The sequence below is a fragment of the Pelophylax lessonae genome (genome assembly GCF_965119305.1).
Source record: "Pelophylax lessonae genome assembly, chromosome: 2".
NCBI lineage: Eukaryota > Metazoa > Chordata > Amphibia > Anura > Ranidae > Pelophylax > Pelophylax lessonae.
The window spans coordinates 377007814-378121030 of record NC_138769.1 but is presented as its reverse complement, the minus strand read 5'-3'; the positions used below and the strand labels follow the sequence as shown (position 1 = coordinate 378121030).

General features: G+C 42.7%; 2 protein-coding genes across 2 annotated transcripts; both read right to left on the bottom strand.

The window, feature by feature from the left end:
- Positions 1–405058: 405058 nt before the first annotated feature.
- On the bottom strand, positions 405059–957866 carry BRIP1 (BRCA1 interacting DNA helicase 1; the record flags this gene model as incomplete). The annotated part of the gene is made up of 19 exons (XM_082245708.1): positions 405059–406167; positions 414068–414397; positions 422860–422939; positions 427122–427234; positions 482734–482855; positions 485981–486140; positions 671497–671658; positions 684411–684551; positions 693744–693909; positions 702504–702658; positions 709844–709976; positions 716700–716899; positions 726179–726400; positions 782516–782800; positions 887442–887585; positions 890321–890454; positions 901192–901353; positions 932099–932210; positions 957774–957866. The coding sequence occupies 19 exons, from the start codon at positions 957864–957866 to the stop codon at positions 405386–405388; spliced, it is 3696 nt and encodes a 1231-aa protein (XP_082101834.1). The 3' UTR covers positions 405059–405385.
- A 45115-nt stretch (positions 957867–1002981) lies between these two features.
- On the bottom strand, positions 1002982–1112272 carry INTS2 (integrator complex subunit 2). Its single transcript, XM_082245709.1, has 23 exons — positions 1111974–1112272; positions 1110298–1110436; positions 1095329–1095431; positions 1093330–1093443; positions 1091410–1091540; positions 1091071–1091244; positions 1088599–1088819; positions 1088105–1088230; positions 1086296–1086367; positions 1077482–1077596; positions 1074510–1074578; positions 1037124–1037258; positions 1031391–1031673; positions 1030968–1031072; positions 1029099–1029263; positions 1026530–1026731; positions 1017024–1017149; positions 1016742–1016943; positions 1016216–1016401; positions 1011160–1011267; positions 1010241–1010346; positions 1008198–1008374; positions 1002982–1003584 (listed from the first exon to the last, which is right to left on the bottom strand). The coding sequence occupies exons 1-23, from the start codon at positions 1112264–1112266 to the stop codon at positions 1003415–1003417; spliced, it is 3522 nt and encodes a 1173-aa protein (XP_082101835.1). The 5' UTR covers positions 1112267–1112272; the 3' UTR covers positions 1002982–1003414.
- Positions 1112273–1113217: the final 945 nt, after the last annotated feature.

Genomic DNA, 1113217 nt, shown 5'->3' with positions numbered 1-1113217 from the left:
TAGACATATCAATGCTGTACCCAGAGGGATCCTCCACCAGCCCTAGAGAGAGTGAAAAGCCTCCAATGCAAGCAACTATCTGACAACAAAACAAAGCATTGGGAAGACTGCATCAGTAATTAATTACATAAAAGTCATTTCAGTTAGGGGTGTATTTAATATGTCTCCACAGTGTTACTCATAAGATCAGACGAATAGATTCAGAATCTTTTAAAAAAATTAAATAGTCTACAAATTTGTAGCCTGCTGCCTCTGAAACCTAACAGTGGCAATAGATGGGTTAAAATTTGACTGGTTCAGCAGGGACTGGACAAATTTCTATCCATGTATGGCCACTACAGTTGAACAGAAGTCAATCTACCAATTGACTTCTGTTTAATTGCCCTGTCAGATAAAAGCCACTCTATCAGAGGTTGCAACCAATAGCTGCAGCACTTAATCCGTATACTCTGACAGTGGGGAGTCGCCCCACTGTCAAAATACAAAAGCACAGTGGGGATGATTCCTCCATCCATCACAAATGTGTTAATGGGAGAATCAGTTTAGTTTTTTGTTCAGCCCCCAGGCTGAATGAAAAAAACTGAACCATGTATGGCCATGTATGGCCAGCTTTAGTATAAGCCTTAGCTTAGTGAATAGGGTGAAAATTTACTTTGCAAAGAATACCCAATCACATGCAAAGGAAATAAAAAAAAACAGTTGCACATGACTGGATGATGGAAGATGGCAGAGCTTTACCCAGCTATGGGAAAATTCCTTTGCTGAGTAGAAATTCCTTGCAAAGTGAACAGCCTGTTTATCTTTAGGAAGTAAACCTCAGAGTAAAACAACAGAAGAAGACCAAGATGGCATGAATGGTACCCAAAATGATCCATTCCACATAAGAAAACCTTAGGATGGATTCACATTTCTCACTATAGGCCTAAAGGCTAAATTCATCTTTTAAAATAATAATAAATGCACATGTTTTTGCAGGTATAAAAATGCATTTATTATTTTTTCCTGCAGAGCATTGCATCCACAATCAGCAAATCATGGGTGCAATGTCAGACTCTAACAGATACTGCCTACAGCTTTGTGCACATGCACTTGCACTTTCTGTTTGAAAGCTCCAGGAAATGTCAAAGAGCTACAAGAGTGCTCACCACAGTTGATGACGGTTCTTGAAGTTCATTCATTCACAGATTCCTGTGAATAAATTATTATTATCATTATTATTATTATATAGGATTTATATAGCACCGACAGTTTATGCAGCGATTTACAACTTGAGGGAAGACAGTACAAATACAATACACTTTAATACAGTAGGAATCAGAGGGCCCTGCTCATTAGAGCTTACAATCTAAGAGATGACACAGCTGTGCAGGTAGAGCACCACACAGCCACACTATTTTTGAAATCTGAGAGTGGGTGTGGGGAGAGGATCCTCCACCTGCTGTCACAGGGAAGGGGGGGGATCAGGGTGTTAAACCCTAAATACTGGTGTAACATGTAAAGTGTTCAGACTAGTGGACTTATCCTCTAAATAAATAAAAATAATAAAAATGCTACCTTATTTTCCAGAACCAGTCATATTTGTTATGGACACTCATCTAGTGTCCTGATTAAAATATAGGGAGGTCTGTTTTGCTGTAAATAGCAAATAAATAAATAAACAGAAACCTTTTTGACATTTTTTTTGGATGTTATAACATGTTCTGGGCTTGAACCAGCATAAAAGCCATTACCACTTCTGGAAGGTTTTACCCTCTTAATGATCAGACCATTTTTTGCAATATGGCACTGCGTTGCTTTAACTGTCAATTGTGCAGACGTGCGAAGCTGTACTCAAATAAAATTGATGTCTTTTGTTCCCCCACAAACAGAGCTTTCTTTTGGTGGTATTTGATCACCTGTGCAGTTTTTATTTTTTGCCCTATAAACAAAAAAAAGAAACACAATTTAGACCAATATGTATTCTGCTAAATATTTTTGGTAAAAATTTTTTTACATAAGTGTATATTGATTGGTTTGCGCAAAAGTTATAGCGTCTTCGAACTATCGAATACATTTATGGACTTTTTCTTTTTTTTTATTGTTTTTACTAGTGATGGCGGAGATCAACGATTTTTAGCGGGACTTCGACATTGCGGCCGACAAATCTGACACCAAGTGACAGTTTTTGAGGACCAGTGACACCAATACAGTGATCAGTGCTAAAAAAATGCACTGTTACTGTACAAATGACACTGGCAGGGAAGGGGTTAACACCAGGGGCGATCAAGGGGTTAGGTGTGCTCCTAAGGAGTGCTTTCTAACTGTGGGGGTAGTGGATGCACTGGAGGTAAAGAGAGATCTGTGTTCCAGCTTAGCTGAAACACAAGATCTCTCTTTTACTCCCTGACAGAACAGCCTTGTTTACATAGGCAGACTACCGTTCTCTCATTCCTCCTAACAATCGGCAGGTCCCTACATCACCTGCACAAAATCACGTACATGTACGTAATTTTGGGCAGCCGGGCCGCCCTGCCACAGTATATATGCGGTGGGCGGTCCGGAACATATATTTTTTATTTTTAAGGGGGTTGAGAAACCTTGAAGTAATATTAACTGAAAGTACTGCGAACCATGTATTTATCTGAAGTATTCTAGTACATGTAGGCACAATTGGGCAGGATGGGGTCCTGCAGCAGACATATAGGCATTGTAATAATGAATCTAAGTTGTAATTGCTCTGTCTATATCCATATATGTCCATATCAGGGAGAAGTGACCAAAGACCCTTGCTTATCTAGGTTAATTTTGCAACGGTCCACAATACTTGTTGTGGACAGCTGAGCATGCCTTAGGTTGATCATTTCATCTTCCATAGTGTTTTGATTTTTCCAAAAGGACTGTTAAAGTATAACTAAAGGCAAAACTTTTAATTTTTTCAGTTTTGGAGAGGGATCAGAACAGTTGTCTGTTTTTATTGCTGTCTTTGTCCCTGTTAGGGAGATTCACCCTCTCTATTTGTCCTATTTACCAAAACACAAAAGAAAATCCCAAATTCTGGGTTGTCCCCAGAAAAGTAAAAGAGGGGAAATCTTCCAGTGGGGACACTAGTTCTGGCGACCTGAGGGGGCAAAAGGTATTCCCTTAATTTGCAGGGATTTCCTCCTATTTTCTGTTTCTGTTCACAATTCCTTATGTCTATTGTGTCATAATTTCTGTTATTCAGGTATATTCAGGACACCACAAACGTATCATAGTAAGTGTTCAGCGTGGCATGACAGCTGGAAAGAAAATTCCATCACATCAAATTAACTGGTGCTAGTGCTGTTATTGTATTTTTTTTCCTGCAGTAATAGAGGTGGAAAGAAACCTCATTGTTTGATGTATGACTCAAAGCCTCTGGAACCTGAAGAGATATGAAAATTATCAATTTTGCCCACCCTCAACAAAGATTGACTGTAGGAGTATCATCAACTTCAGAGCTGCCCATTTACAAGAATCTCTGCTTTTATAATAATTAATATTTGTGGTGATACTCTACCAATAACTCATTTTTAATACCACCCTTGTCCTCTAAAGTCTCTTTGTTACTACCCTAACCAATTTCCACTTCTTACCCATCACTACATCATCATCTAGTCATCAAAACAGATGCATCAATATCCAGTGTTGTTTTCTTTTTGATTACATTTCCTATCCATTAAATGATCCACCGCATCACGTAGGAACAACTGTTTGAATTTCAATGCCCTCTGTTTCTTAATTGCAGACTCTTGAATTAAATTGAATTTTTGTTGCCACATTGAAAATGTTAGCAGTTTGCATACAGCCCATGCCACACTTCTTACTAGATGATGACATTTTTTTAATTATTAGCTTCTCTACAAATGTTTAGTTGTTTGTTTAATAACACGTTTTTTATTTTAACTGCCCACATAAGAGACTGTTAAATGTTTGACAGAAGCACTGGTAGAGTATTATTATTATTATTATTTTTTTTTTTTTTGTATTACAGTCTAATGCATACAGACTGGGATGCATGGGAAATTTCTGAAAAAATAAAATACAACACATGAGGTAGTTGATGCTCAAGAGTTATACTCACTTACATCTTTTGTCATTTATTTGCTATATTTTCTTCCCCTCTTTGCCCTAATGTTGTTTTAGACCTATATTGTATAAAACAGATTGCTTTGCTCAGAAGAACTTTTAAAGAAAAAAAAATAATGTACTACACAGAGTCTTTATTTTACAAATTAGCAGCAATTTATCTGTTTTCACTCCTAGAAATGTTACTAGTAGTTTGGTAGTTTTCATAAAAAGAAAATGTTCAAAGGAAGTATGGAAGATTGTGTATGTGGGTAGCCCAGTATGTGTGAAATAGAAAACGTTTAGTTTAAGTTAGAATAAGTTAGAGAAAAACGTATATTGCAGATTTTATTTCTTACCCAAAAGCAGTAATTCATTTTTTACATTCTATTTTACTAAGGTGTACAACAGGGCCGTCTTTAACACAGGGCAAAAGGGGCAACTGCCCAGGGCCCAGTCGTTGTTGTGGGGCCCAAAGCAGCTGCCCCTTGAGCCCCCACTGCCTGCAAATAGGTAATAAGTGGATTTTGGAGGACCCAAGAAAATATTTGCCCAGGGTAAAATCAATATTAAAGACGGCCCTGGTGGACAATATAGATGGGATGCATCTTACTGACTAAGAATGATATACTTCTTTTTTACTGAAGTCTATTTCATCAGGAAAAGAAAGGGTTTATCTTGTTTAAGAACAACTTAAGATAGAAGATATCACAGAAAGTGTTGCACTAACATAATTATATATATTTTGTTAGCTTGCTTTTGAGATGGTGCATGTCTATGGCAGGTCACATATGATGCGATTTTCTTTCCTGTAACCCATGGAAAACCGCTTGAATCCCCCATCAACACAGTGAGCTCCCACAGAGCTATTGTGTTCTCCGGGCAGGGGGGCGTGGGGAGCTCTCCCTGACTGGAGAACACTGCTGGCAATAATTTTATGTTAGCATTCCGACATGCTGTTTATACCTAAGTGATTTTAGAAATCAACTTGATTACAATCAGCCTGCCCATACATGGGTCGAATCTTGGCAAGTCCCTGCTTAACCAGTCAAAATACGATCCATCTTTGGCCAGCTTAATTGCCTAAAGGCGATTCTAAAAGAGTTATAAACTGGTTTTCAAAGTCTGATTTGAGTAAATGGAAGCTCAGGGCCTGCATGCATTGCTCCACAACAACACTGAAGTCTAAATTGGAGATCATGTAGTATATCAAAATGAAAGTTACACTGTTTCATTGCTGCAACCTAAAAATGTCATATTTTGCTCTGCGTTAAAAGTTCTGTCAGAAAATAATAAACCATGGTAGTATTTGTAAATTCATTATCGATTTGCAAATAAAAACTTAGGCTTACTAAAGTCATCACCTTTTAAAAACAAAAAAAACAAAAAAACAAAATGAAATCTGTGTGATCTTGGGTGGTCAGCTTACTGAACTACAGGAAAGACAAACAGGATGTTATCTGTGAATGTGACAAATGCTGGAATGGTTTGTAAGTATTATTTACTCACGTGATCGCGCCTAGATATTTTCAGGTGTAAATTATTTTTGTGTGTATACAATGAAAAAAAAGAAATTGAGCAGCTAGTCTAAACAACAATAGGTTGTGAAAAATGTGGTAAAAGTGAGACAGCGCTTAAATGTAAATGTGAATAAATTAATTGAATAAATATAAATACACAAATCACAAAAAACACAATGAGTAAAATATAAAGGAAAGGGGAGTTTAACCCCTAAAGTGCTCAGATATTAAAGTGATTGTGAATATATTGGCAGTCTTTATAATTCCAACATGCAGCAAAAACAATTGACAGCGCTATATCAGAACCTGAAATAAATAAAATAAATTATGTGCTCGTTCTTAAAGTGCTTCATGTGCAGCAAAATTGGATTTCTTCATGCAGATGGGGAATCCATCACCTAGTGCTCAGCCCACTTACCAGATGACCCCTTGGGGTCTAGCGTAGGTAAATGGTGTCTTTACTCCCAGTATTTCCTATCTCCCCGCTTGAAAATATGTCCAGGATCTCCTACTGCTGGTTACAAGGGCTGGCTCTGGATCCCAATATCCGTCCCGTTCAAGCGTAGGGCGGTATTGGCATGACATAAAAGATGCAAAGATCTCATGGCATAGTATGCATAAATTCCGGTTTAATAAAAAAAGTAGTCACTTACAGTTTGAGTTTCATAGATACAGCTGAAGAGCAGCGCCGTGGCCGGTTTGCGTTCCAGCTGCGTTCCAGAACCCAGAAGTGACGTAGGGCGTAGCACGGGACCCATGCGGGGAGATAGGAAATACTGGGAGTAAAGACACCATTTACCTACGCTAGACCCCAAGGGGTCGTCTGGTAAGTGGGCTGAGCACTATGTGAAGGATTCCCCATCTGCATGAAGAAATGCAATTTTGCTGCACATGAAGCACTTTAAGAACAAGCACATAATTGTTTTTGCTGCACGTTTTTGCACTTGCAATTTATGCACAATCACTTTAATATCTGAGCACTTTAGGGGTTAAACTCCCATTTCCTTTATATTTTACTCATTGTGTTTTTTGTGACTTGTGTATTTATATTAATTCAATTAATTTATTCACATTTAAATTTGAGCACTGTCTCACTATTACCACACAAATGTGACAAATGGCCAGCACACTCCAGTGTTTCAACTTTACTATAGCTATGATGAAGGTCAGGATTGTCTGAAATGTGTAAGACTGGTTACTATTTTTATCTTTCTATATATTTAACAAAGATGGGTTAAGTTCACATGTTGGAGTGTGCTTGCCATTAGAGAAATATACCCTCCCTTCTAGATTGTAAGCTCTAACGAGCAGGGCCCTCTGATTCCTCCTGTATTGAATTGTATTGTAACTGTATTGTCTTCCCCACACTGTAAAGCGCTGCGCAAACTGTTGGCACTATATAAATCCTGTATAATAATAATAATAATAATAATGTTATGAACCAGAGGAGAGGTGCTGCACCACACCCTACATGCCAGCCCTGTTATAGCCAGTAGAGGTGATCTGATCATATGTTACATACTGCTAATTATCTATAAATACATTGTCATGAGTCACCAGAAATGTCTGGAGGGTTCCCAGTGGAGGGTTCCTAGTGGGGCAAGATATTTCTACAGTACAGAAGAAAACAAAATAACTTTGTTATGCAGATATGGGATATGGGGGAGGATGCCATTTTAGGTTTTAAGAGTATTTGTAATTGAGTCTTTTGTAACTCAACTTTATGGGACCTACAGAAATGTTGATACATCAAAGTAGCCATTTAAATACTATACTTATTTGGAAGAAGGTATGAAAAACACTTATAGTTCTTCCACAAGAGTAGAGTGTTGTGTTTCAGAAGTGTAGACAGACTGTTAACAGGTCACCATCTCTATCAATCACACAAACTTCCTACTACTATCTTTTTTATGCTTTTAAAGCACAAATGTCATAACTAGTGATCGACCGATATCGTTTTTTTTATTGCCGATACCAATATTTTGGTCATCGCATATCAGTTTTGGCTTATATTGGCCGATATTTTCGTACATTTAAAAAAATATATATTATTTTTTTTTTTCACAGGTACTCTTGTGGAGGGATCTGGGGGTATAAAAGACCCCAAACCCCTCCTCTGCACTTAAAAGCATTCAAAACACCAAGTTTGGCTGTTTTGAATGCTGTATTTTTTTTTTAATTTGGCGCCGAGTACCCGGAAGTGATGTCATGACATCACTTCCGGGTTTTTACATGGAGATCCGATCAGAGCCGAATGCGGCTTTGATTGGGTCTTCTCTTCTGCGGCCATGCAGGCTGGTTGCCCGGATCTCCCGGTGGGACAGGAAACCCGGGCAAGCCGTGGAAGGTGGCGGGAGGGGGGGACATCTTCCTGCTCCTTGTAATGACAGCCGAGCGGATTCTCAGCCGCATCAGTAGTCATTACAAGACAGCCGACCATCAGCTTTGGACACCGGTATCAGGTCGATGCCTCTAGCTGCAGGCATCACTCCAGTGCAAGCACTTTCCCGAAATACCGGTAATATTGGTAACCTCAGGGGCCGTTTCCGATATATCGGGGAAAGTGCAATCGGCACCCGATATATCGGCTTTGCTGATAATCGGTCGATCCCTAGTCATAACATTTTCTTAAAAGAACAATAGTGAGAAATGCACCACATATAGTAATGAAATGATTGATTTAATACACAAACATTTCATCAGGTCACAGCCCACCTTCCTCAAGAGTGCCCTCTTTATCTTCATTTCTATTTGGATTGGATTGGATTGGATGCTGGTATCACTATACTACATATATGTACTGTATGTTTGCAATTAACTTGACTTAACTTTTTGTCACAAGCAAAAGTATGTAAAGTGATCCACACATGGCTATTTAAGGGCTAATATTTTACTACCAGTTAGATGCATCTCGGTTAGATAGCACATATGTGCTGAATTATTTTAAGTAGGTAAAAATAAGGAAATGTTTTAACTTTGAGTTTAGTCCTTTACTAAATCAGATTAAGAGGTTAGAGCATAATGTAATCTCAAGGTAGCATATGAAAGTTGCTTGTTCACTGATATCTAACCATAAGTAAAGTTGTTTGAAATTCAGCAAAAAAAGAAACAGTTGTCACTCAGAAGCAATCTTTGAATTTGAAAAGAATATTGTTTGCATAAGAAATAAAAGAAAGTCTGATATACTGGTTAATGCATTATATCAAACAACCGGGGCTCATATTTGCATCCAAATTGTTTTTGGAGAGTCTATAGGATAATGTTTTTCAAAGCATATTTTAAAAAATTGGAAACATTTTCAAATGTATACCAAGAACTCAAATGATCTTTTGTGCTAAAAATAATACACAAACATAAATGCCTCTAATTATCTGAGGTAATCTCTCATGAAGCAGACCTGAAACTGGTTATTTGATTGCTGCTTGCATATATACTATGAACAAAGTCTAAATAATAATAGCTAAATTCCACCGCCCTCTTAAAAACAATTAAATGCAATGCTCAGTGATATTAAGCTGCTACTTAACCTCCCTGGCGGTATGATTCTGTCAGGAATTCTGTTCCAAAAGCGGTACAATTCTTTTCATGGAAATTTGGCGTTATGTATTATAGGCCTACGATTCTTAGTAATTACTGACTTAAACCTGACCAAAACAAGTCTCTAGTAGACATCTCAGATGTGATAAATTTGAAACACAAACAAGTGAATTATAATCGAATCAATAATATTATTTTATTATTTAATATATAATATATATAATAAAATTATATTATTGATTAGATTATTATTCATGCGTTATATATTATATATATATGTGTGTATATAGATATATATATATGTGTGTGTGTATATATATATATATATATATATATATATATATATATATATATATATATATATATATAACGCATGAATTATAATCGAATCAATAATATAATTTTATATATATATATATATATGTGTGTGTATATAGGTATATATATATATACATATATACATATATATATATATATATATATATATATATATATATATATATATATATATATATATATATATATATATATGCATATATATATATATATATATATATATATATATATATATATATGCATATATATATATATATATATATATATATATATGCATATATATATATATGCATATATATAATATAAAATGTGTTATGTGTTTTGTGCAACGGTTTTTTTTTTTTTGAATTTCCCTCCCTAGTCCCGCTCCCATGCAGCATTGCTGCTGCAGGGAACGGAACTAGGAAGTCCTCCTACCGACAGACGAGCGGCGGAGATCTCGGCTGGCGGTCACAGCAATGAGAGCTCATCGCTGGATCGCCAGGATAAGGTAAGAGAAGCTCCGCTGCGCTGTCTGCACGCTCTGCCAATTGACCCCGAGCGTGACTCGGGGATACCGCTAATAGCAGAAAATTCCTACCCCGAGTCACGCTCGGGGATACCGCTAAGGCGGTTAATATCAAAAGTAAAAAATAAAGAAAAGGAAATAATCATCAGTGACACAATAATAATAATCCACAGTAGGGCAAACAAACCTTTCTACAAATAAATATAAGCAAAAATCAATGAAGAAATAATTCTGTATAAGGAAACTTGAAATAGGCAGCCGCACACCACAACGGGATACAAATAAAACTTTTTTATTGTAATGCAGACAGATGCAGTCACAGGAATGAACCAAAGGTTAACCTTTCGTTCGCTCCTGTGTCTGCATCTGTCTGCATTACAATAAAGATGTTTTATTGGTATCCTGTTTCAGTGTGCGTCTTCCTATTCCAAGTATCCTTGTTTGTCACAGTGGCGAGCCGGGCTAGCACCTGTGGGGTTACCTGCTGTGGGATCTCCTCGGCTCACCTAGAGTGATGATTTATCCTCTGTCTGCCTGCTAAAAGTTCCACACATAAGTGTAAATTCTTGCTGGAAATGATGCACCTTGAATCCACCATTAAAGTGAAAAAAAGTGTGTCCTGCTTCTTTTAGAGTAACATTCACCAGATCTAAATGCCATTCATTCTCATGCGTGGCAAAAGCGCTTAAAAGCTGTTCAACTACATTCCGAAAATTCAAAACCAAATCTCCAAATTCCTTATTCCATTATTATCATCCTTCCTGTCACTCATTCTCCTGACATTCTGATGTCACAACCAGTTGCCACGTAACCATGCCCCAATGCGTTTGGTCATATCCAAGTTCATCACAAGGGGTGGTTACACAGTTTTGTAGCCTGGCTTTCCTATCCTCCTCATCCTTAACCCCTCAAAAGGTCGTATGAACTTCAATCTCACGGCTGCAGGGAAGTGTGTTGCCTTTTGTTCTGTGTACCTGTGCATACACCCCAATTATTTTAGTAGCATGCACCTATACACATCTAGATCCAGAGAGATCTTTACACAAAAGAGGTAGTTCAATCAGCAATACACATTTATTGAATGGGTTAAATAATATATATATATATATATATATATATATATATATATACAAATTACACACTAAACAGTATTTACAACACATTGTTAGTACAGATCCCTTGGCTTTCAATGTTATTTACAAATTACCCACAATAGCCCTATTTACAATACCATGTATGTATTGAGCATGGAGTTAAGTTACCTTTTCACTTCAGGCATGGTGCCTGCAGTGTGTATTCAAACACTAAAGAGAAAAAGCATGTATACATTCTAAGTGTGAGAGGTATAGTCTATATTTACCATCCCCAGTATCTTCATCCTAGTCTGCTTGCCAGAGAGTGATTTCTCTCCTCACCTATATTAATATAGACCCATCTCGCCTTGCTCAGAGCCATTCTGATTGGTGTAGCAATCTTACCCTTCTCCTCCCTTTGGGCGTATATTATTATTCAGGATTGGGCAAATTGCCCCATACCCTATATTTGCATAACTCAGCCTCTCGATAGCCCTCCTCTCTGGGGAAGGGGGGGGATTAATCATGCTAGGTCGTCTCCTGGGCCAAATTGTCCATCCTTGGACAGCCAACCACCTTCATTACATATCTAAAGGGACAGTCTTTGAAGTAGAGGGCGAGATAAAGGAATCACCTGTCATGGAAGATTATCAATTATTTTCTGGCCCCGTAATTTTCTGGGGAAAAGGAACATAATTACGGGGCTGTACTACAGTTTGTTTATCAGTGTAAATAGCAGACCCCCTCCCAGGTAGCCCAGGCATGCATTTCAAACATACTTATCCGTTTGAAATCAATACTCAATATCTTGAAAAATAAATATTTACATCCATCTATTTACAATTATTATAGGAGATTTATACATAACTCCTCATCATCACAACACGGTAAGGGAGATTACGCCTAAACTCATAAGGCAACAAGTGCTTGGTCAGAAATTATCTGTCTAGGCTATAAACCCTCAATTTACTAGTTTCTGCTGGATTACTCACTGTGCCATTATTTACTGTGCTATTAACACCTTAAGTGCCAATTATAATAAATGTGACCAAATACTCAACTAAAACCACACAATTGGTCAAATTTAACCGCCTGTTCTATTAACCATTAATTTGCCAGCGAGATGAAATACACCTCATCCAAAAAAAACCTGAGTGAGGGTTCTCAATTCCCAATCTAAAGGAAACATTAATCTGTTATTCAATATTCACCAAAGAGTACCTGCCCTAAACATAAATAAATGTATAACAGGATACAGGGGTACAGGGAACTTATTATTGTATACATATACCAATATGGTTTAAAACTACCCCTATGAAAATTAAAAATATATTAAAATGTATTAAAATTATATAATGCAACCAATTATGAACCCATCTGAGACAATATGTGATTAATAATCACTATTAAAGCAATTAATGTCAAGTTCGATATTCAGACCTTTCGGGAAAATTGTATGTAAAAGATAAATCCATTTTGTCTAACTCCTGGAGAGGTCTCTCACCTGATTGGAACCCCTCCCGGAGGGAGACACTTTCCACACCCCAAAATTGTAGTGAAGTAGGGTCTCTGGCATGAAAGCGCCTATAATGATCAGACACACTGTGATATTTATATCACTTCAGGATGTTCTGTATGTGTTCCCCAATTCTCTTTTTAAGTGTGTGTGGGTTAATATACACAGGACATACTAAACACAAGTAGGACATGAAGAAACACGTTGGGGCATGGTTATGCTGCAACCAGACAGAAAGGGGCCTATTTGCACCCACAGAAAGAGGTACTATTCTACCCACAGAAAGGGGTGCAATATAACTCTCAGAGAGGGGCTTAAATCCAGCCACAGAGATCCTAATTCAACCCACAGAAGACCCACAGAAAGGGGCCTATATACACCCACAGAAAGGGGCCAAATTCTACCCACAGAGAGCCTAATTCCAGCCACAGAAGACCTATAAAGAGAAGCCTATTGCAACCCACAGAACACCCACAGAGAGCCTAATCCAACCCTTAAACACCAACACGACCTTATGGAAATTACCCTAAACAACCCTTATCCCGACACATGCGATAAACTAGTTCATCAGAAAATGCGTTTATTACCTTATAATTGAAAAAAATCATTATTTAACACTAAACTCTTAGTGAATTGAACTTTCACAACTGATTTACTGCATGCGGTATTTTACCACATTTTATTTGCCACTATTTAACTTTTAGTGAATCGATCCCTTAGACATTGAGGTCTGCCATAGTGTGGTATGGTTGTGAGAAATTGTGTCCCACAGGTGTGCAGAACTCTTTATGTTCCTGGATGGTATGACTGTGTAAATTCATACTTGTTCACAACTTCTGTCCTGTTTCACGAACGTAAGAGCCTTTGCTGCAATGTTTGCATTGGATGAGGTACACAACATTACTGGAGGTGCAGCTGTATGGTCCTGAAGCTTATGTGATATTGATATGTCTGATAATATACAATATGTGATATTGAAGGTCCCTTTTGTGTGTGTGACACTTTTTGATAGATTGATTTGGTTGCACAGTTTGCAGAGTTTTTTGTGCAGGGTTTGCTTCCATTATTTGTGATTTCATAATCAGAATGAAGTTTCCTGCTGATTAGTTTATGTCTGAGGTTGGGTGCTTGTCTGAAAGCCACTGTTGGGATTCCACCTTATAGCTGATTTTCTAGAGAGGTAGAACTCCTCCATCAGAGTGGGACATTTCTCCTTCTTCCATTGTTTACTTCTAAGCAACATTGGAATCCCCATAGTGCCAATTACAATTCTTGATATATTTAACCACTTTACCACCGGAGGATTTTCCTGCTTTACGTCCAGGCCACTTTTTGCAACTTGGCACTGCGTGACTTTAACTGACAATTGCGCGGTCATGCAACACCGTACCCACAAACAGAGCTTCCTTTTGGTGGTATTTGATCACCTCTGCGCTTTTAATTTTTTCGATATTAATAAAAAAAAGAGCAAAAATTTTGCGAAAAAATTGAAATTTTCTACTTTGACAGTTAAAAAATATCCAATATATTAAATTTTTGTCATATATTTAGGCCAAAATGTATTTAGCTACATGTCTTTGACAAAAAAATTCTCAATGAGCGTATTTTTAACCGCTTTAAGACCGGAAGATTTTACCCCATTCCTGACCAGGCTATATTTTGTGATTCGGCACTGCGTTACTTTAACAGACAATTGCGCGGTCGTGCGATGCTGTACCCAAATTAAATTTGTGTCCTTTTTTTCCCCACAAATAGAGCTTTCTTTTGATGGTATTTGATCACCTGTGCGATTTTTAATTTTTTAAAAAAAGAGCGATAATTTTAAAAAAAAAACAATATTTTTTACATTCTGATATATAACATTCCCAAAAAAATTTGAAAATCAAAATTTTTTAACATTTTAGGTCAATTTGTTTTATGCTACATATTTTTGGTAAAAAAAATCACAATAAGCGTATTTTGAATGGTTTGCGTAAAAGTTATCGTGTTTACTAACTACAGGAAAGGTTTGTCATTTTTATTGTTTATTTTTTTTTTTTTACTAGTAATGGCGGCAAATTGCGATTTTTTTTTGCGGGACTGCGACATTGCGGCAGACAGATTGGACCCCTAACTGACATTTTTGACACTTTTGGGGGTACCAGTGATGTTACTACAGTAATCAGTGCATTAAATATGCACTGTTACTGTAATAATGACACTGGCAGGGAAGGGGTTAACTTTATTGGTGATCAAGGGGTTAAATGTATGCCTCATGCTTACTAACGTGTGTGGGGGGAGGGGATTGTGTGACACAGATTGCAGGTTCAGCTATGCTGAATCCTGTAATCTGTCCCTGCCTGTCACATAGGAGATCCGCCCGCTTTGTTTACACAAGTGGGCGGATTTCCTCACTTGAACCCCGACGATCGAGAAAGAGGGGCGGTGATCACCGCCTCTCCTCCCCTGGCCCGACTCCCGCTGTGTCTGAATACAGCAGGAGCAAGCCTCCGTCGGCTCGCGCACGCGCTGGACGATAACGAGCCACTTTGCCGCAGTACCGGCTCAGTGAGCGGTCCGCAAGTGGTTAAAGACTAATTGGTAAAATATGATCATACAATTGCAAAGTTATTGTTTAGCATTGTCACCAATTTAGCGTTGTCACCAATTAGTGTTGTCTTGAAATCAATGCAAATTTAGTGTTGTCACTGATTAGTGTTGTTACTGACCCCCAATTTCAAAGTTAGTAAAGCCACATTTTGGAATTGTCACTGGACACCCACACAAAGTAAGCTTTGTACTAAAAATCAAAGCAAGCCCAAGTATAAAAGAGATACACTTTATCATTTATTCTTTCATTGAATATTCTATATACAAATTACTCATTATGCTAATGTATGATAAGCTGTAGATCAGAAAATTATTTTAGGGGTACCCCAAGACCTCAGATTTTATTTTCAAGGGTTTGTGCAAGGTAGAAAAATTGAGAAAGGGTGAAGTAGATAAGGATGTGATCATTTTCTAATTTCACATGATCCTTTACACATATTTTCAATATCCTAAGCACAACAATAATGATAATTTACACTTTTCTCAGGTATAATAAAGAAGATCAGTTTCTCAGACTTTTATTAATTAGGTTTCCTCTAAATCAATGTTTAATACTACGGTCTTCCTGAAATCCAGAAAGGAAATGCTTTATTGTACACTTGGTCATGTCATTTAAGACATTTAATATAAAAACATGTCTATTAACCCCTTTATCTGGCAAAGAAAAATTCTCATTCAAATTCAAACCAATTCAAGCCCCAGAGGATGCTGAAAACAGTCTGTAAAATAGCTGTTGTGAAATATTACTTTATTCAATTAACATTATTTATTGACAGATCAATTTATGTGTTTATAGGAATCCATATTTAATCCCTTTTTAAATATGCTTAAGATTTAATAACATTTGAATAACCAATAAAAGGCATCTCCTGAATCTCTTCTTTACTGCCCTGCACCTATTAAAATAAATAACCCAAAATTCCCTTCAACACTCACCCCCCCCCCCCGCCTTAAACTGGAATTTATCTCTGAAGTTATTCCTCTCCATCAATAGCAATCTTCAGTCATTCGGGTCAAATGACAATCAGCTTCATATAAACCACTTTCTGTCAGCCCAGGGTGTCATGAACCCACCCCTTTGGGGGCATCATCATGTAGCCTGGGCTCACATTACTTATGTGTTGAGCAGAGCTCTCACAACATGAACTGAGCTCTGCACAATCCAGGAGGATGACTGCCCACTGTAACCACCAAGTAGGAAGCAGAAGGACCTGTGACATCCCCAGCCTAAAGACTGCAGGAAAAATGTATATAAAAGTTTTTGTTTATATGGGCAAAATAAACTCCACCCCTTTTGTTTTTGTACCCAAACCGCAGGGCTTTTTGTTTTACTTGCTGTTGGGGTTTCTAGATGCCAGGATCACTAATCCAGCACTGCAAATGTGCCCAAGCTGACTGGTTCCCTACAGTCCCCTATGCTAGGGTCACTCTTTTTCTGGATCCTGCGAAGACCCCGCCACTCAGGCAGTGATGTGGATACCTGAAAAATGGACCCTTCCAAAGTTAACAATGGAATAAAAAGATTAAGAACCGGGTGTCACATGATCACGGCTTTTGGTAAGTATAATTAAACTTAGAAAACATATAAGGGGACTTCCGGAATGGTGGAAGAGAACCTAGAGCTGGTATAGCCATTAGAATGGCATCTACTTTAACAATCTCCTTGCTTTTTTAACTAATAGGGAAGGAATGTGGATTCAGTGTTTGTGTTGTCCCCCTTTAAGTGTTACTAAGGATATCTGTTCCAGTTAATTCAATAAAATACTTACAATTCCTACAGTATACGAATTGTATAACTACATAAGTCATTTATTTCATCATGTACAAATGGTGTGGTGTCTGTTATATTGGAAGCATTACCTGATGATTTAACCAGTTATATTTATATACCATTATTACAAAGAATATAACAAATGTACCTAGCCAAGAAAAATACCCCAGATTATACATTTTATTCCTCACAAACTAGACACCCATTCATATTAAAGCGAAAATGTATGTAAAAAAAATAACCTGGTATTAGTCTGCTGCAGTCCACTGCACAGCAAAGCTCAGGCAGAAAGAGAGAAAAGCTGCACAAGGAGCCAATCAGTTGTGCTGCAGTGTTCATGTGTGCTAATAGGGAACATTTTATTTATCCATGTGTATACTCAAAAATAAAGGTTGTGTGTATCTTTGAATGATTCATATTTGTACAGGATGAGCCAAATGATTCACACTGGTATAGGCTGTACACCCTGTAAACAACCATTTAAATCCTCTTTGAACAAACAGCCACTGGAGTATGCCAAAAAACAAAATGAATTGCTCCCGCATATTTTTTCTGCCACAGAAAGAATGACTGTGTACTCAAGTCTTCCATGCTCTCCAATAATTTTTCACTTTCATGTTTCATAATCTGTTCTTGGAAAAGCTCACCAAAAAAGTTTCTCCATGGACAACTTAGGGAACATGTGAACCCCATGAACGAATAACTTCCTCCCACATCATGACTCCATGATGCTGTGAATTTACCCCCCCCCCCCACCTCCCACTCTCCCTCTTCCATTTCCTACCTACCCTACATTCAATACTTGCTTCAGACTACCCATCATGTCACATTCCCCCCCCCCCCCCAACCACCTTTCAAACAGCTTGAACTTGATTAGCATTGCCTCATGTCTTTCATTGTTCAATTCAGAGCCCATTGCCACTTTTACAAACATTACTGTTGTCTGCCTGGGCTTACATTCCTAGTGAATTTTTTATCATTTATCACTTACTTTAGTCTTTTGTTTTTGTACCTTGTTGAATGAGGGCTACTGACAAAATTCCCCTCCTCCAATATTACTCATACATGTGAACTGTATTTGCTTGCGTTTGTTTGTAAATTTGAAAAAACTACAAATGAATAAAAAATGTATTAAAGAAAAAAATGCATATTTTTCATGAGAACATTAGAAAATACATGTACTAATAGTACAGATAGTTTTAATACAACCTCAATGTTGTTATACTATGTTGTAGGGACAATTTTATACAGTGAGCTCGCTATATTTAGTGATTTTGTAACTAATTGGATTCAATAGGTTGCTAAAAATACTGGGAGTTTGGTGGACGCTCACTTCACAGCTAACTGCAGCTCCTGCAGACTGGTTGATCACACATTCTCACTGTGAATTTGTACCTCACCCTTAGAACCACAAAAGAAATATATATTTATCAAGCTAGATATTTTCCAGTATTTAACCCCCCTGGCGGTAATCCCGAGCTTGACTCGGAGTGGATTTTTTAGTCCAGGATCGGTATCTCCGAGTCACGCTCGGGGTGAATGTGCAGAGATCCTGGCGATCCAGCGATGATCTCTCATTGCTGTGACCGCCAGCCGAGAGTCCAGCCGCTCGTCCATCCTCCGTCGGTGTGATGACTTCCTAGTTCCGTTCCCTGCAGCAGTAATGCTGCATGGGAGCGGAACTAGGGAGGGAAATTCAAAAAAACGTTGCACAAAACACAAACACATAACACATTTTATATTATATATATATATATATATATATATATATATATATATATATATATATATATATATATATGCATATATATATGTATATATGTGTATATATGTATATATATATATATATGCACACACACATATATATATATATATATATACATATACCTATATACACACGTATATATATATATATATATATAAAATTATATTATTAAATTCGATCATAATTATATATTTTATATATATATATATATATATATGTGTGTGTGTGTGTGTATATATATATATATATATATATATATATATATACACACACATATATATATATATATATATATATATAATATATAACGCATGAATTATAATCTAATCAATAATATAATTTTATTATATATATTATATATTATATAATAAAATTATATTATTGATTTGATTATAATTCATGCGTTTGTGTTTCAAATTTATCACATCTAGACTCTTTTTTTGGTCAGGTTTAAGTCAGTAATTACTAAGAATTGTAGGCCTATAATACATAACGCCAAAATTCCATGAAAAAAATTGTACCGCTTTTGGTATATAATTCCTGACATAATCATACCGCCAGGGAGGTTAAAAGAATGTAAAATTAGTGCTCGGTGTAAATAAGGAAAAATAGCAGCCACTTAGCAAACCGTGATACCAGTTAGTAAATTACAAAAGTGAAAAAAAAAAAAACAACGCTCCAAATAGTGCATCAATATACAGTATAACATACAGTTGTATATAAAAAGTGAGAAAGTGCAAAAATAAACAGTTCATAAGTATAAAACAATCCAATGAAGGAATGATCCGTGCAGAGTAAAAGTAAAGTGATCCGTCACCGGCAACACCCTCCCACTCAGGCTTCTTACCAGATGTTCAGGATCATAAATTATAATGGTAAAACAGGCTATGGCAAGTTTATCCTTAGGGAGTGGCCTACTAGTGACAAGATCTTGCATGCCCAATCGCTTACCAGCGGTAGTGTTTGATGCCGACAGCCCGTTGCTCTTCTGCTATACAAAACAAATGCCTTTTATGTTTTGTATGAAGGTAATTGTAGTCATCTTTTGAAATAAATACTTTTTATATCATGATGGGCTTCACTATAGGAGTTTACCTTTTTTATGTGAAAGGAGAACACAGGCTCCACTCTAAGTGCAGTATATCGAGATTTATTTAAAGTTGACCAATAAAAAGGTACTCACAAGAATGTATGTAAAAGAAGCATAACAGACATCATAGTGTGCAGGCAATAGCTCCCGGTGTCCTGATTCAGGATGGCTCGAGCGGTCTCAGGGCGTTGGGTTGTAACCGATGTAGGAGCGGAACTTCCCGATCATGGGGACACACCACTGACCATCCTGACGTCACTTCCGGGATGCGTAATGGCCATGCAAGTAATATGAGGGATCAACTTGATACAGAGGTTACCACACCCAGATTTGTGACTCAATTCCACACAAAGTTTAAGAAAATGGAGAAAATCCTGGAAAAACATTCGCCGATCCTATTGGAGGACCCCCATTTAAGGGAGAATTTACCATCTAAACCCAAGGTCGCATACAGAAGAGCGAAAAATATGAAAAGTATGGTGGCCCCTAGTAAGCTGAAGATCCCACCCACATCACTTTCAGAAAGAGCTTGTTTGATTCCACTTATAGGCATGTTCCAATGTCGAAAAAGATTGTGTTTGACTTGCAAACACGTAACCCATGGACAAAAAACTTTTAAAGTAAAAGGTAAAACATATCCCTATTCTATATTTGCTCCACAGAGTTTGTCATTTATTGTCTTACGTTTCCATGTGGTCTATTTTATGTAGGTAGGACAATCCGCACCCTGAGGAAGAGATTTGGTGAGCATCGTAGAAGCTGGTGATGATAAACATAGTGTTCCACGCCACTTCTTGTTACACCATGATCTATCATCTCTTGGTCTCAGGGTGTGGATTATAGAGTCCATACCAGCCACTTTCACGCCAGCAGAATGCTTTAAAAGATTATGCCAAAGGGAGGCCTATTGGATCTATAGTTTAGATCCTCTAGTGCCGGGTGGCTTAAACGAGGAAAATGAGAACAACTCTCTTATTTAATCCTATCTAATATCCTTCAGATTGGGTTCTCGTGTTTGATTTGGCTTTTATTGATTGTAATGCCTTATCAATCTTTCACAATAGCGATTTATGTGGTTGGAATATCCAATAGGTTCCATTAGTTGATGTTTGTATAACAATAGTTTTTATAAAATGGCCTTTTATACACATTTTTACATTTTTATATATATTTGTGTATGTTTTTATATATAAATAATAATAATATATTTTTATATGTTTTTGTACACGAATAACATATAAGGATATATATTTTTAAACTTTCTGTGACTTTTTATATATAATCTATATAATTTATTATTTATAAATTATTTATTATTTATTATTTATCATTTTTATTTCTATTTCATTTCTATTTTATTTCTATTTTTATTTATTTTCTGATTTTTTTTCATTATTATCATTTTCATTTTTTATATTTATTTTTTTATTTATTTTTTTATATTTATTTTTACCTCTATTATTATTATTTTTATTTCTATTTTTATTTTTATTATTTTTATTTTTATTTTTATTATTACTATTATTTGCACTTACTAATTTCCATTAGATTTGTGATCATCATTTACATTTATATTGATTTTTTAACCACCGCTTGAATTAGTTGCACAATGTACACTGTAAGTGATTTGTATTATATCAGCTTGTTGCAGCCGTTCTGCCGAGTGGGCAGAAATGGCGAACTTTAGGACCTAGTTGGTCCTGCCCCTCCGCCTATTTAAGCCCTTATCCAAAATGGCGCATTATTGGCCTGAAGAAGGAGCCCATGCTCTGACAACGCGTCGCTGGCGCCATTACGCATCCTGGAAGTGACGTCAGGATGGTCAGTGGTGTGTCCCCGTGATCAGGAAGTTCCGCTCCTTCATCGGTTACAACCCAATGCCCTGAGACTGCTCGAGCCATCCTGAATCAGGACACCAGGGGCTTTTGCCTGCACACTATGATGTCTGTTATGCTTCTTTTACATACATTCTTGTGAGTACCTTTTTATTGGTCAACTCTAAATAAATCTCGATATACTGCACTTAGAGTGGCGCCTGTGTTCTCCTTTCAGCTCGCCACAAGCCCCTTCTACTTGCCAACAGAGCAGCCTACGGAGTGTGGTGGTTTGAGATTTTATTTATATGGACTTTATTATGGACTTTTAGTACAGCTACCATTGTGATGATGATTTACTGTATTATTGCATGTTCCTGTGTTCACAAGTGGAGTTTGTGAGGTTTTGGACATCCCTTCCCCTGCTGTGCGACAATTTTTTATCAATTTGTCAATTTTCCTTTTTTATATGAGTTCCCCCTTTATGATCTGTGATCCATATATGATGGTTATCCTCCGTGATAAAGATGTAAGATGTACCCAAAGTTCTACCGAGATGCAAGGTTCAGTTGAGTGTATATTTTGTATTGTGTTTTAGGAAGAATGACTCCTTTGGTGATCTACAATTGGTAAACTTGCCTTAGTGTGTAACATGTTAGAGTTTTTTTCTAATTAGATGTAATTATAATAAGTAATTATTATAAGTAATTTTGGATCTTGAACAAGTTTTTGTTTGGATCGGATAGCTATTGGTTTCCAACTTACTGAGCAGCTACTGTATATGAAGACCAACTACATCAACTAACAAACTGATTAATCTTTGAGCTATATAAATGATCCAATTCATCTATGGCAGTAGACCAGACTAACAGACTCATACTTTTCCTTAAAACACAGGAGACTCCTATAACATTAAATGAATGATCTGACAATGACCAGAATTTACAGTATCATTGCAGATTACCATAAACAAGCTGAACGCAATAAACTTAGCTTCATAAAAAGTGTTTTAATGTCACAGTCTATGAGCACTAATTTGACAAGAGGCTTACATTTTATTTCCTGGATATACCATATATTCAGATTTAAGTAAGTTAAACTGGGTGGACTTGTGTCTTTCTCAACTCTGTAAACTATGTAACTACATGTGTGTATTGAATGGATGTTGAAATTGCTCATCCTACTTTATTGTGATAGGAGGATTATATTGTACATGACTGAAGTTATATGCTTGCTTTGGCGGGATGTTGAATTTGATCTTTCTACCTAGAACACGTCTTGGTATATAAAATCAAACAAAGCAGCCAATGGTGGTAATAATGTGGTCCATGATGCAGAACTAATGAACATGGAGTGAAGTGATAATTTACACAAACTTCTCTGCATTGGTATTTTTTAAAAAGTATTTGCTTCACATTCAGGTATTTTAGTTTTGTCTGGGATGATGGCCAGCTATGGGTCTGCACCAGTACCATCAGTAGTCATATATTAGTTTTGTCGTTGTATTCTACAAAACCTAATTCATAACATGCAAGAAAAAAAATGTTCTAACATATTTTGTGTTGCTGACAACATTCCAGGGTTCTAATTTCTTGTAAGATTTTACCACATTCACTAAGCTCTGGGGAAATCTCCCTTGCAAATCAAAGAGCCTTTTTTCCTTTAGTAAATCAACCTCATGGATACCAACTGCCTATTTTGCTGATACTATCTCAATTTCATACCCTGCCTCTAGAATATAAATATAAATTATCCAGCAAAGAAGAGAGTTTTTCTTACCTCTCCTACTACCTGCACTGCCAGCCTGCACTGCATTTGGGGAGATACAGTTGAATTTGACACTACAGGGAGTATTTGATGCCTGTACCCAAAAGGATTTTCTGCTTACTTCCATATGCCTCTATACAGGACACAGTAATGATGTGGGAGTTGGCTGTTTGAACCACAGAGTGCAGGAGAAGACCAGGCTTGTCAAATGCTGAAGAATCTTACGCAATGGCAGCCCTTGTGGTGAGAAAGGTATATATATGAACTCCTTTCTTTGCAGGTGGAACTTTCTTTTTCATGTTCATGCAAATCAAATTTGTATTAAACAGGTTTATATAAAAAGGTCAGAGAGCTCCTCTAGAATAACCTAAAAGACTGTGAATACGTCAGTTGCACACCATTTCCTGTATATAACAAAATTAATTATATTACAAACACTGCTGAATTTCTGCTAGTACTTTGAGTTCTTATTAAATTTTAATGGCATCATGAGTATATGCTTTGAGTACATATGCAAATCATTAGTTTGTTTCATTCCTATTATGAGAACAGCTGCATGTGCCATTTCAGTGTCCTTTGTTATGTGGAACAATCCAGGGAGGTACAGTGTGAAGTGTTGTGAAGTCACGTACATTGCTTTATTTTAGGCCCAGAGAAAATTCTAGAACAGTCTCCAAACACACCAGAAAGCCATAAAAAGGTAATTTAAAGAAAATCATTGGAAAAAGTAATGCTCGGAAAAAGTTTAAAATAGACATTTGCTGACTGTCTAAGTACAAAAAAACAATTCACATACAGTAGATAAGATCTAGTAAGTATTACAAGTAACACAAACACATCTTAATGATATATGTTGACATAACTGCTGTAATTAAAAAGGATATCTTGGAAGATAAAAACAATACTTGAGTAGTCTGGTAAGTGTGACATGGGCTGTACTCTTTATTTCTGGTGAACTGCACAGTTTCATTTGTCAAAATGACGCTATATCAACACTCGACTAGTCTACTGCTGCCAGCCTTCTCTGAACAATTTATGGATTACAGGTCTGCAATCCAAGTGTGCAGTCAGGTTTTGGCAAGTGACACTAGGCTGTTAATGTGATTTTTATTCTGCTTTTTAATTCTTAGTTTTATTTAACTCTACTATGTGTCAGTCATTTGTCTGCATTTACAGAATGACTCACCAAAATATTTCATTACTTGTACATGGCAAGAAACTTGAAAGAAGAATCAACCTTCAGTCATTCAACGACTGCCTGTTCATCAATCCCTAGGTTTCATACTGTATGCGACCATATGTCTAGAATAAAAACAATATTAAAGTAGTGAAAGAAATGCCACCACAGAACCCACAACACCACTATGAGGTCTGGAGACAATTCTATATTCCAGGGTTGGCTGCCAGGATAGTTAGGGTGTTTTCACACTAGCACTTTTGGTGCGCACCCAGGTTCAATTGACGTCAGAATTCGGTTCTTTTTGATGATGTGAACACTGTCTTTGAACTCGGGTGCGCACCCGCGGACCGTACCCGAGTCCACCAAAAAAGGGTGGTCTGGGGTACGGTTCATGTGAACTCCAGTACGGTTCGCTTATGATGAGAACGCAATCGTACCAAAGCAAGCAATTCTATCCATTTTGGCACCTTCTTGTTTACAGCGGTTGCCAAGTAACATGAGTACACACCGGCTGCAGCTTGATGACACAAGTGTACCGCGGTTTGGATACAAAAATCAAATGTGAACACAGTCCATCGGGGGCAGGGGGAGGGGGGAGCAATCGAACTCGGGTTCGGACCAAGCATTCGCACCAAGTGTGAAAACACCCTTAGATTAGGTGTATATGTAAATATAAGTGAATATATAAACACAGCGCTTAAAACAGTGATATGAAAATAATTAATAGCTCAAATAAACCAGTGACTTATATATGCTTAAATAAATAAATAAATAGAAGTGTCAAAAAAAAAAAAATATATATATATATATATATATATATATATAAATTGTATATAAAAAAGCAGAACATTGGAAAATAGTGATTATAAATATATAAAATATAAAAATTAGTGTCCAAATGAAGTTCCGTGCTTAAAAACACAAATGTCCACTGTGAAACTTCTTTAGTGTGAATGTTAAAGGTGCTCCCAAATGCTTTACAGATGTATTCCACACGTACCCTTGTACCCCACACATTAATCCACTTACCAGATGGTGAGGACCCCTTAATGCCTTATGGTCTTGGGGGTCTAACAGGCTTTAGGGTAAGTGAATGAGCTTGGTGCCTTAAGAGTAGTCTCCCCATAAGAATATGCAAATAAGCATACAAAAGACCAATGGTGCAGTACAATCCAATAAAGTAAATTTAATTCAACAAAACAACTTTAGGAAATACACTCACATTTCCAAGAGTATAAGCAAGCCTTATATTAATAGAATATCCCGGCGTCTAGTGGATAGTTTCCCTACCGTCCTTCTAGATGTGGAAAGCGGCGTGCGTTCCAACGCTACTTCCGCTTGCGTTCCACTACACCGGATGTGACGTATTATTTTGGTCTTATTATTTATATGTAAATATAATCCAATCACTAAAGTAGTATTTACATATACACACCTAGATCTGAAGATTCTTGGAAAAAAGAAGTAGCAATGTCATTTATTTATAGAGCTTCATAAGTACTGTAAGCACAATTATAATGTTATTTTTCCTGTCTGCTTCCTGCATGGTCATATTGCTTGCTTTTTTGACCTAGGAAGAAGAGAGAACATGGCTTGGTAAAAATATATTATATACCCTCTCCTTTCTGTAATGTGATTAATATAAGGCACACTCATTGGTCATGGTCACTGCCCCCAGCATACTGTATGTACTGTAAATACAAACTTATTGGATCCTTTGAACTAAAAAAGAGTCACACTAATACAATTTGGATGCTGATAGTTGTACAGTATTTGGAGACACATAATCAATGGTTTCAATTAGGGTTCCACCGATACTGATACAGGTATCACCGATACCTAAGCATTTGCATGAGTATCAGTACTCCTGCAAATGCTCTGATACCTGAAACCAATTCTTTCAGGCTCTGTGTTTTCAGCTGTCAGTGGGATTCCCCCACTCGACACCTGAATTGTAAGCAAAATAAAAATGAAATTACCGGCTGCATCCTTAACAACTGATGACTCATTCAGCTGTAAGTGCGGTTCCCTTTGGCAGCTGAAGTGTAAACAAAGTCCTGGCATTTGGACCTGTCATAAAAAAAGCAGCTTGACAATGTTTATCAACATCATTGCTCAGCCACTAAAACAGAAAGATAAAAAGAAACATTGTTTAATTTTGTATCGTTCTGTTTATTCATCTACAGATCAAAAAGACCAACTTCGATCTGCAGATGTAATCAATTTAAAGCAACCTGCCAGAAAAAAAAATTGTTGTTTTTTTAAATTAAATGTTCCTCTGTGTAACCCCCCTATTAACCCCTAATTTACTCTTATCAGCCCTAATTAATTCCTTATTCTCCTCCATGTAATTAATTTTTTTTCCAGATTTTTTTTGTTTACTTCTATTTTATAAACAAAACTATTAATAATTAAACCTTTTTTTCTGTTTTTGTTGCCTTTGTTCGTTAACATTTTTACACCTTTAACATATGTGTACACGTTTCACATTAAAAGAAAAACAAAAAGCAAAAAAAAAAAACGTATTCATTTGTAAATAAATTTTCAATGCTTTGTACCATTGCTGACAGCTGAAGTGTAAACAAAACATTTGCCGGCAGGTATCGGTAATTGGTATCGGCGAGTACTAAAAAGAAAAGTCTTGGTAGTCGTACTTGCTGTGAAAAAAAATGGTATCCTAATTTTTACATATTTCCATAAATCAGAATACAAAATTTACAAAAAACATAACTTTATATTGTAACCTGTGGCAAGCAGCAGCATATATACAGTGTTAGTTTCAACATGGTACTGATACAACCAGTTCTGTGATTTTTCCAGTCCCAAGCAAAATTTCTTTGTGAGCAAACATGAAGTCTGCTGTGACTTAAAACCAAACTTCAGGCTCCATGCCAGTGCCCAGAGGACCCCCTTAACCGTTGAGGCCCACCCCAGCAGTATTTTCTGCTTTTTTTTAATTTACTTATCTTTTTCTGGCTGGTGTTCTCCTGGCAGTAGGTGGTCCCAAATAATGCATTAAGTGACACTAACATGATGACTTCAGCACCGCTCTTTGCATCATTATGTGAAGAGTACAGGGCACTGTGGTGACACACCTTTAGAGAAGAAGGACCATGATGCCTTGAGTTCCCAGTTGGCCCTAATCCTCTGAGTGAAGTGAGGCTGAGCATTATTTAACTCTAAAGACTAACAATAGAGGGAGAACAGGTACCACAGGAGCCAGCTTCAGGTTTAAGACAAGTTTGCAGCCACACCTATAGTTACTTATTTATTTAGTAATCAAAAAAAAAAAAAAATACCAGAAGTTGAACTTTAATGTAATATTATGGAGGTTAACTCTACTTTAATGCACAAACAAATTCACCTGATACCAAGATAAGTGCTCACTCACTTGCTCTATTTTTGTAAGTATCCTTTTAAAAGAGGGATACTATTGTAATATTTCAAGTACTATTGAAAATGCAAATGAAAATGCATCTAGTGCAAATTTAAGGAAAAGGAAGCTGATGTGTCATTTAAAACTAGTGTGCCAAAAAAAATTGGTAATTGGTGAATTCTTCAAAAAAGCATTAGCTATAGTTAGACATATGCAGTCAGTTAAAGATGGCTTGGGACTATAATCTATGCCTAGGAATGCATCAGCACAAAATATCACATTAGGTTACAAATACATTTCAAGCAGTTTGGTTGTTTTTACAACACATGGAAAAAATATGTTAGCAATGGTTTTAAGTCAAGTTTAGGTTAAAGAAAAAGGGCAGTTTGATATAATGAAGGCACGTTATTGAATTAGAAGCTGAATTAGCTATGTAGTAGTTGAATCAAGACCAAATAAATAGACATGAGCTTGGTCAGGGAAAACCACAAGCAGGATTATATCCAGCAAAAAGTACACTCCCAAGCATAGCAATCTAATATGAATGACTAGAAACCTGAACAGAACTGAACTGGCAACTGCCACCAGGAAGTTTATGAAGGGAAACTACATAGTTTGTACAGGACCAGAGTGTGACTGTAGACATGTACAGTAAATGATTATAAAGTCTGAATGCAGTATTGAAAGGTCAGACTACACTAGCAGAAGAAAATCAGAGAGGGGATTGATGTGCTTCTCTAAGATATGTTTGGTCTCAGCCAGTTCAGTCTCTAAACTAAGATCCTGGCAGTAAACATATAGGATCATAATTTATTAGCATAGCAAAGTGATGTTTAAAAAATACATTTATTACTAAAATTTGAGGACACCACTGAAAAATTGACATAGATCCTGATTGCTGTAATGTGTTGCATTTGGCTGTAGATTTGTATATTTCACAAATGAGCTCTTGAAATTTTATAGTAGTTACACTGGATCAGCTTTATATAAATATAAGATACCAACACCAATTGGACGCCACTGTCTTGCTTCAGAAATGGCTGATGGTTTCAAATGTCAGCTAGTTGTGTACACCCTTTATACCTTTGCTTGCATCTGTATTTGTGCAGTCAGGAATTTACTATTTTTTTAATGATAACTCAAGGGTAAAAAGAAAGAACTAGTTTAGTGTTACCATAAATTAGGGAGAAAATGAAAAATGATAGCCTTGAAAGAGCCCACTATCACTTCAAAAACGAACGAGCTTCAGTGAATGTCATGTTATGTTTCATTGGGATTTTGTGTACTTGAACCCTCATGTAACTTTAATATACCATTTTACACTGGAGATTGTTTGTAGCACCTCATCACGGGCTTGTGAAATGTTTGGAGATCACACATTATGTGATCTAGTGCCCTTTAGGATATATGAGTAAACATTTTGAAAAGTAGATATGTTGCAAATGATAAAAGCATATAATAGCTTTATTATCAATAGTTTTTTTTTTTCAAATTTGACTTTATTGAACATATGATAGAACACAGTATATTAAATGCATATAAACAGAGGTATAGCACATCAGCTAACAGTGAAAAGTTGCAATCATAAAGTACAAGTGTCAAGGAACTGAGAGATTCATAACACATACGAATGCATAATGTAGAGGTTAAGTTGCCAAAATACAAGGCAGCACACAAGTATGGTAGCAGAAATCAACAGGGAAAGCAAAGTAGCATGTGTACAGGAAACCAAAACCATTGGGTTCATACGCTTAATGTGGGGTAAAGTGGAGTAGCTGTATATGTAAGGAAGGGTTACGGGACAGAGGTAGGGGAAGACGGGTAGGAAGAAAGGAGAGGAGTGAAGACGGGACATGGAATGAGAAAAAGCCAAAAGGAGGGCCATAGAAAAGGGGGAGAGGGTCCACAGGTAGTGGGGAAGGAGAGGGGGAAGCAAGCAACCCGTGCGGGCGACTCCCGTCTCCAGTCAGGCAGTGGTCGAAGGGGGAGTAGCGCTCAAAGCCTGTCCCCCGTCTGACAGTATAAACATATTCCAGCATGCCCATGTTTTGGAGTATTGTTCTCGTCTACCCTGTGTATTATCAATAGTTTATGTGCTAATGTTATTTTCAAATAGTATTGGTGGTGGAAAGCAGGGTCATTACAGTTTCTTTTCTTAGACGACATGCTAAGAAATTCTGGAGAATTAAAAAAAGGTCTTTACTTTGATGTATTTTATGGTTTAAAAGTGCTCACCCTCTAATAAACCCTTTGAGATCAGTGGCATACCCTAAATATGCATAAAACAATAGCCTAATCAATAAGCTAATTAGCAGTACACAAATCTATGTATCTGCAATAAAATAAAACTATCAACAAAATCCAACAGTGCTGTGCACTGATGTGCATAAAATAATAAACCTGTGTACAGAATAAGGTGCTGGTGCATAGACTAATTACCAATACACAAATTCATATATCTATAAATATAAAATGTATACAAAATCAATCAGTAAAGTCCATAGCGATAAAAAAAGGTGACCTAGTGCCCTTTAGAAATCATGAGTACAAATTTTGAAAAGTAGAAATGTTGTGGAGAATTAAGGCAATGTCTTTACTTTTCCCCAGACATTCCTTCTAGTATGAACACCAAGGAAAGGCATCAAATACAGCTACAGTTAAAGCCCAGCTTTGGGCTCATACTTCCCCCACAAATTGAACCCCCCCCTCCTCCCAGTATTTTATACATGTTTTGTTTTAATAACTACCTTTATTTCAAAATATCAGGCTGGCCACATTACCCTGCAGTGTCCTCTTCCTTTTCTCCTCTTCTCTGGGCAGGGCAGTCCTCACAGATAAAGACAGAGGCACTAATGTGGGCACTCACTGCACCAGTATAAATAAAAGGTACTATTGCGATGCCTTCTGAGACATGGGGCAACTCACAGTATGCGTTTGATTTTCTAGATTAAGTGACACTGGGCATTTTTAAATCTCAAAGACTATGGACATCTTGTGGCAAAGACGAGGTATTGTTGAAGGCAGCTTCAGTTAACCACTTGCCGACTGCCTAACGCCGATCTACGTCGGCAGTCAGCCCCTCACAGGCAAAGTGACGTAGGGCTACGTCACTAGCTTGTGAGGGTCTAGGGAGCGAGCGTGCGCACCCAGAGGCGCGCTCCCGCTCCCGCATGGTCACGGGCCCCCCCGCGCGTGTGACCGGCGGACCCGATGTCCGCCGGTCACTCGGCGATCGGCGGGGGAGAGGGAGAAAGTCAGGCGGCTTGTGTAAACAAGCCACCTGTCATTCTCCTCGGTGTAAAAACACTGATCACGCGGATCTACTATGTAGATCCGTTGATCAGTGTCCTTACAGCTCAAGCCACAGCCAATCACAGTAGAAAGCACGCCCCTAGGGACACACACAGCCCCTCCCTCCCAAATAAAGTTAACCCCTTCACTACCAGTGTATTTTTACAGTAACAGTGCATATGTATAGCACTGATTACTGTAGAAATGTCACTGGTAACCCCAAAAGTGTCAAAAATGTCAGTCAAGGGTCCGATCTGTCCGCCCCAATGTCGCAGTACCGCAAAAAAAATCGCAGATCGCCGCCATTACGCGTTAAAAAAAAACAACAAAAATGACAAAAATCTTTCCCTTTGTTAGTACATAGTTACATAGTAGGTGAGGTTGAATAAAGACAATAGTCCATCCAGTTCAACCTGTGTAGGTGTGTGTGACTGTAATCATCTAACATAGCCCTTTATCTCCTGATCCTTGAGATGTAAGTCTAAGAGTCTTTTGAAAGTCACCATACTACCCGCAGAAACCACCTCTTGTGGTAGACAATTCCACAATCTTGTAGCCCTAACAGTAAAGAACCCCCCACGTTGCCTGAGGTTAAAACGCTTCTCCTCTAATCGCATTGTATGTCCTCGAGTCCTCATGCAATTCCTTCGAATGAACAGCTTTTTTTCTAAGCTGAGATCCCCATTAAGATATTTATAAATTGCTATCATGTCCCCTCTCAGACGTCTCTTCTCCAGGGAAAATAAATCGAGCGATTGCAGCCGCTCTTCATAGGTAAGGTCCTCCAATCCCCTAATTAGTTTAGTTGCCCTTCTCTGGACTCTCTCCAGCTCCAACACATCCCTCCTGAGGACTGGCGACCAGAACTGGACAGAATACTCCAGATGCGGTCGGACCAGAGTTTTATAAAGTGGAAGGATTATAGTCTTATCTCTGGAATACATCCCTTTCTTTATGCATGCTAATATTCTGTTGGCTTTGGACGCTGCCGCTTGGCATTGCATGCTGTTGCCTAATCTATCATCAACCAAGACTCCCAGATCTTTCTCCATTTTTGAGTCCCCCAAGGGTTCCCCTCCTAACATGTATTGTGTTTTTATGTTTTTGGTCCCCAAGTGCAAAACCTTACACTTCTCCACATTAAACCTCATTTGCCATGTCGTTGCCCACTCCGTAATTTTGTCCAGGTCATTCTGTAGGATATCTGCTTCATGCTGTGCAGTTATTGCCCTGGCCAATTTTGTGTCATCTGCAAAAATTGATAACGAACTACTGATCCCGTCCTCAATGCTGTTTATGAATAAATTGAACAAGGTTGGTCCCAGGACTGAGCCCTGGGGCACCCCGCTTACTACCTCAGCCAGTCTGAGTATGCGCTGTTTATTACCACCCTTTGGACACGGCCTTTTAGCCAGTTCCGTATCCAAGAGCAAACCCTGCTGTCGATACCTGCAGACCTTATTTTATAAATTAAGCGCTTGTGGGAAACTGTATCAAACGCCTTAGCGAAATCCAAGTACACCACATCCACTGGTCTGCCCCTATCTAGCTCACAGCTCACTTCCTCGTAGAATGCTAAGAGATTGGTTTGACAAGAACGCCCATTTGTAAACCCGTGTTGGTTACTACTGATGATGTTGTTGTCTTTAGCATACTCTACGATATAGTCCCTTATCATCCCCTCCAGAAGTTTACATACTATTGATGTCAAACTGACAGGCCTATAATTTCCCGGGATATGTCTCTGGCCCTTTTTGAATATCGGAATCACGTTAGCCTTCCTCCAATCCCCTGGTACATCTCCTGTCCTAATACTGTCAGCAAAGATTAGGAACAGTGGTCTAGATATAACCATACTGAGTTCCTTGAGCACTCTCGGATGTACGCCATCCGGGCCTGGTGATTTGTTTGTGTTAAGTTTATCCAGTCTTTCCCTGATTTCCCCCTCTGTTAGCCATAGTGGCAAGTCCTGTGTATTACTACTAACCATACAGTCATGGTCAGTGTACCCCTCCTTTTCCTGCGTAAAGACTGACGAGAAAAAAGCATTCAGCACGGTTGCTTTTTCAGTGTCCTCTGTAACCATCCTCCCATCATCGTTAATTATGTGTGCAATATGCTCTGCCCTAGTTTTTTTGCTGTTGATATATTTAAAGAATTTCTTTGGGTTTTTTTTACTATCCTCCGCTATTTGTCTCTCAAAGTTGATTTTAGCCATCTTGATTTCGTGTTTACACTTCTTATTTTCCTCCTTGTATTGCTGGAAGGCCGATACTGTGCCCTCCGATTTATATTTCTTGAAGGCCAATTTTTTTCCCCTAATAAGTTTTTTAACGCTACGGTTTAGCCAGCCAGGTTTGGCTTTGTCTCTTCTAAATTTATTCCCCATAGGAATGCACTGCAAGATGCCTTTGCTTAATATGTTCCTAAAGCATTCCCATTTTTCCTCAGTGGTCAGGGATCCCAGGGTTTGGTCCCAGTTTACCCTTTCCATCATTGAGTACAATTTTGGAAAGTCTGCCCTTCTGAAGTTTAGGGTTCTTATGTTCCCCACTTGCCTTTTTATATTGTTATTTATACTAAATGTGATCATCCTGTGATCGCTAGAGCCCAGATTGTCCTGGACTCCTACCTCCGAGATTATGTCTGGGTCATTAGTGATTGGTAAACGCGATAACTTTTGCGCAAACCAATCAAAATACGCTTTTTGCGATTTTTTTTACCAAACATAGGTAGCATAAAACAAATTGGCCGAAAATGTTAAAAAATTTTGATTTTTACATTTTTTTGGGGGGGAATTTCATATAAAAAATGTGAAAAATATTGCTATTTTTGCAAAATTGACGCTCTTTTTTTGTTTATAGCGCGTGATCAAAAAATCGCACAGGTGATCAAATACCACCAAAAGAAAGCTCTGTTTGTGGGAAAAAAAGGACAGCAAATTTGTTTAGGTACAGCATCGCACGACTGCGCAATTGTCCGTTAAAGTCACGCAGTGCCTAATCGCAAAATACCCCCTGGTCGGAATGGGGGTAAAATCTTCCGGGGCTTAAGTGGTTAAAGGGTATTGGGTTTTAAAAGATAGTGCTTAATACAGGGAGTTGAGCTAATTGTGGGTGATGAGAGAAGATGCATTATTCAGGGCTGTAAGATCTGCGTTAGGGAGTGCTAAGCATATAAAACAAACAGGGGTGTCGATGTTGGAGTTATTCATTAGGGTGCAAGTATGTTCAGGGACAACACGTTACTAACAGTGACAAGGGCACTTTTGTCACTGGAATCAATGGAGAAAGAGAGGTGTATTGGACTTTAAATAGCTTATGAACGTCTAAGAAGTTTCTTTCAATTTTTCTGGACCTGTTCTTGTACCAAAAAAATACCACTTGTTAGCAAACATTTTACATCTTTTTTTCACAGAAACAAAAATAGACAGTGAAAAAGTTAATATAAAACATGACAAAAATGACAATGCTTAATGAATAAAAATGAGGGTCCCCAGAATTCACCCATGGAAAAATCAGTAGTTTCATAGTGAACTCGATTTTTGCCAAAATTGCTAATCATTAATACTGGCAACTTCTTTTAGAGCCTGTTCCTGCCTATGGAACTTTACATGGGCTGCTGTCACTCACCCAGTACTAAGGCTTGCCTGAGGGAAGCTACTGAAGTGAACGTCTTAGTGGATTGAAAATGGCATGCTTAATTTCTTCCAAGCAGTGTTTAGTGCTTTTAGGAACTTAGGAACTGTTTGGGAGATAATACTGTGACTTACTTTTACTTTTCATTATAATTTAATGGATACATTTATGGACATTTATTTTAATCCCATGATATTAAAATGTATCCACTCTTGTATAACTCCTTTGGATATATATAGTGGTGGAAATCATGATTTGAAATTGTAGCTGTAATAAAACACAATCAATAAATGAATCACCTAAAGCTATGATATCACAAATTTAAGCATTATAATGGATTTATTTAGCCTCTTACAGACCACATAACACATATCTGTGGTAACATGGTATGTGGGCTATTTTTGCCAACATGCCATACATATGCGTTCATAAGGGCCAAGGTTTCTGTGTTGAGAAAGCAATTACTGCATGCTTGCAGCACAATGACCAAACTGTCACAGAGCGCTGTGGGTTTTTGTTTATGATAATGAGGTGGTAGGTCCAGCCAATCACAGTGCTCACATGATTGGGAAGTCTATTTTGCCACCTCTCAGTCATAAACAGAGACCGGTAGCTGCCTGTAACACTGGGAAACATGGGTTTTACCACAAAGGGGCATTACTGTGTCCTAATTCATGATAAACCACACCTAAAGTTTTAGCAACCCTTTTAATAAATCTGAACTCCAGCCAGATATAAAAAAACAAACATTGATACAGCTCTGTATTTATTTTTAAACAAATAAATGAGATTCTTTTTTTTTTTCTTTCTTTTTTTTATACAAGCAGGAAAAATACCTGCATTTGATTTGGTATCAGCCTTTTGCAGCCCCTGTTTAAAGATACTCAGACTAGAAAAGGGAGGGGCTGTGGAAGGAACCAATCAGGTGGGTGGCACTGCAAGAAACACCCACAGAGGAGGCGAGAGTAGAGTGACAAAGAGCTCAGTTTAACAGTGTGCCTTTGCTTGGTCACATGGTGGAATGTGACTTGAAAGTAAAAAGTGCAACTGCAGCAGAAAAAGATCAGGTCCCTAATCTGCCAGATAGGGCTGTGCTGCATGGCAGAGCTGTGTAAATCTCAGGCCTGGATGGACAGAAATACAAGTCCTTTGACAGGTAAACAGCTCCCATATATATATTTTAGCTATAGATGGATGGATAGCATGGATAGTGGTCGAGTTCTTCCAAAATGATCTGTGTTCTATTTGGGTCTTAAGCCTTTGCAATGGCATGGCAATGCATTGTGTGTTTGCAGGGCCGGATTAACATAGGAGCTATTGGAGTTGCAGCTCCAGGCCCCTTCTTTAAGATAGGCCCAGCCCATGGGTATGAGTGAGTCACTAATACTGCTCAGCCCTGCTCTGTGTGCAGTGCACATGAATGATATGTAAATTGTGGCGACATTAATATGTACATTTTGGACACCAATGATATGTAAATTGTTAGAGCATTCATAGGAATGTCAAACTCCCTGAGCCCTGGTCCACCATCAACTTTGTTAAATGCTGCCAACATTGGGGATGTACAACAAGCCCTGTCTGCCACATCCACTGAGCCTGCCATCAGCCTGTACTGCAAAAGTGAGATGGATGGGGGTGTCCAGAGGTAAACAGTGAAGGGATTACAGTTTGGAGAGCAAAGAATGATCAAAGAGGGGGTGTGCGGGGGGGCTGGGGTACAAAGATGAGAAGTGGAGTTAAGCAGAAATGAGGAGTGCAGGGGGTGCAGGGGGGTGCAGGGGAGGGTTTGGGGTGCAGAGGTTAGCAGGGGGATTTTGAATGTACAGGTGTATTGAGAGGAGGTGGATAAAGATGTAGAGATTAGCAGATAGGCGGGAAGGGTCTGTCATAGTAAATAACCTTGTTACATGGTTGGTAAGTGTAAGGCTCCATTTCATGTAGATGTGACAGATCGCCCATGTTCCCATGCATCACGTGTAGGGCAGCCCCTACCACTTTTACTGTAATGTGGCTACACCCACAATTTTGCTGTGCGTGCCACTTTACTACCCTACTAAGACTACCCAAAGGCACCCTTTCTCTCTCTTACCCCCTCCCTCTCTCTCTGTCCCCCCTTCTCTCTTTCTCTCACCCCCCCCCCCTCTGTCTTTCTTCCCATTTCTATTACCTCCTCTTTCTCTTTCACCCTCTGTCTCCTCTACCACTCCCTCTCTCACCCCCCCCCCCCCCATCGCCCCTCTCTCTCTCACCCTTCCTCTCACTCGCTCTCACCCCCCCCCCAATCCCCCCTCTATTTCACCCCCTCTCTTTTTAATTTAGTTTGTTTAAATATTTTATTTGTTTTAACCACTTAATCCCCGGAAGATTTTACCCCCTTCCTGACCAGGGCCTATTTTGCGATTCGGCACTGCGTGACTTTAACGGACAATTGCACGGTCGTGCGACCCTGTACCCAAACTACAGTAATTTGACGTCCTTTTTTTCCCACAAACAGAGCTTTCTTTTGGTGGTATTTGATCACCTGTGCGATTTTTTGATTATGCGCTATAAACAAAAAAAGAGTGTCAATTTTGCAAAAATAACAATATTTTTCACATTTTTTTATATGAAATTCCCCAAAAAAAATGTAAAAATCAAAATTTTTTAACATTTTCGGCCAATTTGTTTTATGCTACATATGTTTGGTAAAAAAAAATCGCAAAAAGCGTATTTTGATTGGTTTGCGCAAAAGTTATCGCGTTTACTAACAAAGGGAAAGATTTTTGTCATTTTTGTTGTTTTTTTTTTTAAACGCGTAATGGCGGCGATCTGCGATTTTTTTGGGGGTACTGCGACATTGCGGCGGACAGATCGGACCCTTGACTGACATTTTTGACACTTTTGGGGTTACCAGTGACATTTCTACAGTAATCAGTGCTATACATATGCACTGTTACTGTAAAATTACACTGGCAGTGAAGGGGGTTAACTTATTTTGAGAGGGAGGGGTTATGTGTGTCCCTAGGGGCGTGATTCTAACTGTGATTGGCTGTGGCTTGAGCTGTATGAACAGTGATCAACGGTCCTACATAGTAGAACCGTATGATCACCATTCATACAAAGGGGAGAATGACAGGCGGCTTGTTTACATTAGCCGCCTGCCTTTCTCCCTCTGCACCGACGATCACCGAGTGACCGGCGGACATCGGGTCTGCCGGTCACACGCGCGGGGCAGGGTCCGTGACCACTCGGGAGCGGGAGCGCGCCTCCGGGGGCGCGTGCTCGCTCCCTAGACCCTCACAGGCTAGCGACGTAGTACTACGTTGCTCTGCCTGTGAGGGGCTGACCGCCGCAGTAAATAGTCGTGCGGCAGTCGGCAAGTGGTTAACAAAAATTGTTTGCACTTTCATTCTATTTATATTCCATAAAAAGGCCCACCAAAATCCTAAGCGCCAGGCCCACGATGCTCTTAATCCAGCCCTGTGTTATTATATTCAGCCACCTTACTGTTGGTTATCCTATTTTTCTTTTCCTTTCAACTTTTCCAAGCATTATTTAATTTTTCAATGTGTTTGTTCTTCAAATAATATTTCCAAAATACGACTTTATTTTAGTCACCTGGGCTGTCAGCGAAAGATTGGACATGAGTTGTTTTTCTTTGCTATCAAGGAATTTTGTTTTTCCTATCTTGCTTCTTAATTGTAGAATGTCCACATTTATAACTTGAACAGCTCTGATCTTGTACTTATAGACATATCAGTATGTTTTAACAATTTTTTTTTCTGGGTCTGTCATCCTTTTCCAAGGAGGCATAAGCTCTCACATTTTATATCTCACAATCAGCTCTGAAATTAGCTGTCTTTCCTGTTGTCACTGTCTAGTTCTTAAGATATTTAGTTGAAGTCCTAACTTTTCTCTGTTGTTAACTTCCTCTATGAGACCCAAAAACCTCACAGATCCCCTTTACTGCGCTGTTATATTCTGACAGCGGGGACATTCCGCTGATTGAATGCTGGTTTTCCAGACAGGAACATGAGACAAAAGTTGGTCTAACGATTGGCTTCTATTAAATAGAGAGGGGTATACACAGATCAAACTTCTTCTAGTTCCAGCTGAACAGCTGAATTTGGGTATGGGTGTACCCAGTTTTGGATTGCCCATCTTTTCCAATCTAATGTTTGGTTGGATTACAATTTCCTTACAATGTTGCATGTTTTTTTTAAACTGCAGTCACATAATTTGCTGTTTGGCTATTTGCATTTATGAATGATGCTATCAAATTCAGGTGCCACTGAGGGATAAATGACTTTCACAAGCTGCAAAATACATTTGACAACACAGGCTAAAAAATTATTTTTGAAGCTTTGTCATGAATCAAATAGGCAGACGAACACTTCTCCAGTACTTCCTGCATTTTATTCCTGTGCACTAAAACATGTAACCAGATCTATTGACAGATCTTTTTCTAAGCTGTCTTTGAACCAATGTTTTAAAAAATCAGCAAGTTTGGTAAAACTGTTGGCAGCTGAGCTGCAGAGTCAGAAAAGCAATGGAATTTTAATTTTTCTCAGATTTCACAAAAACAGCACGCAGAGAAGAAGGTTACAGTTAGTTTTAACATTCAGTAAGCATTGTATACAGTATATACTACTTAAAGTGTACAGTGATAGGCAAAAAGTAACTGTGATTACTCAGTTAGGCTGCATTCACACCTGAGCGTAGCGTCTTTGAGCGTTTTTTTCACCTAATTTTGGCCCGTTTTAATCGCGTGTGTTATAGTTAGGTGCTATTACCCTTACGTGATGGTTGTTATATAAATCTTTTAGTAAAAAACCCAGAGTTGAAAAAAATATTTTCAGTATTAAAGTGCAATCGTGCTTTTACCAAGTGCAATCAATATTTTTGCTATATCTTGTAGTAGGATGCAGTGTACCACTACTATCCTGTGTAGACACAAGTTTGGTTTATGTTTGACTCTGAATATATAAATTATTTTTTAAATTATTTGAAAATGCAATTATGCAGTTTCAAGTGCAATCAAACAAATGTGCAAACCAATGCTAAATGTGCAACAACGCATAAATATACATCAAAACAATTTTTCCATCATAAATGTTATAATAAATTCAAAAGTGCAATAGTGCAATTCCCAGTGCAATCAAGAAAACTGTGCAGTTATTGCAATGTGTGTATATCTTGTAGCAGTTATGTATATGTATATATATATATATATATATATATATATAGTTATCTTCCTGAGGATGCCAATCGGTGAAATGCATAGAGGTTAATCCCGCGGCATCACTTCCGATTACGTCACTTCCGGTTAAGGTGATTCACGAATTGGAACGCACGCTATGCAAGCGGCAGTTCCTTAAACAATACAGGCGAGCTAGAGTGCTACTTCCAAAGCACCAACAAATGTGAGTTTACCAGCTTTTATACTTACTGTAAATATTTGTTTCAATAAATATATCTGCACAATGAGGTTTCTATGTGCTTCTTATCCCTGAGTTACCCCCGAGTCACTTGTATGTGACCCCCAACCCCAAGAAGTCTGACCAGACCATATAGAGGATCCGGACATAGGGTATACACAGCTCTATAGGTCCTGGAGGCCCTACATTTTTCTGGTGAGTTGCTAGCACATATCTAGGCTGGATAGCATGGATCACTCACCAAGAGCACAACCTATTTTTGGGCACGGATCACTCCAAATAACAGGATAGAAGAAACCTCACAGATTTTTTTGGGACTGTTCACTTATTCATATATATATTGGTCCACACTCCCATGGACGTTTTGAATTATAATATATTGCACTTATAAAATAGTCATATTTTTCTTGTTGTATATATATCATTTATTGAGCATATTTATACCCACTAAGCACTTTAATTATGAATATTCTGCACTCTGTCACTTTAGCATAAATGGTCATCTTTTATTGAACAAATTCCACGCCATAATCTAAAATCTACATCTGCACAAAATCACTTTAAAAATACCAAGTTGTGGACCATAGCAAAATTAATATAATTGCACCTTTTATATGCACTTTGAAACGAAAGGCCCGTACACACGTAGCGATTGTCGGCCGTAAATATTCGGCCACCGACCGATCGGCCGATTGTCGGCTTGTTAGTATGATGCTTCCGACAACCGACTGCGACTTTTCGGCCGAACAGAATCTGGTGTGCAGGCATTAAAATTTTTGTTGGCCAACACCAGAACGGCCGATTGTTCGCCAGTCAGTACAGAATTCGGCCGACAAACAGCAGATTAGCAAGACTGGGCATGCTCAGAGAAGAAAAAACACACAGAAAGTTAACCATCACATGACATCACTTCTGCAGTCGGCTGTTGTTGGCCGACAAAATTCGTGTGCAGTCTTTAGCACTTTTCAACCGACAGGACAGCACCGGACAAAAGACGGCCGATCGTTCGGCCGACATTCGGCCGACATTCGGCCGACATTCGGTACGTGTGTACGGGGCTTTACACACATTGCAATAATTGCACATTTTTTCTTGATTGCACTGGCAATTGCACTATTTCACTTTTGAATTTTTTTATAACATTTATGATGGAAAATTGTTTTGATGTATATTTATGCGTTGTTGCACATCATTGGATTGCACATTTGTTTGATTGCACTTGAAACTGCATAATTGCACTTTCAAATAATTTAAAGCGGTAGTATACCGCTTTTTGTTACTTTTAACTACAGGTAAGCCTATAATAAGGCTTACCTGTAGGTACAATTAATATCTCCTAAACCTGCAGGGTTAAGGAGATATTTGCACTGCATGCAGCCGCGTTGCCGGGAAGTGCCGGAAAATGACTCCCGCACGCATGCGCGGGAGTGACGTCATCGCGGCTCCGGCCACTCACAGCGCCGGAGCCGCCGAACCCGGAAGAGACGCCGAGGGAGCTTGTCAGCTCCCACAGCGGTGTCCGGGGGTCCGTGTTGGGGCTTTGTTCTAAGGTAAGTATTTCATAATGAGCTAGTATGCGATGCATACTAGCTCATTATGCCTTTGTCTTGCAGGGTTTTTTTTTTTTTAGTATACTACCGAATTTTCATATTCAGAGTCAAACATAAACCAAACTTATGTCTACACAGGATAGTAGTGGTACACTGCATCCTACTACAAGATATACACACAATGCAATAATTGCACATTTTTCTTGATTGCACTGGGAATTGCACTATTGCACTTTTGAATTTATTATAACATTTATGATGGAAAAATAGTTTTGATGTATATTTATGCGTTGTTGCACATTTAGCATCGGTTTGCACATTTGTTTGATTGCACTTGAAACTGCATAATTGCACTTTCGAATAATTTAAAACATTTTTATATTCAGAGTCAAACATAAACCAAACTTGTGTCTACACAGGATAGTAGTGGTACACTGCATCCTACTACAAGATATAGCAAAGATATTGATTGCACTTGGTAAAGGCATGATTGCACTTTAATACTGGAAATTGTTTTTTCAACTCTGGGTTTTTTACTAAAAGATTTATATAACAACCATCACTCAGTAAGGGAATTGCACCTCACTATACCACATTTCAATTTAAGCACACACTTAAATTGACGGCAAAATTACCCCAATTTTTCACACTTTAAGGGTAGGCGCAGCATTGCATATATACAATTTAATCGCGGACTTGCACGTTTTTTACAGCGTTTTTGAGAATTGGCATTTTTTTTTATTAGCCAATAGAGAAATCTATCATCTGTTACATCATTTGTTACTAGGCATTTCAGCTTTTTTAGCTTTTCCCTTAGCTTTTTTTTTTTCTTTTTTATTATTATTAATTTATTATTGTTTTTTTTTCGTTAGGGTTAGGCTCCGTTCACATCTAGGCGTTTTGGGGCGTTTTTGGGGCGTTTTTCTGCTCTAGGATCAGCTCTCAAAACGCCCAACAAGACAAATCCTATTAATTTCAATGGCCCCTTTTCACATCTGAGCGTTTTAACGCTGTATACAAAACGCCCAACGCTCAAAAAAGTACATGAGCTTCTTTTTGGGCAGATTACAGGCGTTTTCCATTGATCTCTATTCAATCTAAAAACGCCTGCACAAAAATCGCGGTAAAATCGCGGTAAAAAACGCCGCAAAATCGCGGTAAAATCGCGGTAAAAAACGCGCGAAAAACGCTACGCTCAGGTGTGAATGTAGCCTAAGGGGTTAGAGTTAAGGTTAGGTTAGTGTTTGGATTAGGAGTTGGGGTTAGGGTTAGGATTAGGGGTTTAGGGTTATATATTTTTTTTGTTAGGGTGTTAATACTACTACTACTACTAATAATAATAATAATAATAATAATAATAATAACAAATAATGTAAAATAAATACACAAATAAACAAAAGTAATCATAAATAACGATGGCAACTTCCCATCTAATTGCAACAGTATCATAACCAATAGCAAGTGCCAACAAAATGTGCCAAAAGCTCTGGCAGAAACCACTTTGTCACACCTAGTAGCCAATTAAAATGTTTTCAGGGGTTCCATGAGGGTGCAAAGCTGACGTTATGGCTGGTAGGGATCACAGTATTCTTTGTAAAGAGTTGTTGTGAGTTGGAGCAATGCTATTCATTGGGATATGGCACTATTGCTTTTGATTGCTTGGAGTTACGGGTATGATTGACACATATTGATTACACAGGTTCTGAGCTGATATAATGCACATAAGGCACCACGTGAGTTTAATTACCACCTTAATCAGCCACAGAACCTGTGTAATTAATGTGTGTCCTGGATTAAAGGGATGAGGTGGCAACCCTAGTTACTAAAGGTTAGGATACTTTTTGTCAGCAGCTGCTATGGGTTATGAAGTTATTATTATCATTATTATGGATTTATTATTATTTAGGGGTTTTATTTGCAGATTCTTTCGATTTTCAATATATTTGTTTCAATTAGTTCTATGCGTATGCTGTGGTGTTAGTTTAAACAACTAATACAACTAGAGAAAGCTGCTATAGGGGTATGGGAAGGCCCTGCAGCCATAGGAATGAACACATTATAATATCGGCTAACTTTTGCTGCCATTTGCTTTTATTTTAATTAAGAGATTATCTTTAAATAACCGCTTGCTTTTTTTGCTTGTTTGTTTGGTTGCTTAATTTGCAAGTAGGTATGGGTCCTCTTCATTCTTAAGCTCTGGCTAGATACTAAGTGGTACGCTAAGGGAGTTTTTTTTTTTTTTTTTTTTCTATACTGTCTCTAATAAGCAGCCTGAATGAGAGGCATAAAACTTTTTAGGAACTGGCTTGAGGAAATGAAAGGATCAACAACACGGAAGAACACTGAGACAGGATTGTTCCAGACTGCAGCCAAGGTTTCACAAGCACACAGGAAATTACACTCATCAAGAGCTGACGATGCAGAATTGCTGATGATGATTATGATTAGGAAGTTGATGATTCTAAGTCATGTCTTATCATAAACAATACTTAGCATGAGCAATATTTCACATTTCGCAAAAATAAATCCGAAGAACAAGTTACAGTGTGTAAGCCTTTAAACCAAAGTAATAAATCACAAATATGTGTATATCCAAGGCTGACATATAAAAATTATTGAAATATAAATTTACAGCTGCTCTTTCTTATAATTTTCTTAAGTTTCTGAACAATAATTTGCATAGAATACACTTAAAGATTATTCTATTTATTAGAAGACTTTCTTCTCTTCTACCTGGATTAATAGAAGGCAGATATCTGAGGTTATTAGCACAGGGGTGTTCTGTCAGCGAAACTCCCCACCCTCGCCCTTTTTATAACATCCTGGTCACTATTGACTCCTGATCACTCTCTGAAATATTCTGCTCACCTTAGAGTGCACACAGTTACAACATTGGATTACTTAAAGTGTCAAAAAAAATGTTTTCATTTTGGAAAGAGTTAGGCTGGCTATACATTAAACATTTTTCCTATTCAATTTTCTTTAGATTTACTTTCACCTATATAGTGAAAGGGCCTGCCTGAATGCATACAAATTGAAAATGTTTAGGTTTCACCTCAAATTATATGGTTTTGGTAAATCTAAAGGAAAACTATAGAAGAAAATTGTACAATGTGTAGCCAGCCTAAGGTAAGGTTATAACACTTGTGAGGTTTCTTTTTTCCCCATCAGTGTCCCATTGGGGGGAATTTTCTGCACCTCCAGTCCTTTGGCCAAAACAGGACGTAAGAGGAAATCCCTCCAAAGTGAGGGAATTTCAGTGTGTCACGAGGCCACCAGAACTGTGTGTCCCCATTAGAAGATTTCCCCGGTTCTGGTGTCAACCCAAAATTTGGGATTTTCTTTTGCTTTCACTTCATGATAACAGTAAACAGGTTAAATAAAGAGAGTGAAAGTAGGGACTCAGACAGCAATGAAAAAATTGACAGGAGTTTAAATCCCTCTCAACCCTATCCTAAAAGTAAAAAAAAAAATGCTGTGAAACTTTATGAATTGGTAGTATAAATAGTTGATTGAATGTGCTGAGCAAGTTTTCTCCCACTCTACGTATCCTAGACACTGTGGAGGTTCTGCTCAATTTTCATGTAATTTTTCTGTGTTCTATTGAACTTCATTAGGTTGTTATTGTTTTGTAGTATGCTGACATCTCGTGGCAGTTTTAGGCCACTATAACTTGTTTACTACAGTTACATAATTAGTCAGGTTGAAAAAAAGACACAAGTCCATCTAGTGCAACCAATAAAAAATAAAAAAATGATTATTAAAAAATAAATAAATAAATCATACAATCCTATACCCATGCTTGATCCAGAGGAAGGCAAAAAAACCCAGCAAAGCATCATCCAGTTTGCTACAGCAGGGGTAAAAATGTCATTCCTGATCCCCCCAAGAGGCAATCAGATATTCCCTGGATCAACTTTACCTATAAATGTTTAAAGAAGCAATGTTAGAGCTGTGTTCTATTTGAATACCCAATTATGTGAAAGGAAAATTGCAAAAAAAGATGGTATTTATCCCCCTCCCACACAGGCCTATTGTAATATGATGGCCATGCAGGAGCCCTGTTATCCTGGGAGGACGTCATATGACATCCTTCCAGAATTGCGCCTCGCACGTGCTCCATGTGCCATGCATCGGCATGATCTGTCACCCGCTGTGTCCACCGGACACAACCGATGACAAATCACTGAACCGACCCGCTGTCGGTACCATGTGATTGCTGTGGCGAATCACAGCAGACAGGGCCGGTGCAAGGATTTTTGACACCCTAGGCGAAACCTCATTTTGCCGCCCCTTGGCTCCGCCCCTGACGCTGCCCCCTTTGCCCTGCGCATGTACACGGTGGAGGTAGCAGGGGTCAGGAGTGTGTAATACACAGAATTCACAGGTCAGGAGTGTGTAATGCACAAAATGCAGGGAACCGGAGTGTGTAATGCACAGAGTGCAGGGGTCAGGAGTGTGTAATACATACACTCTTTTACTACATAAAGAGTTGTGGGGTGCGCTTTGTACTGAGTTCAGGGTTGTAGGGTGCGCTACGTACTGAGTGCAGTTTTGCAGGGTGCGCTACGTACTGAGTGCAGGGTGCGCTACGTACTGAGTGCAGGGTTGCAGGGTGCGCTACGTACTGAGTGCAGGGTGCGCTACGTACTGAGTGCAGGGTTGCAGGGTGTGCTGAGTACTGAGTGCAGGGTTGCGGGGTGTGCTATGTACTGAGTGCAGGGTTGTAGGGTGCGCTACGTACTGAGTGCAGGGTTGCAGGGTGCGCTACGTACTGAGTGCAGGGTTGCAGGGTGCGCTACGTACAGAGTGCAGGGTTGCAGGGTGCGCTACGTACTGAGTGCAGGGTTGCAGGGTGCGCTACGTACTGAGTGCAGGGTTGCAGGGTGTGCTACGTACTGAGTGCAGGGTGCGCTACGTACTGAGTGCAGGGTTGCAGGGTGTGCTACGTACTGAGTGCAGGGTGCGCTACGTACTGAGTGCAGGGTTGCGGGGTGCGCTAAGTACTGAGTGCAGGGTTGCAGGGTGTGCTATGTACTGAGTGAAGGGTTGCAAGGTGTGCTATGTACTGAGTGCAGGGTTGCGGGGTGCGTTAAGTACTGAGTGCAGGGTTGCAGGGTGTGCTATGTACTGAGTGCAGGGTTGAGGGGTGTACAATGTACTGCATGCAGGGTTGAGGAGTATGCTACATACTCCATGCAGGGTTAAGGGGTGTGCTATGTACTGCATGCAGGGTTGAGGGGTGTGTTATGTACTGCGTGCAGGGTTGAGGGGTGTGCTATGTACTGCGTACAGGGTTGCGGCGTGTGCTACGTATTGAGCACAAGGTTGAGGGGTACACTATGTACTGCATACAGGGTTGTGGGGTGTGCTACATACTGAGTGCAGGGATGAGGGGTACACTGTGTACAGGGTTGTGGTGTGCGATACGTACTGAGCGCAGGGTTGATGGGTGTGCTATGTACTGCGTACAGGGTTGCGGCGTGCACTACTTATTGAGCACAAGGTTGAGGGGTACACTATGTACTGCGTACAGGTTTGTGGGTTGTGCTACGTACTGAGCTCAGGGTTGAGGGGTGTGCTATTTACTGCATGCAGGGTTGAGGGGTACACTATGTACTGTGTACAGGGTTGTGGGGTGTGTTACGTACTGAGAGGAGGAGGAGGGAGAGAGACGAGGGGGGAGGAGAGTGAGAGACAGGGGGCAGGGAAACACAGTACAGGGGGAGGGGGTTACAGAATTCTGTGACCTTGAAAAGGCATAGTACCCAGGAGTAAAGGGTCAGGCTTACTGGTCTGGGACCATCTGAAGAGCAAAGCCATCCAGGACTCCTGTGTGCAGCTCCAGGTGATCTGACTGCTCTCATGCTTCTCAGTGGAGGGGGGGGAGATAACACACAAATTCTGCAAATTCTGACCTGTCTTTTATCTGCTCAGCTAGCTGGTATGTTCTTTGCAGGCAGTGTGGGGAGGAGAGGACCCCTCTCTGTGTGCACTGCAGCTTTGAGCTACATGCGGCTGCGGGAAAATGCCAGGCTTCTGAGATCTTTAAACACAGTGTCCACCCCCGAGTGTCACCAGACAGCACTCTGACCATTAACCCATTCCAAGCTCAGCTGATAAAGAACGGCTGGCTGCTGAACTGTGTACATGATGTTTGCATTTGCTGGCAGAACTGTTATTATTACTGATAGGCAGCTCCCCCATGTTCACAGTCTCCCGGAAACTGCACTGGCCCTCCATGCACCTGGTGCCCAGCAGTGTCCGACTGTCCGTGCGTTAGGACTGCTCTGCAGTGTCTTCTCCCCCTCTCCAGTGTCAGTCTCCTGCAGGTTCCGCTCTCCTGGCTCCTCATAGTTCTTCTCATCTGAGCCATCCTAGGCTCTGTTCTCGGGGGACATCCGGCAGGTTAAGGGCAGGGAGAGAGGGTGAAGCTCCCCGGCACCCCTCCCAGCGGCACCCTTCCCCACCTCTCCTCGTATTTGGACATGTATTTGTTGGAGCCCACACCCCCCAGATGGAGCAGAGGTCCCCCCAAAGGAAGACCAGATCTCCCTGACCCTGGTGAAGAAGGAGCTAGTGTCGGGAGAGAGCTGGCTGGAGCGATGTCCGGAGGAGGGCTGAGTAGGCAGAGGACAGGAGACTGACACCTTCCCCTGCACCCCAGACTACAGAGAACACGGCACGAACAAGCTCCTGGCACCCCTCCTCCCGCCGGAGGGTAGGGAAACCAGCAGTTGTAGCTGCGCCCTAGATGGCAGTGCGCCCTAGGCAGCTGCCTAGTTCGCCTAGTGGCTGCACCGGCCCTGACAGCAGATCACATGACAATTTAACACAATGAAAGGCTTTGATTAATGCCATTCATTGTGTACTATTTTGATGAGCTCTGTGATTGGTCACAGTCAGGGCCTCTGATAGGGCTATACAACTTGCCCTGTTGTACCGGGCCCAGCCGCATCAGCTTGCATAGGGGTGCCCAGGCAGCATTACATTTAGTTACTGCATTGAATAAATAGAGCTTGCTAAACTTTTCCCCCTGTTCCTACTTGTTATGTGGCTGTAACAGTACAGCCATAAGTTAACAAAGTCAGCATCCAACAGCCATGTAACATAGAGCCATTACAGAGCCCCTGCTTACTGTGTTGCCTGTGTGATTGCCCTAATGCTGATGATCATGAGACACGGTGAAATGCTACTTTACACTTGCGTTTGGGAGAGCAGTAAACATGTGCAGCAGGGCTGCGTTTTATGGCTCCCCAAACCAATCCCCCTGAACCACTTCCCGTCCAGCGATGTAATAGTAAGTCGTTGGACTGGAAGAGTGAAATCTCAGTCATCACTGCAGCAATGATTGAGATATGATTTTTTAAGAAGCCACTGGATTACTTTTACAGGCAGTAGAAGGGAGTCCCACCTCCCCTCCCACCATGGCCTTTACTGCCTTTAAGATGCAACCAGTAGCACCCGGTTCCTGGAACACAGTGAGAGGGATGTCAGAAACCAGAAGTGACGAGGATTTTATCACTTCCAGTTTTGGTCTTATGTAAACAAGCCATTACTGGCTTGAACAAGCATCTGATCAACCCAATTTCTGTTTGATCAGATACTTTGGAGGCCACAGGACAGATATGGGGTCTGAAAAACCCCAGATCAATCCATAAAGAGGACATGTCATGGCCCATGCTATAACAAGGGATGTTGTTCATCCCTTATGACAGAAAAAAAGAAAGAAAAAAATTAAATTTAAAAGAAATTTAAATTACCCTCACTCTTTCATGCTTATGCCCAATTGCGAACGCACATGTTGGTCCCCCACGCATATGTAAACAGCAACAAACCTGTATTTTGTTTTGCGGGATCAGGGACGGGGACAGGAGTGGGGGTCGAGGATGTGGTTGAAGGTGGCCCCATCAGGTAGGCTGTATGTGGCCCCATGATTTTTAACAGCAGCCCTGGTCACAGTGATCACATGGTACAGACAGGGCCAGTCACAGCCCATCTGTACAATGCAAATAGCTGTGGCCAATCACAGCTAATCATAACAGTATACACTGGATGAGTTTTCATCCAGAAAAAATGGTTGCTTGTAACTGTAAAATTCACGGTTATAAACAATCATAGTGTGTAAAAAAAACAGAAGATTGAATATGAAACACTTACCGAATTTTTCCTTTCCTGACTAACTCCATGTTAGCCTACCACTGGGTATGCTCCGCCCATACCCCCACCTGCAGGATCTAAGTCATAAAGTTTACTCCCTCCCTCAGACTGGAGTTCCATAACTCAATTTCCACGCCTGGGTGAAAGCTCATCAGAAAAGGAAAATTGCAGTAAGTATTTGGTATTCAATTTTCCATTTTCCTGACAGCTCCAAGCCAGCCTACAGCTGGGAACTAACTAGATAACCAGAGGATGATAACACAGAAACAAAATAGGGTTATTTATGGCCTCTGGCTAATGAGATAACTGTTTTGCCAAAATTAACAGTTGTCAATAATGACAGATCAATGAGATAATGAGAAATAAAGGTTTGTGTGGATGAAAACATTGCCGCCTTGCATATTGACTTCATTGAGTCGTTTCAGGTGGCTGTCCAGGATGTGAGACCCTTCTTGTGGAGAACCATGTTATTTCTTCCAAAAGGGTCAACCCTCTATCCTTATATGAGAGGGAGATCACTTTCACAATCCAAGAAGCAATGACTCTGCTCGAAACTCTGGTCTCCTTGCGTGAACCTCTGGGAAACACAACAGTCAATCTGATGCCCTGAATGTTGGGGTAACATGGATATACGTCTTCAGTGTCTCCCAACATCCAAAGGACTAACTTCTTGTCCATCTTCCAGATGAAAAGTAGGCAACATGACTTCTTGACTTGGATGGAATCTAAAGGCCACTTTCAGTAAAGAATCCAACATCGGGAGCAGAATAACTCTGTTTTCCAGAACTTATAGTATTCTTTATACCCTAGAGCCGCCAACTCAGAAACCTTCCTAGCTGAGGCTACTGCCACCCGGAAAGCTGGTAATTCCCATAGCGACAACTCCATCATGGATTTTTGGAGCAGACAGGTAGTTGAGTACTATTGTGAGGTCCCATGTAGAAACATGGGGCTCTAGAAGGCCTTCGCATTACTACGTCATTTAAGAATTGAATAATCAAAAGTGCACTGCATCCCACTAAGGGCAGACCTGGAAGAGATGTGTCCTTTGAGCCCATGTCCAGATCTCTTTGAAGAAAACTGAGGATATGACAAACTCTTGCTTCCCTGGAGAAAACTTCTGACATAGCATATTCTTGGAATTTTGGCAGACTTTGTTGTAGACTTTGTTCATGCTGTTGTTCCGTGCACTTATGAGGGCATCATTCTCAAAGAGCAACGTAAATCCGCAAACTTTCGCCTCTCAAAATCAAGGCCGCTAACTTGAGCTTCTCGGGAGCTGGATAGAGAGCTTGACCTTGTGCCACTGTCTGGCAACTGAGAAGATTTGTACTAGGTGTCTGTGAGATATAAATAGTTTGGTGCATATTCTACTGTTGAAGAGAAACCCCTGGAAAGGGTATCTTCTCCACTGAGCCCCTCAACACCAGGACAAGAGAGACCATGGTCCCGATAGTCACCAGGCAAGCAGACACTGAAAAGAGAAGAGGATCACCAGGACAATTCAGTACCTTACCAGCAGCAGAGAAAGACATACTTTGAACTATGATTAATTGGGCTTCTTCTGTAATAAGAAGCCCAATTAAATACACATGCATTCTGTGTAGGGGTCAGGTGACCCTGTTCTTTATTCACCAACTGCCAATTTAGACATTTATCCTGAGACAGGAAGTTAGACTGTCCACAATCACAGTACCTTGCTTGCTGTCAATTTAAGCTTCATAATCTATGAACAAATGTAGTGAATGAGTACTTCATCTTCTTAAGGTAAGGTAATGTACATGACCAATCCCATAAGGGACACACGACCTAAAGGGGTGACTCCAAACACTGGACACCTTCCTCTTCACAAGGGCATAACTTTGACATCTGTTGTGAAAACATGCTTTTTGCTCCATTCTTCTAGCATGAGCCGTAATTCAGTCACCATAGGGAAATTGCAAAGTGGTCGTTGGAGGCACTGGAAATACTTACTCTGCTTTCCTTCTGTCTTAAGGCATCTCACCAGCCTTACGAAGGAGGGCTCAAACTGAATAAAGTTTATCCTGATCTGCATCTTCTTTCTTTGGAAGATTCTGAAGAAGGTTGATTGGGCTGAGAAAGCTCTTGAGACCAGTTGCTGGTTTTGGAAGGAAAACTGGACCTTGGCAGAATAGATGACTTTTGCACAAAGGGAGTTCAAACCATTCATTTAGAGTGTTTTGACCACATGCTTAATGAATTGTGACAACCTTCTGGTCCTCGTCATCTTCATCGTTGACCGCTGTTTGCCTAGAAAGCAGATGGGCACTGTCCCCTACCTTCTTTGGTAGCGCTGATCTTTATTTGGGGTTGGCATTTGTTTTTCTGCAGAAGGCAGGCAAAAAAACACTGAGATTGTTCAATGACTATTAAGCAGCAGTGCAGTGCCTAATCCATAAGGAAGCTCAGTATCTCTGTAATATTAAGGCAAGTGTCCACTCCAACCATGATATTGCACTGTTTCCCCATCTTTATCCTTGCTTGAACCAGGCAAGATTCATACAGTCATTTTCATCTGTGAAAAAAAAAAAAACATATTCCAAAATATATGTGTTATTGATTCAAATCCCATCAGTATCTATTGGTTAGCAAAATACATGTAATGACAAATGCACCAATATTTCTTACCAACAATGTATTAACATTTGATTAATGAATGTGTGAAATCAAAAACTATTTAAAAATTAATAACATACAATTGGAAAGTGAAATTATAAATCCTAAAAGAAAGTCCTTTATAAAAAAATTCCACAATAAAGTCCAATGTTTTTCCAATTGTCTTAGTCATTTCACCGTGCTTATATATAGGTGTTTGCAAACGTGACACAATAAGTGCTCCACCGCCAGTGATGCTAGAGATGCACTCACCAGAGCCCTGGGCCAAAAAAGCCTTCTTATTGCATTTTGTAGAGGTGGTTGGATGCATAGCTGTGCTAGCCGCTTCCTATAGTATATATAGTTGAGTAATAGATGGTTAATACACAGGGATAGTGCGGAACGTTTTTCACATTTAATTACAGAATGATGTCCTATGTCTGTGTGTCTTCCTCCAGCAGCCAAAAGCACTGATCCCCATGCTGTCTCCTCCACAAGGTGGCCCAGACCCCCTACAGGAGGATCGTGGTACCCCCTATTGGGAGCCCTGGATGCTAGGCATCTTGCAGGTTAATGTTGTAATAGTGTTGTAATGTTAATGTTGTAATAAAAATTGTGTGTTTATGAGGACAGACTTGGGACAAGCTCTCTAGAACATTACTAAAAAAATAACCAGCTGTCAGCCAAGCCACCTCCTTCTGTGAAGCATCTAAAAGGTTAGTTGGATGATATAGTGGGGTTTTCACAAATCTGAAATATGCTTTAAGCACATGCAGTATTCTTGCTAACAGTTTGATCAACGATTCGCAATGTGATGCAATTGTGCTTTTACAGCCTAAACAAAATTTGGCAATTTTCTATTGTTTTACTAATTGCTATAACCTAAAGACAATGTAACTTTTTAAAGTTACATAGAAACTTGAACGTCTAAGACACTATTAACAGTAACTTAATACATACAGTATACAGTACAACAACATTAATGATGGTCTCTTGTTCAATATTTTATTGTTTTAAAATGGGAAAAAGGGTCATCTGTAATACAGAAAACCATGTCAAAATGTAATTGAATGAGATGCACAGCATTATCATAAAACAGTGTAAGATAAGGCATGAAAAAGTCAAAAGAGTTTATGGTTAGTCCCAGAGAACTTGGACTAAGACTAAAGCCGTCAGCCCTTATCAGGGCTAATGATGGTTTCATACTTTAAAAGAGGACACTGCTTAGTCACAATCTGCTGCTATGAAGGGAGCCAGAAGATTCTGATTCAGCTTTAGCAGCACTGCTGTGCAATGAGCCTGTGCATAGTGTTCAATTGCTCTCCATGCTCAGATGCAGGTGTAGTCCCCGTTAACTCCCTTTCCCACAACTTCCTGGGTTCCTGGACATGCCAATATAAACTCCTCAGCTTCCCTCTCTCATGAGCTTAGAGAGGCCACACATAATGAGGCACAGGTAGCTGGGCAAGTGACCTGCAGCCAGGTGAGAAGCCCTCCACTGTCAGAACTAATGTGCAGGCAGCCAGTCAAGAGCCTTATAGTGCTCACCTTAAGCTCACTGTGGGGAGCCCCTCCTTGATTGCTACCAGAATACTCCAGTTCCAATGGGGTGTCATGTTGCCTTTGGATCACTCCAGCTGTTCACCTTTGTTAGCAGAGCTACTCTGGACTTTTCTGCAGGGGATGTTGTTTATGACGATAATAATCACTGTCTACTGAACTGTTTTACTGAAGTAGGGATTCTCGGCAAGACTCTCTGTTGTTATAGAGTCTTATGGTAACCATGCTATGAAACCACATGGTACTAATATGCTTCCAATGTTGCACCTGTGCAGTAAATAGCAAGTTTCAGTTAAGCTGACCATACACAGAGCAAATTTAAGACAGTTCTGATCTACCATCCAAAATGTGCTCTGTGGGTGGTCTTCTTGGTACCCTTCTGCCCATCATCTTCAACACAATCTTCAGCTTGTGTCATCTTCATTTAAAAAAATTGAAGGAGGTGGGTGGAACACTGTTGACTAAATAGCATCTGCATCCAGGCCAGCTGTCAGAATACAATAGCCACAGCACTATCCATCTGTGCTGTTTAGAGGCGTTGGAGGAGTTCCCCACAATGTAAAAATATATTTCTGTGTATGGCCAGCTTTATTCCCTGACTGATTGTTCAGCTGATTGCCTATTCTATTACATGTACCTTACAGGAGAGCTAATAGCCCTGGGAGATAGAAAAGTGATAGGCAGGGCTAGAAAGATCCCTGGAGAACAACAGCTTGGCAGGGCTGGAGGGGGCCCATAGTAAAGCTTGACACCTGCAGATCGTGGAATCCCTGTAGTGAGGCTCGTGGCATTGACTGGGTGAAGCCCTGCAAGAAACCAGCTGACCAAATCTCCATATACAAAAAAAAAGTTTTCATCAAAGGTTCCCATCCTTTTACAGCTTTCCAATTACTATTTTTGGTGAGCAAGAACTTCACAAGAGGCATAAAGCAATATGGCATGCTGAACAATAAACGCTATATGCACAGAACCTTAGATATTGTCAAAGGGCATCATTTTTATAAAAAATTTTTTTTTGTGTTTGTAGGATGCTGTTGAAACCATTCCAGTATTTTTGAGAGGCTTTTGCCATCCAAGCATTGGCTACCTGGCTGGGGAACATGTGTGTGCCTTATCATTTAAATATATTTCTCTTCTCCTCCTAGGGGGTCTTCCTGTGGAATGTAAATGACTGAGAGTGCAGTGGTTGCAGAGAGAGCAGATAGACAATGTTTCCTTTAGACATGCAGTATGGGGACTAAAGGCTATATGTTTTGAACTTGTTTTGGTAATTATTTGCTGAGTGTTTTCTGATTTTTGGGAATGGAACTCTTGTTTCATGATCTTTGACAGATAGCAAGGCTCAATATTAGTTAATGTCCTTCATCTTTTAGCCAAATCTTTGGCTTTAGTTTTAGAGTTTACTCCAGAATTGGCTTTAGTAAATGTGAGACCTAAAAAAAAAAAAAAATATATATATATATATATATATATATATATATATATATATATATATATATATAGATAGTGGGGCATACAGTTGTCATACTGTATTTTTGGTGTACGTAGAAAATGTATTGCCAGCTTCTTGAGCCAGTAAAACTATAATGTCACTCTCAGATGCCAGTGAATATGATGTTAAAACTGGTTTCAATAAATACATACAGTACTAGTCTCTGGTTCAAGTGAAATGTTAATACTAGACACTTTGTAAAAGTATTAAAGGCCTCTAATACAAGTAGGTTTATAATGGCACCTTCTGCCTCCAGTAAATCTTGAAACTAGGTTACAGTGCCAGGAAATATCTAGCTTATAATGCCTGCATAAAAACAAGTTTCCTTTCCGGTCTTTGATGCATCTGTACAGATATTGCCAAACTCTCTAACATTTATAGTATACTAGTATATCTATAATATAATAGCAGCCTTTTGTGCATACTTATACTATATACTGTGGGTAAAAGGTTAAACCAAGCATCAGAATGGGGAAGAAAGGGGATTTAAGTGACTATTTGAGTATTGACTAGTGAGGATTTCAAAAACATTTGATCCACTGGGATCTGGATTTTCACACACAACCATCTCTAGGGTTTACAGAGAATGGTCTGAAAAAGAGAAAATATCCAGTGAGTGGCAGTTGTGTGGACGAAAGTGGCTTGTTGAGAATGGTTTGAGATGATAAATAGGTAACAGCAACTCAAATAACCACTCATTACAACCAAGGTACAGTATGTAGAAAACCATCTCTGAATACACAGCACATAGAATCTTGAAGCAGATGGGCTACAGCAGTAGAAGACCACACCAGGTGCCACTTCTGTCAGCTAAGAGCAAGAAACTGAAAGAATTAAGGCAGTTCTGAAGGCAAAAGGGGGTCCAACCTGGTACTAGCAAGGTATACCTAATAAAGTAGCCGGTGAGTGTGTGTATATTTATATATATATATATATATATATACATATACATACTTGGAGACTCTTAGACATAGTCCAGGAAAGGTAAGGGAGGGAGGGGGAAATAGGGACCGGGGCAATGCTAGGGCCACGTGGTTAGTATACCTAAAAGGGGGCATACTCAGGAAGTAATTAGTAACCAGAGAAAGGAAGAGTTAAAGGGATGGGTGGGTGTGTGGGGTAACATGAAAGGTAACATCAGCAAGATGAGTGGGTTGAGTGCAGGTATTTATGGAGCAAGTCTCCTCATACATATTCAGGCTGACCTGTGGTCAGCCTTCCTACTTGTACTTAGAGTCTCTTAGAAATAGTCCAGGAAAGGTAAGGGAGGGAGGGATGGGGGAATAGTGACCTGGGGTGTGCCGTGGTCAGTATTCCTAAAAGGGGGCAAAAATAAAGACAATAGGATGAAAGAGAAAAAGGTTTATTGAACAATTTGCATAACAGACTAGTCAGCCAAGTGTGAAAATGTGTGAGACATCTCAACGTGTGAATCCAGTATATGCCTGGAGTAGCAGGATGAATTTCACCTACCTAACTTCTTAATGATGTAAACGGCGACTCCTTGGCAAGAGGCTGCTGAAGCAGCTCCTATCCTGAAGGAATGGTCAGAGTATAATTTAGGGTCTAAGCCTAGGTTCACTAGGAGGGTACGACAATGTTTAATGAATTGTGTTATAGTAAACAAGGTACTTGAGAATGGTAGGAGTGGGCTATCCTTGTATTTGTCTGCCGAATGCGCCATGAGTTGGTCTAGGACTGCTACCCGGCACTAAGCAGTTGGGTCTCAAAAAAACGTAATATCGGTGTCGGCTCCATTCTGCTGTGTCTTGCAGGTGTCTAGGTGCAACCAAAAATGGTCGGGGTATCAGATTAACTGTTTAATCAGGAGAATATGGAACTTAGTACCTGTACATGTAAATGTACCTAGTCTTAAGAACGCATAGAAGGTCAGATTAATGGCTGCCTTGAGGACCAGGCTAGGTAGTAGCCCGAAGGGAGACCTGGTAAGCATATCAGACATGTTGCAGAATATATGTCCAGTAATGGGGAGCCTGCTGGCCGTGGCAGGGGGGCTACTCTTCTGAATCCCCTTTCATAAGGCCTTAATGGGGTGTGCCGAAAATATAGAGGGCCTATCAGGGTACTGTAAGGACGCAAAGTGTTGAATTCCTGCCAAATATGGTAAAAAAAAGGGGGAATTAACCGCGCTAAAGGAATAAAAACGAACAAGCAGCAACTTCAAGTGTGACCACACCCTAAAGAAATTTGTAAAACAAGTTGCGCTAAATGTGATCTATGGAGGTATAAAGTCCACAAAGTCCCAATATTGATGACAGATGGAAAATATCCTGGGTAAGATCCTGAACCCGACTCCCTTAAGAGTGTATGCTTACCAGATTAAGGTAAGAATGAAGCGGATATGCTTTATCTTGTCACTTTGATAGAAGATCCAGGCCCGTGTAAGCAGTGAACTCGAAGGTCATTGGATCATGTAAAAAATATATGAACAAACGCAATAGCGTAAAACCCAACAACTATGTGTATTATCACCTTCTGTGTGACTTATATAGAAATTGGAAAACATGTGATTAAAGCTGCCACCAAGATAGCTTAGTAAAACAAAAAATGAGGGATAAAGACCCCTACCAAAACAAATGCGGATAAGTGCAAAAAATGTTCCAGTTAGAGTTGCCTCTTACCAGACAAAATTATCTTAAAGGCCCAAGTGAAAGATAACAGTATTGAAGATGTGTGTTTGGACCATCACCAGCTAGATCAGCCTCTTACCAAATAAAGATTAAAGCAAGTGTGTAGAATTCAATCCAAGTGACACAGGATGCAATACCAGAGAAGCACCAATAGGGGTCGCCTCTTACCAGATATTAAACTCAGTCAAGCCTGTATGGTATTAATAGACAGGGTCCAACCATGAAATCTGGAACAAATCCTCGCTTTCAACCATGGAATTCCCCAATCAAAAAAGAAAAAGAGAGGCTTCCATAGCGTAAAACCGTACCGTTTTCGAAAACGTCATCTGTGACGAAACGTCGTCAGGGCACGGCGTACTGAGGTCATCCAACAGCGACCTAGAGAATGCGGGCGAGCGAAGCCGTCCGGCCGGCGGCTGCACATTTTCTGCCTGACTTTTCGTGCTACACTGTAAGTGTTACTCCTTTTTATTTCAATAAATTGTACGGTTTTACGCTATGGAAGCCTCTCTTCTTCTTTTTTGATTGGGGAATTCCATGGTTGAAAGCGAGGATTTGTTCCAGATTTCATGGTTGGACCCTGTCTATTAATACCATACAGGCTTGACTGAGTTTAATATCTGGTAAGAGGCGACCCCTATTGGTGCTTCTCTGGTATTGCATCCTGTGTCACTTGGATTGAATTCTACACACTTGCTTTAATCTTTATTTGGTAAGAGGCTGATCTAGCTGGTGATGGTCCAAACACACATCTTCAATACTGTTATCTTTCACTTGGGCCTTTAAGATAATTTTGTCTGGTAAGAGGCAACTCTAACTGGAACATTTTTTGCACTTATCCGCATTTGTTTTGGTAGGGGTCTTTATCCCTCATTTTTTGTTTTACTAAGCTATCTTGGTGGAAGCTTTAATCACATGTTTTCCAATTTCTATATAAGTCACACAGAAGGTGATAATACACATAGTTGTTGGGTTTTACGCTATTGCGTTTGTTCATATATTTTTTACATGATCCAATGACCTTCGAGTTCACTGCTTACACGGGCCTGGATCTTCTATCAAAGTGACAAGATAAAGCATATCCGCTTCATTCTTACCTTAATCTGGTAAGCATATACTCTTAAGGGAGTCGGGTTCAGGATCTTACCCAGGATATTTTCCATCTGTCATCAATATTGGGACTTTGTGGGCTTTATACCTCCATAGATCACATTTAGCGCAACTTGTTTTACAAATTCCTGCCAAATATGTCTTAACGATGTTGTGAGAAAGTTTATGCTGGGAGTGGCAGTAGGCTACAAAAGCTAGCAGGTATAGAATTTCGCTGTAATTTTACATGGGGTACTGAGACTGGAATGACTGAAAAGTATTCCAAGCTGTATTGTAAGCTTTTCTTGTGTTGGCTGATAGTGACTTGTCGATCAATGCAACCGCACAGGCCCAATGAGTATCTAATCCATTGTTAACAGTGAGTAGTACGGGGCCGGAGTGCGATAGCGTCCGCGTCTTGAAAAACAGCAGACAACACAAATCATGATAAAGCATCCGTGGCTGTATTATCTACACCGTTGAATCTACAGTGAAAATGGAATTTGCATTGAACGGACAGCCAAATGAACCTGCGTACGAAGGGCATGATAAGTAATTCATTGGACCTACCTTTGTTAATGATTTCGGAGATGGCCTGATTGTCTGTGAAAAAATTGTCATTGTTACCTGTTGATCGGTAACCCCACACCTGTGCTGCGGAAACTATAGCGAACATTTCAAAAGTGATGACGCTTGTGCAAACCTGGGAATTGCTAGACTTTCATCTGGCCATGGTCTGCTAGCCAGTGAGTGTCAAAAATTGCTGCATACCCTTAGGTGCAGCATCTGTAATAACTCAGGGAGATGACACTGACACTGCAGGAATGAACATGGAAATGCCATTCCAATGCTGGAGGAACTCGTCCCATATGTGTAAATCAGATAAGGCCATGGGATTTGGTTTTATCCAAGAATCAGAGTCAGGGTCTGTGGGTAAACAATGCCAGCAACCTAGAAATGAAGGACCTACCTTGGGGAGTAATTATCATGGCAAAGTGTAGCATACCTAGCAGTGATTGCAGTTCCTTCCTGGTACAGGCTTAGGAGATCATAAATGCATGGATATGGTCTCTAATTCTAGCTAATTTGTCATGGACTGGGTGTCTAACGTAATCCCCAGAAAGGTTAGTGCAATAGCCCGGCCCTTAACTTTCTTAGCTGCCACTGGCACTTTAAGTGCAGAAAAAACTGCCATGAGCTTCTGTGGATCAGTTTGGGGTTTGTTTAGAACTTTCAATAAGGGGGTGATCATCACATGTGTCAAACACAAGGCCCGTGAGTGGAATCTGGCACTCCAGGCCATTTAATGTGACCCTCGCACCTCTCCTGCAGGTGGCAGCAACAGAGGCATACCTAGGGTCCCCAGCGCCCTTGGGGAGGAGCTGTATCGGTGGACCCCCCCCCAGGAGGGAGATTGACAGAGAGAGGGGGTTTGACAGAGAGAGACATAGAGGGTGATTTTGACAGGGGGGGTGACGGAGAGAGAGGAGGGGGTCATAGTGAGAGAGAGAGATAGGGTGACAGAGACAGAGAGAGGGGGTAACAGAGAGAGAGAGAGGGGTGACAGAGAGAGAGAGAGAGGGGGGTGACAGAGAGAGAGAGAGGGGGACAGAGAGAGAGAGAGGGATTGACAGAGAGAGGGGGTGACAGAGAGAGAGAGGTGGTGACAGAGAGAGTGAGGGGGTGACACAGAGAGAGAGGGGGTGACAGAGAAAGAGGGGGTGACAGAGAGAAAGGGGGTGACAGAGAGAGAGAGGGGTTGACAGAGAGAGAGGGGGTGACAGGGAGAGAGAGTGGGCAACAGGGAGAAAGAGAGGAGGTGACAGGGAGAGAGGGAGAGGAGGGGGTGACAGGGAGAGAGAGAGGGTGACAGAGAGAGGGGGTGACAGGGAGAGAGAGGGGGTGACAGGGAGAGAGGGGAGGTGACAGGGAGAGAGGGGGTGACTGGGAGAGAGAGGGGATGACAGGGAGAGAGAGGGGGTGACAGAAAGAGAGAGAGGGGTGACAAAGAGAGAGGGGGGTGACAGGGAGAGAGAGGTGGTGACAGAGAGAAATGGGGGTGACAGGGAGAGAGAGGGGGTGACAGAGAGAGGGGGTGACAGGGAGGGAGAGGGGGTGACAGGGAGAGAGGGGAGGTGACAGGGAGAGAGGGGGTGACTGGGAGAGAGAGGGGATGACAGTGAGAGATAGGGGGGTGACAGGGAGAGAGGGGGTGACAGGGAGAGAGAGGGGGTGACAGGGAGAGAGAGGGGGTGACAGAGAGAGAGGGGGTGACAGGGAGAGAGAGGGGGTGACAGGGAGAGAGAGGGGGTGACAGAGAGAGAGGGGGGGTGACAGAGAGAGAGGGGGACAGAGAGAGAGAGAGAGAGGGATTGACAGAGAGAGGGGGTGACAGAGAGATAGAGGTGGTGACAGAGAGAGTGAGGGGGTGACAGAGAGAGAGAGGGGGTGACAGAGAGAAATGGGGGTGACAGAGAGATAGAGGTGGTGACAGAGAGAGTGAGGGGGTGACAGAGAGAGAGAGGGGGTGACAGGGAGAGGGGGTGACAGGGAGAGAGATGGGGTGACAGAGAGAGAGGAGTGACAGGGAGATAGAGGGGTGACAGGGAGAGAGGGGGTGACAGGGAGAGAGAGGGGGTGACAGGGAGAGAGAGGGGGTGACAGAGAGAGAGAGGGGGGGTGACAGAGAGAGAGGGGGATGGAGAGAGAGAGGGATTGACAGAGAGAGGGGGTGACAGAGAGATAGAGGTGGTGACAGAGAGAGTGAGGGGGTGACAGAGAGAGAGAGGGGGTGACAGAGAGAGAGGGGGTGACAGAGAGAAAGGGGGTGACAGAGAGAGAGAGGGGTTGACAGAGAGAGAGGGGGTGACGGGGGAGAGAGAGTGGGCAACAGGGAGAAAGAGAGGAGGTGACAGGGAGAGAGGGAGAGGAGGGGGTGACAGGGAGAGAGAGAGGGTGACAGAGAGAGGGGGTGACAGGGAGAGAGAGGGGGTGACAGGGAGAGAGGGGAGGTGACAGGGAGAGAGGGGGTGACTGGGAGAGAGAGGGGATGACAGGGAGAGAGAGGGGGTGACAGAAAGAGAGAGAGGGGTGACAAAGAGAGAGGGGGTGACAGGGAGAGAGAGGGGGTGACAGAGAGAAAGGGGGGTGACAGGGAGAGAGAGGGGGTGACAGAGAGAGGGGGTGACAGGGAGAGAGAGGGGGTGACAGGGAGAGAGGGGAGGTGACAGGGAGAGAGGGGGTGACAGGGAGAGAGGGGGTGACAGGGAGAGATAGGGGGTGACAGAGAGAGAGGGGGGTGACAAAGAGAGAGGGGGTGACAGGGAGAGAGAGGGGTGACAGAGAGAGAGGGGGTGACAGGGAGAGATAGGGGGTGACAGAGAGAGAGGGGTTGACAGAGAGAGAGGGGGTGACGGGGGAGAGGGGAGGTGACAGGGAGAGAGGGGGTGACTGGGAGAGAGAGGGGATGACAGGGAGAGAGAGGGGGTGACAGAAAGAGAGAGAGGGGTGACAAAGAGAGAGGGGGTGACAGGGAGAGAGAGGGGGTGACAGGGAGAGAGGGGAGGTGACAGGGAGAGAGGGGGTGACAGGGAGAGAGGGGGTGACAGGGAGAGATAGGGGGTGACAGAGAGAGAGGGGGGTGACAAAGAGAGAGGGGGTGACAGGGAGAGAGAGGGGTGACAGAGAGAGAGGGGGTGACAGGGAGAGAGAGGGGGTGACAGAGAGAGAGGGGGTGACAGGGAGAGAGGGGGTGACAGGGAGAGAGAGGGGATGGCAAGGAGAGAGAGCGGGTGACAGGGAGAGATAGGGGGTGGCAGGGAGAGAGAAAGGGTGACAGGGAAAGAGAGGGGGTGACAGAGAGAAAGGGGAGTGACAGAGAGAGAGTGGGTGACAGAGAGAGAGAGGGGTGACAGGGAGAGAGAGGGGATGACAGGGAGAGAGAGGAGGTGACAGAGAGAGAGGGGGTGACAGGGAGCAAGAGGGGGTGGCAGGGAGAGAGGGGTGACAGGGAGAGAGATGGGGTGACAGTGAGAGAGAGAGGGGGTGAAAGAGAGAGAAAGGGGTGACAGGGAGAGAGAGGGGATGACAGAGAGGGAGAGGGGATGACAGAGAGGGAGAGGGGTGACAAGGAGAGAAAGGGGATGACAGAGAGAGAGAGAGAGAGAGGGGATGACAGGGAGAGAGAGGGGGGTGAAAGAGAGAGAGAGAGAGAGAGAGAGAGAGAGGGGTGACAGGGAGAGAGAGGGGGTGAGAGAGAGAGAGAGGGGGGGGGTGACAGAGAGAGAGGGGGACAGAGAGAGAGAGAGAGAGAGAGAGAGGGATTGACAGAGAGAGGGGGTGACAGAGAGATAGAGGTGGTGACAGAGAGAGTGAGGGGGTGACAGAGAGAGAGAGGGGGTGACAGAGAGAAATGGGGGTGACAGAGAGATAGAGGTGGTGACAGAGAGAGTGAGGGGGTGACAGAGAGAGAGAGGGGGTGACAGGGAGAGGGGGTGACAGGGAGAGAGATGGGGTGACAGAGAGAGAGGAGTGACAGGGAGATAGAGGGGTGACAGGGAGAGAGGGGGTGACAGGGAGAGAGAGGGGGTGACAGGGAGAGAGAGGGGGTGACAGAGAGAGAGAGGGGGGTGACAGAGAGAGAGGGGGATGGAGAGAGAGAGGGATTGACAGAGAGAGGGGGTGACAGAGAGATAGAGGTGGTGACAGAGAGAGTGAGGGGGTGACAGAGAGAGAGAGGGGGTGACAGAGAGAGAGGGGGTGACAGAGAGAAAGGGGGTGACAGAGAGAGGGGTTGACAGAGAGAGAGGGGGTGACGGGGGAGAGAGAGTGGGCAACAGGGAGAAAGAGAGGAGGTGACAGGGAGAGAGGGAGAGGAGGGGGTGACAGGGAGAGAGAGAGGGTGACAGAGAGAGGGGGTGACAGGGAGAGAGAGGGGGTGACAGGGAGAGAGGGGAGGTGACAGGGAGAGAGGGGGTGACTGGGAGAGAGAGGGGATGACAGGGAGAGAGAGGGGGTGACAGAAAGAGAGAGAGGGGTGACAAAGAGAGAGGGGGTGACAGGGAGAGAGAGGGGGTGACAGGGAGAGAGGGGAGGTGACAGGGAGAGAGGGGGTGACAGGGAGAGAGGGGGTGACAGGGAGAGATAGGGGGTGACAGAGAGAGAGGGGGGTGACAAAGAGAGAGGGGGTGACAGGGAGAGAGAGGGGTGACAGAGAGAGAGGGGGTGACAGGGAGAGAGAGGGGGTGACAGAGAGAGAGAGGGGGTGACAGGGAGCGAGGGGGTGACAGGGAGAGAGAGGGGATGGCAAGGAGAGAGAGCGGGTGACAGGGAGAGATAGGGGGTGGCAGGGAGAGAGAAAGGGTGACAGGGAAAGAGAGGGGGTGACAGAGAGAAAGGGGAGTGACAGAGAGAGAGTGGGTGACAGAGAGAGAGAGAGGGGTGACAGGGAGAGAGAGGGGATGACAGGGAGAGAGAGGAGGTGACAGAGAGAGAGGGGGTGACAGGGAGCAAGAGGGGGTGGCAGGGAGAGAGGGGTGACAGGGAGAGAGATGGGGTGACAGTGAGAGAGAGAGGGGGTGAAAGAGAGAGAAAGGGGTGACAGGGAGAGAGAGGGGATGACAGAGAGGGAGAGGGGATGACAGAGAGGGAGAGGGGTGACAGGGAGAGAAAGGGGATGACAGAGAGAGAGAGAGAGAGGGGATGACAGGGAGAGAGGGGGGTGAAAGAGAGAGAGAGAGAGAGGGGTGACAGGGAGAGAGAGGGGGTGAGAGAGAGAGAGGGGGGTGACAGAGAGAGAGAGGGGGGTTGACAGAGAGAGGGGTGAGAGTGAGAGAGAAGGTGACAGGGAGAGAGAGGGGGATGACAGAGAGAGGGGGGGTGACACAGTGTGAGAGGGAGTGACAGAGAGAGAGAGAGAGAGATGGGGTGACAGGAAGAGAGAGAGGGTGACAGGGAGAGAGAGGGGGTGACAGGGAGAGAGAGGGGGTGAAAGAAAGAGAGGGGTCCCCTGGTCAGCTTGTCCTGGGAGTGGAGAGGAGGTTGAAGGTGCTGGTTTGTGGTACAGGCTCCTCTGACAGCCTCAGTGTAATCCCTATCCCCAGCCTTCTGCCGCTGGAGCCGATTGATGATGTCACGGTCATGTGACCACTGACCGGCCTCATGTGTGGGCGGAGACAAAGCTCCGGAGAGCCCGCACTGACGCCGCCTGGATTGGACACAGGGTTCCGTTGAGCCACACACTGCCTGGGGGCGCAGTCTGAGTGGAGGGCGCAAAAATCACTGCTAACATCGCCAATTTGTTTGTTTGCGCCCCCCTCAGCCTGCGCCCCTGGCAGGCGCCAGTAGGACCAACCCCTTGGTACGCCCCTGGTGGGCAACAAGGAGGAGGACAGAACTCTGCCCCATCTCTGCATTTGGCAGCAGAAAGGACAGAACTCCTCCTACAGATCCTGCACCTTTCTGTGCAGCCACAGAACCCCCTCGTATCCGCCTCCCCTGGTCTTAGCATTCAACAGGCTCAGGCAGATGACTCCCGCCCTCTTCTGGTCCTCCTCCAGAGCCAAGCTTTTTGCTTCCCAGCTTCTACCCCAGCTTCTTCCAGGCAGTAGGTAAGTGGGTTGCACTGTGATGTAAGGGAGGTTTGGGACTCTTGACTTCTGATAGTGGGTGGGCACTTGACATCTGATGTAGGGGGGGGATACTCTGGACATCTCGTCTTTCAGATACAACCCTTTAATGGCAACCATAATGCTGCTGTGGCCCACGATGAAATTGAACTTGACACCCCTGCTCCAAATAGTGAATGACCTTCTGATACTGTGCTTAACCACTTGCTCCGGAAGGTTTTACCCCCTTAATGACCAGGCCATTTTTGCGATTTGGCACTGCGTTACTTTAATGGACAATTGCGCGGGGTGCAACGCTGTACCCAAATACAATTAATGTCCTGTTTTTCCCACAAATAGAGCTTTCTTTTGATGGTTTTTGATCACTTCTGCGATTTATAGATTTTGCGCTATAAACAAAAAAAGAGCGACAATTTTGAAAAAAACACAAGATTTAAAACATTCCCAATAAAAAAATTTAAAAAATCATTTTTTTTTTTTTTAATAAGTTTAGGCCAATTTGTATTCTGCTACATATTTTTGGTAAAAAAAAAAACAAAAAGCGTATTTTCATTTGTTTGCGCAAAAGTTATCGCGTTTACAAACTATGGGATAGAAGTTTTTACTAGTAATGGCAGTGATCAGCAATTTTTAGCAGGACTGCCACATTGCGGCGGACAGATCGGACCCCTAACTGACATTTTTGGCACTTTTTGGGGGCCAGTGACATTAATACAGTAATCAGTGCTAAATAATATGCACAACATTAGCAGGGAAAGGGTTAATACTGGATGTGATCAAAGGGTTAAATGTATGCCTAAATGTGCTTACTAACTGTGGGGGGGGGGGGTGAGGTCTCTGTGACAGGCACACAGAGATCGGTGTTTCAGCTTAGCTGAAACACATGATCTCTGTGTGCCTGTCTGACAGAAGAGCCGCCTGCTTTGTTTACAAGGGCAGACGGCTCTCCTGTCAGTTTCTCTAAAGACCACGGGAGGCTGGCGGCGAGTCTAATCACAACGGAAGTCCGGAGACGTGCGCATCCCGCTGAGACCGCGTGTACATAATCATGTAGATCTACGTGATCACGCGCAGCCGAGCTGCCCTGCCGCAGTAAATCTGTGTGGGGCCATCGGCAAGTGGTTAATATATGAGAATCCAATTAAGTGCATGCGCAAAAGTATCAAACAGCCAGGAGCTACGTTTGGACCCGAAGGTAAGTTTGGTAGCGAAATAACACAGACCTCTCCATTTGATACCATGCCACTGCCAGAGGTAAGGCAATATGGGGAGAAGCTTGAGCCCCGGTTCACACTTGTGCGTGTGCGGGGTTCGCATGTAATGTCGGAGCGCACTGCTCCGACATTACATGCGATCAGCTGTGCGGTGCGAGTTTAGCCATACAAACTGTATGGCTAAATTTGCATCGCTCCCGCAGCAAACACGCACAGGAGGCATTTTTGCAGCCGCATCAGGATCGGATCGCACAGCGGTTCACACTTGTGCGATCCGATCCTGTGCGAACTGCACGATCGCACTGCGATATGCGATCAAACTGGGGGTGTCGTTAAGATTACATTGACACCCCCAGCGTATCGCATATGGCAGTGTGAACTGCCGGGGGTGCGTGTGCGATGCGGGAACAGGCTGCGAATTCGCAGCCTTCCCGCATCGCATATATGTGAACCGAGCCTGAAGGCATCAGAAATGTCGGCTTTAGACAGCCATGCCTTTTTACCCTTACTGGGGAGGTACTTGATAGCCTTATCAACTGATGTATATTTTACATACATAGTTACATAGTAGGTGAGGTCGAATAAAGACAATAGTCCATCTAGTTCAACCTGTGTAGGTGTGTGTGGCTGTAATCATCTCACATACCCCTGAATGTTCTGATCCTTGAGATGTAAGTCTAAGAGTCTTTTGAAAGCCACCATACTACCCGCAGACACCACCCCCTGTGGTAGAGAATTCCACAATCTTGTTGCCCTAACAGTAAAGAACCCCCCGCGTTGCCTGAGGTTAAAACGCTTCTCCTCTAATCGCATTGTATGCCCTCGAGTCCTCATGCAATCCCTTCGAATGAACAGCTTTTTTTCTAAGCTGGGATCCCCATTAAGATATTTATAAATTGCTATCATGTCCCCCCTCAGACGTCTCTTCTCCAGGGAGAATAAATCGAGCGATTGTAGACGCTCTTCATAGTCAAGGTCCTCCAATCCCCTAATTAGTTTAGTTGCCCTTCTCTGGACTCTCTCCAGCTCCAACACATCTCTCCTGAGGACTGGCGACCAGAACTGGACGGAATACTCCAGATGCGGTCGGACCAGATTTTTATAAAGTGGAAGGATTATAGTCTTATCTCTGGAATGCATCCCTTTCTTTATGCATGCTAATATGCTGTTGGCTTTGGAAGCTGCCGCTTGACATTGCATGCTGTTTCCTAATCTATCATCAACCAAGACTCCCAGATCCTTCTCCATATTTGAGTGAAAATTCCTCAGATGGAATCAAAGAATAAAGAATGAGGCGCTGACAAATCATAAATAAAACATAATTTATTGGAGAATTTACCCCTAACCAGACCAACCGGGTTAACTCTCCAGTTGTGGAATGGTGGTGCCATGAAAGGCCCTATGATGAAACCCTTCTCTAGTTCAGTTTGGAGTAAAAAAAATCCTCTGCCTCCATATCTGTGGCTGTTGATAATAGACCTTTGCACTCAACTGTGGATTGTGGTAGTGAAATGAACCCCCATGTGAAACCATCTACCAAAAACTGATTTAAAGTGGGGATAGGGTGAGTAGCCAAACAGGCCTGCAAGTATGGGATGTTGATGCAGCTTAGTCATGTGGTCTTGGCTTTTCTAAGCGTGAGGGCAGACTTGATATGAGCCCTATCACAAATAGAACAGACATGCAGGAGGCAGCACTGACTATAATTGCATGTGGGGTGATAGAAATTGTTGCAAATTTGTGCGTTACCTAAAAATTTAATTGGGCGCCCTAGCTCATCTAGGTGTGCCATATGTGTTAGGGAGGGGAATAATCCTGTGGATGCCCTGGATGTGTCTGGTAGGATGGGGGTCCCGCATCGGGGCACCAGTAGGTAGTGTGTGTGGATGACTGGCAAGTCGCACAAACTGGAGACCGTAGTCCAGCAAAATGCCAGGGAAATAATTCTGTGTCTATGTTGCTCCAGTCTGTTACTACCTGGTGCTGGGCCAGAATAGCGGTGGCCTTGGTGGAAAATGAGTGATGCTAGTCATAAATGACAGACCCGCCATAATTCTTCTGACCCAACTTCACTACCGTGTAAAGGTAGAGGTCAAGCTCCTCCCTCCCATGTGGGTTTATGGAGCAGATTACATCCCTGAATACACTAAACACAAGGACAAATTCTGGGATGGAGAGCTTACGGTCAAGCCTGTGGTCCCTGGGTTAAACCACCATGGAGACATCACCACAAGTGTATGACTTGTTATTAGCTATATCATGGGCAGCTATTAAAAGGGAGGCCAAATTGACATCTTTACCGTCTAAAATATCTTTTTTCATCTTTAATGGTATGAAAGGAGGGTGACATAGAGGGTACTAGCCCCCTTACCTCAGGCTAATGGCACGGGGCTGAGACAGTGGGTGTATTGGGAACTGCTGGTGTCCAAGGAATGGTGGGTGTCTCCGGGGTCTTTCCAATGCATCTACCCTGGCTCATAACTCATGAAAGGAGGTTGCCAATGTGCTCAGGGTAGTGTTAATTAGTGAGAGGGATGTGGGAACCGTGTACAAGATACCCCTGTGCTGCAGTTTGGTCATGAGCTTGGGGATAGTCCATGATCTCAGAGGGGGCGTGCTACCATGTTCTGATCACCGGGCAGGAGATGGTGGGACGGAGGCAAATTCTTCAATGTCCAGAGCCTGTGACATGACCTATGTAACTAAGAACAAATCTTTTTTGAATATATATATATATATATATATATATATATATACAGTATCTCACAAAAGTGAGTACACCCCTCTCATTTTTGTAAATATTTTATTATAACTTTTCATGTGACAACACTGAAGAAATGACACTTTACTAAAATGTAAAGTAGTGAGTGTACAGCTTGTATAACAGTGTCAATTTGCTGTCCCCTCAAAATAACTCAACACACAGCCATTAATGCCTAAACTGCAGGCAACAAAAGTGAGTACACCCCTAAGTAAAAATGTCCAAATTGGGCCCAATTTGCTATTTTCCCTCTCCGGTGTCATGTGACTCGTTAGTGTTACAAGGTCTCAGGTGTGAATGGAAAGCAGGTATGTTAAGTTTGGTGTTATCGCTCGAGCTCTCTCATACTGGTCATTGGCAGTTCAACATGGCACCTCATGGCAAAGAACTCTCTAAGGATCTGAAAAAAGAATTGTTGCTCTGCATAAAGATGGCCTAGGCTGTAAGAAAATTAACAATACCCTAAAACTGAGCTGCAGCATGGTGGTCAAGACCATACAGTGGTTTAACAGGACAGTTTCCACTCAGAAAAGGCCTCGTCATGGTCGACCAAAGAAGTTGAGTGCACGTGCTCAGCGTCATATCCAGAGGTTGTCTTTGGGAAATAGACGTATGAGTGCTGCCAGCATTGCTGCAGAGGTTGAAGTAGTGGGGGTCAGCCTGTCAGTATCAGACCATACACCGCACATTGCATCAAATTGGTCTGCATGGCTGTTGCCCCAGAAGGAAGATGTTGTACAAGAAAGCCCGCAAACAGTTTGTTGAAGACAAGCAGACTAAGGACATGGATTACTGGAACCATGTCCTGTGGTCTGATGAGGCCAAGATAAATTTATTTGGTTCAGATGGTGTCAAGCGTGTGTGACAGCAATCAGGTGAGGAGTACAAAGACAAGTTTGTCTTGCCTACAGTCAAGCATGGTGGTTGGATTATCATGGTCTGGGGCTGCATGAGTGCTGCCGGCACTGGGGAGCTACAGTTCATTGAGGGAACCATGAATGCCAACATGTACTGTGAAATACTGAAGCAGAGCATGATCCCCTCCCTTCGGAGACTGGCGTGCAGAGCAGTATTCCAGCATGATAACGACTTCAAACACACCTCCAAGCTCACAGAGGCTGGTAGGAAAGAAGATATCCATCGCTGGAGCTCAGCCACAGCGGGTCCGCAGCGGCCATCAGCGGCCCGTGGGCTGGTGGCACACAGGGAAATTTCCCGTTATCCCAGTAGGCCAGTCCGGCCCTGGTGACAACTGTATTAGTCTAACGCCGTAAGTGACAGGATAAGTGATCTATGTACATCAAAAATATACATGTATGTAATAAGAAGTGAAAGTGCTGAATATATTATAATGTGTGACTATAAAGGTTGAGGAAATACCCACCTGTATTGACTGCACCGAAATCAGACTTATAAGTCCTGTGGATATGTAGAAATAAGATCTATGGGAAATAAGAAACAAAATAAAACCACCTAAATAATTAGTGCTGCGCAAATAATGAAATAATCTAAACCTCTTAAGGGATATAAATATCTATATCCTAAAATAAATTCACATAAAAATAATATAGGTCAGAAAACGTGCAATAATGCTCCACATATGAAGTGCAAATGCAATAAAGGTACAAATATATAATAGCGTAAATAAAGTGCAGAAGATATATATATGTGCAAATATTGCAAAGAAAGACCAGTAATAGGTCCACGTGAAAAAAGTGCTGAAAATATATAGTTCAAAATAGTGAATCAGCCAACTAAGGGTGGCTAGTGCTCCCAGTGATGAGTGACCAGGGTGTCACAATGAATAGCAACCGTGCTCCCCCTTGTGAGTGGGTGCTCACCTTAGAATATATACTTTAAAGCTTGTATAGATAAGCTTGTCTAGTAATCATCCATCCGGATCCTTATGGCTCCTCTCATCCAGGATCTCCCAGGTGGGATTTTGCTTCTGAAGTGAGATTACTAGGATTTTATCTATACAAGCTTTAAAGTATATATTCTAAGGTGAGCACCCACTCACAAGGGGGTGCACGGTTTCTATTCATTGTGACACCCTGGTCACTCATCACTGGGAGCACTAGCCACCCTAGTTGGCTGATTCACTATTTTGAACTATATATTTTCAGCACTTTTTTCACATGGACTTATTACTGGACTTTCTTTGCAATATTTGCACATATATATATATCTTTACGCTATTATATATTTGTTCCTTTATCGCATTTGCACTTTATATGTGGAGCATTATTGCACGTTTTCTGGCCTATATTATTTTTATGTGAATTTATTTTAGGATATAGATATTTATATCCCTTAAGAGGTTTCGATTATTTTATTATTTGCGTAGCACTATTTATTTATTTACATTGTTCACACTGGTATGAGAAGTGGAGTGTTGGCAGCAAATCAACTATTTAGTTAATTTTAGAGGTAGCTCGCAGGATTCCTTCTTTTTAAAAGAAAACCACCACCCGGTCAATATGTTACCTGGAAACAAGATCTACCCACAGTGCAAGTGTCTAATCAACCAGACAGTATATGTGAAGTATGACCAATACACAGTTTAAACAAGGGTATTTGTAACTGCCGCGGATATTTAACAAACAGTAGCTTAAATGTTATAACATGACGCATGTCACAAGGTGTAAATCGTATGTACTGAGGAACATTTTGAATGGAACCGATAGCGCGGCAGCTACAGATACCCGAAAAGTAAGAGATAAGTGAGATGCAGATGCGTAAATATGATGTATAAATATCGCAAGTAATCAAAAAATGTAATGGTATGTAAATATTGTTGTAGTCATAATATGATAAGCACTTAGTAAAGATTTCAGGGAGGTTACAGCTAGAAAAGTAAAGGAAGTAACAGTGATTGTGTTAGGCTAAAAAGTACTATGTGTATAACAGTCGAAAGTATGAATAGATAGCATGGAAAGGCGGATGAGAAGAAATCCTTGTGCAAAAAAATAAAAATATTTTCGTAAACATAACAATTTTGAAATTAAACCAGTGAAATGCAAGTGTACCAGAAATGAAGCAATCTGATAGTCGTAACCTGCGAAAAATCGTGGCAAAACCAGTGAAAGATTCGGGGAAAATTTGAACTTTTGTAGAAGACTCGTGCAAACTACCACAGTGTAGAAAAACCTTGTGGCAGTGTTGGCGTCCTGATGTCCAGAACCCAGAAGCAGAACCAGCAATGTGAAAGGTAATGTCGACGAGATAAGTGGGTTGAGTGCAGGTATTTATGGAGGGAGACTCCTACAAATTCAGGCTGAATGGTCAGCCTTCCTATAGATATATATATATATATATATATATACACTGTATATGTATATATACAGTATATATATATATATATATATATATATATATATATACAGTATATATATATATATATATATATATATATATATATATATATACGGTATCTCACAAAAGTGAGTACATCCCTCACATTATTACTGAAGAAATTACACTTTGCTACAATGTAAAGTAGTGAGTGTACAGCTTGTATAACAGTGAAAATTAGCTGTCCCCTCAAAATAACTCAGCACACAGCCATTAATGTCTAAACCGCTGCCAACAAAAGTGAGTACACCCCTATTTGAAAATGTCTAAATTGGGCCCGTTTAGACATTTTCCCTACCCGGTGTCATGTGACTCGTTAGTGTTACAAGGTCTCAGGTGTGAATGGGGAGCAGGTGTGTTAAATATGGTGTTATCGCTCTCACTCTCTCATACTGGTAACTAGAAGTTCAACATGGCACCTCATGCCAAAGAACTCTCAGAGGCTCTGAAAAAAGAATTGTTGCTCTACATAAAGATGGCTTAGGCTATAAGAAGATTGCCAATACCCTGAAACTGCGCTGCAGCATGGGTTGCCAAGATCATACGGTGGTTTAACAAACAGGCTCCAATCAGAACAGGCCTTTCCATGGTCGACCAAAGAAGTTGAGTGAACCTGCTCAGCGTCATATCCAGAGGTTGTCTTTGGGAAATAGACGTATGTGTGCTGCCAGCATTGCTGCAGAGGTGAAAGGGGTGGGGGGACAGCCTGTCAGTACTCAGACCATACGCTGCACACTGCATCAAATTGGTATGCATGGCTGTCATCCCGGAAGGAAGCCTATTCTAAAGACGATGCACAAGAAAGCTTGCAAACAGTTTGCTGAAGACAAGCAGACTAAGGACATGGATTACTGGAACCATGTCCTGTGGTCTGACGAGACTAAGATAAACGTATTTGGTTCAGATTTTTCAAGCGTGTGTGGGGGCAACCAGGTGAGGAGTACAAAGACAAGTGTGCCTTGCCTACAGTCAAACATGGTGGTGGGAGTGTCATGGTCTGGGACTGCATGAGTGCTGCCGGCACTGGGGAGCTACAGTTCATTGAGGGGACCATGAAGGCCATCATGTACTGTGACATACTGAAGCAGAGCATGATCCCCTCCCTTCGGAGACTGGGCTGCAGAGCAGTATTCCAACATGATAATAACCCCAAACACACCTCCAAGATGACCACTGTCTTGCTAAAAAAGCTAAGGATAAAGGTGATGGTCTGCCCAAGCATGTCTCCAAACCTAAACCCTATTGAGCATCTGTGGGGCATCCTCAAACGGAAGCTGGAGGAGTGCAAGGTCTCTAACATCCACCAGCCTGCATGGAGCAGTGGAAGAGGTCTCCAGTGGCAACCTGTGAAGCTCTGGTGAACTCCATGCCCAAGAGGGTTAAGGCAGTGCTGGGAAATAATGGTGGTCACACAAAATATTGACACTCTGGGCCCAGTTTGGAAATTTTGACTTAGGGGTGTACTCACTTTTGTTGCCAGCGGTTTAGACATTAATGGCTGTGTGTTGAATTATTTTGAGGGGACAGCAAATTTACACTGTTATACAAGCTGTACACTCACAACTTTACTACAGCCCTGACCCATTGAGGCATGGACACCAAGGTAACATTCACATTAATGGCAAGATCCAAGGTTTCCCAGCAGAACATCGCCCAAAGCTTCACACTGCCTCTGCCGACTTGCCTTTTTATACCGCATCCTGGTGCCATCTCTTCCCCAGGTAAGTGATGCACACTTACCCAGCCCTCCACATGATGTAAAAGAAAACCTGATTCATCAGACCAGGCCACCTTCTTCCATTGCTCCATAGTCCAGTTCCGATGTTCATGTGACCATTGTAGAAGCTTTTGGCTGGGGACAAGGGTCCATACACAACTAATTGCGATGCCCATTTTTTTCTGCTTTCACCACAGCAACTTCATGAATAACATGTTCACTTGCTGCCTTATATATCCCACCAATTTTCAGATGCATTGTAACGAGATATTTCCTTTAGCTGTCAGTGGTCAAAATGTTATGGCTGATCAGTGTATATACAGTATATACTAAAGATTAAAGTAAAGGATACTAAAGACAAATAGACTGTAAACTTTTTTATAGGTGAAAGAAAGCCAGCAGCTTGATCTTCCGCAATAAATTTGTTTATTAATCTAGGTGTAATACAAAATAATACAAAGCTTACACGTTTTGGCGTGTAGCCTTATTCCTAGCCTTAACTATGAGTAAGGCTACGTGCTGAAACTTGTAAGATCTGCATTATTTTGTACTATACCTGGATTAATAAACACACTCATTGTGGAAGATTGAGTTGCCCACTTTCTTTCCCCTATATGTTTGCTCAGGTGCTAGGAGGACACTACAAGCCAGTGCACCGACTGCTCACCACCTTGGGGAATTACAACAGGTGTTTTCTACTCTATTTAAAGTGATACTAAAGTTTTTTAGTTAAAAATAACAAACATGTTATACTTACCTGCTCTGTGCAATAGTTTTGCACAGAGCAGCCCAGATTCTCCTCTTCTTGGGTTCCTCTTCGATGCTCCTGGCCCATCCCTCCTGCTGAGTGCCCCCACAGCAAGCAACTTGCTATGGGGGGGGCCCAGGCCATGACACCGCTCCATGTGCCCCTGAAGAGATGGGCCGTGCCCCAGCCCCGCCCCCTTTCTCTCCTCATTGGCTGACTAAGTTTGGTTGACAGCAACGGGAGCCACTGCTGTCTCAGCCAATGAGGAGGGGAGTCCCGGGCAGCCGAGACACTCCCTGCAACATTGATGGATCTAGATGGAGCTAGTATAGGGGGGCTGCTGCACACAGAAGTCTTTTTATCCTAATACATAGAATGCATTAATATAAAAAACCTTCTGCCTTTACAACCACTTTAAGACTATACACTTTGCTGATTTCCATCTTTCAGTCAAGCAAAAATATTGTTTTCTTCATTTTCCTTGCACCTGATTGTATATCCTTTACAAATGAAGCTTCACCACATTCACTAAGCTCTGGGGAAAATTTGTGTAACAGCACTTGCAAAGTGCATCGTTTATTGGTCTTTAGTAGATGAACATCTATGTGTTTGTGATAAAGCTGCCCATTGATGGATAGAATTTGAAACAAATATACTTAGGAAAAACCCTGGGAAAATAATACAAACGTTCGTATGCCGTTCAAAAGATTTTGTTTGCTTTTAACGCTTGATTTTGGAATGAATGCACTTTACCAAACAAAAACCACATACAATCTCAAAAATTTGTTTGTTCGAGAAATATTTTCCATCCTGAGACTTTTCTCGTCAATGTGGTCAACAATGAATTTTAAATTGACCCACTAATGATTAGGAAAATGAACAAATTTTCTTAGATCCTTCTTTTTACAAGCATTTTCATTTGAAATTTTACCCACCTTTGGCCAACTTAAGACTCTTACTGCGGTTTAAATCGTTCAGTAAATGAGTAAAAATGTGTTACAACATCCATCAAGGACATACATTCAGCTGACACATTACAGCGTTCATAATGAGGATTATCAGCACAAAAATCACAGATGCACATTGATATATGGGATATTACAAACAGCTGTCTGACACAATGTGGCAGAATGTAAAAAACAATCATCACTTTATTAATACATTTAAACATGGTGTTCATGTATCCATGTAACATATTGCAGGAAGTTGGACTTAAATGTATTTCCACTTTTGCAGCCAAATGGGGATAACTCGTACTTTATATTTGTTACATATTTCCATTTTTACAAAAAAAAAAAAATGTTGCTTACCTTTTTATTTGCTTTACTTGCCTTAAAATTCTACCTAGATGCCCCCTTCTATGTAAGGGACTGGGAAGTGTAGCATAATTAACCCTGTCTGTACTGTGCTGGCAGTCCTTATTATCAGTTGTAAATTAGATGTGCTTACTGTCTGTTCTAAGAAAGGGTTAAAGATCTCAACTCTTGGGTGGTGTAAACTGTATGTTAATACACTTTAAATAAAAACTGTCCCTCAGGCTGAATTCACACTGACTTGCGATAAAATGCAGGGAAAATGGATGTACTTTTCTATCCATTCATTGCGTGTTTTAATGTGCATTGACTTGTGCGGATCTGCATTTTAATGCACTTCAAAAATTCAGGTCAACACATAGACAATGTTTTTTTATGTGTCCTGCTCACACTACAATACAGCATTGACCGGCTTGAAATAAGTCCTGCTGCTCCAGGTTAATAAACACAGCTGTGGTTTCTACTTCCAAGCCTGTAGTAAGGGGTGCACACCCTGTCATTGCTGCAGACACATATGGAAAGGAAAAGGATTGGACGGCTGCACACCAATGGGTGTGCAGCCATCCAATCCTTTTCCTTTTCACTGCATTGACCTGCGTTGCGGTAAAATACAACATGCGTGAATTTTACCACAACACAGGTCAACACAGCATTCCAGTGTGAGCAGGACACATAAAAAATAATTGTTAACCTGCATTTTAAAAGTGTGCTAAAACACAGACTATTGCAAGTCATCACATAAAACAGATGGAAATGTACATCCATTTTCCCTGCATTTTGTAGCAAGTCAGTCTAAATTCAACCTCCGTCTGTTCCTTATTTATTTTCCACCACAACAGGAGCTGCCTATAGAATTCTTTGTATATTGCTGTTCCAAATAAAAAGCTAAAAAAGTGGGAAATATTTTTAGTTACTTATTTTAGCTATGCTGTGTGAATAGGAACACAAAACCAATGTAATGGGGGGCGCCGGGGCGGTTCTCAGATTTGAGTGCAAAAGTGGAAATACACTTTAAAACTGTATTCCAGACATACTTCATCAGCATGCTCCTTAACCCCAGTGAACACAGGCTGAAAATCAACCAGTTCAGCAGGAACCGGACGACTTTCGGTCCATGTGTAAAGCCGTCTGTTCAAAAGAAGCTGATCCTGCTGGAAAACCAGCATTTGATCAGCTGACCAGTGTATTCTGGCCGGGAGAGAGTTTCCCCTGTCAGAATACATTCTCTGTGGGAGAGATCCCTGCATCACTTGTGTTGATGCGGGGGATCTGTCAGGTTTTTTTTGTTCAGCCCACTGATTGAGTGAAAAAAGGGTGTGTGTACCCAGCTTTACAATTCAGTCGGCACATCGCGGATCGGGTGGACAGATTATTGGGTGGGGCTGGGGAAGACCCAGCTGTCATGGTACACGTGGGTACCAATGACATAGGCAGAGGAAGATGGAGAGTCCTAAACGATTTCAGGGACTTCGGAGCTAAGTTGAGGAGTAGGACCTCCAAGGTAGTATTTTCAGAAATACTACCTGTACCTTGAGCCACACCAGAGAGGTAGTGGGAGACTAGGGAAGTTAACAAGTGGCTGAGGAGCTGGTGTAGTAAGGAGGGTTTCGGGTTCCTGGAGAACTGGGCCGACTTCTCAGTCGGCCATCGGCTCTTTGGTAGGGACGGATTGCACCTAAATGGGGAGGGTGCAGCCGTCCTGGGTGAGAGGATGGCCGAAAAGTTAGAGGGGCTTTTAAACTAGGTGACGGGGGGAGGGTACAGATGTAGAATTAGCCAGTGGAAAGCAAGATTCAGAGGGCACAAATGGGGGCATTAGCGGTAGGGTGTTCGGAGCTCCTAAACCCAGGGTGGGTATGGGGAAAAATCAAGAGAGCAGCCTAAAAACATCAAATGAGGATATATGTAACCGGTCAAAATTAAGAGGTTTGTATACCAATGGCAGAAGCCTGGCCAACAAGATGGGAGAGCTGGAGCTGCTGATGTTTGAGGAGGACTTAGATTTTGTGGGGATAACAGAGACTTGGTTTGACAGCTCTCATGACTGGATGGCGACCATTCAGGGGTATTCCCTTTATCACAGAGATAGAGAAGGTAAAAAAGGGGGAGGGGTATGTCTGTATATTAAGAAGAGTATACAGGTAAATATGAGGGATGATATTAATAATGGAGCTATGGACGAGGCAGAATGCCTATGGGTAGAGCTTCAAAGGGAAGGCACGGTGGGGAAGGTAATATTGGGCCTATGCTATAGGCCCGCCAACCAGGGAGGAGGGGGAGGCAGACCTCATTTTACAGATAGGATTGGCAGCAAGGTCATTATAATGGGGGACTTTAATTATCCAGATATAGACTGGGCAGAAGGAACCGCACACTCAGCCAAGGCTCGGCAGTTCCTAAAGGTTTTGCAGGACAATTTCATGGGTCAGATGGTGAATGCACCGACAAGAAACAATGCGGTAGTTGACCTACTGATTACCAACAATACAGACCAGCTCACGGATATAGAAATACGGGGCAACTTAGGAAACAGTGACCATAGGTCAATAAGTTTCAGTATTAATTACAGTAATAGGAAACACAAGGGTAATATAAGGACACTGAATTTCAAAAGAGCCAATTTCCCAAAACTGCGCTCGCTGCTAGAAAATATCAAATGGGATAGAACCCTAAGAACAAAGAACACGGAGGAAAAATGGGAGTGCTTCAAGAGCATACTTAACAAGGGGATTGGCCAGTGCATTACAAAGGGAAATAAATTTAAAAGGGCAAAACTAAACCCTGGGCGGCTAAACTCCAATATAAAAATGCATATTAGTGCTAAAGAAAAGGCCTTCAAAAAATACAAGACTGAGGGGTCATTGGCAGCATTTAAGCATTACAAAGAGTGCAATAAGAAATGTAAAGACTAAATCAGGATGGCTAAAATAGAACACGAGAGACATATAGTGGAGGAGAGTAAAAAGAACCCCAAGAAATTCTTTATGTATATAAACAGTAAGAAAGCGAGGCCAGAACACATTGGCCCCATAAAAGATGACAAAGGAAATATGGCCACTGAGGACAGAGAAAAGGCGGAAGTGTTAAATAATTTCTTCTCATTAGTCTTCACAAAAGAATCGGGGGGCTACACTAACCCAGCTTGTAAGGCCAAACTAAACAACACACCTCAGGAACTGCCGCCATGGCTAACAGAAGATAGACTAAGAACTAAACTAGAGAAACTTAACATAAATAAATCACCGGGCTTTGGGCGGGAAGCCAGGTCTCAGGAGGATGGTGATGGCTGTCTCTCCTCCTGTTTGCTGTGGATGGTGGTCACAGGCGAGGGACCTAGTGAACTAGGAGTGTGGAGCTGAGCCAGAAGGTCCAGGAAAGCTGACAAGTGGAGTTCGAGGCAGAGCAATCTTGGAAAAAACAGTGTCCGTGAGTACCAGGTAGCTTGCCAGGGGTCTGTCCAGGAAAGGGGACCGCTCCAGTGAAGTGTCAGTGGACAAAGGAAATATGGCCACTGAGGACAGAGAAAAGGCGGAAGTGTTAAATAATTTCTTCTCATTAGTCTTCACAAAAGAATTGGAGGGCTACACAAACCCAGCTTGTAAGGCCAAACTAAACAACACACCTCAGGAACTGCCGCCATGGCTAACAGAAGATAGACTTAGAACTAAACTAGAGAAACTTAACATAAATAAATCACCGGGCTTTGGGCGGGAAGCCAGGTCTCAGGAGGATGGTGATAGCTGTCTCTCCTCCTGTTTGCTGTGGATGGTGGTCACAGGCGAGGGACCTAGTGAACTAGAAGTGTGGAGCTGAGCCAGGAGGTCCAGGAAAGCTGACAAGTGGAGTTCGAGGCAGAGCAATCTTGGAAAAAACAGTGTCCGTGAGTACCAGGTAGCTTGCCAAGGGTCTGTCCAGGAAAGGGGACCGCTCCAGTGAAGTGTCAGTGGACAGGAGTTCAGCACACACAGCAAGTGAGAAAGGGGATGCCAAGTTAGACCCTGAAGAACAACTTAAACAGGATCATACTTTCTATCTTCACTTCAGTGGCAAGGTGAAGCAGCGGCCTTGCCGCACACACTACAGTTAGTTGTCCTCAGAATTGTGGATAGTTCATAGTTGGAGTATCCCACTTGTCCCTTCTCCTACCCCAGTTCTAAATAAAACACAAAAAAAACAAATCCCCTGGACTGCTCATTGTCTGAGCCAAGCCTTTAAAGTGATATGTTTCCACAGACTGTTGCTACGGGTAACCCAGGGGAATCCAGAAAGTGAAAATCTCAGCAGTCCTCTAGGGGGCAGTGCTACAATACACTTTAGGTTGTGTCATTAAATTCTTCCTAGAGTTCAACTTTAAGATTCTACGGGAATTAAAATTAGGGTTAAAAAAAAAAAAGAAAATGTGTCTAGAGCGGGAAGAAGCTTCATACAAAAAGTGTCCCAGCTTCATAATATGAAGAAAATAGATTAAATTGGCTAATTGTAACAGCAGATGAGGTTCAATCCAAAGTGCCTATGCTAGAATTTAGCTAATAAAAAATAAGTGTAGATACGTTTACATTGGTCTTTGTTCAGATGTTCAAAGTGTTGAATTGCGAGACATTATTGGGGGGGGGGGGATTAATAGAGGGAATTAAAAATGTAGTGTTTTTTTTTTAAATCAGCAAGTGCTTTGTTTACTAGTACCAATACTAATATTTTTATATTTATTTGAATGCAGAGTAGATAATTGTATATCTTCTTGAACTTCTAGAAATTTGTCATATATTAGCATAATGTCACCATATAGTTTTAAAGAAGCTTAAGTCCCGGTTCATACTTCTGCGATGTGGGAACGCTGCGAATATGCAATGTGTTCCCGCATCGCATCCGCACCCCTGCCAGTTCACACTGTCATATGCGATACGCAGGGGGTGTCAATTAAAAGTTAACGACACCCCCAGTTGAGATCGCATATCGCAGTGCAATCTGCAAGTTCGCACAGAATCAGATCGCACTAGTGTGAACCACCATGCGATCCGATTCTGCCGGAGGTAAAAAAAAAGGTCATGTGCGTGTTTAGTGCGAATGCGGTGCGAATTAAGCCATACAAACTGTATGGCTGAAATTTGCACCGCACAGAGATCGCATGTAATTTAGGAGCAGTGCGCTCCGAATCACATGCGATCTCTGTGATCGCACTAATGTGAACCAGCCCTAAAGCGTTACTCCACTTTTGTTGACAAAAGAAAATTCCCCTCTGGGTGATATCTGTACATTGCAGGGTTTTTACCAACCTATGTTGCAGATTCCTACCTTTTGTTATTCTGAAAAAAATCACTGTTTGTTCCTCTGTGCCTCTGTGCAAAGTGGGTCTAATGGAAGTGGTTTCATAATTATCTATCAGCTCTGGCAGTTGCAGAGCACTAATGAGTAAATCTGCTGGGCCTGCATCCCTTTAGACGTGTTCCTATTGGAAGTATCCCACCAAAAATGGCATTTTTGTTGCAGGGGATGCCAGAAATTTGACTTGTATCTTAGGCAGACTTCTGGGAAAATTGGTGAGCCAATCACACAAGCAGGAAATGATGTTTCTGGGGTGTGGTCAATATACATTCTGTGTACAGAACACCTCAGGTAACCATAGTGCATTGCATTTTCAGAAAATTACAACAGCTGCAGATTGAAAAGGAAAGGTAATTTTTAATAACATTTAATTACAATCTGATTTGTGTCACAATTGTGTACGCTATATTGTTTTTATTTATTTGCTTTTTTTTTCCCCCCACGAAAGTGAAGTTACCCTTTAAATGCAGAGTGGATAATTTTAGATCTTCTTAAACTTCTAGAAATGTGTCTTATATTAGCATTATGTCACCATATATTTTTAAAGAAGTTTAACTTCACATATTTAGAGGATAGATAAATCTAAAGACCCTAATGGGAATTCAGTGCCATTGTCAGAAATATTATTACCGGTAATAAACTTTAACCACTTTAGCATTGATGCAGCTGGTCACTAGTCATCTGCTTCTAGTCCCCATTTTTTAATGAAACACCCAGATCATATAGCAAAAGTAGGTCAGAGGGGAGAAAGGTCACAGGATATCTACTGTATGTGACAAAGTCTGACACTGATAGAATAATATTGTGATTGCATAGTTACACCACAACTACTGGATTTTCTAATAGGCTACTTTGTATATAAACTTACTTTGAAAAACATTTATTCACCCATTTTTAGCGCTGCACTAATTTCTTTAGTATTTTAATCACCACCATCACTGTCAATTGGAATATTAGCAGCTTTATATTGTGTTTTACTTTACAGATTCACACGGGCGATCCGATCAGATCTGCCTGTCAGTTTTTTAGGCAGATCTGATCGGATCCTCCATGCAGCTCTATGGGGCAGCGGGTGTCAGCGGAAACACCTCCGCTGACACACGCTGCCATCCGCATCCGATCCTGTGCGTGAAATCTGGACGGATGGAAACCCTATTTTTCCATCCGTTCAGTAATCGGAGCGGAGCGGATCTGATGAGAGCGGACAAGCGGTCCGCTCTCCTCCGATCCCCCATAGAGGGCAGCGGGTGCTGAGACACCTCCCTCTCCGCTCTGCAAGCGGAGACGGAGCTGTCATCCGCCGGCGATCCCCGCTGAGCAACACGGATCCACCTACGGAGGCAGACCGTGTGAAAGAGCCCTAGTTTTAAGTTAGTGCAGTTTATTCATATATTTTCCACTTTGTATTATTATTGTAAATCATTACAAAAATTGTTTCTTTTTCTGTTAAATATATTTTAAAACAAAATTAGCAAATGCAAGTCTTTTGGTCCTTTATAAAATATTCTTATTTAGTAAATGTACCTTACACAACCCATATTTGATGTAGAATAGAATATTAGTAGCAACTGGGCAGCAATAATCTTTAAAGGGTTAGTCTACCTCTAGCTATGTCTTTGATTTCAGGGGTGTTAAAAAAATCATTGCAAAAATAGGGAATAGGGAAGGAGGAGGGTCACTAATATTAACTAATAATGAAATATTGAGAAGAACTTTGCCGAATAGTGTGAAATAGGGCTAACTATAAGGCTCCGTTCACATGTAGGTGTTTTGGGGCGTTTTTGGGGAGTTTTTCTGCTCTAGGATCAGCTCTTAAAGCGCCCAACAAGACAAATCCTATTCATTTCAATGGCCCCTGTTCACATCTGAGCATTTTGATGCTGTGAGCAAAACGCGCCAACGCTCAAAAAAGTACATGAGCTTGTTTTTGGGCAGATTACAGGCGTTTTCCATTGGTCTCTATTCAATTTAAAAACGCCTGCACAAAAAACGCCTGCACAAAAAACGCCTGTAAAAATGCCTGTAAAACGCCTGCAAAAACGCCCATAAAAACGCCTGAAAAAACGCCCATAAAAACGCCTGTAATAGCAACGCCAAGATGTGAACGTAGCCTTATAAACACATAAAAATGAAATCTGAAACAAAACTTACAGAATGCCACCTTCCATTAAAGTTGGAAAGTAATATTCAACAATATATGCAGATAGGAAATCTATTTATCAATATAAAGACAGACTCTAGACATTCAAGTCTCTATAGCTGAGACCATTATGTTTTTATATAATAACTCCCTTAAATGTTTTAGTCCACAAAGACTATGAAAATATTTTGCACTGTAACATTTGTACAATTAGAGTAGAAAAGGCAGATCATTTCTACATCATCACAGTGCAAATGGTATCTTACATGTTTGTCTATTCAGTTTGTACATTTCTGATTTTCAGTGCTTTAAGTCACTTATCTACAGACACTGATCACTAAAATTGATAACTGTTGAGAAAAACAGTCATCTATACAGAATGCTAAACAAAGTAAGAGTAGTGTTAAATTTATACCCTTGTTATATCTCTGGATTATCAGATTTATATGCAGCCTGATATCTGCAGGGGAAATGATATGCTAAAAGACTGTTTGTCGGTCTAAGACATAAGATCTTAATTATTTGAAATGTCTTTCTTTTCATTCGTTTTTTTTTTTGTGTGTCTAACTCAATGGCATTTTAATGGCTTATTAAATGGTTGTTTTACAGCATCAGTATGTTCAGGCTCAGAGCTTCTATATATCTGTATGTGTGATGGAAGGTTTCTACTAATGCATGCAGCATGGGGCATTTTCTCTTCTACTTTAAAGTGGCGCATTTCTCACAGTCCCTAAGAGAATTTATTAAATGTCTTATTAACCATTCCTCTGCAAGTAAGTGACAGTCCCACTGACCTTTATAAACAACACTGGCAAAATAGAATAAAACTGCATTACAATGCCTGTTACCAAATGTAAAAAAGTTGCAGTTTTTGTGACTTCTTTTTATTTTTATATTAAGAAAAATAGTGCAGCGCTAAAAATGTGTGAGTAAATGTGCACGAAGTAAAACGTGAACAATCAAACCAAATTGCAAAAAAATGCAAAAAATCAAATCCCAGAATGTCCATAAAGTGCCCTAAGGCTAATTCCTTTGAAGATGTTATTTTTAAGGAAACGCATTAGGAGTATTATGAGTGCCTACCTTTTCTGAATGCTTCTTAACACCTGTGAAATTGTAAGTGTATTCCTTTATCTTCCAATAAATTGCCCATACAGTATTATGCTATGGTGTCCTTTTAGTTTATCCCTCTCCACAATCCCATGAGTGGGGACTCCTAGGCATTCCCGTGTGGACCCGTTTGGAAAATATTCATCACCACCTGTGATCCAGAGACGCTGCTGAGGTTCCTGCCTATTCGGTACCGAGGACATCTACATATACAGCGTGTATGACCCATTTGCTTTTAAGTACTTTGGGTCCATACCATCTGGTGAGCAAATCTTGATTCCTTTATTCCTTTGGTGTGGGATTTATCGTTTGTTGCAGCTATTTCACATGCTGGAGCACCTTTTTCAAGTCACAGTTTGCACTTTATGGACATTCTGGACTTTGATTTTTTGCATTCTTTTGCATTTTGGTTTGATTGTTCACGTTTTACTTTGTGCACATTAAAGGCCCGTACACACGTACCGATCGTCGGCATACAAACGTCGGTGGACGAAGGATCTGCCGATTGTACGCGTGTTAGTATGGTGCCTCCGACAGATGTCTGCGCACAATCCGCGGACAAAAGTCTTTCGTGCAAACATGAAAATATTTGTATGCCGACACCAGAACGGACGATTGTTCGCCTGTCAGTACACAATTCGGCCGACAGACCGCAGATTTGCAAGACTGGGCATGCTCAGAAAATAGAAAACACAGGGAAAGTTAACCATTACATGACATCACTTCTGCAGTCGGCGGACAAAATTCTTGTGCTGTCCTTGTGCTGTCTTTGCACTTTTCAGCAGACACCGACATCCCGGGGAGAAAAGAGGAACATTTGTATGCCGACCATCGGTACGTGTGTACGGGGCTTTACTCACACATTTTTAGCGCTGCACTATTTTTCTTAATATTTTGATCACCATCACTGTCGGTTGGAGTGTTAGCAGCTTTATATTGTGTTTTACTTTACAGATTAGTTTTAAGTTAGCGCAGTTTATTCACATATTTTCCACTTTGTATTCTTATTGTAAATCATTACAAAAATTGTTTCTTTTTCTGTTAAATATATTTTAAAACAAAATTAGCAGATGCAAGTCTTTTGGTCCTATATAAAATCTTCTAATTTAGTAAATGTACTTTACACAACCCATATTTGATGTAGAATAAAATATAAGTAGCAACTGGGCAGCAATAATCTTTAAAGGCTTAGTCTACCTCTAGACGTGTCTTTGATTTCAGGGGTGTTAAAAAAATCATTGCAAAAATAGGGAATAGGGAAGGAGGAGGGTCACTAATATTAACTAATAATGAAATATTGAGAAGTACTTTGCCGAATAGGTTAGCATTTTTACCTTGAAGCACTTATGAGTTCCATTCTGACAGGACAGAATAGTGCGTTATGTTGTCCCCATGTTTGTATGGGTTTCCTCCATGAATTATAATTTCTTTCGGCAACTTAAAGCAAATTAGTGGGTTCTTTGTTTTATGCCCAACATTGGGCTTGGTGAACTTATCTGTTTGGCTGATAGGACAGGGACTAATAGAAATAGTCTCTCCACCAATTTCACAAATCCAGAGGTGCTTGCTGTAGGGTCCTACTGTTAGTGGGTTTAAGCTAAGAACATCAAGAGGTTGTCCTAGACACTCTATCCCAGGCTATTCCATGATCCCACTGGTCATTAACCAATTAAGCCCAGGAAGATTTTACCCCCTTCCTGACCAGGGCCTATTTTGCGATTCGCACTGCGTGACTTTAACGGACAATTGCGCGGTCATGCAACGCTGTACCTAAACAAATTTGGCATCCTTTTTTCCCCCACAAACAGAGCTTTCTTTTGGTGGTATTTGATCACCTGTGCGATTTTTTGATCATGCGCTATAAACAAAAAAAGAGCGTAAATTTTGCAAAAATATCAATATTTTTCACATTTTTTTATATGAAATTCCCCAAAAAAATGTAAAAAATGTAAAAATCAAAATTTTGTAACATTTTAGGCCAATTTTTTTTTACCATATGTTTGGTAAAAAAAATCGCAAAAAGCATATTTTGATTGGTTTGCGCAAAAGTTATTGCGCTTACTAACAAAGGGAAAGATTTTTGTCATTTTTGTTGTTTTTTTTTTAACGCATAATGGCGGCGATCTGCGATTTTTTTTGCGGGACTGCGACATTGGGACGGACAGATCGGACCCTTGACTGACATTTTTTACACTTTTGGGGTTACCAGTGACATTACTACAGTAATCAGTGCTATACATATGCACTGTTACTGTAAAAATGATACTGGCAGTGAAGGAGTTAACTGTATTGGAGAGGGAGGGGTTAAGTGTGTCCTAGGGGCGTGTTTCTAACTGTGATTGGCTGTGGCTTGATGTGTAAGAACAGTGATCAACGGTCCTACATAGTAGCACCGTTTGATCACCATTCTTACACAGGGGAGACTGACAGGCGGCTTTGTTTACACTAGCCGCCTGCCTTTCTCCCACTGTCACGGATGATCACGAGTGCCGGCGGACCCGGACACGCACGGGGGGGGTCCATGACCGAGCGGTAGTGGGAGCGTGCATCCGGCGGCGCGCGCTCGCTCCCAAAACCCTTACAGGCTAGCTACGTAGCCCTACGTCACTTTGCCTGTGGGGGGCTGACTGCCGACGTAAATAGTTGTGCGGCAGTCGGCAAGTGGTTAAAGCTTTCAGAAACCTCTCTAAACCACTAAACCATAGCAACATTACAAGTTCACAAATACTTTCATTACATACAATTTTGTTAGCTCCAGCTTAAGCTAAACTGTTAATATTACTTAGCTCATCCACTGGGGCTTCTTATACCAACAAAAGCTCAGGACAACTAAAATGTGTTTTTTTTTTTTAAAACTGTTTACTGGAAATGTTTTGCTGATTCATGATGATGAATTTGGTAGACCCTCTGTGGTATGAGCAAACAGACAAAAACCTGTTGATCAGGTCCTTGATAAAAATCTGTCTGCCTCTGACTTCTGTCTCTCAGTTCATGCTTTGTATTTTTTCTTGTGTACTGTTTAGACCGTTTGTACTCAGTTTGTCTATATGTATCCTAATTGTCAGCCTGTTGCCTTATTTATTGTGTGTCATTGCTGCATTAGCCTGTCTGGAACCTGGGCACTGTATTGCTGTGTTATTAGTCTGATGACTACTGTCTGTAATTGAAATCTTTAGACAGATGACAGCAATCAAACATTAGTGTAATTACTGTCATCTATCTAAACAGAGCACTAACATCTGTCCTGCCCATTGCTCCTGGCAACACAGATAGGGGTACCATAGGCTAGCCATACACAGTAAGATTTCTCTTGTTCAGCACTTTTGGGTTGAATAAATTGAATCGTCTTTGCTGGCTACAGTATTCTGACTGCCTCTGCAGCTGTCAAAGTACCTAAAAAGTGACTGCATCTCATTAAAAGCAGACACTGTTTGGCTGATAATAATCCACCCAGTTACTTGGATTTTTCAATCAAAGTTTGGCAAGCTGGGAGGTGCTGACAGCTACACCCACAGCTCCAATTTCATCAGGAATTGGCCAAAATTCAAGCTGTGTATGGGCAGACATACTCCATGGCATTTGGTCAGGCACAGCTGTGGCCTTACTTTAAAGAGTAACTCCACTTTTGTTGAGAAAAAAGCATTTCCCTGTGGGTGATCTATGTATAATACGAGTATTTTAACAAACTTTGTTGCAGATTCCTACCTTTTGTTAATCCCTGTTTGTTCCTTGTTTCTCCTGTGCTGAGTGGGTCTAATGGGAGTGGTTTCATAATTATAAACCAGCTGTGGTAGTTGCAGGGCTCTAATGAGGAAAGCTGCTGGGCCTGAATCCCTTTAGACGTGTTCCTATTGGGAGTATCTCACCAAAAATGATATTTTGTTGCAGGGGATGTCTGAAATCTGACTTGTATCTTAGGCAGACTTCTGGGAAAATTGGATGTGCCAATCACACAAGCAGGAAATTATGTCTTGGGGTGTGGTCAGTACACATTCTGTGTACAGAGCACCTCCAGTTAGCCATATTGCAAAATTACAATGGCTGAAGATTTAAAAGTAAAGGTAATTTTTAATAACATTCAATTACAATAGGATTTGTGTCGCAATTGTATACGTTATATTGTTTTTTCTTTGTTTGCTATTTTTTTCCCCACAAAAGTGGAGTTACCCTTTAAAGTGCATTAATGGATGCAGGTGAGGGCAGGTGTTCACAGCAGAGATAAAAAATGCAGAGTAAGGACTATCAGAAAGTCCAGGTTGAAGACTGATCACTACACCTCTCGTACTGGCAATCCAATCACTGTGCTATACTCCAGACTGCATTCTATTCCTCTCCAGACTAATACACAGCCAATGACCTCCCAAAAATAACAACCAACTTAATTAAAACTTAAAGTGGATGTAAATCTGATTCATCTGTAGTGTTTACTTATCTCTCTTCAAAGCCCTTAAGCCCTTAAGACCTGTAGCTTTCTTCTGCTCCATTGTTCTGTTATCAGCATGATAACTTCTGACAAGTTCTCTGTCAACTGAGATGAAATCAGGCTGAATTTTGTGTCGGGGGGATGCTATAAATAGATTAGCAGACAGCTGGTCTATTCAAAGCACAGCTCCACGTGTTTCTTCCTTTTTCTGCCTATGTGCAGTGGGGGTGTGTGCCTTTCCTCCAATCAGCTGTCTCACAGTGTATGGCAAGAATCCATACCCACAGGTGAATCAGGAAGAGAAAATTCTAACAAGACATTTCTAAACAGTATAGAAAGCTGAAGACAGCATATATACAAGTATAAGTTATATAGAGAGGTTTGTTTTGTCTCTGAGTATCATCTGAGGCTGTTAACCTCACTGGGTATATGTGAGGGTTTACATACACTTTAATAAGAACAATATAAAAATATTTGAAATAGATAATGTTCAACATACTTGCTTTGCTTACACTTGACACTTAATTCTGTACATAATTTCGTACATACATACAACTACACATTTTATCTAGTGTATGATAAAGCACAAATATAATTTATACAATAAAAACCATATTTAAAAACAGTGTTGTATTGCGAAACAAGCTGTCCTGATTTTGTAAAAGACGCAATTCAACAAATCAATTCAGTGTATTTCAGCTATATCTTCTTGGTAATAACTGATACAACAGCTTGAGTGTAGCATTTAGAGTTAAATTAGAGCCCCAAGTTGCTTACACTCCACAATACCCCATTGAAGTCTTGTCACAGATCCCTTTCACATCAAAGATTTTAAAGTACATTTGTATTTGGGCAAGTCCCAATTAGATGTCATAACCAGTGTATTTCTCATCATTTTGCCCTTGGCACAAGGTTCTAAATATGAATATCTCAACCATTCAGTAGGCAATATGAACTAAAAGCATACACTCTGTATATCAATCATGGTTACACAGTATCATATGTTCTACAATGGGTTTCTTTTTTATTTTCTCATAGAGAGCAGAGCCATTAGTGTCAATGCAAAGTGGGGATGGGAACTTAGTGGGGTCAGGAAGGACAACCTGAAAGGTTGTATTTTCTATGACACAGTGCAGTTGCCCCTGAGTCATTAATTAGAAAAATATCAGGATGCTGAATTTGTGAGCTCCTTACCTATTCAGACTGAGTTTATTTTTCTGTTTAAGGAAAGCTATAGATTACTAACATCATATGGATACAGAGTGATCAAAATGAAAACAAGGGTTATAAACACTGGTAGAAAGTAGTACTAGTTAATGAGAAATCAGTTTCTTAAAATGAATGTAGAAAGGTAAATATATAAAAATACTGGGTACTAGTTCCACAAATAAATACAAGGCTTTAGAATAAATAAATTCTATATTTAGGCTTGAACAATGTGTTTTTGTATCCCAAAATGTCACAATATTTATTTTCATATTAAATCCTAATGCATAATGCATATATACTATTAAAGAGCAGGCATGCAGATGCCAGAAAGAGCGGTATATGGACAATGAGTTCAAGGCTGCTCCATCCCCAAAGTTTAAAGCACAACCAAGGACATTTCCCATGGGACTTTGTTGCTGCCAATAAAGCTTAACTATAACAAAAATTCTAAAAAGGTAAGCTTTATTGGAGTAAAAAAATAAAAGATTCCAAGTAAAAAAAAAGTACTCGTCTCTGTACATGTTCAAGAACATCTAGAATATTACTCTCACAACATGGGCACATAAGACATCTTTGTATGTCAGAAAAGGTAGCTATTGACTGTTAGGCCACTGAATCACAATAAGGTTCGAATACTAAAATAATATTCTTCAGGCATAATAGTAGGAATACCTACATATGTAAACAAAATAACATACATAATTGTGGAACAAAAAGAAACATAAAGAAAATAGATATGTAGCACTGCCCCCTTAAGGACTGCTGAATTTTCACAGTTTTGGGTTCCCCCTGGGTTACCGTTAGCAACATTGGCATTCACAGTCTATCACTTTACTTCTTGGCTCAGTCAATTAATAATCCAGGAGCAGAGTTGTATAAAGTACTCGAAACCCATACTTGATTAAAAGTACAAGTGCTCGATCAAAAAGTGACGTGAGTAGAAGTACTAAAGTATTCAACATTTTTTGTATTTAAGTATCGCAGGTAGTTTTTTTAAAAAATTTTGCTACTCAAGTACTGAAAGTAAAAGTACCAGTAGTTTTGAAAAAAGAATTGCTACTCAAGTACTGTGTTATGTAGTTATTAAAGAAAGAAGTCAAAAGTTTGAACATCATATTGTTTTTTATTATTTCAAATGCAGCTTTTATTTATACATACAGTAGCTTTTATTTTCGTATGAGCTGATAATACACATGTTTTGAGCTTCATGAAACCTGCCATCTACTGTTCTGGCAGTGGTAATTTTTATAATAGTAACGAGTAACTATGCAACACAAAAAAAATATCGGAGTAGAAGTATTGACATCATCGAAAAAATGTAGTGAAGTAAAAGTGGAAGTAGGAGAAAAAAATTCTACTCTAGGAAAGTACAGATACCGCCTTTTGCTACTTAAGTACAGTAGTGAAGTAGTTCTACTTAGTTACTATACATCTCTGTCCAGGAGTATGTTGTTGTTGTTGATTTATTTTATAAATTAGGGATGGGAGAATGGATTAGTGGGATACTCCAGATTAACTATGCACAAAGTTTGGAGGACATCTATCTGTTGATACAGCCAGGCTGTTGATTCACCTTGCTGCTTAGGTAGATTTAGGAATAAGTCTCTCTCCAGATGACTTGATGAACTAAAGTTATCTTCAGGACACTCTCCTCGTATCCTCTTTCTTGACCACTGACACCCATCCCCTGACTATCCTACTCCAGGTGGCCCCCTCAGGTCAGGCTCCTACACGATCCCCTGTACGATACTGTTTTTCGATTGTCTCCAGTCCCTCAGTCAACTTTCTTGGACCTCTGGGTTCAGCTACGTTCCTCTGGCCCTCAGGACGACCTCCTGATGTCACAAGCCACTGCTACAGAGGAGGAGGCAGCCACCACCCTCCCTCCAGGACTCTGCTCACCAGTCAAAGACCCCGCAGCACATGTGCTCCTGGCTTTTATACAGTATCTCAGAATGCACCGAGACAGCCTGTCCCTGCCAATCACCAGGACTGTATCAAAGCCTATGTATCCATTGGTCAGGTTTCCTCCCACTGTCCAACATGCCTCCCTATTGGACCAGCGTGAAACACTCTCTAGACTCAATGAATCACATACTGAGCACACTGAGCAGACCTCACTAACAGATCCTGCTCCCTGCTAGACAGAAAGCAATATATATTTACCTGCTGCACCTCTGATAGGCAGACAGAGCCAAAAACTATACTCTCTCACTAGCACCTACTTAGGAGGGTGCTACAGATATGTATACCACCAATGAATGTATAGGCATTGTATATATAGAGTTGACTAACATAAATGTACCAGGCCCATAATATAAAAGATAATATTAGCAGCTTGTCCTGGGAGACCCACATGTCCAAAGAGGCCTGGCCCTAAAATCCCACAAGAAGCTGGGATGGATGGTCACATGGGGCCGAGGGTGGTCAAGCCACTGATGTCGATATAAATAAGAGTATGAAAATCAGGCGGTCAAACAGAATGCATATTTCTCAACAAAAATGCATACATATGTGGACAGAGACCAACACATATCTATGTATATCTAACCATGTTAAAGATGGTCTTGACAAGATATATATGAAAATGGAATGAAAGAATCCTCAAACGGGTATTAACAGCAGGTGTTAAGCCTAAATACCGTATATACTCGAGTATAAGCCGAGTTTTTCAGCATGTTTTTTCATGCTGAAAATGCACCCCTCGGCTTATACTCGAGTCACTGAATAGAGTGTCTTTTTAAAAATGGCGCCGCTCGGCGCCGACGTGTCACTGCGCATGTGCCGCATGCCCGGAAATAGCCGAACACCCGAACATCGGCGGCGCATTTGCGGTGACGTATGGCGACGCCGGGGGGCGCGATTTTTAAATCGAAGACGGCGCCTCACCGACAGGTAAGCGAGACGCCTCCGCAGCCCCTGCATTTCCTCATGCAGTGCTGCGGGCATGGTACAGGACATTCTCCTGTACCATGCCCGCAGCACTGCATCTCCTGTGCCATGCCTGTACATACTGTGCCATGCCTGTAATTACTGTGCCATGCCTATACCTACTGTGCCATCCCTATACCTACTGTGCCATGCCTGTACATACTGTGCCATGCCTGTACTTACTGTGCCATGCCTATACCATCACCTGTGCTATGCCTATACCATCACCTGTGCCATGCCTATACAATGCCTGTACCATGACCTGTGCCATTCCTGTACCATGACCTGTGACATGCCTGTACCATGACCTGTGACATGCCTGTACCATGACCTGTGCCATGCCTATACCATCACCTGTGCCATGCCTGTACCATCACCTGTGCCCTGACCTGTGCCATGCCCTTACCATGACCTGTGCAATGCCTGTACCATGCCCACAGCCCCTGTTTTGTGTCTCGTGGTGGTCCAGTTGGGTTCAGTAGCTGCTGCATTTCCCACCCTTGGCTTATACTCGAGTCAATAAGTTTTCCCACTTTTTTGTGCTAAAAGTAGGGGTCTCGGCTTATATTCGGGTCGGCTTATACTCGAGTATATACGGTAGATATAAAATATAAAAACAATGAATGTGGATAAGAAAAAAGGTAAAAAAGTAAAAAAGATTTCCCTTAGGAAATTAAAGAGAGAAGCTTCCCTATGTGTAGAAGTTTACTTGGTTTGGAGATTTGTGCAGTATTGGTCCCTGTCCAAAACAAGTGGTCTATCTCCGTCATTACCTGTGGATGCTTGTGGATACCAGTCACGTCCCCTTGTTTTCTTCCTTATTGGGGCCAAGCAAGGGTCACATAAGAGGCCTACACAGATGGTGGGTTCTTCTGGGCTATGTTAGGCACCTAATTACAGGGTCACTTTATACACAGCCACGGGGTACCTTTACTTTGTGTTGTATTTCGATACCTTGTGACAAGGCTGAGGCTGCCATGGGGGAATACTGAATCTTCAGATGGGCCTCTACTCTTAGTGATAAACATACACCATGCACACTGCACTGCAACTGTTCTCCAGTTAACTTTCAGTTTCTCGTGTCAATGCACAACTTCCACAGTAACTTGCATTCTGAAGGGACACGCTGAGCCAATGTCTACAACCAAATCTATCAAATGTGTATGCTGTGCCACAGATTCTTCTATAAATCTTGTGATATCACCCTTGCTGCTCTTTACACTCTTATGTGTAAATACACAGTTTAAATAATTAATAAGCAACTCAAGTTGAGCTCTAGATGCTATAAAAAAAACTTACCCTAAGGATATACAATTAAAATAAACCTTTACACCATAAACTGTAAATTTCCCTTTTACAAATGTGCAAGAAACAATGTGATCCCACGTGAAACTAATATTGGTTCAAGTGCATAAGTTATAATACATCTATAAACAATGCATAAGCTATGAAAAGTCCATCAAAAGTGCTAAAATCCATATATGAAAAAACTCTTTCCAATGTGCTCTACATACTCCATGCAGAGGAGATTGCCTGTCTCCACCCAGTGCTCTTCTGTGTGTGCACACACCCATCCCCCTGTGCAGATATGTCTCACCAGATCCCCAGATCCAATGTGAAGTGGGCATAGTAGCACTAGTCGTAAAGCATAAGTGATGATAAAACCAGTATTCTGCTATCTTACTCCATGGATCCTCATAGATGAGAGTAAAACCAAAAACAGCAGGATCATAGTGCAACCCCTTTTATTTTAATTTCTGTCCATAAAAAGTATAACATGCCAACTCACATTTCGTTGTGCCCAAGCAGACACCAGCAGGATCCAACACTCTCTCTGTGTCACTGTTCCTCCCACCAACAAGATGGCGGCTCGGCGTGTGTTCCATCACCCGAGCCTCGTGAACTGGATGTGACATCAGACGTCCCATGTCCCCTCATGTGTTTCGCCGCCCACAGCATTATCAGGAAGCGGGGGCCGCGGCCTATCCGAGGCCATCCATTAGCATATGGCCAATCACAGCCCTTTTTACAATTTCACACCCTACACTGCTGGAGCCTGTTAATCTTAACAGTTTGATGGTAAACCCTTTCATTACCCACTGCAATGCACATAATACAAATTAGATAATAAGTGGATTGCAAAAATATCCTATCTACAATAGTGTTAAAAAACTTTATTACGCCCTTTGGCAGTCCTAAAAACCATTATAATCAATTTTACGGTTTATAAGTTTAAAATTAAAAAAAAAAAATACATATATATATCTATATATATATATATATATATATATAGATATATATATATTTATACAGTATATATCTATATCTATATCTATATATATATATATCCTGTCCAGCTTCCCAAATAGTGAAGTAGGCCTCTCCATGTACTCTGCGTGCGCTCATTTAAATCTCAAATCACTGCACCTCTGTAGAGGATGATGTCTTCATTCCCCAATGTGTTAAGACCCACTGGTTGACTATGTGTGTGTTGGTTTCTTATGATACACCTCTTTAATAACTTCAGACCAGGCAAGGACAACATTTCAAACACTTTATTTTTATAAAAGTGCAAAAGCAGACATTTCATGGTCCAACATTCAAGACATGACACTTCCCTAGTTGCCTAACTACAACTACAGGTTGATGTGCTGCCGCGGCATACCTCCCAAAGTGCATTCCAGTGTCCATAATAATTTACAGGATCTTCTCACGCACAGAGGCATAATCCAGTTAGTTAAAAGTTTCTGTTGCAAGTCAAAAGAGATGACATTCTCCTATTCCCGTGGTCCCTTCTTCCATCTTCATCCCCTGGGGTCTTACATTCAAGGCTGATGTCTGAGGAGGAGGGGCGGTGCCACCAGGTGACGTCGCCAGGTGGCCCCGCTCATACCTATATAAGAAGTGTCAAATAAAGGAGGAGGCAGTAGGCAGTTGGCCTTCATGAACGGCGGAAGCATTTTGTTTTTGTTTTTTTGGGGTTCCAGAGGCGGTGGTGGCGTAATTTAGGATGGATCTACATCGGAGGACACTGTTGTTTTATTTTTTTAATTAAGGAATTGCCAAAAACTGTTTTTGTATTTTTCTTACTATTTGACACTTTTTTGGTGAATGGGTAGTGGTACAATGTATCCCATACTTATTCACATAGGGAGGGTGGGATCTGGGGGCTCCTTTGTTAAAGGGGGCTTCCAGATTCAGATAAGCCCCCTGCCCATAGACCCCCACAACCACTGGCAAGGGTTGTGGGGATGAGGCCCTTGTCCCCATCAATATGGGGACAAGGTGTTTTGGGGTGAGAGGGCATAGCCCGAAACCCCCATGTTGAAGGCATATGGCCTGGTATGGTTCAGGGGAGGGGAGTGCTTGCTCATCCCCCCCTTTCCTGAACTGCCAGACTGCATGCTCAGATGAGGGTCTGGTGTGGATTTTGGGGGGACCCCCACACTGTTTTTTTTATACTTTTTAATTGTCTGCATTTTTATTTTATAATAAGCTGTCAGCGGCTGTTGTTAAGGACTCACCGGCTGGCTTCCCTGCCTGCTCTTCAGCAACCAGCTCAAAGCGGTAAATTACTGCATTAAATAATGCTGTATTTACCTCTAAATCTAACAATTACCTCATTTGGTGTTTATATTTTTAGTGAATTGAACATTTACAATTGATTTACCACATGTGGTATTTGCACTTTATTTGCCGTTATGTAACTCTTAACTCTGGGTGCCTCGAACCCATAGTCCTTATGCAATTTCAACCACCAACTCGGCACAGTAGAAAGTGCACAAAGAAACTAATAGACTTGTATGTATTGTTGCTGTATACATGAAGGAAGTCTCATAGGGTGCTGCAATAAGAATGGTAAGAGGACACAAGTAATAGGTGCCCTCGCACATGGGACAGGGGATGTTATAAAAAAAAAAAAAAAATTTTGTGTCAGAATTTATTTAATTTATAGGACACTGCCCCTTTAAATGTAATAAAGTAGCCCCTCATAGTTTTGGCGGGCTTCACAGCAGCGCGCGCCCCTCTAGAACATTCTGACCCAAGGCTTTATATAGGGGGTCTCTGAGGTAAGCCCCTCAGTTAGGAAGTGACTGCCTGGCGAGCTCTCCTCTCCTCAGCTGCGGTTGCTGCACTCGCTGGCTCTCCTTCCTATAATGAAGTCTCTTGTTCGCCAAGTATTGGAAAGAGCAGCTTTAGAGGGGGGAGAAGAATGGCTGCGGAACTGTCTCATGGTGAGAGGAGCGGAATCTGAACAAGTAAGGGAAGAGGTGAGCGGAATGGCGGTACCTGCGGCGGTAGTGCGGGCAGAGGAGACGGCCGTTAGGAGTAGTGTATCTCCCTCACCTCAGGCACCAGCAGCGGGGAAGGCAGTGGCTAAACAGGGTCAGCGAAGCCGTCCTCCGGAGCGGCCAGCATCCTCGAGACAGGTGTCAGACAGCACAGCTGTTGGACAGTCGGAAGCTGCGGGAGGGCTGAGGAGAAGCAGAAGAGGCCTGAAGAGAAGGAGGTTTTCTTCACCATCACCGCCACCCAGTGGTGAAAGGCGGGATAACACCCGGCCTCACAGAAGCAGAATTTAGAGAGCATCTGAGGAGAGGGTTGCTAGGCAACCCAGGGAAGATAGTTCCAGTCAGGTACCAGCTGAAGATGTTTTTCTTAGCCAGGCTTTACGTCCACAGGTGAATACAAGCAGTACAGAAGCACAGCATACGGTGCCTCCCGTTAGCCAATCAGCTACGCTGCCGTCAGGAGTTGGTGAGTTGGCACAATTGAGCAATTTAAATGTTATTTTAGAATCTTTATCTAAATTTGCGAGTTTGTTAAATGTTACACCTGTTCCTGCTGTTAATGTTCCTAGTTTTAATATACAAGGTCCTGGTAATGTATGGTCCCCAGTCAGCACTACGAATCAAGCGGCTAATGTGGTAAGTAGTGTTCCGGTCACACCTGTGTCAGATGGTGGTACCAGAGTTAGTCAATTGGCACACACGGTTCCTGAGACGTGTCTAAAGGAGGTGATGCCATGCGATATGTCGCCGCTTGGTTATCATCTCACAGCAGGGATCAAGGTAAAAATTTGGAAGGGAGAATTTATCGATTTGCTCTCATTGTTGCCGTCAGCAAAGGAATTTGCATTTAAGAATGAGAAGAAATCTGATGATGGGCAAGAAGAAAATAGGAGGCGCCCGGTTTATGGGTCATTTAACAATTGGCTTCAAGCCTTTTGCATTTATTCTTCGGTTCTGGGTGAAAAATTTCCAGAGTATTGCAGTGGGTTATTCCAGCATGTAGAGCATATCCTGGAAACGTACAAGAACTTTGGTGGCCTGGGATGGTTCTACTACGATGAGTCCTTCCGACAGAAACTATCAGTTTATCCCAGTCAGAAATGGGGCATGAAGGACGTAGGCCTTTGGTTAAATTTAATTATTCCTCAAAAGTTTACGCCAACAAAACAGGCAAGTGCTGCGTCTATTGTATCCCCCTATAGGAAGGGTATTTGTTATGCGTATAATGAAACGCAGTGTAAGTGGGCAGCAGCGTGCAAATTTAAGCATGAGTGCTCATTTTGTACAGGCAATCACCCAGCAATGAAGTGTTTTAAGAGGGCAAGTCAGCAAACTCAGGCATCTAGGGATATTTTTCAGAAAAGCCTGCACTTCAGTGAGGCTGGAAAAAATGCTCCCGTGGCTGCAGGCATATCCAAACAAGGAGAAGGCCCAATTATTAATTAATGGTTTTGAATCAGGTTTTAAGCTTCCATCTTTTAAAGGATTGGGTTGTAAAGTTGAAAAAAATTTAAAATCAACAGATCAATTTATAGATATAGCCAGGGAGAAGATTCGCAAGGAAATTGAGGCTGGGCGGGTAGCAGGCCCATTCTTGGACCCGCCGTTTAAGAATTTTCGCATATCTCCTCTAGGTTTGGTCCCTAAAAAGGAACCCAACTCCTTTCGAGTAATACATCACTTGTCATTTCCTAGAGGGGATTCTTTAAATGACGAAATAGACCCTATTATATCATCGGTTTCATATACTACATTTGATGAGGCGGTTGATATGATTAAGCAATATGGCCCTAGTGCATTATTGGCTAAGGCGGATGTTCAATCTGCATTCCGATTATTACCTATTGCTCCGGAAGCCTTCAATTCCTTAGGTTTTTATTTTGAAGGCTATTTCTTTTTCGACCGCTGCTTGCCTATGGGATGCTCATTGTCCTGTGCCTATTTTGAATCCTTTGCGACTTCTCTCCAGTGGGTGATGGTTCAGGAATCGGGTTGTCAGGGGGTCTTACATCACTTGGATAATTTCCTTTTTGTGGGACCCCCTGATTCTGACATCTGCCTTTTACTTCTAAAACTATTTTCCCTTATTTGTAAACATTTTGGGATACCATTGGCTGAGGATAAAACGGTTTTACCCAGCACTTCGATTGAATTTCTGGGTATTTCTATTAATACAGTCATTGGTGAGTGTCAGCTCCCGATGGAAAAAATTTCTAGGATGCAGACTACAATAAGTGAATTTTTGAGGCGGAAGAAAGTTCTCTTAAAGAGCTTCAGTCTCTGCTAGGCCTGTTAGCATTCGCTTCACGTATTATGCCAGTAGGTAGAATTTTTTCGAGACGTTTGGCTTTAGCAATGTCTGGTTTTAAGTCTCCTTTGGCACATATCCGGCTAACGGCGGATTTAAAAGATGATTTGCGCGTTTGGTCACGTTTTTTAAACGACTATAATGGCCGGTCATTTTTTCAAAAAGACTGGGTTTTTGCTGCTGATCTTCAGTTATTTACGGACTCAGCAGGATCTTTAGGGTTTGCGGCCGTCTGGGCACGCATTGGTGTTGCGGGTCTTGGCCTACCGCATGGGTGGAGAGTAAATTTACTAATAATATAGTTTTATTAGAATTATTCCCGATTTTGGTTGCCCTTGAACTTTGGGGGTCTAATTTCAGAGATAGGAGAATTTTGGTACACTCAGATAACAGAGGAGTTTTGTATGCAATAAATGCTTTGTCATCAAAATCTACATTGGTATTAAAACTTCTCCGCTATCTTGTTTTCTTATGTTTGAAGTTAAACATCTGGATAAAGGTCAAATATATTCCTGGAGTGTCAAATTGCATAGCTGATTCCCTATCCCGTTTTCAGTTCTCTCGTTTCAGGGAACTTCATCCGAACGCCGATCAGGTGGGATTTCATAGCCCGGATCACCTGTGGACCTTGATCTAGATCTGGTCATTGATGCGATAAAGTGCTCAGTGGCACCTCACACTTGGTCGGAGTATGGTTCCGCTTGGCAGAGATGGTTGTTATTCTGTAATGAGATGGGTATTCCATCTGAGCCACCTCGGGAGGGTGATATGCTAGCTTTTTATGCGCATTGATGAATCAGCAGCTATCATATAGCCACATTAACAAGATCCTAGCGGGGGTTTCATTTTTTCTGAAATTGAAGAATTTCGGGGGGTTTATGAGTTTTTTCTCGATAAGACAAACCCTCAAAGGTTATAAAAAGAGAATGTTCACCCCTGATTCACGCAGACCTATATCAATTGATTTACTTATTTACTTAAGATTATGCTTGGCCTCCCCTGCTGTCTGTTTTTCGGAATATGAGGCAAGACTTTTTTCAGCAGCCTTTGTGCTTTGTTTTTTCGCTGCGCTTCGTGTTTCCGAATTGGTCTCAGACAATAGGGCGGGCCAATCAGGCCTTAAAGCTAATGAAGTCATTGTGGGAAAGGATAAGGTTAATATTTTCATTAGCCAATCAAAAACTGATCAGTTTAGAAAAGGCCATTGGTTAGAGCTGGCAGCCTGTGGTGATCAGTATATATGTCCTTGTGCGGTTCTTAGCAGGTATTTGGAGGTCAGACCCCCCTTTTCGAATAATTTCTTTATACAGATAGATGGTTCAGTAGTCACTAAATATCAATTTTCAGCTGTTTTAAAAAAATGTCTAAAGTACTTAGGTATGGACAAGTTTAGATTTACTGCACATTCGTTTAGGATAGGAGCTGCCACGGAAGCGGCCAGGATGGGATTAGATGAGTCTATGATAAAAAAGTTGGGAAGATGGGAATCGAAGAGTTTTAATCTATATATCAGACCTAATTTATCTGTTTAATTCCATAGGTGTCAAAGTTTCCGTATGGATCATTGGACACTCCTTTGTTCACTGGGCACGAAAAAGAGCTGCACACCGGTGTTATACTGAAAATTTGTCTTTTGATATTGATCACTTGCATATATTTTGGAAAGGAGTGAGAGGTCTGAGTTGGGTTAATTTGTGTGACTTAATTTATAGATTAAAGGAAGTTTGGCCAGCCCCATCCATATTGATATTCCATTTGGGAGGGAATGATGTGGGAGTTTTGAAGTCATTAGATTTATTATTCAAGATTAAAAAAGATTTATATAATTTCAAATTACTTTTTCCGAATTGTACAATGGTGTTTTCGGAAATTGTTCCTCGTTTAAAATGGTTGTCTTCAATAGAATTTAAGCCTTTGGAAAGGACTAGGAGGAGAGTAAATCACGCAATGGCAAAATTTATGCCATTGGTCGGTGGTTTTGCTTTCCGACACGTGGACCTTGAAAGTGGTTTCCCTGGCCTTTACAGCCAGGATAAAATCCATTTATCTCATATAGGCCTAGATATCCTCAATTTAGGGTTTCAAAATAGCATAGAAATGGCCGCGGTGGTGGGGGGGCCGGCACAAGTTTGCAACTAGTCCCGGCGTTTGGGGGACTTTGGTGGTTTTAAATATGTTTATTTTCGCTCGAGTTCTGGGACTGAGCGATACAGATTTATGTTTTATAATTTTGTTGGAATTGAAATTTATTTGATGGAATTTTGAATAAATAATTATTTAATTTATTTATAACCAATAAAGTGCCGCGGCCATTTATTTATGCCAAAAAATTAATTTGTGTTTGTTTTATTTATAGTATTAGTTTAGTTATATTATAAAAAAATACATCCTCCTGGCCCATGGTAAGAGGGCACAAGTAATAGGTGCCCTCATACATGGGACAGGGGATGTTATAAAAAAAAAAATAATAATTTTGTGTCAGAATTTATTTAATTTATAGGACACTGCCCCTTTAAATGTAATAAAGTAGCCCCTCATAGTTTTGGCGGGCTTCACAGCAGCGCGCGCCCCTCTAGAACATTCTGACCCAAGGCTTTATATAGGGGTCTCTGAGGTAAGCCCCTCAGTTAGGAAGTGACTGCCTGGCGAGCTCCCCTCCCCCCCACCCGTCGCTGGCACTTTATGTGGTAGAGTCACCCTTGGATCAAGGGGGGACTTTGGTGGTTTTAAATATGTTTATTTTCGCTCGAGTTCTGGGACTGAGCGATACAGATTTATGTTTTATAATTTTGTTGGAATTGAAATTTATTTGATGGAATTTTGAATAAATAATTATTTAATTTATTTATAAGCAATAAAGTGCCGCGGCCATTTATTTATGCCAAAAAATTAATTTGTGTTTGTTTTATTTATAGTATTAGTTTAGTTATATTATAAAAAAATACATCCTCCTGGCCCATATGTGATACCAATGTGCACAGGAAGTGACATCACGTCCTCCTCCTTGTCTCTTGTCTCCATGTCCAGTGAGGAAAGAAAGAGAGGAGAGAGCCGCTGCTCTCAGGTCAGTAGTAGGTAATGCACAGAAGATGGGGGTCAGGAGTAGGTAAGGCACGGAGTGCAGTATTTAAAGATAAGTAACACACAAAGCACAGAGGTCAGGCGTTCATAATGCATACAGCACAGGGGTCAGGAGCAACACAGAGTTCAGCAGTATTTAATGCACAGAATTCAGGGGTCCAGAATATGTGATGCAAAGAGTTCAGGGTCAGGTGTATGTATTGCACAAAATGCAGGGATCAAGAGAATTTACACACACTACACAGAAGTCAGGAATACATACCCACATAGCACAGGATCAGATGTACAGTACAAACTGTAACACACAGTGTATATACCACACACAGAGATCAAGAGTACATAAGACAGTGCACATCAGTCAGCTGCTGCTCTGATCTGAGTTCAGAGGGTAAGGATGGAAGCAGGCAGCTGGCAAGAAAAAAAAACACAAAAAAAAAAGTGGATGGTTGCAGTTCCGGGTCCTGGGAACCTGCCCCAATTTATGTGTGATTAAAAAAAAAATAAAATAAATTTTAAATAGGATGTAATTCTTTAGTGATCACAGTGAAGGCAGTAATTTCAGAAGTGAAACGAATAGCCTTGCCAAGATGCTGTGTTCTATTCAAGTAACGGTTACTCTCCAGACCTCAAAGCACATCAGATAGCAGCCCAAAGTTTTAATAGCTTTTACTTAACATACTAGCGACTCCTATTCGAAGAATTCATTTTAAAACTGCAGGAGGAAGGAATTGCAGATGTAAACCAATTTCTGGTACATAGAAAGAAACAGTAAGTGTGGAAAATATCCCAAATGAAGACACAGGCTTCAATATAAATCCAAAAAGGGTGCTATCATTTCTAAATCTTTCTTAAACTATTAACTAAACTTATATTTTTTGGAGTTCCACATTAACATTTGGTAGGTCATAATCAAGTTGTATGTTTTGTGTTACGGCCCGGGATGGATGAGAATTGAGTTGTTTTAGGATTATATATATATATATATATATATATATATATATATATATATTATTTTAATTATCATTTAATTATTTAATTATTTTAATATTATTTTAATCTTTATTTTTTTACTTATTGCAGATTGCAAAAGATAGTAGGACAAACTCCAAAAAATCCTGCATGTAGGCCCTTTACAAAATAATCTGGAGCTGGTGACTGGGGATAAAGTGAAGGCAAAATTATTAAAAACTTTGTTAAGCTCTGTGTATACAAAGGAGCATGGGGGAGCTCATAACCATAATGGGGTTGGTATTGACACAGCCCCAAATGATCCACAATGGCTCAAAAGTGATATGGTCCAGAAATATTTAGACAGAATAAGGGTGGATAAAGCACCAGGACCAAATGGCATACAACCACGGATCCTAAAAGAATTGAACTCTGTTATTTCAAAGCCATTGTTTCTCATTTTTAGGGACTCGTTAATGACTAGAATGGTACCACTTGATTGGCTTATGCCAATGTGGTGCCCATATTTAACAAGGGATCAAAGTATTTACCAAGTAACTATATACCTGTAAGTTTACCTTTTATAGTTGGGATGATACTGGAGAGTTTAATAAAAGATGAGTTCTTGCTGGAAAAAAAAAATAATAATTTTAAGCAACAGACAGCATGGATTCATGAAAGACAGAAGATGTCAAACAGATACAAAGGTTTTCTCCTCTTATTGGGATTTTAAGGGCAATTATTACAAAAGAATATAAAAAGATTTAAAGATTTTCAATTAAATTAAGTTGTGGTTGGTTGAACTAGAACTAGAACTGTGTCTTATTTAACCGGAATAACGATGTAACTATGGGCCTGATTCATAGTACGGCGAATTGGCGTTTCGGCGTGATTTTGCGAAGCGGCGATTATTTAAGTCTGAAATTGGCATTCAAAGAACGGCGGGCGGAAAATAGCGCCTAGTGTGAGATTCATTAAGATGCAATATGGTCAGAGCGCGACTTAAAACCACGCCAGCTAAAAGCTCGACTAAAGTTTAGCCAAATTTTCCCCTGTACCCCCAAAAATCCCAAATCACTGTGGAAGGTGTGGAAGTCAATTTGGAGATGACTTGCGTTTAAAAAATCTCAAAAACTGACTTAGAAAGAGAGATATCTGCGAAAGTGTGGAAAGGTTAAACAGCTCCTCCAGCCGCGAGCTGCGAACTCGCGAATGTGCGCATGCGCAACGTCAAATTGGCTCAAAAAATTTCGCCAGCGCGATTTTGGGTCAATTTTTTTTTGAATACCGCTTGCAAATCCGCTGTCTCGCCCATAGAAAATGGCAAAAACCGGCGGAATTGGAAAAACATGCACACTTCCAACAAGGGATCCTTTAGTAAACACCATCACATTCCATACACCTTTCCTGCTAACTCCGAAATCATAGCAGTCAAATCTACAGTGTTTATATAGAACCTCCACATTCTCTGAAAAAACCCACAAAATATTACATTGGGGAATTGGTCGTCAGATAGAAAAAAAATAGATGTAAAACATATTTCAAAGAAAGATTATTAGCATTTCACACATATCAAGGAAATGTCACAATTTTGACAATATTTTATGTGTTTCCAAAGAATGTTTTTAGAAATATATTGCAAATACTACCTTTTCTTCCATATGGGTATGGCCAAGTGTTACCATTTTACTACACATTTAACTGAAGGTATATATATATATATCCCTTATACTTGGCTAATTAGCAAAGTATGCCCAACAAACAAATAGAGCTTTAGCTCACAATATTGCTACATATTGACTTTATGGGGCATCTTTTGTATTTTGTTCATGTCTTTGGATTAAAAGTTTGCTGATACACATGCCTTTTTCAAACATGAACAAAATTAATGATGTCAACATTTGGAGGATTGGAGATATCCAAGTGTTGCCCATACAGAGGGCACCTTCCGGATTCGAACTTACAAACCTACAGCAGGAAGGCAGACTCCCTAATCATTGTGCTATTTCTCAGTGAGCGTTGGGTGTTTTCCTCATGCCGTCAAAATGCTCACATGGGAACAGGGGCCATTGAACTGAATAGGATTGGATTTTTTGCCTGTTTTGGGAGCTGATCCTTGAGCTGGACAAATCCCCCTCAAACGCCCCCAAACGGGCTACGTTCACATGTACGTGTTTGTGGTCTGTTTTTGGGGCTTTTGTAGGTGATTTCATATAACAATGCCTGCCCAAAAAATGCATGTCAAAACGCCTGGGAAAACGCCAGCCAAAATGCACATAAGAACGCCTGATATAATTGCCACGCCAAATTTAGGGATGTTCATGAGTGATGAGTCAGATTGTTGGCTTACATATCTGGTCAATCGTCACAATCTCACTTCTCAAATCCCAAAAGGTGTGTTTCAATTGTTTCCCTAAATATATATTTCTCTCTCTCTCACGTAATTGTATATATATGTATGTATTCCTGTATCTAAACATTCTAAATAATGACTAGCAAACTTCAAGAGAGAATTTTTTCAATTCACATATACTATACACACCTACATACATTTCTATTCCTCATTTCTATTTCCCTTGTTTTGGCAACTGAGCATGCTCCAAAACACACAGGATACACACAGTTAATTTTTGGACTGGGCGTTACCATTCTGGGTGTGTTTGCTTGGATTATATATAGCTCACTCAGACATCAGGAAAGATTTGACCTACGAAGAGGTCCAATATATTTGTGTGTCACATGTTTTATGGGTAACATTTTTGGCCCTTTGTTATTTATGGAGGTGAGATTTGGCTGTGTTGTGTGTTGACTCTCTGTAAGTATTTATTGCTGTTAACATAATTCTGTCAATCTGCACATGCATCTGTTGATTATGGGCTCTTTGTCGATGTATATGGTCTAAATGTTGTACAAAGGTTGTTTTGGTTTGAAAAATACAAATGTAATAAACAGCATGTTTCCAATTTTTTTTTGAAAATGTCTTCATGTGTCTAAATAAAGTTTTCTGGTGTCCACAAATGTATGTATTTGTATTTCTTTTTCTAAGTTAAATCTGCTTAATGGTTGTGTATGTTCACTATTCGCGAATTCGCGAATATACAAAACCGCGTTCTCACATTTATACATGAAACCGGAAACGAAACTTTTGCTGCGTGCACACGTTTCCGGAAATTGTCCAGGCCCTGTCGTAAGTGTGCATCATGGCTCCTGCACTGTTTACAGACGAAATCGTGGCATTTGTGTGTAAGGTAAGGAGGGGGTGTGAGTGTGCAGGGTGCGGGATGGGGGATGGGGGATGGTGGCAGGGTGGGTCGCTTATCTAGCGGGTGTGCAAGAAACTTTTGGTCTGCTGATCTGCGCATGCACTTTCTGCCTATTAGACGTGATCTAGAAGCTTCCTGTTATAGAAACTTCCTAGATGTGAACCTGTTCCCTATATATATATATATATATATGTATGTGTGTATATATATATATGTGTATATATATATATATATATATATATATATGTGTATATATATATATATATATATATATATATATATATATATATTATATGTATATATATATATATATATTATATGTGTATATATATATATATATATTATATGTGTATATATATATATATATATTATATGTATATATATATATATATATATATATATATATATATATTATATGTATATATATATATATATATATATATATTATATGTATATATATATATATATATATATATATTATATGTATATATATATATATTAATATATATTATATGTATATATATATATATTATATGTATATATATATATATTATATGTATGTATATATATATATATTATATGTATGTATATATATATATATTATATGTATATATATATATATATATATATTATATGTATATATATATATATATATTATATGTATATATATATATATTATATGTATATATATATATATTATATATATATATATATATATATATATATATTATATGTATATATATGTATATATATATATATTATATGTATATATATGTATATATATTATATGTATATATATATATATATATGTATATATATTATATGTATATATATATATATATATGTATATATATTATATGTATATATATATATTATGTGTATATATATAGATGTATGTATGTGTATCTAAAAAATATATATATTAGACAATATATATACTATGTATATATTATATACAATATATATACATTAGATACATTATAGAATATGTTATATACCATATATTAGTGTATATAATAGGGAACAGGTTCACATCTCTGAACTTTCTATATAGATATAGATAGGCATACCCTGCTTTAAGTACACTCACTTTATATACAATCGTGAGTAAGGACACAGCTTGTTCAGCTTGCCATGACACTGCTCACAAACCATAAGTGACAGGGATAACAAACTTAGGGAGCAACGACAGGGTACCCAGGTACCCAGGACTACACCATATCCATTTTGTGGCTGGCCAGCTTGCCTAGGTAATCTATCATGTCATAGTCCTGGATCCCCTTAACATGCTCCCACATGGTTTGGGAGTAAGGCTATGTCAATGTGGCCAAAATTTACAATGGAGCTGGTGTATTTTCATGCATCGAGAAAAGAAAAAAGGGATTGCTTCACTTTAAGTACATTTTCAGTTTCCATACATGCCCTGGTCCCATTGTGTACTTAAAGTGGGCTATGCCTGTATATAGATAGATTTGATTCGTTTCAACTTTTACACAAAATGAAACCCAATTATCTGTGACAGATTGCTCTGACGCTTTGGAATCTATCTAGATAAAGACAAATGTATTGACCCTTTTCATATATGCAAGATTAGAAACATTATATTCCCTAAATGCATAATGCAAAAAATTATTGCCTTACATACATCCATACACACTGCAAGCTCGGCCCCGTTTGTCTTGTCTGACACTCTTACCATCATAAGCTGGATCTGCACACAGCAGCTAATTGGTTCACCTGAGATGGAATCAGTGATCACAAAAATCTGGAATGGTCATGTCTTCAAAGGATTGCCTTGAACAAATCACCTCTAAAAGAAACACATGAGTGTATAATCACTTGTCTCAATGGATCACATTCCCAACAGACCCATCTCACACTGCCATATGATAATGAATGGGGGTGTCCATTGCAAGTTAAATACACCCCCAGATCCCATTGCTTTGTTAATTGACAGATCTAACTGGAATATGATGGCACTGCTGTGAACCACTATGCCATCAAATTCTGCTGGTGACCTTTAAAAAGGATTATGTGTGATTGTGTGGATAATTATGCCACCTTAAATTTGCATCTCCCACATACCATGTGCAACTCTTGCAGGAATTGTGAATCAAGGATAATTCAGCACAGCTTAATGAACAGACACATTGAGGAGTGTAGGAACACACCGTCAGATTACCCGATCACACTATGGGGTTTTAACTCCTCCATAATTTTGCCACTTTGGAAACCAAGTGCTTACTTTATGTATACTTTTTAGACGGAACTACAATTTCTAGTAGGGTGATATCATTGCATGAGATTTTCCCTCACTTCCTGTCTTAGTGTCACCAAGACAGGAAGTGAGGGGAATATCACTGTGGGGAAATAGCTTGCAATTGTTGCCTTATAATGTCCATAGTATATATAAAAGGAAAGAATTGCTGGCTGTATCCCCACGGGAGATTCCCTCACTTCCTGTCCTGGTGACACCAAGACAGGAAGTGAAGGGAAATCTCCTGCAATGATATAACACTGTTACATGTTCTAGTTATGTAGCAAACTTAAGAATATACAAAGCAAACATCTTTTTTTTTCCATTTTGGCAAAATCATGGATTCATTAAAAAAATATCTTTGTTTGTCCCGTGGCTTGCAGGAAAAACATTTTGCCTTGATTCCACCATCAACACAGACAGGGGAAACCCTCCTGCGGAGCCATTGTGTTCTCCTGGTGCTGCCCCTGCCAGGAAAACACAGTGATTATTGCTAGTGGCTACAAGAGATGCTAGCGATAAGTGTGTGTAAAATCTGACAGACTGGTTGTACGTTGTCCTCCAGGTGATCGACCAATCAACTTGGGTACCTTCAGCCTGGCCATACACAGTTTAAATCTGCATCTCAAATGAAGCAATCCCATTTACATATAACACTCCATAAAGGAGAATTGAGGGGCTTATCAGGTCTGCGTCAAAAATTAACAGCCACACCCAATCAGACAGCTCGTGTTAAAAGGGACCTGAAAAGCAATCTGCATGGCTTGCTTTTCCAAGCATTGGCTAGTTTAGTGAGCCTGGACTAATAACAGTCACTGTAATGCTACCCATACTGCTGTCCTTTTAACATGGTGACAAAAGTTGATACCTATGCTACATGTGTGTAAAGTTACTTGCACCCTGCTAAATGGACAGCAATAAGGTTGTAAATACAGTGACTGCCTGTCCCCCCTGATGGCGGCCCTGGGTGTGTCATGAAAGGCCAATTGAGAAAATGGCTATATCATGTAGAGGAAATCACCAGTGTGGGGCAACCTATGTCATGGAGGTAGATTTGGACATCGATGTATATGTATCACCAGAAATGGAATTCTTTGTTCTACAATATCTCAAAGACGACCTAGCATGTTATTTGAAGACTGTACTATTTTGGACATACTTGGACTCAAACATACACTGCTCTTTCCACAGCTCCTCCTCCTCTGGGGGTATGATAAAGTTTATACGCATCTTCACCAAAAGCACAAGATGATGTGTCGTCTCCGGATGAGGCTGCAGCGGAGATTTCAGTTTCTGCCTGAGATAGTGGATCTGCAGCGGGCCTGGAGTGATGCCAAAAGGCGCTCACCCAGGCTCCTGCTAAAGGCTGTGGAGCAAATCTCCGGTAAGTAAAAATATACATTACATGTGACCAGATAGGTTACAATTTTTTGGGTAGGTGGACATGTGTTTAGCTATGCAACAACACTAATACCAACACCCCCCCCCCCCTCCCTCTCGCTCCTACCTTTCCTACCTCCATCAAGTGTCTCTTCACAACCTTTAATACTACTATGTACATTCGTATTTTTTATGTTTTTTTTTTTCTTCTGCTTCTAGCCAAAGCGGACGGACGGCACCCTCTTGTGCTTTTGGTGAAGAAGGGGAGGAGGAGGACGGCCACACTCCAATATGCAGTCAGAGGCAGCGAGCCATTTGAGCAGCTGAAAATTGTGGATCGTAAGTAGAAAATAAAAATGTTAGAAATTTCTAATCTCTAATCACATTTTACAGAGCCCCCTTTACATCGGAGTCTCCAGACTTACTACACTGTAAGAGGGAAGTGTGAAGACTCTGATATAAGGAGAGTTTGGGAACCATTATTTGAGGGGGGAAGCTGGGGACTCTGGTGTAAAAGGGAACTCTGTGTTCCCCAAAGCTCCCCCATACATCTGAGCTTACAGAGACCCTCTTACACTTCCCTTCCTCAGTCCACCACAGTCAAGGGCACAACAAGTCCCACTGCAGAAGGCTACCTGCTTGGACTTGTAATCCTCTCTGTAGGGGAATGAGGAAATACTGCCTGCTATGCTAAGACTTGTAGTGCCCTCTGTTAGGGACTAAGGATTCCTCAGTCCTCAACATTCTAGGGCACTATAAGTCTCAGCATAGTGGGCTGTCATACCTCAGTCCCTCACAGCTCGGGTCAAAAACAACACAGTTAAACATCTAAAGGACAACTCCAAACAAAACTACCAATAATGGACAGAGTCCATATGCTCTATAATGTCAAAGACCCGCTACCACTCACCTTCCACCTCTGGTGCTGTCATTGTGTAGGGCAAAGGGCTCCATCTACACCATGTTTGGCTTTCATGTCAGATAGGCAGGACTTGCTCAGCTCCACTCTCTTCCTTGGCAATTGACTCTGGCGTCATTGTGGATCTTTCCTCCTCTAGAAAACCCCCAGGGGCCCTCTCCTTGTCCCCCAGCCACCCAGGGCCTTCTTCTCCTCCTCCTCCACCAACCATTTTCAGACTCTTCCAACTTCCCTGGGGCTACTCAACCACTTTGCATAGTGGACACAACAAATCTATGACCAGCCTGCAAAATATCAAGTCTGGGCCTGGTTACCTGTATGTTCCGGGTCCAGGGCGGAGCTCTCCTCCCAGAGCAACAACTGATGATAGCAGAGTGAGTTGACCGGCCAGTCACTTCCTACTGGTGCAGGTACACACCTACCGATTCCTCCACATCTTAGGATAACATGATCAGACGGCCAATCCCCAGGCAGAGAAGGAGGAGTAAGTGTCAGCGGACAACAGACACCTGGCAGACGCAGTGAAGGGACTGCAGCACACTGCTGCAACTTTTTGATCCGAGGATTGAAAGCAATCTTTTACTTGGGAGATTTCCCTGACTGCGCCCTTCGAAATGTTGGTGCTCCGCCACTGGCCGCAAGGCCCCTGTAGGTGCGAGGCCTTAGGCGCCCGCTTAATTTGCATGGTGCCCTCCTGTTTTAAAACATGGTCAATGCATCTCATTGGTGTAAGTGCACTTCTATGTTCTGAATTGTAGGGGCATTGAGTATGGTGCTAGCATGATGAGAGGTTACTGCCTATTTGTGTCCATAAATAATATATAATGTTTTTCTTTTATTTTAGAAACCAGTGATCTGGATGTTGCGGCTCAGCCTTCTCAGGCCCCCTGTAAGTAATGTGGATGTGCTGGTGTGTTGTGTATTAGGTCGAACTTGGAGGAATGATTGTTTGTTTTGTTTTCTTTTGTGGTTGATGTAACTTCAGCAAGAGAGGAGCCTCAGGCAGGGCCGAGTCGCCTGGATCCGGGCCAGGAACAAACTGTTGGCCAAGAAGAGGCCAATTGGTCCGACTCGGATGAGGACCTGGGCTCTCCTCAAAGGGGAAGTAAGTATTCTACATGTGTTTGTGTGTTCAATGTGTCCTGGTAAATATAAGGGCTGTAATATATATATTTTGACATTGGGGTTTTGTAGCAGCTGACATTGAGGATGTTTGTTGTGGAGGACTGGGGAAGAGGGGCCACTGCTTACCCAGTCCACTGTAACTACTACCTTCAATGTTTCCAGACTACTTTCTGTGTGCCTTTATCAAATAGCTTTTGTTCAAGGATTGTATTTGTGTCTTTGTGTTTCTAGGAGATACAACGCCATCCCCCCATGAAGGGACACCATCCCCCCATGTAGGGTCTCCCCCATCCTCCCCCACTCCAGGCTCCCCTGAACTAGTCTGTAAGTACCTAAAATTAGATTCTCACATGAATTGTGTGTGCTAGGATGATGTGTATCTAGGATAATCTAAGTTGGAGTCAAAGCAAGTGTAGTTTTGCTATATGTGACAGGAAGGTTGGTCATGAAACACTCTTGCTTAACCTTCATGTTTGAAAGGTGGTTTTGGGGAGCTTTACAGGACATGTTATCTTTTGTAAGTTATCTCAAGCCACCCTATTCTAAATTGGTGTTAGTTTCTCTACATTGGAAATGGTGTGCTTTGTACTTGTAAATTTTTAGGGGACATTGTAATTTAATCATGTCCTGATTTAGTCAACACTGAAAATGTGTGTTTGTCAATCTTTCATAAATACTCTTCCTCGGTAATGTACCACATTCCAGTTCACAATTTGTGTTCTTTTTGTGCAGTTTCTCCAGAGCCAGCCACGCCATCCACTTCAGGGGCCCCAAAAAAACCTGATGATGGTAAGTTGTGTGCTTTTCCAGTAATGTGTCTACTTAGTAAGTGGAGAAATGCTAACTGTGTATGTCCCCGCTCAGGCTTCAAGTTGTTCTAAAGGCAGCGGGTTCTTTATGTGAATGCATTCTATGCATTAGTATTCCAAGTGATAGGTGTGCATATTCCCCCTAAGACTTACTGGGACCATTTTTTACGGTCCAAATTTTTGCACTAATACTTGTCTGGAACAGACTCCCCCTCCTCCTTAACTGAGGTGACAGCATGCCAATATTGCCTCCTGATGCTGTCACTCCTAATCATTGAGACCATTGGAAGGGAGGGGGGCAAGGCTGGCTCACAGCCTAGTGCCTGAACAGGCACAGGGTGCTTGGCTTCATCTCATGTGCCTCCATAGCAAGCTGCCTGCTGTGGGGTCAAACAACAGGAGGGAGGTGCCTAGAGGTGTGTACAGGGGCCATGTAAAAAGGAGGATTGTTATTTCTCTTGTCCCCAAAAACCTAGAGAGTGTAAGTCTAACCTGATTAGTTTTCCGCAGCCCTCCCAAAATGATATGTTTCCAACACTTAGAACAGGCAGGGCTGAGGCACCAAAAACATCAGAAAAACACAATCAGCACAAAAGCAGGGAGTACGTATCCTTAACGCTACAAGCTTCACCCAGAAGAATGACGCTTGCACTGTACAAATCTGCATCACCACCATATCAATGTCTAAATAAAACTTTCAGGGAAATGTGGAGGGGTAATGAGTGGGTGTTAGAGCGTTTTCATGACTGCGTAACCTACAGTTAGCGTGAGTCCATTTGTTGATAAACTTTTTCTTCTCTCTTAACACAGCTGGGATGGCGGAAAGGAGATCAGGGGAGCAGACACATCTGCTCCGTCCAGAACTGGCCCTCAAAATTCCTAAGGGTGAGTCTCTACTATGTGTCAGGTTCAATCTATAGACAGTAAGAGTGAGAGAGAACGCTCCACAGATTCCAATGGTGATAGAGATAAATGTGTGCACATGTATCGTGTTGACCAATTGAACCCAAAACACCTTACATTCTTCAAAATGATTGCTTGTGTTTACATGCAGAAAAGCATTTTACTTAGCTTTGGTGGAACTGCTACTAACATTCCAAGCCATCTTATGTAACCTTTTGAACAATTTGCTGTGAAAGTTTGAGTTTAAGGTTTACAACAGCAATTTAGCATATTTGCTTCAGAGTGTTGATAAAAGCCAACCAATAGACTCCTAAGCATATTTGTTGAGGCACATTAATTACAATCCTTGTTTGGATCATTTTGCCTAAAACTAATTGTCATGTTTTTTTCTACCCAGGGCACACCCACCTCACCTACGAGGTCCTCCTGGATTATATGAGGTGGTGCGGAGACCGAATTCTATATTTGGAACACCTTTGTGGCGTGGATCCAGACCCTAAGGAGCCATTCGTTAGGAATGTCACACCTTTAAAAAGATCCTAGTATTTTTTTTTTGTGGTTTGTTTACTTATGTTGCACGTTGCAACACAAAGAAATGTCACATTTGTAATTGTTGCCCATTATAAACAAAAATCTAACAAAAAAATCAAAAACAGTTTAAAAAAAAACCCTTTTTTTGGGGACCCAAAAAAAAAAAAAAACAAAAAAAGCCTTGTTTTTGGCAACCAAAAAAAATATAAAAATTTATAAAAAACCCTTTTTTTGGGGACCCAAAAAAAAAAAAAAAAAGCCTTGTTTTTGGCAACCAAAAAAAATATAAAAATTTATAAAAAACCCTTTTTTTGGGGACCCAAAAAAAAAAAAAAAAACAAAAAAAGCCTTGTTTTTGGCAACCAAAAAAAATATAAAAATTTATAAAAAACCCTTTTTTTGGGGACCCAAAAAAAAAAAAAAAAAAAAAAAGCCTTGTTTTTGGCAACCAAAAAAAATATAAAAATTTATAAAAAACCCTTTTTTTGGGGACCCAAAAAAAAAAAAAAACAAAAAAAGCCTTGTTTTTGGCAACCAAAAAAAATATAAAAATTTATAAAAAACCCTTTTTTTGGGGAACCAAAAAAAAAAAAAAAAAAAAAAAGCCTTGTTTTTGGCAACCAAAAAAAATATAAAAATTTATAAAAAACCCTTTTTTTGGGGACCCAAAAAAAAAAAAAAAAACAAAAAAAGCCTTGTTTTTGGCAACCAAAAAAAATATAAAAATTTATAAAAAACCCTTTTTTTGGGGACCCAAAAAAAAAAAAAAAAAAAAAAAGCCTTGTTTTTGGCAACCAAAAAAAATATAAAAATTTATAAAAAACCCTTTTTTTGGGGACCCAAAAAAAAAAAAAACAAAAAAAGCCTTGTTTTTGGCAACCAAAAAAAATATAAAAATTTATAAAAAACCCTTTTTTTGGGAACCAAAAAAACCAAAAAAAAAAAAAAAAAGCCTTGTTTTTGGCAACCAAAAAAAAAATGTTTACAAAAAAGCCTTGTTGTTTTTATGGCAACGGACAAAACCAAAAATGTTTACAAAAAAGCCTTGTTGTTTTTATGGCAACGGACAAAACCACAAATGTTTACAAATAAGCCTTGTTGTTTTTATGGCAACGGACAAAACCACAAATGTTTACAAAAAAGCCTTGTTGTTTTTATGGCAACCGACAAAACCACAAATGTTTACAAAAAAGCCTTGTTGTTTTTATGGCAACCGACAAAACCAAAAATGTTTACAAAAAAGCCTTGTTGTTTTTATGGCAACGGACAAAACCACAAATGTTTACAAATAAGCCTTGTTGTTTTTATGGCAACGGACAAAACCACAAATGTTTACAAATAAGCCTTGTTGTTTTTATGGCAACGGACAAAACCAAAAATGTTTACAAAAAAGCCTTGTTGTTTTTATGGCAACGGACAAAACCAAAAATGTTTACAAAAAAGCCTTGTTGTTTTTGGTAACAAACTAAACCAAAAATGTTTACAAAAAAGCCTTGTTGTTTTTATGGCAACCGACAAAACCAAAAATGTTTACAAAAAAGCCTTGTTGTTTTTATGGCAACGGACAAAACCAAAAATGTTTACAAAAAAGCCTTGTTGTTTTTATGGCAACGGACAAAACCACAAATGTTTACAAATAAGCCTTGTTGTTTTTATGGCAACGGACAAAACCACAAATGTTTACAAAAAAGCCTTGTTGTTTTTATGGCAACCGACAAAACCACAAATGTTTACAAAAAAGCCTTGTTGTTTTTATGGCAACCGACAAAACCAAAAATGTTTACAAAAAAGCCTTGTTGTTTTTATGGCAACGGACAAAACCACAAATGTTTACAAATAAGCCTTGTTGTTTTTATGGCAACGGACAAAACCACAAATGTTTACAAATAAGCCTTGTTGTTTTTATGGCAACGGACAAAACCAAAAATGTTTACAAAAAAGCCTTGTTGTTTTTATGGCAACGGACAAAACCAAAAATGTTTACAAAAAAGCCTTGTTGTTTTTGGTAACAAACTAAACCAAAAATGTTTACAAAAAAGCCTTGTTGTTTTTATGGCAACCGACAAAACCAAAAATGTTTACAAAAAAGCCTTGTTGTTTTTATGGCAACGGACAAAACCAAAAATGTTTACAAAAAAGCCTTGTTGTTTTTGGTAACAAACTAAACCAAAAATGTTTACAAAAAAGCCTTGTTGTTTTTATGGCAACCGACAAAACCAAAAATGTTTACAAAAAAGCCTTGTTGTTTTTATGGCAACGGACAAAACCAAAAATGTTTACAAAAAAGCCTTGTTGTTTTTGGTAACAAACTAAACCAAAAATGTTTACAAAAAAGCCTTGTTGTTTTTATGGCAACCGACAAAACCAAAAATGTTTACAAAAAAGCCTTGTTGTTTTTATGGCAACGGACAAAACCAAAAATGTTTACAAAAAAGCCTTGTTGTTTTTATGGCAACCGACAAAACCACAAATGTTTACAAAAAAGCCTTGTTGTTTTTATGGCAACGGACAAAACCACAAATGTTTACAAATAAGCCTTGTTGTTTTTATGGCAACGGACAAAACCACAAATGTTTACAAAAAAGCCTTGTTGTTTTTATGGCAACCGACAAAACCAAAAATGTTTACAAAAAAGCCTTGTTGTTTTTATGGCAACGGACAAAACCACAAATGTTTACAAAAAAGCCTTGTTGTTTTTATGGCAACGGACAAAACCACAAATGTTTACAAAAAAGCCTTGTTGTTTTTATGGCAACCGACAAAACCAAAAATGTTTACAAAAAAGCCTTGTTGTTTTTATGGCAACGGACAAAACCACAAATGTTTACAAAAAAGCCTTGTTGTTTTTATGGCAACGGACAAAACCACAAATGTTTACAAAAAAGCCTTGTTGTTTTTATGGCAACGGACAAAACCACAAATGTTTACAAAAATGAATTGTTTTTGTGAAAACCTTCCAAAAAATGATGTCAAAACATAAAAAATGTTTAAAATGTTTATCTAAATTAAATTTAAGTATGTTGCTCTTTGCAACACAAATGTTACATTGGCAATTTAGTTCATTCTATTATATATTGTAATATATTTTTTGTACGCTACAGTTGGTAGACACCCACATGTGTTATTAAAACATTTATTTTATTACCCAAGTTTTCTTTTTGGTGTACACATCGAATGTCTTTTGTGTTGTATTTGTTTACTTGAGTGGTGTGGTCTGTAATTGTTAGTATGTTGGCTTTGGTTTATGTTAGCCTTGAGACTTGTTTTGAAGCTACATTTGAAGGGAGACCTTTTCTTGGGTCGTTATGTGAACATTGAGTTATCTAAATTTACATGAAATCATATGTTTGGAGATCGAGAAGCACGTGTGTATAAATGCCTACATTAACCAGGGCCATTACTTGGCCACCAACACTCCTAAAAAACCAAAGAGCAAACACAAACTAATCATTTTGCATAAAATTTTATTTCATCCCCAAAAAAAGCACTATAAGAAATCATATTGTGCCACCCTCAAATTTAAAAAAAAAATGGCCCCACAAATTGGCCAATGTAACAATCATTAACAAAACCAAAAAAAAAAAAAAAAAAGAAATTAAGTTGGTGGTGGTGGTGGTGACTGAAGCAGTGTGGTGAGCAATGGAAAGGTTCCTGCCATCAAATGGTGGGCCAATAGTCCCATCTGCTCTGGGGTTAGCCTTAGAGTTCTGGTAAAGTGGCCCATTAGAATCAGATCTTGTGTCTGAGGCTGCTGCTGATGCAGGGTGTTGAACCCTGGAAATGTCCCAGACTGAAGATCTTGTGCCAATAGTCCCATCTGCTCTGTGCTCAGCCTAAGAATTTGGGTAACGTGTGCCATTACCATGAGATGGGATCGTTGCTGCTCCAAGGCTATTTGATGCTGCTGGTGGTGCAAGGGTTGTGAAGATGTGTGGGGAGTGGTGGTTGATTGGTTGTTGTGGTCCACGGTGCGGGGGCAAACGACATGTCGCATTGGTGACAAAAAAGAAGAACGGCCTGGGGAGGAGTGAAGTGATAAAGGTGTGGAGGGAATGTAGTCAGGTGGAAGGGGTACTGTGGAACCAGTGCGCATTGAGGTTGTGCAGGAGGATTGCTCATTGAGGGGTGTGGGAGTCCGAACGGAGTGTGAAGTGCTAGGAGTGGCTACAGGAGGAATTGTCCCATCCCCAGCTGCCTGACAAGTGGCCAACACTGGCATTACCCTCCCACTACCACAACCTGCAGTGGCAGGTGAGTGAGATGTTTGGGAGGGCTCTGCCAATGGGGCATCTTCAGATCCAAACAGGCATTGGCGTGTGGCCAGCACCTGAGTGTCAACACTTTGCCGATCCCGTTGATGCTGGTCTGCTAAACTTACCAAGCTGTTACGCATATCCTGTTGAACCTGTAACATATCCTGGTGAACCTGTACCATTGTTGCTACAGATTCCTGTATGAGCCCGAGCAGACGTACTGCCTCAGTAGATTGCTGAGTACGCCTCCTTAACTCATTTTGGACCTGATACTCATCAAGCAGCCTCTCGGCTACATCCAGCATAGATGGACGAAGTTGGGTAGGTGACAATCCCTCTGCATCTAAGGCTACCTAAAAGCAGAAGAAATAGACCAAATCATTATCAAACATCATGACTAAATATTTCAGATTAGTTTGACAACTTAACACCCCAAGCAGAACGTTGAAAAGTTTGATGTGCTTCTAATGAGTACTTGTTCATTGTAAGATTATCCAAGCTAGCAACACTTCTGATAATGGGTACATATTATATTGGTAGGACTAATATGACAAAGGCAAAAAAGATTCAACATGAAGGTGTTCCCAATTAACCCTGGTGTGGTAGGTTGTTTATGCTTTTGGTAAATCTGTTACTACACCAATGACTTTATACATCTACGTATGTTGTCTAAAATCTTGCCATCAATCGGCTAGAGGACAACCCAACCAAACGATACCCATGAATTTGGACCTGGAAAATCAAAGACGGGCCGGACTTTAAAGATCCTGGATGTTTTTGGAACATTAGTGGCACACCAAATTATAACATAATTCCCTGATGTTCAAGATAGAACTCTTGTTGTGCTGGTGCATCGTCAGAATGTCATAGCACTAATTTAACACACACAATGTAAGCCACATCTAGTCCAAAATCAATGCTACCATTGAAATGTTACATGTGCACCTTGTTCCCTTATATCACATACCACAGCACTGGATGCAGAATCGTCGCCAGCTCCTGATCCAACTCCAGCTGCAACGTCAAGAGGGGCCTGATGTTCTTTTAAAAAAAAAAAAAAAAAACATGTTTAGTACATAACCTTAGTCAGTAATGATTATGGCCAGATTGCCCTCCTAGCTTCATGAATGAAGCATTGAGGCCAAACATTCAAAAGTGCTTTCCTGGGCTCATAGGACACTTGCTAAACCCTCCCAAAGGTTAAGAAGGCTTGGTCTGCCTACTAATGACGGCACCCATTAATGCTGTCAACTGTGTTTTGCAGGGTAAACATCTAAAAGGCAACACTCTTTCCTAAGAAAAAACATGTGTGTTAATGGGGTTAATAAGATTCAAAAAAACATTATTTGACTAGACATACCAACACCTTCCTCCAGGCCTAGCTGCACTGGGTGTGTTCCCTGCTGCGGATCTTCTGTAAAGGACATAGCAATATGAGCTATCTTGGCCAAAAAAAAACATCTACATTGTTTGGCACAGTATGATATTGGACCTACCAGGAGGAGGGTCAGCACTGATGTCAACACCTGTGAGTCCGTCTGGTTCGCCAAGCTGCATGGGCTGTGGAGGGGCTGAGATCCGTGCTACAGATGAACAAATTGCAGGTTGGGGAAAACAAAAAAAGGACAATTGGAAGGGCAAGTATCACATTCTCTTAATGTCACACATAGGATAGTAGTTAATCTTTTCCAAACAACTCACACAATTGACATCCAAGATAATATCCTACCTCGGTGCAAAGCATCCGAATCTAAGTCCTCTCTGGGAAAGATGGTATCGGGTCCTATGATGTTCAAGAAAGGTAATTGATAATCCCAGAGAGAACTTCGTGCACGTTCATCCAGCCGACCTTGACGGTCATAAAGACCCTCCGCAGCCCATGCAATTAGCTTCTTCCGAACGGACCCACAGATGTCGTTGACCTTCTTCCGCACACTGTCACGGTGGCGAGGTGCTTCACCCAGTGCATTTACAGCATCCCGGATTTCATCCCACAATCTGTTCTTCTCTGTTACTGAGTAAGACGCGGCCCTGGTCCCATGTATCGCCTGATATCTGGCCATATAGGCGTGGACCAGGGCACAGCACTGATTGTGGGTGAAACGGGGAAGCCGGGTTAATGTGGACAAGCTGACTCTGGTGGACGGACCCGCTCCAGGACTACTGTCAGAAGAGCCAGCTTGTCCACTTGGTGTGTTAACACCTCCCCCGGCTTCCTCCTCCGGGATGGGGATGGTGGACTCCCTCATGGATACAGCTGGAGCCTCCCTCACACCAGAGCCAGACGATCTGCCCACCCTGCCCCCCCTGCCCCCCCTGGCCCCCCTGGCCCCCCTGGCCCCCCTGGCCCTTCTCATCCTTCCAGTGGGTGGGGCCATGGGAGCACGAGGTGGGCAGAGAATCTGGCTGTCCAGCAGCAGCAAAGAGCCCCAAACTCCTAAATCTGAAATGACAAAAGAGAAAACAGAAAAAACAGGATTTGCAGATTGCTCTTCATATACAGTATAATTAGTGAACAGTTACAGAACACACTTACCTAATGGCACAAACAGACTTGGTCGTGGTGGTGGTGGTAGTAGTGGGCAAAGAGCAGAAGAGGCTGCAAAGAAAAGGAAAAAAAAAAAACACATAAGAAAACGCATAGGGGTACAAATCACACGAGGCCCTCCAAACACTTACCTAATGGCACAAACACAGTGGTGGTGGTGGTGGTGGTGGTGGCAAAGAGCAGAAGAGGCTGCAAAGAAATGTAAAAAAAAAACACATAAGAAAACGCATAGGGGTACAAATCACACGAGGCCCTCCAAACACTTACCTAATGGCACAAACACAGTGGTGGTGGTGGTGGTGGTGGTGGCAAAGAGCAGAAGAGGCTGCAAAGAAATGTAAAAAAAAAAACACATAAGAAAACTCATAGGGGTACAAATCACACGAGGCCCTCCAAACACTTACCTAATGGCACAAACACAGTGGTGGTGGTGGTGGTGGTGGTGGCAAAGAGCAGAAGAGGCTGCAAAGAAATGTAAAAAAAAAAACACATAAGAAAACTCATAGGGGTACAAATCACACGAGGCCCTCCAAACACTTACCTAATGGCACAAACACAGTGGTGGTGGTGGTGGTGGTGGTGGCAAAGAGCAGAAGAGGCTGCAAAGAAATGTAAAAAAAAAACACATAAGAAAACGCATAGGGGTACAAATCACACGAGGCCCTCCAAACACTTACCTAATGGCACAAACACAGTGGTGGTGGTGGTGGTGGTGGTGGTGGTGGTGGTGGTGGTGGCAAAGAGCAGAAGAGGCTGCAAAGAAATGTAAAAAAAAAACACATAAGAAAACTCATAGGGGTACAAATCACACGAGGCCCTCCAAACACTTACCTAATGGCACAAACACAGTGGTGGTGGTGGTGGTGGTGGTGGCAAAGAGCAGAAGAGGCTGCAAAGAAATGTAAAAAAAAAACACATAAGAAAACGCATAGGGGTACAAATCACACGAGGCCCTCCAAACACTTACCTAATGGCACAAACACAGTGGTGGTGGTGGTGGTGGTGGTGGTGGTGGTGGTGGTGGCAAAGAGCAGAAGAGGCTGCAAAGAAATGTAAAAAAAAAACACATAAGAAAACTCATAGGGGTACAAATCACACGAGGCCCTCCAAACACTTACCTAATGGCACAAACACAGTGGTGGTGGTGGTGGTGGTGGTGGCAAAGAGCAGAAGAGGCTGCAAAGAAATGTAAAAAAAAAACACATAAGAAAACGCATAGGGGTACAAATCACACGAGGCCCTCCAAACACTTACCTAATGGCACAAACACAGTGGTGGTGGTGGTGGTGGTGGTGTAATCCTTTATAGGCAAAAGGAGGCTGCAAACATTAAACATACATGAGAAATCGCATGACCTACATACGTGCACATAATAAATTACAGTTATCAGGAAAGCAAAAATGGTGTCTTTGGAAGCTGGGAAGGTAAGGGGGCAGGTTTAGATGCCAAATCTAGACTGCACACCTTTAACAAACATGAGAAAACACATGTCCAAACCACATGCACATGGGGCCAACTGCCAATGATTAAAAGACACTTGAGGGGTTCCCAAGCTATTGTGGGTTGGAGGGGATTCACCATAGACAACTTAAGCACACCCAAGATAAGTACAAATTGTCTCCTTCCTTTTTTTTGGGAGAGAGAGATACAATTGTCTTACCTCCAGATAATGTAGGTTGTGGGTCACAGGGTCTTGCTAGCACATAAGAAACATCGATCTATAACATCCAGCAGCCATATTGGCCATGTGCTCCTTTTATAGCTGGCTCACAGGTGTGATAATTAGCGGCCGTTTCTATATATATCTGCGCATTCGCGAATTTGCGCGTTCAAAATGGAGGACGATATCCCAGACGCATTAGATGGTGCAATGCTGGCATTTATTGGTGCCTTGTTTGAGGAGGCCCTGGCACAGGAGGCAGCAGAAGGTGGGGAAGCTGCAGCAGCAGCAGCAGCAGCACCTTCAGCAGCAGCACCTCCAGTCCGTGTGCCCTTACCTCGCCAGCCACGCATTTTTGCTCCAAGGATCTATTTGGACAAGCTGCGGGATTCTGATGTCAGGAGGAAGTTCCGGCTCGAGCGAGGAACTATTCTACACCTCTACCAGCTCATAGCAGAGAAAATTGACCCGGACACACAGCGCGGCCATGCGGTGCCCGGCATGGCCAGATTGCTGGCCACTTTGTATATTTTAGGGCGTGGCAGCTTCCAAGCCACTTCGGGAAGTATCATGGGCATTAGCCAGCCCACAGTTTCAAGGGTGTTCATGTTGGTCATTAATGCCATAGTGGATATAGTGCCCAATTTTATCCACTGGCCACAGAATGAAAATGAGTGGAATGAAGTCAAGTTGGGTTTCTACCGGCGGGCACACATGCCGCAAATCCTAGGGGCAATCGATGGCACCCACATAGCCATTAGGCCCCCAAGGAGCCACGAAAGTGAATACCGGAACCGCAAGCAGTACCACTCTGTGAACGTCCAATTAGTGTGTGACGCCAAACAGCGCATCATGAGTGTCAACACTGGTCACCCAGGGTCGTGCCATGATTCCAGTATGTTAAGAACAAGTACTCTGTACGAGGTGTTTGAAAGTGGACAAATGCCCGAAGGGTGGCTTATTGGTAAAGTATTTTGTCTTAACAACATAAACTGTAAGATTACATAGACATAGGAATAAGCTACATCGGTGTACACCCTGATTTAAGCAAAGCCTACCTAAAATGGATGTGTTATTAGTTGTCAGGCTGTTCACACACAACCAGATCAGCAGCTTAGCAGCTCACAAAAGAAAGATTTGCAAAGTTGTCTTTGAGTCCAATGAAGGTGGTTAACCAATGTGTAAATGGTGTCCTCTAGCCACCCAAAGAAAACCTACAAATGATTCCAATGGTATTGCCATATCCCCAAAGTACTTTGCATAAGTGAGTCAATATTGGTTTCCTCACTCTAGTTGCAGATATATTCCAGAAGTAAGACCTAGGCTAATGTAATAGGAACAGAATAGGGGCCAAGTTGTAACTTGCAAGAGAAACCCACCACTTTGTGTGTCCTTTTTCCCATTTGTATTAGTGATTTAGGCAGTTAGACAGAGTTGAGATGTTTCATATGATTTTTTGCAAACAGACGAGCAGGTTGTTTAGTAAAATGCCTAATTGTCTCCCATTTTGAGGAGTCATCTAAAGTCACATGATATGAATAACTAATGTATATTTTTCTTATTTTTCAGGGGATGCTGGTTACCCGCAGCTGACGTGGCTGATGGCTCCAATCAGGTACCCCCAGGGCCCAGCAGAGAGGAATTACAACAGGGCCTTGCGGAGAAGCCGGAGTATCATTGAGTTGACCATAGGTCTTCTCAAGTCCCGGTTTCTCTGCTTGGCCCGGCCTGGGGGTGAACTCCTGTACTCTCCTACAAAGGCTTCCAAGATCATCCTGGCGTGCTGCGTGTTGCACAACATGTGCGTTGCCCGGGATGATTCTTGGGAGCTGACGGAGGAGAGGGAGCCAGAGGTCCGTCAGCCGGCGGCCCCCAGGCGGCGGAGCACCGCTGCCGGTATGGCCACCCGGAATACCCTGGTTGCTAGCCACTTTACATGTAAGTACTGTAACCGGTCAAGATAGGGCATGTGTATTAATTAGCTAGTTAGCAGAGGTGCCACTCACAGGGAGACAGAGGGTGATTATCATCTGCCAATGACACTTGCCATTGTAGATAAAGTGTAGTCAACATTGGTAAAATTGTGTTACTTGAGCAAAAACATGCACCTCTAACCATAAACATGTTGGTATTGTGAATAGTGTAAAGGGCTGAGAAGAGCTGGCAGGTGTTTATTTGTGTCTATGCCACCTGTGTAGTTATTGATAACATGAACGGCTGCTTGGTATCTTATGGTGTTGTAATTTTCCAGAACATCAACATCTTGGAATCATGGCACGTACCATGGGAAGCCTGTGGTGATGGGCTGTCTGGCGTCACAGGTGTGTATTCAAATGTTTACATTAATGATTTCTGGTTTGTGTAAGTTGGCATAAAATGTGTTATTTCACTCGTGATGTCGAAATTAAATGAAGTTCAGAATGAAGCAAACAGGCATTAAGATGTGATTTTCATAATGAAATGTCTTATCCTTTGTTTTATTTTTCCAGGAGTGGTACTGCTTGCGGGTGTAGGTGGTAGAAACCCACCTTGATGGACTCCACTCATTTTCTTTTGTGGTCAGTGGATATTTGGTAAGGCACATGGCCAATGACCAACATGAACACCCTGGAACTTCGAAAGTGGCTTGGAAGCTGCCCAGCAACCTTGCCATGCCTGTCCCCTATGAGCTGGTAGAGGTGCAGAATGGATTCTGAACTCTGCCGGAAGTTGTGGAAGACATCAGAATCCCGTAGCCATGGAGCAAAGATCGTGGTCTGGCGCTGTAAAGGCACACGGACTGGAGAGTGACAATATTCTTTTGCTGCATCCCTCCTTCTGCTGTCATTCTCAAATAAATAAATACATTAGAATTGAACATGTGTTTTTTTGTTTTGTGTGGGTGCCTACAGACAAAAGGGCCATCCACACTGTAAGATTTAGAGAAGACTTTATCCTTCCGATTGACATTTTCTATGTAGTGCAAGGGCCTGCCTGATTGCATCCAAATTGAAAGTGTTGAGGTTTGAGCTTCTATTATATGGTTTGGTTAAGTCTACAGGAAAAAGTCTAGACAAATTGTTAGTGTATGGCCCATTAAGCTGCCAAGGCCGGAGTTTTGCACTTTGCATGCTGCTTGTACTGGTGATGTGAGGGGTTGTAATGTAGAGTAGGGATGTGACAGTGTTGTGTTGAGGTGTGAGGCAAATGTAGTGTTGGACTATGAGGGCCTGTGTTGTTGAAATATGGAGAGAGTCCAATATCAGACACCTATGTTTATTGGTCAAGAAATTGTAAGAACCATGGTAAATATGTAAAGAATTGCATCTCGATAAAACTAGGACCACACTCATAAAATCAAAATTGTGTTGTTTCCATTGATGTGCTTGAAATTTGGGTAGGACACCCCCCTCCCCCCCCAAATTCAAGATAGTTTAAAAAAACTGTTTAAAAAAATGAGAGTGAAAAGAGATCCCAAGTGTAGTGATGTGATTTGAACCCATGACGTTGTGAACTGCAGTGAAGTTGCAAAGCACTTAGCTATTGTGCAGAATAAAGCTGTATGGTGGAAAAAATGGAGTGTGTTAAGGCTAAAAAGCACATATAGCTAAAGAACTAAACATTGTATGGAATGTGGGAAGAAGACCATGGTAAAATTGTGAGGTTTCATCTTGCCCTGAAGTAGGGTAGGGGTTTGGTCACTTGCCTTTGGTACTTTCCTTCATAAGATCGATTCGACACACAGACAAGATCAAAAAAACACTTAAAATGGTGTAAGCTTGCAAGCGCTTCTGAGTGTAACATTATTTAGCAATATATATGATGTAATCCGTTCCATTTTAGCAATATAAACAAAAAAAGAAAATAAAAAAAGTAGGTGGAGATGGTAAGCCTCGAACCTACAGCAGAGGGAGATGAATTACAGACATGTGATGTGTGCACTAATCCACTAGCCCACATCGCTATGTGAAACTGCTATAAGCAGGAAGACATAAGTTTGCGAATTGGCGAAGCCGCGATCGTAAGTGAATCCCGCTGACGGCGGAATTCATTATTGCTGTTTTACTCGCCAATTCGCCGCAGCGCCAGTTAATTGATTTGAACGCGGCGAAACTGAAACACGTCATAGATGTTTGAAGCTGCAGTTTCTTTAAATCCGGCCCCCCGTAACTTATTGTATATATATATATATCAAGCAATTTATGAATTTAGTGATCTGATTAAAATCCTAACTTAACTTGCTATTTTGTAAGTGCACATACTATATAATGATTATTTCTACATCTCTTTTTTACACTGATAACAAATATTTTGTATTTTGTATTTGTACAAAATATTGTGATTTTTGTGCCAGAACACACCTCCAAGCGCTGGTTCTGTGTGCCGCACTTAATGTTCAGTAACGAAGCTACTGGTGTCCTATTGATTGCTTAGCAACTCCACTCCACGGAAACCCAATAGTGCATACTACCCCTAGTATAGACTATATTAGAGGAGTATTCTTCTAGAAGGTTGATTTTGGGACATTTTTTACTTGGCATAACACATGAGACCTGTTGTCAGTACCAGGTTGTTGATTAAGCCCTTAGGCCTGATCAGATACCAGGGAGTGTTAGATAAAAAGTGTGGACCATAGTTAAAGTCACCATCTAGATCAGGAATCAGGTGTCAGAAAAAGAAAACAGGCTTTAAGTACCAGAATTGCAAATAGTAATCTGGTCCTTCATGGCAGGTACACAACATTTTATATAGACAAGTCATGCCTGATTTAGAGGGGGTTTACAAGCCTCCGGCATGCCACAGTTTCTCTGGTTTCTGTAGTAAAAGATAAGAAAAGATGGCAAGGCATCTTGTTAACTGCATAAGACCAGCAAATATTGAAAAAGCTAAATGGTTCTGGTTTTAATACAATGTCATGGCATTGTATCCTGCTATGCAAGGTTGTTGCCAGATTGCTTTATTTAACGGACAAAGGAATGCCATCCAGACTTTGGACAAAGGCTCAATAAGAAATATTTAAATCTTTGCCGGGGTATTTCAGGTTTGGGTATAGAAGCGTGTAAGGTATGTAAAGTCAGATCAAGCAGATGCAGGTCATATTTTGAATTAAATGGCACAGGAGGAGGAATAGTCAAAGGCCCCTTTCACACATACGGTCCGTTCAGTTCATCAGTTCAGTCACGTCAAAATGTATCAATTTTCCATCCATTTTTCATCCATTTTTCATCCGTTTTTTTGTCCGTTTTCATCTGTTTTTCATACATTTTTCATCCGTTTTCATCCATTTTTCATCCGTTGCTTTTACATCCACTACCAATGCAAAAACGGACCATTCGGATGGATGAAAAACGGACAAACAGATCTATGTGGGAAAAGGGCAAAAGGTACATTTGGTGATACACTACCTGAATCAGTCTTCATTAATGAACCCAGAGAAAAGTGTTTGAGATTAGGATAATATCACAGAGGTGGCATGAAGCAAGTATGTGTTTATTTAGTGATTAGCTGAGCAAGGTGGGGGTAATTCTGAAATGAACCACATCCCGCCCGCCCTATAGCAGAATGACGGCGGGGATGTGGTTGCATCATCCTGACCGGACGTCATATGATGGCGGCAGGATAATGCGCTCTGCGCGCCCCCCGGGGGCACGCAGAGTGGCGATCGGTGATGCGAGGTGTCACACTGACTCCCTGCATCTCCGATCTCGGTAAAGAGCCTACTGACGTAGGCTCTTTACCATGTGACCAGCCGTGTCCAATCACATAGTAAACAGGAAGAGCTGTTGATCGGCTTTCCTTAGTACGTGCCTGACAGGGGGGGGTCGGCACTGGTAATCAGATCATTGATTACCAGTGCAGACCCTCGGGGGGGTGCCACTAGAACCACCAGGGATGCCCACCCATGACCCCAAGGATGCCCACTATGGCTACCAGGGATGGCAATCAGGGCTCAGGGAGCCCCCCATTGCCCTCCCCATCAGTGCTGCCCACCAGTGCCCTCCCCATCAGTGCTGCCCACCAGTGCCCATCATCCCTATCTATCAGTGCAGCCCACCAGTGCCCATTATTGCCCACCAGTGCCGCGTATCAGTGCCCATTAGTGCCCATCAGTGCCGCCCATCAGTGCCGATCAGTGCCGCCTATAAGTGCCCATCAGTGCCCACCAGTGCCACCTATCAGTGCCCATTAGTGCCCATCAGTGCCACCTGTCAGTGCCCATCAGTGCCACCTATCAGTGCCCATCAATGCTGCCTATCAGTGCCCACCAATGCTGCATATCAGTGCTACCTATCAGTCCCACATATCAGTGCCTATCAGTGCCGCCTATCAGTGCCGCCTATCAGTGCCATCCATCAGTGCCACCCCATCAGTGCCACCCCATCAGTGCCTCCTCATCAGTGCCTGTCAGTCCAGTCTCATCAGTGCTCATCAGTGCAGGAAAAAACTTATTTATTTACAAAATTGTATAACATAAACAAAAAAATTTTTTTTTTTTTAAACTTTTCGGTCTTTTTTTTATTTGTTTAGCAAAAAAGAAAAAACCTTGCGGTGATCAAATACCACCAAAAGAAAGCTCTATTTGTGGGGGGGAAATGACATAAATTTGGTTTAGGTACAGTGCCGCATGACCGCGCAATTGTCATTCAAAATGCAACAGCGCTAAAAGCTGAAAATTGGCCTGGGCAGGAGGGGGGGGGGAGTGCCCTGTATTGAAGTGGTTAAATAAAGTCACACCCATGAATTCAGATTAGAAGACTTAACAGTTAACAAACAGGAAAATAATAAAGACACACACACATAATGCACAGAATGTAAGATTTCATTCATATTTTGTATGATGTGGGCTGAAATAAAAAATGTCTGTACAGCAATAAAAGATGTTGGCTTTAAAACACTGCAGACAATTGTAGGCAACATCAAAGCCACATGGCCTAGTGGTAATCACATTTATGGAAATAAACACTAACTGTACATAATTAACATATATACTACCCCAGAATCTAGCCTTCTCTACTTTTAACTGGTATTGAATTCATTGCTTGACATCATTAATCATCAAATCTAGTAAAGATTCCAAGCTCCAAAAATAAAACCTTAGTATTTCAGAGCCATGCTGATAATCTTTAGAACTTGTAAAATATCTCTAAGCAGTAAATGATCTCTAAAATAAAGAAGGAAACTAGCTTTAAACGATTAAGGCTTTTAATATCTAGTCCATTACATAGTGGCCTGGCCTTGTAAAGAGTCAATTATATGATAACTCTGATTTGATCCACATGCAGGGGAAATCCGTTCCTTTTGTCATTAAATATATGCTCTAAGTGACTAACTAAAATAATTAGTGACACTTCCTCTTTGATCAATAGAGCCAGGTTGTTACTCTTGCTTCTTCTTAGTCTTAGTTCAAATGCCATATGGATAGGTTTTCCATAATGTAACACATAATGAGCTCCATAAATTAGTTCCTAGTAAAGAGTTCACCTCTCATATAATACTATCCCAAATTACCATAACATGCATCACTTTAGGTTATGGAAAAGTAACATTATAGCACTTTCTAATGCATTGTTGTGGCTGATTTACTAAAGGAGTAAAGCATATTCATGCTGCAAAGTATATGTCCCCCTTTGAAAGGGATCATTGCTTAACCTAATGAAGGAGGTGGAGCTATGCTAACTTCATCCAATCATGTGCAAGCAAAAATTCTGTTTTTCTTGCCAGGGATTGGGTATTGATGGCAAAGTGAATTTTCACCATATTCACTATAGTAAGTGAAATGATCCTTGCAAAATGGAAATTGCATGCTGTACTTTTTTAATAAATCAGTAACTGTGAAGAGTGGGACATTTTTCTTTGGGGATATAAACCTTATAAAAGTGCAGTAAAGAGACATTTTTCTTTGCCCACATGTGTTCGCTAAGTGTGAATGTATCTTAACAAACATTTCCAAAAAATCAACATTTTTAACCACTTTTTTAGCCACACCTTTTTACGTCGGCAGTGTGGCTCTCCCAGGCAAAATCACGTTAATAGGCATCATCTGCCTGGGAGGCCACTAGGGGGCGAGTGCGCGCCGCCGGAGGCGCGCTCCCGCCCTGGATCGTCAGCGGGGAAGCCAGTGCGGGTGCCAGGTGGCTCTGACGCCGCAATACCCCTAAAGCATGAAACTGAAAAATACGTTATCTATACGTTGCATTCCTTAAACGATATCAAATAATAAACATTTCAAAAAAAAAAGCAACAGGTGTGATGGGGGGTGGGAGAGAGGGGTAAGGGGAGGGGAATGAAATCACAGGCCCGAAGCTTTATTGAATGGACAAAGACACACAAGGGAGAGTGGGGGAAGGGGAAATCTTCAGACCTCCTCTTCCTCCATGAGATCCATCAGGTTATAGTCTCTGAGCAGACTGTGAACCAGTCTGCGACAGTCCTCAATGGACATCCTCTCCCGCTGGTGGATAAGGCGCTTTCTGGCGCACCATAAAGCGTCCTTAAAGCAACACAACACCCGCCAGGCGTTGTCAATGTCCTCCTGGGAAAAAGTTCCATGAAAAAGTCCATTCAGCACAGCAAAATGTGTGATGGCAGTCTGTGGAACAAAGTCTCTCAGTTCAGGTTCCAAGGCCCTCAACAGGCTCTGTGCAAATGAGCACTCCCAGAAAACGTGGAAAGACGTTTCCTCATGGATGATACAAAAGGGGCAGTGCCTGTATCTGCACAAGTTTCTGGCATGCATAAATGTCCTGAGTGGCAAACCCCCCTGGACAGCCATCCACGCCAGATCTTTATGCCTGTTGGTGAGTCCCTTTGAAGAAACATTCCTCCAGACCACTTTGCAAGTGGCTGAAGGGAGGCCTGGAACCGTCTCAGCAATGTCCGATGCTCTGATCAACTTGTAGATAGCCGCCTGACACCGGCAATCTCCCTCCCTGACAGAGAAGGACGTATGGCTGATGTAAACACAGCAGTCTGTCATTCTCCCTGACATGATCACAGAGACCATGCGATCCTGCTATATAGGATCGCATGTCTCTATGATCATTTCAAAAGCCCAACCCCCCCCCCACAGTTAGAATTACTCCCCTAGGCTCACATTTAACCCCTTGATCACCCACAGTATTAACCCCTTCCCTGCCAGTGTCATTATTACAGTAACCATGCATATCTTTAGCACTGAATACTGTAGTAATGTCACTGGTCCCTCCAAAAGTTTCAAAAATGTCAGTTAGGGTTTCGATCTGTCCGCCGCAATGTCACAGTCCCGCAAAAAATTGCAGATTGCCGTCATTACTAGTAAAAAAAAAACAATAAAAATTACATAAATCTTTCCCGTAGTTAGTAAACGCAATAACTTTTGTGCAAACCAATCAAAATATGCTTATTGCAATTTTTTTTAGCAAAAATATGTAACAGAAAACAAATTGGCCTAAAATATTAAAAAATTTAGATTTTTACATTTTTTGGGGAATGTTATATAGCAGAATGTTAAAAATATTGTTTTTTTTTTTTTTTCAAAATTGTTGCTCTTTATTTGTTTATAGTGCAAAAAAATAAAAATCGCACAGGTGATCAAATACCGCCAAAAGAAAGCTCTATTTGTGGGAAAAAAAGGACATCAATTGTATTTGGGTACAGCTTTGCACGACCGCGCAATTGTCCGTTAAAATAACGCAGTGCTGAATCGCAAAATATGGCCTGGTCATTAAGGGGGAAAATCTTCCGGTCCAGAAGTGGTTAAAATCCTTGCAATGTACAGAGATCACCCAGAGGGGAATATTTTTTTCTCAACAAAAGTGGAGTTATGCTTTAAGTAAGTTTACAATTTTGTGTTGGGCAACATTCATAGCCACTTTGGGCAGTCAGTGCCTCCAGCACTAAGTAACAAGCAGCCTTATTATTTTTATGTTTAAAAAATGTCTGTATTATCCCTTATTTAATAAATTATTGCTCACATGGCTGCCCAAACATTTATCTATGAATTATTCACACATAAACAAGTGTTCAAAAAGTCTAAACAATAATGTTTTAGAAACTGAAAAACTATGATTGAGGAGAGTTAAAGGTCCAGCTGCCACCAAATATTATGTTCCTCTAATATTATCCAAAAAACACTTAGGCTCGGTTCACATTTGTGCAATGCGGGAAGGCTGCGAATATGCAGCGTGATCCCGCATCGCATCCGCACATCTGGCAGTTCACACTGCCATATGCGATACGCAGGGGGTGTCAATTAAATGTTAACGACACCCCCAGTTTGATCGCATATCGCAGTGCGATCTACAAGTACGCACAGAATCGGATCGCACGAATGTGAACCACTGTGCGATCCGATTCTGATGCGGCTCAAAAAATGCCTCATGTGCGTGTTTGGTGCGGATACAGGAGAATTCAGCCATACAAAGTGTATGGCTGAAATTCGCACCGCACATGAGATCGCATGTAATTTAGGAGCAGTGTGCTCCGAATTACATGCGATCACCGCATCCGCACAAGTGTGAACTGGCCCTTAAGCTCTGCTAAATCAGGGAGGGGGCGAGCATGGAGCACTGTAAACAGCAAAGATCAATGGGAACAGGATGCAGAACAGTAAAAATGGGTCAGGTTACAATACAATGGAGTGCAGGAATATCCCATGATAACATTTCAAGCAGCAAGGAAGATAGTGTTCACCAAATACAAGCTTTTTTTTTTTTTGGTTATAGATAAAAATAGGAAGCCTGTCCATGTAGTCTGTTTCCATTGTTTGAATTTAGGGACTGCTTCCCTATTGCTCTGAGGGAAAAATTGAGAGGCTCAACTGTTGGGAGGAAGCAGGCCAGAGCTTTGCTTTTATTCTGAAGTCAAAATTTTTCATAAGAGACAACTAAAGTATGGGGACTCCACTGAGGCTATTGCAGATTTCCAAAGGGGATTGCAGGCACCTTTGTTAACCTTCTGCCAATTTAGTGGATTTACTAGCACAGTAGGTTTCACTGTATTATGTAATTATGTGCAATAAAAAAAAAAAATATTAGTCTGTGTCAACTCAAAATGTGGGACTTTTTAGTGCATCAGTCACTTGAAAAAAACTTGCTTAAATCCTCCTCAAAGGTAATATCTTGAAACCAGTAATCTTCAAACTTCCTTCATTAAACAGCCATCACCTTATTTACTGTATATCCTCCGCCTTCACCTATGTGTGTAAAAACTGGACACTTACCCTCTTTCATGGACCTCCTAAATGACAGGAGGTCATATGTAGCCTGATGAGGATAGTGCCGATCTCCAGCATTGGAGGACTGGAAATGGAGTACTGGAAAATTAGTATCAGCCTTCTGGTCAGAAGTCTTGCTCTATTTAATCCCCCTCCTCCATAAAGAGAACAGATAATAGAAAAGATCTAATGCTCTCTAAATAAACACTGTATATACGTACATAAATACATAATTTAGGATCAGACTGTATGGGTATGCAATATATACTAAAGATGAAAATTGGTCCCCAGTTTCGCCTCAGAATTTGATCATTTAAATACACATCACCAGCAAATGCCAAACCTACCAGTTAACATGTGGGACAAATGGACTCCTAAGCCCACCCAGCTGTATAACATTTAAGAAGTGTTAGACTGTTAAGTCAATATTTTATTAACTGATGTAAAGAAACAAATCAATGCAGCCATATCCCACCAGTTAAACAGCAATATCTCCAATTATTTTTTGACATTAATAGTTTGTGTATTTCTCTTTATATAGGGGTATCCCATACACAATGAGTAATTAGAGCCAACAGAGACCTCTCTGAAGCTGCAGACCAGGAATAAGTAGGATTCAGATATCAATAATACACCCATCATAGATGGTAACAGGCTGAAAAAAACTGATAGCTCCAAGGAAGCTGCTGTACTAACTATGAGATGTTAGTACAGCGATATCCCCTGTTGTGCTTTTGTGTTCTGCCCCCCCCCCCCCCACCAGAACACTCCAGTCAGCGATCTCAGCCATTTTATTTTTATTTCAGGTACTTATATAGCGCTGTCAATTTACGCAGCGCTTTACATATATATTGTACATTCACATCAGTCCCTGCCCTCAAGGAGCGTACAATCTAAGGTCCCTAACTCACATTCATACATGCTGAGCGTGCTAATCGGGAGCCATTAGGCAGACCTTTTTCCAGTCATGCCCTATTGATGTCCGACCGGCTGCAGTACACACGGGCCTGAATGTTGGTGGGTTTCTATTGAACCGACCAATGCCATCTGACATTTGGCCCCTGCATACTAGGCGTAAGGGTAGGCAGTGCAAGTCCACCAGCAAGATTTAAGCCATGGAACCAACTCAAGATCAAACTCAGATAACAGGCTAGGATGCAACAGAGGATACATTCATAAACAGACAGGAGAAGAAGAGGTCAGTAGAGTAAAAAACAAAACTGGTAAGGAACAGATCTAGTCACAAGTCAGAATGGGAACATAAATAAGGGCATATTAAGATCAAAGGGCTACAAGATTGTGGAATTCTCTACCACAAGAGGTGGTTTCTGCGGGAAGTATGGTGGCTTTCAAAAGACTCTTAGACTTACATCTCAAGGATCACAACATTCAGGGGTATGCGAGATGATTACAGCCACACACACCTACACAGGTTGAACTGGATGGACTATTGTCTTTATTCAACCTCAACTACTATGCAACTATGTAACCGGAACTGAGCCAAAGGTCTGCATTCCCTAAAGAGTAAGTGAGGTACCTTTCTCTAAACTCCCACTAAAAATGCTTGCAGCCTGTTGCCCCTTGGTTTCAATTTTATTACTGACCCAGAACAGGTATGCAGTGTAGGAACTCAGAGAATAATCATTACTCTGTATCTGCATACTTGTTTAGAGTCAGTGACACAAAAACTAATAAAGGCAAAAGGTCAATAGCCAGGTGTCAAACATTTTCAGAATGAGGTCAGCAACGGCAGCCTCCAAGAAGGGTAACTTTGGTTATAGCACAGGGGACTTTCAAAATAAACAGACTTTACACAAATTATTTGGATCTCTATTATCCTTATTGCCTTTTTAACATAACGGTAAACATTAATAATATAGTAAGAATGTTAAAACATTCATGCACCTTCTTTTATTCATATTATTCGAGTAATTGAGTCCAGCCTGAGATTTAATATTCCTATCCCAATGAAAAAAAAAAAATAATATATATATACATATATATTTACAGTATATACTGTTTATATAACAGCAGTCTGATTGCAACTCTCAAAAAAAGGATAGGAGGGGGAGGGGTGGCTTTATGGTTGTATATTAAAATATATTCACATTGAGCCAGTAGCCATTCTCTTTTTGTAGTTACTGAGAGATCTGGAGGATATTTCACTTCAGTCTTCTGAAAGAGTTCAGTTATACTATCATTCTCTGATGAAGTGCTATATTTAATATAGGATACTATAGCATGTAAGAATCCTCTGTAATAATCCTTTGAATATATTGCATACACTTCTTTAGTCTGATGAGCCGATATTTTTTGGGAACAATGATGCATTTGATCTTGGAATCTATCCCTAGTTGGAAAAATATTTCATATAAATATTGCCAAAGGATCATCTAAATTCACCATCACAAATGTAAGAGTGAATAGATATATGTTTGTGTGAGTTAGGGCATGACCTTTTAAAGCGTTATTTTTATATGGATGAATATATACAGTATATACAGTATAATGCATATATATATTATATATATCAAATAATAGGAGATTCAATCCTATTGTTGATCCAAATTTCCTTTACTTCTGATCTTCATGCATTAATAAGTAAACATACATTTACAAGCGACTGCACAGTTTCGGACATGCATATGTCCTTCATCAAGCTGCATGTGCACATGCAGCTTGACGAAGGACATATGCATGTCCGAAACTGTGCAGTCGCTTGTAAATGTATGTTTACTTATTATATGCATGAAGATCGGAAGTAAAGGAAATTTGGATCAACAATAAGATTGCATCTCCTATTATTTGATGGATACTTTGTGGTAAGGAAGGAGTGCCACAACAGATGTAGTCTTTTGCTAAAATAAATACAGTAGAGGTGTCTCACCTTGAAGTCGTGTATATATATATATATATATATATATATATATATATATATATATATATTATATGGCAAATATGTTCAGGTGAGATATAACCAATGCAAACTGTGCACATAAATTATTCACATTGCTAAATCTGCCTTCAAAGTTTATGGACCTTAGTATTTGTATTGTATTGAAATAATTTATCTATGATGGACTTAGTTAGTGTAATGAAACTGTTCTGGGGATGCACCTTCACATCTTTTTAATACAATTCAAACATCTTTATAGACAGACCCTTGCACATGTCTGTCTAGAGCCCTATAAAAGCATTAGATGTGTCTTTTATAAACACACACCATTAGGATTATGTTTTGAATGTAAGGAACAGATGGAACACATTTTTTTTATTTTGTAAATAGTATTAGTATTACTATATCTTAGAACTCAAAGAATTACAACTGATGTTCATATAAGATGGTAATGAGACTGTTATCGTTTGATTATTGCCCTTCGTGGATATGTTAAAGGGTAACTCCACTTTCGTGGGGGAAAAAAATAACAAACTAAGAAAAAACAATATAGCGTATATAATTGCAACACAAATCATATTGTAATTGAATGTTATTAAAAATTACCTTTCCTTTTAAATCTGCAGCTGTTGTCATTTTCTGGAAATGCAATGTAATATGGCTACCTGGAGGTGTCCTGTACATAGAATGTGTACTGACCACACCCCAGAAACATAATTTCCTGCTTGTGTGATTGGCTCACCAATTTTCCCAGAAAATAAGATACAAGTCAGATTTCTGGCATCCCCTGCAATAAAAATGCCATTTTTGGAGAGATAATCCCAAAAGGAGCACGTCTAAAGGGATGCAGGCCAAGCAGATTTCCTCATTAGAGCCCTGCAGCTGCTACAGCTGATAGATAATTATGAAACCACTCCCATTTGACCCACTCAGTACAGAGGCACAGAGGAACAAACAATGATTTCATCAGAATAACAAAAGTTGGGAATCTGCAACAAAGGTTGTTAAAATCCTTGTAATGTACATAGATCACCCAGAGGGGAATATATTTTTCTTAACAAAAGTGGAGTTACACTTTTTAGTGATTGTAAAGTCTGTTTGTTTGCTTTTTAAGAACAAACACGTTATACTTACCTGCCCTGTGCAGTGGATTTACACAGGTCAGCCCGTTTCCTCCTCTTCTCGGGTCCCTCGTTGCTGCTCCCCTTCCTCCCATCGAGTGCTCCCACAGCAAGCAGCACCCCTTCCTCCTGTCGAGTGCTCCCACAGCAAGCAGCTTGTGTGTCCATTCAGACAAGGAGCTGCTGCTTGGCCCCACCCCTTCTCTCTCCTGATTGGTTAACTGACTTTGATTGACAGCTGCTGGAGCCAATGGCACTGCTGCTGTGTCTCAGCCAATTAGGAGGGAAAGTCCCAGAGGGCAGAGGGACTCATGGACATCGCTGGATCTAGATGGGGCTTAGGTAAGTATTAGGGGGGCTGGGGAGGCTGCTGCAAACAGAAGGCTATTTATCTTAATGCATAGAATGTATTAAGATAAAAAAAAAAAACCTTCTGCCTTTCTAACTCCTTTAAAGCCCTACACTAGCCAAAACTTGCTTCTCTGTTATGGAAAGAGCGGGGAAGAGATATAGCCTCAGAAAAAGTTTCCCCTTACCTCCTTGCCTGATACCAGGCTGTCACCTTGACCTTAGCTTAAAAAGCTGCTGACCATAAAATATTCTGGTATTGTGTTGTGGGGTTTAAAATAAAAATGACACCGAAAGTTGTGGGATTGTTTTAATGCCACTAATTACCAATGACTAAGGGATTGCTTTGGGGGGTGGTGAGGGGGCTTAATCCATGACAACTAACCATGTTACATTGTAATTTTTATCTTTCAGGCAACTTTCATCTTCTAATTAAAGAAAGATTTGTTTTTTTATTTCTGAAAATTGTAGCAAAAAAATAGGATTACCTGGGGTGTGTCCAATTTCCAAAAGGGGTAATCTTGGGGATGTTTGCAAATTCATGGCATTTGCATATATGTTTTATAACAGAAGATAAGTAATTGTCAGTCAAACTATCGCAGCACTGAAAACTGAAAAACGGCATGGAAAGGAAAAAGTATAACCTGCTGGTATTGAGGTGGTTCATTTATATTCCCCACACAATAGAATGAAAACAGTGGGCCACATTATGTGACAAGAAACCTGCCCTGGAAAAAAATTAGTTAAAACCTGAAAGTTGACATTCAGTTTGTGGCAGTGCAAATAATGGCAGATTTCCATAACACTGATCACAATCACTACTGTGCCCACTTGTTGGCAGTCACCTTACTAGCAGTGCATTCATTTCAGCAGGGATGGACACATCAATGGTGGAGACTGTGCAACTGAATACGGACCCTTTGGAATTTAGGGGCCATTTAGGGTCAGTGCGAAATTAAAGACATTCTTTGTATTACCTGAACCTTGTATATGGCTTGTAATTTAAGTGGTGTTGAACAACAAGCACCTCCTTCTTTTCATGCTTGACTGGCACTGAGCCACTGGTACTGATTTATTAAAGTTAATTCTTAAGCAAAGAAGTACATTCATGAAATTGCACCGACATTTAGTAAACTGCTTGGGACTGGTGCAAACTCACCAAAACCTCCCAGAATTGACACTCCCCATTTAGGAACCTGAAAGGAATATTTGTAAGGCATATGAAAGTACACCAGCTATGTTGTGGCAAACCATTTTAAATCAACAAAGGATGGACAAGTGCACATTTTTTAACATTAGCGTGGTAGCTGCTCTATGTAGAATTAAGCCCAACAAAGTTAAAAAATCTATGAATATAAGTGATCAAAGCATAGGAAACCAAGACATAAAGGATATTCCAGAAAGAGGAGAGTCGTGTGAGTTACATGCAGGCGTAGTTGATAGCTAAGGAAATACTCCGGGTTTTGGCTTGCTTCTCCTGAAAAAGTAGGTAGTGTTACACACTGCCACCTATGGCTAATATTGGCACTAAATGTTGCCATAGCAATTTACTAGGGATTTTCATATTTTCTATTAGTCAGAGTAAATTTAACCTGCATCTGCATGCATTATTGTTGTTGATGTTGAACATTCAACTATATATATCTACTATTAAAGTGTAATTAAGGGCAAAACTTTATTTTTTAAGTTTTGGACAGAGTGGAAAGGGATTAGGACACCTGTCAAGTTTATTTGTCATATTTGCTGCTATCGCCCAAGATGAAAATAAAATGCCAAATTTTGGGTTGGCACCAGAACTGTAATAGAGTGGAAATATTCCAATGGGGACACCTGGTTCTGGGGACCTTGGTGACACCTTGGGATTTCCTCACTTTGAAGAGATTTCCCCTCCCTTCCTGTTTTGGCTTTGGGGTAGAACATGAAGGGAAATCTCTGCAATGGGAGACAGATTGTTTTTTAATCCGTGGTGGTGCTGAAAATAAAAAACAAAAACTGTTACGTTTTTCAAAAAAACATGCATGTAAACACACACTAAAAAGTGCACTTAAGAGGAAAGACCTCTCTCTGGGGCACAAGGCTCGTGACTGGGATATGGTCCGCCTAGCCAGAAGGCCTGGCGAATCCCTCTTTTTGTGGTCACCTAAAGCCAACCACCGAGTACTAGGTTAAGGGGCTCTCCTGAAGGGGGAGGAAAGAACCTGAGGGCCACACATCCTTCCCCTAGATGTCCGGGCAATTCTGAGGACTCACACCCTCAATCCAGTGAGAAATAAAAACACACACATAATGAAAGACGACAAAACGTAAGGAGGAAAAAATAAATAAATAAGTGGCCATTTAATGTGCACTGGCTAGTCCCTGAGGCCTGGTAACAAAAATTTCCCCGGACTTAGCCAAAAGGCCTAGCCCTAAAAAATCGCAGTGCAAAAAAAAGTTTTTGGTGCTGTGACCTTGTGCCTTTTTACGCCGTGGGTCCAAAGCACTCTTCCCAACGCACACGTTCCTGTAAAAGTGGCTTTCTTAGTGGGTGCTAAAGCGACCACCGGCTGGAGCTGTGAGCAATCAGAATGAGGAATGTCACCAGCACACCATGGGCCTTCAAAAAATGGGTCCAAAGCTTTATTCAGCGACCACATCCGTACAGCAAACACGCTGTTTGCTTTAAAAATGTGATCACTGAATAAAGCTTTACACCCATTTTTTGGAGATCCATGGTGTGATGCTTACATTCCTTGTTCATTTCCCACCATGGGGTGCCACACCCAAGTGTTACTAAAAGCACCACTAGGGCTACCACTACCAGGGGGCACAGACACAGAGGACTCTCTGCCTACCCAGCCCATGGCCAGACAAGGTAGATGCATTCAAATTTAGGAGGAACTCGGCCCCTCCAATTTTCCCAGGGAAATTACTCCCATCCCCCAATTGCCTGTGGGCACCCCAGTTTCTGCATTCAGAGCTCCCATCATACCAGCAGGGATACTCTAAAGCCAGCCATCCCAGCCCCATTTAGGCCAGAATGGCAGCTTAGCACCCCTACTGGATACTGTTAAGAACAGATACTACACAAAAGGCTGCAAAGATGGCAAAAAAGAAACTGACATGGGTTTTAACCCTCCGTACTCTATCCAAAATGAAAAAGTTTTGCCTTTAGTTCAACTTTAAGACAACTTAGAGAGACAAGCTTTGCCATGAATTTTTTTTTCCACAATGATTTATAATACAACTACTCAAATAAGTTTAGAGAATTATAGAGGAATTATAGTTTATATAAATATTGACGTTTTTATCATATGCATGCACTGAAAATTACAACTTTTTCTTTGTTTTGTTTTGTACATTTTCACAATGTGTTACTTCTTATGCAAATAATAACTCATCATAGGCAAGGTGTTGTTACTTTTGTGTGTAAGTTAAGTTCATCACTACTGTATCCTTATGTCCACCATGATCTAGGTTGATTTAAAAAAGAAGACTTTAAAGCCAATCATGGTGTCCAGAATCTAAATTTAGGCATCTTTATTAAGTTGATAAATTTCTTCAGTGGGGACGTACCTCACAATACGAGTTATTCGTTTTTACTTATTAGTTTGAAAAGCAGATTCAGAAAAAAAAAAGTGTCTCTGTCATTCTTGGTACATGTTGCAAGGTTCATAGAGTGATTATCTATATTCCTAGCAAGAAATAAAAAAAATGGGTTTATTCCTGAAACATGCATGCACCCACATTGCTACATTGTGTTAGCAATACATATAATTCAAGGCGGGTTGGGCCACGCGTGTCCACGCAAAACTCAAACAGCAAGCCTACAGCATTGTTATATAAAGGTCTTCAGTTGTTTGTATTTCTTTTGGCCAAACAATACTAGTTTGTCCTCTATTTTTCAGGTGTGCATGCATTCACTTTATGCTACTAAACATGAGCTTTATCCTGCTGTAAAGCAGAGATACATCTGTCATCCCTTTCACTTTACGGCATACTTGCCATTTGAACAGTATGGCCTATTTGTGGTTTATGTTTAAGTTAGACCTTTTGAAACTTGTTTTTAACATCACATACTTGCATAACGTTGCCATTTCTTCCATAGGAAACCTGCTTTAAATCTTACAAGTGTGTTTTATCGTGTTGCCATGTTACATTAAAATGTTTTTTGTGGGTTTTTTTTTTTTAAAGATTTATTTCTACAGATAAACTAGATCTTTTTTTTTTTCACTTCACAATTTAGGCTTTGTTACTCATTCCTGAAATTCCTTCTTGGACACAACAACTTGATGCTTGGAAGAAATGTACACTACATTTTTTTTTCCAGGACACCCTTCATTTTTTTACCATATAGCTTACAGATAAGAGCCGGTTCACATACAGGCGACCCGACTTGCATATCATTGAAGTCAATGCAGGTCGCTCCAGGTCGCCCCAAAGTAGTACAGGACCCTTTTTCTAAGTCGGAGCGACTTGTGTCGCTCCTATTAGAACGGGTCCTGTGCTAATCTATGGCAGGCGACTTGTCAGGCGACCAGGTCGCCTGACAAGTCGCCCCAGTGTGAACCGGCTCTTAATGAGCTGAATGTATGATATTGTTTGTTGATCTTTATATAAAGACAAAAGTTGGGTTCCGAGTTTTTTTCTATTTGTAAAAGACTGGAATCAAATATACATTTTTTTTTAATAAAATGGGTTAATAGTGTTTGTGTGTGTTTATTTTGATATAAAATGCTAGACATGGCATGCTTCTTTATTAAATCATGGACCCCAAAGCCTAAACCAGAATAATCAATTTACACAAATGTTAGACACAATTAGATCTCATTTGTTTATAGTATTCAGTTTGCATGGGGGTCCAAAGTTCACATAATAAACATTTTTTTTGCCCCCAGATGTTTGGAGCACATGACATTTTCTCTAAAATACACAATCAATACCCTTTCCCTCCCCTCTTTCCTCTCTTCCCTTCACTTTCCCTGCTGCACATTTTCATCCCTTCTATTCTGGTTAAACTGTATCACCAGAACAGCAAGTGAGAGCAAAGATCTAATGGAATCCTGGAATGCATTTAAATTAGAAGGAGTGGCAAATAGGAAAAATCTACAATATACTGCGTTATTATTGGATAGTTTCCTTCACTTCCTGTCTTGTGAAAAGTGTGTCACCAGAACAGGAAGTAAGGGGAACTCTTACTCATTGAGGCCTGTACAGCAGTAAACGATTATAAAAATAAAGTGAAAAAACACAAATAAATATGGGCAACACCAGCAGCACAATAACACAACAAGATTAGTGACTCAAAAGTGTAAGAAAGAAATCCTATAGATAGAAATGTCCGATAACCTCAGGTCAAAGTGTCAAAGTGATGCATCCAAATAATAGTGAGCCCAAAGATTGTTAAAAGTGAGTCCAGTGGATCCAGTGAATGCTGCTACAATAAATAACCCCAAATATCCACCACCACTGTGTGTCATCGCTCCCCACTCCCATTAGATGGCAACTCACCACATCATATTGCCCCCTATTCGCATGGCTGGGCTAATACGTTATGATATAAAGCAGAAATGCAGAATCCTTAAGTGGGCTTAATCCTTCCTTCACCTCTCTAATATTAATCACTCCATGGGTCACATGCAAAAATAAAAGGCTCCACTAGTGTGATACAGTTACACACTAAGACATTTCTTTAAAATAAGTTGCAATCAAATCACATGTTATACAATAAAGCACGCTTTACATATGCATAAATAAGAGAACGATCTGATCCCCCGATCTGTCACGCTGGCTCCAGATCCTCTGGGAATCGTCACTCATTCACAATACTGACAGTTTGGTTGCCGTGTAACCACGCCCCGATGCGTTTGTCACTTCCAACTCCGTCACATGGGGTGGCTACACGGTACAGCTACCTGGCTTATCTACTCTCCGTGCTCCAGCTGTTAACCCGTTCCAAGGTCCCCGATGTGACATGGGAAAGACCATACACTGATGAATATACTAGCAGCAACAAATGGCATCCATCTGTTCAATTAACCTATCATCTCCCAGTAGAAAACAATTTAAAAGGACCATAGTAATCCACCTGTTAAATTAGCCTCTCGCATATGAGGAAAAACCAAGTCCATCGAACCTTCATATGATAAGATATAAGACACATTCATCACTTATTACTCTGTAAGCTTGGTCTGGGTTACAGCTACCATGTAGATAACTTAAATAATCATTTAACATTTGAAACATTTATATTTTAAAATTAATCACTTAGCCAAAAAACAATATTAATAAAAATATAACTAAAATATCACTATCCTCATACATGCATGACCTTACATGAGGATGTAGATATCACAAAATCCACATTGTACAATTAATGTCATGAATAACATCCACATTCTATTGAATTTAAAATAAAAATACCCCATATTTTTGGAAGCATATTAAAAAAAAATCAGATACTACTCAAAATATGTGATCAGCCACCCTCAGTACCTAATTTATATATTAGTGAGGGTCAAAAATATATATAAAAGGGACCTAATAATCCCTAATGAATTAATTTAAGTCTAATTCTGTGTTAAGGCCAGCAGGCACCAAAGTATGCAAAGAATACCAAATTAAACCAAATGGATTTATTCTTTGGATATTGATATTAGAGGAGAGGTGAAGGAAGGATTAAGCCCACTTAAGGATTCTGCATTCCCACTTTATATTATAACGCATTAGCCAAGCAATGCGAATGGGGGGCAATATGATGTGGTGAGTTATCATCTGATGGAATTGGAGAGTGATGACACACAGCGGTGGTGGATATTTGGGGTTATTTATTGTAGCAGCATTCACTGGATCCACTGGACTTACTTTTAACAATCTTTATTATTGCACTGCTGGTGTGGAACATATTTATTCGTGTTTTTTCACTTTATTTTTACTTGTTTATTTTATTATATTTTGTTTAATGTAATCCAATGAAAGTGATATAAGGACAAAAAATGTTTTTTGTGTTACTACTTATTTTTAAATCAAACACATATACAGGCATTTAGGTGGGTGGTCAGGAAAATGGAACAAAGCAAGCATGATGCCCCCCTCACTATAAGCTTTAGGGGTTACCTTGGCAGGGGGACACCTGAGGCTCTTACCCCATATGGCATCTATTCACCATGTTGAGGTGACTCATCACCACAAGCTGTCCACCAAAAGGGATGTGGAGGTCTGTGGAGGAGAAATTGGAGATTATGGAATATCAGTTTGGAAAAGGGGCACTAACAAATCTGTGCAACACCCAACAAAAAGTAGAACAATGCACATAAGGACCCTTTCTAACTTTTTCACAGAAGGAGTTAAATTGAAAAACGCACATGAACACTTTACAAAAGCCCTTTAACTGAAAAAGTAACAACAAATTTAAAACAATGTTCCACGCTGTAGGCAATTAGGAACAATGTGCCACATTTGGTGGCAATGCCACATAATGTCTAGATTTTGGATTCGGGTGTTCCATTTCAGTCATATAGAGACAGGAGTTAATATTTGTAGATCCCCAAAAGAAGTTCTTTTTCAGATGCTGTCTGAAGAGGTCTCAAAAAAATAATCAAAACTGATCTATGTTTCTGGCAGCGTGGATCACTAATGTTAAACATTGGAAATGATCCGTGGTACCACTTAATTTTGTTAAAAGCAAGTTGAATTGGGATATGGTTAATGACAAACCTACCTGCATGCTTCATAACAATAAAACGAAATCTGACAAAACTTGGGGCTAATGTATTTAATACTTATCTGTTCCTTAGTGGGGCCTCGGCTGACTCTATTCTATTTCAATCTCTCTTTTACTCACTATCTTTTCTCCTCTTGCTTCTTCCTTTTATTTCCTGACCTCATTTTTCTTTCTTGATGTGCTCGAGTCTAGTACCTGACTGCTGGTGAGGTCATATTCTCAGGAACCTTAATGCTACATTTTCTTAATAGTTTGAAATGTTCTGTATTAACCATGATGGTTGCAGTATATCCCTTTTTCTAACAGGTTCTGCCAGAAGGACATTGGTTCCCATATACACTATATTACCAAAATGTACAGGCACATGAACTTTAATGGCTTTAATGGTATCCCAGTCTTAGTTCGTAGGGTTCAATATTGAGTTGGCCCACACTTTGCAGCTATAACAGCTTCAACTCTTCTGGGAAGGCTGCACACAAGGTTTAGGAGTGTGTCTTTAGGAATGTTTGACCATTCTTCCAGAAGCACATTTGCGAGGTCAGGCACCGATGTTGGATAAAAAGACCTGGCTCACAGTCTTCGCTCTAATTCATGTAGGGTTGAGGTAAGGACTCTGTGCAGGCCAGTCAAGTTCCTCCACCCCAAACGTGCTCATCTGGGGCTCTATGGACCATCCTTTGTGCACTGGTCTAAATCATTTGGTGGAGGTGGGATTATGGTGAGGGGTTGTTTTTTTAGGGGTTGGTCCCTTAATTTCAGTGAAGGGAACTTTTAAGGCCTCAGAATACCAAGACATTTTGGACAATTTCATGCTCCCAACTTTGTGGGAAGAATTTAGGGATGGCCCCTTTCTGTTCCAACACGACTGCACACCAGTGCACAAACAAGGTCCCTCAACACATGGATGAGCTAGTTTGGCGTGGAGGAACTTGAGTGGCCTGCACAGAGTCCTGACCTTAACCTGATAGAACACCTTTGGGAGGAATTAGAGCCGAAACTACGAGCCAAACCTTCATGTCGACATCAGTGCCTGACCTTACAAATGCGCTTCTGAAAGAATGAGCAAACATTCCTATAAACGTACATGTGAACCTTGTGGACAGCGTTCTCAGAATAGTTAAAGCTTGTAATAGCTGCAAAAGGTGGGCCAACTCGATATTGAACCCTACAGACTAAGACTGGGAAGTTCATGTGCGTGTAAAGGCAGGCGTTCCAAAACCTTTGGTAATGTAGTGTATGTGTGATATACAATTTATTTGCTAATTTTTTCTAAGCAATGTTAATGCAATTTATGTTATAGCTGTATGATAACCTGAGAGCATTGTGTCTCTCCTTGGTTTGTATTTGGTACTTTATGTTTTTGTTATCCCTAATAAAAAGATTGAAATATAAAAATAATGTTCCACATTATAAGTCGCATCAATCATAAGATAATGGGATTGGTTTACTAAAGGCAAATAGACGGGTCACTTCTCAAGAGAAACTGCACTTTTCCAAGGAATTTTGCAGAGAGCCCAGTGAAAGAGGTGAAACTCTTCTGACTTCCATCATTCAATCATGTACAAGCAAAAATCCTGTTGCTTTTTTTTTCTTTGCTCATGTAATTGTAATTATGTAATTGTAATTGTAATTATGTAATTCTATGTAAAATGTAAACACAATACTAAGCTCTGGGAAAATGTCATTGTAAAATGCACATTTTCTTTCAAAATAAACAGCCTATTTGCCTTTAGTAAATCAACCCCAAATTGTGAAAATTCACACTGATATATGATACATTTCTGGCAGCACATAAATATAAGCATCTCATGTGACATCATGAATATTGTGATACCACCAGCCATATATGGTCTAATCCACATCTATTGGCTTCTAGTTAAGATAATTAAGATCATAATAACTTCTAACTTCTTCAAGAACAGTCACATGCCAGGAGAGAGTCATTTGGCAAACAACATCAGGTTTGTGCTTTATTTGACCAATGAGAGAGAAGTTTTAGTGCCGGTTCACACTTCCGCGTTTGCGGAGATGGCATGTAATTCGGAGCGCATTGCTCCTAATTACATGCGATCTGATGTGCGGATGCAAGTTCAGCCATACACTTTGTATGGCGGAATTCGCACTGTATCCGCACCAAACACGTACATGAGGCTTTTTTGAGCGGCAGTAGAATCCGATCGCATAGTGGTTCACACTTGTGCGATCGGATTTTGTGCGTACTTGCAGATCGCACTGCGATATGCGATCGCAACTGGGGGTGTCGTTAACTTTTAATTGACACCCCCTGCGTATCGCATATGGCAGTGTGAACTGCAAGATGTGCGGATGCGATGCGGGAACACGCTGCATATTCGCAGCGTTCCCGCATCGCAGAAGTATGAACCGACACTTAAATGTTGAAGTTTATAGCGCCACCAGTCATGAAGAAAATATAAGGAAAATACATACAAAAATAAGCACATTTAAAGTAGCATACCGGTCAGGAAAGGAACATTCATATGCGCAGTCGCACAAATCTTTCCTGCACCTACACCAGGCAATCTGCACTCTTCACTGGCTCCTGCTCTTTGGCCAGTGTGTGAGGTCTTGCCATCTCTAGACAATGGCACCTTCATGTGAGAGATTTACCAGGCTCTCATGCCACTCTGTGCTTCGACGTTCCCTGTCATCTTATCAGCCAGGTCTGTAAGAGAGGCCTTCCTCAATAATTCAGGCTCCACCACCAGGTACGTTACTATAACCCAGAAAATGCAGATGGTCGTAGTTACGGTATATACTAAACATTTACTAAACGTTTATAACATACTAACAGAACGCTGGTTTATTTACGAGAGTGTTCTTTCATCATCGGCAGATCTGTGGGTGCAAGTGATATTACATCACTAAGGCACTGAGGCTGCAAAGAAGAATGCAAGTCCCTCAAAACGCGTCAGCCTAATTGGGTCTCATCCAGGACCCCTCACTCCCAGGTTTGGTAATTCAAGAAACTGATGAGAGATACAGTAGCCACACATTTGGCCTGACAAGCGTGTTTTTATCTATTGTTTGTGAGTAGACATCTTTATATTCTTTTCTTTTAATAAATCTGTTGGATAATGCACTAGGCCAGTGCGCCCTCTTTTTTTTCTATTCTCACAGCACTGTCAGGAGGACCCTAGTCCTAGAGGGCCGAAAGGCATCTATGAGATTATCCACAATTTGACCAGGCACCTGTGACACTACACAGTCAGCTGACTCTAGCGCAGGAGTGTGTTGTTTAGTTCTAGACACACACAGGCACTTTCCAGCGAGAGACTTACCAGGCACTCATGCCACTCTGTGCTCTGACGTTCCATGTCACCTTACCAGGGACTCCAGAGCCAGGGCTGTAAGAGAGGCCTTCCTCAATGCTTCAGGCTCCACCACCAGATATGTTACTATGACCCAGAAAATGCAGATGGTCCATAGTTATATAATAAGACATTTACTAAATATTTTATTTCATACTAATGATGCTGGCGTATTTACGAGAGTGCTCTTTCATCACTGTGTGTGCAAGCAAATTTCATAACTGGTGAATCTCTTTTTACCTACTTAGCGTAAGTGCACTACCTCTGAATCAGTCTGTGCATCGTCACATTTGACACACTTCTGGCTGGGTCAAAAGTGTGGTCCCCCAGTGCGCTCAGTGGTTCCTCCCACTGACCCCCAAATCACAACTGTGTCATGTAGCGTTGTAAGAGCCTGTGGAAGGAACCACAATGTTCAGAGAGGGACAAAGACATTCAACACTTACAGAAGTGCTGCATGCTAAGGACTTTGCTGAAGACTTTATCACTTGAAAACTGCCAAGTTTGGACTTACCACCTTCAAGAGATTTTTTGGGAAGCGACAGGGTCCCTTTAAAGATGGAAAAAACATCCAATTTTGCACTCCAATCAAGGATTTGGTAATGGTATTTTCCTATTGGACTTCTTAGCTTGTTGCTTTTTGGTCTAAACTGCATATGAGGCTTTGAATCACTCAGGAACTTCACAATAACCTATTGTTGGCAAATATCTCATCTGCAGTAACTTAGATCAATGTCATACAAATAAATTAACTGCCAGCAAAAAAAAAAATAAAAATCCCCTTTCAAGTTTGGACCTAAATGAGGTAAGGGGAATTGAATTTTATTCATAAAAAGGTTTTATATTTTTAAATCAAAGTGTTTTATTATACTAGAACACACATATTTGTAAAACCACTTTGCAAAGTTAAAATGTCAGCTCTACTACTTAAAGAGATTTCTGATGAATAAGTAAAGCAAACAGATATAAAGATAAACAGAATATTATTAAGTATTCATGTATATTTATTGATTTTAGGGTTATACCAGCAGCAGTTACACACTGCAACAACTAATAGTGTGTGATTATACCTTTACTACAAGTGTATATATTAGGAAATTGATTTCCTATTTTAAACAGTGTTACAGTTAATGCACACAAACAGCATGGAACACAGCCATTGTATGTCAGCCTCGCTAAATAAATTATCAAAAACTGCTTTTAAAACAGGACTAACGTAAGCAAAATTCTGAAATTTCGTAATGCCTTAAATAACTTTTGGAGCCACTTCTTAAACGTTTAACTAATAACCACTGGAAGAAAAGTTTGGACGATGATGCAACCAAAAACCTATCAGTGACTGCACAGTCTTATGGACTGATGCTTTACAAAAGTACAGAATGGTGCTTTGCAACTTTGTCTGGCGTGAATCATTTTTGTAAACTTGAGTCTATAAAGCAAGAAAAAAATCTGATAGCAGGTCTGCCGCTTTGTGTATGTAATGTGGAAGGATTGCAGAAGTCTGGCTCGATTCTTTATCCACGAGGACATCTGCTGTTCTTTCTTTGAACTGCAGTGTTTAGAAACTACCCTACAGGATGCCAAGAATGTTCAGTGTTTGCTTCTCCAGCTGCTCTTGATACATGTAAACTGATGGTTTTTAGTCTTATATCTTTCAATGCAAACAGAAATTTGGATGCAATTATTCTGAGGCTAACGTCAAGCCAATTAACATCTTTATGGACAATTAAATCTTCTTATCAGATATGTGTGTATATTTTTCAAACTAAATAAGGATTTCTGCTTTTGAACTCAGTAATAATTTCATGCTGTGTTTAAGGGAGATGGGTACACTTTTTATTTTAGTTATTTTTCCATTATGTCATGAAGATGCCATGATGCAGAGTTGTAGATTACTGTATGCAATACCACTAGATAAAAAGGATGCATCTCCTATTATACCTTTCACACAGTACCAATAGCTTACATTATTCATATACAGTGCAAGGACACAGATACCCAAGTATGCATAAAATGTGTCCAAGGTGATTGAAAAATACCACAAAATTCTAAAATGGTTATAATGTTCCTACAACAATGCCCATGCCCCTGAAGGTTTTATTTTATATTTGCGGTGCATTCTGTGCATGAGGTTAAAAACTTTCTGTGAGCAGCAGACCCCCCCCCCCCCCCTCTAAAACTTACTTGAGCCCCATCTCAATCTAACGATGTGCAATAGAACCTCAATTCTCCCGGGTCTCTCTCTCCTCATTTGCTGAGATAGCAGCAGTAGCTATTGGCTCCTGCTACTGCCAATCACAGCCAGTGAGCAAATGAGGGGAGAGCAAGGACACACAGGGCAGCAGCTCAGGAGTGAGCCTTCTCAGGTGCCCACATAGCAACCTGCTCGCTCTGGCGGTACTTGGCAGGAGGGAGGGGCCAGGAGCACCAGCGGGAGACCCAAGAAGAGGAAGATCGGGCTGCTCTGTGCAAAACCACTGCACAGAGCAGGTAAGCGTAACATGTTTGTTATTTTTAAATAAAAAAAATTTGCTTGGCTACTTCAAACACAGGTTAATAGAATTGGATGCATTGGAGAAAGCTAAAAAAAAAAAAGCAAACACTCTTCAGGCACAGTGTTCAAACACCCATCCACACTACTATTTAATCTTCACTTCTCTGTAGATATTTTCCAAACACTATTTCAGTACAGTTACATAATTCTCCTTGATATGAGCCCTTAGGGTATTTAGACCATTACTATGGCCAAAGTGTAAAATCTTTATTCCTTTACACCCTGTATTTCAGTTATTTCTAGCCTATTCCTATTAATCTGAATTAACTTGATGTTTGTAAACTTACTGTGAAGATTCCCACGCATTTAAGTCCTTGAATTCTGTGACAAGTATTCACTATGCCCTGTGATTCATGATTTACTATGTATTGTATTCACTATGCATTGCTATGTATTCACTAGACATTGCTATGTTTTCACTATGTATTGCTATCAGTGCTGGGACAAGGTCATCCAGCGCCCAGGGCAAAGATACCAAACTGCCCAGACTTTTAACAGAAGGAAGGCGTCACCATCCCTACAGTAAACTATTGCGCCCACGGCAGCGCCATCCCCCCCCCCAGCTACCCCTTGTCCCGGCCCTGATTGCTATGTATTCACTATGCATTTCTATGTATTCACTATGTATTGTTATGTATCCCCTATGCATTTCAATGTCAAAGAATTTATAGGGCCTGCCTTCTGAACTACAGAGGTGCTGAGAGGAGAAGTTTCAGGGGGGGAGTCAGTACAGGAATTACTGCTTTCAGGTATCAAGGTACCATGGGATATGTAGTCTTTAGATATAGAAAGTAAAAAAGCAGTGGAGAAGTTGCAAAGCATGCAGGGATTCCCTGAAGTTGTGGAAAGAGATAACCAGCAGACAGACAGAACTCATGAAAGATGATTTTTCAAGTAATAATATACTGGATTGCCAAAAAGAACTATTGTTTGTGTTACTACAATACTGATGTTATAAAAGGAAAGTGTGTGCTATGACTAAAGAACTCTTTAAATGATAACACAATAGAAAAGGAAAATTTCCAGGTGCAGGGAGCAGGAAGATTTGGATACACCAATCCCCATATATCCTGAAACTCAGATACATTTTCTTTATTTTCCTTATATTGGCCCCTGCGGGTTTCTAATGCCTTTATTTGTATGCATGAAAATGTCATATGAAGAACTGATGCTTAACCTGTTTCTTTCTGTCTGAAAAGACTGACGTATGTCTGTATCACAGCATGGGTGTGTTTTCCACCTAAAAATCCTACTGCAAAGTATACAAACACTTGTACACAAATATACATATGCAGCGTTACATGCAATCATATACTATTCCTTAGAGGTTACATTTTGCTATGGTGTTATTTTATTGATTAGGTTGAGGCAAACGTATTCAATAAACCTCACATTAGCACAATGGAAATGATTACATACACTTATATCATGGAGATACAATTTAATGGTATCATATTATCCCCCAGAATATATAGTAAAATTAAAGCTATAAAGTATTATGTTCCTACAGTCACTTGTTATTTAAAGGAAATAAGGAGATACAAAGCAGATATTTTTGCACAGCAAAATACTAATAAAGAAATGCACCTAAGTATGTGAGTGTGTGTTTGTGTGTATGGTAGGAGACAGATAGTTTTCACTTATTGAGAAGTGTTTAAGCACTGTATTAAATAAGAGGAAATAACTTTAACTAGGTTTATTGAAATATCCCTGTAGCTCTATCCCTATACCACAAGAACTATTTCCAGTTTGCTACTTGGCAATGACTTGACTATAATTGCCAGCTGTAACCAAAAATGTGACAGTTTTAGCATTCAAACAGGTGAGATTTGACATATTTAATGGGAGGCTTTTAGTAAATCTACTTTTAATAACTATGACAGACTATGGGAACGAGGTCTTTAAGAACATAAGTATGCAAACTACAATATGTCTTGAAGGATATGTTGATCTTTAACTGCACTGCCCACTATTGTATGTGGCATGTTCATAAGACAGCCCTGTGCAAGTATTGGGTCCAGTCACGAAAGGAGATACCATTAATATATATACTGAAATTATATAGTTAGGGACATATGAAGGTAACAAAGGAATCAATTCACTAACATTCACTAACATTTAACGCATGGGATAAGGGTATCATGATATAATGTTAGTCATTTGCATAAGTTATAGCATGCTGTAAATGAAGTCCAATTCACAAAGAAAAAAAAAAAAATTACACGGTATTTATCAAAAAAAAAAAAAAGTGCTAGTAAATACTAAAATTCACAAACAGACCAGAGCACTAAAAAGCATGCGATAATTACCCCCAGGGTTTAGCTGGTGGTATCTCATGTGGTATTTGTAAAAAACATCCCGGGGTAGGGGGATACTGGTTACTAAGCAGCGGAGAAGCCGGCCGGCAAGTCCTTAACAGCCAATGACTCATCAGCTCTCAGCGGGCTTCCCCACTCACAGCTAATTGTAAAAAAAGAGCAGACAATTAAAAAGTATGAAAAAAAATGGTATAGGGTTTCCTCCCAGTCCATATCAGATGCTTTGGGTCTTGTATAGATTTTAAGAGAAACCTCACACCAAAATGTTTTTTAAAAATCCATGCCAGAATCCATACCAGACTCTTATCCTGGCATGCAGCCCAGCAGGTCAGGAAAGGTGGGGAGGAGCGGGCGTCCCTCCCTCCTGAACCGTAACAGACAAAACAAGTGGGGGTGGGTGCCTTGTCTCCATGTTGATGGGGACAAGAGCCTCATCCCCTTAACTGTGGCTGGCGGTTGTGGGGGTCTGTGGGCAGGAAGTAAATCCACCATCAATCTTGCTGCCCGTGGCATTGAGGGCATGTCTCCTGGTATGTTTCAGGGGGGGGGCACTCTCTTGTCCCCACCTTTCCTGACCTGCTGGGCTGCAGGCCCAGATAAGGGTGTGGTATGAATTTTGGGGGGGACCACACACCATTTTTTTTATTTTGGCATGGTGTTCCCCTTAAAATCCATACCAGACCCAAAGGGCTTGGTATGGACTGGGAGGGGGGGGACCCCATATTGTTTTTTTTTCATACTTTTAATTATCAGCTTTTTTTTTTTACAATTAGCTGTTAGCTGGAAATCTGCTGACAGCTGATGAGTAATCGGTTGATGTTAACCGGTTGCCGACCGCCGCACGACTATATACTGCGGCGGTCAGACCCGGGCCAGGCAGAGTGACGTATCGGTACATCACTTGCCTGTCACTTCCTTGTGAGTCAATAGCGGGTGGGCGCGCGCCTGCGGAGGCGTGCGCCTGCAGAGGTGTGCGCCCGCCGCGGCTCGTTCACAGGGAAGTTAGTGCGTGTGACCGGCGGACCCGATGTCCGCCGGTCACTCGCCGATCGTCGGTACAGAGGGAGAAAGTCAGGCGGCTGATGTAAACAAGCCGCCTGTCATTCTCCCCTGTGTAGAAACAGTGTTCAGACGGTTCTACTATGTAGGACCGTTGATCACTGTTCCTACACTAGTAGCCACAGCCAATCACAGTAGAAAGCACGCCCCTAGGGACACACTTAACCCCTCCCTCCCCAATAAAGTTAACCCCTTCCCTGCCAGTGTCACTTTGCAGTAACAGTGCATATGTATAGCACTGATTACTGCAGTAATGTCACTGGTAACCCCAAAAGTGTCAAAAATGTCAGTCAAGGGTCCGATCTGTCCGCCGCAATGTCGCAGTACCGCAAAAAAAATCGCAGATCGCCGTCATTACGCGTTAAAAAAAAAACACCAAAAATTACAGAAATCTTTCCCTTAGTTAGTAAACGCAATAACTTTTGCGCAAACCAATCAAAATACGCTTTTTGCGATTTTTTTTACCGAACATAGGTAGCAAAAAACAAATTGGCCAAAAATGTTAAAAAATTTAGATTTTTACATTTTTTGGGGGGGGGAATTTCATATAAAAAATGTGAAACTTTGCGACCTTTTGCCACATTTCAGGCTTCAAACATAAAGATATAAAACTGTAATTTTTTGTGAAGAATCAACAACAAGTGGGACATAATCATGAAGTGGAACGAAATTTATTGGATATTTCAAACTTTGTTAACAAAAAAAAAACTGAAAAATTGGGCATGCAAAATTATTCAGCCCCTTTACTTTCAGTGCAGCAAACTCTCTCCAGAAGTTCAGTGAGGATCTCTGAATGATCCAATGTTGACCCAAATGACTAATGATGATGAATAGAATCCACCTGTGTGTAATCAAGTCTCCGTATAAATGCACCTGCACTGTGATAGTCTCAGAGGTCCGTTTAAAGCGCAGAGAGCATCATGAAGAACAAGGAACACATCAGGCAGGTCCGAGATACTGTTGTGGAGAATTTTAAAGCTGGATTTGGATACAAAAAGATTTCCCAAGCTTTAAACATCCCAAGGAGCACTGTGCAAGCGATAATATTGAAATGGAAGGAGTATCAGACCACTGCAAATCTACGAAGACCTGGCCGTCCCTCTAAACTTTCAGCTCATACAAGGAGAAGACTGATCAGAGATGCAGCCAAGAGGCCCATGATCACCCTGGATGAACTGCAGAGATCTACAGCTGAGGTGGGAGACTCTGTCCATAGGACAATAAATCAGTTGTATACTGCACAAATCTGGCCTTTATGGAAGAGTGGCAAGAAGAAAGCCATTTCTTAAAGATATCCATAAAAAGTGTTGTTTAAAGTTTGCCACAAGCCACCTGAGAGACACACCAAACATGCGGAAGAAGGTGCTCTGGTCAGATGAAACCAAAATCAAACTTTTTGGCAACAATGCAAAACGTTATGTTTGGCGTAAAAGCAACACAGCTCATCAACCTGAACACACCATCCCCACTGTCAAACATGGTGGTGGCAGCATCATGGTTTGGGCCTGCTTTACCTCAGCAGGGACAGGGAAGATGGTTAAATTTGATGGGAAGATGGATGGAGCTAAATACAGGACCATTCTGGAAGAAAACCTGATGGAGTCTGCAAAAGACCTGAGACTGGGACGGAGATTTGTCCTCCAACAAGACAATGATCCAAAACATAAAGCAAAATCTACAATGGAATGGTTCACAAATAAACATATCCAGGTGTTAGAATGGCCAAGTCAAAGTCCAGACCTGAATCCAATCCAGAATCTGTGGAAAGAACTGAAAACTGCTGTTCACAAAACCTGCTGTTCACAAACGCTCTCCATCCAACCTCACTGAGCTCGAGCTGGAGCTGTATCCAATAAATTTCGTTCCACTTCATGATTGTGCCCCACTTGTTGTTGATTCTTCAAAAAAAATTACAGTTTTATATCTTTATGTTTGAAGGCTGACATGTGGAAAAAGGTTGCAAAGTTCAAGGGGGCCGAATACTTTCGCAAGGCACTGTAGCAGTGTTTCTCAACTCTGGTCCTCAGGGCCCACTAACAGGCCAGATTTTAAGTATTACATTGGGGAGATGCAGACTAGAATACTGCAATCACTGAGCAGCAAATTATATCACCTGTGATGTATTTCAGTTTTCTTGCAAACCTGACCCGTTAGTGTGCCCTGAGGACCGAAGTTGAGAAACACTGGTATATAGAGTTGAGTAATAGGTGGTTTATACACAGGGATAGCGCAGAAAGTTTTGTCACACAACTTTTTTGCTAGCTAGTGCTAAGCATGTCATATATTCTAGATAGTGTTATTTGATTTGTTATTTGTATAATTATATATGTTCACAGATTGCATTAGGTTATGCCAATATGGTAATATGAATTGTTATTTGAATAATGACATATGCTCACACAGTACGCCATGTTATGCCAATATGGTTATTTTTTTGTACTTGTTATTTTGTTTACAATTTTTATTTTTCATATTTCAGTTTTTTTTCTTTTCGCTTTCTTATTGGTAAAATCTTTTCTCAATAAAAAATGATTAAATAAAAAAAGAAAGTTTTTTCACATTTATAAATTGAACAAATACTGCATTCAGTATTTAACAGACATAGGAGTAAGTCACACATGTGCAAGTCACAAGCAAGTCTCAAGTCTTAACCTTTAAGTCTCAAGCAAGTCCCAAGTTACTGTGGCGAAAAGCAAGCAAGTCAAGTCGAGTCCCTGCTAGAAGTCAAGCAAGTCAAGTCGAGTCATTTATTTTGGTCAAGTCACAAATCAAGTCAAAATACTGATCTACCCCAATTTTCACCTTTAAATCAGTTAAGTCAGTGGTCAGGAAAGGTTTTGTTTTATTTTCAACATTAACAAAACTGCTTAGTGCTTTTTTCTTGGCATATTAAAGAAACACTTTGAATGCCCAAACAGCTCAAAATCCTTCGTCCGGTCATGTTTCAATACCACAGTCACTAAAAACATGTGTAGCAAGGTTTCCAAGCCTATGGCCTGATGTGGGTCTGCCATTAGTACCGGTAATCTCTCCAGCCCATGTGAGCCTGGGTGTGACAACTGAAGCAGCGACAACTCCGGCATCTTTGTTTTTGGTTTTTATTGGAATAAAGGGGATGGGAGAAGAGGATGGGTGGGATACTCCTTGAGGCTTAAACTAATTACAATTGGGACATTACTTCTGAAATGCCCGTTGGCGCTTCCTTGAAGCCAGCCGGCTCCAGCCAACGTTCACTGACACTGAGAACACTCTGTAGAACAGAAGAAGTGCTGAATCCTCCACTTATAGTCCAGAAGATCCAAGACTGAGAACTGTAGAACTCCTGACACAGTTGTATTATGAAAGTCACTGAATACTTTCCCCCGCCTGGCACAGCTTGAGGTAGTATATAGTAGAACTCTGTATAGCTATCACTTTAACTGGCACGCTCTGTGCAATTCAGGGCCCAAACTGCAGGTGCCCCCTTTGACCTTGAACTCTTCAGGGTCCACTGACTATGTACCCCCTCTGTAGCTTCAGGGTCCTCAACCTAGATACCCCCTTTGCAGCTAGCTAACACTGGATCCCAGAACCTCTTCAGGAGTGGTCCCCTCTAACTTCAGGCAGGGGCAATCCTCAGTACTCCCGACCTGTGTAGGCTTTCCTGGGACCGGACCCCTCTCTCTCTCCGCAGGCTCACGGCACACCGGATCCCCTCAGCTCAACTCAGCACTTTCTGGACACTCAGGCGACACACCGAGACATCCACCTTCCTCAGACAGGAGGAGAGACAGCCGCACTCTCCTTGCTGGGACTCTTCTCCCACCAAAGACACAGTGCCACGCACTTTCCCCCAAACTTATACCCACTCCCAGAATCCTTTGCAGCATAATCTGCCTTCTGGGGTAGTTACAAGCTGGGATGTGTCCCCTGATTGGGCTTCCCACACCGCCCTATGAGAATCCTCTCACAGGAGCCAGTGGGGATACTTCTCCCCTCAGCAGGCACATCTGGACTCCCTGTCCCTCTAGCTAAATAAATCACAGCTTTGCTGTTAGGCAGACAAGGCCCACTATACATTTACCTAGCACCTATCTGTAGGGTGCTACAAATGTTAAGTATTTCCATTGTTAAACAGCCAGTGTCCTAAAATCAGAACACACTGAAGTGTTTTAAGTGACTGTGGTGTCAGAAACAAACCAGGCACATTAATTTTGCTTTAACACATTTTGAGAAAATGCAAATATTTAATAACTTAAAAATGTAAAGTCATTTTGAGTCATATGTCTCAAGTCAAAGTCAAGTCTCAAGTCATGAATGCCAAGTCAAAGTCAAATCGAGTCTTTAATTAATTTTAGTCAGGCAAGTCTCAAGTCCTCAAACTGCTGACTTAAGTCTGACTTAAGTCAAGTCATGTGACTCAAGTCCCCCACTTCTGGTATGTAACGATACATTCTTAGTGAATTGAACTTTCACAATTGATTTACCACATTTTATTTGCCGTTATTTAACTCTTAGTGAATTTACCCCAGTCCAGTGAATAGTCAGCGCTTAACCACTTACCGACCGCTCACAGTATATTTACTGCGGCAGTCAGCCTCTCCTGGGCAAACCGACGTAGGACTACGTCGCTCGCACAGGAGCCTGTAGGTGTGCTCCCACCCCCGCTCGTTCACGGGCATCCCCGCACAAGTGACCGGCAGCTCAGATGTCTGCCGGCCACTTGCAATACCGCTCAGGAGAGGGAGAAAGGCAGATGGCTGATGTAAACACAGCCGTCTGTCATTCTCCCTTAGATCATGACAGAGGCTATGCGATCGGTTCGTATGTCTCTGGTATGATCTAACAAGCCGCGCCCCCTGACAGTTAGAATCATGCCCCTAGTGATACATTTAACCCACTGATCACCAATAAAGTTAACCCCTTCCCTGCCAGTGTCATTTTGACAGTAACAGTGCATATTTATAGCACTGATTACTGTAGTAATGTCACTGGTACCCCCAAAAATGTCAGCCAAGGGTCTGATCTGTCTGCTGCAATGTCGCAGTCCCGGAAAAAAAATCGCAGATCGCCGCCATTACTAGTTAAAAAAAATAATAAAAATGACATAAATCTTTCCCGTAGTTTGTAAACGCAATAACTTTTGCGCAAACCAATCTAAATACGCTTATTGTGATTTTTTTTACCAAAAATATGTAGCAACAAACAAATTGGCCTAAAATGTTAAAAAATTTTGATTTTTACATTTTTTTGGGGGGAATTTCATATAAAAATTGAAAAATATTGTTATTTTTTCGAAATTGTCCCTCTTTTTTTATTTATAGCGCAAAAAATAAAAATCGCACAGGTAAACAAATACCACCAAAAGAAAGCTCTGTTTGTGGCAAAAAAAGGACGTCAAATTTGTTTAGGTACAGCGTCGTACGACCGCGCAATTGTCAGTTAAAATCACACAGTGCCGAATCGCAAAATAGGCCCTGGTCTTTGAGCAGCCAAATCCCCCGGGGCTTAAGTGGTTAAAATGGTAGTTCCCAGGATAAAGAAACTACTTGTATACAAGCTCAATGGCGTGGTTAGTTCAGACGTAGACTACGTCCTACATATGAGTCGTATTTATCCTGGGAACTACCATTTTATTCACTGGATTGCTGTAGGTGTTTAGTAACCTTTTTTCAAAATAAAAGTGTTTTACAGTTTTACACTATGTGGACCCCCTTTTTCTTCCTTATTGGTCACATCTAAGGAAAAACCAAGGATTTGTTTGGCCAGCCATGTTAGCTTCCTTTCCAGTCCAATCACTGAGGGATTTGCTTTGAGTGCTGGATCATTTATTAAACGCTTGTCTAGACTCCTATAATGTGGAGTCTAGAGATCTGGTAAGCTCACATCCTGTTTAGATTGACCATAGTATTGACATTGAATGATATACAGGGTAAGCGCTGTCAAAATGTAAAGCAGAAATATGGAAATTACTGAAAACTTAAGGAAAATAATGGCGTATAGCAATAGTGCCAGGGGTGGCGGGCGATCACTAATATGATTTCTTGGATCGCCCTTTCAAAATGTTGGTGCGTTGGTGAAAAACCCCTTTGAGAGCCTGCATGCAATAAACAGTGAGTACCGGCTTGCTTTCAGAATAGCTTTTGCTGGGTGCAATCAGATATGCATGTAGTTCGATATTCCTGCAGGTCAGACTCTTTGGGAGGGGTATAGTATGGTATTGATAACAAGAGTGCTGAGTTCAATTTGGTTCAGGAGGGTTCTGGGGCCTTAATGTCCTGGTCTCACTGGCTCTGTGTGTAGCAATGGAAAGAAACATGCACTTGCAGCCCTCTCACTGGTTCCTGGGCTTAGCAGTCTGCTCTTGCAATAGATGGGGCCCCTTTAATTCCAATATGATGTAGCAAAGGTCCAGGGTTCTGTAGAGGTGAGGCTCCGTACACTTTGGTTTCCCGGCAGCAATGAGAAACAAAGCTGTGAATATTTCTATTTTAGACCACGCTCTCAACCACAAATAATCAATAATAATGTTCTATTATATTGTGGTAGTGTGTGAATAAAGATAAATAAATAAAAGAAAACCAAATGAGAAAAAATAATTGTCCATCAATACCAAAAAAGTGTTCCAAAAATGGTGACTTGATCATGATGAACTCCAACTCTTCCAAAGAACTGTGATAAAGTGTTCATCAACCACCATAAAATGAAATGCCTACTCACCAGAAGTAGGATTTTTAATGTTTGTTTAATCAATCAGAGGTCTCCCTCATAGCAATGGAAGCTTCCCACTCTTGGCACTACTCCAGTGGAGCTCTGTTTTTTAAACAGAGTTTGGGAAAAAGCAGAAGACCCTTCATAGTGTAGTATTATTTGTTTATTAATAGTGCATAATGGTTAAAAACACTTACCCGACAGATGATCCACAAAAGCTACTTCATGCATTTGGGACGCCATTCCGCGTTCCAGACTAGAGTAAATGATGTGTCACGTTGTATTACCCTACGCGAGCTTCGTCAATACGTCCGACGTCATCAGAGGATGTGACCCCCCCCCCCCACTGACTGGAGAATAGTGCAGCATAATTTCAGTATCTCAGCAAAAGGGGGACAGAATATAAGAAATATCTCTATCTCCATTCTGCAGTATATATATATATATATATATATATATATATATATATATATATATATATATAAAAAGGAAAACCTTGGATTGAGAGTAACTTGGTTTGAGAGCATTTTGAAAGACAAGCTATTTTTATTTTATAAATTTTGACTTGATAAACGAGTGATGTCTTGATATACAAGTAGCGTCACATCACAACTGAGTTTAAAAGAGAAGAGAGGTGCCTCTAAGTGTAGCAATATGGTTACATTTAATGAAGGTACAACATTTTGCAACTCACATGGTTGATGATTAAAACAGGCACATCTAAGTATGCAGGCATCCGGGTTAAAGCTGTCCACATAGACCATTCCCCACACCACCATCGACACCATCCCTTCCACACTGCGCTCCACGAACGCTTCAAGCCTCACTTTCAGATTGCTCTACTGCAGGGAAGTCTTCCCGGTCACGATTGCAGACTGACAGCGGTGAGAGCCAGCGTTACGGAGGATGGTCTATGTGGACAGCTTTACCCTGGATGCCTGTATACTTAGATGTGCCTCCTTTAATCATCAACCATGTGAGTTACTTAATGTTGAACCTTCATTAAATGCAACCATATTGCTTCACTTAGAGGCACCCCTCTTCTTTTTTAAACTCTGTTGCTCCTGCTGCATTTTGCTTCTAATCCCCTTGTGGAGGCTGCGATTTGTGGATGGACATTTTATGGTTAAACAACCTATCACATTGCTATAATCTTTTTATATGGACTATAAACTGAAGGACTTATGAATAAATGGTTGTAGAACGAATCATCCGAGTTTCCATTTTATTTCCTATGGGGAAATTCGCTTTTATATAAGAGTGCTTTGGATTACAAGCATGTTTCCGGAACGAATTATGCTCGCAATCCAAGGTTTTACTGTATGTATACACAATCACTTACCTATACAGTCGCATGGCTGGCTATCCCCTCACCTGCTCTTTCAGTGGGAAAGCATGGGGGTAGCAGTGTTAAGGAATCGTGACTTAATGGGCTATACTCTATTTAAAGCTGCCCTTCTCATGCCTTTATAGAAAAATGTGCCTGCCCAGAAGTAACATGTTGGGCATCCACAGGCATTAGAGAAACAAGGCTGGCAGCTGCAACAAGAACAACAGCATTAGGCAACAGACGCAGGGCAGGTGCCCCATGTGCCCCAGGTTCCTGGCCCCATTCTCATGCCATGGGAACTTGCGGGGGTGGTAGGAACATCCTTTCCTCCCTTCCCCATCTATGCGCATCTGTGGCTCCTATGGGGTATGATTAAATATAATTGAGTATAAGACTGCTATTGGGTAGAATTTTTTATAGCTGACCATACATGTTTAACAGAATGGGTAATCAGCCAAATGATCAGACAGGGTGTAACTGTAACATGCAAATTACTTAAATAGGAAATTCTACCCTCATTATCATTTTTTTAATTCCCTCCCTCTTAAGTGGTTTGGTGGGTTATCCTCAGTTCACATACTCACACCCAGTAAATCCAGCTTGCCTTGTCATAGAGGGTGTGGTTACTGCATGCCAGGTCCTGTGCCACTATCTTCAGTCATCGGGAGCTGGTTTTCTCCTCCTGGTTTAGACATATGGCCCCTTGTGTGTCCTCCTCCTCCTTTCTCAGCTGACATGGCTATCTCAGCAGGCACCAGATGCAGGAACACATCATTCTCGTTTAGGTGAACATAGAGGGAGGGGACAGGGTGGAGAGAAAAACTAAATCAATAAGTAAACACAAAAAAATATCTTTTTACCTTTGTGAGGGGAAAGGAATCCAACGAGGAAAAGTTTACCTTGTGAGTGAAGGTCCGCTCTAACAGATGCAAAGTTAAAAGCAATCATGCAAAACAGTATCAGAATGAAACAAAACATGCTAGCACTGCAGAATAATGAAAGCCGCACCAACATATGAAGCTGCAGAGACATGGACTTTTCACGGCAATGTTTCTGTGGCTCAATCACAGTAACATGTGGCTCCATAATATAGGCTTTTTTAAGATTCTATAAAAATAGGGAGTCTAGCTGAGAACCACTACTTCAATAAAACAGATACTTGTGATTTTCCTCATAAACATTACCCTTCTCAGTGAAGTCCATTGTAGCTCTGAAAACATTGGCCAACAGCTGGAGGGGTCCAAGGCCCAAGGCTTCCCCACTGCAACTGAAGTACTCTGGTGCCAATTGGGGAGGAGTTAGCCAGTATCTGGGAGTTTTGGAAGCTGCACACGAATAGGCTCTAGCATAGCTGCCCCTTATATGGGTTCTGAAGAATTTATACTCCCTGGACATGTCCAGGAACCCAGGCAGTTTATGGAAAATAAGTTACAGGGGCATGTGCCTGCATCTGAGCATGGTAAATAAATGGGTACCCCTCTATATGTTTCAATCTGCTTGTATCTTTTTTAGATCAACCAACAACTGTCAGTGTTGGTCATGTCACTTAAAAAAAGTAATTAGTTATAGTTACTAGTTACTTATCTCAAAAAGTAACTGAGTTAGTAACTGAGTTACATCAGTAAAAAAAGTAACTAATTACCAGGGAAAGTAACTATTGCCATTACTTTAAAGAAATAATCAAATATGTCAAATAACTTGTATGAGTGGTATATGCTGAGTGGTACTGGTTGGCTGCGTGGTACACTGCTGGTGTATAGGGTGGGTGGGTAGGTGTATATAGGGGTCAGTGGGTGTATAGGGTGAGTAGGAATGTGTATAGAAGGGTCAGTGGGTGAGTGGGTGTGTAGGGTGGATAGGTAGGTGTATATAGGGGTCAGTGGGTGTATAGGGTGGGTAGGTAGGTGTATATAGGGTCAGTGGGTGTATAGGGTGGGTAGGTAGGTGTATATAGGGGTCAGTGGGTGTATAGGGTGGGTAGGTAGGTATATAGGGTGGGTAAGTAGATGTATATGGGGGGGGGGTTGGTGGATGTACAGGTACAGTGCAGGGCTCTCACGGTTACCCTCGGCCGGTCCGCTCTCCCTCTCCGCTCTCCTCCATGTCCCATATGCCAGTACCGCAGACAGCGCCGGCAGGGTCATAGAGGAGTGAGGAGGAATTACACTACTGCCATCTGGTGGCGGTAGATGTAATTGCGGTAATTACAGTAATGGGAACGGTGTTACCACGGGGGGAGAAGTAATAAATTAGATTACTAGTTACCCGCAAAAGTAACGGCGTTGAGTAACGCCGTTTACTTTAACGCCGTTATTCCCATCACTGACAACTGTGTAGTACCTTATGGGATATCAGCATAGTTAGGTCTTCATATTAGATCATTTTGGTGGATCTAAAGGGAATTGTACAGAAATTGTAGAATCAGATTGTAACATTTATGACTTTAATATGAGAGCCACCTATGTGGTTGCTATGGCACTGGTGAATTGTGGTTGGCTAGTAACATTTTAGAGCTGGCTGTTAGATTTTGAAAAGATTTGTCCAGATCTGGCTTTATACATGCCTGTAGAATAGAAATTGTAATGGAAGTTTACGCTGCAAGATCCCTTTCCTGCATAATGGCCATCTTGTTTACAGTTTGGTTGTATGTGTCGTTATCTGCTTGCAATAGACAGGTAAGAAAGTCTACTTAGCAATATAAAAGTCTCTCTGATATATAGTACTGCAGTCCCACTGAGTGACACAAAGACATCTCTGCAAACCACACCTGCTAATAATATCATGAACTTAGAACAGGGTCACAGTCACCTTTGACCAATCCTCACTTGGCAACAGCTACCTCACTTCCCACTTAAGCTGAAGTAAGTCCATGTGCAGAAGGGCCTCGTCAGCATATTAAAGTGGAAAGATGTTTGGATTAGCAAGAAAACCTATTTCAAATCTCAGATAATAAAATGTCCTACTTAAAGCTAATAGCAACTTTCATCTTACATCTTAGACCTCATCTCCAGCTGATGTGCCGTTACAGATCAAGCGCTTAGCTTGATAAATGCTTCTTATTGGCCTCTTGGTATTGCTGAGTGACAGGGCAGTTGAATACAAACTAGCCTGTTAAAGGTGATTATCTGTCTAAAGACGGAAGAGGATGAGCACAGAACAACCTTGTTTGTCATTTTGCTCACTTAATCGGACAAAGCTAATAAGTCTAAGAGCTTTGCTACAGTAAAGAAAAATAAAACGAAAAGCAGCTTTCAAACAAATTACACCATGGCAAAGTGCAGAAGCCAGTAGAAGCAAAGCCAACTTTCCTGCAGAAGTCATCTGTATTTTTCCAGCAACACTGAAGTTGGAGCACTGCATGTTCACTAATGTGCTTTTTAATTCAGGCTCTCATAGAAAAGCAATAAAGGAGAGCCTGATTGCATGTCTTCAATAAGAAGGGAATATGTTAAATGGTGCTTATACAAATATAAAAATAAATAATATAATAAAATACTGTACAATATAACATTATGTGTGTATCTGAGTGAAGACTATTGTTTTATGTTATCAGCCATTTCAGGCTGTTAATAGGCTAAGTATGGGTTAACGACTGAAAAAAAAAAGGAAGTTGACTGTACCGTATAATAGCCTCCCTTTTTGAAATTTTATATAAATATAGTCTGTTCCAACATGTTCCTAAAACTTTTCTTGCTGTATAAACATGTTACTAGTCCCTGCTTAGTTAGCTTGTACGTTTGGTGAATCGCTAGGTAAACAGCTAAATACACAGATGAAATACTCATATGAGAGCTGTTTTACTTGCAAAAAAGATTTATATTTTTGCCCATCCAGTCCAGAGATTTACACAGATTTTTAAATCTATAGCAGTCCAGTTCAGTAGGAAAGGGAACCTGATTTATCTCTATTGCAGTTTCACTTTCACTTACAGTTCTCCTCCCCACCTCCACCCCGTGACTGGATATTGAATAAGGAAACAGCACATTGATTGAATCTTCGCTGTGATTCTCTGATCGTCCCTCCTATCAGCATGCTGTTTGTACTGCAGCACATCTCTCTACTGGATAGGGGCTGCAGGAGGGTGATAACAAGTCAAATTCAGGTATCTACACTGCTTACATTTCAAAAATACATTTGTAGATGTATTGAGTACAGAGCTACATTAACTTCTTCCCACCCAGGCCAATTCTGACATTTTTCTCCTACATGTAAAAATCTGTATTTTTTTGCTAGAAACTTACTCAGAACCCCCAAAAAATATATGTTTTGTTAGCAGAGACCATAGACAATAAAATGGGTGTTGTTGGAATTTGTTATCTCACACAGTAATTTGTAAGATATAAAAGATGATGTTACATCGAGTAAATAGATACCTAATATGTCATGCCTTAAAATTGTGCACGCCTGTGGAATGGCGACAAACTATGGTACTTAAAAATCTCCATAGGCGACACTTTAAAATTGTTTACATGTTAGTAGTTTAGAGTTAGACCCCTTTCACACTTGTGCAACTTGTCGTGTGATTTGGGACTGCAAAGTTGCATGACAAGTCGTACTCCATGATTTCCAATGACTACCATTCTTATTTGTGCAACTTCAAGTCTCAACTACTTCAAAGTAGTCCCTGCACTACTTTGGTCTGACTTTGAAGCGTTTTGAGGTCCATAGACCCCAAGATTACACAGGCATTGCTTCAAGTCTAGTCAGAATCGCGGCAAAAAATCGTGTGAATTTTAGGTCACACGAGTGTGAAAGGGCCTTACAGAGAAGGTCTAGTGCCATAATTATTGCTCTCGCTATAACATTCACAGTGATACCTCACATGTGTGGCACAAATACTGTTTAGTATACTAGTAAAAAATACTGTTTAGTTTAGTTTAGGCGTGACCTACATATGTGTTCGCTTCTGCGTGCAAACATGAGGGGATGGGGCACTTTAAACTTTTTTTTTATTTTATTTTATTATTTTATTTCTATTTTTTTATTTCTACACTGTCCCTTTGTTTTTAGTTTTCTTTATCACTTTATTCCTATCACAAGAAATGTAAACGTCCCTTGATAGAAATAATGCATGACATGTCCTCTTTATGGAGACACCTGGGGTCTTTAATACCCAAGATATCTCCTCTACCTTGGAAAGCATGAGTTAAAAAAAATAATAAAATTGATGTCTGTTTTCTAGGGGGAAAAATGTCAGTGTTTAGATCTGTCAGAGCCAAAAGTAACTTCATGACTAGGGATGATCGAACTTTTGAAAAGTTTGGTTCGACCAGAACACCCGAACTTCCCGAAAGTTCGGCCCGGATTTCAGAACCCCATTTAAATCAATGGGACCCGAACTTCGGTAATCAAAAAACACAATTTTGAAGCCCTAAAACCCAATAAATGCCCCTAAAAAGTGCCTAGGGTTCTGGGTTATGCCCAGGGACTATTAATCACACAAAAAAAAAGTTCTTAAAATTTGTAATTTTTGATAGAGAGACAATTATTGAAAAAATTATTGAAAAAAAAAAGAGATTTCTTTGGATTTAGTGTCTGGGGGGTCTAAAAAGTGTACCTGTGAAGTTTCAGCTCTGTAGCATGTCTAGAACCAGAAACAAAAAGTTTGTTTGTATTAGAATTGCAGTGGAGCAGGATGGTGGCTTTGCTATTTTCACACCCGGCTTTTTGTTGCAGGCGTTTATAGGGCTTTTTTGTGGACATGTTTGGAAGCAGGCATGACATCTGAACTTCTGTGTATGTGTATATATACATACATGTGTGTGTGTATATATACCCCTACACAGAAGTTCTGATGTCATGCCTGCCTCCAAAGACGTCCACAAAAAAGCCCAATAAACGCCTGCTACAAAAATGTCCGGGTGTGAAAGTAGCGAAGCCACTATCCTGCTCTATTACAATTCTAATAGAAAAGATCTTTTTCCGATGGCGGTCACCCTGACATGGAAGGGTTTGGTCACCCTGCCATAGCAGTCAGAGTCAGTTCACCCTACACTACACTACGGTCACCCTGACACTTAACACTTTCCCTACAGAAACTAGATTTTTGAATCTAACTATAGTGGTATATAGTACCCTAACTACACTAGATATCCCTTTCCTCACACTAATAATTGCTAAATGACACTTTGAAGCAGGAGTAACAGAACTGCTTCCACGTCCCTGTATTACAATGCTAGAGATTTGGCGGGGCTATGTTATATACTGGGGGGCGTATTCACTACTGATTGGCCTCTGGACCCCCTAGTCACTCCAATCACATTCCTAGCATCCTCCTGCCCCCTCAATTGGCTTTTACTGATGGTTCTGGTCCAATCACGGGCTTTTAAAGCCCAGTTCCTGTCCCATTGCATTTTGGTCGCTTCTGGTTGCCGAATTCTGAACTTTTTCAGCAAAAAGTTCGAAATTCGTCCGAATTTCGAACAGTCAATGTTCGGGTCGAACCGATGGTCGACCCAAACCGTTCGATCATCCCTATTCATGACATCACTTCCAGCCTTCCAAGGACATAGAGATGGCCACCGCCAGATTAGATCTCTGGCTTCCGGATCAAACTGGAGAGGCGCCAATGGGTGGGTGGGGAGGCTGTCCCCTCCCGCTGTCTGTAAAAGCAATCCAGTGGCTAGTCAGCCCTTAGGATGGCTTTTACAGTGTAGGGAATCGGTAGCTGAAAAAAGATATATGGATGATGCCTGTAGCTGCATCGTCATCCAGATATAGACCCTTAAAGTTCACAACGTCATATGACGTCATGCGGGTGGGAGGTAGTTAATTTGTGTATTTTATATCTGCCTGGAGTTCAGCTTTAGGAATCTCCTGGGAAGAAAGAATATATTTTTCACAAAGTCACTAAAGAAAATCCATAAATATACATCTTTTACAGTCAGACAGATACATGCAAAAACAAGCAGAATCCCTCATCAGAAATTCTAGGATTCAAGCCAGCTATATACTGGGCAAAATTTGGACAGTTCCACATGTACCTGAAAGGCTGAGGTTCATTTCATGGGCTGCCCTGTTAGCCCCCCACCCAACATCCTTTGATTAAAAAAGTGAAGGAGGAGGGCAGAAAGGTATCGACCAAACAGCTAGTCAAATCAAATGCAGCTGATGTTTGAGTATTCTGATGCAGCTGTCAGAATATAATAGTCCAGCAGATGGAATGAGCTAAATTTTGGTGTAAAATGCAACAATTTGGTGCAATGCATTGGGGAAACCTGAGCTAAGGAGTTTTTAAGGGTGTATTTGGCTGTTAATTGCTTTAGGATTAGGAATCTTCTTTTCATCAATCCTGGACCTAGTTTTGAGTCAAAAGATGGCCCTTGGTTAGTTGGGAACCTAATGTTATAAGAACCCTGTTGTCAATCCTAACCCTAGTGCTAACTGTAACCTCTAGTTTATCAACAAAGCAATCTGATCCCCTTATCAGCATTGACATTATGATCACATGACTATTATTATTAAAAAAAGCCATGAGATAGCCCTATCAATGCAGACATAGTGATCCAGGGTTAAGGTAGGCATTAGGGTAAGGGATCTTATTTTTTTTTATATCTAATATCTGTGTCAGTGCAGTGTCCTGTCACAGTGTTAAATGAGCTTTAGGTCACCCAGGGTTCTCAACTAAACAGGTGGAGGGACTCCAGACTGCTTATTTCATTTGGAGGAAACTGCAAACGTTTGCAGTTTCCACAATGGTTGGTAAAACCCATTTTGGGACCTGAAGGCTAGAGATTTCATTGAGATTTTAAGATAAAATTTCTAATGCTGGGACCAGGATTTGCAGCCATCCAGCACACTGATGACACATGTGTTCACATCTGTTATAGTCTGGGACCTAATGATAGATTGGGGCTCTACCCTCCCAAGGAGTCCATGGGGTGTCAAGGGAGCATTCACTGATGACACATGTGTTCACATCTGTTATAGTCTGGGACCTAATGATAGATTGGGGCTCTACCCTCCCAAGGAGTCCATGGGGCATCAAAGGAGCATTCAGAAGTGTGCATGTCTGCATGGTTCAGTCTGTGATAGAGCAGACAAAGGGCACAAACCTGGAGCCAAAGCATCAGGAAGCTGCCAGAAGGAGAGTTGACAGAGGTACAGTATTTGTACATGAACACATGGATGCTCTGTTAGATAGTCAGGTACAAGCACAAGGACCTGAGCAGTAGCGCTTCTAAAGAGAGCCAGCAGGCTGAATATTAATTTATTTTGTGTTGATGCTGGAAACACCTACGAGGGAAACTGTTTGTTCTGTTAGACTTTTTCGTTCTCTTTTCATAAAAGCGGGCCAACATGCCCATAAACAGCATATCTGGCGTAAACTGTACTCACTGCTAAGTGCTACAGTTGAGCTCAACAAACCCTAAACATCACACATCGTAATCAAATAACTTTGCTAAATAATGACATTGCTTTGATATCAACAATCCATTCATCAGTATGCCAGAATGGCCATGGTAAAAATATAGCTTTGTTGGAAAAAAAAATTTTCAAGCAAATTCACATGGATTACTAATTTCTACAGAAACAATTGAGTACTGTCTGATACTTTTTTATTTGCACTAATGTACAATTTTTCAGGACAAGCTTTCGGGGTGTGCCCCCTTCATCAAGGTCCAAGCATTAGTTACTGGACCTTAATGAAGGGGGCTTACAAAGTATCACAAACAGTACTTAATTGTTTCTAGTGCACTAATACGGCTACAATCACCCCAGGCTGATTGACTGCTATGATTTGTAGTCAACTAGGAACTCATTTGGTCTGCCTTACAACATGACTTATATCAGCCACCAATACAGTAGAAAGCAAGCAGCAGCAACATCTCAGCTGCTCACAAGTCTCTCCTTTCAAATAGCAGACAAGCATTAGAACAATGAAGAAGCTACTTTGGTCATTTGATGTAGTGTCATACATTCCTTCCTCATGGCTGCAAAGCATAGAAAGAGAAACTTGTAAACACCAGAGACATAGAACTATAACTTTACATGCTAAAGTAACCATCAACAAACCAGTGGTGTGCCTATAATAAATAGAGTTTACCCGATCAGAAAGTTTTAACATGCACACTCAATTGTGTATTTTTAAACAGCTACATTATATCAAATAAAAAGTTGACCAAGTAAAGTCCTATTTCTTAACTATTTTTTTTTTATAAACAGTGCATTCCCATAGTCTACAAATTGCAGTCATACTTAGCTCTCCATAACTTTTTTGGAATATAGACTTTACCCCCCCCCCCCACACCCAAAAAAAAAAAACTACAAGATCCATTTCACTCATTAGAATTTAGAAAGTCTTGCTCTTTACAATTACGAGCCCTGGGGTTAGGCTAGATTACTGTTAAAATCCTTTTGCCATCCTGAAGAAAAAACAAACACACACACACACCCCTATTTACAACATTGCATGAGACTACAGCTTACCTTGTTTTTAATAACCATATGTATAATGTTTTCAACCATAACTATGCATTAGAGCTGGCTCCTATATATAGAAAAAAAAAAACTTTCATTTTTTAAAATATAAAAGACTAATCAGTTGCAACATAAATTAACAATATATCACATTTTAGCACATTTCAAGCAGAAATAATCTTATTAATTTGATTTAAGCTTTCATTAAAACCGAAACACATATTTATATAAATTGTTCTTACTCTAATTCAATTAATGTCACCTATTAGCTGTGTGAATTAAAATATTAGATTCAGTAAGAACAGTATGACTGTGTTTGGGAAAAGTTACTAACATTTTATCTATTAACATTTTATTGAATGTAATTATATTCTTTCTGTTCAAACCATTACATAACTGTATATATAATTCACATCCTCCATAAATAATAGTCTGTTAGTCAAAATTGTAAGCACTTTCAGATACACTCAAAAGTAAGGGATTAATGTTGTGCAGTTCATTAAAACCTCAGCAGCAAGTAATACACAATGCAAACACAGAGTAAAGCTCATATTTAATTGCAGCTGTATTCAGCTTTTATGCAAGCAACCAGCACAACATGTGACATAAATCTGAGCCCTAACCTGCATCACTTTATAAAGACTGCAGCGGCTAACAATAATGAATATGAAGAATAACATTGCGTAATTAAGGTAACTCCAAATAATAATTAAATTACCCTGGAAAGGACCAAAGGTTAGAAAAAAAACAAAGTGTGAAAGATAGCAAAAAACACAATTTAGTGTTTTTGTCATTCCCTACACAGGCAAAATATGCTGTAAAAACAGCATGCAAATGAATTAAAAACTGGCTTAAGGATCAAATCCTAGAAGCTAGGATCAATGATACATACTCTGAATGGTCTTATGTAACAAACAGAGTAACCTACGATTCAGTTCATTAAAGATATCTCCAGCTTAAAAGGCAAGCAACCTTCACACACTTAGCGAAGGAGCAATTACATGAAAAATACGTTTCAATATGGAATAAGGTATAAAGTTATGAATTCGGGATAGTGAATATTTAGTTTAGTTTAGTACTTGTACATCACAGACTTGCAAGAACAGGTCACTTTGCCGATTCAGATTCTCATGAAACCCCCCCGAAAAATACTCACCTTTGGCAAACTCTCCAAACACCGCATGCTCCAATTGCTGCATTATTTTGTCAGATCCTTGGGTTTAAACCCTGTATATGTCACTTAGTTTTGGAGCTTACACAAGGTTAATTGTTAATTAGAGAAAAACAACTATTGGCAAAAACTAAGTACAATTGTCTAATAGGGGAAGTATGGCTTTAGAATATAAAGTCTTAGTACAGGCAGTCCCCGGGTTACGAAAAAGGTAGGCTCTGTAGGTTTGTTCTGAAGTTGAACTTGTATGTTAGTTGGAATGGGTACATTATTTAAGTGTAGCTCCAGCCAAAAATAATTTTTAAGTATTTTGGATAGCATAGGGAAGAGTTAACACACCTGTAACCTTTGTTTTGCTGTCTGTGCCCCTGGTCAGAAGATTTCACCTCACTTTCTGTCCCTGTGACAATTTAATTTTGAAAATGTTGGATTGTCGTGGAAACAAGTATTGGTGATAAAGCTTGAATGGAGACACCCTTTTCCCATGATATCTCTTACAGGAGTGAATTTCCCCTTCCTAGGGATAGATTTCCTCTCGCTTCCTGTTGTCTCCCTTGGTTTGTAAGTATGGGTCCAATGTAAGTTGGATGTTCGTAACTCAGGGACTGCTTGTAATTGGTATAAGATCAGCCCAGGCCACTGGATGATGGTTGCAACTCCTTAGTCTTGTGTGAACTCTAAAGTCTATATAGTAAACAAAACAGAGAGGGTTCTACCATCTATGTGCAGCCATTTATTAGTAGATATAAAAACATGTATGCACTCGCTGCATTTGGTAAATGATCAGCATGTCAATAGTAAACCTCCATTCAAAGTTTGTCCAGGAAGCAGCCAGCAGTGGCAGAGTTCATCAGGGACACAGCCGGTGTATGCACAGCTGCACCAGGAAGCTACTGGATAATACGCAGCAGTCGGGGGAACCACACTGGAATGCAAACTCCAGGAGATTTAAACTTGTAGCCATGCAGTGGTAGATTTTCCATGTATTTCTTTGTAATGTCTTGGAATACTATAGTTAGTACTACCTTGTTCTATCACCCAGTGATGCTCACCAAATCAGGCTCTCAATACATACTCTAATGGCCCGACCTTTGTATAAGAAGCCACAACGGCACATGAGACAACATATAATGAATTGGGTCCAATAATTGTAAATTGTTCAATTGACCATAAAGGATTTTTTTACCGTGTTGTACAAAATGGCATGTGAGGCATTTCAATTTTCAGCACTGGAACATACCAAACACATTTTTGAAAAAAATGGCCTACCACTGGGTCGGTGTTGGTCTATATCTGAAGTTTATATCCAAAGTTTACTTGGAGATATATGGCTTTTGATGATGGAAATGTAAAAAAAAAACACAATACATTGGGCAAAGGGATTATGGTGGTAAATATAATTAAACTTCCACAAGCCCATGGTCAGATTAGCATAAAATGGGTAAAAATGTGCCTCTATAGCTGTGCCTTTTGTCTGTTATTAATGCTGACCATCAAAATTAAGATAATTGTGTTCCAGGCAGAAACATTTTGCATCCAGAATAAAGGGAGTTTGTTTGTAGTGTATTTCAACTTGAATGAGAAGGAAATGTTTGACTGATTTGAGTCCTACGTCATGCGGAATAGAGGTGTATAGTGAGGTTACATCGAATAAGAGCCAACAGTATGATGGTTCCCATGAATAATTCCATAGAATATCCATAAGATGTGCTTAATCATAAATGTGAGAGATTAGTTCTTGGACTAAGGGCTGTAGGAAATGATTGATGTATTGAGAAGCCATTTGTGACACTACTCATACAGGCTACAATGGGTCTGCTGGGGAGGTGTTGTGGGTCTTTTTGTATCTTTGGATGATACTAAAAATATGGTGTTTGATAGAATTCTTTAAGGAGATAAGATTTTTCTTTTTTATTGATTGCACCATCTTGTCGTGCCTTTGCGACCAAAGTTTTTAATTCTCCACTGTAGCTGTCAAGTGGATCTTTAGCAAGTTTGATATACAGTATCTCACAAAAGTGAGTACACCCCTTACATTTTTGTAAATATTTTATTATGTCTTTACATGTGACAACACTGAAGAAATGACACTTTGCTACAATGTAAAGTAGTGAGTGTACAGCTTGTATAATAGTGTACATTTGTTGTCCCCTCAAAATATCTCAACACACAGCCATTAATGTCTAAATCGCTGGCAACAAAAGTCAGTACACTCCTAAGTGACCATGTCCGAATTGGGCCTAATTAGCCATTTTGCCTCCCCAATGTCATGTGACTCATTAGTGTTACAAGGTCTCAGGTGTGAATGGGGAGCAGGTGTGTTAAATTTGGTGTTATTGCTCTCATTCTCTCATACTGGTCACTGGAAGTTCAACATGGCACCTCATGGCAAAGAACTCTCTAAGGATCTGAAAAAAAGAGTTGTTGCTCCACATAAAGATGGCCTAGGCTATAAGAAGATTGCCAAGACTCTGAAACTGAGCTGCAGCATTGGGGCCAAGACCATACAGTGGTTTAACAGGACAGGTTCCACTCAGAACAGGCCTCGCCTTGGCTTACCAAGGAAGTTCAGTGCACGTGCTCAGCATCAATTCCAGAGGTTGTCTTTGGGAAATATACGTATGAGTGCTGCCAACATTGCTGCAGAGGTTGAAGGGGTGGGGGGTCAGCCTGTCAGTACGTCGCACACTGCATCAAATTGGTCTGGATGGCTGTCGTCTCAGAAGGAAACCTCTTCTAAAGATGCACAAGAAAGCCCGCCAACAGTTTGCTGAAGACAAGCAGACTAAGGACATGGATCACTGAAACCATGTCCTGTGGTCTGATGGGACCAAGATAAACTTATTTGGTTCAGATGGTGTCAAGTGTGTGTGTGGCGGCAACCAGGTGAGGAGTACAAAGACAAGTGTGTCTTGCCTACAGTCAAGCATGGTGGTGGGAGTGTCATTGTCTGGGGCTGCATGAGTGCTGCGGGCACTCGGGAGCTACAGTTCATTGAGGGAACCATGAATGCCAACATGTACTGTGACATACTGAAGCAGAGCATGATCCCCTCCCTTTGGAGACTGGGCCGAAGAGCAGTATTCCAACATGATAACGACCCCAAACACACCTCCAAGATGACCACTGCCTTGCTAAAGAAGCTGAGGGTAAAGGTGATGGACTGGCCAAGCATGTCTCCAGACCTAAACCCTATTGAACATCTGTGGGGCATTTCTTCAGTGTTGTCCCATGAAAAGATATAATAAATTATTTACAAAAATGTGAGGGGTATACTCACTTTTGTGAGATACTGTAGGTGACAGGACCAGACAATAGTCGCCTCTGTCATATAATCATACCTATTTAATATCACTATTCCCCCACCTTTGTCAGCTAGCTTTAATGTTGCGATTTATTTTCAAATGTTTTTACGGCAGGAGTTTCACTTTTGCCAAAATTATTTTTGTATTTTGGACAATCCTTTCACATCTCAGCATATACCATATTGTAAAAAGCATCTAAAAAGGGGGATATAATATGGACTTGGGATTAATATAAGTATGTTGAGTTGAAAGAGTATGATGGTCTTTATTTCTGAGTCTAAATATCCACAATCCCAAAGAAGTCCTCTAGCTCATCAAGAGTTGTCATATCCTGTGAGTCAAAAAGGGCTTCTGCAGGGACAATGTTAATGTTAGACTCAGATCAGTAATATGTGTGTTTCTATTGTGATAGAACTTTTTTACACAGAGATTTCTAATGAATCGATTTAAATCTTTGAAAAGGGTAATTGGATTGGGTGCAAAAAAAGGTGTAAAATGAAAGCCTTTGTTTAGAAGGGATATGTCATGCTTAGAGAGAGGGAAGACATATCTTTTTTGTGCTGTTTTCTTCTCTTTTTTTTTGGTAATTCTTGTTCCAACCCCCTCTTCTTCCTCTTCTACAAATTTTCTTTTTACTGTCCAGAGAGCAGAGTTCCTAAAAAAAGTAATCTGTATTTTATGTGATACGTCAGTGTTGATATTGGGGGCTGCAGGAGGCTTACACTGCATTTCAGCAGTGTAAATCACAGGTTCCTCAACTGATGAATTCTGAAGCTCTTCAATAGGTGTGTTACTGGATGTTGTGCCCTTATCTAGGGGAGGACCCACTGCTACAAAAGTCATATTGTCCACTTGAGTGGAGACACTAACAGATATAGTGGAAGTTTTAGTGGGACTATCATTACATGATAGAGTTTCATCCATTAGTGTGTTCAAGGGAGAAAGAACACTTTTAGAAAGGAGAGACTGTGTATTTACTTTAGGACTTCCATGGGTTTAGGACCTCCAGGGGAGTTGATAGCATTAGGAATGATCCTAGCAGGTAAGCCTTGGAGAAAATTCTATATGAGGATCATGTAGTGTCAAGAATCTGTGAGGATTCATTTCTAGTGGAGTTATGGATGGTGAATTGGATAGGGTCACGTGTTTTCCTATGGACACCGAGTTTTTTTTATTTTTTTTCATGTGCCCTAAGTTGAAATCAATATTGTTATGCTCAATAGTTACTTTCTTTTACAATGTTTTCTGCTGCATGTGAATAATAGTTTATAATAATTATTGTAACGTATCAATAACCCATTCATGGTCCTATTCTTAGTTTGTACTAGATTTAATCAGTCTCACTGATCCCATTTCCCAGTTCCCTTTAAATACGTCTCCTGTCTTTCCCTTCCATCTCTGTTCAGCTTGACAAAGGGGGCGGGCACAGCCCTGAAAAGCATAGCAATGCCCATTCACATCAGCATGTCCAGCCAAGCCAAGCCTGAAAGTCCCCTGCTGCATCTCTTACAGCTTGCATTCCAGCATGGTTCCCCCGACTGCCGCCTTTATCCAGCAGCTTCCTCTGCCTACACTGGCCTCCCCTATGCAGCTCTGCATATACTGGCTGTCTACCTGCTGAACTCTGCCAATCCCGGCTACTTCTTGGATTAACTTTGCACAAAGGTTTTCTGTTGACACGCTGATTATTTACAGAATGCAGCGAGTGCATACATGTTTTTTGTGGTTTTATATTTATGTATTTATTAATAAATAACTGCACTTAGATGGTGGGGCCCTCTCTCTTTTGTTTATTAATTATTAATAATCTGTTTTTCTTCATCATGCGGCTGTGTTTGGGTGTGGCGGTTGGCCACCCAGGCCTAGCACTGCACCCGAGAAGGAGAAGGTCACATGCCTCCTTATATCAAGGGGAATTTCTAAGATCTCCAAAAAAAATGGAACAGAGCAGCGAGGGAAAAAGAAGAAGCTGAATGAATGCAGACTTTTTTTAACAGTATATAATGTCAATCTCCATCTTCGAATGGTTAGCAAAATGCTTGTGTCAAAAGAGACATAGACCTGAGAGGAATAACAAGAGAAATCCTTATATCAAGGGGAATTTCTAAGATCTCCAAAAAAAATGGAACAGAGCAGCGAGGGAAAAAGAAGAAGCTGAATGAATGCAGACTTTTTTTAACAGTATATAATGTCAATCTCCATCTTCGAATGGTTAGCAAAATGCTTGTGTCAAAAGAGACATAGACCTGAGAGGAATAAAAAGAGAAATAATTTTTCCCTAGATAAAGGCCTCATTTTCTGTTTTAGTTTAGTATTGACACCAGTTCACCAAAATGATGTCATGGACCTGGAAAGAGTGCAAAGGAGGATAACTAATATTAGAACGTGGAGGACTTCCAGAAATTACTAAAAGAACAGAGAAATAGTGATTGCCTTTTAAGCATATAAAAAAGACCATATCAAAAATATAAAAAAAGATTTTCACTTTTTGTTACCAAAAAAAAGACAGAATGACACCCATTGAGGTAGCCCTTACCCTAACTTGCCAACTGTCGGTTCAGGTTGAAAGTAGTAAAATAGACACATCAACCCCCATGCTAGCATTAAAACTTGTACAAAGAAATAAACACTAAAAAATTCTAAATATCATAAGTAGCTTCAAAATACAATAGTAAAATATACAAATTTTATATTGTATTGTACTCTTAGAACTGGCATTTTTGGTTCTTAGCAGAGCTGCTGCTAGAAATCACGGGGCCCTGTACAGCCTCAAGACAACATTTTCACTAAAAATACATTAAAATCACTATTAGCAAGCACAAACATAACACAGAACCTGTGTAAATTAGCCCTTTTAATAGTTTTTTATTATTTTATTAATTAATAATTAATTATTATTTTAAATTATAATTTTTTTTTAAATGTTAATATTTTTTACAATTTTAGTTTTTTAAAATGATTTATTACAAGGTTTAATTATTATTATTTTTTTTTTTTTACAATTTCTAATATTTCTACAGGACAGGGAAGCCTGCAGCGCTGTGGCCGGGGGAGGGGGGGGGGGGTATGGCGGCACAGTGAAAGGGGGCACACGGGGAGGGAGGGGATCAGAAGCAAGCAGAACGGCGAGGGTGATCTGTGTTGGAGAAGAAATTACAGGAACGATGCCCTGTGTCTGTGTCTCTCCCTGCAGCAGCTGAAAGCTGGCAGGAGGGGGAGAAACTGGCTTTCAGCTTCTGCAGAGAACCGCACAGGGCTTCCTTCTGTAATTGCCCCTCTGACCGACTGCACTGATTCCCTGTGCTGTTGGGGCCTCCCTGTGTGCCTGAGCCCCCTACAGGGGGACTGTTGGTCCCCCCCCCCTATCAGCGGCCCTGGTTCTTAGAATAAAAGTCATGTCAGGATTGCGGTTTGCACATAGTTAAGTGCTTCAATCAGCATTTGCCCCTGTTCATATATCTTCTACCCCCCTTGAATTTACAGGATCATTTTTTCATGCAAAGCATTCCTGTCTATTGTCTGACCAGCTGATTCTACAGCCTGAAGAGAATCAGATCCTCAACTATATTCTAAAGCCTATTTCTACTTTTGCAGTCAAATTTGAGAAAACCCTACTGTTTGCCATGTGTTCTCATTCTTTTAACATGTCTATTTTATTTCTTTGTAAACATATTTCCTACCTTTCAGAAGTTTCTCAGGAGAAGGTGGCATGGCTGACTCCAAGATTTTTTTAATAATAGAGCCTAACCCAAGTCTGTTCTCATTAACATACAATGCAAAAAGCACAGCATCAACACCTTTAATCATTTGTTAGGAAAGACAAGGGTTGCTTTACTAAAACAGGACAATACAAAATCTGGTGCAGCTCTGCGTATAAACTAATAAGCTTCCAGCTGTCAAAGCTTATTTGAACAAGCTGAAATTGGAAGCTGATTGGCTACCATTCACAGCTACACCAGATTTTGCACTCTCCAATTTTAGTGACTCAACCCCACAGTGTCCAAATCTAGTTACAATTGATAATGAAGATCTGCCTGCACAGTACAGACAGGGTTAATTATAGAAAAACCCTCTCATAAACAGAGCGGTACCTAGGATGTTTTCCTTGCTGGATGGTCCAGAATAGAGCATCCAAAAAAGGTGAATTGCAATTTTTCAACTTTTTTTATGTTATGCTATGTGAATGGGGACATGTAACAAATATAAAGTAGGTGTTATCCCAACTTGGTTGCAAAAGTGGAAATACACTTTAACCACTTGCCGACCGCTGCCCGACTATATACGGCGGCGGTCAGCCACTCCCAGGCAAAGTGACCTACCGGTACGTCACTAGCGTGGGAGCGAATAGGGGGCGAGCGCGCGCTGCCGGAGGCACGCTCCCGTTCCCGCTCGTACCCGAAGAAGCCGGCGCGTGTGACCGGCGGACCCGATGTCCGCCGATCACTCGCGATCGTCGGGTGGAGAGGGAGAAAGGCAGGTGGCTAATGTAAACAAAGCCGCCTGTCACTCTCCCCTGTGTAAAAGCACTGATCGCTCGGTCATGCTATGTAGGACCGTTGATCTATGCTGTTACACACAAAGCCACATCCAATCACAGTAAGAAACACGCCCCTAGGGACACACTTAACCCCTCCCTCTCCAATAAAGTTAACCCCTTCCCTCCCAATGTCATTTTTACAGTAACAGTGCATATGTATAGCACTGATTACTGTAGTAATGTCACTGGTACCCCCAAAAGTGTCAAAAATGTCAGTCAAGGGTCCGATCTGTCCACCGCAATGTTGCAGTACCGCAAAAAAAATCGCAGATCGCCGCCATTACTTGTTAAAAAAAAAACAACAAAAATGACAAAAATCTTTCCCTTAGTAAATGCAATAACTTTTGCGAAAACCAATCAAAATACGCTTTTTGCAATTTTTACCAAACATATGTAGCATAAAACAAATTGGCCTAAAATGTTAAAAAAAATTGGATTTTTAAATTTTTTGGGGGGGGGATTTCATATAAAAAAATTTGAAAAAGATTGTTATTTTTGCAAAATTGTCGTTCTTTTTTTGTTTATAGGGCATGATCAAAAAATCGCACAGGTGATCAAATACCACCAAAAGAAAGCTCTGTTTGTGGGAAAAAAAGGACGTCAATTTCATTTGGGTTCAGCGTCGCACGACCGCGCAATTGTCCGTTAATGTCACGCAGTGCCGAATCGCAAAATAGGCCCTGGTCAGGAAGGGGGTAAAATCTTCCGGGGCTTAAGTGGCTAAAGGATAAGTCCAGGCAAAACCTAACTAAAGCTAAATCTGCTCTGTGCCACTTTCTAAACCTAATTTTTCCAACCCTGTAAAGCAAAAATCACTGTACTTGTCTATTCTGCAGCTGATCTGGTCTGGTCCCACCCTGAGCTGTCAGCGGCGGCTTCAGCGTGGAGGCAGGTGCAGGAGAAGCACTCGACAACGGAAGCCCCATAGTAACTCTATGGGTGATGTCACTTCCCATTCATTTTACAGCCTTTGTCGGTCCTCTCCTGCCCAGGTTCTGCTGCTGGAGCCTGGACCAGATCAGCTGCAGAATAGGTAAGTAAAGTGGTTTTTGCTTTACAGGGTTAGATAGATTAGGGTTAGAATGTGCGTTAGTTAGGTTTTGCCTAGACTTATCCTTCCAAGTGTATTTAAGAATTTCATTACCACGATACACCAACAAAATATAAGCAATATGTCTTGGGGAAAAAACAGTCACTGGAGTGAAGAGACAAAACAAAATCTGTGGATTTATAAGCTTTGTTCCAAAGGTGACTTATTTAAGGTCTACTTTGATCTGTAAATAAAAATTATTGTGAAATTTCTGTTTCAAGATCAGGTAACTGGACAATGTCTTATTATTAGGTGCCTTTTCAATTAAATTTAAACTGAGTAGATTGGTAAATAAAGGAGCACTTTATTATATTCTGATAATGATATACTATAAAAAGAGAACAGAAAGTTTTAGATTCAAGTGCCCACTTCCAAAAGAGGGAATCCGTTCATACTTGATGTTGACCAGTGGCGGCCGGTTCGTTGGGGGCGCAGGGGCGCTGCCCCCCTATCCATGCGTCTGGCCCCCTAATCTACATGCGAGGCGCTGGACACATGGAGTTCAATGGAGCTTTCTTTTTTCTAATCACCTGATTAGAGCCAGAGGCTCTAATAGGCTTCAGCAAAGGGTGGACCCGGGGCGCAGATTAGTGCGCCCCGAGCCCACCCATTGTGTGACAATAGCGAATGAAAATTCGCTTTTTTCACACGGATCCTCCTCCTGGCCAATCAGGCCGAGGAGGAGGCGGGAGGACTCGAGGAGACGCCGCTGCTGCCTGAGGTAAGTGCCCTGGTCTCGTGGGGGGGGGGCACACTTATTCTGGTCACTCTGCATTGAAAGGGGGCACGCTGGTCTCTGCATTGAAAGGGGGCATGCTGGTCTCTGCATTGAAAGGGGGCATGCAGGTATCTCTGAATTGAAAGGGGGCACGCTGGTATCTCTGCATTGAAAGGGGGAATGCTCGTCACTGTGCATTGAAAGGGGGCACACTGGTCTCTCTGCATTGAAAGAGGGCAAGCTGGTCACTGCATTGAAAGGGGGCACGCTGATCTCTGTGCATTGAAAGGGGGCACGCTAGTCTCTGTGCATTGAAAGGGGGCACGCTGGTCTCTGTGCATTGAAAGGGGGCACGCTGGTCTCTGTGCATTGAAAGGGGGCATGCTGGTCTCTGTGCATTGAAAGGGGGCATGCTATACCTTAATTACTGAAGGCCCCTTTCACACTTTTGTGACCTCAAAGTCACGCAATTTTTTACAGCGTTTTTTGCCGCAAAGAAATGCCTATTACATTTTTCTGTTTGCACCCCCCCCCCCCAAAAATTTTGAGCAACAGCCGCCACTGATGTTGACACTCTTTACCTTTAAGATTGCAAGTTGACTAAAAGCAAGTTTTGGAAGAAAAAAAAGGAGGAACGCTGTAATACTTTAAAAACAAACAATGATAGATATAACAGAACTGGAAACAAAAGATAAATACAAAACAAAAGACAAAAAGTGCATTTAACTGAAAGCTTTTGGAGGCTTACAGTACAAAGGCAATAATTGGTTTGGACCGAGCATAAGTTCAACCCAAACATCGCCCATACAGCGAACAACCAAATTTGCGGGGCGCTCGTGGGGTTTTCACCCACTGAGCACGAGCACCCCACAATGCACTGCGTGCTGCACAGTGCATTCTAAGCCCTGATTGTGCAATGCTTTGCCATATCAGGGCACAGTGAATAGCTGGTTGTTAAAGAGTGGGCCGGGAAGCCAGCTGCTGCGCCCTTAACAACTGATGACTCATCAGCTGTCAACGGGCTTCCTCACTGACTGACTGACTTCCTCACTCGCTGAATGAAAAAAAAAAACATTGCTGGCAAATGAAAAATGTGAAAAAAATGGCATAGAGCCCCCCGCCCCCAATCCGTACCAGGCCCCTTGGTTCTGGTATGGATTTTAAGTGGAACCCCATGCCAAAATTTAAAAAAAACAGCATGGAGTCCCCCCAAAATCCATACCAGACTCTTCAGAGCCTATTCCCAACAACCCTTGGCTGTGGTTGTGGGGGTTTGCACTCAGGGGGCTTATCAGTATCTGGAAATCCCCTTTAAGGGGGCCCCCAGATCCTAGACCCCCCATGTGATTGAGTATGGGGTACACTGTGCCCCTAATTATTCACCAAAAAAAGTGTCATAAAGAAATAAAAACATACACACAGTTTTTGACAATTCCTTTATTAAAAAAACAAAACAATGTCACCTGATGTAGAGCCATCATCAATTACAACGCCACCCCTGGGCCCCGAAAAATATAAGCTCCACCCGCAACAAAGACTAAACGCGACTGCCTGCTCCGCCATTTGACAGATCTTAAATAGGAAAGAGGTGGGGCCACCTGGCAATGTCGCCAGGTGGCTCCACTTCTACCTATTTAAGAACTGTCATAGCCTTCATCACGAGAGGAGCTTTTTTTTTTTGGTTCGATGGCAATTGGCTCCATGATTAACGATAGATCTAAATTGGGGAACATTTTTTTTATTTTTAAAAAAGGAATTGTCAAAAACTGTGTGAGTGTTTTTATTTCTTTTTGACACTTTTTTGGTGAATGTGTAGGGGTACTATGTACCCCATACTCATTCACATGGGGGGCGGGATCTTGACAGGTTTGAGATTCCGATAAGCCCCTTGCCACAGACCCCCCACAACCACAGCCCAGGGTTGTCGGGAAGAGGCCCTTGTCCCCATCAACATGGGGACAAGGTGCTTTGGGGTGGGGGGGAGCATGGTGCATACATGTTTTGGGGTTTACCCCTTCTTCAGGTCACAGGCTCATCTTCAGTCTCCTCTCATCTCCGCCTTTGCACTTTCCATGGGGATTTTTGAGTTATATGACCTAGTCCATCTGCTTATGCACTTTGTTGACCTGGAATACTTGGCTTTCATGTGAGCTGCTTTTATTCATTGCTTAGAATAAACTGTGACTCTTTATATTTCATCAACCATCTCATGATGTTCATTGGTTCTCACAATGTTCTTCTGATTATCGTGGAGCCGCTTCCAATGTGGTTCTCTCAATTTTCCAGTGCACTTGGTTTGTTATAATATGGAACAGGCAGTGGCTGGAGCAAACTCCAAGGAGAAGATCTGGGGTCTCATATTGCATGCACAGATCAAGCACAAGGCCACATAGCTTTTGACATCTTTCTTGTAATCAGGCCACCAAAAGGAATGTGATAAAATTTCACCTGTCTTAGAAACACCAAAATCCCCAGCAAGTTTGGAGTCAGAAACCATCCAAAGGGTTTCAACACCTTCAAATTTAGGTACATAGAGACAATGCACTTGAAAAGCCCTCTTTAACCAAGTTTAATGTCCTTAGGAGGATGATTAAGAAGTGGTTCATTATTATATCCCTCTTTGAGAAGTTTTGAGAATGTCTTAGAACTTGTGGCCCCTAGAAAGTTCTTTTGAGGCAGGATTGTACATTCAGTTTTTTTTTTTAATGGAGAGGTTATTGTTTTCTGAGGAGGCCCGGACAACATTCACAATATGGCATCAGCCTTACCATTCCTTGATGCAGGTCAATGTGAAATAATAAAACTGAACCCGAAAAAGAACAGCAACCAACGTGCTTGTCTAGAAGACAATATCTTGGCAGAAGGAATTAATTCTAGATTTTTATGATCTGTTAGAACAGTTACAGGATGATTAGCCCCTTCCAGCAGATGCCTCCATTTGGAAAAAATATTTTTTAATTGCCAGCAACTCCTTATTTCCAATGTCATAATTTGTTTCATCTGAAGACAATAAGCGAGAGAAATATGCAAAAGGATGAAGCTGCATCTTTTTTCTTCTTTGTTGAGAAAGGATAATTCCCACAGCGAAATCTGAAGCAACCACTTCAATGATAAGAGGTAGTTCAGATTCAGGATGTACCAATATTGGTGCAGAAGTAAACAATATTTCGTTTACTAAAGGCAGCATGTGCCTTTATGTCATGTATTCCTTGTCAGCTGCATAATTGGTAATGTTACCATAGAGAAGTTCCTTATGAATTTTCTGTAGAATTTGGCAAATCCAACATTTATAGGGGCAGGCCAATCCACCACTGCTTTGATCTTATCAGGGTCCATACTCACTCCTTCAAGAGAAATTACATACTGTATCCTAAGAACTGGATCTGGGTTTGTTCAAAGTCACATTTCTCCATTTTGATGTATTTTCCCTTAATCTTTCAAACAGTGGAAAAATGACTGCAATGCTCCTCCAGATTGTCAGAAAAGATAAGGATATCATCCAAGTATGCAATAACAAACTGATCCAACAGATCCACTGAATATCATTAATGAAATGTTGAAAAGTTACTGGAGCATTTGCATTGCACAGACAAAAAGGTATGACCAAAGTTTCAAAATGCCTAAATCTGGTAAAATTAGTGTTCCATTTCTCTCCTTGATGAATGCAGGCAAGGTTATATGCCCCCCTTAAATCTAGTTTGGTAAATACTTTAGCATTTAAGTGGAATCTTTACAACATTTCGGCAATTAAGGGAAGTGGATAACAGTTTTTAATAGTGATTTTATTCGATGTAATCAATGCATGGACGCAACAAAGAACAGGCCTACCCCTGTATAAGTGTTTGATAAAGCCCTTCCCTGAATTCTCATCAAGTCAATCCCTAAACACCTTTATCAATATGTGTCTGTAACAATACCTGAGTAAAAAGAAGGCGAATATGGGTCATTGAGTCCATCCAGAGAGGGCTTCCAGCAGCAGAAAGGTTTATGCGACTTTGTCAGCGAGAAACCTATTGGATCTATGCCCTGGACGTCCTCTCACCTGGAGGACTCAATGAAGAACTTGATGTTAACACCATCTTTTAAGGTCCAGTCCTGTTTTTTCATAATTTAGCTGTGTAGATTCTTTTGAGGGAATGTTTAGAGTGGTGTTCCATTTCACTTTATTTTACTGTTATACATTATATATATTATATATATTCTTCATTATTCCCTTTTTTTTTTTTTTTTTTTGCTTTTGGTTTCTTAGTTTTTCATTTTTATTTTTTTCCATTATTATTATTATTATTTATTTATTTTTATTCTAATTTTAAATGTTTATGTTTATTTTTAAAATGTTCGCTACACCATGTGCCTGGTATAAATTAGTGTATGGTTATGTATGCTAGTATATATTATAGCCTTTTAATATTTAATTGATTTGTTATGCTCTGTATGTTTTATTTACCAACATTGGGGTGGAGTCCTCCTGATTCGGGTGTCCCCGACTTAGTGGCTCCATTTCCTATTTCCCCTTTATTAATTGATACTTCTGGCCAGAGCTTGCGTCTGGCCGTGTATTCTATTGGTCTGAAGAAGGAGCTGTTGTGAGCATGCTCCGAAACCGGTAACCACCTATTTCACCGCCCCATCCTCGTCTACGGCCGCACTGTCTTTCTGTGAGGTATGCGGTCCGCCGCAGCCTCACTCTGATTAAGCTCCAGGATTGGCTAGGCTGCTGGCAGCTTCCACAATGGGTACTCGGTGAATCAGGAAGGACGCCGGGTCATGAAGTTCCACCTCTGCCTTTATGTAAGTCTTGATATGAGCCAAATAAAATTGTAATTACTGCTTCACTGAGTGGCGCCTTCTTTTTACTCTGCTTACATGTGGGATCTTGTTTCGGCCCTGTAAGAGTTGCCCTCGATGATAGCACTAACACTGTGCTTTTGGATCATTTACCATCAGTCTGGTTAACATTTCACCTATCAAGACTGTCTGGAACAAAGGACTCATCCCCCAGCAAGAGCGCCCATTCCTTTCCTTTTCTAATTGTAACAATACCTCGGCCATGTTTTTCTTATAAATTAGGCCAGTTTTTACCTTTGTTCAGACTACAATTTTAAGCTTGGAATGATTGAAATGCATTACCACTTGCCGACCCCCCCCCCCCCCCATAAAAGTTGTACTGCTATAGGGGCAGCCATGCTGCTCAGGATCACGTATATATATATATGTATATATATGTATATATATATATATATATATATATATATATATATGTATATGTGATCCTGCGCTCCCAGGTATCAGACATGAGTGTGCGGCATCGTTCCTGCTGTTGACAATTGTCAGTTAAATTAACACAGTGCCGTATCACAAAAAATGGCCTGGTCAGAAAAGGAGGTAAATCTTCCAGAGGTATACTGGTTAAGAAGTTGTTGCTGACAGTCCATTAAACAGGTTTTTTTTTATTACATGGTTAAAATAAAAAAAATACAACACTGTGCAGCCCCAGAGCACCTCACATTACATCACTCATATTAACCACACCTCTCTATCCCCACAGATAAGTTAGGCTACATCAGGTAGGACAATTAACAGTGACAGAAAAAAACTGACCTGCTGATGGCCAATTTTACACTGCTGTATCCTCTGCAGTACCTTGATTTAGAAACTCTCTATGTCACTATGTAAATGAAAATAGTTAGTATGATAGAACAGAACAAGACTAAAAATGATATAACTTAACTAGGGCATTTTTTCAGTGGGAACATGGGGGAAAGCAGTTCCGGCACCTCCAGCACTGACATTATGGGAAGGGTTTCTGGGATGTGCTGTAGGGTCTATTGATTCTGGCTTCTGGGGGATCTATTCTAGCTGGAGAGGATCTATTATTGCAGGGGGGTCAATTGATGCTGGTGGGGGACTTACTGTTGCTGGGGGTGGGTCTTATATTGCTGGGGGGGACAGTTGTTGCTGGGAGAGATCTACTGTTGTGGGAGGGGTAAATTGTTGCTGGCTGAAGGGAGTCCATTGATGCTGATTCTGGGGTAATCTGTTGTTGCTGCTGGGGGTATATTGTTGCTAGCGGGGGGGGGGGGTTTGTTATGGGTGGATCTAATGTTGCTGCCGGGGGGCCTATTGTTACTGGCTGCAGATGATCTATTTTACTGCTTTCTTGTTATCATTACCAAATTCCATACAAATTATTTAGCACCACAAAATGATACTTGGTTCTGTATTCCCTAGAATTGCAGTACTGGGAGATGGGTAGAGGATGGATGAAAGGAATAATGCTAATTAAAACAGTAAGTTATTCATAAGCTGCCTAAACATGTGTAGGCCTCACACAATGAGCTGCATAAACAGATAACATTTTATCTTTCTTTTTCAACAACAAAAAAGGGATTCTGCCAGAAGCATACGTTGAATTTTTGTATAAAATAAATAAATAAATAATTGCTCAAAAAAATGTGCATTTATTATGTTTTTACTCTGCAACCTGTAAGCCAGTATCTGCTGATCGCACGTGTAAATCCTGGATCATGCAGACTCTCAGTACACTGTCTGCCCATACCTCCAATACACAGTTACTGAATGGCAGGAAGAATGAACAAACTCTGAGAGCACCCACCAGTGCCCTCACAATTCATTGAGAACTACAAACTGTCTGCCACAGAGGCCGATGGTACTTGTAGTTCAATTTATTCACACAACTCTATAAATGAATGACGCAGCCGTGTGGGTGTTTTCAAATTCTGACAGCGCGTGCAGGGAGAAAATCCCCGCTCGCTGTCACAGAGAGAGGAGAGGGGGGGGGGGGAGGTTGTAGGACCTGGAACATAAGTGGAATATGTAACATGTTCCAAAGGTGTACTTATACTTTAAGCAAGGGCAAGTGTTGCTTCATTTTCATCAAACTCTTCATCTTTGTCAGGCAAGAGAGTAAAGTCTGCTTTCAAAATCAGAAAATATTCACGAGCCTTGAAGCTGGATAGAAGACCTTTTACTTTTGTATCCTCATTAATCATGTTTAGATCAGGATATCATTTTAGTTTGAGGGGAAAATCTTTGTTATCAACCCAGAGCAATAGCAAGATCATTCCGTAGGTAGTAGAGGGTGGGAAAATGCTTGGGTCTGGATCAATGTTTGACTCTCAGCACAACCAAAGGTCAGGTTTCTGTCTATTCTATCTAGTTTAAAAGACCATTGTCCTCTCTCCAATAAGACCTAATCTATGTCAACAGCAAAGCAGATCTAGAGTGTTTGGTTCTACTAACATGTGGTCTCTCCTTCCTTGCTACAGCATGCTTTGTTCCAGAACTGGGAGGCTAGGCATCACCAGAACTCATCTGATGTTTTATACAACACCTACAAGTCCCCGCTCAGCTCGCTAGTCAAACTCACTATTTAGTACTCACACTAACACCTGTTACCTGTGCATTCTGTTCATATTCTAGCCCTAAGCTCCAGTACATAATATTTCCTGCATTACTGTTTCTCCTTTTACCAGCTTCAGCTTGTATCTGACTATGTTTGTTTGCAGCCTATCTTTTGCATGTCTCTGTTTTTAATACAGCATTGCTTAATGACTATGTACCACACTGGTTTAATTCCTGGTGAGTTGCACAGATGTTTCTGAGGGTAACAACCTGCAACACCAACCTGGAAAGTCCATCAATCTCTGCAGGGTGGTCTGGTGACCTCAACCATTTCAAGGCTCACACACTTTCCAATGTGTAGATACTATAGAGGTTCCCTTTTCATTTTTTTTCTGTGACAGTTTGGTTCTGTTCCTGTTCAGATTCCATATGCACAGATGTGTCTGAAGGTCACAACCTGCAACGCCAAACCTGGAAAGTCTTTCCAATCTCTGCAGGGTGATCTGGTGAAGATCTAGTGTGTGCACTTAAACACTGCACCTCAAACATTATAAAGGCTCACACACTTTCAAATGTGCAGATACTATAGAAGGTTCTCTTTTCATTTCTGTGACAATTTGGTTCTGTTCCTGGTCAGATGCCATATGAACAGATGTGTCTGAGGACCACAACCTTGTACACCTAATAAGGAAATACATCAATTGTTGTGGGTGCTCTGGTGAACATCTTGATTATATGCTTAGGCAGGCCAAACATGGTTCAAACCGTGTATGGGCAGGCTTAATGCACCAATTTTATCGATCGATCAACTTGGATACAGCCAGCATGCCCGGTTTTAGCTGCGATTATCGCTGCCAGCTGCTATAGCCGCTAGCGATAATCACTGTCTTCTTCCAGCAGGGATGCCTTCCCCCTCACTGGGAGAAGGCAGTGGCCCAGCAGGAAGGATACCTGCAACAACACTGTCTGTGTTGATGGAGGAAAGAAATTTGCTCTGTGTATGGCTGGCCTTAGACCCTACAGCTTAGCCAATTTAAGGGATCACACCCTTTCCAACATACAGATACCACAGAGGCTCTCTGAGATTCAGAATGGACTCCATGTTGCTGCTTTTAAGCAATATCAACCTCAGCTGGCCTTTTAGTACTTTAACCACTTTAGCCCAGAGGATTTGGCTGCTCAATGAAAAGGCCCTATTTTGCGATTTGGCACTGCGTGAATTTACCAGACAATTGCGCAGTCGTGCGATGCTGTACCTTAACGAAATTGATGCCCTTTTTTTCCCCATAAATAGAGCTTTCTTTTGGCGGTATTTGATCACCTGTGCAATTTTTTTTTTTTTGCGCTATAAACAAAATTTTTCACATTCTTTTTTATGAAATTCTCAGAAAAAAATGTAAAAATCAAAATTTTTTAACATTTTAGGCCAATTTGTTTTCTGCTACATATTTTTGGTAAAAAAAATTGCAACAAGCGTATTTTGATTGCGTTTACTAACTACGGGAAAGATTTATGTTATTTTTATTGTTTTTTTTTTTTTTACTAGTAATGGCAGTGATCTGCGATTTTTTACGGGGCTGTGACATTGCGGCGGACAGATCGGACCCCTAACTGACATTTTTGACACTTTTGGGGGTACCAGTGACATTACTACAGTAAGCAGTGCTAAAAATATGCACTGTTACTGTAAAAATGACACTGGCAGGGAAGGGGTTAACAGTATGGGTGATCAAGGGGTTAAATGTGTCCCTAGGGGCGTGATTCTAACTGTGGGGGGCGTGGCTTGTGAAGTCATCACAGAGACATGCGATCCTATATAGCAGGATCACATAGCCTCTGGGATCACTTCAGGGAGAATGACAGACAGCTGTGTTTACATCAGCCGTCTGTCCTTCTCTGTCAGTGGGGGAGATCGTGAGTGGCCGGCGGCCATCGGAGCCGCCGGTCACACGCACTGGCTCCCCGGCTGACGTGCGTGGGCGGGAGTGCACCGCCGGCGGCGCGCGCTCCCCCCTAGAGTCTCCTGAGCGAGCGACGTAGTATTACGTCGGGAATCGGGATATAAAAAGTGCAGCGCTAACATAAAATTAACAAACTAAATGTTTATATATTGAGTGAAAAAACCTAGAATGGACATATCCATAAAAAATTCCTAGAGAAAAGTGAATGGAATAAGTCCCAATTAAAAAATAAAGTCCATATGTGGAAGTGTTTAATCAAATCAGTCCAAGAATGAACTTAATCTGTGTTGGATAAACATAATGAATCTAAAATAACTTAAAATTCCTGAAGATATGTTATATTAGAAATATTATGAAAAATGTGAAAAAATATATAAGAAAGTCCAAATAAATCTGTAGCAAATTGAAGAAGATGTAGATATCTTGCCCTCCATTATGGTGGTAGATAGGTGAGCTTACCAGAACAAGTGTACTTACACTACCCTACGGTACGCAAGTCAATTGGGCCAAAAAGTTGATGTAGGATGACTCTGAAGAAGGTGTCGTCAGGCCTTATTTTCTGGATATACAATCTTCAAGAGGTAAAAGAGATGGAGTCCCTCATCCAGACTGGGTGGTTGTAAGCATTCAGCCTTCCTGCAGTTCTCTCTGTAATTCCTTTCTACTGCCTTGCAGTGCAGAGCCCAGCACAGTCCATTGATATTACACTGTCCTCTCCTTTACAGACATGCCTCCTACTACATACACAGCACTGGCACAGTGGCCCTAATGTCCGGGCAGTCATTCACAATAACCAGGCATACCCATTGGCTTAAAATGACAAGGTCAAAAATTGGTGTACAATTTTTCTTATTAGATGTTAAAGTAAACCTATACCCAAGCAATTTACAGTCACGTGAGTGCCAAGCGACGCTCTGAAAAAAGGTATACTGCTATATATTTCTTATATAGAACATACGCTGGGGCACATAACTTCATGGAACATAGGGGAAACTATTAAGTACACAAAGTTATTGTAGCAGCAGGAGGGAGGGGCAGGCACTGACACTAGCTGACAGGCAGGGAGGGAGGCGAGGAGAGGGGGATAGAGGAGAGACAGCGCACTGACGGAGGCACAAAAACTGACCACGATATCATAGATCAGCAGCCATGACAAACGTAGTCAGTTTACAGAGGAGAGGGCAGCACCAGCCAGGATCAGCCAGGTATTTTAGATGATAGAAAGGGACAAATTGCACATCAAAAGCACTGTGCTGATATTCATGCTTTGAAGGAACATGATGAATTTTTGTCTTTTTTTAGGGTTACAATCACTTTAGGTTCACACTATAAGCACTTGCTCGGGTAATTGTTTAAGTAGGTTGCTCAAGTAATTCAGCTGGTCAGCTCACCCTGCTCTCCTTCTCAGAGTACCAGTTCTGAGTTTACATTAGAGATTAGAAAGGTGTAATGTTGCTGGGTCACTACTCGGAGGGAAGGTAGAGGACAGTCTAAGCTACTGAGAAAAGGATTTGAACAACTTTAGAGTTTCTGCTGGATGATTTGCTCCACAGTGCCTAAACCTACACAAGTTAGAGAATGCTTCTTTTAACCACTTGCCGACTGCCAACAGTAATATTACTGCGGCAGTGCGGCCCCCCTGTGTCTAGCGACGTAGACCTACGTCAATGGACTTCTAGTGATTCCGGTGGTGCACTTCCACTGTGTTTAGACACAGCGGGAGTGGAGCTGGAGGAGGAGAGGCGCTGACTGCCGCCTCCCTTCCCCGATCGTCGGGGAAACTGTGAGAAGACCCGCCTGCTTATGTAAACAAAGCAGGCGGGTCTTCTCAGTGACAGACAGGAAGAGATCACTAGATTCAGCATAGCTGAACCTGCGATCTCTGTCTGTCACAGAACCCCCCCCCCCCCCCACACACACACACACGTCAGTACGCATGAGGCATACATTTAACCCATTGATCACCCATAGGGTTAACCCCTTCCCTGCCAGTGTCATTATTACAGTAACAGTGCATATTTTTAGCACTGATTACTGTAGTAATGTCACTGGTCGCCCAAAAGTGTCAAAAATGTCAGTTAGGGCTCCGATCTGTCCGCTGCAATGTTGCAGTCCCGCAAAAAATTGCAGATCGCCGCCATTACTGGTAAAAAAAAAAAAACAATAAAAATGACATAAATCTTTCCCGTAGTTAGTAAACGTGATAACTTTTGAGCAAACCAATTTAAAATACGCTTATTGGGATTTTTTTTACCAAAAATATGTAGCAGAAAACAAATTGGCCTAAAATGTTAAAAAATTTTGATTTTAAATTTTTTTTGGGGGAATGTCATATAGCAGAATGTGAAAAATATTGTTTTTTTCTTTTTCAAAATTGTCGCTCTTATTTTGTTTATAGCGCACAGGTGATCAAATACGGCCAAAAGAAAGCACTATTTGTGGGAAAAAAAGGACGCAAATTTAGTTTGGGTACAGCGTCGCAAGACTGCGCAATTGTCCGTTAAAGTAACGCAGTGCCGAATCGCAAAATAGGGCCTTGTCAGAAAGGGGGCAAATCCTTCCGGGGTTGAAGTGGTTAAAGTGTTACTAAACCCACAACAGTAAAATCAGTCTCTATATGCAGTAAAGAATGCTTGTTATACTCACTGTGGAACCTAAGGGGTTAATCTTCTGCATTGAGTAAAACAAGTCTGTTTGATCCTGTCTTCTCTGATTGTCCCCTCCTTCCACTGCCCCCTGATAATTCCCTGATAACACAGAGTCTATGGAGTGAGGCTGCACATGCTCAGTTTGCTGTGTATTGCTAGAGAGGTTTTTTTTTACTTGGGAGAGTGCATGTGATCAGCACAGGGCCAATCAGCAGTGTCCAGACAGAGGGTCAGGCGTCTTGCAGTCTCATAGGACAGTCAGAAAACTCCTCCTACAAGCTTTAACCAGTACTTGGCTGGACACTGATAGAATCTCTAACTGCTGATGAAAAAAGGTATTTAGCAGTTTATATTCACTAAAATAATTGCATTTTCATGTTCTGTGTATTGTGGGAGACCAGATATAGTGAATGCAGAGTCCTGGATTTAGTAACATTTTAAAGCTCATTTATTTCTTGTTAAGAATTTATAAATGCTTTGGTGTCTTTAGCCTGGTCACAGCCTAGGCAGCCAGCGATCTTCATTATAGAAGGCCATTCTCCAAGGGGTTTGAAAGTAAATTGCAATGGTGTTTTGTGGAAAGGTGTGAAAGCAAGGCAGAGTTCTAGGAAAGGAGAGCTGTTAAATTACATCAATTTACCCTGTCACCTGTTATAATAGTGATTTCAAAGAATGTAAGCAGGCTAATAATTTCCCTAGAACAAGTATAACATTGTTGTGGCCAGAGGGGTATATTTCCTATAATGCCTCACCTCAAAATGATTTTAGGGCAAGGACTTTAGCATCCATAAACTCATGTAGAACAATACAGTAATGTCCTTTTCTAGGAGAAATTATAGTTAGTGGTATCACATTTGAATAGATTTTAATTAAAGATACATACACTCAGAAAGCTTTTACTCTGCACTGTTCACTGGACAGTACCTACAAGTTCATACTTATTATATCTGCAAACACAAATCATGCCATGAGTTTGAGGCCAAATGGAGAAGAAATGACTTCATGAAGCCCAGACAGTATGCTTTTTAATTGATTTTCTATAAAAACAAATATGGCTAAAAAGTTAACACTTACCATATGAAAACAACACATGAAATATATTAGATATCCAGCTTAGAGTTTGGTTCATATTGGGTATCTGTTAACAGACAGCCTGCTTGCATTGCCCTATATTAGTACATGCTTATGCTAATCCATAAATAGCACTATGATACTTTTTTGGTGCTTATTTATTTGTTATTATACTCTATTTCCTGAGGTGTAGATTAACCACTTCAAAGTTGGGCTTTTTCACCCCTTCCTGGCCAATTTCCAGCTTGCAGGGCTGTTGTACTTTAACCACTTAAGCCCCGGAAGATTTTACCCCCATTCTGACCAGGGGGTTTTTTTGAGATTCGGCACTGCGTGATTTTAACGGACAATTGCGCGGTCGTGCGACGCTGTACCTAAACTAATTTGACGTCCTTTTTTCCCCACAAACAGAGCTTTCTTTTGGTGGTATTTGATCACCTGTGTGATTTTTACTTTTTGCGCTATAAACAAAAAAAGAGCGTCAATTTTGCAAAAATAAAAATATTTTTCAAATTTTTTTTATATGAAATTTCCAAAAAAAATGTAAAAATCAAAATGTTTTAACATTTTTGGCCAATTTGTTTTCTGCTACCTATGTTTGGTAAAAAAAATCGCAATAAGCGTATTTTGATTGGTTTGCGCAAAAGTTATAGTGTTTACTAACAAAGGGAAAGATTTTTGTCATTTTTGTTGGTTTTTTTTTAACGCGTAATGGCGGCGATCTGCGATTTTTTTGCGGTACTGCGACATTGCGGCGGACAGATCGGACTGACATTTTTGACACTTTTGGGGTTACCAGTGACATTTCTACAGTAATCATTGCTATACATATGCACTGTTACTGTAAAATTACACTGGCAGTGAATGGGTTAATTTTTTTTGAGAGGGAGGGGTAGTGTGTGTCCCTAGGGGCGTGACTCTAACTGTGATTGGCTGTGGCTTGATGTGTAGGAACAGTGATCAACGGTCCTACATAGTAGAACCGTATGATCACTGTTTCTACACAGGGGAGAATGACAGGCGGCTTGTTTACATCAGCCGCCTGCCTTTCTCCCTCTGCACCGACGATCGCCGAGTGACCAGCGGACATCGGGTCCGCCGGGCACACGCGCGGGGGGGCCCGTGACCGCGCGGGAGCGCGCCTCCGGCGGCGCACGCTCGCTCCCTAGACCCTCACAGGCTAGCGACGTAGTACTACGTCGCTCTGCCTGTGAGGGGCTGACCGCCACAGTAAATAGTCATGCGGCGGTCGGCAAGCGGTTAAATGACAATTACACAGCCATGCAACAGTGTACCCATATGAAATGTTTATCATTTTTTTCACACAAATAGAGCTTTTTTTTGGTGGTAATTATTCACCACTTGTTTTCTTTTTATTATTTTATTTTTTATTTATTATTTCATTGTAGCCCTGCCCCCTGGGGAATGGCTAGGTGTACACAAATCCTCCTCACTTCGATTGCCCTGAGTGTTATCCAACCCACTTGACACTATAGGTTCTGTCATTGTAAATTATAAGAAACCACCAGAATTTGCAGTAAAGAATCAGGTTTACTTGTCGTTAACTTGCGTTTTGTAAAATGCACAAACAACCTCAATGAAATAGTGAACAAATAGTAATGATAAAATAGATCCTGAATCCCCAACCTGGAACAGGATAAGGTTCAGCACTCAGGATCAAAGAACAATCCTAACATGTATATATATATATATATATATATATATATATATATATATATATATATATATATATAGCTATATTATGGAGAATTGATATTTCAGAAAATCTGTAAATACACTTCTTCTCAAGTGTAATGCAAGAGTGACCACAACAAATGCTTAACAGTATTAATAACTCCTAAGTAGCTCCAATATCTTAACACTAAGCTATCTATCAGAGTGCACTCTGTAACCTATGGGGGCCCCCTTTACACTGAATAGCAAGAGTCTCCTTGATGAGCAAGGCCTTGCTAGTCTTCGCCGGCAAAGGTGTCCTCAACCAATCCAGAGAAAGTATTTGTAATCCACAGTAAAGGTGGTTAATTACCTGAAATCCACACAGGAATAACCATTAAATGTAATCCAAACAGGAAGGGAGAAGATAGGTTTCTGTACTCCACAGGTGTCAGTCAATCTAGAACTGAGAAAGGAGGGCTCAGGCCTTCTGATCTGCCTCGCACTATTCAATGCTACAGTGTCATGTGGCGACCATTTTGAATTGATCTGCTTTTCAGACCTGCCCTGACTCAATCTAGAAGTTCAGTAGACAGTTTAAATCTGACTTCTCTCACCCAGTGGGATGAGCTCTGCATTCAACAGTCCACTCCAGCAGTGTCCCGCTCTCCTCAGCGACAATCACAGCCTCCCAGGGCGTCCCTCCGCTCGGCCGATTACTGAGAGCCCTCCGCACACCGCTCACTCAGTCTTCGGTGTCTGTCCGCTAGGCCTCTGGCCTATTCGCCTCTGCGTTCCGCAGCAGCTCTTTCCCTCCTCAAAGCGCACTGTCCTCGAGGCAAGAGCGCAAATCCTGGTGCTGCCCCCCCTTTATAAAGACGCTCCTAGCGGGCTCCGCGAATCCCTTTGCTCCATGGGAGAAGAATTTAGTCACACTGGCAATCCCTGGTCCTCACTCCTCCCCAAACTACATCTCCCATAATTCAACAAATCAGTACCGTGTAGAAACTTTAATAACAAATAACAGTCTGAACAACACCAGGTTTGTGACCAGGTTACATCATTTTGAAAAAAAAATGTTTAATATTTTTTTAAACACACTGTGATTAGAGCAATATAGTGTTACCATAGTAACACTGTACTACACTGGGGACGTGATCAGAAATTTTTTAACACGTTATGATTGCTTATATTAATACATTTTACTGTTATAAGCAACCATTCTAACTGAATGAAATCAATTTAGTGTTTACTATTGTGGTTAGCTGTGATTGGTACATGTCCCTGTCTGGACCATGTGATCACAGAGATCAACAAAAAGGTACACAATGGATGTCATGAATAAAAGCCATTCATTGTGTACAATTGTCAAGTGATAAGCTGTGATTGGTTCCAAAGGTCGCATAGCACTGGCAGTGTTAGGTGTGCACAGCAGGTGACAGATTGTGCCACAGTGCGGGCCACGGGGCGTGCACGAGGCCCGTTCAGGAAGGACGTCATATGATGTCCACCGGTAATGATGAATGTCCCACCCGCCCCTTTATTTGTCTATAGGCTGGATGGGAACTGGTTAAGTAAGTGTCTTCCAGCATGCATAAAAAATGCACTGAAGTGATCTGGAAAATTATCAAATTAATGTTTTTGTAAATATTGGTCTTCTAACATAATCTCTCTGAAGAAAGAAATAGTTTAGAGATCAATCTTTGCGTAATATATACATTGATAGATATAGATAGGAAAAGAGAACATAGGAAAGGTGAGCTGGGCCAAAATTCATTCATTCAAAACTATTTCACTAAAGTCAAACATTTTTAGTAAAGCTTGTGTACCAAATAGGGAGTATATCATACTTTATTGCACACATTTCAATGTATTTAGACTAAAAGATACAGCTTGCTCTGTTATTTAAATTGGAGCAAACATCTATATGCATATGGTACATAAATTGATAGGAAGGTTTGGCTAGAGCTACAGATTCCTAAGGTTACAGTTTCTTTCATTAATAAACTTTAATCCCCCAGAATCTCAAATTCCCACACTTGACCTGATTTTACCATTTCCTTTGGAAGCAAGTACTGTATAAAGGTTTGATTGCCCTTTGAATAACTCATAAAACATATTTGTCACCACCAGACTGAGCGTTTCAGAAACCATTTTATTGTCTAGTCTGAATATTTGATATATCACATAAAAGTAATATTTTTTTTAAATAAAATCACTGAAATATTTTCAGATCGTAAACAAACCTCAATCTTGCTGCTGTAATCTATATTTTCTCTAAAGTAACCAACGGCTTTCCCTTGCAAAACTCCTATCTCCTATTAAACACTTATTTTTATTATCAGTGATAATGTACAAACACACAAGGTAAAACAATTTATTTTATTTATTTATTTATGTTTAATCTGGATGCATAGGAATGCAATATATTATAAACAAGATCCCTTTAGATCCTATATATATATATATATATATATATATATATATATATATGTGTGTGTATATATATATATGTGTGTGTATATATATATATATATATATATAACTAGAATCATTGTTATTATACAACAACATATTGATTATGCTACATTTAGGCAGTCCCCAGGTTACAAACAAGTTAGGGTCTGTGGGTTTGTTCTTAAAGCATAACTCCAATTTTGTTAAGGAAAAAACATTCCCCTCTTGGTGATCTCTGTACATTACAAGGATTTAACAAACTTTTTTGCAGATTCCTACCTTTTGTTATTCTGAAGAAATCATAGTTTGTTCCTCTGTGCCTCTGTGCTGAGCGGGTAAAATGGGAGTGGCTTCATAATTATCTGTCAGTTGTGGCAGCTGCAGGGCTCTAATGAGGAAAGTCGCTGGGCCTGCAGCCTGCATCCCTTTAGATGTGTTCCTATTGGAAGTATCTCACCAGAAATTACATTTTTGTTGCAGGGGATGCCAAAAAATTTGACTTGGCAGACCTCAGGGAAAATTGGTGAGCCAATCACACAAGCAGGAAATGATGTTTCTGGGGTGTGGTCAGTACACATTCTATGTACAGAACAGCTCCAGGTAGCCATATTGCCTTGCATTTTCAGAAAATTACAACAGCTGCAGATTGAAAAGTAAAGGTCATTTTTAATAACATTCAATTACAATATGACTCATGTCGCAATTGTACACGCTATATTGTTTTTTCTTTATTTGCTGATTTTTTTCCCCACGGAAGTGGAGTTACCCTATAGGTTGAATTTGTTTGTATGTCGGAACAGATACATTTTTTAAGTATAGCTCCAGACAAAAAAATAATTTTTATGTTTTTTAAATAGCATAGGGAAGGGTTAACACCCCTGTAATGTTTGTTTTGCTGTCTGTGCCCCTGGTCAGAAGATTTCACCTCTCTTTCTGTGACTGTGACAATTGGATTTTGAAAACTTAAGGTTGTTGTGGAAACAAGGATTGGTGATAAAGCTTCAGTGGAGACACCTTTTTCCCATGACAACTCTTACAGGAGTGAATTTCCCTTCCTAGGGGGAGATTTCCTCTCACTTCCTGTTGTCTTCCTCCATTTGTAAGTAGGATTTGTTTGTAAGTCGGATGTTTGTAGCCCGGGGACCGCCTGTACTAATTAATTTAAAAGAGAATATGACTGCACTCAGGTAAAATACTGCTAAGCTGCTAGCACTAAAATGTGAGGTTACTCTATGGAAGTTGTTTTGTGTCTCCCTCTGTGACATTATTATGGGGATGTTTAAAAACGCTTTCATTGTGTGAGCTTGGCGGTGAGATCGGGACAAGGAGGAATTAACCCCTTGTGTGCCATTCTGTTATAGTGGTCATACTGATATGGTGTCTAGTGTATACTGTATATTTGCGGGAGCACTCATTTGGTTTTTTTGACATCGGTGACAATGAGAAACTGAACACAGCAGCATCTAGTATTTGGACATTTTAGGGACACCTTATGGGCACTACTTTATTACTTATGAAGTGATGAGTGGTAAATATACATGTTAATTTTTTCATACTTTGCATATTGATTTTTCACATTTATGTTTTTGGGGTCACCCCATATTTTAGTTGATAGTTTTTTCTCTGTATTTTAGTGCTGCACTGTATTTATTACTGCACAGGAATGGCAGACATTCATTTAGGCATTGTACTAATATTTCTGTAAATAAAGACAGGGGGCCAGTTTTTGACAAGTCTTTTTTAAAAAAAAGAATTAAAAGGAAAAAACAATTGTCCTCCAGTGTAGATCCAACGTTAATCACAATAAACGGCAGCCGCTGACTTGAAGACAAAAAAGCGGTCCGCACCCTACGCTGGCTCCCGCCGTATGACAGCTCCGCTGCCTCCCACCGCTAAATGAACTAAGCATGCCCCGGGCGGTGATGTCCCTAGGGGGTGACATAATTGGGTGGCTCCACCTCTTAGTTTATTTAGCAGTGAGTACTATGTACCCAATACTCATTAACATGGGAGACCAGGATCTTGGGGCCCTCTTGTTAAAGCGGGCTTCCAAATTCTGATAAGCCCAATGCCCGCAGACCCCCACAACCCCCCTCCTCCAAAGCACCCCCCCCCCCATGTTGAGGGCATGTGGCCTGGTATGGTTCAGGAGGGGGGGCTCGCTCATCCCCCCTTCTTCCTGGCCTACTGGGCTGCATGCTTCCCAGGCCATTTAAAAAAACATTTTGGCATGGGGCTCCCCTTAAAATCCATACTAGATCCGAAGGGCCTAGTATGGATTGGTGGGACTGAGCAGTTTTTTAAAAAAAAAACATTTTTAATGCTGGCATTCTTTTTTACAGTCAGCTGTCAGCAGGGAATCCCACTGACAGCTGATGAGTTGTTGGTTGTTAAGGACGTGGCAACTGGCTTGCCTGCCCCCTCCTTAACAACCAGCTAGTCGCCAGCAACCAGCTACAAGCGGCACAGAAAGTGCTAGATCCTGGCATGAACAAAAACACTAAATGTGATAATTTTTTGTGTTTTTTGAAGCTCCTAGTGTGCATGGAGCCTTACAGCCCACCCTCTTTTCTACCACAAATATGTGTTATGCAGGCAGCAAGAGGTTAAAGATGTATTGTGTGTAAAGGGTAAAGGTTTGTGCAAGTCTGCAACCAAATGGTGCAGGCGAGCCCAGACCCGGGGGTTTAAATGTGCCACAGATACTGAAAGATATTTCCACACTTCCAACAATATAAAAAAAAAAAGTGAAGTACAAATTTTATTTGTTTTTGTTTACAAAGTTATAAAACAGGGTAGACATGCATATACAACACAAAGACATATGTGGATAGTACATAGAGTACATTCGTTACAATACAGTGAGCCCAATTAAGGGACTATGTGATCAAAAAAGAAGCTGGAACTACGCGTTTCGCAGAAATTGCTTCTTCGGGCTCCAGCAAGTTAAAAGAATTTGCATTTCTATGAAGTAAATAGCATGTGCATTAGTGTTCAGAAAAATCTCACATTATCATCATCAAGCTTGGAACGTGTTGGTTAAAATCTAAAACAATCACATGATTATTTAATTCTATTTTATGTCAAGGTACAATCTATTATTTATCTCTACAGAGTTATATATAGTATTTTCTACTTATACCCAATGTGGGTGCCATGTAATGTACAATACAGCGTTGACCTACATATTTATATGATATTTATTTGTTACATCAAAAGAGCTTTGTCAATGTTGCCCTTTCAACAACAGATTCAATATGGGAGCAAGAAAGAGAGAGAAAAGGAAAGAGAGGAAGAGAGGGAGGAGAGAAAAAGAAGGGTTGGAACCAGTTGTATAAAAAGTAGTCAGTCAGAAGAGCTTAAGGGGGGGCGTGTTGGCCGGACCACTGGCCACAGCGAGGCATACGTCCCGGAGTGGCTAAGGGGAGGGGCCAAATGGGGAGAGACGGGGTATTCGGGCACATAGATATTTTCTATTTTTCCTATGTTGTATCATATTCACAATATTTCTCATTACTAATTATTACTGTATGTATGACACCTACAGTAAAAAACAAAACATAAGATAATATTTTTAAAAAGTATATGAAAGATAGCTTACCTATTGATTTTTATCTGGTTGATTCTTACTGTATAGAAATGTATGATCTGATGACTGAATACATGTCTTTGCAATAGAGCATGAATAGGGGAAGATAGGGGGAAAAGCAAAAAAAGGGGGAGGGGGGGGAGGGGGGAGGGGGGAAGTGGGAGAAGGAGGTCGGGAGGGGGGATGGAAACAGGAGGGTGCTTATTTGAACCTAGGACAAAGAGAAATAATACCAGGGTATGTTTAGATTAGTTAAAAAAACTCTTAAAATCTAGAAAAAAGGTGGAAGTGAATAAATAGTTAAGTGCTGGATAAAGCCCGTGCTGGAAAAGAAATCAGATTATGATCACCGTTAAGTGTATTGATAGTACTGGTCTATATAGGGAGAGACACTGGTGTGTGAAATGAGGACAGGGGGAGGGGGGGAGAAACAGAAAAGGAAAATCGTGAAATTTATCAGGGAAATGAGTGTGGAAGTTGCTTTCACAAGAGAAGGCTTACCCTGTGGAGGTGGGATAAGTTATTTTAGGGTAATGTCTAAAGATGAACCTCAAATGAAGTAGATATTCTGCGGTATTCGTGAGGTTGGATATACTTCAGGATTGTATTAGTGTGGAGTGGATCCCCAACTGAGCCACATTGAGAGGCTGTTTAATAATTCTATATGACCGTAGCTTTACACAGCGTTGTTTAGGGGTTCCATTGATTAAGAGAGACCTTAAAGATTTTATCTGTAAGGGAAACAAAACAGAGGAGATTTGCAGGACTTGTGTTGCCAAATAGGGGTCAATTGAGACCACCTATAAAGAGTACATGGGGAAGCTATATTAAAACCCAATGGGGCTTACCTTATTCCGTGAGCAAGAATTGAAAAGGTATGCTGGTTGTAAAGCGAAAAAATCTTCCAGAAGGTGTATCCCCCGTGTATCAGCTGGAAATAGTGATGTACATGTTTGTTTGTGTTTAAATAGGAATGAGATTGGCGCCAACCCGCCTCTCTCACGTCTCCCGCCCCCCACATCCGCCCGCCAATTGTCCGGATTGGACAAGCGGGAGGATGTTCCTGTGTATCAGACCCTAGCGTCGATTTCCGGTCAAGCGGACCGGAAGTGACGATAGAGTTCCACCCTGGGTGTCAGCACAAAATGTATTTCAGAACATGATCGAAGGGGATGTCTATCATACATTGGGACAAGTAGCATGAAGTAGCGGCATGCTATAAAAGCAGCACATAGTCAGATAGTCAATATGTCAATTGAGAAGATAGAGCAAAAAATAAAAAAAGATAAAAGAGAGTCCCAAAGGAAAAACTTGATTTCTATGTGTCTTCATAAACCGACATATTGACAATTTCATGTTGACATATATATGAAGCAGATACATTAAATTATTTATCAACTATACGTTTATCTTATATTAGATGCATGTTATATATAACGAATTTATCGTCAAAGGCAAATAGCGGTTTAAGGGCACATCTATTGAAATCAGTTTGATATAATAATATGATATAATAACCCCTGTTTTTTACATCTTAAAAATAAGGAGTGGAATTAATGATACCAGGACAAAAGGTCTCCTGATAGCTAGTTCTATACAACAAAGGAGGGGGGGGGGGGGAAGGTTAAAGATGTAATCACTCATTTGCTAGACTGGAACACAAGGTGTTTAGAACACCTAGGAAAAGCCGCTCAGGTGAGGCACGAATACCTAGGTGCTGGTCGGATCCGCCATCCAGTAATCAAGTATCCAAGGAGAAAAAGTGACCGCACTCAGAGGAAAATGAACTTGTAGTGTTTATTCCCATTCATGAAAAACAACGGTGCATCAAACAGACATGGACACGGTTAACGTGTCTTATGAGTAAGCGACCCACAGAGTCGTGAAACGCGTTAACCGTGTCCATGTCTGTTTGATGCACCGTTGTTTTTCATGAATGGGAATAGACACTTCAAGTTCATTTTCCTCTGAGTGCGGTCACTTTTTCTCCTTGGATACTTGGTTTAGAACACCTACTCCTGCACTAAGATACCACAGTTCTACAAAAAACTGCAATCCATTTTTAAAGGGCAAGCCAAAAGAGGATAGCAGTTTTTGACCGTTTCTTGTAGTAAAATGGTTACAAATTTATAAGGTTTAAAAAAGACACAGGTCCATACAGTTCAATCACTTGAAACACACATACATGCATATACCTACAGTAATTCATGGACTGCCATAATAAATGAATAGTTGGACTGTTTAAAAAGTTTTACCAGTAATCTGAGATCCTAGAACAAGTGGCCTGTATGATCTCCACATTTCCAGTGTAGTATGAGATGAGAACACTTTAATGTCTGTCCTTCTTTTATAGCAGCAATGTTTCTTAGAGGTTTTCTTGCCCCCAGGAACACAGGTGACTGCCCATGTTTGCTGTTTTGGTCCATTAAAGCACAGTTCCTGTGTTTAGTGTATACAACACATAAAACGTAAATGCTGACCAATGTTGCTGAGCAACACGTAGGAATGCGAGACACTGAGCAGTGCCTTTTTCTCCAGATTGATCAACGATCATAACACAGTAATCCAGAGAAAACAGTTACATGCAGGAAAGCCAAACGACATCTGATAGTCTGTTGTTTTGCAGCCATATGTGTGTACTTTTTATCATTACCTTTCTCCAGGCATTTATTACCCTTCTTTTGGGAATTCATAATAGACAATCACTTTAAGAAGGGCATCAGCTGCTCCAGAATATATGATATACTGTTAGTCACTGCACGCCGCTAATCACTTCCAAAACATCCACTAATTGAACCACTGAAGACAGAAAAATATTTTTATTAAAAGAAATGCTCCCTTTGGACTGATCCACATTTTCTAGGATAAAGAGGAATTATTTTCTGTGCAACAGCCCAAACACCTCATATTTGTTTCAGTCATAGAATTTTATGTTTAATTTGTGATTCACAGAAAGCTTTTTCCTAACACGCTGATACTACTGCCAGTTTGCTGTGTACTGTAATTGATTGATAGTAAATACAGAACAGAGGGTTCATAAAAACTCCAAATAAGCTATCCAGCCAAACAACGCACATTTAAATTGGAGTTTTTATTATGATTTTATAAGAAAAAATATTATTAAGGCTTTCTGTGGATTTCTGCTTATAATAAGTTACTGTTCCAAGAATAAAAAAGAATCACATTAGAAATTTCAAATGAAAAGTTGCAAACTGAACCATTTTTTACAAAGCGGTAAGTAAGCAGTTAGCAAGTGGTAAGCAAGATATGACACTGAAAAGTCAGGTTTTATGACATAAGCAGAATAGCTTTCTATTAAGTTAGTTATAGTAGCTTTATGACAGTTAAACATGCATATTATATTTCAGCTGTAGTTATTTTTCACTGGCAAGACTTTCCTTAAAGTGTATGTAAACCCTAACAATGAACTTCTCTTATATATGCTATTTAGTATGTTAAATATACTATTGAAAGTATTTTGTTATATCTGATTAACTAGAGAAAAAAAAACCCCTATGGATCCTGACAAAAATCTAGTCATCTGAACATCCTGTGCACTCTGCCTCTGCTGATTGTTCAAAGCTCTCTCTATGGACCACAGAACACCTTCCCCTTCTGTTATGGGGAATCAGTGAGGAGTAAGTATTCTGCAGTCCTAACACACTTCCTATCCTATGGTGACAATGCTTCTCCATTATAGATAAAGTACAGCGATTGAGTATTGTCACCCTGGGACAAAAAGTTTGTTACTGGCAGGATAACCAGGTTAAAATAAAGGAAAAACCGCCTGAAAAACGCAACTAAAGCAGCCACCACATCTAAGGACTGGTAATCTGCAATATGTAGTGTACACGGAAAATAATTTAAACATGCTTTATAGGAGTTATTCTGGATCTGATTATTCTATATTTAACGTGTGCAAATAAAATCTGTGATACATTACAGCAGGTGTTGGTGGCTTCTGGCAATCAAAGGCTTTTTTTTTTCTGGCGCTCGCTACAACTGGCAATAATTAACAGCTTACCAGGCTGTTGGTTACAAAACCTGGGCTGCCCATGGCCCACCCATCTTTCTGACATAACTGAAAACATCCACATGTTTCCTCTTCTTGTTTGAACCCTACAGAACAGATATGTAAATCCCTTCTCATTTGTAGTAGCAGGGTTTGGGGCTGATCTGAGGTCTGAAGGTAAAGGGTTGATCTGAGGTCTGAAGGTGAAGGGTATGGGACTGGTCCTGAAGCCTGAATGTGAAGGGTATGGGGCTGATCTGAGTTCTGAAGGGGAAGAATTTAAGGCTGATCAAAGATCTAAAGTTGAAGGGTATGAGACTGATTTAGGGTCTTAAGAAGAAGGGTACGGGGCTAATTTGAGGTCTGAAGGTGAAGAGTATGGGGCTGCTTTTAGGTCTGAAGGTAAAGGGTTTGGGGCTGCTCTCAGGTCTGAAGGTGAAGGGTTTGGGGCTGATCTGATCTAAAGGTAAAGGGTATAGACCTGAAGGTGAAGGGTACTGGGCTGATCTAAGGTCTGAAGATGAAGGGTATGTTTGCTGATCTGAGTTTGAACATAAATTATTTGGGGCTACTAATTGGGGCTGATCTGAGGCCTGAAGGTGCAAGAAATTAGACTTATTAAAGGTCTGAAGGTACAGGAGTTGGGTCTGATTTGAGTTCTGATCTGAGGCCTAAGGGTACAGGTATTGGGCCTCATTTGAATTCTGAAGGTGTATGCATTTGGGGCTGATTTAAGGCCTGAAAGTGCATTAAATGGGACTGAGATGAGGTGTGAATGTGCAAGAACCGGGTTGATCTGAGGTCTGAAAGTACATGAATTGTGGATAATCTGGGGCATGAAGGTGAATGCAATGGGGCTGGTCTGAGGTTTAAATATGAATGTGTTATGTGTGTACAACAGGTAATATAATAATAAATAATGAGTTCAACTTGCCATTAGCAAGCAAAGAATATGGCTACAATGCACTAGTGTTACAGCATGGTGAATGCTACAATCATATTTGCAGAGTGATTTTTCTTTTTCAAAGCCTTTCTTAGAGATCCTATATTTGCAAGAGTATAGAGCTGGTCATAACTGCATCTTTCACCCACATTCAGTGTTTGATGTTGGGGATGCACATAGTGTGAGAGAGATGGCAGGGATTTTTAAAGAAAAGGCTGAAATAACTAAACTACAACTGCTGTATAACATGAAACTGCTCAGCCATTGTTAAAAAGATTTCAGTCTGTTGTTATCAAGATACCATGACTACACTTATTTGATGTGAGAACTGCTGCATGTGCTGGGAGCTCAATATACCCTGTGTATCCTCTACCATGTGTATTATGATAGCATCATGACTGAACTCTTGCAAAGGCTGAGCAGCTTCATGATGTACAGCAGCTATAGCCCAGCTACTGCAGCCTTCAATGTGCTAATCCCTGCTATCTCTCTTACTCCCCTGCAGGTGTGTTGAAACTTTTGTCTCTTTCAGAGGTCTGCGCACTTTTGCTATCAAAAATGTCTTGATGTGTTAGATAATGTGTCCCCTGCAGACTACTGTGAATTTCCAGTGTCCTGCAAGGACTACCCTAGCAAGTGTAATACTCTGGTCCTGCATTAGGAGTGCCAATTATGCCTGATCTTCCCAACCCTTATGCATTTATAGAAACTTGAGGATCTTTACATGGAGGACGTGGGCCTTTCATTCATCTGTCCCTCCTGCATTCATAGACGAGTCCCTCTGCTCATTTTAATCCCTTTGGCACTGAAAGATTACTGCTGTGGAGATAGGGGGCATCAGAGGACAGTGGATTTCAGTTAAAACCTCAGCCACCAGCACAAGGGATAGTTTGTATTGACTGTAAGTAGTGTCCCTTGTGCTGATTTTTTTAAAAACATATTTGACTAAATGTAGGCTTTAGTCTAAGTTAAGTCTAAGTTTACCTAAAAAATATATAAATAGGCACAAGGCACATTACTTACCTTTAATGTGTCTCTTATGCTTCCGTCTTTTAGTTCAGTAGGAATCGTCCTCTTCCAATGTCACCCCCACCACTGTAATCTTCTAGTGGGGCAGAGGAGCTGTCACAGGCTCTCATAAGAGTGCTGACTATACCCACCCTTTCTGCCCAGCTCTTCCATTCATAGAAGTCATACTACAGCTTCCAAGAAATAAACGTGGTCTAAGAATGAGTTGGGGGGGGGGGGGCAAACCTTCAATCATCCATCAGTCCTAAATTAACGGATTGTGTTTTATCCATAGAAGCTGTAGTACAGCTTCTATGAATGAAGGTGGTATTTGGAAAGGGTGGGCATAATCATGCCTTCTTGATTGCAGCTTCCCTACCAATCCGGAAGATGTGAGGGAGAAGGAAGATTACTTTTGTACTAAAAGACAGAAGCACAAGCACTAACACTTTACACTGACAGTAAGTAATATTCCTTGTACTTATTTTTTTTTTTTGCCAATTCACATACCAGCATGTCTTTGGAGTGTGGAAGGAAACCTACGCAAGCACAGGGAGAACATACAAACTCCAGGCAGGTAGTGCTGTGGTTGGGATTCGAACCAACAACTCTAGTCAGGAGTGCTAGCCTACAGTTTTATTTTACTTTAAGGTGAGATAACTTTACTGCTATTTTTTTAATGCTTAGAAACAATGACATATTGTAACATCTTTTTAGATGAACTTTTTTGTTCATGAAAATGTTGTTTTGAAAATCTCATTACAACAGTTTTCTAAAGTGATAATGTTAAGCAGAGGGACAGCAGTACAGTGATTTTCCCAGTGAAGAGCTGTGCAGAAGGGTGTGTCAGCAGAACTCTTGGCAATTAGAGAACAGGCAGGCTGTGCTCCCAGCACAGCCAGAAAACTGTCCGTGCTGGGAAGGATGTGCTTCTATGCCTAGCGTGGTCAGTTTGAGACAGGAAAGCCTGAGGACTAGCAAGATCACCGGGTATTTCACACAAACAAAGAAAACCGGATGCCTTTTAACACAAGTACATGATACAACAGTCACACATCAGGAATATAAAATGTTGGAGTAACATACAACTTAACACGGTAGCAAAACACTTGAATTTAAGGAGTTTAATATAGAACACCTTTTGCAGACCTCTTTCCTGCTGCATAGCACCTCATAAAACAGTTCACCTTTATTTCAGATCCTATCTATCACTGAGGAGTCAGTTTTTTCATACAGTATTTTGTGAAGCAAAGATTCTCTGTCTGTTGGGCCTATATTAACTAATATGAAGAGCCTTGCTCTGTTTATTTGTATAAGTTAGAACTATGTTGGCTGTTCTTTTAGTGACAGAGTATCTCACACTTTAGGCTTACACTTATTGGGGCCATGTGCTATTTCTCCCGGGCCTTGGCCCTTCCCCTTATAGTTTTGGCACATGTAAGTGGTTATCCTGCTGCTTTCCCTCACAAAGCAAGAGTTCAAAAAGTAAGGCTGTTGCTAGGCTCCTAGTCCAGCAACTGCACACCCCACAAAGGTTGGGAAATCCAAGTCTGCTGGCTGGGCCAGTCCAACATGAGGGCACCAATACGAGGCTCGGGTCTGCATCAGCAGTGACACAATGAGTTATGCAATAGGAATATCACTTTACAACAAACAACATATGGTCACTGAATGAATGATGAATGATGCTGCAATGTGCACTACAGACACTTTACAAGTTAAGAAAGAAGGAAATGTCATGTTGTAGATAAAATCAATAATACATTCAACACATTTACAATACATTATTTCGCTTCAATTACAGTTAGGAGCTTATAAAGTGTATGTATAGACCAACTTTTTTTGTATGGTGGGGTAGTATGGAGAGTCTAATACCCCATTCTATTTATTATTTACTATCTATGGCCTGTTTAGGCTATTTCTTTTCACATTCTGACCTGGAGATGCAGCAGAAAGTGAGAAGGAATCTCTACAAAATGAAGGGAGGTGTCCTCTGTGGAAGAATTCTCCTCACTTCCATGACAAACCAAACAAAGGGTGGATCTCTCTAGTTGGAACACAGATCACAGAGTAAATTTTGCAACTTTATAACTCTTACGCTATCCAAAATTAAAAAATGTTTTCCCATACATACACTATGGGGTTGATTTACTAAAGACAAAAAGACTCTGCGGTTTGCAAAAGTGCAATTGCACTCTGGAAGTGCAGCTGCTCCAGAGCTTAGTAAATGAGGTAAGGCTTAGCTTTGCAAAGAATACCCAATCACATGCAAGGAAAAAAAAAGAACAGCATTTTTTCTTGCATATAGATATATGACTTAAAGCGGAGTTCCGGCCACAAAAACATTTTTTCAATAAACATACCCCCGGGACAGTCAGGGCTAGTACATTCCACAATGGCTAGCCTCTGATCTGCCCCAGTTCGCACTTACCTGCAAGAAGAAATACTCACTTTTAAAATTTCTTCTCCAGCATTGCCATCTCTGTTGTGGGCAGCTGAAGCCAGCGCGATCCTCTTCTGTGTCCTCTTCCGCGTCTTCCTCTCCCAGAATGCGCCTTCACCGGCCCCTCTCGTCACTTCCGGTGCGGCGCCACATTCCTTCACAGCTTCTGGGCATGCCCAGAAGCTGTTTAGCAAGGAATGCTGCGTCGCACCAGAAGTGACGAGCGGGGCCGGTGCCATCGCATTGATTCCTGGGAGCGATGACGTTCAGCTCCCAGGAATCATTGCAAACCGGAAGTGACGGCGCGGGCCGCGGCCGCCGAGGGAGGAAGTGGAAGACAGGTGAGTATTTCTTTCTACAATTACAAGGTAAGTAAAAAAAAAAAAATATCCTAACTATCCAATTCTGTTTCAGGTGGGGAAAAGCAAGCGCATGGCCACAAAATTGGTTATGTCGATTTTGTGGCCGGTACTCCGCTTTAAGTCAGTAGAATTTTTGCTCATTTACCAAGCTCTGGAGGACTGCTCTTGGAGAGTGCAACTGCACTTTGCAAAGTGCACAGTCTATTTGCCTTGAGTAAATCTACCCCTATAACTGCACATAGTCTAAATGTACCTATAAATGAAATTTGCCTTTTTCAGCCAGATAACAATCTCATGCCCCTTTTATGACAATTACATTTATTCTCCACAGCACAGTTACAATAGCAGCCACTTAGCAAGGCTGCCACAGAAAGAAACCTTTCCTTGCTCTTATATAAAAAAGAGGTTTACAAAATTTTTCAATTCTGGACAATTTTTGCAGTCTAAAAACATAAAAAAACAAAACAAAATCAGAGACATGTTTGCAAGAGTACAGAACGAGAAAAAATATACAAATATCATGGGTAACACTCAGAAGAGACTGGTATGTAATTAAACACAAGAATTAAACAAATGAAGTTTTGCACCACTATATTTTCTATTTTTTTAAAGGTTTTTTGTTTCTTTTGCACCATTATATTTTTGAACCACAGCATACATCACTATAAATATTTTAGAGGCTTTAGGGTTAAAGTAAATCTTTTAGTTTACAGGCCTACAATAAGCAGCTAAAGACACTAACTAATAGGACTAATTAAGGTGTTATCAAAAGGATTAGTTCAGGGAAGCTGATCAGTTTGTCAACACATGGTCAAATGTTATGACTCTTCGTACAATGTACTAACAGTTAAGCTACTAAAATGTATATTCTGATTTTTAAACTTTTCTCCTGCTCAGGGCCACTGATTTGTTGTTTCCATATTTTTGTACACATATGGGTAGGTATAAGTATAGTCCAAAAGTAATGCCAATAAGAATCCTGGTGCCGGGCAATGACCCTTTTGAATTGATTTACTAAAACTGGAGAGTGAAAAATCTGGTACAGCTCTGCATAAAAAACAGCTTCCAAATTGTTTTGTCAAAGCTTAATTGAACAAGCTGAAGTTGGAAGCTGATTGGCTACCATGCAAAGTGGCACCAGATATAGCACTCTCCAGTTTTAATAAATCAATCCCACTGTATAAATGACAGGGGTCTGCATACGGAAAAAAAACATTCCACACTGATCTTCTATTCATGATGATCATGGCTACCTATCACTGGTGTTGCAGGTAACACTATGGGGGAGATTTACTAAAACTGGAGCACTCAGAATCTGGTGCAGCTGTGCATGGTAGCCAATTAGCTTACAGAGCTGCGCCAGACTTTGTATGTGCCAGTTTTAGTAAATAAACCCCAAACTGTCTTTTGTGATAAAACCTACAGTTGTGGGGTAGTAGTGGTTATTTTCAGTGGAACAGTTTCATGATGAAAATGTGAATTTTGTTTCCATTTATTACATTCAGAGCTAAAAAAAAAAAAAGTTAAAAACAAATAATTGTTTAGTCATTTAACTGATATATTGCATATCAACATTTCCTATTTTGACTATAGCTAGTTGAAGTATAAGTTATCTTATGCATCTTAAAATAGTTTCTTTCAATTGGTGTGTGTGTGTGTTGGGAATAGAAAAAAAATGAAAGTACATGCCATTACAGGCTTTGCACCACAGAGCAGTAAACAACATAGCAAAATTGGTGGTGATAGTGTTAAAGGGGAAAATTAGACTTAATTTTTGTAATTTTGGACCTTATTGTCTTCTTTCCACTAATTCAGTGCCTTACATTTTTACTTTATTTTTTAATTGCCCCTTAAAACTAGAAAACTACAATGAATTTATATTTGTATCATTGCACAGCTTGTAAACATATGACTGTTTGAGCTGGCCTAATTTATGTTTTAATGGAAAACGCATGTACCTTCACTGACTTTTTAATTCTTTCCATGTAAATTACATGAATACTCTGTTAATGTAATATTCTTATTTTTACAAGCTTGTTGTGTCATATTATCCAGGATTCTATTAGTCATCATATTTCAGATATAAATAAAAAAAATGCACCTTATGCCCAGAAAAGGCCTATCACAAAATGCATTCTTGAGGGTAACCCCTATTTGCAGTGTAGAGTTTAGCTTGTTCTATACCAAAAACACATAGTAACACTTGTAATCACAACTAAACAGATGTACAAAAACAACAAAAATATAGTACCAAAAGTGCAGGCTTACTAACTTAGATCCTGTCTACAAAACAGCCGGACTTTATACGCTCAATATGGGGGACCACACAAAATTATAAAACATAATGTATTTATAAATGAACATTACAATAGAGTTTAAGAACAAAGGCAAAAAAAAAAAACCTTCAAAAGATCCACATATTCACATCAAAGATACCCGATTTTTGGCACCGGAAGTCTGACCATACTAGGTTTGTTTAAAAAGAAAGTTTTATATATATATATATATGAACCTCAACAACATACTGTATAGATAATTATAAATATAGTTTCCATGATTCTATAAAAGAATGCTTATATCAATGTGGTGGATCATATAGCGTCCATTAGCAAAACCTGGGGGTGGGCAAAGGGGCATCAGAACCAACCACCAAATAGTGGGACAACACCCTAGGCACCATGGAAATGTAGGGATCTGGAAAGTATATACAGTATATATACAACATATCCATTGGCCCTTGGATCAAGTGCATGATTTCTATCCTATTCTGTCACTGACTGTCCTTTTGATCCTGGTATCTTAATTAATACTATGGTTTACTCTATGGGGGTATTTGAGTACTTCCTGATTATAGTATTTGCATCAATATTCCTATTTGGGTCCTATTATTCTTTTATGTTTTTTCTGGCTTTAGGTTTTGAAAACCTGTACACCATTGTATAACATTTATCTGGTGGCCCAACAGTACTCATGTGCTTAATTGTGCCTCTTTACTTTAGTAAGTGGACCTACCATATATTTAATTGGTAAAAACAATGAATGACCTATATTCAGGGGATCCTCCCCTGCTTTCCAGATCCCTGCATTTCCATGCTGCCTATGGAGATGTCCTGCTATTTGGTGGTTGGTTCTGATTCCCTTGTGCCCGCCCCCAGGTTATGCTAATTGACGCTATATGATCCACTATATTAATATGAGTATTCATTTATAGAATTATGGAAATTATATTTATCATTATCTAAACAGTATGTTGTTGATGTTCATATAAAAAAACGTTCTTTTTAAACATGTTTACTTCTGCTCTACCTGCCATACTGGGTCTGAAGAAGCTGAGAATTGGCGAAACGTTGACCTGGCAGATCTGGCTACCAGACGCATATTCTACAATTATATGAATCTTCTTAGACAAATCTCATATGGTCAGACTTCCAGTACTAAAAAAAAGTTTTTTTTTATGTGAATATGTGGATCTTTTGAAGGCTTTGCCTATGTTCTTAAACTCTATTTTAATGTTTATTAATAAATACATTATGTTTTTTAATTTTGTGTGGTCTCCCATATTGAGCCTATAAAGTTTTGTAGGCTGGATCTGAGTTAGGCCCCTTTCACACATGCTGTCCGTTTGTCCGTTTTTCATCCATCCGTTGACGGATGAAAAACGGACATCAATGCATCTCTATGTAAAAACGGATGACAACTGATGATCATCAGTTAACATCCGTTTTCATCCACTTCCATCAATGTCCGTTTTTTTGAACGGATGAATGCCCTATTTTTCATCCGTCAAAAAAACGGATCGGACGAAAAACGGATGACAACGGATGAAAAACTGATGTCAACTGATGACAACGGATGACAACGGATGAAAAACTGATGTCAACTGATGACAACGGATGAAAAAAGGATGAAAAACAGATAACAACTGACGAAAAACGGATGACAACTGACGAAAAACGGATGAAAAACGGATGAAAAACTGATGCAAAACGGATAAAAAACGGATGAAAAACTGATACATTTGACGTGACTGAACTGATGAACTGAACGGACTGTATGTGTGAAAGGGGCCTAAGTCAGCACGCACTTTTTTGTATTCTCACATGGGATGTAGCTATACAATTCAAAATTCTCTTTTCTTAACGAAAATATAGTGTTTCTTTCTATTTCAATCAATCCGATTCAAGTTATTGAGAATCAAAATTTGAAATCCAAGCTCATTTTCTAGAACAATGCTCAAAAGTATTATACAGATCTATCTCGATTTTGTTTTTCAACGTACGTTAAATAAACACCACAGATTCCATACTCAACACGGTTTATATAGAGATTACAACAGTTATAAAATGATGAGTCTAGAACACTACAAATCAAATTCAATCATTTAAAGAACAGCATGCAAACCACAGTAATAGACAGGAACCAATCATTTTTTTCACTGACCTGTATCGGAAATCTAATTGGACATTATGCTCTTGCACTGCCTTACTGTTTAACTCTGCAGATGTGTGATCAAAATAGAGTGAAAGAAAGTGACAAATAGGAACAAACAAGCACACCGTTGTCATACATTTAGAGACGCATATATTTCCTATGTCTGAGATCTGTAAACTGAAACAAACAAAGGCTTTTAGAAAATGCTTACAGTAGAGTTTTCCACCAACTATTGAAACCATCCAGCTTTGTAGAAATTGGAGCGGCCTGTGTTCTGAGTAAAGAAAGGAACACCTGCTGAAATATCATCCTGTTATTGTTTGTTGGCAACAGCGGGCTTATAAAAAAAAAAAAAAACATTCCCTGACAAAAGTTGATTTCGCTTGTGCTTTTAAAATGTTTAGTGTTCCTCCATTGATCTGTGCTTGCTTTGGGTCTATTGTACCACATCACATAAGAGAATACTTCATTATTGGTGAGGTACTATTGGTTCAAGCTGTGAAAAGTTCAGGAGAACTGGTGATTCAATAAAAGCATCTCAGAAAACATTGCAACTTTTGTGTTAATGGGTGTAACACACAGCGAGCGTGGCCTTTTATGTATTATGTCTGCATCGCATTAAGACCCAAAGCAAACATCAAAAGTAGTCTCACACAAACTAAAAATCCCTTTAATGTTCAAGGTATTATACATAAAAAAAAATCATTTATCTGCACAATAAAAATAACAACAATGGCAAAACAATGCGCAGTTTGAATGAAGCAGTACAAAAGCAAAGCTCTTCAGAATTTAACTTTACGTAGGAGATGCAAAGTGTTTGGATGGTTTCCAGTTGCAGGGTTCACTACACTTTCATCGTTCATTAAACAATGTTGTTTGCCTTATATTGTAAATGAAAAAAATGTATAAGTGGTTAATTTAAACTGCCCTATCAGAGATGAATACTATGTATATTTTATGGTTATTTATTTATTAACTGCCTACCATCCATCCATCAAGCCATCCATCTACTTACTGTATACAATCCAATTGTTAGCCATTCCATTCATGTCTGTGCACTAATAATAATGCAAAAGTTTGTTAGTTAAAGTGTTACTAAACCAAGGGTCCTGCATTCACTGTATATGGTCTCCCTGAGTACACAGAACATGGAAATGCTATTATTTTAGTAAATACAAACTGCCAAATACACCTTTTCTCATCAGCAGTATACAGCAATCTTGTAACTTCTATCGGTGTCAGATTAAAGTTTGTAGGAGGAGTTTTCCATTTTACTCTGAGTGTCCTATGGGGCTGCAGGTCCCCTGACCCTCTGTCTGGACAGTGCTGATTGGCCCTGTGCCGATCCACATATACCCTCCAAAGAGAAAAATAAAAACTCTCTAGCAATACACACTAAACTGAGTCTTTCTGGGATGTTGGCAGAATCCTCTACCTTTGACGTAGACTTTCTCCCTATAACGCTAAAATGAGCATGTGCAGGGTGACTCCAAAGGCTCTGTCTTATCAGGAGATGGACTGGGGACAGTGGAAGAAGATGATAGGATCTAACAGCCTTTTTACACAATGCGGTGGATTAACCCCTTAGGTTCCACTGTGAGTATAACAAGCATGCTTTACTGCATATACACACTGATTTTACTGTTGTGGTTTAGTAACACTTTAAATGCACAAAAGACAGCTACTCACTTATGGATAAAACATTAGCATGTCCCCTTAAGGCTGTCTCCTTGCTTTTAGATACATTGGTGTTAATTTACTAAAGGCAAATAGCCTGTTCAATTTGAAAGTACAGTTGCACTCTGCAAGGGAAGTATTCCCAGCGGTTAGTGAATGAGGTAAAACTCTGCTGCTGATTTCCATCATCTAATCGTGTGCAAGTAAAAAAGCAGTTTTCTTTTGATAACCCTCATGATTTTCCACACGATTAGGTAATTTATGCAAAGTGGAATTTCACCTCATTCATTAGGCTCTGGGAAAATAAAATTTGCAAACAGCAACTTCCTTTGTAAAGTGAACAGAGTATTTGCCTTTAGTAAGTCAGCCTCGATAAAAGTTAACTCCACTTTTGTGGAAAAAATTTAGCAAAAAATATTATAGCATATACAATTGCTTTACTAGCCATATTGTAATTTATTATTAAAACTTACATTTCCTTTTTTGAAACTGTACATTTTTGTAAAATTTTATATAACATGGTAACATGGAGGCATTCTGTACACCATTCGTGTGCAGAATGCCTCTAAAAATGTTATTTCCTGCTTGGGTGAAGTCTTCTGTACTAAGATGCAAGTCAGGCTTTAGGCATGCTCTGCAACAAAAATGTAATTTTTAGTGAGATTGCCCAAAAGTTTAATCCATTCTAAAGGGATACAAACACTGCAACATTTTTCATCAGGGCATCAGCTGAATATAATGAACCAGTCACTCCCATTCAGAATCAGTCTCTAAAAGACATATTGAAACACAGAGCTATTCCTTCAGAGCAGAACAGGTGGCAATCTGCAACAAAGTTTGCTGAAATCCCTGCAATGTAGTGTACATTGTTTGCCCAGAGGGAAATGTTTCTTCAGCAAAAGTGAACTTACTCTTTAAGTGTTGTGCTGTTCGATATTGCATATTGATTTCATTCCAGTGAGAGCCAGTTAAAGGCATGATTCCATATGACAGGGTCTTGCAGCACAGAACCCTTGGCCAGGGCTGCTGTTAGAAATTGCGGGGCCCCGTACAGCCTACCTGGCAGGGCCCCCCCAAGAAAATATTAAAAGATATATTTAGCTAAAATTACAACAAAATCACTATTAGCAGACACAAATGTAACATAACTCGCATAATACCTGCAAAATCTAAAAAAAAACTATGTTAAATAAAAAAGAAGATGAGATGAGAAAAATATACAGGCTGGGCAGTTGGAGCTCAGTGATCAGAGAGACAGAGGGAGAGAAACAAAGTTACAATTTACAAATAAACTCCTGAGCAGAGATAAGTGCTGGGAGGGGGGATTAGTGAGGGACAACTGTCTCTTTCTCAACAGATAAAAGCTGATAGCAGGGAGAGGGACAGATCAGATTCAGGTGCTGAAGGAAGATTTCTGTATTTGTTGTCCATCACTAATCCCCCTCTCTGTGTGGGCCCCCCTGTGTGCTCGGGCCCCCTACAAGAGGGCTGGTGGTCCCCCCCATCAGCCGCCCTGCCCTTGGCTGTCCAACTTACACTATATTAACACATAAAAACCCCACTGCAGCTTTTGAAGAAGTCTGATAGGGGTGAATGAAATACATATACACACAACACATCGAACCTTGAAAAAGATGGGCTACAGCAGCAGAAGACCACACTGGGTGCCACTCTTGTCAGCTAAGAACAGGAAACTGAGGCTACAATTCACACAGGCTTGCCAAAATGTAGCAATAGAAGATTGGAAAAATGTTTTCTGGTCTGATGAGTTTTGATTTCAGCTGTGACATTCAGATGGTAGGGTCAGAATTGAACAACATGAAAGCATGGATCCATCCTGCCTTGTAATAACAGTTGAGGCTGGTGGTGGTGTAATGGTGTGGGGGATATTTTCTTGACACACTTTCGGCCTCTTAGTACCAATTGAGCATCGTTTAAACGCCATATTGCCATGTCCATCCCTTTAAGACTACAGTGTACCCATCTTCTGATGGCTCCTTCCAGCAGGATAATGTACCATGTCCCAAAGCCCAAATCACCTCACCACTGGTTTCTTGAACATGACAATGAGTTCACTGTACTCCAATGGCCTCCACAGTCACCAGATCTCAATCCAATAGAACACATTTTAAATGTGGTGGAACAGGAGATGCACATTATGGATGTGCAGCTGAACAAATCTGCAGCAACTGCGTGATGTTATGGACCAATATGGACCAAAATCTTTCCAACTTGGAAAAGGAATGTTTCCAACACCTTGCTAAATCTGTGTCACAAAGATTTAAGGCAGATCTGAAGGCAAATGGGGGTCCCACCCGGTACTAGCATGGTGTACCTAATAAAATGGCCAGTGAGTGTATATATTTATTCTATCCAAAAGAAATTTGACAAATGTTTTTGCTGTCTGGCGAAATCTTTATGCAAATAGACAGTGCTGAGACCTTTTCTCCTGCTTGTTGTGAGTCACCTTGCCACTGCTGTGAAAATAACTCTAAACTCTTCCTAGAATATACATCATATGACATTAGTAATTCCCCTGTTCCTTATCTCTGGCTCCAGAATGAGGGATATGGAAGCAATTTATTTCTGTGCAGTCTGAAGAACACATAGTGGCACCAGCAACTCTGCTATTTAGTTATGTAAATTGAATTTGGGATATAATTTAAACACTGTGGTATTGTTGAACTGCTATCATAATGCAACGTCTGATTTACAGCTTAACTCCAATCATGCTATTACTTTAAATAGTCCTTTTGGGCCTAGTTGGCCTAAACAAACTATTTCCTATACTAATACATGCTGCTGCTGTCAGTTATGTAAAAAAATGTATGTAGCATCAGCTATATACAGTAAACAGTCCCATCCCATTCCCGGGACAAAATCAAGTCAGACTGAGTGCTGATCAGCCATTCACAAGAAGTCTTGTGTTTTTTTAATGAATACCGGGCATCTTCTCATGTAGAGGTGGGAGGATGACATAACAATACCTACCTCAGCCAATCAAAGGACACATTGTATTCATTGATAAAATTCAAGGCTTCCTGTGAATTGCTGGGCAGCCCTCTGCCTGACTTGATTTTGTTCCTGAAACAAGACCGGAAGTCCCCGTACTGCTGCAGAAACACAACACTGTATACTGTATGAAGCTGAAGCTACATACAGTTTTTACAGTGATGACAAAGTCCACAGGTAGTAGTAAATTAAACAGTTTGTTGGGGCCAGCTTGACCCGAAATAACCATTTAAAATTATAGGAAAGCTTGAAGAATGCTTTAAAGAAAACCTATACTTTGCACAAACAAGACAAAGCAACAGGTTTACGTTAACAGTGACACCAAGTACCAACACTTTCACATGAGAGAAAGGGAAGAGAGTAACAGGTTCCTCCATACCCAGAAGTACCAGGTATTTTCTTTGTTAATGTCGTCAGAACATACAGTAGTGGCAAGGGAATGAAGGAAAGCTGACTATGTTTTGCCGGGATTGGCCATGGTGGGCCGGGGTGGGCAATGTAAAGCAAACCCGTTACCTTTCCCTGCATAAAAAGAGTACAGATTTATAAGGCATTTGTGAAAATGTCTAGTCTAATCTCATACCTCCCAACTGTTTGAGATGGGAACAAGGGACACCTATTGGCAAAAGTAAGTAGACATAGGACACACTCCCTGCCATACCCTTTAAAGGTAAATTATACAAAAAAAAGGATTAAATTAAACCCACAAGTGCTTTTTTTACCTCTATTATTCCTTTATACTGGCTTTTTAAATTTGCAAATGCAGCAATTTAGAAACTGGATGAAATGTTTAGCACTGGCAAACACTTTTTGAAAGGTAAATAGTGCATTTTATATACAACTATACAGATCAGACTAAAATGAGGGACAAATGAGGAGGAAAGAGGGACAGAGGGACATTGTTCCAAATCAGGGACAGTCCCTTGAAATCAGGGACAGTTGGGAGCTATGCAATCTTTTAGTAGGTAGCAGGGTGACAATTCAACTTTTCTTTTTTTATGTCTGCCTGAACAGAATGAATAGATGTAAAATAGGCTAACCTTATTTATACCAGGACTGACACCAAGATCAAACATGAAAAGTGAATTTGGTGGAAAAGAAATGTTTTGAAGTGTCCCAAATACACATATGCAAGTTTCTGAAACATTCCCAAGACATAAACGAAAAAAGTCACAACTTGTGAGTCCATTTTAAAACTTTTCTACAGCTGTATTTGCCGTAACCCAACACTTTACTGCCTTCGTTCAAAAATCAACATGCATTAAAATATAAAAAAGTCATTTCAAGGCCGGCGTGAATTGGAAGGTATGTATTTAGAAAAAAACTTCAACTTTTTTTCTTGACCTGGGTAGAGTTGGGAAATGTTAGAACATCCGTCCGTCAGATCATGATTGGTGTATACATGTCCCCACTGGGAAGGTGCATCCTTTCATTATCCAGAACAGATAGTTGGGGGTTAATCTAAAACTTTACAGTTGTCACTGGGACAGAAATAGAAGGCACACCTCCCAACAGGGACACCTTTTCCAGAACAGCTCCTATACAATCAGATTATAAAGTGTTTTGCCCTCCTAAGACACCATAGAACTTTTTGAATCCATACCTACCGAAATAGAAACACAAAGCAGAGGGCACCAAATTGTGCAGATAAAAACATATTTTAATGAACTAGAAGAATGAAATTACACATAAAATAATGCAATTTTATCAGAGCATATCACCAGGGACAGACACCTCCGGTGAAACATCAAAAAAACACCTCTAATGGAACACCACTAACATGTTTTAAGGACCATGCCCTTTTATTAGAGTGGAGAAAGGGCATAAGCCCCAAAATATGTAAGTCGAGGTATTCTTTTACCCAGGGTACAAGTGCAGTCCTCTTTTGCAATACCTGGGGACTTTTTTGTATATGATCACCCCCGTGGTTCCTGATGTGTTTAATCCACAGTATACCACGCTTGAAGGGGGGAAGTCGCAATGTGTTTTCAAGTCTGCAAGATGCCGGTCCTGGGCATGCGCACTTCTCCATCAGTCTGCCTGACAAAGGAGTGTGCATGCCCAGGACCGGCATCGCACAGACTCGGAAACACGTTGCGACAGCCCCCCTCCGGAGACGCCATATGCATGCGCTGGGGTCCACGACGCAGTCCAGCTTCATCCCCTCTGCTTGGCTTTCCACCTGAGGACTCCTGCCTGGCCTCATCGATGCAGCAGTGGACCCTGGTGGTCCACTTCGCAGACATCCAGTGCTGACATGCCGGACTCCCCTTCCTGATGAGCTTGTTTTACTTCACTCCATGTTGCCCCTTTTATTTTATTGCACCTAATAAACATGTAAACTGTCTGCACTTAAAGGGGCCTTTTCTTCTTTCTCCTGCCTGTCATTTAGAGCCTGCTTCTGTGAATAAGTCTGCCCTAGTGCTTGGACACCATGTCTCAGGATCCCCCCCCATTCTTGTTGGATCACTCCCTCCTGTCCTATGAACTTCATACTTATATGGATTTATTATGAACTAATTATACAGAGACTGCCCCCCTCCCACAGGATCTGGTACCTGTTGGCGCCTTCTACCCTTGTCATGTTTATGTGTACGACTAATTCTCCCACCTGAGTTGTGAATCTCTACAGCTCCTCCAGAGTTAACATGGGCCTTTTGATTTGCAGTTGTGCCATACCCTTTCCATTCTTTTCCACTCTTTTCATGATAGATTGAACGGTGCTCCATGAGGATTTGACAGTTTAGGATTTTTTTTTATAACCTAATCCTGCTTTAAACTTCTCCACAACTTTATCCCTGACCTGTCTGTTTGTTCACTAAAGCCCTGTACACACGTATTGATCGTCGGCCGTCTTTTGTCCAGGGCTGTCGTGTCTGTTGAAAACTGCAAAAGACTGCACACGAATTTTGTCTGCCAACAACAGCCGACTGCAGAAGTGATGTCATGTGATGGTTAACTTTCCTTGTCTTTTTTCTTTTCTGAGCATGCCCAGTCTTGCTAATCTGCTGTCTGTCGGCCGAAATCTGTACTGACTGGCGAACAATCGGCCGTTCTGGTGTTGGCAACAAAAATTTTAATGCCTGCACGACAGATTCTGTTCGGCAGAAAATGCGCTGTCGGCTGTCGGAAGCATTATACTAACAAGCCTACAATCGGCCGATCGGTCGTCGGCCGAATATTTACGGCCGACAATCGGTACATGTGTACGGGGCTTAAGGCTCTCTAACAAACCTCTGAGGGCATCACAGAACAGCTGTATTAATGCTGAGATTAAATTACACACAGGTGGACTCTATTTACTAATAAGGTAACTTCTGAAGGCAATTGGTTACACTAGATTTTATTTAGGGGTATCAGAGTAATAAAAAGGTTGGGTTTTAAGTGATAGCTTTTATTGGCTAAAATAATAAAGATGTATGCTTTAAAAACACTGTTGGATTTTTGTCATACTTCATATATTTTAAAAGACTGCATCTTTAAAGCTTATCAATCCAAATTAAAAATATTTTTTTAATATAGCAGTAATTAACGTCTTCCCATCCACGCTATAGCCGAAAGACGGCTACAGCCCAGACCTTAATTGCCGGGAGGGCGTCCATGTTCGTCCTCCCGTGCATGAGCTGACTGCGCGCTCCCTGCGGAGCACATGCGGCTTGCTCTGTGATCAGGCTGATCACAGATCGGAGTAAGGGGCCAGTCCCGGCCACTTACCATGTGATCAGCTGTCAGCCAATGACAGCTGATCACATGATGTAAACAGCAGCTAGCGAACACCTTTTTTTTTTCTCCTCATGTTGACAAAAAGACAATCGCCGGCAGCTGTCAGAGGGCATCGGTCCAGAAGAGGAGGAGCATCTGTGCCACCTACCAGTGCCCACCAGCGCAGGTCAGTGCCACCTACCAGTGCCCACCAGTGCCATCTAATAGTGCCTACCAGTGCCACCTATCAGTGCCCACCAGTGCCACCTATCAGTGCCAATCAGCGCCCCATCATCAGTGCTGCCTATCAGTATCACCTACCAGTACCTATCATTGTCCATCAGTGCCACCTATTCGTGTCCTTCAGTACCACCTACCAGTGCCCTTCAGTGCCGCACATCAGTGCCCATCGGTGCAACCCATCAGTGCCATCTATCAGTGCCCATCAGTGTTGCCTATCAATGCCCATCAGTGCAGTCTATCAGTGCCTATCAGGGCCCATCAGTGCCACCTCATCCGTGCACATCAATGAAGGAGAAAAATTACCTGTTTGCAAAATTTTATAACAAACTAAAAATCCTTTTTTTTTTTTCAAAAATGTTGGTCTTTTTTTGTTTGGTTAGCAAAAAAATAAAACCACCAGTAGTGATTAAATACCACCAAAAGAAAGCTCTATTTGTTTGAAAAAATTATGAAAATTTGATTTGGTTACAGTGTTGCATGACCGTGCAATTGTCATTCAAAATGTGACAGCGCTGAAAGCTGAGAATTGGCCTGGGCAGGAAGGGGTTTAAGTGGTTAAAACTGCATGAAATATTATTTGTAATGATAATATTCAATATATAAAATCCTTTATTTCGCATGTTTTTTCTCTACATTTACATGCAAACCAAGCTGTCCAGCAAAAATTACTGTAACAGGGGCTGGGTCAAAATTTTGTCACTGGTGCTAAAGCAGTTGCAACAACAGTTAAAAAAAATGACATTATAAATAAAAGATGAGTGTTTTAAATACCTTTGACAGTGTTAAAGTATGTTTTAACCCTTGTTATCTCTAACTTTGCTGGACAGTTTGGGCTGAATGTAAATGTTGAGTAAAATATTAATAAAGGCACATTAAATTAAAATAAGTAGTTTATATATGAAATACAAAAATTACACGTTTTAACTAAATACATTTGTAAAAAAATATATATATTTTTTGCTATAGTGGTCTTTTAAACATGGTTATATTTTACAGTAAAACCTTGGTTTGAGAGTAACTTGGTTTAAGAGCGCTTTGCAAGACAAGCAAAATTTTCAAATAAATTTTGACTTGGTTTACAAGCGATGTCTTGATATACAAGTAGCCTCAAGTCACAGCTGAGTATAAAAGAGAAGAGAGGCACCTCTAAGTGTAGCAATATGGTTACATTTAATGAAGGTACATTTAGCAAATCACATGGTTGATGATTGGAACAAGCACATCTAAGGATGCAGGCATTCAGACTAAAGCTGTCCGCATAGATCATCCTCCGCACTGCCATCTACGTCATCCCTTCCATGCTGCCCCTCGCTTTCAGATCGCTTTACTGCAGGGTTGTCTTCCCGGTCAGGATTACAGACTGGCAGCCGGCGGTGCAGAAGATGGTCTATGTGGACAGCTTTACCCCGGATGCCTGCATACTTAGATGTGCCTGTTTTATTCATCAACCTTGTGAGTTGCTAAATGTTGTTCCTTCATTAAATGTAACCATATTGCTACACTTAGAGGCGCCTCTCTTCTCTTTGATACTCTGTAGCTCCTGCTGGATTTTGCTTCTAATCCCCTTGTGGAAGCGGTTATTTGTGGATGGACATTTTCTGGTTATATAACCTATCGCAATGCTATAATCTTTTTATATGGACTATAAACTGAAGGATTTATGAATAAATGGTTGTGGAACGAATCATCTGAGTTTCCATTATTTCTTATGGGGAAATTCGCTTTGATATAAGAGTGCTTTGGATTACAAGCATGTTTCCGGAACGAATTATGCTCGCAATCCAAGGTTTTACTGTATATTGATTAATAATAATTAAAATAATGAATTGATTAATGTGTGATAAAGGTGTTTAGCATTTTAAATAAAACATAATTTCTGCCTTTCATGTAGCGATAGGGAGGACCCTACACATACGAGTAAATCTATTCCTCCGCTATTTTAGCTGAACAAGAACCTGCTATGTTAGAGTTCATCAGCAGCACCTCTGCAGGAGAAACCTGGTATTGCAGCCTGGCAATGGAATTCTATGAACTCTTTTATTTTCTAAATACTAGTTAGTTTACTACTAAAACGTAAAGTGAAAACTAGGGTTTCACTGCTGATTAGGATGATAATGTGTAAGGGGGGAGGGGGGGCACCTTATAGCATTTGTGCATGAAGTTATTTTTATCTTAAACTAGCTATGCATCCTGTTTTATGCATGTAATTTATGTTGTTACATTCTATAATTACCACTACAAGCATGGAACCAAATACTCTAGTGTTTAGTATAGTAGTATAAGCACTTCACAAAGAGCTCACTAAAAAGCTCCTATTTGTTTGGTTAAAGATGGAGAGCCAAAAGGCTGATTTATTTTTTAGCTTACATTTTCATTCTATCAGTTTCTGTGAGTGATACCAAAGTAAGATTTAATGAATAACATCTCATAATTAACTTAGTTATTATCATAATTCTTGGTTCTTTCAACAAGGGCAGAATTGACTGCAAGGCAAACCAATATGAAAGGCAAAGGCTATGATCTTTCAAACTGTAATAACATATTCCCAATATAAAAATACCCTAAATCAAACAGATAAACAGTTTAATAGAAGGGAATGATTCTGGCCAAAGAGTAACCTTTTACAAAAAAGGAAAAGCTTTGGATTTGTGGTAAAACAGTCTCCAATAAAATACTGTGAAACGCATATTCTTGTTAAAAGAAAACATTTTCTGTGCAATAAATCAAAACACATGCAGCAACAGAATAGATCCTGGGTAACATAATGCTGGATAAAAGAAAATGCTGGGGATAAGAATAATAGGCACAGCACCAAAACGTGAACGGACAAAATTAAAAAAAAAAAAAAATCACATGCTACCCAGAACCTTTTGATATAAAAAAAAATGTCTGCGTAACGAGAAGTATTAATGTCCACACATTTAATACTCATTTAACGTTTATTTTATTTAAAAGGATCCTCTACTAGTAAATCACAGATAAAGAAAGTGACATACTGAAATGCAATATAGTTTTAAGCATTGCATAAAATAAACCTTTGCTAAATATTATTCTTAAACTTTAGGCATTACAGATACACCAAAAACAAGCACTGAAATTCTGCATCTGGCAACAATCGCCTGGTAAAGAATACATGCTTATTTCAATATTCATGGGTAAACAGCTGCAAGGTAAAGTAATGCTGCCACCTACAGGTGGGTACCCTGTGCATCGTTTATTATTATTTAAAATAATGACCCTATATAAAAAGAAACCTCTACTGTGGTATATACGGTTGCTCTTACTGACCTCTTTTCCAAACTGTTAGCTGGGTGACCATCTCTAGCCTTCTGAGTCACTGACATGTTAATTACACAAATGAATACAGCTTCATAATAATTAATACATCATTAAATGCATGTTTAAAGTGCAAGCAGTGTTAGTACTTGAACTTACCGGTAACCTCTTGCAGTTTATATATAGTAAAGCATTAGTGTGAGAAGAAGAAGGAGCACAAGGAACAATAAGGGTGCAGTTTTATTTAAATGGCTTATGAGAATTGCAGAGGTTCATTTCAACTATCGTGCACCTGCTATTGTGCCAAAAAATGGGTCATCATTAGTCCTATTTATACAAATAATAATACCAATTACAATTAATGATCCGATGCAAAAAAAGGGAAACAAAAATACAAAGAACAATAAACTAAACTACCCTAAATACACCCCACTTGTTAAAGTAAACTTAAAGCTAAGGAACATACACTAAATTGTCAGAAGTATTGGGAGGCCTGCCTTTAATATTATTATTATTATTATTATTAATAATATTATAAAGGATTTATATACCGCCAACAGTTTACGCAGCGATTTACAATAAAAAGGGGGAAAGCACAATTTATAATACAGTTCAATACAAAAGAAATAGGAGGGCCCTGCTCATGGAGCTTACAATCTCTACATGTACATGAATTTTAATGGCATCCCAATCTTAGTCTGTAGGGTTCAATATTGAGTTGGCCCACCCTTTGCAGCTATAACAGTTTCAACTCTTCTGGAAGGCTGTCCACAAGGTTTAGGAGTGTGTCTATGGGAATGTTTGGCCATTCTTCCAGACTCACATTTGTGAGGTCAGGCACTGATGTTGGACGAGAAGGTATGGCTCTCTACTCTAATTCATCCAAAAGGTGTTCTATCGCTTTGAGTTCAGGACTCTGTGCAAGCCAGTCTAGTTCCTCCACCCCAAACTTGCTCATCCAAATCATTTGGTGGAGGGGGGGGAATATGATTTGTGGTTGTTTGTCAGGGGTTGGGCTTGGCCCCTTAGTTCCAGTGAAGGGAACTCTTAATGCATCAGCATACCAAGACATTTTGGACAATTTCTTGCTCCCAACATTGTGGGAACCGTTTGGGGATGGCCCCTTCCTGTTCCAACATGACTACGTACCAGTGTACAAAACAAGGTCCAAAAAGACATGTATGAGTGGGGGGCAAAGCCCAATAAAACCTGGAGGCTGTTCCTCACATACAGATAAGAGACAGGTCACCTGACTACATCCAAATAAATAGCCTTTCCCAGCATGCTCAGTTACCAGTGTGATTGGCTGAGAGAAACATACATATTTGTAACCTGACTCACTGTAATTCGTCACACTAATGCCAAAGGTAACAGTGCCACCTACTGACAGAAAGGAGAACTACAGTCAAACCAGGATTAGGAGGGAAATCCAATGACCACAAGACTATAAATCAGCCAGGCTAGCTGCCACCTTGCACAACTTACTAGCAACCCTGCTTAGGACAAGGGTGCTACATTCTCCCCCTGCCAAGGAGATGACATCCTTGGAGTTTGCAAAAAAACATATGCTCTCAAGCCTGAGAGTGGATGTTTTGGCAAAATGTGTAAAGGGAAGGGTAAGAGGAGAGAATAAACTGTGGAGTAAAAAATACATGTGGCATTCCACACGGAAACAGATGAAAAATATAATAGACAAGTTACATTATATCCTTACGGTCTACCTAGCTAATACTATATTCTAAGGTAATGCAAAGCAATGTTATTATACCAGCCTGAGGCACTGTCTCTCCTCATCCGAGAAAGACGCGGTGTGTATAGAAATTTGGCAACATACTATAGTGTAATCTACTATGACATTTATATATACATCTGAAATGTTGTCTATCCCCAGCCGAGGAAAGACAAAAATGTAATAGGTAAACTCACGTTAGCATATCTTAATATATTTTACTCTTTTAGTAAATCACTTTACATAGAAATACCAACATTATGAAAGAGGCCCCACTCCCTAGAGAGTGACACATTTTACCAAAGGCATTTTAACACATTTGAAAGTAAGGTTCACCTGGCAAACCATAATTGAAGCACAGAATTTACTGCTTACTCAGATTGGCACACTCACGCCATCTGGTGGCAGTAAGACAGAGACAGTTTGCATGCAGAGATTTTAAGTCCATAGGTTTCAAATTGCAGGTAAAAGACTTGCCCATTTGCCACAGCACAGCCTACCTGACTGGCTAGCTAAACATCTCATTGTCTCTGTCACACCAAAGTCCAGCAGGTACTTTTCCTTGAACTTGAAGAACATGAAACTCAAGTGTGATAGGAATGGGAGTGATCTATCACAGACCCCCATTGGTAGCAACAACATTTCCATTGGATCCTCAATCCCAGGAACTAACACTTGAGCTGTATGTGTGGCTTCTTTCAACAAGTGACACAGCCATACAAGTATGCAAGGGACTGTAATGATGATCCATCTTCCGGAGAAACAAAAGTCCCACTGCATACGTAATCACAACTTTTTATGGCAGAACACACAGACAATCCAGAGCAACAGGTCAGCATGTCACTTTTCAGGGCACTTCCTGTAACTGCTGGTATCAGGAACACAATTCAGCAGTAAAGGGCACAAACAGGAGTGTCCCTACAGCAAACTTTTCCAGGTGAAGAACAACTTCTTGCAGAACTATGTGCATTTTATTTTCTGACAGCAACAATAATTGCAGTGGGTACTTTCTTCAAGACAGGACCAGCAATTTCCACTGGCAGCAAATGTCATGGCCATCACTGTGTGACAATGGCTGTAATCGCAGCAAACTTAGATATCTTCACAAAAGTGCACATCTCAGAAGATACATAAACGGTTATCACTTTTTCTGCACATTCTCTATCCTGGTTTGGCTTACCAGCTTCAGACATCAGTGCGGCAAGACACGGAATCGACTCTTCCCATGGCTGCGGGACGAACGGGCCTGCCTAGCCCAGCGGATGGTGATGGAGGCACTTTGATTTCCTCCAGGACTACTGGTGCTGCAGGTACCAACTGATCAGAGCTAGTGATGGCTGCAGAAGACTCACAGCAAACAATTGCAGTGGGAACTAACACTTCCACTGCAGCAGCGGTGGTAGGCATGAAAAGACTGGCGATGACCCTCGGATCATAGGCGGGATGGATGAACCCAGAAATGTCCTCCATATTCAGCACCTCTTTCCTTTTGTAACAATTTCACAGCACATGGATCAAAGATGGCTGTGCACATGACTGCGATTCCATCTTCTCCACGTTGGAGCAGTAACCCCTCCCCCTGCCAAGGGATTGGTTCAGCTGCTCTGCAGGAACTTCAGTGTCCACCTCTTTCTTCCAGCAGCCTGCCAAAATTATTCTGGAGTCTGCCTTAACCTTCAGCACTGGCATAAAGTGACAAAAGACCAGGCTAACACTCTCCCAAGAGCAAAAAAGACAATTAGGTTCTTCCCCACATGGTTCAAAATGACAATAGCACAGTCTCTAAGGCACAAAGATGTTACTTGCCACTTTCCCACAGAGCCAAACTAAATTCCTGTGTAGTTGCAGTCCGTTGCTAGGGGCGACCACAGCAAAAATAACGTTGAGCCCCACATTGGGCACCAAAATGTAATACCCTACCCAACCTCTAGAGGCCTGCTGGTGACCCCCAGAGACAGGGAGGGCTGTCATCCCTCCTCAGGTGGAAGATTACTAGGCATGGTGGGTGGTGAACAAGATAGAAAGATGGGCACCAGTCACTTTTATGCTTAAACCAAGAGAAGTTTATTTCCCACAACAGAAACAAAATGGGAGAGAGGGGTAGGGCACAGGACACGCTTAGTGAAAAATGGCAGATTGGCAGACTCCTTAGACACAAGTGTAAAATAGGCAGACAGAAGTACAGGAAAATAGCCTTTAAGCGATGGACTGACCTGGGAGGCAACTCCTCTCCCCTGGGTCCAGTTTCCTATAGCAATCTGTACTTTGTAGCATCAACTGTCTCCTATGGCAACAACATGTAACTCACGGAAGGTGCCGGAACTCTGAGGATGATTCTCTCTGGATGCTTTGCCAGGCTCTCCATGGTTCCCCGCTCCATGGCAGAGTCACCTCTGGTACTCCATCTCAGGTCTTCCTCCCTTCCTTCACTCTTCCAAGCAGTGTGCAGGCTCTCCCTCCCAGAGCCCCGAGCACATGATTAGGCCCCAGACTTCAGGCCTACCCAGCAGCAGCTGTTCCTCACACACCCACCCAGGGAAATCCAATGACCACAAGACTATAAATCCTCCAGGCTATCTACCACCTAGCACAACTAAATTTACTAGCAACCCTGCTTAGGACAAGGGTGCTATATTTAGTTAATTTCCCCAGTGCGCCTTATGTTGGAATTGGGTCTACAACCTTTTAGCTGTATATCCGGTGTGTGATAAGCACTGCAGCTGGGAAAGGATTAGAACCTCTGCCAGGTTTTTATTTTTCTCTGCTTACCCACTGGGGATATTCACCCTCTCTGTTGCTCCTGGTGACCACTATCTCTGACATGGAAAAAGACATGAGAAATCCAAAATGTTTCTGTTGGCACAGGAACAGGAGGTAAGGATAAAACTTACAAAGGGTAATCTTGTTTTGGTGACACTTGTCTTAGAGGGGATATCCTCTTGCTTTGGAGAAATCTGTGACTGTGTCTCTAGGATAGAGAGGCAGGACACAGGTTGAGGAAGAAAAACTGAGAAGGGTCATAACAATTCCTTACTGTATTGACAAAAAAATTTTGGCTTCACATACATCTAAAGGACTTTTATTAAATTGGTTTTAGAGGCTGTCTGAACAAAATATGCAAGGTGATTTATGTTAATTCCTGTACATACTAAATGTGATGACATCTTCTCAATCTATGGATGGGGTGGTTTCCAGATTGCGAACTGGTTTTTATTTACTCAATCACTATTAACAACCATAACAGTAGGCTGGCAACAGTTAGAGATGAAGTTAATGATGTGTCACACTGACTAAATTCCAATCTGTGTTCAGTATGACCAAAACTGACATTACATTTTTGTTAAAAGCAGGCACTTATGATGCAAAATAGCCTTTTACCCAGCCTGCTGTTTAGTGAAGGGGTCTTAATTCTTTTTGGATCTCCTTCTTGAAGTACATGTCTGATGTTGAAGTGTATTTGGGCTGGTTTGAGCATCCAAACACTCTAGGTTTGTTTCTATCCTCATTTAGCAAAAGACGAAACACTCTTACATTCACCAAAAGAACTTAAAAAGAAACTCCAACTTTGTTTAGGGAAAAAAAAAATACCCTGTGGGTGATCTAAGTATATTGCAAGGATTTTACCAAACTAAAATCGGTTTCTGCTGTAAAGGAATAATTCTTTGTTGATCAAGTCTTGTGCAAGATTTATTCTGAATGGGAGTGACCTTTTCATTTTTGGTCAGCTGATGCACTTTCAGAGCTGTAATGAGTAGAATGGCAGGGTCTGCAATTCTTTAGACATGATTTAGGCCCGATTCACATCTGAGTGGAATTCAAGGCAAAAGCGCATGTTTCTGTTAACATTTCCAGAACATGGAAAAAAATATTTGGAAAACGTGTGTTTGGGTGCCATCTATTCTTAACGGCACCCCAAAAGTGATAAAGACATTTTGTCACACAAAAACACTCAAAAACACCCTGTACAAAAATGTGCCAAAGTCTGCTTAAAAAGGGTAGAGGAGCGACTTTGTTGCATTTGTCACACATAGAGCAGACCTTTAAATTGAATTAGCTGTTCTACAGTGTTGTGTGGAAACCATAAAAAGGTGTGAATGGAACCTAACCCTTAAGGAGCATCTCATCAAAGCTAAAACATATTTGCTGATTTGGGGTGCCATCTATTCTTAACGGCACCCCAAAAGTGATAAAGACATTTTGTCACACAAAAACACTCAAAAACACCCTGTACAAAAATGTGCCAAAGTCTGCTTAAAAAGGGTAGAGGAGCGACTTTGTTGCATTTGTCACACATAGAGCAGACCTTTAAATTGAATTAGCTGTTCTACAGTGTTGTGTGGAAACCATAAAAAGGTGTGGATGGAACCTAACCCTTAAGGAGCATCTCATCAAAGCTAAAACATTTTTGCTGAAGGGGGTGTCTAAAATCTTATTTATAACTAAGTGCAGACTTCTGGGAAAATCAGTGAGCCAATCACAGAAGCAGTAAATTACATCTATAGGGACTTTTGTACACCATCTATGTATGGAATGCCTCCAGGTTGCCATATTGCAGTGATATATAAAGAATGGCTAATAGGGCTACTAAGCAAAAATTCAGACCTGAATCACACCGGATTGGTGAATAGACACGCACCAGACCCCAGGCACAAACCCACGGCTGCACAACTCTATTCAAAGCTGGAAAAAAATGCTGGCCTGACATGCACAAAATACGGAGAATCAACACTTTGAGCCTAAAGAACTTTGGTAAAATAGTCAGTTAGCAACCTACAGCGGTTGAGGCAAAAAACACTGTGGTCAGAAGTGTAAGAAAGGTCAAGAACAGTTCCTTATGACAGCAACCACTTTCTCCCAGTGCTCACTGTTCCACCTTTTAACTCAAAAAAACAAAAGCCATCATTGTGCTTTCTACTTTTAAATTTCACCAATTGTATTAAAAGAATGAAATAACACTCACATATTATGGTGCACAGCACAATGTTCTAGTGCACTCCAGTATACAACACTTTATCTGGACACTGGCCCCTTAAAGGGTTTTCAGATTGGTAACTTGAGTATGACTCCTACTTCCAGGTTTGCGCAATGACGTCATAGGCTTCACCCCATTAACATAAGGAACCGTACTTGATGGAGGTGCAGAGATCTCTCTGAGGATACCTCTTAAAGGATATGTACAGTCAAAGGCCGTTTAGCTGTACATCTCCTATGGATCACAGGAGTGCAGTTGGTTCCTCATACCTGTGACCTGTTTTCAGCAGAGAGCGGTCTGAAGTCCGCTTTCTGCTGACGTAACAGAAGTTGGTCCAAGCACGAAGTCGGGATCCATCAGGTTCCTGGACTGACACACGGTTCAGCCTATCAGCGAGCAGCTAAGTGCCTGAGCCGGCCGCTCCCCGCCTCTCCACAGCTCAGTGCTCCAATGAGCGAGGAAGGGGCAGAGCAGAGAGCTGCTGACTGACAGGCAGCAGCTCTCTGCTCGGGGAGCTGTCAGAACTGAGCGACCAGCGGTGTTCGATTGCTCAGTTTTCATGGCAGAGGCGCCGGGAAACAGATACAGCATCGGACCGATGCTGCATCCACCTAGGTAAGTATAAATGGGGGGAAAAATGGATTCCCATAAATCTACTTTAAATGAGAAGGCGCAATTTGACCTATTGTTTTACAAAGGTTAATTTCCTTAAGTGAGAACATAGCCGGTTAGGATGTTGAACACAGGGGATTCAAGGTGTTCAAGTTACCCATTGGGATTTTCCTTTTTTGATGGACTCACTTTAAGGACTTTATAACTCACGTATCTTGGGAACATTTATGCTTTAATATTCACAGATGGTGTGTTATTCATCTTTTTTTTTGTCGTTTTTGTAAGTGAGCAAATATATGTCGTTTTTGTAAGTTAGCAAATATACGTATAATTTCCAGCATGCAGCACGTACTTTTAAATTGGTTACATTGTTTGATATTCGATGACAGAAGTGTATATTTGTATGGGCTAAATAGTTGCAGGAGCTGTGTGTCACTAAACTATTATCTGCTTTGAGGTGTGGGAACGCATATCAGTGCTCGCGGCAGTTCTGGTAATAATATACACACATGCATTAGACAGTTGTGCAGAGGATAATTTATTACACTATTAAAGTAAATAGATGAGCTTGTAAAATGGATATTAACTTCAGTACTCTATTTTTTGATAGGTGAGGCTTCAAAAGACTCTACAGGTCATCAGTTTAGAGTCATTCATGCATGGCAATATGCAACATGTGTACATTGGTGTCCCCAGTCCTTGTGTTAACATACGTATGTGCATGGATGTGGGGGCAGGACGTGCTCAAAACATTTCTTTGCTTGGGGGGGGGGGGGGTAAGTGCTAACTTTATTATTTTACACTTTTTAATTTTTTTGTTACTAAAAGTTTATATTTATCACATAGGGTATCAAAATTCACTTATGTGATTACGTTTTTTGCAACAGGTTCATTATGAGACCCCTGATGTCTTACCTGCCCTACACTGAAGCTCATGGAACTCAAGTAATGTCACATCTGGGTTTTTGCTAGATAGGGGAGGTCGCCACCCCACCCAGTGGCAACCACCATGGGTGGGAGAGTGGAGCCCAGAAAACATAGTGGTGAGGGTTGGAAGGGAGGGGGCAATGTGCCAGAGGAGCATGGAAGCAATAGGGCAGCTGTGCAGCCACTCATTTCCAGCTGACAACATACCAGCTTGTCATATTTTTATGCATTCCTAAACCCCCTGCTACTGCAGATACAGTGGGTACGGAAAGTATTCAGACCCCCTTAAATTTTTCACTCTTTGTTATATTGCAGCCATTTGCTAAAATCATTTAAGTTCATTCTTCTTCCTCATGAATGTACACATAGCACCCCATACTGACAGAAAAACACAGAATTGTTGACATTGTTGCAGATTTATTAAAAAAGAAAAACTGAAATATCACATGGTCCTAAGTATTCAGACCCTTTGCTCAGTATTTAGTAGAAGCCCCCTTTTGATCTAATACAGCCAGGAGTCTTTTTGGGAAAGATGCAACAAGTCTTTCACACCTGGATTTGGGGATCCTCTGCCATTCCTCCTTGCAGATCCTCTCCAGTTCTGTCAGGTTGGATGGTAAACGTTGGTGGACAGCCATTTTTAGGTCTCTCCAGAGATGCTCAATTGGGTTTAAGTCAGGGCTCTGGCTGGGCCATTCAAGAACAGTCACGGAGTTGTTGTGAAGCCACTCCTTCGTTATTTTAGCTGTGTGCTTAGGGTCATTGTCTTGTTGGAAGGTAAACCTTCGGCCCAGTCTGAGGTCCAGAGCACTCTGGAGAAGGTTTTTGTCCAGGATATCCCTGTACTTGGCCGCATTCATCTTTCCCTCAATTGCAACCAGTCGTCCTGTCCCTGCAGCTGAAAAACACCCCCACAGCATGATGCTGCCACCACCATGCTTCACTGTTGGGACTGTATTGGACAGGTGATGAGCAGTGCCTGGTTTTCTCCACACATACCACTTAGAATTAAGGCCAAAAAGTTCTATTTTGGTCTCATCAGACCAGAGAATCTTATTTCTCACCATCTTGGAGTCCTTCAGGTGTTTTTTAGCAAACTCTATGCGGGCTTTCATGTGTCTTACACTGAGGAGAGGCTTCCGTCGGGCCACTCTGCCATAAAGCCCCGACTGGAACTTAAATGATTTTAGCAAATGGCTGCAATATAACAAAGAGTGAAAAATTTAAGGGGGTCTGAATACTTTCCGTACCCACTGTATATTATGTACATTGATGGCAGCAAATGGGTAAATCAACCACAAATTTTAAAAAGTCCATATTGATAAGAACAACAAAAAAGAAGGCTGCAAAGAATTGCCTAAAGAGCTAGTAATCAGAATCAAAGTACAGTTTTCTAACTGACCCTTATCTCCTCTTATGCAGCTTGTCAGCTTTCCTATGTTTTCCCTGCAACAGCATCTGAATAAATTACACTATTTGATATTTGACTTTGCAAAGTGCACAGTCTATTTGCCTTTAGTAAATCAACCTCATAGTATCAGAATGGCCAATAAGGGGGCTTTTGGTTAAGCCAGGCCCATCACTATAAAAGAGGGCCAAAGAGCAGCTATAGGGATTGATTTATTAAAGGCAAAAAGACTGTGCTCTTTGCAAAGTGTATTCACTTCAGAGCCCTATGATTGCTCTGTGGCCCCCTTTTATAGTGAGGGACCTGTCTTAACCAAAAGCCCCCTTATTGGCCATTCTAAAAATGATGACTGTAGTTCAAAGGCCATGCAATGCAGTATGTTTTTTTTTATTCACCTGAATTAATCTAGGGAATGCCTTCTCAGATACAAGTAAGGCCTCATGCACACGGGGGGTTGATTTTCTAAAACAGGAGAGCAAAATCTGGTAAAGCTCTGCACAAAAACCCATCAACCCCCCCATCAACCCCCCAGGTTTTTTGTCAAAGCTTAATTAAACGTCGATTAAAGTCGATTGACTACCATGCACAGCTGCACAAGATTTTGCACTCTCCAGTTTTAGTAAATCAACCTGGGACATGTTCTAAAAAGTGTTTTACCAAAGGATTTATAACATTTCCAAGTGCAAAATTGGTCATGCAACTTTAGTGATGTCTTCTCTGATGAAGCTTCTTTGTGATATTTTCCTTCCGTCTGTAAGAAATCTCAAAAGAAAAAATACTATATATGGTGTAGTATGTCTGCTACCATTATTAAATATCATGCCTTTATATTGTACTTACATCAAACAAATCTCCACCAGATCCAAATGTATTCATATAAATGTACCCTTACCCTCATGTATCACAAGAGATTGGCTACAAGAGTTCGCCCCTGGAAGACGTGGGGAGACGAAACGCTTAGGGAAGGGCTTGAAATATGACGTCACCATGCATACTAAGTCAATGCTCACAGCCAGGAAGGGCAGCTGGAGCCGGTCTGGTATACAAGATATTGTGTGTCAGCTGTGGCACTGAAATATGCAAGTGTTTGGCAGATGTTTTCATGAATAAAAGAAATTACGGTTTTACACTATGGGAGTTTTTTCTTCCTTCTGACTGGGTCCATTGATGCACTGTGGTTACTGTGCAGAAGTGCCAAATTGTCTACTGCGGCACTCTGTAGAAGTTCCAGTGGTCTAGATGAGCTGTGATTCCTGTAAATAGCATTATCTCATGCATTGCGGGCTAGTCTTTTAAATTACCAGCAAAGAGTTCTGGTGAGTGATTTTGTGTATTTAATAGTGGAGGACACATTTGCGGTGGAGCCCTGAAGGAAAGCAGGACTTTTATGCACCTTATTTCAAACAATCAATAATGAAAATATTCTCTTCTTTTGCAATAGAAACATTATAAAATAAAAGAAAGAAGGTTTATATATTTGTAATTTGGGACTGTTTTATTTTTATTGACACGTGAGCATGGGACATTTTGAGGGTTATTACACTTTATTTGATTTTCACCTTTTACCATGTGCACTTTATTTTTCATGAGATCGTATTATTTACACATTTTTGAACCTTATGTTTTTATTTATTTATGAATTTCGGTTGCACTGATGAATTATTATTATAGTAAGTGGTGTTACCATCATATAGATAGCGGTTACTTTTTTTGTGCTTTCTGCAGTGTAGTTCAGAATTTTCTCTATTACACAAGTGAGTTTAAAAACACGTTTCTAAGGCTTTGTATTTTTAATTGTAAATGCAAATAAAGTTTATTCAGCAACACACACAAAGCCTTCTCCTCTGATCTAGAGCTGTTTCAGACACACTGGGGTGAAGTCGTGCCCATTCTCCCTCTGTCAAATATGCATGACTACATTTCCTGTTTAACAAATACAGAGGTTCATCCATACTCTTCCCACCACATGCACATACTAAGGGGAGAAGGGGTAGAAGACTATGATTAACAACAGATAAATAAGCGATTCATTGGTACGGTAGGTACAGTTTTGATTATTTTTTTTTGGTTTTCATTTGTGAGTTTGCTTCTGCTAGTAAAATTATTTTGTAGCAATATTGTTGGTACAGTGTATTTTTTTTAATGATGCCTACAAACTTTATTTTCAGTAGGCCATGGCATGGAAGAAGACCAGGGCAAAGAAAGAATCTTCGATCAATTTCTTAGTGTGCACCTCATATGTCCAAGGCCCTTAAAGAAGAAGTAAATAGTTTGAAAAAAACAAAAACAAACACACATACTCCCCTCCATACTGCTTCTGTCCCATGTCTGCTCTAAGACCGAGAACTGATCACATGTGATCATATGACCACTGATTGCTCAGTTCTTGGTCTGCTCAGAGTGCAGAGCAATGACTGTCAGTCACTGCTCTGTACTCTGCTCTTCCAGAGTTCACTGGAGCGACAGCGAGGGTGGGTGCAGCTGACACCAGCTCACTGCTGCATGTTAAAAGGTAGAGCCAGCTGGGTGGTTCCCAACAATCAGGCAGCTGGGTGGTTCCCAACAATATTGTCAAGCAATAGCCTGCTTTTAGCTGACTCAGGGTCACAGGTATGTGTACTGCTGTGACCTACAAGAGAAGTATGGTTAAAAAAGCTTTAGACTTACTTATTTAAGAGGTTAAATAAAAAATAAAAAAAACAGTATTTACTCAGGGCTACGACCAATGTTAGTTTAAAAATATATATTGTTACTGTAGATAAAAAGTATATACTGTATTTTCTGGCGTATAAGACTACTTTTGAACCTCAAAAAAATCCCCCAAAAATGGGGGGGTCGTCTTAAATGCCGAGTACAATATCTCCAAGGTAACCTAAGTATAAGTATTACCGGTAGATGAAAATTTGGGGGGTCGTCTTATACGCCCAGTCGTCTTATACGCCAGAAAATACGGTATTTATTTCCATAATTTGTCTCTTTCATAATGACACTAACATTATGTTTCTGGTACAAAGCATTGAAAAGTTATTTACAAATAAAATGTATCTCATGGAAAAGGTTTAAGAGCCTACAGAGCCGCAAAAAGAACCTTACAACCAAAGCCGACATCAGCAGATGGTAATATTCGACAAACATGTAAACTGAAGACCAGGTTTCAGCCCTGAAAATCTGATAAAACAGATTCTGAAAGAGCCCAAGAAGCATCAACTGTTCTAGTTTAGCGAACATTGACAGAAGAAGGTGGAACCTTGTCCTTAAGTCTATAGGCTTGAATGATGAGTTGTCAAATTCACCTAGTGATAGTGAATCGAGAAACATGCCATTCCTTTGGAAATAACAATCAGAGAATCAGACCATCTAAGGGGGTATAGCTGAGAGAAAGAAATAAACAGACAATGGAGGTGAATTTCCTTAAAGTGGTTGTAAAGGCAGAAGGTTTTTTATCTTAAGGCGTTAGGATAAAAAGCCTTCTGTGTGCAGCAGCCCCCCTCAGCCCCCTTAATATTTTCTTGAGCCCCATCTCAATCCAGCAATTTCCACGAGTGCCTCGGCAGTCTGGGACTATCCCTCCTGATTGGCTGAGACACAGCAGCAGCGCCATTGGCTCCTACTGCTGCCTGTCAGTTAGCCAATGAGGAGAGAGAGGGGGTAGGGACAAACCGTGGCTCTGTGTTTGAATGGATACACGGAGCTGCGGCTTGGCTCGGGTGCTCTATAGCAACCTGCTTGATGTGGGGGTACTCAGCAGGAGGAAGGGGCCAATGAACACAGAGCAGGTAAGTATAACATGTTTGTTATTTTTATAGAAAAAAACGAGACTCTACAATCACTTTAAGGTGTCAAAAGTAGGGAAAACAACTCCATGGTTAATATGAGAGGAAGAAACCAACTTGAGAAGAAAAGAGGCTTTAGGTCAACTTTTTCCTGTTCTCCACAGAGGCAAAGTTATTTACAGGAACGCAGAAATGTGCATTGCACAGGTGATGGCAATGAGGAAAGCAACCTTGTGAGTAAGAGTAGAGAAGGGAAAACTCCTGAAAGGTTCAAAGGGCAATTTCTGAAGAATCAGCAGAATTAGGTTGCAATCCCATGGTGTCATTGGGGGATGTACAGGGAGAATAATGTGAGTGATGCCATGTATGAAGGCCTTCTCCAAAGAGGGAGAGGCAAGTGGTCTTTGAAAAAGAACCACCACAGCCAAATTTTGACCCTTGATGGTACTCAAGGCCAAATGTTGATCCAAACAAGAGTATAGAAAAGACAGGAATTATCTGAGGAAGTATATCATAAGATGGAATTTCCTAGCTACGGGGTATTAGCCATTAGGATGGGGACATGCAAGTAGGCATCCTAATGTCTACAGAGACCAGACGTTCTCCCGAATTGAGGAAAGCTATGACTAGCCTTGCAAAATTTTCATAGTTGAACTTCAAAATGGGGTGCATGCCCTCTTTGGAAATGGTGAACAAATTTGAATAAAACTCTTGGAACTTTTCCCTTTCTGAGGCAATAACTTTAATCACTTAAGAGAGAAGTTGCACTAAAGAAAGAGGGCACTATCCAATCATTGCAGGGATGCACTGATTGCACTGCATGAATAACATGAAGCAAGGTAGAGGCTGAGACCAAAATTCTAGCTTGTAGCCTCCGAATACAACATTCAGATGTCTGGAATGTCCTTGGACCAGATGGGTGCATATGCCAACAGATGCCCTGCCACTTCAACAAATGAGAGCAGTCCTTCTTTGCAAGGGGGACTTGTTCACAGGTTTTGAAAATGTGCAGGTCCAGACTTTACCTTGGACATGGAGGCATTGGAGAAATGAAAATAAAGTTTCTTATTCTTAGAAGTAGAAGACTTCCCAGATTGAGGTTTAACCTTCTTTATCTGGGGCAAAAGGTTACAAAAAGACCTTAATGAAGCTGTCTAGGAATTTTCCAAAGAGGCATTCCCTATCAAAAAGCATTCACAAGAGGTTTTTCTTGCATTGATGCTCTGTAATCCAACATTTGAGCCAAAGGGTCTTCTGCATGTGTACCAAAATAATATTTGGTAAAGAATATTTTCCTGCCTGTCAACACAGTAGAGTAGCAACACAAGCAACACGTTCTAGTTGTTGGGAGACAGAAGTATCCACTAGGATAGATTTAGGATCCTGAGGAAGAATAAGCTTTTGGAAAGGACTCTTAGCCTTTTATCCACATGGTCATTAAATAAACACTGTAAAGGTGGTTCCGAAAGAATAGTCATAAAACCTATTAAAACAGGAAATGGCCAGGTCCACAACAGGAATGACCTGTATTACTCCCTTATAGATATAAAAATAGGCAAAAAAACATATACACACGCGCCCCTTCCCCCTGCCCCTTATGACGCATTTAGCTTCTGAAAGTCAGTGTGATAAAACATGTCAAAAAGGACTACAGCATAGTGGCAGCATGTACAAAAGTAGGTGTGCACACAAAGAGTTACATAAACTGTTAAAAGTATAACCATGTATCTTTAGGGCTGGGAGAGCACTTGATAATGTGGGTTTTTATGATGTTTTTTTTTTTCTACTTAATAAACACAGTTAGCCCTTGCAGAGTGGCGCTACTAAAGACATATAGGCTGTATAGCTGGTAGTTCTTAATAGATGCTCTTCTAATGCTTATAAGATGATGTCCCAGCTTAAGAGTCACCATTATACCCCAAGAGATATCAGGCCATGTAAATTCCCTGATTTTGGGATTGGCCGGTGTGACCAGGATGAAAGTATTTTTCTAAAGTCAGTTTCTAACTAATAATAAAAAGTCTTTGAAGTGTACCTTAAGAATTTGTACCATAGTAATGACAGGAAAGCATAGAATGTACCTCTAGTTGCATATTGTGGAGTTCTCCTTTAAATACCATTTAGACAGTGGTGCAAGCAGAGCTAACTCCGAACTGAACATAGGAGAAATGATTCTGGTGAGAGGCTGCACAGGTCCTGTAGTGGGTTTGCTTGCACAGCATAGGGCTAGGACATGGCAGGAGAGTACCCATGATAAGTTGCAGTAATGTCCTGATAACTGTGTCAGGGGTTGTGGCCATGATGAGGATACAGCGAGATTAAGAGTTGTCAGTCCTTGTGAACTCCCCTCCATCCTCAGGAGAGTCATGCTGCAGGAAGCTGCATGTGGGTGTGGATAGACAGTCAAGTGCTTTGACCAGTCCATTGTCTGGATCATACACAGTGAGAGACAGTGTTTGAACAGGCAGGGAGCCTGTAGAGCCCAAGCTAGGCAACCTAATAGTCAGGAGGCTGACTCATAGTCTGGGTGGTGACTGACTTTGGGTCCATACCAGAGCTTTTCATTTATATAAAAGTGGGTATAAAAGCAATAAAATCACAAGCTGGTGGATGAACAGAGTATTTGAAAGCTCTACACTCGAAGTTACATTATATATATATACAGTATATATATATATATATATATATATATATATATATATATATATACATTTAATAGTCATCCTAAAAACATAGTTTCCAAAACTGTGCCCATAACTTTCTTGCTATAAATAGTAATAAACCAGTTGCTATAACTTCTTGCTTCACTTGAAGATTTATTTGGAAGATAAGCAGTCTTGTCTGCAGGAGTAGTGATAAAATAACACCTAAAAGTAAACAAGCAGTCTTTAGGCATGAAGTCAGAAAAACATGTTAGTATTTTGGACAATCTGGCTGGACTCTGGTTGGAGACTGTTGCCAGCATCGTAAGGTTTATAGGCATTTTCCTTTAACATTATGTCAGAGACACTAGATGCAAAATGTTTCCAAATTTTGTTCCAGTCTTGGGATATTTCCCCCTCTTGATCTTTTTTTCCAGACTATCATATAAAGTAATTAACCAGTCAATGGTTGACTAAGGTGTTGAAACATAAGCAAGATAAGGTCTTTCTCTATTTTGTCATTAAATGTTTAAAACATAAATGTTTTAAACACAATAGGCTAATTTAATAGAAAATTGTCCATGGTAACTGCAGCCTTACAATACAAACTAGAGTGTGAGGTGGTAGAAGAGCAAAGTAGCAAAATAAAATTTACAGTAAGAAAAAAAAAAAAAACGTTCTGATTAAAAAGGATTTTAAGGATTCTGAAGTTCCACTTTAAATGTTATACTGCATTTTAAAGTAAACCCATCACAAAAAAACTTGGGGAACTCATCAGCCTACAATCGGAAAATGCAAAAGCAGGGTTGCCTTTACTGAAAATCACATTTTTAAAGAAGAAGTAGGTGCCAAGATGCATATAACAACTCAACCATTCCCCTTCCAGGTCCTAAGCCTCTCCATTGGTCCGTGATACCTTCTATTTCATTAAAGTAAGAATTTGAAGGTTTGGGGGTGGAAAGGGTGGGACTAAGATATCATTTTACAGTAACAGTTGACATTTACATTTTGAAATGCCTATATCTACTAATCAATTTGACATGAATAAATCTTTGAAGGTAACCTATGCTTGTGCATTTTTTCCATTATGGTCTGTTTAAAGTTTGTATGAACCACCCATACAAACCCCTGAAAAAAAAAAAAAAAAACATACCTCAGCAAAATAAAAAGATAAAAAGTTAACTTTATCTAACTATCACCAAGCATCCTTGTTAGCGGATCTTTACTCCTGCCTAAGGTGAAGAATTGTGTATAGTAATCAATCTCTTTCTGAGAGCAAACATAAGTATACGGCATTTAAGACTTGCAATTACAGATATAGATTGCAAAAATATACTGTAAGCAACATCATATCATACAAATAATTAACAAAATATAAAGTGAGGTGGAAACACCCATATAGTCAATTTCTGAACGCAAACACTACTAAACAATATAAATTAAGGAAAAAGAGAGAATGAGCACTGAGGGGTAACAGAAAAATACAAGGTAATAGAAACTATAAGCAATAGACATGAAAAGCAAAGTTAGAAAGAGAGTAATGTTCAAGGACTAAAGTTACTTTTTCAGCTTCTACAATATAGCCAGGCAGAGCATGGTATTGAAGAAGCCAAACAGATGAGCACTGCTTACCTGGAGTCAGTAATTTACTTAGACTTCTATGGTGACCTTATATTTAAAGATCCCTCCGTTCCCTGCTCAATCTGTTGGCAGAATACTTGAAACTCAAAGCTCAGGAACTGTCATTTACAGCCCCACTCTATAGGGCTCACTGCACACGCAAAGCTAGAACTGAGCAGTTCCAATCCTTCTTCACCCACTGGCACTCCTGGCTCCTCTTTTTCTCGGTATGCCACCATAGGAAGCTGTGTCCTATTGTGACACACCTGCGGGCTAGATTCTGAGCCACATTGCCTGTGTCCATAGACACAGACAGTGCAGCTTGCCCCCCCCCCCTTTCACAGGAGTGCACAGTACTGGATCAAGTGAGGGCTCAGGTAAGCACATGGGGAGATAAGGTGGCATACTGCTACCTAAACATTTTTTTACCTTAATGTAATGAATAAAAATAAAGTAAAAATGTTTAGGCTTTAGAAAAACTTTAGGGTTAGGAAATTCCAACTATTTACAACTTGCATTGATGACTGCTAATATGCTCCATATAGCATGATAAAAATTGTAATCACTATGATATATGCTGTACCTTGCCTTTCAGGTTATCAGTGGAGATTTTTCTGACTTCAGTAAATTTCACTGGCTTCCCAGTTTCAAATAGGGGGATGTCTGCCAGTGAATTGTGTTATTCCAATTCTTCCTTACACTGAATATTTCTAACCACCATGATTAGGGATAGACTAGGTGGGCCATGTTCCATTAAATGTTTAATACATATGGGTGGATATGCTTTCAAAGTGGTGGCAATGAGTGTTCATCTATTGTGTAATGGTTTATGTCATGTCTGTAACTTTTTTGTTACTCAGAAGCATGTAGAAACCAGACACAGTGCTTTATAGGCATACTTTTGCTCTCATTTGCCCAAGCAGAGATCTACACATGAATTCCCAGATTGCAAAAAAAAATGCTTATACGTGCGTAGTCTCTTAAATGTATATCCTTTTTGGCAAAAGCATGATCCAGAGTATTACTTTTAAACAGGGATAACATGATGCTTACATGGAAAGTGTTTCTATATGCACATACAGTATAAATGTATAAATTAATGTACGCCAAACTCTTACTATAGCAGTATAAAGAATTTATAAAACCTTTTTTTTAGATGCCATACCTTTGAAAATTGCAAATTCTGGATTCAACATTAAAGAAGATCTATCTATACCATTACAAATCTAGGTTTATACATTCTGGATATGTCACAGTATACATCAAATGCATAATTTTTAATGTACAATACTTAGAAACAATCACTTCAGAGAAACATATTGAGATATACTGCAAGCAAAACAAAGCATTTCTTCAGTCTCTACTCCCCTGATTATTACTGTAGTATTCCAACATGTGCCAGTTATTGTGCAGACATCCCATATGTATTATATACATTAGGCAGTGAATGTGCCAGTGTATATTTATAAACATACTCATTATATACAGGTAATTCACAATTTTATTGAGTTTGTGTATATACAGCAAGACAAGTTAACATAAAGTAATTTACCATATCATAATCATTTTTTTAACCTCTCACAATAAACACAACAAAATATGACCCACTACTTTAACAGTGGGTTAGTATTTTCTTTAACTATGCCATATCCGATGTCAGACTTTTATCCCTTAGTAAAGATGGGTGAACAGTTTGGCCTGAGCATGAGTTTGGGCTGAACATTGCCTGTTCGCCCATTAAGCGAACACCCAAATTGTAAGGCCGTTCAAACGTTTGTGTGGCCCGCCAAACGACCACAAAGCACTGTGCTACTGCTCAGTGTGTTGGAAGCCCTTAGTGGCTGAAGCAATGAAACCTTTACCCAATCAGGGCACAGAGCACTGTCTGAGCCATGACTGGAGAAAGTAATGATGACTGTGCCCAATCAATATTCTCCCCATAGCGGCCCTTTGCAGTGTGATATTGGCATGGAGAGAGATAGAACAGGGCTCTGTTCAGTGCTACTAGTAGTGAGTTAGTGTGCCATAGTGTACTATTGTGCTTCTATTGTGAGTGTAGAGTGTCACTTTAGTGTGAATCTAGTGAGAGTGCAGTGTGAGCGTAGTTTGACTGTTCATTTTTACTTTAGGGTCAGGGCAGGTTTCCTGCAGAATATTTCAGTGCATTACAGGACGTTTAACACAATATATTTCAGTGCTTTACTGCACATTTAAAGCAGTACATTTCAGTAAGTTACTGCACATTTAACGCAGTATGTTTTAATGCGTTACTGCACATTTAATGCAGTATATTTCAGTGCATTACTGCATGTTCAGCACAGTATATTTCAGTGCGTAGGTGCACGTTTAATGCAGTATATTTTGATGCAGTATATTTCAGTGCGTTGCTGCACATTTAACACAGTATCTTTCAGTGCGTTACTACATATACTAATGCAGTATATTTTAGTGCACTACTGCTCATGTTTAACGCAGTATATTTCAGTGCACTACTGCACATGTGTAACGCAGTACAATTCAGTGCGTTACTGCACATTTAACACAGTATATTTCAGTGCATAGCTGCGCGTTTAACGCAGTATATTTCAGTGCAGTATATTTCAGTGCGTTACTGCATGTTTAACACAGTATATTTCAATGCGTTATTGCATGTTTAATGCAGTATATTTTAGTTCAGTATATTTCAGCACATTAGTGCATGTTTTTTCACAGTGTATTGCAGTGCGTCAGTGCAGTTTTACTGCAGTATACTGTAGTGTGTCTGTGGAGTGTCTGTGTAGTGAGTATTCAAGTTAAAGTGCACCAAAGACCACTTTCCATTCATTAATGTGCATCCATGTACACATTTCCCCATCTTTATTACATTTTGTTAAGAGGACCCGCCCATCATGTCTGGGAGGCCAACAAGGAGAGGCAGATGTTCCCATGGCCCTGTGAGGGGGCCAGCAGCATCTATGTCTAAGACAAAGGTGGACATGGTCTGTCCTCACGCAGGGCATTATTTCCTCTGCTTAGTAATGTTGCCGGTGCTATCCAGCCACAGCATGCAGAGGAGGGGGTGGACTGGCATACTAAACCATCCTCATCCTCCTCATCCCCCATCTCCCAAGCAGAGACTAGTGCGCAGTCCACCGCATCTGCCAGAGTGGCTTATTCTGCCTCCTTGTCCACCACCAACACGCAAAGCCAATTTTTCTGCCACTGTTTGACCGGGGCATATCATTTTAATTTTTGACAGCAAGGCCAATTCTTGCTTTCATTAAGAGTACCTCTATACTGTTACTATGTGAAGGGACTGCCAACTCCCAAAGCCCAATTTTTACACACCCTTTACTATCCAAAGTCTGCAAAAGAGACCCCAGAATTTTACCAAAAACATCTCTAATCTTGTTCCGAGTGCACTAAATTGTGGCCACATCATACAGACTGGCTCCCCAAGCTGTTGCTTATAAAATAAAGTTTGCAGGGAAAATTTTATTTTTTGGGCTTTATAAATGTCATTATTGCTGCAGCAGGTTCTAATCTATACATGGTACAGATATGCCACTTTACAGGCAGACCAAGGGGACCCCCCAGGCACTATATTTAAAGGAATTTTTATTGTTATTTTCCATTTTTATGGTTTCACTTTAAGCATCAGGAAATCACTGTTTATTTAAAAATGATGTTTTTTACAAACTTTGTGTTAATTGATACATGTCCCCCAGGGAAGTACCTGGACCCCTATACCCTTTTTATTTTACTTGCATATAAGCCTTAAAAATGGGCACTTTTGATGTTTCAGTTTGAGTCCCATAGACTTCAGTGAGGTTCGTTATTCAGTTCCAAATGTTTGTGATGTTCGAAAGTTCTGCCACAAACTGATCAGAGGCTCGTTCTCTATCCCTTAGTTCTATACCTTTAAATTAAAATAAACTTTGTTCTTGAACCCTAATAGGATATTTATTACAAGGCTTTATTGAAGTTTTAACACAGCGTTGAATAAAAGAGTGCACAGATCCAGGGAACATGGTAGGTACTGTATGCATGGGAACTGTACATTAAAGTTACATGGAGATACAAAATGAATTCCCCACAATTGAGAGCTTATGGATGCTAAAATCAATAAGAAAAGAGGTGCACAAGCAGCCTAAAAATACACAAAACATACCACCAAAGGGGGGTACAAAGACAAGTAAATATACAAATAAAGAATATTGGGGGACAGAGAAAAGAACACAGAAAAAGAAGAGAGTAGAAGATGAAAGAAGAAGCAAAAACTGATTTCATACAGATAAACAGAAACATATTGGCCTTTCCTAGGGCACTTTGTTGGCTTGTTCAACCTGATGGGGTTTTCTACTTTTACAACCAAAGCATAAAAACCCATTCGTGGCCACACTGCCAGGATGTTAGTTATATCAAAGAATGATTGCACCACCAAATATAAAACTTTCTTCCAGACTTGTTGTTTTAGAATGTCTGTTGGGATCACAAGGAAGGCTTTTTCTTAAGTGACCTGAATAGGCTAAAACAAATATTGCTAAGGATTAAATGAACTCTTCCCAACCTTTTTTCTTTCACCATTGTGCATTCTTATAATGAGTAACACTGCTTGAGTAAACAAATCTATGGCCAAATACAGATTTTGAAGACCAGAGCCTAGCAAAATCTAACAAAACGTGCTCCATGTTTAAGACCTTCCATCAATATAGTTTACTCATACATCTCAGTTTGTTTAAAGAGATGTAAGTGATAAGCAGGAGTTGTCTTCACTCCTAGCAGCAGGCAAGTACAACACAGAGAAAACATATCGTATAATTTACATTTAACAAAGTTAATAGGCACACCACACTAGTTTGATCACCAATATAGAGAATACATAGTGTACTTTCTGTAAATAACGAGCATGTTATGTCGTTATTTATGTTAAAATATTATTTATTATGAAAAATTGTCTTTTTTGTGCCCTTGCAGAGAATTTAATTTACTTTTTTCTGTGCCGAAAAAAACTCATGTGACAGCAGTGTTATGATGTGAATAGGGCACATAGAAAACAATTGTTTTTTGTGTCCTTCAAGAGATCTACATAAGAAATACACGTCTCTGCACATGGTGTGAACAAGTATATGCAAGTCAAACCTGTGCATTTATTTCATCACTGTTTATGCTTGTATGATGTGAACAAGGCCTGACATTTGCAAGCTTGCTTTTCTTTATTATAGTTGTTATAATAAATATAGAAATTTGTATATGAGCCAATAGATGGAGGTCTCAGTGGCGACAAGACATAACTCTTTTCACCAACTGTTGAGATAAGATATCAGTCACATAGGAAGTGCAATGTTTTTAATGAGTTGGCTGGTTTAATGACTTGCATTGTGAGAAGAAGCTGTAAAATATAACCTGGGGTTTGATTTATTAAAGAAATAGAAATTGTTCTAATAGCACAGCTATTTGTTTGCTTAGCTTAGTAAATAAGGTGAAGCTGTGTTTACTTTGAACACTCATCCGTGCACAAGGGAATAAAAATTTTTTTTTTTTTTTAGCATGTAATTAGATTATTGACGGGAACATGGCTTTATCCTATTTACCAAAGCTAAGTGAACATGCATTTTTCAGAATGAACATAAACTTTCCAAAGTAAACATTGAATATCCAAATGAACATGCTCCATTAATTTACTAAATCAACCATATCAGTGGCGGCTGGTGCTTAAAATTTTTTTTTGGGGGGGGGGTGCAAACAGAAAAATGAAATAGGCATTGCTTTGCGGCAAAAAACGTGGCAAAAATTGCATGACTTTGAGATCACAAAAGTGTGAAAGGGGCCTTTAGTAATCAAAGTATAGTGTGCCCCCTTCAATGCAGAGTGACCACAGCATGCCCCCCTCAATGCAGAGTGAGCACAGCGTGCCCCCTTCAATGCAGAGTGACCACAGTGTGCCCCCTTCAATGCAGAGTGACCACAGCATCCCCTTCAATGCAGAGTGACCACAGCGTGCCCCCATCAATGTAGAGTGACCACAGGGTGCCCCCTTCAATGTAGAGTGACCACAGCGTGACCCCTTCAATGTAGAGTGACCACAGCATGCCCCCTTCATTGTAGAGTGACCACAGTGTGCCCCCTTCAATGTAGAGTGACAACAGCGTGCCCCCCTCAATGCAGAGTGAGCACAGCGTGCCCCCTTCAATGCAGAGTGACCACAGCGTGCCCCCCTCAATGTAGAGTGACCACAGCGTGCCCCCTTCAATGTAGAGTGACCACAGCGTGCCCCCTTCAATGCAAAGTGACCACAGCATGCCCCCTTCAATGTAGAGTGACCACAGCATGCCCCCTTAAATGTAGAGTGACCACAGCGTGCCCCCTTCAATGTAGAGTGACCACAGCGTGCCTGCTTCAATGCAGAGTGACCAGCGTTCAGAGAGACCAGTGCACTTACCTGATGCAGCGGCGACTTCTCCTCAGTCCTCCGCATCTCCCGAGTCCTCCTCCTCCTCCTTGGCCAATGGCAAAGGTTCGCCTTTCGGCCAATCAGGAAACAGGTCTCAGACCCGCTTCCTGATTGGCCAGGAGGAGGATCCGTGTGACAATAGCGAATATTCATTCGCTATTGTCACACAACGGGTGGGCTCGGGGCGCACTGCTCTGCGCCCTGGGTCCACCCTTTTCTGAAGCCTATTAGAGCCTCTGGCTCTAATCACATGCTTCAGAAGAAAAAAAACCCCATTGAACTCCATGCGTCCGGCGCCCCACATGTAGATTAGGGGGCCGGACGCATGGAAGGGGGGGGCGGCGCCCCTGCGCCCCCAATGCACCGGCCGCCACTGAACCATATTCTGTATGTGTTTATGTATCTGTATGTGCATGTGCATGTGTTGTTGCCCCGTGTACATATATATATAAGTACACCTTAACCTCCCTGGCGGTATGATTATGTCTGGAATTACATACCAAAAGCGGTACAATTCTTTTCATGGAAATTTGGCGTTATGTATTATAGGCCTATAATTCTTAGTAATTACTGACTTAAACCTGACCAAAACAAGACTCTAGTAGACATTCCAGATGTGATAAATTTGAAACACAAACGCATGAATTATAATCAAATCAATAATATTATTTTATTATTTAATATATAATATATATAATAAAATTATATTATTGATTAGATTATAATTCATGCATTATATATTATATATAGATATGTGTGTGTGTGTGTATATATATATATATATATATATATATATATATATATATATATATATATATATATATATACATATATATATATATATATACACACATATATATATATATAATATATAACGCATGAATTATAATTGAATCAATAATATAATTTTATATATATATATATATATATGTGTGTGTGCATATTATATATATATATATATATATATATATATATATATATATATATGCATATATATATATATATATATATATATATATATATATATATATGCATGCATATATATATATATATGCATGCATATATATATATATATATATATATATATATGCATGCATATATATATATGCATATATATATATGCATATATATATGCATATGCATATATATATATATATATATATATGTGCATATGCATATATATATGCATATGCATATATATATGCATATATATATATATATATATATATATATATATGCATATATATATATATATATATATATATATAATATAATATAAAGTGTGTTTTGTGTTTTGTGCAACGTTTTTTTTTTTTTTTTTTTTAATTTCCCTCCCTAGTTCCGCTCCCATGCAGCATTTCTGCTGCAGGGAACGGAACTAGGAAGTGATCACACCGACGGAGGGACGGAGGAGCGGCGGGACTCTCGGCTGGCGGTCGCAGCAATGAGAGATCATCGCTGGATCGCCAGGATAAGGTAAGAGAACACCGCTGCGCTCTCTGCAATCCACCCCGAGCGTGACTCGGGGTTACCGATCCTGCAATGAAAAATCAACCCCGAGTCACGCTCGGGATTACCGCTAAGGCGGTTAAAGTAAAACTATAGCCAAAACTTTTTTTTTTTTCGTTTAGATAGAGTAAGGTAGAATTATAACCCCTGTCACATTTTTTTTGCCACCTGTGTCCCATTGCAGAGATTTCCCTTCACTTCCTGTCCCATAGCCAAACAGGAAGTGAGAGGAAATTCCAGCGAATTAAGGGAATTCCCTGGGAACCCCCAGAGTCACCAGAACTAGTGTTCCCATTGGAAGATTTCCCCTCTATTACTTTTCTGGGGACAATCAAAAATGTGGGATTTTCTTTTATTTTCACTTTCAATAATAATGGTAATCAGGACAAATAGAAGAGGGTGACACTTTTTAACAGGAGACACAGACAGCAATAAAAACTGACATCCCTCTGCAGTTTATCCAAAACAAAAACAAAAAAGTTTTGCTTTTAGTTATACTTTAAAACACGGTGTTTAAAACATTATGAAGTTGAAAAGACTATGCATGTCCTCTACACCCAACCCTGTCAGGTAAAAACAAATTTGGCCAGAAAGCTGTTCCTGCAAACCACACAGCTTACACCACTCAACTCAACTCTGTTAAGAGAAATCTTACTCAGAAGTCTTCAGAGAAACTGACACTTCTGGCTTTGTTGATCTCCCGTGTCCCCAACAGCACTCAGTCTTTGTTCTTACCAAACTCCATGCCAAAACGCTGTGCATAGGAAGAAACTGTTCTTTTTTATTTTTTTTTGTTTTTAATAAAATACTTGTTTTCATCTTTTTTTTATCTTTTGTTTCATCTCAGTGCTACTAAACTCCCACAGCATCTCAATGTCTACATGCATGCACTCCAGAGATGGCTGCATAAAATGTATTAAGATAGGTTTCCGTATGGTGACAATACTGGACTATGCCTGTGCAATGTATGTTAAAATGGCCACTTGTAGACTCTTTCGGAACCTGGCGTGACAGGGTGACAATGCTGTAGCTCAGTTTGAAGACAGGAAATGAGCGTTGCCACGACACAAGTAAAGTGCCTGAACAAGGACTTTTAGGAGTACCTAAAGCCAGAACTATAAGAGAATTTTAGATAGAGTGGTAGGGGTTAAACCATGATCTAGTATTTCCTGTTGTCCGTGTGTTTGCCAGGGAGATTTACTTTATCCTGGTGACCGCTACCACTGAAAAACAAAGGGAGTCATCACCAGCACAGGAATAAATGGGAAGTCTTCCAAGGATTTTACTCTATTGACATTACTTTTGAAATTACATTATCATGTTAAATCCTATATGAGATTTGAATAATCGGGGTTGAATAGATTGTATTTGCTACCATTGGGTAACCACCTTTTTTTAGTTCCTGTTACAATACCCATTTTCTATTCCTTTATATCTATCTATGTAATTCTACTTCCAGTAGCAAATGAAATGCAGGTACTTTGTCTCCATTAATACTAATACTAGTCATACTAGACATAATAAAATTCATTTTATTTTAGCAGCATTTTAGCAGTATCATTCAAGTTATTTTGCACTTGCACCATTTGTAAACAGATAAAGCACAGGTCTGGAATAAAATGTCATGGTAATTCACTAAGGAGAAATTAGCTGCCACCTTACTTGACCAAAACAAAAAATTCCAAAAAATTTGAGGCCCCTGCATTACAAACTACTTAGGGGGGAATCCTACCAACTCAACATGGTCGCTAAAACTTGCTATACTTTACCATATTGGGCTTGACTGCCTAGGTGGGATTCATCCCCAGCCATGCTCTGACACTTTCCTTTTTTTTTTTGCTTTCTTCCCCCCCCCCTTTCTTTTTCCCCATGTTTATTTATTTATTGTGTGTTTTCCCCTCTTTTTTTTCATGTGGGAAAGAGGCCTTTCATTTCCTTCTTGTTCACATCATCCCTTCCCCTTATGTTTTTTGTGGGATAACTTACCACCATGAAATATTACCTGTTTTTAAGTTTAAACAATACCTACTTGGAAAGCCTCTTATTCTTTCCATCAATCTATTCTTTCTATCCTGACTATATTTTTTCCCATGTGTGGTCTCAAGATAATTGCGTTTATTAAAAAAAAAAAAAAAGATTAAATATAAAAACTGAAGCTACCGTATTTATCGGCGTATAACACGCGCCGGCGTATAACACGCACCTAAATTTTAGGGCAGAAATTTCAGGAAAAAAAGCTGAAATTTAAAATAAACAGCTTTGAACTCAGAACATTTTTTAAAAAATTAAATGTAGTCTTACTAGTGCCCACGAATGCAGCCTCTCGGCGCTGCTAGTGCTTTCTGGACATTTTTTTTTCTTATATCGGCGTATAACACGCACTGCTACTTTTTCCTCCATTTTTAGGAGGAAAAAGTGCGTGTTATACGCCGATAAATACGGTATATATAATACTTCTTCTTTAATTACTTATTTTTACATTTCAGTGATGCCTTTGTCTCCTGGACAAAATTGTTAATTCATTCTTTTCTCTTATATTAACAATTAATAATTTACAGTACATGGGAAATGTATGTCTTTTCTTTTTCCACTTCATTTGTAACTTTTTACTTTAAAATGTATCCTGATATTGTAAACACAAACTATATCTATGTTATCTGTTCTAAAAATTCAATAAAAACTATTGAAAGAAAGAAAAAAAATTCCAGCTGGCCTTTATTTAATGGAGAAGAAAATAGCTTTAGGCCCTGTTCACACCTAAGCGTTTTTCAGCTCATAAAACGCTTATCTCTGAAAATCCAAAACGCCCAACAAGCAAAATCCCATTTATTTCAATGGCCCCTGTTCACATCTGAGTGTTTTGTCCCCTGAAGCAAAACGCCTGAAGCTCAAAAAGTACATGAGCTTCTTTTTGGGCTGATTACAAGCGTTTTTGTTAGATGTCAATACCTTCCTCCAAACACCTGCAAAAAAACGCCTGAAAAAAGCGAGAAAAATCATCTGAGAAGCCCCAAAAAACACCTGAAAAAACCCCAAACAAACGCCTGAAAACGATATGCTCAGGTGTGAATGGAGCCTTAGGGACAACCTTGTGTGCAGAATTTCTTCATTGCAAGCCTGTGACTAGCTCGGAACTTGTTGTCTGTTCCTACAAAAAGAAAATCCAGGTGAGCATCATCTCTACTAAAAGAGGCGAAGGGCTTAATTTTCATCCTCAAAGTGTTCTACAAACCCGATTCTAAAAAAGTTGGGACACCGTACAAATTGTGAATAAAAACAGAATGCAATGATGTGGAAGTTCCAAATTTCAATATTTTATTCAGAATACAACATAGATGATATATCAAATGTTTAAACTGAGAAAATGTATCATTTTAAAGGAAAAATAAGTTGATTTTAAATTTCATGGCATCAACGCAGCTCAAAAAAGTTGGGACAAGGCTATGTTTACCAGTGTGTGGCATCCCCTCTTCTTTTTATAACAGTCTACAAACGTCTGGGGACTGAGGAGACAAGTTGCTCAAGTTTAGGAATAGGAATGTTGTCCCATTCTTGTCTAATACAGGCTTCTAGTTGCTCAACTGTCTTAGGTCTTCTTTGTCGCATCTTCCTCTTTATGATACACCAAATGTTTTCTATGGGTGAAAGATCTAGACTGCAGGCTGGCCATTTCAGTACCCGGATCCTTCCTCTGTGAAGCCATGATGTTGTAATTGATGCAGTATGTGGTCTAGCATTGTCATGTTGGAAAATGCAAGGTCTTCCCTGAAAGAGACAACGTCTGGATGGGAGCATATGTTGTTCTAGAGCTTGGATATACCTTTCAGCATTGGTGGTGCCTTTCCAGATGTGTAAGCTGCCCATGCCACACGCACTCATGCAACCCCATACCATCAGAGATGCAGGCTTCTGAACTGAGCGCTGATAACAACTTGGGTTGTCCTTGTCCTCTTTAGTCCGGATGAAATGGCGTCCCAGTTTTCCAAAAAGGACTTCAAATTTCGATTTGTCTGGCCACAAAACAGCTTTCCACTTTGCCACAGTTCATTTTAAATGAGCCTTGGCCCAGAGAAAAGGCCTGCGCTTCTTGATCATGTTTAGATATGGCTTCTTTTTTGGCTTATAGAGTTTTAGCCGGCAACGGCGAATGCCACGGCGGATTGTGTTTACCGACAATGTTTTCTGGAAATATTCCTGAGCCCATGTTGTGATTTCCATTACAGTAGCCTTCCTGTATGTGATGCAGTGCCGTCTAAGGGCCCGAAGATCACGGGCATCCAGTATGGTTTTCCAGCCTTGACCCTTACGCACAGAGATTGTTCCAGATTCTCTGAATCTTTGGATGATATTATGCACTGTAGATGATGATAACTTCAAACTCTTTGCAATTTTTCTCCGAGAAACTCCTTTCTGATATTGCTCCACTATTTTTCGCCGCAGCATTGGGGGAATTGGTGATCCTCTGCCCATCTTGACTTCTGAGAGACACTGCCACTCTGAGAGGTTCTTTTTATACCCAATCATGTTGCCAATTGACCTAATAAGTTGCAAATTGGTCCTCCAGCTGTTCCTTATATGTATATTTAACTTTTTTGGTCTTATTGCTACCTGTCCCAACTATTTTGGAATGTGTAGCTGTCATGAAATCCAAAATGAGCCAATATTTGGCATGACATTTAAAAATGTCTCACTTTTAACATTTGATATGTTATCTATAATTTATTGTGAACAAAATATAAGTTTATGAGATTTGTAAATTAGTCCATTCAATTTTTACTCACAATTTGTACAGTGTCCCAACTTTTTTGGAATTGGGTTTGTATATGGATTTACCCACTGTGGTCATTTGCATTATTGTGATGTTTCATATAAACTGCTTGTACTGTCATACCATGATATCTTTTGTGATGCTGTAACTTTGTCTTTTGACCCTTACTGTTAAGGTGGCTTTTATTTTTTGTATTCTTTCTTATGCACACTTAAAGTTGTATTAAACCCGAAATCAAACATTAATTATATTGCAGCTTACTCTTTATTAGATGTGATGGTTGCATTCATTTTCTTATTTTAGGATTTTTTTCTTCTATTTTCCTTTGGTCCTTGATCAAGTCAGTAAATCTGTTGTGTTGTAAATTAACAAGCTCTCCAGCAGAATGTATCGGTTACAGAGATTAAGCAAACCATTTACCAAGAGCAGTGATACTTACAATGATCAGCTTTAGATTATTTTATGTAAAACCTTTATCTTAAAGGGGAAAAAAAAGGTTTCTGCTTATAAAGTGTGATGTAGAATTTAGCTTCTATTTGTTAGTGTATTTCAATCTTCTAGTACATCTAACACTCCCTTCTCCCCCAGACTGACAATGCTGCTGTCCTAAGGTGCCCCCTGTGTTCATGCATCCAGTTTGGAGGCAATCTAATATAGGAGTAGTGTTACTGGCCAGATCACCAGGGGAAAACAGAGGGGGGAAAAAAGGGTCTAATGAAGAAAACAGATGCAGCTACCAAATCAAATTAATGGCAATCTGCAATATATTACAATTTTGGTTTTTATAATTCAATACTGCTTAAAAACATCATCTTTTTTTAAAAAAAAAAAAGGTGGGAGGGCTGTTCCCCCTCTGACATATTGAGCTTTGTGGGTCTGCTCTCACATAATTTGCTTTACAGGACGCAACTCATTCAACATTTTGTAAAATTAATTACAAAATTCAAAAATGTTATTTTTTAGTCTTGAATTTTAACTATAACACTAGCATGACTACAGGTTTTTACAGTCACATAATACAATGCACCTATTCTTAAAAAAAAATAGAGCATTAAAACAAGCATTGTTTATTATTTCAGTTTCACAGCTTTATTTAAAACAGAAAAAAGAGGACAATTGGTTATTTCTATGTGTCCATTTCATAGATCTGGCCTAGCACTGCAAGACTTTAATCCAAAGAGTTTAAGACTTTTGGAAAAATTTTACATGTTAAAAAACTGGTTCATAAAAAAGTCCCCAATATTAATGGCACATTCTAGACTTTCTGTCTGTCCTTTCAACTGTCTGGACATGTATCTATCACTACTTTGTGTACTTAATGTTGACTAATTATAAGTTGGAACATTGTAGCAACTTTGCACTATTGTTATCTGGTGTTCATTATTATTTCTGTACATTGTGCTTTTCCATCCAGCTTTCAACTTTTGTGGTATATATTATATAATATGATAAGTGATATGTCATACACTATTGAAATTGAACATTGTCCTAAACTGAAGAAAAAAGATTGGCATTGCGTACAAATCCTTTTGTATCAAAGTCTTGGCGATGGCCCCACATTTTTAAAGTGATCTGGGTCATAGCCCTAGGAACACACATGAGCTCTTGCTGGTTTGCCAACTCTTTTATTTACTTAAAATATTTTACCAACAGATTGGTTTAATGCTGCCAGTGTTGGAAAACTCCTGAAGCATTTTTCTCATGCAATAATGTTTAAGTGGTGCAAGGACTTTGGAAATTGACAGGAACTGAAAGTGGTCTATTATAATGTAGCTTTTGAGGCTGTGTGAAAAGAGCCTGACAAATAAGACCAAAGCAAAAGCGTTAATACAGTAACTAACAAATATTATTCACCTAGAATAGAAAAACTAAATGGATTTTGAGTCATTCTTGTATTTTATTGCCATACAGCCTCTAAAGGAAAATTAAGCATGACTTTAATTGAAAGCAAACCTTTCATGCAATGTTGAAAAATCTGACAATTAAACAACAGAAAGAGAAAAGTGATTTTTTTTTTTTTCATATTTGCCAAAAAATATTTTAATGAGGATGTAGAATCCTTTTTTACTCTTGATGCATGAAATGCTATGACCCGTTATCCAAAAACTGTCTATGAATAAATCTACCTAAAACAGTGTCAGTTTGCTAATTATACTCAAAGAAGTGCCTCACTCACGTCCAGCCAACCTAGTCTAGACTTGGAAAGGGCTCTCAGCCCATGAGTCTCCGCCAAAGGCACGCCCCCTGACATGTTTCACTCCGCCCACTGGAGTTTAATCATAGGGTAGTGAGCCTAGAGCCAAGCAAGGGAAATATATACAGCATCAGCCATTGAAAAAAGAAACAAGGAGAGAAAGTGAATAGTGTGTCATGACCAAAGGAGTGTGGATAAAAAAAAACAACCATGTGAAGCGGTAGAGGAACCAAGTGATGTAAATAAATGGCTGATGATGTACTGAACACATAGCCCTTATTTGGCTCTAGGCTCACTATGCTATGGTTATACTCCGTTGGGAGGAGAAAAACATGTCAGGAGCATGGCTTTGGCGGGGACTCATGAGCTGAAGCTGTTTTCAAGTCTACACTAGATTGGCTGGACGGAAATGCGCCACTTCTTTGATTTTATACATTTCATAGATGTTGTTATCAACACTTTGCTTAGAGATTGCCTTTTTTCAATGACATAAATTTACATCAAATTGACCATTGGATAAACACAGCTGTAAGTAAAAGCTCTCATGTAATCTATACTGTATAATGAATGCATTTTATCAGCACCTTAAAGGAGAACTCAGAGAAACACTATTTATATCTAGATTACACTCTTAACAAAATCCCACAGCAAATTAAAAAAAAAAAAGAAACAACAACTTTTCTTTGTGTGAAGCATCTGACGGTTTTGCTATCTACATAACTATATAAGCATCAACATTTATTACATTTTACATATGTTATAAAAAGATAACCGTAATTATAAATCCATCTCCAGAATTGTGCCATGGTCAAGAACTAAAAAACAGAGTTGCCAGTATTTCTGTCTACTTTCCCCCTCATCCTTTATGTTTTATAAAAATCCATCTTAAAATCCCAGGAATGTACCATTTACCTACTGGCCACTTTTGCCCCCTTCCTGCCCAGGCCAACTTTCAGCTTTCAGTGCTGTCACACTTTGAATGGCAATTGCGTGGTCATGCAACATTGTACCCATATGACATTTTTATAATTTTTTCACACAAATAGAGCTTTCTTTTGGTGGTATTTAATCACCACTGGGTTTTTTATTTTTTTCTAAAAAAGACTGAAAATTGGCACTGATGGGCACTAATAGGCAGCACTGATGAGGTGGCACTGGTGGGCACTGATGAGGAGGCATTGATGAGACTGCACTGATAGTTGGCACTGATGGGCACTAATAGGCAGCAATGAAGGGCACTGATTGGCAGCACTGATGGGAACTGATTTGCAGCACTGATTGGCATCACTAATGGGCACTGATTGACACAGATAGGAAGCACTGATGGGCATTGTTGGGGCTGCACTGATAATCAGGACACTGATGATCACTGCCCTGATTATCAGTGCAGATGTCCCCTTCCACACAAGCTGGTTACCGGCTCTCTCCTCTTCTCATGCTGTGACAGCGTGAGGAAAGGAATGCTGATAACCGGCAAGTATGTTTACATCATGATCAGCTGTGATTGGACACAGCTGATCACATGGTAAAGAGCCACTGATTGACTCTTTACCCTGATCTGTGATCAGCAGTGTCCAGAGGAAACAGCAATCACAGAGCACCTCACCCGCGCACCATAGCATATGATGTCATATGACAACCTCCCAGAACTCGCCATCTACTTTGTAGCCGTAATTTTGCTATAGTGCAGTTGGCAAGTGGTTTAAGTACAACTAAAGTCTCCTGTATCACAATCTAATCATGCACCAAATCTAGGTACAACCCAGATAGCAAGGATAACTTGCCACACATTTGTGGCAGTGTTGAATTGTAAGTCTAATAACTTGCTGAACATTTTTACTGGCAAGTTGTACACTTGAAGAGCACTTGAAGCACAAGTTTTAGTTGACACTTTTCCAGTTTGTAGCAAATTTACATGGCAAGTCTCTAGCAAGAGCAAAGATAATCCACATGACTAAGCTCCAGGGGGTTGAGTGAAACGCGTTGGAATCATGGCCTGGCGGGAGCCCAGACTGAGGTTGTCTCTCTTTCTGTCATACCCCCATAGGACTCCATGGATAAGTGGCACTAGGGATCTTTCCTCTCTTCCTTCCAAGAGCAAATTTGCAGTGGTGAGTCTACAGCAAGAGCTCTGCAAGTCTACCGCATGAAAATGCAGCCACAGTGACCCCTGTGGTGGGATGACTATTGCGCAACATAACTGAACCAGAACATGCTGCAGACTTGCAGAATGTTTACAAATTAAGTTGATCTGGAATCATGCAATGCAGACTTACTGCAATTGTACAACAAACTAGTGAAGCCTGGCAATTCATTTTCAAACTTGCAGCACAATTGCTTGCTATGTGGGTATGTGATGCACAATCCTCATAAGTTACACACAAACCTTCATTTACCTTTCCTGACTGAGCCAATCCAGATTAATTTACATCTTACATTATGGTGGACTGCACTGACAAGAACAACAGGTATTTGTGGGACATTGCAGGGGGAATAAAAATAATAAGTGTGGGTGCACCCAAAAAAAAAAATGTCAGTTCCCTTTGCAGAAAAAAAAAGCTCATATACTCCTTAACCACTTAAGCCCCAGAGGATTTGGCTGCTCAAAGACCAGGCCCTATTTTGTGATTCGGCACTGCGTGACTTTAATGGACAATTGCGTGGTCGTGCGATGCTGCAGCTAAACGAAATTGACGTCCTTTTTTCCCCATAAATAGAGCTTTCTTTTGGTGGTATTTGATCACCTGTGCGATTTTTATTTTTTGCGCTATAAACAAAAAAAGAGCGACAATTTTGAAAAAATAACAATATTTTTCACATTTTTTATATGAAATTCCCCAAAAAAAAATGTAAAAATCAAAAATTTTTAACATTTTAGGCCAATTAGTTTTCTGCTAAATATTTTTGGTAAAAAAATCTTAATAAGCGTATTTTGATTGGTTTGCGCAAAAGTTATTGCGTTTACTAACTACGGGAAAGATTTATGTCATTTTTATTGTTTTTTTTTTAACTAGTAATGGCGGCGATCTGCGATTTTTTTTTTGCGGGACTGCAACATTGCGGTGGACAGATCGGACCCTTGACTGACATTTATGGGTACCAGTGACATTACTACAGTAATCAGTGCTATAAATATACACTGTTACTGTCAAAATGACACTGGCAGGGAAGGGGTTAACTTTATTGGTGATCAGTGGGTTAAATGTATCCCTAGGGGCGTGTTTCTAACTGTGGGGAGCATGGCTAGTGATGTAACCACAGAGACATATGATCCTACATAGCAGGATCGTATAGTCTCTGCAGTTACATCAGGGAGAATGACAGACGGCTGTGTTTACATCAGCCTTCTGCCTTTCTCCCTCTCCTGAGCGGGATCGCGAGTGGCCGGCGGACATCAGAGCCGCTGGTCACACGCGCGGGGATGCCCTTAAACGAGCGGGGGTGGGAACACGTCTCCGGCGGCGCGTGCTCGCCCCCTACAGGCTCCCGGGCGAGCGACGTAGTACTACGTTGGTTTTCCCAGGAGCGGCTGATTTCCGCATTAAATATACTGACGGCGGTCAGCAAGTAGTTAAGGAGTGTTTAGCATTTTTTCTGCCAGAAAACTCCAATCAAAAACAGAAACCGGAAGGGTTTTTTTTCTTACCTTTAAATACTAAACTTAAAATATGCCTCTAAACATCTTAATGTGCATGAACACATAGAATAACATTGAGCTGCTTCTACAGGCAGAAGACAAAAAGCAGCGTTTTTTAAGCCAGTATGCATGGACCCTTACTGCACAATAAACCACCCCTCCAAAACACAGTGGCAACTGCAGTATTAATGGTTTCTTAAAGTATTTTTAAACCTCAGACATGAAAAATGAATAAAGCACATGCCTCTATAGTGTGTTCTTGTCTCAATTAAGAGCAGTAAATGCTGTCTGCAGCCTCATTTCTCTGCTATCTGAATGAGTCACTTCCCAATACCAAGAGAAAAAAGGTGACGGGGAGGGATCTCCAGCTTACTGACCGCCTCAGCTTTGTTCCTGTGTGCTGTGTGAAGGGGGGTGGGGTGTTCCTTCCCTCCAATCAGCTCTCAGAACTCTCCTCACTGAGTCTCCTTTTTTCTGACAGCTCAGACAAGCTTTATAAATTCTGGACTTTGAATGGATGTAAAGAAGATAGCACTGCAGATAAACATGTACAACTTATGTAGGAGGATTTGTTTTATCTCTGTGTATCACCTGAGGCCAGTCGCTTCAATGGGTATATGTAAAGGTTTACAATCACATTAATTGCCACTGACAACTGTCATAAATCAGCAAATTGGGCCAAAAATTGGACACAGGAGTTAAGCTTCACTCAGCAGCAGGAGAAAATGGTGTCATACACTACCACACTGATTTAAAGGCATCAAGGGCAACACGGTAGCTTTTTCTTTAATCTCTTCCTGACCACATGACAAATATTTGCAGTGGTAAAGAGTGTGGGCTTTAATGCCTATGTGTCACACATACAGCTGAGAGAAAAAGTATGTGAACCCTTTGGAATGATATGGATTTCTGCACAAATTGGTCATAAAATGTGATCTGATCATCATCTAAGTCACAACAATAGACAATCACAGTCTGCTTAAACTAATAACACACAAAGAATGAAATGTTGCCATGTTTTTATTGAACACACCATGTAAACATTCACAGTGCAGGTGGAAAATGTATGTGAAACCTTGGATTTAATAACTGGTTGAACCTCCTTTGGCAGCAATAACTTCAACCAAACGTTTCCTGTAGTTGCAGATCAGACGTGCACAACGGACAGGAGTAATTCTTGACCATTCCTCTTTACAGAACTATTTCAGTTCAGCAATATTCTTGGGATGTCTGGTGTGAATCGCTTTCTTGAGGTCATGCCACAGCATCTCAATCGGGTTGAGGTCAGGACTCTGACTGGGCCACTTCAACAAGGCGTATTTTCTTCTGTTTAAGCCATTCTGTTGTTGATTTACTTCTATGCTTTGGGTCATTGTCCTGTTGCAACACCCATCTTCTGTTGAGCTTCAGCTGGTAGACAGATGGCATTAAGTTCTCCTGCAAAATGTCTTGATAAACTTGGGAATTCATTTTTCCTTCGATGATAACAATCCATCCAGGCCCTGACGCAGCAAAGCAGCCCCAAACTTATGATGCCCCCACCATCATACTTCACAGTTGGGATGAGGTTTTGATGTTGGTTTGCTGTGCCTCTTTTTCGCCACACATAGTGTTGTGTGTTTCTTCCAAACAACTCAACTTTGGTTTCATCTGTCCACAGAATATTTTGCCAGTACTGCTGTGGAACATCCGGGCGCTCTTGTGCAAACTGTAAAAGTGCAGCAATGTTTTGTTTGGACAGCAGTGGCTTACTCTGTGATATTCGCCCATGAAATCCATTCTTGTTTAGTGTTTTACGTATTGTAGATTCGATAACAGGGATGTTGGCATTTGCCATTGACTTTTGTAAGTCTTTAGCTGACACTCTAGGATTCTTTTTCATCTCAATGAGCAGTCTGCACTGCAGTGCTGAACTTTCTCCATTTAAAGACAATTTGTCTTACCATGGACTGATGAACAGCAAGGCTTTTGGAGATACTTTTATAACCCTTTCCAGCTTTATGCAAGTCAACAATTCTTAATCGTAGGTCTTCTGAGAGCTCTTTTGTGCGAGGCATCATTCACATCAGGCAATGCTTCTTGTGAAAAGTAAACCCAGAACTGGTGTGTGTTTTTTATAGGGCAGGGCAGCTGTAACCAACACCTCCAATCTCATCTCATTGATTGGAATCCAGTTGGCTGACATCTCACTTCAATTAGCTCTTGGAGATGTCATTAGTCTAGGGGTTCACATACTTTTTCCACCTGCACTGTGAATGTTTACATGGTGTGTTCAATAAAAACATGGCAACATTTCATTCTTTGTGTGTTATTAGTTTAAGCAGACTGTGATTTTCTATTGTTGTGACTTTTATAACCAATTTGTGCAGAAATTCATATCATTCCAAAGTGTTTACATACTTTTTCTTGAAGCTGTATGTGTCCATGGTGGACAAGATATCTATGCTTAGAACACACTCACGGTGCACTCCCAGCACAGTGACCAAGCTTTCAGAGACTGCTCCCAGTCTCCAGTTATGACTAGGAGCTGGCAGGCTGGGCTCCCAGCCATGTGAGCACTATCATAGCCAATCACATTGATCGTGTGATGGTAAAGTCTGTACTACCCCTGGCATAAAAATTCAGTCAAAGGGCCACTGTAATTGGGCAGGAAAGGGTTAAAAAGCAGTTCTACCTTTAATCATGTGACAGTGCTTAGGCTGTCCTTAGACTATCCCTGAAGCAGTATTCTGCCTCAAAACAAACTGGAAGTTGGCCATAAACCATTTTTAATGTTCTTTATTTATAACCACCAATCAGATACATAGATACCATTAGGGAGATTTATGGGTGCACTCAGAATCCAGTGCAGGTCTGCATGGTAGCTAATCAGCTTCTAACCTCAGCCCAATAAAACCTGAAAGCTGATTGGTTTTTTATGCTGAAGTGCACCTGATTTTGCTCTCTCTAGCTTTAGTAAATAAACCCCAATGCCTTGTATAGCATATGTTTTCACATAGTGTATACAGTGTATAGTGTGACTGACAATATTTATGTGGTATGCTTACAATCCTGTTCACTGTGAAGTAGAGCAGTGTGATAGATTTTGTGGCTACTGAACACTGAAAATACACTATTTTACCAAAAGTATTGCAATGCCTGCCTTTACACGCACATGAACTTTTATGACATCCCAGTCTTAGTCCAAAGGGTTCAATATTGAGTTGGTCAAACCTTTGCAGCTATAACAGATTCAACTCTTCTGGGAAGGCTGTCCATAAGGTTTAGGAGTGTGTCTATGGGAATGTTTGACCATTCTTCCAGAAGCCCATTTGTGAGGTTAGGCACTGATGTGGATGAGAAGGCCTAGCAAGCAGTCTGCTCTCTAATTCATCCCAATGGTATTCTATCGGGTTGAGGTCCGGACTCTGTGAAGGCCAGTCAAGTTCCTCCACCTCAAACTCGCTCCTTCCATCTCTTCATAGACCTTACTTTGTGCACTGGTGCGCAATCATGTTGGAAGAGGAAAGACCATCCCCAAACTGTTCCCACTAAGTTGGGCGCATGAAATTGTCCAAAATGTCTTGGTATGCTGATGCCTTAAAAGTTCCCTTCACTGGAACTAAGGGGCCAAGCCCAACGCCTGAAAAACGACCCCACTCCATAATTCCTCCTCCACCAAATGATTTTCGACTAGCACACAAAGCAAGGTCCATAAAGACATGGATGAATGAGTTTGGGGTGGAGAAACTTGACTGGCTTGAACAGAGTCCTGATCTTAACCCGATAGAAAATCTTTGGGATGCATAAGAGCGCAGAGTGTGAGCCAGGCCTTCTTGTCCAACATCAGTGCCTGACCTCACAAATGCGCTTCTGGAAGAATGGCCAAACATTTCCTTATACACTCTCCTAAATCTTTTGGACAGCGTTCCCAGAAGAGCTGAAGCTGTAATACCTGCAAAGGTTTGGCCAACTTAAGGCGTCCCAATACTTTTAGTAATATAGTGTATGTAGAGCAATAAGTACTCTCCATTAGAAGATAGGGTAGCTTTCCTGGTTGGCAAATAACTAATTTGGAGTTTAACATTTTATGCTCTATTCGTTTTGCTACATGTTCTTCTGAGAAGCTGTGTGGTGTCTAAACACAGGGCTACATGAGTTGAGGTGTATCCATAGCCAGCCAAGTACATAAGGTGAGCTCCTCCATCTTTCTACACTGTAGGGTTATGTATCACTGATAGAGAAACATTATTTTTATGGTTGTGTATTTCAAAAGCATACATGCTAAACATGGATTTACAGATGCCTAAACTTGATACATGTTAACCACTAGCCGACTGCCTAATAATGATTTACATCGGCAGTCAGCCCCTCACAGGCAAAGCGACGTAGGTCTACGTCGCTAGCCTGTGAGGCTCTGGGGAGTGAGCGCGCATCGCTGGAGGCGCGCTCCCGCTCGCTTACGGACCCCCCCGCCCGTGTGCCTGGCGGACCCGATGTCCGCCGGGCACTCACGATCGTCCGTTAGAGCGCGAGAAAGGCAGGCTGCTAATGTAAACACAGCCGCCTGTCATTCTCCCCTGTGTAAGAATGGGGATCAGACGGTTCTACTATGTAGGACCGTTGATCTCTGTTCTTACACCAGTAGCCACATCCAATCACAGTAAGAATCACGCCCCTAGGGACACACTTAACCCCTCCCTCTCAAATAAAGTTAACTCTTTCCCTGCCAGTGTCATTTTTACAGTAACAGTGCATATGTATAGCACTGATTACTGTAGTAATGTCACTGGTAACCCCAAAAGTGTCAAAAATGTCAGTCAAGGGTCCGATCTGTCCATCGCAATGTCGCAGTCCCGCAAAAAAAAAATCACAGATTGCCGCCATTACTCGTTAAAAAAAAAAAACAACAAAAATGACAAAAATCTTTCCCTTAGTTAGTAAACGCAATAACTTTTGCGCAAACCAATCAAAATACGCTTTTTGTGATTTTTTTTACCAAACATAGGTAGCATAAAACAAATTGGCCCAAAATGTAAAAGAATTTTGATTTTTACATTTTTTGGGGAATTTCATGTAAAAAAATGTGAAAAATATTGTTATTTTTACAAAATTGACGCTCTTTTTTTGTTTATAGCGCATGATCAAAAAATCGCACAGGTGATCAAATACCACCAAAAGAAAGCTCTGTTTGTGGGGAAAAAAGGACGTCAAATTCGTTTAGGTACAGCGTCGCACGACCGCACAATTGTCCGTTAAAGTCACGCAGTGCCGAATCGCAAAATAGGCCCTGGTCAGGAAGGGGGTAAAATCTTCCGGGGCTTAATTGGTTAAAAGTGTGAATGAAAACTGGAAGGTGTTCCTGGCAAAAGTATCAGGTAAGCCTGTGACCTTTATCTTCAATTTTTATGTATCCATTTATTTAACCTACAGATCTTCAGGATACAGTCTCTGCTTTTGAATTACAGTTCCAAATGGATCAGGCAAGGTCTGGGAGCAATGATGTAAATTGCAGTATAGATGATAGAACATGTCTACCTAGTGGAAGCAGGGATTCAGTCATGGTGGGGAATGGTGGGGATCAGTCGTGGGACAATTATTGATACATTCTTTGGCAGTTTGTTTTGCTTAACAAGTATTAATTATTACAATGAATACAATATAATTTCAAGCTGGACAAAGGAAAAATATCAAGTTAACAAATTGTGTGAATTTTTCAAGAATAATTTAATTAGACTTACGCTCTGTATTATTTTTTCTTTAATCTTTAATGCGCTATTGAATCTCCCCGACGTCAATAAGTCTGAAGAAAGAAAGCACCTTATTCTCTGTGTACACATTGAAACTAGAACAAGGTATTCTTTAAGATGCAAGTCAAAAGGTCTGCTGAAAGAAAACACCTGCATTAATCGCAGCGTGGTAAAACATTTGATCATTCAATTTGCTTTTCATATGAACTATCTTAAAAAGTTGGCTTGCCAAACCCCAAAGGGAGTTAAGACAGCATTAAACCTGGCTACCGTGTTTGCTATCAATAATTATATTTGTCTTTATATTGCATATAACCTTCGGCTGTGTGAGATCATGTCATCTATAATCCACCCAGCACAAACGACAAATACCAAATAGTGCTTTCTTAGTCCAGCTTCTACAAAATTACTTTTGTTCTTAAGATAACACAGACAAACAGAAATTTTTTTTTTCTTTTTTCAAATCTTTAAGAGTGAAAATATGCTGTCAGGATGTATGTGGATTACAATCTATTTGCTTAACTGCTTTCCCAGAAAAATGTTGGGTGTTAAGATACAGCCCTTAAGAAATAAATAATCAAACAATAAATGCTAATATGTCTGTTTTTGCAGTGCACACAGCATGTTGTAAGAAGAGAGCAAATGTATCCATTGGGGAGCTCTTCAACAGCCGAGAACGTATTTCCTACAAGTATGAGATGTGTGCCTAAAACACGACTTTCTCATTGCCAGTTTGAAACAAACCATTTATTTCCTTTTCATTCCCCATTTATGAAATGACACTGTTTTTCTTGGCTGCTTCTGGAATTGACTGTAGTCTGCAGGGTAAGCGATTTAAACACAGCTGCAGGTTTGAAGCCTCATGCTCGTCAAACTGGCATGTTGATAGAAGCAGTTAAAGTCCTGAAGGTTTTATTTCAGAAGAGTTTTTTTTTTTTTCACTTTCCAAGTGAAACTTTCATTTATATGTGCTGTTGTTCAGTTTTATCAGATATTATTTCAGGAGCCCCACAAATATCTTCAACCATACAATATGGGGGAATTTTACTAAAACTGTGTTTGCTTCATAATGTCAGACGGTTAGGAGATATCATTTTGGGTAGATGTTTCATTGGCTTGCTTATGTTTTTAAATCTCCATTAGAGGGGAATAAACCAATCTACTAGGTTCAAGATTTGATCTAGGGAGGACTAGATTGAGAACAGCAGATACCTACAACTATCATGAAACCCACCCAACCAGTTTGAACATTTTTTACACTTAAAGAGGAAGTAAACCCTCCTCTGACACTTTTACCTATAGGTAAGCCTATGATAAGTCTTACCTATAGGTACAGTAAATATCTCCTAAACATGTACCATTTAGGAGATATTTACCTTACATGCAGCCAGTGATGTCACTGGCGCATGCACTCTGAAGATATGGCTTCTGGGGCTGTTTCTTCAGAGCCCAAGCCCTGACTGTCGGCGCGCGCACGGGAGTGACGTCACAGCGGCTCCAGCCAATCAGATGGCCGGATGCCGTGATCCCGGAAGACGGGCGACTGGACATGTCACCTGGGTTTACAACCTCTTTAAAGTAATTGTAAATCCTAACTGAACATCTACCATTTATCTTGCTAAGGCACTGTGTTTCTTAACAGTAAATAATTGTATTCAATATAATACTATTTTCACCATTTTGTTATCCTCATTTGCCTCCCAGTGCTGTTGATATCCTCCAATTTTTTCAGCCTCTTCTTGTCTACATGCATTCTCTCGAGCATCACTTCTTGTCTACATGAATATCATTGCTCTGGACTGACTTCCTGATAATGACAATGGTGAACCATGCATGAGCAATGGTCCACAAGGAGTGCATGTGACAGGGTAACAACCCAGGAGCACAATTAGGAGACAGTTGTCAACTCAAAATAGGAAGACCTTCATGTCAGAACCACCAGAGAAATTAATTTAATTAAATCTTCTTCAGTTTTTCTGTTGTTTAGGCAAAGGTTTTCGAAGTGTCTCCCCACTGCCATGTGGTCCACTCCCCTTATTGACTGTCAGGAGCCAGCAGCTGGGATGACCAGATAAATGTAGCTACGTAAGGAAACTGGGACCAGACCATTTACAGTATCTCACAAACGTGTGTACATCCCTGACATTTTTGCATATATTTTTATATAGCTTTTCATGGGACAATGCTAAAGAAATTACACTTTGCTACAATGTAAAGTAGTGAGTGTACAGCTTGTATAACAGTGTAAATTTGCTGTCCCTTCAAAAAAACTCAACACACAGCCATTGATGTCTAAATCGCTGGCAACTAAAGTGAGTACCCCCCTAATTAAAAATATCCAAATTGGGCCCAATTAGCCATTTTCCCTCTCCGGTGTCATGTAACTCATTAGTGTCACAAGGTCTCAGGTGTGAATGGGGAGCAGGTGTATTAAAATCGGATTTTTGTAAGATCTTACCGTAAAATCCTTTTCTCTTAGCTCATTGACAGACGTAGTCTTCTTGATTCACAAGAACTGGGTTATGCTGTCTCCGCAGGAGTAGGACTAGGCAGAAAGAAAAAACGTTCTGGCTCCACCCTAGGGGCAGTCCCAGAGGGTATAACCTCCCTCTCTCTGCTACAAGGCATCAGTTCTGTCACAAAGCAGCAACAGAGAATTTAACCCAACTCAACTCAATGATAGAGGGGCGGGTACTACGTCTGTCAATGAGCTAAGAGAAAAGGATTTTACGGTAAGATCTTACAAAAATCCGATTTTCTCTGTCGCTCATTGACAGACGTAGTCTTCTTGATTCACAAGAACTGGGACATCCAGAAGCAGTGCCACAAATGAGGGGTGGGATTGACAGAAATCAAAATCCAATCTAGAAGGCCCAACCGGTGCCAAACTAGAAGTTTTAAAGGCTCATTATAAACAAAGAATGAGACTCAAATAAAAATTCCAACGGAAAAAAACCCTCGAGGTAGACCACTGGTCTCCTCAAATGGCGGCCTGCAAAACCTTGCGGCCAAACGAGGCATCAGACGATGCCATTACATCAACTTTATAATGTTTTGTAAAGGTATGCACCGACGACCAGGTAGCCGCCTTGCACACCTGGACCACTGACGCCTGATGGCGAAAGGCCCATGACGCACTAAGTGCCCGAGTGGAGTGCGCCTTAACAGGGAACGGGGGCTCCCGACCCTTAATAGAATAAGCCTGTACCACCGTCTGTCTGATCCATTTGGAAATAGTCGCGGCAGATGCAGGCAACCCCTTTTTGGGTCCATCCGGGATCACAAAAAGTGAATCCGTCTTGCGAAACGAGTCTGTCGTTTTCAAGTATATCCTGATCGCCCGGACCACATCCAAGGAGTGTAAAGCAAACTCCCGAGGATGACTGGGCTTAGGACACAGGGAAGGTAATACAATTTCTTCATTCAGATGAAATTCTGAAACCACTTTTGGTAGGAAGGATGGATTCGGACGAAGAACCACCTTATCTCTATGAACCACCAGATATGGGGAACGACAAGATAATGCGGCCAGTTCTGACACCCTGCGTGCAGAAGTGATAGCCACCAAGAAGGCCACCTTCTGGGACAACGTAGGTAGAGGAATCTCCCTAATATCTTCAAAGGGAGGTTTCTGAAGAACCGACAATACTAAATTAAGATCCCAGGGTGGTAACGGCGCGCGCACTGGCGGAGCCAGATGTCGCACCCCCTGGATGAAATTCCGCACCAAGGAATGAGTAGCCAAAGGCTTCTGAAAGAAGATAGCTAATGCTGAGACCTGACCCTTGATAGTACTCAAGGCCAGTTTCTGCTCAACCCCTTGTTGCAGAAAAGCTAATATTCGACTAACCGAATAAGACCATGGACGGAACCCCAGAGGTTCACACCATGCAATGTAGGACTTCCATGTGCGATGATAAATCTTTCTGGAAGTCGCTTTCCTTGCTTTAACTAAAGTAGGAATAACTGAAGCTGACAATCCCTTGTCCTTCAGCACCTGGGTCTCAATAGCCAGGCCGTTAAAGCCAGCGATCGTAAAGCAGGATGGAAGATCGGTCCCTGAGACAGTAGGTCCTCCCTGAGAGGAAGTCTCCACGGGACGTCCGCCACCAGTCTGACCAAGTCGGCGTACCACGCTCGGCGAGGCCAGTCCGGAGCTACCAGGATTACTGGAATTCCTTCCTCCTCTATCCTGCGAAGAAGTCTTGGCAGTAACCCGAGAGGAGGGAAGGCATACATTAGCTGGTATTGCCCCCACGGGGCGATCAGTGCGTCTGCGGTCTCTGCTAGAGGATCGCGGGAGCGAGCCACGAATCTCTGTACTTTCCTGTTGAATCGTGATGCCAACAGATCCACATCCGGGGTGCCCCAACGTAGGCACAACTGGTGGAAAACTTCTGGATGGAGGGACCATTCCCCCTGATCCAGAGTCTGACGGCTGAGATAATCTGCCTGCCAATTTTCCACCCCCGGAATGAACACCGCAGAGATCGCTGGAACAAATCGTTCCGCCCAGCGAAGAATGCAAGCCACTTCCTTGGCCGCTCGGACACTCTTGGTGCCCCCCTGGTGATTGACATAAGCCACGGCCGTGGCGTTGTCCGACTGGATCCGAACCGGGCTGCCCTGGAGCTGCTCGGTCCAGTGAATCAGACAAAGTCTGATCGCTCTCAGTTCCAATACATTTATTCTGTAACCTGGATTCTTCCCGGGACCAAAGTCCCTGGACAGATAACTGACCGAGAATTCCTCCCCATCCGGATAGACTGGCATCCGTGGTCACTATCGTCCAATATATTGGCAGAAATGACTTTCCCTGGCTGAGCATCAGAGACCGAAGCCACCAGACCAGAGACTCTCTGGTCTGTTTGCTCAATCGGATCCGATTGTCCAGGGATTCCGGATTCCGATTCCATCTGAGAAGAATCTCTTGCTGAAGAATTCGGGTATGGGACTGGGCAAATGGGACTGCTTCGAAGGAAGCCACCATCAACCCCAGAACCCTCATGCAAGTTCGAAGAGAAGACCAGCTGTTGGATAGTAACAACTGGACTGCTGATTGAATCTTCCGGAGTTTCCCTACCGGAAGGAAAAACACTTGTCCTGACTGTGTCTAGAATTAGACCCAGATATTCGAGCCTCTGGGTGGGAACCAGAAATGACTTTTGCTGGTTCACCAGCCACCCGAATTCCTGTAAAGAAATTATAGTAATTTCTATGTTTTGTAGCAGGGTCTGAGGAGACTCTGCATGAAGTAGGAGATCGTCTAGGTAACCTAGAATCGATATGCCTCTTTGGCGCAGTAGTGCCAACATTGGGGCCAACACCTTCGTGAAGACCCGAGGAGCCGTGGCGAGACCGAAAGGTAACGCCACAAACTGATAGTGGTTCTCTTCTACGGAAAAGCGTAGAAACCGCTGATGTCCTGCGAAAATGGGAATGTGAAGATAGGCGTCCTTGATGTCTATGGACGCTAGGACATCCCCTGGATGCAGGAAGGCTGCTACTGTGCGAATGGATTCCATCTTGAATTTACTTATGTTGAGAAAGGAATTGAGTGCCCTTAAGTCCAGAATTGGACGCACTTTGCCCTCTTTCCTGGGTATTGTAAATAGGTTTGAATAAAACCCCTGAAAACGTTCTGTCCAAGGAACGTGGACTACCACTCCTTGTTGTAGTAAATCCATGACTGCTCTCCGTAGATCTTCTAGACGATCCGGGGATAGTCGGATATTGGAAGGGAAGAATCACGCCGGTGGGAGAGATCGAAACTCGATCTTGTACCCTGACCTTATGACTTCGCAAACCCACTTGTCCGGGATTCTGGAAAGCCATGGATCCGGGAACCGGCGAAGACGTCCCCCCACCCCAGTTATGGGTGGGGGCGCACCTTCAGGCTTTGGACGATTTATCTTCAGGTCTGGAGGGGGCGGGCTTTTGCTTGCCCGACCAACGTCCCCTGAAGCCTCCTGAAGGAGCTTTGGAGGACTTAATTTTTTCACCCGCGGGACGAAAAAACTTTTTGTGAGCAGAGAAAGAAGGCCCTCGTCTTTGACGAGGTCCTTTACCTTTAACATTTTGCGGTAAAAAGGTGCTCTTTCCTCCCGTGAGATCCTTAATGATCTCATCTAAGTTGGCTCCAAATAGACGCTCTCCTAAAAAGGGGATATTAGCCAATGCTTTTTTGGAACCTTGGTCGGCTAACCAACCTTTTAGCCACAGTGTACGCCTGAGAACCACTGCTGAAACTGATGCTCGCGCCAATAATGGAGTGGCGTCTAACGCCGCATCACACACAAACTGTAACCCCTGTATCATTTGTTCCAACAAATCTGATACCGCCTGAGGGACTTCTTCTAAGTCCCGGCGCAACCACTTGGTCCATTCAGTTACAGTCTGCGAAACCAGTCAAATAGCAATTATTGGTCTGAAAGCTGATCCAATCAAGGAAAACATGGTGCGAGACATAGCTTCTATCTTGCGATCCACTGGATCTTTAAAAGACGGAGCGTCTTCTAAAGGAATAACCGTGGCTTTATTCAATCTAGCAATTGGTGAATCCACCACAGGTGGTTCTGTCCATTTCTTAATGAGGGTTTCCTCAAACGGATAACGCCTGTTAATGCGTTTAGAAATAGCAGAAGTGCGTTTTGGCAGACTCCATTCTTCTTTGATTGGATTGCCAAAACATTTGGGCACTGGAAAAACCTTCGCTACTTTGATGCGTTTTTTAGTCCCAAAGGGGATTTCAGTTTCAGCTATTTCCGACAGAATACCCTGTAATCTTAAGGTTTCTTGAACAGATACAATGAGTGCGTTTACCAACGCTTCCTCTCGGGCTATGGCTGATGCCGAAACATCCTCCTCACTGTCTGAAGAGACAGTACCCGAGACACCAATCCCAGATGAAGTACCTGCAACTGCAGAAATAGGCTCAGATTCTGAATCCGAAGTTTCAGATAATAAGGGGTTAGGCGGGGGTCGCTTTCTTGCGCCCTGTCCCTGACAAGCCACTTCCACCCGGGACACAAAAGTTTCCAAAATAGCTGACAATGATTCAACCGTCAGTGGGGTGCTGGAGGATCCTGCAGACACCTCGAGGGGATCCGGTGGAGATACATGAGTGACAGGGTCCATGTTAATTCAGGACACCTCTGCCAGAAAAAACAAAAACTTTTTTTTTTTTTTTTTTTTAAATAAAAAATACCTCTTTTTTTTATGTGTATCCCCCTAGCGCAATAGCGCCCCTCAGAGTACCTGCTTCTCGATCCCCACAGAGAGAGAGAGGGACCCTCAAGGCTCACCACCCGATGCAGAGAAGTTTCCAACCAACTGCAGTCAGCATCTGTCTTTTACAGACTGGAAAGAGCTGTGTTAGTTTTCCCGGGTAGAAGGACGTGGCTCCGCCCCCTGTGTACGCCTTCCGGCGTTCCCAGCTCTCCACGAGGTAGCTGGGCTCATCAAACATGGCCGCCCCCATACAGGAGACAATAGACTCCAAAAACATGGCGGTCGGCGTGACCTGAGGACATTCATGCACCCGTTCTACGGCAAAATGGCGGCGGACTGCCGAAATCGTTTTTCCCAGCACATCCACCTGCATCTCTGCTAAATGGCGGTTTATCGATCTGCAGGAGGTACACTACAATTAAGGTAGGATTATACCTCCTTTGTCTGCTGTAATACTACAGTCTGCTGGGTAGAGTGTTAGCTCTCAAACCAAGTCCACTTCCCACCAAACACATGCTGTATTTACAAGGGGGACTTATAGTGTCAGACAGATACTGACCATGTATGGAGGGGCCCATAATTCATACTGCCTCATAACGAGGAAAAAAGGGAACGTTTACTCACCATACCGAACCGACAGGCACCCTCTCTTCACAATACCCTCTCCACCGGGGTGGGGGGTTGTGGACAACTCCGGACGCCTCGACTCTCTGGTTCCTGGCGTCCAAGCGAGACTTTTAACTCGCAAGGTCAGTCCCTCCAATGGGACTCCGTCGCGGCCGACCCAGCGCGGAGCTCTGGTCTGCACGCGCTCGTAGGCAGAAACCGGGGTGACCACTGGATCTCAACATCCAGCCCGTCGCCCGGCCCCGCATACTTACTTGAATGTGTCGCGGCCGACCAAGCGCAATGCAATGGTCTGCGCTCGCTCGTAGGCCGGCTGGGGTGACCACTAGTGTCGCCCAGTCCGGCGTATTTGCTTGAAGATCTCACAGGAAAAAACACTGGAGAAAAAACTACCTAAAAAATATTTTTTCTAAAAAAAATAAAAAAATCTTGCCAGGACCAGAGATCCCAGCAAGGAACTTAGGTCCTTACTCCTGACTAGACAGAAAAAAACTGATGCCTTGTAGCAGAGAGAGGGAGGATATACCCTCAGGGACTGCCCCTAGGGTGGAGCCAGAACGTTTTTTCTTTCTGCCTAGTCCTACTCCTGCGGAGACAGCATAACCCAGTTCTTGTGAATCAAGAAGACTACGTCTGTCAATGAGCGACAGAGAAATTTGGTTTTATCGCTCTCACTCGCTCATACTGATCATTGGAAGTTCAACATGGTACCTCATGGCAAAGAACTCTCTGAGGATCTAAAAAAAAAAAAAAGAATTGGTGCTCTTCATAAAGATGGCCTAGGCTTTAAGAAGATTGCCAAGACCCTGAAACTGAGCTGCAGCACGGTGGCCAAGACCATACAGTGGTATAACAGTACAGGTTCCACTCAGAACAGGCCTTGTTATGGTCGACCAAAGAAGCTGAGTGCATGTGCTCAGCGTCCTATCCAGAGGTTGTCTTTGGGAAATAGATGTATGAGTGCTGCCAGCATTGCTGCAGAGGTTGAAAAGGTGGGGGGAGTCAGCCTGCCAGTGCTAAGAATATACACTGCATCAAATTGGTCTGCATGGCTGTCATCCCAGAACGAAGAAAATCCGCAAACAGTTTGCTGAAGATAAGCAGACTAAGGACATGGATTACTGGAACCATGTCCTGTGGTCTGATGAGACCAAGATAAATGTATTTGGTTCAGATGGTGTCAAGCGTGTGTGGCAGCAACCAGATGAGGAGTAAAAACACAAGTGTGTCCTGCCTACAGTCAAGCATGGTGGTAGGAGTGTCATGGTCTGGGGCTGTATGAGTGCGGCCGGCACTTGGGAGCTACAGTTCATTGAGGGACCATGAATGCCAACATTTACTGTGACTGCCTGAAGCAGAACATGATCTCCTCCCTTCAGAGTCTGGGCGGCAGGGCAGTATTCCAACATGATCAAGGTCAAGAAAAAATGACAACAGAGTCAGGCAGCACAGCAACCAGAGTACAGGGCAGAAGTATCCAAAACACTGAGGCACCGTGTTCTACTGGGAGAAGCAATAAATGTCCTGCTAGCAGCTGAGACCATTTGGAACTGATTACTGGAGCCTGCTGGCCTCCAGAGAAAACACCTACTGATAGACACTGGGACTGCAGCAATCAGCCCAGAGCACTACAGTGCCACCAGCAGGCGAACTCGGTCCTAACATTGACAGTAGGCAGATCCATACCAATAGACAGTCTGGTATTGACTATATAATCCACCCACTGCTTGCTGTCCACCACAAGGAGAGAGCATTCCTAAGGGGAAGCTAGTCCATCAGCGTCCCCATCAGGCTCCACCCACTGTCAGCATCAACAGTTGCTAGGTGCATGTTGGCTATGAAGCCAACAGCATCCTTGACAGTCAGTGACAGGTGGGGAGAGAAGAGGTAGCAAAGGCAAACATGCTGCCATGCTACATAGTGTACAGAGACAGGCACTCTGAGCTTTTAGAATAGGTTTTAAAACATATATAATATTATCAATTTGCCCTTGTTAACATTTTCAGCAATGGAAGGGTCAAGCTCAATTCTGGATTTGGAAAAATAGGGGTTAAATGCAAAGGTGGAAAAATATGAAATGCCATTCCTTGTTACATCTCTGGTATTTAGTTATTGACCGCCGAGCACTTCTTTTGAGCAGTTAAGGTTAAAGATTAGGAGGAAGAGGGTATATAACTTGGGTTGCTGAGTCATGTAGCCACCCCCTGTGATGAAGTCAGAAAGGACGAAATGTGTCTGGGCAAACTGGAGGTATTTCTTTTTGCATTTGATGCAGCCATAGCACCACTTTGCAAACAAGGTCCTATTAAGAAATATCTGAATCTGTCACACATTTTGGTAAAGCTATCAAAATTGGCAGCAGGGCTTTTTGGATCTGGGATAGGACCTTCTAAAGGGCAAGGTAGTGCAAAAGCTTTATTAAATTCCCCCCATGGACTTTTATCTCTATAAGACATAAAGGCCCTCTGCTTTGTTGATATCAGCTTTTACACCCTTCATTGTCATGGGATAATCATGGTGACTGCCATTACGGACCTCACCTTCTGAAAATGCTAGTGGTCTGGCTGTCATGCTAATCCTGTTTTTTTTTTTTTTTTTAAATTCAACTGAGATATTGACCTATAACAAAGATGAAGATGAGGACATCTGACTTTCCCCATCTGCACACTAGTTCATTTGATTTTATTTTGAAAGTTTTGAGGCAAGCATAACTACTAGTCAACTAGAAAATTTAGCAGAAGAAATTTAGCACTAGCAGCATTCGTATGACAGGGGGCAAAAGGATCCTTTTCCCAAATCAGCAGCCTTTTGACGACAGGCCCTGTGGTATTTTGCACACTGTGCAAAAGAGGACAGGCAAGAATATCTGGAAAGATGTTACATAGTTACATAGTTAGTGAGGTTGAAAAAAGACATCAGTCCATCCAGTTCAACCTATGATGTGTGTGTGTGTGTTTGCTTTTAACCGTACATTGTATACCCCTGTATGTTGTGGTCTTTAAGATGTCCATCTAATAGTTTCTTGAAACTATCAATGCTCCCTGCTGATACGACTGCTTGTGGAAGAGAATTCCACATCCTTACCGCTCTTACAGTGAAGAACCCCTTATGCACTTTAAGGTTAAACCGCTTTTCCTCTAGTTTTAGTGAGTGGCCACGTGTCTTATTGTATCTCCTTTCTCTGAATAGTTTGTTCCTTATGCTTGGGTCACCAGTACAGTATTTGTACATTGATATCATATCCCCCCTCAATCGTCTCTTCTCCAGAGAGAATAAGTTCAGTGCTTGTAGTCTTTCCTCATAGCTGATGTCCTCCATTCCCCTAATTATTTTTGTTGCCCTTCTCTGGACTTTCTCCAGTTCCAGCACATCCTTCCTAAGGACCGGTGCCCAGAACTGGACAGCATACTCCAGATGTGGCCAGACCAGAGTCTTGTAGAGTGGGAGAATAATCTCTTTATTTCTGGAGTGAATCCCCTTTTTTATACATCCCAGTATTCTGTTGGCTTTGCTTGCTGCGGCTTGGCATTGCATGCCACTGCCAAGCTTGTTGTCTACCAGTACCCCCAGGTCCTTTTCCATCCTAGACTCACCCAGAGGTTCCCCCCTGGTGAGTAGCTTGCTTTCTGGTTTCTGGCCCCCAAGTGCTGCATTACTTTACATTTTTCAACATTAAATCTCATCTGCCATGTAGTTGCCCACTCCGTTATTTTGTTCAGGTCCGCTTGCAAGGTTTCCACATCCTGCATAGAAGATATTGGCAAGCCTAGTTTAGTATCATCTGCAAATACTGAGATTGTACTCGATATCCCCTCCTCTAGATCATTTATGAATAAATTAAACAGGATTGGTCCCAGGACAGAACCCTGGGGGACCCCAATTTCCACACCCGCCCAATCCGAGTACTCCCCATTAATCACCACCCTCTGTACTCTCCCCTGGAGCCAGTTCTCTATCCAGGTACTCACCTTATGGTCCATACCTACCTTCCTTAGTTTGTACAGTAGGCGTTTGTGGGGAACGGTGTCAAAGGCCTTTGCAAAGTCCAGATACACCACATCCACAGGCTTTCCTTTATCTAGGTGGCAGCTCACTTCATCGTAGAAGGTTAATAGATTGGTTTGGCACGAACGATTTTTCATGAATCCATGCTTATTACTACTTATAATACCGTTTTCATTACTAACGTCTTGTATGTGGTCCCTTAACATCCCCTCCAAAATTTTGCAGATTACTGATGTTAGGCTGACCGGCCTATAGTTACCCGGGATATATCTCGGCCCCTTTTTAAATATTGGTACCACGTTGGCTTTTTTCCAATCAGCTGGTTCCATACCCGTCTGTAAACTATCCTTAAAGATCAAGAATAATGGTCTGGCAATCACCTGGCTGAGCTCATTAAGAACCCTCGGGTGCAAACCATCCGGTCCCGGGGATTTATTTATGTTAAGTTTCTCTAGTTTAGCTCTAAGTCTATCTTCTGTTAGCCATGGCGGCACTTCCTGAGGTGTGTTGTTTAGTTCGGCCTTACAAGCTGGGTTCGTGTAGCCCCCCGATTCTTTTGTGGAGACTGAAGAGAAGAAATTATTTAACACTTCTGCCTTTTCTCTGTCCTCAGTGGCCATATTTCCTTTATCATCTTTTATGGGGCCAACGTGTTCTGGCCTTGCTTTCCTACTGTTTAGATACTTAAAGAACTTCTTGGGGTTCTTTTTACTCTCCTCCGCTATATGTCTCTTGTGTTCTATTTTAGCCGCCCTGATTTCATCTTTACATTTCTTATTACACTCTTTGTAATGCTTAAATGCTGCCAATGACCCCTCAGTCTTGTATTTTTTGAAGGCCTTTTCTTTAGCACTAATATACATTTTTATGTTGGAGTTTAGCCACCCAGGGTTTAGTTTTGCTCTTTTAAATGTATTTCCCTTTGGAATGCACTGGCCAATCCCCTTGTTAAGTATGCTCTTGAAGCACTCCCATTTTTCCTCCGTGTTCTTTGTTCCCAGGGTTCTATCCCATTTGATATTTTCTAGCAGCGAGCGCAGTTTAGGGAAATTGGCTCTTTTGAAATTCAGTGTCCTTATATTACCCTTGTGTTTCCTATTACTGTAATTAATACTGAAACCAATTGACCTATGGTCACTGTTTCCTAAGTTGTCCCGTATTTCTATATCCGTGAGCAGGTCTGTATTGTTGGTAATCAGTAGGTCAAGTACCGCATTGTTTCTTGTCGGTGCATTCACCATCTGACCCATGAAATTGTTCTGCAAAACATTTAGGAACTGCCTAGCCTTGGCTGAGTGCGCGGTTCCTTCTGCCCAGTCTATATCTGGATAATTAAAGTCCCCCATTATAATGACATTTCCCATCCTTGCTGCCAATCCTATCTGTAACATGAGGTCCGCCTCACCCTCCTCCCTCTGGTTGGGGGGCCTATAGCATACGCCCAATATTACCTTCCCCACTGTGCCTTCCCTTTGTAATGTTTTACTTCTAATTTAGTGGGCTTTAAAGGCTAACTCCATCTTTTGCACCATGTTACATCTGTATTTTGGTTGCAACATGTAATATGGGGCAAATGGGGCCCAACCTAAACAACTTTCATTCACAGAGAATTATGAATAAATGAACTACAAGTCCCATCTTCTACTGCAGTAGATGGACTTGTAGTTTTCATTGGAATACGAGTACAGTAATCACCACATTCATAGTCCATTGACATTGTACCTCAGTGCAGAATATAAAGCTAAGAAACAGATTACGGGAACCAGCAGGGCTGGATTAACATAAGGGCTACTGGAGCTGCAGCTCCAGGCTCCTACCTTAATATAGACCCTGTGGCACAAGTAAGTCACTAATATGTCTATCTCGGGAGTGGAGTGCACCCCTCTCCTGCACATACTACCTGCCACTATACACTCCTCACACCTCTCCTGCACATACTACCTGCCACTATACACTCCTCACACCTCTCCTGCACATACTACCCGTCACCATACACGCCACACTCCTCTCCTGCACACACTACACACCACCATACACTCTGCACTCCTCTCTTGCACATACTAATTTTCACCATACACTCTGCAGGCCTCTCTTACACATACTACCCACCACCATACACTCCGTACTCCTCTCCTGCACATACCATCATATACAGTGCCATCATATAGAATGCCATCATATTCAATTTATTCTTCTCCTGTACATACTAACCACCACTATACCCTTCACACACCACTCCTGCATATACTGGCTGCCACTGCACCCTAATCACTCCTCTTCTTTCATACTACCCACTGTCCTACACTCTGTACTCCTTTCCTACAAATACCCTCATACCGCCTGTAGTGAAGTGAATGTCCCACACATAAATTACATACAATAATGGCTTATTGAATGCACAGCAAAAATGATGTGCCTGGAACTTTTTGAAATGCTGGCAACTATGTCCTATGTGACTATCCGTATATACATTATATTGTACATTACAGACTCCTGCACAATATACACTATTTTGCACATTGCACACTTCTGCACTATATTGTACATTACACACTCCTGCACTATATACACTATATTGTACATTACAAACTCCTGCACTATATACACTATATTGTTATTACACACTCCTCCTGCACTATATACACTATATTGCTCATTACACACGCCTCCTGCACTATATACACTATACTTACATTACTATATTCTACATTACACACTCTTGCATTATATACATCACACACTCCTGCACTATATTATACATTACACACTCCTGCACTTTATACACTATATTGTACATTACTTACGCCTTCACTATTTACACTATATTGTACTTTATAGACTGCTCCTGTACTATACACAATATATTGTATATTACATATTTCTCACCAAAGTGTTCATTATCCCAACAGTTGCTGGTTGCTAAGGATTCCCTAACAATTTTAAAAAGGTTCTTCTTTAAGGTCGGCTCAGACAAAGTGTTAGCTCTCTATTTTCAGTGTACACAAAATCATATGTAATGGCAGTGTTTTCATTTTTAAAATAATGACAGTGCTTAGGTTTTATATGTCGCTAAGACTCTGGATTTCAGGACAGCATTTTTAGCATATTTTATGAGTACAAGAATGCTTTTGTTTAGTTTAACCACACTCACCACGCTCATTTAATCCCCGCTCATACTTACCTCATTGTGGACTCACCCACAGTTCGCTGTGGCACGCTACGCCACATTACTACTCTGCTCAGCCTACCCAAAGGCACGCTCTCTCTTACCCCCACTCTCTCTCTCACCCCCTTCTCTCTCTTACCCCCACTGTCTCTCTTACCCCCACCCTCCTTACCCCCTCTCTCTCACCCCCCCCCCCCCTTTGAATTTTATTTGTTTTATTATTTAATTTGTTTTACCAAAAAATGTTGCGTTTTCATTTCATTTATTTCCATAAAAAGGCCCACCAAAATCCTCAGCATCAGGCCCATGATGATCTTAATCTGGCCCTGGGAACCAAGGATGGCATCTGCAATCCATTGATCAGGGGTGCGCAGGCTCCTATGAAAAAAAATTTCATATGGGATACAGTTAATCAGTGACTGGAAGCAACAGAGTAGTGATGAAGGGGAAGTGACCCAAATGTAGTACTTGACAGGGGTTTACTTAATGAGTTTGTCCTATGTATTTAAGTTTGAAGTGTATGTCCAGGCAAAGCTTTTACTCTAAGTTTTAGAGTGTAGAAGGGTTACTACTACATGGACCATCTGTTCTTCTAGAATCAAGTTACTCTTTTAAAAAGTATTCTTACTATCATGGCCCTTGGAGCACATTTGTACTATTTCTGCATTTAACACCCAAACCCAAAACTTTATAGTAGAACTTGCACTGGTAGAGATGGGACAGACACTCCATTTAAAAAAAGTTTTATACAAAATGTATTATGCTAAAAATCACTTATATTTTTTTAAATTAAAGAAAAATGTTGATTACAAGGCCCTACATAAAGTGAGGGACCAACATAACACACTTGTATTACTCATTTATCATATGGACCCCATAAAAGGAAGTTTAACCAGGAGATCAGATGCTGACATATTTTGCTTTGAAAGCTTCCTCAGGACCCAGTACTCCTGGATATAGGGGTTAGTAGCTTAAACTAAAAGATTAACAACCATCAAGGGTGATGGCATACCCCAGGGATGCAGGGGAGAAGGCTCAGTTATTTCAAGATCAAGGTAATTAGTATCCTCCCAAGGGAGGACAACATTACCTTGCTTGACCCATTTAAGAAATTAAGGATCAAATAATTACAGGGAAATCTCAATTGAGGCTGATCCCTTTCACATCAAGTCCTCATGTGTTCATCCAAGATTCATAATCAATAAAGCAGCCTTAAGGTTAGAGATATCCTGCTCCAGACTCCAATATTCTTCAGAAGCTGTCAAAGCAAACCCCAGTGTGTTTTGGAATCTTTACCTGTCAGAGACCTTGCTGATGCAGTATAAGTACCTTGCGTCTTGTTGCTGTGCTCAGTCTTGCCACTTGTGACATGAAATTGTCTTTCACAACCTCACCTTAGTAGTAGAGTTTGGCTGTTCCTCACCCAGTTTTAAGCCTCCTACACAGCTATTTCTGTTTCAAATAACCACTTGCCGACCGCCGCACAGGTCATGATACAGGCATGGAACAGATGATGGTATAGGCATAGCACAGGTCATGGTACAGGCATGGCACAGGTCATGGTACAGGAGATGGTACAGGCATGGCTCAGGTCATGGTACAGGCATGACACAGGTGATGGTATAGGCATAGCACAGGTCATGGTACAGGCATGGCACAGGTCATGGTACAGGTGATGGTATAGGCATGGCAAAGGGCCATGGTACAGGCGTGGCACAGGGCATGGTACAGGAGATGGTATAGGCATAGCACAGTAGGTACAGGCATGGCACAGTAGGTACAGGCATGGCACAGGTGATGAAGTGCTGCGGGCATGGTACAGGAGAATGTCCTGTACCATGCCCGCAGCACTGCATGAGGAAATGCAGGGGATGCGGAGGAGTTTCACTTACCTGTCGGTGAGGCGCCTTCGATTTAAAAATGGTGCCGCCTGGCGCCAACACATCCCCGCGCATGCGCCGCCGATGCTCGGGAAAGCCCGTACATGTTAGGCTATTCCTGGGCATGCGCTGTGACATATCGGCGCCGGGCAGCGCCATTTTTAAAAAGTAAGTGAGCCAGTGACTCGAGTATAAGCCGAGGGGGGCTTTTTCAGCATGAAAAAACATGCTGAAAAACTCGGCTTATACTCGAGAACATACAGTAGGCTTTTATTTAAGTCTGGTGAGTCAGTTTGGGGTTATTGTTGGAAGCAGCACAACTTCCATTGAAGATTTGTCAACATAAATATTTATTTGCACTTTTTTGCACATTTTCTAGCACCTTTTTGGCACTTCATTGGACTTTTCTTGGAACTTTTTTATGTTCACTAATAACTTAGCCCCCCTTACATTAGAGAACCCTCCACGGAGCCTCCCCCACCCACGGAGCCCCCCCCCCTTAAATCAGAGACCCCCCACCGAGCCCCCCTTACATCAGAGACCCTCACGGAGCCCCCCCTTACATCAGAGACCCCCCCACAGAGCCCCCCTTACTTTAGAGACCCTCAGAGCCCCCCCCCTTACATCAGAGACCCCCACAGAGTCCCCCTTACATCAGAGACCCTCAGAGCCCCTCCTTATATCAGAGACCCCCCACAGAGCCCCCGTTACATCATAGACCCCCCCACAGACTCCCCTTACTTCAGAGACCCTCACAGAGCCCCCTTTACATCAGAGACCTCCAACAGGGCCCCCCTCCTTATATCAGAAACACTCAGAACCCCCCCTTATATCAGAGACCCCCACAGAGTCCCCCTTACATCAGAGACCCGCAGAGACCCCCCCCCCCACAGACCCCCTTACATCAGAGACCCCCAAAGAGCCTCCTTTACATCCGAGGCCCCCCCCACAGACCCCCCTTACATCAGAAACCCCCCCACAGACCCCCCTTACATCAGAGACCCCCCCACAGAGCCTCCTTCACATCAGAGACCCCCCCCACAGACCCCCCTTAAATCAGAGACCTCCTCACAGACCCCCCTTTTATTTGAGACCCCCCACAGAGCCTGCTTTACATCAGAGACCCCCACATCAGAGACCCCCACAGATCCCCCTTACATCAGAGACCCCCCACAGACCCCCTTACATCAGAGACCCCCCCACAGACCCCCTTACATCAGAGACCCCCCCCACAGACCCCCCTTACATCAGAGCCCCCACAGACCCCCCTTCATCAGAGCGCCCCTTACATTTGTTACATACTGAGGCAGGAGAGAGGGTAAGCTTACTTACCCCAGGATGAAGACTGGCTCAGGCTGTCTGCAGCTTTTCTTCTGTGTTAAACTTCCCGCCCACACATCCCCGTAGAGTGTGGGCGGGACAGACCCAGGAGGAGAGGGGCGTCTCGCGTCCCTCAGGCTGAGCTGTGTGTACACAGCTCAGCCCTGCAGTCTGGACTCGGAACTCAGAGACACAGGCACAGCCACACAGTGGGAGGTAAGCGGTGGCCGCGGCCTGTGTTACCCCTGTCCAGGCCGCGGTCGCCACTTACCTCCCGCTGTGTGGCCTCATCATTTGCGAGCTGTGATGGCCGCACGGTGCCCCTGTTGCCTATGGCACCCTGTGCGGCCGCACAGCTCACACAACCCCAAAGGCCGGCCCTGCTAAAATCTGTGGTATAGACAGTAAATGGAAAGGGAGTGAACTGTCCTCTGTGGAACCCCATTATTGCTGATAACCCTATCTGAGACACAGTCTTGCAAATGCACATACTGCGGCCTTCCTGTCTACAATCCATGACACAAAGGAAACATCAACCTGTATCGCTGTTAGCTTCTCGCCCAAGAGATCCAGCCTGGGATTTAGCATGAAGATGAGAGCGTCCTTAACTCTCAGTCCTGGCTGGTAAGCAAACTGCAAAGGGTCTAAATATTTTCTAACCATGGGCTGTAACTGATGTAAAACAAGTCTTTCCAAGGTCTTCATGATGTGGGAGGTCAAAGCCACTGGTAGCCTACCCCATGTATTCCCTGTAATGGAGGGTCTTACGTATAAAAGCAAAGTTTGCAATTAGTGGAGGAAAGGAGGTGTGTGTATAGCGCATATCAAATAGTACACCCAGCATGTAAGTGAAAATTAAAATTTAAAAAACATTTTAAAAACGTAAAAAAAGGGAGGAAAGAAAGGAGGATTTATGTCTGACATTAATCGTTTGTGATGAAGCAGTTAAGGTCAATGTCTATATTCAGACCCCCCCCCCCCCAAAAAAAAAAAAACAAATAAACTTTTTCTAAATTTAAGAGGATTGTTCAGATGTCAAAATTGTTTACTGTGCAGAACGAGTAAAAAACAAGCAAGAAAAAAAGAAAGAAATTTTCAGATCCACAGCAACGGGTAAAGAATACAAGATCGTGGATATGATATCCTGCACAAGCATGGATGTAAAGTATGTCATTGAATGCCTATGCTAATACCAATATGTGGGCAGGACCATTAGACCACTGTACGCCAGAATCACAGAGAACACATCAACAATAATAAAAAGGTTTTACTAAGCACAGTCTATTAAGACACTTCAGAGAAGTCCACCGCAGGGACCCCTTGGTTATGACTTTTTATGGCATTGACATAGTAAAAGGACATTGGAGGGGTGACAACAAGAGGATCAAGGTTTCACAGAATGAAACCAAGTGGATATTCTTGTTAAACTCCCTCCAACAAGCAGGCCTGAATATAGATATCGACCTTAACTGCTTCATCACAAACGATTGTCAGACATAAATCCTCTTATCTTCCCTCTGTTTTTTCAAGTTTTTTAAATTAAAATTTTTATTTACATGCTGGGCACACTATTTGATATGTGCTATACATACACCTCCTTTCCTCTACTAGTTGCCAAAATGAGCATTTATACGAAAGACCCTCCATTACAGGAATACATGGGGTACCCTATAATGACAGCAGATAGAGTTATCTATAATCAATCTCACCCCTCCTCCACCAATGTGAGTGTTGTTGGAATTGGGGAAATAGAGCCTTTATTAAAAAACAATTCTTCTATATACATTTTCTCTCATATTGAAGTTTTATATATCTAGCCTCCTTTATATTAATACAATTTTAATTGTATTTTTTTTATTTTCTTCTTTTTCATTTTTTGTAATTTTTTTAGCATATTTTAAATTCACATTTTATCGATATCTGTATATGTTACAATATGTTGTAGCTTGGTAAAATGACAGTTTCTAAGAAAGTATTATTTAGGTCTGATGGCAACCTATTAACCTTGAGACACTATAGCATTTGGATATAGTGGCAACAACAGAGAGCAGGTCGCTGTAACACATAGTTTATTGGTATAACTCGCGGATTACCAATATGGCCGCTGAACATATGACCGGACAATAGTGTATTAGTAAACCCGACGGAGTACCAATATGGCCACCAGACATGTGATCCAGGGTTGCTAGGATACCGCACCTTATTTAAGCCAGATGGTGTAGCAATATGGCGCAGCTCCCGATGACGTCTGAATGACGAAATGCATAGGGCAGAGCCACAATGTCATTGCATCACTTCCGGTTCTAAGTCCGTAGTGCTCATCACAATCGCAGACTTCCTGATTCTCTGTATACAAAATTGCTTGGCTTTTATTTGATGAATGTAAGTGCACTACCAGAGTTTTTCTATTAAGTTTACACCATGGAATTATATATAGTGTATGAGACTGCGGGGGTAATGGAGCATAAGAACAAGGATTGACAGCCACCCATTTGCATAGAGGAAACAACATGCAGCCACTGGTGCCGTGAATGTTGGTTACCCCCTGGTGGGGAGATCTTTCTAGTGAGTGCGGTGCACGGGGGGGGAGCACGAGTGAAGACACCGACACATCACACGAATATGAGGGATCTTGTGAAAGCACATACTTTTTGTTTTTATGGTTAAAGGGATTTCTGTGCAATATCAAACCGAAGGGCCATATATTATTACTTTTCATGCACATGTCACTATTATTGGTTTAAAGCACGTCACTTAATGTATTTATTGTTTTTTTTTTTTTTGCGATTTTGCACCTGATTTTGGTATATGATTTAAATGCAGCACATATTTTATCAGGCTTGGTATATTATGGGCCATACATCATTGATTTAGTAACACACTGGAATTTGCAATATATACCCAACACAAGCAGCCCCACACCCACTGCAATTTCTATTATGCCTGGGAGAATTGCTGTACCCTCCTTCTCTTGTTGCAGGGTAGTCTGGGTAGGGAAGTATTGCAGTCATTCACCTCCTAGCACAGTGTTCTACAGACAACCTCAAGTGCGGGGAGGGGGAAGAAGGAGAGTGGGGGAATATTATACAGCCTGCAGCACAGCCTGCAGTGAGGAGAAAAAAGCCAGCTGCATTTCTCTTTCCCCAAATCACTGCTGCTGCTGCTGCTGCTGCTCGGTGGGGACTTGGGAGGACGAGTGTGTGGAGGATTAAACAGCCGGCACAGCACCTGGCTACAATAGCAATTAGTTTGTAGTGAATAAAATCAATTGTATTTTTTAAAATTCTATACTATAAGGCTATACAGAGGAAAACAGGAGAAGAAATGTGTCCAAGAAGAGAAAAGCCTGAAACAGAGCAAGGAGAGAGGTAAAGTAATGGAGAAGGAGGAGTGGGTTAGGATTAGAAAGTCCCGTGGGGCCCAACCCCAGCAGCATCCATTGGGAGCCAGGTGAAGTGTCAGATTAATAAAAGGGCATTTTTCGAGGCATATGTGTCTGTTCTAGTCCAGCCATGGGCACCAAATCTTCAAATATTTAGCATGAGTGTGGGCAAGAATGGAGGTCAATTTTCAGAGTATCAGAGTAGGTCAGAGTATCAAAATTCCCATAAGTCTTTTATCGACCAGCTTTTCCAGGCCCTGACCAAAGTTTGCCTAGCCTCCAAGAACACATATCCAGCTTCTGTTGATGTGGGCACAGGTAAAGGATGTGGCTATGTAAGAGGGGTTCCCATAGGTTTTGGGCTAGGTTTCCATTCAGGACCAACAAGAGCATGTTAGAAACTTGCATCTAAAAGCAAACCACCTTGGGGCATGTCCACCAAACATATAAGACAGTTCAACGGCCAGTACAACCTCGAAAGCAAGGGGGAGAGGTGGCAGTGACAAATTTAAAGATAAAGACGGTAGTCATATACCATTGCGTGATGACTTTTTAGGTGTTTTCTTGGGCAAGGATATTTATGGAGCATTTGGAAGATTCCAGCCAGAAGTTGTTCCAGTCGGCTTGTTCAAGGGTGGTGCCCAGGTCTTTTTCCCATTTATTCATATAGTTTTTAAAGTACAACCGTTTGTTTCCAACTGCCAACATTTCTTAACTGCTGCCACTCCCACACACACACCACAAACACACACCACAAACACCACACACATACTACACCGCACCGCACAAACTGCTGCCACTCCCACGCACACACGGCATGAACACTTCACACAATTTCCCCCTGGAAATTGTACGTTTTCTAGTTCACATTGCTAGTGTTGGTTTAGTAGGTTTATGGATTGTTCAGGTTTATTTTAGGCATGTTTTACAAGATTATTTTGTGATTTGTTTTTATGGTTTTTAATTTATTACTGCAATATTATTCTCTCTACGTCTCTATTTCCTGCAATTGGATACAATAGTGAACACTGCAGAAGAATTAAGACAATGAGGTTGATTTTATGGCAAATGCGCCAGTGACTCGCTAACTTATATTTGTTGCAATTTTTTTATGTCGCACAATATTTGTGCAACTGTTTATTAAACGCATATTTTCAGGAAAAAAATAATAACATGAATTTTAGCGCAATCACACTCAATATAATACCAATTTTTGTGTAATATATAAAATATGAGGTTGCATTGCATAAATAAATATCAAACATGTCAAGTTTTGAAATAGCATGCACCCATGATATTGCAAAAAACTTTGGTACCCAAAAACTGTTAAGAGTTAAAGAGGAACTAAACCCTCCTCTGCAACTTTTACCTATAGGTAAGCGTATGATAAGGTACTGTAAATATCTCCTAAACATGTACCGTTTAGGAGATATTTACCTTACATGCAGCCAGTGACGTCACTGGCGCATGCGCTCTGAAGGAACGGCTGCTGGTGCCGTTTCTTCAGAGCCCCGTGCTGTGACCGGCGGCGCGGGAGTGACGTCACCGCAGCTCCGGCCAATCAGATGGCCGGATGCCACGATCCTGGAAGACGGGCGACTGGACATGTCGCCGTCATACAGGTAAGCGGGCGGCACGGCGGGGGCTCGTTCTAAGGTATTTCATAATGAGCTAGTATGCGGTGCATACTAGCTCATTATGTGTTTCTCTTTCAGGTTGCAAAAAAAAAAATGTATGGGTTTACAACCTCTTTAAAGAAAAATGATAGGCAAAAAGAGGGTTATAACCTCTGCCAATTTTTATTTTTTTTGCAGTTTGTGTCCCATTGGAGAGATTTACCTTTCGGATTTACTTTTACTTTCAATGATAATGGAAAACAGGACAAGTAGGGAGGGCAAATTTTACTGTGCTTTTACATGTGTGTGTGACTTTCTTTAAAGTGGCATTATCCATCAGTCTGCAAGCAAATCAATCCTTAGCAATTAAATCTTCCAAGTATGTTAGCCACAAATGGGATAATGATGGATAACCTCAAACGTTGGGACCCAATAAAAACCTTGCAAAAACCAGTTGGAGGAATCCATTGGAGTAATTGAAGAATTCATTAATGACAATTCTAAAAATCATGTTCATATCATGTCCATATCATGGCATTTATGAGCAAGTAAATTCACTATGTGCTGACTAATGTCTTCTCAGTCTAGACTACCTGAAATAAAACCAAGAAGCAGGAAAAGTTGACTTGCTCTGAGATGCTAGAACCTGCAAAAACTTTGAGCCCTGTTATTAAATAAGGCTCAGTGTGCCCTACTTTGACTTAATGTGTGTTTATTGAAATTTGGTCTTAACAGCATTTATTCAATACAGAAAATGTTTGCATCACTGGTTGGAAAATACACATAGGTGGCTGCACCATATGTTGCAATATGTCATAGGTATGTTTCTACATTTTAATCTGTGGGCTGTAAAACCTTATTTATAGGTTAGATACGAGAACAGCAGATTTTATTAAACAGCAAAAATTTATAGATACATTAATTTAATGTACACGCTTCACATGGACCATATAAAGGCCCCCAAAACTCAATAACTAAGATTTTTTTCAGAGCTTAATAAACTACTAGACCTTTCTACCATCTGGTTAATGCAAATATTAATAACGTGCATGGCAAAAATTCAATATAGATAAAGTTTCTTTCCTTCTGAGAATTTTATTTGGCTAGCATAAGGGAATCTGGTAAAAAAATGATGCAAAGGCAGAATTTCAGCATGAAAATAAGCGTTTAATGGATGTGGATCCCTAACAAGTGTTTTATATAAAAGGAAATATTTGGGAATCTTGTATGGTTTATAAGCCTGGGTGGGCTGGCAGAAATACAACCAAAATGTTGTGCCAAAGGCACAACTGACAGCATGATATGCTTCAGGAGGAAGAATTGAGAGTGAATGCCAACAAACCTATACAATAAATGGTTAACGTGGTGTTCACTGCGTGGCAATTTAAAGGTTGGGTATATTAAAGCAGTGGTCCTCAACTCCGGTCCTCGGGGCCCACTAACAGGCCAGATTTTAAATATTACCTTGGGGAGATGCAGACTAGAGTACTGCAATCACTGAGCAGCAAATTATATCACCTGGGATGGATTTCAGTTATCTTGCAAACCTGGCCTGTTAGTGGGCCCTGAGGACCCGGGTTGAGGACCACTGTATTAAAGGACCATTGCCTGAAAACCAAAAATAAACACATCAACCTGAATAATTTCAATTATTTAAAATATATTTAAAAATAAATTAGGGACCTTAGATTGTAAGCCCCTTGAGGCCAGGGACTGATGTGAATGTAGAACAGCCCTCAAAATTTCTGCTCGCATTTGGCGAGTGGAAAAAACTTGAAGACAAGTTTGGGGCTTCCTCGGGGGGGAGGGGTAAGCGCCACCGGCAAGCGAGGTTGAATGTTAGCCATTATCCCAGCGATCGGCCAGGAACCTAGGCAAGAGAGAAGAGAGTAAGGGGAGAGCCAGCCAGATCACACAGAGAGGGGATCTTCCGCTATAACACAGCTTTGATTTAAATTGCCCGGCTGCCACAGTCAAATTAAGTCCCGCCTCCTGGACCAGCTTCTATGATAGACAGAACACTGATCCAATGGCACTGGTGAGACTGCATTAATGGGTACTGGTGAGGCTGCGTTGATGGACACTGTTGAGGCTGCATTGATGGGCACTGGTTAGGCAAAACTGATAAAGCTGTTGGTAATATTTATCTTTGTAACTTAATTCTGCATAAAAGCATTTAACAGTGTCATTTCATGAGATAATTTATGAGGGCGTGTATAGGGGCAGAATTATGGGTGGGGCAGGGTAGGGGTATTGTGGGGCAACTGGTGGCAAGTTACTGTTAAGACCTGGCTAGTAGCTCGGGACTTAAAATTTTGAGCCCTGATGTAGAATATAATAAAGTAAAGTGCTGCAAAAATTGATGGAACTATATAAGTACTGTACCTATAATAATAATTAACAAAGTATTAATTGCTCTTTAAAAAGTGGATCTGTGAGCAGCGCAAAGATGTAGGCTGTTTTTATTGTATACTAAAATATAAATGTTGCATACTGGTCAAGGTTTATTTATGGTAACAACAATATAGGAGGTTTCTTAACTGCACTTTGCTTTTAAGTGTATGACTAAGTTCTTTACATCACAGTCCCCCCCTTTACATCAGTGTCCTCAGTCCCCCCTTCATATCAAAGCCTCCCTTCACATCACAATTTCTGTCACAGTCCACCCCCCGTTAATGTCACTGCCCCCCTTTACATCACAGTTCCCCCTTCAGGTTTATGTTCCCCATCCCTTTAGCTTCCCTTTCATAGCAGTGTCCTCACGCCCCCCCCCCTCCTTTATAGCACAGTTCTCAGCCCTCCTTTATAGCAGTGTCCTCACGCCCCCCTCCCTTTATAGCACAGTTCTCAGCCCTCCTTTATAGCAGTGTGCTCATGAAAGTAAATATTACAAGAAAATAGATAAGGGGGTAATTTTTTCTTTTGAGGGCTACCTCATTAGGTTCAGTGATCACCTTATTAAGAGCTGCCGGCATGTTATAGTGCCATCAGGTTTTTTATGTCCCCCTTGTTCTATCATTCCTACTCACTTGGATTTCTCGGCAGTGATACTGCACATGCCAGATTGACGTAGTGGCCGGGGATGGACCTGTACATGTGCGATTGGCGCTATTTTGTATCCACTTCCAGGCTTGATGTGAAACGCTGGCAAGGCAGAAGGGGTATTTAAGGGATTTGCTCCAGTGGGCATTTTGCTGGAGCACGTGGGAATCTGAGGAGTCATGGCCAGGCCTTGATGTTTGACATTTTTTACCTGTAAGTTTACTCCTTTCTGAGCCATGATATCAGACATTGGCTCTCTTTTGGAATGATTCCACTAGTGACATTTCTCCATTATCTATGTTTGCTTGATAGAAAAGGGTGAGATTTGTGCTCTCCTAACGTTTTAAATCTGGTTGGCTCGAGGTGATCCTGTCTAAACACTCACTTACCAAGTCCTGTTAAAAGGTATATGCAGCACTATTTAGTCAATTTGGAGTATGATACTCACGTTTAGCTCCTTATTTTTATTGGGTTTTTTGTTAATTTATGTAAAATTTTACATTGTCTAGAGTCCTTTTTGGGTGCTCTACCTGTATCCTTCCTGTTTCCTCAAAATACCACCTTGGACTCGTGGGGTGCTAGTTTTGATGGAGGTACTTTCAGATCCCTGCAGTTCTACATTTTGAGGGTTGTACTTATGATACTTATCGATGAGATGCCTTTTATCAAACTTATATTGATGTTGTTTTTGTAAAACTTACTGTATGTAATTATGATTTCTCATTTATATCAAGGGGGGAGGGGAAAGGGGGGAGGGGAAAGGGGGGAAGGTGATGATGGTTGGTATCAGGTAGCAGAGGCAATCGGCATATTGGGTAAAACAAAGTAGTGGATAATGTATGGTAAGACATAAAATTCGTAGACTATATTTGAATAATAAGCCAATTCGCCTGAGGTTACTGACAAATAAAATAGGTAAGAGGGGAAACAGATGGGACTTTAGATGAGGTGCATGAGAACGGTTGGCAGATAAAAAGTACAATCACAGATATAAAACATATGAAAATATTTAATGGACAAATCTCATCACAGTACATGAATGTGGATAGATGCATGATACAAACATGTAATACATAATAATGGAAACAGAAACAGTGTTGGGCACTCCATGCAAACTATAGGATGCACATTGGAAGGGGATGAACAATCATGGTAGTTGCTGTGTATGGAATCCAAATCAATGGAAAATAGGAAGGATGCACGTAAAGAAGCTCAACGCGTTTCGTGGATTTTCCCACTCATCAGGAGCAAGTGCATCACCAAACCCACTTTGACAGTGGAGCCATGTAGGTATGATAAAAGCGTTTGATAAAATAGTTTAGTGAGGAAATTGGTCAAAGTATTATGGACGATTGTCCAGAAGGGCCAGGGGTCTTATACGGGAGCTGTGGTGGCCTTGTCTGCGGCCAGAGGGCACCCCTCATGGACATCCCTGGAAGAAGAAGGTGACAAAAGCCCAGGTTGAGTGTGATGATGAATGTCAACATAAGATCCCCATGGATGACTGTGTAAATAAGGTAAAAGGTAAATGATTACTCAAAAGTTGGGGTAATTGGGGTGACAAATAAAGTGAGAGTAGACACCCAAAGTGAGGAAAGAATTAGACCCAAGATCACCTAAAATGAAAAAGTGACGGAAGATGGTAGTACTAATGCATAGGGAGTGAATGGAGGGTGGAAGAGAGAAAAGAGAAGAGAAGACGACAACATTGTCGTGAGTGAAAGTCCAGTGAGATAAGGCAATGATAGCCATAGAGGTGAATGCTGAGTGCCTGGGAGAGGAATAAATAGGGTGAGACAAGGCTTAGAGGAAGTGAAGGGTGTCCAAGAAGGGGCGTACCGGAGGCTGGTCACAGCGGGGTCATCAGCATCATGTCCACGCTCAGTAGAGGGAGAAGATTGCCGCATCGCGGACAAGCAAGCTTTGTCCAGGATAGCGGCACCGCACAGTCTCCCATGTTACATAGTTACATAGTTACATAGTTAGTGAGGTTGAAAAAAGACACAAGTCCATCCAGTTCAACCCATGATGCGTGTGTGTGTTTGCTTTTAACCGTACATTGTGTACCCCTGTATGTTGTGGTCTTTAAGGTGTACATCTAATAGTTTTTTTAAACTATCTATGCTCCCCGCTGATACGACTGCTTGTGGAAGAGAATTCCACATCCTTACCGCTCTTACAGTGAAGAACCCCTTACGCACTTTAAGGTTAAACCGCCTTTCCTCAAGTTTTAGTGAGTGGCCACGTGTCTTATTGTATTCCCTTTCTCTGAATAGTTTGTTCCTTATGCTAGGGTCGCCAGTACAGTATTTGTACATTGATATCATATCCCCCCTCAATCGTCTCTTCTCCAGAGAGAATAGGTTCAGTGCTTGTAGTCTTTCCTCATAGCCGATGTCCTCCATTCCCCTAATTATTTTTGTTGCCCTCCTCTGGACTTTCTCCAGTTCCAGCACATCCTTCCTGCGGACCGGTGCCCAGAACTGGACAGCATACTCCAGATGTGGCCGGACCAGAGTCTTGTAGAGCGGGAGAATAATCTCTTTATTCCTGGAGTGAATCCCCTTTTTTATACATCCCAGTATTCTGTTGGCTTTGCTTGCGGCGGCTTGGCATTGCATGCCACTGCCAAGCCTGTTGTCTACCAGTACCCCCAAGTCCTTTTCCATCCTAGACTCACCCAGAGGTTCACCCCCTAGTGAATAGCTTGCTTTCTGGTTTCTGGCACCCAAGTGCATTACTTTACATTTTTCTACATTAAACCTCATCTGCCATGTGGTTGCCCACCCCGTTATTTTGTTCAGGTCTGCTTGCAAGATTTCCACATCCTGCATAGAAGATATTGGCATGCCTAATTTAGTATCATCTGCAAATACTGAGATTGTACTAGATATCCCCTCCTCTAGATCATTTATGAATAAATTAAACAGGATTGGTCCCAGGACAGAACCCTGGGGGACCCCACTTTCCACACCCGCCCAATCCGAGTACTCCCCATTAATCACCACCCTCTGTACTCTCCCCTGGAGCCAGGTCTCTATCCAGGTACTCACCTTATGATCCATACCTACCTTCCTTAGTTTGTACAGTAAGCGTTTGTGAGGAACGGTGTCAAAGGCCTTTGCAAAGTCCAGATACACCACATCCACAGGCTTACCTTTATCTAGGTGGCAGCTCACTTCATCGTAGAAGGTTAACAGATTGGTTTGGCACGAACGATTTTTCATGAATCCATGCTGATTTCTACTTATAATACCATTTTCATTACTAAAGTCTTGTATGTGGTCCCTTATCATCCCCTCCAAAATTTTGCAGACTACAGATGTTAGGCTGACCGGCCTATAGTTACCCGGGATATATCTCGGCCCCTTTTTAAATATTGGTACCACGTTGGCTTTTTTCCAATCAGCTGGCACCATACCCGTCTGTAAACTATCCTTAAAGATCAAGAATAATGGTCTGGCAATCACCTGGCTGAGCTCATTAAGAACCCTCGGGTGCAAGCCATCCGGTCCCGGGGATTTATTTATGTTAAGTTTCTCTAGTTTAGCTCTAAGTCTATCCTCTGTTAGCCATGGCGGCACTTCCTGAGGTGTATTATTTAGTTCGGCCTTACAAGCGGGTTTCGTGTAGCCCCCCGATTCCTTTGTGAAGACTGAAGAAAAGAAATTATTTAACACTTCCGCCTTTTCTCTGTCCTCTGTGGCCATTTTTCCTTTATCATCTTTTATGGGGCCAATGTGCTCTGGCCTGGCTTTCTTACTGTTTATATACTTAAAGAACTTCTTGGGGTTCTTTTTGCTCTCCTCCGCTATATGTCTCTCGTGTTCTATTTTAGCCGCCCTGATTTCGTCTTTACATTTCTTATTACACTCTTTGTAGTGCTTAAATGCTGCCAATGACCCCTCAGTCTTGTATTTTTTGAAGGCCTTTTCTTTAGCTCTAATATACATTTTAATGTTGGAGTTTAGCCACCCAGGGTTTAGTTTTGCTCTTTTAAATTTATTTCCCTGTGGAATGCACTGGCCCACTCCCTTGTTAAGTATGCTCTTGAAGCACTCCCATTTTTCCTCCGTGTTCTTTGTTCCCAGGGTTCTATCCCATTTGATATTTTCTAGCAGCGAGCGCAGTTTAGGGAAATTGGCTCTTTTGAAATTCAGCGTCCTTATATTACCCTTGTGTTTCCTATTACTGTAATTAATACTGAAACCAATTGACCTATGGTCACTGTTCCCTAAGTTGTCCCGTATTTCTATATCCGTGATCAGGTCTGTATTGTTGGTAATCAGTAGGTCAAGTACCGCATTGCTTCTTGTCGGTGCATTCACCATCTGACCCATGAAATTGTCCTGCAAAACATTTAGGAACTGCCGAGCCTTGGCTGAGTGTGCGGTTCCTTCTGCCCAGTCTATATCTGGATAATTAAAGTCCCCCATTATAATGACATTTCCCATCCTTGCTGCCAATCCTATCTGTAACATGAGGTCCGCCTCACCCTCCTCCCTCTGGTTGGGGGGCCTATAGCATACGCCCAATATTACCTTCCCCGCCGTGCCTTCCCTTTGAAGCTCTACCCATAGGGATTCTGCCTCGTCCATAGCTCCATTATTAATATCATCCCTCATATTTACCTGTATACTGTTCTTAATATACAAACATACCCCTCCCCCTTTTTTACTTTCTCTATCTCTGCGATAAAGGGAATACCCCTGAATGGACGCCATCCAGTCATGAGAGCTGTCAAACCAAGTCTCAGTTATCCCCACAAAATCTAAGTCCTCCTCAAACATCAGCAGCTCCAGCTCTCCCATCTTGTTGGCCAGGCTTCTGGCATTGGTATACAAACCTCGTAATTTTGATCGGTTATATTTATCCTCTTTTGATGTTATTAGGCTGCTCTCTTGATTTTTCCCCGTACCCACCCTGGGTATAGGAGCTCCGCACACCCTATCGCTAATGCCCCCATTTCTGCCCTCTGAAACTTGCTTTCCACTGGGTAATTCTACATCTGTACCCTCCCCCCCATTCCCTAGTTTAAAAGCCCCTCTAACTCTTTGGCCATCCTCGCACCCAGTACGGCTGCACCCACCCCATTTAGGTGCAATCCGTCCCTACCAAAGAGTCGGTGACCGACTGAGAAGTCGGCCCAGTTCTCCAGGAACCCGAAACCCTCCTTACTACACCAGCTCCTCAGCCACTCGTTAACTTCCCTAATCTCCCGCTGCCTCTCTGGTGTGGCTCGAGGTACAGGTAGTATTTCGGAAAATATTACCTTGGAGGTCCTAGTCCTCAACTTAGCGCCTAAGTCCCTGAAATCGTTTAGGACTCTCCGTCTTCCTCTGCCTATGTCATTGGTACCCACGTGTACCATGACAGCTGGGTCTTCCCCAGCCCCACCCAATAATCTGTCCACCCGATCCGCTATGTGCCGAACCCGAGCGCCCGGCAAACAACAGACTGTTCGGCGCACACGGTCTTGGTCACAGATTACACTGTCTGCCCTTCTAATAATTGAGTCCCCTACCACCAGCACCTGTCTTTCCTTTCCCTTTCTCCCAGCCTCACTGGAGGAGTTCTTCCCCTGGCTGCTAGGGGCGTCGCTCTGCTCCAGCAATGCTGGTCCCTGACTGGTTTCCCCAACATCACACAACGGGGCGTATCTATTGGGGTGCTCCAGCCCAGGATCAGCCTCCTTGCCTTGTTCCCTTCTACCCCTCCTAACTGTCACCCCTCTACTCTGCTCTGATGCCTGCACCTCCGATACTCCGCCCACCTCTGTGCAGACCCCTGCCTGCACCTGATTGGTACAATCCTGGCTCTCCTCCGGTATGGACATTCTTCTCAGTGTTGCCAGTTGCTTCCCTAGATTCAGGACCTGAGCTTCCAGGGAAGCAACGTGCTTACATTTTGCACATTTGTATTCGCCCTCGATCACATGACCGAGGAACGCATACATATCACAAGATGTACACCGAGTCGCATCTCCACACCCGCCGGGCATTGTACCTACTATCTAATCTAATGGGGATTCAGCAATTTAAGCCTATCCTATGTGGCTATTTCCTGGCTTCCTAACGCTACCTTCTCACCCTCTGGTATTCCGCTCCACTCACTTGACACTCAGTTGCACAACACTCACAATCTCACAGCCAGGTCAGACGCACAACACTGAGTCGCACCGCCCGGTCAGACGCACAACCCTCAGTCGCACAGCCAGGTCAGACGCACAACACTAAGTCGCACAGCCCAGTCAGACGCACAACACTAAGTCGCACAGCCCGGTCAGACGCACAACACTAAGTCGCACAGCCCGGTCAGACGCACAACACCGAGTCGCACAGCCCGGTCAGATGCACAACGCTGAGTCGCACAGCCCGGTCAGACGCACAACGCTGAGTCGCACAGCCCGGTCAGACGCACAACACCGAGTCGCACAGCCCAGTCAGATGCACAACGCTGAGTCGCACAGCCCGGTCAGACGCACAACGCTGAGTCGCACAGCCTGGTCAGACGCCCAACACCAAGTCGCACAGCCCGGTCAGACGCACAACACTGAGTCGCACAGCCCGGTCAGACGCACCACGCTGAGTCGCACAGCCCGGTCAGACGCACAATGCTGAGTCGCACAGCCCGGTCAGACGCACCACGCTGAGTCGCACAGCCCGGTCAGACGCACAATGCTGAGTCGCACAGCCCGGTCAGACGCACCACACCGAGTCGCACAGCCCGGTCAGACGCACAACACCGAGTCGCACAGCCCGGTCAGACGCACAACCCCGATCGCACAGCCCGGTCAGACGCACAACCCCGAGTCGCACAGCCCGGTCAGACGCACAACCCCGAGTCGCACAGCCCGGTCAGACGCACAACGCTCAGGTAGTAACAGGTACACCCAGATACTCAGGTACTCACAGATACTCACAGATACTCAGGTACTCACAGGTACTCAGGTACTCACAGGTACTCACAGATACTCAGGTACTCACAGATACTCAGGTACTCACAGGTACTCACAGATACTCAGGTACTCACAGGTACTCACAGATACTCAGGTACTCACAGATACTCCCAGATACTCAGGTACTCACAGCTACTCACAGATACTCAGGTACTCACAGGTACTCACAGATTCTCAGGTACTCACAGGTACTCACAGATACTCAGGTACTCACAGGTACTCCCAGATACTCAGGTACTCACAGATACTCCCAGATACTCAGGTACTCACAGATACTCCCAGATACTCAGGTACTCACAGCTACTCACAGATACTCAGGTACTCACAGATACTCAGGTACTCACAGGTACTCACAGATACTCAGGTACTCACAGGTACTCACAGATACTCAGGTACTCACAGGTACTCACAGATACTCAGGTACTCACAGGTACTCACAGATACTCACAGGTACTCACAGATACTCAGGTACTCACAGATACTCCCAGATTCTCAGGTACTCACAGATACTCCCAGATACTCAGGTACTCACAGCTACTCACAGATACTCAGGTACTCACAGGTACTCACAGATTCTCAGGTACTCACAGGTACTCACAGATACTCACAGATACTCAGGTACTCAGATACTCAGGTAGTAACAGGTACTCACAGGTACTCAGGTACTACACTACACCCTCAGTCAGTGTACAATCTCAGTCACCAGTCTTACTTACCTAGTGTATGTCCCTTTAAGTCTGACTCTAGCAGTTCCTGGCTTTTTTTTTTCCCTCAGACGGTCAGTCTCCGCTCTGCACCCGCCTCCCTCTGTCACTTCCCGGTCAGCCTTTGGGTCAGGGGGGGGGTCCGCACCACTCGCCGCCCGCCGCAAAAAAAAAAAAAAAAAAGGGGGGGGGGTTTACTGTACCGCTCGCCACCCGCGATAAGAGAGGGGGGGGGGTCCCGACCCGCTTGCCGCTCGCTTCTGGGGGGGGGGGGGGGTTCGAGCGCCGCTCCCCGCCGCTGCTCTCCTGGGGGGGGGGGGTTACTCACACGCGGTCGGTCGGTCGGTCGGTCACGCACAACACACTCCTCTCTTCTGCACGCCCTGACAGCCTCTGATCCCGCGCTCTGCTCCTCTGCTCCACAGCACCACCTGTATATGAGCGCGAGGTGGACATCACGTGCCATTGACGTAGTGGCGCCAAATGATGACGTCACACGAACAACACGGAAGACATAACGCCGATGCACAGCAGAGTATCGCCCACACACCCCGCGTCCACAGGGGAACGAAGGGGAGGCCCCCGGAGTGTATCGCAGCTCCCGAGCTAGACAACGGCCCAAGTGGAGAATCTCCCAGAAACAAAGTTAGAAATCTATGCTTCCAACCACTATGAACCCTGTGCATGATGAATGGCAACAGTGATACATAAATCCACTGATAGAGTAGTATACATATTCAAAAATAACAATAGATACAATAAATACATTGGTAACATGTAGGCTGGAAAAACCTGCATTGCTGTCCAATCACAGAACCATGCACCTCCATCCCTGTGAATATCAAAAGACTGAAAAAACAAAAACAAAAGTTGGGACTTTAGATGAGGCATTATACCAATGGTATAAGTCTCCATCCCTAATGTATATATATCAAGGGGGGAGGGGAAAGGGGGGAAGGTGATGATGGTTGGTATCAGGTAGCAGAGGCAATCGGCATATTGGGTAAAACAAAGTAGTGGATAATGTATGGTAAGACATAAAATCCGTAGACTATATTTGAATAATAAGCCAATTCGCCTGAGGTTACTGACAAATAAAATAGGTAAGAGGGGAAACAGATGGGACTTTAGATGAGGTGCATGAGAACGGTTGGCAGATAAAAAGTACAATCACAGATATAAAACATATAAAAAGATTTAATGGACAAATCTCATCACAGTACATGAATGTGGATAGATGCATGATACAAACATGTAATACATAATAATGGAAACAGAAACAGTGTTGGGCACTCCATGCAAACTATAGGATGCACATTGGAAGGGGATGAACAATCATGGTAGTTGCTGTGTATGGAATCCAAATCAATGGAAAATAGGAAGGATGCACGTAAAGAAGCTCAACGCGTTTTGTGGATTTTCCCACTCATCAGGAGCAAGTGCATCACCAAACCCACTGTTAGGGATACAAGTGGTAGCCTGATGGCAGAGGAAGGCCCCACTGGTGCTGGAGGGCGGAGCTTAGACGGGACCCCCCAAGGTAAGTGACACAGGCTAACCTGAGGTGCGGAATCTAAGTATCCACCGGTTTTCGCCAGGGCCTCTAGTGGTGAGGATGGACTTTGCTGCGTGTGGATACCAGGTCGCAGTCCTCAGGGTCGCCCCACCAAGGGAGAAACCGGTCAAGATCCGAAGGCAGATAAGCAGACAAGGGAGATCCGAGAGAATGGTCAAACAAGCCGGGGGTCAGGACGGGCAGCAGGTCAACAAGGTCAGGAACAAGCCAAAGGTCAAACGGATATCAAACAGGTAACAGGAAGCAGGCTTCAGGAACACAGGAAGAGCTGCAGACAAGACAGCGAAGACACAGTGCTTCTGAGCTGTTTAAATAAGGCAACCTGTTTGCCAATTACTGCAATCAGTCTGCTCTAGGTTAACCCTTTGGATTGCAGAATCATGACAGCACATCAGTGTGCTCAGGAAGCATTCCTAACATTGCCCCCCCCTTAAAGGCAACCTCCGGGTGCCCAACAAACTGCTTTTCTGAGGATGGGCAAGAAAAAACGCCTGGATCAGGTCTCCGGCATGAATGTTACTCTCAGGTTCCCATGAATTCTCTTCCGGCCCATAACCCTTCCATTTAATAAGGAACTGAAGCTGGTTACCTCTTTTCCGGCAATCAAGTACAGCCTCAACTTCGTACTCCATGTCGCCATCCACCATCACTGGTTCCGGAGGTCCAGGGCTTCTGCCGGGGAAGGCGTCGGGAACTACGGGTTTTAAAAGAGTGACATGGAACACAGGATGGATCCGTAGGGTATCAGGTAAGGATAACTCATAGGACACGGCATTGAGTCTTCTTTTAACGGGGAATGGGCCGATAAACCTGGGAGCCAACTTCTTGGATGGGCATGCCAAGCGGAGGTTAGCTGTGGATAAAAAGACCTGGTCACCTGGTTGGAGAATCAGTTCTCCCCTCTTTTTCCCATCAAAGATTCTTTTGGATGCTATCTGAGCCTTCGCCAAGGTGTCCTGCAGAAGTTTGTTGTTACTCGTGAAGAAGCCAATGGTGACCTGAACTGCGGGCACTCCGGAATCAGATGGGAAGTCGGGCAGAAAGGAAGGATGAAACCCATAATTGGCAAAGAAGGGAGATTGGCCGGTGACAGAATGTCGTGAATTATTAAAGGCAAATTCCGCAAATGGTAGTAATGCTACCCAGTCGTCCTGGACGAAGGTGGTAAAGCACCGGAGATATTGTTCCAGGGTCTGGTTCATTCTCTCTGTTTGCCCGTTCGTCTGCGGGTGGTAAGCTGAAGACATAGATAATTCAATTTTTAGTAGCTTACACAAGGCCCTCCAAAAGCGTGACGTGAACTGTACCCCTCTGTCCGAGATAATGTTCTTGGGTACCCCGTGGAGTCGCACGATCTCCCTAATAAAGACTTCTGCAGTTTCTTTCGCAGAGGGAGTACCTTTGAGGGGTAGAAAGTGGGCCATCTTAGTAAGCCGGTCTACAACCACAAAAATGGCGGAGCACCCGGCCGAAGGTGGAAGTTCCACGATAAAGTCCATGGCGATAGTTTGCCAGGGCCGGTCAGGGATGGGGAGTGGTCTGAGGAGACCCCACGCCTTACTTCTGGTGGTTTTACTCCTGGAGCAAGAAACACAGGAAGACACATAACTTCTGCAGTCTTTTTCCATTTCAGGCCACCAGAAGGTGCGTTGCATGAGGTCAAGGGTCCTATGAACGCCAAAATGGCCAGCCAGAGGGTGGTCATGGCAGGCAGCTAGAACCGAAACTCTGACTCCCTCTGGGACAAAGATTTTGTCCTTAGCCCACAACAAACCATCCTTGCGTGACAGGGGTATCCCAGGAGGACCGGAAATGTTGGCAGAGGCTTGCTCAAGATGGGATTTCAGGCTAGTGAGCAGGAGCAGGAAGTTTTTCTCTGACAGGATAGTGTCAGGTACCAAATCTTCTTTAGGATTATCAAACATCCGGGACAGGGCATCCGGTTTGACATTTTTCGACCCGGGCCGATAGGTAATATGGAACGAGAATCTGGAGAAGAAGAGTGCCCATCGGGCCTGGCGGGGTCTAAGTCGTTTTGCAGATCTTAAGTATTCAAGGTTCTTATGATCGGTAAATATAAGAATCGGGTGTGATGCTCCTTCCAGTAGATATCTCCACTCTTCGAGAGCGGCTTTGATAGCCAGGAGTTCCCGGTCCCCGACATCATAATTTTTCTCCGCAGGAGAGAGTTTCCGGGAAAAGAAGGCTATTGGGTGAGTTAAGTCTTTAGTTCCCTGTCTTTGGGAGATGACTGCCCCGACCGCAACTTCCAATGCGTCTACCTCCAGGAGATAGGGTAAGGCAGGATCCGGGTGACTCAGGATAGGGGCAGAGGTAAAATGTTTTTTAAGAACCGAGAAGGCGGACTGAGCCTCTGGGGTCCACTGGAAGCGGACATTCTTCTTAGTAAGGTGAGTAATAGGGGCTATGATGTTGGAGAACCCCTTAATGAACCTCCTATAAAAATTGGCGAAGCCAACGAAGCGCTGTACTCCCTTTTTGTCTGATGGAGGTGGCCAGTCCAGAATGGCAGAGACCTTCTGAGGATCCATCTCTATTCCATCTGTGGAAATTATTAACCCCAGAAACGGGATACTGTTCTGCTCAAAAACGCACTTCTCGGCCTTGGCGTAGAGACCATGCTGGCGAAGGCGACCGAGGACATTTCGAACGTGCCCGCGATGCTGCTCTAGGGATGTTGAGAAGATTAGGATGTCATCCAAGTATACGATGACGAAGATATCCAACCAATCCCTGAAGATGTCGTTCACAAAGTGTTGGAACGTGGCAGGAGCATTACAAAGGCCAAATGGCATTACCAGGTATTCGAAATGTCCGAATCTAGTGCGGAAAGCAGTCTTCCATTCGTCGCCCTCCCGGATGCGCACCAAATTGTACGCCCCACGAAGATCCAGCTTAGTAAACAAGACGGCAGATCTGAGTCTCTGAAAGAGTTCGGGGACTAGAGGAAGGGGATAACGGTTTTTAATAGTAACTTTATATAAATCCCTATAATCAATGCATGGTCGGAGAGTGTGATCCTTCTTCTCTACGAAGAAGATACCTGCCCCTGCTGGAGAGGTAGAGGGACGGATGAACCCCTTCTTCAGACTTTCGTCTACATAGTTTTTTAGGACGTCCAGCTCACGTTCAGAAAGTGGGTAGATCCGGCCGAACGGGATTTCGGCTCCTGGGAGCAAGTTGATGGGGCAGTCATATGGACGGTGGGGGGGCAAGGTCTCTGCTCCCCGTTTGCTGAATACATCCAGGAAATCATGGTATGCTTTGGGCACCACAGAACATACATCAGGTTCAGATTCAAGACAGAACAGAGTCTTGGGGAATTCAGGAGGAGTGGGTAGACAGGAATTCTTGCAGTACAGAGATGGGAACTGGATGGTGCCTGTGATCCAATTGACTTGTGGGTTATGTGCTTGCAACCACGGTAATCCCAGGATAATGGGAAATAAGGGGGATTTGATAACATCCAAGATAATCAGTTCCTTATGGCCGGAGGAGGAGACCATAGGAAGGGGAAAAGTTTCTTGGGTCACAGGCCCGGATTTGATGTGGGAGCCATCAGCCAGGAAGATGGTGAGGTCCTGGGTCTTGAGCCGGAGAGGTACGCCATGTTGCAGGGCGAACGAGCGATCAATGAAACAACGGCAGGCTCCTGAGTCAATGATTGCTGTAACTGGGACGGGTCCTTCCTGAAGCTGTAATGACACAGGAAAGGCTAGGTGGGAGGAACTGGTAACAGTTGCCACAGAACTGGATGGTAAGGCCTGCAGGAACTTATTATATTTTGCCGGGCAGGAGCGCACATAGTGGCCAGCTTCACCGCAATACAGGCACAGGTTACCCAACTGGCGACGGCGTCTCTCCTCCGGGGACAAAGCAGGCCTTATGATCCCAAGTTGTATAGGTTCGGGCGTATCTGAGGCGACTCCAGCAGGAGCGGGGTTGGTAGGAGCTGACCCAGCGGAAGAAAAGTATGCAGGAGGAGCAACTGGTAGCGTCCAGGCTGGTCTGAACTGCTGCGGAGATCGTTCTGCTCTGCGTTCCCGTAGCCGCCGGTCGATTTGAATGGACTGGGAAATCAAATCTTCCAAGGCGTCGGGGACACCTACCCGCGCCAGCTCGTCCTTCAGTCCTTCCGACAAACCGAGACGGAACTGATACCGGAGTGCTGCTTCGTTCCAGGACGTATCGGAACTGAGGCGGCGGAAGTCAGTGACGTAGTCTTCTACGGGCCTGCGACCCTGCTGAAGAACATGAAGCGCAGTTTCTGCGGTGGAGGATCGCTGCGGGTCATCATAGAGCTGTGCCATGGCCTCAAAAAATGACCGTAAGGAGTTTAAATGGGGGCTGCCCTCTTCAAGGAGTCGATGAGCCCAGGACTGGGGTTCGCCTAGGAGCAGGGAGATAACAAACCCCACCTTGGTGGTCTCCAAAGAAAAGGTTTGAGGTTGCAGGGAGAAATACAGCTGGCAGGCGTTGCGAAATGCGCGGAATTTACCGCGATCCCCGGAATATTTTTCTGGAGCAGGAACTCGAGGTTCTGGTGGCAGCATCACTACGGTAGGGCCAGAAGCAGGTCCAGAGGGTGCTGCAGCAGGAGAGGAAGCAGATAATACAGGAGGACCCCCCTGAAGTGTCGTAGAGCGCAACCGTTCCTCTAGCTGTGTGTAGCCGTTTTGAAGCGACTTTACGGCTTGAGACAGGGTTGCGAGGTGTTGGCAGATCTCTTCCAACGGTGAGGCTTCTCTTGCAGGCTCCGTCATGGCTGTCTTGTACTGTTAGGGATACAAGTGGTAGCCTGATGGCAGAGGAAGGCCCCACTGGTGCTGGAGGGCGGAGCTTAGACGGGACCCCCCAAGGTAAGTGACACAGGCTAACCTGAGGTGCGGAATCTAAGTATCCACCGGTTTTCGCCAGGGCCTCTAGTGGTGAGGATGGACTTTGCTGCGTGTGGATACCAGGTCGCAGTCCTCAGGGTCGCCCCACCAAGGGAGAAACCGGTCAAGATCCGAAGGCAGATAAGCAGACAAGGGAGATCCGAGAGAATGGTCAAACAAGCCGGGGGTCAGGACGGGCAGCAGGTCAACAAGGTCAGGAACAAGCCAAAGGTCAAACGGATATCAAACAGGTAACAGGAAGCAGGCTTCAGGAACACAGGAAGAGCTGCAGACAAGACAGCGAAGACACAGTGCTTCTGAGCTGTTTAAATAAGGCAACCTGTTTGCCAATTACTGCAATCAGTCTGCTCTAGGTTAACCCTTTGGATTGCAGAATCATGACAGCACATCAGTGTGCTCAGGAAGCATTCCTAACACCCACTTTGATAGTGGAGCCATGTAGGTATGATAAAAGCGTTTGATAAAATAGTTTAGTGAGGAAATTGGTAAAAGTATTATGGACGATTGTCCAGAAGGGCCAGGGGTCTTATACGGGAGCTGTGGTGGCCTCGTCTGCGGCCAGAGGGCACCCCTCATGGACATCCCTGGAAGAAGAAGGCGACAAAAGCCCAGGTTGAGTGTGATGATGAATGTCAACATAAGATCCCCTCCCCCCTTGATATATATACATTAGGGATGGAGACTTATACCATTGGTATAATGCCTCATCTAAAGTCCCAACTTTTGTTTTTGTTTTTTCAGTCTTTTGATTTCTCATTTATGTTTTTGATACAGTTTGTGTGTCTATGCATGTAAATATGATTTCTCATCTATGTTTTTTGATACAGTTTGTGTTGTAGTGCTTGTTCTCCTGATGAAGTCATTGAGAAGGAGAAACATGTTGAGAGATGACTTCACCAAACATTCTTGTTGATGCAATTTAAAGTATCAGATGATCAAGGAATTACACCAATCTTATCTGCAGGAGTTTATTATGGGCTGTAGTCATGTTTTTATTATGAAAATATGTAAATACACTTTTTGTATATATTGATTTATTGTATCACAATATAATAATATCTAAATATGAAGAGGAAGAGAATGATGGAAAACATGTGCTGCCTGAAAGTTCGATATGGTTTACATTTACAAATAGGACCATGGCCAAGCAAAATAGCTGTCCTAAAATCCTATGTAAGGAGTGGGATAAATTGCAAAAATTTGTGGATTTGACATTGGTATAGTCTTGCTGCTGTAATCATGGCAGTGCTTTTTAGGATGCAAGGTAACACTCTTGTCTTGCATGGCACTTTATTAGATTGGCATAAGATACTTCTTGGCCCAATATACAGTATCTCTACACAATGAAGGAAAAGTACCATATTCAAGATATAGTAGGGGGTTTACCTATTTGGTATAAAAGTTCCCACTGAAAGCAGATTCTCATGCCCATGAGTTACCTACAGGTTTTGTGGTTTACCTAGGGGAATAGGCATGGGGTATTTTGGAAATCTGAACCAGTGCTATTGTTTTTTCACTAATATTCTGATACCAGAGGTGTCTGAAGCATGGCTCTAGCACCCTACTTAACACACAAACCCTAAGTTGATACCTTCCTTTTTAAAGATGAGCTGGCTAGCAAATATGTCATGTCTGGGGTCAGACGGATCCTTCCTGTACATCAAACTGCCTTCTAGTATCTTCAGTCTTCAGCCCAACTTTGTTTCTGAAAAAACTTTACTTTAATTAGAAAATTCGATCTTTATGAGATCTTTTTAAAGGTAAGAATTTGTGTATGTAGATGTATTCTTTTGCTGCAATGTAGTATTTAATCACAAAGGTAACATCCTGGATTTAGATGGCACTTTGGATGGAAGGATCATTCATCTTCCTCTCAATCCTTAGGACAAATAAAATACATAAAGCTAACAGTGTATTACAATCTTTTCAGTGATGTCTATTTGTTCTCATGAATCTTACTCCATCACAAGTGTTGCTCACACACTCACTACATTCATATTTAAGACAAAGAGCTTACAGAAAATAAGACAGCGATTCACTCTTTGACTGATGCCAGCTTTTTAAAATGTGTTTATACCTGCCTGATGCACAGATAAATATGACCTCCATGAGAATTTTTTTTCTTTAATTAGATTTCTTCATCTTTTCAGACAAACTTGCAGTAAAATATTTTTCAAGCAACTGATACCTTATGTAGCAAGCCTTAAATTGTTATTAAACCCAAACAGTAAAATCAGTGCAGTAAGCATATAGTAAAGCATGCTTGTTATACTCACTGTGGAACCAAAGGGGTTAATCCTCTGCATTGTGTAAAAAGGCTGTTTGATCCTGTCTTCTCCGATCCTGCCCTTCTTCCACTGACTCCAATATAAATCCTGATATTTACAGAGCTAAGGGACAAGCTGCACATGCTCAGTTTGGAGTGTATTGCTGTGATGTAAAGGAAAGTGCGCTGATTCAAATTGGGTGTGCTGCTACCTTAGAGTGAATATAATGAAGTGTGTATGAAAAAATCAGGTGCGCTGGCCCAAATAATGTGGTACAACATACAGAGTGATGTGTAAATAAATCACCAGTAAATAAGAATGGTATACTGAAAAGTAAATCCAAAATGGTGAAAAAACAAAATACAAATCCAAACTTCAAACTAGTGAACCACCATTGAACAACAATAATGAACGTCCATGACATTTAATCAAACAGTCCAAAAGGTGAAGATACAAATGCCGTGCTGCAAACACAAAAATCTGAAAGGTGCAAAACTTGTGTTAGGAAAGTTCAGGGTGCCGCCACCAGCTTAGCCTCTTACAAGAGAATGGAAATGAAGGGCATATATGGATATTACTACTCCGGGGGTCATGCAGCTTGTGAAGGGATTCCCAGACACTCAGGTGACACTCTAGCACACTCGTGATCCCTGGACTCTTACCGGACAAAGCCAAAAAGAGAGCCTGGAATGGTGATATGAGGTGATCCTGCCAGGAATCGCTGGACTCTGGATAGCTGCTGTAACTTCCTGTGTCATGCCCAGGACTCCTCCACATCAGCGGCCTGTCCGGTACATTGTCTGCCCTCTCCGGTACACAGGATCACGGCTGTAGATAGAAGTCTCCCCGTCCGGATCTCTATCACTCTCTCTATGATCACCCTGTACGAGCTGCTCTGTGTGCCAGGGCTCTGCTACAGGGAGGCGCGTCTCCTTGTAGCAGAGCCCTGGCACACAGAGCAGCTCGTACAGGGTGATCATAGAGAGAGTGATAGAGATCCGGACGGGGAGACTTCTATCTACAGCCGCGATCCTGTGTACCGGGGAGGGCAGACAATGTACTGGACAGGCCGCTGATGTGGAGGAGTCCTGGGCATGACACAGGAAGTTACAGCAGCTATCCAGAGTCCAGCGATTCCTGGCAGGATCACCTCATATCACCATTCCAGGCTCTCTTTTTGGCTTTGTCCGGTAAGAGTCCAGGGATCACGAGTGTGCTAGAGTGTCACCTGAGTGTCTGGGAATCCCTTCACAAGCTGCATGACCCCCGGAGTAGTAATATCCATATATGCCCTTCATTTCCATTCTCTGGTAAGAGGCTAAGCTGGTGGCGGGACCCTGAACTTTCCTAACACAAGTTTTGCACCTTCCAGATTTTTGTGTTTGCAGCACGGCATTTGTATCTTCACCTTTTGGACTGTTTGATTAAATGTCATGGACGTTCATTATTGTTGTTCAATGGTGGTTCACTAGTTTGAAGTTTGGATTTGTATTTTGTTTTTTCACCATTTTGGAGTGTATTGCTAAAGAGCTTTTTTTTTCCTTTTGGAGAGTGCATGTGATCAGCACAGGGCCAATCAGCACTTTCCAGATAGAGGGTTAGGGGTCCTGCATTCTGATAGGACAATCGTGGGAGAATGAAAATTTCTCCTACAAGCTTTAACCAGACACTCATAGAAATCACAAGACTGCTCTAAATGCTGATGAAAAAATGTATTCAGCAGTTTATAGTTACTAAAATATTTGCATTTCCATGTTCTGTGTATTGTGGGAGACCAGATATAGTAAATGCAGGGTCCTGGGTTTAGTAACACTAACTTACTTTTGTACAAACGCCTTGACAAGACAGCAGTCTGATCATCCAAAATAGAATAAGAAATAACTTTGACCAGGAGCTCATTTTCATTGTTCTACACAAAAACCAAATACAAATGTTTAATAGGGATGGTGAAAAAAAAAAAAAAAAAACAAGTAGGCTGGCTATTCTGGCCAGACATCTGAAAGATTATTTTATTATGTTCTCTGCGTAAAATAATTGCGATGGACTGCCACAGCAAAACTCAGGAAGAAAAACATACCAGTATCCTTATGTTTACTAAAAGGATGACCTGCACATAAGTTGACCATATGTCCCTGATATACAGAACAGCTCATATTTTGGCAGGACTGGACTGGGCAGAAAATTATAATTAATTGCGACCTTGGAAAATGAAAACTTGTCCTTGCCTTTATGAGAGTCTGAAATTGATTCACTACGGAGAGTGTGGGCCAGAAAACTGCTCCATATATAATAATGGTTAGGAACATGTCTTTGAATGTATAGATTGAAACAGCTGAAGGCACTAGTGATCCATTTCAAAAAAGTTAGCCATTACCCAAAAAAAAGCATGAAAAAAATGGGTAGGCTGGTAATAGTGTTGAGAAGGTACAAGAAGGCTGGGCAATTGATGAACATGTTAAAGCGGAGTTCCACCCTAAAAATGAACTTTGCACCATCCGTTAGCTTAAAAAAACCTGAAAAAGAATTGGATAATTAATTTTTTTTTGTTCACTTACCTTGTTTTTAATGAAAATAAACTTACCTTCCTTCCTCTTCCTCCTTGTCTGGCCGCGGCCCCGACGTTACTTCCTCCTTTGCATTGCGTCCTGGGAGATGAGCGTCATTAATCCCAGGATGCAATGGAAACGGCCGGCCACTACTCTGATTGGCAATCGCAATCTACAGCGCATGCGCGAGATTGCGATCGGCATTCTGGGTAGCCAAGAACCAGGAAGAGGGACACAGCAGGGGACACTACGGCTTCAGATGCCCACAACAGAGATGGCCGCGCTCTGCAATCAATTTTAAAGGTAAGAATTTATCTTCATTCTATAACTGTAATGTGGGGTTAGTGTTAGGGTAAATCTGGATATGTTAGGATTAGAGGGGTATTTTTAGCTTAAAAATGTATTTTTGCCCCGAACTCCGCTTTAAGAGATTACTAAGCAGATGGGTGAATGTTAAGAATCTTGTAGGTAAATACTAACTTGTTTTTGCATGTACAGCTACTAGACATAGGACTTAAAAACATTTTGTGTGCTTGCTTTGCTTGCTGGGTACAGTGTTGCAGTACTACTTTGCAGATAATACTGTGATAGGGGCAAGAGATAATGGACCAACTAGTGTACAGAAGGCTGTATATATAAATAAAGAGACACGGGGTTGGGGTGAAAATGGAGGAAATTGGGCATAGAATAGAATTAGCATGCACACTACCACCGACATACAGCATTTTTCTTCATGGATGACACTCCTCAATGTGCAGCTTACAAAACTAAAAACAAATAGGGGGGGGGGGGGTTGGGACTTTGAGTGAGGCAAGTGGCACAAGAATGCAAGATGATGCACAAGAAAGCCCCCAAACAGTTTGCTAGAGACAAGCAGACTAAGGACATGGATTACTGGAACCATGTCCTGTGGTCTGATAAGACCAAGATAAACTTATTTGGTTCAGATGGTGTCAAGCGTGTGTGGCGGGTGAGGAGAAAAGTGTGTCTTGCCTACAGTCAAGCATGGTGCTGGGAGTGTCATGGTCTGGGGCTGCATGAGTGCTACCGTCACTTGGGAGCTACAGTTTATTGAGGGAACCATCAATGCCAACATGTACTGTGACATACTTAAGCAGAGCATGAACTCCTCCCTTCAGAGACTGGGCGGCAGGGCAGTATTCCAACATGATAACGACCCCAAACACACCTCCAAGACGACCACTGCCTTGCTAAAGAAGCTGAGGGTAAAGGTGATGGACTGGCAAAGCATGTCTCCAGACCTAAACACCACTGAGCATCTGCGGGGCATCTTCAAACGGAAGGTGGAAGAGCGCAAGGTCTCTAACATCCACCAGCTCCGTGATGTTGTCATGGAGGAGTGGACGAGGACTCCAGAGGCAACCTGTGAAGCTCTGGTGAACTGCATGCGCAAGAGGGTTAAGGTAGTGCTGGAAAATAATGGTGACCACACAACATATTGACACTTTGGGCCCAATTTGGACATTTTTACTTAGGGGTGTACTCACTTTTGTTGCCAGACATTAATGGCTGCGTGTTGAGTTATTTTGAGGGGACAGCAAATTTACAGTGTTATACAAGCTGTACACTTACTACTTTGCATTGTAGCAAAGTGTCATTTCTTCAGTGTTGTCACATGGAAACATATAATAAAATATTTACAAAAATGTGAGGGTGTACTCACTTTTGTGAGATACTGTATATTAGCTCTTATCAATAACCAACTTACCTTACTCTATTTCTGTAATATGTCATATCTAATTTTGTTTCTTTATTATCTAACAATTAATAAATTGGTATTGCATCACATCTGTTTATCAGCTGTTTGCTACTCCCCTCACTCAAAGTCCCAACCATCTCTTGTTTAACTAAACAAAAAACAAGCATGAAAAAAAAAGGTAAACCCACATGCCTTGACTGCTGACTTTAAAGAAGAAGTACAACCTAAGCTTGTTTTGCTATACTTCTCCTGTGGCTCAGGAATGCAGTTCAGTCTGCAATCCTGTCACCCATTTTCAGCAGATAGCGGGCTGATGTCATAAAGCTGGTCCAGGCTCGGGCACAATCACGACCATATGGTCGGGATCCATCCACATGCCTGGACCGGCACCCAGCTCAGCTTCTTAGTGAGCTGCTGAGAGCCTGAGCCATTCGCTTCCGGCCCCTCCACAGCCAAGCGCTCCAGTTGGTGTGTGGGGGGGGGGGGATGAGCAGAGAGTATCATTATCATACTTCTCTTTGAAGCTAGCCCTTTGTTGCTTGACAGGCTTGTCAGTGCATGCTGGGCCACCAATGTCAAAGGGAGGTGGTGCCACCAAGTGAAGCCACTGGGTGGCCCCGCCCCATAGCTATAAGAAATGTCACACGGCGGGGCAGGAAGACTGCGGGCACGTTCATCGCGAGCAGATCTTTTTTCGGGTCTGGCAGTGGTGGCAGGCATCATGATTGACAATGGATCTACATCAGGGGACATAGTTTTTTATTTTTTAATAATGGACTTGTCAAAAACTCTTGTACTGTCCATTATTCACTTTTTTGGTAAATGGGTAGAGGTACTATGTACACCATACTCATTCACATGGGGGGGGGATCTGGGGGCCCCCTTGTTAAAGGGGACTTCCAGATTCTGATAAGCTCCTCGCCTGCAGACCACCATAATCACAGCCCAGGGTTGGGTTGTGGGAAAGAGGCCCTTGTCCCCATCAACATGGTGTTTTGGAGTGGGGGGTGGAGCCCCCCCTATCGCAAAGCACCCTCGATGTTAAGGGCATGTGGCATGGTATGGTTCAGGAGGGGGGCGCTCGATCCTCCCCTCTCTTTCCTGATCTGACAGTCTACTATGTTTTTTTTTTACATTTTGGCCTGAGGTACCCCTCAAAAGCCATTCCAGAACCGAAGGGGGGGCGCACCGTTTTTTTCCCAATTTTATTTTGCCAGAAATAAATTTTTTTACATCCAGCTGCCAGCAGGGAACTCCGCTGACAGCTGATATCTCATCGGTATTTAAAGATGCGGAGGCCGCCTTCTGACCATATTATCTGACCATTATATCTTTTTCCATGTGGCCCATGTGCTTTTAAGGTGGTGAGATGATACTAAAATGTAATTATTTGGCCTCAACACCAAACAATATGTCTGGTGGAAATCCAACATAGCTCACCATCCAAATAACACCATTCCTGCAATAAAGCATGAAGGATGCAGCAGGAATTGAAACACTTATCAGGATAGAAGAAAAATGGATGGGGCAAAATACCGTCATATTCTTGAGGAAAATCTGCTTCCTTCTGCCAAAAAGGTGTGAATAGGAAGATGGTTTACCTTACAACATGACAATGACCCAAAGCACACAGCAAAAATGACCACACAGTGGTTGAAGGAGAAAAAAAGGTGAATGTCCTTGCATGTACTAGTCAGAGCCCAGTCTTAAACCACATTGAAAATCTGTGGGATGACTTGAAGACTGCAGTCCACAAATGGTCACCATCAAATGTGAAAGTGAGCATGAGCAGTTCTGCAAAGAAGAGTGGGCAAATATTGCAAAGTCTAGATGTGCAAAGTTAATAGAGACATATCCCAACAGACTAAAGGCTGTAATTAAAGCAAAATGTGGTCCAACAAAATACTGGCAAAAGGGGGTGATCCTTTTTCCAACTTTTTTTTTCTGACATGTTGTTGTTATATCTTTCACTTGGATGTTTTAAGTTGCACTAGTAAACACAGCTGGATAAAACAAAAACTGTGTCTGTCTGCAAAGCAACACAATTTGATTATATTAAAGGGTGTGATATTTTTTTTGTATACCTACTGTATACACAAATGTCTTTCCTTTCATAATTTCCTATTAGCAGTCAATAGGCAGGGCTATCTGGCCAGCAAAGGGTCAGTATAGGTGTGTATGCGCTAGGTCCACAGCTGTTTCACTACATACAGTACATGCAGTATGCTTCAGACATAAAATAACTATTTCTTATGTGGCTGCTTTCAAACACGTTCTTGCAAGTCTAAGTTTAACCGATGACCCCTATTATTGTAAAACTCCTTGTTTATATATTCAGATACCTTAAGTACACTGGGGTGTTAAGCGTGAATGCAAGATACACAAGGATTATATTCCTTCCTGAATCCATAGGGCAGTATTTACGGAATTTCTGGTATAATGCACTTCAAATGTCTTTTTCTTATACAGAAAGTGTTGTTAAAAGGTCAAACCCTAAACGTCTCAACATAATTTGCTAAAACCAGAATAAAGTGTTTTAACACCAATCAATTTCTTATAATACTTTTTACAAGCTAAGGCACAGGAAAGTGTGAAAAGGTTGCAATCCCACCCAGAACTATAAACCTATGCATTTTTTTCTCTAAAACCTTATGTTTAATATTCACTCGACAAAGAGCTCAGCGGTGATTGTACAAACGCATTAGTTAAACTGCTATATAAAGCATCCACAACAATGCTTTATAGTTAAAATACAACAAGGTTTTGGCATACAAAGCATTTAATATTGGGCTTGGCTGCCCTTTTTCTATTTAAAAAAAGGCTCTCTCATCACAACCTCAGAATCACTTCCCATTTAACAAACACCTGGGATGGCTAAGTGAATGAAGAGGGCTGAAAGCTTGGGCTAGAGGCGATAAAAATTGGATTCATTTTTATCCACCTTGTGCAAAGAATTTCCTGTAAAACGTTTTCTTTTAAACATGCCTTTTCATAGTCATTGCTAGTATAATGATCCAATGTTATAAAATATTATGTATATGACTATGCTTTTATTTTGTATACAAACTGTGAATCAAACGAGCAGAAAGGAACACATTACACTTCCTATATTATTAGTATATAATACATACTGAACAAAATTATAAACGCAACACTTGATTTTGCCCCCATTTTTCATGAGATGAACTCAAAGATCTAAGAAAACCGGGGTTCATCCGTGAAGAGAAAACCTCTCCAAAGTGCCAGACACCATCCAATGTGAACATTTGCCCACTCAAGTCGGTTACGACAATGAACTGCAGTCAGGTCAAGACCCTGATGAGGATGACGAGCATGCAAATGAGCTTCCCTGAGACGGTTTCTGACAGTTTGTGAAGAAATTCTTTGCTTATGCAAACCGATTGTTGCAGCAGCTGTCCGGGTGACTGGTCTCAGACGATCTTGGAGGTGAAGATGCTGGATGTGGAGGTCCTGGGCTGGTGTGGTTACACGTGGTCTGCGGTTGTGTGGCCGGCTGGATGTACTGCCAAATTCTCCAAAACGCCTTTGGACACGGCTTATGGTAGAGAAATTAACATTCAATTCATGGGCAACATCTCTGGTGGACACTTCTGCACTCAGCATGCCAATTCCACGCTCCCTCAAAACTTGCAACATCTGTGGCATTGTGCTGTGTGATAAAACTGCACATTTTAGAGTGGCCAGCCTAAGGTACATCTGTGCAAAAATCATTCTGTCTAATCAATATCTTGATATGCTACACCTGTGAGGTGGATGGATTATCTCGGCAAAGGAGAAGAGCTCACTAACACAGATTTAGACAGATTTGTGAACAATATTTGAGAGAAATAGGCCTTTTGTGTACATAGAAAAAGTCTTAGATCTTTAAGTTCAGCTCATGAAAGATGGGGGCAAAAATAAAAGTGTTGCGCTTATAATCTTGTTCAGTGTATATCAGATCTACTGATTAAATGTATAAATAAAATATAAGCTTTGACCTGAATGGGTTAAGTGTGATTAAAAATGACGGTGATTAGTTTGAAACAACAAAGATTTAAAAAAAAAAATTAAAATTAAAAAAAGAAGGAAACTTAATGGACCACTTGTTCTTTTTCTGAGGTCATCCTTCTATGTTTCTTGTCCCACAATGTTGTCTATTATCAGAGCCATCTTGGTTTCATTCTAAAGTTTTATGCAGAGCTCAAACCAAAAATAACAAGATTAAAATGGATAGTTCATTTAAAGATAAACTAAAATAACAGCTTCAGCAGAGATATTCACATTCATTTCAGATATTTTCCCACAGTACTCTTTTCTACCACTAGATGTCCTCAGTCTGGTCCCAGCATTATTTAAACAACTTCCTCTGATTCCAGGTCATCCTGGAACTGTCCACAACCTGTGACTAGACACAGAAATGAGAATGAACACAGTGATGAGCTCACGTCTTCTCTGCTTTCTGTTCTTTTAGCATATGTCTTGTCAACACACACACACACACTGATTGACTTCTTTTGTTGCTTCTTCCCCGCACATTCCACCAGCCTTTCAGTACAGAGTCTGCAAAAGGCTAATACCGAGTCAAATGCAGGTACATAAACTGCAAAAAATATATGTTAAAGTTCATTTGAGTATTTTATACAGTATCTCACAAAAGGGAGTACACCCCTCACATTTTTGTAAATATCTTTTCATGTGACAAAACTGAAGAAATTACACTTTGCTACAATGTAAAGTAGTGAGTGTACAGCTTGTATAACTGTAAATTTGATATCCCCTCATAGCCACTGCCTTGCCAAAGAAGTTGAGGGTAAAGGTGATGGACTGGCAAAGCATGTCTCCAGACCTAAACCCTATTGAGCATCTGTGGGGCATCCTCAAACGTAAGGTGGAGGAGCACAAGGTCTCTAACATCCACCAGCTCCGTGATGTTGTCATGGAGGAGAGGAAGAGGACTCCATTGGCAACTTGTGAAGCTCTGGTGAACTCCATGCCCAAGAGGGTTAGGTAGTGCTGGAAAATAATGGTGGCCACACAAAATATTGACACTTTGGGCACAATTTTGACATTTTAACTTAGGGGTGTACTCACTTTTGTTGCTAGCGGTTTAGACATTAATGGCTGTGCGTTGAGTTATTTTTAGGAGACAGCAAATTGAAACTGTTATACAAGCTGTACACTCACTACTTTACATTGTAGCAAAGTGTAATTTCTTCAGTGTTGTCACATGAAAAGATATAATAAAATATTTACAAAAATGTGAGGGGTGCACTCACTTTTGTGAGATACTGTATATGCCCAGATTTCAGCTTTAAGAATTTCTTTATACATTCATTTTATTTTAGTATTTTGAAAGGTTATTTTATTGCCAATATATGTAAATATATGTAGATAGCTTCGAGGTAATATGTTACCATAATCCCGACATAAATTGAAAAGGAAACCCCCTTGGTTTGATGGGACTTTAGAGGTAACAGTAGAAATCTCTTAAGAGAAAAGATTGAATATAGGTAAAACGTGAAATTTATTTATATAATAAGTGTTGTCAAAATCATCATATCCACAGTGACATATAAACGTGAACTTAGGACTTCATAAATGATACAATACAGTTACAGGTAAAAAGCAGAATCCAACGCGTTTCGAAATGTTGTCTAATACAGAAATCTTCCTCAGGGAATCTGCATATATGCCTGAAAAGCATAATTGGATGTAAATTATAAGTCCCAGGAAAGGACAAACAAATATACATTTTACAATATTGGTTGACATTTAAACAAGTAACTTTGCAACTGCGACAACATCCTACCTCAAGTGTACCATGGAAATCTCTTCTGATTTACCAGGGATGCCACCCAACCCCCCTTACTGTGGGGTACCCCCCCGTGGGGAAAGAAGACCCCCCAACAGTTTGAAATAGAGCTAGAAAGGAGCAGCAGTGGAGAAAGAAAAGTAGACAAAGAAAAACTTCCAGATGAAATGCCAATTGTGTTTAGGTCACATACCTGCGAGAAATAGAGCCCCGTAGGATTACCCTTCAGGGGATACAATAATTCTCCCATAAGTCAAGAGCTAGAGTCAGGTGTATTATTATCACATAATGTTCTTGACCTGAAAATAGTGAGTATGTTTGGTGACTATCAAGGAACCTGGGATGGTATATATATAGATATTCATACAGTATAAAGAGGTGTTCAAATAAATTCACCTGTTGTGATGATTTTCCATACAAAATAGAAATTGGAGAAGGGGGTTTTGTTTAAAAGAGGAAGGAGAAAAATTCCAAGAAGTTATCCTCCAATATGTGTATCTCCCGGGCTTGCTGTATTGTTAATCCTGTTATGGAAAGAGGGGGGGGAGGCCATGAGGGTATATCTTGAGCCCTTATGGGTAGACGTCATAAATGAACAATGCTGGATTTATCATATTCAGTGTATCTTACCTCACTGCTCTATTGGAAAGTCTGGAGTGTCCTATTGACCTCCATAGATATGGTGCCCAGAAAGCTTTGGCAGTATATCCAGAGTTTCAGGTATTAGTACCGATACTTGCCTAAAACAAATATAGAGAAAAAATATATGTATGCACTGTTGTGTATATAAACATATATCTAGTGTGAGTGGTTGTTCCAAAGTAAGTAGATAGGTACCGCTCAATTTGGGAACAGAAACATCCCTGGCGTCACAATGTCCACTGGGACCAGCGGCGTATCATCCCTAAAGATGTATGGTATTGTCTCAATGGCTATGGATCCTAATGGTGAAAAGGAAGAGAGCCCCCTTGAGTATAAATGTAACACAAGTTTAAAGTTTAGAGGTCCAGGTCCCCTGGGGGGTACTTACTGTTAGTGCGGGGAACCACTGGGGACCAGTAGGAATGGGCAGGGGAAACAGAGCCCCCCCTAACAGAGCCACCATGAGAGGGGGCCTGGAGATGGAGAATCCACCCACAATTTCCCAGTATAGATAGGGGGTGTTAGTCACAAGGTGCAATCACAAATTATTTCAACAATTTAGTACAAACATCGGTGATCATTTCAAAATGTGCTACAAACATTAATATCAATATTAGACCCACTAAGAGATAGAATATCTCATAATTTTCATGTAACATATGCTGCCATATTCCTTCAGAATAAAAGAAGGGGGGGGGGGAATACTCCAGGGTACTCCTCCTCCAACGACTTCTTAGTTTCCCCCTCCTCTCTTTTTCCTTCTCTGTTTCTCCTTTTATTTTCAGATTTTTCCTACTTTTCCTTCTCTTCCCCTCCATTGTGCAGGCTTACCAGCTAAATATGACCCCTAGCCATGCAACCAGCAATGCATGGTCTTTTTTTCCCCCTCGGGGGGCTCCCTGTTAGCCGAGAGCCCGGCACGGGTAAGACATCTCCAATGGGGACCATTTTGTATTTTCTGGCCCCCGAACATCTGGAGAAATTAGCGTCCTCAGAATGGTAACATCTGGCTGCTATGCTCCCAGGGATTCCACTTCTGAACCCCTAGTGATCTGAAGTCTTTATATTTTTACCCCTTTTAAATTCCGCTGCACTAATGTACCACTATACTTTGGGCGGACATGCAGCTAGGTCCGTCTGCAGTAAGGGCGGACGTGATGTCACCGCTAGCCCTGTGGAATTCCCCGCAGGAGACATAGGTGGAGATGTACAGCCGCGTCTGAAGCTAGGGCGGATGTGATGTCACCGCCAATCCCGCGGGACTTCCCGCGGGAACAATAGGCGGAAATGACGGCATCGCAAGCAAATCTAATCAAACATGGATCTCGCGGGAGTTACCGCGAGATTCCCAGCCATTCACCAGTATATAAGGGGACGCCGAGAGTCAGTACGGAGAGCTTTCTCTCCGAGCTACCACAGGACCGCCGTACCTTCTTGCATCTTTTGACCTGTACTAACAGTAAGTACCCCCCAGGGGACCTGGACCTCTAAACTTTAAACTTGTGTTACATTTATACTCAAGGGGGCTCTCTTCCTTTTCACCATTAGGATCCATAGCCATTGAGACAATACCATACATCCTTAGGGATGATACGCTGCTGGTCCCAGTGGACATTGTGACGCCAGGGATGTTTCTGTTCCCAAATTGAACGGTACCTATCTACTTACTTTGGAACAACCACTCACACTAGATATATGCTTATATACACAACAGTGCATACATATATTTTTTCTCTATATTTGTTTTAGGCAAGTATCGGTACTAATACCTGAAACTCTGGATATACTGCCAAAGCTTTCTGGGCACCATATCTATGGAGGTCAATAGGACACTCCAGACTTTCCAATAGAGCAGTGAGGTAAGATACACTGAATATGATAAATCCAGCATTGTTCATTTATGACGTCTACCCATAAGGGTTCAAGATATACCCTCATGGCCTCCCCCCCCCTCTCTTTCCATAACAGGATTAACAATACAGCAAGCCCGGGAGATACACATATTGGAGGATAACTTCTTGGAATTTTTCTCCTTCCTCTTTTAAACAAAACCCCCTTCTCCAATTTCTATTTTGTATGGAAAATCATCACAACAGGTGAATTTATTTGAACACCTCTTTATACTGTATGAATATCTATATATATATACCATCCCAGGTTCCTTGATAGTCACCAAACATACTCACTATTTTCAGGTCAAGAACATTATGTGATAATAATACACCTGACTCTAGCTCTCGACTTATGGGAGAATTATTGTATCCCCTGAAGGGTAAACCTACGGGGCTCTATTTCTCGCAGGTATGTGACCTAAACACAATTGGCATTTCATCTGGAAGTTTTTCTTTGTCTACTTTTCTTTCTCCACTGCTGCTCCTTTCTAGCTCTATTTCAAACTGTTGGGGGGTCCTCTTTCCCCACGGGGGGGTACCCCACAGTAAGGGGGGTTGGGCGGCATCCCTGGTAAATCAGAAGAGATTTCCATGGTACACTTGGGGTAGGATGTTGTCGCAGTTGCAAAGTTACTTGTTTAAATGTCAACCAATATTGTAAAATGTATATTTGTTTGTCCTTTCCTGGGACTTATAATTTACATCCAATTATGCTTTTCAGGAATATATGCAGATTCCCTGAGGAAGATTTCTGTATTAGACAACATTTCGAAACGCGTTGGATTCTGCTTTTTACCTGTAACTGTATTGTATCATTTATGAAGTCCTAAGTTCACGTTTATATGTCACTGTGGATATGATGATTTTGCCAACACTTATTATATAAATAAATTTCACGTTTTACCTATATTCAATCTTTTCTCTTAAGAGATTTCTACTGTTACCTCTAAAGTCCCATCAAACCAAGGGGGTTTCCTTTTCAATTTCATTTTATTGCCAATATATAACTGCCAATATATAACTCAACAAACAAAAAATCTTTCTATGATTGCCAGAACAGCTAAAACAATTGGCAGCAAGGTAAGTCAAAAATTATGAATGAACAAAATTAGTTAAAAAATAGTTTTGCATTTTTGGAGACATGGTACAGAATGCATTTTAAGCAACGTCATGTGTTAGTACATCTGGGCACCCTAAGGAGGATTTGTTTTTATAGTGTAAAACACCCCTTCATCGCTCACTACACCTTCAGGGTAGTAGTTCTTTACTTTATAATAGAGTTTTTTGTCTGCTGTATATGCTATATTTGCTTGGTAGACAACGTCCTACCCTTATGGTTTTTATGTAAACAGCCACTGAATTTAAAAGGTCATGTTAAAATGCCAAATTTAGATAGTGGATGGAGTCTAAAATAGTAGCTGATATTGCTTGTAAAATTGGGGAGCAGCAAAAGAAACAGACCGATACTTGTTGCTAAATGGAGAAGTAGAAGTTCATGAGAAAATACATTAAAATCAGGAAACCTAGTTTTTCTGTTTTTACTATATACTGTAGCTTAAAAATTTACCCGAATAACAAATGCAGTATTGTTACTCAAAAGAGCAGTATCTTTGTTATATAGAACAGTACATTATATGTATGTTATTTATTAAGCTAAGAAAAAAACAGAAATGTGTAATTCCAACATGTAATAATTGTCTAAACAAGCATGATAATAATGCAGTGCTATCTAGGTGGAGCCATAGTTTTATAATATTCTAGAAATTAGCCCCTTTAAATAACTATATTGTTTATCTACTATTTCATAGACAGTTAATGGTATATTTTTATTTTATTGAGAATATCTCATCATCTTGTACACTACAACTGTCTACTGTTTATAAATTGCATTTTTAATAATATCTAGACTGTAAAATTTCTCTAGAGAAGTTGTAGTGTACAAGATGATGAGATATTCTCAATAAAATAAAAATATACCATTACACTAAACTACCGGTATTTTCCTAAAAAATTCAACCAGTAAAATGCAAATAGAGCAATGCTAAAAGTGTTCATTCAGCACACTCCCAGCATACTTAAAAGGTATGTACAGTGCCTTGTGAAAGTATTCGACCCCCTTGAACTTTGCGACTTTTTGCCACATTTCAGGCTTCAAACATAAAGATATAAAACTGTAATTTTTTGTGAAGAATCAACAACAAGTGGGACACAATAATCAAGTGGAACGAAATTTCTTGGATATTTCAAACTTTGTTAACAAATAAAAAACTGAAAAATTGGGCGTGCAAAATTATTCAGCCCCTTTACTTTCAGTGCAGCAAACTCTCTCCAGAAGTTCAGTGAGGATCTCTGAATGATCCAATGTTGACCTAAATGACTAATGATGATAAATAGAATCCACCTGTGTGTAATCAAGTCTCCGTATACATGCACCTGCACTGTGATAGTCTCAGAGGTCCATTTAAAGCGCAGAGAGCATCATGAAGAACAAGGAACACACCAGGCAGGTCCCAGATACTGTTGTGGAGAAGTTTAAAGCCGGATTTGGATACAAAAAGATTTCCCAAGCTTTAAACATCCCAAGGAGCACTGTGCAGTATCAGACCACAGCAAATCTACGAAGACCTGGCCGTCCCTCTAAACTTTCAGCTCATACAAGGAGAAGACTGATCAGAGATGCAGCCAAGAGGCCCATGATCACTCTGGATGAACTGCAGAGATCTACAGCTGAGGTGGGAGACTCTGTCCATCGTATACTGCACAAATCTGGCCTTTATGGAAGAGTGGCAAGAAGAAAGCCATTTCTTAAAGATATCCATAAAAAGTGTCGTTTAAAGTTTGCCACAAGCCACCTGGGAGACACACCAAACATGTGGAAGAAGATGCTCTGGTCAGATGAAACCAAAATCGAACTTTTTGGCAACAATGCAAAACGTTATGTTTGGCGTAAAAGCAACACAGCTCATCACCCTGAACACACCATCCCCACTGTCAAACATGGTGGTGGCAGCATCATGGTTTGGGCCTGCTTTTCTTCAGCAGGGACAGGGAAGATGGTTAAAATTGATGGGAAGATGGATGGAGCCAAATACAGGACCATTCTGGAAGAAAACCTGATGGAGTCTGCAAAAGACCTAAGACTGGGACGGAGATTTGTCTTCCAACAAGACAATGATCCAAAACATAAAGCAAAATCTACAATGGAATGGTTCACAAAACATAAACATATCCAGGTGTTAGAATGGCCAGGTCAAAGTCCAGACCTGAAATCAATCGAGAATCTGTGGAAAGAACTGAAAACTGCTGTTCACAAACGCTCTCCATCCAACCTCACTGAGCTCGAGCTGTTTTGCAAGGAGGAATGGGCAAAAATTTCAGTCTCTCGATGTGCAAAACTGATAGAGACATACCCCAAGCAACTTACAGCTGTAATCGCAGCAAAAGGTGGCCCTACAAAGTATTAACTTAAGGGGGCTGAATAATTTTGCACGCCCTATTTTCAGTTTTTTATTTGTTAAAAAGTTTGAAATATCCAATAAATTTAGTTCCACTTCATGATTGTGTCCCATTTGTTTTTGATTCTTCCAAAAAAAATTACAGTTTTATATCTTTATGTTTGAAGCCTGAAATGTGGCAAAAGGTAGAAAAGTTCAAGGGGGCCGAATACTTTCGCAAGGCACTGTAAATCCAAAAATTGTTTTCAATCATAAAGACTTCCGTCATCTTTTTTTTCTCCTGATTGGCCAGTTTTTTTTAAAATCTTGAGACATGTAGTTGGAAATAGGATCAGAACTTAAGATGTTATCAGAGCAGGTTTGCCCATTGGAAAATGTACCCTAGCTTTCTGTTTCCATGACATCTCAAACATTTTGGATTTAACATCACTTTCCCTACCAGAGAAAATGTTAACCAGGATAAAAGGTGAAGGGGGATTGTTCTGTATTCTGTGTACTGCTTCCACATCCTATCCAAAACTACAAATAAAAGTTTTGGTTATACAAACATGTTAATAGAATAAATGATGGAGGAAAGGCTTCAGTAAGCTGCCCCACACAGCATTTCAATATGACTTTTCACACTTATCATGGGCATGGCATGTAGAGGCTTGAATAGACCCTAATTACTATTCCCCTTGAGAAAGTCACGTGCGTAGTGACGCAATGCGTTGGGAGGAGCCGGGTGACGTCACTTCCGTGTTCACGGCCGTAACCGGAAGTTCCACAGTGTACCGCTCGTAGCGGAGATTGCTTGTATTTTATCGTTTAAGTGTAAGTGCAATACTTTCTTTTCATTAAACTTCTTTGGAAATTACTGCACCGTGAGTGTCCTGCTTTATGTCCCCATGAGGCTAGATTGGTGCTTCTGATACACATCGGCACAGCTGAGGACCCATAGTAGATTGGTTAGTGGAGGATATCAGTGACCACTTTCTTCAGGGACTCTGCCATCCATCCATCCGGAGAGAGTATCTGTAGAGCCTTTTGGATTACACACACACGCGTTTATTGGTGTGTATTGAGGAAGCGGCCACTGCACACCTACCGATAGTGGAGTAATAAGAAGATTTTTTCATTGATGTTATCAGACCACCTAGCTTTATACCATATTGAAGACTTCTTTGTATATATATGATTTGGGCTTCAACACAAGTTATTATTTGGACATTTATTTTCATCTCCACCAGCACCAAACATGTATTGATCTAGACCCTGCCAGTTTTTTTGCCAGCATAGTAGTTCACATTTATACGATTTGGGCTTTAGCACTAGTCATTATTTGGACATTGATTTGGTATTTTTGTTTATCGGCACCACACACTGATTTGGATTTTATCAAGTTTTTTGCCAGCAATATTTGTTTCACATTGTTGTATACAGCACTTTTTTATTGGAGTGTTTTTCAGCTTTGTCATATATTGGTTTCGTATACAGCACTATTGGATTATAGCTTATTTTCAGCTTGTTTTTCATCAGTTTTTTATTAGAGGCTTTCATTGGAGCTTTATTCACCTTTATTTATTCACTCAACATATTTATTTGAATTAGCGCCGATCTTGTTCACCATACACATATTCCCCTAGTAATAATATCATGATTATTATATACTTTAAATATTATTTGTGCTACATTTGATTTACACTCTTGTATTAGAGTGGTCAAACTTTTGGAATTTCTTACGGCCATATCTAATAATACCCTGTCTACAATGGGTGTGGAACCCCTGGACTTGCTTTAAGGCTCCCATTTAGGAAATTTATGCTGGACGCTCTCCTGATTTAAAAAAAAATAATAATAAACTTGACTGTAGTCCTGTTTCTTTACATATTCCCTTACTCATCCATGTCCTCCCTTTCTTATATTCTTCCCACTCACCTTTCTTCTCTTTTACTCTCCTTTTATCATTTGATTGCATGGATTACAATACCCCATGGTACATGTTACCAGAACAGAATCATCGACCTTTACTTCACAGGCTATTACCCTAAAGCTACAGGCTTGTGCTATAGCCTGATTGGCAATTTCGAACATTATTGCTGATGAATGAACAGATGAATTGTTGACCAGATAGTTACCTATTCTCGTTTGCAAAGACTATAATAAAATGTCTTTTTGAACTTTTATCCAGGAACAACTTTCCAAATAAAATTAAATTGAAAAATAAATGTTGCCACTGTCTCTGGAAAAACCAAAAGACAGGCAACAAAGTCCATGGCACTAAATGTTAAAAAGTTGTAGACCATGTCAAAAACAGTAATGAAATATAGTTTATTTTATTCTGTATCAAATCAAGTGTTACCCAAAACTGGTTGAAATTGCTTTTAAAAAGTAGTTTAATCATATTTTCTAGTAAATACACATCTATACATAACTTGCAAAACTTACATGTATTAATACAGAGGAGTGTTTTCCTTCTCATAGTTACCCTCTTTTATCATTTTCCAAAATAAATAATTTAACTTACACTTTCAAATTGTGTGATGAACAAAAAAAATGTCTGTAGCAAACAATCAGAATCCTTGGTTACATTTTTTTTTAATGTACACTGCTAAATGACTGCTTGAAGCTGATTACTTGCTATGGACAGAGAAACAAGATTTCCTTTTCTTACAAACTTTTTATACATCAACTTTCTATGCTAAACAAACTCCAACTCTGTCTGTTCTTACTGATTTACAGTACGCTACTGTTGAAAGTCTCTTTTAGATTTTGACATATAATGCCGTTATGAATGCAGACATTAAGAAAGACCAACTATTTCATCCTATAAAAGTACATTAGGGTGTACTTTTATATCAATGCTTATTGTTCCAAAAAGTGCTAAAAATTACAGCAATAGTATTAAAAACACTGCCATTGTTTGTGCATGAGTGAGTGAATTCAATAACTAATTGGTAATGATTTTGTGGACAGCCCTTGAGAACATCCAACATACTGCTGGACTGGAACTTCTTTCTTAGCAACAACAATAAAGTGAAGCCAAGAGGATTAAAGTAGACTCATATTGTTAATCTTACATCTGGCTGGTAAAGGGCAAGGCTTCACCACAGGGACCCTTGCGTCAGGAGTTCTTATATAGTTGTCAGTACCAATTGAGCTTACTTACACACACAGTTTTATGCAGGACAATGCAGAAGGACTATTGTAGAAAGGAGAATGAAAACAGGATTTACTGTTGCCAATTAACCTTTCATTCCTCACATACGCAAGCACACCATATAGTGCATGTTCCATTACTTGTAGCAAGTGCAGACCATATCTGAATCATATTATTTATCTTTAAAGCATCATAAAATAGCAACCATTGTGTTATGACAGCCATCTGAAGTGTTAACTGTACTTAAACAATGTGAAACGCCATAAATATTATCAGTCATAACACCACACAATGCCCATGTTGTAAGAGGTAGAGCTACAGAATGGGGATATTACTTTTCTACCTCCCCTGACCTTGGTTTAACCTATATTCTGCTCATTAATTTCTCGTAGCATGTTATTGGTATTACTAAAAAGTTAAAAGGTGAGTTTTGTGGAAAGGTACTGTAATATCTTAATCATACAGTACAGGATACAGGCTGAGTATTAATAGACCCTGGTTATAGGCTTGTACCTTCTGGTGATTGGCTACTGGCAAAGCTTTTAAGGACACACCCCCAGGGGCACCACCCCTACCCCACTCCATGAGTTCTCCATTTTTTGCTAGTCTTCTGAGGTAATGGACTTACATTCACTTAAACAAACATCTCATTGTACCAACTGAAAATGTTCCTTTGGGGGGAAGGAGGCGGCCAGATGTGAGAAGACATAGGTAGGTCTTCCCCCACTCTAAAACCCTGCTAATTACCCATGTACAGCAATCCTGTATGAGGTTTCTTCTTCCTTTCACCTCAGCAGTGCCCCATAGAAGCTCCTGGCAAACCTGTTGCTCGGTTCCAGTGCTCTAGTGCTGGAACCAAGCAGGGACAAATCGGCTAGACTGGAACAGTTTGTCCTTACTCCAATGAGAAGCTCACACCCTACATCGCACCACCCCTAGTCATCCTCCAGACTCTCTCCAGCTAAAAAAAAAGCCTAAGCAATCCCAGCACATGCTAAGGGAAGGATTCTACAAATACTGCACCGGTCAAGACAGAGCCTCCTGCGCAGCCATCCAATGCTGATGTCCAGGCAGAAAGAGGTACTGGCAGCAATTAATACATGTAAATCCTCCTTGCTTGACATGTCAGATTAACTAAAGGACATCAAGGAAGATATATCTTCCTTTAGACATGATTTACTAAAATGGAGTGCACCCTACAGCCCTGGGGGGCAGACTCAGCCTCGTGGAAGATGATTTAATACTCATGAAGACATCGAGGCCACTAGAGAGGAAGTTTCTGCACACACTTACAGTATAAGATGGAGGACTTAGAGAATTGATTGCACAGGAACAATGTAAGCATTGTGAATTTTCTCTAGTGTAGCGAAGGAAACAGCCCTGTGGATTTTTTGGAGAAATAGCTCTTTGGCACCTTTAGGAAGGATGCCCCTACACCCCTGTTCGCCATTGACAAAGCTCATAGGGTTCCTTATAGACCTCCACCACCAGGGAGCCCTCCCAGACTCCTCCACTACAAAGATAGAGAAATTATCCTCTGAAAGTCAGGGAATTGAAAGATATTACCTATAATGGAGTCAGGATTTATGATTCTGGATTTCTCTGCCGATTTGCAGAAACAGACAGATAAGTTTGTGGGTGGCAAGCACCAGCTGTGGCAGTTGAATGTCGCCAAATTTATGCTATACCCCTCATGGCTGAGAGTAGTGGCGCGTGGCGAGACTCACTTCTTTGACACTCCTAATGCAGCTGTCATATGGCTGGAGCCAAATGAGCAGTTACTCCAAACAAACTGAACCATATCTATCTAGGAAAGTTCAGAGAAGTTGACCATCCGTACATCCAGCAGTTTCAATATTCTACCTTATCGAAAGAGTAGATTCAAGAAGCTACAATCCTGAGTTGTGCTTACTACTGCACATCATGTATGTCCCTACACTCTCCCATGTCGCTAAAGATGAGGACCTGTTTCTCACACCAGTAGACGCTTGTGTCCACCTCCAATGCCGTTCACAATGGTCCTGCGAGGATCACTTTTTGTTGCATCATTTTTTGTTCTTGTTTTTTTTTCTGGTTCTTACATGGATACGCACAATTTTGTAGGTGCTGTTACCCAGGTTAGGTGCCATGACTGTAATACAGCTTGCTGGTGTGCTATTGACACTTGATTGACCTGATCTCAAACTCTCTACTGTTCTGCAACTATGTGCACTTCCCCTGAAGAGTCACCTGATCGCCCAGGTAATTTGGAGACACTGCTTTGCCCTGGTATTCCCATAGTAGTGATAAGGCATTGCCATTATTATTAGTGTCATACTAAAATTAGAGGTCTTCTTCATTGTATTTCATCTGGTATTTACAATATATATGACTTGTCTATGTTATATTTGTCTTTGACCTTATGCTCCTGGAATGTTCTGGAGTTGTGAAACCAAGCAAAAAAAGAAAAACAGCTGTCTTTACAACAGTATCCGTCCCTAATGCCCCGTACACACGTGCAGATTATCTGAAGACTTTTGTCTTCAGATTTACCTTTTCTATGTAGTGCAAGGGCCTGCCGGATTGCATACAAATTGAAAGTGTTTAGGTTTGACCTCATATTATATGGTTTTGGTAAGTCTGCAGACAAAAGTCTTCAGATAATCTGCACGTGTGTACGGGGCATTAATATTCCTCCATACTTTGTCTGCAGGGGACGCACCTTATCAAATATACCACTAACCACTTTGAAACATCGTCAATGCAGAGGAGTAAGTATTCTGATTAGTTACTCTATCAGTTGCTCTGCAGACAATCTCGAATTGACGACAGGGGTCGATATGTCTTTCTTTACTGCTCCTTTTGTGTACTAGGAAGTGTACAGTATACAGCATATACTTCCACTGTGTAATGTGGAGACAATGCACCATCTATTGCATTTTATTGCTGACAAACTCAGGGTACCAGTTTTGGTCATTGGGGATATTAATATGGTGTTGGATGTGCAGCTGGATAGACTCCTATCTGGGGCAGTGATGGAACAAGGTCCACCTTCTCCGCTTTCTCATTCACTTACTGCAGCAAGACTAAAAGGTTTATGGAGACTGCGACACCCCACTAATCGGCAGTTTTCAGGTTATTCCTCTCACTCCTGCTGAATGCCACTGGAGCAAGCAGCTTGCAATGGGAGCACCCAAGCAGGCTCACTCCTGAGCCACCGCTCTCTGTGTCCATTCACACACAGAGCCGTGACTCAGCCCCACCCCCCTCTCTTCTTATTGGCTCACTGGCTATGACTGACCGCAGCGGGAGCCATTGTCTCCCACTGCTGTAACAGCAAATGAGGAGGGAGAGTCCCCAGAGATCTCAGGCTCTTGTGCACATCACTGGATCGTGATGGGACTCAGGTAGGTATTTGGGGAGCTGGGGGGCTGCTGTACAGAGAAGGTTTTTTACCTTCATGCATAGAATGCATGAAGGTAAAAAGCCTTAAACCTTTAGAACCACTTTAAGGCCTTCCTTTGGGAACTATTAATACAACTATCTCAAAGACCAAAAAACATACTAAAGAGTGGATCACACACCTCTCTCAATTATATACCTTCATGACACTGAAATAATTCCAAGACTTGAAGGATGAGTACATACCTATCAATGCTTCTATCAGTATTTACAAATTTGGCATGATTTAACAGCTCAATTTAAGGATACCTCTCTAGAATAGGGTACAGCACTCTACTCCTACTCGCTCTGTAATGTATGCCACTTCTACTAAGGAATTCTTTTCAGATCATTACTTTAATATACACCTAGCAGCATTGGACATTACTGCTGACCTTCCCTGAAGGGCACAATGGGTAGAGGATTTAGGTGCATTGATGGAGGAACAGTGGAAGTATGTTTTAGAATCAGTACCAGTTCTTTGTCCCCTCCACACAAAACAACACAGTTTTTGTTACATTGATCATACTGCACCACTCAGAAATTGTTTACATTTGGAAGACACCCTAGTGAACTCCTGCCACTCTCATTCACATGTCCTGGAGGTGCCCCAAATTGCATAGATATTGGACAGCTGTTCTTCAAATGTTGAATTCTGTCCTCTCATTATCTTTTTCATTGGACCCAGTATTATGTTTGTTAGGCTATAAGGCTGAAGAAATTATACCACCCATTATACAGATCCCAGTATACTCTCGATGTCTATTCCAGGCCCGCAAACTCAGAGTGGCTGAAGGCTGTAAGTTATACTATAGTGAAGGAAAAATGTATATATACCAAGCAGGGATGTCCTGGGAAGTTTGACACATTTTGGGAGCTCTGGCTGAACACTCTGGAACTAACACTAGATCTCTTGTGTTAGATAGGATATTAGCATAATTCAGAAAGCCTGAGAAGCCTTAGAAATTATATATGTCATGCCATTTGGAGCTATACTGTATCTCTCTACCCACCCTTGCTAGGCGACAGGAGTGCCTGAAAGACAAATTACACTGACCAGAGATATGTTCAACTAAGATTTTGTAACCACTCTCTTCTGCAGTATACAGTTTCATAAAACGACTCAAGTCAACAGGCTGCATTGTAATTAAAGTTGATATGTCTTTACTGTTAAAAAAAAAAAAAAAAGTTGATATGTCTTATTTGGGATTCCACAGCAGCATCTGTCTACTTTGTCTTGGGGGTTGCTTTGATTTCGGCATGGGGTTTTCAGTGCTTGAAAACCTGGGGAGGATAAAAGAGGGTTTTTTTTTCTTTGTATGCTATTTTTTTGTATATGCTGCACACTTTCAATAAAAATTATCTGATGTAAAAAAGAAAATGTTCCTTTGTTTTAAAGATTTTCCAGATAGGAAGTTTGAGACTATCCTAAAGACCCTTTGTAGAGTCCAGGCTTGGCTCATTCTGATGTGCATACCACCAAAACGGTATCAAAGCCCAACATATCTTCAAATTTCAAAATTTCACATGGATCTACAGGGCGGTTATTGCTTCTCCGAGATAGGAGGAATACCTGGCATTCATAGACATTCAAGATGCCTATCGGCATGTTCCGAATTATCCACTTCATTATCATTTTCTGCACTTTGCAGTGGACAACAATCATTTCCACTTTGTTGTACTGCCTTTTTGGCCTATCCGCTGCTCTCAGAGTATTCACAAAGGTCCTAGCACCTCTTCTAGCCCTTCTAAGAACAGGGAATTCAGGTCACAGGTTATATGAATGACCTTCCCATGCAGGACTTCTCTTCCAGCGGCCAACAAACATCCACAGGACAATTCAGGTGCTCCAGGCCTTCAGTTGGGTAATTCCAAAAATCTGCTCTCCAACCTTTTCTTTACCTGGAATACTTGGGTCTAGTCCTGGATACATCCTCACACTCGGGAGTTTCAAAATTAGATTCTCCATAAAAGATCTAGGCCTCATGGTAGCCACTTTCAAGGCTTTGCCATTCACACAATTTAATTTGAAACCTCTCCAGCACATCTTTTTGCCCTGTAACAAACATGTTCCTTCTCTTCCCCTACCATGCACCTCTTCAGCCAAGCAAGGAATTCTCTTCAACCCAGCCTTACAAATGGGGAAGTCTTTCCTTTTCATATTACTGGAAATTAATTACAACAGACATCAGTCTTTCAAACTGGAAAGGCGTGCTGCAGTCCCTTATGGTCCAGGGAACATGGTCATTGGTAAAAGCCCTATCAACATCCTGGAGCTCAGAACAATAAGGAATATTCTGCAAAACGGGACCTCTCTTCTGAAAAGACATTAAATCAGGGTGCAATCAGACAGTGCTACAGCTGTGTCTACATAAACCCCCAAGGGACACCAGGAGTTATGCAGTCTTAAAGGAAGAACGTCAGATCATCTCATGGATGGAGAATCACTGTCCAGCAATCTCTGTGGTCCATGTCCCAGGAGGGGACAACTAGAAAGCCTCCAACCCCTGGATCCAGAGGAATAGGTTTTCACATCTTCAATCTAATATGGGGGACCCTAGATGTCGCTATTCTGGCCTACAGTTTCAACAACAAACTACCTGTGGCCAGCACCAAGGACCCTGTAGAGTTGGCATGTCTTCATAATCCCCTGGTCTCAGTTGAGGTTAATCCTTGCCTTCCCTCCAGTACGAAGTCTACCTCGTCTGCTCATTTCCCAAAGCTGGCCCAGAAGGACCTGGTACAGAGACATACTCAGACTACTAAGAGATAACCCCTGGCCTCTCCGCAACAGGCTCAACCTGTTGTTTCAGGACCCTCTGTTCCATTCTGCTTCTTAGTTACTGGCTAGAATGGCATGACTTTTGAATCCCAGGTCTTAAGAGATAGAGTTTCTGTCTCTCTCATTCCTACCATGCTAAAAGCAAGAAAAGCCACTTCAAAAAATATCTATTATCATACCTGAAAATCATTGGACTTAAACACCCTGAAATAACAGGTTTCAGCCTTGTCCATTATTTTTCCAACCTTTAGTGGATGCAGCTTTTGGCCTACAAGGTTCTTGGAGAGACACTCTAAAGTTGAGTCTATTGACTCTTGATGTTGCTGGGCCTTTTGGCACAGTTCTGTTTGCCTAGTCATTACCCACCATAAACATCCATTATTTGGGGATGTCCCAGGGTTTATGAATACTCAGCCTATGTACAGTACTGTACAATTAAGATATTAGGGATTTTTAATTACCTGTAAATTTAATGTGTTGGTGTACAGTACAGAACACACTCCCTTCTGTTTCTTGGTTACTCTGTATTGCTTGCTTTAAAACTCATAGTGTGAGGTAGGTTTATAGGAGAGGTGCCCAAGGGGGCATGTCCCTAAAAGCTTTGCCAGTGTCCAATCACTTGATGGTACACAGGTTCTGGATGCAAAATAACAGTGTTCTTTACCTGGTCTGCATGACATTGTATAAGGACCGCACCAAAGCCATTGTCCAGTATCTGTAGTATCAAAAGTAGGTTCAGAGGGATCAAATAAGGCTAGTGCAGGGCTTATCACAATGAGCTGTATAACTCTTTCAAAGCTGTACTTGATGGTCTCTAAACAGACAATGCTTGGATTTTCATGTATTAATAATTGGGAATAATTGGGAATAAATTTGAAATACCAAGTAAAACCTAGGAAAGCATGTAAGGTCTGAATGTCAATTGGAGCAGTTGTTTGAATCACAGCTTTCACATGCTCAGGATCAGGCAAAAGTGCCTCTTATGTCATAATGTGAGCCAAAAATGACAGTTGAGTTTGTCTAAAACAGCATTTAGAAAGATTCAGTTTCAGTCCTTCAGATTCATTATGATTTAGAACAATTAAAGGTACTTTTAGTAATATACCAGAGTCGGGCCACAAACAAGTGTTTCATACAGATAGCTCTGTACATCAGGTATGTTTCTAAAGATTGAAAACTTGGAAACATTTTGCTACAAAGGTCATTGCACAGCTCAGTGAGTTGCTGCCTTGTGGTGAAACTTTGGACACTGATAGCATAGGGGCAGCCGGAGCTGTTGTGATAAGTCTACTAAGTGTAGATGTAATGCAGCAAAAAGATCCCTACCCAGTATAGCAGTGCCTTTGTTTACAATGCAGAATTCAACTTGCACACCAACATCAGTTGATTGAAAATTTACAGTCACTTGCAGATAACCAAGCACAGTAATAACGTCTCTAAAATAACCCGTTTTAGAGCAGGTACAGTATGTGGTTCATTTGCAAAGTTTTGTACCTCTGGCAGAGTTATTCAGGCAGTATAGAGACAGCAGATGCTGTATCAAGCATCAGAACAATGGAGTGGCCCACAGGGTATCAACTTCATAATCCTGTCTAGTAGTAGAAATGTGGCAGATTGTTGTGTTCTGTGTTCTTGCATTTATGATGACATAGATCTTTTGCAGGGCATACAGCATAGCCTGAAATGTGCTGTGTTGAACCACAGGGTAAGCAGTACTTATTCTATGTATATGCAGCTTCACTTTGCAGTTTAGATGAATCTTTGTTGAACCTTTGTATTGGGTCTGAATGTCTGCATTATAAGAGGCAGATTCTGACATCACAGCCCGTATGATGCCAGTATTCCCCTCAGGGAATGTTTTTCAGCCACAGCAAGTTCAATTTGGCTTGAAATTGTAATAGCCCTTGTAAATATTTTTCTATTGCAGCCTATATTTTTTTTTGTTTTTTTGCTAGTTGATCTCCTATCATTTCATCTTTTAGACAACCAAACTCATTGGTGAAAATCAACTCTCTTGAAGCTACTATAAATCAAACTTTGGATCCTTCATTATGCGATTGATGTTGCTGGGATTTATATATTTCTGAAGCAACATTTAATTTAAAAATAAAGTGCTTAATGCAGGGTATGCTGTATCATAAATGTAATTTGCCTCTGGTAGAATATAGAAAAGATGCTGTCCTTCTGCTCCCAGCTAGTGAATAAGTAAAGCAAGCTTTCTAGAAGTAGCGAAGTCCTCCTAAGGCCTCATGCACACTGGTCATTTGTGCAGCTGCTTCTAGGGGTACCTGATGTTTTTTTCCTGCCTCTTAACTTCCTTACATATAAGCCATGCACACATAGGCTTTTAACAGTGTTTAGTGGCAGTGGCTTTTAGAAGCAGGAAACAACCCACTGCCAGTGCATCTAGGAGCAGCAGAGTTTTGGCAGAAAAAAACTTGCTGCTTGTAAACGTGTCTAAACACTAGGTGCGTATAGCGCTTGAAAGTTAATTCAATTTCAATGGCCAGAATAAATAATATTCTGGTCAATTAAATGAATTAACGCCCAAGCGCTTGACGCCTGTAAATGCGCTTAAACACTTGTAAAAGCGTTCAGCTGTTTTTTTTCTGCCAAAATGCTGCTGCCAGGAGAAAAGGCTCCTAGGAGAGCTTGCGAAATGTACTGTGTGCATGAGGCCTAATTAGCAGCAAATAGGTTATTCTCAGACATTTGAATCCAAGCAGTAAAAGGTAATGCAGGCTCATTAGGGTGTGTAATTAAAGAAAAGACATCCTCGTTGCCAGTCTTGTTGTGTCCTGTAGTTTGAGAGGTAGAGTAGTTTTACAGTGTTTTATAACAATTCAGGCATCCATAATACACATGCACCCCTCTGAGTATATAATAAGAGGAGCAGGAACTGGAACCACCTTGCACAATGTATAGAAAGTATTATACATATGACAACTGTAAATAGTAACATTTACGGGCAGGCAAAAAGTATGAAAACCAGAAGTACTAAAGATAGTCCATCCTTCAGGATCTTGGGCGAAAAAACTAGCATTTTTTTATTTATCCTACATCAAAGCCAAGAGTACACAAAATGTATGTCTACATAATTATGCAAAGTTTCACAACAAAATTGTCAGATTGTTTTATTCTGGCTTTCCTTTTAAGTCTATGATTAGCTGTATAGCTGCAGACAGACTATCATTCAATTAGCAGGTCAATCGTGATCTCCCAAATGGTATAAATCATAGAACAAAAAGTAAAGTCTATTACACTAAGACGACGACCCCCTGAAGCTGATCCAAATGTTTGTCTCTAGGATCTGTCTGCTCACATTTTCTTAACCATTTAACAGTACCTAATCCCACTAGACTTTAATGGTTTTAAGATTTGGTTCTGAAAAAACATCAGTTGTGTCCAAGATTTGTCAGCGATGGAGGCAGACAGATTACACAAGATATGCAATGGATAATCTTAAAGCTATATCAGCTCAGACCAATTAGAAGATTAGGGAAGAGTTGTCAAACCATACATCAGTGCCAAGAAACAATATGTCTTTTTAATAATCTCATTATGGTATAGGGGGAATTGAGACCTCTTATGGTGCTCACGTTTGCAAAGTTTGTAAGCTTAAAAGAAAATTTCAAGCTTTATATATAGGTCATCTATACATTTTAAATGCAATAGCATGAAATCCCAAGCTTGTCTGAAGCTTTTGTTGTCTGTCCATAGATAATCATTTATAAGTGAAAAGTAAATAATTATCCAAGTCAGGAGAACTTGCAGCTGTTAAGGGTGCTAGGTAATTGTTTTTACAGATTTTACAATACCTGAAGAAAGATCTGACCATTTATGACCAGCCTTATCAGCACTGAATAACAGGTCCAATGCCTAAATATTTTAGTCTTTTCAATTGTTTATACATGTAGGAGATCACCTTGATGTAAATAATCTTATAAATGATCAACATGTATAAATATATAAGGGGTCCATATAGTGAACTTGGTGTTGAGTTATTCACTTTAAAAGGTCATCACAGAGGACAAGGGGGCACTCTTTACGTCTAGAGGAAAAGAGATTTTGTCTCCAAATATGGAAAGGAGCTGCTGTGAAAATGTGGAATACACTCTCAAGAGCTGGATCTGGCCAGCTCAGTAGATTGCTTTAAAAAAGGCCTGGATTCTTTCCTAAATGTACATAATATAACTGGATACTAACATTTATAGGTAAAGTTGATCCAAGGAATATCTGATTGCCTCTCGGAGGATCAGGAAGGAATTTCTTCCCCTGCTGTAGCAAATTGGATCATGCTTTGCTGGGGGTTTTCACCTTCCTCTGGATCAACTTAGGGTATAGGATTGTGTATATTGGATTGTATGACTGTTGTTTTTTTTTTTTTTATTTATTGGTTGAACTAGATGGACTTGTGTCTTTTTTTCCAACCGGACTAACTATGTAACTATGTCAGTTAGTGTTGTGTTAACTGTTAATGTGTAATAACATTGTTTCCATGTAAAATGTGTAATTATATACAGTATCTCACAAAATATTATTATACCTTTTCATGTGACAACATTGAAGAAATGACACTTTGCTACAATGTAAATTAGTGAGTGTACAGCTTGTATAACAGTGTAAATTTGCTGTCCTCTCAAAAAAACTCAACACACAGCCATTAATGTCTAAACCGCTGGCAACAAAAGTGAGTATATCCCTAGGTATACCCCTAGGTGAAAATGTCCAAATTGGGCCCAAAGTGTCAATATTTTGCGTGGCTACCATTATCTTCCAGCACTGACTTAACCCTCTTGGGCATGGAGTTCACCAGAGCTTCACAGGTTGCCACTGGAGTCCTCTTCCACTCCTCCATGACAACATCACGGAGCTGGTGGATGTTAGATGACCTTGCGCTCCTCCCCCTTCTGTTTGAGGATGCCTCACAGATGCTCAATAGGGATTAGGTCTAGAGACATGCTTAGCTAGTCAATCACCTTTACCCTCAGCTTCTTTAGCAAGACAGTAGTCATCTTGGAGATGTGTTTGGGGATCGTTGTTATGTTGGAATACTGCCCTGCCGCCCAGTCTCTGAAGGGAGGGGATCATGCTCTACTTCAGTATGTCACAGTACATGTTGGCCTTCATGGTTCCCTCAATGAACTGTAGCTCCCCTGTGAAAGAAAATAGGGTGCGCTAACCATACAATTATGCGGCAGAACTGAAATGGGCAAAGTAAATGTTTTAGTGATACCTTTTTTACATGTAGCTCCCCTGTGCCAGCAGCACTCATGCAGCCCCAGACCATGAAACGCCCACCACCATGCTTGAGGTAGGCAAAACACACTTGTCTTTTTGCTCCTCACCTGGTTGCCACCACACACGCTTAACACCATTTGAACCAAATAAGTTTATCTTGGTCTCGTCAGACCACAGGACATGGTTCCAGTAATCCATGTCCTTAGTCTGCTTGTCCATAGCAAACTGTTTGGGGGCTTTTTTGTGCATCATCTTTAGAAGAGGCTTCCTTCTGGGATGACAGCCATGCAAACCAATTTGATGCAGTGTGCGGCGTATGGTCTAAGCACTGACAGGCTGACCCCCCCACCCCTTCAACCTCTGCAGCAATGGTGGCAGCACTTATACGTCTATTTCCCAAAGACAACCTCTGGATATGAAAATTTATTTTACTCTAAGAGTGTGGTTCCTGCGCTATCTTGGATAAGTAAATAGCCCTGATGCTGCACGTACAGTAACTGATATCTTAAAACTGTTTGGAATATTAAATATGAGGGGGGGGGGTGTACTGTGCTTCAAGGGTGTTTTAGTAAATCACATATTTTTTTTTAAATATTTAAATAAATAAATAAATAAAGTGCTTCTGTGTGTATCATGTGACTACAGACATCATGTGCAAATTTCCTTCACTTTTCCAAACTAATCAGATTGATAGATAAATAAATATTTCAAAACCATAAACAATACCGTAAAGTGCTTAAAAATCACAGTATAAATAAATATAAACTATAAGGTGCTTATAAAGCTTAAAGTGAATCCGTGCAAAACATATAAATATGTATATTCAGTGTAAACCAGTTATAAAGTGCAAGTGCCTCTATCCTGTACACATATATATACACTTGTGTTCCAGTAATGGTGAAAATAGAAATTATAATCAAGCGAATCGTGTAAAAAGTGTCCAATCAAAAAATTATAAAAAGTAATTCCAAGTGCTGTTTATCTTCCTCCACCTTTGATCTCCGTGATTGGGGGATTTTCAGTGATAACACGTCTAGGTGTCCTAAATGCTCACCTCAGTGAGGTCAATAATACGCCTGTATCATTAGACCTGCAGTGGATGTGGCTCCTTTAATGCCTTATGCCAACGCAGTCCTGCTCCTTCCAGGGGGATCCCAGTCTATCCTGGCCTTGATCCGTCTCCTTTACCTAGGGTGGGCTTCCTAGAGGGGCTTTTGGGTCCTTCCGGGATCGTTCTGGTAGCTAATGCCTCTGCTCCTTATAGCTCATCAAAACAATGGGACCATCATAGTATAGTATGTAAAGCATTTATTTTCAAAGATTATAGCAGACTTACATTGTCGACCGTATGCAGAGAAGCGATGTGGGACATACGTCACGTCCCGTAACGTCACTTCCGGGTTTCCTACGCATTGCTTCACGGTATCACGTGACTTCCTCAGGGAATCTCTGGATATGACACTAAGCACATGCACTCAACTTCTTTGGTCGACCATGGTGAGGCTTGCTCTGAGTGGAACCTGTCCTGTTAAACTACTGTATGGTCTTGGCCACCGTGCTAAAGCTCAGTTTCAGGGTCTTGGCAATCTTCTTATAGTCTAGGCCATCTTTATTTAGAGCAACAATTATTTTTGCTCAGATCCTCAGAGAGTTCTTTGCCATGAGGTGCCATGTTGAACTTCCAGTGACCAGTATGAGAGAGTGCGAGCGATAACACCAAATTTAACCCACCTGCTCCCCATTCACACCTGAGACGTTGTCACATGACACCAGGGAGGGAAAATGTCTAATTGGGCCCAATTTGGACATTTTCACTTAGGGGTAGGGGTTTGCTCACTTTTGTTGCCAGCAGTTTAGACATTAATGGTTGTGTGTTGAGTTATTTTGAGAGGATATCAAATGTATACTTATATGTTATACAAGCTGTACACTCACTCCTTTACATTGTAGCAAAGTGTAATTTCTTCAGTATTGTCACAAGAAAAGAAATAATAAAATATTTACAAAAATGTGAGGAGTGTACTTACTTTTGTGAGATACTGTACAGTATGTACATATGGGTTACCGCATTTGTTTATTAAATATTCAGGCCCTACCTCCTGCTTTGCAGTGCTATTAATTAGTATTTTTAATACTACTGCAATAATTGGTTGTGCTTTACTGCTCCTTAATACAGTACATGCCTGTGTATAGGCCAACTCACAAAACACAACAGATTGAACAAGTGTTCCTTCTAGTAGCTAATCTACAAATGCATATAATTAATACAATATCAAAAATGTGGAATAGCAAGCATGTAGAAATTATAAAGTCACATAAAATATAATTTAGCGTAAATACTGCAATAACAACTCAAAAAATGTACTCAATGAAAATACACCATATTCTCCCTTTAAAGGGAGTGTTTAAAGCTTGAAATACTGTATAGCTGCCATTGCTTAATGATTTTTAAGAGGCACAAGTTCCAGGGTGGTCCTTCTGCTCAAAGCTTCACTAGGTAGAAAACTAAACTGACCTTGGACAAACATACTGGATGGGAGCCCACTCTTACGTTTTTCCTGTCTGCATGCTTGTTTTAGTGACTCACTATGTAGGGAAGTCATCTGCACCAAAATAAGACCGCAAAAATAGATCATTTTTCTGTGTACACAGGTTCACTTTTGGTGCAGTAGCACAGAGCAGCCAATCAGAATTCACCTTGTCCTGGTCTGTCTTCAGCACAGTGAATTGTAATTGGTTATAAAAGGTTGTTACTCCTAAAAAAAAAAAATAGCAATCTTTATTGAATAAGCAGTTTATATGAAATCCTATGATACAAAAATGTGAAAAATACAGAAGACACGAAAATAAAAAACCCTGCTTTTCTGTAATAATGCCTCTTAGAAAGAAAAATATAGTAATAGATTGTGTCCTATTTAATAACTGCTAAGTTGTTTTTTTGGTGGTAAGCAGTTCCCCATCAATACAATGTACTGCACTGCAAGCACTATTCCCTGAATTGCCCAAATATATCATATCTCTATGTGACACTAGGGTTCCAATGACATGTCACTAGAGTGAGCTAGAAAACTACTTACCTTGCCAGAGCAGTAAGGCATTGTTTCCTTGAAGCCATAATAAGAGGTGAGTTGTGTTTATTTTATCTCTAGCAATCATGTCACTAAAGAGTTGTCACCAGAGATGGGATTGCAAGTATATGTCGGCACCGCAGCCAATGTTTCCATCGGCTGTCGAATGCTGCCGCTGCCATTGCCGGTGAGGGAACCCGGCAGTGAAGCCTTGTGGCTTCACGGCCGGGTCCCTACTGCGCATGCGCGAAGCGTGCTGCGCTCTCTTACTGGCATAGAAGCAGAGGAAGGAGGAGGGAGGAGGAAGGGGCCAAATTTCTGATGTACCTCAGCGCAGCCAGGTCCAACAGAAGTGGGGACAGGGTACCGGGCAAAAACAGGTACCTGCTCCCCCCTCCCCCCAAAGGTGCCAAATTTGGCACTGGAGGGGGGGGGAGGAGACAGATAAGTGTAAGTTCCACTTTTGAGTGGAACTCCGCTTTAATGTCTTGAGGCTGACATTTGGTAACCCAAACCTTTAGCCCACTCCTTTAGGCCACTCCTGAACCTTAAAGTGCTTCTTCTTAAACCATTCCCTTGTTGCCTTGGCCATGTGTTTTGGGTCCTTGTCATGCTGGAATAGCAATCGATGACCCATTTTCAATGCCCTGGCTGAGAGAAGGATGTTCTCACCCAAGATTTGATGGTACATGGCCCCGTCCATTGTCCCTTTGATGCGGTGAAGTTGTCCTTTCCCCTTAGCAGAAAAACACAAAGCAATAATGTTTCCACCTCCATGTTTAAGGGTGGGGATAGTGTTCTTGGGGTCATAGGCAGCATTCCTTCTTTTCCAAACACAGTGAATGGAGTTGATGCCAAATAGCTTAATTTTGGTCCCATCTGACCACAACACTTTCACCCAGTTCTCCCCTGAATTATTCAGATGTTCATCATTCTCCTGTGTAGTTCTGAGCTGATTCCCCACCATTCTCAAGATCATTAAAACTCCACGAGGTGAGATCTTGCATGGAGTCCCATACCAAGGGAGATTGACAGTTATATTGTATTTCTTCTATTTGCAAACATCCACACCAACTGTTGTCACTCTCTCACCAAGCTGCTTTTTGATGGTCTTGTAGCCCATTCCAACCTTGTGTAGGTCTACAATCTTGTCCTTGACATCCTTGGACAGCTCTTTGGTCTTGGCCGTGGTGGAGAGCAGACATGGGAGTAAGTCACACATGTGCAAGTCACAAGCAAGTCTCAAGTCTTAACCTTCAAGTCTCAAGCAAGTCCCAAGTTACTGTGGCGAAAAGCAAGCAAGTCAAGTCGAGTCGAGTCATTTATTTTGGTCAAGTCACAAATCAAGTCAAAATACTGATCTACCCCAATTTTCACCTTTAAATCAGATAAAAGTCAGTGGTCAGGAAAGGTTTTGTTTTATTTTCAACATTAACAAAACTGCTTAGTGCTTTTTTTTTTGGGCATATTAAAGAAACACTTTGAATGCCCAAACAGCTCAAAATCCTTCGGTCATGTTTCAAGACCACAGTCACTAAAAACATGTTAAGTATTTCCATTGTTAAACAGCCAGTGTCCTAAAAATCAGAACACTCTGAGGTGTTTTAAGTGACTGTGGTGTCAGAAACATAACAGGCACATTAATTTTGCTTTAACACATCTTGAGAAAATGCAAATATTTAATAACTTAAAAAAGTAAAGTCATTTAGAGTCATACGTCTCAAGTCATGAATGCCAAGTCAAAGTCAAGTCGAGTCTTTTATTAATTTTAGTCAAGCATGTCTCAAGTCCTCAAACTGGTGACTTAAGTCTGACTTAAGTCAAGTCATGTGACTCAAGTCCCCCACCTCTGATGGAGAGATTGGAATCTAATTGATTGATTGCTTCTGTGGACAGTTGTTTTTTATACAGGTAACAAGCTGAGATTAGGATCACTCCCTTTAAGAGAGTGCTCCTAATCTCAACTCGTTACCTGAATAGAAGACACCTGAAAGCCAGAAATCTAGCTGACTGATAGGGGAACAAATACGTATTTCACTCAATAAAATGCAAATCAATTTATAACTTTTTTGAAATACGTTTTTCTGGATATTTTTGTTTTTATTCTGTCTCTCAATGGTAAAGTAAACCTACCAGTAAAATTATAGACTGATCATTTTTTTGTCAGTGGGCAAACGTACAAAATCAGCAGGGGATCAAATACTTTTTTCCCTCACTGTACCAGGGACACACCCTACCTTACTAACCAAAACTCTATTGTGACAAAATGAGCATGAGACACTAGATATCCAGAAATGCAATTTTATTGTTGTTTTTCTATATATACATTATATTGCCAAAAGAATTGGGACGGCTGCTTTTACACGCACACGAACTTTAATGGCATCCCAGTCTTAGTCCGAAGGATTCAATATTGAGTTGGCCCAGCCTTTGCAGCTATAACAGCTTCAACTCTTCTGGGAAGGCTGACCACAAGGTTTAGGAGTGTGTCTATGGGAGTGTTTGACCATTCTTCCAGAAGCGCATTTGTGAGGTCAGGAAGAATGGACGAGATGTTGTCTGATGTTGGACGAGAAGCCATGGCTCACAGTCTCTGCTCTAATTCATCCCAAAGGTGTTATCTTATTGGGTTAAGGTCAGGACTTTGTGCAGGCCAGTCAAGTTCCTCCACCCCAAACTCGCTTATCCATATCTTTATAGACCTTGCTTTGTGCACTGGTCCAAATCATTTGGTGGAGGGGGGCTTATGGCATGGGGTTGTTTTTCAGGGTTTGGGCTTGGCCCCTTGGTTCCAGTGAAGGGAACTCTTTAGGTATCAGTATACCAAGAAATCTTGGACAATCATGCTCTCAACTTTGTGGGAATGGTTTGGGGATGGCCCCTTCCTGCTCCAACATGGGTGTGTTCACAGAGTCCAGACCTCAACCCGAAAAAACATCTTTGGGATGAATTAGATCAGAGACTGCGAGCCAGGCCTTCTTGTTCAACATCAGTGCCTGACCTCACAAATGTGCTTCTGGAAGAATGGTCAAACATTCCCATAGACACACTGCTAAACCTTGTGAACCATCTTCCTATAAGAGTTGAAGCTGCAAAGGGTGGGCCAACTCGATATTGAACCCCAAGGACTAAGACTGAAATGCCATTAAAGTTCATGTGCGTGTAAAGGCAGGTGTCCCAATACTTTTGGTAATAAAGTGTATGTGTAACCATATGTGATACTAGTGCTGCAAATTTCCCTTTGCATGTAATGTATTTTTCCATTGTAATGTTTACAATGGAAAAATACAGTGTTGATATATGTATCAGTGAAACTCTTAACCACTTAAGCCCCGGAGGATTTGGCTGCTGAAAGACCAGGGGGTATTTTGCAATTCAGCACTGCGTGACTTTAACGGACAATTGCGCGGTCGTGCGACGCTGTACCTAAACTAATTTGACATCCTTTTTTTCCCACAAACAGAGCTTTCTTTTGGTGGTATTTGATCACCTGTGTGATTTTTTGATCATGCGCTATAAACAAAAAAAGAGCGTCAATTTTGCAAAAATAACAATATTTTTCACATTTTTTATATGAAATTCCCCCCAAAAAAATGTAAAAATCTAAATTTTTTAACATTTTCGGCCAATTTGTTTTATGCTACATATGTTTGGTAAAAAAAAATCGCAAAAAGCGTATTTTGATTGGTTTGCGCAAAAGTTATCGCGTTTACTAACAAAGGGAAAGATTTTTGTCATTTTTGTTGTTTTTTTTTAACGCATAATGGCGGCGATCTGCGATTTTTTTTTGTGGTACTGCGACATTGGGGCGGACAGATCGGACCCTTGACTGACATTTTTGACACTTTTGGGGTTACCAGTGACATACATATGCACTGTTACTGTAAAATTACACTGGCAGTGAAGGGGTTAACTTTATTTGAGAGGGAGGGGCTGTGTGTGTCCCTAGGGGCGTGATTCTAACTGTGATTGGCTGTGTCTTGAGCTGTAGGAACAATGATCAACGGTCCTACATAGTAGAACCGTATGATCAGTGTTTCTACACAGGGGAGAATGACAGGCGGCTTGTTTACACCAGCCGCCTGCCTTTCTCCCTCTCCCCCGACGATCGCTGAGTGACCGGCGGACATCGGGCCCGTCGGTCACACGCGCGGGGGGGTCAGTGACCCCGCGCTCGCTCCCCAGAGCCTCACAGGCTAGTGACGTACCGGTACGTCACTCTGTCTGTGAGGGGCTGACCGCCGCAGTATATCTACTTGCGGCGGTCGGCAAGTGGTTAAATAAAGAATAAAAAATATAGTAAGGACAAAGCAAAAGATCATATAAAGGTACATGGGTCTGCAGAGTTGCTTCTTTGAGATAAGACTTACACAGAAGATGTGAAATAACCTAGCATATTATTACCAACAATGTTTGTTTTATTGGTATGCACAAAGTAGTATTGGGCATTGCATATAATTTATGAGTCTCAGCCTCTGGCTAAAACAGTCATTGTTTAAAAGAAACCTGCGAGGACATTAAATTAGAAGCTGCCATTGCTGACTTGTTTAAAAGGTGCAGGGTTGATTGAAGTCTAAATTCTCCTGCTTGCATGTTGAAGGTCACTAAATAGCAAATCCAGCATCAGGATCCCAGACTTGGAGCTTGCATCTTAACCACTTCTGGACCGAAAGATTTCCCCCCTTAATGACCAGGCCATTTTATGCGATTTGGCACTGTTACTTTAACTGACAATTGTGTGGTCATGCGATGATGTACCCCAAAAAAAATTGATGTCCTTTTTTTTCTCACAAATAGAGCATTCTTTTATTAGATCACCTGTGCATTTTTTTTTTTTTTTTGCACTATAAAAAAAAAAAAAGAGCGACAAAAAAAAAAAAAAAAAAACCAATATTTTTCACTTTCTGCTATATAACATTCCCAGTAAAAAAAAAATGTAAAAATCAAATTTTTTCATAATTTTAGGCCAATTTGTATTCTGCTACATATTTGTGGTAAAAATAAAAATCCCAATAAGCGTATTTTGAATGGTACTATGCGTAAAAGTTATCACGTCTACAAACTAGGGGAAACATTTATGTCATTTTATTTATTATTTATTTTTTTACTAGTAATGGCGGCGAGCAATAATTTTTAGCGGGACTGCGACATTGCGGCGGACAGCTCAAACACGTAACTGACATTTTTGACACTTTTGCACTGTTCATGTACTAATGACAATGGCAAGTAAGGGGTTAACACGAGGGGCGATCAAAGGGTAAATGTATGCCTAAGGGGTGTTTTCTAATTGTGGGGGGATGGGCTTATGGAATTAACACAAGGACTAGTGTTTCTAAATAGGAGGAACACAGAGGCCCTGTGTTGATTGCTGACAGAACAACAATCTGCTGTGTTTACAACAGCAAACCACCGTTCTGTCTCCACGGGGAGTGATCGTGAGTGCCTGGCGGCACCGCAGATGAGTTTCCTTTCTGACGCCTCCGGTGGTGCGCGCGCACCCCCATGATCGCTCACGTGAAGCGACGTACGGGTACGTAGTTTCACGGCAACCTGCTGCCGTATATCTGCCATGGCTGGTCGGCAAGTGGTTAACAAGACTGTAATTAACAGGTCTATTTACATCAGAGTTTACCTGCTTAGTTTATTTTGTTTTATTTGTCCTAAGCACAAATTATTGTATGAAGCCAAAGCCTGGCCTACATTTGGCACCCCTGGTTACAGTTGAATGTTGTCTATAGACACATTACTGTGCAAATGTTATTGAGTTATTTAAAAACTGTGTACATTGTAATATTTGTTATAGTAGGGTTTGGGGAGTGCAGGGAGTGAATATTTTGTGTATGTGAGTAGTGTAAATGTTCTGTTTAATTTTGTATAAAATGTGTTAGAGCTGTGCCCAACCTTTGTTCTAATGGTTGTATGTAATTTCTAAAAGCCTAAAATAAACACCCATCAAAAAAGGTCATAATTGGCAGTTCCAATGTCTCTATTTACATGGGTTCACCTTAATCCAGTTAGCCATACATATGTCAACTAATAAGCAAATTAGCTGTGTATCCCCAGAATTGGTTTTGAAGAAATGTTTCATCAACAGTTCAAACAGTAGTGAGTATAGAGAGATATTTAAAAAGAAAAAACAGCTATAAGTGGAAATTGTTTTAAGATATACTATTGCACAGGTGTAATCATAGCAGAGCATGCACAATGCTGGGGTATCCAGCAGCACAAAGACTTCACTTGTGTCTAGCCAGAAAACTGAGCAACAACATTTTTCAAAATGTAAAAATATTTTTACAGTATATACCATGCACTGTTCTGTTTCTGTTGTTATATTGTTATTATTATATTATTATTATTATACAGGATTTATATAGCGCCAACAGTTTGTGTAGCACTTTACAAAATGAAGGCAGACACTACAGTTACAATACAATTTGATACAAGAGGAATCTGAGAGCCCTGCTCAATACAGTTTATAATCTAAGAGGGAGGGTCGAATGATACAAAAGGTAATAACTATGGGAGATTAGCTGATGGAAAATGTAAAAGCACAGTGTATTAGTTAGAAGCAGGATAGGCTTTAGGCTTCTTTAAAGAGAAGGGTTTTCAGAGATTGTCTAAAGATGGATAGATTAGGAGGTAGTCGGACAGATTGGGGTAGGGAGTTTCAAAGGATGGGAGAAGCTCAGAAGTCCCGGAGGTGAGCATTGGAGGAGGTGACAAGGGAGCTAGAGAGCATTAGATCTTGGGAGGACTGAAGAGAGTGGTTTGGTTGATAATTTAAGACCAGGTTAGCTGGATGGCTTTGTAAGTTGTTGTTAGTACTTTCAATTTTATTCTTTGGGTGAGCGGAAGCCAGTGGAGGGATTGTCAGAGAGGGGTGGCAGACACTGAGCGGTTGGTAAGGTGGATGAGTCTGGCAGCAGCATGCATGATGGACTGAAGGGGAGACAGGCTATGTAAATGTAATCCAATAAGGAGGGAGTTGCAGAGAGAGGACCACGGAGTGAATTAGAAGCTTTGTAGTGTGATTGGCTAAAAAGAGGTGCATTCTGGAGATGTTTCGGAGTTTGAGGTGCCATGATTTGGACAGGGATTGGATGTGGACCTGAAAGGACAATTCAGAGTCCAGGGTTACCCCTAGCATAGGGGCATAGTTGTGCCATTGATCTTGACAAAGAAGTCAGGGGAAGGGGCACATGGGGGATGAAATATTATGAGCTTGGTTTTGGATAGATTGTGTTTAAGGAAGTGGTGTGACATCCAGTCAGATAGGTCGGTTAGTAAATCAGTGAAACGTGAGGAAACTGATGGGATGAGCTGAGGAGTAGAGAGATAGAATTGGGTGTCGTCAGTATAGAAATAATTTTGAAAGCCATGGGAAGCTATCAGTTGACCCAGGGAGGAGGTGAAGATAGAGTAGGAGTTGTCCAAGGACAGAACCTTGGGGGACCCCAACGGGAAGAGGAATAGGAGAGGAGGAAGTAGAGTTGGAAGTGACACTGAAGGTGCGGTAAGATTCAAACCAATGGAGAGTACAGTCATGGAGACCAAGGGAATAGAGTTTTTCGAGGAGGAGGGGGTGGTCAACTGTATCAAAGGCAGAAGAGAGGTCTAGGAGTATGAGTACAGAATAGTGGCCTTTGGCGACTTAGCTGTTAGTGAGTCCTTTTTGAGTTTTAGGAGAGGAATGTAGCAGGTGAAATCGAGATTGAAGGGGATCAAAAAGGTTATTCTCAATGAGGTGTCAGCACAGATGGCTGTAGACTAGACGTTCAAGGAGTTTGGAGGCAAAAGGGAGTAAGGAAATTGGTCTTAGGTTGTTAGGATTGGAGGGGTCCAGTGAGGCCTTTAAAGGTAGGGGGAGACAAATGCATGCTTTAGAAGGTTGGGGAAGATGCCAGTAGCAAGAGAGAGATTGAAGGTATGAGTTAAAGATTTTAGGATAGAGCCAGGTGTGACCGTAATATTAGTGAGGGAACAGGGTCCATGGGGCAGGTGGTTAGGTGGGCGTTACATAAAAAGTTTAGTGACTTTTGATACCATTTGTGATGGGATCTCCACTATACAGATATCTCCCTCAGCTTACACTCCTTGTCCAACTGCACAATCAATACACTTGTTTAACCCAGCTACTATAGTAGCTGGGTTAAACAAGTGTATTGATTGTGCAGTTGGACAAGGAGTGTAAGGTGAGGGAGATATCTGTATAGTGGAGATCCCATCACAAATTGTATCAAACTTATTTTTGAAGTGTAAAGCAACTCTCTGTCCTGGGCAGCGAGTGAGTTAGTGGGTGGAGGTAATAGAGGACGAAGTAGAAAGTGAAAGGTAGTAAATAGTTGACTGGGACTGCATGAGAGGGTGTTAATGAGAGTGATAAAATAGGTCTGCTTGGCAGTGTGGAGGACGAGGTAGAGACTTGAAGGCAGAAAAGAGTTGACAGGGAATGGATGAGAAGGTGTTCATGAGAGTGATAAAATAGGTCTGTGGCATTGTGGAGGCAAGAATTGTATTTTTGGAGGGCAGATTATATTGGTTGAAGTCTTGCTTGGACTTAGTCTTGCACCACAGACGTTCAAGAGTGTGACTACGTTTTTTGAGGCTTCTGGTATTGTCTGTTTGCCAGGGTTGTAGCGGTTGAGGCCTGATTCTGTTTGTAGTGAGGGGGGCCAATGTGTCCAGGGTGGATGACAGCGAAATGTTGTAGACAGAAGTGGCCAGGTTATATGAGCAGTTTGTATTCCATGTATTTCCATGGAATCGGACCTTACTGTTTGTATGATTTAATTATTCTTGGGCTTATCTAGTATTACCCACACATACATATTTTTCTATTATTTGCCCTTATTAGATAGATGCATGCTTGAATGGAGAAGTGTGTGAAGCAGCTGCCTGTCCTCAATGACAATGTTGTCAATTTTATAAAAATAATTGGTGAAGGTGTATTTTCACTTATTTTTTTAGTGTTTGCATTTTTCATACAATAGAGTAATTTTTTTAATATATGGCACTCCGTGATGAATCTCTTGAGGTTTCTTCCTCTTTAATATTATATGTTTATTAGTCTAGAGGCCACCCTCATAATACTAATTTAAATAAATTCCTTATACGAGTTCCGTTTTTCCTAAATAACGGGAGGATTTATTTAGAGAAGGTTTATCCTTCCTACTGCTACACAATTGTTAGTGGTTGAGCTGGATCTTTTTATATTATTTAGAGAGGTTATATGGGTAGCTTGTATTCCATATTGGTTTTATCTCACAATTACGTGGATTTTAGAAGATATATGGAGAGGTATGGAGGTTGGAGACCCCAATATACAGTCTATAATGCCACAGTCATATATAGCATCTACTTTGTATAAGGGAAAGGTAATATTAACCACCTCAGCTCAGGAGGGTTTTACCTCATTAATGACCAGTCGATTCTGGTAATAATGCAACGCTGTACCCAAATAAAATTTATATCACTTTTTTCACACAAATAGAGATTTCTTTTGGTGTTATTTGATCACCACTGGGTTTTTTATTTTTTATGGAATAACTGAATGGAATAACTGAATAAAGACCGAAAATTTTGAAAAAAACAAAAAAACAATACTTTTTACTTTCTGCTAATAAACATATCCAATATAAAAATTGCAAAAATCATTTTTTTTTTTTTTTATTTATACTTTTTTGTCAAAATGTAATCTGCTACTCGTCTTTGGTAAAAAAAAAAAAATACCAAGAAGTATATAATTATATATTGCGTGAAAGTTATAGTGTCTACAAACTATGGTTATATATATATATATTGCAATTTTTATTTTTTTATATCACTAATGGTGATGATCAGCGACTTATAAAGGGACTGTGTGGCGGCGAACAATCTGACACTAACAGACACTAGGGAGGAACTCACTAACTCACACTGACATCCCCAGTGACATTTATACAGTGATCAGTAATAATACTATTGGTCAGGGCTGGGCTCGCAGCAGCTCTCTTCTCTGTGCTCAGGCTGCTAAGCTTTCGCATAATTGTCAGCACTTATTGTTTCCCCAGTGGCTCACCTGGTTATATTTATCTGCTCGTCAGTCCTGCCTACAGCCAGCCCCTTCTGGCTATTTAGGTTGCCTTGTTCATTCCATACCTGCCTTCACCTGGCCAACATATCTGGAGTGCTGCATTTAAAGCCACCTTTCTCCCAATCAGATTTAGGGTTGATTTTCTAAAGGCTAACTGGCTGTTTATTTGCACTTTGCAAGACAATTCGCCCCATAGCTCAGTGAATACAGTACATTTTCACTTTGCAAAAATTTCTAATTACATGCAAGGAAAAAAAAAAGTAGTTTTGCCAGCACATGATTAGATTAGGGAAGTCAGCAGAGCCTTACCTCATTCACTAAGCTCTAGGGAAAATTTCTTTGCAAAGTGCAACTTCCCTTGAAAAGTGAACAGTCTATTTGTCTTTAGTAAATCAACCCTTTGGTGTTGTTGCAAGGATCACCTACAAGTGATGTAATGATATAACAATACATTTTCGTGTTACAGGAGCAACTTAAAGTGGTTCTAAAGCCGAAATGTTTTTACCCTAAAACATTCCCTGCATTAAGGTAAAAAAAGTTGTATAGCTTTCTGCCCCCCCCCCCCCCTTCCCTGTATGAAGGAGAATAAAGTGAATAAGAGATCCAGCGCTGTGCACAGCTGCATCTTATCTCCCCTTTCTTCCACTTCACACAGGGACTCGGGCAGTAGCAGGAGCCATTGGCTTCTGCTGCTGTCAATTAAATGCAGTGAAGAGGAAGAGGGGGTAGGATTAAGCCCCACTTTGTGTGTCTATGGAGTGCGGCCCCCATAGACACACACAGCTCGGTAGCGAGCATGCACTGTGTTCCCCGATAGCAAACAGCCTGCTATGGGGGCACACGAAGAAGAGGAAGAGCCAAAATTGCCAATGGAGGACCCCAGAAGAGAAGATTTGGGGCCTCTCTGTGCAATACCATTGCACAGAGCAGGGAAATATAACATGGCTATTATTTTTATTTAACCACTTCCCGCCCGCCCTATAGGCAATTGACAGCGGGAATGTGGTTGTATTATCCTGACCGGACGTCATATGATGGCGGCAGGATAATACAGCTCTGGGCGCCCCCCTGACACCCTGCATCTCCGATCTCGGTAAAGAGACTACTGACGTAGCTCTTTACCATGTGATCAGCCGTGTCCAATCACGGCTGGTCACATAGTAAATAGGAAGAGCCGTTGATCGGCTTTCCTTAGTACGTGCCCGACAGGCACGAGTAAAGGAGCGCCGATCGGCGGCTCCCCTGACGGGGGGGGGGGTCGGCACTGGTAATCAGATCATTGATTACCAGTGCAGAACCTCGGGGGGGGGGTGCCACTAGAACCACCAGGGATGCCCACTATGACCCCAGGGTTGCCAACTATGACCACCAGGGATGCCAATCAGGGCTCAGGGAGCCCCCCATTGCCCTCCCCATCAGTGCTGCGCACCAGTGCCCTCCCTATCAGTGCTGCCCACAAGTGCCCATCATTGCCATTTTTCAGTGTCGCCCACCAGTGCCCATTATTGCCCACCAGTGCCGCCTATCAGTGCCCATTAGTGCCCATCATTGCCGCCCTTCAGTGCCCATCAGTGCCGCCTATCAGTGCCCATTAGTGCCCGTCAGTGCCACCTATCAGTGCCCATCAATGCCGCCTATCAGTGCCTAGCAGTGCCACCTATCAGTGCCCACCAATGCTGCGTATCTGTGCTACCTATCAGTGCCACATATCAGTGCCACCCCATCAGTGCCACCCTATCAGTGCCTCCTCATCAGTGCCTGTCAGTGCAGTCTCATCAGTGCTCATCAGTGCAGGAAAAAACTTATTTATTTACAAAATTGTATAACAAACAAAAAAACTTTTTTTTTTTTCAAACTTTTCGGTCTTTTTTTATTTGTTTAGCAAAAAGGAAAAAACCCAGAGGTGATCAAATACCACCAAAAGAAAGCTCTATTTGTGGGGGGAAAATGACATAAATTTGGTGTAGGAACAGTGTTGCATGACCGCGCAATTGTCATTCAAAATGCAACAGCGCTAAAAGGGGAAAATTGGCCTGGGTAGGAAGGGAGGAAAGTGCCCTGTATTGAAGTGGTTAAAAAAAAATTACCTTTAGTAACACTTTAGGTTAAAGTGATTGTAAACGATCACCTTGTAAAACAACCTATTCAGTTTAAAATAGAAATGAAAGGCAAAACATTTTTGTATAGAAAAAAAGAAAAGTTTATAAATATCCTTATTCCCTTTTTTTTTATAAGTGATCACATTCCCTCTGTTCTCAGCTGCACAAGAGCTTGGGGGGGGGGGGGGAGAAGCATCAGCACACTGATCTTCCCAGTAATTGGCTGTGCAGCAGGGGCGTGTCAGGACAAGTTGGAGAATACACTGAGTTTCCAGCATAGCTAAAGAATTGACCACACTGTGCTCTTCTGCTTAATGTGGTCAGTTTTTAATAGGAAAGCAGAGGGACTGGCAGGAACACCAGAAATTTCACACAAAGGAAGCAATACAAAGAGATCAAGATACTTTCTCATACAAGTACATGGTACACCGGTTGCATATCAGGAATATGAAGTGTTGGGGTAGCAAACAATTTAAAACATCAGGCTGGGGCATGCTGTATAGGGAGCAAGAAAGGTTTGAGGGTGCAATTTTCGTAAGGATACAAACCAGCTTTAACCACTTTAGCTTTGCAATTTTTTACCCCCTTCCTGACCGGACCATTTTTTGCGATACGGCACTGCGCTGCTTCAACTGAAAATTGTGCGGTCGTGCGACGCCCTACCCAAAAAAAATTGATGTCCTATTTTTTCCACAAATAGAGATTTCTTTTGTGGGTATTTGATTACCTTTGCAGTTTTTATTTTTTGTGCTATAAACAAAAAAAGAGCTACAATTGTGAAAAAAAAAATATTTTTTACTTTCTGCTATAAAGCCAATAAAAAAATGTAAAAAATGTCATCATCAATTTAGGCCAATATGTATTCTGAATAAATAAAGTAGTGCGCTATTTTATTTATTCATTTATGCACATATTTATCCCTACTGGGTAATCGGATTTAGTTGCAGCTTTATTTATTTTCACCTTTATCAGCGCTCCCTTCACCAATTCAATATGTATTCTGCTAACAAAATCCCAATAAGCGTATATTAACTGGGTCCCACAAAAGGTATCACGTCTACAAATTATGGGATAGATTTATGGACTTTTTATATATTTTTTTGCTGTTAATGGTGGCGATCAACGTTTTTTAGCAGGACTGCGACATTGCGGCGGACAACATTGCGGACTTAGTGACAATTTTTGGGGACCAGTGACACCAATACAGTGATCAATGCTAAAAAAAAAAAAACACACAGTTGCTGAATAAATGACACTGGCAGGGAAGGGGTTAACATCTGGGCGATTAAAGGGTTAATTGTGCTCCCTGGGAGTGCTTTCTAACTGTGGTGGGAATGGACGCACTAGAGGAAAACAGAGATCTGTGTTTCTGCTTATCAGAAACACAAGATCTCAATTTTCCTCTGTGACAGAACGGTTGTTTGCCTTGTTTACATAGGCAGACCACCGTTCTGCCTCTCCTCGGAACCATCGTAGCCACTGGACCCACTCATTAGCTTCCACTGTGCCCGATCACAGCAGGAGTGGGGTTAAGGGGGCGCAAGCGTGCACCCCAGATTGCGTGCACAAAATCACGTACATTTAAGTGATTTTGTCCAGCAGGGCCATCCTATCGCAGTATATATGAGGCAGGCAGTCCGGAAGTGGTTAAAAGGTAACTCCACTTTTGTGGGGAAAAAAAATCAGCAAATAAATAAAAAACAATATAGCGTATACAATTGCGACACAAATCATATTGTAATTGAATGGTATTTAAAATGACCTTTCCTTTTCAATCTGCAGCTGTTGTAAATTTTGGTAAAATGCAATGAAATATGGCTACCTGGAGCTGTTCTGTACACAGAATGTATACTAACCACACCCCAGAAACATTATTTCCTGCTTGTGTGATTGGCTCACCAATTTTCCCAGAATTCTGCACTAACAAGTCAGAATTTCAGGAATCCGCTGGAACAAAAATGTTATTTTTGGTGAGATACTTCCAATAGGAACACGTCTAAAGGGATGCAGGCCCAACAGATTTCCTCATTAGTGCCCTGCAGCTGCACAGCTAATCGATGATTATGAAACCATTCCCATTAGACCCACTCAGCACAGAGGAACATACAGTGATTTCTTCAGAATAACAAAAGGTAGGAATCTGCAACAAAGTTTGTTATAATCCTTGCAATGTACAGAGATCACCCAGAGGGGAATGTTTTTCTTCTCAACAAAAGCGGAGTTACACTTTAAAGTGCAGCAGTATTGTTTGAAAGACAATTCAAGTTATCTTATTACAGTTTTCATTCATATTTACTTTTTTATCCTTTATTACAAATAATGTTTGCAGATTTTGTCATTCTCCTTCATTTTTTTTTTCGTAAATTGTAATTAATTTAGATCTGAAATGTGGTTAAGATCTGCAATGACATGCCTGGTTTACCTGAGATGTCACAAACAAAATTGTAGTGCTGACACCATTTCTGCAGTTGCAAACAGACTACCTGTACAGAACTATATATTATATTCCTTTCTCTGTTTCTAATTTCTTCAAAGCATAAAGGTTTTCTTTGAGTTTTGGCTTTAAGGATTAAAATGACTTTTCACATAAAACGAATACTGTACAGGCCATGGCAAACATTTCGTTCTAGGGATCAAATCTTCTGTTGTCAAGGTTAGACTTGTAAAAGAAATGTCTGTGTTGACAGATGCCTTCCTTGAAGATGTTTCTCATCTTTAACACAGGAGAGGTCTGTGTTTTTTTTTAAAAAGGCAGGTCTTGTTGTTTTAATCAAATAACAGGCATAGGTATCTCTCTGTGGGAATAAAATGAAGCAATGTTTTCATGTACAGTCATAAAGACGGTAAATTAAATCTGCATCTGAGCACCACACAACCAAGAATGTAAGGAAAAGGGGAGCTGTCTCTAGAACCCCTTTTCCTCATGGGATAGTGGCAGGAATAAGGTATTTTCAAGGCTCCTATTAACTACAGGGTGAGGAGAGTGACATCGCTGTCTCCGGGGAAAAGGCTAGCTGACCTTTTTCCTTGGTGTCAGACGGCCTCCTTTTCCCCGCTGAAAACTAGCCTTATCTCTGGGGAGATTAGTGTAGGTGACCTTTATTTGAGGTCAAGTTCCTTCTTCTTCTCCGCCCCAGTGTGAAAGCATTTATTATTTGTAATGGGAATAGGTTTTCCTGGGCTTTTCAGGCGCTTTTTTTTTTTTTTAACGTCAAAGCACCTCAGTGTGAAAGGGCTCTAAACATATTTGTAGTACCAGTAATATATCACGTGTTTAAAACTATTGACCCCAGCATTACCTTTTTATTTTATACACTCTGACAACTGAAGGCTATCATTTAGAGCCCCTTCAACACTGAGAGAGAGAGAGAGAGATCACATGGTCAAAAGTGTGGTTTGTCATTGTAGAAGGGGATGCGTATTGTATCCAAAAAGCCCACGAGGGTCAAAAGAGAGAGTACATCCACTCTGGGTTGTTTTCTCTTTAAGGATGATGAGTGGAGCTGGGGAGTATGTGGGGTGGAATGGAATGGTTGAACATTGGGGTGTTGAATGGGAGAACAGAGTTAGGGTTAGGGAGTGCACATGTTGAAGAGGGAAAGGGACAGGGGGACGGGGGGTGGCTGTTGAGTATGCAGGTTAATATAGAATTATTGGTGTAAGGAGTTAAAAGTGGGGGGAAAAAAGATAGGAGGAGGAAGAGGGTAAATTAGGGTAATACAAGGGGAGGCCATTAAGTTTTTACCCTCACCATGATCTAGATGTTCTAGGGATCTGAAATTGTACAGGTTTATAGGTGGATACCTTAATCATGCAGGTCTGGTGAATTATTATTTTTTTTTTTTTTATTATTATACAGGATTTATATAGCGCCAACAGTTTGCGCAGCGCTTTACAATTTGAGGGAAGACAATACAGTTACAATACAGGAGGAATCAGAGGGCCCTGCTCATTAGAGCTTACAATCTAGAATTATAGTTAGAGCCAAGAGAAATGGGTTCCCAGGCTACTGACACCTTTCCAAAAACAGCGAGTGGAATGTGCACAAAGCATTTTGGACCTGTACCACAAAGATGAGAAGGAATTTTTAAACAGATTAGTGACCATGGATGAAAGCTGGGTATATCTTTATGACCCTGAGGCTAAAGGTATTAGTAAAACATGGAAACATGCTTCATCACCCACCCCCAAAAAGGCTAAGGTGCAACATTCATCCAGCAAGATCATGATGGCAACTGGTTTTCCTCCAAATCTGCATACTTCTATGCAGATGGTATTAAAGGTCTGTTTTTACAGATGTGAGAAGTGTTTAACCATAGGAGGTGGATATGTAGAGAAGGAAGAGTCAGTGGACTAAGTTTCAGATCCCTAGCACATCTGGATCTTGGTGAGGGTAAGAACTTATTGGCCTCCCCTCATGGAGGAAGGGTAAGGATCAAGGATCAAGGAGGCTCTCAGGTGGACTCTGGGTAGTAAAAAAGACACAAAAAAGACACAAGGAAATCCATGCAAATGCTTTGTCTTCTTCTGTGAATGTAAAATTGAAGCATTATGATTGCCCTCAAAAGGGCCGGTTGTATCTGTAATACTAGATGTCAAGAGCATCCCCTACCCTTACATAAGACGTCAAGAGCCTCTCCACCATCAAAAGTTGAGTCCCCCACCCTCCCTTACCTTGTGGTGCTGCTGGGAAGAAGCTGGAGGCATTGCTGGAAAGCAGTTAGTATAAGGTCTGGAGGAGGACTGGAGCTCTCCTGCAGCTACAGGAGAGGTGCGAGGGCCACATAAAATGGCCTGGGGGGCTGGATTCGGCCCGCGGGCCTTGTGTTTGACACCTGTGGAGTAGAGTAACAACAGGAGTTGAAGAGTATCTCAATGTAAAGAAGCAATTTGACCTTTTGAAAGGTGGGTTGTATGGTTAAAAAAAAAAATTAGAAGAATGTTGTCACTGTTAAGATGAATGAAACTGGAGAAAATGAGTTAGAAGTTGATGGCTGATCAGGGGATGGGGAGAGGGAGATGAGGAAGTGGTAAGGGAGAAAGAGGTGGATTGGGAGCTCCATGTAAGGTACAATAAAGACAGATGAGCTTTATGGGCACCCACCCAAGCCCCTAAACTTCATATAGATGTGTAAGATTGAGAATAACTAGATGTGTAGCGCACTCATCTTCCTCAGCATATGATAGCTGTCACCATTGGTGGTAGTGGCGGTGGGGTATTTCACCAATATATTATAGCTCCCATGGACTTGGTTTAGGAAATCTGATAATTTGAATATTAGCATCTCTCACTGCTTAACAAACTGAATTTGTTGACAGGTTAAATTTGGAGATCTAACCAGTTCAACCAAAAAAAATCTACAAAAACCTTTTTAAAGTACAAGTATGCTGCAAAACACGCCAAATGCAAACACCAACAGAAAGAGTTTGAAGAATCCTACACACATATACTTCATATATGGGCTGCACAGTGGTGTAGTGGTTAGCACTTTCACCTAGCAGCAAGAGGGTCGCTGGTTCGAATCCCAACCACAACACTACCTGCCTGGAGTTTGCATGTTCTCCCTGTGCCTGCGTGGGTTTCCTCTGGGTACTCCGGTTTCCTCCCACACACTCCAAAGACATGCTGGTAGGTTAATTCGATCCTGTATAAAAAAAAAAATGGCCCTACTGTGTATGTATGTGGGTTAGGGACCTTAGATTGTAAGCTCCTTGAGGGCAGGGACTGATGTGAATGTGAAATGTACATATATGTAAAGCGCTGCGTAAATTGACAGCGCTATATAAGAACCTGAAAGAAATAAATAAATATACAGAAATTGATACTATGTGCTTTTTTTTTTTTTTTTAAATCACGGAAAAAAGTGTAATGCATTTGTCATTTATTGTTGATTCTTCGTTGGTTTTTGCAGTGTACCCAAAGAACCTGTTTCCCAGACCTAGAAACTAAAATGAAATGTGTTTTATTTATTTGCACATTCACACGTAGCACAGAATGGTGTCTTTGAAAGTGTTGCTCTGAGTAGTAATTAACAGCTGTAATGGCAAATCTGTGAGCAGCTAATCATATAGGTCTTTACCTCATCTTGCTGTGTGGTGTTCCTTACTGTACAGTGTCAAAGTCTTGGCAGCTACACCGAATAGTATGCTAACTAAGTAGTTATAATCCTTAATATAATTCAAACATTACATGTTCTGCTATGAAAGCACACCATCCAAATACTTGCAGTGATCCATACCACCACAAAGAACAGAAAAATAACATTCTCCATGTGAATAATTTCTCAAACCTCAGGGCTTGTGTCATTTTATATGTCTGTAATATTCACTGGGACTCGCAGCATACATTTTCAATCACCCAAGTTGCAAATGTATCAATATGTTTACTAAAATTCTTTAACTATTTGAATGAATATGGTGCATATATATTGTAAACTACAATACTCAAGTATTATTCTGGAAAGAAAATAGGATTTTTGTACTCACTGTAAGATTCAGTTTCTCTGTGTTTATTGGAGGACATGGCTCTGCTTTAGACAATCACCAATTGAGTATAGCGCCACCTGCAGGAGTAAAAATACTGGATGAACCCTCTGCACACTGCTATACCCTTTCAAGCAAACGTTGCAATAAAAAATAGGGATATTTAGTTCACACATATTGCAATACATGTTTAGGTTGGCCAACTGTGTGAAAGTAATCCCTCTTTAGCCAGTCCTACTCTGCTTTTTCACCTGTAAGAGTAGTACACCAGGTCCACTAAAACCAATATAGCTTAGGGGGTGGCCCCTGATGGTGAAAAATGCCCCTACAGCTGTGGGCAACTTGGTTACTTGGCATGGCAGTCAAAATAACAAGAACAAAAGTATTTACTCATTCAGAAGCAGCAAGACAGATGGGCAGGTGCTGGGTCTGCTAATGAACGTAACAAGGGATTTTGGGGTATGTATGAAAAATACTTGTTTCTCTTTCATTTACTGGAGAACATTCCACTGCTTTAGATAATCACCAGCTTGGGAGATCCAAAAGCAGTGCCACGATGAAGCAGACAACTAAAAAGAATGAAAAAAAAAAAAAAAAGATAGCTTTAAACAGAATTTTCATGAAAACCCACAGTTTGTTCATATGCCTCGATGATACGATATTTGCTTTCAGTATGATTTACTTAGAGTCATTTACCTGAATATGTTATTGTTCACAGGTTCTTAAAAAAGAGTTTGCTTTGTGGCATCATTGAAGAAATACTTTTGTGCATGGGTGACCCTTTAAACATTGGGTCGGACATGGCAGGAGGATAGATAAGCTCCTTTTCTTACCCCTGTACTTTTGTTTCCATGTGGTAGTTGGCTCTTTTTATCTGCCTTTATGCCTCTGCACTGTAGTCCTGGATGGGTGGTGGAATATGTACATGTCTAGGGCTTACTCAGCCGACTCCTGTTAGCTACCCACTAGTAACTTATGCATGCGTGGGCTGTTGGATAGCATGACCTCATTGTGCTAAGTCAGTGGGTGGTCCATCCGGAGGTGAACTGACATCTCTACAGGTGGCGGACATAGAGACCTTTGGTGTTTTGGCGTTAACAAGGGATACATAAGGGAACCAGCACGCTCCTAATACTGAAGTCCTTGTGGACAAGTGAGAAGGATTGACCGATTGATGGTAGATCAGTAAGATCTCTATGGAACTGGTAGCTATGTACAGTATCTGACAAAAGTGAGTACAGCCCTCATGTTTTGGAAATATTTTATAATATCTTTTCATGTGAAAACACTGAAGAAATTACACTTTGCTACAATGTAAAGTAGTGAGTGTACAGCTTCTATACCAGTGTAAATTTGCTGTCCCCTCAAATGAAGTCAACACACAGCCATTAATGTCTAAACCGCTGGCAACAAAAGTGAGTACACCCCTAAGTGAAAATGTCCAAAGTTTGCCCAATTAGCCATTTTCCCTCCCCGGTGTCATGTGACTCATGAGTGTTACAAGGCCTCAGGTGTGAATGGGGAGCAGGTGTTGTATTATTGCATTAGTTGTGTAAATTTGGTGTTATCGCTCTCACTCTCTCATACTGGTCACTGGAAGTTCAACATGGCACCTCATGGCAAAGAACTCTCTGAGGATCTGAAAAAAATAATTGTTGCTCTACATAAAGATGGCCTAGGCTGTTTGAAGATTGCCAAGACCCTAAAACTGAGCTTTAGCACGGTGGCCAAGACCATACAGCAGTTTAACAGGACAAGTTCCACTCAGAACAGGCCTTGCCATGGTCAACCAAAGAAGTTGAGTGCACATGATCAGCATCATATCCAGAGGGACATAGATGCATGAGTGCTGCCAGCATTGCTGCAGACATTAAAGGGGTGGGGGGTCAGCTTGTCAGTGCTCAGACCATACGCCACACACTGCATCACATTGGTTTGCATGGCTGTCGTCCCAGAAGGAAGCCTCTTCTAAAGATGATGCACAAGAAAGCCCGCAAACAGTTTGCTGAAGACATGCAAACTAAGGACATGGATTACTGGAACCATGTCCTGTGGTCTGATGAGACCAAGATAAACTTATTTGGTTCAGATGGTGTCAAGCGTGTGTGGTGGCAACAAGGTGAGGAGTACAAAGACAAGTGTGTCTTGCCTACAGTCAAGCATGGTGGTGGGAGTGTCATGGTCTGGGGCTGCATGAATCCTGCCAGCACTGGGGAGCTACAGTTCATTGAGGGAACCATGAATGCCGCCATGTACTGAGACATACTGAAGCAGGAGCATTATCCCCTCCCCTGGAGACTGGGCCGCAGGGCCATATTCGAACATGATAACGACCCCAAACACACCTCCAAGGCAGCCACTGCCTTGCTAAAGAAGCCGAGGGTAAACTTGATGGACTGGCCAAGCATGTCTCCAGACCTAAACCCTATTGAGCATATGTGGGGCATCGTCAAGCGGAAGGTGGAGGAGCTCAAGGTCTCTAACATCCACCAGCTCTGCAATGTCGTCATGCAGGAGTGGAAGAGGGCTCCAGTAGCAACCTGTGAAGCTCTGGTGAACTTCATGCCCAAGAGGGTTAAGGCAGTGCTGGAAAATAATGGTGGCCATACAAAATATTGACACTTTGGGCCCAATTTGGACATTTTACCTTAGGGGTGTACTCACTTTTGTTGCCAACGGTTTAGCCATTAATGGCTGTGTGTTGAGTTATTTTGAGGGAACAACAAATTTACACTGTTATACAAGCTGTACACTCACTACTTTACATTGTAACAAAGTGTCATTTCTTCAGTGCTGTCACATGAAAAGATAATAAAATATTTACAAAAATGTGTGGGGTGTACTCACTTCTGTGAGATACTGTATCTATCATACACTATATTGTCAAAATACTGGGACACCTGCCTTTATACGCACATGAACTTTAATGGCATCCCAGTCTTAGTCCATAGGGTTCAACATTGAGCTGGCCCACCCTTTGCAGCTATAACAGCTTCAACTTCTCTGGGAAAGCAGTCCACAAGGTTTAGGATTGAGTATATGGGAATGTTTGACCATTCTTCCAGAAGAGCATTTGTGAGGTCAGGCACTGATGTTGGATGAGAAGGCCTGGCTCACAGTCCCCGCTCTAATTCATCCCAAAGATGTTCTATCGGGTTGAGGTCAGGGTTCTGTGCAGGCCACTCAAGTTCCTCCACCCCAAACTCGCTCACCCATGTCTTTATGGACCTTGCTTTCATGTGCATGTAAAGGCAGGGATCCCAATACTCTTGACAATATAGTGTATGTAGGGGGTCATGTCTTTGCACTTTTGTTATCTCTAAAAATTATCTGCAGATGAGGATTTTTCCTGGGTCAGAGCAGTTTGGATCTCTTGGGAGACTGTACTTTCAAGCTACCTATGATTGGTCCTTTTTTGTCTTTAGAGGGTTATTTAGGAAGGGCTATATAAGGCTATGGAGGGAGTGAGTGCATAATATTTGAAACAGATGTAAAAGGCCCTGCTATGTTGGATATTGAATTATTTATTTTCTGTATTCTCTTCTTGCTAGGAGTGAGTATACTATTTGGCCCTACCATGCAGTCCTCCAGTGACATTTTTTGATGTAGATCCCTGTCTTAACCACTTGCCTACTGTGCACTTAAACCCCCTTCCCATCCAGGCCAATTTTCAGCTTTCAGCGCTCTCACACTTTGAATGACAATTGCGCGGTCATGCTACACTGTACCCATATGAAATTTTTATCATTTTTTTCACACAAACAGAGCTTTCTTTTGGTGGTATTTAATCATCTCTGGGTTTTTTATTTTTTACAAAAAAAAAGAAAAAAGACAGAAAATTTTGAAAAAAAAAAAAAAGTTTTTCTTATTTTCTGCGAGTAAATTTTGAAAATAAATTTTTCTCCCTCACTGATGTGCGCTGATGAGGCGGCACTGATAGGCTGCACTTATGGGCACTGATAGGCTGCACTTATGGGCACTGATGAGGTGGCACTTATGGGCACTGATGAGGTGGCACTGATGAGGAGGTACTAATATGCCGCACTGATGAGCACTGATAGGCGGCACTGATAGGCGGCACTGCTGGGCACTGAGAGGTGGCACTGCTGGGCACTGAGAGGTGGCACTGACGGGCGGCACTGATGGGCACTGGCGGATGGCACTGATGGGTGGCACTGATGGGCGGCACTGATGAGCAGCACCATCAGTGCCCACACTCAGTGCCCATAGTGCTGCCAGTCAGTGCTCATCAGTGCCTAGATGAGCAGGCACTGACTGGCAGCACTATGGGCACTGATTGTGGGCATTGATGGGGGCACTGATGGCGGGCACCGTGGGCACTGATGGGGGGGCAATGTGTGTGGTTTTTTTACCTTCAGTAATCAGGGCACTGGTGATCAGTGCCCTGATTACATTTGTCTGTGTCCCCAGCGGCTGTCGGCTCCCCCTCCTTCCTCACACTGCAGTGTCTGTGTGAGGAAGGAGCGCCGGCGATGAGAGATGATCTCATATGTTTACATATGAGATCATCTCTCATTGGACGGCTTGATCACGTGGTGAATGGCCGCTGTGATTGGCCATTCACCACGATCTGTGATCGGCCGTGTCCAAGGGACACGGCCGACACAGATTCTCCCCGATGCGCGCTCGCGGGGGGGGGGGGGGGCGTGTCACTGGAGGCCGTTTAAAAATGGCCTCCCGAAAATTCGAGTCCGCGCTGCAGCCGTATATAGGCTGTAGCGCGGATGGGAGGGGGTTAAATAACATAAATTATTCACCTTGGATGTTTAAAACATATACAGGACATGTAAGTACGTCTATACATTTTTTTTAAGAGATTAATATGAAACATTGATTTGTTTGTTCTAAGACATCTGATCAAATATTTGTAGAACCCATAACCTCTCCTGAGAAAGCAGATTTGTTCTGCGAAACATGTGAAGCTATCATATTCCTTCAGCTAAGACCTGACATCTATGAGTGTATAAAAGAACATTTTTATTGCTCTGGATAGTGTTTGATATATGACTGAATACTGATAGGAGGTTATACGTAAAAGGAGGTAACAGGAAGTCCAGTCCAGGAACCACTTACCACACTGAAAGAGTTTGCGGTTACCAGAACTACTGGTTTTGTGTTTACTGGTTTGAGACACAATGATGGAAGCGCAATGTCCTCATTAAGTTAAAAGGCTGACACTATTTGAGCAAGAGAGAGTCTTGGCCACATGATGAATTTACCGTTTTGAAGCAGACAGGAGTGGAGCATGTACTGCAGGACAGCCACTTCCTCTTTCCAGTGTTTCCTGTTCCTCTCAGGACAGAAGCCCTTAAAGATGGCTACCACAGTGCCCACAGACACCAAACACATACACAGCAAATATTGGTACTCGGCCAGACATGTATTAGAGGGGTAAATGCATCAAAAGCACACAGACTGTCACATTAGCCCCAGCAGTAACCCAAACAGGGGGAAGTACTCAACTGCACTAACTGCCATATATCTATGTCTTAAAGTGGTAGTAGCCCCAAAAGCACAGAGATCCAAGCCCCAGCCGTAACCTCACACTAAGGGGATTCCTGGACACTCCTTTCACTTTAACCCCCTAGTTCAATTAAATAAAGCGAGATAGGATGGTATAGAAAGGGTGGGATGGGTGGAGACTACACACTGCACCTTCGGCAAACAAGCCAGGAGATAGAGCTGCTGTGGCACTGCACACCACCACCAGCTTGATATGAGGTGCTGCAGGCCTGCAGTAGGGATACTGTGACAAGCCAGCAGTTTGGCTGGTCACATATACATCTAAAGGTTAAGAATCACACTGGCTGCAAAGGAAACTGGGCTGTAACAGCCATACCTGTATAGAGCCAAGGAACTACATGTGCTTGATGGCTGCAACTAAGGGTATTACCTGGATCTCTATACCAGTGCTTCTCAACCAGGGTTCCTCCAGAGGTTACTAGAGGTTCCTGTAGCAGTGGGCAGTTTCTGCCTCTCAGATAAGTTCCACCTGACACCATTGATCTTTTTAGCTAACTGGAAGAAGGTAATTCTTCCCAGTGTCCATGAGTGTAAGGCGCATTCATCCCACTGACCATCACACTAATGTATCATGAGTTGTAAAAATAGCCATTTTTAGCAGGGGTTCCCTGAGACCTGAAGATTTTTTCAAGGGTTCCTCTGTGTTGAAAAGGTTGAGAAAGGCTTATCTATACTATCCGACCTGTCACCCAGCCAGTGACTTGCTTGAAGAAAACCGAAGGACCATAAGATTTCTAGGGGGAAAATTCTACGCTTAGACAAAATCTGGGGAGAGTTTTGGCCACCAGCATGGGTTGCCTCCTGGGCTGTCTTTTGTTTTTTAGTGCACCTAGTGTCCTACTTCTGCAAGTAGCATTATACACAGTTGGTGAATATTTAAAACAGAGTTGAGAACAAATAAGAAAATAGATTTAGCATATTGTGCACTTGGGGATAGTCTTGGAATTACGTGTTCCCCCTCTCCCTAGAAAGAGGATTTAAAACCATTCTAGGTGTTATGAAAATGCAGTTAGCTTCAGCAAATCAACTATATATACTACTTTCACAAGCAGTGCATATGTGTATAGTAAGCATATGTGTAGATATTGACCTGTGCTCCTAAACGGTACCCCTAAGTATCTAAGCTGTACATGGACACTAATCAGATTACAGGCTTCATTGCAATAGAAACAGGGCAGCCAAGTTTAATTGGTCATTGTGGTTTATATTTTAAATCTTCTCTTTAAAAAAAAAAAAAAAAACTAGATGGATGAGTACATAAATTAGTAAATTGTTAAAATCCAGTAATCCGTAAACTGAGACTTGCTGATGTAAACACATTTTAGAATAATACAATTAATGAATTAAAGCCTGAATTTCTGATTTGACATTTCTCTGCAGATTGAACATATCTACATGTATTTAGGTGAATCTGAACATTTTCAAATGGCAGGCTCTACTGATCTGATCATCATTACTGGTTACACTATAATGCTTTTTGTATTTTTACAAGTAGAGGGTACTAAAACTATGTACATATATCTGATTTCTATTATAGTGTATGCCGTAGTATTTTTTTGTCTGAAAGGAGATAATGATCTGTAACTAAAGTTATATATTAGCAAACAGATATAATTCATGCGCATCACTCACAGGCGAGATGGCGGAGCAAATATTCACTTCAATGCTGACAGTCCAATGTAAAGAAATACACATCTTTCAACACTACATTCACAGCACAGGGGCAGGGGAAGGTGGGAGCCATGGGTAGGAAGGTGTCTGAAAGACTGTGAATAGTCACCTTGCAAATAGAAAATACCTGTCATTATTGCATACCTAGGTGTTGGAAGTACTTTTTCTTATTTCGAAAAGGATGTCAATATTGTGAATTGAAAACAAATACTGGGACCCTTATTCTAAGAAAGCCTAAACAAACACAAATTATTTGTGGATCTTGTTATCCACTTAGTATTGCTTCATCAATCTTTAGGGGTCTTTCAGTGAGTGTTTGGACTGAGTCCACATTCATGCAAAGCATATGAAGCAACATGTCAGAAAAACAAACCAATCCGGCCACTTGGTTTAACATGTTTTTTATATACTTACTCATTTCAAATACTATTGTACTTAAACCTATTGTTAGGTTTGAATTGAACCTTAATGAACATAGATACAAGTCAGGAAAAATTGGTCACAGAGAGCAGGTCACATGCCAAAAGAATTATCCTCTGGGGCAAAGCTTTAATTAGGATCCTCATTTGAAAACAGAGATTATTTTTGTTCTTATTGTTCAGAAGATGTGTTCTACCATGCAATCTAAATTTTGACATCTACTATACAGGCAGTCCTTGAGTTACAAACATCCAACTTAAAGCGGAGTTCCAGCCTAAAGCCCCGTACACACGCATCGAAAATTAGCAGGGAATTTTCGTCCAACGTCCGATCTGCCGATTTTCGGCTTGTTAGTATGATGCTTCCGACAACTGACTCCGACTTTTCGGCCGAAAAAAATCTGGTGTGCAGACTAAAATTTTTGTTGGCCGTCAAAACACTGCCGATTTTCGTGCAGTCAGTACTGATTTCGACAGGGAAAAATCTTATGAGCAAGACTGGGCATGCTCAGATAAGAAAGAACACAAAGAAAGCAAACCAACACATGACATCACTTCAGAAGCAGATTTTTGTTGGGCGAGAAAATTCGTGTGCAGTCTAGGCACATTCCAACCAACAAAACACAACTCTGGACAAAAGACGGGCGATCGGTCAGCCGATAATCGTTGCGTGTGTACGGGGCTTTACACACTCACCTGTCCAACGGTCCAGCGATGCGGCCGCCCGAAGCCTCGCTTTTCTCCCTCTCTGCTCTCCGGCATCACTGGTGTGGGCACCCGGCTGTGACAGTTTGCGGCTTCACAGCCGGGTACGCACTGCGCATTCGCGAGTTGCGCTATGCATCGTGATTGGCCGGCAATCTTCTGGGACCTCTGACATGTCCCAGAAGATTTCAGGGAGGTCGGGAGAGAGGAGAACTTCCGCTCAGGGCGCCGCGGGGCTCCGAGCGGAAGTGGCAGCGGGTACCTGTCAAAACTAGGTACCCGCTTCACCCCCCCCAAAAATGACATGCCAAATGTGGCATGTCAGGGGGTTAGCACTACCTAAAGCGGAAGTTCCACTTTTGGGTGGAACTCCGCTTTAATACGACTCGTACTTACAGATGGAGGGGGACAACAGGAAGTGAGAAGAAATGTACCCCTAGGAAGGGAAATTCACTCCTGTAAGAGTTATCATGGGAAAAAGGTGTCTCCACTGAAGCTTTATCACCAATCCTTGTTTCCACAACAATCCAAAATTTTCAAAAATCCAATTGTCACAGGGACAGAAAGTGAGGTAAAATCTTCTGAACAGGAGCGTTAACCCTTCCCTATGCTACCAAAAAAAGGTCATTATTTTTTGGCTGGAGTTACACTTAAAAAAATGTACCTGTCCCAACTTAAGAACAAACCTACAGACCCTATCTTGTTTGTACCTGGGGACTGCCTGTACAAGTAAAGAGCTTTGCATTAACCCTGCAACAAATCTTTGAGGTCACTGAACGATTGTTCCATTTTTTCATAAAGCTGTAGAGCAGGGATGTCCAACCTGTGGCCCAACACAAAATCGTACATTTACTTAAAAATATTTTTTTTTTTTTTAAATAATGCATTTACACTTAGCGAACACATGTGGCCAAAGAAAAATTTGACAGCAACTCTGTACTAGACATTAAGAAGTTTTATCTTTCCAAAGAAAAATATCCCACTTTTCACAATCATGCCTAATTCATGTCATCAGTTTTTGGCAGCAATATGTGTGAACAACTATTCTGTAGGATAAACCACACAAAGGGCAAAGTTAGAACCAAATTATCTGATGAACACCTTGGGAATTGTTAATGCATCCATCAAAGCAGATATGGATGCGTTCGTTTATCAAAAACAGTATCAAATATCACACTAGTTTTATGTTGCTCTTTTTTTTTTTTAATAACAAATATTACAAAAAATTAAGTTGTATTACTCAGATAGGCACATTATCTACAGTATACCAGTAATTGTTAACTTGTAATCTGACTTTTTTTTCTGCTCATCAGCTTTCCTTATTGTTAGTGTGTTTTATGTGTGGCCTAACACAATTCTTCTTCCAATCTGGCCCAGGAAGGTCAAAAGGTTGGACGCTCCTAACATAGAATGTTAGTAATCATTTAGGGGAACACTAGAGCTGACAAGACTTTCAAAGATTGGAAAATGTTACTGGATCAACATGGACTGCCATTCATGATGGTAGACCATAGGGCATCCACAGTTTAAAACATATCGTTTGGTGTTGAGGCCAAAAAATTTAATTTTAGTCTAATCTAACCATAACACCTTTTTCCCTGTGGCCACAGAATCTTCAAGGTGCGTTCAGGGTGGTCAGATGAGACTAGAATTGAATGATTTGGCCTCAACACCAAACAATATATCTGCTGGAAATCCAATACACCTCACCATCCAAATAACCCCATATCTACAGTAAAGCATGGAGGTGGTAATATCCTGTTATGGGGGTGTTTCTCTGCAGCAGGGACTGAAGCAATTGTCTGGATATAAGAAAAATGGCTAAAAATACTGTCAAATTATTGAGGAAAATCTGCTGCCCTCCGTCAAAAAGTTGTCAATGGGAAGAAGGTTTACCTTCCAACATACAATGACCCAAAGCACACAGCAAAAATGACCACACAATGGTTGAAAGAGAAAAAGGTGAATGTCCTTGCATGGCTTAGATAGCGCCCAGATTTAAATGCCATTAAAAATCTGTGGAATGACTTGAAGACTGCAGTCCACATAAGGCCACCATCAAATTTAACTGAACCTAAACAGTTTTGCAAAGAAGAGTAGGAAAATATTGCAAAGTCTAGATGTTCAACGTTAGTAGGGACATATCCAAACAGACTAAAGGCTGTAATTAAAGCAAAGGATGGTCCAACAAGATACTGACATAAGGGGGTGATCCTTTTTTAAACTCAATTATTCTGTTTTTGAATTTTTTTTCCTGACATGTTGGTGTTATATCTTTCACTTAAGTTGCACCAGTAAATACAAAAATTGTGTCTGACATAATTTCAGGCTGCAAAGCAACAAAATGTGATTATTTTAAAGGGGGGTGATTCTTTTCTATCCCCACTGTATGTACACTCCTGTGGGCTGCTTTTGATGCCTTTTGGATCAACATCACTGTACAATGAAACAAAGTCCTAACTGGCTCGCTCTGCATTAACGCACGATATCTGTTTTGCTGGGAATTTTAGAAAGATAATGTAAAATATATTTCAGAAAGTTTAAAAGATGAATCAAAGCTGACATTTACAGTAGTTAATAAGAGCATAACTTATCTCAACGAAGAGTACCCTATGTCCTGCTAGTTGCTGATTACTGTAAATGTTACACCTTCAGTGGTGCTGGTTCCTCCTCAAAGTGGGGAAGTTCTTGCATGGGTTACCTTGCCTCAGCTGTAACAGTGAAGGATTGCACTGCACACTTTCCCCTTCTGCCCCTCTTCTCTATTAACAAAACCCCTTGTATTATTTTCCTAAAATACAAAGTGTTCTGTAATTGGATAGGGCATTTTGCAACAGAAAATATTTTGTTTTGAGAAAAAAGGAACAATGAATTCTGTGAATAGAAGACAGTAGGGGACAGCAATGGGACAAGCCTTTACTGTTACAGCCAAGGCAAGTTAACTCATGCAGTGCCTAAAGTTCACCACTGTGAGGAGAAGCAATCATCAATGAAGGGAGGATTTTTACAGTAAAGAATAGTCAACAGGGTGAAGGATAATCATTGTAGTCTCTTCATTATGTTGCTGTTATCGTATCTCCAAAAACATATTTACCTAAAATCTAGCTTTAAGGTTACAATGTGGGCACCTTAAAGACCACAACATACAGGGGTATACAATGTACAGTAAACAGCAAACACACACGCACATCATAGGTTGAACTGGATGGACTGATGTCTTTTTTCGACCTCACTAACTATGTAACTATGTAATTCCCTGCACTGCTACTATTTCTGAAAACCTATATCCACAGCACGGATCACTCCCTGGTAATGCTAACAGCTCTCCGGCTGCCTGTCCTTGATTTAGCCATACTTTATGTTAAGATTAGTCACAGTATCCTCACAGTTGACACTGCCAGGTGCCACACTGAGAGGTCGCCATGGGTTCAGCACTGTAAGGAATGTGCAGCTCACAACACATTTTGCATCATAATTACTAAACCTTTTGTGGTTACTCTAAGGTTAAACCTGCAGTTTAATCTGCTTATATTTTGCCTTTCCTGGTTCATTCTTTCCCCATTATCAACAAGCTAAATAAAACATTTTTTAAATTAAATATTTCCATTTTTATTTCACACCCAGTGAAAACCTCCTGAAAAAAAATCACAGCACCATGCCTCAGTACACCTCTCAAGCCCCTTCATTATTACCGATTAAAACACTGGGGAAGGACATCCAGGTGTAAATGATAAGGTAGGTAAAAGGAGTGCCCATTATCCAAAGAAATGCTAGTTGGAAGGTGAGTTTATAATCGTTTATTGAAAGTAGCAAGAAACGATCAAGCCAATGTTCTGGCCTGAGGCACAGGGACCTACAAACGTGTCTTCTATCTTGGTGTTACAGACACACCTGTTTGAGATTCTTCCATATTCACCATTAGCATACAGCAACAGCCCTGAGGAGGGGGGTCTTTGTTCCCCCAAAATTAATTAGCTTGATCACTGGTTGCTAATTTTAATAAAAAACTACAAATTCACCTTCCAACTTGCATTTCATTGGATATTGGGTGCTGCTTTTACCCATACAAGTACATCCGGAAATTACCTTGAGGCCGTACCCAGAGGTAACAGCCCAAGCCCCCAAAAAGGGCTTACGGCCATCTTCCTGTTAAGTTGGGCAGAAATCAATGGAAGAGAACTCTTCCAACCTGCCCCCATCATCACCTACCCATTGACCTACAAATGAATGAGTCAGTCCAGCGTGATCTCCAACCCTAAAAATGCTAGGTATTAAGGAAGATGGTGCTTAAAAGACTAGCCTCACTCTACCTCATATCTGCTATAAAGCAGCATAAGCAGAAGAGGAGTTATGATCTGAGGATGCCCTGACACAGACATATCCTTTAATTACATTTTGAATAGAAAAAAAAATGACCAGCAAGACATAACTGACAAGACTGGTTAAATACTGTCTAGCTTTTGTCTGCCTGCATTAAAAAACAACATATAGTAAGAATGCTCTGTTTAGATTACACAGACATAATAGTGGATATTATGTAAATCTAGAGACAGCTGATCACACAGTAATACATGATGCACCTGGTGCATCAACAATCTACACCTCTCAAGCCTAACTACTTTACTTTAACAACTCTTTTATTTTTTTACTTTGCTAAAGACGCCAGACATTAGCTGTACAAACTAAATTCTCCCTGGGAGTTACACAAAAAGCCACTTTTATTTGCATGGCTAATTCTTTCAGTTTCCTTTCACTGATCATCGCACCATGGTAAAGCACTTGACAGCGAGTAGCAGAAAGTAAAAGGATGGCTCCTGGCAGTAAGGGAGAAGATAGCATCCCAGAGGCTGCTCTGAATATCACTAGATTGTGAACTTTTCTTAGAATTACAACTTAAAACATCACACAGTGAATTGAAAATAAATTACATAAAAATTATGTGAAACGGACATTTCATGTTTGCCTGAGTAGAAACCCTGTATCCAATGTTTATACATATAAGCAGCAGTGGAGATTTCTGCAGCTTGTAAGAGCAAATTACTTAAGTCTAAATAGGTCTGGAACCCTTGGATTGAACATTCCATACATAAGCACTTTGACTTGATTAATCATCTTTATCATCTGATTGCTCCACAGCTAGCTAGACAAATCGGTGTGTTTATAGTCCACCCTCGAGGGATTTCTCCTCACCTACTACACCTTCCCAGACCCTCCTCTTTTTATTTTTCTAAACTACTTTTTTAAAAACTGGCTGTTATAGCACAGATAAGAAGTTTTATGGGATTGTCTGTTGGAGAGTAAACATATATACACTATTTTACCAAAAGTATTGGGCCGCCCGCCTTTACACGCACATCAACTTTAATGGCATCCCAGTCTTAGTCCGTAGGGTTCAATATTGAGTTGGCCCACCCTTTGCAGCTATAACAGCTTCAGCTCTTCTGGGAAGGCTGTCCACAAGGTTTAGAAGTGTGTTTATGGGAATGTTTGATCATTCTTCCAGAAGCACATTTGTAAAGTCAGGCATTGATGTTGAACGAAAAGGCCTGGCTTGTCTCCGCTCGAATTCGTCCCAAAGGAGTTTTATTGGGTGGAGGTCAGGACTCTGTGCAGGTGAGTCAAGTTCCTCCACTCTGAACAGGCTCATTCATGTCTTTATGGACTTTTTTGCACTGGTCCAAATCATTTGGTGGTGGTGGTGGTGGGGGGGGGGGGGGGTGTTTTTCAGGTGTTGGACTTGATCCCTTAGTTCCAGTGAAGGGAACTATTAAGGCATCATCATACCAAGACATTTTGGACAATTTTATGCTCCCAACTTTGTGAGAACAGTTTGGGGACCCCACTTCTGGGTACGGCACGAGTCTTACGAGCAGACACTGGGAACAGCCGCGAGGCACTCAAGTCTGCAAAGGGCACCAGCTTATTTTACCCAGCGATTTTATTTGCGTGAAGTTTTTTAATAAAGAGGAATTTTTAACCGTCTGCACGATGAGGAGCCTCTTTTCTTCCATATCCTGAGCATATACAGGCGCAAGCCGTGGACCCCCACATACCACCAGGGAACCGGAACCACCTAGACTAAGCCTGTACCGATTTCTGCTGGCGTATGCCAACTGGAATCCACTCGATCTGGTAAGTGGGTTATCTTACCATTTGACACCGGAGGTGAAGTGGAGGGTCACACCACTACTGCATATGCACCGGCACTTGCCATAGTTGCACCAAAGGACTTTTTTGCACCAGTTGCACCATTCAATACCAGCACCATTGCACTACAGACTTTATGAACTCACTATGTGATTATATTGTTGCACTTTATTGATGGTTTATACTGCACCATAATATTTGAGTATTTAATATTGATGAGAATACTTTTATCTTTATAATTGTGACATATTTAATTTTCTTATAATTCATTTTGTTATATTTTTCTCACTATATGGCACAAGGTAGCAATACCTCAACACTTTTATATGCATTTTTTATGGTAAAAAATATTTTTGTCATATAATTAACATATGTGGTAGGATTTTAAACCCTCCACTATAGGGTTTAGCGCAGTTTATTACCCATATCCATACTTATACTGCAGCAGGTTGGCCCTGTCCCGTGAAATGACATACCTGTGCGTCATTTCGCGGGACAGCTAGTGGGGACGTGTGCACGTGCCGATTGGCCACAGGGGGAGCCAATCAGCGGGTCCAGCAGCCGCAATGTCCGCCGGGCACCTGCGATCGCATCGCTCCCCATGGAGACAGAACGGCCTTCTACCGAATTAAATATGGCAGATTGCTGTTCTGTCAGTAATGAGCACAGGGATCCTGTGTTCCTCCTATTTAGGAACACAGGTCTCTGTGTTCATCCAGTGAGTCCATCCTCCACACAGTTAGAAAGCAACCCCTAGGGACACATTTGACCCTTTGATCGCCCTTGGTGTTAACCCCTTCCCTGGCAGTGTAATTAGTACAGTAACAAGTGCATATTTTTAGTACTGATTACTGTAGCAATGCCACTGGTCCCCCCAAAAGTGTCAAAAATCTCAGGTGTCCGATCTGTCTACCACAATGTCACAGTCCCGCTAAAAAACGCTGATCGCCGCCAATCAATATACAAATTATTGGGATTTTTTTTTACCAAAAATATGTAGCAGAATACATATTGGCCTAAAATTATGAAAAAATTAAATTTTTTTTTATATGAATGTTTTATAGCAGAAAGTAAAAAAACTGGATTTTTGACTTAACGTAAAATCCTTTTCTTTGAAGTTCATTGACAGACGCAGCTCCATATTCTTCTTAACACTTGGGTTATGCTACCCCCTACAGGAGTAGGACACGAGGCAGGAAAAAACTTTACCATGCCTATGGGCAGTCCCTGAAGGCATACACCCACTCACTCTGCTATAGGATTCAGTTTTGTTGAAAGCAGTGTCAGAAGTAAAAAAAACTCCAACCCACTCAGAAATAGAGGGGCAGGTGCTGCGTCTGTCAATGAACTTCAGAGAAAGGGAATTTATGGTAAGTCAAAAATCCAGTTTTCTCTATCATTCATTAACAGACGCAGCTCCATACTCTTCTTAACCATTGGGATGTCCCACAGCAGTATTTGCATGAAGGGTGAGAAAACAATGCAGAGAAAGAACATAATTCCCCAAAGGCTAATCCTAGCCAACCAGGTAACATGGAGCTCAACCAGGAACAACTGGAACTCACCTAGAAACAACATACACCCTCAAAGAGAAAAATTGCTCTTTTAAAACAGCAGCCTGCAAAACCTTGCAGGCAAAAGAAGCATCAAAGGATGGCAATACATATACTTTGTAGAATTTTGTAAACGTGTGCACAGACGACCAAGTTGCCGCCTTGCAAACTTGCATTACTTACGCCTGATGGCAAAAAGCCCAAGAAGCACTCAGTGCCCTAGTAGAATGTGCCTTCACAGGGAAAGGTGGAACCTGACCCTTCAGTGAATAAGCCTGTACCACCGTCTGCTTGATCCATCTGGATATGGTCGCAGCCAATCCCTTCCAGACTCTCTTTTTGTCCGTAAGGACAAAAAGAGTCTGATTTCCTGAAAGAGATAGTAACTACCAGGCAAACCTTAATTGCACGAACCACAGCCAAAAAATGCAAGGCAGTTTCCTTGGGATGCTTGGGCTTAGGACAGAGTGAAGGCAGCACAATGTCTTCATTCAATGGAAATCAGAAACCACCTTAGGAAGAAAATGACTGATTAGGTTGAAATACCACTTAATCTCTGTGGACCACCAGAGAAGGAGAACAGCAGGACAGCGTCACCAATTCAGACACTCTGCGGCAGAGGTAACAGCCACCAAAAAGGTTACATTCTGTGACAGTGTAAGCAGAGCAATCTCTCTAAGTTTTCAAAGGGAGGTTTTTAAAGAACAGACGGTATCAAGTTAGGATCCCACGGAGCTAACTGGGACAGTATCGGAGGAGCCACATGACGAACTCCCTGGATAAAAGTGCGAATCAAAGAATGCGTAGCTAAAGAGCGTTGAAAAAATACCACCAAAGCCGACACCTGGCCTTTAATAGTACCCAAGGCCAACCGCTTCTCAACCCCTCTTTGGAGGAAAGCCAATATCCTAGCCATTGAAAAGGAGCGTGGATGCACCTTAATCGATTCACACCATGAGATGTACAATTTCCACGTATGATGATAAATCTTCCTGGAGGTAGATTTTCTAGCCTTCAACAGTGTAGGAATCACTGAGTCAGAAAGACCCCTATCCTTCAACACCTGGCTTTCAACAGCTTAAAGCCAGGGAGCATCGGCGACTAACCTTACCAGATCGACGAGGCCAGTCTGGGGCCACCAGAATGACAGGAATCCCTTCCACCTCTATTCTGTGCAGAAGCCTTGGCAGAAGTTTCAGCTGAGGAAATGCATAGATCAGCTGATACTGACCCCAAGGAGCCACCAGTGCTTCTGTGGTGTCCACCAGAGGATCCCGAGACCTGGCTACCTCTGTACCATCTTATTGAGCCAAGAAACAGATCTACATCAGGTGTCCCCCACCGGACACACAACAGGTGAAACACCTCCAGGTGCAGGGACCATTCCCACTGCTCCAATACCCAACGACTCAAGTAATATGCCTGCCAGTTCTCCACTCTGGGTATATGCACAGCGGAGAGGGCTGGGACAAAGGTTTCTGCCCATATTAAGATCTCAGCCCCCTACCGGGCCGCCAGGACACTCTTGGTGCCCCCTTGATGATTGATGTAAACCACGGCCGTGGCATTGTCTGATCCCGAACTGGACAACCATGCTTATGATTTGGCTGGCATCCATGGTTACGACGGTCCAATACAATGGAAGGACTTGCCCTGACGCAGGGCCACATAACGGAGCCACCACAGAAGAGCATTTCTTGCGTTTTGAATCAGATTGTCCAAAGATTTTGGATCCTGGTTCCACTTGAGAAGAGTACCCCTTTGCAGAGGGCTCGTGTGGAACTGAGCAAACAGAACTGCCCGAAGGTAGACACCATCAGGCCCAGAGCCTGCATGCAAGTCCCCAATGAGGACAGAGTGCTGGATAACAGCAACCGAGTCTCCCTCTGCAACTTTTGCAGCTTTTCCGGGGAAAGAAACTCCCTCGCAGAGGCTGAGTCCAGTGTCAGTTCTAGATAAACTATTTTGGAGGCTGGAACCAGAGCAGATTTTCTGAAATTAATGGTCCAACCAAACTCTTGCAGAGTCCATACAGTGATTGACAGATCACCCACCAGATCTGAGTGGGAGTGTGCTCTTAAGAGGAGATCGTCCAGGTACCCCACTGTCACAGTAATGCCAATACAAGAGCCAACATGTTGTTGGAGACCCTGGGGGCAGAGGCGAGACCAAAGGGTAACACCACAAATTGATAATGTTCCTCTCCTACAGCAAAGCAAAGAAGATGCTGGTGGCCAGCGTAAATAGGGATGCAGATATGCATTGGTGTAGGAACTCCACTATCGTGTGAATGGACTCCCTTTGAAACCTCTGTACCCCCACAAAGTGAGGTCCAGAATTGGATGCACTTTCCCTTCTTTCCTGGGAACAGTAAACAGGTTTGAATAAAACCCTTGAAAGCATTCCCGAGAGGGAACTGGCACAAACACCCTTTGCGACAGCAGATCTTGTACCGCCTCTCGTAGATCCCCTAACCGATCTGAAGAAAGGCGTAGTTTGGACAGGAAGAATCTGTCTGATGGTCGGACCTGAATTTGATCTTGTAACCCGATCGGAGCAGCTCGTGGGCCCATTTGTCCTGAACCAAGGAGGTCCCTGGTTCCGGACAGAAAACAAAGATGTCCCCCCACCCCAGATATGGGTGAGGGCATCCTTTCATGCAGACGGAGATTTGTCTGCAGATCTGGAGGGGCCTGTTCTCGGCTTACCTGACCACGTCTTCTTGGAACCCCCAGATGACATAAATGGCTTAGGACCTTCCCACTTTTAAGGGATCTGCGGGCCCCGAGGGGACCGGCGCCCCCCATGTTAAAATTGTCTGCACCGATACAATCAGTGCATTCACCAGCGCCCTTGCATGCGCAGTAAAAAAAAAGAGACTTCCTCACCGCAGAGCACCCGAAGTGCATGGACGCAGACCAAGTAGAGTCGCTATATGCTAAGCCCACCCTGAGAACATAACAAGCAGGGGAGAACGCAGGCTAAAATTCCACAAAAGGACCCCTAAGGGTCGCCCACCATAAAGGACAAAGCCATCTATAAAGGGGAAGAGGGGGCCCGCCGTAATGCAGACGCGCAGGCAGAGTACCCCCACACAACAATGCCCCTTCGGGGCGCCAGGCAGTCCATTTGTCTGCTCCCCCCCAAGCCTATAACCACCGCAGGGAGCCCAAAAGACATCCCTGCCCCAGTCACTAACCCTCTGGGGGCCGGGAACTTGCTCAAAGAACCCCGTGTATGATTCGGACAGCCCTGTCAGCAACAACCGCACCCCCCCTTACTGGAGCAAGTGGCAGTCAGCTCCTACCTAACCCCGGATGTGGGGGGGGGGGGGCGTGGGGGTAGGTTGGGGCCAAAAGACCACCGTGCCTGTTAGAGGGGCTGGGGAACCCAAGGGTCCGACTATCCCAAGGAGGGGCCCACGTCCACCCCAAGACCTCCAGAGCTATGGGGGGACACTACTCCCCTTAACAACGACAATGGAATGGGCGCCACTCCGGACAGACAACCTCTCCACTCGGGGTGGGGGTGCTGATGACTAAGGGGCATGCTGCGACTCAGGCTGAACCAAGTAAATCCCGGTGAGGTGTTTCACTCGCAAGCCAGCCCCTGTCCATTGGGGCTTTGTAGTGGCGAGGCCTAGAGCGGGGCTATAACCTGCACACGGCCCGACTGGGAGACCTTAAGGATCTAGAATAGTCAGTCCGAAACCCAGTCCGGCTGTTGATTGCAGTTCTCTAAGGAACATAACTAGCTAAAAAATTAAAATTTTAACAAAGGTTCCCTTTTAATTGAAAAACAAGCTAAGACCGCAGTCCCAGCCGGGAACTAGGTCCTACTCCTAAACTGGGCAGAAACAAACTGAATCCTAAAGCAGAGTGAGTGGGTGTATGCCTTCAGGGACTGCCCCATAGGCGTGGTAAAGTTTTTTCCTGCCTAGTGTCCTACTCTTTTAGGGGGCAGCATAACCCAATGGTTAAGAAGAATATGGAGCTGCGTCTGTCAATGAATGAAAGAGAAATGTTTTTTTTTCAGAATTGTCGCTTTTTTGTTTCTAGCGCAAAAAATAAAAATCGCAGAGGTGATCAAATACCACCAACAGAAAGCTCTATTTTTGCGAAAAAAAAAGACATCAATTTTATTTGGGTACAGTGCCGCCTGACCGCGCAATTGTCAGTGAAAGTAACGCAGTGCCGTAAAAGTGCCGCAAAAAATGGCCTGGTCATTAAGGGGGTAAAACTTTCCGTCCAGAAGTGGTTACCAATGGTACACCTCCTAAACTTTAAGAATTGCAGTTTTAAAAATTACAAGTCTATATTACTCTGTCTATGCTCACAGCTATCAAAAAGAGTGGTGTAATGTGATGCAAATCTACAGGCAACTGCAGTGTGATGCAGCTGCTCTGTAAACAGCACACATCTTGAGTATAAACCATACTTCAAATCTACAAGGCTGTTACTTGAAATTGAACATACAGATAAAGAAACACAGAGCAAATAGACTGAGCATACTATTAAGTAACATAGGAGAGGGTGTAACTAGGCATTAGCAAACTGATACAGAACCTTGTCTTTTTAAATAATTAAACTTTGCTTCTTAGAATATTTTACTGCAGCCATAATGTACTTAGTGTGACAAGCGTGCTTTTAAATTTTAATCATAAGTATGTGAGCTTATGTTTTACACATTCACTTCAAACAGGAAACAAGGGAAAAGTCAGGGCATTTAGAGGAGCAAAAATTTCACAACTCATTAAAAGTACTGTTGGTTTTTGCTTCAAAGACTTAGCCCACTCGCCAACTTACATTTTACAACTTTACATTTTCTGCCCTCTTTTAATTATAGACAAAAGATTCTGTACAAGGATTTTTCCATGCAGGGGTTTTTAGTATTACACTGGAAAACAATTCAGCCTTCTGGCTATTTTTTTTGGTTTGCTGAAACTCTCTGTTTCAGCACAGACCACAATGTTTTTCTCTGGTGATGGCCTGGTCAATGCAGGCCAGTAAAGACACTCTCCTTCTGTCTGCACACACAGTGGGTATAGAAACGGATCATCCCCATTAATCACATTTTGTTGCTTTGCAGCCTGAAATTGTGGCAGACACAGTTTTTGTATTTACTACTGCAACTTATAACATCCAAGTGAAATACAAAACACCATAATGTTAGAAAAAATATAAAAAAAATGAGTAAACAAAATCACTGAGTTGGAAAAAACAGAATTTTTGTAAAATCTTACCTGTAAAATTCCTTTCTCTGAGTCCTCCGACAGTCGCCGCCATCTTCATATTCGTCACAATGGGTATTAGACTTTGCTCCGAAGGAGTAGCTAGGCAACAGAATATGTTAACATTAAAGCTTTTAAAATATCCCACCCCCAGGGGGTGGTCCCCTCAGTCAATACCCTCCTACTTCCTGCATCCATATCTCAGTTTCAGTGGAATAGCAGTAGAGTAAATAACCAAACCCCAAAAGAGGGGCGGGGGCGGCGACTGTCGGAGGACTCAGAGAAAGGAATTTTACAGGTAAGATTTTACAAAAATTCAGTTTTCTCTTACGTCTTCCGACAGTCGCCGCCATCTTCATATTTGTCACAATGGGGACGTCCCAAGGCAGTGCAAACATGAGGGGTGGGAAACGCAGCCGCGCCATAAGGCAACGCAGTCTCCACATCAAAGAAAGGAACCTTACCAAAGGAAGGAAACCAGCTGGGCAACATGAAAAAAACTTGCTCAACAGGAGCAACAACCCAGGAAAAGCAAATAACCCAGGGATAAAACACGTATCCCAAAACAGCCAGGGGTCCAAAACAAGGGACCCTAAGGAACTGCCGCACTAAGAACCTTGCGGCCAAAGGAAGCATCTGCCGATGCCTGAACATCCATAGAATTTTGTGAAAGTGTGCACGGTCGACCAGGTCGCCGCCTTACACACCTGGGCCACAGAAGCCCCATGACGACAGGCCCAAGACGTACTCAGAGATCTAGTAGAGTGCGCCTTCACAGGCATAGGGGGAACTTTTCCCTGCAAAGCATATGCCTGTTCAATGGTCTGTCTGATCCATTTGGCGATGGTAGAAGCCGACGCCGCCATGCCCTTCCGAGGACCTTCCGGAAGAACAAACAAAGAGTCCGTCTTGCGAAAAGACTCAGTCGATTTAAGGTAAACCCTTATCGCCCGAACAACATCCAAGAAGTGCAACCCCACTTCCTTCGGATGCTTAGGTCTCGCGCAAAGCGAAGGCAAAACAATATTCTCATTGAGATGAAATTCCGAAACTCGCTTCGGAAGAAAAGAAGGGTTAGGTCGCAAGACCACCTTATCCAAGTGAATAACCAGATACGGAGACTTGCAGGACAAAGCCGCCAGCTCCGACACTCTACGAGCCGAAGTGATCGCCACCAAAAAGGCGACCTTTTTGGACAACATAGACAACGAGATCTCCCTGATCTGTTCAAATGGAGCACGTTGTAACACGGAGAGAACGAGATTCAAATCCCAAGGAGGCAGAGGTTCCCTCCTAGGAGGGACCAGATGTCGCACCCCCTGAACAAAAGTGCCAACCAAGGGGTTAGAAGCCACAGGACGTTGAAAAAGAATGGCCAGCGCAGACACCTGACCCTTGACCGTAGCCAGCGCCAAACGCTGGTCGACACCCATTTGAAGGAAGGACAACACTCGAGAAACCGAGTACGTGCGAGGTGAAAACCCCCTGGACTCACACCAGGCAAAATAGGCCTTCCAAGTACGGTAATAGACCTTCCCCGAGGAAGGCTTCCTCGCGTTGATCAAAGTGTGAATGACCTCAGGGGAGAGACCCCTATCCTTCAGGACCTCGGTCTCAATAGCCAGGCCGCCAAAGCCAGCGACTGTAAAGCAGGATGGAATATCGGCCCTTGAGACAGGAGATCGTCTCGAAGAGGCAGACGCCACGGGGCGTCGACCGCCAGATTCACGAGGTCCGCGTACCAGGACCGGCGAGGCCAGTCCGGTGCCACAAGAATCACCGTGCTGCGTTCCGAGTGCAACCTGCGAAGGAACCTGGACAGCAATTGAACTGGTGGAAACGCATACATCAGTCGGTACTAATGCCACGGGGCCACCAACGCGTCCGACGCGTCTGCCTGAGGGTCGCGCGTCCTTGCCACGAACTTTTTCACCTTGTTGTTCAGACGAGACGCGAACAGGTCCACATCTGGAAGACCCCACTTTGCGCACAATATCCGGAATACAGCCGGATGGAGAGACCATTCCCCCTGATCCAGGGTCTGGCGACTCAGATAGTCCGCCTGCCAGTTCTCCACCCCCGGAATGTGAACTGCCGTTATCGCCGGGACGTAAGTCTCGGCCCATGATAGAATGTCGGCCACTTCCCGAGCCGCTCGGGCACTCCTGGTGCCCCCTTGGTGGTTGATGTAGGCCACCGCCGTGGCATTGTCGGTCTGCACCCGAACCGGACAGCCCTGCAGCCGGTCCGTCCAACGACGAAGGCAGAGATTTATCGCACGCAATTCCAGAATGTTGATCGGAAGGGAGGACTCCCCCTCCGACCAAGTTCCCTGGGCGGACAGAACGCCCAGAACACCACCCCAGCCCGACAGGCTGGCATCCGTGGTGATCACTGTCCACGAGAGAGGACGAAAGGACTTGCCCCCTGACACCATCGGGGACTGGAGCCACCACAGAAGATCCCTTCTGGTGCGATGGCTCAACGAGATCTGAAGATCCAGAGATTGCGGTCGCCCGTCCCACCTGGACAGGATCTCCGCTTGGAGACCCCGCGTGTGGAACTGGGCAAAGGGGATCGCCTCGAAGGCCGAGACCATCAACCCCAGACATCTCATGCACGTCCGCAGTGACGAGTGTGGAACGTCCCTGAGGGACCTGACTTCCTCCTGAAGAGTCCTGAGTTTGTCGTCCGGCAGGAAGACCTTCGCCTGGACCGAGTCCAGGATCATTCCCAGGTAGGGAAGACGAACCGACGGACCCAGCGTCGATTTTGGAAAATTTATCGTCCAACCAAACTCCTGTAGAGTTTGCATCGTGACGGACAGGTCCTTTTCCAGACCCTGGCTGGTCACAGACCGAACCAGAATATCGTCCAGATACCCCAGGACAGAGATGCCCTGGGCTCTCAACAAAGCCAGAACCGGTGCAAGCACCTTGGTGAAAACCCGTGGAGCCGAGGCGAGACCAAAAGGTAACGCCACGAATTGGTAATGATCCTCCGCAATGGCGAATCGCAGGTACCTCTGGTGACCCTTGAAAATCGGGATGTGAAGGTACGCATCCTTCAAATCGATGGAGGCCATGAATTCCCCCGGAACCAGGGCAGCCACCACCGACTGCAGGGATTCCATGCGGAACTTGCGAACCCGTACAAAGCGGTTCAGAGCCTTCAAGTCCAGAATTGGACAAACCTTGCCCTCCTTCCTGGGCACGGTGAACAGATTTGAATAAAACCCCCGAAATCTGTCCCGATGAGGCACCGGAACCACCACTCCCTGAGCCCTCAGGTCCCGCACCGCTAGGTGCAGATCCCGCAAACGCTCTGGAGACAGTTGAAGATTTGAGGGAAAGAATCTGCTCTCCGGCCGAGAGAGAAACTCGATCTTGTAGCCAGATCGAACGATCTCCTGAACCCACCGGTCCCGAACGCGGGCCAGCCAGGGTTGAAGAAAACCGAGCAAGCGTCCCCCCACCCCAGAACTGGGTGAGGGCGTCCCTTCAGGCCGCATTGTTATGGGCAGCGGGTCCGGACTGACCGGACTTCTGCTTACCAGACCACGGCTTCTTTTGGGAGCCGTGACCCTTGAACGGTTTGCCCTTGTAGTGCGACCGAAAGGCACGAAAGGACCCCTGAGAAGGCCGAAAATTAGTATGCTTCTTACCAGGAGCCCCCTTAGCCTTGGGGAAATGGGGCAAGATCCTGCTCTTACCGCCCGTTATCCACTTTATCAACGTATCCAAGGATTCCCCAAAAAGGCGAGATCCATCATAAGGCAGATTGGCTAGGGTCTTGCGCGAAGATTGGTCCACAGACCAACACTTTAACCAAACCAGGCGGCGAGACAACACCGCCACGCTGTGTACACGTGCAGCCAACGGTACTAAATCCAAGTCCGCATCACACAAATACATGACACCTTGATGGATTTGATCCACCATATCCAATGTCGCCGGTGAGGCCGAATCAGCCACTAGGACGCGCCTAAGCACCTGCGTCCAACTCGCGACAGCCTGGGCTGCCATAAGAGAGGCAAACAGAGCTTTAAGCATCGAACCCGTAACAGAATAAGTATGACGGGCAAGAGACTCCAATCTCCTATCCGTGGCATCTCGGAACACCGGAGTATCTTCTGCAGGAATCGCAGTGGATTTATTCAAAACCGCTATCGCGTGATCCACCGGGGGTGGCACACACCACCGTTCATCAGTGGTAGGCGTGAAAGGATAACGCAGCCTGAACCTACTTGGCACAGCAAAAGGTTTGCGTAAATTGCGCCATTGTTCCTTAATAGCGCGCTGAAAATCATCAGTGCAGGGAAAGACCTGAGATGTCTTGCGTCTTTTCTGAGTCCCATAAGCCGCCAGGGCAGCAGGAGGACACGGTTCATCCTGCAAACGCAGCGTTTGTTTAATAGAAGCAACCAATTCATCCATGATTGCAAGCTCTTCAGGCGAGCCAGGGGGAGAATTATCAACCCCTTCAACCTCAGCCTCCACCTCGGACCCCACGAGATCCAGGGAGGAACGGGACCCCGATAAGGAGATCCCAGCCATAGCAGCCCCATCACCATCACCCTCTGAATCAGAGGAAATTGAAACTCTGGGTCTTTTAGTGGATTAAGCAGCCACAAGCATCTGCACCTGAGCAGCAAGGTTAGCCACCACCTCAGCCAAATCCCCCCCTGGGGGGGAAACAGCAGTCCCCTGGCTACCCACCAAGGTGGCAGGAAATTTGCCTTCCTGAGAATCCATTGCCCCCCAAAAAAATATGCTGGAGAATAAAGGGTTAACTGCCCCTTCAACAAGCGCGGCGAGCGCAGCCCACCGCACACACACACACACTAGCACAAGCAGACCCCCACAGGGATAAAACTGAATACAGGCAATGGATATAGGAAGAAGAGAGGATTAAACCTGAAGAGACCACTGCTGCTGCTGCCCCCTCGATCGGTGCACCCAGGAAAGAGGAAGTGATGAATCAGGGCGCTCTATTAAAGCCTATGGAAGGCTACAAGAAAATGGCCGCCCGCAGTGCAAACATGCGGCCGGGGCGAGCGCAGCCAAAATGGCGCCGTTTGGCGCCGAAACCGCCGCTCCCCCACTACTGTGAGGACCGCAGTATAACACTACAGCATGTAAAAAACATGGCGGACCGCCGCAGCGATCGCTGTATTGTGCCCAAACATGACAAAACATGCCCCACAGCACACAGCCTGTCACACATCCCACAGTCTGACACAGATAGTGCAGCACAGCCCCCCCCTTGCAGCCCACAGCATGCAGCCAGAGCGATAGGGAACCAAACAGTGTGAACAGAGGCAGGTTACACAGTCCCAGACTGACAACCCCCCAACAGACAGGTCCCCACACAGATACACTTACCTAAATGGCGTGGGGAACCCGCACAGGCGAACAAGCCACTGCACATGTGGCAGGGAGAGTCGCATTCAGGACGCAGAAAAATCGGGGTTAAGAAACCGCACAGCGTCCAGTGAGGTAGCCACCTCACCAAGCATCCCTGCACCGAACAGGGATGGGTCGTTCACTGTGCCAGGAGTGTTACCTGGCTGAACGCTCAATGGCAGGCTGGGAAGCCACTGACCCACAACCTGAGACCAGGGGAATCAGCCCGAGACCCAGCCCGCACGAATCCTCTCCATCAGAAGAACTAACTAATGCTGACAAAAAGAACAGCTAAGTAAAGAGAGAGAAAAAACTCAAACAAAAAATCAAAAAAGAAGATAAAGGCTGAGGCAAAATGCCCCAGCAAAGAGAGATCCAGCTACTCCTGACAAGCTAGACATTGAAACTGAGATATGGATGCAGGAAGTAGGAGGGTATTGACTGAGGGGACCACCCCCTGGGGGTGGAATATGTTAAAAGCTTTAATGTTAACATATTCGGTTGCCTAGCTACTCCTTCGGAGCAAAGTCTAATACCCATTGTGACGAATATGAAGATGGCGGCGAATGTCGGAGGACGTAAGAGAAAAAGGATCACCCCCTTGTGTCATTATTTTGCTTTAATGACAGGCTTTGGTCTGTTGGGATTTGTCTCTACTAACTTTGCACATCTAGACTTTGCAATATTTGCCCACTCTTCTTTGCAGAACTGCTCAAGTTCAGTTACATTTGATAGTGACCATTTGTGGACTGCAAGTCATTTCACAGATTTTTCAATGGGGTTTAAGTCTGGGCTCTGATTAAGCCATGCAAGGACATTCACCTTTTTCTCCTTCAACCACTGTGGCAATTTTTGCTGTGTGCTTTGGGTCATTGTCATGTTGGAAGGTAAACATTCTTCCCATTGACCACTGTCTCAAAGAGGGCAGCAGATTTTCCTCAAGAATTTGCTGGTATTTTGCCCCATCTATTTCTCTTCTATCCTGACAAGTGCTCCAGTCCCTTCTGCAGAGAAACACCCTAATAACAGGATATTACCACCTCCATGCTTTACTGTAGTAATGGTGTTATTTGGATGGTGATCTGTGTTGAATTTCTGCCAGACATATGGTTTGGTGGTTAGGCCAAACAATTAAATTTTCTTATCTAACCAGAATACCTTTTTCCATGTGGCCTCAGAATCTTTAAGGTGTATTTTGGAAAAGGTCCATCGTGACTGCATGTGGCCTTGAGAAGTGGTTTTTTTTCTTGCAACCCCTCCATAGAAGCCACATTTGTGGAGAATATTGTTGTCACATTCACACAATGACCACTTTATCAAATGCTGCTTAAGAATTGCTGTAGACCTCTTGGTAGCATTTCTGACCAGTTTCCTCCTGGCTCTTTCATCCATTTTGAAGCAATGTCCTGATCCAGGGAGGGTCTGTGTTGTACTAAATACTTTCCACGTCTTAATAATAGACTTCACTGTGCTTCTAGGCATTGATAAAGCCTTTGACATTTTCTTGTATCCATCTCCTGTTTTGTGCCTATCCCCAACTTTATCCTGGAGATCTTTTGACAGTGCCTTGCCAATCAACCCATAGTTGATTGTTCAGTTCAGTTGCACTACCAGAGACTGAAATGCTCCAGGAAAGCTATTTTCATGCTGAGCTAATCAAAATGATGACCACAGTTGATCGTCAAATGGCTTTGTGTCATGGAGAAGGTGATTAGCTACACCTTATTGAGTTTACAAGTCATTTTTAGGAGGGGTGATCCTTTTTCCAACTCTTCTGTTTTGAATTTTTTCTCTGACATGTTGGTGTTATATTTTTCACTTGGATGTTATAGGTTGCACTGAGTAAATACAGATGGATAAAACAAAATAAAACTGTGTCGGTCTTCATTTCAGACTGTAAAGCAAAAAAATTTGATTATTTTACAAGTGTCTCCTTGAGTAGAGGGACCCCTGAGCCTCTGGTAGCTCACACACAAAAAAACTTGTGCACAGCTGATTCATAATGAGGTCTGGCTACCAGGTAAAATGTAGACCTGGGAATGGAGGCTTATTCCCACCCAATTTTTTACAATGCCTCTAGGCTCCAGGACCAAAACCAAAACTTACCAAGATCTGAGAAAACAAAAAGCTTTTTTATCCTCTACAGATGTAAATCCTGGAGCCCTCTCCATGTGTAAGTAAGAAACCTAGGTGACATACATATACCATGCACAATCCGGTCAGCCAGTACCCCATAATACAAGTCACTTATGAAATGTTTAGGATTATTCAGATTTTTATCTGGAAAATGAGAGATCAAGTTTTCCTGAAAATGTACCTTGTGGTACAATGCAAGGTCTTCATATATGGCCCAAACCCCCTTTCCCTGCAAAACATGATCTGCTGTTAGTAGGTGTCACCTGTAAAGAAAATTTTTAGTTTTATACTGGATTCATGGCTGGGCATGATGTCACAGTCCTTTCAGGAAGATTCTAGGGGAATGAAGAGCAGATCAAATCTCACAAAAACACATTCAACTACATTGCAAGAATGTATTTTCAAATGATTTCTGCTGCTCTGTATTCCGCAGGATCTAGCCAGAAGGAGTGTGATGTCTTTATCATATTGGTGCTGCAGGAGGAAGACAAGGGTGGAAAAAAAAAAAAAATCAATCTTTCTTTTCTCTACAGGTACATTTTATACCCACTAGCAGAAGGTGGTTTTTACAGGGGGAGGGAGCCTGGACTGCCAAATTAATTTTAACTATTTCATGCAGGTTCTTTGTGAGAATGTAAACGGAATAACTCCAGTTGGGATAAAAAGAAGCATATACACAGAGTTAAAGTGAAAATCTGCTGAAATCAATGTAAATAACTAATCAATACTAATTAAAATATACACCCAACTCTAACAGAGGGGCGGGTACTGCCTCCATCAATGAACTCAGAGAAAAGGATTTTACGGTAAGAAAAAAATCCAGTTGTCTCTATCGTTCATTGACGGACGCAGTCTCTGATCTTCATATCAGTAGGGACGTCCCAAAGCAGTGCCATAAAAATGAGGAGTGGGAACAGCAGAAACATAATTCCCCAAGGCTAAACCATAGCAAAGCAGGCAACATAGGACTCATCAGAACAACAAAATGAGACCCACCTGAAAAAAAAACATTAAACACCCTAAAGGGAGACTAAAACACCCTTAAATGGCAGCCTGCAAAACTTTGCGGCCAAAAGAGGCATCAGCAGATGCCAGCACATCCACCTTGTAAAACTTTGTAAAAGTATGAACAGGCGAGCAGGTAGCCGCCTTGCAAACCTGAAGCACAGAGACCTGATGGCAAAAAGCCCAGGAAGCACTAAGCACCCGAGTAGAATGCGCCTTAACATGGAAAGGAGGAACCTGACCCTTAATCGAATAAGCCTGCACAACTGTCTGTCTGATCCACTTGGAAATAGTCACAGTAGATGTGGGCAGCCTTTTCTTTCGGCCATCCATGAGTACAAAGAGCGAATCTGATTTAGAAAAGACTCAGTAGTCGCCAACTACACCCTGAGTGCCCGAACCACATCCAAAGTATGTAATGCAATTTCCTTAGGATGTTTAGGCTTAGGACACAAAGAGGGTAACACGATGTCCTCATTTAAGTGAAAACTGGAAACCACCTTGGGAAGGAAGGACGGATCCGGACAAGTACCACTTTATCCCTGTGAACCACCAGATAGGGAGAACGACAAGAAAACGCCGCCAGTTCCGACACCCTGCGCCCAGAAGTAATAGCCAAGAATGCCACCTTCTGGGATAAGGTAAGCAGAGGAATCTTCCCCAATACTTTCAAAAGGAGGTTTCTGGAGAACCAACAGCACCAAATTAAGGTCACAACGGAGGTCGCACCGGAGCTGCCAAGTGTCACACTACCTGGATAACCACCAGGGAATTGGCGGCCAGTGGCCTTTGGAAGAAAATTGCCAAGGCCGAAACCTGACCCTTGATAGTACTCAAGGCTAACTGTTGATCAACTCCCCATTGAAGGAAAGCCAAGATCCGAGCCACCGAGTAAGAGCGAGGGGAACATACGACTTCCATATACGATGATAGATCTTCCTAGACTTTAAGCAGAGTAGGAATCACTGAAGCAGACAAACCCCTGTCCTTCAGCACCTGGCTTTCAACAGCCAAGCCGTCAACGCCAGTGACTGTAAAGCAGGATGTAAGATTGGTCCTTGAGACAGCAGATCCTTCCTGAGAGGAAGTCTTCAAGGAATGTCTGCGACTAGCCTGACCAAGTCGGCGTACCAAGCTCGGGAAGGTCAGTCTGGAGCCACAAGAATGACCGGAATCCCTTTCGCCTCGATACTGTGAAGAAGTCTTGGCAGCAACTTGAGAGGAGGAAAGGCATACATCAGCTGATACTGACCCCACGGGGTGGCGTCTGCCAGAGGGTCCTGGGCCACAAACCTTTGGTCTTTTCTGTTGATCCGAGACGCCAACAAATCTACATCTGGAGTGCCCCAACAAAGGCACAACTGCTGAAACACCTCTGGATGGAGAGACCATTCCCCTTAATCCAAGGTCTGTAGACTGAGGAAATCCGCCTGCCAATTTTCCACTCCTGGAATGTGAACAGCGGAGAGAGCTGGAACAAAGCATTCCGCCCATCGGAGGATGCCGGCCACTTCTAAGGCCGCAAGAACACTTTTGGTGCCCCCTTGGTGATTGACATAAGCTGTGGCCCTGGCATTGTCCAATTGAATGCGCACTGGACAACCCCGAAGGAGTGGCCTAGGCAAAGCCTGATCGCTCTCAGCTCCAGTACATTTATCGGTAACCTGGATTCTTCCAGGGACCAGACTCCTTGAGCAGAAAACATGCCGAGAACCCCTCCCCACCCGGACAGACTGGCATCCGTGGTGACAATTGTCCAATATATAGGAAGGAAGGATTTCCCTTGTTTGAGCATCAGGGACCGAATCCACCAGATCAGGGACTCCCTGGTCACCTGGCTCAGCTGTATCTGACTGTCCAGGGAATTTGGATTTTTGTTCCATTTGAGAGGGATTTCCTTCTGGAGGATTCTCGTGTGGAATTGAGCAAAGGGAACCGCCTCGAAGGATGACACCATCTGTCCCAGTACTCTGATACCGGTCCGAATGGACAACCATTTGCTGTACAGCAACAGCTGAATCACAGTCTATAGTTTTTGGAGTTTTTCAGGAGGAAGAAACATCCTGGCTGCGGACAAGTCCAAAGTCAGACCCAGATAGTCCAGTCTCATGGAATGGACCAGGGACGACTTCTGAAGGTTCAGAATCCACTGAACTCCTCCAGAGTACTCATGGTGATCTCCAAATTTGTCTCCGCACAGAGAATCAGATCGTCAGGTAACCCAGGACCAATATCCCCCGCTTTCGTAACAGTGCCAGGACCAGAGCCAACACCTTTGTGAAGACCTGAGGAGCAGAGGTGAGACCAAAGGGTAACGCCACAAACTGATAGTGATCCTCTCCCATGGCAAAATGCAGAAACCGTTGATGTCCTTCACATATTGGGATGTGAAGGTAGACATCTTTGATGTCAATGGAGGCCAGGAAATCTACCTGATGTAGGGAAGCTACCACCGTGCGAATGGACTCCATCTTGAATTTTTGAACACGCACAAAGCAATTCAGTGCCTTCAGGTCCAGGATTGGACGCACCTTGCCTTCCTTCCTCGGGATGGTAAACAGGTTTAACCACTTAAGCCCCGGAAGATTTTACCCCCTTCCTGACCAGGGCCTATTTTGCGATTCGGCACTGCGTGACTTTAACGGACAATTGCGCGGTCGTGCGATGCTGTACCCAAATGAAATTGACGTCCTTTTTTTCCCACAAACAGAGCTTTGCTTGATGGTATTTGATTACCTGTGCGATTTTTTGATCATGCGCTATAAACAAAAAAAAAAAAAAAGACAATTTTGCAAAAATAACAATATTTTTCAATTTTTTTTATATGAAATTCTCAAAAAAAATGTAAAAATCAAAATTTTTTAACATTTTAGGCCAATTTGTTTTCTGCTACATATGTTTGGTAAAAAAAATCGCAATAAGCGTATTTTGATTGGTTTGCGCAAAAGCTATTGCGTTTACTAAGGGAAAGATTTTTGTCATTTTTATTAACGAGTAATGGCGGCGATCATTTTTTTTGCGGGACTGCGACATTGCGGCGGACAGATCGGACCCTTGACTGACATTTTTGACACTTTTGGGAGTACCAGTGACATCACTACAGTAATCAGTGCTAAAAATATGCACTGTTACTGTAAAAATTACACTGGCAGGGAAGGGGTTAACTTTATTGGAGAAGGAGGGGTTAAGTGTGTCCCTAGGGGCGTGTTTCTAACTGTGAAGGGATGTGGCTGTTTGTGTAACAACAGAGAAATACGATCCTACATAGCAGGACCGTATGATCTCTGTTCTTACACAGGGGAGAATGACAGGCGGCTTTGTTTACATTAGCCGCCTGCCTTTCTCCCTCTCCACCCGACTATCGCGAGTGACCGGCGGACATCGGGTCCACCGGTCATACACGTGGGGGAGTCCACGAACGACCGGAAAGCGCGCCTCCAGCGGTGCGCGCTCGCCCCCCTAGAGCCTCACAGGCTAGTGACATACCCCTATGTCACCTTGCCTGTGAGGAGCTGACTGCCGCCGTATATAGTCGTGCGGCAGTCGGCAAGAGGTTAAATAAACGCCTTGAAAACGTTCCGCACACGGAACCGGAACTATTACTCCCTGTTGTACCAGGTCCTGTACTGCCCTAAAGAGAGCCTGTAAGTGATCTGGGGACAGCCGTGAGACAAGGGCAACCATAAACACCGGTCTTAGTGCAGACCCCGCCAGGGAGTACATATTGCGAGCCACAGACTCCGCCTTCCTATCCGCCGGATCCTTAAAGGACGGGAAATCCTCCACTGGGATCACGGGAGCTTTATTCAGTCTTGAGCCTGGAGGGTCCACCATAGGTAGCACAGTCCACTTCTTTATAAGGGACTCCTCAAAGGGGTAGCGTCTAGCAATCCGTTTAGGCACCCCAGGGGAATGCTTTGGGCGGTCCCATTCTTTTTGGGCATGTTGTCAAAATACGTGGGAAAGGGAAAAACCTTTGCCTCTCTGGATGGCTTGTGAGTGCCAAACATAACCTGTGTCTCATTCCAAGTCGCAGCTGCATCTTACATTTTTAGGGTCTCATGCACAGATACAACCAGTGCGTCCACCAGCGCCTTTTCTTGCGCGGTGGCGGAGGTAGAGATGTCATCCTCACTGTCAGAGGAGACAGGGCGCGAGGTAATAGACCCGGCGGGGAGACCCGTGTCTGCGGTGGCTAAATCAGACTCAGAATCTGACACATCAGATGAGGCAGGGGTAGGCGGAGGGCGTTTTTTGGCACCTCGCCCTTTAAAGGCCACCTCCACCCGGGACACAAACGATTCCAGGACCGCTGAAAGTGTATCTATGGACAGCTGGGATCCAGGGGCCCTGTGCCCTCCTTCAGGGGGTCAGGTGGGGACATGTTCTGCAGGGTCCATGTTGCACCAGGGAAACCCGTCAGCAAAAAGTTTTTTTTTTAAAACGTCCCACCGCGCTACAGAGGTCAGGCAGAGCACACTGAAGACCCCCAGCAGAGAGAGAGAGAGACCACCCTAAACCAAAGATGCACCAGGAGGCCCAGAACGTCTGCACAGCACATGTCTGCAGCCATCTTGATCCAGAAAGAAAGATCTGAGGATCAGCACTAGTGTATAGGGAGGGGCTCCACCAAGAAAAAACGCATCCAGGAACTCCCAAAACATGGCCGCAAAATAGCCTCCAGGTGTACCAATATGGCCACCGAATCTTGCAGAGCACATGGGCTACAAGAAAATGGCAGCCCCGCGTGGCCTGCGGAGCTACTGAGGACCCTCGTGGGGACTCCCCCAGCCTCCTTGACGGGATTGACAGGAAGGGGGCCCTGGCAGTGACAGGTAAACCCCCCCCCCATGATCATTCGTCCGTTGCCAGTGGCGCACCCCCCCCGCCCCCACTTTCGGCCTGATGCTCGGTCCCAGTCCACGGGAGTAGTTACAACCGTCCCACAGCCCAAGTAGGGGGGGCTAGGTGGGTGGTGCGTGACAGGACAGAGGGGAACCCAGGGTTGTGAGAGTCCGACCGTCCTAGGGAGGGGCCCGGGTCCACCCCAAAATCCGCCAGGGGGAAGAGGGGGGAACAATTACTCACTAAACCAGGAACATGCGGCACCATCTCCTGACAGAAACCCACTCCACCGAAGTGGGGGGGGGGGGCTGTCAGCCAATAGGAACTCTGCGACTCGGGCCTACATCCGGTCGTATGCGACCTGCAGAGACGCTTAACTTGCGGGGCCAGTCCCCGTCCAGTGGGACTATGTCGCGGCTGACCTAGCAACCTAGTGCGGAGCTGGGGTCTGCGCACGCTCGCTGGCTGGCTGGGGTGACCACTGGATCTATATATCCAGCCCATCGCCCAGATCCGGCTTAGTTGCTTGTAGATCTCACAGGATAAAAATCCGGAGAAAAAGCCAACTAGAAAAAACTATCTAGAAAAAAACTTGCCAGGACCAGAGATCCCAGCAAGGAACTAGGTCGTTACTTCTGACTAGGCAGATTAAAACTGACATCCTATAGCAGGGATAGAGGGTATACGCCCTGGAACTGTCTACAGGCATAGCCAGAACTTTTTTGTGCCTAGCTACCTAGTGTCCTACTCCTGTAGGGGGCAGTATAACCCTTCTGATATGAAGATCGCAGACTACGTCCGTCAATGAGCGATAGAGAAATTGCATTTCAAAGACCGGTGTTCAAATACTGTGTGACATACAAAGTTGCACCGACCACCATTTTATTCCCTAGGCTCTCTGCTAAAAACAAAAACATATATAATGTTTGGGGGTTCTGATAAATTTTCTAGCAAAAAAAATGATGATTTTTACATGTAGGAGTGGAGTGCCAGAATTGGACCGGTATGGAATTGGTTAAGACCAATTAGGTCTGCTTATAACTGATATGTTACATTTTATTGGACTGGACTTATCATGAGAGAAATACTTCAGCTGCCACTGATGACCTCCTGAAAATACTAGTTGTCTGCCTATGGCCCACTAGTTTCTTGTACTGCAGCTTCTCTGACAGTTCTATAGCAAAGCATAGCTGAGGGGGTATGTAAGCAATAAGGAAAAAAACATCCAGACAGGAACCTATTGCAATTCACTCACAATTTGATATTTAAGTACCTTGAATAGATGTCGATTTAACGCTGGGGATGGGAAAATACCTTAACTTTCGACCCCAAATATAAAGTATAGTATAAGTATACATTTTTATAGTTACTAGGAATTTGACAGGGCTAGAATTAATATTTCCCAAATTCTATGGCAAAATAAAAATAAAAAGGGAAGTCTGATTATATGTTACTATTTTTAATGAAAGAGTACTTTTAGCTTCATAAAATGCAATATTTTATGAATATAATATACAAAAATTTACAAATACAAAAATACAGTGACCATGTAGTCTTAAGAAAAAACATTTATATATATTTTACCATTCTTCACTGATATTATAGACAAGCTATCTGCACATTATTTTTAATGTCACACTTGTTTGTACAAAACAATCACTACCCAGTTACTATACCAAAAAGCAGTTTTGAATGGCCAGCATGACTGATGGCTGATGGATCTAAGATACACCAATAAACTGGCCAGACATGGGAAGGCATACAGTACAAAAGGGCGGATACTACAGCCCAAAAAGAACTAGCTCATTGTTGGAGTTGAATTTATCCAATATAAAATGTAATAGTTCTCCCAAAAACTTAAGAAAAAGCTTATAAATCCCCATACAACTTGGTCACATTCAAAATACTATATGTAACTGAATTTAAAGAGGCAGACATTGTACTCTTTATGATAAACAATTTTTAAATGGTGAAAGATTAAAATGTATTTTTTATTCCATGGCTTCTATTTCAGTAATGGACAAAAAAATAGGCCCCAACAGTTCTTGTCAATAACCTAGGAACTATGCCATGCCTAAATGACATGCTTAGATGTTCAGCTTTTGAATTTAAAACTTCAAATTCTTTCTACTTAAGAACAACAAAAATTAAGGTACTACAATGAGACATTTTTAAAGTGAAAATGGCAGTAACCTATAGAAAATATTTACACAATATCTTTGCTAAAGTAATTATAATATTAAATATAAATGGTTACCATACTTTGAACTGAAAAAGGGAATATAGATTAGAAATGTCATGCATCAGCAATGCCTTTTGGACTGATTCATAGGGCTCATCATTGATTATTGTAATGTTTGTGTGTAAAAATTATATATATTAATGCATACATTCCTAATTTTCCCAACACTTTTATTATTGCAAGACCCTCTCACACTGGGATTACCCAAAACACAAAAAGTCAGTGGATCATTCAAACCTGTGGCATCCACCAAAAAAAAAAAAAAAAATTAAGCACTTGTCCTTGAATCTGACAGTCGGGTTTATTGAAGATGCAGTCATTCAAAATCAAAGGAAGACAAACCTCTGTTCTTAGATCTGGAGAGTCTATTTCTTCTTTTCTCCTTTCTCTGCATTTGATCTGTCTCTGCATTGCTTATAACATTTGAATTGACTTGTGCAATACTAGATACGCACTCATTCAAAATATCCTCATTGTTTCTGTTTTTGTCGATATTGCATGAATTAAAATCATTTTCTAGCCCTTCTTCATTTACTGCTAACTTGGCATTATTGATGCCTCCACTTGGACTACTCCCCATGCAAACAGTATTCGTTTGAGATTGAATGCAATTCTTTTGCTCCTCAGGATCAGGACTGTTGTTGTTATTCTCATTATCAAAAAGTTCAGGTGTAAAATGTATGGTCTCATCAGCTTCATCTTCTTCCACCGGTATCTCAATAAGAGAAGGCTCATCTTCTTCCACTACAATGTCATTTTTGTTTTCAAGGAAAAGTGGAACCACATTACACATACTTTCATTTGAATCTCCTTTAATACTTTCGACCAGTATCCTGTGATCTGGTGAAGGTGGATATTTTTCAATGGTTGCTTCACTGACATTAACAGCTCCTGGCTTCAGGCTGCTGTCTGTGATAGCACTTCTCCTGGCAGAATTAGGCAGAGGAGTTGATGTGAGAGGACTGTTGACAAAGTAGTTGTAGAATGAACACTGTTGTTTTGTTAAGTTCAGTTTCTTACTATCAAATCTATTGTTTTTTTGTAAAGAAACAATTTTTCCTCTTGCAGAGTTTGTATTTTGAGGCTGCTCAAATGCACCTGAATATTAAAAAAAACAAAAAAAAACATGAATCTTTAAAAACTTTGATATTTACCTGGTATATATGTAACATATCAAAATAAAGCATAGATGGAGAAGTGCAAAATAGAAAGAATTAAAAAAAAAGGGTTACAGCCACAATAACAAATATAACAATACAAATGTATTATACGTGATTTATATACTCGCAAACATGTTGAAATGCAATGCTTCAAACACACACTTTTGAATAAATTTCAGACATATCACAATACAGATCCTTTTGCTTTATAGAATCAATAATACACATGTACTTGAGGCTAGGCATGACTAAAGGTCTGCCTGAGAGGAACATAATAGGAAATGTTGTCATCAGCCTGCTGCAGGTACATTATTGGTAGACAATTTCAGAGGATCGGGGATACTTCAGAGAAATTCAGAAATTGCACAAGGAACAGGTGATGAGTGGTGTGGACATTATCGGGTCAGTGGACCAGGGAAAAGGGCAGTTCACAAAATTTGTGTGCAAGGTCAGAAACACATGTGGGGGTTACAAATGAAATGGTTTTGAGGGTAAAGCCTAGTAATTTGTATTTCATTTATATTGTTTCTAATCAAGGAAGGCGACTAAAAATTTGCACTAGGTGAATAAAAGTGGTTGAAATGATTGACAAGTATTGCTATAGCATTATGACAGATTGTAGAAACTGGAGTCTTGTAAAGGAAATACCTTTTAGTGCATTTGTCATTTTGTAAGATAATTGGTGGAACCTTGGTGATTTCTTGAGTTAAGAAAATATGAAAGTTGACCCTTAGGCAGTAAACTTGTCAGGTAGGTATGACATAGTAATTTACAGTAAAAGAAAAGTAAAGTAGTAACATAAAGGTTGAAGATAGGAAGATGATTAGCTTGCCTTTTTTTAGGGTTGGGTTCCAGGTACCTCTTACATATACACAATGGTTTGGATAACAGGTAATTTGATATTATTAGTACAAAGGAAGACAGGCCAGGATAGTAGACAAGTTGTACAGATTAAAGGAGTTGTAAAGTCTCAAAGTTTTCCACCTTAATGCATTCTATGCATTAAGGTGAAAAACCTTCTTGGTTGCAGTTGTCCCCCAGACCCCACCTTATACTTACCTGAACCTGAACGTTCCAGCGACAAGCAGGAGCACAGCAGCTACAGCCACTGTCTCGGGTCCTCAATGGATAGATTGTCAATCAAATCCAGTGACACGGAAGCGGGGAGGAGGGGCTGAGTCCTGCTGTCTGTGTCAATGGACGCAGCAGCGGAACTCGGGAGCGTGTCTGCACGGATGCCCCCACGGTAAGCGGCTCTCCGTGGGGGCACCCAATGAAGAGGAGGAGCCAGGAGTGCCGCCGGGGCACCCCAGAAAAGGTGGATCAGGACTGCCCTGTGCAAAACCCTCTCACAGAGCAGGTAAGTAGAAATTGTTTGTTATTAAAAAAAAAAAAAAAAACCTTTACAATAACTTTAAGAAATATGGTGGGACAAGGATCAAGCTAGGAGGACACCAACAAACAGGGCTGTGAGGGCAAGAAGCATCACTGAAAACGACTAAAAGAGCAGTCTAATAAATATGAAGATAAACAAGAGCACAAAATTCCAAATGTCAACTCAAAGCAAAGTCCATCCGCAAAGGATGATCTACAAGGCCAAAAAGAAAAGGGGGATGCAAAAATCCGAATTTTATGTGTGGATGCATGAATACATGAAGCCAGGTTGAAGACATTCAAGAAGGGACATAGATAATTAGAAGAGGATTGGGCTGTTAAAGGCATGTGCATTGAAAGTGGAACTAATCCTCGGCAGCCATTATCTTCTCCCCGAGTATTCCCAGGTGCTAGGTTTTCGGTCTCTTGATTGGCCGCAGTGTGACAGAAATACTATAGCATGGCAGCTCGGTGTGCATCCAATAGAACACTATACAGCACAGATGAACAAATCTCCTACTGTAGCTATTGACTGTCAAAGTACCCCATAAGCGGCTGAAGGTGTTTGGCTGAAACATTTCCAGCAGGCTCCTTTTCTGCTGAAAAGAGCAGGCTGGCAAGGCCATCCACTGAGCAAATTTCAGCTGGTTCCTCAGAAACTGGCCAAACTTTGCAGTGTGGACAGCTTAAGTCAGAGCGACCGAGTCAAGTGTACAAGTTGGTGGTAAGAGATGAAAACAGTAGAAAGCTGACCTTATCTACAGTTTCTGGGGTCCAAGAATTGAAGGCAGTGCTGGCAATAAATGGAGCCAATTGTGTGCTGATAGTTTGGTGAACTGAGTTGGCACCTAAATTTCTGTCACTTCTGTCCACATGTGTATAAAGCAGTTTGCAATGTCTTGGTCAGTGACAGCAGTAACTTGGTCAAGAAAAGTTGCATTCAGAAGAGAGTAAAATGTAGCAGAAACTGTGTTAGAGACTTGTAGGTATTTTTTTGTTGCAATATTTAGAGTAAAATATGGGAGTTTAGATTTGCATGTATTTTGCAACCCCTGCGGTTTTCTGTAATTATATAGGAAGAGCAGTACAACAGTGTGCCAAGTCTACAGGCTGCTGGAATGGGAACAATTTTCCAAGACCTGCAACTGAAGAACTATGCCACATCCTTGATTTGGGACACAGACTGTTTGCTTATATTAAGCCCCCCCTTGAAATCATCTGCAACAAGGAACCTGCTCTCCAAGTAAAATGCAATCTATACAATGTACTTCTCTAAAATTACTGTCACTTTAATACCCATCCGCCCTCTTCAAAAACAGAAGGAAGAATTCAGAAAAACCGTAGAGCCAGAAGACACGTGGCTAGCCACTTTGAAACAAACGATAAACTTGGGTCGGTAGCTTGTACTGATCAATATTGTCTGAGCATTACTGGGATATGCCTCCCAGAAAACATTCCCTACTGTCACATATGGAGGATCTGCCCTGTAAGCAAACAATTATGGCTTTCCATATAAAACGTCCTTTCCACATTATTGGGCTGCTACCTTGTGATGAATCTTTAGGAAGTACTCTGGAATAACCACCCACTAACTTTCAGCAAAACTTTAACTCTCCTGGCCTATGAAACGGACCATTGGTAAAGTCTGGAAAATGACTAGCATCCCTACAGACAAATTGAAATTGAGCATGCATCAATGTATGCTATATTAAAAACTGAATCACAAAATACCTGCCCGCTATCTTTGACTGTGGCCTGCTAAATGTTAGACCCGGATCTCTTTGCACTACCGCCATTTCTCCTCTCCCTTCTTCCTCTTCACCTACCTTGCCACCATTTTTTTTTAACCTAACCAACTTCCTCCCTACCTTTGCATACCCTATTCACATATGCCCCGAATAACCAACCTTCAACCAGCCATTTGAGCTCTCTGACCCTACTCCATGTTACCTTCATTCAACTATTGCTTTCTATACTCTACATACATTTGTGGTAAAAAAAAAATGTGTTTCTTTCTTGAGGAAAAAATAAATCTTGAATTTGCATTATGAGTAAAAAGATTCCACAGCCTTCTTTTATTCATGGAAATCCTTTATGGTCATGCTGTGTTAATGATATACCTAAAGAGCTAGTAAACCTAAAATAAAAACAATCTTTAGTGAGGTAAAACAGCTTCTAATAATACCCACAAATAAATATATGAATGCAAAGCTACTAAGAAACATGCATCAAGTAAGTTGGTGGCAAAGTTTGATACAAGCCATGCTGCCTTGTCAGTTAGCAAAACCTCACAGATGCCGCAGTAAAAAGTGGTCAGGGACAATTTTCATTCTGTTGCAGTGCTACTTTTGAACAGCAGGAGGAGGAATTTAAGAATAAAGAAGCTTAATTATTATAAATCTCCTTCAGTACTTCTGTTAAGTGCTGCCTGCCTGAATAACAATTGACAAATGTCTCCCACTGTATTTAATGTAGCAGTCTAAAGTGCTACGGCAGTGGCTTTTTTTCATCTTAGAATGTATCTAAAATTAAAATTTATTTTGGATAGAATAGGGAATGGGTAAAACCCCCATCAGGGTTTTTTTCCAATCTGTCCCCCATTGGGGAGATTTACCTCCACAGATTGACAGCACAACAGGAAGTGAGAGGAATTCCTCTCTCAGACATTCATCACTAGGACAGGGGTCCCCATTAAAATATTTCTGTATTCTCCTTCTGCTGACAACTGTAATATTTTGGATTTTTTCTTGTTTTTAGTCCTGTTGACAATGCCACCAGTGTAAACAGAGAGACTGAATCTCCCTAGCAGAGACATAGACAGCTTTTCAATTCTGACATGTTTTACAACTTCCCTACACAATCTATAGATAAAAAAAAAAAACATTTAATTTGTAGTAATGTGTTGAAATGTATTGCCACACACACACACACACACACACACAATAGTTCCCTTATTTTTATTTAAAAAAGATTCTGATGTTCAAATAAAGAAAACCATTTTACACAACACAAACATGTTTATTCGTTCTTTAACCACTTCCACCTGCCCACTGTACATAAGCGGCGGGGTGGGAGCTTTGTTGTTCTAAGCCGACGTACCGTTACGCCACTGAGAAGGAGAGGGCGTGCAGCGGAGCAATCCTGTGATAGCTGTGATCTTCTTACACAGCCAAGCACAGATCGGGATATGGGCACTATGACTGACCCTCCCGAACATGTGATGGCTGTGTTTAATCACAACCTTCACAGTGTAAACAGAGAAATGTGAGTTTTCCCCAATGAGCTCAGATCGCACAGACTGCACTGAACACCTGTACCAGTGCACAAAACATCTGTCACAGTGTCCCCATGAAAACCTGTACCAGTGCACAAAACATCTGTCACAGTGTCCCCATGAAAACCTGTACCAGTGCACAAAACATCTGTCACAGTGTCCCCATGAACACCTGTACCAGTGCACAAAACATGTCAGTGTCCCCTTGAACATCTGTACCAGTACACAAAAACATCTGTCAGTATACCATCAACATTTGTACCACTGCACAAAACATCTGCAATAGTGTTCTATTGTGACATCAACATCTATAAGAGCCTGCCAGCGGACGATCAACATCAGTCATAGTGTCCAAAAACATCTGTTAGTGTACCAGCGTCTCACCAATAAATAAAAAATGAAAAGCGCCACCTGCCCCCTATGCAAAGGCGAACGCACACATTGGTTCCGTACTCACGTGTATACGGCGATTGCACCACAAATGTGAGGTATCGCAGCGAACATCCGAGCAAGGGAAATAATTCCAGCACCAGACCTCCTGGGTAACACTAAACTGGTAACCAATAAAGGCTTATAAAACATCGCCTATGGAGATTTTTAAATATTGAAGTTTGGAGCCATTTCACAAATGTGTATTAGATTGTTTCTGCAAACTGACTTTGATTGACAGCCGCGGGAGCCAATGGTGCCATGGCTGTGTCTCAGCCAATAAAGAGGGAGAGTCCAGGACGGCTGAGGGACTTGTGGACATCGCTGAATCGAGATGGGCTCAGGTAAGTATTAGTGGGTGCTGGGGAGGCTGCTACACACAGATGGCTTTTTATCCTAATACATTATTGCATTAAGATAAAAAAAACGTCTGGCTTTACAACTCCTTTAAAGTGGATAATTTCCTAATATTCCAAAGAATTGTGGGAAAAAATTACAACTTCAAAACTTGCTATGCCTCTTACTAAATACCTTGGACTGTCTATTTTCCAAAAAGGGGTAATTTGGGGAATATTTGTACTGTCTTGGCATGGTAGGGCCTCAAGAAATGAGATAGACCGTCAGTACATCAGGTGTGATCAATTTTCTTGTACAAAAATTTGAATTAAGGAAAAAGTATAAACATACATCAGAGCAAGGCATGTACGAGATGTGATCAATTTTCAATGATTGGCACCATAGCTTGTAGAATCTAGAAGTTTCACACAGACCAAAAAATATACACTGATTTGGGCTATTTTCATCAAAGAAATGTAGCAGTATAAATTTTGGTCAAAATTTATAAAAGTAAAATTACTTATTTGCAAAATTGTATAACAGAAACTAAGAAAAAAAGTATTTCTTTTCAAAAATGTTTTCATTTGTAGTGCAAACAATAAAAAAACTGGTAATTAAATACCACCAAAAGAAAGCTTTATTTGTATGAGAAAAATGATAAAAATGTAATTTGGGTACAGTGTTGCATGACTGAGTAACTCTTATTCAGAGCTCACAGCACTGAAAGATGAAATTTGGCCTGGGCAGGAAGGGGGTGGAAGTGCCCAGTATTCAGGTGGTTAAATTGCAACCCTGGGCAGAAGTAATTATAAATATACAGTATATACAGTTATGTATTAACTACTATAAATATCCGATTAGACTTAATTTTAGCTTTTTCTAATCCCCTGCACAACAGCACTCAAATCTATGAGATGATTGGACTGTGCTTGGGACAAATCAATACAAATCTTTTGGCAACTGAAACAACTCCCATATATGTATTTCATCTGTGTACGTACAGTAGCGGTTTACCAGGTGTTCAACTTAACCACTTGCTGACCAGTCACGTTGACTGTACTGCGGCAAAGTGGTTCGTTATCGTCTGGCGATGTAGACGTACGTCACCAGACAATCCCCTCTCTCGGTGGCCCGCGCGACTGCGGCAAAGTGGTTCATTATCGTCTGGCGATGTAGACCTACGTCACCAGACAATCCCCTCTCTCGGCGGCCCGCGCGACTCAGTTACAGCGGGAGTCGGGCATGGGGAGGAGCGGCGGTGAACACCGTTTCTCTTCCACGATCGTCGGGGATCTAGTTCAGCATAGCTGAACCTGCGATCTGTCCCTGTGTCACTCAGTCACCTCCCCCCACACACGTCAGTAAGCACCAGGCATATATTAACCCCTTCCTCTCCAATAAAAATTAACCCCTTCCCTGCCAGTGTCATTTTTACAGTAACAGTGCATATGTATAGCACTGATTACTGTAGTAATGTCACTGGTACCCCCAAAAGTGTCAAAAATGTCAGTCAAGGGTCAGATCTGTCTGCCGCAATGTTGCAGTCCCGCAAAAAAAAGAATCGCAGATCGCCGCCATTACTCGTTAAAAAAAAACAATAAAAATGACAGAAATCTTTCCCTTAGTTAATAAACGCAATAACTTTTGCGCAAACCAATCAAAATACGCTTATTGCGATTTTTTTTTACCAAAAATATGTAGCAGAAAACAAATTGACCTAAAATGTTAAAAAATTTTGATTTTTACATTTTTTTGGGGGGAATTTCATATATAAAAATGTGGAAAAATTGTTATTTTTTTAAAATTGTTGCTGTTTTTTGTTTATAGCGCAAAAAGTAAAAATCGCACAGGTGATCAAATACCACCAAAAGAAAGCTCTATTTGTGGGAAAAAAAAAGGACATACATTTAATTTGGGTACAGCGTTGCATGACCACGCAATTGTCCGTTAAAATAACGCAGTGCCGAATCGCAAAATATGGCCTGGTCAGGAATGGGGTAAAACCTTCCGGTCATAAAGCAGTTAAAAATACACTCATTGAGAGTTTTTTTGTCAAAGACATGTAGCTAAATACATTTTGGCCTAAATATATGACAAAAATTGAATATATTGGATATTTATTAACTGTCAAAGTAGAAAAATATTATTATTTTTTCAAACTTTTCGCATTTTTTTATTAATATCGCAAAAAATAAAAAGCGCAGAGGTGATCAAATACTACCAAAAGAAAGCTCTGTTTGTGGGAAAAAAAGGACGTAAATTTTGTTTGGGTACGGCGTTGCATGACTGCGCAATTGTCAGTTAAAGTCGCACAGTGCCGAATCGCAAAAAGTGGCCTGGACGTAAGACAGCAAAATCCTCCAGTGGTAAAGTGGTTAAAGCATGCGGTTTACCAAACACACACATATATGTACTGTTTACTTACAATTTTTTGTGTGCATAGTGTCTTCACCAGAATCGGAGTCATCTGAACAAGATACAACTGTAATCACAGATGATGAAGGATCAGGTGCTGTAACAGTCACTTGTGTATGTTCTAAAACACTCTCAGAGGGGTGGACAGTAAGTTCCAACAATGAGGCACTGGGGTAATCATCTCTGGAGGAGAAGGAAGGTGTTTGAGGAACTTCACTGGTGGACAAACTTGATTTTTGAACTCTTTGCTGCTGGTTCTTAGAAAACTCAGCGAGAGACTCTATAGCGCTATTAAAGTTCGAGTGGTGCTGTGCCAACTGCCGTACCCATTTTGATAATCCTGAGGAAAAAGAAATGCTTTTAAAGCACACCAAACACATATACAACACTATGTTCCTCAGTCACCAAACAAAAACATTTAATAATGTGTTTTTTATAAAAAGCAAAAACAATGGTATATGTGTTAATAATCCTACATAAACAATATAATTCATTAATTTGTATACATCAAATAAATATATTGGCACACACTCCATTGTAGATAGGTCAGTGAGTATTTATATGTGTAATGCGTTACCTATGTAGTTTAACATGGTTATACACTAAACAGTGAATATTGTATTGTACTGTATGTGACAGGCCTTGGTTAACCACAGTTATTGTGACTATAAGATTGAAATAAACCTGTTTTTTTTTTCCCCAAAACATATACATACACTGCCTTATACAAACAATTCACTTTCATGTTACCAGAAAATAAAGGAGGCTTTCATTTTTTTAAGCAAAAACCCTCCTTCTACAAAGTTTGAAAGGTAAGCAGTCTTGGTTTTTCAGTGCATAACTACCAAGGCTTCAAAAACATATTGAAAGCTATAGTTTCTTGCACCAACCACAACTCCAGCAGCAGCCAATATGAAATTACTGACAGGTCAGCCTTCTCCAAACATTTGGTTTTAAGTCAGGTTGGCTCTAACAGATCCAGGACTCAATACTAAACACAATAGCAAGGCCCTTTTTAACCATTTACCTGTAATGTAATGTGCAGAGGTTTTGGTATAAGTAGAAAATCATTGAATCCATTTCTTGACGTTAATTTAGTAACACAGTGATTCAGAGCTTGTTGGGTTATATTGCTGGCTACAGGACAAACAAAAAAATTGTGGCCAGCCTAGAATGGCGCTCAAATTCCCAACATATCTCACTTATGTGGAAAAGTAGTACCAAGAGCATGATCATAGACATCCTCCTTCACTAAAGAACACAGAAATCCAGAGACTGTTGGGATGTCCAAAAATAGTCCAACTGAGGGGTGGGCAGCAGCAACAAAACACTAACAGGCCCACAAACAGAAAAAAAAAAGAAAAGGAACTGGGGATTGCCTTTAGCTCAAAGAACCACATGAAGGACCATACACCTGAATCTGGCTTCAGATGAGGTCTGAACATCCACCTTGAAGAATTTGGAGAACTTGTGAACAGCATACCAGGTGGTAGCCCTGAAAATCTGGAAAAAAATCTGGAAAACAGTCAGTTTTTCAGGCGGATCTGAACGGATGCCCCATGCATCTCTATGAGACATGTCCGCTGACATCCGATCCTATCTGCTCCGTCAAATCTGGACGGATAGAAACCCAATTTTCCATCCGTCCAGCGGATCGGATGAGAACGGACAGGCGGTCCGTTCCCATCCGATTCCCCCCCATAGAGAACAGCAGGGACCTGACAGCGGATCGATCCCCCGCTGAGATAAACGGAGTCCGCCAACGGTCTCCCTTGTGTGAAAAGGGGCCTTATGCTGGGAAGCCCAAAAAAAAACTTGCAGACCTAACAGTGCACCTTGACAGGGTAGGGTGAAATTGGATCCTTAAGACCATAAGCTTGGATGATGATCTGAGCCACTCAGAAATGGAGGCACTTGAAGCAGGTTCCCCTTACCCGGACCATCAACAATGGTAAAGAGAGAGTCGGTCTTGCAAGGTAGACATGCACAACACAAAACTGCAGCCAGGCAATGAAGGTAGATCATCTGATGAAATGAAACTGGACAGAGGGATGGAAGAACAATTTCCTGGTTTAGGTGAAAGGTCAAAAGCACCTTAGGAAAGGAAGCGGCTCTAAGGCTACACTATAAAGGGTTCTTAAAGCAGTTGTAAACCGCTGGGTGCCTTTTATTTTTTCTGATTTGCAAGGTAAAGCCATAATGTGCTAGTATGCATTGCATACTAGCACATTATGTGAAACTTACCTGAAAACAAAGCCTTCCAATGACACGCCATCATCACTGGAGGCCGCTTTCATCTCCACCTGTCTTCCTTCCGGGTCCATGGACTCTAGCTGTGTGACTGGCCAAAACTGCGATGACGTCACTCCCGCACATGCGTGGAGGAGCCAGTGTTCGGCACAGGATTCGAAAGGAACCGCCCGGGTGGCCTTTCCTTCAGAGCGCATATGCCGATGATGATGTCATCGGCTGCATATATAGTAAATATCTCCTAAACGGTGCACATTTAGGATATATATACAGTACCTATAGTCAAAGATTTAAGTTTACAACCACTTTAACAGGATAAAGCCACCAGCTCAGACGCTCACCTCATCAATGTGATGGCAACAAGGAAAGCAACCTTGTGAGTGACAGTGGAAAGGGAACTATACCAAACAGGTTCAAAAGTCAGTTTCTGCAGTAAAGAGAGAACCAAATTCAGATACCATGAAGTCATTGAGGAGTGCACATATGGAAGCTACTTGAGAGACATGAGCACCATGAGAGATAATCTGTACAAAAGCCTTAATCAAAGAATGGGAAGCTCTTGGTCTATGGAACAAGCTCATAAGTGTCAATATCTGACCCTTGATGACATGCAGTCAAATGGTGTTACAAGCCTATCTTTGCAACCAAGCGAATCACCGATTCAGAGATAAAGCCCAAGTCCTGAGGGATGGCTGCATTAGCCACACTGTCAACAACTGTGAATCACGATAGCAAACCGATCCTTGGGACAGAAGATCGTGACGACTTGGTGTAATGGTATGGCGATATTTTCTTGCCACACTTTGGGCTTCTTAGTACCAATTGTGATGACTAGGCTGTCCGGGATCACCTGAATGCTCTCCATATCAATTCTGCCAAGCAGACAAGGACAGTTTTTCACAGGCAGAAAGAAGTAGGTCAAGGTTGTCCTGATCCCATTAAGCCACCAAAGCATCTGCTGCTGCCGTTAGAGGATCCATATACCTTGAGACAAAACTGTCCAGTTTGTTGTTGAACTCGGAGGCTTGGAGGTCCATAACTGGGTTTCTCTCACCTGTGGCAAAGGTCCTTTAACAACTTTGGGTGTAGGATTCAACCCCCTAGATCCAGGCATTGTTGACAGAAAAAGTCTGCCTGCCAAATGTCCTTGCCTCAGATGTAAATAGCGTACAAGGCTGGAATGTGAACAGCTGCCCAGGACAGGATCCTTTCTGTTAGGGTGTAAACTGACTTGTCCCACAATGACAGGGTGCTGTGTTGTAGGGGTCTGAAATGGAACTGGGAAAACAGGACTGCCAAAAAAGATACTGCCATCAGCATCATGCAGATGGAGTTGGGAAACTCCTTGACTGCATAATATGACACCGGGAAGGGTTTTTTAAGTTTCTACTTGAGAAGAAAAACTTTGGCTTAAGCGGTGTCTAGTCTAAGACCCAGATATTCCAAGTGATAAACAGGTTCCAGTACTGACTTCTGAAGGTCTGGGACCCAGCTGAACCTTTGCAAGGGCTGAATGGCTCCAGCTACATTTTTGTCAGATGTGCATTGGAACCTTAAATCAGACATCCAGGCTGACCACACTTGTTTCTGATTATGGTGATTAGTATATTGTGTGTATATGCAGTTCCAGTCATCTCTATCTCCTTGAGAAAGAGGGTCTGTATATTCTCAAAATGCTGTTTCTCCTTTTTTTTTTGCTTATATGAGACTTTCGTCAACGGTCATTTTTAGAACATTGGTGCTGGCTTTTCTCCATGTTTTCATTTTTTAAAAAAGTTCTCAAATGGGTACAGCACTGCCAGTCATTTAAGTGGAGTAAACAGCTTGTTAGGATTTTTGCAGTCTTTATTAAGGATGTGTACCTGAAAGGTCCTGGTGGTCTTAGGGTCCCAAAATGAGCCAAGAAAACACTGCAGGCTGATCCTCAAATTAAAAAATTCTGTAAATCCAGTAAGAGCCAGGATAGTCACTAAGTTTGAGAGTAATAACAGAGACCTGCGACTCCTCAGGTGTTGTGTTGTACTTTAAGGACCTAGTAAACTCTGCAAAAGTGTCAGTGGCTGAAGGCTCAAAGATTGCTCATGCGACAAGCAGATCTAATAGGGGTTCTGCAGAGTCAGTAATCAAAGTAACAATTTACACCCGAAAATCCCGTGGTGTAATGCTCCTGTGGTAGCACCACAACAGGGTCACGAAACTAGAGATGACTCTAAGTGTAGAATAGAATCAAATAGAGGGCAAAACTCCAGGATGCCATAAAGCTCTTCATTAAGTGCAATGCAAGCAGCACATGTTTCCAATGTGTTTAGGACTTTGCTCTGCAAAGCAGGGGCAACAAAGCCAAGCGTACAAGGCTAAGCCTTAAAAACTCACATACTAGCTTGCTGGTAGCAGAAGAGGTTCAGGCAATCAGGAGTGACAAGGTCACTGTAGGAGGGCAGTAAAGATGAACCAAAGATAGAGCCACAGGTCTCTCGCAGTCAGGAGAAGTGGCGGAAGGTGCTTCCACAACACTGAATGGCATAAAAGAGATTGTAGAGCATGACAGTCCAGTCACTGGATGATGTTAGCACTCAGTCTGTTTGTTGCAGTTTAGACATTAATGGCTATGTGTTGAGTTATTTTGAGGGGACAGCAAATTTACACTGTTATACAAGCTGTACACTCACTACTTTACATTGTAGCAAAGTGTCATTTCTTCAGTGTTGTCACATGTAAAGATATAATAAAATATTTACAAAAATGTGAGGTGTGTACTGACTTTTGTGAGATACTGTATCTTTTCATGTGACAACACTGAGGAAATTACACTTTGTTACAATGTATAGTAGGGAGTGTACAGCTTGTATAACAGTGTAAATTTGCTGTCCCCTCAAAATACATCAACACACAACCATGTATGATATACACTCTTAGACCACTTTATTAGGTACACATGTTCAATTGCTTGGTAACACAAATTGCTAATCAGCCAATCACATGCAACTCAATGAATTTAGACGTGATAAAGACAACTTGCTGAAGTTCAAACCGAGCATCAGAATTTGGAAGAAACAGGATTTATGTGCCTTTAAATGTGGCATTGTTGTTGGTGCCAGATGGGCTGGTCTTGGAGTATTTCCACATGTTACAACCAAGGTATGCAGAATACCATCTCTAAACGCACAACACATCAATCATTGAAGCAAATGGGCTACAGCAGCAGAAGACCATGCCGGGTGACACTCCTGTCAGCTAAAAACAGGAAACAGAGGCTACAATTTGCACAGGCTCACCATAATTAGGCAACAGAAGATTGGAAAAAACATTGCATGGTCTGATGAGTCTCAATTTCAGCTGGGACATTAAGATGGCAGGGTCAGAATTTGGTGTAAACAACATGAAAGCATGGATCCTTGCCTGCCTTGTAACGATGGTTCAGGCTGGTGGTGGTGTAATGGTATGGGGGTATTTCCTTGGCACACTTTGGGCTTCTTAGTACCAATTGAGCATTGTTTAAACACCATTGCCTACCTGAGCATTGCTGCTGACCATGTCCATCCCTTTATAACTACAGTGTACCCATCTTCTGATGGCTACTTTTAGCAGGATAATGCACCATGTCACAAAGCTCAAATCATCTCACCACTGGTTTCTTTAACAAGACAATATGTTCGCTATACTCCAATGGCCTCCACAGTCACCAGATCTCAATCCAATAGAGCACCTTTGGGATGTGGATGAATGGGAGATTCGCATCATGGATGTGCAGCTCATAAATCTGCAGCAACTGCGTGATGCTATCATGTCAATATGGGCCAAAATATCTGAGGAATGTTTCCAACACCTTGTTAAATCTATGCCACGAAGAATTAAGGCAGTTCTGAAGGAAAAAGGGGGTCCAACCCAAGACTAGCAAGGCTTACCGGCCAATAGTGTCCGGTAAGTGTATATATATATATATATATCTATCATTTTTTTGGACTATCTTTGGCTAGCATGTTTTTAACTTGGTCTAATTATGCCATTACCTACTGTAAGGGCTGATTCATAAGTCTGGAAACATTACTTTGAAGGCCGGTCTACACCAGAATGCAGTGCAGGAAATGCGCTTTCCATATGCGTTTCTGGCACCGCAGGTGAACACGCTGTCCTTGTAATCTACATAAGGGTGCTAATGTATTGTTAATGGCACCCCAAATGCAGATCTCAAATGCAGTGCATTTATGAGCACCAAAACTCATATACGGTTTGAAAAGGTTGCGCTTGCATGGTTTCTTTCATGGTCCAATGCGTTTTGCAGCCCATTCAAATGAATTGGGCTTTCAAAAGAACTGCACTGGAATCCTGTGTACCTGGCCCTTAGTAAATATTTTAAAAATCTTGGTCAAAGTTGAAGAATTAACTACTGAAAATATAACATGCATTTCTTCATCTAATGCATTAAATTAACAAACTACTGTGAAATATTCACACAGATATAAACACCAATGCATTAAGTCACAATAAATGAATGCAGTGAATCAATTTAGATGGATACTTATTAGTAAACAGACAAAAATGACCTATTTCAACTTACTTGATCAATTTTATCATATGTAAAGCCACATGTATCTCAGGCGTGATAACGAATGACTTCAATTCTATTTGGAGACATTTGGTGTCTATAGTTTCTTTCTTTTATGGAATCTGAGCTCCCCCTGCTGGTTGTTTATTACCAATTTCAACTTTGTAAGTTATTTCCTATTGTTTCCTTCTCATTACTTCCCCATTTGTAAGAAATCCTTGGCTGCAGCATTGAATATTTTACAGATTTGCCAAAACAGTGCTGTTTTATTAAATAAAACTACTAAAAAAATCTTAGCTGAGGCAATTTACTAAATACAGGCATTGCATCTAGAAGGCAATACAAGTGTTTTAAATTGGTTATCAGTAATTGTACAATAATGTCAAAGTGCACATGAAGATTGAGGTACAATATCAAATCAAAGCCTATCGACATAAAATGTATGAGAACAGGTGGACCTCATTAATTACTTAATAGCACTAGCACTGTCCATACCAACCAGCAGGTTGCATGTATTCCTTTTCAGCATGGTTATTACAGGAGAAACAGGCATTGTCTTCTCTCTCAAAGTTTTACATACTAAAGTATGTAAAGCACTAAACCTATTTTAAAGTATTGTAAGAAAATGTTTTACAAATGTCCAAAACACTTAAAGTGAACCTGCACTAGTAACACATTTGTAAAGCTGACCTTAAAAAAAAAAAAAAAAAACATATAAAACCATTATTTCTCCTTGGGTGCACAATATGCATGTATTAGCTCCAAGCACAGAAGCTAACGTTCTTACATGCCCCTGCAATGCATCCCTGTGTTAGGTACAGATTTTTAGATTCACTCTGCTGAGGATGCAGAAAGTGTAAATCAGGAAGATAAAATAGGTGTATACAGGTTCCTTTTGGTGTTTGCTTTAATTGTTTTGGCTAGTTTTGCAATAAAGTAATTATTTTGCAACTATATTTCAGTTGCCAGGTCTGCACAGCTTTTATCAGAAAATGCAACTCTATTTGTAGGCTTACATAACAAAGAATAAAATAGGGTACGTGGACAGGAGGAGCAAACAGAGAGATTATATAAGCAAGGTCTCACTGCTTATGTTCCCAAGTGAAAATAAATCAGCCGATTACCATTAAAATCCGGCAGTAACTAAAATCGTATTTTGAATAGATTGAGTCATTAGGCCAACAAGAAGACCCAGTCCTTTTGTAGGGATCTACAAAACTTCAAACTTAAAAGGAATTGTCTAGCTATGTTTTGATTACTGCGATTTTTCCTTTAATAAACATGTAATGACATTATATAAGAGAATAGTTAGACATTGTGCCTGTGCAACCTCCGGCCCACAAAGAAACAGAAGGACTCTCAGGATGGTAGTGAGAAACAGACCCAGTTGTTCAGAATAGACTGCTGATCATCTAAACTTCCCTGAAGAAGTACTAAATATCAGCAAAGCATGAGGGCTTGTTTACACATGTGGCAGCCCTTTGAAGGGCAATCTGCAGTGCATTGTTTATTATAATTCATTTGACAGGCAGTGAGGAGGCATGGTCGCCTCCTCACCGCCTGTTTTAACCATTAAAACCCTGGACCAAAACCACATGCAGCAGTGGGGCCCTATTCACTTGATTTGTTTGCATTCCGTGGGTGGTACTGCTCGGTTAGTGGTACGTGATAGGGGACTGAGTATAAACTAGGGCTTGCTGCTCTTGCAGGTACATAATTAATGAGCCGTGATATTCTGATGGAGAAGAATAGCAGGTCCAAACACAGTTAGAGTGAATGCATATATGTGGCTGAAAAACATGGCGATCATAGGGGTAGAATCCACATCGTTCCCTTGCACAGGGGCCTTTTGCAGCTCCAACCGATTCTAGGTGACAATATATGGGAAACAAATCTGCAGCTTTTTGCCTTTTCAACAGTCTAACGCAGTAAGAAATTATGTTAAATAGCCATGGCTGATCCTAAAACACATACAGTAAGTGGCTATGCAGATGATTTATCCTCACCAGTTATATATTTTTGGTTATTTCTGAAACGGTCATCTACTAATATGAGGGCACCCCAATCATTCTTATGGCGGATACACCTGTTAAAAATAAGAAAAAACAAGATTAAACCCTGAAAAATAACAACTTTATATTATTAGATGTTAACCAAACACAACAATTAGAATATGTATAATAAATAAATAAATGGCTAAAGGTGCTTTTCATTTTTAGCAACAACATGAAAATTCACCCATGCCGCAATGCATAAAAAATGTCATCATTGCTTAAACTCAATCCAACAATCTTGGCTTTTGATGCTATGGCACAGTTTTAACCTCAAGAAGCAACAGGTTACTGATGCTGTAGCTGTTCTAAAAAAGACTGAACAGCTATATTTTTTTAGGCAGTAAAAGGGCTTCGTTTACTGACACAGAGAGCAGCTAAATGCCATGAATTTATGTGATGAGAACACCATGGCTTCTCACTGCCTGCAAGTAATTGGTTTGCATTAAACAAGCAAGGACGGCTTTGACAAATTCCATGCAAAGCACCACATGATGATTATATTTGATAGCATGTAGCAATAAATTTATGCGGAACAGCTTGCTATAAATGGTATTTTATTGATAATCAAACTGTTTCATCCCTTAGTTACAAATCAGAAGACAGTTTGCTTTAGAAATATATCTTATGGATACAAATGCCTCTGCAGTATCCAATCATAACATACGTGGCAACTATTTTTTTTTACCCTATATTTGTTTACAAAGACCATATAATTAGAATGGACAGTATAAGCAAACACCTAAAGCTAGCACATGTCACGGTATCTCTGCAATATCAACATGTATATTATGTCATATTATGTACATAATTATAATTATGCATATTATGTATATTGCCCAAATAGTGAAAATGCAACTTCTTCAGAGAAAAGTATCCAGCAAAAACTTTTGATTTGTCACGCAGTTTCTGCATGGCAGAGCATTCTGGGATTATCAGAAAAGTGCCAGATTCAAGCCTTTTCTGCTTCTATTGCCATAAATTTCTGTAGACATTTTCCTCCCAAAATGTGACCATTTTCAGTCACTGTCAGCATATATCATATTTTGGTGAAGGATTTCTTCGACTGAAAGGTCACTTGTCTTTAGTGACTTTCTTTTCCTGTTCATGGCATTTACGTGATGTTTTACAGAGTGGAGGACAAATAAATATTTATTCCTTTTTTTAATCGCACCAATATCAAAACATATGGCTGCAAGTAACTTGTTCAGGAAGACCCAAAATGAGAACATGCTACTATAAATAAAAACAAGATATAAAGAAATGTAATGAGTTGTACTGGATTAAAAATAAAATGACTTCATGGGTATTAATCCACAGGATTAACACGCTTTATTCTTTGTATGCTATCCAAGCACTGATAAGGAATTTTAAAAGTATATCTGGTGACAATTTTTTTTTTTCACTATTGTATAATTTTGAAAAGTTTTATGTATTATTTTTGCAATTAGGAGCACCAAATGTACTATGTGTATTATCTGTCCTGTAAATATATTTTTCCATAGTGGATTTATAGCTTAAATGGGATACACACATGTATTTCTTTCCATGACAACGCTGTATATTGCACCTATTCTGATTGGCATCACTATAAAAGAGATTTTAGAAAACATCCTATAAATTAGCTGTACAATTACTAATTCAACATGGTCTTAAAAAACAAACAAAAAAAAAAAAAACTAAACTAAATCAATTATTCCACACTGCTGAGCAAACTATAGCAGCACAGTTTTAAAAAACGACAAAACCTCCCTACTTTGTATTTGAAGTATACAAGAACTGGGGTGCTTACAGGAAAAGAGAACATTCACCTGATCCAGTCATTTACAGTTGGATTGGGGAATGATCGTACATTGGTAAGCGCTTTCTAGTGCCCAGTTTGCTCCAATGAAGATATGATTGCCAAGGATAGATTTCTGATCACTATTGATTCCTACCAAGACAAGCAGACACCTGAGCACCCTAACAATGAACATTTATCCAATAAAATCATGTTTGTACAATGATTTTTCAGTGGGCGGATTGTGCAAGCCTGGTCGGCTGCCATCTAGTGTCTGTAGTCACTGCAGATTTCATGGGTCTCTCTTCCAAAAAAACTGATAGTTCGCAACCAAATCTTATTCACGGTATTAGGCTTGTGTGATAGAAATATGTGACAAAACTGCTGCATGTTTAGGCTTGAAAAGTAAACTGAAAGGTCATGACTTGTTCATGTTTCAAATAAACTACTATCTTTTTAGTAAATCCGCAAATGTGTATTAGTCTTCACCCAACCAGTTTGAAAAAGGCTTATAAAAATAACAGAAACAACTGCAGGTCTCTGCCGTGAACACAAGAACATTGAAAAGGTAAGATCTATAAAGTTGATTGAGATAAAAAACAAATCTAACTATTGCTCAAAAATGAACTGTAGGAGAAAACATGATAAAGGTTGCCTTGTGTAAAGCTAAAATGTATAAATACATTTACTTTTTCAGTGGATTGAAAACAAGTTTCTAAATAAAAAATAGAATAGTGGCACCCTTTACTAATATTTTCAGGGTGCTTTGTAGATATAGACCTGTTTTAATTAACTTCTAGTGTTTTAAAGATTAATTTTTAGTTTAGACAACATATTTTTTTTTTTTTTTGTAGATTCTGAAAGAAGAGCTGCTCAGATGTCTAAGTAAAATCTCTCAACAACTATGCCGCAGTATTAGATGGTATGCCTGCTAATATGCACACTGGCTTAGCTACTAAACCAGTCCCTTAATAATTTGTCTGTTTTAATTGGGGGCCGGTGAGAGGCATACTCTGTGCCTGCTGTAGCTACCATGTTTTTACAGAAATCGGATAAATAGAGGCAAATCGCTGGGAACATCAAGCATTTGTGCTCCCATCATTTAGAGGCACAACACAGGCAGTAAAAGGGGCACAAATGTCTTCCACATAAATATCACTTTTTAGGTTAGAGCCATGTGTAACATTTTAAAATGGAGGGAAAAAATTCTTCAAACGGTTTGCTCCTTTGTAATTGTATCAAGGGTATGATATGCACAGGTAAATGTTTTAATATCTATCTTTATAGATATAGATTTTTACATATGTTTAAAGAGAATATTTGCAAGTACTACAGGTGTAGCTTTGCATGAAACTTCCAACAAAGTACTTTTTATAAAGCAAAATATAGATTTCCTATTAATCAGAACCAGCAAACCATGTTTTCTTTTTTAACAATTTCTACAAAAAAGCTCCATAGTTAAGCTTTGTGAGTTATTAATAGGCATTTACTTCAGATCATTTCTTTGTTAAAGGTATGAGCACAACTGCAAAGTGAGATTCTAATGAGAACTGGAAAACATGCACTACTGGAAGCCTTGATGGATAGAATTAAATATCTACCTTTGGATAGATGAGTGAACAGTCTGAACCTCTTTCAGATCTCCACTGGGGAGATTCACCCTCCCTGTTTGTCCTGGTGACCATGGCCACTAGAACAAAAAGTGATGGGAAAAATGAACCTCTACAGTTGTCACTGGACAGGCATTGTTCATCTGTGATGACACTTGATGAAATGATAACTAAGATATTTTTTACTTTCATTTTGGAGAGATTTCCTCTTGCTTCCTGTTCTGTATCAAGATGCAAAGGTAAACACTCTATTCAAAGTGAACAGTTACTATATGACCTTTATGTACAGCTTAAGTGACAAAGGATCCAAGCAATTACATAAAATAAAATCTAATTTCCACCACCTATGTCAGCCAATACATATTGTGCTACACATGGATACATTCATATGGTAGTTAATTAACTGCTCTGCAGACCTATTAGAATATTTAGGGAGCAATTACAAAAGCTTTGTTCAGAGCAAACTATAGATCTGAATAATGTATAACTTGTGTCAGTGGTCAGCAAAATTAAAAAAGGTTTTCACATTTGGCCTACAGCAGTTGGGTCCTTGTGTCAATTTTCATCAGGAACATAGTCTGTATAAGGCTGGCTTCTTACAAGGACAGAGGTGAGCCATAAAATATGTTAGCAGGTTGTATATAGTGAAAAATAATAGATAGTTACCTTTAATCACAGGTACAATTTCTGTCTTTAAATATTAGCTGTTTAAAAATCTTCCTGTGAGCACTGATCTTACTCCTAATATATATGTGTGAACCAATTTCCATTAGAAAACTGCATATACCTTCAATAGAAAAATGTACTTTTATTACACTATTACTTACCTCCCCAAGGCTTGATTCAAGGCTCGGTATGCTTGTATTTCATACCACAGACTTCCAGGCAAAAGTCCTCTACTCTTTGCATGGTAATCATTATACTTTCTTTTTAGTTCAACCTAAAATAAAAAAAATAAATAAAAAAAAACGTAAAGCCAAACACATTGATGAGACCAGCTACAACAAACAAACCAATAGCAAAATCCTGCTACACATCAGTGAAAGCCCATGTTTGCTGCTGCATGCTCTGTAAATACAGAGAAATGTACTTATTGTAATTGTTTGCAGTTGGTAAATTCAAGAATTTATTTGGTACACTGCAATACTTTACTGACACCTGAGATAAAGGGTTAAACGACCAGCAGAAACTTCAGTTACAATCCGGAACGGGGTGCTTGTTTATACTGGCATATTTCCTAGCTGCAAGGAACGTAATATTAATAAAATTCTAAGGCTGCTACACATACTATTTGGAATAGCTAAGCAGACTTAACATCACAGTAATGTACTTTCTATTAGCACTCAAAAGATCTGAGAACTTTTTTTTTAAAACTATTCTTTGTTGCATGTTGACACTCTAATCTACTTTCGTAGCATGTCAAATATTTAAATGAACATGTCACACATACATCGATATTTCTTTTATCTATTTTGCGGCATTTTAGAAAATGGAGCTGAAATTACATCTATGAACATAACATCTCACTGAAGTTTAAGCAGCACATTACAAATGAATAAAACTTGTATGTTAAAAGTATTCCTTGAGGAACGCAAATGGCACATAAATAATGAACCAGGCTCCATTCTTTCAGTGTAAAGAGCTGAGTGAAACATAATCAATGGATTAAAGTTGTAGGACACAGATATAACAATTGATCTAATTCTTATTTGATAGAAGGCATGCCAAAATTCTGTACATATAAAGAATACATTTTATAATCTAATCTTCTATACCAAGGAATGTAAGAAATAATAAATCATTTAAAAGTAGTGTGAAGGTGGTGCCCATTAAAACCAATGACATTTCAGGTGTCATTTTTCATGAGTTGGTTAAAAATAAAGGTCAACTATGTCACTACTCTACAAGAAACTGGCACATGCTTATAAAGGCTGCTCTTCTAAATTTAAGAAAGTGTGGACTATCGGGTTGGAGTAAACTCCATAATTAGTCATCTCTAGCATTCACCAGGGCCATTTTGGTCACTAGTCGTATGGAACTCTATCTCTTTTGTCAAGTTATTACTATTTTTCATCCCTCAGGTACTACACCACACCCACAATAAGTGATTTACTGTTCCACCTAATTTTTCTTTTTTTTTTTTTGGTTTTTATAGTTGTTTGTTATTTGGAAACATGGCATTTTTGCAGCTGACACGTTGTGTGCTTGGTTTTATAACTGCACTGTTTGTACACTCAACAACATATTATGCTACTGCACAAACTGCACACCTTGATGTTTTAGAATTTGTTATATTACTGATGTACATTTTTTTATAACCAAATTTTTATTGAATTTTTGCAAGAAGGTTAGGTACAAACATTGTAGTAGCATAATAAGGAAGAGAAAATTATCACAATGGTCACAGATTCGAAAAAAGAAACATGAACATAATAACAGGTCGAGTCACGGGACTTCAGGTGAAGCTTGCCGGTGATACATGAGTGTGTTGAGCTTCCACCATGTGAGGACCAAACATTAAGGTACACCGGGCTCCGATAACCCCAACTGATGTACATTTTATTGCCTATGTTGATGTTCTTTTTTTTTTTTTTTACAAAATAAGTAAATAAGTGACACCTGAATGGCATGAAACAGCTTATTGTTTCACCAGTTTTACACAAAATCATCCGACACATCCAGAATAAAATCATTAAACCAAATTTATAGTACTATTGAAGTGCTTTAGCGTGGTTTTAAGCTAAATCAGTAAAATGACCTACAAATTAACCAGAAAATCTGTCTTCTTTTTGTATTCATTTTTTAAGATATAATGTTAACCTGCACGCAAACGTGGGAAATACCTGGAAATAAAGACAAAGCTAATTTATTGTGGCTACATAGGGTTTAAAAGGGGTTCTAACTTACAAAAAGTTACATAACAAATATGCAAAGTACATAGGATATCTGGGTAATTCTAAAATAAATTGTAAATGCAGATGTAGGGTTATTGCTGCTCAACTGGCACAACCTAGAAGAAAAATTAGGCCATATGGCCTGTGTAATCTAATAGCATAGTTAGACACAGAAATGATTGCCTTAAGACTCCACATATTACTGGTGACTGGCACTTTTCAAAATAGATGATTCACCTCTATATAAAGGAAAAGGTCTAATGAAAACTATTGACAAGTAAATTAAGTGGTATCTATTGATCTATCTTGGTATTTGTGCGCATGAGAAAACAGAAAATAATATTACATACAATTGTGTCTGTAACCTATATAAAGTACCTCACCAAAGTGAGTACACCCCTCACATTTTTGTAAATATTTTATTATATTTTTTCATGTGACAACACTGAGGAAATGACACTTTGCTACAATGTAAAGTAGTGAGTGTACAGCTTGTATAACAGTGTACATTTGCTGTCCCCTCAAAATAACTCAACACACAGCCAATATTGTCTAAACTGCTGGCAACAAAAGTGAGTACACCCCTAAGTGAAAATGCCGAAAGTGGGCCCAATTAGCCATTTTCCCTCCCCGGTGTCATGTGACTCATTAGTGTTACAAGGTCTATGGTGTGAATGGGGAGCAGGTGTGTTAAATTTGGTGCTATCACTCTTACTCTCTCATACTGGTCACTGGAAGTTCAACATGGCACCTTATGACAAGAACTCTCAGAGGATCTGAAAAAAAGAATTGTTGCTCTACATAAAGATGGCCTAGGCTTTGCCAAGACTCTGAAACTGAGTTGCACATCAGTGACCAAGACCATACAGTGGTTTAACAGGACAGGTTCCACTCAGAACAGGCCTCGCCATGGTTGACCAAAGAAGTTAAGTGCACATGCTCAGCGTCACATCCAGAGGTTGTCTTTGGGAAATAGCTGCTGCCAGGATTGCTGCAGAGGTTGAAGGGGTGGGGGGTCAGTCTATCAGTTCTCAGACCATATGCCGCGCACTGGTTTGCATGGCTGTCGTCTCAGAAGGAGGCTTCTTCTAAAGATGATGCACAAGAAAGCCCGCAAACAGTTTGCGAAGGACAAGCAGACTAAGGACATTGATTACTGGAACCATGTTCTGTGGTCTGCTGAAACCAAGATAAACTTATTTGGTTCAGATGGTGTCAAGCGTGTGTGGCATCAACCAGGTGAGGAGTACAAAGACAAGTGTGTCTTGTCTACAGTCAAGCATGGTGGTGGGAGTGTCATGGTCTGGGGATGCATGAGTGCTGCCAGCACTGGAGAGCTACAGTTTATTGAGGGAACCATGAATGCCAACATGTACTGTGACATACTGAAGCAGAGCATAATACCCTCCCTTCGGAGACTCTACCGCAGGGCAGTATTCCAACATGATAAAGACCCCAAACACACCTCCAAGACGACCACTGCCTTGCTAAAGAAGCTGAGGGTAAACGTGATGGACTGGCCAAGCATATCTCCAGACCTAAACCCTATTAGGCATCTATGGGGCATCCCCAAATGGAAGTTGGAGGAGCACAAAATCTCTACCACCCACCAGCTCAGTGATGTCGTCATGGAGGAGTGGAAGAGGACTCCAGTGGCAGCCTGTGAAGCTCTGGTGAACTCCATGCCCAAGAGGGTTAAGGCAGTGCTGGAAAATAATGGTGGCCATACAAAATATTGACACTTTGGGCCCAATTTGGACATTTTCACTTAGGGGTGTACTCACTTTTCTTGCCAGCAGTTTAGATATTAATGGCTGTATATTGAGTTATTTTGAGGGGACAGCACATTTAAACTATTATACACGCTGTACACTCACTAATTTACACTGTAGCACAGTGTAATTTCTTCAGTGTTGTCACATGAAAAGATATAATAAAATATTTTCAAAAATGTGAATGGTGTACTCACTTTTCTTACCAGCAGTTTAGACATTAATGGTTGTATATTGAGTTATTTTGAGGGGACAGCAAATTTAAACTATTATACAAGCTGTACACTCACTACTTTACATTGTAGCAAAGTGTCATTTCCTCAGTGTTGTCACATGAAAAGATATAATAAAATATTTACAAAAAATGTGAGGGGTGTACTCACTTTTGTGGGATACTGTATATGTGTGTGTATATATAAATATACACACATTCACACACTATTTACTTGCATATTAATTTCTATTTTCCTTGCATTTCAAACAATCTGTAATATCAACATTCACTCTTTCAATCAAATAGGCAGAAGAAAAAATATGCCCATTCGAGGGCTGAGGAAGCTGGAAATAAGCAATGCAAAAAGTAAAAATCCAGACTCAATTTTGCTAGACTGAGAATATAAGAAAACACCCGACTGTGTGTATAAATATACAGTATACATACACACACAAATATATGTGTGGATAGATAAGTAGATAGATAGATGAAGATTACTTTCTTACCAAAAGATATTTCTTTTAGCAAGCACTGATTGATAAGCCCATTTTAGCATGGCTGCAGAAGTGAGCAAGTACAATCAGGCACTAAATTGCCAGAATAACCCACTTTCACTGGCAACAAAGTTAACAATGCAGCTTGGCACAGTAATAAGTTTTGACAAACATTACAAATCCAAGACTGTAAAAGTTTGAAATCTGTAGAGTTTTATGGTCTTTTGAAGAAAAGGCTGTGCCAGAAACCTTTTTTTTTTTTTTTTTTTTTGTGGATTGCTCTTTTGTACTGTGCTAACCTTTTTAAACTGACAGATGAAGGGACACGCTTCAAGAAAAATACAGAAGACTTCTAACTAATTCTGACAGGTAATTTTCAACATGGGTTGGGGTACAAAATTTTATTTGGTGTACCTATGCCCTTCAAAACGACCTGTCAAATTTACAAATTCAAACTTTCAAAGCCAGACAGTAAATTGAATTTGATTCTGCAGATGTAATACTCGTCTCAATAAGACAGAAAGGATGTGGCAGAATTGTACATTTTACTCTTAAAGTGAAAGGTGGAAAATGTTCACCCAGAGGAATGTCAGTACTGTCCTTACAAAATATGACACTGAGCTTGACAGCTGTATGCTAGGCTATGTTTAGAAATATATTTCTATAGAACATGCAAGAATCAATTCAACCACCAATAAGCTTAATCAAGCTGAAATTAAAACAATAAACATGTGCAATACATGATGTAGGACGTGCCAGTAGATAAACCTAAAAGGTGTACTAGAACAATAACCTATATATATATGTGTGTGTGTGTGTATATATATATATATATAGTGTTCACACACTATTTACTTGCATATTATTTTCTGTTTTTCTTGCATTTCAAACAATCTGTAACATTCATTCTTTCAATCAAATAGGCAGAAGAAATAATATGTTATTTGAGGGCTGAGGAAGCTGGAAATAAGCAATGAAAAAGTAAAATTCCAGACTTAATTTTGCTAGATTGAGAATATAAGAAAACACCCGACTGTGTGTATAAATATATACATTCCTACATATATATATATATATATATATATATATATATATATATATATATATATACATACATATATAAACATAGACAAACAGACAGGCAGGCAGGCAGGCAGGCAGACAGATAGATAGATAGAATGCCAGTACTGTCCTTATAAAATATTACACTGAGTTTGACAGCTGTATGCTAGGCTATGTTTAGAAATATATTTCTATAGAACATGCAACAATCAATCAACCAATGAGTTTAAATCAAGCTAAAATAAACAAACACAAAAATATACAATATATGATGTAGAATGTGCCAAGAGATAAACCTAAAGGTGCACTAGAACAACAATCAAAGTTAACAAAATAGGTAAAAAAACATGTTTGAAAGATTTTAGAACTTCCTACAAGTGCCATTATCACTAATATATATATTTGTGTATCGCCAGCAATGTATTAACATAGGACATAGAACAGACATAATAAGGAACATATAGTATATTGGGACCTTGCGCTATGGTGTATGCTTTTTAGCTGTCTGCACTGAAATTGCCCTGAAAAAGATTAATCTAATAATACTAATGACAATGGTGTGCAGCGCTGATATCAAAAGTGTTTAAAGTGATCCAGTGACTATAACTAGACAAACTCATAAATATAAAAAATATTTTATTAATATTTTTTTATATTCACAAAAAAAATTCCAAAATAAAGTGCTACGTGCTTTCAATATATATATATATATATATATATATATATATATATATACATACACATCCATTAAAGTGTATGTGTTTCAAGTAAAAAAGTGCTCAGTGCTTCAAACAATATGAGTTCTGTGCTTCGGGCGCTCTGTGCTCCCCTCCTTTGTGTCTCCACTCACCAGAAAAGCAAGTTTGCAGCGCTTTAACCAAGCCCGTGGATCAGACAATCCTCTTCACACCAGTACTCCACTCACTTTTTTACTTGAAACATATGGACTTTAATGAATGTGTATACATATGTATTGAAAGCACGTAGCACTTTATTTTGGAACCTTTTTTGTGATATATATTTATGGATTTGTTTAGTTATATTCACTGAATCATTTTAAGCACTTTTGATATTAATGGCGCACATCAGTGTCATTAGTTATAATAAGGAACATTGTGGATGAATTACACTAACGTTTTTACCTGTGTGAATCTTAAAAGAGAGAGTTGTGTAAATCTTGGATAAAAATACTTGCTAAAATAGGCCCCTAAAAATATGTCTGATCCATCATAGTAGTGGAACATGTAATCGCTGTAGATGGTGATTTACTAGTAGAGATAAAAAAAAAAAAAACTACACCAGACAAAATCAAGTTTAAAATTATTGTTTTGATGGGAGTTCAGGTAACAGTGAAATTCAAAGTGAACAAGAAGTGACCAGAGGGCCACACAACTTCATCTTATCTGGTATGTGAAGCTAAGCTCTAAATGTGATAAAATTTAGAACTTTCAGCTCACTACATGGACCGACGTGGACATTTTACTAAACAAAAAATTCAAGAAATCAAACATGTGCCAAAGGTAGGTAGGGAGATTTTTTTTTCTATCTTTAAATATTCATGCAATATTTAATTTTCCATTATACCTTACATACTTTTCTGTAGTCCTCTCAGGGCAACAAGGTTAAACATTCAGTGAGCTAATAAAGTGATACTAAACCACAAAAAGCTGCCCCTATGTAGGGATGGGACACAACCATCAGCCACGGATCTATATACAAGTCTTTATGGTGTTGTTTGTACATTTTTTTTTTGCTGCTTCTTCCTAGGTCACATGATCGCTGTTCTTACATGCCGGACATGGGAAATGGGGAGCATGCACACTGTGATGCCAATGTTGAGCCTGCAGATGCAAATTCATCAACTCTAATTATCATTAAGTTTGTAATCCACTGCAGCCAAGTTTAATTCAGCTCATCAAAGGGTTTTTCTTTCTACATCAGGCGTACTGTAGGTGACAGACAGGAAGTAACATATAGTGGGTATTTTTGGGAATTCCTCTACAATACCATAAGCATGCGTTCACCAAATTACCAAAAAAAGGTGAGTGTGGAGGCTGCTTTGGTGTACCAATAGAGAAAAAGAAATCCAGCCCAAAGAAATCATAGTGTAATAAATATTTTAAACCAATTAATTGATTACATTACACACATTACAAAGTGTGTAAAATGCACTCTCAAATATGGTAGAAGAGAAGGCTTGTAAGTGCTGCACATGGGCAGCTGATATACACTCAGTATGCTCTGTGGCATGGGACTAGTGGGGGAAGCCTGGCTGGGCTGGATGGAAATTATGCTGCAACTCATTGAAGAAACTGCTGGCACAGGCAGAGGAGCTGGCCACTGTTAATGCAGACATGCCTCCCAGATGACGTCACACGTAGGAAAGGCTGAGATGCAATACCATACAGATTGTCTGTATGACAAGTTAAATGAATAACATGGATTATCTCATTACAATGGCATCTGGAAGTCAGTAGGATATATTAGGCAGCAAGTAAGCATGTTGTCCCTGAAGCAAAAAAATGGGCATTGCAATTTGTTTTGTATGGGCCTACATAGCCCCTGGTCAGGGTGCCCTTGCTGACTCATGACCACAGTCAAAAATGCCTACAATGGGCAGGTGAGCATCAGAACTGGACCAGGGCACAATGTAAAAAGGCGGCCTAATCTAATGAATCAGGCTTTCTTTTACATCACGTGGATGACCAGGATGCAGTACGGGAAGAAGGCAAACTGGCGGAGGCAGTGTGATGCTTTGGGCAATGTTTTGCTGGGAAACCTTGGGTCCTGCCATTCATGTGGATATTACTTGATACAGACTGTGTTTTGGTTTTGTGCTGCCCTAGGCAAGACTAAAATCAGGCGCCCCCCCTCATCTAAATTTGTCCCACTCCAGCCCCGGTATACCGTTCTTGTTCAGGGTGTGATGGAGAAGCTGCAGGTCGTTCACAGTGAACAGCTGCGGCTTCCTCATCAGACCCTGAGACATGATTCTTCCAAGTGCCAATATAGAATTATTGTCCATAATCTGATGTTCAGGGTGATACCCCATGTGTGGGACAATCACTGTTTGCTTGCATGCAGGCCTGACATGTGCCTTCGCCTTTGCGCGTGAGTCTTTCATTTTTTTTTTTAATTATTAACTTATTTTATTTTTACACTGTTGCTTTAATTATTTCTTTTGATCACTTTTATTGCTGTCACAAGGAATGTTAACATGTGAAAGGTACTTTTTATGGGGTTTAAGATAAGTATATATCTATAAGTATAAGAGAAGGTCCCAAATCCCTCCTCTGCACTTAAAAGCATTCAAAACAGCAAGTGTTTTTGAAAGTTTTAGATTTTTAAAAACTGGCACTGATGGTTTCCGAGTAAACCGGAAGTGATGTCACGTCATCACTTCCGGTTTACTGTTACGAACAACCGATCAAAGCCGATCCCGGCTTTGATTGGCAATCCGGAAAGCCTAGAGATGCACTGGCTGGTTGCTTAGGTCTCCCGATGGGACAGGAGATTCTAAGAGAGCCACGTAGTAAGCCACTACGATTGCTATTACAAGAGAGCCGACTGCCAGCTCTAAAAAAAGGCATCATCCTGGTACAACCACCTCTGCCCTTCTGCCTGGGGGTGGCGCTGTCCCCCTGAAAAATTCCGCCCAAGGCAAATGCCTTGTTTGCCTCGTGGGTGGATACGCTCCTGCACCTACCTAAACACTGGGGTTTATTTACTAAAACTTGGGAGTTCAAAATTGTGCATGTTGGCCAACCAGCTTCTAACTTCAGCTTGTTTAATTAAGCTTTGACAATAAAATATGGATGCTGATTTCTATGTAGGACTGCACCAGATTTTGTACTCTCCAGTTTTAGTAAATGAACCCCTGTTGCTGACCAAGTACACCCCATCATGGTAACATTATTTTCTGATGGCAGTGGCCTCTTCCAGCAGGATATGCACTCTGCCACACTTCAAAAGTAGCTCAAGAATGGTATGTGGAACACAAGTTTGATGTGTTGACTTGGCCTCCAAATCCTCCAGAACTCAATCCAATTGAGCATTTGTGGAATGTGCAGAAAAAACAAGTCTGATCCATGGAGGCCCCACCTCGCAACTTACAGGATCTTAAGAATTTTCTGCTGATGGCTTGATTGATATCCAATACCACAGCATACTCTCAAGAGGTGTAGTGGAGTCCATGTTTCTATGGGTAAGTGCTGTTTTGGTGTCAAAACCGGGACCTAGGTGAGCAGTTATGGCTGATCGATTTACATAGTACTCAGAACTGGCATGTACGTAAGGACTTATGACTTTTCAAAGATTTCTTGATCTGCTGGCTGGTTCCAGGTCAGTGATAAGGAATGGGACAATGGGTTTGTATGACATAATTTTCAATAATGATTTAATACTTTTTCTGGCACCCCAATTTTTTTTAACAAGTATTTACAAAAATATACCATAGGCTAAGTTTTGAGTTTATTGTTGCAGAGCTAGTTTAAACTACCTTATGTGATCGTAATTTTCACATCTCATTCGACTTTTCAAAATTCACAGGTACATTATCATGGCGTTATCTTTGAGACTGATGTCATTATAAATCAGTTTGTAAGCAATTTTAAACTGTTGCAAGCATAATTACCATGATCATTTACTCCCCCTGAAAAATGTGTGTAATTATATATATATATATATATATATATATATATATATATATATATATAAACATATTTGCTTTATTCATCTTACCACCTGTGTTCATGTCCTTTCCAAGGCACTTCTGTATTAAAATGTAAGTATGGGAAAAGACTGCTAATTATTACTGAGTGACAAGATGAATAAAGGTCAGTAAATTTCAGCTTTTACACTTAAATGAGCACAGAGGATGCTACATCCTGCAAAGATCATGCTTTGGCATGATAAACCCAATAATATGTAGATTGCTGTGGGTTAAATATTCATTAGAGCTCTGGAAAAGGTATATTAGGAAGAAAATGCCCACGTCACTTTAGTGCAATCAGAATCTATTTCATTGTATAACTTCACATTAAGAGGCATCAAATAAACGCCCAATTCAAAATGACAGGTTGCATATGTGAAAAAGCCACTTGGCCCTGCTAGCAAATATCTTCAGTGTGCACCAAACCACAGGCTAGAAGGGATTAGTTAAAATGTCAGAAGACAGCCTTTTACCTGATCATCCTTAAAAACATACTCTTAGCTATCAGGCATGCTTTAAAGACAAAGAGCTTCTGCAAGGAAGCAGCAGACGGCCTGTGGCAAGCTCTGCCATCTTGTAGCTGTCAGAGAGATTTAGGCTTTGATCTGTCTAGGAGGTCAAGAACACACTGTATTCATATTAGTGTACGTCTAACAGCATCATACCTGTTAGCTATGATTTGCTTTACGCATAATTAGGCAAATGCTGAATGCTTGTGTAGTTTTCTACACCAAAATCTGCAATGCGTAAATATCAACATCTGTATGGACTTTAAAGGTAACACAATGAACAATTTTACATAAAACATATATGCAGTACATGACATGTCCATCAATGCAAATTAAAATAAATATATCTGAGCCCTTGTCAGGACAGATTGTATAAAAAGTATATTGCAATTCTATTGCTGGCATTCACAATCAGATCAGGCAAGCATTCTTTTAGTTTAGGAGATATGCTGAATATATGACCAGTTTCAGAAATGAGGACATGCTTGTTAACTGACTATAATTAGAGAGCTAGGCAAATTCACATTAAGAAAAATTTTTGTCAACATCTCAAATTTTGTTAAAGTGTTGCTAATCCCAGGACACTGCATTCACTATATCTGGTCCCACACAGGACACGGAACATGGAAATGCAATTATTGTAGTAAATATAAACTGCTATATATCTTTTCTCATTAGCAGTATATAGCAGTATTGTGACTTCTATCTGTTAATGGTGAAGCTTGTAGGAGGAGTTTTCATACTGCATTAAGTTTTCCTATCAGGATGCAGGGCACCAGACCATCTGTCTGGATAGTGCTGATGGGGGAGTGCATGTGATCAGCACAGGGCCAAAAAAAAAAAACCTCCCTAGAAATACACACCAAACTGAGCATGTCCGCCCCGACTCCAACTCCCGACTGTCTTTTTCGGACATATTTTGGAGTCAGTGAAAGGAGGAGAGGATCTGTGCATACAGGATCAAACAGCCTTTTAACACAATGCAGATGATTACCCCTTAGGTTCCACAATGAGTATAGCAAGCATGCGAAACTGCATATACACACTGATTTTACAGTTGTGGGTTTAGTAACACTTTAGGTATTATATATAAGTATATACAGTGGGGATCGAAAGTACGCCAGGTAAAAATTTGTATTAATGTACATAAAGAAGCCAAGGAAAGATGGAAAAATCTCCAAAAGGCATCAAATTACAGATTAGACATTCTTATAATATGTCAACAAAAGTTAGATTTTATTTCCATCATTTACACTTTCAAAATAACAGAAAACAAAAAAATGGCATCTGCAAAAGTTTGGGCACCCTGCAGAGTTAATATCTTGTACTGCCCCCTTTGGCAAGTATCACAGCTTGTAAACGCTTTTTGTAGCCAGCCAAGAGTCTCTTAATTCTTGTTTGAGGTATCTTTGCCCATTCTTCCTTACAAAAGTCTTCCAGTTCTTTGAGATTTCTGGGCTGTCTGTTACGCACTGCTCTTTTAAGGTCTATCCATAGATTTTCAATTATGTTGAGGTCAGGAGATTGTGAAGGCCATGGCAAAACCTTCAGCTTAAGCCTCTTGATGTAATCCCCCATGTATTTTGAGGTGTGTTTAGGATCATTATCCATTTGTAGAAGCCATCCTCTCTAACTTCAGCTTTTTCACAGATGGCATCAAGTTACCATCCAAAATTTGCTGAAATTTTATTGAATCCATTTTTCCCTGTGCCACTGGCTGCAATACAACCCCAAAGCATGATTGATCCACCCCCATGCTTAACAGTTGGACAGAGGTTCTTTTCATTAAATTCTGTGCCCCTTCTTCTCCAAACGTACCTTTGCTCATTCCGGCCAAAAAGTTAAATTTTAACCTCATCGGTCCACAGAACTTGTTTCCAAAATGCATCAGGCTTGTCTATATGTTTATTAGCAAAGTTAAAACGCTGATTTTTGTGGTGAGGACATAGAAGAGGTTTTCTTCTGATGACTCTTCCATGAAGACCATATCTGTACAAGTATCTCTTTATAGTGGAATAGTGGACCACAACTCCAGTGTCTGCCAGATCTTTCTGGAGGGATCGTACAGTCAAACGCGGGTTTTGAATTGTTTTTCTCACAATCCTGCAAGCTGTTCTGTCTGATATTTTTCTTGGTCTTCCAGATCTTGCTTTAACTTCCACTGTTCCTGATGACTGCCATTTCTTAATTACATTCTGAACAGAGGATATTAACATCTGAAAATGCTTTGCTATCTTATAGCCTTCTCCAGCTTTGTGAGCGTCAACTATTTTCAGTTTTAGTTTTCAAGACAACTGCTTAGAAGATACCATGGTGCTGATTGTTGGGGCAAAGTCAGATGAGTCTGGGCATTTAAAACCTTTGAGACTGACTTCACCTGGTCTTCCCAGATGATGATTGAGAACAATCCCAAACTTTCGATCCCCACTGTGTTAAAGTATTATAGGCAAATACAGTCTCTCAGTGTTGTGGATTCGTGATAAATTACCATGTGGGATCCATGAACCTTTTGACACTACCTTTTCCCTTTTTATGCATTTACTAGCAGCATTGAGAAGACACATAAACAAAACTCCTAATTTAACTCCTTTATTTTAAAGACTCTTTAAAATAAAAAGAAAAAAGAAGGCTCCCCAACTGTACTTGTCCTCTCCACAATTTAGAGTTGTAATCCATGTTTCCCTCTGCCACGAGCTTCTTCCAGGTTTAATGACGTCTGATGTCATTCAACCTTCTTCCTGTGAACCCAACCAGTCATAAACATTAACCCTTTTTATAAGTCATTACCCTGGCCTGAGTTCACAGTATTGTTGCAGAGAATAGGGAGGATTAACTAAAACGAGTGCACACAAAATCTGGTGCAGCTGTACATTCTAATCAATCAGCTTCTAATTTCAGCTTGTTAAATTAGGCTTTTACAATAAAACATGAAAAAAAATATGTATATTGATTTTTTTTTCTTTTGTTATGAATTTATGAAGCTGGCTTTATTGGCCCCTAACAAGCAACAAATGTATCCGCTCCAAACTGACCATGATCTTCATGTGGTGTGGTCTACTTGGCACTCCATTGAATGGTAGGAGTAGAACACGGAAGTGATCATTTTCAAGAGGAGACACTGAGCATACCCAACACCAAAAATCTCACTAGAGCATTAAGAAGAAAATTTGTAATTTGTCAGGGTTTTACGGAGGGCATCACACACCAAGTGTGATTAAAGACAGGTTAAGTCAATTCTAAAATAATTCTATATCCCCTTGCAAGGTTTATTGGGTTTTGCAGATACTAAAGGGGTAAAAGAAAAAGTGTACTTTGTGAAATAACGCATAATGAGACCTAGTTGATTAAATAGTACCAGTGCACATAGCCAAAACATCATGTTTTCTAAGTTGCACATGACTGGGGTAAGGCATGTACAGGGACCTCATCCAGAATGTAATTTTGTGTAAGTGCACTTATACTTTAAAGCAGAGTTCCAGCCGTTTCTGTGTTTATTAAAAGTCGTTTTATTTACAAAAAGTGAAGCTGCTGACTTTTAAAAAAAAAACACACTCACCTGTCCCACGATCCAGCGATGCGGCCGCTCGAAGCCTTGCTCCTCTTCCCCCCTCTTGTGGGCACCCGCCTGTGACAGCCTGCGGCTTCACAGCAGGGTGCGCACTGTGCATAAGCGAGTTGCACTGGGCATCCTTAATGGCCGGGTAATCTTCTGGGACCTCTGACGTGTCCCAGAAGATTGCAGAGAGGGAAGGGGAGAGGAGAAATTCCGCTTAAGCTGCCTAGGTGGCCTCAGCAGAAGTGGAAGCGGGTACCTGTCAAAACTAGGTACCCGCTCCGCCCCCCCAAAAAAAATGACATGCCCAACGCGGCATGTCAGGGGGTCAGAAGTACTTAAAGCAGAAGTTCCACTTTTGGGTGGAACTCCGCATTAAAGCTAGAAATGTGTCTATACCAGAATTTAGTGTCACTTTAATAACCAAATGCAATGATTTCCTGTTTCACGTATTTATTTTTTTATTTATTATTTATTTCAGGTTCTTATATAGCGCTGTCAATTTACGCAGCGCTTTACATATACATTGCACATTCACATCAGTCCCTGCCCTCAAGGAGCTTACAATCTAAGGTACGTATGTAAATGATTAATTTATTATCTGGTACTGGATACTAAAATGGATAAACCAGATAATATTTTGAGAAACGGTATATGTACGTTATTTTGATAACAAATAAATACAGTGCCATTTGCTTTACTCAAACATAGCAATGCTGATCTATAAAAATCTTAACAGCTCCCTGTCACAAAAATAACCATAGTGAAGACTTAGAAGACCCCTGCAATGAGCTTTGAGGAAGACAAAAAGCAGGTTCATGGTATGGCTAATAAGAAATTAAAGTCAATTTTGAAAGTTACCTATGAAATTTATTAAAGGTTTAGCGACCCTGGATAAGATTCTCCATGCCTCCTCGCTGCCAAACTTCCCATTTAACCACCTCCCACCAAGGCCAATCCATATAAATGGCCGAGTGGGAGCTTTCTAGCTTTCTCCTTCTGAGTGGACATGCGGGAACATCCTTCAGAAGAAGGGAGATCACGCGGCCGCGTGCCCGCACAGCTGCACGATCCAAGGGCGTGCCTGTGTCCCCTGGGCACAGCGCAACACCGATCGGCAGGAGGGCTCTCTGATTGGCCCCCCTTATCACATGAAGGCTGTGTCCAATCACAGCTGTCATGTATTGTTGACAAAGCCGTTGTAACAGCGATCAGCTATTCTTCTCCTCACACAGAGCCCGTCAGTGAGCAGAAGAAGAGATCTGTGCTGCTAGCCAGGGATCACTGAGTTTTGAGCTAATTACTGCTTTTTGCACACTGATCGCCCAGCTAATGTCCCCAACACAGTGAAAACACCTGTCATGCATCTGTCCCATCTGTTACAGTGAACATCTGTCCGTGATCTTCTGGCACATCTGTCCATGATCATCTGGTGCATCCCTGCATGATAATCTTCCATATCTGTCTGTGATCATCTGGCCCATCTGTCCGTGAACATCTGGCACACATCTGGCTCTCATCATCTGCCACACCTGTCTGTTATCATCTGGCGTACATCTGGCTCTCATCATCTGCCACACCTGTCTGTAATCATCTGCCACATCTGTCCGTGATCATCTGGCGCACATCATCTGCCAGTGATTAACTGCTACACCTGTAATCATCTGCCACATCTGTCCGTGATCATCTGGTGCACATCATCTGCCAGTGATCATCTGCTACATCTGTCCGTGATCTGCCACATCTGTCCCAGTGATCATCTGCCCCATTCCAGTGATCAACATCTGTCACATCTGTTGCAGGAATCATCTGCGCACATCTGTCCACATGGCTAAAATATTATTTAGCAGCGAGGAGACTTTCCATATACTCCAAAGTATATCGGAAGAAAGTAGCAGGGAACTTTTTCCGTCTGACTTGGATAGCGAGTATGAGTCAGTAGAAATCAGTAGGTCTGAAATGGAAACTGAGGAGGACAGAATCCTAACAAAGAGGCTCAGGAGATATGAGCAGGAGCAGGCATCCACCATCAGCATAGCAAATCCTGAGGCATCCACCAGCAGCGCAAAAAAACCTGTGGCATCCACCACCAGCGCAGCACTTCAAGAATATAGGCAGGCATCCACCAGCAGTTCTGCAAGTCCTTGTGCAGTGGCAAGCACAAGCTTGGCAACATTCCTAGATGATAGGCGAGATGCTAGTAACGGGGCGTTCCATCCACAACAAGACAGGGCCCATACTAGCATCCCAGATGTATTATTATACCCTACATGGCTGCCGAATACTTGGGCCGAACTTGTAATACTCCGTTTTACAGCACAGCCAGGCCCTCAAATACAATCAGATAATGTAACCTCACCTTATTATTTTGATTTATTTTTCACGGATGATCTGCAGAATGACATCATGGAGCAGTGTAATCTGTACACCAGCCAACATATTGCCATCAATCCTGATTCTTCCTATGCCCGCCCTTTTGTTTGGAAACCCCTCACCGTGGAAGAATTTAAAATTTTCCTTGGACTAGCCCTCAATATGGGGCTGACAAAAAAAAAATTGAACTCCATTCCTACTGGTCTACCCAACCTATCCATCTACTCCTCTGATGCCCAGAACCCGTTACGAAATGATGTGATTTTCTACATTTCAACAACAATGCCCAGTGCCTACCTCGAAATCATCCTGATTATGATAAATTATTCAAAATTGGCCCCTAATCAATTTTTTTTTTTGCTCCAGCTTCAAGCAAAAGTTTACCCCCGATATAAATATTTGTGTACATGAATCCCTAGTTCACGTCACAGGAAGACTTTGCATTAAGCAATACCTCCCAAGTAGATGAGACAAATATGGGGTCAAATGTTGCAAGGCATGCGACAGGGTCACGGGTCACAAGTTACACATATGATTTCAAAATTTATGAGGGAAAGGATAGCCAGCTAACCCCCCCCTCCCGGGATGCTCTACCTATATGGGGACAAAATCATCTGCCAGCTGATAGAACCACTGTTTGGAAGGGCAACCACCTATATGTAGACAGTTTCTACACAAGTCTTCCACTTTTACGCCATCTGTACCTAAAGAAGATTGTGGCCTGTGGGACAGCACAGTCCAACCGCAAGGGCTTCCCACAGAGATTGGTCACCAAGAAATTAAATCGGAGGGAAAAAGCCAGTATGCAGAATGAAGAGGTACTAGCCGTAAAGTGGAAAGATACAAGAGACATCTACATCATTTCCACAATCCACGATGACACCTTGGTGGAACTTCAGACAAGACGAGGTCCCGTACAGAAGCCAAAACGTATTCATCAATATAACCTATTCATGTGGGAGGGGGGGGGGGGGGGGGAGAGATATGAACGACCAGCTGATGCAGCCATACTTGGTCCCCAGCAGACCCCTTTTTTTGGTATAAGTAAGTCGCCATTTAGTTATTTCAACTAGCCCTGTTCAATTCGTATGTTTTTTTTTCCAAGTGCACCCAAAGATCCCTAACCTATCTAAACTTTCAAGAGGACATTATCACAGCCCTTCTCTATCCCCATGGCCATGCCCCTGAACAAATTTGCTCCGATTCATTAGCCAGACTTCATGAAAGGCAATTCCCCGATATCCTCCCTCCTACCCACACAGGCCGCAAACCCCCCAAAAAAATGCTGTAGTAGAGGAATTCGCCCTGACACCTGAAAACTACTGTCTCCATTGTCCCTCCCAGCCAGGCCTCTGTGTGTTATCGAATCTATCACACTTCACTACACTATTAGTGAAGTAAAGACATTTTTCCAGTTTCCACTATCTGCTATTTCTGTGTATGACCCAGACTGTTTATCGACTATGCCTCTGCCAACCATGTTTCTGCCTTACACGTGAATTGACCTCAGCCTGTTAAATGACCATGCTTTTTGCCTGCCTCCTGAACTGACCATTTGTCCTGCCACTGTATTAGTGGGATTCAAGACAGCACAGGGATCTCACATATGTGAGGGGCTCCAGAGTAGAAATTCAGAGTGGAGAAAACTTTTTTCTCGGATTAAGGTATGGAGACTCGGAGGCTTCAGAGATTTGGGTGGGAGAAGCCTCTACCCCTGTCCTCAGGTCTTACCTGACCAAGGCTTTAAGCCTTATAAAGCTGCCTGCTGCCACCTGAACTGGCCATACCTCTGCCTGCCTCTTGAACTGACCATGCCTCTACCTGCCACCTGAACTGGCCATGCCTATGCCTGCTACCTGAACTACTGCCAGGACCAATACTTTGGTATATCTCTGCCTGCTGGCCGGACAATTCCTGGACATTTCCAAAGGCTGTCTGGACCAATGTCTTACACATATGGTATTACCATACTCAGGAGTAGTTGAATGTATTTTAGGGTGTCATTCTTGGTATGTACATGCATGCTATGAGTTAGAAAAAATTACAACTTTGTGTTAAGAAGAACGTTTTCATTCCCCCCCCCCCCCATATTTTCCAAAAACTTGTGGAAAAAAATGACATGTTCAAAAGACTCATTATGCCTTGTAAATTATACATTGGAGTGTTTTCTTTCCAAAATGGGGCAATTTTATGGGTAATTCCATTGTCCTGGTGCTCCAGGGCCTTCAAAAATTTGATAGGTACTCAGGAAATGAAATGTGTAATTTATGCCTTTAGAACACCTGACGGTGCTACTTGGATATTGGGCCTCTGTATGTGGCCAGGCTATGAAAAGTCTCACACATGTGGTATCGTCATACTCAGGACGAGTAGCAGAATGTATTTTGGGGTGTAATTTTTGCTATGTGTTAGAAATATCTTATAAATTGACAACTTTGTGTAAAAAAAAAAATAAGCAGAATGTATTTTGGGGTGTAATTGCCATGTGTAAGAAATAGCTTGATATGGAAAAAAAAAAAAAAATTTGTGGGAAAAAATAAAAAATCTTCATTACCCAAACTATTGTGGGCAAAAATTTCAACTTCAAAAAACTATGTTTATTACTAAATACCTTGGACTGTCATATTTACAAAAAGGGATCATTTGGGGGGTATTTGTACTGTCCTGACATTTTAGGGCCTCAATAAATGAGATAGGTAGTCAGTACATCAGGATTGATCAATTTTCAATGATACGTAGCCTAGCTTGTAGTTTTCTTTTTTTACCAAAGACATGTAGCAGAATACATCAGAATACATACGTAAATGTATGACAAAATTTGATTTTATTGGATTTCTTTTAAAACAAACTAGAAAATATATATATTTTTTTCAAAATTTCCGCTCTTTTTTTGCTTATATCGCAAAAAAAAAACCCAGTGGTGAATAAATACCACCAAAGAAAGCTCTATTTGTATGAACAAAATTAAGAAAAAAAAATGTATTTGGGTACAGTGTAGCATGAGTAATTGTCATTCAAAGTGCGAGAGCACTGAAAGCAGAAAATTGGCCTGGGAAGGAAGGGGGTGAAAGTGCCCAGTATTGAGGTGGTTAAAGATATGGCATCTCCCTGAGCTCCTTTATCCAACACTTTTATATCTAATAGGATTTTGTACTGCCCCTGTAGAGTGTCTTTTTCCTGGTACTTTTATTGCAGCATTTTTTAGACCTGAATTACAGGTTGGCATGTGAGACACCTCATTTGATTGAATCTCTTATTTTCTGCTTTTACACTGAATACCAGGCTTATGCCGATACAAACAATAAGCCTCATGCACACTGGAGGTTTTCTAAAATCTCCTAGAAGCCTTTCTTCTGGCAGCAGAGTTTTGGGAAATAAAAACACCTGATGCTTGTAAATGTGTGAAGCGTTTAGCTGCATTAAGAATTTGGGAGTGCGGGCCGGTTCACACTGGTGCGATGCTAGACACTACAAGTGATTCACACCGCATTGCTGTGCACATCACATGCGATGTCTGTGCAATGCGAATTCAGACATATAAACTGTATTTGCATTGCATTCAGACCAAACTCGTGTAGAACCCTTTTTTTTGTCCGCACTGTGATCTGCAAACCGATCTGAGGTGTCATTAACTTGACACCCGCAGTGGTTCGCAGAGGGCAGTGTGAACCGCCGGCGATTTATGTGGGATGCAGGAACCGGCACTGGATTTGCAGGGTTTTCTGCATCGCACCAGTGGGAACCGGCCCTGAAAGTGGAAATAAACCCTCCTATCATTTTAAGTCAAGGAAGCTGCCATCTTAGGTTTGATCTTCAACTGCCATGATGCTGCACATGTGATCAGTTATGACAATAGCCATTGGATGGTTTGACATCTGCACAACCAATGTGACAGAATTTCCGGCATGCCGGGAATGTTTCTGTTTTTTGAAACTATTAAATAGATGGGTTTACTTCTGCTTTAATTGATTTCACTGGCGAGAATAAATAATTAATTCTGACCAGTGAAATGAATTAATGCTTAAGCGTTAACACACGTTTAGACACATTTACCAGCGCCAAGCATTTTTTCTGCCCAAATTCTGCTGCTACTGGACGCATTGGCGGTGGGTTTTTTTACTGCCTCTAAATTCTTCTGCCACTAAAACCCAGATAGCAAGGATAACTTAAAGTGTTACTAAACCCACAACAATAAAATTAGTCTATACATGCAGTAAAGCATGCTTGTTATACTCACTGTGAAACCTAAGGGGGTTAATACTCTGCATTGCGTAAAAAGGCTTTTGATCCTGTATGCATAGATCCTCCTGCTCTTGCATTGTCCCCATAACATGTCCGTATAAGACAGAGTTACTGGAGTCATTCTGCACATGCTCAGTTTGGGGTGAGTGCATGTGATCAGCACAGGGCCAATCAGCACTGTCCAGAAAGAGGGTCAGGGTCCTGCATCCTGATGGGACACCCAGTGCAGTGTGAAAACTCCTCTGACAAGCTTTAACCAGGCACTGATAGATGTCACAGGACTGCTATATACAGCTGAAGAGAAAAGGTATTTAGGAGTTTATGTTTACTAAAATGATTTCATTTCCATGCTCTGTGCACTGTGGTAGACCAGCTATAAAGAATGCAGGGTCCTGTGTTTAGTAACACTTTAACAACTTGCAAAATTGTAAGTCTTGTTAACTTGCTACACATTTTCGCTGGCAAGTCGTACACTTGCAGAGCACTTGAAGCACGAGCTCTAGTTAACACTTTTCCAATTTATAGCAAATTTGCGTGACAAGTCTTTAGCAAGAGCAAAGTTGCAGTGGTGAGTCTACAGCAAGAGCACTGCAAGTCACAGTGACCCCTGTGGTCGGACGACTATTGCACAACATTACAACCAAAACTTGCAGCTGACTTGCAGAATGTTTGCAAAGAAAGTTGATCTGGAGTCATGCAATGCAGACTTGCTGCATTTGTGCAACAAAAATGTGAAGCCTGGCCAGTCTAGCAATAGCTTAGCAAGTCATTTTGAAACTTGTAGCTCAATTGTTTGAAATCTGGGAAGCCTATGTGTGCAGGGGAGTTTAGAGTTTAGAAAAAAACCACCAGACACCCCTAGGACTCAGCATCTGTAAAAACTTTCAGTGTGCATGAGGCCTAAAGCTCTTTTGACCAAAAATGAGATGAAACACAGGAAAAGTCAGATCAGCAGCCTTTCTAACCTGTTGATGCAAACAGTAGTCACCCAAACACGTTTTCTGTCTTCAACCTTGGAACATATACCATTTAACATGTAGAAGTGAAAGCAACATGTTTTGGTGCACTATGTAATTAAGATCACACCATCACCCAATGCATGAGCCTAGGAAAGAAATTTGTTTGAAAACAAGAGTGTTAATATACTAGTGTATGTACTGTACCACATTTCATTAGGTTTCTGTAGTGGTGGCCATTATATTGCAATTTGCTGAACTGGTACCCAGCTGTGATAGTCTTCAGAGAGGAAAAATAACAGTTCATATTAGATCTATGCAAGATACTAATAAGCTGTGCTTGACACATTTAATTCATAGACATTTTGGTAGCACAATAAAAAAAAATAACAGAGGCAAAGTTACAATGGGGACCACCAAAATGTTTCTTTTATAATGAGGTGCCTAGAAAAAACTACATTTCAATAGAGACATTTGTTGACAGATGTGCTGCTTTGCTGAGTAAAGTGCTTTCACACATCATTACTTACTATCTACATCTAAATATTGATAATGAAACACTAAAATATATTATAAGATGTTCAAAGAACTTGCCAGTTCAAAGCACATTTTAGGAATAGTCTTGGATAGAGATTAACTCTTCCAGTCTGTGCTGGATGGGTTTTGTTCTACAGAGATGAGGTGTTTTATTTTACTGTTTATGTTAAGCTTGGTACTTTCCATAGGTCACTAATTTTTTTCAAGCCATGGGAAAATCTTCCATATTTTTTTAAATTATATTCATCCCCATTTCTACATATTGCTGAATGGTAATTGTAAGCCATTTTAATTACATCTACATGTTCTTCTGCAATGCTTCACATTACAAAGGGTGCCAAATATCCTTTGCAAATCAGTATATTGTGAACATTATGGAAACTCAATGAGTGGATCCATGTACAATTCTGAACTACAAGCATTCATTAGAAAACAAATTCCAAAGGCAAGAATATTGCTGCTTGCAAGTTAACATCATTGTTTAGCAGTTGCAAAGTATGCCAAAAAGGGTGTTTGTAAAAGGCGCATTTACAATGCAAAGCAGAAATTGCTTTTATTTTTTTGCTTTATGCTGCAAATTTACTCCACACCACAGCCTGCATTTTACAGCCCATTCATTAAATGCAGGCTACGGAACACAGCGTGGTCTGTCAGAGTTCTCCTCAAGTAACGTTGCAGAAAGAACTGATTGAAGGAGAGCCAGGTAACATGACTGTGAAAAATCATGTGACCATGGCTTTCCTCCTAGATCCCTGAAGCAAGCAGAGTACAAAGCAAAATTGTAAAGCACACAACTGTGCTTTATGCATGTGAAATTATTTATATTTCTTTTCAAAGCAGCAGTATAGCAAAGACCTAAGCAGAGCATATTCCTGATGGTTTTGAAGCTTTTTTCAAACACTTCCAGTTCGGGCCAATTCTGATATTTCTGTCATACATGTAAATATCAGCATTTTTTTTGCAAAAGTAACTTAGAACCCCAAAACATTATACATTTTGTTTAAGCAGAGACCCTGGAGAATAAAACGGTTGCTGATGCAATTTTTTTATGTGGCACAATATTTGCAAAGCAGTTTTTCCAAATGCAAATTTTCTTGAAAAAATACACTTTATGAGTTTTAGTGAACACAAACACAAAATACCCAATTTTTGGTAAAACATAAAAGATGATGTTATGCCAAGTAAATAGATACCTAACATGTCAAGCTTTAAAATCCCTGTGGTATGGGGCCAAACTACTGTACCTTAAAATCTTCACAGGCGACACTTTAAAAGCCATTACAGGTTACAGTTTAGAGATTAACAGGAGGTCTGGCACTAGAATTATTGCTCTTGCTCCGACGTTCATGGCAATACCTCACATGTGTGGTGCCATTGCCATTTACATAAGTGTGTGGGACCTATGCGCACAGTTTGCTTTACACTTTTTAATTTTATTATTTATTTTATAAATATCCGGTCTGGTCGCATCTTTACCAGACTCCACGATTGGGCAGGAGAGCCCAGTAAAGGCAGTGGTGGAGAGAGGAACCCCTTCCGTCACCTTCAAAAAATGATCCAGTGGCTCTAAAGCCAATTGGATCACTTTTACATAAAAGAGAATCACAGGTTGAAAAAAAGCAACACTAGAATCATGGTTGTAAGCCTCAACCATCATCCTGGTATAACTACTTCAACCTTAGGTCGTTTATAAACAGCCCAAGAACTGAAGGTGGTTAAAGGATTATTAAGGCCTTGTTACACATGTATCAAACATCATGGGTTTGTTCCAAAAAAAAAACGATAGGTGCTGTACGGCACCCCACCCCTGCGCTCAGAACCTGGTCCTCAGGCTGCCACAATCCGGGAACTCGTGCTAGTACTTGGCATCCGTTATGGCTAGGCCTTGCTGCCCCTTACGACCAGGGCGGTCGACCAAACACTGTAAATACAAAACAAAAAAGGGCGCACCAGCCTAGCGCATTATCCTCAGGGAGTTTATTAAATCAAAGTAATTAAAATCAGCTACTCACAAACATTCGTGTAATTCAGGCACATCAATTCCATAAAACCACCTCATAGCAGAGGTTCGATATCGCATTGGAAGCAGAGGGCTTGGATGAGTAAGGAATTTTTAAATGCAACTGGCTTCACAAAGGAAACCCAGGTGTCGTAAAGGGCCTAGCTGATGAGATCTTAGCCAAACAGACAGGTCTGTTTCATTTAAATACTGAAAAAAGCTTCTACATAGGGCCCATATATAAAGGAGTGGTATTATGTAAGCACTACCACTCTGCTCCTTTAAAAAAAAAAAAAAAATCCTTAGGCACCTAATTTGACGCACTGCACAGGCTTTTGCATATATGTTTTCTGCTTTGCTCAATTTGGGATGCCAAATAATGGAAAGCCCAATTCATTCAACTGAATTTTGAAGGGAATGGGAGTTGGGAGTAGTAGGACACCTGTCATGTGACAGGGCTCTCCTATCGCTGCAGCATTATGAATAAATTACAAAAATGCAGGTGCAGTGTGAAGTAAAAACTACAATGTCCTGTGAAGCATAATATCTGCTGTTCATTATAAATAAGGGTCATAGTATAATTTTACAAAACATTTGATAAGTGTAGTCTGACACAATATAGTGTGGTCAAATGTCCTCTCAAGTGGGAGATAACATGGGAGATGCATACTGTAAAAAGAGTACATTTATTTTAGGTTGGGAGCAATTATTAGATATTCTTTTTTTTAAATGGTGCAGCACTATGTATTGGTTAGATAGGTATCAAATGAAAGAGTATTATCTGAATGCAAAGAGAAGGTATATATTAATGGCCATTATAACAAGGGGTTCTATATGCATTTTGATTGTGTGGATGTAATGGACATATTTCATGGGTTTAAATTGCTCAGCATGGAGTGACTGTCATGATTAGAAATACAATATATGTCATTATGTTTATTTGATGCAGCATAAATGTTGTTAAGTTGTATATGAAAACACAAGCAGTGAAAAAGTCCAATAAGAATGGTTGATTATAATAAAATCTCCAAGGTTTGAAATGTAAATAGTACTTGTAAGCTTAACCTTATATTGCCTCCTCACATTGTGCCACAATGGCTTTAATCTAAACAATAGTTTCAAAGAATGCTTGCTGCTACATAAAAATATATGCTATTTTTCAGAGGTATTGTTGATTACTAAAGTATGTTATCAGTGAGACCACTTAGTCCATTCATTATCTAGCACTCTCACAAGTAATCCCTTCGACAAGAAGGGCATGAAAGGCTTATGTAATGCTAGAACCTTTGCCCAATTTAAGTGATGTCAACTGTAGTACGTAAAATCTTAGAAAGCTTTACAGTTCGACAAATCATGTAGCACATTCACCTCAGGCCCATCTACTCATCTCAGACTTAAAGGCTTTGAGGGACTGTGACTGTGAACAAGTGACTTGATTAAAAACTAATGCAACCAAAATTCTACTCTTAAGAGGTATTTCAATCCTTGTCCAGTGAAGCACAAGTAAATTGGAAAAAAAAAAAAAAAAAAAGTTTCCCTTGAGGTACAACGCTCTTCCATACGTTCACTGCCACTGCAGTTTAGGTGAACTAGCAAGTGTCACTCAAACTGACAAATCCCCAAGGTGATAGCTTCACTTTTAAAGCCTTCAACATCTTTTGACAGTGAAGTAAAAATGTAAAGGTCAACCCTGCTTGCTAAGGACAAGAAAAAAACACAAACAAATCACTCTGGAATGCTCTATGGACCAGAAAAGTAAACTAATGAAAGCTTATTAAAAAAATACATATTAATCTTACTTGAGAAATTACAAAGCTAAATTATTCATTAGACATGAAAGAAGTGTTTGGCCTATTTTTCTATCTGCAATCATTTTACAAAGGGGCACATTAAATAAAGCATTCAACATATATAATGTATCTCACAAAAGTGAGTACACCCCTCACATTTTTGTAAATATTTTATTATAGATTTTCATGTGACAACACTGAAGAAATGACACTTTGCTGCAATGTACAGTAGTGAGCGTACAGCTTGTATAACAGTGTAAATTTGCTGTCCCCTCAAAATAACTTAACACAGCCATTAATATCTAAACCGCTGGCAACAAAAGTGAGTACACCCCTAAGTGAACATGTCCAAATTGGGCCCAAAGTGTCAATATTTTGTGTGGCCACCATTATTTTCCAGCACTGCAGTACCCTCTTGGGCATAGAGTTCACCGGTTGTTCAACTTCACAGGTTGCCGCTGGAGTCCTCTTCCACTCCTCCATGATGACATCATGGAGCTGGTGGATGTTAAAGACCTTGCGCTCCTCCACCTTCCGTTTGAGAATGCCCCACAGTTGCTCAATAGGGTTTAGGTCTGGAGACATGCTTGGCCAGTGCATCACCTTTACCCTCCGCTACTTTAGCAAGGCAGTGGTCGTCTTGTAGGTGTGTTTGGGGTCGTTATGTTGGAATACTGCCCTGCGACCCAGTCTCCAAAAGGAGGGGATCATGCTCTGATTCAGTATGTCACAGTACATGTTGGCATTCATTATTCCCTCAATGAACTGTAGCTACCCAGAGCACATGAACCATTGTAAGACACATGTATGCAAGTCTATGTGAATATTACAAAAATAAAAGATTGAGCAACAGAACTTAATCACATTTGTAGGATTGTCATCTTATATCTATAGTCACTTTAAATAACCCTTACCAAGTATAAAGGTTACATTTAAGACTTTATATAATGAAAGCTAAAATATTGCCATGGTATAAAGTGCCTAAATTAACTGTCAAAAAGCCTGCAGGTAACGCTTTGCATTGGTGTTGGAGCTTGGCACTAAGCTCTACTTCCTTACAACTACGTGGGCCCATCACTATAGTGCACTGCCTCACTGGTGAATAGGAATGTACAGGAAAGGCACTACCAAGAAGTGCTACAATCTTTGGTTGTTTGAATAGCATGACATTCAACCTATCTTTAGGGTTTCAAACACTGCAGCTGGCATGTGAAGCAGTTTTATTTTAAGAAGCAGAGTCTTGTTCAGACACAGTCAAGAGAAAAGCTGTGCTACATAAAATACAATGCATATGTAACTACTGGGCAGAGAGAGATTTATTAGCTAGGATTACTGAAGTATGACCTACATCCAATATCTGTAGACAGTTTTAGAATGTTGCTCAGCTAGCAGTAAGTGCTACAGAAAAGCTTATTTATAATGAACATGAATGTTGAAAAAAGGAGCAACCTACTCAAAGCCCATACATACAAGCATTACAGTAGATGTAAACCATATCCTTTTTCCCCTATATACTAAACCTGCACACAATAGGTAAGTATTCCCTGTTAAAATTGAAATGTAAAAAAAATGTGATTTTTGACTTTCCGTAAAATCTATTTCTCTAATGTTCATTGACGAACACAGCTTCTCATCTTCATGACCATTGGGACGTCCCAAAGCACTGTCAAACATGAGGGGTGGGAACAGTAGAAAAAACTTCCCCAAGGCTAAACATAGCCAACCAGGTAAGTTTGAGCTCAACTATCAACAACTGGAGCTCACCTAAAAAAAAATGGAAAACACGCTCAAAGAGGACAAGTCCTCTAAACAGCACCTCAAAGGTAGACACCATCAGGCCCAGCACCCACATGCAAGTTCGAAGAGATGGCCGTCTGCTGGACAGCAGAAACTGAATTGCCTCCTGCTACTTCTGAAGTTTTTCCAGAGGAATAAACATTCTGGCTGAGGCCGGGTCCAGAGTCAGACCCAGATAGTCCAGGGCTTGTGGACAGAACCAGAGCAGACTTGTGAAGATTCAGAATCACACCGAACTCCCTCAGAGTTCACAGAGTAATCTCCAAGTTGTCCAAATGAGCAGTCAAGGACTCTGCTCACAAAAGCAGGTCGTCCAGGTACCCCAGTACCACAATTCCACGCTGATGCAGTAATGCTAGAACTGGGGCCAATACGATTTTAAATACCTGAGGAGCAGAAGCGAGACCAAAGCGTAACGCCACAAGCTAATAATGCTCCTCGCGCACGGCAAAGCGGAGGAAGCGCTGGTGGGCGACACATATTGGGATGTGAAGGTAGGCGTCCTTGATGTCGATGGAGGCGAGAAAATCCCCCTTATGTAGGGACGCCACTACTGTGTGAATGGATTCCACTCGGAACTTCTGTACCCACAGAAAGCCGTTTAGCGCCTTGAGGACCAGAATTGGACGCACCTTGCCTTCCTTCCCGGGAACTGTAAAAAGGTTTGAGTAAAACCTTAAAAAAAATTCCGACGTCGGAACCGGAACAATAACCCCTTGAAGTAACAAGTTTTGCACTGCCCCATAGAGATCCCCTAAGCGATCTGGGAATAAGTGCAGGTTGGAAGAGAAGAACCCTTCCGGAGGATTAGATCGAAACTCAATCTTGTAGCCGGAGCAAATTACTTTGTGGACCCCCTTGTACTGGATCAGGGAGGTCCATGGATTCGGAAACCAGCGAAGATGTCCCCCCACTTCAGATTCGGGTGAGGGCGCCTCTTCATGCGGAGGAAGTCTTGTCCGCAGGTCTGGCAGAACCTGCTCGTGGTTTGCCCAACCAAGACCTCTTAGAACCCCCAGCGGAGGCCCTGAAGGGCTTAGATCCCTTGTCTTGAGAACCTGAGGGACAAAAAGACCGATTGTGAGCCGAAAAGAAAGGTCCCTGTCTATGACGGGGCTCTTTTCCCTTGGAAGCCTGAGGAACAAGAGTACTTTTTCCCCCTGTGAGGCCTATGATGATGTCATCCAGGGAGGCTCCAAACAGGCGATCCCCCCACAAATTGAAGATCAGATAAGGCCTTCTTAGAAGCCTGGTTCGCAGATCAGCATTGCAGCCAGATAATATGCCGCAAGACCACCGCTAAGACAGATAGTCTAGAAATCAGGGGAGCAGCATCCAAAGAGGCGTCACCGACAAATTGTAGCCCTTGCTTGCTTGGACCAACTTATCCACCAGCTCCGCAAAGGCAGGGGGAAGTGCTTCCTCCTCCAGGTCCTGTTGTAGAAGTCATAGCTTGCGACACCAGGGCAATAGTAAACACTGGTCTAAGTGCCGAACCAGCCACAGTGAACAATTTGTGGGTCAAGGCCTCTAACCTCCTAACAGCCGGATCTGTGAAGACAGGGGACTCTTCAAAAGGGATTACAGTGCCTCTATTTAACCTGGAAACCGGGGAGTCCACTACAGGAGGAACCATCCATTTTTTTTAAAGAGGGACTCCTCATAAAGGTACCTCAAAGCAAAACACTTAGGGATTGCAAAGGTGCGTTCTGGACATACACACTGTTTTGTGACAATAGTGTCAAAGAAGGCAGGAAAAGGGATAAATCTTTGCCGCTTTTGAGGACCTGTGGGTGCCAAAGGTGACCCGCGCCTCCGATGCTGCAATAGTCACATTTTCAATATTTAAGGTTTCTCACACTGATACAATCAGTGCTTCCACAAGTCCTTTTTCATGTTCGGCTAGAGGAGCTGAGGAATCTTCCTCACTATCTGAGCATGCAGGGTGCGTGGACGCAAACCACGAAGGGTAACCCGCATCCGTGGCAGCCGAATCAGATTTAGGATCTGATGAGTAAGAGGAAACAGGTGAAGGTGGGGGACGCTTTTTGCTAGCCCATTTGCCCAGGACCAAATCTACCTTGGACACCAGGGACTCAAGTTGTTGGGATCCAGAGGGCCCGACAGCCTCTGAGAGAGATCAGGTGGTGAAAAATGCTCCAGGAACTTCATGAATGGAGAGGGGAACCCACACAAAAAAGTGTACAAACACTGTCAGGGACACCCCAGCGCACTGTCGGCACTACAAGGCCAGGCACAGAGCACTACCGCTGCATTAGCAGAGAGAGGGAGAGAAAACCCCACAAAAGGACTACCACCGGTCAGGTACTCACAGCCTGAACTAACTGCACACCATGCGGTGATCAGGAAGAGGAATGTCCAGGGATCAGCACTAGAGGCCGAGGAAGGGCTCCCACTGCTAAATCACTGCCCATATGTCTCCAAAAACATGGGCACCGCTATTTGCAATGGGAAACCACAGGAAAATGTCCAACGAGGCACTTGATTGTAGCTCTCACAGGAACAAAATAATAAAGAGAAGAAAAAAAATTCCATTTAAAAAAAAAATAAAATAATTGCCAGGACCAGAGATCCCAGCAAGGAACTAGGTCCTTACTCCTGACTAGGCAGAAAAAAACTGAATACCTAAAGCAGAGAGTGACCAAGCCCCATAGGCGTGCTCAGGTGTTTTTGTCTGCCTAGTGTCCTAATCCTGTAGGGGGCAGTATAACCCAATGGTCATGAAGATGAGGAGCTGTGTCTGTCAATGATTGAAAGAGAAATACTTTTTTTTAATCTCTCTATTATGTGGTCATGTGTCTACTCATATGGTCTACCTGTAGGGTCAGGACAGTAAGCAGTAGTTTGCCACAGTGCATCTTGTGTACTGGTGTACTGTTGGCTTACTGTGTGAAGTAATGACAATGAGGCTCCCTGCAGATGTTGCAATCAATTGATAGCTGAGGACCCCCTCCACAGGTGAGTTTGCCTGTGGTGTGCGCAGCTTGGTGCAGGACAGGGAAAATGCGCTGTATATACACACTGTGCATTAGAATGGCCACCGAAGGAAGTGCACATAGGCAATAGGCAACAGTGCTGAAAGAGAGACCTATTTACAGATAATGTTGTCCCATCAATCCAGGAAGAGGAGGAAACTGGCAGGATCACAAGAGATTTTTATCAGCAATGACCAACAGTTATGGAAAAAAAGGGTCCGAACATAAATGCACTTTTTATGATTGATCCATATTTAATTATTTATTATTTGGGTTTCCAAACAACTTAAAAAAGGGTGCCTTGCAACTCATTTACTGGTCTAGTTCTAGTCACTGGTCCAGAGAAAAGCTGAAAGATTATGTTAAGGCAAAAAAAAAAAAAAAAAAAAAATAGAAAAAATACAATTCTGCAGTTCATGCACATTTTCCCATGATATGTACCTTTAAAAACACTACATGCACAGAGAAACTGTTGATATGCATGTTGTCCTTTGACACAGCTCTGAATTTCTAACTACGTGTTTTCAGTCATGCCTACTTTATTACAAAGAACACAGACCTCTCTATCTTCACCCTCCTTACTCATCTCCATAACCCCTTCTTGTGCACAAGCATAGAGCAAAGGAAGTTATTAGCTCACAACATTTATGGCAAAATTAAAAGGCGCTTTTTGCACTTATCAAACAGATTTAACACTTTTAAACAATGTGTTTCACAGATCAAAAGAGAACAAATAAGAGAAGTGTAATGTTAGGGTTTACATACAATTGACTGCTGAGAAGCATAGGCTCATTTATGACCACATACTAAACCAATACCCTTCCCCCACAAAAAGACACAGAAGCTGATTATTTTGGAAACAGTCAAGGCCACAGCTTTATTGAACTTTGCAAATGTAACAATTTCCAAATGTAACAAACAATGCCAGTGACAATTATACTGTGAGCACCCATAAACCATAAACTCACATAGTGTAAGAGGCCTGTCCTTACCATCAGTGCCAGACGGCATTAGACTGACCCCAGAATCTAGCTTGAGGGCATGGCCCATAAAGCAACATCAATTGTTGTCAAGATCAAAACTGCCAATAAAGCTGTGACAAAACATCACAACGAGTGGAAAGGTACTCCACTCTTGACAGCTGAATCTACTCAGACCCCTGGGATGTGACCCAGCAAAGCTTTTTCTTAGAGTCCAGGCTCAACCCAGTCACCTCAGGTCTTTGTAACCAATACAAATGGAGCCAGTGAGCCTCCAAGCGTTAGGTTCATGCCCATGGTGATGTCATGCTTCCAAAGGTCAAGACTCCATTTCCTCAAAAGGGGGTTCACGGGGCCTTCATTAAAGTGGAAGTAAAATGAAGAATTACAAAAATCGCTGACAGGCACTATTTGTCTGGGGCACTACTTGGTTTTTCTTCAGTACATATTTATTTAGGTTTCAGGCTCTATATTTTGCAGAAAGACCAGTTATAACGTGCTCTCCCTACGGTCCATTTCCGCCAATTGAAGTGGCTCACCCTTTCTATCAACTATAGTGATTTCCAGCAGTCCTCATTTGAGTTAATTTATGTTAATACAGGTGGTGAGTGTCCCTTGGCTTTGTGTCCTTCTATAGTGTGGTCAGACTCTCATCAAGTCTATTGTAACTGTTATTGATAAATACAGTGTATATTATATTTATAATTTGGCATTTTGTTTTTTTCTTGTTCAATATACTTTTTGCAAGTTTTCTATAAACATATCTATGCATAAATCATTTGTTCTAATATTGTTGTTTGTGTTTCTATAGTTATGACAGTACATACATGCTTTACAGCTCCTGAAGAAGCAGATAGGCAAAACATGTCGAGCAACAAGCATTGTGAATAGCATAAATATCAGTATATATGTATGTAAAAGTCTTTTAATTCTGAAATATTTTGGAGCATGTGTATGCCCAAATTTTAACAATTTTGACTAAATACAATTCAATTTTTTACAAATACATGTGTTATGGCACCAGTAAAATCCCTTTTTCTTGCTACCTTTAAACAACAGTGACAGGCAGGGTTTTTATAACATAAGGGACCCTAGGCTCGGCCATTCAAGAGGCCGAAGATGCAAAACCCGGAAGTAAGACTGGATGAAGATGAAAGCGTCAGGGATCAGGGAGAGCCATGACAGCACAGTGCTGGAGGTTAGTCAGTCATAATGTACCAGTAAAGCAGTGCATACTAGTAAATATGACTTAAACCTGTAGAAGGGCTAATTTTTTTCCTTTATGACCAAGACTTTACTGCATCTTTGATACCAATGACCATTTTGCTGCAGGCTTAGTATTGTACTGTAGGCACTGCTGTCTGTATTAAAAATCCTTATGTATTTTTTTCTCATAAGAATAAAAAATCCTGTGTTAGGAGAAATATAGACCCTGCCACTGCTGACCTCTCCTATCTGGCTGACGTGCTGATCAAATGGCTGTAATATTTTGAGTCATTTACCTGAGAACAAACATGGACATTAGGTGCTTTCATATCATTCTGATATGTGCTGCATGCTAATTCTAGGTCAGTGACTCAGAAGGGTTAGTGTACCTAGCATTTTCAGAAGCAGGTCAGCAGTGGTAGCCCATATAATTCTCTCAGTACAGGATTATTTTAATGTGGCATGTCCCTCACAATGGATGTGTTTATTTGCATTACAAGGTGCCCATATTGCTTCAAATTTCTTCAAATAATGAATGCAAAATGTCATTAATGGTACAATATTAATGGTTTACAATATATGATAATGCTTTTTGGGGTATTTATAAACAGGACCAAACAAATTCCAGATGTCTCCAAATACTAATTTGCATTGCTGTCAACAGAAAGAACTTTTAAAAAGGGTTCTATTTCCTAGGTTTATTCCCTTGGATGGCAAAAGTCAATGTACATTGGTATGTATTTTATTAATTAATTTAAGTAAATATGAAAATGAAAAAAAATAAATGGTGCACATTTTGTATTTTTATATTTAGCAAGCAGGAGATGCAAAAGATTCCTTTTTACATATTATGAAGGCTATCCTTAGCCCTCTTTGCAGAAAAGGACTAATGTTTACAGAGCTCAATAGTTTAGGTTTCATTCCACAAACACAACTTAAGCGGAATGACAAATTGCTCTCATTGACTGCTGTGTTCAGACAGCTCATACAGATTTCAGTTACTGAGACAGTGTGAAAGGAAACAGATTCTGCTTTATAACACCTGTATCACGTACCGAATGCTGATAACTAAACAATAAAAATATAAAATATCAGTTTATAAACAAAAAAGGAAGATCAACCCCAAACTATTAGTTTCCCTTAAATTCTCCTTCAAATTCTACTTATACATCTGGATTCAAGCAACTAAAGGAAGGCTGCCACAAACATGGAAAACTACATAAACACATTTTAACCACTTGCCGACTGCCTAACGCCGATCTACGTCGGCAGTCAGCCCCTCACAGGCAAAGCGACGTAGGTCTACGTCGCTAGCCTGTGAGGGTCTAGGGAGCGAGCGCGCGCCGCCGGAGGCGCGCTCCCGCGCGGTCACGCACCCCCCCGCGCGTGTTACTGGCGGACCCGATGTCCGCCGGTCACTCTGCGATCGTCGGGGGAGAGGGAGAAAGTCAGGCGGCTTGTGTAAACAAGCTGCCTGTCATTCTCCCCTGTGTATGAAGTATGATCATACGGTTCTACTATGTAGAACCGTTGATCACTGTTCATACATCTGAAGCCACAGCCAATCACAGTAGAAAGCACGCCCCTAGGGACACACATAGCCCCTCCCTTTCAAAAAAATTTAACCCCTTCACTGCCAGTGTATTTTTACAGTAACAGTGCATATGTATAGCACTGATTACTGTAGAAATGTCACTGGTAACCCCAAAAGTGTCAAAAATGTCAGTCAAGGGTCCGATCTGTCCGCCGCAATGTCGCAGTACCACAAAAAAAATCGCAGATCGCCGCCATTACGCGTTAAAAAAAAAAAAACAAAAATTACAAAAATCTTTCCCTTTGTTAGTAAACGCGATAACTTTTGCGCAAACCAATCAAAATACGCTTTTTGCGATTTTTTTTACCAAACATAGGTAGCATAAAACAAATTGGCCGAAAATGTTAAAAAATTTAGATTTTTACATTTTTTTGGGGGGGAATTTCATATAAAAAAATGTGAAAAATATTGCTATTTTTGCAAAATTTACGCTCTTTTTTTGTTTATAGTGCATGATCAAAAAATCGCACAGGTGATCAAATACCACCAAAAGAAAGCTCTGTTTGTGGGAAAAAAAGGACGCCAAATTTGTTTAGATACAGCGTCGCACGACCGCGCAATTGTCCATTAAAGTCACGCAGTGCCGATTCGCAAAATACCCCCTGGTCAGGAAGGGGGTAAAATCTTCCGGGGCTTAAGTGGTTAACCACTTAACGACCGCCCACCGCAGATTTACTGTGGCAGGCAGCCGCTCCTGGGCAAACCGACGAAGTACTACGTCGCTCGCTCACGAGACTCTAGGGGCCGAGCGCACGCCGCCGCCGGCGTGCTCCCGTTAGCCAGGGAGCCAGTGCTTCTGATTTGCGGTTCCGATGGCTGCCGGCCACTCGCTACTCGCCACTCGCGATCTCCCGCAGCTGAGAGAGAAGGACAGACGACCGATGTAAACACAGCCGTCTGTCATTCTCCCTGAAGTGATCACAGAGGCTATGTGATCCTGCTATATAGGATCGCAGGTCTTTGTGATTACGGTACTTCACACGCCACACCCCCTGACAGTTAGAATCACGCCCCTAGGGAAACATTTCACACCTTGATCACCAGTACTGTTAACCCCTTCCCTGCCAGTGCCATTTTTACAGTAACAGTGCATATTTTTAGCACTGATTACTGTAGTAATGTCACTGGTACCCCCCAAAGTGTCAAAAATGTCAGTTAGGGGTCCGATCTGTCAGGCGCAATGTCGCAGTCCCGCAAAAAATCGCAGATCGCCGCCATTACTAGTAAAAAAAAAAACAATAAAAATGACATGAATCTTTCCCGTAGATAGTAAACGCAATAACTTTTGCGCAAACCAATCAAAATACGCTTATTGTGATTTTTTTTTTTTTACCAAAAATATGTAGTAGAAAACAAATTGGCCAAAAATGATAAAAAAAACTTTGATTTTTACATTTTTTTTGGAGAATTTCATATAAAAGAATGTGAAAAATATTGTTATTTTTTCAAAATTGTTGCTATTTTTTTGTTTATAGCGCAAAAAAATAAAAATCGAACAGGTGATCAAATACCACCAAAAGAAAGCTCTGTTTGTGGGGAAAAAGGATGTCAATTTAGTTTGGGTACAGCGTTGCACGACCGCGCAATTGTCCGTTAAAGTCACAGAGTACCGAATCGCAAAAAAGGGCCTGGTCATTGAGCAGCCAAATCCTCCGGTCTAAAAGTGGTTAAAGCAAGTAAAAATCTATGATTTTCACTTTGTAAAAGGTAAATCACCAATATTAAAAATAACTTTCTTTTCACAAAATATATATATTTCATTACACTTATCGGTTACAGAAATAGAATGAGTAACCTGGCAGAACATCGCAGTTTGAGATGTGAAACCTGTAGAAAGTCACTAATCAGAAAACATTCAGCTGTAAAGAAAAATTAGGGAAGAAAAAAGCTATATGATGGGTTCTGTCATTGCTCACAAATTATACCATGGAAACAATCCACAGACTGTGTTCCATATACAATTTCCACACCTGCTCAATGGCCATTGCTATAGAGGAAATAATACAACAGCGGCTTGCAGAACAGGTGTGGAAAGCTTTGATGAATGGAGTTCATAGTGTTTCCCTTCAATACTTCAGATTTAAACAACACTGGTTAGCTGGCAAAATAAGATTGTCTAAAAGTTAGGAACATGAAGGGGTCTCCTACAAATCTAAACCTTAAATAAATTTAAAAAAAAAAGAAAAGATAAAATGTAGCCACACAGCCCAGCTTCTTAATTTTAATTATTTTTTTCCCCCCAAGAATGGATTTCAACAAACTGTAGCAGGTGGAAATGCAAAAATACAACCTTTTTCAGACAAAAAGGGCCTGATTTTACGCCTCTCAGATAAGCCTGATTAATTACATCCAGAACTAAATAAGTCACACTTGGCTTCAACATTTTCCTACCTCTAATTTGAGGTCCCTGAGGTGGGCATAGGAAATCCTAGTCACAGCCAAACTGGTCACATATTTGGCTCAGCTGTATATTTTCCTTCTATTATGACAGAATATAAAACACCTAAAATTAGCTGACATTTAATTTATTTCCCATATACATACGTTGCTTAAAATTTTTTTTTTTTAAACAGAACTCGTTGATGTTCCTGTTTACACAAGATATACATTGTACTCTAAACCAAAAAAGATTTGCACTTCCTTGTCAAAAATGCAAACTTCCTAACAAAATTAAAAAAAAAAAAAACAACAAAACAAAAAAAACTTGGACAAAACTTGAAGCTGAGTATAACAAAGTATCCCCACCAAAATTCCCAATTGTACTATCCAAATAGATAAAGACAACTTATCAGTAACTATATATTTTTACCTAAATGTCAGCATGGTGTTAGGTTGTGTTTACTGACGCAAACAGTGAAAGCAGTCTGAAATTGCTAGAAAATTGCTATGTATATGGCCAGAATTAGAAATATAAGTGGAGTCATCCAAAAATAGCATTTTTGAACTACACCAACTTAGCTTAGGTATGAATAGGTACAAAAAACAAAGTAGGAAACATACCAATCTCAAAATCACTCACACAGGCAAGTCATTTCTGTCGCTGATAATTAGTTATTGTTAAAGCCCAATTTCAAAATGTTTTGTAACTTCTGTCAGTTTATAATTGCTCTCTGAGACCCCCTGGGGAAAAGTCCACTAACTTCAATAGAAGAAATGAGAGTTAACACCAGGCAACTAGCATTTTTTATAACAGTTCCTGTTTTTTTTCCATGAGATGTTTACTTTGATAAGGAAACACAGGAGGGCACAACAATTCACTATTGGTTTTGAGTTTTAAACTAGCATAAATTGAACAACAGAGCAATTTTAGAACTAGGCGAAAATATTAAATTAGGAGATAGGTAGTATGATGGCTTTTGCCTTTACTGTGTGTGCTTTTCACATATCAAGCAGCAGACAGTAGAGCAGGAGGGCAGCTACACAGAGCAGAATGAATCTGAGCTGTTGTCAGGATTACCAATTTGCCCTTCAGCAAACATTAACAGATCATTCTAGGTTTTCTGTAAATGTTTCCACAGGTTTGTGTTAAATAAAACACAGAATTGTAATTTGCTGTAGGACAATTAAATTTTTCTTTCAAGATAGTTTACTTATAGTTGATGAACTATCTAAATACAGCCATAGAAAAGACCATCGGATCAATGTATTTACAGTGGGGATCGAAAGTTTGGGCACCCCAGGTAAAAATTTGTATTAATGTGCATAAAGAAGCCATGGAAAGATGGAAAAATCTCCAAAAGGCATCAAATTACAGATTAGACATTCTTATAATATATCAAAAAAAAAGTTAGATTTTATTTCCATCATTTACACTTTCAAAATAACAGAAAACAAAAAAAAAATGACGTCTGCAAAAGTTTGGGCACCCTGCAGAGTTAATATCTTGTACTGCCCCATTTGGCAAGTATCACAGCTTGTAAATGCTTTTTGTAGCCAGCCAAGAGTCTTTCAATTCTTGTTTGAGGTATCTTTGCCCATTCTTCCTTACAAAAGTCTTCCCGTTCTTTGAGGTTTCTGGGCTGTCTGTCTCGCACTGCTCTTTTAAGGTCTATCCATAGATTTTCAATTATGTTGAGGTCAGGAGATTGTGAAGGCCATGGCAAAACCTTCAGTTTACGCCTCTTGATGTAATCCCCCATGGATTTCGATGTGTGTTTAGGATCATTATCCATTTGTAGAAGCCATCCTCTCTTTAACTTCAGCTTTTCACAGATGGCATCAAGTTACCATCCAAAATTTGCTGAAATTTTATTGAATCCATTTTTCCTTCTACCCGTGAGATGTTCCCTGTGCCACTGGCTGCAATACAACCCCAAAGCATGATTGATCCACCCCCAAGCTTAACAGTTGGACAGAGGTTTTTTTTCATAAAATCCTGTGCCCCTTCTTCTCCAAACGTACCTTTGATCATTCCGGCCAAAAAGTTAAATTTTAACCCCATCGGTCCACAGAACTTGTTTCCAAAATGCATCAGGCTTGTCTATATGTTCATTTGCAAAGTTCAAACGCTGATTTTTGTGGTGAGGACATAGAAGAGGTTTTCTTCTGATGACTCTTCCATGAAGACCATATTTGTGCAAGTACAGTTGTATTCAAAATTATTCAACCCCCCAATGCTGTAAAGGGTTTTAGGGAATTTAGTGTACATTTGTAATTGTATTCAGAATGAAATCCTACAAGGACTTCTTAAAGAACCATATGCAACTAAAATGACATCAATTGGTTTTGTAATACAGTAGTAAATGTTTCTTTTGTGAATTCTTCATTGACACAATTATTCAACCCCTTAAAGCCTACCACTCTGAAGAACAGAGGTTCATTGAAGTGTTTTCAATCAGCTATTGAAAACACCTGTGGATGTCAGGGAGCAGCAATAAAGCCTAATAAGCACCAATTAGGCAGCTTTAAAATGACTGTGATACTCAGCTCCTTCTAGACATTTACTGGTGTGGTTACAAACATGGTGAAGTCAAGAGAATGGTCCAGGAAGACAAGAGAAGAGGCGATTACTCTTCACAGGAAGGGCAATGGCTATAAGAAGATTGCAAAGATGTTAAACATACCAAGAGACACCATAGGAAGCATCATTCGCAAATTCAAGGCAAAGGGCACTGTTGAAACGCTACCTGGTCGTGGCAGAAAGAAGATGCTGACTTCGACTGCTGTGCGCTACCTGAAGCGTAGAGTGGAGAAAAGTCCCCGTGTGACTGCTGAGGAACTGAGAAAAGATTTGTCAGATGTGGGTACTGAAGTTTCTGCTCAGACAATACGGCGCACACTGCGTAATGAAGGCCTCCATGCCAGAACTCCCAGGCGCACCCCCTTGCTGTCTCCAAAGAATAAGAAGAGTCGACTGCAGTATGCCAAAAGTCATGTGGACAAACCACAGAAGTTTTGGGATGGTGTTCTGTGGACTGATGAAACAAAATTAGAACTGTTTGGGTTCATGGATCAACGCTATGTTTGGAGGAGGAAGAACAAGGCCTATGAAGAAAAGAACACCTTGCCTACTGTGAAGCATGGCGGGGGGTCAATCATGCTTTGGGGCTGTTTTGCTTCTGCAGGCACAGGGAAGCTTCAGCGTGTGCAAGGTACCATGAATTCTCTTCAGTACCAGGAGATATTGGATGACAATGTGATGCAGTCCGTCACAAACCTGAGGCTTGGGAGACGTTGGACCTTTCAACAGGACAATGATCCCAAGCATACCTCCAAGTCCACTAGAGCATGGTTGCAGATTAAAGGCTGGAACATTTTGGAGTGGCCATCACAGTCACCAGACTTAAATCCGATTGAGAACCTCTGGTGGGACTTAAAGAAAGCATTTGCAGCGCACAAGCCTACGAATGTGACAGAACTGGAGGCTTTTGCCCATGACGAATGGGCGAAGATACCCGTAGATCGCTGCAAGACACTTGTGTCAAGCTATGCTTCACGTTTAAAAGCTGTTATAACTGTAAAAGGATGTTCTACTAAGTACTAAGATTGAATGTCACTTGGGGGTTGAATAAAACTGATAATGATGTGAGCACAAAAAAGACATTTGTGGTTATTTCATTATAAATGTTGTTATATTTGTCTGACCTACACGTGCCTCTTTGATTTAATTGTAAGCAGGATGACTGAATGATCAAAATCAATGTCAAACTGGCCAAAACAATCAATTTCAGTGGGGGTTGAATAATTTTGAATACAACTGTATCTCTTTATAGTGGAATAGTGTACCACAACTCCAGTGTCTGCCAGATCTTTCTGGAGGGATTGTGCAGTCAAACGTGGGTTTTGAATTGTTTTTCTCACAATCCTGCGAGCTGTTCTGTCTGATATTTTTCTTGGTCTTCCAGATCTTGATTTAACTTCCACTGTTCCTGATGACTGCCATTTCTTAATTACATTCCGAACAGAGGATATTTACATCTGAAAACACTTTGCTATCTTCTTATAGCCTTCTCCAGCTTTGCGAGCTTCAACTATTTCAGTTTCAGTTTTCTAGACAACTGCTTAGAAGATCCCATGGTGCTGATTGTTGGGGCAGATGAGTCTGGGCATTTAAAACCTTTGAGATTGACATCACCTGGTCTTCCCAGATGATGATTGAGAACAATCCATGACACTGGCAGGTCTCAGCCTTGCAAAGGGGGCAGTGCATGCTATAAATTCTGCAGGGTGCCCAAACTTTTGCAGACACCATTTTTTTGTTTTCTGTAATTTTGAAAGTGTCAATGATGGAAATAAAATCTAACTTTTGTTGACATATTATAAGAATGTCTAATCTGTAATTTGATGCCTTTTGGAGATTTTTCCATCTTTCCTTGGCTTCTTTATGCACATTAATACAAATTTTTACCTGGGGTGCCCAAACTTTCGATCTCCACTGTAAGTAAATATAAAAAAACAACTGAAATGGACTCAAGCTGTCGGCCAAGCGATTCAGGTGAACCGCCATAAGGGTTAGCAGATTAGATTCTTCCCAGGGTAGAATCTCCTCTGCTACTGAAATCAAGCTCCTTTATCGTGTGCTTCCCTGCTGATTGATGTAGGCTACTGCCGTACTGTTTTTGGTGAGGATCTGAACGTGCTTTCCAAGAACCAGAGTTTCTTTTGCCCCTAAGGCCTCCCCTATCGCCTTAAGCTCCCTCAAGTTTGAGGAACGGATTGACCAGAAGGGATCCCATTTCCTCTGATTTAGATCTTTGCCAAGATGACCTACCCACCCCTATGAACTGGCATTCGTGGTTATTCTCGTGGGGTTCACGTGATTCCATGGTCGGCCTACCATTAGGTTTGAGGACAGGTCCGCCATTTGATAGCGTCTTTTACGATCTTGGGGATGATTATTCTCTTGTCTAGGGAATGCTGGTCACCGAGCCACATTGATAAAATGTAGTTCTGTGAAGTCCTTGTGTGCAACTGGGCCCACTGAACTGCTTGGATAGCAGCCGTCATCCAGCCTATTAGCCTCATGGTGTTCCTTATTCAGCAGCACTGGGACACTAGAAACTTCACTGACTGCTGCTGGAGGTTACGAATCTTCTCTTCCGTCAGGAAAATCTTTTAGTTCTCTAAATCCAGAACGTAACTAAAGTAGACCAACCTCTTTGATGGAACTGGGATTTCTCAAAATTGATAATCCACTCTGTCTCCTGAAAATAAGATTTCCAAAGTTTCTTTGGTTGATGCCTCTGTGCTTTCTAAAATTAGATCGTCTCAGGAAAGGGATAACTTCCAGACCCTTCAGTCTCCGATTATTTAGAATTTCTGCCAAGACTATGGAAAAGTTTGACGTGCCAAAGATAGACCAAATGGAAGGACATTAAACTGAAAGCATATTGTGCCCGCTGGCCCTTTGATGGCAAACCACAGGTACTTCCCCACGAGTTCTATGCGATAACTGTACTTGATTATGTCTAGGATAAACTGGTTTCAAGTTGCATTGATCCACTATGGCAGAGGTGCTCTAAATCTTCCACACCACTCCTCGAGTCATTGGGATTGTGGCTTATCCTTCCACTGGCAAGGGTTGAATAAGACACCCTTCTTCTTTTCGCCTGACCTAAGATACCCTCTGGCCGCCTGTTGCTAATTGGAAGGGTGAAAATACCTCTTCTCTATTTGTTTCTTGGGTGGTGGAAACCCCTTCTTCCTATCTGCCGACCTTTCCAGCACTGAAGTAAGTTGGCCTGCAGAGTTTGGCCTTGGATGCCTGGTCTCCCTGCCAAGATTTCAGCCAAACAGCCCTTCTAGCGGAAGACAGGAAGGGATTTTAGAATCTGCTTGGGGGGGTGTACCCTGGAGAAGGTGGGCATTTAGCTGATCTAACCACAAATCAAGCGTGCAGGCAACATATGTTGTGGCTATCGCTGGTCTAGAGTTGGCCGCACTACCCTCCCATCCACATTTAAGGCACCCTTCTGAATTGCGATCCATGGGGGTCTTTCAAAGCCCCACCATCATCAAACGACAGGTCGGTTTTCCTAGAAACTTTTGCTAGAGAGCTGTCCAAGGACATGTCTCACATATATCTTTTTTCTTAAAAGGGAATCTCCTTTTGCGGCTTTTAGAGAGGGAAGACTTTTTCTCTAGCACCTGCCATTCACAAAGAATTGTTTTTTTGAGAGTGGTATGTACAGGAAAGGTATGCACCTTATTTCCTGGAGCCCAACATAAAGCTGATCATGAAGTGTGAACACCTTTTCTTTTTCCTCGAATCCCAAAGTATCATTTATTGCTTTCATAAGCTCCACAGTTTCCTCCGTAGGAAACAGGAATTTTTGCAACTTACTGTCTTCCTTAGATTTCCCCCTCTTCGGAATCTGAATAGCCCCCTGAATTATCTTCTGAATAATCTGATGAACCCTGTTCCTCTCTTACAACCTTGGGGCTAGAAGCAGCTGTAGATAACCCAGTGCCAGAAATACTCGGAACTGCGTCTCCATGTACAGACTTATTCATGAGAGTTCTAAAGGACTGAAATTTAAGTGCCAATTCATGCTTCAAAATTTGCAAGAAACCCTTGAGCATACTACTTCATTCTTATTTCATAAGTTTATCCAAGTAATCTTTGCACAGGGCCTTACTCCAAGTGATGGCCATTTTCTTTTTACAGGATGCACAGCATTTTTGGACAATACCCCACCTGAAGGCTGCTCCTTCTTCTCCTCCTGGATATTTGCCTAAAACCAGCACAAACCACCCAGTCAGAAACAAATGAACTGTGAAGACGAGAATACTACAGCACCCAGTGCAAAAAAGAAAAGTATTTAGCCAAACACTCATGCCCCCGCCTGAGATGAGGCCCACATACCTCAGCCAGTGCCCCCTCGACCAGCCAAGAACTTACTCACAGAGGAGGAAGTGACAAGAGGACCTCCTCTTTCCTTGGTGCATGTTTCCCTGGTCTCTGCCAGATCTGTCTTCTTGATGGCCACACCAGCAGAAGACCGCCCCCCCCCCGCATCTGTGTCTGTCCTCTGTGGCGATGTAGATTAGATGTTGCACTATCCCTATTCACAGTGCTCCAGAGGGGGAACCAATAAAAAAAAATAGTTGCCCCTGTGCCGATACCTGGAAGTGACCTTGTCGGCCGCCAGAGGTGAAGGTCAAAGCCGAGTGGCGGAAATGACATTGACTTCCTCCAGGGGCCATGAAGGAAGAGGCACCATGAGGAGTTGGGACCTGGAAGACTGGCCCGGAGCCCTCCAGCAGCCATGACATCCATCCACTAGGCACTGTAATGAGGTGGAAGTCCGTTGACTCCTTTACCCAGTAGGAACGGGCACGCACCTCCCCTGAAGCGTTCGCCCTGATACACAAAATCAATAAAAAAGGAGATAGGGGGGTCTCTCAGGGACTCTGTTCTAGACTCCCCCCTCAGGCACCCATGCACCTGTCTGAGAGGCTCCTGCCCACTAGCAAGTTGGGAGGGGAAAAAAAGGATGAAAAATAGTGTTCCTGTCTGGCCAGAGGAAACACATACAACTGAGGGACTGTACGTAACGGCTTTTTAAACAATGTGGATAGTGTGTTTCCTGTCTAGGTGGGAGGGGCCTATCTCAGGTAGCTGTTCTGGAAGATGATTTTGAAAAAAATGAATTCCAAATAATTAGGCTGGCCATACATTATTCAATTTTCGAAATTATTTTCCATTATATTTACCTTCAACTATGTAGTGTAAGGGCCTGCCTGATTGCATACAAATTAAAAGTGTTTAGGTTTCACCTCATATTATATGGTTTTGGTAAATCTAAATGGAAAACTGGAATATTTTATCTAGGTGCATTGAGTATACAACTACATACTTTAAACATTCTTTTCTTTTTAATCAGCTTATTTTTGAAAATGTGTAATTCATTGCACAAGGAAGAGGTAGATTATCATATAATACTCCTAATCATCTGCTGGATATAGAACAAATCTGTTACAAATAGAAGCCCCTAGGTTTTTGTGTACGTGATTGCATTGTATCTTTTGTTTACTGTGTTAACTCCATGTATGGGATCTGTGTACGGCAAGACACTGTGATGTAATGTATGTATTGGAATGATTTCCTTTTCCTCAATAAAGCACCAATATTGTTAAAAAAAAAAAAAAAAAAAAAAAGAAAAGAAATAGCAGCCCCTGGTAATTTTTGTCTCTCTTTGTTTCCACTGATTTATGATCCAATATTAGTTATTTTCTACATTAAAAAATAAAACAAATCTAGAAACAGCAGCTTATTGGAACATTTACCGTATTTGTTTTGACTTCAAGATATCAATGTTATAAAGAAAGCTTTTGTTTCCCTGAAAGTGGCTCCCACACATCTCACCAATCCCCAGGCACAGATCACACAGCAAACAGGTACTAGGAGACCTTCCAGGAGAGGTGGAGAGGGCTGGACTAAAGCCGGCCATACATAGGTGGAAATTTGGCTAGTTCAGCAGGGAACCGGCCGAATTTCAAGCTCTGTATGGGCAGGCTGATTGTACCCAAGTTGATCGATTAAGCAGCTTGGGTACAACTAGCGCGTCAATTTTTTCTGTATACAGTTACTAGAGATGGGCTTGGGCATGTCCGAGTTCCCATGCACAGTGCTAATCACAGGCACGAAGACATTTCCCGATCTGTGTAGCTGTGGACCGGGAAATGTCTCAGTGTCTGTGATTAGCAGTTTGAAGTGTTTGCTTCCTGGTGTGATCAGGCACATGGGAACCCGAACACGCCTGAGCCCATCTCTAATGGTTACTGTAAGCAGCTATAGCCGCTAGCAGTATCCATTGTATTCTCCCCACCTGGAAATTCTCCCCGTGTCCCCCGCTGGCAGAATACACAGCCGGAGGCATTCCCCCAATAACACGGACTGTGTTGATTGGGGAATGAAGTGATTTTCTTTCCTTCCACCAAAATCGCATCATCTATGACCACCCTAAGCACTGGAATAACAAAAGGAGATAAGGCCAAAAAGGTCAAAGGGCTAACTAGATTAGGTACCCTGGCTCTCCTATATTAAATCTCCCACAGCTTCCCCATCTCTCTGTCTCAGTTCTAAACTAACTCTTTGTAAATAAGAGTATCAGTCAATACAGTTAACTCTTGGTCCTCCAAAACCTTATCTCCTTTTGCTACCCTGTACTTTTAGCTTCTCTCTGGGTCTAGATTTAGACATGTGACCAACACAGAACTAGAAACAGTCAATCCCCATGCTCCCTCCCCACCCAATGGATAAAGGTACCCAGCAGCAATCTCACCGCCTAGCCTCCTAACACTACATCCCCCCACTTCTTCCCCCACTCATTCCTCACCATCTATTTGCAGATCAGAATTTCTCTATGCTGAGATTCATTGTTAAAGTTCATGTAAAACCTGACTAAAACATTTCAATTTGTAAAAGAAAGCACATGTATCAAACAATTGCTATATTCTTCTTAAGTTAAACCCTGTTTTCACAATAATTTATCCACTGATACATATCAGCACCACAGTCCTCCTTCAGCCACCTCCTGTCAACATGCATTTCCTCCACCAACTGCTGTCCATCATTTCTCAAGGCAGCATTTCTAAAGGTGACAACACTGGACCATTTTTGTACGATGTATGTAGGCATGGCCACATGTAGTCTCCATTGGGAAGGCATGTGAGAGGATGACAAAACAGGATAACAATTGGAATAGAGGGACAGATCACAGTCACCCTATAACATGAAGATCCTGAATGAAGACCTTAATAGCAGGACTGCAAGGCAATATTTTCATGCTGCAGAATTACAAATATTGAAAACTTCTTTAAAAATGATTTCTAAATGTTAAAGCGTAGGCAACTAGCAATTTCAGAGGTCAGTCAGGAATGGCAATCTATGTATTTCAGTACAGGTTTCTGTTCAGTAAATGATTTTAATGTGTTAGTTTATTTTTTATCTGCACTAACATCAAGATTTTCAGGACAAACTTTTGGGGTGTACCCCCTGCTTCAAGGTCCAAGCAGTACAGCTACAATCACCTCAAGAATATACAGCTGCAAGAAAAAGTATGTGAACCCTTTGGAATGATATGGATTTCTGCACAAATTGGTCATAAAATGTGATCTGATGATCATTATCTAAGTCACAACAATAGACAATCACAGTCTGCTTAAACTAATAACAGACAAATAATGAAATGTTGCCATGTTTTTATTGAACAAACCATGTAAACATTCACAATGCAGGTGGAAAAAGTATGTGAACCCTTGGATTTAATAACTGGTTGAACCTCCTTTGGCAGCAATAACTTCAACCAAAACGTTTCCTGTAGTTGCAGATCAGACGTGCACAAAGGTCAGGAGTAATTCTTGACCATTCCTCTTTACAGAACTGTTTCAGTTCAGCAATATTCTTGGGATGTCTGGTGTGAATCACTTTCTTGAGGTCATGCCACAGCATCTCAATCTGGTTGAGATCAGGACTCTGACTGGGCCACTTCAGAAGGTGTATTTTCTTCTGTTTAAGCCATTCTGTTGTTGATTTACTTCTATGCTTTGGGTCATTGTCCTGTTGCAACACCCATCTTCTGTTGAGCTTCAGCTGGTAGACAGATGGCCTTAAGTTCTCCTGCAAAATGTCTTGATAAACTTGGGAATTCATTTTTCCTTCGATTATAGCAATCCGTCCAGGCCCTGACGCAGCAAAGCAGCCCTAAACCATGATGCCCCCACCACCATACTTCACAGTTGGGATGAGGTTTTGATGTTGGTGTGCTGTGCCTCTTTTTCGCCACACATAGTGTTGTGTGTTTCTTCCAAACAACTCAACTTTGGTTTCATCTGTCCACAGAATATTTTGCCAGTACTGCTGCGGAACATCCAGGTGCTCTTGTGCAAACTGTAAATGTGCCGCACGGTTTTGTTTGGACAGCAGTGGCTTCCTCTGTGGTATCCTCCCATGAAATTCATTCTTGTTTAGTGTTTTACGTATTGTAGATTAGCTAACAGGGATGTTAGCATTTGCTAGTGACTTTTGTAAGTCTTTAGCTGACACTCTAGGATTCTTCTTCACCTCATTGAGCAGTCTGCTCTGTGCTCTTGCAGTCATCTTTACAGGACGGCCACTCCTAGGGAGAGTAGCAGCAGTGCTGAACTTTCTCCATTTATAGACAATTTGTCTTACCGTGGACTGATGAACAGCAAGGCTTTTGGAGATACTTTTATAACCCTTTCCAGCTTTATGCAAGTCAACAATTCTTAATCATAGGTCTTCTGAGAGCTCTTTTGTGCGAGGCATCATTTACATCAAGCAATGCTTCTTGTGAAAAGCAAACCCAGGACTAGTGTGTGTTTTTTACAGGGCAGGGCAGCTGTAACCAACACCTCCAATCTCATCTCATTGATTGGACTCCAGTTGGCTGACATCTCACTCCAATTAGCTCTTGGAGATGTCATTAGTCTAGGGGTTCACATACTTTTTCCACCTGCACTGTGAATGTTTACATGGTGTGTTCAATAAAAACATGGCAACATTTCATTCTTTGTGTGTTATTAGTTTAAGCAGACTGTGATTGTCTATTGTTGGGCATTAGATGATGATCAGATCACATTTTATGACCAATTTGTGCAGAAATCCATATCATTCCAAAGGGTTCACATACTTTTTCTTGCAGATAAAACAAACTATGCAGCTTTGATTAGAGTTGAACAGTGCCTTCGTTATACGTGTTGGCCATTTGCGTACCTCATAAAGCCTGACTTGAAAATTCCTAGGACGTTGCAAAGAGGATCCCAGCTATTACTGCTCACCTTCACCATTACAGGAGTGAGCTCTCAAAGTCTGAGCTCAGAGCTACTTTGAGGAGGTTTGAATCAAAGAGCTCACTCCTGTGATGGAAAAGGTAAACAGTAATTCCTGGGCCTCTCTTAGCAACAGCCTAGCAATGCTCTGGGAGTTTTCCAGTCAGGCTTCAAGAGGTATGCAAATGATCTACACCTATAGCAGGGGCATTTATTCAATTTTGGTCAAAGCTGCACATCTTGTTTTCATTTACAAACATCACTTATCTGCATAGGCAGTTTTTTGGTTTAAAATGGTAATAAACCCAAAACATAATATATTGCAGCTTACCAATCTTTAGGTGCGGTGACTGCTTTCATTTTATTTTTTAAGCTTTCTACCTCTGTCTTCATCTGCTGATCTGGCCAGGAAAACACCTCCTGTGTTAGCGTACCACTAGGAGCACAGTGCCACCATGAACAAAAACACAGGGGCACCCTTGAACAGCAGCATTGTCAGTCTCTGGGGAGGGGAGTGTTAGATGCACTAGCAGATATGGATACACTAACAAATTGAAGCCAAACACCAGCCTGCACTGCCCCCGTGTCCATCTCTCATAATTCCCCAGGCTGCTGACATGTGTACAAGTAGTCATTTTCTTTTGCTTTCGGGATAAAGGTTTTACAAGCGGATTATTGTAAGCACCCCTGTTTGTGGTAAAGTATTTGTCTCAACACTAAATTTGCAGGAGAGCTTGTTCTGTTAAAAACAAACAGAATTATGGACAAGATGAAAATAAAGGATAGAAAGCTGATGCAGCTATCACTTCTAAAAATTAGTAAGCTTCAACATAAAAAAAATACTTGCATTTACCTTTACTACCACTTTAAAGGGAATCATTGGTCACAACATACACTTTCATTTCATAACAAGTATTGTAATAGCAATAGAAATAATAGTAATGTTTGGCAATCCCTGCATGCTTACATGAAAATCTTCTTTCATGATGTGAGTTCTGCCTGTCTGCTGGCCATCTCATTCCAAAAACTTCCAGGATTCCTAGCATGCTTTTCAGCTTTTCCTCCTACATATCCTATTGTACCATGCTGCCTGCCTGCACCAATTCCTGTACTGACCATGCCTCCTAAAACTCCTAGTTCAGAAGGCAGGCTTTGTGAATTCTGTGACTCAGCAGTGCCACTGCCTACCCACAGGGCATAGTGAAAACTTGTTACAGAATTCAACTAAGTGCTGCGGGGGAAAAGCGCGGGATCAGAGTGAGCTGAGCGTGTGTGTGGAGTGGAGCGCGTGTGTGAGTGAGGGAGGGAGAGAGAGTGAGTGAGAGTCGAGTGACTGAGCCGAGAAAAGTCGAGATAACAAATCCGGGAAGCGGACGAGGGGGAGAGCGTTCCCGGAAGCAGAGGCAGTGTGCAGAGAAGCAGCTGCAGCTGCAAGCAAGGCGGGGGAAGAGAGCTGTGTGTGGAGGAGGAGCCGCGGATGACACGTACGGGGAAGCCGCACGAGGAAGCCGGGTGCGGGTACAGAAGACTCAAGGGACCAGTGACAGAGCGGCGGAGGACTGAGGGATGTGAGTAGGGAGACTGATCAGCTGATTGGGGGGTAACTAAGTGACTGTGACCTGCGACTGACTGCTTTGCGACTGACTGTGCTCTGCGACTGACTGTGCTCTGCAACTGACTGTGCTCTGCGACTGACTGTGCTCTGCGACTGACTGTGCTCTGCGACTGACTGACCGTGCTCTGCGACTGAGTACCTGGGAGGACTGGTAAGTATCTTAGCAACTGGTGAGTATCTCAGTGACTGGTGAGTACTCCAGGTTTAGTACCAGGGGAGAGATAGAGGTAGAGTAGGTTAGGAATAGCAGGTCATTACTAATTATCCCCATAGAGTAGAGGGTAATAATGTCCGACAGGATTGGGGATGCCACTCAGTGCACTTCTTGTTCCATGTATGCGTTCCTTGACGAACCAATCGAGGGCGAATACTGCTGTGCAGGATGTGTGCGACTTGTTTCTCTGGAAGCCCAGATCCTGGATCTAAAAAAACATAGTGGCAACACTACGTAGCATCAATAACCTGGAAAGGACCTTGGACATTACCCATCAGGCGCTGGCAGGGGCCAGCATAGAGGTGGGAGGAGTAGAGGAGATGCAGGCATCAGAGGTAGGCAGTTGGGTGACCGTTAGGAAGGGTAGAGGGAAGAGTGCCAGGGAGGCCAGTCCTGAGTTGGAACACCCTAACAAATTTGCCAAGTTGCATGATGATGGGGATATCAGCTCAGGGGTGGCAGTGCTGGAGCAGGCGCCCTCCCCCAGCTGCCAGGGGAGTGGTGGCTCCAGAAAGAAGGGGGGCCGAGACTCAGGAAAGGTTAGACAGGTTGTGGTAGTGAGGGACTCAATCATCAAGAGGACAGAGAGGGCAATCTGTCGAAAAGATTGCGGTAGCCAGACAGTATATTGTTTACCGGGTACTCGAGTTCGGCACATCGCTGATCGGGTAGACAGATTATTGGGCGGGCTGGGGATGACCCAGCGGTCATGGTGCATGTGGGCACTAATGACCAAGTAAGAGGAAGGTGGAGAATCCTAAAGAACGATTTCAGGGACTTAGGGAATAGATTGAAGAATAGGACCTCCAAGGTGGTTTTCTCTGAAATACTGCCTGTACCTCCAGCCACACCAGAGAGGCAGAAGGAGATTAGGGAACTTAACAAGTGGCTGAGGAACTGGTGTAGGAAGGAGGGGTTTGGGTTCCCGGAGAACTGGGCTGATTTCTCAGTCTGCTACCGGCTCTTTAGTAAGGATGGGCTGCACCTTAATGGGGATGGTACAGCTCTTTTGGAGAGAAAGATGGCCACCAAGTTGAAGGGGCTTTTAAACTAGGAGACGGGGGGAGGGCTCAGAGGTAGAGTCAGTCAGGAGGGAGCAAAGGACAGAAGGCAGTATTAGAGTCAGCAGCGACAGTAGTTCCATAACGTCAATTGGGGGGTCTGTGCGGGAAAACCTCAGACCAAACAGGAATAAAAATAATCACCATTCACTTTCAACTTCCACAAAACTAAGAGGGGTATATGCAAATGCCAGGAGCCTAGCTAATAAAATGGATGAGTTGGAAATGTTAGCACATGAGGAGGACATAGACCTTGTGGGAATAACGGAAACTTGGTTCGACACCTCACATGACTTGCTGGCCAATATCCGGTGTACCGGAAGGACAGGGTAGGAATAAGAGTGGGAGGGGTATGTCTCTATGTCAAGAATAATGTAAGGGTGATAGAGAGGAGTGATATTATGGATATTATATTGTATCATATTATGAGTATGGAGTTAGAATCCGTGTGGGTAGAACTCCATAGGGAAGAAGTAAATGGAAAAGTAATTGTGGGGGTTTGCTATAGGCCACCCAACCAAAGGGAGGAGGTAGAGCTGGAATTTATATCACTGTTGGGTAAAGTGGCAAAACTGGGATCAGTCATCATATTTGGGACTTTAATTATCCCGACATTGACTGGGAAGAGGGGACTACTCACTCACAGAAGGCCCGTCTATTCACGGAAACCTTACAGGACAACTACATGTCTCAGTTGGTGGATTCTCCTACTAGAGAAAATGCAGTGCTGGATCTATTGATCACTAATGACCCAGATCTAATCTCAGAGTCAGGAGTCCAGGACAACCTGGGCTCTAGCGATCATAGGATGATCACATTTAGCATATATAACAATATAACAAGGCAAGTGGGGAACATAGGAACCCTAAACTTCAGAAGGGCAAACTTTCCCAAATTGTGCTCAATGATGGAAAGGGTAAACTGGGACCAAACCCTAGGAACACTGACCACAGAGGAAAAATGGGAATGCTTTAGGAACATATTAAACAAATGCACCTCGCAGTGCATTCCTATGGGAAATAAATTTAGAAGAGACAAAGCCAAACCTGGCTGGCTAAACCGTAATGTTAAAAAACGTATAAGGGGAAACCAAATGGCCTTCAAGAAATATAAAACAGAGGGCACAGTATCGTCTTTCGAGCAATACAAGGAGGCAAATAGGAAAAGTAAATACGAAATCAAAATGGCTAAAATCAAGTTTGAGAGACAAATAGCGGAGGATAGTAAAAAGAACCCAAAGAAATTCTTTAAATATATCAACAGCAAAAAAACTAGGGCAGAGCATATTGCAGACATAATTAACGATGATGGGAGGATGGTTACAGAGGACACTGAAAAAGCAACCATGCTGAACGCCTTTTTCTCGTCAGTCTTTACACAGGAAAAGGAGGGGTAAAATGACCACGACTATATGGTTAGTAGTAATACACAGGACTTGCCGCTATGGCTAACAGAGGGTGAAATCAGGGAAAGGCTGGACAAAATTAACACAAATAAATCACCAGGCCCGGATGGCGTACATCCGAGAGTACTCAATGAACTTAGTAAGACTATATCTAGACCACTGTTCCTGGTCTTTGCTGACAGTATTATGACAGGAATTGTACTAACGTGATACCGATATTCAAAAAAGGGCAGAGGCATGTCTCGGGAAATTATAGGCCTGTCAGTCTGACATCAATAGTATGTAAACTTCTGGAGGGGATGATAAGGGACTATATCGTAGGGTTTGTTAAAGACAACATCATCAGCAGTAATCAGCACGGGTTTACAAATGGGCGTTCTTGTCAAACCAATCTCTTAACATTCTACGAGGAGGTGAGCTGTGAGCTAGATAGGGGGAGACCAGTGGATGTGGTGTACCTGGATTTCGCTAAGGCATTTGATACAGTTCCCCGCAAGCGCTTAATTTATAAAATAAGGTCTGCAAGCATCGACTGCAAGGTTTGCTTTTGGATACGGAACTGGCTAAAAGGGCGTGTCCAAAGGGTGGTAATAAATAGCGCATACTCAGACTGGTCTGAGGTGGTAAGTGGGGTCCCCCAGGGCTCAGTCCTGGGTCCAACCTTGTTTAATTTATTCATAAACAGCATTGAGGATGGGATCAGTAGTTCTATATCAGTTTTTGCAGATGACACAAAATTGGGCAGGGCAATAACTGCACAGCATTAAGCAGATATCCTACAGAATGACCTGAACAAAATAACAGAGTGGGCATTTACATGGCAAATGAGGTTTAATGTGGAGAAGTGTAAGGTTTTGCACTTGGGGACTAAAAACATAAAAGCACAATACACTTTAGGGGGGGAACCTTTGGGGGAATCAAAAATGGAGAAAGATCTGGGAGTCTTGGTAGAGGATAGACTAAGCAATAGCATGCAATGTCAAGCGGCAGCTGCCAAAGCCGGCAGAATATTAGCATGCATAAAGAAAGGGATGTATTCCAGAGATAAAACTATAATCCTTCCACTTAATAAAACTCTAGTATTCTGTCCAGTTCTGATCGCCAGTCCTCAGGAGGGATGTGTTGGAGCTGGAGAGACTCCAGAGAAGGGCAACTAAACTAATTAAGGGATTGGAGGACCTTAATTATGAAGAGCATCTGCAATCGCTTGATTTATTCTCCTTGGAGAAGGGACGCCTGAGAGGGGACATGATAGCAATTTATAAATACCTCAATGGTGATCTCAGCATAGGAAAAAAAGCTATTCAGTCGAAAGGATTGCACGAGGACTCGAGGGCATACAATGTGATTAGAGGAGAAGCATTTTAACCTCAGGCAACGTGGGGGGTTCTTTACTGTTAAGGGCCACAAGATTGTGGAATTCTCTATCACAAGAGGTGTTTTCTGCGGGAAGTATGGTGGCTTTCAAAAGACTCTTAGACGTACATCTCAAGGATCACAACATTCAGGGGTATGAGAGATGATTACGGCCACACACATCTACACAGGTTGAACTGGATGGACTATTGTCTTTATTCAGCCTCACCTACTATGTAACTATGTATGGGATTTGCAAAGTAAGTTTAGAAAGAACTAGAAAAAATTTAAATAAAATGTTAAAGATTACTTTTCAGTGGAGCAAGATACTTATATTTTTCATACTCCTTTGTATTTTTGGAAATTATACTGTTAGCAGTGGAGAGTACCACCTAATGTAAAGCAACCCTTTCCTTTCACAAAATTTCAAAAACTGCATTTAGATGTTAGGCTTATAAACATCTCATTGGTGCGTAATAAGAATAAATTCTCTGCTCCAGTCAGTCAGTAGAGAACCAGTTATTCCCCAGTTAGGTGCCTCTTAAGTACCTTAGGTTGGTTAAAACAAGCTGTCATTCACAGAGACACCTCTGCTCTTTCTGTGATTGCCATGTGTCATTGATCTTTGCATGATTCAGCAGCCAGAGGAATGACAAGAGATGGAGATGAGGGCATTGTTGCTGACTTGACAAAAAGTTGCTATATATTATGCGGAGCCTAAACAAATTATGAAAAGCGCCACAATGTTTGCATGCTTGGGAAATGTAAAGGTTTACTTTAAGGTCAAATCTAAAATTCTTCAAATGGTTTCATTAAAGAAAAAATTAAATCTGATATGATATAGCAATATTAACTGCAGTAATGCCATACATACTTGAAGATCCTTTACATTAGGAAAAGGAATTCCTACAGTTACAACTGCCCGGGCGTTGTCATCTGAAAAGTCCAGTCCTTCACTCACTTTACCTCTGCAAACAGCAATCAGCAGGGCACCATCTGAAACAACACATACAATTTTGTAGTTATTTAAAATAAATCTACATGAAGCTACCCAAGGAACTGGAATAGTTTCACAGCTACCCTGACAGAAGTAGTTTCACGTCTCATATCATAATGCATTACGAACAATATGGCATAACACTGTGACAAGAAAAACATATACGGGTCAATATCTAAAGCAGTGAATGTGACTTTCATCAAGCATTCTCTGGCGGAGGATGTTCCAGGTCCATGATTATTAAATGGCAATTGACCGATTATCCACCAGACAAAGTTCAGTGAAAGTCATATTCAGTGCTTTATACATAGACCCTCTAGTATCCCAGGCAGACAAACATTCAACGCTAGATATATCTACCTCCTGCTGTTGGAATAAATGAAGCTGTGTGACAGTTGTTTGTATTGAAAGAAAGTGGATATACTGCAAAAAATAGAAAATTTGACGTTCCTGTAAATTCTGTATATTGGAGAACCTAAGAATCTTTTTATAGATCATGGGCTTTGGGTTCAACGCCACTACCTTTAGATGATTGGAAACTGGCAAAAGCTTCACTGGGTCCACCTTCCAGTGTATTCTTATAACCCCACCGACTCCAGGAGACTTCAGTTTTTTATCAAGCACTAAGGAGATCACAGAGGGACAAAAAAACAAAAGAGGGGGACCTGTGTCTTTTTTTTTTATCAAGCACTAAGGAGCTCACAGAGGGACAAAAAAACAAAAGGAGGGGGACCTGTGTCTTGTACTGTTTTCCAAGATATGGAATTCTAACAGGTACATCCAAATTCCTATTTTCCATTCTGTATCGTACAGCACAGGACACAAGAATTGATTCATAGATTAAGAGATGTCCCATAGCAATAAATCAAGCTAAAACAGCAGCAACAGACCCACAAAACACAAGAAAGGTCAAATGACCCAAATAAACAGGTAACAGCAGAAGCACCTTGCAGTCGACACAAGTAAAAGCAGGGGCCCAAACAGCCTCCTGGCAAACAAAGATATTTGGAAGAAAATGTGCACAAAAGATGAGCTCTATATAAAAGGTCGACGACCCAGTTGGGTGGAAAAGAACTTTCACACTAAAGGAGGATTTCAGGAAAAGATCTGGGTGCTTAGGTAGTAAAAGGTCAGGGGAAACAACAGATAGGATGTGGGCTTGGCAACAAAAAGTATTGCGGTAGCAAGACTCCAAGGTATCCTGCTCAGGAAGTGACAAGGGGCCCAAAAAAATATGTGCCACAAAACATGGTAGTCTTCTCCCCAGTAGACTACTCCTTCACCCTGAACTTTCAGTGTAAAAAGGTTTTTTAGCAGGTCAATTGGGCTTGGACCTGCAGTAGATGGAGGGGACAAACAGATCTTATACAAGAGGCATGTTCATTCCTTAGGGAATTGTGATAATGGGGTAGGAACCCCCTTAATTCAGTTGTTGCCAGATGGTCTGTGATTAGCCCTGTCTGTACCATATGATCACTGTGACTAATCAGAGATCAACACAATAGAAACAATGAATGGCATGAATAGAAGCCATCCGTTGTGTACAATTGTTATGTGATCTGCTGTGATTGGTCACAGCGATCACATGGTAATGGCAGCAGCAGCTGGCAACACTGATCTGTCATCCACCTTGTCCGGTACAAACAAAAAAAAGTTTTATTACTCAGATAGTTACATTATCTATATCAGTGATCATTAACTTGTGATCTGTCTGAATTTTTCTGCTCATTAGCCATACTTATTGTTAGTGGATTTTATGTGTGGACCAAGACAATTCCTCCTCTAATGTGGCCCAGGAAGGTCAAAATGTTGGACACCCCTGTAAAAGAAGGACCAAAGGCAAAAGCTGCAATCTTGAAGAAAGTTTGGGATTATCTATATCAGGGTAAAACTAATTTTATTTTTCTCCAGCCCAGTTTGCCATAGTCTGGGCAAAGGAAAAAGTGGCTAGGGCTGGATGTAGGGCAAGGCCGGACAAAGAAAGAGTTCTTCAGTCCTTAAAGGAGGGGGTAGACAGACCACTGCTTGTAAAATTCTACTTCTATAGGATAGGCATCAAAGTTGTCATAAAGAATGAATAACCTCTCCAAGCTTGGCCAATCATTGTATAAGGTGGAAGCATGTTTTCAATGGCTGTATCTCTAAGGTATTTAGCAAGAGGTAGGACAACCAACTATCAGCTTCAGTTGTCAGCAGAAAATGGTGGCTGTAAGTGTGCAGGATGCTACAAGCACTACAACACTAGGTAGAGAGAAACTTATGGTAGTGAGATGAAGACCACCAAACTGAAATAAATAAACCCTATAAAGTTGAATGACACACTAAAATTTGAGATTCTCTTCCCCTCAATAAACTATGTCTTATCCTGTGTCTAACTGCTTGTGTGGATAGCACTGCAGTATGTCTTGTAGGATAAAGATGTAGTGTATATTACAGATCCATCAAGACAAGTATATCCAAGAACCAATATGTATAAAGGTACAGGAGACTAACTTGCCTTGTCTACATCACTAGTCCTGTTTAGGGTCCAGGCTTTGCCTTCTGCAGTAGGCATACCCCTTAAGGACCTGAGTGCCGTAGGAATGGACCAGGACCCTGGACCCTTATAGCACCCTGCAGCTACACTTGTTGCCCCACATTCCAAGGTAAGCACTAAACACAGGATCTAGAGCCAATAGCAAACATACCGCCAAGGTATACTTGATGGTAACAGAAAAACTGAAACTGCTAGTGAGTCATGAAAAGCAATAAGCAGTCATGTCTTGATAGAAGTGCCAGTCGAAGGTAAAATAAATCTGGTGAAAAATAGTAGGAAATTCTTAGAGAAGAAAAAAAAGAGAAGGCATCCATCACATAAGGACACTAGCAAAACACTGGAGTCTCAAGTGGGAAGAGTTTTATGAATACATTGGTCTATGAATCAATTCTTTTGTCCTCTACTGTAGGATAAAATAGATACATTTGCACATAAATATTATAAAACTGTCAAATCTATATGTAAAGACAAAAATAAATTTTGTCTGCTACACTAATGGCTGCAACAAATATCCACAATTTCACGTATTTGGTATACTTATAATCTTTTTTCATTTGCTCTTACAACACACAGATTTGTCAAACATACCTTTTTCACCTCTAAAACGTATAGCATCATAATAGATCTGCAGCAATCTATCAAAGTCCGTCTTATCTCCTCCTTGTGGTTCTTTAATGACAGTCTTGATTTTCTCTAAGTTCTCCCATAAGCCTGTATGCATCCATCTGTCTTTTAATTTTTCCAGCATCTGAAAGATTCAGTTTAAGAAATTGTCAGTGGTTTATATAATAATATTCTAGTCTACTAGGCAGTCTCATTAACAGTGAAGCTAGCTTTATAGTGTTTACACTATACAGAAAGCTTTAGCTGGAAATTTGCCTTTTCATGCTTAAAACAGATAACAGGAAAAACAAGGTCTATAGCCATAACGGTTTACCAGCAATGGTGTTGATGGCTAATACTGAACCCTGGTAATCCTTTTGTATCAGCCAGCAGATGGTGTTTCCTGAATGGCACAGTATTCCTATAAACCATATACATTACGTTCTTTGCAAAATAACCTATTAAAATACTGAAAAATAACACTTTCTACAATTTCAGTTATTTAATAAATACAGGTACAGGGCTGGGGATATAAGGAAAGGTGAGCATAAGCTGCTGGGAAAGGGGGGTGTTACCAACTTAAATCCAGTATTGCTTGCAGAATTAAAATTTGCCATACAATATTGCTTGGTGTAGAAACTTTCAAAAACTCTCTCAAAAAAACATATAAATGCCTAAAGTATAAGCCTCCTTAAAAATGCATTTAAAATGAAATATGTAGAAAAAAAACAAATCTAAAGTACAGTAACACATGAGAAAATTTCAATTTACTGACTTTGACTGGCTACTAAAGAATACTGCATATTGGTTTAAATAAGGCAGATAGTTTATCAAATATATCTTCAGAACAGTAGTCAAATTTTTTATCTAAAAGACCTGAACTCTATTTATTATAAAAAGTCGACATATTGGGTCTACACAGTGATGTTTATTAGATATGTTACACAATGAAGAGTCATGAAAGGTATCTGGAAATGACATTTACTGCACGCTCACTTAGCTGCCAGCAGAGCTGTTACAACTATAATCATTCCAGAACTGTTATACTTGCAAAGAGACTACAAAATTAGCACTCCAATTGGGCAGTAAACATATTGATATGGAATATCACGATGTAAGTGAGCTGTGAAACAAATGAGCCATTCAGGAAAGGTAAGGAAAGGATGGCTAAATGATTAAAAGATAAAATGATTTAACCAGAACCTTCCATTTAGCTTTTTATACCAAGCGGAATCTACTGGGCATTTCACCAAACTGAAACACTAAATAATATTTCAACCTGCCTCAGTTAATACTTAGGGAGAATAAAAACTAAAAAAAATCTATTACATTCCCAATAAAATCACAGTATCAACGCTGTTGTTAGTGCAAAAAGTCAGTGAGTCTCAGAGGAAATTCATTGATCTAAAAGCCTTTTGCCATGCACGTTTTCTCATGTGCTTGATGCTTACATTTTCTTCTTGGTTAAGCATTGCTTTAAAATCTAAGTGCTTCAGTGCTGTTAAGAGAGAGGGTTGAAGGGTCATGAAGAAGTTTCTAAGATGTAAATAAAGTTAAAAAAAAAACCAAACTGCTCTGTCAAGGGTATTTCCGAAGATTCTCCGTAAAACCATAGAGTGAGAGGGCTTCCCACAGATGGAAGCGACTGTTAAACTAGATGGACTTGTGTCTTTTTCAACCAGGCTATGTAACTATGTAGCCATGAGCGTTGACAAAGCAGTGCTGAAGGGGATCACTTGGCAAGTAAGTCTGCCAAAATTTACTAATATGCTCTGCATACCAATACATTATGGCATAAATCTCTTTTTTTTTTACCAGGTTTAACATTATTGCCATGGCCTGCCTAAATTCCCCAGCCATTTGGATGGACAGCTGCTAAAGGAAAGCAAAGTGTCCTCAATATAGGAGCAGCTGTGGTCATATTGTAAAAAATTAGGAGAGGATGTTGATTGGCCACATTCTGCGGCCAGACTTTACCCCCTGACACCCAGGGCAGAGGGGAAGAGAAACCGCACTGGGGGGCTCAGGAGCAAGGTGCCAGGAGCCAAGAAAGAGGGGAGACTGAATGCGGTGCTGTGCACAGAGCTGGGGAGGGCAGAGAGCACCATGAGGGCTGCTGGTGAGTTGTGCTGAGTTGCAAGCAAAGCCCAGAATAACAGAGGCTATAGGGCTAGAGAGACTGTCTGCAGGAGCACTGACTCCAACAGGTGAGGACTAAGCTGCTTTACAGTATTGAGCTACTTTGGGTCAGACACCAGAATGAAGGAGCTTCAATTTGCAGTGCTGCGTTGAGGAGAGAACTTAGGAGGCCCACCCGGCTGAGAACTGAAGGCTCCAGAGATAGAGATACCTACAGATTGAGCTTGCGATGGCTTGAGGGGGGAGCCCCGTGTGTAGTGTGACTTCTCACTTGACCTCTGCGGGGCAGACTTTACCCCACACAAATGTTGAGAGGCCTCTTAGGTCACCTGTATTGATATTGACGTTGCTGTTGGTTTTACTAATGTGCTAATAAAGTCTTTTTTTTTTTTTTTTTTTATACTTTCTTGCTCTGTGCAATGGTATTGGTCCCATACCCCCTCTTCTGGGGTCCCCCGCCGGCACTGTCCATTCTTTCTCTTCTCCAAGAGCCCCTATAGCAAGCTGTGTGCTAATGAGGCACTCGTTTGGGTGCATGCCCAAGCTGGGCTGTGTGTATCCATACACACATACAGTGCAGCTCAATCTTGCCCCCACTCCCTTCTCACAGGATCTGACTGACAGCAGCAGGAGGCAATGGCCAGTGTCCAGTTAATGCAGAATGAGAGGAAACTGGGCCTGCCGACGGAGACAGTGTTGGATTGAGAGTGGATTCAGGTAAGCATTTAGAGGCATGGGGGGTTGAAGAAATGCCATAGGAACGTTGTTTACCTTAATTTACGAATTGCAGAAATCTAAACATTTTCACCTTTATAATGACTTTAACTTTATTGCCATATGGAGTGTTAGCCCAGAATTTTAAGGTATTCCCTTTGGATTATACTGTAAATACTCTTGCCAAAAAGAGTGAACATGAGTTCACAGTCTTCAACTCCAGCAGACTGTGTGTTAGACTCCCCACTGGCCAGTGTTATATTTAGGACCTCAGTATTACATATAGGCCATAGTGTTGTCCCTTATATCTGGCAATAACTGTTGTTGTAATTGTTAAGTTTTCCTCGTTATTGCCATTTGTCATCAGAAATTATTCTTCTACAAGGATTTAATTGTTTCTCAAATAAAGCCCAGTTTACACTACTAGTGTGTTAGTGAGTTGTTTGTTCCAATTACCACCACCACTGGGGGAGGACCTGACATCTATGCAGCAGCTTCCTGGGGAATCTGTGCTACATATCGGAATACTTTTTTTTTTTTTTTTTTAGTAAATCTGCCTTAAGTTCAGCAGAAAGCAAGCACTATACACAGACAACCCCTGCTTTTAGTGTATATTGTTTACATTTACTTTATTAAGAAAACAGTAAGGGGAAAAAGAAGGAAGGGGAAAAAAAAAAAAAGAAAAGGGGCCATTAAAACTTGCTATTTACCACTTGCTGGCCGCCCCACACAGATTTACTGCGGCATAATCATGTGGATTCGGCGGTGGCGTGATTAGACACAGCGGGAGCCAGAACGCAAGAGGCTCTGGCTCGATCGCTGCCGGTCTCCCGCGATCTTTGGCTAGAATGACAGAACAACTGCCTGCTTAAGTAAACCAAGCTGGCGGGTCTTCTGTCAGAGAGGCAGAGCTTAGCTGAATCACCGATCTCTCCCTGCCTCTGTCCAACCCATCTCCCCCACACAGTAACCACAAAAGGGAACACATTTAACCCCTTGATCACCCCCAGTGTCATTTATACAGTAATAGTGCATATTATTTAGCACTGATTACTGTATTAATGTCACTGGTCCCCAAAAAATGTCAGTTAGGTATCAGATCTGTCCGCCGCAATGTCGCAGTCCCGATAAAAATCACTGATCACCATTACTAATAAATAAAAAGTCCATAAATCTATCCCGTAGTTTGTAAACGCTATAACTTTTGCGCAAACCAATTAATATACGCTTTTTGGGATTTTTTTTTTTTTACCAAAAATATGCAGCAGAATACAAATTGGCCTAAAATGAAAAAAAATTAGATTTAAAAAAAAAATAAAAAATTATTAGCAATGTTTTATAGCGGAATGTAAAAAATAACGGAATTTTTGTAAAATCTTACCATAAAATTCCTTTCTCTGAGTCCTCCGACAGTCGCCGCCCACTCACAAGTCTTCACCAATGGGTATTGACCTTTGTTTCGCAGGAGTAGCTAGGCACAAGATTTGTTAATAACAAAAGCTTTTAGCATAGACACACCCCTAGGGGCTGTCCCCTTAGTCAATACCTCCCTGCACCAGCATTCCCAACTCAGTTTGGTAGCATAGCAGTAAGAGTACACAAAAACCCCAAAAGAGGGGTGGGGGGCGGCGACTGTCGGAGGACTCAGAGAAAGGAATTTTACGGTAAGATTTTACAAAAATTCAGTTTTCTCTTACGTCCTCCGACAGTCGCCGCCCACTCACAAGTCTTCACCAATGGGATGTCACAAAGCAGTGTAGACATGAGGGGTGGGAGACGCAGCCGCATATCAAGCAACGCAGTACCCACATAAGAGAAAGGAACCTTACCATAGTAAGAGAACCAACTGGGCAACAGGAAAACATGCTCAACAGGAGCAACAACCCAGGAAAACAAGTAACCCAGGGGCAAAACACCCCAACAGCCAAGGACCCAAAAACAAGGGTCTCTAAGGCACTGCCGCACTGAGAACTTTACGGCCAAAGGAGGCATCGGCCGATGCCTGAACATCCACCTTATAAAACTTTGAGAAGGTGTGAACGGACGACCAAGTTGCCGCCGTACACACCTGGGCCACAGAAGCCTGATGCCGGTAGGCCCAAGACGTACTCAAGGATCTGGTAGAGTGCGCCTTCACAGGGAAGGGAGGAACCTTCCCCTTCAAAGCATAGGCTTGCTCAATGGTCTGTCTGATCCATTTGGCGATTGTCGCAGCCGACGCCGCCATGCCCTTCCGAGGTCCCTCAGGAAGGACAAAGAGGGAATCCGACTTGCGAAAAGATTTAGTGGATGATAGGTAAACCCTGATCGCCCGGACAACATCCAAGGAATGCAAGGCAACCTCCTTCGGATGCTTAGGCTTCGCGCAGAGCGAAGGCAAGACAATGTCTTCATTAAGGTGAAAATCCGAGACCACTTTCGGAAGAAAGGATGGAATAGGTTGCAAGACCACCTTATCCTTGTGAATCACCAGGTAGGGAGAGCTGCAGGACAAAGCCGCCAGCTCCGACACCCTGCGAGCCGAAGTGATCACCACCAAAAAGGCTACCTTTTTGGACAACAGAGACAACGAGATCTCCCTGATTTTTTCAAAAGGAGCATGTTGCAACACGGACAGAACTAAGTTCAAGTCCCATGGAGGCAAAGGTTCCCTCCTAGGAGGGGCCAAATGTCGCACCCCCTGAACAAAAGTGCAAATCAATGAATTTGACGCCACAGGGCGCTGAAAAAGAACGGCCAGCGCAGAAATCTGGCCCTTGATCGTGGCCAGCGCCAAACGCTGGTCCACTCCAGTTTGGAGGAAAGCCAACACTCTCGACACCGAGTATGAGCGGGGGGAAAACCCCCTGGACTCACACCAGGCAAAATACGCTTTCCAAGTACGGTAGTAAATCTTCCCTGAAGAGGCTTGTCTAGCCTTGATCAAAGTGGGAATGACCTCAGGGGAGAGACCCCTATCCTTCAGGACCTGGCTTTCAACAGCCAGGCCGTTAAAGCCAGCGACTGTAAAGCAGGATGGAATATCGGCCCTTGAGACAGAAGGTCTTCCCGGAGCGTCGACTGCCAGATTGACGAGGTCTGCGTACCAAGACCGGCGAGGCCAGTCCGGTGCCACCAGAATCACCGAATGCGGTTCCGAGGCTAACCTGCGAAGGAGCCTGGACAGTAGTTGAATCGGGGGAAAGGCATACATCAGACGATACTGATGCCAGGGCGCCACTAACGCGTCTGAAGCGTCCGCCTGAGGATCGCGCGTTCTTGCCACGAACCTTTCCACGTTGGTTGTTTAGACGAGACGCGAACAGGTCCACATCTGGGGAACCCCACTTCACGCACAGCATCTGGAAGACATCCGGGTGAAGGGACCATTCCCCCTGGTCTAGGGTCTGGCGACTCAGATAGTCCGCCTGCCAGTTCTCCACCCCCGGTATGTGAACTGCCGTTATCGCCGGGACGTGCGTCTCGGCCCAGGACAGAATGTCGGCCACTTCCTGAGCCGCCCGGGCACTCCTGGTGCCCCCTTGATGGTTGATATAGGCCACTGCGGTGGCATTGTCCGTCTGAACCCGAACTGGACGGCCCTGAAGCTTGAACAGAGTCCAGAACCATTCCCAGATAGGGAAGGCGAACTGAAGGACACAGAGTCGACTTCGGAATGTTTATGGTCCAACCGAACTCTTGCAGTGTCTGCACCGTGGTGGACAGGTCGGTCACCAGGCTCTGGCTGGCATGTGACCTGATCAGGAGATCGTCCAGATACCCCAAGACAGCAATGCCCTGTGCTCGTAACAGGGCCAGAACCGGCGCCAGCACCTTGGTAAAAACCCGCGGAGCCGAAGCGAGACCGAAAAGTAACGCCACGAATTGGTAGTGATCCTCCGCAATGGCGAATCGAAGGTACCTCTGGTGTCCCTCGAAAATGGGGATGTGTAGGTACGCATCCTTCAAATCGATGGAGGCCATGAATTCCCCCGGACTCAGGGCAGCCACCACTGAGCGCAGGGATTCCATGCGGAACTTGCGAACACGCACGAAGCGGTTCAGAGCTTTCAAGTCCAGAATCGGACGCACCTTGCCCTCCTTTCTGGGCACAGTGAACAGAGGCACCGGAACCACCACTCCTTGGGCCCGCAGGTCCCGCACCGCCAGGTGCCGATCCTGCAACCGCTCCGGAGACAGCTGAAGATTTGAGGGAAAAAATCTGCCCGCCGGCCGAGAGAGAAATTCGATCTTGTAACCAGATCGAACGATTTCCAGAACCCATCTGTCCCAAATGCGGGTCAGCCAAGGTTGGAGGAAACCGCGCAGACGTCCCCCCACCCCAGAAACGGGTGAGGACGCCCCTTCAGGCGGAACTGGCAAGGGCAGCCGAACCGGACTGGCCGGACTTCTGCTTACCCGCCCACGGCTTCTACTGGGAGCCTTGGCCTTTGAAGGGCTTGCCCTTGGATTGCGACCGAAAGGCACGAAAGGACTCCTGAGAGGGCCTAAACGAGGAGTTCCGTTTACCACGGAAGGACTTATGCTTGTAAGTCTGGGGTAAGAGAGTACTCTTGCCCCCGTAACTCCTTTAATCAGAGTATCCAAAGCCTCGTCAAAAAGGCGAGAGCCTGCGTAGGGAAAATCCGCCAGCGTCTTGCGAGAAGATTGGTCGACCGACCAACTTTTTAGCCATATCAGACGACGGTTCAGCACCGCCACGCTGGACAGGCGTGCAGCCAAAGGAGCTAAATTCAAGTCGGCATCACACAAGTACATGACACCTTGATGGATTTGATCCAGCATAGCCAACGTGGTAGGCGGAGCCGAATCAGCCACCAGGGTGCGCCTGAGTACCTTCGTCCAATCGGCAACTGCCTGGGCCGCCATAACAGAAGCAAAAATAGGCTTCAGCATAGAACCAGCAACCATATAGGCATGACGGGCAAGAGACTCCAGCCTCCTGTCCGTAGGGTCCTGGAAAACCGGGGTATCCTCAGAAGGAACCGCAGTAGCCTTGTTCAGAATGGCTACCGCGTGATCCACCTGAGGCGCCACACACCAACGCTCGTCGGTGGAGGGCGCAAACGGATAAAGCAGTTTAAACTTATTCGGCACCGTAAAGGGCTGCGCCACTGCTCATTAACAGTATGATGAAATTCTGCAGGGCAGGGAAAAACCTGCGCTGATTTGCGGGTTCTTTGCGTTCCAAAAGAGGACACCCTAGCAGGAGGAGTGGGCTCATCCTCTAGGTGCAGTGTCTCCTTAATAGAGGTAATCAGCTCATCCATGAGTGCAAGCTCTTCAGGCGAGCCAGGGGGGGAAACATCAACCCCTTCCACCTCTGCCTCCCCCTCAGACCCCATAAGGTCCAGAGATGAGCGAGACCCTGAGAAGGGCACGCCAGCCACAGCAGCCACATCGCCCTCTGAATCAGAGGAAATGGATAACCTGGCCCTTTTTGCGGATCGATCAGCCATCAGCATCTGCACCTGAGAAACCAAGGACGCCACTACCGCGGCCAGATCAGCCCCCTCGGGGGGTGCAGCAGCCCCCTAGTCCCCCACCAGGGCGGTGGGAAACTTGCTATCCTGAGAATCCATGCCCACAGCAATGAAAGGGAAAAAAGGTACTGGCCCTTTAACACCACGGCGAGCGCAGCTCACCGTACACTACTGCATGCACCGATCCCGCAGGGATAGAGGACACTGAGCAAGGAATGACAGGACAAAGAAGGTAAAAACCTGGAGAGAGCACAAACAGGCTGCTGCCACCGATCGCTGTCCCAGAGAAAGAGGAAGTGATGCAATAACCGGCTGACTGATATAGCCTATGAAGGCTCCGCAAAAATGGCCGCTCGGCTGAGGGATGAGGCTACAAGAAAATGGCGCCAGCATGTGCTCGAACGAGCGCGGCCTGCCAAAATGGCGGCGAATGGCGCCAAAACACGGCGCTGTACAGGGACAGGGCCGGCGATAGTATTTTTGCAAAAAAACATGGCGGGTCGCAACAGCGGCCGCCGCACAAGCATGTCTGTACCCATATCTGCACCCAGAGCAGAACTCACAGCAAAGCGGGAGGGCCCCCCCCCCTCGCAGCCCACAAAGACAATGCAAGCCATACAGGGATCTGACAGGGAGCCCGCAATTTACACAGACATGGGGGTTACACACAGCCACAGACTGACACCCACACAGGAGGTCCCCACACAGAAGGTGCTTACCGTACCGGATGGCGTGGGGAGCCGTCTCTAGCGACAAACCGCTATCAAGGAAGACAGGGAGTGCTGCAGCCAGGACGCTTGTGGACTGCAGCAAGAAACCGCAGCATGGCGTCCAGTGAGGTAGCCACCTCACAGGCAGCATCCCTGCAGCGAACAGGGATGGGTCGTTCAATGTGCCAGGGCAAACCTAAGCTGAACGCTCGATGGCAGGCTGGGGATCCATCTGGCCCTCAGCCCTGAGATCCAGGGCGGCCAGTCCGAGACCCAGCTCCGCATGAACATCTTCATCCGAAGAACCCTAAACTTAAGCTGACAAAATAACAGCTAGTTAAAGAAAAGAAAAATACTTGAAATAAAATCAAAAAAGGGTAGAAGGCTGAGACTGAAGCCCCAGCACAGGAAAGCCTGCTACTCCTAAGCTAGGCAAGATCAAACTGAGTTGGGAATGCTGGTGCAGGGAGGTATTGACTAAGGGGACAGCCCCTAGGGGTGTGTCTATGCTAAAAGCTTTTGTTATTAACAAATCTTGTGCCTAGCTACTCCTGCGGAGCAAAGGTCAATACCCATTGGTGAAGACTTGTGAGTGGGCGGCGACTGTCGGAGGACGTAAGAGAAATTGAGTTTTTTTCAAAATTGTCGCTCTTTTTTTTGTTTATAGTGCAAAATTTAAACACCACAGAGGTGATCAAATACCACCAAAAGAAAGCTATATTTGTGGGGAAAAAAAGGACATCAATTGTATTTGGGTATAGCGTTGCACGACTGCGCAATTGTCAGTTAAAACAACGCAGTGCCAAATTGCAAAAAATGGCCTGGTCATTAAGGGGGTAAAACCTTCCAGAGCTAAAGTGGTTAAAATTATTTGATATAATAAGCTAAAGTAATATATTGCAAATGTGATTTTTTTTTTTTTTTTTAAATATAATATTTATACAAATCTGGCTTACAACATTTGTGCCTTATTCTGAAAAAGTTAAAAGGTACTGTTGCTTTGATCAAAATTGTTGGTTGCTAGTTTTATTATGCATGTTTAAATTAAGAAAAGAAGACATTAAAAGCAAACCCCAAGTGTGGAGAAAGGCAAAGTATTATGATCAGCAATAAGCTTGCTGCATGCACAAAAACACGGTAAGAAGTAAATAATTTATTGTCATATTTTGAAGTCAGAGTTTGCATCACTCAGCTCACAAACCAGAGTACTTCACTGCTATGATTTCTCTACTGGGACAGTGACAAAGTGCCTCCCACCATAGAAGAAAGCAGCACTGAACTGTCTTCCCAGTGCCATAAATCAACACTGTAGCCTACAGGATGTCTCCCTGGTACAAACATACCATCAATTTTTCAATAACCATGTTAAATAATGGAGCATTTGACTGTGACAAAAGTAATGAAAAATGAAACATTTTGCACGCCAAAGGCTGCTGAAAAAAAGAAAAACGTTTATATATTTCTTTAAGAATTGAAAAAAGGAATAAAAATATTTTCTCCTGTAAGTTTCAAAATAAAGCACACTGTTTACCCAAGAACTGTGATAGAAATGAATCCTACTGTTTACCAACAAATTACACTGAATATAAATCACCTCCCAATTCATGAATAGGCTATAAATTATTAGGGATGCACCGAAATGAAAATTCTGGGCCGAAAACCGAAACCGAAAATGCAGGATGCCCTTGGCCGAAAACCGAAACCGAAAATGACTTTTTTCCCCCAAATAATTTTAAAATAGATAGAATAGGGGCATACACCAAAAACAGGCAGGCGTACACTTGTAGCTGCCACCCTGTCGCAGTATAGTGATTAATTTAATTACCAATGATATTTGTATTATGCAGCATGAGGGGGTTCATGTACTGCCACTGCTGGTCACTGATGAATTAGTGACTGACCAGTGGCAGTTAATTAACCCCTTTGTGCTGCATTAGTACAACCAGTATCAGTGTTAATTAACACTGGTTGCACTGATACTGGTTGCACTAATGCAGCACAAAGGGGTTAATTAACTGCCACTGGTCAGTCACTAATTCATCAGTGACCAGCAGTGGCAATACATTAACCCCCTCATGCTGAATAATACTAATACCATTGGTAAGCTCGCCTCAGCGTCCCTCCCCCCCTGCCTCAGCGCCCCCCCCCCGCCTCAGCATCCCTCCCCCCCTGCCTCAGCGTCCCTCACAATCCCAATGCAATCTCCTTACTCTCAGCTCCAGTCCTCCTGTGTCCTTCCTTTCAAAAGACCCACCTCTGGCCGGTGGCCTGCCTCCCGGTGATGTCACTACTACTGCGATCTGTGCATGAATGAACTAACACACCGGGAGGGCGGGCGAGCGGCCGCTAATAGCTATAACTCTGTGAGCGCTTCACTTCCCTGTCAGCGGAGATACATGCATGACAGGGAAGTGAAGCGCTCACATAGTTACAGCTATTAGCGGCTGCTCACCCGCCCGGTGTGTTAATTCATTCATGCACAGATCGCAGTAGTAGTGACATCACCGGGAGGCGGGCCACCGGCCAGAGGTGGGTTTTTTGAAACCTGCTCTGTGCCCGCGGCGGCCATCTTTAGTATCGGCATATTTAACCCATTTTCAGCCGAAATGGAATAACCCCATTTTCGGCCGAAATTTCGGTGCATCACTAAAATTAATTCCAAACAAAGAACAGTGTAGCTGGAGGATGGTATAGGGAACGATGATCCTAATGTTAACCTAAGGCCACCAGACAGTGAAACAGAAGAACATTTGCAAAATTTTCATTTTTGTTTACATACGATTATATGATCGAAGTCCGCAAAACTTCACCTCATTCACTAAGCCAAGGGGAAATTTAATTGCAAAGAGAAAGTTCACTTAGCTTAGTGTATAAGATTAAGTTATGGAAACTTCAACCAAATGCAAACAAAATTGCGTTTAACCCCTGTTAAAATGTCACGTTTCTGTGATGTAAAAAAAACAGACAAAGATAAATAATTTCAGAACTTTTTCCACCTTTAGGACCCTTTCACACTTGTGCAACTTGTCATGCAACTTTTGACATCAGAGTTGAACAACATGTCGTTCCCCATGTTTTCCAATGATACCCATTCATATATGCGAAACTTGAAGTTGCAGAAACTTCAAAGTATTTCATGCGCTATTTTGGTCCCCCCCCTTCATGCAACTTGAGGGTCATAGACTTCAATGTTAACCCTCAGAAGTTGCATTAAACTTATACCGGAATTTTATACAATGCAACTTGTGTGCAACAGTTGTCCATTAAAACTGGTCAAAGCCAAAGTCGTATCTAAGTTGCACCAAACTTGCATCAAAGTTGCACTCCAAAGTCGGCGCAACTTTGGAGTCGTACAAGAGTGAAAGGGCCTTAAAATGACCCATAAACTGTACAACTCAGTTGAAAAATAAACTGACATTTTTTTTGGGGGGGGGGGGGGGGAGAGTAAAAAACTAAAATAACGTGGTTGCATAAGTGTGGACACCCTCTTACAACTGGGGATGTAGCTGTGTTCAGAATTAAGCAATCACATTCAAATAAATAGGAGTCAGTACACACCTGCCATCATTTAAAGTGTCTCTGATTAACTTTGAATAAAGTTCAACTGTTCTAGTAAGTCTTTCCTGACATTTTCTTAGTCGCATCCTACAGCAAAAGCCATGGTCCACAGAGAGCTTCCAAAGCAACAGAGGGATCTCACTGTTAAAAGGTATCAGGAGAAGGGTACAAAATAATTTCCAAGGTTTTAGATATAACATGGAACACAGTGAAGACAGTCATCATTAAGTGGAGAAATTATGGCACAACGGTGACATTACCAAGAACTGGACATCCCTCCAAAATTGATGAAAAGACGAGAGGAAAACTGGTTAGGGAGGCTGTCAAGAGGCCTACAGCAACATGAAAGGAAATGCAGGAATATCTGGCAAGTACTTGCTGTGTGGTACATGTAACAACATTCTCCCGTATTCTTCATATGTCTGGGCTATGGGGTAGAGTGGCAAGATGGAAGCCTTTTCTTATTCAGAAAAACATCCAAGCCCGGATACATTTTGCAAAAACACATCTGAAATCTCCCAAAAGCATGTGGGAAATGTGTGTGTTATGATCTGATGAAACCAAGGTTGAACTTTTTGGCCATAATTCCAAAAGATATGTTTGGTGCAAAAACAACACTGCACATTACCAAAAGAACACCATACCCACAGTAAAGCGTGGTGATGGCAGCATCATGCTTTGGAGCGGTTTTTCTTTAGTTGGGACAGGGGCCTTAGTAAAGGTAGAGGGAATTATGAACCGTTCCAAATACCAGTCAATATTGGCACAAAACTTTCAAGCTTCTGCTAGAAAGATGAACATGAATTGGAACTTCATCTTCCAGCATGACAACGACCCATAGCATACATCCAAATCAACAAAGGAATGGCTTCACCAGAAGAAGATTAAAGTTTTGGGATGGCCCAGCCAGAGCACAGACCTGAATCTGATTGAAAATCTGTGGGGTGATCTGTAGAGGGCTGTGCACAGGAGATGCCCTCGTAATCTGACAGATTTGTAGTGTTTTTGCAGAGTGGGCAAATATTGCCAGGTTAAGATGTGCCATGATAATAGACTCATACCCAGAAAGACTGAGTGCTGTAATAAAATCAAAAAGGGCTTCAAAAAAGTATTAATTTAAGGGTGTGCAATCTTATGCAACCATATTATTTAATTTTTTTTATTTATACTTCCCTCTAGCTAAAAGATTTTGGTTTGTTGTTCAACTGAGTTGTACAGTTTATAGGTCACATTAAAGGTGAGAAAAGGTCTGAAATGATTTATCTTTGTCTCATTTTTTTGCATCACAGAAAGCTGACATTTTAACAGGGGTTTGTAGACTTTTTATATCCACTGTGTATGTATATATATATATATATATATATATATATATATATATACATATATATATATATATATATATATATATATATGTATACACATACAAACACATTCAATTTTGTGTAGTTGTTTTGCAGAATATTGAATTTTCAATTACATGATTGTAAACTAAAGTGGAAATATATATTGTAATTAGAATAATTTATAAAACAGCTTGTGTAAATGGTTTTCTTTTAAATGTGTAGTAAAGCAAAGAAACCAATTAGAAATCAGCTGTCATTATTGTGTAGCCTGTACGTGGCTGAAAGCAAACTTCTGATTGTTTGCCATGGACTTCAGTCCACTATTGCTCTTTGCACTGTATTATAAAAGAAGCCTAGTTGTTTTTGTTAATGTTTAGAGCAGATGATTTAATATCATATGAAGCTGCTCACGGGTTTGTTACAGGTTTCTGCAGGAACACTGGCTGACAGCATGAGCTGCCACGGTTTATTGCTTGCATACTCCCACAGTCCAAAGAACAAAATACTTCATTTCGACTGTGTGATAAATCTCCTCTCATGCAACTGCTGCTTAAGTGGTGGGAAAAAATGTTGAAGCAAAACTCATTAAAAGTAATCAAAGTAAAATTCAGACCATGTGTTAAAATAAATGCAGGAGTTATATTTTGTGCTTTCTTAACAACAAACAGCTCCACATGGAAGTGAACAACATAAATGGATTTTTTTCCATTTCCCCCACATGCTGCAAATAATTTTCTTGAAGGTATCAAAATGTAATAATCAACATTTTATAGTGCCAGATATGAGATCTCCTCCCTCGAATAACCCATCTCCTTAGGTCACAGCTTATGGAAATAGGAGTTTGGCAGTCACATCAAAATTTGATTTGATGTTCTATAAGAAAAGAGAGAGACTCGATTTAAAGCACATTTTAAAAAGACATCCCCTAGAAGAATATGGAGGGACTAAGAACACTTAGTAATTGCAATTTTTCATGTTTTCAAGTTCAGTATATCAATTACCTTTCATGGACCTGGAAGGTTTGTAACCTAAGCTCTATAGTTGCCATGTAACGAAAATTCCCTGAAATGTCATGCATGGCTTGCTTGTGGATGTCTTTTATATTAAAGTGTTACTAAACCCAGGACCCCACACTCACTATATCTGGTCTTTCACAGTACACAGAACATGGAAATGCAATTATTTTAGTAAATATAAACTGCTAAATACCTTTTCTCATCAACAGTTAGAGCAGTGTTGTGACTTCTATCAGTGTCTGGTTAAAGCGGAGTTCCGGGCACAAAAACAGTTTTTCAATAAACATACCCCCGGGACAGTCAGGGCTAGTACATTCCACAATGGCTAGCCTCTGATCTGTCCCGGTTCGCACTTACCTGCAAGAAGAAATACTTACTTATAAAATTTCTTCTACAGCGTTGCCATCTCTGTTGTGGGCAGCTGAAGCCGGCGCGATCCTCTTCTGCGTCCTCTTCCGTGTCTTCTTCTCCCAGAATGTGCCTGCGCCGGCCCCTCTCGTCACTTCCGGTGCGGCGCCGCATTCCTCCACAGCTTCTGGGCATGCCCAGAAGCTGTTTAGCAGGGAATGCGGCATCGCCCCGGAAGTGACGAGCGGGGCTGGTGCCGTCGCATTGATTCCTGGGAGCGATGACGTTCAGCTCCCAGGAATCATCGCAAAGAGGAAGTGACGGCGGAGCCATGGTACAGAGGGAGGAAGTGGAGAATAGGTGAGTATTTTCTATCTACAATTACAAGGTGAGTAAAAAAAAAAAATATATACCTAACTATCCAGATCCTTTTCAGGTGAAGAAGAGCCAGCGGATGGACACAAAATCGATTAGGTCGATTTTGTGCCCGGAACTCCGCTTTAAAGCTTGTAAGAGTTTTCATTCTGCTCTGACTGTCCTATGAGGATGCAGGATCTCGCACTCTCTGTCTGGACAGTGCTGATTGGCCCTGTGCTGATCACATGTACCCAAGAAAAAAAAAGAAGCTCTCTAGCAATACACACCAAACTGAGCAAGTGCAGCTTGCCCCTAAGACTCTGTTCTATCAGAATATGGTTTGGGGACTGTGAAAGAAGGGGAGGATCAGAGAAGACTTGATCAAACAGCTTTTTTTACACAATGCAGAGGATTAACCCTTTAGGGTCCACAGTGAGTATAACCAGCATGCTTTACTGCATATACACACTGATTTTACTGTTAGGCTTACAAAGAAAAGACTGTGCATGTGCAATACCACACAACTCTGCTGGATAAGAGGACAACTAGATAGCTGTCCAGTTGGTTTACGCAGCAGCTTTTCTACTGCTCTAAAGTGGGTATTAGAGGGTATAGATACGCTTTCGTAGGACAGTCAGTTTTGGGGGAGTCAATTAGGATTACCAGGCTTGAGAAATGTCAAACATTGTTTGATTTAAAGCTTCACCAGAAGCACTTCTGCTCTCCCCAATAGGAATTTTCATTATAATCAATGGTGACCTTTCACACTGCATACTGTCGTTTGAGGTTTGTCACGTAAAAAAAGTAAAATTCTTTTTGGAGCAGTGTCGAGCATTTTGGCACCAACAGACTTCAGTGGGAGCCCCTGAAAATGAATGTTCTCTTGTCTATTATCTAGCTTTCCATTGGCTAAAAATAATAAAAGCAAAAAACACGCAAGCCTTAAAAGAGGACAAAAATGTCTGTTAAAATGAATGAAAAATTACCAGAGACACTCAGCTTGAGTGTGAATAAGGCCTAAAAGCTTAACTCCAGGCAGATACAAGAGACACAAATTCATTGAATTCATCAATAAATCATACTATAATATCAACTAGAGTAAGTACATGACTTGGTATCAGCCTCTTCCAATCCCCTATACAGCAGCACCCAGACTGAGACAAAAATAAGCAAGATTGACGAGGAACATGCTGATAGGAGGAGACAGCAAGTGTGCATGACCTTATCTGCCTGCTGCTTCTCTTTTTGACTGCTCAGTTTGAAAGACACAACTATATTCCTCAATTGTCAGTGACATTATCTGTCTGACTAAATCTCAGTATTGGATGGACAGAAATACAAATTATGTGGCAAGAAAAACAGCTCCCATATGTGTATTTCATTAATGTTTTTGCATAGAGTTTAGCTTTAAGCCTTTTTCAAGCTTTAACAAAAATAAACACATAATAGGCTTAATTCCTCACAACACTAGTTTTAAAAATTGACAACTCATTTTTCAATTTCTAATGACTTAAATCAACCAATTTACAAATATCTAAACAGTGATTCTAGTATAGACAGAAACTATGCAGTCTCTCTTGAGAAGACACATGGCCACCTTTACTTTTTGTCATGACACCTTTATTTTTTGTTTTGGAACCTTTCAATACGTCAGACATAATCGTTCCATTAGGGGAATTCATACTGGCACCTATCACCATAAGGTGGCGGCATTTGCCGACAACCTTCATTTTTATGCCACAGAGCCGCTTATTTCTTTACTTTCTCTGCTACTAGAGTTGAAACTATTTGGTTTGCTCTCCAACCTTAAGGTTAATCTCCAAAAGTCTGAAGCGTTAAATGTTTCCCTTCCTGCCTCTGTCATGGCTAGACTGCATCCACTTTAAGTGGGCCACTCAATTTATCCAACAGTTTTAAAGACTAAAATCCCTGTAAATCTAAAACACCATTTTCCCCTTAACTTCCAACCTATCCTGGCCATTGTGTCTGCTGACTTAAAGTAATGGGATTCTCTCGCCCTATCCTGGTTCAGCCATTGTAACATACTGAATATGAATGCAATTCCTAGGCTACTGTACTTGCTAAAGGCCTTACTAATCAGGCAACCATAGGCTTTTTTCCATTCTGTGCGTTCCATGTTTATCTGGCACGGCAAACACCCCCGTATTGGTAGGAATATGTTGCTCAGGCCCAAACTTAAAGGTGGTTTAGGCTTCCCTGATCCCGCTTTATACTATACAGCGGTCCACATGACAAGGGTGGCAGACTGGTGCAGGCACAAGATCCAAAAGTTGTGGGTCACACTTGAACAAGAGGTGGCAACAGTGTCACTTGCAGATCTACCTTGCGATGGAGAACAATACATCTCCCAACTTGCTGCCCTTCCACTAATTGGACCTACTCTTGTCGAAATGAATAGATTTTTTCCTGTTGGCTTCCTTAGGGAGTTTTCCCTCCCCTAAGACACCGATCACAGCCTGGGTTCATCCCCGGACTTACTGACATGACTTTCCTCATGCATTTCTCCCACTTTTTACGACCACAAGGTTGGCTATCATCACATACCTTGCTTTTTAGTACGCCCAATTCTTCTTTGAACCCCTGGAGAGCTCTTCAGCTATCAAATTTTCTGCCTAATCCCATGCTTTTTCTTAGGAAGCTACATCCTTTTGAGATGTCTGGGAGAGGGCACAATTCGGGGATCACTGACTATCTCCTACAAATCCCCCTTAGAACTACATGCACAGCTTGACGCTCCCTTTCTTGATAATTGGGAGAGGGACTGATGAGTCTTTTTCTCAGTTTCTCAAAAAGAATGCATACTTTATTTTTTTCCACACAAGTCCTCACTATGTAGCAGATACCAGGAAAACAATTACAAATTAGTGACCTGTTGGTATAGGACTCCATCGGTTCTCGCAAAGTTATGTTTTGCGTAGATTCTGGCAACCAGTGCTTCAACTAATTCACAAATTCATAGCCTTTTCCCTACATGATGATTCCGCAGCAATTTTGCTTAATCTTGCTCCCCTATTTAGGAAGTGCTACCATAAGTCCCGACTCAAACACTTATTAAACGTGGCTCGCACCTGTATCCCTACTATGTGGTAACAACAGGCTGCCTCAAAGGTTGCCCAATGGATCGCAAGACTGATCAATATCGAATAAATGGAGGACCTGACTTCGGCCATTCAGGACAAGACTGAGGAACATAAGATTAGAGATGGTTTTACTGAATATATGTAAACTGTCTCATTCCAACCTCATAATGGGCTACTTGTGGTGTAATAGTTCTGACTTGCTCCCCCGGTGGTGACATCCCCCTTCCTTTTTTTTTTTTTTCTTTTCTCTCTCCCTCTCGCTCCCCCCGCCCCCTCCCTACCTTTTTGGTTAATTTATTTGCTTGTATAATTTGTAAAAAATTACATTTTGGTGCGCACAGATCTAGGTTGATGTGGATACACATGGCTTCTGCATACTTTTATTTTTCCGTTGTAAGGTACTTTTTGTGCTCTGAATTTTACTCAGTGATTACTATTGGATCCCTAGAGGTCTTTCCCAACTCAATGTGCCAGCTTATATAGTCTTATTTTGCTTGGCGTAAGATACACCAGCATATTCGGTATTTTTGAATGATGCAGTTTTTATATGCACACTGTTACCTCTGCTATGTAATTTTCAGATACTATTGTTTACTGCCTTGCACTGACCTGGAAGCACATTTTACAATTGTATACAGTCAGTGTATTGCATCATTGTTATCTGGTGCATGCCGTTAAATAAATAATTTAAAAAAAAAGACACGCGTTAAGGATGTGGAAATTCCTTCCATAACCGTACCGTCCCTTCAGAGCTCTGTGCCGTGGTCCGAGATTCCCGTGCGCATGTGTGGGAGTGAGGTCATCACGGCGCGGCCAATCAGAAAGCCTGGGTATGCAAACCCAGAATGAAGAACGGGTAAAGATAGAAGCGCCTTCAGTGGTGACACCGCGCCGGAAGGCTTCGTTCTAAGGTATTTCATAATGTGCTAGAATGCCATGCATACTAGCACATTGTGCAATTGCTTACAGGGTTTGCAAAAGAAAAAAAGACTTTAAGAAGCAATCTGATATGTTATATTTTTCTTAGTACAGAAATTCTACTTATTGCTCTTAATTAAATCAAGCACTAAACATATCAATCTTCCCAAATGTTGGAAACAATTGTAAATAAGAATAAATATGACTTATATATTAACATAATGGGGTTGATTTACTAAAACTGGTGAGTGCAAAATCTGGTGCAGCTCTGCATGGTAGCACAATCAGCTTTTAAATGTAGCTTGCTCAATTAAGCTTTCATAAAAAACATGAAAGCTGATGTATAGGAAAAGCTGCACCAGATTTTGCTCTCTCCAGTTTTTGTAAATCAGTCCCAATGTGTCTCACCAGCCACACTACATACAGGGCTTTTGGGCAAAGCTACCAATAATAATATTATATAACAAAATAATTCTTTATAAGTATTTCTATAACAGCCAGATAAAAGACTAGTATTGCTATGAGGGTATATTTCCTGATTAAACTGACACTGGGGCTATCCTGTAGGGGCAACTGCTTTAAAGTTATTCTGTTTACCTGCCTTTTCACCTTATCAACCTTTTAAACAAGGAAGAAATGTGTTGGATAAACAGCCATGCATTTATCTTTATGTTCCAATGTTCTCTAATAGTGATCTTAGGAGTTTCTACATTTTTGAAATTAGCTTGCAATGCATCAGATAGCATTTAGTTTAAAAACACTGCAATACTGTATATTTCAAATAACATATTCCAAATAGTTTTTCTAGTTCCCCAAACAGATGTACATACAGTTCATAATTGTCTCTGTTGAACATGCATTTTTTCCACTATTTTTCCAAGCCCAAAGTGACTTCCCAAACTCTACACTTCAATTATCACTATAAAATCCATTGCTGGTTGTAACTGATCCAATGAAGTTATAAAACTGTTCATTTCACATCTGAAGTATTCATGTTTTTGGGCAGAGACAAACTTGGCAGGGAACATTATTTTATCTGTCTAGGGATGACTACAAATAATGCACTGTAAAACTGCAGAAAATGCTATTTACACATGCCCTACTTCCTTATTTTCCTAATGTCAAAAACAACACTGCTACATATAGCACATTGCTGAAAAATATTTATATCCTTTGCTATATATTTATATACCAGAGGATAAAACAAAGTTTGGGATCTTTCATTTTAGGACTCATAATCCACACTGTCTGGAAAACAAAATGAAATAACTGATGCAATACAATCATGCTGTCATATGCACAGAGATCACCGTGCACTACCTCCAGATTTGTGTATGTAAGAATGCTGGAGGACATTCACTGAAATAAAGAAATGAGAGCAAAAGGTTATGATCCTGGTTTTAGCAAAACACAGGCAGAATATGTGTTGCTGGTGGAGCTTGGATAATCTAACATCTGATAATACTGCAATTTCAATACCGAATGGAATTAATTTTTAAAAGGATTCTTTACCGGAAAATAGGGCTTCCACAAATTAACACTATTTTTTCTGTTGTTAGCCAGTGGCTTTATTTATTGATAGCTTGAGCTAATTTCTTTGCTTCATTAAACTGGAAGCAAAGTTTGCTGGTACATCTGTGATAAACAGGCCAACCAGGTCTGTAAATTGGGTTCTGAACTGCTGACTTTAAATACATATTATTTACTGGAGCATTAAGAGCCAGAAAGTTTAACCAGCATTGTTGAAAACCAGAGTAAAAAAATCCAGATGTTCAATGGTAACCTGCTCTAATGTTCAAATAGACCTCCTAACAATAAATGCATCACCAAAACAATAAGGAGTAAACACCCTTCTCCTGCGCTTGGAATCCAAGCCCCCCGACCACACTCCCCACGGGACTCACAACTGGCGTCTCAGATGGCTAGGGTCTTGCTGCCCATAACGGACTGGGGTAGTCCACCGATACTAAAGGCAAAAAAAACAAAGAAAGGGCGCACCGACCTAGCGCATTATCCTCATTAACAGGCTTTATTCATACAACATTTAAAAATGGCTACTCACAGACATAGGTGAAAATAGATCATATTGAGCTCAGTTGCTCAAATGTCAGGAATAGTCCATAGAATCGTCTATATCCAATAAGATGACGCGTTTCGAGGCTTAACCTCTTCCTCAGAGCCACCTGTCAGTTAAGAACAGGAAACTGAGGCTACAATTCGCACGCTCACCAAAATTGGACAACAGAAGATTAGAAAAACGTTGCCTGGTCTGATGAGTCTCGACTTCAGCTGCGACATTCAGTAATTTAGCGTAAACAACATGAAAGCATGGATCACACCTGCCTTGTATCAATGGTTCATGCTGGTGGTGTAATGGTGTGGGGGATATTTTCTTGGCGCACTTTGGGCTCCTTAGTACTAATTGAGCATCGTTTAAATGCCACAGCCTACCTGAGTATGATTGCTGACCATGTCCACCCTTTTAGGACTACAGTGTACCCATCTTCTGTTAGCTACTTCCAGCAGGATAATGCACCATGTCACAAAGCTCAAATAATCTCACCACTGGTTTCTTGAACATGACAATGAGTTCAATGTACTCCAATGGCCTCCACAGTCAATAGATCTCAATCCAATAGAGCAACTTTGGCATGGAATAGGAGATTAATATCATGGATATGAAGCCGACAAATCAGCAGCAAATGAGGAATGTTTCCAACACCTTGTTGAATCCAACGGGTTACTAGCAAAGTGAACCTAATAAAGTGACTGGTGAGTGTATATACACTGCTCAAAAAATAAAGGAATACTTTTTAATCAGAGTATAGCATCAAGTCAAACTCCTGGGATATTGATCTGGTCAGTTAAGTAGCAGAGGGGGTTGTTAATCAGTTTCAGCTGCTTTGCTGTTCATGAAATGGAACAATGTGCACTAGATGGGCAACAATGGGACAACCTCCAAAACAGGAATGGTTTTGCAGGTAGAGGCCACTGACCTTTTTTTCCTTACTCATCTATTCTGATTGTTTTTCACTAGTTTTGCAGTTGGCTAGGGTCAGTGTCACTACTGGTAGCATGAGGCGATACCTGGACCCTACAGAGGTTTCAGTGGCAGTCCAACTCCTCCAGGATAGTACATCAATACGTGCCATTGCCAGAAGGTTTGCTGTGTCTTCCAGCAGAGTCTTAAGAGCATGGAGGAGATTCCAGGAGACAGGCAGTTGCCCTAGGAGAGCTGGACAGGGACAAATAAGGTCCTTAAGCCATTAACAGGACCAGTATCTTCTTCTTTGTGTAAGGAGGAACAGAATGGGCATTGCCAGAGCCCTACAAAATAACCTCCAGCAGGCCATTGGTGTAAATGTCTCTGACCAAACAATCAGAAACAGACTCCATGAGGGTGACCTGAGGGCCCGACGTCTTCTAGTGGGCCCTGTGCTCACTGCCCGGCACCATGGAGATCAACTGGCATTTGCCATTGAAAACCAGAATTAGCAGGTTCACCCTGAGCACGTGACAGACGTGAAAGGGTCTGGAGTAGCCTTGGAGAATCTTATGCTGCCTGTAACATCATTCAGCATGACCGGTTTGGTGGTGGGTCAGTGATGGTCTTGGGAGGCATATCAATGAAGGGACACACAGACCTCTACAGGCTAGACAATGGCACCCTGACTGCCATTAGGCATCTGGAGGAAAATCCTTGGACCCACTGCCAGATCCTATGCTGGTGCAGTGGGTCCTGGGTTCCTCCTGGTGCACAACATGTGGTGAGAGTATGCAGCAAGTTCCTGGAGGATGAACTCGCCTGACCTAAATCCAATAGAACACCTCTAGAACATTATGTTTCTATCCATCCAGGCCTGCCAGGTTGCACCTCAGTCTGTTCAGGAGCTCACACATGCACTGGTTTAGATCTTGTAGGAAATACCCCAGGACACCATCCGTCGTCTCATTAGGTGCATGCTCCGATGTTGTCAGGCATGCATTTAAGCACGTGGGGCCCATACAAACTACTGAGTACCAATTTAAGGTGCTGCAAAGAAATTTCAGCAAAATGGACTAGCCTACTGCATCAATTTTACACTTTGATTTTCGGGGTGTCTTTGAATTCAGCCCTCTGCAGGTTGATAGTTTTCATTTCCATAAAACAACATGGGCATCCTTTCCTATCTAATACATTACCCAGTCCATATCAGTATAGATATCCAGCATGAGATTTTTCTCCCTATTAAGATCTGATGTGTTTTCAAAGTGTTCCTTTAATGTTTTTGAGCTGTGTGTATGTATATATATATATATATATATATATATATATATATATATATATATATATATATATCTCAAAGGGTAGCTGTAAGTCCTGTTTGAATCATGCAATCACATTAGGTGCTCACAGTGGTCACCATTAGCATTCAGGCACTTTTTATTTTGGCAAACTACCGCTTGAACAACATGGACTAGCGTGTCCACAGGAATTGTTCTGCATGATGTGATAATGTCTTAACGTACTGCAGTCAGTGTAGGTGTTTTTCTATGGTACACTACATCCTGTGTTCCCCACAGATAGAATTTGAGGGGTGTTAAGTCTGCGGAACATGGAGGTAATTCAACAGTACTTCTACGTCCTTTCCAACGTTATGGCAGAATGTCATCAAGATAAGCTCTCACGTCTCGGTGGTAGTGAGGTGCTGCGCTATCTTGCTGGAAGTAAAATTGCTCATTAGCATAAATCACACGAATAGCCAGTAACATGACAACATGACAATAATGTGACTACTGATGTCTTTAGGGGAAGCATAATACTACACATTGCTGCCATAATTCAATCGGGTTTATCCAGAAATTTTTATGTTTTTGATAGCAATCAATACTTTTTAGCACTTTAAAAAAAGAGAAACTAAAGTCAATACATTGACAATGATATATCAGTTATGGTCAATACTAGAGATGAGTCGAACTGCCCTGGGTTTGGTTCAAGAAGGGTTTGGCAAGCTTCAAAGAAGTTCAGATGCCGAACCCAAACCTCATTGAATTTAATGAGACAAATCTGTCAAATCAAAAATACCAATTTTCTGGGTAAATAGTGGTGCAGGTGTAAAACAATATAATAGGAAGGTGGGCACTGACTTGGGGAACATGTATCAATGCAAAATACATTTTTTTTTAATATCCATTTGGCCAGGAGCAGTCATTTTTTTTAAAGTTTAAAAGTGAAACATTCAAAATGTCCAATTACTTTAAATAACATGCCAGGGGTTGTCCTAACCCTGCCTGAAAAGGGGATAATGTCTGATGTGTGGAAAGGTCTGCTATGCATTTTGTTGGGCCTTTGGAGTGGTCTCAGTGTGCAGTTTTGGGTACAAAAAAAAAAAATCATGATGCCTGCTGACTCTGCAAAAAAAAAAAATCTTGACGATCTTGAGCACACAAACTATCTTGACGTTACTCAAAGCTGAATGACAGCTATCTGAGCTGTTGTCAGGTATAGAAAGGAAGGAGTGGGAATGGTTGTGGCATCGTTGACCAAGTATGACCAGTGGCAAGCAATCCTGAGGACATCAATGGTTCCTAGCACCTGGGAGCTTCCTTCAGAGCCAATCACAGCAATAAGCTGTCATATATACAGTAGAAGCAGTAAAAATGTAGAAATACCACTTCTATATATGATTTATGGCTCTGGCTGAACAGGCCAAAGTTTGGGTGTTTATCCAAACACTTGGGCATCCAAAGTTCAGTCAGAACCTAGGTTTAGACTGAACCATCAGTTCATCCCTAGTCAATACACTGATAATGGTATAACATTCTTTTTATTTCATATACCTGCCCTATTCATTTAAACTGCAACAGAGGAAAGAGGTGACAGTATATTTCTGGAGAGGTATTAGGGACCCTGGAGATAGGTCAGAGCCTTTCACAGACACTTTGCCCCGAATTTAATGATATTGAGAAGCGTAGCTAGAATGGACAGGAGGGGAGGAAAATACTACAGAACTCCAGAATTTCAATGTACCCTAAAACTTTCATAACATAAAAACAAACACAGGTAATTGTTTATATTTCCTATCCACCTTCTTTGGAAGCCTTCATTTTTTCAACACTACAGGTGCTCTTTAACCATTTGCCTTCTGGGGCAATTTTAATATTTTTCACATACATGATAGAAACAGCATTTTTTTTATAGGAAAAAAAAAAAAAAACTTACAACCCCAAACATTATATATTTTTTGAAAGCAGAGGCCTGGGAGAATAAAATGGTGATTATTGTCATTTTTTTTATGTTGCACGCTAATTGTGCAACAATTTATAAAACACAAATTTTCATGAAAAAATACACTTAAATAAATTTTAGTGCACGCAAACACAATATAATACACTATATAAAACACAATATAATACCCATTTTTTTGGTAAAATATAAAAGATGATGTTGCGTTGAGTACATGGATACTAAACACCTCCATATTTAAAATTTGACATGCCTGTGACAAACTACGATACCTAAAATTGATCATAGGCAGTTTAGAGATAAACATACGCTCTGGCACTAGAATTATTGCTCTCAGTCTGCCGTTTGCAGTGATACCTCACATATGTGGTGAAATCACTGTTTACATATTCGTGCTGGACCTACATGTGCTTAAATTTGCACATGAGCATTTTTTTTTTTATTCAATTCAATTGCTATCAAAAGGGGGGTGAACCACACCCCTTGTAATAATTTGGGGCAGGGATAGGTTATGTTTATGGAGAGAGTTAGAAATAATAGATTTGAACCCTGACCCCTCCTCTGCCCTCCAAGGCAGATGATCAAACACAGATCCATTGGATCAGCTGCTTTCTTGGCTGTACCAGCCAGAGAAACACAGCACGGAAAACAGAAGTGACAAAATCCATGTCGCTTTATGCTTCATTCGTCACAGAGGAGATGGGTAAACATATGTTCCTCCATCTCCTCTGTGGGCAGCCAATCCAACTGCTTACAGCTGTCCTGGGCTCCAGGTGGATTAGGAGAGCCTGAGAGCAGCAGCGGGTGGCTGTGGGAGGGGGGACCATATCCAAGCCCTGTAAAAGTGATTGGGTAGCTGTAAAGCTGCTCAGATAACTTTTATACGAAAGCCGATCACTGGCTGTAAAAAATAATAACAGGATAATGGCTGCAGCTGCAACTATGTTCCTGGTATAACTGCTTCCAGTCCAGGACATATGTATACATACACAGGAAGTAATCTATTACCTAATGATCAATCCCATGTCTTTACATTACAGTTTTAGTAATAAAAGTCTACAGCAGTCACAGTGCCTACATGTTCAATTTTCTTGTACAATTTTCTGTTAGATTTACCACAAACCACATAATATGAGGTCAAAGCTAAACAACACTTTCACTTGTATCCAATTAGGCAGGCCTTTGTACTACATAGTTGAAGGTAGATTTCTAGAAAATTGTAAGAAAATTGTATAGTGTATGGCCAGCCTAACACATTAGAAATGTGGTCAGACATTTTTCCATTTAAAGTGATTGCAAAGGCTATTCTATTTTGGGCTAAACTAAAAAAAGAGGCTATACTTTTTTGCTCTGTGCAACAATATTGCACAGAGCGGTCTCTTACCTCCTGTTCTGTAGTCCCTTGCCAGTGCTCTCTGCTCCTCCAGGTTACCCCTTAGCAAGCACGGTGCTGAAGGGGCACCTGTGCGGGCACACTCCTGATCTGTGTTGTGTGTGTGCATAGACCGGGGACAGCGCTGGATCATAAGAGGAGACAGGTAAATGTTTAGGGACCATCACCTATCTGTTCAATCAGTTGTAATAATACAACGAAATATCGGAAACTTTTAATAAAAAAAAAAAACACAAACACAGTTGTGACAAAAGTCATCCAACTGGCATTTTTTAAAGAAAATTTAAGCACCGTCAGTCCTTCATACTTCCTTAGTAAAGGTTTCCTTTGAAGGAAATTTACAGCATATTTTATATATAACTCAGGAATTGAGAACTTAAAGAGGACTAGTTGAACATTTAAAAAAAAAAAAAAGTAAGCTAACCAGCAGCAAGCTGAAGGAGAAGCAGCAGCAAATGGATACACCTTAACACAAGCTTCTTCAAGATGTAAGCACAAAATGGTATAGCACTTACTATATGGTTGACAGACTCATTGAACAAAGGTGGCCGGCAACTGCAACTCTCTCTGACCCATCAGTTACACCAGGGGTCGGCAGTACCCGGCCCACCGCTGGTAAATGTCCGGCCCATCAGTGCACGTGATGAATTCACGTGCACCCAGCCTGGGGATGTTTTAACCACCTCGCGCCTGAGCTATAGCTGAACGACGGCTACAGTGCGGGCCTTAAATGCCAAGAGGGTGTTTACATACGTCCTTCTGGAAATACGCTACCTACACGCCCTTGCAGGCACGCATCAGGGGAAAATCTGTGATGGCCCTGTCCCTTGGAAACAGCCAATCACAGACCGTTTGAGATGGCCAATCACAGCAGTGATCGCCTCCTTTAATGAGAGATGATCTCAAATGTAAACATATGAGATCATCTCTCATTGACAGCTCCCCTTCCTCACTCCAGACCGTGTGTGAGGAGGGAGAGTGATATCAGCGCAGTGAGTGTTTTGTCCTTGTAAAAACAGTGCCCACAGTGTCATTAGTGCCCACAGTGCCATAAGTGCCATCGGTGCCACAGTTTTAAAATTGCCATCAGTGTCACCATATTACAGTTATTATTACTGTTCTGTTATTAATGTGTATAAATAAATGCTATTCAACGTTTCTTGTATTTTGTTCATTATTATTATCATACAGTAGGATAGGGATCAGGGCACTGCTATTAAGTGAAAACCATCTTAATGTGCAGCAAGGCAGTTTTTCACCTTATAACCCCCAACATAAGTGGCCGGGTGTCACAAGGAAAGGGTCTGGGGACACGCTGGAGCTGCATGAGAGCACTGGAGAGGGTAAGTATAAGTTGAACAAACTAATCACTGCAGGGAAGGGGGGGGGGAGACCCTGCAGAGATGCCAGAGCCTCGAAGGAGTGAAACCTGCATGCTCACTCACAGTGAACTGGCTTGGCATTAGTGAAGCACTTTAAAGTGAGGTAAACCTCTACTGTTAATATTACAATGTTAGGATTATTATCCTAATTTGTTAGCAGGTGAATGCGGCCCTCCATGCATTCACATACATTGAATCCGGCCCTTAGGTGGAAAACGGTTGCTGACCCGATTTACACAAGGAGCAAACATTATCTGAACTACACGTTTTCTGGGATTGTGCGGCCATTCAAATTTTCTGGCTGGGGGTCACTGAGTGTGTGGAGGAGGTCACTACACTTTGTGTAAGGCCAGTTGTTGAGGTGTGTCTCTTGGGACGTGTTGACGCCATAGCCCCTAAGAAAGTGACATGTACTCTTTTGACATTGTTTTATTATGCTAGGAAGTTAATAGTGCTTTCCTGGAAAAAGTCTACCCCTCCGGCTGTTCCGGCATTGAAGGCACTCATTAACAAAACCCTCCCCTTATATAAGGACACATATACTAGTAGGGAAATACCTAATAATTTTGAAAAAGTGTGGGGTGGATGGATAAAGAATACATTTACAGTGTATGACTAAACTGCTTTATTATGATGCTTATGGAGCTGCAATATCTCACATGTGTTAAGCCAGGTTTGGGGGTGGGGGGGGATGTCGTATTAAGCTACCCTGGGGGTGAGTTGTGGGCCTATGAATTATTTCTAGTAGGACTGTTGATTTTATTTTGCTGACATATGTTATGTAATGGGATCAAGGAGCCAGTATCTGTCAATATGTAAGGACTGGACTTACATTCAATGTATATATGCAGTGGACTTGCTATTACTATGCTCATGTTCCAGCCTTGGAGTTATAGTGATGGCCTAGTGCTGAGGTCTTTTGTGTTATGTTTTGCCTGGTTGTTAGGCTGTCCATCAACCACTTTCATACAGGACAGTTACACCCCCTTCCTGCCCAGGCCAATTTACAGCTTTTAGCGTTGTTGCATTTTGAATGACAATTGCGCGGTCATGTGGCACTGTACCTAAACCAAATTTATGTCATTTTTTCCCCCACAAATAGAGCTTTCTTTTGGTGGTATTTGATCACTGCCAGGTTTTTTCTTTTTTGGTAAACAAATAAAAAAATACCGAAAAGTTTGAAAAAAAAATAATTTTTTTTTGTTTATGTTATAAAATTTTGTAAATAGATACGTTTTCTTCCTGCACTGATGAGCACTGATGAGGACACACTGACAGGCACTGATGGGGTGGCACTGATAGGCTGGCACTGATGGGCACTGATATGCAGCACTGATGGCCACTGACAGGCAGCACTGGTGGGCAATAATGGGCACTGGTGGGCGGCACTGATAGATGGCAATGATGGGCACTGGTGGGCAGCACTGATAGATGGCAATGGTGGGCAGCACTGATAGGGAGAGCACCACTGGCAGGCTCCCTGAGCCCTGATTGCCTTCCCTGGTGGTCATGGGTGGGAATCCCTGGTGGCATTTGTAATCAATGTTCTGATTACCAGCACATACCCCCCCCCCCCCATCCCTGTGATCAGTGAGTAATTAGCAATAAAAAGTGCTTCAAACTCACTGATCCCCTGGCTGCAGCACAGATCGTCTCTTCTTCTCCTCACTTACAGGATCTGATCTGAGATCAAAGCCGTTACAACAGCTGTATTTACATTACATGACAGCTGTGATTGGACACAGCCGTCATGTGGTCAGGAGGGCCAATCACAGGGCCCTCCTGCCAAAACTTGTTGCTATGTGCTCGAGGGACACAGGCATATAGAGATTGCGCCGCTGCCTGTGCCTGCGGTGGCGCGATCTCGCTCCTTCTGCAGGATGTTCGGGACTCCCACCCGGCCGTATATGTACAGTGGCGGGTGGGAGGTGGTTAATGTTCTGTATGTTTCTTTTTGTTTGCTACTGCAAAATTAATATATTTTTTTTTTTTTAATTAAGGATTTATACTACATCTTACCTGTAAAATACATTTCTTGAAGTACATCACAGGACATGGAGCAGTCAAAATAATTACTATCTGGGTTATACGCCACCTATAGGTGAATGGACACTGGCAACTAAAAAGACAGGAAGTCCCCCTCCCCTCCCATATAGGAAGTACCTCCGTTTTGTAGCAAACAATAAACTTCCCAGACATGAGGGGAGGGACCTCTGTGTTCAGTGATGTACTCCCAAAAATTGATTTTACAGGTAAGTTGTAGGAAAAATCCAATTTTCTTTATCGTACATCACAGGACACAGAGCAGCCATAAAAATTACTATCTGGGACGTCCCAAAGCAATGCACTTGAGGGGAGAGGGACACTGATTATGATAACTGCTATCTGACTAAAAGGATCTACAAAGCTGCCTGCAGCACACTGCGGCCAAATGCAGAATCCACTTGAGCCCTAACATTCACCTGATAAAATCCAGTGAATGTATGTACTGAAGACCATGTAGCAGCCCTGCAAATCTGAGCCATAGAAGCTTGATGGCGAACTGTTCATGAAGCATGTTGTCTTCTGGTAGAGTGTGCCTTTACTCGAAAGGGTAGGGCCTTAACCTTTAAACTATACGCCTGGATAATAACCTGGCAAATCCATTGCTAGATCGTTGACATAGATGCTGGCTGCCCTTTTCTGGGCCCTTCTGGCAACACAAACAAAGAATCGGTCTTACAAATCTGAGCTGACATTTTCAAACAGACTCTGAATGCACGTACTACGAGAGAATGTAACAACTTTTCCTCTGTTGTTTGAGGATTTGGAAAGAAGGAAGGTAGTGCGATGTCTTGATTCAAATGAAAACCGGAAACCATCTTGGGTAAAAACCCTGGGTGTGGACGCAGAATCACCCTATCTTGGTGTAAGATCAAAAATGGCTCCTTACAAGAAAGAGCCACTAATTTTGACACCCTTCTAGCTGGTTACTGCAACCAAAAAGACTAACTTTCTTGTCAGAAGAACCAGAGGAATATCCTGAATGGGTTTAAAGGGTTGTTTCTGTAGGACTGCCAGAACTAAATTTAAATCCCAAGGACACAAGGGTGGCCTAACTGGCGGAAGCATACGAAGCACCCCTTGTATAAAGGCTCGAACCAAAGAATGCAAAGCAATCGGTCTTTGAAAGAAGACGGATAAGGCTGAAATTTGACCCTTAATTGTGCCTATGGCCAGCTTCATTTCTACCCCTACTTGCAAAAAAGCTAGATTTCTCCCAATGATATATTTACAGGGATGCCACTTCATAGCCTCACACCAGGAAATGTAAGACTTCCAGACTCTGTAATATATGTTCCTAGAGGCAGGTTTCTTAGCATTTATCATGGTAGAGACTGCAGGACCAGATATACCCCGCTCCCTCAAAATCTTGGCTTCAATAGCCAAACCGACTAGAGACTGTAAACCGTTAGAGACTGTAAAGCAGGGTGGAATATCAGACCCTGAGAAAGACATAGTAGGAGGACCCATGGCCTTCCCACCGACAACCTTACAATTTGCTCGTACCAAGTCCTTTAAGTCACCAAGGCATCCACTCCGACTGCGAGCGGATCCCTGGTCCTGGACACAAATCTGTCCAACTTGTTGAACCTGGTTGCCAACAGATCTACGTCCAGAACCCCCCAGCGTTGACAAGTCAATGCAAAGATCTCGGGATGTAAAGACCTTTCCCCTGGAAACATCTGCTGGCGACGCAGAAAGTCCACCTGCCAGTTCTCTAGTAGTGGAATTAATACTGCCTACAGGCATGGTACAAATTTCTCCATCTAGGAAAGGATGTGACCCACCTCCTTCTGGGCTGACTGACTCTTGGTGCCCCCCTGATGGTTGATTTAGGTTACAGCGGTGGCATTTTCAGATTGGACCCTAATGGGGCAATCCCGTCGTCTGGTAGTCCAGAACCTTAGAGCCAGACAAACTGTTTCAATTTCCAGGATATTGATGGGCAAGCTCCTTTCTAACCAGGACCATTTCCCTTGGACAGCGGCTTCCTCCAGAACTGCTCCCCAGCCGGAAGACTGGCATCTATGGTCACCACCTTCCAGACGACTGGTAGAAAGGACTTCAGTATCTCCAAATTCCTGGAGACTGAGACTCTGACGCACCCTTGGTGACAGAGACATGTGACAATCTAGGGCCTGGATCTCTTTGCTCCAGGTTGAGGGAATGTTGTTTTGTAATGGTCTGGCATGGAAGTGGGCATAGGGAACTGCTTTGAATGAAGACACCATCTTCCCTAGCAACTTCATGCAAAGACATACAGGAGGATACTTTTTCCCTCTTACGATCCGGACAAGATCCGACTTTTCTTAGCAGCAAAAACACTGTACTGTGTCCACAAGAAGACCCAGATATTCTAGATTCTGAACCAACTGCAAGGCTGATTTTGCCAAATTCAGAATACAACCCAGACGATCTAAGAACTGAACTTCCCGGAACACATTATGGCTTAGAAGCCAACTGATCTATGAGCAATAGATCGTCCACGTATTATCCTACAACTGTTATCCCCTGAGATCTTAGAATTGCCAATGCCGGAGCTAGGGTTTTGTGATCACTCGTGGAGCCGTGGCTAACCCAAAGGGCAAAGTCACAAACTGAAAATGGCAGTCTTCCACTGCAAATCGCAGAAACCTTTGATGGGCCTGGAAAATTGTCAAGTGTAGGTATGCATCTTTGATGTCTATGGATGCCAGAAATTCTCCTTGCAGAGAAGTAACGACTGAGCGAATTGACAACATTCAAAACGTGCAAATGTTAGACACTAGTTCAGGGCTTTGAGATCCAGAATAGGTCTCTCATCTCCGTTTGGTTTGGGGACTACAAAAATATTTGAGTTGAAGCCTCTAAATTTCTCGTCGTCTGGAACCTCTGTAATCACTGATTGTGATTTCAGATGGTCTAGAGCAATGATCCTCAATCCTGGTCCTCAGGGCCCACTATTAGGCCAGGTTTGCAAGATAACTGAAATACATCCCAGGTGATATAATTTGCTGCTCAGTGATTGCAGTATTCTAGTCTGCATCTCCCCAAGGTAATACTTAAAATCTGGCCTGTTAGTGGGCCCTGAGGACCGGAGTTGAGGACCACTGGTCTAGAGCATGAAAAAAGGATTCTCTCTTTAATGGATCTGCGGGTAAGTTGGACCTTAAAACGGAGAATGAGGAAACACCTGGAATTCTAGTTTGTACCCCTGCCAGACTGTGGAAACAACCCAGCTTTCCTGAATCACTTCTACCAAGGGAAACAAGAACCCTTAATAAGGTAGATTAGGAGCCAGGCTCTGGACCCAGGGTTTCTTCTGCCCTTGCCCCTGGAAGTTTTGCTCTAGATCCAGATGGCTGAGGCCGTCGAAACTGCCTAGGATTAGAAGTATTGAGTACTTGAGTGTTGGACACCCTAAAAGGGGGACGTTTACTCCGCCTCTTAACTGGTATAAGTGCACTCTTCCCCCCTGAAATCATTTGGATATATTTATCCAGATTTTCACAAAATAGGCGTTCCCAATGAAAGGGAAAACCAGCTAGTAATGTCTAGGTAACTCCGCAGACCAATTCTTTAACCACAGAATTCTGCGCATATGTACTGCAAAACACAAACCCAGAGGCAAGTCTGCTAAAGCTTTAGCAGACTCCCCCTGAGCAGGAATACTCTTGGCTACCCGTTTAATACGGTCTTTCAAAGGCTGACAAACTCATATAGCTGCCACTGCTGGTTGGATCGCAGACCCAGCAATAGCAAAAGAAGCTTTTAGTAAAGATTCCAATTTCTTATCCGCTGGATCTTTAAAAACCTTGTTTAGAGGACAGTGTAAATTTCTATTTACAGAAGAAATAGCAGCATCAATTGTAGGCATACTCCATTTCTTTGTGAATTTTTCCTCCATAGGATACAACACGGAAAACCTTTTGAGAGGAACAAAAACCCTGTCAGGGTGATCACAATCAGCATATACTATCTGCTCTAAAAGTGGATGTAAGGGAAAAGCCTAAGAGTTCTGCGGAGGGCGTAATAAGCCTAATGAAGAAAAAGACTTCAGAAATCTCTAACAGAGGTAATTTAAATCCAGACCGGACCATTTCAGTGAGAGATTGAATTAACAATCCCTGAGATTGAAAGGCCAAAATGGCTCCTCAGACCATGACTCCCTGGAAGTGGCATCCTCAGCTTGACCTTCTTCTAGGTCATTTACAGCTACTTCTTCCACATCCTCAACCTAATCCTGTACTAAAACAGGGGGCCTTAGGTGAGGGCGATCTATCATCTTTCCTCCCTCCTTGTGATACTGAAGTAACCATGCCAGCAATCTATATCCCTCAAGGCTGGCTAAAGCTGACGCCAAATCGTCCTTAGTGACTTAGGCTGAGACAGAAGCACTAGATGTAGCTACTTTGCCTGACAACCGTAATGGCTCAGATTGGCCAGAAGCTTCTGGCCTCTCAGGGGAGGTTAACACAGAGGATGCTCGGCTAGGATCTTCCAATCCTGACGGAGGCACACTTGTGCTCCTTCCTGCTGTGCCCCCCCCCCCAATCCTTTTCTGGGAGGACAATGCTGCAGACAAGAAACTTGAGGTACTACTTTAGTGCACTCAATCCTTGTGTTAAGCTGTAATCAGCTTATCACAATACACAGCACAGTTACCCCCCTAGTAACAGACCCTTTCAGTGCCTGCATCCATCCACCCACAGTGACTCACGCACCCAGCTGCTTTGTGTCCCATCCAGCTCCTTACAGAAGCCCACACTGCTGGGAACACTTCCTCAAATGCTACGCCATCTCCACCCCTTACTGCGCCTGTGCAGCGTGCTACGTGCACACAACTCGCCACATGCACGCTCGATGTGTCACGGACATGCCCCTGGCTCCACGTTCATGCTTGTGCGTGATCGTAAATAGGGCCATACCTGCGAGCGCCCTTGTGGCCATTTATCACAGCAGGGAATGGCCACCTGAAAGCACCAGGTGAAAGCAGAAGCACGGACGGGGTATATTAGCAAAACTGCCCACCAGGCTTCAGGGGGGTTGGCTGTGCAAACAATGTGAGGAATCCAGGTATGCATACCACAGCTGAATAAATATCACTGCCCTCTAGTGGAGACATAAATCATGGCACCCCGTATCTGTTAAATATCATATAGGTAACAGTGCATCTTATTTAAAGCAACCTTACTTACCAATCCCGGTGCAGGACTCTGTTTATAGCTAGAATCCAACCTTCACCCATCACGGTGGGTTCTGTCACTTGTGGACCTTCAAGGACCGGGTCCCCCTATAATCATGGGGCCACTCCCTTGGACCTGTAGGGCACCCTGCCGGATCACCTTTGGAGTCAGTCTTTACTAAGGGTCCGGATCCCAGAGTCCAGCGCCCAAGGGGGTCGCATTACAGGCAACACCTCACAGTCTTCCATCTACCAAGGCTCGGGTACCATCCATTATAGTCTTCCACTTTCGGATGGATCCGATTGCCAAGCCCCTTGGATCCTACAGGATCTTTATCCGGGACCATAGCAAAACTTAATATGGAGAGCTTCTCCAACCATGACCATCACCTCTAAGACAATGGTGAAAAAAATTGAGGTACTCCCTGTATGGGAGGGGTTATATAGAGGGGGACTTCCTGTCTTTTTAGTTGCCTGTGTCCATTCATTAATAGGTGGCGTATAAACCAGATAGTAATTATTATGGCTGCTCTGTGTCCCATGATGTAAGATAAAGAAAAAACATTATCTGGATCTCCAGACCAGTGGAGTATCCTTGAAGAACTTTCCACTGCTCTTTAGCCTTTTGAATGTGCTACTGTATTCATGAGTGGCCAAGAATATTTTACTCCATCATCCATGCCTGTGCTTGTTAAGGGGCTGTTGCAGTCAAATGAGGGTACTTCTTTTGAATCATTTGCACTGGAGATCTTCTAAGCTACTGCATAAGACCAGCTTTAAAGCAGATGGAAGAGGATGCCTTTTGAACAGATCTCAAACACTGTAATTCTTTCCTCTGCCCTAGACACAAGATTTAGAAGATTCAAATTTTTAACAGCTGAACAAACTATAATTGTACTGGCTAAGGTCCAGACAGAGGCACTTGCTTTAAGAAGTGAGATGTGCAGCAGCAAACAACCACTTCACCTGTAACTAGAATTGCTGAGCCCTCAATGTCTGCAGCATCTCTACTTGACTCACTCCTTGAGTCTAGGGTAGCAGTGAAGTGGAGACTAAAGAGGGGCAACACGGGGAGAATATTAGTACTCAAGTAAGAAATTAAGTTCAGACTTATTTTGCAGAGAAGTCCTTTGCCAAGGAGGGAAACTCTTTGAATTGGTGGAAGAGTAACCAAGAGAAGTATCCTAGTGAAATCCTACTTCTTTATCCCAGGCACCTCTATACCATCAGAGCTCTGCGGCAGACAACATAGTTTGTAAATAAAGAGCCAGTCTCAGGCCTCAGCAAGTGGACATGTTAAAATTCTTACATTTCAATGCAAAGCTTCTGTAACAGTGATAGTCCGCATCTTTTCAGAATGTGAGTTTTTTTTTTGCCTTTTCAAAATCTGTAGTTGTGTAATGTTAATGTAAAATTTAACCACTTGCCGACCGCTGCACGACTATTTACGGCGGCGGTCAGCCCCTCACAGGCAAAGCGACATAGGGCTACGTCGCTAGCCTGTGAGGCTCTAGGGAGCGAGCGCGCGCCGCAGAGCGCTCCCGCGCGGTCACGGACTCTCCCGCGCGTGTGCCCGGTGGACCCGATGTCCGCCGGGCACTCGCGATCGTCCGTTACAGCGGGAGAAAGGCAGGCGGTTAATGTAAACAAAGCCGCCTGTCATTCTTCCCTGTGTAAGAATGGTGATCAAACGGTTCTGCTATGTAGGACCGTTGATCACTGTTCTTACACGTCAAGCCAAAGCCAATCACAGTTAGAAACACGCCCCTAGGGACACACTTAACCCCTCCTTCTCAAAAAAAGTTAACCCCTTCACTGCCAGTGTCATTTCTACAGTAACAGTGCATATGTATAGCACTGATTACTGTAGTAATGTCACTGGTAACCCCAAAAGTGTCAAAAATGTCAGTCAAGGGTCCGATCTGTCTGCCCCAATGTCGCAGTCCCACAAAAAAATCGCAGATCGCCGCCATTACGCGTTAAAAAAAACCAACAAAAATGACAAAAATCTTTCCCTTTGTTAGTAAACACAATAACTTTTGCGCAAACCAATCAACATATGCTTTTTGCAATTTTTTTACCCAAACATATGGTAAAAAAAAAATTGGCCTAAAATGTTAAAAAATTTTGATTTTTACATTTTTTGGGGGGAATTTCATATAAAAAAATGTGAAAAATATTGTTATTTTTGCAAAATTGACGCTCTTTTTTTGTTTATAGCGCATGATCAAAAAATCGCACAGGTGATCAAATACCACCAAAAGAAAGCTCTGTTTGTGGGAAAAAAAGGACGTCAAATTCGTTTAGGTACAGCATTACACGACCGCGCAATTGTCCGTTAAATTCACGCAGTACCGAATCGCAAAATAGGCCCTGGTCAGGAAGGGGGTAAAATCTTCCGGGGCTTAAGTGGTTAAAAGCTGATTTACAATAAAAACGCCCTGTATGCATTACACCAAAAAATAAACCAAGGAAAATGAAGAAAAAAAAAAAGATTAAAAAAAGGGAAAAAACGCATCAGGAACACATAAAAAACTCACCAGAATGCATCAATAGTGCATCAAAAATGAGCATGCAGAAATGCATCCAGACTGCATTTCTGTGGTGTGAACCAACCCTGATGCCATTCTGCAGCTTGTAACACTCCGTTGGTTCATTAAATTATTTTAAATAAAATAAAAAAATGGCATATTGAGGTTTTAATCTGATCAAAAAAATAATTGGCCAACAAATTGATTGTGAAAATAATCATTAGTTGCAGCCCTAATTGGTTTGTTACCATATTCCAAAGGAACAGAATAGAAAATAGCAATTGACAAGCTTAAAAAACTGTTATTGATTGTCAAGTAAACACAGCATATGCAAAAATTAGGCTGCACTTAATAACACTTACATGTTCTAATTATGAAGGCCAATAGATTTAATGAATCAGTAATATTGTCATCACTTGCAGATAAAATAAATAGTTACATGAACAAAAAGTGCTGTATACAGTGCAATGAACAAGTATGATTAACCTGAATGTTTCAGGAACCAAAATTCCTTTAAAATCTCAGCCATGTTGAGGCAGATCCTATCCCCTGTCCTCAGTTCACAGTGCATTGTAACAAGTTGCATCTACTTTATGGTTTGTATGTCAGCTCTAACTTTGCCTGAAACAGTCAAACTATTTTTTTCAAACATACAGCATAACCCTAAAAACTAATTTTGATCCTTAGAACAGGCACAACGGTGGCGCAGAATCTCCAAAACCCCTAAGAGAACTTTCCAGTTGTGCTTCTGGTTCATCTTCTCTCACCCGTGGCCATTAAATGTCGTGGGCAGCCCTGAGTGGCCAAAAGGAAGGCATTGAGAATAGGAGGAGGCAAGCCAAAAGCTGTTCTCACTATTTGCACAATCGATTTTAGGGGTTACAGGATGCACAATAATCTTAAGATGCAGTCACATAGAGGTGCCTGCTACCATCACTGCAAACTGTTTTGGGGGGAAATCATCCATAGGTTACCTTTGAACTGAATAAGTCACAATTTTTTTTAACACAGGCAAGCATCTTTGAAAAAATGATATGAAACAAGAAATACAACCAATTAGGAACTGTGCCTGTACATGCTAGTTTGATGGCAGACATTTAGGCATGCACAAACAAGCACAGCATGAGCAGAGAATAAATTATGCAGTTGGGCGGCGGCTTATAAACATTGCAATGTAGCTTAGGCAAAGTACAGTGTTACAATCTAATAGTGCATGATAATGCAGGGAAATGCCATATGTTTGTCAATGTACTATCACAACTGCTCATTCTATAGTGCAAAGTGTGGCCAACAAATACACAGTCAGTGGAAGAGACCAGTAAAATCTCACAGAATTGTGACACCGCTGGTCACCAAGGAATGACAAAGTTAGGTTTCAAATCACAACCATTGTATTTAGTCACCTGTTGAAACAGAGAGTTACAATGTGCAATGTCTCATATGGCTACAGGGAACACCTGACTTTCACTATTTGTCAAGAGACAGAAGTTATGCTTCTGTACCATAACACTCGTAACACAGGTTTTATAGGACAAAAATCCTGGAGCTGTCAGCAAGCTTGGGGATTTCTCCGCAAAGATATATATGAGGGTACATAAAAAAATAAAGATGGAAAATCAGGAATGTAGAAATGAGACATAATGGTCTCTAGGGCCCTTGTTCCTAACATTTCTTATGCTCTTATTCCTATGCAGCTGGCTGGCTAAAGGAATTAAGCTTGTGCTTCCTATGGAAGAGAACAAGCCCTCCCACTGGGGTAATGAACGAAAAGTAATGCAGAAACTCAACACCATAATATCATTTTACCACTTTGTTTATTAGTATATTTGGAGACTTCTCTGGAAATGTGTCCCTTAAGACATCATGCTGTTTGTATCGACTGAATTGTTTGTATAACCACCGCTTATTGAATGCATGCACCTATTCGAAGTACACATTTTTATATCTGCTACTGTCTTATGCAGTGCTTCACTTATATGCAACAACATAGTAAAAAAAAAAACATGTTATTTCAACAAAGTAACATTTTTTTTTTTAGATTTAATTGATATGAAATGCAGCAATATATCCTGCAAAAGCAATTATTCTTTTCAGATCTATTTAGGACTTCTGCTAAGTACCAGCTGCATAAAATAAAGAGCCAAATCACAATTCCAGGTCTACAGTTACCTACAGTTTAGGATATCTCCATGCCTTTAACAATTATGAAGACGTAAAATAATTTGTAGGTTAAACTTGCCAATGGTTGTGACAAATATGGTAAAAAGACAAAACATGCTACCAAATAACTCCTTGCAATCTCAAAATAGGGCAGAAACAGACAAGTAGGTTTCTAATGTAGGAGGACAACACCACTAATAATTATATGCATGAAGAGATTGACCTTAGAATGAGTTCAATTATTATATTTTTATTTGGGTCACTAGATAAAATGTTTGTCATAAAACACACAATGCCAGCACTAAAATAAATCCCCAACAACAAAAATTACCTCATAGCACAAATTTCCTACATTCAATTGTGTAATAAAAGTGATGATAATACAATAAACAAAACCACTCGATCACATCTTTATCATTAGACGGCCCCCGGTTGGCAGCCCAGTGAATAAGTTCAAAGTAACGCTCAAACTGTTTCCCTATGTGGGCAATCCTGTGATTAAATGCAATGCAATACTAAAAAATTGTGCACAATAAGGGGATGGTATTATCTTCCCACCAGTTGATTCACCAATGTGCAGCACAAACAATTTTAAATGGACTCTCACCCTAAATATACGACCCTATGAAGTTAATAGGTCAAATAAGGAAGGTTGTAATAGAAAGTGGCCACAAAATGTCCCTCAACTTTCCAGGGATCCGCTGTACATACTCCTTTAATCCTCTCATTAGCTCCAATTACACCACATAAAAAGAGAGCAAAATGTTACTCCATGGTGAAGTAAGTGAATTAAAACATTTATTTAAATTATAAATGGCACTCACATTAGTTTAAAATACAACTGCTTAGCAGCACTAATAGGTCAGTTTCTGGCAAACAGAAATCACCCTACTTTCAAGGACTGCTGCCTCTTAAAAAAGTCTGAATGATGAAACACGTTGAGGAGTGAGGTCAGGTGCCAAGACAGGATATCAGAAGTAGGGGGACTTCTGTGTGACAGAATTGATACATGTTCCCCAGAAGTTAAAAACAAATGCAACCAACAGTCTGTATTTTTTTTTTGTGGGGGGGGTTGTTTGTTTACTTAACTTTCAACACCCCCCCCCCCCACAATGTTCCTGTTCAGTTTTCATTTTCTCTATAATTATTCAGAATGCAGCAGTTTGGGTGAGACTCAGTGGCATGCACTTTGGCTGAAGAAATACCTGCTGGGATATGTACTAAACCAGTGAGTGTCTTAATTTCCCAGTGAACTGACCCTAACCTACTCCATATTTGTTGAATAATAAATACACCCAATCAGCTTGGACCTGTATATCGAACAAAAGGGCAGATGTAACATTCCAAAGTAACACGTGCCAAAAAAAGGTGTCAGTGTTGTAAATGGCCTTGTCCTTGGTCCCCACAACCAAGCGCCACAGTTCTACTTTTGCAAACCAAAATGGCCCAGCAAGCTGACATCTCGATCCCCCAGCACCCACATGAAGATCTTGCCACACCAAAGCACCTACATGGGGGGCACCAAGTAGTATAACCCCCTGCTGCAGTTTTTATGTGAGATTATCACGTCGGCTGCAAACCCCTTCTCCTGGTGCCTCTCAGTCACGGCAGGTGTGACGTGTCCCCGTTCTCTAACTCAGCATAGCTTGCTTAGGAAAATACTTTTACTCCTAGCCTTGTCCTGGGATATGGCTGAGGCGGAAGTGGATGGGACTTGTTATGGCAGCCTGATGCTAAGCATCTGCCTGGCTACAGAATTGCACCCCTGCTCAGGTTTAAATACCTGAGCAGGGGTCAAGAGAAAGAACCTTTCAGTTGTCAGCTTCTTACTGCATGTACCTGTGTACCCAAACCCAATCGGGCCCACAAGACCCAGGAGATTCCTTCTCTGTGCCAATCTTCTCTTCTCATCCCTTGCCTCTTGCAGCTTGGTGGGCATGTAGCTGTGGCAAGGACCCCCACCCCAACCATGATCCAGCATGCTGACTGTTCTGCGTGGAAACGTCTAATGAGCCAACAGAGAGGGCTGAGACTTTTGGACCACTACAGCGCGAGTCTTTCAACCTTTGTACCATATTGCTGCCCTATGCCTTGCTGTTTTTCCCTTGCTGTTCCCTGGATTGTTGCTCTTTTGTTTTAGCCATAGTCCTGACTAAAATGCCATTTTAGCTGTATTTTAGTCATCTGAATTGTTTTTGTTGACTAAAATCTCCAGTACATTTTGTTGACTAAAATTTTAATGGGTTTAGTTAAATTGTAATGCATTATTTAACCACTTAAAGCCTGCCCGCCTAAGTTTTACGTCGGTCGTTTGACGCTAAATACTGGGGTTATGGCAGCAGATAGCTGCCATAACCCCAGTATTTTTGAAAACGGTGGGCGATCAGCTTTCAGGTAAGGGTGGTCCCAGTGGCGGATTCGCTGCAGAATCACCCTTCCAGTGCAATGGAAAGTGTGCCACTCCCCTCCCACCTCGTCCCGGCCGTTTTACCCGCTTACCGGACACACTGGCAGCGGGGAAAACGATCCGGTCCCGTATCCTCTGAGACAGGAAGACGAGTGAGGGCAAGATTGCCCTCACACGACTCTATGGTTTTGGAGGACTGGAGCGACGTCAAACGTCGTTGCCAAGCAACCGGTTTAAAGGGCCGATTTTTTTCAATGTTTTTTTTTTTTTGTGTAGTTGTGAGGTCTTTTTGACACCAGATCTCACAATTAAGAGGACCTGTCATGCCTATTTCTAGTACAAGGGCTATTTACATTCCTTGTAATAGGAATAAAAACTATCACATTTTTTTTTAAACTGTGTAAAAATAAAAAATAATACGTAAAATAAATAGGGGAAAAAAAAATGAAAGCGCCCTGTCCCCGTTAGCTTGCGCATAGAAGCGAACGCATACGGAAGTCCTGCACATATGTAAACGGTGTTCAAACCACACATGTGAGGTATCGCCACGATCGTTAGAGCGAGAGCAATATTTTGACCCTAGACCTCCTCTGTAGCTCTAAGCTGGTAACCTATAGAAAATTGTAAAATGTTGTCAATGGGGATTTTAAGTAACAAAGTTTGTCGCCATCCCGCGAGCGTGCCCAATTTTGAAGCATGACATGTTGGGTATCTATTTACTCCACGTAACATTATCTTTCACATTATGGAAAAAAATTGGGCTAACTTTACTGTTTTATTATTTTTTAATTCAAAAAAGTAATTTTTTTCCAAAAAAAAATTCCATTTGGAAGACTGCTGCATAAATACGGTGTGATAAAAATATATTGCAACAATCTCCATTTTATTCTCCAGGGTCTCTGCTAAAAAAAAAAGATATAATGTTTGGGGGTTCTAAGTAGTTTTCTAGAAAAAAAAAAAAATGATTTTAGCTTGTAAACACCAAGTGTCAAAAATAGGCCTGGTCTTAAAGTGGCTAAGCTATTTTCTAGAATTGCCAAACTCCTGGAGTAAAAATCTAATAACATATTATTTATGGTATTAAGGTTTGAACATGCATTGTGATCTAAAACATCTTTATAAATAAAAAACAATTTTCGTAAAAAAAAAATATTGCTTTTTAACAAACAGAAGTGCAACTTTAAAATATGAAAAATTAAATAAAAAAATCTGTAAACTTGATTGGCTGTAATGCCATTGCACACATTACCTGAATATATTACTAACATTAAATATTAAGTTAAAAAAAAAGAAAATAAAAGCCTTTTTCTTTTATTTTTTTTTTCTTTCAGCAGCTTAGTAGATGCCCCCTTCTTTTTCCTTTGTGATAGTGCAATACATATTAAAAACTTTAATGTGCTATTATTAATAGGCAGGGGTTTGAATTGTGTTGCCAATTTTAAAAAGGCCAACAGAAAGCACCAAAGAGATAGTGTGAATGAGTGTAATGTGTGGAACTGCATAGGAAAGGATTGATGGGAGCCTGCATCTCTCAGCCAATACAGCTTACCAATAGAGTCAGGGGACTTTAACAGACAGGCGGAGCTCAGAGGAAAGTGGAAGTTCATGTGTGTAAACTTCACTCTCTCCCATTTTTGTTCCGTTTTCATTAGTTGACCAAAAATTGGAATTGATTGTCATAGTTTTATTCAATTGACCTAATTCAAATTTTATTTTTGTTTAGTTTTTGTCACTGAAAACATTCAGCTGACGAAAACACTTTCATCATTGAAATCAACACTGCTGGAACGCTGGATTTGCCTCTTTGATGTTCTGTTTTGCCACCTTGTGTTCCTGCAGATTGCAATTTGCTCTATCTCGGATTGCTGTGCAGTGACCTGTGTGCCTTGTTGTGCCCAGATTGCTACCCTGTGATCCTGGACTTAATCTTTACTATACTATATTGCTGCCAGTCCCTTGCTGTGCCCTGTGACTCTGGACTTATCCTTTTTTATTCCATAATACTGCCCCCTGATCCTACTGTTGGCCTCTCCTTATGTGCTGGATTGTTATCACTGGACATAGCCCTTGTTGCTGCATGCTATATCCGTCCTGTGATAATGTTGAAAACATTTTAGTTTTAATAGAAGAATCAAAAATAAATGTTCACATGCACAAATTGAGAAATAAAAACGTAGAAATAAAACATTACTCTTGTATTATTTACTTACAAAGCATCTTCCACTGTTCTGCTCATAAACATGTCAGGGGTGTGGAATGTTTACATACTATCTGGATATTGTCATTGCCCTGTCTAAGTCTTCTGAAAACAAGTATTTCACTAGGGAGGGGAAAAAGTCAGAATCAGGCCTAGTGGGGAAACCCTGCACTTGCTCAAAGTCTATAGCTTTTACACACTTCCAGATGTGCAGCCCATTAATAATACACTAACTGAAAACCTCTTTTTGAAACTTAAGAATGTGCAAATTGCATTAAAACCTCTTTGCCCTCATTAATGGCATTGTTACAATCCCAGTCCTCTGGAAAATGTTTTTTGGCATTTGTTTAACTTTTTAATATTGCCACTTAGTCACTTTAACTGCCATGCTTTCAAAACGTAATGTTCTTAATAGGCCAGGAAAGCAGCATGCCATCTTTGTGATCATGAAGAAACAATTCCTAACACAAAGAATGCTAAAACATTCTTGTTTCCAATATATCCCTATGTCTGATAGTGTTTGGTGCAATCGAGAGAACATGGAGAACTAAAACGCTCATGAAAGATGGATCTGTAGTTGTTACTTGAATATGAAATGCAACAAATCTTTATTCCATTTCTCTATGTCAAACACAAGGAATAAAGTTACCAGTTAGCAGATATAGATAAAAAAATGTAATGCTGGCCTCGGCAACACAATATACAAACATTTAACAAAGTAGGATAGTCACAGGCATCCATTCTATTTTGGACATGTAGAGTATCAAATATAGGATCACCTTGACACAAAGATAATACTGACTGATGTTTGGGCTCATCTTAAATGTGACTTTTGACAGCTCAGCCAAAAAAATGATGCAGGCACTAAAGCAAAGCGTTTCTGCTTCTATTATATACCTTCTAAAACAATGCCAAAACATGTTCATTCTGAACATTTTAACAATGCAATGCAAAAATGTGAAATATGAATAGTTGGAAATTTGACAACAATCACTATAAATGGTAAAAGAAGCTCAACGAAGCCAGTTTAACCACCTTCCATCCAGTGACGTACCAGGACATCGCTGGACTTTCAGGGGTTATACCGAGATGATGCCGGTAACTTTTTTTTTATAGAGCCAGCGGTTGGCTCTCATGTAATAGCCACCAGAGCGGCTTACCAGCCACTTGGCTGCTATTATAAGCAGCAGGATGGGATGTCTCACACCCCCCCCCCCGTCTCTCTTGTCCCACCAGGAGACCAGAGCGACCAGCTGGCGTGTCCGCCGGACAGCCAAAATCATGCATTACTTTTGGTTTATTCGGAAACTATCACTGCCAGTTTTTGAAAATCAAAAGCATTCAAAAACACAGATCTTGGTGTTTTGAATGCTTTTAAGTGCAGAGGAGGGATTTGGGATCTTATAGACCTCATATCCCTATATCCCTCCATAGAGAGTACCTGTCACATGCCTATTGCTGTCACGAAGATGTTTACATTCCTTGTGACAGCAATAAAAGTGATAAAAAAAATAAATAACAATTAAAGCAACAGTGTAAAAAAAAAATAAACAATTAAGAAAAAAAATAATTTAAATACCCCTATCCTCCTGTGCTTGCACGCAAAAGTGAACACATGCATTGGTCCTGCACATGTGAGGTATCACCGCAAATGTCAGATTATGGGCAGTAATTCCAGCACCAGACCTCCTCTGTAAATCTAAAGTGTTAACCTGTAAAGGCTTTTAAAGCTTTGCCTATGGACAGTAAAATTTACATTGTTGCACAGATGTGCACAATTAGAGAGTGTGACATGTTTGGTATCTATTTACTCGGCGTAACTTCAACTTTTATATTTTATTTAAAAAAAAAAAATGGGTTATGTTTTGTGCTTTAAAATTCAAAAAAGTGTATTTTTTTCCCCAAAAAATGTGTTTGAAAAAAGGCTGCGCAATTACGGTGTGACAAAGAATTGCAAAACCCACCAATTTATTCTCGAGGGTTTCTTCTTTAAAAAATATATATATAATGTTTGGGGGGTGTAAGTAATTTTCTGGCAAAAAATACTGATTAATATACAGTGCCTTGCGAAAGTATTCGGCCCCATTGAACTTTTCGACCTTTTGCCACATTTCAGGCTTCAAACATAAAGATATAAAACTGTAATTTTTTGTGAAGAATCAACAACAAGTGGGACACAATCATGAAGTGGAACGAAATTTATTGGATATTTCAAACTTTATTAACAAATAAAAAACTGAAAAAGTGAGCGTGCAAAATTATTCAGCCCCCTTAAGTTAATACTTTGTAGCGCCACCTTTTGCTGCGATTACAGCTGTAAGTCGCTTGGGGTATGTCTCTATCAGTTTTGCACATCGAGAGACTGAAATTTTTGCCCATTACTCCTTGCAAAACAGCTCAAGCTCAGTGAGGTTGGATGGAGAGCGTTTGTGAACAGCAGTTTTTAGTTCTTTCCAGATTCTCGATTGGATTCAGGTCTGGACTTTGACTTGGCCATTCTAACACCTGGATATATTTGTTTGTGAACCATTCCATTCTAGATTTTGCTTTATGTTTTGGATCATTGTCTTGTCGGAAGAAAAATCTCTGTCCCAGTCTCAGGTCTTTTGCAGACTCCATCAGGTTTTCTTCCAGAATGGTCCTGTATTTGGCTCCATCCATCTTCCCATCAATTTTAACCATCTTCCCTGTCCCTGCTGAAGAAAAGCAGGACCAAACCATGATGCTGCCACCACCATGTTTGACAGTGGGGATGGTGTGTTCAGGGTGATGAGCTGTGTTGCTTTTACGCCAAACAGAACGTTTTGCATTGTTGCCAAAAAGTTAGATTTTGGTTTCATCTGACCAGAGCACCTTCTTCCACATGTTTGGTGTGTCTCCCAGGTGGCTTGTGGCAAACTTTAAACAACACTTTTTATGGATATCTTTAAGAAATGGTTTCTTCTTGCCACTCTTCCATAAAGGCCAGATTTGTGCAGTATACGACTGATTGTTGTCCTATGGACAGAGTCTCCCACCTCAGTTGTAGATCTCTGCAGTTCATCCAGAGTGATCATGGGCCTCTTGGCTGCATCTCTGATCAGTCTTCTCCTTGTATGAGCTGAAAGTTTAGAGGGACGGCCAGGTGTTCGTAGATTGCAGTGGTCTGATACTCCTTCCATTTCAATATTATCGCTTGCACAGTGCTCCTTGGGATGTTTAAAGCTTGGGAAATCTTTTTGTATCCAAATCCGGCTTTAAACTTCTCCACAACAGTATCTCGGACCTGCCTGGTGTGTTCCTTGTTCTTCATGATGCTCTCTGCGCTTTAAACAGACCTCTAAGACTATCACAGTGCTGGTGCATTTATACGGAGACTTGATTACACACAGGTGGATTCTATTTATCATCATTAGTCATTTAGGTCAACATTGGATCATTCAGAGATCCTCACTGAACTTCTGGAGAGAGTTTGCTGCACTGAAAGTAAAGGGGCTGAATAATTTTGCACGCCCAATTTTTCAGTTTTTTATTTGTTAACAAAGTTTGAAATACCCAATAAATTTCGTTCCACTTCATGATTTTGTCCCACTTGTTGTTGATTCTTCACAAAAAATTACAGTTTTATACCTTTATGTTTGAAGCCTGAAATGTGGCAAAAGGTCGCAAGGGGGCCGAATACTTTCGCAAGGCACTGTATGTGAAGAAAAATTGCCAGAAAAGGCCTGGACTGGAAGTAGTTAAGCTGTAACTAAACCTAATATACAATTTTTTATTTTAATCATTAATGTTCCAAACAGAACTTGTAAGTTTACAGTAAGAGCAGTAAGGATGTGGAACTACGTACATACAGTTGGTGATGCCAGCAAGGAGTGTCCATATTTTTTTAACAACCTTTTTAAAACCATCTTTGCTGAGAGTAACAGACAAAGTACTAACCTTTCCTTCTGAAAATGTTAGATATCCAATAGTCATGTTAATGCTCTGACTTTATAGGATAAGTTCCCCTTTGGAACATATCACATGTTCCACCCCTATTTACAGTGGAATATGTAGCATGTTCCATCTCCTGCCTCCTCTCCTCCCTCTCTGTGATAGCAGGCAGGGGAACTTGTCCCAGCACCTGCTTTCAGAAATTAAACATAGTGCTGCTGTACAGGGCTGCACCCACAAAGCTACATCATGAATTCACATTTCTTCATTTGAGCTGTGTGAATGAATAAACTACATCTAATGTTGGCCAAGAGCTTGTAGTCCTTAATGAACCGCAAGGGTGCTGGTGAGCACTCTTGTAATCCATTAATTCTTCCTGCCATTCAGTAACTGGCAGACAGTGTACCAAGAGTCTGCAGGATCCAGGCATTGCATATGTGATCTGCTGATCGTGGGTGCAATGCCTTACAGGCTGCAGAGTAAAAAAGTATTAAATGCTATTTTTTTTTTTTGCCCGCAAAAAGATGTGCATTTATTTAATATATCAAACTTGAACTTCGCCTTTAAAACATTCTGTGACAATTGCCTGAAATTGGCCTGTAGGTCAGGAGTTCAACTGATGCATGCTTGTTTCAGCTAAGCGACTCCAAATGTACTGAAGTTAACTTCTTCCCATCCGCGCTACAGCCTATATACGGCTGCAGCGCGGACTCACATTTTCGGGAGGCCGTCTTTATATGGCCTCCCAGTAACACGCTCCCCGCACGCTCCCGCGAGCGCGCATCGGGGAAAATCTGTGTCGGCTGTTTCCCTTGGACACAGCCGATCACAGATCGTGGTGAATGGCCAATCACAGCGGCCATTCACCACGTGATCGGACCGTCCAATGAGAGATGATCTCATATGTAAACATATGAGATCATCTCTCATCGCCAGCGCTCCTTCCTCACACAGAGCCTGCAGTGTGAGGAAGGAGGAGAGCCGTCAGCTGCCGGGCACACACAGGAATGTAATCAGGGCACCGATCACCAGTGCCCTGATTACTAAAGGTAAAAAACATACACAAATTGCCCCCCATCAGTGCCCGCCATCAGTGCCCCCCATCAATGCCCACAATAAGTGCTCATAGTGCTGCCAGTCAGTGCCCATCAGTGCCTGCTCATCTAGGCACTGATGAGCACTGACTGGCAGCACTATGGGCACTGATTGTGGGCACTGATGGAGCTGCCCATCAGTGCTCATCAGTGCCACCAATCAGTGCTCATCAGTGCCACCCGTCAGTGTCCATCAGTGCCATCCGCCAGTGCCCATCAGTGCCGCCCGTCAGTGCCGCCTCTCAGTGCCACCTATCAGTGCTCATCAGTGCCGCCTATCAGTGCTCATCAGTGCCGCCTATCAGTGCCGCCTATCAATGCTCATCAGTGCGGCATATTAGTACCTCCTCATCAGTGCCCATAAGTGCCACCTCATCAGTGCCCATCAGTGCAGCCTATCAGTGCCCATCAGTGCCGCCTCATCAGCGCACATCAGTGAAGGAGAAAAATTTATTTTCAAAATTTACTCGCAGAAAATAAGAAAAACTTTTTTTTTTTCAAAATTTTCTGTCTTTTTTCTTTTTTTTTGTAAAAAATAAAAAACCCAGAGGTGATTCAATACCACCAAAAGAAAGCTCTATTTGTGTGAAAAAAATGATAAAAATTTCATATGGGTACAGTGTAGCATGACCGCGCAATCGTCATTCAAAGTGTGAGAGCGCTGAAAGCTGAAAATTGGCCTGGATGGGAAGGGGGTTTATGTGCCCCAGTAGGCAAGTGGTTAAAGGATCAGCATGGAAGTCTGTCAACTATGAGTGTTTGCGTACTGTAAATTTGGAAGCCTAAAAGCAGAATTGTGACTCTTTCCAGTTTCCATAAACTGGAGAAAGGTAAATTAAAACTGTTGATGAAAAAGGCATAATAAAAAAAGCTTCAGTAAGAGTACTTTCAAGAAATAACCTATATCAACCAATGGCTTTCAACCAATTAATCAATAGTTCAAGCTGAGGCACTGCTTTGCCGCAATAGTATATTAACCGCTTTACGACCGCCCGCCGCAGTTATACTGCGGCAGGCAGCCACTCCTGGGCAAACTAATGTAGCTATACATTGGTCGCGTGCAGGAGGCTAGGGGGTGAGCGCGCGCCCCCGCTCCTCGGTGGGGAAGCCGATGAAGCGGGCAGTCGGCTCTGATTGCCGCCTGACACCCACGTTCGTTCCCCGCTGAGAGAGAAGAACGGTCAGCTGTTGTAAACACAGCTGACCGTTCTTCTCCCTGGAATGATCATAGAGCCCCTGTGATCCTTCTATATCGGAACACAGGTCTCTATGGTCATTTCACAAGCCACGCCCCCCACAGTTAGAATCACTCCCCTAGGCTCACATTCAACCCCTTGATCACTCACACTGTTAACCCCTTCCCTGCCAGTGTTATTACAGTAACAGTGCATATTCTTTAGGAACTGATTACTGTAGGAATGTCACTGGTCCCCTTCTCAAAAAAAGTTAACCCCTTCACTGCCAGTGTCATTTCTACAGTAACAGTGCATATGTATAGCACTGATTACTGTAGTAATGTCACTGGTAACCCAGAAAGTGTCAAAAATGTCAGTCAGGGGTCCGATCTGTCCGCCGCAATGTCGCAGTCCCGCAAAAAATCATAGATCGCCGCCATTACTAGAAACAAAAAAAAGCAATAAAAATTACATAAATCTTTCCCGTAGTTAATAGACCCAATAACTTTTGCGCAAACCAATAAAAATATGCTTATTGCGTTTTTTTTCCCCAAAAATATGTAGCAGAAAACAAATTGGCCTAAAATAAAATGTCGAAATTTTTTTTGGGAATGTTTTATAGCAAAGGTGAAAAATATTGTTTTTTTTTTTTTTTCAGAATTGTTGCTTTTTTTTTTTTGTTTATAGCGCAAAAAATAAAAATCGCACAGGTGATCAAATACCACCAAAAGAAAGCTCTATTTGTGTCAAAAAAGGGACATCACTTTTATTTAGCTACAGCTTCGCAAGACTGCGCAATTGTCCGTTAAATTAACGCAGTGCCGAATCGCAAGATATGGCCTGGTCATTAAGGGGGCAAATCCTTCCAGTCTAGAAGTGGTTAAACAGAGCCCAAATATCAATGGAAAACTCTCTTGGACTTGTTTGTAAATAGAAAACTTCATTCCTCTAAAGCTGGCCATACAGGTATACTGTAGAATTTTGGTCGTTTGCAGTGCAAACGACTATTTGTCGCTCGATAGCGACTTGTCCACTGAAAGAATAAAAAAATTTCCATGACTGAAAGTGATCGGTCAAAAACAATAACATATATTATTTACGGTTTACCCATCTTGCAATGACAATAGCAGACGATTTTTTTTAGTTCCAAACATAACATACACATATACACTTTGGTTGAACCGGTAAAAGTTTTTGCTTCAGATCTATCGACATTAGCTGGGCCTACTGTCGAAATTGACGGTAAAGTGGAGTCCACTAACTGCACAAATGTCGCACAATCTCTCAGAAATCTACTAGTTTTGGCCAAAGTTCAATAAATGTATGGCCAGCTTAAGAGTATACTTAAAATGGAAATTAAAATAGGACATTAAAATGACATACAATAAAAATACATAAATATGTTGGCATCACATCAATTCTTTTGGAGAATAAAAAATTAAAAATTTCATGATATTCTAGTCTGTTGGAAACATGTGGGGGAGATGGTCTCTCAAATGTACAGCACTATTACCAGGTTTCTCTCCTTACCATCCCAATGATCGCCGTTCTAATAAGGAACATAAATTATGGGTCACAATAAAGAGATGTATCTCCCCTATCCTCCCTCCTGTGGATAACTCCTTCTGGCAGGCCCTGATCTATTATACTTCCATTTTCCCTACCTCCTCTGTTAAAAACTTGGGACTTGCTTATCTTTTCCTAACACATCTTCTTGTATACTGAACTCATGACCCAAATCCTAGGAAACCCAGCATTTCTGCTAGGGACCGAAAACCTGATACTGCTCCAATAGCATCATGCGAGCTATTATATCCAGACATTGCCTTGTTCCCATGCCCTCACATATCAAAGACTGGGTGCACAAACTCTGGCAATTGATCAGAGTAGAAATTTTAAAATTCACATTCCCGACGGCCAGAATCAATAGATTACAAATTATAGGGATTCTCTTACACCCAAGGACATACCTACATATCAAAATTATTAGGCTCAATTATTATGCCCTTTTTAATACTGAAAAGCAACAAAGGGTGACTAGTAACAAACACCAACTTCTCTCGTTTTCTAAAGATATTTTTTCCCTACTGCTTCCAAGCACTGTTCATGTTGATGTGCTCTAAAGGCTGGTGAAAGTCCCTATAAGCCTGTGAATTTTCTGTGACTCTGACCATTTTTTTGTATTATGCAGTTTCTTCTTTTCCCCTCTACCCCTCCTAATTATTCAAATAAACTTATTTAAAAAATGTACATTTGTGTAAGTTTTATACAAAATACTACATTGAAAACATAATGTACACTAATTCTGCTAAAAAAAATTTTCTTCATATAACATTTGTCTTGTGAACCAATTATTTTTAAATTATATTACTACTTATTTCTGCACTCAAAAATCAATTTAAATGCATTCAATGACTTTTTTCAGTATATCTAAGAAGTTTTACTCCCTAAAGTACAGTATGATTTTAATAAGGTTGCTATAAACTTCACTGTTATTCTGTCAGTACAGAGCAGACCACTCATAACCAGATCATTTTAACACTAAGTTTGCTCCCGCAATAACATGCACATCCACTGAAGTCGAATTAGGAAAAACGATAATTACCCTTAACAGCAAATCACAGTTCTCAATTGCTGGCAGAAATGCTAGCTCCTGTAAACATTCTCTGTTGGCTAAGCATGAAAGAGAAAAAACATATTGCCACATCGTTATGCTGTGTGAAATTAGTTTTAAATGTTAGTAATTCCTTCTCTGCATATTATGTTACCCATATTTCTAGAAATAATAAAAATATACGTATGGTAAAGAAGGCAGGCACAGCTGGTAGGAGTAAACCATGTACAAGACAGGGACACCCAGGAACTGTCCAAGCAGGCCTGTCCTGTATTTTTTTGAGCAAGGCAGTAAAAAACATGGCATGAGTTGAGGAGGGCTTTGTATAGCAGGTCCATACCATAAAACAAAACAGAACATCTGCTAGTCTGAGCAACTAATTAAGCTCATGTCCATTCCTGCCTAATAGTGTGTACCCTGATGGGTAAGAGTAGGTGAAAAGGATCAATCAAGAGGCATATTTAAAAAAAAAAAAAAAGGGTTGTGGACAAATTACAAAAAGAGAGAAAAAAAAGTTTGCTTTTTCAACATCAGACAAAAATTCTCTTGAAAATAGAAGCACTTTTGCTTCAAGACTGGACTCTATAATAAATTAAAGTGGTAGTAAAGTCTTTTTTTTAAGTTATACCTACAAGTAAGCCTATAAAAAGGCTTGCCTGTAGGTATAGTGAATATCTTCTAGGAGATATTCACACTGCACACAGCTGGTGATGTTACTGGCACATGCGCTCTGAAGGCCTGGCATACTGTGCCCAACCTTTAGAGCTCTGTGCCGCAGCCGAGGGCGTAACATAATCATGGCCTGGCCACTCATACAGCTGGAGCCCACGAATCGGGTAGGAAGACCGGGGAAAGATGGAAGCTCTTTCAGCGGTGACAGCACGCCGCTGGAGGGTTTCATTCTAAGGTAAGTATTTCATAATGCGTTGCATACTAGCACATTATGCCAATGCCTTGCAGAGGATATTTGTTTTAAAGCTGCCGTTTATTACCGCTTTAACCACTACTGGATTAACCAGACTCTTAGATTCCAATTCAAGTTTAAGGATGAAAGAGAGAATATAACTATATAATCTTTGTAAACGTGTGCCTGAAGCTACTTCACATTAAGAGTCAGTCTATCCAGTCCTGGCTTCTCTGTCATGGATACTCCATGAGCAAGATCTCCCTGCCTTTATTATCAAGTCTGCTGCTGTTCGACTGGGTGTTTTGGGTGTTCCTGCTTGCTTTTGAACTTCCTGTGGCATTCTGCATAATATACCGTACATGAATATGTGAACTGGGAAGAAGGGAATCCCTCATGACTATGGCATGTGTTCATACCCAAAAGCTCAAGCACAGATTATCAATATAGTCCTAAAGAGATATAAAGCAAAGCTTATTGGGTTAACTCACAAATATCTACCAGAAACCGAAACGTGTTTTAAATGGACTACCATTATAAAACAAGCCTATTGTTAAAGAAATATGGAAGCTAGAACTGTTGACCTAATTCTAAAGATGCTAACAGCTTTTGTGCTGGCCCCCTATCTTCAATATTTACTAAGTCACTGAAATGAAAAAAGGATCAAGAAAGTCCTAAGACTACCTGGTTATTTGCTCTGGATCAGTAACTAAGGGAATTGAATCAAGGAAATCAGTATGATTTCCAGGCAATTATATTTGGAAGCAGAAGAAATAATGCAGCTCCACCTTTTTCTCATGATAATGCTTTATTTTCTTAAGGACCCCCCATCCACAATGTACAGGCGGCCCGTGTAGGCAAAGTGTTGTACTGGTACATTGCTGCCTGCTTCCAGGTTAGGGCACATGCATGCTGCCCCCCTCACTGATACCCACTGTTATTGTACACAGCAGGAGTCTGTCAGCAGATCCTGGCCAAAGATTCAAGGCCAGGACCTGCTAATCAGCTGTAATCAACACAAGGCTTTGTACAGAGAAAACAATCTCTCTGTTTCTTATCTCTGCAAGGCAGGGATAAGAAACAGAGATCCTAAGTAAAAAGCAGCACACACAACACACAGTTAGGGACACATTTAATCCTTTGATCGTCCTAGATGTTAACCCCCTCCCAGCCAATGTCATTAGTACAGTGACTGTGTATAGTATTATCACTGTATTAGTGTCACTGGTGACGTCAGTGGCAGTAAGTCGTCGTCCCCGCCGCACTATTGCAGTCAAATTATAAGTCACTGATCATTGAATAAAAATAAATTCCAATATATTTACCATAGTTTGTAGATGCCATAACTTTCATGCAAACCATTCAGTATACACCTATTGGGATTTTTTTTTTTTTTACCAAAGACATGTAGCAGAATACATTTTGGCCAAACTTTAGGAAGAAATGAGATTTTTTCTCATTTTGTTTTTTTTTTTATTGGATAGCTTTTTTTTTGTTTGTTTTTTTGGGGTTTTTTTTAAGGTCTTTTTTTATTTATTAAATAAAAAAAACCCAGTGGTGATCGAATACCACTAAAATAAAGCACTATTTGCACGAAAAAAAAAATGGTATAAATTTAGTTTGAGTACAGCATTGCATGACCGCACAATTACCAGTTAAAATAGTGCAGTGCTAAATAGCAAAAAATGGCCTGGTCACGAAGGGGGTAAAACCTTCTGGAGCTTAAGTGGTTAAATCCATTGTCAAGATTTCAGCAGAGATTAAAGCGTAACTTTACCCATAACCGTTTGATAACAATTAATGTTCTTTAACAAAAGAACATATATTCTACATTAACTATGCTACCAAAATTATTGTGTGCTGTAAATTGCCTCTAGCATTGCCCCCTTTCTTTTTGCTGGAGGCTGACATTTGGTTAAACCCCCAAGCAGTCACTTCCTTATTGGAAAACTCCCCCTTTCCTTGGTCTCAAAAACTATGTCAATTTTTGCAATTACAATCAAGCCTGGAAATGTACATATTTTATGTTTTGGCTCAGCTAGAGAGGAAACCTGCAGAGGCTTTACAGTGCTGAATTCACAGGTTGCTCATGGGAGAAAGATACTATCCTTGTAAGTTTAACTTTTTTGTGTCTCTCTGGCAGCTAAGTTTGTCCTGTCACGTCACCTCTCCTGGGTTTTTTCCCCTTCTATAATCAGTGTTTCCGCCAAACGTTCTGTGTCATTCCTGTTGCTTTCTTCCCCTTTCAGCAACAGTAAATCTTAAAGCTGTCAGCTGATTGGCTTCTGTGACTGATTTTAGGCATAGCGCCGAGAATAAAGTGCAACTGAGCATGCGCAGAGCATAATGAGACAGTGCATTACTGGATTTTACAGTATAGGCACTTATTTTTAATGTTTTACATAGCTATACCTGCAAAAAAAGCCAACCCTAAGAGATCTATAAGGACTTCATTCTCTGACTAAAGTTCCACTTTAAGCTCAATGAAGAATTTGTACTAACCTCAACCAGTCAGCTACTTCTAGCACCAATCAGAAAAGAGGCTGAAACAATTTGCTATCATGGGCTGGGCTGAACATTGTACTTCAGAAAAAATAAATAAAAAGAATACAACTATGTGTTGAAAGATTGTACTTCATGAAAAATAAATACAAATTATAAAACTATTACAGAAAAAAAATGGACTGTTGATAAAGCAGTAATGAAACGTTTGCATTTTAATTCTGGGCAATATAGCTGCATTAATTTCTCTTATTTGTATAACAGTGTCTGTCAATGTTATCTCAATGTCCTAAAAGGGAAGGAGATGATCAACCCTTGTAACTATAAAGCTGCATGGAGGTGTATGGAAAATGTCTGCTTTTTCTGAAACAGCAAGAAGGAAGAGCAGTAGAAAGGAACAGAGAGGGCAGTAATAGAAAATCTTTGTGTACATATCTGTAAGACAGAGTGAAATGAAAAGCCGGGTTGTCTCTGTTTTAAAGTGGAGCGATTGCCAGGAGATGCCCCCTAACTCCAGTGGTGTAGGTGAACTTTTATTGTGAAGAAGCCTTCTGAGCAGGTCTAGTGGGCCTATAGGTGAAGGGTGTGCAACAAAAGGATTGACAGGCAGTAGATGATGATACCTGGAAGGGGTGAACAGATTGTACATATAAGATAGAAGGGGACAAATCAATAGTGAGGTGTGATTGTGGATGGTCGGGTAGGAACCCCCTTCTCTCCATAACCACCTCAATGTATTCCTCAAGGATTTTCCAAAGAGCTCACCTTCAAAGGGCATGTGCAGTGTCAGGCAGCCAAGGTAAGAGCCATACATTTTTGCAATTCACAGAAAGTAAAGATATTCTGAAGATTTGACAAATCATATTTTCCATGGCATCTATGTGCAATAATAGGGCAGAGTGCAAGAGCTGCGGTCTTGCAGGATTATCTATATCAGGAGAACGTTCACTGCTGAGTTCTGTCCAACTGACAGAGTGGCTATAGTCCGCTTCTGAGCTGGACCTGCCAGAGTAAAGGATTTCAAAAGTGTCTCTAAACACCTACTTAATCCTTAAAGGAGGTAATGTCCCCAAAAGGAACAGTAAATTAATTATTTATTACAAGAATAGCTATGCCCTGAGTGGGAATAAGTCCATCTCTTTTGAATTCCTCTTCCATAGTGTAAAAGGCAACAAATATACCAGGGGGAGTGAATAACCTCTCTGAGTTGGGCAAATCATCATACAGAGTACAATCGGCTTGATCAAGGAAAGGGAAAGGCTTTCTGCCTTCTTTCTTGTGCCTAAAAGAATATGTGGAAGCTGCAAAGAACTTGGTGTGAAGCCCTAATAGACCACAGCCCTGGAACTGTATAGCACTCTGCAACTAGCTACACCTGTTACCCCATGTGATAAGACGAGAGCCTGATGCAGGATACAATGCCTGGAGCAATCATTACAGGTCAGCCCGTGGACTCCATGTACAGTTCCCAAGGTATATAGTGAACGTAACCAACCTGAAGACTGCTAATGAGCCATACTACAATAGTCAGTCAGATCTTGACAGAAGTATCAGTTAAAGGGGAAAGAAAATCTGGATAGATCACCTATGGACAATAGCACAAAACGGGAGCGCCATGGAGTGGGCTCAGTTATATGGATACACTGGGAGGGTGTATAGCAGCAACGCTTTTGCCAGTATCCAAACATCTGAGGGTATCGGCATATAACCCATGGTCTAAAAGATCAATTCCTGTTTCCAGCACTGTACAATAAAATTGTATATGTTTCAAAGGATTGTGATTTAGAACATAAATTACCCAGAATGCTAGAATAGTTATTCTACCAATGCTAATGATGTTCACAACGGTTTCATCATTAGCAATTAATTTATCTGTAGTGCTGGAAATACTGAATTTGATAACTGATGCCACCTATCATTTTAGGCTCACAAGAGACCCATGCAACAACTCTAATCTACCTTGCCAAAATAAATGGATTGTATAGCTTTCCACTTTCTGTAACTGAAGCAGCATTCAAAGCCTGCCTTAAAATGTTCTGGAGCAGCCTTTATTCAAAGCAAACTCTGGCTGGATGAGCAGAGCAGAAATCTAGGATGTACATGTAGAAGAGGACTGAAGTGCACATTTTGGTACTTCTGTAGGTTCTGCCAAGCACTTCCTCCATTTACTAACAGCTACTGATTTACTGTATGAATAAATGAGATTTTCCCACAGACATCTGCAGGAGATCTTTTGAACTATGGATCACAGCACTGTCTGCGACTTCTGCAAGAGAAGGAAGTGCCTGACACAGGACATTCAGAAGCAACAATCCCTGGAACAAGAATGAAGTGACATTTTGAATCCAAGTTCCTTTCATTTCTCAGCCTGGAACTCTATTCAACTGGTTTCCAAATAGATGTTTTGTTATTCAGCCCTTTTTTCTGAAAATGAATACTGATATAGCTGTGAAACGTTTTCACCTTGTAAACCACATCCTTTAACACATGATTGTAAACTATATTAGTTTTGACAAATTAGCTTCAGCATCTTTGTTCTAATCAATGCAAATACAATTTTGAATGAAATAATGCAACTAGCATCATTGTTTTGAAAAAATACACTTCTGTTCAAACAAGGAATTCTTTTTTTTTTTTTCTTAGGATTAAAAAAAAACTCTATTAGGCCATATAAAAGCAAACACGTACAAATTGTCAGTTAAAATGAACAATAAAGATCTTCTTACAGTGAGAGTTTCAGAAAGATGCACTGTTAACAGTTTAAATCAGAGCAGTTTTATTTTATTAAAGCTAAACAACTGCTCAAAAGGTTGCCACACCATCATCTAAATTTCCTTTAAAGATGAATGCACTTTAGTGCTCTTACCCTTAGGGGCTTCTCCCCTTCCCCAGTGTTTTCATTATTTAACATACCTAAAACTCTCCAAAATCTTTCCATTTGAGATCTTGACCCTGGAGCATGCACGGCCTGTGTTTACCCCTTCACGCCGATGAAACGTAAATATGAAGCCTCAGATTCAGGGGGTTGTATTGGGGGGTGATGCCTGCGGCTAGAAGCATCACCCTGGTACCATTGTTTAGAGCCGACGTTTGGCTTTCTTGTAATAAATGATGCGGCTGAGCAACCACTCACTGGTTATTACAAGGAGCGGGAGGGGACATCCCTCTGGGAGGCCCGAACAACCAGCCGACACATCCGCCGGCTGGCCGAAGACCAGAAAAATGCCAGATTTGGCTTTGATCGGGTCTCAGATGTAAAAACCTGGAAACAATGTCATAACATTACTCCTGCGTACTGGAGCCTTAAAGGTGCCAGATTAAAAAAAAAAATGATTTTAAATCTAGAGGAGGGATTTTGGGTCCTTTAGACCCCATATCCCTTCATTATAAGGAACCTGTCACTGCCTAATACAGTCACAAGGGATGTTTACATTCCTTGTGACAGCAAAAAAAGTAATCAAAAAAAATTATTTTAAATGGAACAGTGTAACAGAAGCGAATGCATGCGCAAGTATCGTCCTCATATGTAAACGGTGTTTAAACCACACGTGAGGTATCGCCACGATCATTAGAGCAAGAGCAATAATTCTAGCACAAGACCTCCTCTGAAACTCTTTAACAGGTAACTGTTAAAATTTTTTTTAAAGCGTTGCCCATGGAGATTTTTAAGTACAGTAGTTTTTTCGCCATTCCACAAATGTGCACAATTTTAAAACATGACATGTTAGGTATCAATTTACTCGGTGTAACATCATCTTTCACATTATACCAAAAATTGGGCTAAATTTACTGTTTTTTTTTTAATTCAAGAAAGTGTATATCTTCCCAAAAAATTGCATTTTAAAGACCGCTGCGCAAATACCGTGTGACATAAAATATTGCAACAATCGCCCCCCCCCAAAGGTGACAAATGTAGCATCGGAGGGGGGGGAGAAAGCAGATATGCAGAGCTTCCCCTTTTGGGTGGAGCTCCGCTTTAAGCCCATATGCAGCTTGTATTTCTTTAAAGTCATTAGGGTTTTGGCTGCATTTTGGGAGCAGAGATCCTTAGAAAGCACAATATTATACAAGTGTGTACTATTGCAAAAAAAATTAGGGAGATGAGTGGGGCCCTAAGAACAAAGAGTACAGGCAAATCGAGAGGTTGTCTTTGGGAAATAGATGTATGAGTGCTGCCAGCACTGCTGCAGAGGCTGAAGGGGTGGGGGCCAGCCGATCAGTGCTCAAACCATACGCCCCACACTGCATCAAATTGGTCTGCATGGCTGTCATCCCAGAAAGAACCCTCTACTAAAGATGATGCACAAGAAAGCAAACAGTTTGCTGAAGACACGCAGACTAAGGACATGGATTACTGGAACCATGTCCTGTGGTCTGATGAGAGAAAAATAAATGTATTTGGTTCAGATGGTGTCAAGCGTGTGTGGCAGCAACCAGGTGAGGAGTACAAAGACAAGTGTGTCTTGCCTACAGTCAAGCATGGTGGTGGGAGTGTCATGGACTGGGGCAGCATGAGTGCTACCGGCACTGGGGAACTACAGTTCATTGAGGGAACCATGGATTCCAACATGTACTGTGACATACTGAAGCAGAGCATGATCCCCTCCCTTTGAAGACTGGGCTGCAGGGCAGTATTCCAACATGATAACGACCCCAAACACACCTCCAAGATGACCACTTCCTTACAAAAGAAGCTGAGGGTAATGGTGATTGACTGGCCAAGCATGTCTCCAGACCTAAACCCTAATGAGCATCTGTGGGGCATCCTCAAACGGAAGGTGGAGGAGCGCAAGATCTCGAACATCCACAAGCTCCACGATGTCGTCTCGACCTCAAAGATCTAAGACTTTTTATATGTACCCAAATGGCCTATTTCTCTCAAATATTGTTCACAAATCTGTCTAAATCTGTGTGAGCACTTCTCCTTTGCCAAGATAATCTATCCACCTCACAGGTGTGGCATATCAAGATTAGACAGCATGATTATTGCATACGTGTGCCCTAGGCTGGCCACAATAAAAGGCCACTCTAAAATGTGCAATTTACTGGGTGCCAGCCAGCCACAGCAGGGTGCCAGCTAGCCACCAATAACAGGTTGCCAGTCAGCCACCCACAACAGGGTGCTAGCCAGTCAGCCACCCAAAGCAGGGTGCCAGCCAGCCAGTCACCAACAACAGGGTACCAGCCAGCCACCCACAGCAGGGTGCCAGCCAGCCACCCACAGCAGGGTGCCAGCCAGCCACCCACAGCAGAGTGCCAACCAGCCACCCACAGCACCAGGGTGTCAGCCACAAAGGGGTGCCAACCAGCCACAGCAGGGTGCCAGTCAGCCACCCACAGCCAAGTGCCAGCCAGCAACCCACAGGAGGGTGCCAGCAAGCCACCCACAGCAAAGTGCCAGCCAGCCACCCACAGAAGCCAGGGTGTAAGCCAACCAGCCACCCACAACAGGGTAAAAGCAAGCAACCCACAGCAGGGTGCCAGCTATCACACACAGCAGGGTGCCAGCCAGCCACCCATCCACCCACAGAGTGCCAGCCACCCACCACAGGGTGCCAGGCAATCACCCACAGCAGAGTGCCAGCCAGCCACCCACAGCACAAGGGTGCCAGCCAGCCACAACAGGGTGCCTGTCAGCCACAGCAGAGTGCCAGCCAGCCACCCACAGCAGAGTGCGAGCCAGACACCCAAAACAGGGTGCCAGACAGCCAGTCACCCACAGCCCAGTGCCTGCCAGTCACCCACAGTCCCTGTGCCAACCACCCACAGCCCTTGTGCCACCCAGCCACCCACAGCAGGGTGCCAGCCAGCCACCCCCAACAGGGTGTCAGTCAGCCACCCACAGCCCAGTGCCAGACAGCCACCCACAGCCCAGTGCCAGCCAACAACCCATAACAGGGAGCCAGCCAGTAACCCACAACAGGGTGTCAGCCAGCCACTGTCAGCAGAATGCCAGCCAGACAGCCACAGCAGAGTGCTAGCCAGCCACCCACAGCAGGGTGCCAGCCAGCCAGTTTTTTTAACCTTATCTGTATTTAGTATGAACTCGCTTTCAAATTGCAATGGAGATGGAGGCAGACAGAAAAAGAAAAAGTGTGGTCTGGCACTCTATTCCTAGTCTCAACCAACCCCAGGAAAAGCAGCAGTGTTCAACAAATGCACAATGTGAGCATGGGATCAGTAACTGCAAAAACCAAAAATACGTCAAATCTTTGGGACCATCTAAGAGTTCATCATATTGAATTATATAATGCAGCACAGAAAAAAACAAACTGAATCACAAAATGAAATACATCCACTATCCCAGAAAATAACAGATATGTTTCAGAAAAAAAACAGGTGTCTAATTTTGGATTGAAGATCCCAACTGCTGGACAGAGTAATCACAGAGATGATGGTCACTGATAACCAGCCATTTACAATGGTATCTGACTCTGGATTTAAGTGGTTGATGTCCATAGCTGAGCCAAGGTACACACTGAAGAGTGAAAAGTATTATTGAACTGAAATGCTGTGAAGGATTCACCAAAAGGTAGTTGATAAAGTAAGGACTATGTTGCAACCAGAGAATGCTGGCAACTAACTCTCATTCATGACTGACTGCTGGTCAGGACAAACAGAGTCACTAATGAGTCTTACATGACACTTCATTGACAGCGGATGGGCAATTGGTGTTGAATACAAACATGATGCAAGGATCCCACACTGGGGAGTACATTAGAGAAATGTTTCTAGACATGCTTGAGGACCTTGGGAATAAACAAAGACAGAGTGATGCTTGTGCTTCGAGACATAGGAGCAAACATGGAGAAAGGAATGAGGCTTGCTGAAGTGTAAGACCTCAGTTGCATGGCACACACCCTGCAACTTGCGGTAAATGATGGTCTGTCAAGCCAGAGAGCTTTGATTGATATAATTGGCATGCTGAAGAGGTGCACAGGCTATTTCCACCATTCAATCCTTGCCAAGCAGCAACTGAAGTGCATTCAGGAAGACCTTGGCCTACCCAAAAACAACTTGATTTTGGCAGTTCCAACACAATGGAACTCAACACCTCACATGCTGCAAAGAATGCTGGAACAAAAGCGAGCTCTTACCATCTATTCAGGTGAATATGAAGGATATTCTTGTCCTACTGCTGATCAGTGGGACAATGTAGCCAATGGCATTGAGACTCTCCTCCCCATAGAGGAAGTGACACTAGAGGGGAGTCATTACAACTCATCTGGGTCATCTGTTATCCCATGTGTGAGCGCGGAAGATGCTTCTTCAAGAGAATGAAGGCCCCAACACACGTGGCATTAAAACTTGAAGGCAGGTCATGAGGGACAGCCTCACCAAACATTTTGAGAAGCATGAAGAGAATAAAAATGTTGTGCTGGCACATCTTTTGGATCCTTGATACAAGAATCATGCTTTCTCTTCTGATGATGTATTGGCCAAGGCAAAACAATGACTGAAAGAAGATATTTAACAGGAGGTTCCTGCCAAAAGGCCAAGTCAGGAAGAGCATGTTTCTAATCTGAAAGAGCGGGATGCTGCAAAAACAGACAAAACATCTGAAAAAACAATGGCCAGAAGAGAATCTTCATAATCGTGGTCGAATTGATGCCTTGTTCATTGTTTTATTGGGGTCTCATGCAGAGGATTCTTCTGAATCTGCAATAATCAGCCTGGATGATGAACTTCATTTCTATTTGAAGGAACCAGTAATTGACAGAAGTAGTGGTGATCCTCTTCAGTGGTGGAAAGAAAATGAGGCATGCTAGAAGAAACCTCTCTGCTCCTTCTCCCTCTGTACCAAGTGAGCGTGTTTTTATTAAAGTGGCAGCAATATATGAAAAAAACAGAAGCTGTTTAACAGGTGAACATGCTGAAATGTTATGCTTTCTGCACTATAATATTGTTCTACTAAACTGGGAGTATTGAAGTGTAGTGTCCACTGTCTAGCTTTTGCACTGCAGTAGTGATTTAAATTTACTCATTGCAGTGAGTGCACTACTCCAGCAGTTTATACCATTTTTCTGTTTTGGGAAGCATTTAGTTATTATTTTCAAGCACTTTATTTTTCACAGTTGTCTACTTCTAGGCCTCGTTCGTTCACAGTCACACAATGGTATAGACAGAGATGTTCGTTTTGCTGCACACATTCTACAAGTGCACAAAAAAAAAAAAAAAAAAGGTTCTTCTCTTTACTCTTCTTCTCTATGTGCCCTGTTCACACCACCACATGCAGATTTTTTTCTGCGCAGGATCGTGCAACGTGTCGTTGCAGTCGTCACCGTGTCATATATGCAGTTTTATGCACAGGAAAAAAAAAAAATATGCCATCAACATCGGGGTGAATATAGGGCACATAACTTCCGCACATTGGAAAACTGATGTGTCATGTCAACATGCAAGAAAACTGACTGAAACGCGCATGAAAACTGATGTGAAACTGAGGTCTCTGCAAGTGAAATCTGTGCAGTTTTCATGCAGGTAAGGTGTGAAGAACGAGCCCTTAATTTTAAAAAGTTTATTAAACATTAAAATGTTCCGTACCAGATTTGTGTCCAAAACTCTATTGATTTTTCAAAACTTTAAATGTACAGCATATCGGCACCTAATATGGGCTATCGGTCTGAAGGGTGACCGGAAAATCAGTATTGGCCGTGAAAAAACGATATCGGTCAATCCCTAATATATATATATATATATATATATATATATATATATAGTGAGACTCGCATCAAGTGTAGAGCATTTAAAGGACACCGCCACTCGCTTTTTCTTTCTTTCAAGAGCTTTCCTCGCCAATCTTTATTAAAGGAAAGTTCATCAAGCAGAACAATAACAGAGTTTCCCTTCCAGGGGTTTCAGCGTTACAGACCTAAGCAAAATAAACGATCAATAAGCCACTCTGGCTTGAACTTGCAGCCCTGCTGCTCTGGCCATAAACTCCGGCCCTCCTCTGTCTCCCACAGACTTCAATCACCCAACAAGGTGCACACGGATAGCAGCGTCGTGCTGCACTGACTCCCACATGGAGCCCTCCTGACTCTTGGGTCAGACTTCCTGTTTGCCAGGGTGGAGCAATGAACCATGGTCAGGTCATTATTAAAAGCCCAGCACACACCTGACCAATAAGTTTGCCGGCTATACTGAATAGCTGGACCCAGAATTGGAGATTTCATACCACCCGGATCACTTTAAAATCTCCAGGCTCCAGGTCCCAAACTGGACTTTTTAAAACACCGGGGAAACTGAAAAGCCAGTTTCCTCTTCATTTCACAAGCTCCCTGGATATTCTGGGTCACAATCACTTTCTAGACCCTGGCAGGGCAACGCTCTGCCACAATATATCTATCTATCTATCTATCTATATATATATATATATATATATATATATATATATATATATATCCATCCGTAAGTACCTGAAGGTTAAAGTGAAGAAATGCATGGAGAAACCACAAACCACGAATGGGAGTGACATCAAGCACAAAAGAAAGTATACAACTAAATTTCCGTTTTTACTGCACCCATCAAAGAAAATCTTTAACAATTGGTTCAAAATTAAAAAAAAAAAAAAAAAAACTGCAAAAGTAAACCAAGTCTTACAGGTGGACCCTGTGGACCAGGTGGATTGGGATTTTAGTGTGCCCAAGAGTATCAATTAGATTTAAAACATATTAAAAAGAATATACATTTTATTGAAGGCAAGATAGTAAAAACATCATACGAGAATACACTATCTAGAAGGTGTATTGCAGCACATCCTGTAATGCGATGGATCTACGTGTTTCACCCACACTTTGGGCTTCCTCAGGATCCAGATGTGTCGCAGGCTTTCTCAAAGTATATATATATATATATATATATATATATATATACACACACACACACACCCAAATTACCAATAGACCATAAGTGCAAAACACACAAAGTTCAAAAAACACATAGCTACCAAGAATCATCTCTGGTTAGAGCTACATGTCAAATAGAAGGAATATGTTCATATAAAGGAAACACTCTGTTCAGCATCCAAAGTGTGGGTAAAATGTGTCGATCCATCGCATTACAGGATGTGCTGCAATACACCTTCTAGATACTGTATTCTCGTATGAGGTTTTACCTATCTTGCCTTCAATAACATTTATATTTTTATAATCTGTATTTTATCTAACCTTATCTAGGCTATAGCAAGATTGCCAAGACCCTAAAAATGAGCTGTAGCACAGTGGCCAAGACCATACAGTGGTTTAAAAGGACCAGTTCCACTCAGAAAAGGCCTCACCATGGTCGACCAAAGAAGTTGAGTGCACGTGGTCAGCGTCATATCCAGAGGTTGTCTTTGGGAAATAGACGTATGAGTGCTGCCAGCATTGCTGCAGAGGTTGAATATATATATATATATATATATATATATATATATATATATATGTGATTGCGAATGACAAAATACAGAGAAATGTTGAGATTCAACACCCAATGGAATTTAGGAAGCTTACACAGGTTACACAAGGTAGATAGTACATTTATTTGGTTCTGCTTTTAGCTAAACACTATTAGACACTATTGACTATGAAGTTATTTTGGAGAAAGGATTACAGAATCTTCACTCTGCATGGCTGAAGTTGACACAGCTCAAGTCATATCAACATTAATAACCTTTCTTTGAAATAAACAATCCACTGCAAAATAGACATAAAAAAAAAATTCTATACAATTTTTTTAAAGCCACTCAACTGATTTCTGTACTTTATATAACCACAACTACTCATAACTGGCAGTGCTTCAATATGGAATACAAGTTACATTATAAGAGAAACTAGCTGAACTGGACTATGCACAGAATAAACATTATTGGTACTATTCATATGCTCAATGTATGAAACACTCCATTTGTTTTCTGCTCAAGAATGCTTTGTAGTGCAAGATGAAAAAAAAAATGTACATTACAGCATGCAGAGTAATATTATATTGAAGCTATTGTCATAGGAAAGAACAGTTTCTGGCAGATACAAGCAGCCAACACCTCTCAAAGACTAACAAATACATATATATGTAGTTTATAGTTCGGTATAAAATGTTAAGTTAATAACTAAAGTTTATAATTAAAGGCCAACAGATAATGCCTTATAAAAGAAAAACTTTGAACATTAAAAAAAATAAAGAAAACTATTTATGTTGAGTGTGTATATAATAAATGTCAATGACCTGCAGCTTTGAACAACTGTTAAAAAAAATGGGATTTTTGTACTTACTGTAAAATTCACTTTTCTGAGTTTATAGACGGACACAGCGCTCCATAAATCAAAACTAGTGGGTTATATTTGATAAAAGAAAAGGAATTGGCAGCACTCCAGGTTGAGTCAAAATCCAGGTTTATTGACTGGACATCCAAATATGACAATCGTGACAAGGTAGACGCGTTTCACACACTGACTGTGTGCTTAATCATTAGTGGGTTATATTGCCTTCCCAAGGAGTAGGACTAGGCAGAACAAAAAACACTTAGCTATGTCCATGGGCTGTCCTCAGCTTGGTATAAAACCACCCTCTCTGCTCTAGATAATCAGTTTTAACATGTCTATTCAGGAGTAAGGACCTAGGCTCCCAGCTGGGATCTCTGGTTCTAGCAATTTTTTTCTCCTTCCTTACATCTTTTGTTTTTTCTCTTGGGAGATCTACGACCAACTGCTGGGCGACGGGTTGGATAATCTAGATCCAGTGGTCCCCCCAGCCAGCAAGCGTGTACAGACCGCAGCTTCGCACTTGGCCGTGACATAGCCTCGCAGATAGAGGCTGGCCAGCAAGTTAAATGTCTCACAGGGTCGCATACGACCGGGCTTGGGTCTGAGTCGCAGCGGTCTCTTGGGCAACATCTCCCCTACTTCGGTGGCGAGAAGTTCTGTCTGGAGCGTTACCCTCACCATGGAGGGGTAAACACAGTCCCCCCTCTCCCCAATTTGGGGGATGGGTCCCGGGTAACCTCCAGGGATGGTCGGACCTCTTACCATCATTAAATCCCTCACTGAGCTGGGCTTCCCCCACTCCCTTTCCCCCGTCTGGACTTGAAGTCTGGTGGTAGTCCCAGGGCAGAGAATGCAGCAGAGACCACTGGGGTCTCACCCCCGCTATCCCTACTTTGTAAGGGTCCTGGGATAGTGTGCCCCCACCCCCGGTAGTCTGGAGGGGTCCAAGTGTAGGAGACCCCTAGGTGCATGTCCTGCTGTTTGCAGTGTGGGTATAGTGCCGGGGGGGGGGGGGTCCCAGTGCAGAGTGCACAGCAGAGTCTCCCCTAAATATGTGTCCTACCTTAGGGGGGTCCCCTCGAAGAGGGTGCAGGAAAGATCTTGGCAGTGTGCTTCAGTGTAGCTGATGGGGGACCTTAGTCTAGCTGTTTTCCGGTTGGCGGCCATGTTTGTGTAGCTGAATGATGTCATGGGGGCCATTTTCTTTTAGGCTAGCTGGTCTTCTGTTGGTGGCCATGTTTGTGTAGCCAATGATGTCACGCGAGCCATTTTCCTTTAGTCTAGCTGGTCTCTGGTTGACGGCCTTGTTTGTGTAGCGGATGATGTCACGGGGATGCTGGAGGAGTGATGCTGAAGCTCCTCCTCTTCAGTTTCCTCTTCCTGTGCCCGGGACATATGAACTAGGATGGCGTCCATGGTGATGCTGGGTCCCAATTCTCGGCACTCCTCTGATCGGTAGGATGAGTCCTTGGAGGTCCCTGTTATCTCTGCTGATAGGTACCCTGAGCCTTGAAGGGATCCTTTAGTGGTGCCAAAAGATCGTTTTTGTACTGCAAGGTCTTCCTTTCCTTATGGAGCCTTAAGGTCACATCTCCCCCACTGACCCTCTCATGGAGCGCTGAGTTCGTCGACGAACTAAAGAGAAAGTATTATGTACAAACTGTCGAAAGAGAGCTTTATAAAACGGATGGCATGTCTCATTCCTAGTACTCTGAAATTAGATTTCACAGTGTGCTTTGTGGACAATTGCACTTTTCAAGTAACCAGATAGGAAGAGTATTGGTCAGACAAACGAAAAAAAAAAAAAAAAAAAAAGCAAGCACTGCAGTCACAGCCTACATGCATGATATTTAAAAATATAGAATTTTTTTCGTGCATATGCTCTACATGGGAAGCTCCACTATAAAGAGTCAACCAAAAATGTCTCATACTATCAAATGCATAATGGATTACAATATGACCATATCATAGAAAACACTTATGTTCCTGTAAGTAAGTAGATTTAGGTTATTTTGCACATTGAAAGTGTGCACCAGACACTTCCAGCTATTGAATTGATTGAGGATTGTTCTCAGTCATATGCCCACCGCATCTATCAAAATGGATTAACAGATGGGACAACAAATATATACAGTAATTATTAATAACATTTTGTCCATCTTTATCATACAGTTAAGTCTGGTGCTTTGATACATTTTTTTTAAATGCTAAATTTTGAAAACCAAACAGCAATAGCCAATTTAATCTGTCCATAATCTTAACCTTAACAATATTTATATTAAAGCAAGTGAAAATTTGTTTTCCCATAGGTAACACTGAGAAAGGCTAATTGTAACTAAACAGTACCCGGTTTATCACTGAGTTCTTCCTGAGATGTAGCAGTACCAAATAATATAATTGGAAGGGCTGAAGCAAAAATCAATATGGTAATAAGTGTTAGTATCTATGTTGAATTTAAATTGTATTCATACCATAAACTATTTTGAATGTCTTGGAGAGAATTAAGAAAGGTTAGAACCCCTGTCAGGTTTTACTGCTATCTGGGGCTCCTCTTCACTTTCTGGTTTGAGGACAATAAAAACCTTATAGAGGTTTTAGTATTCCCCTACTTAAATAAAAAAAAAAAAGAAATGTTTTTTCCTTCTGTCAGTTTTGCTGTTTGTCAGATTTTCCCTGACTTCCTATACTGGGAACAACCTTTTTACCAGACATGAAGTAAGGGATCTCTCCATCTGCAATAAAACCTGACAGGTGATATAATCCATTCCCCCTCTATTCAAAACAAAATGTTTTGGATATAGGCACACTTAAAACAATTGTCACTAAGGTAAAGGTAATAAAAAAGGGTCTCCCTACAAAAAACCTTTCCACATAGCCAGCCTTTGTTCTTTTGAAGAGCTATGGTAGTTTAAAGAGGAAGTAAACCCTCCTCTGCAAGTTGTACCTATAGGTAAGCCTATGATAAGGCTTACCTATAGGTACTGTAAATATCTCCTAAACATGCACCGTTTAGGAGATATTTACCTTACATGAAGCCAGTGACGTCACTGGCGCATGCGCTCTGAAGGAACGGCCGCTGGTGCCGTTCCTTCAGAGCCCCGTGCCGTGACCGTCGGCTCGCGCCTGGAAGACGGGCGACTGAACATGTCGCCCGTCATAGAAGTAAGCGGGCGGCACGGCGGGGGCTCGTTCTAAGGTAAGTATTTCATAATGAGCTAGTATGCGATGCATACTAGCTCATTATGTGTTTCTCTTTCAGGGTGAAAAAAAAAAACTGAAACAAATATTCTGATGGTTTTGTGGTTCTATCCACCAGCTTACTTCACTATAGGGCACAACAGATACACAGGGTTCGAGAGATAGAACGTCAGAGCACAGAGGAACATCAAAGCTCTCAAAGAAAATGCAGATCTATAACATGGGTAGTGTGACAAGCAAGAATGAACTTTTTCTTTGCAGAGAGACCCTTTTATTATCTTTTTTCTACCTAGCACCAGGATCACATTGCTGTCCAACTGAGATAGCAGAGGAGGACTACTTACCTATTCTCTGCTACAAACAAATAGCAATTTAGGGGAATATCACAGTTGACTCCCCAAAGTAAACATGTCAGCTCCTGGACCTGGTGAAGAGCCATATTGGTGATCACCCCCTGGATCCTTGGACAGGTAATATTAAAAGTCAGCACCTACAGTATTTTTAGCTGCTGACGTTTAATTTTTTGTTTCTAGAGAGAAGGCCTGCTTTAAAGAAGCAATTTAATTATCATTACAGACCAGAGATGCGGGGGAATTAGGTGCCCTGCTGCAGCCTGCCAATGGTCCTGCAGTGTTTACCAAGAGAAGTATTTTTCTCAGCTCTGCTGGAAGTTGTGCATGTACTAGCTTGGTTGAACTGGCACGTATGCGATTAATGACAACTACCAGAAACATTGCACAAAGAAAACAATGGTAAAATTTTGGAGGGGCAGAAAAACTACCAATAGTCTCAAATTATATTTCAAAAGAAGAACACGTGTATGCGTTAGGGCTTGTTTTCAATGGGATAGTTAACCTTTAAATCTTATTATCAAAACTGTGGAGAGGGTATAAATGAAAAAATCAAATATTTGATGTTATTTTTAAATGGAACATAGGAATACTTTACATATAGAAAGCTGTTACGTTGGAGAATTATTAGTCAGGCAATGAATAAGCACACTAGCAATATGTTGTATGCTACATAGAATGTTACTGCACAATTTCTTCTAAATAATTGCTTATTTCAGGACATCAATGTAACTGATGCTGAAAAATGGTCACACTACAGCGAGTCAGCAAACAAAGGTCAGTGAGACAGCAGGAGGGAGCATCTCCTAAACAAATAAGCATTAGCATTTCCCTCCATAGCAGCCAGCTCGACTTTAATATGACACATATTGAATGAATCATCTGTTCTGCAGGCGCCAAGCAAGATATATCTTAATGCAGACAGGTCGGCGACATGAACCCTAATGGTCCTTATCTTAATCTTGTTTAAAAGCATCTTAGATTTCTCTGTAATCTTTTCCACTTTTTTGACATTTATTCTCTTTAAAATGGGTTTGTATCTGTACATATTACGAATTTTAATTCAGTTCACATATTCTAAACGATCCACTGAAATCAAAGCATATAATTACTTTTATGTTATATCTTGGCACCGTGAATGATGGCACTGCTATAATGAGATGACACAGAGAGCTGTAATAAATGTACCATGTGCTCAATATAGTGAATTGGCTTGATAATAGCCATTTCCCTAGTAAGAGGCCAGTTTTGATCCTTTGTCAGACAAAGCTCTACAGTGTGAAAGGGTTGGACCTTGTACCATAAATGGCACACAAATTGAAGGAAAGGTTAAATTATGTGCTGTTAGGTTCACAAGTTCAACTTTAGAGAACACAAAATATATGCATATTAGAAGTCAGCAAGGTGAAACTACATATAGGCAGTTATATTCTTCTTATAGATCTTTTCTTAGAAATCTTTTTTTTTTTTTTTTTTTTTAAAGTATCCAGCACGCTATACTTTTCCATAATGATCTATGGATACAGTTGCTGTTAGTACCACGAACACACTCTCTACCAGGACTTCTTCGCTACATTGCTCTATGTCTAATGAGCAGAGTCATTGTAATAAGGTTTAATAAGGGATTCTAATAAACTCTTAAGTAGTGATCGACTGATAACGTTTTTTTTACCACCAATACTGATATTTTGGCCATCGGGTATCGGTATCGGCCGATATCTGCCGATATTTTCGGACATTAAATTTTTATTTTATTTTTTTAATGTCTACAGGTACTGTGGTGGAGGGATCTGGGGGTCTAAAATACCCCAAACCCCTCCTGTGCACTTAAGCATTCAAAACGGCAAGTTTGACTGTTTTGAATGCTGTACGTTTTTTTAATTCGGCGCCGCCAGTACCCGGCTCAAAGAAATCGAGACCCGGGTCAGACAGCGCCGGTGAAGGTAGGATTCCCGGGTCTCCCGGTGGGATGGGAGACCCGTGCGAGCCGCGGAACGCAGCGGGGGGGTGGGGGGGGAAGTTCCCTCCCGCTCCTTTGAATGACAGTCGAGCGGCTTCACAGGCAGCCGACCTTCAGCTATGGACACAGGTACAGGGGTGATGCCTCTAGCTGCAGGCATCACCCGGTACAAGCACTTTCCCTGAAATACGGCAATATCGGTAAAAAGCCGATTCCGATATATCAGGGAAAGTCCATATCGGCCCTCGATATATCGGCTTTGCCGATAATTGGTCGATCTCTACTCTTAAGTGATAGTAGAGTCACCTGTCCCAAACTAGAAGTGCAAGAAATAAAACTCATGCTAAACAAGTACGGCCAATGATTCTGTAATGGGTTTATCTGACCAATAAACAATGAATGTAACTGTTGTCTTTTCAGACATGCAATTTTTTTTTTAAATCCCAAACCAGTTTACAGAAACTGAACCTCCTAGGGCAAGGTATTTTGAAATTCCTACTCCATACAAACATGTAATTTGCAATGAAAGCTGCAGATACATTTCTATTTATAGAGACCGCTATCATTTTCCTCTTTTATGGCTCTGGTCTGTATTATGTACAGAACATCAACCACATTTATTTAGAACTCAATTCAAACAGCACTTAACATAATATTATAACAGGAATTTGATAAAATTCTATAAAAATGTCAATTCATCTTTGGCCAAAACATAAAATCATATATTAATTTTTATATTATATTTTTATATATCATATATTAATTTACTGATTGTATTTCAACTATTTCTAGCCTGCTTCTATTAATCTGAACAGTCTTAAAGTGTGTATACTTTTTTTTGTGAAGTTCCCCACTCATTTACATTCTTAAATTCTGTAACACAAATCTACTATGCCCCGCGATTAGGCACTGCTGTGTCACACATTTCTCAGAGTCTGCCTTTTGAACTTCAGAGGTGCTGAGAGGAGGAGTTTTAGGAGGCGGAGTCAGTACAAGAATCACTTCTTACAGGCAGCGAGATACAATAGAATTAGTAGTCCTTAGATATTGAAAGTAAACAGCAGAGCAAAGCATGCAGGGAATCAAGGTCATTGTGCAAATAGATGACTAGCAGACAAGCAGCACTCACAACACATAAGGAATTTTTTTAGGCTAGCCTGTATTAGATTGTCAAAAACAACCATTGTTTGTATTGCTATTACAATCCTGATGTTATGAAATGAAAGTGTATATGGTGACCATAGATTTCCATTAAAGTGGTATCAAATCCCCCAAAAAAAAATGTTTTAAATTGCAGCTTAACAATTTATAGATTTGATGGCTATATTTGTTTTCTTTTTAGGCCTTTTCCTTCATTTTCAACTGGTGATCCTGACAGTAAATCTGTTATTTTTCAAATGACTTTAAGAAACTAAGCTGTCCAGACAAAGTAGCAGAACAGGGTTGAGAAACGCTATTTAACACTGATCAGGGTGCTTACAGAGATCAGCTATTATTCATTTAACCACTTTCCGCCCATGCTATAGCAGAAGGATGGCTACAGTACGGGCTTACTTTGCCAGGAGGGCTTCCTAGGACTTCCTCCTGTGATCGCACTTGCCGGCGCACTCTGTGATCGCTGTCCTTTGGACACAGGTGAGCACAGGACAGAATAAATAGCCAATCACAGCAGCCCTTTACCATGTGATCAGCTGTGTCCAATCCACCAAAAGAAAGCTCTATTTGGGTGAAAAAAAATGATAAAAATGTAATATGAGTACAGTGTTGCATGACCGCGCAATTGTCATACAAAGTGTGACAGAGCTGAAAGCTGAAAACCTGGGCAGGAAGGGGGTAAAAGTGCCCAATTGACAAGTGGTTAAGCTCCGAAAGATTTCATCTTCTTCATGGCCATTTGTTGCTATTCGGTATTGCACTACCTTAAATGGCAATTTCTTGGTCATGCAACGCTGTAAACAAATTACATTTTTCACACAAATAGAGCTTTCTTTTGGTGGTATTTGATCACCACTGGGTTTTCTATTTATTATATAAACGAGAAAAGACTGAAAGTTTGAAAAAAGAAAATATATTCTTTTTTCGGTTATAAAAAAATAGAAAATCTAATTTCATCATAAATTTAGGCCAAAATGTATTTTGCCACAGGTCTTTGATAAAAAAAAAAAAAAAATCCCAATGAATGTATATTATTTAGGCTGTGGGAAAGTTATTGCGTCTGTGCAAGCTATGATATATACATTTGAAAATTGATCAGTCCTGATGTACTGACGGCCAATCTCATTTCTTGAGGCCCTTAAAAAGTCAGGACATTACAAATCCCCACCCCAAATTACCCCTTTTTGGAAATTAGGCAGTCTGACGTATTTAGAGAGAGGCATGGCAAGTTTTTTGAAGTTGTAAATTGTCACAATTTTTGGAAAATGAAGAAAAAAATGTGTTTCTTTTCACAATTTTTTACCAGTGCAGCATCATGATATGACTGGTGTGGAGTTGATCAGGGACCCTGACTGGTGACAAAATGTTAAAAAAAATAAATAAAAATAACCCTAAAATGTTTTTATCTTTTTTTATACGTTTTACTTATTTTTTAAAATACTTTCATCAGAGTAGTTTAGTGTTACCATATTAACATTGTAATACTCCAGGGTGGTAATCAGGGATTTTTCTTTTTTTACACTTTGATTGCTGGTTAAATGAAGATCATTGTACTAGCAATGCTTTGAACTGTCATGAATGGGTTACATTCATGACAGCTGTTAATACTGGTGATCTGTAATTGGCTATGGCTAGCTACATGGTACATTGTGCTGTTATTGGCCCAGGTACCATGTGTTAGCTGTGGGCTAATCATAGATCACTAGTAAAGGATAGAGAGGAAGAACATGGACTTTAATTGCAGAATACTCAAATACTAATTAAAATGTAAATATTTTATTGAATATACAAAAGATCAAAAATTATTCATTAATACCAACACGGTTTTCTCAATGTACAACAATTCACATTACTGGTAACCACCATCAACCCCAATGATTGGGATAGGACTCCCCAAGTAAAGCAAGACAACAGGAGAGGAGTCAAGGGATATAAATCCCCAATCTCCTAACACCCAGTTCTAGCTGCCTAATGGGGTGATGATGTCCAGTTCCTAGTCCTGCTTGACATGTTTTGCGACAGATGCGCTTCTTCAGAAGCTTAAGAGTTGAAAAAGGGATTCTTGTGAAAAAAAAAAAAAAAGGAATAGAGCAATTAATACCACATAAAAACGTATAAACAAATAGTGTACAAGCTTGCTAGAAACCATGGCAATACTCACAATATGGTATACAGTGTACTATGGTATACAGTGTACTAATAAGTCAGGTAGAGAGGAGGCAGCCAGGTGGAAAACCCCAGGTCCCCCAAAGGTGGATATAGGGCCACACCTAAAGACGACAGCGAGGGTTGGTGTAAGGTATTGCGCTAAGGAATGTAGCTGGTAAATAAAGTGTCCTTATAAAAAGTTCTACTTACACAAGTTCTAATAATATCGCAGAATAAAGGGAGGAAGTATACAGGTGCATTTCAAAAAATTAGAATATCATCAAAGAGTTAATTTATTTCAGTAATTCAGTTTAAAAAGTGAAACTCGTATATTATATACGGTATATATTCATTACACACAGAGTGATATATTTCAGGCATTATTTCTTTTCATTTTGATGATTATGGCTTACAGCTTGTGGAAACCCAAAATTCAGTATCCCAGAAAATTATATTATTACAGAAGACCAATAAAAAAAAAAGGATTTTAACACAGAAATGTAGGCTTACTGGAAAGTATGTCCATGTACAGTATAGTATGCACTCAATACTTTTGCATGAATTGTATCAGTGTGGCGTGGTATAGAGGCTTTTATTCTGTGGCACGGCTGAGGGATTATAGAAGCCCAGGTTGCTTTGATAGTGTCCTTCAGCTCATCTGCATTGTTGGGTCTGATGTCTCATCTTCCTCTTGACAATACCCCCCAGATTCTGTATGGGGTTTAGGTCAGGTGAGTTTTCTGGCCAATTAAACACAATAATACCATGCTCATTAAACCAGGTATTGGTAATTTTGGAAGTGTGGGCAGGTACCAAGTCCTGCTAGAAAATGAAATTAGCATCTCCATAAATCTGGCCAGCAGAGGGAATCATGAAGTGCTCTAGAATTTCCTGCTAAATGGCTGCGCTGACTTTAAACTTAATAAAACACAGTGGATCAACACCAGCATATAAGGTGGCTCCCCAAATCATCAATGACTGTGGAATCTTCACACTGGACCTCATGCAACTTGGATTCTGTGCCTCTCCACTCTTCCTCCAGACTCTGGGACCTTAATTTCCAAATGAAATGCAAAATTTACATTCTTTCGGAAAGAGGACTTTGCACCACTGACCAACAGTCCAGTCCCTTTTCTCCTTACCCCAGGTAGGATGCTTCTGAGGTTGTCTCTGTGTCAGGAGTGGCTTGGTTCAAGGAATGCGACAGTTGTAGCCCATGTCCTGGATACATCTGTGTGTGGTGGCTCTTGGAGCACTGACACCAGCCACAGTACACTCCTCATGAACATCCCCCAAATTCCTTAATGCCCTTTGCTTCACAATCCTCTCAAGGCTGCGGTTATCCCTGTTGCTTGTGTACCTTTTTCTACCACACTTTTTCCTTTCACTCAACTCTCCATTAATATGCTTTGATAAAGCACTCTGAACAGCCAGATTCTTTAGTAATGACCTTTTGTGACTTACCCTCCTTGTAGAGGGTGTTAATGACTATCTTCTGGACAACAGCAGTCTTCCCAATGATTGTGTAACCTACAGAACCAGACTAAGAGACCATTTAAAGGTTCTGGAAACCTTTACAGGTGTTTTGAGTTAAAGAGGAGGTCCTGCCCTCACAAAAAAATTAAAAGTGAAAATTAAACAAATGTTTAAGATTAGGACATTTACCTGTCCTGGAATGCAGCGGTGTCGGCACCCCAGCTGATGTTTCCATCGGCTCTCGGGTGCTACTGCCGCCATTGCCTGTAAGGGAAACCGGCAATGAAGCCCTACTGCGCAAGTGCAAAGCGTGCTGCCTTTTGCGAATGGCCCAGCGGTTGGGAAAAGAGGCGGGGGTCAAACTTCAGCGAGATCACCCACAAGTGGGAGCGGGTACCTGTCAAAACCAGGTACCTGTTTCCCCCCGTCCCTCCTGAAAGGTGCCAAATGTGGCACCAAAGGGGGGGGGGAGAGGCAGATAAGTGGAGATTCCCCTTTTGTGTGGAGCTTCGCTTTAATTAGCTGAGTGTGACACCACGAGTCTACAATATTGAACTTTTTCACAATATTCTAATTGTCTGAGATACTGAATTTTGGGATTTTACTAGCTGAAAGCCATAATTATTAAAATTTGAACTACTTTCTGCCCAGGCCAATTTTCAGCTTTAAGCGCTGTCACACTTTGAATGACAATTGCGTGGCCATGCTACACTGTACCCATATGACATTTTTATCCTTTTTTTCACACAAATATAGTTTTTTATTTCTTACAAAAAAAGGAAAAAAGACAGAAAATGTTGAAAAAAAAAAAAAGTTGTTCTTATTTTCTGTGAGTAAATTTTGAAAATAAGTAATTTTTCTGCTTCACTGATGTGCACTGATGAGGCGGCACTGATAGGCTGCACTGATGGGCACTGATGAGGAGATACTAATATGCTGCACTGATGGGCACTGATAGGCAGCATTGATGAGCGGCACTTATGGGCACTGTGTGGTGGCACTGATGGGCAGCACTGATGGGCACTGATGGGCAGCACAGATGAGCAGGCGCTGACTGGCAACACTATGGGCACTGATGGTGGGCACTGTTTTTGAGCTTTTCTGTAATCAGGGCACTGATGATCAGTGCCCTGGTTACCTTTTCTAGGTTCCCCTTTGAGGAGGAGCCGCTCATCAGCTGTTCTCGTCACACACAATGACAGTGTGAGCCGAGGAGAGCTAATAAAGGGCACTTCCTCATTTACATGTGACTGGCTGTGAGTGGACACAGCCGATCACATGGGTAAAGAGCCAAGTCATTGGCTCTTTACCAAGATCAGGGTCGAGCCGTGTCCTAGCAACACGGCACGGCAATGATCACCACACTGCGCGGCCCCGCGGGAGCGCAAGAGAGGCCGTTCTGGTGCGCCATCATATGACGGCGTCCCAGAACAATAGCCGCACCACTCTGCCGTCATTTGACGGTGGGCGGGTGGGAAGTGATTAAAAAAACAAAGTTGAAATATATCACTGTGTGTAATGAATCTATAAAATATATGAGTTTCACTTTTGAATTGAATTACTGAAATAAATTTACTTTTTGATAATATTCTGATCTTTGGAGATGCACCTGTGTATCCAATTTGAACGCAGACATAAACAAGATATCCTAGAAAATGGTAGGGAGAAATCTATTAGCACTGGGGAGGTAAATGTATAAAAGCAATTAACATATGAAACTTGGCCCCTAGTTGCCAAAAGAGTATAAAGTTAAACATGCCAGAGCAGAGCATGAATATATTGCTCGCTTACCTGAAAGATTATTAGATAATCTGTGGTATAGTTGAGTGGGATATACACTTGTGCAGAGGGTTCTCATATGTGTAGCAATAGTCTCAGTTAGTGCTTAGTGGAGGGCCCCATTCAAAATAGGCACACCTATACTACAACACATTCGCTTGAAAAGAGCCTTTTCTCTGTAATATCAAACAAGACATATAGTAATCCAATTGTAGATAAGCCAGCAATTAAACAACTGATTAGGCCATATCTCAGGTTCCCTATGAGTGTATGTACTGTATGCTTACCAAGTATGAATAATTAAACAGAGCGCATCCACCTGCCTCACAGGACCTAGAGCACACCGGCATAGCATCCCCGCGGGTCTCCTAGGGACGTGCTGGCTGTCTGTCTGTTAAATGCGCCCTGACAGAGACGCTCACATGCGACAGTATTAGGCCCGGCCGGAAAAGACCCCCACCCCCGATGCACCGCAAGCGCGGGATGAAAGTGCACGTGGCCATCAAGGGAGTGCAGTCCCAGGATACTGGCAGGGGAGCGCCCTCCAGTGGTAACTGTGTGCACCACAAAACTAATCCAACAACTTCCCCATTAGTAAGCTCCAGCTCCAGAATGAAACACGTTGGGGGTGTGGCCTGGCAGGGGTCCAGGCTGAGACTGCCATTCGTCTACACACAGCAAATCTTATTCTGATGTGCGGCTTCCGGGATCTTTAGCGCTTATTAGTTCATGGCCTATTAGTACACTGTATGCCATATTGTGAGTATTGCCACAGTTTCTGGCAAGCTTGTACACTGTTTGTTCATACCTTTTTATGTGGTATTGATTGCACTATTCTTATTTTGTTTAGAAGAATCCTTTTCTAACTCCTAAGCACCTAAAGAAGCACGTCTGTCGTGAAACACGTTGAGCAGGACTATAAACTGGACATCATTACCCTTTTTAAGCATCTACCACTGGGTGTTAGAAGTTTGGGGATTTATTTCCCATGACTCCTGTTGTCTTGCTTTACTTGGGGAGTCCTATCCAAATCATTAGGGGTGATAGTAGTTACCAGTAATATGAACTGGTAATACATTGAGAAAACCGTGCTGGTATTACTGAATAATTTTTAATCTTTTGCATATTACATACAATTTTAACATTTTATTTATTATTCAAGTATTGTTGTACCATTAAAGTCAATTTTTTCCCCCTCTATTTACTAACGCTATTCAGGACAAGGCACAGATGCTGAGGTTATGCCCACATTACATATATTATTGATCACTAGTAGAGGAATAAGGCTGCTATAAATCAAATTAGTAATAGATTTGTTGATATTGTGATCACATGATCACCAGTCCCTGGCTATGCTCTCTTTCGGAAAGACAGGGTAAAACGGAGGGGTGGTGGTTTCTGTCTCTATGTGAGAAGTGATCTCAAAGTGGGACCTAGTTGATGGAGAGTGTGCCGAGTCTGAAACAGCATGGGTCACTGGAGTTTGTTATAGACCTCCCAGTATTAATGAGGAGGTGGAGACTCCTGGCACAGATAGAAAGGGCTACAGGGCTTGGACAGTGTTAATAATGGGGGATTTTAACTACCCAGACATTGACTGGAGTAATGGCACTGCTGGAACAGTTTAAGGGCAAAAATGTATAAACCTCTTACAAGACAATTTTATGGTGCAGTTTATTGAGGCCCCCACTAGAAATTATGCTCTGTTGGACCATGCAGAGCTTATTAATAATGTTCATATAAAAGAACATTTGGGTAGCAGTGACCATAATATGATTTCATTTACTGTTAGCTGTAAGCAAAAAACGCATACAGGAAATACAAAAAAACACAACTTTAGGAGAGCAAATTTTCCAAGGATGAGGGCTGCTCTCCAGGATTTAGACTGGGAGGGAATATTGGCATCGATAAACACAGAACAAAAATGGGAAATTTTCAAAAAGACTTTATGCAAACTCAGTGCAAAGTATATTCCCATGGATAATAAGTTTGAAAGGCTAAAAATAAAACCTATGTGGCTCACAGACAAAGTTAAAGAAGCTATAAATAAAAAGAAAAGAGCTTTTAAAAAATATAAAAATGAAGGAACACTATCATTGTTTAATTGTTACAAAGAATATAACAGAATATGTAAAAAGGAAATCAAGGAAGCAAAAATTAAAAATGGACAGATTGCAAAAGATAGTAGGACAAACCCCATATAATTCTTCAAATGTATTAATAGTAAAAAGGTTAGGTCTGAGCATGTAGGTCCTTTACAAAATAATCAGGAGTGGGTGACTGGGGACAAAGAGAAGGCACATTTATTAAATTATTAAATACTTTCTACAGCTCTGTGTATACAAAGGAGCATGGGGGAGCTCATGACTATAATGAGGATGGTATTGACACAGCCCCAAATGATCCACAATGGCTCAAAAGTGATATGGTCCAGAAATATTTAGACGGATTAAGGGTGGATAAAGAGCCTGGACCAGATGGCATCCAACCATGCATCCTAAAAGTATTGAGAGCTGTAATTTCAAAGCCTTTGTTTCTAATTTGTAGGGACTCGTTAAGGACTGGAATAGTACCACTGGATTGGCATAGGGCCAATGTGGTGCCTATATTTAAAAAGGGATCAAAGTCTTTGCCAAGTAACTATAGCCCTGTTAGTTTAACTTCTATGGTTGGATACTGGAGAGTTTAATAAAATACCACATAGAGGAGTTCTTGCTGGAAAAAAATATTTTAAGCAACAGACAGCATGGATTCATGAAAGACAGAAGTTGTCAAACAAACCTGATTTCTTTTTATGAGGAGGTAATTAAAACCTTGGACAGAAGGGTGGCTGTGGACGTAGTATACTTGGATTTTGCAAAAGCGTTTGACACAGTTCCCCACACACGGCTAATGTGAAAGGTAAAGTCTAAAGGTTTGAAAAGATCAGTTTGTGAATGGACAGAAAATTGGCTAAAATATAGAATTCGGAGAATAGTGGTTAATTATACTTCTTCTGAATGGTCTTAAGTTATCAGTGGTGTACCCCAAGGTTAAGTGTTGGGAATCTTACTATTCAATATCTTTATAAATGATATAGGGTCTGGGATTAAAAGTACCATTTCAGTCTTTGCAGATTACACCAAGCTTTGCAGTGGAATAACTTCTTTACAGGATGTCTCCAACTTACAAGCTGACCTCAATGCACTGTTTCATTGGTCAACTATGTGGCAAATGAGGTTTAATGTTGATAAATGTAAAATTATGCACCTGGGGGGAAGAATATGCATCCATCATACATACTAGGTGGAGTAGAACTGGGGGAATCCATAGCAGAGAAGGATCTGGTAGATCATAAGCTTAATAATAGCATGCAATGCCAAGCTGCGGTTTCCAACAGAGGCATGGACTCCAGAGAGAGAGAGATATAATTTTGCCCCTGTACAAATCATTAGTCTGGAATATGCAATTCAGTTTTGGGCACCAGTTCTTAAAAAGGATATCAGGGAACTGGAGAAAGTGCAGAGAAGGGCAACCAAACTGATAAGAGGCATTAAGGAGCTCAGCTATGAGAAAAGATTGGAGGAACTGAATTTATTCTCTCTTGAGAAGAGGAGATTAAGTGGGGACTTGATCACCATGTATAAATACATAAGGGGTCCATATAGTGAACTTGGTGTTGAGTTGTTCACTTTAAGGTCAACACAGAGGACAAGAGGGCACTCTTTACATCTAGAGGAACAGATTTTGTCTCCAAATACAGAAAGGTTTGAAAAGGTTGAGCTGTGAAAATGTGGAATAGACTCCCTCCAGAGATGGTTCTGGCAAGCTCACTAGATTGCTTTAAAAAAGGCCTGGATTCTTTCCTGGGTGTAATTAGTATAAGTGGGTACTAATATTTATAGGTAAAGTTGATCCAGGAAATATCTCGGGGGATCAGGAAGGAATTTTGTTTCCCCTGCTGTAGCAAATTGGATCATGCTTTGCTGGGGGGGGGGGGGGGGGAAGTTACGCCTTCCTCTGGATCAACTGCGGGTATAGGACTGTGTGTATGGGATAGGATTGTGTGTATGGGATTGTATGGTTGGGTTTTAATTACTGTTTGTTTTTTTATTGTCTGAGCCAGATGGTCTTTACCTGACTAACTATGTAAGTCCCTGAGCATGGGGATCCGCATTCCGCAGGAGAGGGGGTTCTAGTGTACTGCCTGCCCCTGCAGGTGCGCTGCTCCCCGTGTCTGTACAGGCAAAAATTACATACTGGTACGATGCTTTGCCTGTACATGCCACCCCCGTGCAGTAAATGTACTGTGGGCAGTCAGCAAGTGTAAACCCTTGCATATACCCAGTGAAGTGAGTGGCATCAGGTGTTACACAGAGATTAAACAAAATCCTGCTACATAAGTTGTACCTGTTTATCTGCAGATTTCACTTGTCTACATCCAGTCAAAGTCAGAAATTTATAAAGCTTCCCTGAGCTGTCAAAAAATAGGGGATTGACAGCTGAAATTACACACTTTAGAGCTCAGTGATGAGAGCTCTGAGAGCTGATTGGAGGAGAGGGACACACTCCTACACACAGCACACAGAAACCAAGCTGAGGCTGTCAAACACAGGATGGGTGCTGGAGATCCCTCCCATCACCATTTTTCTCTTGGTGTCAGGAAAACTTGTCAGACATGACAAGTCAAGTGTTAGTCAAGTCCATCTATATCTGCTATTCTAACACTACATTCTCCATAGATTGACAATGCTTCCAGCTGAGCGTGTCTACTTTACAGCTTCATCCAGAATGCAGACACCCTAAGACAGAAAGTGTGTTACTGGCTGAATCACCATGTAAAAAAAAGGAAAAAAGCCTAAAGAAAAAGAAAAATAATGCAGCCATTACATCTAAAGATTGGTAAGCTGCAATATATTACATTTTTGTATGGGTTTAACACCACTTTAATAAATATTATACTGTTATTGGGCTAGATTCTCTTTCAGTGTTTTATTACTGTCTATGGCCCATTTTCCAAAAAAAAAAAAAAAAAAAATGATCTGAACCTGTAAAAATACTAAATAAGAAACCCACCCCTCATAATTGGATAACCTAAAATCCCAAAAACATATTTTCCAAAGGCAGATACCATAGAGAATAAAACTAGGTAATTGTTAGTTCAAATTTTTTATGTCATGTTTATGTTATTAGTGCTTTTATCAATTATCAAGTGCCAAATTCCATTAAAAATACAATAAAGTAAATTTAGCTCTCACAAATGCAGTCATTTTGCAAAACATAAAATATAAGGCTGTGCGGAGTAAATAGATATCCAACATGTCAAGCCTTAAAACTGCTTGTACCTGTGAAATGGCAAAAAAAAAACTTCAGTACCCTAAGTGTCCATAGGAAACACTAGTTTTACTCTAGTGTGCGTGATGTAACATATATATAGCACAATTAATGTTTTTGTGCATAGGTGCCTCTAAATCATGAGTATATATATATATATATATATATATATATATATATATATATATATCTTTAAAAAATGTGCAGCACCAATGTAATCAGTGAAGTAAATTTTAAGTCCATATAATAATATATGCAAAAGTTCAATGAATACAGGTGTGTATCTCAGAAAAAAATCCAAATATCCAGTGCAAAAAAAAGTGAATAAGAAGATCAGAGAGCCTCCTCACATGACAAAATAATCCTTATAAAAGAATGTTCAGAGGTCAGCCATCACCTCCCCATCAGATCAACACTCACCAGATGCAATGGCTTCCCTTACAGCAAAAATCAAGCATGTGACAGACAAATATGCGCTGCATGTAGGGGCCTTGATAATGTCCTACTGGATGAAACGTATTGGGGGAGGAGCTGCTAGTGCTGACATCATGCTGCTGTCTGGTCTTAGGTCAGCAGCGGCTTTGTATGTAAGACATTCACGTTTTTTATGATACATGGATGTAAAATAAATGCTACAATATCAAAGCATTTTTCTGGCTCCTGGTGAGCATTATTTACTCCAGTTTACATCCTTCGAGGAGGCTTTACGAAGTGGATATCGGGCGAGATCTGCCTACTCGCAGTAGATATTTTTCTCAAAGACACACGCGTTCTTACTGCTGTAAGGGCAGCTATCGCATCTGGTGGGTGTTGATCTGATGGCTGACATCTGATCACTCTTCTATAAGGATTGTTTCTTCACATGGGGAGGCTCTCTGATCTTATTCACCTTTTACACTGGATTTTTGCAGTTGATTTTTGGATTTTTTCTAAGATACACAACTATATTGATTGAACTATTGCACATATTGTTATATGGACTTAAAAGTTGACTTCACTGATTACATTGGCGCTGCACATTTTTTAAATACATGTTGATTTAAGTTTTGGGTTTACTATTCATATGTGAAAGCTGCAACCGAGATAATTTCAAAGCGCAGAAAGTTATTTTTTTAATTTCCATTGCACTACTGAGTTTACAATCACATGTGCATGTATGTGGGGGGCTCCAAAAGGTTTGGTGGGTTTAAGAGCTAGGGTGTAACTTTATTTAAAAATTTATTTTTCATCATATAGGGGACAGAAAGTCACTGCCACTCCCTGTGTTTAGTGTACCAATAGAAAATGTCCTCTAGCAGGCATCTGGAGCAGAGCTGACTATTACTACAGTGAAATTTAGCATCCCCAGCAGCCCTCCGAATGTGGAGCATGAATAATTACATGAAGCCAAGCTGGCCAAATGTAAATTAAAAAAAAAAACAACTCCTGGAGTTCAGATGTAGCGCATTTAAATTATTTTTTGGTAAAGACTATTTCAACTGCAGACTTGTTAGCTGCTGGTAACCTGACTTGCTGGTTGCTTGATGCGCTGTAAAAAGCTGAACTACAGTTTTGTGTTTATGTAACTAATAAAAACAAGAGCCTTCACTAGTTTTTTTCCTACAACTCTTGAATATCATTATTCCAAATGCAATAATTAAAAGATTACTATGAGAGGAAGGGTAATGGCTCAAATTATGAAAAACACTCTAGGATTAAATGCCTGTTAGAACGCAGGAAGGAAAAGAAAAACGGGAAAGAAAGTAACAGATTAAAATGCTTTCCACAATAAATCATACATAACATAAAGGTTTTTTTTGCAGTTGTAAAACATAACTATTTCTAAGGATATTTTCTATCAGTGTAGAGTGGATCAAGTTTTATGTCAGTAATGTGAGAAACCTGCTCGAATCCTCAGGCGTCTATTGCTGATACACTTCTTGCTAGGCTATCAATAATTCATACAAAATGCATAACAACACACCGGGACAAAGTATTTATCAGTGAGATTGTACTTACAAGGTAACATAATACAACCATAGCCAGAATACCACAAAGGGGTCAACGGAATGCTAAGCTAAAGAAAAGTGTTACGCAGTTCCACTTAGGGGACACTGAAAGCACTTGGGACTATGTATTATTCCTTATAACCAAGGTTTAAAGAACAAGGGTATGTTAAGTTCCCTATAGGTACACTGTACAAAAAAAACCCCTGACTCAAGTTTTCCAGGGGCTAACTGAATGTTCAACATCAGTACCAGTGCAATCCTGTGTGTATAGGTGAGGAAAACAAACCAATAAAGAAAAGATAATTGCAATTTTTGAGGAAACAATCATTCCCAAACTGAAAATTCTACAGCAAACTGTCAGATAACTTATGATTAATAAAAACTTGAATTAGGTTGGGTCAGTCAACATGACAACCACTGTATCTAAAAGAAGCAGTAGGTGCAGCGCTTAACAGTATGAACAGTTCATATAGTCCACAAGCAGTTCATATAATCCACAAGAAAAGGTAGAACAAAAGTCCAGTTCCAATCAAGAAATTGATCCACAGGCCACCACCAACAATCACCCAGGTGTACATGCCTCTTACCAGAAACAACAGACCTCCATTACAGAGGTCAGTCCAGCGATATAATAAGTCCCCTGGATACTCCACACCTGTCACCACAGCAATCCTTATCACATTCAAGACGAACAATCGCTTATCTGGTGAAGTATTGATGATCAGCAGCTCTAGGAACCAAAAAGATGGCCGCCATGTCCTCCGGTTTACTGTGCGTCACGCCAGCCAAACTCTGCCTACATGTTTCGCCGTAAACAGGCATCATCAGGGGGCGTGGCCGGCGGCGCTACTCACACATCTTAAATACTGGAGGAAGGAGGGGCACAAATCAATTGGAACTGGACTTTTGTTCCACCTTTTGCTTGTGGATTATATGAACTGTTCATACTGTTAAGCGCTGCACCTACTGCTTCTTTTTTCTTTATATCCGTCATTCAGGATTTGTGCCAGCTGCTTTTTTGCTTTGTATTTGCTGGAAGTGGCGCAGTATATAACCTTTATCACTGTATCTAAAACACAAAGTTATGTGGGTTAGAATTGGCAAGTCAAAGTCTTCATTTCATTGCTGTTTCAATGGCATTGAAATGCTCTAAAATGGTATGATACAGGTCATTTAAACAGGACACCCTAAAAAAAAAAAAAAAAAAAACAGCTGGAACAGTTTTGTTTAAAGGAATAAACCAAATAATTCCTAACCACTATTTAGGTCTGAATAGCAGGTACCGAAAACTTTCTTTTGTCAATAAAGGAGAACTCACCATTTTCTAAATAAGGTTCACATACTTTTCCCATCAATAACCTTGGCAGAATAAAGAATTAACTCTACATTTATTTAAAAATTAAGCCCTGATACAGGAAGGAGAAAGGTTACTAGGGGTTTAAAATTTTGTTCATGTCAAGTGGGTTTACATTCCCAAAACAAGTCTATAAGAATGCAAAATCCACTTGAAACATACCAAAATCAAGTCAGAAAGTAGTCAGCTGCAGATCAATTGCACCCATCAATGAACTCTGATTTATTTCAGAAGCATCTCAAAAGGATAGCAAGCTGGTGCCATTTCCACAGCCCCAAAGCCAAAATACACACAGACCATAACTAACTTTAGCTGACATTCATGTTACAGCTGCTAACCTGAACATTAGAAGTGAACAGTATTTACATCTCACAAAACTTTTAGCAGCACTTAATACTAAGAGGTTTTTTTGAACTTTATATATGGAAGAGCTGGACACAAACAAAATTGCTTTACAATATTTACGTTGTACATTACTTAGCAATACTTACAGCTTTAGTAGACGCAAAAAGCATACCCCTAATGAAAATAGAAGGCAGGCATTGTGTCAGGCTGGCTATCAGTGTATTAGTCAGCCCTAAGATATAACTCAAAAATAGAATAGAATTCATTAAGGATAGTATTCACCTGCTAGATTTGCTACACGAATACTCCTGGCAACGGTCCTACTTTTGGCTTTCCCTAGATGTGGTTTATTATACACGTCTATACCACACCATATTGGATTGCAGGCCGTACAATTTTTTTATGATGACACTCCTTAATCCTCACCAAGCACAATTTCTACCGGAACTCACGGAATATTGTCTCACACACAATTATTTTGAGTGTACATTCTACATTTAAATACAGGGCACTGCTATCGGGGCAAAATTTTCCCCCAGCTATGCCAATTTGACCATGGGTCACTGGGAACACTTCCACATCTGGCATAATAATCCATTTGTCTCATGGTGGACCCATGTTTTTAACTCCATGGCTTACCCTTGCTATATGTGTATATGTTCATGTGCACATTTGTGTGTGTGTATATATAAATATATACACACACACACGTGCATATGGGTGTATGGCTCTACACATGTGTGCTATCATGCATGTGAGCATATGGCTGTGTTCATATGTATAGGCACATTTACAGTTACCCATATATATTTAGTGATCCTGTTTTACTTTGTACCTGCCACTACAACCTATAAGTCAATACCTTTTACTGGTATCAAGGTACGCATATCTTGTTATTGAGTTATTTTTTATTTATTTGTAATTATGTTGTCATACTTTAGTTCTATCTCTCATCAATACTACTATTAATAATCATTATAATTATCTATAGATGTTCTCACATTGTCTATGTATATATCTTTCATATAAAAAATTTTTCTTTTTTTATTTATTTTAGAAACATGATTTTTATCAAATATTGTGTTTATTACAAATTGTTTGGTATACAGGTTCATCATTCTTGTTGGTTATATATGTCCCTTGTGGTTGTCATTCATGTATATATCAAGTAGCTGCACCTTGATGATTTATATGCGATTGACGCCCACTGCCTGCCCTGCCAGCCTTACATCCCTTACCCAAGATGGCCCATGACAGAGCCTGAAGGAGCACGCATGCTCCAAACACACGCTTTTCCTGCTTAGCCGTACCCAGAAGTGACGTCACCCGCGCCCTCGAGTCCTCTCGAGGACCGGCAAGCATCGCCGAGCCTGGACATCATGATGGCAGCAACCAGAGCTACGGACCTGCAGCAGCTACCACCAGCTGGAGGACACAGAACCCCCCAGGGATAGAGCAGAGGATCCTCAACCTATACCATGCCTGTTGTTTTTACCTACCTACTTAACTCTCGAATAAACCCGCTATTGCTACACTTAGATGGCGATGCTTCTCTTCTATTTTTGTGTTTTGCTCCTTGCTACAGCTGGCAGCCACTAAGGAAAGCTACCTATTCTTATGGACGCAACCTCATGACTCATTGATTGTACTGTATTGGTCTGTATGGGTCCGCAGATTGGTCCTGTCTAGAGAGTGCAATATACCATTGTTTTTTGCCTAAGATATAACTGCCTAGGCGTTGGAATTTATATAAAAAGTACAGTACCTGTCAAAAGTCATGGGTTAGCTGTCTATTGCAGGGCAGCAACTTTAGACACAATTTGCTCTTAACTAGAATAAATAACAATATCAATATTCATTATTAGGGCCTATATGAAAGATAAAATCATAATTTAGATATCATTCATGCAGGGAAAAATAAAAATATATATATACCTTTTTAAAAAGACATTAACATTAATAGCATTCCAGTCTTAGTCCATAGGGTTCAATATTGAGTTGGCCCACCCTTTGCAGCTATAACAGCTTCAACTCTTCTGGGAAGGCTGTCCACAAGGTTTAGGAGTGTGTCTATGGGAATGTTTGACCATTCTTCCAGAAGAGCATTTGTGAGGTCAGGCACTGATGTTGGATGAGAGGGCCTGGCTCACAGTCTCTGCTCTTATTCATCCCAGAGGTGTTCTATCGGGTTGAGGTCAGGACTCTGTGCAGTCCAGTAAAGTTCCTCCACCCAAAACTCGCTCATCCATGTCTTTATGGACCTTGCTTTGTGCACTGGTCCAAATCATTTTGTGGAGAAGGGATTATGGTGTGGGGCTGTTTTTCAGTGGTTAGGATTGGCCCCTTAGTTCAAGTCCAACATCAGTGCCGGACCTCACAAATGTGCTTCTGGAAGAATGGGATGCCATTAAAGTTCATGTGTAAGGCAGGGTCCCAATACGTTTGACAATATCCTGTAAAAAAAAAAAATATATATATATATATACACACACACACACACACACACACACACACACACACACACACACACACACACACACACACACACACACACACACACACACACACACACACACACACACACACACACACACACACACACACACACACACACACACACACACACACACACACACACACACACACAGCATCTCACAAAAGTGAGTACACCCCTTTTATTTTTGTAAATATTTTATTATATCTTTTCATGTGACAACACTGAAGAAATGAGTAGCGAGTGTACAGCTTGTATAAGTGTAAATTTGCTGTCCCCTCAAAATAACTCAACACACAGCCATTAATGTCTAAACCACTGGCAACAAAAGTGAGTACACCCCTAAGTAAAAATGTCCACATTGGGTCCAAAGTGTCAATATTTTGTGTGGCCACCATTATTTTCCAGCACTGCCTTAACCCTCTTGGGCATGGAGTTCACCAGAGCTTCACAGGTTGCCACTGGAGTCCTCTTCCACTCCTCCATGACGACATCAAGGAGCTAGTGGATGTTAGAGACCTTGGGCTCCTCCACCTTCCATTTGAGGATGCCCCACAGATGCTCAATAGGGTTTAGGTCTGGAGACATGCTTGACAAGTCCATCACCTTTACCCTCGGTTTCTTTAGCAAGGCAGTGTTCTTCTTGGAGGTGGAGGTTTTTATAATGTTGGAATATTGCCCTGCAGCCAAGTCTCTGAAGGGAGGGGATCATGCTCTGCTTCAGTATGTCACATTACATGTTGGCATTCACGATTCCCTCAATGAACTGTAGCTCCCCAGTACCGACAGTACTCATGCAGTCCCAGACCATGACACTCCCACCACCATACTGGACTTTAGGCAAGACACACTTGCCTTTGTACTCCTCACCTGGTTGCTGCCACACACGCTTGAAACCATCTGAACCAAATAAGTTTATCTTGGTGTAAGAGACGCTCAGTGCGCATGCCCAGGCACACGGGAAGGAATGTGCGAATGCGCATGCGCCAATGCGCGAAGGCGCGAACGTGCGTACGCAACGTGCGCACGCAATTGGCGCCAAACAGCCTATTTATACCAAGCGGTGACAGGAGCACATTGCTGAGTGGTCTTTCAGCTTGTGTTCCTGTCTACCTGTGGCCCTGACCTGCTTGTGGATTTCCCGTTATACTGACCCGGCTTGCCTTTGACTCTCCTTGGATTCCTGCCTGCCTACCTGTGACCTCAGCCTGTGTTTGACCCTGCCTTGCCTTATGCCTTTGTACCTTGCTGCCAGACTGTGTACCGACTTCGGCCTGTATCCTGACTCCGCTTTTACCTCACGTTCCTGTACCCGTGCTGTCCGGCTGTTGACAACTCCTTGGCTTGTGTTCCGACTTCGCTCCTGCCTTCTCATCCAGCATCACCGAGTTCCAGTTCCAGGTGTTCATCCGGTGATCCACAGCCATCAGTCTTCTGCCAAGACATCACCTGCTATACCGGCCCTCGTGCCACTCTGTGTCCTACACCGCCTGTCATCTCTATCAGGGGTGTTGGACAGGAGGTGCAAGAGAAGCCCCCTCTACAGCTTGGTCTCCACCAGGTACGTGATAGTACCACTCAGCCAGATGTCGGAGACCGAGAGAGGGGCTTCACCTCTAGAGACATTATGCCAGCAACTTGCTTCGCTTACCCAAGCAGTCAAATCCTTGCAAGAGGGCTACTTCCAATTAGAGGGTCGCATCCAATCCATGGCTTCTATCCCGGCAACCCCGGCACCTGGGTCCTCCGTGCCCGAACGGGCTCTATCTACACCTGCAGTGGTTTTGCCACCACCAGAACCTCGGGTACCTGCTCCAGAACGATTTTCGGGTGACCGACACAAATTCCGGGCTTTCAGGAATTCTTGTGAGCTATACTTTGCCCTGCAGCCACGGACTTTCTCACTTGAATCCACCAAGGTGGGGTTCGTGATCTCTCTACTTCTCGGAGAGCCGCAATCCTGGGCCCACCGTCTGCTGGAACAAAATAGTATAGCCCTGAACACCATCTCATCATTCTTCGAAGCAATGGCGCAGCTTTATGACGACCCCCAGCGATCTGTTACAGCCGAAGCAACCCTACATACGTTACAACAAGGCCGCCGCCCTGCTGAGGACTATGTCGCCGAATTCCGCAGATGGGCTTCCGATACAGGCTGGAATGATGCAGCCTTACGGCATCAATTCCGTCTCGGCCTATCAGAGGGCCTTAAGGATGAAGTGGGTACGCCTAATTCTCTTGATGACCTTATTAGTCTTACTATCCAGCTTGACCGCAGGCTCAGGGAACGGAGAGTGGAAAGAGCTGGAAGTTACAGACCTACCTGGATGTTGCCTCAAGTGCTGTCACCTCCGGCTTTTCGTCCACCTGTCTCTTTCCCCACAACCTCCAGTGTGGAGCCCATGCAACTCGGACTTTTACGCTCTCCACTAACCACTAACCACTGAGGAGAGATTGCGAAGACGCCGGAACAACTTATGCCTCTATTGTGGGGAGGCCGGACATTACCTTCAGACCTGCCCGGTGCGGCCTAGTAAGTCTCAGTTTGCTTTCCCTTCTTACCTTGCAAACACTTATAGGAGGGATCTGTCCACTCACATTACCCTACCTCTCTCGCTACAGATTCTCGGAAAGACCATCCAAGTCCCAGTCATTATTGACTCCGGCGCTTGCAGCTGCTTCATGGACAGTGACTTTGCTCAGCGTCATCAAATCCCTCTGCAAGCAAAGACCCGCCAGCTATCTATCCATCTAGCTGACGGATCCCATCTCAAGTCTGGGCCTATAACCCAAGAAACCTGCCCATTACTGGCTATCTCTAATAAAGGCCACCGAGAATACTTATGTTTGGACATTATCCCATCTCCTCTGTTCCCTATCATTCTCGGTATTCCATGGCTACAAGCACACAATCCTCAGATAAACTGGAAGTCAGGAGAAGTGGCATTTCCATCCACCTACTGTCAACAAAACTGCTTCCAGCCCAGTCCTGGGAAACCTGCATCACTTTTGGGCCTGCAACCTGATCCCTCTGCATCCCAACTTGTGCCCGCAGCTTACCATGAGTTCTTGGAAGTCTTTGATAAACAGAAAGCAGACATCCTACCACCTCACCGGCCGTATGACTGCCCAATTGAACTTTTACCAGGTGCTGAGATACCGTTTGGGCGTATCTTCCCCCTCTCTGAACTGGAGCTCGAGGCATTACGCCTTTACATTGATGAAAACCTGAAAAAAGGCTTCATCCGGCCCTCTACGTCCCCCGCGGGGGCTGGTATTTTCTTTGTTGAAAAGAAGGATCATTCTCTACGCCCCTGTGTCAGAGAAACAGCCATGCTGCAACTGGCGACTCTGCCAGTACTTCTAATGGCCGCAATGGACTCAGGCCATAGACTCATTGTCAGTGAAATGGCTGTGCTGCAAACTGGCAACTTTGCCAGTACTTCCCATGGCCGCAATGGACTCAGGCCATAGACTAATTCACTGGCCTATAAAAGGGCTCTGCTCAGCCCATCAGATTGCTGGATTGTCTTCAGCTCTTCCTGTTTCCTGTGCATTGCTACTTCCTGGATTCCAGTTTGACCCGGCTTGTTCCTGACCTGTCTGCTCTCTCTCCTGGCTTTGACCCTCGGCTCCGTCTGACCATCCCTGCTCCAGTTTGGCTCTCCCGTTATCTGATCTCGGCTTGGCTCACGGACTTGCTTCCTGTCTACCTGCCCTCCAGTACCTGATCTTGGCTTCTCCACGGACTTGTCTGCTTCTGGCTTTCCTACTATACGTTTGGCTTGCACCTGTTGCAGCTTCCTGTGTTTGACCCCCGGCCGGTCTTACACCTACTGCCTGGTTGTTCCTGGTTCCTCCTTGGACTGTCCGGTGTATTCCTGCCCAGCACTCTGCTAGAGACCGCCTGTCTACCATCTGGACTCTGCCGGCAACCAGTGCTTCTGTGGGCGCTACACCCTCTGTCTCAACCCCAGGGGTGTGCCGCACTCAGCCGCAAGGGGAGCCCTCTCTGCATCTCGGCCTCGGATCAGGTACGTGACAGTACAATCCAGCCATGTCAGAGGCCGACAGAGGTGCTTCCCCAATTGAGGCTTTGTGCCAGCAAGTCACCGCCCTCACTCAGGCAGTGCAAAGACTCCAGGAGGGTTATTTCCAGTTGGAAGGTCGCCTGCAACACCTGGCCGTTTCGCCTCCTACAGACTCCAATCAATCGCCTGCCAGCACCTCTTCATCCCCGTTACCACAAGGACACGCTAGCTCCGCCCACTCCATGCTAGTCCCGCCTCCTGAACCACGAGTACCCACGCCTGAGCGATTTTCTGGATATAGAAAGAAGTTCAGGGCCTTTAAGAACGCCTGCTTGCTATACTTGGCCTTGCAACCCCGGACCTTTTCTCTGGACTCTGTGAAAGTGGGGTTCATCATCTCTTTGCTGTCTGAAGAACCCCAAACCTGGGCTCATAACTTAATGGAACAGAAGAGCCCTGTTCTGGACTCTGTGGACACATTCTTTGAGGCTATGGCTCAGCTTTACGACGACCCCCAGCGCACGGCCACCGCTGAGGTCGCCCTACACTCCCTGCTGCAGGGCAAGCGCCCAGTGGAGGACTACACGGTTGAATTCCGTAAATGGTCTGCTGACACTGATTGGAATGAGGCTGCTCTCAAGTATCAGTTTCGCCAAGGACTTTCTGAGACATTAAAAGATGAGCTGGCTCGAGTGGAGACCCCCGCTACCCTTGAGGGTCTCATACAACTCGCCATTCAACTTGATAGACGTCTGCGGGAGCGACGCTCGGAGCGTCTCCAAACATTCCGGCCTACCTGGATGCTTCCCAAGATCTCTTCTGCTTCACCTGCACCTCCGGTCTCTTCCCCCATGGCAGCATCTGAAGGGGAACCTATGCAGCTGGGCCTGGTCCGTTCCTCCCTGACTCCTGATGAGAGACTACGACGTCGGCAGGCCAACCTATGCCTCTACTGCGGCGGGGCTGGACATTTTCTTCGGAACTGCCCCGTGAGACCCAGTAAGCCTTACTCTCAGCCCCCATTTAACTGCCGAGTTTCTGAGCTTTCGCTCTCTCACCTTATTCTCCCGGTCTCCTTACAGGTGGCAGAAGGGGAGGTCCAACTTCGAGCCATCATTGACTCCGGGGCCTGCAGCTGTTTTCTGGACATTTCTTTGGCCAAGAGACTCCATATTCCTCTTTTCCCTAAGACACAAAGGCTCGAGGTCCATCTCGCCGATGGGTCCCTACCCAGTTCCGGACCAGTTATCCTAGAGACTGGACCCATCCTCACCACAGCAGACTCCAGTCATCAGGAGTTCATCCGTTTTGATGCCCTTTGTTCCCCCATGTTTCCCATCATACTGGGACTTCCTTGGCTGCAAGCCCATAACCCCCAAATCGATTGGGCCAAGAAGGAACTCAACTTTTCTTCTGCCTACTGTCAGCAGCATTGCTTCCCTCAAAGACCTAGTGGGCCTGCCAGTTGCTTGTCTGTTCAACCAACACCTGAGCCACTCCTGGATATCCCACCTGCTTACCAGGACTTCAGGGACGTCTTTGACAAGAAAAAAGCCGAGGTCCTTCCTCCCCATCGGCCTTACGATTGCCCTATAGAAATGCTTCCCGGAGCCGAGATCCCGTTTGGAAGGATATTCCCCCTTTCTGAAAAGGAACTGGAGGCCCTACGGGTCTATATCGATGAAAATTTGAAAAAGGGGTTTATTCGCCCATCTTCTTCTCCTGCAGGTGCTGGTATATTCTTTGTGGAAAAGAAAGATGGCACCTTGAGACCCTGTGTGGACTATAGAGAGCTGAATAAGGTCACTATCAAAAACCGGTATCCGCTCCCCCTTGTCCCTGAACTCTTCCAGAGGTTCCGGACCGCACCCAACTCTTTACCAAGTTAGACCTGCGGGGAGATTATAACCTTGTCCGGATACGGGAGGGAGACGAGTGGAAGACCGCATTCAGAACTCGTTTTGGACATTATGAATACCTAGTCATGCCCTTCGGCCTGTGTAATGCCCCAGCCACATTCCAGCACCTGGTAAATGATATCTTTCGGGAGTTTCTTGACCACTTCGTCATCGTATACCTTGACGATATCCTCATTTTTTCTGCCTCACTGGAACTCCATCGGGTTCACGTTAAAAAAGTCCTTTTTACCTTGAGAAAACACGGACTCTATGCCAAGGCGGAGAAGTGTGACTTTGAAAAGGGGTCCATCCAGTTTTTGGGACTCATTATTTCCACCGATGGGATCGCTATGGACCCACAAAAAGTGAAAGCGATCCTAGATTGGCCTGCTCCTTGTGACAAGAAAGGCGTTCAGAGATTCGTGGGCTTTGCTAATTTTTACAGGCGTTTTGTGAAAAATTTTTCTTCCATCATCTCCCCCATCACCAAGTTAACCCGCCATCAGTCCCGATTTCTGTGGTCGCAGGAGGCCCAATTGGCATTTGACAAACTTAAACAGCTGTTTATTTCTGCACCCGTCCTACAACACCCTGATCCGGCTCTGCCCTATGTGTTGGAGGTTGATGCCTCGGAAGTGGCCACCGGGGCAATCCTGTCGCAACGTCAAGGGCCCAAATCTCTTCTCCATCCTGTGGCCTTCTTTTCTAGGAAAATGTCACCTCCGGAGAAGAATTATGACGTTGGTGACCGAGAACTGTTGGCCATTAAATTTGCACTAGAAGAGTGGAGATATCTATTGGAAGGAGCCACTCATCCTATTATGATCTTCACGGACCACAAAAACTTGGAGTACCTCAGGACTGCCAAACGGTTGAGACCCAGACAAGCCCGATGGGCGCTGTTTTTCTCCAGGTTTAACTTCCATATTTCTTATCGACCTGGCTCCAAGAATGGAAAAGCAGATGCTCTCTCCCGGATGTTTCCGGATACCCCAGAAACAGCAGAACCTGATACCATCCTTTCTGCCCATAATTTTCTCCTTATCCAGCCTGACCTGATGACGGCAATCCGACAGGCCTCAGCCCTTCGCTTGGATCCTGAAGTACCCTCCCTGAAAAAACAGGAAGGGTTGCTGTGGCATCAGGATAAAATCTTTGTCCCTCCCCAAGTAAGACCTCAAGTTCTTAAAATATTTCATGACAGTAAACTTGCTGGGCATTTTGGGGTGCGGAAGACCTCGGAGCTTATCCAACGCTCTTTTTGGTGGCCCAACCTTGGGCAGGATTGCAAGGATTACATCGGCTCTTGTACCATCTGCCAACGTAACAAGGGGTCAAGTACCAAGACTTGGGGTTTGCTAAGACCACTTCCCATTCCTGAGCAACCATGGAAAAAGATATCTATGGACTTTATTGTTGAACTACCCCCTTCAGAAGGATTTTCCACCATCTTAGTGGTAGTGGATCGCCTTTCCAAAATGGCCCATTTTCTACCCATGGTTGGCACACCTTCAGCCCTGGACACAGCCAAAATATTCATAAGGGAGATAGTCAGGCTACATGGCCTTCCAGACATTATCTCAGATAGAGGAGTGCAATTTACCTCCAGGTTCTGGAGGGATCTCTGTAAATCCCTGTCCATTGAAGTTTCTCTTTCTTCTGCATACCATCCTCAGAGCAATGGGCAAACAGAGAGGACTAATCAAACTTTAGAACAATACTTACGATGCTTTTGCACCTGTTCCCAAGACGACTGGGTCTCGCTCCTCCCCTGTGCGGAATTTGCTTACAACAATTCTCTTCATGCATCCACCAACCAGTCCCCTTTCTGGGCAAATTATGGATTTCATCCCTCCTTTCTGCCTAACACCCTTCCGGAAGCATCAGTTCCTGCTGTCCAAGATCGGATCAGCTTCATTCAAACCAACTATCAAACCCTACAGGAAGCCATGCGTAAAGCCCAGGAGGACTATAAACGGTTTCATGACTGTAAAAGAAAGAAGGGTCCGAATCTCAAGATTGGAGACAAAGTCTGGCTGTCAGCCTTGAACCTTAAACTCTCATGCCCATCCAGGAAGCTCGGGCCAAGGTTCATTGGTCCGTTTGAAGTCAAGAGGGTGATCAATCCTGTGGCTTTTGAGCTGGCACTTCCCGACTCCTTTAAGGTACACCCAGTTTTCCATATCTCCTTACTCAAACCAGTTGTCCCCAGTCCATTTCCTGGGAGAGACGAGCTACCTCCACCTCCTGTCTTGATCGAAGGGGAGACGGAATTTGAAGTTGAGTCCATACTGGATTGCCGAAAGAAAGGGAGACAAACTCAGTATCTTATTAAATGGAAAGGTTACCCCCCTGAAGACAATTCCTGGGAACCCGCTAGTAACCTGCATGCCCCCAGGCTGGTACAGGAATTCCACAGGAGATTCCCGGGAAGCGTGGCCCGGTTGGGCATCCGGAGGCTGCCCCTTGGGGGGGGGGCACTGTCAGAGAAACAGCCATGCTGCAACTGGCGACTCTGCCAGTACTTCTAATGGCCGCAATGGACTCAGGCCATAGACTCATTGTCAGTGAAATGTCTGTTTTTACAACCTGGCAACTTTGCCAGTACTTCCCATGGCCGCAATGGACTCAGGCCATAGACTAATTCACTGGCCTATAAAAGGGCTCTGCTCAGCCCATCAGATTGCTGGATTGTCTTCAGCTCTTCCTGTTTCCTGTGCATTGCTACTTCCTGGATTCCAGTTTGACCCGGCTTGTTCCTGACCTGTCTGCTCTCTCTCCTGGCTTTGACCCTCGGCTCCGTCTGACCATCCCTGCTCCAGTTTGGCTCTCCCGTTATCTGATCTCGGCTTGGCTCACGGACTTGCTTCCTGTCTACCTGCCCTCCAGTACCTGATCTTGGCTTCTCCACGGACTTGTCTGCTTCCGGCTTTCCTACTATACGTTTGGCTTGCACCTGTTGCAGCTTCCTGTGTTTGACCTCGGCCGGTCTTACACCTACTACCTGGTTGTTCCTGGTTCCTCCTTGGACTGTCCGGTGTATTCCTGCCCAGCACTCTGCTAGAGACCGCCTGTCTACCATCTGGACTCTGCCGGCAACCAGTGCTTCTGTGGGCGCTACACCCTCTGTCTCAACCCCAGGGGTGTGCCGCACTCAGCCGCAAGGGGAGCCCTCTCTGCATCTCGGCCTCGGATCAGGTACGTGACACCCTGTGTTGATTATCGGGAGTTGAACAAGGTTACTGTCAAAAACAGATATCCTCTGCCCTTGGTTCCTGAACTATTCCAACGTTTCAGGGCAGCCACGGTATTCACAAAACTTGACCTACGAGGAGCATACAATCTAGTACGGATCCGCGAGGGCGACGAGTGGAAGACCGCCTTTCGCACAAGATTCGGACACTTCGAGTATCTTGTCATGCCCTTTGGATTGTGCAATGCTCCAGCCACTTTTCAGCATTTTGTAAACAACATTTTCAGAGACTTTCTTGATCTATTTATGATTGTCTACCTTGATGACATTCTTATCTTTTCAGATTCCATTCAAGTACACCGTGAACATGTCAAGAAGGTTCTCGGCCGCCTAAAAGACCATGGATTATACGCGAAGGCCGAGAAATGCGAGTTCGAAAAGGAATCAATCCAATTCTTGGGACTTGTCATTTCCACTTCTGGGATCTCCATGGACCCCCAAAAGGTCAAATCGATCCTCGAAATGGCCCACTCCCACAGACAGGAAGAGCATACAGAGGTTCATTGGATTCGCTAATTTCTACCGCAAGTTTATCAAGAACTTCTCCGCTATTATCCTTCCGGTCACCCAGCTAACAAGGCAAGGTACCCGTTTCCAATGGACACCGGCAGCACAAGCTGCGTTTGACCAGTTAAAGGTCCTATTTACTACTGCACCTATCTTACAACACCCAAATCCTGCATTACCCTATGTTCTTGAGGTGGATGCTTCAGAAAATGCCGTTGGTGCGATCCTGTCACAGCGTTCAGGTACGAAATCTCTTCTTCACCCTGTTGCCTTCTTTTCCAAGAAGCTCAGCCCAGCAGAAAGGAACTACGATGTTGGAGACCGGGAACTACTGGCCATCAAGGTAGCCTTGGAAGAATGGCGCTACCTGTTAGAAGGAGCATCCCACCCTATCCTGATCTTTACCGATCACAAAAATCTGGAGTACCTCCGAACAGCTAAAAGACTGAAACCACGTCAAGCTAGGTGGGCACTGTTCTTTTCTCGTTTTATCTTCCATATCACCTACAGGCCGGGCTCCAAGAATGGCAAACCTGATGCGCTATCCCGCATGTACCCAGAGGACGAAGAGTGTAGTCAAGTAGACACAATCCTGCCGGCCCAAAGTTTTCTACTGTTGCAAACAGATCTGTTAACACAGCTGAAGCAGGCGTCCACAAGGGATGTTCTACCATCAGGTATGTGCCTTCAGGAACAAGAGGGACTGTTTTTTTTACAACCAAAAAGTGTTCGTACCCCCAAGTCTACGTGCCAAGGTCCTCGGCCTGTGCCATGATCACCCCTTGGCAGGGCACTTTGGAATATCTAAGACGGTTGACCTGGTACAACGGTCCTTTTGGTGGCCTGGTCTAAGGTCTGACTGCCATAATTATGTTAGCACTTGTGGAATCTGCATTCGGAACAAGAATGACAAGGCCAAAGCCTGGGGTCTACTAAGGCCCTTGCCCATTCCCAAGAGGCCTTGGGAGATGATAAATATGGATTTTATAGTTGAGCTTCCTCCTTCTGAAGGATTCACGACCATCTTTGTGGTGGTCGACAGATTAACAAAGATGGCCCACTTTATCCCTATGTCAGGAACTCCCTCAGCAATGGAAACCGCCCAAACTTTTATCAAGGAAGTGGTTCGGCTCCACGGGGTACCTAGCAACATCACCTCAGACCGGGGGGTGCAATTTACTTCCAGATTCTGGAGAGACCTCTACAGAACTTTGAAAATCGACACGTACTTTTCCTCTGCCTATCATCCACAAACGAACGGGCAAACGGAGCGTACAAACCAGACCCTGGAGCAGTATCTCCGGTGTTTTTCTTCATTCTCACAGGATGACTGGGCATCACTTTTACCCCTGGCAGAGTTTGCATATAATGACGCAGTGCATTCAGCCACGGGTCAAGCCCCGTTTTTTGCAAACTATGGGTACTTCCCAGCTTTTATACCTGATGTGATGCCTGATTCCTTGGTTCCTGCAGTCCAGGAAAGAGCCACATTTTTGCAAACCAACAACAAGCAATTGCAAGACGCCATTGTCAAAGCACAGCAAGACAACAAAAAAATTTTTGATAGGAAGAGAAGGGGAGATCTGAACCTCAGAGCGGGAGACAAGGTTTGGTTATCCACCATTAATTTGAAACTGTCATGTCCATCTAAAAAATTGGGACCTAGATATATCAGTCCATTCTCTATTAAGAGACAGATCAATCCTGCTGCCTACGAACTTTCACTCCCGGAAACATACAAGATTCACCCTGTCTTCCATGTGTCCTTACTGAAGCCTACCAGACCCAATCCATTTCCTGACCGTGAGTCGGATCCACCCCCGCCTGAAATTATTGATGGCAACGAAGAATACGAGGTTGAAGCAATATTGGACTGTAGGAAAAGAGGAGGTACTGTCCAGTACCTGATTAAATGGAAGGGCTATGGCCCGGAAGAAAATTCATGGGAACCAGAAGCCAACCTCCATGCTACGGATCTAATACAAACCTTTTTTCAGTTTCATCCTGAGAAGATGTTGCAGATGGGCTTCCGGAGGCCGCCCATTGGGGGGGGGGCAATGTAAGAGACGCTCAGTGCGCATTCCCAGGCACACGGGAAGGAATGTGCGAATGCGCATGCGCCAATGCGCGAACGCGCGAACGTGCATACGCAACGTGCGCACGCAATTGGCGCAAAACGGCCTATTTATACCAAGCGGTGACAGGAGCACATTGCTGAGTGGTCTTTCAGCTTGTGTTCCTGTCTACCTGTGCCCTGACCTGCTTGTGGATTTCCCGTTATACTGACCCGGCTTGCCTTTGACTCTCCTTGGATTCCTGCCTGCCTACCTGTGACCTCAGCCTGTGTTTGACCCTGCCTTGCCTTATGCCTTTGTACCTTGCTGCCAGACTGTGTACCGACTTCGGCCTGTATCCTGACTCCGCTTTTGCCTCACGTTCCTGTACCCGTGCTGTCCGGCTGTTGACAACTCCTTGGCTTGTGTTCCGACTTCGCTCCTGCCTTCTCATCCAGCATCACCGAGTTCCAGTTCTAGGTGTTCATCCGGTGATCCACAGCCATCAGTCTTCTGCCAAGACATCACCTGCTATACCGGCCCTCGTGCCACTCTGAGTCCTACACCGCCTGTCATCTCTATCAGGGGTGTTGGACAGGAGGTGCAAGAGAAGCCCCCTCTACAGCTTGGTCTCCACCAGGTACGTGATACTTGGTCTCATCAGACCACAGGACATGGTTTGAGTAATCCATGTCCTTAGTCTGCTTGTCTTCAGCAAACTGTTAGTGGTCTTTCCTATGCATCATCTTTAGAAGAGGCTTCCTTCTGGGACGGCAGTCATGCAAACAAATTGAATGCAGTGTGTGGTGTATGGTCTGAGCACTGACATTTTGGAAAATGAAGAAATGCATAGAGGTTCCCAAAATCCAAAGAGCAAGGAGCATACATTACACATCTAATTTTCTAACTACCTATCATATTTCTTGAATCCCTGAAGTGGCAGGACAGGAGAAAAACCTTCAAAATAAACAAAATTTCGAAGGCAAACACTCCAAGGTATTTTCAGAAAGACACAGTGGGATTAATTTACTAAAACTGGAGAGTGCAAACTTCTGGTGCAGCTCTGCATATAAACCAGCTTCCAGGTCAAAGCCTAATTGATCAAGCTGAAGTTATAAGCAGTTTGGCTACCATGCACAGCGGAACCAGATTTTGTACTCTCCAGTTTTAGTAAATCATCTCCAGTGAGTCTTTTAAAAATTTCATTTTTTGCCATACTTTTTTGGAACACGTCATACACATCATAGGCATAATTAGAATTACACCCCAAAACATATTCTGCTACTCCTCACGAGTATTATATCACCACATAGAGGCCCAAAATCAAAGTAGCACCTTTAGGCATTCGGAGGGCATAAATTACTCATCTAATTTCCTAATTACCTATGACAGTTTTGGAAGCCCTAGAGCACAAGGACTGTGGAAACGCCCACAAAATGTCTACCTTTTAGAAAGTAAACACCCCAAGGAATTTTTTAGGAGACATAGTGAGTCTTTTGAAGACTTAATTTTTTTGGAAAATGCAGAAAGAAATTTTTTTTTTTTTTTTTTTTACAGAAAGTTGTCAATTTAGTAAGAGACAATTGAGTACTGTCCGTGATACTTTTTTTATTTGCACTAACATACAATTTTTCAGGACAAGCTTTCGGGGTATGTCCCCTTCTTCTAGATCCAAGCAGTAATGATTCACAAAATGTTTAGCAGAATGGTAAAAAACACAAAATCTCTAAGCCAAAGGAAAAAAAAAGAGAAAACCAAACACTTATAAACAAATTTAACTGGCAATGGTAATAAAACTAGCATAGTTAGTGAGATACGACAGAAGGAGAGCTGAAGACAGGTTGGGAGGTGGAGGGAATAGTCACAGAGGGGGTCGTAAAACTGTGGGTAATGAGTAAGGATCCCATATCTAAATTTAAGCCGTTATTTTTTGTGTCAAAAAGAAGTATCATTCTTAATTCAAAAGTTTTCCTTTCCTGGATAGTTCTGAAATTCCCTTTAAGAACTAAAACATTGAGGTCTTCTATAGTGTGGTCCGGTTGTGAAAAATGATGTCCCACAGGTGTGCAGAAACTATCTTCTTTATGTTCCTTGATGGTATGTCTGTGCAAATTCATCCTCGCTTGCAACTTCTGTCCTGTTTCGCCTACATAAGATCCTTTGCTACATCTTTCGCATTGGATGAGGTACACAACATTACTGGAGGTGCAGTTGTATGATCCTGTTATATTGAAGGTCCCATTTGTTTGTGTGACACTTTTAGATAGATTGATCTGGTTGCACAGTTTGCAGCGTTTTTTGTGGCAGGGCTTGCTCCCATTATTTGTGACTTCATAATCAGAATGAAGTTTTCACACACAACATAGGCATACTTAGAATTTCACCTGAAAACACATTCTGCTTCTCTTCCTGAGTATTGGGATACCACGTGTGAGACTTTTTCACTGTTTGGATTGATTATGTATTAGATATTATATTTTGTGCATTAAACAATTCAACTAATTGTATCAAAACATATGTACTGTATTGGTGACCTCTATATGAGAGGTCAGGGAATATAGTTTAGTGTGACACAGGAACGTAGTTGGACATACAGATGGGACCAAAAGCCAGGGTCAGTACAGGCAGCAGGCAGAGGCAACACTGCACTGGTCTGGTGACACTTGGACTGGACACCATTGCTGGGTTACACTGGTGTGATGCCACTGTGCCTGGTGTGGCATTGATAAGGAAAACTTTTGCTGGCATACACTGGTCTGGTAAAACTAGCACTAGTGAAGCAGTGATCAGGAAAACTGCTTCTATCTGTAAAGGTCTGGTGTGGTGGCAATCAGGAACATTAATTCTAGCTATATTGGTCTGGTGAGCCTGCAGTTTAAGCCATGGTTTTACAGCCCCTTAACCGCTACCCCCTTTAGCTGTAGAAGCAAAGGCTGGGGTTGTATACATGCAGCACTTGCACCTTTGTCGATAGTGACCAAATCAAATTAATGAGGTAGTTGTGTGGAGTCCAAGGGGTTAAAGCAAGTGGTAAGGAAGTGATACAACGATCTGAACACGGATCGCATTTCAGAGAGCATCAGACATGTGAACATGCCCTTATGGTAACACCTTGGTGTGGCAGTAAACAGGGTTACTGGGATTGGTGTGGCGGTGATCAGGGGCACTGGGACTGGTGTGGCGGTGATCAGGGACACTGGGACTGGTGTGGCGGTGGTCAGGGAAACTGGGATTGGTTTGGCCGTGATCAGGGATAATGTGACTGTTGTAGTTGTGATTAGGGACACTGAGTGGTGTGGCAATGATTGGGGACACCAAGTGTTTTCTGTGGTGATTAGGGACACTGCGACTAGTGTGGTAGTGATTAGGGACACTGACTGCTGCGGTGGTGATCAGGAACACTGTGGTGACCGGCAGCACTAGTCTGGTGACATTGTACTGCTGTGGAAATTAACAGTGACATCAGCACAGCCAGCCATTGTACATGATCACCGCCACATATAATGTCACCATAGTGACACTGCACTTGCTCTGGTAACAACATGTTAAACAAATTTCAGCACAGGGTGATCAGCATTTTTTTAGCTGTATTCAAGACAGCTGCTTACATATTCCTGCAATGTCTTTACTTTACATGCTGCTTATCGAAAGAGATCTCAAACTAGAGCTGGCACTGGTAAATGTAAGCATCCTGCTAATGTAAATGATGTAAGTGTAAATTGTTATGTTTTAGGGTCAAGTATGAGTTTTAGTTTTAAGCGTGTATGTTATTGTTTAAAGCCTGTGTCCAGACTATAGACATTAAAATATCTGCACATTAACAAGCAGTAAAATGGGACTATAGCAATAAAATTAACCAAAATAAATGGACGTTATAGTAATTACAAAAATCCTATTTCCTTTACCATTCATTGAGTGACACAAAAATTCAATGACTGTTTGGATATCTAAAATCAGTCAAATTGAGGGATGAGCAACTGAAACTGAAGGACCTTATGCCTGAAGCTGAGATCTAAAGAGGCTTGAACATCCACCTGGTAAAACTTGAAAAATGTGTGAACAGAAGTTCAGTTACCAGCCTTGCAAATCTGGGAAACGGTAGCAGGATATCAAAAACACTTAAGTGGCACTCAGAGGTCTATTAGAGTATACCTTGACAGAAAAGGGTGGAACTCAATTCTTAAAGTCATAAGCTTGAATGGTGACCCTGAGATGGTGGAACAAGAAGCAGGTTCCAGTTTCCTTAGACCATAAGGAATGATAAGAAAAATAGGAAGAATTAGATTTTTTTTTAAATAGAAGCAGGGGCACAAACAGCACAAGGTATATCCAGACAATAGAGAATGATCATCTTCTGGAGAACTAGAGCCAGACAGATATACAGAAGTCAAATGTCCTTGTTGAGGTGAAAGGCCCAATCACCTTAAAAATAAAGGAGGTTCTAGGCCTCAACGCCACTTGAAACAGTTTTTAGCCCTCTTTCACACAGATGCCTTAATTAAGCGGAATTTGCTTGCTCAGCAGGGGATCTCTCCACTAATTCCTGTGAGTAGGTGGAGAGTGGGCACAGTCCCGCTCTTCTCTATGGGGCAATCAGATGGAAACTGACCATCTGTATGTTTCCATCTGATCCATCAAACGGATGGGTAATAGGACCACCATCCTTCGTTTTGGCGGACAGGATCAGATCAGATGGGGGCAGGTGTCAGTGGACATGTGCCTGCTGACATTCGCCTGCTCTTTAGAAGAGACTGGAGGGTTCAATCAGGTCCACCTGAAAAACTGACAGGCTGACATGATCAGACAGCCATGGGAAAAGGGCCCTACAGGACAAAGCTGTCAGCTCAGGCACAAACATTGCAGAGGTTATTGCAACAAGAAATGCAACCTTGTAAGTAAAATTGGAAAGGGGAATATCCCTGATAGGTTCAACAGTAATTTTTTTGAAGTGCCAAGAGAACCAAATTTGGATCCAACAGACTAATGACGGAATGCACAGGGAGGGCCACATGATAGACAAAACTTTTATTGTGTACAAAAGGTTTTAATCAAAGAGTGGGATGCTAGCAGTCTTTGAAAGAAGATCAGAAGCACTGAGCTCTGCCCCTTGATGGCACATGGATTTGTCCCATGGAGAACTTTTCCCAGAATTAAAGTTTCTTTACTAGGAGAAGTATTGCTTTCCATGTGCATTGATAGACCTTGTCTGAATAGGACTGTCTTGCTTTAAGCATTGTGGAATTCACTGATTCAGAAATACCCATATCCCTCACAAGAGCTGAGCTTCAACAGCTATGCTCTAAAATCCAGTGACTGTTAAGCAGCATGGTAAAGCAGTGCTTGGGACAGAAGATCCAAATAATTTGAAAGAGTTTATCGAGCACCTGCTAGGAGTCTAAACTGGATCATGTAACGCAGATGACTGCACCAAACTGGAGCTACGAGGCTCACTGAAATCTTGATCCTGTAAAATATGCAAGGGCTGAGTTTTGGGGGAAAGAATCCAAATATACTGTACTGATCCCACAGAACATCTACTGCTACTGCCAAGAGATCACTTTACCTTAGACAAACCTGTCCAGCCTGTTGTTGAACCTGGAAGCCAGGAGGTCCACATCCAGTGTGCCCCTTCTGTGATTCAGGTTCTGCAGAATCTCCAGGAAGTAGAGACCATCCTCCCAGGTCCAGGTGCTGCCAGCTGAGGGAGTCTGTCAATCACCCAAAGGCTGCATCAGGAAGTCCTGTCTACCAGTGCAGTGGTGTCTGACGAAATCCTGATCAGATTACCCTCTAATCGAGCTTCCCAGAATTGCAAGGACAAACAAATCACCCAACGCTCTAAAATTGTTGATCAAGAGATGAAGCAACTTTCATTAAGATCTTCCAAGTAATCATAAGGAAGGAAATTCTGAGCCATCAGGCCAAGCACAACCAGGTCTTCATTGTCAGACAAATGAATCTATCCAGAGATGGAAGAAACCTTTTACATGGCGAGAAAAAGTATTTGGGACTGCCACCAGACCTCATGCAGAAGTGGAGAACTTCCAGCTTGGCCTGCAAATAGAACAAGACCCAGATGCTCCAATGTGGAGAATCAGCTCAAGCGCTAATTTCTTTAAGTTCTTAAATGTAAGGATTCCATGAACCATCGCAAGGTCTGGACTGTCGATACCACATTGTTGCCCAGAACTTGTGCCAACTATACTCTCTACTAGAGGCCTAATAGAAAGGCTGGGGACCCACAACAAAGCACGGAAACCGCTGATGAGCTGAGAAAAAAAAAAAGAGGCACAATTACGCACTGTTGATGTCAAGCATTTTGAGCCCTGACATCCAAGATTAGATGGATGTCCTTTTTTGTTTAGGAGATAGGTTATTGTAGAACTACTGGAATCGCTCCACTGAAGGGACTTGGGCAATAATTCCTTTTTCCACAAGACCTTCCAGAGCAGTATGGGGACATACAGGTTGGAAGACATAAACCTACCACAGCATACAATATGTTGGCTGGATTAGCATTCATGTCTGCTCCATTGTGACTTACCTGTTTGTTCTTATCTTGACATGTCCGCTGGCACCCGCTGCGATCCGATCCTGTATGTGAAATCCAGACAGATGGAAACCCTATTGTCCATCAGTCCGTAGGATCGGATAGGATTGGATGAAAAGGGACAGGCGTTCAGTTTTTATCCGATCTCTCATAGAGGAGAGCAGGGCTCTGACAGGTCTGTCTCTGCACAGTGAGCGGGAGACAGACCTGTCATCCGCCTGCTGCGCGGGGATCAGCAGATCGATCCCCCGCTGAGCAAAACGAAGTACGCCGGGCAGAAATCCTGTGTGAAAGGACCCTAAGAAGCAAAGCTAAATTTAGGCAACAAAGTCCAAGAATCCTTTCATATTTCATGCTGTCAGCAATGGCACCACATGGAAGAGAAATGTCACAATGTCACAAGGCCTGAGAAGGAAAATAATTAATTTACACAAGAAAGGTAAAGGCTACAAGAATATCAGCAAAGCTTTACTTATCAGTCAGAATACTGTAGCAAAAGTGATACAAAAAATGAAACAAAGGTGGAACTGCTCATCTCACAGAGACATCCAGGTTAACACCTCGACATGAGCATCTTCTGATGAGAAGGGTTGAAGAAAAACGCTATGCAAGTTCACTGCGGTTAGCTAAAGAATTAGAAAGCCAAACTGGGGTGATTGTTTCGGGTACACTGCAGAGGAATGGCATGCATGGGTGTTGTCCACAAAGGAAGCCTCTCCTAAAGCCCATCTACCAGGGCCCATGCTAAAAAAGAAGACTACTGGGACTCTGTACTCTGGAGTGATGAGACCAAAATACAGTATCTCACAAAAGTGAGTACACCCCTAAGTGAAAATGTCCAAATTGGGCCCAATTACCCATTTTCCCTCCCTGGTGTCATGTGACTCGTTAGTGTTACAAGGGTCTCAGGTGCGAATGGGGAGCAGGTGTGTTAAATTTGGTGTGGATCACTCTCACTCTCTCATACTGGTAACTGGAAGTTCAACATGGCACCTCATGGCAAAGAACTCTGAAAAAAAGAATTGTTACTCTACAAAAAGATGGCCTAGGCTAGAAGAAGATTGCCAAGACCCTGAAACTGAGCTGCAGCACAGTGGCCAAAACCATACTGAGGTTTAACAGGACAGATTCCACTCAGAACAGGCCTCACCATGGTCAACCAAAGAAGTTAAATGAACGTGCTCAGTGTCATGTTCAGAGCTTGTCTTTGGGAAATAGACGTATGAGTGCTGTCAACATTGCTGCAAAAGTTGAAGGGATGAGGGGTCAGCCTGTTAGTGCTCAGACCATACACCGTCCCAGAAGGAAGCATCTTCTAAAGATGATGCACAAGAAAGCTTGCAAACAGTTTGCTGAAAAGAAGCAGACTAATGACATACAGTAGAATACTGGAACCATGTCCTGTGGTCTGACGGGACCAAAATAAACCTAGTTAGTTCAGATGGTGTCAAGCGTGTATGACGGCAACCAGGTGAGGTGTACAAAAACAAGTGTGTCTTGCCTGAGGTCAAGCATGGTGTTGGTAGTGTCTCAGTCTGGGGCTGCATGAGTACTGTCAGCACTGGGGAGCTACAGTTCAATGAGGGAACCATGAATGCCAACATGTACTGTGACATACTGAAGTAGAGCATGATCCCTTCCCTTCGGAGACTGGGACACAGGGCAGTATTTTCAACATAACGACCCTGAACATACCTCTTAGATGACCACTGCCTTGCTAAAGAAGATGAGGGTAAAGGTGATGGACTGGCCAAGCATGTCTCCAGATCTAACCCTATTGAGCATCTGTGAGGCATCCTCAAATGGAGGGTGGAGGAGCGCAAGGTCTCTAACAACCACCAGCTCTGTGATGTCATCATGGAGGAGTGGAAGAGGACTTCAGTGGCAACCTGTGAAGCTCTGGTGAACTCCATGCCCAAGAGGGTGAAGGCAGTGCTGGAAAAACAATGGTGGCCACACAAAATATTGACACTTTGGGCCGATTTGGACATTTTTACTTGGGGTGCACTCACTTTTGTTGCCAGCAATTTAGACATTAATGGCTGTGTGTTGAGTTATTTTGAGGGGACAGAAAATTGACAGTGTTATACAAGCTGTGCACTCACTACTTTACATTGTAGCAAAGTGTAATTTCTTCAGAGTTGTCACACGAAAAGATATAATAAAATATTTACAAAATGTGAGGGGTGTACTCACTTTTGAGAGATACTGTCAATGTCTTCGGAACAGATGGCTTCAAAACTGTATGGCATTGCAAAGATGAGGAGTACAAAGAAAAATGCATGATGCCTACAGTGAAACCTTGTGGTGGCAGTGTCTTTCTGTGGGACTGCATGAGTGCTGTTAGTGTCGGGGAGCTGCATTTCATTAATTGTATCATAAATTCACACATGTACTGCCCTATATTGAAAGAGAAGATAATACCATCACTCAGAGTCCTTGGTCATCGAGCACTTTTTCAAAATGACAATAATCCAAGAGACACATCTATGGCCACTGTTGCATTCTGATGAGGAACAGGGTGAAAGTGATTCAGTGGCCAAGTACTGTATGTCTCCTGAACCCAGTCAAACACCTATGGGAAATTCTGAAGAGACGAGCTGAGCATCACTCTCCATGGCTCTAAAAGAGGTCGTTCTCGAAGAATGGAAAAAGATAGATGTAGCAATATGTCACCAACTTGTTAATTTCATGCCTAGAAGACTTGGTGCTGTCTTTACAAATCATTGAGGTCATACAAAATACTAGATGTAGTAGTTTTTGTTGTGGAATGTATTCATTTTTGCATCAACTAATTTGAGTAAAACTGAAGATTTTGTAATCCAAGTTATATTATTAACTTTACTTTTATGTAATGGAGCTAAACAAATGATCTGAAAAAAACTCAGGTTTGTCAAAATTTTGGAAACTGTTTTTGTGTTTATTAAGATAATGATAAAAATCTTACTTTTCAAAAGGAATGCACTCATTTATGCTGAGCAATGTATATCTGGTATAAACCTGTGTGTAGGTCACAGAACTGAAATAATTTGTCCCTGGAATATAAGAATATTTAATGCATAATAGTATCTAAGCTTCAAAAATAAAAGGCAGGAAAACGTTCCACAAAGAATTCAAAGTGATGCTGAATGAAGAGTCAGCAACTTAAAAATGTACTTTGGCAAAAGACCAAATGTTGTTAACCAGCTGTTAAAAGAATCTTTAAATGTATTCTCCACTTGACAGGAAAGACCTGCAATGTCTTGTGAATGACAAGGAAACATGATACACAAGGCCAGAAGAGAAGGAATCTGAGTGGATGTTTGAGGGCCAGTTACATGTTGAGCACCAAGCTACAGAAAGCATAATGACTATACTTGTTCCACAGCTAACACGTACTGGAACCTTAGCAATGAGCAAAGAAGAAACCTTGGGCAAGAAGACAGTTTGAATTTAATCTTCAGTCTATACAGAATATACAGTATCTCACAAAAGTGAGTACACCCCTCACATTTTTGTAAATATTTTTTTATATTTTTTCATGTGACAACACTGAAGAAATGACACTTTGTTACAATGTACAGTAGTTGGTGTAAATCTTGTATAACAGTGTAAATTTGCTGTCCCCTCAAAATAACTCAAAACACAGCCATTAATGTCTAAACTGGTGACAACAAAGGTGAGTACACCCCTAAGTGCAAATGTCCAAATTGGGCCCAATTACCCATTTTCCCTCCAAGGTGTCATGTGACTCCTGAGTGTTACAAGGTACCAGGTACGAATGGAGAGCAGGGGGTTTAAAATTTGTTGTTATCGCTCTCACTCTCTCTTACTGGTCACTGGAAGTTCAACACGGCACCTCATGGCAAAGAACTCTTGGAGGATCTGAAAAAAAAGAATTGTTGCTCTACATAAAGATGGCCTAAGCTATAAGAAGATTGCCAAGACCCTGAAATGGAGCTGCAGCATGGTGGCCAAGACCATACAGTGGTTTAACAGGACAGGTTCTACTCAGAACAGGCCTCGCCATAGTCAACCAAAGAAGTTGAATGCACGTGCTCAGCGTCATATCCAGAGGTTGCCTTTGGGAAATAGACGTATGAGTGCTGACAGCATTGCTGCAGAGGTTAAAGGAGTGGGAAGTCAGCCTGTCAGTGCTCAGACCATACAGCGCACACTACATCAAATTGGTTTGCATGGCTGTCGTTACAGAAGGAAGCCTTTTAAAGATGATGCACAAGAAAGACCACAGTTTGCTGAAGACAAGCAGACTAAGGACATTGATTACTGGAACCATGTCCTGTGGTCTGATGAGATCAAGATAAACTTATTTGGTTCAGATAGTGTCAAGCGTGTGTGGCGGCAACCAGGTGAGGAGTACAAAGACAAGTGTGTCTTACCTACAGTCAAGCATGGTGGTGGGAGTGTCATGGTCTGGGGTTGCATGAGTGCTGCTGGCACTGGGGAGCTACAATTCATGGAGGGAACCATGAATGCCAACATGTACTGTGACATACTGAAGCAGAGCATGATCCCCTCTCTTCAGAGACTGGGCCGCAGGGCAGTATGCCAACATAATGACCCCAAACACACCTCCAAGACGACCACTGCCTTGCTAAAGAAGCTGAGAGGAAAGGTGATGGACTGGCCGAACATCTCTCCAGACCTAAACTCTATTGAGCATCTGTGGGGCATCCTCAAATGGAAGTTGGAGGAGCCCAAGCTCTCTAACATCAACCAGCTCCGTGATGTCGTCATGGAGGAGTAGAAGAGGACTCCAGTGGTAACCTGTGAAGCTCTGGTTTACTCCATGCCCAAGAGGCTTAAGGCAGCGCTGGAAAACAATGGTGGTGACACAAAATATTGACACTTTGGGCCCAATATGGACACATTAGGGGTGTACTCACTTTTGTTGCCAGCTGTTTAGACATTAATAGCTGTGTGTTGAGATATTTTGAGGGGAAACAAATTTACACTGTTATACAAGCTGTACACTCACAACTTTAAAGTGTAGCAAAGTGTCATTTCTTCAGTGTTGTCACATGAAAAAATATAATAAAATGTTTACAAAAATGTGAGGGATGTACTCCTTTTTGTGAGATACTGTATATATATATATATATATATATATACACACACACACACACATAAATCTATCTATGTATATATGTGAGTGTATGTGCGTGTGTGTTTATGTATGTATGTATATATACAGTATATATTTATATCAGTGTTTCTCAACGTTTTTTCAGTCAAGGCACCCTTTAAAATTATGCACAATTTCAAAAAATTAAACAAATAGTTCCATACACATAGGACACCCAACATTATAGGTGATTTATTTTGGTTGTCTGACTGGTATTTCAGCATTTCTTCCTCATTTTCTCTACCCCTCGCAGCTAACGGGTCCCTAATGCTGACAGAGAAGGGAAGGGGAGCTGATATCCCTCTTATCAATGGTGTTGGTGGCTGGCCTGTACAGGTACCAAGGTTGTAATGCTGCAGAATGAAACCTGTGGCTTTCAATAACAAAAAAATAGACAATTTGAGATACATTTTTAGGCATTTTGCCAAGGCAACCCTGAAATGCCCAGAATGTACCCCAGGGTGCCTAAGCACCCTGGTTGAAAAAGCCTGATATACACAGTATCTCACAAAAGTGAGTACACCCCTCACATTTTTGTAAATAGATTATTCTATCTTTTCATGTGACATCTTTGCTACAATGTAAAGTAGTGAGCGTACAGCTTGTATAACAGTGTATATTTGCTGTCCTCTCAAAATAACTCAACACATAGCCATTAATGTCTAAACTGCTGGCAACAAAAGTGAGTACACCCCTAAGTGACAATGTCCAAATTGGGCAAATAGTGTCAATATATTATCTCCGAAGGAGATCATGCTCTGCTTCAGTATGTTACAGTACATGTTGGCATTCATGGTTCCCTCAATGAACTGTAGCTCCCCTGTGCTGGCAGCACTCATGCAGCCCCAGACCATGACACTCCCACCACCATGCTTGACTGTAGGCAAGACACACTTGTCTTTGTACTCCTCACCTGGCTGCTGCCACACACGCTTGACACTATCTGAACCAAATAAGTTTATCTTGGTCTCATCAGACCACAGGACATGGTTCCAGTACTCCATGTCCTTAGTCTGCTTGTCTTCAGCAAACTGTTTGCGGGCTTCCTTGTGCATCATCTTTAGAAGAGGCTTCCTTCTGGGACGACAGCCACTTAGACCAATTTGATGCACTGTGTAGCGTATGGTCTGAGCACTGACAGGCTGACCTCCCCCACCCCTTCAACCTCTGCAGCAATGCTGGCAGGACTCATACATCGATTTCACAAAGGCAACCTCTGGATATGATGCTGAGCATGTGCACTCAACTTCTTTGGTCGACCATGGCGAGGCCTGTTATGAGTGGAACCTGTCCTGGTAAACCGCAGTATGGTCTTGGCCACCGTGCTGCAGCTCAATTTCAGGGTCTTGGCAATCTTCTTATAGCCTAGGCCATCTTTATGTAGAGCAACAATTATTTTTTCAGGTCCTCAGAGAGTTCTTTGCCATGAGGTGCCATGTTGAACTTCCAGTGACCAGTATGAGAGAGTGAGAGCGATAACACCAAATTTAACACACCTGCTCCCAATTCACACCTGAGCCCTCGTAACACTAACGAGTCACATGACACCCCGGGGAGGGAAAATGGCTAATTGAGCCCAATTTGGACATTTTCACTTAGGGGTGTAGTTACTTTTGTTACCAGCGGTTTAGACATTAATGGCTGTGTGTTGAGTTATTTTGAGGGGACGGCAAATTTAGATTGTTATACAAGCTGTACACTTACTACTTTACATTGTAGCAAAGTGTCATTTCTTCAGCGTTGTCACATGAAAATATATTATAAAATATTTACAAAAATGTGAGGGGGTGTACTCACTTTTGTGAGATACTGTATATATATATACACACACATTATATTGTCAAAAGTATTGGGACGCCTGCCTTTACACGCACATGAACTTTAATGGCATCTCAGTCTTAGTCTGTAGGGTTCAATAACGAGTTGGCTCACCCTTTTAAGTTATAACAGATTTAACTCTTCTGGGAAGGTTGTCCACAAGGTTTAGGAGTAATTCTATGGGAATTGTGACGGTAGTCACTTTGGTTGGGAGGCCCGTGGAACACAGCTTACCTTAGAGAGGTTGGGAAATCCCTCTCTCAGCCCCCTAGGCCCCTCATGTGTAAGTCACCCTGTGTCTATTAGGGACACAGGGGGACCAAGAAAATGATGGACTTAATGAACACTGAGAATATGGTTTGGATTACTTCAAATGGGACAGTAATATTTATTAACCATATATCTCAAGAAATATATGAAGACTATTCCTGATCTATTTGATTCTGAACATGTTCATTGAAAGAGCTAATCACATTGGCCTCTGTTCCATGTTACAGGCCTAGCTGCCTATTGCCATTAAGAGACTACTTCACACAGTCAGACTCGTAGCAGATGTTAATATCATCAGCTCAACCACCCGTCTTCCACACATTGTTGAATATGCTGATCTACTCACCGGTTATCTACTGTGGGTTCTGTGTATACACTTATGATAATGTGTAATGTACTTCAGGAGCTTGAGGATGGCATTCTGCTAGATAGTTAGTTCAGGTTAATTCTATTTTTGTACACAATTTAATTTTCTTATGATAATGTAATCAAGCACCTGACATGGTGTGGTAATTTGATCAGGAGGGGATGTTTCCTTATGCTGTATATATATTGTGTGTGAGACTGTTCATTAAAGTTGTTGGTTCCGGTTTTATACAAGCTAAGTTCCATCTAGCTTTGTATGGGGGGAGGCTAGATGTCTATGTTCAGTCTAGAGGAAGTGGTATTCTGACAGAAGCCCACAAACACAGTGTGGGTCACGCTTCCGTTACAGGAATATTTAACCATTCTTCCAGAAGCGCATTTGTTAGGTCAGGTACTGATGTTGGATGAGAAGTCCTGGCTCCCAGTGTCTGCTCTAATTCATCCCAAAGGTTTTCTATCAGGTTGTCAGGACTCTGTGCAGGCCAGTCAAGTTCCCCCACCTCACCACAAACTCCCTCATCCATGTCTTTATGGACCTTGCTTTGTGCACTGATACACAGTAATGTTGTAACGGGAAGGGGCCATCCCCATAAAATTGTCCAAAATGTCTTGGTATACTGACGTCTTAAGAATTTCCATCACTGGAACTAAGTGGCCAAGCCCAAATTTTTAAAAAACAATCCCACACCATAATCCCACTTCACCGAATGATTTGGAGCAGTCCACAAAGTAGGGTCCATAAAGACATGGATGAGTGAGTTTGGGGTGCAGGAACATGACTGGCCTGCACAGTCTTAACCTCAACTCGAAAGAACACCTTTGGGATGAATTGGAGGATAGACTGCAGGCCAGGAAATGTTTTGACTAAACTGTGATTAGCCCACAGCTATCAGGTAGTACCTGGGCCAACAACAGCATCCTGTACCATACGATTAGTTCTAGCCAATTACAGACCACTAGTGATCACAGCTGTCATGGTTAACACATTCATGACAGTTGAAAACTTTGGTGTTACAATATTCTTCACTGCATTAGCAAATTTTAGAAAAAAAAATAAAATTCCCCATCATCCCCCCCTAAGAGTAGTAAATTGTTACCATGGTGACACTGAGCTACTCTGATAAAAGTATGTAAAAAAAAATTGTAAAATAAAAAAAAAGTTAGAAAATTAAAATAAAATCTTTAAAATTTTAAAAACTAATAATTATTTTTATTTTATATTTTGTCACCAGTCAGTGTCCCTGTTCACCGCCACATCAGTCATATGATGAAGCTGTACTGCACTGGTGACAGTATGTAAAAACAAATGTGAAAAAAAAAATTACAACTACAAAAAACTCGCCATACCTCTTACTGTCTCACACTATCTACTTTCCAAAAAGGGGTTATTTGGGGGCAATTTGTACTGTCCTAACATTTCAGGGCCACAAGAAATGAGATAGGCAATCAGTACATCAGAACTGATCAATTTTTAGTTTCTAGATTATATATGCCACAGTTTGTAGAAGCTATAACAGTCACACAAACCAATTAATATACACTTATTGGGATCTTTGTTTATCAAAGACATGTAGCAGAATACATTTTGGCCTACATTTATGATGAAATTAGATTTTATTGGATAGGTTTCGTTACAGAAAGTAGAAAATAGTTTTTTTTTTTTTTAAAATGTGTTTTTTTTTTTTTTTCGTTTGTGCCGCAAAAAATAAAAAACCTAGTGGTGATCAAATACCACCACAAGAAAGCTCTATTTGTGTGGGGGAAAAAATTATATGAATTTAATGTGGGTACATTGTGGCATGACAACACAATTGCCAATTAAAGTAGTGCAGTGCTGAATAGCAAAAAATGCCCTTCAAGTAAAACCTTTCAGAGCTGAAGTGGTTAAACCCAACTTAAATGTCGCAGGGGATGTAAATGAGGAAGTTCATAAATGTGTTGCATCCAAAGGAATTTTGCATGGAGGAGTGGTCAAAATTTCACCCAGTTGATGTCAGAGGCAGTTATGTTAAACGTCTACAAAAAGTCATTTCTGCTAAAAGGGGCAATACTAGCTCCTGAGGCCAAAAGTGGAGTTACTTTTAAATTAGTACTTCTGTTGAAATTTTTGTTGAATATAATATTAAAAATTAATTTTTTTCTTATTTTTTTTTTTTTTTAGGTCTATCACCTTTGTAGATACTGTTTGAACAATGATCTAATGTTTGCTTGTTTAAATATCTTTAAAAAGTTAACAATTTCCATGGGGTGTACCTTTTTCACATGACTGTATAATAGAGCATGTTCCAAAACTTTTTATTACTTTTACAATTGGGTAAATCCAAGCAAATTTTCTATGATGAAACATCCAATAACTATGCTATTTCAGAACAAAATAAAAGCACTTGATTAGCTGTCATGCAAGTCTTAATTCAGCATTAAAGAAACTAAGATCATATAGTCTACAGAATTTACAAGGACATTTTTTTTAGGCTAATATGTAGATGGAAGCATAAGACAATGCAATAGATAGGCAGGTATAGTAAAACCGTGTTCTCTGACACCAGGGTTATTTATTTCCATGTGCAGGGTTTTGACATTTATCACATTATCAAAAGGTAATATTCTGTCACCAAACTGACCTGGCCAATTACGTTTTCCATAAAAGTAAATATTTACCTAAACTAAAGAGACCAACTGAAGTTTCCTTCAAAAACGGAATCTACCCAAAGTGCCAAACTCCTGGTTCCCCACTGAACTCAGTGGATAGTATCACTGACCCCCAAATTACTAAAAGACCCAAAAGGGTTGATTAGCCCATGTTCGCTTTGGAAAATTAATTTTCATCTAGCTTAGTGAATGAGGTGAAGTGGAGTTCACTTTGAATACCCAGTGAAAGGTCATTAAATAAAAAAAAAAAGGATTTATGTTTGCATATGACTGGATGATAAAAGTAAGCACAGCTTTACTTCATTTTGCTAAGGGAACAGCATATACTCCTTTTGTAAATCAATCCCAGTGTGTCAGTTTGTGAAGAAACTTCATCTGCAGATTTTTCTTCAATGTGTAGCATTTGATGGAGTGGGTGGAGCGGGTGGCAGGAGAAATAAAAAATTGACTTTTACTTTTTTTTTTTCAGATTTTTTTTTTTTTTTTTGGCAAGTTCAGTTTGGCAACAGTCATTATAGGTTTTACAGGCATATTTATAAAGCAGTGAATGTGACATTCAGCAAACACTCAATGCATAAGTACTGTATATTCCAACTGCATGTTTTTTAAATGACAGTGATTGATTCTCCATCAAAAAATGTTTGGTGATCGTCACATTCAGTTCTTTATGAATAGTATATGTCCTTTTGCAACATGCAGAATTCTAGGTGTAAAAAGCTCAATACCTTTTTATTGTTTTTTTTTTTTTATTGGTAAAGAGAAGTATATCATTCTTCAAAAGTACCCCAAAATCATTTATAACTGGATTTATTTTGACTTGCCTGTAAAATCTGTTTCTTGCTGTACAGTACATAATTCATTGCCATTGGGTTCCATGGAACTACTTCAGGTGATTGACAGTGGCAAAAAAAGCTGAAGGGACATCCCCTTATATAATCCGTCCCACTCTCACCTGGCCTCAGTTTTGTAGCAACTTGTGACCTGTACTTTACCCACAAAAAAACAGAATAAGGCTCAATGAACTCAGAGAGCAGCTTTTAGCATCTTACGTTTAAAACTGGCATCAGATGATGCTTGAAATCCACCTGGTAGTAACTGTGAACAGAAGCCCAGGTGGTAGCCTTACAAAACTGAAAAACAGATGCCTGATGCTTAAAAGTCCATGAAGCTCTAACAGATGTGGTAGAGTGTGTCATAACAGGGAAGGAAGGAACCCTAGCCATTAAGCCATAAGCTTGAATGACAACAGGTCTTATCAACCTTGTTAAGTTAGAGGGAGAAGGGGGGGCGTGGCTGGGATGTAAGCCTGAGAGGACCCGCGGCGGCTGAGCTCCAAATTCTGCCGGTAATCCTACGATAATCCTGGGACCCATCTCTCCCTCACAGCAGCACTGATCCGCACCCTGGGCTCCAGGAAGGTGTCAGGCTCGTTGCAGGTGTCCTCGCACTCACCCGGCAGGCTTTGATCATGCGCTGCGACTGTCCCTCACTCTTTTCCTACAGTGGCAGCCATCTTGGACACGAGGCGGCGCCCAGCAATGTCGGTGAGCACACAGACTACCCCAGATTCTGGGCTACAGAATGACCCTACCTCAGCTATCATCCTAGAGGCTATCAAAGCCTGTAAGGACACCCTCACTACCAAGATTGATTACCTGGCAACCGATATCAGTCGGATTCACCATGCTATGGATAAATTCAGATCCAGTGTCTCTGAAGCCGAGGAGCACATATCCCAGCTGGAAGATTCCACTGGATCAGATTTCCAGGAGCTTCATGCCCTACAATTGCAAGAAAAAGCATTGCAAGAAAAAGCGGTGGATACCGAAAATAGGCTTAGACGGAACAATATTTGCATTCTGGGCCTACCAGAAAAAGCAGAGGGCCTCAGGCCTGCCGAGTTTGCGGAGTCGTTCCAAATCAAGCTACTGGATCTCCCGGTCATGCCATCCACTTTTGTGCTGGAAAGAGCCCACAGGGTTACCCCTGGCTCCCCCAATTCCTGGGGCACCAGCAAGACCCTTTCTGCCCGACTACTTAACCATCGGGACAGGAATTGAATCCTGGCTGCGGCACGCACAAAACAAGATCTACTTTATGAGGATGCAAAGTTCCTTCTATTTCCCCACTACTCGCCTGAAATCCAACAGAGACGCCGCAAATTCACAGAAGTTTGCAAGTCCGGGAACAAGGCCTCAAATACAGTCTCCTATATCCTAGCACACTCCGCGTAGTTGACGGCGACAAAGCCAGATTCTTTAAATCCCCTGCAGCAGCGATGTCCTGGCTGGATGGTCATTGCAACGGAATTCCCGTATGATGTAACAAGTGGTTTCCTATGCAAAGGGGATACAGCAAGTATTGAGGCCCCAGGGCCCCTTTTTTGTTGTTGTTATGGTGACCCCCTTTTCCTATTTCTACCTAATTTTTTTATTGTTTGGACACCAAACTTTCTTGGCCCTCTTCTCAGATGCGACTTGCATGATCAGTTGCGCCCTATCCATGTCATAATCTGTAAAAGGCTATTTATACTGGAAAAGACACCCCCGGATTTGGATACAAAAAGATTTCCCAAGCTTTAAACATCCCAAGGAGCACTGTGCAAGCGAAAATATTGAAATGGAAGGAGTATCAGACCACTGCAAATCTGCGAACACCTGGCCGTCCCTCTAAACTTTCAGCTCATACAAGGAGAAGACTGATCAGAGATGCAGCCAAGAGGCCCATGATCACTCTGGATGAACTGCAGAGATCTACAGCTGAGGTGGGAGACTCTGTCCATAGGACAACAATCAGTCGTATACTGCACAAATCTGGCCTTTATGGAAGAGTGGCAAGAAGAAAGCCATTTCTTAAAGATATCCATAAAAAGTGATGTTTAAAGTTTGCCACAAGCCACCTGGGAGACACACCAAACATGTGGAAGAAGGTGCTCTGGTCAGATGAAACCAAAATCGAACTTTTTGGCAACAATGCAAAACGTTATGTTTGGCGTAAAAGCAACACAGCTCATCACCCTGAACACACCATTCCCACTGTCAAACATGGTGGTGGCGGCATCATGGTTTGGGCCTGCTTTTCTTCAGCAGGGACAGGGAAGATGGTTAAAATTGATGGGAAGATGGATGGAGCCAAATACAGGACCATTCTGGAAAGAAACCTGATGGAGTCTGCAAAAGACCTGAGACTGGGACGGAGATGTGTCTTCCAACAAGATAATGATCCAAAACAAAGCAAAATCTACAATGGAATGGTTCACAAATAAACATATCCAGGTGTTAGAATGGCCAAGTCAAAGTCCAGATCTGAATCCAATCGAGAATCTGTGGAAAGAACTGAAAACTGATGTACACAAACGCTCTCCATCCAACCTCACTGTGCTCGAGCTGTTTTGCAAGGAGGAATGGGCAAAAATTTCAGTCTCTCGATGTGCAAAACTGATAGAGACATACCCCAAGCGGCTTACAGCTGTAATCGCAGCAAAAGGTGGCGCAACAAAGTATTAACTTAAGGGGGCTGAATAATTTTGCACGCCCAATTTTTCAGTTTTTTATTTGTTAAAAAAGTTTGAAATATCCAATAAATTTCGTTCCACTTCATGATTGTGTCCGACTTGTTGATTCTTCACAAAAAATTACAGTTTTATATCTTTATGTTTGAAGCCTGAAATGTGGCAAAAGGTTGCAAAGTTCAAGGGGGCCGAATACTTTCGCAAGGCACTGTATGCCTTACAAGGATTGAACTAAAGCTACTGGATGAAGTAGTCCTGTAGATCCAGTTTGTTTGGACACCTGTTAGTTTTGGGTATAGGCCGTTATCTGAACCCCCTTCTGTTTGATAGATTGTGTTGTGTTTGGTTGCTTTACACCTCTTCAAAGACCTGTGACATCATGCTGCCCACTTTGTGCCTCCCTGCGAGATACTTCTTTACTCCTGAATAATGACAAAACCGGATATCTATGTCTCCCCATGATGCTTAGACATTCTCGGTTCTCTCCTGGAACGTAAGAGGCCTCAATTCCAAAATCAAGAGAGCACTGCTCTTTCAATACATCATAACATATAACCCGCACATACTTATCTTACAGGAGATACACTTGATGTGCAATAGGTTGATGACTCTCAAAAGGCCGTTGGTTCAAAAGGCATTTCATGCTTCATATTTCACTTATGCTAGGGTTATATCTATACTTGTGAACAAATCATTGGCTTGTGTAGGTGAAGCAGTTCACACAGACCCACAAGGGAAATACGTAATATTAGTGGTACAATTATGGCATAAGCGCTTTGTTTTTGTTGGTATTAACATTCCTCCACCCTTTCAACCAGCTTTGTTGTACTTGATTCTGGAGAGGACTGCCCCCTACTGTCCCACAAATTTACTTCTAATGGGTGACTTTAATAATGTGCTCTCTAGATAGACCCAATCCCGAAAAGTCATCCACTTGTGATTTACCCAGATGGGCCTTGTCAGCAGATCTGATGGAAGTCTGGAGATGGAAACATCCCACTACCAGGTCATACTCCTGTTTTTCCACCTCATATAAGACCTCTTCCAGAACTGACCTGGTGTTTGCTAACCCCACTATGCTAGCTGATATTGTGTCCGCGGACTACCTACCCAGTGGACTATAGTCCTTTGACCTTGACTCTGAGACCTCGTTCGGTGAGTGGTGGCTCTGTGTGGCCTCTTGGCGCTTACTGGATCTCTCACCCCGACATAGCTGGTCAATCCCTGCCTGCCTTGAAAGAATATTGGGACAAGAGGTTTCCTCAGATTTATCCATCCGCCCTCTTGATTACTTTATTTCTACTCAAAATGTCCCCCCTTCATAACCTTTTTCAATATTTACAGTAAACCCAGAACCCAGTTCCCCCCTGGGGAAACTCATCTGGTGGCCTCAGACTTAGAAAGAATCTTGGGTGATGAGAGTCTGGAAAAGCCTACTTCTACCCTATATGCACACATACTTAGGGTATCCTTTCCTGATGTGGTGGTATTGCGCCAACACTGGATCACTGATGATCCCGAGGACTGAGATGACATATAGGATTATCCATTCCAAATTTTGGTCTCTTTGAGAGACCGCCTTATACAGTTCAAATTGGGACATAGGGCATATACCCCTCACCGCCTACATAAAATGGGGCCTACCTATTCTCCAGCATGCTGGCGATGCAGCTACCCCCGGGGAGACTTTACACATATATTTTGGTCCTGCCCTGCGATCAGTGTGTATTGGTCTCAGGTGCTAGAAATTATCTAACTAGTGACTAATATCTCCGTCACTCCCTCCCCGAGGGTGTGTTTATTGGGTCTAGTGGAAGATTTGGCTCCCAGGGTGGCGGATAACACTCTTATTGGTCTCTTGCTGTTTTATGCAAGAAAAGATATCAGGTTTCATTGGAAAAAACAGAACCCTCCCTGTCTACCTTACTAGAAAAAAATTGGTGAAAAATGCTCTCCCCTTTTACAAAGATACATATTTCCATAGGAGCTTCCCTAAAAGGTATGATAGAAGTTGGGTCAAATGGTTAGCAGAGACTTCCACGGCTGTGGACGGTTAACAGTTGTTTTTGCCAAATAAAACAATTTCTTTGCACAAAAATGCAAAGGCTGACCCATACTCTGGGTTGAAGAGGGCGTGGCTGGAGCACCTGATAGACACAGGTCTGTCCACTCGTTTGGGTTGCATAGCTTAATAATCTTTAAAATGTATCTGGTCTTACTTCTGTTGTATTGTTTCTTTTCTGTGCCCATGTGGGCTTTATATCTGCTCTTGACACTCCTTTTTGAGGTGCAAGTGTACTGTTTTATGTTTCAACAAAAAAAAAAAAAAAACAATAAAAAAGAATTTCAAAGAAAAAAAAGAAGGTAGAGCGAGAAGCAGAGAGGCGTCTGGTGGAACTCTCAAAAAATAGAAAGAGGAAATCAAATTTTTTGAAAGTGGCAGTAGCTGGGAGGTAGATTCTGACGGTGCTTAAGACAGTGAAGAGAGATTTTCCTTGGATGTTTTGGAGCAGGACATAAGAAAGGACATTATCATGGTTTATGTTGAAGGAAGAGGCCACATTATAGAAGAAGGAAGATTTTGACCTCAAGACAACCTTGGTCTTGTGCAATGTTCCTTAAGGTCCCTTTCACACTTGTGCGACGTGTCCTGCGACTTGTGACTGCGAAGTCGCATGACAAGTTGTACCCCATGATTTGCAATGAGTACTGTTCATATCTGAGCAACTTCAAAGTAGTCCCTGCCCTACTTTGGTCCAAATCTGATGCGACTTGAGATCTATAGACCTCAAGATTACACAGGCTTCAAGTTACACAGGATACTTCCAAGTTGCGTCAAAGTTGTGTGACTTTCAGGTGGCACAAGCATAAAAGGGTCCTTAGGGTCCTTAAGGAAAAGGCTTCTAACTTTGAGAAGAAAGTATGCTTCTCTTAGTAGAAAAAAGAGGACTATCACCTTAGGACTTCAGCAAAAAATTGAGACTAGCTGGGAGTGGGAGAGGTTATATAGGGGGATATCCCTGCAGCCCTGCTTATAACCCAATGGTAATGACTTAAGATCCTGTGTCCAATTCTGTATGACTAAGCAATTTCTACCATCCCTAACCTCTTCCTTGCAGCCTTCTATTTTCTTCAATACTGCAGGTGCTCTTTAATTGCTAATAGTTACTTATGCAGAATAAATAAAAATTAGAAATATTAATCAAAATACAGCTAAACTTAACAGTGTATGCTGTGTCCACTGCTGACAACTGTCTGTGTGAATATACCCACTAAAAAATAAAACAAAAATAGGAAAAAAATAGAGAACTGTCAAAATCATACTGGAGAAACAGGCCCTAGCTAAATATTGAATAAAATAATCTTAAATATGCCAGTAATCCACTTTTTCCCTTACTCACCTCAGTAAGAATGCACAGAATATTAAAATTCCTCTAGAATACATGACAGGCTTTCAGTAAAAAATTTAAAAAACAGACCTCAAAGCAGTACTGTGTAAAGAGGCACAGTATCGTCATCCATCATTCAACCAAGGACAACATCTGAAACCCATGCGTCATTAAATATGGCACTGGCATAGACTGTTTCCACAGCTATAGCTAATTACTGTAAGGGATATGGCAAAGCATGTTGGTAGAATGCCAAAACAAATTGGAGAAATTATTTGCTAATAAAATGGAATACATGTTCAATGTTAACTGGAATAATAACAGGTGCAAAAACTTGATGAATATCTTTATCATACCTCAGCACCTAAAATATTATTAAAGTCCGCACTAACGCTTTACAATGTTACAAGTAAAAATATAGCTCACAGCGAATTACACTTTAGACAAATGCCTTTAGAAATTAATATCTAAAAAGCTCATTCCAATGATTTAGCGAAATACATAGTGTTCTTCTCTATAGAGCACCAGAAAAACACATTTGTGTAGAAATACATAAATCCTTCAATTTCCAACAGCATTAAATCTATTTACATGTTTTAGATTTTCCTTAAGGTAAAAACACTGCAAATGAATACATAATTTTAAACAATAAAAAGTGGGGGGGAAAAAAAATAAATACAAATCTTTAGGCTCCAGCTAGAACTTCTGCCCATGTTAAACCACAGCTTCTATTGTAGTATCAACATACTCTACAGCATTAGCAATTACACTTTCATGACCAAGTTGAAGGTTGCTTGAAACTTTAGTCTGCATATTGATGAAGGAAATTCACATACAACGGTGATTAGCCACCTTCAATTAAGTGTCTTATTTCAAACCATTTGTGAAATCCACAGAAACCTGTTAAGATTCAAATACTTATTTTCCTTTTTAAAATTAATAACTAGTAGGGTATTGTCTGCAACATTTCTTGAATGTTTGTATTTCTAAATTCATATACCAAAATCAAAACTGTTTTGCCCAGGTTAAAGGATGAGTTCACCTTTCATACCATGTTACATGTTATACCCATATTCAGGGTGTAACATGTAATGAAAGGACCGGGATCTTCTCTGCCCGCAAGCTGGTCAGTGAATGGAAAACGACAAGTCTCAACAGCCTTAGTGGCTGTCGGCTTGTAGTTCTCAAAAAAATTACATGGTGCTGTGAGCGCTGTGGTAGTTCATTGATTCTTCTTGTCAAGGGTGTATCGGCTTGCTCGTAGAAGGTACGAGCAAGCAGAGACACTGACACTGAGACAATGACATGGCATTGCATTAGCAATCTGCTGATTGCTGGTGCAATGCTTTACAGGCTCCTGCAACAAAAAATAATAAATGCACATTTTGTTACCTACAGATATTCAAAGGCAACAAAAATAGGATTTCTGTTCTCAAAAACCATTTATTCAAGTGCACTGAGGGACATAAGAATTCTGAGACAGTCAGGGTGTTCAAAATAAGTCCAACTAAAGGGTTGGACAACAACCACCGAGAAGCCCAACAGGTGGGGAAATATTTCACAAGAATACTGGAAGAATCAATGTCTGAAGCATGGCTAGATAAAGAAAAGACCAAGCAAACAAAAAAATATTGCCCAACCAAGGGGAGGGCACCTAAAATCAAACTGATGCTCCAGAGCAGGACAGATAATCCCCACTATGGAGAAGCTGTCACTTAAGGAAACAACAGGCTTCAACCACTGAAGACTGGGGGAATAATCCACCATCCACCAAGAACAAGTGGAACAAAAACACAATATTCAAAGTAGAGAAAACTGAATCAACAACTAATGTGGTAACAAGAAACGTGTATTGGGCAAAGTCCCAGGACAATAAGTTTGGATAGACATACCACGTTCAAAAGGAAGACTAACTGGTCAACAGCAAAAAACTTGTTTAGCATTCCTAATTCTTGACTTCAGGAAAGGGACTTTTTAAAAGACAGAGCATGAACAAAGGAAAAACCAGCTGGTCAAGCACAAAAAGCACAAGCCCGGTATTTCTAACCCTTAAATTCAAGGGAAAGAAGAAGCATGAAAAGAAAGAGGTTACATGATCAGAAAGCCAATTTTGCAACTGGATAGCCAAGGGTGTGAGATTCCTCACAACGTAACTATTCCAATTGGTTGGAAAGAAATGAACCACCGGAAAATTAAAGGGTACTTACCCTCAACTCTCCTAAAAGGAGAAGTTAGGGAGATAAAAGATACCCAAAGTCCATGCAAATATAAAGGTATTCCGAAATCCACTTGAATGCAAGATTACCAATAGAAGGTAGATGTGGTCCTTCAAACGAAAACACAGGGGTGCTTCTAGGGTGTAATATACCACAATATAAATCTAGCTAACTAATTACTCCATATATTATTCTAATATTCATATAACCTACTCCAGAAAAAGAGTAGTATCCTCTGCTGAGAAGCTCCTGTCATTCTTGACCATTGGGTTAGGCTGCCCCCTACAGGATATGACACTAGGCAGAAAAAACGTTTGGCTACACCCATGGGCAGCCCCAGGGGGTATACTCTCTCTTCCTGCTATAGTCACTCAGTTTTGTTACAAGCAGTGTCAGGAGAGTTATAACTCCACAGAGGGGTGGGTGCTGTGTCCATCAATAAACATCAGAGAAATCATTTTACAGTAAGTCAAAAATTCAATTTTCTCTTTCGTTCATTGACGGGCACAGCTTCTGTCATTCTTGACCATTGGGCATCCCAAAGCAGTGTTAAAAATGAGAGGTGGGAAACAGCAAAAAATTACAAAGGCTAAATAGTAGCCAACCAGACAACAGGGGCTCAACCAAAACAACTGGAACACACCTGAGAACACCAATACACCCTCAAAGAGGAACAGGTCCTTTTAAACAGCAACCTGCAAAAACTTTGCAGCCAAAGGAAGCATCCACAGATGCCAACACATCCACTTTAATAAACATTGCAAAAGTGTGCACCGACGACAAGGTGGTCGCCTTGCAAACCTGCGTCACTGACGCCTGATGACGGAAAGCCCAGGAGGCACTACCTGCCCTAGTACAGTGCGCCTTGACAGGGAAAGGAGGAACGTGACCTCTGATGGAATAGGCCTGAACCCCCGTCTGTCTGATCCATCTGGAAATGGATGCAGAGTAAGCGGACAACCCTTTTCAAGGTCTGTCTGTGAGCACAAATAGAGAGTCTGACTTCCTGAAAGACTTCGTAGCTGCCAGGTACACACTAATAGCCTGTACAAAATCCAAGGCATGCAAGGCAATTTCCTTTGGATGTTTAGGCCTGGAATACAAGGAAGGCAACACAATGTGCTCATTCAAATAGAAGTCAGAGACCACCTTCGGAAGCAATGACGGACAGGGACGAAGCACCACCTTACCCTTGTGAATCATCAGATAAGGTGAAGGACAGAATAACGCTTGCAGTTCCGACACCCTGCGCGCAAAGGAGATAGTCACCAAAAAGGTCACCTTCTGGGACAGCGTAAGCAGGGGAATCTCCCGAATATATTCAAAGCGAGGCTTCTGTAGAGCAGAAAGTATCAAATTAATATCCCAAGGCAGCAATGGAGCCCGCACTGGAGGGACCAAATGTCAGACACCATGAAGAAAAGTACACACCAGGGAGTGTGTGGCCAAAGGTCGTTGGAAAAGGGCCGCCAAGGCTGATACCTGGCACTTGATGGTACTTAAGGCCAATTCCTGTTCCACCCCCCATTGAAGGAATGGTAACATCCGAGCCACTGAGAAGAAACGAGGATGAACCCCAAGAGACACACACCACACAATGTACGTCTTCCACGTACGATGGTAGATCTTACTAGAAGTAGATTTCCTAGCTTTTAACAAAGTAGGAATCACCGACTCAGACAAACCTCTATCCTTGAGCACCTGGCCTTCACAGCCAAACCGTCAAAGCCAGCGACTGCAAAGCAGGATGGAAGATCGGTCCTTGGGACAGCAGATACTCCCTGAGAGGAAGCTTCCAAGGAACGCTGGCGACCAGCCGTACTTAATCGGCATACCAAGCCTGGTGAGGCCAATCCGGAACCACTAAGATGATCGCAATCCCTTCTGCCTCAATCGTGTGTAGGAGTCTAAGCATAAGCTTGAGAGGAGGGAAGGCGTAGATCAGATGATACTGACCCCATGGGGCCACCAGCACATCTGTGGCGCCTACCAGTGGATCCCTTGACCGAGCCACAAACCTCTGCACCTTTCTGTAGAGCCTGAGAGATGCCAACAGATCCACTTTGGGGGTGCCCCACTGGAGACACAGCTGATGAAACACCTCCGAGTGAAGGGACCACTCTCCTTGGTCCAACACCTGCCGACTGAGGTAATCCGCCTGCCAATTTTTCACCCCAGGAATGTGTACGGCGGAGAGGGCTGGAACAAACCGTTCTGCCCACCTTAGAACGCTGGCCACCTCCAGAGACGCCAGGGTACTTTTTGTGCCCCCCTTGGTGATTGACATAAGCCACGGCCGTGGCATTGTCCGATTGAATGCGCACTGGGCATCCCTGAGGACGATTCATCCAATGATCCAGACACAGTCTAAGTGCTCAGAGTTCCAAGACATTGATCGGTGGTCTGGACTCTTCCAGCGTCCAGATCCCCTGAGCAGAATGCTTGACGAAGACTCCTCCCCAGCCAGACAGGCTGGCATCCGGCATCTGTGCAAACAGAACCGCCTCGAAGGTAGATATCGTCAGGCCCAGCACCCGCATGCAAGTCCAGAGGGATGACCATTTGTTGGACAGCAGGAGGTGAATTGCAGTCTGCAATTTCTGAAGTTTGTCCAAAGGAAGGAGCACTCTGGCTATGGCGAGTCCGGCCCAAATAGTCCAGCTTTGTGGACGGAGCCAGGGCAGACTTCTCAAAATTCTGAATCCAGATGAACTCTCGCAGAGTCCGTATTTTGATTTCCAGGTTCTCCACCAGAGCAAAGGGAGATTCTGCTCACAGAAGGAGATTGTCGAAGTAACCCAGTACCACGATCCCCCGTTGGCGTAGCAAGGCTAGCACCGGAGCCAACACTTTGTGAAGACTCGAGGAGCAAAGGCGAGATCAAAGGGTAACGCCACAAACTGATAATGCTCCTCGCCCACAGCAAAGCAAAGAAAACGCTGGTGACTGCCACATATTGGAATGTGAAGATAGGAATCCTTGATATCTACAGAGGCGAGGAAATGCCCCTGACGCAGGGATGCCACCAAAGTTCGAATGGACTCCATTCTGAACTTAGCTACCTGCACAAAGGAGTTTAGTGCCTTGAGGTCCAGGATTGGACGTGCTTTGCCTTCCTTCCTGGGGACTGTGAATAGGTTTGAGTAAAAACCCTGAAAACGTTCCAAAATTGGACCCAGGACAAACACCCCTTAAAAGAACAGGTCTTGTAACGCCCCAAACAGAACCTCTAACTGGTCTGGAAAGTCCAAGGGTCTGGAAACCAGCAAAGACATCCCCCCAACCCCCGATATGGTTGAGGACGCACCTTCATGCAGAAGTCGTCTTGTCTGCAGGTCTGGAGAAGCCCGCTCTCGGCTTGCCAGACCAGGTTTCTTTGGATCCGCCAGAGGAGGCCCTGAAAGGCTTCGAGCCCTTGTCAGTTGCCCCTGAAGGACGAAAAACTTCTTATGAGCCAAGAAGGAGGGCCCACGTCTATGATGAGGTTCCTTGCCCTTAGTAGCCTGTGGTAGAAAATTACTCTTCCCCCTGTGAGACCTTTAATGGCAACATCCAGGGTAGCTCCAAACAGGAAATCTCCTTGAAAGGGAAGATCAATCAAGGCCTTTTAAGAAGTCTGGTCCGCAGACCAGCATTTGAGCCAAAAGACACGCTGAAGGACCACCGCCAAAACAGAGAGGCGAACCATCAGGGGAGTCTGCATTCATAGAGGCATTACAGAGAAACTGCAGCCCCAGGAACCGCTGGTCCGACAGCTCAGGAAAGGCAGGAGGGAGCTGTTCTCCCTCCAGGTCCCCGCGTAGGAGCTTAGTCCAATCGGTCAGAGTTTGTGAAACCAGGGCAATGGTAAATACCGGGCTCATTGCCGAACCAGCTAAGGTGTACAAAGTGCGGGCCACAGCCTCCGCCTTCTGGTTAGCCGGGTCCTTAAAGGCCAGGGACTCTTCAACTAGAATCATGGTTGCCTTGTTTAATCGGAAAATCGGAGGGTCCACCACTGTTGGCACAGTCAACTTCTTAAGTAGGGACTCCTCATAGGGGTATGCTTTGGTCTTCCCACTCTTTAGCAACATTTGTGTCAAAATAGGCGGGGAAAGGAAACACCTTTGCTGCTCTGGATGGATTGTGAGTGCCAAAGGGTACCTGCGTCTTCGTCGCAGCTTCAGCTGCGCCCTCCATCTTCAGGGTCTCACACACAGATACAATCAGTGCATCCATCAGTGCTTTTTTGTGCGCAGTCGCAGACGTGGAGGAATCATCCTCACTATCAGAGGATTCCAGGCGTGTGGTCGCAGACCCAGAATGGTGAGCCACATCCGCGGCGGACAAATCTGATGAGATAGATGAGGCAGGGGAAGGCGGGGGTGCTTTTTGCAAGCCCGTCGCCCGCAAGCCACCTCCACCAGAGACACAAGGGACTCCAGGACCGACATCCGTGCATGGATGGATGGTTGGGACCCGGAGGGCCCCGCAGCCTCAGAGAGGGGAATAGGTGGGGAGACGTGCTCCAAAGACTCCATGAGTCACCGGGGGACCCAACAAAAAAGTGTAACACACTGCTAAGGGACAACCCACACCGCGCTGGCAGCACCACCCGGTCGCCAAGCACTAGGCACAGAGTGATCCTCAGGAGAGGGGAAGAGGACTTCCTCCCTCACTATTCTCTGACACAGGCACCTGCAACCACCAGGAGAATCTGCACTACACGTGCGGTGATCGGAAAACTTACCGTTAGTGTACCGGTAACGGCTTTTCTACTGAGCCTTCCAGGACGGCCCAAACATGAGAGATGATAGGCTCCTCCCACAGGAAACACAATCAATTAACAGTTGTTAAAAGGCCCCACCCTTCCCTCTGTCCCTCAGTTATAAAAAAATATCTTCCACAACCATTTTCGAGGGAAGTGTTCCAAAAATTCTATAGGTACTTACCACCTAAGTTTTACTCTTACTTGCACCCTTTTAACAGGGCGGGTAGGCTGGCCGTCCTGGAAGGCTCAGTAGAAAAGCCCTTACCGGTACACTAATGGTAAGTTTTCTCTCCTCGCCTTCCAGGACGGCCCAAACATGAGAGGATACTAGATTACCCATAGGCCTACTTTAGGGTGGGACCACTGCCTATAAGACCTTTTCGGCCAAAGGCTAGGTCTAGTTGAGACAGTACTTCTCCACGGTAATTCTTCAGAGCCGTGATATGTCTGGACCAGGTGGCCATATTGCGGACCTGTTCTACAGATGCACCAGCTTTTTCCAGGGACTGAAAACTTTTAGGCCCGCAGTCCCATTGGTCCAGGGTAGAGGATCAGCGGATGATTGGATCCCTCAAATTCCCTGATCCTCCATAATTAATTGAGGAGGCGGCTCCTCACATCTAATCCGTGAAATCCTATTTATCTTGCATTCTTAGGGTTACCACCCAAGGATGGTAAAATTATCACTTGCTTCCTGTAAAAGGAAGAGGTTACCTTGGGCAGGTCTAAGGGATCTGGCCTGCGAACAATTCTATCTGGGAAGATAAAACATGAAAGATCTTTTTCCAGAACTACCACGTCCTTACCCTTCTGGCTGAAGTGATAAACTCCCATGCACAGAGTTCCTAAAGGCCAGAGGAGGATATTTTATCCCTCTTTTAGGGTCTTATGACCTTACCAGGTTTTTAAGCAGAGGAAGACCTCTGGTATGACCTAATAAGAAAGGGACTGTGTCTTGTGGTATCTGAAGCTTCTGCAGTCAAAGCTTCTGAACCTTGCATTTCCCTGGGGATATAAGGTCTGTGATAAAAGGGGATATATGTACAAATAATATCACACGTATAGAAGATTACCGATTGTGCGTTACTGACGCACTACCCCAGACAAAAAAGGATGTAGACATACATGCGTATATCTGAGGCGCCGCTAGATAGACTAGCTCAGGCAGGACACAACATTAACTTCATAAGTCCATATAAGGACAGAAGGGACACCAAACTCCGATGTTGCGTATTGCTGATACCTGACCAGGTATCTTCATATAACCAACATACCAGAAGGAATACAAACTTTTAAGTTTTCTCATTTCTGAGGAACAACAAGGTATAGTTATATGTCCGAACACCACTATACATCCATGTCCTCGATTTTTTGATAGTCAACAGGGTACCCAGGGCACTAGCCATGTCCCTGTTGTGCGTTTATACTTGGCCACCGGATGTAGTCATATGGTGGCAAAACATTGTTAACAACAAAGTTGAAAATATCTGATTAGCAACCAGGTAAAGCTTGACTATCCATATTTGAATGGTGTGCGATTTGCATGGTAACATGGTATAGGCATGTACTAGGCAGGCAACAAAAGTTACAACAAAATTTCAATATTGTGTCTTTTATGCCGTGCATTTCTAAATGGTCACATGGTATAGCCGTGTGACTGAAATGTTACCATAAACCTCCAGAGTTTATGTATTGTCCGAAATGATACTTTGAAATGCCACTTCCAAACCTACGGTTACGTATTTCTGAATAGTAACCTGGTACAGCTGTGTCACCGAGGTTACTAACAATCGCTTTAAAGTAGAGCTGCACGATTAATCGTATGAAAATCGCGATCTCGATTCACCCCCCTGACGATCTAAACCTGACATATGCTCGATTCTTTGCATAGCTGCATAGCAGAGAGAACAGCTGTGGAAAAAAAAAAAAAAAAAGCCTCCTGGCAAACGCCTATCAGCATCAGTCTCCCAGTAACTATAAACAAAATGATTACATTGTATCTTTTCCTTCAATCTGCCAGGGAGAAAGGAAGTTTAACCTCTTAAAGACTAGACCTTTTTCTGACACTTGTTGCATGCAAGTTAAAATCATTTTTTTTTGCTAGAAAAGTACAGTACCTAGAACCCCCAAACATTTTATATATTTTTTTTAGCAGAGACCCTACAGAATAAAATGGCGATTGTTGTAATATTTTATGTCACATTGTATTTGCGCAGCAGTCTTTCAAACGCAATTAATAGACTTTAATGAATAAAAAAAAAAAAACGTAACAGTAAAGTTATCCCAATTTTTTTTTTGTTACACAGAGAATCGTGAGAGAATCGTGATCTTTATTCCAAGCTAAAAAATCGTGATTCTCATTTTGGCCAGAATCGTGCAGCTCTACTTTAAAGTCGCTCCTTTTTGTTAACACCAGTGCAGTTATAATAGACCTGACCCTGGCCCTTGTGCATTTCTGACTTAATAGTCAGGTACCACCAAGTAACCAACAGAAATGTTGCTACCAACAATGTAGTGCATTTCTGATATGCTGAAGAAAAAAGGTGTAATAGGTTTTAACCGCAGACATCCCCAATTTTCCATGTGGAGCATTTTTAGTAGACAAGATACCATATAGTCGAACTAGACAGACAAAAAGACAGACAACCAAGGCTGCGTGTTTTTGATAGTCGACCACAAAACACTTCAAAGACACCAATGAGCTTCCGCATTGTGTATTTGTAAGAAGCTACCAAACCATGCAAAAAGTCAAGTCCTTTTTTTTTTTTTTTTTGCGTGTGAGATCTTAACGAGCACAGGTCTGGAGATCAATTACTTCAGTCTCTTCACATGAAGGGCTGGAAATAACCTTTTGTTTGAAGGCCATCAGCCCCTTAAGAGGCTGGACAAACCACCATATATATATATAGCTGTTTGTACAGAGATTTTTGTACTTTAACAAAAATTTATCAACTAGAGTTGCAGACAGTAATGCATCTAGTTCGACCCGAGATGGGTAGTAGTTCAAACACTAGGGGTCCCACCCCTTAAGTTTTGTTCTACTGGTGCGACTTGTCATGCGACCTTCCCTGGTCCTGTGCGACTTAAGGCTGCAGCAACTCTTAATAAAAGGTGCCTGCACCAGCCTGACACGCCCTCTAGTCAGAAACTGCAATATTAGATCAAAAAATTGCATACAAAAAAAGGCGTAACCAAGTCGCACTGCAAATTGCACTGCCAGTCGCATGACTTTTGGCTTGGTACCAGTGTAAATGTAGCCTTATACACCAAAGCCAAGTCTGTTTTTAATCCCTTAGGAATGAGTAGCTTTCTTAGTGGTAGCAGTAGCCTATAAGAATTCTAAGGCTGGATACACACAATACAACTCTCGTTGTTAGATTACTTTCAGATTTATCTTCTCCATGTAGTGCAAGGATCTGCCTGACTGCATACAAATCGAAAAAAGTCCATACAAGTGCCACACCCTTCTCAGAGTTAAAAAAAAAAAGCTCACAGCACTTTCAGATTTGGTCAGGAAGCTTTTTTTGACAAAGGTCCAGCTGCAGTCTTTGGTGTAATTAGGGATCTGCTGCTAAGCTCCCTAGGATTACCACGACCCCAGGTTTGCTTACTGTCCTCCTAAACACATGGAAGGGGGAAACTCACATTAAACCTGAGGCCTCTTTACCAGCCAGCTTAATATCCCATCTGGGGATTTTGCAAGGGAAGAGAAAACCAACACCAGATCACTCTTTAGTAAGTCGGCTACCTTCCTGCTCGTAGTAAGCCGGCTACATGCTCCCCCACGGGGAGCATGGCTCTAGCTTAATATCCCATCTGGGGATTTCACAGGGGAAGAGGAGACCACCACCAGGTTGCTCTTCCTGCTCATAGTAAGCCGGCTACATGCTCCCCCACGGGGAGCATGGCTCTAGCTTAATATCCCATCTGGGGATTTCGCAGGGGAAGAGGAGATCACCACCAGGTCGCTCTTCCTGCTCGTAGTAAGCCGGTTACATGCTCCCCCACGGGGAGCATGGCTCTAGCTTAATATCCCATCTGGGGATTTTGCAGGGGAAGAGGAGACCACCACCAGGTCGCTCTTCCTGCTCATAGTAAGCCGGCTACATGCTCCCCCACGGGGAGCATGGCTCTAGCTTAATATCCCATCTGGGGATTTCGCAGGGGAAGAGGAGACCACCACCAGGTCGCTCTTCCTGCTCATAGTAAGCCGGCTACATGCTCCCCCACGGGGAGCATGGCTCTAGCTTAATATCCCATCTGGGGATTTCGCAGGGGAAGAGGAGACCACTACCAGGTCGTTCTTCCTGCTCATAGTAAGCCGGCTACATGCTCCCCCAAGGGGAGCATGGCTCTAGCTTCATATCCTATCTGGGGAATTTCACAGGAGAAGAGGAAACCACTACCAGATCACTCTTCCTGTTCACAGTAAATTTTTTGGCTACAGGTCCCGCTGAGGGAACATATGGGCACTTACCAAGGATTGCTTAATGCTGGTATTAGTCCCAAACAGTCAAGGAAACACAGCACTTACCTGGTTCCGACTGGGCTTACCTGTAGCCACCTAAACCGACCTTCCCACTCTTCTCACATGAGGTGGGTTGCGGTAGGCGTCCTTGCTTTCAGCTGTCCGGATGCATCACATGAGGTGGGTTGCCTTCCCCCTCTTTTCTTTTATTATACATGGACCATAGTAAGTCCGACTGAGGTCCGGGAAACGGGACTCAGCCCCAGCAGTCTTTAATAACATGCAAGGATATGTTCCAGCACTTTTACCCAGTTCAAAACCATGGGTTTGGCTGCGACTGGACCGGCCTTCCACCTCCTTCTGCGGAGGGTGGTTGTGGAGGGCATCGTTTCCCCTTCAGCTGTCTGGGCTCTTGTAGCCTGGGAGTCTGCTTTCCCGCTAGTAAGCGGATCCGGCGTCTCCTCCACACTTTGTCTCCGCTGCTGCATCCTGGAAGTTGTGGTTTCAAAGAAGCGGCTTGAGGCGTCCGTCCGGCGGCTTCCAAAAAACCTTCTGTGGAGGAGAGCTGCTGGCGCCGGAGACAAGCCTAGAGGGGCACCCAGGTGACCGACGGCTTGTAAGGCATGGGGGCGACCTGTGAGAAACCCGGGAGGGGTGGCAGGTAGAGCTCTACTCTCAATGGCTTTGCTGAACCTGGCTCACAGGGGGACTATAGGACTATCAAAAAGTCTGCAGGTCAGTGAAAACAACAAACGTTCCACTGTAGGAAGAAACACAATTTAAACTGAGGGACAGAGGGAAGGGTGGGGCCTTTTAACAACTGTTAATTGATTGTGTTTCCTGTGGGAGGAAACTATCATCTCTCATGTTTGGGCCGTCCTCGAAGGCGAGGAGAGAAAGCTAAATGATCCAAGAGCCAGCACCAGGGGATAAGGAGGGGCTCCTACCCCTGAAATTGCTGCCCATGGGGCTCCACGGTCATGGCCACCGCTATTTGCAATGAGAAACAAGAATGGCCATGAACTACACAAACATGGCCACCGTGTTTAGGAATACATAGGCTACAACAAAATGGTGGCACCATGAGGCATACAGGGACCAGGCAGGACGGGGGGGGGGGGGCCTGGCAGGAGCCCCACCAGGTACAACCCCCCCCCCCCCGCACAATGAATTGTCCAGTCGCTGGTGACGCCCCCCCCCCCACGACCCCATCACCAGTTAGCGCCCTGCCCCCACCCCAGTAAAGTGGCCAGACCACCCAGAAAAAAAATACATCCCTGGCGTATGTGGAGGGGGGGATGGGGGATTTGACAAGGGGGGGTGCCTGCGGGAAGGAGGGGAACCCGGGGGTCCGACCGTTCCAAGGAGGGGCCCACATCCACCCCAAAACCCTCCAGGAGTAGAGGGGGGACAGCTACTCAACATACCCAGAACCAGTTTAGCACCGCTTCAGACAGATCCTCCTCTCCGTCTCCGACTCCGCTCCGTCACAATGGGGGGGGGGGGGTTGTTCGCCAGGAGAAACACTCAGGCCGAGGCTAGGTTGTATGCAACCACGCAAGACCTTTAACTCTCAGAGCCAGCCCCCCTCCAGTAGGGGCTATGTCGCGGCCGACCTAGCGCGGCGCTGAGGCCTGCGCGCGCTTGCTGGTCAGACTAGGGTGACCACTGAATCTAGATTATCCAGCCCGTTGCCCAGTCCGGCAGTTGATAGTAGATCTCACAGGAAAAATCCAGGAAGAAAAAAATTTCTATCAAAAAACTTTTGTCAGGACCAACTGACTAGGCAGTATACTCCTGACTAGGCAGAAAAAAAAACTTAGTGACTATAGCAGGAAGAGGGAGTATACCCCTTGGGACTGCCCATGGGTGTAGCTAGAAGTTTTTTCTGCCTACTGTCCTACTCCTGTAGGGGGCAGCATAACCCAATAGTCAAGAATAACAGGAGCTGTGTCCATCAATGAACAAAAGAGAAAACAGTGTGGTCATAAACAACATGGTCAGTGTTGTCCACAATAGGGAAAAGGCCCTTTCTTGACCTAACTTGACCTTTTCCAGAGGTGAAGTTTCTGCAGCACTCAGATGATATCCAGCAAAGGTTGGTACTAAACACTAACCCAAGAAGAGTGGGCAAATAATTTTGTAACTGTTCCAGAGAACAAGACTCGAGGCCCAGATAAGAGGATACACCTATTAGAGGGGTGAAGGGATCCTCCACTAGAAGCCAACAATTAGCATGGGAATCTATCATGGTGCCTTGCTCAGAGGCCAGACCAGTGGAAGTGGCCTATAAAAAAACCAAACTAGAGGGGGCATCCCTTAGTATTCCCGAAAGAGGAAAATGGGAAAAATTTCCATAACAAAGGGAAGAGTCCACAGGGTATGGACTCCCTGAATGGGGGCTTGAGCTGAACAGCCTTACCCAATTATGACTCAAGCTTACTATTGCTAAACCGCTGGTAAATCATATCTAGACGGAGTTGGCAGATGATAGCTCAAAGAAACAGGGAAAAAAGGAATGGACTCTTAAGGTACCCAACACAATTTTAATTGTTTAAAAGCTCATGATTTTATTTACAACTGATTTAATATAATGTACATCATGTACATTTAAAACAATGCATCTATTTAAATTTTACATGAACATCAAAGTATAGGAAAACCTCATTCAGAGAGAACAATCATACACCCAGTTATACACGTATAAACAATATTAGGTATTATAATAACTTACTTAATTTTGGTATATTTGATTTGGGTTTTAGGGTATTTCTAATTTGGGATCGGTACTTAGTACTATATAGACATCTTTAATTCCAATATTTGCAGATGATAAGATGTTTAGAAAAAATAATTATCAGTTATGTTTTGAAGTAGATAGGTAAACACATTTTGCAAATTTCAAAGGAAAAGGCATCAAACTGCCCAGGACACTAGCAACTGGATGGTTAGAGGAGTGGTAATACTGGGGTTGGCGTAACCTTTTTTTTCTTTGCCAGTGTCTCGATCTATTGTAAGTGGCATGTTTTAGAATTCCTCTGTCCTTTAATAGACAAAAAAATACAAACAAACACTAAGTGCCGGTTCACATTAGTGCGATTACAGAGATTGCATGTAATTTGGAGCGCACTGCTCCTAAATTACATGCGATCTCGGTGCGGTGCAAATTTCAGCCGTACAGTTTGTATGGCTGAATTTGCACCGCAATCGCACTAAAACACGCACATAACCCTTTTTTTTATCCACAGCAGAATCGGATCGCATGGTGGTTCACACTAGTGCGATCCGATTCTGGGCAAACTTGCAGATCGCACTGCGATATGCGATCTCAACTGGGGGTGTCGTTAACTATAAATTGACACCCCCTGCGTATCGCATATGACAGTGTGAACTGCCAGGGGTGCGGATGCAATGCGGGAACACGCTGCATATTTGCAGCGTTCCCGCATCGCAGAAGTGTGAACCGGGACTTAAGCATACTATTTCAGAGAGGAACTCCAAGTAGGATCGACATAATTTGAGAAGTGTTATCCTCAATGTTTACAAATTTTACAGGACAGGATATCAACTATGGTTGATACCCACTCCAAAATACCTCCCATTTTCAGCTTGGATTACCTCCAACCTCTTTCACAAATTTACCGGTTTAGAAAATATGTATAAAGACTTTTCTTAGATGTATTAAAGCCCCATTCACACTACATCAGTGCATGAAAAAAATAGGCGCAGTCTGAATTTTATCACAACACAGTGTATCTACATTTTGGAAGTGCATTTGGGTGCCATTCACAATAAAAGGCCTTGTAGTGGGTCTTTTCCTTCTCCATTTGTTTAAAAAAAAAAAAACCTTTTAGGAGATTGTTGTTCATTTTGGGTGATTCCCTTCACTTCCTGCTCAAGACACAACATGAATTGGAAGGAAATATTTTCAAAGTAAGGGTAAATCACCTTCCCTCACTTGTCCTCATGCACCTTATCTCCTTTTTCAGTGACAACCTTAAGATTTAGGAAATTCCACAATCTTATGTAAACTAGTAATTACTCCATCCCCTATTTAAAGCCTAGCCTGGGTGGTTACCATAGTTCTTTGCAAGGATACTGCGCACAAATGATTTCGCCACCCAGGGACAGGACGCGTGTTATTCAGAGGATTACCAGAAAAATAGGAAATAAGCGTGAATAAAATAAAATGAGTGCCACCGCCACCACCACACTTAACTACTTCTGAGAAATCAATTAAGTAAAGGCCATAGATTGATTATACCGCAGAATGACAAGATTCCCTCATTCCCAGGTCTTGGTACATACAGTGTAATCAATGCACGGGCATTTTTCAATGAGAAGGGAGGAAGGGGATGATCCCTGTTGGAAAGTTATTTTATGGAGTTTAGCCTGGAGACCTGAAGCTAATAACTCCCTCAGTGCCAGAGGTTCATTGCCAGGAAGAGGACCCATCATCACTGTACAGCAGATTTCTGCAAGATCAAGCAGCTTGCACAGTGTGGAACATGCTTCATTACAGGTAAGTTAGGTTCTTAAAGTGTAGTAAAAAAAATGATTTTTAGATAAATATCAGCCTTAGGTGAAATTTGACCCCAACTGTTTGTTAACCTCTTGCCAACTAGCTGCTGAACTTTTATTGCGGCAGGTCAGCTCTATTACTCGAAACGACGTACCTGGTACTCAAGGCCAATTTCTGTTCAACCCCCCGTTGAAGGAAGGTCAAAATCTGAGCCACAGAGAAGGAGGAAGGATGAACCCAAAGAGACTCACACCACACAATGTACATCTTCCACGTACGATGGTAGATCTTCCTAGAAGTAGATTTCCTAGCTTTTAACTGGAATCACCGAGTCCGATAAACCTCTATCCATCAGCACCTGGCGTTCAACAGCCAAGCCGTCAAAGCCAGTGATGGAAGATTGGTCCTGGGGACAGCAGATCCTCCCTGAAAGGAAGCTTCCAAGGAGCGTCAGCGACCAGCCGCACCAGATCGGCATACCAAGCCCGGCGCGGCCAGTCCGAAGCCACTAAGATGACTGGAATCCTTTCTGCCTCAATCCTACGTAGAAGTCTTGGCAGAAGCTTGAGAGGAGGGAAGTCGTAAATCAGACGATACTGACCTCACAGGGCCACCAGAGTGTCTATGGTGTCTGCCAGAGGATCCTGTGACTGAGCCACAAACCTCTGCACCTTTCTTTTGAGCCGAGATGCCAAAAGATCCACCTTGGGGATGTACCACCAGAAACACAACTGATGAAACACCTCCAGATGAAGGGACCACACCCCTTGGTCCAACGCCTGCCAACTGAGGTAATTTGCCTGCCAGTTTTCCACCCCTAAAATGTAGATGGCAGAGAGAGCTGGAAGGAATGGTTCTGCCCACCTTACAATGCCGGCTACCTCCCAAGCCGCCAGGGCAGTTTCTGTGCCTCCTTGGTGATTGACATTAGCCACGGCCATGGCATTGTCTGATTCAATGCGCACTCAACATCCCTAAAGACGATCCATCCAATTGTCCAGGCACAGTCTGATCGTTCAGAGTTCCAAAGCATTGATCGGTAGTCTCCCTGAACAGAACTTTTGCAGAGGACACCTCAACAGCCAGGCTTGCTGGCAACCGTGGAGACCACTGTCCAATACCAGGGGAGGAAGGATTCACCCAGCCAGAGAAAGAAACCACCATATCAGGAACTCCTTCATTCCCAGACTCAGCCAGATCTGACTCTCCAGAGACTGCGGAGTCTTGTCCTTTTTGGCCAGAATCTCCCTTTGCAGGGACCTCATAAAACTGTGCAAATGAAACCATCCTGAAGGTAGTCACCATCAGGCCCAACACCCGCATGCAAGTCCAGAGGGATGACCATCTGCTCGACAGCATGAGATGAACTGCAGCCTGCAATGTCTGGAGTTTGTCCAGTGGAAGGAGCACTTTGGCTAAGGCTTTTTGGACGAAACCAGCGCAGACTTCTGAAAATTCAGAATCCAGACGAACTCCCTCAGAGGTCGCATGGTGATTTCCAGGTTTTCCACCGGAGCAGTAGGGGACTTCGCTCGCAGAAGGAGGTCGTCCAAGTAGCTCAGTACTGCGATCCCTCATTGGTGTAACAATGCTAGCACTGGGGCTAACTTTTTTGTGAAGGCGAGACCAAAGGTTAACGGCACAAACTGATAATGCTCCTATCCCACGGCAGGAGGAAGCGCAGGTGACTGGCACATATTGGAATGTGAAGGTAAGCATCATTGGTGTCAATAGAGGCAAGAAAATCCTGATGCAGGGATTCCACCACCGTGGGAATGGACTCCATCCTGAACTTCTGCACCCGCACAAAGCAGTTTAGCGCCTTGAGGTCCAGGATTGGACGTGCCTTGCTTTCCTTCCTGGAAACTGTAAACAGGTTTAAGTAAAAACCTTGAAAATGTTCCGAAGTCAGAACTAGGACAATAACCCCTTGAAGCAACAGGTCTTGTACAGCCCCAAAAAGACCCTGTAAACGGTCTGGGGACAGTCGCAAGTTGGAAGGAAAGAACCTTGTCGTGGGACAAGGGCGCACCTTAATGTTGAAGGAGCCTTGTCCGCAGGTCTTGAGAAGCCTCCTCTCAGCTTGCCAGACCAGGTTTGTTTGGATCCTCCAGAAGAGGCCCTCTGAAAGGCTTCGAGCTCTTGTCAGTCGACCCTAAAGAACGAAAAAAAACATCCAATAGACTTACCGGTAACTGTGTTTCTATGAACCTTCCAGGACGGCAACACATGAGAGATGAGAGCCTCCACCCTACAGGAAACACAATCAGTTCACAGCTGTTAAAAGGCCCAACCCTTCCCCTTGTCCTCAGTTGTAAAAAAGTAGTTCTCCAACTGATTCACAAGGGATGTATAATCACTTAGGTACTTACCACCTATTGTTTAAATTATTTCCTCACCCTTTTAACAGGGCGGGAAGTAGGCTTGCCGTCCTGGAAGGTTCGTAGAAACACACCGCTACCAGTGAGTTTAACGGACAGTTTTCTCCTCTCACCTTCCAGGATGGCAACACATGAGAGAATGATAAAGTAACCACAGGCCTACCTTAGGGTGAGACCACTGCCTGCAAGATCTTCCTGCCAAATGCCAGGCTTGCAGCGTGTTTTACCTCCACTCCATTAGGAGTGATGCAGATATCTTGGATCAAGAGGCTGATCAGCAGGTTTGTCCCTCCGAAGTCTCTGCCTTCTCTGCTTCGGATGCAAGATTGACTGCCTAAATCATCTAGCAATCCTAATCTATCATGTCTGTACCACTTCTTAGGGCCACTGACAGGACTAATCCAAATCTTGTTCTGTGAAACAGACACAACTTTGATTAACAAAGCGGATCTGGCTTAAAGACTACTCTGTTCAGGAGCATGAATTAACAGGAGGCTTCCTGACAGACACCCCTTGCAGGTCCCCTTTAAATTACTATTTATCTTTCATAGCGATGGGTAAAGGGAAGCCCGCACAAGGGAAATAGATTAAGGTAAGGTTATTACCTGGGCACAGTAGCTGGACTGGTATGTACCCAAAGTACACCAGACCTATGACTTCCCTCACATCTGAATGTTGGCATGTCAGTTGTGAAAAATGCTCTATATACCAGAAAACTTCTTATACACCTGCCCATAAATGCAATTAAATTAAGTGGAAAGGAGTCTGTTAAAAGAATGTTTTTAACCATATCGTAGAGATCATCTGTCCTACCTGATGTCTGGAAGCATAATCTATTTAAATACCACTGGGTGCCTTTTGGTACTGATGAGAGATACATTAAGGAGATGCCTACTTTAGAGTAAGTCCATAGCAGTAGCAGAACACTCACATTGGCTTACTGCAACCAATTATGCTAAGAGAGTGAAATGAGGGATACATATAGAATTGTAAAGTTATTGAGTTAGGTATAAGGGTCAGATAAGTTCTGATACTGCATCTTTAAGCCACAATACCTCTATGAACAAAGTTCTTAAAGGGAAGAGGATATTTTATAAGCTTCTTCTAGTGTCCTACAACCTTACCAGGTTTTAAGCAGAGGGAATGCTTCTGGTATGCCCGAATGTAAGGGACTGCGTATTCTGACATCTGGCATTTCTGCAGCCAGAACTCCTGGCCCTTCCATGTCCCTGGGAATAGAAGGTCTGCAATAAAAGTGATACATGTATAACTAATATCACAAATATAGAAGATCAAAGATTGTGCGTTACTGATGCACAGCACCAAAAAATAGATGCAGACAAAGGACATCAGCATAGACAACAATGTTGTGTATTTCTGAAGTGCAGCTAGATAGACCAACCCAGAAAAGACACAACATAAACTGGCGTTCATGAAACTGCCTCACAGGAAAAAAACAAATGTTTTGCTGTAGGAGGAACACAATCAATACTGAGGGACAAGGGGAAGGGTGGGGCCTTTTAACAGCTGTGAATTGATTGGGTTTCCTGTAGGGTGGAGCCTCTTATCTCTCATGTGTTGCCGTCGTGGAAGGTGAGAGGAGAAAACGTCTTATGAGCTGAGAAGGATTGCCCACGTCTAGGACGAGGTACCTTGCCCTTAGTAGCCTGCGGAAGAATAGTACTCTTTCCCCCTGTGAGACCTTTATTCACGTCATCCTGGGTAAAATCGCTTAGGAAACCCCAAGGAGGAGAAAGGAAACACATTTGCGGCTCTGGATGGCTTGTAAAGACCAAAGGGAACCTGCGCCTCCGTCGCAGCTGCGTCCTCCATTCTCAAGGTCTCACGCACTGATACAACCAGTGCTTCCATCAGCGCCTTTTTGTGCGCGGTTGCAGACGTGGAGGAATCATCCTCACTATCTGAGGATTTCGGGCGCGTGGTCGCAGACCCAGCAGGGTTACCCATGTTCGCAAAGGTCGAATCAGATTCAGGATCTGCTGAGACAGATGAAGCGGGGGGCACTTTTTCCTAGCCTGTCGCCCGAAAACCACCTCCACCCGGGACACAAAAGACTCCAAGACAGCCGTCAGTGCATCAATGGATGCAAACCACCGCAAAACGGCCACCAGACTACACAAACTACAGCAAAATGGCATCACCAGGAAGGATCTCTAGGCCTCAAGGACAGACCCAGGCAGGACGGGGGTCCTGGCAGGAGCCCCTACCAGGTACAACCCCCCGCAGCGCCGATCAGCCGGTTGCCAGCGGTGTACCCCCCCCCCGGCCCCCATTGCCACCACAGCGCCCTGCCCCCACCCCAGGAGGTGGACCAGACCACCCACACAGCCCCATTATAAGTGGAGGGGGGGTAGGATAGGAGACAGATGAAAAAGGGGGTACCTGATAGGAAGGAGGGGAACCCCGGGGTCCTACCATCAGCGTGAGGGGTGGGAATAACACAGCAATAACATGTTTCCAAAGGAAAAAGCTAAACTTAGCCAACCAGGTAGACCAGGAGCTCAACCAGGAACAACTGGAGCTCACCTACCAGAAAAAACACCCTCGAAAGGCAAAAGTCTCTGCCACAGCGGCCTGCAAAACTTTATGGCCAAAGGCAGCATCTGCAAAAGCAAGAACATCCACCTTGTAGAACTTGGTGAATGTGTGTACAGACATCCAGGTGGTCGCTTTGCAAACCTGGACCACTGACGCCTGATAACGGAAGGCCCAGGAGGCACTAAGCACCCTTGTGGAATGTGCCCTAAAAGGGAAAGGAGGAACCTGACCCTTAATCGAATAGGCCTGCACCACCGTTTGCCTGATCCATCTGGAAATGGTCGCAGCAGGTGCAGCCTGCCCTTTACAAGGGTCATCTGTAAGGATAAACAAGGAAACCCATTTCCAAATAGACAGTCGCTATCAGATACACCCTGATGGCTCGAACCACATACAAAGAATGCAAGGCGAACTCCTTTGGATGCTTTGGCTGAGGACATAACAAAGTCAACACAATGTCCTCATTCAAGTAAAACCTGGAAACTACCTTTGGAAGGAACAAATGACTTGGGCGGAGCACCACTTTGTCCCTATGGACCACCAGATAAGGTGACTGACAGGAAAACGCAGCCAGCTCCGAGACCCTGCGAGCAGAAGTAATAGCCACCAAGAAAGCCACTTTCTTTGACAAGGTAAGTAAAGGAATTTCACATATATTCTCAAAGGGCGGTCTTTGAAGGACCGACAGCACCAGGTTAAGGTCCTACAGAGGCACCAAGGACCGCACTGGCGGGGCCAAATTTTGAACTCCTGCCACGAAAGTGTGGATCAAGGAATTCGCAGCCAATGGTCTTTGGAAGACAATTGCCAAAGCTGAAATCTGGCCCTTAACAGTGCCCAGAGCCAAACGCTGATCTACACCTCTTTGGAGAAACTCCAATAGACGTGATACCGAAAAGGAACGGGGGGGTAATATACGATTTCAAAACTCGATGGGATAGGGATCGCTGATTCTGACAACCTCCTATCCTTCAGCACCTCGCTTTCAATAGCCTGGCCGTTAAAGCCAGTGACCATAAAGCAGGATGGAAGATTGGTCCTTGAGACAGAAGATCTTCTCTGAGAGGAAGCCGAGGGGCTTCGGCTACTAGTCTTACCAGACCAGCGTAGCAGGACTGACGAGGCCAGTCTGGGGCCGCCAGAATCACTGGTATCACTTCCGCCTCGATTCTGCGCAGAAGTCTTGGCAGAAGCTGTATTGGAGGAAAGGCATAAATAAGACGAAACCCTCGCCAGGGGGCCACTAAAGCATCTGCCAGAGGATCCAGAGATCTTGCCACAAATCTCTGAACCTTCTGGTTGAGACGAGAGGCCAAAAGGTCCACATCTTGGGGATCCACTGGAGGCATGGTTGTTGAAACATTTCTGGGTGAAGGGACCATTCGCCCGGACACAGTGCCTGACGACTGAGGGAGTTCGCTTGCCAATTTTCTACCCCTGGAATGTGCACAGCAGAGCGCGCTGGAACAAAGCGATCTGTCCACCATAGAATATCGGCCACTTCTTTGGCCGCTAGGGCACTTCTTGTGCCCCCTTGGTGATTGATGTATGCCACGGCTGTGCCATTGTACGATTAAAACCTCACCGGACACCCCCGCAGACGATTCGTCCACTGGAACAGGCAAAGCCTGATTGCATGAATTTCCAGAATGTTGATCGGCAGACTGGACTCCTCCCTGGACCAGAGCCCCTGGGCCGATGTCGTGCCCAGGACCCCTCCCTACCCGGATAGGCTGGCAAGCATGGTGACAAATGTCCAGGACAGGGGAAGAAAGGATTTTCCTTCTCGAAGCACCGGGGAGCGGAGCCACCAAAGTAGAGATCCTCTCGCGCCCCGACTCAACAGGATCAAATTGTGGAGGGACTGTGGATCCCTATCCCATTTGGTTAGAATTTCCTTTTGCAAAAGCCTGGTATGGAACAGGGCGAATGGAACAGCTTTGAAGGTGGAAACCATCAGACCCAGCACCTGCATGCAAGTTCTGAGGGATGACCGATGGTTGGACAACAGGATCCGAACCGCATGCTGCAATTTTTTGATCTTTACTTCCAGAAAGGAACACCCGGGCTGAGGCTGAATCCATAGTCCGCCCCAGGAAGTCAAACTTGCTAGATGGAATCAAGGCTGACTTTTGAGAATTCAGAATGCAGCCGAACTCCCGCAGAGTTCTCACCGTGATGTCCAGATCCTCCTGCAGGACAGGTGATGATTCCGCTCTCAGAAGATTGTCCAGGTACCCTAGTACCGAAATCCCCCGCTGTCTGAGCAAAGCTAGCACTGGAGCCATCACCTTCGTGAATACCCGAGGGGGGGAAGCAAAACAAAAGGGCAACGCCACAAATTGATAGTGCTCCTCGCCTATGGGAAAACTTAGAAAGCGCTGATGCCCGATCTAGATCGGAACATGAAGGTAAGTGTCCTTGATGTCGATGGAGGCAAGAAAGTCTCTTTGACGAAGAGAAGCAACAACCGTGCAAATGGATTCCATTCTGAACTTGTGAACCCACACAAAGTGGTTCAGGGCCTTGAGGTCCAGGTTTGGACGAACCTTCTCCTCCTTCCTGGGCACTGTGAAGAGATTTGAATAAAACCCCTGAAACCATTCTGACTGTGGAACTTGGACTATTACCCCTTGTGACAACAAATCCTGTACCGCTTCTAGAAAGTCGTGAAGCCGATCGGCGGACGGACGCAGATTGGAGGGGAAGAACCTTGCCAGGGGCAAGGATCGAAATTCGATCTTGTAACCGAAACAAATGAACTTGAGTACCCACTTGTTCTGGATAAACGAAGCCCAAGGATCTGGAAAGAAGTGAAGATGTCCCCCCACCCCTATAATGGGTGAGGTGTCCCTTCAGGCGGAGGAAGGCTTGTCCGCGGGTCTGGAAGAACCCGCCTTGGACTTACCACCCCAGGTTCTCTTGGAATCCCCTGTGAAGGAAAAAGAAGATTTTGACCCTTTGTCCTGCGACCCCGCAGGGCGCAAAGGCTACTTGTGTGCCCAAAAAATAGGACCACGTTTGCAGCGAGGCTCTCAGCTCTTAGAAACCTGCCGAAGCAAGGTGCTCTTACCTCCCATGATCCCCTTAATGATCTCTTTCATGGAGACTCCAAAAAGACGATCCTCTATAAAAGGAAGATCCGTCAGAACCTTTTTGGAGGCTTGGTCCGCCGATCAACATTTCAACCTGATCATGCGGCATAAAGTCACCGCCGTCACCAATGCTCTGCAGGCCAACGGGGCCGCATCCAAGGAGGCATCACAAATGTATTGCAACCCCTGTATCAACTAGTCCACCAATTCTGCCATTTCATAAGGGTGCTGACCCTCCTTCAAATCCTGACTTAAAAGTTTTGCCCACTCCGTCAGGGTCTGAGAGACCAAGGTTATGAAAAACACAGGTCTTAGGATTGAACCTGCCACGGTGAAAAGATGGCGAACCAGGGATTAAGTCTTTCTATCTGTGGGATCCATAAAAGATGGAGCGTCCTCTACTGACAATAGAGTGACTTTATTCAGCATAGAAGCTTGGGAGTCCATCACCGGTGGTACTGTCAGTTTCTTCAAGAAAGACTCTTCAAAAGGATACTTCCTAGCAAAACGCTTAGGTATCCCAGCCAATGCGTTTCGGAGACCTCCACTGACTAGTGACAATTTCATCAAAATAAGCAGGGAAAGGAAACACATTAGTCGCTCTGGATGGCCTGCAGGTAGCAAATTAAACCGAAGTAGCCGACGCAGCATGCACTGCGTCCTCCATCTTTACAGTTTCTTGCACTGACACAATCAATGCTTCAACCAGCACTTTTTCATGCACGGAGGTGGAAGAAGCATCATCCTCACTATCCAAGCATCCGAGGTGCGTGGACGCAGACCCTGTGGGGTGGCTTGTGTCCGCGGTGGGCAATTCAGCCTCAGAGTCTGAGGAGACAGGTGAAGGCAGAGGGCGCTTTTTGCCAGGCCTTTTCTGCAAGACCAGGTCCACTTTAGACACTACTGACTGTAGGACCACCATCATGACTGCCATAGCCGAGTGGGACTCCGAGGATCCCCCCCCCCCCCTCCTGAGAGTGGGTCCGGTGGTGAGATGTGTTCTGAAGGCTCCATGTACCCTGGTGCCACAGTGATATCTTCGCACCAATACAGGGAAATTCTTCTATATATATATATATATATATATATATATATATACAGGGAGTGCAGAATTATTAGGCAAATGAGTATTTTTGAGGATTAATTTTATTATTGAACAACAACCATGTTCTCAATGAACCCAAAAAACTCATTAATATCAAAGCTGACTATTTTTGGAAGTAGTTTTTAGTTTGTTTTTAGTTTTAGCTATTTTAGGGGGATATCTGTGTGTGCAGGTGACTATTACTGTGCATAATTATTAGGCAACTTAACAAAAATCAAATATACAGTATACCCATTTCAATTATTTATTTTTACCAGTGAAACCAATATAACATCTCAACATTCACAAATATGCATTTCTGACATTCAAAAACAAAACAAAAACAAATCAGTGACCAATATAGCCACCTTTCTTTGTAAGGACACTCAAAAGCCTGCCATCCATGGATTCTGTCAGTGTTTTGATCTATTCACCATCAACATTGCGTGCAGCAGCAACCACAGCCTCCCAGACACTGTTCAGAGAGGTGTACTCTTTTCCCTCCTTGTAAATCTCACATTTGATGATGGACCACAGGTTCTCAATGGGGTTCATATCAGGTGAACAAGGAGGCCATGTCATTAGCTTTTCTTCTTTTATACCCTTTCTTGCCAGCCACGCTGTGGAGTACTTGGACGCGTGTGATGGAGCATTGTCCTGCATGAAAATCATGTTTTTCTTGAAGGATGCAGACTTCTTCCTGTACCACTGCTTGAAGAAGGTGTCTTCCAGAAACTGGCAATAGGACTGGGAGTTGAGCTTGACTCCTTCCTCAACCCGAAAAGGCCCCACAAGCTCATCTTCGATGATACCAGCCCAAACCAGTACTCCACCTCCACCTTGCTGGCATCTGAGTCAGACTGGAGCTCTCTGCCCTTTACCAATCCAGCCACGGGCCCATCCATCTGGCCCATCAAGACTCACTCTCATTTCATCAGTCCATAAAACCTTTGAAAAATCAGTCTTGAGATATTTCTTGGCCCAGTCTTGACGTTTCAGCTTGTGTGTCTTGTTCAGTGGTGGTCGTCTTTCAGCCTTTCTTACCTTGGCCATGTCTCTGAGTATTGCACACCTTGTGCTTTTGGGCACTCCAGTGATGTTGCAGCTCTGAAATATGGCCAAACTGGTGGCAAGTGGCATCTTGGCAGCTGCACGCTTGACTTTTCTCAGTTCATGGGCTGTTATTTTGCGCCTTGGTTTTTCCACACGCTTCTTGCGACCCTGTTGACTATTTTGAATGAAATGCTTGATTGTTCGATGATCACGCTTCAGAAGCTTTGCAATTTTAAGAGTGCTGCATCCCTCTGCAAGATATCTCACTATTTTTGACTTTTCTGAGCCTGTCAAGTCCTTCTTTTGACCCATTTTGCCCAAGGAAAGGAAGTTGCCTAATAATTATGCACACCTGATATAGGGTGTTGATGTCATTAGACCACACCCCTTCTCATTACAGGAGATGCACATCACCTAAAATGCTTAATTGGTAGTAGGCTTTCCAGCCTATACAGCTTGGAGTAAGACAACATGCATAAAGAGGATGATGTGGTCAAAATACTCATTTGCCTAATAATTCTGCACTCCCTGTATGTATATATATATATATATATATATATATATATATATATATATATATATGCACACACACACACACTATATATATATATATATATATATATATATATATATATATATATATATATACAGTGGGTACGGAAAGTATTCAGACCCCCTTAAATTTTTCACTCTTTGTTATATTGCAGCCATTTGCTAAAATCATTTAAGTTCATTCTTCTTCCTCATGAATGTACACATAGCACCCCATACTGACAGAAGAACACAGAATTGTTGACATTGTTGCAGATTTATTAAAAAAGAAAAACTGAAATATCACATGGTCCTAAGTATTCAGACCCTTTGCTCAGTATTTAGTAGAAGCCCCCTTTTGATCTAATACAGCCAGGAGTCTTTTTGGGAAAGATGCAACAAGTCTTTCACACCTGGATTTGAGGATCCTCTGCCATTCCTCCTTGCAGATCCTCTCCAGTTCTGTCAGGTTGGATGGTAAACGTTGGTGGACAGCCATTTTTAGGTCTCTCCAGAGATGCTCAATTGGATTTAAGTCAGGGCTCTGGCTGGGCCATTCAAGAACAGTCACTGAGTTGTTGTGAAGCCACTCCTTCGTTATTTTAGCTGTGTGCTTAGGGTCATTGTCTTGTTGGAAGGTAAACCTTCGGCCCAGTCTGAGGTCCAGAGCACTCTGGAGAAGGTTTTTGTCCAGGATATCCCTGTACTTGGCCGCATTCATCTTTCCCTCGATTGCAACCAGTCGTCCTGTCCCTGCAGCTGAAAAACACCATCACAACATGATGCTGCCACCACCATGCTTCACTGTTGGGACTGTATTGGACAGGTGATAAGCAGTGCCTGGTTTTCTCCACACATACTGCTTAGAATTAAGGCCAAAAAGTTCTATTTTGGTCTCATCAGACCAGAGAATCTTATTTCTCACCATCTTGGAGTCCTTCAGGTGTTTTTTAGCAAACTTCATGTGGGCTTTCATGTGTCTTACACTGAGGAGAGGCTTCCGTCGGGCCACTCTGCCATAAACCCCCGACTGGTGGAGGGCTGCAGTGATGGTTGACTTTCTACAACTTTCTCCCATCCCCTGACTGCATCTCTGGAGCTCAGCCACAGTGATCTTTGGGTTCTTCTTTACCTCTCTCACCAAGGCTCTTCTCCCCCGATAGCTCAGTTTGGCCGGACGGCCAGCTCTAGGAAGGGTTCTGGTCGTCCCAAACGTCTTCCATTTGAGGATTATGGAGGCACTGTGCTCTTAGGAACCTTAAGTGCAGCAGAAATCTTTTTGTAACCTTGGCCAGATCTGTGCCTTGCCACAATTCTGTCTCTGAGCTCTTCAGGCAGTTCCTTTGACCTCATGATTCTCATTTGCTCTGACATGCATTGTGATCTGGAAGGTCTTATATAGACAGGTGTGTGGCTTTCCTAATCAAGTCCAATCAGTATAATCAAACACAGCTGGACTCAAATGAAGGTGTAGAACCATCTCAAGGATGATCAGAAGAAATGGAAAGCACCTGAGTTAAATATATGAGTGTCACAGCAAAGGGTCTGAATACTTAGAACCATGTGATATTTCAGTTTTTCTTTTTTAATAAATCTGCAACAATGTCAACAATTCTGTGTTTTTCTGTCAGTATGGGGTGCTATGTGTACATTCACGAGGAAGAAGAATGAACTTAAATGATTTTAGCAAATGGCTGCAATATAACAAAGAGTGAAAAATTTAAGGGGGTCTGAATACTTTCCGTACCCACTGTATATGACCATATACTATAGGCTGTGAAATCACCCCTGCAGTACTGACACCCATGGGACTATAAGTTCTAGCACCACTGTATGAGGAGAGAACAGGCCGGGAGATACCGCCCAGGACTCACCACCACGTCTCAGCCGACAGTGAGAGGAGAGAGAGTGAGAAAGCCAATCTGCAGCACGCCGATCCCAGGAAAAAGGAAGTGCCTGTGCAGATGAAAGGCACCCCCATCATGGCCACCGAGCTCCAGAAACATGGCGGCCGAAGGCCCGCACGGTTTCCACTAGAAAATGGCGGCGCGGGGGAGCCAGCCGGGGGGGGGTGCTGCGGCCCAGGGGAGCGCTGCGACCAAGTCGCATGCGTCCTGACGAGGTGTCCCGCTCGTGAGGCAATCCCTGCAGTGGGACCCTGTCGCGCCCGACCTAGCGTGGAGCTAAGGCCTGCGCGCGCTTGCTGGCCAGACTGGGACGACCATAAGGATCTAGGATATCCACTGCATCACCCAGTCCGGCAGTGGATTGTAGTTCTCACGGGAACAATTTGATTGTAGAAGAAAAAAAGGAAACAATAAAGGAAAAAAATTCAGTTTAAAAAGGGAAAAGGTGCTGAAGACAAAACTGAAGGGAAAATGCCCCAAGAACAAGCAGGAACTGAAAACAGTTGCAGTAGAGGCCTGGCAGAGCATCACCAGGGATGAAGCCCAGCGTCTGGTGATGTCTATGCGTTCCAGACTTCAGGCTGTAATTGACTGCAAACGATTTGCAACCAAGTACAGTAAAACCTTGGATTGCGAGCATAATTCGTTCCGGAAACATGCTTGTAATCCAAAGCACTCTTATATCAAAGCGAATTTCCCCATAAGAAATAATGGAAACTCCGATGATTCGTTCCACAACCATTTATTCATAAATCCTTCAATTTATAGTCCATATAAAAAGATTATAGCATTGCGATAGGTTGTGTAACCATACAATGTCCATCCACATATAGCTGCTTCCACAAGGAGATTGGAAGCAAAATCCAGCAGGAGCTACAGGGTAGCAATATGGTTCCCATTTAATGAAGGTACAATATTTAGCAACTCACATGGTTGATGAATAAAACAGGCACATCTAAGTATGCGGGCATCCAGGGTAAAGCTGTCCACATAGACCATCTTCTGCACCGCCGGCTGCCAGTCTGTAATCCTGACCGGGAAGACCACCCTGCAGTAAAGCGATCTGAAAGCGAGGGGCAGCATGGAAAGGATGACGTAGATGATGGTGCGGAGGATGGTCTATGTGGACAGCTTTACCACTGATGCCGGCATCCTTAGATGTGCCTGTTCCAATCATCAACCATGTGAATTGCTAAATGTTGTACCTTCATTAAATTTAACCATATTGCTACACTTAGAGGCGCCCCTCTTCTCTTTTATACTCAGCTGTGACTTGAGGCTACTTGTATATCAAGACATCGCTTGTATATCAAGTCAAAATTTATTTGAAAATTTTGCTTGTCTTGCAAAGCGCTCTTAAACCAAGTTACTCTCAAACCAAAGTTTTACTGTATTAAAAAGTCAAAGTTTGATTTATGATTGTTAATCTGTCCCATTACTTTTGGTCCCTTAAAAAGTGGGACACGCATATACAAACTGTTGTAATTCCTACACCTTTCACCTGATTTGGATGTAAATACCCTCAAATTAAAGCTGAAAGTCTGCAGTTCTTGTTTCATTTCAAATCCATTGTGGTGGTGCATAGAGCCAAAAAGATTAGAATTGTGTCAATATCCCAATATTTATGGACCTGACTGTACAAAGGATGAAAAGGTCATATTTTATTGATCAACTTTTGATGCATGTACAAGTTACACAACTGCACAAAGTTAATATTTATGGATATTGCTATTTCTTTCTTTATATTTACATGTGCCATGCTTCATGATACCACTGTTATGTGCCCTTTCTTCATTATTTACTCCAGTCACATAATGTGATTTTAAACAATACATATCATTAAATGTAGTGCTGCAACTAAGGATTACTTTCATAATCGATTAGTTGGCCGATTATTGTTTCGATTAATCGGATAAAATCGTAAAAAAACTCAATATGCCATTTTTTTCATTATTTCATATTTAAAATAATAATAATGAAGTTATGTCATGTCATGATATGACATATGACTTGTTCATCATGTCATGATGGAGTCAAAAAAAATAAAAAAAATAGCCCTTTAAAGTACAAAAAAAAAAAAAAAAAACAGATAAACGGTTAATTTACTGTGAAACAGTAAAAGTGATTGATTTTTCTTCTTTTTTCTCTTTATCTTTTCACTTTCTCAATTTTTTTTTTCCTAAAAGGGAACATCACAACATAACTGCTAAAGTAAACTCCTTATTCAATACTGACAATGCAGTGAGGGGGCTGGCCCTAAATGTGAGAGGGGACCGTACTGGAGGATGGGAGGGAGGGAGTTAGTTTGGAGACCAGGCGTTAGAGCAGGGATCCTCAAACGACGGCCCTCCAGCTGTTGTGGAACTACACATCCCATGAGGCATTGACATTCACAGACGTGACTAGGCATGATGGGATTTGTAGTTCCGGAAGAACTGGAGGGCCAAAGTTTGAAGACCCCCTGCGTTAAGAGGGAGTTGGTTGGGAGGAAAGGAGTTTGGAAGAGAAGCATGTGGGAGGGGAACCAGACGAAAGGGGGTTGCAATAGAAAGGGAGTTTGTTTGGACAAGGGACCGGACCCAAAAGGGGGAAAGTGGGCTGGGGCAAAGGGCCAGACAAAAGCGGGCTGGAGGAGCCAGGCCACAGTTTGGGAGGGAGAGGTGGCAGCTCTGGACCGGAGTTTGGAAGGAAGAGGTCTGTGTATTCCTCCCACTGACACCAATGATGGGGCACTGTTTCCCCCATCACACCAGTGATGAGGCACTGTACCCCCCCCCCGGCAACACCAGTGATGAGGCACTGTTCCCCCCACGGCAACACCGGTGATGGGGCACTGTTCTCCCCCCCCCCCCCGCAACACCAGTGGTGGGGCACTGTTTCCCCACGGCAACACCAGTGATGGGGCACTGTCCCCCCCTCCCCCCGTCACACCAGTGATGAGGCACTGTACCCCCTCCCCCCGGCAACACCAGTGATGAGGCACTGTTCCCCCCACGGCAACACCAGTGATGAGGCAACTGTTCCCCCCACGGCAACACCGGTGATGGGGCACTGTTCTCCCCCCCCGGCAACATCAGTGATGAGGCACTGTACCCCCCCCCGGCAACACCAGTGATGAGGCACTGTCCTCCCCCCTACGGCAACACCGGTGATGGGGCACTGCCCCCCCATGGCAACACTGGCGATGGGGCACTGCCCCCCCCCTGCGGCAACACCAGCGATGGGGCACTGTCCCCCCCCCCCCCCCGCAGCAACATCAGCGATGGGGCACTGTGTCCCCCCCCCCCCCCACAGAAACTCCAGTGATGGGGCACTGTTTCCCCATGGCAACGCCAGTGATGGGGCACTGTTTGTGAATAAAATCATTGAAAGTAACACTTGCAGGGCACATAATGCTCTCAGTATTTTTATACCAAAACTTTTATTTTTTTAATTAAGCCGCTATATACTGTAAATAATATAATAAACGCTTATCCAGATAAAATAGTTAATATTCCTTATGAAGTGCAATATTATAGAAAAATAATTGAATAAAAGCGTCCGTGTCAGCCCGAGATATGAAATAGGAAGCATAGAAAGACCCACTATATGTGCTATACGGACGTTTTTAATCACTTATTTTTCTATTATAATATTACACTTTATAAGGAATATTAGCTATTTTATCGGGATAAGCATATATTCTGTTTTTTGGCACGCTGCATTGATTCTTGCATGGACACTGTACAGCTATAGCGCTGTAAGGGGCAGCTCGGCACTCACGTGATCGGCTGCTGCTTCTCTCCTCCCTCGATCTGATTCACTCCCTCACTGACGTCAGCAAGAAGGCGGAGAGGAAAGGAGGAGAGAGGGGGCGGTCACATAATCGCAGAGCTCTGAGACACAGTGAGTGCAGTCGGCGGCTTTGCAGAGGAGACGGCACTGACAGGCAGGAAGGTAAGTCCGGGAACGCAGCGCAACTAATCGACGGAGCAACTAATCAATAATAAAAATCGTTGACGACTTTCATTATCGATTATTATCGATTTAGTCAATTAGTTGTTTCAGCCCTAATTAAATGTGTTCAATAAACATCAATATAAACAAAAGTCAGGGGTGGCGTGTTGTATAGCTTTTTTACTTTATGTTAAGGATACATAAATAGTTTAATGTCCAAAGTCTGGGCTACACTTCAAGCGGCTTTTACCTTCCTTCTGACATGTTTTGGAGAAAACCATTTCTGACAAGAACAAAAGCACAGGTACACAAGCCATTACAGGACACATGGCTTTTAAAGCTTTCTCGGCCATCAGCCATCTACTCTGACACTGTACACTGATTTTAATACGGTTACTGCCACACAAGCCCAGCAACGGTGATCACTTTTTATTGGCCAGAACATGTGGCTATATTAGCAATTTTGAGGTGCTGGGAAAAATATACATTCCATCCAAGCATACATCTCAGTGCTGGATCTAGAGGCACCTTCCCACTACCGCTCTGCAAATAAAGAAATGAAAAAAAAAAAACCCTTACACATCTGAAATGTAGACCAGCGATATGACAAGGCCAATTAGACGATTGGGCTAAAGCTGAAAATGCATAAAATATATTGACCATATTAAATATAAAAAGCAATACATAGGTTTATCTTTGCAGTTTACCAGAAAAATAAATAAATAAAAAATAAATCAATTAAAATACTGTAGATAACAGCCTTTCGTTTGCTCAGTAAATAAGGGGCACTAGCGTAGGCCTTCAATATTATTAATCGCCCAATATAGGTGTCTTTAAATTATGACTGCTACACTAATATATCTATGGTCAATTTTTGCTGGATGACCTTATTGTTTTACCTATGCCTTTTTTTTTTTTTTTTTTTCATTTCTAGATTTGTCATCACGCTGCAGTTTGTATCTTTGCAATGCATTTAAAGTAGCCGTCACTCAGCTATGATTTGTATCAACCAGACAAAATGACTATACCATTGACTAGCTTGAAATTTTTTTCAAGAAATACATTCTGTTATTTCTACAATAATTAAAATATGCTCACACCATAAGCAAATTTTTTATATGAGAAAATCAGTCTGGTTATGCACATTAAGTGGTCTGTAGTGCCATCTGGTGATCATTTCTAGAAAGTACACAATATTTGGAAATCACTCGCATTTAACCACTTCTGGACCAGAAGGTTTTCTCCTTTAATGACCAGGCCATTTTTTGCGATTCGGCATTGCGTTACTTTAACTGAAAGTTACGCTGTACCTAAATATATTTGATGTCCTTTTTTCCCACAAATATAGCTTTTCTTTTATTTGATCACCTCTGCAATTTTTTATTTTTTTTTGCACAAAAAATATTGCATCTACAAACTAGGGGAAAGACATGTCATTTTTATTATTATTTTTTTTTTACTAGTAATGGCAGCGATCAGCGTTGTTTTTTAGCGGGACTGTGACATTGCAGCGGACAGATCGCACACCTGGCATTTGTGACACTTTTGGGGGGACCAGTGACATTACTACAGTAATCAGTGCTAAAAATATGCACGGTTACTGTACTAATGACACTGGCAGGGAAGGGGATAACACCAGGGGCGATCAAAGGGTTAAATGTGCCCCTAGGGAATGCTTTCTAACTGTCTGGGGGGGATGGGCGTATGGATCAAACAGAGGGATCCGTGTTCCTAAATAGGAGGAATACAGGAGCCCTGTGTTCATTGCTGACAGGACAGCGGTCTGGCGTGTTTACAACAGCAGACTGCTCCCCTTCTGTCTCCAAGGGAAGGATCGTGGCCGCCGGAGGGGCGGCGTGCACGCTCCCGCGAAGCGACGTACGAGTATATAATTTCGCGGGAACCTGCTGACCTGCCACAGTATATGTATGACGGCTGTAAAGTTACTCAGCACTTTACATATAGTCTCTGCCTTCAAGAAGCTTACAATCAAAGGTCTTAACTCACATATTTTGTGTTTTTTTGGGTATTTTTATATATTAAATACATTTATTCTGGACTGGCTGCACATGTTTAGACAGGACTCAACAAACCCCAGGCACCAGGTCGCATTTGCGACTAGAATTAGCGGCCTGGCGCCTGGGCTACACTGCGACAGGTGTCCTCTGCGCATGCCAGACATCCCAAGTCTCCCGCATGCAGTCCCGTGCGATATCCTGGCCCTGGGCTTCTGCTTCCTGTATAGTTCCAGCTCCGTCCTGTCACAGGCGGATTAATATCAAATGCACTCTGCCTGTCTGAGGAGAGATACAGGAAAATCAGCTCTGCATGCTCCCTCCAGCGCCGCTCCTCACACTCCATTTATGTCTCCCTCAGAGAAGCCAGCATTTCCCACCAGCAGTATCAGCCAGCAGTAACAGTACCAGCCCGCAGTACCAGCCAGCAGTAACCACCAGCAGTACCCACCAGCAATATCAGCCAGCAGAACCCCCCCAGCAGTACCCACCAGCAGTACCCCCTAGCAGTAAGTCAAATGTGCTAGGGGTACAACTAGCCCCCAGCACATAATTGTAAATATCCCAGTATGTGCAGTGTTTCTTACTCCTACCACCATGACCACTTCAAATCACTGAAGTGGTCATGGTGGTTAGAGCAGGGCTCGACAAACCCCGGGCGCCAGGTCGCATTGGCGACTAGAATTAGCGACCTGGCGCCTGGGATGGACTGCAGGAGGTGTCCTGTCCCTTTTGCGCCCCCCCCCCCCAACCACTCACCGAGTGCACGGACTTCCGCGCCATCCGAAAATTGAGGCCGCGGCTTTTCGGCCTTCTTCAGTGAGAGAACGGGGAACTGGTGCCCTCTTGTGGTGGCCGGGAGTTTGACAAGCAGTAACTAATGGCTGTTTCCCCTGCCTGTCTTCAATGCCTGTCCATCTCCTTCCCAAGAGGAGATGAGAGGAAAGTTTTTGCAGGCTTCATCTCCCTGTCCACTTACCTTTGCTTAAAAGGTAAGTGGAAAGGGAGTGTGGTTATTATTATTAATTATTATTAGTTTATTTTTTGTAAATTATTACAAAAAATAATAATTCTTTTTCTTTTTTCAATTATAAAAAAAAAAAAATATAAAAAAATATATATATTATATAATAATATAATTTTTTTTTCCCTCATCGCCATGCCACAGCCGAATGCCCCTTCCACACGGCTGTCTGATCAGGTCCGCCTGTCAGTTTTTCAGGCAGACCTGATCGGACCCTTCAATCTCCTTTATGGAGCAGTAATCTGCCGCCATCTGATCCTGTCTTCCAAAAACAGACCGATGGTGGTTCTATTTTCTATCCATCCCGTGGATCGGATCAGATGGCATCGGATGGAAACAGACAGACAGTCTGTTTCCATCCGATTGCGCTATAGAGGAGAGTGGGGTTCTAGTTGTCCTTATGTGTAAATTTAGTATGTTATTTTTTTTGGAAATAAAGCTTGGTTGTTTGTTTAAAAAAAAAAAAAAAAACTGGCTCCTAACTTTTTTAGCTAGCTCCTAGATTTCAGGAAAATTTGACAAGCCCTGGGTTAGAGTGTTCCTTTAATATCTCTCAGAAGAAGTAAACCTCTGTATACTGATTGAGTTTCATTTGATCATCCTCTAGTTGTGTTAAATTGGTGGGGATGTCTGCCTGGCGGACTAAGATGCCGCGCGGCCAGTAATTGAGGCCACGGCTTTGCGGCCTGCTATAGCAAAACGCTTACATTGGGGAACTGGCATCCTCTTGAGGTGGCCGGGGCTGCAACAAGTAGTCACTGGCAGCGCTGAGGGTTTCTCATTCTCTCACTGCCCACCCATCTCTTTCCAAAGAGAAGTGGTTGAAGTTGTTGCGGGCTTGATCTGGTGCCCTGTCCTTACTGGTGAGTTGACAGGGATTGTGGGGCAGCTGCTTGGAATGGCCTCAGTTCCATTTACACCCTTACAAAGATGGAAACAGTATTTTATTATAATTTTTTTTCATGAAAATACATTTTTTATTTTTTTTATTCTCTCCCTGTCATGCCACACAGCCAAAGGCCCCTTTCACATGAGCTGTCCAATTAGGTCCACCTGTCAGTTTTTCAGGCGGACCTGATCTGACTTTTCAGTCTCCTCTATGGAGCGGCGGATGTCCTGGACAATCATCCCTTGAAGGAACAGGTCTTGTACTGCCCCAAACAGACCCTAAAACTGGTCTGCGGGCAGCCCCAGGTTGGAAGGAAAAAACCTTGCCGGGGAGAAGAGCGAAACTCAATCTTGTAACCAGACCGAATAACTTTGTGCACCCCCTTGTCTTGCACCAGGGTAGTGCACGGGTCAGAAAACCAACGAAGATGCCCCCGATGCCCCCCTACCCATGATACAGGTGAGAGTGCACCTTCATGCTGAAGGAGCCTTGTCCACGGGTCTGGAGAAGCTCGCTCTTAGCTTGCCAGACTAGGTTCATTTGGAGCCACCAGAGAAGGCCCTGAAAGGCTTTGAGCCCTTGTCAGTTAACACTGAGGGACGAAAAAACTTCTTATGAGCCAGGAAGGGAGGTCCACGTATATGACGAGGTTCCTTACCCTTAGTAGCCTGTGGAAGAAAAGTACCCCCCCCTCCCCGTAAGACCTTTAACTATGTCATCCAGGGTAGCTCCAAACAGATGAGCTCCTTGAAAGGGAAGATCAGTCAAGGCTTTTTTACAAGTCTGGTCCGCAGACCAGCATTTAAGCCAAAAGACAAGCCAAAGAACCACCGCCAAAACATAGAGGCGGACCATCAGGGGAGCCGCATCCAAGGAGGCACCGCATATAAACTGCAAGCCCAGGACCAGCAAAGGCAGGAGGAAGTTGTTCGCCCTCTAGGTCACGGCGTAGGAGCTTAGCCCACTCGGTCAGAGTTTGCGACACTAGGGCAATGGTAAATACCAAACTCATTGCCAAACCCGCTAATGTGTACATAACGCGGGCCAGAGACTCCGCCTTCCAGTCAGATGGATCCTTAAAGGCCGGGGACTCTTCCATCGGAATTATGGTTGCCTTGTTTATTCTGGAAAACAGAGGGTCCACCACCGGTGGAAAAGTCCACTTCTTAAGAAGGGACTCCTCATAGGGGTACCGCCTAGTAAAGCGCTTAGGAAACCCACTGGGACACTTTGGTCCTCCCCACTCTTTAGCGACCAAACTGTAAAAATGGGGGGGGGGGAACACTTGTGCCGCTCTGGATGGCTTGTAAATGCTAAAGGGTACCTGCGCCTCCGACGCAGTTTTAGCCGCGTCCTCCATCCTCAGGGTTTCACGCACAGATACAATCAGTGCATCTACCAGCGCCTTTTCATGCGCGGTCACAGACGTGGAAGAATCATCCTCACTATCAGAGGATTCCAGGCGCGTGGTCACAGACCAAGCAGGGTGACCCACGTGTGTGGCGGCCGAATGAGATTCAGGATCTAATTAGATAGATGAGGCAGGGGAAGGCGGGGGGGCGCTTTTTGCCAGCTCATCGCCCGCAAGCCGCCTCCACCCGGGACACAAGGGACTCCAGGACCGCTGTCAGTGCATGGATGGATGGTAGGGACCCGGAGGGCCCCGCAGCCTTAGAGATGGGGTCAGGTGGGGAAACATGCTCCAAGGACTCCATGAGTCAACAGGGGGACCCCACAAAAAGTGTCACTGCTAAGGGAAAACCCCCACCGGGCTGGCAGCACCACCTGGGCAACCAAGCACAAGGCACAGATCGATCCTCAGTAGAGAGGGAGAGGACCCCACCAAACTCACCACTCGCCGACACAGGTACCTGCAAGCACCCGGAAATTCTGCACTACACGTGCGGTGATCAGGAAGCTAAATGATCCAAGAGTCAGAACCAGGGGATAAGAAGGGGCTCCCACGGCCGAAATCGCTGCCCACAGGGCTTCACTGTAATGGCCGCCGCTATTTGCAATGGTAAGCCACAAGAAAATGGCCGCTGGACTACACAAACATGGCCGCCATGTATAGAAATACACAGGCTACAACAAAATGGCGGCACCACGAGGCATATAGGGACCAGGCCTCAGGACATCCACCGCGTATGTAGAGGGGGGACAGGATGAGGGACTTGACAGGGGGGGTGTCTGCGGGAAGGAGGGAAACCGAGGGTATCCGACTGTCCCAAGGAGGGGTATAGGGGGGACACCATACCAGGAACCAGGTGGGCACTGCTCCAGACAGATACTCCTCTCCACTAAAATGGGAGGGCTGTCAGCCAAGAGGAATGCTGCAACTCAGGCCCAGGCCAGGTCATATGCGACGTCGCGTGACGTTTAACTTGCAGGGCCAGCCCCTGTCCAGTGGGGCTATTTTGCAGCTGATGGAGCTGAGGCCTGCGCGTGCTCGCTGGCCAGACTGGGATGACCACTGGATCTAGATTATCTAGCCTGTCGCCCAGTCCGGCAGTTATTAGTAGATCTCACAGGAAAAGAGAGTAAAACAATTTCTATCTAAAACATTTTGCCAGGTAGAAAAATATACTGTGTATATTAGAGCGCCAGAGAGCTGGTAACTATAACCTGGTTTAGATTTGTATAATAAATTAACTTTGTTATCACGGGAAAGGAAGCACCAAGTTATAAGGAAGAAGCACCAGCACTTTATCACATATTGACACTGGACTTTTATTTACCTCATTATTTAATGATTTAATTTTAAGGGTTGATTGTTTTTTTTCACTAAACATTGGATGGACTATTTTTATTATTATTTATATTATATTTATAATAATTCTGAAGTGATTTATTTCATATTACAATTGAATTATATATTTATTTCCACTATGAATTTTTAACACAGTTGTGAATAATGTATTTCCAATAGGGAACAGCAAGCGCTAGAGGTATCACTAGTGTGAATACTTTTTCTTCCAATTTTGCCAGGACAAAAGATCCCAGGAGCTAGGTCCTTACTCCTGACTAGGCAGAAAACTATAGCAGGGAGAGGGAGTATAACTCCTGGGACTGCCCATGGGTGTAGCCAGAATTTTTTTCTGCCTAGTGTCCTACTCCTGTAGGGGGCAGTATAATGGTCAAGAATGACAGGAGCTATGTCCGTCAATGAACAAAAGAAAAATAATCTTTTTTTAGTTCTTCTATATTCCAGTGCCACTTATAAAACGAAAGCTTCACACAGAGAGGGTCATTGAATCTCTGAAACTGCAATGGAATTTTGATAAGGAACAGTTTAGACAAAAATAGAGGTTCCTTCTTTAGGGACAATGACATTTTTTACACTCAGAGATGTATTTAAAAGCTGCTATCTAAAGTTCCTACAAGATATCTATATAACGCAGTAAAGGTACTGCTGTAATAAAGAATTTGTTCAAATAAAATGTTTTATGGTACTTAAAGTGGTACTAAACTCTATCAGTTAACATTATCTATTTTTAATCCTTATGCTGCTAGCATTATTAAAAGGAAGGCAAATCATACAGTACTTACTTGTTTTGAACTTTAAATTTTTTTTATTTCTTCAGGTACTTTTTGGTTTCTGGGCTCTGCTAAAATGATGTCATACATCCCAGGAGTCTTCATGAAAAATGTTTTTTCTTTCATATAGAGGAGGGAGGGTGGAGCTTTCTTAGACAATAACACTCCCCTATCTGCATGCCTCAGGCTAAGGGCAGATGGATTCCAGAAAGTATATGCAACAGGAATCATCTGTCCTTAAGATAGCCACAGCTAGAAATGCTGGGGGGTTTCAAAGTGATAGCCTAACATAATAAAGCACAGAGACGTGGATAGACGGGTGATTGCTTTGCATATTAAAAATTAATTTAGCAATGATTTCAGTTTGTGGTGCTTGGATACAGTTAAGTTCCATTTTTCTCAGTAAAAAATGACTACAGGAGTAGTAGACAATGCAAGACCTGGTATGCCAACATTGTTGGAAAATAATTAGGGTACTATATATTTATAGAATGAAACAGTGTGACACTTAAAATATGGGTATGCCTAATTCTCGTGGTACAAACAGATCCAAAACACAAAATGTATTTTGTGGCTTGCCATAGATTCTATTTTGTACATAAGAAGGATGAACAGACCAAATAAAGTAATACGCCAGTAAGATATGGCTCCATGAAAATATACTTTCAAGTATAAATAGGAGCCAAAAATATACAGCACTATTTTGAGTCATCATCTATCATATTTGTATCATCTAATGTATCATTTATACTACTGTGGATGATCAGTGGTATGTCTTGTATTGTTCTTTGCAGGAACTGGTTTTAAATGCTGCAGGTAGGAGCACTGCCACAAGCACAGCACTCTGAACCAGACCATAGCATAATATAGTCACCATAGTTTCTGATCATTTCAACTGCATAGAAGTAAAATAGATAGTTTTATGCAAAAGATCTGCCATTCCTAGAAAAAAAAAATGTACTTACCTTAATTTCTTGGAGTCCATTCAAAAATTTTAAGATAGTAGGGTTATATTGCCACATACAGGATGATTGGACACTGTAAATCTTAAGAATTGTGGGCCCGCCCAGTATAACCCCTCCTACTCCATGCATGCCTCAGTTTTGTAGCTAAGCAGCACGAAGAGAATAGAAGTATCCCTGATAAAGGAAGGTTTAAAAAGACCTGGTGGATTTCAAGCAGAATTTCTGGGTCCAAACAAAGACATTTATGGATATTGTGAAAATATGTAACTGAAAATTTCAATGGAGCCCTAATTACTAAATAATCAAACAAACAAAATTGTCCGTGAATAACTAAATTGATTGAAGAGGAGTCTATTTCATCTGGAAAAAAGGTGTTCCCAAACAAATACGTGCTGAACGAACTCTTGTGAAGTGATAGGTGAATTAACATCTTACCAAACAAAAGTCCAATGGAGCACGATATAGTGCAATAACTGTGTATGAAAGTGACACCCAGTGATATGAATGGACCCTTACCACATAGGAGAGAAAACAAAGCATATGCTGTGCAACCAGGAAATCCAAACAAACGGCCACACTAGACGAAAAATCCAGAGGGGTGGATGGATGGACGGATGCAGCTTCCCAAGATCTTTATGGGCTTCCACGGGTAGAGGTGCCAGAAGGAGGACCACAATGGAAAAAAGGAAGGGACTGATGGTGCATTACCCACAATATTTATTAATAAAATGACAAGAAAACACTTACAAGCATCCTGTATGTTTACAGCGATATGCCCAAAAAGAGTCGCGGTCACCTGCAGTGCGATCCGGGACCAATAGCAGCGCTTATTATGAATATACCTGATAGGATGTTTATCCCTTTCAGGAGTTTTTAAATATACATATGGAGGTTTTTATATTTGGTTTAATTGTCATTTGACAAAGTTGCACTAATAGATAGACTTTCTTTTAATCTTCTAAAGATCTCCCAGTGTAGCCAAACCTAATGATATCTCCCACGCTGTCCTTGCTGACACGAAATCAGCAGACCGGATGTTTGATACAAGTACTTCCGGTTTAGCATCACAGGAACGAGAACTTGGTACTGGGCGACCTCTATTAGCATAAGGAATGAACCGGAAATGTGTGTCATTACACTTCCGGGTCCCCGCTGTGGCCGTCCCGGAAGTCTCCATTTGCTGCTCATTTAAGGAGAGAAACTAGCAGCGCGTCTTATAGTTCCAGTCCCAGAAGCCGACTATTCAGTGGAAACGCGTCGGAGGGAGCAAGCCGCGCTGCTATTGGTCCCGGATCGCACTGCAGGCGACCGCGACTCTTTTTGGGCATATCGCTGTAAACATACAGGATGCTTGTAAGTGTTTTCTTGTCATTTTATTAATAAATATTGTGGGTAATGCACCATCAGTCCCTTCCTATTTTCCATTGTGGTCCTCCTGCTGGCACCTCTACCCGTGGAAGTCCATAAAGATCTTGGGAAGCTGCATCCGTCCATCCATCCATCCCTCTGGATTTTTCATCTAGTGTGGCCGTTTGTTTAGATTTCCTGGTTCCACAGCATATGCTTCGTTTTCTCTCCTATGTGGTAAGGATCCATTCATATCACTGGGTGTCACTTTCATACACAGTTATTGCACTATATCATGCTGGACTTTTGTTTGGTAAGAGGTTAATTCACCTATCACTTCACAAGAGTTCGTTCAGCACGTATTTGTTTGGGAACACCTTTTTTCCAGATGGAACAGACTCCTCTTCAATCAATTTAGTTATTCATGGACAATTTTGTTTGTTTGATTATTTAGTAATTAGCGTACCATTGTAATTTTCAGTTACATATTTTCACATTATCCATTTATTTTTCACAGTGCTGCTTTTACACGTTTGTATTGGTTCGCGCACCTTTTTTAATTTTTATTCAAAGACATTTATGGCCTTGAGATCCAAAACAGGCTCACTGACCCCTTTTATTTTGGGAACTGTGAACACATTGAAGGAGAAACCCTGGAACCATTTTTGCAAAGGAACAAGGGTAATGACACCCTACTAAAGCTGCATGGAGCTCTGCATATCTGTGTGATGACACTGGTAGGTTGGAAGTAATGAGTCAAAGAAGGGGACTGAGAGGCAAATTCTAGCTTGTAGCCCCTGGAAACTCCCTCCAACACCCAAGTGCCTTAGATGCTGGTTGCCCAAATGTACACTAAGCCTAACAGATGTCACTCCACGCTAAAGATTTATCTAAGGTTTTGGAGGACATTAAAAACAAGTATTTGCTTGCAGACTGCGATCCTGATATTCTATAAACACAAAATTCAGCACAATCTGTGTGCAAACTACATCAAAATAAAGACAAATAATTATTTCTATATACACAGCGGGTAAAATAAGAATTGAACGTGTCACCCTTTTTCTAGGTAAATATACAGTTGTGTTCAAAATTATTCAACCCCCAATGCCGTAAAGGGTTTTAGGGAATTTAGTGTACATTTGTAATTGTATTCAGAATAAAATCCTACAAGGACTTCTTAAAGAACCATATGCAACTAAAATGACATCAATTGGTTTTGTAATACAGTAGTAAATGTTTATTTTTGTGAATTCTTCATTGACACAATTATTCAACCCCTTAAAGACTACCACTCTGAAGAACAGAGGTTCATTGAAGTGTTTTCAATCAGGTATTGAAAACACCTGTGGATGTCAGGGAGAAGCAATAAAGCCTAATAAGCACCAATTAGGCAGCTTTAAAATGACTGTTATACTCAGCTCCTTCTAGACATTTACTGGTGTGGTTACAAACATGGTAAAGTCAAGAGAATGGTCCAGGAAGACAAGAGAAGAGGTGATTACTCTTCACAGGAAGGGCAATGGCTATAAGAAGATTGCAAAGATGTTGAACATACCAAGAGACACCATAGGAAGCATCATTCGCAAATTCAAGGCAAAGGGCACTGTTGAAACGCTACCTGGTCGTGGCAGAAAGAAGATGCTGACTTCGACTGCTGTGCGCTACCTGAAGCGTAGAGTGGAGAAAAGTCCCCGTGTGACTGCTGAGGAACTGAGAAAAGATTTGTCAGATGTGGGTACTGAAGTTTCAGCTCAGACAATATGGCGCACACTGCGTAATGAAGGCCTCCATGCCAGAACTCCCAGGCGCACCCCCTTGCTGTCTCCAAAGAATAAGAAGAGTCGACTGCAGTATGCCAAAAGTCATGTGGACAAACCACAGAAGTTTTGGGATAGTGTTCTGTGGACTGATGAAACAAAATTAGAACTGTTTGGGCCCATGGATCAATGCTATGTTTGGAGGAGGAAGAACAAGGCCTATGAAGAAAAGAACACCTTGCCTACTGTGAAGCATGGCGGGGGGTCAATCATGCTTTGGGGCTGTTTTGCTTCTGCAGGTACAGGGAAGCTTCAGCGTGTGCAAGGTACCATGAATTCTCTTCAGTACCAGGAGATATTGGATGACAATGTGATGCAGTCCGTCACAAACCTGAGGCTTGGGAGACGTTGGACCTTTCAACAGGACAATGATCCCAAGCATACCTCCAAGTCCACTAGAGCATGTTTGCAGATTAAAGGCTGGAACATTTTGGAGTGGCCATCACAGTCACCAGACTTAAATCCGATTGAGAACCTCTGGTGGGACTTAAAGAAAGCAGTTGCAGTGCACAAGCCTAAGAATGTGACTGAACTGGAGGCTTTTGCCCATGACGAATGGGCGAAGATACCCGTAGATCGCTGCAAGACACTTGTGTCAAGCTATGCTTCACGTTTAAAAGCTGTTATAACTGTAAAAGGATGTTGTACTAAGTACTAAGATTGAATGTCACTTGGGGGTTGAATAAAACTGATAATGATGTGAGCACAGAAAAGACATTTGTGGTTATTTCATTATAAATGTTATGTTATATTTGTCTGACCTACACGTGCCTCTTTGATTTAATTGTAAGCAGGATGACTGAATGATAAAAATCAATGTCAAACTGGCCGAAACAATCAATTTCAGTGGGGGTTGAATCATTTTGAACACAACTGTATTTCTAATGTGGCTATTGACATTAAATTTTCACCTCATGTCGGTAACAACCCATCCAATCCATACATACAAAGAAACCAAAACAAATAAGTTCAGAGATTAAATTATGTGTAATACAATGCAACAACACAAATAAAAAGTGTTGAACACGCTAACTGAAATTTTTTTTAATACTTTGTACATTAGCCTTATGGAGAAACTAGTAGCAGACATTGCTCAGAAGTGTTGTTGGCCCATTCTTCCACACAGTCTTTAAATCTTGAAGGCTCCATGGGCCTCTTCTATGATCTCTGATTGTTAGTTCTTTCCTTAGATTTTCCATTGGATTCATGTCAGTTGATTGGATGGGCCATTATAGCAGCTTTATTTTCTTTCTTTGAAACCAATTGAGAGTTTACTTGGCTTTGTGTTTGGGATCATTGTCTTGCTGAAATGTCCACCCTTATTTAATCTTCATCATCCAGGAGGATGGCAGCAGATTTTTATCAAGAATGTCTTGGTACATTTTTCCGTTCATCCTTCCTTCAACCACATTAAGTTTGCCAGTACCGTATGCTAAAATAGGCCCACGCCATGATGTTCCCACCTTCAAACTTCACTGTTGGTATGGAGTTTTTGGGATGATGTGCGGTGCCATTTGACCTCCAAACATGGTTTGTATTATGGCATCCAAAGTGTTCAATTTTGGTCTCGTCTGACCAGACTATATTCTACCAGTATTTCACAGGCTTGTCTAAATGGTGTGCAGCAAACTTTAAAAGAGCTTCAACATGCTTTTTTTCAGCAATGGAGTCTTGTGTAGTGAGCTTGCATACAGGCCATGGCGGTTGAGTGCATTACTTGTTTACTTTGAAACAATTTTACCTGCTAATTCTAGGTCTTTCTGAAGCTCTCCACAAGTGGTCCTTGGCTTTTGGAAAACTTTTATAATAATTATTTTCACTTCTCTGTCAGAAATCTTGCAAGGAGCACCTGGTCATGCCCGGTTTATGGTGGGATAATGTTCTTTTCACTTCTGGATTATGTCCCCAACAGTGCTCACTGGATCATTCAGAAGATTAGAAATCCCACTGTAACCAATCCCATCAGTGTGTTTGGCAACAGTAAGGTTGTGAAGGTCTTCAGAAAGCTCTTTCCTTTTATCCATCATGAGACATTTCTTGTGTGACACCTTGGTAATAAGACACCTTTTATAGGCCATCAGTCCAGACTGAACCAGCGGATATTAATTTGCACTGAAAAGGGGCAGGTTTGCTTTCTAATTACCGATAGATTTCAGCTGGTGTCTTGGCTTTCCATGCCTTTTTGCTCCCATTCTTTTACGTGTTCAATACTATTTCCCTGTGTCATTCCATTTTATTACACATAACTTAATTTCTGAACTTATTTGTTTTGGTGTCTTTATATGTATGGATGTCATGAGTAGTTATCAATTAGAAAAATGGCAAAGTGTTTAATACTTATTTAACCCGCTGTATACAGTGCTCAGCATAAATAAGTACACCCCAACAGCATTTTGTAGAATCCTTAACTTTCCTTTCAGAATTAACATTTTATATGGGACACTATACTACAAAATACTCCCACAAATGCGGGCCATTGATTGCAACCAAGATTTGTTATTTGAACACACAAAAAAGTATTTTGCAAATACAAATACAATATATATTCTTGCAAGGCCAAGTTGCAGAAATGAATACACCCCAATGAAAGTATTAGGAGCAAAGCTAAATTTTAGATAACAAAATCCTAATTAACAAAAATTCAACTACAGGTAAGTCTAATTATTCATTAAACAGGCATCCAGCAGACAGTGGATTATAAAAGGGCATTACTTAAAGAAAAATCCTTCCTATTTCATGGAGCCAGCAATGACACCACATGAAAGAGAAATGTCACAAGGCCTGAGAAAGAAAAAAATATCTTTACACAAGAAAGGTGAAGGCTACAAGAAGATCAGCAAAGCTTTACTTATCAGTCTGAATACTGTAGCCAAAGTGATATAAAAATTTAACAAAGATGGAACTGCAACAATGTACATAGACATCCAGCACGTCCACGGAAGTAACACCTCGACAGAAGCATCTTCTGATGAGAAGGGTTGAAGAAAATCACTATGCAAGTTCACTGCGGTTAGCTAAAGAAGTAGAAAGCCAAACTGCGTTGATTGTTTCCCATGACATAGTACACAGCAGAGGACTAGCACACACAGGTGTCCTCCATGAAGGAAGCCTCTCCTAAAGCTCATGCACAGAAAAGCTTGTCTAGAATTTGCCAGGGCCCATGCTGAAAAAGAAGACGACTACTGGGACTCTGTACTCTGGAGTGATGAGACCAAGATAAATATGGTGCCTACAGTGGAAGATGGTGGTGGCAGTGTCCTTTTATGGGGTTGCATGAGTGCTGTTGGTGTCGGGGTATCCTGAATTCACAGATGTACTGTTCTATATTGAAAGAGAAGATGCTACCATTACTCTATACCCTTGGTCATCGTGCACTTTTCCAACATGACAATGATCCAAAACACACATCTAAGACCACTATTGCATGTCTAAAGAAGCACAGGGTGAAAGTGATTCAGTGGCCAAGTACTGTATGTCTCCTGATCTAAACCCAATGGAACACCTATTGGGAATTCTGAAGAGACAAGTTGAGCATCACTCTCCATCCAGCATCTAGGCTCTAAAAAAGGTAATTCCTAACCACTTGCCAACCAGCCGCCGTATTTTTACTGCGGCAGGTCGGCTCTGCTGCGTGGAGACGACGTACATGTAGGTCGCTTCATGTAACAGATAGTGGGGTCGCACGCGCTGATTGGCGATCGCTCCCCATTGAGACAGAACGGTGGTCTGCCCATGAAAAGGCAGAACGCTGTTCTGTCAGTGATAAACACAGGGATCCTGTGTTCCTCCTATTTACATACACAGGCCTCTGTGTTCATCCAGTGAGTATAACCCCTACACAGTTAGAAAGCATCCCCTAGGGACACACTTAACTCTTTGATCGCCCCTGGTATTAGCCCCTTCCCTGCCAGTGCCGTTTGTACAGTAACAGTGCATATTTTTAGCACTGATTACTTTAGTAACGTCACTGGTCCCCTCAAAAATATCAAAAATGTCAGGTAATGTCAAATCTGTCCGCCGCAATGTCGCAGTCCCGCTAAAAATCACTGATCGCCGCCATTATTCTTTAAAAAAAAAATAATAATAAATGACATAAATCTATCCCCTAGTTTGTAGACACTATAAGTTTTGCGCAAACTAATCATAATACACTCATTGGGATTTTCTTTACCAAAAATATGTGGCAGAATACATATTGATGAAAGAAATAGTCCTAAAAATAGGGCTATCTACAGCGCTTGCTAAAATATATAAAACATAAATATGTGCAATATTAATACATACATTTGTAAATTCACAATAAAAGTGCAAGTGTGCAAATTATTTGTGCCAAACAATCGTCCAATATTGTCAAATCCGTGTATAAATTAATTAGTACATAAAAATTTTTTTTTTTTTTTTTTTTGAATAAAAGTCCATCTTGTAAAAATAATCAAAATATAAATCTGTCAAAAATATTGAATAAAATATCCGTGAAAATTCCTTTTCTCAAAAATTGTGCAAAGTGCTCTTTCAAAATTATATAAATAGTGACTGGTATAGAATACATGTTGGCCTAAAATGATGGAAAAAAAATTACTGATTTTTCATTTTATTTTTATTGGGAATGTTTTAAAACAGAAAGTAGAAAATATTGTTTTTTTTTTTCAGAATTGTTGCTCTTTTTTTTTTTATTATAGCGCAAAAAATAAAAACCGCAGAGGTGATCAAATACCACCAAAAGAAAGCTCTATTAGTGGTAAAAAAAAAAAAAGAACATAAATTTTATTTGGGTACAGTGTTGCACGACCGAGCAATTGTCAGCTAAAGTAACAGTATCCGTGCCGTATCGCAAAAAAATAAAACCTTCCGGTCCTTAAGTGGTAAAAAAATGGAATAGATAGATGTTGCAATATGTTGCCAACTTGTTCATTCCATGATTTGAAGACTTGGTGCTGTCCTTACAAATCATGGAGCTTATACAAAATACTAGATGTAGTAGTTTTTGTTGTGGGGTGTATTCATTTTTGCATAAACTAATAGTAAAACTGAAGATTTTGTAACCTTAAAAATTATAGTGTATAATTTAGGTAATTTATAAAGTTTAAAAAAAAAAAGGCAATTTATTTTTAAATATCTGTATGCAGTGGTAACTTTAAATAATCAACTATATGGTTAGGGAGCAAAATCTCTAATCCACTCTGAGAATAACAGACACAAGAGATATACTGTATACTATTAGAGGTTGAATCTGGTAAATATCATCAGACTCAGAGATCACATTTTTTATTTAAAGAAAAAAAAAAATGAAAGATTATTTTGCAGATTTTCAAACAGAACTGTAATATATTATGTATAACAGACTTCCTTGTCATAGGCAGGTGGCTTGATAAAAGCTACCTGCGCCTCCTATCACTTATGCTGGCCATACAAAAACATTGTCTTCTTTTAAAAAAAAAAAAATGTAATTTCAAGAAAGTTTATTCGATTTTCTTATTGTTAGTGGGGTCAAATCGACGTTCGTTTTGGACCACAGTGACGGGAAAATTAGAAGGAGCAGAACAGAAAACTTCTTGGTCAAAGGAATTTTCAGACAGTGTATGTGGTTTTCATTTTGAAATTACATTCATTTCAAAACTGAATATTAAAAGCATGTGAAATTTTCAAACGACATTCTTTGATTCAGCGAATATACAAAGATTTTTCATATGAATATTCTCGTTCGAAAATATATACGTATATGGCCAGCATAAGGCTCAGTTCACATCTAAATAGTTTGCTTTTGATTCCTTTCTGTAGTGATTTTTGCTATGTGTTTTTGCACATGTGATTTTGCTATGATTTGCGTTTTGCATTTTCATTGTTTTTTTTTTTGGCCAATTTGTTGTTGGGCAAATACAAAATGCAAATTGCGGCAAAAACGCACTACATGCTTTTCTGCAGCTTCTCTATTAAAGACTATTGAACCAAATAGATACATTTGCGTAAAATAAAGTCCTTGACCCTCTCCAAATACATAGTGGCTGAAAAAAGCATAGATGTGAACGTGTCCCATAGGAAACCATGTTAAATGAACTGTAGTGCATTTCTGTAAAAAGCACCGAAAAATGCATAAGTGTGAAGCAGGCCTAAGCCGTTTAGTAGCAGCAGCATGCTTTTTTTTGTATCATCTGTCATAATGGGGTTAAAAAAAAAACTACATTTAGCCCTTTATTGTACAAAAAGAGCAGATAATTGCTGCTATAAGGGGTTCATTTATACTGTGAAACAGTAAAAGTAATAATATAATTACTTATAAATATAATAATAAATACACCTAGTAGGCTATATGGGCATTTTAACTGGTAGTCAGACATGAAGCTAAATGAAGGGTGGAAGGGAGATAAAAATATTTTATATTAAAGTATTACTAAAAGCTGAGACTTTTTTTCATGAATATTATAATTTTAAATAAAATGCACAACACTAGTAGAAGTTTACTTTAAATCATGGGTGTCCAACCTTTCAACCTTTTGGCTTCTCGGGGCCACATTGAGTGTAAAGAAATTTTCTCGGGCCGCATATAAAATATATACTATAGTTAAGGTATATGATTAATAAAATGCCACCGCACCCTTCCCGTGCCGCCGCGCCCCCCCCCCCCCGCACTAATTTAGTACAACTAGAGGATGATCAAATGAAATGGAATCAGTATACAGAAGTTTACTTCTTCTGAGAGTTAATAAAGGAACACTCTAGCCACCATGACCACTTCAGTAATTTGAGGTGTTAATGGTTGTAGGAGTCAGAAACACTGCACATGCTCGCCCCCCCCCCCCCCCTCCCCTCAGAGGTAGACTCTGCCTACCGTTAGTTGGAAGCTGCTGTGGCTGTGCTCACGACCCGACTTCCTTCCTCCCCAGCAACAAAAAAAAAAAATTGTCAGGGGCAGTGGGCCGCATTGCCTGCAGTTCCGGTATACTATATACACACAAATACACACTACATACGGTGTATTAATGTATAATCTACGTTCGCTAATATTTCACAACCGCAAGTGTTTTACTGAATCAAAAATAATGTGCAGATAAGTTCATTTAAAATTGGTGACGTGTGTTTATTTATGTTCATTAACATTTCAAAATGAAGTGTACAAAAGCAATTTCCGGAGTTGTGCATGAAAATTCTTAATTATTCAAAACAGCGTGACCCATCACCAGCCTCTTTATTACTTTTCTGGGGACTAGCAACATCAGGTTTGAGTTGAAAAGGAAGCAGCTTACAACCAGCATCAAAAAAGCCCCAGACAATACTTTAAAAAAATAAATAAATAAAGTGGATTTTTGACTTACCATAAAATCCTTTTCTCTTACGTTCATTGACGGACGCAGTCCTCTGATGCGTATCAGTAGGGTAATACCGCCCCCTACAGGAGTAGGACACTAGGCAGGAAGAATTTCTGGCTACGCCTATGGGCAATCCCTGGGGGTATACCCTCTCTCTTCCTGCATAGGATGTCAGTTTTCTCAGTTTTGAGAAAAGCACACCAACCCACACAAAAAATAGAGGGGCGGGTAGTGCATCCGTCAATGAACCTAAGAGAAAAGGATTTTACGGTGAGTCAGAAATCCAGTTTTCTCTATCGTTCATTGACGAAATCCCAAAGCAGTACCAAAATGAGAGGTGGGAACAGCGGAACAAGAAAAAAACAGTCCCCAAGGCCAACATGGCTAACTAGGCAACACAGGACTCATCAGAACAACCAGATGAGGTCCACCTGAAAACAAACAGAAAAACACCCTCAAGGAAGGCCAAAGGGCCATCTAAACCGCAGCCTGCAAAACCTTGCAGCCAAAGGAGGCATCCGCAGATGCCATCACATCCACCTTATAAAATTTAGTAAACATGTGAACAGACGACCAGGTCGCCGCCTTGCACACCTGAAGCACAGATGCCTGATGGCGAAAATACCAGGAAGCACTGAGTGCAGCAAGAGAATGCACCAAGTAGGGAAAGGCGGAACCTGACCCTTAATGGAAAAAGGCTGCACCACTGTCTGTCAGATCCATTTGGAAATAGTCGCAGCAGACACAGGCATCCCTTTCTTTAGGCCATCCGGCAGAGCCAAAGAGCGAGTCAGACTTGCGAAAAGACTCAGTAGACGCCAAATAAACCCTGACCGCCCGAACAACATCCAGGGTATGCAGAGCAAATTCCTTAGGATGTTTAGGCTTAGAGCACAAGGAAGGTAACACGATGTCCTCATTCAAGTGAAAACTGGAAACCACCTTCGGCAGGAAAGATGGATCCGGCCGAAGTACCACCTTGTCCTTGTGAACCACCACATACGGAGAACGACAGGACAGGGCCGCCAGTTCCGACTACCTGCGCGCAGAAGTGATAGCCACCGAGAAAGCCACCTTCTGAGACAAGGCAAGCAGGGGAACCTCTCGAATATTCTCAAAGGGAGGCCTCTGGAGAACCGACAGCACCAAATTAAGGTCCCATGGCGGCAGCAGAGGTCGCACCGCAGGTACCAAGTGTCTCACCCCCTGAATGAATGGGCAGCCAACAGCCTCTGGAAGAAAATAGCCAAGGCCGAGACCTGACCCTTGATAGTACTCAAGGACAACTTTTGATCAACTCCCCGTTGAAGGAAAGCCAAGATCCGAGCCACCGAATAGGAGCGAGGGTGGGTCCAAAGGCACTCAATGTAGGACTTCCACGTACAATGATAAATCTTCCTAGAAGTCGCTTTCTTCGCATTTAGCAGAGTGGGAATCACTGTAGCAGACAATCCCCTGTCCTTTAGCACCTGGCATTTAACAGCCAAGCCGTCAAAGCCAGCGACTGTAAAGCAGGATGGAAGATTTGCCCCTGAGACAGTAGATCCTCCCTGAGAGGAAGTCTCCACGGGCGTCTGCGACAAGCCTGACCAGGTCGGCGTACCAAGCGCGACGAGGCCAGTCCAGAGCCACAAGAATGACCGGAATCCCTTCCACCTCTATCATGCGAAGAAGTCTTGGCAGCAACTTGAGAGGAGGAAAGGCATACAGCAGCCGGTACTGGCCCTAGGGGGCCACCAGCGCGTCCACGGCTTCTGCCAGAGGGCCCCGAGAGTGGGCCACAAACCTCTGCACCTTCCTGTTGATGCGAGACGCCAACAGATCCATGCCCCAGCGAAGGCACAACTGCTGAAACACATCCGAATGCAGGTACCACTCCCTTTCATCTAAGGCCTGACGGCAGAGGTAATTCGCCTGCCAATATACCACTCCCGGAATATGGACAGCGTTGAGAGCTGGAACATGGCGCTCTGCCCAATGTAGAAGGCCTGCCACTTCCAGGGCTGCAAGGACACTCTTGGTGCCCCCTTGGTGATCGACATAGGCCACGGTCGTTGCATTGTCCGATTGAATGCGCACTGGACAACCCTCCAGATGGACGGTCCAGTGCGCCAGGCAAAGCCAGATCACTCTCATCTCAAGGACATAGATCGGCAATCGAGATTCCTCCAGGAACCAGACTCCCTGTGCCGAGTCCTGATTAAGGACTCCCCCCCCCCCCACCCGGACAGACTCACATCCATGATGACAAATGTCCAGTATATGGGGGGAAAGGACTTCCCCGACTGAAGCATCGGGGACTGAAGCTACCAGGCCAGGGTCTCCCTGTCCTGTGGCTCAACCGAATCCGAGAATCCAGAGAATTCGGGTGTTTGTTCCATTTGAAGACCCCTCGTGAGAAACTGAGCGAAAAAGAACGCCTCGAAGGAGGACACCATCAGTCCCAGCACTCTCATACAAGTCCGAAGGGACGGCCGGTTGTTGGACATCAACAAACAAACCGCTGACTGGAGCTTCTGGAGTTTTTCAGGAGGAAGAAACACCCTGGCTGAGGACGAGTCCAAAGTCAGGCCCAGATAGACCAGACTCATGGAAGGGGTCAGAAACTACATCTGAAGATTCACAATCCAACCGAACTCCTCCAGAGTTCTCATGGTGACTCCCAAGTATTTAGTCAGTAACGCTGGGGACTCTGCATGGAGAATCATCGTCCAGGTAACCCACGACCGATATCCCCCCGCAGCCGTAACAGCACCAGGACCGGGGCCAACACCTTTGTGAAGACCCGAGGAGCAGAGGTGAGACAAAAGGGTAACGCCACAAACTGATAGTGATCCTCTCCCATGGCAAAACGGAAGAAATATTGGTGAGCGGCACAGATTGGAATGTGAAGGTAGGCATCCTTGATGTCCATGGAAGCAAGGAAGTCCCCCTGATGTAGGGAGGCCACCACCATGTAAATAGTTTCCATCTTGAACTTTTGAGCGCGCACAAACACATTCAGTGCCTTTTGGACCAGGATCGGACGCACCTTGCCCTCCTTCTTGGGAACCGTGAACAGGTTGGAATAAAACCTGTGAAATTGTTTTCCGCATCCGGAACAGACACTATCACTCGTTGTTGTAACAAGACCTGAACTGCCCCATAGAGTGCTCCCAAGCGATCGGGGGATAGGCAGACATTGGAAGAGAAAAAACTGACCAGAGGAACGGATCAAAACTCGATCTTGTATTCGGACCGCACAACCACCTGGGCCCATTTGTCTGGGATCCGGGCCAGCCACGAGTCCGAGAACCAACAAAGGCATCCTCCCACCCCAGTCACGGGTAAGGGCGCACCGCAAGGCCCAGGAGGCCTTATCCGCAGGCCAGGCGGAACCGGACTTCTGTTTACCAGACCAAGGATGCTTGGAACCACCCGAGGGAGCCTTGAAGGGCTTTGCCTTATCGGCTGCCCTCCGAGGAACGAAAATACTTTCTGTGAGTCGAAAAGGATGGACCCCGCCTACGGCGAGGATCTCTACCCTTGGAAGCCTGCGGGAGAAAGGTACTCTTACCCCCCGTAACACCTTTAATAATGTCCTCCAGGGTAGCCCCAAACAGATGAGAGAGGAGAAAAAAGGGGAGGTCTGTCAAGGCCTTCTTAGAAGCCTGATCCGCAAAACAACACTTCAGCCAGAGTATACTCCTCATGACCACCGCCAAAAACGACAGGCGACCGAATAGGGAAGCAGTGTCCAGCGGGGCATCGCAAGCAAATTGCAGCCCCTGCACCATCTCGTCCAACAGTTCCTCAAAGGCTGGAGGAACAGGCTTGCCCTCCACGTCACAGCGTAGCATCTTCGCCCATTCAGTCACCGTTTGGGTGACAAGGGCCGCAGCAAAAGCAGGCCTCAGTGCAGTCCCCGCTATATCGTACAAAGACCGGGGGATCCACCTTAGGTGGCACTGACCACTTCTTTACCAGAGACTCCTCAAAGGGGTAACATCTAGTAAACCGCCGAAACACCTCAGGGGAACGTTTTAGCCGATCCCATTCTTTGGCGAGCAGGCCAGCAAAATAAGTGGGGAAAGGAAAACACTGTTCCTCCCTTGAAGGCTTATGGGTGCCGAAGGCAACCTGTGCCCCAGGAGCGACGACAGCCGCATCCTCCAATTTTAGGGTTTCACGCACTGAAACAACCAGTGCGTCCACCAGTAGCAGCAGTAGAGGTAGAGCGCTCATCCTCACTATCAGAGGAGGCATGGCGTGGGGTACCTACGTCTGCGGTGGCTGGGTCATACTCAAGAGACCGAGACATTAGAGGAGGCATTCGCAGGTGGGGGTTTTTTCTGGGCACCCCGCCCACTAAAGGCCACCTCCACCCGGGAAACAAAAGCTTCCAGGACCGCTGAATTGCATCGGTGGACAGTTGAGATCCAGAGGGCCCTGTGGCCTCTGTGAGAGGGTTAAGTGGGGACACATGGTCCGAGGGGTCCATGTTGCACTAATAGAACCCGCCAGCAAACTTAAAAAAAAAAAAATGACAGAAATGTTTTTTTTTTTGTATGAAAAAAGGACACGTCCCCACAGCGCTGCAGCACCCCCAAAGGTCAGACACACGTTAAGGACTCCCACAGAGAGGGAGAGAATAAGCCCCTAGCGACTCACTGTTCTTGGAATGCAATCTGATCAGGGATGTCAGCGGCGGCTCAGAAAAAGAAAGTGAGCAAGGAACTTCATGGGCTGAAGAGAGGGGCCCCTCCCCCCGAAAAATGCCTCCAGGCACACCCACGGGCCTTCCCAGCAAAAAAACACTGCAAAATGGCTAAAAAAAACACCCCACCCAAGATGGCCACCACTATAACTTTAGACAAGGCTACAACAAAATGGCGGGCCAGCGGCAATAGGTCCCCCCAGGGAGACCCCCCGCCAGCCCTACTACATCATCCAGCCCTCCCCCTCTGAGCCCCCCCCCCACCACCGTCGACAGAACACCGCACCTCCAGGCCCCCTATGCGGCCTGCACACAAGGCCCCGGCCTTAGATAGGCCCAAAACAGTTCCCCACGCAGGGGGGTGGGGGGAGTCACAACAGGACAGAGGGAAACCCAGGAGTGTGGGGGTCTAACCATCCCAGAGAGAGGGCCCACGTCCACCCCAAAATCCACCAGGGAAGGGGGGGGAAGGTTTACTCACCATACCGGGAACACAGGCAGGTGCCATCTCATGACAGGACCACACGCCACCGGAGTAGGGGGGCTGTCGGCCAAATAGGAACGCTGCAACATAAGCCTAGACCCTGTCGTGTGCATCCCGGCAGGACGTTTAACTCGCGGGGCCAGTCCCCATCCAGTGGGACTACGTCGCGGCCGATCCAGCGCGGAAATAAGGTCTGCACGCGCTCGATGGCCAGACCGATGTGATCACTGGATATAGGTGCCGAGCCCGGCTTAATTGCTTTAAGATCATTCCAGAGAACAAAAAGACAAGCTAAAAAAAAAATCTACATACAAAAATGACTTCTATGCCAGAACCAAAGATCCCAGAAAGGAACTAGGTCCTTACTCCTGACTAGGCAGATTAAAACTGACATCCTATGCAGGAAGAGAGAGGGTATAGCCCCAGGGACTGCCCATAGGCGTAGCCAGAAATTCTTTCTGCCTAGTGTCCTATTCCTGTTGGTGGTGGTATTATCCTACTGAAATGCATCAGAGGACTGCGTCCATCAATGAACGATAGAGAAAAACCTTTAGCTGCAAGCAATGATTGGATGCTGGTTTTCAGCATACAAAGCAATCCACAACTCTGCTCCAAGCAACATTACTGACCTTTTCTCAAAATTACACCCAAACTGCCCACTCCACTTTCTCTTCTGAAGACCTGCTCTCCAGCTCCTTCTTCACCTCCTACCATGCATGGTTTCTCCAGAGCCTCTTCCTTATTTTGGCACTTCCTCCCCAATCTATTGAGCGATTTCCTACTCTATCCTTTATGCAATGCCTGAAAACTCATTTCTTCAGAGAAACATACCCTACTTCTCCCTAAAAACTATAAATTTACTATCTCTATTAGCTCATACCTTACAGTTAACTTTTTCAATACTTGTCCCTACCTTTTAGATTGTAAGCTCTTCTGGGGCCCTCCTAATCCTGCTGAATCAAATTGTATTGTAACTGTACTGTCTCCTTTTATTTGTGCTATATTAACACAAACCACATTAACAAGGGACATTATGTATGTGTGTTAAACAAACTGCAATGGCTAAGTGTAAATGGGACCTTGAAGAACACCCTACGTAGAAGTAAGCTGCCTATTATTCAGAAACAATCTACAATGCCACACATTGATTTAATTTCAATTTGTGAGCTGTACCAGTTTTTCCCTGGCTTGGTGGCTAGTAACACTGCACTAGAATTTTTGAAGAGGACATACATTTATATCAGAAAACAAAGTGTTGTAATAAATTATCATTAATGAATGTATTACACAAGTAACAAAGAGAGTTTACCTTATATGATGGTAAAAAGCAGAGTACTCCATGGCTGACAGTCTGGCACACTGACAATAAAAGGGCACCAACTTCATCTTGAAAGTCAAAAGTCTCTGTGTGCTGAAATGTTGCACATAGTTTTCGACCGTTTGGACCTGCACCAACAGTGCCAACCCATACCTGTACACCAAATACACAGCATGAAATCATTAAAGCCAAACTCAATATTGTGGAGGTTTTGTAAATTCTACCAGTGGAAAATAGGAGTCTTTGTAGCTTACTAGCTTGCAATACCATCTTTGTGTACCTGATATCTTTACAAGCAATTGTGAGCTATCACTTGCTGACTTGACACCGGCATAGAAAACTGAAGACCTATGACTGATACTGTACTTCCATCAATATGGGGGATGCAATGGTAATAAAAGTCAATAACATCCTGAAGACAATGTTAAACAAATTTTTATATATGTGCTACTTGCATTTATTTGGTTGCTAACAATATACATTAGCCTTAAAACCTTGTACACACTACTAGTTTTTTTTATTTTTCATTCAACCAGTTGGGTTAAACAAAAAATAAAACTGACAGCTCAGGTCAGAGTCGCTGTACTAACAATCATATGTTTGTACAGCGAGCTCCCCTGCTGTGCTACTGCGACCCCCCTGCCAGAACACTCCGGTCAGCGCTCTCAGCCGGCTTCTGTTGGACCAGCTGCCATACACACAGGCCAAATGTCGGCCGGTTTCTATTGAACCGGCCGATGCTGCCCAACATTCGGCCCGCTTGTACTAAATACTCAGGGAGGGAAAAAGTAGTACTAATGAGAATATGTTCTTTAAAATGGGACCTGACACAGACAAAAATGTCCTGCTGAAGGAGTATGTGAATTAAGAACAACTTCAGAATTAGACACAGGTACCCTGAACATTAACTGAAAGGGAGAAATGTGAGCATATGGTTCAAAGAATTAGGTTCAGGAGGTCTACACGGGACCGTTCAGGAGGTCTACACGGGACCCTTGCAAGAACCTAGCTACTGCAGTAATTAGGACAGAAAAGTATGGCCAAGGGCAAGAGCTGTAAAATTGCAGAATAATAGGATTATCTACATCAGGAGAAAGTTGACTTTTGAGCTCTGCAGCCAAGTTTGCCATAATCTGGGCAACTGATAAATTGTTAAAGGACGGATGCAGAGCAGGAGCATTAAATATATAAAGCTGAATTGGCATGACCAAGAATAAGGAAACCCTTAATAGGGATTACCTTGTTTTGTGCCTATTAGAAAAGGGGAGGCTGTGTAGAACTAGGTGTGTCTAGCCAGAGACTAGTGCACATTGCCTCAATCAATGAGCCCACCATATCAGCATTTGTCCAGAAGCTAAAGAATTAAATATTGGCGGTGAAAAATCTTTAGCATTTTTCTCTAAGATGTCCTTTTGCTTTCTGTATATAATATAGGTGCACCAGGCATTTCAGATTGTAACCCATGAATAGTCAGGGGAGAAGAGGCAAAAATTGGATTTTTGACTTACAATAAAATCCATTTCTCTGATGTTCATTGACGTACACAGCTCCTGATTTTCATAACCATTGGGTTATACTGCCCCCTAAAGGAGTAGGACACTAGGCAGAAAAAGAATCTGGCTAAGCTTATAGGCAGTCCCAGGGGGGTATACCCTCTCTCTCTGCCTGCTATAGGTACTCAGTTTTGTTACCAGCAGTGTCAGAAGAATTAAGACCGTCAATGAACATCAGAAAAACTGATTTTTTACGGTAAGTCAAAAATCCCATTTTGTCTTTCGTTCATTGACGGACACAGCTCCTGATCTTCATAACCATTGGGACGTCCCAAAGCAGTATTAAACATGAGGGGTGGGAACAGCAAAAAAATTCCCAAGGCAAAACAGTAGCCAACCAGGCAACAGGAGCTCAACCAAAACAACTGGATTCCACCTGAAAAAAAAAAAAAAACAATACACCCTCAAAAAGGATCAGGTTCCTCTCAACAGCAGCCTGCAAAACCTTGCGGCCAATCCACAGATGCCAACACAGCACTTTATAGAACTTTGTGAAAGTGTGCACTGATGACCAGGTGGCCGCAATGCAAACCTGCGTCACTGACGCCTGATGACGGAAGGTCCAGGTGCCCGAGTAGAGTGCGCCTTGACAGGGAAAGGAGGAACCTGACCCCTGTTGGAATAGACCTGAATAACCGTCTGTCTGATCTATCTGGAAATGGTCGCAGAGGAAGTGGACAACCCTTTCCGAGGCCCATCCACGAGCACAAATAGTGAGTCTGACTGCCTAAAAGACTCCGTAGCTGCCAGGTACACCCTAATTGCTCAGACCACATCCAAGGCATGTAAGGCAAGATCCTTCTGATGTTTTGGCCTAGGACACAGGGAAGGCAACACAAGGTCTTCATTCAAATTAAAATCAGAGACAACCTTTGGGAGGAGCGACAGACAAGGACGAATAACCACCCTATTTCTGTAAATCACCAAGTAAGGTGAACCACAGGATAACATCGCCAGTTCCGACACCATGCAAGCAGAGGTGATAGCCACCAAAAAAGCCACCTTCTGAGACAGCATAAGCAAGAAATCTCCTGAAGGTTCTCAAAGAGAGGATTCTGGAGGACCAAAAGCACCGAATTGAATTCCAAAAGCGGCAACGGAGACCGCACTAGAGGAACCAAATGTCAGACACCCTGAAGAAAGGTACAAACCAGGGAGTGTGTGGCCAAGGGTCGTTGGAAGAAGACCGCCAAAGCCGACAGCTGGCCCTTGATGGTATTCAAGGCCAATGTCTGTTCAACCCCTGAGATCAAGATCCCAGCCGCCAAGAAGGAGCAAGGATGAACCTCAAGAGACTCACACCATGCAATCTATATCTTCCACGTATGAAGGTAGATCTTCCTAGAAGAAGATTTCCTAGCTTTTAACAGCGTTGGAATCTCCGTCTCCGATAAACCTCTATCCATCAGCACCTGGCATTTAACAGTCAAGTCGTCAAAGCCAGCGACTGTAAAGCAGGATGGAAAACTGGTCCTTGGGCCAGCAGATCCTCCCTAAGAGGAAGCTTCCAAGGAAAGTCGGCGACCAGCCGCACCAGATCGGCATACCAAGCCCAGTGAGGCCAGTCCGGAGCCACTAAGATGACCGCAATCCCTTCTGCCTCGCTTCTCTGAAGAGGAGGGAAGGCGTAAATCAGTCAATACTGACCCTACGGGGCCACAAGCGCGTCTGTGGCGCCCACCAGAGGATCCCGTGAATGAGCCACAAACCTCTGCACCTTTCTGTAAACCTCCGGATGAAAGGACCACTCCTCTTGCTCCAACGCCTGCCGACTGAGGTAATCTGCCTACCAGTTTTGTACCCCAGGAATGTGTACGACGGAGAGAAATGGAACTAACCTTTCTGCGCACCTTAGAATGCCGGCTACCTCCACAGCGGCCAGGACCCTTTTTGTGCCCCCTTGGCGATTGACATAAGCCAATGCCGTGGCATTGTCCGATTGAATGCGCACTGGACATCCCTGAAGATGATCCGTCCCATGGTCCAGGCACAGTCTGATCACTCGGAGTCCCAAGACATTGATCGGTAGTCTGGACTCTCCCAGTGTCCAGATCCCCTGCGCAGAATTTTTGCCGAGGACGCCTCCCCAAAGGGACAGGCTGGCATCCGTGGTGACCACTGTCCATTACAAGGGGAGGAAGGATTTGCCCAGTCGAAGCGTCAGTCAACGAAGCCACCATATCAGGGACTCCTTCGTTCCCTGGCTGAGCCAGATCTGATCGTCCAGAGACTGCGGAGTCTTGTCCCATTTGGCAAGAATCTCCCTATGCAGGGACCTTGTATGTAACTGAGCAACTGGAACCGCCTCAAAGTTAGACACCATCAGGCCCAGAACCCGCATGCAAGTTCGGAGGGATGACCATCTGCTGGGCAGCAGGAGACCAAATGCAGCCTGCAATTTCTGGAGTTTGTCCAGAGGAAGGATCACTCTGGCTAAGGCTGAGTTCAGAGTAAGACCCAGATAGTCCAGCTTTGTGGACGGAACCAGAGCAGACTTCTTAAAATTCAGAATCCAGCAAAACTCCCTCAGAGTTCGTAGGGTGAAATTCAGGATTTTCACCAGAGCAGTAGGAGACTCTGCTCGCAGAAGAAGGTCATCCAAGTAGCCCAGTACCATGATCCTCCGTTGGCGTAACAATGCTAGCACCGGGGCTAACACTTTTGTGAAGACCCGAGGAGCGGAGGCGGGACCAAAGGGTAACGCCACAAACTGATAATGCTCCTCTCCCACAGCAAAGCAGAGGAAGCACTGGTAACCGGCACATATTGGAATGTGAAGGAAAGCATCCTTGGTATTGATAGACCCAAGAAAATCCCCCTGATGCAGGGATGCCACCACCGTGGACTCGATCCTGAACTTCTGCACCCGCACAAAGCAGTTAAGTGCCTTGAGGTTCAGGATTGGAAGCACCTTGCCTTCCTTCCTGGGAACTGTAAACAGGTTTGAGTAAAAACCATGAAAATGTTCCGAAGTCGGAACCAGGACCAAAAAACCTTGAAGCAACAGGTCTTCTTGTATCAGGGAAGTCCAGGGGTTTCGGAAACCAGCGAAGATGTCCTCCTAGCCCCGATACGGGTGAGGGCGCACCTTCATGCCTGGAGAAGCCAGACCAGGTTCATTTGGATCCTCCAGAGGAGGCCCTGAAAGGCTTCGAGCCCTTGTCAGTCGACCCTGAGGGACGAAAAAACTTCTTATGAGCCGAGAAGGAGGGCCCACGTCTACGACGAGGTTCCTTGCCCTCTGCAGAAAAAAAGTATCCTTTCCCCACGTGAGACCTTTAATAATGTCATCCTGAGCAATCCCCTTGAAAGGGGAGATCAGTCAAGGCCTTTTTAGAATTTTGATCCGCAGACCAGCATTTGAGCCAAAAGATACGCCAAAGGACCACTGCCAAAACAGAGAGCCGAGCCATTAGGGGAGCCGCATCCAACAAGGCATCACAGATAGGCTGCAGCCCCTTGACCAGCTGGTCCGCCAGCTCAGCAAAGGCAGGGGGAGCTGTTCTCCCTCCATGTCACGGCTTAAAAGCTTAGCCCACTCTGTCAGAGTTTGCTACACCAGGGCAATGGTGAATACTGGCCTCAGTGCCAAACCAGCCAGAGTGTACATATTGCGGGCAACAGCCACAGCCTTCCTGTCACCTGGATCCTTAAAGGCCAGGGACTCTTCAACTGGAATCATGGTTGCCTTGTTCAATCTGGAAACCAGAGGGTCAAGCACCGGTGCAACAGTCCACTTCTTAACCACTTCCTTGCCGTTGGATGTCATATGACATCCAGGGATTTAAGTGGGGATATCTGAATGATGCCTGCAGCCACAGGCATCATTCAGATATCATTTTTTTCACCCGGCGATTCCCTTCACCATAAGAACAATTATAGCAACTGTTCAGCCGCTTGATTTTTCTTACAGGAGGCATCAGCCCCTCCCGCCGCCCTCTGCTGCTTCTACCAGCTCGCCCCTGTGATCGGAGAGCCGGAGAAAGAATCGGCCGCTGGCGGAATATAGATGACCAGATGGTCCCCGGCAATCTCTTTGACTCTCGGAGGCCTGGGCGCGATGTGATGACGTCACGCCCGGCCTGGCAGTTGTCAATACTGCTGGAAAGCCAAGATTTTTTTTTTTCATTTCAGTCTTTCCAGCCTGTAGGAGAGATCTGAGGTCTTACTTGACCCCAGATCTCTCCATAAAGAACAAGCACCATTCCTATTACAAGGGATTACACTCCTTGTAATAGAAATAAAAGGAATAAAAAAAAAAAAAACAAATTGAAGGGAAAGTGTAAATAACAAAATACAAATTAAATAAACAATAAAAAAAATAAATAATTTAAAGTGCCCCTGTCCCCGCACGAAGAAGCGAACGCATGCGTACACCGCGGCCACATATGTAAACAGCTCTTTTTGCTAGCCCGTCGCCAAAGAGCCATCTCCACCTGGGACACAAAGGACTCCAGGACCGCCGTCAGTGCATTGATGGATAGTTGAGACCCGGAGGGCCCCGCAGCCTCAGAGAGGGGATCAGGTGGGGAGATGTGCTCCAAAAGACTCCATGAGTCACCAGAGGGACCCCACACAAAGTGTAAAACACTGCAAAGGGAAAACCCCCACCGCGCTGGCAGCAGCACCCCAGGTCACCAGGCACAAAGCACCAAGCAATCCTCAGCAGAGAGGGAGAGAACCCCACCTGTCTCACCACCCAGCAGAAACAGGCACCTGCACTCCACGTACCGCGATCAGGAAGTGAAAAGTTCAAGGAGTCAGCACCAGGGGATGAGGAGGTGCTCCCACCACCAAAATCCCCGCTCACAGGGCTCCACTGTCATGGCCGCCGCTATTTTCAACGTCAATACACCGCAAAATGGCCGCTGGACTACACAAACATGGCCGCCATGCATAGAAACACATAGGCTATAGCAAAATGGCGGCCCCACACGGACCAGACCACCCACAAAGCCCCAGCATAAGTGGAGGGAGGGTAGGATGGGGGACAGATGAAAGGGGGGTGCCTGACGGGAAGAAGGGGAACCCGGAGGGTCCCACCATCCCAAGGAGGGGCCCACGTCCGCCCCAAAACCCTCCAGGTAGGCACCGCTCCAGACAGAACCACTAGCCATCGAAATGGGGAATAAATAAACAAACAGAGCGCCTCTAAGTGCAGTATGTTTTATTCCAGGAAGCACACAATAATATACAGACTCACATGAGATAAAAAGATAATAGGCTCAATTTGGTGCCGTTGGTCTGTGGAGATGGTAATAGGGTCCAGCGTCCGGAGATAGGATGGTGACTGGAGCCAGTTAAATGGAGCCGGAAGACAGAGAAGCCGGCTGTGAGTCTTCCGGGTTCGGCTGATTTCCGTGTACCAGGCTGGAACGCAGCGTATGCCACGTGTCGTCACCAGGATCAGGGGAATGACACGATGCGTTTCAGAGCATGCACCAAGTTCACAACGGGCATGCGCGCTCTTTTTTCATCTTTAATCTTGCAATCTTTTGCTTATATGCTGGTTATAACTGACCCTACTGTAGCAGCCCAGAGCGCCAGCTCCTTGTTCTATTTTATCTAAATGGGGGGCTGTCGGCCAGGAGGAATGCTGCAACTCGGTCTGAGACCCGGTTGTATGCGACCTCACGCGGTGTTTAACTCGCAGGCCAGCCCCCGTCCGGTAGGGCTATGTCACAGCGGAGCTAGATTATCCAGCCTGTTGCCCAGTCGGACAGTTGTTGGTAGATCTCACAGGAAAAAAAACACGAGAAAAAATTTCTATCCAAAAAGAAAAAAAAATTGCCAGGGCCAGAGATCCTAGCAAGGAACTAGGTAAAAAAAAAACGGAATTTTTGTAAAATCTTACCTGTAATATTCCTTTCTCCGAGTCCTCCGACAGTCACCGCCGCCTCTAAGTCATCACTGTTGGGTATTGACTTCCGCTCCGCAGGAGTAGCTAGGCATAAAGACTTAGTCAAAAGAACAAAGGCATTTGCATACAGTATACACACCCATGGGGGCTGTCCCATCTGGTCAATACCCCCCTGCAGTGACCACTCCCAACTCAGTTTGGTAGCATAGCAGTAGGTAATAAAAAACCCCAAAAGAGGGGCGGGGCGGCGACTGTCGGAGGACTCCGAGAAAGGAATTTTACAGGTAAGATTTTACAAAAATTCAGTTTTCTCTTACGTCCTCCGACAGTCGCCGCCGCCTCTAAGTCATCACTGTTGGGATGTCCCAAAGCAGTATAGACATGAGGGGTGGGAGACGCAACCGTAGAAAAGGCAACGCAGTACCCACATCAGAGAAAGGAACCTTACATGCACAGTAAGAGAACCTGCTGGGCAACAGAAAACAGTGCTCAACAGGAGCAACAGCCCAGGAAAGCAAATACCAACAGCCAGGGACCCATAAAAAAACAAAGGTCCTTCATGGCACTGCCGCACGGAGAACCTTGCGGCCAAAGGAGGCATCAGCTGATGCCAGAACATCTACTTTGTAGAATTTTGAAAAAAGTGTGCACCGACGACCAAGTCGCAGCCTTGCACACCTGGGCCACCGAGGCCCGATGCCAATAGGCCCAGGACGCACTCACAGATCTGGTAGAGTGCACCTTAACAGGAAAGGGTGGAACCCGTTCCTTCAAGGCATAAGCCTGTGCAATGGTCTGTCTGATCCATTTGGCAATAGTTGCTGCAGATGCAGCCATGCCCTTCCGAGGTCCCTCAGGAAGGACAAAGAGGGAATCCGTCTTCCGAAAGGATTCCGTAGACGACAGGTAGACCCTGATCGCCCTGACAACATCCAAGGAATGCAGAGCAACCTCCTTAGGATGCTTAGGCTTCGTACAAATTGAAGGCAGGACAATGTCCTCATTAAGGTGGAACTCAGAGACCACCTTGGGAAGGAAGGAGGGATGTGGACGCAAAACCACCTTATCCTTGTGAATCACCAAGTACGGAGAACGGCAAGATAACGCTGCCAGTTCCGAGACCCTGCGAGCCGAAGTGATCGCCACCAAAAAGGCAACCCTTTTTAGACAGCAGAGGCAACGATATCTCCCTTATGTTTTCAAAGGGAGCACGCTGTAACACGGACAGAACCAAGTTCAAGTCCCATGGAGGTAAGGGCTCCTTCCTGGGAGGAGCCAAATGTCGCACACCTTGAATGAAGGTGCGAAACAGGGAATGAGACGCCATAGGGCGTTGGAAAAGAATAGCCAGTGCGGACACTTGGCCTTTTATCGCGGCCAGCGCCAGGCGCTGGTCTACCCCAGACTGGAGGAAGGCCAACACTCTCGACACCGAGTACGAGCGAGGGGAGAACCCCCTGGACTCACACCAGGCGAAATAGGCCTTCCAAGTACGGTAATATATTTTACCAGGGGAAGTTTTCCTAGCCTTGACAAGGGTAGGGATGACCTCAGGGGAGAGACCCCTGTCCTTCAGGACCTGGGACTCAACAACCAGGCCTTTAAAGCCAGCGACTGTAAAGCAGGATGGAAGATCGGACCCTGAGATAGGAGATCTTCCCGCATTGGCAGCCGCCACGGAGGCGCCACTGCCAGGTGAACAACATCGGCGTACTAGGACCGGCGTGGCCAGTCCGGCGCCACCAGAATCACCAGGTGCGGTTCCGAGGCTAACCTGCGGAGGAACCTGGATAGCAACCGAATCGGAGGACAGGCATACATCAGACGATACCGATTCCAAGGGCCACCAACGCATCCGAGGCGTCCGCCAGAGGATTGCGCGTTCTTGCCACGATCCTTTCCACCTTGTGGTACAGCCGAGATGAGAACAGATCCACGTCCGGGGATCCCCACTTCGCACACAGCATTCGGAAGACCTCCGGGTGTAGGGACCATTCCCCCTGGTCCAGGGTCTGGCGGCTCAGATAGACGGCCTGCCAATTCTACACACCCGGAATGTGAACTGCCGAGATTGCCGGGACATGAGTCTCGGCCCAAGACAGAATGTCGGCCACCTCCCGGGCCGCCCTGGCACTCCTGGTGCCCCCTTGGTGGTTGACGTAAGCCACCGCGGTAGCATTGTCCGTCTGTACCCGAACAGGACGGCCCCGAAGTCGGTCCGACCACTGGAAGAGACAGATTTTTTTCGCTCGCAATTCCAGCACACTTATCGGGAGGGAGGACTCCGCCTCCGACCAAGTGCCCTGGGCAGACAGTTTGCCCAGGACTCCACCCCCGACCAACAGGCTGGCATCCATGGCAAGCACCGTCCACAACAACGGACGGAAGGACTTGCCCTCCGCCACCGTCGGGGACTGGAGCCACCACAGAAGAGCCAATCTGTTCTGACGACTCAAGGAGACACTCAGATCCAGGGACTGAGGCAGTCTGTCCCACCTGGCCAGGATCTCCGCCTGGAGAGCCCGCGTGTGAAACTTAGCAAAGGGTATTGCCTTGAAGACCGAAACCAGCAACCCCAGGCCCCGCATACAGGGCCTGAGTGACGAGTACGGGATGTCCCTGAGGGACCAGAGCTCGTCCTGCAAGGTCCGGAGCTTGTCCTCCGACAAGAACACCTTTGCTTAAGCAGAGTCCAGAATCATTCCCAAATAGGGAAGCCGAACCGACGGAGACAACGTCAATTTCTGAACTCCTGTAGCGGCTGCAAACCGCGCAAACGTCCCCCCACCCCTGAAAACGGGTGAGGGCGCCCCTTCAGGCAGAGGCGGACTGACCCGCCGAGTCGGTAATGCCTGACTTCTGCTTGCCCGTCCAGGGCTTCTTCTGGCTGCCCTGGGCCCTGAAGGGCTTGCACTTGGATTGGCTCCGAAAGGACCCCTGAGTGGGTCGAGACGCAGAACCCCGCTTGCCACGAAAGGACTTGTTCCTCGGGTTCTGGTGTAGCAAGGTGCTCTTGCCCCCCGTGACGCCTCTCACCAGGGTATCCAACGCCTCGCCAAAAGGCGAGAACCAGCACAGGGAAAATAAGCAACTGTTTTCCGCGAGGATTGGTCAGCCGACCAGCTCTTCAGCCATATCAGTCACCGGTTAAGTACCGAGACACCAGAGAGGCGTGCTACCAAAGGAGCCTCATGTCAGGCTGCATCACACAGATACATGATTCCTTGGTGGAACAGCAACAGACACGAGGTTGCTCCTAAGCACCTTAGTCCAATCAGCCACCACCTGAGCCACCAAAACGGACGCGGACATGGGTCTGGGCAACGAGCCCGCCACCGTATAGGTATCGGCGGGCCAGAGACTCCAACCGCCGGTCCGTGGGATCCCGAAAAACCGGGGTATCCTCAGAAGGAACCAAGGTAGCCTTGTTTAACATAGTGTGAACTACCCGTGGAGGCACACACCATCGTGATTCCGTAGCCGGTGCAAAGCAGCACATTCAGCCACCCATAATGGACACCAAGGTCGCCACTACAGCGGCAAAATCAGGTATCAGAGGGACCACAGGAGAACAGGGGTCCCCCACCAGAGCTGGGGGAATATGCTGTCCTGAGAATCCATTGCACAAGTTGAAAAAACAACAGTGCAATAAATATGGTACTGCCCCTTTAAGACCGCTGCGGAGTGCGCAGCCCACCGCTACAGCGACAAAGACCCCCAAACAGGAGAACAACTGAGCCAGCAATGACAATACAGAAGTAATTGAGAGAGATAATCTGCAGAGCCCTGCAGAGTGTTACCACCGATGTCCTAGGCTGAACTATAAGCTGCATGGCTGCCCCATAGGATTGAATGGTAGGCTCCGGCAAGATGGCCGCCGAACATGAGGTCGGAACGATCGTTCTGTGACCGCAAAATGGAGGCGGATGGCGCCAAAACAGCATGTAGTATCGCCCATAGTGAAGCCAAACATGCCTGCCCATACCTAAGATGGCGGACCGCGCGGTTTTACCCCGCCGTGGCCGCCACACACACAGTCTGCACCCCCAACAAGCACCGAAGTGACACAGGGAAGGGGACCCCCAAAAACATACAGCACCGCAGCGAATGCACAAGCGATCCCCGCAGGGACCGCATCAGGGAGTCACACAGGCACAGACATGGGGAACACACAGCAACACAGCACTGCCACCCCAGACAGAGGCCCCACACAAAAGTACTTACCTGTACCAGATGGCGTGGGGAGCCTTTAAGAACGGAAAGCCGCTGTCCTCATCTGACAGGGAGTGCCGTTAGCCAGGGAGATGACACTGCAGCATCGCAGATGTGTCCAGTCAGGTAGCCACCTCACGACTGCATCCCTGCTGCGAGCAGGGATGGGTCGTTCATAATGCCAGGACGAACCACGGCTGAACGCTCGATGGCGGGCTGGGGGTCCATCTGACCCTCTGCCCTGGAGAACCAGGGCGGTCAGTCCGAATCCCAGCACCGCATGATTCATCTTCTTCCGAAGAGTCGACTAAAAACTAAAAGCTGACAAAATAAACAGCTAGTAAAGTAAAAAAAACCTGACATTTTCAAAGAAAATCAAAGAAAAGATAAGTTAGGCTGAGACTGTAGCCCCAGCACAGGGAATCCTAACTACTCCTGACGCTAGGCAGAATGAAACTGAGTTGGGAGTGGTCACTGGAGGGGGGTATTGACCAGATGGGACAGCCCCCATGGGTGTGTATATGCAAATGCCTTTGTTCTTTTGACTAAGTCTTTATGCCTAGCTACTCCTGCGGAGCGGAAGTCAATACCCAACAGTGATGACTTAGAGGCGGTGGCGACTGTCGGAGGACATGAGAGAAAAAAACTTAGTACCTCTAGCAGACAGAGGGAGCATACTCCCAGGGACTCCCCATAGACATAGCCAGATTATATTTCTGCCTAGTCCTACTCCTGCAGGTTATGAAGATGAGGAGCTGTGTCCATCAATGAACGGAAGACAAAGAGTGTTTATGGCTGTTGGTACTTGCCATTTCTAGTAGTGGTGATAGCCTTTGTAAAATAAAATCATGACTTCCTTTAGCAACAAATACTATTCTTCCTTTCTTTTTATTCCACTGCATTATGGGATCATAAATAAAAGTATGAATAGTTGTTAAGGCTAACAAAAATTGTTCTTCCTATAGACCAATATAAATAAATCCCTATGCAGCCATATGAAAATGACCTGTTAGTTTCTTAGTTCTTCAATAATACAGCACACATTTCTGAATAAGAACATTTCAATAGATACAGAAACTTCCAGAGTAAAAATAAACAAATCTCATGCTACCAAACAATTTTCCTAGTACAAGCTGTGGAGTCTTCTAAGCGCTAAGTTTGCATTAACACTTGTGTACCTTCCAGATAGCCTTCATTCTTACATGATATTAATGTGCAGCAATATGCTTGTGCACAGACTAAAGTACTGACAAAGGGAAAGTCTAAAGAAAGTAGCTCACCTGGGATTTATGAATAACATGATTTGCTTCCAGTTGGATAGAAAACTTCACACCTAGTTCAGAGGAAAATGATCCCATTGGAGATAAGGTGCCTGATGTCAGGACAATTGTGCGAACATTGCCACTTAGGTCGGAAAAAGCCTACAATAACAAAAGGGCAGAGAAAAGGCTTTTTATTTTATTACATGCAACACTTACCGCTGCAGACAAAAACATATGCATGCTACTGGCTTGTAGATGTCGTTTACTGCAAGGCAGAATAAGTATATGCAGCAAGGCAGGAAATAAACTACAGAACAGTTCATAGCAACAGTATTAAAATTGTGTTTACTATTAATTTCTACTGCAAATAAATATTATAAATCATTTGGATTACCAGAGTTGCACTACAGGATATTTATAAAAATACTACAAATTAAACAGCTATAAAACCAAGTTAAGCATATAATAACTAACATACCGTATATACTCGAGTATAAGCCGACCCGAGTATAAGCCGAGGCCCCTACTTTTACCACAAAAAGATGGGGAAAAATCATTGACTCGAGTATAAGCCTAGGGTGAGAATGCAGGGCGGCGGGCATGGTACAGGAGAATGCAGGGTGACTGGCATGGTACAGGAGAATGCAGGGTGACTGGCATGGTGCAGGAGAATGCAGGGTACTGGCATGGTGCAGGAGAATGCAGGGTACTGGCATGGTGCAGGAGAATGCAGGGTGACTGGCATGGTACAGGAGAATGCAGGGTACTGGCATGGTGCAGGAGAATGCAGGGTACTGGCATGGTGCAGGAGAATGCAGGGTACTGGCATGGTGCAGGAGAATGCAGGGTACTGGCATGGTGCAGGAGAATGCAGGGTACTGGCATGGTGCAGGAGAATGCAGGGTACTGGCATGGTGCAGGAGAATGCAGGGTACTGGCATGGTACAAGAGGATCCGGGGTTGTGGGCATACTACAGGAGATGCAGTGCTGTGGGCATGGTACAGGTGGACCATGCCCGCAGCACTGCATCCCTTGTAGTGTGCCCGCAGCCGTGCATAATGGCAGGTAGTGAAGCTGTTTCTCTTACCTGTTCCAGAGGCGCCTTCATTTTAAAAATGGCGCCGCCCGGCGCCGACACGTCATTGCGCACGCGCCGCCGCCGCTCGTATAATTTCGGCTATTCCCGGCCTCTCCCGAGCGGCGGCGGCGCGTGCGCGGTGACATGTATGCAAAGGGCGGCGCCATTTTTAACCGCTTGCCGACTGCGCACAGTATATTTACTGCGGCAGTCGGCCCCGGCCAGGCAGAGTGACGTAGGTCTACGTCGCTCGCCTGTCACTCCTTCCAGAGCCAATAGCGGGCGGGCGCGCGCCCGCCGAGGCGCGCGCCCGCCTCGGCTCGTTCACGGAGGAGTGCGGGAGTGTGACTGGCGGACCCGATGTCCGCCGGTCACACTACGATCGCCGCTACAGCGGGAGAAAGACAGAGCGGCTTGTGTAAACAAGCCACCTGTCAGTTCTCCCTGTGTAAAAGTGAAGATCAAACAGTTCTACTATGTAGAACTGTTGATCTTTGTTTTTACACTAGTAGACCTGTCCCTACACAGTTAGAATCACGCCCCTAGGACACACTTAACCCCTCCCTGTCCAATACTGTTAACCCCTTCCCTGCCAGTGTCATTTTTGCAGTAACAGTGCATATATATAGCACTGATTACTGCAGTAATGTCACTGGTACCCCCAAAAGTGTCAAAAATGTCAGTCAAGGGTCCGATCTGTCCGCCGCAATGTCGCAGTACCGCAAAAAAAATCGCAGATCGCCGCCATTACTCGTTAAAAAAAAAAACACCAAAAATGACAAAAATCTTTCCCTTTGTTAGTAAACGCGATAACTTTTGCGCAAACCAATCAAAATACGCTTTTTGCGATTTTTTTTACCAAACATAGGTAGCGTAAAACAAATTGGCCGAAAATTTTAAAAAATTTTGATTTTTACATTTTTTTTTGGGGGAATTTCATATAAAAAAAAGTGAAAAATATTGTTGTTTTTGCAAAAATTACGCTCTTTTTTTGTTTATAGCGCGTGATCAAAAAATCGCACAGGTGATCAAATACCACCAAAAGAAAGCTCTGTTTGTGGGAAAAAAAGGACGTGAAATTCGTTTAGGTACAGCGTCGCACGACCGCGCGATTGTCCGTTAAAGTCACGCAGTAAAAAATCGCAAAATAACCCCTGGTCTTTTAGCAGGAAAATCCTCCGGTGGTAAAGTGGTTAAAACTTAATCCCATCGGAGCGGCCAGGGACTTTTTTTTTTTTTCCTTGACTCGAGTATAAGCCGAGGGGGACGTTTTCAGCACAAAAATATGTGCTGAAAAACTCGGCTTATACTCGAGTATATACGGTAATTGACTTTGCAATGCAATGAAAAAATGTGTACAATAAAACTAAACTACACTTCCCAGTATCAAACAGTAGTTAATAGGACAACTCTTTTGAACACCAATTTAAAAAAAAGGTTTGCGCAAGACAGGTTTCATACATTTAAATCTGATATATGTGTATTCATTCAACAATTCCGCTGCTTGGAAAATGCCCATTAAAGTAACAGAGGTCCCTTGTTCTAATGATCCTGTCAATTTCTTCAAGTACCAAATGGACATGCAATATCATTAAAGACAAGAATTTTGTAAAGGTATGCACGGACAACCAAGTGGCCACCTTGCAAACTTGCGAAATTGAACCCTGATGACGGAAGGCCCCAAGAAGTGACAGGGAAAGGTGGAACCTGACCTTTAACGGAATAGGCCTGAGTCATCTGTCTGATCCATCTGGAGATGGTAGCCGAAGAAGCGACCAGCCCTTTTTTTTGGTACGTCCGTAACCACAAAAAGCGAGTCTGACCTCCAAAAAGACTCAGTAGCTGCCAGATACACCTGAATCACACAAACCATATCCAAAGTATGCAAAGCAAATTCCTTGGGATGAGCCAGCTTGGGACACAAGGAAGGCAACACAATGTCCTCATTCAAATGGAAGCCAGAGATAATTTTGGGCAGGAATGATGGACAGGGACGAAGAACCACTTTATCTCTATGGACCACTAAATAGGGACTACGATAGGATAATGCCGCCTATTCCAATACTCTGCGGGCCGAGGTAATAGCCACCAAGAATGCTACCTTCTAGGATAACTTAGGCAATCTCCCGAATATTCTCAAATGGAGGTTTCTGGAGAACCAAAAGCACTAAATTGAAATCCCATGGCGGCAAAAGGGACCGTACAGGTGGAGCCACATGTTGAACCCCCTGAATGAAAGTACACACTAACGAGTGTGTGGCTAGGGGCGGCTAAAAGAAGATTGCCAAGGCAGACACTTGGCCCTTGATGGTACTCAGGGCTAAATTCTGATCAACGCCCCGTTGAAGAACGGTTAAGATCCGAGCCACAGAAGAGGAATGAGGATGAGTGCCAATCGACTGACACCAAGAAATGTACACTTCCCACGTACGACTATATACAGCTGCAAGAAAAGTATGTGAACCATTTGGAATTATATGGATTTCTGCACAAATTGGTCATAAAATGTGATCTGATCATCATTTAAGTCACAACAATTGACAATCACAGTCTGCTTAAACTAATAACACACAAAGAATGAAATGTTGCCATCTTTTTATTGAAAACACCATGTAAACATTCACAGTGCAGGTGGAAAAAGTATGTGAACCCCTAGACTAATGACATCTCCAAGAGCTAATTGGAGTGAGATGTCAGCCAACAGGAGTCCAATCAATGAGATGAGATTGGAGGTGTTGGTTACAGCTGCCCTGCCCTATAAAAAACACATACCAGTTCTGGGTTTGCTTTTCACAAGAAGCATTGCCTGATGTGAATGATGCCTCGCACAAAAGAGCTCTCAGAAGACCTACGATTAAGAAATACATAAAGCTGGAAAGGGTTATAAAAGTATCTTCAAAAGCCTTGCTGTTCATCGGTCCATGGTAAGACAAATTGTCTATAAATGGAGAAAGTTCAGCACTGCTACTACTCTCCCTAGGAGTTGCCGTCCTGTAAAGATGACTGCAAGAGCACAGCGCAGACTGCTCAATGAGATGAAGAAGAATCCTAGAGTGTCAGCTAAAGACTTACAAAAGTCACTGGCAAATGCTAACATCCCTGTTAGTGAATCTACAATACGTAAAACACTAAACAAGAATGGATTTCATGGGAGAATACAACACAGGAAGCCACTGCTGTCCAAACAAAACATTGCTGCACTTTTAAAGTTTGCACAAGAGCACATGGATTTTCCACAGCAGAACTGCCAAAATATTCTGTGATCAGATGAAACCAAAGTTGAGTTGTTTGGAAGAAACACACAACACTATGTGTGGCGAAAAAGAGGCACAGCACACCAACATCAAAACCTCATCCCAACTGTGAAGTATGGTGGTGGGGGCATCGTGGTTTGGGGCTGCTTTGCTGCGTCAGGGCCTGGACGGATTGATATCATCGAAGGAAAAATGAATTCCCAAGTTTAATAAGACATTTTGCAGGAGAACTTAAGGCCTCAACCCGATTGAGATGCTGTGGCATGACTTTTAAGAAAGCGATTCACACCAGACATCCCAAGAATATTGCTGAACTTAAACAGTTCTATGAAGAGGAATGGTCAAGAATTACTCCTGACCATTGTGCACGTCTGATCTGCAACTACAGGAAACGTTTGGTTGAAGTTATTGCTGCCAAAGGAGGTTCAACCACTTATTAAATCCAAGGGTTCACATACTTTTTCCACCTGCGCTGTAAATTTTTACATGGTGTGTTCAATAAAAACATGGCAACATTTCCTTCTTTGTGTGTTATTAGTTTAAGCAGACTGTGATTGTCTATTGTTGTGACTTAGATGATGATCAGATCACATTTTATGACCAATTTGTGCAGAAATCCATATCATTCCTAAGGGTTCACATACTTTTTCTTGCAGCTGTATCTTGGTAGAAGAGTACTTCCTGATTTTCACCATAGTAGGGATCACTGATCCAGACAAATCTCTATCCTTCAGTGCCTGGCTTTCAATAGCTAAGCCATTAAAACCAGCGACTTGCTCTTGATTCCTCGCAGGACCTGCGGAAGAAGCCTGAGCTGAGGATGATGCTGGCCTTATCTTGGCCCTAGGACGCCTGCGGCATCTGTCAAAGGACCCCGTGATCACGCTATGAACTTCGGTATCCTCCTGTGGGGCAGAACCTGCTAAAGGAGCTGCATGTAGGACTGTGCAAACAGAACTGTTTTGAAGGTGAATACCACCAGACTCAGAACCTGTATGCAAATCGGGAGAGAGAACTGTCAGTGTGACAGCAACCGGTGAATCACGGCCTGTGGTTCCTGAAATTTGTCCAGTGGAAGGACCACCCTCGTCAGAATTAAAATCAGACCTAGGTTAATCAATTCCCTGGACAGGGATAGGGGGGACCTTAGGTAGTTTGGACATCACCTGAACTTTTGCAGGAATTAAATCCACACAAGGAGACAGAGGACCAAAAAACCTGAAAACCCTTTCTGGGTAGCCCCAAAAGAAACATTTCTCGGATCTCCTTGACACTCACCAAAGAAGTCCACAGGACCGGAAACCAGTGAAGATGTCCCCCCAACCCCAATAATGGGTGAGGGCAGACCTTCATGCTGAAGGAGTCTTGTCTGTTGGCCTGGTAAAACTAGCTATAGGCTTACCCAACCAAGGCTGCTTGGAAACTCCCGAGGAAGATTTAAAAGATCTATTTCCCTTATTCTCTGTCCCAGAAGCACAACCTTTTTTTTTTTTTATGGACTGAGAAGGGCCGTTTGGCCGATATTCACTTTTTTGAAAGTATCGGTATCGGCCACAAACTTGGCCGATATAACCGATATTTTCTTAAGGTAGGGCTGCCTCCGGAGGGGAGGGGGGGGATGGGGATCAGAGCGCCGCCTGATGACACAGAGCGGGTTCTTCTGCTTACCCGGTGCGGGCTCTGTCATACGAAGTCCAGCTTCCTGGTCCCGCTTCATACGAGCTAGTACAGAAGGCGGGACTTCGTATGACAGTCCCCACACCGGGTAAGCAGAAGAAGCCGCTCTGTGTAATCAGGCGGCGCTCTAATCCCCATGCACTGGTCACTCTGCATTGGATGGGGGCAATGGTCACTCTGCATTGGATGGGGGCACTGGTCACTCTGCATTGGATGGGGGCACTGGTCACTCTGCATTGGATGTGTGATCGAATGTGCAGGATATCGGCCGATACCGATACGCTGTGACCAAAATATCGGTATCGGCCCTGGAAAAACCATATCGGTCTATCCCTAGTACTCTTCTCTCTCCCCCCCCCCCCCCGTGAAACTCTTAATGATGTCATCCAGGGTAGTCCTAAACAGGCAATCGCCTTGAAAGGGCAGGTCAATGAGAGTTTTCTTAGAGGCTTGGTCTGCGGACCAATTCTTAAGCCACAGAACGCGCCTAATCACCAGCACTGAAACAAAGTTTGGACAGCACAGGAGCTGTATCCAAAGCTGCATCACAAATAAACTGCAGCCCCTGGACCAACTGGTCCGCTAAATCAACATAAGCAGCAGGGATTTGCTCACCCCCCCCAGGGCCTGGCGCAAAAGCTTGGCCCATTCATTTAGGCTCGAGACACCAGGGCTGAGGCGAAGACTGGCCGTAATGCCAAACCAGCCATAGTAAACATGCTGCGTGCCACAACCTTCGCTTTCTTGCCAGCCAGGTCATTAAAGGACGGGGAATCCTCTACTGGGATCATGGTTGCTTTATTGAACCTGAAAACAGGAGGGTTCACCACTGGTGGACTAGTCCACTTTTTTAAGAGTGATTTCTCAAAAGGGTAACATACAGGAAAACGTTTGGGGACCACAACTGGTAATTTTGGTTGTTCCCATTCCTTACAGGAAAACCTGTCAAAATAAGGCACATAAGGAAACACATTTGGAGTGTGAGATGGCTTATGCGTACCAAACGACACAGCCACATCTGTGGCTACATCAGCCTCATCCTACATTTTTAAAGTTTCACACACTGCTGTAATAAGTGCGTCTATCAGCGGCTTTTCATTCGCTGCTGCGACCATGGAGGATGCTTCCTCATGGGCCTTTCCCCACACGCCACTTCCACCCAGGATAGTAAGGACTGCAGGACCGCTGTCAGTGCAATCATGGGAAGCTGGGGTTCTGAGGGATCTGCCACCTCCATAAGGGTGTCAGTGGGGGAGATGTGACCCTGAGGTTCCATAAGGAAGGGAAGACCTTGCAGTAGAAAAACAATAGTTTTGGTACCACTAAACGATCCTTCCCCCCCCCAAGGCTCAGGGTACCTAGCAACAGAGAGATAGAGATAACAGGGACCCCAAAGACTCACCCTACTGACCGGAGGAGCGCCGAGAATTTGAACCCAGTATCATCATGGACGCTCATCCTTGTTCATATGTCCCGGGCACAAAAGGAGGAAACTAAGAAGGAAGTGGAGAAGTTTCGCATCTCCACGAGGCCTCAGACCTCCAGCATCACATGACATCATCCCCTACACATACATAGCCGCCAACCAGAGACCAGCTAGACTAAGGGAAAATGGCTCCCCATCAGCTACACTGAAGCATGCTGCCAGGATCTTTCCTGCACCCTCTGCAATGCTGCACCCATTGCAAGGGGAACCCCCTCCCCCCCGAAGGTAGACACGTGTTTAGGGGGGACTCTGCTGTGCACTCTGCATTGGTCTTTTCACTGGGACCATTCAGAACTATACCTACACTGCAAACAGCAGGGCATGCAACTAGGGGTCTCCTACACTGGGAGCCCCTCAGACTACCAGGGGGGGGGGGGCACACACTATCCCAGGACCCTTAAAGAGTGGGACCCCAGGAGTCTCCGCTGCATTCTTGGCCCTGGGACCCCCACCAGACTCCAGGTCCAGACAGGGGGGAAAGGGAGTGGGAGAAGCCCAGCTCAGTGAGGGATTTAAGGCAGGTCTGACCGTGCCTGGAGGTTACCGGCGCCCCCCCCCCCCCAAATAAAAAATGGGAGAGGGGGACTGTACTTACCCATCCATGGTGCAGGTAATGCTCCAGACAGAACTCCTCGCCACCGAAGTAGGGAAGCTGTCAGCTCAGACCTGAGGAGGGTTGTATGCGACCCTGCGAGACGTTTAACTCACGGGTCAGCCTCTGTCTGTGAGGGTATGTTGCGGCCGACCTAGCGCGTAGCTGCGGTCTGCACGCACTCGCTGGCTGGGCGGACCACTGAATCTAGATTATCCAGCCCGGCAGTTGATTGTAGATCTCCCAAGAGAAAAAACAAAAAAAAAAGATGTAAGGAAGGAGAAAGTTGCTAGGACCAGTGATCCCAGCCGGAAGCCTAGGTTCTTAACTTCTGGCTAGACAGTAAAAAACTGATTACCTAGAGCAGAGAGGGGGGTTATATACCAGCTGAAGACAACCCATGGGCGTAGCAAGGTGTTTTTTGTTCTGCCTAGTCCTACTCCTGGAGGAGGCAATATAACCCACTAGTTATGTTTTATGAAGCGCTGTGTCCGTCGATAAACGAAAGATAAATAATACCTTACCATAAAGTGTATCTAACCTAAAAACAACCACCTTAGATGTAGTGGCTGCATTAGTTTTCTTTTTTCAGGATTTTTCTTCCTTTATTTTTGACCTGGTAAATACTGCAAACACACTTCCTAACCTCTTCATGCCCACACTCTTTTTTTTTGTATCTATGGAGGTAACTATTGTTGTCACACAGGCTGGATTCAAATGTGTCTGCATTAGTTAATCTCCATTACATGGGATGATGGGACAAGTATGTTACGCAAGAAAAATAAGGATGCATGTGCTCACAGAAAGTGATAAAGACATTGCATTTCTGGCAGCAAAGTCTCTGTACTTGCTGAAAATGTTATTCCCATGCCTGAAAGATGAAAACGAATGCAGTCTCTGTGCAGTATCTAAGGAGTAATAAACTGCAATAAGATAAATGTAGATTTTTGGGTTAAGTTATGCTTTAATATAATCTTTCATTCTTTTTACTTAATCTTGGAGTGTAGCATGCATACTGCATTGTTAAACATAGGTAGCTCAATGCCTCAGTTTTCCAGTATATGACCGGCCACCACTGCTCTCTCTATCTCCCTTATACAGACAAATCACAGTTTGCCAAGGCTGTAAATGCCATGCTGGCGCTCCAAGAAGAATTTGTTATGTGTGGCATTTCAATTATAGCATCCACTTTAACACAAAAATTCATATAAAAACGTCTAGGCAGACAGCTTGAAGCATTAGAAGAAACTGAGTGCAAGTTACCACGGCAGGATTTAAACACCAGAAATTCAGTGTATAAACCAAAGTCTTCTGACGGATATTTCTACGATTTCTTGGTCTTGCAAAGAAGCCATTTTCATCTGCAACATCTTGTCTGTTTGTCCATGTGTAAGATTGCTGCAGAGCAATTCTGTAGTCTTCTGCAAATCTGGAGAAATAAGTATAAGATTACTTGCATTTAAACATTTTAAAAGCCTTCTGCAGTGGCTAGAAGTGAGGACTTATATAATTAACCCTAAGGCTAAGTCAATTGTGGCTTTAGGACTGCTGCAACTTAATCCAGAATACTGGACTCAAAACACTGTAAATAAAACAAATTGCACTGTCCCTCTAAGTAAAAACAGATTTACAAACCAATACACAATTGAAACACTACACACCCGTGCACATGATTAAAAAAAAAACATGCAGGAAATCAGTGAAACCTTAATAAATTCATACAAGTCTACAATATTGTAAAGGGCATCAATGAATCACATATTCAAAAGTCCATAAGCAATAATTTCATAATTCTACATAAAGCAGTTGATTTACTAAAGGCAAATAGACTGTGCGCTGTTGCACTCTGCAAGAGCAGTTTCTCCAGAGCATAGTAAATGAGCAGAAGCTCTGCTGACTTCTATCATTTAATCATTTGCAAGCAAAAACTGGATTTTTGACTTACCGAAAAATCATTTTCTCTTAGGTTCATTGATGGACGCAGTCTCTGATGCATATCAGTAGGGTTATACTGCCCCCTACAGGAGTAGGACCCTAGGCAGAAAAAAAGTTCTGGCTACGCCTATGGGCAGTCCCTGGGGGTATACCCTCTTTCTTCCTGCATAGGATGTCAGTTTTGTATCAAAGCAGTGTCAGAGAAACAATACCAACCCAACTCAAAATAGAGGGGCGGCTGCTGCACCCGTCAAGGAACCTAAGAGAAAAAGATTACACGGTAAGTCAAAAATCCAGTTTCCTCTATCGTTCATTGACGGACGCAGTCTCTGATGCATATCAGTAAGGACGTCCCAAAGCAGAAACACAGGGAACAGCATAGTGTTTTTTATGATTGCTTTAAGGAGAAGCCTCTGAATTGGAGTAATTACAGTCAGGCCTACCTAAATTTAAAAAAAAAAAATTTTTATCTCTTTCATTAACCAGTTTCTCTCTGTACGTTTTTTTTTTTTGTGTTCAAAGCCTGACTTACACAGTTGTTTCTTTTTTTTTTGTTCAAAGTCTGACTTACACAGTCGTGTTAAAAGAGGACCAATTGATATGGTAATCCCTACCATACAGGGAGTATCTTTTGTATAGCTGCAAAGTTTGCAAGCATTTTGAATTTTTTTTTTGAACTAACATACAGCTTCAATTCTCTTTAAAAAGAGAAAGGTGTAGGGCAAATGTAATGTTGAGCTAGCACCAAATCTGTACCTGTTATTTTTTTTTTTCTTTAATTTTTACACTTTATTTATTTGTTTATTTTATTTTAATTATTTTTTATTTATTTTTTTTTATTCAAATATTTTTTATTTTTAACTATTTCTCTTTCTTTCCTTTATCACCTTAATTTTTGGGGTGATTCTTAAGTTTGGTTTTGCTGTAAAAAAAAAAAAAAAAAAGAGGGGTGTATGGGGAACATTATAGTGAGAACATTTAAAAATATTAGTATAGAATATTAAAGCTTACATAGAGCATTTTGTGTACGGGCCAATTCCTAACAGTTTTGTATCCATTCCACCATTGAAAAATTTTTTATATATATTTATTAAAGCTCCCTCTTGTCATTTAGCTATTACCAACTATGGCAATAGTAACAATAACACCAGGTTTTAGCAACAGTCAAAAGTCAACAATTGTTTGTTTTGTACATGTTACACATAGTCCGCTCTACAGCCCAGATATGTGGCAGTCATCACATGTGGTCAGTGTTTTTTTTTTTCTCTCTCCAAGTTAAAACCATTGGTCAATTTTTTTTGGGTGCCATGATTAACCGCTTCCCCACTGCTCACTGTGCTGCTACTGCGGCACAGTGGCACGTTATCGTCTGGCGACATAGGTCTACGTCACCAGACATTCCCCTCTCTCAGCAGCGCGCGCGCGCCGCCGGAGATCGCCGCTGCTCTTCCCTGATCGTCGGGGAATCTAGTTTGGAGATCTGCCCGCTAGTTTGGCGCTCCCACCGCCAAAATCACCGCCCATATAGCTTCAAAAACATGGCCACTGCTATTTTCAATGAGAAAACCACAAGAAAATGGCTGCTGAGGCTACACAAACATGGCCCCGATCTACAGCTCAAAGGCTACAAGAAAACGGCGGCCCCGCACTGCACGGCTTCCAGGAGCCCAGAGGGACCCCAGGAGCTCCCAACACTATCCCAGCAGGAAGGGGGGCCCTGGCAGGAGCCCCCACCAGGTAAAGCCCTCTCCCAAAAGTCGATTTTCCAGTCGCCGGCGGCGCTCTCCCCCCCCCCCATCATCAGCTCGACACCCCAGACCAACCGAAAAGGTATGGCCACCCCATGGGAGGGAAGGGGGGAGTGTGCAGATTGGGGGGGAAACAAGTCCGCAGAGGAGAACCGAGAAAATAAAAAGGTGGGGCACTGCATGGGAAGGAGGGGAATCCGGGGGTCTGGACCGACCCAGGGAGGGGTCCACATCCACCCCAAAAACCTCCAGGGGTAGAGGGGGGACAGCTACTTACCATACCAGGAACAGCGTGGGCACCGCTCCTGACAGATCACCTCACCATCGGAATGGGGGGGGGGGCTGTCGGCCAAGAGGAACGCTGCGACCCAGGCCAAGGCCAGGTCGTATGCGCGTTTGCGAGACGTATAACTCGTAGGCCAGCCCCCGTCCAGTGGGGCTATGTCGCAACCAACCAAGCGTAGAGCTAAGGCCTGTGCGTGCTCACTGGCGAGACTGGGGGGGCCCTCTGGATCTAGATTATCCAGTTCGTCGCCCAGCCTGGAAGTTGGTTGTAGATTCTCACAGGAACAAAATAACAAAGATAGGAAAACTAGAAATTGCCAGGACCAGAGATCCCAGCAAAGAACTAGGTCCTTACTCCTGACTAGGCAGAAAAAAAGTGCCTCTAGCGGAGAGTGGGAGTATACCCCCTGGGACTGCCCCATAAGCGTAGTCAAGATTTTTCCTGCCTAGTTTCCTACTCCTGTAGAGGGCAATATAACCCAATGGTCAAGAAGATAAGGAGCTGTGTCTGTCAATAAACGAAAGAGAAAATCCCATTTATTGGGGCTCCTCCCCACCCCTCTTACCCACAGTGCAAAGCCTAAATGCAAATTTTTGACTAGGTTTCCAGGAAAAAGGACTTTTACTTAGCTATTCTTTTGCTCTTACAGGCTCCCTACACCATTCCCCACAGCTTCCTCTTTAACCAGTTCCTGCCCAGCCTATAACAATATGAAGGCTGAGCGGGCCTCTTGTCGATCCAGGTGGATATCATATGACGTTCTGCTGGATCTCGGGGCATCACAGCTGCGCAATCTGTCATAGGCTGTGTCCATGCTTGCTGCCGGTACCAATCACAGCATGTCACATGACAGTTGTAACCAATGGATGGCTGCCTTTCATGCCACCCATTATGCCAGCTGTGATTGGTCAGTGTGATCACATGGTACTGAAAGGGCCAATCACAGACCACCTGTACCATGTAATTAGCTTTCGCCAATACCAGCTAATCAAAACAGTTTGAATACACCAGTTTCATTCAGTAAAATGCTTGCTTATAGCAATGTAATGCACAGCTAAAAGCAATCATAAGGTGTAATAAAATTTTTTTTTTAAATCCTGATCATTTCCCCAAAGTTGTACAATGTTACTATGGTAACATTAAATTGCTCCGGTCACAGTGTGTTAATAACAAAAAAGGTAAAAAAAAAAATGAATATATATGTTTTTTTTATTTCCTACTGTCACCAGTCCGTTTTGCGGATCACCACCACACCAGTTATAGGATACCGCTGTACTGCTGCAGTGACTATATGTAAAAAAAAAAGTTGAACATTCTTTTTTTTTTTTTTTAATTTTTAAAAAAATTATGACAAAAAAAAAAATCACAACTTAAAAAAAATAGCCGTGCCTCTAAATACCTTGGACTTACTAAATAGCTTGGACTATCTATTTAAAAAAAAAAAGGGGTAACTTGGGGTGTATTTGTACTTGAGTATTTGTGTGGCATTTTCAAACCTCAAGAAATGAGACAGGCTCAGTACATCAGGATTGATCAATTTTCAGATATATACCATAGTTTGTGGACTCTATAACTTTCCTACAGACTAAATAATATACACGGATTTGGGTTATTTTTACCAAAGAAATGTAGCACAATACATTTTGACCTAAATTCATAAAGATTATATTTGCAAAAATTTTTAAAACAGAAACAAAGAAAAATGCGTTTTTTAGAAAAAATGCTTAGTCTTTTTTCATTTATTAACCACTTGCCGCCCGCCCGCCGTCAAATGACGGCGGGACAGTGCGGCCATTGTTCTGGGCGGACGTCATATGAGGTGATCCCATTCAAACGATCGTGTGCACGCCGCCCTGCACTGCCGGTGTCGGCGTGTCCCCGGGACACACCCCGTCACCGGCAGGGGGGAAACAGCCAATGGGCATGGCTGTTTCCCAAGTGATCGGCTGTGTTCCAATGACACAGCCGCTCACAATAGCAAAGCCCGGAATTAGACCGCGCATGCGCGATCGGGAGCGCGCAGCGCGGTCATGTCGGTGGCTCTGTGTTCCCTAGGAACACAGCTGGTCACCGGCAGTAGTAAACAGTCACTGACAGTGACTGTTTACTATGTGATCGGCTGTGAATCCATTCACAGCCGATCACAAAATGTAAACACAGTGCAGTAACTCACTGTTACTAGCTCTTCTCCCCTCACACAGTTTCCAGTGTGAGGAGAGCAGAGCTAGAAACAGTGAGTTACTGCTCTGTACACCTGTAAAAGTAAAATCACAAAAATAAAGGTCCCCACACAGTCCTCCTCAGCCCCCTCCAATTGCACCTGTCACCCAACAGTCACCTCATCAGTGCCCAGAAATTGCCGCCCATAAGGCTACGTTCACATGTGAGCGTAGCAATCGCGGGCAGAATCACCGCGATTCTGCCCGCGATCCGGAAATCAATGCAAATTGCGGGACGCCTGTGCATTGCCCCTGATTTGCAATAGCACCCCAAACGCTGTGCGATGTTGCCACGATTTCCACCTGCCGAATCGCGGTAACATCGGTAACATCGCGCAAACAACGCATGACGCCCAAAAAAGGTACAAGAGCGATTAGGCAGGCGGAAATCGCTGCAACATCGCACAGCGTTTGGGGTGCTATTGCAAATCACGGGCAACGCACAGGCGTCCCACGATTTTCAATGATTTCTGGATCGCGGGCAGAATCGTGGTGATTCTGCCCATGATCGCTACGCTCACATGTGAACATAGCCTAAAGTGCACCTGTCACCAGAGACTGCCATCAGTACCGCCGTGCACCATCGCCCGTCACCTGTCACCCATCGGTGACCATCGCCCGTCACCTGTCACACCATCAATCACTGTCACCTGTCACCCCATCAGTCATCGTCATCTGTCACCCTATCAATCATCGTCACTTGTCACACCATCAGTGATCGTCACTTGTCACCCCATCAATCATCGTCACTTGTCACCCCGTCAGTGATTGTCATCTGTCACCCCATCAATCATCGTCACTTGTCACCTCATCAATCATCGTCACCTGTCACCCCATCAGTCATCGTCACCTGTCACCCCATCAGTCATTGTCACCTGTCACCCCATCAGTCATTGTCACCTGTCACCCCATCAGTCATCGTCACCTGTCACCCCATCAGTCATCGTCACCAGTTTGCCACATACATGCAACCACTTACCGACCGCCTAACGACTATATGCGTCGGCCATTAAAAGCTAAATACTGGGGTTATGGCAGCAGATAGCTGCCATAACCCCGGTATTTTTTTAAACGGCGGGCGGTCGGCTTTCAGATAAGGGTGGTCCCAGTGGCGGATTCACAGCGGAATTACCCTTACGGTGCAGGGGAAGAGGTGCCCCCCCCCCTCCTGCCGCGTCCCAGATGTTTTCCCAGCTTACCGGACCCGCAGGCAGCGGGGAAATCTATCTGGTCCCGGATCCTCAGAGACAGGAAGTCGAGTGAGGGCAAGATGGCCCTCACTCGACTCTATGGTCTTGGAGGACCGGAGCTACATCAAAAGTCGTTGCCTAGCAACCGGTTTAAAGGGCCGCTTTTCACATTATGGGAAAAAATTGGGCTAAATTTACTGTTTTCTTATTTTTTAGTTCAAAAAAGTGAATTTTTTTCAAAAAAATTGCATTTGGAAGACTGCTGCGCAAATATGGTGTGATAAAAAAGTGTGATAAAAAATATTGCAACGATCTCCATTTTATTCTCTAGGGTCTCTGCTAAAAAAAAATATATAATGTTTGGGGGTTCAAAGTAGTTTTCTAGCAAAAAAAATGATTTTAGCTTGTAAACACCAAGTGTCAAAAATAGGCCCAGTCTTAAAGTGGATAAATGGACAACTTTGTGAAAAGTGCTACTTGGATGTTCGGCCTCTGTATGTGGCTAGGCTGTGTAAAAGTGTTACACATGTGGTATCGCCATACTCAGGAGGAATAGCAGAATGTATTTTGGGGTGCAATTTTTGCTATGTACATGCTATGTGTTAGAAATATTGCATAACTGGACAGCTTTGTGTAAAAAAAATGCGTTTTCATTTTCTTTCCACATTTTCCAAAAACTTGTGGAAAAAAATGACATATTCAAAAGACTCATTATGCCTCAAAAATTATACGTTGGGCTGTTTGCTTTCCAAAATGGGGTCATTTTATGGGGGTTTCCATTGTCCTGGTGCTCCAGGGCCTTCAAAAGTGCTATAGGTTGTCAGGAAATTATATGTGTAATTTGTGCTCCTAGAATGCCGGACGGTGCTACTTGGATGTTAGGCCTCTGTATGTGGCCAGGCTGTGAAAAAGTCTCACACATGTGGTATTGACATACTCAGGAGGAGTAGTAGAATGTGTTTTGGGGTGTAGTTGCAAGTATACATATGCTGTGTGAGAGAAATAACCTGTTAATACGTCAATTTGTGTTAAAAAAATCTTCATTTTGCAAAGAGTTGTGGGAAAAAATTACAACTTCAAAAAACTCACCATGCGCCTTATTAAATACCTTGGAATGTCTACTTTCCAAAAAGGGGTCATTTGGGGGGTATTTGTACTTTCCTGACTTTTTAGTGTCTCAAGAAATGAGATAGGCCTTCAGTACATCAGGTGTGATCAAGTGTGATACATTTTCAATGATTAGCATCATAACTTGTGGACTCTATAACTTTCACAAAGACCAAATAATATATACTTATTTGGGTTATTTTTACCAAAGATAAGTAGCAGTATAAATTTTGGCCAAAATTTGTGAAGAAAAATTACTCATTTGCTAAATTTTATGACATAAACAAAGAAAAATGCGTTTTTTCACAATATTTTCAGTCTTTTTTTATTTATAGCACAAAAAAAAAAAAAAAACAGTAGTGATGAAATACCATCAAAAGAAAGCTCTATTTGCGTGAAAAAAAGGACACAAATTTTTTATGGGTACAGTGTTGCATGACTGAGTAATTGTCATTCAAAGTGTGAGAGCGCTAAAAGCTGAAAATCAGTCTGGGCAGGAAGGGGGTGAAAGTGCACTGTAGGCAAGTGGTTAAGCAAAAAGTAAAAAATCCAGTGCTGATTAAATACCACCAAAAGAAAGCTCTAGTTGTGTGAACACAATGAAAAACAATTTAGTTTGGGTACAGTGTTACATGACTTTGCAATTGCCATTGAAAGTGCGACACGTTGAAAGATAAAAATTGGCCGGTATTGAAATGGTTAAGATGCCCTGCCGGAAAGAGTTCTGCATTATACTTGAGGACATTGAGGGACCACCCACAACCCAGAGCGTCAGGGAGAAGAGCTGAGTGCCAACTGCAAGAGAATTGAGGGATAAAGTAAAAATCCTTTTTAATGGTAACCTAGGCATACAACACATATTTAACCATTGTAGTGTGGGGGAAGCCCCAGGGCAAGGGAAGTGTTTTTTTTCCCTGGTTCAGCTTTAAAAAAGAAAGCAATATCACCATGGCAAAACACCAATAACAGAATTATTTAGTAGAGCAGAATACAAAATTAAAGCGGAGTTCCAGCCTCAAATACCCTTTTTAACTAAAAATACCCCTATAATACTAATTCATCGCCCTTTACAGAACCGCTATTCTCATACTTACAATGTGTACAGTATTGGATTTTAGTCAAAATCTTACTTTTAAAATCGCTGTCTGGGCACGGCCATCTTAAACATGGGCATCTGAAGCCGCAGTGTAATCTGCTGTGTCCTTCTTCCTGATTCCAGGGAGTGTTCTGGGAGTTCTTCCTGATTCCAGCCTCCTGGGTGTGATGACAAACAGCTCCCAGGATGCAATGCAAAGGCGGAAGTGATGTCGGTGGCCGTGGCCACAGAGGGGGGAAAAGGAGGAAGTACAATCAAAAATGCCCTGAAAATAAGGTAAGGGACCCCCGAAAAAAATTGAAAATGCCCAATTGTTGATCAGCAAAGCGAGCACTCCAGGAATCACTAAAGTTGCAAAATAGGCCGGAACTCCACTTTAAGGCCCACACGACAGCATGACTGTGACATTCCCTTTATAACAAGAGATTAAGCTGACACTAACCTGTTATTATGGCGAAATAAGTAATCAAACACAACAAACAACCCTTTCAACACCATTTGTGTTTGAGAGCTGAGTACTGGCACTTTCACTACAGTTTCTTGACCATTTAACATAGTTGTCTTTTCCTCCTTCTCAACCACAGCTGCAAGATTACCCTACAGCAAAATAAGAAAAGAGGGAAGCATTTCTTGTTAATATGCAAATGATAGCTACATTAAAGATGAACTTTGTGCACACAGACTTTCATTTAAATATATTCCTCAATAGCCACATAAGATATTAATCTACTTTGTGTACATCAAATTGCAAACTCAGATATTGCCTTGTAAATGTAGCAGTAAAACTATCCCTGTGCTGCACATAACCTGTTCAGAGAGCAGAGCTGTGGAGGGACCCAAAAGGTCTGCCCCCTGCAGGCTGCCTGCAGAAAAATACAGGGGGTTGGTATATACAAGAACAATTACTCTGCATAAGGAAAGAACAGTGACCAGTCTTTATTATAGGAAGCTCCTGCATAAAGAGAAAGTTTCATCCTGGATTACTGCACAGACCTGAAAGAAATACTCAAAGTACACCAGCTCTGCCAAAATAAAATAAACCTATATCAGTACAAGGGATACAACTTACTATTAATCTGTGTCCCTTGTGCTGCTATCTCCTGGATTCTCCTAATCCTGCAAACCCTGCCTCCCATGTATACACACACACACAGTTGTGCAATCTTTTGGTGCAGTTAGGATTAACAGAACTGAAGGAGCTCTGACAGGCACTCATCAAGTGCTCACTAAGGTTTCCCTTTCTGCCAAGCTAATTAATAGAATCCTTAACTACAGCTTCTATAAAGGAAACATGATCTATGAATGGGGGGCTGACCTTTCAATCATCTGTCCATCCTCCATTCATAGACAATATAATTCAGATTAAAAGTAAGCCATGACCCTTGTGCAGGTTTCCGTTTTCTTTTTTTTTGGGCTAAATTTAGGCTTCAACAGACAAACCTAATTCAGATTTAGCAGACGCAACAACAAAATAAAGATTCCCAATAAGACATAACTCTAAAATAAAGGCACCTAAAATAATTAAATTCCTAATAGCATTTTTTAAATTCGTTTTTGGCTAAGTTTTATTAGTTTTCTTTTTAAAACTGAACTTCACCTAAAAGGGGAAGTTCTGCTCTTCCATTTCCGTTCCACTTTTTGTAGCTGCTGACTTTTCATTTTGAACAGTTGACTGGACAACTGCTTTAAGCTTAAACTTATACCAGTTTTAGTAGTATACACATACAATATTGGTTTTATAAACAAATAAATGTTCCCCCTACTTGAGAATTGTTAAAATGGAACATGTTACACTGGTTTTAAATCAATTCCGTGTTTGGACTGACCAGAAATGGTCAATACAAAATATGACATCAAGATGTTGGATGGAAGCTAGTGGCTTTATTCCTTCTGAGATGCCAACAGCAGTTTCTCTTTCCCACCCTCAAATATGATCATTCAGATTTAATCTGCCATAAGGGCAAGTTGGAAGGAGAAGAAAGCGGTGTGACACACCCTGCGGACTCTTGTTGGGCCCCAGAGAGACCGTAAATTAGGGGTGTGAACCAAGAAATGGGATTTTGAAGGTGAAGCTTGCTGAGGTATATAATAGATAAATAATAATGAGACAAAATAAAATAACAAGGTTTTATTACAATGTTTGTAAAAACAATCACAGACAGTGATAATGATTCAGTGCATAAAGATACATAGTATACAAGGAACCATAGTTGTGTGGTTAGGGCCACTTATGTCCGACATGTTTCGCCAGCAGGCTTCCTCTGGGACATTGCAAACTGGTGACCTCAACACAGGCTCTAAATATAGACAATATACAATCGGTTTAGACATAGTCATAATAACATTTAACAACTATTGATGTATTTGAAATCTGAGGCTCACCAAAGGTTGTATTTAAAGGTTGTATTGCACATGTATCCATATACCAGGGATCTCTGCCGTGTGTCCAATGGTGGGTAAACACCCTGAACTCGAAGTCCAGCCAGGTCAGACCTTGCTATATTAACAGGAACCGGACCGGGCTATGCCGAATCACAACATATCTAGAGGGATCAATAATTTGTAAGAAGAAAAGCTCATCACCAATAATCCCAAAATATGCTTGGGGGAAGAAAGGGGTTGTGTATGAGTATCACAAGGTTGGTCTCCAAGAGCAAGGCCAAAAGGGTGAACAGAGCAGTGAAACGTAGTGATGAGCAGAATCAGAGAAAGTGAGAAAATCCTACAACCAGAAGATATAAAGGTAGACAATTGTACCATGTGGAGTTGAGCAAAGTGAGTGCCCATATAGTATGAATAGAAACAGGTAATACAAGAAACCACATATAGAGCAAATAGTTATCACATACAAAGTGTGACAAGGTGCCTTGAAGGTTGGCTAAGGAATGACCTTAGGTATATATCTGTACAAGACTTGAAAAGTGAACGAATATAGTGCGATATTAAACAGACCCAGTCCATAGTAGAAAATAGCAAGAGAAGAGTCAGGCAAGTAAAGTGATGTGCCAATCCGCAGAAAGTGGCGAACAGATCCCGCAGAGAGCCGTGCAGTCTGGAGATCCAAGTTGGTGAAACGCTTACCTTGAGTACTGAGATCGAGTGGTAACAAGCAGCCGCGCCACTGTAGTCGTGGCCTGTTTGTACCATGCTGTGTCCGGCATTTTATGCGCGGTCCCACCGGAAGTGACGAGGTACCTCGTGACCTCCAACTAATCACTTCCGGTGCGGGCGCCATCTTGCGGTCCTAGCCATGCCTGCGCCGCAAGGGAAGACGGAAGCAGGCGGGTCGGAGCGCTGCACATCCGCCATGAGAGGAGGGCAGACTCGGGGAATAACGTGGGAGGAGAAAGATGGACAAGGGCAAGTTGCTCACTGGCATAAAGTCAAACAAAACAGTAAGATATCGGAATGGGTTGACAGCACTGGAGCCCTAGCAACAGCCTCCAATACATGCTGCAACCTGTTTAAATTTATGATTTGTATTTTTTCTGCAGCAACAAGCAAACCATTCTATTGTATATACAGGATGTCGGGGATCAGTCCTGGATGAGAGATACACTATATTACCAGAAAAAATACCCCAAACTTGCTTATCCATGTCTTTATGGGCCATGCATTGTGCACTGGTCTAAATTATTTGGTGGAGGGGGGATTATGGTATGGGGTTGCTTTTCATTGGTTGGGCGTGGCCCCTTCGTTCCAGTGAAGGGAACTCTTAAGGCGTCAGCATACCAAGACATTTTGGACAATTTCATGCTCCCAACCTTGTGGGAACATTTTGGGGATGGCCCCTTCCTGTTCCAACATGACTGCGCACCAGTACACAAAGCAAGGTCCCTAAAGACATGGATGAACAAGTTTGGGGTGGAGGAACTTGACTGGTCTTGACCTCAACCCAATAGAATACCTTTGGGATGAATTAGACCAGAGACTGCAAGCCAGGCCTTTTAGTCCAACATCAGTGCCTGACCTTACAAAAGCGCTTCTGGAAGAATGGTTAAATATTCCCATAGACACACTCCAAAACCTTGTGCTGCAAAGGGTGGGCCAACTCAATATTGAACCCTACTGACTAAGACTGGGATGCCCTTAAAGTGCATGTACGTGTAAAGGTAGGCATCGCAATACTTGGTAATACAGTGTATTTGTACCCTTTGATTGGGTTGTGGTGCCTTTATAGGGGACGATAAGAGACATTTTTTGAGGAGCACTCAGAGGTCCACACCCATGGAGCGTAGGGGGTTCCAGTTGGAAAAGAGAAAACCAATTTGCCGTTTTCTCAGGATTGGTAGGCCATGATATGGGACTTGGACTTCAGAGGTTTGGACAGATTTTTTTAGTGGAAAGAGTCTCCAACTTTGGCTATGGGTATCTTGGGCCTGTAAGGATTACCTCACCTGTGAGAGAGGGCTGAAATGGGTAGGAAGCTGTCAGCAGGTGTCCATGAGGTGTAAGGCAGAGCAGGACATTGCTTATAGGAAAGAGCTACATCATGGCTGCTAAACCTGTGGCCCTCCAGCTGTTGCAAGAACTACAAGTCCCATGACGCATTGCAAGCCGCTGAAAGTTACAAGCAAGACTACTACTGAAAGAAGGAGATTGTTAAAGCCCTCGGTCAGTCTATATAGAGGTCCAGCAGCAGGCCCCCGCAGAAGCTAATTGCCATCATGAGGAAGCCCAGGTATGCAGGGAGCAGACTTTAGCTCTAATGATAGAGACTCAGCAGACCCAGACAGAGCAGCTCAAGGCTCAGAAGGAGTCTGTGCAGGACCAGCTGACCTCTTGGCCACACAGGGGTAGTTGGGAAAGTGAGCCCTGCAACTAAACCCTGAGGAAGGAGTCTGTCCTGCGTCTGACGTCACAAGCCGGAGGATGTTCTTTGCCGCTGCGGCGACTGTGTCACATCGTCTTACATCGTTTTGAAAGCTATTTTAAGCCATTTTAAAGATATAAATTTGGTGAGTGCAATATATATCTTCTAATAAAGTATATGTTTAAGACGTACTGCACCACTGGTCCTTTTTATCTTTTTTGGTACCATCCACCGCATGGGAATCTTGTAAGGACCAAACACACTGCACTTTTCAGCCCTATGTGCCTTATGTGAAGATATAGAGCCGGGTGTCTACTATTAAAGTTCCTTTTGGATTGCAAAGGCTTCTTTAGATCACTGAGAGTAGTGATCTAATTTTCTGGTAAGAGGCTCGCAAATCCAGGTGGTGGAGGTGCATGCTTTTATCTGTACACCAAGTACCGTCCTGTTGTCACATATCCAGGTGTCAAGAACGTGGACTTGTGTGTTTCAGTGTTCAGATAGACTTTTGGGCTTTATTTATTAAGCGCTGCATTTTATTTTATAAACCCTGAGGGTTGTTTGCATACATGGGGATACTAAAGAGTACCCATTGGTGCCAGTGGCAATCACTACTGCCTGTGGCAGTTACCCAGGAAGATGGGGTGGTACCTAACCTAATACATAATAGTATAGTGGGTCGAAACTGTCCTCTCTTCGTGGAACTATGGGACTATGTAAGCAGACAACTGCTTAAACAGCGTGACTGTTTTGTTGCCTTTGCAGGGGTGGACAGTGTGACTCAAGAAAATGTTGAGGTGGTTATACTGGTGATAGATGGTATACAGGCTAGGAAGACCCCTGAGTGGGGGGAATCTTCTCTTGTGCAGGTCACGGTTGAGGAAAACAAAGAAAACCTCCTCACTACAGGTGATGTCTGAGGAGGATGAAAGAGAGAATTCCTCTAGTCCAGTAAATCCAGATCTGAAGGTGTTAAAGGGTGCACTTGGCTGCATGCAAATGAGGGACCCCATGTTAAAAAATGCCACAGAACAAGTTACAGTAATTATTGGGGGTATCACAAGTGCCTGAGGCTGAGAGAAGGTTTCAGCACTTTGCATTCAATGGTGGGTTGCTGTACCAAGTCTCCTCAGTTTAGAGTTAAAACAGAAGTATAGTCAAAGCTATTTTGGCTGTACTTCTATGGATCACAGGAGTGCAGTTCCTTCTGCACTCCTGTGATCCAATTTCAGCCCACAGTGTGCTGAACCCCCGCTGTTGGCTGACGTCACAGAGCCAGTCCAGGCTCCAAAATGCTCCCGACCATATGGTTGGGACCCACCCCCTCCACAGCCCAGCGCTCCAGTGAGTGCTGGAGGGGCAGAGCAGAGTGCCGGAGACGCACAGTCTCCAGCTCTCTGCTCACAGAATGCTGAGAACTGAGCAATCAGCAGTGTTTAATCGCTCAGTTCTCAATGCAGAGCCGGCGGAGAGTATAAATGTTTTTGTTTTCTAAAACCCATACTTCTAAAACCCATACCAGCTACTGGTCCCCCAGCCTTTTAGATGCATGGTATTCAACTTAGCTCATAATGATACATTGGGGGGGTCACCTGGGGGCCGGGAAAAAAAAGAGTCACGGATAACAGATTAGTTCTACTGGCCAGGGATCACTGTTGAAGTGAAAAGGTATGGTGGTTCATGTCCCACTTGTCAACTAACTGCTCCATGATAGCATTTTAGAAAGCCCCTGGTGCCTCTGCCTATTATCAAGGTGCCCATTAAGCACATTGCAATGGATATGGTAAAACTGACTCAGGGACACCAATACATCTTGGTGGTATTTGATTATGCAACAAGGTATCCAGAGGCAGTCCCCTCTGAGGACGTTATTTAACATGTTCTCATGAACTGGGTTACCTAAAGAGATCTTGAAGGAACAAAGCAATTATGTACTTCTCTCTAACACTCACAAACAGAAGGGGTCGCCAAAAATGCCAATAAAACACTAAAAACTATGCTCAAGTGGGTTGTACAAAATGATGGATATGATTGGGACTGCTTACTCCCAGTGCTTATGTTTTACCATAAGAGAGGTACCTCAAGCATCTACCAGGTTTTCCCAGACTGGACTGGGTAAAAGAAACCTGGGAAAGTTAATCTTCTCCACATAAGGTTGTGTTACAGCATGTTTCCCAAATGAGAGACAGATTTACTAAGCTGATGCCCCTGGTAAAGGAGCAATTACAGAGGGCACGAGAAGCACAGAATCCGGTGTACAACCGGTCCGTCAAACTTAGTTCTAGGTTGGGGACCGGGTGGTTGTGCTCTCCCACCGTAGAGAGCAATTTCTTAGCCAAGGGGCCATACAAGGTAGTAGAAGAAGTCGGTGAAGTAAACTATAAAGTACACCAACTCAAGAAGCAGAAGCCTTACCAAATCTACCATGTGAACATATTAAATTACTGGAATGACCGAGAGCAGGCACCTGCCCTAGCTGAGGTTAGTTTAGAACCCCCTGTACGGGTAGACCTAGTTCCAGTTGCCACAACCCTGTCCAAGCCATAAACTCAGCAGGTAAGAGTATTTTACAGAGAAATAGGGAGATGTTTTCAGGACTGCCAGGTCTTACAAGTGTGATTTAGCATTACATTATCAGAGCCTAATGTGAAGGAGTAAAACCCAATCAAATTACTGACACACAGAAAAGCAGTGTTGGAGAAGTTTTAGAAAATGCTTAAACTTGATATGCTTGTGTTGGAAAAATAAAAGATACACTTTTATTTTACAAAGTCATCTGGCTGGTCATTCAGAACCAAGAAAATCAGATCCATTATAAATAACTATCACAATTACTTTTTTCAGATTCTTTTGAAATAGCCCATTTAGTGACAAGAGACAACCATGTAATAAAGTCTGGGAAAAGGCTTACAATTTAAAAAAAAAACATGTTACTGCAGCTAGACTTATAATATGTTTCAGAAACCTACCTTAAGCAAAGGAAATGTTGCATTTGTTATGCCCATATCGTGAAAAACTGAAATGATCTCATTACCATTCCACACTTTACAAGATGATTCATATTCTCTTTCCACCAGCTGGTCAGCACAATCCTTTATCCAACTTGCAAATATATAAAATGTGCATTATTTAAGGAAATATTGCATTAAGAATAACATAAAAACAGAAGAAGTATCAAAAACCACATAGATTAGGATTTTGGCAACGGTGACCCCTTCATTTTAGTATTCTAAACACTTAACGTGGTTCTGAAGGGATGAGATTTTTTACCTTAATACATGTTCTGCATCAAGGTAAAAAATCTTCCATGATCAGCTCCCTCCAGCACCCCAGTAAATACTTACCCGAGTCCTATCTCAAACCTACGCTGTGCCCAAGAGTAGCAATGCTGCTCTCTCTCCCTGACAGGCAAAGAGACAACAGAAGGAGCCATTGGCTTCTGCTGCTGTCAATGAAATCATGTGAGGAGGGAGCAGTAGAGAATGGAGAAATCACATTGTGTATATCTGTAGATGCACACAGCCTGGCTTGGTAGTGAGCCTGCCTGAGTGCCCCCATAGCAAGCAGCTTGCTATGGGGGGCACTCAGAGAAAATGACAAAACAGCGCCAGCAGAGGACCCCAGAAGTGGAGGTTCGGAGCAGCTTTGTGAAATACAAAATCTATTCTAACATAGAGATGAGCTGCCCAGGGTTAAGTTTCATACAAGTTCTATATTTAATGCTATGATGGCACTATATTAATAGTAGGTGTTTACACAAATGTTTAACAGTAATAATCAGTTCGAAACTCAAACACATTTATGCTGTAATGTACAAAAGGTGAATATAACACTACAAATATCCTAAGTGATCATTACATTTTATCTATATCATAGTTAGTCATGCAGCTCTTGGTTTCCATTAGAACCATACAAGAATGCTAAGAGTCATGTCTGAAGGCCTGTGACTGTCAGAATCAGATTTTCTCTGAAGTGATAAGCAAAAAGAAAAATGGTTACACTCTTATTGGGAGTAAAGCTCCCTCAAGGGATAACCAAGTGTTTAATGAAAGACAAAAACTAGGCTTGGTGCGAGTGGCTAAAAGCATGTATTTATTGTATCAAAAATGTATCACACCAATTAGATAATGAATACAATGACTCACGTGAAAGACACAGTATATCACAAACAGTGTCCCATCACCCAGAACAATTAGAAAGAATGCCACTGTAATAACTTCCGGACATCAATGACTACGTGGAGTACACAAGTTGGCGTGGTAACCCCGAATGACAATTTATAAGATGGTAATAGATGGCGAGGTGTGTAGCCCACATAGGCCCCTGGGCTCCCCTTAAAATCTCCTACAGCCCAATATAAAACACAAGAATTATGCAATGCGCTTGTTGATGGAGCAAACTGCCCCTAATCCCTAAGACAGGCAAAACTGCAAAGTCCTGTATAAGTCTATGCGGGGAGTCTCAATGGATGGAAGCTGGTATAAGCTAGTAAAAGCTGATGTGTTGCTAAGGGTATTAGCGTAGTGAGCCAAGCTGTTAAAGTTCTATGGCAATGTGGTAAGCAGCTCATAGCATGCCACCGATGGGACTGGTATATTGTCGGAAAGGAGAAGGGGAGAGAGAACTTGCAAAAAGCCATCCAGCCCCTAATGCATCATGACTGGATTGGCTATTTGCAAGTTCTCTCTCACCTTCTCCTTTTTTTTTCCAGCAATATGCCAGTCCCATCTGTGGCATGCTATGAGCTCCTTACCACATACTTTGTTGAGTATTTAATGTATGTCTTACAAGTTAGCATAGCTGAAAGAAAAGTAATGTGCATTAACCTTCAGCAACCAATCAAAAAAAATGGATTTTTGTAAAATCTTACCGTAAAATCCTTTTCTCTTAGCTCATTGACAGACGTAGTCCTCGGTGATACAGCACCTTCGGGTTATGTTGCCTCCACAGGAGCAGGACTAGACAGGAAATTAAAAAGCTCTGGCCACACCCTCGGGGCAGTCCCAGAGGGTATATCCTCTCTCTCTCTGCCTCAGCAAATCAGTTATGTGAAAAAGCAGTCTTTAGAGATTTCAACCCAACCCAACTCAAAAAACAGAGGGGCGGGGACTACGTCTGTCAATGAGCTAAGAGAAAAGGATTTTACGGTAAGATTTTACAAAAATCCATTTTTCTCTAGCGCTCATTGACAGACGTAGTCCTCGGTGATACAGCACCTTCGGGACGTCCCAGAGCAGTATCACAAATGAGGGGTGGGAAAATGAAAATCAAATCCCAATCTAGAAGGCCCAACCGGTGCCAACTAGAAGTTTACAATGCTCATCCTTAATGATGAGACTCAACAAAAAAGAGAAAAATTTTTTTTTTTTTTTTTTTTTTTTTTTTTCAAACAGAAAAAACCCTCGAGGTAGACCACCGGTCTCCTCAAATTGCGGCCTGCAAAACCTTGCGGCCAAATGAGGCATCCGCCGATGCCGTCACATCAATTTTATAGAATTTTGTAAAGGTATGTACCGACGACCAGGTGGCCGCCTTACATACCTGGACCACTGACGCCTGATGGCGAAAGGCCCAGGAAGTACTGAGCGCTCGAGTGGAGTGCGCCCTAACAGGGAACGGAGGACTCTGACCCTTAATAGAATAAGCCTGTACCACCGTTTGTCTAATCCATTTGGCAATGGTCGCGGCAGATGCAGGCAAACCCTTTCTGGGGCCATCCGTGATCACAAAAAGTGAATCCGTCTTACGGAATGATTCCGTAGCTTTCAGGTATACCCTGATTGCCCGAACCACATCTAAGGAATGCAACGCATGTTCCCGATGATGCTTGGGCTGAGGACACAAGGAAGGTAGTACAATATCTTCATTCAGATGAAAATCTGAAACCACCTTAGGAAGAAAAGATGGCTTAGGATGAAGTACTACCTTATCCCTATGAATCACTAGGTATGGGGACTGGCATGATAATGCAGCCAGTTCTGACACCCTGCGAGCAGAAGTAATAGCCACTAAGAAGGCCACCTTCTGGGATAAAGTAAGCAAGGGAATCTCCCTGATGTTTTCAAAGGGAGGTTTCTGTAGAACCGACAAAACCAAATTAAGATCCCAGGGCGGTAAGGGCACGCGGACTGGTGGAGCCAGGTGCCGCACCCCCTGGATGAAATTCCGCACCAAGGACTTGGTAGCTAAAGGCATCTGAAAGAAGATTGCTAATGCTAAAACTTGACCCTTGATGGTGCTCAAGGCTAGCTTCTGCTCAACCCCTTGTTGCAAAAAGGCCAATATTCGAGTCACCGAATAGGTACGTGGAGGAAATCCTAAAGATTCGCACCACGCAATATAAGTCTTCCACGTGTGATAATAGACCTTGCTGGAAGTCGCTTTCCTTGCTTTAATAAGGGTAGGAATGACTGAAGTAGACAAACCTCTGTCCTTCAGTACTTGGGTCTCAATGGCCAGGCCATTAAAACCAGCGACTGTAAAGCATGATGGTAAATTGGTCCTTGAGACCACAGACACTCCCTGAGACGAAGTTCCCACGGAACGTCTGCGACTAGCATGTCCAAGTCGGCCAGGCCGGCTTGAGGAGGCCAGCCTAGAATTTCTAGGACCACTGGCGCTGATAGAATCTGAACCAGGCGTCCCTAGAGGTATCTGGCCCCGACCATCCGAGAAAGTCTGGTCGTTTTCTGTTCCCACACATTTATCAGATACCTGATTGTTATCAGGAAGGGTGATCTTTTCTGGTTGAACCTCAGGGACCGAAGTCACCCGACTAGAGGCTACTTGGCCTATCTGGTCAACCAGATCCGATTCCTGTGAGGTATAGGGACTAATCTTAGGAAAAGGTAAAGGAAAAGATCTATTCAGGGAACGGTAACTACCGCTTCCTGTAGTACTTAAATGTTGGAAGGGAAGAATCGCACCGGTAGTAGTGGTTGATGCTCGATCTAATGTCCTGAATACCGGTGAAAACGTCCCCCCACCCTGAAACCGGGTGGGGGCGCACCTTCAGGCTGTGTACTCCTTTGCTTCGGGTTTGGCTGGGTTGGTCCTCTGCTTGTCCGACCAGCCCTTCTTGAACCCTCCTGGAGGAGTCTTGCCTTTCCCGCTTGTACCAGCCGGGCGCCCCTTATGGGCGGTAAAGAAAGGTCCTCGCTTGTTGCGAGGTCCCTTAGCTTTAGCAGCCTGTGGCAAAAAAGTGCTCTTGCCCCCAGTGGCATCCTTAATGATTTCATCTAGGTTGGCCCCAAATAGACGATTCCCCTGAAAAGGGAGATTTGTCAAGGTCTTTTTGGAACCTAGGTCAGCTGACCAGCATTTTAACCACAGCACACGTCTGAGGATGACCGCTGACATAGATGCATGCCCTAATAAGGGAGTAGTGTCCAAGGCTGCGTCACAGATAAACTGTAGCCCTTGTATAATCTGTTCCATCAAATCAGATGTCTCCTGGGGAATATCTTTTCCCCTAAGGTCTTGGCGTACCATTTTCGCCCATTCCGTAAGTGTCTGGGAAACTAGACCAATAACAATTACTGGTCTAAATGCTGACCCTATCAGAGAGAAGATGGTGCGGGACTCTGCTTCCATCTTTCGATCCACCGGATCCTTAAAGGCCGAAGTGTCCTCCACTGGGATAACCGTGGCTTTATTCAGCCTGGAAATAGGTGGATCCACCACTGGTGGTACCGTCCATTTCTTAATGATGGATTCCTCAAACGGATAGCGTCTAGCAATACGCTTGGAAATAGTAAAGGTACGTTTAGAATGCTCCCATTCTCCTTTAATCTGATTACCGAAACACTTGGGTACAGGAAAAACCTTCACCGTTTTGATGGGCTTATTAGTACCAAAAGGAATCTCTGTTTCAGTTGCCTCTGCCGGTAAAACCTCAAGTTTTAAGGTTTCCTGCACTGCCACAACTAGTGCGTCCACCAATGCTTCTTCCTGAATTATAGCGGGAGAAGAAACGTCCTCCTCACTGTCTGAGGGAGCTTTACCTGAGATAACAGCCCTTGCAGAGGGACCTGCAACTGCAGTGACCATCTCTGAATCTGAGTCAGAGGTGTCAGATAGTATAGGGGTAGGCGGGGGTCGCTTCCTTGACCCCCGTCCCTGACAGGCCGCCTCCACCCGAGCCACCATAGACTCCAAAATTGCTGTAAATGACTCTACACTCTGTGCACCGGTGGGTCCCGTGGCCCCCTCGAGGGAAACAGGTGGGGGAATATGTGTGGCAGGGTCCATGATAATTCCAGTCACTTCCTGGATAATATAATTCAAAAATAAAAAACTTTTTTTTTTTTTCCCGACCCCCAGCGCCACAAAAAGCCCCTTAGTGTTACCTGCTAGGGATCCCTATCGATCGAGAGAGAGAGAGATAGACCCCCAGGCTCACCACTTGATGCTCAGAGTTTAACTGCAACAGGTTACAGCGCTGTCTTGACAAACAGGAAGTCTTTTGGCTGGCTGCCCAGGAAGAAAGGAGGCGGCTCCGCCTCTCTGCACGCCTTCCGGCGCCTCCCCTAGCTCCACGAGGTGTTTGGATCACCTCAAACATGGCCGCCCCCATGCTGGAGACACGAGGCTACGCCAAAATGGCGGCTCGTGCGATCCAGCAAAAAAAATGGCGGCGGCCTGTACTGAATAGCGGTGTGCTGCAGGGCACACAACACTCTCTCTGCATGGGGATATGGCGTGGTTGGCGGTACCGGCCCTGGCGGACCGCATGGCCATTCGGGAGGCCTGCTAATAGCTGGAGATCTGATTAGGAAGGCAGTCTACATGTCCGTGGCTTCTGACTGGTAGGTAGCTTATTCTTATCACCCTAAGATTCCCAGAATGCCACTGATTACAATCTTTTTAACATGTATACAATTAGATTGTTAGCTCCCAAACCAAGCCTCCTGGCTTTTTGCACATAAAATCACACTCAAAGTAGGAGGATCTGTGTCATTTATAGGATAGAGAGGGACTCTATCTTACCATATAGAGAGGGGCCCGCGTTCACCACAAGACCCGTCAGGGGAAAAGAGGGAACATACTACTCACCATACCGGAACCAGGCGGGCACCAACTCCTGACAGTACCCCTCTCCACCGGGGCGGGAGGGCTGTCGACCGATATGGACGCCGTGACTCATGGTCTTTGGCGTTTCAGCGAGACGTTTAACTCGCGGGGTCAGTCCTTTAATGGGACTTTGTCGCGGCCGACCCAGCGCGGAGCTATGGCCTGCACGCGCTCGTAGGCTGAACTGGGGTGACCACCGGATCTCAACATCCAGCCCGTCGCCCAGTTCAGCTTTCTTGCTTGAAGATCTCACAGGAACACTGGAGAAAAAAAGCTGTCTAAAAAAATCTTTTAAGAAAAAAATCTTGCCAGGACCTAAGATCCCAGCAAGGTATCTAGGTCCTTACTCCTAACTAGACAGAAAATAACTGATTTGCTGAGGCAGAGAGAGAGAGGATATACCCTCTGGGACTGCCCCTAGGGTGTGGCCAGAGCTTTTTAATTTCCTGTCTAGTCCTGCTCCTGTGGAGGCAACATAACCCGAAGGTGCTGTATCACCGAGGACTACGTCTGTCAATGAGCGCTAGAGAAACATTTTTTTTTTATGCGCTTGTTTTACAAAACTAAAAAACAAGTAGTTGCTATATGGTGCTGCATTTTACACTGCTTTGCTCATTAAACATTTGATCTTTATCTCACTTTCCATAAATAACTAGAATATAAATGTACAAAATCAAAAATCCCACATTATAAACAGGCATACAGTATATAGCTGGCATAAAGTATAATATCTTTTCACATGGATCCGCATACTTTGTTAGGCTGTAACACACCCCACGAAGAGGTTCATGATCACTTGCTCTAATCCTATGATTCACCATGCTGTCTAACTCATCTCGGGCGAACATCAACTGTGCATCTGTCACACTAAAGCTGGCAGATTCACGGGCACAGTCCTCAATGTTGTGGGCTTCATCAAGGATTACCACCTGATCTTGCAAACATATTTCCATCTAGAAAACAAGATAAAGCTGTATTCAGTGAGTGAAAATAGGTTCAAAAGTAAAAACAATAACAATGAAGTACGGATAACCCAATATTATTGAATGGATGAAACAAATAATCAACATAAATCGATAAAAATTGATTATGAAAATACTATTGCCAACTATTTTCATAATCGATTAGTTGGTCAGCCAATTAGTTGGCCTACATACAGAATGCATTATTTGTTTACATATCAGGAAATACAGTGCAGCTGTCCATATATGTCAGTAAGTGCCTGAAAACTTGTGTGGGGAGCAACGCCTCAAGGGACATGTAATCCTGGGCAGGAGAAGAGAGTGAGTGATTTAAGGATTATTAAGAATTAACAGCTGAGGCAGTGTAAGAATTAATTATTCTTGCTATAGGGGGTACTCTATACTATACTTTGTGGCTTGCTATAGGTGCACTCCGAAGGCAAGAGGAGCGCCGGTGTAACATTAGAAAACCATACCTCGTGAAAATTCCATACCCACGTCACTTCCTGTGAGGAACAGCTGAGCAGCGTAGAAGTGCGCATGCTCACAGCTCCGGATACGTCATTGAACAGCTGAGGAGCTTACTAGTGCGCATGCTCGGAGGGTATGGAATTATCACGGTAGTGTGTGTAACATTGGTGGTTACATTAAAGGTTACATTAGAACAGCTCGGCTGCAATATGAGTCATCTCCGCTCCTATCCCTGTCACTTCCCTGATCTCGGCTAGTAAATATAAAAGCGGCATCGGGCGTATGAAATCTTAATGACGGAGATCTCGGCTCCGTGATTTATATTTTCATACACCCGCAGCCGCTTTTAGATTTACTAGCCGAGATCGGGGAAGTGACAGGGGTAGGAGCGGAGATGACTCATATTGCAGCCGAGCTGTTTTAATGTAACCGCCGCAACAGCTGAAGCGGTGTAACGTTACACACACTACCGTAAAAATTCCATACCCTCCGAGCATGCGCACTAGTAAGCTCCTCAGCTGTTCAATGACGTAGGTGCTGACGTAGGTGCACCAGAAGTGACGAGGGTATGGATTTTTTACGGGTATGGTTTTTTCACGGGACACCGGCAGACCAAGAAGGAGAACCAGGGTTCGACTGTGTAAAGCCATAGCACAAAGCAGGTAAGTATAAGTTTGTTGGAAAGAAAAAAAAAATCAAACATTTACTTTAATGGCTCTGTGTAGGGAGATCAGCATCCGGACCTAGAGAAGCCGGAGGCTGATAGAATGTAGGTAATATAAAGCATTACAATTACATTTAAAGTAAAAGTTTACCAGCAATGTGCAATTTTATTTAAAAGATTATTTCCATTGAACAAATGAAAAAAGTCTGAGCCTTTAGAACTTCTTTAATATAAAAGATTTATATCCCCCCAGCCATCCTTCATATAGCTTCATGTCTGACTCCCAGTTAAATTACCCTGTATATCCGACTTCTGGGTATATTTAGTATTAACACACACACACACACATATATATATATATATATATATATATATATACACACACACACATACATATACATACACACACACACAGTATCTCACAAAAGTGAGTACACCCGTCACATTTTTTGTAAATATATCATATTTTTTCAAGTGACAATACTGAAGAAATGACACTTTGCTACAATGTAAAGTAGTGAGTGTACAGCTTGTATAACAGTGTAAATTTGCTGTCCTCTCAAAATAACTCAACACGGTCATTAATGTCTAAACCACTGGCAACAAAAGTGAGTACACCCCTATTTCAAAATGTCCACATTTGGCCCAAAGTGTCAATATTTTGTGTGGCTACCATATTTTCCAGCACTGCCTTAACCCCCTTGGGCATGGAGTTGACCAGAGCTTCACAGGTTGCCACTAGACTCCTCCAAGACGACATCATGGAGCTGGTGGATGTTACAGACCTTGCGCTCCTCCACCTTACATTTGAGGATGCCTCACAGATGCTCAATAGGGTTTAGGTCTGGAGACATGCTTGGCCAGTCCACCACCTTTACCCTCAGCTTCTTTAGCAAGGCAGTGGTTGTCTTAGGAGGTCTGTTTGGGGTCGTTATGTTGGAATACTGCCCTGGGGCCCAGTCTCCAAATGGAGGGGATTATGCTTCAGTATGTCACAGTACATGTTGGCATTCATGGTTCACTCAATGAACTGTAGCTTCCCAGTGCCGGTAGCACTCATGCAGCCCCAGACCATGACGCTCCCACCACCATGCTTGACTGTAGGCAAGACAAACTTGTCTTTGTACTCCTCAACTGGGTGCCACCACACACGCTTGACACCATCTAAACCAAATAAGTTTAACTTGGTCTCATCAGACTACAGGACATGGTTCCAGTAATCCATGTCCTTAGCCTCAGCAAACTGTTTGCTGGCTTTCTTGTGCATCATCTTTGAAAGAGGCTTCCTTCTGGGAAGACAGCCATGCAGACCAATTTGATGCAGTGTGGGGCGTATGGTCTGAGCACTGACAGGCTGACCCCCCACCCCTTCAACCTCTGCAGCAATGCGGGCAGCACTCATACGTCTATTTCCCAAAGACAACCTCTGAACATGACACTGAGTATGTGCACTCAACTTCTTTGGTCGACCATGGAGAGGCCTGTTCTGAGTGGAAGCTGTCCTGTGAACCGCTGTATGTTCTTGGCCACCGTGCTGCAGCTCAGTTTCAGGGTATTGGCAATCTTCTTACAACCTAGGCCATCTTTATGTAGAGCAACAGTTTTTTTTTTTTTTTAGATCCTCAGAGAGTTCTTTGCCATGAGGTGCCATGTTGAACTTACAGTGACCAGTATGAGAAAATGAGAGCAATAACGCCAAATTTAACACACCTGCTCCCCATTCACACCTGAGACTTTACGCGTCACATGACACCGGGGAGGGAAAATGGCTAATTGGACCCAATTTGGACATTGTCACTTAGGGGTGTACTCACTTTTGTTGCTAGTGGTTTAGAAATTAATGGCTGTGTGTTGAGTTATTTTGAGAGTACATCAAATTTACACTGTTATACCAGCTGTATACTCATTACTTTACATTGTATCAAAGTGTAATTTCTTCAGTATTGTCACATGAAAAGATATAATAAAATATTTACAAAAATGTGACGGCTGTACTCACTTGTGTGAGATACTGTGTGTGTGTATATATATATAGGGGTGGTCTACATCGCTTTTTGTCGTGTGGAGCATTCTATATAGGGAAGACGAAACGCAAACTGGCTAAACGGATACAGGACCACCTCTACTATTTAGAGGTGGGTCTCATCTACACGCCAATATGTAAACATGTTGGCGTGTATCATGATTTTGATCCCAACTTTGTGACCTTCTCTGTTTTGGAGGTCATCCCCATAAATCCACATGGGGGTGACTTCGACAACAGAGTCCTCCGTAAGGAAGCGAAGTGGATTTATAACCTACAAGCCACCCAGTGGCCAGGACTGAACACCGCTGTCTCCTATAAACCCTTTTTATAAGATCTTAAGAATCTGCCCTGATTTAATTTTGTGTTAGATCCTTTACTGTATGTGATCATTTGTGTAGTATCACATCAATAAGGCATTGGGACCTTAAATATCCCGGGTTTTGCATTATACACTTATGTATGGTCCCATGATCCACCTCAGTAACTTTAAGGGTACCTTGTCCCTTTAACCCATACATTTTAGGACACAGTGTATACACTTTATTCATCACCATGTATGTTTCGTGTTGTTTTTGCCCTTTGTATTGTTGATTGTTGCCCCATGTTTGTTGTCCTTTGATGTATTCATTTGACAGATTCCCAGGCAGTTTGTGGGATTCCCCACTATCTGGGCTTTGCCCCCCTTTTTTCTTCTCTCTTCTTATTCCTCTTTTGATTCCAGGTATATACTGTCTAAATGGTAATTTGATGGGATTCGCAATATACCTTGCATGGTTTTGTTGTGTTAATCCTATCAATGTAGATTGGTCACATTGGGAAGATGTAATATGTAAATTGTATGTTTTTATGTATGTTTATATATCAAATGTAAGGACCCGGCTTGCGTTCTCACTTTCTTCTGCCCCTCCTCTGTGTAGGTTCGGGCGCCAAGCAGGGGGTGATGTCTTTCGACATCGGCCCCCTCCGGCTTACAGCCGGTACCGAGTGTAGTTGCGGAGGTCTGTTTGACCTCTAGCGACGTACACTCTGCAAAATGGCGCCCGCGCCGGAAGTGACGGTAGCAGGCATTCGTCACTTCCGGCGGGACTAGTCTTAAACCGCGAGTGCGGGAGGCTGCAACTAGCGTCTTCTCCCGACTCGCGGTTTCGGTCCTTTAAATGTAAGTACACCTTCTCTCCGGAGTATACTGCTTATCAATCTGTGGGATCTAGTCCTATTTAGAGCATCAATCCCCTCATCTACTATACCTGCTTTGTAAACACATCTTACTATGAGCTACCCGCCCCTTCCCCTCTGCCAGGTTACTCTTCTAACCTCTTTGAGCACATGAATAACGGTGCCATGTTATCACTGGGAGGGATGGTTTTCTCTTTTGCTTTTCTCCTTTTGGCCTAATCTTATTTGTTTTTTCCCCCGGTTATCACAGGGGTCTTTTGGATTGGGGTTAGGACGGGTGGCTACACATAGCTGGACATATTTAAAGGCTCTAGCCCCTAATGGGGATTGTGATATGCCATAGCTGTTGTGCTTTAAGCTTTGGTGATACTAGTTGAATATATATAATCTTTGCAGACCTGTAGCTCCACCTACTGCCTGCTTTGGTGGTACCTACGGAAGACTAGTCCAACCTACACGTTATAGCCATTCCCTGGCGGGACCCTCTGGCCCTGTCGGGATCATTTGGCTTGGAGTTATGTGGCATGCTGGTGGGAGACGCGATCTAAAGATCAAATTAATGATAGACAAGCCATAATGTTTGTAAAGTCTGGTAAGCAGTGGATATAAATTTTATAATATACTCTATGTTCCTTTTCTTTATTGTTTGTATATACTTTTGTACAATACATGTTATTTGACAATTGTTTTGCCTTACTCCCTTATCATGTATTGATTGTTCCCTTTTTTTTTTTTTTTTCTATGAATATTTTAAGGCGTGAATGTAATCATGGCTCCATAAGAGGGTGAATTAAAAATGCTATAGTTCCTGACGAAGCTGGAGTATTCCCGCGAAATGCATAGAACAGAGCAATCACCCATTTGATTACTACAATCACGACATTTGAACACTGTTGCACTTTTTCTCGTTATGTTATATGTGTTGATGTTTTTATATGAATAACAAATAAACATTGTTGGATTTTATATCCTGTTCTTTTTTGCTTACCAATATACTTTTGACAATAGATCCACTATAGTCCCACCCCCTTCCTTTGATTTAGTGGGTTCTGGGACCACTAATTTGGAACCTCTTCCTTCTATTTTGATTTAGGGATGAGGATTTGTTGTCAGGGCACGGGTTATATTCACTTTTCCATATTATATATATATATATATATATATATATATATATATATATATATATATATATATATATATACATACACACACACACACACACACAATATAAATCAGGGCTTATCAAATCGCAGGCGCCAGGGACAGGAACTTGCGTCCTGGCACCTGCTGCTGCCTAAATGCTTCAACCTCCTCCCACGCATGCAACCCCCTCCCCTGCTATGTATCTCGGGCTCCACTTGCCCAGCTGCGGGCCCGGAATAGTGGATGCAGCCAGGAAGAGAGCATACTCATGTCCGATCTCCTCTCCTTCTTATTGCTGACCCAGAAGTGACATTACTTCCAAGTCCCCAGTTTCCCCAACCATCAAGACTGGAATAGAATGTAATGCAATGTGCATTGCAATTTTTCACTCCCGGAATATGCACTGCAGGCAAGGCAGAAGGTTAGGCTCCACCCAGGTTAGAACGTGCTCTTCTTTGCAAAGAGCTGCCTGACTCTTGGTTCTGCCTTGATAATATATGTATGCCACCACCATGGCATTGTTGAATTGGACCTAGATTGAAAGCTCTCAGAGTAGGGGGGTCCAGTGCTGAAGGGTAGCCCCTGAGCTGATCAACATTCGTGCTTCCTCTAGTGAGTACGCCTGCTAAACTGACAGGCAATCTAGGACACTCAGCCCAACAAGCCGGTGTTCATTGTCAGCATCTTCTGCACCACGGGAAGAAAAGGTTTCCCGGACTCCAGCACAGGGCAGACTTATTGTTAGTGATCAAACATATGGGGTGACCCAAAGACAAAGTCTAATTGTCCCATGCTGTCAGGATGCCTAGTTACAACATTTTTTAATTAAATTGAGCATACAGGACTGCCTCAAAAGAGGCTATAATCAAACCCTGCATCCTCATGCAAACACGAACAGACACTCCAGGGAATGCTATTCCTGCACCTTGGTCTTGGTAAGAAGCTTCTTATGGGGTAAGAACATGCGTGGAAGGGCCGTGTCTAGGATAAGACCCTGATACTCCCAGTGGTGCGATAGTTTCAGAGTGACTTTTGGAGATTGGGGACCGAGCAAAAGTTCTCAAGGATTTGCACTATCTACTGAACATTAGCCTGAAGGTTGCTCTCAGATTGCTGTTGCAGTAGTATATCATGCTCGTGGTAGACCTAAAACTGGGACCAGCAGCTTTGTGAATACTCTTGGTGCCCTGGCCAGACCAAATGTCAGAGCCACAAGCTGAAAATGTAGTTACCCAAGCTGAAAATGTAGTTACCCAACCGTAAAATGCAGAAAGTGTTAATGAGGAAGAAAAATAGGGATGTGTGGGTAAGCACCCTTCATGTCCACAGAGGGAAGGAAATCCCCAAATGGAGAGAAGCAACCACTGACTGTACAAATACCATACGGAACTTTTGAGCATGCAGAAACTTGTTCAAGTGCTTTAGGTCCAAAAGCACTTGGTGCCATTTGGCCTAGGAATCCTTAAAAGGCTGGAACAGTTGGCATATATTTTTTCTTGTTTTCGAACACCAAAATGACCCACTGAGAGTGAAACAGGTCCAGCAAACAGGGCAGCCCTTTTCCGGGATGCAGTGGGCTTGTTTGATGGCAATAATTGTGGCAGAAGCCAGATGCAAAACTCCAGGTTGTAGTCTCTGGACAACATTCTGAACACTGACAATGGAGATATCTCAGGTCCATATGGCCACCAGATGCCCCTGCCTCCCTCTCCCACACTTCTGGAATAGGGTCCCGCCTTCAATGGGAAGTTTTGTTGCACGTCTTGGTGAGCTTGGAGTTCAAGGGTTTTTTTCTCAAAAGGAAGTCCTCTGCCTATCTCCTGAATTATAAAACAAAAAAGGAACCCTTTTTGGTCCCAGATGCGGACAGCTTTTTACATAAAAGACTTTGGTCACTTCTTAAGAGGTAAGATAATTCTCTATCTTCCCATAATCTTCTGTATAAACATATCCAAGCATACATTCCAACTGCTTATTGCAAGAGCACTCTGCTGACCAGCATTTTAGCCAGAGTGCTTGCTTTAAATGGACCAACATAAGCCCTAGGCATGAGAGCGGTCAGAGAGAATTTTCCAATCCACCCACACAAAATACCAATGCTTTAGGAAGGCTCTCTAGGGTCTGCATAACATAAGAATTGTATTTGCAGGGCTCCAGGTGGTGGCCCCACCCCTCCCATTCCTTGTCTTTTGTTTGCTCCCTTATTTTCCAATTCTTTTCTTTTTCCTCCCTTAGCCCCCATCCCTTTGTTTTTTGTTTTGTTTTTTTGCTTCTCCTTTCTTTTCCTATAGGGACCAAAAGTTAGGTGCTGGTGGATGTGGATTGTAGGGGTGGGATTGATCTATGATAGCCGTCTAATAATTTTATAATCTTTCTTGCCCGTGGATCACCCTTTCCTTATATGACTTGTATGCATCTCACTTTCATATGGGGGTCATTACCCCAGTTACCATAGGTAATACTTCCAATAGTATGGGTCAATCTTAGCAACGGGAACATAGCCTGTTATTCTCTTAAAGGATGTTTTCATAGTCTGATACTCTTTCCCTACCTCTTGGTAGGCTCTGTTAATTTGCTGTTTTATGGTTGTGATCTTCCATTTACATGTGATATACTATATTTGGAATGTTTTTCTTTTATTTCTTCTAAAATTTAGTAAAATGTGCAATAAAAAAAAAAAATAAAAAAAAACTTTTTGTTTGCAGGTTTCTTAAAGGATAGGTTCACATTTGGGGTGGAACATGTTCCCAATGCTGCAGCCACAGTACAGGAAGACGGGACATGGCTGTGTCATTCGTTCAACACAGCTGTGTGTGTGAATGAACTACTGTATAAGCCCTGACATCCTTTGCGGCTGTTGGCTTGTATTTCCCAATGAACTACCACGGGGCTGAGGAGCCCTTTTTAGGATTAAATCAAAGTGAATGGGCTGTTTTACCACACACCAACACACGAATAGGTAGCAATAGATGTGAATAATCTCTTAATATATTTTTCACGGTACTAACATAAGCATCTGAATCTGTTTTGATATCCGCTTTCTATAATCTTCTTTACAGTAGCACTTGCACTGCAGAAGAACGCCTGGGTGCTGTCTGGCAGGGGTGCCTGAACAACAGAATTAGCTAAATGAAATTACAAATCCAAGTCATGTAAACCTGTGGTACATAGTTGTCTACCTGGAATTGCAATTTAGGCATGTGTATCAGTTTACAGGCATGAGATAAACCACTTACTGCTGGAGGGGTGCTTACAATGATCAGCATTTAATTATTCATTAAAAAAAACCTTTATCTCAAAAGGAAGAAAACTGTTTGCTGTAAGTGATTATAAAGGAGGTGTGTTACTTGCAAGATCAGCAGGTGAAAACAGAGGGTGCAGCCACCACATCTAATGATTGGTTCGTTACAATATATTGCATTTTTGGTTTTAATACCGCTTTAAATTTAAAACCCAGTAAAAGAGAGTGAGTTGTTTACTCCATTCACAATTTCTGGCCTTGTGGCTTTGGAGGTGTAGCAGTCTACAAGGTAGATATGTGCAGTTGATAGTTCTCCTTTGAAAGCACTGCCCTAATCTGCATGCTATGCCCTAGGATAGATTTTTTTAAACCACTGCTTTATTTATCCTGTGCCCTATGCTCTAAATTCCAAACTGCTGTACCTTGCTGTACATAACATACATTACATACAGAGGCACTGCTCTCCATACACTTTTTTTAAACCATACCATACTTTGGACAACTTAGGGCTGCTTCATTGGTAGTGATATTTCAAAATCAAGTACTTACACTTTCTCTTATCTGGGAGTCCAAAAGATAGTTGTATGGACAGAACACAATGTCAGCTTCTTTCATTAATTCACGGGCTGCATAATAAGCACAGGCACGTAGCCTTTTCCCCAAGCCAACTAGCTCTTCTATGTCCCAAGCCTGAGTTACACCAAGTCTATACTGTAGGAGATTCTGCTCACTCATTTTCGGAGCTCCATAATAGTATCGACAAGAAGGTGTCTAGAAAAACAAAACAGAAATGCCAATTAGAACTTTATTTTACTGCATTTTCCTTTTTTTGCTGTTTTTAAGAAGGATAAACATAACCAGTTAAGTATATCAAATGAGGATGAGTCGCTCTTTCTTGATTTTGAGCTGCAGAAGGAACTGAAAACTAAAGGTAAAAAAGTTAACAAATCAACTCTCCACAGCCAATGTGAATTTCCAAGCAACCAAAAAAAACAGGTAAAAAAAACTATTCATTTTACATGCATGCTGCAAAATGATGTATTCTGCGGAATGATCCTTTAATTAGAAACCACATTAACAGGGCGCAATACAAGACATAACATGGGCCTTTTTGAAACTAAATCAAGCATTCTTTTGGAAGGAACAAGGAATACATTATTATAGGCTGTTTCATGCAGTATTAATCAAAAATTCATTCTTATTAGGCTCTTAGCCAAGCAAAGTGACTCCCACACACAGTTTTAGATCTGTAAATGTACATCTAGAAAATTACAATTAAAGAGTGGCAAAAATCTTCTCTTCCTCTGTTAAAAAAAAAAAAAAAAACTGCAGAAAAATACACAATTAAATGTTATATAACTTAACTTGCTTATTTGAAATTTTGCCTAAATGTCTCCTAAAATATGACAATATATATATATATATATATATATATATATATATATATATATATACACACACACACACGCCCAAATTACATTTTTGGAAACAAAATGCAATACAAACTACAGCGTAGCTTGCACTGGTCAAACCATTAATTTTGTTAATACCTTGGTACAGGAAATCCTAGAACAGGAAAACTGTACTTCTAAATCATTCACCTACACCAGAATTCAGTATTCATCTTGTCTTGGCTCCAAAGCACTGGTTACTATGCGCCGCTTATATTCTAGAACAGAGAATCTGTTAGCAGATGCCCCGTCAAGTGACTGCATTTTGCAAAAGGACATTCAGCTAAGTTTAAGAGCTTTTTACAAGGCATGCCAGAAATACAGCCCAGAACATCTTTGTGTTGAAATGTCTTAGGGGCTCTATAAAGGTCCTATAAACATTTTAGGACTCCCAAATCAGTGAAGGAAATGCAAGGATGCTTTAACAGTCTAGTGGGACTGAAGCCATGTTTTTGTACAATATATACTGTATTTGCTTGGCTCAGGAAAAATAAAAAGCAGGTCTAGGTATGTTGTTTTAAACGAAGCGGGATATTTAACTCTTTGCAAATTTTAAAGCTGCAAACATACGGTAAAGACATGCACTGTAAGTCCAGTAATGTTTGCAAAATCTATATTAAAGTCACCTTGTCGCTCAGATAACAAAACTGATATAGACCCATCCTGTAAAAAAGAAAGTACTAACACTTAAGCAAGCTATAGATAGAGCGATTTTCTTTCCTGCAACCACGGGTTCCGTGTTGATGGGGAAATCCCTCAAGTGGAGCTATTGTGTGCTCCCTGAAGAACACAGCCTGATTATTGTGATCGGCTATAGATCGATCGACTTGGGTACAATCAGCCTGTCCTTACATGGTTCGAACCTCAGCTGCTCCCTGCTAAACTGGCAAAGATCCGAACCCTCTATGACCGGCTTTGATCTTCCAAAAGACAGTGTGTATAATCCTTACACAGCTATAGGCACTGCTATTATCTGACACTTATGAGTGTAATGGTTTCTTATCTGGAGATCTGCCATGCGAGCTACCTATCTGATATAACGGCTAGGCAGCCCAATGACAAACTGAGGAGTGTGCACACAGCAGGCAAATTACACTGCTGCTAATTAAGAGGTAGTAGTTTAGTGTAGCGCTGTCAACCTACAATAGGGAGTGTTGTTACTGGCAGGATCTACAAATACAAAACTTTGTAAAAGATATGCAAAAAAACGATTTGCTTAAGAAAATTGAATACAGTGAGGCATGATGCCAAACTCGCTAAAAGAAAAAACTATTCAGGGTTTACATATATATATTAAGCACAGGGCTTTTTGGACCTTGAATTGTTAACTACTTCTGTTACAGAGCACTGATGGTAGGTTCAGTCATCGAAATGCTTCATACCCACTGGCTGAGAAGTCTCTTCAACTATGTTGCTGACACACTTGCTGCTAAAAAAACAAAGGATCTTACTTTTCTGTATTATCTGCCTATATTTTCCAGTATAAATAAATGAAGCCAATGGGTAATTCAGTTCACCAACCCAATTCAGATCACTTCTGGGCAGACTTTGAGCATAAGATAACATACATTTCTGAACTGGCCATGTACACACTGAATTGACACACACAAACTACATTAACTTTACTTCAAGTGTTACATTGATCAGACTTTTCAGGAACCACTTTACAGGGTTGCAAAAACCACACTTGAACACTGGCACCTTAGTGGAAAAGCCAGTACTATCTGGCAGCGCACTCTGCATAAGCAAGTATGGCAGTAAAAGAAAAGACCTTCTGGTTTTTCCATTATGGAAAGAAGCAACAAATCCCAAGTGGACTGTAAAATAAATTCCTATCATGTTGTTCTTGGACTTCATTCCCTTTTCCTCTAAGATACGGAACAACTGAACAATGTCTTTGCTGTGTCTCGACTTGCAGACCATTATCACATCTTTTACAGATTGCTTCTGTTTACTTTTATTGTAGTCAATGTGTCCATGTATTTATCTAACCAACTCAACTACATAAACACCTTTGGCCCCAACAGATCTTTCCATGGCTGATATCTTAATTTTGCATAAAACAATATAACAGCTTACTTACTATCACCAGAACTTAAAGGGCCACTAGCTCACTTACTAACAATTGAACGTAGAGGACCACTATGCAGTGAACAGCATTGAAATTACTAATCCCAAGGATAGGCATGTGACGAGGTCTGATAAACTCTAAACTGAAGACAATAGAGAAGTCGTACTGGAAAGTGCCACCTTAATTTCTCTAAAATTCATAGTTCAAAAAAAAAAAAAATTAAATCTTATGCCTGTGGTGAAGAAGTGACACATTTCATATAGCTTCTCACTAGAACAATCCAATTAAAGGAAAAGTATAGCCAAAGCTTGTTCTGCACTCCCGTGACTAAAGCCCGCTGTCAGCTGACACCACAGAGCTGGTCTAGGCTCTGAAAAGATTGAAACCATGGTCAGGATCCAGAGCCTGAGCCAGCCGCCCCTCCACAGGCCAGCGCTCCTGTGAGCACTGGAGGGGCAGAGCACACAATGGTGACTGACCATCACTGCTGTCTGCTCAGAGTGGCAGAGAGAACTAAGCAAACAGCAGGTGTCTGATCACTCAGTTCTCAGTCTTAGAGCAAGCGGGGGGCAGATGCAGCATCAAAACGATACTGCAAGGCTCGACAAATCCCAGGCACAAGCTCGCCATGGCAACTAGAAAATGTGTCCTGGCACTTGGGCTTTTGTCTGTTGGCAACAGGTGTGAGCAATTTGTGATTCTGCATTTCCGGGTAGGGGGACACGTGCATTCTCCCCCACCCGGCTGTGATCTCACTGGCTACCTTACATGCCGATCACTGAGTCCCCGTCAATCGTCTGAGCAAGTGACATGAGAGAGATCTGTGTTGTAAACAACACAGATATCTCTACCGACAGTGGGGTTGTGCTGGTTTTTGCAGTTACATTACACTCCCTAGATACAGTGGGTACGGAAAGTATTCAGACCCCCTTAAATTTTTCACTCTTTGTTATATTGCAGCCATTTGCTAAAATCATTTAAGTTCATTCTTCTTCCTCGTGAATGTACACATAGCACCCCATACTGACAGAAAAACACAGAATTGTTGACATTGTTGCAGATTTATTAAAAAAGAAAAACTGAAATATCACATGGTCCTAAGTATTCAGACCCTTTGCTCAGTATTTAGTAGAAGCCCCCTTTTGATCTAATACAGCCAGGAGTCTTTTTGGGAAAGATGCAACAAGTCTTTCACACCTGGATTTGGGGATCCTCTGCCATTCCTCCTTGCAGATCCTCTCCAGGTTTGTCAGGTTGGATGGTAAACGTTGGTGGACAGCCATTTTTAGGTCTCTCCAGAGATGCTCAATTGGGTTTAAGTCAGGGCTCTGGCTGGGCCATTCAAGAACAGTCACGGAGTTGTTGTGAAGCCACTCCTTCGTTATTTTAGCTGTGTGCTTAGGGTCATTGTCTTGTTGGAAGGTAAACCTTCGGCCCAGTCTGAGGTCCAGAGCACTTTGGAGAAGGTTTTTGTCCAGGATATCCCTGTACTTGGCCACATTCATCTTTCCCTCGATTGCAACCAGTCGTCCTGTCCCTGCAGCTGAAAAACACCCCCACAGCATGATGCTGCCACCACCATGCTTCACTGTGGGGACTGTATTGGAAAGGTGATGAGCAGTGCCTGGTTTTCTCCATACATACCGCTTAGAATTAAGGCCAAAAAGTTCTATTTTGGTCTCATCAGACCAGAGAATCTTATTTCTCACCATCTTGGAGTCTTTCAGGTGTTTTTTAGCAAACTCCATGCGGGCTTTCATGTGTCTTACACTGAGGAGAGGCTTCCGTCGGGCCACTCTACCATAAAGCCCCGACTGGTGGAGGGCTGCAGTGATGGTTGACTTTCTACAACTTTCTCCCATCTCCTGACTGCATCTCTGGAGCTCAGCCACAGTAATCTTTGGGTTCTTCTTTACCTCTCTCTCCAAGGCTCTTCTCCCCCGATAGCTCAGTTTGGCCGGACGGCCAGCTCTAGGAAGGGTTCTGGTCGTCCCAAACGTCTTCCATTTGAGGATTATGGAGGCCACTGTGCTCTTAGGAACCTTAAGTGCAGCAGAAATCTTTTTGTAACCTTGGCCAGATCTGTGCCTTGCCACAATTCTGTCTCTGAGCTCTTCAGGCAGTTCCTTTGACCTCATGATTCTCATTTGCTCTGACATGCATTGTGATCTGGAAGGTCTTATATAGACAGGTGTGTGGCTTTCCTAATCAAGTCCAATCAGTATAATCAAACACAGCTGGACTCAAATGAAGGTGTAGAACCATCTCAAGGATGATCAGAAGAAATGGAAAGCACTGAGTTAAATATATGAGTGTCACAGCAAAGGGTCTGAATACTTAGGACCATGTGATATTTCAGTTTTTCTTTTTTAATAAAACTGCAACAATCTCAACAATTCTGTGTTTTTCTGTCAGTATGGGGTGCTATGTGTACATTCATGAGGAAGAAGAATGAACTTAAATGATTTTAGCAAATGGCTGCAATATAACAAAGAGTGAAAAATTTAAGGGGGTCTGAATACTTTCCGTATCCACTGTACACACAGGCAACCCTTTGATTTCCCCAGATGTTAACCTCTACCTACCCAGTGTTATTAGTACAGTGACAGTGCATTTTACTAGCACTGATGACTGTATTAGTGTCACTGGTGATGTCAGTTTCAGTTAGCCAGTGTCAGAATGACCGCCATACTATCACAGTTTTGCTATAAGTCACCACCATTACTAGTATTAAAAAAGAAAATAATCCAGTATATATAAACAGTAATTTGTAGACGCTATAATTTCCACGAAAACCAAAATACACTTATTGGGATTTACTTTTACCAAAGACATGTACAGTGGGGATCGAAAGTTTGGGGCACACCAGGTAAAAATTTGTACTAATGTGCACAAAGAAGCCAAGGAAAGATGGAAAAATCTCCAAAAGGCATCAAATTACAGATTAGACTTTCTTATAATAGGTCAGCAAAAGTTAGATCTTATTTCCATCATTGACACTTTCAAAATTACAGAAAACAAAAAAATGGCGTCAGCAAAAGTTTGGGCACCCTGCAGAATTTATAGCATGCACTGCCCCCTTTGCAAGGCTGAGACCTGCCAGTGTCATGGATTGTTCTCAATCATTGTCTGGGAAGACCAGGTGATGTCAATCTCAAAGGTTTTAAATGCCCAGACTCATCTGACCTTGCCCCAACAATCAGCACCATGGGATATTCTAAGCAGTTGTCTAGAAAACTGAAACTGAAAATAGTTGACGCTCACAAAGCTGGAGAAGACTATAAGAAGATAGCAAAGCGTTTTCAGATGTCAATATCCTCTGTTCGGAATTTAATTAAGAAATGGCAGTCATCAGGAACAGTGGAAGTTAAAACAAGATCTGGAAGACCAAGAGAAATATCAGAGAGAACAGCTCGCAGGATTGTGAGAAAAACAATTCAAAACCCACGTTTGACTGCACAATCCCTCCAGAAAGATCTGGCAGACACTGGAGTTATGGTACACTATTCCACTATAAAGAGATACTTTTACAAATATGGTCTTCATGGAAGAGTCATCAGAAGAAAAACTCTTCTACCTCCTCACCACAAAAATCAGCGTTTGAACTTTGCAAATGAACATATAGACAAGCCTGATGCATTTTGGAAACAAGTTCTGTGGACCGGTGAGGTTAAAATTGAACTTTTTGGCCGGAAAGAGCAAAGGTATGTTTGGAGAAGAAGGGGCACAGAATTTAATGAAAATAACCTCTGTCCAACTGTTAAGCATAGGGGTTGATGAATCATGCTTTGGGGTTGTATTGCAGCCAGTGGCACAGGGAACAACTCACGAGTAGAAGGAAAAATGGATTCAATAAAATTTCAGCAAATTTTGGATGGTAACTTGATGCCATCTGTGAAAAAGCTGAAGTTAAAGAGAGGATGGCTTCTACAAATGGATAATGATCCTAAACACACCTCGAAATCCACAGGGGATTACATCAAGAGGCATAAACTGAGGGTTTTGCCATGGCCTTCACAATCTCCCAACCTCAACATAATTGAAAATCTATGGATAGACCTTAAAAGAGCAGTGCGTGACAGACAGCCCAGAAATCTCAAAGAAATGGAAGACTTTTGTAAGGAAGAATGGGCAAAGATACCTCAAACAAGAATTGAAAGACTCTTGGCTGGCTACAAAAAGCATTTACAAGCTGTGATACTTGCCAAAGGGGGCAATACAAGATATTAACTCTGCAGGGTGCCCAAACTTTTGCAGATGCCATTTTTTTGTTTTCTGTTATTTTGAAAGTGTAAATGATGGAAATAAAATCTAACTTTTGTTGACATATTATAAGAATGTCTAATCTGTAATTTGATGCCTTTTGGAGATTTTTCCATCTTTCCTTGGCTTCTTTATGCACATTAATACAAATTTTTACCTGGGGTGCCCAAACGTTCGATCCCCACTGTAGCAGACTACATTTTTTTTTATTGGGTTATGTTTTATAGCAAAAAATAAAAAAATAAAACGTTTTTTTATTTTTTTCTCAAAATGTTTGGTCTATTTTTGTTTATAGCACAAAAATGAAAAACCCAGTGGTGATCAAGTACCACCAAAGAAAGTTCCTATTTGTTTGGAAACAATTACATACACTTTGATGTACAGTGTACATGACCGCACAATTGTCAGTTACAGTAAAGCGCCGTATAGCAAAAAAGCTTTGTTAGTTTAAAAAAAAAAAAAAAGAAAAACTAGCTCCTAATATTTTTAGCTGGCTCCTAGTTTCAAAGCAAATTTGTCGAGCCCTGCGATACTACATCTATCTATGCAAGTATGATTTTGAATAGAAAAGAAACTAATACTTCTCTTTTAAGACATAGTGACAAAGAGCAGGTCAAACGCCTATGCTACAATGTCTGATCTTTTTTCTGCTTGATGTCTATCAAATTGTAATTTTAATTTGATCAATAAAATGTTGGTTGTTGGATTGTCAAACCTTGTCATCTGTAAACTGTTGTTATCATCCCAAATTGGCAATTAATTTCAACAACCTAAAAAATAGGCACTTGAAAAGATGGCACCCAGGAATACACATCAGGTCCATAATTGTAAAAAAAAAAAAAAAAAATCCAGACATTAATCACAACAAACAAAATATATATATATAAAAAAAAAAAAATTCCATTGACCTCAGTATAGTGGCCTCAATTAGTCTATAACATAGCAAAATGCAAAAATTTACCTAAACAAGAAAAACTCCTGCCTTGGACTAAATAGGGGGTCTTTAACACTGATGGTTATGGGATAACTCTTTGAATGTCCTTGAGTGGCCTTGCCAGAGCCCAGACTTGAATCCGTTTGAACTAGGGATCGACCGATATCGGTTTTTCTTTGCCGATACTGATATATTGGCCATTGCATATCGGTATTTGCGGATGTTTTGTACATTTAAATTTTTGAAAAATAAAGAAAATTTTTGACACAAATCTGGTACTGAACATGTGGGGTAGGTCTTTTAGCTGTAATGTGGAGTCTTCCCTTTCCTCCCTGCCTACCAGGAATCCCGTGTGAACCTAGTTTAGCGTCATTAAAATCGTAGAATCCACTTTATTAGTGTTTTTTATATAATGTCCAGTGTGTGTTTTTGTAATAGAATAGTGGGAAATACCTTCATTATATCGCTGCTCCGGGCTCTCCTCGCTAATCTCCCACTCTGCTGTTTTCTCCTCCGATAGCTGTCAGAGGAGGATCTCAGCCCGTCCCCTCTGCAGTGTATACAGAAGCGCCAGGTATTAGATTAGAATAGTGTGAAATACCTTTGTTACATATCCCGCTCTGCTGTCCTTCTCTCCTCCCCCACTGACAGCTGGGGGTCACGGAAGGGCCAATCGGCGATGTAATGAAGGTATTTCACACTATTAGATTACAAAAACACACACTGGACATTATATAAAACGCTAATAAAGTGGATGCTAGGATTTTACATACACTAATATTACATACAGTAATATCGGTAACCTCCGGGGCCGATAAAGATATATTGGGGAAAGCGCATATCGGCCCTCGATATATCAGCCTTGCCTATAATCGGTCGATCCCTAGTTTGAACATCTCTGGAGAGATCTGAAAATGGCTGTGCACTGACGCTCCCCAGTGCAGTTTCTCCCATTCTTCTTTGCAGGACCTCTTAAGCGTCATCCAACCTGATGGAGCTTAAGCGGTCCTGCAAAGAAGAATGGGAGAAACTGCCCAAAAATAGGTGTACCAAGCTTGACTTGAGGCTGTAATTGGTGGCAAAGGTGCTTCAAGGAACTATTGAGCAAAGGCTGTGCATACTTATGTACATGGGAATTTTTTTTTTTTTTTTTTTAATTTGCAAAGATTTCAAACAAACTTCTTTCACATTGTGATTATGGGGTATTGTTTGTAGAATGTTGAGGAAGATAATGAATTTAATCAATTTTGGAATAAGGCTGTAACATAACAAAATATGGAAAAGTGAGGCGCTGTGATTACTTTCCGGATGCACTGTACATATTAAGCAAAACTGTAGAAGCGGAGATGATTTTGAAGTAGAATAAAACAAAACAAAAAAACTATGACCATCTCCTGAGATGGGGGTATAGGGGTATAGCGATTGGTGCCTTTAAAAAGCATATTGATTTGTTGAAAAGAATCCATGTAATCTCCTTTCATGCCAAGGTAATAAACAACTGGGTTTTGGTGCTGTTCACATGATTAAGCTGTAAAATAACCAAGCCAAATTGAAATTATATTTTGTAAACACTGGCGTTTCTTATCTGAGGATAGTCTATTAAAGAACTTTGTACAATCATACTAGCATCATTTTTTTAGGCGTTTCTTATCGGAGGATAGTCTATTAAAGAACTTTGTACAATCATTCTAGCATCATTTTTTTAAAGTCCTATTTTATAGATTTTTTGCAAAAATTGCCCAAAAAAGGTACAAAAGAAAATAAACACAAAATCTCTCTCACAATCATTAACTTACATCAGTCACAGAAGTGTTACCGACACAATGAGAATCACATTTCTAGAGTAAGCCCCGATTCACACTACAGCAACTTCAAATCCGACATGCTGGCGCGACTTCATTGCGGCTTGCCTACGACTTCTTTAACCACTTTACCGCTGCTCACTGAGCTGCTACTGCGGCAAAGTGGCTCGATAACGTCTGACGACGTAGACCTACGTCGCCAGACATTCCCCTCTCTCGGCGGCGAGGCGCCGGAGGCTCGCTACCGCTGTATTCAGTCACAGCGGGAGTTGGGCCAGGGGAGGAGCGGCTGTGATCACCGCCGCTCTTCCCCGATCGCCGGGGAATCGAGTGTGGAGATCTGCCTGCTTGTGTAAACAAAGCAGGCGGATCTCCAAAGTGACAGGCAGGGTCAGATTGCAGGGTTCAGCATAGCTGAACCTGCGATCTGTCCCTGTATCACTCAGTCACCTCCCCCCACACACGTTAGTAAGCACCAGGCATACATTAACCCCTTGATCACCAATAAAAATTAACCCCTTCCCTGCCAGTGTCATTTTTACAGTAACAGTGCATATGTATAGCACTGATTACTGTAATAATGTCAATGGTACCCCCAAAAGTGTCAAAAATGTCAGTCAAGGGTCCGATCTGTCCGCCGCAATGTCGCAGTCCCGCAAAAAAATCGCAGATCGCCGCCATTACTCGTTAAAAAAATAAACACCAAAAATGACATAAATCTTTCCCTTAGTTAGTAAACGCAATAACTTTTGCGCAAACCAATCAAAATACGCTTATTGCAATATTTTTTACCAAAAATATGTAGCAGAAAACAAATTGGCCTAAAATGATAAAAAAAAATGATTTTTACATTTTTTTGGGTGGGAATTTCATATAAAATAAATGTGAAAAATATTATTTTTTCAAAATTGTCGCTCTTTTTTTGTTTATAGCGCAAAAAGTAAAAATCGCACAGGTGATCAAATACCACCAAAAGAAAACGGAATTTTTGTAAAATCTTACCTGTAAAATTCCTTTCTCTGAGTCCTCCGACAGTCGCCGCCTCTTCATATTCGTCACATATGGGGTATTAGACTTTGCTCCGAAGGAGTAGCTAGGCAACAGAATATGTTAACAATAAAGCTTTAAAATATCCCACCCTCAAGGGGTGGTCCCCTCAGTCAATACCCTCCTACTTCCTGCAACCATATCTCAGTTTTAGTGGAATAGCAGTAGAGTATACATTCAACCCCAAAAGAGGGGCGGGGGCGGCGACTGTCGGAGGACTCAGAGAAAGGAATTTTACAGGTAAGATTTTACAAAAATTCTGTTTTCTCTTACGTCCTCCGACAGTCGCCGCCTCTTCATATTCGTCACATATGGGGACGTCCCAAAGCAGTGCAAACATGAGGGGTGGGAAACGCATCCGCGCCGAAAGGCAACGCAGTCTCCACATCAAAGAAAGGAACCTTACCAAAGGAAGGAAACCAGCTGGGCAACAGCAAAAATAAGTGCTCAACAGGAGCAACAACCCAGGAAAAGACAAAAAAAACAGGGAATACAAAGATATCCCAACAGCCAGGAGTCCCCAACAAGGGACCCTATGGAACAGCCGCACTAAGAACCTTGCGGCCAAAGGAAGCATCCGCCGATGCCTGAACATCTACTTTGTAGAATTTTGTGAAAGTGTGCACGGTCGACCAGGTCGCCGCCTTACACACCTGGGCTACAGAAGCCCCATGACGGCAGGCCCAAGACGTACTCAGTGATCTAGTAGAGTGCGCCTTCACAGGCACAGGGGGAACCTTCCCCTGCAAGGCATAGGCCTGTTCAATGGTCTGCCTGATCCATTTGGCGATGGTAGAGGCCGAAGCCGCCATGCCCTTCCGAGGACCCTCTGGAAGAACAAACAAGGAGTCCGTCTTACGAAAAGACTCAGTCGATTTAAGGTAAACCCTAATCGCCCGAACAACATCCAGAGAGTGCAATCTCACCTCCTTTGGATGTTTAGGCTTCGTGCACAACGAAGGCAAAACAATATCCTCGTTAAGATGGAATTCCGAAACTCGTTTCGGCAGAAAAGAAGGATTAGGTCGCAAGACCACCTTATCCAAATGAACCACCAGGTACGGAGACTTGCAGGACAAAGCCGCCAGTTCCGACACTCTGCGAGCCGAAGTGATCGCCACCAAAAAGGCGACCTTTTTGGACAACAGAGACAACGAGATCTCCCTGATCTGTGCAAAAGGAGCACGTTGTAACACAGAAAGAACTAGATTCAAGTCCCAGGGGGGCAAAGGATCCCTCCTAGGAGGAACCAGATGCCGCACACCCTGAATAAAAGTGCCAACCAAGGAGTTGGAAGCCACGGGACGTTGAAACAGAACGGCCAGCGCAGACACCTGACCCTTTATCGTGGCCAGCGCCAAACGCTGATCGACACCCGTCTGAAGGAAAGACAGCACACGGGAAACCGAGTACGTGCGGGGTGAAACTGGACTCACACCAGGCAAAATAGGCCTTCCAAGTACGGTAATAAACCATTCCCGAGGAAGACTTCCTCGCGTTGATCAAGGTATGAACGACCTCTGGAGAGAGACCCTTCTCCTTCAGGACCTCGGTCTCAACAGCCAGGCCGTCAAAGCCAGCGACTGTAAAGCAGGATGGTAAATCGGTCCTTGAGACAGTAGATCGTCTCGAAGAGGCAGACGCCAGGGGGGCGTCGACCGCCAGATTCACGAGGTCTGCGTACCAGGACCGGCGAGGCCAGTCCGGTGCCACAAGAATCACCGTGCTGCGTTCCGAGTGTAACCTGCGAAGGAACCTGGACAGCAACTGAATCGGTGGAAAAGCGTACATCAGCCTGTACTGATGCCACGGGGCCACTAACGCGTCCGACGCGTCTGCCCGAGGGTCGCGCGTCCTTGCCACGAACCTCTTCACCTTGTAGTTGAGGCGAGACGCGAACAGGTCCACATCTGGAAGACCCCACTTCGCGCACAACATCTGGAAGACAGCCGAATGGAGAGACCATTCCCCCTGATCCAGGGTCTGGCGACTCAGATAGTCCGCCTGCCAGTTCTCCACTCCCGGAATGTGAACCGCCGTTATCGCCGGGACATGAGTCTCGGCCCAAGACAGAATGTCGGCCACTTCTCGAGCCGCTCGGGCACTCCTGGTGCCCCCTTGGTGGTTGATGTATGCCACCGCCGTGGCATTGTCCGTCTGCACCCGAACCGGGCAGCCCTGCAGCCGGTCCGTCCAGCGATGAAGACAGAGCCTTATCGCACGCAATTCCAGAATGTTGATCGGGAGGGAAGACTCCCCCTCCGACCAGGTCCCCTGGGCGGACAGAACGCCCAGAACACCACCCCAGCCCGACAGGCTGGCATCCGTAGTGATTATCGTCCACGAGATCGGACGAAACGACTTGCCCCCGGACACCAACGGGGACTGGAGCCACCACAGAAGGTTTACCCTGGTGCGATGACTCAACGAGATCTGAAGATCCAGAGATTGAGGTCGCCCGTCCCACTTGGACAGGATCTCCGCCTGGAGACCCCGCGTGTGAAACTGAGCGAAAGGAATCGCCTCGAAGGCCGAGACCATCAATCCCAGACATCTCATACACGTCCGCAGAGACGAGTGTGGAACGTCCCTGAGGGACCTGACTTCCTCCTGAAGAGTCCTGAGCTTGTCTTCCGGCAGGAAGACCTTCGCCTGCACCGAGTCCAGTATCATTCCCAGATAGGGAAGACGAACCGACGGACTCAGTGTCGACTTTGGAACATTTATCGTCCAACCGAACTCCTGCAGAGTTTGCATTGTGACAGACAGGTCCTTCTCCAGACCCTGACTGGTCGCAGACCGAATCAGAATGTCGTCCAGATACCCCAGGACAGAAATGCCCTGGGCCCTCAATAATGCCAGAACCGGTGCAAGCACCTTGGTGAAGACCCGCGGAGCCGAGGCGAGCCCAAAGGGCAACGCCACGAACTGGTAGTGATCCTCCGCAATGGCAAATCGAAGGTATCTCTGATGTCCCTCGAATATGGGGATGTGAAGGTACGCATCCTTCAAATCGATGGAGGCCATGAATTCCCCCGGAACCAGGGCAGCCACCACCGAGCGCAGGGACTCCATGCGGAACTTGCGAACCCGCACAGAGCGGTTCAGAGCTTTCAAGTCCAGAATCGGACGAACCTTGCCCTCCTTCCTGGGCACGGTGAACAGATTGGAATAAAACCCCCGAAATCTGTCCCGATGAGGCACCGGAACCACCACACCCTGAGCCCTCAGGTCCCGCACCGCCAGGTGCAGATCCCGCAGGCGCTCTGGAGACAGTTGTAGATTTGAGGGAAAAAATCTGCTCTCCGGCCGAGAGAGAAACTCGATCTTGTAACCAGATCGAACGATTTCCAGAACCCATCTGTCCCGCACACGGGCCAACCAGGGCTGAAGAAAACCGAGCAAGCGTCCCCCCACCCCAAAACTGGGTGAGGGCGCCCCTTCAGGCCGAACAGTTATGGGCCGCAGGTCCGGATTGGCCGGACTTCTGTTTCCCAGACCAGGGCTTCTTCTGAGAACCTTGGCCTTTGAACGGTTTGCCCTTGTAGTGCGGCCGAAAGGCACGAAAGGACCCCTGAGGGGGCCGAAAATTCGCATGCTTCTTCCCAGAAGCCCCCTTAGCCTTGGGGAAATGGGGCAAGAGAGTGCTCTTACCCCCGGTGATCCCCTTAATCAACACATCCAGGGACTCCCCAAAAAGGCGAGACCCATCATAAGGCAGATTGGCTAAGGTTTTACGTGAAGATTGGTCCACCGACCAACATTTCAACCAAACCAGGCGGCGAGACAACACCGCCACGCTGTGCACACGTGCAGCCAACGGAATCAGGTCCAGGTCCGCATCACACAGATACATGACACCCTGGTGGATCTGATCCACCATATCCAGGGTCGCCGGCGAGGCCGAATCGGCCACTAGGACGCGCCTAAGCATCTGCGTCCAACTTGCGATCGCCTGGGCCGCCATGAGAGAAGCAAACAGAGCCTTAAGCATAGAACCCGTAACAGAATAAGTATGACGGGCAAGAGACTCCAGTCTCCTATCCGTGGCATCACGGAAAACAGGGGAACCCTCTGCAGGAATCGCAGTGGCTTTGTTCAAAACCGCAATTGCATGATCCACTGGTGGAGGCACACACCACCGTTCATCAGTGGCAGGCGAGAAAGGATAACGCAGCTTGAATTTACTTGGTACCGCAAAAGGTTTGCGCAGATCGCGCCATTGATCCTTAACAGCGCGCTGAAAATCAGCATTGCAGGGAAAAACCTGCGGCGTCCTGCGTTTTCTCTGCGTCCCATAAGCCGCCAAGGCAGCGGGAGGACACACTTCATCCTGCAAACGCAGCGTTTGCTTAATGGAAGCAATCAACTCATCCATGATTGCAAGCTCTTCAGGCGAGCCAGGGGGAGAATTATCGACCCCCTCAACTTCAGCCTCCACCTCAGACCCCACTAGATCAAGAGAGGAGCGGGACCCCGATAAGGGGGTCCCTGCCAGAACAGCCCCATCACCTTCACCCTCAGAATCAGAGGACAGAGCAACTCTGGGCCGTTTAGTAGATTGAGCAGCCACCAGCATTTGCACCTGGGCAGCAAGGCCAGCCACAATAGTGGCTAAATCCCCCCCTGGGGGGGAAACAGCGGTCCCCTGGCTTTCCACCAATACTGTGGGAAACTTGCCCTCCTGAGAATCCATTGCCCCTGTATGCCAGACAACCAAGGGTTAACTGCCCCCTTTTAGCAAGCGCGGCAAGCGCAGCCCACCGCACCACACTCAGGCACAATGAGACCCCCACAGGGAATATACAGACTGAATACAGGCAATGGCAAACAGGAATAGAAGGATAAAACCTGAGGAGACCCCGCTGCTGCTGCTGCCTCGATCGGTGTTCCAGGAAAGAGGAAGTGATGCTGCCAGGGCGCTCTATGTAAGCCTATGGAGGCTACAAGAAAATGGCCGCCGTGCATGTAAACCATGCGGCCGGAGCGGGCGCCGGTAAAATGGCGTCGTTTGGCGCCGAAATCGCCGCTCCATAGTGCATAAAAACACACACAAGCTTATCCCATTATATGGATACATGTTAGATCGCCGCAGCGATCGCTGTATATGCCCCAACATGCCATAAAAACATGCCCCACAGCACACAGCTTCCCACACTGCCCAGCCTGACACACACAGTGTCACACAGCTCCCCCCCCCCCCCTTGCAGCCCACAGCATGCAGCCGAGAGATAGGGAGACAAGCAGTGTGAATAAAGGCAGGTTACACAGTCCCAGACTGAGACCCCCCCCAGACAGACAGGTCCCCACATAGATACACTTACCTCACATGGCGTGGGGAACCCGCACAGGCGAACAAGCCGCTGCACATGAGGCAGGGAGAGTCGCAATTCAAGACGCACACAATGGCGGTTAAGAAACCGCACAGCGTCCGGTGAGGTAGCCACCTCACCAATCATCCCTGCACCGAACAGGGATGGGTCGTTCACTGTGCCAGGAGCGTTACCTGGCTGAACGCTCGATGGCAGACTGGGAAGCCACTGACCCACGACCTGCGATCAGGGGGATCAGCCCGAGACCCAGTCCGCATGATCCTCTTCGTCCGAAGAACTAACTAATGCTGACCAAAATAACAGCTAAGTAAAGGTAGAGAAAAAAACTCAAACAAAATATTAAAAAGAAGAAAGAGTCTGGGACAAAAAGTCCCAGCACAGAGAGAGCCAGCCACTCCTGACAAGCTAGACATTAAAACTGAGATATGGTTGCAGGAAGTAGGAGGGTATTGACTGAGGGGACCACCCCTTGAGGGTGGGATATGTTAAAGCTTTATTGTTAACATATTCTGTTGCCTAGCTACTCCTTCGGAGCAAAGTCTAATACCCCATATGTGACGAATATGAAGAGGCGGCGACTGTCGGAGGACGTAAGAGAAAGCTCTGTTTGTGGGAAAAAATACGTAAATTTAGTTTGGGTACGGCATTGCATGACCGCGCAATTGTCAGTTAAAGTCGCACATTGCCGAATCGCAAAAAGTGGCCCAGACGTAAGACAGCAAAATCCTCTGGTGGTAAAGTGGTTAACAGATGTCCGTGTGTCGTAGTGCAGGAACCTTTTTCTGAGTCAGAGCAACTCAAGTCGTTCATAGAACGGTTCTATTGCAGCTAATAGGGCATGATTTGTCATGAGACTTTGAATTCTCAAGTCACATGACAAGTCGCGGCGGTGTAAACGATGGCTTAGAACAAATCCAAGATGTAGAGTAAAATACACAGATTCTAATATTCCGTGTCTAGAGAGGTCAATGTAAGTGGACTAGAAATCCCATTTACCCCAAATTTTATAAAACAAATTTGGATGCTGAGTTTAATAGTAAGCTTGAAGAAGAAAATAGTATTGTTGTTCAGTTTGAGCCAAGTATTTATAGTAGGTATAGATGTCTCTTTCCAGGATAATAGAATAGTTTTGTGGCAAAAAAAAAAAAAAAAAACACAGAATATGTAATTTAACATTTAACAGATGTGGATACAGTCAAGTCACCAAACAACCCCCAACAGCCAGTTCTTAGGATGAAATATATTCGGGACAGAGAAAATAAATGTACCAAATTCTGACTAGAACTTTTGAACAATTAGGCAGAGCCAGAAGCAGTGTGTAAAATCAGCAATATTACCACAGTCCCAAAAGCATTAAGCTCATTTTTTTTTTAACCGAGCAGGGGTAAGGCAGCTATGATGAGAAATCTTCAGTTGGTGTGACAACCCTGGATTTGGCCATGCTCAGTCGCCTCGGTTTGATAATGCTCGTTTGTTGCTCTAATAGCCCTGCTTTGTGAATCCCTGGAACCCCGCCTCTTTTTCTGTATTTTCTTTCTCTCTTCTTTTTCTAGCTCCTGCTCTTCCTTTTCTTTGTTTCCTCTGTTTTCTTACTTTTTGATCAGTTATTACATTATCTGACCACCTGTAAATCTAAGGAAGGGCCATCAATTTTGTGCAACAGAGAATCTAGGGTTGGAGACTGCCAATAGCATAGAGTAATATTTAGTGACCAGTTTAGTTGGGTCAGGTTTCCATAGTAATTGTTCAAGTGGAGTGATCATGGACGGATAACCGACCTAAATTGTGCCTTAACCACTTAAGCCCCGGACGATTTTACCCCCTTCCTGACCTATTTTGTGATTCGGCACTGGGTGATTTTAACGGACAATTGCGCGGTCGTGCGACGCTGTACCTAAACGAATTTGACATCCTTTTTTTCCAACAAACAGAGCTTTCTTTTGGTGGTATTTGATCACATGTGCGATTTTTGGATCATGCGCTATAAACAAAAAAAATTTTGCAAAAAAAAAAAAAAAAACAATATTTTTCACATTTTTTTATATGAAATTCCCCAAAAAAAATCAAAATCTTTTAACATTTTAGGCCAATTTGTTTTATGCTACATATTTTTGGTAAAAAAAAAAATTGCAAAAAGCGTATTTTGATTGGTTTGCGCAAGAGTTATTGCGTTTACTAACTAAGGGAAAGATTTTTGTCATTTTTATTGTTTTTTTTAACGCGTAATGGCGGCGATCTGCGATTTTTTTTGCGGGACTGCGACACTGCGGCGGACAGATTGGACCCTTGACTGACATTTTTGACACTTTTGGGGTTACCAGTGACATTACTACAGTAATCAGTGCTATACATATGCACTGTTACTGTAAAATGACACTGGCAGTGAAGGGGTTAACTTTTTTTGAGAGGGAGGGGTTGTGTGTGTCACTAGGGGCGTGATTTTAACTGTGATTGGCTGTGGCTTGAGGTGTAGGAACAGTGATCAACGGTCCTACATAGTAGAACCGTATGATCACTGTTCTTACACAGGGGAGAATGACAGGCGGGTTGTTTACATCAGCAGCCAGCCTTTCTCCAGCTCTAACGGACGATCGCGAGTGCCCGGCGGACATCGGGTCCGTCGGGCACACGCGCGCGGGGGGGGGGTCCGTGACCGAGCGGGAGCTTCCCCTTGAGAAAGTCACGTTCTTGCTGTGATGCAACTAGTCGGGAGAAGCGTCTGACGTCACTACAGGTCCTCGCCCGAGACCGGAAGTCCCTGGATTTCACTGCCTAGCCGCTGCAACGCTACTTTCATGCTGTTTATACCTTCCATAAATGTGAGTGCATTATTTTATTCTTATCCAAATAAATGCTATTATTGAACGCACTACACCATGAAGTGCCTCCTTTTATCGTGGGTTTGAGCTCCAAACCTTACTTAGGATTTCACCCTTTGATGTTGATGCTGGCTTTCCAATAAGGACCAGAGGAGCCTGCTCTTAAAAGGAACCATTAGTGGACACCTATTTCTACAGTGGATATCCTGTTACCTTTGGTACAAACGCTCATTTTGAGTGTTTTGGAGGTGAGCAGCCATTTCACTCATTTAAGGATTTTAGCTCACCACCACAGTGTAAATTGGTTTCCTGCACTATAAGGAGTTTCCCGCACTTCTGGAATTATTTCCTCACCAGCACTTTCTTTATGAACTTTGATGTTCTTTATGAACTTTTTTCTACAGTTTGTTACCTTTATTCATTTTTGCACATATTTTTTACCCAATTATTTTTTTTTGGGTGTTATGATTGGTTTTATAATTTTACTATTTATTGTCACTTCTAAACTACTGTGATCTTTTATATTGTGCACAATATCACTTTTAGTGGGAGTAGTTTTATTATTATTTTTCCTGCTCCATATTGGATTTGACCGATCTTTTGAAGCACGGTGCACTTATTTATTTATCTTTCATCACTGTTTTGACAGTGATTTCCACCTTTTCTTCACGCTAATCTGTGTAACTATACACATTTCACTATGCACTGTATCACTTTGTGATATTATTTCACTCCTATATATATATATATATATATATATATATATTTTTTTTTTTTTTTTTTTTTTCTGTCTGCCCAATTGCATAATTTGCACGTTATTGCTATCACATATATTTTTACTATTGTGCATTGTTTTTTGCAGTTTCTTTTCTTGGTTTTAAAGTCATTACTACTTATTCCTGTTATGTTTTCAGCATAGTAATGCCATCGCCAGGACTTCCAATTCTATTCTAGGGGTTTTTACGGTGCCAAAGAAACTATGCGAAGAGCAATCTGCTAAATTTTACAAGGAGAAATAAATAAAATGTACAGCAACTTTGATAAATCATTTTATGCATATTAACTCCACCCATAAGATCAAGAGGGAGGTTCATCCATTGCTTAGCCTGTTGTAATTGAGAGGTCAGAGAACACACACAAGCAAACGGACCATGACCCCCTAAATATCCACAAACTGAAGTTGTAAATTTGGATGAATCACCTGTACAGCTGCCTGGTCCAAAGGGAAGAGGCTGGACTTTTCCAAGTTTTTTTTTAGAAGCCAGAGTAAACTCCAAATTCTGCTATTTCTTGTAGCAGATGATACAAGGATTCATTAGGGTCAACTGAATTGAAAAAAAAAAAAGAAAAACCTGCGGATAAGAAAATAGTAAAAATGTACAGCAGACTCTTATCTGAGTATGCAGCCTTGCAGGTCAGGAAAAGGGGGGACAAGCAAGCGGCCCCCCTCCTGAACCATACCAGGTCACATGCCCTCAATATGTGGGGGGGAGCTTTAGGACAGGGGGCTCTGCCCCCACCCCAAAGCACCTTGTACTCATGTTGATGGGGACAAGGGTCTCTTCTCCACAACCCTTTGGTTGTTGGGGCCTGCGGGCAGGGCCTAGATGCCCCCCATGTTAAACCTATCACCAAAAAAGTGTCAAAGAGTAGTAAAAACACAGACAGTTTTTGACAACTCCTTTATTAAAAAAAAAATCAGCGTCTTCCCAATGTAGATCTATCTTTAATCACGACACCACCACATCAACAAACCCAAAAAAGAACAAATCAAAAAAAATTGCTCTGCCCGGTGTGAAGGCAAACCGCCGAATATCTGGCTTGCCGTTTGACAGTGCTTATGTTCGTAAGGCGGGGTCACCTGGTAACACTCCCCCCCCCCTTTGACATCTCAGAACGCTGCATGCTGGGTCTGTGAAGTCACAAGGGGGCAGTGCCCTTACTTATAAAAGAAATGTCAAACGGTGGGGGAGGCATTCGGCAGTCAGCCATCAATGAGGGTTGTGGGGAGGAGACCCTTGTCCCCATCAACATGGGGACAAGGTGCTTAGGGGTGCCCCAAGGCAGCCCCCATGTTGAGCCCATGGGGCTTGGTATGGTTTGGGAGGGGGAGGGTGCTCGCTCCTCCCCCTCCCCTTTCCTGAGCTGCCAGGCTGCGGGGTCTGGTATGGATTTGGGGGGGCGCCATTTTTCTTTTACATTTTGTTGTGGGAGTTCCCCTTAAAATGGGGGGGGGGGTGACCCCACACTGTTCTTTTTTCAATAGCTGGGTGGCGGTAATTGCAACCACGAGTCGATTTAAATGTAATTTGACTATTTTTTTTTTTTCTTTAGAAATTTAATTTTTGCTGCAGAATGTTATATATATACTACAGATGAGCCATTTTACAGGCAGACTAAGGGGACCCTTACAGGCACTATACACAGTGCATCCGGAAAGTATTCACAGCACTTAACTTTTTCCACATTTTTTTATGTTACAGCCTTATTCCAAAATGGATTAAATTCATTATTTTCTTCAAAATTCTACAAACAATACCCCATATTGACAACGTGAAAGAAGTTTGTTTGAAATTTTTCAAATTTAAATATAATAAAAAAATGAAAAAAAAATCTTATGTACATAAGTATTCACAGCCTTTGCTCAATACTTTGTTGAAGCACCTTTGGCACCAACTACAGCCTCAAGTCTTTTTGAGTATGATGCTCCAAGCTTGGTACACCTATTTATGGGCAGTTTCTCCCATTCTTCTTTGCAGGACCTCTTAAGATCTATCAGGTTGGATGGGGAGCGTCAGTGCACAGCCATTTTCAAATCTCTCCAGAGATGTTCAAACAGGTTGGAGTCTAGGCTCTGGCTGGACCACTCAAGGACATTCAAAGAGTTATCCCGTAGCCACTACTTTGTTGTCTTGGCTGTGTGCTTGAGGTTGTTGTCCTGCTGGAAGATGAACCTTTGCCCAAGTCTGAGGTCCAGAGTGCTCTGGAACAGGTTTTCATCAAAGATGTCTCTGTACATTGCTGCATTCATCTTTCCCTCAATCCTGACTAGTCTCCCAGTTCCTGCTGCTGATAATCATCCCCACATCATGATTCTGCCACCACCATGCTTCACTGTAGGAATGGTATTGACCAGGTGATGAGCGGTGCCTGGTTTCCTCCAGACATGACGCTTGCCATTCAGGCCAAAGAGTTCAATCTTTGTTTCATCAATCTTTGGATAGAGCCAGCAAAGCTCTGCTTGGTGAGTGAGGTCTCCCATGGCGACGAGAGTGAAAGTTGTGCCTGGAAGGAGGAGCTGCAGTTGAGATTTGGCTCAGCATCCCCCACAAAGTGGCCTGTGAGTTCCTGCCAGCTGGGAATCACCAGCAGGGAAGCAACCTAGGAAAAAGTCATCCAGTATCATGCCTTGAATGTGCACATCTGGGGCATGGCATTTTTTTTTTTTGCCCTACGTTATGGAATATGGTTGGAGATAATATTGCTGAGCAAGTGTCTTTATCTGCAGGCCCAGATTCCTGTGCAAATATGTTTGCAGTCATCCCTGGCAACAAGGAGATTCCTGTTGTGTCTGCAGGGGTTGCTAAACAGATGACTGCTGTAATTTCATCCCGTGGGCACCAGAGGGAGTTGGCCAGTAAAAGTACAGCTGAGGACTGGTTCCTAAGATGTCGTACTCAAATATGGTGACCCCCTACTACTGCGGTGGCTAAGATGGTCTATAATTAAATGATGGATGAAACTGTTGATTTTATGTTGAAAAGGACTGGTTATAAGACTGTCCACGATGATGTGAGAGTGACCCTAGTTAGTGAGACCACTGAATGTGCTTGAGAGTTCCCTGTGCAGTACCCTGTACAGTGGGGAGGCAGGGGTTAACGTCACACATGCACCCGTGTGTGGTTCTCAAGAGGGAAATAGTGAGGTATTTAATGTCTGCCAGTCTCAAGTTGGTATTGGGCTTGGAAAGCTTGCAAGAGGTATAAATGCTGTCAATGTTGATAATGGAAAATGTACTGCTGTTGGGAAAACCCCAGGTTCTTTCACAGCAAAAGCTGTAATCAAAAATTGGCCGTTGCCCACAGCAACTGATAGTAAGACAGCACAGTTGTCCTTAGAAATCTCAAGGGAATTCCATATATTGGAGCTGGAGTTTGCCCTGGAACACTGTGATGTAACTATGGTGGGGCAGAGAGGAACTGCACCTTCTAAAGGGAATGTGCAATCAATTAATACTGAAAGTGTGCCGGTAAAAAGTGAGTTAATACAGCTTTTGGAAAATGCAAAGGTGTGTGAGGTTTATGAAGCGCCATTCGAGCAAAGTGGTGGATGTGATATATTGAAACCTACTGTGGGTAGTATTACCAAAGTATGACATAATTCCCAGTAACTTGTGCAGTGGGCCAGCAACTAACCCCATCTGTTCTTATGTGTCTCCTTGGGCAGATGGATCGGTGCTGAAGAGTACCAGTGTATGGAGCGCACAGACAATGGATTGGGATAGTTGGGGTAAAAAGTAAGTCTCCCTGATAGATGAGGCTTTTATGCAGATAAATAGGGTGGACACTGTTTCTGCTGTGGCAGAAGGAGGGACTGCAGAGCAGCCTGTGGCTGAGGTTGTGGTGGCTGCTGCAGGGGTTACTGTTCCTGAGAAAGAATGGCCAGAAAAGGGCGAGCACACATCAGAGACTTTGTCTGTGACCCACAAAAGTGATGTTGGCATGGAGTGTCAACGTGACATTGTCACATCAGTTCACTAATGCAGAGCCTGAGAAGTTGGGTATAAGTTCATCATCTGGCAGCGCTCTGGTAGAGCACCAGGCTGTGGTTACCTCCAGCTGGGAGAAGGTTCCATTAACATTTGCAACTTCTCAAGTCTCAGCAAGGAAGTCTCTCTGCATTCCCAGTGTCATGAAAGTCCCCAGGAAGGACTTGGGTCTGGAATCAAGGCTCTGGTTCATAACTAAAGTATTGAAGGAGATGCTTGAACTTTGGGATGTACAGCCAATCTATACTGGGGTGCCTCCTTCACAGTCTGGTACTGTGAAGTACCACCAGATGGAGCACGGAGTGACAGGCTGTAAAGCACAAAGGAAGACAAAAAGGAAATGGTTGATTTCTGAATTTAGTACTTTTGTTAAAAGTTGCCCCGTGTATGCTGCTGAATTACTTCCTGAGGATAAGGTATTTGAGAGAGGGGCTTTGGAGAAATCACAAATGTGTCCAAGGTTTCACTTCCTAACAGCCAGGTTGAAAGCATTTCTGCTGCTATAGTCCAGGGTGGTGCTGGTCAGTCGTCGGTGAAGGGTGCGTATACTGCACCAGTGGCCAAATCACATGAGCTGAAAGGGCCAAGTGTGGACCAAAAACAGCAGAGATACTGACCGGGGCTCAGACGGATGTGATAAAAGAGACTGGGGACACAAGTTCAACAATAGGTTTATGTGACAAACCAGATAGGGTCCCTGAAAAAGGGGCATGGATAGGAATTGTGGTAAAAGCTGTATGTGGATCAGACCAGAGCTTATCTGTTCAAGTTTTGGATAGAAATCCAGGTGGTATTAGAAAAGGTCAGGTGATAGGACAGCTGCCTGCTGAGTGGGTGACACAAGGAGAGGTTGCATTTTGTGAGGTTCTCGTGGGTGATAGCAGCCCCTTCTGTTGTGTGTACCCTGCGCAGACTCTGTCCTAACAAATGCTGGAAAAAGGGGAGTTGAGGACATTTGCAACATTGAGAGGCGTACTGTTGGTCTGAATATGCCTGTTCATGATGAACCGAGTAATGTGTTATTGGTACATGATAATGTGTCCAAAGGTGCGTGTAAACCTGGGAAACATTTATTGACTGTGAAGTCAGGTACCAGAAATAAGAGGGGCAGTCCCGTTACGAACATCATAGAAATAGGCCCCCTACAGCTTCAGGACAGAAATGCTGTGAGAGGCGTTGGGAAAACGGGAAACCTCAAGCGTGAAGGCAGAAGAGTTGATGGAAAGGCCAGGGGGAACCATTCAAATTTCAGGGGAGGAAATGGTTCTAAAAGTGCACCCAAAGAAGAGTTAGGAAGGTCTTATTAATGCCCATAGCAGAATGGCAGTGGGGCATAGAGAGAGACACCAAACCAGGCATTGGGTAGAGTTTCCCTTTAGAAAAAAAGACCTGGTCAGACAAGATTGGACTCCTGAAAATGAGATCTGGCACAGAGGGGCCAAATGGAACTTGTGTGTTTCTCCCTCTGGTTGAAACGGGGGGGGGGGGGATATGTGACAATATGGATCCCGGTCCTAGTGTTTGTTTCCCAGGATTCTCAAATGGGCAGGTTGAGAGGCTCCAGGAGGATTGTTTATTTTTGAGACCACTGTGTTTTCAGTTTCCTCTGTGTTTGATAAAAATCCAGTTGGGGACCAGGAACCTGGAGATTTCATAGCAATCTGGGTGGGATGAAATCTCCAAACCTGGGACCAGGACTTAGGAACAACCAGGACACAGATTGTGCAGGTGGGTCTGGGTTACGTAGTAGAGACAGGACCAGGGTTCCGGGCTTCACCCCTCCAAGGAGTCCTGGCTTGCAAGGGAGAAGTGTGCATGTCTGCACGGTGCAGTCTAATGCCTCGTACACACGTACCGATCGTCGGCCGACCGATCGGCCGTCTTTTGTCCAGGGCTGTCCTGTCCGCTGAAAAGTGCAAAAGACTGCACACGAATTTTTTCGGCCAACAACAGCCGACTGCAGAAGTGATGTCATGTGATGGTTAACTTTCCGTGTCTTTTTTCTTCTCCGAGCATGCCCAGTCTTGCAAATCTGCTGATTGTCGGCCGAATTCTGTACTGACTGGCGAACAATCGGCCGTTCTGGTGTTGGCCAACAAAAATTTTAATGCCTGCATGACAGATTCTTTTCGGCCGAAAGTGCGCTGTTGGCTGTCGGAAGCATCATACTAACAAGCCTACAATCGGCCGATCGGTCGTCGGCCGAATATTTACGGCCGATAATCGGTACGTGTGTACGAGGCTTTACAGAGCAGATGGAGGGCCCAAGCTTGTGTCCAGAGCAGCAGGAAAGCTGTAAAAGAGTGAGTGTCACCAGCGGTACAGAGTGTGTACCAAACAGGGACACTGTTACAGGGTCGAGAGGATAGAGGCCAAAGTCTGAGCAGTAGTGCTGACCAGAAAGCCAGGTGGCTTGGTATTTTTCGTTTATTATTCCATTATTGCTGTGTGAAGTTGAAACCCCTGCGTGGGAATCCTGGATGGATTAAGTTTTTCTTTTTCTTTAAAAAAAGTGGGCCAACAAGCCCTTAACCCTTTCACTGCCAGGCCCTGTGCTCCACTTTTAAACTTAGCTGTCCAGGACATTTTTGCAATTTTTCCCTTTCAGTTTTAAGAGTTTGTTAAAGACCCCCCAAACCATATATTTCCTGAAAGCACATGATCAGTAGAATACAAATAAGGTGTTACGGATTTTTAGGGCACAATGATATTTGGGCAAATGTTTATCAAATCAATATGTTTGCTAAAAATACACTAAAATCTATTTTAGCCAATTTGTTTGAGGAGAGATACAGTTTTAAACATCTGTGATCCAAACTGTCATAGGAAGAGCTATGTCGTATCTTATAAATGATGGTCTAAATTGATACTGAATTTCTTCTTGCCTTTCTTCCACATCCCCCCCCCCCCCCCACATTTGTATTCAGTTCTAGAAACCTATGCTAATTCTATATACCAAGAAGAGTGTTACTTTCTATGTATTCAATGTATGTTGATTATTGCTGTATTGTTGTTCATTTAATTTGAATAAAATAAAACTTTTATTGGAAAAAAATCTATTTTAGCAGATAAAAACAGCACATTTTACAAAATTCCTACTAAATATAAAAGCTAACCTGTATTTAGTTAATAAATTACAACTATTTGTAAATCTTAGATTGTGCCTTTTTGCGAAATGGTGAAAATCGAACATACGCAAAAATGGAAATATCCAAATTTCTCTAAAAATCTAGAGGTTTTCATTGTTCCCTTACAGCTTTCAGAGTTTAAGACCCCAAACCATATATTTTCTGAGAGCACATGGCCTGTAGAATAAAAAAAAAATCATTTATAGATACAAACACAGCAAATTTTACTAAATTTCTGCTAAGTTCCTAAGAATTATAAAAGCTTAACCTGTATTGAGTTAATAAATAAGAAATATTTATACATTTTTGTTGCATCTTTTTACGAAATAATGAAAGCTGAACAAGCACAAAAGTGTAAATAACCAAATTTCTCATTTCTAATTTTCAGTGTTTTAAAAAGACTTTCCAAACTATAAATCTTCTGAAATCAAAGGTCCAGTAGAATAAATGGAAGGTGCTACTGATTTTTAAGGCACTGCGATATTTGCCAAAACAATATTTTCCCTAAAAATACCGTATTTTCCAGCATATGACGATTTTTTTAACCTAAAAAAAATTCCCAAAAAAAGGGGGGTCCTCTTATACGTGAAGTATAAAAATCTCCAAGGTAAGTAGGTGTAATCTCTCTGGCTAAATGTGCCCTATATGTTCGCCAAGGTACCGTAAGTACCGTAAATATAATCTCTCACATATCTCCAAGGTACCGTAAGTATAGTGCCTTGCGAAAGTATTCGGCCCCCTTGAACTTTGCGACCTTTTGCCACATTTCAGGCTTCAAACATAAAGATATAAAACTGTAACTTTTTGTGAAGAATCAACATTTGGGACACAATCATGAAGTGGAACGAAATTTATTGGATATTTCAAACTTTTTTAACAAATAAAAAACTGAAAAATTGGGCGTGCAAAATTATTCAGCCCCCTTAAGTTAAGACTTTGTAGCGCCACCTTTTGCTGCGATTACAGCTGTAAGTCGCTTGGGGTATGTCTCCATCAGTTTTGCACATCGAGAGACTGAAATGTTTGCCCATTCCTCCTTGCAAAACAGCTCGAGCTCAGTGAGGTTGGATGGAGAGCATTTGTGAACAGCAGTTTTCAGTTCTTTCCACAGATTCTCGATTGGATTCAGGTCTGGACTTTGACTTGGCCATTCTAACACCTGGATATGTTTATTTGTGAACCATTCCATTGTAGATTTTGCTTTATGTTTTGGATCATTGTCTTGTTGAAAGACAAATCTCCGTCCCAGTCTCAGGTCTTTTGCAGACTCCATCAGGTTTTCTTCCAGAATGGTCCTGTATTTGGCTCCATCCATCTTCCCATCAATTTTAACCATCTTCTCTGTCCCTGCTGAAGAAAAGCAGGCCCAAACCATGATGCTGCCACCACCATGTTTGACAGTGGGGATGGTGTGTTCAGGGTGATGAGCTGTGTTGCTTTTACGCCAAACAACGTTTTGCATTGTTGCCAAAAAGTTCGATTTTGGTTTCATCTGACCAGAGCACCTTCTTCCACATGTTTGGTGTGTCTCTCAGGTGGCTTGTGGCAAACTTTAAACTACACTTTTTATGGATATCATTAAGAAATGGCTTTCTTCTTGCCACTCTTCCATAAAGGCCAGATTTGTGCAGTATACAACTGATTGTTGTCCTATGGACAGAGTCTCCCACCTCAGCTGTAGATCTCTGCAGTTCATCCAGAGTGATCACGGTACCTTACGGTACCTTGGAGATTAATAGGGTGTTCAATGGTGTTGCCTTGCCTCGGAAGGGAGGTAGTCTTATAAGGCGATTATATCCCAAAACTTTTGTTTTAAATTGCAAATTAGGGGGGTCGTCTTATACGCCCAGTTGTTTTATACCCCGGAAAATACGGTAAACTAAAATCATTATTAGCAGATACAAACAATATAAAAGCTAAACCTGTATTGAGTTAATAAAGAACAAATATTTGTACATTTTAAATTGGGCGTTTTTGAGAAATAGTGAAAATCGGACAAACGCAAAAATGTCTCTAAAAATCTGGAGGTTTTTCTTTTTCACTATCAGCTTTCAGTGTTTATAAAAGACCCCCCAAACCACATATTTGCTGATAGCACGTGGCCAGTAGAATAAAAAAAAAGGTGCTACTGATTTTTAAGGCACCGCAATATTTGCACAAATGTTTATCAAAACCAATATTTTTGCTAAAAATACACTAAAATCATTAAAAGTGGATTCATACATTGCAAAATGTACAAAATTCCTACTGAATATAAAAGTTAAAACCGTATTGAGTTAATAAATAACAAATATTTATACAAATATTTGTAAATTTTAAATTTTACCTTTTTGTGAAATTGTGAAAACTGAATGTATGCAAAACTGTAAATAAAAACAATTTACTCTAAAAATCCAGGGGTTACCATTTTTCACTTACAGCTTTCAGAATTGAAAAAGTCCCCTCAGGCACGATTCACACTGGTGCGATGTGGGAAACCCTGCAAATCCATTGCGGGTTCCCGCATCGCACCTGAATCGCCGGCAGTTCACATTGCCCTCTGAGAACTGCTGCAGGTGTCAATACAAAGTTAATGACACCCACAGACTGGTTGCAGATCACAGTGCCAAATGTGATTTCCCCTAAATTAAAATGTCCAAATTTGGACCAAAGTGTCAAAATTTTGTGTGGCCACCATTATTTTCCAGCACTGCCTTAACCCTCTTGGGCATGGAGTTCACAAAAGCTTAACAGATTGCCACTGGAGTCCTCTTCCACTCCTCTATGACGACATCATGGAGCTGGTGATTGTTAGAGACCTTGGGTTCCTCCACCTTCCATTTAAGGATATCCCGCAAATGCTCAATAGGATTTAGATCTGGAGACATGCTTGGCCAGTCCATCACCCTTACCCTCAGCTTCTTTAGCAAGGCAGTTGTCACCTTGGAGGCATTTGGGGTCGTTATTTTGGAGTACTGCCCTGCGGCCCAGTCTCCGAAGGGAGGGGATCATGCCCTGCTTCAGTATGTCACAGTATATGTTGGCATTCATGGTTCCCTCAATGAACTGTAGCTCCCCAGTGCCGGCAGCACTAATCCAGCCCCAGACCATGACACTCTTACCACCATGCTTGACTGTAGGCAAGACACTCTTGTCTTTGTACTCCTTACCTGGTTGCCGCCACACACGCTTGACATCATCTGAACCCAATAAGTTTATCTTGGTCTCATCAGACTACAGGAAATGGTTCCAGTAATCCATGTCCTTAGTCTGATTGTATTCAGCAAGTTGCTTGCAGGCTTTCTTGTGCATCATCTTTAGAAGAGGCTTCCTTCTGGGACAAAAGACATGCAGACCAATTTGATGCAGTGTGCGGCATATGGTCTGAGTATGGACAGGCTGACACCCCACCCCCCCCCTCCCTTCAACCTTTGCAGCAATGCTGGCAGCACTCATATGTCTATTTCCCAAAGACAACCTCTGGATATGACGCTGAGCATGTGCACTAACCTCCTTTGGTCAACCATGGCAAGGCCTGTTCTGAGTGGAACCTGTCCTGTTAAATCGCTGTATGGTCTTGGCCACTGTTCTGCAGCTCAGTTTCAGTGTCTTGGCAATCTTCTTATAGCCTAGGCCATCTATGTAGAGCAACAATTGGTGCCATGAGGTGCCATGTTGAACTTCCAGTGACCAGAACGATAGAGTGAGAGCAATAACACCAAATTTAACATACCTGCTCCCCATTCACACCCGAGACCTTGCAACACTAATGAGTCACAACACCAGGAAAGAAAATGGATATTTGGGCCCAATTTGGACATTTTCACTTAGGGGTGCACGCACTTTTGTTGACAGCAGTTTAGACATTAATGGCTGTGTGTTGGGTTATTTTGAGGGGGACAGAAAATGTACACTGTTATACAAGCTGTACACTCACTACTTTACATTGTAGCAAAGTGTAATTTCATCAGTGTTGTCACCTGAAAAGATATAATAAAATATTTACAAAAATATGAGGGGTACTCACTTTTGTACTCTATTCGGTCCAAATAATAAAAAACGGTTTAAAAGAAAGTATATATATATATATATATATATATATATATATATATAAATATATATCTATATATTTATATATTTATAGTAGCAGAGAGTCCCAGAGAGAGCTGGGAAAAGTCCTGTCCGGGGGTTTATACATCCCCCAGGCACCTCTCATACACGTTTAGGGACCTCTGATCCATGATCTAGTTCGGATCTTGGTCCTCTCCCCCAGGCCAATTTAAACTCACCTGAGACAGACAGCCAGTGCTCTCTCAGCCTGGGAAATCAGACATCGTTTGTTTATGAGAGCAGAAGGTTGGTAAGACTCGGTCCACACTAGCGCGACTTGTCAGGCAACTTGTCAGCCTGACAAGTCGCGCTCCCTCGTATTCCATTGACCGCTACAGGACCCGTTCTAATAGGAGCGACACAAGTCGCTCTGACTTAGAAAAAGGGTCCTGTACTACTTCGGGGCGACCTCGGAGCGACATGCATAGACTTCCATTATGTGAAGTCCCTGCAAGTCGCTCCGAAGTCATGGTGCATGGTAATGCACAAGTCGCCCCCGAAGTAGTAAGGAGTCGTGTCGCCTTAGTGTGAACCGACTCTTAAACTGTCAGATTGTGTCTGTGGAAGCGGACAAGCTTTAGGCTTGCTCAGCCTGTTAGTGAGGGCCTGCATTGTGTAAGTGCCGGGACACGGCTAGGTTTTTTTTTGTTATTTCTCCTGCTTGTTTTTCTTTAAAAACACTTCACAGCATTTGTATAATAATTCACCAACACATGTTGTTTTGTGACTAGCAGCTCATATAATTTAAGGTGATTTGTCACCCTTATTAAACCTAGGCGCGGCCACGTGAATAATTATCAGTCACTCACTTGTTCTCAGCATTTGTATAAAGACTTGTACATAGCACCAATAAACACCGCACTGTTTGTCACTACCTCACTGGATTTGGTATCTGTGCCTTAAAGACTGCTTATCCCAGGGAGCTTTGCACCTGCTATCTGTTCCCCAGCTTACATACGGTGGAAGATGCGTGCAGTGGTAGTAAGTTAGTATTTGAAGGGCCAGTACCTGGAGTGACTGAACATAGAGGAAATTCTCAATCAGTTGGTGTTCTCCACAGCAGCAAGCACGCGCTATGCAGCAGCAAGCAAACTCTTTGCTTCAACAACAGATTGGGGCTGTACAAGAACAAACCCAGTTGATGTTTGAAAAACTGGCAAGTGCTGCAGAAGCAGATAGAAAGGCGCTGGCTGAGGTGGTGCAGACACTTGCAGAAAAGTCTGCTGCTAAAACCGAAGGAGTTGAAGACAGCTCCTCAGCCGTGCATGTGGGTCGCTTCCTCTCTAGGATGACTGCTGACGATGACCCAGAGGTCTTTCTGATTACTTTTCAAAGAACAGCTGAAAGGGAAGGCTGGCCCGAAACCCAGTGGGGAGGATTGATCGCTCCCTTACTTACTGGGGAATCGCAGAAGGCCTATTACGATTTGGAGTCCGTGGATGCAGGACAATATGAGAAGGTCAAGCAGGAAATCCTGGCACGTCTGTGTGTCACCTGGGCCGTTCGAGCCAAGCGGGTCAATAGTTGGTCCTTCCAAGATGAGATGCCCTCAAGATCACAGATGTTTGACGTAATCCACCTGGTGCGAAAATGGCTACAGCCGGAGTCCTTGTCTGGGCCACAAATAGTGGAGCGTGTGGTCATGGATTGGTTCCTGAGGTCATTACCAAATCCTCTGCAGAAGTGGGTGAGTCAAGGACACCCCAAGTCGGCGGACAACCTGGTGGAGCTTGTTGAGAGGTACTATGCTGCAGAGAGCCTGGTCACCACCCCTACAGCCGCACGGACTTTCCACCCAAAGCCACGGTCTCTCCAGGCAACTGGTAAAACTGTTCAAGGGAAAGAGGGTGGTCAGCATGGCAAGGAGGCAGGGGGAGGATTTTTGGTGCCAGACTTGAAGTTTGGCATCCCAAACAAGGGAAGCCACTGCCTGTCAGCAAACCAAACTGGGGCAACATCAGGTGTTTTCCCGTTGCCAGGAACTGTGACATGTTGCAGCAAACTGTCCATTGACAGATGAACCCATGCAGTGCGACATGTTTTTTAGAAGGCAGTCTGTGTTTGCTGCTGTTTCATGCGCTGCAGCGGCAAGTGTAGGAAAACAAATATGCCAAATGACTGTTAATAATAAGCCTATTATGGCCTTGCTAGACTCGGGAAGTCTGGTGACTTTGGTTAAAGCAGAAATGGTTGAAACTGTGAATTGAAATGCTAAAAAAGTTGCTGTGATTTGTGTACATGGTGATACTCGGGAGTATCCCATAGCTACTTTTAGCTTTAACACTGATTTAGGTACGGTGACCCATCCAGTCGGACTTGTGCCCCACTTAGTGCACAAGGCCAACATTGGTAGAGAATTCCTTAAGTTTTGGGAACTGCGGCATCGTCCTGACTCTGTCACAGTAGCGGACTCAGTGGCGGAGCCAGAACCCCTGGCCAGCACCGACCATGTGGGTTCAATGGATTCCTCTCAAGGTTCCCCGGGTTTTCCTTTCTCAGTTATGGCAGGAGAACTGGAGCAGCCTGATGTCCCCACAGCCAATGAAGGTGGACAACCTTCTGCTGACCCTGAAGCTACATTGGAGTTTGCTGATCCTAATGTGCACAAGGAAAAATTTGGTACCGAGCAGAGAAAAGACCCTACCCTTGCCAGGGCCTGGGAGAATGTAGAAGTGTTTAATGATGTACCTGTCGAACCAGGGGACAGGCCCTGTTTTTTTTTTTTTTCAGCCGCAATGAGGATTTATTGTATTGTGTATATAAAAAGAACAATTAAATTGTTGAACAGTTGGTGGTCCCTAAGCCTTACAGACGAGTGGTGCTGGAATTGGCTCATGGACACTTACTAGGAGGTCATTTAGGGGTTGAAAAAAACACTGAAAGGGTGTTACGCAGGTTTTACTGGCCTGGGATACAGAAAGATATTGACAATTATTGTCAATCCTGTCCTGCGTGTCCGATGTCATCCCCACAACCCCACTTCCGAAGTCCTTTAGTGCTCTTACCAATTATTGAAGTGCCCTTTGAGAGGATCGCCATGGACCTCGTAGGTCCACTCCCCAGGTCTGCCCGGGGTCATCAACACATTCTTGTAATCATGGGTTATGCTACCCGTTAGCCCGAGGCAGTTCCCTTACGCACTGCATCTGCTAAGAACATTGCTAAAGAGTTGTTTATGGTGTTCAGTCGCGTTGGGATCCCTAAGGAGGTCCCCATTTGTGTCACGAATAACTAGAGAGTTGTGCAAGTTATTTAAGGTGGTCCAGTTGCGAACCTCCGTATACTACCCTCAAACTGAAGGCTTGCAGAACGTTTCAATAAAACATTAAAGAGTATGTTAAAAAAGGTTGCGGACAAGGATGGAAAACACTGGGACTTCTTGATTCCGTACTTGATGTTCGCCATCAGGGAAGTACCCCAGTCCTCTACGGGATACTCTCCGTTTGAGTCGCTTTATGGGAGACACTTAGACATAGCCAAGGAAACCTGAGAGGGGGAGCAGACACCCCACAAAATTGTCATTGAGTACATCGCTCAAATGCAGGACAGGATTGCAGCGATCTTGCCTATGGTAAAGGAACACTTACTGCAGGCCCAGGCAGCCCAACAGAGAATATACAACAGGGGAGCCAGACTCCGTGTCTTCTCACCTGGTGAAAGGGTCCTGGTGTTAGTTCCCACTGTTGAGAGCAAGTTCCTGGCTAAGTGGCAGGGTCCCTTGGAAGCAGTGGAAAGAGTTGGGGAGGTCAATCATAAAGTGCATCAACCAGGAAAAAGGAAGCCAGAGCAGATATACCATATAAATCTGTTAAAGCCCTGGAAGGATAGGCTGGCCTTGACTGCGAGGTCCATCCCTGTAACACCTAGGGGTACTGAGTCCCCTCTGGTCCTTGAGGTCACGATTCCAGACACCCTGTCTTATTCCCAAAAACAAGAAGCTAGAGAGTTCCTGATAAGGAATAGAGAGAAATTTTTTTACCTGGTACGACTTCAGCGGTTCAGCATGATATTGTTACTGAACATGGGGTCCGTGTCAAGCTCAAACCGTACCGAATTCCCGAAGCTAGGAGAAAGGACATTAGTGATGAAGTAAAAAGGATGCTGGAGCTAGATGTCATTGAGGAATTCAATAGTGACTGGTCTAGCCCCATTGTTTTAGTTCCAAAACCAGATGGTACTTGGAGGTTTGTAACGACTTCAGAAAACTTAATGCAGTGACAAAGTTTGACACGTACCCAATGCCCAGGGTGGACGAACTTATAGACAGACTTGGCAAAGCACAATACCTAACTACTGTGGACTTGACCAAAGAATATTGGCAAATACCTCTGACTGGTAGCACCAAAGAAAAGACTGCGTTTGTGAACCCAGAGGGTTTGTTTTAGTACAAAAAAATGCCTTTTGGGTTGCAAAATGCCCCTGAGACATTTCAGAGAGCAATGGACAGGACCGTAAGACCTCACCGACAGTATGCAGCAGCCTATCTGGACGATATAGTGGTACATAGCATTGACTGGGAGTCTCACTTGCCCTGTGTACAGGCTGTTCTGGATTCAATCTTCAAGGAAGGTTTTTCAGCGAACCAAAAAAAAAGTGCCATTGGTCATGGAGTCATTAAACCTCAGTTAAACAAAGTAGAAGCCATCCAAGAATGGCCACGTCCTGCAAACAAGAATCAGGTCAGAGCCTTTCTTGGGACTGCAGAGTACTATAGGAGGTTTATCCCGAATTTTGCAACTCTGAATGACCTTACGAAAGGGAAAGAATCGGTAATGTGAAAGGTCCCCGATAGCAGAGGAGTCTTTCCAAGTCTTAAAGAAGGCTCTTTGTGCACAGCCAGTGTTGTACTCTCCTGATTTCTCAAAGGATTTCTTGGTTCAGACAGATGCGTCTGATGTAGGTATTGGGGCAGTATTGTCACAGGTACACAATGGGGAAGAACACCCTGTGGTGTACCTCAGCAGAAAGCTTAATGAGCACGAGAGAAAGTATGCAGTCATTGAACAGGATTGTTTAGCCATAAAGTGGGCATTGGACGTGCTAAGGTACTATCTGTTAGGGCGCCAGTTTGATTTGATAACTGGCCATGCTCCTCTGAAATGGATGTCCCAAAAGAAGGCGACTAATAGATGTGTGAGCCTGTGGTGTTTTGCTCTACAAGATTACTCCTTCACTGTTAGACACAGGCCAGGTGTTGAGATGGGGAATGTAGATGCCCTGTCCCGTGTCCATTCCTGTTGGGCCACTGTTGTTCCAACTGTGGGGTTGAAACAGGGGGGGGGGGGGTGAAGGTCCTGGATCTTGGTCCTCTCCCCCAGGCCAATTTAAACTCACCTGAGACAGACAGCCAGTGCTCTCTCTCTAATTCAGTTTCCGGACAGCAGCGGGTGACATCAAAAACCCCTCCCTTCAATCTGGAGGGAAACGGAGTTATGTGAGAGCTGTTACCTTTCATATAGAAGTAAGAGGCTTTACTACTTTTTAAATAAATGTTTTTATTATCTGGTACGCACTATGGTCCTTTTCTGTGCTTGTTTATTTGTGAGTTATCTGGCCTCATAAGACGAGACTACTTACTTACCTGGGAATAAGAAGCTGGATCCGTCTATGTCATCACTTAAGCGCTGTTTGCTTTTATCATGAGCTATCTGGCATTATAAGACGAGATTGGTTGCTATTCATCCTGGGATTAGGAATCTGGATCCATATATGCTAGTGTATTAAATAGGGATGTAACGATATCGAAGATATCGCGATATCGTATCGTCGTGGTCGTCTCGATATCGTCGTGGTCGTGTCTCGATATCGTCGTGGTTGGGTTACAATATTAAAAGGACAGGTGTCCTTCAAAAAGCAAGAGGAATAAACACAGTCCCACGGAACAAATCATTGTAAACTACATAGACCAGAGTTTAAGGATTTTTTTTTTTTTTTCTTGCAATGTAGATATTTTGATCTTTCTGATGAAAAACGTGAACATAAGCTAAATGATAGGTCAGTGTTTTTTTTAAAGGCTTTTTGACTGACTATTTTATTTAAGTTTAAGTTATGTTCCTAAATTTATATTGATGTTCCGGACTACAACTTGCACTTTAAAAGCACTATGTGATCAGTGTTTTGTCAGTATGTTGTCATGGATCCATAAATACAACAATAAATTGCCTGTTGACTGGCAAAAGCAGAATAAATGTCGGTATTTTTTCGCTATTATCATCACAAACACTATCATGAGCTATTTAACAATACCATGAGCTTTTAAACAATATCGCAATAAATATCGTACCGTGAGGTCAATATCGAAATTGTATCGTACCGTGAGATTTTGATATCGTTACATCCCTAGTATTAAACGCAGTTCATGTATCCATGAGGTAAGAGGCTAATCTGTGTGGTGGAGGATTTGCACAGTGGATCACCTTATCCATAGAAGTGTAGTGTCTGCGCACAATTCAGCCACGGGCCTTTCTTGCATGGACTTTACTTTGATTCATATTCCACTTTATGTTATTTATTCCAGAGACTGTGAATGTATTGACTTTAGCGCTGCACTTCATATAATTATCTACTGCTGGGTTTTTTTTTGTAATTTGACCTTCAGTGTTCAGCTGCTTTACCATAATAATTTTAGGCTTATAGGTTTTGCGCCAATACTTTTTTTTATGCATTGATATATATATAGGCCAACTACAATGGAAGCTGAATTTACTACTGTTTCAATTAATATTGTTTTACTTTTTACATTTTCATTAAATATAATTTAGTAAGTGTTCATTTTACACTTTACGCAATCAAGTAAATGAGAGTAGAACATACTTCTTTACAGGATGTCTCCAACTTACAATCTAACCTCAATGCACTGTTTCATTGGATAACTATGTGGCAAATGAGGTTTAATGTTGATGAACGTAAAGTTATGCAGTTGGGGGCTAAGTATATGCATGCATCATACATACTAGGCGGAGTAGAACTGAGGGAATCCATAGCGGAGAAGCATCTGGGTGTTCTGGTAGATCATAAGCCTAATAATAGCATGCAATGCCAAGCTGCGGTTTCCAAAGCAAGCAAAGTCCTTTCTTGTATTAACTTCTTCAGATCCGCGCTATAGCCGAAGTACGGCTACAGCGCGGACTCAAATTTCTGGGAGGCCGTCTTTAAACGGCCCCCCAGAAACAGGCTGCTCGCGCGAGCGCGCATCGGGGAAAATGTCCCTTGGACACAGCCAATCACAGATCGTGGTAAATGGCCAATCACAGCGGCCATTTACCATGTGATCGGGCCGTGCAATGAGAGATGATCTCATATGTAAACATATGAGATCATCTCTCATCGCCAGCTCTCTTCCTCACACCTGAGACTGCAGTGTGAGGAAGAGGAGAGCCCGAACACCGGTAAGGGAACACACAGGAATGTAATCAGGGCACTGATCACCAGTGCCCTGATTACAGAAGAGGGGAAATAGTGCCACAACTGCCCACAGTGCCTGCCATCAGTGCCCACAGTCAGTGCCCATAGTGCTGCCAGTCAGTGCCCATCAGTGCCTGCTCATCTAGGCACTGATGGGCACTGACTAGTAGCACTATGGGCACTGAGTGTGGGCACTGATGGTGCTAACCATCAGTGCGGATCAGTGCCACCCGTCAGTATCCATCAGTGCCACCCATCAGTGTCACCCATCAGTGCCGCCTCTCAGTGCCCATCAGTGCCGTCTCTCAGTGCCCATCAGTGCCGCCCGTCAGTGCTGCCTCTCAGTGCCCAGCAGTGCCACCTCTCAGTGCCCAGCAGTGCCACCTATCAGTGCCGCCTATCAGTGCGCATCAGTGCCGCCTATCAGTACGCATCAGTGCGGCATATTAGTACCTCCTCATCAGTGCCACCTCATCAGTGCCCATAAGTGCCACCTCATCAGTGCCCATCAGTACAGCCTATCAGTGCCCATCAGTGCCGCCTCATCAGCGCACATCAGTGAAGGAGAAAAATTTATTTATTTTCAAAATTTTCTGTCTTTTTTATTTTTTTTTTGTAATAAATAAAAAAGCCAGAGGTGATTAAATACCACCAAAAGAAAGCTCTATTTGTGTGAAAAAAATGATAAAAATTTCATATGGGTACAGTGTAGCACGACCGCGCAATTTTCATTCAAAGCGTGACAGCGCTGAAAGCTGAAAATTGGCCTGGATAGGAAGGGGGTGTAAGTGCCCAGTAGGCAAGTGGTTAACAGAGGCATGGACTCTAGAGAGAGAGATATAATTTTGCCCCTGTACAAATCATTAGTAAGACCTCATCTGGAATATGCAGTTCAGTTTTGGGCACCAGTTCTTAAAAAGGATATCGGGGAACATGAGAAAGTGCAGAGAAGGGCAACCAAATTGATAAGAGGCACGGAGGAGCTCAGCTATGAGAAAAGATTAGAGGAACTGAATTTATTCTCTTGAGAAGAGGAGATTAAGGGGAAATATGATCAACATGTATAAATACATAAGGGGTCCATATAGTGAACTTGGTGTTGAGTTGTTCACTTTAAGCTAAACACAGAGGACAAGGGGGCAGATTTTGTCTCCAAATACGGAAAGGTTTCTTCACCGTAAGAGCTGTGAAATTGTGGAATAGACTCCCTCCAGAGGTGGTTCTGGCCAGCTCACTGGATTGCTTTAAAAAAAGCCTGGATTCTTTCCTGGGTGTACTTAATATAAGTGGGTACTAATATTTATAGGTAAAGTTGATCCAGGGAATATCCGATTGCCTTCCGTGGATCGGGAAGACATTTTTTCCCCCGCTGTAGCAAATTGGATCATGCTTTGCTGGGGTTTTTAGCTTTCCTCTGGATCAACAGCGGGTATAGGATTGTGTATAAGAGATTGTATGGTTGGGTTTTCATTACTGTTTTGTTTTTTATTGGTTAAGCAAGATGGACTTGTGTCTTTTTTCAACCTGACTAACTATGTAACTATGTAGAACAGTAATGTCTTAAGCAATTGCATGCTGTAATTCAGTAAGCAAGACAACACTAAAAGATATACAGTAGTATAAACAGAAATTTACAGTGAATCCCAAGGGAGTTTGTGCTTTATCAATGCAATATACTATAGTCAAATACATTGGTTATTTTAGTCCACTGTGAAAGTAATACCCCCACCATCCTCTTAGCACATGTACTGCTGTATCCAGGCTCAAACACAAAACAATTATTGGTCATCTTTTAAGCTTTTTCCAGTGTGTATTCCTTCTGTTCACTTTCACTGTTATTCAGGGATCTGTTCCCTCTCTGCTAGCCATCTGCACTTCCATTCATGACATGACTGATTCGAAACGTAGAAAGCTCATCACTCATCTGTGTAACACAACCTTTGGGAACAGTTGTTGACTCTGTTATCACATATTATCAAGCTTTACTAGCTTTTATCAGTACATCACCTTACTTGATTAACATAGAAGCTCTGAAGTCAGACACCTAAGCTGACAATTTATTTACCCGTCATTAAGCATACATGTTATCCTGGAATCTTGAGATCATGATAGATAAACAATACTCTGCATTTGTAACATGCAACTGAAGCTCTTCCAAAGGTTCTAGGAGCATCATAAGAACAAAAGTGTTAATGTATTTATTTTACTTATTTATATAGTGCTGACACTGCAGAGAATTACTGTAAAGAAAACACTGAAGTTAGTTATCTTAGGCACTGTCTGTTTAAGGCAGTTTTTCAAAGCAGGGATAGTTTTGGGGAAAACAATGATCCACATCACACATATATTTATCCACTCCCTGCCAGAGTCCATCCTGGCGCTCGCCTGCACGGTAGAATGCTGTGCTTTCCTGTGTCGGCAAGAGTAAAACTAGCTCTAGGTTGTCTAGGCAACTAGGCCAGCCATAGACCTACAAATGCCCTTCAAAACAATGGGAAGGCACACATCTGCCCATTATCTATGAGTTACAGCTGTTTCCAAAGAAGCCAATTAATACATGGAAGGGGCATACCCCCACTTAATATTTTCCAAAGAAATGGGACCCTCAATAAGGAATTGGTCCCTAAACAGTTGGATCAATGTCCAAGCTTAATAATGGAGGAAAATATAAGTAGTTTAGGGCAAATTATTTGCAAACAGCTTCTCCTCAACCTGACATGACTAGTTTAAGAGCACATATATGTTATACTAGTTAGGTAATAAGTGTACAGTAGCCTTAGAAAGAACATGATATCAAGCATGACAGATTACCTCCCCAAATGCTGTGAACGGTGGTGCTTCCTGCACAATCAGTAGCGAACAAATGAGGTTTTGGACTAAATTTTCTAAATCACCTGATTTTTGCCACTTAATTAACAAGGTAAAAATCTTAATGTTTGGCAATAAATTAGTTAGCCCCCAGAACATTAAATATTTTCTGAAAGCAGAGGCCCTGTAGAATAAAAAGGTAATAGTTGCAAATTTTTATGTCACATGATATTTGGGGAACTCTTTATTAAATGCAAATTTTCAGGGAAAAAAAAATAGGATTGAATTTAGTGCAAAAACACATAAAATAGTATCCAATTTTGGTTAAAATATAAAAGAGGTGGTTGCGCCGAGTTAATAAATACCATACATGCCATGTTTAAAAACTGCGTGCACGTGCGATATCGCAAAAAAATACACAGAGCTCAAAAATCACAAAAGGTGAAGCTCTAAAAGCCTTTATAGCTTATCGGTTTGGAGTTAACTAGGAGCTCTTGTGCTAGAAAAATATTGCTCTCATTCTGAAGTTCGTGGCGATATGTCACACATTTGGTGTGACTGCAGTTTACATACACGTGCAACACCCTGGGCTTGCATTTGCACGTGAGCCAGACAACAAGGGTTATGACATTTTTATTTTAAAATTTAATACATTTTATTGTTTTATTTAAACTTTTAAATTTTTTTTTATGTTTACCTGATTGCTTTTACAAGGGGCTAATATACCCCCATGTGATAGCATTGGGCAGGTGACCGGTACTCTTTATGGAGACATCAGAGGTTTAATAGACCCCAATGTCTCTCCTGCCCTTCACACCATCTATCAAAGCACAACTCGGCTTGGTGGGATGTGTCCCCTGGCTGTATTGGCCAGTAAATAGAGGATCTGAAACAATAGGTGACAAAATCATTGTCACTTCCAGTTTCATGGTTTACATGTGAGATTGAGGTATGGATTTACCTCGGTCTTACATCAGACCTTCTCCCCTAGTCGGCAGTTGTGTTCACGTGCTCCCGGTAAGAGTGAGAGACCCTAGAAACCAGGGAGGAGGGGAGCCGCCAGCAAGAGTAAAATGGCACCATTTTGCCCGCTCTGTGAAAGTGATCAGCAACAATGGAGCTGCCAGACCACTTTCAAGCCGAAAGCCAGCTAATCAAAACCAGAATAAGCGGATGGCTGCTACTGCAGCCAACAGCTTGTGATTAAAGGTTCACTCTTTGGACGTATATAGTACGTCCAAATAGCTGAACTGGTTAAAGGAGACCTTCCCAAATGTATGTGCTGCAGTGTTTAATTATAAGTGCATCTGTCTTTACAGTTTTCTCTTAGGCCCACTGCAAAATTCCATAAAAAACCTGTTGTGCCTGCCAGGGAAGCTTTGTTTGATGGTGTAGTAATGATGCTGCACTGCTGCTGAATTGAGAGCATAGTTGCTACTTTTATGTAAACAGTGGGGTTGATTTTAACTGGAGAGTACAAAATCTGGTACATGGTAGCCAATCAGCTTCTGACTTCAGCTTGTTCAATAAAAAAACAAAATTGACTGATTGGTTTCTATGCAGCTGCACCAGATTTTGCACTCTCCAGTTTTAATAAATCAACCCCACTGTGTTTGCTTAAACTACAGCTGAATGAAAACCTGTTGCAGGGGGCATGGATTTCAGAATTGTCACTGCTGATTCACAAGCCTGTAGCTTGTCAATTAGCCCATAGACACATCAGGTCCTGCCAATTGCTTTATGGATTGATAGTACTGCCTCTGTTGCAAAAACCTTCTCACTGTGGGCTGCAGTGCCTGGAAGGGAGAGCATGTGAGACACAAATGAAGGATGTGGCTCAGTGAGGGAGGTAAAGAAAGTTTTTAGTTTAGTTTATGAGGCTTGCGCATCCCACAGTAACTTGATTTAGTGCTTGTTTAGGCTGTTATTAGAGGAATGTAATGTAATTTTAATTTTAAAGCGGAGTTCCGGGCACAAAAAAGATTTTTTTTTTTTGTGCCCCTCCGCTAGGTATGCCGCACCTGAAAAGGAATTGGATAGTTATTTTTTTTTTTTTGTTTACTCACCTTTTTATTGACGATCGTAAATACTCACCTATGACAGCTTCCTCCTCCAGCGCCGCGGCTCACCCCGTCACTTCCTGCCTCGCGATGATTCCTGGGAGCTAAACGTCATAGCTCCCAGGAATCAATGCGCCGCACCGGCCCCGCTCGTCATTTCCGGGCGACGCCGCATTCCCCTGCTAAACAGCTTCTGGGCATGCCCAGAAGCTGTTTAGGAATGCGGCGCCGCACCGGAAGTGACGAGAGGGGCCGGTGCAGCGCATTCTGGGACACGAAGACGCGGAAGAAGACGGAGAAGAGGACCGCGCCGGCTTCAGCTGCCCACAACCGAGATGGAAACGCTGTGGAAGAAAACTTCTAAGTAAGTATTTCTTCTAAAAGGTAAGTGCGAACCGGGACAGATCAGAGGCTAGCCATTGTGGAATGTGCTAGCCCTGACTGTCCCGGGGGTATGTTCAAAAAAAAAACGATTCTCTGCCCGGAACTCCGCTTTAAGGAGCTTTGTGGTGATAAGCAAAATTATATAGTGAATATTTGACACAAGGGTTTTCACATTTACTCTCCCTGTTGTATTTTACATGTGATAATACTGATCACCAAATACATTTTCTCCTTGAAAAATAAAGTTCCTCACAAATTAAAGTTAAGGCGTGACAAAAATTATAATTTCCCTCCCACCTCTGCATTTGAAAGTACCCTGCAAAATGGCAGTTTTACCTGTAAACGTTAATCTGATTGGAATCTACAGAAACTATGGCAATAATATTATTTTGACACATTAAGCTCATCATTTTGTAGACATTTATACTGCACATCTCATAGGAAAGCAGAGATTTCCTTTTTACACTGTACTAGAAATTTATAGTAAATAACCATGAATCAATAACCCACAATGCAAAAAAACATGTGACTAATACAATATTTAACTTAATTTAAAAAAAAAAAATAACAATGGTACATTTGCCACTTAGCAAACCCCTTTGCATTAGATTGGAAAGAATTTGACAATTATAGGATATTGAAAAATAAACACAAGTCAAGGCAATAATAGGGAATATAAGCATGGGAACACATTAATTTGGCTAGGTTCGGTCAAACTAATAAAATGGTTGGGTGGGTAAATAAAGTTTTTCCAGGTTGCCAGGCACAAATGAAAGGCAAGATGCCAAATAACATCGGTGGCCAAGCCAAATGCTAAGTATGTAATATAAACCAAGGATATACTGGGTGTTCCTGCAATGTTCCACTTTCTGAGCAAATGACTAAGAGTACAGAAAACAGTCGGTTTCAAAATAATGATATGTCCCACATTTTAAACAATGCTTGGACAAGACTATTATAAAGAGAAAAAAAGCAAGATATTGTTTATCAAACTACAGACAATTTCCTATAAAGGGATAAGGAAAGCATACAATTTATTAAAAGAGAAGTATGGCCAAAGCTTTTTTTCACCACAATTTTCTTCTTGGTAAAAGGAGTGCAAATATTTCTGCATTCCAGTGATCCAGATTCAGCCGACAGCAGGTTAAAGTCCGCCGTTGGCTGATGTCACAGAGCCACTCCGGTCTCCGGATGTATTCCAACAATAATGTTGAGATCCACCCAGATGCCTCATCAGCCTGGTGACTCTGGTTGTCATTAGGGTCACTAGAAATAGTATTTTCATTGGAAGATAACGCCACTATTCCTATTCTGCGGACATCCCAAAATGTGTTATTTTCTTTTACTTCAATTAATATTGCACCCTGTTATGCAAATTTGACGACGGGTTTTTGGGAGGAATTCAAAATTTGGCACATTAACCCCTTTTAACAGCACATTGTCTTCTACTACGGGAGGTACATTGATGATGTGCTCATCATTTGGGATGGTGATATTAACATCTTCCAGGCTTTTGTCTCCCATTGCAACACCAATGATCTTGGCTTGACATTTACTCATGTCATTGACCCGGCTCGTTTCTTGTTTCTTGACCTGAAGCTCACCCATGCCAATGGTTCCATCATCACCCTTAACCATTCCAAGCCGGTTGCTGGAAACTCCTACCTACACTTTGGGAGTTGTCACCACCTGACTTGGAAGAATAAAATTCCTAAGGGACAATTTCTGAGACTCAGTAGGAACTGTACCCGTAAGGAGATTTATGTTGCTCAAGGAGAGTCCATGTTGGTTAAATTTCGTGAGAAAGGTTACCCTGAGGGACTCCATCAAGAAGCGTTGACTTCATGTATGGACTTACACCCAACTCGTGGTAGTAGGGCCAATCAACATAAGGTTTCAGCCGCCCCTCAGGTAAGGTTCATTACAAGCTTTAATAATAATTTTAAAGCTATTGCTCGAACCATCAAGAAACATTGGCCCATTTTATGTTCAGACCCTAGGATTAGTCCTCATTTACCATCGGTCCCCCAGGTGGGTTTATAGGAAAGCCTGTACCCTCAGGAACCATATCGCTCCCAGCAAATTAACTAGGCCAAACAGTGGGTTATGGACATTAGATCCTTATTTTGATGATCGGGTGGGCATCTTTTAATGCAAGAAGAGAGATTGCCTCACCTGCCTGTTTATCCTCATGGCCAGAGCTCTTTGTGTGACACTTCAGGGAACTGTTTTTCCATCAATCAGTTTATCACCTGTTCCACTCAATTTGTCGTTTACATCCTGTGGTGTCCCTGCAATCTTCTGTATGCAAGTCGTACCATCCGTCATCTCTGTACGCGGATTGGGGAACACTACAGGGCTATCCACAAAATTGAACATGAAAAACCTGTTCGACGGTCGTGACCGCAATTCGATCTTGTACCCCGATAGGATCAGTTTGTGAACCCATTTGTCCTGAAACAAGGAAGTCCAAGGTTTTGGAAAGAAGCAAAGATGTCCCCCCACCCCAGAATCGGGTGAGGGCACCCCTTCATGTAGACGAAGATTTGTCTGCAGATACGGATTGGCCTTTCTTCAGTTTGCCTGACCACGTCTTCTTGGAACTCCCAGAACACCTGAATGGCTTTCCCTTTTCTTGAGACCCGGAGATACAAAAAAGCCGCCTAAGAGCAGTAAAAGAAGGCCCCCATCTAGCACGTGGTGCCTTTGCCCTTAGAGGATTGAGGGAGAAGAGTACTCTTCCCACCCGTAAGGCCTTTGATCAACTCATCCAGGGAGGATCCAAACAACCTCTACCCCGTAAAGGGAAGGTCAGACAGAGCCTTTTTGGAACCTGGTCTGCAGACAAGCTTTTTAGCCACACAAAAATTGGTTTCAATATGGAACACGCTATCACATGTAAATGGTGGGACAGAGACTCAATCCATCTATCAACGGGGTACGTAAAGGCCGGGGATTCATCCACCGGGACCACAGTGGACTTATTCAGCCTGGAAACTGAATGATCCACCTTTGGTGGCATGATCCACCGAGTGGAAACCTAATCCGCAAAGGGATAACGACATTTAAAATGCTTGGGCACCACTAACATGTGCTTAATGCGCCCTCACTGTTCATTGACAATATTGTCAAAAAGTTCCGGACAGGGGAAAACTTTGCTCGATTTCTGGGATCTGCGGGTGCCAAAAGACACATGCGGTCCTGACACTGTGAACTCATCCGCCATTTTTAAAGTTTCTCGCACTGAAACTATAAGTGCTTCCACCAAAGTGTTTTCCCGCGCAGCGGCTGGCAAGGACAGGTCCTCTTCGTCATCAGAATGCGATGACACAGAGCCACCAGGGTGGGGTGCATCTACGGCGGCCACATCAGCCTCTGAATCTGAAGATACAATAGAGGAGGGTGAAGGCAAAAGGCGCTTACACCTAGTGTTACTTTATAACACTAAATCCACTTTTGACACTAGGCTTTCCAAAACTGCTGTAAGAGCTGACAGGTGCTGCGACGCAGAAGGTTCCGCAGTCGCACTGAGGGGGTCTGTAGGTGAAATTTTGTCCTAGGACTTCATGTTCACTAAATTTAAAAAGATGTAGTGTCACAAAGTCGCAAAAACGCAATTGCACCGCTGCTACAGTCATACTGCAAGACCCAGCCTAACACAATCTGTTAGCAGGGTGTGTGAGAAAACACCCACAGGAGACCCCAAAAAATGTTACCAAACTGATCAGGAGGCTAGCAGAGAGTAACGATCTGACACAGGAAGTGAAAGCACCTGGGTCATGCCTAGAGTGTCTAATGCCTTGCCTATGCTGTCCAGCACCATGGAGCACAAGAAAATGGCCGCCCCATGCATTCCTATGGGGAAGATTTAGAAAATGGCTGCCCACGCATTACAATGAGGGAGTCTAACATTAATGTAGGGCAAGTCTACAGCAAAACGACGGCCCCCACGGCGAGCCATGGGGTCTCCCGGACACCCAGGGGGGTCACTGACAAAAGCATCAGAAGGTCCCCAGGAGGGGACCCCACCAGAATAAACACCCCCCCCCCCCCGCAGGACAGCCTCAGCGGCCACAATATATCCGCCGCCCCCAAAGATAGGAACCTGTAGTGGGAGGGGGGCAGCTGAAGGGGGACCTGGTATGTCCGAGAGGCGAAGGGAACCGAGGGATACCCGAGGGTCCGAATATTCCATTGAGGGGGCCCACATCAACCCCAAGGCCGACAGAGAAATGAGGGGACTCTTACTCACCATGCCACTAATTAGTCAATGACTCCTCCCCAGCCAGATAGGCTGGTGTTGACTTGAAAAACCTCCCAGATCATCAGAGGTAAAAATTACCCTGACTCTAGTGTGGGACTTATTATCCACCAGACCAAGGGAAGCCTGGTTTTGGTAGTCAGGAGAATGCTGCAGTCCAGAGATTGAGTCCGTCTGTCCCACTTTGTTATGATATTAATCTGCAACAGTCTAGAATGATTTGGAGCATATGCAGCTACCCCAAAGCCCAGGACCCTCATTCAAAAGCGGAGGATGGTCGCCTCCTGGTGTAAGATTCTGGTACCTCTGGTACCCTTATTTTCTACTTTTCTTTCAAATATGCGTCCCACCTTTCTAATTAGGTGGTACGCATACACCTTTAAGACGGATGACGTCATCGCCGAGCGCCGCGGAGCAGCTATTTCAACCGCCGGCGTTCTCTCTCACATCGTTCGTTCAACCTGCCGTGTGTCCACATGCTTACAAGCTTACCTTGCTACCGGAACCTCCAGCTATTCCCTTTTACTTGGAAACAGACCGGAACCTCGCTACCGATCCCTGTATCTCGCTACTGGATCACTCCCTTACTACTGGACCCTGCTACTACTAACTTTACTAGTGATAAGTACCCCACAGGGGAATCCTCCATAACCTTACTTACACTATCTACCTCTGCACATAAGGACTGTTACTATCTATGCATACTAATTCTATCATCTGCACTGTTACATAGATTGCTAGCTCTTGAGTCTACTACCATCTATCCTTGCACTGGGTTAGTCTATCCTGTATTTGTCATCTGCTGTCCTTACCACCTGTTACCATACTCGATTACTAACCTATCTGCATTCTACCTAATACCATCTAATACTCTCCTGAACATTTCTATCAAGTGCTTGCCATCTCTGTCACTGTTCACGCCTGTCCCTTCAGCACATCATCTTCATACTGTTATATACATCCTATCACTCCAGGAACATCTTATTGAGTGTGTATATCTGTATGCTGAAGCTGACAAGCCCACAGTGATGAGTCTGGAGAGTTGGATCTGGTTATTCAACACATCTCTACATGACTACTGAGTGGAGATTCTGCAGCTGCAAATCCAGCCTACTACAAAAACGCAGGAGCGTTACAGATTGAACGAACCATAAAAATGGATTCAGCAGAATTACCCACTCAAGTGACACAATTAACACAACAAGTAAATGCATTAATGCTTGCTCTTACTGAAGTAAAAGAAGAAAATCAGACTCTGATACAGCAGGTAACCCGTCTTTCACGGCTCACTGCTGCTCAACCCCCTGAACCTAAAATAAACCCTCCTCTAGTGTTTACAGGTGATCGGAAAAAATTTTGTGAATTCAAAAACGCATGTCAATTACTTTTTTTGTTAAAACCTCGTACATACCCTACTGATCAAATTAAAGTCTGTACCGTTATCTCATACTTAACGGGTGACCCACGGGCCTGGGCAGACTCTCTCTTTGAGAAAAATGATCAGCTTCTGAACTCCTATTCTTTATTTCTAGCGGAACTCGCTAGTTTATATGATGACCCCAACAGGCAGAGTACTGCTGATATTCAATTGAGGGCTTTAAAACAAGGAAGGAGACCTGTAGAAGACTTTGTAGCGGAGTTCAAAAGATGGACCCTTGATTCAGGGTGGAATGATACATCTCTGCGAACTCAATTCAGACTCGGCTTGTCAGAAGCTGTTAAAGACGAGCTCGCCCGAGCGGATTTACCTGGCACCTTGGATGCCTTAATACAACTCAGTATCAACATCGACAGGCGATTGCGTGAGAGAAGGGCTGAGAAAATGGGAATGCCATTGTCTAGTCCTTCTCGGATTTCGGCCGTTGACCCTACTCCCATGGAGGTAGGAACCATACGCCCACCTTTATCAACTACTGAACGAGCCAGAAGAAGATCCAGAAACCTCTGCATGTACTGCGCATCCCCGGATCATTTGATAAGCGTCTGTCCCCTTGTCCGCAAAAAAGAGGGTGAGTGTTCACATGTTTTGCTAGGAGGATTAACGACTTCCTTTTCTAACCCCTATCTCTTTGTTCATTTGACATTACAGTGGGACCAGACTAGGATTACCACCAAGGCTATGATCGACACCGGATCTTGTGGAAACTATATTGATACATGTTTTGTTACCTTAAATAAAATACCTATTATTTCAAAACCTAAACCTGTTTCTGTTAGTTTCATTAATGGTATCCCACTATCTTCTGGTCCAATCACCAACCAGACACAAGCACTCCTCGTCACTACTAACGAGTCTCATATGGAGACCACCACTTTTGATATACTATCTTCACCCCATTTTTCTATTATTTTGGGACTCCCCTGGTTACACACACATCAACCAATCATAGATTGGAAAAAACGGACTTTGTCTTTCCCTTCTCACTATTGTGAGATTACGTGTAACCTCCCATCTTATGGAAAGATCCTGTCTGTGGTGTCAGATGAGTTTGCACCACTATGCTTTCAGGATCTGTCCGAAGTATTCCTTGAAAAAAATGCCCAAATGTTGCCTCCCCATAGGGATTATGATTGCACTATCGATCTACTCCCTAACAGCAAATTGCCTTTCGGTCATGTTTATCCTCTTTTACAGGATGAACTTTCTCATCTCAAGGAATACTTGGATGAGAATTTGACAAAAGGGTTCATCAGACCCTCTACTTCTTCCACAGCTGCAGGACTTTTTTTTGTCCGCAATAAGGATTCAAGTCTTAGGCCTATTATCGATTATAGGCAATTAAATACGATTACAATAAAGGATCGCTATCCTTTACCGCTCATCCCTGAACTCATTGAACAAGTGCGTGGGGCTACTTACTTCTCTAAATTAGACCTGAAAGGGGCATACAACCTAATCCGAATCCGTGATGGAGATGAGTGGAAAACAGCATTCAGAACCAGATACGGATTATTCGAATATCTTGTGATGCCATTCGGGTTGTGTAATGCTCCCGCAGCCTTCCAAAGGTTCATAAACGACATCTTTAGAGACTTACTTGATGTCTGTGTTGTAGTATATCTGGACGATATACTTATCTATTCTCGATCTCTCTCTGAACATATAAAACATGTAAGACTTGTGTTATCCAGATTACTCGCACACAATCTATACGTGAAATTAAAAAAATGCCTATTTCATAAAGAAGAAATATTATTCCTGGGATACATCATATCCAAAACCGGAATTAAGATGGATATGAGCAAGATATCCTGTATTCTGGACTGGCCTATACCAACAACTCGTAAGGCATTACAGCGATTCCTTGGATTTTCAAACTTCTATAGGAAGTTCATCAAGAACTTTTCTGCCATTGTGAGACCTCTCACACAATTGACATGTATAAAGAAACCATTCAAATGGTCAGAAGAAGCAAATCGAGCATTCTGCTTGTTAAAATCAAGCTTTACTTCTGCTCCCATACTACGCCATCCAGACCCATCCCTCCAATATATTCTGGAGGTAGATGCGTCAAATATGGCAGTAGGAGCAGTTCTCTCCCAACGACCAACAAATACTTCACCACTCCACCCAGTTGCTTTCTTTTCAAAATCATTAAGCAGCCCAGAGGTGAATTACCCAGTGGGTGAAAAGGAGTTGCTTGCCATAAAACTGGCACTGGAGAATTGGCGACATCTACTTGAGGGTACCCGGTTACCAATACTAATGTATACAGATCACAAAAACCTTCAATACCTCCAGACTAACAAAACTCTCTCCCACCGTCAGGTACGATGGTCATTATTTTTCCTAAGATTCAACTTCTTAGTGACCTACACGCCTGCAGACAAAAATAAAAAAGCGGATGCGCTATCACGATTAACCGAAGATAACTGCGCTGAAATCCCTTCTATTCCTATAATACCCTATGAACGTATTATTGGGGTTGTTCGTTCCCTGAAGGAAGAGATTTTGCACAGTATAAGATTGGATTCACCTCCACCACAACTAAGTACTGATGCAGAAGGCTTCCTCTACTACAACGACAAACTCTACATACCCCCTACTATGCGTACCAAGATCTTGGAGTTATCACATGATGTGCCCATGGCAGGACATATGGGTATGACGAAAACCCTTAATTTGCTTACTAGGCAGTTTTGGTGGCCTGATATGAAGACGTCTGTACAAAAATTTGTATCTTCATGTGACATTTGTGCAAGGTCCAAAATTGACACTACAAAACCATCTGGTCTACTCTGCAGTCTACCAATACCCCAGGTTCCATGGGAGGTTGTATCCTTAGACTTTATAGTAGAACTACCACCTTCTGAAGGATTTAATACCATTCTAGTGTCAGTGGACCACCTGACAAAGATGGCACATTTCATCGCTATCCGTAGACTACCTTCATGCAAACAAACAGCGGAACTACTGATGAAACATGTGTTCAAGTTACACGGAATACCAAAGACTCTTTTATCCGACCGTGGTTCACAGTTCATCTCCAAATTTTGGCAAGCTCTTTGTCAAATATTACGGATTGAGCGAAAGCTCACTTCTCCCTACCACCCTCAGACCAACGGACAGACTGAAAGAGTCAACCAGTGTATAGAACAATATCTGCGTTGCTACACATCATACCTACAGGATGATTGGGTGGACCTTCTCCCTCTGGCGGAATTTGCTTATAACAACGCAACCCACAGTACTACTAAGCAAAGTCCGTTCTACTTGAACTATGGGTTTCATCCCACACTTCTTCCACCACGCATCCTACCATCAAGTAACCCAGTAGCCTCAGACTATCTTACCCAAATAAAGGACTCTCTGGGTTTACTTAATACCACTATCTCACACGCCCATAGCCAACAAAAGAAGTACTACGACCAACGTAGAAGACCTTCTCCTCAGTATGCTATTGGGGACCTCGTTTGGCTATCGACAAGAAATTTAAGATTAAAGATCCCTAGCAAAAAGCTTGGACCTTTATTTCTTATTAAGAAACTTATTGGAAAAGCTGCAGTACAGCTCACCTTACCAGCAGATCTCAAGATCCATCCCATCTTCCATGTGTCGCTACTGAAGCCCCATGTTCCTAATCAAGGAATTAGGCCTACCATCTTGCCTCCACCTCCAGTACAAGTTGAAGGCGGAGAAGAATATGAGATTAAGGAGATTTTGGATTCTCGTATCCACAGAGGAAGACTCCAGTATCTCATAAGATGGAAGAACTATGGACCCCAAGATGACACCTGGTTGGATACCACTGATGTTCACGCACCTAGGCTTATACGAAGATTTCACTCGAAATACCTGGAGAAACCAGTGCTATAGGCCTTCCGGAGCCGGCCTTAAGGGGGGGTACTGTAAGATTCTGGTACCTCTGGTACCCTTATTTTCCACTTTTCTTTCAAATATGCGTCCCACCTTTCTAATTAAGTGGTACGCATACACCTTTAAGACGGATGACGTCATCGCCGAGCGCCGCGGAGCGGCTATTTCAACCGCCGGCGTTCTCTCTCACATCGTTCGTTCAATCATCTGCACTGTTACATAGATTGCTAGCTCTTGAGTCTACTACCATCTATCCTTGCACTGGGTTAGTCTATCCTGTATTTGTCATCTGCTGTCCTTACCACCTGTTACCATACTCGATTACTAACCTATCTGCATTCTACCTAATACCATCTAATACTCTCCTGAACATTTCTATCAAGTGCTTGCCATCTCTGTCACTGTTCACGCCTGTCCCTTCAGCACATCATCTTCATACTGTTATATACATCCTATCACTCCAGGAACATCTTATTGAGTGTGTATATCTGTATGCTGAAGCTGACAAGCCCACAGTGATGAGTCTGGAGAGTTGGATCTGGTTATTCAACACATCTCTACATGACTACTGAGTGGAGATTCTGCAGCTGCAAATCCAGCCTACTACAAAAACGCAGGAGCGTTACACCTGGAATGTAGAGTCCAAGCATGGGAGCAGAGTTGGAGCTTTCCTGTTAAAAGGAAGGTCCCTTCCAATACCAGGCCCGGATACTCCAAGCGATGAGACAGTTTCAGTGACGATTTCTGGAATTTTAGAATTCTCACAGTCCAAAGGACATTGGCTGATACAGCCTGCGCCTGATCATCCAGATGCACTGAGAAAAGATAGATGTGTAAGTACACATCCTTAATGTCCACAGTGGCCAGATAAACCTCAGAGATTGACAAAGTTGCTGTTAGAGAAGTATCAGAGACAAACATTGGGAGAACGTTAGAGAAGGCCCGCTTATGCCCCCTGTGGGCTGAGGACAACCCCATAAATTTCAATATATATTATTAAAAGATTTCTCCCTCAACAAACTAGTAGTCAGTCACCCGAGATGGAGTTAAAGTGTAGCTAAAGGCAAACCCTTTTTAGTTTTGAACAGAGTGGAGAGAGATTATTATCCGAGTCAGGTTTTCTATTGATTTCTGTGCCCCCGTTAAGGAGATTCATCCCCTCTATTTGTTTTGTTTACCGTTATCATGGAAAGTGAAAGTAAAAGAAAATCTAAAATTTTGGGAATAGAGGAGAATTCTTCCAATGGGGACAATAGTTCTGGTGACTCCCCAGGATTTCCGAATTTTGGAGGGATTTCTTCTCAATTCCTATTGTGGCTAGGGAATGGGAAGTGAAGTGAAGGGAAGGGAAATCTCAGCGCAGAAAGGAAAAAAAACTTATAGGGGTTATAACTCTCCCTTACTCTAACTAAAAATGGGATTTTCGACTTACCATAAAATCTATTTCACTGATGTTTATTGACGGACACAGCTCCTGTCATTCTTGACCATTGGGTTATGCTGCCCCTACAGAAGTAGGACACTAGGCAGAAAAAACTTCTGGCTACACCCATGGGCAGTCCCAGGTGGTATACTCTCTCTTCCTGCTATAGTCACTCAGTTTTGTTATAAGCAGCGTCAGGAGAATTATAACTCCACAGAGGGGTGGGTGCTGTGTCCGTCAATGAACATCAGAGAAATGGATTTTATGGTAAGTCAACCCCCACCGCGCTGGAAGCACCACCAGGTCGCCAAGCACAAGGCACAGAGCGATCCTCAGCAGAGACTCAGGCCAAAGCCAGGTCTTATGCGACCTTACGAGACGTTTAACTCACAGGGCAAGCCGCCATCCAGTGGGGCTATGTCACGTTCAACCTAGCGTTGAGCCGAGGCCTACGCGCTTGCTGGCCAGACTGGAGTGACCCCTGGATCTAGATTATGCAGTCCGTCGCCCAGTCTGGGAGTTGATTGTAGATCACAAGTGGATTAATAATTTTCTCAACCAAGTATGGCCCCTTTCACCCTCCCTTTAGCTCAGCGGGGATCGATCCGCGGATGACAGGTCCGTCTTTGCTCTGTGTGCAGAGACGGACCTGTCAGATCCCCGCTCTCCTCTATGGGGGATCAGATAAAAACAGACGCCTATCCATTTTCATCCGATTCTATCTGATCCTCCAGACGGATGGAAAATAGGGTTTCCATCCGTCTGGATTTCACGGAGAGGATGGAATCGGAGAGCAGCCCGCTGACATCCGCTGCCCCATAGAGGTGCATAGAGCATCAAATCAGGTTCGCATGAAAAAACTGACAGGCAGACCTGATCGGGAAGCCAGTGTGAAAGGGGCCTTTGGCAGACTGAAATATGCTGTCGCTGGATAGGACTGAACACTGTACCGAATGGAACCTGTGTTTAGCGCTGTATGCGATCAGGTACATAGACCCAGAAAACAGGTATTCTACTTGCATATGCCTAAGGGCTTTCAAGTCCAAATATTTTAAAATAGAAAAAGCTTTTTATGTCTCTGGTCAATAAATTAATTTTGTCCTTTTTGAACACTGGCTTTCCACACATAGGTAGATCTCACAAGTGACCACTGATTGGCAATAACCCCCACTTAATTTGTATAACTTTATCACCTTGCCAAATTCTTCCCCTTTCAGAAGAAAAAAAAAAAAAAAAGAGAACAAATACAATTTGAAAGATTTTAAAGCTTGCTCAAATCGGTTGCAACAGTTCTGAATAATGTACAAGACTGAGCAATCCGATGAAGAAAGCTCATTCATATTTTTACAGGACAAATATTACCCTTTGCTTGTTAACTAACCTCTTTGATGGCACCCAAATTCATGTATTTACCACCTAAATTTATCAACTTCAGGCAATTGTGGCATTATTGTCTATGTGACAAATGCAAGCAGTTTAACGTGTATTTATAATGCTAAAACTTTAACATAATGGCCTACTTACATCCTTTGCTTCAAGAAGTTCTTTACATTTCTCATTCCTATTGGTCTGAATGTCAGGGTTAACACAGGTATGATCTCTACTGGAAAGTATAGTCATCCGTACACCAGAATAGGCCGTTTTCCGCAGTTCCCTGGTTATCTGGGCTATTTGCTTGTGTGTTCGTGTACCAAAAAATATCTTGGGCACTCTCTGCTTTTGTTCATGATCTTTTTTTTTACCATTCATTTCAGTTTTTTCCAGGGTTTTGTAGCATCCACAGAAACAGAGACTGCATGGCTCTGAGTGCTGTAAAAGAGGAAAAGCAGCTTGATAGAGGTAATCAAAACACAACTTTTATATCACTTCCAATTAAAAAAAACAAAAAAAACAAACAACAACTTGCAGGATGTTTAGAAAGCTTTCAGGACACAGCTTTACCACATTAAGGCCCCATTCACACTAGTGCGACTTGTCCCGCGATTTTGGACCGCAAAATCGCATGACAAGTCGTTTTCCATTATTTTCAATGAGCCCCATTCATATCAGTGCGTTTTGAAGTCGCACCGACTTCAAAGTAGTTCCTGCACTACTTTGCCACGATTTTAATGCATTTTGAGGCATATAGCCTTGCCCATGCTTTCAAAATCGCGGCAAAAATCGCGCCGCGAAATCGCGGCAAAATTGCGTTGCAATAGTGTGAAAGGGGCCTAAAAATGAATCCTAAACACAGATTTCTTTTATAGTCTCAATTATCAGCGTTCCTCCTTTATTAGTTCTCAGAGGATGGGTTACTGACCTCTTATGTACACTGAATAATATTACTTTACAAGGAGAATGTTATTACATTACAAGGAGAATCTTAACATCAAATTTAAATTACATTTACCAATATGTTATTTTGTTTTTCAAATTAGGTTTTGCATTTCTGTCCTATTGTGTCTGTATGTAACTAAAGAAAAAAATTTTTATTAAAAAGCTCTCTAGAATAAAAATCTTAGAATTTTACTGTGAATTTGCATCCAGAAAAAATAAAATGTATGACTTTGAATTTGAAGGGGCCTCTGCAATTTAAAAGCAAAGTCCACTGAAAATTATATTCTGGAGTGGAGTGAGTTTTATCATTCACCACCTTTTTCTACTCTTGGTTACTCTGGATAGCAAAACATCCTTGCTAAAATTCTCATCTTGGTCTTGTGCCCCATGGGCTTTATGAAGCCAAAAAATTATGCAACATTCCCCTACTGACATCATTATTTACCCTTAGTGGACTGAAGTCTAAGGCTTCATGTACACGGGACGCTGGAAATGGCCGTTTAGGAGCAGTTGGGCGTTTTTTTCAGAAGCCCCTGAACGCAGCTCCATGTTATCTTATCTGTCCATGTACACATGGTCGTTTACAGTCATTTGCAGGCAGTTGCGTTCAGGGACTTTTTTTAGAACGCAATTATTTGCGTTCGAACGTGTGTTTCCCGACGTTTCAAACGCAGAAACGCGGCCGAACGTGACTAAACGTGATGGACCTACGTTCAGCCACGTTATACGTTTTTTTTCTTCCATTCAAAATCAATGGTTCCCTATGGGAGCCTATTGATTTGAATGGAAGTCGCACCCCAAGTCGGATCCGACTTGCGGCGTGACCTGCACTGTGAGAATCTTGAGGGGGAACTTCACGCCAAAAATGGGAAAAAAACTGCGTGGGGTTCCCCCCCAGGTTCCAAACCAGGCCCTTCGGGTCCGGTATGGAATTTGAGGGTAGCCCCACGCCGAAAAAACGGCGTGGGGTCCCCCCCAAAATCCATACCAGACCCTTATCCGAGCATGCAGCCCGGCAGGCCAGGAAAGGGGAGGGGACGAGCGTGCGGCCCCAACCCCCCTGGACCACACCAGGCCACATGCCCTCAACATGGGGGGGGTGTTGGTGCTTTGGGGCAGGGGGAGCTCTGCACCCCCCCACCTCAAAGCACCTTGCCCCCATGTTGATGAGGACAAGGGCCTCATCCCCACAACCCTGGCCGGTGGTTGTGGGGGTCTGCGGGCAGGGGGCTCATCGGAATCTGGAAGCCCCCTTTAACAAGGGGGCCCCCCAGATCCCGGACCCCCTCCCTATGTGAATGGGTATGGGGTACACTGTACCCCTACTCATTCACCACATAAAAGGCAGTGTATGGAAATAACGACAGGAGACGTTTTGGTAAGTTTATTAAAAATCTTCATCCGGCTCTTCTTGTCTTCTCCTCTCCGGGGTCTTCTGCTCTTTTGCTGCCCGCTCTGTCTTCTCCTCTCTGGGGTCTTCTGCTGTCCGCTCTTCTTGTGTTCTTCTCCCGGGGTCTTCTGCTCTTTTGCTGTCCCCTCTTCTGCTGTCCTCTCTTCTTTTCTTCTCCTCTCCGGTCTTCTGCTCTTCTGCTGTTGGCTGTCGGATCTTCTTCCTCCGGTCCTCCGATGACGACGTCTCCGGTGATTATGCCTGTCTCCGGTCTCTGCAGCTTATTATATAGCCATTAGGGGCGTCGTCGGAGGAGGACCAGAGGAAGAAGAGCCAACAGCAAAAGAGCAGAAGACCGGAGAGGAGAAGAAAAGAAAAGAGGACAGCAGAAGAGGGGACAGCAAAAGAGCAGAAGACCCCGGGAGAAGAACACAAGAAGAGTGGACAGCAGAGGACCCCGGAGAGGAGAAGACAGAGCGGGCAGCAAAAGAGCAGAAGACCCCGGAGAGGAGAAGACCCCGGAGAGGAGAAGACAAGAAGAGCCGGATGAAGATTTTTAATAAACTTACCAAAACGTCTCCTGTCGTTATTTCCATACACTGCCTTTTATGTGGTGAATGAGTAGGGGTACAGTGTACCCCATACCCATTCACATAGGGAGGGGGTCCGGGATCTGGGGGGCCCCCTTGTTAAAGGGGGCTTCCAGATTCCGATGAGCCCCCTGCCCGCAGACCCCCACAACCACCGGCCAGGGTTGTGGGGATGAGGCCCTTGTCCTCATCAACATGGGGGCAAGGTGCTTTTAGGTGGGGGGTGCAGAGCTCCCCCTGCCCCAGAGCACCAACACCCCCCCATGTTGAGGGCATGTGGCCTGGTGTGGTCCAGGGGGGGTGGGGCCGCTCGCTCGTCCCCTCCCCTTTCCTGGCCTGCCGGGCTGCATGCTCGGATAAGGGCCTGGTTTGGAACCTGGGGGGGAACCCCACGCAGGTTTTTTCCCATTTTTGGCGTGGAGTTCCCCCTCAAGATTCTCACAGTGCAGGTCGCGCCGCAAGTCGGATCATCCTGATCCGACTTGCGGTGCGACTTCCATTCAAATCAATAGGCTCCCATAGGGAACCATTGATTTTGAATGGAGGCAGAAAAACGCTGCTAAAAGCAACGTGGCCAAACGTGCAAAAACGCAAATGGAAAAAGCTACCGAAAGTACGTTTAACAGCTGCTTTTTCCCGGCGTCAGAAATAGCTTTGCAGGATGTTTTTTCTAACGTCCCGTGTACATGGACCCTTAAACTTTAAAGGAAATATTTAATGACTGTAGCATCCAACAAATTAAAGTAGGTAATTCAATGCACTATAGTCTCTCGAATACTGGAACTTATCTTTGAGCCAACTTAATCCCTAAAAAGATGCTGTCAGTAGTAACACAGTATGGTCTGCAATTATACTATTTCCCTCATCAAAAGAAAAGCTATAGCTTCTAATCTGAAACCCATCTTCAAGCCTTACCAATGGTGCAGGTGTTGCAGTTCTACCTGGAGCACAAGTGGATTAATCATTTTCTCAACCAAGTGAGGCCCCTTTCACACGGGCGGTGCGCCGACGGACTCCGTTTTGCTCAGCGGGGTTCTGTGTGCAGAGATGGAGCTGTCAGAGCCCCGCTCTCCTCTATGGGAGATCAGATGAGAACAGACCGCCTGTCTGTTTTCATCCGATACGATCCCCCGTGTGGATGGAAAATAGGGTTTCCATCCGTCCGGATTTCAAGGACAGGATCAGATCGGATAGCAGCTGACATCCGCTGCTCCATAGGGCTGCATGGAGCATCGGATCAGGTCCGCCTAAACTGACAAGCGGGCCGGATCAGAAAGCCTGTGTGAAGGATCAGAAAGCCTGTGTGAAAGGGGCCTTACAAGATTTCAGATTCACAAAATAATAACTCAGGTTAAGGCTGAAACAGAGATGCTTAAGTTAACCACCTAAGGACCAGGCCTATTTCGGACACTTGTTGCTTACAACTTAAAATCAGTATTTTTTGCTAGAAAATTACTTAGAACCCCCAAACACTATATATATATATATATATATATATATATATTTTTAGCAGAGACCCTAGAGAATAAAGTGGAGATTGTTGCAATACTTTATGGCACACCGTATTTGCGCAGCTTTCTTACAAACGCAATTTTTGTGGAAAAAATACACTTTTTTGAATGAATTAAAAAAATAAGAAAACAGTAAAGTTTGCCCAATGTTTTTCTATAATGTGAAAGAGAAAGTTAAGCCGAGTAAATTGATATCTAACATGTCCTGCTTCAAATTTTGCACACGCTCATGGAATGGCGACAAACATTGGTACTTAAAAATCTCCATAAACAATGCTTTAGAAATTTCTACAGGCTACCAGTTCAGTTACAGAGGAGGACTAGGGTTAGAATTATTTCTCTCGCTCTAACGATCGCAGCGCTACCTCACGTGTGGTTTGAAAACCGTTTCGATATGTGGGCGCAACTTGCGTATGCGTTCGCTTCTGCACGGGAGCTCGGAAGGACAGGGTGCTTTAATTTTTTTTTTTTTATTATTTATTTTACCTTTTTCTATTTTTTTACACTGTTCCAATTTTTTTGATCACTTTTCTTCCTATTAAAAGAAATGTAAACATCCCTTGTAACAGAAATAATCAGGAAAGGTCCTCTTTAATGTGAGATCTGGGGTCAAAAAGACCTCAGATCTCACATCTATACTTAAAAGTAAAAAAAGCAAAAAAAAAAAAGTAATAATAATGTCATGCAGAAAAAAAAAATGGGCCGTTGGGCGGAAGCGACGTATGAGTCATGAGCCATCTTGCCTTCACTCGACTTCCTGCCTGGGACTGGATCGTTTTCCCCGCTACCGACGGCTGCGGTAAGCAGGGAAAACGACCTCGAAGCGGCGGAAGGGGGGTGGGCACCTCTCCCGCCGCCCATAAAAGTGATCATGCGGCGAATCTGCCACTGGGATCACTTTTATATGAAAAAGGACCGCTCGCCGTGTAGAAAAATACCGGGGTTATGGCAGATATCTGTTGCCATAACCCTGGTATTTAACGTCAAAGTACTGATGTAAATAGTACACAGTGGGCGGTCCGGAAGTAGTTAAAAGAGGCATGCAAGCATGATTTGTTGAAAATTATAATGGTCTATGAATCAATTTTAAACACATAATTTTTTATATAGTTTGTAAGTTTTACAGCTGTTTAAAAAAAATAAAAATGACATACATATATATATTTATTTTTCAAACTACAAGTAAGCATTTTAAATGTGACAGAGGATTTCCAGGGCACTACGGGTTAGCTAAAAAGGCTGCACAGCATTATTAGCTGCCTTTTAAAGCTGTTTCTCAACTAAACCATTTACAGAGCAGTCTTATACAAATCATTGCTCTGATTCGTCCAGCTCTGTGTGCATACTTCACATTGATGTAGAAAACATGACGTTGGTGTTTTGTTAGTGTGTTGTGGAGCCATTCATTTTTCAATTCACTTGCCATGCGTTGTGGCGCACTGCATCATGCAAATGAATGGGCTGCCATAACTCCATATATGCTTTTTTTTTTTTAAAACGGAATAATGTTTTTTATAAGGTAAATCACAAATAGCAACCCAGCATGTTTTTTGGCGGGGGGGGAGGGGGTTAAAGTAGGGAAACAACTCAACTAAAAATTTAAGTTTTTTTTTCGATGATTTCACATCTCTTTCCATTCCTAAAAGGAAGTGAAATCTTCCTGATCATGACACAGACAGCAATGAAAACTTGACATAAGCTTTAACCTTTTTCTCCACTTTATCAGAATCTAAGTAAATTTTTTAGCTGGAGTTGGTCTTTAAAGTTTTGTGCACTTCCTGACAGATCTGTAGAGACTTACAAGTTTCCCTGTTGTGGCTGTGCTTTATCTTAGTCCAAATAATATATATGCCAAGTGACAGATACAGATTGGGCCCACGAGTCAGTACTTGAAGGTAACAGACTAACCCAGGGTATAGACACATTTACAAGACATGCTTATGCTGCCATTTTTAATGATTCTTGTTATTATATTCTTTACAATGAGTAGTTGAAAGTATTCATGTGGAGCTGATAACGCAAAACACAACAGTTCTTAGGGATTTTTCTTTTTATTTATAAACAGTAAGATTATCCTCTATAAATAAATGCTAAGCCATGGCATGTGTTACACCACAATACTGGGGATCAAGCTGTCTCTTAGCCTTTACTATGTGGAAAACCAAGTTCAGATTACCCTCAGTCCCACTCAACCTTGTCCACCATTAAATATTACAATAAGCAATAGAATGGAGGTGAATGTGACCCTTCTGGAGCTGTCAGTCACAGGGATAAAAGGTTCACTGATGTGCCAAAGAAACAGCCCGTCAAACCGGATAAAGTTTCCTTCTTGTTGGAATTGTTACATTCCCTTCTCAAGTTGCCAAGAAAGGTAGGCTTCATTACGGTGTGCTGCCACATTAAAAAGCTAGCTCCAAATATCCTGCCTTCTATATTGAATAATTACTTATTCACTCAAAAGGATAAAAAGGACACATTATGAATGGAGTTCTTGTACACGGTGAAGGAGGAAACAGCTGACCTGGTGGTGTCCCTTACATTCACTGCAATATCCGACTTGAACGTGAAAGTAGAGAGCAAATTATATAATGATTATTTTACTCTGAAGACTTGTTCCAGTATTCACTGGTATGAATTGTATTAAATGACTTGGACTTCCCTTTTCCAAGTTTTATACAAGAAAAAGATGATAAAGTTGAAACATAAATGTATCTATTTCACATAGATGGTTAGTCACTTCAGAGTATAATGGGAACAGAGACAAGGCTGAAATACACCAATGACCTGCATATGAAAATGTGAATCTGCAGTCATTTTTTGCAGTGCTTAAACCACCTAAGGGACTTTTTTTTTTCTTTTTTTTGTAATCCTTAAAGTGGTTCTAAACCCTAAAAGTTTTTTACCCTAATGCATTTCTTGCATAAAGGTAAAAAATGTTTAGGCATTGGTATTGGCCCCTCACCCCCTCTTTTACTTAGTTGGGCCCTACAACTGATAAAGAGCTGTGCACGTCATCAGCTCTTCTCTTCCCTCACTTCCAGGTCTCACTGGCTTTTGCTCCCAGTGCTGTCAATCAAAGCTAGTGAAGAGGGAGCCGGGTGGGGCCGAGTTCCTCTGTCTGTGTCAATGGACTAAGCAGCAGGGCTCAGAAGTGAACCCGCATTAGTACCACCATTGGAAGCAGCTTCATATTAGGGGCACTAGCCAGGGAGGAGGAGCCAGAAGTGCCAGCAGGGATCCCGAGAAGATGATGGGGGGCTGCTCTGTGCAATTCTATTGCACAGAGCAGGTAAGTATAGACATGTTTGTTTAAAAAAATAAAATATAAAATTCCTGTACAACAACTTTAAAACCTGGCAGTATATTGGCACACCTATCATCCAACAAGACTAAAGAGACGTGTGTACCCCTCAATAAATCAAACACTAAACAATATTTAAAACCTTAAAAAAAGTTAAACCCTTGTCCTCATTTAGCAGAAATCTTCCTCTCCCAGATGCCCCTCACCCCACCCTCGCCAGTGTAATCTTCTGATGCGGGATTATTAGAAGCAAGGGAGCTGTCACAGACACTCATCCTTATGCCAACCCTATCTAGAAAGCTCCTCTATTCATAGAAGCTGTAGTACAGCTTCTATGAATAAAAGTCTACGAATTGAGGGCCAGACCTTTCAATCATCCGCCTATCTTTTATTCACAGATTGTGTTTCAGTCATAAAAATCTGTATTAAGCCTGGTACACATAGGCCGTTTTTTTGGGGGTTTTTTCATCCAACCCAGCGGGATGAACAAAAAAAAATATGGGGAGCTCGCTGTACTAACTATCTAATGATAGTACAGCAATCTGCTTTTCATCACAGTTTCTCGGACAAATTACAAAACATATTTGTTTTTACAACCAAACAGTCTCTGCTGCAGAACGCATAGGCAGTCTTTTTTTTCTGCCCCTAAACGCCTGTGTCTCCAAACTCCTCTGAAATGTTTAAACGTGCACGGACACATAGACTAACGTGGAGGAGACAGATTAAATAGGAGTGGTATTTACAACTATCCAATACCAAACAGTCCATACGTGAGTGGGAATGTCACCCAGGAAATGAGTGAGAAAATAGACTGAAGAGCACGGTGGATAAAAACTGATGATTTTTTAAAAAAAAACATTTTAAAAATCTGATTTTTTTATTTTTATCAAATTTATTTTAATAAAACGCTTTTGGAGTAAAAAATATATTTAAAGATATAGAGAACAGCTGCTGTAAGAAAACAACTGTACATATATGCGGACTTAATGGGCACATCATGAGACAGATAATCATACACAAAATAATGTCGGTCATTGATTTTAATCATTAATTAATAAATGTCTATTTTATTATTTTATAAGTGATTATCTGTCTCATGATGTGTCCATAAAGTCCACATATATGTACAGTTGTTTTCTTACAGCTGTTGTTCTCTATTTTGAAGTTAGGATTATGGCACGCTCTTGATAGCTCCTTTCTTTATTGCCTCTGCTGGGTGTTTAACCACCCATTTTTTTGAGCGCTCATCTATCCCATTCCGTTTTTTTGGCAGATAGGGTCATGAGATAGCTACGTTTCTTGTACTTGTATTGGTCTTGAATTTCGTATACCTTAAGAGCATTTGGTTTTACTAATTTTCTAATAATATTTTTGTTTTTCTCATTTTGGATAGCATTATGGTAGACTATCTGGGCACAGCATGGGAGGGACTTATGCTTAAAATTCAAAAGAATGTTAAATAAGATAAGGGAGGGTCTTTGGATATGGAGTTGTTTATCTAAAAATTAAAAAGATGCTTGGAGAAAAAATCCAATTTACATTGTTGTAATGGTATCCTGTACTGGGACACCATTTTGTCAAGCAACCATTTTGTGTTACTCCAGCTGCCATGACAGTTTGAAAAGACACTCGCTCACACAGCCCCTCCCTGGGTCAATTAACTTAAGAATGCGAGCTTCAAAAGAGCTGTTACTTCAAAGAACCTTATCTAGGGACCTTATCTCAGCACATCCTGGCACATGTCCACTAAGGCTGACTAGGCTGGATTGTAAATTCCCCACCCAAATTGTTAATTTGAGATGTACCAATACGTCTAACAAATCCATAACCAATTCATAAATGCAGACAGGAACATGACACATTAACAAAAAGTATATACTGTATTTGGATGAGAAATAAAATACTGAACAGAACGAGATCATACATGATCACGTTCGCTCCAATGGAAGACAAGCTAGCTGTAAGATGCCTTACGGGTCAGAGGTTACTTGGAGATAACCTGTGTTTGGTGTCTATGGATGTAAAATCCAATGCGGCACAATAATATATCAGTTTCAAGAAGACAGCTGGTAGATATTTGAAGATATGAATTATGCTATAAATCTGTCTAAACGGGAGGTTCCTTGCCATTGTCTGAGCCTAGGGCCGCCCAGGGCCACTGTGTTGATTGGTCAAGGACCTCTGGTGACACCCCCTGGGGTCTCAGAGAAAAGGAAAGAAGCAGATGGTTTTCTCAGTTCTCATGTAACATCGAAGAAGAAACATCTCTCAAGTTTGAGGACCGATCACACATGCTAAGCTTCTGAAACTCTGATAATACAAGGACATTGACTGCAAGTATTCTTATTTCTAATTCTTTATCTTAATTTTCTAAATTGCTGAATTGTGTCTCTATTTCTTTGAAACCCATTTTTCTGTAAATATTTTTATTTGCACCAATTTTAACCTTTTTATTATTAAACCTTATTTTGAAAAGTCTTAATCTTGTCTCTAAGCTCTTAATGCAAACTAACCAAAGAACATGTCTCTTGAAGAGCGTCACTGCCTAGAATAAATCCTCTGGACATCCCTGTCTGCGGTGACAGTGCATGTTACAGATGATTATTCTAAAGTCATAATCGTATTTCTAAAATTACGAGCATCCGCTGGGCTCATAAAATAACGTAGCGGTGGTGGCAGAGAAAGGGTTAATTGCTTAATTAGCCCGGTGACAATCTCTCTCAGCCTGCTGGCATCTAGATTGTGGTCCCGCAAGCTGGAAAATCTTTGTGGCAGGTGCAGCTGAGAGTGGCATTGTTACGCAAGTGACGGCAGGGTGTGAGATTGCCGGGACCTCGGTCACGAGTTGGATGAGAAGGCCAGGGGTCTGATACCCGCCACCGTCACAATTGTCATATAAAATATTTTGAGCGCTATATAGATGAGGACCTAAACCCTAGGGGCCTGCAAAACCAGATCTTCCCCAATATAAGAAATATTACTCCTGGGTTGAGGGAGATCTGGGAAGCAAATCTTAGATGCTGTTCAAAGAATATGATAACCATACTATTGGATCAATACCAAAAGGAAATGATGGAGGTTAACAATGAGATTAACCACTTCTGGACCGGAAGATTTTCCCCCTTAATGACCAGGCCGTTTTTTGGGATTCGGCACTGCATTACTTTAACGGACAATTGCACGGTCGTGCGATCTGTACCCAAATAAAATTGATGTCCTTTTTTTCCCACAAATAGAACTTTCTTTTGGTGGTATTTGATCATCTGTGCGATTTTTATTTTTTGCGCTATAAACAAAAAAAGAGTGACAATTATGAAAAAAAAACTATAATTTTCACTTTCTGCTATATAACATTCTCAAAAAAAATTTAAAAATCGAATTTTTTTTTAACATTTTAGGCCAGTTTGTTTTCTGCTACATATTTTTTTGATAAAAAAACAAAATCGCAATAAGCGTATTTTGATTGGTTTGCGCAAAAGTTATCGCGTCTACTAACTATGGGAAAGATTTGTCAATTTTATTTTATTTTTTTACTAGTAATGGCGGCGATCTGCGATTTTTTGCGGGACTGTGACATTGCAGAGGACAGATTGGACCCCTAACTGACATTTTTGACACTTTTGGGGGGACCAGTTACATTACTACAGTAATCAGTGCTAAAAATATGCACGGTTACTGTATGAATGACACTGGCAGGGAAGGGGTTAACACTGTGGGTGATCAAAAGGTGAAATGTGAGCCTAGGGGAGTGATTTTAACTGTATCGGGGTAGGGCTTGTGAAATGTTCACAGAGAACTAAGATCCTACAGGGCTTATGAAATGTTCACAGAGACCTGTGATCCTACATAGAAGGATCACAGACACACTGTGATCATTCCAGAGAGAAGAACAGTCAGCTGTGTTTACAACAGCTGACTGTTCTTCTCTCTCACCGGGGAGCAATCGCGGGTGTCAGGCAGCAATCAAAGCCGCCTGCCCCGTATATCGGAGTCCTCGCTGACGAGTGGGGGCGAGAGCGCGTGGCCAGGGGCACAAGCTCGCCCCCTAGCTGCAGGCATGCAACCGACGTAGACCTACGTCGGTTCACGCAGGAGGGCCAGCCTGCCGCAGTAAATCGGCGGCGGGCAGTCCGGAAGTAGTTAAACAGATATATGTATACAATATCAATCTCTTTGTTCTTCTCCTGCGTTCTCTGTGAGAAACAGCGCACTACAGGAATATCTAGAAAAATATAATAGTGATTTAATTCAAAGTAAGGAACAAAATTTCATGAGAGACAACTTAGCTTTCAGATGGAAGTCTGCTTATAAATGGCCAATGGATGGATTCAGGCGACCTCGTTTTCAGAATAAACAGAGAATGACTAAAAACATACAGGATAATGAAGGTATGGAATCAGACTCTTCTAATACTTCTACTTTTTCTCACACTTCACAGAATGGTAGGATGATCCATTGGAGACATCGTCAGTCACGGAAAAGACCTAAGAATGGTGATGGGGCACAAGCACTTGGTGGTAGTGGTAAGAAGCGAGCAATCGAACATGAACCACAAATACACAAGGTCCCAGATACACAGGCACCTGTGCAACAAAATGACTCACAAACACCTACCAATCTATCTCACCCTACACAAGGTGATGGGACTATCTTTTTGAATGCCACTACACACTCATCAAATACACACACATTACTAAATCTCAGGATCAATGCACTAATGAATTATCGGACGATATTTTAGACATACTAACACCCGACAATCTGACCATACTGAGGAAGGGCACCCTGGATCCCTTTGTGATCAAACTAACCCACCCTCCACAAAATTAAATGTTATTAATTTATTGTCATATATTCTCACATAGGTTGAGGAGGAGGTTTTGAGATTAGGCTTAACCTTTTGCCCAACCCAGGAATTAGATCACTTTGAGATCATCAAAGATTTTAACCTCTTTGGCAGGAAACTCACGTATAAGTTTCTTTTTGATGAAGAAAGGAAAAAGAAAAAGGACGATCAAGTCCTTATGGAACATAGGAATGACTTCAAAGTCCGAGATTTTCGGGCTCTCAAGGACTTAATGGATTTACTAGATGAGAATGAAGCATATGAGGAGGCTAGTCAGGTGGATCCTGATACTGCTACACCTTCAGGTTCACAAGTTGATCAGCCCAATAAAATACCCTCTGTTAAGAAAAAATCTGATAAATTTCCATCACTCCAAACCAACCCAAACATATCAGCTTTCATCACTCAAGCATCGAAACAAATACAGACATGGACATGGAACGGGAAACCTGTCATATGAGCAGAGGGAGGCCCTATTTGCATTGAGTCAAATTCAAAACATCGTTATCAAACCTTCTGACAAAGGGGGGTAATGTTGTTTTGATGGACATTCAACAATACAAAGATATGCGTCTTAATATCCTCAAGAATATGGAATGGTACAAAAAAAATCTCTCCGAGTATTGTCGTTGGCCTTCAAAAGGACTTTACACAACTATTGGCTGGTGCATATCAAGTGGGGATCATCAATAAGGACACCTACAAAGCTATCTTAGTTAAAAACCCTCGGATACCCACCCTATATGCACTACCCAAATCTCATAAGAACATGATTACACCTCCAGGTATACCTATAGTCTCATATTGACTCATACGGAACCAATGAGTCAATATATTAATACATATTTGAGACCTCATGTGGCAGCACTCCCATCATACATTCAGGACACTCCCGATCTGGGATTCAAGTCCCCCTTGATACCAGATCAGTAACCATTGATATAGAGGCCCTTTATAGTAGTATTCCGCACTCTAGGTTTAACAATTATTAAGGAGTTTCTATCTGAACGCCCTCGGGAGTGCCGCAATCACAATACATTTATTTTGGAGGCTCTAGAGCATATTCTCACTGGTAAAACTTTCACCTTTGATTGTTCCCACTACCTCCAGGTGCAGGGGGTGGCGATAGGGACATCTTGTGCCTTGTCGTACGCCAAACTGTACCTGGGGGGTGGGAACGCATGTTGTTTTTAGATGACCAGTTCAAGGATTTTTGCCCAGCTATCCTCCTCTGGCTCCGATACATGGATGATGTTTTCATGCTGTGGTCGGGGTCATAGGAGGACCTAGGAAAATTTATGGCTGCCCTGGGAGGAAACGGCTTTACTTGAAATTTACGGTCCAGCATGACAGTAAGACCATTTCCTTTCTATACATACAGATTTTAATAGAAAATGATGGCAGGATAGGAACTACTTTGTATAGAAAACCCACTGCAGGTAATACCATCTTGCAGGCCACCAGTTTCCATCCAAAGCCTCTAATAAGAAGTATTCCTTTCTCTCAGTATCTAAGATTACGTCATATTTGTTCCAATCAGGAACAATTATAACATGAGTCTGATCTTCTCCGTGATGGATTGCTCCAGAGACGATATACTAGGACAACACTACCCAAGGCATATAATAAAGCCTGCAAACGCACAAGAGAGGATATTATGTATAGTAGTCAGAAAAAATCTGTAGGAGAGACAGTACGTCTGATCACCCTGTATAGCAGACAACACGGAGTGGTCAGACAAATACTTCAACAACATTGGTAACTTCTGACAAACGATAAGATTCTGAGCAAATACATTAGGGATTTTCCAGAAATTACCTTTAAGGGCGAAATCTATCAAAGTTCGTATAACTACTAGCCATTTCCAGGATGGCAGAAATACCAATCAGACCAAAGTGAGGGGAACATGGAAATGTGTGGTTCGTGCAAATTTTGTGACTGGATATATGAAAATCAGTCACTATATTTACCTAATGGCCATCTACTCGCCATTCCGCATCACATTAATTGTCAGACGATTGGTATTGGCTACATTATATTCTGTGAATGTGGAGCTTTTTATGTGGGCAAGACAAAACGCCAATTCTGGCGGAGGATTAAGGATCATATAGGTTATGACAAAAAAAACACCTATAGGTAGACATTTAGGATTATATCACAAGAAAGATATGAACGTCGTTAAGTTTGCAGCTTTGGAGAGGGTGTTGGAGAGTCCAAGGGGGGATTGATAAAATTATTTTACAACGGGAAGCGCGTTGGATTTATAAGTTACAGGCTACTGATATTCCAGATCTTAATGAGGCTTTAAGCTACAAACCATTCTTATGATTTTTTTTATCATTACATGAATTTTGATATGTACCCCTTCCTGTTGCTCCGCCCCTGGCTCTCCAACAATTTCCCCTCCCTTCCTCCTTTCTCTTTGACATATCTCCCTTTGTTATGTTTTTTTGTATTTGTATATTTGTAATGGATATTATATGTTTTTTTGCTGGCATTCCTTCTTTGCTCCGATTCAGATTTTCATACTTTATGTGAATCTTTGTCCACCATTTTGTACTAATTATAGGTTTAGCTGGTGTATATTATTATTTTTCTTCTTTACCATTATTCGTGTACATTATCCCATTCGGTAATATGCAAACAACATGTGTATTTTGTTTACGCTTTGGCTCTGTTGGGGGACATGCTCTATCTCTAGCACTCTGCGTTTTGGCATTTTGGGCGGACACATGCACAGGTTCAGGATGGCCCTTCACTTTGGTGCGGGGTGTTCCTTTACCTGCATTGGGAGGGATTTCCTCCTGATAGCCCTGTTCCAGTTGTCCATTAACAGCTTTACTATCTTACCGTCCTTCCGGGCTGGGTTTTGGGCACTCTCGGAGGCTACGTCACTTCCCTGGAGACGGCTCCATACTTCCGGTTTCGGGTGCCTTCTCTCTGGAACGAACATCGTGCAGTGCGTCATGCGGCGTCACTTCCGTTGACGTTTTCAGGCTGGTGTCACTGTGTTTGTTGGCGCTGACGGGCTTTACTGCACGGTGGGGGGTATTTAAGGGCCATTTCCCAGGGTCAAAATTAGGGACGACACACACTGGACTCCTGTGCAGGCTTGGTAGGCAACTTTCTTTTTACGTTGTAATATTCAGGCTTTATTTCCATTGTGTTGGGACTTGATTTATTGTTGTTTCAGGTCGGGGGGACTCTGCATGAGTGTGGCTGTATATGCCCTCTTTCTGAATGCAAACTTTATAGGTAAGTTACTCTGATTCTATGGGAGGCATTTAATTATATTATACTACACATAGCCACTTTCCCCTACTTTTACTACTATTACATCCTCAGATCCCACACAAAAATACATATTCCTATGGTTAAAGTATCAGTCCTACTGGCAAGGCCTCTCATATACATCATCAATTTTCTACTTTACAAGTAAGATGTATTTATTTCTTACTTTTATAAAGATATCCATTATTTATGTTTCCCCCCTGCTAAGTGTTGATCACTAGTTTGGATATGATGTATAAAATGATTATATATTTTTTCTAATCTTTACAAGCCAGTACTATTTAGATAGATATATACATGTATGTATGTATATATATATATATATATATATATATATATATATAATATATATGCATATTTTTTTCATTTCACATTTATATAGACAGTGACCTGTGTTTTGGTTCCATTTGTCCCATGTCCATCCCAAGCCAAAGTTTTCGCCTGTGCATTTTTTGAGGTTTGTTTACCACCAAAATCATACCTGTACTTATAAGTATACAGTAAACCCCCCTCCATTGCGGGGGTTACGTTCCGGACCCAGACGCGAAAAGTGAAAATCCGCGAAATAGAAAAACTCTATTAAAATGCATTGTAGGCATGCTTTTTTTACTGTCACTGTACGTGTAAAAGCATTTTAAGGTATTTAAACACACTTTTAAAACAATAGAAACTCATTTAAACACATAAAAGATACTGAGAGACATAGCAAGAGCTATGGAAAACACAAAAATATTTCATTTTTAATGATTTATATAGTAAAATAACATTACAAAAAAAAAACGCAATATACCGGGACCGCAAAAACTGAACCGCGATGGAGCGGGGGTTTACTGTACAACTACTAATATTGTTTTTTGTTTGTTTCAAGATTATAACTGTCTGTATACAGTCCTGACAAAGCTTACCACGAAACGCGTTGACCTTCGAACAGACGTACTCTCATACCCATGCAATCTTGATGTATTATATTTCTACTGTGTATTTGTCTTATATTCAATAGTTATAATCTTCTGTATACATGTTTGGTGAGCTGGACCTCCTTTTTTGGTCAGCTTCATCATTTTAGTCTGTCATTGATTTTAATCATGAATTATTAAATGTCTATTTTAATATTTTGTGTAGGATTATCTGTCTCATGATGTGCCCATAATGTCCACATATATGAACAGTTGTTTTCTTACAGCTGTTGTTCTCTATTTCGAAGTTAGGATTATGGCACGCTCGAGAGCTCCTTTCTTTATATCTAAAGATAGTTTTCTATTGAAGATATATTAATAATTTAGTTTATTCAGTATGAAATGGAGCTTAAATATGTAGCATGAGGCTGTATATTATGCAATATTTACATTTTTGGTAAATTCATTCAGTGAATCCAAGCTCTGCCAGCTGAGATAACATGCACTGCATTGATGCATTCACACAATTTACCAGTAACCATGAGAGAAAACAAAGCTCAGGAATATTCCTTTATCCCATTAGTTTGCAAATCTATATACACTACAAACTTACATAGTTACATAGTTACATAGTTACATAGTAGGTGAGGTTGAATAAAGACAATAGTCCATCCAGTTCAACCTGTGTAGGTGTGTGTGACTGTAATCATCTAACATAGCCCTCAATCTCCTGATCCTTGAGATGTAAGTCTAAGAGTCTTTTGAAAGTCACCATACTACCCGCAGAAACCACCTCTTGTGGTAGACAATTCCACAATCTTGTAGCCCTAACAGTAAAGAACCCCCCACGTTGCCTGAGGTTAAAACGCTTCTCCTCTAATCGCATTGTATGTCCTCGAGTCCTCATGCAATTCCTTCGAATGAACAGCTTTTCTTCTAAGCTGAGATCCCCATTAAGATATTTATAAATTGCTATCATGTCCCCTCTCAGACGTCTTTTCTCCAGGGAAAATAAATCGAGCGATTGCAGCCGCTCTTCATAGGTAAGGTCCTCCAACCCCCTAATCAGTTTAGTTGCCCTTCTCTGGACTTTCTCCAGCTCCAACACATCCCTCCTGAGGACTGGCGACCAGAACTGGACAGAATACTCCAGATGCGGTCGGACCAGAGTTTTATAAAGTGGAAGGATTATAGTCTTATCTCTGGAATACATCCCTTTCTTTATGCATGCTAATATTCTGTTGGCTTTGGAAGCTGCCGCTTGGCATTGCATGCTGTTGCCTAATCTATCATCAACTAAGACTCCCAGATCTTTCTCCATTTTTGATTCCCCCAAGGGTTCCCCTCCTAACGTGTATTGTGTTTTTATGTTTTTGGCCCCCAAGTGCAAAACCTTACACTTCTCCACATTAAACCTCATTTGCCATGTCGTTGCCCACTCCGTAATTTTGTCCAGGTCATTCTGTAGGATATCTGCTTCATGCTGTGCAGTTATTGCCCTGGCCAATTTTGTGTCATCTGCAAAAACTGATAACGAACTACTGATCCCTTCCTCAATGCTGTTTATGAATAAATTGAACAAGGTTGGTCCCAGGACTGAGCCCTGGGGCACCCCACTTACTACCTCAGACCAGTCTGAGTATGCGCTGTTTATTACTACCCTTTGGACACGGCCTTTTAGCCAATTCCGTATCCAAGAGCAAACCCTGCTGTCGATACCTGCAGACCTTATTTTATAAATTAAGCGCTTGTGGGGAACTGTATCAAACGCCTTAGCGAAATCCAAGTACACCACATCCACTGGTCTCCCCCTATCTAGCTCACAGCTCACTTCCTCGTAGAATGCTAAGAGATTGGTTTGACAAGATCGCCCATTTGTAAACCCGTGCTGGTTACTACTGATGATGTTGTTGTCTTTAGCATACTCTACGATATAGTCCCTTATCATCCCCTCCAAAAGTTTACATATTATTGATGTCAGACTGACAGGCCTATAATTTCCCGGGATATGTCTCTGGCCCTTTTTGAATATCGGAATCACGTTAGCCTTCCTCCAATCCCCTGGTACATCTCCTGTCCTAATACTGTCAGCAAAGATCAGGAACAGTGGTCTAGATATAACCATACTGAGTTCCTTGAGCACTCTCGGATGTACGCCATCCGGGCCTGGTGATTTGTTTGTGTTAAGTTTATCCAGTCTTTCCCTGATTTCCCCCTCTGTTAGCCATAGTGGCAAGTCCTGTGTATTACTACTAACCATACAGTCATGGTCAGTGTACCCTTCCTTTTCCTGCGTAAAGACTGACGAGAAAAAAGAATTCAGCACGGTTGCTTTTTCAGTGTCCTCTGTAACCATCCTCCCATCATCGCTAATTATGTGTGCAATATGCTCTGCCCTAGTTTTTTTGCTGTTGATATATTTAAAGAATTTCTTTGGGTTTTTTTTACTATCCTCCGCTATTTGTCTCTCAAAGTTGATTTTAGCCATCTTGATTTCGTGTTTACACTTCTTATTTTCCTCCTTGTATTGCTGGAAGGCCGATACGGTGCCCTCTGATTTATATTTCTTGAAGGCCAATTTTTTTCCCCTAATAAGTTTTTTAACGCTACGGTTTAGCCAGCCAGGTTTGGCTTTGTCTCTTCTAAATTTATTCCCCATAGGAATGCACTGCAAGATGCCTTTGCTTAATATTGTTCTAAAGCATTCCCATTTTTCCTCTGTGGTCAGTGATCCCAGGGTTTGGTCCCAGTTTACCCTTTCCATCAATGAGTACAATTTTGGAAAGTCTGCCCTCCTTGCGACTGGTGAAGTATCTTGCGACGGGTGAGTATCCTTGCGACTGGTGATACTGTATGATTACTTGAAGAGAAATGCATCTGTGCCAGGCTCTAAGTGTGAGGAGGAAGGGCACGCCGTAAAAATGAAAGTGAAACCTTCTAAGCCGCTTATAAACCTTGTTATATTTCTGCACATAGCTTGAAGTGCTTTAATCCTCCCTTGAGGAGCAAAATGGCAGCAGGATGTAAAAGAGACCCAGTTTAAGAATATTTTAATAAGTGCCTGGTGGCCTGAATAAAACATGAGAAGACACGCTGTGATGAAAGAACCGTGTTAGAAGATTTTAATGTGGACCCAGCTGATATATTCAGTTTAAGTTCTTTTGTTTGTTTGTTTTTTCAAAGATATTTTGTGTGATGATCAGTGCCCTGATTACCTGTCCTAGACTCCCTTTGAGGAGGAGCCGCTGATCGGCTCTTCTCGCCACACACTCTAAGGCTACGTTCACATGTGGGCGTAGCGGATCACGGGCAGAATCACCTCGATTCTGCCTGCGATCCGGAATCATTGCAAATCACGGGACGCCTGTGCGATGCCCGTGATTTGCAATGGCACCCCAAACGCTGTTCGATGTTGCCACGATTTCCGCCTGCTGAATCGCGGTAACATCGCGCAAACAGAATCGCGGGATGCATGACGCACAAAAGAAGCTCCTGTACCTTTTTGGGTGTCATGTGTCCTGCGATGCTGTTTGCTCGATGTTACCGCGATTCAGCAGGCGGAAATCACGGCAACATCGCACAGCGTTTGGGGTGCCATTGCAAATCACGGGCATCGCATAGGTGTCCCGTGATTTGCAATGATTCCGAATCGCGGGCAGAATCGCTGTGATTCTGCCCGTGATCCGCTACGCACACATGTGAACGTAGCCTTACAGTTGAGGCGAGGAGAGCTGATAAACTGCACTTTCTCATTTACATGTGACAGGCTGTAATTGGACACAGCCGATCACATGGGTAAAGAGCCACGTCATTGGCGAAGTTGAACATGTTGTCCCTGAAGCTGATGTGTTAAAAGTAGAAAAAAATGGGCAATTGTAGGGATTTGAGCGACTTTGAGAAAAGCCAAATTGTAAAGGGCTAGAAAACTAAGTCAGAGCAACTCCCCACAAGAGCTGCAGCGATGGTGTTCCCAGTGTATATTGGTCAGGACCCACCAAAAGCACCTATGGGGAGCGAAGGCTAGCCTTTCTAGTGTAATCCAATACAAGAGACTACTGTAGCTCAAATTGCTGAAAAAGTTAAAGCGGAGCTCCAGTCTCTTAAGTGAAAATTATAAGTCAGCAGCTAAAAAAACTGTAGCTGCTTCCCCTTTTGGCAACTTCCCTTTTGGGTGGAGCTCCAATTTATTACTGGTTCTGATAGAAAGGTGTCAGAACACACAGTGCATCACAATTTGTTGCGTATTGGGCTGTGTAACTGGTCAGGGTGCCCATGCTGACTCGTGTCCACAGCCAAAAGCGCCTGCAATGGTTATGTGTGCATAAGAACTGGACCACAGAGCAAAGGTAGAAGGTGGTCTGGTCTGATGAATTTAAGAAATGGTTTTGAGGAACACAGGAATCACTGTGAAAAGGGGATCATTGATGTGGAGGGGGATCAGTGATGTGAATCGATGCGGAGGACACTGATGTGAAGGGTACCTGTGATGTGAAGGGGGTACGGATGTAAAAAAGAAGCTGTGATTTGAAGAAGTATCTGTGGTTTGAAGGGGAGTCTGTGATGTAAAGAGCAGAATGGATGTGAAGGGGTCTGAGTACACTGATGTAGAGGGGGGGAACTAATGTAAAGGGGAGACTGTGATGTTATGCGGGACTGCTATGTGAAGGGGGGTCTGGACTTTGAAGGGGAGTTTGTGCTGTGGACAGGGGGTTGTGATGTGAAGAGAGGGCTGTGATATGAAAAGAGAGGCTGTGATGAGAAGAAAGGACTGTCATGCGAAGTGGGGCCATAAAAAGGGGGGGGGCTGTACTGTGAAGAGGAGGCTATATTGTGAAGGAGGGATTCTGATGTAAAGGGGAGAATGACTCTGATGTAAAGGGGGACTGTGATAGGAACGAGGGACTGGAAAGAGGGATGAAAGAGGAATGAAAAGGGGGGAAGCTGTGAGGGAAACCGGGTCTGTGATGGATAGGAGGGACTGTGATGTGAATAGAGGCTCTGCTGTGAAAGGAGAAACTGTGATGTGAAGGGGCGCTGAGGACATTTTTTGAAGAGGGACACTGTTGTGAATGGGATTTCTGACAGGGGTCTGTGATGTGGAAGGGGGAGCTGTGATGTGAAGGGGGGTTCTAATGTGAAGAAGGGTCTGTGATATAAAGGGGGTAGGGGGCTGTGAATTGAAGAGGGGTATGTGATGTGAAGGAAGGAGTGTGAGGTGAGTTGAAGGGGGTCTGGGGACACTGATGGGAAGGGGGACTATGAAGTTAGGTGGGGTTGTGATGAAAGAGAGGCTGTAAAGTGAAGGGGGTCTGAAGACACTGCTGTGGGGTAGGGGGGCTTTGAGGTGAAAGGAGGGGCTGTGAGGTAAAGGATAACTGTGATGTGAAGGGGGCTGTGATGTGAAAAGTGCAAGGGCTGTAACGTAAAGAAGGTGGGTTCTCTGATGTGAAAGGGAATCACGAATGTGAAAGGGTGGGGAGAAAGTGGTGTGAAGAGGGAGACTGTAATGTGAATGGGCGGGGGGGGGTTGATATGCAAGGAGGCCGGGGAACTAATTTAAAGAGGGAGACTGTTGTTACCCTCACTGGTGGTATGATTATGCCCAGATTTTTGTGTTAAAAGCGGTACATTGTTTTGCACGGAAATCTGTTGTTTTACATTTTAAAACTCATCTTCCCCTGCAACCCCCCCCCCCCCCTGCTGTGAGCGTTACGACGCAGGGGGGTGGAACGGCGGCAATTTAAAAAATCTAAATACACTAAATGACATGATACAAAGTTATGATCCTAACGGATTACACTGTATCATGCCATTTCACCACAGGATTGCACCTGGTGACTTTTCCATTGCCCTGCCTGTGCTTCCCCAGTTCTTTGCGCCTGGAAAATTGAGAATGACATGGCGTCCAAAAAGCGCTTTTAGAGGAACTGGAAAAATAGCGACAGCGAAACTGAGTTACTTGAAGAACTAAGCGTTAGCGAATTTGTGGGAAAATTCGTCATCAGGTACGGAAAGTGACGACAGCGACGAATCTGATGTCTCTTTCTGGCACAAAGCTCCGTTGGAATTTCTGAAGAATCATTTGATATACTTCCCAAATTCCACAAGCTATGTGCCAGAAAGAGACATCAGAGTCGTCGCTGTCGTCACTTTCCATACCTGATGACGAATTTTCGCCCGAATCGCTAATCAGTTCTTCAAGTAACTCAGTTTCGCTGTCGCTGTTTTCCAGTTCGTCTAAAAGCGATTGGACACTTGAAAAGCACAGGCAGGGCACTGGAAAAGTCACCAGGTGCAATCCTGTGGTGAAATGGCATGATACAGTGTAATCCGTTAGGATCACAGCTTTGTATCATGTCATTTAGTGTATTTACACTTTTGAATTTGCCGCCGGTTCCACCCCCCTGCGTCGCAACACTCGCAGGGAGGGAACCGGAAGGCAAGTGCGGGCAATCGGCCGTGCACAGAGCGGGGAGAGACAGTGAGGATGCCGGGGGATCGCAGGGAAGGTGAGTAACATTGCAGGGTAATCCCGAGTGTGGCTCGGGTTTACCGCTTTTGGTACTGACAGTTAACCCAGAGCCACACTCGGGAATACCGCCAGGGAGGTTAAGAGTGGCTGTGATGTGACAGGGAAGGGGGTGGGGGGATACGAACAGAGGTCTTTCATCTGAACAGGGTCTCTGTTGTAAAAGAGGTGGTCTCTAATGTGAAAGGGAAACTGATGTGAAAGTGGAGATTTCTGATATGAAATGGGAAGACTCTGATATGAAGGAGGACTCTGAGGTGTAAGGGGAGGGACTGTGATGTGAAAGATTCAGTCTCTGATGTTATTTGGGGGGGGGGGGGTTTATTTGATGGGTGGGGGACTCTGATGTAATGGGAATACTCCAATGTGTAAGAGAGGTACTCCGATGCAAAGCAGGGGACACTTATGTGAAGGTGGCTCCTATTTTTCACAGAGGGGTTTTAATATTTAATGCTCAAAGGGGACTGTGATATGAAGGGGGCTCCTAATGTGCAATCAAGGGACTCTGATGTGAAGGGGGAAGGGGGACTTTGATGTCAAAGGGATGCTCTTATGTGAAAGAGGGAGACTCTGGTGTGAAAGGGAGCAACTCCAATGTGAAAGGGCAATACTCTAACGTGCCTCCTGGAGCACCTAGAGGAGGGTGACATTGTCATCCAATGCAGAGGTCGGTGTTCTTCAGTCCAATACATTTATTGTTAGATGTTTAGACAGAAGTAAAAGGAGGATCCACTGTCAAGTGAAAGTTGGATACATATAAAAGGGAGAAAAAAAAACCCCACTTAAAGTGGAGTTCCACCCTATTTTTATACTTATCTCCATCTTCTCGCTCCGGGTCACCTGAAAAAGAAATGGATAATCGCATATTTTTTTTTTTTTTTACTTACCTCGTAGCGAAGAAAATATACTTACCTTACTTCCTTCTTCCTCCTTCCTCGGCCGCGGCCCGTCGTCACTTCCTGGCTCTGCAATGATTCCTGGGAGCTGGACGTCATAGCTCCCAGGAATCATTGCGCCTTAACCGGCCCCGACGTCAGTTCCGGGTCGCGCGCGTCATCCCCTTCTAAATAGCTTCTGGGCATGCCCAGAAGCTGTGGAGGGATGACGCGCGCGACCCGGAAGTGACGTCGGGGCCGGCGCAGAGCATCGTGGGAACAAAGAAGGCGGAAGAAGACGCCGAAGAGGACGCGCTGGCTTCAAGCTGCCCACATCTGAGATGGCAGCGCTGGACAAGACGTTTGCAAGGTAAGTATTTGTCCTAACAGGTAAGTGCAACCCGGGACAGATCAGAGGCTAGCCATTGTGGAATGCACTAGCCCTGACTGTCCCGGGGGTATTAAAAAAAAAAAAAAAAAATCCAGGGTGGAACTCCGCTTTAAAACAGGGTTAACCACATACTTAACACCTCTATACCAAGGAAGATGATGATACATCGGTCACGCACAGAAGCTGCAACCTCCTAAAAGGTAGCACCGATCCATTGAAATGCAGCCATTTTTTCATAGCCTTGGCTTACATAGGAGGCCAGAGAGAGTGCAGCTTCTTCAATTGGGCCTATGTCTATCTCTCACGTACTGAACACCAAGGCAGTGGACCCCAGGCCTCTTCCTATTCGTAAAGAGGTAATGACTGGGAGGCAAGGATGAGTAAGAGTCCCACTATCAAGGAGGGTGGTGCAAAGGGGGGGGGGGGGTGGAGGACTGCAGATGAAAATCCTGAACTTAAGCCTAGTACACACCGTGACATCGGCCGGTTCAACAAAACCGGCCGACATTCGGCCCGTTTGTATGGCCTGCTTCTGTTGAAGGGTCATTAACAAAAACAGGAGCCGTTGGAAAAATGGCTGTAGCCGGGAAACATATTGGGCAAAGCCGCCCACTGATGAACTGTGACTGCACCGCTAGCTGGGAGTAGCAGAGTGTTCTTTAGGTGGCTATTACTTTGTGCTGTTTGTGCTTTTACTACTGAATAAATGTTGTTTCCATTTTACTTTGCATTGATGATTATTGACCTCTGAGAGATTGGGAGAAGACCTTGTGGTGCTGGCTTGCTGTATCCTCCAAGTGCATGTGAATCATCCCACCAAACCTGTATTGTTACAAGCAAGTGATTGTTTTAGCTTTGGTGAGTGTGCACTGCATGAGGGGTGGAGTGTGTACACATCATATTGCATTAACCCTGCACTGATGGAACCCTCCCTATATCTGTGTTTTTCACTAATTGTGATGTACTGCACCATGATCTTTTCCCATTCATCTCTTTGCATATACGGATTCTACATCTGAGGACTATATGCTTAATTAACATTGGGCGAAGAAAAAAAACCTAGTGGTGTGTACGAGGCTTAAGCCTCCTTACACCGAGTTAATAGAGATGAATCTCCTCTGAACAAGTGTACAAAATTAATAAGCAATTTAGCAGAAAGATTTTCCTTTAGGCTGGGTTCACACTATTGCGAATTGAATGAGGGTTTCCCCACATCCACTTCGCATGTCAGGAGAGTGTGACTTGCTCTCTATGGAGCCAGTTCACATATCTCCGGAGCAGCTCAGGTGCGAATTGCACAGGAGTCCTGTGCGTCTTATGGTCAGTTTCAGGTGTGAATTCAGCCAAAAATTCGGACTGAAATCTGACCTGAAATGGTGAACAGGGACGTGCCGAACCCCTGCTGTGAGCTGCTCCGTGCGGCAGTGTGAACCCAGCCTGAATGTGTTTTTTTGGCAATGCTTTTTATGTTGGAGAAGGTGCCTATCTCTTATGTGCTGTCCTGGAAGACAATTTGAGAAAGGAAAGTTTGGCACCAGTCACTTTTTTTTTTTTGAAAGGTTTATTTTGCTCAAACTAGAGAGATAGGCTAGAGCACAGGTTACACAAAAAAACAGGAAAACAGCTCAGATCTTTAGCAGCAAATAATGTAGCTGACTCTTTAAGAGAAATCAAGCAGGTCAAATTGGATCAGGCAACCATCTTCCTGCTTAACTCCCTCTGGATGTACCCTCCAGCAGTGCAGCTGAAAACACCTAGGCCCTAAACATAGTCCACTGGCTGGAGAAAAAAGATCCTTTCATTGTGGCATCATCTTCAGTGAGAACTTGAGAAGGAAAAAAAAAACCCTTCTAGAAATATGCACCAAATATTTATAACATTACTCAGCTTGCACCACTTAGCAAAACCCTCAGTGATTGCTAAGGCAGATAATTTATAATTCGTAGATTTATAAATTCTCACACTAACTATTGGAGATAACTCAAAAGCAGTAATAAGAACTAATCAATATCCGAAGATTAGGAGAAAGCAACTGAATACAGAAAATTGCAACCAAGCTCAGGCTGCCTACAGCCTAGCAACAAAACGAACAAAAACATTTAGCTAGAGACTGTACAGCTTAAAAGCAGGACTAAACCTTTGTCTTTAGTGTTGTAAAGTGATCATGTTTTGTGGTGGTGGTGGGGGGGGGGGGTTTATTCGATGGGAGAGAGCCTCTGATGTGATGGGAGCATCCTTTTGCTTAAACTGTGCATGTGCGTCTCACATGACCCTTGCACAACAACCCCAAACCATTGCAATAACAAAGCCAGAGGCTGAAGCCTGTAAGTTGCAGGAAAAAGCGTGCACACAAGGATGGATCTATGGGTTCCTGAAAAGTTGTGAAGCCAACTTCAATACAGAACCAGAGAATATGGAAACATCCCAGGCGGAATGCAGATAACTGACAGTTTAGAGCCAGAAAGCCAAAAGTAACAACTGTAAGGTCTGCAGTATGAGGATATACATTATATTACACAATGAGGGTTTAATAACGCTTTAAAGGCATAGTTCAGGTTTACCAAAAACTGCCTATGCAGGTAAGGGTCACCTGTAGATGAAAACAAACTTTGCAAGTTGAAAATGACCCTGCTATAGGTGTAGGCCATTTATGTACCTCCTGAAGCCTGACTGGAAAACTCCCAAACAGATTGCATTATCTTGTCCTGCCTTGTTGCTGGGATGTTGCTAAGAGACTCCTAGCACCTAATGTTCATCTCCACCATCACAGAAACAAGCTCCTTCTCTGATTCAAAACCCCTCACAAGCATTTCTCTTCCCTGACACAGTAGCTCTGAGCTCTGTGTTTGAAAGCTCACTTCTGTGATGGTGTAGGTAAACAATAAAATCTAGGTGTCTCTTAGCAACGTCCTAGCAACAAGAGAGAATGGATGATGTGATGTGATATTTTTCAGTCAGGCTTCAGAAAATACGTAAATGGTCTACACCTATAGAAAGGGTAATATTTAACTTTGGTCAAAGCTGCACAGTTATTTTTTAACTAAAGGCACCCCTTACCTGTATAGCCAGGTTTTTGGTAAAGATGAACTATGCCTTTAATGCACAACCCTTACAAGTGTAAACATTTTGCTTAAATAAACTACCTCTATTGAGTGCAGTCACATTTGTTTCTCTTTGTTTTTATTAAACCCGTCCTTGCACCACTAACTACACTTGATACCTTTAAAATAGAAAATAAATCACTGAAGTGAAGAAAGCAAGGATGCTGGAAATGCGCTTTAAGAATTTGACAGGTTGGATAAGGTCAGGCACACAGACTAGAATATAATGTTATAATTACCAGATCCGCACCACGACAATGCTGTGAACTTCACACTATATAGCTGTAGTCATTAAAGTATATCAGATTTTTTATTATTGTAAATCAATTTATGACAGCACTTTATCTCTTTAATTAATTAAAAAACATACTATCACGTGACCGTGATACAAGACCTACACAGCTGTTTTTGTTTCAGTTAATGACTATTTCAACCTACATTTGAAAATGATGATCATTTGCACCTGCTTGGTATAATTGGTTAATCTTACACCTGACTAATTCTACAAAATCCCTGACTGTGCAAGTGTACAAAGTGTGCAAGTGTAAGAACTGATGCTGATTTGAAGCCAATGGGTAGTCACATCAAATATTGATTTGATTTGTTCTTCTTTTTGTATACTTTGCATTTTGTAAAGAAGTAAAAATATATATTTTTGAAAACATTTTTTTTACAGCGTTTTACACCTGCCTAAAATTTTAGCACAGTACTGTTTATTTATGTATACACATACACATACAAACACACATTTCCCTTTATAATAAATCAACAAAAAAAGTTCAAAATCATTATACATTATATTTAGGACAGCAATAGTGCACTAGAAAACACTCACATTTGCATCCCAACACACACTGAAACGTAGCGAAAAAAAAGGTATGATTTATGGTAATAAAAATGTGGTTGGAAATTATTCTCTGAACTAAAACTCCTTCCAAACTGATATAGCAATAAAAAGAAAAGAGAAGGCGCCTGGCCCTTTAAATAAAAGATTGTTGAACCTGCTGCCCTTTTAATTGTAATAAAACAATAAATAGGTATATATCATAGGTAAAAAGGCGCTGGTAATCTTAATATATCACGTGTTATAAAAATTAATAGGTGATTTAAAGTGTAATATATGTGATTAAAAATTGCTACAAATATATATATGATCTACTATTGGTGCAATTAGCAAAGAAAAGTGCATACCAGTGCAATTTCAATTCAGAAGTGTTTGTGCTTCTCAAAGTAAATTAATCCACAAAGGTGTGGATCAGTGAACCAATAAATAGATATATAAAGAATTCCATACAAAAATCACATAAAAATATATAAAAATATAAATATATAAATGTGCTCCAAGTAGTGTTTAAAAATCCAGGCAATAGCATGCAATCAAAATTGTGCTTGGTGGATTCTTATTAATCCCTTCACAGTGCTCCAGGTGCTGGGATGTGACAACCGTCAATTAAGAAGTGCTTGTGCTTCTCAAAGTAAATTAATCCACAAAGGTGTGGATCAGTGAACCAATAAATAAATATATAAAGAATTCCATACAAAAATCACATAAGGATATATAAAAAAATCACATAAGAATATATAAAAAAGTATAAATATATAAATGTGCTCCAAGTAGTGTTTAAAAGTCCAAGCAATAGCATGCAATCAAAATTGTGCTTGGTGAATTCTTATTAATCCATTCACAGTGCTCCAGGTGCTGGGATGTGACAACCGTGGCCTCTTACCAGCTAGCAGCAGGTCACAAGGACCCCCAACGCCTGTGATCCCTTTATTGGGTGGATCAGACCTCTCCTCGATTGCTTGGATCTCTGGCTCCTATATTACTCGAGTTGGACCATGTAGTCCCCCCATACACATAAAGATATAGAAGAACAAATAGCCTCCAATAGTGAAATACTGTTTTATTCTCCAAAAAACATACACTATAAGGTGACAATTAGCCTCTTACTATTTGTTGTGCCCTCCTGGCACTGGGCAATTCGGCAGTACAAAATCGTTTTTTTGGGTCTTAGGAAGATATTCTCCGGGGATCTGCAGCACCCTGTATCTCCTTTCCCCCTTTCTTTGTATTGCAGCGGTGGATGTGTATCCCAGCCTCTGTTCCGAATGCCTCTGTGTGTTACTTCCAGGTTAGCATTGACCACAATGCATTTCGCTTAACGAGCGTCCTCAGGCAGTCTCAGGCAGACTGCCTGAGGACGCTCGTTAAGCGAAATGCATTGTGGTCAATGCTAACCCGGAAGTAACACACAGAGGCATTCGGAACAGAGGCTGGGATACACATCCACCGCTGCAATACAAAGAAAGGGGGAAAGGAGATACAGGGTGCTGCAGATCCCCGGAGAATATCTTCCTAAGACCCAAAAAAACGATTTTGTACTGCCGAATTGCCCAGTGCCAGGAGGGCACAACAAATAGTAAGAGGCTAATTGTCACCTTATAGTGTATGTTTTTTGGAGAATAAAACAGTATTTCACTATTGGAGGCTATTTGTTCTTCTATATCTTTATGTGTATGGGGGGACTACATGGTCCAACTCGAGTAATATAGGAGCCAGAGATCCAAGCAATCGAGGAGAGGTCTGATCCACCCAATAAAGGGATCACAGGCGTTGGGGGTCCTTGTGACCTGCTGCTAGCTGGTAAGAGGCCACGGTTGTCACATCCCAGCACCTGGAGCACTGTGAATGGATTAATAAGAATTCACCAAGCACAATTTTGATTGCATGCTATTGCTTGGACTTTTAAACACTACTTGGAGCACATTTATATATTTATACTTTTTTATATATTCTTATGTGATTTTTTTATATATCCTTATGTGATTTTTGTATGGAATTCTTTATATATTTATTTATTGGTTCACTGATCCACACCTTTGTGGATTAATTTACTTTGAGAAGCACAAGCACTTCTTAATTGACGGTTGTCACATCCCAGCACCTGGAGCACTGTGAAGGGATTAATAAGAATCCACCAAGCACAATTTTGATTGCATGCTATTGCCTGGATTTTTAAACACTACTTGGAGCACATTTATATATTTATATTTTTATATATTTTTATGTGATTTTTGTATGGAATTCTTTATATATCTATTTATTGGTTCACTGATCCACACCTTTGTGGATTAATTTACTTTGAGAAGCACAAACACTTCTGAATTGAAATTGCACTGGTATGCACTTTTCTTTGCTAATTGCACCAATAGTAGATCATATATATATTTGTAGCAATTTTTAATCACATATATTACACTTTAAATCACCTATTAATTTTTATAACACGTGATATATTAAGATTACCAGCGCCTTTTTACCTATGATATATTCCTTCCAAACTGAACTCCTTTTTTTTTTTTTAAATAAAATTGTACATTTCCCAGTAAAACAGAGAAAGGAAGTCATTATGTTAGGTACATACAATTTCGGCGTACTGTATGCACAAGTCTGACAACAAATGCAAAAGTTCCACGCCCTGAATAAAACACTATTGTGAATGGCCCATTCAACATCTCTCACCGGGTCTTTTTGTATAAATCTGTTTCTTTACAGCAAAGAAAAAGCACAATAAATAAAAGTTCCAGGCCACCAAATAAATGGACGAGTACAACAAGAATGTTTGTCTTAACAGTAACTGTAAAATAACTTTAGCTATGTTAAAGATCAGACATAAAGGGGGTCTTTAATAAGGACTGTGCTCAATATACTTGATTCAATATGTGACTTTGTACTGAGGCTGGAAGGAGCTATCGAGCTGTAAAGTTGGCCAGATTTTATAGTAACCTGTAAAAATGTGGAACTGAACAGCACAAGCAATACTGTTCAGAAAATAAAAGGAAAATAAGCAGATGCTTTGTCTATTTTTCTTTCAAGCACAACAGACTAAAAAACACATATTGCTGTGCACTCTTTCTGTAAATGCTACAGATAAAATTGTCCGTCAGTTACTACAGAAAAAAAAAATGTGGAGGATTTTAATAAAAGTTATTTTAAAAAGAGAGGTAAATACACTTAAACCTAAATTCCACATTGACTTTTAGAGGCAAACCCTGTACCAAACAATGAGCCTTTTGTCTGGATAGTCCTCATCACAATACCGTTTCACATGAAAGGATGAAAAACAACAATGCAGGTGTCACAGTTCCCTCTCAACACTTCCCTAATTTTGAAACTGTACACTAAATAGACTGCTGTAAGCTTTTAAAAAAAAAAAAAAAAAAAAAGTTACCCAGTCCCATAAAAAATATGCTATGGTAACGTCCACCAAAAACACATGCTGACCTGTGTACATATATACCAATTCTTTACAAAGAACATGGCCTCTAAGAAGCATCTTTCGTGCTGATTCACATTTCTGCGATGCGGGAATGCTGCGAATATACAGCGTGTTCCCGCATATCATCCACAGCCCTGGCAGTTCACACTGCCATAAGCGACACGCTGGGGGTGTCAATTAAAAATGAACGACACCCCCAGATCAGATCGCATATCGCAGTGAGATCTGAAAGTTCACACAGAATCGGATCGCACTAGTGTGAACCACAATGCGATCCGATTCTGCTGCGGACCAAAAAAAGGGTTCTGTGCGAGTTGGGTGCGATTGCGGTGCGAATTCAGCCATTTGCACATTTCAAATCGCATGTCAAATTGCACCAATGTAAACATGGGTTGACAGACAGAAGCTGACTGGTTGCCATGAACAATTGTCCCAGATTCTGAAGCAAGTGGAGCATGCAATGTCTTCTCTGCAGTAAAATAAACCTACCTGCTTGCAGTTTTGTTTGGAATCTACACTGAGCTGCGCAAGTCCGTTTTCCTTCCAGCACAGTGCCTATGTGCTAGAATGAAGGCACTCCTGCACATGTGCAGGAGTGATGTCATCCCAAGCTGGCCAATAAAGACAGCAAAAGAATGGCAGCAAATGAACCCAGACTGTTGAAGTAAAGGAAAGTTTAGTTCTGCTTTAAGTCTCTCCTGTCTGCTTTTTCATTAGCCACAGTCTCTTGCATTCTGAAACTTTGGATGCGGTTCAGTATTTGAGTATTCTGTTCCTAGGTAAAGCCCTCTGCCTGTTCCTCCCTTTTTCCCTTCTTTAGCCCATTCTTCTGTGCCTGATCTGAACCCTACTGCCCATATGACTGTTATAAGCTTTCCTATGTGCCTAACTAGGCACCTGTATCTTCCGTGTATGGACCCCTTTGACTGTTTACCCTCTATTTCTCTGCTTGCTGCCCTCTGCATAATTTTCTAAACATGCTCCAGCTGAGGCACCCATCCCTTCCATCCTCTGTGGCCATCTGTATTCCACTGTGCCACAGGTACTCTTTGTTCTACCTTTCCCCAGCCTCCTGTGCTACCTGGTCAGAGAACATAGTATCATGTATTAAGTCGTGGGGTACTCAAGTACCAGTATGCCTGTTATCCTTAAGGGAACGGGGCTGCTAAAAACGGAATTTGTGTAAAATCTTACCTATAAAATTCCTTTCTCTGAGTCCTCCGACAGTCGCCACCACCTCTAAGTCATCACTGTTGGGTATTGACTTCCGCTCCGCAGGAGTAGCTAGGCATAAAGACTTAGTCAAAAGAACAAAGGCATTTGCATATACACACCCATGGGGGCTGTCCCACCTGGTCAATACCCCCCTGCAGTGACCACTCCCAACTCAGTTTGGTAGCATAGCAGTAGGTAATAAGAACCCCAAAAGAGGGGCGGGGGCGGCGACTGTCGGAGGACTTAGAGAAAGGAATTTTACAGGTAAGATTTTTTAAAAATTCAGTTTTCTCTTACGTCCTCCGACAGTCGCCGCCACCTCTAAGTCATCACTGTTGGGATGTCCCAAAGCAGTATAGACATGAGGGGTGGGAGACGCAACCGTAGAAAAGGCAACGCAGTACCCACATCAGAGAAAGGAACCTTACATAAACAGTAAGAGAACCTCTGGGCAACAGATAAAACAATGCTCAACAGGAGCAACAGCCCAGGAAAGCAAATACCAACAGCCAGGGACCCAGAAAACAAGGGTCCTTCATGGCACTGCCGCACTAATAACCTTGCGGCCAAAGGAGGCATCAGCTGATGCCAGAACATCTACCTTGTAGAATTTGGAAAAGGTGTGCACCGACGACCAAGTCGCAGCCTTGCACACCTGGGCCACCGAGGTCCGATGCCAATAGGCCCAGGACGCACTCACAGATCTGGTAGAGTGCGCCTTAACAGAGAAGGGTGGAACCCGTTCCTTCAAAGCATAAGCCTGTTTAATGTTCTGTCTGATCCATTTGGCAATGGTCGCTGCGGATGCAGCCATGCCCTTCCGAGGTCCCTCAGGAAGGACAAAGAGGGAATCCGTCTTCCGAAAAGATTCCGTAGACGACATGTAAACCCTGATCGCCCTGACAACATCCAAGGAGTGCAGAGCAACTTCGTACAAAGCGAAGGTAGGACAATGTCCTCATTAATGTGGAACTCAGAGACCACCTTAGGAAGAAAGGAGGGATGCGGACGCAAAACCACCTTATCCCGGTTGAATCACCAAGTACGGAGAACGGCAAGATAACGCTGCCAGTTCTGACACCCTGCGAGCCGAAGTGATCGCCACCAAAAAGGCAACCTTCTTAGACAGCAGAGACAACGATATTTCCCAAAGGTTTTCAAAGGGAGCACGCTGTAACACGGACAGAACCAAGTTCAAGTCCCATGGAGGTAAGGGCTCCTTCCTGGGAGGAGCCAAATGTCGCACACCTTGAATGAAGGTGCGAACCAGGGAATAAGACGCCACAGGGCATTGGAAAAGAATAGCCAGTGTGGACACCTGGCCCTTGATCGTGGGCAGCGCCAGGCGCTGGTCCACACCAGACTGGAGGAAGGCCAACACTCTCGACACCGAGTACGAGCGAGGGGAGAACCCCCTGGACTCACACCAGGCGAAATAAGCCTTCCAGGTACGGTAATAGATTTTACCAGAGGAGGTTTTTCTAGCCTTGACAAGGGTAGGGATGACCTCAGAGGAGAGACCCCTGTCCTTCAGGACCTGGGTCTCAACAGCCAGGCCGTTAAAGCCAGCGACTGTAAAGCAGGATGGAAGATCGGACCCTGAGACAGGAGATCTTCCCGCAGAGGCAGACGCCACGGAGGCGCCACTGCCAGGTGAACAACGTCGGCGTAACAGGACCGGCGTGGCTAGTCCGAAGCCACCAGAATCACCAGGTACGGTTCCGAGACTAACCTGCGGAGGAACCTGGATAGCAACTGAATCGGGGGAAAGGCATACATCAGACGATACTGATGCCAAGGGGCTACCAACGCATCCGAGGCGTTCGCCAGCGGATCGCGCGTTCTTGCCACGAACCTTTCCACCTTTCGATTTAGCCGTGATGCGAACAGATCCACGTCCGGGGATCCCCACCTCGCACACAGCATTTGGAAGACCTCCGGGTGTAGGGACCATTCCCCCTGGTCCAGGGTCTGGCGGCTCAGATAGTCGGCCTGCCAATTCTCCACACCCGGAATGTGAACTGCCGAGATCGCCGGGACATGAGTCTCGGCCCAAGACAGAATGTTGGTCACCTCCCGGGCGGCCCGAGCACTCCTGGTGCCCCCTTGATGGTTGACGTAAGCCACCGCGGTAGCATTGTCCGTCTGTACCCGGACAGGACGGCCCCGAAGATGGGTCGACCACTGGAAGAGAGTTTTATTGCTCGCAATTCCAGCACATTTATCGGGAGGGAGGATTCCTCCTCCGATCAAGTGCCCTGGGCAGACAGGTTGCCCAGGACTCCACCCCAGCCCGACAGGCTGGCATCCGTGGTAATCACCGTCCACACTAACGGACGGAAGGACTTGCCTTCCACCACCGACGGGGACTGGAGCCACCATAGAAGAGCCAATCTGGTCTGACGACTCAAGGAGACACACAGATCCAGGGACTGAGGCAGTCTGTCCCACCTGTCCAGGATCTCCGCTTGGAGAGCCCGCGTGTGAAACTGAGCAAAGGGTATCGCCTCGAAGGCCGAACGCATACAGGCCCTGAGTGACGAGGACGGGCGGTCTCTGAGGGACCTGATCTCGTCCCGCAAAGTCCGGAGCTTGTCCTCCGGCAAGAACACCTTTGCCTGAGCAGAGTCCACAATCATTCCCAGATAGGGAATATGAACCGATGGAGAAAACGTTGATTTCTGAACGTTGATGGTCCATCCGAACTCCTGCAGCATCTGCACCGTGGTGGACAGATCGCGCACTAGGTCCTGGCTGACATGCAATCTCAGAAGTAGATCGTCCAGGTAACCCAAGACCGCAATGCCCTGAGCCCTCAGCAGGCCCAGAACCAGCGCCAACACTTTGGTAAAAACACTTGGTGCCGATGCGAGACCGAAAGGTAACGCCACAAACTGGTAGTGGTCCTCTGCGTTAGCAAAACGAAGGTACCGCTGATGACCCTCGAAAATGGGGATGTGCAGGTACGCATCTTTCAGATCTATCGAGGCCAGGGATTCTCCTGGACTCAAGGAGGCCACCACCGAACGGAGAGACTCCATACGGAACTTCCGAACATGCACGAAGCGATTCAGCGATTTCAGGTCCAGAATAGGACGCACTTTGCCCTCCTTTCTGGGCACAGTGAACAGATTTGAATAAAACCCCCGAAGCCTGTCCCGATGAGGCACCGGGACAATCACCCCCTGAGCAAGAAGGTCCTGCACCGCTTGATGCAGGTCCTGCAGACGCCCCGGAGGCAACTGAAGATTTGAGGGAAAGAATCTGTCCGCCGGCCGGGAAAAGAATTCGATCTTGTATCCCGATCGAACGATTTCCAAAACCCACTTGTCCGATATCCGGAGCAGCCAAGGTTGGAGGAAACCACGCAAACGTCCCCCCACCCCTGAAATGGCGGAGGCGGATAGACCCGCCGAGCCGGCATTGCCGGACTTCTGCTTACCCGTCCAGGGCTTCTTCTGACTGCCCTGGGCCTTGAAGGACTTGCCCTTGGATTGGTTCCGAAAGGCACGAAAGGACCCCTGAGTGGATCTAGGCGCAGAACCCTGCTTGCCTCGAAAGGACTTGTTCTTCGGGTTCTGGGGCAGCATGGTGCTCTTGAACCCCGTGACGCCTTTTACCAGGGTATCCAACGCCTCGCCAAAAAGGCGAGAGCCAGCATAAGGAAAATCAGCCGACCAGCTCTTCAGCCATATCAGTCGCCGGTTAAGTACCGAGACACTAGAGAGGCGTGCTACTAATTGGGCCTCATTCAAGGCCGCATCACACAGATACATAATTCCCTGGTGGATTTGATCCACCATTTCCAGCTGGGCAGGCGGAACGTCATCAGACACGAGGTTGCTCCTAAGCACCTTCGTCCAATCAGCCACCGCCTGAGCCACCAAAACGGACGTGAAAATGGGTCTGAGCAACGAGCCCGCCACCGTATAGGAATGGCGGGCTAGAGACTCCAACCGTCGATCCGTGGGATCCCGGAAAACTGGGGTATCCTCAGAAGGAACCAAGGTAGCCTTGTTTAACACGGCCACAGTGTGATCTACCTGTGGAGGCACACACCATCGTAATTCCGTAGCCAGTGCAAAAGGATAAAGCAATTTGAACCGACTAGGCACCAGGAATGGACGTTTTAACGTGCGCCACATTTCATTAACAGTGTAATGAAATTCAGATGGGCAGGGAAAAACCTGCGCCGACTTGCGGGTCCTGTGCGTCCCAAATGAGGACACAACGCCCGGAGGACAGGGCTCATCCTCCAAATGTAGTGTTTCCTTAACAGAAACAATTAATTCATCCATGATCGCCCGCTCTTCAGGCGACCCCGGGGAAGAGGTACCCCAACCCCTTCCACCTCTGCCTCCCCCTCAGACCCCAACAGGTCCAAGGATGAGCGAAACCCTGAAAAGGGCACGCAAAAGGGCAGCAGCAGCCATATCACCATCTGAATCAGAGGAGAGAGACAATCTGGGCCTCTTTTTAGCAGCACGTTCAGCCATCAGCATTTCCATGTTTGACACCAAGGTCGCCACTACAGCGGCCAAATCAGGTCTCAGAGGGGGCCACAGGAAAACTGGGGACCCCCACCAGAGCTGGGGGGGAATTTGCTGTCCTGAGAATCCATTGCTCAAGGTGACAAAAAACAACAGTGCAATAAAGTTAGTATTGTCCCTTTAAGAGCGCCGCGGAGTGGGCAGCCCACCGCTTCAGCTACAGTGACAAAGACCCCCAAACAGGAGAGAAAAAAACTGAGCCAGAAATGACAATACAGAAAGATATTGAGAGCAATAACCTGCAGAGCCCCGCAGAGTGTTGCCACGAGTGTCCTGCTTCAGAGGAAAAGGAAGTGCTGCTAGAGTAGGCTGAACTTATAGGCTGCATGACCCAGGGAAAATGGCTGCCCCATAGGATTGCATGGGAGGCAAAATGGCCGCCGGACATGCGGTCGGAACGATCGTTCGGCTACCGCAAAATGGCGACAGATGGCGCCAAAAACAGCATGTAGATTGCCCATAGAGAAGCCAAACATGCCTGCCCATACCTAAAATGGCGGACCGCACGGATTTACCCCGCTGCGGCCGCCACATACACAGTCTGCACCCCCAACAAGCACCGAAGTGACACAGGGAAGGGGACCCCCCACAACATTCAGCACCGCAGCGCATGCACAAGCGATCCCCTCAGGGACCGCATCAGGGAGTCACACAGGCACAGACATGGGGGACACACAGCAACACAGGACTGCCACCCCAGACAGAGGCCCCCACACAGAAGTGCTTACCTGTACCAGATGGCGTGGGGTGCCTCTATGAACTGAAAGCCGCTGTCCTCGCATGACAGGGAGTGCCGTTTGCCAGCATCGCAGATGTGTCCTGTGAGGTAGCCACCTCACGGCTGCATCCCTGCTGCGAACAGGGATGGGTCGTTCATAATGCCAGGGCGAACCATAGCCGAATGCTCGATAGCGGGCTGGGGGTCCATCTGACCCTCTGCCCTGGAGAACCAGGGCGGTCAGTCCGAATCCCAGCACCGCATGATCCATCTTCATCCGAAGAAACGACTAAAACTAAAGCTGACAAAATAAACAGCTAGTAAAGTAAGAGAAAACTGACATTTTCAAAAGAAAATAAAATAAAAAAGATTAGATAGGCTGAGACTGTAGCCCCAGCACAGGGAAGCCTAACTACTACTGACGCTAGGCAGATTAAAACTGAGTTGGGAGTGGTCACTGCAGGGGGGTATTGACCAGATGGGACAGCCCCCATGGGTGTGTATATGCAAATGCCTTTGTTCTTTTGACTAAGTCTTTATGCCTAGCTACTCCTGCGGAGCGGAAGTCAATACCCAACAGTGATGACTTAGAGGTGGCGGCGACTGTCGGAGGACGTAAGAGAAACATTTATATCTGAGTGCAGATCAAGGTTTGTCCCAAGCATGTATGAATTTATTTACTGTTGACTGACTCACTACTTCAGCAGGAAGTATTTAAAGGTTTCGGTCACATTTCCCCTTTCTCTTCTTTCCTCCAGGCTGCACATATTACATTACTAAAGTCTCTCTCAATATGTTTTAGCCCTAGACTAGAGCTGCACGATTAATCGTAAAATAATCGCGATCTTGATTCACCCCCTCTGCAATCTCAATCCTGCATTGCCATGATTCTTAGCTCACATTTAAGTAGATGCTGGGATCAAGGGTGTCCCTGGGATGCTGGCATCGGTATTGTGGGGGGGATTGGCAAGGTAGCCTGGACCGGAGGGGAAGCCATTGGCTGTGGCAGAGCCAGCATGGAATGCATATGGTGCATATACATAAACTGATGTCAGCTAAGAGAACATGATGCAGTGAATGGGCCGTACCACGTTTCTTCTTCAGACAGAGGCCCCGGGGACACCGCACCCTTCATCCCTCTCCGTGCCATGCTTTTTCAAATGTGAACAGTCAAAATATTATTAAAATGCAGTTGTTGGCTCTGGTCTTAGATTATTTATATACAGTCGGGTCCATAAATATTGGGACATAGACACAATTCTAAACTTTTTGGCTCTATACACCACCACAATGGATTTGAAATGAAACAAACAAGATGTGCTTTAACTGCTGACTTTCAGCTTTAATTTGAGGGTATTTACACCCAAATCAGGTGAACGGTGTAGGAATTACAACAGTTTGTATATGTGCCTCCCACTTTTTAAGGGACCAAAAGTAATGGGACAGATTAACAATCATAAATCAAACTTTCACTTTTTAATACTTGGTTGCAAATCCTTTGCAGTCAATTACAGCCTGAAGTCTGGAATGCATAGACATCACCAGACGCTGGGTTTCATTACTGGTGATGCTCTGCCAGGCCTCTACTGCAACTGTCTTCAGTTCCTGCTTGTTCTTGGGGCATTTTTTCTTCAGTTTTGTCTTCAGCAAGTGAAATGCATGCTCAATCGGATTCAGGACAGGTGATTGACTTGGCCATTGCATAATATTCCACTTCTTTCCCTTAAAAAACTCTTTGGTTGCTTTCGCAGTATGCTTAGTCCATCATTGTCCATCTGCACTGTGAAGCGCTGTCCAATGAGTTCTGAAGCATTTGGCTGAATATGAGCAGATAATATTGCCCGAAACACTTCAGAATTCATCCTGCTGCTTTTGTCAGCAGTCACATCATCAATAAATACAAGAGAACCAGTTGCATTGGCAGCCATACATGCCCACGCCATGACACTACCACCTCCATGTTTCACTGATGAGGTAGTATGCTTTGGATCATGAGCAGTTCCTTTCCTTCTCCATACTCGTCTCTTCCCATCACTCTGGTACAAGTTGATCTTGGTCTCATCTGTCCATAGGATGTTGTTCCAGAACTGTGAAGGCTTTTTTAGATGTTGTTTGGCAAACTCTAATCTGGCCTTCCTGTTTTTGAGGCTCACCAATGGTTTACATCTTGTGGTGAACCCTCTGTATTCACTCTGGTGAAGTCTTCTCTTGATTGTTGATTTGGACACACATACACCTACCTCCTGAAGAGTGTTCTTGATCTGGTCAACTGTTGTGAAGGGTGTTTTCTTCACCAGGGAAAGAATTCTTCGGTCATCCACCACAGTTGTTTTCCGTGGTCTTCCGGGTCTTTTGCTGTTGCTGAGCTCACCGGTGCGTTCTTTCTTTTTAAGGATGTTCCAAACAGTTGACTTGGCCACACCTAATGTTTTTGCTATCTCTCTGATGGGTTTGTTTTGTTTTTCTTCAGCCTAATGATGGCTTGCTTCACTGATAGTGACAGCTCTTTGGATCTCATATTGAGAGTTGACAGCAACAGATTCCAAATGCAAATAGCACACTTGAAATGAACTCTGGACCTTTTATCTGCTCCTTGTAAATGGGATAATGAGGGAATAACACACACCTGGCCATGGAACAGCTGAGCAGCCAATTGTCCCATTACTTTTGGTCCCTTAAAAAGTGGGAGGCACATATACAAACGGTTGTAATTCCTACACTGTTCACCTGATTTGGATGTAAATACCCTCAAATTAAAGCTGAGAGTCTGCAGTTAAAGCACATCTTGTTTGTTTCATTTCAAATCCATTGTGAGGGGGAAAAGAGCCAAAAAGATTAGAATTGTGTCAATGTCCCAATATTTATGGACCTGAATGTATATATATATATATATATAGTTTACATTTTCTCCCTCTCACTCTGTGTATGTATATAGATATATAGTTTATATTGTATATATATATTAAATATATATATATATATATATATATATATAGAGAGAGAGAGAGAGAGAGAGAGAGAGGGAGAGAGAGATAGATAGCTAGATAATACATATACACTGAATAAAATTATAAACTCAACGCTTTTGTTTTTGCCCCCATTTTTCATTTTTATTGTAGCCAGCCTAAGGCACACCTGTGCAATAATCATGCTGTCTAATCAGCATCTTGATATGCCCCACCTGTGAGGTGGATGGATTATCTCGGCAAAGGAGAAATGCTCACTAACACAGATTTAGCCAGATTCGTGAACAATATTTGAGAGAAATAGGCGTTTTATCTACATAGAAAAACTCTTAGATCTTTAAGTTCAGCCCATGAAAAATGGGGGCAAAAACAAAAGTGTTGCGTTTATAATTATGTTCTGTGTGTGTGTGTGTGTGTGTATATATATATATATATATATATGATTTCAAAGACAGGAGCCAACAAGTGCATTTTGATGCCTCTTGTACACAAGTCAAACTGCTGTCAGCAGAATACCCGAAGTAAGAAGGCAGGCAAAGAAACATGTAGTTAAAAAAGGTAGTGTACATATGCAGTGCAGACGTCAAAGATCGCATTTGGCTGTAGCATAAAGGGAAACTACTATGTGTTTCAATTACATATAAAAGTTAAACTTAAAATATATAAATATATATATAAATAATATTCCCTTTGATTGACATTGATAAGAACATCCTATCAGAAACCAACTGCCTCCAAATTTACCATGTCTTGTATAGTGAAAGGCAGGTGCACACAGGTGGCCCCCCTGGACATCAATGGGTTGGATCCATATGTGATATAGATAGACACAATTTCATACAATAAAAATGTTAAAAAATACAAAATAAATAAATTCACATTAAGTCCACAGGAAAAAAAGGAAAAGGGGGGGGGGGGCAGAGTCCAATACATGCTCTTTTAAATCACCTTTCACATACAGGAGCACTTTGTATTGAACTTTTTTTTCACCCTTTCTACTTTTTTCTTATGGACGTAATGTGAATTTATTGATTTTGAATTTTTGAGCTTCTTATAATGTACTAAATTCGGTCTATATCACAGAGGATATATGGGTTGCGTTGCGCCTTTTATACAATTTTTGCAAATTACTTTTATGGACATTTTCCCAGTGTTCTAGCCCATTAGTACTCCAGCGCTAGGTTTATTGTGCGACTTAAAAAAACATGCTGTTGGTTTCATTGCCTTTTAAATGTCAGCGCATTAGCTGCAAGTGTTTTTACACTAAGGCCGGTGACAGTGTGCGCTCTCGTTTTGTTTTCACCGCACCCAGTTGAACACTAAGAGAAAGAGAGCTGCAGCAGCACCTTAGTGATTGGAGAATATAATATATATATATATATATATATATATATATATATATATATATATACACACACACATACATACATACATACATACATACACACAGTTACACAGGACTCTTTTGCCCAGCTGGGGTCTTCTGTATCTGCGCAATCGCTGGTGGTTGTTTTTGTCGGATTTTCCAATTTAAGTTCAGCCAATTATATTTTCAAGCACACTCAGCCACAGGAGAGGACAGGGAAGCATAACTCTCTGTTCGCGATCTCGAGATAACACACAATCACTCCTTGACAGAGTTGACGTCACATTGGGTATTGCACGAGCCAGATGTGCTTGTGTTAACTGCATCAGAATAGCCGATGCGACAGTCGCGAAGTTAAAAAAACAAAAACTAAACAGAGTAGAAGAATGAGTGAGGCAGAGCAATGTGCAAGTCAGTCTGATAAAAACCTGGATGTTTTTTAGTACCAAAAAAAGGGTCTTATTCTGAAGTGTGGGCTTATTTCGGTTTCAAACCAGATGATGATACTCAGCAAACCATATACTGCAAACAATGTTAAGCCATTGTTTGTGCACCTAAGGGTAACACCACCAATCAGTTTAATCACCTGAAACGTAATCAAATACAACAGTATGTGATGGTAAAGAAAACCATAACCGCTCAATCACAAAATACCTCCAACTAAACAAAACAAACGTCAATTAAAGCAACATTTTTTAATGAAACACCGTACCCAATAACCTTACCCAGGCACAAAGAAATAACAGACGCAATCACATTTCACCTGGCTAAAGATATGGCTCCCGTGACCACTGCTGAAAAGGACAGGTTTAAAAAAAACTCATTCAAACCCTTTATAACAGAATCGCGACCTCACAATGTGCTTGTGTGCTTCCGTCAGAAAACCGCTTCCTTCAGTCTTGAACATAGATATCAGATATTCTAGCCGCCCCCATACAAAACTAGCCAAGAATAGCTTGTGTAAGATCTGGAACATTTATTGAACAAACTCACACCGAATATTTACCCCACCAGGTCAGGTGCCTGATTACATTATCATATGCAGATGAAATGGTGTACAGAAATATAAATAACATATCTAAGGAACAACCAACACAAACCGTATTCTACTTTCCCACTAGCAACTAATAGATTACAGTGGTATAATTAACTTGAGCTAATTAACTAACAGACTTGCCGTCATCAAGCTCATGAAGTACAATACACCATTATTATGATTGTAAACACATCCCCACAGTAGACAATAGGTGATTAATCACAACAATCAACAATGTGTGGAAGACAGGTGGTTGAGCTGATGACATTAGCATCTGCCATGAGTCTGACTGTGTGGAGCAGTCCCCTATTGGCAATAGGAGGCTGAGTCTGTGTGTCTTGGGGAGATGTGGACTTGAAACCAAAGTAATTGAAAAAGAAGCAAGGCGCCACTAAGTGCAGTAACTCAGGTGTTTATTTAAAAATAAAGGGTTAAAAACACTCACAAGGAGCAAGCTGAAATATGTGCGACACAGAGCTGTAGTGATCCAAGATCCATCTGGTATCTTCAGGGCCACTGCTCTATTGTGCGGGCATCCGGAGTTCTGCTTCCTGTGTGGGCGTCCTCTGAGCTATGTTCGCCATCAAGCTCCTTGCAACAGTGCAGAGATGCGAGTGGCCGGTATCCAGTGACACAGGTGAATGGACGGTTACATGTTTCTGAGCATGTGTGACTCCTTCGTCAGACCTTCACCCGCTGGAGATGAATGAATACTTATATGGGCGGCTCTAACGATGGATAAGAGGGGCAGGTGCAGTACGGCAAGAATGGAGCTAATAGGAAGTCAGCATAATAGTCATGTTCACCCGACATAGAGACTTATAAATAGTACACAAGTGCTGCAGATAAAAAAGCTATAAAAACAGTAAGATTATACAAACAATGCCAGAAAATAAAAAATGAAATAAAATAAATAGTAACTGAGCAGTAATTTTAGAAAAATAAAAATTAAAAAACACAACTCGGTTTACCAGACCACAAGCTCAAGATAGAGTGTCCAACAAGGTGGGGATCTAGGCAGGCTATGGTGAGGAGGGTACTTGAGCAGCAAGCTGCCATCACCCATGTCCTCTCTTCTGACCGCAAGGCTAGGCACTAGGGCTGCAACTAACGATAATTTTTTCTGTCGACTAATCTAGCGATTATTTTTCCGATTAGTCGACTACTCTAACGATTATTTTTATTTTATTTTGCTTAATCTAGTGTTCTTTTTTTGATTAGCTAATTCATCCTTTGAATAACTTTACAAAAAAAAATGAAAGTACAACTTCTAATATAATATTTCAACTTTTATTACATTTTTTTCCAAAAAATACTTCAATGTGGTTGAAGTTTTTATAGTATACAAAAATTAAGTGCCAAAAAAAAAATGTAAACACTTTAGCATCAGGCACGAATAATGCCATTTCAGAACCAGAAGCATTCAAAATGCCATATAAATTCAAAAAAAGCACTGCTCAACACTGTGTGTGCAAAAACACATGAAAGACATATACATAACGTGCCAAAAAATAATTAAAATGTAGCACTTTAGGGCATCAGGCATGAAAATGCCATATAAATTCTGCCTAACACTTACTTCCTTAAACTACAAGTCAGCTCTCTGCCTTCTGGTAATCTTTTGCTGTATTGGCCATTATTTTTGCACAGTGTTGAGCAGTGTTTGCTTTTGTTGGACTTGGCTCCTTGAAAACTATGTTACCTTACCTAAAACATACCTAAAAGGTAACATAGTTTTAAAGGAGCCAAGTCCAACAAAAGCACTGCTCAACACTGTGCAAAAATAGTGGCTAATACAGCATAGATTACCTGAAGGCAGCCATCTTGTAGTTTAAAGAAGTCCAACATTAATACAGCCCAACATAAACAGTAAAAAAGTTTAGGGGCCTGTGTTACTAATATATAGCATTGCAATGGATGAAGGTTGGCATATCGACATGCTCTGAAGTTAGGCTTGCTCTTTTTTTAGTCACAATGTTGCCAGCAACTGAGAAAAGCCTTTCAGATGGGGTTGATGTTGCAGGCACAGACAAGTAACTCTTTGCCAGCATGGCCAAGATGGGAAACCTCACTTCCTTTTCCTTCCATTATTTCAGTGGATTTTATTCCTTTGGAATGGCCTGCTCACTAAAGTACATGTGTATCTCATTCCTCACAACTTCCCTGTGAATTTCTGGATCTTGGATGTGACCAGTGTCATCCTCACCATTACTGTGGTGGTCATCTGAATCTGAACCAAGCAAAGAGTCCACCATAGACACTTGTCTCTTCTCTGAAAGTTTCATGTCTGCACTGGCTGACTGAACCTGTTCCTCACATTGACGTTGATGTGTTTGCTCTTCCTCATATCTTCTTTTCTCTTCAAGAGCAAGAGCTTGTACCTTGAGGTGAACTTTTAAACTGTCCTCTGCTGGCAGGAATTTTAGTTTGCGGAATCTGGGGTCCAGGACTGCTGCAGGTGGGTGATCACGTGTAAAGTACTGTTCCATCCTACAGGTACATCATTTATTAGTGCATGATCAGGGGTACCCATTTGTTGTTGCTTTGCTTTAAGCTTTGTAGTGGCCAGCTCACTTTTTTTAAAATGTTCCACAAGGCACTTTGCAGCCCTCAGTGTCTTGCTGATCTGGGGATCCCTCAGGGCATGGTTGACAACTAACTGCAATATATGACCAGTACACCTGAGAGAAGAGATGCCATGCTTTTCTTCCAAAATATGCAGAGCAGCGACTTGCTGCATTATCATGGACAACTACAATTACATTGGCCATGGATATCTCAAACTTCTCAGCTGTTTTTCCACCCAGTTAGCAATGTTTTCAGCTGTGTGCCAATCTTCAAGTGGCATAGTGGTCAGATTGTACGATGTAAGCTTCCAGTCTTGTTAATGAAGTGGCATGTGACACCTAAGTATGCCTCTGTGGCAATACTGGTCCATGCATCTGTGGTGAGAGCTATTTTGGATTTCACATCTTTGAGTGACGCTTCATATTTCTTCTCCATCACCTTAGTGAAATGGGACCTGGAGGGAAGTGTGTATCCTGGGTAAAACGTGTTGATCAACTCACAAAATCCTTGACTGTCTACAATAGAAAGAGGTCTCATATCTTTTACAATCATGTTGAGTATGCTAGCCTATTGGTAAGTGTAATGGCCATTTGGGGTGTGCAAACAGTGACATCCTTTTTATGAAAGAAGAAATCTTGTACACAGCTTTGCCTCTTCCTGAGAAAAAAGAAAAAAAAACACAATAATAATAATTAATAACATTAGGAACCAATTTAAACATGAAATCTATGAATGCTCAATGCTAACACTAATGTACTGTATTTCAAAGAGGGTAGTAAATCTGCATATTTAAAATTAACTGAATGTGATTAATAATTATGTTTAATATGATTACTTTGATTACAATATTAACCACTTTAGCACCAGCCGCCCCAGATGTACTGTGTGAGGCTGGCATTCCCCGGCAAAAGCCCGTACATGTACGGCACTCGCCTGGGAGGAGATAGGGGGCGATCGCGCCCCGCCAGAGGCGGGGGAAGCAACTGCGTGTGGCAGTCGGCTCCGATGGCCGCCGCCCACTCGCAATCTCCCGCCGCTGGCAGAGAAGGACGGACGGCTGATGTAAACACAGCCGTCCGTACTTCTCCCTGAAGTTATCACAGCTGTCGTGTGATCCTGCTATATATAGGATCACATGTCTCTGTGATGACATCACAAGCCACGTCCCACCCCTCAGTTAGAATTACACCCCTAGGGTCACATTTAACCCCTTTATCACCAACAGGGTTAACCCCTTCCCTGCCACTGTAATTTTAAATAGTAACAGTGCATATTTTTAGCACTGATTACTGTAGTAATGTCCCTGGTACCCCCCAAAAGTGTCAAAAATGTCAGTCGGGGGTCCAATCTGTCCGCCGCAATGTCGCAGTCCCGCAAAAAATCGCAGATCGCCGCCATTACTAGTTAAAAAAACAATAAAAATGACATAAATCTTTCCCGTAGTTCGTAAACGCAATAACTTTTGCACAAACCAATCAAAATACGCTTATTGCTAATTTTTTTTACCAAAAATATGTAGCAGAAAACAAATTGGCATAAAATGTTAAAAAAATTTGATTTTTACATTTTTTGAAAATTTAATATAGCAGAATGTGAAAAATATTGTGTTTTTTTTTTTCAAAATTGTTGCTCTTTTTTTGTTTATAGCGCAAAAAATAAGAAATCGCACAGGTGATCAAACACCACCAAAAGAAAGCCCTATTTGTGGGGAAAAAAAGGACATCAATTTTGTTTGGGTACGGCGTTGCACGACCGCGCAATTGTCCATTAAATTCACGCAGTCTCGAATCGCAAAATAGGGCCTGGTCATTGAGCATCCAAATCCTCCGGTTTGAAAGTGGTTAATTGTATTTCTTCTAGTAGAAAAAGCAGCTGAGAAATTTGAGATATCCATGGCCAATGTTGCATAATGCTGCAGTGCAAATGTTGACGCTGCTCTGCGTATTTTGGAAGAAAAGCATGGCATCTCTTCTCTCAGGTGTGCTGGTCAGATTGCAGTTAGTTGTCAACCATGCCCTGAGGGATCCCCAGATCAGCAAGACACTGAGGGCTGCAAAGTGCCTTGTGGAACATTTAAAAAAACATGAGCTGGCCACTACAAAGCTTAAAGCAAAGCAGCAACAAATGGGAACCCTGGCCCTGAGCATGCACCAATAAATGATGTATCCATAATTATTACCTAGCTAGCTTATATTAATTAATTGTATGTAATAACAATAGTACTACTTACAAAGATGGCTCGTCCTTTCGAGGTCGAAGAGCGCCAGGATGTTTTCTTCTGAGGTACTCGTGCATTGCAGTTGTGCTGCCATGGTACGCCATTTCGGTTTTGCAAAGGGAACAAAGGACCATTTTATCTGGCCTCTATTTAAAGAATTCCCATACCCTTGATGATCGTGGTCTAGCTTTTTGTGGTAGACTGGAACTTTCTCCCCCAGGAGCAGAAGCCGCCATTACCGCCATTTACACGCGAGATAAGTGTGACGTGTCGACGCCTTTCACGCATGCCAACGTATTTCTGTAGTCGACGTAATCGATTACGACGACGCGTCATTGCAGCACTACTAGGCACCTTTCGCCAACATGGCAAGACCTAGAGGTTCTGGAGTCTGTGGACAAGACTCTCACCCAACTGGCAGACTTCACAGATGCTCTTTCAGGAGAGCCGAATGTCAGTGTCTCTTCTGTTTTGACTGTGATGACTGATCTTATTCGCACAATAAAATCAAAGATCATGGGGTATCTTGAGAAAAACTATCATGACCAAAAAATACAAGACCTTCTCGACATAGCCACAACCCTCGATCCTAGGTTTAGGATGACCAGTAAACACCAGTCCTGCAAAGAAGACTCAAAAGACCTTAGGTAGCTTTTTTAAAGCAGCACAAGGAAATTAAGGGCCACCAGATCCAGCCTTAGCTCACAACAACGACAATCTGTAAGCTTGGCCTTTGTGCTACAGTCTTAAATGTTCTTAGGCAACACTGACAGTGAAGATGATCGGTTAGTCTGGTGGAAGGCTCACACGGAGCAGTATCCGAGACTGTCTGCACTGGCCAGAAAATACCTTTGCATTCCTGCAACCAGTTCCACTTCTGAAAGGGTTTTTAGCCCAGGGGGCAACATTGTCTCGTGATGCTGTTCTGCACTAAAGCCACAAAATGTTGATAAGCTCGTGTTTCTAGCGAAGAACCTTTAAATTAGTTTATCTGACAAATATCTGAATGTTTTTTGAATGTAATGATAATTTCTTTATTTCACATTACATTGGTTTTTTCATTACATTTCTTAACATTTGTTAGAAGCAAAGAACATTATGGCTTCTTATTGTTTGCCAACTTGTTCAGAGATTGTAAATCTTTAAAATAAAAAAAGTTTTTGAGAATCGTGAGAGAATCATGATCTTTATTCTAAGCAAAAAAATTGCGATACTCATTTTTGCCTTTATGGGAGTTCCACCCAAAAGTAGAAGCTTCCGTTATCTATCTAGCAGAATACATACTGGCCTAAACTGATGAAGAAATTAGATCTGTGCTAGTAGGTCTGAGCTATATCAAATGTACTTTACCTAAACTGATGAAGAAATTAGATTTTTTAAAAAAAATTATTGGTTAAGTTTTATAACAGAAAGTAAAAAATATTGTTTGTTTGTTTTTTTTTCTGGTCATGTAGGGGGGTAAACCTTCCGAAGGTCAAGTGGTTAAATCTGCTAGTCTAAGTGCCGGTTCACATATGTGCGGCTGCAGAGATCGCATGTAATTCGGAGCGCACTGCTCCTTCATTACATGCGATCTGATGTGCGGTGCAAATTTCAGCCATACACTTTGTATGGCTGAATTCGCAGCGCATCCGCAGCAAACTCGCGCAGGAGGCATTTTTTCAGCCGCCTCAGAATCGGATCGGATCTGTGCAAACTGTCAGATCGCACTGCGATATGCGATCAAACTGGGGGTGTCGTTAACATTTAATTGACACCCCCTGCGTGTCGCATATGGCAGTGTGAACTGCCAGATGTGCGGATGCGATGCAGGAACAGGCTGCGTATTCGCAGCCTTCCCACATCGCACAAGTGTGAACCGAGCCTAACACTCACCTCCCCTTAGTCAGGCAATGCTGCTGTCCAAAAGGTGCACTCTGTGCTCATTCATTCAGAGTGGATGCACTCTAATACAGGAGGTGTGTCACTGGCCAGATCATCAGGTGAAAACAGCCCATGAAAAGAAGACTGATGCAGACACCACCTAAAATGACTGGTAATCTGCCCTCTATTATTTTTTTTGGTTTTGGGTTTAATACCACTTTTTAATGGTATCCTTGGCCAATGCAATGCATTGCCCAGTAACACACTACTGATGTGAAAAACATTATTCATTTCTGATTTTTAGTGGATTCTGGTATGCTGTCAGTCCATTAAACGATGACCCTAACGCAACAGTGTGAATAAGCCACAACCATCTTTATGGTCTTTCCACACTGATACAAGGCAATCAATTCATATTGCAGTCAGAAGGTTATGGACTCTTAGGGTCCTTTCACACGGGCGGTCCGGTCCGCATGTTCGTTTTTTCATCCCATCCGATTGCGGATGAAAAACGGACATAATGCATGTCAATGGGATTGCGGATGTCAGCGTATGACCATCCGCTGACATCCGATTTGCGTCCTTTCCGATCAGTTCCGTTTTTTGGAATGGAAGAGAACCCTATTTTTCTTCCGTTTAAAAAAACAGAACGCAAAAACAGATGTCATCAGCTGACATCTGCAATCCCATTGACATACATTATTTCCGTTTATCATCCGCAAATGGATGGGATGATAAACGGACATACGAAACGGACACTCCAGAGTGTCATCCGTGTTCATGTAAAAAAATAAAGTGCCTGAGCGGAGGAAAATACGGTCCGCCCTGTGTGAAAGGACCCTAATGCATAGAATGCATGAAGGTAAAAAAAAAAAAAAAAAAAAACAACCTTCTGCCTTTACAACTACTTTAAAGAACAAGCCTTACCATGTATTTCATCAAGTATAGGTCTGAGCTATATCAAATGTACTTTACCGATAAAGAGACCCCCCCTAGTTTACTGTACGACTATCTTGAATATTACACTCAATGCATTGCATTCTTTCTTCCTACTATACAGTATGTGCAAATTGTACCTTACCAAGTAAGAGATGTATTTACATCATTCTGGGCCAGTCAATCCCGATGGCTGAAGATGCTGAGCTCGGAAGAATTTCAGGAGAAGATTGCAAACATTGCATTGTTAAAGTGAACGCAAGTTTAATTTTGCTTTATATATGAAATTGTTGTTTTTTATTGTACACATTTAAGGCAATGGTGAAAAACTATTGGTGCAGAAAAACATACGTGAGAAGTGAAGAAAACAAAAACAATATTGAAGTGTCTGATGCCAAAGGGCAAGCATGGCGAAGGAAATGTAATGATGTGGGAGTGCTTTGGTGTTGGTAAGATAGTTGTACAAGGGGAAAAAATCCAGATAGGATGGAACGCTATTATACAACACCACCGCATAGGCAATGCTTCATTGGTACAATTTCATTAGGCAACAGGACAAGGATCTAAAGCATACTAATTAGCCACACAAAACTTATTTTGTGAAGACACAGAAAACCAGAGTCTTTAAAGGACTGACCAACACAATTGAGAGATGTCAACTCCATCATGCCTTGTAGGAAGAACCTCACTCTAACCTGTTGCCACCAGCATAACACATACGTGCAGCGAAAAAGTGGGGGCTTTAATGCTCACATGCCACAAATATGTGTCGCTGGGCGTCTGATGTATCTGTGCTGAGAGCACTCTGAGGAGAAGGCTCTTTCTTTGTCCTACTTTACTCAGAAGACATCTATAGAAACTTACATTGATAACCAACCTGAAGCTAGTATTTAAAATTATTTTTTTTTTAGTTTTGGGTGGAGAGTGGAAAGTTTAGAACCACTGAGATTTCACAAACATCTGTGCAGATTGCTGCTCTGATGTCTATGTAAACTACTTTTGGGAATCGGTGTGGAGCTGTCGGCATCGCACCGATTCGTCGGATGATGCAATTGCCGGCAATTGGCTCCAGTTTGACATGCGATTTGACGTGTCAAATCGGACCAGTGTGAACGTGGACTCAGAGATAAGAGGAAAGTAAGATGTGGTATCAAAAAATTCCAGCCAAAATCTCCTCTATAGAGGTTTGGGTGCCCCATTCCCTCTGACAGAGGCCATGAGGGCCGTTTTGAGGGCATGGTCTGTAGCTAGTTCATTGCGTCCTAAACCCCCCCCCCCCCCGGTCATGTTTCCCCACACAATCCTCCTTGGTGTAACCCAAATCTTAAGGAAATCATGTCAATACCTGACCCTGGTGTTTGGGCATCCAAGGGCATTCAATTCTTGGAGCAGATATGCACCGGGGGCCGGTTACAGACGTCTGACGAACTAGAGGAGTTCCTAACCAGCAGTTCATTCAATATTTACAACTCGGCCATGCCTTTGACTCCCAGTTTGAAAACTCTAGGGTGGCCTTTTACACATCCTCTCTTGAGGACCTACTCGGGGGAGAATATCTGACCGAGCCCTTATCGAATATTTATAAAAATGTACTGCCCAATGTACAAGTGGGGTTGAAAACTCTCGGGACCAGGTGGACGGAGGACTACTCAACACTTGAGGGGGAGGATATTTGGGAATACCCCTTCTCCTGCTTGGTCTCCTCTAGAGACAAATGTAGTTCCTCAACAGCTGGAGGGCCGTAGTTTGGGAATCCCTGATTCAAAGCACATCCATGGGATCTCAATTGTCATTGTTGAATAAGGGATTATATCCTATATATTCATCTATTGCGTCTGCGTTAGTAGAGGAGGCTTCAGCCCAGATATCCCATACTTTATGGAACTTTTTGCTACAACCTTGAGAAAGGTAAGTCATTTTGTAAAGTGGGAGTGCTGCGTTTACTAATTGTTTCCAGTAATTTAGTGATGGTGCATTAGAGGATTTCCAACGCAAAATAATAGCCTTGCGTGCATAATATAGTAGCAGGCCCAGAAGTGTTTTAACTGTGTGACCAGAAGCCAAGGGGTCCACAAGTCCCAGCAGACACACTTTCACTGTAAGTGGCACATTAACGGTGGCGACTGATAAAATGAATGCTATGACTGCAGACCAGTACTGTCCAATGTGCGGACAGGACCAAAAGATATGTATGAAATCTGCCGGCTAGGAAGAACATCTCCAGCAGGAGTCAGGTAGTGAAGGAAATGTTTTATGTAGTCGTGAGGGTGTGAAGTAGACCCTGTACAGGATTTTAAATTGAATTCAATTCCCATCATGCCTAGTCATGTATGTGAATGTCAGAGTTTTACAATGCCTCATGGGATTTGTAGTTCTGCAACAGCTGCAGGGCAGTAGTTTGGGAATCCCTGCTCTGGATGTTAGCAAACCACCTAGATATTAGGATTCTGAATTTATGTCTAGTCCCTTAGGTTTAGTTGTATTTACCTTGAATGCATACAATTCTATGCATTATACAATGTACTGACCTCAATACAATTCTAAAATTACCGACACATAGAAAGGGGTTTAATTTTTTCTTTTTTTTCTCTTCTTGTTTTTGTTACTGTTGTTTTTCTTGAGCCTGGGGAGGCCCGATAGGCTCTGTTTTGTACGATCTAATAAAACCTGAAATAAAAATAATTTTACAGCCAAACAAAAGAAAAAAAGATTTGGGAGTTGATCCTATTGTATTAACTACTATTTCTGAACAAGTTACAGTGTACTGTAAGTAAACTTTAAGAGCCCATTCAGACTAGCGTGACCGCGACTTCGGCACGACTTGCAGAGACTTCACATAACGGAAGTCTATGCAAGTCGCTCCGAGGTCACCCTCAAAGTAGTACAGGACCTTTTTCTAAGTCGGAGCGACTTGTGTCACTCCTATTAGAACGGGTCCTGTGCTAATCAATGCAGCTGCAGGCATCATTCAGATATCCCCACTTAAAGCTCAGGACGACATATGACGTCAAGTCCAGCGGTAAGGAAGTGGTTAAATTATAAATTATTCTTAGAGCAAACTGAGACAAATTGAAAGGGTTCCATTTCTGGCTACATGCTTCTTCTATTCTGTAAAAATACCAATAGGCATCACAAAAATTTCCTAAATGGTAATATAAATGTGGTGTATTATGGGAATAGTTAGGCCCTGTTCACACCTGAGCGTTTTTCAGCTCATAAAACGCTCATCTCTAAAGTCTCAAAACGCCCAACAAGCAAATACCTATTAATTTCAATGGCCCTGTTCACATATGAGCGTTTTGTCGCCTGAAGCTCAAAAAAGTACATGAGCTTCATTTTTGGCAGTTTACAAGTGTTTTTGTTAGATGTCAATGCTTGCCTTCAAACACCTGCAAAAAAACACCAGATGATGTTATGCTAATCATCACAAACCCACTCCCTTCTTTGATAGAGGTTGAGAAAATGATAAATGAATTTAGCGCAGCGTCATTTTATAAATTAAATATTACAAAATCACAAATTATGGGTATTAATATTACTACTTTGATACAGAAACGGATAACTGCGAAATTTTCATTTGCATGGTCTTCATGTATACCATTTTTGGGGATTATTTTAACCCCATATACTTCCCAACTTTACGATCATAATTATAGAACGTTTTTGGATAACCTATTATTACAAGTTAGGGATTTAAAAATTCAGGATTTGACTATAGCAGGAAGAGTGGCCACGTTAAAAATGATTATTCTACCTAAACTACTTTACCTGTTCCGTACATTATCAATCACCCTTCCACCTCAATATTGCACCTCGGTTCAAAAGCATTTCAATCAAATTATATGGCAAGGGAAACCACCTCGTTGTTCATCCCTTATTATGAGGAGACATAGGAAGCACGGAGGGATGGGAGTCCCCTCGGTTCTCGCATATTATAAAGCATCTGTACTTGATCAACTGAAGTATTGGTGGTCTTCTGAGCAGCATAAAAGATGGGTGAGACTAGAGATGAATGATTGTAAACAGGAGAATCATAGAACTGTAATGTTGGCTGTAATGATGGGAGCTGTTGTGCCTAGTACACAATCTATAATGGTCCAAACAGCCCTCACAATGTGGGCAGAAATTTTTCGAAAACCGTTAGAATATGGGATGATATCTGAATTCCCCACTCCTTTTGCAGTTCTTTCGCGTTTCATCCCTAACCTTGATATAAATCTGTGGCTAAGAAGTGGTGTTGACAGTTTGAAAGATTTGTATAACGACACAGGTATTTATTAATTTGAGTACTTGGCACACCGGTATAAAATACCATCATCAGCATTAATGAGTTACTATCAAATACGTTCGTTTTTACAGAAGAATAATCTTACCCTATATCTCAAACTACCAACTTCTATATATAAGTTGTATCAAGAACCGATGACTACCACTAACGGTATTTCAATTATTTATGATATATTGAATAAGCATAATATCTATTCTAAATCCACTACCGTCTTGAAATGGGAGAAAGTACTAGGGAAAACCTTCTCCAAAATTAGTTGGTTGAAAGCCTTTGATGTTACATACATCTCATCAAAATGTATCAACCATTGGGAACTATACCAAAAAATCTTGAATTTTTGGTATCTGACTCCCACTAAGCTGTCCAAATTTTATTCCTCAACGTCAGCATTATGTTGGAGAGAATGTGGTGAGCAAGGATCGTTATTTCATATAACTTGGGACTGTAAATCGATTAGAGCATTCTGGAACAGAATATTCTCCTTGGTTTCAGAACTTGTGCAAAAAAATATAACCTCAAGCCCTGAAATGGCGATCCTTCACTTAAATATGTATGAGATTCCCCCAAAATTCCGTGTAGTAATTATACATCTCCTATTAGCGGCAAAACTTTTAATTACTAGAAGATGGAACTCCCAGGAAGTACCAACTCCATCTGATGCGGTTGAATTATTAAATCAACAATGTCAGATGGAAAAAATGATGGCTACCATAAGTTCAACAAAGAAAATATTTGAAGTTAGATGGAAACCATGGCTAAATAATGTAAGATGTACAGTAACATTGGAGTAGAGATATTGTATTTGGGTTAACATAAGTATTGCTAAGGACTATGAAACTTGTCTTACTTCTCTCCACAAAATTGATGCTAAGTGAAGAGAGACTTGACATAAAGGGTATTTTTTTTTTTGCTAATTTTTTATTTTTTTTGGAAGTATAATGTTATAATTGACAAATTTACTGTAATGATGTTGCTTCTGATTTTGTTATTGGTTTCTGTTTTTTTCCTTGTTTGTATGTTATTTTATGTGGAAAATTATAATAAAAGAGATATTGAAACATAAAAAAAACACCAGAAAAAAAGCCCATAAAAACGCCTGAAAAACACCTGAAATAACCCCCCAAAAAATGCCTAAAAAACAATATGCTCAGGTGTGAATAGAGCCTTAATGTATATTGTTATTCCTTTTACTAGGTAGTTGAGTAATACTCAGTCTACTTTACATGTTTACATAAGTGAAAAGACAACGTTCTTGCACATACTTCTATATTTAATATCAAAGTAACAAGGAACATTAATGGTCCACTGATCTAAGCCGATAAACAGCTTATAACTGAGAGGCTAGGTATCATCCAAAACCTATCAACTTATTATTAAGAAAGCAGACTGGGAACCGAACAGAAAAACAATAACACATTAAGTAAAATCAATTACCAGAGAACCTTTGATCATTCATGCAAGGCAGAAGATAGATAGGATGAATATGGGGCTATCATCATCTACAAAATAATACTGTCACAAAGCCATCTCAGTGTTACAAGGCTGAATACCTTGTTGTGTGAAATCTCACACAAGGGCACCCTGCTGGGATATGAGAAGTGACATTACTAAAGCTTCTCAACTACTTTTAACAGGGGGTAGCGCTCCCCAGCTATAGTCCCATGATTAAGCTGCACAAAGCAGCTGTTTATCAACTCACAGTAACCAGCAGGTGAACCCAATTCAATATTTATCATAGGCTTTTACAGATCACTGGTAGCCAAGCAAACGTTTTAATTAAGCTGGAACTCGCTTCAAAGAACTTATTCAAGATGTCAATCAGCGGGATAGAGATCGGATACGGTGTCAGGTGAGAGTGTGTAATACAAATCCGTAACTTTCTTCATCCCATCTCTGTAAATTAGCCTGGTATAAAGTTGGGGCTCTGATTGTAACAGACTGCCAGTCTCCTGGAATGTGTAACTCAAGTCACTCAAACCCCATTGTGCAGGTTGTAAGCAATATGTTAAACTGCAGTGGGCTAGCACATTAGGACAGATCCTTTTCACAGCCGGTTTCTTGATACGGCAAGTGTTTGTTACACTATTCTCCATTTACTGTTTACTTTCTTAGCTGGTGTACATGGGGATTCCTTAACATTGATGTCCCACTTTTTCAAAGTCGCTGCAGCCACAGAATTAATCAAGAGTGTGCAGCTAGGGTACAGTTTCACATTCAGAACCTATGCAAACAATATGTGAGAGTCCGTTACTTCTTATGGCCTAATCGCCAAACACAGAATAAACACACAAGGACTGACAGTCTTCCAAGGTAAATACAAGCTCCAGGATACCGGGGGACCTATTGTAAACCATTCAATACACATGGCAAATAAAGGGCAAAGAAGGAGAAAAAAACTATAGTACAGTCATTGTGAAGGCTTCAGAAGACTTTCCTAACTGTATAAAAATAAAGACAGCATGCAGGTTAGCAGTACTGCATTACAGACACAGTGACCTCCTTCAGGAGGCATACAAACATTCCCCTGTGATTCCATCCCACAAGTACACACTGAACGTGCCATATAATTATCACTAAGAATAGGTAATTACAAACAATCATTACCTCCAATGAACTGAAACAGGCAAGCAGGCCTTGAAGTGTATGTATATCCTAACAATAAATGTCTCTTATTTGCTCACTTTTGGTCTGTCAAATATAACTTGGAATGTGTTTTGTTATATCTGTTTATTACATTGAAAATAAAGGGGGAAAAAAAAAATGTTAAACCTGCCAGAAAGCGTGTGAGCTGACAACTTCCTGTGTTATCTGCCTCTGCTGACTGTTATCAGTTAACATTCTTGGTAAGCATCTCTTTGGACTACAGAACATCTCCCCATAGGTTGTAGAGATGAGCTGGGTGCAGAAGGTGTTCTGTAGACTTAAGCCCCGTACACACGTACCGACTGTCGGCCGCAAATATTCGGCCGACGACCGATCGGCCGATTGTAGGCTTGTTAGTATGATTCTTCCGACAGCTGAAAGCGCATTTTCGGCCGAACAGAATCTGTCGTGCAGGCATTAAAATTTTTGTAGGCTGACAACAGAACGGCCGATTGTGCGTCAGTCAGTACAGATTTCGGCCGACAATCAGCAGATTTGCAAGACTGGGCATGCTCAGAGAAGAAAAAAGACACGGAAAGTTAACCATCACATGACATCACTTCTGCAGTCGGCTGTTGTTGGCCGACAAAATTCGTGTGCAGTCTTTTGCACTTTTCAGCGGACAGGACAGCCCTGGACAAAAGACGGCCGATCGTTGGGCCGACGATCGGTACGTGTGTACGGGGCTTTAAAACACTTCCTGTCCTAAGGTGCCAACACTACTCCTTAATAAAGAAAGAACATGATCTTTCCAAGTTCAAGCAGTGCAAGGAGCCAAGAAGATGATGGAGGTTCTGCCTTATTAAAATAAATAAGCTGCCTTATCGCAACATGCATTAACATGCAAAATAACATGCCAATGATAAAATTCCTTACAATGGGCACTCTGATGTGAATGGGCACTAGGACTTGCCTATTAGATCAAAAGGCTGGTTTTGCACCCCTATGCAATACTGCATTGCCGTGATATTCATTGTCAAAGGCACCCCAATGCACTAAGGCAACACATCTGTGTTGCATAACATGGTTGCACACTACTGTGCATTGTGGTGCAGTGTGTAGGATAAAAGAAAGTTGTTGTTTTTTGTCAATTTTGGTGCATTGGCAACAAACCAGAATGAAAGGGTGTGATGGGTGCCTTGGGGATGCAGACACTGCAGTTGTGCTCAGTGGAGTACTGAGCTTTTGTCAGGTGGGTATAATTAAAGCTGAATCTCCAATCAGGAATTAGTCTGAAGAGATCTTGGTAGCATAAAAACCCTGTTTCTTCAAAACAGAAAAAAAACGTATAAATCTGCAACAAAGTTTGCTAAAATACTTGCAATGTATGCAGATCAACTAGAAGGGACTGCATTTTACGCAACAAAAACTGGAGTTTTGCAAGAGTTTTAATAAAGAGTCCAAGAATGGCCAAAATATGTACCTTTTTCATGGAAAAAATGTTACTGTGGGTTTTCTCTAGTGCCACTTAAAAGCATTCAAATACTTCCCTTTACCTGAGATTTTGTGAACAAAGCCTGAGGTTTTGTCACATGACCGGAGCAGGAGTGTGCTTAGAGAAAGTATTTTAGCTTGTGCTACTCTTCATGTGCCCATCCCAGTAGGACTGTTAACATAGCAAGTATGAATTTAACCTCACCAAAAAGTGTCTAAGAGTCAGAGCTGGATAAATAAAGGTTGCACAAGCAAAAAAAATAAATAAATAATTAATAAGTACTCTGGTGACCAGGATACCTTGCCCAGGGCTTGCCAAAATGCTCCTTGCAAGCTGCTCACTAGTTTAAAGTTATACAGAATCTATTGAAGATCATCGACATCAACCATCAGTATGACCACCTGAATACCTGTGAATCTGCACTCCATGAGCATGCCCTGCAGGCTCTGTGTCCCCTTCCCCAAGCTGTTAGTTTCAGGAGTGGCCAGAGCATTAAAACTGGACAGCCATCTACTTACATCAGATAACTCTGAGGTGTGCAACAGAAATCCCTATCAGCAACAACAATCAAGCAGCTGATTGTACAATGATTGTTGGCTTTGCTAAAGAGAAGAAATGTGTTTCTTTGAGAGGCTTGCATAGGAATTACCTTGTCTCAGAAGTAGTAGTGGTCTCGGCAGTGATCCCAGCTACAGCAATCTGAAATGGTGGGCTTTAAAACCCCTATTATTGACCTCCCTGGCGGTCTGATTACAATGGAGGATACATAGGTCGTGGGACTTTATATGAGGCAACTCACGAGGTAAGCATAATTGTACATTTATTACAAAATCGCAAAAATAAGTACAATGGTACAATAAAATGACAGGCATATAAGAAATAATAAGCTGATCCACAATCAATAAATAGAGTATAGAAATATAATTCATAATTGTCCCTATGTTGGAATCAATCATTCGCCGAAGGAAAAAATTGTACGATAGCATAATAAAAAGTAACCAGATTGATTCTTGTCATCCTAAAACGCTACGCGTTTCATGGAACTGGTCCCCTCATCATGAGTAGATGCAAGAAGTTGTAGATAAGCTTGAAGGAAAATGTAAAAAAGACGAAAATGAGCCCAGCAGCCGTGGAGCAAGGGGTTCAGGAAGAACGCCTATCCCGGGGACTGTGGCGAAGTAACCCAACCAGACATTGGGGCAAACAGAGGGCGGACCAGGTGACATGGCTAAAGAATATAGATGAGAATGTACGATAATACCTCCAGGTAGTATCAATCTGCAAAAAAATATATATATATCTATATTAACTATATTAAAAAAAATAATAATACACATATGAGTGTAAATATACCTGGAGGCGCAAGAAAATTGATTAAGAAATAATTTAATAGCATTGAAAAATGTATTTAAACATAAAAGGAGACAACTAAACCCCAAAACAAATGGGGGGAGGAAATTATATGGAAATCTGGTGTGTTATTGACCTATGGTGGAAGCATGTGAGCTTGTAGAATGTAGGGGCATCAAAAAAAAGGCAGTCTGATTACGTCCTTATTTTTGAAAGTCAAAGCATTACATTGTTTTGCATGGAAATCTGTTATTTTATATTGTAGGCCTGTAATTCTTAGAAACAACTCACTTAAATCTGTCCAAACAAAAGTCTATTAGACATCCCGGGTATGATAAAGTTTGAAACACAAAATCATAAATTATAATAGAATAATACATTTAATTCAATAATGTAATCAAACCAAAAACGATGAAATGTTTCCAAATAAGGGTTCAATATTACTTGTCACTGTAATAATAGACACTGCATATTGGTTTGATAAACATCCCGGGTATGAAAAATTTTGAAACATAGAACTGCACAAAGTCTGACGTCACAATCACAATGTACTCCAAAGACTAGAGTGGCAAGTAATGTATTAGTTGTCCAATACCACTTCTGCAGGGGTTTCCCCACCACTCACTGAAGTATTAGGCCCAGAAACTTCTAAATGACATCTTTGGTCACTGGTTCCCACTTTCTGCTTCTTGGAAACTGCCGATGCAGAGTAGCTAATTGTTGGTTTTTGTACCGGTTTGTCTCAGTAACTATTTTTTTAATAACCTCAGCGGTCAATAATAATTGTAAGTATGCCAAGGGGTTGTCATGTTTAACATCTACTTACATACCACCTGCTCCAGTAAATGGGAATCTTGGGGGCGCTGCCCGATCCGTACCACAGTCAATAGAGCACCAAGTTCTCATATCACTGAGCTCAGTCGCAGAATCGTCGCTGTCGTCACTTTCAGTGTCTGATGACGATTTCCCCACGAATCACTATCGCTCAATTCTGCAAGTAATTCTGATGCACTATTGCTGTTTTCTAGCTGGTCTAAAACCGCTTTTGACCTAAAAAGGAATGCTTTTTGGACGCCATGGACGTTCTCAAGTTTCCAGGCAGAAAGAATAGTAAAAAAGTACAGGGATGGCACTGGATAAATCACTAGGGAAAAAACTGAGGTGAAATGGTTTGATACGGTAAAGTAATCCTAACAGATTACAATGTATCAAGTCATTTTATGTTTACTTTTTTTAATTTCCTGCCCAGTTCCGCCCCCCTACCCCTCCCTGTGTTGCGGCACTCGCAGGGAAGGGAACTTGGAAGACGGATGCCGGCATCGGCCGCAGGACACAGCGGATCATAGGGACAAGGTAAGTTTCACTACAGGTAACCCCGAGTGTGGCTCGGGGTTACCGCTTTTGGTACTGAAATTTAACCCCGAGCCACACTCAGGTTCCCGCCAGAGAGGTGAATCTGTGAGGCATACAACTAGCATGTGTGCTTCATCAGGGTCCTCAGGAGGTATGGAGGAAGCAGCAGCTCCCCCATGTTCCAGAGTGGCTGCTGTATCAAACTTCCCACCAAAATCTGATCATTTATTGAGCACCTCTCAGATGAGCAAATTACCTTAATAAGCTTAACTGTAAGCTGGTCATTAAGAAAGTGATGGACCAGATGAACCAAAAAATAAGCACCCTAAAGAATATGTGCTTGATAAGGATAAACAAGATGTAGCAGAGAAGTCCCAGAAGAGGCTTCTAAGCAGAGGACTACAAGCAGGAAAGCTGAAGGCTGCACTCGAAGAGGAATGCCTACAAAGTAAAAGCCAAGAAAATGGCTCCAGCAAAATGACAACCCCTCCTTTTTATAACATGTGAAAGTTACTACTGAGCTTCTTCATTTCTTTCCCATTCCCAAGGGATGTTACTAAAAGGGCATCACAGTTGGTCAAACTTTGCAATCTTTAGGAACTCTAATTTCCATTGTGCTGGAGGACCTTTAATAAACAGTCAGGTTTTCAGTGTTTGCCCTGCTATGCTGTTACTTCATTTGTTGTCAAGTTGTATTATTTGTCAGATCAAAAAACGCATTGTTGCTTAACTTTTTGGAGCTAGCTTTTAGTTTCAGGGCAAATTTATCTAGGCCTAGGTAAGATAATAATATGATGGCATGCATTACCTGTGTTAATTTTCAAATCAATCCATGGCTTTGTGAAACACTTTTGGATCCTAGGCCTTGGAAAAAATAGGGCTTTGACTTTTTGTCACCATGAAGCCCTGCACCAACCCAACACTGATTCCTGCAGCTGCCATTCTACTGTCAAATGTCAAAACCTCTTAGGCCTTATTCATATGGGGCATACAACACCATACACCTGTGCAGCACAGTGTTCACCCACACAAGGATGCACAGGTGTTTTACTGTCTGCAAGAGGGACAATGGGACTGTCTGCATGGGAGACCTGTGCATCCCCATTCTGAAAAACATGGTCCTACATGGGCATAAGGTATTATACTCCCCATGTGAATGGGGCCTTAAGAGTAGTGCCTCTGACACTTGACAATTTATTGGGGATTTTGCAGGATCAGAAATGGACATGGCCTAATCATACCTTGGAATTAGGTTAAAGCATTGGGGCTAGGATCCAAGGAGTCTCCATTGGGGAACAAGAAATGATTTGAAGACCAAAACAGACATGTTTAGTCAAAAAAAAGCCACCTGTATGTCAGCAATATTGTACTTTGGGTACCTGTTAGGCTAGGTTGGCGTCATTTTAAGTTTAATGTGGTGTGTTTTAGAAAGAGGATAAAATCATGCCTCACATACTGCTGTATCTTATCCAAATTTTTGAATACATGCTAATATAGCTGAGAAAAGTATAGTAAGTTATTAAAAGCAGAACAATACTCACCTCAGCTCCAGCGATGCGGCATCCCCAAACTCCCTGCCTGGCCGCTGACATCCTCCAGCGGCTCCGGGTCTCAATCACTGGCCACTAGGCAAGGAGGACGTCACTTTACCAAAAGTACAGTTATCATTTATATCATGGGTGCACAGGGAACCCCGCACTAATGTTTTACATTTTCCAGCACTAAACACATTGTTGGCATTCTACCAACAAGAAAAAGAAATGCAACATTGAAAGTGCTGCAGTACAGAACAAACTGAACTCTCCTAGCACTACATTCAGCTCAATACATATTTATCAAATGGTGCCATTCTGATGCGTAAGTATTTGCAACCTTCCAGGAAAGGTCTATAAATGATAGAGCAGTCAATGTTTGATGAGAACTTGTATAAATGAGCTTTATAGTATAAATATTTTTCCCCTGTGAAACAAAGACCACTTGGTAGAAAGGACCGCATTAGTAAAGTGATAAGAGACCACAAGACTAAAACTGCAGCCGTAAATAATTACAAGGAAATTATTTGTTCCCTGTTCCAGTCTCTATGTACTCTTAGTAATCTTTCATATGGGTATTTCTTTCAAATAAAATCTGGAATGTGCCTGGTCAAAAAAGTCAAGAAACGGCTAAGTAATTTTCTGTTGGCTGCACTGTAAAAAAGGATTACTGGCAAGAAAATGTCAATTTGTCAGCAAGGATACAGTCCTTGAATAAAGCATTTCAAAACAGAATGTGAAATTGATAAGGTATGATTTTCCCCTTCCATTTAGTCTTATGGTCAAAGGATATAGGATAGTACTGGAAGAGGTAAACATTGCATCAGTCCTGAATTTAAGTGACTTTTGCAGTTTCCTGTTTAATTTATTTATGGAACGGGTCAGTTCACTCAAAAGTGAATTAGGTTTGAATAGATAATCGCAATTAGATCATCTGGAAACTTCACTTATATCTTCCAACTCTGAGAAAATTCACTGCAGGGGTTAACTAATTGTTTAGGTCTAGGGGGGGAGTAAAAGTACTTTTACTTCCCTGATTCTCCAATCCCCTTCCATACAGGACTCCCACATGCCCTAAAGGAGGACTGTCCCTCAACTTCCTCACGTCCAATGCAGAGTTATGGAAAATGTATTGGTATTGATGCTGACAGCACCTTAGACTGTGGAAGCCTAGGGGAAAAGATGCTGCCTTTTTAATCTCGCAGTGCAGGTGCAGCCCCCACTGAAAGGGAAAAATGTAAAGTGTCCTACAGTTGGACTTTAATTACTCTGTTTAGGACAACACCTACTATTGGCTATCAATTTACTAAGAGCTCCAAATGATGGCCAGAACTGGTAAAAATTTATATTTTTCGTGATTAAAAAAAAAGGAATTTTTAAAAAAATTATATTTATATTTTATGGCACTCAACTATATAAAAAAAAATATATATTTAAAAAATATTTATACAGATTCTCTTTAATCCTTTTTAATGTCCAAGGGTAATCAAGGCCTTTATGATCAGACCAAATTGACATCATAAGTGCTGGGCATAGCTTCACAGACATTGCCAAGGCAGTCCTAATGCATAGACAAGGCAATCTGTCTCTCTCAAGTCCACTGAGTTGAGTTCGGACCACTGCAGTCGTGCAGGCTAATGGACCGTGCACCAGTGTTAATTTCGTCGACTAAAACCGACTAAAACATTTTCGTCGACTAACACAATTCAGATGACTAAAATACGACTAAAACTAAAATGGCATTTTAGTCTTAAGACTAAAATACGACTAAAACTAAAATAGCATTTTAGTCAAAAGACTATAACTAAAACTAAATCGAAATTTGCTGCCAAAAATTAACACTGGTGCATGCTCAAAGCATAAATAATAACATATTAGATTTTTCACTCCAGGACCAGCAGTAGTATATAATGAGTTTGGAAATTATAGAGAAATGCTTAAATAATGCATTACAAATTACAATTGAACTACACCCATTTGATTATAGATGACTAAAATGAGTTTTAGTTGACTAAAATGTAGGGCGTTTTAGTCAACTAAAATATACTAGAGTTTTAGTCGACTAAATACGACTAAAACTAAAACACTTGCAGAAGACTAAAATGGGACTAAAACTAAAATGCCATTTTAGTCCTAAGACTAAGACTAAAACTAAATTGAAATTTGCTGCCAAAATTAACACTGCCGTGCACACCATAGAAACTGTCTGGATGCGTTTCAGATGCTTTTCTGCATGCGCGTTTTTTGAGGAGCACCATTGCTTCCCTCCCTCTTTTTTTCTTAACCTTAACCACTTAAGCCCAGGAAGATTTTACCCCCTTCCTGACCAGGGGGTATTTTGCGATTCGGCACTGTGTGATTTTAACGGACAATTGTGTGGTCGTGCGACGCTGTACCTAAACAAATTTGATGTCCTTTTTTTCCCACAAACAGAGCTTTCTTTTGGTGGTATTTTATCACCTGTGCGATTTTTTGATCATGCGCTATAAACAAAAAAAGTGTGTAAATTTTGCAAAAATAACAATATTTTTCACATTTTTTTATTTGAAATTCTCAAAAAAAAATGTAAAAATCAAAATTTTTTAACATTTTCGGCCAATTTGTTTTATGCTACATATGTTTGGTAAAAAAAAAAAAAAAATCGCAAAAAGCGTATTTTGATTAGTTTGCGCAAAAGTTATCACGTTTACTAACAAAGGGAAAGATTTTTGTCATTTTTGTTGTTTTTTTTTTAATGCGTAATGGCGGCGATCTGCGATTTTTTTTGCGGTACTGCGACATTGCGGCGGACAGATCGGACCCTTGACTGACATTTTTGACACTTTTGGGGCTACCAGTGACATTTCTACAGTAATCAGTGCTATACATATGCACTGTTACTGTAAAATTACACTGGCAGTGAAGGGGTTAACTTTATTTGAGAGGGAGGGGTTGTGTGTGTCCCTAGGGGCGTGATTCTAACTGTGATTGGCTGTGGCTTGAGCTGTAGGAACAGTGATCAACGGTCCTACATAGTAGAACCGTATGATCACTGTTTCTACACAGGGGAGAATGACAGGCGGCTTGTTTACACTAGCCACCTGCCTTTCTCCCTCTCCACCGACGATCGCCGAGTGAGCGGCGGACATCGAGTCCGCCGGTCACACGCGCGCGGGGGGTCCGTGACTGCGCGGGGGGGTCCGTGACCGCGCAGGAACGCACCTCCGGCAACGCGTGCTCGCTCCCCAGAGCCTCACAGGCTAGTGATGTATATATACGTCAATTTGCCTGTGAGGGGCTGACCGCCGCAGTATATGTACTTGTGGCGGTCGGGAAGTGGTTAAATAAGGACATGTATGTTCCAGTGCGTTTTTTGGAGCGGTTTACCATGTTCTAGTATAGTACAGTGCAGAAAAAATGCTTTTTGTTTCTGGAACTGGAACTGACCACACTGGTATGAACTATGCAATTGAAAACCATATAACCTACTATCCATGAATTTCTGATGCAGGAAAAAAAATTGGGCTGCATGTGGTGTGAACTGGCTCTAAAAACAAAAAAAAAAAAAAAAAAAAAGTATACATGTTGCATTTTTTTATGCCGTGTAGTAGTGCATACAGATTAATGAAATTTCATAATTTTCACTTCCAAATTCATATGTTTGGATGATAGGTAAACAGGAGTTTACCATTTTACTGTCCCACGCAGCCATTCCAAATGCTGCATACATCTTTTACTCCATAGGTCCAATCTCATAAAGGAGCAAGGGGAGCTCAGGGATCACAAGTGGGTCAGCAGTGTGGATCAGCATCATGTCAGCATTTAGAGGCATACCCGAATCCCAATCGCAAAGCAGTAACGGCTACATCATTGTAACCAGTTGGCAAATCATTCCTGTTGCCGCTATGTCGATTTCTGTGATCTTGTCTTTCCTAAGAATTGGACCTAACGAGGGGGACTCCACATTCCCTAGAGGAATAACACACTGTATACATAGAAGCCTTGTAGACCTGCCGCAGTATAAGCCCCGGGGTTCACACCAGCAGGTGAGTGCGCACCATGGCGGGGGCATGCACGTTGTTTAGCACTGGTTAATTGCATGAACACTAAAGCACTTTTCGTTTGGAATCCTTTGGATGAAAATTCGGTCACTATTTTCACTGGGAGCATACTTTATTTTAAGTTTATGGATTGGTATACTTTTAGAAAACTCTTAAGTTTTCACACTTATCAGTGAATATAAATACGTTTAATAGGTATTTTTGCCACACGCACTTTAATTTTGTTTTCTTTTTTAGGCTTTTTTTTTCCTCTTTATTTTCACCTGTTGATCTGGCCAATAAATCTTTTAGGCTTCATGTACGCACATTCTACATTGACACAGTTTTCTTTACCGGACCAAGTTGCCCAGCAGAAGCGTCAGAGGGTTGAGAAAAGCATTTTTAACACTGATAGGGATGCTTAAAGTTGATAAAAGCGAACCATTTTTTAAAAATGTTTTTCCCAAAAAGAGAAAGAAAAATGCAGATGTAACTGTTTAAAATGATAGCTGATCTAAATGGCTCTGTACTTTCAGATCACTGTGATCGGTCACAGGTTGACAGACCACAGTGTGGGTGAAAACTGTGCTGCACCCTCCTCTCATACACATGGATCTCCACACTGCCTCTCTATGTGATCTGCATATTAACCCTTCACTTCCCTTATCCTGCACATCTATGCATTTACCCTTTCATCTCTATAATAACAATGTATGTGACCTATACATTAACCCGTTCATCTCCCCCTCCCTATATGTATGATCTGTATCCACTGTATCTAGTAGACAATTACCAAGTTCTATTTTTACCACGTTTCGTTAACAGAAAGTAAAGGATTTTTTTTTTTTTTAAATTTGGTCTTTTTTCCTTTACATTAAAAAAAAATAAATAAATAAATAAAATAAAAAAGTGCGTAAATACTACTAAAAGAAAGTTCTGTCTCAAAAGAATGATAAAGAATTAATTTAGGCAAAGCATTGCATGACAGAGTAATTGTCAAAGTATAAAAAACACTGGAATACTGTTGCAAAAGGGTCCTTTCACATGGGCTTTCCGATCAGGTCCGCTTTTCAGTTTTTCAGGCGGACCTGATCCAATGTTCCATGCACCCCTGTGTCAGCTGTGACATGTCCGCTGACACCCAGTGCTATCCGATCCTGTGAAATCCAGATGGATGCAAATCCTATTTTACATCCGTCTAGAAGATCAGATCGGATGAAAACGGACAGAAGGACTGTTTTCATCTGATCTCCCATAGAGGAGAGCACAAAGAAAGTGGGTGTTGGGCGCTTCTAACCAAAAAAGAGGAGGGGGGATCCACCGCAATAGGAGGGCACAGGGGATGTCCCCCAGTTCTTAATATGCACTGTCCAAAGTGGCCGGGTACAAGGCAGCACTGGCGGGAAAACTTCGGGAATTCCGCTGGCAGGAGTGAGAGGAAAAACAGGCGCCTAGAGTGTGAGGAAAGACAGTGCGGCTAGAGGTGCTCCTACATGGACTGGCTCGTACTTTAATGTAAGTTACTATTGTTATTGTGTGCAATAAATCTTTTGGCTTAATACAGTGGCGCCTGTTTTTCCTCTCATAGAGGAGAGCAGGGCACTGACAGGTCCGTCTCAGCACAATGAGCGGAGATTAACCTGTCATCCGCCTGCTCCCCACTGAGCAAAACGAAGTCCGCCGGGCGGAAAACCCGTGTGAGAGAAGCCTTAGGCAAAGTGTTGGAGAACAGGCTGGTCATGCAAGATAAACATAAATAGGTAGATTTACTAAAACTGGAGAGTGAAAAATCGGATGCAGCTCTGCATTGTAGCCAACCAGCTTTTTAACTTCAGCTTGTTCAATTAAGCTTTGACAAAAAAAACCTGGAAGCTGATTGGTTTCTATGCAGAGCTGCACCAGATTTGGCACTCTTCAGTTTTAATAAATCAACCCAATACTGTATAAGTACATTACTGTATTTTATAAATGTGCGCTTAGTTTTTTCTTTTTTAATTGGTTGCAAAGGTTTTTTTTTTTCCTTATAAAATGTTAAACATGTTATACTTACCTGCTCTGTACAATGGTATATTACAGAGGGCCTACTTACCTCCTCTTCTAGGGTTCCCCGCATGTGCTCTCAGTTCTTCCCTATCTCTGTGCCCCATTAGCTGTGCTATGGGGGCACACATGCAAGACGCACTTTCAAGCCCAGCTGTGTGCGTCCATAGACACACACACAGCGCGGCACGACTCTGCCCCACACTCCCACCTCACAGAGTTTGACTGTCATCAACCGGACCCAATGGCTCCCGCTGCTTTCAGCAAAGCCTGTGAGAGCATCGAGGTAAATTTTTAGGCGGGAATGAGGGGAGCACAAGTGCCAAAAAGTTTTTCTTACCTTAATGCAGGGAATGCAATTAATGTAAAACAGGTTTTGACTTTACAACCACTTAAAGCAATGTTAGGGTCCCTATAGTATATAGAATTTTGACCCTTGTAACTACAGGACAACGGAGCAATCTGCAAAGAGATAATAGACCTTATAGCTCCCAATATGTTGCAGACTTGCATACAGGGCTGTGGAGTCGGTAGATAAATATTCCGACTCCTCAGTTTTTTGTACTTCTGACTCTGACTCCCCTGTATTAATATGCAAATGTATTTTATACATTCCTTGAAGGAAAGAAAGGCAACATACATGTCATTACCACAGGACTACTGGCTGGGAAGCCAACAGTCTACTGTATTGCACAAACACAATGAAAACACTGGTTCTGTAACGCTTATGCGATGTCGCTTTCCTTTAGCAACTTCCATTTTGTCTAAGAAGGAATCAAAGTCTAATTCTTCGTTTGAAGAAGATGATCCTGAGTTATCACTATTGCTTAAAAGAACTTTATCCTGTGGAGGTATTTCAGGTCGTAATCCCTTCATGCAAAATGCTACATCATAGAGGGCCTTTTTCCCAGTAGCAGTCTGTTCAACAAAAGTCGGCTCATTGGGTCGACATAAATAGCCGCTAACAAGATTTCATTTTCCAGCAAAAGACTCTCTTTTCATCATTGAAGATGCAATGCCCTCCGCTATTAACCCTCCATTTTTGTTCAGGCGATATAACAGGCTCTTCCATTCCAAGAGGAATTTACCCGGGGTTAGATCGTCACATTGCAACTTCTTGGTGACAGTGAAGGGGTGAGAAAGAAGGTTCCCCAGCTCTTTTGTTTGTGTCCACTGGCTTTCAGTTAATGCAAAATTTTCATTGTCCATTTCTTCTATGAATTCTTTAAGTTCAAGCAAACGCTTCACCATTAAATAAGTGCTTCCCCAGTGAGTTGTTTGATCCAAAATGGCTCCTTTTCCTGCACGTCTTTTCAAAATTGCATCTGTTTTCGGGGGCCCTGGCTGCAACAGTTACTTGCCGTAATTTGCCAATTAGTGTAGCTGCATGGCAATCTTTTAATCCATCTCTTATGGCAAGCTGCAGTGTATGAACAGACCATCGCATATGATGAATAGTAGCAAGCTTCAATGCTTCTTCAACAAAGTTGTCTAAAAAAATGTCAGCATTCTCTTCAGTTTCTAAACTTTCTCCAATACTTGCAGAGCTTTCTTCCTCTAACTCTAATATCTGTTTGTTATCTTCTTCATCTGCATTATTCTTCTCAATTGTGCTAAACCTGTTAGAAGCATTATCTGTCACAACACAAAATCTGTTCCTTTGTAATTTCAAAATCTTCTAGAACACCCTCCACTAACTTCTGAAGGTAATCAATGGTGTGATGTGCCTGAGTGTCCTTTAATCCGAGGGTCCGTGTTATTGTTTTGTTATTTTCATCCACAAATCTAACATTAATAGCAAAATAATTGACTCTGTGACGTGTGCATGCATCCATTTTAAGGAAGACAAAACGTCCTTTCAGAACTTTCTGTAGTTCTTCCTTTTTACATTTGGCCTCCTCAATTATAAGTTTCCTTATACCAAGTCATTAATTATAACTTTTTGTGAATTGTGACATTTAAACTTGCTTTTTTTTTTTTTAATTCCAATCTAAATTTAGTAGGAGTCGGAGTGTTGTTTGCCGACTCCGACTCCAGGTACCCAAAATTTCCTCCGGCTCCGACTCCTCGACTCCGACTCCACAGCCCTGCTTGCATATCACCTGATGCTAAAGTGCTCCTCTATGGCTTTTGGTTTAATTACAAGGCTTTGCTCCCCATGAATAGCAATCCAGTTTTGAGCTGTAAATGGACAATGACCAACACTGCTATAAATTATTATATGCTTTACACTACTCATGGAGAAAAAGGGATAAGAGTTTAGCATCAAACTACAGTATTGTGATTCATGGCTTCACGACTTTGTCAGAGTGAAGCCTAACTAGGTAAAATAAAGGGTAAGTTGTGGTGGAGCATAACCAGTAACTACAATCCAATCCAAATAAGATGCATAAAAGCTTGCAGCACTGGTTGCAAATTATATTACACCAGCAGCCTTGTTGAACAGGCAGACATAAAAATATCAGCACCTGCATCTATCAAAATTATTCCTCACACCAAGTGCCATTGATAGAACCCAGAAAACAAAAACTAGATGCTTTACATTTTCTTAAGAATTTTAGAGGAATAGATACATTATCTCACCCTTGGAATTAAAAGGTGGTCTCTGTAATATAACTATCTGCCATTACAACAGTTGGTATTTTTGGCAATGAGAGTTGACATTTACAGTTATGTGGCAAAAATCAAATCTAGAGGGGTACAACACAAATGTATATATTAGTATATTTTTTTTACTACTTGAGTTTGTCCTGGTATCAGCATTTTGAAATCCTGTGTAGAGCAGACTTTAGACGAGAGGAGAGAGGAGAGAGCAGTTTGACAGAGTCTCAGTTTCTCTGGTTTAACGGGGCCACAAATATGCATGCACAACTTTTGACTGATGTTAGTAGTATTGAGCATGACTAGTAGTAGCAATATGATGAATATACTGTCTTACAGCACCCATGGCCACCAGCAAAATGACATTTTTTTTGGGAGTGCCAGAAGAGCAAAGAAGTAAAAATGTTACAAAATGTAGAATGCATGTCATAGCATAGAGTACAGTATAACAGCGCAACATAGGGGAAAGAAGCTCATCTGCTATTGCAAAGAATTCATTCCAAGCTTTGACTGTGCATGAGATGTGCTATCATTTAATATAATTTAATGGACGGGTGGTACACAGACAGGTGGTTTGGAGTCACAAATTAAGTATTGGTGCTAAAGGTCCCCATTTTAAAACAAAATATCCTACTAATATTTATCAGATTTTTGGATAGAATATGTATAAGTCCAGAACCCCTATTAAGATTTTATTGCTGTTTGTGTCCATCCTAGGGAGACTCAATCTCACTATTTGTCCTAGAGACTATAGTCTCTAGGAAAGGAAGTGGTGGTAAAGTTAAGGTGATATCGATGTCACCAGAACAGTAGAGAGGAAATCCTCCAAATGGGACACCTGTTCTAGTGACCACTGTCTAAGAGGGGACTTCCTCCCACTTTAAGAACATTTCCTCTAATTTTCTGTTGTGTGAAGAGAAGGGAATCCCTGCAAAAGAACAAAGAAATCAAACAAAAATAATTATTGCAGGTTTTTTAATCATTCGAAATTAGAAACTAAAAAAAATGGCTACAGATAACTACACTAAGGCCTCTTTCACACGGGAGTTCCGTATGTCCGTATATCACCCCATCCGTTTGCGGGTGATATACGGATATAATGCATGTCAATGGGATTGCGGATGTCAGCGGATGACCATCCACTGACATCCGATTTGCGTCCTTTCAGTCCTGTTCCGTTTTTTGAAACGGAACAGAACCCTATTTTTCTTCCGTTTAAAAAACGCAAAGGACGCAAAATCGGATGTCAGCGGTGTCATCCGGAATCCCATAGACATACATTATGTCCGTATATCATCTGCAAACGGATGGGATGATATGCGGACATACGGACCGGATGACACAAGTGTCATCCGTGTCCGTAAAAAAAAAAATTGCCGGAGCGGATCAAAATACGGTCCACTCCGTGTAATAGAGGCCTAAAGCTTTTATTGTCAAAACGTTTAGTTAGTTAACCCCTAACAGGTTATTTATTCTGTCTGTGTACTATTGGTGAAAATAATAGACTTTTTCTTTACCAGACACAATACCAAGTTAGGGGAAATCTAATGTAGGGGAAATTCCCCTCTTAGACAGTTGTCCCTGAAAGTAGATGTACCCATTGAAAGATTCCCCTTACTTCTTGTTCTCTAAAGTTTGCATCTCCCCTTACTTTCTTGGTAATGGTCACCAGTACTATTAGACTGCAAAGCATCCCGTGTGCTGCCGTTTTAGTTGAAAACTGCCCCTGTGACAGGTCTCTCGAGTCTATATTAACCCCCACAACAATAGAAGATCACAACTATGGGGGTTGGGGGGAAAATACTGTAGATAAAGTAAAACCCACTGTACAGAGTGCAGCATTCAAGAGTACTGTCCAGGGGTCATTAATATGCAACTTACAATCGTAGCCGGTATACAATATTTAGCAAAGCATCCAGAGTATAGCAGTTCTGTGTATGTAAAGCACAAGGTATGGTACAAAATCCTGACCTTGCACTCCTTGCAATACAATACATACTTTTGATCACTGAACTCTATGCCTTGCTGCCCTACAGCAAAAAATCCCTTCCCCCAAGTAATCCCCCCAAAGTAACCATCTATTCCTCACCTCTGCACACCTATTTGCTTACATTTGTGCCCCCCCCCTCCCCATCCCACCTCTGTAGCTTCCGTCTTAACCTCACTTTCTCCCTCCTCCTCCAAAGCTCATCATCTCTCCCCCCTGGCCATTCTCGGCTTACCTTCTCTCCCCTGTCCACAATTCATCTTCTCCTCCCCTCCATCCACAGCTCACCTTTGCCTCCCCTCTATCCACAGCTCACCTTTTCCTCCCCTCCATCCACAGCTAATTTTTTCCTCCCCTTCATCTACAGTTCACTTTAGCGTGCACACTATTCATAACTCACCTTTTTATCTCCTGCCAACATGTAACCACTGCACCCCCATTCACATTTTATCTCTACCCCTCTCCACATTTTACTTTGGCACCCCCATATACAGCACAACCCTATCCACAGCTCTCATCCTCTGCAACCCACAATTTTTTACCTCTGCACCCCTAGCTTCTCTTACAGCTCTCTTAACTCTATACAACTTCACCCCAGCTCTTACCTCTGCACAATTCCCCCAACCTCTCCAAACCTGTCTCTCTGCACAACTGACCCTCCCTTTCTCCCCCCTTTCCTTCCACAGTTCTCAACAGATGCATTACAGGGGTGCATCCACTGCTCTGTTCGGTAGAATGGGCTTTTTTGTTTTTTCGGCCTACTGCCTCTGATCTGTGCAGCTCTGCATATCAGAGCTGTGACACAGAGCCGAGGAGGAGTTTCAGACCACTTCACTTGGCTCTGTGTACAAAGGTCTGACAGGAAGCAGGGAGAGAAGCTGCCTCCAGAATCCTCAGAATAAAAAGATGCAGGCGGTTACGATTTCAGCACCCAGGGCACAAAATCAGTAGATGTGGGGCATCTGCTGTGGATTCCAGAGCTAGTGCGCAGACGCCGGTGGAGACAATAGTATAGGAAACTTCCTTTTCCGACTTCTGTGTCAAGTGACAGAACAGAGTGGAAAGGGCTCCAGGCTGCCGGGAAAAAGTTCAGCCACCTTCTGGCTGAAAAAAAACCCTGCATAAAACTATGTATTTTATGAATGGACACTGTAGTGTTTTAACAAACTTTTAGAAATGTTTAATTAGTACATCACATGGTATTTTTTTTATAATTAATCAATAATAATAATTAAAAAATCCACCAAGGCACACTGCAGAAAAGCTAAATCCCGTATGTTTTTAATAGGACATGCTTATCATGTACATTGTGTTTAGATTATTAAGATAGAATGACAAAATGACTAAAGTCAAATCAGGATTCACATATTAAGTAACAAATCTTATCCATCCCCTTATCATACCAGGGATGTGTTCTGGGTCTGAACCAGATTAATCTGGGAAGGATTAGAAAAGGTCCATGTGGCCTCAACTTGACAGAGTTTAAGATGTGCATGATACCATCAGATTTATTTCCATCAGCTAGTTTATGCACACCACAGACCTTTGATGATACTGTTACTTGTTTAAATTAGTTAAGAGAGGCAAAAAAAAAAAAAGAAGAAGTGTACACCAGTAAAAAAAAATGAAAACCCAGAAAAGCAAGCATGCAGAGTAGATATTTGGGTTAAAGACTTTATCGGTTGCTCACTGACATCAATCCTTTGTGAAATGGTTTAAATGGTTTATTTTATTCTACAACCTCAAAAGCACAGAACGATCTGTGTGTGTGTATAAGAGAGTGAACGTGCACACTTCTTTTTCTACATATTACTTTGCTCCTATAAAAAAAAATAAACTTCTAATTACTTTAATGATGAAAGAGCTTTGAAGAATTAAAAGTAGATGTAAACACTAATTGGATAGCATTTAGTTTGCTAAAGCACTGTGTATTCTAAACAACTGCAAAGTTGTTGTTTTTTTTCCTTAAAATACTATTTTTTCCTTCCTACTGCAGCCTCTTTCAGTCAATGTGTATTAGCTACAAAATCAGCTGCACTATCCCTGCGCTGGATCAACTTGCTGATGCTGAAAATAAAACCATGCCCATGCAGCTCTAGTTCGCACAGCTGCATGTGGTCAGGGATGATAATGTAAGAGCATATTTACATTTCAATACACAGCTCAAAAATATTGTTCCCTAAAATTATTAACATATGTTTTAGTGCAATATTAACGCATATTTTAGTGCAACATACATACTATTCACCAAACACGTGAAATGTACGTTATAATCCAACATTCATTTAAAGTGCTCCTGTGCATCACACTCTTCAAAAATTCATTACTTATATATTCAACTGTAAACTTTTCACGTTTGAGGAAAAGTATATAAGTTGCACTAAAATATGCGTAAATATTACACTAAAATGTGTGTTAATAATTTTAGGGGACAATATTATTGAGGGTGGTGTACTGAAATTTAAATAGTTCACAGAACACGAATTGTGTTTTGCTCAGCAGCTGTCATAGAAGAGGTGTCTTAAAAGCATAATTGGAGGACAGTTGTCACCCATTACAGGAAGTACCTAAACAATGATCTTCATGGCAAGATCACCAGGTATGATTTACATTAGAACTGCATATTAAAAGAACATTAACAACACTTTCAAAATTACATTTTATATAAAAATGTAGAAGATCTTTTTTTTTTTTTTAAATAGAACCTTAAAGTGGTTGTAAAGTCTTTTTTTTTTTTTAATTAACTAACATGTTATACTTACCTGCTCTGTTGCAGTGGATTTCCACAGAGCTGCCCATTCAAACACATTTTCTATTTCGTTCATTGACAGACACAGCTTCTGGTATTCTTAGCATTAGGACGTCCCAAAGCAGTGTTAAACATGAGGGGTGTGAAAGATCGAAACATTCCCAAGGCTAAACATTACCCAACCAGGCAACAGGGGCTCAACCAAACAACTGGAGCCCACCTGAAAAAAACAATACACCCTCAAAGAGGATCAGGTCTTCTTAACCACTTAAGCCCCAGGCCTATTTCGGACACTTTTTGTTTACAAGTCAAAATCAGTATTTTTTCCTAGAAAACTACTTAGAAGACAAAACATTAAATTATTATATATATTTTTTTAGCAAAGACTCTGGAGAATAAAGTGGTGGTCATTGCAATATTTTTTGTCACGTGGTATTAGCGCAGCGGTCTTTAAAACACCATTTTTTTGGAAAAATTTCGAAAAATCACATTTCACTGCATTTGAAAAAACTAAACAGTAAAGTTAGCCCATTTTTTTTTGTATATTGTAAAAGATGATGTCACGCCGAGTAAATAGATACCCAACATGTTACGGTTTAAAATTGCGCACACCCGTGGAATGGTAACAAACTATGGTCAATAGAAATCTCAATAGGCGACGCTTTTAAATTTTTTAACGGTTACCAGTTTAGAGTTCGCGTGCGATACCTCACATGTGTGGTTTGAACAGTAATTTAATTTGCGGCTCGACTTCCCTATACGTTTTCTTTCGTGCCTGAGCTAACAGCGACGGGGGCGGCTAACATTTTTTTTTTCCTATTTTTTTTATTTTTTACTTTATCACAGGTTTAAAAAAAAAAAAATCTGATCACTTTTATTGCTGTCACAAGCAATGTAAACATCCCTTGTGACAGCAATATGCAGTGACAGTTACTCTTTATGGAGGGATCGAGGGTCTAAAAGACCCTAGACCCCTCCACTACAGTGGGGATCGAACGTTTGGGCACCCCAGGTAAAAATATGTATTAATGTGCATAAAGAAGCCAAGAAAAGATGGAAAAAACTTCAAAAGGCATCAAATTACAGATTAGACATTCTTATAATATGTCAACAAAAGTTAGATTTTATTTTCATCATTTACACTTTCAAAATAACAGAAAACAAAAAAATGGCGTCTGCAAACGTTTGGGCACCCTGCAGAGTTAATATCTTATACTGCCCCCTTTGGCAAGTATCACAGCTTGTAAACGCTTTTTGTAGCCAGTCAAGAGTCTTTCAATTCTTGTTTGAGGTATCTTTGCCCATTCTTCCTTACAAAAGTCTTCCAGTTCTTTGAGATTTCTGGGCTGTCTGTCACGCACTGCTCTTTTAAGGTCTATCCATAGATTTTCAATTATGTTGAGGTCAGGAGATTGTGAAGGCCATGGCAAAACCTTCAGTTTACGCCTCTTGATGTAATCCCCCATGGATTTCGAGGTGTGTTTAGGATCATTATCCATTTGTAGAAGCCATCCTCTCTTTAACTTCAGCTTTTTCACAGATGGCATCAAGTTGCCATCCAAAATTTGCTGAAATTTTATTCAATCCATTTTTCCTTTTACTCATGAGATGTTCCCTGTGCCACTGGCTGCAATACAACCTCAAAGCATGATTGATCCACCCCTATGCTTAACAGTTGGACAGAGATTTTTTTCATTAAATTCTGTGCCCCTTCTTCTCCAAACGTACCTTTGCTCATTCCGGCCAAAAAGTTAAATTTTAACCTCATCAGTCCACAGAAGTTGTTTTCAAAATGCATTAGGCTTGTATATGTGTTCATTTGCAAAGTTCAAATGCTGATTTTTGTGGTGAGGACGTAGAAGAGGTTTTCTTCAGATGACGCTTCTATGAAGACCATATTTGTACAAGTATCTCTTTATAGTGGAATAGTGAACCACAACTCCAGTGTCTGCCAGATCTTTCTGGAGGGATCGTGCAGTCAAACGTGGGTTTTGAATTGTTTTTCTCACAATCCTGCGAGCTGTTCCGTCTGATATTTTTCTTGGTCTTCCAGATCTTGCTTTAACTTCCACTGTTCCTGATGACTGCCATTTCTTAATTACATTCCGAACAGAGGATATTGACATCTGAAAACACTTTGCTATCTTCTTATAGCCTTCTCCAGCTTTGTGAGCGTCAACTATTTTCAGTTTCAGTTTTCTAGACAACTGCTTAGAAGATTCCATGGTGCTGATTGTTGGGACAAAGTCAGATGAGTCTGGGCCTTTAAAACCTTTGAGATTGACATCACCTGGTCTTCCCAGACGATGATTGAGAACAATCCATGACACTTTTTGTTTTCTGTAATTTTGAAAGTGTCAATGATGGAAATAAAATCTAACTTTTGTTGACATATTATAAGAATGTCTAATCTGTAATTTGATGCCTTTGAGATTTTTCCATCTTTCCTTGGCTTCTTTATGCACACGAATACAAATTTTTACCTGGGGTGCCCAAACTTTCGATCCCCACTGTACACTTCCATGTATTCAAAACGCCGAAAACAGCATTTTTGAATATACTAGTTTTTTTTAATCTGCCGCCTTTAGAGTAACCCGGACGTGCCGTTATGGACGCCGCCATCGTCATTACGTCATCAGAGACCCGATCGAAGCCGATTCCGGCTTTGATCGGGACTCCATCCAGCCGGCAGACGTGCCGTCTGGGTGCTCGGGTCTCCCAGTGGGACGGGAGACCAGGGCAAAGCCGCGGAAGGCGGCGGGAGGGAGGGAGACGTCCCCTCCCACTCGCAGGGGTAACGATCGAGCGGCTCCTGAGCCGCATCAGTCGTTACCGCTGGAAAGCCGCCTACCACGTCTATACAACGGTACCGGGGTGATGCCTCTCTAGCTAGAGGAATCACCCCGGTATACCACCGCAAAGTTTGCCGACATAAATATACGTTACTTTGCGGTAAGTGGTTAAACAGCAGCCTGCAAAACCTTGCGGCCAAAGGAAGCATCCGCAGATGCCAATACATCCACTTTATAAGACTTTGTAAAAAAAAAAGTGCACGGACGATCAGGTGGCAGCTGTGCAAACCTGCATTACTGAGTCCTGATGACAGAAGGCCCAGGAGGCACTAAGCGCCCTAGTAGAGTGCTCCCTGACAGGGAAAGGAGGAACCTGACCCCTGATGGAATAGGCCTGAACCACAGTCTCCATTTAAAAATAGTCGCAGAGGAAGCGGACAACCCTTTTACGAGGTCCATCCGTGAGCACAAATAGAGAGTCTAACTTCCAGAAGCACTCAATAGCTGGCAGGTATACCCTAATAGCCCCGGATCACATCCAAGGCATGCAAGACAATTTCCTTCAGATGTTTAAGCCTAGGACACAGGGAAGGCAACACAATGTCTTCATTCAAATGAAAATCAGAGACCAACTTAGGAAGGAATGACGGACAGGATAACTCCACCAGGTCCGACACCCTGTGTGCAGAAATGATAGTCACCAAAAAGGCCACCTTCTGGGACAGCATAAGCAGGGGAAACTCCCAAAGATTCCCAACGAGAGACTGCTGGAGAAACGAAAGTACCAAATTGAGGTCCCAAGGCAGCAAAGCAGACCACACTAGAAGGACCAAGTGCCAAACACCCTGAAGAGAGGTACGCACCAGAGCTGTAGCCAACGCTACTTGCCTGGCCCTTGACAGTACTCAAGGCCAACTTCTGTTCAACCACCCCCCCCCCCCCCCCCCCCCATTGAAGGAAGGTCAAGATCCAAGCCACTGAAAAAGAGCGAGGAGGGATTCACGCAATGTACATCTTCTATGTATAAAGATAGATTTTCCAAGAAATAGATTTCCTAGCTTTTAACAGCGTAGGAATCACTAATTTAGACAATCCCCTATCCTTCAGCACCTGGCTTTCAACAGCCAAGCCCTCAAAACCAGCAACTGTAAAGCAGGATGGAAGATTGGCCTTTGGTACAGCAGATCCTTTGGAACAGCTGCAGTCAGTGCAAAACTGCTAGAAAAAAGCTAGACACTGGATTGGAGTCAGTGGACTACTGCTGCAGTAGTGCGCCACTCACTGCTGCAATAATTTTAAATCACTACAGCAGTCACTGCAGTGTTGATATAAAATTATTGCAGTGAGTGAGTGTACTACTGCAGCAGTAGTCCACTGACTCCCCACTGTCTAGGTTGTTTTCTAGCAGTTTTGCACTGAATGCAGTTAGTGATTTAAAATAATTGCAGTGAATGCACTATTGCAGCAGTAGTCCACTGACTCCTCCAATCCACTGTCTAGCTGTTTGTTGTTGTCTAGCTTTTTTCTAGCAGTTTAAGTTGCACTGACTGCAGTAGTGATTTAAAATCATTGCATTGAGTGCACTACTGCAGCGGTAGTCCACTGATTCCAATCCACTGTCTAGCTTTTTTTCTAGCAGTTTTGCACTGACTGCACTGCAGTAGTGATTTAAAATTATTGCAGCACTACTGCAGCAGTTTATGCATCATTCACAATCAGATGATGTGAAACTGATGTCCCTGCAAGTGCGGTTTTCCCATAAATTTTCATGCAGTTAAGGTGTGAAGAACGAGAACTTAATGTTAAAAATTTTAACAAACATTAACATGTTCAGTAACAGATTTGTGTCGAAAACTATGTTTATTTTGCAAAACTTTAAATGTTCAAAATATCGGCCGATACCGATATGCAATGGCCAAAATATTGGTATTGGTATCGGCAACGAAAAACCGATATCGGTCGATCCCTAATGTGCAGAGAGCAGGTGCTTTCTAGTCAGTAGGGATGCAACAATGCCATTTTTCTTTTTACAACTTTTTTTCTAGTACTTGCCAATACTAATTACCGATACAAACTGCAACTGTTTTCTTTACAGCTGTCAGCAATGGTACAAAGCATTGAAAAGTTATTTACAAATGAAATTATTTATTTATTTATTTTAAATTGTGCGCTTTTTCAATGTGAAATGTGTAAATATATGTTAAAGGTGTTAAAACAAGGCAAACAAAAGAAAAGTTTTAATTATTGATAGTTTATAAAACAGAAGTGAACAAAATAAAATCAGCAGGAAAATAATAATTAAATGGAGGAGAATAGGAAGTTAAATAAGGCTGATTAAAGTAAGGGATAATAAGGGGTTAAACAGAGTAACATTTAATAAAAAAACAAAAATACATTTATTTATTTATTCTTTTACTTGAGAGGTTGCTTTAAATTTACTGAATCTGCAGATCAAAGTTCATTTCTGTGCAAGGTTGTTGATAAACATTGCTCACCTGCCTTATTTTTATTTTTTGACAGCTCCAACTGATAAACTTCTTTAACACTTCGTCCCGGGTCACACTTGTGCGATGCGGGAAGGCTGCGAATTTGCAGCCTGTTACCGCATCGCAAACGCACATCTGGCAGTTCACACTGCCATATGCAATACGCAGGTGGTGTCAATTAAATGTTAACGACACCCCCAGTTTGATCGCATATCGCAGTGCGATCTGACAGTTCGCACAGGATTGGATCGCACAAGTGTGAACCACTGTGCGATCCAATCCTGATGCGGCTGAAAAAAAGGGTCATGTGCGTGTTTGGTGCGGATACAGTGCGAATTCAGCCATACAAAGTGTATGGCTGAATTCGCATCCACACATCCGATCGCATGTAATGAAGGAGCAGTGCGCTCCGAATTACATGCGATCGCTGCACTCGCACAAATGTGAACCGGCCCTTCAGCTGTTAATAGGGGAACCCCACTGTCAGCTGAAGGAGTCATTGGTTGTTAAGGACCCAGCGGCCACGGGCCTAAAATATATATATATATATATATATATATATATTTTTACATTTCAGCTGTTAGTGGGTGAATCCCGCTGACAGCTGAAAGAACAGAGTCTGAAAGTATTGGTTTCGGGTATCGGAGCATTTGTACGAGTATGGATACTTGTGCAAATGCTTAGAATCGGCACTGATATCAGTGCAACCCTACTTTTATTATTATTATACAGGATTTAAAAAGCATCAACAGTTTGCGTTTTACAATATGACGGAAGACAATATAGTTACAATACAGGAGGAATTACAGGGCCCTGCTTGTTAGAACTTACAATCTAGACGGAAGGGTCAAGTGAAAGAGAAGGCAATAACTGTGGGGGATGAGCTGATGGAGAAAATGGAAGTACAGTTGTTAGGTGTGGGAAGGATAGACTTATCTGAAGAGAAGGGTGTTCAGGGATCGTTTAAAAGCTAATAGAGTAGGACATAATCAGACAGATTGGGGTAAGGAGTTCCATAGGTTTGGAGAGGCTCTGGTAAAGTCCTGGAGGCGAGCATGGGAGGTGGTGACGAGGCAGCTAGAGAGCAGGAGGTTTTGAGAGGATTGAAGAGAGCAATTAGGTTGGTATTTTGAGGCTAGACTAGTGATGTAGCTGGGGGCTAAATTGTAGATGGCTTTGTAAGTTGTTATTAGTATCTTAAATGTATTTGTCACTCAGCAGGCACTGAGTGATTAATTAAGGGGATGAGTCTGGCAGCAGCATTTATGATGGATTGAAGAGGGGATAGCCTATGTAGAGGTAAGCCAATGAAAAGGGAATTGCAGCAGTTGAGGCGCAAGATGACCAGGGAGTGAACTAGGAGCTTTGTTGTGTCATTGGTTAGAAAGGGGCATATTTCGGAAATGTTGTGGAGGCTGAGGCGGATTTGGACAGTGATTGGATGTGGGGCTTGAAGAAGAATTCAGAGTACAGGACTACACCTAGGACCTTGGCATGTGGAGATGGGCTGATAGTTGTGCCATTGATTTTGACAGGGATATCAGGGGAAGGGGCATGTGGTGGAGGAAAAATGTTAAGTTCAGTTTTGGACAGATTGAGTTTGAGGAAGTGGTGTGATATCCAGACTGATATATCAGCTAGTAAATTAGTGGTACGTGAAGAGACTGAGGGAGTGAGCTGAGGGGTGGATAAATAGATTTGGGTATCGCCAGCGTAGAAATATGAGAGGTCCAAGAACAGAACCTTGGGGGACCCCAACAGAGCAAGGAAGAGGAGAGGAGGAAGTAGAATTGTAAGTAGCTCTAAAGGTGCAGTTGGATAAGTAGGAAGAGAACCAGTGAAGAGTACAGTCACAGAGACGAAAGGCAAGGAGTTTTTTTTGAGGAGCAGAGGGTGGTTAACCGTATCAAAGGCAGCAGAATGGTCCAGGGGTAGGAGTACAGAATAGTGTCCATTGGTTTTGGCCGTCAGTAGATTGTTAGTTTTAGGAGAGCGGATTCTGTGGAGTGTTGAGGCTGAAATCCAGACTGAAGGGGATCAAGAAGGCGATTCTCGGGAAGGTGGTCACTCAGTCGGCTGTAGACCAGACGTTCAAGGAGTTTGGATAATAAGGGGAGCAAGGAAATAGGGCGTAGGTTGTTAAGATTGGTTGGGTCCAGCGAGGGCTTTTTTAGGTATGGGGCTAAATAGTGCATGTTTTAGAGAGTTGGGGAAGATGCCAGACGAGAGGGAGAAATTGAAGACGTGGGTTAGAGAGTGTAGAATAGAGCCAGAGGGTGAACGCAGCATTTGCAAGGGAACAGGATCCAGCAGCTGTTTAGATGGACATTAGCTAGTATTTTAGCAACCTTATCTATAGTGGCAGGGTTGAATGAGGGAAGTAGTAATTGTACCTGTGGACATGAAGTGTAAAGCACGGACAATATCTGAACAGCAGAGATCTCACGATTTGTATCAATCCTTCTGTTTGAAGTGATTGGCGATCTCCTGGGCAGTGAGTGAGTTAGTGGGTGATCTCCTGGGCAGTGAGTGAGTTAGTGGGTGGAGGCAGTGGAGGACAAGTAGAGAGTTGAAGGTAGAGAAGAGTTGTCGGGGATGGGATGATAAGTTGTTAATGAGAGTGATAAAACAGGTCTGCTTGGCAGTGTGGAGACTGGAATTGTACTTTTGGAGGGCAGATTTATATTGGTTGAAATCTTTCTGAGACCTAGTCTTACGCCATAGGCGCTCAAGAGCACAGCTATATTTTTTCAGACTTCTAGTGTTGTCTGTTCGCCAAGGTTAAAGGGGTCGGGCCTGATTCGATGTGTAGTGAGGGGGGCCAGTGTGTCCAGGGAGGCTAAAAGTGAAGCCTTGTGCACAGAAGTGGCTAGGTTGGTGCAGGACAGGGGTGAGAAACTGGAGAGAAAAGATGAATGCAGAGTGCCTCAAATGAGGAGAGTGACAGAGAGGGAGGAGCGTGAATTACCTGAAAGGTGCTATGTAGGGCTAGAAGGATCCCGACACCCCCTCCTTTGCGTCCACTGGGTCTGGGGGAGTGAGTCCAGAGAAGACCACCATGGGATAGGGCAGCAGAAGACGCTGAGCCAGATTAATGAAGCCAGGTTTCAGGAAAGCGGGGGGGGGGGGGGTGTAGATAAATGAGTTAGCGATAAAGAGGTCATGGACACAGGGGAGTTTATTACTGACAGAGCGGGCGGCATTCCAAAGGGCACAAGAGAAAGGGAGTCTGGTCTTGGGAAGGAGAAAAATGGGAACTAAATTGTGTCGATATGAGAGTGTGGTTTGTATGAAGGGACATGCCCCAGTGTCCTGGAGAATTTGTGTGCGTGTAGATTTAAAAAAAGCAGGATATATATATATATATATACATTAGTCAGTATATCAGAATTTATTGATGACTCTGTAGCTCATGTGCACTTTGTAAAACCTGGTGTAAGGTCCAAGACTGTCATTTACTTTCACATTCTGAGAGCAATGAATGTACCTAATAGCGTCTTTTGGCTTGCCCCAATCTCCTTACATGTCTCCTCCTCCTCATTATGGCTAGTACAATCACAATGATCAGGCTGTTGTGCTAGACATCCCATTTACCAAAAAACTCCAAAAATGAAAATGAGTTCACTCACTCCTCTAAAACACAAACAGGAACAGAATGTGATGTCACAGGAAAACATGCAGAATGCATAGCAGTATAATGCATGCAAAAAAACATGTGAAAACGTGCATCATTGCACGTCAGCACATGTTAAAACATGTGTACATCCATTTTTCCTGCACGTCAGTGTGAATTTAGCCTTACTGAATACCATATCTGAAATCCCACAGACATTGTAAATTTATTCTTCAGAACCAGCAGGAAAAATCCATGATAAAGGTTTACCTGTTCAATAGAAGATAGCAAATTATTTCCTTTCGCTTCAAATGTTTTTGATTGTTTTTAACATTCCTAATTGTCAAAAACAACAGCTGTTCAATATACACATTTGAAATCATATTCTAAATGCAACTGCATTAAAAATAGGATCAATCTTGGCTCAAAACCCTGATAAAAGTTGTTCATTGCTTAATATAATTAGTGCTCGTGTTCTTATGACATTTTCACCACTTTTTATGCTCCCCCTGAGAGATTACTTCACTGCCAAGTAAGTGCAATCCGGCAGGGTTTGCTCAGACTTCATGCTTTGGCAATCAAATGTCAACACATTAAGATCTGTATTATTTTCCAAAATAACTAATATAAAAAGGAAAAACAAGTTATCCACTGCAAACACACAGTGCTATAGTGATAGTATGGAAAAGGAGACACAGTGTATACATACATTAATGTGCCTTCACATGCAACCACAAATGTTTTTCTGGCCCGGTAAGAAGGTGGGAATAAAACATTCATGACAAGTCTCACTGAAAAGCCAATAAATTACAGCACCTCCGCTTCCTCTAAAAGGAACATTATCACTTTTCTCATTCTAGCTTTTAAAATACAGGGAGTATTTTAAATTTACATTCAAGAGCATATGCATGTAAGGTTTCTCAAAATCATCCTAGAGGGTCTGCAACATTGTAACCACATACGGTATCTCACAAAAGTGAGTACACCCCTCACATTTTTGTAAATAGTTTATTATTATATCTTTTCATGTGACAACACTGAAGAAATGACACTTTGCTACAATGTAAAGTAGTGAGTGTACAGCTTGTATAACAGTGCAAATTTGCTGTCCCCTAAAAATAACTCAACACACAGCCAGCCATTAATGTCTAAACCGCTGGCAACAAAAGTGAGTACACCCCTAAGTTAAAATGTCCAATTTGGGCCCAAAGTGTCAATATATTGTGTGGCCACAATTATTTTCCAGCACTGTCTTAATTCTCTTGGGCATGGAGTTCACCAGAGCTTCATAGGTTGCCACTGGAGTCCTCTTCCACTCCTCCATGATGACATCACGGAGCTGGTGGATGTTAGAGACCTTGCGCTCACACCTTCTGTTTGAGGATGCCCCACATATGCTCAATAGGGCTTGGGTTTGGAGACATGCTTGGCCAGCCCATCACCTTTACCCTCAGCTTCTTTAGCAAGGCAGTGGAAGCCTTGGAGGTGTGTTTGGGGTCGTTATGTTGGAAAACTGCCCTGCAGCCCAATCTCCGAAGGGAGGGGATCATGTTCTGCTTCAGTATGTCACAGTACATGTTGGCATTCATGGTTCCTTCAAAGACCTGTAGCTTCCCAGTAATGGCAGCACTCATGCAGCCAAAGAACATGACACTCCCACCACCATCCTTGACTGTAGGCAAGACACACTTGTCTTTGTACTTCTCACCTGGTTGCCACACACGCATGACACCATCTCAACCAAATAAGTTTATCATGGTCTCATCAGACCAAAGAATATGGTTCCAGTAATCAATGTCCTTAGTCTGCTTGTCTTCAGCAAACTGTTTGCGGGATTTCTTGTGCATCATCTTTAGAACAGGTTTCCTTCTGGGATGACAGTCCTGCAGACCAATTTGATGCAGTGTGTGGCGCATGGTCTGAGCATGGACAGGCTGACCCCCCACCCCTTCAACCTCTGCAGCAATGCCGGCAGCCCTTATACATGTATTTCCCAAGACAACCTCTGGATATGACGCTGAGCACGTGCACTCAATTTCTTTGGTTGACCATGGCGAGGCCTGTTCTGAGTGGAACCTCTCCTGTTAAACCGCTGTATGGTCTAGGCCACTGTTCTGCAGCTTAGTTTCAGGGTCTTGGCAATCTTCTTATAGCCTAGGCCATCTTTATGTAGAGCAACAATTTTTTTTTTTTTCAGATCCTCAGAAAGTTCTTTGCCAAGAGGTGCCATGTTGAACTTCCAGTGACCGATATGAGAGAGTGAGAGAATTTAACACACCTGCTCCCCATTCACACCTGGGACCTTGGAACACTACCAAGTCACCTAACACCTGGGCGGGAAAATGGTTAATAGGGCCCAATTTGGACATTTTCACTTAGGGGTGTACTCACTTTTGTTGCCAGCAGTTTAGACATTAATAGCTGTGTGGGGAATTATTTTAAGGGGACAGCAAATTTACACTGTTATACAAGCTGTACACTCACTACTTTTACATTGTAGCAAAGTGTAATTTCTTCAGTGTTGTCACATGAAAAGATACAATAAAATATTTACGAAAATGTGAGGGGTATACTCACTTTTGTGAGATACTGTAAACATTTTTATGCCACTTGTCCATAGCAGTTAAAAGCCTTTAAGCATGGTCAAGTTTCCATTGTGTGTCCCAATTGGAGATTGTTAAAATGAAGCTAGTGGAAATTCCCAAGTGGCAAACAGAGTACAACAATACACATTTTCAGTAAAATGGGGAAGGGTTAAATGGCTGTCAAGTTGTTGGAATTACAGTCTTTTTATTCTGCTGTCACAAGCTATGCAAAGGGCAGGAAGGGTTTTAAACAAGAACTTGCATCCAGGTGGAGAGCCCATACCCCTGAACCAAATGCTGACAAGTGAAAATGCCGGCCTACAAATTTTCCACATCTGGGACCTGGACAGCGGAGAAGGCGGGAGCATGCAGTTCCGCCCAAGTGAGAACCAAGTCTGTTTCTCTTTGAGCAAGGCAACCTCCGATTACTCCCTACGTGTTGATATTGGCCACTGCTGTGACCTTGTCTGACTGGTTTCTAGTCTTCACAGACTTCACAAATGCGAGGTCCAAGTTGAAGAGACAACCAAACTTCCCCGAGTTTCAGGATGTTGATAAGGAATCAAGTTTGCTCTGATTACCATATTTCTTGCACCAAGAGGACTCCATCCAGGACCCCATAGGCTGGCATCTATTGTGCAAACTTTCCACATCTTTGGGAAAAAGGGTTTCCCCGACTCCAGCACTTGGCTGGAAAAGCACCAAGTCAGTTAAAGTCTGGCCTTGCAGGTCTGACACACAAGTCAGTCCATGACAGTGGAGTGACAGAGCATGAAGATCCTGGACTGGGCCATATCCAATATCAAGCTCAGGTAGTCTAACTGGTGAGTTGGTTCCAGTGAAAACTTCCAAAGGCTGAGGATCCAGTCAAAGCTCTATAGAGTTTACACTGTCTGTTGGATATTGGCTGACAGGGTTAGGAAGGAAATCACCCTAGAAACCAACAACATGTATTCTCAATAACAGGGCAGAGGTAAGACTTGGGCAAGCGCCCTGGTGATGACCTGAGGTACTGTGGACAGGCCAAAAGAAGGGGCAACCAATTGGTAATGTTGAGCACCCACAGCAAAAAGCAGGTTAGCATCCCTGATGTCCACAAAGGTCAGGAGGTCCCCAAAAGATGGGTGGCAGTAACCAACCTGGCCAGTTCCATTCAGAACTTTTGAAGTCACAGAAACAACTTGAAAGCTTTCAGATCTAGATTTGGCAAAGTGCCTCTGCTTGTCATGAACCTGTGTACAAGTAGGTTCACATAGAGATCCTGAAATCATTCCTCGGTCAGGACTTGGGTAATGATCACCTGAGAAAGTAACTGCTGAACAGTTAGAAGATCTACCCAGCTTTCCAGTGAAGGAGGAAATTTTCTAAAGCATGAATCAGGGAGGAGGCAGATTTTCATTAAGAGGAGGGCTTGAAGCCAGGCTTGGAGGTCAAAATCTTCAGATGAAATTTGGTCGATTCAGCAGGGACTGGCAGAATTCCATTCCTTGTATGGCTGCCCCTATTCGACAGAAGGTGATCTATTGATTGACTTCTGTCAAACCAGTTTGTTGGAAAACATTTTTTTGATCTGTAGCTTCAGTTGCTTTCAGTTTATTCTGACAGTGGAGGAGAACCTTCACCAGAATACAATGAGGTGGCTCAAAGATATCCTCTTATCCAACGACTGAGGAATACTGTCCCACCAGGCAAGAACCTCTGCTTACAGAGAGCTCGCTGGAAACTGAGCAAACCAGATGGCGTCGAAGGCCGAAGTCAACAGACCCAGGCACCACATGCAGGCCCGTAGAGAGGAGATATCGTTGTCCCTGAGGGACCTGATTTCGCCCTGCAGGGTTCGAAGGTTCCTCTCCGGGAGAAAAAACCTTGCTTGAGCGGAGTCTCGGACCATCCCCAGGTAACTGAGACAAACTGACTGGGTCAGTGCAGACTCCTGAAAAATGATGTTCCACTCAAACTCCTGGAGCGTCTAAACCGTGACCGTCAGATCACTCGACAGAGCGGCACACGAGCTTACCCTCAACAGGAGGTCATCCAGATAACCGAGGGCATCCTCCAAGTCAATGGAGGCCAGAAATTCCCCTGGACCCAACGATGCCACCACCGACCGGATGGATTCCATCCGGAACGTCCGCAGCCGCACAAGGCGGTGCAGAGACTTGAGGTCCAGTATCGGACGCAGCTTGCCCTCTTTTCAGGGCACCGTGAACAGGTTGGAATAGAACCCCTAAAACCTGTCCCGCTGAGGGACTGGCACAATAACTCCTTGGACAAGAAGATCGTGCACCGCCCCCTTGAGATCTGTAAACGATCGGGAGTCAAACAGAGATTTGCTGGAAAGAACCTGTCTGCGGGGCGAGATCGAAACACCCCTATCTTGCACCCCGAACGAAAAAGCTCAGGAACCAACCTGTCCCGAATTTGTGACAACCAGGGTTCCTGAAAGTAACGCAAACGGCCCCCCACCCCTGAAAAGGGTGAGGGTGGCCCGTCGGGCAGAAGGAGGACCGGGCTGCCGAACCAGCCTGAATGGCCTTGGGCTTCCTGGACCATGGCTTCTTGTGACCGCCTGAGGTGCCTGTTTCCCGTGCCCCTGAGGCACGAAAGGACCCACCATGAGCCTTGAAGAAAGGACTCTGCGGAGCAATATGCCCTTAGAGGTTTGGGCAAAAAGGGGACTCACCACCTGTAAGACCTTTGATCAACTCATCTAAGGTATCCCATATAAGGGACATCAGACACAGTCGTCTTGGAAGCGTAGTCAGCTGACCAACTTGTCAGCCAAATAATGCGGCGGATCGCGATCCCAACCGCAGGTAATCTTGCGACCAAAAGGAGCCTCGTCCAGGGCCGCATTACATAGGTACATCACGGCCTGGGCCATGTGATCCACCAGGACAAGGGCAGTCGGAGGGACCGACTCTGCCACTCAGGAGCACCTAAGCACCTTGAACCATTCCGTGACCGCTTGAGAAACCATCACAGAAGCGAACACAGATTTGAGCAGGGAGCCCACCGCCAAATATATGTGGCGGGAAAGTGCTTCCACGCGCCTATCCGCCGGGTCTGAGAACACCGGGGAGTCCTCCACGGGCACCAGCGTGGATTTATTTAACCTGAAAACAGTGTGGTCCACCATTGGTGACACCATCCAGCGATTATTGACAGGATCCGCAAAGGGATAACGGTAAGGAAAACCGCCTAGGCACCGCCAGCATATGCCTGATGTGACGCCAATGTTCGTTCACAGGTTCGTGAAACTCCTCGGGACAGGGGAAAACCTGACCCGACTTCTGGGCTTTGCGGGACCCGAAGGAAACCCGCATACCTGACTGGGTGGGCTCAACTGCAATATTTAAAGTCTACCTGACGGAGCTAACAAGCGCATCCACTATAGCACATTCCCGCGCCGCAGTGGGGGAGTACTCCTCCCCATCCGAACGCGAGGACTGGGACCCCTCGGGGGGGGACACTGTGCGTGGCAACCAAAATCAGGATCTGAGGCAGAAAAAACTGAGAAGGCATCAGCCGTTTATGAACAGCGCGATCAGACAGCAGCAGAAAAACCTTAATCGCGAAGGTCGCAAGTGCAGCAGGTAAGGAGGTCATGCCCATTGATTCAGGAGTTACTGAAGCAAGTACCAGGTCTGTGGGGAAAAATTGCCATCTTAGGACTCCAGTTTTGAAATAAAAAATAATTAGAACACTGGCCCTTTAAATTGGCGGTTTCCGCAGTCCAAACCGCAATTCTGCACCGCCACCGGAGTCTCCTTACAAATGATGCACAAAACAGCAAAGGCACAGTTTTATGGTGACAACCCCAAAAAAACAGAGAGAAAACAGCCTCACAGCGTCACAATCATTATACATTTCTTGCTCCAAGAGCGGATGTATGGGAAACGTCTGAGGACTATGAGGAGGGCACAATGAGCCTAGAGAGGAAAAAGAGCCTTCAGCCATCTCTAAGGGAGGAAATTTGTATCCAGACAAGACCATTTCAGTAAGAGACTGAACCAACAATCTCTGGTTCTGAGAGGCTGATAAAGGCCCCTCTGACCCCGGCTCCCCAGAAGTGGAAACCTCAGCTTGACGATCCATAGGGTCATCGTCAGCTACTTCTTCCATATACTCTGCCCAATCTTGAACTGATTCAGTGGGTGGCTCAGGTGAGGGGGATCTAACCCGTTTTCTCCCTTCTTGAGATGCTGCAATCATGCCAGCAATCTTACCCTCAAGGCTAACTAATGCCGATGATAAATCGTCCTTAGTGATGTAGGTTGCAGCAGAAGCACCTGGAGTAGCTACTATGCCTGACAACCGTAATGGCTCAGATTGGCTAGTCGCCTCTGGTTTTTCAGGGGGAGTAGACACAGAGGAAGCATGGCTAGGACCTTCAAGGCCTGACGGTGGCATCACAGTGCCCCTTCCAACTGTGCTTCCCCCAGCCCTTTTTCGGGCAGACATTGCTTTATAGCAAGACAAACTTGGGGTACTAACTTCAGTGTACTTAAGGCTTGTGCCAAGCTTATACAACTTATCACATATAGCACTGACTATCCCTAAAATACATAACCTGTTTTTGCCAGTAATCATACACCAACAGTGACTCACGCAACCCAGCTGCTGCTGCCCTGTGTCCCCTTTAGCCTCTGACAGAGGCTAGCGGGTTGTAAAAAGTTCCTTATAAATCGCGCCCTTTTTTGCTATATTGCGCATGCGTGGCATGCTACGTGGCGTCCACGTGCATGCCAATTGCATTCAAGCATGCCCTCCATGTGGTGTACGCCTGTTTTAAAAGGTGAAGAGTCACGCACGCGAATGGGCCTTTGCCACAAACACGCTATCGAGGGAGGAGACGAACACGCGGGCGCTTATGCCTCCGGGCGAAAACAGCAATATGGGGTGAGAACAGCTTAGGCTGAATCCTGTTTGTCACAGCTGATACCTTTCAGGTGATCAAAAAGCATAGAAAACAAGAGAAGGGCACACCGATCTAGTGCAATATCATAAAACATTAATTGGAAAATCATAAAAACCATGTCATAAATTATACTCCCAAGAGTATGCTAAGTATAAGCATAAAACCAAAGGATTCCTTTGGCTATCCAGAGACCGCAGGACCAGGATACTTAACCACTTAAGCCCCGGAGGATTTGGCTGCTCAAAGACCAGGGCCTATTTTGCGATTCGGCACTGCGTGACTGTAACGGACAATTGCGCAGTCGTGCGACGCTGTACCCAAATTAAATTGATGTCCTTTTTTTCCCACAGAGCTTTCTTTTGGAGGTATTTAATCACCTGTGCGACTTTTACTTTTTGCGCTATAAACAAAAAAAGAGAGACAATTTTGAAAAAATGTAGATTCAATAGGAATCTGGATGATGAATACTGGAGACATTGTGGCCAGAAGGGGGATATGATACATGAATTCTGGAGCTGCCCCAACTATTGGAAGTCAGTCTTCCATCTAATCTCAGAAAGCACTCAACTATCAATTCTTCCACTGCCTAGCCTAGCAATCCTATCCCTCAAAAATAGAACACTACCCAAAGGCAGCTACAACATACTTACATTCGAATGTCTGCCAAACCTAATATCACCAGAAAATGGAAAAAACCCTAACCACTGACACTTTGGAACATAGTGGATCTGACCCATACACATTTCATCTATGAACATACCTTAGCGTTAAAAAACAAAAAAAGAGAACACATTTCCCAACTGTGGAATCCATGGTTGGCTTGGAAAGATAAATAAATCTTTGAATCTATCTAAAAAGATATTTTCGCCAAATCCTTTCACATTTAAAAGGGTACCAGTATACAAATATACCAATGTGATCTTTGCCCATGTTTATGTGGGTAACTATCACATCTCCATCCTCTATAGGTTCCTCAGGAAGAAAAACTATTGCAATTGATAAAACTCTCACTTAGGCATAATTGCCAAAGTTTCTATTTTCTGAACTATTTATCTTCTTAATTCCTTGTTTTCTTGTTTATTGTTGGGTAGCAGTCTCAAAAAAGGTCGTCTCCCTCCCTGACACAGTTTGCTCCCAGGAGGGGTGTCTGGGGAGGTAGACGAAACCCTTACCTTTACCTTATACCAACCAATACCTATAATGTTTTTACTGTTCACCTCTGATATCATCCTATTATGACATATGTACTCACCCAAGTGTTTCCTTATATGCAGTTTCTTACTGTAAAACAGACTATGTTTACTTACAAATGTTATTTATGAAAACATTTCAATAAAAACATTGAACGAAAAATAAAAAGCCTTCTGTGTGCAGCACTTGCCTCAGCTCCTCTTATGTGATGTCCATCTCGATTCAGCGATGGTGCAGGTGTGTCTCGGTTGTCTGGGACTCCCCTCCTTATGGCTGAGACAGCAGCATGGCGCTGCTGGCCCCTGCTGCTGTCAACCAAAGTCAATCAGCCAATGGGGCAAGAAAGTGGGCGGGGCGGGCCGCGGCTCTGTGTCTGAATAGACTCGAGGAGCTGTGGCTCGGCTCGGGTGCCCACATAGCAAGCTGCTTGCTGTGGGGGCACTCAACAGGAGGGAGGGGCCAGGAGCACCGAAGAGGGACCCGAGAAGAGGGGGATCTGGGCTGCTCTGTGCAAAACCACTACACAGGGCAAGTAAGTATAACATGATTGTTATTTTTAACTAAAAAAATAAAAAAATGAGACTTTAGTATCACTAATTTAAAACAATATCCATCGTATTATTTAGGCCATTTGCCCTTTCCACCATCTGATTTCTAAAAGAAGTATCCCAGGGAAAACAATGTGTACATAGAGGAACAAGCTGAAAAGGCACATTCAGATATTTATTATAACTCCTAAATAAGAGGCTTTGCTTCTGTGTTTGCTAGATGAACAGAGTAACTTTTTTAACGTATTTTTGTTCAACTGTAATATAATATTAAGTTCTGTATGTTAGTTTTTGCAAAGATGATACATTAAACAAACCAGCGGACTGATAAATGACTATTCTGAGTAACTGTCTAGACCACAAATCAATACCCATACATTTTCTGAAGTACACCACTCCATACCCTAACCACTCACTGTTATCTAGTTTATATGACTCCAACATAATTCATAGCTTTAAACTTTAATGAATTATAAATGAGCACACAAACTATATAGAAAAGTTAGATATGCAGTAACATGATAAAATGATATTTATTACAGTGAATTTTGAAAAACAGTTAAGCAAAAAAAAAAATATATAAATTATCAAGCTATCGAGAAAAAAATGCATGTACATAATGCCGTTACACAAATAACATTTCAACACAAAGTCCAGTACCTTTCACAATCTCCCATACTAGCAGTGAGTTAGGAAAATCTGCAGCACCACCTTGTGATGGCAGGGCAGTTTTTCCTTTATTTTTTTTTTAAAGGAAATTTGTACTGCAAGAAGCTGCAATTGAGGAGGTCCCCCTGAGAAGGTGAATTGATGTGACTTTGTCCTTAACGTGCAACAAAAAAGTAAAGATTTGCTAGGTTATGGTAAAAAGTATATTGTGTTTAAGCAGTACCCTAAAAAATTGAACCATTTGTCTGGAAGTCCACTTGAGAAACAGCCATGCACTTTATAGCATGAGGGTCCCTAGGCAATTCTGTGTCTACAGTCTCATAGCTGTATATCTGCATTGTAAGATCTAGGGCATTGCTGTCTCTGGCTGCTAGTCTCAATTGATTTGGGGTGAGATCTGGTGATGTTACTGCTGTTATGCTCATTGTTCTTGCAGGAAGATTTGACATGAGGAAGAAAAACCTAGTCTATACCAAGATAGATACCGCATGTCTAGTAAAAAAGAAAGATCAGCAGCAATGAAACTACAGGCAATACAGGTGATTATTCATCTGCCCTATGCCTGCTTTTTTGGCCCAATTTCCAAGGTTCAAGTCATCTATAATACTTTCAGAATACCTGACCAAGAACAAGCATGCAGCTAATGACATCAGAGAAAGGTTAGAACTCCAAATCTGCAGACATAATACAGGTTATTGACTTCGTATAGAACCCCCTGGATCAATAAAACAGTCAGGCAACTAGCAGTTTCAGGGGAATCCAGGAAGGGCAACCTATGTATTTTCTCCCCACAAGAATATTCGCTAAACTCTGGGTAAAAAAATATGTGTTATTACCTCAAAAATACTGCCTCAGTCTCTGACAAATTACTTTTTTTTTAGTTGCTTTGATCCCACTTCCAAGTGACTATGTTCTTTTCTGTTCACTGTATGTAGGAAGGTAGCCACCCTCTCTTGCTGGCTCCTGAGATGATCTATGGGCTATGGACTCTGCACTATAGAATTTGTAGTGTGCATAGAGCAGTGCACAACTAAAACAAAGTACTTATTTCAAATAAACAGAAGTGAGGGGGAAGAGAGAGTTTCAAAGCATACAAACACCATAAGAAATTATTTATTGAGAAATAAAAAAAAGAAGATTACGGGGCTATTAGGTAGTTGGTGTGTAAGGGTTCTTTTTGTAAAATAAAGATATTAGTGCCACTCTAAAGTGGTTGCAAAAGCTAAAGGTTTTTTCCTTAATGCATTCTCTATATTAGGGTAAAAAATCTTTTAGGTGCAGCTCCCCCAGATGTCTTGCTAGGGTGGTAACTCAAAGGCAGGAGGAATCGGGAACATTGGCCGAAGAACCCAGAAGAGTATCAGGACTGTTTAGTGTAAAACCATTGCACAGTGTAGGGAAGTATGACATGCTTGTTATAAGAAAAAAAAAAGACTTCTTTACTTTAACCACTTGGTGCCCTCGCTATAGCTGAAAGACTGCAACAGCGTGGTCCTAAAATTCCGGGAGGGCATACATAGATGTCCTCCCATTCTCGCAGTAAACAGATCAGGAAAAGGGCCAATCATAGCAGCCCTTTACCATGTGATCAGCTTTAGATCAATGACAGCTGATCACGGAAGTAATCAGAAGCAAGGTATTGTTTATTTTGTTTTTCCCCTCAGGCTGTCAGCGTGAAGAAAAGAAGAAAGCCCTTAATTGGCTTCTGTTAAAGGTACATCTGTCCCACACAGTGCACATCAGTGCTGCTAATAAGTGCCCCCCAGTGCCGCTAATCAGTGGCCACCAGTGCCATCTATCAGTGCCCACCAGTGCCACCTATTAGTGCCCATCAGTGCTGCCAGTGTCACTTATCAGTGCTGCCTATCAGTGCCACTGACAAGTGCTGCCTATTAGTGCCACCTCTCTGTGCTCCTGATGAGTGCCCATCAGTGTCGCCTCATCAGCACACATTAATAAAGGAGAAAAATGACTTGTTTGCAAAATGTTATAATACAATATGAAAAATGATTTATTTTTTGGTTTGTTTAGCAAAAAATAAAAAACCCAATGGTGATTAAATACCACCAAAAGAAAGCTCTATTTGTGTGAAAAAAAATAATTCATATGGGTACAGTGTTGCATGACCGCTCAATTGTCATTCAAAGTGTGATAGAGCTGAAAATTGGCCTAGGCAGGAAGGGGGTATAAGTGCCTAGTAAGCAAGTGGTTAGGCTGAGAGGTCTGAGAGGTTTGTTTGTAGGTTGCCCAACACACAAATGACCACAAGCAACTAAAAATGTGAATGTCACATAATTATTTTCTGGTAAATTTTAAAATACTTGATCAAAATATGTAGTGAAAATACACTATACATTTCCCTTTAAACTGTGTTTACTACATTTGTCAGACCACACCAAAATATTTCTCCAATGAAGGTGCTTTAAAAAGCAACAAATTGTGTTAAAGAATACTGTATGTAAACCCAACATTTCATAATTCTGATATATGCCTGCTGTTGCTGTACCATGGACTTGTATATAAAAGTATCATCTTTGTATAACTTTCTTTGTGTGAAATCCCAGGTATTCCTGCAAGTCCCTCTGCTTCCCTATTAAAACTGACCACACTAAGCAAGAGTGCACGCAATGGTCAGTTCTCTAGTTGCTGCTGCTTCTCCTCCCCCATTATGCAGCTGAGAACAGAGGGAATGTGATTACTTATAAAAAAAAAAAGGGGGGGGGGAAATAGGATTTTTGTAAGATCTTACCGTAAAATTATTTTCTCATACAGTCTTCACTACTGGGTATTGGTCTTATCCACATGAGTAAGCTCTTACTCCTGTGAATACACAGACCAATACCCAGTAGTGAAGATTGTATGAGTGGGCGGCGACTGTCAGAGGATGTAAGAGAAAATATAATTTTTGTAAGAACTTACCGTAAAATTCTTTACTGAGTCCTCTGACAGTCGCCGCCCACTCATACAGTCTTCACTACTGGGTATTGGTCTTATCCACAGGAGTAAGAGCTTACTCCTGTGGATAAGACCAATACCCAGTAGTGAAGACTGTATGAGTGGGCGGGCGACTGTCAGAGGACGTAAGAGAAAATGGATTTTTGTCTTACCGTAAAATCCTTTTCTCTGAAGTTCATTGACAGACGCAGTCTTTGATCTCCATATCAGTAGGGTTATGCTGCCCCCTACAGGAGTAGGACACTAGGCAGAAAAAAGTTCTGGCTACGCCTATGGGCTGTCCCAGGGGGTATACCCTCTCTCTTCCTGCTATAGGATGTCAGTTTTGTATCAAAGCAGTGTCAGAGAAAAATAATACCAACCCAACTCAAAATAGAGGGGCGGGTACTGCGTCCATCAATGAAGTTCAGAGAAAAGGATTTTACGGTAAGACAAAAATCAGATTTTCTCCATGGTTCATTGACAGACGCAGTCTCTGATCTCCATAACAGTAGGGACATTCCAAAGCAGTGCCAAACAATGAGGGGTGGGAACAGCAGAAAAATAAGTCCCAAAGGCCAAACATAGCCAACCAGGCAACATAGAACAACAAGATGAGGCCCACCTGAAAAAAACATTAAACCCCCATCAAGGAAGGCTAAGAAGCCCCCTTAAACTGCAGCCTGCAAAACTTTGCAGCCAAAAGGAGGCATCTAAAGTTGCCAGCGCATTCACCTTATAAAATTTTGTGAAGGTATGAACAGACGACCAGATAGCCGTCTTGCAAACCTGAAGCAGAGATGCCTGATGGCGAAAAGACCAGGAAGCACTAATTGCCTGAGAAGAATGCGCCTTAATAGGGAAAGGAGGAACCTGACCCTGACTAAAATAAGCCTGCACCACTGTCTGTCTGATCCATCTGGAAATAGTCATAGCAGACGCAGGCAGCCCTTTCTTAGGGCCACCTGTGAGTACAAAAGAGCAAATCTGACTTCCAAAAAGACTCAGTAGTCGCCAAGCACACCCTGGTTGCCCGAACCACATCCAGAGTATGCAGTGCAAATTCCTTTGGATGTTTTGGCTTAGGACACAAAGAGGGTAACACGATGTCCTCATTTAAGTGAAAACTGGAAACTACCTTTGGAAGGAAGGACAGATCCGGACGAAGTACCACATTATCCCTGTGAACAACCAGATAAGGAGAACGACAAGACAACGGCGCCAGTTCAGACACCCTGCGCGCAAAAGTAATAGCCACCTAGAAGGCAACTGTCTGGGATAAGGCAAAGAGAGGAATCCCCCGAATACTTTCAAAAGAAGGTTTCTTAAGAACCGACAGCACCAAAATAAGGTCCCATGGTGGCAACGGAGGACACACCGCAGGTACCAAGTGTCGCAGCCCCCTGGATGAAGTTACGCACCAGGAAATGGGTGGCTAATGGCCTTTGAAAAAAAAATATTGCCAAGGCCGAGACCTGAGCCTTGATAGTACTCAAGGCCAACTTTTGGTCAACACCTCGAAGAAAAGTCAAGATCCCAGCCACCGAGTAAGAGCGCGGGGGGAACCCCAAGAGACTAAAGCCCCGTACACACGTACCGATCGTCGGCCGTAAATATTCGGCCGCCGAACGATCGGCCGATTGTAGGCTTGTTAGTATGATGCTTCCGACAGTTAGTATGATGCTTCCGACAGCCGACAGCGCATTTTCGGCCGAACAGAATCTGTCGTGCAGACTTTAAAATTTTTGTTGGCCGTCACCAGAACGGCCGATTGTTCGCAAGTCAGTACAGATTTCGGCCGACAGACAGCAGATTAGCAAGACTGGGCATGCTCAGAAAAGAAAAAAGACAAGGAAAGTTAACCATCACATGACATCACTTCTGCAGTCGGCTGTTGTTGGCCGACAAAATTCGTGTGCAGTCTTTTACAGTTTTCATCAGACACGACAGCCCTGGACAAAAGACGTTCGGCCGACGATCAGTACGTGTACGGGACTTAACACTACGCAATGTACGACTTCCACACACGATGGTAGATCTTCCTAGAAGTCGCTTTCCTCGCTCTAAGCAGAGTGGGAATCACTGTAGCAGACAATCCCCTGTCCTTCAGCACCTGGATTTTAACAGCCAAGCCGTCAAAGCCAGCGACCGTAAAGCAGGATGGGAGATTAGCCCCTGAGACAGTAAATCCTCTCTGAGAGGAAGTCTCCAAGGAGCGTCTGCGACCAGCCTGACCAGGTAGGCGTACCAAGCTCCACAAGGCCAGTCCGGAGCCACAAGAATGACCGGAATCCCTTCCACCTTGATCCTGCGAAGAAGTCTTGGCAGCAACTTGAGAGGAGGAAAGGCATACATCATCTGATACTGACCCCACGGGACGACCAGCGCGTCTGCGGCGTCTGCCAGAGAGTCCCGGGAGTGGGCCATAAACCTCTGCACTTTTCTGTTGATCCAAGAAGCCAACAGATCTACAACTGCAGTGCCCCAATGAAGGCACAACTGCTGGAACACCTCTGGATGGAGGGGCCATTCCCCTGCATCCAGGCCCTGTCGACTGAGGTAATCTGCCTGCCAATTTTACACTTCTGGAATGTAAACAGCGGAGAGAGCTGGAACAAAGCCTTCTGCCCATCGAAGGACACCTGCCACTTCCAAGGCCGCAAGGACACTTTTGGTGCCCCCTTGGTGATTGACATAAGCCACGTCCATGGCATTGTCCGAATGAATGCGCACTGGACAACCCTGCAGGTGCTCGGTCCAGTGGACTAGGCAAAGACGGATAGCTCTCAGCTCCAGAACATTGATTGGTAACCTGGATTCCTCCAGGGACCAGACTGCTTGAGAAAACAACCTGTCGAGAACACCTCCCCACCTGGACAGACTTGCATCCGTGGTGACAATTGTCCAATATATAGGGAGGAAGGATTTCCCTTGCTTGAGCATCTAAGACCGAAGCCACCAGGTCAGGGACTCCCTGGTCACCTGGCTCAGCTGGATCAGATTGTCCAGGGAATTTGGATTCTTGTTCCATTTGAGAAGGATTTCCTTCTGGAGGATCCTTGTGTGGAATTGGTCAAAGGGGACCACCTCGAAGGACGACACCATCAGTCCCAGGACTCTCATACAGGTCTGAAGGGATGACCATTTGCTGGACAGCAACAGCTAAACCGCAGTCTGGAGTATTTGGATTTTTTCCTGAGGAAGAAACACCCTGGCTGAGGACGTGTCCCAAGTCAGGCCCAGGTAGTCAAGTCTCATGGAAAGGAACCAGGGATGACTTCTGAAGGTTCAGAATCCACCCGAACTCCTCCAGAGTTCTCATGGTGATTTCCAGATTTGTCACCAACACCTTGGGAGACTCCGCATGTAGAAGCAGATCGTCCAGGTAACCCAGGACCGATATCCCCCGCTGCCGTAACAGTGCCAGGACACCCCAGCCTCCTGAACAGGATCAATTGGAAGGTGGGCCCTGAAGTGAGAGGTCGAACCCCCCCCCGCGCACAATCGTTCATCTGTCGCCGGTGGTAGGTGCGTGACAGGACAGAGGAGAACCCAAGATTGTGAGGATCCGACCGTCCCAGGGAGGGGCCCGCGTCCCCCCCAAAATCCACCAGGGGAAGAGGGGGGAACATTTATTCACCATACCGGAACAGGCAGGCGCCATCTCCTGACAGAACCCGTCTCTGCTGAAGTGGGGGGGCTGTCGGCCAAATAGGAACGTTGCGACTCGGGCCTAGACCCGGTTGTATGCGACCTGACGAGACGTTTAGCTCGTGTGGGACTATGTTGCGGCTGACCCAGCGTGGAGCTAAGGTCTGCGTGTGCTCGTTGGCCGGCTGGGGTGACCAATGGATCCATACATCCAGCCTGTCGCCCAGATCCAGCATAGTTGCTTGTAGATCTCACAGGAAAAAATCTATACATAGAAAAGCGAACTAAAAAAAAAAAAAAATTATCTAGAAAAAACTTTGCCAGGACCAGAGATCCCAGCAAGGAACTGAGTAGGCAGATTAAAACCGACATCCTATAGCAGGAAGAGAGAGGGTATAACCCCTGGGACTGCCCATAGGAGTAGCCAGAACTTTTTTCTGCCTAGTGTTTTACTCCTGTAGATGGCAGCATAACCCTACTGATATGGAGATCAGAGACTGCGTCCGTCAATGAACGAAAGAGAAAGGGTAATTATAATGTTTTTAATAGCTATACACAAATGTTTTGCCTTTCATTTCTATTTTAAACTGAATGGGTTGTTTTACATGGTGGGGGGTTCCAATCACTTCAAAGTGAAAAAGGACTTGTAAGTATGCTGGCTGACTGAAATAACTTCTTAAAAGGGCCAGCCCCCCTATTAGTGATATTACAGTGATAACTTATTAATTTATTAAATCTTCTAATGATTCCAGAAGAGAAATCACTGTCAGTTACTAATAGTGGCAGACATCTATTAAAACTGGAGCAGCTGTGCATGGCAACCAACTTCAGCGTGTTCAGTTAAAGCGAGAGTAATTCTCAGACATGAAATCTGAACAAAGCACATACTGTATTTCTATAGTGTTAGCGTGCCTCTCTCCAAATCACAAAATGTAATTTCTCTCTGCTATCTAGTTCCTCTGTAACCAGCATGAAACTCTTCTGGCAAGGTTTCCAGACACCAAGCAAAAAAAGGTGACAGGGGAGGGATCAATCTGTGATTGACAGGATCAGCTCTGTTCCTGTGTAAAGGAGGGTGTGTCCCTTCCTTTCAGTTAGCTCTCAGAGCTCTTGTACAGTGTGTAACTGCAGTTCCCTGCCCCCTGCTGTGGGAATCTGTAAAAAATCTTTCTATCTCTGAGTTTTACAAGGATGTACAGGGCAAATGGCTGCAAATCAGATACACCTTATGTAGGATTTGTTTCACTTCGGTGTATCACCTGAGGCCAGTAACTTCTCTGGGTATATGTAAGGGTTTACATCCACTTTAAGCTTTGAATATGAAAGGTTGAAGAAGCTGATTGGCTTCTATGAACAGCTGCGCCAGTTTTGATAAACTTGCCTGATCGCAGAACTAAATCTGTCCTATTGTTTACAGCAGAGGAGGTTGGCATCTTAGCCTGCGTTTGATCTGCAGTTGCCATGGTGCTGCACATATGATCAGTTAGATGGCTTGACAGTTAAGAAGAAAGCTGAGACACTGGCAAGAGTAAGTTTTACAGTATTGCCACAATAGGAAACAGGATTGCCAGCTCAGCTCAGCTCATAACTGTAGACGTGAAGTTGAATTGGACAGCTATACATCCTAAAAGTCACCTTGACTGTATCAGCATAACAAGTACAGTATAGCATAAGGAATGGAGAAGAGCCAATACGTTTTACGCTTGCCAGTGCTTAATCATAGCCTGCCTGCATCTCAGCCTCTTACAGGTATAAAGTTAGAGAGAAGTCCAGACACATGGACTAAGTATTACATAGTATAGTAATGTAAATTAAATATAACTAAAGAACAAATTGTACGAAATTGCCAAAATCCAACAAAAACCTACAGGAATATATCAATACTAGTTGTTAATCAAAGAAGCATAGTAGCAAAAGGAGGCGCCAAAAATGAAACATCGCCAATATGTAGTAAAGAATAAATATATATATATATCGAAATAGTGGCTCCAAAAAGAGGGTGGATTCAGAAAAGTGGGCGATATCCTATTCAGAATTTAAGCCCATCGAAATTCTGGTCTGGAGATGAAAAATCCAAGAGACTTCAGCTTAACAGAGGAGCCTAAATATGTAAACTCCTCTCTTGGGAAGTGCAACCTTTGCAATAGCTTGTATTTTCAAGGTTGAAAGTCACCCCCTGACAATTAAAAAAATGTCTAGCAATGGAATGTCTTTCTTCCATACTGTATTGTATAGATCTCACAGTCTCCTGGCAGCCCAGCCAACATACTGGACAGTGCTGATCACATCACAAGAAATTAAGTTACTCACCTGCTGTGCTGTAGCCTCTGATGATTCACCAAGAAAGCTAGCAGTGTCAACTCTTCCATGTTGATAGCTATGTGACACCACATCATCATCATCATCATCATCAATAAATTCCACACCTTTTTCAAAACAGCACCGTTTTCGTGTCTGTAACATAAGCCAAAATAAAGATACTTCTATATTGGTCTTCATTAACCCCATATTTATTCTGGTATTGTTAAAAAAGACTAAAGACAATTCTATTCTAATACTATTTGACAAAGATGAGAATAATATGATTGGTGAATATGGTTACAGAAGTTACATAATTGCGTTAAAAAAGTGGCACATCGATTGATTAAGTTCACTGCTCTTTGTACGTTTTCTTTTTTTTTGTTTTATACAGTCACCACAATTTCATACTGTCACTTAAAATATGGAATCTATTTCTTTTCAAGTGCACATGTTCCTAGACAGTACATTCTTTACATAGTCATAGCAAACATTAACTTTAAAACAAGCCTTTATTTACCTCTCTGCTTTTAACAAAGTTATTTTTTTCTCAAAGATCACCATAAAGACTATAGGCATTGCTGTCAGTTTTAACAACTTAGAAGGATCTGCTGTTTGATTACATTATAGGGATGGTAGCCGTCAAAGATATCCTCTTATACATGTCTTTTGAAAATGACTTTTTCTACAGTTCTTATAGATACAAAGATGAATGGGGGAGTTGTTTAAAGTGCTTTTACTGCTTGCTTAAAATATGTAAACACATTAGTGTGCATGATGTGGGAACAAGCTGTTCTTGGCAAGATTCTGCATTTCTTCCTTTCCTACAGAAACAACAGGAAGTGAAAATAAGGGATGCTAGTGGAACAGTTGTTTTTTTTTTTTGTTATGGTGACAAATGTAAAGTTTTGGATTTCACATCACTTTAATTTGCAGTAACAATTGTCAGTGCTTCCTTGCCACCTCCTTGCTCCTTCAGAGTCCTTGTTCAATTGCTAATTATCTGATATTGTGCAATACTTTATATTGCAAAACTAGGCATAAAATGAAAGCAGATCTGTCAGCCTAAGACAGGGTTTCTTAACCAGGGCTCCTTGAGCAATGAGCAACTTTTGCCTCTCAGAGAAGTTCCCACTCACACTATTGATCTTTTTAGCTATCTGTAAGAGGGCCTTTCTTCCAAAAAACACACAAGAAAAACATATAGTGCTACTACCCTTACACATAAGTATCAGCAGAGCTCACAGCTGCTTGATCCACAGTCGTTTGTCTGTAAGCAGCAATCCATTAGGATGATCCACACAGCCAGTTGTTGCTCTTAAAAATCTTCATGTTTATTGAAAAACCACAATGTACAAACTCAGATAAGACCAGTTGATGTGTTTCGGCCTACAAGGCCTTAAGCCCCGTACACACGTACCGATTGTCGGCATACAAATGTTCGTCTTTTCTCCCCGGGATGTCGGTGTCTGTTGAAAAGTGCAAAGACAGCACAAGGACAGCACAAGAATTTTGTCTGCAGACTTCAGCTGACTGCAGAAGTGATGTCATGTAATGGTTAACTTTCCCTGTGTTTTTAATTTTCTGAGCATGCCCAGTCTTGCAAATCTGCGGTCTGTCGGCCGAATTCTGTACTGACAGGCGAACAATCGTCCGTTCTGGTGTCCGCAGACAAAAATTTTCATGTTTGCACGAAAGACTTTTGTCCGCGGATTGTGCGCAGACAGCTGTCGGAGGCACCATACTAACACGCGTACAATCGGCAGATCTTTCGTCCGCCGACGTTTGTATGCCGACAATCGGTACGTGTGTACGGGCCTTTAGTCATGACTAAGGGCCTTGTAGGCTGAAACGCATCAACTGGTTTTATCTGCGTTTGTACACTGTGGATTTTCAATAAACATGAAGATTTTTAAGAGCAACAACTGGCTGTGTGGATCATCCTAATGGATCATTCTTCCCAATGACAAGTGTAAGGAGTCATTTTTAAGCAGGAGTTTCCTTAGACTGGAAAGTTATTTCAAGGGTTCCTCTGTGTGGAAAAGGTTGAGAGAGGCTGGCCTAAAGTATTAAAACTATAAGTCGTAACTAATATCAGAAACCACAAAGTATACACTGAAAAGGGTGTTTATCTGAAAAACCCCATGATCCAAGGGGACCCCTTGGCAGTCATTAGGGAAACTCAGACTGAACAGAGGGGAAGGCAAGTAGCCAGAGTTTACCTTCCAAAATTTGAAATGTTAGAGAAACACAAAAGAGGGAGAGGCATACATTTGCCAACTTTGTTCTCCTGTCCTTATAACATTTTATTTTCCTATTTGATCAAATGGCTGCAACACTTTCTAAGTCACCAATCCAGAATACATATGCAGATTCAAAGTTCCAGGTCATTGAAAAAATATTGATGTGATAGCCAGGCACCTAGCATTGCACTGGTTTCCTTTAATAACAGAAAAATGCTCCTTGAAGCAGGGCTATAAAATCAGCCAGGTTTGCTTTAAGTAAAATGCCTGCTGCGGAATAATATTAAATTGAGCAAAGAACTAGGAATAGGCTTTCCGATATACTTACACTGAATGAAATTCCAATTAAAAATGTGTCGTTCCATTGCAACTGTCATTTTTCATTTTGATTGACAATTAGCAGAATAGCTGTTAAGGGAGTAACCACTAACTCCTAGACCACTGCATTTCCACATTCATTGTCAGATAACAAGTCATTATTCTACCTGACATGTCTTTGTGTGCGGCAATAATGAAGCCATTTGTAATTGGTAACAGTAACATAACTTGATATAGAGGGTGTGTAATGACCTTACCAACTCACAGGGGGGATAAGAGAACTAAATAAATACTTATCTGTAGAGCAATCCAAAACTAGGATTTCATTACCTGCTGTTCAAGAGGTGATTGCCGGATGCGTTTTCTATCCATTTGAAAATCATTATCATCCTGATCTGAAGTAAAAGAAGCTTGCTTTTTTGCAGACAGCTTTGAAGCTAGACTTGTATTACTTCTTCTAGTATCTAAAGGGGAGGAGGGGGAGAATAAAGTGGAGTCAAATAAAATATGCAAATAAAAGACGTGTACAGTAGTCATATGACAAATAGGTACAAATATAATTTCTCAAAATCTGGAGCATGTTAGCAAACCAAACAAAACAAATGTTTTTGAACAATTTAAGGTAAATATTAAAAGTAGTATGGCTAAAGCTTTTCCTTCTCTTGTGGGTCACAAAAAAGGCGCTTATTTGTGCTCTCTTGTGGCCCAGAATACGATTAGTCCAGGGTGATCAGAATCAGCTGGTCCAGGCTCTGGAAGGATCCCGACAATGTCGGGATCCACTCAGATGCCTGACCAGCAGCTGGCTCAGCATCTCAGCCCACCAGAGAGAGCCTGAGCCAGCCACTCCCATAGCCTTCTAAGCCCCATGCTCCAGGAGCAGAGCAGGTGACTGCATGGACCGCAAAATGAGCAAACATGTGAACACTCAGCTTAGAGCCGATGGGGGACAGCTGCAGCAGGGAGGTAAGTTTTTTTTTTTTTTCCACACTTTTCCTTTAGCTCTAACCAAATGGACTTTTGTATGATAAAGCAATGTGGAATAAGCAACAGTCTTTTTATTTGAAAAAAAATACATTTTTTGCAGTGTGTTCATCCTTTGTAGCACCTTAGTGCTATTTATCTCCTACAGTAGTGGTTGCATGGGTTTCTGGATGGTGGACCATATCTGCACAATGCATAATAAAACAGGAACATGTCATCTCCCTCAAGAGCCCATATGACAGGGTGACAAAGCAAAGGTACAACTGGGAAATAGGGACAGGGATTTTGTATTAAAGTATATCTTTAATAGAGATAGGAGTTTTGTATTGAATTATATCTTTTATAGAGATAGGAGCTTTGTATTGAAGTATATATTTTTTTTCATTATTTTGACCCAAAAATCCTGCCAGTGACACATTTTATGCCTTTAGGCTAGGTTGACAGCGCTAACTCACTGCACTGTTTCTATGATTTAGCAGCATTGTCACGCTGGAACTGAAAGTGTTTTAAGACTACAGAACACCTCCCCCTCTCACAACTTCAATAACATAGTGGGATGTGTTTTGTAGTTCAAAAAGGTCAACTTGGCAAAGCTGATAACTGCTTCAGATGCAAGACCATAGAATTCACAGAAAGTTACAAGCTCACTGGATTTCTGCAGGTTTTTATGGTTTCAAAAAGAAATAAAACACTTTTAAGGGTATATATTTATTAGACTAAAAGGGAACGGATCAGAGAAATTCATTGTTAGGGTTTGCATATGTAGCATGCTCCTAGGTAGATGATAGGAAAAAATAGAATTTTTGTAAGAACTTACCGTAAAATTATTTTCTCTTACGTACTCCGACAGTCGCCGCCCGATGGTATTAGCCTTCACTAATGGGTAATGGCGCACTCTGCAGGAGCAGGCTAGGCAGATAATTCATTATCAGGTTAATACAAAAAAACTTTTGTACCTCAGCACGCCACTAGGGGGCCATCCCTCAGCCATTACCAGAACCCAATCTGATATTACCTCAGTTTGTAGCAAGCAGTACCGGAAGGCAACAACCCCCAGATCCAAAAAAACAGAGGGACGGGGGCGGCAACTGTCAGAGAACTCAGAGAAAATAATTTTACAGTAAGTTCTTACAAAAATTATATTTTCTCTTACGTCCTCTGACAGTCCCTACCCGATGGTATTAGCCTTCACTAATGGGATGTCCCAAAGCAGTGCAGGTATGAGGGGTGGGAAAGCTACGTAACCAATTTAGAAGGTAACTTAAAATAGCCGGGCCAGTAACAACCTGAGCCCACAGGATAAAACTGGAACAAACCCAGAAAAGAACACCCCATAAGGAGGGACAGTAAAAATAAAGTCCCCTTAAACAACTGCCGCACTCAAACTCGTGGAGCCAAAGGAAGCATCCGAAAATGCCAAAACAGCAAGTTTTGAAAAACTTTAGAAAAAGTGCACGGACGACCAGGTCGCCACCTTGCACACCTGAGCCACAGACGCCTGATGGCGAAAAGCCCAAGAGGCACTAAAGGCTTGAGTAGAATGGGCCTTTACTGTGAAGGGGGAACCTGACCCGTGATGGGAAAGGCCTGAACAATCGTCTGTCTGATCCACACAGAAATGGTCGCCGCGAAGGCGGCCGATCCCTTCCGAGGTCCCTCAGGAAGAAAAAATAGAAAATCACACTGCCGAATCGACTCTGTGGCGGACAGGTAGACCTTGACCGCTGGACCACATCCAGAGAATAAAAGGCAAGCTCCTTAGGATGTTTGGATCGTGCACACAACATTTTCTTCATTGAGGTGGAATGAAAAAAAACACAGTGGAAGGAAAAGACTGAGTCGGTCGCAGAACTACCTTATCTCTATTATTATTATTTCAGGTACTTATATAGCGCTGTCAATTTACGCAGCGCTTTACATATACATTACACATTCGCATCAGTCCCTGCCCTCAAGGAGCGTACAATCTAAGGTCCCTAACTCCCATTCATACATACATAGTAGGGCCAATTTTATACAGGATCCAATTAACCTACCAGCATGTCTTTGGAGTGTGGGAGGAAACCGGAGTACCCCGAGGCACAGGGAGAACATGCAAACTCCAGGCAGGTAGTGTCATGGTTGGGATTCGAACCAGTGACCCTCTTGCTGCTAGGTGAAAGTGCTAACCATTACACCACTGTGCCGCCCTCTATGAAGTACCAGATAAGGAGAACGGCAGGACAAGGCCGCCAATGCAGACACTCTGCGAGCCGACGTGATAGCCACCAGAAAAGTAACTTTCTGTGACAACACAGACAGAGAAATCTCTCTGATGTTCTCGAAGGGAGGTTTGTTGTAACACTGACAAAACCAATTTACGTCCCAGGGAAGCAAGAGAGCTCTCCTCGGGGGAGCCAAATGCAGCACCTCTTGAATGAAGGTGCGGACCCAAAAAAGTGACGCCAAAGGTCGTTTAAAAAAAGGACGGCCAAGGCGGACAACTGACCCTTGACCGTAGTTAGCACCAGATGCTGATCTACGCCCTTCTGCAGTAAGGCCAAGACCTTCGCCAACGAGAAGGAACGAGGGTGAAAACCATGCACATCGCACCAAGCAATATACGCTTTCCAAATGCGGTGAGAAAACTTCCTAGAAGTGGCTTTGCAAACCTTTTAACAAGGTAAGGATGACCGCCTGAGGAAGACTGCTTATCCCTCAGGACCTGGCCTTCAACAGCCATGCCAATAAAGCCAGAGACTGTAAAACAGAATAGAAGATCGGTACTCGAGACAGATCGTCTAGCAGCGGAAGCCGCCAGCAAGGTTCGACGACCATCTGAACGACGTCCACGTACCAGGACCGGCAAGGCCCGGCCGGGGCCACCAGAATGACTGACATCCGTTCCGACGCCAACCTGCGGAGGAACCTAGACAACAGTGGAATCGGAGGAAAGGCATACAGTAGCCAACAGCGGTGCCAAGGCACCACCAACACGTCCGCGGCGTCTGCCAGAGGATCGCGAGTCCTGGCCAGGAACCTTACCACCTCTTTGTGGAGATGGGATGCAAACAAATCCACGCCCGGGGTCCCCCACCAGGCGCACAGGAGGTGAACCACCTCCGGATGTAGGGACCATTCTCCTAGGTCCAAAGTCTGGCGACTCAGATAGTCCGCCTGCCAGCGTTCCACACCCGGAATGAGAACGGCTGAGAATGCAGGTACATGCGATTCGGCCCAGGACAGAACCTCAGCCGCTTTCTTGGCCGCCGGGCACTCCTTGTGCCCCCTCGGTGAATTATATAACCCACAGCCATGGGATTGTTCGCCTGTACCGTCACCGGACACCCCTGAAGCTGAGATGACCACCGGGACAGACAAATCTTTGAACGTTCGGAGCTCCAAGACGTTGATTGCTAGCAAAGTCTCCCCCGCCGACCACGTCCCCTGGGCGCAAAGCGTGCCCAGAACTCCTCCCCAGCCCAACAGGCTGGCATCCGTGGTGACAATCGTCCCTAATAGAGGTCGGAAGGACTGACCCTGTGTCAAGGACTGCGGCCGGAGTCACCACAGGAGATCCGACCACACCGGATGACTCAAGGAAATACTAATTTCCAAGGACTGAGGTGTCCTGTCCCACCTGTCGAGGATCTCTGCTTGCAGAGACCTGGTGTGAAATAGAGCAAACGGAACTGCTTCGAAGGCCGAGACCATCAGGCCCAGAACCCGCATGCAGGTCCGCAAAGAGGAGAGATCGTCTTTCCTGAGAGCTCTGATCTCCTCCCGCAGAGTCCCGAGTGTGTCCTCCGGAAGGAAGACCCGAGGTTGAGCAGAATCCAGGACCATCCCTAGGTACTGGAGACGAGTAGAGAGAGTCAGTGCTGACTTCTGAAAAATGACATTCCACCCAAACTCCTGAAGTGTCTGAAACGTCACGGGCAGATCCTTCACCAAGGTCACACATGAGTTTGACCTTAACAAGAGGTTGTCCAGGTAGCCGAGGACTGCAATGCCCCGTAAACGTAGTAAAGCTAGAACCAGAGCCAACACCTTGGTGAAAACCCTGGGAGCCGAAGCGAGACCGAAAGGCAACGCCACAAACTGGTAATGCTCCCCAGCCACCGCGAAGCGGAGATATCTCTGATGACCCTCGAAAATAGGGATATGGAGATACGCATCCTGCAAGTCGATGGATGCCAGGAAGCCCCCAGGCCTCAACGAGGCCATCACCGACCGGATGGATTCCATCCTGAACTTCCCAAACAAAGTGGTTCAGGGACTACAAGACCAGAATCAGACGCATCATGCCCTCTTTCCTGGGCACCGTGAACAGGTTGGAGTAAAAACCGTGAAACCTTTCCCGGAAAGGAACGGGTACAATGACTCCTTGGGCAAGCAAATCGTGCACAGCCCCCATGAGATCTCTGAGACAATCAGGGGACAGCTGGAGAATGGACGGGAAGAACCTGTCTGCGGGGCGAGATCGAAACTTGAACTTGTACCTAGAGCTGCACGATTAATCGTATGAAAATCGCGATCTCGATTCACCCCTCCTGACGATCTAACCCTGAGATATGCTCGATTCTTTGCATAGCTGCATAGCAGAGAGAACAGCTGTGGAAAAAAAAAAAAAAAAGCCTCCAGGCAAACGCTATCAGCAAAGTCTCCCAGTAACTATAAACAAAAACGATTACATTGTATCTTTTTCTTCCCTCTGCCAGGGAGAAAGGAAGTTTAACCTCTTAAAGACTGGATCTTTTTCTGACATTTGTTGCTTGCAAGTTAAAATCATTTTTTTTTGCTAGAAAAGTACCCCCAAACATTTTATATATTTTTTTAGCAGAGACCCTACAGAATAAAATGGCGATTGTTGTAATATTTTATGTCACACTGTATTTGCGCAGCAGTCTTTCAAACGCAATTAATAGACTTTAATGAATAAAAAAAAAACGTAACAGTAAAGTTATCCCAATTTTTTTTTGTTACACAGAGAATCGTGAGAGAATCGTGATCTTTATTCCAAGCTAAAAAATCGTGATTCTCATTTTGGCCAGAATCGTGCAGCTCTACTTGTACCCTGAACTAATCATTTTGTGAACCCACCTGTCCTGAATGCTGGACAACCAGGGTTCCTGAAGGAAAAGCAGACGTCCCCCAACCCCAACAACGGGAAGGGCTTCCCTTCAGGGAGAGGTGGATTGGGCCGCCGAACCAGACTGACCGGCTTTCCCGACCACGGCTTCTAGTGGCTACGGGAAGTCGGAAGGGATTACCCTTCTCCTGCGTCCAAAAGGCACAAAAGCAATTATGTTGAGCCCCTTATTCGACTCATCTAGAGTTACCCCAAAAAGACGACCCCCCCCTTCATAGGAGACCTCAGACACCGTCTTTATGGACGCGTGGTCAACCGACCAGCGCTTTAACCAGGTAATGCGGTGGATCGCAATCCCCGCCGCCGACAACCGGGCGACCAACGGAGCCACGTCCAAGGCCGCATCGTACAGGAACATCGCAGTGTGGATGAGCTGATCCTGCTGCGAAGCCCCTTGCACCATGTCGTGAGCGCCTGAGAGGCCATCACTGAGGCAAAACACAGGTTTCAACAGGGAACCTGCCACCAGATAAACGTGGCGAGCAAGCGCTTCCACGCGCCTATCAGACGGATCCCGGAATACCGGGAAATCCTCTACTGGCAGCAAGGTGGACTTATTCAGCCTAGACACAGTGTGATCCCCTGCTTGGGGATACCGCCCAACGTTCGTCTACCGCCTCCAAAGAACGGATAGCGGATGGAAAAACGCTTGGGCACCACCAACATGTGCTAAATGAGCCGCCATAGGCCATTCACAATCTCGTGAAAGTCCTCCGGGCAGGAAAAAAGCCTGACCCGACTGCTGGGGTCTGCGGAACCCGAACAAAACTGACCGCTTACGTGACTGAGCTGGCTCATCGTTAAGACGTTCAGTCCGAAGCCCCCACCAGGTCTGCGGGGATTTAATATCCTGGAAGTCCATTTTTGCCTTAAAATGAAAAAGGGACGCTGGCCCTATAAATCAGCGGTTCCCGAGGACCCCCCTCCGCAATCTGCACTAACAGAAAGAGCCCCCTGTGAAAACACACTAGCCACAAGTAAAAAACGTTTTGGTTGAAAAATGACAGAAGGATTAACAAAAATCCCCAGCCTGTCAGCACATTTTTACACAGGAGAAAAACTGTGAAGAAGGAGGAAGTGACCTCACATCACTGGAGGCCAGCCCTCGAGCCCAGAGAAAAGGTGTCTATTGAAAGTCAATGACAAAAGTCACAGGGAAAATGGCCGCTTGCCTTACTAGGCATGTTGCCCACATTCAAGATGGTGCCCGACCGGGAGCCTGTGCTGAATCCCCACATGGTTGCTGTATTACACAGAGCATAGATTCTGCACACCAAAAAAAATATGCGGCCGCCCCAAACGGCAGCAAAATAAGTGCATAAACACATTCTGGCAAACATCAGGACCCCAGGGAGACATCTGTAGCACCCCATACAGCGCCCCCCAGCGGGAGCAGGGAGGGAGGGAGAAACCCACAACCCAGCCAGAAGGGGGAATCCTACAGGGACCACCAGCCCTGCTATCCCCTAAGAGTGGGCCCACAACCCCCCAAACATCCCTAGGGACAAGGGGGGATCAGTACTCACCAGTCCAGAAGCAGGCACCACTCAGATACGGGAGACCTCCCACCCTAAGTGGGGGTGCCATCAGCCATGGAGGGATGCTGGCAACACGTAGTGGATCCGGGTTGAGACATCCTCAGCGAAGCGCAGCTCCGCAGGCTCATCCCCATATGGAGGGGCACTGTCGTTGCGAGGCCTGGGCGTACCAGTAACCTGCGACGCTCGATGGCAGGCTGGGATTCCAGAAGGATCTATGATACCCAGTCCAGCGCCCAGCTCTGCAGTCACTTGTAGTCCTCCAGGTAAGGAATCCCTGACTAACTAGTGATAGTGAGAGAAAATAAAAATCTATTGTGTAAAGAAAAAACACAAATTCAGAAAAAAAACATAAAGAAAACCGAGACTCTAGGTCTCAGCAGGGAAGACCTAACTCTACTTCTGACGCTAGGCAGCTTCAAACTGAGGTAATATCAGATTGGGTTCTGGTAATGGCTGAAGGATGGCCCACCAGTGGCGTGCTGAGGTACAAACGTTTTTTTGTATTAACCGGATAATGAATTATCTGCCTAGCCTGCTCCTGCAGAGTGCGCCATTACCCATTAGTTAGGCTAATACCATCGGGCGGCGACTGTCAGAGGACGTAAGAGAAAGAATAGTTTGCTCTGCCTGCTTCACAGGGGAGCCTGATCAGTAGTTAAGTCTGTTGCATGTGTCCATGTGTGATACATCTGGTCTGAGAGAGTGTCCCCACTGTATCCAATAGAAGAGACTGTTGGACAGTGTTAGAAACCCAGCCAGTGACACACAGGTTTTTATGACTGTCCCAGCGGGTAGGCACAACAGTGGTGCATCCTGGGATATGTTATAAAAGCCAGGGGCACATGTGACAGGGGTCTTTGGGCGGGAAGCCAGGTCCAGGAAGGAGGGCGACGGCTGTCTCTCCTCCTGACAAGGGAGTTGGAGGCAGAGCGACCCAGGGAAAAACAGTGTCCGTGAGTACCGGGAAGCTTGCCAGGGGTCTGCCCAGGAAGGGGACCACTCCAGTAGGGTGTCAGTGGACAGAAGGTCAGTGAACACAGTCAGTGAGAAAGGGGGTGCCAAGTTAGACAAAGAAGAGGAACCTAAACGAGAGTACATATTCTTTATCTTCACTTCAGTGGAAAGGTGAAGAAGCAGCCTTGCCGCATTCTACAGTCAGTTGTCCTCAGGAATTGTGCATAGTTCAAATTGGAGTATCCCACTCATCCCTTCTCCCATCCAAGTTCCAATAAAAACACAAAAAAAATTGTCTGAGCCACAAACTTTTAATGCAATGTATCTGCTGTCACTTGCTAATTGTAACCCAGGGGAACCCAAGAAGTGTAATTCTCAGCAGCTCCCTAGGGGGCAGTGCTACACATACATAAGCAGTTTTTTCAGATAACTTACCTAGTTTTAAATCTGCTCTAAAAATAACCCAGGCCAATATATTAGCAGGTACGCTTTGACAATGTAAATTTCTAACTTCTTTTCATTAAAATTTAGTTGATAACCGATACTACCAAAGACATAATCTATCATTCTATGGAGGGAAGCTGGGCAATAAATTTATTGAATTATTTTTTTTTTTAAATTAGCTGCTTTTTCATTGCAGTTGAAAAAACAGCAATTGTTCTACTAACCTTCAAAAAAAAAAAAAGAAGATGTCCTACATTCCACAAATGAATAGGATTCAAAATTATATTCTTTACGGTGTGAATACAAAGCCTCAGCCCAAGTATAAAGGCCAATTCCTCACAAGACACTTTATTTCTGCATAGTTGCCAGCCAGATGATTTCTTAGATCTATCAGTATTGGAAAAACTCGGTCCTACCCAATGGTCTCTTCAAAAGATGGCATCACTTCTTCTGCATCAAAATAGATTCTACATGAAGTACACCTGTCATGGGAGAGAAATGCTAATTGCCTAGCTGTCACAGGGCTTTCCACTGACTCTCTTGATCAGCATACATTCCAAATCAGTGACTCACGAAGTATTAATGATGGTAAATCAGTTGAACAGTTTTTTAAAGCCCAACTATACTCTCATTTTAAGTTTGCTAAACACATTCCAGTTGCATGAAAACAAAAGGTTGGTTTATTTCTAAAAAAAAAGCCCCAGCCTGAATAGAAAAGCATGGACCCTGGCAGCATGTTGCAGAGTAAAACCCTTGCTCTCCGTGGGGAAGTAGTGGACTCTCTGCAGAGGTCCAACAAGCAATCAGCAGAACTTATATTTCCTGCTACTTGCAAAGCTCTAGCGCAGACCACAGCTTTCACACAAAGAGCAAGGGTCCTGTCCTGCAGCTGATGGCAGAGAACTGTTTTTCTACAGACTGTGGCTGCTTTAGAAAGAAAATTAACGGATACTGGTCATCTTTTGTTTTGAAGCAGCTTAAAGCGGAACTCCACCCAAAAGGGGAAGTTCCGATCCACTTTAAGGACTCGTCCCCCTCTCCTCTTTCACAATTTGCACTTTTGAGAAGCTGGGGGGGGGAGGAGGTACCCGATTTTGACAGGTACCTGCTTGCCACCTCCGTTCCGAGTGCTGCGGCGCTCTGCAAATAAAGTTCTCTTTGCTCCCTCCCCTGCAGTCTTCTGGGACACTGACAGGTCCCAGAAGACTGCATCCACCATTCACAATGCGCAATGTCACAGCTTGTGGCCTCACAGCAAGGTGTCCATAGTGAAGATGCCGATGCTGGCGCCACCGAGGGAGGACAGAGGATGAAGATGGCTGGGCTGAGTGCATCGCTGGACCGTGGAACAGGTGAGTGGCTGTTTTTTAAAGTCAGCAGCTACACTTTTTGACAGGTGGCTGGAACTCCGCTTTAAATGCATTTAGTCAAATTTAAATAAAGAATTTGTTTGGGCTTTTAAGAGGTGTTTGGCTACTGCAATCCCTGTATTTATACTATGATAGGTCTTCTACAATGGGAAATGGTTATGTGAAAAGTACATTAACCACTTCAGCCCCAGAAGGTTTACCCCACTTCATGATCAGGCCATTATTTGCGGTACAGCACTGCGTCACTTTGACTGACAAGTGCGTGGTTATGATAGCAACCTGTTTCAGTTACCACCAGTGAGAATTTTGGCAGTGGAACTCAAACTGCTCGCTGTGAGGTAAAACCTATCTTATGTACTTGTGTACACATGTAGTATTTTAAAGCGGAAGTAAACACATCAATTTAACAGTTTCAAAAAACAGTTACATTTCCGGAACGTGTGCTCTCACCCAAACTGTCAAACCATCCAATGGTTGGTGTCATAACTGATGAGGCCAAGATGGCAACTTCCTTGGCTAAAGACGATAGCAGGGTTTACTTTCACTTTAAATAACAAACCCTTTTAACCCTTTAAACTAAACTAAGGGGTTTTCTATCATTCTTGTTTTGTATAAAAATATATTAAAAGGGAGTGCAAGCACTTGTTTTTAGCACCCCAAAATAATTACCCCAAAACCCTGGGCCACAACATAGACATCCAACTATGCGTTAAAATCTGAAAAGCAAACTAAATGGAAATGTGAATAATCTGTATACAATGTGTGGTCTGATTTTACCTATGTTTGATGGAAATGCAACAGAAGAGGGCCCAGCATTACTGAAGGCCGTAGATGTGGATGCGACACTGCTATTTGGAATCTTTGAATGACATGCGCAGCCACACGAAACCTCTTCTTTTTTCCAGTCTTTCTTGTCTGTATCTTCATCTACAGGCTTTCCTATAAACAACAGTAATCACATTTGTTCAGAAATATAAATAAAGTGCTAAAAAATGATCTTTGACAGTAAATGTACAGTGTAATTGTGGCCTAAAGAACTGAACAAAATGACCAATATTTGGTGTTTTATGCCTGCTTACAATGGTGAAGCATTTGCTGTACACATGGGTCTTTGGAGCAACATGTGACACTAGCAGGATGTCTTTAAAAAACTTTTAATACTGAATTATATTTTTATGCACTCTAGTCAAATACAAAATGAAGAGAAAAGTATGAAACCTAAAAGCATTCTGCCATTAAGTGGACATTGATAAACTGCTTTAAGGGTAACTCCACTTTCATGGGGGGAAAAAAAACACAAATTAAAAAAAAATAACAACATAACATATACAATTGCGACATAAAAGTCATATTGTGAATTAATGTTATTAAAAATGACCTTTCATATTCATTCTGCAGTGCTGTAGATTTCTATAAAGTGCAATGCAATATGGCTACCTGGAGGCGTTTTTGTGCACCCCCCCCCCCCCCCCCGAAACATCCTTTTCTGCTTGTGTGATTGGCTTACTGATTTTCCAAAAGATATACACTAAGATACAAGTCAAATTTCATGCATCCCCTGCAACAAAAATGTAATTTTTAGTAAGATACTGCCACAGGAAAATAGCGTCTAAATGGATGCAGACCCTGCCACTTTCCTCACTAGAGCCCTGATTCTGCAGCAGCTGGATGACAATTATGAAACCACTTCCATTAGACTCACTTAGCACAGGGGCACAGAGGAACAAACAGGGATTTCTTCAGAATAAGAAAAGGTAGGAATCTGCAACGTTTTTTAAAATCCTTGCAATGTACATAGATCACCCAGAGGGAAATGTTTTTTCTTAACAAAAGCTTTAAGCTAAGCTATAGCCCTTATATCCCCCGTTTTTCCCCATTCTTACAATGGACATTTTATACCACTGGGTCTAAAATAAGATCTCCCCTCTGCAATGCACTTTTGCCTCCAACTAAAGATGAGAAATCAATCGACTAATTAATCCACTAGTTGGGTAAATATCACAAAATTAACAACTTTAGTGTTGTCTGCTGAAATGCAATTTTTTATTTATTTTGCTCGAATATGTGCATAGAAGGATTCAGATAGCCCCAACTGCAAGAATCAGACAATGTATTAATTCTGATTACCTGGCTTCTTGAGCTGAATAAATCAAAGCAAATCAAATCTTAACATCCACAAAAATGATTTTTGTCAGATTTACAGATTTACTTATCTTTTATTTCCAGCGAATTTTGGTTTAAAACAAACTTCTAAATAATCAAGGTCACAGTCATTACAAAGGCCTATTCTACCAATGATATTAGTAAAGTTGACATGATGTGGAGCCTTAAAAAGCAAATTATATGTTTTATCTGATGTCTATTACTTGAAAAGTTGTACTGATGATACACTTTTATACCAATGTTACAAATGTTCTTCTTTTTGTACTTGAGTATACTTTTCAATAAACGTTTACAATAAAAAAAAAAAGCAAATTATAATGTAAAACCTTTGAAATCTCCCGAAAGTGTTATCCATGCTTTGACTAGATAACGTCTTTATATACCCTATTCCCTTTCTCGCCACTGATTCAGACCTCGTTCTGAATAATGTAATATTCAGGGTAAAGGTTTAGGATGTGTTAAAGCACCTAAGGTGATAACAAAGAACGCATAACTGGGTACGATAAGAGAAATCAGCAGGATTACATAGCAGTGACAAATAAAGTACGAAGCCTCAATATATCCACAGAAAGGTGACATTCCTTTCTTTATAAAGTGACTAAACATGAAGGTAGAGTGATCTCAGATGTTTACTGCTCTCAAGTTTCAGTATGTGTTATATCTGGTCAACTCACACATTGTGCTATGAAACATTTGAGTCTTCCTGGTTTGTGTATACCTGTGCTTGCTATTCCCAGAGCAGCCCTAAAACCTCACACATGTAACCCCCTGGGAACCCGCAAAAAAAAAAAAAAAAGCCCAACAGTTAAAAGTATTAAGAACATCGATGTTCTCCTCAACACATGAAGCTACATTCTCTGATCAGGAGAGACACATCAACGGTCCTGTACTGAATTCAAGCCATCATGTCCTAAACGCAAAACATTACTTACAGAATGCAGGGGTTATACTACATATTCTTTGGTTATACAGAGGCCACATTGCTGTCTACATCAATAAAATACACACCCAATTTAGCAAATAAATAGATGAAATAAGTTTACCGACTTCCCAATACCAGGGGACCCTGCCTTCTTCCTACTCCATTGCATGCAAATTCCTCCTAAGAAATACAAGAAATCGGTCCTACGTCACATGCCTGATGCCACCAAAGCCTGCATTACGCTGTGCTGGAAGAGTACTAGTCCTCCCTCCATTGCAATGTGGCTTAATAAAGTCAGGAGCATTTACGTTCAGGAGGCCCTGGTGCTGACTGCCAAAAATAGAGAGAGAAGAATACACTAAAACATGGTCATATTGGAACATGTTTGTTTATTCTGATGAGGGTAAAGCTCTTTTGGAATGCCAATATGGAGATTGAAATCCTACTGCCCCGGCTTACTTGTTGTTCACCCATTACCCTTGTCTCTCCCTCCTCCTTCCTCACCCCTCTTTTTTTTGTCTCTCCCTTTCACTTTTTCTCCTCCACTTTTCCCTTTAGAGTTCTATCTTTCTAATACCTATTGGCAGGGCTTTTTTTCTCAGAGAGTAGGTGCAGGAACTCCCCCCTTCTGAGTCGCCCCTTGTCTCCGCCCCCTACCCAAACCCAAGCACTTCCCTTGGTCCCACCCCCTACCCACCTCCCAATACTGCCCTTTTAGGGAACTCAGAACCAAGTATCATTCTGTGGTGTAATTTGTATGGAACTTGATAATTATACCAAGAAAAGCAGCAAACTAGATCCCCTGCAGCCAGCAACAATAGACCCCCCCCCCCCCCAAGAAACAAGCGATTACCCACACAACATTGCCCCCCCCCCCCCACAACAAAAAAACACCCCAGCAAAACTACCCCAGCAACAATAGATCCACCCCAGCGACAATAGACCTCCAGCAGCAAGATTAGATTCTCCAGCAGCCAGAAACAATAGACCTCTCTTTCTCAACAGTAGATCCCTCCTAGCAACAACTGACTCCCCAGAAATATAAGATCCCTCCCCGGCAACAATAGGTCCTCCACCAGCAAAAATAGACCCTCATGCAAAAATAGATCCCCACAAGTGACAATAGTTTCCCAATGGCCATCATCAATAGACCCTCCAGGAAACCCCAACACCCCTTTCACTTTCATATATTCAGTGTTGGAGGCGCCGGAACTGCGTTCCCTTACGTTTCCCCTGAAAAAAAGCCCTGCCTATTGGCATCTTTTTATATTTTTACTCTCATTTAAAATTACAATTGACATATATTTTTCAGTGTACTTTTTCGGATTCTGTTTGACAAGACAGCCTTTTTCCTTTATTTTCATTATACATATACTTACTATTTGGATTTACGTTTACTGTAATTGTGTTACTACATTTTCTATGTCTGATCATAAAGTTTTGGATGTCCTATTTCCATATTAAATAAAAAATTTGAAAAAAAAAAAAAGATAAAAAAAAGGAAAGCCTTGCAAACAGAAATATGCCAAGTGCAGTGACCAATTGAAACCAACCAAGAACCAAAAGAAAACGGATATCAAGGACATAACTGCACTCTGCACTTCTTAGTTTATTAAGTTAAAGTATGATCATTAAAGCAGATCTACAGACAAAACATTTTTTTTTTTTTCATTTTGGATAAAGCAAGGGAGGGTTATAACCTCTGTCAGGTTTATAACCTCTGTCAGGTTTTTTTTTTTTTTTTTTTTTTTGGGGGTGGGAGAATTCCCTTCACTTCCTGTCCCATAGCTGAACAGGAAGTGAGAGGAAATCACTGCAAATTAAGGGAATTCCTTGGGGACCCCCAGGTCACCAGAACTAGCGTCCCCATTGAAAGATTTCCCCTCTATTACTTTTCCACAGAAAAAACAAAATTTGGGATTTTATTTTACATTCACTTTCAATGATAATGGTAAACATTACAAATAGAGAGGGGGGATCTCCTTAAAGGGGGGCACAGGCAGCAATAAAAACAGACATGGGGTCTCCATTTAAAAAGAAACTGGATTTTTGATTTACCGTAAAATCCTTTTCTCTGAAGTTCATTGACAGACGCAGCTCCAAATTCTTCTTAACCACTGGGACATTCCAAAGCAGTATTTGCATTAAGAGGTGGGAAAACAATTCAGAGAAAGAACGTAATTCCCCAAAGGATAAACTTAGCCAACCAGGTAACATGGAGCTCAACCAGGAACAACTGGAGCTCACCTAGAAATAACATACACCCTTAAAGAGAAAAAAATGATCTTATAAACAACAGCAGCCTGTAAAACCTTGCGGGAAAAAGAAACATTCGAGGATTCGAACACATCTACTTTGTAGAATTAAGTCAACGTGTGCACAGATGACGAAGATGCCGCCTTCCAAACTTGTATTACTGACGCCTGATGGCAAAAGGCCCAAAAGGCCCAAGAGGCACTCAACGCCTTAGCAGAATGCGCCTTCACAAGGAAAGGTGGAACCTGACCCTTAATGTGTGATTAGTGAATACGCCTGTACCACCGTTTGCCTGATCAATGTGGATATGGTCGCAGCAGACGCAGCCAATCCCATCCGAGGTCCTTCCATGAGGACAAAAAGAGAGTCTGATTTCCTGAAAGACTCAGTAACCGCCAGGCAAGCCCAAATTGCCCAAACCACAGCCAAAGAATGCAATCCTTGGGATGCTTGAGTTTAGGACAGCGTTTTGGCAGCACAATGTCTTCATTCAATGGAAATCAGAAACCACCTTAGGAAGAAACGACCGATTAGGTCGAAGTTCCACTTAATCTCTGTGGACCACCAGAGAAGGAGAACCGCAAGGCAGCTCTGCCAATTCAGACACTCTGCAGGCAGAGGTATTAGCCACCACAAAGGCTACCTTCTGTGACCGTGTAAGATGAGGAAGCTCCCTAAGTTTTCAAAGGGAGGTTTACGAAGAACAGACAGTACCAAGTTAAGATACCACGGAGGTAACAGGGACCGTATAAGAGGAACCACATGACGAACTCCCTGGATAAAAGTGAGAATCAAAGAATGCGTAGCTAAAGGGCGTTGAAAAAACACTGCCAAAGACAACACCTGGCCTTTAATAGTACCCAAGTCCAACCGCTGCTCAACCTCTCTTTGGAGGAAAGCTAATATCTTAGCCACTGAAAAGGAGCGTCGATTCACATCATGAGATGTACAATTTCCACGTACAATGATAAATCTTCCTGGAGGTAGATTTTCTAGCCTTCAACAGTGTAGGAATCACTGAGTCAGAAAGACCCCTATCCTTCAATACTTGGCTTTCAACAGCCACGTCGTTAAAGCCAGCGACTGTAAAGCAGGATGGAAGATCAGCCCTTGAGACAACAGATCTTCCCTAAGAGGAAGTCTCCAAGGTGCAACGGCGACCAACCTTACCAGATCTGCATACCAAGACCGGCGAGGCCAGTCTGGGGCCAACAGAATGACCGGAATCCCTTATACCTATTCAGCGCAGAAACCTCAGGCAGAAGGAAACGCATAGAGACCATTCCCCCTGATCCAACACCTAACGACTCAAGTAATCCGCCTGCTAGTTCTCCACTCCGGGTATATGCATAGCAGAGAGGGCTGGAACAAAATGTTCTGCCCATATTAAAATCTTGGCCACCACCCGGGCCACCAGGACACTCTTGGTGCCCCTTGATGATTGACGTAAACAACGGCTGTGGCATTGTCTGATTGAATCCGAACTGGACAACCCTGCAGACGACTTGTCCAGTGACTCAAGAAAAGCTTTATCGCTCTGAGTTCCAGAATATTGATCGGAAGTTTGGTCTTCTAAGAGTCCAGGTCCTCTGGACACACAGCTTTCCAAGTACTCCCCCCCCCCCCCCAAGCCAGAGAGACTGGCATCCGTGGATGCCACAGTCCAATACAATGGAAGGAAGGGCTTGCCCTGATGCAGGGTCAAGGAACGGAGCCACCACAGAAGAGCACTTCTTGCATTTCTGACTCAACCAAATCAGATAGTCCAAAGATTTTGGATCCTTTTTCCACTTGACAAGAATAGCCCCTTGCAGAGGTCTCATGGAACTGAGCAAACGGAACTGCCCCGAAGGTAGACACCATCAGGCCTAGAACTTGCATGCAAGGCCACAATGAGGACAGAGTGCTGGGTAACAGCAACCGAATTGCCCTCTGCAACTTTTGCAGCTTTTCTGGGGGAAGAAACACCCTCGCAGAGTCCAGAGTCAGTCCCAGATGAACCATTTTGTAGGCTGGGACCAGAGCAGATTTTCTGAAATTGATGGTCCAACCGAACTATTGCAGAGTCCGTATAGTGATTGACAGATCGCCCACCAGAACTGAGTAGGAGTCTGCTCCTAAGAGGAGATCGTCAAGGTACCCTAGTACCGCAATCCCCCACTGTCACAGTAATACCAAAACCAGACCCTGGGGCGGAGGCGAAACCAAAGGGTAATGCCACAAATTGATAATGCTCCTCTCCTACAGCGAAGCGAAGAAAACGCTGGTGTCCAGCGTAAATAGGGATGTGCAGACATGCACATCCTCAATATCGATAGAGGCCAAAAAGTCCCCTTAGTGTAGGAACGCCACTACCGTGTGAATGGACTCCATTCATAACCTCTGTACCAGCACAAAGCGATTCAGAGCCTTGAGGTTCAGAATTAGACGCACTTTCCCTTCTTTTCTGGGAACAGTAAACATGTTTGAATAAAACCCTTGAAAGCGTTCTCGAGAGGGAACCGACACAATCACCCTTTGCGAAAGCAGATCTTGTACCGCCTCTCGTAGATCCCTTAACCGATCTGAAGAAAGGCGTAGATTAGACGGGAAGACTCTGTCCGACAGTTGGGACCTGAATTCGATCTTGTATCCCGATCGGAGCAGCTTGTAGGCCCATTTATCCTGAATCAATGTGGTTCCGGACAGAAAACAAAGACATCCCCCAACCCCAGATACGGAAGAGGGTTTAGCTTCATGCAGATGGAGATTTGTACGCAGATCTGGAGGGGCCTGTTTTCGGCTTACCCGACCACGTCTTCTTGGATCCCCCAGATGACCTAAATGGCCTAGGTCCTTTCTCCTTCCTGCCTTCGCCACCTGTGTGCTGAAAAATAAGAGACCCTTCTATTACGCTGTGACTTGCCCTTAGCGGATAGAGGAAGAAGAGTACTCTTCCCATCTGTTAGTCCTTTGATCAGTTCATCCAACAAAGACCCAAATAGGCGGTCCCCCGTAAGGGGAGATCTGATAGAGCCTTTTTAGAAGCCTGGTCCGCAGACCAGCCTTTTAGCCACATCATGCGTGGTTACCATTATTGCGTTTAGAAAAACTCCACTGACTCGCAACAATTTTGTCACAGTAATTGGGAAGAGGGAGTACCTTTGCCGCTTTTAGGGGATCTGCGGGCCCCCGAGGGGACCGGCGTCCCCATGTTAAAAAATTTCTGCACCGATGCAATCAGTGCATCCACCAGCGCCCTTGCATGTGAAGTAAAAAAAAAGAAAAATAATCATCATCATCTTCACAGAGCCTCCGAAGTGCATGGACGCAGACCCAGTAGAGTCGCTATATGCTAAGCTCACCCTGAGAACATAACAAGCAGGGGAGGTCGCCAATCACAGTCCCGCAGCGAGACGCTGGCTAAAGTTCAACAAAAAGACCCCTATTAGACCTAAGGGTCGCCCACCATAAATTACATAAAAAGGACAAGAGGGGGCCCGCCGTGAAGCAGACGTGCAGGCAGAATACCCCCACAAAACACTGCCCCCACGGCGCCCCCCCGCTTCAAGGGGGGCGCCAGGCAGTCCATATGACCACTCCCCTAAAGTGGGTGGGGGGAGGGTGGACACCCATCTGCTGCTCTATCACCACCGGTCAGCAGCTCAAACAGCCTGGTCAACAGCTCAGTCAGCAGCTTGGACAGCCAGCCGCGAGTAGGCCACAAAGCTGTGGCCTAAATTTGGGACCTGATCTGGTCGCGAGTCCGCCATCAGCTCTGTCAGCTTGATCAGCAGCTCGGTTAGGAGCTTGGGCAGCTTGGTCAGTCACTCAGACAGCCAGTTCCATCAGCCGCGGCCTCAACATTTGGCCCGATCCAGCCGCATGAGGCATTCGCCGGTCAGCTTCTTCAGGCCCCTCATCTCAGTCAGCTTGATCAAGCACCTCAACTCGGTCAGCTCGGCCTGGCACCCGGACAGCCGCGAATAGACCGCAAAGCCGCAGACTAAATTTTCGGCCTGACCCAGACATGTGAGGTGCAGACTAGTGGATGAAGAAACATCCGCTCCCCCCCAAGCCTATAACCACCACAGGGAGCCCAAAGGACATCCCTGCCCGTCACTAACCCCCAGGGGGCAGGGAACTTGTGCAAAGACCCCCGTGTGCGATCCGGACAACCCTGTCAGCAACAACCACATCCACCGCCCCCTCCCCCCCCCCCTTACTGGAGCAAGTGGCAAAGCCAGCTCCTACCTAACACTGGGAGGTGGGGGGATGTGGGTAGGTTGGGACCAAAAGACCACCGTGAATGTTAGCGGGGCTGGGGGAAATGAAAGGGAACCCAGGGGGCCGACCATCTCAAGGAGCAAGAGCTATGGGGGGACACTACTCACCATACCAACGACAATCGGGTGGGCGGCACTCCGGACGGGCTACCTCTCCACTCGGGGTGGGGGTGCCGACGGCCAAGGGGCACGCTGCGTCTCAGGCCAAACCAGGTTATGTGCGTCCCAGTGAGGTGTTTCACTCGCGAGCCAGCCCCCCTCCATTTGGGCTCTGTCGTGGGGAGGCCTAGTGTGGGGCTATAACCTGCACACCCTTACTGGCCAGACTGGGAGATTATAAAGATCTAGGATATCCAGTCCGAAACACAGTCCGGCTGTTGATTGCAGTTCTCTCAGGAACATAACTAGCTAAAAAAAATTAATTTTAACAAAGGTTCCCTTTAAAATAAAAAAACAAGTGAAGACCGAAGTCCCAGCCGGAAACTAGGTCCTACTCCTAAACTAGGACTGAGACGGGAGACCTGGGTGAGCCGCGGAAGGCGGCTCGAGGATGTCCTCTCCTGCTCCTTGTAATGACAGCCGAGCAATGTAACGGATCAACCGGCACCCGACTCGGTACCTCCGTTGTCGGATGCTCCTAGTGCTTCCCGAGGGCTCCAAGCACTCCACCAGACACCATAACCACCTCAGACCCCACAAACCGCCGCAGCTTGGTTGGTGTCTCGCCACCTCCTACCCACCCTGGGCCTACGACAAGGCTCCAGGTTCCAGAGGGTGAACCTCTCTTTCCCCAGAGAGTGAAGCAGGAACAAGCTCTTACAAGAGTTTAGTGATTATCCAAGGGAGTATAAAGAGCATAGCAATCCCTTGTAGCAGGTTCCCCCAAACATGAGTCAAGACTTCATGAAGGGGTAAAAACAGACTGTTTATTCAAACACATGCACAAAGAAATATACACTGTGGGACAATACCCTCTCCCCCTTAGCAGCCAATCCACATACACATATACATCCCATAATAAGTTTATCCTAAGACAGACAGAAACAATAGAACAAAGGAATACAGGCACTTACCAATAACAAACCCCACCCCATCTCACTATCTAGAAATCTGAAAAGTCAAACCATTCATCTTCCTATATTTCCTGAGAGATATTGCTGACAAATATTACTGTCCCATCTGAAGCAATTCAAACCATTAATTATCTGTCTTTCACTCCCAGTGACGGTGAACACCATCACAAGCGGCTTATCAGCCACATCGGTTGCCATAAAAGACAGCCGACCATCAGCTATGGGTGCTGGTACCGGGGTGATGCCTCTAGCTGCAGGCATCACTCCTGTACAAACACTTTCCCGAAATATCAGCAATATCCGTCACCTTGATTCCGATATATCGGGGGAAAGTGCATATCGGCCCTCGATATATCGGCTTTGCCAATAATCGGTCGATCACTAGTACTGATGGTGATTATGAGCTGGCCACTAGAGGGTGCTGATGATAATATATGAGAATGCTATTCTGTTTTCATGCTTGTGATTTTAACATTTATATTGTTTAGGGTGCAATAAAAATGAATATTTTTAACAGTGGTTTGTTTATTTCTTGGGAGATGACACCTTTAAAGTCCGATTCTTTTTCATTTGTACCGCCAGCACTTTACTAATAGTTCAAGGCCTAAAGTCAAATTGAATCTTCCATTTGCAGTCAGCCTGCACACACAGTAAGAAAAATGGGTGTCTTTTTTTTATTTAATTTCTATTTGCTGCAGTAAAGGGTTAAAACATCCTGTGCTAGCAGCATGCTGGACTTCTGCCCAATCGAGAGCAGAGTTGTCGAAGTATCCAGTGGTCCTACAAGCCCCTTTCACACTGATCCATTTAGCAGTCCTCAAACTCCCTGCTGATCGCAGCAAGGGCCTGGCTGTCCAGCAAGCTACTAGCAAAGGGTGATTTAACGTTTAGCTGCAGCAAACAGAATGCAAAAATGCCCATATATGTTACTATGTAACTGCATTACACTAATAAAGTTGGAAGGTTCAATTAGGCTTTAATTTATTTAATTGGAAATGTTAGCTCATTAACCTTCTGGCAAGTTGTGCAGTTTTGTCTTGCTCCTTTCCTAGCAGCAGATGCCTCATTAATGACATGCCTGTTTAGTAACACCATATATATGGCTGCCAGTGTTTGCCTAAGCAGCACCACAGGTCTCATAAATGGCATTCATGTGTAATAGCATAGTATGTGTGATTGTGATATCACCACTCACCCACACTATGCACATCATTCATGACACTCATATTTAGTGATGCCGTATTTTAGTGTCAGTGTTTGTTCACTGTGCAGTAGAGGCCTCATACATGATATGACTGTATAGAGATGCATGATGTGTGGTCAGAGCTTGCCTTTTGGTCAGCAGAAGCATCATGCATGTCAAATCGGTGTAGAGTTGCAGTATGTGTCCAGTAATCAGCAGAGGCCTTCATGTTAAGTGATCTAGGGTGCAGGCTTTGCTAGTACTGACTGAGGATCTCGGCAGGGAACTGTTGCAGAAATTTCATACAGGGCATTCAAGCAGAGAGATTCAAAATTTACATTAGCAATATATTTATTTATAGTCGGGGAGATACTGCAGAGTTTAATAAAACACCAGATGAGTTATTGCTGGAAAAATAGAGTTTTTGTAAGAACTTACCATAAAACTCTTTTCTCTGAGTCCTCTGTCGCAGCCCGTTCAGTGTTCCTTCACCATTGGGTAATGGCACCCTCTGCAGGAGCAGGCTAGGTAGTGAAAAGACTTAGCAAAAAATTTACACAAAGACACACCTCTAGGGGGCAGTCCCTCGGACATTACCCTTAGCCACCAGAGATGTATAGTAACTAAGTAGAACAACTTCACTACTGTACTTAAGTACCGAAAGGCGGTATCTGTACTTTCCTAGAGTAGAATTTTTTTCTCCTACTTCCACTTTTACTTCACTACATTTTTTCGATGATTTCAATACTTCTACTCCAATATTTTTTTTTTTTGTGCTGCATAGTTACTCGTTACTATTATAAAAATTACCACTGCCAGAACAGTAGATGGCAGGTTTCATGAAGCTCAAAACATGTGTATTATCAGCTCATACGAAAATAAATGCTACTGTATGTATAAATAAAAGCTGCATTTGAAATAATAAAAAACAATATGATGTTGAAACTTTTAGGCTACATTCACACCTGAGCATAGCGTTTTCGCGCATTTTTTACCGCGATTTTACCGTGATTTTTACCGCGATTTACAGGCGTTTTTACAGGCGTTTTTTGTGCAGGCGTTTTAAGATTGAATAGAAACCAATGGAAAACGCCTGTAACCTGCCCAAAAAGAAGCTCATGTACTTTTTTGAGCATTGGGCGTTTTGCTTACAGCGTCAAAACGCTCAGATGTGAACAGGGGCCATTAAAATGAATAGGATTTGTCTTGTTGGGCGTTTTGAGAGCTGATCCTAGAGCAGAAAAACTCCCCAAAAACGCCTACATGTGAACAGAGCCTTAACTTCATTCTTTAAGAACTACATAACAGTACTTGTACTTTTACTTTCAGTGCTTGAGTAGCAATTTTTTTTCAAAACTACTGGTACTTTTACTTTCAGTACTTGAGTAGCAATTTTTTTTAAAAAACTACTTGCAATACTTAAGTACAAAAAATGTTGAATACTTTAGTACTTCTACTCTACGTCACTTTTTGATTGAGCACTTGTACTTTTACTCAAGTATGGGTTTTGAGTACTTTATACAACTCTGTTAGCCACTTAGTGCTGCTCTTTAGTTTCGTAGCAAGCAGTACAGGAAGACCATCAACCCCAAAATAGAGGGGCGGGGGCTGCGACTGTCAGAGGACTCAGAGAAAAGAGTTTTACAGTAAGTTCTTACAAAAACTCTACTTTTTCTTACGTCCTCTGACAGTCGCAGCCCGTTCAGTGTTCCTTCACCATTGGGATGTCCCAAAGTAGTGCAGATGTGAGGGGTGGGAAAGACGCAACCAAAGAAACGGCAACGTGTCAACAAGGTCAGAAAAAAAGCTGAGCCAAACAGGGCAACAAAAGCTCAACAGGAGCAAACCCAGAACAAAATGCACCCCAAGAAGAGACAGAGCAACACGTCTCTTCAACAAACCGCCGCGCTCAAAACGTTGCGGCCAAAGAATGCCAACATGTCAATCTTGTAAAATTTTGTGAAAGTGTGCACAGACGACCAGGTCGCCTCTTTGCACACCTGAGCCACAGAAGCCTGATGGCGAAAAGCCCAAGAGGCACTCACGGCTCTAGTAGTGTGCCCTCACCGGGAAAGGAGGCACCTGACCCTTTAGTGAATAGGCCTGAACAATAGTCTGTCTGATCCATTTGGAAATGGTTGCAGCGGACGCACCCGACGCAGCCGAACCCTTCCGAGGTCCCTCAGGAACGACAAACAGGGAATCAGACTTCCGAAAAGACTCAGTTTCAGACAAGTAAACCCTGATTGCCCGGACCACATCCAATGAACGCAAGGCAAATTCCTTGGAATGCCTGGGCTTAGCGCAAAGTGAAGGCAACACAATATCCTCGTTGAGGTGGAATTCCGACACCACCTTGGGGAGAAAAGACTGATTAGGTCTCAAGACCACTTTATCACGATGAACCACCAGATAAGGCGAACGAAAAGATAGAGCCGCCAGTTCAGATACTCTGCAAACAGAAGTGATAGCCACCAGAAAGGCCACTTTCTAAGACAACACAGGCAGAGCGATTTCTCTGATGTTCCCAAAGGGGGGCCATTGCAAAACGGACAAGACCAAATTCAGGTCCCACGGAGGCAAAGGAGCCCTCCGCGGTGGAGCAAGATGATGCACCCCTTGAATAAAGGTGCGAAATCAGGGAGTTAGTCGCCAAGGGACGCTGAAAGAAAAAAGCCAAGGCTGACAACTGACCTTTGATTGTGCCCAGCCCCAAACGCTGATCAACACCTTCCTGCAGGAAGGCCAAAACCCTCGCCACCGAAAATGAGCGAGGATGAATCCCTTGCGACTCACACCAGGCAATATAAGCCTTCCAGGTACAATGGTAAATTTTCCTGGAGGTAGTCTTCCGAGCCTTCAGCATAGTAGGAATGACAGAATCCGCGAGACCCCTGTCTCTCAACATCTGGCTTTAACTACTTGCCTTCTGTGCACTTAAACACCCTTCCCATCCAGACCAATTTTTAGCTTTCAGTGCTCGCACGCTTTGAATGACAATTGCGCGGTCATGCTACACTGTACCCATATAAAATTTTTATCATTTTTTTCACACAAATAGAGCTTTCTTTTGGTGGCATTTAATCATCTCTGGGTTTTTTATTTTTTATAAAAAAAAAGAAAAAAGACAGAAAATTTTGAAAAAAAAAAAGTTTGTATTTTTTGCGAGTAAAATTTGAAAATAAATAAATTTTTCTCCTTCACTGATGTGCGCTGATGAGGCGGCACTGATGGGCACTGATAGGCTGCACTGATGGGCACTGATGAGGTGGTACTTATGGGCACTGATGAGGTGGCACTGATGAGGAGGTACTAATATGCCGCACTGATGAGCACTGATAGGCGGCACTGATGAGCACTGATAGGCGGCACTGCTGGGCACTGAGAGGTGGCACTGCTGGGCACTGAGAGGTGGCACTGGCGGGCGGCACTGATGGGCACTGGCGGGCGGCACTGATGGGCACTGGCGGGCAGCACTGATGGGCACTGGCGGGTGGCACTGATGGGCACTGGCGGGTGGCACTGATGAGCACTGATGGGCGGCACTGATGAGCCGCACCATCAGTGCCCACACTCAGTGCCCATAGTGCTGCCAGTCAGTGCTCATCAGTGCCTAGATGAGCAGGCACTGATGGGCACTGACTGGCAGCACTATGGGCACTGATTGTGTGCACTGATGGTGGGCACTGTGGGCATTGAAGGTGTGTTTGGTGTACCTCTGGTAATCAGGGCACTGGTGATCGGTGCCCTGATTACTTTTTTCTGTGTCCCCGGCGCTGTGCAGCTCTCCCTCCTTCCTCACACGCAGGCTCTGTGTGAGGAAGGAGCGCCGGCGATGAGAGATGATCTCATATGTTTACATATGAGATCATCTCTCATTGGACGGCTTGATCACGTGGTGAATGGCCGCTGTGATTGGCCATTCACCACGATCTGTGATCGGCTGTGTCCAAGGGACACGGCCGACACAGATTCCCCCCGATGCGCGCTCGCGGGAGCGCGCGGGGGGCGTGTCACTGGGAGGCAGTTTAAAAACGGCCTCCCGAAAATTCGAGTCCGCGCTGCAGCCGTATATAGGCTGTAGCGCGGACGGCAGGAGGTTAAACAGCCACGCCGTTAAAGCCAGAGACTGTAAAGCAGGATGGAAGAACGGCCCTTGAGACACTAGATCTTCTCTCAGAGGAAGCCGCCAGGGAGGCTCAACGACCATCTGCACGAGGCCCGTGTACCAAGACCGACGAGGCCAGTCTGGAGCCACCAGAATTATCTGCACCTGTTCTGATGCCAACCTGCAGAGGAACCTGGACAACAGTTGAATCGGAGGGAAGGCATAAATCAGCCGGTACCAGTGCCAGGGCACCACCAATGCGTCCGTAGCGTCCGCCAGAGGATTGCGGGCCCTGGCCACGAACCTGAAGCCACCTTTTTGTTGAGAGGGGACACGAACAGATCCACGTCCGGAGTCCCCCACCGGGCACACAGGAGCTAAAACACCTCCGGATGCAGGGACCCCTGATCCAAGGACTGAGAACTCAGATAGTCCGCCTGCCAGTTTTCCACTCCCGGAATGTGAAATAGCCGAAATCGCTGGAACACCAAGACAGGATCTCGGCCACTTCCTTGGCTGCTCGGGCACTCTTGGTGCCCCCTTGGTGATTGATGTAAGCCACCGCCGTGGCGTTGTCCGCTTGAACAAGAACCGGGTGACCGTGCAGCCGCGTCGACCAATGTAACAAGCATAGCTTGATCGCTCAGAGCTCCAAGACATTTATCAGCAAGGAGGATTCCTCCGCCGACCACGTCCCCTGGGCACACAGGGTGTCCAGAACTCCACCCCAGCCCGACAGGCTGGCATCCGTGGTGATTACTGTCCACAACAGAGGCAGAAAGGACTTGCCTTGGGTCAGAGTGGGCGATAGGAGCCACCACGAAAGTTCCGTCCTCGTGAGGCGGCTCAAACATATCCTCCTGTCCAACGACTGAGGATCCTTGTTCCACCTGGCAAGAATCTCTGCTTGCAGAGTTCTCATGTGAAACTGAGCAAATGGATGGCTTTGAAGGCCGAAACCATCAGTCCCAGGGACCGCATGCAGGCCCGTAGAGAGGAGAGATCGTTGTCCCTGAGGGACCTGATCTCGCCCTGCAAGGTCTGAAGTTTTCCTCCAGGAGAAAAACCTTTGCTTGAGCGTAGTCCAGGACCATCCCCAGGTAACTGTAATGGACTGATGGGGTCAGTGCCGATTTCTGGAAGTTGATGGTCCACCCGAACTCCTATAGCGTCTGAACCGTGACCGTTAGATCGTTCGATAGAGTGGCACACGAGCTTGCCCTCAACAGGAGGTCGTCCAGATAACCGAGGACCGCAATCCCCCTCTTGTGCAGCAAAGCCAGTACCGGAGCCAAAACCTTGGTGAATACCCTGGGAGCCGAAGCTAAACCAAAAGGTAATGCCACAAATTGAAAATGCTCCTCTGCCACTGTGAAGCGGAGATACCGCTGATGACCTTTGTAGATAAAGGATGCGTATCTGCACATCCCTAAGTCGATGGAGGCCAGAAAATCTCTTAACTTAACGACACCACCACCGACCGGATGGATTCCATCCAGGACTTCTGCACCCGCAAGAAGCGGTTCAGAGACTTGAGGTCCAAAAATCGGACGCACTTTGCCCTCTTTTCTGGGCACCGTTCGCAAGTAATCGGGAGAAAGACAGAGATTTGATGGAAAGAACCTGTCTGCGGGGCGAGACCAAAAACTCGATCTTGTACCCGGAGCGAATCAGTTCGTGAACACACCTGTCCCGGATTTGGGACAACCAGGGTTCCCGAAAGCAACGCAGACGTCCCCCCACCCCTGAAACGGGTGAGAGCGTCCCCTTCAGGTGGAGGAGGACTGGGCCGCTGCACTGGACTGACCGTCCTTGGGCTTCGCGGACCATGACTTCTTGTGACCGCCGGAGGCCTTGAAGGCTTTACCTTTTTCCTGTGCCCCTGAGGCACGAAAGGACCCACGATGAGCCTTGAAGGAAGGACCCCACCAACCGCGGGGCAATTTTCCCTTAGCGGTTTGGGGCAAAAGGGTACTCTTACCCCCTGTAAGAGCCTTGACCATCTCATCCAAGGGATCCCCAAAAAGCCGATCCCCCAAATGAGGCACATCAGACACAGTCTTTTTGGAGGCATGGTCAGCCGACCAGCTCTTTAACCAAACTATGTGGTGGAGTGTGACCCCAACCACAGATAACCCTGCGACCAAAGGAGCCTCATCCAGGGCTGCGTCACACAGGTATACCATGGCCTGGGCCATTTGATCCACCAGGCCAAGGACAGTCGGAGGGACCGACTCCGACACCAAGCTGCGCCTAAGCAGCTTGAACCATTTAGTGACCGGCTGTGAAAGCATCACAGAAGCGAACAAAGGCTTGAGCAGAGAGGCCGCCACCAAATACATGTGGCGGCAAAGCGTCTCCACGTGCCAATCCGTCGGGTCTCTGAACCCCCGGGGAGTCCTCCATGGGCATCAACATGGATTTAATCAACCTGGAAAAAGTGTGGTCCACCTTAGTTGACACCGTCCTGCGATTGTTCACAGGGTCCCCAAAGGTATAGCAACGTTAAAACTGCTTAGGCACCGCCAGCGTGTGCTTAATGCGACGCCACTGTTCGTTCACGATTTCGTGAAACTCCTCGGGACAGGGGAAAACCTGACCCGACTTCTGGGCTTTGCGGGACCTAAAGGAAACCGCTTACCTGACTGGGTGGGCATATCAACAATATTCAAAGTCTCCCTGACGGAGTGAATAAGTGCTTCTACCAGAGCACATTCCTGCGCCACAATGGAGGAGGAAGAATCCTCCTCCCCTTTAGAATTTGAGGACTGGGATCCCTCAGGGGGGACATTGTCCATGGCAATCAAATCAGGCTTCGAGTCAGAAGACTGATAGGGCATTGGCCGTTTTTGAACAGTACGTTGAGACATCAGCAGATCAACCATTGATGCCAAAGTCGCAAGAGCAGCAGATAAGGAGGCCATGGAAGTTGTTGCAGGAGTTCCCGAAACACCAACCAGGTCTGTGGGGAATTTGTTATCCTGGTACTCCATTTTTGTGAAAATAAAAATTTTTGGACACTGACCCTTTAAATCAGCGATTTTCGCGGCCCGCACCGCAAGCCTACATCGCCGCAGGAGTCCCCTTTTAAATAGATGCAGAAAAAAGGAAAAGCACAGTTTTGAGGTGAAATGCCTGAAAAAACTGAAGAAAACAGCCCCCACAGTGTCAGAGTGTAAGTTACCAGACTCCCCTCACGTTCTGCTGCAGGAAAAGGAAGAGGCCAGCAGGAAGTGACACTAGAGGCCGATACAGCGCCCTGAGCCACCGAAAAATGGATGCCATTAAATTCAATGAGGAAAAAAGCACCAGCGAAATGGCCACTGCCCTTACTAGGCGGCTGCCCACATCCAAGATGGCGCCGGAATCGGAAAGCACAGAAAATGTCTGCTGCCGTCACAGGGAGTCAGCCAGACTGCCCTCCCCCAAAATGGCGGCCAAAACAAACGGCGCCAAAAAGTCAGGACCCCAGGCACTGACCACCGCCAGAATCCCCCAGGGAGACCCCCAGGACAAGCTAATAAGCCCCCACCTCCCCCCATGCAGCTTTTTTTACCGCAGAGCGCCCCCCACAGGGGGCAGGGACCGTTTAAACCGGCCAGGGGGGACACTATAGAGACCGCGTGTTCTGACATCCCCAAGGAGTGAGCCCACATAACTCCCCCTCAGATAACTGACTCAGGGACAGGGGGTAGCATCACTCACCGTACCACAGACCGCGGGCTCTGCTCCGATACGGAACAACTCCCACCCTGAGTGAGGGTGCCGTCAGCCAAGGGGGGAAGCTGCAACACAGGGCGTTCCAGAGTTGAGACGTCCTGGCGAAGAAAGCTCTCTGCAGGCTCGTCACCATCCACAGGGGCACAGTCGTGGCGAGGCCTGGGTGGACCACAACCTGCACACGCTCGCTGGTCAGGCTCGGACACCATAAAGATCTATATTATCCAGGGCGAGGCCGAGCCCAGCTGTCGATTGTAGTTCTCCAGGAGGATCCCCCTGACTAACTAGCGATAGGGAGTGAGGAAAATAAAACCAACATTTTTCAAAGAAAAGGAAAAAAAACAGACAGGAGTCCCAGCTGGGAGACCAAAACCTACTCTTAAGCTAGGCAGCAAGAAACTGAAGAGCAGCACTAAGTGACTAAGGGTAATGTCTGGGGGACTGCCCCCTAGAGGTGTGTCTTTGTGTAAAGCTTTTGCTAAGTCTTTTCACTGCCTAGCCTGCTCCTGCAGAAGGCGCCATTACCCAATGGTGAAGGAAAACTGAACGGGCTGCGACTGTCAGAGGACTTAAGAGAAAAAAATATTTTAAGCAACAGACAGCATGGAATTATGAAAGACAGAAGTTGTCAAACAAACCTGATTTCTTTTTATGAGGAGGCAAGTAAAACTTTGGACAGAGGGGTGGCTGTGGATGTAGTATACTTGGATTTTGCAAAAGTGTTTGACACAGTTCCCTACACACGGCTAATGTGTAAGGTAAAGTCTACAGGCTTGGAAAGATCGGTTTGTAATTGGATAGAAAATTGGCTAAAGGATAGAATTTAGAGAGTAGTGGTTAATGATTCTTACTTTGAATGGTCTAAGGTTATCAGTGGTGTACCCAAAGGGTCTGTGTTGGGACTCAGGGACTTACTTTTTAATATCTTTATAAATGATATAGGGTCTGAGATTCAAAGTACCATTTCAGTCTTTGCAGATGACATCAAGCTTTGCAGTGAAATAACTTCCTTACAGGATTTCTCCAACTTACAAGCTGACCTCTGCACTGTTTCATTGGGCAACTATGTGGAAAATGAGGTTTAATGTTGATAAATATAAAGTTATGCACTTGTGGGCTAAGAATATGCATGCATCATACATACAAGGGGGAGTACAACTGGGGGAATTCATAGCGTGCAAGGATCTGGGTGTTCTGGTAGATCCTAAGCTTAATAATAGCATGCAATGCCAAGCTGCGGTCTCCAAAGCAAGCAAAGTTCTTTCTTGTATTAACAGAGGCATGGACTCCAGAGAGAAAGATATCATTTTGCCCTTGTACAAATCATTAGTAAGACCTCATCTGGATTATGCAGTTCAGTTTTGGGCACCAGTTCTCAAAAAGGATAAACGGGGAACTAGAGAAAGCGCAGAGAAGGGCAACCAAACTGATAAGAGGCATGGAGGAGCTCAGCTATGAGGATAGATTAGAGGAACTGAATTTATTCTCTCTTGAGAAGAGGAGATTAAGGGGGGATATGATCAGCATTTATAAATACATAAGAGGTCCATATAGTGAACTTGGTGTTGAGTTATTCACTTTAAGGTCAACACAGAGGACAAGGGGGCACGCTTTACGTCTAGAGGGAAACAGATTTAATCTCCAAATATGGAAAGGTTTGTTCACCGTAAGAGCTGTGAATATGTGGATTAGACTCCCTCCAGAGATGGTTCTAGCCAGCTCACTAGATTGCTTTAAAAAAGGCTTGGATTCTTTCCTGGGTGTACATAATATAAATGGTTACTAATATTTATAGGTACAGTTGATCCAGGGAATATCCAATTGCCTCTTGGGGGACGCTGCTGTAGCAAATTGGATCATGCTTTGCTGGGGTTCTTCGTCTTCCTCGATCAACTGAGGGTATAGGATTGTGTATATGGGATTGTATTGTTGAGTTTTCTTTACTGTTTTTTGCTTTTTATTGGTTGAGCCAGATGGACTTGTGTCTTTTTTCAACCTGGCTAACTATGTAACTGTTTCTACATAATAGTGTAGACATGATCTATGCAAATTAAACCAATGTATTCTTTATGACTGTCATGTATATTGACCATATTTTTTTTAAGATTTTTTTGTTTATATGTGCATATTCATTCTAAGTCCTGCTTGGAGTTTGCATGTTGTCCTTGTGTCTGCACAGATTTCCTCTGGGTACTCCGGTTTCCTCCCACACTCCAAAGGCATGCTGGTAGGTTAAGTGGCTCCTGTCTAAATTGTCCCTAGTATGTGTATGTATGAATTTAAAATTATGGACCTTGGAGTGTAAGCTCCTTGAGGGCAGGGACTGACGTGAATGAACAATATATATGTAAAAGCACTGCGTAAAATGATGGCGTTATATAAATACCTAAATAAATAAAATAGATATTTGTCATCAGTTCTAATAAAGTCACAGAAACTGCCATGGATCCATGGATTAAATTTGCAAGTGGGAAATTCTTCACCAGCATCCAGAATTTGTTTTAAATGTTTCCTGTTTGCTTGGACTTCTCTACTGAAGTCCCTTATACCTGAGTGCAAAAGACAAAAAACTGAATTTTGTAAAATCTTACCGTAAAATTCCTTTCTCTGAGTCCTCCGACAGTCGCCGCCCCTTCCCAAGTCTTCACCAATGGGTATTGACCTTTGCTCCGTAGGAGTAGCTAGGCAACAAGAATTGTTAATACAAAAGCTTTTAGCATAGACACACCCCTAGGGGCTGTCCCCTCAGTCAATACCTCCCTGCACCAGCATTCCCAACTCAGTTTGGTAGCATAGCAGTAAGAGTACACAAAAACCCCAAAAGAGGGGCGGGGGGCGGCGACTGTCGGAGGACTCAGAGAAAGGAATTTTACGGTAAGATTTTACAAAAATTCAGTTTTCTCTTACGTCCTCCGACAGTCGCCGCCCCTTCCCAAGTCTTCACCAATGGGACTTCCCAAAGCAGTGTAGACATGAGGGGTGGGAGACGCAACCGTGGAAAAGGCAACGCAGTACCCACATCAGAGAAAGGAACCTTACCACAGTAAGAGAACCAACTGGGCAACAGAAACACGTGCTCAAGAGGAGCAACAACCCAGGAAAGACAAGTAACCCAGGGGTAAAACACCGGATGCTTAGGCTTCGCGCAGAGCGAAGGCAAGACAATGTCTTCATTAAGGTGAAACTCCGAGATCCTTTTCGGAAGAAAAGAAGGGTTAGGTCGCAAGACCACCATATCCTTGTGAATCACCAGGTAGGGAGAGCTGCAGGACAAAGCCGCCAGCTCCGACACCCTGCGAGCCGAAGTGATCGCCACCAAAAAGGCAACCTTTTTGGACAACAGAGACAACGAGATCTCCCTGATCTTTTCAAAGGGAGCCTGTTGTAACACGGACAGAACCAAGTTCAAGTCCCATGGAGGCAAATGTTCCCTCCTAGGAGGGGCCAAATGTCGCACCCCCTGAACAAAGGTGCTAACCAATGAATTAGACGCCACAGGGCGTTGAAAGAGAACGGCCAGCGCAGAAATCTGACCCTTAATTGTGGCCAACGCCAAACGCTGGTCCACTCCAGTTTGGAGGAAAGCCAACACTCTCGACACCGAGTATGAGCGAGGGGAATACCCCCCGGACTCACACCAGGCAAAGTACGCTTTCCAAGTACGGTAGTAAATTTTTCCCGAAGAGGCTTTCCTAGATCAAAGTGGGAATGACCTCAGGGGAGAGACCCCTATCCTTCAGGACCTGGCTTTCAACAGCCAGGCCGTTAAAGCCAGCGACTGTAAAGCAGGATGGAATATTGGCCCTTGAGACAGAAGGTCTTCCCGAAGCGGCAGGCGCCACGGAGCGTCGACTGCCAGATTTACGAGGTCTGCGTACCAAGACCGGCGAGGCCAGTCCGGTGCCACCAAAATCACCATGTGCGGTTCTGAGGCCAATCTGCGAAGCAGCCTGGACAGTAGTTGAATCGGTGGAAAAGCATACAGCAGACGATACTGATGCCATGGCGCCACTAACGCGTCTGAGGCGTCTGCCTGAGGATCGCGCGTCCTTGTCACGAACCTTTCCACCTTGTTTTTCAGACGAGACGCGAACAGGTCCACATCTGGAGAAAACCCCACTTCGCGCACAACATTTGGAAGACATCCGGATGAAGGGACCATTCCCCCTGGTCCAGGGTCTGGCGACTCAGATAGTCCGCCTGCCAGTTCTCCACCCCCGGTATGTGAACTGCCGTTATCGCCGGGACGTGCGTCTCGGCCCAAGACAGAATGTCGGCCACTTCCCGAGCCGCCCGGGCACTCCTGGTGCCCCCTTGATGGTTGACATAGGCCACCGCGGTGGCATTGTCCGTCTGAACCCGAACCGGATGGCCCCGAAGTCGGTCCGTCCATCGCGAAAGGCAAAGCTTTATCGCCCTCAATTCCAGAATGTTGATCGGAAGGAAGGACTCCTCCTCCGACCAAGTTCCCTGGGCGGACAAAACGCCCAGAACACCACCCCAGCCCGACAGGCTGGCATCCGTGGTGATCACTGTCCACAACAATGGACGAAGACTTGCCCCCCCGACACCGCCGGGGACTGGAGCCACCACAGAAGATCCCTTCTGGTGCCGTGGCTCAACGAGATCCGCAGATCCAGGGATTGCGGCCACCCGTCCCACTTGGCAAGAATCTCTGCTTGGAGACCCCGCGCGTGAAACTGGGCAAAAGGGATCGCCTCGAAAGCCGAGACCATTAAACCCAGACATCTCATGCATGTCCAGAGAGAAGAGGGCCGGTTGTCCCTGAGGGACCTCTTACCTCGTCCTGAAGAGTCCGAAGCTTGTCTTCCGGCAGGAAGACCTTCGCTTGGACAGAGTCCAGAATCATTCCCAGGTAGGGAAGACGAACCGAAGGACACAGAGTCGACTTCGGAATGTATATAGTCCAACCGAACTCCTGCAGTGTCCGCATCGTGGTGGACAGGTCGGTCACCAGGCTCTGACTGGCGTTTGACCGTATCAGGATATCGTCCAGATACCCCAAGACAGCAATGCCCTGTGCTCGCAACAGGGCCAGAACCGGCGCCAGCACCTTGGTAAAAACCCGCAGAGCCGAAGCGAGACCGAAAGGTAACGCCACGAATTGGCAGTGATCCTCCGCAATGGCGAATCAAAGGTACCTCTGGTGACCCTCGAAAATGGGGATGTGTAGGTACGCATCCTTCAGATCGATGAAGGCCATGAATTCCCCCGGACTCAGGGCAGCCACCACTGAGCGCAGGGATTCCATGCGGAACTTGCGAACCCGCACAAAGCGGTTCAGAGCTTTCAAGTCCAGAATCGGACGCACTTTGCCCTCCTTTCTGGGCACGGTGAACAGATTGGAGTAAAACCCCCGAAATCTGTCCCGATGAGGCACCGGAACAGCCACCCCTTGGGCCCGCAGGTCCCGCACCGCCCGGTGCAGATCCTGCAAGCGCTCCGGAGACAGCTGAAGACTTGAGGCAAAAAATCTGCCCACCGGCCGAGAGAGAAATTCGATCTTGTAACCAGATCGAACGATTTCCTGAACCCATCTGTCCCGAATGCGGGTCAGCCAAGGTTGTGGGAAACCGCGCAGACGTCCCCCCACCCCAGAAATGGGTGAGGGCGCCCCTTCAGGCGGAAGTGGTATGGGAAGTCGAACCGGACTGGCCGGACTTCTGCTTCCCTGCCCACGGCTTCTTCTGGGAGCCTTGGCCTTTTCAGGGCTTGCCCTAAAGGCACGAAAGGACCCCTGAGAGGGCCTAGACGAGGAATTCCGTTTACCACGGAAGGACTTATGCTTGTGAGACTGGGGTAGGAGAGTACTCTTGCCCCCCGTAACCCCCTTTTTATCAGAGTATCCAAAGCCTCGCCAAAAAGGCGAGATCCCGCGTAGGGAAAATCCGCCAGCGTCTTGCGAGAAGATTGGTCGACCGACCAATTTTTCAGCCAAATCAGACGACGGTTCAGTATCGCCACGCTGGACAGGCGCGCAGCCAAGGGAGCTAAATTCAAGTCCACATCACACAAGTACATGACACCCTGATGGATCTGGTCCACCATAGCCAACGTGGTAGGCGAAGCTGAATCAGCCACCAAGGTGCGTCTAAGCATCTTTGTCCAATCTGCAACAGCCTGTGCCGCCATAATGGAAGCAAAAATAGGCTTCAGCAAAGAACCAGCAACCATATAGGCATGACGGGCAAGAGACTCCATTCTCCTGTCCGTAGGGTCCCGGAAAACCGGGGTATCCTCAGAAGGCACCACAGTAGCCTTGTTCAAAATGGCCACCGCGTGATCCACCTGAGGCGCCACACACCAACGCTCGTCGGTGGAGGGCGCAAAAGGATAAAGCAGCTTAAACTTATTTGGCACAGTAAAGGGCTTCTTTAAATTGCGCCACTGTTCATTAACAGTATGGTGAAATTCAGCAGGACAGGGAAAAACCTGCGCTGATTTTCGGGTCCTCTGCGTTCCAAAAGAGGACACCCTAGCAGGAGGAGTAGGCTCATCCTCTAGGTGCAAGGTATCTTTAATGGAAGCAATCAGCTCATTCATGAGTGCAAGCTCTTCAGGCGAGCCAGGGGGAGAAACATCAACCCCCTCCACCTCTGCCTCCCCCTCGGACCCCAGAAGGTCCAAAGATGAGCGGGACCCCGAGAAGGGTACGCCAGCCACAGCAGTCACAGCAGGCACATCGCCCTCTGAATCAGAGGAAATGGATACCCTGGCCCTTTTTGCGGATCTTTCAGCCATCAGCATCTGCACCTGAGACACTAAGGAAGCCACTACAGCGGTCAGATCGGCCCCCTCGGGGGGTGCAGCAGCCCCCTGGTCCCCCACCAGGGCGGGGGGAAACTTGCTATCCTGAGAATCCATGCCCCAGTAATGAAAAGTAAAAAAGGTACTGGCCCTTTAACACCACGGCGAGCGCAGCCCACCGTACACTACTGTATGTACCGACCCCGCAGGGATAGATAACACTGAGCAAGGAATGACAGGACAAAGAAGGTAAAAACCTGGAGAGAGCACAACAGGCTGCTGCCACCGATCGCTGTTCCCAGAGAAAGAGGAAGTGATGCAATAGCTGGCTGACTGATATAGCCTATGAGGCTCCGCAAACATGGCCGCCCGGCTGAGGGATGAGGCTACAGGAACAAGGTGCTTACCGTACCAGATGGCGTGGGGAGCCGTCTCCAGCGACAAACCGCTATCAAGGCAGACAGGGAGTGCCGCAGCCAGGACGCTTGTGGACTGCAGCCATAGACCGCAGCATGGCGTCCAGCGAGGTAGCCACCTCACAGGCAGCATCCCTGCAGCGAACAGGGATGGGTCGTTCAATGTGCCAGGACAAACCTAAGCTGAACGCTTGATGGCAGGCTGGGGATCCATCTGGCTCTCAGCCCTGGGATCCAGGTCGGCCAGTCCGAGACCCAGCTCCGCATGATGATTCTTCATCCGAAGATCCCTAAACTAAAGCTGACAAAACAACAGCTAGTAAAGAAAAGAAAAAAATACTTGAAATAAAATAAAATAAAGGGTAGAAGGCTGAGACTGAGCCCCAGCACAGGAAAGCCAGCTACTCCTAAGCTAGGCAAGATGAAACTGAGTTGGGAATGCTGGTGCAGGGAGGTATTGACTGAGGGGACAGCCCCTAGGGGTGTGTCTATGCTAAAAGCTTTTGTATTAACAATTCTTGTTGCCTAGCTACTCCTACGGAGCAAAGGTCACTACCCATTGGTGAAGACTTGGGAAGGGGCGGCGACTGTCGGAGGACGTAAGAGAAACTGGATTTTTGACTTATCCTTTTCTCTGAAGTTCACTGACAGACGCAGCTCCATATTCTTCTTAAACATTGGGTTATGCTGCCCCCTACAGGAGTAGGACAGGAGTAGGACACTAGGCAGGAAAAAACTTTACCACGCCTATGGGGCTGTCCCTGAAGGCATACACCCACTCACTCTGCTATAGGATTCAGTTTTGTTACAAGCAGTATCAGAAGAAAAAAAACAAACTCCATAGAGGGGTGGGTGCTGTGACCGTCGAACATCAGAGGAATGGATTTTACGGTAAGTCAAAATCCCATTTTCTCATTCGTTCATTGACCGACAAAGCTACTCGTCTTCTTGACTACGTGGGATGTCCCAAAGCAGTGTCAAACATGAGAAATGGGAACTAGGGGTGTTGAAAATGATTTGCGCATCGATGCATCGCGATGCAGCCTTTTACGACCCGGCAACGATGTAGAACCCAGAGTAGTTGCGATTGTGCATGATGTCATCCTAGCTCCTCACCCTCACTCCACAGAAGTGACATTGCTGGAATGACATGCGCTGGTGGTCTGACTGCGTCTGGCGCTGTTCCCACCTCATTGAATGGTGTAGCCTCATGAGGCGGGCTGGGATGAGACACAGAGTCTGCTTCAGGAAATGAGCTGCAAGGGGAGGAGGAGGGGTGGTAGGAATGCTCGGAAGGTGAGAGACCAGCCTGTCATGCTTAATGTAAGTGAAAGGTGAGTGAGTAGAAGTGGCACATCCCTCACCTCTGTCTTACCTCCAGTCTGTGTGTGTGCCTATCACACTGGGGCTTTTTTCTGTCTAGTTCTTCCTGAGATTTCCCTATAAACTTTCCCACCTGGAAACATCCACTTATCTGCAAGTAGTATACTTGTAGATAGAATGCCTTCCTTTTTTCTTTTTTTTTCTCATTGAGGTTGACCTACAATCTATCTAAGTTGCTGCCAAAAGACTCATCAATGATTTGTTAAAGTGATACAAAAGGGTATTATTTTTTCTGTAAAATAAAAAAGATATCATACTTACCTGCTGGCCGTCTTCTTACCATGTCTGCAGTCTCTGACCATCTCCTGTAGTGTGTCTGCAGTCTCTCTGACCATCTCCTATATCATGTCTGCAGTCTCTAACCCGTCTCCTGTATCATGTCTGCAGTCTCTCTGACCATCTCCTATATCATGTCTGCAGTCTCTGACCATCTCCTGTATCATGTCTGCAGTTTTTTGACCATCTCCTGTATCATGTCTGCAGTCACTGACCGTCTCCTGTATCATGTCCACAGTCTCTGATCATTTTTTGTATCATGTCTGCATTCTCTGATCATTTCTTGTATCATGTCTGCAGTCTCTGACCATCTCTTGTATCATATCTGCAGTCTCTGACCATCTCTTGTATCATGTCTGCAGTCTCTGACCATCTCTTGTATCATGTGTGCAGTCTCTGACCATCTCTGCAGTCTCTGACCATCTCTTGTATCATGTCTGCAGTCTCTGACCATCTCCTCTATCATGTCTGCAGTCACTGACCATCTCTTGTATCATGTCTGCAGTCTCTGACCCTCTCCTGTAGTGTGTCTGCAGTCTCTGACCATCTCATGTAGTGTGTCTGCAGTCTCTGACCATCTCATGTAGTGTGTCTGCAGTCTCTGACCATCTCCTGTAGTGTGTCTGCAGTCTCTGACCATCTCCTGTAGTGTGTCTGCAGTCTCTGACCATCTCCTGTAGTGTGTCTGCAGTCTCTGACCATCTCCTGTAGTGTGTCTGCAGTCTCTGACCATCTCCTGTAGTGTGTCTGCAGTCTCTGACCATCTCCTGTAGTGTGTCTGCAGTCTCTGACCATCTCCTGTAGTGTGTCTGCAGTCTCTGACCATCTCCTCTAGTATTTAGGGGGGAGCCTGGAGCTCCTTTTTAAGTTGTCTGCTGTATTTAGACTTTGCTACATTCAGGGAGTGTTTTTTTTTTTTTTTTTTTTCGAATCGTGAGGCCAGTGAAGATGCACACCTCTACTGGGAACAGCAAGAAAAAAATACTTCCAAAGGCTAAATATAGTCAACCAGGTAACATGGAGCTCAACCATAAAGCAACTGGAGCTCACCTGAAAAAAAATTAAAAAACACCCTCAAAGAGGACCAAGTCCTCTAAACAGCAGCCTGCAAAACTTTGCGGCCAAAAGGAAGCACCTGCAGATGCCAACACATCCACCTTATAAAACTTTGTGAACATGTGCACAGACGATCAGGTAGCCACCTTGCAAACCTGCATCACTGACGCCTAACGGAAGTAGAGTGCATCTTAAAAAGGGAAAGAAGTAACCTTACCCTTAATGGAATAAGTCTGAATCACTGTCTGTCTTATGCATCTGGAAATGATCACAGCAAAAGCAGCCAACCCTTTGCAAGGTCCATCCGTAAGCACAATTAGTGAGTCTGACTTCCTAAAATACTCTGTAGCTGCCAGGTACACCCTGACTGCCTGAAACCACATCCAGGGAATGCAAGGCTATTTCCTTAGGATGCTGAGGCCTGGGACACAGAGAAGGCAACACAATGTCTTCATTCAAATGAAAAATCAGAGACGACCTTTGGAAGGAACGACGGACATGGACAAAGAACCACCTTATCTCTGTGAACCACCAGGTAAGGTGAACGACAAGACAGCGCCACCAGATCCGACATCCTGCGTGCAGAAGTAATAGCCACCAAAAATGCCCCCTTCTGGGACAAAAGTAAGCAGACAAATCTCCCGAATATTTTCAAAAGGAGACTTCTGGAGAACTGACAACCACCAAACTGAAATCCCACGGCAGCAATAGAGACCGCTCTGGAGGAGCCAAGTGTCGAACTACCTGGATAAAGGTACGCACCAAGAAATGTGTGGGCAGAGGATGTTGAAAGAGAACCACCAAGGCCGAAACCTGGCCCTTGATGGGACTCAAGGCCAGGTACTGCCCCCCATTGGAGGAAAGCCAAGATCCGATCCACCGAAAAGGAGCGAGGGTGAACCCCAAGAGACTCACACCACGCAATGTACGTCTTCCAAGAGCGATGGTAAATCTTCCTAGAGGTAGATTTTCTAGCCTTTAAGGCCCCTTTCACACACTCAGTCTGTCAAACGGACTCCGTTTATCTCAGCGGGGGATCGATCTGCCGATCCCCCGCTGAGCAGGAGGATGACAGCTGTGTCTCTGTGCTGTGTGGAGACACAACTGTCAGTTCCCCATGCTTCTCTATGGGGGAATTGGATGGGAACAGACCGTCGGTCCGTTCTCATCCGATCCCATCCGATCTGCTGGACGGATGGAAAATAGGGTTTCCATTCGTCCAGATTTGACGGATCGGATGTCAGCGGACATGTCTCCGCTGACATCCGATGCCCCATAGGGATGCATGGGGGGACCGTTCAGATCCGCCAAAAAAACGGACAGACGGATCTGAACGGTCCGCCTGTGTGAAAGAGCTCTAAGAGGGTAAGAACCACAGATTCAGACAGACCTCTATCCTTCAGCACCTGGCTGTCAACAGCCAAGCCGTTAAAGCCAGCGACTGTAAAGCAGGATGGAAGATTGGCCCTTGGGCCAGCAAATCTTCCCTGAGAGGAAGTCTCCAAGGAGAATCGGCAACCAGCCGTACCAGATCGGTGTACCAAGACAGGGGAGGCCAGTCTGGAGCCACTAGAATGACCGGAATCCCTTCTGCCTCAATCCTGCACAGGAGTCTTGGCAGAAGTTTGAGAGGAGGAAAGGCGTAAAACAGACAATATCAACTCCAAGGAGCCACTAAGGCGTCTGTACTCTGTTTCCCACTTGGGAATTTCCACCAACTTCCTTTTAACAATCTCCAATTGGGACACACAATGGAAACCTGACCGTGCTCCCCACCCCAAAAAAAAAAGTTGCCTTTTAACCGCTACGGACGAATGGCATAGAAATGTTTACAGTATCTCACAAAAGTGAGTACACCCCTCACATTTTTGTAAATATTTTATTTTATCTTTTCATGTGACAACACTGAAGAAATGACACTTTGCTACAATGTAAAGTAGTGAGTGTACAGTTTGTATAACAGTGTAAATTTTCTGTTCCCTCAAAATAACTCAACACGCAGCCATTAATGTCTAAACCGCTGGAAACATATAAAAACTTACAAATAAAAGGTCCAGTAAAACATTTGTAATTAGGGGATTGCCATAGTACTCACCATACTGAGCCTGCTGCCATGCAAGAGCAGAACAAAGTAACGCTAAACTTTTCCCGCTTCCAGTGGGACTTTCCAGCAAACAATGTTGTTTGCAGTTCAATCCTCTCATAATCTAAGTAAACAAAAGTAAACAAAAGGAAATGTATTAATGAACTAAACTACATATCTAGTCATTGTACTGTAAAGTGGAAATATAGAGTAATTCTCCTTTTAGCACACAAACAATATTAAAGCAGATTTGTACTCTATATGAAGTGGTGCTGCCATCTTGTGGCCTCAATTCATATTACTAAAAACATTTTTTTTTTATATATATATATATACACATTTTATTACGTTCAATCCAATGATGTACAACCAATCAACAATAGTCAAAATTTCTTTTACTTCCTTATCTTGTACATTTATTCATTCTGCCCCTTAATCCACCCATTCTTCTAGATATTAATTCATTTTTTGACGTCTACCCAGTTTCTCCATTTATTTGTAAAATTCTAACCTGTTCTTCCTCTTTACTACCCAGATACTCCATATTATGTATGAATTCAATTCTGTTAAACCAAGCTCTTATGGAGGGGCTAGCTAATTCAAGTCATTTTCTTGGTATTGCCCCTTTAGCTGCGTTTATGAGGTTTGGTACTAATGTATTTTTTTACTGTCCATACGATTTATCTGTTTTATGAAATAGACACATACATGGATCATCTAAGATGTTTTCTCCCGTTCTTTTCTTAATAAATTGCTGTACCCTAAAACACGTACCGTAAAACACGTATCTTAGGACATTTCCACCACATATGATACATCGTACCCCATGTTTTACATCCCCTCCAACAAATCCGTTTTCTCTGTATATTGTTTGTGTGCCTTTTCCAGCGTTATGTACCATCTCGATATGCTTTTATAATTCATTTCTATGGTATTCACATCTATCCCGTAACAGTACACGGCTCTCAAAACTTCTTTCATTTAGTGTTCATTTAAATGTGATCCTATCTCTTTTCCCCAAGCCTCTATGAATGGAGGTCTCCCTAGTTCTGCCAGTTCTGTTATCTTAACCACTTTAGCCCCAGCCCTATTTCGGACACTTTTTGTTCACAAGTTAAAACCAGTATTTTTTCCTAGAAAACTACTTAGAACCCCCAAACATTATATATATTTTTTTAGCAAAGACTCTGGAGAATAAAATGTCGGTCATTGCAAAATTTTTTGTCACGCGGTATTTGCGCAGCGGTCTTTAAAACGCCATTTTTTTGGAAAAAATTTGAAAAATCACATTTCACTGCATTTAAAAAATACTAAACAGTAAAGTTAGCCCATTTTTTTTGTATATTGTGAAAGATGATGTCACGCCGAGTAAATAGATACCAAACATGTTACGGTTTAAAATTGCGCCCCCCCGTGGGATGGCGACAAACTACGGTCAATAGAGATCTCAATCTGCGACGCTTTAAATTTATTTAACGGTTACCAGTTTAGAGTTAGAGTGTAGCTCTTTTTTTTTAATTATTGCTCATGCTCTGGCGATCGCGGCGATACCTCACATGTGTGGTTTGAACAGCGATTTCATTTGCGGCTCGACTTGCGTATACGTTTTTTTTTGTGCGCGAGCTAACGGTGACGGGGACGGCTACATTTTTTTTTATTTTCCTATTTATTTTTTCTTTTTTTTTAAACTTTATTACAGGTTTTTAAAAAAAAAAAAAATCTGATCACTTTTATTGCTGTCACAAGCAATGTAAACATCCCTGGTGACAGCAATATGTCGTGACAGGTACTCTTTATGGAGGGATCGAGGGTCTAAAAGACCCTAGACCCCTCCACTACACTTCCCTGTATGCAAAACGCCGAAAACGGCATTTTTGCATACAGCCGTTTTTCAAATCTGCCGCCTTTTGCAGCACAGTAACCCGGACGTGACGTCATGGACGCCGCCTCCGGGTTACGTCATCGGAGACCCGATCGATGCCATTTCCGGCATTCATCGGGACTCCATCCAGCCGGCGGACGTGCCGGCTGGGTGCTCGGGGCTCCCGGTGGGACGGTAGCCCCGAGCAAAGCCGCGGAAGGCGGCGGGAGGGGGGGGACGTCCCCTCCCGCCCCCCCGGGTAACGATCGAGCGGCTCCCGAGCCGCATCGATCGTTACCGACGGAAAGCCGACCGTCGGCTTCAAACAACGGTACCGGGATGATGCCTCTAGCTAGAGGCATCATCCCGGTATAACCCCGCAAAGTCTGATGACGTAGAGGTTACGTGACTGGTAGTAAAGTGGTTAAATATCTGAGCTATTCCATGCTTTATCTTCATTACTGGATTACATAATTTCTCCACTCAAGGTATATATATGGTGAAATCGGCGCTAGTTTCTATAAAGTGTTTAAGTGAATGTGAAACTAAAGACTGGTAAAATAAATCATACAAAACGTTGTGCAAAAAACGCATCAAATCCCAATGATAGAAAAAACGCAGCAACTGACCACTACTAATAGAATCCATTTGTGAAAATCAGATTTGTGACACAACGGGTCGGGAGGAGCCAGGTAACGTCACTTCTGGTTACGGCTGAAACCGGAAGTCCTTTGTTCTGATACCGCAACTTGCGGCTGCTCGCTGTCTAGTTCTTACATGTGAGTTTTATTTGTTTCCTTTAATAAAATTATGGTTACATACTTCACTATGGATACCTATCTATTTCTTTGAGCAATTCGGGGTAAGTACGGTGAATATCCAGAGGAGTACCGCAATACGGATTATATACAGTATATAAGCAGTGGATATCGAGGGAACCCCAAATAGAAGCCCCCATCAGAGAAGGAGGAACCCATCACCCCCAACCTTGAGTGGTTACTATCTAAAGCGCCTATATTGGTGCGATGTGAGGTGAGCGGCCATTGCACCTAGTTTTTTGGATTTCTTGCTCACTCCGGGCGACACTATCTGGGTTTCACAAAAGTCACTTTGATCCATATGAAATAATCACCATCAGTCACTTTATTTTTATGGTGCACATGGACTTTATTTATTGTGAAGATATACCAATTTTTTTACAGAGTGTGAAGCACTTGTTTGCATAAAGACTTTATTTATTTTTGTATTTAGATTAATATTATTTATATTAATTGTATTTACTCATAGATTCTTCTTTTAAGGTTTATTGAGCATTTCACATTTGTGCATTTTATATATATTTATTCACCTTATATTTCATCTGGCACTCGAGTACATCTTATTGGGACACACCTATATCTCACCGTTTTTTCACTTATCTATTGGTGTGATTGTTACACCCTGCACCTGAAAATTATTTCAGTTTCTCACTGTGAAATTATTAATTTCTACTTGTAATATTTTTGTTGTATGGATGTTTTCTATGTAATTGCAACATTTGTCACTTGATGCGTTTTTTCTATCCACTTTCATTGGGATTTGATGCATTTTTTGCAGCTTCTCACATTGGAACTTTTCTAATTTTACTGGCTATATTCATTTTCTTTGTTATGTGGAGGTATCATACTTAGCTATTAGTAGTGGTCAGTTACTGCGTTTTTTCTATCATTGGGATTTGATGTGTTTTTTGCACAACGTTTTGTATGATTTATTTTACCAGTCTTTAGTTTCACATTCACTTGAGCACTTTTTAGAAACTAGCGCCAATTCACCATATACACCTTGATTTCTGATAGTATTTGTGATAATACAGAATTGGCTGCTGGTTTCCTATAGGACTTGGTCCTATTATTTTTTCTCCTATTATTTACACATACATTTCCCTCTCACTTCTTATACCTGATTAGCAGCGCATAGGCCTCTATTTTTCATAGTCATAATATCTCCACTGTATTTAAATTTCCCAATGATCTAATTGGTCGTGGCAGAGATCTCACAGTTTTTTAACTGTTAAAACCTCCATTCATTTAATCTCAGCACGTTGTTTGTGACTTACGGTCGATTTCTTATCCCCCCCCCCCCCTTATTTCCATTTTCCATCACACTGATTTTTCCTCTTCACTTTTTTTTTTCATTTGGAGGCACTCATTTTCAACTATCACTTGGGGCACCTCCCATCTGGTTAGTATCTGGGTGTTCACATTCCTGGCACCTCTCCTGGGCTCACTGGTCGGTATCCACTGTACTTTTGAATCTATACGTATCTTCTTTTTTTTTAAATCAAGAAAAGCTTTATTGAGAAAAATTCAAAACCATTACAGTCAGAAAGAAAAAAACTTTCGGATGGCAACATCAAACCATAAACATTACACAATCCACGCCACACCACATTCCCCCCAAGGTTATCATAGTCAAGCACAGTGCGACAAACACACAGCATTGTAAAATATAAGAAAATGCAGGAAACACCCCTACCCCTCCCACCCGAGCCAAGATTGAGCATATATATCTCTCAAAAAATTACAGTAACAAACGGTCCAGGATAAGATCAGGGGCCATGCCCGGGCTGTTCAGCCACACACCCCATACCTTAGAGAATTTCTGAGGCACCCCCCTATGTTGATATATAACCTTCTCCATACGTAAAGTAGAAGCCATCTGTTCCAGCCACATCCCATACGTGGGTGGCTCCTGCGCTATCCAGTGTCTCAGGATCAGTAGACGGCCTGAAAAAGTGCCCGACTGGCGGCTTCTCGCAGAAACTTATCTTCCACTACCGCTTCCAGTATCCCCAAAATGCAATGTCTGGGATCCCCAGGGATAGCCACCCCCAGAGTTCCATTAATGGCAGACTGCACCGTGGACCAGTATCTGTGCAGCTTTGGACATCGCCACAGAAAGTGAACCAAGTCCCCCACCTCTCTCCGGCATCGTCCACAGAGGTCATCGTCACGAAGACCCATGGCATAGAGTTTCAGGGGAGTGTGATGCACTCTTAGCAGGATGTAAAGCTGCGACACCTGGTGTGAAGCATTGAGAGAGCAGCTACGGACTACCTCCAAGGCCTCCTCCCACTGTTCCCCCGGGATCTCCCCCACATCCATGCTCCAATGGTCACAAGCCCGGCTCGGGTACTTTTCCAGGAAAGATCCCAGAAGAGAGGCATAGCAGCCTGATATGAATCCCTTGGTGTCCTGAAATTGTTGCATAAGGAAAAAAACAGGGGTCGGGGACAGGAAAAGCTGTCCCAGAACTGCCCTATGAATTGTATATGTTTATTATGAATTGTATATGTATATTATGAATTGTACATTTGATTACATGTCAGCTCTCTGTAGGTGTGCCTGTTGGGGTTGTTTATGTTATTTATTGAATAAACTTATGTGTCTAGCTGAACTCATTTAAAGTCCCATATTCCTGTTTTTTGTGCAATCTCCATTCATTTAACTTCAGGTTTCCTCCTCTAGTATTAGGTTCATGACATGGCCTAATTCTTCCATCCTGTATTATATCTTTTAATTGTGTATTTTTTATCCATGTGCCAAATTGTGTCTCATCCCCTGGTGCAAAATATTTTGTACCGTCAAACGTTTTAAAGGGGAATTATATTCCCATTTAGCCTGCCTGTAAATCATATCTCAAATTTTAAATACTACTAGCGTCAATTCTTGTGTTTCCCTATACTTAGGGGGTATCCATATGTTCCTATCTAACGGTGCCCTTTTCAGTGCATTTTCAACCTTGACCCATCTTTTGCCTGTGTTTATTTTTGTCCATTCTAACATACGTAAAATTATGACTGCGGCATAGTATCTTTATGTCTGGTACCGCCAGTCCACCCTGTGACTTACTCCTACTGAGAAACATATACTGTATTCTAGGTTTTTTTCCCTTGCCAAATACCTTTTAAAAACATTGATTTTATTATTTTGAAGTACTTCAATGGAATAGAGATTATTTTAAATTTCAAATGTTACCAAACTAAAAACAAATTGATGCAGTGTACAAGCAGTTCATAACAGCCATAGGTTTAGGCTGGGTTCACACTAGTGCAAATTGGATGCAGGTTTCCCCACATCCAATTAGCATGACAGAAGAGTGTGCCGACTCTCAATGGAGCCGGTTCCCACATCTCCGAGGCAGCTGCAGAGCGGATTGCATAGGGGTTCTGTGCGTATTTGGCTCTCTTTCAGGTCCAAATTCAGGCAAACATTTGGACCGGATTCAACCCTGAAACAGAGAACAGGGACGCACAGGACCCCTGCTGTAAGCCGCATCTGATTTAGGTGTAAACCCAGTCTTACATTCTATGCATCAAATGTCAGTTTGTTTCGGGAACGTTTTCTTACAGGGCTATTCATTTGATACAGTAAAAAGGTAAATGTTTTAGTTTGCATGCCATTTTAGAAGGGATAGCATTTTTAACCGCTTTCAGACCGCCCGCTGCAGAAATACTGCGGCAGGCTGGCCCTCCTGCGTGAACCGACGTAGGTATACATCGGTCGCGCGCCTGCAGCTAGGAGGCGAGCGCGTCCCGCCGGCGGCGCACTCTCGCCCCCACTGGGCAGCAGGGACTCTGATGCCCGGGGCAGGCGTCTCCGATTGCCGCATGCCACCCACAATCGCTCCCTGCTGAGAGAGAAGAACAGTCAGCTGTTGTAAACACTGCTGACCGTTGTTCACTCTGGAATGATCACAGAGCTCCGGTGATCCTTATATATAGGATTACAGGTCTCTGTGATAATTTCACAAGCCCCGCCCCCATATAGCTAGAAACACGCCCCTAGTTATACATTTAACCCTTTGATGGCCCCTGTGTTAACCCCTTCCTTGCCAATGGCATTATTACTTATTAGCACTGATTACTGTAGTAATGTCACTGGTCCCCCAAAAAGTGTCAAAAATGTCAGTCAGGGGTCCGATCTGTCCGCCAGAATGTCGCAGTCCTGCTAAAAATCGCAGATTGCCGCCATTACTAGAAAATAAACAAAACAATAAAAATTACATAAATCTTTCCCGTAGTTAGTAGACGCGGTAACTAGGCCTGCGGAATATAATCGCCGAATCGATGCATCGCGATGCGACTCTTCACGATTCTGCATCGATTCGGGGTGACTGCAAAATCGATTCGCTTATGACGTCATTTCCGGGTGTGGGCGGCGCTGGCGCTTGATGAGAGCGGCGGCTGGGCTTGTGGAACATGGAGCTCCTCCTGGGAGAGGAGAGGAGGAGAGCGGAGCCTGCAGAGCAAACTGCCCCCCGACCCACGGACTGCCACCCCCAATGGACTGGCTGAGGAAGCCCTGCCCACCCTGCTTTCCGCCTGTACCGTGCACAATATCCGCTACGAGTCCAAGCTCCAAATGCCCGACATCATGAGGCTCATCACCCGGGACCTGTCCGAGCCCTACTTCATACACCTACCGCTACTTCATCCACAACTGGCCGCAGCTCTGCTTCCTGGTAAGTCGGGGCACTACAGAGACCAGCATTACTCCTTAACAGTGCCTATTGTACTACAACTAGGGGGGACTACAGAGCCCAGCATTCCTCCTTACCAGGGCCTGCTATACTACAACTAGGGGCACTACAGAGCCCAGCATTCCTCCTTACCAGGGCCTGTTATACTACAACTAGGGAGACTACAGAGCCCAGCATTCCTCCTTACCAGGGCCTACTGTACTACAACTAGGTGGACTAAAGAGCCCAGCATTCCTCCTTACCAGGGCCTGCTATACTACAACTAGGGGGACTACAGAACCCAGCATTCCTCCTTACAAGGGCCTACGGTACTACAACTAGGGGGACTACAGTGTCCAGCATTCCTCCTTACCAGGGCCTGCTATACTACAACTAGGGGGACTACAGAGCCCAGCATTCCTCCTTACAAGGGCCTACGGTACTAAAACTAGGGGGACTACAGAACCCAGCATTCCTCCTTACCAGGGCCTGCTATACTACAACTAGGGGGACTACAGAGCCCAGCATTCCTCCTTACCAGGGCCTACGATACTAAAACTAGCATCAGGTAACTCTTCTAACCTGATGCCCGTGCATGCCATGATCGGTCTGAACAGTGCGCAACATGCCCCAGCGCGCCCGGGTTCCAGCTTCTCATAAGAGACGTCACGTGAGTAAATCAACTCTTCATTCATTCTGCATTGTGAGTGTCCTCCTATAACAGCGATTCCAGACTTTAAATTAGGAATGAATCATTAAAGGAGAAATGGGGGACCCTGCCTAGTGCCTTGTTTGCTCTAAAGGGAATATATGGAGGACCCTATGTGACCTGCTCTAAAGGGGGGTCTATGAGGGGACCTGCTCTACTAAAGGGGGATCTATGGGGGGATCTGCTCTACTAAAGGGGGATCTCTGTGGACACTGGCCTGCTCTAAAGGGGATCTATGGCGACCCTGCACTAAAGGGGATCTATTCCATAGATCCCCCTTTAGAGCAGGGTCCCCATAGATCCCCCTTTAGAGCTCAGTTTCAGTTCCCCTGGATCCCCTTTAGGGCAGGCCCAGGCTCCCCATAGATCTCCTTTAGAGCAGGGTCCCCATAGATCCCCCTTTAGAGCAGGGTCCCCATAGATCCCCCTTCAGAGCAGGGTCCCCATAGATCCCCCTTCAGAGCAGGGTCCCCATAGATCCCCCTTTAGAAAAGGGTCCCCATAGATCCCCCTTTAGAAAAGGGTCCCCATAGATCCCCCTTTAGAAAAGGGTCCCCATAGATCCCCCTTTAGAAAAGGGTCCCCATAGATCCCCTTTTAGATTCTATGGGGACCCTTCCCTAAAAGGGGCATTGGGCATATTGTGGGCAGTAATCGTGATGCATCGCGGAATCGAATCGTATCGAATCTTTGCCTTAATAATCGTAATCAAATCGAATTGTGAGGTAAGTGAAGATGCGCAGCCCTAGCGGTAACTTTTGTGCAAACCAATCAAAATACGCTTATTGCGATTTATTTTACCAAACATATGTAGCAGACAACAAATTGGCCTAATATGTTAAAACATTTTGATTTTTAACCACTACCTACGGATATAAAATTTGATGCTGCACAATAATCTATCAGTTTCAAGAAGGCAACTGGTAGATATTGGAAGATATGAATTATTTAATAAGTCTGTCTATACGGGAGGTTCCTTGGTATGGTCGTAAACCTTAGGGCCGCCCATGGCCACTGTGTTTATTGGTCAGGGACATCTGTTAACACCCCCTGCAGTCTCAGAGAAAAAGAGAGAAGCAGACGGGGGTTGAGAGTTCTCATGGTAACATCAAGAAGGAATATCTATCAAGTTTGAGAACCGATCACACTGGCTCAGCTTCTGAACTCTGATAATACTCAGGACATTGAATGCAAGTATCCAATTCTATCTTATTTTTCTAAATTACTGAATTATGTCGCTATTTCTTTGAAACACCTTTTTCTTTAAATATTTTATTTGCACCAATTTTAACCTTTTTATTATTAAACTTTATTCTGAAAAGTGTTAATCTTGTCCCTAAGCTCTTAATGCAAACTAACAAAGAACCTGTCTCTTGAAGAGTGCTACTGTATAGAATAAATCCTCTGAACATTTCTGCCTGTGGTGACAGTGCGTGTTACAGATGATTATTCTAAAGTCATAATTGGTATTTTTAAAATTACGAGCGCCCGCTGGGCTCATAACGTAGCGGTGGTGGCAGTGAAAGGGTTAATTGCTTAATTAGCCCGGTGACAATCGCTCTCAGCCTTCTGGAAAATCTTTGTGTCAGGTGCAGCTGAGAGTGGCATTGTTACGCAAGTGACAGCAGGGTGTGAGATTGCCTGGTCCTTGGTCACGAGTTAGTGAGAAGGGCAGGGATCTGATACCCACCACAGTCACAACTTTCACCCTGTTCTTTTTCAGAAATGCAACAGTGGATTTAGATGTGTGTTTTGGATCATTGTCATGTTGGAAAAGTGTACAACAACCAAGGGCACGGAGTGATGGTAGCATCTTCTCTTTCAATATAGAGCAGTACATCTGTGAATTCAAGATACCAACAATGAAATGGAGCTCCCCAACACCAGAAGCACTCATGCAGCCCCACAGAAAGACACTGCCACCACCATGTTTCACTGTAGGCACCATGCATTTTTCTTTGTACTCCTCACCTTTGCAACACCATACAGTTTTAAAGCCAACAGTTCCAAAAACATTTATCTTGGTCTCATCATTCATCATCAAGAGTACCGAGTTCTAGCAGTTTTCTTTTTCAGCATAGGCCCTGGCAAATTTCTTGTGCATGGGCTTTAGGAGGACTACACCCATGCAAGTCATTCCTCTCCTCTGTAGTGTACAATGTATTGTGTCACAGGAACAATCGCCCCAATTTGGCTTTCTACTTCTTTAGCTAACTGCAGTGAACTTGCATGCCGATTTTCTTCAACCCTTCTCATCAAAAGACGCTCCTGTCGAGATATTAACTTCTGTGAACGGCCTGGACGTCTCTGTGAGATGGTTGCAGTTCCATCTTTGGTAAATTTTTGTTTAACTTTTGCTACAGAATTCTGACTGATAAGTAAAGCTTTGCTGATCTTCTTGTAGCCTTCACCGTTATTGTGTGTTAAGAAATTATTTTCCTACTCTGGCTTTGTGACATTTGTCTTCCATGTAGTGTCATTGCTGATAGCATGAAAAGGGAAGGGGTTTTCTTTGTCAAGTAAGGACCGGTTTACATTGAATGTGATGCAAATTCACAGCAAATTCGCTGCGGATTCTGCACCGCATCAGAATCGCAGGCAGTTCTGCATTGTGCTCTTCGAACCGCTGCAGGTGTCAATATAAAGTCAACGACAACCCCAAATCGGTTTGCAAATGCAGTGCAAACTGAAAACAGACAGGAATCGGATCACATGTGTGTGAACAGCCATGGGATTTGATTCTGGTGAGGACAAAAAAAGGGCCCTGCACGAGTTTGTCTAAAATTTAGCTTTTCTCCTAATGCTGGCCATACACTATACGAAACTCAAACTAGTTTTCGAAAAACAAACACTCGGCCGTGAGAGCAAACGATTGTGCCATCATGTAATGACCGATAAATCATTCAATGGACATTTGAATGTTTGGACAAGAAACACATTAATCTTTAAATTCATTGTTCGTTTGGCAGAAAAGTTCCAAACTTGTCCATTTTTTTGGCTCAAAAACGTGACAACCGATTACTGATTTGTGTCCATAACTGGCCGAAAAACAAACAAACTGTCCAAATGACCGAATTTCAGTCAATTTTTAGTATAGTGTATGGCCAGCACAAGACTGTCATTGGGGTGTATTCATTTTTGCAACATGGTCTTTAATGAATTTGCTAGGAAAAATATTTTTTGTGTGTGCAAATTATTAAAACTTGGTTGCAATCAATGGCCCACATTTGTGGGAGTATTTTGTAGTATAGTGTCCCATAGAAAATGTTGATTATGAAAGGAAAGTAAAAGTTTTCTGACAAATCTGTTGGGGTGTACTCATTTATGCTAAGCACTGTGTATGTATATCATACACACAATGTATATAGATATATACAGTATCTCACAAAAGTGAGTACACCCCTCACATTTCTGTAAATATTTTATTATATCTTTTCATGTGACAACACTAAAGAAATTACACTTTGCTACAATGTAAAGTAGTGAGTGTCAGTGTAAATTTGCTGTCCCCTCAAAATAACACACAGCCATTAATGTCTACACCGCTGGGATCAAAAGTGAGTGCACCCCTAAGTGAAAATGTCTAAATTGGGCCCAATTAGCAATTTTCCCTCCCCAATGTCATGTGATTTGTTAGTGTAACAAGGTCTCAGGTGTGAATGGGGAGCAGGTGTGTTCAAATTGGTGTTATCGCTCTCAATCTCTCATACTGGTGACTGGAAGTTCAACATGGCACCTCATGGCAAAAAACTCTCTGAGAATCTGCAAACAAGAATTGTTGCTCTACATATAGATGGTCTAGGCTATAGGAAGATTGCCAAGACCCTGAAACTAAGCTGCAGCACAGTGGCCAAGACCATAGAGCGGTTTAACAGGACAGGTTCCACTCAGAAAAGGCCTTGCCATGGTCGACCAAAAAGGTTGAGTGCACATGCTCAGCATCATATCCAGAGGTTGTCTTTGGAAAATAGATGTATGAGTGCTGCCAGCATTGCTGCAGAGGTTGAAGGGGTGGGAGGTCAGCCTGTCAGTGCTCAGACCATACGCCGCACACTGCATCAAATTGGTCTGCCTGGCTGTCATCCCAGAAGGAAGCCTCTTCTAAAAATGATGCACAAGAAAACTAGCAAACAGTTTGCTGAAGACAAGCAGACTAAGGTTATGGATTACTGGAACCATGTCCTGTGGTCTGATAGGACCAACATAAACATATTTGGTTCAGATAGTGTCAACCAGGTGAGGAGCACAAAGACAAGTGTGTCCTGCCTACAGTCAAGCATGGTAGTGGGAGTGTCATGGTCTGGGGCTGCATGAGTGCTGCCGGCACTGGGAAGCTACAGTTCATTGAGGGAACCATGAATGCCAACACGTACTGTGACATACTGAAGCAGAGCATGATCCCATCCCTTCGGAGACTGGACCGCAGAGCAGTATTCCAACATGATAACATTCCCAAACACACCTCCAAGACAATCACTGCCTTGCTAAAGAAGCTGAGGGAAAAGGTGATGGACTGGCCAAGCATGTCTCCAGACCTAAACCCTATTGAGCATCTCTGGGGTATCCTCAAACGGAAGTTGGAGGAGCATAAGGTCTCTAACATAAACCAGTTCCGTGATGTCATCATGGAGGAGTGGAAGAGGACTCCAGTGGCAACCTGTGAACTTCTGGCGAACTCCAAGCCCAAGAGAGTTAAGGAAGTGCTGGAAAATAATGGTGGCCACAAAAAATATTGACACTTTGGGCCCAATTTGGACATTTTAACTTAGGGGTGTATTCACTTTTATTGCCAGCGGTTTAGACATTAACGGCTGTGTGTTGAGTTATTTTGAAGAAACAGCAAATTTACAGTTATACAAGCTGTACACTCACTACTTTACATTGTAGCAAAGTGCATTTCTTAAGGCCCCGTTCACACTGGGGCGATGTGACTTGGGGGGGCGACCTCCGAGGTCGCGGTGCAAGCAGCGCGAGCGGCCGGCACGGACTTCATAACATTGAAGTCTATGACGGTCGCTCCGGGTCGCCCCAAAGAAGCTACGGACCCTTTTTCTAAGTCGGAGCGACTTGTGTCGCTCCTATTAGAACGGGTCCGCAGCTTCCCTATGGAAGGCGACCTACGGCGACCTGTGAGGCGACCAGGTCGCCTCACAGGTCGCCTTAGTGTGAACGGGGGCTCAGTGTTGTCATGTGAAAAGATACAGTCGGGTCCATAAATATTGGGACATCGACACAAATCTAATCTTTTTGGCTCTATACACCACCACAATGGATTTGAAATGAAACAAACAAGATGTGCTTTAACTGCAAATTTTCAGCTTTAATTTGAGGGTATTTACATCCAAATCAGAAGAATGGTGTAGGAATTACAACAGTTTGTATATGTGCCTCCCACTTTTTGAAGGAACCAAAAATAATGGGACAGATTAACAATCATATATCAAACTTTCACTTTTTAATACTTGGTTGCAAATCCTTTGCAGTCAATTACAGCCTGAAGTCTGGAACGCATAGACATCACCAGATGCTGGGTTTCATCCCTGGTGATGCTCGGCCAGGCCTCTACTGCAACTGTCTTCAGTTCCTGCTTCTTCTTGGGGCATTTTCTCTTCAGTTTTGTCTTCAGCAAGTGAAATGCATGCTCAATCGGATTCAGGTCAGGTGATTGACTTGGCCATTGCATAACATTCCACTTCTTTCCCTTAAAAAACTCTTTGGTTGCTTTCGCAGTATGCTTCGGGTCATTGTCCATCTGCACTGTGAAGCGCCGTCCAATGAGTTCTGAAGCATTTGGCTGAATATGAGCAGATAATATTGCCTGAAACACTTCAGAATTCATCCTGCTGCTTTTGTCAGCAGTCACATCATCAATAAATACAAGAGAACCAGTTCCATTGGCAGTCATACATGCCCACGCCATGACACTACCACCACCATGCTTCACTGATGAGGTGGTATGCTTTGGATCATGAGCAGTTCCTTTCCTTCTCCATACTCTTCTTCCCTTCTCTGGTACAAGTTGATCTCGGTCTCATCTGTCCATAGGATGTTGTTCCAGAACTGTGAAGGCTTTTTTAGATGTTGTTTGGCAAACTCTAATCTGGCCTTCCTGTTTTTGAGGCTCACCAATAGTTTACATCTTGTGGTGAACCCTCTGTATTTACTCTGGTGAAGTCTTCTCTTGATTGGTGACTTTGACACACATACACCTACCTCCTGGAGAGTGTTCTTGATCTGGCCAACTGTTGTGAAGGGTGTTTTCTTCACCAGGGAAAGAATTCTTCAGTCATCCACCACAGTTGTTTTCCATGGTCTTCCGGGTCTTTTGGTTTTGCTAAGCTCACCGGTGTGCTCTTTTTAAGGATGTTCCAAACAGTTGATTTGGCCACACCTAATGTTTTTGCTATGTCTCTGGTTTGTTTGTTTTTTTCAGCCTAATGATGGCTTGCTTCACTGATAGGGACAGCTCTTTGGATCTCATATTGAGAGTTGACAACAACAGATTCCAAATGTAAATAGCACATTTGAAATGAACTCTGGATCTTTTATATGCTCCTTGTAAATGGGATAATGAGGGAATAACACACACCTGGCCATGGAACAGCTGAGCAGCCAATTGTCCCATTACTTTTCCCTTAAAAAGTGGGAGGCACATATACAAACTGTTGTAATTCCTACACCTTTCACCTGATTTGGATGTAAATACCCTCAAATTAAAGCTGAAAGTCTGCAGTTAAAGCACGTCGTGTTTGTTTAATTTAAAATCCATTGTGGTGGTGTATAGAGGCAAAAAGATTAGAACTGTGTTGATGTCCCAATATTTATGGACCTGACTGTATATTAAAAATATTTACAAAAATATGAGGGGTGTACTCACTTTTGTGAGATACTGTATATATAAATAAATATATATACACACACACACACACACCCACACACACACACCCCAAGTTGCAAAAAAGTACGGATAAAAATCTATATTAAAACAGAATGCAATGATTTCCAAATCTCATACACCCTCATATTTTATTCACAATAAAAAATGGAAAACATGTCAAATGTTTTCCCCCTCTTCATGACCTGGCCATTTTTTGCTATTCAGCATTGTGCTACTTTAACTGGTAAATGCGTGGTCATGCTACACACGCAAATTACATTTATATAATTTGTTCACAAAAATAAAGCTTTCTTTTAGTGGTATTTTATTACCACTGGGTTTTTTATTTTTTATTTTTTGCTATACAAATTGAAAAAGACAGAAAATTTTGAAAAAACATCAAATCGTTCTACTTTCAATTATAAAACATATCCAACAAAATCAAATTTCTTGATAAATTATGGCCAAAATATATTCTGCTACATGTCTTTGGCAACTTATTTGTGTGAAAATTATAGCATCTGCAAACTATGGTAAACTGATCAATCCTGATGTACCGATGGCCTATCACATTTTTTCAAGCTCTAAGGCTGGGTTCACACTTATGCGAATTGGATGTTGGTTTCCCCGAATCCATATCGCATGACAGGAGAGTGTAACCGGCTCTCAATGGAGCGGGCTCACAAAGCCCCGGGGCGGCCGCAGTCCGCACTGGAAACGTGTCCTGTGCATTTTTGGCTCAGTTTCAGGTCTGAACTCTGAATTCCCAAGGCTAAACAGTAGCCAACCAGGCAACAGGAGCTCCTCCAAAGCCACTGGAGCCCACCTGAAAAAACAATACACCCTCAAATAGGATCAGGTCCTCTCAACAGCAGCCTGCAAAACCTTGCGACCAAAAAAGAAGTATCCACAGATGCCAACACATCCACTTTCTGGTCACAGAGGAAGCGGACAACCGTTTACGAGGCCCACCCGCGAGCACAAATAGTGAGTCTGACTTCCTGAAAGACTACGTAGCTGCCAGGTACACCTTAATTGCCGGGCAAGGCAATTAAAAACTTTGGATGTTTTGGCCAGGGACACAGGGAAGGCAACACAGTGTCTTCATTCAAATGATAATAAGAAACAACCTTTGGAAGGAACGATGGACAGGGGCGAAGAACCACCTTATCTCTGTGAATCACCAGGTATGGTGAACGACAGAATAACGCCGCCAGTTCCGACACCCTGCACACAGAGAAGATAGCCACCTTCTGGGACAGCGTAAGCAGGGGAATCTCCTGAGGATTCTGAAAGGAAGGCTTCAGGAGGGCCGAAAGCACCAAACTGAGGTCCCAAGGCGGCAACGGAGACCACACTGAAGGAACCAAATGTCGGATAGCCTAAAGAAAGGTACACACCAGGAAGCATGTGGCCAAAGGACGTTGGAAGAAGACCGCCAAAGCAGACACCTGGCCCTTGATGGTACTCAAGGCCAATTTCGGTTCAACTCCCATGGAAGGAAGGTCAAGATCCGAGCCACTTAACCACTTACCGCAAAGTGACGTAGGACTATGTCGGCAAACTTTGGGGTGTTATACCGGGATGATGCCTCTAGCTCCCGGTACCGTGGTTTACAGCCAACGGTCGGCTTTCCGTCAGTAACGACCGATGCGGCTCAGGAGCCGCTCGATCGTTACCCGGGTGAGCGGGAGGGGATGACACCCCCCTCCCGCCGTCTTCCGTGACTTTTCCCGGTGGGACGGGAGCCCCGAGCACCCAGCCGGCACGTCTGCCGGCTGGATGGAGTCCCGATCAAAGCCGGAAACGGCTTCGATCGGGTCTCCGATGACGTAACCCAGAGGCGGCGTCCATGACGTCACTTCCGGGTTACTGTGCTGCAAAAGGCGGCAAATTTAAAAAACGGCTGTATGTAAAAACGCCCTTTTTCAGCGTTTTGCATACATGGAAGTGTAGTGGAGGGGTCTAGGGTCTTTTAGACCCTTCGATCCCTCCATAAAGAGTACCTGTCACTGCATATTGGTGTCACAAGGGATGTTTACATTGCTTGTGACAGCAATAATATGATCAGATTTTTTTTTTTTTTAAAAACCTGTAATAAAGTTAAAAAAAAATAAAATAAATAGGAAAAGAAAAAAAAACATTTTAGTCGCCCCCGTCACCGTTAGCTCCCGCACAAAAAAAAAGTATACGGAAGTCGAGCCGCGAATGAAATCGCTGTTCAAACCACACATGTGAGGTATCGCCGCGATCGCCAGAGCGTGAGCAATAATTAAAAAAAAAAAAGAGCTACACCCTAACTCTAAACTAGTAACCGTTAAAAAGATTTAAAGCGTCGCCTATTGAGATCTCTATTGACCATAGTTTGTCGCCATCCCACGGGTGTGCGCAATTTTAAACCGTAACATGTTGGGTATCTATTTACTCGGCGTGACATCATCTTTCACAATATACAAAAAAAATGGGCTAACATTACTGTTTAGTATTTTTTAAATGCAGTGAAATGTGATTTTTCAAAATTTTTCCAAACAAATGGCGTTTTAAAGACCGCTGCGCAAATACCGCGCGACAAAAAATATTGCAATGACCGACATTTTATTCTCCAGAGTCTTTGCTAAAAAAATATATATAATGTTTGGGGGTTCTAAGTAGTTTTCTAGGAAAAAATACTGGTTTTAACTTGTAAACAAAAAGTGTCCGAAATAGGGCTGGGGCTTAAGTGGTTAAAAAAAGCAAGGAAGAACCCCAAGAGACTCACACCACACAATGTACGTCTTCCACGTACAATGGTAAATCTTCCTAGAAGTAGATTTCCTAGCTTTTAACAGCGTAGGAATCATCGACTCACATAAATCTCTATCCTTTAGCACTTGGCATTCAACAGCCAAGTCATGAAAGCCAGCTACTGTAAAGCAGGATGGAAAATCGGTCCCTGGGACAGCAGATCCTCCCTGAGAGTAATCTTCCAAGGAAAATCGGAGACCAACCGCACCAGATTGGCGTACCAAGCCCGGAGCCACTAAGATGATCGGAATCCCTTCTGCCTGGATCCTGTGTGGAAGTCTTGGCAGAAGCTTCAGACAATAATGACCTCACGGGGCCACCAGCGTGTCTGTGGCATCCGCCAAAGCATCCCACAAACCTCTGCACCTTTCTGTTGAGCTGAGATTCCAACGGATCCAATTCGAGAATGTCCCACCGGAGACACCAGTAGTATACTGTCAACAGTGCTATACACCATCATAATATAACTGGTGTGGTGGTGATTGGGGATACTGACTGGTGACAGCATGTTAAAAATTATATAATAATAATAATAATAATAATAAATAGTAATTAAATAATTGTTTATTAAATTTTAAAACATTTTTTTTTTTTTTTTATTATTATTTTTTTTAGATCCTGTAATCAGAGTAGTTCAGGGTCACCAAAGGTACACTCTACTACTCAAGGGGGGTGATCAGGGATTTTTTTGTTTTTACACTGTTTCTACTTATACAGTGATGGGTTATCATCCATTAACAGTTTGCTTATGGCTGTGATCTGTGATGGGCTGGTAGCCAAGTACTATGTGATTGCTGTGGGGGAAAAAAATCACAGATCACAACAGTAAGCAAGCTGTTCATAAATGGAAATCCATTCATGACAGTTTGTTTACATTGTTATCATATGATCGCTATAACCAATCATAGAGATCACATGATACCTGGTACCCGGTAATAGTAATACGCTGTGTCCAGCAGTCACAGGAGCAGTATGCAGAAATTGATGGCAACAACATGTCTCAAAAAAGTTGGGACAGGGCAACGAAAAGCTGGCTAAGAAAATGGTACCAACAAGGAAGTGCCAGAAGGACATTTTGCAGTTAATTGGGTTAATTGGCTATAGGTCAGTAACATGACTGAGTAAAAAAAAAGGGCATCTTAGATAGTCAGAGTGTTTCAGAAGTAAAGATAGGCAAAGGTTCACCAATCTGTGAAAAGCTGCATCTCAAAGTTGTCAGACAATTTCAGAATAATATTCCTCAACGTAAAACTGCAAAGACTTTAGATAAATACCATCATCTACAGTACATAATATCATCAAAACATTCAGAGAATATGGAGAAATCGCAGTGCACAAGGGACAAGGCAGAAATGCAATATCGGATGCCTGTGATTTCCAGGCCCTCAGACAGCAATGCATTAAAAAAGGCATGATTCTATGATGGACATCACTGCATGGGCCCAGGAATACTTCCAAAGATCACAGTTATTGCTTTTTGTTTCACTTGACCCTCCCTTCTAGATTGTAAGCTCTAACAAGCAAGGCCCTCTAATTCCTCCGTATTGTACCTGTATTGTCTTCCCTCATATTGTAAAGCGCTGCGCAAACTGTTGGCGCTATATAAATCCTGTATTATAATAATAATAATCATGGTCTGAACAAAAATCGTCATGCTGTCCAAAAATGCAGAGTAAAGCTCTATCATGCAAAGAAGAAGTCATATCTGAACATGATCCAGAAATGTTGCCATCTTCTCTGGGCCAAAGCTCATTTAAAATGGTCTGTTGCAAAATGGAAAACTGTTCTGTTGTCAGACAAATTAAGATTCAACATTCTTTTTGGCAACCATGGGCGCCGTGTCCTCCACACTAAAGAGGAGAGGGACCTTCTGACTTGTTATCAGAGTTCAGTTCAAAAGTCTGAATCTCTGATGGTATGGGGGTGCATTAATGTGTTTGGAATGGGCAGCTTGAACATCTGGAAAGGCACCATCAATGCTAAAAGATTTATCCGGGTTTTAGAGCAGAATATGCTCCCGTACAGGCGGCATCTTTTTCAGGGAAGGCCTTACATATTTCAGGGATAATGCTAAATCACATACTACATCTATGACAAAAGCATGGCTTCGTAGAAGAACAGTCTGGATGCTTAACTGGCCTGCCTGCAGTCCAGACTTTTTTATAATTGAAAATATTTGGAACATATGTTGTCAGTTTTATTTTGCACTACTGTGTGCTACCCAACAATGTCCTTTCTTGTTACTCTAAACTTTAATAAAAAAGATTCACACAGAAAATATTTGGAGCATCTTGAAACAAAAAAACTACTACAAAGAAGACCAAGAACTGTTGAGCAGTTAGAATCCTTTATCAGGCAAGAATGGGACAACATTCCTCTACCAAAGCTCCAGCAACTGCTCTCAGTTTACAGAGTCTTGTTAAAAGAAGAGGGGATGCTACACCCTGGTAAACATGGCCCTGTCCCAACTTTTGAGACGTGCTGTTGCCATAAATGTCAAAATGGTACATTTTCTCAGGTTAAACATTTGATATGTTTTCTTATTTCTACTGTGAATAAAATATGGTTTTATGAGATTTGCAAATCATTGCATTCTGTTTTTTTTTCACGTAGCTTTTACACAGACTTCCAATTTTTGTGGATTTTGGAATATACACACACACACACACACACTATAAATATCTTTTTTTTATAAGCAATCACATGTAAAATGCAATCAACAAAAATTTTGATGATTAAGGGGTAGTGTCAGCATAGGCAGAGAAACCGTGGTGCACCACAGGAGTACAGGTATGCTGTGCATGCATGAGCCCAGCATCCTGTAGCTCCCAAGTAGAATGCAAAGAAGCAAGCTGACTACACTGGGATGGATGTGATACCAGCTTAAAATAGGAAAGCAGGGGGACTGGCGGGATTACTAGTAATTTCTCACAAAAGGAAGCAATGCAAAGAGAACAGGATACTTTTTCATACAAGTACATGGTAACACACAAACACATCAAAAATATGAAATGTTGGTGAAACATACACTTTAAAGCAAGTGTTTAGGTCAGTCTTGCTCAACCTTTTCAACACAGAGGAACCCTCGAAAATTTTTCTGGTCTCAGGAAACTCCAGCTAAAAAATTCCTTTATCTACAATTCATGATACGTTAGTGCAGGGATCTCTAAACGACGGCCCTCCAGCTGTTGTGCAACTACATGTCCCATGAAGCATTGTAAAACTCTGACATTCGCAGACATGACTAGGCATGATGGGAATTGTAGTTCCTGAACAACTGGAGGGCTGTATTTTGGGGACCCCTGCATTAGTGTAATGGTCAGTGGGAAGAATGCTCTTTACATTTGTGGTCATTGGGAAGAATTACCCTCTTACAGATAGCTAAAAAGATCAATTGTGTCAGTGGGAGCTTATCTGAGAGGCAGATATTGCTCCTTGCTCAGGGAACCTCTAGAGGAACCCTAGGGTTCCATGAAATTGTGCTTGAGAAGCCCTGGTTTAGGTTAAGAGTGAAATTTAGGGCTAGGTTTAAACGAAAGGTTAGGTTTACATTATGTGAATGTTAGAAGGCATTAGGTGAAAATTATTTTTTTAAGTGTAATAAATGGTTACTTGTGCTGGAATCTTGTATGCTAACATTTCTAACTGGCAACTGGTGTTAAGATTTTTTATTTTTTTTTCTTCTGTTTAGTAATAAAGTACTGAGCAAAACATGCCGAAGACACCAGAAGAATTCAGAATTATATAGATTTATGCAAACATCACACACTAGGGTAAATTAAACTTTATTCTAGAAAGTTTTAAAACATTTTTTTTAATTCTTTAGGAGACCAAGTACATATAGCACTTGGTCCTATTTGGATCAATCCAGCTTTTGCTAAGCAGTGTGTTCAGACAGTTTTCCCCCCCATCTGACTGCACTGCTAGAAAGGAGACAGGAAACAGGAGATAGGAGATATTTTGTGACAGCTGGTTTCTGGCAGTAGGGGCCACTCTGGAGACCAGTGCTACTCTTCACAACAGAGGTGTGGGACTGTGCGTATGTGGCTTGCTTGTAAACATCAAAATGTAGAACAATTCTCCTGCGCTCAAGTGAAATAGGGGGAAAGAGGAATACTTCCAACGGACTTGGATGGGTATGACTAATGGTCTTGCTGCCCCTTCAGGATCAAGGGTATGCAAAACCAACTGGAAAACAACAACAAAAAAAAGTCAGTGCGCCCCTTTCTTTTTTGTTGTTGTTGTTTTTTTTGCTTGTAAACATACCAGAGATGAGTGATCTTTTTATGAAACAACAATTAACACAGTCAGGAGCAGTGCCATGTACGACACAGCCTCAAAGCACTGTTGGTTTATTCATATTTATAAAAGATAACCTAGCCTCAGACACTGGGTTGTCTATCAGTCGCTGTGTCTAGACTGTGACATTGAGAAAATAGGATTTTTGTACTTACCGTAAAATACATTTCTTGGAGCTTACTGAGGAACAAAGGTAATCAGAGACTGTTGGGGTATAATGCCACCAACAGGAGGATTTGGACAGTGGCAAATAAAAAATTGTGGCCAGCCTGTATAACCCACCTCACTCCCAGAGTCTCAGCATGTTTTACGTTTTGTGGAAAAACAGTACCAAGATCTTAATCATTTAATGGATTTAGATGAGTATCTCATGAGTTAGGGGCTACTCAAAAGGGGGTTTAGGGGCTACAACAAAAGTTAGAGGCTACAACAAAAGTATCTCCCCCTGTAACTTTGTGGCAGCCAAAGAGTTTTAAACAATATAGTTAAAAAAAAAAAAGAAGCTTTAGTACACAGGACAGGGCAATATGGCCAATGATCCCCCCCAACGAGGGCGGGAGAAAAAGGAGCAAGTCCACTGCAGACTGACTATGTGTGGCCAGCTGCCTAAGCCATATCGTTCTAGGGGGACCTACCTTACACAGGATCCAATTGAGATTACCATCATCCATTTAATTTTCTGCCTTTCCCACACCTTAACCTTTTTTTCCCCCAGAGTTTGGTGGGCAGTCAGTCTGCAGTGGGCCTGCTCCCTGCCCTTGCCCCTTTCCCTCCTGCCCTCGGTGGGGGATCATTGGCCATATTGCCCTGTCCTGTGTACCCCCGTGAGATGTGCTGCAGCAATCACTTGTCTTTATAACCTGGGCCATTCACACGTCTGATCGGGCCGATATCCCCTGAAAAAGATTATTTTAAATCGAACCGCATTGGGAAGAATCAGTGGCTATCTATACTGTCATATGTATAACGCACTTTGCAGTCACCCTTAGCTGGGAGACAACCAGATGATTATGTATAGTGTTTAGACCAGAAACTTTTTATGCATGGATGCAATTTTAACCTTTTGTATAAATAAAGCTTATTTTTTTAACTATATTGTTTCAAACTCTTTGGCTGCCACAAAGTCCCACCGGAGATACTTTTGTTGCATCAAGAGCGTATTCAAAGACACAGAGCAGTGGGTATCCCTCAATGAACCCCACAAAAGGATATTACAGTAAGAGCACAAATCCCACAAGAATGCAATGATTGTGAGGATTACCCAAAGCAGTTCAACTGAGGGGGGGGGGGCAACAGCAACCCCCCCCCCCCCACACACACACACTCAAGAAGAAAGAAACATTAACTGGGCAGCTCAGAGCTATCTGAAGGACCTTATGCCTGGTAAAACTCGGAGAACTTGTAAACAGAAGGCCAGGGGGCAACCTTCTGCAAGTAGCATCAACAAAATGGAAGATTCTTCCTTGACACTGTATGGCAGGAAAGGGAGCATGAAGCACAAACAACACTCCACCTGAAAGATAGCTTTTGTGCTCAGTACCAAAGCAATAACCCTTTTTTGTGATAAAGCCAAACGATCAACAAAATTAAGGGAGCCCTCAATGCATAGCCTACTCTCTAAGTGAGCCACACAACATCTAGTCCAAAATGGTATAGCTTCTTTACAGTCTAAAAGTCAGGCTGACCACACCATAAGGGCTGTGGAGTCGGAGTCGAGGAGTCGGAGGAAATTTTGGGTACCTGGAGTCGGAGTCGGCAAACAATGCACCGACTCTGACTCCGACTCCTACTAAATTTAGATTGGAATTAAAAAAAAAAGCAAGTTTAAATGTCCCAATTCACAAAAAGCTATTTATAATTAATGACTTCGTATAAGGAAACTTATAATTGAGGAGGCCAAATGTAAAAAGGAACTACAGAAAGTTCTGAAAGGACGTTTTGTCTTCCTCAAAATAGATGCATGCACACGTCACAGAGTCAATTATTTTGCTATTAATGTTAGATTTGTGGATGAAAATAACAAAACAATAACATGGACCCTCGGATTAAAGGACACTCAGGCACATCACACCATTGATTACCTTCAGAAGTTAGTGGAGGGTGTTCTAGAAGATTTTGAAATTACAAAGGAACTGATTTTGTGTTGTGACAGATAATGCTTCTAACATGTTGAGCACAATTGAGAAGATGAACGCAGATGAAGAAGGTAACAGATATTAGAGTTAGAGGAAGACAGCTCTGCAAGTATTGGAGAAAGTTTAGAAACTGAAGAGAATGCTGACATTATTTTAGACAACTTTGTTGAAGAAGCATTGAAGCTTGCTACTATTCATCATATGCGATGTGCTGTTCATACACTGCAACTTGCCATAAGAGATGGATTAAAAGATTGCCATGCAGCTACACTAATTGGCAAATTACGGCAAGTAACTGTTGCAGCCAGGGCCCCGAAAACAGATGCAATTTTGAAAAGACGTGCAGGAAAAGGAGCCATTTTGAATCAAACAACTCGCTGGGGAAGCACTTATTTAATGGTGAAGCGTTTGCTTGAACTCAAAGACTTCATAGAAGAAATGGACAACGAAAATCTTGCATTAACTGAAAGCCAGTGGACACAAACAAAAGAGCTAGAGAACCTTCTTTCTCACCCCTTCACTGTCACCAAGAGGTTGCAATGTGACGATCTAACCCCGGGTAAATTCCTCTTGGAATGGAAGAGCCTGTTATATCGCCTAAACAAAAATGGAGGATTAATAGCTGAGGGCATTGCATCTTCAATGATGAAAAGAGAGAGTCCTTTGCTGGAAAATTAAATCTTGTTAGCGGCTATTTATGTCGACCCAATGAGTCGACTTTTGTTGAACAGTGAACAGACTGCTACTGGGAAAAAAAGGCCCTCTATGATGTAGCAGTTCGCATGAAGGGATAACGACCTGAAATACCTCCACAGGATGAAGTTCTTTTAAGCAATAGTGGTAACTCAGGATCATCTTCTTCAAATGAAGAATTAGACTTTGATTCCTTCTTAGACAAAATGGAAGTTGCTAAAGGAAAGCGACGTCGCATAAGCGTTAAAGAACCAGTAAATGTCCAAATAAAAAAATCCCAACAGGAGTTTTATAAAGCACTAAAAGAAGTTGAAAAGTATGATCGCTCATCAAAACTTACTGTTGAAGAAGCCATCCTTGTTTATCCAGAGATCGTTAGTGATGTGGCCAGAATAGTTACTGCAATGCCACCCACCCAAGTCAGTGTCGAAAGATTAATACAGAAGAGTCGGAGTCGGAAGTACAAAAAACTGAGTAGTCGGAACATTTATCTACCGACTCCACAGCCCTGCACACCATAGAGTTGAAAATTGTAGGGCAACCTCAAGCAGCAGTGTAGTGAAAAGTCTTGATTTAAGAAAACAATTGAAAAAGAAAAAAGTTATACTAAAATATTAGGTTAGCCTTTACAACAGTAAAGTTGACATCCATCCTCCTAGGACACTAGTAAAAAACTGAGGCAGACTTATCCTGAGCTGGCCTACAATTGTTTTGGTTGCCAGTGTCCCATTCTCTAGTAGGTGGCAGCATAATCCAAAGGTGTAAAAGGCTTCTTGTGCCCCGTAATGTACGGGGAAAAAAATTTAGCTGTCAAAGTAAAGATCACTTACCGAATTCATCATTGCAAGCTGGGACGGATAAGCTTTGCATGGGAACAGAATTTTCACTCCACCAATTGTATATTCAGAACATGCAGAATACATTTTTTCTATAAGATAAAAAAAGAGGCAAACATTTTCACATAGCTGTACTGTTATATTTATAAAATAATAAGATATACAGTATTTTTTTACAAAAGTGAGTACACCCCCCTGACATTTTTTAAAATATTTTATTAGAATTATTCACGTGACAACACTGAAGAAAAGATACTTTGCTACAATGAAAAGTAGTGAGTGTACAGCTTGTATAACAGTGTAAATTTGATGTCCCCTCAAACTAACTCAACACACAGCCATTAATGTCTAAAGCGCTGGCAACAAAATTAAATACACCCCAAAAATTCCACTTTTCACAAAATTGGGCCCAAAGTGTCAATATTTTGTGTGGCAATCAATATTTTCCAGCACTGCCTTAGGCCCCGTTCACACTGGGGCGATCCGACTTGGGGGGGGGGGCGACCTCCGAGGTCGCGGTGCGAGCAGCTCGCCGTGACCTCGGATCGGCCGGCACAGACTTCATAACACTTAAGTCTATGATGGTCGCTCCGGGTCGCCCCAAAGAAGCTCCGGACCCTTTTTCTAAGTCGGAGCGACTTGTGTCGCTCCTATTAGAACGGGTCCGCAGCTTCCCTATGGAAGGCGACCTACGGCGACCTGTGAGGCGACCAGGTCGCCTCACAGGTCGCCTTAGTGTGAACGGGGACTTAACCCTCTTGGGCATGAAGTTCACCAGAGCTTTACAGGTTGCCACTGCAGTCCTCTTCCATTCCTCCATGACGACATCACGGAGCTGGTGGATGTTGGAGACCTTGCGCTCCACCACCTTCCATTTGAGGATGCCCCACAGATGCTCAATAGGGTTTAGGTCTGGAGACATGCTTTGCTAGTCCATCACCTTTACCCTCAACTTCCTTAGCAAGGCAGTGGTCATCTTTGAAGTGTGTTTGGGGTCATTATGTTGGAACACTGCCCTGCGGCCCAGTCTCCGAAGGGAGGGGATCATGGTCTGCTTCAGTATGTCACAGTATATGTTGGCATTCATGGTTCCCTCCATGAATTGTAGCTCCCCAGTGCCGGCAGCACTCATGCATCCCCAGACCATGACACTCCCACCACCATGCTTGACTGTAGGCAATTAAAACCTGTCTTTGTACTCCTCACCTGGTTGCCACCATACACGTTTGACACCATCTGAACCAAATAAGTTTATCTTGGTGTCATCAGACCACAGGACATGGTTCCAGTAATCCATGTCCTTAGTCTGCTTGGCTTCAGGAAACTGTTTGTGGGCTTTCTTGTGCATCATCTTTACAAGAGGCTTCCTTCTGGGACGACAGCCATGCAAACCAAATTTGATGCAGTGTGCAGCGTATGGTCTGAGCACTGACAGGCTGACCCCCCCACCCTTTCAACCTCTGCAGCAATGCTGGCAGCACTCATACGTCTGTTTCCCAAAGACAACCTTTTGGATATGACGCTGAGTACATGCACTCAACTTCTTTGGTCGACCATGGCAAGGCCTGTTCTCAGTGGAACCTGTCTTGTAAAACCACTGTATGGTCTTGGCCACCGTACTGCACCAGATTCAGGGTCTTGGCAATCTTCTTATAGCCTAGGCCAGTGATGGCTATAACCTTGGCACCCCAGCTGTTTTGGAACTACATTTCCCATGATGCTCAACTACACTGCAGAGTGTATGACCATCATGGGAAATGTTGTTCCAAAACATCTGGGGTGCCAAGGTTCGCCATCACTGGCCTAGGCCATCTATAGAGCAACAATTCTTTTTTTCAGATCCTCAGAGAGTTCTTTGCCATGAGGTGTCATGTTAAGCTTCCAGTCACCAGTATGAGGGAGTGAGAGCGATAACGCCAAATTTAACACACCTGCTCCCCATTCACACCTGAGACCTTGTAACACTAACGAGCCACATGACACTGGGGGGGGGGGGTGGCTAATTGGGCCCAATTTGGACATTTTGACTTAGGGGTGTACTCACTTTTGTTGCCAGCGGTTTAGACATTAATGGCTGAGCATCTCTGGGGTATCCTCAAACGGAAGTTGGAGGAGCGTAAGGTCTCAAACATAAACCAGTTCCATGATGTCATCATGGAGGAGTGAAAGAGGACTCCAGTGGCAACCTGTGAAGCTCTGGTGAACTCCATGCCCAAGAGAGTTAAGGCAGTGCTGGAAAATAATGGTGGCCACAAAAAATATTGACACTTTGGGCCAAATTTGGACATTTTTACTTAGGAGTGTACTCACTTTTGTTGCCAGCGGTTTAGACATTAATGGCTGTGTGTTGAGTTATTTTGAGGGGACAGCAAATTAACACTGTTATACAAGCTGTACACTCACTACTTTACATTGTAGCAAAGTGTCATTTCTTCAGTGATGTCACATGGAAAGGTATAATAAAATATTTACAAAAATGTGAGGGGTGTACTCCCTTTTGTGAGATACTGTACGTGCCCAGGTCAGATTTCATGAATAGGGTTTACATCCACTTTAAAGTGGAAGTAAATTTCCACACATTACTTTTACCTATAGGTAAGCCTATAATAAGGCTTACTTATAGGTAGTGCTTGAGGTAATTGATTCTTTACCATGCTGCTAACATTTTGTGGATCAGTACTGCTTGGATCTTGATGAAGGGGACATACCCCGAAAGCTTGTCCTGAAAAATTGTATGTTAGTGCAAATAAAAAAAGTATCACGAACAGTACTCTATTGTCTCTGTTATAGGTAGTGCAAATACAGTGGGTACAGAAAGTATTCAGACCCCCTTAAATTTTTCACTCTTTGTTATATTGCAGCCATTTGCTAAAATCATTTAAGTTCATTCTTCTTCCTCATGAATGTACACATAGCACCCCATACTGACAGAAAAACACAGAATTGTTGACATTGTTGCAGATTTATTAAAAAAGAAAAAAACTGAAATATCACATGGTCCTAAGTATTCAGACCCTTTGCTCAGTATTTAGTAGAAGCCCCCTTTTGATCTAATACAGCCAGGAGTCTTTTTGGGAAAGATGCAACAAGTCTTTCACACCTGGATTTGGGGATCCTCTGCCATTCCTCCTTGCAGATCCTCTCCAGTTCTGTCAGGTTGGATGGTAAACGTTGGTGGACAGCCATTTTTAGGTCTCTCCAGAGATGCTCAATTGGGTTTAAGTCAGGGCTCTGGCTGGGCCATTCAAGAACAGTCACAGAGTTGTTGTGAAGCCACTCCTTCGTTATTTTAGCTGTGTGCTTAGGGTCATTGTCTTGTTGGATGGTAAACCTTTGGCCCAGTCTGAGGTCCAGAGCACTCTGGAGAAGGTTTTTGTCCAGGATACCCCTGTACTTGGCCGCATTCATCTTTCCCTCGATTGCAACCAGTCGTCCTGTCCCTGCAGCTGAAAAACACCCCCACAGCATGATGCTGCCACCACCATGCTTCACTGTTGGGACTGTATTGGACAGGAGATGAGCAGTGCCTGGTTTTCTCCACACATACCACTTAGAATTAAGGCCAAAAAGTTCTATTTTGGTCTCATCAGACCAGAGAATCTTATTTCTCACCATCTTGGAGTCCTTCAGGTGTTTTTTAGCAAACTCCATGCGGGCTTTCATGTGTCTTACACTGAGGAGAGGCTTCCGTCGGGCCACTCTGCCATAAAGCCCCGACTGGTGGAGGGCTGCAGTGATGGTTGACTTTCTACAACTTTCTCCCATCTCCTGACTGCATCTCTGGAGCTCAGCCACAGTGATCTTTGGGTTCTTCTTTACCTCTCTCTCCAAGGCTCTTCTCCCCCGATAGCTCAGTTTGGCCGGACGGCCAGCTCTAGGAAGGGTTCTGGTCATCCCAAACGTCTTCCATTTGAGGATTATGGAGGCCACTGTGCTCTTAGGAACCTTAAGTGCAGCAGAAATCTTTTTGTAACCTTGGCCAGATCTGTGCCTTGCCACAATTCTGTCTCTGAGCTCTTCAGGCAGTTCCTTTGACCTCATGATTCTCATTTGCTCTGACATGCATTGTGATCTGGAAGGTCTTATATAGACAGGTGTGTGGCTTTCCTAATTAAGTCCAATCAGTATAATCAAACACAGCTGGACTCAAATGAAGGTGTAGAACCATCTCAAGGATGATCAGAAGAAATGGAAAGCACCTGAGTTAAATATATGAGTGTCACAGCAAAGGGTCTGAATACTTAGAACCATGTGATATTTCAGTTTTTCTTTTTTAATAAATCTGCAACAATGTCAACAATTCTGTGTTTTCTGTCAGTATGGGGTGCTATGTGTACATTCATGAGGAAGAAGAATGAACTTAAATGATTTTAGCAAATGGCTGCAATATAACAAAGAGTGAAAAATTTAAGGGGGTCTGAATACTTTCCGTACCCACTGTATGTCCTAAACAGGCACCGCTTAGGAGATAGTTCCATTATATGCAGCCAGTGATGTCACTAGCGCATGCGCTCTGAAGGAACGGCAAGCCGTGCTGTTCCTTTCCGAGCCCTGTGCCATATACGTGGTAGTGACATCATCGCGGCTCTGGCCAGTCACAGAGCCGGAGTCCACGAACCCGGAAGCAAGACCGCTGAAGATGGGAGTCCGCTGCAGATCTGAGATCCTGGCGCACGATGGCTTTGTTTTAAGGTTTACCATAATGTGCTAGTATGCAATGCCGAATTAACAAGCCGTTGGCGGCAGCGGATTACCATAGAGCTGGTATCAGGACAATATCCCCCGGACAATATCCCCCCAGAAAATATCCCCCTGGACATAATCCCCCCCGGAAAATATCCCCCAGGACAATATCCCCTTGGACATAGGGTTAGGGTTAGAGGGGGGATATTGTCTAGGGGGATATTGTCCAGGGAGGCTATTGTCCGGGGGGGATTATGTCCAGGGGGGATGTTTCCCGGGGGATATTGTCCGGGGGGATTTTGTCCTAGAATCCATAGAGCTGGCTGTGAACTGGATGGAGCCATCTCTATGACCCTGGGAGGTCGGAAGCATCATGACGTCACTTCCAGCTCTGGTAGATGTAAATACAGACAGATTTATTTTTCTGAAAAGCAAAGGTTGATGGATTTTTTTTTCTCATGCTTTCCAGGACAGAGGCGATATCTGTCTCCATAAAGAGGACCTGTCATGCCTTATTCTTATTACAAGGGATGTTTACATTACTAGTAATAGTAATAAAAGTGATCACAAAAAAAAAATTAAAAAGGGACAGTGTAAATAAAATAAAAATAAATAAATACAATTTTTAAAGCACCCCTGTCCCCTTGTGCTCACTTGTAGAACTAAATGCATACGTAGGTTGCGCCTGCTTATGCAAACAGCATTTGAACCACACATGGGAGGTATTGCAACGAACGTCAGAGCGAGTGCAATAATTCTAGCACAAGACTTCCTCTGTAACTCTAAACTGGTAGCCTGTAAAAAATGTTAAAAAGAGTAGCCTATGGAGATTTTTAAGTACTGAAGTTTGGCGCCATTCTGCAAATGTGCGCAATATCAAAGTGCGACATAGAGCTTGCTGTGGAGAGGATCTCTGGTTGTTCCGGTACCCACATCCCTGACTTTGTGGTCCCTTGGACCTGGGGACAAACAATAGTTTGCTTATTCACATGGTGGAGAACTATATTATTTGAAGAGGAGTTCACGATAGTGGTTGTGGTCATAGGAATTTGAGATTATCACAGACTATTGGCAATATAACTATTTGGACATTTTTTTTCACAATATAGATTTTTTGATGTAAGTGTTTACACACGCTCATGTACACTTTATTTCTAGATTTTGTGATATGTGATTTACTTGTATTAAAGTAAAACTATAGGCTAAACTTTTTTTTTTTCATTTTGGATAGAGCAAGGGAGGGTTTTTAAACCGTCAGATTTTTTTTTTTTTCGCCATCTGAACCCCATTGTGGAGATTTACCTTCACTTCCTGTCCCATAACCAAACAGGAAGTGAGGGGAAATCCCCCCCCCCCCCAGATCACCAAAACTAGTGTCCCCATTGGAAAATTTCCCCTCTATTACTTTTCTGGGGATTTTTTTTTTTTTAATTTCAATGATAATGGGTAGAGATGGGCTCTGGCGTGTTCGAGTCCCCACATGCCTGATCCCGCCAGGAGGCCGACACTGCACTCTGCTGATTAGCGAAGTACAGTGCCGGTGTAACGTGAGAATTACCTACCCCGTGAGAAAAACCTACCCTCGTCACTTCCGGCCAGGAACAGCTGAGCAGCGCAGCACAGCGCATGCTCACAGCCCCGGATACCTAATGAAAGAGCTGAGGACCTGACTAGTGCGCATGCGCACTAGTAGGAAATTATCACGGTGTCCGTGAACAAAACCTACTCACGCCACGCTTACATTAAAACAAGTGTGCTGCAATACAAGTCATCTCCGCTCCTGTCCCTGTCACTCCCCTGATCTTGGCTAGTAAATATAAAAGCGGGTCTCGGCTCCGTGATTTATGTTCTCATACACCCGCCGCCGCTTTTATATTTACTAGCCGAGATGAGGGAAGTGACAGGGACAGGAGTGGAGATGACTCGTATTGCAGCACAGCTGTTTTAATGTAAACGCCGAATTACATACAGTGTCGTGCAACCGGAAGTGACGAGGGTAGGTTTTTCTCACGGAACACCGGATTCCTGGTGGGATCGGGCATGTGGGGACTCGAACACGCCAGAGCCCATCTCTAATAACGGGAAACAGGACAAATAGAGAGGGTGAACCTCCTACTAATTATGGACCGTCCCCGCATATATACTGTATGTGTATGTGATTTTGTGCACAGGACCCGCTCCCGCTGTGATTGGACACAGTGGGAGCTAATCAGTTGGTCTGGTGGAGGCGATGTTGGCCAGGACCCGCTGATTGTTTACAGGAGAGGCAGACCGCTGTTCTGTCAGAGAGGAAGATGGAGATCTTGTGTTCCTGCTAAGCAGAAACACTGATCTCCGTCTTCCTCCAGTTAAGCCGACCCCCCCAGCACAGTTAGAAAGCACTCCCTAGGAGCACACTTAACCCTTTGATCACCCCTGATGTTAACCCCTTCCCTGCCAGTGTCATTAGTACAGTGGGAGTCCATTTGTTTTAGCACTGATCACTGTATTGCTGTCACTAGTCCCCAAAAAAGTGTCAGTTAGATGTCCAATCCGTCTGCCATTACTAGTAAAAAATTAAAAAAAAAAGAGAATTCTATAAAAATATTTTATAGTTTGTAGACACGATAACAAAGCAATCAATATATGCCTAATGGGGATTTATTTACCAAAAATATGTAGCAGAATACATATTGGCCTAAACTGATGAAGAAAGTTGATTTTTTACACTTTATCAGATATGTTTTATAGCAGAAAGTAAAGCAATTTTAGCGCACAAAATAAAAACGGCAGAGGTGATGAAATACCACCAAAAGAAAGCTCTATTTGAGGGGAAAAAAGGACACACATTTTATTTGGGTAGTGTCACACGTCTGCACAATTGTCAGTTAAAGTAACGCAGTGCCGTATCGCAAAAAATGGCCTGGTCATTAAGGGGGGTAAATCTTCTGGGGCTTAAGTGGTAAAGGGAGGCACAGACAGCAATAAATACTGACAAGTGTCCTAACTAGGGTTGCCACCTCACCCCTTTAAACCAGGACACACATTAATTACACAGGTTCTGAGGCTCATTAAGGTGGTAGTTACACTCACTTAATGCCTTATGTGCATTATATTAGCCTCAGAATTTGAGTAATTCATATGTGTCCTGGATTAAAGGGATGAGGTAGCAACCCTAGTCCTAATCCCTCTCCAAACATTTGCCTTTAGTTATACTTTAAAACAGCATAATGCGTTACAAATAGGGTTGCCACCTCATCCCATTAAACCAGGATGCATATTAATACCTTACAGACCGCCTGCCGCAGTTTTACGACGGTACTTTGACATTAAATACCGGGGTTATGGCAGCAGATAGCTGCCATAACCCTTGTATTTTTTTAAATTGCGGGCGGTCCGCTTTAACATAAGGGTAGTCCCAGCGGTATATTTGCCGTGGGATCACCCTCATGATCGGCGGGAGAGGTGCCCTCCCGCCGCTTCCCATAGTTTTTTCCTGCTTACCGGACTCATTGGAAGCGGGGAAAACTTTCTTGTCCGCTGTCCCCTCAGGCAGGACTCTATGGCCTTAGAGGACTGAAACGACATCATACGTCGCTTCCTAGAAATGGATTTAAAGAGCCCATTTTTTTTCATCTTTCATTTTTAGTGTAGATGTGAGGTCTTTTTGACCCCAGATCTCACAATAAAGAGGTCCTGTCATGCTTATTTGTATTACAACGGATGTTTACGTTCCTTGTAATAGGAATAAAAGTGATAATTTTTTTTTTTTTTTAAATAGTGTAAAAATAAAAAGAAAAGATAAAATAAATAGGAAAAAAAAATTAAAGTGCCCTGTCCCCGTTAGCTCACGCGCAGAAGCGAATGCATACGCAAGTCTCGTCCACATATGTAAATAGTGTTCAAATCAAACATGTGAGGTATCGCCGCGATCATTAGAGCGAGAGCAACAATTTGAGCCCTTGACCTCCTCTGTAACTCTAGTAACCTGTAAATTTTTTAAAGATTTTTAACCACTTGCCGACCACCGCAAGTACATATACTGCAGCGGTCAGCCCCTCCTGGGCAAAGTGACGTACCGGTATGTCACTCGCCCACAAGCCAATAGGGGGAGAGCGCACGCCGCCGGAGGCGCGCTCCTGCCCCCGCTCGTTCACAGGGAACCCCGCGCGAGTGACCGGCGGCTCTCTCCTGCTGGAGAGGGAGAAAGGCAGGCGGCTGATGCAAACAACACCCGCCTGTCATTCTCCCTGATGTAACTGCAGAGATCATACGATCCTGCTATGTAGGATCGTATGTCTCTGTGGTTACATCAAAAGCCCCGCCCCTTGACAGTTAGAAGCACGCCCCTAGGGACACACTTAACCCCTGGATCTCTAATAAAGTTAACCCATTCACTGCCAGTGTCATTTTTACAGTAACAGTGCATATGTATAGCACTGATTACTGTAGTAATGTGATGTGTATAATGTGTATATTTCCGTAGACGACTGTTTAGTGGAAACGCGTCACAGAGGAGCGCCGCATCGTCATTGCAAGTTGCCGAGGACCGCACTGCAGGCGGCCACGGCCTCTCCAATATTGGTATCGGTTTCCTGTGTCCATTAGTTAACATCTAACTGTAAGTGCACTGGATACTTTTGTTTTAATAAATTGTCAAAGGTACTGCGCTATGGTCCGATTCTGTTTCTGTGAGATACATGTGGAAGCCCTCACCTGTGCGGAGAGTAACACCCAGAACAAGAGTGGACCGGGATTGGGTTGAGACACCGAAAGATCAGTGAGACAGTCGCCTTTTGGTTTGAGCGATCTGGTAAGAGGCCACACTTACTATCTGATTATTTCACGGTGACCTCCCTGAATTCCTAAGACACTACTGGGCTGATTATCCGTCCTTAACCTCTTTTCTCTATGGTAAGGGGCTAATCCCCACAAAGGTGGTGGAACCCATCTGCACCCCACGGATCTAGAGGAACCCACAGAGTGGATTTTACTTTAGCCTGTGAGGGGACGATTGGGACTTTATGCACTTTTATATGTATATGGACTATACACTGAGGTGGCAACCATTGAAATATTGGACACTTTTTCTTTGAATTACTTGTGCACTTTGTTGGTTTATGTTGGTATCACATTATCCATTTATCATCACCTATTCACCATAACACACCCAAGTATATGCACCAGGGTGCATAGTATTTACTGTACACCCGTTCAAGTGCACATCAATTTTGGAAACACATCACAGGTATATGGGGGACACTCATTATAGTGTCACACCTTTTCCTGATTTGTGACACTAGTGAATTTTAGCGCACCTGATTTCTTTTCTACTGTAGTAATGTCCCTGGTACCCCCAAAAGTGTCAAAAATGTTAGTCAGGGGTCCGATCTGTCTGCCGTAATCTCGCAGTCCCGCAAAAAAGAAAAAAAAAAAAAAAATCGCAGATCGCCACCATTACTAGTTAAAAAAAAAAAAAACAATAAAAATGACATAAATCTTTCCCATAGTTAGTAAACGCAATAACTTTTGTGCAAACCAATTAAAATATGCTTATTGCAATTTTTTTTTTTACCAAAAATATGTAGCAGAAAACAAATTGGCCTAAAAATGTTAAAAAATTTTGATTTTTAAATTTTTTTTGGGGGGGGGGGGGATTTCATATAAAAAAAATTTGAAAAATATTGTTATTTTTTCAAAATTGACGCATGTTTTTTGTTTATAGCGCAAAAAATAAAAATCGCAAAGGTGATCAAATACCACCAAAAGAGAGCTCTGTTTGTGGGAAAAAAAAGGACGTCAATTTCATTTGGGTAAAGTGGCGCACGATCGCGCAATTGTCCGTTAAAACCACGCAGTGCCAAATCGCAAAATAGGCCCTGGTCTTTGAGCAGCCAAATCTTCCGGGGCTTAAAGAGGAAGTAAACTCTCCTCTGCAAGTTGTACCTATAGATAAGCCTATGATAAGACTTACCTATAGGTACTGTAAATATCTCCTAAACCTGTACCGTTTAGGAGATATTTACCTTACATGCAGCCAGTGACATCGCTAACGCATGCGCTCTGAAGGAACGGCCGCTGGTACCGCTCCTTCAGAGCCCCGTGCCGTGACCGTCAGCTTACGTGCACATGCGCGGGAGTGACGTCACCGCAGCTCCAGCCAATCAGATGGCGGGATGCCGCGATCCCGGAAGACGGGCGACTGGACATGTCGCCCGTCATAGAGGTAAGCGGGCGGCACTGAGGGGGCTTTGTTCTAAGGTAAGTATTTCATAATGAGCTAGTATGAGATGCATACTAGCTCATTATGTGTTTCTCTTATAGGTTGAAAAAAAAAAAACATTTTTGGGTTTACAACGTCTTTAAGTGGTTAAGTAGCAATGTCGCCATTCCACAAGCGTGCGCAATTTTGAAGCATGACATGTTGACTATCTATTTACTCCGGCGTAACATTATCTTTCACATTATAGAAAACAATTGGGCTAACATTGTTTTCTTATTTTTTAATTTAAAAAAGTGTCTTTTTTTCCAAAAAAAAAATTGTGTTTGTGAGACTGCTGCGCAAATACGGTGAGATAACAAATATTGCAACAATCCCCTTTTTATTCTCTAGGGGTCTCTATTAAATATATATATATATAATGTTTGGGGGTTCCAAGTAATTTTCTAGCAAAAAAAAAAAAAAATTTGATTTTAACTTGTAAACAACAAGTGTCAGAAAAAGGCCCGGCCCAGAAGTGGTTAATTGCACAGGTTCTGACGCTGATATAATTCATATAAGGGTCCTTTCACATGGTGCGGTCCATTCTGCTCAGCAGGGTATCGATCCGCAGATCCCCGCTGAGCTGGCGGATGACAGCTCCGTCTCTGCTCTGTGTGCGGAGACGGAGGTGTCAGATCCCCGCTGTCTTCTATGGGGAGATTGGATGAGAACGGACCGCCTGTCTGTTCTCATCCGATCCCATCCTCCAGACGGATAGAAAGTAGGGTTTCCATGCGTCTGGATTTGACGGACAGGATCGGAGAGCAGGCGGTGTCAGCGGACATGTCACCACTGACATCCGCTGCCCCATAGGGATGTATGAAGCATCCGATCAGGTCTGCCTGATAAACTGACAGGCGGATCGGATCGGATCGCACGTGTGAAAGGGGGCCTTAGGCACTAAGTGAGTTTATTTACCACCGTAATCAGCCACAGAACCTGTGTAATTAATGTGTGTCCTGTACTAGGGCTGAGGTGACAACCTTAATTACAAAGCCATTGGATATGAATGCCACCACACCATATGAATATGCATTATGACAATACATAGATGTGAATGGGCCCTTTAGGGTAAGCAGTATGGGGTAGGACTATATGCTACACACAGCAGACTATTAGTGACGGTTCGGTTTATTAGGGACACAACCAGGCTGAACGCTGCTATTGACAGTTAACCCTAGGAGAACCGAAGTGTCATACCTACCACCACTGATAATATATCGCCCCGTGCTCACCAGCCTACATCCGGAAACCACACAGCACAATTCTTCCCGGGTCTATTCCGCCCCGCCTTCCTTCCCGCTCGCAGCCAATAGACCGTACCATTGCAATGGACCAATCGCTGTGTATCCACTCATTGCTGGTGGTGACATGTGAGAGCCGAGCTGTGATTGGTCGGCAGGGGTTATTGCCAGCGATAACTAACAGCCCGGTGTCTCTTCTGTATTGTTGTAAGGTTTAAACTGATTATATCTATTTTTTTTCCTATACATAACAGGAAACAAACTACAGATGGAAACAGGAAGGAGATAGGTGCATTCATTACAGTGCATGTGCATAGCTCCCGACTGTCCCTGATTGGGAACAAAGTCCCTCTGTCCCTATTTGCTCCTCATTTGTCTGATCTATATATTTGTGTATAAAAATGGAATAGTAATGGTAAAGTAAAGCACTTATTGGTTTAACTTACCATTTTTTTGTAAAATTATCCTTTAAGGGGGCGTGACAGGGGGGTGTGTTCTATGCCTACATACTAGTGATCAACCAATATCGGTTTTTCGTTGCCGATACCGATATTTTGGTCAATGCGTATCGGCCGATACATACCTCCCAACCGTCCCGGAATCCGCGGGACTGTCCCACAATTTGAAGGGGGTCCCGCGGAGCTGGGCTGAAGTCCCGGAAAATCTGGCCGCCGGTGTCCTGTCAGATAATGTCTCCGATAATGCCTCCCGTCCATCTCTGCTGCCCGCCCCCTCCTCCTCCCAGCTCCGCCCTCGTCTTCGGCTCCCGATCAGAAGGGTGGACCCGGGGTGCAGAGCAGTGCGCCCCAAGTCCACCCATTGTGTGACAATAGCGAATTAAAATTCGCTATTGTCACACAGATCCTCCTCCTGGCCAAGCAGGAAGCGGGTCTTCCTGATTGGCCGAAAGGCAAAACCATGCCATTGGCCGAGGAGGCGGCAGAAGGACTCGAGGAGACGCCGGGGGACAGAGGAGAAGCCACTGCAGGTAAGTGCACCGGTCTTGGGTGGGGGGGGGGGGCACAGCACGCTGGTCATTCTGCATTAAGGGGTCACGCTGGCCATTCTGCATTAAGGGGTCACGCTGGTCATTCTGCATTAAAGAGGTCATGCTAGTTATTCTGCATTAAGGGGTCACGCTGGTCATTCTGCATTAAAGGGGTCACGCTGGTCATTCTGCATTAAAGGGGTCACGCTGGTTATTCTGCATTAAGGGGTCACGCTGGTCATTCTGCATTAAAGGGGTCACGCTGGTCATTCTGCATTGAAAGGGGTCACGATGGTTATTCTGCATTGAAAGGGGTCACGCTGGTCATTCTGCATTAAAGGGGTCACGCTGGTCATTCTGCATTAAAGGGGTCACGCTGGGCATTCTGCATTAAAGGGGTCACGCTGTTCATTCTGCATTAAAGGGGTCACGCTGTTCATTCTGCATTAAAGGGGTCACGCTGGTTATTCTGCATTGAAAGGGGTCACGCTGGTCATTCTGCATTGAAAGGGGTCACGCTGGTCATTCTGCATTAAAGGGGTCACGCTGGCCATTCTGCATTAAAGGGGTCACGCTGTTCATTCTGCATTAAAGGGGTCACACTGGCCATTCTGCATTAAAGGGGTTACTCTGGTTATTCTGCATTGAAAGGGGTCACGCTGGTCATTCTGCATTTAAGGGGTCACGCTGGTCATTCTGCATTAAAGGGGTCACGCTGGCCATGCTGCATTAAAGGGGTTACGCTGGTTATTCTGCATTGAAAGGGGTCACGCTGGTTATTCTGCATTAAAGGGGTCACGCTGGTTATTCTCCATTAAAGGGGTCACGCTGGCCATTCTGCATTAAAGGGGTCACGCTGGTTATTCTGCATTAAAGGGGTCACGCTGGCCATTCTGCATTAAAGGGGTCACGCTGGTTATTCTGCATTGAAAGGGGTCACGCTGGTCATTCTGCATTGAAAGGGGTCACGCTGGTCATTCTGCATTAAAGGGGTCACGCTGGCCATTCTGCATTAAAGGGGTCACGCTGTTCATTCTGCATTAAAGGGGTCACACTGGCCATTCTGCATTAAAGGGGTTAACTCTGGTTATTCTGCATTGAAAGGGGTCACGCTGGTCATTCTGCATTTAAGGGGTCACGCTGGTCATTCTGCATTAAAGGGGTCACGCTGGCCATGCTGCATTAAAGGGGTTACGCTGGTTATTCTGCATTGAAAGGGGTCACGCTGGTTATTCTGCATTAAAGGGGTCACGCTGGTTATTCTCCATTAAAGGGGTCACGCTGGCCATTCTGCATTAAAGGGGTCACGCTGGTTATTCTGCATTGAAAGGGGTCACGCTGGTTATTCTGCATTGAAAGGGGTCACTCTGTTTATTCTGCATTGAAAGGGGTCATGCTGGTCATTCTGCATTGAAAGGGGTCAAGCTGGTTATTCTGCATGGAAAGGGGTCACTCTGGTTATTCTGCATTAAAAGGGGTCACGCTGGCCATTCTGCATTGAAAGGTGTCACGCTGGCCATTCTGCATTGAAAGGGGTCACACTGGTTATTCTGCATTGAAAGGGGTCACACTGGCCATTCTGCATTGAAAGGGGTCACGCTGGTTATTCTGCATTAAAGGGGTCACGCTGGTTATTCTGCATTAAAGGGGTCACGCTGGTTATTCTGCATTAAAGGGGTCACGCTGGTTATTCTGCATTAAAAGGGTCACGCTGGCCATTTTGCATTGAAAGGGGTCATGCTGGTCTCTCTGCATTGAAAGGGGTCACGCTGGCCATTCTGCATTAAAAGGGGTCACGCTGGTTATTCTGCATTGAAAGGGGGCACGCTGGCCATTCTGCATTGAAGGGGGCACGCTGGTCACTCTGCATTGAAGGGGGCACGCTGGTCTCTCTGCCTTGAAAGGGGGCACGCTGGTCTCTCTGCATTGAACGGGGGCGCACGGCATGCTGGTCATTCTACATTGAAAGGGGGCACGCTGGTCATTCTGCATTGAAGGGGTCACGCTAGTCATTCTGCATTAAAGGGATCACGCTGGTCATTCTGCATTAAAGGGGTCACGCTGGTTATTCTGCATTAAGGGGTCACGCTGGTCATTCTGCATTAAAGGGGTCACGGTGGCCATTCTGCATTAAAGGGGTCACGCTGGTCATTCTGCATTAAAGGGGTCACGCTGGTCATTCTGCATTAAGGGGTCACGCTGGTCATTCTGCATTAAAGGGGTCACGCTGGCCATGCTGCATTAAAGGGGGCACGCTGGTCATTCTGCATTAAAGGGGTCACGCTGGTCATTCTGCATTAAGGGGTCACGCTGGTCATTCTGCATTAAAGGGGTCACGCTGGCCATTCTGCATTAAAGGGGTCACGCTGGTCATTCTGCATTAAAGGGGTCACGCTGGTTATTCTGCATTGAAAGGGGTCACGCTGGCCATTCTGCATTAAAGGGGTCACGATGGTTATTCTGCATTGAAAGGGGCCACGCTGGTCATTCTGCATTAAAGGGGTCACGCTGGTCATTCTGCATTAAAGGGGTCACGCTGGCCATTCTGCATTAAAGGGGTCACGCTGGTCATTCTGCATTAAAGGGGGTCACGCTGGCCATGCTGCATTAAAGGGGTCACGCTGGTTATTCTGCATTGAAAGGGGTCACGCTGGTTATTCTGCATTAAAGGGGTCACGCTGGTTATTCTCCATTAAAGGGGTCACGCTGGCCATTCTGCATTAAAGGGGTCACGCTGGTTATTCTGCATTGAAAGGGGTCATGCTGGTTATTCTGCATTGAAAGGGGTCACGCTGTTTATTCTGCATTGAAAGGGGTCACGCTGGTCATTCTGCATTGAAAGGGGTCACGCTGGTTATTCTGCATGGAAAGGGGTCACTCTGGTTATTCTGCATTGAAAGGGGTCACGCTGGCCATTCTGCATTGAAAGGGGTCACGCTGGTTGTTCTGCATTGAAAGGGGTCACGCTGGTCATTCTGCATTAAAAGGGGTCACGCTGGCCATTCTGCATTGAAAGGTGTCATGCTGGCCATTCTGCATTGAAAGGGGTCACACTGGTTATTCTGCATTGAAAGGGGTCACGCTGGCCATTCTGCATTGAAAGGGGTCACGCTGGTTATTCTGCATTAAAGGGGTCACGCTGGTTATTCTGCATTAAAGGGGTCACGCTGGTTATTCTGCATTAAAGGGGTCACGCTGGCCATTTTGCATTGAAAGGGGTCATGCTGGTCTCTCTGCATTGAAAGGGGTCACGCTGGCCATTCTGCATTGAAAGGGGTCACGCTAGTTATTCTGCATTGAAAGGGGGCACGCTGGCCATTCTGCATTGAAGGGGGCACGCTGGTCACTCTGCATTGAAGGGGGCACGCTGGTCTCTCTGCCTTGAAAGGGGGCACGCTGGTCTCTCTGCATTGAAGGGGGGCGCGGCATGCTGGTCATTCTGCATTGAAAGGGGGCACGCTGGTCATTCTGCATTGAAAGGGGGCACACTGGTCATTCTGCATTGAAGGGGGCACGCTGGCCATTCTGCATTGAAAGGGGGCACGCTGGTCTCTCTGCATTGAAGGGGGGCATGGCGTGGCTGGTCATTCTGCATTGAATGGGGGCACGGCACGCTGGTCACTCTGCATTGAAAGGGGGCACGCCGGGCATTCTGCATTGAAGGAGGCACGCTGGTCTCTCTGCATTGAAAGGGGGCACGCTGGTGTCTCTGCATTGAAAGGGGGCACGCTGGTCTCTCTGTATTGAAAGGGGGCACGCTGGTCACTCTGCATTGATTACTGAAGGCCTCTTTCACACTTTTGTGACCTCAAAGTCACGCAATTTTTTATAGCGTTTTTTGCCGCAAAGCAATGCCTATTACATTTTTCTGTTTGCGCCCCCCAAAAGGGGGCATTTGGGTTGGATAGAGCTGGGGGGCATTTGGGGTTGATGGAGCTGGGGTGGGCATATGGGGTGAATGGAGCTGGATAGGGGGTGGATGGAGCTGGGGTGGGCATTTGGAGTGTTTGGAGGTTGGATGGGTGTTTGGGATAGATAGTGCTAGGGGGGGCATTTGGGGTGGATGGAGCTAGGGTGGGCATTTGAGGTGGATAGAGCTGCTGGGGGCATTTGGGGTGGATGGGGGGTGTATGGAGCTGGGTGGGCATTTGGGGTGTATAGAGCTGGGGGGGTGGATGATGCAGAGTCCGACCCCTGCATTCTGTACATTACATACTCCTGTCTCCTGCATTCTGTACATTACATACTCCTGTCTCCTGCATTTTGTACATTACACTCTCCTGCACTATATACACAATACTGTACATTATATACTTCTCACCAAAGTCTTCATTGTCTCAACAGTTGCTGGTTGCTATGCAGTCTCTGATTATTTTAATGAAGTTCTTCTTTAAGGTAGGCTGAGCAATCAAAGCATATTTTATGAGTACTAGGAAGTCTGGGTTTTGTTTACCCTATCCCTTAAGCCCCTCCCACTGCTAAACGATTGCCCACACGCACAGTTTGCCGCGGTTTTTGTTCCTCTTTCAGTGTCCCTCATTCCGAAGTTCAAATGTTGGGAGGTATGCCGATATTTCTGTACATTTAAAAAACTTTTTTTTTTTTCACTTGACAGGTACTCTTGTGGAGGGATCTGGGGGTCTTAACCACTTGCCGACTGCCTAACGCCGATCTACGTCGGCAGTCAGCCCCTCACAGGCAAAGTGACGTAGGGCTACGTCACTAGCTTGTGAGGGTCTAGGGAGCGAGCGCGCGCCCCCGGAGGCGCGCTCCCGCGTGGTCACGGACCCCCCCGCACGTGTGACCGGTGGACCCGATGTCCGCCGGTCACTCTGCGATCGGCGGGGGAGAGGGAGAAAGTCAGGCGGCTTGTGTAAACAAGCTGCCTGTCATTCTCCCCTGTGTATGAAGGATGATCATACGGTTCTACTATGTAGAACCGTTGATCACACTTCATACATCTGAAGCCACAGCCAATCACAGTAGAAAGCACGCCCCTAGGGACACACATAGCCCCTCCCTTTCAAAAAAGTTAACCCCTTCACTGCCAGTGTATTTTTACAGTAACAGTGCATATGTATAGCAAGCACTGATTACTGTAGAAATGTCACTGGTAACCCCAAAAGTGTCAAAAATGTCAGTCAAGGGTCCGATCTGTCCGCCGCAATGTCGCAGTACCGCAAAAAAAATCGCAGATCGCCGCAATTACGCGTTAAAAAAAAACAACAAAAATGACAAAAATCTTTCCCTTTGTTAGTAAACGCGATAACTTTTGCGCAAACCAATCAAAATACGCTTTTTGCGATTTTTTTTTTTTACCAAACATAGATAGCATAAAACAAATTGGCCGAAAATGTTAAAAAATTTTGATTTTTACATTTTTTTGGGGGGGAATTTCATATAAAAAAATGTGAAAATAATTGCTGTTTTTGCAAAATTTATGCTCTTTTTTTGTTTATAGCGCGTGATCAAAAAATCGCACAGGTGATCAAATACCACCAAAAGAAAGCTCTGTTTGTGGGAAAAAAAGGACGCCAAATTCGTTTAGATACAGCGTCGCACGACCGCGCAATTGACCGTTAAAGTCACGCAGTGCCGAATCGCAAAATACCCCCTGGTCAGGAAGGGGGTAAAATCTTCCGGGGCTTAAGTGGTTAAAAACCCCAAACCCCTCCCCTGCACTTAAAAGCATTCAAAATGACAAGTTTGGCTGTTTTGAATGTTTTTTTAATCTGGCGCCAGACAGTACCCGGAAGTGATGTCACTCATGACATCACTTCCAGGTTTTTGCATGGAGACCTGATGAGAGCCAAATGCAGCTTTGATCGGGTCTTTGGCGGGGCGTGCAGGATGGTTTCCCGGGTCTCCCAGTGGGATGGGAGTCCCGGGCAAGCCGCAGGAGAGGAGGAACGTCCCCTCCAGCTCCTTGTAATGACAGCCGAGTGGCTTCTCAGCCGCATCGGTTGTCATTACAAGACAGCCGACCATCAGCTATGGACGCCGGTACCGGGTGATGCCGCTAGCTGCAGGCATGACTCCGGTACAAGCACTTTCCCGAAATATTGGCAATATCGGTCACCTTGGTGGCCGATTCTGATATATCGGGGAAAGTGCATATCGGCCCTCGATAGATCGGCTTTGCCGATAATCGGTCAATCTCTACTACATACCTTTGCTAATTGGTGTCCTTCGTTCCCATCTCAAAAAGTTGTGAGGTATGCATGTGGGATGCAATCATATGAAGACAGTCATGGGGGAAGATTTACTAAGAATGGTGCGGCTGTGCATAGAAACCAGTGTTGCCAACTGTCAGTATTTTTATTGGCAGTGGCTTTTCTCATGCCAGTGACACAGCTAGGGTTGCCACATCATCCCTCTAAACCAGGACACACATTAATTACACAGGTTCTAAGGCTGATTAAGGTGGCAATGAAACTCACTTGGTGCCTTATGTGCATTATATCAGCTCAGAACCTGTGTAATGTGTGTCCTGGGTTAAAGGGATAAGGTGGCAACCCTAGTGACAGAAAAAGGTTGCCAGTTAAAAAAAATGGCGGTGGTGCTTGGCTATGATTAGAACTGTGCATGGGCAGTTCCGGTCCAGAGCTGGCTGAGACCATCTGAGTGCCTGTTACAATGAGTTAAGGCAGCGCCGGCAGGGGTGGCGGCTCATGGAAAAGGCGGTTACTGAGCATGTGTCGTGTGATGTCATAGTGCAAGGGAGCGGCTGGAGCCTCGTGTGCGCGTCTGCGGGATGAGAGCAAGGCAAGCAGGGAGTGGGACTAATCAGTGCTGTTTGGACAGGGCTGAAGGGACCACCTGGTGGGGAGAGAGATTGTCAATGTGACTCAGGAGGGGACATGTCAAATAAATGGCATAGGTGCAAAATTGCTTGAAGTAAAAGAACAAAATCACACTAGCAGCGCTACATAAAAATATAAATGTATAATATAAATACAGTAAGTCCACAATGATGGTGAAAGTACTGCTTTTGCAGCTTGCACTCCCAAGGTGTTAATAGATCGGTAAATAGTTCAGGTATAGAAGTCCCAGAACCCCCGTGCTCCAGCGATCTACACTACAACTCCACCGCACCACTGTGAAGCCCCTGTGGTAATGCACACTCACCGGAAATGGCTTTCAATGCGCTTTGATCAGACCACTTAATTGCTTGTCTCTCCAGGGATGATCTCTGTCCCGCTGCTCACCAGATCAGGATCCAGCCTTGTCCACAGTTAATAACCAGCGAATCGTTATGCTTGGCCACATTTCATGTGAATATCATGTAAGTAGAATAAAGGAGGAGGGACCCATAGCGTAATTCGCATACGTTTATTATAAACAAAGCCCCCAGCCCCCTTATAATCAACTCACATTCATTTGTTATTAACAATATTTGTTATTGGTTGTTAAAATGTTCCTTACCAGCCATTTGGATGAACTTCACATGATCCATATGACTGGGATGACTCTTGGCCCGTTAAGGGATGGAAGAGGTTATCCGGTCCAGAGAGGAAGCGAGACATAGTGCTGGCAGATGTTATGCTTCTATGTAGCTCTACCGGGTGTGGGCAGAAGTCTGTTTGGCTCCGTGTCATCTGTGTATGCAGATTGGGAGTAAGCGCCGCCCTCCACGTAGTGAGATAAGGGAAGGTGGCCGTGCTGCGTGCCCACGCCCTCCGTAGAAGTCCTTGATGACGAAACGCGTAAAAAAAGGGCGTGAGCACGGGGTCACCACGGTAACATCTGACGTCACGCCACAGCACTCTGCCGGCTAGGTACCGAGCAGCAGAGTTGGAGAGCGGAATCATCTGGAAAGTCAGGTTACCGTTTTTTGAATACACTATGCCCGATGTTGTTTTATTGAATGTGAGTTGTTTATAAGGGGGCTGGGGGCTTTGTTTATAATAAACGTATGCGAGTTACGCTATGTGTCCCTCCTCCTTTATTCTACTTACATGATATTCACATGGAATGTGGCCAAGCATAACGATTCGCTGGTTATTACCAGTGGACAAGGGTGGATCCTGACCTGGTGAGCAGCGGGACAGAGATCATCCCTGGAGACACAATCAATTAAGTGGTCTGATCAAAGCGCATTGAAAGCCATTTCCGGTGAGTGTGCATTACCACAGTGGCTTCACAGTGGTGCGGTGGAGGTGCATTGTAGATCGCTGGAGCACGAGGGTTCTGGGACTCCTATACCTGAACTATTTACCGATCTCTTAACACCTTGGGAGTGCAAGCTGCAATAGCAGTACTTTCACCATCATTGTGGACTTATTTATATTATACATTTATATTTTTATGTAGCGGTAGAGCTGCTAGTGTGATTTTGTTCTTTTACTTCGAGCAATTTTGCACTGATGCGATTTATATGTTTTGTTTTAATAGCAGCAGCGGGTTCTTTCTCCTACGAGATTTACAATAACTGATAAATATATTTGGTTTTATTAGTTATAGCGCTGGGTGAGTGGGTATAACATCTTTTATTTGCACCTACTCCTTTTTTTCTGAGGGTACATGTCATGTCGGTGCTGCTGTACACTGCTGTCAGTGTCACTGTAAGAGTCGATTTCATGTGTATGTGTGCCTGATCATTTTATTTCTTGCCCTCCTGAGTCATTTCCCTGAGCTATTTACTTATCAAAAAAAAAAAAAAAATATGTGTAGCACTGCCCCCGCAAGGACCACCAGATTTCACATTTTCGGGCCCCTGAGTTACCAGCATACAATAATCAGTCCAGGGGTATTTTGGTTGTTTTTTGTTTATTATAAATTAGGGATAGGGGAAGGGAATAGTGGGATACTCCAGATTAACTATGCACAATGGTTAAGGACTCCTATCTTCAGGTACAGCTAGGCTGTTGAATCACCCTGCCACTATAGGTGAATTTGGATTTAGTCTCTTTTCTCTTGATAAGATGTCTTGGTAAACTAGCAATTAACTTCAGGACGCTCTCACTAGCATCCTCTTTCTCTTCACTGCTGACACCCGTCCACTGATTATCCTACACGTGGGGTTCCCCCCCTCAGGTCAGGCCCCTTGACACAAGTCCCTGTACTCCTGGATACTGTGGTCCCAAGGTCTCCAGTGTCTCCCCCTCAGTCAGCTCTCATCCGTTCCTCTGGCCCTCAGGACGATCCCCTGCGACTGCATGCCACTGCTACAGAGGAGGAGGCAGCCACCCCCTCCCTCCGGGACTCTGCTCTCCAGCCAAAGACCTTGCAGCACATGTGCTCCTGGCTTTTATACAGCATCCCAGAATGCACCTAGGTGACCTGCCAATCACCAGGATTGTACCAAAGCCTAGGCATTCATTTGTCAGGTTTCCTCCCACTGTCCAACATGCTTCCCTATTGGACCAGTGTGAAACACTTCTCTAGATACAATGAATTGCATATTGAGCCCATTGAGCAGACCCTACTAAACAATCCTGCTCTCTGGTAGGCAGAGAACAATATTGATATACCTGCAGCCCCTCTGGTAAGCAGACAAGGCTCAAAACTATACTCTCTCACTAACACCTACCTAGGAGGGTGCTACATATGTTTTTTGCTTTAACCACTTGCTGACCAAATGGCAGCTACAGCACAGCCAGCCAGTTCTGGGAGGCCGTCATCCTCCCATGATCACACACACTGCTGTACGCAGAGAGGGGCACGCTCTGTGATCACAGTGTCCTCTGTACACTGCTGATCACAGAATGAGGTAAAGAGCCAATCGGCAGATCTTTACCACGTATCCAATCACATTGGCATCAACATTCTGTTCCTCACACTGGCAACATGAGGAAGGGAGAAGACAACCAATAACCGGCTTCTATAAAAGGGATATGTACACTCATAATCAGAGCACTGATTATCAGTGTGGTCCCAACAGTGACGCCAATCAGAGCCTATCAGTGCAGCCTAACAGTACAGCCTCATCAGTGCACATCAGTGAAGGAGAAAAATTATCTGTTAGCAAAATTTTATAACAAACCATGAAAAAGATTTGTTTTATTATTTATTTTTTTAAACCTTTCCTTTTTTTTTTCTTTGTTTAGCAAAAAAATAAAAAACCCAGTGGTGATTAAATACCATCAAAAGAAAGCTCTTTTTGTGTGGGAAAAAAAAATATTTTAAGGTACAGCGTTGCATGACCACCCAATTGTCATTCAAAGTGTGACAGCGCTGAAAGCTAAAAATTGGCCTGGGCAGGAAGGGAGTGAAAGTGCCCTGTAGGCAAGTGGTTAATATCTACCTTAAAGCGGAGTTCCAGCCTAACCGCACACTCACCTGTCCCACGGTCCAGCGATGCGCCGTCTTCTCCCTCTCTGCTCTGCGACGCCGGCATCACTGATGTGGGCACCCGGCTGTGACAGTTTGCGGCTTCACAGCCGGGTACACACTGCGCATGCGCGAGTTGCGCTATGCGTCGTGATTGGCCGGCAATCTTCTGGGACCTCTGACATGTCCCAGAAGATTGCAGGGAGGGAGGGAGAGAGGAGAACTTCCGCTCAGGGCGCCGCGGCGTTCCGAGCAGAAGTGGGAGCGGGTACCTGTCAAAATTAGGTACCCACTCCCCCCCCCCCCCCCCCCAAAAAAATGACATGCCAAATGTGGCATGTCAGGGGGTTAGGACTATTTAAAGCGGAAGTTCCACTTTTGGGTGGATGCTTTAAATCACATCGCTAATTGCATATTGTACTTGTTTGTGCCCTAAATACTGAAATGTGCACTTAAAACTGTAATTTTGTAACTTTAGAAATGTCACATGTATTGCAATTGGTACATCATCATATGCGATTATTGTTACATTTATTTATCATCAGTACCTGTTTAGAGATACTTGAATATTGGGAAAAACTAAAGATTAAAAGAAAAGGGTATCATGCACATATTGTCCTGTAGACATCTCCCAGAAGCCGTAGGGACCAACCGCCCAATGTATGAGTCACTGGGGTCAACCAGGTCATAGCAGAAAAATGTGGGTTGAATACTATTAGGATGAAAAAAAAGGGCAGGATAAGGTTGTTAGCGCCACTAATAACCTGTTATGTCTAAGGGTCTATTCGGTTAAGTACATCATTACCTGCAATCGCATTGTCCATGCAAAATCAGTCACTCCTTAACATAATACATTCCAAAATAAATATGGATGGGTAAACGTCGCTCTGCTATGGTAAGTATATCACCATCTAGAGCCACAAGAAAACTTCATATACAATAGTGTAAAACCTCAACCAAACATCAATATATAATATAGATTTTTAAAGTAAATATATTGGCATATAAGAAAATATAGTAGTATATACCTGATATGTCTAGATCGCATTTAAATCCAAGTTTAGGGATCACTTGTAGCTGTTCAAGAGCATGATGGAAAATAATCGATTGGGGTCATTGTACAGTGCCTTGTGAAAGTATTCGGCCCCCTTGAACTTTGTGACCTTTTGCCACATTTCAGGCTTCAAACATAAAGATATAAAACTGTAATTTTTTGTGAAGAATCAACAAGTGGGACACAATCATGAGGTGGAACGAAATTTATTGGATATTTCAAACTTTAACACATAAAAAACTGAAAAATTGGGCATGCAAAATTATTCAGCCCCCTTAAGCTAATACTTTTTAGTGCCACCTTTTGCTGCGATTACAGCTGTAAGTCGCTTGGGGTATGTCTCTATCAATTTTGCACATCGAGAGACTGAAATTTTTGCCCATTCCTCCTTGCAAAACAGCTCGAGCTCAGTGAGGTTGGATGGAGAGTGTTTGTGAACAGCAGTTTTCAGTTCTTTCCACAGATTCTCGATTGGATTCAGGTCTGGACCTTGACTTGGCCATTCTAACACCTGGATATGTTTATTTGTGAACCATTCCATTGTAGATTTTGCTTTATGTTTTTGATCATTGTCTTGTTGGAAGACAAATCTCCATCCCAGTCTCAGGTCTTTTGCAGACTCCATCAGGTTTTCTTCCAGAATGGTCCTGTATTTGGCTCCATCCATCTTCCCATCAATTTTAACCATCTTCTCTGTCCCTGCTGAAGAAAAGCAGGCCCAAACCATGATGCTGCCACCACCATGTTTGACAGTGGGGATGGTGTGTTCAGGTTGATTAGCTGTGTTGCTTTTACGCCAAACATAACGTTTTGCATTGTTGCCAAAAAGTTCGATTTTGGTTTCATCTGACCAGAGCACCTTCTTCCGCATGTTTGGTGTGTCTCCCAGGTGGCTTGTGGCAAACTTTAAACAACACTTTTTATGGATATCTTTAAGAAATGTCTTTCTTCTTGCCACTCTTCCATAAAGGCCAGATTTGTGCAGTATACGACTGATTGTTGTCCTATGGACAGAGTCTCCCACCTCAGCTGTAGATCTCTGCAGTTCATCCAGAGTGATCATGGGCCTCTTGGCTGCATATCTGATCAGTCTTCTCCTTGTATGAGCTGAAAGTTTAGAGGGACGGCCAGGTCTTCGTAGATTTGCAGTGGTCTGATACTCCTTCCATTTCAATATTATCGCTTGCACAGTGCTCCTTGGAATGTTTAAAGCTTGGGAAATCTTTTTGTATCCAAATCCGGCTTTAAACTTCTCCACAACAGTATCTCGGACCTGCCTGGGGTGTTCCTTGTTCTTCATGATGCTCTCTGCGCTTTAAACGGACCTCTGAGACTATCACAGTGCAGGTGCATTTATACGGAGACTTGATTACACACAGGTGGATTCTATTTATCATCATTAGTCATTTAGGTCAACATTGGATCATTCAGAGATCCTCACTGAACTTCTGGAGAGAATTTGCTGCACTGAAAGTAAAGGGGCTGAATAATTTTGCACGCCCAATTTTTCAGTTTTTTATTTGTTAACAAAGTTTGAAATATCCAATAAATTTCGTTCCACTTCATGATTGTGTCCCACTTGTTGTTGATTCTTCACAAAAAATTACAGTTTTATATCTTTATGTTTGAAGCCTGAAATGTGGCAAAAGGTCGCAAACTTCAAGGGGGCCGAATACTTTCGCAAGGCCCTGTATATAGGTCTTTGTGAAAGGAAAGTATTCAACTCCCTGTATCAAAAAAATAGAATCGATTTGTGTGTGTATATGTATATATATATATATATATATATATATATTTATATGAGTACCGTATTTATCGGCGTATAACACGCACTTTTTCCTCCTAAAAATGGAGGGCAAAACACCAGTGCCTGTTATACGCCAATCTATTAAAAGAAAAAAAACACTCCAGGCAGCGCTGAGAGGCAGAGGAGGGTGGCGAGCTGGGCTGAGTAGAAGGAAGGAAGAGCGGTTGCTGTCATAGGAAGTCCAGCCTCCTATGATAGACAGTACAGTGATCCAATGCCAGGACGTGGGACGCGTGATGTCTACCATAGGCGCCGGGACTACTAATGACAGCGGCTGCTTTTCCTCGCTTCTCCTCGGTCCGGCCCGCCCCCCTCTGCCTCGCAGCGCGGCCTTTTTAAAATACCAGTATGTCACCGCTCTCTGCAACGGCGCTGGTGAGGCTGATGTTACTTTGCCCTGCATTGATGGACACTGCGCTGGCGAGGCTGCACTGGGGGACACTGCGCTGGCGAGGCTGCACTGGCGGACACTGCGCTGGCGAGGCTGCACTGGGGGACATTGCGCTGGCGAGGCTGCACTGGGGGACACTGCACTGGCGAGGCTGCATTGGGGGACACTGTGCTGGCGAGGCTGCATTGGGGGACACTGTGCTGGCGAGGCTGCACTGGGGGACACTGCACTGGCGAGGCTGCATTGGGGGACACTGTGCTGGCGAGGCTGCATTGGGGGACACTGTGCTGGCGAGGCTGCATTGGGGGACACTGTGCTGGCGAGGCTGCACTAGGGGGACACTGCGCTGGCGAGGCTGCACTGGGGGACACTGCACTGGCGAGGCCGCACTGGGGGACACTGCGCTGGCAAGGGCTGCATTGATGGACACTGCGCTGGCAAGGCTGCATTGATGAACACTGCACTGATGAGGCTGAATGAACCCTGCGCTGATGAGGCTGCATTCACGGGCACTGGTAAGACTGCATTTGATTAAAAAAAAAAAGTTCTGAGTTCAATGCTGTTTATTTCAAATTTAAGCTTTTTTCCTAAAATTTCCCTCCTAAATTTGAGGTGCGTGTTATACGCCGATAAATACGGTAACTGAGAGAATAAAGAGCTTTTAAAATGAAATCCATATTAACATTTTATTTACATGGACATGGGAGAGAAGTGCTTACTCAAAGTCACCATTTTTTTCTTGGTGTCAGGAAAACTTGTCAGAAGTGATTGATGCTAATAGCAGAGAAAAGAGGCAGCTGACAAAAATGACACTTAGTGCTCTGGTTTAAGACACAAGAGGGATATGCTGTGTTCATTTATTTATGTCTGCGGTTTACAACCTCTTTAAGATAAAGCAGATTTAATGGTTTCCCAAAACAGTTACATTGAATGCATGTCTTGAATGAGAACTGAAACAGTTAGTAGTGTGCTTATGTTAGCTACTAACCGAACTGTCAAGCCATCAAATGGATGGTGTCATAGCTGATCACTTGCAGATAAAACAGAGGCTAAGATGGCAGCATCCGTTGCTGTAAAGGATATGAGGGTTTGTTGTATGTTAAAGTGATAATAAACTCCTTCCTACTGCTGGCATCCAGCTTCTTTCAAAATGTGACATCAAAACAGCATCACAGATGTCAATAAACTATATTTAAACTGCTCTTCAGTCCTTTTTTCATCTTTCCATCTATTAAATCTTTTGCCCTTGTTGTTTTAACTTTGGATAGTAAAACATTTTTTTCTGCCAGTATATACCTTATACAGCCCACTTCCTCTTTCTTGTCTGGTAATTAGCCTAGGCTAATGACATCATGCACAGCTCTCTCTCACTCCCGTGAGAGTTCGCCAGCAAAGGAGGAGGGGTGAGTCATAGGAGGGCCAATGAGTGCTGCAGAAACACAAAAGGCCTATTTCTCTCAAATATTGTTCACAAATTTGTCTAAAGCTGCGTTAGTGAGCACTTCTCCTTTGCCGAGATAATCCATCCATCTCACAGGTGTGGAATGTCAAGATGCTGTTTAGAAAGCATGATTATTGCACAGCATCTTCACTTCCAAGATCGTCTGAGACCAGCCATCAGGACAGCTGCTGCAACAATCGGTTTGCATAAGGAAAGAATCTCTGCACAAACTGTCTCAGGGAAGCTCATCTGCATGCTCGTCGTCCTCATCATGGTCTCGACCTGACTGCAGTTCATCATCGTAACCGACTTCAGTGGGCAAATGCTCACATTCAATGGTGTCTGGCACTTTGGAGAGGTGTTCTCTTCACGGATGAATCCCAGTTTTCACTGTACAGGGCAGATGACAGACAGGGTGTATGGAGTCGTGTGGGTGAGCGCTTTGCTGATGTCAATGTTGTGGTTTGAGTTCCCCATGGTGGCGGTGGGGTTATGGTATGGGCAGGCATAGGTTATGGACAACGAACACAGGAGCATTTTATTGATGGCATTTTGAATGCACAGAGATACCATGAGGAGACCCTGAGGCCCATTGTTGTGCCATTCATCCACGACCATCACCTCATGTTGCAGCATAATGCACGGCCCCATGTTGCAAGGATCTGTACACAATTCCTGGAAGCTGAAAACATCCCAGTTCTTGCATGGCCAGCATACTCACCAGACATGTCACCCATTGAGCATGTTTGGGATGCTCTGGATGGGCATATACGACAGCGTGTTCCAGGTCCTGCCAATATCCAGCAACTTCACACACCTGTGCAATAATCATGCTGTCTAATCAGCATCTTGATATGCCACACCTGTGAGGTGGATGGATTATCTCGGCAAAGGAGAAGTGCTCACTAACACAGATTTAGACAGATTTGTGAATATTTGAGAGAAAAATGGATTTTTGTAAGATCTTACCGTAAAATCCTTCTCTCTTAAGCTCATTGACAGACGTAGTCTTCTTGATTCTCAAGAGCTGGGTTATGTTGTCTCCGCAGGAGTAGGACTAGGCAGAAAGACAAAAACGTTCTGGCTCCACCTTAGGGGCAGTCCCTGAGGGTATATCCTCCCTCTCTCTGCTACAGGGAATCAGTTCTGTTCTAAAGCAGTAACAGAGAATTTAACCCAACCCAACTCAATGATAGAGGGGCGGGTACTACGTCCGTCAATGAGCTTAAGAGAAAAGGATTTTACGGTAAGATCTTACAAAAATCAATTTTTCTCTATCGCTCATTGACAGACGTAGTCTTCTTGATTCTCAAGAGCTGGGATATCCAGAAGCAGTGCCACAAATGAGGGGTGGGATTGATAGAAATCAAAATCCAATCTAGAAGGCCCAACCGGAGCCAACCAGAAGTATCAAAGGACTCATCGAGTAAACAGATGAGACCTACCCCACAAATCCTCGAGGTAGACCAACAGTCTCCTCAGACAGTGGCCTGCAGGAACCTTGCGGCCAGAAGAGGCATCTGACGATGCCATCACATGAACCTTATACAATATTGTAAAGGTATGAACCGACGACTAAACAGTCGCCTTGAAAACCTGAACCACTGACGCCTGATGGCAGAAGGTCCAGGAAACTCTAAGCGCCCGAGTAGAATGCGCCTTAAAAGGGAACGGGGGATCCCGACCCTAGATAAAATAAGCCTATACCACCGTCTGTCTGTTCCATCTAAAGATGGTCGCAGCAGAACAGCCAACCCCTACTTAGGGCCATCCGTGATCACAAACAGTGAATCCGTCTTACAAATTGAATCCGTAGTATTCAAATATATCCTGATCGCCCGAACTACATCCAAGGAATGCAACGCAATTCTCGAGGATGATTGGGCTAAGGACATAGGAAGGACAATACACTGTCCTCATTCAATGAAACTTTGAAACCACCTTAGGAAGGAAGGATGGATTCGGATGAAGAACAACCTTATCCCTATGAACCACCAGATCTGGGGAACAACAGGATAATGCAGCCAGTTCTGACACCCTGCGTGCAGAAGTGATAGCCACCAAGAAGACCACCTTCTGGGATAAAGTAAGCAAGGGAATCTCCCTGATATTTTCAAAGGGAGGTGTCTGAAGAACCGACAGCACCAAATTAAGATCCCAGGATGGTAACGGCGCGTGCACTGGCAGGGCCAGGTGTCGCACCCCCTGGATGAAATTCCGCACCAAGGAATGAGTAGACAAAGGCTTCTGAAAGAAGATAGCAAATGCTGAAACCAGACCCTTGATAACACTCAAGGCCAGCTTCTGCTCAACTCCCTGTTGCAGAAAGCCAATATTCGGACTACCGAATAAAGATGTAGATGGAACCCAAGGGATTCACACCACACAATATAAGACTTCCATGTACGATGATAATCTTTCTGGAAGTCTGGAATAACTGAAGCTGACAATCCCTTGTCCTTCAGCACCTGGGTCTCAATAACCAGGCCGTTTAAAACCAGCGATCGTAAAGCAGGATGGAAGATCGGTCCCTGAGACAGTAGATCCTCCCTGAGAGGAAGTCTCCACGGGACGTCCGCCACCAGTCTGACCAAGTCGGCGTATCAAGCTCGAAGAGGCCAGTCCGGAGCTGCCAGGATTACTGGAATTCCTTCCTCCTCTATCCTGCGAAGAAGTCTTGGCAGTAACCCAAGAGGAGGGAAGGCATACATTAGCTGGTATTGCCCCCACGGGGTGACCAGTGCGTCTGCGGTCTCTGCTAGAGGATCGCGGGAGCGAGCCACGAATCTCTGTACTTTTCTGTTGAATCGTGATGCCAACAGATCCACATCCGGGGTGCCCCAACGTAGGCACAACTGGTGGAAAACTTCTGGATGGAGGGACCATTCCCCCTGATCCGGAGTCTGACGGCTGAGATAATCTGCCTGCCAATTTTCCACCCCCGGAATGAACACCGCAGAGATAGCTGGAACAAATCGTTCCGCCCAGCGAAGAATGCAAGCCACTTCTTTGGCCGCTCGGACACTCTTGGTGCCCCCCTGGTGATTGACATAAGCCACGGCCGTGGCGTTGTCCAACTGGATCCGAACCGGGCTGCCCTGGAGCTGCTCGGTCCAGTGAATCAGACAAAGTCTGATCGCTCTCAGTTCCAATACATTTATCGGCCACCTGGATTCTTCCAGGGACCAAAGTCCCTGGACAGATACCTGACCGAGAATTCCTCCCCATCCGGATAGACTGGCATCCGTGGTCACTATCGTCCAATATATTGGCAGAAATTACTTTCCCTGGCTGAGCATCGGAGACCGAAGCCACCAGACCAGAGACTCTCTGGTCTGTTTGCTCAATCGGATCTGATTGTCCAGGGATTCCGGATTCCGATTCCATCTGAGAAGAATCTCTTGCTGAAGAATTCGGGTATGGGACTGGGCAAATGGGACTGCTTCGAAGGAAGCCACCATCAACCCCAGAACCCTCATGCAAGTCCGAAGGGAAGACCAGCTGTTGGATAGTAACAACTGGACTGCTGATTGAATCTTTCGGAGTTTCCCTACCGGAAGAAAAACTCTTGTCCTGACTGTGTCTAGAATTAGACCCAGATATTCGAGCCTCTGGGTGGGAACCAGAAATGACTTTTGCTGGTTCACCAGCCACCCGAATTCCTGTAAAGAAATCATAGTAATTTCTATGTTTTGTAGCAAGGTCTGAGGAGACTCTGCATGAAGCAGAAGATCGTCTAGGTAACCAAGGATCGATATGCCTCTTTGGCGCAGTAGTGCCAACATTGGGGCCAACACCTTCGTGAAGACCCGAGGAGCCGTGGCGAGACCGAAAGGTAACGCCACAAACTGATAGTGGTTCTCATTTTTACGGAAAAGCGTAGAAACCGCTGATGTCCTGCGAAAATGGAAATGTGAAGATATGCGTCCTAGATGTCTATGGACGCTAGGACATCCCCTGGATGCAGGAAGGCTGCTACTGTGCGAATGGACTCCATTCTGAATATTCTTATGTTCACAAAAGAATTGAGTGCCCTTAAGTCCAGAATTGGACGCACTTTTGCCCTCTTTCCTGGGTATTGTAAATAGGTTTGAATAAAACCCCTGAAAACGTTCTGTCCAAGGAACATGGACTACCACTCCTTGTTGTAGTAAATCCGTGACTGCTCTCCGCAGATCTTCCAAACGATCCGGGGATAGTCGAATATTGGAAGGGAAGAATCGCGCCGGTGGGAGAGATCGAAACTCGATCTTGTACCCTGACCTTATGACTTCGCAAACCCACTTGTCCGGGATTCTGGAAAGCCATGGATCCGGGAACCGGCGAAGACGTCCCCCCACCCCAGTTATGGGTGGGGGCGCACCTTCAGGCTTTGGACGATTTATCTTCAGGTCTGGAGGGGGCGGGCTTTTGCTTGCCCGACCAACGTCCCCTGAAGCCTCCTGAAGGAGCTTTGGAGGACTTAATTTTTTCATCCGCGGGACGAAAAAACCTCTTGTGAGCAGAAAAAGAAGGCCCTCGTTTTTGACGAGTTCCTTTACCTTTAACATTTTGCGGTAAAAAGGTGCTCTTTCCACCCGTGAGATCCTTAATGATCTCATCTAAGTTGGCTCCAAATAGACGCTCTCCTAAAAAGGGGATATTAGCCAATGCTTTTTTGGAACCTTGGTCGGCTAACCAACCTTTTAGCCACAGTGTACGCCTGAGAACCACTGCTGAAACTGATGCTCGCGCCAATAATGAAGTAGCGTCTAACACCGCATCACACACAAACTGTAACCCCTGTATCATTTGTTCCAACAAATCTGATACCGCCTGAGGGACCTCTTCTAAGTCCCGGCGTAACCACTTGGTCCATACAGTTACAGCCTGCGAAACCAGACCAATAGCTATTATAGGTCTGAAAGCTGATCCAATCAAGGAAAACATGGTGCGAGACATAGCTTCTATCTTGCGATCCACTGGATCTTTAAAAGACGGAGCGTCTTCTAGAGGAAAAACCGTGGCTTTATTCAATCTAGCAATTGGTGAATCCACCACAGGTGGCTGTCCATGTCTTAATGAGGGTTTCCTCAAACGGATAACGCCTGTTAATGCGTTTAGAAATAGTAGAAGTGCGTTTTGGCAGACTCCATTCTTCTTTGATTGGATTGCCAAAACATTTGGGCAATGGAAAAACCTTCGCCACTTTGATGCGTTTTTTAGTCCCAAAAGGGATTTCAGTTACAGCTATTTCTGACGGAATACCCTGTAATCTTAAGGTTTCTTGAACAGATACAATGAGTGCGTTTTCCAACGCTTCCTCTTTGGCTATGGCTGATGCCGAAACATCCTCCTCACTGTCTGAAGAGACAGTACACGAAACACCAATACCAGATGAAGTACCTGCAACTGCAGAAATAGGCTCAGAGTCTGAATACGAGGTTTCAGATAATAAGGGGTTAGGCGGGGGTCGCTTACTTGCGCCCTGTCCCTGACAAGCCACTTCCACCCGGGACACAAAAGTTTCCATAATAGCTGACAATGATTCAATCGTCAGTGGGGTGCTGGAGGATCCTGCAGACCCCTCGAGGGGATCCGGAGGAGATACATGAGTGGCAGGGTCCATGTTAATTCAGGACACCTTTGCCAGAAAACACAAAAAAAACTTTTTTTTTTTTTTTTTCCTTTTTAAATAAAAAAATACCTTTTTTTTTTTTTTTTTTTTTAAATTTTATGTGTCTCCCCCTAGCGCAATAGCGCCCCTCAGAGTACCTGCTTCTCGATCCCACAGAGAGAGAGAGGGACCCCTAAGGCTCACCAACCGATGCAGTGAAGTTTCCAACCAACTGCAGTCAGCGTCTGTCTTTTACAGACTGGAAGGAGCTGTTGCTTTTTCCCGGGTAGAAGGACGTGGCTCCGCCCCCTGTGTACGCCTTCCGGCGTTCCCAGCTCTCCACGAGGTAGCTGGGCTCATGAAACATGGCCGCCCCCATACAGGAGACATTAGACTCCAAAAACATGGCGGCCGGCGTGACCTGAGGACATGCATGCACCTGGTCTACGGCAAAATGGCGGCGGACCGCCGAAATCGTTTTTCCCAGCACATCCACCTGCATCTCTGCTGAGTGGCGATTTATTGATCTACAGGAGATACCTACAAATAAGGTAGGATTATACCTCCTATGTCTGCTGTAATGCTACAGTCTGCTGGGTAGAGTGTTAGCTCTCAAACCAAGTCCACTTCCCACAAACACATACTGTATTTACAAGGGGGACTTTTAGTGTCAGATATATACTGACCATGTATGGAGGGGCCCATAATTCATACTGCCTCATAACGAGGAAAGAAAAAGGGAACGTTTACTCACCATACCAAACCGACAGGCACCCTCTCTTCACAATACCCTCTCCACCGGGGTGGGGGGTTGTGGACCACTCCGGACGCCTCGACTCTCTGGTTCCTGGCGTCCAAGCGAGACTTTTAACTCGCAAGGTCAGTCCCTCCACTGGGACTCCGTCGCGGCCGACCCAGCGCGGAGCTCTGGTCTGCACGCGCTCGTAGGCAGAAACCGGGGTGACCACTGGATCTCAACATCCAGCCCGTCGCCCGGCCCCGCAAACTTACTTGAATGTGTCGCGGCCGACCAAGCGCAATGCCATGGTCTGCGCGCGCTCGTAGGCCGGCTGGGGTGACCACAAGTGTCGCCCAGTCCGGCATTTTTGCTTGAAGATCTCACAGGAAAAAACACTGGAGAAAAAACTACCTAAAAAATGTCTTTTTCTAAAGAAAAAAGTCTTGCCAGGACCAAAAGATCCCAGCAAGGAACTTAGGTCCTTACTCCTGATTAGACAGAAAAAAACTGATTCCCTGTAGCAGAGAGAGGGAGGATATACCCTCAGGGACTGCCCCTAAGGTGGAGCCAGAACGTTTTTGTCTTTCTGCCTAGTCCTACTCCTGCGGAGACAACATAACCCAGCTCTTGAGAATCAAGAAGACTACGTCTGTCAATGAGCGATAGAGAAATAGGCCTTTTGTCTACATAGAAAAAGTCTTAGATCTTGAGTTCAGCTCATGAAAAATGGGGGCAAAAACAAAAGTGTTGCATTTATAATTCTGTTCAGTGTATGTGTGTATATATCTGTATAAATCCAGGAAGCGATCAGCAGCATCAGCTGCCCACAGTTAAAATGGCTACAGCCAGACTTGGTGGAGGTAGATTTCTGCAGCATATTTTGGCAAGTACAGAATTACAGTATATACAAAATAATATGCAAAGTGGTTGGAGGAAAGCTTCGGAATGGAAAAGATGTTTTTATTACAAATTATGGGAGCAGACTGCGGTTCCTCTTTATTTATATACGCTCACTTTATTGCTAAAATGACTGTGAAATTCAAGACGAGCTGGGTGTAGTAAGATGTCCGCATGAGTGTTCTATCAGAATACTGCTACCCGTTAGATCATGAAGTGTTCGGAACACATAGCACATGTGCAGTAAGTATTTTTTGATTGGAATGTCACTTCTGTTACACGATCCGACGGGTAGCAGTAATCTGATAGAACACAGGGATTGGTTACTGTCCCTTTTGCTTGTGTCCTCAGCCAAACTGTCCAACCATCAAATGGCTGGTGTCATAACTGATCACATGTGCAGGACCATGGCAGTTACAGATCAAACAGTGGCAGCTTCCTCGGCTTTAAAGGATAGGAGGGTTTACTTCTGCTTTAAGGTTGTCAGCAGAGGGGAGCAGGGAAAGAGAGAAAGAAAGAGAGACAGGGAAAGAGAGAGAGGGGGGAAGAGGGAGTGAGGGGGCAGGGAGAGAGAGAGGGGGGCAGGGTATGGAGAGTGAGAGGGGAGCAGGGCGAGAGAGGGGAGACAAAGAGGCATATGGGGGGGCCAGGGAGAGGGGGGGCAGGGTCTGGTCAGTGCTCATTCATTTGGATGGTCCCGGGGGGTCACTGGCTCAGTCAGTGGCTTCTCTTTTAATGTGGCTGTTAGCTTCACAGACAAGAGCACACAGGCATTGAGAGAGGGGTGAGAGAAGGGATGTGTTATGCTATGTCATGCCTTGACTGAGCACTGTGGTGATCCCTCCAGGAGAGCTGCAGCTCCCAAGCCAGCTGTCATCCGCACAGGACAGAGCGGTCATCAGAGAAGGGGGAGGAGACGAGCGGGTGAATGAAGCCGCGGGGTTTGCTGCTGGCCCTGCATGTCTGCGGAGGAAGGGGTGCAGCCATTCAGAGGGGCATCAGAGCGGCCCGGCTCAGTCTGCCCTAGTGTCACCTCTCTGGCGGTGGCAGAGGGGGGAAAAAATTCCCTCTTCAACCGTTATCACCAGAACAAGTGTTCTCATTGGAAGATTTAGCCTCACCTTTTTTTCTGGTGACAACTTAAAAATGTTAGCTCTCTCATTAGTTTCTGTCTTGTTGACAGTGGTCACCAAGTCAATTTGAGAGGGTAACTACCCTGTAGAGACACTACACTAAAGAAAAAAAATATTGGCTATAGATACATTTTAGGATTAGTATTCAACAGCTGAATTAGTTCTTAAAGCTGAACTCCAGGTAGATGTCAGACACAAATAATGAAACTTTATTTTTTAAACACTTTGGAGAGCTGTCAGATCCCAGGTTTAAATGCCGGGTGCTCGGCCAATCTGTAGTCAGCTGTAGCACAAGGAGTACCTGCCACCTGTCCAAAGCTATTACACAGCGGGCTAGTTAGGCCTCTTGTGATAGGAAGAAAGTTAAATAAAAAAAAAAAGCTAGAAAATAAAATTATTACATTTAATGAAAATCAAAACAAAAAAGATCTGATAAACTGTTGCAAAAATGTTCACGCAACATAAAAAAATTTTCAACTACTGTCTTTATTTTTTGCATCTACTATACATTATGTGCTTGAATTTGACTTTATATCAGCTTCTTGCAATTCCTATACAGACAGAAAGGGCAAGACTAGGAAAAAGTCAATTTTTTTCTGCATTTAAATGGGTTGACAGGAAGTAGATAAGGAGAAATAACGTATTCAGTCTCCTGCTGAATCCCTTATTGTCCAATCTGCAGAGCTGGGGTGAGAAAGAGGACCGCCAGTGTATTTCTACAAAAGTCTATAAGTGTAAGGCTTGGTTCACACTGGTGCAAACATAGACATCACATGCGATTTGCACCGCATTGCTGTGCAGATCACATGCGATATCTATGCGGTGCAAATTTAGCCGTACAGTTTGTATGGCTGAATTTGCATCTCATTTAGACTAAAATGGTACAGGATCCTTTTTTTAACTTTACATTGACACCCACAGCGGTAGGCTCTATACGAGTGTTTTAATTTGCCAGGGGAACCGTCGTCTTTTTAACCACTTAAGCCCCGGAAGATTTTACCCCCTTCCTGACCAGGGGGTATTTTGCGATTCGGCACTGCGTGACTTTAACGGACAATTGCGCGGTCGTGCGATGCTGTACCTAAACGAATTTGACGTCCTTTTTTTCCCACAAACAGAGCTTTCTTTTGGTGGTATTTGATCACCTGTGCGATTTTTTGATCACGCGCTATAAACAAAAAAAGAGCGTCAATTTTGCAAAAATAACAATATTTTTCACATTTTTTTATATGAAATTCCCCCCAAAAAAAGTAAAAATCAAAATTTTTGAAAATTTTCGGCCAATTTGTTTTATGCTACATATGTTTGGTAAAAAAAAAAAAATCGCAAAAAGCGTATTTTGATTGGTTTGCGCAAAAGTTATCGCGTTTACTAACAAAGGGAAAGATTTTTGTCATTTTTGTTGTTTTTTTTTTAACGCGTAATGGCGGCGATCTGCGATTTTTTTTGCGGTACTGCGACATTGGGGCGGACAGATCGGATCCATGACTGACATTTGTGACACTTTTGGGGTTACCAGTGACATTTCTACAGTAATCAGTGCTATACATATGCACTGTTACTGTAAAAATACACTGGTTGTGAAGGGGTTAACTTTATTTGGGAGGGAGGGGCTGTGTGTATCCCTAGGGGCGTGCTTTCTACTGTGATTGGCTGTGGGTTGAGCTGTAAGGACACTGATCAACGGATCTACATACTAGATCCGTTTTATCAGTGTCTTTACAGCGAGGAGAATGACAGGCAGCTTGTTTACACAAGCTGCCTGACATTCTCCCTCTCCCCCGCCGATCGCCGAGTGACCGGCGGACATCGGGTCCGCTGGTCACACGCGCGGGGGGTCCGTGACCACGCGGGAGCGCGCCTCCAGGGGCGCGCGCTCGCTCCCTAGACCCTCACAAGCTAGTGACGTAGCCCTACGTCACTTTGCCTGTGAGGGGCTGACTGCCGACGTAGATCGGGGTTAGGCAGTCGGCAAGTGGTTAAGCCCAACATAAGGAAGTGGTGTCATCTGCCTTGCTGGATTGGACTGGATAGACAGAAATACAGTGCATCTGGAAAAGTATTCACAGCGCTTCATTTTTTCCACATTTTATTATGGTACAACCTTTATTCCAAAATGGATTAAATTCATTATTTTCCTCAAAATTCTACAACTACCCCATAATGACAACATGAAGAAGTTTGTTAGAAATCTTTACAAATTTAATAAAAAATAAACAAAATACATCCCATGTACATAAGTATTCACAGGCTTTGCTCAATACTTTGTTGAAACCTTTGGCACCAATTACAACCTCAAGTCTTTTGGAGTATGAGGTTTCAAGCTTGGCACACACATTTTTGGGCAGTTTCCCCCATTCTTGTTTGCAGGACCTCTCAAGCCCCCTCAGGTTGGATGGGGATCATCTGTGCACAGCCATTTTCAGATCTCTCCAAAGATGTTCAATCGGGTTCAAGTCTGGGCCACTCAAGGACACTCACTGAGCTGTCCCATAGCCACTTTGTTATCTTGGCTGTGTGCTTAGGGTCGTTGTCCTGTTAGAAGATAAACCTTCTCCCTGTCTGAGGTCCAGAGCACTCTGGAGGAGGTTTTTATCAAGGATGTCTCTGGACATTGCTGCGTTCATCTTTCCCTCTATCCTGACTAGTCTCCCAGTTTCTGTCAGTGGGAAACAGCCCCACAACATGATGCTACTACCACATTGGGGGCATGTACGCTGGTCACTGCATTGGGGGCATGTATGCTGGTCACTACATTGGGGGAATGGTATGCTGGTCACTGCATTGAAGGGGGCATGTATGCTGGTCTCTGCATTGGGGGCACGTACGCTGGTCACTGCATTGGGGGCACGCACGCTGGTCACTGCATTGGGGGCACGCACGCTGGTCACTGCATTGGGGGCACGCACGCTGGTCACTGCATTGGGGGCACGCACGCTGGTCACTGCATTGGGGGCACGCACGCTGGTCACTGCATTGGGGGCACGCACACTGGTCACTGCATTGGGGGCACGCACGCTGGTCACTACATTGGGGGCACGCATGCTGGTCACTACATTGGGGGCACGCACGCTGATCTCTGCATTGGGGGGCATGTATATGCTGGTCACTACATTGGGGGCATGTACGCTGGTCACTGCATTGGGGGCATGTACGCTGGTCACTGCATTGGGGGCATGTACGCTGATCTCTGCATTGGGGGAATGGTATGCTGGTCACCGCATTGAAGGGGACATGTATGCTGGTCTTTGCATTGGGGGCATGTATGCTGGTCACTGCATTGAAGGGGGCACGCACGCTGATGTCTGCATTGGGGGCATGTATGCTGGTCACTGCATTGAAGGGGGCACGCGTGCTGATCTCTGCATTGAAGGGGGCATGCACGCTGATCTCTGCATTGGGGGCATGTATGCTGGTCACTGCATTGAAGGGGGCAAGCACGCTGATCTCTGCATTGAAGGGGGCATGCACGCTGATCTCTGCATTGGGGGCAAGTATGCTGGTCACTGCATTGGGGGCAAGTATGCTGGTCACTGCATTGGGGGCATGTACGCTGGTCACTGCATTGGGGGAATGGTATGCTGATCTCTGCATTGGGGGAATGGTATGCTGGTCACTGCATTGGGGGAATGGTATGCTGGTCACTGCATTGAAGGGGGCATGTACGCTGGTCACTCTGCATTGAAAGGGGGCACGCTGGTCACTCTGCATTGAAAGGGGGTACGCTGGTCACTCTGCATTGAAAGGGGGCACGCTGGTCACTCTGCATTGAAAGGGGGCACGCTGGTCACTACCTTAATTACTGAAGGCCCCTTTCACACTTTTGTGGCCTCAAAGTCACGCAATTTTTTACAGCGTTTTTTGCCGCAAAGCAATGCCTATTACATTTTTCTGTTTGTGCCTCCCCAAAAAATTTTGAGCACCAGCCGCCACTGATAATGACCAAAGTATAATATGGCAATATGTTGGTACATGGTGTTTCTTATTCTAACTATAAAACCAAATTGACTATGTAATCACTGCTGGGTAAATGCAACTCCAATTGAAGCATTCAGCATACTTCTGAGCTGGGAACCCATGATCCCCAATGATCAGGAACTGTAGCGGTAATGACCCCAGATACTTCAGTTTGCATTTAACATACTTTAGAGCAAACAGCTGGTGCTTCACTGAGCTTTTGTAAGCAATAAACCATTCAATCTAATGCACGTATGCTTCACCACAGGTCATCCAGCTGTGTAACATATTTTACAAAATGTTTAATAGTAGGAACAGTTAAGAAAAAAAAAAAAACACACACACACAAAGTAAATGTTTGTTAAAGTGTATTTTTACAATATCAAAGTATAACCAAATTTCAGTAGGACTTTATAATAAACAAACAAAAAAAAAAAAAAAAAAAACGTATGGATAAAAAAAAGTGGTTTATTTACAGTGCCAGATCTATTTATTGGTTTTCTATTTGCCATATGCAGCTCAGAAAACTGAAAATATAAAATATTACAAGCAAGTATCAAGTCATAGTTTACAGTTCCTTATTTGTCATGGTAGAAAAGCAGTAAACATATTTGTGCACACTACAAACATTAATTCATAGTCACATTAGAGTTGATTTACTAAAAGTGGACAGTGCAAAATCTGGTGCAGCTCTACATAGAAACCAGTTTCCATTTTTTTCTTTGTCAAAACCTGATTGAACAAGCTGAAGTTAGAAGTAGATTGGTTTCTATGCACAGCTGCATCAGATTTTGCACTCCCCAGTTTTAGTAAATTAACCCCACTAACTTTAAAATTCCTTATTGCTCAAAAAATGGCAACATGTGTTTATGTGAGGGTTTAATATGTAAATATTTTATACTGTATGCATAGGTATAAAATGTCACTGGGGGATATTTCTCTCAAAACTTGGTTGCCTTATATTCTGTATGAAGTTTCATAGTGTGTAAAGTAATCTGGATGTTTATAGTGGAACTAAGCTCTTTCAATTAAGGGCCCTTTTAAACAAATCATTTTTTCAGGTAAAAAAAAATAAAAAAAAGCGGAAAAAAAATACATGAAAAATGCAGCCCTTTAAATCCTATGGAACTTTTCACACCGGTCAGCTGTGTTTCAGTTGCTTACTGTATCTTTGATGCACTTTTCAAAACCACACCAAAAACACAGTTCCACGTTTAAAATAACAGAAAACGTGTCAAAAAATTCAAGTTTTTGAGTCACATGTCCATGTTTCACAGGCGCATGCTGGGAGTCAGGCAACTAGAAAGTGCACCAGAAACGCAAATGTGTTTTGATGCATTTTTTCAGTGGAGTAGGCGTGAAGGGAGCCTAACATTACATTTTTTTTTATCTTTAAGCTGTTAGCATTAATAAATAGATAGGAAGTTATATTATATTTACTCGTTTTAAACTTTTATTACTTTTTACATTTCTTCAATTACTTCCTGGCTTCCGGCCAAGGCCAAAATTATCTATCAATCAACTGGTGTACAACCAACCCGGCAGGATTTTCCAGAACGATTAGTGCCGCTGCATATAGCCGGCAACACTGATTATTGTGTTCTAAATGCAGGAGTTTTGGTGCGCTTTCATGAAGTGTACCACATCTGCAAGATATAAAGCGCAAAACAAACATCTAACCCGCAGGTGCACTGAAGTGTGCGTAAACCACAGCGCATTAGTGTGAAAGAAGCCTTATAGGAGTATCAGGAGAGTAAGGGCTTATTAACATTTGTGGTATGGGCAGGGGAGGTAAAACCCCATAGTTGAGATAGGTTTTTACCACATACCCCTAAAGTACTGGGCCCCCCGGGCCCCATGCTCCATGGGGCCTTCCTGTCATATTCTGTTTTACACTTGGACAGGAGGGGCGGCATATACAGGAACAGATCCTCTGCCTTTTCCTCCTGCAAACCTCGAAAGCTGGCTTCTCCTCCTCTCCCTCCCTCCGCCATTAAGCCACTACAAGAGGAAAATCTTCATTATGCTATCCAAATAAAAAATACGAAATTCTGAACCATTTAATTTCATTGTGTCCCAGGACTGGTTAACAAATCACTTAAGTGGCCCTTGCTTTTCAAAAGGTTGAGCACCCTGTGCTAGAGGATGTTTTTAGGGATGATTACTCAACAAAAAAAAAGGCACAGAGACTTGAATGGATGGGTAAGTTTGAGGGATTATTAAAAATGAATTAAACAGCAGTTTGTGGTGCTCATATACAGTTTTAGTAGTTCATTTTAGAAATCATACTATTTTCTTATTTACAAGGCAATGGTTATCTTATCGAATGTGGGTATAAACAAGGACCTTCAAAAAGTACAACATTGATATAACCCATATGATTTCATTACCTGAGAAATTTAAATTAGACTAGAACTAGGACTGACCAATATCACCACTTTGGGGGAGATTTATAAACCTGGCAAAGGCTTTAAACAAGGCAATTTCCTCTGCCTACCAAATGCTATACTAAGTTTAAAAAACTGGGATTTTTGACTTACCGTAAAATGCATTTCTCTGATGTTCATTGACGGACACAGCTCCTTATATTCATAACCATTGGGCTATACTGCCCTCTACAGGAGTAGGACACTAGGCAGAAAATAATTTTGGCTACACCCATGGGCAGTCCCAGGGGGTTTACTCCCTCTATCTGCTATAGCCACTCAGTTTTGTTACAAGCAGTGTCAGGAGAATTGTAACTCCACAGATTGGTGGGTGTTGTGTCCATCAATGAACATCAGAGAAATGGATTTTACGGTAAGTCAAAAATCCCATTTTCTCTTTCGTTCATTGACGACAACCTTTGGAAGGAATGACGGACAGGGGTGAAGAACCACCTTATCCCTGTGAGTCACCAGGTAAGGTGAACGACAGGACAACGCCGCCAGTTCCGACAAGCTGTGCGCAGAGGTGAGAACCACTAAAAAGGCCACCTTTTGGGACAGTTTAGGCAGGGGAATCTCCTGAATATTTTCAAAGGGAGGCTTCTGTAGAGCTCAAAAGCAACAAATTAAGATCCCAAGGCGGCAACGGAGCCCACTCTGGAGAAACCAAATGTTGGACACCCTGAAGAAAGGTACACACCAGGGAGTGTGTGACCAAAGCTGACACCTGGCCCTTGATGGTAATCAAGGCCTATTTCAGTTCAACCCCCCCCCCACCCCCCCGTTGAAGAAAGGTCAAGATCCGAGCCACCGAGAAGGAGCGAGGAAGAACCCCAAGAGACCCAACACCACACAATGTACGTCTTCCACGTACGATGGTAAATCTTCATAGAAGTAGATTTCTTAGCTTTTAACAGTATAGGAATCACAGACTCACATAAACCTCTATTCCTTCAGCACCTGGCATTCAACAGCCAAGCTATCAAACTGCAAAGCAGGATGGAAGATCGGTCCATGGGATAGCAGATCCTCCCTGAGAGGAAGCTGCCAAGGAATGTCGGCGATCATCTGCACCAGATCCACGTACCAAGCCCGCCGAGGCCAGTCTGGAGCCACTAAGATGACCGAAATCTCTTCTGCCTCGATCCTGCGTAGAGTTCTGGGCAGAAGCTTGAGAGAAGGGAAGGCATAAATCAGACGATAATGACCCCATGGGGCCATCAGAGCATCTTTGGCATCCGCCAGAGGATCCTTTGACCGAGCCACAAACCTCTGCACCTTTCTGTTGAGCCGAGACGCCAACAGATCAACCTCGGGGTGCCCCACCGGAGACACAGCTGATGAAACACTTTCAGATGAAGGGACCACTCCCCATGGTCCAACGCCTGCCGACTGAGGTAATCCGCCTGCCAATTTTCCACTCCGGGAATGTGTACGGCAGAGAGGGCTGGAACGAACTGTTCTGTCCACCTTAGAATGCTGGCTACCTCCAGAGCCGCCAGGACACTTCTTGTGCCCCCTTGGTGAATGGCATAAGCCACGGCCGTGGCATTGTTTGATTGAATGCGCACTGGACCCGGTTATATGCGACCTCGCAAGGCGTTTAACTCGTAGGCCAACCCACGTCCAGTAGAGGTCGACCTAGTGCGGAGCTGAGGTCTGCGCGCACTCGCTGGCCAGACTGGGGTGACCACTGGATCTATATTATCCAGCCCGTCACCCAGTCCGGCAGTTAATTGTAGATCTCACAGGAAAAAATCCAGGAGAAAAAAACATTTCTATCTAAAAAAATTTTTCGAGGACCAAAGATCCCAGCAAGGAAATAGGTCCTTACTTCTGACTAGGCAGAAAAATGGGCCTTATGCATGGGTGTTGCCAGAATTCTTTTCTGCCTAGTGTCCTACTCCTGTAGGGGGCAGTATAACCCAATGGTTACGAATATCAGGATCTGTGTCCATTAATGAACGAAAGAGAAACATATTTACCTTATAATATAGCACAAAGTTTTCAACTGTGTGGTATAGCAGTAGCACTTTCAAAAAATATGCAGAAATTGGCTTTCTTAACCAGATTTGTTTTGAAAATATTCCCATTATGTCACAGCACCATATTATACCCAACTTTTTTAATGTTTTCCTAAACAAGGGTAGTTCACGGCCTTTGCTAGATGCCATGAGTCAATTCTCATTTAGGAAGCTACTTACCAAAACAAAGGTATTATGGATTTACATCTTGTAAAGTAGCAGGGGGGATAATTTGCTATTGTTTACTGAAAATTGACCAATAGCAAATTTTTGCAACATAGCTGCCAGGAAAGCAGCCACAATTTTTTCTTACATAAATTATTTTCAATGCATCAAGCAGTGTCATTGCCATTTTCTTTAAGGCATGGGATCTAAAAATTAAAAATGCACAAAAAAAAAAAAAAAAACTAGCATGTGGTCCAGGACTTCTGACTCCTGATCTGCATTCTTGTTTCTGGCCATTGTCTCAAAATCCTGCATTTGGAGACAGACATTCAACTCGCATTTTCAGGGGATCAGCAATATATGCTTCCATATTTCTCAGTGAAGTTTCCTGCAACTTTACCTTTAGAAAATACCTGCATTTAGGCACAGCAGTGTATATTTACTTATACAAGTACATAGGTTTACAACACTCTTGAGTCATTGTCCAGGTCAGCTGGACACTTATTGCCTTTTCAATTTAAATTTGTCGCTGTTGTGGTAAAGAGCAGAACTTGATAGAACCAGTGGATAATAGTATTCACACTCCTGTGACACTCATATAAATTATTTCAATGATGGTACTTTCAACTCGCTGACAGAGCTGTACATCTGGATCTACACTCTCTGCCTCCTTGGCAGACATACACAGTGTGGAAAGGCAAAATGTGCTGGGTAACTCTTTTGGTTTTTCTTTAAGTTGTTGCAGACCTGTTTAGTAAAAAAAAAATAAAATAAATAATAATAATAAAATAAAAATCATGTGTTAGACTAAATAGGATTATGCTATTTTGCAGTGCACAATTAGTCACAGCTGTAAAAGCCAAAATAACTAATCCAAATACTTCATGAAACATCTCCAATCTTTTAAAATAAAGAATTCTTATTCTTTAGAGGTAAACTCTAGAGTGCATCAACTCATAGCAACCAGATTCCTTTTGCTAAAATGTAAACCCATCCAGGATAGATTGTGATTGGGTATTTAAAGATAATAACTTTATTGTATAAAGTCAGCAACACATGGACCAAAATGTGGCTGGTTAACCACTTCCCGTCCACGCAATAGCTCAAAAACGGCTATCAGCGTGAGGAGAAAAAAAAGCCAATTGCCGGCTGCTGTCAAAGGGACATTGGTCAATGCCACCTATCAGTGCCCACCAGTGTCACCTACCAGTGCCTATCATTGTCCATCAGTGTCACCCCTCAGTGCCCATGAATGGCACCCACCAGTGCAGCCTTATCAGGGCCCACCAGTGCCGCCTTATCAGGGCCCACCAGTGCAGCCTTATCTGGGCCCACCAGTGCAGCCTTATCTGGGCCCACCAGTGCAGCCTTATCTGGGCCCACCAGTGCAGCCTTATCTGGGCCCACCAGTGCAGCCTTATCTGGGCCCACCAGTGCAGCCTTATCTGGGCCCACCAGTGCAGCCTTATCTGGGCCCACCAGTGCAGCCTTATCTGGGCCCACCAGTGCAGCCTATCAGCGCCCATCAGTGCAGCCCATCAGCGCCCATCAGCGCTGCCTATCAGTGCAGCCTCATCAGCGCACATCAATGAAGGAGAAACATTACCTGTTTGCAACATTTTTTAACAAACTATAAAAACTGTTTTTAATTTTTTTCAACATTTTCAGTCTTTTTGTTCAGCAAAAAATAAAAACCCCAGTAGTAAGTAAATACCACCAAAAGAAAGCTCTATTAGTTTGAAAAAAAAAATTATAAAAATGTAATTTGGGTACAGGGTTACATGACTATGCAATTGACATTCAAAGTGCGACAGCGCTAAAAGTGGAGAACTGGCCTGGGCAGGAAAGGGGGGTTAAGTGCCCAGTAGGCAAGTGGTTAAGCAGGGAGGGGACACATTTTGATTTATGTATGGGCAGGCGGTTGTACACAAGTTGATCTATCAATTGACTTATGTACAACCAGCCTGTCGGGTTTTTCCAGACTGATCAGTGCCACTGATTATAGCCAGCAACACTGATCATTGTATTATGATGGCAGGGAAAGCTCCCTGCTGTCAGAATACAAAAGCACTGCAGGGAGGATTTCCCCATCCACATCAAAGGTGGATTGAACCGCTGGCTGAACGAAAAAAAACTTGTAAATAACTTGGATTTGCTAGCTGTAGCACTGTCTTCTTTTGTTAAAGAAATACTAAAGTCTTGTTTTTTTAACAAACATGTTTTACTTACCTGCTCTGTGTAGTGGATTTAAACACAGCAGCCCAGATCCTCCTCTTCTTGGGTCCCTCACTGGCGCTCCTGGCCCCTCCCTCCTGCTGAGTGCCCCCCATAGCAAAGTCAGTGAGCCAATGAGGAGAGAGAGAGGGGGGGTGGGATGGAACTACGGCTCCATGTCTGAATGGACACAGAGCAGCGGCTTGGCCCTGCCCCCCTCTCTTCATTGGCTCACTGACTTTGACAGCAGCCGGAGCCAACAGCTGTGTCTCAGACAATCAGGACGTAGAGTCCCGGACAGCCGAGTATCTCGTGCAACATCGCTGGATCAAGATGGGCTCAGGTAAGTATTAGAATGCATTAAGATAAAAAATAAAAACCTTCTGCCTTAAAAACCACTTAAAGTCAAATGTATAGAAATTTCGTGAAAGGGGTTGTGTGATAATAAATGCTAATTACTGAAAGGTTTTTTTAACTGAATTTATTGCCAATATTGAAAAATCACATTTTGGAGTTCTAGAACAAAATGCAAGTTTATATTGGTGAGAAACTGAATGGTTACCATTATAAACCACTCCTCAACACCTTTTAATTTACAAAACGGAGAATGCTAGTCAAAATCAATGCCATTTTTGGCATCTTTTCATTGTTTGTTACTTTAATCATTACTAAACAAGTTTTATATACTACAGTATGGAATAGTAAGAACAGTTCTAACAACATTAAATTAATTCTACGGTCAAATTTTTTTTTTTATCCTAATGCATTATCTGCATCAAGGTAAAAAAAATTCTCCTTTACTCGTCTTACCCACCCCCACCGCTAAACACTTACCTGACTCCTGTCACTGCTCGGATGCACTCTTAGCACCAGGTACTCTTAGGAGAGGGAAGGAGCGGACAGCACTGCCTGGGGACTGCCAGAGAGGAGGTCAGGGACCTTTCTGTGCAATAGCATGCCACTGAGCACAGAGAAATATGCCTGCAGCCACCAAGAGTGTGTGTAAGTCAGAAAAGGCGACTGCCAGCTGTCTGATGGTCAGCTGCACAGCCGCCGCTTCCACACACCCTGGTAACGGCTGGGGAAATAACTAATGCAGTGTGATCTGCACTGTATTAGCTTAACCTGAGGACACGTGAGACATCAGGGGTCTTTTAGAACCCTGATGTCTCAATTAATGCTTCCCACCTGCCCACTGTACATATAAGGCTAGGTGGGACAATCGTCATTCTAGGAGGATGTAAGAGTATGTTCTTCCAGAAGCATGTCCTCAGGGGCATACAGCAGCACAACCAGTGACCACTGCATTCACCACACAGCAAATCACAGACTGGGGTACAGGGCCGCTGTGATTGGCCCAGGTACCATGTGATTGCTCTGACCAATCATAGTGGTCACATTACCTACAGTAAACAATAGTTGTCATTCATGACGCCCATGTTTACTACTGTGATCTCTGTGATTGGTCATTGTACAGTGCCAATCACAGCAGCCCTGTACTATGTGTTAGCTGTTGCCAATCACAACTATCATAGCAGTACTCAATGGCTGCATGAATGCAGTGTCAAAAACTGATTGCTTATACAGCTATCATGACTGTATAAGCAATCACAGTTTAAAAAAAAAAATCCCAATCATTCCCCCAGAGCAGTACAGTGTCACTATATTGACACTGCACTGCTCTGGTGATCATATACGGTTGTGATTATGTACAATGGCTGGGTACTCTGATATCACTGTATGTCAGATATTGTCTCTGATCACCACCACAGCAGTGCAATCTCACCAGACCACTGCTGCCAGTCAGTGTTCCTAATTACTGGAACACCTGTCCTAATGTCCCTGACCACCACCACATCAGTCCCAGTGTCCCTAATCAACACCACACCAGCCAGTGTAACCATAAAGACTCATATGTGCAATTTTCTCTGAAGAGCCATCCATATTTGGATGGCTCTTTGGAGAGCAATTGACATTCAGTGAAAAGGGGTTGTATGACTTATTTCAACCCCTTGGGCCCCCCTATGCCCCTTCACAGGTCAGTTCCACCATCCTTTTACTTATGTGCATTCCCTCCTTTCTGAACTCCGAATTGACTTTCGGGCACCATACATTTCCCAATGGTTAAAAGACCTTTATGCAGATTTCTTAGCTTCCCAAAATGCTACACTTCTCATTGAAGTCCTCCATTTCCACTAGACTCCAAGCATCTAAATTTCAACATTTTAACTCAATAGTACAAAACTGCAGACATTCTCCACAGAACGTGCCCGATACCTGCTTGAGTTGTGCAGAGGCAACTGGTACGCTGTTCTGTGTCTTCTGAATGTGCCCAGTTAAAGAAACCCCTCCGGATCCAGGTTAGGGAACAGTCTCAAAAAATTCACTGATTTCCCACTTCCCCACATTCCAGCTTTCTTTTCTCCTGCACCTGTCTTCCATACCCACAAAGACATATTGAAAATCTATTTTATGACTGCTAAACACTGCCAATATCTACGTTCCTGCCTAATGGAAAATCCCCTTCCCTTTCCATCCAACTATGGGCATACAAAGTGGAGGAAAACCAGGCGAATTGAGGATCTGATCTTATCAGCCCAAAATCATCATGAGACATATAAATCAACATAACTTCCCTGGGGCACTTTTACACTCTCAACTGATGGATAGGCTCTATTGTTCGGGAGGTGACTAAGAGCAATAATTGGCCAAACTCCTGTCCTGATCACTTTCTTCTGAACCCTTTACTGACTTCCCCACGCACTGTTACCTGACGCCACACATTATTTCTAGCTGTGACCTAAATCTCAGGTCTCATACCCCCTGATTTCCACTTACTACATTTGGACACTCATGGATTTGCAGGTACTCCTAACTTCTTACCCTGACTCTATCTCTATGCAATGGGTCATGTTTGCCATACCTTGTTGTAGAATATTGATATGTTACGCTCATTGTATCACAACCATTACTTTGTGTATATTATTCCAAAACATTTTCAAAATACAATTTAAAGAATTTATGAGAAGAAAAAACTGTTACAGTATTAGACACTAATGCATTCCTCTTTTTTTCCTCTTTTTTGCCTCTATAAGTTTTAGAAATGTAAGCATTATTAACAGGACGATCAAGAATCTTTAACTCACGTGTAATAACTGGGTCAACATCTCTTGTCTGTGTGGCCACATTTGATGCACAGACTTGTCCTACTTGTATTAGCAGTGACATGGTGTCTTCATACAGTGGTGGAAATGCTTGGCAGAAAGATACTAGGCAGGGCAAGGTTGGCATGAAAAATATATAACGCTTAGCTTGAGTTAGTACTGCAAACAAAAATAAAATAAAATTTGTATATAGAAATTCTAGTAATTGCATTAAAATTTTACAGAAAAAATATACTGATTTTGTATTTTGGCAAGAGAGAAAAGAGATTGGTGTGTGTGTTTGTTTTAGACCAAGTTGTCCTAGGCTTGGAAAAATGTAACTTTAAACTTTTACGTATATTCAGTGCTATTCATCTCTGCATTCATTGATTACATACCATAAAACATTAACAGTTTACCGTTTAGCCTGAATGGGTACAAAGACCTGTAAATCAATTTTATATCCATACATTTGGAAGCATAAAGAGCTCAAAGACAACTTAAATCGCTGCTGGCAAATCTACTACACTGAATCCACCTTTTGTTTGCCAAGTGTACAGGCAATCCTAGCTTTGCAGAGAAAAGCATTCTATCTACATTGGGCTCAAACATTTAAACATTTTTTGTGGGATCCCCCTGGCTCAACAGGGCAAATGCATTCTGGACCTACCCCTAAACCTTGCCTGCAATCTGGCAGAATACATGTGTACCTGTAACTATATGCAAACCTGGCTAACTTTACATTATACAGAACACAAACTATACATACTGCACACTACATTAAGCACAAATATTACTATACCGAGTACAAATCACACTACACATTTACAACATACACCATGTCTTACACAATGCATGTTGCACCTCCAATTTACAAATTGCATCCCACACATCATACACATTCCCTACATTAAACATAGCACATGCTATGTACATTACAAACCATACAAACTACACATTACACACCCTTATTACCATTAACTGTGATATTTCAGGCACCCTGGTTATATTTAAAGCCTTCAGAGCCTATTCTCTGCAGTACCTATAACTTTGTGGGTGGCCAGTGACTTATGCTACATTCCTAATAATAGCGACCTTTATTACTGGAGGCTGCCAGCCTCTATTGCACCTAGTAGACTACAGCAGTAGTCATTGTTTAGGTACTGTTTATTGCTCCCTATTAAAATACCTCTTTACAATAATGGTCAGTGATTAAGTTACAGTTTATGCCTCTTGTAACACTTTACACAATTGTGACCATTGGTCAGGAAATCCTTAGCTCCACCTCTCAGTAAAAAAGGCTGCTCTACATTAGGCATCAGTTGCGAGTGACCTTTTAATCCCCCTAATAAAAACCCCTATTTAAAAGTGACCTTTACGATCCACTCTAAAATAATAAAGTCCTCTCTACCACTCTGATAATTGGTTAGGGGTCCTTTCCAGTTTAATGTTTGCATTTGATGTGTACTTGCAAAGATACTACAAGAGATTGTTATAATGACAACATTAAGGGCTGGTTCATACCAGGATCACCCAGGAATACGTGCCACCTTTCCATGCGTACACAGAGAAAATAATGCATGCATTAGTTTAAAAAAAACAGGCTGCACTAAATTGCATGGTATTGCAGTACCAAGCAATTTGGGGCCCTCTGCATTTGAGGTGCTGTTAACAATCCATTGGCACCCACAGTAGGTTGCAAACGCACACAGAATGAGCCTTTCCCACACCCTGTTATGGTGTGAACCGGCCAAGAAGGTACAGGTATATTATGGTTTATGGTGTGCAGAAATATATAGATGACAATTAATCAAACCTGGAGCAGACAGAATCAGGAACAGCTATGCATAGTACCCAATCAGCCTCTAGTTTCGGTTTAAGTTAAGCTTTAAAAATTAAAGACAGAAGCTGACTGGTTGCCATGCTCAGCTGCATCAGATTTTGTCTGCTCCAGTTTTTGATAAACTGGTACAGAAATTGGTACACTCAATCTACTATATAAAATATTACACAACCTACTAGAATAGCACACATACAATTATTTACCTGTGAGCAAGGTCCCCATGACATTAATGGCTAGACGTGCCATGCTTAGAGATTTTGGTAAAGCATATTGGATGCATAGGTGTGAAAGAAGCTGTATTGCAAAGATCTATAAATAAATAAAACAAAACTATATCACTCACATAGGACTAAAAAAATGTCATTATTTACAATCAAGAATATATTAAAATGAAAGCTGTGACTACCTTCGCTTGAGTAAACTGCATTTTGGATTTTAAGTAAAGCTGGCCATACATTATACAATTTTCTTTTTCCATTAGATTTACCTTCAACTATGTAGTGCAAGGGCCTGTCTGATTGCATACTAATTTAAAGCATTTAGGCTTATATTATGTGGATTTGTAAATCTAAAGGAAAACCGTACAAGAAAATTGTACAATGTATGGCCACAGCCTAAGATGCCTACAGGTGCCTGCAGCCTGAAGACCTAGGTACTTATCTCTTCTGCACTTTGAGCTTTCCCTTTAGCCAATATTTCATCCAGAAAATTCAAGGATTTAAGCCACTCTCTTAACTCTTTATTTAGCCCAGCAAGACTTTCAAAACCATGACATAACATTTGAGAGCAAGTCTGTTTTAATTAACAACTTCAACAAAACTAAAGGCAGAACTTTAATTTGAATAGAGTAAGGGAGGGTTATAAAAAAAAAAAAAAAAAACATGACAGATATGGGTAGATGGGTGGATGGGGAAGGGAAGGGGTGTGTTGGTTTTGCCTGTAAACCAGGAAAAATGTTTAATAAAAATGCACCCGATTAAAAAAAACACATAATAAATTACCAATATTGGTATGTAAACTCACCCCTGTATGAAATAAATTATTAATAGAGCACAAGGAGTACACCAGAATAAAAATATTCTGTCCAAGTATAAAAATATATTAAATGATCCAGAAAGTTACCTGTTTCTCCAATTCTGGTTGTGCTATGAGCTCAGGTATAAAATCCAGACAGATGTGCATTGATGGTATGCCTGCAACAGTCAGGGGTAGCAGCTGATAGGGGTAGCCCTGTGGGGAGGGGAAACAAAACAAAAAAATAAAAAAATATGAGCAAATTTAAGCGATATAAAATAAGAAAACAGTTTTAAACTGGCTTCACACTGTTCTGCTGCGCTTTGGGCAAAATGCAGCTAATTTGCTGTTTTCATGCGGGTTAGCTGTGTTTCCCAAAGACTTCAATTATGTCCCATGGTTTCGGTGTGCTTTCAGAAAGCACACCAAAATCATGAGACATAATTGAAGTCTATGGGAAAAATCAGCTAACCCGCATGAAAACTGTGGGTTAGCTGCATTTTGCCAGAGCGCAGCTAGGCAGTGTGAAGCCATCTTTACTAAATTTGTGTAAAAAGACAAACTTTTTACCCACTGTAAACTCCTTTTCTTGTCCACGAGGGAACCAGTTTAAAGCAGTTATATTTTTTTTCTTTACTAAAATAAAGAGGTTATATTTTCCTGCTTATTGCGGCCCTGAAGAGGCCCCGAACATCCTCTTCTGGGATCCCCTGCCAGCACTTTCAGATTGAATTGGCTAAAAAGAAAAAAAAAAGAGTTCCTGCGAGCTACCTCTCACTATTTAGATTTTTAAAATGCTGCAAACACCTCACTTCTCATAAAAAGTGTGTATAATCTAAAATGTAAAAATGTGTTGCGCAGAGTAAAAATCTATAAAATATAGTAATTGTCTTCAAAAAATGCCTGATATCTATAAAGTTCAAATGGGTGTATCCCTAATACTCCTCATTGATATAATTATCTGATATAAATAATATATAAAACGTGAACAATAATCCAGTGACTATTTCAAAAAATCAATATTATATAAATATACTTTCAGTAAATCCAATAAATTTTCATAAAGGTGAGTATTGTAAATGCTAAAAATGATCCCGTGAATATTATAAAAAATTACTATGATATAAATGATCCAGTGAATATTATAAAAAATTACTATGATATAAATATACTTTCAGTGAATCCAATAAATATTCATATAAGTGCGTAATGCAAATGTTAAAATAAAGTGCATCAATATGTAAACCAAAATGATAATCAGATCTATCTATAATCCTACACAGATTGATCCTATAATAAAGTGCAAAGTGAATAAATAAAAATATAATAGTCCTTGTGAATCAGTGCAGACAACGATATCTTGCAGTGCTCAAAACCACCACAAGGTGGCAGGTGCTCCCTAGAGTAGTGAGTGACCAGAGTGTCACGGATCCTTAAATCACTGTGCATCCCCTTGTGAATGGCCGCTCACCTCAGGGACGGTTATATCAGGCTCATCAATAGGGGCTCCTAATCAGGGATGACCCTTCCAATGATCCGTGGCTCATAACACGTAACGAATGAAGTTTTAACAGGAATCAGGTAAATCTCTCCATCAAGACCTCTGCCATTCCATTACCGAAGTGTCACCGTATTATATGAAAAACAGGAAATCTCCAATAGTGCTTATACCATTTAAACCTCTTTATTTCAAAATAAACATTCAATATCAACTCACAATCTTCGGTGCATCCATGCACCTTTAACGAGCAGTGTACAGCGTAACTAACCGAGCCGTAGTGTGAAAGCAGGAGACGCGATGGCTGTGTGTTTTCTCCTCAGGTTGATCGCGTCTCCCGCTTTCACACTACGGCTCGGTTAGTTACGCTGTACACTGCTCGTTAAAGGTGCATGGATGCACCGAAGATTGTGAGTTGATATTGTTTTTTTGAAATAAAGAGGTTTAAATGGTATAAGCACTATTGGAGATTTCCTGTTTTTCATATAATAGGGTGACACTTCGGTAATGGAATGGCAAGGGTCTTGATGGAGAGACTTAGCTGATTCCTGTTAAAACTTCATTCATTACGTGTTATGAGCCACGGATCATTGGAAGGGTCATCCCTGATTAGGAGCCCCTATTGATGAGCCTGATATAACCGTCCCTGAGGTGAGCGGCCATTCACAAGGGGGTGCACAGTGATTTAAGGATCCGTGACACTCTGGCCATTCACTACTCTGGGGAGCACCTGCCACCTTGTGGTGGTTTTGAGCACTGCAAGATATCGTTGTCTGCACTGATTCACAAGGACTATTATATTTTTATTTATTCACTTTGCACTTTATTATAGGATCAATCTGTGTAGGATTATAGATAGATCTGATTATCATTTTGGTTTACATATTGATGCACTTTATTTTAACATTTGCATTACGCACTTATATGAATATTTATTGGATTCACTGAAAGTATATTTATATATCATAGTAATTTTTTATAATATTCAATATATCATTTATATTATAGTAATTTTTATAATATTCACGGGATCATTTTTAGCATTTACAATACTCACCTTTATGAAAATTTATTGGGTTTACTGAAAGTATATTTATATAATATTGATTTTTTGGAATAGTCACTGGATTATTGTTCACGTTTTATATATTATTTATATCAGATAATTATATCAATGAGGAGTATTTGGGATACACCCATTTGAACTTTATAGATATCAGGCATTTTTTGAAGATAATTACTATATTTTATAGATTTTTACTCTGCGCAACACATTTTTACATTTTAGAATTGGCTAAACACCTTGCAGGTGCTTCAAAACAAAATGTGTGAAAAATCATACAGTTATCTTCACAAATCAGCCTTAAGCCTCGTACACACAATCAGATTATCGAACAATCTTGCGTCCGATATTTGTTGCATGCTAGTCTCATATGGAAAGTGAAGAGGCTACTTTCATACGAAAATTCCCGTACGACAGAATTCAACTTTAGAAGTGATTTCATGTGTTGAATTATTTTGTATGTGTTCTTTCGTTTCTGAGCATGCCTAGTCTTGCTTTAACGATTTTTTTCGGATGAAAACTGTACTAATTAAACGAAAATCGGAAGGACGTTGGGTTGACGTACGATAAAAATGTCATAGCCTACACATCCAGATTTGGTCATCCGAAAATTCGTAATCGGCTGTCGAAAGCACCATACTAACAATCCGAAAATCGGCAGATCGTTCGACGGACGAAATTTTACTTCTGATTTTCGTATCGCGTGTACGGGCCTTTAGTCTGAGTAGAAAACCTTGTACCCTGCCAGCATGCTGCTCAGAACGACACTTGCTCTGTGTGGGAATGCAGTGATCTCTGTGCAGGAGTCTGACACTCCCCCTGCTGAACTAGAGCCAAAGCTCTCCAATCAGCAGAGAGCAAGAGCTTGGTTAAATTGCAGTGCTACAGGTCTTACTTTGTAGGGGACGTGTCACATCTCTGCAATGAGACCATTGCTTCACAACAGTCAACAGTTTTTTACGTTTCCATTAAAAAAAAAAAAAAAAAGTCTCCTGCTCCTGCTGGGGAAATGGCCCTGCTGATAAACATCAGTTATGAAGATTATAGTAAATCCAGACTTATAGTTGCCACCTTACCTGAAGGCGAGCTGAAATCTTCTAAAGGAAACACCAATTCTAGTGAAAATTGTTAAAGGGTAAATTTAGACATGCGTCCAATCTCCTTGCCTCTGAAGCCCCACTGGCTTTTAAATCACGCTCCAGGAGGCTACTAACAGGCTGTGAGGAAGTGATGTGAAACCTCCTTACCACCAGTTTTAACCCCATAACATGCCATGGTTGCAGGGCTTTTGTAGCGCTTTCTCATTGACTTGTATGTGTAACGTGAAATGAAGCATTGTGGCTGGGGCATGTAAACATCCCTGTCTGCTGACTATTGCAGTCTAAGGGGGGCAGAAACACGACTCAATCACACATTTGTATTGCCCCCACCCGCAAGTCTAACTAAATCAGGCCAAAGAGAAAAGTTCCTCTAACCTTAGAGAGATTTCCTCTCACTTCCTGCTTTGCCTCTGGGAAAAGAAGTAAAGGGAAATCTCCCCTCAGCAACACTTGCTTATGCACTTAAACCCAGATGGGAGAGAGATGTTGACTGCATGGAGGACGGGGAGTGGGAGGAGGCGTTGGATGCTTGTAAGATGGTATCCCCCAGGCTTTCAGATTGTCTCCCACAACTATATATTCTGCACCGCTCATATCTCACCCCTGTCCAACTGGCTAGGTATAAACCAGACTAAACTGTTCTCTGTGTAATTTGTGGCGATAGCTCAGGTACCTTCTACCATTTAATATGGCAATGTACTAAAGTCCAGGGTTACTGGAAACAAATTATTAAATTCCTTCATGACAATATGGGCTTCCCCTTGACTCTACACCCTAAACCCTGTCTGCTGGAAATCCTTCCTAACGTAGACCTGGATAAATCCATCAAAACCTTTCTTCATGAAACACTCTTTACAGCTAGAAAGCTCATTGCCAGACAGTGGATACGAGCACAGCCACCCACCTTTAAAGATTGGCTTTCTGAGGTAAACAGCACCTTACCCTATAAAAAGTATTTATACATCCACAGAGGATGCCCTCATAAATTCCATAAGGTATGGGATAAATGGCTCCACATCATGGAGACGTGTGAATAGGGTGTTGGAACTGAGACTGAGCTCCTTAACTTGTCATCCACCACCAGTTGAACCCAGTGGGCTTCCGGTTGTCCAACAATGTATATCATGATGCACTGGTTTAAATATAAGAGTTCTCCTTTTATTGTAAATTTCAATTTGTCTTGCATTCATTTGTGTTCCTCTGGGATGAAAGACTCCCAAGAATGTTCTGATTGTTTATTTTTGTTTAATGCTTACTCATCCAGTCACACGTGTATCATTGTACCTTTTTCAAATGTATAAAGTTTCAATAAAAAGATAATATTTAAAGTTAAAAAAGGGAAATCTCCCCAACGGGAAACATGAAAATAAAAAAAAATGAACAGGGGTTTTAATCATTCCCCACTCTATCGGAATTTAAATTAGAACAATTCTAACTAAAGGTACTTTTAAGTAAATACACAAAAATCAATGTTTTCAAAACATTTTGAAAAGTGAAGAGTACCTGGAAATGGACTAGTTTAGCAATATTTGGGTCAGCTATAAACATCTGATGGAGCAGACAGCAAATCAGGCATTGCACCTCTCTGAGGTTAGAAAGTAGGCTCTCGTCTCCTTCTGTATTCTCCTGAGTCTTCTCTTCATCTGCTGGAAGACAAACCTCGAGCAGGAGCTGCACTGCTGCGCTATCCTAATGGTGAAAAAATACAACATTTTACCTACTTTGGAGAAAGCACTATGCAATAATTGTTACTAAATTTCAAATAAGAGAACATGTATGTTCCCATTGCTGATCTCTCCTAAAATCCTAGTTGCCTGGTTTCCTCATCGATCCGTGATTTTCATACTTATTCACTGACACAGAACAAGTATGTTTATTAGAAGTTTTCTGATTTTGCTTGCATGCTTGTCTTGGGTCAGTGGTTAAAATGACCAAATCCAGAAACAACTAGGTAAACATGTTTATAAAGAGGTCAGATATGGCATCCTACATATTTCTGTCAGTACAGCTGTTCGTTCATGTAAGCAACCTGGGCTGAAAGCAGTGCATTCTTCAGTTCCTCTCTGGTAACTTCCATTGTTTCTGCCTGTCCTGCCAGAGTCATGGCATTACTGGGAGCTGGTTTAATATCCTGATCTGCAGTCTCTTTAAGGTAAGAGTTCAGATAAGCTTTGGAAGCTAAAAGGTAACCATTAAGCATGTGTAATATGATATCCATTAATGGTGGACACCTAGAAATAGAAAAAAAAATGAATAAAAGGGAAACCAACTAGTACGTCAATATCACTACAGAATGCAGTCACCCACTAACCTCAGAATTCGAGGATCACATCGTAGAACAATCAGAGGGTCAATCATGAGGTCATTCTGTGTATATTTGTGCTGACGAACCAACTTTAATGAAGGCTGTAAAGCATTTACGGTCATCACCCACAACCTGTAAAAACCAAGGTGGTGACACAATGGAGGCAAACAAAACTCTTCTAGCCAGGTAAAAAAAGGAGAATAAGAATATATAATTGCGCAATATCGTTTTGAAAGGTTTATTAAACACAAAGATGAAGAGAAGTGCACTCACATTTTATTGTGCCACAATCGGCACATCCATGTAGCGGAGAGAAGAGTAATTGTACGGACACCGCTCAGTATAAGTGTGCGTTCCGCAGTGCATTCAACCGCAGGCGGAAATAACGAACCGGAAGTGATCACCGAACCAACCTCAATGCATTTCGCGATAGCGTGTCATCAGGAAGTTGGTCATTGCCCATCTTTTTGGTTCAAAAATATGCTGGGGCTAATTCTAATTGGTGTATATTTGCCAATAAGGTGGTAACATATCCGTACCACTTAGGAGAGAATCTGGTTATGCTTTTATTGCTTATACCCAATGAGTTGCAATATTAGAGGCACTCCCTGTTTGTCTTATTCCAGTACATTGCACAATTTCCAATAATTACAAATACATTTTATTAAGAACATTAAATTACTAGTGTACCATTGAAAAACAACAAAATATTAAAATAAAATTTAAAAAATAATGTATCTAAAATCTAGAGTATATAGCCATCTAGTGGAGGGATATGGTAATATGTGGATGTAACTGTATTCTAATACACAAGCCCACCCAACGTACAAAAAATTAGCCATTATCATCATGAATTGAATGTCTCAACTGACAATGTGAAATGAACCTTATTGGCCAATATACACCCAGCATATTTATGAACCAAAAAGATGGCCGGTGACGCGCTATCGCAAAATGCATTGAGGTTGGTTCGGTGATCACTTCCGATTCGTCATTTCCGCCCGCTGTTGGAACGCACGCTGATACCGAGCGGCGTCCATACAATTATTCTGCTCTCCGCTATATGGATGTACTGATTGTGCCACAATAAAATGTGAGTGCACTTCTCTTCATCTTTATTGTGTTTAATAAACCTTTTAAAATGATACTATGCAATTATATATTTGTATTCTTCTTGGGAAACGGTAAAACTAGCCCGATTGGGGGGATAAAGGTTACAACAATCTGTAGTGAATCCAGGGAGGCCACCTATCTAGTATCTAGTATACACTTTAGGAGCCTTTTGCAAAATATAGAGCAAGCTGGCTCCTGGAGGCCCTTTGATTTCTGGCGAGTTACCCTCAAATTAACGGGTGAAGGAACATCTAAAGCACAAGCACTTTTTCTTAAACAAGAAGACTTATTAAGCACTTTATGTCACTTTTTTGTGGTGGAATTTTTGCTCAAAACAACTACTGTTGCACTTTATGAATATATGAACTTACTGTTAATAATATATATATGTACACACACACACACACATACATACATACATATACACACACACACACACACACACACACTACAAATTCTGGATGGATGCTCTGCACACTGCTACACCCTTTCCAGCAAACTATGCAATGAAAAACAGGGATATTTAGTTCACATGTATTGGAATACATGTTTAGGCTGTTCAACTGCATCCAAGTAATCCCTCTTCTGGCCAGACCTACACTGTCTTGCCATGTTGGACACCATGCCAACATGGGGCATAAACACCCAAGTTGGGGGAGAGCAACTAGGTACAGATCATGATCAGATCAGATCAATACAGGTTTTTCTTTGCATAGTTTACTGGAAAGGGTGTAGCAGTGTGCAGAGGGTCCATCTAGTTGCTGTCCCCCACCTTGGGTCTTTATGCCCCATGTTGGCATGATGTCCACCGTAGCATTTGCAGTGGCAAGGCAGTGTAGGACTGGCCAGAAGAGGGATTACTTTGATGCAGTTGTTCGGCTTAAACATGTATTCCAATATATGTGAACTAAATATCCCTTTTTTTCATTGCATAGTTTGCTGGAAAGGGTGTAGCAGTGTTCAGAGGGTCCATCCAGAATTTGTAGTATTAATTTGTGGTCACACCCCTTTGGCACCTGATAGTTTAAATACATGTACAAGCTATTGGGATTTGAGCAGAGGCATAACTTTTCTCTGTGCATGTATATTTATATTACACACACACACACACACACACACACACACACACTATATTGTCAAAAGTATTGGGAAACCTGCCTTATACGCACATGAACTTTATTGGCATCCCAGTCTTAGTCCATATGGTTCAATATTGCGTTTGCCCACCCTTTGCAGCTATAACAGCTTCAACTCTTCTGGAAAGGCTGTCCATAAGGTTTAGGAGTGTGTCTGAGAATATTTGACCTTCCAGAAGCCCATTTGTGAGGTCAGGCATTGATGTGGACCAGAAAGCCTGGCTCGCAGTCTCTGCTCTATTTCATCCCAAAATGTTCTATCTGGGTGAGGTCAGGATTCTTGTGTAGGCCAGTTAAGTTCCTCCACCCCAAACTCGCTCATCCATGTCTTTATGGAGCTTGCTTTGTGCACTGGTGCGCAGTCATGTTGGAACAGGAAGGAGCCATCTCCAAACTGTTCCCACAAAGTTGGGAGCATGAAAATGTCCAAAATATCTTGGTATGCTGCCGCCTTAAGAATTTTCTTCACTGGAACTAAGGGGGCCAAGCACAACCCTTGAAAATCCACCCCACATGATAACCCCCACCCCCCCCCTCCACCAAATGATTTGGACCAGGGGGGAATGTACACTCTAATCAGCTAATTAACTCAAAGCACCTGTAAAGGTTTCCCAAGGCTTTAAATGGTCTCTTAGTCTGGCTCTCAACACACAGCTATTAATATCTAAACTGCTGGCAGCAAAAGTTACTACACCCCTAAGTGAACATGTCCAAATTGGGCCCAATTAGCCATTTTCCCTCCCTGGTGTCATGTGACTCGTTAGTGTTGCAAGGTCCCAGATGTGAATGGGGAGCAGGTGTGTTAAATTTGGTGTTATCACTCTCCCATAATGGTCCCTGGAAATTCAACATGGCACCTCACGGCAAAGAACTCTATGAGGATCTGAAAAAAATAATTGTTCTGCTACATAAAGATGGCCTAGCCTCTAAGAAGATTGCGAAGACCCTGAAATTGAGCTGCAGCACAATGGCCCAGGCCATACGGCGGTTTACCAGGACAGGTTCCACTCAGAACAGGCCTCGCCATGGTCAACCAAAGAAGTTGAGTGCAAATTGTCAGCGTCATATCCAGAGGTCTTTGGGAAATAGACGTACGAGTGCTGCCAGCATTGCTGCAGAGGTTGAAGGGGTTGGGGGGCAGCCTGTCAGTGCTCAGACCATACGCCGCACACTGCATCAAATTGGTCTGCATGGCTGTCATCCCAGAAGGAAGCCTCTTCTAAAGATGATGCAAAAGAAAGCCCGAAAACAGTTTGCTGCAGACAAGCAGATTAAGGACATGGATTACTGGAACCATGTCCTTTGGTCTGATGAGACCAAGATAAATGTATTTGGTTCAGATGGTGTCAAGCGTGTGGTGGCCGCAACCAGGTAAGTACAAAGATAAGTGTGTTTTGCCTACAGTCAAGCATGGTGGTGGGAGTGTCATGGTCTGGGGCTGCATGAGTGCTGCTGGCACTGGGGAGCTATAGTTCACTGAGGGAACCATGAATGCCAACATGTACTGTGACATACTGAAGCAGAGCATGCTCCATTTCCTTTGGAGACTGGGCTGCAGGGCAGTATTCCAACATGATAACAACCCTAAACACACCTCCAAGACGACCACTGCCTTGCTAAGGAAGCTGAGGGTAAAGGTGATGGACTGGCCAAGCATGTCTTCAGACCTAAACCCTATTGAGCATCTGTGGGGCATCCTCAATGGAAAGTGGTTGAGCGCAAGGTCTCCAACATCCACCAGCTTCGTGATGTTATCATAGTGGAGTGGAAAAACTCCAGTGGCAACCTGTGAAGCTCTGGTGAATTCCATGCCCAAGAGGGTTAAGGCAGTGCTGGATAGTAATTGTGGCCACACAAAATATTGACATTTTGGGCACAATTTTGACATTTTCACTTAGGGGTATACTCACTTTTGTTGCCAGCAGTTTAGACATTAATAGCTGTGTGTTGAGTTATTTTGAGGGGACAGCAAATTTACACTTTTATAGAAGCTGTACACTCACTACTTTACATTGTAGCAAAGTGTCATTTATTCAGTGTTGTCACATGAAAAGATATAACAAAATAATAAAAAAAAAGTGTGGGGGGTGTACTCACTTTTGTGAGTAAAATAAGAATGTAAAATAAGAATATCATCAAAAAGTGCATTTCAGTAATTTAATTCAAAAAGTGAAACTCAGTATATAGATTCATTACACACAGTGATATATTTCAAGCATTTCTTTCCTTTAATTTTGATGATTATGGCTTAAAGCTAGTGAAAACCCAAAATTCAGTATCTCAGAAAATTCGATTATTATATAAGGCCAATAAAAAAAAAAAAAAAAAAAAAAAAATTTTTAACCACTCACGGACCCGCCCACCGTATATTTATGTCGCTACTTTGACGTTAAATACCGGGGTTATAGCAGCAGATAGCTGCCATGACCCCAGTATTTTTTTAAACGGCCGGCAGTCTGCTTTATTATAAAAGTGGTCCCAGCGGGGGATTCGCTGCGAGATCACTTATGGATGGCGGGAGAGGTGCCCACCACCCCCGGTCATTTTCCCTGCTTACCAGAGCTGTCGGTAGCGGGGGAAAACGATTCGGTCCTCTCCCCCTCTATGACCTTGGATGACCGGAGCGATGTCATACATCGCTTCCTTCCAACGGCCTTAAAGGGCTCTTTTTTTTTTTTTTAAGAAGAAACAAAATTACTTTTTTTCTTCTTTTTAGTGTAGATGTGAGATCTGAGGTCTTTTTGACTCCAGATCTTACATTACATTAAAGAGGACCTGTCCTCCTTATTTCTATTACAAGGGATGTTTACATTTCTTGTATTAAGAAAAAGGGGTCAAATTTTTTTTTTTTTTTTTTTTAAGGGACAGTGTAAAAATAAAAAAAGGTAAAATAAGAGGGGGAAAAAAAAAAAATTTAAAGCGCACCTGCCCTCTGAGCTCGTGCACAGAAGCGAACGCATACACGCGCACATATGTAAACGGTGTTTAAACCACACATGTGAAGTATTGCTGCTATCGTTCGAGCGAGTGTGGTGGGTATCAGGTGCGCTAATCTATTATTAACTAATATGTATAAATATATAATACAATCAACACAAATATTGATCAATAAATCTTAGGAGGACTAAGTGCCGGTTCACACTAGGGCGACCTGTGAGGCGACCTGGTCGCCTCACAGGTCGCCTCCCATAGGGAAGCTGCGGACCCGTTCTAATAGGAGCGACACAAGTCGCTCCGACCTAGAAAAAGGGTCCGGAGCTTCTTTGGGGCGACCCGGAGGCGACCGCCATAGACTTCAATGTTATGAAGTCCGTGGCGGCAGCTCCGAGGTAGGTCGCGGTGCGAAGTAGCGTCGCCCCTATGTGAACGGGGGCTTAATCCTCTAAATTCAAAAAACAAGTGCTCAACAAAGTGAACAATAATAGAAACAAAATCAATGGTGGATCAAAACAATAAGTCCATAAATGAATATAATGTCCATATATATCCAACATGCATGTGATGTGTCTCCAAGGTGCAAAACTGAACACAATAGATAGGTGCAGCGAAGCCCTCCACCGTGAATAAATAAGCCCCTTACCAGATGGGATAATACAAGGGCGTGTGTATTATCAGATCCAATGAAAGTGTAGCCCAAGGAAAGTAAGAAAAGGTTCCCACAAACTTTTCCCAATTGAGGGGGGAAGTAGGTCAGCCTCTTACAAGATATACACGCCCTTGTATTATCCCATCTGGTAAGGGGCTTATTTATTCACGGTGGAGGGCTTCGCTGCACCTATCTATTGTGTTCAGTTTTGCACCTTGGAGACACATCACATGCATGTTGGATATATATGGACATTATATTCATTTATGGACTTATTGTTTTGATCCACCATTGATTTTGTTTCTATTATTGTTCACTTTGTTGAGCACTTGTTTTTTTGAATTTAGAGGATTTGGTCCTCCTAAGATTTATTGATCAATATTTGTGTTGATTGTATTATATATTTATACATATTAGTTAATAATAGATTAGCGCACCTGATACCCACCACACAGTACACAATTTATTTTCTACGGTAGCAGCTTTTCTATAGTTTTTTCAGCGCACCTTTTTCTTATCACCATTGTTACAGCGAGAACAAAAATTCTAGCCCTAGACCTCCTCTGATTTTTTTAAGTACAAATGTTTGTCGCCATTCCACGAGAGTGCGCAATTTTGAAGCATGACGTGTTGGGTATCCATTTACTCGGCATAACATTATCTTTCACATTATAGAAAAAAATTAGGCTAACTTTACTGTTTAGTTTGGGGGTTCTAAGTAATTTTCTATAAAAAAAAAAAATATTGATTTTAAAATTGTAAGCAACAAATAGGCCGAGTCCTTAAGTGGTTAATACAGAAATGTTGGCTTACTGAAAAGTATGTCTATGTACAGTATAGTATGCACTCAATACTTGGTCAGGGCTGCTTTTGCATGAATTACTGCATCAATGCAGCATGGCATGGAGGCGATCAGCCTGTGGCACTGCTGAGGTGCTATAGAAGCCTAGGTTGCTTTGATAGCGACCTTTAGCTCGCCAGCATTGTTGGGTCTGGTGTCTCATCTTCCTCTTTACAATACCCCACAGATTCTTTATGGGGTTTGGGTCTGGTGAGTTTGCTGGCCAATCAAGCACAGTGATACCATGATTCTTAAACCAAGTATTGGTACATTTGGTCGTGTGGGCAGGTGCCAAGTCCTACTGAAAAACAAAATCTGTATCTCCATAAAGCTGGTCAGCAGAGGGCAGCATGAAATGTTCTAGAATTTCCTATTAGAGGGCTGCGCTGACTTTGGACTTCATAAAACACAGTGGTCCAAGACCAGCAAATGACAAGACTCCCTAAATCATCACTGACTGTGGAAACTTCATGCTGGACCTCATGCAACTTGGATTCTGTGCCTCTCCACTCTTCCTCCAGACTCTGGGACCTTGATTTCCAAATGAAATGCAAAATTTTTCACAGTCCATGATGATTTGGGGAGCCATGTTATCTGGTGTTGGGAAAGATTTAATCTCTATTATCCTATCTGTAGTTGGGTTTTGCCGTCGTCCCTGGATAAGGATTGTGTAAGTCTGTTGGTACCTCAAGCCAATTCGGATGGGAACATAGGAGACACTCTCTGATCTGGAAATCCAAGCACGAAGCATGGAATGACAGAGAGATACATCCTTAAGTCACCTTAACCACGTGTCACAAACCTTCTACCTATCACACCCCTTCACAAGGGTCTATAACCCTATCACCTTATGTACCTATCTTGTACATGCTTTTAAGTATTAAATTCTACATTATTTACTTTCTTTATACTTGTTCAATTTGTTTACACTTGCCTTAAAAGTCCCATCCGAATTGGCTTGAGGTACCAACAGACTTAACACAATGTTATCTGGTGTTGATCCACTGGGTTTTATCAAGTCAAAAGTCAGCGCAGCTCTTTCTCAAGATAGGCTGACTGTGCAGCTCCAAAACATAAATGATGAAGAAGCCTGTGAAGAAATAGTGGTGTAGACCAAAACTTCAAATAAATTGTGCTTCAACTGATAGACTATTATGTCTATGATGAAATCAAATAGTGACTTAATCCTTCACAAAAGTGATAAAATGAACCAGAGACACCCAGTGGTAAAAGGGAACTCTTACCAAATGTAAGGGAGGTTAGAGCCTTGAAATGGTAGACAGAGGATCCGTGGACAAAGATGCATAGATGAAACCCTCTACGTATATTCTCCAGGACCTGTCTGCTTCCAAAGTATGTGGATCTTATGGTGGCTCAATGGCGAAAACTCCCATAGAGCAATTCCCAAATAAAGGAAAGAAGGAGCTGAAGAAGGAGCTAAATAGTGCATTATCTCTTTAAAATGTATTAAATAAAAAGGGAAACACTTACATCAGCCCAAACTTGCACACACAAAACAATGGCTCTTGCAGAAAAGTTGCGGCCACCTGCAGAACGGACCGCGACACTGGACGACACGGCTAGCTCCCCCCAACGCGTTTCCACTAAAGAGTCGTCGGCTGGGACTGGTGCTGAGCGCGCCGTCCTCCTCCCTTGTAATATACAGCTATCTAGTGAGAAACTTCCGGTCGGTTCGTGACAGGGTCCCGGAAGTCTGATAACGATACACTTCCGGTATTCAAAAAACAGCTGTTCCCGTGGACTATAACCAGAAGAGAAGATAAACAACAAACTGGGCAACTCAAATTAAATATGGAGCAAAAAAATAGCTTCCCGCTGTTATCCAGGACCAAAATAAACATTTGTGTGATAGTTGCCATATGTTTGCTTACTTAAAATCACAAATGGCTGACGCAACGGCCGCCATTTAAAGATAGCAAAATTGTGACCCAGAAGTCAGTCAAAATTCAAACAATTTTTGCTGTTTGAATTTTTGCTGACTTCTGGGTCACAATTTTGCTATCTTTAAATGGCGGCGTTGCGTCTTTACCAGGACATTCTAGAGCACATCATGCTTCCCTCTGCTGACCAGCTTTATGGAGATGCTGATTTCATTTTCCAGCAGGACTTGGCAACCGCCCACACTGCCAAAAGTACCAATACCTGGTTTAATGATCGTGGTATCACTGTGCTTGATTGGCCAGCAAACTTGCCTGACCTAAACTCCATAGGGAATCCCTGGGGTATTGTAAAGAGGAAGATGAGAGACACCAGACCAAACAATGCAGATGAGCTGAAGGCCATTATGAAAGCAACCTGGGACACCTCAGCAGTGCCACAGGCCGATTGCATCCATGCCACGCCACATTGATGTAGAAATTCCTGCAAAAGCAGCCCCCACCAAGTATTGAGTGCATACTATACTGTACATGGACATACTTTTCAGTAACCCAACATTTCCCTATTATAAACCCTTTTTTTTTTATTAGTCTAATTTTCTGAGATACTGAACTTTGGGTTTTCATTAGCTGTAAGCCATATTCATCAAAATTAAAAGAAAGAAATATATCACTATGTGTGTGACACATCTACTGTGTATAAAATATATGATTTTCACTTTTTGAATTGAATTATTGAAATAAATTAACTTTTTGATTATATTCTAATTTTATGAGACGCACCTGTCTATATACACACACACATTTTTAAGAGTATGTGTGTGTCTTGCCAGGTTAAGAAGATGATGGAATTATTGTGTAGTAATGCATTTAAGTATTGCAACCAAAGAACCTTGCATATTTGTATGAAATGTTACATTATTGTTTTTATCTGGTACCTTCTGGGCATAACAGTGTTCAAAGTCATCCACAGCTTGTTAATGGTCTGCAGGATCCTGCGTGGAACACCAACATTCAGCAGCTGGCTCATGTTAGCAGTGAGCACTTCTGCATAAGGGATTAGGTCACTAGCACTAAGCAAAGTCAAATGTTCCAAGATTTGCATCAGCAGTGTATGGTTGCTTTGCAGTACCGAAAATGCTAAAAACAGAGAGGAAACATTAGGCAGTTTATTTTCAACAAACATTTTTAATCAAACCAGAAAAACAACTTTAAAATGAGAACATTTGCACATAAATTCTGTTTACTGCTATATATGAGAAGTATTATTAACAGAGACTGGTATAAAAGTATGTAAAATATTTCATGAACATTCTTTATAACAGGATAGTCACACATCTTAAGAGTAGTGAGTTTGCAGAATCCCAATTGTAAACATTTATATACCTGGGTTATATTAAAACGATCACTGATACACCTGAAAACTGGTGTATAAATATGCAGAGAGTAAACACCAAACAAATGTAATCAGAAGACTAAGCGCCGGTTCACATTGAAGTCTATGGCGGTCGCCTCCGGGTCGCCCCGGACCCTTTTTCTAGGTCGGAGCGACTTGTGTCGCTCCTATTAGAACGGGTCCGCAGCTTCCCTATGGGAGGCGACCTGCGGCGATCTGTGAGGCGACCAGGTCGCCTCACAGGTCGCCCTAATGTGAACCGGCACTAAAACGAGCCACACATGGATCAAAATTCGGGCGGTTCAGCAGGGACCTGACGAATTTTGATCCAAGTATGGGCAGGCTGGTTGTTGATCTATCGATCAGCTTGTGTACAAACAGCCTGACTGTTTTGTTTTTTTTGCAGTCGGCAACCCTGTTCATTGTATTGCAATAGCAGGCTCCCCACTGTCAGAATGCCAATACCACAGGAGGAAGGATTACTTTTGAATGTGTAGATAGGTGAAAGTTTTTTTTTTTCGTTCAACCCACTGGTTCAAAGCAAAAGAAAAAAAAAAAGAAGATCAATGTATGGGCTGCCTAAGGGCTCTTTTAGACAGGCTGGCTATATATATATATCTCACAAACACTTAATTTTTTAATATATAGTATTTTTAAAATAGCACCTCGTGTTTTAGTACTAGCCTCCAGCAATCCCCTATACATCCGGATCATTCTGAGAGAATAAGGAGCTATCAGGCTTTGCTAAAATGTAAAGTGTTGAAAATCGAATTAATACAGTTTGCTGGTAGAAGAGAGCACAGTTGTGACCTAATCAGTGAGCTGTTGCTCATTTTTAGAATAACAGCCTTGACTAATCTTTATTGATTTGACTGCAGAAGAGAAAAGGAAACACCTAGGAACATACTGTAAATAGTTTTGCCAGATGTATGTGGATTAAAACTGGCTAAGCACAATGGGGGAAATTCAATAAAGCTGCTGTGCCACTTTTCTGATGGTAGTCCCTCTTGTTAATGTATTGCACCAAATTTATTAAGCATCTGCAACACTTTTGTCCCACTTTTGACAGTGACTTGTACACCATAAGTTCTAAAATGTGCCACTTTTACACATACCAACAGTTTGTATCTTATGAATGTTAGACTAATTAAGACCAACTCTCTTTTGGCGTAGAGATCAATGTATGGGCTGCCTAAGGGCTCTTTTAGACAGGTTGGCTATATATATCTCGCATACACCTAATTTTTTTAAATATATAGTATTTTTAAAATAGCACCTCATTGTGTTTTAGTACTAGCCTCCAGCAATCCCCTATACATCCGGATCAGTCTGAGAGAATAAGGAGCTATCAGGCTTTGCTAAAATGTAAAGTGTTGGAAATCTAATAAATACAGCTTGCTGGTAGAAGAGAGCACAGTTGTGACCTAATCAGTGAGCTGTTGCTAATTTTTAGAATAACAGCCTTGACTAATCTTTATTGATTTGACAGCAGAAGAGAAAAGGAAACATCTAAATTCTAAAAACATACTGTATATAGTTCTGCCAGATATATGTGGATTAAAACTGGCTAAACACAATGGGGGAAATTCAATAAAGCTGCTGTACTACTTTTCTGATGGTAGTCCCTCTTGTTAATGTATTGCAGCACCAAATTTATTAAGCATCTGCAACACTTTTGTCCCACTTTTGACAGTGACTTGTACACCATAAGTTCTAAAATGTGCCACTTTTACACATACCGACAGTTTGTATCTTATGAATGTTAGACTAATTAAGACCAACTCTCTTTTGGCGTAGAGAGAGATACTGGCGCAGATTTAGCAAATAAAAGTGTCTCATGTGAATTTGAAAAGCCAGAATGTGCCAAAATCATGTACAAGTTCTAGACAGGTCCATGAATTTGCACCACTTTTAGAACACGAGACAGACTTTTGCAAAATCTGCATGCGCCAGTCATTATGAATTCCAGAGAATAATTCATTTTGGGCAGGTAGGAAAGTTCACAAATGTTAATTTTGTTGTGTGTTCAATTCTGTTCCTATACTCTTACACTTTTAGTGATAAGAAAGACTCATGAGCTAATTTATCTGCAGGTAATTCATTGAACTTACCCTCCTGTAGCTGTTTAGGAGAATGACTTTTGGCGGAGTTTGTTAATAGCATCCTCCTCAAAAGAGCATCTGTCCCTGTGATTTCTTCCTCACAGATCCAGTCATCCACAATGCAGAGGTGTGGGTAGTTTGTAGCAAGCAGACGTAGCAAGGCAGAGTGTAAACCTAAAATACAGATAAAATGAATATTGCTTTTTATTGCTGTATAGTGCCCTGAAAAGTATTCAAATGTGAAATTTTTCACATTTTGTCATGTTACAACCAAAAACGTAAATGTATTTTACTGGTATTTATGTCATAGACCAACACAAAATGGCACATAATTATGAAGTGGAAGATAAATGGTTTTCAAAATGTTTGCACAAATATCTGGGGCATGCATTTGTATTCAGCCCCCTTACTCTACACATGCACACCACATTTTTCACATTTGTAAAAAGTTTTGAAAAACATTTATCATTTTCCTTCCACTTGTGATAGGCCAACAACCATGTTGTGTTTGTCTATCACATACAATCCCAATAAAATACATTTACGTTTTTGGTTGTAACATGATAAAATGTGGAAAAGTTTCAAATCCAAATATGACCAGTTGAGTAGAAATTAGATCAATTCATTTTTTACAGCTAGTAAAATCATATCCTTCTGGGCACACTGCTAGAGAAGCTGTTTAAAGTAAAATCAAATATTGCTGCTATGGAAAACTCTTTTATAAAGACAAGTTAATTTAGGGCAGATCCCTTCAGTCCCAAAGTTAGTAAGCCCTTAACAAGCATGAGCAGACAAAACAATACATTTGAAAACACTAGGTGATAGCAACACATGATACCAGACCCTGGAACTATAGTTAGATATACTGCAGGGGTGTGGCTATCAGCATTATCACTGCTGATTCACAAGCCTGTAGCATGTTATTTGGCACATGACCACACTAAGTCCTGCCCACTCCTTTCTGGACTGCCTCTGTAGCTAAAACCCTCCCACTGCGAGCTGTATTGTATATGTGAGAGGAAAGAGTGTGAGACACATATGAATGAGGATTTGGATCTGTCAGAGAAGGTAAAAGGAAGATTTTTTGTTTAAGGCTTGTGCTCCCCATAGTAAATTGTTTGGTCCTTGTTTGGACTATCATATAGGAGCTTTTAGCTGTTTTTTAACAGTATCTAAATCTAGCAGTACATTTTATACAATTAATTTCCTTATTTGCACATCACACAAGGTGGGGTTAGCAATGGCAGCCCCTGTATTTTTTTCTTGACAGGCTTTCCATAAAGTGAACATGTAGCCTCAGGCATGGTTAAAAAATCATGATGAAAGTTCACGACAGAAGCACTAAAGTTGGTGGGATCAGAGTGTGCTGAGCTGCTGAGAGAACAGACTTAAAGTGGCTTCCCTTAGCTCCAATAGTCTGATGTCTGCGAGGTCCCTCGCTGGGTACGGGTTTTTCCATCATCTCGACTAGCAATCACGGGAATAATACAACTCCCGCGCATGTTGATGGAGTTCAGTCAATCCAGCACACAAGTACAGTTCCACAACTCAGAGTAGATTCTAAGTAGGAATGCGAGCAGGCAGGTAGGTTTATTTTATTGCAGGCGATACAGTGCATGTCTCTTCTGCAATAAACAGCCTGCCAGCTCCCGTTTTTTTCTGTAAAGCCTTTAGTTCTGCTTTAACTGACTTCAGTGCTTTGGGTATGAACTTTAATGACTTGCTCCATATTGCCTGCAGCTAGAAGCTCAGGAAAAGCTTGTCCTAACGATCATTTACTGCCTGTTAAGAATACATAATTTATTTAAGCTGTGCAATACCCTTCACATTTCAGCCCAACACCTTGGTGGGACAGCCCTTGTCAAAATATATTCTTACCTCCAAGTTCCTGCTGTAGACCCTGTGCTTGTCGAATAAGATATTTTATAGGAATTTGGTCCATCAATGATGAAGAGTAAGACTTTGGCTTTTTTTGCATGGCCGCTGTCATAACAGTAATGACATTAATAACACATCTCTGAATACACAAATAACATACACAAATTTCTATTTTCTACATACTATAGATAGTCTATTACATAAAGAGCCAAATGCACATGTTACAAGTATAAAAAACAAACACAGATTGGAAAACAAAAAACAAAAAAATAGCTAAACAAGCTGAAGTTGAGCATTTTTTCACAGTTAAGATAAGCATGCATTAACGATGCAAGTTCTGCACAAACATGCTGACCACTACTGCGCTACATAAAAATACATACGTTAATAAAACAATCAAAATAATTACAGCAAACTACCAACCTAATGTCTTTGAATTAGCTAAAAGAGCTTCCTCGTAAGAAAGAAGGTAATAAAGCAACAGGAGTTGAGTAGTTATCCTGTGTCTCTGGTTTAAGCGTGGACTCTCCCCTGGGTGACCCTGGAAAACTTTCAGGATTTCTTGCTCAGTGATTGGCTTATTAGTTGCCTCTGGACTAGACTTTGATGCTGGGGTGATGACAGAATTGATGTACACATCAATCAGTGGGAGCAGCTGCTGATGCAGTGGAAGGGTTGTTTCACAAAGCTGAGTATATATCCAGTCCTGGAACAGAATAAATTTAGAATGAAATATTTTGCTACATCAGACTATTCACAGAAAAAAATCTCAGTTACCGACTAGACTTTTCAGTATTTATTCTGGTTTGCTAAGAAAAGCATTTGCTGCGAGGCATTTAAGGAAGACTTTAGTTAACTGATGATTCAGCTAAACCATTCGAGCATCTCTATGCAGAGTTGTAAGCTGGAAACTGTATACTACCTGGAACAAATCACCTTGGGAGTAGTGAAGAGTTGAAGGGAGCCACAAGCTAGTCGTAAGGGTCTGAAAGGGCAGATTGATGCAAGCATGTTTGAAAGGGGTAGGCTGGTGGGTGGAATGTGTTGTTTCCCTGATATCCAACACTTGTTCCAAAAGGATTACATGTACATCTTTTATTAAACAATTTATTTATTTATTTTTTTCCTGAAATAGTGCTTGCGGAGCCATATATCTTGGCTATTGTAAGGAGATTCAAGTTGGAAATATAGAAGGACATAACTGCAGGCTCGAAAGACTTTACTCATCCTCAGTAGAATCATAGTTAGGGCTGGAACTGAAGGTTTTGAACTCCGAAAAAAAACAGCACCACTAGCAATGTAAGCAGGGTAATCAGCCTTGTCAAATTCCATACAGTGGATATAAAAAAATCTACACACCCCTGTTAAATGTCTGGTTTCTGTGATGAAAATAAATAAATAAGACAACGATAAATCATTTTAGAACTTTTTCCACCTTTAATGTCACCTATGAACTGTACAACTCAATTAAAAAACAAACTGAAATTTTTTTCTGGGGATGTAGCTGTGTTCAGAATTAAGCAAACACATTCAAACTCATGTTAAATAGGGGTCAGTACACACCTGCCATCATTTAAAGTGCCTCTGATTAACTCTAAAATTCAGCTGTTCTAGAAGGTCTTTCCTGACATTTTCTAAGTCGCATCCTACAGCAAAAGCCATGGCCTGCAGAGAGCTTCCGAAGCATCAGAGGGATCTCCTGGTAAAAGGTGTCAGTCAGGAGAAGAGTACAAAAGAATTTCCAAGGCATTAGATATACCATGGAACACAGTGAAGAGAGTCAACATCAAAATATGGCACAGTGACATTACCAAGAACTGGACATCCCTCCAAAATTAATAAAAAGACGAGAAGAAAACTGGTCAGGGAGGCTGACAAGAGGCCTACAGCAACATTAAAGGAGCTGAAGGAATATCTTGCAAGTACTATGTGGTACATGTGACAACAATCTCCCATATTCTTCATATGTCTGGGCTATGGGGTAGAGTGGCAAGACAGAAGCCTTTTCTTACAAAGAAAAACATCCAAGCCCGGCTAAATTTTGCAAAAACACATCTGAAGACTCCCAAAAGCATGTGGGAAAATGTGTTATGGTCTGATGAAACCAAGGTTAAACTTTTTGGCCATAATTCCAAAAGATGTTGTTTGGCCCAAAAATGACACTGCACATCACCAAAATGACACCATACCCACAGTGAAGCATGGTGGTGGCATCATCATGCTTTGGGGCTGTTTTTCTTCAGCTGGAACAGGGGCCTTAGTCAAGGTAGAGGGAATTCTGAACAGTTGCAAATACCAGACAATATTGGTACAAAACCTTCAGGGTTCTACTAGAAAGCTGAACATAAGGAGGAATTTAATCTTTTACCATGACAACGACCCAAAGCATACATTCAAATCAACAAAGAAATGGCCCAGCAAGAGCCCAGACCTGAATCCAATTGAAAATCTGTTTGGTGATCTGAAGAGGGCTGTGCACAGGAGATGCCCTCGCAATCTGACAGATTTGGAGTTTTTTTGCAAAGAAAAGTGAAGTCAAGATGTGCCATGCTGCTACCTAAAAAGACTGAGTGCTGTAATAAAATCCAAAGGGGATTTAACAAAGTATTAGTTTAAGGTTGTGCACACTTATGCAACCATATTATTTTATTTTTACTTCCCTCCACCTAAAGATTTCAGTTTGTTGTTCAACTGACTTTTACAGTTTATAGGCCACATTAAAGATTGAAAAATGATTGATCTTTGTCTCATTTTTTTACATCAGAGAAACCTGACATTTAACAGGTGTGTCTAGACTTTTTATATCCACTATATACTATATTCCCCCTTATGCGATTCCCTGCTTTGTCCCCCAAAAAATGCAATAAAAAAAAAAAAGACAAAATAGTTCAGCTGATTCACAGGCTGCAATGAAAGCATTGCTTAGAATAGTCTCCTTTAAGACCTGGTTCACACCTATGCAGGCTGCCGTGGATGCATTTTGCGTTTTCTTTTATATGCATTTTTAATGCATTTTTTGTCTGTGGTCTTTCAGGAGAAACCAGCAAAAACGCAATGGAATGCATCAAAATGCAAACGCTTCATTTTTTATGCATTTTTGCAACGATTCCATTGAAATCTATGGAATGGAGCCATAAACACAACCTGCTGCAGGGGAAAAAAGAATAAAAGTCCCTGACCCTTTCCAAAAAACTCAATGTGGAAAATGCATAGATGTGAACGTGACCCATAAGAAGTCATGTAAATGAACTGTAGTGAGTTTCTGCAAAACTGAAAATGCACTAAAAAAAATGCATAGGTGTGAACCAGGCCTTAGATTTATGGGGCTCAGAAAGTAGTTACAGCATTCATCCACTGAATCCTTATGGTGATGCCATTCTGAATGCTATTAACTGTAGTAAATGTTACAGGGGGGGGGGGGGGGGTTATATAGTCATAAGACAACACTGTGTTACACCACCAGTTAAAAGTATAGTAAACAGTTCTACCTGCACTATGCTTTTCACCTGCATAAGTTGTGCATTTATCATGTAGTTTCAGTCTTATGTTGTCCTGTACACACAACTTAAATCATCACATTGCTTCAGCAGTTTGAATTTGTGTTGAAGCATGAGGCATCCTACTCCACAGATTAATGCATGACCTCTGAAGTGTGAGACCTGATACTTCCTGTGAATAAACTACATATCCCACAATCCCTGAGTGTCTCAGTCTAGTGCTGGAGAGAAATATACAGTAATTAGATCTGACACATGCAGGCAAAGCAATCAAAGACACAAAGAGAGGTCCCTAAAATAGCTAGATGATGCATTTCATCACATTAGCACTCCTACATTTGTAATTCAACACAGAGGGAATAACAAGTCTTCATTGGACGCTGTGGGACCTGAAACAGGAAGTTGTTTGCACGCATTGCCCTTAGCCTGTAGGCTAATGTTACCAGCCTAATAACAATTGTATTTGTCAGCATCTGGTGAATATACCAGTTCACACTTGAGAGTATTCATGATGTAGCCCTAGAATTCAAATCTGCACAAGGGCTTTATTGAACACAGATCTTTGCATATCCAAGTATTCTGACTTGGGTTTGTAAATCTTACTGAATCCTTTGGCTTATGTTCAATTTAAGGGCATAAATTAATATAATGTATGCTACAGCCAATTTTCCTAAATCATCAGAAGATTTTCTGCAGCTTTATTGCTACATTGGAATGTGCTCGTGAACTTGTTAAGTAAGCTGTGGTCTCACGTTAAGATCTCTTCTGGAGTCAGCAAGGTCATGAATTCCTGCACATAAGAGCAGTCTGTACAGACTTCCTAATATCATTTGCAGACTAAGGAGAGCTACATTTGAGCTGTCATCATAGAGTTCCTTCCAAGACAGCACTGCAGACGAGGATACATTTGATTGAATCAGCATTAGAGCTGTAAGCAGATAAAGTTGCACCATCACCACATTTATGTGTGTTCTACATATCTAGTAATCCAGCTTGAAGAGAAGCCTTAGTAGATCTAGTAAGAATTTTTATTTGACAATGTGGCCATACTATTCGTATGTTTAAAACAGGTACAATGACAACCAGTGTATTGGTAGAAAAAAAAAGTCAAACATTAAAATTGCATTTATGGAAGAACTAAACCATGTGCTCAGACTCTTTCTCTGTATACGATAGCAGTCATGTATGAGGGTAGGCAAGGAGACAAAATAAAACGTCTGCACATGACGGAGTATTCAAAGTGAACATAGCTACAATCTTAGTGAAGATTACCAACTGCTTTAGCAAGTCAACCCCATATTGTGTTTCTAAGGCTAACCAAAGAGAAATTCTCCAATATTCTAACATTTTTCAACACAAAAGGAACCCTTAACCCCTTAAGCCCCGGAAGATTGTACCCCCTTCCTGACCAGGGCCTATTTTGCGATTCGGCACTGCGTGACTTTAACGGACAATTGCGCGGTCTTGCGATGCTGTACCCAAATTAAAATTGACGTCTTTTTTTTCCCACAAACAGAGCTTTCTTTTGGTGGTATTTGATCACCTGTGTGATTTTTTGATCATGCGCTATAAACAAAAAAAGAGCGACAATTTTGCAAAAATAACAATATTTTTCAAATTTTTTTATATGAAATTCCCCCCCAAAAAATGTAAAAATCAAAATTTTTTAACATTTTAGGCCAATTTGTTTTCTGCTACATATGTTTGGTAAAAAAAAAAAAATTGCAAAAAGCGTATTTTGATTGGTTTGCGCAAAAGTTATTGCGTGTAATAAGGAAAAGATTTTTGTCATTTTTATTGTTTTTAATTTTAACGAGTAATGGTGGCGATCTTAGATTTTTTTTTTGCAGGACTGCGACATTGCGGCGGACAGATCGGACCCTTGACTGACATTTTTGACACTTTTGGGGGTACCAGTGACATTACTATAGTAATCAGTGCTATACATATGCACTGTTACTGTAAAAATGACACTGGGAGGGAAGGGGTTAACTTTATTGGAGAGGGAGGGGTTAAGTGTGTCCCTAGGGGCGTGCTTCTAACTGTGATTGGATGTGGCTGTGTGTGTAACAGCACAAATCAACGGTCCTACATAGTAGGACCGTATGATCTGTGCTGTTACACAGGGGAGAGTGACAGGCGGCTTTGTTTACATTAGCCGCCTGCCTTTCTCCCGCTGTATCCGACGATCGCGAGTGACCGGCGGACATCGGGTCCGCCGGTCACACGCGCGGGCTGCTTAGGGAATGAGCGGGAGCGCGCCTCCGGCGGGGCGCGCTCGCCCCCTATTGGCTCCCAGGCTAGTGACGTACCGGTACGTCACTTTGTCTGTGAGGGGATGACCACCGCTGTATATAGTCGGGCGGCGGTCGACAAGTGGTTAAATAACCTTTCTGGTCCCTGGAAATCCCTGCTAAAAATGACAATATCTACAACATCATGATATTAGTGTGATGGTCAGTGGGAAGAATGCTCCTTACTTTGGGGGTCATTGAAAAGAATTACCCCCTTACAGATCGCTAAAAAGATCAATGGTGTCAGTGGGAAGTTATCTGGGGCAGAAATTGCTAATTGCTCAAGGAACCCCTAGCAATCTCTGAAGGAACCATGGTTGGTCAACCCTGTGGTAGATGAAGGTAAATATTAATGAATTACATACCTTTATTGACACCTTGTGCTTAGTGAAAGCACGACTTCTCAGCAGCTGATAAATACAGTGAATTGGTAGAAAGCCAGTAATGTTTGCACTCAAGTTGCTTGTAACAGGGACACGAACCGCATGTGCTGTGACAACCTAGCAGAGAAACAAAATAAAGATCTTATTTATTATGTTTCAAACACTTTTTTTTTTACTTTTGAGGTATACATAATCTTTGTAAAACAGAATACATTCTTAAACATTTCAACCTGGTGTGATTGACAGGATTAAGTCTTATGATGAACGTTGCTAGTTATACTGACATCTGTGCATTATAGTTTTCAGGTAGTCTGCAGCAAACCAGATGGAGCCCACCTTATTTCTTGGCTGGAGGGCATCCAGCATCATCTAGCACTTTCCTCCCCAGCCCAACTGTCCCTGGCCCACCCCTTTTATTTACCAGATTTAACTTTTTTAAATTATGGAAGTTAAACATCACATATAGGCATTACCTAGGGCAGCAGGGTAGAAGCTGGCAATTACAGGCCAGTGAGTGTAACATCATTTGTAGTCAGGTTAATGCAATCACTCCAGGATCATTGGAAGTATCATTGAATCACTTAAAAATATTCAACATGCTGAACCTAAAGCAGCATGGCTCTACTGAGGGCAGAATATGTCACACTAATCTAATTTTTTTTTACTATATTACCAATGTTTTGGACCAGGGTGGTGCTGTGGACATAGCATATCTCGATTTAGCAAGGCATTTGATATAGCTCCACATAATTATCTAATACAAACGTTTTTCAAGCTAAGACTTAACCCTTGGCTGGTTCAGTGGCTATACAGTTGGCTAAAGGATAGATACCAGAATGTGGTTGTAAATGGGGTCCAGTCACTACTGGTGTACCACAAGGCTCGGTTACTAGGTCCTGTTCTATTTAATCTATATGAAAGTATAACTAAAAGGTGTGTTGGGCAAAGTACGTCTTTTTTGCGGATGATACAAAAGGTGTGTAATGAGGTTGATATGCCTAGCGGTATCTAACATGGATCATGATTTGGCATGGCTGGAAGATAAGTCAAGGCAGTGGAAACTGCAGTTTAATATTTCTAAATGTAAAATAACGCACCTAGGGAAAATTTGATTTTTCCTACAGCTTACCTGTAAAATTATTTTCTTGGAGTACATCACGGGACAAAAAGCAGCCATAATAATTACTATGTGGGTTATGCGCCACCTATAGGTGAATGGACACTGGCAGATCAATAAAACAGGAAGTCCTCCTCTATATAACCCCTCCTACACAGGAAGTACCTCAGTTTTGTAGCAAAGCAATGAACATCCCAAAAAAGAGGGGAGGGACCTGTATGTCCCATGATGTACTCCAAAAAAAGGATTTCTCAGGTAAGCTGTAGGAAAAATCCAATTTTCTTTATCGTACATCATGGGACACAGAGCAGCCATATTAATTACTATGTGGGATGTCCTAAAGCAATGCCCTAGAGGGGAGGGAGACACAATCACAGAAACTGCCACCTGAGGACATATGCCTCCCGTAACATACCGTGACCAAAGCAGTATCCTCAGTGGCTTTGATATCCATCTGGTAAAATCCTGTGAATGTATAAATGAAGGACCATGTAGTGGCCCTAAACACCTGAGCCCCTGACACCTGATGGCGGATGGCTCAAGATGCTTCCACACACCTGGTAGTGAGCGCTCTCACCAAAAAGGGGCCGAGAACCCTGCCCTTTCAAGCCATAGGCTTGAATAATTAACTGGCGGATTCAAAGAAAAAATAGTTAATTTGGATGCCTCCTGCCCTTCCAGGGCTCTGCTGGCAGCACAAACCAGGATTCCCGAACTGCGCTGACAATTTAAGTAAATCCTGACCGCCTGAACTACCTCCAGAGTATGCAGCGATCTTACTCCTACCAACTAAGGATTAAAAAAGAAAGGCAAGACACTGTCCTGATTTAAGTGAAAACTAGAAATTAGAAGTGATAGCAACCAAAGAAGCCACCTTCTGAGTCAAAGGAATAACCGTTTCTCAAGATGGTTCAAAAGGTGGCCTCTGCAAGGACAATCAAGAGCAAATTCAAGTCCCAAGAACACAAGGGTGGCCTGACAGGCAGGACTGTCTGCGTAACACCCTGTATGAAGTATGAATCAAGGTGTGAGGCACAACAGCCTCTAGAAAAAAAATGGATAGAGATGAATCTGACCCTTAATGGTATTTAAAGCCAATCTCACTTCCCTTCCTGATTGGAGAAAGAGAAAAAAAAAAAAAAAAACTCCAACTCGCAGATCTTCGGGTGCCACTTCCTGGTTTCACCACAGGCATAAAATATTTCCAAGTCCTGTAACTGAAGCTCCCTGAAGCCAGCTTCCAGGCGCTCAACAGAGTGGAGAGAACAGGACTCAAGACCATTAGGTCCAGCTGGGTTAGGAGTGTCTAAGGCTATGTTCAGAGTTCCAAGCCCTCCTGGGCTAATTCGGCTAACACTATCATCAGTGTTACCACCGCCTGGATTTTTTGCAAAAGATGCGGTAGTAGTCGACACAGAGGGAAGATGTCAATTAGAGAGAACTGGTCCCTAAGGTGTTACCAGTGCATCTACCCCTATTTCCAGTGTGACTCTCGTCCCAGACACAACCTGTCCAACTTCTTATAGAACTTGGAATCCAGGAGATCCACCTGCAGAGTTTCCCAACATTGCCAGATTGCCAAAAAAATGTCTCAGGAAGCAGCGGCCGCGTAGTCCTGGCATTAGTTGCTGATGACTGAAAAACACCACTGTCATTTTTCTATAGCTGGAATATGTACTGGCGGCAGAGACAGCACCTGTTGTTCTGCCCCAGACAGAATGTGGTTCCCTTCCAGAGTTGTATGACTCCTGGTGCTGCCTTGGTGGTAGAGACACTGTCGGGTTGAACCTACAACTGGTTCACTCAATCTAAAACAAAGTGTACTGACCAAAGGTTTCAAGATATCGATGGGCAGTAGTTTCTCCTGTGGAAACCAAGTCCACAGAACTGTAACCACTTTCAAACCAACTGGAGCAACTTGCCTCAGTGGTTATTTTCCATACCCTTGAAAGGAAGAATTTTGCCCTCTCCAGATTCCGAACCAACAACCACCAATTTTAGCTCTGCAACACCCCGGGAACAGAGCCCTATGTCAAGCCAATGCTTGGATCATCATGTTCCAGACAGAGGGAATAATTCTCTACAAAAAAACTTGGGAGTAGGACTGTCCCTAGGGAACATGCTTCAACCTAGATACATTTCTGCAGGAGAAAATTGTATCTTAATAAAACCTGAATCTGACTGCTTCCTGAGCAAAGATTATTAGGGTATACTGAGACTGACACCCCCTTCAACTTCACCAGGGCTTTGAGCTTTGCGAACCCTTGGGAGCTGTGGCTAGCTTAAAGGGCCGAGTCACAAATGAAAAAAAAAAAAAAGACAACTTTCTACTGCAATTGCAGAAACCTTTGATGAGGCTGGAAAAAAATGGCGCATAAAAGATATGTGCTATTGATAATTTTGGACCCCGAAATCTACCTCTAGCAGAGAGGTCATCACTGAACGCCTATCTAAAGACTCGTACACACGCGTCGAAACACGGCCGATTTTCGTGCAGTCAGTACAGATTTCCACAGGGAAAAAATGGATTTTTGTAAAATCTTACCGTAAAATCCTTTTCTCTTAGCTCATTGACAGACGTAGTCCTCGGTGATACAGCACCTTCGGGTTATGTTGCCTCCACAGGAGTAGGACTAGACAGGAAATAAAATGCTCTGGCCACACCCTAGGGGCAGTCCCAGAGGGTATATCCTCTCTCTCTCTGCCTCAGCAAATCAGTTATGTCATAAAAGAAGTCTTTAGAGAATTTAACCCAACCCAAAAAAACAGAGGGGCGGGTACTACGTCTGTCAATGAGCTAAGAGAAAAGGATTTTACGGTAAGATTTTACAAAAATCAATTTTTCTCTATCGCTCATTGACAGACGTAGTCCTCGGTGATACAGCACCTTCGGGAAGTCCCAGAGCAGTATCACAAATGAGGGGTGGGAAAATGGAAATCAAATCCAAATCTAGAAGGCCCAACCGGTGCCAACTAGAAGTTTACAATGCTCATCCTTAATGATGAGACTCAACAAAAAAATTTTCAAACAGAAAAAAAAAACCCTCGAGGTAGACCACCGGTCTCCTCAAATTGCGGCCTGCAAAACCTTGCGGCCAAATGAGGCATCCGCCGATGCCATCACATCAATTTTATAAAATTTTGTAAAGGTATGTACCGATGACCAGGTGGCCGCTTTACATACCTGGACCACTGACGCCTGATGGCGAAAGGCCCAGGAAGTACTGAGCGCTCGAGTGAAGTGCGCCCTAACAGGGAACGGAGGATTCCGACCCTTAATAGAATAAGCCTGTACCACCGTCTGACTGATCCATGTAGATATGGTCGCGGCAGACACAGGCAACCCCCTTCAAGGGCTATCCGTGATCACAAAAAGTGAGTCCGTCTTACGAAAACCACTTTAGGAAGGAAGGATGGATTCGGAAGAAGAACCACCTTATCCCTATGAACCACCAGATCTGGGGAACGACAGGATAATGCGGCCAGTTCTGACACCCTGCGTAGAGAAGTAATGGCCACCAAGAAGGCCACCTTCTGGGAATGTAAGCAAGGGAATCTCCCTAATATCTTCAAAGATAAGTTTCTGAAGAACCGACCACACTAAATTAAGATACCAGGCGGTAAGGGTGCGCGCACTGGCGGAGCCAGATGTCGCACCCCCTGGATGAAATTCCGCACCAAGGAATGATTAGCCAAAGGTTTCTTGAAAGAAGATTGCTAACGCCGAAAACCTGACCCTTGATCGTGCTCAAGGATAGTTTCTGCTCAACCCCTTGTTGCAGACAGACCAAAATTCGGGTCACCGAATAGGTCTGTGGGGGAAATCCAATAGATTCACACCATGCAATATAAGACTTCCATGTGCTGGAAGTCGCTTTCCTTGCTTTAACTGGAGGTAGGAATAACTGAAGCTGACACTCCCTTGTCCTTCAGTACCTGGGTCTCAATGGCCAGGCCATTAAGCCAGCGACTGTAAAGCAAGATGGAAGATCGGTCCCTGAGACCGCAAATCCTCCCTGAGAGGAAGTCTCCAAGGAGCGTCCGCGACTAGCCTCGCCAAGTCGGCGTACCAGGCTTGACGAGGTCAATCCAGAATTTCCAGAATAACTGGAATTCCCTCCACCTCTATCCTGCGAAGAAGTTCCCGCAGCAACTTGAGAGGATGGAAGGCATGCCGTAGCTGATACTGCCCCCACGGGGCGATCAGCGTTTCTGCTGCGTCCGCTAGAGGATCGTGGCGCGAGCTACAAACCTCTGCACCTTCCTGTTAGGCCAAGGTGCCAACAGATCCACATCCGGGATGTCCCAATGAAGGGACAGCTAGGGAAAAAAACCTCTGGATGAAGAGGCCATATGCGATTGGATCCGAATCGGGCTGCTCTAGAGCTGCTCGATCCAGTAAATCAGACAAAATCTGATCGCTCTCAGTTCCGATACCCTTATTGGTAATCTGGATACTATCGGAAGAAATGACTTCCCCTGGTTGAGCATCGGAGACTTCCTGGTCCGCTCGCTCAACCGGATCCGATTGTCCAGGGAATCGGAATTCTGATTCCATTAAAAAAGAATCTCCTTCAGGAGAATTCGGGTATGAGACTGGGTATACGGTACTGCCTCTAAGAAGGCCACCATCAGTCCCAGCCAATTGACGGACAGCAACATCCGAATCGTTGACTGAACCCTCTGGAGTTTCCCAGCAAGGAGAAACTCTCTTGCCCAGGATGTATCCAACCTTAGGCCCAGATAGTTCAGTCTCCTGGTGGGAACCAGGGATGATCTTTGGGAAAGCGAAAAAACGCTGATGTCCTGCGATGATGGGGATATAAAGATAGGCATCCTATATCTCTTTTATGCAGGGAGGCCACCACTGTACGGATGGACTCTATTTCTTCCCAAGTCCAGATTTGGACGCACCTTGCCCTCTTTCCTGGGCATTGTGAATAGGTTCGAATAGAACCCCTGAAACCGTTCAATGTTAGAAGGGCAGAATCGCACCGGTGGAAGTGATCGAAACTCGATCCTGTGTCCTCCAGAAACCGGTGAAGACATCCCCCCCCCACCCCAGAGATGGGAAGGGGCGCATCAGGCTATATTCTTCAGGCTTGGCTGAGCCGGACTCTTTGTTTACCCGACCAGCGCCCTTTGAAACCCCTCTAAAAGGGGCTTTGGAGGGTTTCGCCTTATCGCCCGCCCTCGCGGAACGAACAACTCTATATGAGCAGAAAAGGAAGGTCCTCGTTAGTTACGAGGTCTTTTTATCCTAACAGTCTGTGGCAAGACAGCAGGTGGTACCATCTATCCTATAAAGAGGAATTCCTCAAACGGATAGCACCTAGCCATGCGTTTGGAAATAACAGGGGTTTGTTTCAAAACGACCCCATTTGGGTAAAGGAAAATCCTTCGCCCTTTTGGTAGGCTAACAAGTACCAAAAAGGAATCTCAGTCTCAGCTACCTCTGCCGGTGTAACCTCAAGACTAAAGGTTTCCCGGACGGACACAACTAGTGCATCCACCACTCTTGTGCTATGGCGGAGGCAGAAACGTGCTCCTCACTGCTGAGGAGATATTACCTGAGACAACAGCCCCCTAAGAGGGACCTGCAACTGCATTGACCAGTTCCGAATCCGTATCTGAAGTATCTGATAAACAATAGGGGTAGGCGGGGGTCGCTACTTGACCCCCGTCCCTGACAGGCCACCTCCACCCGGGATACCAAAGACTCCAAAATTGCCGATAATGTATTAAAAACAAGTGGGGTACTGGAGGGTCCTGCGGCCACCTTGAGGGGATCAGGTGGGGATACCTATGCGGCAGGGTCAATGATTATACAAGACACTTGCCAGCGACAAAAAATGACAAAGTAAAAAAAAAAAAAAAAAAAAAAAAAAACTTTTTTTTTTGTGTCCCCCAGTCGCAACAGCGCCCCTCAGTGTTACCTGCCTTTTTGGACCCCACAGAGAGAGAGACAGACCCCAAGGCTCATCCCTGATGCACAGAAGTTTTCATCAGCTTGCTCAGTGCTTGTCTTGTTACAGACAGGAAGTCTTTGGCCCTATTTCCTGGGTAAAAGAGGCGGCTCCGCCCCTTAACACGCCTGCCGGCTCCTCCCCCTGGCTCCATGAGGTGTTTGAGTCACCTCAAACATGGCCGCCCCCATGCTGGAGACACGAGGCTACACCAAAATGGCGGCCTCGTGCGATCTACCAGACAATGGCGGCGGCCTGCACAGAATAGCGGCATGTCTGCAGAAGGATCTCACAACCCTTCACCCTCATGGTGGTCAGCGTGGTCGGAGGTACCGGACCCTAGCGGGCCGTATGCGGTCCGCTGCTTAGCTGGAGGAATGATCTGGAATGCAGTATACATGTATAGACATCGCCCTGTGGCTACTGACAGGTAGGATACCTTATACTATCACAGTAAAGTTCTAGTACTGCCACTGACTACAATCATTTACACATTTTTACAATTAGATTGTCAGCTCCCAAACCAAGCCTCCTGGCTTCTTGTACACAAAAATCACACTCAATTAGGGGGATCTGTGACATGTTATAGGATAGAGGGGAACCCATCCTTACCATTACAGAGAGGGGCCCGCGTTCACCACAAGACCCATCAGGGGGAAAGGGGGAACATACTACTCACCATACCGGAACCAGGCGGGCGCCAACTCCTGACAGTACCCCTCTCCACCGAGGTAGGAGGGCTGTCGACCAATACGGGCGCCGTGACTCATGGTCTTTGGTGTTTCAGCGAGACGTTTAACTCGCAGGGTCAGTCCCCGTCCAGTGGGACTATGTCGCGGCCGACCCAGCGCGGAGCTATGGCCTGCACGCGCTCGTAGGCTGAACTGGGGTGACCACTAGATCTCAACATCCCGCCCGTCGCCCAGTTCAGCTTTCTTGCTTGAAGATCTCACAGGAACACTGGAGAAAAAAAGCTGTCTTAAAAAATTATTTTCTAAGAAAAAAATCCTGCCAGGACCGAAGATCCCAGCAAGGCATCTAGGTCCTTACTCCTGACTAGACAGAAAAAAACTGATTTGCTGAGGCAGAGAGAGAGGGGATATACCCTCTGGGACTGCCCCTAGGGTGTGGCCAGAGCATTTTATTTCCTGTCTAGTCCTACTCCTGTGGAGGCAACATAACCCGAAGGTGCTGTATCACCGAGGACTACGTCTGTCAATGAGCGATAGAGAAAATCGAATGAGCAAGACTGGGCATGCTCAGTGAAGAAAGAACACAAAGAAAGCAAACCAACACATGACATCACTTCTGAAGTAGAATTTTGTTGGGCGAGAAAATTCGTGTGCAGTCTAGGCACATTCCAACCAACAAAACACCACTCTGGACAAAAGACGGATGATCGGTCGGCCGATAATCGTTGCGTGTGCACTAGGCTTTAGGCTACATGTACATGAGACGTTTTAAAAAAGTCCCTTGAACGCTGGAATTTAAAGGACGTTTAAAACGTCCGTTGTGTTGCGTTTGCAGCCGCGTTTAGCGGGCGTTTACGCTCAGAACCGTTTCTAGGAGGTCAAAAAATCATTCCCCTTTAAAATGGAAAAACGCGATCACTAAACGCGTGTGATCGCGTTCGGTCGCGTTTTTGAGTTTGAAACGCCGGTAAACACACGTTCTGAACATTCTGAACGCAAATAATTGCTTTCCAAAAAAACGACACTGAACTCAACTGCCTCTAAATGACTGTAAACGACCCAGTGTACATGGACAGATAAGATAACATTGAGGTGGGTTCAGGGGCTTCTGAAAAAAATGCCCAACTGCTCAAAAACGTCCGTTTACAAGTTGCAGTGTACATGAGGCCTTAAACAAAAGGATGCCCAGCTGCTTGAGATCCTAAGATAGAACTCATGTCCCCATTTGGTTTTGGAACTGCTACCATTCAAGTGTTTTTTTAATAATGAGCCCATAGCTTCTGCTCTAAGAGCCAATGCAAGGCAAAATACTGAAGACTCTGTGGCAGACCCAGAAGGTACCAAGAGGTGTACTTAACCTAGCGGGTTTCTGCCGGCTAAAGACAGAATGACCCACCTCAGAATCGTATCCTCTGGTTCGAGATACTATCAAACCACAGCAGCTTCAGATGCCTCCCTCACTCAGGAGAGGAAAGTTTACAGCACCTGGTATTCCCAGGCAGTCCCATCCAAGTACTAATCAGGCTTGATCCTGCTTAGGCTCCAAACAACGGTGATCAGCCATGTTCAGGGTGATGCGGCCGCAGTCCATCTGGCGAAAAATGAATGAGTCAGGAAACATTGCAATGCCAGACATCACAGTGGCTTTGATGTACCAGAAATCACTGGACATGGGGAGATGTGGACACCGCCAGATCACGGAATCTGAGAGCGGTGCACTTGCCTCCCCAGGCTATCTCTCCCTTCTGGAGTCATTTTAGCTGGTATAACAGGGAAAAAATATAGAAACTTTATTAGCCAACACCTAATACGCAGTACCCCAAGGATGCAGGCCAACAACAATGTTGGTCTACTACTGTGCAACCCGTAGGTATGCAAGTATGCAGTTACCTAGGTATGCCAATATGCAGGTATAGAAGTATTCTGACCATTCATGCATTTATGTATGCAATTCAAGGCAATAGGCACATATGTATGTAGCCCAAGGCAAAAAAGCACATATGTGTACAGTTTAATTTAACTAAGTGCATATGTATGCAGTTCAGGACAAAAAGGCACATGCAGTTAAGGACAAATAAGTGTGTGTGTATATATGCAGTTCGAGGCAAAAAAGCATATATGCATGCAGTTCAATGTGGATTTATGCAATATGCCTTTATGGAAGCTTGCATTTATTGACAGTGTTATTTTCGTCAACTAAATTAATACCATTTTATTTGACTAAAATACGACTAAAACTAGAACAATTCAGATGACTAACATATGACTAAAACTAAAATTACATTTTAGTCAAAAGACTAAAATACGACAAACTAAAATGGCATTTTATTTATTCAAAAGACTGACTAAAATTAAATAAAAATTTTTTCACAATGGCTAAATCTGTGTCTGCAGTGCATGTTCAAGCCTTAATATCATAAATAATCAACATGTTATTAGATTTTTACTCCAGGAGTATATAATTCTAGAAATGATGCATAAAAAGTTAACTAAACCCATTCAGTTTTAGTCGACTAAAATGTACTGGAGATTTTAGTCGACTAAAATGTACTGGAGATTTTAGTCGTCTAAAATGTACTGGAGATTTTATTCGACTAAAATGTACTGGAGATGTTAGTCGACTAAAATATGTGCATCCACGCAAAACGCATCCATGCGTTTATGCAAACGTGCCTATGCAAGCATGCGTCTATGCATTCATGCAAACATCATTGACAGCAAACATGTCCATGCATGTCCTCACACTGACAGTGTGAGGAGAAAAAAAACATCTGATCGCCGGCTGCTGTTTACTTTACATGATCAGCTGTCATTGGCTGACAGCTGATCATGTGGTAAGGGGGCGGGATCGCCCCCGATCTCCGATATGTGATCGAGTGAGTCTCATGGACACAGAGCGAGCTCCGCAGGAAGCGCGCAGGCCACTCATTGCCGAGAGGACGCCAATGTACGCCCTCCCGGCAATTCAGGTCCGCGCTGTAGCCGTCATTCGGCTATAGCGCGGACGTCAAGTAGTTAAATACATCAAGGGGGTGAATAAATTTCGGGAGGGCAGTTTTTTCAATATAAAACCAAAAATCAAGAACACAGGGACATGACCTCAAACTAACTGGAGGAAAGTTCAAAACTAATCTTAGACCGTATTATTTTACTGAAAGGGTAGTTGATGCTTGGAATAAGTTTCCAGCAGAGGTAGTGAGCCAGTCAACAGTACATGGCCTCAAACATGCTTGGGACAAACATAGATGTATACTCAGACAAAAAAAAAAAAAGTATAAAAACAAAAAAATGGGCAGACTCAATGGACTACTTAGTCTTTTTTCTGCTGTCATGTTTCTATGTAGTTTTCATACAAATGTAGCCTGCCAAGTACACCCACTCCTCCAGACTGATATGCAACCATCAAGGAATTTCGATCTTTGCATAACTCCTCCAAAGAACCATGTTCGTGCATCAGCACTGAGGGCGCTCAAGAAGAGTACAGAAGCAGGGTTCCATGATGTTTTTAGGAAACTGTGTACAGCATCCTTCCCACCAGCCATGAGCTGCCTGTCTGTATTGCATAGATAAGTATAAAAGGTTATATAATGAAAACAAAGTTTTTTTTTTTTTTCAAAGTTCATGTTGATGAGGGGAAAAGAAGGACCTATGGAAGGCATTAAGATAAAATTGAGGCTGTAAGAAAAACTGCAGCTAAGGTTAAACGGGATATAACTGTATAACCTGCATATAGCTCACCTGCTCTAGTTTTCAAAAATTAATCAAACATCTTTTGAAATGTGTATTTTTTTTATTAGTGTAACTTGGTATATTTAAGGTCTCATGCACACAGGACTTTTTTTTTTTTTTTTTGAGTCTCCTAGAAGCCAGCAGCGTTTTTGCTTAACCACTTGCCTACTGGGCACTTTCACCCCCTACCTGCCCAGGCCAATTTTCAGCTTCTAGCTCGGTCACATTTTAAATGACAATTGTGTGGTCATGCAACACTTCCCCAAATTAAATTTTTATTATTATTTATAAACACAAAAAGAGCTCTCTTTTGGTGGTACTTAATCACTGGGTTGTGATCACTGATGTGCGCTGATCAGGCAGCACTGATGGGCACTGATAGGCGACATTGATGAGGAGGCACAGGTGGGCACAGATTGGCAGCATTTTTGCAGAAGCGGATAATCGGATCTTTTCTCCTCTCCTCCACACGCTGACAGTGTTCTGTTGACATCGTGATCATCTGTGATTGGACACAGCTGATCACATGGTAAAGAGCTGCTGATTGGCTCTTTACCTTAATCTGAGTTCTCCAAAGCAAACACAGAATGCGCCGCCCATGCTCAGCTGCAGCCACAATCAAGGGAGGCCGTCATAAGACTATAGCATGGTCGGCAAATGGTTAAAAACGCCTTATGCTTCTAAAAGCGTCTAAAGTTTTTACAAGCTTTCACAGGTGTCAAGCTCTTGGGCGTGAATTCATATCATTGGCCAGAATAAATAGATTTATTCTGGCCATTAAAAAGAATTAATGCTCAAGCACTAGCATTTAGGCATGTTTAGTAGCTTCTAGCAGCATCAAGCATTTTTCTGCTCCAACGCTGATGCTCCTGGACGCACTGACAGTGGGGGTTTTTTTTCTTGCCCCGAAAAGGTCCTGCCAATAAAACACTGCTAAAAGCCTAGGTGTGCATGGACACATAGGATAAAATGGAGGGGTGTCAGAAATGCCAGATGCCCCCTAGAAGTAAGGGGGGAAAATATCCACTGTGCGTGAGGCTTACATATTGCAGTTATTGATGTTGTGAATTTCTGTTAATCATTTCTGTGCCTAGCTCTCCAGAGGCTGAGCTACATTGCACCTTGAGTAGTACTGAAATATAGCCATTCCTATGTACCATAAATTATACAGTAGGCTATTGGTGCAATAAGTGACTTTGCCTGCCTTATTTCAGATCTAGAAAATAATTATAGCTGGTCACTGCAAATTCATTTTTGCTGTATGAATAAAGTTAATAGTGAAGCATTTAGGACATAAAAAAATCAACAACTATCCCTTAACCCCTGTGAATTCCAGCACTTAAAGAGGTTGTAAACTCTTTTTTTATTTTCTTTTTTCTTACTTACCCTGCAAGAGAAACACATAATGAGCTAGTATGCGATGCATACTAGCTCATTATGAAATACTTACCTTAGAACGAGCCCCCGCCGTGCCGTCCGCTTAGCTGGATGACGGGCGACATGTCTAGTCGCCCGTCTTCCGGGATCGCGGCATCCGGCCATCTGATTGGCCGGAGGCGCGGTGACGTCACTCCCGCGCACGCGCGCGGGAGCCGACAGTCACGGCACGGAGTTCTGAATGAACGGCACGAGCGGCCGTTCCTTCAGTGCGCCTGCGCCAGTGACGTCACTGGATGCTTCTAAGGTAAATATCTCCTAAACGGTACATGTTTAGGAGATATTTACAGTACCTATAGGTAAGCCTTATTATAGGCTTACCTATAGGTACAAGTTGTAGAGGAGGGTTTACTTCCTCTTTAACCAGTGGTAGTTATTTAAAATTTATGGTTCTGCTTTTAATAGAATCAAACTTGTACATTCCAAAAATATTTCAAATAAAATTACACAGCACAAATAAAAAATAAAAAAAGTCTGATTTTGACATAGTATATTATACTATTCGCCAGTCAAGCAGTACAGATTATGAACACTACATTAATATTCATAGAGGTAAGACAAGTTCTTTCAAGCAGTAATTAAATTAATTCCCATGCAGACTAATTTAATTACTTTAAGACTGCTAATGTTCCTCAAAAGGGAAATTATTCTGTGATCTATAAACATGTAAAACTGTGAAGTAAATAAAGACGCCTATTTGAATGGATTTTATATTAATATTAATACATATGTTCTACGCTTGAGTTATTAGAATGCAAGATGTTTATTAAACTTTGCTACAAGTAAAAGCTTCACTGATGTATATTTTAACTTATTGTTTTAAACAGTTAATATAGGAGGCATAGTTGGTGGTATACTCACTTATGTGAACAATGTTTGGCAGTTTTTTGCCTTTAGGTAGAGCAACCAACATAGCAGGCAAAATTCCTGCAGCCATTGTAAATGTGCATTTTCTGTCCTCTCTACAAACCACTCTCATTTGTACTAGAGAATCAAACAAAAAATCCTGCAGTCTGAAGAAACATGGCAATTCTTCAAAATGCTGAAAGCCTATCTAGCTAACAACTTAACCTGCTTGTGCGAAACCATTGTACAGAGCAGGTAAGTATAACCGGTTTATTATTAAATAATAAATAAATAGAAAAGAAAAAAAAAAAAAGCTTTACAATCACTTTAGATTTCTTAATATAATGCGTGTTCATCTCAATTGGTGAACTGTGTGCCATCATTACACCCTTTACAATAACCAATTTTCATTCATATTATCCACCTACACGTCAGCACCCAATCAAAACATAACCGTCTCTAATTTCTGCAATGGATAACAAACAAGTAAACATGGGTTCAAATAATACAACTAGCCAAATCAGCCATATTATTCTTACAAAAAGTAAGTAGTTCTAAAGGAAAGTTTTGGTCTTGCAAAAATTTTGGTTCTATAACTGAAGAACATCTACTTACAGTGTTAAAGGGTAACTTTTGTGTGTGTGTGTGTGGGGGGGGGATAAAACAGGAAATGCATATTTATATTTATTGGTGCACTGAAATGAAAATTCCGGAGCCGAAACTGGAAATTTAGGATGCACTTGGCCGAAAACTAAAATTTTTTTTAAATAATCTTTATTTTCGCTTTTTCAAAAACAAGTGGGTAGAAAGAACCAACAGTACAACAAGTAAAAGAGGTAACAGTAAATTCAGCATTTGTGGTGGTACATCACACAGAAACAAAGTCATGTTTATATCAGACAGTATTAACATCATAAGGAGTGTGCCCATTGGCCAAACGGAGGAAAAACCTCATTCAAGTCCTGTCCCGATACCCTGGCCCAGTCCCCAGGGAAGCACCCCCCGGAGTGGCCTGGTAAGGTCATGACCGTCCACAACGCATCATAGTTGCAACCAATATCACACACTAAAGTAGTGATCAGAAGAGTAGAGCTGAGACAGGAAGGAAGAAAGAAGGCAGCGCTCCTAGCAGACCTGCCAAGAAGAGAAAAAGAAGAAAAGTTAGCCTGGAATTTGCACGGTCCCCGCGGGGACACTCCCCAGGGAAGAAACCCTGGGAAGTGAATTGCAGCACGCACCTACCAGCGGTCCTTCCCGAGTGCCCTAGGTGTCAAAAATCTCCTCCGAGTAAAACATCCACCCAGTCCAAGTGTCCATGAAGCGAGACTGCATCCCCCGTGAGGTCAACACCCTCCTTTCAGCTTCCATAACCAAAATTAACCTCCCGTTTCCATTCAGCCAATGTGGGACAAGTGGTCTGCTTCCAATGCCTCGGAATCAGCAAGAACGGGAACACTAGGTTTATACCTCTTAATAGAAGAGCGGGTGTCATGAAAAAGGTACTGCAGAGGGGTGCGGTCAGGAGGGGTGACTGCCAATTTCTTTATCCAGGGATGAACCACATCCCAGAAGGGTTTCAGGAACGGGCAGTACCACCATATGTGTAAAAATGTACCCTCCTGGTCACAACCCCTCCAGCAGCGCAAATTGGAGTTAGGAAACATCCGTATCAGTTTAGAGGGCGTCCTATACCAGCGAGAGAGAAATTTGTAGGAGGATTCCTGGATTCTGGTACTGATGGGAGGAGACATGGGTCAGATGGAAGATCTTGGTCAACTGCGGAGAGGAAAACTGCACTCCCAACTCTCTCTCCCAATCCCGAACATAGTAGGGAACCGTACGAGAAACTGTGCCAAGAACCAATTTATGCATATGTCACAAGTGTTGGGAATCTGGGGGATGGACAAACCACCCAGAGGGGAAAGTTCATCAATCGGGTGGGGCGCAGTAGGGAGTTTGGCCATAAAATCAGTCAATTGTCTATATCGCCAGGCAGACATAGGAAAGTCCCCAAAGCGATCCCGTAAAGCCAGCAATGATAGTAGCCGTCCAGACGGTGCGAATTTGCCACAAAAAGTTTTCCCGTCCTCTCCCCAGGCACGAAAGAAACGAGCAACCTCGCCAGGAGGAAACCAAGGGAACCCCCTTAAGGGCGCAAGGGGGGACACTCCAGTGGAGAAGTCTGCCCCCGTGTTGAGTCCATCCCATATACGGAGCATGGCCCTCGTCAGTGGAGAGGTCCACTCCGATAGCCCCCTACTACTTCCCAGAATCCATGGTGCACCCGCCAGATTCCTTCTCGCCAGGGATTTTTCTCCAACGGGACCCAGGGTTTAGTGGAGGCATCATTTGCCCAGTTCAGCATGTGGACCAAGGCCATCGCTTTATAATACAAAGAAACATTAGGTAAACCTACCTCACCATCTGTCTTCTGTCTCCTAAGGATAGCATAAGCCAGTCTAGGACGTTTGTCATGCCAGACAAACTTCAGGAAGTAGCGGCGTAAACATTTAAAAAAGGTGAGGTAGCTGTACGGGGACAGTATTAAGCAGGTATACAAGTCTGGGAAGGATAATTATTTTGAGAACGTGGATGCGTCCAAACCAGGTCAGGGGATACGACGCCCACAAGTCCAGTTCAGCATTAATGCGCGTCAACAGGTCTCCAAAGTTGTCGTTGTACAGAGTCTTCAGGTCAGGGGAGATATGGATGCCCAGGTAGGGAAGGGAGCCCTCCCTCCATTTCAAACCAAAGGACAGTCACAGTGTCTCCGACGTGGCCGAGGGAACATGAATGGGCAGCAGTTCCGATTTATCGTAATTCATTTTAAAGTTGGAGAGGTCTCCAAACAGACACAGTTCACGCAAAAGCACAGGGAGAGAGAAGTGCTGAGTGCTAGATCAATAATTGATATATCAATCTTCCATAAATTGTTGTACTAAAAATTGTGCTAGCACTCAGCACTTTCCTTATTTAATTGATCATATCATTAATTGACGTAAGTTGGTATGCACTTTATTATTTAATTTTTAACAACTGGGATTTCAAACAAATCATTTATACTAGTATTGGGGCGGATAAAAATGGATTTTTGTAAAATCTTACCGTAAAATCCTTTTCTCTTAGCTCATCGACAGACGTAGTCCTCGGTGATACACCACCTTCGGGTTATGTTACCTCCGCAGGAGCAGGACTAGACAGGAAATTAAAAAGCTCTGGCCACACCCTAGGGGCAGTCCCAGAGGGTATATCCTCTCTCTCTCTGCCTCAGCAAATCAGTTATGTGAAAAAGCAGTGCTTAGAGAATTTAACCCAACCCAACTCCAAAACAGAGGGGCGGGGACTACGTCTGTCGATGAGCTAAGAGAAAAGGATTTTACGGTAAGATTTTACAAAAATCCATTTTTCTCTAGCGCTCATCGACAGACGTAGTCCTCGGTGATACACCACCTTCGGGACGTCCCAGAGCAGTATCACAACTGAGGGGTGGGAAAATGGAAATCAAATCCCAATCTAGAAGGCCCAACCGGTGCCAACTAGAAGTTTACAATGCTCATCCTTAATGATGAGACTCAACAAAAAAATTTTCAAACAGAAAAAAACCCTCGAGGTAGACCACCGGTCTCCTCAAATTGCGGCCTGCAAAACCTTGCGGCCAAATGAGGCATCCGCCGATGCCGTCACATCAATTTTATAGAATTTAGTAAAGGTATGTACCGACGACCAAGTGGCCGCCTTACATACCTGGACCACTGACGCCTGATGGCGAAAGGCCCAGGAAGTACTGAGCGCTCGAGTGGAGTGCGCCCTAACAGGGAACGGAGGACTCTGACCCTTAATAGAATAAGCCTGTACCACCGTTTGTCTAATCCATTTGGCAATGGTCGCGGCAGATGCAGGCAAACCCTTTCTGGGGCCATCCGTGATCACAAAAAGTGAATCCGTCTTACGGAATGATTCCGTAGCTTTCAGGTATACCCTGATTGCCCGAACCACATCCAAGGAATGCAACGCATGTTCCCGATGATGCTTGGGCTGAGGACACAAGGAAGGTAGTACAATATCTTCATTCAGATGAAAATCTGAAACCACCTTAGGAAGAAAAGATGGCTTAGGATGAAGTACTACCTTATCCCTATGAATCACTAGGTATGGGGACTGGCATGATAAAGCAGCCAGTTCTGACACCCTGCGAGCAGAAGTAATAGCCACCAAGAAGACCACCTTCTGGGATAAAGTAAGCAAGGGAATCTCCCTGATGTTTTCAAAGGGAGGTTTCTGTAGAACCGACAAAACCAAATTAAGATCCCAGGGCGGTAAGGGCGCGCGGACTGGAGGAGCCAGGTGCCGCACCCCCTGGATGAAATTCCGCACCAAGGATTTGGTAGCTAAAGGTTTCTGAAAGAAGATTGCTAATGCTGAAACTTGACCCTTGATGGTGCTCAAGGCTAGCTTCTGCTCAACCCCTTGTTGCAAAAAGGCCAATATTCGAGACACCGAATAGGTACGTGGAGGAAATCCTAAAGATTCGCACCACGCAATATAAGTCTTCCATGTGTGATAATAGACTTTGCTGGAAGTCGCTTTCCTTGCTTTAATAAGGGTAGGAATGACTGAAGTAGACAAACCTCTGTCCTTCAGTACTTGGGTCTCAATGGCCAGGCCATTAAAACCAGCGACTGTAAAGCACGAAGGTAAATAGGTCCTTGAGACTACAGACACTCCCTGAGACGAAGTTCCCACGGAACGTCTGCGACTAACATGTCCAAGTCGGCCAGGCCGGCTTGAAGAGGCCAGCCTAGAATTTCTAGGACCACTGGCGCTGATTGGATCTGAACCAGGCGTCCCTAGAGCTATCTGGCCCCGACCATCCGAGAAAGTCTGGTCGTTTTCTGTTCCCACACATTTATCAGATACCTGATAGTTATCAGGAAAGGTGATCTTTTCTGGTTGAACCTCAGGGACCGAAGTCACACGACTAGAGGCTACTTGGCCTATCTGGTCAATCAGATCCGATTCCTGTGAGGTATCGGGACTAATCTTAGGAAAAGGTAAAGGAAAAGATCTATACAGGGAACGGTAACTACCGCTTCCTGTACTTAAATGTTGGAAGGGAAGAATCGCACCGGTAGTAGTGGTTGATGCTCGATCTAATGTCCTGAATACCGGTGAAAACGTCCCCCCACCCTGAAATCGGGTGGGGGCGCACCTTCAGGCTGTGTACTCCTTTACTTCGGGTTTGGCTGGGTTGGTCCTCTGCTTGTCCGACCAGCCCTTCTTGAACCCTCCTGGAGGAGTCTTGCCTTTCCCGGAAGTACCAGCCGGGCGCCCTTTATGGGCGGTAAAGAAAGGTCCTCGCTTGTTGCGAGGTTCCTTAGCTTTAGCAGCCTGTGGCAAAAAAGTACTCTTGCCCCCGGTGGCATCCTTAATGATTTCATCTAGGTTGGCTCCAAATAGACGATTCCCCTGGAAAGGGAGATTGGTCAAAGTCTTCTTGGAACCTAGGTCAGCTGACCAGCATTTTAACCACAGCACACGTCTGAGGATCACTGCTAACTTAGATGCATGCCCTAACAAGGGAGTAGTGTCCAAGGCTGCGTCACAGATAAACCGTAGCCCTTGTATGATCTGTTCTATCAAATCAGATGTCTCCTGGGGAATATCTTTTCCCCTAAGATCTTGGCGTACCATTTTCGCCCATTCTGTAAGTGTCTGGGAAACTAGACCAATAACAATTACTGGTCTAAATGCTGACCCTATCAGAGAAAAGATAGTGCGGGACTCCGCTTCTATCTTTCGATCCACCGGATCCTTAAAGGACGAAGTGTCCTCCACTGGAATAACCGTGGCTTTATTCAGCCTGGAAATAGGCGGATCCACGACTGGTGGTACCGTCCATTTCTTAATGATGGATTCCTCAAACGGATAGCGTCTAGCAATACGTTTGGAAATAGTAAAGGTACGTTTAGAATGTTCCCATTCTCCTTTAATCTGATTTCCAAAACATTTAGGTACAGGAAAAGCCTTCGCCGTCTTGATGGGCTTATTAGTCCCAAAAGGCCTCTCTGTTTCAGTTGCCTCTGCCGGTAAAGCCTCAAGTTTTAAGGTTTCTTGTACTGCCACAACTAGTGCGTCCACCAATGCTTCTTCCTGAATTATAGCAGGAGAAGAAGCGTCCTCCTCACTGTCTGAGGGGGCTTTACCTGCGATAGCAGCCCTTGCAGAGGAACCTGCAACTGCAGTGACCATCTCTGAATCAGAGTCAGAGGTGTCAGATAGTATAGGGGTAGGCGGGGGTCGCTTCCTTGACCCCCGTCCCTGACAGGCCGCCTCCACCCGAGCCACCATAGACTCCAAAATTGCTGTAAATGACTCTATACTCTGTACACCGGCGGGTCCCGAGGCCCCCTCGAGGGAAACAGGTGGGGGAATATGTGTGGCAGGGTCCATAATAACTCCAGTTACTTCCTGGATGATATAATTCAAAGTAAAGAAAAAACCTTTTTTTTTTTTTTTTTTTTTGACCCTCAGCGCCACAAAAAAAAACCCCTTAGTGTTACCTGCTAGGGATCCCTATCGATCGAGAGAGAGAGAGATAGACCCCCAGGCTCACCACTTGATGTTCAGAGTTGAACTGCAACAGCTTACAGCGCTGTCTTAGACAAACAGGAAGTCTTTTGGCTGGCTGCCCAGGAAGAAAGGAGGCGGCTCCGCCCCTCTGCACGCCTTCCGGCGCCTCCCCCAAGCTCCACGAGGTGTAGAATCACCTAAAACATGGCCGCCCCCATGCTGGAGACACGAGGCTACGCCAAAATGGCGGCTCGTGCGATCCAGCAAAAAAAATGGCGGCGGCCTGTGCTGACTAGCGGTGTGCTGCAGGCACACAACACTCTCTCTGCATGGGGATATGGCGTGGTTGGCGGTACCGGCCCTGGCGGACCGCATGGCCATTCGGGAGGCCTGCTATTAGCTGGAGATCTGACTTGGAAGGCAGTCTACATGTCCATGGCTTCTGACTGGTAGGTAGCTTATACTTAACCCATAAGATTCCCAGAATGCCACAGATTACATCTTTAAAAACATGTATACAATAGATTGTTAGCTCCCAAACCAAGCCTCCTGGCTTTTTGCACACATAAAATCACACTCAAAGTAGGAGGATTTGTGACATGTTATAGGATAGAAAGAAACTCTTTCTTACCATACAGAGAGGGGCCCGCGTTCACCACAAAACCCGTCAGGGAAAAAGGGGGAACATACTACTCACCATACCGGAACCAGGCGGGCACCAACTCCTGACAGTACCCCTCTCCACCGGGGCGGGAGGGCTGTCGACCGATACGGACGCCGTGACTCATGGTCTTTGGCGTTTCAGCGAGACGTTTAACTCGCGGGTTCAGTCCTTTTAATGGGACTTTGTCGCGGCCGACCCAGCGCGGAGCTATGGCCTGCACGCGCTCGTAGGCTGAACTGGGGTGACCACCGGATCTCAACATCCAGCCCGTCGCCCAGTTCAGCTTTCTTGCTTGAAGATCTCACAGGAACACTGGAGAAAAAAAGCTGTCCAAAAATCCTTTTAGAAAAAAATTCTTGCCAGGACCTAAGATCCCAGCAAGGTATCTAGGTCCTTACTCCTAACTAGACAGAAAATAACTGATTTGCTGAGGCATAGAGAGAGAGGATATACCCTCTGGGACTGCCCCTAGGGTGTGGCCAGAGCTTTTTAATTTCCTGTCTAGTCCTGCTCCTGCGGAGGTAACATAACCCGAAGGTGGTGTATCACCGAGGACTACGTCTGTCGATGAGCGCTAGAGAAAAATACATATATTTTACAGTCACATTGATATAGATTTTTATTTTTGCGCAACACTAATTATATAAATTTTGGCACTGTGCACTTTCTGAGAAGTGAAGTGTTTGCAGCACTACATAAAAATCTAAGATAGGGAGGTTGCTCGCAGGACTTATCTTAGACACAGGGAGAGAGAGCTGGGGTTGCGTTACATAAAACAACAGATCATCGGCATAAGCTGAGAGTTTGTGTTTAACGGATCCCACAGTGATCCCCGCACTGTCATGCATGTCCCTCACCCTCCTCAAGAAAGATTCCAGGGCCAGGGCGAAGAGCAGGGGGGGACAGGGGGCACCCCTGTCTCGTACCGTTAAAGATATGGAAAACGTCAGAGAGTAAGCCATTCACCCTGAACCTGGCACCCGGTCCGCTGTATGACGCCAGGACCCATCCCAACATCTGCGCTCCAAGACCCAAAGCCCGAAGGACCTCTGACAGGTAAAGCCAATCGACCCTGTCAAAGGCCTTCTCCGCGTCTAGCGACAAGACCAAAGTCAGGGTCCCATCCGGGCCGTGTTGGGCCCAATGAAAAATATGCAGGGCCTGAATGGTTTTGTCGTGGGCCTCCCTATTGGGCATGAAGCCAGCCTGGTCGGGATTGCTCAAAGCGGCCACGTGGTCTTGTAGGCGCAGCGCCAGCACCTTAGCCATAATTTTGGTATCGGTGTTGAGGAGAAAGATGGGCCTATAATTAGCACAATAAAGGAGATCTTTACCCGGTTTGGGCAGTACCACTATATGGGCCAACAGGGCCTCTGGAGGCATTGGGGCATCTTGAGAAATCGCGTTAAAGTAGGCACACAGCCAAGGACCCAGAACAGGGAGCATTGTCTTATAATACTGGTTCGTGAAACTGTGGCCCCGGGTGCATTCCCGGAGGCAGTGCGGCGATCACTCTGCCTACCTCATCCACGGTGATCGCACCTCCAAGTCCTCCAGAACCTCCGCTGGGAGCCGAGAAAGACCAGAGTCCCGAACATAGGATTGAATTTTGTCTACTCTGTCCTCCCCTGCAGTAGGAAGGTGGTATAGGGACTCATAGAACGTCTGAAATGCCTTGGCAATTTGAGGAGAGCTAACCATCCACCCCGCTGGAGTTACTAAGGCGTGGACATAACGGCCGCCGCAACGGTGAGCCCAGAAACGGTGAACCCATCTCATGATGATCCCATGACTAAGTTGTAAAACTAAACATGTGGGGACATAGGCTGCACGGCAACGAGGTCTCCGGGGCGGGCAGATGAGCGGAGGACTGGAGGCTGATCATAGATTGATCCCTAGCCCCCTTCATGAGTGCTTATGCTTTTAAAGGCGTTTTTACCGCATTAGAAATGTGAGTGGATGATTTTTATTTTCATTTAATAAACGTTGTATTTAACAATATTACGCTATGGATCACTTTGCTTTTATCCCCCATATGGATTCATACTGAGTCGCGGCCACCCATGGACATCTACCAAAACTGCCTGCAGAGTGATATAAGGTGTTAAGCGCTTTTTATCAGCTGTCTGGTGAGTTCATTACCATTGGGAGCAGTGATATCTGCACTTGTGGTGTGGTGGACGGCACATTCCTTATCTCTAAGTGGATGATTTATCATGAACTGTGTGACACTTCATATTTCACTCTACACATATGGGACTGTGATTATATGCGCTGCATGTCTTGATTTCATGTTCGTATGAGATCTGACCATTTGTTCGATATTTATTAGTTATTGCTGGCTTGCATTTCTTATTTAAGATTTTTTTTAGAGGTGCAATTACCTTAATGATTTTTAGCCGAGGCGCTGTGGCAGGATCTTATTGTTAGAGGGCTGAGTATTGTGTGATCCTCATTGTTTGCAAATACAGTGTGACATAAAGTATTGCTAGGGTCTCTCCTAAAAAAATATATATAATGGTTGGGGGTTCTAAGTAATTTTCTAGCAAAAAATACTGGTTTTATCTTGTAAGCAACAAGTGTCAGAAAAAGGCTTAGTCTTTAAGTGGTTAAACTGCCTTTATTTACAGACCGACGTTCTTTCCTTTGATCTAAGAGTCGGTTCCCACTATGCCGACATCACTTCGGGGCGACTTAATGAAGTCGCCCTGCACCGCGACTTCGGCGCGGCTTGCACTGACTTCACATAATGGAAGTCAATGGAAGTCGCTCCGACTTCAGCCAAAAGTAGTGCAGGAACCTTTTTCTAAGTCGGAGCGACTTGAGTCGCTCCTATTAGAACGGTTCCAATTGCACAGAATGAAGCACGACTTGTCGTCAGGCGACCAAGTCGCCTGACAAGTCGGAACAGTGTGAACCGGCACTTAAAGAACAAAATGATACATTGCAAAACGTGTTTATAGCCATCTCCCAGCGCTTAGCAATGTTGATAAACATTTGCCGGAAGCTTTTTTTTTTTTTTTTTTTGACAGCTGTGAGTGAGCAGAGAACAGTTCTGCACTGTATGAATCGAGAAAATGTGGAATGAAGATCGTGAGGGAGGTAAATCGAGATAGCGATTTTTTAATGATTAATCGTGCAGCTCATATTATATATATATATATATTATATATATATATATATATATATATATATATATATATATATATATATATATATATATATATATATATATATATATATATATACACACACACACATACATACACATACATATATACAGTGGTGATCGAAAGTTTGGGCACTCCAGGTAAAAATTTGTATTAAATGTGCATTAAGAAGCCAAGGAAAGATGGAAAAATCTCCAAAAGGCATCAAATTACAGATTAGACATTCTTAGAATATCAACAAAAGTTGGATTTTATTTCCATCATTCACACTTTCAAAATTACAGAAAACAAAAAAATGGCGTCTGCAAAAGTTTGGGCACCCTGCAGAATTTATAGCATGCACTGCCCCCTTTGGAAGGACTGCCAGTGTCATGGATTGTTCTCAATCATCATCTGGGAAGACCAGGTGATGTCAATCTCAAAGGTTTTAAATGCCCAGACTCATCTGACCTTGCCCCAACAATCAGCACCATGGGATCTTCTAAGCAGTTGTCTAGAAAACTGAAAATAGTTGACGCTCACAAAGCTGGAGAAGGCTATAAGAAGATAGCAAAGCGTTTTCAGATGTCATTATCCTCTGTTCGGAATGTAATTAAGAAATGGCAGTCATCAGGAACAGTGGAAGTTAACCACTTAAGCCCCGGAAGATTTTACCCCCTTCCTGACCAGGGGGTATTTTGCGATTCGGCACTGCGTGACTTTAACGGACAATTGCGCGGTCGTGCGATGCTGTACCTAAACGAATTTGGCGTCCTTTTTTTTCCCACAAACAGAGCTTTCTTTTGGTGGTATTTGATCACCTGTGCGATTTTTTGATCACGCGCTATAAACAAAAAAAGAGCGTCAATTTTGCAAAAATAGCAATATTTTTCACATTTTTTAAATGAAATTTCCCCCCCTAAAAAAAAATTTAAAAATCAAAATTTAGCATTTTCGGCCAATTTGTTTTATGCTACCTATGTTTGGTAAAAAAAAAAATCTCAAAAAGCGTATTTTGATTGGTTTGCGCAAAAGTTATCGCGTTTACTAACAAAGGGAAAGATTTTTGTCATTTTTGTTGTTTTTTTTTTTTTTAACGCGTAATGGCGGCGATCTGCGATTTTTTTTGCGGTACTGCGGTACTGCGACATTGCGGCGGACAGATCGGACCCTTGACTGACATTTTTGACACTTTTGGGGTTACCAGTGACATTTCTACAGTAATCAGTGCTATATATATGCACTGTTGCTGTAAAAATACACTGGTAGTGAAGGGGTTTACTTTATTTGAGAGGGAGGGGCTGTGTGTGTCCCTAGGGGCGTGCTTTCTACTGTGATTGGCTGTGGCTTCAGATGTATGAAGAGTGATCGACGGTTCTACATAGTAGAACCGTATGATCATCCTTCATACACCGGGGAGAATGACAGGCAGCTTGTTTACACAAGCCGCCTGACTTTCTCCCTCTCCCCCGCCGATCGCCGAGTGACCGGCGGACATCGGGTCCGCCGGTCACACACGCGGGGGGGTGCGTGACCGCGCGGGAGCGCGCCTCCGGGGGCGCGCGCTCGCTCCCTAGACCCTCACAGGCTAGCGACGTAGACCTACGTCGCTTTGCCTGTGAGGGGCTGACTGCCGACGTAGATCTGCGTTAGGCAGTCGGCAAGTGGTTAAAGCAAGATCTGGAAGACCAAGAAGAATATCAGACAGAACGGCTCGCAGGATTGTGAGAAAAACAATTCAAAACCCACGTTTGACTGCACAATCCCTCCAGAAAGATCTGGCAGACACTATTCCACTATAAAGATATACTTGTACAAATATGGTCTTCATGGAAGAGTCATCAGAAGAAAACCTCTTCTACGTCCTCACCACAAAAATCAGCATTGAACTTTGCAAATGAACATATAGACAAGCCTGATGCATTTTGGAAACAAGTCCTGTGGACCGAAGAGGTTAAAATTGAACTTTTTGGCCGGAATGAGCAAAAGGTACACTTGGAGAAGAAGGGGCACAGAATTTAATGAAAAGAACCTCTGTCCAACTGTTAAGCATGGGGGTGGATCAATCATGCTTTGGTGTTGTATTGCAGCCAGTAGCACAGGGAACATCTCACGAGTAGAAGGAAAAATGGATTCAATACAATTTCAGCAAATTTTGGCTGGTAACTTGATGCCATCTGTGAAAAAGCTGAAGTTAAAGAGAGGATGGCTTCTGCAAATGGATAATGATCCTAAACACACCTCAAAATTCATGGGGGATTACATCAAGAGGCGTAAACTGAAGGTTTTTCCATGGCATTCACAATCTCCTGACCTCAACATAATTAAAATCTATGGATAGACCTTAAAAGAGCAGTGCGTGACAGACAGCCCAGAAATCTCAAAGAACTGGAAGACTTTTGTAAGGAAGAATGGGCAAAGATACCTCAAACAAGAATTGAAAGACTCCTGGCTGGCTACAAAAAGCGTTTACAAGCTGTGATACTTGCCAAAGGGGGCAGTACAAGATATTAACTCTGCAGGGTGCCCAAACTTTTGCAGACACCATTTTTTTTGTTTTCTGTTATTTTGAAAGTGTAAATGATGGAAATAAAATCTAACTTTTGTTGACATATTATAATAATGTCTAATCTGTAATTTGATGCCTTTTGGAAATTTTTCCATCTTTCCTTGGCTTCTTTATGCACATTAATACATTTTTACCTGGGGTGCCCAAACTTTCGATCACCACTGTATATATATATATATATATATATATATATATATATATATATATATATATATATAGATAGATAGACATATTATATATATATATATATATATATATATATATATATATATATTGTGGGAGATTAGCTCGGTGGCGGGCGTGGATGACCCCTTGGGGGGGGGGGGAGGGGTTCGTTACACAGGGAGATAGCCGAGAAGTGGATTATAGAGGCCTTCATTTCCTCATTCTGAACAGCTGAATGGTTTTCAACTTCCTGCTGGCTATCTCTGCAGCCGACACCCTATAGTAATTGGTGAATTTTCTAAACCAGGTGGAAATGTATCTCCTGTCTGTGACTACATCCACAGATTTACCTGACTTCCTGTCACAATATATATATATATATATATATATATACACACACACACACACACACACACACACGTATATTTATTCATTTATACACACATGTCAATTAAATATGGCAACCTTGAGGTTCTCTGCAAACCACTGGTGTACGAAAATCCTCTACAGATGACATTTCCTGCTTGTGTGATTGGTTCGTTGATTTTCTGAGAAGTCTGCACTATGACACAAGTCAGATTTTAGGCACCCTCTGCAACACCCTCACTTCCAAAAGGGATGGTGACACAGCGACTTTCCTCATTAGAACACAGCAAGTGCATCAACTGAATAATAATGAAAAAAGCCACTCCAATTCTGAATTAGTTTTCAAAGACACAAAGTTGAACAGACAGCTTTTCTTTTTCAGAGCAGAAACAGGTAGAAATCTGCAAAGTTTGCTGAAATCCTTGCAAAGTACACAATCAGCCAGAGGTCCCCCCCCCCCCCCCCCCCAGGACAATACTACAGTGGGTAAAGCACTTGTGCTTTGCCAGTTTTAATAAGTGCTTTGACAGAAAGGTCTCCCAGTCCCTTCTGGCTTTCAGTAATGTCGTTACTACAGAAACCAGACCTTGGTGGGGCTCAATGTTAAGCCTGGTACATGAGATTATTGGATCCGTTTTTTTTTTTTTTTTGGCATGCTAATCTTATATCAAAAATAACTTTACCAAAGTTCCGAAAATTTTCATAAAACAAAAAAAAATTCGGAAGTGATGCAATGCATTGTATAGTATTTGTATTGTATTTTCGGAAGAAAACTGTACTGATTAAATGAAAATCGTACGATCTGGTATCGTACGAGAAAAGTTTTTGCGTTTGTCCCTTCAGGTTATTTTGGATGAACGGTCGTGATCAGCTCTCTAAAACGGTGTATGAACAATCAGATTATCATAAGATAGCTTTAAAAGCGGTTATTTTTTCATATGGTTTTCTGATCATGTGTACTGGCCTTAAGGCTAGGGAAACAAGACACTATCACATAAATCAGGGGCTCCAGCATGACAGTTCACATAAACAGCCTCTAGAGAGCAGCAATTTGTTTTAGAACAGAATGTTTTTTTTCAGTTACATACCCACAAAAAATGTTTGCTTGAAATCTACCTTTTCATCTGACATTTCTTAAAAACAACTCTTACCAAATGGTGTGAAAAATTACCATAAGGTGAATAGTAGCAAGGGAGTGCAATAAAGCGGTCTCCGATGAGTAAATAAAAATGAAAAAAAAAAAATTTTTTATTGTTTTAAATGCAAAGGGAAAGGGTACACAATAAAACAGTTCAGAGAACGTCCGTTGTAGAGTACATGGGTACAACTTAAAACACAACGAGTGACACAGTCCCCAAAGGGATACATAATAGCATACAATACTTCCAAGTAATACATTGTTTGCCACGTCCCCGGCCGGTCGGTCCGAGCTAGGCCCGGATCCGCCCCCTCCCAGCGCCCCGCAGGGGAACACACTGCGCCGAATGGAGGGGGGGCGGTCGTCCAGATCCCAGCCGATCACCAACCTCCGGCCTCAGGGGAGCTCTGTAGCCGCAGTAATATACCAGATAAGAGAACTATTGTGCATAGTAAGGTCGCTCTATGCGGCACTGACAAACCCAACGGGGTCCCAAGGGGGCAGCGTCTTTAAAAAATAAGGATCAACAGAGGTTCAGGAAGGAAAAAGGAAAAACAGAGAGAGAGAATAAGAAAGTCTGGGAAGGAAAAGAAGGGGTAGGGGGTAGAGAAGGAGTAAGGTACGGGGGCAAGGGGAGGGTGGTGTCCAGGTCCGCCACAAGGAAACCGAATAGCCATGGGGAGGCGCTCCCAGGGGAGCTCTCCAGGAGAACCTCACTTACTACTGAGGTCCCGCTAGATATCGCATCCAGGGGTCCCAGGTTTTCTCGAATAGAGGCAATTTGTCCTGGAGGATCGCCACCATTCGCTCGTTCACCATTATCCATGTCAATTTAGCCTTTAGAAGTTCAAATAATATTACCGGGGATCGCCATGAGCGAGCTATGGCAATCTTGGCTGCCGTAAAGACGATAGCGACCAGACGTTTAGTTGTTTTGGAGCCATAGTTATTGGCTTACCTAGCAACGCCTGGGTAGGGGATTTAGGCAGGTTAACGCCAGTGAGTGAATATATGAAATTGTATACTCGGATCCAAAATCTACGGACCTTGGGGCAGGTCCACCAAATATGCATGACCGTGCCAGGCTGTCCGCAGCTCCGGAAGCACAAAGGGGAGGCCTCTCTGATCGCCGCTGCCAGCCTGACAGGGACCATGTACCACCTCAGAAGTACCTTATAATTGGCCTCTATCAAAGAGGTATTGATTAGTGACTTTGAGTTCAGTAACGCTAGCTGGTTCCATTCGGCCCTGTCCATCTCCTCCCCCAGGTCTGCCTCCCATCGAACCATGTATGGCAGTTTAACATCATCATCCTGTAACACTGTATATATTGAAGAGATAAATCCCTTCTGTCTATCTATATTGGTACAAAGGTACTCCATTGGAGTTGAGGTAGCTATAGCGCCAACACTCTTTAGGGAGGAAACATAATGGGAGATTTGAGTGTAGCGGTACATCTCCCCCTCTGGAAGAGAATATTTGTCCTTCAATACAGATCTGGAGAGAACACCCCTACTATCACATAAGTCGGCTAGTAGACCCTTGTTGGTCCACCAAGCGAAAGCTAGGGGACAGAGGCCCGGGGGAAATCGCGGGTTACCCAATAAGGGCGCCAGTGGGGCATGAGGAGATCTGAAACCATGTCGTTTCGCCAGTCGATCCCATATTCCCAGAGACAGGGACAGGGTGGGACAAAGGATTGCGGGGCGGTTCTTTGGCAGTAGCCACAGTAGATGTTCAATAGAATGAGCAGATACATGACTGGCCTCCAGCTGCATCCAAATCGGGCGGGGTTCTCTGGAGTGAAATTTTATTAAATGAGTGAGCTGTGCAGCGTAGTAATATTTGAGAAAATCAGGGACACCCAATCCCCCCCTCAATTTAGGTGTATACAGGGTGCGTCTATTTACCCTAGGCCTCTTATCCCCCCATATAAACTGTACAACCTTGTTCTGGAATGCTTTGAGGTCTGGTATATTGATGGATATTGTCAAAGTACGGAATAAATAGAGTAAACGTGGCAAAATATTCATTTTGACCGAGTGCAACCTGCCGAACCACGACGGGGGGCTGGTCGCCCATCTGTTAAGATCAGCCCCCAGGGTTTTGTATAGGGGAGGGTAGTTAGCTGCATAAAGCGTAGTGATCGAGGATGTCAAATAGATGCCTAAATACGGTAGAGATTTCTCCTGCCATCGGAAAGGAAAAGCGCTCTGAAGCGTCGACACAGTAACGTCATACAAAGTGAGGTTCAGGGCCTGGGACTTGGACCGGTTCACCCGCAGACCTGAGACCACAGCGAACAGCTCCAAGTCCTGAAGCAAGTTAGGAATCGAAACCAACGGGGCAGACAGGTACAACAGAATATCGTCCGCGAAGAGGGCACACTTATGCTCCCTGGTTCCGCAGGGAATACCCTGGATATTTGGGTTGAGACGGAGCTTGATCGCCAAAGGTTCTAGGGCCAGGATAAACAATAGGGGGGACAAAGGACAGCCCTGACGGGTGCCCCTGCGGATTTCCAAGTAATCTGAGCTATAACCTTTAATCGACAATTTTGCCACTGGTTCGCTGTATAGAGTCCGCATCAGCGTGAGGAAAGAGGGCCCGAACCCAAATCTCTCCAATGTGTGCCACAGGTAGTCCCAGGACAGAGAAGCAAAAGCTTTATGCAAATCGAGGGATAATAACATACCTTTCCGACTCCCCTCCCCATCCCAATTAGACTGTAAAGCAGATATAACGTTGATAGCCCGTCTAGTTTGGTCGGATGCCTGTCTAGTCGGGACAAATCCTACTTGGTCAGGGTGAATGTAGTGTGCTAAAAATTAGTTCAGGCGGTTTGCCAAAATTTTAGTCATAATTTTAACATCCAAATTGATGAGGGAGATCGGTCTATAATTCAAACAGTCGCCGTGATCCTTGCCCGGCTTAGGGATGACGTGTATAAAGGCATTGTTTTCGTACCGAGGGATGGGGGAACCGCGTCTAATCTCATTGAAATAAGAACAGAGATGAGGGGCTAGAAGGTCGCTATACTTCTTATAATAGTGGCCCGAGAAGCCATCTGGGCTCGGGGCTTTGGAAGGGTTAATGGTTTTTATGGCCGATAAAACTTCAAACTCCGTAAATTCCCCGTCCATTATGTTACCGTGTTCTACGGACAATCGCGGTACGGGGAGGTCCCGGAAGAACTCATCCAACCGAGAGCCCTGAGGAGGACCCGGGGAGGAGTACAGTTTAGTGTAAAAATCGTAAAATTCGTTAACAATCAGCTGCGGGTTTTGCGTTCTATTGCCATTGCGAAGTTTCAATTTTGGGAGAGCAGGGGAGAATGGTCGTGGGGTCAGCTTGCGAGCCAGCAGGGTATGTGGTTTGTCGCCCATGGTATAGTATCGGTTGCCCGACCACCGGAGAGATTTTTCCGCGCGGGTAGTCAAACTCATGTTGAGGGTCAGCCTGGCGGAGTCTATTTTTGATCGTAAGTCAATGTCAGGGTTACGTTTCTGTTCTCTCAGCAGGTCCCGGAGGTCCGACTCCTGCCTGTGTATATCCTGGGCACGTTCTCTCTTTTTCCTGGAAGCTATCTGAAGTAACTTACCCCTGATCGTGGCCTTGTGCGCCGCCCAACGAATCGCCGAGGAAGTGGCAGTAGCAGTATTGTCCAGGAAGTATTGGGTTATAGCGCCCTCCACCTCCTTGAAAATAGTCGGGTCAGTGAGTAGGGAGGCATTAAGTCTCCAGGGAGCGGGTTTTGGTTTCGTCCAGAGGTTAGAAACTGTCATAGCTACAGGTGAGTGGTCCGACCAGGGGGTTACTAGTATCCGAGACTTCAAGACAAACGGGAGGAGCGGTGACATAGTGAACAGGTGGTCGATGCGGGCGTAGGTCTTGTGGGCATGAGAATAGTGCGTAAAGTCTCTAGTGGTAGGGTGGTCATTCCTCCAGACGTCCACCAAATCATGCGAATGCAGCAGGCGAGCCAATTTGACTCCTTGTCTAGGGACATGCCGGTGGGAAGTTCGGAGGGAGGAGGACTTGTCCATGACTTGGTCCAGCGGAAGGTTACTATCTCCCCCAAAGATGACCTGGCCCGCTGCATGCGGCATGATGACCGTGAGCATAGACCGGAAAAATTCCAGTTGACCCACATTCGGGGCGTAGTAGGAGACCAACGTTACCTCGTGTTCATTGATTGTGCCATGCACCATAACATATCTACCTTCTTTATCGCGTATCACACTTTTAGGCATGAATGGGACCTTTTTTGCTATGCATATGGCCACCCCTTTCTTCTTATCAGAACTGTTGGACATGTAGCAGGTAGGATATTTCGGGGAGGAAGAGTGGGCAAAATGAGTCTCCTGTAGGAGAAGGATGTCAAAACCTTGCTTGGAATAGTATTGGAAGGCCTTAGTTCGTTTCACTGGCGCATTAAGACCCTGAACATTATGGGTCAGGATCTTAAAGGGAATTGGGGCTTGATTCGTCATTGTGGTTCAGCAAGCTGCACTCGGCCAAATACACTGGGAATCCCCCCCCTGTATAGGCAGACCTGAGGGAAGCACGACTATGTCTGCGGAAACTGCAAGACCTGGACACCATGGGAAAACCCGGGGGAGGAGGAAGGGGAGAAAGAGGGGAGGAGAAAGCAGTGAAAGAAAGAAGGGGCGAGGAGAGGGAGCCCTCCCCCCGCCCTTCCCCCCCCCCATTTCCAAGGGGGGGGGGCGATTGGAAATACGCCATCGAAAACCTGAAAATCATCTAAACAAGGCTGGTTGTGGGGTCCAGCTCCCCCAAAAAACATGCAAGGTCGCTCACAGCCTAAGCCATGAGCGAAATCGCAAATGGTCAGTGGCATGTGGAAGCATCCCGAGCAGTTCCGCTCCAAACCATCCCAGCTACTCGCCGGGTATCATGAGGCGGGACTGTCCCAGAGGCTCAATGCACAGTGTAAACATACTCGGGCAACAGCAACAAAAACATCAAGGCCCAACTGTAGTCTGGTTATGACCCGGAAGGCCGAGTCTTCATCCCTTAGTGTGCCCACCAGAAAAATATGTAAAAACAATTGAACACAATAAAAAAAAAAAAACAAAAATCCAAAAGCTGTTAACTGCAGGATGACAACGGTGACCTAAAGAAAAAACAGTTCTAATCCACAGGGACCGCTTCGGTCCATTATATCGACAGTTCCCATATATTGGGGGTTGTAGACACCTCAGAAGAGCAGATACAGCACCCGAAAAAGAAAAGGGAACAATATAACAAAAAAGGGGTAAGAACAGTCTCACGCGGGCCGCTCTCGATAGGGCGGTCTAGGCTGTCATCCCCAAGCGTCCACCGGGGTGTAGCTTCATCCAATTCGGAACAGTCGCATCTCAACTTGAAAGCCAAAACAAAAAAAAAAAAAAAAAAGGAAGAAGAACAGAGTCAACAGTAACTGTGTATAGCGATCTGTCACATGGCACTGGCACCTATGTAGGTGGCACGAGAAGGATCCAAAAAATTTGCTCGTGCTGTTATAAGGCCTCATGGCGGCGTGTGTGTGCGGGCGTGTCCCCTCCGGCTCTGTTGGGACCATAATGGGGACAAAGGCCTGGTTGACGTCGTCGGGGATACTGAGCGGGATCTAGGTGGGGGGCCCTCCTTGGAGATGAGTCCCAGGCCCAAAAGCACTTCTTCTCCGTCTGGAAAGGTAGAAAAGGAGTGTGTTTTCCCCTTATAAGTGAAGGACAGGCGGAAAGGAAAGGACCACCTATATTTAATCTGCCTGTTGATAAGATGGGTCAGTAAAGGCTTCAGTGACCTCCTCCTTTGTATAGTGGTTTGAGAGATATCTGCGAAAATTTGAATCGGGTGACCTTGCAGAGTGAGATCGGATTTAAAGCGGGCCGCAGCCATCACCTTCTCCTTAATCCTATAAAAGTGCGGCTTAACAAGGACATCTCTAGGCAGGCCATCTTGGCGCGGGGACGCCAAGGCCCGGTGGAAGCGGTCCAATTCCAGATGACTAGGCGTAATATCAGGAATGAGGGTAGTCATAAGTTCGTGTATGGTTGGTTCCAGGTCCGTAATGGACTCAGGGAGGCCCCGTATTATAAAGTTATAGCGACGGGACCGATTTTCCAGGTCCTCGATTTTATCCTGGGCCTGATCAAGGCGATCTTGCAGGGAGACTATCAGTTTATGATTCTGATTGACTCTCCTCACAGTGCCATCCACTTTAGATTCAATGGAGTCCAGTCTATTTCAAATATCCTGTAAGTCCCCCTTTAGGTCTGCAGTGATAATTGCACATGCTTTGGAAAGTTCCTGCTGCAGTAAAGCAGAGAATCTGGCGATCAGAACAGAATCTCCCGAGTATGATGTTTGGGGAGGAGGGGGGGGCTGAGGATGACAAAGAGCCCCCCTGACTCAATGCTATTTCGGCCATGTCTGCCATTTGCCTATCCAGGGAGGAGGCTGGAGACGCCGCTCCCTCAGAGGAGGCCTGGTATGGGGAGAAGGGTGGCGCTGGTGCCTGTGAGTGTTGTGAGGGGTCCCCCTGCGATTGTGAGGATTGTGAGGAGAATAAATCTCTTACCCCCTCCATGATTGCTGCTGTAGGTGCCCGATGGTCAGGGCGGGAAGGTGCCGATCGTGTGGGCGGAGGGCCGTTTCTGGCCGCGGAGCTGCGGGTCGCCGCCATCTTGGTCCCAGGAGACTGTGTCTTGGGAGGAGAGGGGCGCGCCGATGAAGGAGGCTGGGGTGCAGATGAGTGCTTCTTCCTCTGGTTCCCCGATGTCCTACGATGCAGCATCGCCTCCGCCGCAACCTGCGAGTCCTCCGGAGCCTCTGCCCGCTCACTTGCTGCTGATTTTAGCCGTGGATCTGCCGGGATGTGCGGAGCGCGGTCAGAACATGTCCGACATCGGCACCGCGCGCATGCGCACTCCCCACAACTTCTATTTTTAAATGTTTTCACACAATTTTCATCCAAGATTCACACATTTTTCTGACGTTATTCAATTTGAAAAATGTATGAATTCTGGGTGAAAGTTGCATACATTTTATGTGAAAACGCTTGTAAATAGACCCTCATAAGTATATTATATTATGCTACCTCTTTTTACTTATTTCAACAGTATTTTTGTGCAATCTTTTCATATAACCATTAACCGTTATATCCAGAGTTTTAAAAAAGCTACATAATGAAGTTTTTCAAAAATTTCAGTTTGCTGTGGCTTTACCTGAGATTTATTGCATTTTTTTTTTTTTAATTAGTTCATCAACCATTGTAATGCCCACATTTATGAAAGGTTCTTTACCAGTCACTGGCGACTAGTATCCTGAGAAGGCACACTGTTGTACTGCAAGTAGGCATTTTAGTAAGTATTAGTTAAAGTAGATGCAGGTCTATCCCTTTCCTGAAATAAAAGAAATACCGGGGCTGCAAGTGTTGAAATCTTTCAGAAATACAGGATGTAGTAATGACATAAACGTTAACAGGACAAAGAACATGGTTCAGCAAAGGACATGCTATACAACACAGCCAGATAGCAGCATCCCCTAGAAACTCTTAAATAAGCAGCAGTCTCTATTGTCCCTCTGAAAAGCAATCCGTGGTGCTTTTTCAGACATGAGCCACTTTACAAGTATTTAGGAGGCAATTCTGTCATTTCCTGAATACCCGTTTTCTTTATCTCAACGGAAAATTCACATTGAAATACTATGCCGCAACCACAAGCCAAGTTTTTAGCACACAGTTGCAGCGTGGTCACACTGACTTCAATGGGACAAGGTAAAGGAGAAATATAGCCAAAGCTTTTTTGGCTGTACTTCTCCCATGGATCACAGGAGAGCAGTTTTTTTCATCACTCCTGTGATCCGTTTTCAGCTGACAGCTGCATGAAGCCCGCTGTCGGCTAAGGTCACAAAGCTGGCCCAGGCTCTGGCCCATATGGTCAGGATCCACCCAGAAGTTTGGATTGGCACCTGGCTCAGCCTCTTAGCGATCCACCAAGAGCCTAAGACAACCCCTCCTGCCATGTTCAGAGCCTAGCACTCCAGTGATCGCTGGAGGGGAGAGCAGAGAGCCGCAAACCGACAGTCATCCACCTAGGTGAGTATAAATTTTTTTTTTTTTTGGAATGCCATAGTTCTCATTTAAAACTGCTGCACTACAGCAGGCACGTCACACTGTAGATGAACTGTCAAAACACTGCACATGTGAATTTAGCCTAAGAGCTTAGGTTTGTCACATTTGCCTCTACAGGTATTTTACAGGGGACTGCTGCTCTATGTTCTTACATCTGGTGGCAGGATTACTTCAAATTTCGTAAAAAAAAAAAAAAAAAAATATGAGCAAATTAGAAACATATATATGCACATGCTACCTCCCGCGTACACTGCTTGTCAAACTGGTCAGTAGGTCCAGGGATATAAGTACCTGAGGTGTTATGTAAACCGTACATTTTCCTGTGACAGTTGAGTTTGGCCTTCCTGCCTCCTAAAGGATGTTATCTATTAGGTAGTTGCACTTACCTACAGGAATTTTCTGGAAAACTAAGAAGCAGGAGTTTGATTTTTAGAAGAAAAAAATTAAGATTTGTATATAATTTCAGCTGCCTATCTTCCCATTTTGCCTATACGTTTTTTCATCATATACACAGTTTGACTAGCCAAGGTTTCTGACAGGTTTACTTTAACAATATTCCGTAATAAAGAGGTTTAGTAGAACTGAACCACAAAGACATTAGAAGAGCTCTTAAAAACAAGTAAAAAAAAAAAAAAACAAAACTGCACCTTAGCACACCATTAACATAATTACACCAAACATTATCTGTAGATACAGCAGCATTCTCGATTAAGCCAGCCAGCAATTACATTTTTCTTGAGCGATTTTCCTCTAGTTTACTGAAGCTCATTAGTACATCAAACTAATTACTTCCATTTATAAAGATAATGAATGACTTTACCTGCTCTGTAAATATCTCCTGGGTGAAAATAGTCTTCATTCTACTAAGCGAGCTAGGTTTGATGACAATCTGGAAAATTAACGAATTAGGTTTACAAGGTTCTGCTTGAATAAACGCAGCTCATTATCTAAAGATAATATTTTTCAGCAATATCTAAGCAACCGCTAGCTTATCTAATATACACTGCTCAAAAAAAATTAAAGGAATACTTTTTCATCAGAGTATAGCATCAAGTCAATTAAGCTCCTGGGATATTGATCTGGTCAGTTAAGTAGCAGAGGGGGTTGTTAATCAGTTTCGGCTGCTTTGGTATCAATGAAATTAGCAACCGCTGCACTAGATGGGCAACAACGAGGCAACCTCCAAAACAGAAATAGTTTTACAGGTAGGGGGAACTGACATTTTTTCCCTACTCCTCTTTTCTGTTTTTCACTTGGTTTTGCGTTTGGCTAGGGTCAGTGTCACTACTGGTAGCATGAGGCAATACCTGGACCCTATAGAGATTTCACAGGCAGTCCAACTCCTCCAGGATGGCACATCAATAAGTGCCATTGCCAGAAGGTTTGTTATGTCTCCCAGCACAGTCTAAAGAGACAGGCCGTTACTCTAGGAGAGCTGGACAGAGCTGTAGAAGGCCCTTAACCTATCAGCAGAACTGATATCTGCTCCTTTGTGTAAGGAGGAACAGGATGATCATGGCCAGAGCCCTACAAAATTACCTCCAGCAGGCCACTGGTGTGAATCTCTCCCCAAACAATCAGAATCAGACTTTATAAGGGTGGCCTTAGGGCCCGACATCCTTTAGTTGGCCCTGTGCTCACTGCCCAGCACCGTGGAGCTGCATTGGCATTTGCCATTAAACATCAGAATTGGTAGGTCCGCCACTGGCGCCCTGTGCTTTGCACAGATGAGAGCAGTTTCACCCTGAGCACGTGGCAGAGGTGAAATGATCTGGAGAAGCCATGGAGACTGTTATGCTGCCTGTAACATCATTCAGCATGACCTGTTTGGTGGTGTCTCAGTGATGGTCTGGGGAGGAAAATCCACTGAGGTACACATAGACCTTTACAGGCTAGACAATGGTACCCTGACTTCCATTAGGTATGGGGATGAAATCCTTGAACCTATTGTCAGACTCTACACTGGCGCGGTGGGTCCTGGGTTCCTCCTGGTGCACGACCATGCCCGGCCCAATGTGGTGAGAGTATGCAGCCAGTTCCTGGAGGATGAAGGAATTGATACAATTGAATGGGGCCCACGCTCGCCCTCGACCTAAATCCAATATAACACCTCTGGGAAATTCTGTTTCGGTCCATCCGACACCGCAAGGTTGCACCTCAGTCTGTTCAGGAGCTCAGTGATGCCCTGGTCCAGACCTGGTAGGAAATACCCCAGGACACATCCATTGTCTCAGTAGGAGCATGCCCTGGCGTTGTCAGCCATGCATACAAGCATGTGGGGGCCATACAAACTACTGAGGACCATTTTGATTGGCTGCAGTGAAATTTCAGCAAAATGGACTAGCCTGCTGCATTATTTTTTCATTTTGATTTTCAGGGTGTCTTTAAATTCAGCCCTCTGTAGGTTGATAACTTTTATTTCCATCAAACGATGTGGTATCCTTTCGTTCCTAACAAATTACCCAGTCCAGATCAGTATAGATATCCATGATATTTTTCCCTATTGAGATCTTGTGTGTTTTCAAAGTGTTCCTTTAATTTTTTTGAGCAGTGTATATGCCATAGCATTAATTTACTAACCACTGAAGATTTACAATATCAAGGCTATATGGAGACCATTGCATATACAGATATTTCCTGAACCAAAAGCTATGATTTATTATGTTTTCCAGATTTGTGCAAGTAGACCAGAGTTGCAAAACACAGAGTTTGGCTGCCCAGGATCAATTCGCCAAAGGTTTTGTAAACCTGAACTTAGCATTTCAGGAAGTAAAAGCGGGTTTCAGATTAGCTGCTACAGGTTCCTCCATATCACTATGCCGCTAGATAAATGTTATTAAGGAAACCCAAAAACAAAATCTAATACATTGCAGCTTACCAGTCCTTACATATGTTTTCTTCAAGCCAAGAACATTCCCAGCAAATATAAAAAATACCTGTTCTATCTTTTTCACAGCCTGTGAAATTTAAAAAAACAAAAATAAATCTTATTTTTGTTCTGTAAACTGCTAATTTTTCCTTCCTCCAATGGAAATTAAATAAAGGCAGACATAATGGTAGTCCAACCTGAGTGGCAACCATGACTCCTCCACAGATATGGTGGAGATGTGAACATAGCCACCTAGGGGCAAAATGTGAGATATTTCCAAAATACTAGATGAAAATAAAGGAAAAAAAAAAAAAAAAAAAAAAACAATGCAGCCACCACATTCAAGGACTAGGAAACCGCAATGCATTTTTGCTTGTTTGGGGAAGGGAGGATAGATACACTTGTAAGGAATCTACAATATTAGGTCTTAAAATCCAAATGTTCGATATCAAATCATGTGTAAAAAAAAAAAAAAAATCAAGATTTTTTTTTTTTTTTTTGCTTTTTCACTTTCTTGCAACATGATTAGGTATTCTGTGTGAATACAGCTTTAGCATATTAACATTCAATTTGCAAGACAAACATTAACTTTGCTATATGAATATCCTCTCTTGCTTTAGTAAGTAAACCTCACTGAATGCAGCAACCTGCAGACTTCTTTTAGCATAGCCTAGATTAACACAGCGCTTCAAAAGGTTAAAAAAAACTACAGCCCTACCTGTTAGGTGAATAGAATACTACATACTGTAAGATAATACACATTTCTGCATTATTTTATATTAACCAGACTAAAGAACAATAGCAGTTTATATATATTTTCTATTCTTGATCATAACTAAAAGAAATTCAAGGAAAAAAAACACATTATCTTGAAAGTAACAAGTCACACAGTGTTCATTTCAACAATTCGACAGTTTTCTCACCTTCATTCCCAAAGTAGAGCAAACCAAATCAATGATGGCACTCAACTGGTTGCTATGAAAATACATGGCAACCAACAACAGCATTTCTCCAAACGAGGCTGATACACCAGCAGTGCTATAAAAGTACAAAGACATCTTTAGTTAACCACTCCAATACTTACAGTATACTATCTTTTAAACTGCATTTCCCAGAATTCTCATCCCCTTGCTTCTTCTGGCACATGGTTTCCTAAATGGTTGCTCATAGTTTAAGGCCAAATAGCAGGCATCCCTTAACATTAGTTTTTAGTTTTTCTGCATTAAACAACTTCATCACCAGTAACAGGATTGCAAATCTAAAAAGGTATGCAAATATTTCAGTTCTTTGTTTACAACACAGAGACTGGTCATGTAGTAAGACAACAATGTGCAATTAAAGTGTACATATACAAGAATAAAAATGAAAAGAGAAAATGAGATTTGTGTACTCATTGCAAAATCTTTTTCTTGATGTTTTCAAACCTTTAAATTAGTAAGGGAACCAGCGCCTAGGAGTCTTATGTACCAGATAGGATTAAGGTTATTAAAATGTCAAAAATAAAATAACAGATGCAGCCAATGAACCATGGCAATGCTGTGAGAAGTGAGAAATAAAATTAGGCGCAATATTTTTTTTTTGTTTTTTTTAAAAACTCTAATAATATACAAAAAGTGGTTTCAATGGTGGATGCTGAATAAATAAAAAAAAAATTAAGTCTCATGTGAGGTGTGTGAGAAAATGCTAGTGCAAGTATGTGCTAAATGAAAGTGCTAATGTTCCAGTGCAATAATATATACTTTTAAATGGTGGTCAATAAATATTGGGTACTGAAATTCATGTACCCCAAAATATCTTACTATTTTGCTGTGAACGATTAATATAATGCAGTGAAATTATTAAAAAAATGATATGTCCCAAAAATATCTTTTAAACATAAAAGTGCTAGTGCAAAAGAAAATTAATAGTAAAGTGCAATAAGTAAATATGATCAACAAATCTCCACAGTTAGACCCATTCACACTGGGGCGACCTGTCAGGCGACCTGGTCGCCTGACATAGAGCAGCACAGGACCCGTTCTAATAGGAGCGACACAAGTCGCTCCGACTTAGAAAAAGGGTCCGAAGCTTCTTTGGGGCGACCTGCATGGACTTCAATGATATGAAGTCCGTGCCGGCCGCTCCTAGGTCACGGTGCGAGCTGCACACCGCGACTTCACAGGTCGCCCGGCAAAGTCGGGTCGCCCCAGTGTGAACGGGGTCTGAATAGTCCAATATCCAATAATTATGTGAATAGTAAAAAGTTCATTAAACAAAGTCCATATTGCAATCCTCCCGTGAAACAAAGTGCAAGTTGTATCAATCAGCAAATTCCAAGGTGCTCACAGTGTGTCAGTGAAGAGCCTTTCACCACGGTGCTCAATCAATATGCCTGGGTAAACTCACAAGAGATTCTGCTGGTAAGATTATAAACCAGCAGCCAAGCCTTAATCACAATTAAGGCGATAGGACGCTGAGGCAACACCGCTTGACTGTGGATATTTACTGCTACGCTGCATCCCTGCTCACATACGATCTGAGCAGTGGATAGGTTTTTACCAACACATATCCCTAGTGTCTGGCAGACACCATCCAATGTGAGTGTTTGGAGTTTATGTTCTTTTAAAAAAATCTCTAGCTATACAGTATCACGCTATGTGTGGCATCCCTTTTTATATCTTTTTATGCGGCTCTCCATAAACTGGTATCTGAGCTGTGGTGATCCAGTATCATATAAAAAGGAGAGAGGAGTCCAGGGTGGAATTGATTGTGATTAAGGCTTGGCTGCTGGTTTATAATCTTACCAGCAGAATCTCTGGTGAGTTTACCCAGGCATATTGATTGAGCACCGTGGTGAAAGGATCTTCACTGACACACTGTGAGCACCTTGGAATTTGCTGATTAACACAACTTGCACTTTGTTTCACAGGAGGATTGCAATATGGACTTTGTTTAATTAACTTTTTACTATTCACATATTTATTGGATATTGGACTATTAACTGTGGAGATTTGTTGATCATATTTATATATTGCACTTTACTAGTAATTTTTCTTTTGCACTAGCACTTTTATGTTTAAAAGATATTTTTGAATAATTTCACTGCATTATATTAATCGTTCACATCAAAATAGTAATATATTTTGGGGTACATGAATTTCAGTACCCAATATTTATTGGCCACCATTTAAAAGTATATATTATTGCACTGGAACATTAGCACTTTAATTTAGCACATACTTGCACTAGCACTTTTCTCATACACTTCACATGAGACTTAATTTTTTTTTATTTATTCAGCATCCGCCATTGAAACCACTTTTTGTATATTAGAGTTTTTTTTAAAAAAACAGATATTTCGCCTAATTCTGTCTTCAAACTGTTAAAAACGTCACAGGAAGTGACGAAACGCACGGCGTGACGTCAGCACGCAGTTTTGGAACGCAAGTCGGAACACTCTGCTCGCCACTCTGCAGTAAACGCTGAGCACTGTCACTGATACTAAAAACCTTCCTTGTTGTTTTATCATTAACCCATGGATGGGAAATAAATCTTTTTAAAAACGTTATTACACTATTGGAGCAATTTTCTTTATTATACCCCGGCCCCATTCTTGATGTGAGGAAAAGGTGAGGAGGAATCCACTATTACCTAGCACAGGAGCGGCACGAGGGAACCTACCCTGGCCCTGTGGGCCTACAAGCGTGATTGGTCTTAGTACTGTAAGGTACAGAAGACCCATTACATCTGGTAAGTCACCCATCCTTGTATTAAATCATTGTGGAAAAAGGAACCCATGTCACCTATAGTCACAAAGACGCATCGGATGAAGTTGTAAATACTGAGCACCTGCACTTTGATTAAAGACTGGAAGATTCTTCTTTTGCACAAGGAAATTTTGGACTTTGCCACTACAGTCACCTTATAATTTCACTCATACGGACTATTAATTGCACAATTTTTTTGGATTTCATATATTTTGATATATTTGCACTAATATTTATTTGTACACATTGGATTTTTCACCAGCTGATGCACTTTATGGAATTTTTCTTGTTAGGATAATATTTATGGACTTTTTTATTTATCGGACTATTTTTTTGACAACATAGCAACAAAGACCGACAGGATCAAGAAAAACAACAAAAAACTGCAAACTGCCTGCAGTGCAAAGATTAGACCCCTGAAGCTAGCATCAGATGGGGCCTGTATATAGACCTGGTAGAATGAAAACAGAAGATGGTAGCCTTTTTCAAATTGAGAAAAGTTGCATAATCCCAAAGAAGCCCCCACAGATAAAAGATTGTTAAGGCAGTTTTTTTTTTTAATCTTCATGCATTCTATGCATGAAGATAAAAAGTCCTCTGTGTGTAGCAGTCCACCTAAAACTTACCTGAGCCCATCTTTATCCAGCAATGTTGTAGGATTTTCTCAGCTGCCCAGGACTCCCCTCCTCATTGGCTGAGACAGCAGTGTGGCTTGATTGGCTCCCGCTGCTGTTAAAGTCAGTCAGGCATTCAGGAGAGAGAGGGGGTTGAGCCGGGTCGCAGCTCCATGTCTGAATGGACACAGGGAGCTGTGACTTGGCTTGGGTGCCCCCACAGCAATCATGTGTGCCTTGACAGGAAAGAGGGGAACCCTCTCCTAAAAACAAAAGTTTGGCAAAGGTCATCCTGAATCACCTAGAAATAGTAGACAGAGAAGCTGTTGTGCTCTTGTGGGGTCCAGTCAGAATCAAAAGAAATAATTTTTCCCAAAGAAACAGTACCTAAAAAATATCTACAGCCCAAACAACATCCAGACAATGGAGAGAAATGTCCATTGGTTTAACTGGGGCTGGAGAGAAGGGTGGGAGAGGCCTGGCTGAGGTGAAAAACAGAACCTACCTTACAACAGTTTGCGCATCGCTTTTGAACACGAGGGCAGACAGTACAATTGAAAACAAGAAGGGTTTCTTCCCGGATAAGGCTGCCAGTTCAGACACTCACCTCCAAGAGGTGACAGGTACAAGAAGAATTGGGTAAAAGTAGAGCGATAAATGTGCCTGATAGATTCACATAGTGATCTTCGAAGCACAGAGAGAACCAGAATTCAGACCCCATTGAGTCACAGGGGAATGAACAGGGTGCACTACATAGAGAGAGACTCCCTGTACAAAGGTCTAAATCAAGGAATGAAAGATCACGGTCTCTGAAAGAAACAGTTTGGATAGAAATCTTGTAGTATACAGTGTAGGAGAGCAGTCAAATTGCCCAAAGTTGCAGGATGTTCATTGTCCCTTCCTTAAATGACCACGTTTCCTGAACCAAGAAATTCTTCAAAACACTTCCCCAGCCCAACAGGCCGGCATCCATCATCAAGACCTTCCAGTTATCAGAAAGGATTTCCTGACGTCCAAAGTCTGTGTAGATATCTATCATTTTAGAGCTGATCGGGTCCTGGGGGTGAGATGCTTTGGTAGATCCAAGGACTCCTGCGGTTTATCCCATACCGACAGGATATTAAAGTGATTGTAAAGTCTTTTTTTTTTTTAAATAACAAACAGGTTATACTTACCTGCCCTGTGAAGTGGTTTTGCACAGGGAAGCACAAATTCTCCTCTTCCCGTGTCCCTCTTCCGTGCTCCTAGGCCCTCCCTCCTGTCGAGTGCCCCCACAGCAAGCAGCTAGCCATGGAGCGGCCATTCGCCCTAGCCCCCTCTCTCTCCAGATTGGCTGACTGATTGACAGCCGTGGGAGCCAATGGTATTGCTGCTGTGTCTCAGCCAATCAGAAGGAGAGTCCCGGAAGGCTGAAGGGCATCGCTGGACCAAGATGGGGCTCTGGTATGTATTAGGGGGTGCTGGGAAGGCTGCTGCACATAGAAGGCTTTTTATCTTAATGCATAGAATGCGTTAAGATAAAAAAAAAAAAAAAAAAAGACTTCTGCCTTTACAATTCCTTTAAGCTGAGGAACTCTAGAGTGAACTAAGCACAAGGGATAGCATCTTCTCCAGAACCATCATGCAGGCCCGAATTGAGAGACTTTCCAATGGCCTCAGGCACTTTGGATTCCGAGTTGCTGGTTTGTGTCTGTTTTTACCAACAGTCATGTTTTGGATAAAAGGCATCCAAGTACAGTTATATATACACACACAGCTGCAAGAAAAAGTATGTGAACCCTTTGGAATGATATGGATTTCTGCACAAATTGGTCATAAATGTGATCTGATCATCATCTCATCTAAGTCACAACAATAGACTATCACAGTCTGCTTAAACTAATAACACACAAAGAATGAAATGTTGCCATGTTTTTATTGAACACACCATGTAAACATTCACAGTGCAGGTGGAAAAGGTATGTGAACCCCTAGACTAATGACATCTCTAAATTGAAGTGAGATGTCAGCCAACTGGAGTCCAATCAATGAGATGAGATTGGAGGTGTTGGTTACAGCTGCCCTGCCCTATAAAAAACACACACCAGTTCTGGGTTTGCATTTCACAAGAAGCATTGCCTGATGTGAATGATTCCTCGCACAAAAGAGCTCTCAGAAGACCTACGATTAAGAATTGTTGACTTGCATAAAGCTGGAAAGGGTTATAAAAGTAACTCCAAAAGCCTTGCTGTTCATCAGTCCACGGTAAGACAGTGTCTATAAATGGAGAAAGTTCAGCACTGCTGCTACTCTCCCTAGGAGTGGCCGTCCTGTAAAGATGACTGCAAGAGCACAGCGCAGACTGCTCAATGAGGTGAAGAAGAATCCTAGAGTGTCAGCTAAAGACTTACAAAAGTCACTGGCAAATGCTAACATCCCTGTTAGCGAATCTACAATACGTAAAACACTAAACAAGAATGGATTTCATGGGAGGATACCGCAGAGGAAGCCACTGCTGTCCAAACAAAACATTGCTGCATGTTTACAGTTTGCACAAGAGCACCTGGATGTTCCACAGCAGTACTGGCAAAATATTCTGTGGACAGATGAAACCAAATTTGAGTTGTTTGGAAGAAACACACAACACTATGTGTGGCGAAAAAGAGGCACAGCACACCAACATAAAAGCCTCCTCCCAACTGTGAAGTATGGTGGTGGGGGCATCATGGTTTGGGGCTGCTTTGCTGCGTCAGGGCCTGGACGGATTGCTATATACACACATATACTATAGGTCAATCAACGCCTTCCTCCTTAAGTGGTTGACTGTCATCCACACTTTCTGTCTGAAGACCTCCACTCTCCTCTAGTGATGCCTTCCACTTTACAGAGTGAACCTGCAGTTGTTTCCTCTTTACACAAAACAACTCCAGCTTCTACCAAAAACTGCAGCTCATAATAAACATATTGCAATTATAGTACTTTCTTTAAAATAATAAATGTATTAAAAACAAGTAAAATCCACTCAGAATGTATAAGTGCATTTGATCCAGTGCACTGAGGGTAATGTGTATATCCTCCTAAGACTAGTCAGCACCGCTCTGTCCTGGTGCCTGGCTGCTGCCTGGATTGTGCGCCAACATCCCTGGCTCTGCTTATACACATTACATCATACATCACATGACTTCTTCAGAGAGAGAAGTGTTTGTGTGATTTATGAAGTAATGCGTAAGAGGTGAGGGTGCACCACATAAGATTTGTGGGGTTTTTTTGGCAGCTGCAAGGACCCAAATTCAATAACTTTTGAAAAAAAGGAATCGGATTGTTGACCATTAGGAAGCCCACTGTGGTCATCCGTGTCTGAGACAGCCCCACAGCCATCCTTGACAGCTTCCTCCTCCTCAGCCTGAGGATGTGCCTCAGATGCCTTTTCCTCCCGCCAAGGGGGAGAAGAGATAGGATGGGTAAGAAAGGTGCTCTTGTTTGCATCACTTGTACTGGTGCTTCAAGCCAGTAAGAACCCATGAGAGCTTTTCCCAAAGGGTCAACAGGCCCAAATCTTTACCCATAAGGGTCCCAGCATGCCTCCAGGGACTCCTCTCCATAAAGGGAATCATTGCTCTGGACCTGTAGAGCATCCTGCCATGGAAGTAACCTGCATCAGCAGCCACAAGCAGAAGCCATTATACCATTAGTTCGGAGGGTAAATCTGACCAACACAATGAGGAGAAAAATTTGTAGGGGGTGTAATAAAAGCAGACTGAAGAGCGATCTGAACAAGCTTTCCTTCATAAAGGATATACAATCTACATCAAAAGAACAGGTCCTGACCTGAACCAGAGAGATCCAACATGTCTTTTTTCGATTTAGCAGATAAGGAGTAAAAACATACAGTAACAACCCGTGGGTCAGAGGTGGTGCCCAGCTGAACCACACCATAAAAGCATCCCTGCAGTGCGCCTGGCAGTTTGCCAGAGACAGAAGTGAAAGCCAAACGAGGGTTTGGACCTGCAGAGGTAACATTATGATGTTGATTGCACTACATTTTTAATATTTAGTGATAATCCAGCTGTATGGCACTTTAAAATCCAATCATTATTCACACCTGGAGCATCTGAGGGAACAAGTGGGCAATTGTGATCATTCTGACACATGGTGGGGTTTGGACGCACCTGCTGCCAAGTCCCTTTACATGGTATTGCTAACAGCTTTTAATTCTGAGTGCACATGGATGATAGAAATGCTTTGAGTATGGCTTAGTATAGACATGGGAAAACGCATTGTACAAGTACTATGTAATGCAGAGTGCAGCTCTCCCCTCTCAGGGTTGAGGATTCAGTTATTACAGGTTATGTGCACTGGTCACACATTACCAGCAGTCAATGTAGTGTAGACTGGAAAGGAAGCCTGTTTTCCCCAAAGGGCACATGCTGCTGGTGTGTCTTGGGGGGGGGACCACACTGTCTTTTCAGTAATACTGCAAGTCAGGAACAGCTAGCGTGATCAACGCCACCAGAACAAATCATCAGTTGTGAAGCTGCAGGAGGGAACTAGGAAGCATTAGAAGAACATGTGCGATATCACGCACCTATTCAGTTCTACATAACCAGGTGCAGTTAGTGAAAAAGGGGTCCAAGAAGAAAAATGGTAACCCATCCCTGTATAGCTCATAGGTCAAAATAAAGAGGAGACCCCCTCTTCCCCATGTGACCAACATATAAGTACATAAAGTAAAAAGGAAAGCCCACAATAAAAAGGAGGATTTTACCTCCCCACACAATATGTTCAGTCCATTACAGATACTGTACGCATCTTCAGTATAAAACTGAAGAGAACTTAACTCAGCAAACTTCCAGAAATTCAGGGCTTTTACAGGGAACACCAGTATAAAACAGGGAAAACCTGCACCTGTTGGTTAAATGGAGAGACTCAAGGATTGAACTTATCTGGCATGAATTTACCAGTACTCATCGGCTGACTGGAGCACTTTACACAATTTAACTTATGTGGCATGAACCTACCAGCAGCTATTAATAGTACAAACATCTTCCAAATAAACAGTGTAAAAAAAAAAAAACCCAACATGTCCACTCTCTTAAGGACACTAGCAAAAAACTGAAGCAAATAGTTGCAGACAAATTTATCCTGTATGGATTTTTTTGTTGCTAGTGTTCATTTTTCCTGTAGGTGGCAGTATAAACTTGACAATGTAAGAATTCCTAAATCCCTCAATGTATGAGAAAATAAAAGATGGAGAGAAAGAAATTTTACTTGTCTTTAGAACACCCTTTCATTGATAATGCATTCTGCGTTTATGTTCCCATACCAAGATTACTCAACATATATTTTTAGAAGTTTTTTTTTCTTTTACAGAAAATGTATAAATAACTAATCAAACTACCTTTCAAAATAGGCTTCCTCTTTAATCATCCAGCTTAGCCACGTCAGCATCAACTGCTCCTGTTCTGGGGTACTGAAGAAAAAAAAGAAAAAAAAAAAAAAAGAACAATTCACTTTTCTTTTAAATCAACAACTATTCAAGTCACTGGAAAGTTTAATTGTGTCACCATAAGAAACTGAAACCTTCATAAATTTGGACATGGGGCGCATGCATAAAGCCAGCAGTATCAGATGTGATACGGTCAATGTGTTTTTTTTTTTTTTTTCTTTAACTGAAATTAACAGAAGCTATAATCTGGGAGGCACATAAAGCCTATGTAAGGGGCCTATCGATATCTATTAGTTGAAAAGAAAAAAAAAAAAAAAAAAGAAGGAAAGATCCAACAATATGGAAAGCCTCTCGAAAGAAATATATGAACTGGAGCAAATACACAAAAACAATTTAATAAAAATAGACGCGGAGATACAACAGACCTTAGTAATGAAAAGAGATAAAATGAAAGATCTAAATGGAACTGGAGACCAGACAAGTATTAAAGCGGTTGTATCCCCAAAAAAAAAAAAAAAAAAAAACCCTGCAGGTCAATGGCATAATGTGCTAGTATGCATAGCAGTGCCGTATCACAAAAAAATGACCTGTTCGTGAAGGGAGTAAAACTTCCAGGAGATGGTTAAAAGGGAATTGCTACTACTATCACGGGGACAACCTGTATTAAAAGTTCATTTGTGAAATCAAGACTTTATATAAAATAAAGTTAAAACTTAACCACTTAAGCCCGGGAAGATTTTACCCCCTTCCTGACCAGGGCCTATTTTGCGATTCGGCACTGCGTGATTTTAATGGACAATTGTGCGGTCGTGCGACGCTGTACCCAAATTAAATTGACGTCCTTTTTTCCCACAAACAGAGCTTTTTGGTGGTATTTGATCACCTGTGCGATTTTTTGATCATGCGCTATAAACTAAAAAAGAGCGACAATTTTGCAAAAATAACAATATTTATCACATTTTTTTTATATGAAATTCCCAAAAAAAAAAAAATGTAAAAATCAAAATTTTTTAAAATTTTAGGCCAATTTGTTTTCTGCTACATATGTTTGGTTAAAAAAAAAAAAAAAAAAAAAAAAAAAAAAAAAAAATCGCAATAAGCGCATTTTGATTGGTTTGCGCAAAAGTTATTGCGTTTACTAACTAAGGTAAAGATTTTTGTCATTTTTTTTTTTTTTAATGAGTAATGGCGGCAATCTGCGATTTTTTTTTGCGGGACTGTGACATTGCGGCGGACAGATCGGACCCTTGACTGACATTTTTGACACTTTTGGGAGTACCAGTGACATTACTATAGTAATCAGTGCTAAAAATATGCACTGTTACTGTAAAAATGACACTGGCAGGGAAGGGGTTAACTTTATTGGAGAAGGAGGGGTTAAGTGTGTCCCTAGGGGCGTGCTTCTAACTGTGAAGGGATGTGGCTGTTTGTGCAACAACAGAGAAATACGATCCTGCATAGCAGGACCGTATGATCTCTGTTCTTACATAGTGGAGAATGACAGGTGGCTTTGTTTACATTAGCCGCCTGCCTTTCTCCCTCTCCACCCGACGATCGCGAATGACCGGCAGACATCGGGTCCGTCGGTCACGCACGGGGGGGGGGGGTCCGCGAACGAGCGAGAGCGCGCGTTCGCCCCCTAGAGCCTCACAGGCTAGTGACGTGCGGCAGTAGGCAAGTGGTTAAAGCAAAGAAATGCAAGGTAAAAACGGACTCAAAACCATTGCAGTTTCACTTTAAATAAAGTTACATACAGCTCACCTGACCAATGTGGAAAACGCCAGCAACATACAGAACGAAAGGGAAACAAAGCGAACCCCACCAGGAGTTGCAGGTGGCCGACTAGTCATAAGCTGAAGTACTTGTTCAGCCTCTTCATCTGTTGGCCTGTATGCATAATACAAATACAATAGACAAGTTACAAATCACCACTAACATACTGGCTGTGTGAGCATGGTTAAAGCAGAACACTAGGCAAAGATTTTATTTTTTTTAAATCTACTGAATAAAGATGGAAAAAAAAACAAAAACAAATTAAACAATACTGGGGAAAGCTATAAACTTAAGTCTAAAACTGTATGTTCGAGCATAGATGGATATTATTAGCTACAGTCAACATCCATGTATGCAGCATACCCGCTCCTCAGTATTCTTCACATAAACACAGAGTTGTGTAATAACATACACATTAGTACTACTAAGCTATAACAAAATCAATAAAAAAGCAAAAGAAGAGAAAAGGATGGTCTACACACTTAAGGCCAGCAATTCCCATCAATGCACAGTAGAGTCGAAGCAGGGAACTGGCTTTCACCACATGTTCTTCTTTGAGTCCACAGTATAGAGAAGCTGCACGCTCAGAATCTCCCTCCTGTGGCATCTGTGTTTTTTTCGCAGCTGGGAGAATGCTTTTCAATTCAGAGAGCAGCTGTTTTCTCATTTGCCAAAGCACTGAGCTGCTATTTTCTCTTCTTCTCTGAAAATATGAAGGAAAAATACATTCAATCTTGCCATCTTGCATAAACATTATATAAACAGTTTTATAATCTGCTTTTGTCTAAAAAATGTGCAGTCTGATAGGCGTATTGAATATAAAACGCAGCATCAATACATCGCGATTCAGACGTTCGCGATACTGCATCGATGCTGAGATTCGGCTGAATCAATAGCAAACGGCGTCATCTGCTGCTCTGCCTCTCCTGGAGAAACAGAAACAGAGCCTGCGTGGTTACCAAAGCCCCCTCCCCTTTCAAGATGGACACTGGAGCAGAAAGTCAGCTGATGAGCTGACAGCCAGTAGAGTGAAGGGTGGGAGCTCGAGGAGACCCCACGTCAGCAGAGGCTTCACTTGAGGTATCAGAAGAGAGGCAGACACACACTGAGTATGGAGGAGGGGGAATTGAATGACACTTAAAGCAGGTGAGTGCCAGAGTCACTGATCTCATCCCTCCACCACCATCCCTCTGCCTGACCCCATTCCTTTACCAACATCCCTCTGCCTGACCCCATTCCTCCACCAACATCCCTCTGCCTGACCCCATTCCTCCACCACCATCTCTCTGCCTGATCTCATTCCTCCACCACCATCCCTCTGCCTGATCCCATTCCTCCACCATCATCCCTCTGCCTGATCCGATTCCTCCACCACCATCCCCCTGTTCCTCTGCCTGATCCCACCCCCACCACCATTCCTCTGCCTAAACACATTCCTCCACCACACCACCCTCCCGCTATCCGATCCCATTCCTCCACCACACCACCCTCCCGCTACCCGATCCCATTCCTTCACCACCACCCCTCTTCTGCCTGATCCCATTCCTTCACCACCATCCCTCTGCCTGATCCCATTCCTTCACCACCATCCCTCTGCCTGATCCCATTCCTTCACCACCACCCCTCGGCCCAATTCCATTCCTTCACCACCATCCCTATGCCTGATCCCATCTCTTCACCCCCATCCCTCTACCTGATCCTATCCCCCCACCACCATCCCTCTGCCACTGTCACTTATATTTTCTTTTGTGCATTTAGGACAGGAACACATTTCAGGTCTTTAAAACAATCAACTGAGCAGCCCAGAACTAGTTTGTGGGAGAGTCAGTCTATTCCATATTTTCACAGCTCTTATGGCAAAAAAGCTTTTCTGTTTTTCCTATAGATGTAAAAAATGCCCCTTTGTTCGCTGTAGTGAACTGACAGTAAATAACGTGTAGCCCTCTGTTGGGATGGTTATGGCCAATTAGAGCAATTAGAGCAAGGAGTTCTTCTGACTGCTTGAATTTTTGGATAAAAATGTGTGGGCATTAATCGTGATGCATCGGTATCAAATCGAATTGTTGATAGGATAATAGTAATGGAATTGAATTGTGAGACCAGTGAAGATGCGCACACCTACAGTCTAAGGACCTACCTGAGGAAATATACAGTAAATTGAACAGACTATTTTAGGTAAGCAACTGCACTACATAGCAGTTAACCCTAAAAGTTATAGATTCTATATTAGGGTTGCAATGCATGCACAATTCGGGGCTAATCTATTTTGTAGCAGCTGTTGGTTGCCTGTGTTTACTGCTTTTAAACAAAAAAAAAATTGAACTATTTTCTTGTTTCTTGTGAGTGCTCATTTTTCAGTCCATTTTCTTTGCTCTCTGTCAAATAAAGAAAGAACATCTCTTCCATCACAACTGATCAATAATCAATTACTTAATAGCATTAGTTTTTAAGTTTCTTTCCTGAGCTGTGCGGTTTGAGATCTAACTGCTGATAGGCAATTACTGATAGGCAATCAAATTCTCAAAATGTTAAAGTAGAGCTATAGGCAAAACTTTTTTTTTTCCATTTTGGATAGAGTAAGGGAGGGTTATAACCCCTATCAGACTTTTTTTGCCATCTGTGTCCATTGCAGAGATTTTCCTTCACTTTCTGCCCCAGGAAGTGAGAGAAAACCCCTGCAAATTAAGGTAATTCCTTTGGGACCCCTGGGTCACCAGAACTAGTGTCCCCATTTGAAGATTTTACTATTACTTTTTTAGGGACAACCCAAAACGTGTTTTTTTTTTTTTTTTCTTCCATCGATCCTGGTAAACAGGACAAACAGAGGGTGAATCTCCAATAAAAACTGACAGGTACTGTAATCCCTCTCCACTCTATCCAAAACTAAAAAACAAAAACTATTTGCTTTAGTTATACTTTAACAGACAGAAAACAAGAAATAACAGGGTTCTTACCAGTTGACCATTGCGAATAAACGTTCCAAACCAAGTACGAACTTTTGCATTGGTTCCAAGTAGAAGTCCACTCACGAAACATACCATGTTGCTTACACCATCATCACCTGCCTCGTTTTTAGTGTGGTCCAATGTCAAAGCGACACCAAGTCCCGGAAGGTGACATTCTTCTACCTGTCACATATTAGAGTTATGCATCAACTGTTTTACTTTACATGGTTAATATGTACAGTATATGATTCTCACTTAAAAGAGACAGATATAGGTTAATAGATTAGTACTGATATCATCACAGCTAGTAACCTAGTTAGTCACATTCTACATACAACAGGTTCTTACCACCATGCCTCGAACTTTGAGGGCTTGTGATGGATTCATTTTGCACAACTGACGCAGTGCTTCAGTTCTTCGTCTCCCTCCAGCGCTCTCCTCATCCTGGCGCTCTCCATTCTTTATCAAACTCCTGCAAACTACACAAAGAAACTGCAATGTAAATATGCTGTGGTTTAAACAGGAATAAAAGTCTTCACATATACAAATGTAATACTTGATTAGAGTCTAATAAATACCTTCACAATAAAAAAAGTATTTTAGGGTAAATGCCCTGATTTAGCTAGCAGGTAGGGAAGTGAATGTCTTGCAAAAGGCTTTTCAAAAGAAAAACATTCTTGGCTAAATTTGAAAAATTAGAAAGTAGGATATACTGGTAGTATATCCCCCGCGCCAATAGATCTACCTAAAAAATAAAATAAAAGGGGTGGGAAGCAGCTGCTATAGTAAAGTGCTAGTGAATGGATGTGAAGTAACCTTAGTAGAAAGATTACCTATAGCGCTTGTTCAATGATAAGGTACATATGTATTATATAGAGACAGTACTGTTATACTTCAGAATAAATAAATAATATTGGTGCTTATATTAAAGTGCATAAGTGTTAGTGCAAAAAACAAGTGAGCAAATTAAGATCAATTTCTGAGATATACAAAAGACAAAATGCCAGTTCAATAGATTGCACACTATAAATAAATCAATAAAGGACCAAAAATATTCAAGTTCATATGCAGTGCATGAGATATAAATGATCTCATAAATATTCCACACAGTTCATAAATAAAGGTGACTTCTTGTGAAAAAAAGTTCAAAAAGAATTATATAACTCACTCCCCTGCAGTGCAGGGGATAAAGTGCAGGTGCTCAGTGCCAGGCTTTCCAATCAGATATTGGTGTCACATTGGTTTCCACCGTGGCTAGTAGAAAAAAGGCTCACTCACCAGAACATATGGGTCTTATATGCCTTATGGCATTAAGACCACATAGGCTTAAATGACCCCCAGGGCCGGGATGGGTTCCCTCCGGTTAGGTACCTCCTCTTTGCTCCAGTGGTAGCTATCGCTCCTCCGCTGCCCTTATCCAGCCGGGTATGTTTAAAAAGAAGGGAAAGCTCCAAATAGTGCAGTATCATTTTAAAAGGATATTTTTATTGCACATAAATCCAAAGAAATATATTGCACAATCTAAATACAGGTAAAACAAAGTAAAACCCGCCGTCACATATGGAGCTATGGAGTGGAGAGCGGTAACTACCGGTTTTCGTTCCACCCAGCTCGTGTGACTTCATGACGTGCGTTCCACCATACGCATTTCGTCATAGGCATTTGTCTTTTGTATATCAGAAATTGATCTTAATTTGCTCACTTGTTTTTGCACTAACACTTATGCACTTTAATATAAGCAGCAATATTATTTATTTATTCTGAAGTATAACAGTATTGTCTATATAATATATATGTACCTTACATTAAGCAAGCGCTATAGGTAATCTTTCTACTAAGGTTACTTCACATCCATCTAAATCTGAAAAATGACCATGTACAATACTATTTTACCCTACCAGATATGAGTCCACTAATAAATCATGTAGGCAGGTTAAGAGAGGCCATGCTGTCTGGCAAATGAACCTCTAAAACCCAAGAAATACTTCTAGGTGTATGACATATTTTGAGGGCAGACCTATAAGATAAAACCAGCTTTTTCCGTTGCAAAAACAAAAAAGTGAGAAAACAGGTTATCTGTTCATTTTCAGCTTTCATTTTTCTAATGCCTCTAATGCCAGAAAAACAAACCTTTCTATTTTAAAGCAGCCCAATCTCTTAACCATGGATTTAGACTGTTTCACGATTAAGAAATATAAATAAAAATTACATTATCTATAGCCAGAATTGTAGATCTGGCAAAGAATCAATAATAAAAATATTGCTTACCTTCATGAAAACTGTCAGGAACATTAGCCACCAGCAGACACAAGAACCAAGCACCATTGCGAACATGCAGTAAAGCTTCAGCCATTTCAGTAATTGGCAACAGATTGTGCAATTCTATAACAAGGAAAAAAACTGAGTAATTTTATCTTTTTTTTTGTAATACTTTCAATGCAAAATAATAAAAATACCTAAAAAAAAATAGGAATTTTGACCTACCTATAAACCTGTAGGACCGGTGTACTAAGGATTGTGGAATTCACAGTGCAGAGCACATTCGTGAAATTCCAGTTTTGGGTGGAGCTCGTCATTGAGTTGAGGTTTTGTGTTATCTTTGGATGCATTGAAGCATGCAATATACGCGGACACTGAATTTTCTAATATCTTTTCTGGTCATTGGGATTCACAGTTAATTTACCTTATATGCACTTTATTTTAATTTGGATACATTTTAGTTTCTTTCAGTTATTTAAACAATACCAAGGGTAGGTGTTAGAGCGCTGCACTATATTAATGAAAATATATACGCTCCAAGGGGTCTTCAGGGATCTATAGCAATGAACCACAGCCCTGAATCTGTATAGCACCCTGCAGCTAACTCAATGTGTTGCACAAAGTGCCAAGGTGAGTACCCTATGCGAGATTCAGTACAGAGTGGGGTCTGGGTACTGCTCTCAAGGTTTTGCTGAGGCTGCACTGCTTCTGTGTAGGCATTAGAAGACATTGAGGTTGACTGAAGAATTCTTAAGCAAGTATTAAATAAAAATAATAAAAAGTAGTGATGCAGATTCCTTCACGAAGGAGAACATGCCGATAATCTTCAGACACTAGCAAAAAACTAAGGACACAAGGAGTGGGGCAGGGTTATAGGGAAGGCGCCCCAGGGGCTGAGTCCTCAAAAGCTTGCGAATGTCCAATCACCTGAAGGTAAGAGTCTAACCCAGGATAGGTTGCCTGCATCCTGTACTATATAATTAAGACAAGGAGATTATTTGTGCAATAATTCATAAACATAGCTATTACATTGGCTGGCATTCCATTATTAGCGTGTGTTGGCTATAAAAGAAGTATTTTCAATGGCACAATTATATGCAACTTTTTAAACCCCAAGTCCAGTATGCATATGTGCAATTTTAACTACAGAAAGGTTTGTATTACTATGCAGCCAGTATTACAATCAAAAACAGGCAGGTGGCAATCCCTATTGCCTGATACAACAGTCAAATCACCTCTCTGCCTCCAAACTGCTCACAGATGCAAGAATTGAAATCATCATAATGTTAAGTGATTATCCAATCTTTAATAACTTGAAGACCAGACCTTTTCTGACACTTTTTGTGTACATGTAACAATCTGTATTTTTTTTCTAGGATATTACTTAGAATCCCCAAACATACACACACACACACACACACATATATACATACATACATTTATTTTTCAGCAGAGGCCCTAGAGAATAAAATGGTGGTCATTGTAAATTTTTACGTCACACAGTATTTGCGCAGAGATTTTTTCAAATGCAATTATTTTTGAGAAATACACAATAATGAGTTATTGCAAAAAAGCATAATATATTACTACATTTTTTGGAAAAATATAAAAGAGGATTTATGCCGAATAAATAGATAACCAACATGTCAAGCTTTAAAATTGTCCATGCTCGGAACCTAAAAATTTTCATAGGCAACACTTTAAAAATGTTTACAGGTTACCAGATTAGAGTTACAAAAGGAGGTCTAAAGCTGGAATTATTGCTTGTTAAAACATTTGCAGCGATACCTCACATGTGTGATGCAAACCTTCCTGCTGCTTGTAAATGTGATTTAGTGGCCAATCAGCCACTAGGATCACTTTAAAGGATAAGTTCACACTTTAGAAAGAAAATAATAAATGCACATTTTGTTGCAGGTAAAAAAAAAAAAATGTGCATTTATTTTTTTCTTTTGGAGCCTGTAAAGCATTGCACCAGCGATCAGAAAATAGCCTTTTAGTAACATACCTGCCTGTAAAATGCAGAGAACATCTGCTGCTTCTTCCATGTGCACAGGGCTTTCAAACAGTTCAGATGATTTAAAAAAATATTCACCGTTGGAGTCTGCTACCTATAAATAAAAAAAATATATATATTATATATATATATATAATTTATATAGAGATTTTTTATTTTTTATTTTAGCTGTAAAAGTGAATCACACATTGGCTGGGTGGAGTGTGTGCTATGCAACAAGGCTGTCCCAATCAACCAAGTATAGAGAAAAATTTCACAAAGTATTGCCACAAAATGCAACCGTTATGGGCTTCTTCAGGCACCACAGACATCAAGTAACAATTTAGCAAGCAAGCCTATTAATGCAAACAGAAAATAATCATAATTAGAAGGTATAAGTATACCAAGCATATAAAATGACCATAATCTTTGGGCCTCATGCACACTAGACTATAACATGGCTGTTAGGGGAGTTCGGTGTTTTGTTTTTTCCTCCTGCCGCTAAAAATGCCCCTGCATGTTGGCTCATATGTACATGCACATATACATGCAGAAAATAAAAAAAATTAAAAAAACAATGTCAGCGTGTCCAGGGGCAGCAGCATTTGATCAGTAAAAAAAAAAAAAAATGCCCGACGCATGTCAACGCGTCTAAACATGTGTTAGGGCTAGACACTTAATGTTTATTCATTTCAACGGGCAGCATAAATTATTCTTCAGGCCAGTGAAAATGTATTAACGCCCAACCTCTTGACACGCCTAAATGCGTTCCATCCATTTATGAGCGTCAAGTATTTTTTCTATCAAAACGCTGTTGCCAGGAGGAAAGCCGTCTAGGAGAGATAGCAAAACATCTTGCAATGTCTGTGCGTGTGCATGTCTTTACAAAAATGTTTACAGAAATAAATGTCTAGGTCTGAGGTCAAACCCTGCAAGAACAGAGTGTCTGAACAGTTCAAGATCTCCTCAGCTCCGGTTTTTAAAAATATATGATCTATTTTAGTTGGGATACTAAAGCACATGCCACAAAATGTCTCACTACAGGTATAGGTGCCAGGTCTCCTATTCAAAGTCAATGGGTCATGCTGTTGTCTCTGAGCCTGTGAGGAGAGAGTATAGAACCACTGTAGACAGACACAGCGCTGAATTGAGACAGGACTCGGGTAAGTATAAAAGGGGGTGAGGGAGTGATACAACTGCTGGGACATTTTTTACCCTAAGTGGTTGTAAAGGTAGAAGATAGCCTGTGTGTGAGATTGGGGAGTGAGACCAAGCCACGCTGTGTGTGTGTGTATGTATATTTTATATATATATATATATATATATATATACATACATACATACATACATACACACACACACACACACACACTCACACACACACACACTCACTCTAGGCCTGCGGAATATAATCGGAGCATCGATGCATCGTAATGCGACCCTTTGCGATTCTGCATCGATTCAGGGTGCCGTCAACATCGATTAGGAAATGACGTCATCAGCCGCGGCCCAGCCCTATCGCGCCTGGGAGAAAAAAGTCACAAGAACACCACTGATTGGTGGATTAGTGTGGGAAGTCACAAGAACACAGCTGATTGGTGGATTAGTGCGAGAGCTTAATAAAAAGGCTCCGCCCCTCCTCTTCCCTCTCTTTGACCCGGGCCGAGGCGCAGCCTGCGTGTATCGGCGTCCCACCTGCAGCCTTGCAGCCAAGAAGCAAGCCAGCCAGCCAAGCCAGTCCACACAGGAGGAGCCCCGAGTGTTGCAGCCATCTAGGACCTGGAGCCCCAAGCGTCCCCATCGCAGCCAGCCAGTGCCGCCCGCCTCACCGTGGTCATCCCAGGCCCAGCCGCCATGCCACACGCCAGCCAGCCACTGGAGCCCAGAGAGCAGAGCACCTGTCCTCCTCTGCAATGCAGTGCACAACAACCCACACAGCAGGTATGTTAAGTCCGAACGAATAATTGTATTAATCATTGGGGTCTCTCTGTATCTCTGGGGGGGATGTCTGTGATGGGGGGGGGACCTGGGACAGGGGACGGTCGGTCGGGGGTAGTGTTCTGCGGTGGCGGGGGGGGGGGGGGGGTCTCTGACTGTCAGTGTCAGTGGGGTCTCTGTCAGCTGTGGGGGTCTGGGGAAGGGGGGTCTCTGTCAGTGCTGTGGGGGATTGGGGAAGGTGTGGGAAGGAAGGTCTCTGTCAGTGTGTCAGCTCAGCTGTGGGGGGGAGGGGGGCCTCTGTCAGTGTCAGCTGTGGGGGTCTGGGGAAGGGGGGGGTCTCCGTCAGTGCTGTGGGGGATTGGGGAAGGTGTGGGAACTGGGAAGGTCTGTCAGTATGTCAGCTCAGCTGTGGGGGGAGGGGGGTCTCTGTCAGTGTCACTGTCAGGCAGCTCAGCTGTGGGGAAAGGGGGGGGGGTCTCTCTGACTGTCAGTGTCAGTCAGGCAGCTGTGGGGGAAGGGGGGTCTCTGGCTCAGTGCATGCATAAAAGGGACTGACAGACACACAGTAATATTTTATGAAAGATGTTGCGGCTTAGTTTACAGGTGCTTTTTTTTTTTTTTTTTTTTTTAAACACTGAAAGAGTTTGGCAACTTACGTCATCCGTCTCCGTCACATATGTAGTAGTATGGTAATGGCAGAAGGAGAAAAAGATTGAGAGATAAAAAATGCACCTAGCGTTTTAAGAGCAAACATCTGGGCACATTTCCGATTTTATGTACACACAGGGAAGCGCGACTTGGACAAGACACATGCTGTGTGTAAAGCCTGTCACACAAAAATTAAATACCTAGGGAATATTATGAACTTGAAAAACCATGTTAGCCGTTTTCACTCTGAGTTAGTAACACCTGTCGCCACTAGCAGTGCCATCAATGCCAAGGAAAGACTACTAGACCCAGATCAGCCAAGAATTGATGCCATACTGTCAACTTATCCGCCCAACTCTGAAAAAGGGAAGAAACTAACCAAAGCTGTGGCAGCTTTCATCGCCAAGGACCTACGGCCTTACTCTGTTGTGGACAACCCCGGGTTTCGCTACCTTTTGAAGACGCTAGAGCCACGTTATAAGATCCCGTCACGCAGTCACTTTACAGAAAATGTTATACCTGCACTCTACCAGGACACCAAAGCTCAGGTACTTGCGTCAATGAACCAAGCCAGTCGAATTGCAATAACGTGCGATTCATGAACTTCAGTCACAACTGAGTCCTATGTTACAATAACAGCACATTACGTTACTAAGGACTGGCAGGTCTTGTCACATGTGTTGCAAAAGAGAGCCATTTAGGAGTCTCACACAGGTGCTCATCTGGAAGAGCTACTGTCTCATGTCGTGGAAGAATGGCAGCTGTCTGATAAATCTGTAGTGCTTGTGACCGACAACGCGGCGAACATGATAGTTAAAGCTCAAGTTGGTAAATTTCCTCATGTTAAATGTTTCGCCCATACACTCAATCTTGCATGTCAGCGGGCACTGAAAGGGGCCACGCTCTCCGGGCTTTTCGGCAGAGTGCGACGAATATCCACATTCTTTCATCGCAGCACTAGAGCAAGCCACTGTCTAAAAGAGAAACAGAAATGTCTGGGCCTGAAGAATCATAAGCTAATAACTGATGTGCCAACAAGATAAAACAGCGCATATGACATGGTCAAGAGGTTCTTAGAACAACAACCTGCAGTTTGTGCCACCTTGCTGTCTCCAGAAGTCAGAAAAAGAGAGTCTGATCTCTGCACTCTCAATGAAACAGATGTGTCAAATGCAGAGGACGCTGTGACTGCATTAAAGCCAATGAAGGATGCAACCTTGCTGATGTCAGAAGAGCGCAACCCAACAGTGTCTCTCATTGCCCCTCTAAACGCACAACTGCTCCAGAGCATGACAGACACCATGGGAGACACACCCATGACCCATGAGATCAAGAATGCCATCAAAACAGATCTCCTGAAGAGGTACAAGCACTGAGGCAGAGAAGAAGATCCTTCATACAGCCTCTGCACTGGATCCTCGCTTTAAAGGACTGCCTTTTATTCTCACAGAGGAGTAGAGATCGGAGATATACAGAGGAGTGACTGAGGAGGCTGCATCTTTGGAGGTAATTAGAATTTCATCATGTTTCCTTCCAGACAGCTATAAGCTCAGCTACATTGTGTTGTGCAATAAGCCGATTCACTTTTGCGGTGTGGGAAGTGGAACTGTATGGATTACCGTGCGGTTTCCCTCACCTCATCAGAATAAATCACACTCTTAGGAAGTTCAGCTCTTCTTATACTATTATCTTTTGTTCAAACACAGATTACATCTAATAGAAGGACAAATGTGGATGAAGTGCCTAGGGAAAAAGCAACTGTGGAAGAAGAAACACCCATTGAGGACAGCCATTCTCCTCCCAAAAAAAAGGCCACAACATCGCTGCTCATGACTTTGCTGGGGCAGTCTTTCACTGATGGTGCAATAGAACCTAAGACCCCCTATGCGAAGGCAGAAGACGAAATGGAAAAATATTGTACAGCCCCACCTCTGCCTCTCACTGAGGACCCTTTGAAATGGTGGCGTGAGCATGAGGTCATATTTCCCCTCCTCTCTCAGCTGTCAAAGCAATACTTGTGTATCCCAGGTACAAGTGTATCTGCAGAGCAGGTTTTCTCTACTGCAGGAGAGGTTATAACTGCAAAAAGAAGCAGTCTGAAACCTGAGCATGTGGATCAGCTAGTGTTCTTACAGAAAAACCTACATGTTCCCAAATGCTAAGCACTGCAATAATTACTAATTCATGTTTTTAATGAATAATTACTAATTCAGTCTGCCAGTCACACCAGTTTTGTTTTATAGCTTTATAGCACTGATGGTTTGTTTTTGAAGATTGTCCTGTCCAATGTCCATTGCCAATCCATAATCCGTTGCTTCACACTAAAAGTGTCTAGGGGTTCATTTAATCCTAAACCAAATAAATAATATTAAAGTGTATTTTCTTCTAGACAACTGACACCAAGCCATAGTGCCAGCATTATAGGAAGGAAAATCATTGAGAGAAATAACATGTACATTGAAGCTTAACCTCGAGTAAATCTTATCTTATTGGATCACAAATAAATACACCAATTTTGGATTCTTGTGTAATATTACTATGCGAGTTTGTGAATGTGACCCCATAAGGATTTCCTCAAGGTTAAGCTTCAGTTGACAATTTATTCTCTCAAGGATTTTCCTTCCTCTAATGGTGGCTTGTTGGGTAGCTTGGCTTCAGTTACAGATGTAATCGACGTGGTAGAGTGCAGTGCAGGTAAAGTTTTCCTTTCTGTAACGTGACTGACTGTCGTGACAACTCAAGAGCTTATAACGCAGCTCTAGCATTAACTCAACACACACACACACACAGTGTGTGTTGAGTTGACGCTAGAGCTGCGTATAAGCTTTTGAGTTGTCACAACACACACGATAGATAGATAGATAGATAGATAGATAGATAGATAGATAGATAGATAGATAGATAGATAGATAGATAGATAGATAGATAGATAGATAGATAGATAGATAGATAGATAGATAGATAGATAGATAGATAGATAGATAGATAGATAGATAGATAGATAGATAGATAGATAGACTTTAAATGAGGCGTGTGACCACCTGTGACCATATAGCAAGAGAATAAACAATATGCGTACATAGATAAACAATGCACATGTGATAAAATCAAATTTAATCTAATTTTAAAAGGTCAAAATCTTAAAGGGAACCTCTTCAATAGGTTCAAAAGGCTTTCTAGATAATGCCTCCAGAACCCTAGTCAGGTCCCAAGGTGGGAACCTATCTCTTGTGACCAGGGTAGCTCTATCTATGGTTGTCAAAACCTTTAGCAAAAGATCCTTCTGTTCTGTCAAGTCTCGCGTCTAAAAAAAAAGAAGAGCTACTACTTGTACAAGTAGCAGCTCTTCTTTTTTTTCCTTTTCCTTTTGCCACGCCCTTCTCTACCCTCATCCTGTGGTAAATCTAGGATTACGGGGACAGAGCTGGAAGAAATCTGCTTCTGCCTATGCCAAGTACAAAATGTTTTCCAAACCTTAGAGTATATCTTCCTCGTTACCAGTTTCCTGCTCAGAAGGAGGGTGTCTATCACGCTGTCTGAGCAGCCCTTTATTCTAAGGATCTGGCGCTCACTAACCAAGCCTGGGGTGCAACACTGGACCCTGAGAGAGTAGGTCTGGAAGGATTGGAAGCTTCCAAGGAGGCACCACTGATGGTGCTTTCAAGGTTGCAAACCACCAACCAAACCATGAGGAAAGGCATAAGCCAACTCGAACTGCCAGATCTGGGCTAGAGCATCCAGGCCCTCCGACTCTCTTTCCCGTGAGAGGGAGATGAAACTCATTGCCTTCTTGTTCTTGAAGCTGGCAAATAAATCTATTTCTGGGAGCCAAATTTCTGGACTAGCATCTGAAACACCTTTGGGTTCAGCTCCGTTTCCCCCTGTCTTATTGGTTGACGGCTGAGAAGGTCTTCTTCCCAACTGCTTTCCCCTTTTATGTGGATTGCCAACAACGAGACCACCCTTCCTTCGGCCCAGCTTAGAATTTCCTTGACTAGGTCTAGGAGGGGTCTGGACCTGGTTCCTCCTTGGTGATTCAGGTAAGCTACTGTCATAGCGTTGTCGGAGCAGACCTGAATCTCCTTGCCTGAAATGGCCCACTGCTCTGAGCTCTCTGAAATTGGAAGAAGCCTGGGCTACTTCCTTGTTCCAGGTGCCCTGGGCTTTGGCTTTCTCTAGGTGGGCCCCCCATCCCTAGGTGCTTGCGTCTCTGGTGACTTTCAGAGGATCACACTGACCCCAGGGCCTGCCCTTCTCCAGACTGCTTGGTACTGACCACAATTTTAGCAAAGTTTTTACCCGAGGGTTGAGGATTAAACTTTCATCCAGGGACTCCACCATTTTGTCCCAGGAGGAAAGGTGTAAGTATTGAAGGTCTGGAGTGTAGTTGTGCCCAAACAACTGCTGGCTGACATGAGCCCCAGAACTCTCAGCATCTCTCTCCTGGAGCACCAGGGAGCATCTATCAGCCGCTTTACCAATGAGACTACTTTCTCTACCTTTTCCCTTGGAAGGAAGAGTTTTTGTACCCGAGAGTCTATCCGGTAACATAGATAGGTCTGAACCTGAGCTGGTTCCAGGGATGACTTTTCCATGATGACCAACCAGCCCAGCATCTGCAGAACTGTTATCCCCTTCTGGGTATCTGATCTCACCTGGATTGCTGAAGGTCTGAAGATCAGTAGATTGTCCAGGTAAGGAATTAAAGCTATTCCTTGGAGATGAAGATAACCTACTGCCTCTGCCAGGATCTTTGTGAAGATCCTTGGACTGGCTGCAAGACCAAAAGGGGAGTGCCCTGAATTGCCAATGAGAGACCACGTTCTGGGTTACTACCGCAAATCTCAGGAATGCCTGGTGTTCCGGATGACTCAGAAAATGCAAGTAGGCATCCCCGAGATCCAGAGTAGTCATAAACACATCTTTTAACAGGTTTTTTTTTTGCGTACTGCATAGATACCTTCCATGGAAAACTTTTTGTATGAGGTTTGAGGTTGGGGGTTTATGATAAGGCGGTATTTCCCTGAGGGTTTGGATGCCACAAACACATGGGAGTAAAAGCCTTGGTAAAGCTGACTTCCAGGTACCGGCACTACCAATTGCTGTTCCACCGGTTCCTTGATCCCTTTTAACAGGGCTCGCTTTTTTAATACATCCTTGGGTGGATGTGTGAACATAATCTTTTGTGGGGGTTTGGACAGTTTTGCTTTTGAAGTAAAATCACATTCCAATGCTTTAACCCAAATGGCCCTCCTAGCTGAATTAATAAGGGCACCGGTTTTAGCTGAGGCTTTGACCGACTCAACTGCAGCATCAGCCAGGTAGGCAACAGCTTTCCCTATAACTGAAAGGGAACCTAGAACTCCCTGAGACTTATTTCCTGTGAAAGGTGTTTAGGAAGTCTTACTATCCAGAAGTCTGTATTCTTGGCAACGCAGGTTGCTGCCATTGCTGGGACCATAGTGGATGAATTGGCGTCCCATGCTTTCTTTAGCAGGGATTTGGACTTACGGACCATGGCATCTTTGATGCTCCCTGTATCCTCAAAGGAAAAGGTCAGATCTTTTAGTCACTTGGGATAGGGAGGCGTCCAGCTTAGGAATTTTCCCACCTCCTCCTTCTTAAAAGGGAATCATCTTTTCCATGCTTTTGGTCTGACCAAACTCCTTTCAGGAACATCCCACTCTTGAAGAATTAAATCCTTCCAAGTACTGATGCAAAGGAAATACCTTGGACTGATTTTTAACCAACTCACTATACACTTATTTTGTGCTGAGATCTCCTTGGGTGGTTCAGGGATCTTCTTAGTGGCATAGATAGCTTGAAGGAGTCCCTCCAAGTCATCCAGACCAAACAGATATCTGTTTAACTTGATCTCCTTTGCCTCGCTATCTAGATCCAGATCAACCTCTTCCCCAGAGCTGGGCTCAGATTTTGCCTGACTTTCTGCTTCTCCTAAGTCTTCCTCCTCCCTAGCTTGAGCAGGGGGAAGTCTCTGTGAAACAGGCAGAAAAGCACTCAGCCCTGTCTTGGAAAGTAAACTCTCCTGAGAAGAAGAGCCCTCCTTAGGGGTTAGCTTCTCTGGGTCTGTTACCTGGGGAGAAGCTATAAAGGTGCTAAAGGAATGAATAGTAGCTAACATTTCCTTCTGAATAGACTCAAGGAAATCCTTCATTAACCATGAGGCCTCCTTACCAGCCAACATGGTAAAACACCTTTAACAAAATGGCTTAGTGTGAGATTTGGACAATCTTTCCCCACAATTACCACATTTTTTAGAGGAACAAGAGAAGACAGGTGCCGCTCAGTAACAATCAAGGTTTATTTGCACAAAGAACATAGCACACTTACATTAAAGTTGGATTCAGGCTTCTCCTGATAGTTTCTCTACCCCTATGTAGCATGGCGCTTCCTCCCATCAGCCGGACCACCAGCCGGGAGAGGACGCCACCTAGATGGAATCTAATGGGGGAGCAGGATCAGACCAAAGACGGCGGTAAGCCGCTCGTCAGCTTGTGATGACGTAACGCGTTTCGGAGCATGCGCACAGCGCTCCTTCCTCAGACGATCGGCTCAGAGCGGGATTTCGGCTTTTGCCTGCCTACAGTGCTGCCCTCAGAATCAACATTGGGACTTTGCCACATCCGGAGTTTATGTACTTCTCTCCATTTCACTCACATCCCAGCGCGGGTCCCATCTGTGGGCACAAGCGCCCAACACATCAATTTTTTTTTGTTCCACATTTTTTAGAGGAGCTAGTGCTAGTGGATGTGGGGGGGGGGGTGTTTGGGGGGGGTTATCAGAGGCCTCCTGGGTTCCACTTGGCAATTCTGCAAGAGAAGAGGAAAACAAGTAACTGTCTCACTTCCTGCCCCCCTTTTACTTGGCCACAGGTCCCCACCCCCCACGAGGGGAGAGCATGGGGTCTTACCAGGGACTAAAGCCTGACTCAGGAATTACCCCCCCCCCCCCCCCAAGTGAGGAAAGCACTTACTGGGCCCTGACTTGCTCTTGCCTGCAGCCACCTGTGCTATCTTTCCATCCTCCTTTTCCATGAACTGGATCCAGATGGGCTTTGCACTCCCTGCAGCTCTCTGTCTCTTGGTAGCTGAAGGGCCCATCACCTTCCCTATTCCCTCTTCCCAGTTGCGCTGTGCTTGCTCTGCCTCTTCCCCGTCCGGACTGAAAGTTCAGATTTCAGAACGAGACTTGGAGCGCACCGAGTCCTCCCCTCGTCACTGATGAGGTTATGCGCCTGGCCCTTCACAGCATGGCACACGCTGTATGCAGGAGAGGAAAGAGGAGACCCAAACTGCTGAGCAGAGCACAAAAGCGGGGGACCACCACACTGTACCCAAACCGCCTGTGCCATATCATGAGGCGACCTGTGAGAAGCTCGAGGCGTGCAGGATAGTGAGGCCCTCACCGGCCTTCCTAAACCTGCCTCAAAGAAGTACCATCCGACTCTCTAGGTCTTCTGGTCAGAGAAAAAAAAACAAAATGTTGAAGAGATAAGTTTTTTGGATCCTACATTGGAAGATTATAGTCGTTTCTGCCACCATCCCGACGAAATTGTTTGTGGTTGTTGGTGCCCCAGGTCAAGTATGGGATTTTATGGGCAGGAGTATGCGACAATAAGCAGAAATAGTATAATACACAAAATTTATTGCATTGTAGCAATATATATACAACAATTAAATAGTGACTTTAATGGGTAAAGTCCCATTGTGCAGTGAAGAGGAGAAAATAGAGTGTGTTTGGCATGTGGTAATAAGTGACTTAGAAGTGGTTTAGTAAGTGGTCTTGCTCTGCTGTTCATCATGTCAAAGGACTGGGATGAGTGCAGAGAAGGTGCCAGATCGGTGATCCGACATGTTTCGGCCAACTTAGGCCTTTATCAAGGATATTTCACCGATTCTACAGATAATCAAAAAAAGAGGGGTATCAGGTAGGGCAATATTGTACTGAAAACATACATAATTTAAAACATCTGTAGGTTAACATACAATTGTATTGTCCACTTCCTAAGACCATGCCTTCCCAAGTTTTGTCCAGGTGCTGCAGGAACAAATATGCTGCATGAGTACATTGAAAGAGTATAAAATGTATTTAAAAGGCTTCAAAAATGGTGGTATTTACTTGCTGAATCGAAGGACCCGATCCCAGATCCAATGTGGCTTTGAGTGGCAGAATCCACATTGATTGAGATCGTCTAACAGTTTGGGAGATTTGTAAAAATATATATATATTCAAGTAAGTAGATTGATTATCTTCGTTTATATAAGATTATATAAATTATATATAGAGACAAAAAGGGGATTAGAAAAAAGAAAAAATCCCCAAAGTTTGGGAGGGGGATGTAAGAAATTCCCCTCATCTGTTAGACTTACGTTTTGAGAAGGTATAGTTAAGGGCAGCACATGTTCTCCGGGTCCATCTCCTCCCTCGGTGTGGGAGAGACTGAAGCAACCGGAGTGTTCCCCGGCCTTTTAAGGCAGCCGCGCATGCGCAATGATGCGCTGCGTGATGCCGGGCAGGTCGAGTCCGTCGCACGGTGAGATGTGCGTCTGCGCAGTGTCAGGGCGCATCCCTTGTAACCGTGCGGACGTGCCTGCGAGGCCGCCGACACAGTTGTAGAAGCTGAAATCCCTGTGCGGGATCTAGGAGGGTGAGGACACCGACCATTCAGTTTCAGGAGCCCCGAACGGGGCTTTCTGTGCCGGGAGCCACTGGATTTCTATGTGGGGAGGCAAAAGGAAGTGGATACATATTGTTCCATATTATAAAGGCAATTAAATGAATCAAATGAAGTATAATAGCAATATAATATAATATAATATAATATTGCTATTATACTTCATTTGATTCATTTAATTGCCTTTATAATATGGAACAATATGTATCCACTTCCTTTTGCCTCCCCACATAGAAATCCAGTGGCTCCCGGCACAGAAAGCCCCGTTCGGGGCTCCTGAAACTGAATGGTCGGTGTCCTCACCCTCCTAGATCCCGCACAGGGATTTCAGCTTCTACAACTGTGTCGGCGGCCTCGCAGGCACGTCCGCACGGTTACAAGGGATGCGCCCTGACACTGCGCAGACGCACATCTCACCGTGCGACGGACTCGACCTGCCCGGCATCACGCAGCGCATCATTGCGCATGCGCGGCTGCCTTAAAAGGCCGGGGAACACTCCGGTTGCTTCAGTCTCTCCCACACCGAGGGAGGAGATGGACCCGGAGAACATGTGCTGCCCTTAACTATACCTTCTCAAAACGTAAGTCTAACAGATGAGGGGAATTTCTTACATCCCCCTCCCAAACTTTGGGGATTTTTTCTTTTTTCTAATCCCCTTTTTGTCTCTATATATAATTTATATAATCTTATATAAACGAAGATAATCAATCTACTTACTTGAATATATATATATTTTTACAAATCTCCCAAACTGTTAGACGATCTCAATCAATGTGGATTCTGCCACTCAAAGCCACATTGGATCTGGGATCGGGTCCTTCGATTCAGCAAGTAAATACCACCATTTTTGAAGCCTTTTAAATACATTTTATACTCTTTCAATGTACTCATGCAGCATATTTGTTCCTGCAGCACCTGGACAAAACTTGGGAAGGCATGGTCTTAGGAAGTGGACAATACAATTGTATGTTAACCTACAGATGTTTAAATTATGTATGTTTTCAGTACAATATTGCCCTACCTGATACCCCTCTTTTTTTGATTATCTGTAGAATCGGTGAAATATCCTTGATAAAGGCCTAAGTTGGCCGAAACATGTCGGATCACCGATCTGGCACCTTCTCTGCACTCATCCCAGTCCTTTGACATGATGAACAGCAGAGCAAGACCACTTACTAAACCACTTCTAAGTCACTTATTACCACATGCCAAACACACTCTACTTTCTCCTCTTCACTGCACAATGGGACTTTACCCATTAAAGTCACTATTTAATTGTTGTATATATATTGCTACAATGCAATAAATTTTGTGTATTATACTATTTCTGCTTATTGTCGCATACTCCTGCCCATAAAATCCCATACTTGACCTGGGGCACCAACAACCACAAAAAAACAAAATGTTTCGCTGTGGGAGAAACACAATCAATACTGAAGGACAAGGGGAAGGGTGGGGCCTTTTAAGCAGCTGTACTCCGATTGTGTTTCCTGTAGGGTGGAGCCTCTCGTCTCTCAGGTGTTGCCGTCCTGGAAGGTGAGAGGAGAAAATCTATTTTTTGTTTGTTTTTTTTGTGGTCACCAAATTATAAGCACAGCAAAAATATCTCATCAGAGATACATCTTTTGGTCACAGAAGAAGAAGGGGTTATACATAAAAGAAAAATATGATTGAATTCTAGGACAGTTGAAATAACCTTGTTCATTTCACATCCATAAACACTGCAGGCAAAATGCATAGACACGATAATATCCATTGTTTTAATAGGGTAATTTCTTAGCAATACATAACAGTGCATGTTTCACTTTTGTTATCCTAAGATGCATTTTGCCATTCAAATAATATGAAGTAAATATTGACTGTTGATATGCATCTTAAACACATTAACAATCAATGCAATTTTCTGCATGATTACGGATACGAGTAAGCCGCCACCTGAAACAACTAAGGAAAGGAAAAAGTCCTCTTTCAATGAGGGTGAGCCATTCCATACAGCTTAACCACTTGCGGACCGCCCACCGCAGTTTTACGTTGGTATTTTGATGTTAAATATCGGTGTTATGGCAGCTGCCATAACCTCTGTATTTTCTTATAGGGTGGGCGGTCCTCTTTCACACAAAAGTGGTCCCAGTGGCAGATTCGCCACTAAATCACTTTTATGGGCGGAGGGAAAGGTGCCCCCTCCTGCCACTTCCCAGCCATTTTTCCTGCTTAGCCGTTGGTAGCGGGGGAAAACGTTTCGGTCCGTCCATGTCCCAGGCAGGAAGTCGAGTGAGGGCAAGATGGCCCCCACTTGACTATGGCCTTGGAGGACCAGAGCGATGTCATACATCGCTTCCTCCCAACGGCCTTAAATGGCCCATTTTTTTTTCATGCTGAAAAAAATGAAATTTGTTTTTCTTTGCTTTTAAGAGTAGATGTGAGATCTGAGGTCATTTTGACCCCAGCTCTCACGTTAAAGAGGACCTGTCCTGCTTATTTCTATTACAAAAGTGATCAATACATTTTTTTTTTTTTAAGGGACAGTGTAAAAATAAAAAAGGTAACAATAATTAGAAAAAATAAAATTAAATCACCCCGTCCGTCCGAGCTCGCGCGCAAAGGCGAATGCAAACGCAAGTCGCGCCCACATATTGAAATGGTGTTCAAACCATACGTGAGCTATCGCCGCGATAGTTAGAATGAGTGCAATAATTCTAGCCCTCAACCTCCTCTGAAACTCTAAACCTGTAAAAATATTTAAAGTGTCGCCCATGGAGATTTTTAAGTGCCAATGTCGCCATTCCATGAGCGTGCGCAATTTTGAAGCATGACATGTTCGGTATCTATTTACTTGGAGTAACATTATCTTTCACATTATAGAAAAAAGAATTCTAACTTTACTGTTTTTTTAAATCATTTGATTTTATGTATTTTTTTTAATTTACAAAAAGTGTATTTTTTTCCAAAAAAAATGCGTTTGTAAGATCGCTGCGCAAATACGGTGTGACAAAGTATTGCAACGATCTCCATTTTATTCTCTAGGGTCTCTGCTAAAAAAAATATATACTCTTTGGGGGTTCTAAGTAATTTTCTAGCAAAAAATACTGATTTTAACTTTTAAACAAGAAGTGTCAGAAATAGGCCTGGTCCTTACGTGGTTAAGCGGTTATGGGCTTAAGGCAAAGAAGGAGAACCAGTATAGCCATTAAATCCTTTTATCTAGCTAGGTGTTCCACAGCAAGCTTACTTCATTGATGAAACACAGCAGAACAATCATGATACATATTCAAATGAAAAAGAAAACCCGGCACAGTGGTGTAGTGGTTAGCACTTTCACCTAGCAGCAAGAGGGTCGCTGATTCGAATCCCAACCATGACACTACCTGCCTGGAGTTTGCATGTTCTCCCTGTGCCTGCGTGGGTTTCCTCCGGGTACTCCGGTTTCCCCCCACACTCCAAAGACATTCTGATAGGTTAATTGGGTCCTGTATAAGAAAAATTGGCACTACTGTGTATGTATGCTAGTTAGGGACCTTAGATTGTAAGCTCCTTGAGGGCAGGGACTGATGTAAATGTACAATGTATATGTAAAGCGCTGCGTAAATTGACAGCGCTATACAAGTACCTGAAATAAATAAATAAAATAAAAACAGCTGAAAGGGGTCATTTGTAAATTAAATTCAACAAAGACATTGCAAAATAATGGAAACTTCATACCTTATTAATTATTGCCAACAATTCGCTAAGTACTAGGCGCAACCGACGAGGAGAGTCACTGTGCTCAAACTCCAATGTAAGGCCATGTTGAAGCTGAGACACCAAAATACTTTCTCCAGTACTTCCCCCAAGCTTGTGTCTAGACCAAGGCAAGAAACACTTACAATGAACAAACTGCGCTAGGGTTATCAGGCTGTGAAGCTTTAGTACATCAGAAGAAAAACACACAGAGGCGCTAAACAAATTTTTGTAAATTGTTCGAGATGTACTCACCAAGGGGCATAGCTATAAAATAGCAAATGGAACCCGCCAAGCATTCATTGACAGTGAATCAATTACGGTCATTGAAAGCACATGCGCCAGTAAGTCTAGCCTGTAGTGATTGCTAAATGTCAGTTTGAATGCTTTATCAAGATGCCCACAAGCGTTTGCCATGCATTTACATATACAAAAGTTAGTGGCTTAGCACTTCCCCACCCTAGTAGCACTAGGGTCGTCTGTTCAAATCCCAACAACGGCACTACTTGCACAGAGTTTGCATGTTCTCCCTGTACCCCCGGTTTCCTCCCACGCTCCAAAGACATGCTGGTAGGTTAATTGGCTCCTGTCTAAATTGGCCCTAGTATGTTTATAAATGAGAGTTAAGCTGGATACACAATAGCCAACTTTTGTTGTTAGATTTCCTTCAGATTTACCTTTTCTATATAGTGCAAGGGCCTGCCAGATTGCATACAAATTGAAAGTGTTTAGGTTTGACCTCGTATATGGTCTAATGGGCCATACACACTAACATTTTCTGAAGACTTTTTCCTTTAGATTTACCAAAACCATATAATATGAGGTCAAACCTAAACACTTTCAATTTGTATGCAATCTGGCAGGCCCTTGCACTACATAGAAAAGGTAAATCTGAAGCAAAAAGTCTTCAGAAAATCTTAAAGCACAGGTTAACTTTTAAAAGTAATCTCATGTGGGAAAAAAAAAAGTCTAAAAAATTGCTATTGCTTTTCTTTTTTTAATTATTTTTAGCATCAGTTGTGGACACATGAACCATGACATAGTGTCTGTCTTATGAGCTAAAAGCATTCATATGCAAGCTATATAATAATAATAGTATACTTTATTTTTTTAAGGGAAATGTTGCACTTTAGAAAATAATTCTTCTAAGTCTCCATGCACACTAGCTGTTTTTAAGCTAAAAAAAACGAAAAAACTATGGAAAAAAAATGCTGGTAATAGCTTTTTATAGTAGCGTTTTAGAAGCATTTGGAGTGTTAGCTTTTTATTAGCATTTTTGCAGTAAAAGGAAAAAATAAATAAATAAAAAAATGCCATTAGTAGCGTTTAGCAGCATTTAAGAGCATTTCTGCTGAAAAAATGCTCCAGAAACTCTACAAAAACTATTTTTTTTCTCTACTCCTAGACATTGAAGCTCAAAAAAACCTAATAGTATAAAGTAGCCTGCATGGACACATGGGATAACACTTATTTAGCTAAAAACAAAATGCTAGTAACAGCTTCTAGAAGCTTAAACAAAACGCTAGTGTGCATGAAGCCTAAATTAAAAAAAAAAAAAAAAAAATACCTAATAAATCACAATTTTCTTTAACATATTTAGCACGAGCCACAAAATCTGCAAAATAAACACCTTGGAAAGAACTATACAAGTAACATACCTTAATTGCTGCTCTTTGTTGGCATCCTGTTCTAAAGCATGAAAATCCACAGACAGCAGGGCCACAATGGCATTCACAGCCTCCACTCCAGATAGAAGCCGTAGAAGTAATTTCTTGTCTTGAGCCCAGCTCTGACTTTGGTCTGCTGGAGCACATAAGGCCATGCGAACTAAGCATGGAAGCAAAAGCCTTAGCTCTGGATCACTCAAGGCAGCCAAGCGCACTACATCCACTTTTTGCATTGCTTCAAATGCATATGGGCTGACAAACTGAAGACCAGAAGTCTCACTCATTTTCTGATGCCTTTATTAAAAAAAAAAAAATAATAATAATAATATTAATAGTTAGCCCTGGTAAAATTGAAAATGCTTAAGACAGATTTGAGAGAAAACACTGTTAACGCTCTGATGCCAGCCATATACACTTTCTCAATTTTCTAGTAATTTGACCCACTTTCAATCAGCTTTAGATCACAGAAGTGATTAAAACAAACCAAGGCAACCTACCATAAAGGATCTGGAATGAGAATCCTAATTTTTTTAACTGGGCTGCACAGAGTTCTGTTCACTTTCAAGGTACCATAAACTAATACAAAAGGTTTCAAAGCCTTGCAGCCGCTGCAAAGCAAGTGTCAGATCTCTGCAGAGAGACTGCTGCTTTCCACAGGGAGCAAGGGTTTTGTTTCGCATCATGCTGACAGGGGAAAGGCTTTTCTACTCAAGCTGTGGCTGTTTTCTAAAGAGAAATAACTATAGGACTTTATACACTTTTTTTCTGAAGCCAGTAAACGCCCCAGCATGTAATCCTATGTGTCCGTGATGCACACATTGGCTGTTATCAGCGTTTTTTGGCAGGATAAGAACTAGTGGGTTTTAAGAGACATTTTTCAACTGTAAAAACACGAACTGATAAAAGCCTAACCACTTCCATTACCTATTCGGGCACTCCTCTCCTACACGTAAAAATCATAATTATTTTTGCTAGAAAAGGACTCAGAACCCCCAAACATTATATATGTTTTTCAGAAGAGACCCTAGGGAATAAAATGGTAGTCTTTTTATGTCACACTGTATTTGCGTAGCAATTTCACAAACAAGTTTTTTTTGGAAAGCCACAGGCATCATTCAGATATCTCTACTCAAAGTCCGGGATGTCATATAACGGTCTTGGGCTGGAAGTGGTTAAAAACGCTGGCAAACATGGAAAAATGTGTCTATTCTGCATTTATCAGTGTTTTTGAGCCA

Coding starts and splice junctions, on each gene's coding strand:
- INTS2 (XM_082245709.1), bottom strand. CDS start 1,112,266: ATGAGTGAGACTTCTGGTCTTCAGTTTGTCAGCCCATATGCATTTGAA. Junction 1,074,579..1,077,481: donor GCTCTACTTTGGGAATGAAG/GTGAGAAAACTG, acceptor TTAATTTTCCAG/ATTGTCATCAAACCTAGCTC. Junction 1,026,732..1,029,098: donor TCCTAAACAGCTACAGGAGG/GTAAGTTCAATG, acceptor CTCTGTTTTTAG/CATTTTCGGTACTGCAAAGC.